At 38.8% G+C, this 1,045,156-nt stretch overlaps 3 protein-coding genes across 4 annotated transcripts; all 3 read right to left on the bottom strand.

The window, feature by feature from the left end:
- Window positions 1-509: 509 nt before the first annotated feature.
- Window positions 510-46,225, bottom strand: SMARCAD1 (SWI/SNF-related, matrix-associated actin-dependent regulator of chromatin, subfamily a, containing DEAD/H box 1). Of its 2 annotated transcripts, none has more exons than XM_055708409.1 (24): window positions 46,008-46,225; window positions 45,513-45,777; window positions 35,694-35,868; window positions 32,287-32,464; window positions 29,356-29,419; window positions 24,951-25,039; window positions 22,829-22,918; window positions 22,119-22,203; window positions 20,268-20,659; window positions 13,259-13,461; window positions 12,303-12,393; window positions 10,977-11,076; window positions 9,421-9,480; window positions 9,135-9,210; window positions 8,530-8,665; window positions 7,375-7,512; window positions 6,969-7,064; window positions 6,007-6,124; window positions 5,626-5,747; window positions 4,292-4,480; window positions 3,275-3,393; window positions 2,202-2,384; window positions 1,367-1,476; window positions 510-1,054 (listed from the first exon to the last, which is right to left on the bottom strand). In XM_055708409.1, exons 2-24 carry the CDS (start codon window positions 45,706-45,708, stop codon window positions 993-995), a joined length of 3,072 nt encoding a protein of 1,023 aa, XP_055564384.1. In that variant the 5' UTR covers window positions 45,709-45,777; window positions 46,008-46,225; the 3' UTR covers window positions 510-992. The 2 variants fall into 2 exon arrangements, with proteins under 2 accessions (XP_055564384.1, XP_055564393.1); XM_055708418.1 differs by lacking the exon at window positions 46,008-46,225 and adding an exon at window positions 45,818-45,952 and having other exon boundaries at window positions 45,513-45,730.
- A 93,175-nt stretch (window positions 46,226-139,400) lies between these two features.
- ATOH1 (atonal bHLH transcription factor 1) lies at window positions 139,401-141,229 on the bottom strand. Its single transcript, XM_055699231.1, has one exon. It carries the CDS (start codon window positions 141,154-141,156, stop codon window positions 140,266-140,268), a length of 891 nt encoding a protein of 296 aa, XP_055555206.1. The 5' UTR covers window positions 141,157-141,229; the 3' UTR covers window positions 139,401-140,265.
- A 13,770-nt stretch (window positions 141,230-154,999) lies between these two features.
- On the bottom strand, window positions 155,000-885,679 carry GRID2 (glutamate ionotropic receptor delta type subunit 2). Its single transcript, XM_027812082.2, has 16 exons — window positions 884,608-885,679; window positions 739,108-739,263; window positions 464,546-464,830; window positions 449,803-450,008; window positions 394,930-394,983; window positions 386,806-386,979; window positions 381,556-381,717; window positions 373,158-373,277; window positions 316,571-316,672; window positions 297,907-298,104; window positions 290,404-290,716; window positions 268,981-269,119; window positions 258,577-258,772; window positions 227,530-227,696; window positions 161,769-162,009; window positions 155,000-157,665 (listed from the first exon to the last, which is right to left on the bottom strand). Exons 1-16 carry the CDS (start codon window positions 884,693-884,695, stop codon window positions 157,243-157,245), a joined length of 3,024 nt encoding a protein of 1,007 aa, XP_027667883.2. The 5' UTR covers window positions 884,696-885,679; the 3' UTR covers window positions 155,000-157,242.
- Window positions 885,680-1,045,156: the final 159,477 nt, after the last annotated feature.

Consider the following 1,045,156-nt stretch of genomic DNA (forward strand, 5'->3'; position numbering starts at 1 on the left):
TGAACCTTAACCACTCTGAGTTCAAAAGACCAAATTCCAGTCTTTTCCTTGATCCAAGTAAATGGACATCCCCCTCTCCTACCTCCTCAAATCACATCCTGGCCAGCAGATTATAAACTTCAGGTGGAGGTGTACCTCATCATTGATACCACTGAAGCTCTTCATTTCACTGAGATGAATTCAAAGTTAACAAACTTCAAGAAAAGAGTAAGACATAAGCTTTGAGGTTAGGGCACTTCATTGGCAGAGCACAAACCTGGTAGCTATACCGAGGACCGACAAAAAACTTGTGACCTGGATGGAAAGTTCTATTTGGCAGGAATCCTATTTTTATAATCAATACCCTAACACACCTGTGATTAGAGCATAATGAAATATTAGTAATTAACTACTGCTGGATAAAGCCAAGTCAGTTCAAATGTAACATTTCAGCTAGTCTGGAAGTTGCCTGTTTGATTTATAACATGAAAGTTATGATCCAACCCCGCAATAACCACAAAATGAAAATATTTTGTTAATCTATGGAATTTTATTTGAACAAGTTGATACAAAACCAGTACAGTACATCAAATGAACCAAAACAAGCAGAAACAGACTTGAGCATTGTCAAATAAGGCACATAAAAATCTACACACAGAATCCAGTGAAACAGACAGTTTATATATATATAATTTGGAGGTAGAAATAATTACAAAAATACTGACAAATCTTAAGCAGTAGCAGGTTTGTTAAAACAGTTACTACTTAGGTCCCCATTTTGAAAAGCAATCTGTAAAATAATATCAGCATCGATGTTGGCACATTTGGGCCACTTATGTTTTAAGCATCAAAAGAATGCTATCAGTGTTAAAAATTTTCAATACCATGAGGAATACAATAAAGAAACTACAAAAAGTTATAAATGTTCATAAAACTCACGGTCATCAATAATGTAAGAGTCCTTGGGGTACAACATCACCTTTCTTCCTTGAATTAAACAACATATTTACATTTCAGAGACCTAATGAAGCTTTTAGTAGTGTGGCTATATCAGCTGGAATGGTTCCTTCTTCTCCTGAGGAATCAAACCAAGCATTAGTACAGCTCAAAATACTTCACAAACAGAAAAAAGCCTAGATCCCCAAAACTGTACAAAATCCCCTACTTGTAGGAGTCTGTCACTGATTTGGGGGTCAGAGTCAGAGGACACTTCGTGTCAAACTAAACAATAATCAGCACAAATAAACTAGAAAGATCTATTGAACATGAAAAAAACCCCAAAATAAGAAGGCTCGTTTGCATCAAGAACCTTGGTTTTTTTTGAGAATAGTGTATTGCAGCAACCTTATTTCACTTAAATGGCCATCATTATGTGCAAGAGACTTACCTGCATCTGCTGCAGTCATATCTTGTTCTAACTTCAGTTTCTGCTGGCTGATTTTGAGCATGGATTCTTCAATAGTCCCCTTACTGATTAGCTTTATGACTTTTACTTCCCTGAAAACCACAAAACAGGATAAATGCATTTTTATATTTTCTTTGGAGTCATGCAAAAGGGAAGGATACCATGCCTTTGCTCAACTAGCAGTGGTTTAAAACAAGGAGAACATGAACAAAAAGAGCAATAAAAAGCGCATCTAGTTTTTCTGTCTGAACCAGCCGTGCTCTGTACTGCCAGAAAACTTGTTTTCTCCTGCACTCCCAGCCACCACAAAGTCTGGACAGTCACAAAAATCTGTTAACAGAAACAGCCCAACTTCCTCCTCATCACAGACTAGAGTTGAAACATAAGTTACTAAACATACTCTGTTGCTCACATTAGCTTATTCTGACCGAGGACTCTAAAACAGTCCATGGTTTCACTGCTTATGATTAGGTAGCACTTCAGAGCTTTGAAGCCTCCTGAAGAGAACAAACAGCTTTGCCTAACAGTCCCAAAGACTTCAGAATTGCCTTGAAATAGTTCCTAGCACCAGAAATTTGAGAATTATAATTTCAGAGTTATGAAGAACCGGAAAAAAGAGGAGAAAGTAAGTAACATTTCTTCTGGCAGCAACATGTGGCGAGGCAATTACAATTACCTAGCACCCACACAACCCAGAGCTGGTTTACAGAAGTCTCTCCGTAAAATGGAATTTTACAATCATAGAATACTGTCCTTTTAGCCTCCTTTAAGAGCTTGCCTCCAAGAAAAAACAAGCATTGTAATGAAAAAGTCTTACCTCGTCTGACCTACTCTATGGCATCGGTCTTCTGCTTGCTTATCATTGTATGGGTTGCAATCAATGTCATGAAGAATAACAACATTCGCTGAGGTCAGATTAATTCCCAAGCCACCAGCTTTGGTTGACAGGAGGAATACAAATATACCCATATCTGTATTGAACTGATCTATTAGATGTATCCTGCAGAACACATGCAATCAGGCCTTAGACAAAACACCACACTGGCTCCAGAGTTGAATACAGAAGTTAGGACAATAATCTTCTAAAAGGGCATTTGCAAAGCAGTTCAAAAGTACAGATGTTATGCAGACAGAAAAAAAGGGTACTAACAGTCCTCAGCAGTGACCAGAGAAACATACTCAGAGTGGCAGATTGATAGCAAAGAAAAGAGGCTTGAAAAAAGATTTTGGACAATCATCAAATAAAACGAGCAAGCTGGAGAATGAGGGAAGACTGAAGAGCATGAAACAAATGGGAAGGGGGAGAGGAATGTAGTGTCATGATTATTTTCTGTACAGGCTTCAGCTGTAAGTGGAAATTAATACCACAGCAAGAATGACAAGTTTTTGAAACAAAGAAAAAGAGCACCTAAAAAAAATTTGAAGTAGTCATGAAACAGGAAACAGCAGAAAACCAGCACAGCTCTAATACAAGAAAAGCATAGCAACATTTTCAGCTGTGAAGGACAGAGTAAATGGTTTGTCCTAGAGTAACAAAGGGGTTTATCTGCCTGTTGTAACAGAGATACACTGTACTTCTAAGGAATATCTACAGGTGAGCTTTCGTGATGCTGAGACACAAGCAAAACTAACACACCATGAACTGCTGAAGACTCAAGTTGTCTGTTTCAACGGCTAGGGCTATAATCCAACCATCTAAAACTCACCTTTCAGCCTCATCCTTACTAAGGCAATCTGAAATCCAACATTAAACCCCTTCTATAGTCAATGCCCAGTGACCACAGAATTCCACACATTGGAAAACAAAGGTAAGGGTTTTAAGCCACCTCCCCCACTCCTCCATGCACACATCCATTTTTTCCTCTCTCATCTTCAGCAAGTGTCACGTACCTATCAGAAATCTGTGTTTTTCCATCCAACCTAATATATCTATGTTGCCGGTGTTTTAGGAAAACTTCCAAGATATCCAGCATCATAGTAAACTGGCTAAACAGTACAACTCTGTCACCCTGGAAATGACAAAGCAAAACAAAAGTTTTAAACCACACCAATTACAAATAACAAACTATACTAATACTTTACTGGTGCAAATACATGCTTTTACTTTGAATTCCTGTTTTCCGAACTAAAAGACTAAGCTGAAATTCATCAAGCCAGGACTGACTCTCAGTGAAGATACCATATCCAGTATTTCTGCTGCATTAACCCACATTTTGTCCAATAGTTTAGTTACTTTGCACTTAGGTGACTCAAGCAATCTAGAAATCACGTCAAAATCATAAATGCCAGATCTACTCCATTATAAACGTCAACAAAATGTTTTCGTTAAATACCTATATTTAAGCTATATTCTATATAAAAGAGTGCTACTGTTCTGTGTTATCTGAAATAATTGAACAGATACATAGCACACACTTATGTAAATTCAGGATACACTGAAGTATTATGGTACGTGCTTATTTGTAAAGTAAGTTGGTTCGAATCTATGAGTTTAACAGTGACCTCTTCTTACCTTCATGCTGCCTTAACATATACATGATTATTCTGATGTAATACAGTCTTATTCAACTGCCAAAAGAGGGTCAAAATTCATGAGCTGTGAAAATGATGCTAACCCTCCTGTACATTTGAGAAAGTAGTGGTAACCTGCGATGAATATCCTGAAACTTGGAAAAAATGGGAAAGCTTATTTTAGCTGTGTCTCCAGTAACATGCATATGCAGGGCTGCACGTGAAAAGCTGTGAGTATTGCTTTGCAATACTACACGTGCACTAAATCACACTCTAATACCCCACAGAATAGCAACTGGGTTGCATATAAAACTAGCAGATGTTAATTTAACCAGTTACTTAGAGCCACCCTTTAGATCGACAGGAAAAGGTATTTCAGCCATCTGTAGTACCAACCTTCTCTTTAAGGTCAGAGAGAATGCATTCCAGTGCTCTAAACTTCCCAGAATCCAAGATCTGATCCATGTCTAACTTGAAGTCGCTGACATGAGAATATTGCTTACAAAGCAAATGCAGCTCAAAATCTGTCATTACTGTCATATCTTCAAAGATAAGGTCAGGATTAGCATCACAATGCGTGGGTTCCTGTTAGCAAAAAATCAAGGGAAATAATGCAATACACAGTCTCACCAGACAGACAAGAAAAAACAAAAGACACCACACAATAACATCCAAAATTTCTGAAAGAACAGAGTAGCACAACTAGACATGGACAAATGCCAGAGCGTGGCTCATGCAAGCAACAAAAGATGAACTCTGCAACCCCAGGTTTTATAGTAGAGGATCATTACTTCGCAATTTAGCTTTTACAAGAATTTGTACTACCAAAAGCTATGAAGTATATGCTTAACCTCCATAGCAATTACCTAGTACCCATCAAGCCCTACGACCTTTTACCCCTGTATCAGACCTCTTCCCCTGAAGGCACATTCCCTAAAAGGGAGGTCCAATCCTTGGATAGATGGTAGAAGACATGGGAAGCCCAGCCCAAGATGTAGGGTGGGTAGAGGGATGTCATGCCTGGAAGAAAGAGGAAAAGAAAAGCCACATCTGGAGAGTACGATGGTATGAGTAGGAATAAAAAGGGACAAAAATCCTTCATAAACCAATGGGTCACTTCTTCCCTTCCCCCCCAGCCTTGACTGGCTTTATTTTAAAACAAAGCTGAAGATATTCAAAGCCAGCTGCAACTTTCTTAGGGCACCTGCTGCATATTCAGTTGTGGTTTTTTTTTTATACTTTAGAAAGAAGCAACAATTTTCCCCAAACTCCACAGGCATTAACCCCAGCCAAATTACAAAAAAAAGTCCTCAATAGTTCAGTACTTATGCCTTCCCTATGTTAGTTCTGTACAGCCTAGATTTCTTGCTACTCAGAAGATACTAGTAAACTCAAGTGCCCACCCATGATTTTTTTCTTACTTTGGTTTTAAATTTTGGGGTGGAGGGAAGAGGCATTACGGGGGAGCTAATAAAAAGGTGCTAACTGCAGTCCCACAACTGTTCCCTCCCTTCTAGTATCTGATCCAAAAAATCAGTGTTAAGCACATACAGAGCTTGATAAGAGCACTGGATAGATGCAGAGAAATAAAAAGCAGCAACAATTAAGTTTTGTGAAGACACACTTTTGACCAGAGGACTGACAATAAAAAAAAAAAAAAAAATCATCTATTTAAGTTGCATTAAGAATTCTGAGAATTTAATGATTGCTTTTCAATTTCATCACCTTACCTTGAGCATAAGCATGGACATTGTCCTGAGCTTGTCAGTCGTGTAATACTGACGATGCAGAAGAGGGTGATTAGCCATTTTTCTAAGTTGCATCATTACATTTCCCATATCTGAGTTTTTCTCTGTAAACAAAAAAATAAGGTAGATTCAGCAGTAGTACATAGATGCCTACCTGACATCTTCATCTCTCAGGAGAACTTCATTTGTAAGAACCGAATTTGACACTGTACCCATTACCTGAACTTACAAAAATTTCACAGAAGGGATCAAGTCAGTTTAGGATTATCAGGCGTTTCTACAAAGCAAGGGCTTTCAAAGGTCATTCAACATATGTCTGGGCATGAAAAAAATCCAGCAAAAGGAAACAAGATCCTCACATACCATTACTGTTAATAGTTTTCTTGAGCTTGTTTAAAAGATCACAGTATAGTTGTTCCTGTTTCTCAGACATGGCACATAATTCAGTGAGATCTTTTTTGGGAGGTAGTTGTTTCAGGACCTGACAAAATGAAAACATACCAGGTAAAAACTGTACTGTAGTGAGTGGTCAGTAATTCCGTACTATTGTACAAGCCTGCTTTTAAGGCACTCCATTCTCCACATCCCAACTCCTTTCACTGGCTGCAACTTGGCTAAGTCACCAGTTTAACTTACTCATAACTTGATTTGGATTGTACATCACCCCCTCCATCAAGTAACACTGTCTGCACACTCCAAAACTGCAAAAAATAGTAATACAGGCAATACCCAGAACCTACTCCCCTGCTCATCAGAGATACCCTCTTCAAACCACTGATTAATAAATTATGCAATTACACAGAAACGCTTTTTGGATCACTATTAAGTTTTCCCTTTCTTTTATATATGCAATTCTAGAGAGAATTTAAATGGGTTTTGGGGTTTAGAATGAAAAACAATCTGATGATAGCAAAATAACTTAACACACACATTTCTAGTCATACATATACACACATACATAAATGCACATTTACAGCACATTTCAGTTAAAACATCATTACACAAATATTTTAGTGTTAACATGGAGGATTTCTCACTTCTCATCACTTTGCCATGCACTAAATCATCTTTTGCTGATCCTTCCTTACTAAAATTCTCAACTGTAAATAGTCAGCAAATAATAAGCATCAAAACCTGATGCTGCAGCAGGTCATGTTTTTACTCGCAACTTCTATAATACGAGTAATAGCTCAAGTTTCTTGCTCTTCCTAGATAAACAGCTAAAATAAGTACTGAAAAAATATGACCTTAAATTCTACTGTTAGTCCCAAAGATTATCAGGCCTTTTAATAATATGAAGCCATTATTTTAAAGGCAAAAATTACCTCATCCTTTACTCTCCTTAAGATGAATGGTTTTATTATCTGCTTTGCATGTGCAATCCTCTCCTTTTCATATATGCTTTGTTCTTCAGCACTCTTCTAAGGAAAATATTGCAAGAACTTAATTACAATGTGAAATTTTCAGCAGTAACACTATATTAACTATTTTAACTTGATGAAAAACCCAGCCAGAACAGACAGATCCAACAGGACCATTAGTATTCCAAGATATCCTGTTACAACACGTTCTTACTTTAAATGGTTTATTTTGCTGTTTCCTTTTCTAAATTTTCATAATCTTATTACCTGTTTCCATAAGATACCAATAAAAGCAGAGTTACGCAGCAACAGGAGTGTTCTAGCAAAAAAAAATTAAATTATTTTCAAGACTACAGTATATAATACTTACTGTTTTTGAAGAGAATGTCCTTCGGATTTCACTTGTGCTACTGCTGAACATATGTGGCATGACAAAATTCAAGAGAGACATCAATTCCAACAGATTATTTTGAACTGGAGTTCCCGTTAGCAGTAAGCGATTCTTTGCCTGTTTGTCCAAAGTGGAAAACAGGAGTGAGAAACATTAGTCAAACAGGTTAAAAATATACATTGGCAGAAACAAAAGAGATATGGAGAAGTTAGAAAATGAGCTTGGCTTAAATTGCAACTATTTAAACTTCACATATATTTACATTTTTAATTATTTTATTTTAAAATTTTAAATTATTAATAATTTCCTCGTGAAGTCTACAAAACAGTTTACAGATCTGTGGGGAACTCAGCACCTACCAATTTAAAACTTTCAGTCTAGATGTAAGAAAAGCCCTCCTGCATCCTACTGAAGTTTTTCTTGTTTATTTTGGTTGTTTTTTTAATTAATGTGCTAATTGTTGCTCCCATATCATATCTTTTCTAACATCATACAGTACTTGCACAGAAGTTTTGAATTGCAAGAACAAGTCACACTAATTGCTTAAAGATCAGTTTCTTAAAAAGGCTTTTGATGAAAATATTATCTTGAACAATAAGTCACAATAAGTGATCATAAGTACATTATTACTGTATAAATAATACAATGCTAAATCATAATCAGAGAAAGAGCTGTACTCAAATTTTATCTTTTTCTAAATGCTGCTGCCTCAGGCTGCAAGCTACAAGAAACAATTTTTTAAAGCTAGCTTTTCTTGCACAGTCCTATCAAAAGTAGATCCTTAAATACCACAATATTTCAGCACAAGTCATCAGACTAGCATCTTTGCAGTCTTTACTACTGTGGGATAAAACTGGAAAATCCCTTAATACCAAAACAGAACCACTTCCATCATTGTAACGACGCTATGGGAAACGTATTACATTTATTTGGGAGCCCGTCTCCCTGAAAGAGTTTACAATGCAGGATCCGCTCCTAAGACCACACCACTTACATCCACTTGCATACTCTAGTTTCTGGAACATTATGTGTATATGAACTTTACAGTTAGTAATCCATTTCCCCCACTCTGTAACTACAAATAGAAAAAACAGGAGTTGTCCCCTCCAGTCCAGCAGTAACTAAACCTCTTACATTAATTGTCATAAGGTGCTGGTAGCGTACAGAGCTCATGTTCTTGAGCATATGACCTTCATCAAAAATTGCATAGTTAAGCTTCAACCTGCGAAACAGTCCTCGATCATCTGAGCTGCTAATTGCACAGTTGTATCTGTCAGAGAAAAATACCACAAAAGATACATTAAATGCAAATTCAACATGAACATGCTGTTGTCAGAATCAAATTAGGTTCTCTAAGATACTGAAGAGTTATGGAGAGAATGTGCGAGGGCCAGTAAGTAAAACTGCCTAGAAGTAACTAACCATATCACAGTTTTCTACTGGCAGATAATTACAGTTTACTTGATGAGCCAGCGCTCTCAGTAACACGTTCCAAAAAAAGTGTGCAAATCTATTACAAAGTAGTAGGTATCTATTAGCACGTATTATTACTAGACAATAGACAAAGCATCTGTTACATAGTATCTGTTACACACGAATAAACCCCTAAATAACAATTACCTGAAAAGTACAGTTCCCTTCCCGTCTCACCAAACTGCAAACACACTGTGCTTTGTTGTGCCGCTAGAGGTCAGCGGGAGCTAACTAAAGCTCGCTTGTTATTTAATTACCGTACTTACGTAGTTACAATCACATTGAAGTCGACAACTTTATTATTAATGTCCACCCTGAGATGTTTCCTGTCTTCTTGGGATCCTACAAAAGGACAAACCACAAAATGAATATTATTACGTAGATCTATATACATATAAAAAATTAAGACAGTACACAGAAATGCATTCCTCAATATGTATGTTTATTTAAACAACTGTCTTAAACAATGCTTCCATAAGCAACTCATCTTTTCTTAGGCTGACCGTGCAGGCAACTGTATTATGGGACTCATTTCTAAATTAGATTCCTCACCATAATAAAAAAGGACGTTCAGTTCAGGACACCACAGATGAACTTCTCTTATCCAGTTATCTGTAAGACATTAAAATAAAGAACAAGTAATTTATACTTTATTATGTCTTATTTAACTTCAGACACACCTCGGCATTAAACCAAACAGCTGATTTTAAAGCAAAGCTGTTTCCATTCTCCTCAAGGTTAAGAAACTTTCTGTCCAAATGCTGGAAAAGCGATAATATTTAGGGAAATTAAACAACCCCCCAGCTGGGCTTTAAGTAACTCAGCCAGCTTGCACTTTAAACGCCTACAGCAACAGACCCTGCACGGTCTGTAACCACTATGTAAAAAGAATACAACACACAAATTCTCAGCCCGATTTCTTCCGTAGATAGTTAATTCCTCAGAAAGCAAATCCCTTCATTTGTCAGTACTTGCATCCAGAGGCGTTTTGTCAGGACAGACTGTCCCCCAGCGGGAGCAGGTAAGGAAGCCTGACACTCGCCCCAGCTCCAGGTGTCTGGCCAGCACAGTGGCCATTGGTGATGTTATCGTGCCCAAGGGGACACTGTTTGACAGCCGACACAAATGTTGACCCCAAACCGTATCAGAAAGGTGTCTCTGCTGAATGCCACTTGACCTGGGCCAGACCCAGATTAGGGCTGAGGAGATACCTCTGGAGAAAAGTCAGAAAAGCTGGAGACTGACCATGCTTCCCAGGCATCTCTGTGCTGGATGGCTCAGGCCAACCTGCCACCACAATTCATGAGCCTCTATGATTCACTTTGCAAAAGCACCTTTCTTTACACCTTTATGTACACCTTGTGTTTTAAGTAACATGCATTTTTAAGAGTTACCTAAAAAAAAAAAAAAAAAAAAAAGATTCTAGTGGATTTTAAAATCACACTGAAAACAGCAATTTCAAACTAATGTTGAACCAGAAGCTTTTCTGATGTGTTAGGAGAAATTTTTGAAGCCCAGCATCTTCTTTCTAAATTAAACTTGCTACTTTCTCCTTTCTATAATCATTCAACAAAACCAAACTGAACCCTACAGAGAGCTAGTTTCTGCTCTAACTCATCAGCCTCCCTGACATATTTCATTCCACCATATTCTTCCTGCCTTCAAATGAGGTCATTAAACAATCAAAAGTACTAAAAGACAACGCAGCCTTATCGTTTTAGGATTTTGATCTGCTTTGACAGATCCTGTGTAGCAAAAAGGACGAATGCCTCAAATGCCACGAAACCTAACCCTAAACACAGCCTAAAAACTAGGAATTTCAGCCAAAATTCAGTAACCGAAAAGACTACTTTGCTAAACAAGTTAGAATTTTAACTAGCAGCTTTATTTTTTGTGACACATACAGTGTATATTAAAAAAAAAAATTTCCACAGTGGGTCTAATTCAGAACAAGCATGCCTTCAGTATGGTTTTCATTCCAATTCAAATTACCCGAGTTGAATATCACCATAAATAAGTTAAGCTTGCTTTCACAAAGTTATCTTTGTTTCACAGTCTGGACATATTTTTTTTTCTTAAATAAAAGAATTTTGAAGCTTGTAACTTACCTAATGTTGAAGCTGGCACAACTATCAAATGGGGACCCCTATTGCCCTCTTGATAGAGATAAGCTAGAAATGCAATAGCTTGAATTGTTTTTCCTAAGCCCTAAGAGAAAACAAAGCCATTTAAACAAAATTTACAGTCTGTAGAACACAGTGCTTTGTACTCATAAGACAATTACAGTGCAGTCAATGTTAACTAACAATTAACATCTGCATAGAAAAATTGTTCTGTTTAACTGTATTGTTTTAGAGAAGACAATTCCTTAAGTACCATCACAGTCAAACTCAATCATCTGTCCAGCTCAACATTTGAGCATGAGAGTTCCACCTTTTCCATTTATGAAGTTTTTCATTTTAGTTCAAATTCATCCTTCAAATCTCCAAAAATTTACCCTCCTGAAACAGTACTGCAGACAAATGATTACTTGAAAACTCACTGCTTCTTTCTATTTGAGCCAGTTGTACAAAGGGTATTCCAGCCATTTCTGAAGTGGAATTTAATATGGAAATGAGATTTAAGATAAGCCTGTGTATCCACCAGTACTCACTTTCCAGTCTTCTGCATCATGGATTTAAAAATCCATCTTATCTATCACACAATAGGGACACAGGGTACTTCTAACAAATATGAAATATATGGAAGTTGAGAAACGTGACTAAGTCTTAGTGAAGTAAACCTACCCATTCACTCACGGTTCGTCACCAGATGAACAGCAGCCAGGATTAAAAGCAATGACAACAATTTAGCAGCTGCTTCACCAAGTTTGTTCTGTTGTACAGTTGCTGGGGGTGTCAGTACCAAGCAAAACCTCAAACCCATAAGCTTCTCTCTCATGTCAAAACTTACAGGGAACACAATGACAAGTGATGGTTCAAATGCTGCAGAAATGGAAAAAGGTTTCTGCCCACTTAGTTTTTTCTGTATTGTTAACTACCTGTTTTGAAACTGATGGAAAAATGTAGAAGACAGGGGCTCACTACAACTAAATGCTGGACAAGTAGAATGAGTTCCATTTACGGGCAAGGAGCTATTAAAATGAATGGTTTGAGGATAGTCTGCTGTGGTAGAAACTGCTTCCATTCCATCAGAAGATACTGTGTAACTTATAGTTATTGGTCTCCACGAATCTTAGGCTCCCTTCAATTTTCAAATTTAAAGTATGAACTCAGCAGCTTCTAAACATTTGAAGAAATTGTTTGCAATTTCAGCTAAATTAGCTAAAACAAATTAATTACAAACTGCTTGGGGTTTCTAGGAAATGAAAGAATTTAACAAAGTCATTTCTCCAATACTTTTAACATTTCTTAAATAATCAGTTTCACACTTACCATTTCATCAGCCAATATGCCATTCAATCCGTGTTTATGTAGCAGTGCTAACCAGTTCAAACCAATCTTCTGATATGGCTTGAGTTCCAAACTGTGAAGACATCAAGCTCAACATGTCACCATCTTTTATTTTTTTCTCCACAAAACACAACTTCACACTTAATGTTAATCACAGAATGCTAAGTTTAACATTGCCTATATTTTAATGTATTCCAGATCTCCTCATGTAGTGAAAAACACGAAATTTATAACGTCATCTTAATACCAAAGAGCATTTCTGGACTTTTAAAGTAGTTTATCTGAACTTCCGTACACCCTAGTGATCAAAATGAATGTTACAATAAATACTGCCACCCAGCATACGCATTTTCATTCCTTCTAAGCTCTCTTTTTATTCCAAATATCCAGTTGGAGATCCTTACCAATTTACCTCTCTGAAAAATCCTTCCCCCCAACATATCCCCAGTGCCCCTTGCACAACATAGTGTTCTAGGTCATTTTGTACATCTCAACATCCTGACCAAACTCTTCAGTCTGGCTGACGTAAAGCTTACACCTTTGCTCAGATTCATTTCAATTTGGCATATTTGCAATATAAGGTCCCCCATTATGGAAACAATTTTGTTTGGCCTTTTGTTTTAAGTTTATAACTCATGACTCCATGACTCCAGGTTGGCTTCTACGTTCATAAAAAAATACAGCAAGTAAGAGAAGGTATTGAGAACCATTTTATCTTTTTGGTTTTTACATTCTTACCCTTCTTACCAGCTTTCCTGATACACTTAAATCATTTGTTGATTCCCTCAAGTGTTGCACATCACTATATTGCCCACTGAGAGCTGGGAAGTGTCAAAACATTTGCAACTACTTTCAGAGGCTACAGTTTTGAAAAATCCCAGTCTTCAAGTATACCTTATTATCCAACAGCCTTTTAAGTATACAAAAAGGAAAGATACCTCCGATTCAGAATGGAGGGTTGCTCTATGTTCCATCCACATCCTCCATCTTCAGTAATCTTCGTTACTTGTTTTGTCAGTTTATTTGAAATGTCTTCACATTTATTCATGAGCTTTAGAACCACATCCCTCTCCTTCAGCAGTATCTTGCAGTTCCACACTATGTCTTCCGACAAACCAGTAGTCTTCGTCATTTTTGTAAACTGCAAAATCATTACAAAAACCCAAATTATGAACACCGTTAACAGCAGCAAAGGTGCTAAGACGAATATCCACAGCTGCTGCAGGCAGCAAGTAATTCAAGTAGCAGACAGCAACTTTGACCTCCTCTCAAAACTTCAACTATTCTTTACACACTTGGCCTGCTGCAATCCACACCAAAGGTCATCATTACAGCTCCTTGCACTGTCAAAGATACCTTAAAAATAAAAGGGACAATTTCTCTGAAGAGTTTCATACAGGAGCTTTAAACTCTTAAAATCCTCAAGGGGAAGCAACATACAGCACAAAGTAAAATCTGAAGGCCAGGCCCACTAGCAGAACAAAACCACAAAAGAAAAAAAACAAACCCCAAACCGATTATCGTTAGATCTCCTTTTAAGCAATTCCTATTAGATACTAAAGATTTAAGATGTAAGCATCACGTAGGCATCAAGACAATAGCCTTCTTCATAGGTTGCTTTAAGATTTTGTTACAAATCTGTCTGGAGCTCAGTATTACTCGGTCCCAGTTCTAACTGCACCACAAATGACACCAAGTTGGGCTCAGGCAGACTGGAAAAAAAAAATTATCAAGGGATAAGAAACATCCCAAAACTATGTCAGTTTTTTTGTGGTCACCAAGTATTGACAAGCCCAAGAGACCAGCAAGACCTGGTTCTTACTTTTCAGTGCTTCACATGTCAGTGTTGGAGAAGATTTTCTTTACCAAGCTAGCATTCACCTAAACTCTTGCAATGAGCCCAACCTCCTGTGAAACTTATAAAACATGAGCTTGCACAAATCCACCAGGTCAATTAGCACTTGCAGATACATTTTCATTGGCAGTACTGCCATCCCCACAAGGTGTTAGCACCATTCCGTTTCTCCAGTTTTTGCATGTGCATATTTCAAGTGAGCCTTATCCTCATTTTACAGAGGGACAAACAAGATAAAACACGCAAATACGTTTTCTAAATGTTATGGCAAACAGGCTAGTAGAGAACAAGTCAAGACACCAGAATCTCAGTGTAAATACTAACATAAGGCCTGCCCGCCACTCCTGAGCACGCCTAATTTACAAAGATCACACCAAACGCCAGCAGCTGAGCCATGCTGACAGACCATATTCAGTATCATTGTGGCTCCCTATCCCTCAGTAGGGTATTCCCTCCTATCCCAGCTGAGAGGAGATCTGCAAGCACTGTAACTGCTCTGCCACCATATCCTTACCTCCTCAAAACGTCTTCCCACCGTGTCCAAGGCTGACTTTCTCCTCTGCTTTGTACTCCCAGTCTGCTACTAAAAGCAGAGGTTGCTTCACTCATGCTTGCTAGGATACACATCTAATCTAGCAATTTTTTATTTTTTTTTTTTAAATAATGGCTCCATGTCACAACCCTTCCTGTATCAATCACGAATGCATGCTTCTCCAAGAGCTCTTGATCTTTGTTGTGGTAATTGCTCCTCACAAGTCTTTCTCACAACCTTGTGCCGGCCACACACCTACCACGTGATATTGCGCCTTTAAAACCTGCAATTTTCCAAATCTTTTTCCTTTTAAATCATAAAGCACTATTCGTTTTGACACAGGAACCTTACTTCCACTACTTGCTTCCTTAAGTCCACACTAGTTCCAAAACGTAGCAGAAGGACATATAAAGTAACTTCACTAGAACATGGATATTCTCTGTTTTACAGCTAAGAAGCTTGATGTCGTGTCAAAACAGGCCCTCCAGGCCCATCAGCTTCTCCTGGATTCCACACTGGGCCATCTGCAAAAAGTGTAAAACCTCCTCAATTTTTTTTCCTACAGTAACTGGGGTCATATTTGTAATTATAGTATTTTCACATGTATTTATGCATACAGTTATTTCACTGTAAAAAACAGGTATCTTCCTTTCTAATTAGTGGATGTAAAGAATTGAATAATACAAGATCCTTTAGATTTGCCATCCTTTTATTAAAACAGAAGTAATTTCCACACAGACTTTTCTGGATTTTAAGTCAAGGATCAGTTAAAATTTAGTACAAGACTCCACAGGCGTATATCCTCCAAGGATTCCTTCCTTTAAAAAAAAAAAGAAGGGGTCATATGATCCAGCCATTATGTGTTAAGTAACTGATCAATATTGCCACATTGTAGAGTAAAAGTAAGCTTTGTTAAGCTGACCTGTACGAGCAGGCTATGATTTGACACCCACCCCCATTTAAAAAAAAAATAAAAATAAAAATGTGTGATGCCCTCTACTGACAGCCTGCCATTACGGTTTTGGTTTTTTCGGGTTTGTTTGCAGTTTTGTTCCATTTTCAACAAAACCTAGAAAGTTTACCAACATACAGGTTAAACCAGGCTAAGGCACAAATGTCAACACTTGTGAAGATGTTGTCTAAATAGACAGCCCTATTTAGAAATAAAAGAGGGATGTAAAGAACATGATTTTTAATAGGCCATGAAAAAATTTCAACACTTGTTTTGATGCCTAAAGCTTTGGTTGGCATGATTATAAATCCTGTAATAAACAAATAAAGGCACGGAGAATGAAGCCATCTGTTATTAACAAATAGTATTGTTTTATGTCAGCACATAAACATTCATCCCCAAGTCAGAACAAGAAAAACTTTAGCCACAAGTTTACATGTGAAACACACGATGTTACCCTGTTGTGCAGAATACAACACAGATCCTTGGGGGGGCCTTCGGTTTACTAGAGGTTCTGATATCCTCCCAGGTTCATTTTTTTCAAGTGAGGTCCAGAAAATCTGAGACCATCACAGACAGCTGAACCCATGAGCTTCCACAGCACACTTTGAAGAAAGGTCCATTGGAGTCACGGGCTGCAGCAGTGCCCCACGGTACATAACCGCCACACCAGTGTGCTTTGCTCAGCCATACTTTACACCACTTGAAGGCGATTTAGGATTTCACTTTACTGCTTAGGGCCAAATTCAGCCTACACCTCAATCAAAAAATTCCAGTTGCACTTCAAGCAGCTGCCATTTCTAATGTGATACATTTGCTGCTTCCCTTCAGTTTGCTTTGGTGCAAGGTATTTCTGCATTTCCAGCTATTTTGGTCTTCATAGCAGTTTGTACATGTGCAGCCAAACAAAGATGAGATATAATAAAGCCAAAGTTATTCTGTACACTACTGCAGAGTACAGAACATGATGTGCAAGTAAGTCCATCTTTGACTGCTCAGTTCTCCCATTCCCCTAAAAGTGATAAGCTAAATATATGCTATGTCAGAATTTCTATGTAATATTCTGTGTCTGTTTAACTTGTGTGTACTCCTTCAGAATTTGTAATTTTTAAAACAATAGACATGTTTTAATTCACAGTCTTTAAGTGCTACAGGAGATGGCCAATTTCATGATAATACCGAGAGAAATGAGCAGATACAGAAAAATCTCATACAGATACGTAAGTTTCTACACTAAAAGGGAATTCAAGCAGTTAATAATTATAAGCCTTAAACATCAGAAACCAAATAGCATTAAACTCCCTCCAGTTTGTACCCCTGCATTTGCCAGAGGCAGTGTGAAATTGCATTGGCCAAGGAACAGAACACCACCCCGGACCCCAAAAGCTCAGTGGGGCTCCTCCTGGAGCCAGTCTTGGCTCTGCCCTTGCTTCTTGGCACACACTGAACGCAGGCAGGTACTGCCATTACGTGACAGTGTTTACAGCCTGTCTGCTGAGGAAACTGCACTGAGAGCTGACGTTTCCAACACCAGCAAATTCCAATAGCTTGCAAAAGACAGGGCTGTTAAAATATAATTAGGCACCAACGAGTTTTTTAGAGAGATGAGGGTGAGGAGGAATGGCAATGCGTGCCCAGAACTGCTTCCACCAAGGAAAGCAATCTTGCTGACTGCTGGCCCACAACGTGTGCCAGTGGAGTGTCACCAGGACCCCAAAGCAAACAGAGGAGGACAGTAGGAACCCAACATAGCAAAGGACCCAGCAGGAGGGGAGGTATCTCTAGCAGCTTGTTATCTATCTGTTGGCTTATTAATGCATGTCCACCCCAAGGAAGCCCAAGGCACGAAGCTGGTACGCAGCAAGCCTACACCGTGAAAGAAAAACATCAGCGAACACTGATCCCTTGCAAAAAAGCCACCTGACGTGACATCAGACCAAGACACCAGGAAGTGGCCTTTCCTCTTCAACCTGCCCTGCAGTCTGCTTGTCTTCACCCTGTCCTCCACAGCCAGCCACTTTCTCGATGCTCCTCCCTCCCTTTCCTCCTAGCCCTCACTGCCCCACTTTTATAATGTGCCTACCCCTGCACTCCCACCTTCTCCCCTTATGATATAATCCCCAATTCCCATCAGGAGAAAGCTGCTCCTCATGAACTTCTGCTCCGGCATCTCCCATTTGGGCATCACACCTCCTCCTCTGTCTCAGCTCCACACTCGGGCTTGCTTCTACAGGCACCTGGGACCACCCTTCCAAACCTTCCGCCCTCAGAAAGCAACGTGCAATTTTAAGCTGTGAATATGACAAGTACTCAGAAATGCACTCTCTTGGAGCACACACCCCAGTCTGTTTTGTACCTACTGCTCTCCCTATGCACACGATGTGTTCTGGAGAGAGGCCACTGGTCCTCACACAGAGAAGCATCGCTTCTCCAAAGGAGGCGACATAAAAAGGACTAAAGCCTCAAGGACGTACCCAAGCACTCTTCATGCAAGTTAAGTGTTCGAGAGGAGGCACTCCCAGCTAGTCATCTCCAGCACTGAAGAGTGCATAAAACTACCCTCCTGGAAAAAGTAATTGATCTACAGTACGAGCATTTCTAAACTGGCAGAGGAATTAGTCCTCTTGAGCAAGGACATGTTCAGCTCTCTCCATTTATTTTTTGAGAACACTGTTAAATTTTTTTTTCCTCTGTGTATTTGAAGTGTTACTAGATCAAGTTAAGCATCTGTCTTAAACATCTGCTCCAAAGAATAAGCATTTTCAAGTGTTCTTTAACTTCACAAGCCTGACATTTGTTTAAATCCATCTGACAAAAAAAAAATCTTAGTCCAACTTATAAAGCTTGTCTAGAATAAAAAAGCCTTTTTAATTTACATTTTCCTGGAATAAGACATTCCATTTCCAAATAAGTAGGCTTTAGTTTTAATCTCGGGCTGAGAGCCTCAAGATCTTCCTCGATTCTAATAACAAACAAGTGGTAACAACTTCTAGTGCTGTACGTTATGTTACGAAAAGGGAATCAGGTCACAGAAAGGGAGACCTTAAAACTAAGCCAATTTCTTTAATGCTGAAACTGAATCACCTCTCTCCATTATTCTACCACTCTTATTAATTAGCAGGAAAAAGGTTGGTCACTGAGCTACTGGAACTTTATAAACAATTAAATCCACACTGCTATGAAACATCTGCTAAAATCGGTTGCAAACAACTACTCTGGGCAAGTATTCACAATTCTACATAAACATGTGGTTGCTGACAGCAGCAATCTTTATGTGAGAAATTCTGAATGCAAACAGGCCCATGCAGCTTTTTAACTGTTAACTATTTTACACAGAAAAGGAGAACAGCCCTGTAGCAAATATTTCTGTGAAGAATTAAGCTCAGGCATAATCCAACAAGTTTAGAAAGGCACAGCCATATGACAGATGTTCTGTAAGAAGCCAAAGGCTTGGGGCAAAACGGATTTCTTTTGCAGCATACCTGCACCTTTATTTTTTTTCAAGTATCCTCCTCCTGTCTCCCCCCCTTGCAACACACCAAACAAAGATCATTTTGTTTTCCTTGAAAATCTGTTTAGTATCTCTTACTATTTTGCGGTAAAACATTTCACACTGAGTAATAAACGTTACTGTTTTACACATATTGAAGAAGTTCTATTGTGCTCTGAAAAAATACAAGTGGATCTTGCATACATCAGTGGGGGAGGTTTCAGAACACATACTGATGCAAAAACACAACAATTACTGTGTAAGAGGGCCTACGCACAGTTAACTGCTTTTAAATCCAAAGCACTAACAAATTAAACCAAAGAAAACTGCCATAATGCACTTCAGATTTCTTACCAGGACGTTGCTCTTATCGGGTCTGGTATCTTGCATTTAACTGAATCTGCATGAAATGTGAAGGCAACAAACCAACCATGGGAAACATTTGAAAGTAACATCCCAGTGACAACAGATGATCTACTTACCAAGAGATACCGTTTTCCCTTCTGTTGTGAATTGTGGTTTAGTCTTCTGATGCTTTACCCTTTATTAATAAAAACACAGCAGCTTGCTCCACTAAAAATGGCTGCATTGCTTAGCTAGAAAAACCATGCTAGAGATTAAGCTGCAGTAGATTAAAGAAGAAAAAAAAAAAAGACAACGACTCTTTCTTGTGTGAAACTGAAAATATCCATACTGGCACCTTCACTCATGGAGCTACCCTGGAAGCTGCTGCTGCTGCAATTCAAGTATCTGCAGTAAAGGTCCTGCCACGTTCTTGCCTCCTGCATGGGTTTTCAGCTACAAGAGCTCAAAACAGGCTAGCAAACACCTCCTTCCCAAGTGAAAGCTCTAATTTCTTCTTCTGCAGCGAAATCAACCAACTTTCTATGCTACCGAGTGAGTGACAGTAATGTCAGCCAATCAGCTTGAGTTTTCCAGGAAAATCACCCCTTAATTCATTCAAAATCAGGTCATATGACACTATTTGAAATGCTATTGGCTTAGGAGGAACATAGCTTTTTAGCCTAATCAGGGTAAGGCCACCCATCTAAGCCTCCCTAGGCTGAAGCCACCTTGACTCTAGGCAGGCTAAGGATCCGAAAAGAATGCAGACCTACCAGAGCCTCCCAGCTGTTAAAGGGCCGGAGTGCTATTATCTTCTGAGCCTTTTTCTGAGAACACTGGGGAATCAAAGTCAGTTCGCGCGGGGAAGCATCCTGCAGGAAGCTGAGGATTTTTGCTTTGTAGCCATCCTCCATCACTTCGTCGCCACTGCTGTAGTCCTCATCAAGGGAGCTACCACCATCTTCAGAAGCTGACTCGTCCTCCGAGTCTTCTGTGTCTCTTTTAGTACTCCAAACACTCCTTTTGCCTTTGTCCTTTTTCTGAAATCCATTCTGTTCTTTCTTAGAAGATTTCTGCTTTGGCTTCTCTTTACTCTCGTCACTTCTGCTCTTGGCAGAGTCTTCAGTCCAGTCAGAAGCCTCACTTTTGGGAGGAAATTCCATGCCTATGCATGCAATATAGAAGGCAACAGGTCAACACATACCGATTAAAGGTGAATTAAAATCCACTGTTCTTCCCAAATAAAACCTATATAGATATAAACCACAATTCTAGTATTTATTATACAACTCAACAGCAGGTGTTACTAAGAGAAAAGAGCAAACACCATGCAAGCCTTTTTAAAACACATAAGTAGTACCAACTGTGAACGTAAGATGAGCAGTGCTAATTTGTATACTGCTCCAATAGCAGAAGGTTTTAAGTAAATACAGATGATTAACACTATGTGAGCTGCAAAAGCTCCAAGGTAAGAGCAGATAGTTAAGATGTATGTATTGCTAGGATGAGAGACTTGTCCCACTCCACCCAACTGCAGAGATACTAATTCTGCTGATGTCAGAAAAGCAAGCCTACTTCCACCACAAAAAATTATCTATTTTTTCCATTTTAACGTGTCTCAGTACAGCATTAGAGGCGGGACAACAAAAACATGCACTTGTTAAAGACATTCAAAGAATGTGGTATTCCCGACCAAATTAACCCTATTGTCTTAAAATAAGATAGAGGTTATTTAACAGAATGTGAGCAAGTTATTTTCGGAAGTAACTTGTATAGTGTTTTGTTTTCTCTTTGGAACAAAGCATTCGCAACACTTTATCCTCTGCCCAATCTCAGCTTGCTGCTGACTGACTCCAACCCCAATATCTAACTTCTCAAAAGCAGCAGCAAAGACCCAACTTCATGCACATGATGGCTCTCTCCACTTGCAAAGAATCCAATTAAGAATACTGTCCTACTCCAAGAATATTTAAATAGCTGATACAGCAAAACATATATGTATCTGTCAGCTGTGTAACACTGAAAAATAATCAGCTCATTAAACAGTATTTAAGGTCTAACTCACAGATTTACCTGGAATCACTAGTTTTGCTCCTTAACACATTTAATGCACTGGTATTTATAACCTGGTTACATAATTTAAGGCCTATTTCTAGTATTTTCCTCTCATGGAATATATTTTAAAAGGATAAAATAGCATATGTCACTTGTCACCTATGCAGTTTTTTGTAATTACTGATTTACAGATTACTCTAGTTAAAAAATGAAACTTATTTTTCAACTATCGGGAGGGGAGCAGGTGTCAGCTTTGACACATTTCTAAATATATTTTATGATACACCCATAGGTAATTACAACTTCTTATGTAAATCTGAATTAGCAAGGCAAAGGTATTTATCTCTGCTTACAAAGCAAAAGATGAAATAATCATGACAAAAATTAAAAAAAAAAAAGAAAAAATAGTTTCCTTCTTTTATACTCCCCCTAATACTAATTTCCAGTATCATTAGAAGCTTCTAGGCATAGTGCTGTCAGGGCTGTCATTGCTGGACATTAGAAAAAATTTGTATCACAAGTTTGTTTGTTTTATCTCGAGATAAAATAGATTATAAATCTGTCTTTACCCTCATCATCTTCTGCAAAAACTCTCAGGGCCTCCAGTGCTTCATGAAACACCCAGTTATGCTCCTGAAGCACATCTCTCAGTTCCTAGTAAAAGAAAAGAAATTTTGTATTGTGGTAAGATAAACAAAACCTTAAGTTCTGTGGATAACAACATTACAGCACTAAGTTTAAATTGCACAAGGCAAAGAAACCCCCTGTGAATCAGTTGACCCAAAATTAAGGAAATCAAAAGGAGAAAACCCTTCAGTTTATCCTTACACCCCAAGTTTAGGCAGAGCTGCACCCCACTGTTCAAAAGGGTAAGAACATACACAAACAAGCCTTGCTTCCAACAATTTAAAGCATAGTAGTAAAATGCCCTGATCAGCTAAACTAATACAAAGCACACAGTACATTCAGTCATCCAGGGGAGAAGAGTGTAAGGAAGGAAAGCAGAATACTTTCCCCATGCTTTTTTATAATAGGTTATCAAATCTGATTATGTCAGCCTTGTCATGGGACCAAAAAAGTAGGATGACAAGTTCCATACAGTCCTGATTACATCCAACTGCTCCCAGTTCAGGGCAAGTTACATTCCAAAAGCAGCAACAGCAAGGACCTTCCTACCCTGGACTCTTTTCAAGAGAGCTGCTGGTGTAAGGACTGTTTCATGTGGGCTATTTTCTTAAGCAGTCAAAACCTGATGTGCCATCAGCGGACATGAGCTCACCTCCTTATCCAGTCCAGGGAATGTGTTCTGCAGCTTCTTCACAAGCATCTCTTGCCTCTCCCATTGTCTTTGGGGATCTGTCTCATCCAGCTACCATTAAAAAAGAAATCTATTAGGTTTAATATAAATTGTAAGCACAGAAACAGAAAAAAATAATTAAAAATCAAATTAATCATTATTGTTACTCTTAAAGAGCTAGTCTAAACGACAAAAGCACTTAAAGACAAACCCAAGTTGCAGAAGTGATTTTTAATACATACTCAATGGTCAAAACAAGACCCAAACTTTTATAAGCACAAAAAAAATGTGCATTCATGAAAGACTGATATTCTTTACTTGATAAGCATACACAGTGCAAAGTTACACACCACAAGGCAAATAATATAGAACTATCCAGTTTGCATTTCTTTAAAGTAAAAAGTACTAATTCTGAATAATATTTAAGGCAGAAGATAGCAGGGTTAACAGTCAGTTAAGTTAGATTACCGAGCATGCAGTATTTAATCCACCAGAGCCTATGAACATGGTAAATGGTGTATTTATATTAAAATTTACAGGTAAAAAAATTCCACAAGTACTATTTCATAGCACCATGGAGTCACATCAAAAGCTGGAAGAAGTTTACATCAATAATAGCTTCATTAATAGCTACTATCAGCCTGCAAAAAGGGAGGTTTTCTTATCAACGAGTGCCAAAACATCTACATGCCAAAAACTACTCCATACATATTCACCACAAAAAATTATGCAAGTTTCTTCACAGAACTTTAAATGCAAAGTGGTTATACCTATCTACAGCAGGGATGCCAACAGGTTTGATCAATATTTACTTTATGGAATGATGCTATTTGCTGAAACAGCACAAACCAGATCACCAAGAAACGTTCCGAGTAACAGAGGGCACTGTTCCTCTCCTCAGTGAGCCTATGGTACCATGAAGAGTACGGCCACAGTACATGTAATAGCTGGCAACGCGCACTCTATAGTCTTAGAAACCAGCAGAAAAGCGAAGAGTGAGAAAAAAAATCCCTGCAAGGTTTCTCACTATAATTCTTTATTACAAATTCTATAACCCCATGCGTTACAGCTGTATTTTTCCCACTCCTTCCCCTTTTGACTGCAGCAGAACTGTTAAGCAGAGAAATCAAGCTGCTGCATGAAACCAGGTCCAGTGAAGCACCGTTTGCTAGGCTGGCTGGGTAAGAAATTCCATAATCTCTTTTGTAACCTAACCCAGGCATTTGGTGAAGAGGAACAAACCCAAACACCAGCAAATCTTGCCTCACAAAATTCACAGCTCTCCTCCAGGAAGTATTATTGCTTCTGAGCAGTATTATTTTTGCATTTATGAAAAACTCTGCGTTTTCTTCATTTTCTTCTGCCTGAAGAGAGCATTTGGTTAAATTTCAACCCAAAGAAAGTCACACCATCCTCCATCCAGCCTCCAGTATTTACTGTAGAATTCCCTTTCGCTACCCTAAGTGGCATTCAAGGAGGTCTAATGGGATGCTGGGAGCCAGCCTCATGACAGCACTGCAGGACCATGCGTAAGATCTGTAAAATACCAACCTGAATGCACCAGGATCATTACATAGTTCCTATTTATTAACAGAGGTCAACGTAATCATTCCTTTACAGGTAACCCATGATTTCCTTTTAAAGATCTCCCTAAGTCATAGTTCCAACATATATGTAAACAACACTGCTCCTGTAAGAACCACAGAACAGGCAGTTTGGCAAGGTGATCCATAGGCTATAACTTCCACTGATGTTCACAAGAACTGAACGGTACCCAGCGCTTCACAAGAACTGAACGGTACCCAGCGCTTCACAAGAACTGAACGGTACCCAGCGCTTCACATGCCTGTTCACTTGCTTTCAAAGGAGTGGTTGGTGGCAAGCAGCGGTAACTGGGATACAAACCTACAAACACTAAAGAACAAAGCAGGTAATTCCACTTAGAATTGCCAAGGAGAAGAAAACAGAAAAACCTCAGATGGCAAGATTTGAATTTGATTGGATTTTCTGACAGAACACACCAAATTCATGATGCCACTGTCATTGACCAAGTCAGGTAATTCCACTTATGTTACAATGCGCAGAGAGAAAAACCATTACTTACGTAATGAGCTTTTGGCTTTTTTGTGACTTGCTCATTTCTGGTTTTGTCATTTGTGGGAGAACCTTTTCGTTTCCTTTTCTGAGAGGCAGCTTTAAAAAGAATCAAGGCAGAAAAGAAGAATTAATTACTCTCATTAAATTCACCCAAAACAGTAGGATTATTCAGACCGATCCTATAGTAGCTACTTTTTAACCACACAAGATGTTTACTAGTATCCGTAATAGTTTGTTATAGTCCACAGATACATTTAAACTTCCATCAAAACAGCTGCTTGAAAGTACATGTTTATTTACCTTCACTTTCTTTTAGCAGTCCGGCAATTAATCAATTACCTCTCATATATAACAACTGAAATAGCTTTTTTTTAATTGACAACTGTTTTACACACAAATTGCATAAATGTGTATCTCTTGGTTTTATTCAAGCTGACTGCTTTTGGAAAGCCAGTATTTAATCAAGGCTGAACTGCAATTGTGAGGTGGAATATGTACATCACTGCCAATCTGCAAGCACTGATGACTGACTTCTGGCTCAGGTGCACATCAGAGACATTACCACCAAACAGTTGTCAACATTTAATCCAAATATCTGAAAGAAAACTATGCACATTAGAGTTGGCGGTAACAAAATATCAGTGATAACCATATTACTTATGAATAGTTCATATTAGCCAGAACTTTCTGAGTATCTTTGGGCCCTGGTGATTATCAGATTAAGACTTGCCCAGTCAGGTGCATTTTCTGACTGCCACTGTGCACACCTCATGAAGGCAAGAAGACATTACCACTATTTCTCCACACAGGCTTTGCTTGAAGCAGCAGCTGTTACAAGACCAAATTATTACAAAAATTCCTAGACCATGATCTGAAATAGTCCTGCAAGTTAAATCCTTTTTGGAAGAGTAACTGCCTGCAGAACTTTTGCAGAACTTTGTTTTGTAGTGATACTTCTGAGCAATTTGCATGAGAAGATTTTTTTTTTTTTCTTTCAACCTTTTCTAAAGCTTGGGCCACATGATGTTTCAAGGTCCCTTCCAACCTGGGCTGTTCTATAATTCTATGTCTGATATCAGCATCTCTGGCCAGCTTCCCCTCCCAGACTGCCCAAGGACCCCAGCGAACAAGCACACATACACAGAGTACACTTGTTTTCCAATCCAAAAGACTGCCTGGGTGATCAAAACAGTTTTAGTTGTGGAAAATTAAAGTAGCTACATCTTCTCACAAAAAAAATCATTTTGTGTTGAAATACTTTCAAATAAATTTTCTACTAGATTCATTCGCTCTTTCTGACATCAGAGATATGGCATATATTTTTTTAAAAAATAAATCACTAAAATATCCCAAAGGTAGAAGAGCAAAGCATCAGTAATTCTCCCTTAAATGAAGGATCTGGCAATAATTACCAGAAAACACTGATAAGACTTTTTCAAAGTCTATGTATTCGTATATATAGGTATAAATATATACCAGAAGCACAGTTCAAAGCATCCAGAGAACGTGCCAAGAGAAAGGAGGTAGCCCTCCTTCACCATTCAGACCTTGACCTATCTGCCCAAGAACTTCATTTAAACAATATTGCCAGGAAAAGCCACGCTACTAGCTTAAGTCTGAGAAATGTGCATTTTTTTTTGGACACCAAAGCTAAGGGTTGTTAGGTTGGGTAAAGCACTAGAAGTCATGGAGGCTTCATGCTATTACTGCTTAAGCTCAATTAAAACTGCATTCAGGATAGGTAATGCTGAATACAGTGACCCTGCAAACCTCTTTGCCCTAAAAAATACACGGGCTCCACATAAGAGTACTTGAAAGATTTCCCCGCTTTGAAGTCATGTGCTGAGCACTCAATAGTCTTTGAAGAAAGCCCAATCGTGAACAATTTTAGAAACAATTAAACTGTAGGAAAGGATCTGGATAACCATGGTCTCAGGAACATATCAACATAGAATTATTCAGAAATCAATCTGTGGTCTTCTGAAACCCTCCACATCTGCAAATGAAAATAAAAATTCCAGCTGTCTGAAGACATCCACTTTACAGGTACACTTCATCATTCACTCCTGTACTAAGGAAGCATACAGCTAAGGGGATGAAGAAACTATTACTGCTAGACAGGAACCATCCTTGGAGTGGAGGCAGGGCACATCAAGCCTTCCAGAAGAATCGTTCTCTCCATAAATTTTATGATTAATGACAATGAGAAAAGCAGCTCCAGGGTTTCAAAATTTAGACAGGCACATTTAATTACTGCTACTGTTACTTGCTGCTATCACTACAAAAAAAAAAGTTACTGTGACTTCCCTGGCTGTTACAACAGAAACAGTCATTTCTGTCTGTTCAAAAAGCAGCGAACATCAGCCAGGTTTCCATGGGCTTCAGCTCAGAAGCACCCTTACAATTCCATGGTTTTCAAGATGCACAGAAAACAACACCAGAAGCCAATTACAAGCAGCAGGTATTACTATAACTTTCGTTCATACACATATTTTCAGTGAGTCACATCTGATCTTCATACCTATAAGTCATCTGCAATGCTTCTTGTTTTAATTGTATACAATTTGATTTAAGCCATAAATAAGTTTTTCATCATTCTAAAAGGACAGAAAAATTTGAGGACGACTCAGCCACAATTTTTTGGCAAAGCCATGCTTCACGACACCGTATCTTGTCCCTGACCTCTCACAGAGTCAACACTTCACAAGTGTATCATAAGTTGACACAGGTAAGCAGATGTTCAGTAATGTTTCCATTTTTAAAAAATGTGTCCAAAATGAGGTGATTTATACCATCATTTTCAGGCATGCCTACTCCTAACTAAATATTTTAAACAACAGCTGTGATTAGTGAGAATTTTGCTTCCAAGAAGATTCTTCTGTGGGCTTGTACTGAAAGGATGTGAAACAGCATCCTTAGATCAACACAAATGGCCAAAAGGCAGGGCCTACATACCAGAAATCAAAGTGTTTCAGTTCAAACATTGAACTGCAACAAAGTTTAAGGATGTGTATTAGCTTCAATTGGTTTAAAAGGGAACAAGACTGAGAAGTAGTGTGTTCCTCACAAAATAGATTTATTTTCTTATTGCCAGCATCCAAGAAGTGTTATCTACAGAATCTGATCATGCATATAGTGATAACCTCAAAATGTTGGTCTGGTTGGGTTAAAAAAACCAAACCTAACAAACAAAAGCAATACTTCATTAAATTAGCCCAATGTTTCAAAGCTTTCTGATGATTTTTAAAGATCTTTGGAGTTGTACATAAAAAATAGAAGATGAAAATACAATTAACTACAACAGGGGGAACCAAATCAGCAAAAAATCTTCCTACTTTAGAAGGGGAGTGAAACTGTTCTCCCTCAGCACATAAGCTTCTTAGACCTACCACTTCCAAATCCACAGCATGTAGGATGAAAAGACACATGAGCCACTTGGAAAAAGTTATTTATGGTCACTCTTGAATGCTTTAATTGTTCTATCATGCCCAAACCATGAAGATGTCTCAGGAAAACCATGGACAACTGAACTGCAGAGGGAGACTGCTGAAACAGATCAGCTTTTTATGACTACATTAATATTCATATCAAACTTCCCCATTTCCCCCACCAATCCCAATAAATCAGTTAAAAAGGTAAGAGACTTAACTCTGGACTTAGGTGATGTCAAGAAATAAACCCAAAGCCCAAGTATGACCCTGCTACACACTTACCACTTTCTATGGACTTCCACATCATGCGTTGGGTCTTTTGATTTGGTTTGGGTTTTTTGTTGTTGGCGTTTTTTTGGAGCATAACAGCATGAGACTACATAAAATCAGATGCAGAACAAAACCCCCTAAATACATTCTGAGGGCTCGAAGGCATGGTTTGAGAGATGCTTTGCTAAAGAACGGTGAGGATCTATCCAATGCCTAAGACTAACAGTTCTTATTCAGAATTACAAGAAAGTTTTGATGTCAAGCTGAAGAGAAAATTGTGATAAGCCTCAACACAAAAAACATCCAGTTATAAGTGGCTACATACTTCAGTATATTTTTTTCATACCAGCAGATTTCTCACCTACAACATTGCAAATTACTGTGGCTAACCCATTACTATTTGCCTCAACTTCTGGCCAAAGAAGGAACCAGCAAGAACAGAAATCACTTAAGGACCCACATGTAAAGCAATCCTGAGCTTCACAGAACAAATTCCGCTTTTTTTGTTCTATTTTTAGATTTTGATTCGCATCCTACTTTTATATTTCCCTTTCCAAAGCCTGTAATTTCAGTTTTGTGTTATTACAATAAAAAAAAATAACTTCAGCATATGCTTTACCACTTTTTAAATACATCCCAACCAATTTTATTTCACTGAATTAGCAACAGCTTCTTAAGTTTGTGAGTGTTTTTTTCTTTTGCTAAACGTACCTTCGTCACTGAACTTCAAGCCAGCAGCTATTGCTTCATCCATTGTGTGTGCCGATTCTATCAACTGGGAAAAAAAAGTCAATTAAGTGGTGAGATTTAATAGTGTTGGACAGAGGAGGACAATGACAGATCAGCATGATTGAAATACCCTTTAAAAGACACCAAAATTAACAGGTACCAAATTAGCTAGACTGATCACATGAGCTGTATTTGGAAACATTTTAAAAGTCTCCACAAACACACTGTGCAAGTTTACTTAAAAGCGCTTTTTTTCCCCCCCCAGCCGAACTATTTAATGTTACTATCACAAAAACAGATTTCTTAACTCACAAAATGTCTGTATACTGTTATGTCATACTGGTCGATTCCCTGAAAGTACACGCACGCAATTTAAAATATGCATCAAAGTTTATCTATACTTCCCTGCAGTCCTAGATTCTTTCTCCATCCAGGTATAATCTCAAACTAGGTAATTTTTACAAATTAATTGGATGTTGAGACTTTTAGAATGCTTTTTGCAAGTAACATAACTGCAGTAGAAGCAAATGGCCTAAAGGTTAAAAGAAGCACACACACACAAAAAAAAAGTTTGAGGAATCCCAATTCCCAAGCTTTTGTCCACATTTGTAAACATCTTACAATTTTGCTATAGCCACACAATTTCCTTTTCAAAAGGCTCATGAGTTTCTCTTAATAGCCCTCAACAGTTGCATAGGGTTTTTCAGGACAGACTGTTCCAGATCCTTCATGAAGGAATATACATTTGCCTAATATTCCTCCGTCTTCCTTCAAAAATATCATGGATACATAACTGCAGACAAAAATTTGCATAGCCTCCATGTACTACAAAGCTCTGCTGACGCAGGAGTTACCTCACACTCTCCTGAGAATAAATACTGTCAGCACTACATACCACTGAGTAGTTAAAAGCACCACTGAAATCACAAAGCAGCAGTCAAGACACATCACAAGTCATTTCTAGCTAGTTTCTAAGCTACAATGAACTCTTTGGTTTAAATAATTTCTATGTAGCCAAAAATTAAAACTTTCTAAATACCGGACATCTACAATACAGATTTTATTACAATGCTCAGGAGAAAAATTCCCAAACTGCTATTTGCAACCCCTTCTTTCTTCCTAAAGTAGGAAGTCTAAACACAAAGCTTGATGCACTGGGAAAAACACACTCAACAAGGAGCACTAGTAAGACTTCTGTATTTGTTTAACACAGTGTCAACAACCAGGAAACTTAACAGATTAATTTAAACTCATTTAGCTTTGCAAACTAAACCTAGTGAAAACCTAGTTACATATCAGCACTGAAAAATAACCTCACTAAAAATATGGCAACTGTAATTTGTACTGTACATTAGACAATAGCTAACAGTATCTCAGGTCCACACATCAGTATAATCAGAATAAATTAGAGTAAGTTCAAACCTACTCCTTTTTGCCTCACTGGAAGTACTATAGGCTTTGCATATTACATTTCATAAGCGCAAGGGTGCAACATTTCATCTACTGAAGAAGACCACAATGATTTCACTCATTCTGCATTTAATCAGTTAGCTGCACTCCAACAAGGGCAGTTATCAACCAAGACAGCTATAACTAAGATTAAACATCACAACTGAAAAAAAAAAAAGAATTTTCTATACACTAGAATGCACTGTTGCTGAGCTTATCTTAAGGTTTTTATATATCCACACATATAAAAAGCATGTGCATATTCATTTTTATATATACATAAGTACCTGTGTACGTATGCAGGTGTATATGGAAACATTACATGCCTGCAGCTCTCCTAAAATAGATTACTTGGAGATATTCCTTTTGATAAGAATTAAGGCTTGTATTGGGTTTGTGTGCCAAGGTTTAGGTAGCAAGGGGGTGCTACAAGAGTAGCTTCTGGGGGAAGTTGCTAGAAGCTTCCCCCATGTCAGATGGAGCCAACGCCAGCCAGCTCCAAGCCAGACCCACAGCTGGCCAAGGCTGAGCCCATCAGGAACAGTGGTAGCGCCTCTGGGATAATGTATTTAAGAAGGGACAGGGGGTGTATGCAAATGGGACAGGACACTGCAGCAGGAGAGCAGTGAGGCTATGTGAGAGCAACATCTCTGCAGATACCCAGGTCAGTGAGCAAGGAGGGGCAGCAGGTGCTCCAGGCACCAGAGCAGATATCTGGCAGCCTGTGGTGAAGACCACGGTGAGGCAGGCTGTGCCCCTGCAGCCCATGGAAGACCTCATGCCAGAGCAGGGGGATGCCCAAAGGAGGCTGTGACCCCGTGGGAAGCCCAGGCTGGAGCAGGCTCCTGGCAGGACCTGTGGAGAACGGAGCCCACGCTGGAGCAGGTTTGCTGGCAGGACTTGAGACCCCACAGGGGACCCACCCTGGAGCAGCCTGCTCCTGAAGGACTACACCCTGTAGGAGCGACCTCCCCAGCGGAGCAGGGGAAGAGCATGAGGAGCCTCCCCCCGAGGAGGAAGGAGCGGCAGAGATGTGTGATGAACTGACCACAAGCCCCACTCCCTGTCCCCCTGTGACACTGGAGGGGAGGAGGTAGAGAATTTGGGAGTGAAGTTAAGCCCAGGAAGAAGGGGGAGTGGGAGGAAGGCATTTTAAGATTTAAGTTTTATTTCTCCTTATCCTACTCTGATTTAATTGGCAATAAATTATTTTTTTTCCCCAAGCTGTGTCTGTTTTGCCGGTGATAGTAATTGACAAGTGATCTCTCCCTGTCCTTATCTCAACCCACAAACATTCTGTTATATTTTCTCCCCCCTATCCAGCTGAGGAGGGAAGTGATAGAGCAGCTTTGGTGGGCACCTGGCATCCAGCTAGGGTCAACCCACCCCAAGGCTGCTCCTCTAATTAAAGCCAGAGGTTTAGGAATACTGTCTACAGAAATGTAAAGAACAGAGCATTATTACTTGTAGTAATTCATGATCACTTCTTTGGGGAAAGAGTTCCTTCAGTGTTTGCAGCTTTGTGCCTCTGATGTCTTCCTCTACACCCTTCTTCACAACTGGCAGCTGATCCCCACCATTTACATATGTCAACTGGGGTAGTTCATCTTCAGGCTGTTCGTCATCCTCAGACTGTTCAGAGCTATAATGTATGGGAGAGGAGAAAAAGAATTAGAATTTATTTTTGCTTATCAACGTTTCACTCTACTGGAACATTACTGTAAACCAAAACCAACAGGACCATACAAAATATGTCAAGATACATTCAGTAATACTGAATTAATTTGTACCCAAAGGGATACCTCCTATTCAGGAAAAAATAAAGCATGCAAGATTCAGTACAGTCTTCTGTTCGCAGTGAACGCATTTCAACTTTGTAAAGGAAAGAAGAAAAGATGGACAAGGGAAATACCACAATTTACCCTGGTATTGTGCTGTAAAAGATTACTTGCAAATTTAGCAACAGCCATCTTCATACATTTCATCATTTCAGCTACCCAAATTACAGATGATCTCGAGTTTATCTGTCTTGCTAATATATTTATTTGCCCAACAGATAAACAGACATGGATAAGTTCCTTGTAAGAGCTTTCCAGGTGCAGTATCAACTCTGTCCCAGTTCTCAGCTAACTAAGAAAGAAAATTCAAATACCCTTGTGCAGAGTCTTAAACATCTTAAGATAGGAAGAACCTTTCTGAAAAAGACAAAGTCCTGAGTTTACTGGAGGATTAATTGTTAGAGCTAACGTGCAGGAAAACCAGTCCCCATATATTTTTCACAATTCAGTTGCACAGACAAGACTGAACGTAAGCACACGTCTCCCATCCTACTGCCCTCCATACACACATAAAAACCTCCTTTCCTGAATAAAAATTAAACAAACTCTACGGAGTTTGCCATTTCATAGGGACTTTACCACCAGAATGGTTTGCCTGCAGGTCTCTTTACACAGGTAACAGATACAGGTAAAAGACTAAAAATAAACCCCATTTTCCTCACTGTATCTTTATTTAGCAGTTGCAATAGGCAGACTGCAATACGATTCTGAAAAAAGTAGTACATGCCACCTACGTAAGATTACACAGTAGTCTCAAAATACTGTGTATCAAAAAAATCCGTTTCTCCCTATCCCGTTCTAAAGGCACATACAGCTACATGGACTGTCTGGTTGTGCCTGAGAATTCAAAAAAAATCCTCAGAACAGAAAATAGCCCAAATTCCTCTTCAGTCCACCACCAAGCCATCTAGTTGTAAGCTTCAGAAGGTGAATCCAGCATCCACTTAAAAAAATAAAAAGGCTTCATGAAATGGCATATTAAAATTCTATTAGCATATTTCAGATCTTTTTGCCTTGATAAGGAAAAAGGTTTCACTATAAACTGCATTTAAAGGAGGCAATCAATCCAAATGGAAATGGTAACACTGCAATTACCCTATACTTTATCAGGGATTAACATCTAGATACTTGTCAACAAAGTCTGAGCTGCACATACCATATATCTTGTCCTCTCTGTACAAACACATTCTTATCAAGCAAGAAGAAACACTCATTTAACCACTAAACGAGCATGACGCCGACCCACAAAACCTCATGTTAGAGTTCTGCTTTTTTTCCGCAAAAGGAAACAGTGACAGGACAGGGACAGTGACTGTGGCAGTGAAGCTTGCAGCACACTTCCTTTTAGGAAAGGCATGCTTTCTGTTCTCAACTTTCTGCTTTCTGCTCTGTCCCTCGTTCAGGATAAGGGGGCCTGGGATACTCTGCAAGAAAAAAAAAATTTCACAAAACCCTGAAACATTGGGTAACACATGCACTAAAATGCACAGTGCAGAAACACTTGACTGACTCTGTGCAAAGCTAGGCTGAACTCAACACCTGCCAGATCCAAGCTAACTCTTGCCACGCTCTCAATCGTTTCTTAGCTCAACCATAACACCACTTGTAAGACAGCTTATAGTGGGTTCAGTACACATCAGCTAGCACCTGAGCCAACACCGTGTGCCCAAGTGTCAGGCACTGGCGTGCCCGGTGCGTAAGAGACCAGTGGCTACACAGGAATAATGAAGAGTACAAGAGGACGTAGATTATGCTCATCAGCAGTCCCACTAGAAGCCACTCTGCCCGTCTCTCACTCCTAGTAATCAGAATACAGTACAGAAATAGCAAACTGTGGTTCTGCAAGTTGGGTCCTGCATGGCTTATTAGCGTCAGCTCCACATGGGACAAAACAGCTTGTACTGCTTCCAAACAGGGTTGGTCCCAGAAGTGTAACTGTGTTTATACAGCACTCCACACAAGCCAATTCAATGCATGCAACCAGCTCGCCGTCTCTCTATCCTTGCACAATCTACAACTTAAAACTATAGATAGAAACAGGAGTCCACACTGCTAACTACAATTTTTTTTTTGTTTCTTTCTCACCACGTATCTGCCTAAACTTTGGAGAAGATGCATTAAAAAAAATACAGCATTTCAGATAACAGCAGCAGGGAAAATATTTATTTCATTTCTGCTGATAAGCTCCATTAACTCCATGCTCTATGTAAGGATTGAAAATCTGACAAGAGACTACACCTATTAAGGTTGCTATTCCCATAAAAGTTTTTCCACAGATCAGTTGAGCCAGACTATCAAAAAAACCAGGTTAAGCCATGTTGCTTTGCTTAGCACAAGAACACTTAAAGGGACACAGACAATTACCACATCTCAAGTCACACAGACATATAACTAGCAGGGGTTTCTTTAAACCATTCCAACTAGTTGCAGGACATGTCTGTCTACATCTCTTCTCTCCTGCACTCTCAATGCTGCCTTTTTAGCACCCACACAAGTGACTCCTGCACGCTCTTCCCTCCCAGCTTATTCAAAAATATCTATTTCCAATTAAGTAAAAAAAGTTTCCACAAAGCACAGCAAACACATCATACAACTAATACTTAACTTTAGCTTGGGAACTCTTATGCTATATACTGAAACTCAACTTGCTTTCCTGTCCACCACGGTTTCATTAAAAAACCCAAAAAAACCAACAAGCTACAATCAACTCCAATACAGTTTTAAACTAATAAAGCAAGTATTTTATGGTTAAGCTTTCAAATGCCATTAAAAGCATTTCAGTAGGGCCAATACACAGATGTATAATGAACATCACATAACCAACATCACAGAACCTGTCCCTCATGTCTTCTCTAAGAACATGGCTTAAGAGCTGGATTCTTCTTCCCTGAAAATCCAGGAAAGTTTAGTTAGGGGCAGGTAAATCTCAAACCAGTACACCGGAACCTAGCCTCTGATTTTCAATTCAGTATTTCAATTTAGAACATCACATCACGTTACTTAAACATTACAGAAAGCTGTCTTAAAGCTTACATTACAACGGCATCTCTCCTTGGAGCTCTGTTTTCTTTCACAGCACTGAAATTTCTCGGTTCTTCATCTTCGCTATCTGAAGACACATCTAGGAACTGTACCCCTCTTCGATGCTTGAAATAAGATTGTTTCCTTGTCCATTTGGCTTCAGGAGTTTCTGGGACAGCAGAGTACCCTGTGCAAGCCATTTCAATAGGAGAAATGACAGACAATGACTTACAACTTATGACTTCCAATATTTATCTGTACTTAGAGCATGAGACAGCTGATTTCTTCCTAATACACAGCAACCATTTAAACAGAACTCACACCCTTATGTATGGAAAATTCCTGTAAGCTGTATTCCTTAAAGTGGGAACTTACCTGGCAAAATATCCTCACCCCTCTTACATCAAAAAAATTGTATACAAGGAATTTAAGAGATCATGTATTTTTTGTTAGTAATAAATACATTTTTATTTTTGAAAAAAAATGATAATCAGCAAAATCCTCTGACCAACTTCCAGGCTGCTCAGGGCATGGATAGAAACGTCCTGGTATATCCAATGGCTGATTTTTGATCTGCTGGTCTTCACAGCTTTTCAAAAATGGAACATGAGTGTTATACTGCAGAAAATCAGGAAGCTACACCAAGGAACTTAACAGGTTATACCTCTTACAGAGATATAATCTGTTTAGCCAGTCTTTTCCACATTATGATCTAGATCATTCTTAACAAGGAAACATAGCATATGGAAGGATACTTTGTGTTACATACGAAGCATCAGGATATACAGAACCTATAGTTAGGATTTATCACTGTGAAGACATCTCAGGAATCATATAATACCTTCAATGACATTCTCAAAATGGGCCCACCACACACGCGTTAGCATGTATTAACTTTACAGATCTGAACGTGCTTCTAAGACAACCAAAAACATAAGCAGCCACTCTATTCATATAATTCCTGAATCAGTCATGAATAACACGACCAAGTGCCCCCGGTGTCAGCTACACGTGAAACCAGCTCCACGTACATATCCAGATGGGTAAAGCATGACCACACAGGGAAATCTACACAAAACCTGACATACAAAGTGGGTCTTGAACCTGAAGCCGAGAGAGGATTAGAACACTGTAAAACAAAATCAAAAAGCCTATACTAATAAAATTTTCCCTGTTGCCCTCTTTCAGCACAGTACCAAGTGCAGCTAAGGCACAGTATGCTCTAAGTGCATATATTGTATATTTGAAAGAGGTTTTAACTAAAACTCTGATGCTCCCATATAAGCCTGGGCAAGGTAAAACACATGGTTCAATCTACTGCCTGCAGAGGCAAGAATTGTTCTGCTATCATCTTTAGAAAATCCCAAGGAAAACAAATCACAGCAATTTTTAGTTGATACATATGGACTTGAACGTGCAGCTTCTAGCTTTTCTACCTTTAAACCTGCATTAAACAGAACTGAATACTTGGATGCAATTGCCACCTCTTAAGTGTACTGTTTCATGTCAGTAATTGAAGAAAAGCACTCAAGGCGTTTTGCAAAAGGTATGAGCCAAGAACTGTACGCAGCCTGACCTAGTGCAACAGTCCCACACATTCAAGACTCCATTCCTTTCTACCACTTTACCATTTTTACAGGCAGTGCTGGAAAGAAAGAATAGTTGGTAAGCCAAGTAGTTTTGTTTAAGATCAGACAAATTATGGACCCTGGAGGCATACAACTGAAGAGAGAAAGAAGAATGTGTGGAACAGAACACACGACAGCTGCAGAGAGCATTTTCTGTAAGAAAGTAATCTTGCAGAAAATAAACTCAAAATAATTTACTGTGGCAACATCTGGTGGAGACAAAAAGAAATCCTAAAAGTACAGGCAAATTGCTGACATAGGAAACTACCTGGTGATACTGGCTTTGAAAGGGAAAGGTACCAAATAAACTACAAAAATATAGTACTCAATGTTACATAGCGCACTACTGAAAAGGAAGAAAAGAACATGAAAATGGAGCTTAGGTTCAGTGACAATTCAAAAAAGCAACCATTGAAGCCTTACATCTTCAGATCACCTCAGCTACACATTGAAAAAATCCTACCAAAAATATGAAATAACTTCTAACCAGGTATTAGTCCATCCGTTTGGAAACGGAGGAGCGAGAAGAACAGCTATCGTCATCTCAGCTTTCAATACACACAAGATCACAACCTGTGAGAGAGTCTGTTACAAAAAAGGAGAATTGTCTTGTTTCAGTACCCTGTTTCAGCAGAGAAACCCATGTTTAATTTCCACCTACAAACCTTTATAACCTGCCATTTCCATATTTCTTACTTACCAGGTAAAATAAGGGGTTTGCCTTTCTTCATGCCAAAGAATTTGCTTCCCAGATGACTGGCAAGCTTTACCTCCGACCCGCTGCTGCTGCCACCCAGGCCCACGCTCACCTCTGGTCCAGCACCAGGGGCATGCAGGCAGCAGCCACGTCCCGCTCCCCTCCTGGCTCACCAGGACAAAGGTCCGCCGGCAGCAAACACACACACACCCCCTCTCAGTTGCTGGCCTTAAGACACCCGGTCCACCCGGGAGGGAGCCTCGGTCTCCTCCCTTGCTGTCACCAGAGCACAGGAGCCCCCAGGGCCTGCACCCCACTCTGGCTGCCAGCACAAGCCCCCTTGCACAGGCTCAGACACACACACCATGATCTCCCCACCCTTTACCTGGTGGCTGACGCTGGGTCCCCTCATCCTGGGCCACCCCATGCACAAACGGGCAACTGACCCCCTGGCTTCCCAGAGCACCTCACACACTGGCTGGCTGGTGCCCTGGTACCCCCACTCCCTGTGCAGGGGCTGCACGGGGGGTGCCATCACAGACACAGAGACCCTTGCTGGCTGTCACTTCATTTTACACTCGCTTTGGTCCCTCCAGCTGCTGGCACCCCAGACACATGGGCCACTGCGACCCCAGTCCCTCGCTCCAGCTGCTGGCACTTTGACCCCTCCCTGTGCACACGGAACAGATCCCCGTCACCCAGGGAAGAAGTTAAATGAGGATTTTAATGAGAAGACAGGACTGACGATGGTCATCACAAACCAAGCACGGCCAGACAAGTATGCTGACCTGTCTATGGGTAACTGAGCCCTGTTACCCCCTTATCTCTCTATTTTCCCCACACTTGCTCCTCTTCAAGCCACCCTGATTCCTCTCTCACCTTCGGCTCCTCTTCTTGAACATTCATCACAAGTTTTGTACAAGCCTAAAAAGCTCTTATTTTGCATCTCATAGCGAGTTCCATAACCCCAAAGGCAGCAACCCTCCTCACCCTGAACAGTGCTCCCAACAGCCTTGCTGCTGGCTCATGGAGATGGGCACCAGCCTCAGCCCTCAGCTCGTAGGGCTGGTGGCCCTCCTGTGACAGCCCTGGGAGAAGCCAGGGCAGGGGTCATTCCTCCTATCAGGTTACTCGGGCTCCTCCACCCACCACCACACCTCTGTGCAAAGACAAGCCGTTTACCCATGACACGACAACACAAACCCTACCTGCATGACTGGTATTGAAGAAACTGGAGGTTTCCACTGTTGATGGCATCTGATTTACATTTTATAAAAATGGGTGAGAACACACAACAAGAGAACAGGTAGAAGAGATTTGAGAAAAAATAGCTATGGTTTATTAAGAGTCTCAGTGAATAAAAAAACAGTAATACACTCTGAACTGGGGTGGTGCATGGCTGAAAAAAAAATAAAAATCTCTACACTTTATTTCCTAGAAGACAGAGCTCTGAATCATGAATAAGAAAATAAGACCAAAACAATTAAACAGGGAAGGTGCAGGAGAGTCAGCTACAGAACTCCCAAAGAGTTGAGTATTAATAATACAACTGTCAGTATAAGTCCTCATATAAAAGGATTCTACATCCTCCTAATGCAAATACAGCATCACGAGCATCCTCTCCCCTCTAGCGCATCAATTCCTTCTCCAATCTCTTGCGGCTATAGTCCAAACACTGGTGGTGCTTTCTCAGCTGCTAACTCTGGAACCATAACTTTGGCTGGAAAGAAAATTAGTTCCTTCTGTCTCTTCTCATTAATGCAGAAACTTGCTGAGTCAAGTTACTACGGAGCGTAACACCAGTTTTCAACGATGATTTACCAGCACGCACTAGAGACACAGAAGAGGCTAGAATAAATTCATATAATAACCAAATGCAGAAGTGAGCTACATTGTGTATAATTCCTTCATCTGTGATAAAAGGCCTCAATTTTATATTGAGTCATAAAAATCTAAACCTTTTCTATCACTTTCAAGACACAATAGAGGATTACAGTAATGATTTTTACAAGAGACAAAAGTCTCACTTTGCCAAGTAATCTTGTTATCTTAATAAGCATGTAATAGTGCTTCCTAATAAACTTAGGAAGGCCTGAAAAGTACTAGTTCTGAAGTAGTAACATACTGTCCCAAGACAGGCCTCACTACAACCAAGACCAACATGCCAGCAGTATAAAGTTCCTCAGCAGGATCTTCTTCTATCTATCCAGGTCTGGAAGATGTGTTGCCCTTGACACAGTTGCTTTGCTTTATCTGAAACTGTTTAAGTTTTAAGATGAATACAAGAGAAACCTCTGGGAATGTATCAAACATTTCATTTAAAATTTAGACCTAAAGATGCAGGCAAATTTCAGCAATTCCTCTCTAACAAAAAAAAAAAAAGCAGAAAAACTCTGAAGGTTATCAAGTTGGGCTAGTCAGGCAAGGACTATCACAATAGGACAGAAAGACAAAATGTATAAAGAGATGTGAATGGAAATATCAAAACAGGTCTGTAAGAAACACAAGAAGTTCACATCTCTACCAAATTAATAGAATCCATCAAGCCAGTTTTCCAGATCTTTGCCTTGTAGGTTAGACCATATTCCAAATATTGCCACCACAAGTAGCGTGACACACAAATGGCAGGCACTTATAACAGCTTTGTTAAGAAGCATCCTTATTGAATTTTAAAAAAGTTTACAAAATAACATGGTTTAAAAAATAATTTTATTCTTTACAATATAAACCTTGAATGAGGTTTACATTTAAATAAAGAGTATTTACTGTTTCACTTGGTGACTTCTCATTTTATATTTAGTTTAAATAGCAATCATTGTCCAGTCTTCATGACAGCTCTTAACTCCTATACCTATGAAATGCTGCATTGTCTGGGAAAAGAATTCTCCCCCTCCTCCACCTATTGTACTGAACAGAATCCCTTATTAAGGCAGGGAGGTGGGAGGGAGTAGAACACACATATGTAATAAGGAGTCCTCATATTTAGAGCAAATTATAACCTTGCATAGTAGTAACAGATTAAACAGTTATTGCCACAGCATGTTATTATTGAAGGCAGAATTTCCTGATTATAGGCAATTAAAAAGGACTATTAAGGAATACCTGCGATCGTAAGACCAGTATTTGTCTAACACCAGAAGTAAGAAAACACAGAAGCATCCCTAACTGGAGACATAAACAACAAAAAAAACCCACAACAACAGACTTTTGCTGTCCTACAAAGAGACTCCATGGAAATAACTGGATCAAACTGTCTATGGTTATATGCAGACAGTGTTTAAGTTATGGATGAAGGTACTCAGATGCAACTGTTCTATAATGTTAGCACAAGTATTCTGCTTAGTTTAGTCAGCAAACACACAGCTTCAACTGCTCTTGAAAAACTTTATAAAGTTTTTTATTATGCTTTTTTAAATCATTCACCAGAGTCTTTTCGGAAGCCATGTACCTGTGCAGAGCCACAATGCATTGCCCTATAATTCTAAATAAAACCTCCTACACAAACTATACATCACACTCCAAGAAAGCCAGCTTCTTCTCTCCCAAATAAAACCCAAACTGAGATACTATTTAGAGACTTAACACCTTTACTAACACTGCACAACATTCAAAAATTAATTTCCACCTAGTTTTGGAAAGCAGTATCAAATGCAGGTTGCTCGAGTCTAAAAGCTAATTAATACTCCATTTTCAAAGCAAAGTCTTTTTCATCTGCTAAAATAATCCTACATATCAGTGTCAGTTTAAGGTGCTTCTCAAAGACACTATTTTAAAATTATGATTACTTCTAACATTATCTTCCCATGAATCCTGAGAACAGTTCACTAGGTACTGCAGTCATTACTTTTTTCCAGAAATGCTTTAAGTAGAATTATACTCTACCGTGACATATGCAAGAGACATGACCTCTTCACATCATGAAGAAAATGACAACAAATGAGAATAAGAAAAGTGCATGACGTGATACTCTCAACAACATAACCTGGAAGTGCAGTCAATTGGGTTATACATTTGACTAGTACAGACAGTATGAACAATATCAACCATCAATAACAGGATTATATATATATAGTAGTTTATTTTCATCTACAACTTTAATTTCAATTCACTGTTGAAGCTTTGTGAGCATGCTTTTTGAATAGAAATGTAATTTTCAAATTCAAGATCCTAATTCGTATACTTCTAATACAGTTCTGCTTTATTTCTACAGTTGGAATAATCTCATTATCTTATACATCAGGCTATTTACATAAATTTTCAATTAGATTTTTTAAATAAGAAGATAGCTTCACTGTTTTCTTAACAGGCTAAGAAAAACCAAATGTATTATATTTAGTCAATAACAGTAATTTTTATGGACAATTTTAATATGTCACTCCAACGCATTTTTCCCACTCTCTAAAGAGACATATTTCAGGTATAATTTCCTAACTGCCCCTGTAGTTGGTTTCTACCCCTCAGTTATGTGATGTTCAGAATTACCACCTGCAACTTGGCTGCAAAGTCACTGCAAGCCTTCATAGTTTTGAACACACACAGGTGCATAGAGATCACCAATTCTTCTGGCCATTATTCTACAGATAGCTTATTAAAAACATAAGACACGCATGTCCAATACAAACCAACAAGAAGCATTACCCAAGGTGCAGAACAATCTACCAATATTTGTTTGTTCTGGGAAAACAAAACAAAAAAATAGCTACAAAGGTAACTGTGTTGCATGATGCAATAGACATCTGACTATTTTCTCCAAGATGAATGAAAACAAAACAATTGTATGTTTTCAGTAAACACATATTTCAGGGGACTCGACAAAACAGAAATTTAAAGAAATCCCTAGGAAATAATACTGAACCATTTGCACTCCTGAAGGGAAAACTCTGATTTTAAGAGTCTTTTTACATAAAAAATATGATTGCATGGTAACAAATGAAATAGGACAAAAAACCGCCATCAGCTATTTAATAATATTTTTTGTTTGTGTAAGTGAAAAAGAATACTCTCCTCGTTTCCCTAGTTTCAAGTACCAATATTTTGTGAATCCACTGTGTTTGCCTTCAGAAGAAGTACGAGTAACTGTTGTCCTCACATGACTTATGGAGCATCAGGGCAAGTTATTTTTAGTTATCTTGGTGTAAACTGCTTCTTGTACAAAAGAACTCTATACTTTTGACTTACGTATTCAGCAGCAGAGAATGCACACAGTGCCATAAGCTGGTCATCTCTGCACCTTTTCCATGATAATTCAAGAAAAAAAACAAAATAGCCATCCATTCCATTTGACTCAACGCAAGAAAACTTCTGTCTTCCTGTGGCTAATTAGGAAACAAGAGCGACAGGCATCTGCTAATGAAAGCCAATCTTGTCTTTTATATTGAAGTGCCTCATATTCTGCAGACAAAATTTGAGTGATTTTCAGTTAACATCTATAAATGTAGAAAGTGTTATTTGATTTTTAAAATAGTTTATCTATTCCTTTAAATGAATTACACATGATGTGTAAATAAGTGAAAAATAAGTCACCAAACCACTCTATCACCTTTAAACAGTATCTGTGAAAGATGAGCATAATGTAAATGCAATGTACTAGGAATTACATCTCAATTTATAATGTTAATTAGTGTCCCAGTTCCACACCAGCATCTCTGTCCATGGACTCTTATTTACGTTGGCCACTTGCTGCAATTTTGTCTGCACTTCTCTGTTCTACTGGTAGCTACCATCATCTCCCACTAGTTTTCCTCGCAATTACTCGGCCTTCCACAACAGTTCCTCTTTTAGGTGGCCCTTCATCTTTCCTTTTATCACCTCCTATCTAAACTCATACCTCTAAATGGGGTATTAGGTCCCTTCTCCACCTCAGTCCTACCGCTGTACAATATAAGCCAAGGGAGATCAGGATTCTGAAAAACAGGCTCCAAAGTTTGTTGGTCCAGCTACATGCTTCCACTGACAAAGTCAAGTCCCCAGGCAGATTAAAGGAATACAATATTAAAAACAAATAAATCAAAGACAAGTGAGCCACAAAAAAAAGTAGCACCACGCATTATATGACACCTGTGTTCACCGTTCAAGAAGGGTACCTGCATTCAGTAGCTCCTATACCACACAAGACAGTGACTTACCACAAACAGGAAGATGACACCTGTTCCAAGTTGCACTTCCTCAGAGTGCCAGATTCTTCATGCAATCCATTACAAAGTACATTTATGCAGAAGCCACAACTGACAGTTGCTTACTGCTTAAGTTCTCCCTGCCACCAAAAACATCTTTTCTGCTAGTGGATAGGCTACTTAACTTCAGACTGGCAACTCTCAAGCCAAGATTTAGAGGGTGCGTTTGGTTTTTTTTAGACATAAAGCACCAACTGATATTTGCTAACGTAGATGTGAGCGCACTCCAGTCAACCTGCACAAAACTGAAATTCATGGAATAGTAAATATGAATCTACTCTAGTATTTATTCGGCTCACCTTTAAAGGTGGAACGCCTCCTTGTACATGAAAGGTTCCCTGTTATCACACAGATAAGGTACTATGATAAACTGCTTTCCACCAGGGAAAAGTATGCAAAACAAATGTCATTAAACCACACCAACGGATACTGTTGCTCCATTACTGACTAAACGCACAAAGTTGTCTGATCTCTCCAATAACACCTGTACCTTGACATTGGTATCAGAAGTTATATGGAATATCTGGAATTTATAAAATCATCAGCAACAAATGATTTTTGTTCTTCCATTCTTACTCCTTCAGTAACAGAAAAGCCACTGGTGAACATGACTATGCAGTTGACAACCTTCACAGTTGTTTATTAGTATTGATTGATGAATCCAAACAGAAACAGCACATAATTAGTGTATCAGCCAAACCAACCAAAAACACTCGCAACTTTTTCATGTTTCCATGAAAACCACTAGCTACTGTCAGGAAACAGAGCAAACACTATTACAAAACTATTAACACAATGACCTTGTGAGAATCAGCAGCAGGTTTCTCAGCTCCTCACAAAACCTGGTTCAACTGAAAGGAAACAGTTTTCTTTCTTTTTAGTTTTATCCATGATATTCCACACTCCATTAGCCTAGGACTCTAGTGAAAAAGTTGTCTATGTAGCGTTATTTATCAGGCAACTAAAAGGTTGGTTTTTTTCTTTGAAAAACCTGAGATACTATATTAGTGTAAAATAGGTATCAGTGAAGATAACTAATACATGGGAAAACATAACATACTTTAAAAATGTAAACTGTAGCTTGCTTACACAACTGAAAAAAAAATATCTCAGCTTTAGCTACCAAGTTTCCAACTTGCCTGTAAATACACAGGTTCAATTGGAGCAAGCACTGTTACAAATAAGGATACTGTTGTGGGAATTGCTGTGAAATACGTGTCCATAAAAAAGCACATTTGTAAAACAAGCAAAAAGAAAAAAAAAGGCAACAATTATTTTATTTCTAGAAAGTACTTGCACTGTTATTATGCTACATGCAAAACACCTGACTCACCAGTTATCTCTGTCACATCTGAAGCTGGAGTATCTGGCCTGTTGCTATCATCTGTAGATTCATCCTCATCCCCTCCAGCAGCACCACCCGCTGCGGTAGAATCAGCTGCCTGGGCTGCCGAAGGAGACACATTTTCCTGCTCCGCTTTTTCTCTCTTCCTCTCAAAGCGAAAGCGGTCCAAGTTGTAGAGACTCATGTTCTTAACCTATCGCTCTTGTCTGCAAGGAGACAAGACGGGCTCGAGTGGGCAGCTCTGCGGGAAAAGCTACGAAGAGGAGAGAGGCGGAAGGGCTCATCAGACGCACCTTAGAAAAACGCTGAAGTGACCGGCGGGAGCGGCCGGGGGGCCCCACCGACCTGGCGCTCCCGGGGAGGAAGCGGGCGCCAGCGATGCCGTCAGGCGGCGCGGAGGCACCCTGCCACCCCTGCCCGCCGCCCTCCTCCCCCCACCACGGCCGGCGCCCCCTGGGCCCCGGCGACGGGCTGCGCACGCACCTGCCGCTCACCGGCGCCGACACCGGCGGGCCGCGGGCGGTCAAGGGCGGCAGCGGCGGGAGCGACAGCAGCACCGGCCGGGCCGGGCCGGCCCCCGAGACTCCTGGTCGCTAGCGGGAGGCGGCCCGGGCGGCGGGGAGCACAACGCTCCCCGATGGCGACGGCCGCGGTCCGCTCCCTTCGGAATCTATGCGTGCTGGCGTCGGCGCTCCGATATGGCGTCACTGCCCCCCCCCCCACCAATCACCTCGCCCGGACGCGGCGCGCCAGCGCGTGCGCTTTCGCGCCTTTTCCCTCGAGCCGGTCCGCGTTCGCGGGGCTGTGGCGGCGGCGGGGCCGGCGCTGAGGTGACCGGCGTGTGCAGCTGCCAGCCCCTGGGGCCGCCTGGTGCCGAGCGGTGCGGTGTTCTGCCAGCCTCCCCGAGCTGAAACCTTTGGGCAGGGGACGGCGAAGAGGCCATGGCAAAAGCTGTGGAGCTGCAGAGCGCAGGGTTTAGGGCAGGTCTCAGCCTAGGTTCCTCGGCACGCTTCTGGAGCTGTGTCCCTTTGGCAGGATGGGTGGAAAACCGCCGCCTTTTGAAGCCTTGGCTCAGGGCGCCTGCCACGCTCAGCTTTTCAGCTGATGCTACGTGGCAGCGGTGCGCAGGCAGCTTGTCTGCACAGGCAGAGGCCTGTGGGGCTAGCTGGCATTGCACTGAGTGTGTTGCCAGGGCTGAAGGGGTGTTCTTAAACACTGAAAGCAGCAAAGAGTTACCAAAACTACTTTTAAACATCTGTTCTGCCAACACTAGTCACCTGTGAAATAGAGTGCTTCAAGGCCTGGCAGAAATTAGTATTGTACTGGGGAACCAGGTGCAGTAGCTATTAAAAACACTTGGGAGAGGTTGTGTAAGCTAACAGGAAAACAAAAAAAAAAAGCCACTTCCCCATCCGTCGCACCAGTTCTGTAGCACTGGGCTCACAGAGAGCTTCTTCACCGATGACATTATTTGCCATTTAAATTGCAGTAGCCCAAGCGTCCGAGCGAGAGTCATGGCTGGGCTGGGCTAGGTTATGTGCTGCTGTCAGCGTGAGTTACTACCACGCTGCGTGGAGGCAGGGCTGACTGTTGTCTGTGAGACTTGCTAGAGCCTGAAAGCTGGAGGTGATCCAGGTACTTCCAGAAATGCCACCTACACGTACATTACCTCTACCTAGAAATTTCTATCAAAATTAGTTTCTATCACCAGTAGTCAGCAAATCTAGGCCTTGGCAACCTCACACTGAATCATCTTTATCATAAAGTTTGGTTTTCTGAAGGAGACTCATGGAAGTTGTCCAGCGCTGCCTTTGCCACTGTGCCTTTTACAAAGCATCGTGGTGCTCAACAGTCAGGCTCACCCAACATGAGCAGCTGGTTCAGCTCCTTTGTGCCTGATTTCAGTTATCCTGCCCTTTCCATTGGGCAAATGGCAAGGAGAAGTTGTATGGGCTTCAAAAGACTCTTCCATCTCACATCTAAGTGACAAAGCCACCTCTCGTCATTTATCAGTAGTGTCTCCTCTTACTCCAGCCTCAGGGCTGTGGCAGAACCGTTTGTCATTTTGGTCTGTGCTAAAGCGAGAACATAAAAGTCAGCACTGAACAGTCAGATAGGTTTTGAGGAGCAAAAAAGCTTTGGAGGAGCCCCTTTTCAAATCAAGCTTCAGTGAAGACGTCTTGCCTCCAAATCAAATATTAATATAATATTTGGACAGCAGATTAATTGAAATTGGTTGGAAGCTGCATTGTGTTAATCCCAAAATTCAAATGATAAGTTATAGCTGAATGTGTAAATTGAACAGAAGACAGATTTCCCCTGCAGAGGTGGGCGCCAAGGCACAGGTGGATTTGCAGAAGTAGCTGGTGGTGAAAAAGCAGATGGTGCAGAGATCATCTGAGGTTATCCTCGGAGGAGGTCTAAACTGTGCTGGAGAAGGATGAGTGCCTGGCCTAGATACTGCTGACATATAAAAAGGCAACTGGCCTAGGGCTCTCACAGGAGAGTTCTGCTTTGCAAGTCCTATCTAAAATAATACAAACAGCAGACCTGTCTGAAAAGGGGAGAGGGGATCTGCCTGTGAGCGCAGGGTCGGGCTACTGCCAGCTTGAAATTTCAGCCACTTGAAGATCAAGTTACTCCCCCCCCCAAATGCGAATAAAGCAGTTCATAGGTACATCAGAAACTAAGCTCATTATAGGAGGAAAAAGGGTGGACCATGAGGACACTGACTCGAGCGTGTGGGTTTAGCTCCTTCCTGGGACCCGATAACCATCACAAAGCTCATCAGCTCCTTTGCAAAGTGTTAGTAACTGGTGTTAGCATCTCTGATGTGATAGCCTCACAGAAATGTACAGTAACACATATAAACATCTATAGTTTAAGAATCCGGATAAGATTTAGACCACTCTTTCCATGAGGAGAGGATAACAGAATACATGTATGATAGATGTTAAGCCACATTGCTTGAGTGACTTCAAGGACACAGTCAAATGATGATAAATGTACAGAGATGAATAGGCTGTGAAGCTGAAAAACTGGAAGGGTAATAATAGAAGAGCTGGGAAAAGAAATATGAAAGTGGAGAAAGCAAGTGTAAAGGGGAGCATATACTCAGGTCAGTCTGTGTGACTCAACAAGGCAGTTGGGACCACCAGTCGTGGGAAGAAAAAAAAAAAAAGAAAAATACATGAGTTCCAGAACTTGGGAAAGAAAGCAAGTATAAGCTAAGAAAACAGTAAAAATGAGAGGGATTAAATTCAGCGCTCCAGAACGTCACATTTTAAAAGCATTGTCTTAACAGGAGTTAGCATGGACCTAGAAAATGCTGCAGCAAATCATTTGGGTTTTTTACAGTGCTTTGAACTTGAAAAGAGTAGGTAATTGGTGGGTATTAGTATTGCTAACAAGCTATCGTGAATTCCTGGCAAGCAAAGCAGGCAAAACATCTTTTTTGAGGTGCTGATGATACCAGTTAGACAGCTCCTGCTTACTGGAGAACTGACAGATTGCTGTCTGCTATTCCTTTGAAGGCTGATTTGTGAGATTTTTTGGAATTATGGTAGCAGAAATTTGAAAAGAATCTATTTATATACAGAATTGCTTTACATGCAACATTAGAGCTGTTAAATTTGATTTGTTTTTACTTAAGCTATAGTTTTGTCGCTGTGCCAGTGATAGAGGAGCATACCAGATGGTATGTAGGCCTTCTGAGAGAATTATGAAAGTTTATAGAGCAGTGATATATAACAATGGCCCAAACACTGAGAAGAGCAAAAGAAAACAAAAATAGCAGATTAAAATTACCCTATTTGATGCAAATTGAATTTGCATTTTTCTTTAGTAAAAGTAAACCCAGTTTTAAGGGTTAGGAGTTAAAATCTGTCCAGATACAAATGTTTGTTACATTTTACTAACTAACATGGTATTGTGTCCATAGCCATTCCTAACAAGTCTTTTTTGATTCAACTATTCTTTCATCTTTGATTTATTCCCTTTTCGAGCCCTGTTAATTCAAGGAATATTGGTAGGGGTGCTGTTTTGTATTAAAAAGAAAAAGTGAGGGGGGAGCCTATGTTAGCTACAATGTGAGAATACACTAAAGTTGTTCTGTGGTATAAAATCAACAGGGTCTGTGACACAGATAGATCCTCATAGCACATCTGTTGGGGCTTGCCCCCACATATTGTATGCGATTGGTGGGAAGTGTTTCTGCTTTGTGGTAAATCGTGAGCAACAAAACAAGCTGTCAAATGCAGATGTGTTTGTACTTGATCATAAATTGGAAAGAAAAAAAGAAGACAAAAAATCTAATAAAATGTTGAAACTAGTTCAGCTGCAGCTGGAAAAGTGATGGGAGTTGTATGTAGTACATGATGTTGCTGTAGCAACCTCACAGTACCTAAATATATGAATATCTAAATGTTGTGGTTTAACTGGCTGGCAACTAAGCACCAGGCAGCCGCATGCTCACTCCTCCCACAATGGGATGGGGGAGAGGATCGGAGGAGTAAAAGTGAGAAAACTCAAGGGTTGAGATAAAGAGAATTTAATAGGTAAAGCAAGAGCTGCACATGCAAGCAAAGCAAAACAAGGCATTCATTCACCACTCCCCTTGGGCAGGCAGGTGTTCGGCCATCCCCAGGAAGGCAGGGCTCCGTCATGTGTAAGGGTGACCCAGGAAGACAAACACCGTAACGCCGAACGTCCTCCCCATCCTTCTTCCCCAGCTTATATACTCAGTGTGACATTCTGTGGTATGGAATATCCCTGTGGCCAGTTCGGGCCAGCTGCCCTGGCTGTGTCCCCTCCCAGCTCCCCGTGCCCCCCAGCCCTCTCGCTGGCAGGGCCCAAGGAACTGAAAAGCCCTTGACTGGGTCTGACCCTCACCCAGCAGCAACCAAACCCACCCGTGTGCTGTCAGCAGTGTTCTCACACCGAACCCAAACCACAGCGCTGCACCAGCTACCGAGGAGGAAATTAACTCTGTCCCAGCTGAAACCAGGACACCAATCTAATTTGGTGTGTGAGCTGCACAGTGACTACAGGTCGGAACTGTCCCAGAGCTGTCTCTTTCCTCTCCTGCCCAAGGGGATGTTCCTTTTTATTGTCCATTGAATAGACAGCTTATTCTGCTCAGCAGAACATCTGAAAAAAAGAACATCCTTTGGGGAAGAATAAGAGGGTCAGACTGGTTTTGTAGTATGACTGGTTTTGTATTGGTATTACTTTACATGAGTCTTATTATTTTGCGTCTGAAGATAACTTTAAAACCATCTAATGTGGTTCATGTTTACTAGGAAAGTGTTATTCCGGTATCTTTTTTTCTCATCTGAGGTTATTTGAGATAGTTTATTTCAAGCACAATTATGTCAAGATTAATCTTACAGAAAATACTTTTTGTTTCCTACCTGTAAAAAAATAAACACATCTTAGTTATTTCAATTTCCTCCACTTCTCTGAAGTAATCAGTTGCTCTTTTTTGTTTTATATGTATTTGATTAAGAAACAAGAGAGAGAAAAACTGACTGTAGAGTGCAGGACATTGTGCTTGTTACCCGTTTCACTCACTTGGGCAAATGCTATCTCAGAAACCCAGGTAAATATATTTTTAAAACTGGCTAGTTTTCAGATGGCTCTGTCTTGTCAGAAACTATGCAGCTTTGATACTTCCACCCATATTTTTTTTTTTAGTATTTTGAGATTTATTGTCATGTGTTTTCCAGCATGATACTTGAGAAGAAACTAAGTACTTAGTCATAGAATAAATGGATTTTGTACCAGTAAAGATGGTGGTTGTTTCTCGAGAGATTGAAGGGCAGCATTCCAGCATTCACAAGCCTGATGTGCCCAACTTTCCACCCTTGTGCACTGCACTGCCCTCCTCCTGCAGAGTCTTGCATGTGTTCTAAGTATGTTTTTTGTATATGTTTTGTATGCTGTTGTTTTACTTTATGTTCTCATTGAGCCATTATAAAGATTAGAAACTGTTTGGTAACAGCTAATGAAGCTTGGTTTCCTAATAGTTTAGTTCTTTGTCCTTCAGCTCCTGCTCCCTACCTAGTGTCCCAGCTCCCCGTTGAAGTCCCGCATGATACCTGCACCTAGCAAAGAGCCACCTCACCGCAGCACGTTCTGTATGTGCTGAGCAGCTGACCATGCAAGGAAAAGTCCTGCCTTGTCTCAGAGTTTCACTTCCAAGGAATTTCTACTTCATGTGAGGACTTCTGCATCTCTTTCAAATCTGGTTGAAACTTGGATGTCCATTTCAGAAGGTTTTGTGGGGAGCAGAAAGGGAGGGTTTGCCTGATTGGAAGCTTGTCCTCCTTAGGAAACCAGGTTAAATGTTACAGTAGCCAAACAGTCCCCCGTTGTAAACTACAGTCATTTGAAGATGCCATTTTGACAATTGTGAAATTATTTATTTACAATAATAATTATAGGAGAAAGGTGCTAAATTTTCTCTAAGCTCTTAGGAGACTTCAATTTTTAGGCATTTCCATTCAAACTGTTTTTTATTTGAGGGGCTGGGGGTTTTTTTGTGGGTTTTTGGGCTTTTTGTTGTCCAAACTAACTTTGTTTGGATGAGAGAGGGCTGGGTATGTGTTTGGAAGGAGCAGAGCAATAGAGGGCTCTTGTCAGAAAGCAATCTGAAAGAAAGGCCCAGAGGGCATTTCTGGACTGTTTAGGTGCTGAGAAGTTGCATCAGCACTTGGTACCTTACAGGATCATGATAGCATACCATGGTTAGGAGTGCAAACTGGAATATTTGCACTGTCAAGCTCCCTGGGGGCATCACCTCTGGCCTTCGTATGCAAGGTCTTGGAAAGAGACACAACAAAATCACGCCTGCATGAGGGGAGTAGTTCTTTGGCCAGGTATTGCCTATTAATGCTCCTGCACGCTTGGATAGGCTTTCCTCATTGTCTCTATCATGGTCTTCATATGTAATACGATTCTTATAAACATTCTCCTCAAAGCAGGAATTACTCTTGAAGCATGCTAAATGGTACTGATCCAAAGGAGTAAAAGCCAATCTATTACTGATAGCACAGAGAGTAGAATTCCACTAGTTATTTTCCAGAAATACTTCCTACTTATGAAATAAGATTTTGAAAACATTTATCTAAATATGAAGAAATTTATAACTTGTTTGGTTACAAAGATGTATTACTTTTAAAGTGCTATATATTTTCTCAAAGGCCAAGAATGATCTTAAATAATCAAACTGTGTGCAATACCAGCACTGGAATAATTCCTTCAGTAGGGGATTCGGTCCAGGGGAAAAAAACCCAACAAATACTACTGCTTTCCGTATCTGTTGGAGTAGCAGTTTTATTGTGAGTGGTAGCTACAAAGATTGGTACCACTTCTATTTTATGTACCTCTTGAAAGTGTTGCCCTTATGATATTACAGTTGACATTTGCACTTTTTGTTCTAAGAAATGAAAGCAGGCTAGTCTGAGCTAGCCTTGTAGGCCACCTGATGAAAAGCTCAGTTTCCTGAAATACATTTAAATCTATATTTTATACCAGAGGACTTTCTTCTGTCCAGATCGGTTCCTTACAAGCACGTGCTGAGTAAATCTATCTGATGCTGGAATATCAGTTTCATTGGAACAATCAGGGAGTTTCACATCTCACTCTGCTTCTGCTGTACTTGCCTTTGGGCAAAGCAGATGACCCATGTGGAGTTCACCACAGGACTGCAGACTATCTTTAGATCATTTAAAACATTCTTGATAGGGCATAGTCAAGGATGATCATCTACTGCGCAGTTTGCCTTCCCTCAACACCCATGATTTAGTGGCATCCTACGTATCCTAAGCAATATTGGGTCAGAAAATGATGCTAGAAAGGAAAGCAGTAGTTACTGCTTATTTAATACTTAAGGAGTTAAAATACATTTGAAGAAAATGCAGCTTCATCAAAATCTAATTGCCTGAACTGCTGAATACATGACCTTTGGAACAATAACAAGAGACATACCTGACTTATTCCTGTAAGTAACTGCTGGTGTTATTAACTAGTGAAATATACAGCACAATAGTAACCCTACCCATTATTTTTAAAACAGCACTGGTCAGGAAGCACACTGGATGACGTTTTGAAGATTATTCTAAGGTTAAGATGTTATTTTAATAACCAGGAACATTTCTTACATTATAGATCTTTGTGCGACAAAACCTGCTGTAATAGCTGGGGGAGTTTCTTTTAATACAGATCTGTGGATGACAAAACTGGCTATAATGGTTCCTAAATTGTTTGGTTGCTAGAAAGTTGACATAACTGAAAAAACCCAGGCATGTGCTTAGGGTTTTATTCCACCAGATGACTACAGGGTGCTATGGCAGTGAGCTTAAGCTGCTCTCTGTAAACTGAGAATGAACCCAGAATGAGAACCTTAGAAAGACTTTTTGAAGATAATTTTCTACACAGCACCTTGATTTGCTACATTACATTGCAAAATATGCCCACAGTTGATTAATTAGTTACAGCTCTTCAGCAAGACAGTTTCCATTGTTTATAAACATGGGGGTTTATTTCTCTTTGTACTATATTCATAGTTAGTACATCAGGAGGAAGACTACTAGCATCTTAAGGCCATCAGTAAAAGTCAATAGCTGATGACTGAATAACCGTAACAAGGCTTTAGAAGCAAACTAGTCAGTATGAGAAACTGGGTTTTACAGGTGATAGCAAACTTGTGGACATCAGTTTGCCAGTCTTCAGGGCTTTGAAGGGAACTTGGGTTCAGAAGGGTACGAACACACATCGTTCTCAAAGGTCTTGGGTTGGTCATCTGCAGCTGAGACCTTCCGTATTATGTGCAAATCACAAACTAATCACTTTTTGTTTTAAGGAACAATTTGGTGTGGAGCACGAGTTCAAAAGTTAGATAGATAGATAGATATAGATATAGATAGGTGTGTGTGTATATATATATATGAAGTTATGATATATATATTCAAAATAAAAAATATTTTAGTCCTTCTGACCCAAGTGAAACAAAAAAATTTCCAGTGTATGCTCACATGCTTACCTTTTTGGCGTACTGTCGTCAGGCTACACTGCTGTAACTCTCCTATACCATAGCGGTTTTGACATTGCATAATACATCAACTGAGAGAGCAAAAATGAACAGGAAATGAAAGTTCTTTAGCCCAGCATTTGTATAACTGACCCCATATTTCACCAAAGCAATGTCACAGGGGCTTGCATAAATAAATACCAACAAAAATAAATAGATATAAAAAAATACACACTTGCACAATACACATTTATTTATTTTTTACAAATTGTATTTGTAAAATGAGATCCAGCTATTTTTACCCAGCTGCTTTTGAGAGTGAGGAGAACTGAACTGGACTTCAGGAAAAATATCTTTCCAGGCAGAATTTGGCTTTAAGCAAATAAAATTTATGCACTGGCACATTACTAATGCATGAGAGTGACAGTTCTATCATGTATTGTTCTGAATCTCAGGGAAACTGGAGCAAGGCATATACAGTATTTTGTTAGATACATTTACATGTTATGTTATGCCCCTTCCTTTGTCTTTCATTCATGCTTTTAAATTCTAAAACCTTCTTTTACTTCAATTAGGGTGCTAAAAGAAGCCTTGCCTTCACTGGATAAAAAAAATTAGCTAGCTCTAAATATACTTATACCAGTTCTTTTTCTAAAATAAAAATGTAAATACTGCTTTGCACTATTTTTGTACTTTCTTCAAGCTTCTTTATAACCTACTATAAATTGTTGCTTCAATTTTTTATATTTAAGAACTTGAGTATTGGGTTGTGTAAATGCCTTATTTTGCATACAGATACAGATTAAATAACGGATACGCTTCCACTCCTACGATCAGTGTTGCTTCCTTCATTTCTGTTTCTGTAACTGGCTCAATTTTGTTACATTTAATTTTGTTTTCCAGGAAAATAAGCTTTATTCCTAAAAACATATATTAATATTAGAGAAATATTTTTACTTCTTATCAAACTTGATAATCTTGTTAAGAAGCTATCTTTAAAACTTTGCAATTTAAAAAAGCTCATGTAGTTGGAAACCAAGATTTATGTAACATTTTTTGATAGTAACTGATTTTTAAATCAATTTTGTCATATTGTTAGAAACTTCGCAAGTAACAATTATTGTTATTAAGCTGCACTTAACTATTTGCACACAGTAAAAGCTTCACACATTTGGGGAAAGGATGCTGGTATCTGTGTAGTGAGATTTTGTAGTTACTTTAAAGTGAACAATAATTTTCTGAGCCACAAAACGACGTGGCTGAAGCTTGAAACACTTTTAATGAGAGGAAATGACTATGCCAATAAAGTGCCAAGAAGTTATAAGCACATAACACACACCTAAGGAGCAACAGCCCTCATGGATTTGTGGAAAAGCAGTATCAAACCTATTTGGTATATATGTTGACTTCAGTAAGGCTTTTTGCAGTGTATCATTATGACATATCCATAACTTGAGGTATACTATAGCATACCCATAAGCCATAGAAAGACAATCCAGATCAAACTCCAGAATTGGTTAATGGCTCAGTAGTGAATGGTCTGAATGGAAGAATGTATCAAATGGAGTGTGTTCACACGGCTTCTGTCCAATCCTTGTATTTACAACCCAGGTCAAGGGCTGCACACCACACAAAGCGTATTTAAAGATTATATCAAACAGAGACAGGACGGTAAGCACGGTGGTGGTCAGGATTAAAATTCAATGTGAAATTGCAAATTAAAGAAATTGAAAAAATTGCACATTACTCAACAGCAAAAGGCACAGGTTCCACACAGGAGAAAAAAAAAAAAAGTGTGGCACAAATACAGTGAACAATAGGTCATGCCACTATGAAAAATGGAAACACCATGTTTGGTTGTATGAAAAAAAGAACATCCCCAAACCTGCTCTTTGTTTGAGTAGAACTGTTATACTCAGCACCCAGTAAGGCAAGCGCACTGTGTCCAGTTTGGGACATACAGCTTTTTTTTGTTGTGGCTGAACTGAATATTTCAGAAAAGACCTCTGTTTATTCTCATTTCGATAGATTAAGACCTTTAAAGAAAGGCTAATTAAATGTAACGTGCTGAATGTAAAGCAGGGAATACTGAGGTGAACATGTCTGCAAGTACACAGAAAGATAATGCAAGAGGTAGAGAAACATCTGTCCCCTATTTTAATGAAAAACATAAAAAGTAGTGATTGCATTAGGCTTCAGAAATTCTTTCAAACAGTAGAAATAATTAAACACTGGAGTAGAACATCTGGTGAGGTTGTGAATTCGTCATCATTAGAAAGTTTTAAGAACCATTCAGACAAACATCTGTTAAGCTGACACAGGTATAGTTGATCCTGCCTTCGGGCAGAGAAAGGACTGGATGATCTCCTGCAGCCCTTTCCAGCTACATTTTTTAAACGATTCTTTGTCTCTCTTCCTCTGTTGCGTTAGTAGCACTGCAGCTACTCCAACCCCAGCGACAGGCACTGCAGCTACTCCAACTCCTGTGACAGACACTGCGGCTGAACCAGAAACCCAACCTGTGCCGCTGTCAGTCATCCCTATACATGAGAAGAAATGGACGTGAAAGTCAGCTTGTTTAGTAAAGGAGAATGAAGCAGGGCCACCACAGAAACAGGAGGCAGAGGCAGAACAAGAGCTAACCACTCAATCCCTATCCCTGAATGAGCTGCGGGATATATGAAAATATTTTACCCATCGTCCAGGTGAGCACATTATCACCTGGCTGCTCCAATGTTGGGATAACGAGGCTAATAGATTTGGATATATAGATGGATATCCATATATATGAAAAAATAAATTTGGAATTAGGGGGTAAGGAAGCCAAGCAGCTGGGAGCACTTTCTAGAGAAGGGGGCAATAGCAAGGGAAGTGGAAGAGAGACAAAAGTCCTCAGCCTCTGGAGGCAACTCCTGCCAAGTGTGAAGGAAAGGTATCCCTTCATTACAGGTTGTCCAGGCAAGTAAACTGCAATAGAGCGAGCTATCAGGTACCTGAGGGAATTAGCCATGAAAGAGATGATTTATTGTGACCAGAACATTGCAGAGTTACCCACAGATCCCAGTGAAGTCCAATGCATATGACCCATGAGGCAGAAATTTGCAGAGTCATATGCCAATTCATTAGCAGTAATGAGCCGGAGAGATGAAGCGGCTCGCCACCTCCAGGAATATGAAGGTAGCATCTCTACCTCCCTCATCTCAGCTGTGGAGAAACTAGTCCAGCGACTCAATAGATCCTACTCGCCATCTGTTCAGACCCACATCTCAGCTGTTAACAGTAAGTGCTTTCCACTCAGGAGGGAGAATACGGGAGGTACACACCACGGAGTACCCTGTGGGTTTACCTGTGGGACCACGGAGAGGACATGAGGAGGTGGGATGGAAAACCTACCTCAACCCTGGAGGCACGGGTACATGAATTGCAAAGAAAAACAATCACAAATAGGCATTCTTCCAGGAAGGTTGCTGCTCCAGTCTCCAGTGGGCAGTTTCCTATACAGAGTGCAAAGGCTGATCTTACTCCTGATCCTAGGGAAGCGAAATTTAATCCGTTTTTACAAGAATAAGGGGAGAATCCTATGACCAGGACTGGAGGGGCCCTGTCTCCAGCTGGGTGGAGGGGAGGGATGACTGTTTACTGGACTGTACCTGGCACATCAGACCCGTATAAGGCTCTAGTAGATACCAGTGCACAGTGTACCCTAATGCCATCAAGCTATACAGCGAGCAGAACCCATTTGTATTTCTGGAGTGACAGGGGGATCCCAATAGATAACTGTATTGGAGGCTGAAATAAGCCTGACTGGGAATGAGTGGCAAAGGCACCCTGTTGTGGCTGGCCCAGAGGCTCCATGTATCCTTGGCATAGACTATCTCAGGAGAGGGTATTTCAAGGACCCAAAAGGGTATCGGTGGAGCTTTCAGTATAGCTGCCTTGGAGACGGAGGAAATTATGCAGATGTCTGTCTTGCCCGGTCTCTCAGAAGACCCTTCTGTTTTGAGGTTGCTGAAGGTCAAAGAACAAGAGGTGCCAATCGCTACCACAGCGGTGCACCAGCAGCAATATCATACCAGCCGAGACTCCCCGATTCCCATCCATAAGCTGATTCACGGAGTGGAGGGCCAAGGAGCGATCAGTAGGACCTGCTCACCCTTTAACAGCCCCATACAGCCAGTGCAAACATCTAAAGGAGAGTGGGTAACAGTAGATCATTGCGGCCTGCATGAAGTCACACCGCCGCTGAGCGCTGTCGTACCAAGCGTGCTAGATCTGCAGTACTGACTGGAGTCAAAGGCAGCCAGGTGGTATGCCACCCTTGATATTGCACGTGCGTTTTTCTCAGTCCCTTGGGCAGCAGAGTGCAAGCCACAGCTCGCTCTCACTTGGAGGGGTGTCCACGACACCTGGAGTCAACTACCCCAATTGTTTAAGGCAAGAACAAACACAGGGAAGAGGCAAATGCTGAGTAAGGACTCTGGTTCTCAAGCAACGATGAACTGAACTACGGCTCCTCGAGATAGATACTCCTGCCTCTAGCTACCTGTCTCCTCTTCCCACCGTGCTATCTGCCTCTCTGTAACGCAGGGACAAAACAAGACGGGCCATGACTTTCTGGGCAGACTTCAAAGCCCCTTACAGTAACTGCAGCTCTGGCTGAGGTCAGATATCGGCTGGGCTGTGAAGGGCCGGGCCTGACAAGAGTTCTCTTATCACTGCTGCCAACCACACTTTGTGATGAATGTCAGAAAGACAGACAGACAACCACGGCCAGCACGGAAACAGGGCAACGTTCCTTCTCCTCCTGTGATCCCAGCAAAGCCAAGAGCTGGAGCGCAGAGGTCACCCAGCTAATGCATCTCCAGTCCCAGAGATGCGAGAAATCAAGCTCATATAGCAGTACATAAAGCATCTATCGACTAATGGACACAATTCCATATAAATGCAGTGTCCCCCCTGGTTTGTGCCTGTACCACGTTTGTAAAAGGTCCCTTTCTCACTGTGAGAACCAGCACAAAATAAGCTCAGTACCATACAGAACTGATCTCCAAAGCTTTTTCAATTTCTGACTTTTTATAGTCACTTCTTTTTCGAGGACAGGGCAAGAGGAATATTTAATTAGTGTTTCTGAAGACATGCTTCACATTTAAGGCTTTGTTGAGATTTTCAATTAAAACAGAATAAACCTTTTGGGATGAAAACAAATGTGCCTTTTAATTGTCATGGCACATTAAACACAAATAAACGCATTGTATTGCCTACATAGCAAAAGCCAAGATGGTATTTGGTAAGTATTCCCTAGGAAGTACTGCAGTGCTTTATTTTCTAACTCACTGCTATGCTGACAGCTGTTTTCAAATACTTATTAAGTGAAGCCGTTAACATTTCTGTCACTTTTCTCTTAGCTTTATAAAGAAATGAATTTCAAGTACATTCTCTCTTTTAAAAAGAGTAAAAGTAATAAAATACATACCCTTAGGCCTTTGTCTTTCTATGGTTATTTGGTTAAACAATCCAATCATGGCAGAATTTTCTACTGGAGCAAGGCAGGCTCCATCACCCGTGCATCAAGTGTTTCCTTACTGTGTCATCATGTCTTGAGTGCCAGTCTGGAGAAACCTCTCACCACTGCTACTTATAGCAAAGAATGACTTCTATGCTAAACAGTGGCCCACTAGCAATTTTCATTTTCAGCAGGAATCTGGTCATCAAGTGCCTAAGCATGGAGAGCAGGATTAGGGCTGCTGCTGATTTAGAAGCTGTGACACGTGGGTCCCTTGGCCGCTGCGGGGGGACCCGCCGTGGGGATCTGTGAGGTGCTTGCATCAGTTTAAAGATGCACTGGTTTTTCTTGCTAAGACTTTGCAAAAACTTGGGTCCATCAATTGTAGTAGTAGTCTTACTGAATTAGTTATGAGAAAATGGCGCATTTCAGGTTTTTTCTAAAGTACTGTAAAACCTCCATGTAATAGATTTTTACTTAATTAATAAATACAAAATAATTTAATTATTACATGGGTCAGGCCCTCCCTTCTGTTAATGATGTATATTACCTTATTTCAAAACGAATCCTGTTATTTTTCATAGGACTAAGTGCATAGTAAGATACTTTAGCATGATTAAATACAGAAAAATATTGCTCTAAGTGAAAGGAATAAATTGTTCAAAGCAACTACACAGCCTAACGCATACTTACACCTTAGCCTCCAATAAACTCTGAATAAGAACATGAAAGAAAAAGAAACAACTCATTTAGATGTCAACTTGATACTCAAAGAGAGTAATGTGTGCTCACATTAAATTCAGAACGTAAGGAAAGAAGAAATTTAGCAGGGTTCACATTTTGTCAGAACAACTGATGAAAGCATATTTGACATTAAATGACAATAATGTGAGTTCATCCCGCAGTATCTTTGATGGATATGGTATTTTGCATCTCCCATTCTGAGCAGGTATTCAGAATAATTCCCTCATATATCTTCTGACACTGTTTTTTCCACATGTTTACATTAATTATGGGGATAAAAACACAATAAATAGGATGTATGGCACAAAAGCAAGTTCCTCAGAGGAGCTATTTAGAACACAGCTCAGCTGCACCTTTTGAAGTGGCAACTGGTCAGATTTAAGAGTTGGCATGAATTTTAACCTCAGTTGGGGTCTACAGCTTGTGGTCAGGCACACGAACTTAGGGTCAGGACCAGTTTTGGAGTGGTGTATAAGCAGCCAAAATTAGAAGTGATGCAACAGCTGAGTGTCCACTAGATGCCAGGCTTCCTTTGCGGAGCGGAGCAGAGCACCGCTTTCCACAGGCTGGGTACAGATGGCCTCTGTGTTCACGCTCTCACGGGTCTAGTGGACAGAAGCTTCAGTGTTTAGCACCAAAATCCTGATCTCATTCAGGTTTCATAGCAAACCCTCCGGATTTCTCTCTGGTGTCTCCCAGAAGTTTCCAAGAGTGGCAAACCACTTTTCGGAAGGATTAAAAATAGGAGCTACCAATAAGAAGAATCGGGGCTTTTCTGTGTCCCTCTTTATCAGCAGAAAGCTCCCAGTGAAGAGAACAGGATGAGTTTCGTGACTGACATAACCAGCAAACAATCCTAGCAGAACAGTGGCAAGGAAGATTGCTGACTCTGCCTCCTGTGCTCCTGGTGCCATCAGCGACAGGTAGGTGACCTCCAGCCTTTGGCTGTCATCAAATAGGCCAGGCAGCAGCTCAAAATATTGACTTAAAAGTACATCGGGCCAATATTTGCTTTCTGATTATCTCACTTCTGTAGCTGAGACAGGCTTCTAAAGTGCAAGCATCCCTCTGCACAGGGGGAGTAGGGGATGACGTGCCAGTAGCTCTCCCACCACCAGCAGTGCCTGGGGCAGGGCATGCTCCATCTCACGTGATGGACCAGCCAGAGCACCAGCGTGGGACACCATGCTCCAGCAGGACCACACACCTTTCCAGGAGGTCACGGCTGTTTATGGTGCTACTCCCTCATGCTGACCCAAATTTAGGCTTTACTGTTGGGATTTGGGTTACCTCTAAGAAAACAGCACAGTGAACGGAAACCACGCTGGCTCCAGTTTCTGAAGAGAGCAGTTATGTGGTGCTTATTGTCTTATTAAATGGAGGGTCTAGTGCTCTGACTCCCTTGTCATTAGAATGAAAGAACAGCTGTAGAGAGCGATAAGGTCCCCTCCGAGCCTCCTTTCCTCCAGACTAAACACCCCCAGGTCCCTCAGCTGCTCCTTATCAGACTTGTGCTCCAGACCCTTCCCCAGCTCCGTTGCCCTTCTCTGGACACGCTGCAGCACCTCTATGTCCCTCTTGCAGTGAGGGGCCCAACACTGAACACAGGATTCAAGATTTGGTCTCACCGGTACCAGTACAGGGGGACCATCACTGCCCTGCTCCTGCTGGCCACACTGTTTCAGAAGCGTTAGCTCAGCTCAGCAGTGGTCTGCTGTGAGCAGGGACCTTAATCTCAAAGAACTGCTTGCAGCAGAAGAAAATACCTGATTTGAGTAAGAGCCTCTGGCAAGTTAGAAGCTAGAATACTTGAATTACTTATTGCTTGCCTAGAACATTTAACCACTCAAAAATGCCTACCTACGTTATTAGAAAGCCCTTTCTTGAATTAAAAATAGGATAACGGATACAAAATCTTTCTGGAAAACAAAACACTAATTTGAAGACAGGAGTTACTAAAACGTAACAATAAATGCTTGCTTCCGCATAGCACATCATAATTGCCACTCTGCAACTGACACATTTTCTTTAGTTTCATGAAAAAAAAAAAAAAAAAAAAAAAAAAAAAAAAGAAACTTCTTTTGTTCATTTATTGAAATGAACTCTGGTGAGTGGAATGGTTTACAAGTCTAGTATTCATATCCATATTTCTTCTCTCAGCTCTCCGATTTTGCCTCTGGCTCTGGGGGCCCTGTGTAGCTTTATGGCTTGATTCGCAGAGAGCATCCTGCTCATGCTCCCACAGACTCCGAGCAGAGATCCCGGCGCTTGAGGGTTTTGAGAAAATCACTCGGAACAGAGCAGTTCTCTGCTCACCTACCAGCTCTGCTCAATAATCCTGCCATACACGACACGCTGGAAACAATTAGTGGGGATAGAATAGGGCTCTCTGCCACTTTGCCTGTCATCAGCTTCCCTGTTGAGATCAAGTTGCATAAATGTTAATGGTCCGGCCCGTCTCGTGCTTGTCATTGTTACATCCCTAAACCCAACAAAACTCTGTGGTATTGAGTCCAAGTAATCAACATATGTGAAAGGATTCCTGCAGCATTAAGCTTTGTCAGCACCGTGAGCTGGAGATTTATTTTAGAACTCGATTTTCCTTGTGAGTAAAAAGGAAAACCGATAAAATCAGTTACTAGTATTGCACGTAGGAAAAAAGTTGTTCTCTAAACACGTTAGAGGAACCACCCGTTTTACAGCGGGCAGATCCTTGTAGATAGAGACGTTTCTTTATTCATGTATCTCAGTGAGTGGTAAATGAGGCATGCTCACAGAAGTTATTTGGGATGGAAATGAGTCTAATTAGTCTATCGAACTTAGGGATAGCACTGTGAGGCAAGTCTGGGGAAGACGAGAGCTAGCAACAGAAACAGCAGTGGAGAAAGAGTTATGTGCTTTCCACAGTTAAGCAGGATATTTATTTGAGGTTTCATGTGACAGAATAAACAATAGATAAGGGGACAGCTCAAGCAGGCAAACATTTCTAAGAAACTAGTTTGAAAACATTCTTATTTTAGTTACAGGGTCTATAGGTAGACTCCTACATATTCCTACGGTAGTTTTCAGCTTCATAATTTGTTGTACAGTAAACAGTAAAAAGCTGCTCATTTACTTCAGAGCTTTCTGAGTGGGGCAGGGGCAGATGCGCTCCAAACTTAAATTATACTAATCAAAATTGGTATCTTTTAACATTAGCAAAGGCATAACAATTGATTTTAAAATAAGCTGCTAGAATATGTACATGTATTTTATAAACTGACAAATCTTTTAATCTGCAAGAATCACATCTAGTAATGAATCACATTCTTGGAGTGAATAATTCAGCCCTTGACGCCAACCTCTGAGGGAGAATATTGTGGTCATGGTGTCTGAACAGTGTGGTAGCTATGGCTACCTATATAATTCTTAGCAATGGAAAAAAAAGTGACAATGACATTAAATTTAATCAGGTTCCCCTTTTCTGTGGTTCCCACTGGGATGAGCCACTAGTGTCTTGCCTTAAATATTCAAAGCCTTCAAAGTTTGCATGTGTTCATATACTGGGACAATATCCTGCTAATACAGAACAATGGATCTGTCATGTATTTCTCCTGTGGGTAGCCGTAAGTCTGAATTTAGTTAGTATAGGGTATTATGATTGCAGCTTCTTTAGTGACTGTCTGTACATTAGTCTTCACTTAGAAGGAAGAAGAGCAGTAATGAAATGTAGGCAAAAATACAATGATCTTCGCTATTTTGGTTTGGAAATATAGAGCAAAGGACTGCGTCTCCTTAAAAAGATCCAGCTTTATTTCCAGTCACACTTCATCTGATATGAATGAGCTGGTGCTACGTATCACATGGCTGAATACATTTGGGAAACATGACCTAACATATATTTAGGAAAGAGCTTAGAATCAAACTAGAGTAGAAAAAGGCACAAATTCTTTAAATTTTCATATGGTAAAATTCATAAATGCTTTTTCTCTGTTGTTAACAGAGCTGTGAAAATGTGACTTATATTAATAGTTACTGGTGCAGGGACTTCCATTGGGTTTTCCTTAATCTGCAGTAAAAGCCAGTAGTGAAAAGGCTGAGACTATCAATATTTGTGGGTATGGATTTTTTAAAACATAAACCTTAAAAAACATTTGTTTTGTTTATTTTTAAGAAGGAAAGAAAAAAAAGAAGGGTATTTTTTGCTATTAATTTGGAGGTAAAAGTTTCACAGCAGGTAAATGTGCCATAGTGAAAAACTGGTGCCTGTTAACTCTTACAGTTAAGCACATTTGACAGAAAATTGTTCCCTCAGTTCATATTTCTTTGGAGAGTCCCTGTGATTAGAAAATTACCAGATTCGGGATGATTTTATATTCTTTCTCTGACTTTTTGGTAGCTTAATGATGCCTATCTCTGTTTGTCTGGCATAATAAAGCGAAGCCTGTTCTTAGTACTTTCTCAGAGAATCAGAGCCACAATTTTGAAAGCATCCCTAGTAAGGCGTACCTTCTCTCATGCACATACTCACAAATGAATTCCAGTAGGTAAGTGAACACATAAGTGCCTGCCACTATTTCTACGTGCAAACCAAAACACTTGAGAAGAGGTGACTGCCTCTGCGCACCACGTTCTGACAGTCTGTATCTCACTAAACAATGTGCAAATAGGATACCTATTTGTTCTGTTGGAATTCAAACTACAGAACATGCCACTCTCTTCTATAGTACAGTACACCATAAATGAAACAGGATGTTATCCACCTTTATTTATTTTTCTAGTTTATTATGTTGTCGCATATGCTACTCATGATCTCGCTGCCTGAATGCTTCTCATGATGTGTTCATGTGGGAAAAAATATATTTCTTTTGCCCTTTCTTTGCTCCGTTCAAAACAGAACAGGGAGCTAGCTTTATTTTGTTTAGGTCATTTAACTTTAAAGAGTTAAATCTATATTGATTACATAGCAAAAACTACATGTTCTTCCTTTTATTTTTACATCATAAAATTCATTCTCTAGGGAAAACAATTTCTAAAAAGTGTGTTTGCATCCTAGCTAGAAAAACCAAGCTCCATGGTATGATCAGGGACACCAGTCTGTCTTCAGTCCCTGGAGCTGCAGCACCCTAGGTATAATCTAATGGTAGAAGTAGATGTTTAGGTTTAGTTTAAAATAACAGCATCTTTTTAGGCACAGTCTGTCTCTAAGGGATTACAGAAATGCTTGCCCTAACAGTAGCACGAGTAGGACTGTCCGTATTTCCCAGACACGCTTGCTTTCTCTACATGGAGGTTTTCTCCAGGTGGGATACAAAGGCTTTGTCCTTTTATCTAGGTTTTTACAGGCTGCCCCACTTCGTGCGAGCCTCTTGTCCTGAATGCAAATTTCACACCAGTGGCTTTTACACATGCACAGACTGATGACACAGCATGTGTGCACTAGTTAAAGTTCTTCCTCAATTTAACACACACATGAAGGTCGGATGTCTCGGGCTCCCCATGGATGTGTGCTGCATAGCACATGCTTCTATCTGGAGATGCCAGATAAAAATGGCAAATCTGCTCAAGACTTCTGGTTACCTTTAAGGATGAAGAGAGGAGCGAATTCAGCCTGCTCCTCTGTTCCTCCTTGCTTGTTAACCAGATGTTCTTGAGGATGATTGCCCAGCCCTGCTGCATATGATACAGATTTTAGCTTGCGATGCTTCTACATTTTAATCCTGTGTTTGGTCCTGTTGTATGGACACCAATTCAGATTTTGAACAGGACTAGATAAATTCATGGTTTTGAATATCTGGAGGGCTATTTTATTTTAACATACGTTTTACCTATAATTTTCCTTCAACCCTGCCTCACAAAAACCAACCTACCCCTACTGCAAAGCTTTGCTTTGCAGATTGTATCACTGATACGATAATGCCAGAAGAGGGGCATAGGGGAATCGTCATCCCAAACCTGTTAACATCAAAGTGATGTCTGGTCTAATTAAGACCTAATAATGAGCTACCTGTTAAGGTATGGAACAATATGAAGCAAGTCAGGAAAACTGAAAGTCTTACCTCTTGCAGAGCCACATCTGTTAACTGGCCAGTCAAGTGCAAAGACATCTGCTTTGACAAAACAACAGTTGCATCTCCAAAAAAGTGACACCCAAATTTAATCTGTTTAAAGGAGTGCCAGATCCTTCTCTTAGAGCAGTAGCAAATACCTGACAAGCAGTAGCAAGTTGAATGGTTCGGAGGCAAATAAAGGGCTGGGCCAGTTGGTTAAAAAATACCGTGCCCCCAAAACTGGCCACATGTTTCCCACCTCTCTGCTGGCACCAGGGTTCCCCTAGGAGCTTGGAGGTGTGAGTCAGCTCAGTTTGCTGATCTGACCAAGACCTAAACCAGATGGCATAGGGGAATAATCCCCATTTCAGTTATAATTTTCAAGTAGATGGCGTGTGTCTTTTATGAATATCTGGAAGCGTATCAGCTAGTCACAATGCTTTAAACAAATATTTTTATTAGTATTTCCCCCTGGAATAAGTAAAGGGTAAGTTCAAAGCAAATTACTATTAACAAGGCTTTTCTTACCCAGCTATGTAGCAAATCTATAACCTGGGACACCTAGATATAACTCCTGCAAGCCTGTGTATTATTAGATGAACCCAACTGATAAAAATGTGTTTCCCCACAGAAATCGTATAAACTGGTTTGTGTGCAGATATCACAGATGTTGAGAGGAACAAGAGTCTTCCAAGGCAGTGATGACAGCAGGAGGGTTCACTAACAGCCAGCAAGGTGCGGGCATGACACAGAGATGCTAAGGGCAGTTAGCATAACCATGAAAATATTTCATTAGAATAAGACTATTCTCTCTTCTCTGGACTGATCGCATCACTGATGGCCAAAACACCACTCCTAATTGCCTGGTGATCACTAATTGATATCTAGATGACATAGCTATACGTCTTAAAATGAGTTTGTTGGAAGGACTATAGCTGTGGGTGTTTTTTACAGCAGTAATGTGTACTGATGATACAATACATGCTGGTAGGCTTAGTTCTCATTTGAAACTGAAGGATATACCACCAAGACCAAGAAAACAGCAAACTACAAAAAGGACAAATTTACTGTAAGAGAAAGTAGAAAAGCAAGTTGCGGCAAAATGTTGTGCTTGATATGGAGAGACATAAATCCAAATATTGCGATATCGGTTTGAATTTTATCAGAGATTCCTACAGGAATGGCTACAAGAAAGCATAAGTAACCATTATTGTTTTTTTCTAAAAATTATTAGTGGTCCAAGAGAGAAATGTCAGGGACTTGTTTCTCCCCCCTCCTCTTAAAGACAAGTCGCTATCTTAGCATTACAACAAAATTTACTTCAGAGTTAAATTTCCTTTGTGCATTTAGGGAAACAATGATGTTGGCATCATTTATTTGCTTTCTGGTTACATGACCAGATCATAGTGCAGGGCTGTTTAAAAAATATATGTATTTTTCCATGCAACTGCATACTTTCAGGCATGGTTAAATTAAACTTTTGCAAGAATACATCTGTGAAAATATTTAAATCATCATTTAAAAAGTATGGGGATTCATTCTGCTATAGCGTGATACCTAAACTTACATTTGATACATGTTGTGTTTCCAGTGACTACAAAGAATACTGCACATGGTTCACTTACCCTCATTTGACTCTTAACATTACTTCATCAACTGTTTCATTATCATCATATTTAACTTCAAAGTCCTAATATGGGCCCAAGACTGAAATGAACACCTAGTGTACATGTATTTACATTCTAGGATCTGTATATGTCTGCATAAGTATTCAATCCCAGTATATCAGCTTCACTCCTTGCATTTTCTCAAGAGAGGCACAAAACATTTTAGATTAAATAGCCAAAGTGCTAAATCTGGCAAATGTGTTCCCCAAAGAGGTAAAAGCAAATGAGATGTACCCACAGTGACCACTTCCAAAGAACAATAGCAGTCTTTAAAGTAGTCACATCATCAATAAAGCCATTTACAACCAGGGGGAAGCCGGATCATCTCAGACGTAGAAGAGCTGTGTTACTAAAATAGCATTACCAATGGATAAAAAAATGAACGGGAAGAGCCTTTCAAATCAAGGCAGCTAACAAGAGTCCAGGGATTTCATCTTGGACAAATGATCAGAGAAGATGTGGACTCAGGCAAAGTGAGGAGCTGGATCCCCACCATTCCACAGTAGCTGATGCACAGGATAATCTTGTGCTGTGTGCAATACAGGTTTCAGATTATATGATTAATGAGCCACAAATTAACACTTTTGCCTTCACCTGCCAGCTCCTCCAGCCCTGTTGCAAAAAGCATGCATACCCCAGCTATTTTTTTGTACTTTGCAGATATATTCCCATTTTCATGCAAACTCAGTCAATCACACAGTCTTATCCAAGTAGAATTAAAATAGTGGTTTGGCCAAAATTAGCCAAAAAGCTCTTCCTTTGACTTTCTACATTAACCATGGGGAAACCCTTCTGACTTGCTTTCTGAGGTATAAAAATACTAACCAAAAATGATACTGCTACAAACTGAGGCTATACAGGCTTAATGAAGGTGTGGGGCATTTATTGCTCGATTCTCTGGATCCCTATGATAGCTCTCCTGGGGGGAGCAACGTAATAAAAAGGGTAAGCTGATACAGCCCTTTAGAATAACAATCTTCTTAATTGCTTTATGCATCTCTCCTGTGGACTCGTCCCAGGGGAGCACACCCTGTTGGCAAACAGCGGGTTCTGTAATACAGGGTATTAAATGGCGATTCCAAAGTGCACCAACTTGTGTGTGCCCAGCAAAGCCCAGCTGATCCTTTATCGGCTCAGCACAGGGGTGATAAGTTTATCATCCTGTGGCACAGCAAGGTTAGTTGTAGCTAATTCCAAAACATATTTCTGCAAGTCAGTATAAGGCTGAGTCTTGGGACCACGTTAAGCCTGGGGCACGAGATACACATCTGCAGCTCGGAACGTCCTTCTGAGCTAACAAAACTTCTGACCTGGTGCATCCCTCTTTAATATCTTGAATCCCTTCAAAACGTGTTCCCTGGATGCTGCGGACCACAAGAATGCTATTGTTGTCACAAACTGAAACATACAGCGTGATGTCTTTGGCGTAGTGTACCTCTTTTTGGGTAGGATTTGGTGACAAGCAAATATTAAACCTTTGTCGTTACGACAAAGACTCGCTGTTCTTCCTGTGGCACTAAAATAAACCGGCTAAGTCAGCACCGTCGGGTTTCAGATTCCAGGGGACAGTGAGTCTCATTTGGGAGAAACTGTTTTATTTCACAGGATGACCGACATGGACAACATCAGCTGGGGGGTCACCGATTCCGTTTTGGTTTTCTGGTGTTTGTGAACTGGCCTGTAAGCTCTGCTTGCTTCAGAAGCAGAGCTCATGGGACACAGAGCTTCTTCGGTCTCACCCAGTATCAAAGCCCCAAGCTTGCCGTTACGATATGAGGAATTTTTACCCGTGGTGTTTAAATAAAGAAATCTGTGAGAAAACCACCTGAATCTTTTATGAACCATTAATACCATCAGATGAATCAAGGGTCAAAGGGGAGGGATAACTACAATATGTAATGGTTAGAAGTAGCATTACAGGCTAAGGATAATACTTGATACTGTTGAAATGCTGGCTTACACAGTTCACACAGATACCACAAACGCAACAAATAACTTAATAAAACTCATTTTGTCCAATACAAACACCGCTGTCCTTCAGGAGAGTAAGGTCCCTTTGAAAAAGGACACTGGCAAATTAAGACTCTCACGCGTACTTTGTCCCAGTGTGATTCTATGCTAAAAGGCGGAAAGTAAAACTCATAACTTCTCTTCTGGGCTTAGCATAATAACTGACTAGATGACTAATGGCTGGAATACATTTGCAGAGCTCACTCCTTCCCCATGACCCTGCAGGACTAAGGCAGCTCTGATGGGAGGAGTGGATTCTGCACTGTGCTGGGCAGCTGGCTGCGATCTCCAACTTCCTCAGCCTTGCACTAAATGGATTTTAAAGGAAAGGAGAAAAAGGTCTTCCCTTTTCACGATAGATCCTTGTGAGGCTGAGAACAACATTTCTTTTGTTTGCTTGGAGATGGAGAAAGTATTTAATGGATGCTTCTCTCCGGCTTTGGGAGAAAGCATACTCAGAATTGCAGTTTGAGATGACCTAATGAGGATTTGCATCTGCATGGGTGGCAGGGAAAGTTCTGCCTGCTGCTCTTAGAAGTCAGAAATAATCCAATAAACATTTTCACTTTCCAATGAAGTAACAGGGCAGAGCTGTGACTGAGTGATGAAAGAACCCTTAATTCTTGCAAACAGACATTTTGCGCCCCAGTGTGTATGTCAATTCAATTCTGAAAGATTTTTGCAGCTTTCATAATTTGCTTCCTTCCATCATAGTTCAATATTAAATGTTATGTACTCCTAAAAATATTTTCCTCTTTTTTTCATACCTAATAAACTTACAAGAGCAAACTTAGTTGAGGAACATGAAAAAAATATCTTAGTAAGGATAAATAGAGAAACATAGCTTGCTAAGAGAGGTGGTGTGCTAAAAACTCACAAGGGCTCACTTAACACCATAAAGACCTTTTATTCTTATCTTGTAATGGCTTGCTTGTTTTCCAGTACATTAATCTTTGTTCCTTTATGTCACTACACATTACCAAAAATATGTGTGTGTATTCCCTATATTCAGAGCTAATATGAGCTAATCAAAATTTGTCCCATTAGAAACCTCTGATCTATTCCTATATCGTGTTGATACTGTGATAGAGCAGATACCTATAGGCAGACAGTGTGCCATTTCTCATATTGTGCCTATTACAGCTTTTGAACCTGCAACTTTGAAAAAGAGTGGCACGCGGCGATGTGGGAGTGCAGCAAATCTACATCAGTCAGGCAAAATTACTAGTCCAAGGGGTTTTGCTGGTTGTTAAAATGCACTGACTCTCCCTGATGCAGCTTAGTGCTGTTTGCTTTTGTGTGATGTCAGGAAAATTCTTCCCTGTATATAAAAAATATGTACTGATTAATCCCATAGATTAGATATGTCAGCTTCTAGACGCTTGAACATTTTGAAATGGAATAGGAAAGAAGGGCTCAGTTGTTCCCTCAATAAAATGATGTGTTTCAGAAAACAGCTTGGATCAATGCAAATGGCAACACAGAGCCTGTAACTTTCTTGGCAATTCTGCTGGTGGCTTTCAACCTTTTTATCTCTGAAAGAGTCTCCCAAATTGCTCAGATTAATGTGAGAAATCCTGCGGCTGGGTTGCTGTGTTTGTGCACACCCCAGAGAAGCAGGGGCACCTGACTCCTGCCTGCTGCAGACATTGATGGATGTCCCTGAGCAGCGCCGGGTTCAAGTGCTGGGATTCCTGGTGCACAGACCGTGCACCGCTCTTCTCTCAGATGCCGTATCGAGAGCTAATGTGGCGACAAGGCGCGCCAATCCCTAAGGTTCAGTGTCTGGTAGTTAGACTCATTACAATTAGTCAACTTGATATATTGTTTACAATTTACACCAAACAAGCTTGGGGCTAATTATGACTTAGCTAGTTTGTCTCTTTGATGTCAAGATCCTCTGCAGGAGGCCCAGCTAGTGAACAGCAACTACGTTTAGTCTCAAGCTCAGGTACAGAGAATCAACGTGGCCTTCAAATTCAATCCTAGCTATGCAAAGTCCTCAGACATTAAGAATTATATTAGCACAGCTGATAAGCTTGCTGAGAATAGTTTTCTTTCTATATCCTCTTAGAATACCTGCTATGCAGGAAAGCAGCAAATAAGAAAAAACCCCACAGCTGCGAATTTCAACCACTGCTTAGCGCATTCAGACACAGCAAGGCTTCATCCAAGCAAAATGCAATGAGAGAGTCCCAAATATTGCTTCATTGCACTGAAATTTATGGATTGTATTTCTGGTTTAAAGTTGCATTATGATGAAAGCTGTAGCATAAAAGATATGACATACGGTTGGACCATTTCACATAGAATTCTAGGTTTACTCTACCATTCTGTTGCTAAACTAGTATTGTATGAATGAAAGCTACATGATAGACATGCCAATGTATTTCACAATTTCAAATCACATAAATTAATCAGTAAAGTTTTTAAGGAAGAAACTAGATGCAGTCGGAAGTGAAATAAGAAAGAAAAGGGTTTCCAACAGAAGACACTGCTCCTTCCCTCAAGGAGAATAGTGAGTCACAAAAATCCCCTTTCCCGTGGACACCACTGTCAGATTGTTGACCTTGACTCTCACTCTCACCTTTGGCACTGGGTGCATAACTCACACTAGGACCGATTATCCCATCGACATGCCCACAGTGGCAAGAAGTGTTGTGGTAAGGAACATCTAGCATCGTATAAGCTCTCTTAGCAACTCCTAGATCACATGTGTACATTTTGTAGCTGCAAGGTTGTTTCTTCACCCTTCATTTTTGCAGCTCAGCATAAGAAAAAGGTTTCATACTCCTTTTGACTTGGTAGCAGTAATAAAGAACCCGCAGCTAGGCTGTAGCTGACAACGATGGTGCTGGATCATGAGGCAAAATAGCATTCCCTTTGTTCTTGCATACGTGGATGGATCCCGCCTGCCTCTCGCAGAAGTCAAAATTCACGTGTGTTCCCACACTAGGGTGACACGCTGGAGTGTGAGTTTATTCACTAGTTCTAACCACACCGGGATTATAGACAACATTTGAAAACTATAAGCAGAGTATTTTTTTTTCGCACCACCTAACCTGACAGAATCAGTTTTGAAGAAAACCAGAAAAGATCCCAGCCTTGGCCTAAAAGATTGTCACCTTTGGGTGACAACTGTCACCAGCTGAGAGGGTGAAGGGAGTGAAGTCAGGGGAAAAAGTCTCAGATCTCTCACTGAAAAGTTAAGTAAAAACCAATAACAACTTAGGACTTCCTGGTAAACTGTACCCTGTTCCTGAACAGTAATTTTATCAAGTAGTACATAAGTGTTTTAAAAAACTTATGTTTTAAAAAGTGTTTTACGTGTTTTAAAAAGACAGGTGAAAACAGGTGTAAGAAACAAACTTTGAATGGTTTGAATTTTATGGTAAATTCCCAGCCACTTTGCATTCTTTTACCTCTCTGTATTTTTCTGTAATTAAAGCAAAATGTGTTTAACTACTTAGGCAAAATGAGGTTAATGCCCAGGATAAAAACTGTGGTCATGAAAACGTGAAAATAAGAGTGGGTAGTCAGACAAGGTGATGCCTGTAAATGCCACTTTCCTTGTCTGCCTCAAAATCCCACTTTTGAATAGCACTGATGAGGGAGAATCCCAGGTAAAGTCCCTGAAAAAAATACCGTGCCTAAAGTAAAATCAACCCAGTTTTGCAGACCTTATTTTTAAACACTATTTCAGTTGCAGATTTATCCCTTGAAGTGTTAAGACATATGCCCAAACTTGCCCTCTGAAACTGGATGCAAACTTTCCCCACAATTTTAGGTAGCCCCTGGGCTTATCCACAGAGATAAATGTTAACCACGATTCCCAGAACCAGTTTCCCAGTGGAAATCCGTCTTCACTACACAGAGAAACCTGCAGACTGAGCACCCATATCTGAGAAAGCCCTAACCAGCTTCCTCGTAAGTCTTCAGCATAAAAAATGGAGCTTTCTACTGGATCCTTAGGGAATAGCACACTGGATCAAATTCTTCACAGGGACTGAAATGAAGTCCTCCTGAAACCTCACATGCATATCTGAGAAGTTATTTTCAATATTGAAAACAATTGACTGGAAAGTTTACTAGTTACAGATGAGACTTTGTGCTTCTTTTGAAGCTGAGGGAGCATTGTTTTGCAGCTATGGCTGGTGTTATTTGCTATATTTATTCCACTTGAAAATCTCAGACCTCTGCATTCCCTGTGTCATAAAAAGAACAAAGCAGTGAAAATTGATTAATAAAAGTCTTCAACTCTACTAGCAAAGCATCTACAAGCATTGGGAATTTGTGAGTTGAAGAGTATGTCCCTTGGGACTAAAGACCTCTTATTTCTAGTCTGTTGACCCACAGGAGCCTGCTTCTCTCTCTCTCCACGGAGTAAATTCACCTGGCCAGCTGGTAGCAAAATCGTATTTCCATCCCTTCTGCGACCGAAGGATAAAATTAAGGGAATGTTATAATGCCTTTATAACATGAAAACCAGTGGTGAATCTGAACCACCTGAGTTCTGTCTCTGCAGGACAATAATAAATGTCTGCCTGAAGTGCAGAGATCAAGTGCTGGGAGAGCAAGGTCAGATGCTTTACATGACATCTAATGTGACTGTCATTTCTCAGGCTCGGTAGCCGATGGAAACGTGGCGACAGGATGAACCAATCACTAAGGTACCATGTCTGGCATGTAAATAGAGTGCAGTAATTCCAGCAATGCCAAATGATTAGAGATCTAATTGCCATTGTCTAATGAATTCCTCTGTGGCATGGCATGTATGTTCAAAAAAGCGTTAAGCTGAGTCTGGCAAAGTACTGTCACTAAAAATGCATTTTTAAAAGATTAAATTCTGGTTTTCTACTTCTAAATAGTCTCATGAATTAATAAAAGGTTCTGTACAGGCATATCTGTAAATAATGGATGACCGTTTTGCTGTTTTATTGGGAATTACCTTTCCACACGTTCTAACATTTGGCTCCAGGGAAATACTGTTGTATTAAATGCCCCGCCAAGATCACAAAAATTATGCGATTCAATTTTTTGTTTTAAAAATCATTATCAACTTATTTTCTTTGAAGAGTATATCACCTTATGATTGTTTCAATGTACTAGTGACAGATACAAGATATAAAGCATTGATTAAGCCGGGGGGGGGTGGGGGGGTGGGGGGGGTGGGGAGGGGGGAAATACAATTTCTTGGGAGACGGAAGACCTCCATGTATTCTAGTTAAGATGACTTGATCATACCCTCTGAGCACCTCTGAGGGAACAGAAATTTGAGGACAGATTGCTCTTCACTTGATTTAATGCAAACCATTACACCATCCAGTGGTGTCCCATAACAAGTGTAACTGGGGTAAACTCATCCACAAAATTAGCTGTCCTTTTTTAAAATGGGATAGTAGTTAACCAGTCACACAGTTCCCAAAGACTGTCATGACCTTCCTGCTCCTGACAATGCCTAAGTACAGAGGGACGACTTATTTTTTTCCTAGAAAGCTACTCCCTGTTTCAAAGAAATACAAGCGAAGTCAGGCAGCCTAACGGCCTGTGTAACGCCAAGGAATGCTGCAGGCCATGGCGATGTGGTTGCCATCTGCTCGTGTAACCTAAACATTTCCACTTGGATTCAAATTTTGACACTTGCCTGTGCCACCTCCCCTTAGAAAAAATGGTTTTCTCTCAAATCCTGATTTTGATTTGTTCCTATTCCTAAAAAAAACTTTTAAAATGCAGGTAACTAAAAGTCTTATCAGCTGAGCATCCACTGATGCGGGTTTTTATCTGCCACCAAAGTCCACCTTCCTCATAAACGGGGAGGTCTTCTTCTAAATGCCTCTCCACGTCACTTTCTGATCTCCTCCTAAAGGTCAGATCAAAGTGAACAAATGTAGGCAGATAAAGTTGAATGCAAAGGGGTCTGAGCTTTTTTCAGATCCTGTGATTGACAGCTAAGGCCTTGCACAGTGACAGTGTCACTTGAGAGACCCTACACTTTTTTTCCCAGGTTTTCTGCAGTCTCTGGTGTCACAGGGGGACAGCCCCCTGTGGTAATGCCAGGCTCCTCACTGTCAGGGGGCTAAGACCTGGACTAATTCATTGCGGTGCAGTTTAATTAAACTGCACCGGAGTTGTTTCCCTGGTAAAATAAGTGTGGGAAGAGAATGTGTGTCAAAAGAGACATGCCTCTTACTGTGTGTGCTTTATTGTTACACCACAGCTAATATATTGTGGGAATTCCCATGGAGTCAATGATAAACTATATTATCAAGCTCCATAAAATAGGCATTCTACTAGTGAGGGTTACTGTAGCCCACAATTCCATTAATCCTCCTAATTTATTATATTATAGCTGTATGTGAGGTCTCATAAATTTATTATACCCCTTTCATCTTGATAAAAATGCTTGTTTCTCCTCTCAAATAAAACCTCTTATTATTTGTTGTGTCTGTCTCTAAAAAATAAATGTATCAGCCACTTGTAAGAAAATATGATTATTGGCTGAAAAATGTAAACTGTACTTGACATGTCTTCTGCCATAAAATTAAAGAATTTTATTAAACCTTGCTTTCTGAGTACAAAAAACAGTACATGAAGGCCCACTGAATTTTTATTTGCTTTTGGTTTAGAGCATTGCATTCTCTTTTATTTTTATATATATGTTTACACTTTTTTAAAGTTTAAAGCCACAAAACCTGCATCTGTCAGCTTTGCCTTTTATGAAGGTGGCAATTTTTGAGACTCAACATTACATGTCTCTTGAAATTGATCTGGGTGGCAAATAAAATCATTTCCTCTTTTAGGGCATTTCACATGAGTAAAATGTTTGACTATAGGCTATGTTGCAGTAATTGATACTGAAATATTTGATGTATGCTAATAGATGTGCTATTTTAGGTAAGTCTATATAATGAAAGTAGCAAACTTTTCCCCTAGAGCCTGCATCCCTGAAAGGGATGCACAGTCACCTACATCTTTCACTGGGACATAATGGGTGGGATAGAAAACTTGCTTCATCCATGGTCTAAAGAGAGGAAGTCCTCTATCACAGTTCAAAGCAAAATATGAAGATGATCTTGATTTAGTGGAGTCTCACAACGAACAATGCCAGGTTTGGTTGGGGAACACAGAAAAGACCATGCTGGTTCAGCCCAAGCAACCCTCTAGGCCAGTGTCTCAGGTGGTGGCCAGAAGCAGGTGCCTGACCAAGAAAAGGGCAAAGTATATGCCACTTTCCCCAAGTGCTATCTCAGACCGCTTTCTTTTCTCAAGAGTGATGTGGTTTGCCTTGATTTCCTAATCCTCCATGAATATCTCTTTCACACATTTCTCCATTCTCCTCTTGAACCCATGTATACTTTTTCAAATCCACAACATCTTTTGGCAAGAGGTTCCGTGCAGCTACTTCATGTTGGGGTGAAGAAACCATCTCCTTGCATTCATTTTGACCTGGTTCTTCGTCGCAACATCTGAGAGCCCTAGATTTTGTATTAAGTGAAACAACAAAGAGCACATCCTGGTCCATTCTCTCCATGCCTCTCCTTGTTTTGTTGATCTCTGCTATGCTCACACTATCTGTTGCAAGCTGAAGAGTCCGAGCCTGCTTGGTCATTCCTTGTGCAGAAGGCACTCCTTGGACAGTTCCATTTTAAGAACAGGATTTTCTCACCCTCTTGTATCTGTCTTCCTTTTGGGATTCTACTTCTAATTATCAAGGTTTAGTATGAGCTTTGTTATGTGATGACCACCCACTTATCCAGCTTTCCTTGCAAGCAGAGTGCAAGAAAAATGCTTATCCAGGGCCAAAAATATGTCAGCTTTATCAGTGGATAATCCCTTTTCTTACTCCTTGCAACAAATAAGGCTACCAGGTTGGTCGATATTTGAGCCCTTATTACAGCAGCGGTGGTATTTCCCTGCATACTCAGTGCTTTGCGCTGTCTTTGGTCTCAGATGTGTGTTGCTGTGGTTGAAGACTTTTGTCAGTAGCTTACCAAAAGACTGCTTCCATTTGTCCTCAATCAGACCTTCGATTTATGTTAAAATACAAGAATGAACAATCAATAAGCTCACTTACTGCCTGCTAAAACCGCAGAATGGGGAACTGTACCATAAGAAGTATTCAAAGCTGGAAGGTCTTTGTGAGGAGCTTGCAGGTTCCGTGCATTAAACTGGCTCAGACTACTCCAACAGATCCCATGTTTTCTGCCATGGTAGTTAGGAATAAACTGAAGCTCACATCACCTGAAACACAGGGAGCCAGTGCTCTTAAATACCTATGACCCAAGGTACAGCCCATGGCATTCACTGTCAGTAAATGTAGCAGCAAAATCTGGTTCCAAATCCCAATGGAAAAGGTTTGAAGCGCAAGGAAATGATGCTGAAATCCTACTGAATAGGGAACGTTCAATACTCAAGAGAGGATAGTCTAAATGAATCAGCCAAACGTAAATCTGCCCTAGGCCACATTACAACAAATGTCAAAGCTACCGCGTCACCTGGATCTGTAAATTGTAAAAAGTTGCTAGGGTTGAAGATTACTTTTAAACATAAACATAAAGGCTGAGGGGAAAATTCTGAAATGTTGTAATACAGTCTTTAAAGAGGAACAGGGAGGAAGGATGCGAAGGCTAAGAAATGCTCTAGACAGAAACTCTAATGTGAAAGAGGATTCAGTGTTACCTCAAAAGCCACCCAATTTTCTGTTTCAACACAGTTTCCCATTCCAAGCTAGAAAAAGGTAACATTTTAGGAGACTATTATTCCAAGAAAATTGAAGCTGTTACAAGTGTCTGATTTGGTGTAATTAACTGCAATTCAAGAAATGAACATGAAGCAAATTTTTTTCATTGGGAACCTGGGATGAAAAAGAGTATTGTTTTCCTAACAACCTGGCAAGTATTTCCTAAGCATGCCTTTGATGAGATCCTTGGGGAAGGAAAGGATAGATTTAAAACTGCGTTGAAAATGTAGCATCACAAGCCTGGGTAATTAGTAAAACCAGAAACAATGCTAAGAGAACAGTACCTAGTACCCATGGTGGCCCTTACCTGGGCTGTGTGTATGGGGGTTCGGAGGTGAAAAAAAGCTCCTATTCTCCACATTTTGCTACTATGGGGAAAAAAACTTTCTCCCTCCAGCTGTTTAGAATAACCTGATGAGAGTTGCTTTCTATAAATCTTTATGGAAGCCTTCAATGTGGAGTGTGCCAGTCCAAGAGAGGATTCACTCATTTCTGTGCTGATCTGCACCACCGGGCATGTTTGGGCAATGCTACTAAAATGTAACAAGACGATGGGATTCTCTTGGAAGTCAGATATAAGAATCTGCTCCATATCAAAAAATCTGCCTCTCACCACATCAGCCTCTCAACTGGACCAGGACAGGTCACTGGACTCTTAGCTGCCTTCAAATAACACTGTGTTTGGTAGGCAATGAGCTCCCACTCGTGTCACCTCCTGGTGTGGCCACTTTTAGACCAGTCTGTGTCTAAAAGCTTCTGATCTCGTAACATAAGAAGCAAGAATTTTTAGATATTAAACCGAGTACGTGCCTTCAAAACCATGCTATTAGTTCAACATTTAAAATCTTTGCCCACATTTCTGTTACTACTTCTGGAACCAGTGAGACATACGCCGCTGCACCAGGCACCACGAGGTAGAGAAACAGTTGTGGAAACCTGGAGTAGGGCACAGGCTGGCTGTGCCGTGAAATGTGATACTACTTTGGCTGTCTATCAACTCTGTCGTTAAAATCTCAACAAAAATTGTAAGGCTAAATAAGAGTGAGGTCTTAACCACTGAGCTGGTACATCCTGGGACACTGCTTCATAGACAAACTCGCTGTTGGCAACATTTCACACATTCTTCCCCCACCCTTGACCATTTCCTTTCTGTCAAAAGATGGTCTTTGTTTTTCAAATAAATACATTGCTTGTGATGATTTCATTGGGCCGCACAGCCCTGTGCTAAGGTGTTTTCTCAGTTAAGGACATCTCCCCCAATGTTAGGTGTGGATTTCCACCAGCCACCAGATTGTTTCCTCCCTAAAGACACCTGGTTTTTTGAATTGCAGATATTCACGTCCTGCTATGTAATGGCAAGAAACCAAGTCACTATGAGCTGCCAATGCGAGACAGTTTTTTTCATTCTGGATTGCAAAGATTGCTCTTTTATCACCAAAGAGTACTGAATATTCCTTATGCTGCAATCTTAAATTTGCAGTCCTATTTTCAGTATTTCATTTAGTCATATTTAGCAGCCAGGTGATGAAAACAACTGAGGTCTTTAAACCTCTGTACAGCTGGTATCCTCGAACACGAGAAAATTTGTTCCATGCTATCTCAAAACAATCCATTTTCACATAGGAAACAGATCCAGCAGAATTACCAACCTATAAAACGCATGCCTCAAAATCAGTTTTGTGCAACACTGATTAAATACAACCACAGATCATGACTATCACCTTAACTGTTAGCACAGACAGACTTTTAAGCAGTAAATAGTTACCGTCCAGTTGGAGGACATATCACTGCTTTCACATAGAACATTTACTACCTGCCTTTTAAACTTTTTTTTTTCTTTTTTTTTTTTTTTTTTTTTTACCTACATGAAATTTAATTCTAGATTTTGGCTAGCCACAATCCAGTATTGAGGCAGAAGGACCCGAATGTGACATTTTATCCCATTTATTCTTTTACCATGATGCTAAAAAGATTGAGTAACACTCCCTGTTGTTAATGGATATTAGCTGATTTGGGCTCAACGTTTTGAGATGCCTGTATGACTACTGCCATCTCTGTATAGGGGCAGAGGAAATGGTCTTCACATAAGTTGAGGCTTTACATTTTTCTGCCTTAGTATACGAAAGTGATCCTTCACATAGAAAATATTTGGGTTTTAAAGCCAAGCTGCATGAGTTGGAGGAGAGTATAAATACACTCACTGACTTGCCCTTGGCACCCATCTCCCACAAAGTGATATTCCGTTAGTCACAGATACAGGAGAGATGCTCAGGAGAGGGTTTAATATGCACATAAATCCAGTGGAGAAATAGGATTCGGATTCAAAAAGATATTTTGGACTGACTGCCATTAATTGCAATAGAAATGAGGCACCGAGGTAGTACATGGGTGTGGCCATGAGTATTTCTGTATTACAATAAGATTAATTAATACACAATGGCAGCAGGAAGAGCTTTGTAGGACAGTTTTCTAGAGATCTAACTTAGATGTATAGACTAGAGACAACATGGAGATTAAAGTTTTGTTCTCTCAAGAAGGAGGAAAGAAAATTCAGTAGGATTTACTGTGCACAGCTACAAAACACAGCAATTTTCATATAAAGTCAGCAAAAGAAGACAAACTCCACGTTTTTCACCAGTGTTTAACTTTACTCACTGAAACTTACAAATTCTTTTGCCTATTAGAACATACCCTGTTATTAGCTAATCAACTTGGGAAATGAGTGCTTAGGAAAAATATTGCCATTTCCATCTTGTAAACACCCCTAAATCAGTAGTCTCATAGGACCTGAACTGAAATTGGGAAAAGAGATAAGTAAGATATTCACAGAATTAATCCTTTTTTATCTGTAGGATGTTTTGATACATTCAATTAAAATTGGAATTAACCTGCCATACAAGACAGTTTTCCTTGAACCACGTGGACAAGTATGAATCCATTGTGCGTGCCGCACATCCTATCTTATTGACACGTTGAGAAAACTACAAGAGCTGTACATCTTGTTCAAGATCAGCAATGCACCAACATACTAAGTTACCTCCAGCCCAAAGAGCAATCTGAACCTCAATGTTCACCTCATATACAAATGTTTGGAAGAACTGATCTGAATCATGCCCAGCAGGTCAATGCTGGAAGGCACTGTGAGAAAAGTGAATGCTAACAAAGAGGACACATGAGGGAAACAAGCATGCCACAAGGGTCCTTGCTCTGGAAATCAAGAAGCTTCTGCTTGGAGCCTGTAACTTGGCTGAACTCCGTTGTGACATGTGAGAAGGGGTGATGCAGGCTAACGGTACAGCTTTTATACCGCTTTCTATTTGGAGTCCGGAGATTTCGTGGGGGAAAAAGATCAGAGGCTTACATGACTTGGCAAGGAAATAGAGATTCAGGGCAGAGAGGTGTGTGGGCAGGGAAAGGGTCCAAATGTGAATTACTCTAATAAAGTTGAGAAACATTCAGTTCATACAAGGTTCTTCCATGTTTATTGGCAGCAGTCCTGAATTGACAGCGCATGGTGAGGCTTGAATTTAAATAGCCTGCAATGACAGCCATTTGAAAAGGCTGTTCAATCTTAAAACAAAAATAAAGCCATTACACAATTCATCTGGAGGAAAGTTCAGGGGGGAAAAGAAGGATGAGAAAGTCTTGCAGTTGTTCAAGGCTAGGAAGATCTAACAGAAATATATGACATAGTTTGTCAACCTGGGGATTTTTTTGCTTCACTTATGCAGGTACTTTGTGGACTTCGTTTTTTTGCGGTACTGCTGTAACTTGGAAGTGCTTTTGCCATGACTAATACCTAGTGAATAGGTGAAGTGAATAAAATGTTGCCCTTCCCTTCCAAATTCCTATATTACCGTGGTGGATTGACCTTGGATAGCTGACAGACACCCATCCAGCTGCTCTCTAACTCCCCCTCCTTAACAGGACAGGGCAAAAATAAGATGGGAAGATTCATGGGTTGAGATAAAGACAGGAAGATTGCTTACCAGTTACAGTCATGGGCAAAACAGAGTCAACTTGGGGAAAATTAATTTACTGCCAATTAAAATAGACTTGGATGGTGAGAAACAAAGATGAAATTAAAACAATGCCTTCTCTTCTCCCTATTTTCCCTGGCTTAACCCTCACTTCTTCATTCCCAGATCCTCTACATCCCCAGCCCTCCTCCCCGAGCAGCAGAGGGGGATGGATTAGGGGGACTGTGGTCAGTTGATAACAGCCCCTCTCTGCTGCTCCTTCCTTTTCACACTTTTCACCTGCTCCAAAAGAATTTATAAGCATGGGTTCTCTACAGGCAGCAGTCCTGCAGGAGAAACCTGCTCCACCACGGGCCCCCGTGGGCTGCAGGGAGATCTTGGCCTCTGTGCCTGAAGGACCTCCTCCTCCTGCTTCTTTCAACTCGATACTTTCATAGCTTTTCCTCACTCCTGGGAAATGTCTTTCCCTTTCTTAAATATGGTTTCCCAGAAGCACAGCCATACCCTGCGGTAGCTCCGCTGGAGCTGGCTGCCACCACCTGTGTCCAGCATGGCTCAGTCCCAGCCTCTCCCCAGAGGCCACCGCTGCAGGCAGCACCTGGGCATCTGCACCCAGTAGCATTACTCATGAAATTTTAGTGATAAGGCCATAATTTGGCCTTTAAAAAAAACAACACCAAAAAAACCAAGAAAAAATCACAGTTAAAGAGAGCAAAAGCAAGCATATGCCAAGGGACAGAAACCCAGGTATACAAGTGATCTCCCTCCAGCACCTCCTGCTTTTCCCGTGCTTGGCTGCTTACACTTCACATTCCTCTTACTAGGTTAAAAGGGATGTGCTAACACATACACTTGCCATTGATAACCAACCGAGGCAAAGCAATTAAAAATTATACTGCAGGTAACAATCCTGCCTCTCGGCATTCAAGGAAACTTCTCCCAAAGACTTTTTAAACGTCCCCCAGTGAACTGCAGTCTCAGGGTGGAGGAAGGACTTGACACTAGCTGCTCCTGCGGCAGGCTGGATTCCCATACTCGGCGCGAGCACAGCCTGTCTTGCAATAACCCGAAATTCAAACACGCCCGACGCAACCCAAGTCCCACTAGACATAAATTTTACTTTCACATCTCCAGCCTGCCGCCAGGGCTGGTAGGAGCCTTGTGTCTACACTGAAGATGTGCTTCCAGGGGGTGGTGACAGCTCTCAGAAGAAAGCAGCAAGTGAAAGGAGAACATGACAGGGGGCTCTGTCTGACATGGACCTTAGCAGCATGGGAGAGGTTGCAGGGACGGCAGAGGGAGTCAGGACAGCCTGGCAGGGGACAGGGCGGTCAGCATTAATTCTCACCCTCAGACAGAGCCTTCTACCAGCAGCTTGAATCAAAAAGAAAAGTTTGCTTTTAAATCATAAGCAAAGTATCAGGGTGTTAAAAAAAAAAAAAAAAAAGAGAGAGTGTGCGCAGTCCACCATAAATAATACAAATTACTATTCGGCATCATTGAAAATGGACTAAGATTAATATACATTTCTGATCAAAACAAAGATTATTTACCTCAAACACCTCACACACAAACCAGTGTTTTTTGATAACGAGGTCGCCTTCTGCCTTGGCTGTTTATGGATGTTACTGATTTGTTTGAAACTCTTGTTGGCGACTGTTAAGAATTTGGAGTAAAGCAGTGTGTCATAAAGACCAGAAACACCGTGTATGTGAAATAACCGAGTGTGCCTTTTTAAACCTCAGGAACAGTTTAAGAAATAAAGTGAGCATTTTCAAATACAAGTTTTCTATTTCTACAACTAAGAAATGAAAATTAAAATCAGAGATCATAACCAGTGGATAGTTAAAAGCAGAAGCTCAGCATTTACTCATGGATTAATTCCAGCAGTTGTGATTGATTACCTGAGTCGGAAAGCAGCTTTGCTTCTGCTATAAGCTGGCTTTACCACTTACAGAATTCATCTTCGCTTAAGTGAGAAAAATGCCTGTTCGCAGGAAGAAGTTTAACCACCCCATAGGCACTCTGGAAAGAAAACAGGCAGAAAATGTGGAAGCAACAGCAGCTTTCCCAGGATTTTGCATCACTCTGCCTGCTCTTGCAGATGGAGCAGGCTGGTGGGGCAGAGGCTGCAGAATATACACGCTCCTGCATTTGTACCACAAACACACTTGCTGACTGAGGAGCAGCCAGCTTTATGAATCCAGCCTTGAATCTAGAAATCTGGGTGCAGTTCCTTTGTTCTTATTTTGCTGGTTTTGTTTTTCGGAGAAAAATACCAATGCATATCTAGCATTCCTAGCTAAAAACTACAGTACAAAACAGTAAGGGCTGGTGGCTTTCTCTGCTTTGGTCTGAGAATAAGGGGAGCTGGCAATAATTTGAGATAATAATATCTTGCAGAGGTGCCCTTGAAGAGTATTATTATGAATTGGCCTCTGATGACTAGTGAAGTATGTTAAACACGGGATTGATTCTTCTTTAGAGTTCTTTAAATTTAATTGCACAAAAATTCAGTGAGTTTTAAGGTCAGAGTAAATTAGAAATATGCATTTATTCTATTACAAAGTTCAACCAGAACAAAACAACAGTTTGTCATGGGGCAAACCCACCAGTATTTTTATTTTTTTACACAAATTCTTTGAAAACTAACTGAAAAACAACTTCCAAAGCACATAGATGTACATAAAGCAAGCAGAGAACACCTTAATTAACTGCAGAACACAGTCTTAATAGGAAGACACTCTTAGCACCACTGAATAAAAACCACATTAAAGCATATTGCATAGACATACTGGAAGTGTTGATAAGCAATAGATCACATTGTCACATTCAGAAAACCAAACTGACTGCCAGTGTTACCAGGCTGGTAAAATCTGTGAACAGTGCTGAGATAATGCCTTAAGTTTGTTAGGGAAAAAAGCACATCACCTGTCAGCTATCATCTTTGCCCGGCACCGGGGATAAAACCAAATAGCTCTGCAAGGAGGCTTCATGCAAAGTGTTCTCTGCTACAACAGTTTAAACACAGGAGGAGAGGTGGCAGTGCAAGTTGCACAACAGTATGGAAACCCATCTGGAGAAGAAGCAATTAAGAATAAGAAGCAGTTGTCAGTCACAGGCCATGCCATCAGGCCTTTTCTGAGCACACCCTTAGGGCTGTACACGTCGTGTCTAGCATCTCCCAGCATTTTTCTGGGATGAAGTCTTTTAGGGACATAAATTCAACTAGGACTCCCAGAAAAAATCAGGGAGTTCATTCAAAAGTTCATTCAATCATCCTGAATTAACAGAAATACTGTCCTACAATGGCCATGCTTAGAGATTGTGACTCCTGAATTCACATAAACATGGTGCTTCGCTGGAGAGGAACTAAAACGCTTGCCAGCACAGACCATCTTGAGAAGGGAAGGGCTAAGGGGAAAACGTTCTTCCAAAAAAAAAAAAAAAAGGCTTATGGTCAAAAAAAAAAAATCAACCCAGGTTCACCAACCCGGTGATTTTTCTAGGCATTTCCTAACACAAGCCAAAATTCACTTTCATTTTTAAAAGTGTTACCAGAAGGAATTACAGGAATGACAGTTCTGAGTGTTTGTGCTGCATGGACATACCCTCCTTCCAGAGGAGTTCTGGGAAAGATCTGTCTGAGTTAGTCTTGCGGGCACAGTTTGTGAAACTCTGTGAGGTCTTCCAGGTTCTCTGGCACATAAATTGCAGTACAATTGCAGAGCAGTTATTGTAAAGGACAAATAATTATTTAGCAATGAGTTGAAGACAAAAGAACAAGTAATTGCTTGCTTTATTTATAGATTACTTAGGCTATAAAATAGAACTTTATGCAAAAAAAGTGTAATTTGGCATTCATTTCTAGCTCAGTAGATGCAAAATATTTGCAGCACAAAGTGAGTGTGGACCCTTGATAAAATGCAATATTTTCTCTTGTCTATTGAAAGACATCAGAGAGGAAAGCGCGAAGGAGAAATGTCCCCAAGGAAAGCCAGCTAAAGTCTGCTCACAATGAAAAGAGCCTGGAATAAACGTGTTGCCAGCTCTCCAAACCAATCTTTGTGCAAGGAAGTAAATGTTAAGGCTTGAAATGGGAAACTGAAAGAGGTCACTTTCCTCTTATTGAGTTTTTCCTGCTTGTCAAACCAGGGGGTTGTGTGTTATACCCCTTAGGGGTCACTGAGAGCCTATCACAAAGCCCCTCTGTTTGGATACCGTCCCTGAAACCCCACCAGCCAGCAGAGCAGAAACACTAAGGTAGAGCTACCGTCCAAAAAGCCTCCCAGCACAATAGCTGCTGCTGTCATGGTAGGACAATAAAGTGGATTTTGTGCTGGTATATTTTTCTCATCATATGCATGACAGAAAGTCTAATGGGCCTTGCTAGTTTCTTAGTGGCTTTTAAGGCCCTATAAAATAGCCTACTATCAGTTCAATCTGTGTTCTCAAGATGTCTGCCTGAACATCAGAGAGCTCCAGCAGAAGCTATGTTTTCATTCCCCCAACCTGCATGGAAGAGATAAGCTAATTAACTGAGAAATTAGAGAGGGAAACTATTAGCATCACAGAAGTGAAAACAAAAGCACTATGAGAATTTCTAGATGGGGAAGACCAACCCACCTACTGCTCTTTAAGGTCTGGAGGGGTTTTGTTAACATACCTTTGATTTTCCAGGGAAAAACAGTTCCTGCCAACAGTCCCCATCAGCAAGGACTTGTTTAATGTTGTTGGAGAAACACTTTATCCTTCAATAGCCTACACACAGTTGCATCTCCAACTTTAGGGAGCTTCAGAAGAAGCCTATTTCTAGAGGAAAAAAACATTGAGCTTCAAAATTACTGATGGCAGAAGCTATAGACAGAAAATTGGTTAAGCAAGTGGAAGGGGAGATGCTTCTCTTCTGATCATTACTTCACACTGGCCACTAAAGTCACAGCCCTCTCCCTCGTCTCCCAGCAGCCTAGGACTGTCCTATGTCAATTCACCTGAGGGACTAGTACATCGCCATCGTTACCCCATATCCACTGTTATCCTCAATTCAGGACAAAGTACAAAATTTTTTATTTTTTCTGTCTCTCAGTCTTGGTTATACTGTGCTGACCTACAGCAGCCGAGGCCACAGACACAGCACTCCAAGAAGAAAAGACAGATGGGTTGGATAATGTTTTTGCAGCATAATCTACAAACTTCATTGTTAGAAAACAAAGAGATTGATTTATTCTGTTTTCAGTTTCACACAGATCCAGAATAGCTGTCTCGCTCCTACAATCTCACCTGATAACTTATTAATAAAAAGTTGAAAGTCTGAATATATCTACTGCACAAACATGCCATCATTGCCCCAGATTCAGCCAGACCCCCTCACAGTAAGGAATACCTTCCTTTGCAAAAATTTCCCACAGATTTAGCAAAGCTTTCCATGGACTAAGCCTCTTACAATGTGAACATTGTTAGCAACTTCAGAATGGTGGTCTGGACGATGCTGAAGTTTCACAGAGAGCAGTTAGAACTTTTCTCTGAAATAGCTCACACGCAACTTCAGACTGTGAAAACTCTCAGGTTCGGGTTAATTTCCAGATATTACTTCCATAAATGGTGTTAATCCTACCTGAAATGAAGGCTACAGAAAATATGATATTGATGTGACATTTATCTTGCAACAGCTTATATTTGGACCTCACAGTCTGATGGCAAAATGTATCTCTATCCTACAAGTAAGTGCATTTGGATGCTGAAGTTCTACAGAGCAAATAGTCACATGTGTTTTGATGATACAAAGCAGGGGAAATTGAAACAATTAAGCTTTTGTCTTCTCTTTAAAAAATTAAAAATATATTTGAAGTTATTTAGCCACCACATGAAAAAATAGGCAAAACAAAAGCGTACAATCAGGGAGAGTCCCACAAATATTTCATACGTACTAATCATACATATAGAGAGTCAGCTGCAAAACACTTCATTTTTAAGTCCTTCCCTGGGAGATATGAAAACATCCTTGTCACTGCTAAACACTGCAGAAATCAAGACAGGAGCAGACCACATTCACCTAAAGTAGTTCCTCACAAGTTTTGTTCCTAGCCCTGACCACAGCTGGCTCTTTCTGACTGACAAGGACATCCCTTTCTGTCACAACTCCTGCCACATCTCCTTTCTGAGTTTCCAGGAGGCTCCAGACCCCTAACAGAGGGAGTACTACCAGACCTGCTCCAGACTGCCCTAACAGCACTTTGTGACTATTCCCATGTTCCCTTCTTGTTGCTGGAGTGGTTCTCGTTGTCCCTCTTCCCTGTCTCACCACAGATGCATTGCTATAAACAGATAATAAGGACCTAACTCATTCCCTTGAAGGGATTTAAGGGAACTATGCTTCCGAATAACTCCTTTTTCCCCCTGGCTCCTTCTGAGACAATTTCTGTGCATAGCAGCAAAATGAATGCAATCATCAGTGCTGTGTCCCTTTTGACTTAATGTTCCTTTAACGGCTTAAAATGCCTTCCTTTAGTTATGCCAGGCGTTCTCAGTGTCGGTTCCCAGAATTCCTCTCACTTTCACATGATCCCAAAAATGCAAGCAAGAATGTTTCTAGGGAGAAACATGCTCCAGGAGCCAGCTCACAGAGGGAAAGATACTGCTTCACTGCAAGGGTAAATTTAACTGCAGGGTACCTAGGCCAATTCTGCTTCAGGCTGAACAGGTGTACAACTGCACTAATTCTGTCACCGTGCGTAAGACTGCTCAGCTCAGGGAGATAATTACAAGATAATTTTGCAGCAACATGACCAGTACTTCCTATGTTATTATACATAAAGCTCCCTTGCAGAGGCTACCAGGGCTCTCCCAACAGTATCATGAGACAGGGCGCAGGCAGAGATGCCCCCACCCATGGAAGTGGAGAGGTGTCTGGGCTTTTTCCACAGTACCTGAATCAGAAGAGATAATCATGCCTCACAGCCTGGTTTTCCTGGTGTGCCCCAGCCATTTTCAGGAGAGAAAACACTTGTTGTATTACCTAAACATATGCATTACAGTGGCAGCCAGCTCTTTCACAGGCATCTGGGAACAACCTGGCTTCTTGCACTCCCCACCCCTTTCCTATGCATCGCAGTGTAAAGACACGGGATTGTGTGGTCCAGTGTCCTACAATAGTCCCTTTGAAGAACACAGAAAAAAGTAGGAGTTAATAAATTTCTCTCAATACCCTCTTGAAAAGGCAGAAGGATTTTCATCAAAAGGAAATGTTTCTCCTGGTGACTAGTACTTGCACTAAACATATATATATTTACATAAACATTTTGTAGATTTACTGCTGGCATTGAGAGACGTGATACACATGTCACGGAGGTCAATAACATTTTAATTGCTAAAGAATTTTTTTTCAAAGCCACCTGGGAATGGTTTAAACAGGATACGGGGCTTTTATTCCTGCTTGCCTTCACGAAGTGAGCTCTGTTCTCTGCTGTGCACACGATAGTCGCTGTGCATACAGATAGAGCCTTAACAATACTATTCTGACATTTAAGTATTTCACCCTCCGTGCATGACAGCCTGTTTGCACTTTTAAGCTTGGTTCTTGGGCCAAATGCAAAGAGACCACTGTGTGACTCTGAACTTATCTTCTGTGCTCCCATCTAAAAAGTTAATGCTTGGGTGTGTCAGGTATCACCTGGGGATTTAAGCAAGAGGCTTTTTGCAGTTAACCCAATCCCATGATCTGCTCTGAATTACCTTTGATTTGAAGGCAGTTTAGTTAACTACCAAACTGCCCCTTCCATTTATAAGAATCAAATTCACCTGAAATGTGGGTGCACAATAATTCCTATTTTGCCTCCTTAACGGTTCTGTACCTTAGAGCAAAGGTGTTGGTGAGACACAGGTGGAGAAGGTTGTTTTGTTGTGCTCACCTTCTTTAGTCTGGTTTTCCTTGCTGAACATTTCCCAAGTATTAATATCTGGGTATCCTGGTGGTTGTCTATACCAGGGTTAGTGCCTCCTTGGTAAAAGTGCATTCTTGTCATTAAGAGAATCAGCTTGTTCATCACTGGTTTCTGTTTTAACTATGCTCTAATCAAACTCACTTTTGTCCACCTTCTGGAATCTGGAAAAGCAGGGTAATAGGCATGAGCTCTGTCTCATTTCTCCTCATTACTGACTGCAGGTTGATTGGTATCCAATCCTTGTGCAAAGAGCGGTAGTCCTGTCACTAGACAGGTACTCTTCTTGTTTGCAGGTGAAATAAAGCCTTATATATGGCCCTAGTCAAGGGCTGCAAGAGGATTTTGTATTGATGCCACAAGGGAACTGAGCAGGTAATAGAGGAAAGCTGTCTTTACAGCAAATTGTACGAAATGTCATAGGCAGAAGCTAAATTATCAGCTGGATTTTAGACTCGGGCAGGGAGCTCTGGGGATTTTTCAAAAGGACTACTGCTCATCATCCTGCCCTGAGTTGCCCCACACTGTTGCTGTGTTAGCCTACAGAAGCCACAGGCAACTGCTGCTGCACTGCCGTGACTCCTGCACATCAGTGCCCTGCAGCATCCATGGGATCGACTGCCACTACAGCCGAGATGAGCCTCTCTTGCACCTCAGATTACTCCATCACTCTGCAGCAATGCCTCCTTAGCTCTAGCCACTACTAAATTTGTGCAGAATTGGGCATCAAGGGGACATTTTAAGAAGTTATGTTTCAGAAAAGAAGGATGTTTGGTGCAACACCAGCGCTGGTTACTTTCAACAGTTTACCAAATTGTAACTGTTTCATAAATCCTTACCTGACAAGAATAAATAGCAACTGAAAAAGAAGCATCAACTAGAACTGTGCCTGCAGAGCTGGTATGTTGCTAGTCTCCATCCTTCACTATACCTGCCAGTTTCGTCATTTCTATAATTACACTATCAGACACATGGCATGTACCTTCTGCAGGCTGACTTCCCATGCAGGGGACAGTGTATATGACCGATATTCTGTCTTACTTCCACAACTGATGCAGAGACAGAGGCTTTGCAGCAAAACCACTTATGTTGACCTAAGGGACACACAGACATGCTTGTACACAGCAATTGTTACAATTTTTCAGTCTTAATCATTCCTTGAGGACTGGTGCCTTTTGCTTACTGCCCACTAGATTTTTAGAAGCAGCCAGGTTGCTGGTTATATTTAAGTTATACATTAAATATAACTTTTGGTAAATGAACAACACCTCTTGAAAATCCTGCTAGGAATTGTCCCCAGGGTATTTCCTCTGGGAGTACCTAACTCAGTTTTGGTGATTTAAAGGTTCTGTCTAGTTCTTTTAAATATTCCTTTGACGTTGTATTGCTCTGCTTGTAATAGATTGTTATTGCCCGATATTGAGTTTGCAGAGTGAAGGTAAATCTTTTGTGATGTGATTGTGCTACCCCAAACTCAATATTGTTCAGAGGTCCTTTATAACTCCCTGGTTTTGCTGCAACAAGCGGGACAAATTTTCATTTTTACTCTTTTAGATTTTTATTCTCTGTTCTGAAACTCTAAGGGACTATATATACAGACAACGACTAGCACGCTTTTCATGAACTGAGAACTCCAATGCCGTGGTGGGACCACTGTTATCCCCTTTCCCACCACTGCTGATTTACAATCTATAGAGGGAGAGAAGGGGAGAGGGAGAGAGAAGGGGGGAGAGAAAACACGTGCGTGTCCTGGCATCCTATAATAGTATTCCTAATACTGCGGAAAACAAACAAGCTTCCAGTTCTGATATCAAGTATATCATGGCAATTCTTGCTTTAGAACCACACAACATGTACTTTTTCATATAATATCAACAGCTTAATTCCTTATGTTGGTACTATAGGTATGGTAACTAGCTACATACCACCAGAGACTTGTTGACGTAGATGATGCACAAATGTACTAGACAGTATATAGCTATGTTTTTCTATACATGCAAATGCATACATAAACCCACATACAATGGAAAATTTGCCTATTTCTACATGTGCACAAATGTTCTTTTTCAAGGACCCTTCCTAGATGGACAAGTGGAATTCCACAAGCATGGTGTCAGGTACAAACGCACAATATGGACATCTACACATCAGGAAGACCTTTCCTTTTTAATGTTACAGGCCCAAAACATCCTGAAAGCATTCTCAACCTTTGAGTGCCCAGGACTTCGGGACAGGTCTTGAGTTTCTTCCTAGGTAGCATGCACAGAGCAGCAAGAGCACCAACTTGGCTTCCCAGCTCCCGTCTCAGATTGCCAAGAACTCTCCGGGTCAGGGAGGGCACCATCCCTACGCTTGGTATTGTTCATCGCACACCTTGTGTCTGAAGAGCTCCCCTGCTGCTGGATTTCCTAATACAGAGGTTTAAATAAAAACAAGCCAAACTTTGGAGACAGATCACATTTCTTAAATGATGCAGTCCACATATTAAATTTCCTCTCCCCTCTTTTTAGAGTATTTGGTAATGACAGTGAACGTAGTATGGGGCTTTAAAATTTTGTCAGGGAATTAGCGTGGGTTTGTATGAGAATATTTTCAAATAAAGAAAACTTTCAGCTTGTGGAAGCATCTTTTAAAACATCAACTCTCCCCAGAGCCTTTCTGTTTCCCTAAATGCTTTGACCCCTTTAATGTTTGGGTTTAATTTGGAAAGCTACACAGACTGCAGAGGCAGTGATTCTTCTGAGGAAAAAAGGAGCATTCTTTCTTTCTCATCTTTGTATTAGCAAAAAAAATATCTGTACTGCCTAAGGCTATTTAGGAAAGAGCCTCGACATTTATGCAGGTTAATAAAGCAAAGAAGGAAAATAGTTTGTCACTATTGTGTAGCTCTTCTCGTTTCATTTTGGTTTTCATTTGGGGTCTCTCTTTTTGTGTCCGCACATACTTCTGGGGAGGTTGGATTTCATTAGAAATGCTAAAGAAAACCAACCTTAATTAGTCTGAAACACATCAGTAAACTCAAGCTTGCTGGCGCAGAGTCATGTAGTGTTAAAGGCCGATACACTGGGGTCAGTCATGGTGAGTTAGTGGTTTGGTAAGACTCCCATGAGTCTACCTCTCAAAACTATAAGCAGTCAGCAAGACAAAATAGCCTTGATCAGCATTCAAAGTCATGCCTCTCTGGACAGGACGGTTAGCTACAGTTTTCTGCCTCCTAATGTTGCAATTATTCGTGGTGCCCTTTGTATCCCGGGTCTCTTATTCTAAAATGTTTGGCTCAAACCCTTTTCCCAGGTGAATATGCTTTCACTTTCTGTAAGTTAAAGGTCCTTTGTGAGATATGGCTTTGACTCAGAGAACACAATCTGTGATCGTTTTGTAAGACATTTTGGGCTAAAATCAGTTCCAGTGTTCAGGCAGACACCTGATGCGGTGCAGGCAGCGCTGGCCAGGCCAGCAGACCTACCTGCAGTATACCAAATACTTTGGGGTGAACTAGTCTGAATTTTTATTGAGACCCTCAAAACATTTAGAACACAACAAAAAGTTGTTGGGTGCTCTGGGGGTTTGGTTTTCTGTGTGTTCGTGGGAGGGGTTGGTAGGAAGGAGGGGAGGCTGGAGCGGTTTAAACATGCCCAGCTGAAAAACTGGGACTTTGGACTTGTTGGGAACACTTGTAGGACAGTAGAGATCGGCACTCATCAGGAAACAAAGCAGCCAGTGGGCAGGGAAGTCCCAGGTTGGATGCAGTGAGAGTGTGTGTGGCATTGGGCCACAGATGTTACAGAAGGGGATAATGTCCACACCCAAACCCCAACCTTGCTAGATTCAGTCTATTGCAAATACTGGTACTCCATTCCAACAGGAACAAGGGATTTAAAAACAAAAGTCTCTTGGGGGTATAATTTCTTATTCGGTGACTTCCCTCTGGTCACAAAGCTGAAACTGTCTTGGGAGGGAGGGTGAGAAGGTCTAGAGCAGAGATTGCTGGGCGTTCACACGAATTTTGGAGCAAGGGTTTGGCAAAACAAATGGAAAAAAAACCCCTTTTTTTCAATGCTATTCTCAAAATTCTGGGTTCTGCAATAATGTGAACTGACAGAAATGCCTGGTATCAAATCTAAAAGTATCAACACTGTGAGTCATGGAGCAGCACTACAAAGTGTTGGCGGCTATAACCTAAACAGACGCAACTAAGATAAGCGTCCATTAAAGTCCAAATGCATTCCAGTCTTACCTGTCTGTTTCCTGAACATAAAGCAACAGACTCACCAAAAAAACCTGAAAACATCCTTGCATCCTCAAGAACTTCTGCTTCCCCTAAGAAAGCAAAGGAAGAAAAGGCATGTTCCAGTGTTCCCACTGAAAGAAACCACAGAAATTACTCTGGAGAGACTTCAGGGGGAGGTTTATTGGATTGTTTTATAATCCAGTTGCTGCCCAGAATACGGCAAGGAACATGGTGAAAGCATAGGACACTATCGGAGACAGACCCAGCACAGCCCAGTGCAGTCAGGCTGCTGGGGAGGTAGGGAGAAAAAGGGGGGCCAAGGCCGGTTTCGCCTTGGTTTTTACTTCCGTATCTATGTGGAGATCTATCTGGCTGATGTTTAGCTTTCTTTGTAGTGATTTTCTCACTGCTACATAACACATCCTAAGGCATTAACAAAAGAATAAAGCTGCTGGGACAACCCAACCGATCACCAGGCTCCAATATGTCGAGCTGCAGTCATCTGCCTTTTCACCGAGCTCCTTGACTGAAAGGAAGCTGGAAACAAGAGGCAAGGAGCCAGTGCCCAGTGACACTGCAGCGACTACGGTAGGAAGATCACCTAACACATTTTGCTTTCTTATTGTCAGCTTTGTCTGATTCTGAAGTACAGGTGCTGGTAGGTGACTTTTCCTAGGGTCACACCCCCTCTTCACACTCCGTCTGCGTTAACTCCTTCACTGCCTCCGTGGTGACAGCTGTCATGCACCCCATGTACAGCATTTTGAGCAGTTATGCAGAAAAATGACAAAGAGTATACAGAAATTTTGCAATGGTGAAGGATTTGGGTTGGCAGAAGTACACTGAAAACAAGATCATACTTCCAGTCTTCCCTGGAGCCGGCCCCCTTTGGGTCACATGCAATAAAGCTCGATGATTTTGTTTCTTAAAGACAATTGTAGCTTAATTTACACAAAATGGAATTTCTGAACTGCAAAATTATCCTTTCAGCAATGGGTAGCAGAGAAACAAAAATCAAGCATCACCTTCCCTTCCTTTACAGGTCCTTTCCTCCTCTTCCCCAGCCTTGTGGGATATGTTTTTCCAAAGAGTTAAACTGGGTGGTTCTCAGGGGTTTACAACAGACATAACTAACTATCCCTGAAAAACAATCTGATACATTCAACTTAGCAAGGCCCTGCTCTTTCCCTCTAATCTTTCAGCAGGACCCAAGGGAGGCTAAAGCTGAGATCAGCCTATTCTCCCCTTGAACTTTGATTCACTATTAAATTCCGCCTAATGACGATGACTTTGCCATCTCACGTTCATCAGCGGGCTACGCGCAGAACAATGCAGGCCCGGCGGCGTATAGAGGGACATTGTTCCTGCCGCCCGGTGGCTCTGTTTGAGCAGCATCACGTGGAAAATCCTCATACACAAGACACATGTAAAACCAGCAAGCAGTATTACTCTCCAGGGTGCGACGGTAACTCAAGTCATACCTTGTGCACAGGCATTTGTATTTATGTGATCTCCTGTTGAGTTTAGAAAAACAACAACAAAACCTACAAAAGAATAATGTGTAAGGAAAAGCCGGAGAACTAGGTGAAAAGGGAAACGCAACGCTGTGACGGAGGAGTCTGTGCACGTCTACTGCCCAAGTGACTTAATGATCTGTGCTAAAATCCTATACCTCAATTTGTACATTGGTGCATGGCAGAAAATTTCTACAGCCTTTTAAAACCCTTGTTCCTTACCTGTTTATAAATAGCACAGCCTTTAGCAAGTTGGCGTGTTCTCCATCACTACTAACCACGACAAAAAAAATTCACATGCAGATTTCTATGCCATTTTAAAGAAGTGTCCTAGCCAGGAACGGCACTCATTACTCCAAAGAATAACTTTGTTTTATTTACTGTCCTGAGTTTATCAATTTCTGTGTGCGATTTCCCAAGCAGACACACGTATACTTTATGTGATGTCTGCAGCATGCTGCAACCCAAGCCACACAGACCGTGCCATGGATGCTGCACACTCAAGGTCAGCACACACAGCAGCACTATCCCTGGAACTGTGGGACAGCCAGAAGGTCAGACAGGTGGCCAAAATCCATTTCTGCACCCACATTATTCCACCAGATACCAACCCTACCATACTGCAATAAGGACTGCAGCTCTCAGTATTTGTCCATTGGCTTTCTACATCCCTGTTCTTCACTTCTGAAGTTAGGGGTGCACATTGTAAGCAACAAGAGCTGAATCTTCCACACTGCTTTAGTAGACACAAGGCAAGGAAATAACAAAAGCCTTACATCTGCTAGACTCAGTTCCCTCTGCACACACTATGTAATTCTCTCACTGGCCTGCTCCAATAAATAACATGCTCAGTACACAAGCATTGTAAACTCCCTGGGGAAAAACCAACAGAAGCTGGAAAGCAGTAGTCCAGGCAGGAAGCATTTTGCTTGGAAACTACAAGGATTCTGTGTCTTTCCATCATTCCCTCAGCTCTGTCTTTAATAAAACCCCATACTTTTAACAACGAATTTGATTGTGTTATTTCAAATATTTTTCCAAACTACTTTTGCAACGAAACTAAAGTTTAGTTTTCTATTCACTGAAGTGCGTACAGCTACTCAAACTAGGTGCTTTTTTGAGCTGGAGCCTGAATGTGTTAGCTCAGCTTTTACTAATCCAGCTCAAAGAGTATCCACTGCAAACAGGAGTTGTGCGCCCTTTATTTCTCTTTCTGCTTTTTTTACAATAATAAAGACATTTTGAAACATTTCACATAAGAAGTTCGACCCGAAGTAGTTCATTACCCAGAGGCAGCAGCAAAACAAAGTGGAAAGTTAAAAGAAAAATCCTAATGCCACATACCAAAAAGAATGAGAAATTTTTAAGCTGCTCTGCATGCACACACATCAGTTTGACTCAGGAACACGATGTCTCTCAAATCATGCTAGCATCAATTTTGCTTAGGGACAAAGAAATCCATTCCCCCAAGCACAAAGCTTAATCTGATTTTTCTCACAAAGTCTATTATGAGGCTTTCACTTGAGTCACTAGGACAAACTGATGCGGACATCGTATCAGGTACCAGACCCAGTTTTATCAAATTGTAACAGGTTTGTGGAAGTTTAACATACAGAAGTTAATATCCAGAATAACTGATGGGAAGTAACTGGTGAAAATACACCCTTGTCCATGGGAATATCAACACCACTAAAGTAACCAAGGTTGAAGCTACCTGTTCATTTATAAAAGGACTTAACTCAGGCTCACATTTCGTGAGGGCACTGCAATTTGCGTGCATTAGAACACAAAATGCTGTAACAATATTACCCTCACAAGGGAAGAGAAATGGAAATTCAGAAGCTGGTGCTCTTTTTATTATTGGCTAAAAGGTCTTTTAGTCCTTTTTCTGATTATGCCAACAAAAGAACAAAGAAAGATCTAAGTACTGGCAAAGAATGTTTTAACCCATGTTCCTGTCAAAGGGAAACAAATTACTCTGCCCTTATCTCTGAAAGGAGATCCAGTCTCAGAGTAACTTGGCCTCACATGAGGATGTGCCCACTACCAAAAAGGAAAGCTCCAGAGTGAAAAGGAAAGCATGTGGCTTTGTGATTATTTTTATTACCTGCTACATCCTTTTCCATATCAGGCAGTCATGTGTTTCATTTACCTAACTGGTCACAATTTTTCTCCCTTTTTGAGACAGTGACAAATAAACCTCAGCTCACTTTGCATGCATCTCTCAACCGTTTTGAAGAGAAGGCATAGCCCTCCTGTGGGATTATCACTCAGGTTTATCCCTCAGTTTATCAAATGCCAGAAGAGAAAGTGCATGGGCTAGAGGGTGCGAGGAGCAGCACTGCGAGCAGTGCCTGATCGAAACATGCCTTTGGAAGGAAAGCACAGAGCCCCCGCAAGACGCCTTTGCTTCTGCGATTGCCATTTCATTCTTCTGTCTGGCTTGCTTTGTCCACTTTCACAGCTGCTTGCTTGCCAAGCCTGTTAGCTGCTTTAGAAGGTGACCACAGCACACCTAACAACCTACCAGACCTGCGGTCTTCCAATTTTAACAATTTAAGTTGGATACCAGGGAGCTCTGTTAAAACCATGGATCTGCAAACCTCACATGGATGAGCCCCCGCTTGCAATGTGGGAATTTTCTCCCTCACCTTCCCTGGGACAAGCAGAGTCCCACCCTTGTTCCCAAAACACTTCAGGTTCAACCCCACACACATAACTCAACAGTTTTATTGGTGGCCTGTGATGGATTTCACATCAAAAATTAAATTCAGGGTTATCTTATATCAAAGCAATACCCCTGTCATGACGCCTGCTCAGTTGAAACTGCCTCGTACCTCTGTAACACCTTGACTTGTCATTGCAGCTGGGGCAGAAGCGGCATTTCTTTACTATGTACAAATGTATAGGCAAGAGCGACTTCTGATAAGCAAATGGATAAATGATTCCTCAACATTTAAAGCCAGCCTGCACTGTCAGTTACATTCATGCAATTACACTGAAGCCAGGACAGGTAACAGAAATGTGAAACCACGTTGCCAGCCTTTTGGAAACAACATACCTTTCAAGTATAGGTGCTTTTCAAAATGGTCTTTGAACAAAATATAACTGCTTTGATCAAGAGTATTTCAACTATTTTTTTTTTCCTTCTTTTTGCTTTGGCAGAAGTGTTTGCAATCAATAATTATTTCATAAAGCAAATGTTATTTCAGATAGGAGGCAAATTTCAAATCTCCAGCTGGCCTATTAATCGTAAAAATCTCAAAATTATAAACTTTGAGTCAATTGTTCGCTGTGCAGGAGAAGGAAAAAGATTGCTGCAATATCATGTTTTCTTCCATCTTTCACTCATCTTTCAAAACTCAGATGTGAATGGATTTTTCCCCTCTCAAAGCCTCTTCCCTTTAAATGCTTGTTGTCTCTACCACTGATCAAGTTTCTGAGAAATGACTTTATGTAAGAGATTGAGCAAGATAAAGTTGCCACATTTCGTTTTATCTTTTTGGTTGAATTATTAGGACTTAAAGTTGTGGTGACAAGACTGCTACCTTCTAATAGGCCTTGTTGCCATGGGAGTGGGCTTTTTGAAAAGAACAAGGCCCACGGCCACCAAGACCTTTTTTGCTATTATTTCCGTCCTCAGCCAACACAGAAATCCTTAGTCACAGACAGGAAAATGTGGTGTAGTATACCCAGTAACACTTGCTGACAGTGAAAAACAAAAGGAGTGGAAACTAATACTGCAGAAAGCTGAATTGCATCACAGCCTACAAGCAAAAGCATTTCTTCTGTAAAAGAAATGCTTTGTGCATCCAAACAATTCCCTCACTCTGGGTCTCTTCAGAGATGAAAAGGAAAGAGGGCTGTCATCGTACAAGGTAGGCATTTTGGAACCAACAGGAATTTCTTTTCCTCTGGGAAAAGAAAACACCATGTGGCAAAAACAGGCAAAAAGCATCTGCTAATGGTCCACCAGCTCCAGTGCCTGGCCACCACCTACACCTGGAGCAGGATCCATCACACAGAGGGGATTCACAGGGAAGCACCACTCTTCGTGTGGACAGAGAGACCTGCTCCTGCCACTCCCATACTGGGAAATACCTTCAGCTGAGTATAGAGTGTTTAAAGCCCAGCTGGTGGACTCCTTCCAGAATCAACCATGGTAATGCAAAGATCAGGAGACAGGTTGGGAAAATCTGGTGCCTTTCTGTAGGCAAGCGTTTCACAGGCTTAATGTCTGCATTCAGTTAAACCTTTAATTAAAGAGGTCTACCAGGTAAAACACTGACTGCAAACTGATTTTTGTGATTTACCATGTTCTACATTGGTGAAGACTCTGAGATTTGCCTGTAGTTCAGCAAAACCTGTTGCAGACTTCTGGTAAAAGAGATGGAAATACAGTGCGGTGGCTGATGAAAACTATAAACTGATTACCTGTATGATAGACATTCACTATTACTTACTACTCACAGCAATTAAAAAAAAATCAGCTTTATTAATAACCAAGTATTCTGCTTTTTAAGATGCTAATTTAGCTGCAGTCTAAGACAAAAAAAAACATCAGAAAGCTAGAAAGGGACACCTCCATGAATCACACTGAAGACAGTTATCCATGCATTCTATCCAGCTTTTATAAATATAACAAAAATCATGTTATGCTCCTCAGGAGTTTCCAATATCAAAAATGGGCTTATAAAAGCACAAAAATAGTTTTGAAATAATGCATCAGTAGCAACTTTCAACACACGCTGACATAAACATGCGCACACTTTCCTAAGAAGCTATCTTTCCAGACAAAGGGTGAGAACAGAAATACACAAATCAGAATAAAAGAGTACTTTAAATTGGAAAATGCATCTCATTTGGCAATGCCAGGATGTTCACAAAAAAAAATTATACTTGGTTTATCCAGTCAAGTTTTAAATGATGGTGTACTTATTCTTCCTATGCATTCTCAGCACAGCTCTGAATGTGGTATGTTTATTTGAAATGAGGTATTGTAGCAAGAAAAGACTTTATTTTTATTTACCAGAACTACAAGTTAAAATCAAAATTTTTCCCAAAGAAACCATCATATTTCACACCTTTTGCAATTTTCAAATTCTTTTCAGCAAACTCCCAGGACAAGAGATTGGACACTACCTCCCCTGTAGTGCTTTCCTGAGCACGAGTTTGCCGTATTGAGGCCAGTTAAAGCCCAACGCTGAAGCAAAGGGTAGCAAGTCAACTCTGCCTCCCATGTCTTCAAGGATGATTGCCTTGTTTGAAATTCAGGCCCCACAACTGTGACAATCGCTACTCCCATTCTGCAGTGCATCTCTTGTGAGTACCTCTGGGGGATAAAGACTCCACAGGGCAGTAATCCATGCACCTTAGCTGAATGTTATGGCTGGAAAGCAGGGAAGCTGCTGACAAGTGACTTGCCTTGGAAGAAAAAAAAAATAAAAACAGAAAGAAAAAGAAAAGAAAAACTCAAACCACCAAAACATCAAGACTGGCATAGCATTGCACACCAAGATGCAACAAGAACCCAAAAAAAAGAACCAACACTATTGCTTTCTCTTCCTGCTTCTGTTACCATCTAACACACTGATACATAAGGTTACTGGGTAGAAAATGCCTAATAAGTGTTGTCCCAGCTCCCTTCAGGAACAACATTCAAAATGAACAAAAATATAAAGAAAATAATTTCACCCCCAACTCCAGTCCTTAGTGCCCACCTTTAAAGCATCAGCACCAAGAAGAAAACTTAACCAAACACTTTTACTTTACTGTTGTTTTTTGGATGGTGAAAATCTTTTCACCTATCTAGTGTAATCTACCTGAAATTTAAAAACATCTTAAAAAATTAGCTCAGTTTATCGAAACTGATCCAAAAAAAAAGAAAAAAAAGGCTTGATTAGTATAAAAGAAACAAATGTATGCCACCTATTTACTGCAGTGTGATTCCTTAATGCTTAGCTCTTCCCGTTTTTGCTGGTTAGCAATGCCACTTCTTATCAACAGAATGGGATATTTTTTGTCTTCTCATCCCAGAACATTTACTACCAAGTCCTCTGAAATTAAATCATATACAATGGTGTTACTAGAGTTTGCACTAGAAGAAATTGTTTAAGAATTCACCAAAGGGCATAGTTCTGGAGAAGAAATTACTAAGGCAAAATTACTGCTTACTGGTAGTTTAAAAACTGGAAGAATGTATAAATATGTAGGTAGATGAAGTTTTCCCCTTGATACATCTGTGGATCTATACTAGTTTAGTTGCTGTGTCTAGAGCAACTGTTTAGTTTAATACTCTGTCTTGAGCAGTTGACCTTGAACATTTTTATTTCCTGCGAGCAAAGAGTTTCACTGAAATAAGAGACATTTTTAACTGGAGAAGTAAGAAGCTGATACTACAGGTCAAGCTGGATGAATCAAGGCATCTCAGCAACTCTGGAGAATGGGCCAAAGCAAGTCTCCTGGAACAGAATCAGGAGGTGGATGTGGGTGCTCCAGGGGAGGGCTCAAGGGATCACAGGGGTCTGTTGACACAGCAGTTTCTTTTCCTTTCTCTCCCCATGTCCCACTACTAACCTGTACCGCCCCTGCAACGCCCTCCTTCTCCTCTTATGTATGGGACACCCGCCTTCAGTCAACACCTTCTGCTCAAAGAGGTGCCTGTATTTTCATTTACACCCCTACAAAATGCTCTCTTGATTCTCAGTCTCCTGTGCATCCCCCAGCCACTTTCAGGCATCTGCCAAGTTTTTGGGAAAAGGGTTATAAAAGGGAGTGGAGGTAGGAGGAGAGGACCAGGTATACTGTTCAGAGAAGGGTCAGGACCACAGGACTTTCTACTCCTGCATCCAGGGGAAAGGGCGCGTGATAGATGTTGATGCTTGAGATTAAATGTGAAGTACTGGTATTACTAGCAGCCATTGTATATGTGACTAATTCACACCTTGAGTGTAAATAGGTAGTTCATAATGAAACAATAAGCTGTCTCTGAACCCTTGCTTACTGTTTAATGAGTTTGTGGTGGGAGTTAATGATCTTAAGGGTCTTTTCCAGCCTAAGTGATTCTATGAATGTAATATTTAGTTTAAAAGTGTAAACAAACAGAGTAGGTGTTGCAATGTGAAATAATTCTGATCTCTTTCATAAGCTATTTTCAGAATATATTAAAAAGCATTCAAGCAAAATGAAGCCTCTAAGTAATGATGAAGAAAATCAAATCAATGAGGCTTAAAAAACATAGATAAGTCACTCAAAACATACTGAAGAAGTATGTATATTTTAAGGATTAAAAGATTGTATAGGGAATTGGGAACTGGAAAATACTGGTAAGATATTCACTAGCTAAGGAACATCACAATTCTCTACTTACTTTTCTTCTAACTACAAAAAAACCCCATCAATTAATTTTGTGAAACATCTGTGTGTGCAGTGTTATTCCTCACATACATAATGTTGTTCTTCCCACTAAAGGGCCTGTTTCATGTTAGAAATGCTTACTTATATCAACAAAATGCCAGCAGTTTTCTTGAGAGGCACTGGGAGGTGCCTCTAATTCTCTAATCCTAAATTACATAGACATCACTTCAATTTAATTTATGTAGGAGAAATGTCAAGTGTCCATGAGAGTGGGCCTCCTGGGAAGCATTCAAAAATGTAGTTGTAAGGCCCATGCCCGTTCTATTTAACCACATACATCTTTAGAAGCAGAGACTTGAAACTAAGTAGGGGTATTCTCCCGATCCTCACCTTTTTTCCAGGCATTTATTTCAGAACTGCCTTCATTTTTAGTGCTCAGTTTACACTTAGTATCAGTCTTCTAAGGTAGTTTCCTGAGGAACTGGATATATATAGCACTTTGTAAAGAAAATAAGTCTAGCAGGCATCTCCATAAATTTCACTATAATGAGTTCCAACAATATTTCCAACTATGCTCAGGTGGCTTAACATTTATACCAGACTCTTCCTTGCAGGCCCCGAGCACCTCCCGTGTAAGTAAACAGCTAAACAGATCCACATTTCCATCTTACCTCCTGCCTCCACACCCCTACAAGCACGTGTTTTTACACCGACTTTCTTCTTTTCTCTGAGGGGATGGTGTACTGGGGGGAAGCACAAATAAAAAGCCATGGTCTTTAAATTTGATTTGAAGGTGGCAAGTTTTGTGGTGGTTTTGATCTCCTCCAGGCATTCCATAATCGTGGGCCAAGTTGCCTAGAGATCTTTGTCTCCCACACTTCCAAGTCTCTCTGTTGTGGCTGACAGATCCATTGTTTTGGAAGCATGTAGCTGTCATGGGAGGTCATGATCTCCCAGGCGTGAGGCAGTCCCTTCCCTACTTTGGGCTGGGCTTTGAAGATAAAAATGGTAAATTTGAACTTGGGCGCAAGTGCGTTTGCTAGAAAGCTTGCCTTTTGCTCCTTGAAAGCTTGTGCCAGTAGGCATTGCAACAGCAAACCACAGATTACGGTGATTAACATTAAGGTTTAATAGCCAAAATCAGCTGGGTCAGGGCCTGTAGCGCCTGGGATAGTGCAAACGTATAGTCAGTGGCAATTGCTTAGCCAAAGCACTTACATTGACCTTTATATTCCTTCTGTTGCATCCCCTCACTTGTCACCAAAAAACATCTGCAATAACATCAGCGTAACATCAATGTAATAGTGCCTGTTAAATTTAATCTGAGGATGAAAACTGGAAGTCCCTGAAAGTGAATCCTGTGCAAACCACTTAGAATTATAGACATGAAGCTGATGCCTGCTCCTGTATGATAAAATTAAAGAAACCTCACACCAAACATGTTTATATTACACCCCTGATGTTAGCTCTGTGTCTTCCTACATTATATCTGTAACATGTACTATATCAGGGCATATTACCTCCCTCTGCATAGGGGACCTAACATAAATATAAAAAAGCCGCAGCAAATGCTGCCGTAAGCTACCTGTTGGTCCTGACAGAGCTCTTTTTTATGGTTTTCTCAGGAACCAACCCTGCCACTTGTCGTGCAGCTTCAATTATTAGCTTTTTTTTTCCTTCCTGCGCTGATGCTCTGTCATCCACGGGTACCAGCAGAGTGGATTAGAGCTGCCTGTCAGCTTTCTCCGCCGGTGCGAGCTCACAGAATAGCCTGGGCTCACGGTGCGCTGGCCCTGCTCCTGCTCCTCTTGGCAGAGGAATAAGCTTATTTCTGGCAGCGTGTCCCCCTGGCACACGACAGATGTGGGGCTGCCCTTGCCCTGGTGCAGCTGGGTAGCCTAACAACAGGGCCAGCCGGGCGCTCACCCACACTTTGCTGCTGTTGTACTGGAACAGGAATAAAGCAAGCGTGTAGCGGGATTATCAGCGCACAGATGAAGGGCTGAGATGGTGCAACCACACCGGTGTAAAACAGTTAAAAAAAAAAAAAATAATACGAGCAGATTCAGCAAGGTTTAAGAAAAACACTTCTAAAAACAACCAAGTTATGTCGGCTGAGGAACTGGTTAATGCTGCCTGCATCCAACATCACGTGCCTGCCTGCTTCCCAGCCCACTTCAGGAGCTCGGGCTTCACTGAGTGCTGACCCTTGGTCATACAACCAGAGAGACGGGACTAGAGAAAAAGCAAGCTGCAAAGGGAAGCATTTGTGCTCCAGCCTGCTCTGAGCCACCTGAAAGCAAAGAGCTGGCCGCTGAAATCCTTCTGTACCCTCAACGGTGCCCTGAACTGTGACGTAGAAAGGTCAAATTCTCCCTCAGCCAGGTAGCACTGCTGCGTTACAAAGCCAGACAGATGACAAAATTAAATTATCGTAGGTAAACACTCAAGGGCCACTTTGGGTGAACCAGGAGGAAAGGAACCTTATTGGCATTGTTAATCCCTTGCTCACCCATAAAAAGTTTTATTTAGCTAAGTTACCAGCCACTACGTATTCACAAGGTTTACAATACCATAGCTAAGTTGTCATTTAGAGATGGAAACGCTGTTAATTACATTAAAACCAGAACAAACAAGGCATGTATCATTTGTCCTTGCCAAGAAGGTGTACTTGGCAGATGCTTCAGGTAGAGGTGTACAAGGTGCTAAAGGAAACCTTACCAAGCGAACTACAGCCTCTCAGGAGGTGCTGTTGTTGAGCTTTTCACAATGCACACTGGTTCTTAACAAGGGGGTAGGTTTTTTGTGGCATTTCCCCTTGCTCAAATGCATTTCTGCATAGAGGGGGTTACTCTCACCAAAGTGAAGAGCAGCCTTTTGCCCTCCCTGGGCAGCGTTTGCAGGTCAGCATGCTTGGGAGGAGGCAGCTGCACAAGTGAAATTTAAACCCAAACTGAAATACCCCGGTCAGTATGGTGGAGCAAAATACAGACAAACACTGCAGGTTTAAACTTTAATTTGCCAAAAATTAAAAAAAAATACAAACAAACAACTATGGAAAGTATTAATGAAAACATGAAACCATTAAAATAATGATTTATAATAGTAATCATCATCAGCAGCAGCTTTTCTTGTTAAGAGAAGGGAAATAACATAGCTTCTGCCCAGCTTTGCTTGCATCAGTATGTATCAGGCATGAATGTCACAGCTTTTCTGCTTTTTTCTTCTGCCTTTTTCTGCTTATATAGAACAAAAGCATTAGTACTTGCAAGTACAGTAAGTATCAAAAAAAATGTTAATGAAAATTAATAGCTTACAAGGCTGAATTTCTTAGTGCAAAAACTGTCATTCCTGCTAGTAATAATTTTTTTTTTATTTCAACTGGATTAGGTGGTTACTTTTTTAGGTAAAAAAAAAAAAAAAAAAAAAAAAAAGGATTAGTACTGAGTTTTAGATTTTAAAAATTAAAATTCATCTATTATTGAAGTAATTAATTACTTGGTGAATAACACTCCTTGGGAGCTACTTCATTACATTATCATTGTTTCTATTTTATAATCATGCCATCTCCTGCTGCTTTATGTCATGAGATCCTCTGAAAGTGAGGCAGCTTTGGGTAGCCCAGGATCCAGTATTTTCCAGATACGAGAGAAGACAGGAATTATCACCCAGAATGGAAAGGGAACCTGAACACCAGGGAAATAGTCCACATATTAGTGGTTGAAGGGCATGGGTAACTGTGGTGGAGAAGTGGGGAAAAGAAACCTGATGCAGGGAGGATGATGCCTTTTGTGATATCCTTGTATGTGAACAAAGGGACCAGGGCAGCAGGGATAGCTCTCAGCTACAGCTTCCAGTGACCCACTTGCTCTGGCAGGGCCTGAATTTGTTGACCTTCAGCATCCAATTCAAATGTTAACTAAACACTTAGGCTGCATGTAAGGAGGATGTTTGGAGAGCTTTGTCCTTTGAATTTTTATTTCGCCAGTTTATTCAATTCAGTCTTTTGGGGTTTATGGCACAGGTACTTGTGAAGATCAAAAACTGACAGGCTGCATCGCAAAAAGAGAACGTGAAAAAAATAACTTCTTTGGAGCAGAGACTGGGAAAAAGGACTCTCAAGTGCTATGGGACAGGAAAATGCAGAAAAAAGTAACTTAGATTCAACCATGGTAGCTCAGTTTTGTTATAGCAATAAATAATTCTCTAAGTCTCTGCTTTAATCTGTACATTAAATGCAAAAATAATTTTCATAGGTAAAGTTAAGAAATGCCACTTCTTGGAGAAGTAGGCTGGGATAAGAGGAGATGAGCTTATCAGACAGAGTACAGCAGAGAAATGCAAAACAGAAATGGAAGAGGGAAAACCCCAGCAGAGAGGGATTGAGAGGTGTGCCAGAAGGACCAATATTGTGAATATCTGGCTTTTCAGTTGTTGCTATCTTTTATTTATCTTCCAGGGTTTTTTAAACTAATTCTTTCATAGCCAAAAATACTTAGGGACTTTTTGAACCCTGAAACCTCAAGGCAGACAAAATGCTTTTTCCCTTTTAAATGGGGGAGAAAGTGATGCACAGGTGCAGTCATTTGTTCAAGGTCCCCCAAGGAAGTTGCTGACAAAGTCAATTAACGTCCTGTCCACTCAAACACAGTGCCCTGGCAGAGAAGGTGCTTCTGTGATGCGGGTCAAATTCATTACATGAGCCATACCAGCAGACATTTTAAGTCTATTCCTCAAGAAGTTTAATAAAGCACAGATAACTTTTTTATTTCCAAGTATTCCAAAACTACATCCTAGCTCAGAGATTCATCTTGTGTTTCACCATCATATGTTACATTTATGTAGATGTATGTATCTCTCCATAAAAACATACTGATGATGCAATATTTCCATTGTTAAGCTGTCAACAAAATGTTGACCTTTGCTCCTTCTAAAACAAACTTTCCTGTCAATCAAAATCTTGTTATACATGGATATGACATTAGACCTGCGAATAACAATCTTGTTGATGGACAGCTCATCAGCAATGACTCTCTTTTTAAATTGCCCAGAGTTTAAAGCCTTGAACAGCCAACTAACCCCACTCCCTTCTAACCCGAGCGCTATAACTGAAAAAATACAAATAATAGTCATATAGACCGTCATTTTCCCAAAGCAAACAAGCAAGCTGGAGACTTGTAAGCATCTGAGGCTACACCTAAAAAGTAGGGAAACAGAGAAAAAGTGCAAGAAAGCAGCTGAATGTTTGGTAGAACTCCCCTACCCGCCACCCCCACCCTAAAGGGAGTTAAGATTTAAACTGGGAAATTTTCAGCACGTTACTTTTAGCAGCTACCAGTTTAGAAAATACAAAAAGGTGAATCAAATAGTAAAATGTAGATAAAAAAACCAGCTGTTTTCTAAACCAAGACAGTCAGTGACAAAAATTAGAGTAATCTTGGGAGTACTACAGCTTCTGCCAGCTCAGTGCAGTCACTCTAGGAGACCTCACACCTATATCACCAAAGTAGTAGTAAGGAGCTAGCACAAAAGTAGTAGTAAGGAGCTAGCACAAAAGTAGTAGTAAGGAGCTAGCACAAAAGTAGTAGTAAGGAGCTAGCACAAAAGTAGTAGTAAGGAGCTAGCACAAAAGTAGTAGTAAGGAGCTAGCACAAAAGTAGTAGTAAGGAGCTAGCACAAAAGTAGTAGTAAGGAGCTAGCACAAAAGTAGTAGTAAGGAGCTAGCACAAAAGTAGTAGTAAGGAGCTAGCACAAAAGTAGTAGTAAGGAGCTAGCACAAAAGTAGTAGTAAGGAGCTAGCACAAAAGTAGTAGTAAGGAGCTAGCACAAAAGTAGTAGTAAGGAGCTAGCACAAAAGTAGTAGTAAGGAGCTAGCACAAAAGTAGTAGTAAGGAGCTAGCACAAAAGTAGTAGTAAGGAGCTAGCACAAAAGTAGTAGTAAGGAGCTAGCACAAAAGTAGTAGTAAGGAGCTAGCACAAAAGTAGTAGTAAGGAGCTAGCACAAAAGTAGTAGTAAGGAGCTAGCACAAAAGTAGTAGTAAGGAGCTAGCACAAAAGTAGTAGTAAGGAGCTAGCACAAAAGTAGTAGTAAGGAGCTAGCACAAAAGTAGTAGTAAGGAGCTAGCACAAAAGTAGTAGTAAGGAGCTAGCACAAAAGTAGTAGTAAGGAGCTAGCACAAAAGTAGTAGTAAGGAGCTAGCACAAAAGTAGTAGTAAGGAGCTAGCACAAAAGTAGTAGTAAGGAGCTAGCACAAAAGTAGTAGTAAGGAGCTAGCACTATTGGTTAACATGCATTTAGCACCACCCAACAACTTAGTGTGAGGTTACAGACAAACTCCTTGACTTCAGGTCCCAGGGTAATTTGCGTTGGAAGGGACAGCAAAAGGTGTCTAGTCCAGCTTCTCGGATCAGGGTTAGCAGGAGATCAGACTAAGATCAGCCCAGGTTACCTGGGGCTTTATCTGGTCAGGTCTTGAAAACCTATTCATTTTGGTTGCAAATTATCTCATTGCTCGAGTACTTCCATGGAGCATGACTTCCAATGAACTCTGCCTCTTCTACCTTTTAGCAAATAAGGACACCAAAAACTACTGTGATGGAGAGGGGGCCAAAAAAAGCTTTAATTCATCAGGATGGATAAGAAATAATACACTTGCTTGAGCCAATCATTACAGCTTCCAAATAGATACCTGTCTGCATTTTGTGCAATTTTTTGCTCTGCTGCTGGAAGGGCATCAAAAAGGCTTATCTGTTTCCTGATAAACCATTCACACGCTCTTAGCCTGTTTATAACTAGAAAGCCTTCAGTTAACTTGCCAGCAGTCATTCAGGCTTAGCATCTTTAAAAGCTCCAGCGAAGCAAAGCCATGTAAGAGTACAGAACCACAGGGGTCCATGCAGCAGAACTCGCTCACGCCACAGTTCTCCAGCATCCAAAACTCACCCACCTCCCGGCTGCTCCTGCCCAGCCAAAAGATCCTGCCCTCTCCCATGCACCCGACTCAAAGACAACTACAGCAGAAGAGAGAATAGACAGAATGGCATTGATGCCAGTTTAGTACACTGAAAGTGCTTGGGAGAAGAGCGCTAAGCATCATGCCCTAAGCATCATGCCCTTCCCTGGACAACAGTACTCTGACAAGAATAATTCTCAAAAGACAGAACACATGGTGAAAAAGGCCCAGCTCCTGTGCATGTCAGATTCTGAACGATGCAGCAGCACTACATTTAGTAAGCACCCTACCAGACACTCACACTAACATCATTTACACGTGCCAAGACCATTTAACCTCACAGCTTCCTTCGGAGCACTGAGGATTTCCTTAGCCACTGGGATTAGGAAGTAGATTGTTTCCCAGGAATCCACGGAGTAGCTGTCCCTTCTCTTTTGGCTTTGTCTTTCTCACATGTAGTCTCTTAGCTCTCACTGCAGTCCATGCTTCAAAGCTATGAGAAAGGAAAGCTTTAGAAAACAGAACATGCCGTGCTGATTTGCTTCTCTCCCACTTCTCCCAGCTTTGCAAAGGTAACCAATTTCTTCTATGCTAATGAGACTTCTCTAGGTGTAGGGAAAAGACAACGCTCCTCAGCTTTACATGGGAAGAATGAATGTCCTTGGGCTCTCTGTAGAATAAAGGATTTGGGAGGGTTGTGAAGCTAAACCATCTGCCTGTACTGCAGGAGCTCAGTCATTGCTGAGTACCAGGACACGACCACCCTTGGTCAAAATCTGCAGTGCAGTGACTGGGGATTGTCTCAGGTTGCTCAAGTTTTAACTCAGCGTGCACTTTGTGATGATTTTGTGGACCTGCTAAGAAACTGGATTCGGGGACAAGTCACTGTTATATTAGCGCAGATTTTCTCTTATGAAGTACTAAAAGTTGAAAGGTGCTGGGTGTTCTTTGATATGACCAGATCCCTCCTAGCTTCTGTGCAAGGCAACAAAAAAATGTTCCGTCACCTATAACAGGAGCAGAATCAGGTACAGCCAGGTGGCCCACCGGACAGATTTCCACAAACCTACCCCAAATGCTTAGCCACAGGGCTCCTCCATGCACACCTCTTTCCTTTCTGCAAAATTTTCAAAAAAAAAATAAAAAAAAAAATCATGCCTCATGTCTCAGAGAAGATAGAATCTACATTATTCATCAGAGCCATATCACAGGTCCATATGATTTACAGATCCTGTAATTCAGGAGAAGGCAAGAGAAAGGGGACTGAAAATAGACTCAAGAAAGAAGGAAGCATTATGTTATTCTACATTTAGTAACCATAATTTATAGAAACACTACTGTAAGCAGCAGTGTTTTGGTGTAACATTAGAGAAGATTCACTTTTACTAAAAAAAGGTTTTGAATTAATGGAAGCTTCAGATGAGAATTAAAAACTATACCTCACAAGGAAACAAAAAGCAAAAAAGTTGAACCCACAGAATGCCGTACCTGAAATATTAGAGTCAAAGTGTTGTTGTTTTTATGGGTGTCTCTTTCAGATTTGGGAAATTACAGGCACCACAATAAATATTTCAGGCAGTTGCTTACAATGAAAAGTAATTAACTCAGCTACAACAACAGGTGTTGTATGGGGAAATGCTGGCTTTTATCATGAAGTTGTGGGTGCATGTGCTAAGTGCATTCGTCATTTTCTTCTTTCTTTTATTCAGAGAATGCCCTGGGGAAACTATTCCAGTGCCAGCATTTATAGGATATAATGAAACCCCATTAAATATGTATCTGACTGCTAACAACTGTGTCGAGAAAGAATAACCTAACTATGGTTATGTAAGGCTGTCCGTCTAGCCAGCTTTGGTGGTGGTAGTAGTAGTAGTGCCGTCTGATCTCATTTACCCTGTGCTTAACTGCTGGTTTCAAGTTGAGCAAACTTATTTTTTTGTGTCACTTTATTTCATTTTCTAATGAACAAATGCACACGCCAGGATTCAAAGCTCTGCTTGCTTTAATGGAAATAGCCCAAAATACACAAAAGTATCAACATGACTGTCCATAAATAATTAGGGAAAAATGTTCGAAGTGCAAAATAACAGATGTTCAGAGAGCTAGTGCACAGCACACACGTGGATTTGAATGTTGTTACACTTGTTCACTCAGAGCCCGCTCCTGTCAGCCAGGCTCAGGCACAGACTCAAGCACTTGCAAGGGGAGGATGCTAAAGTCACTGTCAGAATTGGACTCTCATTTTCGACTCTCTTTTACCACAGAAGCCACCCTTACGTAGAAAATCCCAACGTCCGTTTTGCAACACAGAAAAGAAAAATGTTAGTATAGATTGCTGTGGTTTTCCTCAGCAATAATAAACTTAGCTGCGTGCATTCCCCTAAGGAAAAGGGCAAAGAAAATAACATCTATGACAGCAGTTGTTATTTTTCTCCAGTAGGAATAGTCCGTTTTGCAACTACACACACACACACACACCAAAAATGCAAAATATATGCAGAAGCTTTGCTTTCCCCCTCCTAGCTGCATTTAGAAGGAGACATGGGAGCTGTGTGTCTGTTTTTTCTGGATTTCTCTAACTTGATATAACCTTCCCTAGGCTCTTAAGGTCTCTAACTGAAGATGAAATAAAAAATAAAAAACAGAGCAGGCAAGCCAGGTGAGCTGCTCCTGCAGAATGGCAAAGGAAAAACAACATTCATTTTACTGACCCAAGCTGTCTTCTCTTTCAGATAATAAGACACCCCTCCTTTGCTTTTTTGCAAGAGATGTCTTGGGTTGCCTGAACTGGCATGTGATTGGGAATGGGTCAAGAGCAGTAGTTTAGCACAGGGCATCCTCTATGCATATGGACTCCTTACAGCCCATGGGGAGAGGCAAGCTCCTGACTCTTATGGGGACTGGGGGGAGAAACATGTATAATCAGCATTGGTAAGCTGAAAATTCTCTGAACTTATAAACTTTGCATTTTCTTTCCCCTTCATGGGTTATTTCTCATTAGGGCTATGCAGCAACACAGAAAAGAAAAACGTTAGTATAGATTGCTGTGGTTTTCCTCACCAATAATAAACTTAGCTGCATGCATTCCCCTAAGGAAAAGGGCAAAGAAAATAACATCTATGACAGCAGTTGTTATTTTTCTCCGGTAGGAATAGATAGAGAGGATGTGTTTGCAAGGCAGGTTTGTTTGTCTAAAGATAGACAGAGTTGTCTCTCAAGCCAGTTACATGATTTACGAGGGAAGACTTTTCAGCCTCTAAACAGACTTAACAGCCTCTAAACATGCTCATAGAGTGTAATGTTCCTCCTGTCTGAGGCTGCGTGAGTTCAAAAGTCATCTCCCACTTGTGCAGAGATCACCACTGCCTCATAAACTGTGAATTTACGGGATACAGGTTACATCCACTGACCCCCAGAGACAAAAGCCGAACCTGACATTGATTATTTAATATCTCACTGACAAATGCAGCTCAGAACAAAAAAATATTCGACTCTGGGCATTTTTAAGTCTAAATTTTCAAGTTTGGGTTGGACTTCAAAATTGCAAGGGTTTTATTTGTGGTGCCTGCCATGTTACATCCCATGATCAAATATGGATATAAGCATCTTACTAAAAAATAAATAAATAAAAATAAAAAGAAGATAGATAAAAAAGGCATTTCTTTATGACAAAACATAAATTGGTTCAAAAGAAAGCATCCTGTCCCATGAAATTACTATGACTGCTTACAGTGGCCTCAGAAGTACACTTTGGCAGGTTGAAAAGAAAGAACAGACAATGCCAGACAGGTAGAAAAGGTATTTGAGGGTAAAAGGCCCATTGCCACTTACAGATTTGGGTTTCAACATGAAGCACCTATCTCAAACCTGCTACCTAAATGGTGACAAGCAGCTTGCAATCCAAGTACAAACACATCTGTCAGAAAAGGTTTCTTGGGAAGACTGTGCCTTGACATCTCAAGATTGACTGATAATTTTAATAAGAACTGTTATCTGGCAGGGGGTTGTTTACCCCTGACATTCAGTAACACCGTGCCAGTGCGTACGTGCACTGCACGTGTGCCGAAAACACAGTCGGTCTCTGGCATCGGGAGCGTTTCCCTTGCGAAAATATTGCCACACCGAGAGAGGCAGAGCTGGACGGCTGTGCCCTGCCCCAGCCTGTCCGTGCAGGTCCCGGCAGCCCTGTGCTCCACACCCACCGCTGTGCCATCAGCCCCCGGTGTGCCGTGCCAGAGGGTGCCCCGCTGCCCAGCTCTGCGAGGCTCCCCGGGATGCTGCTCTCCAGCCAGGAGGAGCAAGAAACCAAACCGCAGGGGAGCAGCTCTCTTTGTTTAACCCAATTCAAACAGTCCCACTGGAAGGGAAGGATGGATGCTTCCTTGGAAGGGCCCAGCTGCCCGGTGTCTCTCACGACTGAGGCTGTTTCGTGCCACAGTAAGGTTTTATGCACTTTTCTTCCCAGAGTTTTCCGCACACCACTGCATAATCCTGGCAGCCAGAAGGGCTGATGAATATACTTGCTATTCCTCTCAAAGATACATACACAGAAATTAAACCCATCATCAAGAAAACTAATTTCACTAAGAAAACAAAGTAGTTGTTATGACAGGCAAGTGCCAGGTAGCTGTTGAATAAATTCCATGGTCTGAAGCTACTAAGAGCCAAGTAATTTAATATCTTGGCAGAGATTTTTCTCCCCATTTTACAAAAAGAAAAAGTTACAAAGATTTCACATTGGTTTGTTTTAATATCGTGCATTGCATAATCTTGTTCGCTTTTCCAATTTGTCTTTGTGAAAACTATAAACTGGATATCTGACAAGAGCTTGAGAAATAGCAAGGCTAAGCATCTTCAGTTACAGCATCCCTTGCCATACATGCAAAAGTCCACCTGCCTTGACCAAATTATAAGCCACAGAAAAACTCTGCTTGCAAAAGTTCAAATCGTTGGCAGACACACTCTCTGACCTACTGAAAGGATGCGGCATCCCACAGCAATGGGGACTAAATAATCCTGAAGAGGTTCCCCTGCAGCTGCAGCCCTGGGCAGAGGAGCTGAGACCAGGGTTGCTCACGCTGCTGCCTCTCAAAAAGCTGAGAGGACAGCAGTGAAGGCAGCTGCGACAGCGCTCTGGTAGCGGAGGGGAGGCAGGGCAAGCACAGGAGGAGCCAGGCTGCTGCAGGGGTGAGTGGTGGGTGTGTGAAGTCCTGGCAGACAGCTTTGGACCTCAACATTGCCCTAGGGGCAGCAATGACTCCTGAACCTTGAGAGAAGAATAGACTTTAAACCATCAGTAACAACAGTTTTCTTCCAGCAAGAAGCCTAACTACCATTACCTGCTAGCTTAACTCACACAAGGGTCTAGTCCTGTTGATGGTCAACATAGATGTTAATATGGAAACACACAACAGAAACTTTAGTTTACTAACAACTTAGAAAACCTAAACATAGAAACAATAATAAAGGCATTTAAGGGTGCAACATCACAGCCTAAATCAAAATTCAGGAAGTATTAGAACTGAAATTTCTGTTACAAGCATGCTGCGATGTCTCCTTCAGTTATGCTAGCACAGACAATTTTCTTTTTTCTGTAGAATAATTGTTTCATTAAATGCATTTGGGGAACAAATCAGGATCGTGTAGCAAGAAAGGATGTTGCCTGTCTCAAGGTTTGCAGAAACCACAAGTGGTCTAGAAAGCAGTCAAGGGATGGCAGAGCAGCTTTACCCTTCAAAGCAAGCACCAGAGCGAGCCCTTCCCAGGCTGCTACAAATGTGCTTAATACTGGTGGGCAAGGAACATGGCCAAATTCTTCACAGGTGGGATGCAATTTCTGTCCCCCTTGAAAAACCCTGCTTCTGAAAAGCTGAGCAACAGCAGCTAGAGCTGAAGCAGCAATAGCTGTGATGGCTGCTACAGGACCATGAGCATCTTGGGCTGACCACCCCAAGCTGGTCCAGGCTTTAGGCATAGAGGCATAGTCTCATTTCTCCTCCTGCCTCTGCCTCCCTCCTGCAAATAAAACCAGACACTCACCCTACTGCTCTATCAAAGGAAGCAGTTTGGAGCTACACTGGTATCTGTGAAGCACTCAAGATACTGGGGGGGGAATGGGGGACCCTGGAAAAAAAAATGAAAAAAAAAAAATCACTAATAACTGCTTTGTGTACAAGGTAGGATATTAACTGCATACAGTCAGTAAGATAAGGGGCTAACTGAACCATATATTCAGTAGGTCATACATACTCTCACAACAGTGGTTACCCAGCAAATTAACTAATTAACCAATATTGGCATCTTATGTGGAAGATTAATACCCTATGATCATGAAATTTAAAAAATAATAACCTCTTTAGCATTTAAGGACACTAAAACCAGCCTTAGGAAGTGCATTTTCATGACAAAACGTTAATCTGGCACCCTGTAACTTCTGAAATCTGTCTTTCCAACTTTTATGTCGTTTATAAAATAATTCCTAGATGGTTCCTTTTTGTACTTAACAGAGTGTGCGTCGCGCCCTTCAGAGGGATGCATCAGCTCAGCTCCCCCACCCACAGGGTGGTTATATTGCTTCTGGGAACCAATTGCTAGAAGACTGCAGAATACAGTTTTGTTTTTTACATCAATTTATTTCTAGAGACCCCTTTTGGGATGCTTGTAACTAATTAAACGGGGGGGGGGGGGGAAGAAAAAAAAAATACCAGATCACTTCCTTTGGCCTAGGCTTTATTTTTTATTATTTAGAAAATATAAAAATAAACAAACTGACAAGCAATTCTTTTGTGATACAGACACTTCAGATAGGCAGCAGGCACAGTATTTGTGGTACAAGCCGTTGAGAGATGCTGAAAGTGCAGCCTTGGCAAAATAAAGGTTTGAGGGAGTCTATCTGTAGTATTATTTACAGACAGGACAGCTGTGCCGGTGACCGAAGTAAAACACCCTGACTAAATATAATCTGAAGCCAGAGATAAGTAAGTGTTTCAAAGCTGTGTCCCTACAAGAGGCACATGTTTAGCTTTTCATGCATCACAATGGATGTCCCACATGAACTTTTTTCTTCTTCAGGTTTCCTTCAACCCCCGACTGTCCCTGTCACCCTGTGCCAGATGGGAAGTGAGAGCTAAGCCGATCCACCTCTTTGTGGTGGAAACCCCCCGAGCTTCGGCTACAGGTTACTGAAGCCTTCATGAAAAATTCAGAGCTGGTATAACAAGCTTGCTGAAAGTAAAATGCCTGTCACATTATCCACCCTCCCTTTTTGCTAGCACTGAACTGCCATCGCCAAGAGCTAGAAACGGTGCCTGTAACAAACTTGTACAGGGATATAGATGCAAAAATAAACATTAAGTTTGCCCCTGTTTTCACTTTTTATTTTAGCAGTAAAATTACTAGTGTAAAAACTAAGGACCAGTAAAAGAACACAGAAAATTGATTTATAGAGACACATAGGCAAAGTGGACATTGAAAACTGCTAAGCTGCTGAAAAGATTGGGATGTGGAAGTATTTTGCACCTTTCTCAGTAGCTAAGTCCTTGTTGTCATCCTGCATTAGATGTCATTTACAAGTGGTAGTATACCACTTAAATTTTTGAAACTATTGCAGATGCTAAATGTAGTGCCTTTTAAAGGTGTTTGCTGTATGGCATTGAGCAAAACAGTAGAAGTCAGAATGGCCCAAGGAGAAACCAGCTTTGTAATTTGGCCCAGCCTTCCCATTTGTGCTTTCACCCTGCAAGCGCAAAGGGACACACGCTCCCAGCGCTTCCTGCAGGTAAGCGTGCAAGCTCATCCCTGCTGTCCAACAACACGTGAAATAGTTGAGATGGGCTAGGGAAGTAATGTAAATGCAGCACATTGCTCCGTTCATTAGAGCCTGTGGGCTCAGGGAGGTGGTGAGCAGAGTTCCCCTTTCAGCCGATTACTTGCCACATCACCCTCTGGAGAGTTTGCTTCTTGCCTACATACTCTGTATTTGAGTATTTGTAGGGAAAAGCATAAGAGTGGTGGATAAACCAGCAAGAAGCTGCATAGGGATATATCCCGGCTGCGATAAACAAGGACCGTGTAGGACATTGCTTCTTTCCTTAGCAAGGCTCCAATTTCCAAGACTTTGTCCCATATCCATTTGTCAGGCAATGACATTTTTTCCCAAAATGAAAATGGAGTCAAACCTGTCTCTGGGCATCCCCTCATGCAGCGGAGAAGAATGCCAAGTGCAAGGAGTGCCCCACGTGCCACCTCCGACTCTGTCTGCCAGGAGAACCCCATGACAGGCACACACCCAGCTCACAGGGGAGAAAGCAATACAGTCCCAGCTCTGGTCTTCTGAGTAAAACACGGTTCCTCGAATATGCAGTTTGTCCTTCACATGTGATAATCACGTGCAAGTGATGTGTGGGCAGAGAGATCTCCATGGTCTTCTTAACACTTGACTAAAACCAGTGCTTCTTCCAGCCCTGATGTGGACATGCACAGTTCGTTCTGGGTCACACACACAGGGCTCAGCCACACTTCAGGGCCCTCAGAGCAATCATGGACCCCGAGACAGCTATTTCAGCAGTATTACCAAGCTACTGAGGCAAAACAAAAACCTTACAGCAACTACATAATTTGAAAACTGATTCTCAGAAAGTAGCTTCAGTAATGAATGACTAAATAGTACTTACAGCAGAGAGAACAGTCTCAGTGGAGCTTTAACACAGGGCAGGGCTGACCCGAGGGTAATGGAGATACAGGGAAAATTTAGCACCAATACACAAACTCTGCAACTTCCTACAGCACCAGTACTCTCGTCCCAAGTAAAGGGAAACCTGTGCTGCATCCAGAAACTATACAATTCACTGCTACACATGCAGGTAAGCAGTGTTCTTTTTTCCTTTTGTCTTTTTAACGTGCAAGTCTCCGTTAAACACCCACATCTTAATTTAGAAGTGCATTTACATCAACAGTTTCAGCTCTGAGAAGTTACCTTTTCCAAGGACAAAATTTAACAACAAAATTGTTCCTGGCTATGCACATAAATTGTATTTCTAAGCTTTCAGTAAGTAGCAAAAGTCTCCCTCACTCAGAGAAATAAATACAGGCATTCGGTGTAAGTATTCCTGCAACAACTTTAATTATCTCAGAGGGTCTATTGATGGAAGGGATTTTTTTTGTAAAAAATGAAGTTATACATATATATATGTAATCTATGCAGGGATCTTGTGTTTCGCCACAGAAGGGCATCTGTCTCTGAGGTGAAACAGAAATTGCCAAGTGCTGCACTGTAGCCTTACACAACAGCTTGGACCCTATCTTGTGGATGGTGTATTGATCTGTAATGGCACGGGTAATCAAATATGTTTAAAAGAAAAAAAAAAAAAAAGGGAACCTTGGTTTCAATATGGCAAGACCTTAGTGTTGTTAAAAATACCCCAATACCTGAGATTAGACTCTGAGTTCAGGTTAACATCACCATATAAATCAGCTCCCACAACAAGGTCCTCCAGGGGCAGAAGGTACATGGTGAAGTTCAGGAACATGCTTCAACTCTTAAAGCCCCCTCCTCATTAAAGCCTATGGAAATTAATCTTTGCTTCTCACATCGCCCTCTACTATAATGTTTTAAGCTTTGCTGCTCATCAGGTGAAGATACTATTACCTGCAGTCCTAATGCAGAACGATTGAATGGGGGTGAGAGTGTCACAGCAGGATTAGCAGCATCCCTCCCCTTCCCTGACCCCTTTTGCCTGGAAAGAGACCGTGGGTGCAGTCAGGGCTCAGGGCAGCAGGTCGTGCTGCACCGGGCAGGCAGCGGCACTGCGAGGCTGGGCAGCCCCTCAACCTGCCAGCTTGCCTCAGCCAAGCCAGGACCCCACGTGCAACAGCAGCCCTAACAGATGCCCCAAATACAATCTCCCCAACAGTTAAATTGTGCATAAGAAAACAGATTCCTGGAAGGCATCTCACTTCTCATACATACAGGCAACAGGCAAGTGTCATTTATAGCTATTGCTTTATCCTGGAAAAAAAAAAACGTTTGCCTTTATTAAACAGCATTTGGATTAAGGCATAATTATATGGTTGCTTGGATAATTTAGATAAGAGGTTTCAAGCTAAAGAGTAGCCTGTGTAGATATGATGTTATTTCTACATGTGTTTCTGGGTTTTCCAATTCTTTCTTGCTGAGAAACCTTCAGTGTAATCATTTCTGCATGAATACTCACTGGTGGGATGCTGCATGAGACTACTTACATGCTCCCAGTCCTTGTGTATGTTACCAATCTCAGACACACTGGAGAGAAAACCACAAAGAGTAGAAACTCATATGGCCACATCTGCCTTTCTACTCACTACTTCCTCCTCTTGCCAAACTCAGAATTTAAAAATGGGGGGGGGGGGGGGGGGGGGAGTAAGTAAATCCTAAGCATTTTTTTGTCCTAACCAACTCTAAAACTTGTAACATGTTTTTACTCAAGCCCGAGGTAAAAAATGCTTGCAACTGTTTCCCCAACCTATGTCTTTTCAATTGATATTTTGTAAAACTCGTATCCATCATCTCCAACTCTGTCATCAAATGTGCAATTACCTTAATGAAATTATTAATAATTCACTGGTGGGGGGTTTTATGGTATAGGAAGGCTTGCGACTGTTATGAATAACATTCAGTTTTGTTTGCTAAGGATTTTTTTTCTTCTCTTATTTTCCCCTATCTCTATTATCTTACAACCTAATCCTCTACCTACCTGCCCTGGCTGCTTTTACACTCCCTCATTGTTTACAAAATGAATAATTAATGGATGATAACCTGCAGCCAAATCCCTCCCTCCCACCCTATTTCTCCTGCCTGCTCTGGTCCATTTTCTCTTTTATTCCGGCAGCTTTGTTTACAGGACTTGATATCACTTACATGTTTGAAATAAACAAACAGGAGCAAATAATGTAACAAGGTGAAAGTTCATGTTAACATGAGCTATAATACTTACCTAATTGTAGGCCATTTTTGTATCATTTGTTATATAGCAAAATTAATTATGCCTAGTCTTATCTTTATAAAGTAATACAAAAATGCACAGACCAGCTAGAGCAGCAAGAAAATAACTGCAAATGCCTTGACCAGTTTCTGAAACACTTCTCCTGTTTTTCAGCACCAGCCTACATCATCCCTGTCCCTCCAGACATCTTCCCACCATTCACAAACGCCACTTGGATTCTCCACCTCTCACGGCTCAGCAAAACACTCACATCCACTTATTACTTCCATTATCATATTCTGTCAGTCCATGCACAAACTTCAAAAAATGGTCTTTGCCCCAGCCAGCAAGAGACAGCTTACAAGAGCCTATGAAACAGAGCCATGTCATGGGCACACACAGCCCACGCAGGCATGAGCGTCCGCTTCTGTGCACAGCAACAAAAGCTGGGTCAGGGGATGCTCATTTTGACTTTCCCATGATGGCCCTGACTTCTGAAAAGTAGTTTTTAATTTAATTTTCCAGTTCAGCATCTAAACCAAGATCTGGCCCTCTTCTTGCTTCCATTACTTTGCACTAGCAGCAATTCTGTTTGAGACACTGGTGAGCATCAGAGCCCACGTGCTGGCTCTCAGCTTGCCCTGGGTGTGTTCCTGAACACCTGCACAAGGAAGCTGAAGCTGCCCAAACTGCAGGTGAACAATAAAATAAAAAAAGTATGTGTGATCCAAACTAAGCATGCCACAAAATTGGGCATACGTTTCTCTTTTTCAAGCTGACGTTGCATATGTTTCTTTTGGCATCAGAGACACCCTAACTTTGGCTACAGCTGTAACCAGGAGCATTCAGATACTGCACTAGCAATGAACGCACATCAGCCTGGCTTAAACCAACTGAAGTGGGCTTGTGCATATCTAGTAGTGCTGATGAACTTCATATTGTTCAGACAATACCCATTCAGCTGGGATTTCATGAACCAAAGCAGTAAAGCACGTGTTCTGGGTTTTGCTGATGGTTCCAGAAGTTAAGATGACACACTTTTCCAGTTCTCCCGCTGATATACATCATGTGAACTACAAAGCCTGTTCAGATAGATATATCAAGTACCGTAATCATACCAACAAAGAGAATACGATGATAAAACAAACAAATGAAATGCAGAAAGTGAAGCAAAGAATTATTAAAATGCATGTAAATTGTAAAAACTGGTAATTTGGAGTATACACTTTTCATGGGAAAGAGAAATTCCAGCCCACTGACAAATATCAAGAATGGACTCTCACTTCCAATTAATTTGAGGCCAGACCCTCCGTGATGCCCTTAGCAGAGGGCAGAACCAGATCTGTGGGTGTTAGCGGCACTTTCACCAACACAGAGGGCTGGTGGTAAACCCTCTGCCTTTCAAGTGAAAGAAATCAGGTAAGATGGCTGGAAAATTGGTGCTTTGAGACTTGATTTTGTTCCAGCACCCATTCACTGGAAATTCAGAGAAATTGGTTTTCAGTGTGTGACCTCAGAGTTTCTGAAATGAAATCCATTTTGCATGCTGCCTGTGCAATGAGAGGTACAGCAGTTTCTGACAGCAGCTGCCCTGGAGTCCCAGGCACTGGGCAGATCATGCTAGGTCCAGATGCTTCCACTGCTTCGAATCACTTTACTTTCAGGCTCCTTCAAGATAATCCAAGATCCTCAAGCCATTCCCTATGGGATTTCAGGGACTTTCACTGCCCCTAGTTAATGATGGTGCCTGTGTTGGAGGCTTCCCCTGGAGCTATGCACACTGGAAAGTCTGAGTCTCTCTTCATCACAGTTAACTTCTGAAGGGCAGAAGACCTTCAAGCCTCAGTACATTTGATAGAACTACAGGTTCTTCGCAGCCTACAAAACCTAGCTACATCTCAGGAAGTGTGACTTGAACCTGACAGGGTTTCTGCAGAACAGTTTGCAAAATCCTACAGAGCAACAATTTCCGCCCCCCACCACCACCACACACACACAGTTGCTTAGTTAGAAAATCCTTACAAGTTTAATTGTTTAAAGTCAGAAATTCAACAGAGGGGCACTTGAGAAGGGTACCAGGGCAAGAGAGATGAAGAGCAGCCAGTGGAACACAAACACCCGGCACTACACACTGGATACCACCAGCCAAAATACCATTGCTGATGTCCCGGTAAGATGCAACATCTATCTCTGATGGCTTCTGCATTTGGAGACTAACACATAGTGGTAGGATGTCCAGCTGTGAGTCAGGAGGTGTTGGAATGTTCCTGACTGTATCACAGAGCTTAGGCAAGCAGCTCTGAATCAAGTCTTCCACATCTGAAACAGAGATGCTAATTCCAAATATAATTCAGCAGGATACTTAGGCTTGCTTCATCCAAGTGTGTAATAGTACTTGTAGGTTTTGGATGGCAAATGCTGTGAAATAGAAGAAAAGTTTGAAGACAACAATGTGGGGCTCTGTTGAAAGGAAAAGAGCATGAAGAAGGTAGAAATCTTCCTGCAGTCACAGGTGAAGGAAATGGGTCAATAAAAGATGGCATAGCTATATGGCAGATAAAGAGAGCCTGAACATTTTTTTAAGGAGGGTAGCAGGTGAAGTACCACATGAAAAGTTAAGGTGAGACACAAGGGCATAAACAGATAGTTGGGATGAGGTAACTATGAAACTACTGCATGAAACAAAGGGGTGAGAAAGGAAGCTCTCAGAGGGATTTCAGAATAAGCAACATTATGTATAGTCCAAATGCCAGATTCTAAGGAAAAAATGGAGAAGAGGAAGAGAGAGGTACACTGGGGAAAGTGAAAGGAGTAACGGTATTACCATGCCAGTATAATACATTGAAAAGTCATATCTTCTTTAACCTAGCAACCAAACATTTTTGTAGGTAAAACTTGTACTAGGAGAATGCATCATTGCTTAATTCCCCTATTAAATCCAACAGCTAAATCATTATGTTCTTTACATTAAAAAATTAAATGCTGAAAAAACAACTTCTGAGAAATTTAGTACCGTAATCCTCCAGAGACTTTTGTAAAAGGATCTTTAGACTCAGTTAAACAGTTTACACTAATAAGACCAGAAACATACAAAGACATTTTGAGAAATTATATCCACCTGTGTGTTGCATTCAGGGTTTGGGTGGTTGTTTTGGGGTTTTTCTTTATATTCACACTATTGCCAAAGTATCTGAGAAAGAAAAGTAACCTATTAAGCAATTAATTTTTTCTTTTCTTTCGGTGACGCAAATTTTACACAAAGCTTCAAAAGGAAATTCCTTCTGTGTGTTTTATTTCAGCCATAAAATACATGTTATAGCACCATTGAAATGCTACAACACACGTCTATGCTGTGCTCGTATGGCTTTATGCCACCTGGCCAAGAGACGTTGATGAGGCAGTCAAGCACACACCCTGTCGTGTGCACTCAGGTTTTATTGACCATTCAGAAAGTGTTATTTTCATCATTTTCAAAAGAAACAGAACTAACACCAAGAAAAGCTCAACCTGGAAAAAAAACGTAGTCAGCTAAACTTAGACCCAAAACGCAAAGAAATCTGGATACAGCTCTCTATGCTGGAAAAATAGTTAGCTGATTCATTGACTTTTCCATTGTCACATCGTACTTCGCCGTTACAAGCAGGACTAGACCTTTCAGAGCTATCACTGTCAAGAGAAGCTGCTCTTCATTTACCCAGTTTATCATCTTTTCTAAGAACTACTTACCACCTCTTTTCAGACTGAAAGCCAGCACGCACACCTATGTGCGGCTACGTGAATTCTCAAGACCGGCCCAGCAGCGGGCTGGGCTCAGTAGGGCACGCCGGGCTCTGCCTACCCTCCCAAATCCCCATCTGCTAACTGAATAGGTATTCATTCAGGTAGGGGGCTTTTGAAACACCCCTTATGGCTGCGTAGCAAAGGGCAGACACCCACTATAAACACCATTGTTTTGGATCCCTCTAGTAGAAGATTCACACGGAGTTGTAGGAGCAGCCCCTCTCAATGGGCAGTTCCCGTGCCAGAAGAAATTGCTGTGCTGGCAAATAAACAGTTGTGTCTGCTACAGAAGCGGGAAGGAAGTAGATTTCTCAGCAAAGGAGATCAACTTGCTTATTTTGCTTTCTGCTGTTTTTTTAAGCAGAAATCTATCCCATACGACCCAGCCAACTGAAATACCCCTGGAAGTAAGTGCCTTGATACTTAAACAAAAGTATGAATCTGCTAAGAGATCTATTTCTTTTGTAAGGGGGTAAAAAAAAAAAAAAAGTGTTTCATGACTTAGAAGATGATATAATTTTCAGAAACCTAAATGCCAAGCTTAACTTTCACAAGACTACTTCAAAACACACCACAAGTTGGCCTTTGTGCAGCATGACCTTCAAGTCAGCGGTCTCATCAGTTCACTTGCTTTAATTTCTGTCAGATACATTCGTGCATTAAGTGCACAATCAATTATGAGACACTCAAAGCCACAGCTTACCACCCTTATCTGAGTGCTCACACTAGAATCCTAAATGAGGCACCCGTGTGGCTCCAGCTAACACACGCGTTTGTTTGTGTGAGCAGGATTTTGCAAGCCCTAAAGCTGCCCATATGAGAACACCAGAGCTAGAAATACACAGTGAAACTTCATTATAACATCAACAACAGCAGCTTTCCCTTCGTGCATGGGGATCTTTGTTTTAATTATGTTGGAAACCTTGTTTTATCTCGGTTTATGGGCACATCCTGTGCACTCTTGCACAGTTGAGTAATCTCATTCAATTCCAAAGGCTTATTTATGAGCATAAAGATGACTTACAGTAATAAAGAGCTACGCCCTTGTCGTTTCAGCGCTCACCTGCTTACCGAGAATGTTATCATAATGCAAACAAGGAGGGGGGAGCGGGGAGGGGAAAAAAAAAATAAATAATAAAAATCAGATTCCATTTTCAGCCATGCCTGAGCAAAGCACAGCTACGCAGAGAAAGATAAACAAGAATCCTCCCACAGCTTCCAATTCCTGCACTGCTTCAAGGTGGAAGAAGGAAATTAGAACTATGGTTCTTAGAAGGATGAAAAGTTCTTGTTTCACTGTGGATCCAAGACACACACTTCTGCCATTGGTGGGTTTTTTTTCTAGGAATTAAACACCTACTTTCAAATGCCACACTTCTGGGGTTTGGGGATTTTTTTCATGCTACAAAAATTTCCTTCTCTAAGCTCTTATGTAAAACAATTTCATCAACATGCTGCTTTGTAGTACAATTGCAAATTCAAACAGATTGTAGTTCTGCAGGAACTGGGTTTTTTTAATCCTTGCTTTTCTTCTATTTTATCTTTTATCTCTATGATGGTGGGTTTATTTCAACCAGTGATAAGCCTCCACGTCTCCATCTTACTTTTTTTCTTTATGGAAAACACCCCTCGCCTACAAAGTTTTTCATCCCATTTGCTTCTTGTCTGTCTCCAATGGGGGCCCTGCTGCAGCGGAGGACAGGTTAACACCCTGAGGGCAGAGCCAGTGGAGAAGGAAACTGCTCTTTCCCTGCTGGCCACAAACTGTTGGGATTCTCCCTATGCAGAGGCAATTCAGGGAGAGGGCTCTGCCAATATAAATCTACTTGCACTGTGTAAACAGAGAGAAGGACCAGAGACTACAAGCTCTGGACAGAGATTGCTTCCTGGTGATAAACCAAGCAAATAAAGTTTTAAAAAGACCAAGACATCAAATATTGAGAGCTTCAAAGAAGGATGAGGTTATGCAAAAATCGTGGGTGATATTTTGGGCAAAAATGCTACTTCGTGCCAGTCAATTGCATCCTTTATTTAGGCTTCAGAGACTGATGAGAAGGAAACCCAGTTAAAGGAGGGAGCGAAGGCCTTGCCTGCAGCTCTGCAGCCAGTGCGGCATGCTACACCGACACGACGGAGGCGCTGAAAGTCTGTCCCTGATTTGTGACACCTGCTAACATCTCCTAAGTGATGTCAGCTTACGGCAGAGAGCTGCTATTTCATACCAGCTAGTAGAGCGAGGCACTGAGAAGAGCAAGGAGAGAATTCCAGTGATTTCAAACACCCATGCTTCTTTTTCTTGCAGAGGAGGGGTGGGGGTGCTGCCTTGTGTCTTGACCCTTTGGATCCATCAGCTCCATACTCTGAAAAGACGATCCACGCCACACACATAATTAATTACTCCAGTTCCCAGTCCTGTCCAACCCTGGTATCACTCTGTCATGTATAAGTCAAAAATCACTCAACAGCCGAAACGATCATTTTGACAGGGTACTTTATTTTTTTGATGAACAATATTGTTAAATTAAATTGCCAAACCGTGGATCTCTTTATGGACAGCATTCCTGAAGATTCAAGTCTTAAGACTGATTCTTAGCACTGTTGTTGTAAGAACTTTTATCTATATTGTTCAGGGTGAATTATTTTTTATTATTCAATATTTTGTTTCGTATTAAAGTTCATAAACTGAAGTACAGATCGGATCAACATTGCCTTTTTTCAGTTGCATCAATGAAAATCACCTGGCATGGTTTGTACAAAAGACAGTCTGTAGACCCCAGATGAAGTTACAAGTCTGTCCCCTGTGTCACGAGCCAGGCTCCTGTGCCTCGGGTGTCACTCGGGTCCCTTTGCTGTGGGTGCTGTGCAGGTTAAAGACTGACACTGCATCGAACGGGACAGGGTGGAGGGGATTTCACTCTGCTGGGGGTCGGTTTGAGTGGGTTTGGTTTGTTTGGGGGTTTTTTGTTTGTTTGTTTGTTTTGGTGGCAGTCGGTATTAGCAGGAACGGACTAAACTGAGCGAACACCCCCAGAGTCAGCCAGCGGGGGGAAATAAACTTATTAAAACCAAAAGTTTAAGAGACAGCACAAAGCCCAGGAGCGCCGGCGGAGCCCGCAGCGCGGCGGCAGGACCGGGAGCGGCCCGGGGCTACCATGGACAGAGCCCGGGGCCGTCCCCGTCCCCGTCCCCACAGGGGATCACCCCTCTGTGCGAGGCGGCGCCGCCCGCAGCGCGGGCGCTGGGCAGCCGGGTTAGCGGCGGCGCGGCGGGCGCGCAGCGGGGCGGCCGGGCGGGTTTATCAGCGCCGCTTCACGCCGTTTTATGGCGATTTCTGGCTTCGCTCTGTTGATTCAGGGCATCATCCTTCGGAACACCTGCCTCAGAGCGGTTACCGCGTCTATATTAGGCGAGCTCAAAAGCCATGAAGTTCAGTCGCAATAAAACGTTAAAAAAAAAAAGTTTATTGCAGGGTGTGTAAACCTAAAATTTTAAATTAATCAAGAGAACAGCTTACAGGCAACTTCAAAGGTTATTTTGTTAAACGTAACCGTGGCCTGCCATTTACGATACAAAAGCTTCGTTAAATACATTTTGATTTAGGCAAACTATTCTTCCCGCAGGTTGGTCCTGTAGAAGGGGAAATCATGACCCTCATGGATTTTCACCCTGGGTTTGCAGCACACTCAGCTCGGGAATTTCCTATTACCCATTTCGTGGCCTGCTGTTTCTGAAGGATGGTTGCCATTAATGCCTATTTTTCCTAGATAACATGATGCTAAAGGGAAATCTGAAACGGCAACAGGAAAGCTGGAATGGATCTGCTGACACTGCACTTCACATGATTTTTCAAAAAGCTCCAAAAGTACAGCCAATATCTTCAAACGGCTCAGTAGGGGCCAGATGCTAGCACTGTTATTCAAATCAATTAAGTGTCATCAAAATCTGAAACTGGACTCCGAGGTAGAAATGAAAATGTGTAAAGCTGATTAAACTATCTGATAGTTATATAAAATAAAATGTTTCTTGTCCCAACCAAGGATTTTTCTGAGATTGTCAGTTTTCAAAAGGTAAACCCTCAAGCAACCTCACCCAAAAGTCAGTGATCTTAAAAACAAATTAACCAAAATGCAAAAGTCCATTTAATTATCAGAACCAGATGGATGGTTGGGGGTTTTTTCCCCAGTCTTACCATTAAGATTTTCAGGAAATGCAGACTGAGGTTGATGTGTAAGTGGGCCACAAATCTTGGCGGGGAATGGCATTGCTCAGAATTGCCTCTGTAGTTTTTCCTGTCTGTCAAACAGACACTTTGACTTGATGTTTTGCATTCCCATTTCTCAAATTTTAGTTCTTGAAAATCAAGAGGATCCACCAAAATCGATGCTTTTGTAAAAAAGATGTTCTCGACTTTGATAATCTGTTGGGGTTTTATTTGAATACACAAAGGTGTGCCAAAGAAAAACAAGCTATTTTTCCCCCAATATTTCCTGCAGACTTTGAAAAGTCTTATTCAGTTTTGCCTGCTGACCCTCTGCCTAGACCCTGATCCTGCACCACCATTTATTTCAGGAACCCCCATATCAGGTCCCTACATCTCCACCAACATCATCAAGGTGTGCAAGTATAATAATTACAACTGCAAAACGCACCTACAGATACCAATTCAGTATTTAAGTAAGAAGCTGAGTATCCCTCCGCTCCCTGCTATGCGCCCAACTGCCACAGAAACAACTGAAAACCTCTGAAAACTCAGCAGCTTTTGAAAAATAAAAGCCCAGTTTTAAACTCTCATCTTTAATTTCACTTATTTCTATTTTCAGGAATAGCTTTTCTTGCTCCTTCCTTTAAGGGCACGTGAAATTATGACCACAGAGTCTCTCTGATAAGCTTCGACCCACTGCTTTCGGTTGGGCCAGGATGACGCTCTTCTACTTACTTTTCTCAATGACTTGGAAAAACAAAAGGAAACCAAAGACAGAAATATTTTTTCTAGATGTCACTTCCCCAGGGGATGGCAATACTGGTGGGAAAGCTATGAATCACTTTTTAAACTCCTGTTTGACCAGGGATACATAGAGGTTAGTGCCCCCTGCACCTACCTCCATAGTTACATAGCCACACATATGCACAGCCACAGACCCTTCAGCACTGGAAAGTATCTGGGAGGTTGTGATCTGGGGCTGCCACCACAGGCTCCAGCTATGGAAGTGCTGCAGGTACAGGCCTAGGGATACCTGCCATGAAGGTGTCACCCAAGCATCACCACAGGCCTAGGCAGGCACACGGCGATACTAGGAACTTCCTAGGATGCTGTGAGTCCCTCACAGCTACTTAAGTTACAGTGTACTAAGCTCCAGCTGCTTGAGCAGCCCAAACCTGCAGGCCAAGGTTGTGAAATCACCACTAAAAAACACAGCACAGAGTCTCTGCACCCCTGAGGAAGCCCAGTTGAGAAATTGGTTCCTTTCAGTGATACCTAGTAGCCTTTGCATGATTAGCTCATGAAACCAACTAAAATTGTCTTTCCTCAAAACATGCACAACTGCTGCAGCCTCAGCTTTGAATCCTGCACGCTACAGTTTCCAAGGTGGGGGGGCTGGTAGGGATGGAGTCAGCAGTCACAGGCAACAGCAGCACCCACATGAAGCAATCCCATTACTTGCTAACCCCAAAGTTACAGCCAGCAATGTTTCTAAGCTTTTGCTGTCCTTCTCAACAAGCAAACCCTGGGTATCCAACGGCAATTGAGAGACCTTCTGCCCTGGTTTCTACCCTCACAGCACCAAACCAGTTTTTCAAGCTTTTTTAAACAAAAAACCTTTCAGAATGTTCTGAAATACAAAGAAGTCACCAAACCTCGTGTTTGTGTGGGTAAGGAAGAGAGTTATTTGGATGCATTGCTAGCCAAGTAATAAAAGCATAACTGATTTCATCCAGAAGCCTTTCCATAACCAGAGAAGAACCACATAAAAGTTTGCTTTTTTGCAAGACATTATGGTAAGCAGTGTAACATAACAATGCAAGTTTAGCTGTATTTATCACAGTTTCACAACAGACATTGCAGCACTGGTAATTTCAGAAGAATAACAGGGTTTTTTCCTACCTGAGAGGTGACTGAGGCTGGTGGGTACTGCATGTCCTGCATATCAGGCTGTGCCTTGCCTTCTCACATACCTTGAAAAACTACTTCAGACCCATAACCTCACCCATACTAGAGAGGAAACTCCAACAGGAGCAATTTGTGCTGCCTGGTTTTGGCTGCCTCACCTCCAGGTGCTCCTTATCAAACTTAATGGCAGAACAACCTATGGGTCAGGAGAATGATTTTACTTACAGAAGCTTGCATCTAGTTGCTATCCTTCCCAAGGTGTTGTTCAGCTTTACTCTGCAACAGAAAACTCTACCTCTCCCTCCCCCTCAACCCACCCTAAATAACAAGCTACAGCTGGCAGAAGGCATTTGCTTTGTATCCCCCTTCCCTAGGTGTTGGGAAGGGATGACCCTACCAAAAGGCATGGTGAACCATCCAGCCCCAGGCTGGATAGCTTTTGCTTTGAACAAAGTCTTACAACTGGAAATGTTCATGAAGTGACTGGAAGGAAGTGTGTGGGAAGGTGGTGGTGCACAGCTGCACTTGTGTCCTGCCTTTGATTCTGGGGCCCTGTTGTCCACAGAAAGTCACTTAATGTTTCTGGGCCTCAGGTCCTTCTTCACAGGCAGGATAACACCTCCCCAGGACACTGAGGAGCGACATGGGAACTGAGAACTAGATAAGCTTTAGTCAAGCTCTCAACTGTACAATTTCTGTAGGGTTGAGTACATAGTTATGACACTCATCCCACAGATCATCACAGCTTGCTGAGAGTCAGCATTTTGGGGGGCCTTCATATAACACTGGCCCTTAGTTCAGCATTAGTACTGATTATCACATGATAAAAATAAAATAACAATAGTAATAAAATAACATGTGGGTAAATACAGAACAAATACTGAAGTGATGCTTCTTCCCACAGCAACTGAAATCCAAAGAAAACCAGCTGTATGGAAATACTTAGCCCAATTTTTATTGTGTTTTTTTTTTTTTTTAATTGAGGTCAAAAGAGCACTGCTCTGACAGGGATCCCCACTTCCCCTGGCTCCCAGCTTTGCTCTGACCCTGTGGACAGCCTAATGCTGCTCCAGTGGAAACCAGCAGCAAACCTTCTCCCAGCCTCACTGCTGGCAGTATCTCTCCTTGCAAAAAGCTTAGGCAAAAGAACTAGCCTTCCTATGTTAAAAAAAAAAGCAAACAAAAAACAAAAAAAACCCCACACAAAACAAAACAAAAACACAAAAAAAGGCAAAAAAAAAAAAAAGCACCACGACCACCACCCCTTTTTAAAAGGGGACTTTAGAGAAAAGATGTTGCAGCAGACATTACCGTGCACGGCTCTCCCAGGTGATGGGCTAGGCTAGGCTGGTGGATTTCATAAATAAACAAACAAAACAAGTCGGCCTCCTCGCACCGCTCCCGGGGAGAAGCGGGGGAGGCCCCGGGCGGGGGGGGAACGGTGCCCGGTGCCCGCCGGCTGCCGGGGGAACGGCGGGAGCCCGGGGTGTAGCTGCTGGTCGCGGATGCCGCCCCGGAGCTGGGATCCCTCCTCGGCCAGGATGGAAATATTGACTGTCGATAAATATTGACTGTAGATAAGCGAGTTGCGGGTGGGGACTGAGGACACGGCGGCGACTGCGGGCGGGCATTAGCGGCGCTCGCCCCTGCCCGTGTCCCGGAGCGTTGCTTTTGGGGTTTTACTGGAAGCAGGTGATGTCGCTAAACGGTGTCGAGCTTAGTTCAAAGTGTGCCCTGAACCAGAAAACTTTACACCTGGGAGGGGGCAGCGGAGTAGCCGGGTGCTTCGTCAGTGCATCCCGCCTCCCGGCTCGGCAGAGCCCTGGCGGGAGGGAGCAGAACACAGAAATCGAAGTTCAGAAATTTGCAGAGTCAAACCCTTCCCCCTTGCCCGGGGCCGGAGCTCCGACAGCTCCGCTGGGTCGTCGTCGGGACGCACCCTCGGGGGCTGCCCGGGGACCGGGCGCAGGCTGGCGCCCCCCGTGCGGGGCAGAGGGACGGACCACCCGCGGCGTGTCCCGCCCCGGGGAGCTGCCGGAACGGCGTGCCGGGGTCCCGCAGCGTTGGGGGGCGACGATCCCCCCGCCCCTGCCCGCCTCCTGTTAGCAGGAGGATTTTGCAGCGCGGTTTGGCACCGCGGACCGTACGCGATGCGCTGCTCACTTCCCACCCTACGCACCTCTTATTTCTGCTTCTGGATAAAACTGTGTTGCTGAGTATTGGACGGGAACAAAAAACCGCCAAACCAAAGCTCCTGAAACATAAAAATATTATTGGGTGGTTGGAGGCAAAATGATAGGCACTGACCCGGTGGGATTGAGGGATTTGCTTGTCAAAAATAGATCTTTTGCACACCGATCTGACAAGTGAAGAGGGGTTTGCCGCGCCGGTGGGCTGGGTGTCTTATTTCAGCGGGTCACGTACCATTAAAGAGGCACTTCTACAAGTTTGCGGTGAGGCGACGAGGCATTTAAAAGCTGCTCGCTGGGGAGGAAAACCCGCGTCGGCAGCGCTCGGGGAAGGGGTTAACCCGCTGGCCGCCCTGCCTATGAAATGATGGTAAATTACCCGGCGCGTTCTCCCGAGGAAGAAATTAGACTTCAAAAGGGCTGGAGCCCTCCTGAATATATATCAAGCAGATGGGCTGATGCGCTGTCTCGCTGATGTGCAGTTGATTAACCGCCCCATAAAAGTGCAGCAGCCCCGCTCGCCCGCGGCGGGTGCGCGTCGCCGCCCGCCGCTCTCCCGGGCATCCCGGCGGCGGCAGGGCGCTTCTTCGGGGCTGCCACCTCCCTATAGAGCAAGGGGAGGGAGGAAGGGGTGTCCGCCGCCGGGGACCAGGAAAGCAAGGGAAGAAGGGAGCAGAGAGGAAATAACGAAGGGAGGGGTGGGGGAAGGAGGGGGGAAAAGAGAGAATGGGGAAACAAATGGGGGTGAAATCCCAAAAGAAAGCTCGTCACGAGCAGAGGGGATTCGCTCTCCCACCGCCAAATCTGGCTTTCCCCGGCAGCGCTACAGAGCCCATCTCCGCCTCGACACAAGCTCGCACCGCAAGTCCCAGCTGCCCGCCGTGCTGAAGCGGGTGCGGCGGGTCGGCACCCCCGCACACCGAGCATCCTCGGGGGCGAAAAGCTGCGGGGAGCGGCGGAGGAGACGAGCGCTCCCCGCGCCCGGCTGCGGGACGGGGCAGGGGCGGCCGCTCCGCTCGGCGCTCGGCGGGGAAGCGCCCGGTGGCGGCACCGAGCTGCGGTGCGGGGGTGTCGCACCCATCCTTGTGGCACCTCGGTAAAAACGCCCTCTCCCTCCTGCCGGTCCTGAGCGGGGAGGGAGAAAAGCACACGCCAGAAACCCACCCATTGTAGCGCTTAAATGCCTCGCCGCTCCAACCGCCTGTGACACGCCTTGGCTGGGCTCCCAAAGGCATCCTGTGCCATTTGATAGCACTTCAGAAGAGGCCTCTCTGTGTTCCCCGCGCCGGGGCAGCCTGGAAATGGCCCGGGCCGAGGGAGGCAGGGCAGCGGCAGCGGCAGCGCCGTCAGCGGGGCCGCGCTCCCGCAGCTCCCCGGGGCTCGCAGGGGCTCTGGGAAAGGGGACATGGGGAGAGACGGCCTGAAGTTAAGCGGGGGGTGGCGGCAGGGCAGCAGATGGCTTCCTGGGGTCAGACCCCAGCCCCGGGAGGGTGTCGGCTGTGCGCCCCGATCCCGGGCACAGCCCCTTGCAGCGTTGCAAGGACTTGGCCAGCGCCGGACGACCTGCCCCCTGCCCCCGGGGTGCGCCGGCGGCCCCTCGCCCCAGCCCGGACGCTGCGGGGCTGGGCTGCCCAAGGAGGGGATGCTCGCCACGCCGGGCCGGCAGGGTCTCCGCCTCACCCACGCACAAGCCGCCCCCTCGCCCCTTTCCCTGCATTTTTCTCTCCCCGCTCTCCCGGACAGGCACGTCCCGGGCAGAAGCGACGGCGGGTGGCCGGACCCACGAACGACTCCTGCCGGGTGCGGGGGTCGGTGCCCGTGGGTGACAGTGGCAGAGGTGGGGCCACGTGTGTCGGGGGCGCACAGCGGAGCCCAAGCCGGGAGGTGCCCCACGCGGGGCCGGGACTGTGGGGCGGAGAGAGGCCGGGGTGCTTCCCCCTGCTCCTGCACGGCAAGAAGCGGGGGTGACTGCGTGTCCCCATTCCTGCTGCGGCGGCTCGGACCCCCGTGAGCGTGTGCACGCTCGTGCATGCTCCCACGCGTGTGCACGCCGTGCTCCCGTGTATGCCGGCCTCCGCGTGGGCTCGCCGGTCCCTCTGCGGGCGCCTGCCTCCCCGCGCCATCGGAGCAGACACGCTGGGCCGTTCCTGCGTATCCTTTTCTCCTCCTTTGTCTCCCTTTCTTTGGCTTTGACTCTTTCAGGTGCCCCGGCGGTGCCCTCGCGTGCTGCTGGTTGCTGGGAGGTGGCGTGGCTGCCACTGCGCTGCTGTTGTGCGAGGAGAGGGAGGGAAGGGGGCTTGAATGCTGGCTGTTGTGCTCGGCTGGGGTGGGGGGCCGCCGAGGAGGAGGAGGCCGGTGATGATGATGATGGAGGGGAGGGGGTGACGATGGAGATCACCGCGGGCGCGCAGCTCCCTGGGGAGCCGCCTGAAAGGCCGCTGCGCTCACCAGCTGACAACGCGTGCTCCGCTCCAGACACGGCACACCGCGGCCGGGAGCCAGGCCAGACCCCCCCACCCCTCTTCGCCCCCCAGCCCCCCTGTCCCCCCCATTGTCCGCCCCATCGCATTGTCCGTCCCGCTCTAATTAAGAAACACTGGCCCCACGGCCAGCTCCCCCCCTCTTTCCCCCTCCCCGTGGTCCCTGCGCTTTTCTGGTCTCCCCTCGCCGGGTTTAACCCTTTCTCCCCCGTCCCTCCCTCTCCCGCCGCGGGGCCAGAGGTTGAGCCCACAGCAGCCCGAGAGCTGCAAGGCAGCATTGCGCTCCGGCCGTCGCGCTGCAAACTGGACCCTCCACCCCCACGCCGCGCCTCGCCCCCCTCCGGCCCCCCAGATCCCCGAGCTGCACCCCGCCGCCGGGACGGGCGGGCAGAGCCCGGCACTGGAGCCCGCGGCCGCCGTTTATCCGGCCACCGGGGCTCAAAACGCAACGGAGCCGCCGTGCGCCTCGCACAAAGGCGACCACCTCCCCCAGCCCCCCGCCCCCCCCCCCCCCCCCCCCGGCAGTCGTTTTGCACACCCCGGAGGATATTTAGCGTTCAGCCAAAATTTAACGCTCGGGTAGTGCGCTTCTGACTCGCCCTTTTCAAATAAAAGCCCGTTTAAGATGATAAAACCCCACGAAGCAAACGAGGCGAAACTGCTTCCAGGGGCTGGTGCGCGTCCCCGCTCTTGTTAAAAAACTTTGCGCTAGTCTGTACAAAACAAACACTGTCGCAAGCTCAATAAAGCGATTTATCCATCTTCATTACTTAAAGAAATGTTGTCTCTTTGTTTGTTTGGGAGATATTAAGCATGCTTAGCTTGCAACACATAGTTGATTCCTTTGCTAGTATCTTGGATACTTGGATCTGACTTTGGAAGGTAGGAGCTAATTGCTAATAATGGAGAGAAAGGAACCAGCCAGCATAGCGGGAGTGGCCTGGCATATGGGGAATGAGCAGTCTGAAATACTCAATATTCAAGTTTCCAAAATATTAATGAGATTATAGCAACCTGCAGCTATACGTTACAGCTTGTTAACGGAGTGTAAGAGAGGGGGGCTGCCAAGCGGTTGTTATGCAAACTCTATAGCTGAACCTTAAAATGGAAATGCGTCTGGGTATCTCTTTCAAAGACGTGTTTGAAAACAAAAACAAACAAAAAAAAAAAACACAAAAAAAAAAGAAGGAAGAAAGAAAGAAAAAAAGAAAAAGACGCTCAGACAGCGGGCTCCGCGCCGTAGCTGCGAGCACCAACTGCGCCGTGCACTCATCTGCCGGGGGAAGGGTCCGCGGGAGCGGCAGCGTTGCGGGCTGCGCTTTTCAACCCCGTTGCATGACCGCGGCCGCCGGCGGGGCCGAGGGAGGGTCCCGCACCCCTCCAACGGGCGGCCGACCCGCCGGCACCCCCGGGTCCCCGCCGCGGGGTGCTGTCCCCGGCCACGGCGGCAGCCGCGTCTCCCGCGCCGGGCGCGTACCCCGAACGCAACAAATAACCAAAGCGACACCCCCAGTTCCCCCACCCAGCTCCCCCCGCAAACCGGCGGTGTTTTGCTCCGCGCATCACTGCCGTCGCTCCCTGGGAAGCGAGGCGGGCTCCCAAAGCCCAGAAACAAATACCGTAAAGCGCAGGTGAGCCACCCCGCCATTCCCGGCGGTTTTTAGGAAGGCAAGTGCCCCCAGCCATGAACTTTTCACCCTGCGGGACCGTAGCCCGCCTGGGCAGGTGACCGCGGGGCTGCGGCGGGCAGGGCAGGGCGGCAGCCCGGGGTTATCGGCGGGGCAGGTGCCCTGTTGCTGCAGGCGAAAGCGACACTCGTACAGGCTCCGTTCCCGCGAGGGCCGCTCGGTCCCGGCTGCGCCTGGTTAACTGATCGCCCCTTAGACACACACCCCTCCCCAGGTGTCACCTGCTGAACCCAGCGGGACCCCGGCACCAGCATGGCTCCGGTTTAGCCCCGGGTCTGGTGTCACGGGCAGGCCGGGCATCAGCGCTCCCCCACCCCCGGGTTTAACCTGAGCCCAGGGGCCCCATCCTGCATCCTGCTCCCCCGGCCACCTGCCGCGCCGCTTGCGTGTCCCCAGAACCCCGTCGGCTTCCCCCGCCCGCTCCCGGCCCCCGCCGCACGCCTTACGGCTCCCCCTGAGGCTGTGGGGGGGGGACCCGCTCGTGCCCCCGACCCGGGGCGAGGGGAGGGGGGAGAGAAGGGAGCGGGAAGGGAGCCATGTGACCGGAGCGGTGGTGCGGGGACAGGCGGGCGCGAGCCGCGCGAAGCCCCGCACCACGCACTTGTCGCAATTCCCCCGGCTCAGCCGGGAACGGCGGGACGGCGGCGGGGCCCGATCCCGGCCATTCGCAGCCCCGCGCCCTCCGGGGCACTCACGGCCCGGCCTCCCCGAGCTGTCCCGCTCATCCTCCGCCGCCGGTGCTGACACCATCCCGGCTCGGGGCGTGCGAGAAGAACTAAACCCCGACCGCGATTTCAGGCTGTGTTTGATTTTTGTTTTGTTTTGGGACTTTTCCCCCACGTTTATTTGATCTCAAAAAAAATTTGTTAAAATTAAAATACATAAAACAATGGCAGCTGGCTTTGCTAGAATTAAAATAAACGATTCTTGTCGTAGAAAAGCTTTTTTTTAAAAAAAAAAAAAAGAGAAGCAGAAATAGTAGCAAACACTCCATAATAAATACGCTTCCTATTACCACAAAAGCAAAATAAAACGGACATAAAAGTTTGACACGACAAAACTGTTTTCGTTTTTACGGGAGCATTAGGATTAAGTGGCTTAATTAAGTATTGGTCTCCAATTGGCAGTTAGTAGCTTTCCTCTTGAAACCGCATCTCCAGCCGCTGATAAAGTGCTTGCGCCAAGTTTCCCCCCGCAAAAGACGCCGACATGGTGCGCTAAGGAAAATCCACCTTTTCTCCGCTATTCACAGGACAAGTCGGTGCGTTATTTACTTCGTGTGTGTCTGTGTCTGTGTGTGTGTGTTTCCATAGCAATACGGCCCAGGACAGCAGTGTCCTGGAAGACGCGGGTGGCAGCGCGGGTGGACGTCCGGGTGGGGAGGGCGCCGGCGGGACCCCCGCCCGCCCGCCGGGCAGCAGCAGCAGTAACAGCAGCAGCAGCAGCGGGGCCAGACTTTCTCCTGGTGCATCACCTGCTCGCCGGCGGCGCAAGCCAGGCTCCGCGCTGCAAGGTGGCGTGTTGGCAGGAGGGAACGGCAACGACTTCTAGGCAAAATAAACTTTTAAAGTGGTAACTAAAGATGGAGAAGAAAAAACAAAAACAAAACCCCAAGCAACCCTGACAGAGGGGGCGGGTAGAGTCATTCGCTAATAGCCGTTCCCCTGGACAAACGCAGGAGCTGCCGGGGGGTGGGAAGAGAGAGGGGGCGGATTGCGGGGCGACCGAGGGGAGCCGATGCCATCCGAGACGGCACCGCGGCCGCCTGCTCACCCCGCGGCGGAGTCCGTGCTCCGAGGGGCGGCCGCGGCCCCGGGGGGTGCTGGGGACGGCGCCCCCGCCCTAGCTGGCCTCGTCCGAGTCGCTGTAGTGGGAACGGGGCGAGAACTCCCCGTCGCTCCTGTGGGACCGAGGCGACGTTTTGCTCCTCTCCTGCGGCGGCTGCCCGGGCTGCGGCATGAGGAGGGCGGGGGAAGGGGCTCTCTGTCCCATCAGGGCGCCCTCCGCGAAGGCTGGGAAGTGCAGCGGGTCTAGTTGCACCGCGTAGCCCCCCGCGGCCGGCGGCGGGGGGAAGCGAGTCCTGCCGTGCCCGGGGGGCGAGGCTCTCGGCGGCCCCGGCGGCGGCGGCGGCGGCGGCCCCGGCGGCGGGCCGGCCCCGGCGGCGCAGGGCGGCTCGAAGGGAGCCCCGCGGTGCTCGGCCTTGCCGGGGGCGTCGGGGGGTGCGTCGGGGCTGTGCAGCAGCTCGGCCAGGGCGCTGATGTAGATCTGCGCCATCTGCAGCGTCTCGTACTTGGAGAGCTTCTTGTCGTTGTTGAAGGAGGGGATGACATTGCGCAGCTGGTCGAAGGCGTGGTTCAGCCCGTGCATCCGCCGCCGCTCCCGCGCGTTGGCCGCCAGCCGCCGCTGCTTCTGCACGCCGCTCACCTGCGCCCGCAGGCCGGGCCCGCCGCCGCCGCCCCGCGGCCGCCCGCCGCCCGCCGCCGCGCCCCGCGCCCCGCCGGGGCCGCTCCCGCCGCCCCGCGCCGCGCCGCCCTCCGCCGCCTCCTCCTCCTCGGCGGGCAGCAGGTAGCGGGGCGAGGCGGCGGGCAGGCGCGCGGCGCAGCACACGCCCAGCCAGCCCGGGGCGAAGCCGCAGCCGCCCGCCTCCGACCCCGGCCCCGCCGCCCCCGCCCCCGGCCCCGCCGCCCCCGGCTCCCGGCCGCCCTCGGCCCACGCGGCGCGCGGCAGGCTCATGGCTCTAGCGCGGGCGCCGCGCGCCCATGGGGGCAGGGCCGGGCGGGCTCGCGGCGTGCCAGCCCGCCTCGCGCGTGGCGGCCCGACGTCTCCGGTGTCGGCGGGCGCCGCGCCCCCCTTTAAGGAGCGGCACGCGCCGGGGTCCCCCCCCCGCTCCCCCCTCCCTCCCTCGCGCCCCACCCCTCCCGCCGCCCGCCCTCCACTCGCGCCGGTCGCGTGTCGGCGCGGCCAATGGCGCGCGCGCGGGGGCCGGCGCGTGCGGGGAGCCAATGGCGCGCAGGGCGCGGCCCGCCCGGCGCGCGGCGCGGGGGAGCGGAGGTCGAGGATGGGGGGGGGGGCGGGGGGGGGGCGAGCCGGGGCCGGCGGCACGCGCGGTCCCGCCCCGCCCCGTCCGGGCAGGCGCGCGCCTGGCGGCCACCCCGCGCGCGGCGGTGCGGGGCGGTGCCGGGGGGGAGCCCTGACAGCGGCGGCAGGCCCCGCCGACAGCGGGCACGGGCGTTCTTCGGCACCGAGCCCGGCCCCGCCTCTGGGGACACTCCGTCGCGCCCGCCGGGGGAACATCCATCTCCTGCCCCGCCGGGCCGCCGGCCGGCCCCGGGGTTCCGTAACCGCCCGCCCCGGCGGGCACGGCGCCCTGCATCCCGCGCCCGGCGGCCGGTGGCTGCCGGTCCGTCCGGCGCTCGCTGGCTGGCATCGGCCGCGGCGACGCTGCCCGAGCCGGCGGTAAGGACCCGGGACGCCGCCGCGGGACTTTGGCCGCGGAGGTGCCGGGCGGGCGCCCTCGGCCGAGCCCGTCAGCGCCCGGGACGCGCGGGCGGCCCGCGGTACCCGCTGAGGGGAAGCGGCGGCGCCTGCGGCCGGGGCAGCACATGGGCATCGCTGCCGGCAGGTCCCGGTCCCCCGCCAGCGCGGCCTTTTGTCCGGCCGACAGCAGCTCCCGCAGGTGGCGGGGAGGGAGGTGACTCCGAGCGCGCATCCCGACTTCCCTCCGAGCAGCCTCCCCTCCTGCCACCACCGCCCGCTCGCAGAGGAAAAGTGGAGGTTTACTCATGTGAATAGGCGTGTTGAGAACAAAGTGATGGGCACAGTATGAGGTAGATACGTTTTTTCAAACCTCAATAACTCGCAGGCCAAGGAGGGAGCGCAGCGGCCCCGAGCCGCGCGGCGGTGACATGAAATGAGCAGCCTCGGTGCAGTGCGGGGCCGCTGAGCCGCGGGCGCGGTGCGGGCCCTGGGGCCCACCTTCCGTAAACAACCGCATGTGTCGGGCAAACAGGACGCTGATGATGGGTTTTCCTTAAAAAGAAACCCAGGCAAGCCAGCGCTATTCTTTCCAGCTTTGCAATTATGTTTCAAAGGCAAAGCTGCTGGATTAGTTTTTCCTCCCTAAACATGTTGTCAATTTCTGATCAGAATGAAAACTTTTTACCGGGTGAGAAAGATGAAAAAGAGAGGAAGTTTATTTTGTTTCTATCCGTTATCCATGGAGTTGCCTGGCCACTTGTATCCAGCAGTGACTTTTGTAAGTTCCTATCTTATTACTGCGCACACACAGATGCTTATATAATTTTAAAAATAAAATCCTTTCTCCCCTGTGCTGAGCAGTACCGTTTGCCAGCTAAATACCCACCACCCCTACAGCTTTTCTTTCCATCCCCAGGCACTGGTGCATGTTCCCTCACCAGGTCCCGGTGGCACCGGCTTGCTTTGCGAGGAGTCTGGCTGTGCTCCCACCAGGGTTAAGCCCCCACGTTCCTAATCGGAGTGCTGGACACTAGCTACGAGCTGCTCCGTGCAAGGATCATGGGCCAAAGCCTGGAGATGAGCAGGAGCTTTGCCGAGCAGTAGCCACCGACACACGTTTCCAGAAGCCTAGCAAGCTCGCAGGCACAGGGAGAATGATGAGTGATGACCACGTGGCGCTGAAGTCTTTAAACACCTCGCTCCCAGCCGGCGGGCCACAGGGCTGTTGTTCCCTGACAGCAGGCCCAGTCCTCCAGCCCACAAGCCGCCCGCTTTCCACGGCTGCCTGGCCAGGACCATGGGCACGGAGGGGAGTGGTGTCCCATTAGCATCCCATGCCGATGTGGGGTGGCTGGTGCCCGGAAGGGGCCCTGGCTTCTGGGTACCCCGCGTTTCTGGCAGGTCCAGGGCTCACAGCAGGTGCCAGGATGCTTCCCTTAGCGGGTCCACAGTGATTTTATGGAGCACAGGGGAGATCAGCCTAACACCCTGGCACGTTCCTCGGATGGTCAGCTCGGCTGAGAAACACTACCAGCTGCTTATTTTTCAAGCACGTGTTTTGTGAGCACGCGCTTTGAAACTAGAGGCGTTTGAGACTCACTCGATAGTTTGCCTTTGAAAGGGCATGCACAAAAAGCCTTTTTCCCCACCAACAAACACGGGGCGGGGTGGGGGGGAAGAAATATTTCATTGAAACCCACTGCTCTGCGTATACCCATATCTGCTGTGCACACACATGCACTCAGAGTCAAAGGCAAAGGGTGGTTTATGTCAGTGCTGGGTTTAGCTCTGCTCTCCCAGAGTAAGATAAATGTAAGTGATGAAGAACTCCTGGGGCTGGCTGAACTCATTTTGTATTCAACACTGCCTGACCCTTTTCTCTTCCCTTTCTCCCTCTCTTTGTATGTTCAAGCCTACTTGAGTTTCTTTTTTTCTTTTGTAGAAGTTGGTTCTTTTGAAGCGGTTCGAGGCACGCCCTGCCGCAAAGGGAACTTCACGGGAGTCGGAAACACAGGCACACCGGTCTGAAACACTTACTGTACAATAGCAGGAATGTAGGAAGCCTTGAAAATGAATCTGCTCTCTAAGAAAGTGTCAAAGCTTTCAGAGGAAAACAAACTGAACTTATCCCTCTATCTTTATGCAGATTTCCCCTCCGTCTTCCATTCCCCCACTGCCCCCCGCCCCCAGTTAAGGGCCGAGGCAGCAACTCGGAGTCAGGCACATATTAGTGTTACAGAAAAACGGGTTACAAAAGAGGGGGAGAACAGACTTGCAAAAAGCCTCCTCTATCATTACAGCCAGAGACATTTTCAAAGCACATGGGTCAGCCCTCAACTTAATTGTACTGAATAGTCTAATTGCTCATTCAATCCCATTTCAAGATCAGCTGGCTGCTCTTCAGGCATCACCACCGCTTAGGAAGGATTTTATTCCTTCTCTTCCCTTGCCCCACTTTCTGCACATATTCTCCTGTTCCCTCCCTTCCTTCAGAAAACCAAGGGGGAACTCTGTTTCTCCCCTGGCCTGTGATCTGGGCTTCAGGCAGTTAAACGCACACGTGGACAGAGACAAAGTTGTGAGTGTTGCTTACCGAGGTCAGGTAATCCTTGCTGAATCCCAAGGGCAACCTGCCCAGGCCTCCAGCAGGAGCAGGGAGGGGCGATTCCTCCCCACCTGGAATGGCAAACCCTATCTAGAAGCTACTACATTGAGCTACAACACAGAAAGACAATGCACAGTCTAATAATCGTTAGTGTCATCGACTGCATCATCAGAATATTCATTCAAAGGAAGCATTTGTATTTACATTATTCAGATCAAGTGAGCTTAAAGCAGAGGAGAGTCCAGCAGCAAGTCTCTCTTTGACTCCTCCTGTGATCCGTGCCCGATGCTTTACTGTCAAATGTGTTTTAAATACACAATAGACATGATGACTGCAAGGAATGCAAAAGCCCAGGTACCTTGGGACATCACTATGGACTCCAGCGTTCATGAAACCTGCCCCTTTCCACTTGTGAATAATCAGGACCACGCTGCTGCTGAAGCACATGTGCCCTCATTTCTGCAGAGCGATCTTCCTGGGCGGATCGTTACAATTACCTGATGTCATTTGCTTTGACTCTTAAATTGCCTGGTGGCATTTACTCCTGTAAAGATCTATTGCAGACCTATGCTCTGGGGCTAACCCTGCAGACACTTTTTGTTGTGTACAGTTAATTCTAGCGCAACTACTCCCACTGCCTCCAAGAGAAATGCAAAGCATTGCTGTAACAATACTTGCCTGCCTCCTGGGGTCATTGTAAAGCATAATGAATTCAGCTTTGTAATATATTTGGAAATTTTATCTATAGAATTTATACCTACATACACTTGGTCCTTTTTGTTTAAATGGCTATAACTGTTCCTGAGAATTTAACTTATGCTCATATTTTAAAAATGAAAAGCTTCATATTCAAGGAAGCATCACTAACAATAACAGTTTTTCTTCAGTCAGTTTTAAACACTTTCTTGTTTTTACACTCAGCTTAGCAAGGAATTTCCACTAAAACTGCTAAATGCCTTCAGTCTCACCGAAGTCTTGGAAAATTGAGGAGCTTCTCAGATGTGGAACACTTTCAACAACAGGTCTCCAAAAGAACAAAACAAAACCGTAAGGACCACTATGCAGGGGTTTGCAGGGCTGTTCCCATGGTCTGATAAGTACTGCCATGGCCCCAGACGGTTAGAGGACCTGGTCTGGAAGGCAGCAAGCAGTTTTCTCCTCTCCTAAGCTTGGAAAATCTGTCCACAGAGGTGCAGAGGCCTGCATTTGTTTGGTTACTGCTTCTGACAGGAACTGTAACCCAGAGAGTTCACAATAGCTTAGACAGGCAGCTTTTGGATTAGGGTCTGCATTACCAAGTAGAACCCAGAGCTAAGCTCTAGGAGTAAGAAGAGTTAATGAGTTAAAAATATACACTGCACAGAACTGGAAGCTTTTCCTTGCAGTGCAAGACTGCTTCAGTGCAATGGAAACACTAGTATTAAACCCAAGGGATCTGTTTGTGTCAGAGGCTTTATACCTTCCCATCCTGGAGCTCCTCATGTCTTTGACACCAAGTTATTCCAGGTGTAGTTTGTTCGCCCTGTGCAGCAGGAACAATTCTGCTGGGCCTGTGTGTGCTCACATGCACCACCCACAGGTCCACCACTTCAGCCACTCCTGAAATGAGCCACAACAAAACACTAATAACTGTCCCTGCTTAAGATGCTGCATGTTAGAAAGTGCTTTAAAAACAAGTGTTGTCTAACATGCTTTCATTAGGCTGTTACTTCATACATGTTACTGACATAAATCACTTAACCAAGAAAATGAGCAGTGTCAACAGTTTTACAGCATAAGAACAACGCTTCATCTGCTTTAAGATTGGAGAATTAACATCCAACCATCCAGTCATCACCCATCCACAGAGACAATATATTCCCTTCAAATCACCTCGTTACCTCCACCTCAATGTATCTTGCACAAGAGACCACGGAGTGTAAGTACTCCAGATTTCTAGGCACACAGAATTGCTGGTACTATTTTTTTTTTTTTTAACTGGTCACCACAGCATTTCCTCTTTCACTGTCCCTTTAGCCACTGCACAGAGTATAGTTATAAAGGTTTGCTCTGGGAAAAGATTCTAATCATAGGCTTGAAGTATAAACTAAAAATTTAGCTTGCAGACTCTCTGTGGCACAGTAGTAACGTATTTCAGTGGACAAGTGGGAAAAAATAATATTGACATGTAAGGAAGAGGAAAAAAGGAAAAATCTGACATTTTACACAGTCTGCATTGCCTCTCAAGAACAGCATTGCCAGAGCAGTAACCTGGGAGCGTGGTGGGGGTTGCTTCAGTCGTGCTGGGCCTTTGATACGGTGTTCTTCCACCCATCACCCACAAAGCTCTTGGCAATCAGGCAGCCTATGCCTGAAGGAAGTTTCTTAGTAGTGGAAATACCAGCCTGAAATCGGAACCTTTGCAGGTCTCTCCTGAGAAGAGCTGGTCTCTAAAATACAAAGAGTAAATATTTACAGTCACAGAAGCCAAAGTAATGCAGAGAACAGTGGTCTCTCTAAGAGGAGAAAAGCAAGCAAATGGACCCAAGCTGGTGCTGATCAGCACTTCACATCAGTCCTCCTGAGCAGAGAGCATTTCTGCACAAAAGAAACACTTGTCAGCCAAGAAAATATACTACCATGCCATCCACAGGAAATCCTCCTGTTTAATCCCTGACAGCAAAGAGCACAGGGGTTTCTAGGAACAATCAATGTCCAACACAACAGCACCAACACAACTTTCAGACACTACCCCTGTGAAAGTCTGTGGAAACAAACCCCTCTGAAGACATCTTCCTCTGGTCTACTACCTCATAAATGAGGATGTCTTAAGAATTTGTAGACTTGTTAAAAAAGTAGAACCATCCCTTTTATCTCTCTTTTTGTTAATTTTTTCCCTACATGGGGTTAAGATACACATACATCTCCCGGCACCAAAAGATTTAAAAATACTCTCAAACAAATCCTGTGTATGACAAAAATTAAGCATTTTAAGAGGCCTGGATAGGTGTCCTCATCGGTTGTGTTCAGAGACAGCGGTGCTCAGCTGCAGGCCTGTAGCTCTTGGGAAGCAGCTCTTCTGTGGCAGTAGGCTTGCAAAATACTGCCTGTGGCAAGATCTGTACCCCTGGCATACCCTTGAGCTGCAGATCTGATTGCTCCAGGGCTTCAGAGATACTTGCAAGTTTGGAAGCATTCCTGTTTTCCAGGCAAGAGGGACGTTTTGAACTCTTACAGAGGAATTTCCACAGCCTAATGTTCATCTGCAGTGTGCAAGAGCTACGTTGAGGCAGAAGGCGACGCTAGGCACACAGCCGATGGCCGGCTGAGGCCAGGCACTTGACAGCTTTCACCAGGAACCTCGGGTTTTCACTAGCCTGGGTGTACAGCTCTCACAGTCCGTGTCACATCCCCTGCCTGGGTCACACAAGTGTTCAGCAGCAGAACACAAATGGCTCCGGCTTGGGAGGGAGGGATGGCAGGAATAACCTCCATCCCACCCTTCCTCCTTTATCAGCACAACCCCCCACCTCTAGCTTCATTGCACCCACGCCACTAGAAGTTATTTTTGCTGCAGGCCTGCGCGTACTCACATCCCAGAGCGCACTCGCATCCCAGCGCGCACTCGCATCCCAGGGCGCACTCACATCCCTGGGCGCACTTGCATCCCAGCCCACACTCGCATCCCTGGGCGCACTTGCATCCCAGCAAGAGCACCAGGAGACAACGTCTTGCTGGGAAGGCAGCGCGCGAGCAACATGCACCAAGAGCTGCTTTGCTGAACAAAGCCTGGTGTCCCCGCGGGTCCCTCCGTGCCCTGCCACAGCCTGCGGGGATGGACACACGGGCACTTCTCTCCTACCTCTCCCGGACAGACGGCTCTCCCCGGCTCGGGCCACCCGCTTTGGTGGCCACCATTTGCCAGCGGGGCTCGCAGAGCCCAGGCCATGCAACCAAAGCCACTTCCCCCCGCCGCAAAGCCTCGCCCTCGTGAGATGGCAGCGAAGCCCACCGGCCCGGCCCCGTCCTCCCCCCGCGCCCCTCGGGTGGGGTGTGCGCCCCGGGGCTGCCCCTCTGCCGGCAACAGGTTGAATATTGTAGGTGTGGGTGATTAAAGTGTCGCCGGCACAATGGCGGTCTGTGTCCCATTCGCCACGCCCGGGCTCCTCTTTGCAAAGCGCACACAAGAGGTGACACAGCGCTGGCCCCCGCCATTATCCCGGCGGCATAGCGGCGCGGCCCGCCCCGTCTCTCGGGAAATGGGGCTCCCCCGGCCGCCGCGGGACCACCGCGGCCGCGCACGGCTCCGCGCCCCCCCAGCGGCTGCCCCCCAACGTTGCCCACCCCAGCGGCTGCCGCCCCCCAACGGCTCCCCCTCCCAACGGCTGCCCCCCAACGTTGACCCCCCCAGCGGCTGCCTCCCCACCAACGGCTGCCCCCCCCAACGGCTCCCCACTTCGAACGGCTGCCCCCCAACATTGCCCTCGCCAGCGGCTGCCTCCGTCCAAAGGCTGCCCCCCCAAACGGCTGCCCCCCCAAACAGGGACGGGGGGTGCACGGCGAGCGCCCCGCGGCTGTGGCCGAAAAGCCGCCACCGGCGCCCCCGCGGCGCTCCGCGAGGACCAGGCGCCCCCCCCCGCGGCCGCCCCCGCCGCCAGGGCCCGGCCGCCCGCCCCGCAGCCCCAGCGCCGCCGCCGCGGCTCGGCAGCCGGAGGCGGTGCCGCAGCGCCACCACCCGGGCACGGCGGGCAGAGCAGGGCGGGCAGGGCTGCCGGTCCCAGCCGCAGCAACCATCGGTCCCGATCCCTCACCGCCGCGTTTCCCCGCCTGCCCCGCTCAGCCGGAGTAAGGGCGGGCCGAGCGCTTGTTGAGCCCCTGCCCCCGGGGGGGCAACAGCCCCTCTACGGAAAGGGTAACTCCTCGGGCCCGGGCTTGCTCCCGGGCAGCGTGCAAAGCCGATGAGGAGAAGCGGCAGCATGGCCTAGTGGGGACAGTCCCCTCGTCCCCATGGCCCGCGGGACGCCCGTGCTGCCGGCCGGGCGCAGCTGGGAGCCCTCGGCACGCCCCAGCCCCGGGCCACCGGTGCCAGGCCCTTACCGGCGGCGGGGCGCGCCCGAGGCCGTGCGGGGCCGGGCCGGCGGTGGGTGCCAGCCGGGCCTGCAGGGAGGGCACGGCCACGGGCACAGGCACCCCTCCCTGCTGCTCGCAGGCACCTGCCGGCTGCCAGTTCTGCAAGGAAAGATTTGTCAATATTTACAGAATCAATGTTTTAGAAGTATTTGTGGCAGTGCGCTTTCCCTCTTCGGGCAACTGGTATGAGACAGCTAGGCCTATGTTGGTCAGGTGATGCAGCAAGCCTTTCAAAGGGCAGATCACAGTGATATTTCTTGAAGACAATGAACGTGTCTTTCAAAAGTCAGGTTTCCAGGTGTACCAGCCCTGCTTCCACCTTTCAGCCTGATGTAGGAAACACAAAGCTCCTCGTGTCCCGTGTCAGCTATACCCGATAATCTTATATACAGATACAGTCTATACATACAGATAGTCTTAACAGGACGGGGTTTTTTTAACCATATAAAGCGTTTTAAGGCATTCTGTTTTGTCAGGGCAGAGGGAGAAAACTTCATCACCTGCAGTCTCCTAAACCTGCAGAGATATAAACCTGATTCAAGCAACAGCAGATATTATTTAGAAAGGTCTGTGAAAGTTAGAGCAAGACAAACCATTCCGGCGTTGCCTGAGCACTATTTTGTAAAGCAACATGCTTTTCTGTTACACTACATCAATTTCTCGCTGTGTTCGCTGTCATGCTGCAGAGACTTGTCCTTAAAAATGTGTCAAGATACTAGGAGTAGCAAGTAACCACATTATTAGCTTTGTTCACAGTATTTGCTTTCTCTCTCCTGTTCCCCCAAGTGTAAGCAAAAGAATTAATTAGCAACAACATGGGTCAGCTGTGATTACTCGTACTGTGGTCCACAGTGAATATTCATATACAGGGAATATTCAAAACCAGACAAGACCTCCCCACTGTGTGTGTGAAGAAGCATGTCCCTGGCCAGTGGGGGAGAAAAGGGAGCTTACCCGTGGTGGCACGGCTACAATGCACTCCCAGAGCTGCCCACTCCCCCCCCCCCCCCCCCCTTTTTTTTTTCTTTCCTGGCACTTGACAGGGACATGAGCTAGACCGGCAGAGTGAGGCAAATAGAACACAAACAACCCATGAGGAGGTGTGTCCCCCCCACCCCCAACTATGCTTTTTAATTTCTAGAAGTCATATAACACTTACCACCTTCACACCAGCCTCCCAGGCAAAATGCTTGCTGCAGCATCTTCTGGCCACCTGTGGCTGGGCTGAGTGGGAAAGGAGGGTCCTTCTGCAGTTGAGTAAGGGGTGACACCTCTGAGCCCTTCTTTGAGTGACAACAAAAGTTAGATTAAGGTGGGGCAATCTCCTATATGTAGAAGGAGGATATAATATTTCCATTCATGAGGCTGGTTCCCACAGATGTTTGCAGCTGGGGCTTTGATCCAGTTGATGACACATCCTGTACACAGAGAGCTAACAGGAAAGCTGCGTAGTTAGAAGGGGCTGCTGAAAAGGAAAGGACTGCTTTCCCTGGCTTGCTACATTTTCCCGGTGATGCCTCATCTATATGTACATGTACCTATATGTACATGTAATGTACCAGTGTGGGAGACTGGGATACTGCTCCTTGCATAGCAATGATGCTGCCACAGCCCTGCAGGGAGGGGAAGGCCAGGCAAAGCTTGGCTGTCCCAGTGAGCCACCAGGTATGAACCCTTGAATCATGTGTGTGGGGCATCTTTGCCCCGAAATAACCACCCCTTTGCTTTCTCACTTTCCCTTTTCTCAGAGCATGCACCTAGTGGGCTGCAAGGCAAGGTACTTACGGGGCTGCAAAAGCAAACCTGAATGTTACACTAGGCAGAGGCTGTACTGTAGCTGCCAGTTTCCACACCCTGTGAGGTGGCTGCTGCAGCAGCTGTGGCATGGGCCAGGATAGCAGTCTAGGGAAGCACCTGCAGCTGTGTGCTTACTTGAGGACCTCAGTGACTGCCTCATGCAGACATGCATGTGCGCACCCCCCCCCCCCCCCCCTTTTATTAGTTGATGGGTTTGCCAGTCTTATAATGGATGATAGCTGGATTTGCAAGTAAAGCTGCAGTTAAATTTGGTTTTGGCACTCTGCAGTAGTCCCTTATCTCATGTTGGTGCATCACCTGCTTGGAACAAGGAATGGGACACAAGCATTTTTTTTGTAAAAAGGAAAAAAAAATATTCTGCATTGAAAAAAAGGTTGGCCTTACTAGTGCTGGTAGGAATAGTTAGCTACAGGAGCACTGAACTGTCATGTTATGGTGCAGGGATGTCCTGTGCTTGCTGGGCCAGGTAGCCTGCTTTTTCTACCGGTATGGATGTTATTGATCCCAGCCATTTGTACCAGAGCTCATATGGTCACCGCACCTGTTCACGTATGCCTTGCTTTGGGCAGCACAACCAGCACCTCTAGGGAGAGCTCCCTGTTGTGGAAAGCTAACCTGGCGTACAAAGGTCTCCTGCCCCAATATGTGGCACTCCCCAGTTGCTGGTGGGCTCACACACCACTTCTGGTGGGAGCTAGGGAGAAATATGTGACCTGCATATTTGCCTCTGTAGCCCTGTTTATGAGCTTCAGAAATGTACCTAACAGCCCCTGTGCTGTTTTTAAATGGGTGAAAACTGGTCTGAAATGAGCACTGAGGCAGAAGGAGCCAGTGGTGAATGTGTTTCTGGCCTGCGAACAAGACAACCATTGCCTCTTCCCACCGCCAACCCACCCAGGTGGTGCAGCCCTCTCCTTGACTCCCTGCTTGCCTCTCTCTTGCCCCAGTACCCTCAGGGAAAAGGCCATCAGAGTATTCAGGGAGGAAAGATTTATTTTCCCCCTTACAGCAAGGAACTGGTTCTGAGACACTGAATTCTTGCTTCTGCCTCAAATTTCCTGTGTGACCTGACTTGACAGTTCAGTTTTCGGGCTGTAATATTTTCTTTTCTTCTGATGAATGTTATAGAAATAAATTCTGTAGTACATGCAGAGCATCACACCACTGTGATGAATGGGAGGGAAGGGGGCAGGTTTTGTAAGTCTTGACAGACAGTAAATCTATTTTTATAACTATACTTCTTGAAAGGTAATATTTTTTTTCATGAAATTCATGGCTCCTGTAATTTTGGGGGCATTGGTACAGTATTTTGGTTAGGAGTTCGTTGGGCTGTGAATCATTTCACCTGCACTGAACTTCCTCTGGAGGCTTCTGTTTCTGTCCTCACAAATGACACCTTGGATGAGACACAACAAGCCGATAGGTTGTTATGATGCATTCGCAGTCGACCACTGGTCTTGATGTGACATGTGGATGCGTGTGTTCATGTCCCAGTGTTTATCAAAAACTTTGTCTGTGACTCATACTTAGGGGTAGATACTTGATTTTGACTTTTATTTCAAAACAGCTCCTCAGAGTGAAGAGGAAACAGATACCAGGACTGAGAGAGAAATGGATAAAGCAAGGATGTGTTGGTATCATGACTTTGTTGTTTTGGAGACTCTATTTTTTCATTAGCTACATCCATGAGCATGCACACAGGAAGCTGGTTTACTTTTCGTGTCATCACCTTTGTGCAGATATGAGAAATTAAACTTATCTGTGGTATTAACCTCCAGCACACCATACAGTAAGTGTTCACAGAAAGGCAGCTTTACATTCTTAGCACTTCATAGCGCCCTATGTGAGTGGGAAAGAAAGATACTTCCAAAAAGTCTGATCTATTTAGGGAAATGATACTAGCATTTTGTTTTGTGAAGACAGGAGGGAAACCCAGGAGACTTTGGCTCTGGTCATGCTGCGGCTGAGTCAGTGACAGCTATAATCACTCACTTGATTGGCGTGGTGGGACTATTTTTTGTCTCTGGGTATTTCACTGTTGGTCAACACAAACTTCTTACTAAGTGATTCTTTGAAATCAGAGAAATATGTTTTCTTCCACTGCTTGCTTTTTGTTTGTATCTGATATGTCAAAATGGTTGTATGACGAATCGCCATGCAAACAACTCATCTTTATATACAGCTGCCTTGTATTTCCAGTGGAGCTATGGCAGCAGGTGCACTTCACAGTCTTTAACACTATTAGTTCACTGGATTTTTCTTTAAGGAAAGAGGGGAGAAATATCCACGTCTTCTTAATGTAGCGTGTTATAGAGAGTACATATATAGCATCTGTAAAACTACCTAGTTCTAGAGAGGGTGTCTGTTGAGTGTAAGTGACAGGGACAATGCCTATGTTAAAGTGAATGACTTATGATGTCAACAGGACAGCACTTTCCAAGAGGTCATGATTACGGACAAGGAATAGCTTAAAACTGGGACCCTGATCATGGAAGAATCTTTGTGGCTAAGGGAACCCCTACTAGACACTGTAATGTGCATGAGGGCTTGTAGGGCTGGTGCCTCAGTCTGCCATAGTTTGGCCTCAGAGAAAATAAGTAGAGCTCATCCCTTGGCTAATTTTTATGAAATAATAATAGTAGCCTGATCATAAAAGATTCTAGCATCCTATTCCTAGGCATTTAGTGCCCACTGATGTACGAGTCTGTTGGCATTAGTGTGTAGGCACCTTTACATTTTAACCTCAAATTACTTTCAATAATTTAATTTCCTTTAAATTTTTATGTTATCTGGATCTATTTATTTTTTTTTAATGTAATAATGAAATCAGGACTCCTTCCAGTGTATTTTTGAAACTACAAAATGAAATCCCCTGAATGCCTGCTAAGCTGAATAGAAAATTGTAAGAGGTCAAAACTATGATTAAATGAATTAAATATACTGAATGTAAAAAGCCAGCAGACCAACTTTGAATGGCTGATGTTACTGCAGTACATTCTGCATGATTTACTAATGACTAGGCCATTGAATTTAACATGTTAATGAAACTTAAGGATTGAGAAGGCCATAATGAAATATGGGCTAAATTCTCTCACACTAAAATTCTTGTCAAATCTAAATGCAGTGTATGTCCAGTATCAAAGCAAACTAACTTCTGAGCAAATAAAGATGGCAGAATGTGATTCTGTAACACTAATGACCATGTTCCAAGAGAGTTCCTAGATTACGCTAAAAAGGATGCAGGTGGGATGCAGCATTTCTACAAATTATGTCATGTACATGTCAGTGCCAATGAACTCTAAATTTGTTCTCCAAAATGCTGTCTGTATACATTTTCTGAAATCTAAGCTTGACCTTGATAAACGTGGTAAATCTTGGTGATTTTTGTGGATGCTCTACACTGAGCTGACTCACAGCAGCCTGGTGAGGTTATCCCACCTCTGTGGGCTAAATCCCCTTCAATAATGGTGTGGCAAAAACATTAAAATATTCTCAAGTGGATGCCCTGCCACGGACCAAAAATCCCACAGCACTCAGCGATTAAACAGGAGGAAACACAAGTTTAGAAAACAATTTTATTAGACAAATTATTTAGACAAATTATACACAGAAAGCTCTGCCACTTGTAACTGAGGCCTCCAAAAAGTGTTTGTGTATCTGTATAATAGGCAACACATCAAAATAGGCCTATTTTAAATATTGTACATGGTTAACAGTTGTTTTTTTTTAATAGCTAAAATCACTGCAACATCTGGTATGTCCCTACGTAGCTTGTTGAAAAGAAATTTTCTTTTTTTTTTTTTTTATTTTACTCAGAAGTGTGGATGAGTTCATGAATGTTACAAGGGGGAAGCAAGTTGTGCATGCTCGTAGACACTTGCTACCCTGGAAACAAAATAGCCTTTTGCACAATAAGAATCTGTTCTGCCTTACACAGTAGACAATATTTGAAGATTTAGTACAAAAAACAGTGACAGTACAAGATGCTCCCCCAGAACAGAATTAGCATCAAAATAGAATAGATTTGAAGAATATACCTTTTAATTTATCCTAAAGCAAATCACATAGGCTGATTCCTATTAATCCTAGCCAAAGAATGAATTAGGTTAAAATAAGTGTATGGCTGCACTAAAAACAAAACCAAACCAAAAAACTCACAGGATAAACTGCTTGCTTTCTACTTAACTGCATTTTTAGTTTTAAGGATTACAAATTGAAAGCTCTTCCTACATTTCTAACTGTTACTTTAAAAAGCGGGTGCCGAAGTGGGCACTGGTTTTGCTCTCACTGCTGTTCTTTCTCTTGTTCTACACAGTTGGCACTAATGTAAAAAGTACATAGCTCCTCTAAATCTAACTTAACATATAAAGGGTTAAGATGGGTGCCAGTTCGTATTTTTTTTCCTTAGAACAATAAGTGATTGTAATTAAGGCCACATCTATATTTCTCAAGGGCTTTTTTTTTTTTTTTTTTTCACTCCGCTAACACCATTATTGTATTGATCAACTGCACTGATTTGGAAAATAATTTATTAACCTTTGATCTATGTATAAACTTCTCTAGAGCTATATTAGTTGTTCATGAACGTGGTATACCTAAGAGAGAGTTCCGTTTCTCTAATTAATTAATAAGTAAAATTATCAAGGTTAGCCTTATAGAATACTCAATAGCCAATGCAAAACCTAACCAAAAAAGTTACATCTAGGTACAAATGTTAAATTGCCCTGGATGTTCTAATAAAAAAGTATAAAATATGCTCTGTTGGCAAACAATGCAAGTCAGAATAACATTAAAGCAACCTGTCTTTTCTAAATGAAAAGACCCCCTGCGCTGTACATCCTTCCTGTATACAACACATTTTTACTAAAGCTTTATTAAATGAATTGCAATAGCAACGGCTGCCATTTTATAGCTATATATACATGTATATATATATACATACTTGTGTGTATATATGTATATATATATCTGTATGAGATACTAATTTATTTAACACAACAGGCTTCTGCCATATGATACAGTTTACTGTACATAAGAAAAACTTTTAACACTGTACAATCACATAAAGGTCATATGCACTGTTGCAGTGCAAAAGTAGATTTAACTGTAGTTTGTACTGGCATAGTAATGGCTTTTTGTAATCCTACAAAATTGCATTCTTGTATTACGGGGCCTGAATGGTCTTTTAATTTCATTTGTTTTGCTTTCTTTTTTTTCCTTTTTTTTCTTTTTGCCTTTTTTTTTTTAAATTTTTTCCATTTTTTAAACTGCAGGGTTGCCTTTGGTCCACAGTTAAAAGGACACACAGCAGTGGAGCGCTGACTGGATGCAGCAGAATATATGAAAAGGACTTAAGTTATTGCAATTATAGTAAAAAAAGGCTGTGGGGGAGGAGTGAATGCCCTTCTGTAAAGTAATCCTCGGGGTTTTTCTATGCACAAATCGCTGCACATTTCCTATATTTAAAGTATATGAAAAGCCTGAAGTAACCAAAACCTAACATGGTGATAAATTGAAGAATAAGTGATTCAAGTAGTAAAGAGAGTAAGGGGAGACAGAGGAGACCAGACTGAGAAAGCGGAGAGGAGGTGGAGGAAGAGTTGTTACTAATTATCCTGATTTTTTAAACAAAATAAGAAAAAAAACCACAAACAGAAAATAACCCCCAACAAATTAAAAACAAAACCCCTCAAAAACAAAAACTAAGGAAAAGAAAAAAAGGTTACATCCATGTTAGTCCCACAATATTACAGCTGCTCCTTGCAAAGGGAGTCCTAAAAAAGAAACAGTGAAGAAACTTGGTCTGATGCTCAGATGGAGGTGCCTCGGTCTGGGTCACTACCAATATTCAGCCCCAGAGTAGGAGTTGGTTGGTAAGGGATAGATGACATTGTTTTGATGGGGCTTCTGAAAAAGCCACCGTTGGGTGCCCTGTGCCTGAAAGGGCCAGTTCGGTGCTCAGGCACACTGCCGAAGGAGAAGCCCGAAGCAGCTTTAGCAGACAACGTGCGGCTCAGAGTCTGGATCTGTTCTGGTATGAAGGTGGTTGTGGTGATGTGAGTGTTTCTGAAGTCACTGATTTGCTCCAGTGCCTGACGTGTGGGTAAAGTGTCAATGTCCAGCGGGGTCAAGTCAATCGATGAGGTGGAGAACTGTTTATGGGGACTGTCATCATCTGTGCAGAGGCTGTTCACACGCCTGTGGAGATGCTCCAGGTCGACCTCCTTGTCATCCTGGGGAATGAGAAAAACAAGAGCCACCGCTCACCATCGCCATTTGTGCTGAATTGAAGCTTCACAGTGCAATTAGAACTGTTTGGGAAGTACAATGTGCAATTAACTACAGCTGGCTGTTGGCTGATGGCATCTCTGAATGTCACCAGCAAACTCCTCCACTGCCTGAAGCTGGGTGGGCTAAGCCAACCTGATGCAGACCCTTACACCACAGCTACTTTCAAACCCTGAATCCCAACAACAGAACTCCAAGCACTACCAGTAGGTTTTCATCAGGAAAAGCCAGGCTCAGAGCTAGGTGGGTTGGACTAAGCAACAGCTGAATAACTTTGTGCCATGAGAGCAAAGCATAACCTCAGATGCCTGGGACGATGCTAGTTCAGTTCCGCAACAGGGACTAAATTTGGATATCAACATGGACGTCAACAGCTCTGAGGGATCAGGCTGCTGTCTTTGTCATCTTTTCAGGGCTTAAGAAAGGACTAAAAACATCTCAGGTTGCTCTTTAACTTTATAACATAAGTTGTGGTGTAGAAAAGCTGAACTTCCAGACAAAACCCCAAACATTTCTGACTCACTGACGTCACACAGAAAGGGGTACACCAGGCAATTTTAAATTATGATGCCAACAGAGGGAATAATTCTCCCCTTACCTACAAAGAAGCAATTCCATTGATTCTGATGGAATTACGCTCTTGTGGGTAAGAAGAAGAGGCAATGGCCTGGGATATTTATTATAAGAAATATATCATCCCTTCTCTTAGCTCTGTCCCTTCTCTGTCCCTTTTCCTTCTTAAATGTCTCCTCCCAGAGAACTCAGTTAAGCAGGTAGGTTTGTTATAATTGAGAATTTAAATGCACAGAAGTCTAAAAAGTGGAGAAAGTCCTGGGTGACAGAGTAAATCACCTATATTGTACATACATATTTCTACTGAACTGCAAAGCTTAATTCAAAGCAGTGTTAAGTAGACACATACAGGGGTATTCCCTCAGTCTAGATAGCGCAGCTCATTCAGAACAAAAATCGATTTCAACTAACCTTAAAATTTACCTTAAGCTCTGTGAAATCTACTGGCTCTTCCAGGCCACTAGAAATATGTCACACTTTAGGACCTCACAGAGGATAATTAGGCAGCCGATAGATGTGCACTGATGACTTCCAGCCTTGATTACTGCAATTCAATGACTGGCTTGATCCAGAGCTCCCTGAATCAATGGCAAAACTCCTAGTATACCGAACGGGCTTGAGATCCCTCCTTTGCCTAGGAATGAAGTCAAGCACTCTGAAAAAGTCCACACCTAGAACAAACTGCAGGAGTTCATCTGCTTAGCAAAACGGATCACTGAATATTTGCGCTGGTACCACGCCGAACACAGAGCCCGACTGGAAGGAGCTGAGAGGCCAGCTCCCCTCCGGGATTTTACCCTCCAAGGGCAGGGACAGGGAGACAGAGTGGGGGGAAAGGGGCAGGGAACAGGGCATCAGGGATCAACCAGGGACTGGACGATCGCTGACCACAGAGGCTTGGGTTGGAGCTCATCACAGGAAGGAAAAAATGCAGTGCTCATTTCTTGGACTTAGCTTTCTGTCTAGAGTTTATTCACAGGTGGACATAGACATGGATGCACATAACAACCACACAGGTGACATCAAAACCAAACGCATTCACCAAACGCTCTCTCTAAAAACTTTGGAGATGATATGGTTGCAGGAGAATTGGGGCCACATTGGAAGCTAAAGAAAAATACAGAGGCTCTGTTAGCGAGTGCAAGTCATGACTATGTCTCTGAGGGACAGTCCTAAATATTTTTCCTTTTTTGTTGTTTTGGTTTGTTTTTTTTTGTTTCCTTGTTTTTAATTTTGAAAAAGCATACAAACACTTTGTAATTTAAAATGCCAATTGGGAAAAGATTGGAATTTCATCACTTCTGAGCCTCTATAAGTTCCTCAAAATTGTCCTCTTTCTTCTCTTACAGAGATGCATTTGGGGCTAGGGTCAGACCAGTGAAAATATAAAAGCGGTGATATTCTCCCATGCTTCGCCCACAACCCGATCTCCACCCAATCGATACACCAAAATGAGACCCACTCACAGTAAGATTGTGCATATCTCCATAATATGATCTTTCCTCTTCTCTCTTGTGTGATCAGTAGTGAAATATTCAGCAGTTTTCACATTTAAATTATCATCAGGCTTCAGAGTCAACATCCCATTGAGATTACTGGGGCGGTTCATACTTCTCTCAGAGCTACTGTTTAAGGCTGTCTGCAGACTCAGGCAGACATCATTGAATGGATTACTTCTGGTACGCGACCAAAAAGTTATCTTCGCAACCATAAGACAATTTTTTTCAGTATAAATGCTTGCATTCTGGAGCACAAGATGGCAGCCACCAGGAAAAAGGGTTGGCTTGCTGACCACAAACTGGCCCAATCTGACCCCCGATTCTGGACTAGTGGCCTGGAAGAGCCAATGGATTTCATGGAAGCTAAAATGAATTTTAAGAAAGTTAGTTAAGAGGTATTACTTTGCTGAATGACACCCACATCCAGGATAGTGGGGACATTCAGCACGTACGTCCATGTTAAACGCAGTTTTGAGCCAAGCTTTTCAATTTAGCGTGGAGATGCAATTGTAAATGCTAAGCTAATGACCACATAAAAAAGATCAAGGAGGCCAAATTATACCATTTGTGGAAAGTACACACTTGAATTTCTCTGCATTTGGAAATTGAAATAGGAAATTTTATGGTTATATAAAATATCTGTGTTGATTTTATCTTTTCCTTTGTTATTTATTTTTATGTTTTGCACCAGATAAATATTAAGTATGAAGTTCTGAAAGTTTGGGTAAACAACAATCCAGTAAATTATAGGTTTTAAAAGTAATTCACCAGCTGAAATTATATGGTTTCCATTCCTGAGAAACCCAATTTAGACTAGAGATTCTTTTTTTTTTTTCTTTTTTTTTTTTCTTTTAATAATGGTCCGGTCCAGATCTTGAAAAAAAAAAAGCTTGGGAATTAAAACAGGCAAGAAAAGATTAAATGTATTCTAACATCAGTGCCAATGCTGTCTAATTAGGTAGTGTAATTAATCCTGCCTGATTACACAGCATTAGATTAGCAGGAATAAACACAATGGAGAAACTGCAGAGAAGGCGAGACTACTGCACACAAATTAACAGCAATACCCCACAAGCTACACAGATGCATCTAAGCTACACAGAAAAGCTATAATTGATAGTGCTACATTAAAGCTCATATTTAGGTTCAGCTTTGGGCATTGCTGCCAAGTACATCTTAATAACGTCTTTTTTTTTTTTTTTCAGTTTTTTGTAGATCCAAAGACTTAATTATGAATTTGTTGTAAGACTGCATAAAGCTGAGATGGCTGGTAAAGGGACAGGTAGATTGCCACAGGAAAGAAAGCGTTACACATGCAGGTGTGGAAGTAAACTCATCTCTGGTGTAAAATAACATATTTGCACATGGTCTGTGGCCAAGATTTTCTGAAACACGTCTGTAGTAGGTTTCAGAAATAAGTCTTCCCTGAATCTGAAAAATACGACATACTCTTGCTTCCCTGAACTTCAGATAATAAAACGAGAACTGAAGTTCGTAGAAGTCTCAAGAGGTTAAGATTTCTGAAAATGAGGACAAGCTTATTTAAGGAGCTAACTGCTGATTAAAGGGCTAAGCTTTACAAATCTATTTTGAAAGACTCAGCCACTGAGCCTAGGGGATACATTTTTCAAGTAGAAGCCAAGAAACCTTTGAACTTACTGGTGAGAATTAGCTCTCACCAATGGGAATAATGAACTAAATATTGATGTATTAATAATGTACTACTCTACAAGTAACAGTTGTGTTTTACTCAGAATAGTTGCATATTTATACATCATCAATATATTTTTTTTTAATTCAAGCTTTTCTAGAAAAAATAGATAAGAGATTTTGAGGAGCAACATTTACCTTAAAAAATCAGGAAGCTAAGGAAATATTTCTGAATTTGATTCCCCACCCTCTCTAATGTTATAAAGTCAAGGCAGCAATCTTTAGGGTGCATGAAAATTCCCCAGGAGAAATGGAGGGTCTAATACCTCTTTTGATGGAACCCGGGAGCCTTTCCTTTTGTTCCACCATGTTTCCAACATTGCAATGAAACAGGATAGGACAATTCCAGCAGCGAGGATGCAGAAAACACCTGCAAAACTTTTTATGTCCAGGGCACCTCCTTTCTGTTTGGTATCCACAGATGAGTAAAGATCACATTGACCGTTCTTTGGCCACCACTTATGCTTCAGTATGTCCATGTCACCATTCTGCTGCAGCTCCAAAATCCTTGAGGAGAAAGCACAGAGTCAGGGGTTACAGTGGGGCAATGAAGGTGGCACCTGAGGGTGTGAAGATGTAATCCAACCACTTAGAACCTTCCCATGTGTCTCGGAAAGCCAGGCAGCTGATGAATCCGGACAGACTGGTTTAGCCAGAAAAGAAAGCTTGAATATGGGTTGCCTGTAAATTTGAGCATATGGATATCTATGCTCCACTCTAGATACAGGAAAGCACACACAAACCTCTCTTTCTGTCTTTTAAGACACTTAACACTTAACTATTTTCTTAACTAGCCTTCACTACAGTTCATTACAGACTATGTCAATTGACTTTTGTAGTGCATTAGGTATTTGAGAATATATATTTTGCATTTAATCACTGGAAAAGAGGCATTTCAACTAAAAAAAAAAAAAAAAAAAGAAAATACAGTTCAGATGTACCCCGTGATACACATTACCTTACTGTAAACAGATCTTTATCAGGTTACCTACTTGCTGCTTTGGAGAAAGAGCTGAACCGTCTTAGTTGCAGTCAGTGACGACCTAAACTAATCCTGCTCAATAGGAGCGTGCAACCTGCTGGTAAGTGATTTCCATAGGAAGGTTCTTTGCTGCGGAATTCACTCATCCTTGCACCTATGTACCCAGTCCACCACCAAAGATTTATTAGGCAGCTTGCAAGGCCAATGTATTTAGCTAGGCTTCCTGTGGGATGAACGTTTGAGAAACGAGAATTTTGTTTGGAAGAAGACTTTCATATTTAGTTCATTTATTCCTGAGGAGAGTGTTTTTATTTAAAAACATCCAGAAGTGACTAGAGTAGCAGCTGGGTGCATCTGGTTACCCAAAATAAAAAATTCAGTGATTACACTTAAAAAGAATAAAACAGAGGGAATGTTTTCCTTCATGTAATAAATTTGTTTTTCATTTCAGTGTTGGAAGGCAAACAATTACTTGTGCAATCATTTGACACAGCATGACAAAAATCCAAATGTACACAAACCAGGGGAGGTCTGGGACATTGCTACCAGAGACTGTACTGCATTGAAGTGGAAAGAAAAGCTGCTACACTGACTCTGGGATACTGTAACAACTCAATGTAGTGGTCTACCTCAACCTCAGAAATATAGAGTATTAGGAAAGAGGATTTCAATGCACCTTGGTAGCATAGGGTTCTATACAGGGAACACTCAACCTCTAATGCCACTTAAACGGGTAGTCACATCAACGAAGCCACAAAATTTGCTATGGCACATCCAAACGACCATATACTTATGCTGTAGTCCTACCAGGAATGGGAGACTTCATGCAGCCATCGGCAGCTGCAATGACAGCACGGCTCTGGAGTGAGCTTCTGCTTCCTACCCAGGAGTACGTCCTACGGCTGAGAACTTGACCTGTTCAGAAGGGAACTGCTTGTCCAGCTCTGTGCTATACCAAAGGGAACTGTGCTCCTGAGGAACAGATTGCAGGTGATATGCATGGCTTTGGAGATGCCAGAAGCACCCTGTTTGCATAGCTCTGTTTACAAGAAGTGGGGCAAATTCTGTGCAATGTCTGCTGACAATACATTGCTGAATGTCCAGCCCTGGAAAATGGCAAACAAGGTCAGAATTGCCTGGGCTATGTTTTGAATTGTCCCATACTCAATGCCAACTTAGGGAAGCCCCGTCCCGAAGCTTCCGAAGGGGACAGTGATATGTCAAGGACAGGAGGACTTTCCGTTCTGTTGCAAGAGGCAGAATAGCTGCTCTGAGGCATCCACGTCCAGAGGAGCTGTGGAGGCGTGGGGACCACGTGCAGGTGGCTGTCATTGCTGCCTACAGCTGCCTATTGGGAGCATGCAGACAATCTGGAGCTGCACCCAGGGACAGAAAGAGATTTGTCTCAGAAACAGACAAACCGGGACAAGAGCCATTCCAACTAGATAAAAGAAAAATGGAAGAGGTCAAACACTGGAACAGAGAATCTGTGGCACCTCCATCCTTGGCAGTATTCAAAGTCCCACTGGGCAAGGCCCAGAGCAACCTGACATAGCGGGACCTGCTTTGAACAGAGGGCTGGGCTGGAGACCTTCAGAGGTCCTTTCCCACCATAAATACTCCTCTGTGACTACAAACGGAGTCCACATGCTACTCTCTATCATGGCATACAGTGCTTACAGACATAACTCGCCATAATTCGGGTTCTCGCTGCCCTAACATCCTGCATTAGGATTTACGTGAGTTTGGGCCCAAATATTCCAGTCTGTCAGGTCAGCAGGAGCAGCAGATAGTCAGTGTAAACAGAACCCTTTCATATACGTTTCTGCGGAGTAACAGGAGGTTAACTTTTGATGCCCAATCCAAACATCTGGCATATATGTTTTTATATTTAGGAATAACTGTACTATCTACACAAGACAGTAACAGAACAACATCATGGGAGTTTTTCTTCAGCAGCTTTTTTTCAGCAGCTCTAGTCCCTCAGCAGGGCTGTTTTCTCTCTTTTATTCCATCAGTAATAGAATGAACCATCCAACTGATTGCTCTATTCTCATTAATTAAATGATTCTTCACTTGTCAGTATAATTCCCGATTACACAAGACATCTTTTTAACAATAGGCATTTGCATAAAGACACTGAACTTTGGCTTGTTCCTTAACAGAGATTTATTCCTAATTGTACTCCTGGTAATTACTGGCAATTTTCTTTATGGATGTAATATATAAGTTCAATTATTTAAAGGAAACATAAAAAAAAAGAAGCAGAAACCAGGGATAGTAATTTTATCATTACATGGAAAAGCTTGAGAAATGGAAAGCTTAAAACGAAGCCTTGAAAAACTGCAGCGGTAAACAGATGTTAAGAGATAAAATACGTATAAAGAGAAATTGTAAAAGAATGAGTATCTAACTATATTAACTTCATACAGAGAAAAAGGTAGATCCCACTTCCGTTAGACTTAGTGAAACACTTTGGTTTTGAATTCACCTGTTTGTGGAACCAAAATAATAGTTAACATATTAAGAAGATTTAACACTACCAGGCTGTTCCTAGTTATGAAACTTCCTATTATTGTGGCACATTTTCAGAAATGAAAACCGTACTTTTACTGAAATTCCATGAAAAACAACACGAGGAAGGGAGGTTTCTTGCACGCCTGCACAGCACGTAGGCATTGCGGTACTTGGGTGCCGCAGGAGCGTCCCACACGATGGCACTCTTTCCATAAAAATACGCGCTTTTGCTGCCGTTCCTGGTGGGTGCCCTTAGACACTCTTAACAGATACCTGTTGGGTGGCAGACGCTACCATCAGTTTGTTGTTTGATTTTCACGTTTAATAAATGACTAAAATAATAACACGCAGTAACTAAATGATATCTGAATGATAATGGTGAGCTAAATGGCTATAATTCCTGAAAGTGCCTCTTTTCACAAGTCCCGGATTTTTACAACTGCACTTTTCCTTGACAGCCTTGGCTCCTTTGAGCTGGCTGTATTGGCACACAGTAGTACTGCAACATAAACTGGTAGTAAATGTAGTGGAAAGTAATAAGTAGGGTGTATGAGTTCCTGCTGTTTTGAAATACCATAGTCTTAAACAGCTTACAAAAAACCCCCTATATATTAAAACATTCTGATTTGTCTGAAAAACGTGACCTTTAAAACTTGCTTATGTATAGAGCACAGGGCTTAATATATTTTCCTCTAGCAGGCAAACTGTTACAGCAACATTTTTCAAGGCAATGGGGGAAAGTTATTGAGCTGCAAAAAAGAAAATGTCTGCATGCACTTTAACCAATTTGGTCCTGAATTCACAGTGCCAAGTAATGTCTGGTGGATATAAACACAGAAAACTAAGCTGCCTGTGGTTTCCAAGTCTGACAGTGATGTGAACAAATCCTACTGAATCAATGGGAATAGGGCTTGATTCAGCTCAGTAACTACATACTTTGCTGCTGGCAGTGAAGTATAATTACTCCTGCAAAATACCCACAGATAACAACCTGTAACTCCTTATGATAGCAAGGTGTCACAAATGCTACAAAATTGAGACATCTGTGACAACACTTTTTTTGATGCTTTACTCTTTCCGAGTTATCAGTAGCGAACAAGAGGTGCAACAGGCCTTTTACAATGAGATCAGAAACACCAATACATGGTCTGAGATGCTGAAGACTACTGAATATCAGCTTCCTGCACCAGGAATGCGGTATCCAGAGGAATAACCTCACCATCAGCACTGATGAGGAAGAGGAGGTGATGAGGTGCTGCTCTGCCTCTAGTATCTGGGATTAGGCTGCAGCAGAGATAAGCAAAGCCATGCAACGAGTGACTGCTGTCAGAAGTGGGAGAATAAATAAATAAACAAACAAATAAAAGCAAAGCTATATGTGTACCTCAGTGGGCTGTGCCGGAGGTCCTGAGCCAAGGCCCCAGCCCTTGCACTGTCTCCTGGGTAGCTCCCACCGGTGGCCTTTGGGAGCCCTTGGTGCCTGCAGGTGGGGCTGGGCAGCTGAAAGGGTTCAAGTAACTTCTCTATTGGCTCGCCAAGAGTCACATTCCCCAGGCACAACCTCTGGTACCAAGTCTTCTTAAAATTCAGCTCCTCTCTCATAAAACAAGGTATAAAACTACCCTGATTTGTGACCATCCTTCAGTTACCAAAGCAAACAGATAGGAACCCACAGGGAGGGTTGCTGGTTTTTTTTTTCTTTTTTTTTTTTTTCCTTTCAGTGAGGCAACTGCCTAAATCTTTCTTATTCATGGCAATAACTGGAGTGATGCCAATTCCTATTGCATCTCCTTGAGCTGGCTTTAGGTTTTGGCAAAGCAGGCCCCCCTCTCGGCAGCCGAGCAGCTTTCGCAGGTGCCACCTGCGAGGCTGGCTCAGGGCTTCAGCATCAGAGAGGGGTGGCTGCTGCCTGGACATACGTGCTGCCTCCTGCCTGGGGAAGAGACAGTCCCAGCCGTGGGGAGGGAAACAAGGGATAAGGACGGAGGCAGGCAAGTAGGAGGTTCCTGAGGATCCTTTTCACCTGGTCCCCCACCAGCGGCACCTCATAGTCTCACTGAAACCTGATGAGTTTTCATTAATTTGATCTTATCCTTGGGGCCTTGCAGGAGACATGTTGATGCTCAAAGCTTTGACTTTGATGCTATTCCCAGTGCCAACAAACATTGTCATTCCCCAGCTGCCCAACAAATCAAGTTTGCATCACGTTACAGCCACAGACAGTTATGAGGCTGCTGAGGAGTCTGAAGGATATACCTGTATTCACCTACAGGAGGGGAATATTCCTGTTCAATTTTGTCTTGTTCAAACACACAGAATAAAGAGATAGGAAACGGTAAGAAATAAAACTTAGAAGTGTTTAGGGAGCTGGTGGGAAGGTGTTCATTCAGAAATGGCTGCTTGCCCAGCACCAGCTGTGCTACCCAGTCAGGCATCCCTAGATCTAAGCCTAGAGTTTAAAAAGGGCACTAAATAATTGAAAAATGCAACCCAGAAGCAGAGGCGGCATGGGAAGGTGTAGGGCAGAAGTACCTATCCTGAGGTGAAAGAAAGCAGGGGAGCCATGTCAGTGCTTGCTCCTAAGCAGACCGAGGACATACTAGGAGAGCTTGCAAGATGAGCAAAGCACCTGGAGGCAGAGAGTTCATTACTATTCCAGTCCTTCCTTCAACTACAGGTCTTGATATCTGTAAACAAAAATGCTGGGTTTGGAAAGAATGTTTTCTGGTTTTCTGTGTGTCTTTTTTTTTTTTTTCCCAGCCAGCATTTTAATGAGCTGCCAATCATGGGCTCCACGAGAGGAAATTTTTCATGCCAGCCAAATGCAGCTTGGGCTGCCAGATTAGATAAAGTCACACTCTCTCTCCACCCATTCCCACCACTTAACTCAGTAAAAGAGCACCCTTGGGTCCAGCTGCGAAGCCTGTTCTTTGGCAGGAACTCCAAGCAGATTTAAACCCAACTTGTGCCCCAAGAGGGCAGGCAGGTGGTTGCCTTCTGATCTGCTCTTCAGCAGTGCTCAGTGTCACACTGCTGTCAATAAGACGTCAGTGTGCAGAAACAAGGATAAGCATCTCACCTTCTAGATACAATAGAGGAAGCAATAGTAAACCAGACCTGCTGTTCAGCATTAAGGATTTGCGAATCAAACAATATTAAAGAGAGAAAGCAGCTGACCTTCTGTTTTGCTCAGCAGTAAACCACTAGCTTCAGAAGATGCAGCACGCGCGACTTGGATTCCATAAATTAGCATCGCTTTGTTTAAATTAGTGAACTACTTCTTACTTAAACTGTTAAACTTACATGGACACTCTCTCAAATACAGAAGGTTAAACTTAAATGAAACGGCACCTGCAGTAATAAGAAACGAGATATTAGCACTATTTATTATACAACTGTGTTGGAATTTTATAAGGATAGCTCTAGAACAGTTTTGTTCAAGCTGCATAGTTTTGCTGAATGCTAAAAATCCAGAAACGAGGTAAAGACAAATTTCAAGTTTTTCAAGATCTTCTGCTTACTTTTAATATAGAAAGAGTTGAGTTGAGCTTAACTGGCCTTTCACCATGCAGATGTTTCCTGCTCAGGAGAAAGTGGTGATAAAAATATTAGTACCCATTTATAAATCCCAAATGGCAAGAGAATATCTACAGACAGTTGCATAAATATCATGAGTTCACTAAGCTCAGTGCTGTTATGATAAACACTAAATTAATTCATTATAGTGAGTCATGGCATGCTACCAACCTTCTTATAACAAAGAAATACACTTTCAAGGTATATTGGTTCCTGTGCACTACCTGTATTCCAGTCCTCTTTAGAAAATCACTTGAAAAATGACAGTTACTGAGCTTTATAAAAAAATGCACTCTTTCATGGCCTCAGGTTGTGCCAGGGGAAGTTTAGATTGGATATTAGGAAAAATTTCTTCACTGCAAGGGTTGCTAAGCATTGGAAGAGGTTGCCCAGGGAAGTGGTTGAATCACCGTCACTGGAGGTATTTAAAAGATGTGTAGATGTTGCACTTAGGGACACGGTTTAGTGATGGACTTGACGGTGTTAGGTTTACAGTTGAACTCCATGAGCTTTTCCAACCTAAAGGATTCTATGTTTCTATGAGCACCTGGGGCCTAGTCTTCCTCTTGCTTTCATTACCACACACCAAAGGCAAGTCCAAGTGAAGGCAGGGACAGTTTGTGGAGTCTGCAGAAGAAGAAAGCCATCTGATGTGCTCTCTGCAACTGGAACAGCTCTGCACCTCCCCTCCTCGGTTAGCACTGGGAAAGGCTGCCTTGCTAACTGCCATGCTTCCAACATCGTCTCTGAGATCCAAAACCCAGCTGTGATGTTGCATGTGATTGCTGGGGAATGGAGACGGCATTCCTTCCTAAAATTACACGTTCTTCAAACTGTCCCCTGCAATGCTTGTGCAACACCGGAGGCAGTCATAAATGACATTTTGACTGTATGACGAGAAGTATGATCACAGACATACAACTTAAGGACTCGAGTTGTGGGTCTCAAGCTGCACGTAAGCAAATCAGTAGCTGTTTTCACAACTGAAGTAACTGATGATTACACACAAACTCAGGACACCCCAATGTCTAAGGTCAGTGTTAGTTTCATCATTAACTTGCAGACAGCAGAGACCAACACAGAGCACACTTGGGAACCCAGCTCTCCTGGTTAGGCTGTGACAAAAGCGGCGTTTTCCCGCATCAATACAGAATACCTAGGTTAGCCAAAAATGGAAAGCTTCTTACCACATACTTCTTGGATGTCTTCTCCCCAAAATCTCACCTGACTGAGCATTTCCTCCAGTGTCACTTGTCAACTGCCCCCTGCCTGAGAGGCTCTGAGGTTAACAAGCCATGTAAGAAACTGCTCTCCCGCTTAGCAGGGTAAAGCTAACAATTGAGAAAAGTAGTTTAGTTTTACTTTGTTACTGTTTTTTTCAAGAGTGAGATGCAAACAGACACTTATTTGGGTCAATTACTGTTTAACCTAGGCCATTCTCAGACTTTTTTGAACACAAAATCATAAACGTCATACATTTTCATTAAGAAAACACCAAAATGACATCTAAAAATGTTTGTCCTTTAAGGGAAAAAAAAATAAAGAAATTAGATTGTAAGGAATAACTTTACCTAATTTCTTAAGACCATCTGCTGATGTCCTATAAGAAGGATAAACAAATGAGTTTGCTGAACCTGACCTACCACTGAATGAATATGCAAGCCTCATCTTCAGCTAAGAAGTAATTACTTGAGAAATCAAATTACTAACATGATTAATCTTAAGAGTTGTGGTGATTAGTGAACTTTAATTTTTATATAGCATATATGTTTATGCTACCTTTAAAAGTCAAGCACTCATTACAGCTATGACAATATGGTCTTTGCTAATATCAAAGTTGGACTCCAATGAATTGATAACCGGCAGAACGAAAGCATGCTGAAAAGACACAAGAGAGCTGAAAAGGAAAAGACAGTAAGTCCCACAGAGACCCAGAGCATATCTTCAGTGAGAAAGGGAACACCATGGGTGGTCTTTGAAAACATCAGCATCATCCTTAAGCACACTGTGGTATTTGGTTTATCAGGTTCAGGAGAAGATCTTTCATTTAAGTGTCTAGAAGCGATCATCTTTGCTTGGAGTCATGCTTCAGGCAGTGCAAAACCTCAGTGTGATACAAACTAGCTACATCCACATTCTGAGAAACAGAAGAGACATTAGTTGCATTAAGTCCTGTTAACTGACAGTCTAGAACAGCTCATTTTTAGGAGATCTATGTGGCACTTGCATATTTGACATTTATTTGTTGTTTACGGAAGAAAAGATGACAAAATATATAGCTGATGATTCTTTCAGTTTTTTTAAATTGTCAAGTGATTCTTTTGAGCCCTTAAAAATGAAAAGCAAAACCTTCAAAATTTCCTTTTAGATACTATTTAAATGAATGATTTACATAGCTTGATTTAAATATCATAATTTTTATTATAAAGAACCCAAATCAATAGTTTAAAGCTATCTCCAAAGTGAACAGTTGTTGATAGAATAGGAGAAGCTAGACAGATAAATACAGTCTGAAGATCAAATCACAGTAATATGCTTTGTGTCTGAAATTTGACATTTAAAAATATCTCAAAGGCTTTTATCTCCTAAGTACTTGGTTGCAGTAGCGAAAGTTTCCCAGATCCATTCCCATCCAGGGTTTTAAATGTGCTGGGGCTTGAAATCAGTACTTCTGAACACAAACAGTGCACTAACAAAACCGGTAGATTAATGTTATATTGAGGAGAGCCCTCTCCAAACAATCCTTTGGACACTGAAAGTGAAAATATTTAAGGTATCCCATAAGTTATACTAATGCTTCAAAATCTAATTCATTATTTTGGTTTGTTCTCCCAAGCAAAAGCATTTCATAGAAGAATAATTTCTAGAAACACTCCCAAAATATGTTCTTTCTTTCAAGCCTTTCTCAAATCATACTAATGAATACTTTTCAAATAGCCAGTATACTACTGTCTGTATCTGGGGAAGCCTAAGGAATTGCCACAATTCTGCCTAGGAAATTATGAGAGTTCCTGCCAAATTTACAGGAGTGAATTTGACCATCCTTAAAAAAGAATAATTAAGATTTCTTACACTAAATCTTGCAGTTTGAGAAATGCAACTCCTGCTGTTCAGGCTAAACATGTGTCAAACCACACTTCTGACATAAGTCTGGCCCAAATTACAAATAGATCTGCCTGAGACACATACCCCTAGAAATATTGCCTAGGGCATCCCAGCTGGTCTGGGGCTAGCACTGCCTACTTGCCCTTCCAAGGTGCATCAGGTAAGCCCTCCTCAAAGACACATAGGATGATAAATTTCTCTACCTTGATGAGCATTCAGATTTTAACCTCCCCTGGGTGTAGAAGGAAATGACACAAGATAAAGCAGTACAACTCTGCAAGCAAAGCCGATGCGATGCGTTTCTGCTGCCTTTTGTAACCATGTTGCTCTTATATACGGGGACGTAAGCTAGGAAATGGTCTAGTTGCTTTTCACCAGACTTAGTAATTACCTTCAATAATACACCAGCGTGCCAGACTGCCAACCTTGTGTACGTAGGTTTTCTGCCAACAGGAGAGCTTACTGACAGGTTTTGATATCTATCATCTTTCACAGTGCACTTGCAGGACTACCAGCAGTACGGAGAGGTGAAGAAGTTTGGCACAGAAATCCTGCTAGCTACTGGGGGTTACAAAAGTTAATAATTGATGGTTTATTGCCCACCTTCCACTGCAGTGTGTGTCCTGAGGGGCTGCAGTCTACTTTGCATGATAGGAATCAGAGCTTTAAGCAGCCTGGTGTTTACTCGAAGAATCACACTATGTGAAATTTCCATATTACGAATAAGTGCCTTGATAAGAACCAGTGCCATTCAAGCTGGATAACAATCCGTGGGAGGACTGAGTGTTTATTCTGTTAATAAAGGCATCTCCCTAGCAATGCTGCAGTTTTCCAAGAGCCACAGCCAGCTACCTATTCTTGTCTCCCAAACTTTGCCTAATCAGGTCCCTTCTGCATTGCAATAAGCAAGGTCTGAACCTGTTCAGGTGCATAACTATTTTCTTTGGCCTCTGGGTTTTAGTGCTTTGGAACAAGGCAGTGCAATCCAGACCTACCATTACCTTTGCTGCTGGAGGAAGCAGAGCGGAAGGAACTGGCAGGGTGATCTGAAGCTTTGCACTTCATCTTATACCTTTTTCCTCCTTGGATCTAGGCCCGTGTTATTCGCACAAACTTGAGGAGTGTATGTTCTGAGCAAAACAAGTTTGTTAGGTAAAATATACATGTAGCAAAGCCACTAGCGTATCTAAGTCTTCTGGCAGAAATTTCATCCCAGGTAGAAACAGGAGGAAATAACTGCTTTCCTTTGCAACTAATCCATCCAGGTCAGAACTGAGACTTTTCCATAGAGTAAGAAGAGTAAATAAGCGAGTAAGCAGAGTAAGAGTATGCAGTTCTTGCCACTCTTATGCCCCATATTTCCAATATTTCATATTGGAGCATCCAGTGATTACATTCAACAGCAAACATACAAAAGCATAAATTAGAAACAGTGTAAGTAGGAAAAGTTTCAAGGAGTAATCTCAAGCTTGATTTTTAAATTGAATGCTTAACAAAAATATAAACCAGCTTCCTGACATAGCAATAGTACAATCTATTTTTTTCTTTAGCCCCCAGAACGATTTTAAAGCATTTGACATTGTGACAAAATTTAGTGCTTTTGATAGTGATGAGGAATTCTACCTTATTTCACTGCATATCTTGACGATCAAAGCCCACATGGTTAAACCAAGTAATTATATTGTATTCTTAAAAGTAAGTAACGCAATTTCAACATTTAGTTTTTCAGTCTGAGAGCCCCTAATTGTTTCTCAGCATTTGGGGGGTTTCTGTGTTTTTAGAGTTGTGGGGGTTTTCCCTCCTTTCACCAATCTATTGATAACTGACCTGAAGATTAGATTCCATTTGGCTCAGGAGAATAAGAGACATACAAAACAAAAGCTTGCATAGCAATGACAGCACACATAATTATATCCTAAAAGTGTTTTACAGCTTGACCAACAAAACCTGCAATTACAGGAGATGCCTTGAAGCAAAACTCTTTCATAGCCAGCCAGACAACGGGCACACTTACCCTCTGGTATTGTACCATCACTTCTTGCATAAAATGATTAATCCCACTTGCAGTTATGCAACGTCTACCATCCAGATCTCAGAGGAGGAAGCTTGGGAGCAAAAAAGTGAACTTTCTCTCCTTCCCCCTTTCCTCCCTCTCCAGCAGGCACAGCCCATGGAGTAGCTTCCCACAGGGGCCACTGGGCTGGGCTTGCTCATGCTCTCGTAACGCGGTGCCACAGCAGGCTGGCATGGTTTGCTATGACTGACAGACAGTGATGCCAGGGTTTGCCATCATTACAAAATGTATCCCTTCATGTTCCTGTGCTCTGCGCCAGATAAACTGTGGCTAAAAGAAATAACCCCAGAAATAAAACACAAGGCATTCCCAGGTGCTATTTTATCAACTCCTTTCTGCAGAAGGCCAATGGCTTTGTAGGGAATGTAACAGTTCTATAGCTTAGGTCGAAACTAAGCGACTTGGCACTGAGATTCAATTTGGATAAGCTGGTGAGCCTATTCAGATGATCTTTGCAGATCTTTTCCAAGATCAACGGCATGAGGTCAAATTCTGCAGCTTCTTTTTGATAGCACATAGAAGTGAGCTCCTTCTTTCTGCCAGCAGAGGTAGAGCCAAGAGCCCCATGAGGGTTTCTGTTGCTGAGTGTTGTTCAGCTCAGAGCATGGGGCAGGTCTGGTGACAACCAGCTCTCAACCTCGCAAGATCTACTGCAGTCAAAAGAAGAGTTTGGACGAGAGACATAAGAGAAAGGGAGCCATATTAAAAAAAAAAAATAATCTCCAAAGTTTAGAGAAAGAATCAAGACTATCCTGACTTCTTTTGAAAAGCTCTCTGGCAGGAGAGATGGGAGCATGAATGGCAGGATATTCCCAACCCTAATTTCCCAATTCCAGAAAGTAAAAGTTTACTTGTGGGTAGGCAAAGGAGGATATTGACAGGTTCTTATTTTTTTTACCCAGCCACCTTTCTCTACCTCTGCGTCAGGCTGAAAATTAGGATTCCACCAACTGGCCCTGTCGCCATGCTGCAAATTCGCAGCTGCAGAAGATGACACACAGTAAATCACTGTCCTCTCCCTGAGAGCTGCCATAAATAATGCCACAGGAGTTCTCCCCCTGCAACCAGCAGCTGCCTGCAACTGCTGGAAGCAGAGCTGTAATGCAGCCCCAGGTAGGGAATGGAGAGAAGGTAAAACAGAACAATCTGAAAAATAAGATCCTAGCATTTATCATCACATTAACTTGTAAGCCTTTCAAAATAATTGCCTCTCCTCTCCCACAGGAGAATTTCTATAAGGAAGTTGCCATAACTTCGGACAAATTTCATGTTAATTTTCTGAAAGTATCTAATCTTACAAGTGTTTTCATTAACAGCAAGTAGTATCACTCTGCTTTCACAGAGCAGAAAGCTGAGGCAGAGACCATGAAACAGGTACAGCAAGATCAGACCTCAGATGAGTTGTGGAAGCAGCAGCTGAACCCGGTCCCCACTCTCTCTTTTCCCTTTTGCAGTAAGCATATTTATTTGTTCTCCTAAGAGAAGGCGGAAAAAAGAGAAAACAAGGGAAAAGGGCAGTTTGGCAGGTTATATGACAGCTGGAAAAGGCTGAAGATGTGAAAGTGTATTAGCCATGACTTCCCGAGCAAGCAGGTGGCTGACTCTATTGCTCAGCCTCTACATCACTGACAGCTTTTGAAGGCTTGTGCTGCAGCACAGCCTCTCTTGCTGGTGGCAGGCACTTCCCAAAGATGGGCAGAGCCTCTGGGTTACGGCAGGGATGATGGGCTGCGGGGGAGCTGGAAGGGACACGGCCCTCCCGGCAGCTGGGCAGTACCGCAGCCCCTCTCCTGCTCTGGAGGGATTAGAGCAGTGCCAGTGGCCAGGGACATAAGGGGGTGATGGAAGAAGGGACTGAAACCCTTCTCTAAATTCCCAGCCCTTTACAGCATCGCTTGGCACCTTGAAGGTCTGCACTGTTCACACCTTGCATAATATGCTGTCTTTAAGTACATTTTCCTCACCTAATTAGGGTCACACCTCCCAAATACCTGGAGTCAAGGTCCAGGGGATACTTCTCTCCCTTTCCTGTGAGCGCTTGACTGCAGAGAGAGATCAAGGGTATGTATTTATGTACATGTCATGGATGCTGCCTGTAGCTGGGGGTAAACAGCTACTACCTATGGTAATCTAGATTCAGCCCTCTCATGCTTGGCAAAAGGTAGGAGCAGGGGCTTTCTGCAGCGTAGTCATGCTGTTTTAAGATTTGTATAACTATGATCAACTACATGAAACAGTTTTAGTTAGGAATTTGCTAATCACCAAACATCGGGCTAAAGTTTCCCTTGAATATTTTTCTAGCCAGCATGGAGGGAAAGTGGATTTGCCAGAGTTCTGTAAATACCTTTTTTTAATAAAGATGTACCCAACTTCTGAGAATTGGTTACAGGAGGGGAAAAAAAAAAAAAAAAAAGACTACTCCAGGAACATTCAGATATGGCTGTGATTTACTGCGGAAACAGTGATGATAGAGGGAGCTTTCCATGGAGATTGTTCCATGGATATTTAAGGACTAGCAGATTCCAGTAGTTTTTTTTTTATTTAGACCAGTTTTTAATTCTGATTTCAACTATAAGAAGATTCCTTCCTCCCCACTCCCATTCTCCCTTTTTGGTTGTGCTTCAGGTCAAATTGGATGTTCTGGCTAAATTTCTCAGAGAGAAAGACACACAATGCAGGATGGATGCAAATGGGGCTCCTACCCTGTTACTCAATTCAAAACAAGGACTAGAAGCCAGATCTCCTGTATAACGGGGGTTATCAGGTAAGAACAGTCATGCCAGAGACTCTTGCCCCTGCAAGTAAATCTCTAGTTTAGGAATCTACCACAGGGTGCAGGAAAATCAGATATAAGAACCTGCCTGCATTAATGAGAGCTGTAAGCCTCTGGAAAAAACAGATACTGCATAGTTTTCTTCTTATGTGCCCCCCGCCCCTGAATTTTTGCTTTCTTCTCATGTGCTTCCCCCCCCCCCCCCCCCCAATTTTTGCTTTCCAACCAGCTCTTTCAAAAACTGGAATTAGATGCCCAGCACAGCATTTCTTTGTTGGAGAAGACCACCTTCAGCTGCTTAGCTTCACTCGCACTAGTCACTCACTGCTCTTTCTGGCACAAGGAGAACATGGATGCAAAAAAGGGCAAAGCTCACCCGTACTGCCTGCCCGAGAAAAGCTCTTTATTCTAGTTAGAAAGATTATGGAAGGCTAGTAGCAGCACTAACCTCTTTTTAGAGGTCAGAATAAACCCTCTACCTTCTCTCTATTCCCATCTCTTAGGACAAGCAGAGCACCACAGCCAGAGAAGAACCCAACCAACAACACACTGAGCACAATGCTGTGCCTGCACTGTGGTAATAAACCAGCACCTGATGCCCAAGGAGTGTGTAATCACAACATGTGTCCTTTGATGGTGTAATTCCAGTTACAGGTGTATGGGATCAAGGAAAACAGAACCAGCTGTAGAATAGGGCAACACAGACTTCCCCTTGCTGGAAACAGAAGCCAGCACAGCAAGGCAGCAGCTAGCGTAACAGGGGTGGAAGGATATTTTGTTTTAATGCTGCTGCTGGCAGAGGGGAAAGCCAGGCGCCAGGCCTGGCAGCCCAGCACAGAAGATGTTTACAGGCAAAAAGATACTTATACTGGCTAATTTTCTTACGTCCATTTTACTTTAGGGCAGCAGTACTGACAAAAGAGTTGGTTATTGTTCACATCTATGTGAGAATTCCCGTTTTACTTCTTTTCCTGATAGATGAGCTCCTTAAGACTACACATATTTGCAAATTGAATGAATATTTGACGTGATACACTATGGATCTTTTAAACTTCTTTTTAGTGTGAGCTTTGGGTTTAACCATGTTTCAAGCAAAACCCTTTAGATACAAGAATGAAGTTCAGACTTACCGCTTGCTTTTTGCTTCTTTTTCTTAAATAAATAAAGCAAAGAATAAAACCCATGTGAAGACTCACCATCTGATGAGTGGTTTCAGTAGAAAAATAGATTCACATTTAATCTTTAAATAATTTTGGGGATGTGCTATAGTTTCAGGTTTCTCTTTTGTAAGTTTTGTTCAGAGGACATGAACGTGAACCTATTTTGCATTTGGCACAACTATTTTCCCAGTTCTGTGCATGGCCCTGGGGCTAGGAAGAGAGGCCACTTTACTGCGTAAGTGGCCACATTACAGTGGTTTCTGAGATGCTTCAGCCTTGTTTACCTGCTTAGATTTTGAAGTCAGGGGAAGGAGGGCTCTGCTTGCAAGGGACAGGTTTAAGATCACAGGATTGCTTGAGTCTTATGTCCAGAAAATGCATGAAGAAACTTCCATGCTTCTTGGAGGTGCTGAACCTTTGCCCCAGCAGCATTTTGAACTCTCATAATAGAGCATTTTCCCTAAAGTACCTGCTGAGAAAGGCCAGTGAAACTTCCAGGTTTGCATTTCATTAGCTGTTCATTGCTTGCAGTCTGCCTTACTGTGGGGAAAAACCATCACAGCATCACCCTAAGATGCTTAAAAACCAGCGAGGAAAATGAAAGTTGTGTTTCCTTTTCTTTAAATGTATCCCTTTTGAAAAGCTAGTATCTGTTTTTTGGGGCTCTGATTCACAGCTTTGCAGTGTGCAGTGCTTTATACCTTTGCTATTTCTCTTCAGCCTGCAAATGAAGGAATGTGATGCACTCCTGTTTACCTCATAATATTACTTGACTTCTGCTTTATAGATCACAGATTAAAAAGGAGGCAAAACAGCTCACATGCTAAGCCAAGAAAGATGAGAGGATAAAAGGTTATGAACCTGAGGTTGAGACAGGCAATTGTACATTTAAGAAAGAGAGGCAGAGGTGGGACATGAGCAGAAACTGCAAATACCTGCTGTGTAGCAGCGCAGCTGTGGGGGATGATTAGGCTGGTAGGGATCATTGGGTGGTTGAAGCTGAGACAGGACATTTAACTGAGGCCCCCTACAACGGGGGAAGGAAATCTTGGTGGAGAGCAGGGACCTGTGGCACTAACCCTGGTGAAATCCCCCTTAGCTGCAGGGAGATGTCCCCAGGCTGGGAGGGCTAGTGCACTGAGGAGGCATGGTGCTGGCGGAGTCAATGTCAAACCTCTCCCTAACCATGGCCCCACAGGTGTTTAGCGTCCAGTTCTCCACTGAGGAGATTTTGACCTTCTGTGCTTTGTTGGAGCTGCTCTCTACAGCTAAAGGTTTAGTGGGGGGAATGGGGTCATCAAACTGATTGACCTCATTTGGCTGGAGGAGGACTGGTGACAACATGGGTAGGTGTCCAAGGAAAGTAAACAGGCTAGTTTTATAGGCTCCCTGTTTTCGATCTCAGTAAATCATATATGGGCTTTCATGACAGTTTCAGAAAAAAAACAGAGTTACCTGGTAAGTGGCACCGGAGAGATAGGTGCTCATGCACTCCGTAGAGACATGAAAAAATGGCACAAAGCTTGTTAGTCATGCAGCCTTAAAATGTAATGAATTCAGAGTTTTTCATACTGACACACAGTTATAACATATAACAGTACATTCTCTCCCAAGCTGAGAATTTCAGGCAATGTTTTCTAAAGCAGCTAAATAACACCAGCATCTCAGGATTTTGCAAAAATAGACCACAGGTTTGGGGAATTTTACCTTTCTTGCCATGTTATGAATGGTGGTGGTAAAGGTCCACCCCCTCTATCTCTAACCACCAGGACAAGTCCTGCCCATCACTGAATCGCTACTGAACTTTCTCTTATATGAATGCATCTTAGACAGTATTACATTAATGGCATATCTGACTCTTTCTTGCAGCAGTATCCCGGTGGAGTGCTGGCAGGTTTGAGGAATGCCAGCACCTCACAAGGGGTGCAAGAAGATCACAAGGAGCACATGTTGCAACATTTTTTCGTGTGTGGATGCCCTTCAGAGAGATGAACATTTCTCACACTGGTGCTTTTGCTTTAGTGCAATATGAGATCTCAGCGTGGACATTCAAACCACCAGACACATGCATGCGGCCATGTTAGGGTAGCAGACAAATTCCATCATCTTTATAGAGCGTGCAATACCACACGTGGCAGTCAAGCAGCAAAGCTATTTTCCCCCTTGTAATTACTTACAACAGCACTTAACCTGTAAAGTGCTGCCCCCCTGCCCATGCTGCCCTGTTTAAATGCTACAAACAGCAAATGAGGTGTGAAGGCCCGCCCTCACCTCAGAGGCCATCAAGTATGGTAAGGTACAAAAAACTCTTAATTAGGCTACCGTGGGTTAGAGGAGTGATTTATATGGAAGCACGCATGAAGCTATTGAGAGGCGCTGAGAGAGGTCCCTGTCTGGTAGTGCTCGTACAACATCAGCTCCAGGTCATTACTGACCTTGACAGAAAATACAAGATGACTCCCCAGCTCCCTCTTGATTACAAGGGGCAGGTGGGAAGAGCAGCCATATGAAGCTGTGCTTACAGTGTCGGATTTTTCTCCAACGTTCAGTACCCACCATGCAGAAATAAAAACGATGCAGCCATAGCTATGTTGCTAAGCTCGATGACTTTATGGTTTGTATCTGATAAGATGCTGGTTCAGAAAAGGTGTCCAGCACAGCCACTTCATTAAGAATGGAGTCCACAGCCTTTCAAATATGGAGTCTTTCTTATTCACTAGATTACTATCTGTTCCCACTGGGCTAAGTTAAGAAAAAACACCCCTTGGCTGACTCATTGCAGCAGCCAGTAGTTGCTCAGTTTTTCTTATTAGTACCTTGTAAAAAAATTTCCCAACATGTTTAATTTCAAAAACTTAGTAGTTGAAAAAAGCTAGCTAGAAAAATAAGATAAAAGGCAACTGTAGAAAAAATCATTATCTTAATTACAGAGCAGCTTTGTCCTCTAATGGGAAGGTAATTTTTTCACAAGAGAGCATTGCTTTAATGGAGTATGTGCTTTAAATAGGACTGCAGCTTGCACACTACACTGAACTTCTAACACCTCACAACTTGTATTTACTGCATTTTAGAATTGTACTAGTGCATAAAAGACACCCATTCCCCCCCCCCCCCCCCCCCCCCCCCCCCCAGGATTACAGATTCATTTTGTAGAGCTCCACTGCTATGGAACTAAATAACCTGTGATATTCAACAAAGTCAATCAATAACAATGGACATTTGGCTCAGCGGGTTTTTGGTTGGGTAGGTGGGTGGGTGGATTTTTTTGCCATGGCAGGCATTGCTTTCTCTTCTCTGCAAATACGACAAACAAACTTGCAGAGGAGTAGAACATGATCCTCTGTCTTCTGCACCCCATGTGGCTGTTGGTCAGCTAAGTGACTCTAGGAAATTGTAGTTGAGCCAAAAAGGGGTTGTTTGTCCCCAAAGAAGTGCTACCTGCAGCCCTTCGCCCTTCTGAGATTTAGTGCCTCAGCTGCAAGCCAAGGGAGCGCCCTGCAGCCCAAGCTCCTGCTTTGTGCTTGAAAATGGTGCCATTGCTCTGCCCTGCAGGCTCCGCACTACTGGCTGCTTTTGTCCCTTCTCCCATCCCCTGTACTCCTATTATTCTGTCTGTCTTCAAGATAAAGCCAAACGTGGTGGAATACTGTGGATGCCTACTTCACAAGAGACTGCTGAAAAGAAGTTATTGGCAAAGAACCTTTTTGTTCTATGATTGCTATTCTGTCTTCTTGCCTCCAGCAAAACAGAAAAAAAAAAAAAAGAAAGTAAAACCCCACAATCCTTCTTGATGTCGGGGTTTTGATGTCCCTTCGCTAATACTGGGTATTGCACTACACTATCCAGTTGGGAACTGGTCTTGATGTTAATTCTGAAAAATCACGTTAGCTGAAATCACATCATTTATAACAAAGTTGCCACTTTGCATGTCTGGAAATTCATTAAAGGCATCCTAACATGCTGGGTGCTCAAGTGGCTCTGGCTAAGGAGTTCTGTAGCAGATTCTGAAGATACAGCACTATTTTACACAGCTCATATCCTAAAGGAAAGAGCATTACAAACATTTCTCTGCTACACTTTTTCTTGCAGTCCTATAAATACTCAATTAAATTCTCTAATAGTGTTATCCTTTTAGAGGGGAATATAGAACTGTCCTTTTCAGATCTTGCACAAAAGCATGCTTCTCCTGGGTGGGAGTAAAGGCTTGGAGAGCATCAGGTTAACTCTGAGACTTAAGGCAGTCTCATAGGACTTATAGAGGACATAAAGGATGGAAGATTCATGCAAGCCTTAAGCTGGAGTCTTTACAGGGGAGGTCCTTCTGATCAACAGTTGCTCCTGAAAGGCTCAAGGGCAATTTATAAAAGAGGCATATCTTTTATAAAGATTGAAATGCACAACCACAGCTTTGAGGAACCCATTGTCAGTGGAGTGAGAAAACTCATGTTCATGATTACAATGAGAAGACATGACGGCTGTAAGGACTCCTGAAGAACACTGAAGTGACTTAAAAATAGGAAGCTACTTGAAGATTCATAACACTCCATAGGTTGGAAAAGTTGTTTTGTTGCCACTAGCTCTCTTTGGTAATCAACATCATCACAAAGCTGTCTGCTTCCAACAGACTCAGATGTTCCTTAGCTGGCAGAAAATACATTCAGCCTGCTTGCTTGGATGTAGGTAGGACAGGAACGACGACCAGTGCCAAAGGGCAGAGCCACAGCCACAGCTTCCCAGTATCTGTAACATCTTTAATATCCCACGCAGGAAGTTGGAGGTGTTGTATGATGTTAGTCAGCTGGAAAGTATTTCTTATCTGCCCCAGTGGCTCCTGAAAACTGTCTGTCAAAGTAGAGAGAGGGTGGAAGCGCAGATCTTGTCTTCTGGGAGTATGCCAGTGGGAGGATGCTGGATGAACGGTTCCAACACTGGTGCTAGAAGTGCTCTTGAAGCTTTTGAAAGTGTCATTGTAGAGTGCTACAGGAGCAACTGAAAGCTGATGGGGGCCAAAAGTGTATTTTCCAGGAGGCTTGTAGTCAAGCGTAGCAATCCACTCTACTACACCTTTCTTAAATATCCAAGGAACTAGGCTGGTGTATACTCTCTAGTGCACCACTAGAAGAAGAAAGGATCATTGGATTTGATCAGGAAGGTGGTCAAAACTATCATCAAAAAGGCTGCCCAAAGAACAGTGGGACTCATGGCAACATTCTGGTGGCCTTCAGACTTGTGGAAGATGTGAAGTAGGGCTGCCTAGCTCACAAAAGTGTTTCCCATCTGGCACATGAGAGGCACAGCCATGGCACTGTCATGGGCACAGATCCCATACCAAAATCTCCAGCCAATCACCTCTGGGAGATCCTCAGAGATAACAGAAACAGGAGTTCCACCTTCGTCAGGGATAGAAATAATTTCTGGTGCAGTGCTGTGCAGAGAAAGTGCTTCTCCTGAACCTAACAAAAAGAGTTAGGCCCAACAATCTTTTTCCACTCAATTTTCATGAATTAGGTTTTTCTCTCAGTGGTCCACTTTGGATTCATGAGATGAGTTATGACAAGGACATGTCCTTTTCTGTCAAGAATGTATCATCCACCCTGGACCCATTCTTGATAGGGACAAACCACAATAAGATTGATTTCTGATCATAAGCATTGCTTGGGAAAGTAGTTGCAATTCTTTTAATTTACCTATGTAAAAAAAAAAGTAAACTAATACTGGCTCAATGTCTGTTCAAGGTTATTTTTGTTAAGCTATATATAGTGCAACATAAATAGGAAATCTAAATATTCTATGCAAATGTCAAGACACACTAAATATTAGGATCCTATACAATGCACAGTGTCAAACACGACAATGAAGGCAGGACTTACTGCTCACAGTCCAAACACGTAAGCCACCATTAATTCAAGTGCTGCCAGTAGCTGATCTACTTTGTATAGAAAAATTACACTAAAATATGAATCAAAATTTGAGCTGTGCAAACTGAGTTTTCAGAGAAATACTTGAAAATATAGTGCTGCAATAATAAAACAAAACTACAAATTATATTTTCAGTACCCAGCTTGGCATATATAATTACTCATTTCCGAGAAAGCAGTTTGGCTCAGTTTTTGATAATTTTAACTCAATATTTTATTCATCATGGTGGCTTGTGGAACATCAGTTAAAATAGGAATGCTCATACTTGCAATTCCTCTTTTTGTTCGAATAGAACTTCTCAGACCTGTAATTCCCATTTTTGTTCATGCACTTGCAGTTATGGCTTTCTCGCAATATTTTTTCCTAGGGATAGGTGTAATATTTCTGAACATTACCATCTGTAGAAGAGCTGGTTCTGTGTTAAAGATTCAGAAGTGATAGCTAAGCAATACAGATTCAGTTCCTTACCAGGGAACAGCTGCCCAGTGCTTTCATATAGGAGAGCCTGATTTGCAACTTCATTGAAGAGGAAGCACAATAATGCAAAGTACAAATCCATCTTTTATTCTGCTCTGCCAGGGAAAAAATACATTTCCTCTACAAAAATGGGATTCCTTTTAGAGTTTCTACATCCTCATTCAAATACAATGAATAACCAATAGGCTATATCTAATCTCCTGTCTTGATCTATAAATATCATTATGACAAGTGTTTCTGCAAAAGAACTTTGTCTAAGGGATACTGCAAATCTTGACTTTCAATTCTAGAAATCTGGGTTCAAACCTTGGAAATTAAAATTAGGTCTGTATAATGTTGACATAGATGACTTCCTTTCTTTCTGTACTAGAATAACTTAAAAACACATCTCTCCAAAATTGGGAATACAGTCTCTTAAATCATGAATCAATTCTGGGCATTCTTCCTTTAGGCAAAAAATCTAAGTTTTGACAATAAGCAATGCTGATTTCAGAAAGTAAAATATGCCAACAAACTTTATGGCTATTGAGGGTAGAAAAGATTATCTTCACAGCATGGTCTCCTGCAGAAGAGAGAGAGGGAAAGAGAAATTCTGCCCACAGCTCCCACCACAAGCCCAGCTGGTGCTAGAGCAAAGGCACATCTTTCTGAAAGATAAGATTTCAAATCTCTAATAGAAAATCTTTCATGCCTCCCTTCCCTGCCCATGGAATTGTTCCAAAACATAATTCCCATTGTTCAAAAGAAAAACACAAACCAAAAGAACCAAACCCCAAGCTTTAACTCATGACTGAGTCCATCTGCCTTCAATTTCCGACCTTTAGGCTTTGCTGTCCTTTTCTCTTCCAGAATTCTCATCAAAATTTTCTTCCCACATAATCACACTATAACCACACCATGACTGATCACCTTTTCTTTCTCATTTTGATAAAGCTGAGTAGCTTGAGCTTCTAGTATCTTTCATGACAATCATGTTTCTCAGATTCCAGACTGCTTGTACAGCTCTGAATTTTTATGATGAAATGAACTCTTCATTTACCAGAAATGACCTCAGTACTAATGACCAATAAAAATCTCACCAGTGTGGCATACAGAAACAACGTTTTTGTTGTTTCAATAGCATCCAACTTGCGCATTCAATTCTCATTATTCCTCCTTAGGACTCTCCAAATAATTAATTTTAGGGGCTGTTTGTAGTAGAAAAAGATAATTTCATTTCTAGCAAAATGCTTCATCTGGTCTGTAGTACACGCATTGTTTCAGACTTAAGCAGTTAAATCTTTCATTTTTTTTAAAGTGAAATGAAAGACAAAATTAAATGAAAGATATAAAATTAATGTTGAACAGAAAAAATATTAACAACATTTAGGGCCAATATTTAACATTCATTTTTGGGCCCAATTTCTGAAAACAAAAGAAATTTAAGTCCCCATCACAGCATACTTTCTCTCCTCTTGCATTCTTTTCCCTCCTGAAATATCTCAATGATTTCAAAATTTCTATGAGGGCTAATTAGGATTAAGCCAAACTACAAAACCGAGACACAATGACTACAAAGGTCTCATTTCCATGCAGTTTATTCCACCTCAGAGTGAGTCAAGTTAAGTAAGAACATGGTACTCATTATTCTGACGAATAATCTTTATACACACAGTTATTTACATGAAGGTGGACTGTAGCAACCTGACTGCAGGGCCCCAGTACAGGCCAAAAGAAAAGGAGGGTGCCCTGAGTCACTCAAGGCGAAATACAACTCAGAGAAACTTTATTAACTGTAATGCTAAGTTAGCACCGCGCCGGTGCAGCTGGCAGCTAGGAAAGGAGAGAAATATTGCTGTTTGAAACTTGAATATCACTGATTTGAACATTTTTGAAACTATAAACGCTGGACCCAGCGATGTCATTTTAAAGTTAATTTTCAGAGAGCTAATACAAGAGTAGTCAATGCTGCAATAAACCAATACACATCACTGAACTATTTATTGTCAGAACAATAGCTATGATACGCACCACCACTATTCTAGAAAACAGCCTTGCTATTACTTTTTAAAAGGGAAACAAATGCAATAAAAGGTTCTCAGCCACTGCAAGAGCAGTAACAGTATTAACATTGTTTGAAAAGATGGTCAAAGCACATGAATCATCAGCATCTTTTGCGATGTAACTGCTGTGTTTGGAAATTGCATTTCCCCACTCATTCATATTATTCTAACCATTCTTCCAGCCCATCTGGTTTTTAAAAAGTCACTACGTGTCCAAGTCCAAGAAAAAGTAGACAAGAGCCTTGGATGTGCTTTTCTCCTGCTTTCATTACAGACAGGGAAAATATCGTTGCAGGTGCCCCCTGTGAGCAAGAAAAGCTGTCCTTCCTGACAAGCAGCTCTGCAATGTGACCACGACCTGCTGATGGAGTTGCTAAGGTTATAAAGAGGTCCTCTGTGGGAGACATCTTCACTTGTTTCGCTTAGATTTTGATGGATGCAGAGGGATGCTTGATGTGGGAAGGAGGGAAGGATGAAAAGCCATTTTATCCACACGAAAGCAGAGTTACCTACATATGAAATGGTTTTGGAGAAAGCCCTCTTTCTCCAGGAGCAGTGCACCAGGACAAACCTTGTTTCTGACATACAGGGGATTTCTGCACAGGCCAGAAGTGACAATCACACACAGAAATAAAATTAGCAGAAGTGAATCTGGTCTTTACCTGTAGATTTTCCTGCAATCTTATGCAAGAGACTATTACACTTTCCAAAGGGCAACAAGGCTACAAAAAAACTAATAGGAGTGAGGGTCTGGATATGGCAGGTCCTAAGTGAGGTTTTGTGTCCCTGCATCAGAAACACTAAAGGAAAACATCATCTGGGCTTTTCATCCTAGCTGCTTCTACTTTTGTTCCTGAAACCGTGCCTCCTCAGTAATGAAGGCTACTAATGAGGGGAAAGGCAGAAAGGAGCTGGGGAAGGTGGAGGTGACCTGCCCCAATTGGGACAGAATTTAAAGCAATAAAATGTTGAGCATCAGACTGCAGCACTTACAGACTGCTGAGGAGACTGGTTAAAGCATCAAACAATCAAAAAGCCTGCTTCCTCTAGCCCCTCTATGCTTCTTCTCTGTCCTTTGAGATCTGGACCCCTTCACAACAGTCCTACTCTCTTCCCCCACACTTCTTTCCACCCATCTTGCCAGCCTCAGTCAAGAGGGCGACTATCTCAGATAGCACTGGAAGGGAAGCTATGCCTCACTTTGCAGTTTATTAAACTATTTGCCTCATCATATAAAATGCATAAGTTTTTGTTCCCTCTCCTTACATCCTCATCTTAGATCTCCAGAGTAGCCTTTTCCATGGGAGGATGGGGTGGGAGAGCTACATCTGCTATAAGAGACATCCACCCTTGTAAAAGGGAAGAATGAACTGAAAACACCAGAGAGCTCAAATATTGACAAACAAAAATCCTTCCAAATGAAGTTTTAGTGAAAAAAAGGTGGCTGACCAGAATGTTTCAGAGCATGAAAAATTGTGAATAATAAACAATATGAGTTCTGTTTTACTAGAAAATCTCATCCCATAAAAAAATAGGTCTTGTGATTCATCCTTGATGCCGGTTAGCAGACTCTACGTTCAGAGCACAATGTCTTCACTGTCTATAAATATTACTATGTCCAGTAAATCCAAGGCAATGGCAAGGGGGCTGTAAAACTATCAAGGGTACCGTACACTGCAGTGGCTGTAAAAAATGCCATAAAAGAAAAATGATCTTTTATTAACTCTTTTGTTTGGGTAGAACTTCGCATTTTAACAGGGCATTTAGCATAGGGATAGCTTTCCAAAAGCAGCAGTCTCTCTGCCCACAGAGCAGATCTGGAGCCCTGTGAAATCCTAAAATGACTTCAGCCAAGAGGTGAGGCCCATCCCCATCTGAAGAAGCAGGACACTCAGTGCTAACACAAAGATCACCTTGCCATCCCTTCTTCCATACTCTTTTTCAGTATTAATCACACTTGATGTAAGGGGGAAGGTGAAATACAGCAAAGAGCCTAAAGCAGTCTTTTCTGTTACAGTTTTGCTTTCAGAAATGGAAACCCTAGTTTGCCAACTTGCTCTCTACCCAGATGATGCCCAGAGCCAGTGTGAAGCTTCACTGCCAGTGCCAAGGCAGGAGTTGGCCCCATGGCACAGTGTGAAGGGCCACTACTGCTTGTGCAAGAGTTACTTGTGAGATGCTCTCAGGACACACTTGACAGCTCAGGGGCCGTGGATGGCTGATGGGCCACATTTATCCACTGGTACCAATCCATCCATAGTTAGTATGGTAAGGCAGTGTGTGCCTTTCACTTACAATGAATTCAAGTGTGAGTGTAGACTGATAAGTCTGCCCGTATTTTTATATGTTCTCTGCTGAGACCAAACCTCCATCACCTGCTCAAATATTTTTAATTCAAATATGCAGAAGCTCAGGAAAAAAAATAATTATTATATTCCTCTGAAATCTCAATACATAACTGCAAAATCTCAGTGTGGAACTGCAAAGGCTGATGTCTAAAAAGTTACGCGCAAGCCAGCTAGAACTAAATGCTATCCATTTTAAATATCCCGTGTTGCTAAGACAATAAGAAAGTTGTGTGGGGCCTGACAGGTGCTCTGCTGTGCTGTGGCTTAATACCACAGCTGATAACCAGGCTTTTATTATTCTCTTCCTGCAATGGGATATGTCGGAAAGTATGCTGGTGTATCCATAAAAATCACAATGGTGTGGAATTCTGAAGTGCATCAGACTTAAAAGATGAGGGAAAAATTTGGTCTTGACCTCTAAACTGTTTACTGGTCTTAAAGCAAATACTAAAGGGCCTTCAATGCCCTGGCCAGGGTGGAGACAACACAGATACTAGAAAACTCAGTTGAACTGCCTTCAAGTGTCAGACCTGACAGGGTTATGACCAAATCAAGGGAACTTTACAATTAGAAAGCCAGTCGCAGCATCCTCTCAGACTAGACAGACAGAAGTTGATTATTTCAATGGAATAAAAATAAATATATCTTTTACAAAATAAATATTTTAGAGGTTTGATAGCATTTGTCAACAAGTGCAATCATAACAAAATACAATACACCCTGAAGATTAAGTATGACTCTCGTGTAATGCCAAATGAGTACTTCGGGAGTTGTTTTTACATATCAGGGGTTTAGAACTTGGCCCTAAGAGCATTAATATTTCCTTTAGGAATAGCACATTAACAGCAAATTCAGCAACTCCCTTCATGGTACATTATAAACACAACTAAAGCAAACTCTGCCTCACCCACAGAGAGGTTCAATCTTTGGATAAGATAATTCAACACTTCTCATTCCTATTAAAAATATCCTTCAGATTGATGTAAATTCAGTCTGTATCATCTTTTCTATTACAACAGGGTCTCTCTATATTAGGACGTGTAGAGCCTAATCAAACACAAATGTTTACTTAAACTAGTCAAGCTCTCTGTATTTTGTACTAAAGCCAACACATTGTATCTGATGAACCCTTCTACTTTTCTGGCCATGTTGCCTGGATTGCATCTGAGAACTAAACCTATGGAATTAAACCTATGGAACCTATGGAAACTAAACAAAGGAATTTAAGTAAAGAGCTTAATGAGGGAAAAATTGCACTCTGTTCACTTTAGCCTTTTGCTGCATTAGCTAGTAACATTTTTAATATGGCCTGTATTCCACCGAAATGCGTCCCACAAATACTTCTGCAACTGCACTGAGAGGGAAGAAGGCAGCACTGCTTCCACCCAAACACGATTTGCCAAATCACACTATAGGATACAAGAGCAGGATTTGCTCCTGCAGGCACAGTAACTGAATTTCCAAGGTAAAATTGGATGATGTGGTTTGCACCGTCTCCAGAACCCCTTGATGGAATTACATCTGACTGATAAATGATATAGTTTTCAGAACTGTATTTCACACAATGCGTGGAGCCCTGTGTCCTAAAATCTCGATGGGTATAATCTACGTTCTGCTCCTGACATTCCACCAGAGGCTTACAGTACAATGAGCTGCCCTTGCTCAGACACGAGGCTGAAGGGGAATGCCCACGAGCTAATGGCAGCCTGCTCCTTGCCTAAAGGAGCTTTCCTTTCACAGAGGACTCTTTGTCCTCTCTCCCTAGGCTAATGAGAGAGACAGGAGGTGGCAGGGAAATGGGATGTCTGCTGCTGTCTACAACTCCTCTCCTTCCCACAGAAAAGCAGGACAAACCCACAGAGCATCATCTACCAGGTTTTCATATGCTTGGTAAACTGCAAGCATGACCAGCATCAGGGACAGGCTGCTGAATTTGGTTTGACCAATATGTCCTAAAGAATTGCAGCGTTCTTTTATAGCTGAAATTTTAATATGCTGATAGAAAGTGGGAATGAAGAGGGATTAAATTTTGGGTTCCTCTCATGCCTTTAAGTAGAGGACAGCACATGCCGAGGGAATGGATTTCAGTCTAAAAATGTAGAAGAAATTGAAAAATAACCTGTATATAACTTATATAACTGCAGTAGTCCTAATGGCAGCCTAACCCCCTGAGAACTGATGAAAGAACAAGGTTTGCCTTCCTCTATCTGTCCCCTGACTAGAAGGGAATACGCAATGAGGTTGGACAGAGAATAAATGAATGAGAAAATAGTCATTTAGTATACTTATTTAATTAGTTCTTTCTGCCTCTAATGGTAATGTGGCAGGATACGAGACTGAACAGAACAAGGTAGCTGCCTGTGGCATAATTAGGCCTTTTAAGGAGGGGGAGAAAGGCATCAGTCTGCACGGGCTGGCGAGAAGGGAACTTCAGTGAGCACCCAATTCCATAGCTGGAAACATGCAGCTTCTTTAACTAATGCATCTGATAAAGCATTCAGGTTGGTTTTTTTGGTTTTAAATTTTTAAATAAAACACAACAGTTATTTATCAGTTGACAAGTACTTATTGGGTGTTCTGTCTGCTAGATGATAGTGGAATCCCCAGACAAAAAGCTGCTCCCTAGCCCCAAATATGTAAAAGATTACCTTAAGTTTTAACACCTGAATGCTTTTTAAACAAAAGAGTGAGTAGAACTGGGACATGAAGAGCGGAGGTCACCAGGAGGGAGGGCTGCTCAAACCTCTCCTCATCCCCCTGTCCTGGTTTCAACAGGGACTTATTGGTTGTGAAACTACCCTGGTCTGCGTGCTCAGTGGTGGGTCACCCCTGCATGTTGGGCAGTCCCTGGTCTAATAGAAGGGCTAAAAACCCTTCTCCCCAGGGCTAATTACTGGAACATTTAGGATTTTTGAAAATTCTGAGTATCTTTGGTCCATTGCAAGCACCATGGCACAGGTCCTGTGACCCTATTGCTAGGAATACTGCGTGTGGTTTTCACCTCCTGGACTTGGTGGATATTTACACTACCAGTTGTAACTACTCTAGCCCCCATGGCAGAAACAGTGACTGCTCCAACCCCTGCGGCTGCTTCAGCCCCCGCAGCTGGCCCTGTGGCTACTCCCACCCGTGGCTTGCACTGCAGCTACCTCGGTGCCTGCAACGAGAGATGCAGAAGACCAACCTGTGTCAGTGTCAGCAGCCCCTGTATGTAAGCAGAAATGGAAACGGAAAGCAGCTTGTTTGGTAAAGGAGAACAGGAACAAGATGAAGAAGGCAAACAAGAAGTAACCTCTCATCCCTGTCTCTGAGTGAACTGTGGGATACCCTGAAGGTTTATGCCCATCAATCAGGTGAACACATTATCACCTGGGGGTAATAGTTTAAAGCTGGAAGGCAGGGAAGCCAAGCAGCTGGGATTGTTTTCCAGAGAAGGGGGCATTGACAAGGCAATTGGAAAAGTAATGTGAGCCCTCAGCCTCTGGAAGCAACTTCTGTCAAGTGTTAAGGAAAGGTATCCCTACAAGGAGGATATTATGTGTCACCCAAGCAAGTGGACTGCAACAGAGAAGGGTATCCGGTACTTGAGGGAATTAGCCATGAGAGAGATGATTTATTGTGACCAGGATGGCCCACAGTCACCCATGGATCCCAATGAAGTCCTACGCAGACGACCCATGTGGCAGGAATTGATACAGAGTGCACCATCAGCGTATGCCAACTCATTGGCAATAATGACTTGGAAAGACAATGCACCACCAGTGGTGGATGAAGGGGTTTGCCATCTCCAGGACTATGAACATAGCATCTCTACCTCCATCATCTCAGCTGTGGAGAGGCTGGTCCAGTGACCTGATGAAGATATATCCTACTTTTCACCTATACGGGCCCACATCTCAGTTATCAACCTTCGATGCATTTCTGTTTGGGAGGGAGAATGTAGAAGATGCACACCACGGCGTACCCTGTGGTTTTACTTGTGGGACATGAGGAGGTGGGATGGAAAACCTACCTCAGTCCTGGAGGCAGCACTGCATGAATTACAAGGAAAATCAATCACAAATAAAGAGCCTTCCAGGAAGGTTGCTGCTCCAGTATCTGCAGCGCCTGTTATGGGGGCTAGTTCAGGCCAGCTGCCCTGGCCATGTCCCTTCCCACTTTCCCGTGCCCCTCCAGCCCTCTTGCTGGCAGGGCCTGAAAAACTAAACAAGTACTTGACTTAGTATAAACATTACCTGGCAAGAACTAAGAACATCCCTGTGTTATCGGCAGTGTTCTCACACCAAAGCCAAAACACAGCACCACACCAGCTATTAATAAGAAAATGAACTCTATCGCAGCCAAAACCAGGACACCCCTTTAGGGCCAAAAATAACCACTTCAGGTTTTGACTGAGTGCCCTGAAGCTGGGTGCTCCCCTTTTCCTAACATACATGGCAAGGAGCATCTTAACACACAACCACACACACCCCACTGGGGAAAGGAACACCTTTTGAGAGGTTATTCAGCCCACCCAAGACACTACTGGAAACACTCAGACAATTTGGTTACCAGCAGCTTGTAAAACAAAAGTAGAGTAAGGTAAAAAGCTGACCTTGTAAAAGAGCACTCATAGATCTGTGTGATTTGTTCAACACATACACTTGTGTATCAGGAGCACACACACTGCCAAAAATTCTACTTACAATAAAGCAGCAGCCTTAACTAAAATTCTTTGATTAAAAATACTATTTTGGGCAAAACCTAAATATTTTCATTGGGCCAAAATGCATATGCATACTCACATATACACATCCTCAGGCAAAGTGTAACTCTATTATAACCCTACATCTGTAGCATTAAAATCCGGACACTCAGATAAACTAAGTTTCTAATGGATGTTTGAGCTTTTCAAAGAATCCTGCCTCAAGTCTCACTCTTTGCTGTCTTTTTCTAATGTGTCAGGTCTCCAAACAGCTTCAGTGTCCATCTGCAACATAGATCACGGCTTGGCAGAACTCTTTCCCTTAAACTAATCAAAGTTTTGCTCTAACCTACACTCCTATGAGAGATAGGACAAACGTTACCTTAAGTGCATCACTGTTCATTTAACAGGGTACAATAAAAACACAGAAACACAGATCAGATTATATCTGGTAAGAAGCTGCTCTGACTGCAGTTGATAAATAACTAGCAACTGATTTTAGTTGGAATTGAACTACCCAATAGGTCAGTAAAATTAGTATCTACCTGAAAGTTACTGTAATTACTCCAAATTGTCTCACAGAATCGCATAAAAATAACACACAGGATCAAATGAGGAATTCGTGTCAGGACATTGAAAACAGCCTAGAAAGTAGTATTAAAAAATGTGGTCTGATATTGATCACAATATTCCTAATTCAATGGCATTAATGTTTATGCCTTTCTCACTATTAATAAGCCTGCATTTTTCTGCAGCACACGGAGAGACACTTTACGGATCCTTCAGTCTTATTTATCAGGTAGACAAGCATTTCATCAATTATTTTTGCTTAGCCATGCTTTGCACGGAGTTGCCCTTTTATCTCTTGCAACGGTCTAATTATGCAATTAGGAGTTTTTTTTTCCTTTTTTAAAATTCAACTCAGCTTTGTATTTCAGCACGCTATCTTTAGCTGGGGAGATGAATAACACCTCTACTTAACTTTCATGGTTAAATTTTTGAAGTCTGGAGCTGTTGAGGCCATTCCTAGCAGATGTTTGGCATCAGCTTGCCCCTGTAGAGCAGGTAGCTGGGTTTTATCAGCCTGCAGGTTGCAGCCAGCCTCCCCAGCTGCTCATAAAGCACCATATCAGATACCTCCACATTAATCTGCCCTCATATCTCCCCACCTAGGACTTGGCCTTGACATTTTCAGACCAGTCCATGCAGAGGTGCAAATCATTGTGACCACAGAGCGTGTTACTTGCACCTTCATGCAAACACAATAGGCATTAGTTAGACACCTGGGATTCTGAATGCACCCCAAAAATCAGTCTCTCTGGGTGTCATGATGATGTCCACCATGCCTGCACGGGAGTCAAGACCCAGAATTGCACTGGTGGTGGTTTTCAGTCCGGAAACCAGAGCCAAAAAGGGGGTCAGCCTGCACATAGCAGGCAGCTAACAGGCATGCCGCCCTCACGTGTTAAGTGGCAACAGACTGCTTCATTTTCAAGAACTTATCTTTGTTTTTTTCATAAAGGGAAAAAAAAAATAATCAGCAAACAAGCTGATAGGTGACAGCAGACTAAGCCAGTGCCTACTGAATTCCTGGGAGAGAATAATTGACTTTGGTGTGTTTTGGACCTCTCCTTCATTTTGCAGGATTATTATTTTATCTTATATATGCATTGCTTTATATAAGCTTCGGTGCCGCTCCTGCAAATATCCTGACTTTGAAAAACTAGAGCAAAGTATAATATCTTTGGAGAAGAGAGAGAGATGATAACAACGCTACAAAACAGACTGTATATCTTGTAAAAAAATACTAGTGTCTGAAGTTGCTGCTATCCCTTTAATCATACTACTTAAGCTGAAACAGAGATTTTGCAACTTTATGAGCAAGATTTGCTCACTGCTAGGAACAAAAAGTGAGCACAGGTTAACATTAGACTGGACAGTGCACCTTCTGGACATGTTTGTAAGCTTCTTACTGGAAGCAAATAGTCATACGCTTTTCAAGTTGTGCTCCTTGGAGAAGCAGCAGCTTTTTCCACTTTCAGATGGTTTGACTTACAACTGTTGCATGTACTAAAGAGAACAAAATAGTAAGTAGGTTTTGGGGTTTTTGTCAGGTTCAAAGTATCAATTTAAAATTGCTGCCTCTAGTATCACTTTAAAAAACAGAACAGGTGTACACAGCATTACTGTTTCCAGATCCATATGTATTTATCTCAGAAACCAGAATACTGGGGTTTTTTTACAAGCAGAACTTTAGCATCTCACCATTCTATTAAAATTGGGACAGGATAGATGAATTAATGGATTTTGTTTACAGTTTCTATTCAGTTCATTTATTCTAAATAAATACTTAGGTGAGAATGACACAATATCAGCAAATTGAAGTGATAAATTTCACATTTAGTGGTCATCATGTTACTTCTTTTTTACCATTGATTTATAAAAATGATAAAATGTACTATATAAACCAAATTAATTTAAAATTTACATAGGAATTATTATTTATTACCAGCAGGAACAGCTGCTTTCAGGGTTGGGAAGTCAGTACAGAGCCCTGATCTAACCTGAATCAATATGCCTGAATATCTGACAGCAGCTTTCTGAATATGAAACTTTGATACAACCCGGTATGATGGCACAGGAATAATACTGGTCCAACCCTAAAACTATATTCTTTGAAAGGAGTTTGGCCTGTAGGTTTCACACAGGGTGTGATTTCTTCTGTCCTTCCATTTCCTGCTCTTGCTGGCTGCTGGAGCCTGGCAGTGCATGTGATGTGGCTGTTCAATAGCCCAAAGTATGAAAAATACTTAATAATGACTTTTTTTTTTTCACCACGGTTAGCATGCATGAAATGAATGAGGCTTCCTGCACAAGGGATAAATCTATAACTAAATGTCAAAAACTATAACTCTCTCTGAAGGTAGCTTATTAAGAATTTGCTATGGTTCATTTTACAGTGACACTTCCATATTCAGGAGTGTCAGAGTACAGAGGAGCAGCCTGGGATCAATTCATTCTGACATAAAAAAAAAAAAAAAAAAGGGAGATTTAAAAAAAGGGAAATGAGGGAGAACAAACTGGTATCTAACAAAGCATCTGGACTCATTCAAAGATAAAGCAGATTCAAGATTCATTACTGAGCCCCCCAGCCCCTATCGGACAGGCTCTGTGACACAGTCAGGGTGATAATAGCTCACTGGAGGAATGCATGGCAGTCCTAAAGCCCCATTTGCTTAAATAGCATGATATAGTTCTTCCTCCCAAATCACGTATTAAAGCTCTGTAGAAAAACAGTAAGAGTGAAATACACAGTATGTGTATGCCAGAAAAGACCAACACCAAAGCTATTGGGAGGAAAGTGAATTAATGACTACAGTAAACTCACATTTCTGGTACTATTACTTTTTAAAAGCAATACTGGAAACAAAGCAAGGTTTTGCTTAGAGGCAACAGCAAAACACAGCTCTAATTCTGCAAACAGAGAAAGAGAACAAGGACATAGGTTTGAGGTTAACAATCAAAACCCAAACCTGTTCCAGGTGCTGTCTAAATAACTGCAAGTGAAAACTTCCTCTCTGGAAAAGGCATCTCTGTAGTAGTGTGCCAGCCTCACCAGAACACTGGTGGGGAAAGCTTCAACACCACTGGAAAGGGAAATGTCTCTCCATACTGTCTCCCCCAACACACAAACTTGTTTACTGTTTGTCATCATCTTCTGCTTGGAAAACGAGGCATGGGCATTTTCCACCTTTAGTGAAGCTTTTAGACCTCTCTAAAAGAGAAAAATGGCAATGAAGGTCAGGCGCAGCTTCAGGGAGCACTGATCAGCTCCTTTGGTCCCTCCAAACTGCTGCAGAGGAAAATGGTGAAAACGAAGGGGAAGCACGAAAAGCCGTGTGTTCCTGCTGGCTCAGCGAGACCCTCTGGCAACGTGTCTCAACAAATGCATCGTCCTGAAGGTATTTATTTATAAATTTGCTTTCACAATACCTGTCTGATAGCTGAGGTGGGACAGTTACCAAACTACCTGGGTGGTTATTGGCTAAGTACTCAATAAAAGGGATTAAGACATGCTCTAGCAGCTCTGTGATACATGGCAGTATTCCTGGGAACTACCATCTCTTACTGGCAAAAGTTCGATGTCACCTTGTTTGCATTTAAGTGCAAACTCCTGGAGAGTAAGCCTCAGCCAGAGATGTTTGCAACTCATCTTGGCTTTGTTCAGCTCTCAGACATCTCCAGTTCTGGGGCAGTTTCTCCACTTACATATCTGAATTCCAAGTTTTTACACTGACCTTTATATCTTAGCTTTTGTAAATAAATAAATAATCAGCCATCTTTTAATCCCTTTTATCTTTTGGGGTTATCTGTAATGCCACATCAGAAATGAAACCCATCTTCTAATGAACTAAAAGCACCAGAGCTCCCAGACCCGTGCATCTTTTATGGAAGTCGGTCTCTAAGAGCCTGTTTATGAGAAAGAAAATTACTGCCTGGCCCAGAGCTTGGACTTTTAGGTGCTGCCTGCCTATAAATTTGCAGACTATACATAAGAAAAAACAAAACACACAGGGAGCAAAAATTAGGATGCTTTTAAAGGTTCATAAAAAAAATGGTAATTGTAAACCACCTGACACACCTTTATGGTCTTGGGTAGGGATAACATTATCAGTAAAAACGCACAGGTATCTCTAATAAGCTAGCAATTTTCTCCTGGGGCTTCTCATCCTATATTTGCAGTGTCTTACCTCCACAGCTCTGGCTTTGGGTGTCAGCAAGCCTGGATGTGGCCTGGAAAGGACTGATGGTGCAGGGCTGTGGGGAGGTCCCAAAGAAACCAGTCTGGGGGGAGAGTCAACACTGAGGGCCCCTTCTCTTCTCCTTTTAAAATACTGTGATTAAATGTAAATGCAAGGAAAGGTCCCTGACTTTCCAGAATATGAAGTCTGGTCAAGGCCATGAGAAGTTACCTATGATTTCTAACAAGTGGCTTTTTACTTTACCACAGAAGATGCCTCAAACTGCTCACAGTGGCATTACCTGGGCAAGAAAAGCTCAAATGCCACTTCTGCTGATTTTTCCCTCCTTATGAAAATGAACAAAATTGGGTGTTAGAGTCACCTGACATTGCCGAGGTACTGCTGCTGCATCTTCTGCCAGTTTCTTAGATGCTTTAAACTGTTATTAACAAAGAGAAAAAGTTAAACAAGTTTGAATATTTTAAACAATGAACAAGCCAACAACTCTCCACCACAAGTAGATACATAGAGAACAAGTGAAAGCAAAAAGGTTAAAAAAAACACAAAATAAAACCCCATGTTGCTAAGGAATCTCCCAATTCCTGAGGTGACTCCACATGCTCTTATGGAGGTTGCCAGTAGCTCTAGTCCCTGAGGCACCTTCTGCCTAAAGACTCTTGCTACATGAACCACACTGAAATGCTCCCCATGTTTATTCTTGTGTGTGTAAGCGCATGAACCTTGGCTTCCCTTTCGGCAGCATCTTGTCCTGATTTCTTCTGTGCTCCTCAGCGGCTGGAGCTGACTCATGTGCCATCAAAAGGAACGTGAAGGGCAGTGCTGGTCGGGGGATGTCTCCAGCCCTACACTTTTTGCAAAACTCTTCTCAAGTGCATCCTGGCACAGCACTGACTGTACCCATGCTCGGGTCCTGAGCCTGATGTAAATGAAGTGCTTGGAGAGCAACCACTGTGGTTTAAACTGCTGGGAGTGTGAGCACTTCCAGCGCCCTAATGCAGGGTAAGAGGCTTCTTTAGTAACTCTGTTGCAGTCAAAGGATGATGCACATTCGGAAAGCTAATTATACAAGCACATGTTTCAGGACAAAGATCAGATTAATACTTAGTTCCAAAACCCTTCCTTACTTGTGGTTTTTAAGTGGCTATTGTCTATTCTTTCTCACATTTTTGATCGCACAATTTCTGAGTACAGAGAAACAGGATATATAAGTAATATATATTACACATGTATTACATTTTGTATTAAAATGATTCAAAAGACACCTCTGATGCACATAATGCAATAGGGGGTCTGTGCTCTCCAAGAGCCAAGGCAGGAGGTTTCTTCTGGAGAATTTTGGAGGCTTCTGGACAGAAGACAACCACATTTGCAAAGGAACAGACAGTGAAGCTCTCTTCCCCTCCAATCCTGACATAATTTTCTGTCTTCTTTCTTCTGCCTGGTTTAGAAGATCTACTTTCTCCCTCACAAAGAGAAAATACCTCTTATCCAAAAAAGCGTCCATTTTAATCACATTAGCATTAATTAGCAGAAAAAAATTATATTCTTATGACAATACTAATTACTTGCGAAGTTCTAAATACCTTCAAAGCATTGCATAAGAATGAGTAGCATAATGCATAACTGTGCATGCCTTTTATCAACTCCAGTATTAGTTGATGATCATTAAATATTTTCTGGAATTAAAATGCACGGTACTTTATAACTGAAGGCCCAATTGTTTAAAAGAATAGAAGCCACAGAAGCAGCTTTCTAAGATGGAAGAAAGTTTCCTTTCCTCATCAGAGCAACAAAACATGTTTAGCTTAGTACATTTATTGTTTATCTTATTATTCAAGGGAGCACTGTACATTGCAGTTGTGTGTCTGTTTTTCAGAGGGACTGTGGATAAATACAGTTTATTAAACCCTGCTGAGACAATCTGTTGTGTCTGTCTGTTTTAATGCTGTTATGAGTCAGTTAAGCATGTACCATACTTGTTAGCTGCATATATACTAATCTAATGTATTGATGGGCTGTCAGTACAAATACCTAATGAATATTAAAATACAAACTCAGATACAGAAATGCAAAGCAGAGCCAGCATGTGGTCAGCATTTTGAGGGACAGGCAGAGAAAGGAAAAGACCAGAGTTCAGAGTAAATGACAGTAAACACTCATGAAATGAACCTGAAAACAAATCGCTAGCAGCTTCCCAGGAAAGACGGAAGAAAATAATAATTAGCAGTCTCAAAAACATGGGCTCTAAATATATGCTGCGAACTTTGTCTTCTGCCAGCTGATTTCAATATAAATGAAACAAAGGACAGTTAGAAGACCACTGTGCCAGTAAGACAAAGAGAACTAGAGAAAACAGAATAAAGACACCGTACCAGGGGAGGGAGGGCAGGGGAGAAGAAGAAATCTCCCACTCTCTCTTCCACAATGTTAATTTTCTGTTTAACAATGGCTCTAAAAATGGATAACAGTTGATACTTTGCATGCTCCGCATAATATAGTCTTTCAGCAAAAGCATGTACATACAAATCTCTCCTGTTTTGAGTGAATGTGGCAGGAGTTTGTTGAGCATGTTTCTCCCTATTAGATCATATTCAGAGCTGCAGCCAGCTGCTTGTTAGAGATTCAAAGCCTTATGCACCATTCAGTCCGAGCTTAAAGGCATGCTGTCTCTCCTTCATGAGGTTTGAAGTGAAAAGCAAATTACAAAAAGAAAGCCCTTGGGCCAGAGGAGAAAATATCAAACCACTGTGAGTGGAGAGGCAGCAGGGTAGAGACACGTGAGCAGCCACAGGGCTGACAAACCCAAGAGAAACAGCCCAAGTCATGCAGGATCTGCCTGGAGTCTGATGGCTGCTTCCTTCTCCCTCTCCTACCTCTCCACAATCATAAAAGCATCTCAAGGTGACAGGGAACTGGTACAACTACCAGCTGCAGAAAAAGGCAGAAGAAAAGAGCAGTTAAATAGCAGGAGAGCAAGAGGGAGCTCATGGTGGACTCCTACCGGGGAACACCCTGCCACCAGTGCCGAAGGAACACTGAAAAGTGTCCAGCCCCAAAAGCTACCCCTGGAGCAGGTAGATCCTTTACAGCTGGAAAGCCTGCGTGGACCTCCTGCTCCCACCCTACTGGGTGGTGACCCACTGCCACCCAACCAGCAGGGACTGTAGGGATCTGCATCGTCCCTGGGATGAAGGGACTGCAATGCAGATGCTGTGTGCTCATCAGCGTGTGGGGACACGTGGAGGCATCAGGAAATCTCTGCCTCCACAGGCAACAAGGGAGATGCAAAGCTGAAGCAGGCTCCATCAGCGGTCGTTAGGGAGAGTGGTCAGTTTTGATTTAGAGGTGAGTGACGTTTCGCACAGCAAACAACGGGGGGTGGGGAACCTGCAGATTTATCTATGGCAGGGCCTTCCTGATTTGCAGCCAGTGGCTGTGTTTGCTGATGGGTAAGATGCACAAGGGCTTGTCAAAATTTCAAGCATTATGTAAACACCCAGTGGAAAGGCAGACAGCAAGCCTTTGAAATGAGAGGGAAAATCAGTGAAATTGTAAAATCATGTTCATAATCAGAACCCCACGTTACATTAAATATAGGTGTCCCTGGCAGCATCAGTCACAAAAAGATTTAATAATAATCTTCTGATCAAATATGATCAAATACCACACCTTATAGTTTGAGCTAGAAGAGAAGAGCTAAACATACAGGTTTCTTTAACATCCCTCTGCCCCCTTTGCTGCTCCTCTTCCCCAGTTCTTCATCAAATGACTTTAGTTGTTCCCCTATAAAGCTATGGGGTGTGAAAAGCTCTCTGTTTCCCCGGTCATTTGGGCTCTGGCTGCTCCTTCTCCAGCCCAGGAGAACTGCAGTGGTGACCATCAGAAATCTGCTTGAGGAGCCACAGCTGGGTGACAGGCTGGGATAGTAAAGCAGAGGAGGAAAGATAATCATAGCTTGGCAAGGGGTTCTTCATCACCTTCACTTTACAGGTAAGCAATCTCCCTGGGTGAAGTGGTATGGGCAGGGTCACTGCTGGTAGAAGAGAAGAACAACCTGCTGGGAAAGTTCAGGAAGAAATGACTTTTTGGTCCACTGGTTGGGTAGATGATGGAAAACCCAGCTACAGAGATCAGGCAAGGAAAAGGAGCACATGATTTGAATCCAAGGGGACTGACAATTTTGGGACAGTGAAGAGCTGAATTCTGCACTTATTAGAGCTTTCTTACTCAAACCAAAATGGGGGTTGCGTAGAGCTCAGTGCAAAGCCACCACCAGACTTTTAACAGACAAGAGGGATCTGGACAAGCACTACTGCCTAGGTCCAATCCATTTGTAAATCACTATTCTCCTAATTTCCAGTTGTGGGGTTTTTTTTGGTTTTTTTTTTTTTTTTTTTTTTTAATTTGCTTTCTGCCATCAGAATAAGGAGTGGTACACAAAGGTAGATGTCAAGCAAACATTCAGATCAGTTTAACATGATAGAATGTAAATAACACAGACTCTACATTCGACGCTTACTAAATAAGACTGCACTGCATTATTCCTGTCTCTTGTGGCTTTTTTCATTGTTTCTGGCAGGAAAACATAGAAAGGCAGGAAATAACTTACTCTGAGGCTTTGCTTCTGTAATAACTCACTAAAGGCCTAATCCTGTTTGGTTTGAAAAACTTTGATGGGACAAAGGATGTTTAATTTAAACAAGTATTAAGGTCATGCAGAGAACAAAAAATATGGAAAATAAAGATGAAATAAAATGGAACCCTTCCACCAAGAGGCTGAAGGCAAGAAAAAGAAGTAATATGCTAACTAATGGCTTCATGCATGAGTGGCTAGAAATATTTCCTATGCCCAGTGAATAACCAAAACATCTGAAATCACCCTTTAAACAGGAAACAGCTCCTATTGCTGAAAATGGACAAGCCTGTAAAATGCTTCACTGTGCAGCAGCAGCGCTGAGCTGAGCGGGGGCACAACTGTGAAAACAAGGCTGCACACACTAATTTGCCTGTAAAATAGGGAGGAGAGGAGGGATGAAGGCTCACCTCCATGTGCCTCCAGTCAGGGAGGGATGGCGGCCGCAGCCAGCTAGTGCAGCTCCTGGAGAGCAGGGCTAGAGGGGTGTGAGGCCAGGGCATCGTGGGGATGTGCTGAATGAGGCAGAATAAATCCCTGCTCAGCCAAAGCTGACCTGGTGAGCATGGGGAGGTGTAAGTGTGCCCACTGGGGTGAAACATTTCCAAATTCAACCAGCCATCCATGCATCCATCATCCAGGCACGAGGGCACGGAAAACGACCTCATTTCCTTTGCTCAGTCATCTTAACAGCAACAACAACAGAAGAAACTGCCTTGAAAGCCTGGCTTAGCTAATATATGCAACCTCAGGTTCCCATCAGCGTCACTCCTGCCTGCTGCCTTCTTCAGCCCTGCCACATGCCAGGCCCGCTTGACTTGCCTTGGTATTACCTGGGCACTCAGTGTGCAGCTTAGCTACTGTACAATCCTACTGCTTCAGCTGCAGACTCGAGCATCATCTACCGAGAGTTTTCAAAATACCTCTTTTTGCATTGCTCTGGTCTTGCAGTTTCTGTGTTGTTAAAAGTCCAGAAAATAAACTGGTCTCTGGCACAGTCTGTGGAGGAATTGAGGAAAGGGAAATGTATTGCAACTAAATTTCACATTTGAAGCTATGTAAAGTTAGTCCCAATCAACCCATCACTTGTCAAAAATTAAGAGAAGGCCATCATTAGCCCTTATTTCAGCTGGTTTGAAATCAGTAATTAACTTCTCAGAGAAAACAGATATTTTGCAGGAAATCAGAGATGATATTTTTGCGTGTGATGTACTTTTTGAGCCAAAGGAGGCTGCACACTGACAGTAAATATTATGCCAACAAACCTCAGTAGGTTGGAAGAATCTTCTTCTGCCCTAATTGGGGATGGTTTTCAACAGTGGGGAGATTAAAGCTGAAGTAAGGCAAGACATCTAAAGGGCACTAAGCAGAGCATTACCAGCGCGAGGTGTTCTTATCAACCACTAGCAGAAATGACAGAGGAATAAACGCAGCAGCGACCAGCTCTGCCCTGCACTGCTGCTGGCTAAGGGGCCTTGACCTGGGAAGAAGAAAGCAGGGAGAGAGGCAAAGCAACGTTAGCCCACCACAAACCCTAAGTTACAGGGACTCCAGGGCAGGAATGCTCTGGCTCACCGGTGCTTTCCTCTTGCTGGGATCTCATGTGGACCAGAACAAGGAGCAGCTGCAGGCTACAAAACTGCTGGCAGATCTTGCTGGGCGAGTCGCACCAGTCACAGACCTGGACAGACTTGGTTTGTCTGTAACCACAGCACCCAGTCACTTTTGCATCCGTAGGTTGGCTGCTCCTTGTTTGTTTTTTTTTAAAAAGCTGGGAATTTGGGAAATGATAGAAAGGCCTGTCTTATCTCATACGGGGAAAATGCTGATACAGGCTAAAATCAGCAAGCTCTGTAAAATGCTGCAACTCATTTAAACAAACACAATTGCACTCACAAGCATAAGTATTAAGAGTACAGCTGACAATCATAAATCATGCCAACCCACTGTGCACATAGGAAGGGAAAAGAAAGCTGTCACTTTGGTGCTCAGACACCACAGTGATGGGCACCATACAAGTGGATAGTGCTCATCTAATATAAATTAGATAGTGGTTGCTTAGAAGACTACCATTACAGAGTATAAAGTGCTGAAACTTGGGTAAACCAATAACATAATATTTCCCATAGCAAGGAAGACAGGAATGCCACAGGAGAGTGAGGTTTTTCTTATTAATGACTAGATAAAATACGTGATTCATTCCACTTTGGAAAAACCCAAGACAGCCGAAGCAGAGGGAAATGCAGAGGACATATGAAGCACCAGGAAAGGCAGAGGACAGATCTGCCTTGTCAGGGAAATGAGCTGAGTGATCTAACAAGCCTTTTCCATCTCCAGCTCCTGTGTTAAGGGCAGGGTTTTCTTCAATTTGCAAAACTGCCTCTGCCCCAGTCAGGGCAGCATGGGAGAGAACATGCAAGGGGAAATTTCCTGGCTTCTCTTTTGCAGGGGTAAAAGCATGCAAACCTGCTAACCTGCACCCTTGCCTCAGCTCAGAGGGTCTCAGCTCTACTTAAGTACCAGTGCAGCTAAGAGTCAAACCGGTACCTTTTATGTTGTAAAATAAATTTAATGCAACCGGGAAAATAAATTGTATTCTCTTTTGTTCTAAACTGGGATCTAGTTGCTGACATGGATTATTAAGTAAAGGAGAACAAAAAGGACTGGGAATAAACAAAAACCTATTTAACAGAGCAGCAGCCCTACCTGTAAGGAATAACAATGAAAGGACAATGTAGAGTATTTAAGGTGGTGGATGACTTTTCATGCCCATATCATCATGCCAGCACAGTCCAGCTACTCTGAAATTTGTTTATGTAAATAAAAAAGACAGACACAATGTACAAAAAGGAATTTGATGAAAGAAAATTAAACTCTCTACAATAGCGACATCCAGCACTGTTATGGATGCAGACCCTTGGAACATTTTTTATTATAATCTCTTATAGAAGGCTCTAAATTTTACCATAAAAAAATTGCTTCATAATAACACTTGGCACACAGCACAAGATCTTAGCCCAGAAGAGAGTGCTGATTTCTTTTCTTCTCCCCGTACAGACCAAATCCTAAATTCACTTCCAAAATGAAAACAAATAAATACATTTTCATTAAAGAAGAATTAAGCATGACAGTTTGGTCTGTCTTACACATAAAGAGAGAAAAGAAAGTTGTTCCTCATTTAGAAATATACTGCCTTCATGGGCCACAATGGCAGCTGGGACCTAAGCAATGAAATCTGTCAATTCTGCGTAGTGATTTAATTGCTTAGGGTATTTTAACAAGTTCCATACCATACAGGATAGCTATTGTTACAAACAATTGCTTTCTTAAAGCTCCATATTATGCTGCATCTAAATATATAATCAGAACTGGCTGAAAGTCATTGAAGCCTGCAAAGCCACGAGTATTTCCACTGGGTCTTGCAGGTAATTCAGCCCAAACAGACCTTGCAAAACTAGGATAAGGGAAGGTATCTCCAAGATGTTGCTGGACAGAAGAAAAGCTCTACAGATCCCTTTTTGTAGTACAGCCTTTGTTTGGTCTACTTTCCCAACAGGGACTTTAAAGAATCTGACTCTTTTCTCCCCACAGAAAGGATGCTCAGCATGCTGGAACAGATCTGTGCTAAATACTTAGAAATACTGAAGGAATAAACAAACCCGGGAACGTTTTTTTTTACAAACATCCTCTGTGCAGGCTGATATATACAAAAGTTCTAGTTTTAAGATGACCAGAGCATGGATATTGCTAACTAAAAATGAAATTTGAGCATGTTTATTCTCACTAAAGAAGCAGCTATCAAAGGCAAGTATTAGCTTCAGCAAATACTTAGTTATTTCAGTAACAAATTGCACAAACAGAAAACTCCAGAGTTGGCTACAATGAGCTGATCCTTAGACATCTAGGCTATGATTAAGAACAGATGAGAAAAGACTTGCAAACCTCTGAATTATCCTTGCCTTTTATGTAGTCGGTCTGGAAGGCGATGCTTTAATGCATTCTTTAAAAAGGGATAGAAATTAAACCTGATTTTGCAGGATGTATGGAAAACTGAATTCTGAAAAATTAGTACATCTCTCCGTTTACAAATGTGACAGTGCATGAAGTTAAACGTTTTCCATAGTTACTCATGCATAATTACAAAAGATTTAAATAGCAGCTTTATGAGTTTTAAATGAAGGCAGAAGGTGTCCAGCCTGTGAGACTGCTGTGTTAAAATATATTGGCAGGGACTATACAAAAGCAAGCATTTTCTAGTAGGACTGGGTTGCTCAGTATTCTGAAAAACAAAACAAAAATGCCCCTCCATTTGGTAAACTTGATTCCTGGCTATTGTCTCCCAACTTTGCCAATGGCTAATATACGCAGGTATCCTTTATGTAATAGATCCATTACATTTTATTTCCTTGGCTCCCACCAACAGTTTCTACGAAGAATGCACTGTTACTCACTTAAATTGGACAATTTGACAATAGTGGAGGGAATAATAGAGAGGAACCACAATTCCTCAAAATGATAATAACCTGCAGAGATATTTTGCTGCTCATTTTTTAACCAAAACCTGACATTTCTCATTATTTCAGAGTGCAGACTGCCTAATCCAGAAGTATATCTATCACAAGTAATCCAGGTACAGAACTGACATTACAATTATTTTTACTAGTACTAGCCAAAAATGAACTATGTCTTGATGACCAGAGATCAAATTTCTCCTACAGATATAGCAGCGTACCTGCATTGAAAACTTCCAATTATTGGAATAAAAACATGCAGTTGTCAATCCCAAGAAAGTGTTTAGGGAAGAAAGCGTCTCTATTTGACTCCATTTATTACTTGCCAATAACCCATCCCTGTCAAGTAACAACAGTATTTTATATGTTATTTAGCATGTAAAAATCCATCAGAAAGCTTAACAAATTTATCTATCAAGCAGATAACAGTAGTTCTAGTGTAAAATGCTTGCAATAAAATTTCAATCCATTGGAAATACACCAGAGTCTGGCTTTTGCTGGAGACTCAAAAGCAAGCCCAGTTTTGCTAAAAGGTTCAGGACCCAGGTGAAGAGCACTGAGGAAATTAATGTTTTTCATCTCACAGCTCTTACATGAAACCAGGCTCTTGGTGGCAATCACAAATAATACCTCTGACTATAAGAAAAAGAGAAAAATAGACTCTGTTCTACTTCTATCAAGGCTGTTCTGCATTTTTTTTGCAATGAACTGTAGTAAATCTCAATGGCACCATAGAAAAATTCAAGATTCCTGTAATTGTTCTACTACAATGAATAATCAGAGACCAAACGTTGTGTTATTATCATCAGCTACATATCTGATGCAATCTGCATTTATTATTCTCCAGGTTTACAAAGAATAGAGACTTGCTTAGAAGCACCGTGAGCTTTAGTTTATAACAATGACATTTTCTTCTGTGTTATCATTCTCTTTATGCTGAAGGACTGTAGGTGTGAGAAAAGTGAATGGAATTAAACGTTCTCTCAAGAAAACCCTGAATAACCAAATAAAGTGGATTTTTTTTGCTGAACTACAATAAGACATTCATATCAGGCCTTTTCCTACACAAATGACAAAAATTGGTATTACCACATTGCTACTTCACTACATGATTGGGAATTTTCTGCCAAAGGCCATCTTCAGGTTCAGAGTAAAACAAAACAAACAAAAAAATAGCAATACCCCTATATTTATGCCTCTTATATTTATCACTTTTACTGAGGTTTCAGTAAAAATTATTTACCACGCTGAGGGCTGGAGTGCATAGCTGATGAAGAACAGTATAACATACCAGCTAGGAATTTATCGCTTGGATATGAATGAGGACAACAAAGGTTGGGGTGTAACAGTGACTAACTACCACCAGCGCGATGAAGTTACAAAATGGGTAAATGCTGTGCCAGATATGCTCAGCATCATATTACTGGTTCAAATTGTGGAAGGTACAGGCGTGATCTCATCCGACACACTCTGCACAACTTCCCTTATCCACCTTCAGGAAACCAGAACCGGTGTAGATAAAGAGACAGGGGGATGAACAGGAAAACAGAGACCTTATCTCAGAGGAATAAAAGCCTTTCAGATGTGTATGAAAAGGAGGAGAGCTTAGAGTGAGTGAAGGCAGAAGCAGAGAAAAGCACTGTGAGGGAAAAGCAAATGTTAATAAAAGCAAACAGTTACACAGTGGCTACGAAGAAATCGAGACTGTAAAAAATGGGAATAACATGAAAGTGGAAAAGCTTCCCAGCAGGAACAGCACCAGAAAAACAACAGACCTCCCAGGGGAAAACACTCAAGTGAATAAATATCCTCCAGACTGGTATTGAGATTGTGCTTGATGAAATTATGAAAGGACTCATATAGTGTGCTTGCCTATCATAGCAGGATAATGGATTCGGTGACCCAGCAGATTCCTTTGATTCTTACGGTCATATAACAGCAATAAAGCAAATTGCCTGTAGCTTTGTCACTTGGGTCTTATATCAGACAAATGAAGATCTTGGATTGCAGATCTTAAACAAGCACCCCAGTGCAACAGCAATGGGATTTGGCATGCCCCATTGGTGTTCCCCCAGTGGTGAAGGAGATAAGTGGTGGATGAAGGACACCAGACCTCACATCTAACCACACCTGCCTTTCTCTGCTCTGCCCTCCTCCTGCCAGTGTCCCTTGGTGCTCCCCCTCTGCATGCTTGCCTGGGAAACCTGGCGTGGGGCAGCTACCCGGCTTGGCCAGCTGCAAAACTGCCCATGTCTAGCTCCCTGTATAGCCAAAACACGAGCGGGATCTCCGCCCAAAAAGGCCACATCAGAGGCAATTTGGAGCACCTAAGGTCAAGTAACCTCTGGAGACCCTTGTGTGGTGCACAGCTGTCAACAGCTGGCTGTCGAAAAGTTAGCTTTCAATGGCCTAGAGTAAGTGGTCTTTCTAAATATAAATGACTATATAATAGTAATGAACCATAAACTTTATTAATGCCAACCAAGCTTACTTAAAATATAAGTAAGCATATAAATAGCTAAGTAAATGCAAAGTTATTTCAGAGCTCTGCAGGGGATGTTAATAATGATAGCTTCATGCTGGTGAGATGAGACCCTGACGTTAAGTCTGCTCAAAAGTTAAGGTTCCCTTATGAAAAATACACCTAAGTCTTCCTGGTCCAGCAGAGATTTATTTACAGCAACCCACTTTTAGTACTGCAGACTATAACACTATTACTCTGGCTTTATTATTAGTGTGTAAAACACATATACTAGTGAGCTGAAGGTCAAATCCAAGTGTTTGATGGATGGATGGTTCAGGTACATCACCTCATTGCAAAGATATTACACTCCATTCTGTGCTAAAATGTGATACTGGGAAGCACTTTCTTTCCTCTCATTCACTACGTCTTTGCAAAAGAATATAAGATTAACTCACTTCACCAGCCCTCTAGATATCTGTAATCTCAAACCACTATCTCTAGTGCCTTTTGCGGCTAATAATCCTTGATATACAATGTCAGCACAACTATGAAATTAAAGCCAGCATCTTATGGCAAAATGCCTTCCAACACTGTTAAAAGTTTTGGCCTCCCACAGGAAATGAATCATTACAGTATTTGTTTCCTTCTGGCTTTGCTGTCAAGTTCTCTGTACCAAAAAACAGCCCAGGGTTTTATAATGGCTTCTGTCATCCCACGTCCAGCTGCCTCAGAAACACATAGAGTTGACTTCAGCCATCGCTTTATCCATAATTTCATCCTAAAGAACCCCAAGCCCATCAAAGCCACAGAAGAAAAATTCCCATTTTATTATCATATTGAACATGTCATGTTCTTGAAATAAACCAGCATCATGAGGCTTTAATCCTCTTTCAACTTACCCTAAATGCCATCAATCAGAAAACTGTCAGCTCAAGTGTGACAAGAAACCTGCTTCCATTCCCCTGAGGCCCTGGTGAAATGAGTATTATTAGCCCATTTTTTCCTTTAAAGGGTCTCATTACAAAAGAGTGAAGCGTCAAGAAATTCAGCCTCCAGCACAAGATCAATATTGATACATCCCTTGTTGAGAGGTTTTAAAATGCTACCCAACATGCATCAAAAACCTTTGCTGTTTTCCTAAGCCTGTGTTTAAGAAAGGCTTTGGAAGAGAGGCTGTGTGACTTCGGCACGCATGTGACAAAGCATCCCTGCAGCAAAGCTGAAGCACATATGTAACGGCTTGTGTGCAAAGACGCCTCTTTTACCTCCATTATGAAAGCCAGACTCTCAACAGAGAAGTAGGCAATGCTTGCCCAGACTTTTGCCAATCAACAAGCTAAAGGTCCTTCTCCTCTTTGTCTAAACATAAACTGGCCAGCGGGCAGCCCAGGATATTTCAAAACACCTCTGTTTATTTCAAGTTGCTCAGCAAAATAGTAAGTTCATACCGAGATGTGCCAGAAACATAATTTTGTCCTGTTAGGTGTATCTGACTTGAAAGGAGTGTGAAGCATTTTCTACAGATTTTGACAGAAATGAGTTTGATCCTGTCTATGGAGCTATGAACTGAGAAAATTTTAATACACACTTTCCCCCTTTTCCAGATTTGTTTTGCATGGAAGGGGTTGTTTTATTTTAAGAAAAGAAGATCCCAGGAGAGCATATTTGAATATGTATATATTGTAATACTGCTTCAAGGCCCCACTCTACTAATTCTCTCTGTCATTCTTTTACAGAAAAGAGGATTGATAGATTACTCTTACAAGCACCTAGCATCCTTACATAATTTTGTTTATCTTGCATTTTGGATATCAATTTATGTCTATTTACAAGGATTTAAACTTCCTCAGTCAATACAGACAAAATTCCTGTGGGAGAAATTTAGTGGGTGGAGAGGTTTAGTAGTTGAGAGCATGAAGCCTTCTTGTTTGTGTTTATCATCTGGTAAAAATAATCTATAATTCAGTTAGCAGTAATGGTATGTTGTTATCACGCATAGATCTTCAAGCTTACGCAAAGAAGTTTTCAGACTTAGTTCTGCTTCCACTTCATAAAAAATTAACTAAACCAACCCACCCATGTTAGAAGCAGCAATAGGCAGGCCTAACATTCAAAAACACTGAAATAGAAATATCAGCACGTGGGCTGCATCCACAACATAATCCAGTCAGATGACAGGAGACGTGGTTAGCCTCCGTTTCTGTAGTCTTTGTTCCCTAGAGCATCAGGGAAGCTGGGGCTAAGCTATGCAGAGAGGATAAGGACGTTGATGAGAGTTTATGATTTTTCAAACACGTTTGGGGCTCCTTTGTAAACTGTCTCCTAGTATCAAATGGCCAAACCATCTGCAGGATGGGTGGACGTATGATTACTATTGCAACTTGAAGAATGTCTTCATAGAGAACAGCCCATTTCTTTCATCAGTCATTTCAAATGTCATCATGAGTATTAAAACCCAAAATAATAATATCCATCTAGGAGCTAATGTGAAATACATACAAGGTATTAATTGAAGTCAAACTATCTACCAACTGCTAGAGCCCCAAACATTTTGGTCACTAAGCTGTATTAGAAATTGATACTTTATGCCTCTTTAAACTGATACTTCTTCTGGCCATCAGTTTTCCTACCCTCCTCCAAGCATACAAGATGGAACCATCTGATGGTAATTGCCATGACAACTGATGCTGGTCCCAAGAGTGCAAAAGACAATACCGCCAGCAAAATTCAATAAACAGCATAATGAAGTAGAACAGATCACAGTAAGTTAGTTTTGGTTTCATGGTATGGACAGGGAGCAGTCTGGAGGATCTCCTGGGTGTCCTGGGGCTATACACATCCCTGGCTGGAGCATTCACATATGCTGCTGAGGGTGACCTAAGTGCCTTAAATATGTTGGAGAGATGCTGCAAAGGAGCAAACTATAAGCTTGGAGGAGAAAGGCAGCAGGCTGATGGCAGGGGAAGAGCTGTTTAAAATGAAGTGAACAGATTTGCAGTCAGCACCCTGGTCCACAAAGCATGTCTGATGTAGGAAAAGCTAGAGGAAGATTTTCAGAGTACAAATCAGGATTAGGCACCCTCCCTCCAATGCATTTTCAACTTCCTAAGCTTTCAGCTTACTGGCCTTCCCATCCCCGCCACAAAGTAATCATCTAGACAAAAGACAAAAAGACAAAAATCTAACATGTTCTTACAAAATTGAAAAGAAAAGAAATAACCACACTTGTTTTTATCTACTTAGGTTCTAGTAACTAAGGAAATGCCTTAATTATAAGCACAGGTTAACCGCACGACACCATTTTAGGGCTGATTTGGAGCTGGCTGGCTGAATTAATTGCATCCCTTACCTTCAGGTTTCTTTGATGTGGAACCTTAATTCAGACTCTCCTCATTTTATGATGACTGATTCTGGAAGTATTATAAGCATTCTTTTCTATTTCTATCAAATAATGGGTTTCTACTTTCAGCCTTTACAAAGATTTCCATTTAAGAACTTCTAATGACATTTAAGTATCTAGCTAATACTAGGTAATTTAGCTAACTACAGTGTTATCATGGAGCAGACAGGGTAACATAGGAGAAATAGTGTGCTGAAAGCATCAGTTCTGATTTACAAGACCTTGAGCAACTGCCTCATAATTTCATAATTTGTTACCTATTTTGATTTAAAAAATAATCCCTGAATATAATACTATTTCCTCCTTCAACAACAAATTACTCCATTTCATTAAAACCAAGTTAAAAAACTGAGCTGAAATTTCTTTGAAAGAAAGGTCAAGTTCAGGGTGGGTAATAAACCTCCAGCCAGGAAACAATTCCCTAGAAAAGCAAACATTGCCAAGAAAGCTTCCTTCAACCCTGCTGTCAAAGAGCTATGACTCAAGGCAAGCACCACTAACACCCCAAATGAAAGCAATGGAGACTACTGAAAAGAACAGCAGACAGAAATAAGGAACTTTCTTGCCCAGATGCAATGTTTACATTAGAGCTGGCAGTATAGCAAGAGGCTCACGAAGGCCAGCATCAGGCCTATGGAGAAAAAGACTTTGGTTTGTAGGCAGCACACCAGATAAATTGCCATATCCATGAACAGTAAATCATCAGTTTTACCTGAAAGTATCACAAACTGAACTTTAAGAAGGTGCCTCCAGACAGGAATAAAGGATCCTGTCTATCCAGATCAATGTATCAGTGCAGACCCACAGCATTTCTGTTGAATAAGGATACTGCACTATTTACACACAGATAACCTGCACCATTACTATTAAGATTCAGCCCTGCGATAATTCCAGCTGTAAAAGATTGGCTAGATGTATATTATTGATCTAAAGGGCTGTAACATTTCAAAATTTAGCAAGGAGCTTATCGTTGCCTAGCCAAGATGAAGGGCTGTCATCTCTACTTTTTCTTCAATTTGGAAAAAGATACTAGTGTGTATGCAAGTGCCTGTGGGGAATGAAAAAGCTTCTCTGTGAGCAAGCAGATCTTCAGAATTGAACCTGAAATGCAGCACTGTGGGAATCGTCTTGAATTGCAATGGGCTGAAAGGAGCACAGTATGATCTGCTCCCAGTCCTGCCCAGGACACAAGTCTCGTGGCGAGCATCACTTACCCCAACTTTATTTCAAACACAAGCAATAAAATGATGACAGTTCAGCCCAATGAGTAGACAAACCACTCACACTTCCTAGAAACTGGGAAAAAAGGGAAATGATAAATCCTCTCTCCTTCACAATGAATAACAGCACTGATTCTAAACACCAGTTTTGGGTTTGAGGTGGTTTTGAGACCACCTCCCTCAAGGGGCAAGCTCTTACAGCCCTCTTTGTACCACCTGGACCCAGATCCTGCCCAGCCATGCTGGAGGCTGCTCCCTTGCTCCCATCCGGGACTTCACCCCGTGGACCACTATCCCTGTTCGGATGTGCATGGGACAGGAGGTTTCTACAAAACACTGAAGCAGCAACAAGGGTCGGTGTTAACTGAACCAGCAATAGGAAAGAACTTTGAGCAGAAAAAAGGAAACAGCTGGTGGTGCCAAGGCACCAGGTAATTTGAAATAAAGCTGGCAGGAGGGAGAGGAAGGATGCTGTGCCTGCACTCAGCCCACGGCTGTGCAGGCTCCGCAGCCTGCAGCCTCCCTTAATCTCAGCTATTGCAGCTCTCAGTGGAAATAGAGAGGCTGCTTCACCTCACCTCTGCCCTGAAAAAAAAAACCCCACCAACACCAAAATGACCCTGAATTTGAATTTTTTCCACGAAAGAAAGCTAGTGCTCGGAATAAGGAAGGAAAAGCTGGGAAAATGGGCAGAAAAGGGATGGTGGGAGAAGCGATGGCTTTGCTAGCCGGCTGAGTGATTTGCGGAGTTATGTTTGATGTGTCATTCATCCCCCTGAGTTTGGTTTCCCGCTACCCATGGGAGTGATAGCCCCTTCACTTGTAAAGCAGACAGAGGGTATTGCTATGCTTTAGTCCTCTGCTCTCCGCTGCTGGCCCAGCTGTGCACAGAAACATTTCATTTTGGGGGTGAGAATAAAATATAAATGCTGCTGCCGGCAGAGTGACTTACCTATATACACAATCATGGATCAATTTGTTCTTGGTTTAAACACCTATCAGTCATTCTTTCTAAAATCCCTTATTTTCAAAAGGCCTTACATATTCAACTTGGAGCAAGACTGCTACTCTTAAAAAAATTAAAATGACCGTTGTAGGTATTTCTAATTTAAAAGGGACACAAAAATGATCAAAACCCCTTCACTTCTGCTGGGTTTTAACCATACTTCATTTTCAATTGCTTTCTTTTTATGGATTTTACAATTTTCTCCAGATTTATAAAAGATGGTGGAAGAACACAGGGGAACTTGATGCCACGGGTGAACCCCAATGGCTTTTTGAAAGCCCTGGTCGCTGCACAAGCATGACTGTCAGAGCTGACATGTTGCTGTAGCTTTGCACAGCATTTCACAGGCAAAAAAAAGAAATGAACATAAATTCCCTGTTTCATGGGGATATTAATCTTGAGCCTTACATCTAAATTATGCCAAACACATATTTATAGGATTAAATTCTCCAGTCAGCTAAACCAGTATAAATCTAGTGTAATTCCATGATCTGAAGATCCACTGCTAATTAACTCAAGTCCCCGCCAAACCCAAGGAAATTAATACAACCAAACTGCATTGGAAATAGAATGCATACTTCTCAGCTAATGCAAGGCTCAGTCCTGCGTGCTTCCTCTCACATGTTGCTCTAGGAATACCCCAAGCAAAGCCAAAAAATATCAGTCCTTACCCTCTCTTAAGGCTGCAAATATGTGCTTACTAATCTGCTACTTTTCTCTCCAACTATTACTGCAATGAAGTTTGTTAAAATAAAAAATTTTGAATTTTTAAGTAAAAAAATCCAAACGAACCCAAAACAACAGAGAACCTGTCTTACGGGCTTTCTGTCGGAATCTGGTGTCTTTGGCGATATCAGTGCTCTCTTTGGCTGTGTTTAGGCATCCCACCTACGAAACTGCAGTCAACAAGTTCTTTTGCCCTTTCATGCTTGTTACTAGCTGAAACCTTTCTGCTTTGGAGGGAGCAGCTGTAGTATGTAGTTATCTACAAAGCCAGGTAATTAACTGGCAGCTTTTCTTCACTGCTTTGGTAATTCACCTGTTGTTGCACTATTCTTTCAGCTGAAGACAACAGTAGCAAATATCAGGAAAAAAATATTTTTTTAATTACAATAAGCATAATAGGATCATTAGCTTTCCAAACAAGTGTGCTTCCCCTTGGGTTCGGTCCTAAAGTGTAAGGGCGTTTAGAGCGAACTAGCAAAGCCCCTGCATGTTATCAAGCACATGCGAGAGGGAGAGAGATGTGCTCATGTGCCATGATAAATTACTAGCACTAGGACTTAATCAGGAGTGTAAGCACCCTCTCGGGCTAGGCCAAAACCCCTCATTATATTGTGCTGTGGCTATAATGGACTGATTATTAAAATCCTTCTGTTGAGAGTGATCATTAGAGGAATATGACAAAGTACTTGATTATGAGAATGTCCAAGTATGACATACTTTACTGACTCATTACCAGGCAGCAGAAAAGAGCCATTTTCAATACCTTGCATATGAACTTAAAAAATTAGATTTTTCCTGATTAATTCTGTTGCATGGGATTATAAATCCTGCCTTTCCCTCCCCTCCTCCTTTTTAAATTTTTTTTTTTGGCTGGTCATTTAAAGTATCTATTTCTGTTCATTGACTCTAATTTTATTCTGTTTTATCTATTGTTTTATTGAGCAATTTCAATGTTCTAGTTCTATACAAGATTTTTCCCTTAGTCAGGACCTGCAGTCTGTAATATCAGCAATCATGGCAGTTCATTCTGACAAACGTATGTCAGAAAAAAACTGCTGTGACTTTGAAATATTGAAAGTGACTGATAACATAATGTGTGAAGCAGAATAAATGCATGCAAATGGAAGTTTTAGCTGAGCAGTCAAAGTATGAACTAAATACAGTGTCAGAGCTCTGCACTGAAAGCTCTTCGTGCAGGTGGTTACAATGGCAAATTACTAAATGCACTTTGCAAAAGTGTTTTGTGAATAAAGTGACAAACACAGTTTTCCCCTGGCCACATCATCCTTTTCTTCTGCTTGCACTTAGTCACAAAGCAGAACGAAATCACGTTTAAGTACAAGACCTGGGTCTGGAAAGGCACTTGGTTTTCTGAAAAGTCATCAGAGCTATGACACCTGGGATCAGGGCCCTGCTTTATTTTGGGCTAACCTGATCTGACTAGCAAGAAAGCAGCATATAAAAAACATTGGGCAAAAAAGTCCCCAGCATACCTAATTGATTGGGTTGGGCAGAGACTCTTTAATGCCTGCAGCTGGATGTGTGCTCCAGGTGCCTACGTGCCCACATCCCGTGACTCCGACCTTTGGGGGTATGGTACACGGCACAGCCCAGCCAGGCTATGTGGTAATTTTAACTGTGGTAGCGCACGGCACAGAAGTTTTCCAAAGCAATTTACTGTTTATACCATGCCAGACAAAAATCTTGATGCAAGCCTCTCTGCAGCTTACTGACTTGGTTTCCTTGCTACCACCAAGTCTTCTTTGGGATTTGGGCAGGAGTTCTTGGGACCTCCTGATACCTCATCCTCACAGCACTTTTTTCTCAGGGCTACTGGCATCCCATACATTCAGAGAACAAAGGCTTCCTCACTCCATCTTCACCTTCCAACTAATCCACAATCCTCTATAACCACCGTGCTCAGACATACTGGTGAACCTCCTGGGAATACTATCCTATCCCATGGGCTTGCTCTGACACACAGCAGAAAGCTTCTCTGGGTAGTTTCCTTAGATTTCTCACTTTGCTAATCTCCTCCCTGAATGGAGCTGGGCAATAAGGAAGGCTCCATTTATTCCCCCTCCACAATAATACACAGTAAAGCACCCAGCTCCTTCCTCTCCTCTCGCTCCCTCTGTCCACGCAACCAGCTTTCTTCTTCCTCACATTCTATCTCAGCAAGGGAAGACACCTCTGCTACAAATGCTGCTACCATTCTTCCTTGGCTCTACATTCTGGAGACTTTCTACAAAGCCTTTTTTCCTTTCTTTACCTCTGAACTTGACGGAAGTCATCAAGCAAGGCTAGCACCTTTCTTTGCCTACCGACAACTCAAGGATTGGTGACAAACAGCAGACAGATGTTTTATGGCAGGGGAAATCTCTGCAGGCTGAGGTAGCCCCTGTTGCAGCAGTTCCACGGGTAGAAGCAAAATTCTTAGCTCAGGTGTGGATGAATCCCTCTAGTTGTCATACTATCAAGTTAACTATTTACCAGAGCACATTTCAGTTTTGAAAAGAAGCTCTATTTTCAGGCAGAAGCCTTTCATTTTTATCTGGAAAACAGGGCCAGCTGAAGACTAGTTTTATGGTCCAGCTAAAGGTTAATTACCTTTTAAGCCAACAAAACGGGTTAGGAAAGATTTATTGTTCTCTCCTGTTTTGCCACTCTCGCTCATTTTAACTGAAATAGGTTGACCAGTGTTTTGAACAACATAGGTCAAGAGCCAGGAACCTCTGACAGATAGTGCTGGTATGGGATAGGTGAGCTAAACCCTTATTTGTGGTTGTTATGGTTCTGTCATCAAGACAGCTACATGACTGGATCCTTCCTATTTCCAGGGAAAGCTTTGCACTCGTTTTCCACCCCACTTTAAAGGCAATGCTGCTGCCTGACTCGGTGGGGTAGTTAAACTTGTTCCTCTCAAGACTGACGCACACAAATGTAAGAGAAGGCAGCCAGAAAACAAAAAATGTACTACAGGAAAGTGTACATTAACTGTAAACCTAATCTCTTCTTCAGGAATAAATGAAAAGGAAAATTCTTGGAGGGAAGCCACTCACTGAAACTTCTTTTAGCTTTACTGTCATCAGACTTATAACCAAGCAGTTTCACGTTCTGCAGCCATGCACTTACTCTATAAAACTTTAAAACACACAAACCACTCAGCTTACAATAAATGTTGCTTCCATATAGTTGGAAGAGGAACACTGCTTCCACTGACTGCTGCACACATGTCACTGGGTAGTATCTGGTCATTTTACACGCCAAGTCTGAAGTGCCTAAGGCTACAGAAGTGAATGGAAAGTAGCTTGCAAAGTGATATCTACTGGCAATTTAACGTGTTACAATTAGGCTGTTTTCTTTGGGGTGGTTCATCAGTAATGACGGGGAGTTACTTGCCTTTCTGAAACTTTGAATGCAGCGCCCTTTTCGAAATTAGGCATTGATTAGGAAAAAGAGAAGACATGAAGCTTAATCAGGGCACCTCTTCTCCAGTGTGCAGCAATTCCTTCATCACAGCATCATTTGGATTCAGAGGTGCTGAAGCCAGCAGGCAGCTCGCTGATTCTCATAGCTCTATGCTGTGTGAATGCCAGAAGATCTAGTGCCTTTCCCTTACGATTTTCTTTCTTGTGCTTCATCTCAGTGCTGCTACTTCAGGCTCCTTTAACTTACCCCATCAATTAATATTATGATATATTTAAAAAGCCCACTAATCTGCTTGCTGCCTTTATAAGTTTTCATTAATTAATTTTCATTTATGTGCATGTTATAAACTTCAGACCTGCCAATAGACTAAAAAGTTGCTAAAGTCTGTGTTTCTGTAGGTGTCTCCATCTCTTTCAACTTCTAATCATGAATTTACTGTGAGACCTGCAAGCACCAGATACACACCATCAGGAATCAATAGAACTATTTTTCCTGCTCTTGCAATGCGATGTGTAGGAACCACAGTTTCTCTGCAGTCCTACAGCCAGAAATCCCTGCTAGCAAGTGAGATGCAAATGGATAACAAAGCCAGGAAGCACTTCTGATGACAGTGCAGGATCTTCAAAACCTGCAGCTCTGCATTAGGCAGTTAGTGGAGTAGGATGCAAAGGGACAACGTCAGATCAGTCTGATCTTTGGGGAAAGCTATTAGCGATACGCTTATACAGGATTACAGGACACTGTTGGCTTGGATCAGATGGTCGTGGGCTTGGCAGAAAAAAGAAGAGAGAATAGTGGTGGGACAAAAGCCTTCTGCTAGGGCTTTCTATGAAGTAACGGATGCCATTTTTTAAAATCAGAATGAAGCTACATGTTTTCTTTTAGATTACAGGTCTTCATCCTGGATTTGGTGGCCCAGGAGTGAGCTGTGCAGAATGCGACCACCCTGTCAGGGCAGGTGGCTGCCTGGCAGAGCAGCGCTTCCATGAGGTGAGTTTCCCGGCATGAAGGCCAGTTGTAGTTTATTTTGGATGACCTGGGTCAGGAAAAAGGAAGGTGTACATGTTTTGAGACTTAGGGCCTGGTGCAATTCCCAGTTTCATCCTTATGAGTCTAATGTAGACAGAAAAAAATAAGGATAGGCTGTGTTAGTTTGGATGGTCAAGAAATATTACATTGGTGTATTACTACAGGGGTTTTTATTTAGTGTCCTGGTTATCTGAGAAATGATCTTGTTATTATGTGCCTCTCTGAAGTTAAGGCTTTTATTAACAGTGACTATATCTGAATCAATTAAGACTGGATTCTCATGTTAGATTGCTCAGAAATCCAGTATTTTGGATTTTTTTTCCTCTCACTAATCTAATTTCAGTTATATGAACTTGTGACATGATCTAAGGGCAGGTTCTAAGAACTAGTTTTCTATTTAAATGCATAAACTTGCTTCAAGTCCAATGATTCTCCCAATTTGTAGAGTTTTCTAATTATCTGCAATAATTAGAAAAAAGTTCTTTTGGTGGGGATTTTACTAATTTCTCTACTATATTTTTCAGAATGTTATATATGCAGCTCAGAATACTATTTCAATTCGAAGCAAATAACCAAGGCAATGCAAAGCTGAGCTCTTACTAAGGCATTCAATGTTCTGCAAATGATTGCTGTATTTACTGATGAAAAATCTAATTAGATCATTATCGTCGTCCTCTGCAGTGTTAGGATGTAATCCAAAACTCTTATTGTCTTCATAGCTGGTAAAAGATAAATCAGAGAGTAAGGGACACGCTCTTGGAATTTCATGAAGAAAAAATGGATCTCCTCAAAGGAAAGGGTACACAGTCCCAAGGACTCAGAGAAAGAAATCAAGGCAGTTAGGAAGGAAATAATTTTCCTTGCACTGGAGTCTTTGAACAATTAGTGACCTCCAAGACACAGAACAAAATCTAAAGCGAGAGAATTAATAGTAAGGAGACAGGAAAAGCACATATTTATGACTCAGGGCAGGAACTTTCTAAAACTCAGCGTTTCACTGATGAGATAAAAAAAGGATGAGAGAAAATCCATACCATTTCTTTAAAGCACATTTCTAATGATTTGCTAAGGGGGAGTCTGAAACGCTACGCGGTGGCTCTCTCCTTCCAAATCTTGGTCATCTGAAAGTGCAACACTTGCTGCCAGTGATGTGTCTTCGGGCTTGCCACGAGGGAATCGTTGTAACTGTCCATTTCTTGCCCTCCCAGGACAGAAAGGAATGATTGGCTTCCCTAGCAGCCACACAAATTCTTTGCGACCTCTATGATTTATCAATTTAACCCTCAGCCAAGTTCATGTATGAAAGACCACTATTTTTGTAACATCTATTCTTTCTGTAATTTCCAAAACTATAACACGATGATTATTATTTTAAAGAAAAGGACTAGAAAGATGGAAAGGAGTGATTAATTCATGTTTAGCATATAAAAAAAAAAAACCAACCTTTTTTCAGAAGTTGAAATAGAATAATATTCCATTTTCTGTCATTACCCAGAAGTGCTACGTTTCTTTGCATTTACTATGCTGCAGACTGTCATGTTGCAACATTTGTGGTCAGAGCAAGACATAGATTTACTTACCAACATACTACTAGCTAAGATTAGATAAAACATAAATGGTCAAATAATGGTGCTCTATCAATAAACATATAAGTAGCCTTAAATGACCCCACAATCAGCTAGTGCAAGAATAAATAAAAGCATAAAAGTTTTGCAGCTAGATACAACTGCATACATCTGCAAAGCACAAAACCCCTAATTAATTGCAACTGATTCAATCTGAGGTTTCTGCAGAAGCTATGTGGTAGTTGTACCTTCCATACATTATACCATCTCATACCCCACCTCTCACAGATGAGACACTACACACTAAGAGGTGTGCAGCTGCTGCATCTTCTTTTGACACACAGACAACTTTAGGTATCTGTAAGCTTGTGCTTGGCCGGGGTGAGTGCCATTCAGGGATACAGCTGATGAACAACAAGCAAGAGTCCCACACTGTGGACTCAGGGAAATCTTGCTTTTTTTTCCTTTTTTTTTTTCTTTTCTTTCTTTTTTCCTATTGCAACTGCTTCATTTATCTAAGAGTTGAGTCTTTGGGGCAGAATGCACATGGATGCTCTTGGGACATAAGGAATGCAAAACAGCTACGGCTTGATTTTTCAGTGGTACTGGTGTTGACAGCTTCTAGTTACTTCAGTAAAAAGCTGGCTGCTAGCCTCTGACGAGTATGAAATTGGTGTTTCCTCTCCCTCTGCCTCCAGCACGCTGGGTGGCCACAACAATAGTGCAGAAGAGAGCGAGCCAGCAGAGGAAGCAGGGATGAGTGGGATCCGAGCGCTTTGCTGCCACCCTCTCCTTGACCCCCACAAAAAGCCAGCCACCAGCACAGAGCCTGAGCCATTGCTGCTGCACTGTAGGAAGCAGAGACATCCTATGAAATACACAGAAAGGAGTTTGCAATTATATTTATACCTCCCAGGGGTGCAATGGAAGTTTTAAAGTTTAGGGATGAAAAGACTTCTTAACAGGTGTCAAATTTAGTGTCAGCACACAGTCCCTCATGAACCGAATGACACATCCTCTTCAAACTCTCCTAGGAAATTTGGCAGCTCCTATTATTAAATCATCCGTCATTACCTTGAAAGAAAAATGTATATATATATATATATATATGTAAAATTGACGTGCTACCTGGATGCTGCTGCTGCTGCTCAAAAGGTTGTCTTAGTGGCAAAGAAAAGGGGTCAGCAATCTACCTCAGCACATCAAGTGGCTGCCTAATGCATGGCCAGATGTGTTTGTTAAGGTCTGCAACACGTGAATGAAGTCATTGGGATGCTGTGACAGGTCCATCGTTCAAATGTTACCCAGATTATTTTCTATATTATTTGCTCTACAGCCACACACCTATTTTCAGGATGGACTTGAAGCAGCTGCTTTCAGAGACAGTGTTAGGCAGAGAGTGGTCACAGCCACGGAGTGGGACCCCAGCTGCCTACTTTACGATCCCAATACAGCAAAAAGCCAATCTCATTCTGCAGTCAGACCTCTCACTGCTCCTCATGTCTTTATTCTGGCCTAGAAGAGATTTTCTGCATGTGAAAAAGAAAGCTCTCAAAGACCAGTTTCTTTGCAGTGATTTCAGTTGGTTACCCTTCTCATTCACTAAACTGTACCCATGCAAAATGTATTTTTGAAGACATATTGATATTGCACTTTGAATGGTATAACATTTCTCATCAAAAACATTTTGTTCATCCCCAAAATGTTAGATTTCCTTGAGTCTGGAAAGAATAACCCTGAACAGTGTTTCATTTTCTGTGTTGTGTCTGGAATTAACTTTCTAAAAGCCCAGCAAATGTACATGGAGTTTCTAAATTATGTGCCTTTTGCCGCACTCTCCACTAATATCTCACTATACCTGAACTTGCATTTGTAAGAATAATTCTGATCTTAAATTTCATCAGTTCAAATATGTGGGAGCACTCAGTCTTCTCTCTAAAGAGTATAGGCATCACCTTACACTTGTAAAATTATAAACACAATATGAACCCATGCAAGCAAGTGTACCTCAATGGCAGCACATTCCCTTTTGAAACTTGCTTCATTGCAATAATTTAAAATCGAGTATATATTGAGCCTTTTCTGTTAATTTAGCTGTAGCCTAATATAAGTATTTTCACCTAGTTCCTTGGTAACTGGAGGCTCATTCTGTTCTGGTAGGACTGCATTCCATGCAAATCCCCAGGCGCTAGCTGGTAGCAGCGGTTTGAGGCTGGGAGCAGGGCAGCTGTCAGCACCAGCTCTGCAGCACGCTCAGGGCACCGCAGCTTGTGTGCTTCGTCAGTGTGGTGGGTACTAGGTAACCAGGTGGTCATCAGCTGTGCTCCCACATCCCAAACACAGGTACATGGCCACTAGGCCCATCACCATGGCTTTGGTTCTTACAGTGTTCTCGGTTGTTTCAGGCTTCTTTTTAGCACCTCACAAACTGCCTGTGGTATAAAGGGGCACAACACCATGATCACTTATGGGAGGAAATTGCATCAGGGAACTTAATTTTTGCAAGGCCTTGGGTGTGTTTTGATGACACCTCAGTCAGCATTTCAAACTGATCACAGGTTTAATACCTTTCTTATGTAGCCTAACTGATGGGTAAACTCCTGTAGAGACTGGAATACTTAACAGAGCAGGTGAGTATCATTGCAGTCCCCAAAGGCCACAGTATTTTGCATGTGTTAATCCCCTGAAAAACAACACAGCAGAAATCCCAAATGCCTAAACTTTACCACAGTGTTATCTTGACTGCAACTCATGCCCCTTAGCACTGGGCAGAAGGGGTGGGTGTTTACGCCTCTCTATCTCTGTTCCTGTTTCTCTGGGAATCGCCTGAATGTTCAGAAAAGGTAATGAAAAGCCTTAAACTCGTGCCTGTGCTTCCTGCACTGAGACCAAAATCTGCTGTAAGCTTGCCAGACCTTTTACAGCTGCACCCTAGGGATTTAACACTGTGCAGCTTATGGGTTTATATGAAATTTCATAAAAGAGAAGCCCTGTATTTCCACATAAATATATTTATTTTGGGAAAGATCAAGAAATGCCAATATATTTCAAACTAGTTCCCTACTGCATTAAAGAATGTGAAATATTCATGTGAACATTTGCTAATCCTATACAGTGGAATCTATTTCCCTCTCTATTTAGCATACAGGCTGCAGCAGCTGAAGGTTGTTCAGCCTTTTCATTAGGAAGAAATGTAAGAATGATTTGTGAAAACCACATGGAAGTAATCATATGGAACAGCACTGAAGGGTTTTTAGAACAAAACCTTGTAAGCTACGTTGTAAGCATCTTTCATGTGTTTGTTTCTTATATGGTGTTTCACAGCTTCAAACTGTAAATTTATATTTATGGACATAATTACAAGTGCAATATAATATGCTTTCATAAAACAGAAACGAAAATTTAAGGGGCAGCACACACATTTTCATAATATATATCAGTAGGTAGCATCACTCCAAGCAAATTCCAGTTTCTCTGTTCAACCATTACTCTTGATAATGTAATGAGTAACTTTCTCATCAGTGCCAAGTTTTGCGTATCCATCCAGACCCTCCTGTGGCCCAGTATCTCACAAATAATCCCTTTTTTCATCCCCTCTGATAACTATAGTAGGAAATGGAAAAGGAAGAATTCTGAGTGCCTACGATCCCTGTTTCTATCAAGGGAAAACATCTGACCTTGGGAATTCATTTAAGTCTCCTTATGCTATGGATTCCCTATGCATTAAATAGAAATGAGATTTACTTTCCACTGAGAAATGCTAATATTTAAATACTGATTCAAAGATCCTTAGATAAAAAGAGCTATATATGTGGAAATTTTTAATGCTTCTTTCTGCTTTCCTACAGCTTCAAGATATAAGAATACACTGAAATGCTGAAAATTTGTTACGAAATAAAATTGTACTTGGAAATGTCAGGCCTGAACAGACCAAGTCTGTTCTGAACAGTCCAGAAGTCGCTCAAGGCAGTGTGTCAGGAGAAGATGTAACCTAGCCTCTCCGGATGCTGAGTACTGAATACAACCAAGAACATCATCGCTCACCAGACCCAGCCGCGACCAGTTCCCCCATGTATCAAGAACTGTAACAAGTATATAAATGATGTCAGAAGCAGTTCTTAAGGGGCAGTTTGGATACATCCACCCTGAGTTGGAGCGCAGTGGCAGCGGGGATGAGAAATGCTCGACTTTGTGGTCATGAGCCATGCCATGCCATTTGGCAGGTTCACTGTATTTCATAATAAAGACACAGCCTATGAAACTCCCCTGTGTCTTCAAATTTTTGTACTCAAGCTTACATGGGCAATGGTCTGAATAGGATGACAACACCTTGACTAGCACCTGAGATCTGCAACAGCTGGAAGCATTCCTTAGAAAGATTACAGGAAGAAATTTTACTCCTCTGTTTTGCATGGAGACCCCGAACACTACAGAGCCAAGGACTTTTAGCAGAGCCATCCTGGTCATGGCTGGAATATGAAAGTATTCAGTATATAATTGCCTATAATGCTAATTGTAATAGATAAAACATATATATGTTTCATTCAAATTAAATTTTTTGTTGATCCTGTGAACTTTTGTATTACATTACTACTGTGTCAGCACAAAATTCAGCCAAATCACTCCCAATGCAGAACAGATTCAAAGAATTCAGGCTTTCTTTGTTCCTGCAGTATGTGTGAGCAGACAGTGATTCCTCTGAATCTGCTTATTGTTACTGATTGACTGCTTCCCCCCCACCTCATTCTATGGCTGAAGGCAAAGGCAAGAGCCTGAATGAAGCATATTTATATGACATAATGGTTCACATTCATTATGGCAACCACAGAAAAGAAATTACATCACAGCATCTGTAAAGTTTTGTTACATGCATCTAACACAAACCATTAGAAACTGGGTTTACAGAATAGGTTCAGAATGAAAAAGGATCATGAGCTTAGCACTCATCTTCTCCTAAAAGCCAGACTGCAGATATTACACTTCTACAATATTTTGTTGGTTTTTACTTTTCACACACATCCTGATCAAGGAATCAATACTAAATGAAGCACAAATACTACAAAGGCACAGTGCATACAATTATTTTAATATTTTTGCTCCTGGTAGAAATGCAGTATCAGAAGCATCTCACTTTTGTAGCCCAAGAGATGGATCAGTACTGGGATAAGCATCTAAGCTTTTTGGTACTAATAATGGTCTTTTCACTGAAACATCAAATGTTCTTGTTCACCACCTTCAGTTTTCCCATCAGTGCCCAAGCTTACTTTTTTCTCTTTAAGAAAAGTGTTCTGTGACAGGAAGGGTTGGGTTATGCTGTCCCTCTATATAGCAAATGAATCAACTTTTTCCTCATTTTCCTGCTAAGGAAGTTCAGCCTCTCTCATTAATGCTTCCAAAAGAAACAGGAACAATTAAAATAAGAGCAAACCAAAGTATTCTTAATGCAGTTTCTAGAAAAGTGAATAATCCTATGTCTTCAAGGAAATGAATCCCCATGTAAGAAATGAAGTGGTTTGCAAGCCCAAGATGTTTTCCCTTTGCAGAAAATTAAATTAAAAGAAGGATCCAGAGCTGAGAGAAACTTTCCCTTGGGACCTGCTCCTCCTTCTCCAAACCCTTACCTTTGTGAGAAAACGTCTCGGTAGGGGCTGCCGTGCTGCAGTGCGATCCCATATCCTCTGTCTGCAACAGTGTTCCCAACGGTGTAAAAAGAGCAGTCTGCGTCGTTGATGGCCACATAGTCCAGTACCGCTGCATCCCATACAAAGGCGTAGTTCCCATATTTCACCTGCAGTAAACAGAGGAAGAGCTCAAACTACTGACTGTCAAGTCCGAAAGGAAGTTGGTGCTCCTAAAAATGTGGCGGTTTCAGCAGTCTGTTCTTCAAAAAAAGTGAAGTATGGGTGCCCAGCAGCTGCCAGCACAAAAAGTGCACCGTGACTGGTGCCGTGCAGTGCTTTGCCTGAGCGCCTCAGCAGAAAGGAAAGAAATGTGATCTGAAAACAACATGTCAGCGAATCAGCAACATGCAGGAAACCTTTCCTTTCTAGGGAACAAGGGAAACATCAGGCTCCCTCCAGCAATGCTAAATTCCACCCCAAACTTCCCACTAAGCTTTTTGCTTGAGCCATAAAACCAGCCAGTTAGAGGGAAGGTAGGTGTTCACACTGGGAGAAGTGTGGGAGGGTAGGCATGGCTACCCAGATGGAAGACCACTGTTAAGACAGTCCATGTTTCAGTCATGATCCAGGCTGCCATAGGCATCACCAACACCTATTTTTCCTTTGGGCTCTGTGCACAATTATGAGCAAGTTCATGCAAACTTTTTGGGATTATTTTTCCAGTATAAAGGGCTTTCACGTATCTTCAAAGACTTTCATATAGCAAGATCGTGTAAGCCATTTGAACTATTTGACTAAGATAAATCCAAAACAACCAATTACATTGAAGAGCTATTAGAGTAACATTTTATTATTCATTCACATGTGAAACAAATCCGGATTTTTCTTTTCATTTGAATATCTGGGATGTATACAAAATTTCAGCATTTGTTCAGAAGCAAGCTTTTAAAAACAGAAATTCAGTCTAAACTAATCCTTCTCTGTTTCAGTGAATTTCTACTTTCCAGTCAAATCATGTTTTTCTGAAAAAAATAATAATCTCTAGCTGCTCTACCAGATCTTTTACCAGTTTTCTGTTTTGTTGGTCTCTATGTCATACCTGAAGAATCACATTGCTTTTTTCCTGACCTTCTGCTTGGCTTCAGTCTGCGCTTTCCCTATGCCATATTAGTCAACTAAGCTGCAAAACTAGGCTGAACCCATTGACTTTGTATATCTAATGGGAAAAAATTTGTGACAGTGAAGTGAAAAGTAAACAAAACGCAAAAAGGCCATCTGGGGCCAGGCAATCCAGAGAGAATTCAAAACCAAGTCAGCATGTCAAAATAAGTGATGTCAGTGCATCATTTAGATTAGGCTTTGACAATGTAGATTATGTTTTTGAAAAGTGTTTACATATCAAAGTTACTGAAGCAAGCCACACCGGCTGCTTGCTCACAAGATGTAGTGCACAAGGAACAATTGCATTTGGGACACATTCCTTTTCACTGCCGGTCTGGAAAAGGAATATTTCCTATTTACATTCATAGGCATGGTACCGGGAGGATTTGTGCAGGTTTTGGATCAGAAAGGGAACCATATTATCTGTGGACTATACATGATTGGCAGGATAAAGAAAATTCTTTTCAAAAGACACACACACACATACACACACAAATGCAGGACTGGGTCAGGCTCTGAAAATAGTAAAAAATGCAATTTTTTTGCCTCCCAGTGGAGGTTTAAGTCTATCTAAATGGCCATGTTAACAAACAATACAACTCCTTTGTTTGTCTTACAGGCACTGCAACTCACAGAGCTCTTCCTAGCTTGGGTTATTCTGATCTTCCTACAGGCACCACTTGGCTAAGAAATAGATAGCATGATTGAGGGAAAAAACCCTTCCTGGGAGCGTTTAAAAGGCTTATGACTCAGCCTGAGAAAGAATCATGATGTGCAGACAGTAAGGGAGAGAAACAGAAGACAAAAGCAGATCAGAAGGGGAGAAATGAATCCTGAAAAGGATCAGGTGGACTTTCCAAACAAAGGAATTAAGGAAAAGCGGTGTTCAAAAGCTGAATTATTTTACATGTGGGGAGATAACCTTTGAGGTGATGATGAGCAGAGGGTTCTATTTTAACACCCACTTTAGTCCTAACCCAGCCTTTTAACGTCCTAGTGCATTGAATTCACTTAAGTGCTTGTAAAGAGACTTACCAGCTGCTCAGCTGGTCAGGAAATGTACTCTTGATTTGGCTGCCTCCTGGTAAAACAACTCACAGTGAGAATATATAAAAGTGGATAGAGCACCTACTGTCAATAATATCTGTGATGAAGCAGTATATATAAGATCGTTAAAGCAGACCTGGTAATATCACAGTTCAGGTTCCCACAAAGATACTGTGTTTCATAGATAAGATCACAGTGAGCCTCCTGTGCACATAGATAAGTGCACAGGGCAGGAGAGATGGAAGATCCAGAAGGGATCATCCATCCACCTACCTTCAAGAAGATCACATGCAATAAAATACATCCTTTTTAGCATTTCCCCCCTATCCATTTACAAATCTAGGGAATTCAAATCCATGGCACAAAGCTAAGTTGGAACTGTCGTGCTTGCGATCACTCTCTTTATGAAACTATTCCTCAGCCAAACAGTTTTAACTGCTATTCAATGTATTTATTTTTACTACTTTTTTTTTTTTTTTTTTTTAAAGGAGCACTTTCTTCTGTCATTCCTAGTTATTTCTCCTTTTGCAGTTCTAAATACTCTCACTTTGGGGCTGACACCTTTCCATTCTCAATGAACCTTTCTGTTACTAGTATATATACTGGATATAGCTTTCTTTAATCTTTCCTTGCAAATCCATCAGTTCAGTCCTCATTAGCAGTGACACCACTTTTGAACTGTCTCCAATTCTTAATTTTTATATACAAGAAAAACACCTGTTTCTCTAAGAGAAAATCAGTTTTCTGGCAGATCAGGCATATGATTCCCCTTGAAGCACACCCCTCTTATGAGATTCAGAGCCTAAATTGTCTGCCCATGGATCTTTCACACATCATAAGACTGGTTTTAGCATGAAGTTCTAAGAATAAAATTTTGCTAAAGTATAACATATCTGGAACACTGCTGATATTTTACAGATTTGCACCTACAAATAAGGGGTAGCTATACTATGAAAAGGGAGGATGATGCTCTGTTGGAAAGGAGAAGGGAATTTCAGAACAAAATTTCAATTAAAAACATATATCCTTCTCTCTTTGTCCCTCTTACTATGAGAAACACACATTTTGTAGCTTTCCAATAGCTATGCTGAAGACTTCCACTTTGGGCCTCAAAACCAACAGCAAAAAATCCAGCTCTGCATTATGAGAAAGTTAAGGAGCTTACAGTCAGTCAGTTATGAGCAAAATCTCCTTGGAAAAAGAAACAGTTCTTTGTAACATATATAAACCCAATACTTGCATAAGATCGCATCCCTGAATGTGTATTTCCACAACGTTATATTGGCATTTTGTAGTGCGATGATAACATCTCGGGATGGTGGCAAATCTGAATGCTGTTCACACACGACTGCACAGCCCAGGATCACCAGGGAAGTGTTTGCAGGAGGGCAGTGTATTATCATTCAGCAGCAACCCCAGCTTTCCAGTCTGCCAGGGCACGGAGAACTGACACTTCAGTCTCCTTCCCCGTGGCATCCTGCCTGTCAGCAAGGCAGAGGCTAAAAAGATTTTTGGAGTATCTTATGAGTATTACTTAGGGGGGGGGGGGTGGTGGTGGTAATGGTGGTGGGTGGAATTACAGGCAAAATTGAACCTATTAGTTGTTCATCAGGGTATTTTGAACTCATGCACTACACTGGTCCTGAAGTGAAGCTGGGAGGTATGGTACCAGACAGAAATTTGTGACTTGACTTCAGAGTTTTGTGAGCAATTCCAAAGGAGTTACTGTAAAAAGAGTTATTACACAGAATAGGGGCCATCAGCACATAGGTGGTAAAACTGTTTCTATAAGTCTGTTATATTTCTATTTTCTATCACTGCATATTTACAAGATTTTTATTTGTTGAAGCCCTGCCTGTAGATATTAGTTAAAATTTGTCTAAAACCAGTCGACTCATACGAGGAAAGCATTTAAAGCTATTTCGCTGTTGCATATGCACATACTTCATGCCATCAAGTGGATAGTATTTCTTCTTACAGCTAACCTGTTCAAGCAGAGTAGGCTGAATAATGTATGTGTGTACAATTCTAGCATGCTAAACGCACGTTTCTAGTCTAGAAAATTATAAATTTCAGAAAAAAGTAATTGTAAGTAAACAACAAAGTACTGCAATTTTTCATACTTGAATTCTTGGACAATATCTTTTCGGTAAATTAAATTCCTTTTAAAAAGAAATACAAAGAATCCTCATGAAAGGAAAAATGTACACAGTAATCTGCACTTTAAACAGAACTGGCAGTTATTTTTCCTGCAGACCTCTTATAAATATTTCATCATATATAAAATACGTTACCTGTTCTAAAAACAATACAACTTTTAAGGCCAGGGAAATATTAAGTTTCAACTGATTAAGATGATATTAATTTCCTGGAAAAAAATCTGAAAATTAGATAATGGTGATGAAGTACATTTTCTGAATACCCTGTGCCTACAGCCCAGTGGCGCAGTGGTGATGCTTTTTCTACTGATTTTCATTATGAGTCAGGCACCATCCTTTCCCTCCGAGTGCTGTACACCTTTCCCCGCCTATGAAGTTGTCAGCTGTATTTTAGCCAAGAACACATGAACAGAAACAGAATTCCACAGCACAGCAGCAGTGACTCCAGCTCGGACCTAAACCCAATCAAGGGCACTGCTCCACACAGCACTTTCAGGGTCATGTTCTCCAATAAGGACCACTGCACTGCACTGACTACACAGAGGGAAAACACCATCTGATGCTGCTTGCCACGTGCTTATCAGTGTGGATGTGAGACTTTGGCATTTACAAATACATTTCAGAAATGAAATTTTTGACATAATCTTTGCATATTCAGCAAGAATGCATTAGCTGCAGCCTGCAGAGGGCTGTACTCCATTCCACAAAACTGCCTCGTCAAGGCTGCTATTACATGAGGAATGAAGAAGAGGGAACAAAACCGAACAAACATTTGCAAATATCTGAGTGAGAGCCAATAGACATAATGTGGATATTGTACTCTGAAATGGGAAAAGGCAAAGATAAAATTCGTGGTGGAAGCTTAAATCTAGATTTTCGAGTTGTCAGATATTGCCAAACAGCCTGATGGCATTTACAACACTGGGTTTTGTTCAGCAGAAGGGAATGGAGACACATTGATCTCCATAATGCTCTTACAAGAAGCCAATGAAATTACTGTTTATTGGACTTAAGCAGAAGTCAGATCTACCTTGAGAGAAATTTTCATTTCCTAATTTGTTTTCCTCCAGGGACAAAGGTTTCAAGTCTCGGTTTTGTTCACAAAGGGCACAATTGTGACTAACTTCTATATGGATCCCAGTGAAATAAAATCTCACATTTCATCGTTGTTGAATAAAACCTAATTTACAGTTCTCTTGAAACCGAACTTTCTGTACTTCCAAAGTACAATTTTGGAGCTTCTTGCCCCACACTCCCTTGCAGGCTTGCACATGTGGCTGATTTGCATAACCTAAGAGTGAAATACAGTCATGCAGTTGGGGATGCAGAATACAAATTTGACCAACAGCTCTTTGCAGTGTTCTTTGCACAGGAGTTGGACTCCCATGTTGGTGTTGGAGCACAGAATAAAAATTCCTATATACATAGAACTCTATTCAGTCATCAAAACATGCAGCTAATTAAATACTACTACTACTACTGACAACAACAACCCCCCCCCCCCCCCCCCTTTATGATGTCATTTTGCAGGGTCTGTAGAAAGCTGTTTAAACTTAAGGGGCACACTCTGACAAACATTGAAACTTATTCTTCGTACTTATTCAAACAGAAAATTGCAGAATCATTTCTAAAAGTGTTATTGAGCTACTGCCCAGCAGAGAATAGCAGCAGGAAATGAAACATCGAGGAGCTTAGGGGACGAAAGGAGAGGTTAGAAATGCCAGCCTCATCTCCTCTTCAGTGTGAAGTCTCTATTTCATTACATTGTCATATCAGCTTCAATGGCATGTCCATTTGCTCCAGATAAAACTTCATCAGGAAAAGCATTAATTCCTCATATGCAACCTGCCACCAACTTCTTGAGAAAAAGCCTCATGATCACACATTCACTTGTTACCCTGGGCAGACTGTGAATAATTCATCCAGTATTAGAGGAATTATTCAGGTATGAGAACTTTGTAATGAGAGGGCAGCTTCAAGTTAGAATTTTTCCAGTGCTCACTGCATTCACATTTTGCCATTGTAATTAAATGCATCTTGTAACTTACAAGAAAGAAAGTAACAAGCAGAGCAAACCAGAGTGGAGGCCGATCAAAGGTGGTTGGGAGAACAGAGCCAGCTACTTCTCCAGGTAATCACAGCACAGCTTTTAAAAGGCAGCAGATCACACTGATTGCTGACATGCAGCTGAACCACAGGTTTCTTACAGCTAACATTAATTTCAGATGGAAGAGAAATATGAGAAAAAAACAACAGACAAAAATAACTCAGCAAAGCAGACCTTTGAAAGGTAAGGAACCAATATTTTTTTTTTTTATGCTAGCTTCTCATTTATTTTATGACAGCTAAGTGTTGGAAATAGCAATGGACACTCTTTTAAGGGTATCACCAGTGAAGGTCATATACAAAAATGATATGAAAACACTTCAGGTTCCTCAAAAACTTAGATCTGTCATAGCCAAGTGGCAGTCTCAACAATGAGTCAAATTTAAATGAAATGTCACTGAAGCGTCTCCCCCTTTCTGATATATTTGTATTTTTGTGATAGCTAATCTCCAATAAAAGAATGATTAAATGAAGAAAAATACACAGATCAATCCTCTTCATTTGGGTGAAAAAGTAAAATTTTGTGGATTAAAATGTCACGAAGAAGATAAATGCAAGTGAATTTAGAAAAGCAGCACCCTTCTTTAAATCAATCCAGCACCACACTAACTGAATGTTCTTGTCCCCATTCTTCAGACTAGAAGCAGAGTCTAACTGCAATTCCTGGGTAGCATTCTCTATTCAAAGAAGTACTTAATGAATACCAACTGCAAGAATAGAAAAATCACCAAAGGTCAAAAAACTACTCATCAAAACCGTTCATCATCTGAAAAAGAATTTGAACCACAAGAAAATTATTTGAATTATTTGCAGAACTACCAATGTTACTGGAAAATCCTCCAGTAAAAGCTCATTTGAAACAATAGAGATTCATTTTAGAAACTTATTTTGAAGAAAGTGACTTAACTTTCAGTTTTTAATATTCCTTGTACAGGAGCTCTGACCACTTTCATAGTGGTAATAGGATTCAGGATGTTCCACTACTCGTGCAATAGAATTGAACTATCTTGTTTTGAACCATTTTATCCTTCTTTCTTCCATAAGCATCTCCTTCGCAGGTTTGGATGGAGCTAGCCTGGCATTGTACATCTAGACTCAGTATCCTGAAGCTCCAAAAGAAATTTTTTTCCCCCCACCCTGACATTACATTGCACAAAAATTTAGCATGTTTCCCCTCATTTTGGTACCCTGCAGGAGACAAGAAATGCTAACCGCTGGCAGCCTGCACTGCACCTCAAAATCTTGGGCATGAAGGAACAGGTTTGGATCATAAAGCTCAGTGCTTCCACATCAGTTTGCTTTCATATAGATTTTGATGGTCTTGAAAGCTACTTCTTCCTCTGGAAAACCTGCATAAAACAATCAATCTTCTCTAGCAGTGATTTTTCCCTCAAGCACAGCTTTCATGTGGTTGAGGAAATAACCAGACTGGGATTTATCCCAACCCTTTAAGGTTTCTACCCTTCAGCGATACCTGGCATCCCTGTTCCCCCAGAGTTCAATAAGGGCCACTACAGGGTGTCTCTGTTTCTTTCAGGCTGCTCATTCAGGCTGCTGCACAGATTGGCATCACAGACAGTTTCCAGCAAAGCATTCTGGCAAAACTCCACAGTGAAATTTTTGTCCTATTTCCAGCTAACGCAACCATTTTAAGCCCGATTAGGTCTCCTGCAGGCAGGTCAGTCCCTTCTGACCACGTGGTAGATGCTGCGCGAAGAAATGTTCCTGTATCCCAGGGTCAGTGCATTGTTATGAGCTGTTGTTCCTCTAACATGTGGGTTCCTAATGCCACCACACTGCCCCTTGTCGCTGGCTTCTCAGGTCTTTGGAGACCCTGCTGCCGAATGCATTTTAATTCTCACAAGAAGATACTTCAAACCCACAGGAAAGGAAAACATTACGCTATGTGCTAAGAAGGTCTTCTCTTTCTTTTGCAGTTTAGAACCCATGAAAAACATTAGGAGCTGTGGGAGGAGGAAGACGAGTGCAGCAGGAGTTTTTATTCAGTTGAGACTGTCTGCTTGCTGTTACCATGCAGACAGATAAGAAGCTGACACAGTGTAACAAGCTGTCATGTATTGTCCCTGTAGTCTTAAAAGTGACCTCCTCTCTGCTGCTGTCTGCCCCACAGCAAGCTGCTAGGGGGAGCAGGGTGCCAGGGTGAAAAATGCAGATAGCATATCTGCAGTCCAAAACACTCAGCATTTCACAGCTGCTGACTAGGAAGTCAAATCCCTTGTATAAAACAATTATTACAAAGAATGTGGTTACAGTCATTTAAAATGCGCAACTAAGCCTCTGCCAGGCAGAACAACCCAGGTAAAGAAGCAGGCACCCGAGTTCTTTATGTGCAAAGGTAAATAAAGATGCAAATGGTGTTCAGAAAGTGTTTCAAGTTCAGACAGCACCCAAACCACTGTAACTTATGCATCTGGGCACTTTTCACATGCAATTAAGGAATTTGTATGTTTATTACAACTGTAATTTCAGGTGACATTTGGGCTTTTGCATCCCTACAGAGTGAAATACTTACAGCCTTTGCCTTAACGGGTCATAACTTAGCTCATCTCTGGCCACAACCTGTGTAGGCATTTCCATTTACCCAAGGCTATAACATCCATTTTGCACCTTTGTAAATAATGAATTAAGTGCAAGTCACAGACTCCCATTGTATTTGTTACTAATACATCCTGACTTGGTCACGTAACAGCTCAGATGACAGAAATGAGTTTACAGTTGACAGAATTGGGAAACAGCAGCCAAACATCAACTAAAATAAATAAATTGTTGAAAAGCAATCAGTCAATTTGTTATCATGCTGGAAGATCCATTCAGGACTGATACCTTTCATGAAAGATTTCTAATCCCTTCTGTCTCCTGAAACAGAAATCAGCAGAAATTCCTGGGTAGTACACTTGACGCAAACTTAGACAGATAAGGTTAAACACAGATCTTTTGCCTGATGAACGTGATACATGGAGCTGGACAGAAACCAGTTCTCTTTCTGCACAAGGAGTTTCAAGATTTTGAATTAAGGAAAAGTATCACAAATGTTGGAACCAAAACAAATGAAAAAAATCCAAACTGGAAAAGATACTATTTCAAAAGTTGATTTCAACCTGAATTATTTTCTCTGCAATGGATTAATGTTTAAAAATGAAAAAAACATATTTTGATCAAAAAGTTACTAGTTCAATATGGAGATATCCTATGATGACATGTTGACAATTTTAGAGCTTTTAAAGATAAACAATGTTTTATAAAAATACCTCCTTCCTTACACAGTTTGAATTACTGTAATATTCCAGCAGATAAATCCCTAATGACAACTCACTCTAGTTTACTTGATATATGCTTGTAGGCATCTTAAAAAAAAATCTAAACACATATAAATAGAATCATTAATACAAAAACAATTGTATTTCCTGCTTCACTATAGATTTCCCGTAAGTCTGCTAAATCATGGAAACTTATGTCTCCTTACATTTTCCCCCAAGCCTTTCAGACAAAATATTCTGTGAAATCTCATTATATCATAAACAAGAAGAATAGTTCTTTGGTAAATACACAATGCAATTAGTCAGCCAGTCTAATTTATTTTCTTAATTTGTGTTTGATATGTATACCCTGTGTCACTGGTGGTCTTTTGAAAAATATAGTACAATTGGGTTAAATTCAAGTACTTGTTTAGTCCTACCACATTAATAAAAATGCCAAGGCATCTGAGATGACTAATGAGAAAAGTGGAGTTAAAATATTTAAGAAATGGAAAAAATGATGGTACAGGGTTTTTTCAATTTAAATTGTGATGATGCAATGCAATCAGCTGATTTGCCTTCTTAAAATGAAGTAGCAGTTCACCTAGAATTAGTAACATCAGTTGAGATTTTCTTAGTTACACAGTTCACTTGCAAATCAGGTATTTGTACATGCAGCATGGTCAGCTAAATGCCCATTTAATCACTTACACCATTAAATATCTTACTCAAGTGAATGAAATAATTTCATTAGTTAGCACCAAACAACAAGAAAGGAAAATTAAAACTACAAGCAATAACATCGTAAAATCAACAACTTGACATTCTAATACTTCATCCAATGTTCAGCATGTATGACCTAGCATCTGTGCGGGGATGGCTTGAAAAACGCCACTGCCTTGTTAAGAAATGTAATCTCACTCAGTGTTGTGTTATTTATTTTACTGAAAACCTTGACTACAAGAATAAATATCTAAACTGATGGTTAATTGTTAGTTACATTTGTATCATAATGTACCTTAAAAATAACTTTTCAGAACTATGCCATAAGAAGGACAGTACATTGGACACATATATGCTAAATGCAGGGAAGAACTGCAGGTTTTCCCTGGCTTTGGAAGAATTAGAGAGAAGCCGCAGTATTCCACTGCACCTGGAAACACATGAGCTACCAGCACAGTGGCAAGAGTGGACAAGAGGCCTTAACTTGATGCCAAAGCAAAAAAAAAAAAAAAAAAAAAAAAAAAATTACTTGCCCAGGTCAATTGTACTGGCATTCTTCTTGTTCCTTAAGTATGGATTTTAAAATGGAAACCAATGAACACAATTTTCTTCTTCACTTATTCAGTGAGGTGTTAAAGGATGCTGCATAGCTTCTCATAAATTGGCGATATATGCCTGACCAAGTTTTCAGGAAAAACAGCTGTGTGTCTGCATCTGTACACACAGCTCACACAGACAGCTATGCAGCTGCATAGCCTTTTGTATGTAGACACAGCTCTTTTCTATCTTCAGTTATATTTAAATATAATACACAGTGAAACTGCACACACATGGGTTCTTCTTCTGAAAATATGATCCCTTCAGACACAAACGAAAAGCATAAGTCCTACTGATGGACGGACACCTATATCAAGTTCAATGTAGTGCCTTTGTTGCCATTTGTATACCACTCATGTTAAATTTTAGGAAAAGTTTACTTCACAAGCTGTATACAAGAAAGCAGAAAAACACAATGCCAGGAAAATATATCCCCCTTTATCTGATATATGACATATCTACAAAAAGCATATTTTATTGTAGCTGAAGAAGATAAAACCACCATAATATATTCTCTTGTCTCTTTTGACTTCTTTTTAACTATGTTTATTGTTTTTGTCATATTTCAAATTATTTAGAGCCAAATAATGTGAGTTCTATGGGAATTTAAGGCTCAGTACAGGCACCTACATCTGGCAGCTACTGAATAAGTAAGAGTCAGTTCAACGGACTCAGACTGTACCTACACGGGCACACGTTGAGAGCAGAACCTAGGTCTAGCAATGCTCAAGCTGAATGAACTGAGAGATAAAACACAGACCTCTAAGGGCTAAAATATGGCAAGAGCATAATAAAAATTAAAAAATCTACAGGTTGAGTACAATATGATAAAGATTAAATCAAAACTGCAGTCGCATAATATACGCATAACATGGGTTTTAGAAACACCTCACAGCTTACAAATTTTAGAAAGCAGTAATAGCTAAAACATACTGAAATCCATATAGAATGTGTGCAATATAAATCATGAAAGGATGCAATACAATTTGACACAGTATCTGTCAAAAAGTGTACCATGTAAAACTCTATGGGGACCAAAGAAACTCCACCAGGCCAAGGACTACTATTAGAAAGAAATTAAAAACAAACTTTCTGTGAGTTTCTCTGTTATTTAGATGTAATTTGTCTTTGTTCAGCTAGGAATGGATCTGGGAGATTTCCCCCCCCCCAGTATTACTCGGGTCGTGAGGTCTGGAACAATTATATCCCCTTCCAAATTGGTGGATGCAAATACAAAGAGAGCCGAGGGTCTACCACTGACTCTTTTCAATGGATGCCAAATCTGAGCTAATGATTTTTTATGTTGGATGGAGGGAGCAGTTAACTCTGAAGATATGAGAAAGGGTGTTGTAGAAAGACAGGGCAAACCTTTGATGGGATGTTCTAGGAAGGTCGAGAAATAGGTGGAAAAGCCCGTTGATGAGAGGTTGAACTGGGCAATTCAAGATTTTGAAAATCAGGACATTAGTTTGGGAGTGGGGAGGTATGGCAAAAAGGGTAGTAAAATCCATCAGATAGTATTTATGTGGTCTTGAGTTACATGCTTGGCTGATGTTTCCACTCTACTGAACTCAATTTTAGTTTTGCAAAACTGCTATCATGTCTGATAATGTGGGGAGACTCTCAACACCACAGCATGAAAGCATGTATTCGGATGTACAATTCTCTAAATCAAGACCGTTATTGGCATCTATGGAAAACCAAAATAATTCCCTGCGTATTTTCCACAACTGTTGTCATTCCCAAACATATGTTATACGTCATTATTTTAGCCTTAATTTTGGTATGAGCTCTTTTGATTTACTTTTGGGTTTGTCTATTTTGATTCATTTCCTTGATCTCATATTTTGTTTCATTTTTTGTTGTTCTCTCTTTGTTGTGTTCCATCTGCTGCTCACTTTGTTAAATCTAAAATGATATAACGATCAAGCTAATCAAGAATAAGATACTGTTTAAAGAAAACCATCTCCTTCATTTAGCTCTCAGCACAGCTATAGCATAAGCAGAGCTGTTCAATTTAATAATAGCATCATCTGAGGGAGTGAAAGCATTTTGCAAACATTCATTAACTGATGCCTATATTTTCCTTTTGTGAGAAATTGTTCCTGCCTTTGCTGTTTACCCCTGCCCATTCTGTACCTACATTATTGTGTGTTGTCTCCAGACTATGCTGTGAATTGCAACATTAGGGACCCCAAGAGGGATTCATGTAACAACTTGTGTGTAAAGACAAGACTTGAGCAAAATGTTAGCAATTGAGGACAAAATTTTGATTCTGAAGGTACTGCTGCTTATAAGCACCTAATGTTTTCACGTCAAATTCTTCTTTTAAGCAAGCAGTAGATGTGTGCCTCTTCTCTGTAAGGGATGAGCAGACTGGTGTCCTTTCTGGTACCAGTGCTCCATGAAGACTCATAAATGAGGTGATAGAGTACCAGTGCCCACTGAGAGGCCCAGTCCAGCAGCTTCCCCAGTGCATACTTGGAGTGTCACATAAACCACAACCATGCCCAGAACTCCTGCAATGTGTGAAACAAAATTCAGAAGTTTTCAAATTTAGATTTGTTATCTTCTGACCACCTGCGGTGTAGGAAGCTAGCCCACACCATTTCTCCATGCTTTGGAGACACATTTTTTTCCAGTGTCTCCCAGAGGCCACAAATTCTGACTGTTTTGGACCAAGGTATGTTGCAGTACCTTGGATCAATCGCAAGAAAGATGCCCTGGCCATTCATCTCTTATAACAAGGAATACTCAGGAACTGCAGCCAGCACTTAGTGAAAGATGATGAGAAATTCTGAGGTTTCCTGGGAATTTGTATCCCAGTTAGGGACAAGATTCACTAATGGGAAGGTGGCATGTTCTAGATTTGTTTACTCACAGGTTGAGAATTCTTGCTAGGAAGGTATTTGTGCTGGTTTTGGCTGAGATAGAGTTAATTTTTTTCGTAGTAGTTAGTATGGGCCTATGTTTTGGATTTGTGCTGGAAACAGTGTTGATAGTTCAGGGATGATGCTGAGCAGGGCTTACACAGATCCAAGGCCTTTTCTGCCTCTCACCCGCCCCACCAGCGAGCAGGCTCGGGGGGCACAAAAAGTTGGGAGGGGACACAGCCAGGACAGCTGACCCCAAGTGACCAAAGGGGTATTCCATACCATATGACATAATGTTCACCATATAAAGCTGAGGGAAGAAGAAGGAAGGGGGAGATGTTTGGAGTGATGGCATTTTGTCTTCCCAAGTCACCATTACGCGTGATGGAGCCCTGCCTTCCTGGGGATGGCTGAACACCTGCCTGCCCATGGGGAGTGAGGAATGAATGCCTTGTGTTGCTTTGCTTGCGTGCGTGGCTTTTGCTTTACCTATTAAATTGCCTTTATCTCAACCCACAAGTTTTCTCATTTTTATCCTTCCAATTCTCCCCCCTATCCCACCGGGGGTGGGGGCTGGAGCCGGGGGGGGAGTGAGCAAGCAGCTGTGTGGTGCTTAGTTGCCAGCTGGGGTTAAACCATGACAGTATTACAAGGAAATCCCATCCCGAGGTGAGAGGGATAAAACAAAACAAGCTTCCTCTCTTTGACTGATGTTATGGCCAGAACCCCTTGGTACTTACAGACTTGTATAATACAGCTGCTTATCTACTGTTTTTTTCATTACATATGCGTTGTATTTTCCACCCATCTTGATACAGTCCCTGGTATTTATATCCCTCCCTATGTTATATTCAGCAGGGAATGGGGTCTGTTTTGTTTGATTAACTAGCCATTCTGCAAACAGCCATAAACACCAATCAGCCCCTGTGCAGTGGGAAAGCTTTAGAGCTGGGAATGGTAAACAACCCTCTCCTGCCACTGCAATCCCGGAGAGGGAGTTGTGCAGTCTATCTAGATCAGTTATTTTATGCAAACTGATTGAAGAATGAAATGTGATTACAGCCTGGTTAAAATACTTCTTAAAATACTCTACGTGGCACTTTAATCCTCTCCTCCCATAGCTTGGCTATTAAAAAGAAACTGATTTGTTGTAGTCACATTTTAAAACCGGACAACTCTGCCACCTAATTCAAATACAAAGAGACATAAACTGCTTGCTGGCAGTTGAACTAAAGAGAATAAAATGGTGGAAACCCCACAGTCATCATTACTTTTCAGCCTAAGGAAAGATTCCGTGTATTTAACAGATGAATTTTAGCTTTACTTTTGTTTGACACACTAAGAAAGCCAGCTTACCTACCTGGCATACCTCCTTCAATGCTAGGCAGTTACTTCTATATTTTTAACCTGATGCCTGGAAAGTTCACTCCATCTACATTGCTTTCCAAGAAAAACACTCAGAAAACATGTTCTCAGTTGCTTGAATCAGGTCAGAAAAAGACAGTAGCAGGAGGCATCATAATATATGGTACAGAACCCCCCCCCCCCCCCCATTATTTTTTTTGGTGCTTTAAGGATTTTGTTGCATATGAAAGGTATCAGCCCAATGCCAGAGAATGAAAGGTCTTTTATCATTTTTATTTGCTGCTGCCTATGCAAGTACACCACTGACACATGCTAACCTTGCTGGTTTGAGTAACAGGAGAGAGAAAACTATTTTTCTACATCTATCTGATCCTCTGCTCAGCTGGGACTGCCACATTGGTGACTATAAACACGCAAAACCTGCAGAAACTGAAAATACTGTTTGGATAATGTTTAGAAAAGCTCCTCTGCACATCAGCAAATGAGCTCAGAGGGGCAATGTTATGAGGGAGAGCCTAAATAATGCCCTGCTGCGCTACCCCCTGGTCCATCCCAGGAGCTGTCCACAGATCGTATGCACAGGCACGACGCGCATGCAGAGTCCCATTTTAGTTTAAAACACTTCTCTCTTAGATTTCAGAGCCCTGCGTAGATGTGAGGAAGAAAGCTGGGTGAAACTTCTGGCTGAATGAGATTTGACCCCCCCTGAAATATTCAGTGGGAGTTAAAGAGGTGTGTCTTCATTTTACATTACTCCAGAGGAGGCAAGTGAGTAAGGCTGGAGAGCAAAGTGGCCACAAGAGCCCCTGAGCGTGTCCTGGCACCAGACCTTAGTGCAGCCTGACAGCCTTCACACTGGAGACTTTCTGCTTACTGTAATTGTCCTTTAAAGAAATAACCCCTTACATCCCAACCTCAGGATTTTGTTGGCATGAGTATGGTTTAAGCCCACAAAAGTTAATCATATTCTCTGGCATCCTCTTGAGCAGGACACCAACTATTCTGTAACAACTATCCAAATTTGAACAACCGGATCTGGTGCTTCAAACTGGTCCTCTTCATCCTCTCTACCTCCTTAAACACAACATAAACATATTTTTTTTACAAACACTTGGTGTTCAATAAATTGCTGTATTCCAATAACATGCAGTTTTACTAGAACGTTTCCCACTATGTATAATCAGATGACTGAGGACAACATCAAAAAGCAGCAGGCAGCAAAAGTTTGCTCAATATCTAGTCTTTCAGACCAGATGTTTTAAGATCAGACCTCAGAGATCTCTCTGGCTTTACAACCTGTGCTTGCATTTATATGCATATAGGTGTTTAGAAGCACAGACCTGGAGTTTGTAAACATAAACACCATTTTGGAGATATGTAGGTAAAATTTTGGCTTCCTCTTCTGTACCTTAAATGACACTGGACTTTCTCCTCCCTCCTGTTCTGAGACTAGGATGGCTTTAAGGGCAATCATCTGCTTTAATTAAAGCTTCTGATACTTAGATACTTGATACTTATATATATTAGAGACTAGAAAGGTTGATTTTCCTAAGTATTCTGCCATTGTTTTTTAGTTTAAAATTTCATTTTCTTACACCATTCTTACGACTTCCCTAGCAATTCACTGCCTACCAATATGTTTATTAATATCTTGATTATATTATTTAAGGATGATAGACTAAAAATAATTCTATCAGAGCAGCTGCAGGCTCTCCTTGAGCTATCCACTTTTGCTCTCCTATTACTTATGGCTGTAAGAGTGTTAGAATTAAAAACTCCTGAATGATTTCATGAGGGACTATTACATGTCTTACAGTAGCAACTTGCTACAGATCTACTACTCACCGCAATTGCATTTGCTGGTCTCTGGAATAGACTTTCACTTTGTTTAGTAACGAGTTATTTAAGAGAAAATTTACAAATCTGTCAAACTGTCTTATGAATGATTTGTATAGCAGCTCCAAAAACACAAACCAAGATCTTCTTTTGACTTTTGTACCTCTCACCAATTCAGACTTGCAGCCTCACAGTCCAAGCCATGCTTTAGAGCTGGAATACACAGCACATTTTTACACATCCTTTCTCATTACGTCTATTCACATCTTTTTCCTGTCACATATATCCTTTAAACAACCTTACATTCAATCCCATCATTTGCATTTGTTGGTGCATCACAATGTATTTGGGTATTATTAAAATATGCTAATACACAAAAAATGATAGCTGGAAACATTTAAGCAAGAAAGTGAATACATTACCAAGTTCTGTGCCTGAAGCAAGAGAGTGCTCTCCTGTCTCCATCTATTGATCATTAGACAGAGCCTGCATTTCCCTGATCTGTGCATGGTATGTCCCCAGTGCAGCCCACCACACTGTGAGCCTGCAAGCGGGCTTCAAAGTGACAGTCAGAGTTTTGGAAAGCTTCATTTGATTACAAATTGAAAGTCGCAGAGTTCATTGCACAGGTAAAGTGAGACAATGTAAGCCGATGGAGATAGCAAAGGGGATGCATGACTGCATAGAGAGGAGAAGGGTCGAAAGAAGAAGGGCTCGGAGAGCTGGGAGAAAAGTTGGAATAGCTGGTAACCAAACAGAAGGGACAGAGGGTCAAAAAGCAGGAAAATGAAACAATAAGAGGGAGAGAACAAAATGAAGAGAGAATTCAGAAGGAAAAGAATGAGCTGAGGTGGCTGGAGCTGTGCAGGAGTTTGTGTAGTCTCGGTACGGTGGTGTTATTCATCTTCATGGACCTGGAAAAGTTACAGAACCTCCGCAGGAAAAGCACTAAGTTAAATGGAGATAAAATGGAGAAATAAGAGCAAACAGGACCAGAATAACAGATACCTAATATTTTTCATGTCCCCTGTAGCCAAACAAGTTTGGCTCCAAATGCCAAACTACTCTTCTCTGTCAGGCACTTTATAGAGTTTTTCTTAGGATAACGAGAATCCAAAATGAGGAGTCAGAGCACAGGCACATCTCTCTGCTATGGAAAGGGACATGAGCCACAGAGAGGGTTTGGCAAGGAAGCTGTGGCTTTACTATTGCCTTTGCATGAGTGAGTTAAATAAAGCAGGGGAAGGATAGGAGGAAACAACAAAGGAGGAGACATAATCCAAATTTCTATTTCTCCCTGAGGCAGCAATTTTTTACAGGCTTTTTCCACTGATGGTTTTGAAAAAGGGATATGAAACTACATTTGAGCACAAAAGAAAATGTGTCTTTGTTAAACTACACAAATTCAGATCTTTTCATCACTCTCCCATAGGAAAATGGCTGCAAGAAGCAACCTAAAGAAGTAACAAAAAATTCTTCAAAGAGGACATTTTACTCATCCCAAGCTTTGCTTCCCCACAGGTTGCTCAGAAATGGCCCACATCTCATGTGACCAGACTAGGAAAGCATATTCATAGGGGTTTGTAAGTTCCATCAGGAGTCTCTTGTTTATTAAAGAGCAACTTCAGAGGCCTAAAGTGTAACAGGACATACTGTGTCATATTCATTCCAATTCCTGCTAAATCAAAATAAATGACTACTTCCCAAAGGGGAATGATATGCAAGCAGCACACCCAGTTTCTGAGGACACCAGGTGCTAACAGAGCAGAGCAGCGAGTGCTGAGCTCAAAGTCACTCTGCAGTAATAAAACCTGAGATAATGTACATGCTACTCAAAAATTCAAAGCAAGGTATACCCTTCCACAAGCTACTGACACACAAGGGGAGGTTCAATGTTTTGCTAGCATTCCAGCACAGCTTGCTCATCCCTCTATGTTTTTTGGTCATTTAAAGCTGTTGGTCATACTTCCCTGCCACCACCACCCCCCCCCCCCCCCCCGACAATACCGATGGAAAAGCCTGGGAAGGTAGTATATACAATTATAGCAACTGCATTAGAAGTAGATTTATGGGTTGGGAAAAGTAGAAAAATTTTATTATTGAGCAAAAGTTTCCCTGTACCACTTTTTCATTATATATGTTCAACATGCTTTCACTGTCAGATGCCATGCCAGGACTAATGTCACTCTAACAGCAGTGCCCAAATGACAACTGACACCCTACAAAACTGCCCCCTCAGTACCTTTCTGCCCCAAAGAATCTTCCTCTCCCAAACCCTTCCTGGCCTCTACAGCTGATAAACAGGATGGAGATCTTCATCATTGTGTTGTGATTTTAATTCATAAACTCATAGAACGCTTTGGGTTGGAAGGGATCTTAAAGATTGTTTAGTTCCAAACCCCCTGCCGTGGGCAGGGACACCTTCCACTAGACCAGGTTGCTCAAAGCCCCATCCAGCCTGGCCTTGAACATTTCCAGAGATGGGGCATCCACAGCTTATCTGGGCAACCTGTTCCAGTGCCTTGCCACTGTCATAACGAAGAATTTCTTCCTAATCTCTAATCTCTACCCTCTTTCAGTTTAAAGCTGTTCCTCCTTGCACTATTGCTACAGGCCCTTGTTAAAAGTCCCTCTCCAGCTTTCTTGCAGACCCCCTTTAGTTACTGGAAGGCTGCAATAAGGTCTCCTTGGAGCCTGCTCTTCTCCAGGCTGAACAACCCCAAGTCTTTCAGCCTGTCTTCACAGGAGAGGTGCTCTCATCTCCAGATAACAGCATCATTTCCATGGCCCTCCTCTGGACTTGTTCCAACAGGACCATGTCCTTCTCATGTTAGAGGCCCCAATGATAAGGATATTGTGTGGGACAGTGTCAAAAACTTTGCACAAGTCCAGGTAAATGATGTCAGTTGCTCTTGCCCCATCCACCAATGCTATAGCCCCATCGTAGAAGGCCATCAGATTTGTCAGGCATGATTTACCCTTAGTGAATCCATGTTGGCTGTCACCAACCATTTCCTTATTTTCCATGTGCCTTAGCATAGATTCCAGGAGGATCTGCTCCTTGACCTTGCCGGGCACCAGGGTGAGACTGGCTGGCTGGTAGTTTCCTGGGTTTTCCTTTTTACCCTTTTAAATAATGGGGTTTATATTTCCCCTTTTCCAGTCAGAGGGAACTTCACTGGACTGCCATGACTTCTCAAGTATGATGGGTGGTGGCTTCACAGCTTCATCCGTCAGTTCCCTCAAGATGCATAGATGCATCTTATCAGGTCCATGGAGTTGTGCACCTTCAGGTTTTTTACATGGTCTTGAACCTGATCTTCTCCTATAGCAGGTAGTTCTTCATTCTCCCAGTCCCTGCCTTTACCTTCTGTGACTGGGGTGGTGTGGTTGTAGTACTTGCTGAAGACCAAGGCAAAAAAGTCATTGAGCACCTCAGCCTTCTCCATGTCCCGGGTAACCAGGTCTCCAGAGAGAGCCCACATTTTCCAGTCCTCCTTTTATCACTGATGTACATATAGAAGCTTTTTTTGTTGCTGGCCAGATTTAATTCTATCAGGGCTTTAGCCTTCCTGACCTGATCCCTGGCTGCTTGGACAGTTTCTCTGTATTCTTCCCAGGCTACCTGTTGTCCTTGCTTCCACCCCTTGTAGGCTTCCTTTTTCTGTCTGAGTACGTCCAGGAGCTTGTTCATCCATGCAGGCCTCCTGTTTTTTTTGCCCAACTTTGTCTTTGTTGGGACACATCAAATCTAAGCTTGGAGGAGGTGGTCCTTGAATATTAACCAGCTTTTCTGGGCCCCGCTTCCTTCCAAGGCTTTATCCCATGGTACTCAAACAAGCAGATCCCTGAAGAGGCCAAAGTCTGCTCTCCTGAAGACCAAGGGAGCGAGCTTCCTGTGCACCCTCCTTGCTGCCCTAAGGATCTCAAATTCCACCATTTCATGGTCACTGTGGGCAAGGCTGGCCTTGAGCCTCACATTCCCCACCAGCCCTTTCCTTGCTGGTGAGAACAAGGTCCAGCATAGCACCTCTCCTCGTTGGCTCCTCTAGCACTTGGAGAAGGAAGTTATTGTCAACATTCCAGAAACCTCCTGGATTGCTTATGCCCTGCTGTGTTGTCTCTTCAACAGATACTGGTGTGGTTGAGTTATGCCATGAGGACCAGGCACATGAGGCTGCTCCTATCTGTCTATAGACAGCCTCACTCAGTCTTTCTGGTCAGGCAGCCTGTAGCAGACCTCCGCTACAATGTCACCTGTCCCTGCCCTCCCCTTAATCCTGACCCATAAGCTCTCAGTTGGTTCCTCATCCATTCCCAGGTAGAGCTTCAGGCACTTCAGCTCATCACTGACATAGAAAGTGACACCCCCTGCTCATCTCTGCTGCCTGTCCTTCCTAAAGAGCCTGTATCCTTCCATTCCAACTCTTCAGTCATGGGAGCCATCCCACCATGTCTCTGTGATGACAATCAGACCACAGCCCTGCAGGCTACAATATATGCGCATGTCTCTAACTCCTCTTGTTTACTCCCCATGCTACATGCATTTGCACAGAGGCAATTGTTGGGCCCCAATGAAGCTCACTTACTGGCTGGAGTGCTGGAATTCCTTTGTGTTGCTATTCAGGTGTTCTCCCGCTGATCTGTAATCTCTTTCCAGGCTCAGGACATCTCTTGCTGGCACTGGCATCAAACTGGTACCAGTGGGATGGATTGAGGTTTCCCTTCCCAGGCAATTTTAGTTTAAACACCTCTTCACCAGCTTGGCAAGCCTTTGACCAAAGATGCTCTTCCCCTTCTCTGTCAGATGGACCCCATCAGCCCCCAGTAGACCAGGTTTCTCAAAGCGAGTCCCATGGTCTAAGGAGCTGAACCCCTGGCTGTGGCATGAGTCCCGCAACCATTTGTTGATTTGTCAGATTTGAGAGGTCCTTTCAAACCTCTCCCCTTTGACTGGAAGAATTGACGAAAAAACTACCTGCACTCCAGAGTCCCTTACTCCCACTCCCAGGGCTCTGCAATCCTTCTTGATACTCCTCAGGTTGCTCCTGGCTATATCTCTGATGCTCATGCAAAACAAAATAGTCAGTGGACTGTATGAGGCTTGGTAGTCTCTCAGTGACATTCCTGCTACGAGCCCCCGACAAGAAGCACACCTCTCTAGCGAGCACGTCAGGTCAGCAAATGGGTGCCTCCATACCTTTCAGAAGAGAGTTGCTTACTACTATCACTTGAAGACTTTTCTTAGTTGCACTTGTTACATGGGGAGCAGAGAGAGAAACATGCAGCAGAACTTCTGTCTTGGTGCAAATATATCCATAAAGACATCTGTTTTGCAGTCTTTACTAGGGCCTGTATTTTACTTATTGGATGGTTTCTAACAGCACTCATGAGAGCTGTTTCTCTTTCAAACCTCTCCAGCACTAATGCATAATAAATGTGCTCTTCACATAGTAATTACTCAGAAACATTTTTTTATGGAATATGACAATAGCAATAGCATTGCTCTGTTAGACCCAAATATGCACAAATTAAGCTACTTGTTTGTAGGGGTGGGCTCAGCATCCTTTTCTGTTTATGTTACCCTTTCTAGCAGGTGCCTCCCTAATACTGAGTGTTGATAGCTGAGAAAACTTCAGCAACAAATAATGCCAGCAAAAATGTCCTTTGAGCATTATCCTGACATACTCATGCTCAGCTTTTATTATCACTGACTGCAAATGCACTCTTTTTCTTAAATTATTTCCTAATTGTCAGTTTTCTTACTCCCTGCTCCCTTCCAAAATTTCCCATGCCCTAAAAATCCCAGCTTCAGGAGGGAGCTCAGAATTTCTACAATTTATCCCTTGTCAGTGCAAACGAAAGCAGCGCGCATGCTGCTTACTTATTCAGAAGTTTTAAATCTCATATATAAAGCTTGGGATTATGGTATTCAGATGTGATATGGCCATCAAAACAAGTGGGGATACCTACTACTCTGGCAGCAATTCCCAAAGTTGCAGGCTGCCAGAAAAAGGCACATATAAGGGAGATAAACTAAGCATTGCCAGCTGCAAACTCATCATACAGGTAGCCATGAGCAGTTAGTCTGCATGTTGTGGTCTAGCTACACTTGCTGTCAGGGTGTGTGGTGTTGTGGTCCTACCCTCCCCACCTATCAAAAATACCAAAAACTCTCCGGAGATTTAAAAAAAGAAAAAAAAAAAAAAGAAGGAAAGCTCCTATTTGTTATCTCAACAGTTAGAGATTGAGTGCTGTTTAACACAACTTTAATTCTACTTTTTGCATGTACGTAAAGATTGTTTTAGATCAAATACCTGGCAATGAACAGTTTGCCTTACGGTGGCAATTACCTGCGTAGTTCCACAGAGTTGGTCTCCCATCAGGACAGGGATGCATCCCGAATAGTCCACTTCTACACAAAAGAAACTCCAAGTAAAATCTCCACTGACAAAGGAATCAGTTTTCCTCTCCGGACTGTTTTGCCATGTAAAAAGATGACTACAGGGTTAGAAACAGGCTAAAGTGTGAAGCACTTCACTTTGTATTTGGCCACCAGGATGATGATCACTCCTCAAAGGGCTATCAGCCATCGTTTCTCCATCTGAAAAACCTGGATTCAGCTCTCTGCAGAATGCAGTTCTACAGGATTCAAGAAAAATTAGTTCCTCAGGGTATATTTTGCCATTTCTTATTTTTATTGGCATTTGTAGTCACAGAATATGATCTTATTTTGATAGGTACTGTACAAAATAGGCTGCCAAGAAAAATAGATTCCCAGCTTAGGCATTCCCAACCACTCTCTAGGAAAGGAAATTGTCTACGATAGCAGGGGAAGAAACCTGGGCACATAAATTAGGCATCTAAAGTTACACGTGATGGGAGTACAGTTGTAGCCATGACAGTTTAAGGATCTAAGTGAAGCAAATTTTTAAAAAAGAATCACCTTTGAAGAGAAGAAGGGATATATCTGTAGGGGGATCCCTAAATAACCAAGCTTTAGGCAAACAAACCTCTGAAAACTAGCAAAAAACTTTAGGATTAGAAAACTGCCTCTGAGATTAATGCAATTATGTTAATCAATGAGACAATTCAAGAGAAGTGTGTACCTGGCACCACTGAAGCTTGAGAAAATGAGAGATAATAAGGACTGATTGCTCAATAAAATATTCCCCCCCACCCCATCTTTTTGTATTGTGTCAGACTGTTATGAACTTTAGCTCCCATGCTCATATTTTGAAATATAAGCTGTAGCTGCCCTTTGAGGATGAAGGCTGAAAGGTCAGGCACAGAGAAGCTTTTTTCTGAGAAATACTTTGTCTGATAATGGCCATGTTCATTAACTTAGTTCATTTTGGGATACAGTGTTCTTTGGTTTCACCCACATCACATGAATGATGGTATTTAGATGACTGTAGTGTGAGTCCCTCTGTCCCTCTTATTTGGCAGTTATAAAATAAGCTAAAAGAAGGGAAAGAGCAAAAAAACAATAAAATAGTGCTGCTCAGTTAATGGGTAGTGATTGTAGTACACCAGAGACCTAGTTGTCAAGGTTTTTGTTAGTGTAGTAACAAAGGAGAGTGTTAAGGAGTTTGAAGAAAAGGCAAGACTACTGTCTTGAGGGAAAACTTTATACCTTATGGAAGAGTCCTTGGAGAAAGCATAAAGATGCTTGCTCAAAAAAGGAGTTGTGCTGGAAGCTCACACGAATGATTTCCAATTCAGAAATGAGAAAGCTACTGGGAGAGTTAGAATTGACCATGAAGGGCCTTGAAACTCGAGACAACTGGTTTGTTTGTTTTTTTTCCCTTTTTAAATTTTTTTTTTCCCCAGGAGCATTTTCAATTGAACTGAATGCAGAAAGAGTGTTTTATAAAGGTCCCAGAAAATAACACTGAAAACTAATGAAGCGATGGACTGAGGGTTGTATGGGTAAATCACAGACATGCTATGGAAGGTCAACTGGCAAAACTTAAACAGACACAGAAGCTTAAGCAACAGAAAGTCACAGGGAAGAAAATTAAGATGATTAAGTCAGCTACTGTAGGTTTCCTGTGGAACCAAATTAGTGGTCAGACATGAAAGGACAGTAGAGGAATATACACAAATTTTATTTCAGATAAAAGGAGCTCAGTTCAGTGTAAGAGAGGCAGAACTGCAAGTTGTCTCCCTGGAGCCACTAGCTGAATTTGTTTGGACTTGAGAATACTCTGGGATGAGCTACAGATAGAAAAGACTATGGTCTTAGATGTAGGATGACCCACAAAAACTGGAGAACAGATCTGGAAAATTCTCTAAGATAATAGAGATAAGAGAGCAAGCAAAGACAGTCATGAAAGGTAGAGTAGCATGGCACCACAGCAGGACATCAGTCAGCGACATCTGAGGCTGTTAAAGTGACTGGCAGGCATATGCAGGCTGACCTTTGAACAGTAGTCATGAGCAACTTGGATGGCATTTCAGTGAGAGCAAAAGGGGGAAAGCACATTTGGGAGCACCTAAGATGAAACAGGAGAAGTTGAACTCAGATAAAATTTTCAGGAAACTTTGGAGACAAAAGGAATATGGCAGTAGTTGGTAGTAGGCTTGCTTAGTTGTTGGATGAGCACATGTCCATGTAGATCCACTTCTTGATATGTAGGCTAACTCAAATTTGGACTTACATTTTCATTTGAATAAAATGAAACTCTGCAGAAAATAACTTTTACAGGTGTTCTACTCAAGATAAAACCTGTGAAAACTTAAGAAAGTCAAAGTTATATAAAATTTTAGTATATGTGTAAGAGCATTTGTGAGAGAGAGCAAGCATTTTGTTCAGCCTACCTTGAATTCTAGGAAAATGAGGCAGCAGGAAAACAGTTTTGCATTTCAGGTTTAAAGCCATGCATAGAATCTTCTTCACACTCTGTTAACTGTTACAGATCAGTTATTAGACATCCAAAACACACTGACTCCCTAAGCTAATCCAGATAACTATTAGCCTTTTGATAATGCCTGAAAATAACACCGCACCGTGTTTGTAGTGCTTTCTGGACAGGACTCTACATTTTTGCACTGCTGCAAGTTTGTTTAAGCCCTAGATATGGAAGCAAAGACACACAGGATTATAGGGGAAAAAAAAAGTAGCCAGACCATCCATGATAATACAAACTAAAGACAGCAGAACTATTTCGTACCCCCAGGCACCTGTCAGCTCCAAGTCATGGACTGTACAGGAGACTGCAATTGCAAAATAGATAAATTGCATCTTCAGCTTTGGGTCTGAACACGTCAAGGTGTTAAGGGTATTCCTGAACCTTATTACTTGTAGAACAACAACAGAACATCTCCTCTGCCCAAGAAGCATCACCTCCAGAAGCAGAGGGGAACCAGGGAACCAGTGTCTGGTTGATAATTAGTTTGCTAACCAACAGCTGCATAGTGTAGCTGTTCTCCTTGTAGTGAATTGAGGTATACAGGCAACTGGAGTACAGTCCAAGCATTTTTATATGTGCTTGCCTTTTTTGCTTCCTATCCATTTCTTAGCTACTGTCTAACTGCTGAATCACAGTACAGATCCAATATCAAAAAAGTCTGTCTTGTTATGTCTTGTTTTCAGTGCCTTTTTATTGGCCAACTCCATGGTCAGAAATGTTCACAACAAAGATGTATGGACTTGCATATATTAACTAGATCTTTTTGTCTATCTGGCAGATCAGTGTATCTGCCACCAGAACAGCAATTCCAACGGCAAATTTGTGAGTAAATCAAGATAATTAGTTAATTCAGGAGTTTTTTTGGCCCATCAGTAGAAATCTTCATGCTGTTGCTACTGCTGAAAACAAATTAAGAATAACCATGTCCACTTACTAACAATTTATTCTAGCACAGAATTGCAAATCATTATTACCCCCTTCTTCCCCAGACAAATCACCTTAGCAAAGCATTGTTATGACCAATCCATAGGTAGTTTAAACAATATTATTACTATTAAGTATTCTCAGGAAGGTAAAAGTGCCACCCACGTTGTCCAGGGAAAAGAAACGGTCTCAGCAGCTGCTAGCATGTTTCCACTGGCAATGCAAGTAGGGTCACAAGAAAATAAAAATCTCAAGACCCAATTCCTTTTAATATTGTGTGCAAGCTGGAGGAAATATTGTTAGAGCCTAAGAGGAGTTTCTTTTAAAGCACCATCCAGAGGCATTATTTCACCTGACAGTCATTCGCAAGTTTCCTACCAGCTAAATATTTTACAGATAAGAGTTAAATAGATAGAGGTTTCAAATGCATTCGGATTCTGCCTATGCAGCACGGGAAAGGAATTTTCCACTTTGTACTGCTGAGAAAAATGCAGACGCTGTAGGCTATGGTGTCATGTTCAGAGGAACAAGGTGGGTAGGATAGGGCATTAGGCACTATTATACTCTAGGGAAGAAAGTGCAGACAGGGGCACAATGGAAGTGCTTCATTATATTTAAATGGGAATAGTTCCAAGGACAGGAAAGCCTGTGGTGCTTGTAAAGGATTAAGCAGGGTAATGTGCTTTTTAAGAAGACATAAAGAGGTATGTAATATGATATGTGTAAGCCTAAATGATTTTTCTTGGAGTCCTCAATGAATGTTTAAGCAGGCATGACTTAGGCCTCTGTAAATCCTCTCCGAATAAATAACTTCTGCAAAAAATAGAGATTCCTTTAACAGAATGAGATGCATATTTCATAACCTATGCAAAAAAGGAAAATCAATTTGAGATGCACAAACCACTTAGGAATAACAAAGAAAAAATAAGATAAAAGTGAATATTCTCCAGAATAATCCAAGCATATATAGGAATGCAGCTACCTCCTCATCCATTTTGATTTGACAGAGCAGGAAGACAACTGAATGCTTTCCTATCTTCAGCTCAGATCTTCAACTGCTTTTTGCTATCTTTTGAGGGAGGAAGAGAGCGTAAGTGGCAGAATATATCTAAAGTGCTTGCGCTTTTCAGGCTGTCTCCTGTTTGAGGTGTTTAAAACTCCGCTCTTGCTTCAGGGTGAATCTACCCAGCTGCTCTCTATCTAGACCTGATGGTGTATATATAGCTTTTCACTATGGATGGAATAGAAGCACACACAGTGATATGTATGCACCTGATTTATGAGAACAGGACCAATAAATATCTAAACCTGAAAACTTACAATGGCATGATCTTCCCATCTTATTTCTCTTGCCTGCACTGCCCTCCTGCCAGGAAAAGCAGGTCACAGTGGATTGCCTGATGCAAAATGGGACTACGCAATCATTGTCATTTGGTTGTATTGTATTTTCACTCACACAGGCGCCATTCCCCATAAAGTCACTGGTACGGGAAGCATGCAGTCCTGCTAAGTGGAATGACGCAATGAGTAAATCAGAGGTCGATCCCCCCCTCTTTCCCCCTGTTTATATATACACTAGTATTAAACTGCTACTTTCCTCAAAATAAGAATTCCAGCTCTACTGTAATTTGCAGAATAAAACCAAGACAAAACTGAAGTACTTTCAAGATATAACAAAAATGTTTGGCAAAGCCTTCTCTGTGATGGCTACTCGCAAACCCCATTTAACCTCAGAAAGGGTGCAGCAGGGAGTGTTGTTAAAGAAAAGCATGCCCACCACATCCATAACATCCTTCCTGCACACATCTCTCCCATGGTGGTCGCTTCTACCACAGTCTCTTCATGGTCACTAGGCAGCCTGGTGGAAATTCCTTTCCCTGTACCCATTTGGAAGCACTTGTTAAGTCTCAGCCCTCACTTGGCACTCCAGGAATGTGTGCCAAGGCAATGGCCTTGGAGAGCTTGGATGAACTGCTGTTCAGTCATGCTTTAAATGCTGATTAATGGTAGAAACAAAATGAAGCACAGAGGGAGACCTGTTGGCTTAGCTTGACTAAGGTTATAATCTGGTTAATAGCTCTGATGTCGCCAGTTAAATTCATTCAAGACCCTGAAGAACATCATGAAGCATAAAAATAGCCTGAGGGAACTCATGAATTCTTTCCTCTGAAATGTTTTCATTTTTTTGAAGTATGTTATAGAGATCATAATCTCTGCCTCTTATCAGCTACCTTTTCCAATATTAACTTTCCTTGCTTAAGACTAGCTCTTAACATCACATTCTTCATCCAGCTTTCTTCCTGAGCAAGCCAAATAAAATCTCCCAAAAGCTTCTGTGTGAACAGCATCTGACAAATAATCTTTTTCTATGTCATTTCTTCCCATAAGGTGAAAGAAGTGGAGGAACTGGGAGAACTGGCTTAGGCCCAATTCTGATGAACATACACATATAGGTGGATGTGTATATTCATCAGAATTGGGCCTAAGCCCCGTGATATTTTAAAACTGGAGGGTGGTTGGCTTTATCCCATGCTACAACTTGCTTTTTCAATATCATTTGCAAGTGCTTATTCCTGGGAAGTAGAGGCATGGGAAATTAAAGTCCTCAAATATTTCTGGTTTTGTAGGTTTTAGGATGGCAACTGCCATGTTTCCATGAATGAGAAATCAAAGACACTAATCTGGAATTACCTGCCAGCATGATACGCCGGTTGCTTTTTTCAGCTAAAGGCCATTAGTTAACACAGCTGTGTTTGACACACTCTGGTTTTTGATTCCTCTGAAACTCTTACTATAACTTGGGAAGGCAAACCAGGAGGAGGGCAGGTTCTTTTATACAAAAGGCAAACCCCAGTTTTATCAGTCCCTTACAAACTAAACTAAAATATATTTTCTCAAAAAAAGCAATTTCCTGTAGCAAATAAATCTTCAGTGTGTCTTTTTTTCTTTGCTTTTTCAGCTTATGACTTTATCTAAAGGGGTTTCAAAAATGCAGCTCCCCAGGGCCTCTCTTGCCTCTTCTTTCATGCTGTTTAGTTCTTCAGAGGAGAAAATATGATCTCAGTTATACAGAGGGTAGATTAGTGATTGTCAAAACTCCAAAGAATCTCTGTTATTTTGTGGTTCTTTTATTATCAAGAGATCACCAGTGATTTCATAATTCTTTTTAACATATTCTTTTCTCTTACATGTTTGTATCCAGTGTCAAAACAGCAGAAATTACAGGTTTTCCTGGCAAATGGATTTCAGTGGACACAAAAGGCACTTTGTCTGGATTTTCAGAAGTGTATAAACCAAGCTTAAAACAAGTGAACACACAACTTCCTGGATATTTGCTCTCATCAGTGTTCACATTTTGAATTTTAAAATAAAATCTAAAAAATATGGTATTTCTCAGGTTTGATTTAAAAGTCTGAACATGAAAATATGGTAGTAGGGAAAAGGTTTATATACAGTCACTCATTAACTCATATTCACTCTCATACTGAACCCTTTCATGGACTAGTGTTCTTATAAAAGATGTAGCTGTCAACCAAAAAATTGGGAGGGAACTATGGCTTTCACAAATGTGCCTACAAAAATTGACTCCTGCTCTCAAAGTATTTTGCCACTTTTAAACCCACTACAGAAGGTGGCTCTAAGACTCTTCTTTAAAGCCAGATCATCTTTTTCTGCCTGCTTCTCTTAAAAATACATGATTCAGACCTACAACTGAAAGCCAAGATTTTCAGTGTCAGGAGTGTGCACAAATAAGTTAATTAATGTCTCGTACAGCACATTGCTACATATTCTGGGGTTATAAGTCCAGTGATCCTATTCCCATTTTGCATCCTGACAAATGCAGTCATCTTTCATACCTATAAAACCCTCTTGGAGCAAACATTTTAAAATGTTGAAAACAAGGTATGTAGCTGAGAAGTCCCCATTCTCTGTGCCAATGCAAGGGGCTTGCAGAAATTGGTACCAGGAGTGATCATTATTTGGGTGCAATTGCATCCCTTATAGTTAAAAGCAACAACTAAGCAAATGTGGTGTTACAGCTGAGCATCTCCAATGGGAAACAAAAAGTAAGTCATACCAGTACCTTCTGAATGCCTGCGGTCGACTCCAAGACGTTGTTCTCTGAGCCATTACTTCTGTTAATCATCCGCCACATTTGGGCATACATGCTGTCTCTCTCAAAAGGGTTCATCCCTTTCACTCGGACGTGCTCATAGACTGCAGAGTCCAAGACAGTGCCATAAGGAATATCCGTCTGCCTTGAGAGATCCTGGAGAGACCTTAATTGTTGGTGAAGAAAAGAGACACAGGAGACTTGAAGCCACATTTTCAAGAGGAAGAAGCTGCAGGCAAGTAAAAGGGCAACACATAGGAGGATGGCTGTCAAGCCAGTTTCTTTTGTTGCTGGGTGGCTTTTTTTTTCTCCTCCTTTTTTTTTTTTTTTTTTTCCTTAAAAGACAAAGTGAGACTGAAAAACTCTTTTTATGGTTTAAGACAGAAGGAGGAATACAAAATGAAAGGAGTGGAAAATATGAAACTGGATGAAAAGGGAACAATGGAAGGAGTAAGAGGATCCTATCAAATGGTGAGCTCCTTTGAGAGGGGGCAAAGGAGAAAAGGGGGCATTGCAGTTCCTCCAGCCGTATGCAGCAAGTTCAACAGAAGCTGGGTAACTGCCTATGAGAGTACGGTGCCACCACACACCCTGCTGCTGGGGAGCAGAAGAGGTAGCACCAGAACTCACCAAATCTAGCCCAAAGGATCTGGGCTGAGTACTTCTACGTGCTGCTGGGTTACTCAGTGAAGAGCAGCTTTCTGGTGGCATTCCTGCACTGAACGGTGTACCCATCACACCAACCACATCCTACACTATTTTCAGCAATAGGAAGATTTCTGTTGTGGTTTCATGAAATGCCTTTTCATCACAGTTCAAGCTATTTAGTCCAATAAATTTGTTCTACTTTACATATTATCTAGTCTTATCTATTCCCTATATGCAAGAAAAAAAATAACCATTTTAGAAGTTTCTAAAGCAACTCAAATATGGTTTTGTCAGCCCTACTTTGGACTTAAAAAGGTATATTGGAACCTTTAAAGTCTCCTTACATCTTGGCCTTTATTTTTCTGTCCTATAGAATTGCTGTCCCATACTTTTGGTTCTTTAATGGCATTCATTGAAGTTTCAAAATAACTACTGCAATACGTTTACTGCCTAAAACCCATTACAGCTTTCCTGGTGCAAATTAACTTTGTATAAACTGCAAAAATCTAGTGGATGACACCTAAGGACAAATCAAGGAGCTGAATGCTGTTTTAAAGCAGGCAATAGCAAACAGTAAAAGCTCATCGCAGCCACAGAAAATGCAAGCAAATTCCAAGTTGTGTTTCTGAAACATGTAAATATAGAAGCTAGTGAAAATGGCCCTACAGGGGGCAAAAAAAATTGAATTCTTAGGTGTTCCAGGGATGGCACTGAAGAAAACAGTAATCAGACCTCAAAGGATATGTATGCCTCTGAACACAACAGAAAGCAGGAAAAGAAGAAATCAATAGAGCTCAGTGGCCAGGGTTTAGAGGTTAGTTAAGTCAAAAAGAAATCCTTTGAAATTCAGACATATGGGCTTAGAATAATATTGAACAAGACCTATATTCTAAGCAGATAACATACAGCAAATATATAGAAGGGATAAATTTAATTTTGAAGAGTAGATAACTAATGGTATTAAAACCCCCACAATCCTCTCCTCTATCTCCAACAAGATGGCATTCCTCTTCAAGAACATAAGCAGCAGGGAACTTGCAAAGAACCAGTACACATATGGGATCATCAAAGGTGAGCTGCTAAATAAAGCTTTTTCTGAAACCAAGTATATCGGTCTTCTACTAGAGGATTGAGACATGCCCTTTTCTAGGACGAAAAATCTGAGACCCTAGTAGACTCAGATATCAGGAGAATAAGTACTGCAGCTAATTTATAATCAAAAATTATAAAAAAAAAGAAGGAATAAAATTATCAAGTACAGGTAGAAACCTATAAGTTCTGAAAGATTAAATATGAAATGGATGAACTGTTAGCAAAAATGTGAAACCTCATTATGGCCAGTGTGTGAAAGGGAAGCAGTAAATATTTTTTAAAGGCTCTAGTCGTAATCAGGTGAATATGAAAGTAAACTACTAAGATGTTATGCTTAGGTTTAATAAACAAACTGAAATAAGGATTGATACAATTTTAAAGATCAGTCCTGAAGTTTAGATATAGCCACCAGGTAGGTTTCTCCAGGGAAAGCATTTCAATCATCTATTACACTTTGAAATTACAACACCCCCACCGTGAATTTCAAAAAGGCCTTCATCTCATCAGACAATATAAAGAAGGTGGAATATGGACAGGCTACAAAGGATGAATTTAAAACACTTCCTGACAACTCTGAATAGCATTAGGAAAGCCAGTCCTCAGCTAAAGTGAATGCTCTTGAGGGACTTCAAGGGTAGCAAGAACAGCTTTTGCAGAACTAAAAGGCTGAACAAGGCAAGTGTGGACCTGTTTAGGGGAACAGCACACACAGCTAAGGCTGGGGTTCTCAATGCCTTCTTTGCCTCACTTTTCCCCAACAAGGTCTCCCAGGTCTCTGTGACTAGAGGCAGGGTTCAAAGAGGCAATGAACAACCAGCAGTAGGTGGTCAGGTAAATCCCAGCCAGACAAGGCAGGGAGTGATTGACAACACTAGACCCACAGAATCCCATGAGGCCTGGCAGGCTGCATCAAAGGAAGGCTGTGCAGAGAGAGATGTCCAACGTCCTTGCAAGGTGGCTTGCTTCGATTTTTGAAAGATAAGGGCATTGGAGAATTCCCTGACCACTGGAGAAAGGAAATGTCCAGACTATACTCAAAAAACATAAAATAAAATGATTCATGGAATTAAAGCTGGTCATCCAACATCATGGAGTGAGTCCTTTCAGAGCACATTTATGAGCACATGAAGGAGAAGAAGTTGGTTGGGAGCAGTCAACATTGATATACCAAAGGTAAGTCATGCCTGACCAATCTGGTTGCCTCCTACAGTAAAACGACTTGGTTTATGGACAGGACTGAAGAAATGGATGTAGTTTACTTTAACTACAAGGCTTTCAATACTGTCTCCCACATTCTTGTACCCAAATGAGGTCTGCCTGCGTGGGAAACCAGATGGATATTTTCTGATTGGATAGTCAAGATCACAGGGTAGCTCACCTGCAGGCTGGTAACAGATACCAGAGAGGTCTAACCTGGGATGTGTCTCACCAATAACCCAGAGGAAGTGAGTAAGCACTGTCTTGTCAAGTTGGCAGGTGACGTGACATTGGGGGACCAGATGATTGCTCAAGGACAGGCTGCTATTCAGATAGACCTAGAAAGGCTGGAAAAATGGGCTGAAATTCAGTAAAGACAAATGCAAAGCCTTCCACCTGGGGAGGAGTAACGCCCTACAACAGCCCAGGCTGGGGTGCAGCTTTGCAGAAAGGCACCCTGGTAAACAGTGGTGGGCCTTGGTGAGCATTTCTCTCTGCTTCACCATTAGGCAAAATGTTGTGTAGAAGTAGGTGTATGACTATTACATTGACAGTCTATCTGTCAAAAGCATCACTGATGAAAAGCACTAGATAAATAGAAACATACTATATTCATCCATTTGTGTTACTGCTGGTGCTGTAAATACACTTCTGTATTTCCTGGCAGTGCTCAGAAGTGCAATAAACTATTACAGGATACATATTGTAATGTCCTGTAAATGTTGTGTTGTTATGCCTGCTGCTAGAAAAGTATACAAAAAGTATTTACTGAGTCTCTAATTTCTAGTGACAACACCTAGTGAAATTGCAATCATTACAAGTAATGTAAGCCATATAATTTCTAATATAAGAAGCAACAAAACATTTTTCTGAAAATTATTGCTAACTGGTATAAGAATGATATGTGCAGCTGCTGCTACAAAACAGTACAGTTAGAAACAGCATAAAAGAAAAACAGCTCCTCTGTATATCTTGTGGCTGTAAAAGCAACCTTGCTACTTTCAGAAAGACACACCAACACAAGACACAAGCTGTTAGTCCAGAAGCGTACTACAATCAGGTATGCAAACCATAATACAAACAGCCTGAGAAGCAAGCAAGAGTGCCATCACACATGAAGGCATCACCAGCAGGGAAATAACAAGGAGGAGAATTATGCCAATGCCTTCAGGAAGGCATGTTGTAGCTGTCAGGTCTGGGACTAACTACAGTTTGCAGTCCTTTACTGTTTGGTGTTCTCTCCTAAAACACAGGATGCCTCTCAGCTGCGCTGCTCTGCATCTTTTCACAGTTGCAGGTGCTTCTCTGTGCTGATAAAATGATGTCAAGAAGACAAGAGCAAGACAAATATGCACATAAACTGTTTGGATGCTCTAAATGCTGTTGTCAGCAGCAAACTCTAAGTTTTGGTTCACCTGACCCAAAGCTGGAAGTGTACATGTGCGTATATATATGCTGCTGCATAGGCAAGATGCAAGAATGAAAAAGACCTATCACATCAGTGACTTCATTGCCTCACACAAACATGTTAAAAGGGATCACAATATATATGATTTCTTGCAGAAGCTGTTTTTATAACCCACTACTCTGCAGACTACTGGTATGACATTCACAACCTAGTAGCTATGGCACAGCAAAATAAAGAGAAATGACAAACCTTAATAAAATTAATACAATTATTAAACCATTGAGGTTCCTTTCTAGAAGAAAGAACTTTAATAACTGCTTTGCCTCCAGCCTGGTTTGCAGGTTACACATTGTTCAATGTACATTTATTCCTGGATTAAACAACTCATTCACTGTCCAGACAAATATATTTAGTGGAGACAGAAATTCCCAGCCTCACTATGTCACCCAGTCTCACCACATAGCTGCCACACCAGATCACAAAATAAGGAAAAAGTATTTTTCAAGCTGATTAATTGCTGCAGGGTAACCTTTGATGCCCAAGTTCTGATACTGTTATCCGTGCTGGATGAGCATTTAATTTTGCAATAGTTTTCCTGATCTCAATTGAACTACTTGCAGATCAAAGCATACATCTAAGATGAGTAAGGGAATTATAATCCCACATTTTAAAAAAATTTATCTCTTTGAATTTCTAATTTTGAAGCAATAAGGTAATGAATGATAAAAAATGTTTAAAAATAAAAAAAGACGATATAGTTAAAAAAAAAAGAATATAAGATAAAAAACCTTTAACTGAGCTTGTATATAGACAAATTCTACTTCCAGGGAAATGACCATGCAGTCAGGTCACAGTTTAGCTTGATTTTGGTTATCACTCATGAAGCGTTGCAGAGAAAAATGTGATCCTTATGGTAAGTTTTTTTCTCGTTGCAATTACTAGGGTAATATTCCCATACAAATTAACTACAATATAGGGCTATTCTGAGGATGAATTGAGTCATTTGAGGATGAGTTATTAAAAGACATATGTATTTTTCCGCATTTGTTGATTTTGTTTAGTATTCTGCACCTTAGTCGGGCAGCAGTTGTCAGGTCACTTTCATTTTCTGGCTTAGTACAAATGAGTTGCATTGTAATGTAAGAAATTATCTCTGCTTTCACCTTGAAAAAAAAAATCCCAACATATTAGGTTCTGCATATATTTCTTTCCCCAAAGTATACCACTTCTATAAATTAAAATCCTAGACTTAGAATTGGTAGTATGTTGTTTGTGTATGTCAGCCAAAAGTGTTTAAAAAGTACACAGAAAAGGTAGAAAAAAAAGGTCATCTCCATAAAGTGATACTGAAGGCTAGTTGTTTTGTTAGGATTGACTGTTGCACAGAACTGTCTGCAAGGAGTAGTCACTAGATTTTAGGAGAAAACGACTGATGTCATGGCTTACACTGAAGTCTTTATTTATGACTAATTCAGATAAAGGTTTCCAATGTTTTTCTTCACACACACACACACACACACACACACACCCCCGGACATTAAGTGTTAATTCATAGGCTTACTGAAAGGGCAGACTAGACCAAGATTTGACTGTTGGCAGTGACTGCTTGCTAGCCAGTTTGAAGATCTGTGTGAACCAGAACGTTAGAGGTAAGGTTAAAGAACATTCTGTTTTTCAGCGTAAAGAATTCCTACTCCAATCACTGCGTTCTGGTGTAACCCCCCTGGCAGAAAAACTTGTAGGCAGTTGCTTTGAGCTGTTTAAAGCCTTGGGGACATCTTAGCTTCAAGTGAATCATGGTGTAGGAAAAATGTTGTGAAAAGAATGACTAAACAAAACAAGGATGACACAAGGCATGCTTTACCACTATGCCCCCATTGTTTGGAGGCAGAGGTCTTGCCTATCCCATAGGACATATTACTTATGACATGGAGAACATAATGTGAACTTCTTATTTGACAGAAAACACGCGAGGCAGACGCTCCTCCATAACGTGTACAATCTAAAGTCTTAATCAGGCTTCCATGCTTTTAGAAGTGCATTAGATTTAAACTTGAACATTAGATTGAAACTTGAAACCAGCTAACACTGGCCTTTCAAATGACAAATTCTTTTACTTCCCTGCTGCTCATCCCACTCCCTCAACTTTCCCACAAAATTTCAGTGCCCATGAGAATGTGGTGACACCCTCCCATTACCCAGCCGTGCAGTAGTCTGAGCAAAATCAGCCTCTGCCAGTGGACTAATTCTGTCCTAAAGGAACCATAAAACATGGTAACGACAATACCGGTTCAGTGATGAAATTCACAGCACCAGCACCTATGACAAATAGCTCAAGACCTCCAAGTTTATTTGGCATTTACCAAGAAAAGCCACTCTTAATTATTATTCGCTTATGTTGCATTTGAGACAGCGGTCTAAAGATTTAAGGAACATAGAAACTATGCTTTGCTGCCATGATGTTTTGGCATTCAAAATGCTGACTTGATTTAAATGTCATCTGCTATGTGGGTCAAGTATGAACAAAAAATACATCTAGGAACTACTTTATGACTTTTGTGCCTCTACTCCTGATATTGGCGTGTTGCCAGAAGATGAAAAGCTAAGCTCCCAAAGGTAGCAAGAGTAGCTGTTTTTCAGGAAAAGAAGATTAATGCCCACTCTTATTCTTCTTATGTCATTTAAAAATTGTAACAATTTGATCCAAATTAATCAGTGGACTGAAGAACAAATGCCATCAACTTCAAGTGAGGTTACACAGCAAAGATCTACTTCAAGACTCTCTAGGAAAGGAAACATTTAACTATCCTCCCTAGTGCATTGCCTAACAAAATTTTATATGCTTTTCTTCTGAAAATAGGCTTCCGGATACCATGAGGCACTAACTAGGAAGAGTGGCTGAACCTTCAGACCAGCTAACAAAAGGAAGCTGCAAGAGCTCTGAGCACTATCTACACATCCAAAAACTGAAATACAGTAACTATGAAAATGTTTCATGGAAATGAAATGCGCTGTGGGCTGCTTGAATCCTCCTATCTTTTGCAAAAGATATCACAAGGACCATGCCTTCAACAACACGCTGTAATATCTGACACTAGCTAGAAAGCGGAAATGAAAACTTATTAACTACTTGTTACATCTGTGCAAACCCCCAAACTTCAATTTCTTTTATTTTTCTGACTTCTCTGAAGTGGCTGGGTAGCACTACAAGCAGAATCTGGTTCATTTTCTTTAAATACTTAAACTCATTCCCATTCTGGCCTTCAAACCTCCCCAAGGTACAAATTGATTTGTTAAAAAAAAAAAAAAGAAAAAAAAAAGAAAAAAAAAAAAAGAGCATCAGTTTTTTTTCTTTATTGCTTATTCATGTTTCCCACTTTGCAGTAATTCAGCATGGTAAACAAACAGCCTCTCTCTTACTTGCTGATTTGAGTTCCAATTTTGGCAATTTTGTAAACTGAAGTTTTACACTCCCACCATAGTTAGGATAACTTCATTCCCTAATGGATACTTAACACTTCTAATTACTCTATTTCTGAGCTGCAAGCACTATTGAAAAATGTCTCCGTTCTTTCATTCCAGGAGCTTTACAGCTGCAACATTTTCTACTGAATAAAACATTTTCAGTGACTTTGCCCATAAATAATACAGCACAAAGGCCAATGTAGTCTCAACTGTACATAATAACCTCAGAATTCCACTGAGGATTTTCTAGTGACATCATAATAAACTGCAAGAAAAAGCTGAAGATGTATTAAATTATAGTTTGGCTATATTTTGTTCTTTTTTACACATGATGAGAAAACTCAGACATTTGTCACAGTAATTTGAACATTTTTCTGGACTACTTCAAAACTAGAAGGGACATAATTTCAAAGCAGGATGCAGGAGCATATTTCATATTTGTAAGGACAAACTGAATGAATGAATGTATCATTATTATTTATTTTGCAAGTACAAATTCCCATGCTGTTTCTTCATGCTCATTAGTCAAATGTAAAGCTTTTTAAACTTAAAAAAAATAAATTAATCAATCTCCCTCAAAACGTCAAGATCAATGTTGACAAACATTGACACAGAATATCATTTTACACCTGTCATGAATGATGAAGGGATTAAAATTGAGACTACAGAGTTAACAGTTGCGTTGTGTCAAAATACCTGCTGCACTCTATGGTCTCAAAGTCTGTTGTTCAGATCTTGAAAGAAAATGGTAACCTGATTTAACTGGTAATACAATTGTACCAGGGGAATTATTTGCTCATGTGATTTTAGTCTGGTTTATGTGTCTCTGTCTTAGAGTGCTTAGCCTTCAAATAGATGAAAGTGTTGAGGTTGTTACCCCAGAAAGGAAGGATAACAACCATAGATACTCCATTCCCACGTGGGGATGAATAAGGACTGATAATGCTTGGGTAATTTGGACCATAGGAAACCAATTTCCCCTCTCCACCCCCCAACACCCAAGGAGCAGGGAGAAAGAGAAAGGGTTTATGAAGTGTAAGAGGATGCTCCTCATGGGGAGAGTTAAGAGATAACCATGCATTCAAAGTGAGGGGCTCTTTCTCCTCTTGAGTCTGAGCTTCGGCTTCCAATCACAAATAAAATTTGGCTGCTATTGTAGATGTTTCTTTGTCTATGTGCTGCTATGGCCTGGATTGGTTTTAATATGCAGAAAATCCTTACCTAAAGGAAAAGTGCCTTAGAGAGGCCATGGTGATTGGTTGGCATGTAGTGATGCTTGAACCCAACCTATGAATTCACAGGAGTGCAAGGCTCCCCCTGCCCCCTGAGCCACACTAGTCGTTCACTGTCTCAGAGATTTGGAAAGCAGCTGAACTAGAGGCTGCAAGACCTTAGATAATGATACTCAGAAGACAGGGACTTGAATCAACAACTGGAGTGAGAAAACTGAATTTTCCCTAAGGTCGGCATTGAGTCTGAGTTGAACGTCAGAATTTTACCTTTCTGGAGGAAGAAATACAGCAGAACATGCCTTTCTTCTTTATAGTTACATTATTATTTCTGCAAAGAAACATTTTTGGGAAAGGCTAGCTTTGTTACTCTCGCATACTTTCATGGACTTGTAGCCTCAAGACTAAAAACCTGCTATGGAAAAATGGCCAGCTGCTCCTTGAAGTGCTTGGATAGCTAATGCTTCACTGTATATTCTAGTGTCTGCTGTGACCCAAAGGGAAGAATTTTGGGGGTGGGAGAGGTCAGTGAAGCAGAGGGAGCAAGGATAACTCAGCATTCGTCTTGCTGAAGGATAGGAGACCAGAGAACAAAAGGGCGGAGAGAGAGGGTAGGAGACCTAGAAATGTTCCTGTGGCATGGAGACATGAGAGAATCTGGAAAAAAGGACTGGAAGGTGTGACAGAAAAACAGTTCACCGTAAAAGGAATAGAGAAAGAGAAGGACGTTTATGTTAGGGAGGCATGAAGTAAAAGAACCAATAGACAAAAAAAGAGAACAATGTATCTGTTAATGTAGTAAGAGAGCACCTGGGAGCAGGAGCAAAGATGACTAGTAAATGAATTTTTATTGTTGATATTAACACATTTTGGTCTTGGCAAGAAAATGTGAATTCAGCTTTGAGCTCTGCATACAAAGAAGAACATTGTGCTCCTCCTGATCAAAGTGTCAGAGCACAAGTGTGGGGTGAATTTGAATGGAGAGCACAGTCTGAAACACACAAAAATTTTTACTTTTTCATTTCAAATACCGATATACTGCCTATCTCAAACTCAATTGCTTCTTTCAAAATATGTATGTGTGCATACATATGTGTATGTATATATGCCACAGAATAGTATCTGCCAGAGGCCCACAGTCCTGATCCTAAAGACAAAGTGTCTCCAGGGAGGCTGGCAGTCTATGGTATATTGTTATTTTTTTGGCTTCCAAACTACTTCTCAGGGTGATAAAAATTTCTTCCTTTTCTCACATTTAAGTATAACATTCATACCCTTCTTTACGTATATGTATGTTCACCCCCCTTTCCCTCTTTTTATTCTAAATCAACTTACTGGATGGAGTTCTCAATGCGTGTGATGGTGAGGAAAGCTGCTAGGTTTGCTGTGTAGGAGGAGATGACAATCAAAGCAAAAAGCCACCAAGCTCCCATCATCAGTCGGGTTGCCAGGGTTGTGTATGGAACCTCTCCTCCTGTGGGGAAGAAGGAGAAGCAAGAGTTTTCATTTGGCAGAAGGAACCAAGATCCTTATTGCTCATGCGTTGCTGAAGAGAACTAGGTCCCAAGGTCAACAGGGTAAAGCAGTTAACTAAAGCAAGGTGCTTTATTAAATTGAGCAGAACTTTGAAGCACATTTTCTATGCAATGAAAAGTGCTGAAGGAAACCCATACTGTCAGCTGTCATTACTGTATTTAATCTCTTTTGCTGTTGTGCCTTTGACTACAATTCATCTGCCAGTCCAGTCCAGTAATGGAAACAGACTTCAAGATCTCAGAACAAAACCAGCAAAAGTAAATTCTTAAGAGCGTTTTTTCCTTAGAGATCTTATCTACAAACTTTAATTAAGTTTTTCTAGCATTCTTGAGAACATGAAGTTAAAAAACCCCATCAAAACACAATTACTTTTCACAGTTCTGTAGGCAGGCAGATGCTTATGTGAACTATATGTATACACATAACTTCCTGCAAGTGAACTCGGACACGAAATAAAAATAATCAATCACACATATTGAAGAAGAACATAAAATTGTTTTGTATTCCCATAGTTGTTTTCCTTTAAAATCCAACTTCCATGTAAGCACAATGTTAGTAGGAATTAAATTTACCAGGATGAGCTGCGCACTTGTGTGACCAGAGCCAAGTTTAACAAGCCATGAAAAGCATTACTATTTATTCAAATAGCTGTCCCCAAAACACACTAGTTTGGCGTCTTTGAAAGATCTCTTTCAGTTAAAAATGTATGAATCAGAGATTTTTAGATGAAGGAAAAGTCATTGTTTCAAAAACACCCGTTTTGTCCGCAGAATAGGTTCTGCTACAGCTACAAGTAACTAAGGGGAACAGGTGAATGCAGCAAACAGCCACGGTCAACTGCTCAAAATGTTCATCCTTTTCCTCTCCCCGTATACTCAGCAATTTGAAAAGTTGTCATTTTTTTGAGACAGCTTTCTCAGATGCAAAAAAGATGGTACAATACCTGGGATTTGCAAAAGCAGTTTGTTACAGATTCAATCATCTGTAATGTGCTGGATCTTCACTTACATAAAAACTTCTTCACATTTCCCCAGCAAACAGGTTTAAAGGCAACACAAATCACAATTATTCCCATTCCAAGTACAAATAATTTTCAATTATGCACACAAACTAGGTATTTAATCAACACTTGATTATGAAGGATCATCTTACTGTTTTATTCAAAGTTTCTCCTACCTATACAAAGCATTGGGAACTCTGCATCACTGTAGAATAAACAAATTTGAAGCTTTTTCTTATTTCACTGATGTGGAGTTGGTACCATATGTGAAATAATTACTGACTCCATTAATTTATATTTTTGCTATATAAGTATAAAAATCCTTTGTCTTTTAAGAAAAGCCAAAACCTATATCAGACCGGCACAGTTAGAAATAAATTTCCTTTTATTTCCAAGATGCCGTGTAATAATCTGAAATAAGAATCTACCAATCAGATCAGGAGATAATTCAATAGAAGGACTTTCGAAGATGAACATCAATTTCAAAATCTCTGGTTTTCTCTCCTGCATAAATTTTAAATGATTTTAATAGAATATTTCTACTTTACTACAGTTTTTACAATGTCTTTGGAATACTTAATTTAAAAATGAGTTTTAATAAAGTGAAAAGAGCAGACAACTATATCAATTTAGTGGAAAAGGCTGTTTGCCCTTTTAACTTTCAGATGCCAATCCCCTCAGATAACTTTCATATTGAATTGAATTGGGTAGAGTGATAGAGAAGAAGCCAATGATCTCCTGGACATCCCTGCATTTTCATTTTTCAGCTTAATGAGTAAAACTTTAGGTTCTCACCTTTTTTTTTTTTTTTATTGAAACGAAATGTCAGAAAATTGAGGACCACTGAAAGTCACATACCTGCCTTCTGGTTTTCAAGTGAGGATGCTGTGTAACAAGTGCCCATGAAAACCACCGCAGACACCCCAGCCGCAGCATTCCCTTACTGTTCGTACAGCATAGTTTTTCCATACACCGGTAAGGCTGTCCCCACTACTTACTGCTGCCTTTTCTTCTTTAACACCCATGTTAACAATAGACTAAAAAACTGTGAGTGCTGGTTATCCCTAGTGCTTTCACCCAGGTGTTTGTGAAGTCTTCTTCCTAATTCACAGTTGTACCTTGTATATCAGCAGCCAAGAAATGAAGCTTGAAGACAAAGCCCACGTCCAAGTACACGTATAATAAACACATCTCAAAATAATTCATCACTCCTGCTCTACTCCAAAACTTTTGCACTGATGCTCCTTAAACCACCATTTCTAAAGCAGGAGTGACACTGCAACTGCAAAGGTGAATGATTTTTAAGCAGTACAGGCAGGGTACTCCACCCCTGTCAGTGAAAGAACGAAACAAAAATCAAAGGAGACCTTATACTGCCATAGTATCATTTCTTTGGCATCTATTAGGAGACTTAATGTGATACAGTCTTGTTCTATTGTACTGTTTGCTTAAACACTTCCCGCACCACGACAGCTCACCTTAAGAAACCTTTTCAGTCCCTTCCCCCAATTTTGTTTCTAGGGATAACACTTTCCAGAGTTTTCTTTCAGTCCAAATTTACATGTTTTCTCAGTGCAGAAGAGTACCAAGTCAGTTAGGAGAGCAACAATCATTGGCTTTCCATTCACGTTACCATGAAAAAGAGCTACAGACGGAACAGTCACTATTGTTGACTTTAAATTAGTATGCAGAAGAGACATGCATGTAAACCCCTCTGAGTTCTGCTTCCCAGTACCTAGTACTAGTTTCAAGCGCATGGACATTTTTATGGATGACAGCATATTCCAGTTACAAGGGGTTAAGCACAGGACACACAGCGCAAGGGAAGAGGGAGCCAAGAAGATGATACAAGTCTTTCCCTGCTATTGTCTTTCATATCATACCGGCAGAGCTTAATAACCCCTAATGGCAAAGCGGACCCCCTGATGCCATGTAAACACATGTTGGTGACTGGAGTAAAATCTGTCCTATGACACCTTATTCATATAGCAAAATTCATTAATGGGAGTTAACATGCTGGTTGTGGTTATATTAAAAGCATTACTGCTGTAACATGCTGAGCAACACTTAAAAATGCTGGGCACCACTTATGACACAAATTGAAATCAGACACCCAGCAGCCCTGGAGTTGCTTTGTCATTTTGAGAGACTGACTTCAAATGAATACAGAGACTGGATTATTCTTTAGATTTGCACACTACCTATAGATCACCTATGCGGTGGCTACAGCTCCTAGTATAATTCAGCTGATATTTTTGATGTCTACTAAAAATCATTTAAAAATCTAGTCTGCCTTTAAAATTTTCTGATTGCATGTGCAGGAAGGCAAAGATATTTTCCAGAGTAAATTGAACTCGCAAAAATAAATCTTATTGGGAGTTTTCTGAAAGAGCTGAATTACCGTACAAGTGACAGTGAAAGAAATTACTTTTAGTCCTCCCACTCTCATCCAATGCAGCTCTCCTTCATCAATCCTAGACTAGTTTAATGCTGGCCTACTTCAGATGACAGGTTTAGACTGCAACTTATCTTATGAATTTTTGTTTCTTCCCGTTTCTTTCCAAGTGCTTCAAGCTAAATATCAGAAAGTAAGAAAAATAACACATTGTCTTGACAAAGCAAACAATATAATATATAATTACAACAGACCTAAATACCAGGAAACAAAACCACTCTAGGAGATAAAATGTGAACGTAAACAGTTCCCATAGTGATTTCTAATGCCTTTTAAGTTGTTCTTCCTTGTTAGCAATAAATGTAAAGTTTTTTTCAAGTCAAAAATTGCAAGAGAGGATTACAGGCAAGAAGGAGGAATGAAATAATGAGAAAAATGGGTAAAACAGGAAAATTGAGGATCACAGCCTGGTGAGATCTTGGTATTCCATAATTCTAGACATAATTAAAATAATTCAAAATGCATAGGCTGTTTCTCCAAACATCTTGTTCTCAGGGATTTGTTAATTGTTTCCTTGAAGAAAAGTGGTTCATCTGCGTAGTCCAGAACTATGAAAGTATTTCAGATAGAAATGGAGAAAGTTTTTTTTTTTTATGAACAAAAAGAAACGTTGAAATATTTCTTGGAGAAGTTTTAACTGAAGTCAACATTTCTGAGATCAAGTCTGGTGGCAGTCATCTTGCTGAAAAGTGGTGCAATTTTTGTTACTAGTCATCCAGGCAGTAAACGTGCAAGGTAAGGTCTCTAATTTAATATCAATTTAACGACTTCACTGGGAATGCACAATATTTATAAATAAAACCCATTTGCTTAACAGCTCAAAAATATTTTTTGTTTACTATTACTACAGCAAATAGCTTGGTAGCACAGAGCCCACAATACTGAGAAAACTCAGAACTGATTATTGAAAACAGTAATGCCTTTTGAAGATTCATTATTGAAATTTATTTTATAAACAACCTCACATGCAGACAAAAGCCACAAACCACCATGATTCTATGTCCTGAACTTGATAACTCTACTAAATGATGTTTCTGTGGTGAGTTGAGAGCTGGACTGGGAGTCTGCTGCAGCTACTTCATATGTGAAGAGAGAGGCTTGGATGAGAAGTCTCTACCCTTCTCCTACAGGAAGGACACTGCAAGAATCACAGCTTGCAATTTCTATTTGTCATAACCACAACTGCCAGGGAAATCCCAAAGACTAGGTTTTCATTATAGACAAAACTAAATTTGTCACCAAGGCTTACTGTTGAGGCTACCCTACCATTCTCACTTTAAGAACGTATCTCAGTTGTGAATAAATTTGTCAGATTTCAATCATTTACTCCTCAGTAGTCTCTACTAGAGGTCTGCACTGAGCTGAATTTCTGTGTAAGGTGTTTTATCCAGACTTTTTAAAAATAATTTTGAGAACCACGAAAAAGATGTTAATTGTCACCATTTTGTTGTGGAATCCAGTACTACCAAACTTGAAAGCCAGAATCTTGATTGTGCTTGGAAGGGGAAGGCACAGAAATAATAGGGTGGGTTATCTGGAGACAGATTTTGGTTTTGCTTTTGCTTGCAAATATTCTGTCCACATTCAGTGAATTATTGGCCTTTGGAAAAAACCACAAAGGACTGGGAATTGGATTCAGTTTAGCCTTTAGCTTGTTAGAACAGTCACATCAATTATGCTGTGCATCTGCAATTTCTATTTGCACAAATATAAAGTGCAGAGTTCTGTTGCAAATAGTTTAGATCAATGTATGTCTTATGTTTTCTTTGTGAAAGGGACATTAATAGAGAGTGGATGTAAGGGGAGTAGTCTGTATTAACAAAAAGGAAAAGGCATTTTATTTTTCAGCTATTTTTGCCATGAGAAACAAAGCCTAAAGTTTGACTGAGGTCTGTTATCTTTACAAAAGTCTGCAAAGCAGAGCTCTTCAAAGGCAGAATCTTTCAGGGCATTAGCTATTGCTATTGTTCTGTTAAAAACTTTCTCGATAATATAAAATCTCTCCTGTTTTCAATTGGAAATGTTCAATTGAGTATAGGACAAAAAAAAATACTTTACAGTCAATGAAGCCTGTACCTATTTCTACCAGCTGTGAAATAAATGCAGCTTGGAAGTTGTTGGAAAATCTCTCATCATGACTTTTTCTTTCTTTCTTTTCATTTTTCACCCATACTTTTCCATTCTTCCTTGAACCGCGCAGAGTGCATTAATTTCCATAACATATAAGCTGGCATGTCATAACCTGAGTTTATAATATTACATTGTGCGCTGACGTTAACACTCATTGACCACAGCAGGCATGACATGTATTCTTCAACAGGAGAATACAATCCTTTGAATTGGTAATGCCTTCCAAATAAGCTTGTAAATCACTGGTTGAGTTCCCTAGTCTTGCAGATATTGGCAGATTGCAGGGGACCGAGAGTAGGGAAGGAACTGAGCATGAGGCAGGGCTGGCAGCCAGATTCTACAAGGTCTGGACAAGTTCAAAAGCCAGCTATTGCTTTTATTCATCACACCACCTGTTCCTCCCCTAGCACTTTATTTTTATTAAAATGTAGTGATTTTTTGTTTTAAATTTTTATATGAAAAGAAACATTCAGATATTTTATTTTACACATGAAATGTTTCTTCAGGTTTTACTTCCTAAAGAGAGAGCTCTGCACCTAGGCATCACTACTACCGTTAATATTAATACTATGACAATGCTCCAAATATATGAGGTTACAAGTTACAGGAATTGTACTTTTGGTTCACTGGAAGCAGTAGGATTGAAAGGGAACCAATTTTTAATAGTAAAGTGATTATAAAATCTTCCATCAAATCTAAAAGATCAAGCAACATTTTTTTTTTTTTTAATATAAATAAGAATGTAAAAGTCATGTGTAGTGGAGGTTTTAATTGTCAAGGTATTCTCACTTATTAGTTTTCTGAAAATAAACATGAAGTAAATGAGAAATTCAGAGGAGATATTTGAAACATTTTAAGACATTAAAATATTTAAAATTTTTCATATTTTCTTCTATTTACCATAAAAATAATTTAGTAGCCATTGTAAACTCATTTGGATGTTGGTATTCGTTAATCTTATAATTTGAAATATTAGATAAATTTTTGAAGTCTGTCTTCCTAGCATACAATTGATAGAGGAGACACTTTCACATGTGTACTCCAACGGCATTACAGCTCTTCAGAGTTTATAGCTGGCCCATTCTTTTTGCTGAACACAAGTCCTTTATGTGACAAACACCGTGCTTAAGGGACATACTAAACAAATCCTATCTCTGTCTATACCGAAAATCTCCTTGCGTATCCTTTGTCATCAGCTTCCAACAGTATTCTCTCTCTTCAGGTACTGTTCAGTGTCTAGCTCAGGTGTGGGTCCTGGCGATACATTATAAAGCATTTTCTGTATGCTGCTGATATACTTACCGTGGACAGTCTTTGGCTTCCTTTTCCCCATTATTTCTACAGCCTTCCTCCTCCTCTGGATGATTTTGAGGAGACAGGCTGCTATTGCAGTCTTTGAGAAACACTAATGTTTTTTATCAGTATATATCTTCAATGCCGTACTTTTTAATGGTGATATCTTTTGAAACTGTTAAGTGTTTGTCTATATTTGTGAAGTCTTTCAAGTTGTTACATCCATACCTTAAGGTGGAAGAAACACTTGAGTTGAAGGTTCAGTTTGGTCTTTAGGTTTTACATTATATTTTTCGGCTTTATAAAACCTGCCCAACACTCCAGGAGTCAGATCAACAAATAGTGGTCCTGGATGGTCCTTAACAAGCTCTTTTAAAACGCTTGGGTGAAATTTGCTTGGATGTGCTGATTTGAAAATATCTGATGTTAGTAGCTGTCATTTAGCATCCTCTTGAGTTGCTCTTGACATGGAAAGTGTTTAATTCCCTTTTTCACTAACAAAGAAAAGAAATACTTATTGCTTTCCCAGCATAACTACTTTGAATGGTATCACCTTCACCTAATGCACTACTTCCATTTAAGGTTTCTTTAGCTCCTAATAAAATTTTCAAAGCCCTCCTTCCTGTTGTTCTCAGCTCTGACTCACCTCTGTGTACACTTGCTCCCCACATCATTTTTGCTAAAGTTTGTAGCTTTCAACTCTTTGGTGTAATCAATGTTCCTTTTTCTTTCCATCTGCTTTATATGTGCATTCAAGATGCTTCAGCATGGGCAGCCTGAGACTTGAAACATACATCCTTCAGATTGAATGTCCCTATTATACCTCACACTTTCCCTTATGCATTACAGATATGTGCTAGAGGAGCTAATCTTCCTCTGCTTCAGTGTGATTTGGTGGTCCACAGCAGCCATTGACTCCCATCTCATTTTGTGCTCCAGCTATTAGCACATGGTCCCACAAGAAATCAAGATCAATTCTTTCCAAGTTCTCAATGCCTCTGAAACACCTAATGTCATTTTGACATAGTGACACTCTTCCCCTTTTGCCCACTTTGTCCATCTGTCTTTCAGTAGTTCATGGTGTCATATGTTCCTGCTAGATTTCAGTAACACCACAAAGACCACATTTATATTTGTGAGTATTTCCAGCTGTTCTTGTTTATTACTCAGATTTCCTGCACTGGTCTATAGGCAAGTCATGAATGTGTTCACTTTGTCGTCTGGTGCCCTGATTAATTACACACCACCCCCCACCCCCCCACCCCCCCCCCATGTCTTACTTCTGAACTAAACAATCACTTACTCTTTACCATTTGTTGTTGTCAGTGTAATGATCCCCTGACTAATCTCATTACACTTGCTCCCTGGAAGATCGTTTCCTTTCACCTGGGTGGGAAGCACTGCCCTCATTGCCCTCCCAGAAGGGAAGTAATGATCCACAAAAGAAAGCTCTCCTCATTTACTTCTCCCCTTTATGTGACAGGGAGAATATATGAGATGATCTTTCTTCTCCTTCAGGCTTATTTCAAATCACTTCTAATCATTTGAAATCTGTAAAGTAGTTTGAGAAGCTGCATCTTATATGTGCTTATAGATCCTTATCAACAAATTTGGAAGCCAGCTAACCTGAGGGCATATGTGCAACTTTGTGCAGGTAGATACAGGCTCCCTCCCACCTCCTACCAAGGAAGCCAGGCATAAACCAGCTCCCATCTGAAAAAGAGATTACCATGCTACCTTGTCACTCTTGGTTACTTCTGACCAGTAATCACCTCCAAGTTACGTTTCCTATCTTGCAAACTCCTGAAAATCCTCCATTTGCTGCTGCTGTACATCTGTTTGTATGTGCCTTTGGCATTTAACTTGCATGCTAAGGCTCATTGCTCAGCTCTTTTTCCTCATTAATAGGAAGAGATTACCCATGCTGGGATGTCAAATGATGGGGCTAATCAAGGACCAGTGACACTGCCACCAAGCCCTCATCAAGTTGCAGCCCAGTGTACGTATCTTATAAATCTAGTCAAAGGGCCCTGACAAATAATGTGATGGACAAACAGAAATGTCCTAAAGATGGCCCAAACGATTACCCACAAACTATTTTGCTTGAAACACAGAATCTTCAGTCATGTTCTTTGAAATCCTCCTCTCTGAAGCTAGGAAATGCTCTAGCACCAAGGAAAGGGGTAGTGCTACCCAGTGCAAAGCATTTCAGCCTACTGCTGCGTTGGCTCACCACTGGATTAGCAACCTGCAGAGTCTTTATAAATTTGAGCTTCTACCACTTCTATTGTCAATTTTTTTTTCTGTCTTCAAATACCAAGCCTGCCCAGCTTGCTGTCTTTACTGCAATGGCTTCATTCTAGAATGTGACAGAGGGCTAATCATTTGGCCACCAGACTCCCTTGTAAAACTCTTCCAAGACACAGCAGGAACTGTCATAGGCATCCTTGATTAAAATTTTGTTTGAAAATTAATCTATCTGCAAAAGTCAGACATGGCTATTCACTACATGCTTCCAATCACTTGTTTATACAGAGCCCCCCTTTTCTTCCTAGATCTAATTTTTATAAAACAGTAGTTAGAGGCTCTATAAAGCTGAAAAATAATCCATGACAATAGCACTACTAAGGGCAAATCAAGGAGGGCAGCCAGATACAACATCCCTTTATGTAAATGGGGGTTGTACCTGTAAAGGTCTGTTTTAACTCTGTCTTAATGCTCAGGTACTGTGTACAGGCTTTCTGTAATGTTTGCCATTTCCATTTTGAGAATGAATGAGTCAGAGTCTCTTCCAAATCACTGCTAAGCTATGACCATACAGTGCAGGATTCAGCCTCAGAATAATCTAGATAGAACTGTGCTCTGTCTTTTACTACTTTGTAAAGCTGCTGCTTTTTCACAGCTGTAAAAACATTCCATAAACCAAACCCCTATTCATCCTAAACATAATGATCAGGTTTGCAGAGAATGAAAACAGAGAAAATTTGTTGCATGGGAGAAGCAAGAGCAAGTCAAACCCAAAATCTAGTGGACTTTGTTAAAGGCTACATTAAACAGACATTCAAGCCTCTGAGTAAAATTTAGAACAGTACAATGATGAACATTTTTACTTTTTCTATTCAGGAATTTTTAGGTAAAACGCAAACATTAAAATATATACTGAAAGTACAAAAAAGGGTCTAATAACTGCATTCCAGAAGAAAGGGATCTAATGTGATAATGGAAAGTCTAACCTCTTTTCAGCTGAGCTGAGATTCCAATTTTCTGCATCACTAGCAATGATAATGTTACACAAACAGTGTTCAATCATTAAATTAATTCCCATTAAATCAATGTCCTTAAAGGCCAAACAGTCCTTTAATAATTACCTGATTAAAATGATGTTAGCATAACATATTAGTTAGAGCATATTTATATTTCCTTTCCCAATAATAAATCGTTTCTTTCCACCCATTTTGCTGAAACAGTGGCAAAGAGGCAAAAGTTGGGGAAGGAAGCATGTCGTATCACCATGTAGCAAATGGCTGTGGTCTAGCTTCTCCTGGTATTGGTGATACTTCAACAACATACATTAATCAGATTTGCACTTCTATTATATAGTTTTTACAGTATGAATCTTAAAAAGCTAAAGGAATTAATTCCTAGCTTTTGAGTCCAGACCCACAAAATAAATGACTTATTTCAGATATTGCAACTTTGCAGTGGTTGAATTCCATCTTTCTGTGAAATTAGAAAAATAATGATGTTTTCAAATGAAAATCAAAGCACATCATAGATAAAAGAAAATGTTACAAATAATAGTGTGCAGTAATTTAATACCAGTAACTTGTAGTGACTTGTGCAACATAATTGCAGAGATAGGGGATAGATACACTTTAAAGTGCTTCTAAATTTTTGCCAAATGTATCACAAAACTACATTTTGTTTTTCTCTTCTGTTATTACAAAAGAAGAGTAATGGCTGCAGCTAAAGTTTGAAACGGAGGCATCTACTTGTATTTGCTGAAGTTACTGGGAGCTCTTAGATGAAGCATTACTAGATTTATACTACACATATCCAGATGCCAAAATATCATGCAAGTCTCCATATTTGAAAGCAAATCTTTTGATTGCTGTAACTATGACCAGATTGGAACTGTGAGGCTGGCTGCCCAACTCTAATGAATAAGTTGGACAAAATCTCTCATATTAATGCTGCTAAAATGCATTGTTTTACTAGAAGATTTAGCAGGGTTTCAAATTTAATTTTGGGGTTACCCAATACAGCACTACTCAATCACATAATCATAAATAATAGTGCAATAAGCCTAACAATTTTACCAACAGCTGTTTGCTCAAAAGAAGCTTTGACCAGATAATATTTCACTGCTACTTTTACAACATGGGACAATAATTTTACATGATATGATTCTAGACATACACACACACACAGAGGCAAACACAAAATGGAGCTCAAAGTACATGTGTAACAAATATGAGGAGCTTCTGAGGATCCTACCCTGTAGCACTGCAAGGTGTGCTTTTAAGATTGCACCCGACTGCATGCCTGTATAAAGGCACTATTTGGAGCCACCGTGAATGCATCAAAATGATACATGCATACTCTTATTTTAAAGAATATCGGCACCTGATCTTACCAAATCACCTTGCAGACTGGCAGCCTTCTGATTAGATTTCAGGAGATGCTGAGACCCAGTCTCCCTATTACTAATGGCTGGATTCAAATGCTCTACAGCCTCAAACAATCCACCACAATTATCATCTACGGTACATATTCTTAAGTGGGTAAGAAGTTAACTGTCACATATAGTTTGCATAGTGGTGGCCTTTCCACAGAATAATGGCAGAGTTTTACATAGTACCTTCCCGGATGGCAAAAAAACCCTGTGCACAATGGACTGAAAACAGGCCATCTGTACATGCAATTAACATTAAATCGAACAATGTCATTAATGAGGTATTAAAGTGCTGCTTTAGCTAAGAGCCTGTCAGGGAGGACATTATGAGCACGAGGGAGAAAGTCCCCTTTGACTGAAACTGAGCCACTATGAACCAAGTCAAACAAAAGACAATTCAGTCAGATCATAAGGATAAACAGTAATTCCAGTAGAGCCTCCACAGCTTTTGACAGGTACTTTTCCCCATCATCCTTTTTTTTTTTTTTTTTTTTTTTTTTTACCTTTACACAGCTCCAAGACTCAGATTTTGGGGGTGAAGGGAATTTTTTTAAAGAAGATCATATACTGAAAGATTGTTTTTGGCTTGAACTTTCAAAGTATTATGAAATGCTTTATAAATCTGTTCTTGCAAGCTTTCCAAGCATCCATCATAACAGAGTGCCACCTGACTACTTTGGAGGCAAGTGAATCACAGACATCTTGGCTACATTAGTTTAGTTTTCATGTCACTAATTCTAGTTATCCTTTAATTTTCAGGGTGTTTCTCTGCAATGAACTCCTAACCTTACAGAATTCAATCATCAGTAATGCAGAAGCTCTAGTTATGTTACTAAATAACACATTTTAAAGTTTAGACTAAAAATCTCCTTCAAGGGGCATCCTGTAATATTGTTACCAAAGTGATCTCTAAAGCTCAGATAACCTAAAGTAGTACGACAGGTCATAGGAAGAGTGGAAAGAAGAAAACCCTTGTCCTTTTAAGTTTCACTTAGAATAATGCTACAATGTCATTTATTGATGAAAATAACTAAGACAAATGTTTATGTTTGAAAGATGAATAACCTGTTTTTTTACTGCAAATCAGATATCAACCTGCTTAAGATCATGACTCAGATTTGTCAGAAGTGAAAAGCAACTTCAAAGATGACTTTACTGGATTGTGAGGATTTTCCTCTTTGAGAGCAGATACAGAAATGAAAGAAGCTATTGTAAGAACAGAATACATGCTTATACCTAAAAATGTTCTATTAGCAAGTATATCTGGGTGTGAACTATGAACACTCCCACTCAACAGATTTATTATCAGCATTCCTTAACAGCCTGTTTGCAGAAGACTTTCTATCTTTCCCCTTCACTGTTACCTTTATTCTATCCCAGTGTGAGGGAAGTAGACTCCTCAGTCAAAACCACATATTTCTTCATCTCCATTTTTATCTGGTAAATGGGGTATCACACATTTTTAAGCCAATACCATCTCACTAACTTCAAAAGCACTGAAAAGGTAAAGTCCTACTTTATGATCTTTCACTTCCCTACTGACAGTAGAAGAACAAAAATTAAGCAGCATGAGGTTCCTACAAGATAATGCTGCTGTAATGAAGTCAATCCTCTTAATTTGCATGCTGGGAAGCTGAGTAAATAAAAAACAAAACAAATAAAAGCCCCAACAGCGCTCTTTTTCTCGTATTTGCTGAGAGCGGACCTTCATCTCAGCAATCAGGGAAAGCAACGGGTTGGTTAGCTTAATAAAAAAATTAATTTCGTATCTTTATATGCTTCCTTTCCATATTAATTTTGGCCTACTCCTTTTATACACATTTTAATATTACAAGAGGTCTGAGGAAAAAAAATCTTGACAGCTGAAGAACAGAGACTCCTGTCAGCAGCATCAAAATCTCTTTGCTGCTCCTGCCTTTACAGTTTACAGGCAATTTTCCTGGCACCTACCCACCAGTTGGTGTTACAAAGAAAAGCTGCATGGGTGGATACAGCTATGGCACAACTGTTGCAGAGGAGGGACTCCCCACAAACCAGAAAAGCAATTGAGAACTACCATGGGTCCCAAACAGCCCAAACTGCCAACTTAAGTGTAAGCTTCTGTGAAGAAAAATCAAATAGCAGGGCAAGTTGGGCTTGCTTTTTCAGTTTCAAAGCATCTTCACAGATAAAAATGTGGGTTACAGTCCTCCACCATGCAAGAACCATTCAGTTCCTGGCTAAATTGGTCTACCTCGCTTTCTCAATTAAATATATATTATACACAGGTGAACTCTGAAAAGTCATAACTGATTATTTAATCTGATTCTAACTACATTCTTTACCCAAATGTAGTATAAAATCATGTTAGAAATCAAAGTGGTTAAAGAAAATACTCTGAGTAAAATATTCACCTTAGGATGCTTTTGAAAGAACAGAGAAAGATGGATAGGTGCCACAGACACCCAATTCTACTTTCCCTTTTGCCTCATTTGGTTTTGATCACCATTTATGCTATAGCCAGGCAGACATTACCTTGTCACAGTCAATTAATCAGGCTTGGAGCTAGTCCTAGGGTAATGAAGGTGTTTTTTGGGCTTTCACACTGCCATTTATTCTCCACCTCCTCACAGAAGTTGTGTCAGGCACAACATCTCTAAATATACTGCCTTATGTACCCAGTGCTATTACTCAAGCGAGCAAGTGCACACAAGATATAGAAATCCATTATTTTAGATGCCTCTGAGAACTGCCTGAGCCTTAACTTCAATTTAGGGGAAAATCCAAGTATATCTCCTGGCAGTTTAATACTAGTGATATCACATTGCTGCAAAAAAATGCCCACACTGTTGAACATTTTACTTGGAGCATGGTTATTCCTTGGAATTACATTTTCAAAATGAGACAATCATCTAAATCTCTGAAATTGGTATGCACATAAAGCTACATCCAATATCTGCAAATGTGCACTGTCTGTATACATGACAATGATTCTTAGGAGATATTGTCAGTTCCAGTGATCACTTGTAGTTTCCAAACACATTTGAGACACAGAACACAACCGCCAAAATTTAGTTAGTTTTGAATACTGTTAAGAGGGCTGACCAAACCATTGAGACGTATGGAAAAGCAGCATGGATAACACAGGGCTGTAGTAGCTCTTTCAGAGAGACGACTTTATGATGTAAGCCTAGATTTAATATAGTAAAATGAGAATTTGGGGTTTTCACATTTAAAGGTGGAAGTATAATGCCACAAACACACCTGCTGGTGTGTGTGCTAGAAAAAGATGGAAATTGTTTTTTTTCTTAATATGTTTGGTATCTGACTTTCATTTTCCCAGCTTAGTGCATTTTAGGTTCAGCAATTCTGTTCCTCTTGTTAAAGGAAGATGTCAAGACTTGGCATTAGTTTGAAGAGCAATTAAAATAGTTAATTAATGAGACTGGCATTTAAGTTTTGCTTTCTATCAGAACATATAAAACATATTTTTATGAAGGAAGATAGATAATATCTCCCTTTTACAACCGAGAATTGATATACAAATTATTAAATGAAGTATCTATGGTCAGCCAGAAGATGAGGTGCAGAGTCAAAACTGGGAACGAGGTCTTAGAACTAAAGTCTTTATATGGGATATTTTTTGTTTTCTAAACTTAAAAAATAATTAGGTTTTATTGCATGTGAAGGTATAATTGATTTCTAACGTGTTTTTTTCAAAATGCTTTCAAAGTTTTCCTCTGAATATTAAATACATAGAGATTGGTGTACAGTTAATTAAGAGAAAATGTCACTAAGATACGTTGTTACAGCATAATGGTTTCCTGCTGATATGGATATGCCAAGAGTGAGATAAGCAAGATGAAGTAACTTATTAAGCAACAGCACACTCCAGGCAGTGCATTTCAGGAGGATTCTATCACAACTTGGGTAGTAATTCAAGGAACAAGACTGAGAATTCTGAGCAGCTTTAACCATCTGCAAAGTATTATAATGACATAGAAGTGCCAAAGCTTGGAGTCTATTTTATTGCTTTTATGAAATGTAATTTAAACAAGGCAAACAGTAAGTTTTGCTCATTTACTGAGCATTATGAACATAATTGACCATTACTGACACCATTGATGACCAATCAAAACCTCCAGTTGTGACCAGAATTTTAAACTAACCAAACATAAGGGGATAAAAAAAATGGCCCACCAGTGATGCTTACATAATTTCATAACTTTGCTAGGTTAAGAAAGAGTGTTAAAAATTCTGATGAAAAGAATACTTTTGTGGGTAATACTTCAAGCATCCATTATCCTGTGGTCAAACTGTATTTATAAATATATCAGAATTGTTTGTTTTGTTGTAATTACTGAGAAGTGATTAAATCTTGAATGATTCAGACATTTTAAAGATATTTTCTGTTATAGCAAAAAAGTCCCAAAGATAAAAATCTGCCTGGTTTTGTTTCTTACAGACAATGCCAAGTGAAACAGAACCTTGCATCTTTACCTGCATAATCTACAATCCTGCCAGACCAGGTCAGAAATACTTCCTCTTACACAAAAATGAAAAGTAAAATGAAGGGAATAGGATAAGGGAGAGACAAAGCCTTTCATATAAAATGCAAAACATAGTCATTTTCTATGTAACTTCATTATTTTGTTTACATTCAGCTGAATTCTTTTAAACTAAGTAAGCTTATCACTGTATTCCTGAAGGAAAATTTGAGAGGCTGCTCTCAAAATAAAATCCTCTAGAACATTCCTCTGCAAGTTCTTGGTAAAAATTACAGAGCATTTCACTTGTCTCAAAAAATGGTCTATTATACAAAAAGGCTTGGGAATAACTCTAAATCCTGAACTTCTGCTCCTTAAATCATTGGTTTTCTCTGGTAACGGTGAGAGCAGAGTGCTCTCTAGAGTATTGCATAACAAGAGCCCATAAACTAGTAGGAAGCTGATAGAAAACCTTCAGGAGAATAAACTAGGTTCTCAGCAAGTATAAAGAGACATTGTGCCATTGCAGTGAGTTGATTCAGTTAATCTCGATGAAGTTTTTAGTAAATCCAATTTTCCCTTTGAGACAGTGCTTTGCTCCCTGTTCATATAGCTATTTTCCAACATTGGCGTGATCTAGCGAGGGCAAAGTTTGAAGGAATAGCAATAATACCAGGGCTGAAGAGAAAGAAAATGCAGTTGTACAGAACAGCACAAAAGCTGAGCAAAGACTATATAATATATCACTCAGACTGGATGAGGTAGGAAGGGACCTCTAAAAGTCATCTTCTTCAAACAGCCCCCCGCCCAAGCAAGGCCACCTAGAGCCGGTTGCCTGGTACTGTGTCCAGATGGCTTTGGAATATCTCCAAAGATAGACACTGCACAAGCAACCTCGGCAACCTGTGCCAGTGCTCAGTTAGCTGGGTGGCCCCCAACATGCTCTGCTGCATGGGGTTGTTCCTCCTCAGAGGCAGGACTTGGCACTTCTTTTTGTTGAGCTTTGTTGAATATATAATGATAGATGACTGGGGAGGAGCCAAGTCAGTGGGGAAGAGCAGTAGAGCAGCAGGACCAGTGGGGGCATGAGTGATACCCAAGACCACAACACTAATGGTGAGGACCAGTTGAAGTGTTAGGCAGGCAGAAAGCAAGACCTGTGAGGAGTGGATTGAGAAGCCAAGGGAAAATATGGAGGGAGAGAGAGAGAAAACCCACTGAAAAGGAAATCAACACCTTCTGTCCAACTGGCAAAGAGTAATTTTGAAAAGCAGCACAATACAGAACTTTTCCCACTTAGTTTTCTGAGATAAGCAAGTGGAAAAGAACAAATTCAGAAGCCTGGCACTAGATTTCAATACGACTGAAAAAAACCACAACTCCACAGTCTGAATCTACAAATTTGCTTCAATCTTTAAACATAAATACTCGGAGATAATAGATGTTATCTGAGCTATTCATGCCTGAATGAGTAGTTTAGAACCAGAAGCATTTGATTTTAGTATAACACACAGCACTGCATGGCGAAGATCACTAAAAAGTCTCTGCCTTCTTAGTGGTCATAGTATATTGCAGATTCAGTGGGTATATTGGGTAGTAAGAGAAAACGTTTCAGTGCACTGGACGTAGTTTTTTGTTTAAATGAAGGGCTTGAGTACTGAATACCCCCCCTCTCCCCTTTGCAGTTTACACACTTTTTTATTAATTAAGCTTCTCCAGTTACATTGCAGTTTTACCCTCAAAATTGTCTCTTGTAATAAAAAAAATCACATGTATCTTACAAATACAAAAATAACGTGTATAAATACACACACACATACACTGATTTCTCTAATGAATGAATATAAAATTAAAAGGGCAACTGTGAAATTCTACCTCTATGTTATGGAGTCTCAAAGGAGTATCTAGACTGGTCACTGCAACATGGGGAAAAAAATAAACAATTGAAAGCCAAGTTCAAGACCTGAGTTTAAATGATATAAGAAGCACTGACAATAAGTTTCAAACTACCTTTAAGGAAACAATTAAAAATACTTACATTTTGTGACTATGACAGTAATTATAGCGCTATCTTAAAACCTATTGGCTTGGTCTGTACTAACTCCAGTCTACAAATGATGACAGTATTTTCCTCTAATGCTTCAAAAATTGCAAAAGGTTAAAACTTGTTAATAGAATCTAATCAGAACATCAGAGTCAAGGCTGAAAGAAAACACAAAGTGACACAGTGGACCAAAGCTACTTGTTAAATCTGCAGAGTTTTTTACTCTTTCAGAAGAAACAAGCAAAAGAAGTCCTCCCTGTGTCAAACAAAATGGTTTATAAGTTTCTTAAAAGAGTGACTTGTATTTTTGCACCACAGGCCTCTTTTTGCCTTAAGAGCCTTGGCAGGTCTGGAGCCAGCCTGTGTGCTTGCAAATCTTTCCTCTAGCAGTAAAGAGTAAAGAAAGAGAAGACTACACTAGAACGTGCTTGCTAACCTCAAACAAAAAATCCAGCACTATCAAAGCAGTAGTAATCCTCAGTTCATGCAGCTTTGCTCCTGTCAGTGCAGGATATGAAAGTGTCTTTGACTGTATGTTTTGATAACAGAAATGAGTACCTTGTCATGTTTTAAATCAGCAGCTGAAAGACTTCTTAAGTGAACATGACAGTATTTGAAATGTCCCATGCTGCCACACTTAAGATATGCCAATCACAATTAATAGCAACAGATTTGCTACTCAAAACAAAAAACCCCAACCCGATCCTGCAGAGTTTATCTGCTGAATGAAGAGCTGATGAGTGAAAACAGAAGCAAAATTATCACAATAGCCAGCCTGTCAGTGGAAATTACTTTCATTTGTCTTTATTCACAAGGGTTAGTAAACAATAATGCTTCAGCTAATATAGTTTTTGTTATGTTCAAATTGAAAGTGAAACACTATTATAAATAGATCTCTTTTTTTGCACTGGATTCCTGAGGTCTTCTGAGTCTTTATGTTGAAATTCATCTACATTTCATGTATTATGGTATCAACCCTATTAAATTTGTGCCATTTTTCCTTATAGCAAATGAAGGACTGTCCTGCTTGTTGCTTGAAGGAGAGATGTATCTATAGCTTTGCCTCATTCAGTAGGAACCAAGTGAATATTTTATATTATTCTAATGGATTCTAAAGAGTTGTGCTGAAAATCCACTTGGTAGGGTGGTAAGATATCTCTCTCTCTGTGTAAATGAATTCCTCTTAACTTCCAAGATCTGTGAATTTCTTTTTCTGAAGTCCCACAACTGTTTTGGTGCTTCCAGCTTTCAAATCCCACCAGGGAGTTTTAATAATGCTGAGTTGAACCTGATGACGCTCTTACAATGGGGAGTGGATGCAGATCTCCTTGAAAAAAATTATTTTTATTTCCTTTTTACAGTAAATTCTGCTTTTTTTTTTTTTTTTTTTGCCATCTGGTCCCTCTTCTTTTCATCTAATTTCTTCCTCATCTCATGCTTAATTCAAGGTTTCCCCCTAAGCCTTCCTCAAGTGCTCATTTTTACTGACTGGTCAAAACAACCTTTTCTTTGTAAGCTAACTGAGCATGGACTGAAGGGCTCCTTTGCAGGCTACCACTCTGGACCAAAGACTTAGGAAACTTTGGCACACCAGGCAACACAGGCTTACTTGGGTGGACATAATGCAAACAATTCAGATAATAATTCATGAGATTGAAGTGTGCGGTTAAATTACTTTGCCTCCTTTAAAACTTTGCTGGGCAGTCTCCTATAAAGCTTTTAGAGACTAATGATGTTGGAAGTACAGCAGGGATGCTAAGGCTAATACCAAGCAATAAACGTATGTAAAATTACTCACATTCATGCAGTAAAGAAACTAATCCACAAGTTTTAACCTAACAAGCAGACAGATATAATGAGTCTAGCTCTGTAACGGACCAACTGCTCTCTCACAGTTGGATTCCCTAAATGGTTACACTGGGAATATTTTGGACAGAAAGAAAACTTTATAAACCCACCCACATACATCCAAAAAACTTTTGTAGCTCTTAGCTAACTCCGAAGTCTTTGGTTTTCTTTAGAAAAAATCCACAACAAACATGAAACAATCTTCAGCTTTCCTCAGCTGGCCATCACTGCTCAATGAAACGATAGTTTCAAAAGTAAGGTCTCTAGGTCAATGTGTTTAAAATCATACCTCTTGTAGAAATTCTCAGCTTCAGCTTTTCTTCTTTCTTTTGGGATGTTGTTTCATATTTTATTTTCATGTATACCTTTAGCTTTTATGGATGTAATCTGATTGTTTCTAACAGGGAATAATGTAATTTCTAAGTTACAGATCAAAAAAAAATACATCTGGGAGTTTTGAGGCTGCATGCAGTGGCCATGGCTTTTTGTAGAGCAGATGCTCCACACAATTACAAATAGGTATACCTGGGGTGCAAGTAGTGACTGATGAACAATTACATAGATATGCCAGAAGGTATTTGTTTCGTTTTGTTGTCAAGCGTTATTACCTAAATCTTCTTTGTTCTCATATGAAGCTGTGCTTTCTTATTCCACTTTGCATTACAACCTTAATTTGTAGGCCAAAATTTTAAGTAGTGTGTAACAAGCCAAGATCTATAGCCCCTGATGTCTTTAGGATGCATGGTTAAAGCTCTGCCAGAAGAGGTAGATTGTGAAAGACTTGGGAATATAAACAGAATTGGGAAGAGCCTGGGCTACACCAGATGCTAGAGGGGATTGAAAAAGCATCCATGGAGACCAGAGAAGGTTGAGTCTAAACATTAGACAGGAAAACTGAGATAAATAAGAAGAGAGAGGAAAGAACATCAGATGCAATAAGACCATTTAGCACTGGTGACTAGTTCTAAACTTAGTTCAAAAGTCAAATCCCAACATTTTCTGTCTGACTGCATAAGAACAAAGCACTCGGGTTAACTATGACCAATTCTCCAGCAGATGATGAGAAATACTTCTTTTTCCCAGCAAAACATCATCTTTCTGTAATTAGACAACTACAAATCAAAACAAGCTAGCATGTAGTGCTTCGAACTTCTCACAGTTCCCACACTGAGTAGTCAAGACTCTTAGAATCCTTATAGCACAAGGCTTTGTAATGCTTCCAGTCCCTTGTGGGCTGTGGGAGGGAGGCAGGGAAGAAGAAGGTCTCTATAGTAATGGGTAGGATATATAGGTTTTCCCTCTGTCTCTTACCTTGTTGCACAAAGGATCCATACACAAACCACATGGAGTTGTAGAGGGTTGTGGAGGTCATGGATCCCATCTGAAGACGTGGGGGGTTGAGCCAGTTCAAGAGGTAGACCAATAGCCCTACTAACAGCACAGTGCCAGCTATGCATGCCCACAGGGAGAGGTCAAATGGTGCCAGGCAAGCAAACATGTCTACTGTCTTCTCTGCCTTTCGAAGCAGCACGCCCACTGAGTAGTCCATGTAACGTGTTGTGAAGTCCACCACATTTTCTCTCTCAGGGGTGATGGTTAAGGCAGAAATCCCTATATCAGCTCTCTGAGGAAAGAGGGAGAGAGAATAACATGCATAAGCTGGAGCTTCAGTAAAGATCTTTCCTCCGTGATTTATTAGCAGCTAAATTTATGAAGAAGCAGATGCCAAGGCCAAAATCTAAAGCATCATCGTGTGAACACAGAAACGTGAGTAAGGCTTGACAAGAATAGCTGTACCACCTATCTTAGTTTCTGTAAGCAAATCTCACTTGGTGAACTCGGGCACATTAGCTCTCCATATTGTTATTTTCCAAGGAATCAAAATACTGCAAATACAGATAATAGCTGGAGGAAACCTACTTCTGGTCATTCTCAGCTTGGCTTTCTGAAGCCATCATTGTCATAGTGGCAAAAGGCAGACCTTTTGATTAACATTTCCAATTACAGGAAATTAGTTGCTTGACAGAGCCACCCGATACGCAAAATTTTGATGACATGATGATTGCGACAAAAGGCCACTGCACTGGAGGCACTTGAAATTCTGAAAAACTTCAATTTTAGCTGCGGAGTCTGAAGTGCAGAAGAGCAGATATTTCACACAGTTCCTTTACTATTAACTCCTCTATATCCTCCTGCTAAGCAGTTCTCGATGTCAACCTGTCCTGCAGCTACCTTGGACTTGCTTTGTGCCATTTACATTTTTTATAATTTGAAGAACCCTTTTCAGATGAGAAGAGAATGAACAGCATTCCTTGATCTTATAATTATATTTCACAGCATGTCTGGGTATTAGGTCTCCGGAGACACCAGGTACAACTACAGCAGGTGTTATTTTACTTTTCAGAGGTACAATTAGAACTGCAGTGAAAACAAGAAAGGGTATTTAAAGCAGACACATTATCACCATATTAAAAAGACCAAATAAAAAAAAGACTTTAAATTCTAGATATTTTAATATGAAAAAGAGTGCTTAAAATACTTTAAGCAGCTACTAGTTTGATTTAATCCATTCCTGTTCTGTCTAAAGCAGTATGTGGTCCTTTGGAAGGGGGTGAGGAGAGAACAAAGACTTGAAAGTAGAATGTCAAATTTTATTAACTCTCCCGAATTTCTTTCTTCTTGTCCAAAGAAGGCAGAGATTTCTAGCTCCTTAGAAATGTGATGAGAAATATTAAGTGGGAAGCTATGGCCACTGAAACTGATTAGAATCAAATTTGCAAATCATCTGGGCTCTTTTATGCCATCTGCATAACACTGCAGCCCATGGTACAAACATACCTTTAATCACAGTGCACTTCAGACTTCAGTTTTAATGATGCTACTTCAACTTTATATTAATTGTTCACTGGTTTGAGAAAGTAGCAGAAGATAGCTGGAGGCTTGATGATTTGGACAAAAGCGCATTTGAAAATACTGTTTTGCTTAAAAGCCATGAATTAGAGCTTCAGCTTTAATTTAGGGGTTAGATACTCTAGTGTCTTAAGTGAAGCAGTGTTGATGTGCACAGCTGAAAGCATGTCTTCATGAATTCACTTCATGTCCCTTTCTAACAATTTTTTGTGAGTGATGATTTAACTGTCCTTTGCACATGGGCAACAGTAATCTCAGTCAGTAATCCAAGCAAAAATTTGATTAGAATTGTCCATGGAAACATTCAGGTTGTCTGAGTCTCTATCCTCTGATAATAAAACTTCTAGTCAACCAGTGACTTGAGTGATTCACAGTATCTGCTAATGGTTAAGTCCTAGCTCCAGTGAGCAAGTTGCAAATCAGCCATCATTTGAACTGTTTTCCACAATTATGAATATAAATGTATTTTTAAAATAATTTACAAATTTAAAAGTCCAACGCTCTGTACCAATTGCTGTCAAACAGGAAAATATGGTTATATTTAATGAATAGGGTTGTTTTGGTTTTTTTCCTGAATGTATATCAAAAAGTGAAATTGGAATTCAGGGTTAAAGGAGGACACGTGGAAACACAAAGTCCTAGACTTACCCCCTGCTGTTTAACTTTAGCTGTGTTATTAAGTAGCAGCATGTTACTAAAATACTTCCTTATCACACTAGATTATTGTTATATTTGTAAGATGTTTAAAGATTCTCCACTGAAAAGCAATACATGTAATTAAAAATACTTTTGACAAATAATAGATCACTGTAGGACTGAACAACTAATAGATTTTTTTCTCTGCCTTTTCCCCCCCATTTTTTCAAAGGGAACATTTCTCCATGAAATACATTGAAGGGCACTGCATGAAAAAGCACAGTATGTGGTAGTTGTAGAAATATTGCTTCTATTTTACATCTCTGGGGAGCAGCCTCTCCAAATTTCCCAGCATTATGGTTCAACTCTGGTTGTCAGCCAGCTATGACAGAGGAACAATGTTGCCCTGATGGAAATGTTGCATTTCCTTTGTCATACTGCAGCAGCAACTGTGATATAATTATGTCTTGCAATTAAACAGTGGTAGTAAAGTAAAAAACAGAACGGAGAGAGATAAGTCCTGATTTCTCAGTACTCCTGTGTTAAGCTGTTTAAAAAAAAAAAAAAAGAAAAGTTTACACTGAAATACGACAACTCATATTCTTAACTTACTAAATTGAATCATAAACACCAGTTTACCAGAAAACCGTTTAGCACAAAACCAAGCTTAAGCTTAACAGTTGATCTACTGACGGTGAGTGTCCTTAACTACATATAGATTCTGTCAACTTTTATCAAAATTGGAAAACGCAAAAAAATGAAATGCTTGTCATTAACGTGTCAACTTGGATCCGAGAAGACATCAGCTTGAAGAAGTTAAGGTTCACTTAGAGTTTCTGAAATAGAAAGGCAAATCCATGCAATTATGTCAATATTTAGATATAAAGCTGCCAATCTGAATTATAAACATGTAAAACTCTCCACTCATTAAGTTTTTGCAGTGCCAAAATCAACCAACTATCAGCATCTTGGATATCTAACACATTTCTGATGAATGAAAATGTGACTCCTGAAACTGACTGAAAAAAAACGGCAGAGGGCATTATTTTTCTTTATGTGACCTGCTTAGAAATTTATGTTCCTTAAAAGCAGTTCTCCTGAGGTCATTGTAGAGCAACATTACCAGAATCAGAAAATCCAAACTACATGACCAACTGGATCTGATAGCATTGTTACTGGTGTCACAGAACCAACTCCATCAGCAAAGCCTAGAAATCCCTGAAATGTCCCTATGGTATTGCTTAAGCAAGCACATCTCGTACACACAGGAAGCTATCTGAGATGATTCCTGTGGTTCATGATCAAGAAAAAAGAAAATAAATGAATCTACTTAAAATTGCTCCTGTGAGGCCTTTCATTTTATCCATTTTCAATGTTAAATCAAGTTTGAACAAATGCTGGAAGCAATAAACCATAGCCCTACAAGTTATGCAGTTATTAATATGGACATGCAAAAATTAATTAGAGAGACATTTTTGCTCAAGTTAACACACATACATTCAAATAATTCTCCTTTTACTCGGCTATTATTTTTTCTAGTCACTTTGTCCTTCCTGTGTGCTTTCTTCCTTCTTATGCTACTCCCCTTAGGAAGATGCATTAAAAAAAAAGAGCCTCATAAGTCTTGCAGCTTCTCTTAGAAATGTTTAGGCATGTATTTCGTTTTCCTTTTCTGATGAATCTAAGTGGAATCAGGCAGTTCTCCCTATGTCATTTACTCTGTGATGGCTCCTCATTGGAAAAAAAGTACTAGCAACCGGGGTAGCAAGGTGAAATGTGGGAAATAATGGTTGATGGATATGAATATCACTGAGAAGTCCAGAGCCATGCTGGAAAGCCTACTGTCCTCCCCCAGAAGCAGCATTAACCACATCTCTTGCCTGTCACACAGGCTCATCCCTCTGGTAATGTGGACTTCAGGGCAACTAAAGGAAGTGCTGTGAAAAGACAGATAATTAACCGCAAGAGAAAGATTTGTGGTAAAGCACTGCTCCTCTGAGATGGTTTTAGCCTCTCCACAGAAAGCTGTTCTCTGAACTGATCCTGTTTGCATGCTGAAGCTCTGTGGGATGCGCTAAAGGCTCTGGTCATTTGACAGGAGAGGGACAAGAGCACTGGGTGCTTCTCTCAAAGAGCATTAATCCTCCATAGACCTTCTGGTTCAGGTGCTCAGCAAACAGAAAGCATTGCAAAGCGTGGTTACATTCAGCTTATTTTGACAGGCGGTGGTGTATGGAGCAAGGGGGTACCTAATGTGGGTCTTGACAATCAAAGGAAGGGAGATTTGAATTAGTTTCCAAAGTCAAATTAAAGACCCGTTGCTTTTACTTGCTGATTCCAGCTTCTATTTTAGCAGCCAACAGGGATCTTGTTTTCAAAGCTGGAACAGAGTGAACTTGGCATAGTGTCAAGTCTGTGAGGCCAGCTGTGGACCTAGGTCATGTACTTGGCACTGCAGGGTTTCTGCCCTGCACTGCAGCTCAAGCAGGGCTGCTGCAAATGAGAACAGTCCAGGACTGCCCTCACTGACACCAGGACCTGCATCAGAGCCCGCTGCATGGTGAATCAGGTTAATGCAAACAGTATATGCTGATCTTGAACACAGAAAATATGTGCTTGCTACAGCAACTGCCAATTCATATGGCACATTTTCTGTAGTAGCCACAGACATCCTTTTTAATGAGATGCCCTCTGCAACTATCCAGAAAGAAGGTTGTAGTGAGGTAAGTGTTGTCTCTTCTCCCAAATAACAAGCGCTAGGACAAGAGGAAACGGTCTTGATTTGCACCAGGAAAGGTTTATATTGGATATTAGGAAAAATTTCTTTACTTGAAAGGGTTATCAAGCACTGGAACAGGCTGTCCTGGGAAGTGGTTGACTCACCATCCCTGGAGGTACTTAAAGGACATGGTTTAATGGTGGACTTGGCAGTGCTAGGTTAATGGCTGGACTTGATGATCTTAAAGGTCTTTTCCCACCTAAATGATTCTGTGATTCTATTTGCTCAAAAAGAGAAGGGAGCTATTTTCCATTACCCTTGAGTAGGACTTATCTTTCACTAAATACATGGTTTCCGACTCATTTCTGGCTCATGCACTAACAGGCAAAAAGCACTCCCTCTGTTCCTGGATTTCCTCCACATCTTGGTCAGACTATCGTGTAAGATGTGGTTGGGAAAACAAGGAAACACTGTGTTTTAAACAGGTTAGACATTTAATTTAAAATTATTCTCTGCTCCTCTGCTTCCTCTTACAAAGTTGCTAAGCAGATAGATATCTGAGTTCTGGGAGCAGAACACAGTTCACAGTAAATAAGAAATCAGCCTTTCAAGAACAGCTTGTACTTGGTAAGGGGTAGATATGCGCTGGCTGCTTGCCCAGAGGTTCTCTTTTGCCTTAAGAGAGACAAAGAATGGGAGAGAAGGACACAGTGAACCTTTACTACTAATTATGTAAGGGGTAAGGAAGATAAAAAAATTATACACTGCCATAGCATTGGGAAAACATACTTTCTGAATTCCGAATGCAGCTGTGTTAACACTTCACGCTTTCTAACTGTACAGGAAGATTTCATATTCATTAAGACTCATTTACAGCAAAATTGAGGCAGACTGGTAAATCTGTTCCACTCATGACATCTATTTACAGTTCAAGATGGTTACCATCTTAAGTGTAGTATTAGAATTATATGAGTCCCTGCCTACTAAGGGGACAAGGACACTATACATATTTTTCAGTGAACCATTTGATTTATTTCAGTTGTTATGAGTTCTGCCTTATGAATCATTCATTCCAAATAAATAAAAGATGTTCCAGGCCCTCTTCCATCTCCAGAGCCATCTAGGACTAAGACCCCTTCAGCTCGTGTTATGCAGTGGCCAGCTGAGTCCTTTGCTGAGTACTGTAGAGAGCAGGGTATAATATAACATCAGATTTAAGGAGCAGAAATAATGGTAAAAATAAATCAGTAGGCCATTGTGGTGCTACATCTCATACTAGACAAGGGACTTTTAGTTGTTAAAGTTTAGAAGATGGAGGAAAATATACTTTTTTAAGTGACTGCAGCTTACCATCTATGATCACAACATTCTATCTTCCAGCTACATAAAGGCATAGGGAGACGGCAGAGGAGGTTTATCTCTACCATGTAGATGTAGGAACCATGCCAGGAGTATGGCACGTGTGGCTGTTTTGCAGTCCAACAGACTTCCTGATACTCAGGAAGGCAGAAAAGGTTAAACCTATCTCTAATTTTTTTTCTCACAAGGATTGGGTTTTTTGGAACTTTTTTCCTTTTATTTTTTTTCCCCTTTACTGCAAGACTTGTTTTTCAGCATTTTTCTAAATTTTAGCTGAAGTATTTAATGATTAGGTCCTGTATCTGACCACATTAGTCCTTATTCTTTGCTGAGAATATCAATTAAACAACACCTGCAGATTTGGAAAAGCACTTCCATAAGCAACCAGTAAGTTATATGCGTGAATATGTACTGCAGTTATTTAAGGAAAAACAACAAGTGTAGGTCTCTATAGCTGTAAAATCTGCCTCTACAGGTTAACTAAGAACAAATAAAATATGTATGTTCATGGCACAAATGAGACATCAGCAGAATAGAGTCTGCATAGCCCTTTCTCGCAAGATGATAAGATGCTAATGGGGGAATATAATGGCACAATTATTTGGTTTAATTTATTTATGATACAATATTGAACACAATGTAAAATTAAGTAGACTAAATGGTTTATTAATTACAGAATACAGAATATACTACTCTTGATTCGTATGTCTACATAATGGGTTATTATGTATCAATAAAACATTTCCTGTTGATTATATACTTCATGTATTCATCACACCAACATTTTTCTAAGTGCTATATATTATTTATGTAATATATCACTAATTACTGCAATACCAATTTTTCCTCTTTCAAACAGCCTCTTCAACTCATTTGTGTCAGGTCTTGCCAAATTAATTAGGATGCTGTGCATCCCATTATTTGACTATATTCAGATTTCATACTGCTGTACTTTCGTTGGAAAAAAGAGATTGCCCGGCTGCTTGAAGAGTTGCCAGCAAGTACTATTTCCAGCTTTTTCTTTAATGCCCAATGCACCTGGGCATACTACAAATGCTGGCGACGGGCAATGAACAAAGTGCTATCAATGACTCATGAAAAAAAGGTTACTGGCTGATGCGAACATAATATACCACATATTATTTAGCTCTGTCACATGACCTTATTTAATATGTTATTAATAACCTTACCTTAAATACGAGTTCTCCTATCAGTCCGTTCCATGACCCATCATCCTGAGGACTCCCATACTTGTGATCGGGTGCAACATAAATTTCGTATTTAAAGCCGAGGTAAGTAGCTAAGGCTTCCAACACGTCTATTGAGAAACCTTGATACTTCTTCGGTTTTCCCAGAACATTTTCAGACACCATGACAAAGGGCTCTTCCTAAGTAGAAAACAAAGGAGTCAACTGTTAGTAAAGCAATTACATGTCACATTTGAGTGCTGTTTTACTGAAAAGTAAAGGAGGAACTATTTAAATCCTACAAGACTTTGGCAGTGGTGCCTCCTGCATTCTGCAAAATAGTATTTTATTATCTGTTTCCTTCAACTGAGAAATTTTATTCTCTATTATGTATTTCAGAAGCAAACCTCCTATTGTAACACTGCAACTGAAATGCTTTTTGGTGATGCCTTCTGACCGCACTTATGCCTGGCAGAGCAGACACACACTACATGTCTGTCCATAAATATGGAGGATTCTACAGTGCTGCCAGTTTCCACTGACTGGGAAAACACGGAATCTCACAAACACAGCTACTAATTCACACTGTCAGGAATGAAAAACATGGCAAGATAGGCCATACTGCAGAAACATGCATTTCTCTTGTCCTTCTATTATAATCTGAATATAAACTAGTTAATTTTAAATACTTCTATCCAAAAAGTATGCATTTGGTTAGTTTAAGAAGAATCAATGATGGGACTTAAGTCTGTCCATAAGAACAACTGGTGAATATTCATCAAAAAGATGACCATAAGAGGATAGAAGTAGATACTGAAAGTTGGAATTGGTTGATACGATTTCCAAACTATGCTTTGCTTTTCCTTTTTCCCAAGATCTGTAACTGTTTTCTCTATTTTTAAATGAATATTTCTAATAACATTGCAGAAAGAAATGATTTTTTGGCTAACTTTAATTTCTTTCCCCCCTTCCTTCTTTTTCTTTATGTTGAGTATTTGATTTCTAGAAATTCTCCTTGATATCTTTGAAAATGAAACACAAAAAGAGATCATATTTCTAAGCACAAAAAATATGTATTTGCCATAGATGGATCTCAATTCTGTTTGTTCTTTATTTTTTCTGAGAACACCTGTCTGATCTACCTAAGTAGATCAAAAGTATCAAATTTCCCCAAAAAGCATGAGGGCACTGTAACACTGTTGGGTTTGTTTTTTTCTTTATTTGTGGTTTGGGTTTTTTTTTTTGTTTTTTTTTTTTTTAGTATGCTACATTTCCTCTTTTTTAATTCTTTACATGATGCTGAAATTTAGTATGAGTTTATCAGGAACGTCTATTCTGATGTGCAAAGTTACTTCTGGTTTGTCATGGCTTGGCCATAATGTGTACATGAAACCACTTCCTGACCACTTGCTCCCAGTCTGTACAAGCATACAGAAGAATACAGAATTGATTTTCTGTAGTAGTTGTAGCCCAAAGTTTGGTTGTATTTGCAGTGGCATTTTTTTGGAGTGTTTAAATGATTTTTTTTTTTTTTAAATTATTCTACTACTTATCTCTGTTTGAATCTGAAGCCAAAGTACTTTTCACATATTTTTCACTAATAATTCACTAAATATTTTTGGTTTCTATGTCACAGTGTATGAACAGGTATCACTGCATTGCAGGCCGGATGTTCTCGGAATAAGAAAGCATCATTTGTAAATGCTTGAGTTAACATTCACAAAGATAGCTATATGCTGAGGATGCTGCCAAAGAAACAAGGATGCAACCAGACTGCACTGGCAGGGTGTTCTTTTCTGACTACAAGAAATCCAGAAAAAAACCCCACCCCCCCAAAACTAAAACAAATCCCAAACCCAACCAAAGAACCCCCTCCCCCCAGAAAATAAAAAAGCAGAAGAGTTGACTGTCTCAAGTTACTATTTCTCAGTTGTCAGATAAAATTTCTTTTTTCCAAATTATCCAAGATCAGCCAAATGGAATAAAAATGGAGGACAGCAAGTGCAAGTGAATTTTTAAAGTAATTTTCCAGTGCCTGGGTTCCAAGACCATTGAAGGAGTTGAGACTAAGTTGATGAAAGCCTTTCCTAAATGAAAACAGAGTGAATTCAGCTTTGTTGATGACTTGGATGAGAGATTCCCTACATACAGACTCAAAACTACTGGAAAAAAAATGTTCCTTAAAAAAGTAAAAAATGTAGTTTATCAATTGAAGCACATTATGCAAAACATTCTAAAGATTTGTGTGTACAAAAGATGTTTTAGAAGTTGATAATTTTCATATTAGAAAGGATTTATTCTTATCACTTCTAAGTTATTACAAAATAGTTGTTCATAAACTGAATCTTTATTCAGTTAGTTAAAAAGGAATTGCTAATTGTATTGATTTAAAACAGTTTAAAATGCAGTTTATCATGACTAATTTCAGTCTTCTATTAAGCTAGGTAATATTGTTCGCTGTTGAGAGATTTATAAAAAAATCCAATGTCCAATGTGCTACATATTTAATGAAATATGAATAGTTAAATAGCTTTATGCAAAGCAACTAACACTTCCCAATTTCTGTTGACGCCTGGAGCAGCAAAATATTTAATCATATTCTAAACAAAGCAAAACAAATCTATTACTATGTTTTTTGTGATTGTTTGAATTTCTCAGAAGTCATTGAAAGAGGACAAAAACATTTGTCATGATTTTTTTCCCTCCATAAATTCTGCAGGCTGAAACTATGCCAACTGTCCTTGGAGGACTGGGAGGGTATTATGGGAGCTCCTATGGAAAGACATATACATCCTTACAATATGTACATTAAAATGATTGTCTCCAATCCTTGGGAAAGCAGATCTTGTAGAAAAAAAATACACAAACCAAAACCAGCCAATACATTTCTCACCTACTGAACAGAAAAATAATAAGAACAAAAAATAAGCTTGTAGAAAGCAGGTGTCAAAAAATGACAAGTTAATTGATGAGTCTGGAAGTGGTAAAATGTACCTGGATGATGAAGCTGCTATTCAACCCCAATAAATTCAAGAAAATCCTGATATACTTTCTCTCCAAAGCAAGTGGTAATTCTAACTATCTGAGCTGGTCTTTCTCAGAGAAGCCATACAATCACCATCCTTGGAGATCCTCAGAACTCACCTGGACACTGTCCTGAACAACCTGCTCTAACAACCCTGCTGAAGGACATTCAAGGGTCCCTTCAAACCTAAATTGTTCCAGGATACAGTGAAGCAATCCAAGGAAGGCCACTGTTCCTGCTTCTCCTTTTCTTCCACTTTTGGAGGCACCTCTCTAGGGGACTGATGAGCTTTTGTGGGGCAAGAGCAGACTCCACAGCCTGTAAAGTCAGGGAAGTCTGCAAAAGCAAAGAAGTCATAACATACATGACTGAGGAGGGGGGGGGGGGGGGGGGGGGGGGAAAGGAAATTAACGGATTGCTCTCCCGTAACAAATCTTGGTTTTGCAAGACAGATGATTTGCCTCACTGGGCCCCATAGCCATCAGATACATTTAGAGTATGGCTTTGCATCCAACCTCAATGGATATCCTTTAAGAGAGGAGCCACTTTCTTTCTACTTTACCCCCAGTGTGACTCCTTGCCAACTGAACGCAGGGCTATGAAGCCCACAATAAAGGCCTCTGCTCAAAATTGCTCCACAGTTACCACTGTCTGGTTTCTTTTCAGGATCTAAGCTATGCTGCTCGGATACAGAGGAGGATGGGTTTAAGACTCGATGTGGATCCAAAGGATTTTACAGAGTGTTGTGGATTAACCCTGGGAGACAGCTAAGTACCACACAGACAACACTACCTGCAGCAAAATGAAAGTCAGCAGCAAACAGGTAAAGTTTATATTGGATGAAGCTGTGCATATTTCTTTTTACAACTGTAAGAATGCAAAGTCTGGTTCCAGAGATGATTACCCTCTGAGCAAGAGAAGCTGCAAAATGCTATCAGACTATCACATCTTAGGAAGGCTAAAAGCCAACCCAAGATTAAGGCAACAAGGCATAAAAAAACGAAAGTGTTGGAAAGATGGAGTGATAGTACAAGTACGTTGTACAAGAAGCTCACAAAACCACTTGTCTCCATTAATTTACCTATTACCATTGGGTTTATAATTATTTTAAGGAAGAAGCTACACATAAAGCTTGACATAGGTTAACAACATGCTACACATTAAGACTGATATAATTTAACATCATCTACCAGAGCAGCTAGCTACCTTCTACATGCAATAGGTCTGCTGATGCTTGGTTCCTTTATTGAAGTAATTCTACTATACAGCCATCACAAATCTACTCAACTTTTGTCAGATAAGTTGACCTAATTGCCAGGGGTCCAGACAAGCGCTGAAGTAAAACTGTACAAGCAGAAATGAGAGAAGTACGTGCCCTTTATTGTATCCGGGAATGGTTAAGCAGCTCAGGCATCTTACCCAAACCTATTCTCAGATGTTCAACTCAATATTATTTGAGCACATTTAAATGAATTAGGGTTTACCACTGGAATACTTGGTTGAGTAAAAAGAGTTATCACCGTTTTCCACATCCAGAACTGAAATGCACAGATGGAATGACTTGTAGAGCTGAGAAATGAATCCAAATGTGGTGGGTCAGGGATAATCACCTTAACCATAGAATGTTTTCCCTCTATCTTATTTTAATGCTTTAACCAAATGTACTTATCTATCTATCTATCCATCTGTGTTGTGATGAACCATGAAAGTAAAAGCAGGAAAACCAATAGTGGAAGGCAAGCAGTAAAAGAGAACAAAGCAAGGTGGGATCCAAAACTGAGATGTCTAGACCCAGGGAAAGAAAAGTCTTCCTCTTGAAAGAACTGCCTGACAGGGTAAAACTGCAAGTGGACAGAGATGGTAATGTGCCCTGGTCCAGGAAGAACTGCTAGCAGGGCAATATAGGCACAAAAAGGATGGTCACACATTCAAAACCCAGCTCTTAACCTCCACCCTGAATTTTACACAGTGGGAAGCAGGGTACAGAGAATTTATTTTGTATTATTTTAAACATATCAGTGGAAATCAGACATTGAAAGTACAGAGCTTGAAACAGTCTAGATTCAAGATTAGTAGAAAGAAATGCTGCCCTTCATTGCTTTTTCCAACAAGATAAAGGGCTAACAGTTCTGCCTATTCAGGACTTAGGCCCTGGTGCACATAAAACTGAAATAACACAAGGCTCTGAAAGTACTTCAAAAGTCCAATATTACAAATAAAAAATATAGTTTTTATCTACTCTGATTAAATTCTCAGACATGTGACAATAATTTGGACATAATAGTCTGGAGTAATGTTTTTATATCCTTTACTAGACCACCTAATAAATTAAAAATAAGAAAGAAGAGAAAAGCTTTTGGCCAGGGAAGACCTTCATATTTGAAAACAGAAGCAGCAATACTTGAGCTAAAGAGCAGAAAAGAACAATCATTCTGAGTTTAACTTGGTTATGTTAATTAATCAGACAATCAAAGAGAAACATTGGTTTGTAACTGTGCTACAGAGGTGGGTGATAAAGTCAAGTGATAAATTCAGGCCTTAGAGGAGGCAGGGAGGGAGAGCAAGAGAACAATTGCTTGTGAAGCATTCAGAGACAACTTTATATAGGGAAAAAGTATATCCCTGAACCCAGAGTCTCTATTCAGGATGATTTTTAGCAGCCAGTAGAATAGTGACTTTAAATTCCAAGTTTTAATAGTCATCTTTTATTTCTTCAATGAAAATCAGGTTTTAGAAGATTTGGTATTTTTGTATAGATTCCTTCTTTTTGGACAAATTACAGAAAACTCTCTTGAAAAAACAGAAAAAACGTCATTCAAATCTTCAAGACAGCACTCTAAATACATGACAGCAAGAAAAAGTTGCATTTGGTGGCCTGTTTACAATGAAGTGGTGGTCTCAGCCCAGCTGTTAATGATTTTACATGCACACCACATCATCACAAGATCAATGAATGGGCAGCAAGGCAGATTTTCTCTGTAATTACAAGGGTGGATTCTGTGGCTTTAAGTACTGAGACTTATTTCAGGATAGAAGCTATATGGAGGCATGATACACTGCTCTGCTGCACTCATGTAAAGAATCTTGCTTGCTTTAAAGTTAAAAATGTTAAAAATAATTCTAGAACAAACTTTATAAAAAAGTAAAACAGTATGTTTGGGACTATTCTGCTCAGCTGAATCCTCTTTTCCTAATAGTATAGGCAGAAAAAACTTCCTACCCAGGAGGCTATACAGAAATTATTAAGTGAACAATAAGTACAAGTAGCTTGTGGGATCAGAGAAATTGATCACTGCTGGGATTTTACAGCACATGTTAGAGCTTGACTCTAAAACTGCAGATGGATGGCCTTCCATGCTTCAAGTATGTTTGGAAGAGAGTTTTGAAATTAGGTAATTATATGGTGTTTAGAATTCATAAAGCATGTGAAAATGACCTCTGTGTCTACTCATCAGAAATTTCTGAACACACTGGAATATAATACCTTAATAGTGACACTCTATTCGTTAAATGGGACTGTATTAATTAAATCTTCCCTTCTTCTCTACTGAAATTAGAAAGAGAGAGGATGAAACAGAAGTTGGAAATAAAGCTCAGTTGTGGGCAAGTCTGTCAATCTGTGCTCAGCCCTGACTCTAGAAACAGCGGAGAGACACATTAAATGATTCACATAGCCCAGGCAGAGCCTCAGCTATCACATGAAGTAAATATTCACTGTGACACTTTAAAACTCCCATTACCTGCAAATACTAAGAAACTGCTCCCAAACCTGACATTCACTGATTACCAGATCTCGCAACTCCCTCCCAATGACTGCTGGATGACCAAGCACAGCCATTATAACCAACAAGAAGCACTAAGTTTCACAAGCCACAACCAAAACATTTTCAAGCAGAGGATGCTATTGTATTGTTGCTAGGTATAATTACTTCTTTCTTGACTCATAAAATAATTAACCCCCCACTTTTATATGTTAGCTATTTTGCATTTCTTTCCCCAAAAGATTTCGGTGAAATATGCATCCCCAAATACTTAATTTCCTCAAGTGCTTTATTGACCACTGTTTTGGCTAGGAACAGCACAGCAGCTTGTTACTTTTAATTGAACTGCAACGTACATTACTTCATGTTAGAATCAATGACCAAAATTTATTTGAAATGTTTCATTCTCTCATTACAGAAATTCTCCCACTAGCAATGGTTATGGAAGTTGCTGCAAAACGTAACACAATCCCCACTCCTTAATAACACTAAAACAAAGGTGCAGGTTTCAAACCTACAAAATCTTAGATAATTAAGGTATTATAGTCATTATATACAATATATCTAATTGTGCCAACAGGCTGTATAACAGCATTGGTATCAAACCCCACTGGTCTCAGATCCTGTGCTTTTCAAGCAGACTGATTAGAAAGTCAGTTGTACTAACAGAAAAGTTGCCTTGTCTGCAGCAAGAAGCTAGTTCATGTCTAGAAAAGGTGAATACAATGTAAAGGGAAGGTGATTTTACAGTTGGCCTTTGTTTACCACTATCTTTATGCATCTGTTTAGTCTCTTTTTTTTTTAATGACAGTTTTATTGTCATCTTCAAGAAGACATGAGTTTGACCTTTCAGTTACAGTACTTTCAACAATATTTTTTTCTGCTGAATGAAACGGTGGCTTATGGATTTCTTATGTTATTTAGTTGAGTGCTATTTAAAAGAAACAAAGAAAAAATGTTATCCCCCCTCCTCAGTACCTCCCATTAGTCTGCAACAGGATTAAGGCTTTCAAAGCGATGTATGGCAATGGTGTACTAGGACCCAGCCAAGCTTTGTATATTGATTTTAATTCACAATAACTTAATGCACCTGATATAAGTATAATGGCTCAGAAAGAGCTATGATAGGAATATGGATTGAGAGTGGAATTGACTGGAGTGTTTTAGAGTATGTCTAAACAGCACAATGTTAGCTTTAACATAGCTAGCTCAGGTACTGGAATTAGAAAAAGCGTAGTATGGGTATATTAACCTGCTGGGAGCTGCATTATACCTCTTCCAGCAGCCATGTAAGAGCTTCTATTCATATAACAAATTCACATAATACTTCATGACATTGCGCTGTCGTGCAATTCACCTCCTTTTCTACCTTGCATAGTATGGAGGGATATTACAATCAGAGTAAGAACAACTTTCTGTTTAAAAGCCAAGTTTCCTGTGTGCTCTGGGAACTACCTGAATGCAAATATGCCCACAGAGCAGCTGGGTAAGGGTCAGTGAGAAGTTCAGAGCTAAGGAGCCTTGAGAGGTAGCCCTTGACATACAGATGAGTTAGGTTGGTCCTCCCGGGTTTGGCGTTGCACCTACCTTGCTGTCAAACTGTGGCCCTAGCCAGGTCCCAAAACATTTCAATTCCTTGATATTAATCTCATCTAGTATATAGCACCTGCTACTTCAGAAAAATGGGTTGGGAAAATTAATTGAAAACAAAAGGGGCTGGCTTTCCCAGCAGGCTCTGAGATTAAAGCTTGTAAAACAAATGATCGCAGTAAGCATATGCAGTGTGAATAACCATAAGGTTTATGACCTACCTGTTTTAATACAAGCTAGGTAGCTCCAAGGGACATAAAACAACTATTAAAAGTAACCTATTCCCTGTCAGTGGCAATCTCAATTTAGCAGTTCTATAGGTGTGCAGGGGGAAAAGAAATTGAAAGAAAGGCTCTGCTGCTATCAAGGGATATTACCTTCTGTTATAGACTCATAGAAATGTTTGGAAAAGACCCTTTAAGATCGTCCAGTCCAACCATTAACCTAACACTGCCAAGTCCACCACTAAACCATGTCCTTAAACACCACATCTACAAGTCTTTTAAATGCCTCCAGGGGTGGTGAGTCAACCACTTTCCTTGGCAGCCTGTTCCAATGCTTGACAACTCTTTCAAATGAAGACATTTTTCCTAATATCCAATCTAAACCTCCCCTGGTGCAACTTGAGGCCATTTCCTATTCTGCTGTCGCTTGCTATTTGGGAGAAGAGATCCACCCCCACCTGCCTACAGCCTCCTTTCAGGTAGTTGTAGAGAGCAATAAGGTCCCCCCTGAGTCTCCTTTTTCTCCAAGCTAAACAACCCCAGTTCCCTCAACAACTTCGCATAAGACTTGTGCTCTAGACCTTTCATGAGCTTTGTTGCCCTTCTCTGGACACGCTCCAGCACCTCAAAGTCTTTCTTGCAGTGAGGGGCCCAAAACGGAACACAGTATTCAAGGTGTGGCCTCACCATTGCTGAGTACAGGGTCGCTCCCTTGGTCCTGCTGGCCACACTGTTTCTGACACAAGCCAGGCTGCTGTTGGCCTCCTTGGCCAGCTGGGCACACTGCTGGCTCATGTTCATCTGGCCACCAGGCAGCACCCCCAGGGCCTTTCCCACCAGGCAGCTTTCCAGCCAGTCTCCCCAAGCCTGTAGCGTTGTGTGGGGTGGTTGAGAACCAAGTGCAGGACCTGGCACGGAGCCTTGTTGAACTTCATACAGCTGGCCTCGGCCCATCGATGCAGCCTGTCCAGACCCCTCTGCAGAGCCTGCCTGCCCTCCAGCAGATCAACACTCCCCTGCAACTTGGTGTCTGCTGCAAACTTACTGAGGGTGTGCTCGATCCCCTCATCCAGATCATTGATAAAGACATTAAACAGAACTGGAGTCAGTACTGAGCCCTGGGGAACACCACTTGCGACCAGCTGCCAGCTGGATGTAACTCCATTTACTACCACTTGTTGGACTCAGCCGTCCAGCCAGCTTTTTACCCAGTGCAGAGTACACCCGTCCAAGCCATGAGCAGCCAGTTTCTCCAGGAGAATGCTGTGGGAGATGGTGTCAAAGGTATTACTGAGGTCTAGATAGACAACATCCACAGCCTTTTCCTCATCCACTAGACGGGTCATCTTGTCATAGAAGGAGATCAGGTTTGTTAAGCATGTTGTTATAATGTTTGCAGGCAGAGGAAAATGGAATTTTCAGACAGAATGCCTCCTTGGGGGAGAAGCAAGGCAGGTGACTGAGGGCAAAAGGCAAAAGGCACTTCAGGAACCTTATTTTCTTCCATCTTTGTTTATGGGTCATCATTCTTAGTCTCCAAGAAAGAAAAGCAGAAATTCCACTTCTTTCTGCTTCATTGCTTTAATACTGGCACTTTCCCTGCAATGATAAACTTTTTAGCAGAACCTGTTGTAATCACACAGGGTGTAATGGTTTGAAACTAAAAGAGGGTAGATTTATACTAGATATAAAGAAGAAATTTTTCACTATGAGGGTGGTGAAATGCTGAAACAAGTTGCCCAGAGAGGTGGTAGATGACCCATCTGTGGCGACATTGGACGGGGCTCTAAACAACCTGATCTAGTTGAAGATGTCCCTGCTCATAGCAGGTGGGGTTGGACTAGATGACCTTTAAAGGTCCCTTCCAACCCAAAGTATTCTATGATTTTATGTTTCTATTCTATATTAAAGATTAAGTTTTCTCATTAGGCACCCAAGTATATTAAGTACATTGATGTGCATGAACCGATGGCATGCTGTCTGCATGTGTGGAAGGGAGAGGTAGTGTTGAAATATGGCCAATATAATGGCAGACATAAGGATACAGAGGTCTGGAAGGGATCAGCATCCCAGCTGACTAGCACAGTGTAGAAAGTTTTGGTTTAATTCAGCTTATGGCACTAATATGTATTCTGGAAGTTTGTGCCTGTGCAGTAAGCTAGGACTGTACAGGCAGTTTCAGGAGGCACAACTAAGGAGCAACTTTTATGCTGAAATGCTGAATGGGAGCGCAAGCTAGAAAAATAGTAGGTGCTATTTGCTATTCAGGGTAAGAGGGAGAAAGACACATATGAAGGCTTCTCTTGAATGTTCATAACGATTATAACTGCCACATAATGCAACTATTACCGACTTTCAGCCTTCATGTTTCTATCTGCCTGACAGCATAAGCTAAAAAGTAGGGAACTTCAGGGAAAAGGTGCCTCATTGTGGAATCCCCAGCACTGTCTCCTTGCTATCTAACAATACCTGGCTCAGCTGAAGTATAAATGTCTTTCCTTATTTTCTAAAATGAAAGGCTTAGCACTGCAATAAAAGTGCCTGGTTTTTATAATTAAATTGTTTCTAACTGGTACTTTCACAAGAGGAAATTTTTACTTAAGAAGCAATATAAAATGCATTATATAGAGTCTGGGCATAAAAATACTATTGCATTTCTTGCATACCCTATATTTAAAAATACCCAAATTACAAATAATTCTAACTAAATTTTCTGATCAGAGTCAGGTCAATATAAACTGCTCCTGCAACCCCCTCTCCTTCATTTCTAATTCTCTATACTTGTTACTATGTTCTTTTATTCCAATAATTCCAACCTGTTTTATTTTATTTGCCTAGAAATAGATATGGTTTCATGGAAATGCAAGCTTGAAAGAATCTCTAAAACCTTATTTCTTTCCTCTGACTCAGGATAAATCTACCTAAACTAAGCAAGATAAACATGAACCTACTCTTCCTGGACAGACCTCTGACAAAGCAGAGTCCACAGCCTTCTTAAAACAGAATGATTAAGTATTCTAAGCATTAGAAAGTGTAATAGGAGCTCTGAGAACTACACTTACCTTGTGATGGGAAACATTTCCTGCAACTATTAATAGTCTGTTTATCCTTAAAATCGTTGACAAAACTTGACCATCCAAAACACAATTAAGTTCCGTTTTTTATTTTAAAGATATGAAAATAATTTTTAGGAGAGTAAAAGGCTATTCAAATTGTCAGCACACATCCCAATCCATTTAAAAAAATCCTCCTTACATTAGGAATGAGCAAACTATTCCTAAAAGCTGTAAAAGTGAATAGTTGGGGTTTTTTAATGTAAGAACTTCAGTTTCAATAACTGCTTGTCCAGAATCATGCCCTGAAATCTGAATTCAAGTTTCCAAATTGGAAAATTTGCTCCATGAAAAGATATTCCAATACCAACTGACTTTTCCATATGTGACAGCCAGTCTTATCATGCATATCTCACACAGAATGACACGTTTTATGTCATCAAGCAGGGTAACTATGAAGAATAGTAAATAGTAAGCCTAATCCTGTCATGCATCATTGCTTCTGATGACTTAATTCTTTTACCAATGAAATGAACACCTCTACCACTGTTGCTATAATTTACCACCATTTCACTCAACATTTTTCTTGATGTGTTTGTCTATAAAAGATCCATTCTTTCCAACTTTCCTTCAGATTTTGTCCTGGTTTCGGCTAGGATAGAATTAATTTTCTTCCTAGTGGCTAGTACAGTGCTGTGTTTTGGATTCAGTATGAAAATAATGTTGATAACACACTGATGTTTTAGTTGTTGCTAAGCAGTGCTTACTTTAAGCCAAGGACTTTTCAGTTTCCCAAGCTCTGCAATTGAGCAGATGCACAAGAAACCAGGAGGAAGCATAGCCAGGACAGCTGACCCGAACTATCCAAAGGGATATTCCATACCATAGAACATTATACTCGTTATATAAACTGTGAGGTGTTGGCCAGGGGCTGCTGATTGCTGCTCAGGGACTGGCTGGGCATCGGTCAGTGGATGGTGAGCAATTGTATTGTGCATCACTTGTTTTTTATTCCTCTCTCTCCCTCTCCTCTTCATTACAATTATTATTGCTGCTGTTATTATTATTATTATTCCTAGTTTATTTCAATTATTAAACTGTTCTTATCTCAACCCATGGGTTTTACTTTTTCCTGATTCTCCTTCCCATCTCACCAGGGGCATGGGGAGGAGGGGGAAGTGCACGAGCAGCTGCATGGTACTTAGTGCCTGGCTGGCGTTACACCACAACAAAGATGGGTATGGGCAGCCAAAAGGAAGAGAAATCAAGACACAGGGATTCGTTGCTGCCTAGGAAATTTTGAATTCTTTACAACTACCATGGAATATACTAAAATTTCAAGGCTTTCTGAAATATTTTAACTACTGCACACATAGTATATACTATATACATTACTGAGTTATAGTATACAGATTTTATGACAGACTCCAGATAGAATAAACTATGTCACTCAAGTTTTCTGCCATCCAAAGAAGGTAAGTTATCAGAGAGGGATTCATCCCTTACAGGTAAAAGAGTAAAATATGTTTGCTCAAAACTCAAATACTACAACTGATGAGGATAGTCAAGTAATATTTCTTAACCTTACCAACTCCTAAGGCATTTCTGCTGACATAGGAAATTCACTATGGTGTACTACAGTCCAATATACTAATCATGTTGAGACACAGAGCAATATATAATTTAATACAATACATGCTTTAACTAAAAGTATTCTTTTCAAAGATTGTAGACACTGGTGCATAGAAAGTGCAGCCTGGCAGAATGAAGAAGGATTCACAAAAGTGCACACCATTCAATTGTGAAAATGGGAAAAAGGATCAGAACTACATGGGAAAAGTGAGCATGAAAAAAATGGGAGAAAATGGAAGAGGCAATATCTATGGGATTATTCTGATTGTACACTATTATAAAATATTTGTTGAGTATTTCCTGAGGTATCCCACACATAATCTTTGCAGCAGTTGATATTTATTTTACAATCATTCACTGATGTTTCTGTCCTGCCATTTTTTTATCCTTCATCACTTCTGACCATTTGTTCCTCGGCATATGGTCTTATTTCATCTCTCTCATGCCTTTTCTTTTTCCTATCAGTCTGAAAGCTACTCCAGCTTCTTGGAAAGGACACTTTTTACTTTGTTTAAACCAGTGTTGGAAGTCAAACCCCAAAGACAGTTTCAGCTTTTAAAACCAGAACTTAGCTTTGTATCTTACTTTTGATCTTTTCTCTGAGTGGTAAATTCAACAGAAAAAGGGAATGAAGATCCAGACCTCCTGCCAGCTCATGTCCCTAAAGATATCATCTGCTTTCAGGTTTGGTTTTTTTTCCTAATCTGGGAAACAAATGCTCATGCAGTTAATGCCAACCATTGAGAATTAAACTAGTCCACTAGGATAATTTTTTTCTCTGGTGTAAGTGATCTTTTACTTTATCTACTCTTGCCTACCCTTTTGCCAGCCCTCTCACTACACCGTGTCCCACAGTGCCCACCTGGAGCCAAGGGTCACTAAACTGTCTCTGGTCCCTCTAGCTCTATGCAAGTAATCTAGGTAATAACACTCAAGAAATAGTGCATAGGGTTGTATGGCAAAGCATAATTCAGTATGGGTTGTTATTATTTTTCTTTCCTTCATCCTGCCTGCATTTTCAGAACCATCCAGATATGAAAATACATGCCTCCTGCTTGGGAGCTGTATTGAATTTTCATGTAAAGTCACAAATATATTTTGCACCATAAGGAAGTTACATCTTATGCACTTTCAGAAAAGGCTCTGTACTTTTCAATCACGGTGTTAATTCTTTAAAATGGGGAATTTCAAACTTTTTCTTTTCAAACAACAGGGTTTTTTTTTTTAGAAACATAGTTTTGTGAATACCTGCTGGCCTATTCATTGTCAAACAGGCCAAATCTCATTCCATTTCTGATGGCTTAACATGTATATGAATAATTCATTAATTGCCACTGCTACTAAAATGCTATTATGAGAATATCTGCTGTATTCTAGCTCCCTTTCAGTAAAAGTGAGAAGCTGAAAAAGGGGAGAACAAACTGAAATAGCCAAAATGGATATCTAGCTAAATTTGTGCTTGGACAATTGTTCGTTCAAGACACTCTGAATTTGTTTGGACTTACTATGCTGACCTTTGACTGAGCTGTATTTCAGAAATTCAGAATACATTTCACAAATTCACGAGCAAGTCACTTGAACTGAAAAGTAACTTGTCAAACACAAAGTTCAAACTTCAGCTGCATGAGGGGAAGCAGTCCAAGACAGAGACATTTAAATAAGACAAAATAAATCTTTTTTGTGTAGAAAGTGTGGTACTAATCCAAGTTAGATTAAAACGTTGAATCACATGTACATGGGCATGACTATAGATCCCCTCAGAACGAACCACAAAGAATTATTTCTTATTCCTATTTATGCAAAGGATACAATTTGCATTAACTTCAGAGGAGCCAGGGTTCCCTGCCAAATGAAACCAGAGATGTACAATTTGGGGACACACTGTATTTTGTCATATTCGCAAAGAGATTTTGTTTTAGATCTGCAGATATGCATCCCATAATTATTAAATTTATCTAGGGAAAGGAATTAGTAGATGGATGCAGATGATGGGAATCATTCAGCACTCTCTTTTTGAAGGACTGTTTTGGGGAAATTAGTTGCAATCATTTATCATTTTCAGACTGTAGAATGTTTCAGTTCATAATAAGGATAATGCAGTATAACCCAGGTATTGCAATTCACTATCCTCTCATGTCCTACTGCAAGTTTTAGAACAAGTCCTTTTCAACCTGAAGGCATAACAAAATGAAATTGGAAGATAGAAAGACACAAGAGATTCAAAACATTAACAGAACAAATTAACAAATTAACTTTAACTTCTCAAATCTCAATGAAAAAGAAACCTATTAATAAAGTTCAGTAGCAATATTATTTAATTTTAACATAAACCACCTTGTCTCCCCAGATCAAGACCATACTGTTTGAAAGTGGCAGAATTAATAACTAATCATTCATAGTCAATAATGGATTTGTTATTTTTGACAGAAATTAATTGACTTAATTTAAGAACTCTGAAGAAAGATGGAAAAAGATGTATGATAAATATCATCACTAAAGTAAAGTTGATGGGTGAAATCCCTCCTGCACTCACATCAAAGGGAAGAATCACACATTTTCATCACACAGGTTAAAAATAAATCTCCAGTTTTGTCCTAGCCGCCAGCAGATACAAAACCAGATGAACACTGCAATTCCACAAATTGCTATGGCCCTGATTTACCTGAAAGAGTTCTGTTGGTTTGTTCAAACTAGAACTCGAAATTTTTCTTCTATTTCACAAAATTAATAGCCTTAACAGCAAATTTCCTTTGATAATAGCTGTGAAATGAACAGGGCTTAATGAAATTCCAGTCATTGTCTTTGCTGACCAAGTTTTTCTAAGAACAAGTTTTTCTAAATTGAGTAACAACAAATAAAAGGACTAAAAGTCTAATTTTAAAATGAGAGAAAACAAGTATTAATACATTTTTTTAGTAGCTTTGCTTAATTTCCAGTGTTATGGCATCCTAGCTAAGACTCCACTCAAATTCAAATATTATATCTATTTATTCATTGTATTCCAGGAAAAAATAATATAATTGCACCATTGTAATAAGCTATGTGAATAAAGATGGGAACCAAGCTATAATTAGCAACAAGTAAAGGCCTGTAAATTTATCCTATAGCAACATATATGTCTGAAGTAATGATATGATAATGACAACTATTTAGAAGTCAGCATATCTTTATGATTAATCCTTACTTATAGTAAGAGCAGCGAGAGAAACTGTTAAAGGGTAAGGACTGTAACTAATACTTTGTCACCCACAGGGGTGGCAACAATATCTGTGGATATCCAAAGATTAAAAGAGGTTAGAAATAATTAGATCTTTGCAATTCTGGCATCTGCACTGTCCAACGCCTCTTCAGGCTTTTGGTTAGTAACCCTGATTTTCTGCCTGCCTGCCTGCCTCTAAGCCATTGGAGTTTACGGATGAGGGAGAAATGGTATTTTATCTTCCTGATTTCTGGCATATGGGGGAAAGTACCATCAATCAAGGAAACTGATAGTGAAAAATATTTCTTCTGGTTCATGAGTTTATGCTTCTTCCCTTTATGTAGTTTACAAAATCCTTGTCTTTCATCTTTCCTAAGTAAAATCAAACAAACCTTGATTTGTATTGTGGTTCACAGTCGGTTTCATCTAGATTGCACTGACCAACCATGCAAACCTCTACAATTTTAAGAGAATAAAGGAAGCTTTATGCTATGAAACCAATATGAAACATTTGCATCTTCCCCATGTATTGCCTTCAGTGCATTCTATATAAAATGAGACAGTTAGCAAAATGTTAAATTTAAAAAAGCACAATTCAGACTAACCATGGTTTTCAGTAGTTGTGCATGGAAGTTGTCATGAGTTGTGCTCTGAAATGTAACAAAGCCAAATGGCTTTTGTGTGCTCATGTGAGGCATCGAGCAAGGATTACAGTGAAGAGACAACCACCATGTGCTGTGTGCTGAACTTTAAACGTCTGCCTTCTGGATTTATTATTGATATAGAATCCTATCAGCATAACTAATGACTTTTTTTGTATTTTTGCAAGTTGCTAAATATTCATGCTATAATGACTTAAAAGAAGAATGTTCACTGGCAAGCAAACTCAAATAATGGGATGAAATCAGAGGAATGGAATGGGGAGAGACAGAAGAAGAAATAATAAAAAATCAAAAGGTCCAAGACACTAATTTGAATTTATTTTGCTAGACAACATCCCTTTTTTTTTAACAGAATATTGTACCAAATCAATTAGCATGAGGGTCAGGCAAATCACAAAGTCCAGCCACTGCCACCATGATGCTATTGTGGTGAACATGTACTTAAAAGTATAAACCCCCCACTACTGCTTTGTCTTTTTCTGTGCCTTCACGCTTATTAGGTTGGGGTTTGCTTTTTTTTGTGCGTCTCACAGGAAGTTCTCTAGCATACTAAGAGCTGGAACAGACTGGACACTCCAACAGATAATATAATTAATTGGAGGGGTACAAAACTCCTCTGTTTGTGGCACTGACATGCTCTGGTAATTTCACTTTCCACCCCTGGTTGAGCCTTTTCCTTCATCATATAATGTAAGCAATGCAAACCGTGGAAACCACTCTTGCCTTGTTCTTCATAAGCAAGTGGTCAGGCCCTCAAACACCAAATTGGTAATGGAAATCACAAGGAGATAGTAGAGACAGTGAAGTAGCTCAATATAACCTTCACAGTTCTGCAGCCTTGGGTCAACTTTATGTTTGGGCATCAGTCTAAAGAGGCCTACATGTCTTATTAATTTCTTTTTATTTCTTTCTTCCCCTCCTCCCAGCTTTAATAAATTCTGCTCGCACTGGCCTCCTACCACAAAATACCTTCCTATTCTGGAGGGAATTGTCTGTTCAGTTTTAAACCAACTACTTTGCTGCAGATGCTTAATTCAAAGTGTCCACAGAGGGGAAGAACCTGGCTGAAGAAGATCTAGGAGGGGACAGTGGATGTTTTACTGTACTAGAGTTACTCACCCTAAGCTGACCTTGAATATTTTCTGTGTGGCAAATTGTGTCAGACTGCACTCAATTTGGCAAGGTAATTGGAAAGCAGCTACATCTTATGAATCATTTAGAGTTTTAGCTAGGTAACTTTAGCTAACATGGCACTTGAGGTTGCCCTTTATCAGTTCATATGGTTGCCTTATCTAATTTAGTATGTGTCTGTGGAAGAAGCAGATTTTAATTCTGAAATGAACTGTACTGATAAATAATTTTATTTTGTGTAAATTGCTCCATTGCTCTGGTATTTACAAGCTGGAATCAGACACTCAAACATCGATTAATTTCTTGGTAAAATGGTGTGTTTAATAAAAAGGTGAGGCAAGAGGAAGAAAATACATTCCTGCTAGTGCAAAAGGATGAAGATCAACTTACCAGCACAGTCACCACACGCAGAACCACACCTCGCATGTTATTCTCCAGCTTTCTGTCTGTTAGTGACCCATTCAGACCAGTGATGGGATTCCAGCAGCCAAGCTGAAAGGGAAAACGGAAATGATTTGCTCATTGCCCATTAAAATTTGCTAGTCATTCCTCTTAGGTAGCTTTAAGCAAGAACACAAGAAAAAAACAGTACACCTTCTGGAACCAATGAGATGAAAAATCAGAGAAGGGCTTGCACACAGATTCATCTTTAATTTGCAAATTAAGCAATTAGGGATATCAGTTTACGCTCTTAAATACCAGTGTGCAATGGATGACAGCATCCAGGGTTTGGTGGTATATGTATTACTTTAGAAGAGCTCAGGGAGGACTTCTATGTTAATGGAAAATATTTAAAAAAGTAGTATGGCTGTAACAATATTTGTACCTTGCTTTCAGTAATACACTAATTGGAGAAATAATAGCTACTATAATTTTAGCATGCTGTCTGCTCCAGCCCGTCTTTCCTAGCAGAACTCTGATGAAAGGAATTACACTAGTTTTAATTAAAGCTTATACTACTCATTGATAATGAAACAGCAGTGATTTTTAGCAAGGTTAAAAATCACATTTAAAGATGATTGAGGAAAAGACCATTGAATAGGCACACCACGGTACTGAGAAAGGACTGCAACAGATAATGCAGTAAAAAAAGCAGCAGCAAGATGTGCTGCATTGGTGTTATTGCATTTCTTGGGCTTCTATGGACAGAAGCTTTTTCTTCAGGTTTCTCTGTAGGACTAACTGCCTTTCAATCTAGATGTAGTAGATACTGACCTATAAGTTAGCTTACCTAAAAATATAACTTTCTACATTTTTACACAATGGTAGATGCTTGTCTTGGGTACAGAGAAAAAGACCAACCAACCACGCATCCCTTAGTACCATGTACAAACATTACAAAGTTTCATTTTTGGAATTCATTACCACATTCATCTGTCCTGTACAATTACTACTGTTAAATTCAAAACCCAACAGGACAATGACTGATTGCAGAGGAGTTTGGAGCAGAGTCTCAATTACAGCATATAAAATAATTGCCTATGTAAACCTGTTATAGAGTAAAAAGAGGTAGGCACCTGCAGGTACCAGTTCTTGCTCTGAATTGCATCCTCCATGGGCTGTGCACAAAATCTATGGAGGTATGCTTATCTTCCGACTCATGTAGGTAACTTAAGCCTCTAAACCCAGGTGGTTTTCATGTCTCTATTTAAAGGCACAAAAGGTCTTGCTCTAACAAGACCAAGATTAACATCAGTAGGTTACTGCTGGGCCCAGTGGCCTCTACCAGGATTGGTCTCTCAGAGAATGCAACCCTATAATCTGTGAGAAATATAAACTGTAAACCATCCAAAAAATTTCTGTACTTTAATGCACAGTCACTGAAATGGCAGGGTACCTGACCCAGCTGAAGGGGTCTGTGAAAGAACGGGAGTACCTTTGCTGGTTGTGATTGAACACAAATTTACAGAAAGAGTTATTTTCAGTCCTTCATGGGAAAAGCTTGTGTATATGTGTTTCATAGATCTTTCAAAGTGAGACAGAAAATGAGGAACTAACTCTGAGTACACACATTTAACAAATTAAGAAGTAGACCGTTCGAAATATTTGTTTTCTCCATTACATCCAATAAGGTATTTCAAAGCAACTTCTAAATTATATAATTTCAATATATTGATATCAATTCTTTGAAGCTGTCTCCTTAAGAAATGCACACCTCAAAAAGCAAAAACCCCAAACCTTTCTGCAATGGTATAGAGGTTAGGTTTGACTCGATGATCTTAAAGGTCTTTTCCAACTTAAATGTTCCTATGATTCTATGTTTCCCAACAGAAGATGGGCTTAAAACAATGTAGCAATGTCTCTCTGCCATTTTCAGAAGGGCTCAGGGCTGTCCTAATTCTTACCACTTTGAAGTTAAGATTATACTATTGTCAGGGGATGAGCAAGGGTAACGATGACCATACTTTTAATGTCAAGTAATAATTGAATCAAGGATCTATTGGATTCAGAACTCTGGCAGAAATCATTGGAAGTAGCAGTAGGATACGAGGAGGAATGAAAGTACGAGGCATCGTATTTTTCTCTTGCAATTACTCACCTTCCCAATAGCTATTTCTAAATAAAAGCACAAACTACCACTGCTTGGTTTCCTCATTTCACATTTCTATCTGATCACAAATCATAGTGGCCATCTCTGCTTCTTCTGTACCTCCACAGCATGTCTAGCTGTCCACAGCAGTATGGATGAACTGCTGACATGTTCCAGGTCCTCATCACTCCTCTGGCAAAGCCTTCCAATGCTTTGAGCTGAATAACCTAATTGCTGAAGTGTGTTACCTGTAATAACGCAGTGAAACATATTGAAGGCATTTGAAGTGCGCGCGCTGTGCGCTGTATGGGATACATCACTGCCATCCTGGGAAGGAAAGCATTTGATAGTCTATTTTTTCTGTACTAAAAATATTGAAAATGGCATTAAGTTCAGAACAAAAGTGCATTAAATCAATTTGGCAGTTTTCATTCTTAGTCACATAAAGAAACTAATTAGAACTTAGATACAACTAGCATAACCAAATGTGCTGGAAGTATAATCACCACAGAAATTGTTACTGCTTTTGCCAGATTTTAAATCCTAGGAAGTTACTGAAGAGCCTTTGTATCCTTTTGAGGTTAAAGTATATTTTTAATTGTGCACATTAATGCATACATATTTATATAATTAACTTTTTAGCTTGACCAATTCTACCTTTTTAAGGAAAAAATCCCCAACATAACTGATTCCCAGAAATTTATCATAGCAATAATTTTCCTTTAAAAAGGCACATTTTATTTTCAATTATCATGAATTCAATTTTCAATCCAATTGTTCCTTTAAGCAGCACAGTCATGGCAAAGACAAATGTGCAGTGCCTTGCCAATAAAGTTGAAATTGATTTTGAGTGGGAGCTGCTTACTGTTGTTAGGTGAAAATGAATCAACATTTATTGATGACAATTCGAGCTTGTCATTGCAGAAAGGAGCAAATGATACTATTGTTGAAACAGCAAGATGGAAATGGTATAAAGCTACCACTTCAGTTCTACTTTCTACCCCTCAACTGCTTCTGCAAAACATTTGTTACTTCTGTATTTACTTCCTTTTTCTTTTTTTCTGTCTCTGATAGTTGAAATGAGAGAATAGATTGGGCAATAACAGAATCCCAAGGTAAATCTGGTTGATTTGTGTAGAACAATATGGGCGATGGGAACTTTATTTAGGACAGTACTTGTCATCTTCATACCATGGAAATGTTGTAATTTACATTGCTTTGTACTTCTGTTGCAGTTTCTTTTATTTAACGACAGCATTCCCTCTACTACATTCAGATATAAAATGATGAAGATTGAGAAGTTGTCAATGTTCTGCTTCCTTTAATATCCAATTAAAATCTCTTTCTGACCACACCACCTCCTAGCTTGTTACCCCCTCTATCATCATTATTAGAATGTGTTTTGCTCTCCTATTTTGCTGGCTGAGCCAAAAGTTGACCTCCCTTCTTCATTAGATATTTTTGCCTATATGAACTAGGCATTATAGAAGGTCTGTAATTTGTTTATGGATACTAAAATAGGCAAAATCTATTTTATATAAATCTGCAATTTCCAGACTCTGATTTATAAGGAACTTGGAACACTAAAATCTATAATGCCTTCACAACAGACAGATTTTCTCCCCTACTTCCTATGTATTCAGTGAACTCTGCTGAATACCTGAGAGCTTTCACTTTTTTTTTTTTCCTGACAGAGTAAAATGCAGATTTCCATTGTGTCAATTAATCAAGAAAAATACATTGACCTGATGTGATCACAGTTGAGGACAATCACAGAAAATAAATAAAACCAGAATACTAATACAAATGCATTACTTAAGTGCTTGTCATTCTAGGAGAGTGTAGAGTGTTCCGTTACTTCAATTAATAAAGAAAATATACAGGACCTGGTTTATCCAGCTCTGCAATGCAATGTAACAAACTTTGAACTCGGACTGCATCACAACAACTTCCAAAACAGTCAAGAGCACTAAATGCTCTAGAGAAGCTGCAAGGGAAATCTGAAAGATAAAACACCCTTACATCTGCAACTGGAATTCATCAGGATACCAGGATCACTATCACCCCTCTTTCCTTTATTTACCTTGCATTTAAAGAAAAAAACAAACAAACAAAAAACCAAAAAAGAAACCCAAAACACAAACAGAAGAAAAAATATGAACAATATCTTGGTTTTACTGCAGACAGCTGGACAAAATATTTCTGGTGGAAATGCTCATCAGAGAGCACTGTTGAGGAACTGTTTAGCAGCTCATAACAGAGCCGGTCACCCACAGAAATGCCGCCCCCCTTGCTGGCATTACCCATATGTTCTTCAGAAAACCCCTTCTCAATTTTCACTCAGGTACAACCTGCTTTAGGAACTGACTTTTTTCAAGATATGACTTCAACAGAAGAAATGTGCATTAATAATGCCCTCTTCCATTTCAAACAATAATAAACTCACAACTGGAAAAGACACCACGAAGCTGTCATGAAACAGCACTCAGCTAGGAGATTCCAACTCCCAGGTGTGCTGGGAAGACTCAAAATGAGATACACAACAAAAAATAATGATGAAAAAGGACTTTTTTGTGATGTGTAGATTCAGTATTTACAAAATTTGCTAGGACACCAGCTTAGATAACATTCAAGCACAACATCATAGAAATAATTTTGCACAGATTATTCCTGATGCCTTTTGTCAGCTGCTGTTTAATGTCTGACAGTGACCAGGAAATCAGAAACTAAATGCTACAGATGAAATGTCCTATGTCTCACAGAAAAGCCAGAAAAAATATGTTTCAGTTGACCTTCTGCTACTATCAGTTATATACAATTTAGTTGGACACCGTCACCTGCTTAAAGAGTCCTTTCAGACCTAACTGTTGGTCAAGTAAATCTGCAAAAAGTCTGATGGTCAGGGGTTAACTGAGGGCGTCTGTACTCCTGGACTTTATTAAAGAAGCAAGGATCAGTTTTGTTCTTCACAGTAATTTCCTAATACGATTGGTTAGCAGGAAAGCTTTCTGTTTAACTTCTTCCTTCACTGGAGCTTAGGTAATAGTCAGCAAATAGTAAGTTGTTAAGATCAAAAGAAAATACTGTGTTCAACAAATTGGATAATGTATAGCAGCACTTGCTTCTCCTACATTGTGTGGTCAAACCTATATAGTTCTGTGCATTCAGTTAATTATTTTGTACAGTATGTTTTATTGCTTTAATTTTTCTCTGGACCAGGAGGAGTGACCTGCCCCTGGACTCACTCTATTATTTTCAAGATATGTTAGGAGAATGTGAATACCCAAGTTCAGTTTTATATCCAGTGGCTTAAGGATTATAATTGCAGCAGTCAGGGTGGTCTATTTGTTTTACTAACTGATCACAGACACAAGTGCAAGTGACTTAAGTAAGAATTTCTTTCCTTAAAGCTAAAAACACATGGCAGAATAACACTGTACACAGTTAATAAAATATTTTGCTTTGGGGACTGCCCAAATTTCTTTTTCTTATTGAACTGAGATAAAGAAGCTAATGGAAAGTTACCTGCCGGTAACCTGCTGTTTGCTCTCCTATCAGCTCTTGCCTCAATATTTTTGCAAGGACTCACACACCCAGATTGGTGCCAGAAGTTATAACTGGATGTTTTAGATGACTGACAAACGTTGAATATATGGGGAAAAAAGCACAGACTGCATAGCTGTTCTCAACACTGCCTGCTCCACTTACGAAGCTCATGCCTGGTGATTAGGCCAAGAAGCTTCCAGAGAAACTCTATTTGTATGGTTTCTGGAAAGTATAGTAAATTACCACATCTCAAAGATAACGAACCGTCTCCCCAAACCAACAGTGTCATTCTAATGGTCCCTTACTTTTCCTCCCTTCATCTCTAGCTTACTTTTCCTATTACTACTTTCCCTCTCATTTGAAATTTGGTGGTTTTAATAATTTCCCTCCTCTAAGTGCCTTCCTTTTTATCTTTGGAAAACACCCTTTTTTCCTCCTCCAGTCCTCTCTGTGAAGTTAGTACTCCAGCAGTTCCCTAACCTGTGGTTATCTTGCTCTTTCCTATATTGCAATGCCTCTTGCCATTTCTCTGTGCACTTTCAGCATACTTTCTTTGCTCTTTGCTTTTCTCTCCCTTGATCTTCCCTGCTGTTTCCTGTGCCTTTTTCCTGTCTTGCTTTTTTTTTTTTTTTTTTTTTTGTTTAGGGTTGGGGTTGATAAAGAGACCTCACTTTTCACTTCATTCAGCTTTGAATCATCTTTCAAATCACTTTGGGTCCTTCTTCCTTTCTCTTTAACCCTTGGATCTCCTTTTCTCTCAGGCAGTCCTCTCAGGAAACTCCCCCTCAGCTCCTCCCTCTTCTCTCATATTACGAGGCAGATGGGACATAACAAAATACATTACTGTATAGCCCTGCTTCTCTTGCTTTCTTATTTTCTTATTTTTTTCACTCGTGTCCCCTGAAATCCTTACAGAACTCAGAACAAAAGACCCAGCAAGGATATTAACGAGCCAGATGGTGATCTCTCTCCCACTGCCTCCATATTTCAGTTAAAGTCAAATACTCAGAAAAGCCTGTTCTTTGACCCAATGCAGATATCATCCATTTTCTATTCGGCAGCTTCACAGTGGATTGCTGTGCAGGAAACCCTCCCCTGGAAATCCCTGTGGTGCTCAGAGATTGCATGGCAGCAAACATTCACAGGGGAAGCATCCATCCCTGTTCATGTACCCTGAACCACAACCAGAGGACAGTGAAAGCACACGCATGCAGGCCACTGGCACGTGCTGGCATTGCTTAAATGCCAAAATGACCTTTGTGAGGAAGCAGGTTTTGCTCTTTTGGTGAAAATTAAGGTAAGAGTGTAACAACTGACAAGACCATGTTGTTGGTGGCTGGGGTTCTTTGGTCAACAGCTATAAAGAGGTCGGTAACCCCCCCGAGGTGAGTAATACACTTGGCTTTCAGACTTCATGATGTGACCTAGCTCAGCCATATATCGCCCAGAATACACTGTGAACAACAGGAAGTTGGTAAGGAAGAAAAAGCTTCACTAAAGAGAGTAATTAGTAGTTAAGTCTAGCATCTACTTTTATATGATTTATTTAACAATATATTTTACTGTCTAGAGTCCATTTTATCACTTTTTATAGTTTATCAGGTGACATAGGTGAACTTAAAATGACATAAATAGACTCCTCCTCCAAAAAAAGGAATCATCTTTCCCCAAAACACATATACATGTATTTGCTTTTCTGTCCGGGAGGCAAACCCTCTTCTGGACTATCAAAGTTCTTCATGAGCTTTACTCTGGCAGTATCATTTTCATTTTACACAGGAAGCTTGCTCACCGGTTTATGAATTATTCCAGGGAAATTGATAATACCAAGAAAGTTCAGGCTTGTGTGCAGTTTAGATATAGTCACTTTGATTTTTAATTGCAAATTCTCATCTCTCTTCTCATTAAGCATATTAAGGGTTTAAAAGGATGTCTTTTATCTAAATCATGTGATGTCTAAAAAAACCCCATTAAAAATCAAAGTTTATAATTGAACTTGGTCCACTTTGTGCTGGGACACCACTGCATCTTCATGAAATCAAAGCAAAAAATATTCAAAATTGCTACTCCAGCTCATATTAGATCACAATATACAAGATTTTTGTATCATAGTAAAACCTTTGATCAAACTTGATCAGAGACAGACAATGAAAAATATTGTTTTCCACTGGGTTGCCTGAAACTCCCCCTCTGCAGGTAGCAAAAATCCTGCACAGCACATTTCAGCTTTTCATCAGTTCCCTGGGAGTGTACAAACATACTTCAATAGGCTCCCAGCTTTTCCTTCAGCTTAGTAAGGTGCTTTTGGGGGACTTGATTTTTCAGAAAGGGTTTGACAAAGTGGAATATCAACAAAACCTGCTTGCACTGTTGCAGGGCTCAAAAATTCTGGGGGCAGCATTCCAGAAATAAATCAAAATTGTAATAGCATAGAACCAACCCGGCACTGTTTGACTTGGAAAGAAGTGGGTTTCCAGGGCAGGATTCTGAACAAACCTAGTCCAATAAACCACATAAGAAAATCCTTCAGAGTAGACTAAATTGGCTTGTACTGAACACCCTGCTTCTGCAGCAGACTGCTGCCAGCGCTGAGTTGCTTGGGTACTTCTACACTGCATTGCAGTCAGCTCTGTAAGCAGGCATGCTGAGAAGCACCTTGGCTTTTATTCTGCAAGGAAAATCTCCCTTTGAATATAACCAGTGAATTAGCAGTCTAAGAGTCAGTTTTGGAAGTAAATCCATATGGAGAATTATGTATTAGCTTCATCTATCTCCAAGCTGGGAAGAAAAAGAAAGGCTGTTGTCTAGCTCCAGCCTAGGAGCCACAGTAGTAAAGGAGTAGTACAGATCTGTGCTTGTACTATCAAAATCCGTGCTTGTTTTAAAGGCAGGTGACAAGGAACAATGTGTGTAGGTACATGTGGGGCCCCATGAGGCTACAGAACATCTGGACTAATCTCAGTGGCACTTCTTTAGCCCTGTTTTTGAAGTGTAAGCAGAATTATCACACTACTGTTCACACAAAACTACGTCAATTTTTGTGTGACAAAATAATTTTTTGCTTTATTTTTTTTTTTTTAATTTCAAATTTAATTCACACACACAAAAAAGTGTGATAACTCTACAGCTGGTTATCTTTTCATGAGAAGCACAACATTGTGAAGTATACTTTTTCCCAGGTATAACATATGGGAATCTCCCTTTTTCTTTGCCAGGCTAAAGGATTTTAAATGAAACAGTTCTCTACCACCTACCCAAAAGCAGATGTATTTATTTATTTATTTAGCTACTGAATGCTCTTTGAGCAATACTGCTGCTGTGGTATTCCTTATACATGAAAAAAAAAGAATTGCATTCACGGGACTTGGTAAAGCATGGGAAATGTTCCTAGGATGCGCATATCATGGAAATACATGTTCTGAAAACCTTTGAAAGAGGACACCCTCAGTTTTCTATAAATACTTAGACTTAGCATGTCTGGTATTGCTACGTAATTCTTGACTTCAGCATGAAACACAGAATAAGAGACACAATGAAACACATCCCTGCCTTACTCAAGGCAGTGATATACTGGCATGAAAAAACTCCTTCCAAGAGACATGTGTGATAAGATATTATTTTTATCCCAAAGAACGTGGGTCCCTGTCTCCTCAGACACATTCACCCTCTCATCACCAACATGACAGGCAAAGGAATTAATATGGAGGTAGTGTGAGAATTTGCACCACTGTTCAGTGCAGACGATATACATATCTTAAAGCATATTTGTACCTGTCTAGAAGCTGTTCAAACTTATACAGCATCAAAGTAGCTTACACTCTCTGTTGTTTAGCGCAGAAGAATTTGCCAGCTACTTCTTAAACATAGTACAAAGAAAGAAAGCTCTGATGGGACCATCTCCTATTCAGACATGCCAGTGCAACATGCTTCCCAGGCACAGGGGCTATGAAACACCTGCTTAGAAAGCATCAACAACAAAGACAAAAAAACCCCAAACAACAACAAAAAAAAGCCGATGAAGCATGAGAAATTCATATGAAAGGACAATTTAACTAATTTCCCTTTTATATATGCATATATGAAGGAACTCCTGGGACTGCCTAAACAACAGAGACCTTTGGTGAAAAAAACCAAAACAAGTTGTTACTTGAATATTGCCTTCAAGATTATCTCTACAGAGAAGCTAACATGACAATGCAGCACACGTAGCACTAGATGATAAAGTGCTTTCCGTTGATTCTCCAGATTCCTGTGATGCTTAAATGGGAAATGCAGAGATTGAAACAATCTTTGCTTACACGTAGATCAATACTCCAGTCCTAAAATCCAGGATTTATTCTGTGTTGACAGAAATAAAAAGAGGCTTGCTATGTTGGATATGTCGCAGACTTACTGGCTTGATGCTGGCCAGTAAATCAAAGCAGCGTTTTGTCATTGATATGTTAGAAAATATTATTCCAGTATAACCCATGCTCACAGGATGTATGGCTAGAGTGACACCAGTTTTCAGTGATCATGGACCAGATATTACAAGTGATTTACTGGACCATACATTTTTGAGAGTTTGGTAGTAAAGAAAATAAGGTTGTGGGGTGTTTTTTCCACTCCCTCAGCACAGAGCAGCTGTCTTAGGAATCAGAACCGACAGCAAAGAAATAAAAAAAATTAGCACCAAATGACCAAACAAAGTATCACTACCAAGCAACAGCTGAGAAGAAGCAACAGCTTCTTCTGAGGTTGTTTTTGGACCATGAGGCTTGGAGCAGTGGATAATAGAAAGGTCAAGAGTGAATTTAAGGAGATGGTCATGGCCAGCAACCTGGATTACAAAAGGCAACATCTTTCCACTAAATGCAGCTGCAATGAGAGCAGATGTGTTCACCTAGGGTCCTAAAGATCGGCACAGGGGCAGGGGTATCCGGCACTGGGAAATCTTTGAAGAACTAGGTCATGGTCTGTTTCATACCATGTTCCTTCCCTCCGTGGGTTCCAGATAATCCTTTCCAAGATTTTTGTTTCCAGATGATCTAGCCTTAGTTCCAAAAGCACAAGTCTTTCAGCATCAATAAACTGTTACTGAAATTATTTCTGTGCTAGAGGCTCTGAGAGAACTGCTATGCTGATAACCAAATGTTATGCTGATAATGATCAGAAGCAATTTCCTCTCTAACTACCAGCACTATAATCTCATCTTCAGCACAGACAATACATTCAGCTTCTTTCCATTCTATATACCACAGGACATCTGCTACATCATTATGTAACAGAAAGGCTGTCCCTGAGACAGATCTGTGCTCCTATAGCCTTCAAAGATGCCCTCGGTGACACTTCAGAGGCATCATCACCTGATCACCAGGAAAAGTGGCATTCTGAATACAGAGTGTTTTTTGCTGGTGGTGATGCTGTAGAGCAATCACAGCTGAGACACATGCTGTACAAAACCTGTATAAAATGTTTATGTTACACGTGCACATTACACAACATACATGGTTAAAGGCAAGTTTGGAGCCCACTGTATTTACTACTAATCAGTGCTTCACAGAAGAATACCTAAAGAATCCCTAGCTGGACCTGTCAGCAGCTAGTTCGGTGGAGCCACATACAGGAGTGGGTGCTTCTGTATTAGAGAAACAGAGGCGTGAGTGAACATAAATTTCATATGTTGATTAAGTGTGTGAGTGTGGGGAAGTTGCCTGTTAAAGAAGGGGTCTAATAATAGTATGACATTTTGGAAAGAAGTGAAACATTTCTATATGCCTGTTATTTACTACCGAAAAATTTTAAAAGCACCACAATAAAATAGCATTACAGAGACAGGCTATGACTCTCTCTGACGTATAAAAACCTACTCTGACAATTAGACACAAAGTTTCTAAGAAATCTTTGAAATGTGCTAACAAAAAAAAAATAATAATCTCTTCTGGTTTACCATCAGCTGGAAAAAACTGGAAGATTAAAGAATTTTGGGAAGGAAAAAGTTGAGTTTTGCTTACTGAGACAAAACATTTTTAGTAAATTGCTCTGGAGAACCTGAATGACTAACAGTGGGAGTGATTTTATAAACTCATTGCTCCATACAGTACAAGTATTTGCTCTTGCTATGGTAAATAGGCTTGTCAGAACAATCTACTACAATCTACAACATTTAAAAGGTAAATGATATGTAGTACAATACCTGAAGACTCAGATAAACGATCCTTGTGGAAAACAGTAAACCATTAGGTTAAAAGATGAACTGACACTTCTAATAAGTCCTCTCTAGAATAGCTGAATCAGTAAAATACATTTTTATTACAAATGAAAATCACAGCTTTAATGATACTAGAATTTGCCACAGAAATAAATTAGCAACATATCTTAGTAATTAAAACTACATAAACACATTATAAATCTATTTTGCAAAGGATCAGAATTACATTTGCTAGTACACTATATTCCCACAATAGATCCTGTTTAGCATACATATTGCTGAAATTGTGTAAAGAAATAAGAACTTAAAACCACTGAGATTTTTCTTAGCTAGTTTAATATTGCAAAGCGCCTTCTAAGAACACACTGTGGCATATATGGCAGTGATTATTTACCCAGCTAAGTAGTTATACTGTGCTCATTACAGTGTTTCTAGGATTTAATTTTAAGGGATAATATGAATTTTAAAATCACCTTTTGATTTGAAAAGATCTACTACTTTTAAGAAGGTAGAAATGTCTGTCTTAAGATTATATTAACAAATCAGTAATTGGGCTCAAATTACCTTCTTGAGCACATTACAGCTACTATACTATACTTACCTTCAGGCACACTACAGCTGCTATGCTTGCCCTGATTGCTTGCTGCTTCCCATTTGCAACAGTACCCACTTGATAAGACTCTAAACAAGCTGAGGTAGGAACTATGTTACTGCACACGTTAGTTACCTATGCAATGCAGCTTTTTACTGTAATCATAATTGTCATTATAGATATAGCCAGAATCAAGTATTTTGTCCTCATTTTCCCCTGAGTTTCATCTATACCTTGTTTATGCTGCCTGCCTGACAGCTACCAGTCTGTTTCTCCTGTATAACCAGTTACTGAGGGACTGAAAATCTCCAAGAATTCTCTTTGTGTGTGATCCACTCATGGATATGCCAGAATCGCAGCCATTATACTATATTGAGGAAAGTAAGTATGTTAAGTTCCTTCCCAAGAGAAGAGAGAAATTTCTTTAGTTGGAAAGGTGACTTAGAAATAATAATATTACTCCAATTGTTAGACACAGTCCAGAAACAGAATCCTGGAATCCTGTTTCTCAACATCCTGTGAATACCCCTGCATTATTTTCGAAGGCACACTCAAAATTTTTCACTGGGGACACTAATTATCTTTCAATCAGTAGGCCCTGAGGTTAACAGCCACACTAAAGAAGCTGTAAATACCTTCAGGGCTAAGAATGCTTGTTTGAAAGCTTACTCTTGTCTGAGCGTTCATCTCCTTTATAGTTGTGACAGAGAATTTTACTGGTTAAAGACATTATTACTACAGTTTCAGAGTTTAACACAAACTTCTCCTACTTTTTCTTTCTTTTTTCTTTTTTTTTTCTCCCCTTCTTTTACTAATACCATGGTGTTTTAAAATTTCACTGTCAGACTAACCTCTATCTGTGCAATCCCAGGTAATATGCTGTAAATCCACTACTTCAGGCTGGAAAGAAAAAAAAAAAAGGCAAGAGAGCCTATTACCTCGTGTGGCATCTATCCATAGTCTAAAGCAGAGATGAAGGCTATTAGTCTGTCAGCATTAGTTCTGATTTAAACACTTCGCTCTAGACACTTTCATTAACTGTGTTGGCATAGCTATATATTATTCATTTAACGTGCACTTCATTACACTCCTAACATGCAGTCATGTTTTGCAAATATAAGCCTGAATATGAGGCATTCAAAGCTAGAGTCTTGGTTGCTGTAAATCGGAGTATTTAAGTGAAAATAAGCCTCATTAGTCTAGCTGAGGATCCAACGCAATCTCTACACTTGCAAATGTAAGTATATTTCTTCCTAGAATAGGTCCTGAATATGTCTCTATGTTTAGTATAACACCTGGATTTTATGCTCAGCTCACTTTTCATTGCATTAAAACACTCATCAAAATGAGAATTTGTACTGTTCTAGGAAAGGTAAAATGACTCTATGTAAGATGCACTAAAACTAACTGAATAATTCATCTATTTTTCATATACAAATTTATTCATGGAATAATATCCTCTAATAGCTCCATTTACAGAGATTACAGGCAGTTTCTCTAGAGCATTCAATAATCAGAAAGCTATGCTGGTTTGTTTGGCTGGATACATTGTCCTAAAAGAGCATCTCTGTCTTGGGACTGGACTATCAGGTTTCTGTCATGAACATCTGCATTTATGATTTCAATTCTTTCCAGCTTTAGAACTCATGAAAATACAGACCACACACTTTCTAAAGTAAGCATTAACAGTAACTTAGCAGAAGCATTACACAGCACATGATAGTCCTACTTTCAATAATTGTCATTCCAAGTTTTAGCAAATTTAAAATCCTTGAACAATCAGAACTAAGTCCTTAGGCAAACAAGCAATGGTAAGTCCAAGCCCCTGGCACACAATCCAGTCTGTCTAGTTATTTTGTAATTTATTTTTTTTTTTAAAGATAGATTTGAAAACTCAAGAGTACTATTAACAATGTTTTAAACTATAATACATTCACTAATGTCCTTCTACCCCAGCTAATGGAATTCATAATTATCTCAGTTCAGTAGCTAAGAGAAATTCCTCAAGATTTCTTTGCAGTTCTTGTATGCTATGTCCCTGATGAAAACAAGGTTTAAGCCACTCCACCAGGTCTATTCCTATCTTTAATGCACTGGCATCTTTTACTCGCATCTCCAGATAGCTATTAGAGTCATATCTCTTTTGAAAAAAAATCACTAGTCAGCTCAGTCTATTTCTGTGCTAATTATCACTCTGCTCAGAATGACTATATTGAACAGATAACCTTAACATATGCACATTATTTTGAATTGTGTAGGTTTCTGTCTCCCTGCTCATATAGAAGTGTCATTGTAGTTCTGCTGGTATAATTCTATGTACAGCCTAGGCTTGTAGAGAGAAGTAATATCTTTTATTAGACCAAGAGATACAGTCAGGGGAGAGAACAAGCTTTGGGCTCAGAAGACTAATGAAAGTCCTATGAGACAAAAAAGCTTTCTTGGTTTTCCTCCAGCTGTATTATTTGGTCTTATAAAAGATATAACCTTTTCCCTATAGGCCCGACTGTCCTTGGTTATAATAGATTACTTACAGTGGAGATAGGTCAAGAAGGATTTGTAGAACAAAATAAAGTAAATGAAAAAGCCAAAAACACAGTTAGGGAAGGTAAAATCATGACCTAGATAAATAGCAAGTCCTTGCATAAAATAGCCTGTCTGGCAGTCCTGAAGGCAGTCTTTTCAACCTTAACACCATTGATAGGGTTGCTTGCCAAGACTACTAACCTCTATACAAAACACAACCATCAGTTTTTTAGAGAAAGCGCACAGGCAAGTTGCTAATTATCACCACTGTCTGCTATGTGCAGAAAGCAGGCAAGAAATTGGATGGCACTCAGGTGAAGTTAGGTGCATCCAGGAGATTTAAGGATATGAAGGAGGTTTAAGGATATGAGGGTACTGAAAGAAGAGCTCCCTATGCATACCCATAGCAAAAGGAAGGCTATGGAAAATACAGGCTTGCTGCTCAATGGGCAGGGGACCCAGAGACAACAAGCAAACAGCTGAGGAACATACTTTCTTTGACTGAATCTTTACTAGCAAGGTCTGTTCCTGGGCTTTCCAACTCCTGCATTTAGTGTCAGAGCCTGGGGGAATGAAGTACTACCCATGACACAGGGAAATCAACGAGGGAATGCTTAAACAAGCAAATAAGTCCATGGGACTGCACAGGTTATATCTGATAGGACTGAGGGAGCTGGCGGATGTCACTGCAAAACTCTGGTGTTTGAAAGGTTGTAGTGACTAGAAAAAGGCAAACATCACATCCATCTTCAAAAAAGCACAAGAAAGAGGACCCACTGAAGCAAAGACTGGCCAATATAACCTCAGTTCGTTGAGGGATTATGGAGCGAACCCCTTTGGGAGGCATTTCCAAAGACATAAAGAGGAGGGAGGTGCTGAAGAACAGCTGGCAGAGATTTCCCAGCCAAAACATGCCGGATCTGCTGATTGTTTTTTGCAGTAAGGATGACTGGCTTGATGGATGTTTGCTTGACATTAGCAAGGCTTTTAACATGGTCTGTGTTCTTGTGACTCGGGCTACATTAACAACAGCATAGCCAACAGAGAGCTAGGTTTGTTCAGCCAGGAGAGGAGGATATGATGAGGAATCTTATAGCTGCCTATAACTGATGGACAGGTGAGTTACACAGAAGATGGAGCCAGACTGCTTGATGGTGGTGCATAATGAAAGAATGAAAAGCAGCAGTCACAGGTTGCAGCAAAAGCAATTCTTTGCTGATAGAGTGATCAAACACGGGGAACAGAGGACCAAGAGATTTTGTTTAAAAGAAACAGCTTTTGTGTCACTGCAAATTATGACTTTCTCAAGCAAGTTAAATCATTGTAGATGTCTTTACTCAAAGGCTATATAGTCACCACAGTTAACAAAATTTAGTGGGGGAGGAAGGGAACGACATGATCCAGGGTGCCGGTCAGACAGCGGTGAGATGCCAGGCATAATCTAAAAGAAAAGTGAAGCACACACTTTCCATCTGAAGGTGATGTTCTCTGGGGATCAAGGCAGGACATCCTGTCCATGTGCTTCACAGGCAGTTAATGCCTTTGAAATGGGAAAGCAAACTTCTGTAAGTAGAGTGAAGAGAAATGGTGGAGATTTTAAAGCCTCTCCTTCATCCCAGCAATTTCTATCTGTACCTTCCATACAATCCTCTGTATCTTCCATCCAAACAACCTTATTTTCTTTTTAGACTTTGATTCTTCAGATTCCAGTTTATCAATTAAGCCAGATTGCTTTTTACAGTACACAACTGCTTCTTTACTTATCTGCAAACTTTATCAATGACAATTGTCTAGTTTCTTGAAGAATGTTGATACAAATAGTTAAAAAGGAAACAAGCCATTTTTCTTGAACATAAATAGACCTCAGAACTAACAGCAGCTGTAAGACAGAATCATAGCATAAACTGATGTATTACCAGGCAGGTATAATAGATGGAGGTTTAATCACTAGTTATTAAGGTCACCCTATGATTTGTGCTATGAAGCATCCTTTTTTTTTATTTGATATTGGCGATTTGAGCTACATAGGCTGAAGTTTTTCATACCAGATGTCAGTTCAGGGTAAAATAAACTCTGTCATAACTCATACACACACAACATGTGAATTACAAAAGCTAGTGTTTAAATAAATTGGGCTTTTTCAAATTTCTGAGTAGTATTCAACCTTGGAAACGCTTTAAATACTTCTTTTAAAGTGATAAGGTAGTGTTTTAACATAACTTCTCCCAGGTTCACCTCCTACTGTTTTTCTACTTGTTTCACACTTTCTGGCTGGAAAAATTCCAGGATTTGTCTTTGACTGGCATTTTATTTATTTATTTATTTTATTAAATAGGACAAAAAAAATCCAACTCTGCAAAAGGAAGATTGATGAAAAAATATCTCAAATAAAAAAAAACAAACCACAGTAATCTAAAGGTGTCATGACTGACTTTTCATGCTGTTTGGGACAGTGAGCTCGATTCATCAAGGAAACAAAGTCGTGAAAAGTGCATATGCTAGCTGAAGCATTTCTGAGATAGGCAAACAGCTTCGCTGTTTTCGCTTTTAAACTGTCCTACAACTCAGGTGTTAGATCATCTTGATAAAATCTGCTTTAGACAAATTTTAAAGTCCTGCTAATATGCCTTTCCTTGACAGAATGGGACAGAAGTCTTAATTCATAGCTCAGAACACTAGAATTAGAGCTTTAGATTTTAGCAGGCTCTTTAGAGATTGTTTTCAATTACACCGCAAAAGGCACTTTTACAGTGTTAGCACTAACATTGAAAGCCTGAAATTTCCTGTGGACTTCACAAAGCTGTTTCTGATAGACTAGATAATGGCTTGCTAGTAATCAGTCATATAAAAAAAAAAAAAACAAACCAAAACCCAAAAAACTATTTTATGGGTTTGCTTTCTGCCATTTCTTCTCTGATGAAACAATTCTGTGAGCACCAGGTATTTCTGTCTGTTCTTTAAAACAAGGAGCTCTTTTTTTTTTTTTTTTGTTTAGTAGAGCACAGAGTGCTCACATAAATACCTCAGGAAAGATGTCTCTTTGAATTGGATAAACTTGTCTTTTCTAAGGTAGACTTGACTCAGTGATTTGTAATTTCTCCAGGCATCAGGCCAGCTATTTTATTCTAACTTTAACTCTCCCACTTTGAAATCAATCATAGGTGCCTATAATAATTTGAATTAACACCTTAAAAACCAACAACACACTACACCCTTCCTTAAATGTAGAAGAACACAAGATAAAGCAACTTCTGACACTCAAGAAATATCTTTTCTGTACTTTATCTAGAACAGAGATCATGTATAAAAAAAAAAAAATTTGCAAATCAAGGACCCAAGGAAATTATGAAAAACTGCTGACATCTCTGGATCAGAAGTGCCCTGGGTTTAGCTGCTCAGCCACATTTTTATTTTGTCTTTCTCAAATTCTTAGGGAACGTGGCTGAAAAATTCACTGTGAATAAATTATGTCATGGAAATGAACTGCCCCAGTTTCTGGTGTTTTCTTCATAGCTTTTAGGTATTGACAGAATTAATAAAACCCAGAATATGGCAGAGTCTTAGACCATCACTTCAGTATTTCATTCTTTTGACTGAATGTCTGAAACTCTTGATTGGATCATCTGATAGAAAAGGACTCAGTGGCACATCCTTGGCACAAGTATTTAGCAGGGAATTCCTAGTCAAAGAGGGAAGATGAGCTACAATGGATGACTTAAAGGTGTCCCCACAGACCACCAGCTCTGGGATCTGCCATGGGTCTGGCAACAGCACCAGCATTTGTAGCAGACCATGTAGGCTACAAAACTACATGCAATCAAACTAATATCTGCAAAAATTATTTTTGGAGTCATATATTGGTTTTAATCCCTGCATCTTTTAGTCCCAGAATTCCTAGACAAAACATGTAAGTTAAACCTTTCAGTGTATTGTCAGAATTTAGGAAATGAGATAATAAGACAGTGAAGTTCCATAAGAAATAATGGGTGTGCAGTGGGACCACAAAGGATGGGGTTAGTTGCAATATGTAAACACTCTCACCTGATTTCTTTGTGTTAAGGATTTTGTAAAACCTTCAATTATTACAGTACAAGACTGCAATTCTAAAATCTTGAGTTTAATATCAGGCTTCTTGGATTTGTTTTTGTTTTTTTCGCAAAGCAGATGCACTTACTATTCTCTTTCTCTGCAACAGTGAAGCAGCACAATAGCAAAAATAAAATACAAAAACCCAGATGACAGAAAAGATACTGTGCATCATTAGAAGAGTAAAATTCATTACAGATGAAGAAATCTGTATGAGTTCATCTGCAAGTGTAGAGAATACACAGAAAAAAAACCCCCAAAGACAATTCTTTTGGCTCAGAGCCAGGGCTCACGACAGGTAAATTACCTAGTTCTCACAGATGTCTTCCTAAAGCTTACTGCTGCTGTATCATGTACCTCCTAAATATTTATGGAGCATAGATGCAAGTTAATGCAGTTTACAAATTTTTCTTGCCTCATTCCAACTACATGAAACCAGCAAAGCTCATAAGCACAAGGGAACTGGACTTACAAAGTGTAAATTAAAAGTGGAATTAGGATTTTGTCTGTAATGAAGCTACTGTCTTCTTCAAAGAAACAGGTAAGATGAACATGAAGCTTCTTCTGTAACACAGAAGATTCTGCACTTGCAATGCCTATAGTGGGATATGTGGGAGAAACTTGGGGTGATGAGCTTCCCACTGCCCCATATCCAATATCTTGTCCAAATGAGCAGAATCAGACATAAAGATGTATTATTGCAACAAAGGAAAACACACACACACACACATAAAACAAACCCTTAAGGAAAGACACAAAAAATAGATTAACGTCCTGGTCAAGCAGTTCTGGATCCAATTAACTCAATGAAAATTCAATATCTTTTCATAAGTCTTCATTATCATCTTTAATCATGATCTGCCTTTTTATGACCCTTTCTAAATCTTAAAGGGTAGGTTATCATCAAAATCACATTAAAGAATCACTGTTCCCTTTCCACTTCACATCTGCTTTTGAAACTGTAGGAATATAATGAACCTCTTAAACTGTATATAGTCAAAGGTAAAATGTTGACAGCTGTGATGAGAAGAATGAATTTCCCTTTATGTAAAAGACATGCTTTTTAGGCCGTATATATCTAAGAGGAATATAAGTTTTGAATTTCTTCCTTGATGTAGTATTCATATAAGAGCAGTATTTCAAATAGCCACGGTTAAGGCTGGTAAGAACTGTAGTACAATATAGACTAAGTTCCAACAATTCTGTCATAGCGCTCTTACCATTCCAAGTGATCTTCAAATAAAATTCAGTAGGAAATGTCGATAGTAATAAGATTCAAGAGAAAAGAAAAAGGATGGGAAAAAAATACTACTTAAAAATATTTTGTCTCTTTAATGCTGTCCAACACACAAGAATCTCATTGTCAACGATAAACTGAGTGATCCCTGTTGACTGCAACCTTTCCTCACTGTTACACCATCTTGGTCAGTATTCAAGTCCTATCAAGGGTTTCCAACAATTTGAACCGGCACTGAAATTAGTGCCTGAATTCTCATTCTCTAAATCATGATAGATTAGCTACCTTACCTCATTAGGATGCTAGGAGTATAGTTTTGTAAATGCCTATCACCATTGAAAAGAAATAAACTTTTATGAATACTGAAATGACAAAAGTATTTGGCTAGATAACTACAGACCCAAGTTTAAAGTGGAACAGTTCAGAACGAAACTTCAGAACTCACTTTTGTACCAAAACTGTCCATCTTTTTAGACATTTGTGACATTCTAGCACTCCCTTAGCCACAAATTAAGCCCTGAGCTGTTTGACTAGAGTCTGAGCACTCCTTTGCTTCCCATATACATTGACAAATATAATACTGACCTCACTACCTTCCTATAGAAACTGTTTCCTGTGAGGCTGACTCAAGCACACATTCACACAAATTCTATTCACATTCACTGCAAATAGCACTCATGACAACACCAAACACCCTATTTTTATGATATTTTGGTTTCAACCCTGTGGCTTTTAAAATTGCATGGCTTATTACATGTTGACAGGCAGTTGATGCTATGGAGAACACAAGTCAAATGCCAGATTACTTTTAAGAGAGGCTGAAAACTGGTAGATAACACAGATGGAATTCTATTAACACAAGGTGTGAGCTGGTCTGCAGAGTTAATGCATAATAGATTTCTCCACTTTGTAAATTCTGTTCCCACTGCTGTTAATGAGAACAGTGCATTTAATTTTCTTTGCAACATATCAACAATCTATTATCACAAAAATGACCAAGTTAAATGCTTCCTAACCTGAATGCTGATTTCTCAAATACACAAAAGCCTATCTATAATATGATAATAGCTTAAGTGCTATGTTAAATAATGCAAAAATATTTTAAAAGGGTAAATCAAGCAGGAATTATGAAAGAAATTCAATTTCAGTGACACAAACTGAAATATGATGTAGATGTGCCTAACTTGTAAATAATTGAGCTACACAAGCCGATATCTATTATATCTATACTTCAAAATAAATGTCATAAATTGCTGTGGAAGCCAAGAAGATTTCTGAAAGTTTCTAGAAACAGTTCTAATTTGGGTGAGAAGTCAGATACCTTTCTTTGCAAGATTATATCCATCATCATATATGAAATCCCAAATGGTGTGCACTCTGAGAAATACTGTTCCAATATGAAATATTTAGTTTGCATACTGAATTACCTGAAAGAATTCTATGTGATCATTGAAGATTATTAATCATATCAAGTTGATTAATTTTAATGTGAAACCAAATAAATCTTAAGAAGTTTGGACATTTTTTCTGCTTTAACACAGTGATATTGCCTAAACTCTGTCCTCCACACCCTAAAAATAACAACATTGACAGAGAAAATTCAGGGATCAATATGCACAAGACTGACGAATTTCATGACCCAGCACCAAACGAGCAGTTATGCAAGGATTTTGATACCACAAATATCAAGGAAGAGTAGAATCATAGAAATGAAACCCAAGTAAAACAGAATATGGTTTTACTTGCCTGAAAGATTTTTTCTGGGGTTTTTTTTTGTGGTTTTTTTTTGTTTGTTTGTTTGGGTTTTTTTTGTTGTTGTTGTTGTCATGGACAGAAGCAAGACCTCAAACTCTATCTTCACCATATTTCTGAGAAACAACTGATTTGTATGATTAGACTTGATGGTCTTCAGAGCTTGATATGTAAGCCAAATAGGATTCACTGGTTTTATTTCTTTCTTTTCAGGGCTTTTAAAAGCAGATAGATAAACATTGTATCATTGGATTCTTGTCATCATTATTTCTCATCATTAGAGGTAATTAGTAATAGCACTTTTAATGTAAATTGCAATCTTTGCTGTTTATTACGTGGTGGTATTACTGTGATTATTGCTGTTGTGTTTAGGTACCTAATCAGTACTAATACTAATCACCACAATGATGACTGGGAGAAGAAGCTCCCATTTGATGAATTACAATACAAGAAGGAGCAACCTCTGCTACTCAATCATTTTGAGATGTCACTGTCAGTCAAGTGCTGTCTTACAGTTCAACATCTGCTGGAAATATTTTCCTTTTCCACTCAAGCTCAGCAGCAGCTCAACTACACCATATGTAAATTTTTATATTTTTCTTATTCACATTCAAAAAATTAAATTAAAATGATTAGGAGTCTCCCTACTTTCATAAGGGATATTTATGGATGACAGTCAGTCACTAGTGGCTTGGACTGGATTCCGACCAGTGATGTAAACAAGGAACATTCTGCAATTTGTTATCATTTCCTAAGCTAAGCACAATGATGTTTTACATGTTCACATCAAGGAAAAGCATGTAATTTGTTCGAGCTGCAAGCGCAAACTTCTTGGCAGAGCCTGAGGGAAAGCAATGACAATAATAAAATGGATAGGCAGGTTCTCAAGAGAAGTGAAACTGTTTTCAGCTGCACACTTAAAGAAAATCCTGCAGTGGAGGGGCTGAAAATGTCTGCAAGAGTGCTCCTGGCTATCCTGGAGGTGAACAATTAGTTTATGAACTACAGACATGCTATTAGTAAATGAACTCAGATAAGAGTCAAATTCATTTATTTACTTAACTCTATTGTTGGCAGTGGAGCAAATCCTCAGGGATATAAATTGGAATTGGAGCTATGACAATTTCTAGCATAAGAGTGTTGACCCTAGAAGTATTTATTTTGTTTGAAAAAGTAAAGGCAGTGTATATGTAAATGAGATGCAGCTTTCCAGCTCTGTATAATTTGTCAATATGGACGTTAATTTCACAAAGTCTGAGCAATCTTTTTTCTAGAATAGTAATAGGACTTGATCCCACCAACCCTTAGTTCTAGTAGTAATCTTATTATGGCGGTGGGACTAGAGGAACAAAATAAAGGCTACTGTCATGAACATTTTCAGGTGAATGTGCATCATATGACAATTTCTTTTATATAATTCCTTTGATGTGTTTCCTGGTGTCTTTCAACATAATGAGTAGCGCTAAGAACTAATGATGCTACGGCATCTATTAAAAGCTTTTTGATGCATTTTCAGGGAGTAGTATTTTCTGCAATTGGATCTGGATGTAAGTAAAAATATGACTTTACAGGGGAAAACTGATATCAAAACTACTGCTACCCTTTCTCCTCTTCATTATAGAAGGATTTATACCTGAATGCAGAGAACATTATGGAGCTTAAACCTGTCACATGAAGTGTTACTTGTGAGAATTTCCTCTCCTGGGAGTTTCAGGTATAAATCCAGATTCTCTGATTTATTCCCACTCTTGATAGCACTGGCCTCAATCTGCAGACTCTGCTTTTAAGGATTTGAAAAGAGCCTTAAAGCATCTTTAAAAGTGAGAGTGCTAAATCCATTTCAAGGTGTGTCGTAAGATCATAATACAGGTTATAGACATATTTTTCAAAATGGACACATTTAAAATGTTTTCTCAGACACAACACTGAATTAAATCACTTCACCTGGAGCTACTGAAAGAAAAATGCCAGACATAGAAAATAAGAGCATATTTAATTTCCATTTTCATTTCACCTTTTCCTTAAAACTTTTGGATTTATTTTGTGTTCATTTTGATCTGGCCTAATTAGCATTGACTTCAGGATTTTTGGTTGACTAACAGACAGATCCATCCTGATTGTAGTACACATGTTGTTAGACTCTTTCAATAACATTTTCTCATAATCTTTCTCCAAATCATTCTGTTTGGAATAAAGTTTCTAAGAAAAACAAAGCATAATTTTGTGTAATACATGTATCCTGCGCTATCTTTAAGTTACGTTGAACTCATCTCAAAATAAAGCTTAGAAGCATCTGTTTGTTTTAATAGTTAATCTAAGCCTCTGTGTTTGGGGCGCTAATCTAATTGGTCAATTACTTAACAGTTAAACACACAGCCTTGTTTGATTTTGCTTTGTTTTGTTTATTCCACGTTCTTTTCCAATATGCCAATGTTATTCCTGTCCTCTTTGGATTTATGACTTTATCTTTCATTCATTCTTTATATACCTTCCTCTTTCCTTTCTTATTTCCTGCTGTCTGCTAGACACAATCTCTCCATCCCTGCAGAAAGCAGTGGATATATTTCAGGAACATAATAAAAGCACATGGTTAGGATTGGCTTCTATCTACCAAAATACTATGGATGTCACTGGAATTTTAGCCTGTACTTAAAAATAAGGAAGAGCCAAAGAACTCAAGCCCTTTTCAGACTGGGATGATCAGAAAATGGTAACCTACACCAGTAATAACATTTATCTGGACTCCAAAGTCAACTGCCATAATTAAAACCAATGGAATTCATTAAATGGTATGGGATGGAGAATGGTTGACTTGTACAACACTAACAATGTTAACCAGCATCTTCCAGAAAAATCTCTTTTTCATAGCCTTAATGTCACTTAAGTATCTGTAAAGGCATTAACCAGCACAAAGACAGGTAAAGTAGGTATCTGCCAGCCCCGTACAGTTGCTTGAAATATTTACAAAGTCAGAATGCAGGAAGACATATCAACTTGTTTCTAATGCTTTTGCCTTGGCAGCAACTACTGCCATTGTCAGAAACAGGCAATAGGGCTTGGTCGATTTTTAGTCTGATTTTATACAGCAGTTCTTGTCCTACAAAACCAGAAGACCTACATGCCTTATCACAGAGTATTGCCAAAGGAACATCACTGGTGTTCAAACCTCATTTATCAGCCTTATTTAGGAAACTAGCTTCGTACAAGATAGCACTTACCACATAAGCCTGCTTAGCCTTATGGGTACTTGAACACATTTTAAACAACTAAATACACACTTAATTGCTCTATTATTATTTTTAGTCAGGATGAATTTAAACATGACCTTAATTTTTTACTTGAATCTGGCCCAGTACATATTTACTTCTAACATCCATACTTGAAACTTAAATCCCCCATAAACAGCCTTGTGCCGTCAAAAACTATAAAATGTGAAGCATGTAATGCCACATCAGTTACCTACCTCACTGGAATAAACAATGTTAAATCAAGCTCAAAAGCCCAAAAGCAGTTTTAAATAAACAGGTAATAAAAGCTTTGTTTCTTTTCACTGGAAAAGGTGAGTTGCCCAGGGAGTATCTTCCCTTTTCAGTCCCCTCTCCCATTGCCTTCCATTAATTCCACAAATAAGTAGCACTTATTTTCTCCAGTTTGCTGCACAGCTCTCCAGGATAGTCCTTTTACATACAGAGTCACAGGTTTGCTGAATTTGGAACAGAGATTGATAAGCCACATTCTTTTTGATTAGGAAAATGTTAATATGCTTTCAAAAAAATAAGGGAACATCTGTATCTTATCAAAGATGATGCAGCTAGAACTTCTGTGAGCCATGCTTGTACAAAAATATTATAGGAGTATAACACCAGAATTCTGTACATCATGAAATAAGCTATTCTTTTCTTCTTAATTTATTGTTCATTGAGTGTATTCTTATTTCCTTAAATATTTACTGTAATGCTATTTCAGCAGGCAGCACATAACAAATTTGTGGTCTTCCCTTGTGTGGTTGTAGGCCATGGGCCTACATAATACATATTATGCAGTCACACAATTTGCAAGTTGTCTCTGTAACATTTATTATTCCTGCTATCATCTCAGAATACTTTTATGTGCCAAGACACCTTTTTTATTACCAGAAAAAAGAGCCAGAAAACATACCAAAAGCAAGATTCACATTTTCCAAGTTATAACTTTCATAGAATGTAGATAAAGGTGCCCTTGATGTTTCCAAAATGCATGTATTCCCGTGATATTCAAGTTTCAGTATCAAATGACTGGGAAATAAAAATGAAAACCCTGATGTTTCTAAAAAGACTTAAAAAAAATATGTATTTGTTGGCCAAAGATATACTTCATAAAAACTGCATCTTACTAAATTTTCCAGAGAATGAAAAAAATTATATGCCTTGTCTGCCCTGCCAGGTTATCAGGTAATTCAGTTATCTCATTCTCTGATAAGTGTAAATTACTCAGAAGAAAAACAATGAAGGAAAAATTTCCTTGGTTTATATCACACACTTCACCAACAGAAAGCTATTTGATCATCCTGTAAGGAAGCGGACCACAAAATCATGATACACAATGAGATGGAAATAAAAGAAATATGGACACAATTTTATTTACAGTGTTAAGGTTTATACCTCTGTTCGATACCTTTACAAAAAAGTGATGTACATCTATTTTTGGTAGATGGGTATGGAAGTGGCTAAGAAGGTCTAAGAATTATTACATTTACGTAGATACCTCTCTCTTGTTCCAAAAAAATGTCGTCAGTTCAAATGTTGCCCAATTTGACTGCAGATAGTGAAATGTAGTTATTTCCATCTTTTATCTGATTTCTAAGAAGAGCCCAGAGCAGATATTATACAGTAGATATATGTAAGAGTGGATGTCAGCATTGCAATCCCCTTTTCTCCCTCCTCTCAGTTTGCCTAAACATCTTTAAGTGCAAGATTTTTCAGTTCACTCCATTGATTTATCTTTTTTCTTAAGTAAACACTGACCTTTCCTTCTACTCTCAACTTTTCTCTTAAGGTGTTTTAACATAGTCTTGTGCTTGGAAAAGTAACCTGTTAATTTTAGCTAAAACCAGACAACGTGGCATTTTCTAGGTTAATGAGCTAATCAAACAGGCCTATAATACCAAAACTTTAATGACAGGTAACTTGGTGATTAGTCCAGCTGTTTGCATTTTGCTTGCATTTCTTGTGGCAGACATTCCAGATTAAGTTAAGAGAGAAGTAGCTCTCCCAGCAGCCAGTCTAGATAATACCAGTCAGTTCTGTACTTGGGTGGGGGATACATGAAGAAAACCCAAACTGCATCAGAAAATGGACAGTGTTTCTTCAAATACTGTTGTTTGGAGAGAGTTAAAGTATAATTTCCAGCCCTAAATTTGCATAGACGTATTTTAAACAGCACTGTGCACTAACTGTGCACTTATGCTGTTTTTTACGGTGTTTAGCTACTTTTCTACTGATGTTTGCATTTTTTGAACACAGATTGGTTCAGCATATCAACGAGTTGGGTTTTTTTTTTTTTTTTTTTTTTTTTTTTCAAGTGGGAGGAGACTATGTTTCTAACAAGATGTAGAATAATGACCTAAGCAAAGCAGGGAGTTACAGATAGGAGTGAAAATCTCACCTCTAGAACTTTGATATAGCTGGGCACAAACCTGTCTCACAGTACATCTGTGCATCAGGCTCACTCAAATAAGGAGACAGCTTCTGTGTCTAACACCCTCCCTGAAATTGTTTGTCCATGAAAAGATAAGGCAGTCATTTCTGATGAAAAAATACTTCTTTTTCCCCATTTCAAGTTGGTGGAGAACATCAACCTCTTCTGCACAGGCTGCTAGAAACCCATCAAATAGTTGTAATTTCTACAGTAGGGTACGAGCCAGGATTTAACCTTAGGCTGAATGAAAAGCTCACGCCGACTTTCCATCTCTAACATAAAATCCCAATGCACAATGTTTATATGTATTTCTTGGATTCAGGCTGCCTCTTATTTAATCAGTATAAAACTTCATGAAGTCTGTGGCAGAAAATACTCTAAGCACTGCAAAAGGACAGATTTTACATTTATAGTACCAGTAAACCCAAGACAAGTTTACACAATTGCAATTCTGTCTCACAATGAAGCATTTTCATCCAAAACTATTTAAGGAAAATATATACAATTCTTCATCTACAGTCAGACAAATAAATGGGCTTTTACAGTAAACAGGCAACATAAGATATTTGACAGCAACCCAAAAAGAGGCCATAAAACCACCACTTTCAACTTTAATGGAGAAAGAAACACCATGATTTCATGATTAGCCATAAATGCCATGCAGTGTGGAGAGTTTTGTTTAGGAAAAAAAGATAACTCAAAATGAAACACAATGTAATTCAGACTACAGCTAAAACAGATGAGGACAGCATAAGAAGAAAATGAGAGAAGAATCAGATACACTGTAAAAAAAACCCCAAACCCAAACAACGAACCAAAACCCCCACCAACTATATACAAAAGGAAATGTAGGTAGCAGTTTGATTTCAAGACATAACAATGAATTGGCCCGCACAACACCAGGATGCCTGAGGACAAGGAAGAAATCACAGCAAGGGCTCCAACAAGCAGGGCAGGCAGCTCCAACTCCACCATGCCAGAAGCGCATAGGAACTATTAAAAATGCTGCAAAAAGACAGGGCTACCACACTGCTTCACACTCCACAATAACTTGAAGAGCGAAGCTGGCAACCTCTTGCAGCAGCATTATGAAACTAGGATTGCCACATTTCTCCCATGTTGAAGTGTAACATCCCTCTCTTACCAAGGTGGATCCCGCCTAATCTCAGATTAGCCGCCAGGTTTTTTTTCAGCTTGAATATTATCTATGTTTGGATGTCAGTTCAAGACGTATGGACAGAGCTATAGTTGCACCTACTGCATTACTGCCCCTCTTTCTCAGACTCATAACTAGTCACTGCTACACTGCTGCCAACAATCCTTCTTTTCCAGGGGTAGTAGCAGTGAAGCGTGCATTTGGAGGAGCTCGAGTATTCTCACCTTGCCCTTACTACACCTTTGCTGTATACGAACTGTACAAATCAGCACAGTACATAGATTAAGTTTTGAATATTTTACTGGTAAAAACAATATTGCACATTAATTGTTCTTTTCATATGGTTCACAAGTGATTATCAGTGCTTAGAATCAAATCCTGCTATTATTACTAGTAGGACAATGATTGCCGAACACAAACTTGTTTGTGCACAGAAATGAATGCATTGGTGTGAAGCAATTAGGAAGAATAAGTAAAGATAACACTATAAAGTAAAAAATTAGGTTCTGTGGAACATAAAGTTTTGCAACCTATCAGATATAATTGCAGAGGTACGAAGGTCTTTGAAAAAGCAAAGCAAGTATAGTTGATAACGATATTCTATCTTGCAGCAATACCACGTTTTTAAGGTTGTGGTTTAAAGCACTTCGAGTTCATTCATAAATCTAGTGCTAAAAGCCTGAAACCAAATACTAAACTTATTACTTATGTGAGTAGTTTCACTGATTTCAACCTCTGGAATAAATGAAGATAAACGAATGAAAATATGTAAAAGGAATTAACCTGTTACACACGTACTTCTCATCATACTTTAGCATTTCTGATGTGCTACATTACAACTGTGTCTTAAAATTAAGAATTAGGGGAAAAATAAATCTTTCAAAATCATTTTAACAGAAGTCTACATGAACGCATGTGTCCATGCACATACATATATATTAATACACACTTGATGAACATGAGAAAATCAAAGACCTGTGCTTACAGACATGGCCACAGATTTAGATTACGTACATTCCAGATACTCAAATTTCCACAGTCTAGGCCTAATTTTTATAGAAGTTCCATGAAGAGACAATATCAACCAAAATAAACACCTCCTTAGAACAATCCTGACTTGGTGAAACAATTCAATCACTTTAAATCCAGTGGACAAAACACACAGCTTTTTGACCTGTAAAAAAACCCCCAAAATCTCTAGTGGCGTCCACAGATTTGTAGTACTAATTTTGCCTAGAATAAGCACGGAACAAGCAAGACACAGTGCATAAGTCGAGTGAACTTGGGAATATGGTATCCACAGAGACAAATTTCTCCTACCTTTCTTCTACCCATGTCAAATAGGTGGAACTCACATCCAGGAAATAAGGAAAAGGAAGAGGCCAGGTTGTCAGTAACCAGAAGAAAAAGAAAGAGATAGAAAGATTATTCCCTGCCTAAGCATTGAGGGAGGTAAAGAAGAAATAGTTGAAGAAGAAAGTGGAAAGGACCTTGCAAGGCCACCTAACTTCACCAGTTTTTATAAGGCAAAGGTAATTATAACTGTACAAACTTTAAAGACAGACCTTTGGCTCTCATGAACATATCAAGTCATCATATGTTCCCCATCAGAGTACAACATGATGCACTGCACTTTAAAGCTCTGTATGACCTTACTGAATGAAGGGGTTCACTTCTGGCTGTTAAAGAAAGCCACATGTTCTTTAAATACAAGTTAAGAGTTTAGAGCATTCTGTGACTGGATGCACTGAACAGTAAGAAAAATAATTTTATTTTTTTTTCTCCCCAGCTGTATTACTCCAGGGACTTTTCACACTAAAGTGTCAAACTTGAAATGAATGTATTCTTTTCCTCCTATGAATTAATCCGTTAGAAAAATCACAATCAAAACCATATTGGGCATAGGTCCTTATACAGCACAATATTCAAGTCAGATGAATGGAAATGTGTACGTGAATCGGGCTTGCTTATTAAAAAACTTCATTCATTTAACAGGAGCACATTACGTTGATTTGTTATAGTCCTATGACACTTCAATAGCCCACAAGTACCACGTTACAATATTTAAGAAAAGATACACTATTAGATAAAGTATTTCTGAATAAATCAGCAGTGATTTATCTGATTTTTATAGAAATGTCTCATGAGCAAAGTATATGGGTGATGACTTTTTTCCTTTTGGTACAGGATGAAATTGCAAAATACATTTTAAAATCTTCAATGACGTTGCAAGTTGCAGAATTTGTCATTGGTAATGTTAGATTGACATTTATCCTTTTGTTCAAATAAGTCTGCCTAATAAAATGTCCATATCTTTTTTTAACTACATAGCTTTCCTTTACACTTGAGGCTTTAAATACATTTTAAATATTAATAAAACTTTCACTGAAATGCAGAAAGAGGGTCAGGGGAGCTACTACAAAAGGCCTTACTCTGTCTCCTTTAGTTTTATGTGGAAGTATTAATGAAAAACTTCATTAATATTGTATGAATTCAGAGCCTTCACTCAATTAGAATGCATGTAACTTCTTATTTACATTACTTTTACTTTAGGGTACTCCATTTAACAAAAAATGTAGGGGTCTGAGGGTATTTATGCACATATAGAAAGTGCTATATTGCAGAACTCATGCTCCAGGCAAACTTCTGGATTTATGAAATGGAAAATTGAAATTCAGTGGGAACATTTCCAAAAATAGGTGTTTGATATGACAATTCCAGCTGTGGGAGAGACTTATTATTGTGTGCTGGTTGAGGTTTCCTTCTTTCCTTCCAAGACCTGGAGTGAAAAAACCTGCACTGTTCACATATAGAAACATCCAGAGCCTCCAGGAAACTGGGAAAGGTTGAATAGATTTAGTAACTGTGCTGCTAAGTACAGAATTATGGGGGGAACAACATGCCTCTTACAGTTTAGTCAGAAATAGGAGAAGTTGTCATGGCATATAGAGAAAGTCCTTTCTTAGATAAAATTAAAGGAGAAAAATTATAAGAAAGGAACAGTTTTATATTAGCAGGATATTATCTAATATCCTTGTATCTGTACTAATCTCCTGGGATCTGTGCTTTTTGACATATTCATATGTGATCTAGAAAAGTTGATGAATAGGAGTGACAAAGTTTGCATACTGTTAGCACAATAATTCAATGGAGTAAACATGAAATCGGATGACAAAGAATTCAGATAGATCTCATGGTATTGACTATGATACAACAACAGATGACATTCCGTGTTGATAAATGTGAAGTAAAATACACTGGAAAGAACTATTTTAATTGTAAAAGAACAATAGCAGTGTGTGTGTTCCAGATTTGCATAAATATCAAAATCTTAGAAAGCTTCAAAAAACATAACGAAAAATACATTAATCCAGGTCCATTAAACATAAAGGAACTATCTAGGAAGTCTTTAAAACTTGCACTGCTGGAATGTGTGAAGGTCTATGGAGCAACTGCAATGTTTTCCTGTTCTTAAGCATTCTCCATCAGTCTTCAACAAAGTGTACTGGACTAGAAGACCTTCCCAATCCCTCTTATATGATCTGAAATACATTTGTTGCAGCCAAAATCAGACCTGTCTGATTTGTTATTAAATATTACCAATATCATTTTTTGATCATATTACACTGCAAAAACACTGAAAGAATATCTGCAAATACTCACGCTCACCCCTCCTCCAATTAGTACATCTCTGTTCTTTCCTCTGCAGTATGGTCTCCCCTCCCATGCCTACAACCCTTGCATAAGCAGACAAGATTCACAAATTGAACAGGCTTTTTTTTTTTTTTTTTTTTTTTTTAACATTGGTTCTACTAGATTAGTCCAGCTCTACATATGAAGAAAAATTCAGAAATTACTAGTTTTGAAGAATAATATAACCTGGAAAAGCAACATCCTGCAGGAATTTTGCTAACTTCACTGTAATAAAAAATTCACTTGTGGACTCAAACATGTAGTTAAGAATTTCACTAAAAGGCTTTTTGGAATTTGGGATCAGGCTGTTAACTGGGGAAAAAAAGACTGCACAATGGACAATTTCTACAAGATAAGTAGAGTGCAACCAAACTTATATGAGGTTTCATAGTTACTTTTTTTCCAATAAGGCTTATTCATACCTTCCTGGATATGATGTTTTTAATTCCAAACAGTAAGAAAAAAATGAATAGATAGATTTGAAAACCAGAAATAATCTGTGAGCTCCAGGCAATATTATGAATGTAGTGAGCCAAATGCTATAAGTAAGCACATTAAATTTATATTCATGGTTCATTTGTATGGTGTAGACTTACTATTATTTAGTAGGTGAATTTTATATAAAACATGTCCAGTTACTTGCTTTTGCTAGTAAACCCACTCGAGCATTTTCATTATATGTATTACATTTAACAAAGTTAAAAAACTTTTTTAAAATTTAAGTGTCATCACATGTAGATAAAGAGCACCTTAAATTTCTTCTAATAAAACACATTCTGTACTCACAAAATGAGAAGGGGCTTGAGGGAGTCACTTCTTTGAAGAAGGTACAAACCTTGTGGTGAACAATTAGTGTCAAGCTCCAGTTCGAGCTCCTCCCTTTGCTTCCTTACGCCCATCTGTTCAGAGTTAAGTATTTGGGAACGCAGTTCCTGGTGTCTTTCTAATTACACATCAGAGCCCCCATGGTAATGTGCATACCAATTATGCATTTAAAAGCACTTCTTCATTTAGCCACAGCTTAGTAGGCAGAGAAATGCAGCAAAAAAGGGAAATGTGAAAGAGAGACATGCAATGTTAGGACTTGGGAAAGATGTATTACACTAAAATAGAGGCATTTGCTTCCTCCAGTCAGAATAAACACACATAAAAGTATATTCACACATGGGTCTGGTGCACTAAAGTTCATATTGTGAATTCTGTGAAACACAAAGTCTACACTACCGAAGGAATTTTCAAGCTGTCATTTTTTTGAATCAGAGTACAAAAAGGAAATATCTCCATTCTAGGCTGGAGTACTACTCAACCTGGTTCTGAGGATGTCTTTTATGCCATTTGATACACCTTCTTCCTCTGATACTGCTGCGTAGATACTAACCCCATGCTGTAGACTTACAAATTTGCCAGTTCTCTCTCTCTGTGCAGCAGATGTCTTGCCCTGTCTTTATGTTCCATGAATGGTGTAGCTGAATAGCTGGCCAGTTATCCATGGTTTTACTATATGTCACAACAGACTTAACAGGTAAAAGCTAATTATCAGGCAAGATAGTTCAGGCAATCAGCTCAGTTCCTTAAAAAAAAAAAAAAAAAAAGAAGAAAAAAGATGATTTCTATCAAGGTGTTCAGCTGCATAGAAATTGTACTGCAATAGGACAAGAATAGGATTGATTAGAAGCTATGATACGTTCACAGATCATACTGGGAATATCTGGTAAGCACAATGCATCTTTAATGCAAATCAATATAGACAGTCTAATGATGGCCCTTGAGAAAGGAAGTGCAATCAAGCGGCTACTCCGAAAGACAGAGCTGGTCCAGCATGAGCACACAGGTTCTCTCTTCCTAGCATCAATAGGAGTGAAGAATTTGTCTGATAATTATGGCAGTTCAAACTATTTTTGCTGTTAAGTAGGCTGTGAAATTCAGGAAGATATTCTGGGTCTTGCCTTATAATAGCACAATTACTCATTGACAGAGCACAGTAGCACCATTGTGGTGAGCCGCCAGCAAACATCAGCCTCACAAGCTGCAGATCACATATAATTTGAACAGAAGTTGTAAAGTTTTCCCCATATTGTCTTGGGATCTTCAAAAACCCACTCTCAAAACCATGAAGTTTTGCAGTAGCTTTTTTAAAGAGAGTTTTTTGAAAGTTACAGAGTGAAGGCACATATGCACCTCCAAAGCATCCGATCTTATTTTCACATGCTTAGCTGTAATTGTGGGCCCTGTTCACCAAAGAAGGTGAGTAGTAATTTTTACAACATTTACTGATTTATTTCAACACAATATCTAGAGTTAAACTTCTTTCTATGAAAAATTTTTAACAGTCATGCTAAGTCTCTCCAAAAGGTATGGTCCTAATTCTACTGGTTTTAGTAACAAAATGGAGTGGGGGTAAGCAGCAATATTCAGCAAAGCAAAAACACTTACATTGCTAAAATGTAGTCTACATTCCATGTTAATTCAGGACCTTGAGTTAAATATAGATTTTAAAAATAGGTTGAACTAACTTCCCCTATTCCCTGTTCTCAGTAAAGTCATATGTAATTGAACTTGCAGGATTTTGAAATTAAGACTAGAAGAAAGAAACCAAACATACCTATCCCCTAACAACCACATTTCCGTCTGAAAACATTGATCTCTTAAAGGTATTTCACTGACACTTTAAATGCCTCAGAGTATATATAGGTACACTATTGGCAGTAAGCTATGCTCCTGCAGACCAAGCGCAGGAAGAGATGAGAGAGCTTGCACCAGCCCTTGCGAGGGATGATCCCAGTGATTAACTGACCCTATCCTTTTGCCGTCCTGCCTGAGTAAGTGTGGTGGGGGTCAGAAGTCAGGAGAAGCACCTCTGAGATCACTTCAGACAGGTCCAATGCCCATGGTTTGAATGAATTGTGTGTGCCTGGACCCTTAGATCATGAAGTGCTGTGTGAAGAGCAGCACAATCCTCGAAGCAGCTGAAATGAGCAGAACTGCTCTGTGCATGCTCTCTGCACGCCATGTATCCTCACTAGAGGAAATATGCAAGGGGGAGAGCAAAGTTAATTATTACCTCAAAGAGTAAAACTCAATCCATGTGATATTTTCATCTTTTTGAGACTAAGGGCTACAGTTTCCCTTTGGTTTTTTTTCTGACATATTACACCAGCTTTCATGTGGTGAGGCATCTGAAGGTGTCAGATGATGGCAAATTAGACACTCAAATTCACAGCAAATAGCTTTGCAACCAGAATGCTACTTCACTTTTAAGCAGGTACCTTTTTTAATGGTAAAAAAACCCAACCCAGACAAGTAACCAAGAAATCAAATGAACACATAGTGCTTAAAAATCACATGGATAAATCATCCTTGGAACTTAATTGCCCATACAGTTCTGAACATTTTGTTAAATGGATTAAATACCTGTAAAGTTGTAAAAACACCTTAGATATTATTACTTCTGCACCCAAACTTAGGAACTTAAATCTTTAATTTGCCATATAATTCTAAGTGCTTTCGTCTTTCAAGATACTTAAGACTCTTAGCTCCCATTAACTTTGTAAATTTAGATTTCTAACTTCTACTAAGCAAAAAACAACTCTCCATGCTTCTAGTGTTTTAATCAAGTATACTTTTAGTGTGGGATGATATTTCCCTCTCCAAGGAACAATTATGTAAATAAAATTAACATATATGTATTTATTTACAAAACACACACTTAAAAGCACAGCCTTTTACACAGTGTACTGTTTCATCTTACAATCTTACAGTTTAATGATTAACACATTCATTTATTTTTTTTTTAATTCCTGATGTGTTAATTATATAAATATCCTACCACAACAAAGAATGGGAACTTTGGCTATGTGGACTTTTTTATTTAGTGTATATTCCACCACACCATTTCTAAAGTACCCTAAAGAGTCATAAATGAAAACTTATACCTAAAGGGAGTCTAACATATCTAAGGGTTTTCAAGCAGCTTTACTGAGTTTTCTGGAGATAATGTAGTCTTGTTGGAAGAAAAAAAAAAAATATGAAGTGAAGCATTCCAGTAAAATATATTTGTGTGTGTATATATATATCTGTATGTACTTGTGTGTGTGAAGAATTCTGTTTAGCCTACAGGAAGATTAAAACAGCTTACAGCAAAGAGAATCTATCACAACAAATAACTCAAGCCAATAGAAAAATCAATCCAGTATGCCACAGACAGAGCATGCAGTTTAACAAATCCACTAACACTCAAACATCAGGAACAAAATTTGAAGTGTAAACATTAAAGAATACCACACGGTGCAATAACAAATCTGAAACAAGTTAGAAATGGCCACAATAAATGATATCTATTCATGACTAGAGACCATAGCATGACATAAGAGGAAAGCATAAAGTAAAATAATCTCCTTCTCATAAATCTGTTGTCAGCACTCATGGAAGCTCTAACGAACTGCTCCATCAAAGCCTAAACCCAAAAATAAATGGCAAGTGACCCTCTTTGAATTCCCCATCCAAGTCGCTTGGCTCATTACACACTTACATTAGAGTGATAAAAGTCTGATGAGTCATTCAGCAGAACAAGAAGAAAATCCAATTTGATAGCTTCCCTGAGTCTGTCTATTATCCTGTCAGGGAGGGGCAAAAAGAAGGAGAAAACTGACGACAAGAATATGAAGAGTTAAGAAGATAAAGACAAAAGCGCTTGGAGGTTAAGAAGAAAAGAAAAACCAAGAAGTAAAATGGTTCCCCATAAAGCTATTAATCTCAGAAGTTAAACCCCAGGCACAATTTCCTACAACTGTCTCAGGTGTAATGTATTCATTACTGCTATAAAGAACACTATGACGGCAAAGCTCTGCGTTTACCATCAGTATTTTGGAAGAGAGGAGATGGAGTGACTTTCCATTCAAAGAGGGCTCAATGGAAAGAACTGGAAGAAAACCAAAGAAAGGCCAATAATAAGTGCTGCTATTCACAAGCAACTCATGAGTCTTTTACAGACTTGCAGCAAGTGAGCCCTCTGAGGAACTTAGGAACCCTCTGAAACAGGGATTTCCAAAAGACGTATGACTGCCAGGAGGGAAAAGCCTCAAGGCTTTAGAAACAGACAGAAAGACCTGGAGCCAGAAGTCCATCTCGCCTTTGGAGCATTCAGTATTTCTGAACATCCTGCATTTGAGGCTGGGCTATCTGTTTTCACACAGAGCACTCTTTGGCCTAGGGCTTTATAGGAAAAATGTAGGCCACCGGCTTTTGTGTGATTGCAGCATATATAGGTATGTATATGTGTGCACATATTAATGAGCTTCTGTACGACCTTAAAATGAAACTGAGCTCAGTCAAAATTTTTTGTCAGCTATCCCAGGTCTTCCTACTGCTCTGTGCTTTAAGAGAGAGATGCAATTTAAAGATTATAACTGTTTCTACATATATAAAATATAAAAATAAGAAATTATTCAAGTCTTAAAATTACAAGCAGGCATGGCATTGGGAATTCTTTTCATTAGCTGAATTACATAGACAAGTCTAAGGCCAGTGGCAAAAAGCTAAAAGTAAGTGTTTCCTCCTGATTGATTTTTCATCTTCTTAGGAAGTCAGTAGTAAAAGTTGGACCGTGATCTTCTAACTGTAAAGAGGAACAGGAGTTATCTGTATCCAGCTTTTGACATTTCATACTGATCACACATACTTGGAACCCTTGGATGGCAAAAACAAAGCAAAAGAAACAACACAGAAAGACAGCACAGGAAGCAACCATATTCATTCCCTTCCTAGACTTCTCCCAAAACAGTGTTTATTCCTTGAAAACTCTTCTGTTCCCACATTGACAGGGGCACAGGAAAACGAACATCCTTGTTGTTCTATCACCCAGTGATACCAGAAACTAAAAACGAAGAGGGAAAAGAGATGTCTTGCCATTCCACAACATTATTGAAAGGATTCTCCTTACCACCCACCCTGATCTCCTACCTGCTTGCTCCATACTCATGTCTAATTTGCAGCAGTCCTCAGCCTAAAACTCACCTTCAAGTGGTGATCGTCCAGACTAGTGAAATCCTATACATGGGCTATGTGGAGAAATGCACCAGCCAGCCAGGTTTGTATTTACAAGTTAAAATGTTGGCCTTTCTACTAATACAGAAATAGCCCGTAGAGAATACTAGCTGGCTGTGAATCTGTCCTCTTCAAAAATGCAGTAGGGGATGGGACATAACCCCACAAGACTGACTGGAAATAACAGCTACGTAAGAAAGAAGGCAGGGAATAGTGTGGCAGCCCAAAGGCAGTTCACAACACTGTGTGCCAAGATTGTTGCATCAAATACATTGCATTTTTAAAACATGTCATGATTCCTTTCTTTTTGCTATGTTGAAAGAGATATGATTGTTTCCCCTTTTAAAGACACAGACAAAAAATTAATAACCTCCTCTCAGCCTGGTTCTTGAATTGTTTTTGCTCCTTCTAATTTCCTGCCAAAGCGTGTAGTCAGTTTGCAAGGTGACATTTGCAGAAGCTCCTTACAGATTGACTGGCTGAACTGCTGGGGAGCTGAGAGAATTCATATAAAGAATGACCTTCATTCATTATCAAGTCAGACCTGCTGATATTGCCACATGCCAGAAAACCCACCCGCTCCCCACTCAGTGATCAGAGAGGGCTGCTGCTGGATGCAATCACAAGCAGGACAGCAAACCGTAGCCTAGATGATCTGCAGTTTCTGAAAACCCTCTGGTGAAAAAAGGCATGGTGCTGCCTACTGAATACTAGACAGGAAAGGAAAAACCCAAATTTTTCTTGAAAGACATTCTGGGTAGTAACAAAGCTTTATGTGGAGGTTAACAGTAACTTCAGGCAGTAAACACGCAAATATCTTCTCTAAGTAAGCATCTGTAGGCTCCCCTTGTTTTTCCATCACAATTTGCCTCCCTTTCAGCCTTTTCCTTGGAAGCTGCTGCGCTCTTGGTGCAGCTCAGACTTTCTACCACTGTCATGTCTACGCTTCCATTCTCTCAAATGGAGCAACTCGGAACAGGAGCACTTGCCAAATTTGCGTTTGGTACAGAACAAGTCATTGCTCTGTATAAAAACATCTAACACAGATTAAAAATGTTGCTATGTTACCGACAATGGCAAATTGTGTTTTAAATATTTCTCATCCAAAACAACATGTCTGTGCTTCAGCAGCAGAGCAGACTCTGAACTGCTTACGTGGCTCTGGAGATGTACCAATTTTCTGTTTTCTTTTACTTCTTTGGCTTGAAAAAACACATTGGCAAAAGACAAGACGTGTTAGTTTATTTTTGCCCATCCACTCCTTTATAAATATTACCATAACATAGACCTCCCGAAATATATGGCAAAACATAACTTTCATCAAAAATGAACCCTGTGGGAGCTGCAGGCTATATGTACAAAATCTGTGGCATTTCTAAATTATAGTACCTCCTGCAGTATAAATTCACTGCATTTCTGAACCAATAACGCTATCACTGAGAAATTTGCGTGATTACTTTGAAGTAAAACACAGAATTGACTGAAGTTTAACTACAGTCCTTGATTTAATTTAATCAGATTTAATCATGGCACAGAAATCAAAGCTCATGTTTTTGTGATGTTTTTCATAAGGTCTTTCATAATAACATGTGGTTAGGAAATCAGTCATGTTTCAAGGCTCCATGTATGACTTCTCAGTTCTCCCGAATATCAGGCAAGAAGCATCGGTTCAGAGGTAACTCAGGGAGCTTGCAAAACTCGACTTTCTTTTCACAGAGATATGGAGGAGGAAAGATATTTACGGACTCTGAAACTAAACTGTGAAATTAACTAGCTAGTATCTCCAGTTATCTTTTGCAGTTTTGAACTACCTTGTAGGGCAGCACGTCCCTCTACGTGTTTTAGAGGGAGATTATTAGTTAATGTAGGCACCTGAATTAGCTGTCTAAAATTGATAGATTTTAATAAAATAGTGGCTAGCTCATTATTCCAGCAAGCAATTAAAAAGTCATTAGCTTTTTCATTGCTCACAAGACACACAGACTTTGTTTAAGGTGTTTTAAGAATATTTTTATAGAATTATGGAAAAGGAGATATTGCCATGATATTTGTATAAGGCTGAAAACACAAATAAATATTCCTATAAACATATGTGCAAACATCATAGCTCAAACCAATGACATCACTCACAAACTTCAAGCTGAAATAAAGAATACAGCCATCCCAACTTCACGGATACTTATGAAACTACAATATCCAACTTGCTATGATTTCCTGGCAAATAACACCTTGTGCCAAAGGAAAAATGCTTTTTGCTCTTGGTTTAAGATTTGTGAAAAAGAGACCAGTTTTAACTCTCACCAAGAGAGGGCAGTGAAATATCTCAGATTATTAGAAAATCTCACACAAGAGCCACATAACTTTATAGCAAGTATGATAGCAAATAATCTCTGCAGACATTTAATTTTAAATTCTATGGAACATTCAACTGACACTATTATTTTTAACTAACATCGTCTCACCCTTGAGTAAGTGTACTGTTGTGTTTGGAACTGGAAAAAACAGAAAGAGATTATGGATAAAACTGTAAGTGCTTATGAAATAAGATTTTACTTTTTCTTCTGTTTCATACAGGTTTTTCAAAGCAAAATATTAAGAAACACCTTCCTTCTACAGTTAGGTTTATAGCAGTAAGTTTTATTTTCAGTTTCAGCTGACTTCTCCAGAATGTGGGGACTTCACCGCTTAGCTCTGTCCCATACTTTTTCTTCTTTCAAAACCCAAAATGGCAAGTTAGAGGGCTGCTTTCGTTACCAGCTCTTAATGATCCTGTTACAGGTAAGCAGCAGTGCTATGCTGTTCAGAATGATTGTGTTTAAGATGTCAGTATATCCTTTTTTTTTTTTCCCTAAGGTTATCTCAAGACCTATCTTGAGAAGTTTAAATTATCCTATTTCAAAATCTTTCATCAAAATATCTGTCATAAGTCTGCTATTTGTGGTCTCTAAAGAACTGCAACATCTTCAAGTCAATGGCCTCTTGCAATTCTGAGTCTACTGCTATCCTTACAGTTTGAAGAATACACCTGGCAAAAAGCCAGCACCTTTCCATTTTTCACACCAAGGTCAAGATTACTGTTTTGCCAAGTCAAGATAATAACAACAACAGAACATGTGACCTTTCAATGGATAGACGTAATACACAGGAAAATATTCTGTCATCTACAGAAAGATTTTGGGAGTTACGTTCAGCAGGATTTAAGATAGATCACACTGATGATAGAATCTGGCCAGTCTGGCACATGATTATATTTGTACTTGCCAAGGCACCTTTCAAAATATATGGTAAAAGTGGTTAAAAAAAAAATAAAAAAGAAAGAAAGAAAGATAGAGACTTCCATTTCATTTTATCAATGGTCTTTGAAGGCTTAGAGCAGTTTTAAGTCCTTTTTTTTTCAAATGGATTTAACTAGACTAGACATATATGGCCTTTTTCTCTCTAAGGTAAATGGAATGAAAAAGAAAATACAAAATAAAATAATGAAGAGGACAAACATTTTTTTAACAAGGTGTCATAACATTCTGTGTTTTCCTTACTGATGTTTTCATTTTGTCTTGCAGAAATGATTTGCCTCAGTATGATAAAGTGGCACATCAAACTAGAAAGCATTTTTTAATGACTAATGGACTGATTGACAATTTAGATGTTACAAAGATGTTAGAGAAAAGCCTAACAAAACTTAGAAAAAATATACAAACAGAACAAAAAAGAATTTGGAGGAATCAATCTGTGATAAATATGGAGTACAGTGTTACATACTGAACACAGTAAACAAGTGGGTATGTGGTACAGTATCAGAAAAAGTTCAGAATTTCTTATTAAAGTTTCCTATTACGTTTGTCCTCATCCCTCCCAAATTGTAAAAGCAGCATGAAAATATTTGTCATGAAATCAGTTTGATGTGAAATTAACTCCCTTTTGGACTGAGCAGAAATGCTTCAGTACATAGGGATGCTAAAAATATTTGTGTTCAGTGCATCAATCCCTGTTTAATGCAATCTGTTGGTGGCCTATGGTCACAAAGCGACATAAAGATTGTGTTCTCATGTGGGAAGATATCCATCACTTCGTTGGTCTTGTCATATTGCTTTCCTGCAGACCCAGTAAGTGGCAAAGCTAAAAGCAAGCTGGGTGTAAGATCTTCAGCAGTAAAGTTAGTACCAAGAGAGGACAATAACTTCCACATGCTGTTCAGCATACAAGCCCCAAAGCCAAACAAAGAAATCAGTTTAACTATCCAGAATCAAGTGTATCAAGAGACTCATTATAACTTTACTGTAGACCAAATTAGCTGCGAATTATGCTGGCCTTTCAAACATATTTGAAAAGGTAATTTGTGAACAAATAGGTCACAAGATACTGGAGAAATACAATTTACCTTATCTTACACTGACCAAAGGCTGTTCTTTAAAACCTTTCTGCTAGAAACCAGACATGTTGACTGTCCAAGTACTGAAGATTGGGCTTTGGATAAAATATTTCCATATATCATTACAATTGTAGAACAAAAAGTCCACTTTACCTGTTCCTACCATTGAAACAGACTGTTACAGATAACATAAAATCCATCCAAGTGGCATTTTTTTTTCCAGACTATAGTCCCACTCTAGAATAAACTTTGTGGAATTCTATATCTACAAGAAAGGCAGGAAGGAGGATCCGGGGAAGTACAGGCCTGTCAGCCTGACCTCGGTGCCAGGGAAGGTGATGGAGCAGATCCTCCTGAGTGCTGTCACACGGCACATGTGGGACAACTGGGAGATCAGGCCCAACCAGCATGGATTTATGAAAGGCAGGTCCTGCTTGACTAACCTAATCTCCTTCTATGACAAGATGACCCGTCTAGTGGATGAGGAAAAGGCTGTGGATGTTGTCTATCTAGACCTCAGTAATACCTTTGACACCATCTCCCACAGCATTCTCCTGGAGAAACTGGCTGCTCATGGCTTGGACGGGTGTACTCTGCGCTGGGTAAAAAGCTGGCTGGATGGCTGAGTCCAACAAGTGGTAGTAAATGGAGTTACATCCAGCTGGCAGCTGGTCGCAAGTGGTGTTCCCCAGGGCTCAGTACTGACTCCAGTTCTGTTTAATGTCTTTATCAATGATCTGAATGAGGGGATCGAGCACACCCTCAGTAAGTTTGCAGCAGACATCAAGTTGTGGGGGAGTGTTGATCTGCTGGAGGGCAGGCAGGCTCTGCAGAGGGGTCTGGACAGGCTGCATCGATGGGCCGAGGCCAATTGTATGGAGTTCAACAAGGCTCCGTGCCGGGTCCTGCACTTGGTTCTCAACCACCCCACACAACGCTACAGGCTTGGGGAGACTGGCTGGAAAGCTGCCTGGTGGGAAAGGCCCTGGGGGTGCTGCCTGGTGGCCAGATGAACATGAGCCAGCGGTGTGCCCAGCTGGCCAAGGAGGCCCACGGCAGCCTGGCTTGTGTCAGAAACAGTGTGGCCAGCAGGACCAAGGGAGTGATCATCCCCCTGTACTTGGTGCTGGTGAGGCAGAGCCCTGGACAAGAAGAAATGGCCTCAAGCACACCTTTTCACTGATAGGGTGGTGAAGCATTGGAACAGGCTGTCCAGGGAAGTGGTGGAATCACCAACCCTGGAGATATTAAAAAACCACATAGATGCAATCTTAGCTGACATAGTTTAGTGGTAGACTTCACAGTCCTGGGTTAACAGTTGGACTTGATGATCTCAAAGGTCTTTTTCAACATATATGATTCTATGATTCTATATCAATTACACCCACCAACTCCCATCACTAGCTAAAATCCACTGTATGAAAAAAACGGCCCTGACAGTAAACTGGACCCTCTAATTCAAAGCTTGGACTACCTCTCCCATAACCTTTTTTTAAGCAGGTTTTTCCAGTGTGCAAATGAACATTCAATGCATTTTATGTCATTGCCTACATCCCTGCAGCAAAGCACAGAAATTCTCAGGCATTCTTCTTTGCTAATGCAACATTACTTGTCATGCACTTTGCAAGACAAAGCAGGCTCACACAGTCTCCAATGTCAGAAGCAGGACTTGCAATTTGAGGGAAAAGCTGAATGAATTAGCAACAAACATACACTTAGCAGCTGCCCTGGATGTCTGGTTCAGGGATCGCAAGGCAAGGTAGTTGCTACAGAGCAAAGATGATTAGGAAAGGTGAAGATAACTCAATGTATACAGGAATGCATACAAAGAAAAAGGAGTTTATAGAAGTGCTTAACCCTGTGGCATGAGTGGGACTGATACTCCCTTTAGGAAGTAATTAAATACTTAAACAAAATTGCATTAACACCGTTCCAGTGAAGTGATAAATGTGGTATAATCATGGATACATGCTATTTAACTAGTTCCTAACTAAAATATTTGTTTTCTTACTCTGTATATTTATGTCAAATATTTATCTCAAGTAATATAATACACAGTTTAAAACAAACTGACTAATGAGATCTCAGACATGCACATTCAATGGGGAAATCACACATTTTATCAGTAGTTAATACATTTAGAGAGCTAAGAGTACCTGAGTACTAATTCAGAATACTAATAAGTTTAGAGTATTGAAACATTCTAGAGCCAAAATGATGCAAAATACCAGTATCAAGGCTTTAAAGTATTATCTATTATTTTTTAAAAACAGTCAAGTTATAATGAGAAGTCAGTAGAGGTGTATACAGACTGCACATTGTTCAAAAATATACATAGAAACCACTTATGGCTTGTTATTAAGCCACTCCATTAGAATGCATACTCTAAATCATATTTTTATGATTTATAAGTACATTAATTATTACAAAAGCGTATTTTAAAAATAAAAAAACCACCCGAATCCAACATTCCAGACTAATAGCTTTATGACTAGATAAGGTGCAGAAACAGCCTGGTTCAGCATGGATCAGGAAAATGCAGCAAAGATGAGACTAGTTCTGAGCTTCAAGGGGCTCCAGGAAGAAGCAAAGACGAGATAGAAGAAATACAAGGAGGCAAAGCAGGAAGTAAATTAATTGGAAGCACACAAAACTGCCAAAGATAATACATGTAAAGGGTATAGCATAATTAGCACAGGAGAGAGCAACCTGTGGCAGTAAGAGAAGAGATAACTCTGGAAATATCTGCAATTACACTGAAATAATTTGTGAAACAGTGCATGGCCCAGCCATAGCAAAACAATCCTTACACTTCTTGCTTTAGCCATGGTTTGGCTCCTAATCTCTGGTTTTGGTTTGGCTTCTTTATCCATCTCTCCTAGGCAGAACTGTTGGATACTTTCATGAAAAAAAAAAGGGCTTTATTTCCAGGGGTTTAAGGAAGACACCGTTTCCTACACCATACCCTTTACTCTCAATATATATGATTAACAAATATGTTAAAATTATTAGTTACAGCTAGTAAGTCATTAGTTTAAATCCAACTGTTATAAACATCAACTTTTTTTAAATAAAACATACCAGTTTCGACATATTATGCTACATTTTACTAAACCGAGTCATATGTTTTACATATATGACCAACATGAAAGTCAATTTGAGCTCAAATTTCAACAGAACACCCTCTGCAATTTAACCCATTCCTATCCTTTTCTATTTACACAAGAAAAGCATTCTGCCCACTGCTATAATTGAGGAAGAAACAGCCATAATAATTTTCACAGGTTTTGAGAAATGCATAGTAGTAATATTGGAAGTAACAATGAGACTGTTTCCCATATGTTATATGAGAAATATAACAGATATTTCCCACAGGTTCCAGACACACCTTGTCAAATTTCTTAAAACTTAGTATTTCCCTCATTTACTTCTAGTCTAAAGAGTTTCAAAGTCTTGTTAGTGCTTACAATTTCCTGAAAAGCTTTATTTTTCAGAAAAAGAGGCTCTGTTTACCAAGATTAAGATGTGAAGTATTTGAGACTTTATATATATAACTTTTTCTATTACTTCTGCTGTGCATTTTAAAGCAGCAATACAGCATGACAAGAGTATTTATTATTAATTTTTATTGTAACTTACCCTTTGATTAAGGCATTATATCATCACTAGGTAAAAATCTGAGCACTGTAATTTTAATGCTGAATCAAAAGATCTTTCAGCATTATGAAAGAACTATAAATATTACGAAGTCATCAAAAGCTTCATCTTTATTATTTGTACAGAATGCAGAATATGCAAGGAGGTGGCCCTTAACAATTACACAGAAATAACTTTTTTATCTCTGGAAATCACGTTTAAGATTCTTTTAATTGCAGGATACAGCTATAGCCACGTTCTGGGAAACATATCACAGCATTGCCATAAGTGCAATATTGAGACAAAATGACATATCACTTCTACTTCTGAAGTTCTTTTGGCAGATAAGAAAATGTAATTGAAAAACTTTTAGGTTAGAAATTATGATTTATGCATAGTAAACTCTGCCATATTTTGAAATATATGAGCTGAGTAATTCAGCTGGAAACTACAGGACATTATAAACAATGATACAGCATACAAGTTGAAGTCACAGGGACACTTCTCTTTGCCTTCTCAAATATCACTATTAGTTTCTTCCCCATCTTAAAAACACCACAACAGACAAAGATTTACTGTACTTTCATCTGTGTTGTGCTAACAACAATGGAAAGCAATTTCCACGGTTTGACACATCATTTCTCCTTTCTCTTTAGCTATCTACTGTACGCACATACATTTTCTGGTCCAACCCAAACGTGAGACTCCCTATCGACTCAAGCTGTTCTCCCTGATGGGCATCACTTTCCTCTCACCAGGGAACAGCTGACCCTTGGCTCTTTGTTAACGCAACTCTTTCTGACACTTGCCTATAGATGCCTACGTCCTTCTGATGAATTTGGGAGCCTTTAGCAGCTTCATGGATGTTTTCACATTCCTGCTCACTGTAAATCTACTCCCATGGCTGTAGAGGCTGAGGGTAGTAGATATTACATATATATATATACACAGACATATAAGGGTGTTCTCAGTGGAAATCTACAAATCTACATTTTCATTGAGTTCAATTACCAATTTCCCAGTCAGCTAATGACTTGGCTAGCTCCTCTAGATCCCACAACCAGTGAAGGGAGGACTAAAGGAGTTAAACGTTCAGGTTTGGGTTCACCCGCCTTTGGTAGAAAGTGACACTGAATACTTTGTGGCCACAGAGTAAAAGATCATTTGGCTTCTCAGGGCCACTTGCCGCACCGCAGGAAAATGCTGCCTACCTACTGTCAACAAAATATTCTGCATCATGTTCAATGAATTATAGAGTTTTGACCAAAAAAACCAACAATCAAAAAATCCCCAAACCAAAAAGACACCCCCCCCAAAAAAAACCCCAAAACCCCAAACACATAAACAAATGGCAAACTGACTTGCTTTTGTCTCTGCTATACTTTAATATTCAATATCTAACGTGTTTTCATATTTACCTGCTAATAGGCTAGCTTGAAACAAAGAGATCTTACTGCAAAAGAAGACAGTTCTGCCTACTTTAAAACTTGTACAAGCAAAATTTTGATTGATATGAACCTTCCAGGCCTTTCACAGGTGTACCATAAGGGCTCATCTGAGATTCAGCAGCCTACAAGACATCACAGCCTTCAAGGAGAAATCCCTCACAAAACGTGCAAATTAGAAACAAATTTTTTGAAAGGTTGGATCAGATGATCTTTGAAGTCCAAGCTGGGCTGTTCTACCAATCTGTGATTTATTATGATGGGGAGACATGGTTGGCAGGACATAGCAAGCTATCTAATCATGTCAGTAGTGGCTTGTGGTTGTTGAAAAAAGCAGTTTATCAAACCTTGTGAAATCTGTGTGGATCTGCTTCCACGTATTATGGAGTAAGATCTCTGTTATAACCCTTAGACGCATCAGACTTCCCAAGGCTTCACATTGAGCTCTTAATTCTGAACACTGAACAATACCTTTTACTACCCTCAAAAGCTAAAGCTAAATGACTTATTTCCTACTACCAACTCTTCATGCCTCCTGTTAAAAGACACAGATCGATTTTTTCTCATCTCTTTCTCCTGTCTACATGGTTTTCCAATTACTATTAATTTTTAACTAGGATACCCAATTTACATCCAAATTTGGATGGAAATATTTAACTTACTGAAGATACAGTTATTATCCCCCTCTTCACATGATAAATTAGCTCCAACACCCCCTTCTTTTGGATTAATGGAGGGTTAAATGCACTTATTACTTCTTCCTACTACTAGAAAATGTAAGTTTGTTCCAGTGACAAGTATTCTAGGAATGAATCAATTTTCATCAGATGACAGCTTTCATGAAAACCAAACCAACTCTACAGAGCAAAAGACAAGCATTGAAAACTTTTGAAAACTTGAATGCTGAAAGGTATCTATAATTAATTGAGAATCCCCACCTTAAAACAAGTAATTCCTGGTCGATCTAAGTGTTTTATCCTATTAATTTCAAGGATGATGAACCACATTCTTGAAACAGCACCCACTGAGTGCTCCTTAAAGGTGAAAAGGAGTCCCTAGTGGGATTTCCAAAATTGAAGAGAAGCAATATTGTGTGAGAGTTCAATAAAGCATGAAGTCCATTCTTAAATCATACACAGTTCCTTCTGACATTATTCAAAATGTCAGTTTTGAGGCACTTAAAAGTCCCCAAAGCACTTCAGATCTCTGAAGTGAGTTACAAAGCTAATTTGCTCAGCTGGGGTGTTTGAGGGTAAAAACTCACCACAACTTGCCAGTCAGTTCTGCAGATCCATATTCACAGCAAAGTTTTCACAGTTACTCAAGCAGAAGAAAAAGGCCATATAACCATAGTAAAGGTATTTCAAAAGTGGTCCAACCAATCACACTGAAAACTGTGAAGCATTACTAATTGCAAACATCGAGTTTGGAAAAACAGAAGTGATATAACCCTTGGCCTGGTTGACCTGTAGCCAACCGCAAGCAGTTCAAGAGAAAGAGAGGAACCCAAAAATGAAGGAAAAATGTCTAACACATACAAATCAAGTTTCACATGCTACATTAACCTGACCAAGATTCAAATCCAAATTCTCTTTCCCAGTGTAGTTATTAAAAACCACCATGCTATTTCTGCTATTCAATATTTTTCAGGGCAAAAAGTTTGTCTGCTGCAAAAAAGAAATGAATGAAGTTCTGTATCATTCTTTGCTTTTATGCCCATTTTTAAGCACTGAATAATCACACAGGAGCCTCTGTGGTTAGGCACTTGCCTAGTAGCATCAACAGAAAAAGGAGTTACTGGTATAATTTCTAGCTTTATTTTTAATTTATTATTTTTGACTGATCTTTCTCAAGTTTCCATTGGCATAGCAAGATATTAAAGGAAGTTAAAAACCACAACTTTGAACATGGAAAATATTTCTCCTGTTCTTTGCTGTCAAGACAACTGCGTTTTTGACAGGAGATGGGTAAAAGTGTAACCTCTTATCCCGATGAACAAAAATTAACAAAACCCATGAAGCTATATAATTTAAAGTGCATAAAAAAAGATTTATCTCTTTGTAATGAAAGCAATCAGTCAAAATAGGCAGTTCACAATCCACTGGAAGTAGTTTTCAGTAAGAAAATTTGTATCTGTTTTGACAAGAATGGAAATTCTCAGCAAAAGAGAGATGGACTCATACCTGCCAATATTGCTAGGAGAAATACCGCAGAGCACCAAGGTCCCAAGGGGAATTTCTGTTTGACATCAGTGCTTCTCCTCAATGTCCCATTGCACTCTCTCCTCCTGCCACCCTGCATTTTCCCTTTTTCACCACTGTTCCCAGTGTAGGAGCAAAGCTCTCTTCACTCCAGAGTGCTGCAGTTATTCAGAAGCTTGAAAGATTTTTTTGTGGTTCAAAGCCCACTCCTCTAGCCCTATAAATGTTGTTACTAAAACCCATCCAACCTGCATGCTGGAAAGTGGATAAACCTGTATCTTAGTTGTTTGACTTGAACTTTTACCCAGGCACTTAACCTTATTTTTCTAAACTGGGAAATCTGGACACCCACTTGTCTTACAGCCTAAAATCACCCTTCTATTTTACAACAGGCTTTACTATATTCAAACGCCTGAGCACGTTGGAACTTAGTAGATGGTTGACTGTGCTGCTTCTAAGGAGAAATAGGTGGGGTAATATGCCTCTATTGCACTATGTTTGCCTTGGCTTTGTGGACATTAGTTTAGAGTTTGAGTTCTGGGTGAATTTGCTTATAAACCTGATCCTGAATCCCATGTATTGCTGGTGGATGTCCTTCTCCACAGGTGAAGAATTCACAGGGAACACATTGCTCATAATGCTGCCTGTAGTAGCAGCTCTGCTCTGCATTTATAAATGATCCCTGGAAGAAAGACTTGAATCTTGGTCTTCCACGTTCTTATGGCAGCATCCACTAAGCCAACAAATCCATCTCTGGCTTCTTTACTTTTCACTTGTTATGAACACTGAAATATTCACTCACCCAGACAAATAGTCTGGGTCAGGGCAGGCACTAGCTGAGGCCAGCACCAAGATTTAGATTTTCCCCTCCACCCTCCATCTGATTTAGAGTCTGAAACATCACAAGTTCTCCAGAGGGTACACTATTGATTACTTTGAGTCAGCCTGTCTTTCTGCAGTCTCAGATTTTAAAAGAAAATGCTTTATTCAAAAGTGGAGGTAGAATATTTTTAAACTTTTGAGTTTTTTAAAATTCAGGAATGCAGTTATGGTTAATGGCATTTTTTCCATTCTCCTTTAGACTCAAGTATGCATTTAGTTTGACTTTTAAGCTTGCAACAGAAGCGCGCTTGCAAGTAAATAACAGTTCTCTGCTAACAGTAGTTTCATTGCGATAACATACAAATTCTCAACACTTTTCAGTGAAATTAAATTTCACTGAAATTTCACAAAAGATTTGCAGAAGCCAGCAGAATGTAAGGAATCAGTCACCTTATCTTCACCTATTATGTAGCACTAAATAAAGGAAGGAAATGGTACTCTTCAGCAGATTTACAGCAGATTTAAGTACTGTGCTGAACTGGAATGGCAGGTCCCAGTTCACCTAGGAGTTTAATTATCTCTTTACATTTAATACTAAGTAGTTTCATTCATTTCTAGCAGGCTGCTTAGAAAGAGTATCATGTTAGTACAGTGCCAGGTCCATTTTTTCTATCAGCACTAGAGGCAAAGCAGTTCGGCACAGCAACATGTATTTTCAGCTCACTAGAAAATTCACCATTAATAATGTCTCTTTAAATTGCAAGTATATCTTCCAGTCACATCATCAATTGCATGTCAGTCTTTTGAAACAACTGAAACACACCACAGCTTAAAGTACCAGGGCTGATATATATACATTTTTAAAATCACATTACAGAGCTCTATGTTTGATCACAATCACGAAGGGAACAGGTGAACCCATCATTTACCTCAAGTAGCTAACCAAGAGAAAATACTTTTTCCGCTCTTGGTTATTAGATAGTGCTAGTTAATAATGTCAGCATTGCTGTATAACTTCTCTTTTTACCTAATGAAGCAAAAAAAAATAATAGATACGCAAGGCAAAAAGTAAGTTTTAACTTTATAAGAAGAGACAGCAGTTTCCCCAAAATCAAACTATACACTTGGAATATATGTTGCTTTGTGACGCAAATGTAAGAAAAATTATATACTGGATAACAAAGCAAAGCCACTATTGTAATCAACAACTGTTCTCAGATGAAGTGGAAGTAGCAATTATTTTACTAGACTGAAAACAAAAAAAGCAATTCAATTTTCCTGTCTCTGAACAAATAACAGAACGATAGAACATTTGATGTAACCCTTAATAATCTGTGAAATAAAAACCTGCACACATGCCTCCACAGGGAAGGTCCTGCAATTCGCATTGGCAGAAGGACAGAGGAACACCACATTTGTCAGGCATTATGGCCAAAGGCCTTCAATCACATTCACATGAAATGCTTTGTGCTACAGATATCCCTCAGATTAAAATAGTTAACATTAACTCCTTAAGGACATCAAATTAAAAAAAATAAAAAATACAATTCTACTGGACAAATATGGAGGGCTTGAAGCATCCTGGATTACACCCAGGTGCCTCACCATCTTTTTTCTTGTGTGCCCACAGCTCCATCCTTGCTCCAATGCATCCCTAGGTGTCCCAAATGCAAAGAAAACTTTCCACAGACATCCTGGTACAGAGAGAGATGTGAGAGCCTGGCATCTCATCTCATTCCCCCACTGGAAGTGACAGAAACCATCTTCAGAAGATAAGAGAACCACATAGGAGGTAGGTGAATGCTAACAGGGATATAGAAGAAGAGCAAAATGCACCATGATCTCCAAATGTCCACATGCACAAGAAAACTACTGAGGGAACAGGAGGAAAGTCCTCTAAACTTCAAAACGTGTAGCACAGAGCGAAGATGAGCCCATTATGAATTACAAGGAACACTGGAAGAAACATGAAACCCACTTTATTTCTGCAGCGCTGATTTCTACACCACTAGGATATAAGGCAGTACTCCTCTGAGCTATCAACTCCCTTTTGTTAGTTTGTTTATTGGGTGTTTTTTCACAGGAATGGCAGCTTTTATTTCAACTGTATAGATAAAAGTATTGCACTGAAATTTAAATGTCAAAGAATACATACTCAAATGTCAAACACCAAGAGACAAATGCCAACAGAGAAATGTCAGAAATACACCCGTGTCTCCACTGAATGTAACTATATCTGCACAAACGCCACAGCATGATGTGTAAAAAGAATAGTTTTTCTGCAGTTCCCTTGGGATGGTAACACCACTGGTGTCAATAAAATCAGTATCTGGCAGTGATCTAACTGTATTACTCCAAGTACTGACTATGGCAACACATACAGTCTGAATGATCCGTGCAAGGTGATGGATAACATTTACAGACAAAACAGTACAAAATTTGTATTTCAAGCAAATCCTGCTCCTGAATTTGCTCACTTATGGCTAGATGAAAGACCCCAACACAATGAACTTCCACATGAATCCTCCCACTACTTTCTATGCATGACAGCAACCCCCAAACAGAACTGAGTTCAAGCAGAATTCGGACTCTTGAGAAATTCATGTTTATTTTAAAATTTTACTGGCTTTAATTAAAATCAATTGATTGTTCCTCAGGCTAGAAAAAACGCCACAACTTTACACATTCGACTTGGTGTGAACCTCTGGTCCCAAGGACTTCAACAGGCCTTTTGTCATGATTTCACTCTTCATTATCTGTTATAAAAGTACTTGGAAACCTGTTAACTAGGGAAGATGCATTTGCTTAGAAATTTCAGTCAGTCTGCTCATTGCAGCTGTTTCCACTAAAGTTGAGAAATAAAAATGGTTAGGTAGCTCTGTAGTCAGACCACTAAATATATGAAAATCTGAAGCGCACTTTAATTAGTGTAGCTAACAAAAATATAGCTGACTCCTGTAATTATTGCGATTTGCTTCCAACACAAGTGGCTCACACACTGTAGAATAAAATGTAATCAAAGAAAATATGTGAACGTTTGTCAAAAGATTAAACCAACATATGGCATTTTCCCCTTAAAAATTTTCTTCTCTATCTCTGATGTAAATGTTTTAGGATCCCTAGCTTGGGTGTTTTGTTTTTTTTTTAACTGTAAGACATTGAATATAAATATCATATTTATTTTAAATCTTTTTACTATTCAATTTAGTGTAAAAAAAGATATGACATTTAATTGGAATTATTTTGAATTTTCTTTGAAAGATGCTTCCAAGAACAATTATCACATTCTCACAATACATACAGAAATTTCTTTCTAAGGAAAATTCCTTTCTCTACACCAGAACTCTTTCTAAAGATTTCTCTGGATCACTGAATGCTGTTTAGAAAAAAAAATTGGAACAGATTAAATCTTTTCTGCTCTGGACACTTTCTTCTTTTTAACCAGATGCAGTGCATCACAAAACTCTAGGCATAGACATTTATAGTGCAGCCTTCGGCAGAAAAAGTCTTAAAATGTCTATATTTAATTTTAAATGCTCATCTTGGCAAACATAAAAACCCATGTACTTTCAGGACCTTACAACTCTGCTTTTCTCCTGAACAGGGTCTTGTGACACTGAATTTGATGGTCTGATTATATTCTGTTCAAAACTCTGTTCTCTTTGACCAACTGCAAATCTATTTCCTTTCAAAGACAATGAATGTCTCTTTGTCCTTGAACTATGATAAGGCCTAAACAAGGAAGTCTAAAAAGTCTATTTGTACTATCTCATTGTTTTGCACAACTTATGGGTGCCTATGGTCATTAATCTCTTCTTTAAAAAAACTGTACTATAGTTTAAATTTGCACTAAAAATCTAAATTGTACCATCAGAAAAAAGTTAGAAAGGCTAGGAAGTCTTTTGGTACTTCTGTACTTCCAAGACTTTTCTGTGTGTCTCTCTTTCTCTTCTATCTTTCTGTGACATGGAAGAACACAATTTAATGCTGCACTCAGGCATTCATCCAGACAGCATGTTTGAAGTAAAAAACCAGCCAAAGTCAACCAATTAAATTAAATGTAGAGATACAGATTTGTCTTAGGAAAAACTACCTGGTTGCTCTAAAGAATAAATAGCTCCTTGATGCATAGCATGAAAAATAAGTCAAGTCAAAATATATTGAAACAGACTGAATTTATGGATGAGGGAATAAGGACTCATCCAACATTCTGGTCACTTAAAGACTTTGCAAAGCACATGTCCAAATATCAACAAGATCCAGTTCTGTTTAGTTTCTGAAGCATCTGTCAGGATCTCTGCTCAAGTTGACGTAACTATAGGCATGCATGTACGTTAAGGTATTGACAACAGATGAAACAGCAGGAATTGAATAACAATTCCAATAAATAGTGAAAGACAAATTTCAGGAGTTCAGAGACACTTCTAACTTACTTATCTTTCCCTTCCTTCAGAGCATTTATCTGTTACTACAGAAGGCACGCAAACAAATGATGTACTTCATCATATAGTGACACTGACAGATGGAACCAGTTTACATATATTAAGATAACTTACTCTGTCATTTGCTTTCAGACAATCACTTCAGGTTCCTCACATATACAACCTAGTGAGATCTGATACACTAAATTAAGAGATCTTGGTATTGTCTTTCAGGAGGTCTGTCTCTTTGAAGGAGACTTGCTCCTGGAAAAGCCTATTAGTCTTTTATTTTCCTAAAAGGTACCATACAATTCTTGCTACTTTTGCCATCCCAGATGGGCAGTGATCCAAAGTTAAGGATATGTGTTGCAAATAGAGACCTGCTTCCACCATTCCGCACACAGGACTTAAATTTATTTTTACAGACTAACAAAACTGAAATATCAAGAAATAGTAATTTTGCTGGACATGTAGGCCATTTCCTCAAACAATCTAAGTCCAAGTATTTGGACCTTGTCTGGCACCTGGATACAAAATGTTACACTTATTCTGTAAAAGTTATTTTCTATTAAAACACCATGTACTTATTTCAAGAAGACAAGAGATTAGAGAAATTTTGTCTATGTTACAACAGATTTTCCGCACCTATGAATTTTAATCATCTTTTGGCTGCAGCATCCCACTTTGGCCATAAGTATCAAGTGCCTGCCTGGGTGCTTTAAACAAAATTCAAAGTAGAATTTGCTATTTTGGAAATGAGTTGCAAAAGTTACAAAACAACAGCTTTCACTGGTCTTTTGCGACAGTCAACCAGCAGCTTAACACTTTCTGTATTAGAAACACCTTGATCAACACAACCTACTGCAAGGCTTCTTTGTAATAATAAAATAGATGGATATCTAGAAGTTCAAGACTTTTTACCCATTTCTTTCTCCTCTTAGTGATACACAACAACACATTATCTGCCATCAAACACCTTTCTATTAACATGGAACACAAGAAACGTTAGAAAAAAAAAATCAGTAAAAATAGTCTTTTGTATGAATATATGTAGCCTCACCTTGCGGATGCCTCTGCCAAGATCTTCTCCATAATTTGTCCCCAAAATTTCAAAATGCACATTGGGATTTCCCCCATTTTCTGCAAATTCCAATTCTCCAGTCAAGCCATTCACTCCACCCTATTGGAAAAAACAGGAAAATAGAGTGAAAACTCAGAGGTAGAAAAGTGTAATAACCTTTTGTTTCTTCAACAGATTTGTGCACTAACTATGCAAAATACATGCACAACTACCAGAATTTGGGCAGTTTTCCATAGGCCACATTTACCTAAAAATTCTGAAGCCTAAATTGTGCCTGCATCTGTTAAGTTCTTCACAGAAGAATCAAACTCAATAATGCTAAGCAGATGCAATACAAACATTAGCCTTACTCTTCGTTTATTTGCACTCCATTTTTTGTCCTTTGACCCATCAGTGTATATGCATAGACATTCTAGCCCCATTAAATAAAAAATAAAAATAAAAAAAAGAGACTGATTTCTGTGGAATCAAATGTAAAGACAAATATATAAAAGCAGGTGCACAAAATTTAGTTTTGTTTGATCAGTTTTGCTTTTCCCATCCAAAATATTTGTCACCCAAAAGAGATTTTGACTTAAGATGAGGTTGAGTTTTGGATAAAGTTAGGTGGGTTTTGAGCTCAACATAAGCGATCTGCACAAATGAAGAAGGGCTTGTCTAGCTGAATACAGTGATTTTTCTGTTTTCCTCCACAACTCTTCTCCACTACTAAGAATGCATGAGATGAGCAACAACTGCAGTATATTTTCAAGTTTGCTTTTAATTTTACCTTTTTTGTCAGAAAGGGTTAAAATACTAAAGGTGAAACAGTGAATATTTAGTATAAAGAGTCAGAGTTGAAAGGGTTATACGCGCCACAGCAATACTCAAAGTACATTCTATACATGCCACAGCAACACTCAATGTATATTCCAGGGTTAATTCAACATGACACACATTTCATCTTTGTATAAGATCAGACCTGATCTGCAAAATCACCAGAGCCATGTGAAATGCCTACAATGAAAACCTTTAACCTTAAAAAAATTCTTGTTTTCAGATTCAGGGAGAATTAGATGTTTAACCCACTCCCTCAAAAAACTTCAACAGTATTTTAAGTATGTACAAGAGAAAAGTCTGCCTGTGGTGTAAAACCATATGAAATGCATAGCTTTTCTTCAAAACATTCGGCAAGAATTTTGCAGTTGTGATTGCTGTTTCAGTTAAGAGTATTATTATTTCACTGAGAAAAACCCACGGAAAATAAACTCTTGCAATATAAACTAGGCTAAGCACATGAGCCTTGCTGAATGATGATTTAAATAGCTCTATTCTCACATCTTCAGTTTGAAGAAAATCCAGGAAGAGGTACAAAATTTGCATTGCCAATCCAGATTAGTATGAAATAACAGCATGTTATCATCCTTTTATAAAACATTAGTATGACTATAACAAAAATAAGGAAGTCTATCATTGAGATAGTACCTTTAAAATTTACTAGAAGCTACCGGATTAGTATTGTCAGGGAACAATAATAAATATTTCACGAAGTGCCACTTTCAGTTAAAAACAAGATATTTTGTGTATGTATACATATACTTAGGGTGTTCTTAATCTTTTCTGTAATATTTACTTTTTAGATACTAGAATAAAAATAATCAACATTAAAAAGGAAAAAACCAACATCCTGATTAAGGGTACATCTGCACAGTCTTCTGCAGGAACACTCCCAGGTCATTTTGCCCTCGGTGAAAGCCATCCAGGCAATTTTGATCCATGTCACTATGGGTAGCATGACACTGAGGTTACTTATTAGCTTGAGCACAATTCTGTAATAATCACACCTTCATGGCTTTTAGATTGGGGTTAGCACACCTCTGGCTGGTTCAGAATAAAGACAGAGTGAGCCTGTCTTTACCTGCAAAATGATTTGAACATATCCTTAGGTAAATAACTCAGTTTCACAAATACAAATCTTTTGTGTTAACTTAAATTTGACTACGCCCTATTCACAAACCAGAAGTAAAAACCTGTTCTACATACCTTTTTTCCCAGACGGTCTCATCTGGCTTTTTGGTTAATTAAGCCAGAATTTCATGGTACATGTGATGTAGAAATGCCTGCAAAGCAGCACAGATCTTCAAGGCTTTGGATCCCCATCTAACTCCTGAAAGCCTCCATCTGACTGACTTACCCTCCCTGACAGCATAACACCTGCTCCTAGTCCTGCACCACTCTGACCCCTTACCATGTACTGCTTTTATTATATTATACTTCATATTTCCTATATTACTTCCAAAAACATTTTCCCCCACAGTGTTAATTAAACCTGTGGGTTTGAAGTAGATAAGGTATAAAAATTAATTAACCTGTTACAGACCACCTGAGCTGCACCATGATTTCAACTGAGCCACAAGCAAGGTATGGAAAAAGGAAGGGGAAAACTGGAAAAAAATGGTAAAAGAAAGGAAATACTCAACCAACAAAAATTAAAATCTGTTAACAGAGATGCTTTGTACAGCAGAAAGCATTTTCCTTTTTTCTTATTTTGTTACAAAGCAGTTTTAAATTGGGAAATTTCAATATGGAAAATTAAAGGGACAATAATTTATGGGAGACTAAGAATCAGGTTTAAAATGTAAGTAATTTTTTGATGCTTGAAACAACAATTTAAAATTTTAGTCAACTTTTAAATTTTTTTTTATAAACTTTGTCTTTATTTGAGCAAATATGATTAAAAAAAGATCACTTTTTTATTTCGCCTCAGTTACATTTGAAGTAATGAAATCCACTTTTTAAGAAAACACAGGATTCCTTGGATATACATGGCCCCTAACATATAGTACAGGTTAACAGACTTACCCACCATATTTTGGAATTGAATCCCTATCCAAAACTGTTGTGTAGATCTATTTACCTTGATTTTTAAATGGCTGCAACTGGTGGGGCAAGATAAAAACTGGTTTTGTTGATTATTTTTATATTTCTGGAATCCAGTGGTAACCATAAGAACAATTTCTCTCAGTCATCTATTTTGGCAATTTTATCATGTTCCAAAAATTTCACATAGAATCATTTAGGTTCGAAAAGACCTTTAAGATCATCAAGTCCAACTTTAAAGATTTCTTTCCTAGACTGTGTACATCTGCACATAGTGTAATAAGAGCTCAGATTAGATGGGAATGCTCCTGGATTGGAAAGGGCAGAGGCCGAAAGACAAAAAAGTGCATTAACTATAATACCAGTAAAAATACTAAATCTGATCGGAAACTTCTTGGAAGTCCTGATGCTTCCTCCCTACACGGGACGTACTTTGCTGGACCTGCGGGCCATGCAATCCTGTTATTGCTCTCTACTCGTCCTCATTGTCCCACACAGTCGTTTTACAAGGCTTACGTGAGGCTGTTGTATTGCTTAGGGCTGAGGGAATGGGACAGCATTTGGCTAGAAGTTTCAGTCCTCCAGTTTTTCTGCATAATTTTTCACCATGTGAATCCCTCTAAAACACATACTTGATTTATGACACATGTTTTATCCCTCTGTGAATGCAGAGTGGAAGGAGATCACGGAGGAAATGGCCACCTGTATGACAGCTACAGATGCAATAACTTCCTGATGAGATTTTTCCGAGTTATTTTAGTGTTAATTATGATAATGGGTAAAAGTCAAAGAAATTTTCCTTCCACTTAACTTACAGAAGCAACACTATTTGGGGAAAAATGAAGACACAGTTATTCCCTACTCTCTCAAATTTCTCTAAGGTTGAGCTGCAACCATGCAATTTCCTGACACATTTGAAACTGAAGAGAGAAATGTCACTTCTTAGGACAAAACATTTCTGATCAACGCTCTGGGCCTTGCAGGGCTGTTATGAAACCTAATAATATAGTTAAAGCCTACTTGAGTCCTGTCTAGACAAGCAAAATAAACTACAGTTTATATATGCTTAGGCCCTACTATACTGTAAGCCCCTCAAGAAAGCACTATTTACCTAGCAGTCAGGATCTCACACTTGGGAATGTCAGCTTGCCAGTCATCTGTTACAAAATATTGTACTTGCTCTCACAGTTCCTGTTCAAAATTACTTCTTTTCTCCAAAAAATATGGTTATGCTCAGAAACTAGCTATTTTGCAATTAAGGAAAAAGCTATGAGGCAGGCAGAAAAAAAGCGCTATAAGCATTGCACAGGAGTTTCATATTTTATTCTTGAAAAAATCTGATATTGAAAATGTTGTTGAGTTTTCAACTCAACACACTGTTTTTAGCTGCTAATGAAGAGTCTAATTTACTACCTGAAAAAATAATTTGGTGCCTTTTTTGCACGTAACCACTGAACATCACTGCCATTTCTGAGACTAGAACTAGTTGATAATTCCACCTATGACTCATGGAACAGCACATGGTACAGCTTGTTTTCTGCAAAGGAATAGGCTCTATGTTGCTGATAGCACTAAAAATTTGCTGTTTGTCACTGAACTAAACAAATGTGACTGGGCAAAGATAGGTAAGTGTGAGAAAAGGTATATGCAGTAACTTGATATAATTTTTCTGAGTTGATCCTCTATATTAACCTACTTACATTTACTTTCCAGCTATTCAGGAAGATTGATTTTTCCAACAGTAGAATTATATTCTACTAATATTTATTTTTCTTACTGTGAAATAGCTTTACTGAGAAATAAACAAGTGAGCATGTGTTTGGGGATAGTTCCTGCTACAGAAGTGAACTTAAAACTAATTGCTAGAGCTGTCAAAATTCATTAGAAGTATTGTATTTCCTGATTAATTTAACTATTTATTCAGTTCCATATTGAGTAGAAACAGATATCAGATTTTGATAATTGTAGTGGTATTAAAATGGTTTTTCAGGCTTTGTCCAATCAGTTGCATTCACACAGAAAAACCAGCCTTTGGTTTGTAGAAATAGCAATGCAGGAATCAAATGTTCAACAGTGAAAAGTAAACAATGACAATAGGGAATGATTCAGACAGCTATTCTGTCATTTCAATAAATGTTTGAAACCCCCTCATTCCCTGCTTTTCCCTATTAGCTCATTAATCATAAAGAAATTAGTCTGTTTACCATCAGAGTGCTCCTATTTTTAACAAGTGCTGCTGCAGGTAGAACATCAGCATCCCTTTCTCTTATCTTCTTCAGTGTGTAGCTTTATAGAGATTTCCCATCTTTTTTCTTGTTTTCCCCTCCAGAAATCGAAGAGAGATTCCCTCTGCAGCTAAAACACTGCCAGCTATTCCTGTTTCTTGATTTCTGATTCTAGAAGATAATTTTCTTCTAGAAAAGCTTCCTCTAGAACTAGTTTTTCCTGCTTTTGTAGCAGCAAGAGTTCACTTGTGTGCAGCAGTAGATGGCAACATCACTTCCACTTTGCTGCTGCCAGAACAGCTACTTCAGCTGCTAGTCCTTTTCTATGGCAGACAGGCTGTAATTAAGCATCTTTTCCTTAACTCTTCCCCCCTGTTGTCTACAATGCAACAATACACTGAGGCGAGGGACAATCTGGGACAAGATGGTGAGTCCAGCTTTGCAATACTGGTCATTATGAAGGTAGAGTTAAAATTGTGCAGAGGATGGAAATTCTTTTTTCAGGAGCATTTAAGAAACATCAGAAGGTATCTTCAGCTTGAACTATATATTCTTGTGATATTCCATTATACACTACAACTTTGAAACAGTGTTGATTTCAAAACAAAAATGGAGAACCTTTTATTCAGAAACTATTGAAATACCAAGGTAACTTTTTACTGATTTGTTTCAAAATTAGGGAAAACTGGTATGCTTGAGAAAAGCTTTTTATTTCATTCAATTTTAGAGGAAGTTCCAAGATGACAGGAGAGAAAAGATGTTTAAAGGAAAAAAAAGGTGAAAAATTGAAGTATTCTGAAAAAGAGAGATGAAATTCCTTTTATTACTTTTATATTTTATTGTTTTCTGATGCCTCATCAGATATTTGTCAATCATCTTGTTTTATATATAACAAAACAAAAATAATGAAAATCAATCTCAACTTTTTAATTTCAAAAGTACACAGCTGTGATCCTGACATTCTTCTACATAAGTACTTTGGTGAAACAGAAACTACACCACACCAGAAAAATAAAACGGAATTCCTTTTTCTTGTGCAATTGCAACTCTCAGCTGCAGTCTTTAGCATTCCTCTGCCTAGGGACTGACATGGTACATACACACACAGAGGGAATTTCTGTATTTCATTTTGGATGAAATTTTGACTTTCAATTTTAGCATGTTACTTCTAGGAATTGATCTCTGTCAGCAAAATGCAGTATAAGGAGTATCTGGATTATTCAATTTACAGCAATGAAATGGCTTTGCATCAAAGCCATCTCATTCAAATAGCAGAGAAACCCAAAAGCAACAGGATGCAAGTCTGGTTAGCTGCACATGTCAGGAAATTCCTTGGCATTTTAATCAAAATTTAATCAAACTTCTAACCACAGCCCTGAAATTTCCACTTACTCCTGCCTTCTTGATTGCCTTCATATTTCTCCCTACCATTTCTCTTTGTGTTTCAGGGTTAAAAGCTACAAAAATTGATCTTCAACACAGTGCAGCTCTTCTGTGAAAGGTCGCAGGAGGAGTTTGTTTTATTATATCACATCATTTTAGGATTGTGAGAATTGGAAGAAGTTAAACTGAATAGCTAGGATGACGTGGCAAAGAATGGAATAAAGTCTGAGATGCAAAGACATGAGATAGTGGTAAGAAATAGCATAAAAGGTGTTTATGTAGGAGAAAAGGATCAGTAGCACATCCAAAAACAATGCAAGCAATAAAATAATAGTAATGCAAAAGTCAGCAGCCCTTTCCATGGTGGAGTACTTCTAAATTTAGAGATGCTAGTAGGGCTACTAGACTTTGCCTGAAACTCCAACTCAAATAGTAAATTCTAATTCTAAAGTGGAAGTGGGTATTTTGACTCTTGTGGCTCAGGCATTCTACTTGATTTGGAGTAAGTAGAAACAGCTTTTAGTTTAATAATAAAAAAGTCTGCAATAGTATTTACAAAATGCAAGTTGAGAATAAAAGCACCAGAACTACCCTTGCCTGAAAGACAGCTTAAAATACATGGGACTGACAAATGTCAATTTGAAATTGCTCTGATAGGCTCAGAGCAATACAGTTTAGAGTCCCTCAAAGCCATATCCTGCTCCTGAAATAAGAAATGTGCCCTGGATTATCCTTGCAGCCTCATGACTTCCAAATATTAGAATGGAAACTGGAGACCACCACCAAAAGCCTTGAACTGTTATTTTGGAGCTAATGCAGACTGACCCAGGACTGGGGAAAAAATAAGCAGTGTTCAAAAGAGCCTTACATTTCGCTTCACCATCATTTCTGGTGTAGTTAAAGGCCCAAAGAAGAATGACAACTTCATGAGACAACATCATATTTTAAAGTATTTTTATGTCCTTTTAATGAAAGACATAAATATAGCAAATATAGCAGTGGTTTTTTTTGGTTTTTTTTTTTGGTTTTTTTACTGTCCTGAGTTTTTATGTATTTACAATGTAGGCACTGAGAACTTTAAATGTAAGTATACATTACCAGGCATTATATGCAGAGAAATGAGAAGGCAGTTTTATGAAAGACATCAGTAACAGAAGGAGATGAACTGAATAACTTACAGGGATGGGTAAACTACCAACCTATGCATATTTTGACTAAATACTGACCTAGAAGGCTGTGATAATTGTCTCTAAGTGTATGGAGGCTGTAAACATCATGAGGAAAGGGAATAACTAAGAAAAAATATCTTTAAGACTGAAGAACAGGAAAAGCAGCTTTGTCATGAACGTGATTTAGGTATGAAATAATAATCACAGGGAAGTAGCGAGAACTTACCATTTGATAAAGCACTGTAGGGACTGTTATATGGAACAGTCCTGCAATGCTAGCATATGGACTGGATAAGTTAGGCTTTTCCTTGCCCTCATTTCTGTTATTTCATTATATTAATGTCAATACCAGTCCAACAGCAAATTCCATAGAACATTACCCAGGTGTAATTATGCAACCTTTTTTTTCTTCTTTTACAAATAAAATTGTAAATTTATCTGCTTTACCTCTTAACCTGTGAAACTTTTTCAGTAGAATATTTTTCATACTTGGAAATTCCACTAGTCTGGTAATTTTGGTAAACAAACTCATTGACTTGATTTCAAATACGCTCTTTATGACATGGGGAAAAGCCTAAAACAGTTGAAGACTATTTTCATTCAGAAACTGTAAGTATATTAAAATATTGCTTTGAAAAGACACTGCTGGTACTGGCAAGATTAGTATGCAACTCAGAAGGAAATACTGCCTAATGCAAGTATTTTAGAAATCAAAGACGAGGAAAGACAGGGGAAGGGTACCTTCTTGATGGTTTCCAACATTGATCGTCCTCCTTGCCAGGGCTTTGAGTTCTTCCTGATGCAGGTGAGGCTGGCCATGCTGTGCCACTTCCTGTCCTCCAGCTTCTTATGAAAGGCATTCGCCAACAGGAGGACAGTGTCATATATATACAGGTTTGAAATCTGCAACGACATTAGGAGTATTAATGTTATTATTTGTGGCTTCTTGCCAGCAGCCAGAATTTATCATTTGTTTTGTCTCACCTAAAATTCTCTGGTAATTAAATGATTTATTTGGTATTAAGAAGACACTGTAAGAGTCAAAAAGTCATATCTTTGGGTCTGGTAAAAGCTTCAGCTAGGGGCTGTCACACTACAAGCGATTTGCAGCAACAAACTACACACATGTGAAGTACAGGCAGCCCAATAGCTGGCACAGCTCCATTTGTAGGATTTAAAGTGCTACTTGTGAATGTGAACAGGCAGGCTTTCTTTTATTTCTAACCAGTTGCCTAAAACTTTCAATTTTTCAGTCACCAGATACTTGGACAACATCAAATTGTCTTCAACACTGTTTTGTGCTTTTGAAAAACAGAAACTCAGAAAATTTTAAATAAATCATTTCATAGTTGGTTTTGTTCCTGATTTTTGCAGTCAATTCTGATTGAGGCAATTTCTCAAATGAAACGTGACCCAATGAAATTTTCCTCAGTGCACAGCTGCATGTCAATTCCGCAACTTACAGTGTTTCCTCTCAGAGTATTTGGCAACGCCCGTTAATTCCTTGCAGGACAAAAGTCTTACTGAGTAAATATGTATTATGTTTCACTGTGAACATAGTTACATACATACAGTGTGAGGAAGTTCCAGTATGGTATCAAAGAGAATAGTTGAACTTAAGAAATGACTTGTGTGTCAGTTCCACTTAGCCATGCACCATTTCTATACATGCACTTTTAAATGAACACAGTACCAAGTCAGATATGACAGATACAATTTTATGTAAAAGAACAGAAGCTCAGAATTCATTAACACTTCTGAAATGAGTAATTTACAATATAGTTTTATTTCAGTCACTTCTGTCCTCACACAGCAGGAACATTTAAGTTACTAACAGTGTCATAAAGAGAAACCACAGCTCTCCGAAAGAGAGGTTCTTGGGAAGAGAAGCAATGTTCAGAAATGAGAAGGAATGTTTAAGTATATTATTTTTAGATAACCTATTGGTTATTTGAAGCCACGGGGCCAGAAGTTATTCAGGGAAACTCAGTTTCCTCAGCTGCACTATGAAGGGGGCTGCAGAGCATTGCTAGCGCCTGAAAACAATTAGCCAGCAGCAGTTTGCCAACTGAGGCAAGGTTGCTGGTTTTTTTTTTCCTCTGTCAGTCATGGAGAAGCCAAAAGACATTTCCCAGATTTGTGGAATGTGTTGACTGCTCTGTGTAAGGGTTTCTTCATACAGATGGTTTTTTCAAAACCTTAAAAGGAGAAGGAAGCTTACAATAGAATAGTATGCCAACTTTGTGGAGAATGCCTCTATTCTGCCTCTTAAAAATATCCAGAGACTGGGAAAGTCCTGCAGCTATTGGGAGGGGGTGTATCCAAAGAAGGATAATAATGCTGAAGATCTGAAACACTCATTGGCAAATCCACGCATCACCATAAAAAAAAAATTAACCCCCCCCCGCCCCCTTCCTGCCTAATTACTCCTTTCCATATAACCTATTTTTAATGTTTTTATTTTCTCATGTAAATTCCACCTTTATGCTGACTTTGCCTGTCATCCACAATCTGCTGTGTACAGTTCTCACATGAAGGTTTTGTGACAGCCTCCTTCCCTACCTAGCATCTAGGAAAGAGGTCATCTTTCTCCTTACCTTGCCAGAGCTTCCTGGGGCATTTTACCTTCCACATTTTGTTGAAGGAGATCTAATACTCTGCTCCTTTCCCTCCTGACAAACTGCCAGGGATCCTCTAGTGCCTTTACAACTCTACATTGTTAGTAGCACAAACACAGAACTTCTGATCATTATTGTTCTTTCCTTTTTTTTTTTTTTTAATTTATTTAATGTCAGTGATTCTTCATTCCCTCTTTCTGGAAGATGCTTCTTTATTCTTACTCAAGATTTTCCCATGAAGTCAGTGCCTGTGAATATTTCTGTTGCAATATTCACCAAGGAACTAATTTACTTTCCATGGATGCACAGATCAGGCATCACTGTGCATAACAGGATTAAAAGCATGGATTGATGACCTGGGTTGAGATTAATCAAGCATTTTTAAAATAACTTGGATGATTTGTCTGTGTATTATAAACCTACAAAGAATTCAAAGAATTTCTGCTAAAGCTGTATTTTCCCAAAGAAGTCGGCACCACAGGGACATTTGTTTGAGGTGGAGAGAAAGAATTATTATTATTCTGCAAGGCAAGTTTATCTCACGTAAGCCTTTGCCAAAGGGAAAAAACCCCAGCCTTTAGAGAGCAGAGACAATAAGGTCACTAATGAGACTAAATTGGTACATGAAGGGCTACAGATGCCAAGTCATCATTTCCCAACAAAATGACATTGCTTTCAAGGTAGCATCTGTAACCTATTACCATCAGAATAGAAGACTACTGTAACAGTTCATGAGAAAGGATGCGCTCACTTATCTAAGAGTAATATAGCTGGGCCTTCATCAAATATTAACAGGGCTCAGGAGTACAGAGTTCAGCAGTTATTAAGAATTGTTATTCCTTCACTAATAGTTCAGCTTAACATTTACAGAAATCAATCACTTATAATGCAATGATAAAGACACACCGATTAATTTCTGCATTTCAAAATCACCCTTCCTTGTCACTACCAGAAGCATGCTTTGTTAGTAACTGTCCTGATGTATGGAGTGGGGCTGTAATTTAAAGTAGCTTTAAACTTTATTAATTTCCCAATTAAATTTACTGGGACATTTAATGCATTGCTTGGTATCTATTACTGATCCTTTATTTATTCCAAGTCTCTCAAACTAATGGCATTACCACCTGCATAACCTCCTGTTGACAAAATTCAAAATTCAGATATGATTTTTTGTTCCAGAGTGTAGAAGAAAGGTATTTAGCAATCAGATTAAGTATGAGTGATTAATCTGGGTTATTTTACATATACCTAGACTACTGTACATAATTTTTAGACAAAAGGATTGTGGCACTAAATACTTCCATGAATCCAGTTTTTAACTCCCTGACTACAAAATGACATAAATTTACAGTTGTTGTTTTAACCAGGACAATCTCAGAGACACAATGAGAGATCTTCACCAAAATATTTTTCAGTGTTTTAATAAAGGTGCTGAAAAAAAATAATATTCACACAGACTTTAGGGGGAGTAATTCAGAAAAAATAAATCAAGAAATCCACCCCTATAATTTCCAAAGCATATTTCTGATTAGTCACACTTCAATGGCATTAAAAAAACCAACAAACCATTAGAAAATTTAATTTATAAACTGTTCCAACTCCCCACTGGAATAGAAGTTAATTTGTAATATTATTGGGGAGAACAAAGAAGCAGTGAACAAACCCCAAAGCTACTCGAAGGTCTGTGCATCGTACGAAGACACAAGGGAAGCTGTATCAGAGTAGTTCTTCCTTTCATTTTTTAGTGTTGTCTCATTCAGCTACTAATAAAGTGCAGCCATCTCAGGGAAAGCATAAAAAAAGCAACTCAACTGTGCAGAACATTTAAACCAGTCAAGCTTCCATCATTCCTTTGAACCAAAACATTATGAAAGCTTTCAATAGGAATATTACAGCTCTCCAAGCTATATAGGTTGATCAAGAAGCACAGGTTAAGTTTTAAGATTCAATCTAACATATTAAATCAAATTTTTCAATTTGTAGAGAAAAAACTTTGATATCTGGAACTTTTCTTTTTCCTAGAGACAGTTCATTATTGAAATGGAAATCAAATGGAAGTGAAGCAGAAAAGAAAACTAAATCAGAACATGAAGCTTCCCATTGATACACAATTCTGGTTTTCCACCTTGCTGCAGTTAGTATCTTTGTTCATTAAAATTGCTCTTTGAAATCTCTAGCAGCTGCACATAATCACACCCTCAGTTTTTATGCATTATCTGTAGACTACCAAAGTTCCCACGAGGACCATGCTGCCATAACAGGACAGTGCGACCTAAAGAATTTTCAGAGTTCCTAAGTAGCCTCTAGAGATATTCTACGCATCTATTGACCTTACACAGCCTTGTTTATTTTAGGAACTCTAATAGGATCACCATACACTGTACTATGGCCAGTTTTCCATGTCATCAATAGTTGCTTACTGGCTGCTTTGTGAACAATAAGTGAGAAGACGACTCTTACAACTGATCTGAAACAGGGCAAGACAGGCCACACTTCTCCTTTTTTTCCTCCTTACATATTTTCATTTTAAGCAAGGATGCACTTCAACACCTCCCTGTTTCTCGCCCATTGCTTTCTCTCACTCTTTCAGTAATGCAAGGCAACTGCTCTTTGCTGCTGTCAGATGTGCTCCTCCTGCACCACTGCCAATGCAGTCGTCTTTCCAAAACTTCATAAATGACCACGGAAAAAAACCCTAAATTAACATTGACATCTTAAGCCCATTTCACACTCTTGATTTGCTGGTGCTTTGTCATGATGATGCCTAAGCAGACACACAAGAGAGATAGAGGACTTGCTCATGGAAAAACTATGTGAAGTCAGGAGACAGTGACCATGATCCTGTTGCTGATTTCATGTAGTAGGAAGGATCTTACAGTTTAATTGTGATTTGTAATTAACAACCAGTTAAGAAAATGAGGCCTCTTTGGAACACAGGCATAGATTTAGATGTGTACACCAAGACATTTGAAACAGGTGATGCAGGTGCCTCCCAGGAAGGTTTTCCTACTGACAACACATTTAGGGCTTAGAGAAGCATGGCAAGTCGGGGGACATTGGCTACGGGGAGAAAAGTCTGCTCAGTGAGATGACAAAAAAATTTTAGCAGGGTAACAAAACAACTACCCCACTGCCTGGAGATCAGGCGGCTTTTTTTAAACTTTTTTCTCAATTGCTGTGGAGTGGGCAACTTGTTCATCAGCCATACTCACCCAATGCCCCAGTACCTTCCTGTCAAACCATGACCCATTAAACTACGTATCAGAGAGGACATGAAAAGTAAATGTTAAATTACACAAAGCCCCTGTGGAAAAACCTCGAACTCATGCAGAAAGAGAGATCCCTGGTGGGAATAGACTGGTATATAAACTACCTCCATGCTTTGGGAGAAAGGGTCCTTCGGATCACACAGTGATGAAGATATTCTGTGGTTGCCACGGAAGCAGCGCTGGCTTATGTTTTGGGGGACTGGAAATGTCTGACGAATAATTGTTAACCTTCCAATTGACCTTCTCACCAGCTCCTGCACATCCACATCATTTATTTCCTGCAAAATAAGGCAAGGGAGAAAACATGCATAAAGTATAAATACAGAAATATTATAATTGAATTATAAACAAAAAATAAACTGAGAGGACCAAGAGGCCTGTGATTGCTATGCAGCTATTGTCGAGCTCTGCCATAGCCTCAAAAAGAACTTGTGCATGCTTATGAAAACAACTGACATACTGCCCTTACAACATTTACAAAAGTTTAAAAGGTACTGTGCCCAAACCTCACAGAATCTTTGTAGATGTAACTGGGTTTAGTTGTTTCATTTTGGGTTTTCTCTCCTTCTCTTTTTACCTTTGATGTTTTACTTAAAGTTGTTTCACAGCATCCTTGGCAGATAAAGTGTAAATCAGTAGGAAGTCATACCATGATGTATTTCTAAGTGTAGTATTAGGAGCTGTGAAGGTACATACCTATTCAGGCCTTAAATGTTAATATCCTGGAAACAGAAAACCAAGAACCTATAAACACTGTGCAAATTAGCAAACATCATTTACAAAAGTGCAAAAAACCACCCTATGCATTAGAGCATTCTAGGTATATGCTTGTTTATAGCAAGACCCATTTAAAACCAACTTTTTACTCCATGGGGTACCTATTAAGGCTTACAGCTGAACACTCAGCTCTATGGACACACACTTTAAAGAAAAAAAAAAAACAACCCACCACCTAAGTAAATACATCAATACATGAAATGTTAAGCTTAAATATTATCTTTAAGGCATGTTAGAAAAAATAGAAAAACAGTTCTTTACATAGTATAAATTCCTGCAGTTTGGGAACATGGTGTTTAACACCATTGAATGATGAAGCCCCCAGGGAACACAGAGCAGAGGAGCACGTGCTCACAAGCAACAGCAACTGACTCCACATTCGTAAAAGATCATGAACTTTAGTTAAACACAGGCTTTTCCTGATGACTCAAATAAGGTCAAGCTGGTGTCTTTCAAGGCAATTCTGTGTCTGTGTTTTTCTTTAAAGCAGAAGAAATAATTTACATAGTTGATCATTTTTTTTACTAGAATCTGTTAATCATGCTGAACTGTTTGTCCATAATCTGTCTGAATTACAGAAGCTGATGTCCCAAACTTTCCAGACATTTAAATTTGTGAGTACCCCCACAGTAAAGGAGGTGCTTGAGGAGCTCCTATTAGCAGTCTGCATTTAACATACCCTGGCATATAGCCACAGCTTATCGAATATTTCTGATTCTTACTTGTGTATTTTCCTTTTTTTTTATTTTTTTTTTCATTTTTTAAAGGATACAGCACATCTGCACTGTTGTACCAGTAACTAATGCCATCATCTTTTTTTTTTTGCCTCTAGCTTCCTGATCTATACCCATAATCATGAACTTAAGAGAAACCAGGAGACAGACTTGAACTACAGAATCTTATTTGTGAAAAGGAAGCACAGCTTTTTGAAAAAGCAGCTCTTTAAATGTTGAGGCAACTATTCGAGTGATTTTTGGCTTTTTTTTGAGCTTCAGTTAAGATTCTTTAATTATTTTGAAGCAACTTCTTCAGACATACTGGTGTTTGTTTTTTTCCTTTAAATTTTGGAAGAAAAATACACGAGATGTAACTTTTAACTTCTGATCTTTTAACTACAGCAAAAGTACTTTATTCTTCTTCACAGATTGTCATAGTTTCTGAATTCATCTGTTATTAATGTTCTTATGAAATATAGATTTTTTTTTCTGCAAACAAAAATAACACATGGAATCATCTATGTCCAGTGTAATATCTCGCATTTCTGGTCAATTAATTCTTTATGTACCACAGAAAATGGTTTATCTCAGCTTAAGATGCCATCTTTTCATTTAGTCTGTATCATTTTGCTAGCTGGACGGTAAAAAAGAAATAAATGCTGTTTTAGTAAAATGCATGTAAGTTTTTTAATAATATTTTCAATATAATCAGAAAGGAAAGCTCCAGAAGCTTCTTATGTTGATTTAAAACTATATCCTTTCTCAGGGGATTTAAAAAAAGTTTGCCTGGTTTCATTATACACAGTGCCCAAAATGTAACAGCAATACTATTACACCCTTCCTAATAATGTAATTTTGATACCTGCATGGCCCTGTTATATTGTTAAATAATACCTCAAAAGAGATTTTGACTTTCAGCTGCTCAAATATTTATCTTTTCTTCCTCAAAAATGTGTTTATTTTTTATGTATTCAGCATTTTTTTCGGTGCATTTTAATTAATGTGTTATCATTTTAACCATTAGGTTACCACTTCATATTTTTATGTATCACCTGTGAACTAATAACAAAATCCAAACACCAAAGAGATTTTTGTATGGTTGCCATGGAGTTATATACATCAGTAGATTAATGACAGCTATTATTTTAAATGCTGTGAATTCCACTGATTATATCATAAATTCAGATTTTAGGGTAACAACAAAGCAACACTACTCAAATTCAACTTTAGTAATTTGCTATATAGCTCTTTGTAATTTTTTTTAATACTTGGCATTGACTGAGTGACAAGTCTTTTATATAATGACTCTCCAATATCATCTCTCATTCTGGAATTTTGGATCTGACTTAAGAAAACTATATAAAGCAACTATTGTATGAGAGGAAACAATTTTCATTTGCACTTCAAAGAAGGATACAGTATAATGATACAAGGATGGCAGATGATCTGTTATACAAGCACCAAATGTCAAAAAAAATTTACAAAATTGGCCAAGTTGAACTGAGTTGACACCTGTATAAATACAGGCTAGGTTATATGGGGTTTTCTTTGAAAAATCAGAAATTCAATATATAGTTCCAAACCTTTCTTTTGTTGGTGTGAACTTGAAATAAAGGGGAGGTTGTCCTATTTCAAATGGAACAAGGATAAACTTAGATGTATATTTCATCTGAGTTGGCAAATAAATCAGGAAAGAAATGTTATTTTAAATTAATAGCTCTTCACAGATGAATTAGGAAAAGTGAACTGATAGAGGGTCACCTTGACATTATCAGCCAGAGACTCCAGTGTGAAGAAAGACTATATACTGGACACCTTATGTGCACTGCTGTTCAGCTTTGTCTTGTTATTTCAAGAGAAGCAGCCTAGGCAGAGACTTCCTATGCATCATAAAGCAACTGCACCAGTGCTGAGAGACATGGAGGGAAAGAATTTATTCACATGGTCCTATAACAAGCACCAAAGGCAGCAATGTCTTTTCTTATGGAAACACCTCAACTTTGGCCCAAGATGATGATTCCAGTATTTATCATATACTGGACATCCTTTATTTTCCTGTGCATGCCGTGTCTTCATGACATCCTTCAGGACAACTTGGAAAGTGTTTCTTCCTCCCCCAAAAGCCAACAGCAGTAAGTAAGGGGCAGAGTGGGAAAGGGTGGCCACACTGCAGACCCCCTTGAGGCCTCTGGGCTGCCATTGCCCATGCCATAGCATACTTGTGCTATGCCCTTCCAGAATTTCTCAGCACTCTTCAAAAGAGGAATAGTTGATGGAAAGATGTAACTAAAGGCAGCTCCAAAACAAATGAACTGAGATCCTGAACTGCATAATCATTTGCTCCATTATACTTGCCTTAGGTTTCTCAGGTTTTGGGGAGGATGGTGAAAAAGAGAAAACCGATAGGACAAGGAGAAATCAATTTTTAGCTTTCACAGAGAAAAAAAATCGAGTTTGGAGAAAGCAGGGCTAAGTCTGTCTGTTCAGTGGCTCTCATCTGTCTGAAAAAAAAGAGCTGGCAGCTTGGTTGCTGACCTGTACCAAAGCGGGTGGTATTTCACACCTGACCTGCCATCATCATTGGAAAATGTAAGGGTTCAAATGAATCTCTAATACTATTATTAATCAACTATCCATATTAAAATGTAGAATTATGTGAACTCCTGGAAATGAGCTGTGATTTTAGGACCTGATCTAACTGCTCAAGCTTAAAACATAATTATGCTCTATGCTCTTCTTCATGGCATTGGGCTGAAATGCAGTGGAAGAAGATGAACGCATTGGCCAAGGACCAGCACTCTCCTAGGAAAAGCATGTGTTTATCTGAAAGCAGCCTTTGAATGGAATCTTTTCTCATAAACTGTTCTTTAAAAGATTTTGTGGGTTTTGTTTTTTTGGTTTTTTTTTTTTTTTTTTTTTTTTTTTTCATTCTTTCCTCAAAGACGGAGTTTTTCTAGACTCTGATGATCTGGTAATTAGAAAACTTTTATTAACTTTTGCCCTCAGTTTATTTATGGGAAATTTGAACTCATTTGTTCTTGTGCCAACCTTGCTCTCTAGCCCTTGATAATGATGCATTTATCCACACTCTGTATGTGTTTATAAACAGAGAGCATATCTTCTGTCAGTCTGTTTTGATAGGCTAATCAAGCCAACCTTTTCAGTCTCTTCTAAGACAAATCAGCTTTTCTGTGCACCTGTTCCATGCCAATTTTAATTGAGCTGGTCATAATTTTACGTATTATTGCAGATGAAATCTAACTAATTATTTGTACAGTAGCATTAATATTTTCACCTCCTGTATGGTAACTGTAGGCAGTGGAAAGTGTTTTGGGCTGTCCTTGAGTAAACAACAGTAATAGTGAACTGATGGCAGCCTTGGGTATAGCAAGACACCCCTGAATGTTTAACAGGAAAATGCTTGAGAGAGACGTGGATTTAAAGTAAGAAAAGGGTATTTCTTTCGTTTAAAAAGAGCAAAAGAAAGAGAAGTAATGAAAATAATACAAATGCCATTTCTTCAGTTCCACTAAATAAAATCTAAGCTTACTGTACACTTGTGATTTAAAAGTCATAGAAGAAATATAATTTTACTCTCCTGGGCTTTTAGAGGTTGTATTTACTATTGCGCAGGGGAAAAGAAGCAAGCAGAGACATACAGACAGATGGAGAGAGAATGTGAGAAATCCATTTGTATGTTTTGTTAAGGCATATTTAACTATGACTACATCCAAATCTATGACTCCTGCAAATTTTAAATAAAGAATTGTACCATCTGTTTTAAGGCCCTGAAGAAAGAGGAACATTTATTTGGAGACTGTTTCCTCAGCTGACTGAACTGATCACAAGAGATCTGTATTATTTGCAAAGGACTTACATGATGTATTATGCTTTAGCAAATTATGAATCCTTTCATTTTAAGTCAATGGCCCTCCTCCCACACATGCATTTCCATTATGATACAGTTTTTAAGCAAATTTGTTGTATTACATAAAATAGCAAGTAATGGGACAATAAAAATTAAGGAACTCTTTCCAGGCATTATAGCATTTAAAGCAAGCAATTAAAATAACAGATGTTACCTCACAAAGCCTAAGCAGACTCCTGATCACAAAACTGAAGGTGGTATTTCCTTTTGTATGACTATACTTGGTGTGTTGTAAGCCCTTGGCACAGTGATGGAAAAGGAAAGACAATTCCAGCTTATTTTGGTATCTCAATGCAAGGAATAATGCAAGGAAATATATGGATTTTGCAAACCAATGCATTTTCACTGTACTAGATCACCATAGAATTTCAAATTAGAAGGCCAGAGGAGCAACATTACAGTTACTTAGTTGGCACTCTGATTTAGCCAATACATGCACACAAACACAGATGTCCAAGTTGTCTTAAGATGTCATAAAAGATTCATATAAGCAACAAAACAGATAGAGCTCTGAGATAATTTCAGAGTTATATGGAATTACTGTGGTCATCAACAGCCAATGAACAACCATATCAAATGGACTTGAATGTTGAAATAGCTATTTTACACATCACACAGTAAGGGCCCCATAAATCACTGCATTTCCAAATCTTACACTGCTGAAGTGGAGGCACTGCAATCTCATTACTGCACTGGTAAAATGTTGCAATAAGCAAGTAATGTTATGCAACATTCATCAGGAAATATTTAAATTTATGTTGTAATTTCATCATAGTGATAAGGAAAAATAGGACAAAACATGATTCTTTCCATATCACTATCTACAAATCCTATTTATTGTTAATCTGATTTTTGTGTCCACAACATAGAGATTATTAGCATTTTGAAACAAATAGAGCTTGAAAGTAAATTTCTTGAGTGGGAATATGGATTTATGTCCAGAAGGAGATTAAGCTCAGATGGCATTAAACATGTTCACCTTCTTTAAAACCGACAGCAGGAATGACTGAACAAGACACAGAGATTTTAATGGCTGTGGTTTGCAGCACAGTTTGTTAGAATGAACTTAATCATGGCTTTCCCCATTTCATGTATAAGAAGGGATAACGTACGTTTCTCTGTGTATGTCATTCAGTTCTCCTAGCTGTTGGGACCACCGAGCACAGAGAAAGTTCTGGAGTGGAGAAGGCAGTTGAGTGGTAAACACTTCTATCAGTCTGCCATTTAATCTGCTGCAACATGCAAATAACAATGCTCAGGAAGCATTTTTTTCCCCACTGAGACACTAGTTTTTGAATAAAAAGCAAAGAGAAAGCATGAACACTAGGAATGGATCTTTGGCTTTATTTTGCTTTTTAAGGGTGGAGGAGCTGGCACAGCTAAAAGCAAGGACCTTCCTTTGAACTTTCCAATTCAAATAAGATTTAAAATGAAAAAACAGTGGCAATATCTTTAACTTGAAGAGCAAGCCAGTATCTGGGACCTGCTTAAGAAACTGGTGTCTAATCTATTGATATAGCAGTTAATGATGGACTGCTTTAGATTTAGTTAATGATTTTTAAAAAATAGTAAGTGTTAAACCTGAACAATAGAGATGATTTCAAGATTCCACTTGCTACAAGTAAATTCTAATTTAATCTGACAGGAAAAAGAAAACAGGTATGTTGTCCGCATGACCATCTGTATCTTAAAACTGGGTTCTCGACCAGCTCCATTCAGTGCTGGAAAACACACACATTGCTGGTCAGGAGCAATGCAGGACCCAGACCAAAAATTTCTGCTAGACCTGGATTGTCCTCACAGCACTTTCCGAGGCATTTTTTTCTCTGGGGAAAACTGACTAAAAATCCATTGGTTTAGACTAGTAGGCCATAGTACAATCCCACTGCAACAATGTTAGAACTTACTATAACCTTGAAAAAACAATGCTTTGGATTAAATTATCTCACAGTTAGCACACTGTACTAATGAAAATCTTGTAAATTAAGTATGAAAACAGAAGTGCGCAGTAAATCCGGAGAGCAGACCTGGAATTTACACACAATGTCTCCAAGCAATCTTTTATGCTGAGAATATACAGTACTTGCACGATCTACATGTCAGGGGAGAGTTACCTCCTCAGTGAATTCAGCTGTTCTGGACCTAAATCGTTTTCCATAAAACAGAAGATAAATCTGAATGTTGTCAAATCTACAAACAAGTGCATTGTTCAATGTTTTATATGCAAAGCCACTTCACATATTGACTTGTCATGTTTTAGCTGACAAGTGTTCACGGAAGAACTTATTTCTGTTTTAAAATAGGATCTCAGCTTAACTTCCTTTCTTTTTCCCTTCATGAACATTCACGTATGACCTGATCCAGAAGTCCACCAAAAAGCATCTCAACAATATCAAAAGGTTTGTGTATCAACCATTATTGAATTCTAGGGAAGGGAAAGATGGGATTTTACTATCAAGAAAATTAAAATATAAACAAAACACAAGCACTCCACTAAGAATGATTACATATGAAAAAGACCTTAAAAAGATCCTTTAAAAACAGTCAGTTCAAGTGAAATATGAAATCTCAAGATACTCAGAAGGAAAGGTTTTTTTTCATTCTTCTGCTTAAAATAGGCAAGATAAACCAGTGAAGTCTAAGAACTTGTAATTCTATTTTTATTAAGCAACATCCACTCCCCCCAGCATGCCTGAACTTTGTTGTTGCTACTACTTCCTGTTGCCAAAGTCAAGATCAACATGAATACGGCCAGTAAGCCTGAAAACAGGATTCATGGTAAACAACAATGTTCACTTGACAGTTACCTCATTTATAATGATCCAGTGACAGTCAAAAGCAACCAAATTAGTCTCCACGACCTGAAATAGAGAACAAACCAGCTATCAGTCAGCTTGCTTGTGAAAGCCAGAAAAAAAATTTTAAGGGATGCTCTCTGCAAATGACAAAAGCCGTGCTCTCCAAGACCTTTGTTATTCAACTGAGGATAGAGAACCTTTCTCAAAATTCTGCAGAAGCATTTGTATTATTGTTTGACTTGCTAATCAAACTTGGAAAATACATTTCATTGCCAGCATCACAGTCAAGGATAAGTTTCAGTTGACTGAGGAGAAAATGAAATAATTTCAGCCTTAATATTGTGTATTGAGAGAGAGCAACAGAGAAGAAGGCAGAAAATGAATATCAAGTAACTCTCGTCAGATTTCTGTAGCTCCTGCCTCTAAGGCCTTTCCAGTGTACGCTTACTTTGGTGAATTCAAAAAAAGAAAACAAGGCCAAACCAAAAATCTCCCACCACAAATACAGGGGTTCATAGAAATGCAAAGAACGGGGAGGAAAGGGTACTCTTGAGAAAAAGGGCTGTCACAGGGATGATAAATGATAGTCTGTCCAAGGCTTCATGGACAGAGGGCCTCTAATCGTCCGCCCACGCATCTCCTTTCCTTTGCTGAAAATTTTTCCAGGAGTTGCCTCTATACTGGACTGAAAATGTACTTTCTAACTGATCTTTAACTCAGCCCTATTCTTTCCTTCCTTGAATCCACTACACTTTTTGTTGTGGGTCATATTTGATTCACTGTTGCAGTGGAAATAAAGAGGGGAAAAAAATACGTTTGTTCTGCTTTCATTAGCTAGGAAAGACATCTTCGACAGGAAGGAGGCCAGAAACAAAGTATAAAAAAGGCTGGACACCTTTACATTTTTTTTCTAAATGAAATTAAATTAGCATTGACACAAATAGTTTTAAAACCAAATCAATCCCATTTTTTATGTATAACCACCATGCTCATCTTCATTCACAATTCAAAACTGCTGCATACTTAAAACTGCATTGAATCCCATAATAATAATAATAATAAAATAATCAAAGACAGACATAAATGGAAACAAGGCTTGGAACTTAAAATGTTTTAATTTTAAAAGAGATGACTAGTGCTGAGCTGTTACTACTTGGACCATTGCACAGTGGTCGTGTTTGGCTTTTAACGATGACCAACACAAAAAGCAGCTGCCAAGGATGGCTGCAATTTATATTGGGCCATGTCCAAAGGAGAACAATTTAAGTGGCCACAAATCTTAAACAGCAGCAAAAGACCGCGTACTGATAACCTTCATTATTAATTCAAAGGCCATTAGAATTGAGATCACTGCTTATTTAGTAAAATGATAGGCAAGATTGGAAATTCTGATCTGGAGATACTGCGAAAAAAGGAAAGAGCAACAGTATATGAATGGACTTCTTATTTGAAACTCTCACATCACCAGTGAAAAAGAAATGAGGGGAAATCAATGCCATAGCTGATAATGTGCTCCTGGAAAAATTCAATATTATTAGCAGTAGGAATCAGGGTCCTCACTTTATACAAAATTTAGACTCATTTCTCTCTGTCGTGACAACGTTTTGTTATGTTGCTTTGACATTCTTTTGCATTCTCCACAGTAGTGTCCACACAGCACATGTACAGGAACAGGATAGAAACTGAATAGCTAAGCGATGGAAAGCATCACAGCAGACCCAGGGATAAAGGATACTTGAACTGGAGCATGGGTGTTCTAATCACATCTCTCATATCAAACCAGTTGAAAGACAAACACATCCAGGCACAGAGAAAAGTTAAAAATCAACAGAATAGTAACCAAGCTCTCAAGGGAGCATTTGCTTCTTATATAAAGTTCCCAAGCACAGAAAGTGTTTCACATTTACAACATAAGCAATGCCATTTAAATTTTCTATAAGACAAAACAAATCACCACCTTACTGAAGCAGAACCGATTCTGCTAGTCAATCTGCATATATTTCTGCTGCTGAAAGCAAGCAGAATAAAAACCAAAAATAATTTTTAAAAAAAAAAAAAAGCAGCAGCACATCTGACATTTTCTGGTTTCTTGTCAAGTTCCTGGCAACCTTGTCTGTCCTAACTTCTGTAGAAACTCCCTAAAAATCAAGGCTCCCAGAGGTGTTAGGGGAATGACAAAGACAATAATGTTCCACAAAGGGCTCATAAGCTCTTTCTCTGTTTCAAAATGTCAGTCAACCGAAACTTCAGAATGAAGGAATCCACAAAATGAAAATTCACATTTTCTGTTTGGTTTTTAGTAACACAGTAAAAGCAGAGTTGATTTCTTCCTTGCACCTGAAGTTTTGGCTGATCAGATTTCAATGCAGTTTATCTTCTATTAAAACTTTGGTTTCAGTTTATGTAGCTTCTTTATAAATACTTGGTTCTTTGTATCTATTTAGCCCAGGCTTCTCAAATTTCGATTGGACAAGGCTTTTTCAGCACAGTACGGTTGGTTCTAAATGTCACTGTCTTTATTAGGTACAGCAGACAGACCACCTAAGCCAGACTCTGAAAGAGGCTTCCTGGTCTCAGAAGTCACTCTTATTATTTCAAACAGCTCAGGCTACCTGTGACAGATTTATTCACAACTTGCACATAATAAGATGAAATGAATCAATTTTTTACTTACAGTTGAACCTCCTCAACAGAAAGATCATGTTTTATCCATTGAAGTTTATGCATTCATGAATCTACATATTAAAGCCATTTTCAAAAAGCTTATGTCAAATTGAGTTGAACTTGTAACATACTCAGAGACACTTAAACTAATATATGCTAAATTTAAATGGGCTACAAATAGCCTCTGATCTAAGAATTCATTTTCCCTTTCGGTCAGCCAGAAGCTACTTTTTGGCATTTTCCTTAGCCCATCCACCCTAAGCTTGTTCTAGTATTGACAGTGGGTGCTTAAAAAAAATTACTGATGTTGCCCTGAGAAAGTTCCTAGATTATTTTAAATTTATTATATGAAATATAGATTTACATCTAAAATGGGAATCAGCATTACTCTGGGTTTTCAAGGCCATCTTTTCATCCTTGGGTCATTCAGTCTTACCTGATGAAATCCTAGTCCCACTAATATCACTCACAAAAGAGCTCTCCATTTCAGCAAGATCAGGATATCGCACCTCAGTCCCTCACCTCTGGACACCACTTCTTCCAGTATGGCCCATGTTGTCCATTTAATTGACTTTAAGGTTGGGCAGTGCACATTCTGACTATGTCTATATGAATTGCAGGGTACTGTACTGTTATCATCATCATTAATAACTTTCAAATATTTTACTATTATTGTGCTTCTTATGTTTTTCACTGTAGAAAAACACACAAGCATATCTCTTGTTTTAAAGAAAATAAATAGAATACCATGTAAACCTTCAGTTTTGATGCTTGAAGGAAAAAGTTGTTCAACCCTAAAGATTTCTTCAAACACTAACAGTAATCGTGCATAATCTCACAGTCAGAAGATTCTCTCATTCAGCAGTTACTAAGCATAAGTTTAGAAGTTTGAGATTATATTAAATCAGTTCCCAAAAACAAATAAATTAAAATATCTAAGGCCAGCAGCAATACCACCTAGATACAATTATCCACCAGTAAAACAGTCATTACTTGAACACGGCAAGCCTTTACAATCATGACACAATGTTCCACAACGCCTTTGTCTGAATTTGCTTTTTTGTGGGTTTTTCTTTTTTTTGTTGGTTTGTTTTGTTTTTTTTTTTTACTTAAAAAAGCCACTGCATTTTCACTTGGAAGGTATGATAAAAATTAAGATTGAAGTAAAAAAAAACCAAAAAAATCAAAAGAGCATGGCTGGTTCTGCTTACAAGTGAACACAACTTAAAAGCACATGTAACATAGCTTCAATAGAAGTATGTAACGCAATTGCGTAAAAGTTTCTATGACTAGTACATTCAGAAAGTTAAAACAAGTATTTGTGTGTGTATACATATAAGACATATTATCATGTGAGTAATGATCTTTTTCTGTTTGAAATTCACATCTGCATGCATGTCAAGTGAGCTGGCATGAACTTGTGTTCTGTGCCAGGGAATAATGAAAGTAAAACATAATGCTTGCAAAGGCATAAGGGCAGTAATGAAAAAGAAATCTGATAGCTGTATACTAGAAGCATTAAAAGAATTCGATGGGGGCGTGCAGGAGGTAGGGGCTTCAAGACTCCAAGCGTTTGAATACAATGCAAGGTGCAATGGCTCTGTGACAGGAAGCAGTGCTTGTGTGCACTCCTGAAAGGCAAGGGACAGATTTGAAATTTCCATACAAGGCAGGTGAACATATTGTTTATGCAGCTCACCTCTTAAGCTAAAACTGAGAAAAACTAGAGTGTGCATTCATAATGAGAGCTGAACACCAAAATCCTGCACAGCTATTAAATGGAGGAGAGTTGACCCTTTCCAAAACAAAGAAACCCACGTACATATTTGACAAATTTTCTTTTCACATTTCCTCTAAGGGAAATCATACATGAATTCAGTGGTGGGTTACTAAACACACAAAGCTATATTCAGTGCAGAAAGCTCTCTGAAGCTAAACATAGCTGCTAGCTGGGAGAGTATTGGGAGACAGTATCATATATGCCTACCCTGTTCTTAATACTCCCTCAGGTATTTGCTTAGGGCCACATTTGCAGATAAAACACAGGAACAGTCTTTGGTCTGACCCAAGATGGTTGTTTTTGTGCTTTCAAATAGATTTTGCTTTCTTAACTGCAGACACTTATTAATTCTGTATCAACTGTTGTGCAGTTCAGACTTTCTATTTACTGAAAGGGTGAATATTTGCAATGCTAAAAAATCCCATTTTGTGCTGTTGAGATGGCATTTCTGCATTCCTTCACTGTGCAGGAACGTACATAAGTAGATGAACTCCAGTTTGAATGGGGAGCTGCATCCTTACAGTCTAATGCCCACAAGCAACTCCCACATTCCTGTCTCACACAACTAAATTGGTGTCAGAGAACAAGCAGAGGACAGCCAATATAGCCAACAGCTTCAGAGAATGATTTTTCTGAATTCAGCCATTTTTCATCTATAGGCTGTTAGTATTCATTTATTTTTAATGCCACATCAAATAATTCTCCAGTACTAAGAATCAAAGCAGCAAGTTAGCAGGCCAGTTCTGAAATAGTCTTCATGAAATTGTGGAAAAATCTGAAGAAGAAATTCACTCTCTACCCACTCAACCACTGCTCAGACTGTGAGTTCACACTGGAATATTTGAAAACATTGTGTCATTAGTTGCATAAATCCTGCAGCAAAGGATACAGCCCGTCAAGTACTCGGTGCCATTCAAACTCAGTCATAGAAATCCACAGCAAAAGATATAAAAGATCATTCTTAACATCTTTGTAACTTTAGAAATGCATTCATGTCAAACTCCAGCAGTGCCCCTAATACCCCATTAAAATAAATCAAACTTCTGCTTCATGAGGAAGGTGTTCCACGTAGTCAAACACGGATGCTATTGAACCAATGAGCAAGAACATGGACGAGGCAGAAAACAATTTTCATTTTCTGAAGAATTCAACTACACACCAAGGGAGATTTTGCAGAGAGCAGAAAAATGCTGTCAAGAAGACAAGTGATGAGCAAGGACAAACCATCTGTCACTGGCAGTAACTCCAGAACTTCTGAATCTTTAGAAGAGCCTGACAATTTATCACAACTATTTCTATCGTTCGGCTCAAACCTTCAAATGGGCTAAATGCAAGACAATCTAAGGCAAATAAAGCAGTAGTAGTGCCAGCATGCAAGCTTTTCACATGTGCAATAATAAGCAAGAAAGTAAAATAGCTTCCCAACAAAAAGGGCATGTAATTTAATGAAAAACGACATAGAAATTTCTCTACATCCTTCTTCCTTATACATCTGGGCCCATAGATGTGGGCCAAAACTACAAGGTATAGATCAGGACTCTTACATAGGAAACCCAGGAAAACTGTTCTTGATCTTCAAAATTCACCTTCACACATGCTTGCAAACATCTAATGAGCAGTAATGTTGCATGTATGAAAAGATCCATACAGAATCTGGCCATCTCAAATATCTCCTGCTCAAAACATAGGAGAAAGCTGCTGGGCTCCAGATTTGCCTTTGCTGCTGTTGCGACTGCTCTACAACAAGCCACCCAGATGCCATAACTCATTTCTCAAAACACTGAAGAAAAATGTCCCAACTAGAACTGGCCTTCCTCCTGACTTTCTGCTCCACCAGGAGCTGTGGTAGTGACTGTGATTCTTTTTCTGCTGGACCACCACCAAGCAAACCACATTTTCCATTTGATTTTTCACAAAAGCCAACAGATGGCATTGCATAATCTCTTGTTTTGCAAATGGCTGGTTTTGAAATAATTTAGAAAATGATTTAAAAAGTTAGTTTTCCCAAGAGTTGAACTGGGACACAAACTCCCTGCTAACCTCTTCCAAACATCCTCTGTCTACAATATGTCCTATTTATGTGGTCTTGTAATCTGAACTGCACTCTTCCAGCTGGAAGACTGGTAAATTGTTTTTGTCCAATCCCACTAGATTTGTTGCCTGTCTTTTCATAGACTAACCTCTCAGAGCCTCCACTGCTATTTTGCAGGTGAATATATGCCTCTACCTAATTTTCTTTCCTAGGGACATAACAACGTGATGATTACTAAGATACAATAAAAGCCAGGTTTCCTGTATACTTATGTGGGACCAGAAGCAACCCACCCCCTCAAAAAAAAACCAACCCAAAACCAAAACCAACCAGCCAACTGAACCAAAAAATAACCACCAAACAAACAGAAGTTAGAGGCCATTTCTTAACATTTCCTTTAAATGAAGAGATGTGATTTGACTAGTTTGGGCACTGAAAGCCATCTCCTGTATTATAAATGGCTCCTCAGGCAGTGGTATGCAAAGCAAAATCTGACAGTTAAAGACTATTGTAATAGCTTACGTACATGTAGTACTAAGAAAGTTAGGTGATAAACTGAAGACTACCTTAACTGATCTGAAGTTTGGCAAGGTAAATGTATGGAATTGTACTATTTAGTATGTTGTACTTTGTTAAACACTGCAGGATTTTTGCATGGAAATCCTGAGCTTGTCTCCAAGTTGGTTTTTTTCCCTCTTTTTTTTTTTCTTCTTTTTTTTTTGTGTTCTAACTGCTAGATCATTAAATTACCACCACTTTATCAGACTATCTGTACCATTTCTTCCTGCTGGTGCCACAGCAAGACCTTTTCTGTGACTCTGCTCTTAGTCTTTGAGCTTCTCAGTAGGGAAATAAGTTGCTGATTTATAAAGCTCATTCTTGCACACCAGAAACTGAAGCTCATAAAAATCTCTTTTCACCAAAGGCAATATTTTTGGAATCTAATTTTAATCTCTATCCATTTTCACTCAAGAGAGAGAAAACCCACACATGGCAATACTTATTTTTGTTCTTATGGAGCATCATCTCTTTCTGGGATTCCTTTCCCTGAAGTTCCAAGCAAAAAAAGAATACGCCACAGATCCATTCTGAAACTACTTGACTTTAGCTTGGAACCATGAGCACATTGTGCTACCTGCACTGGAAGATCACTGCTAGAAAGTAGAATAGTATTCTCAATGAACAGTAATGTACTTCCCACATAGAAATTGCTTATTTCAAATAACAAAGTGATTCAAACTCTCATGTAAATTCAGAATCATTACTGTTGTACAATTGCTGATACCTTCCTTTCTTGTTAAGAATTTCTTATGATCTCTTTTATATGTAACTAGATGTTGTTCATAGTGATAGTACTAAATCAATGCTGTAAAATCTCTTGTTCTTTACATGTTACTTACTTTTTTACTTTTTTTTAAAAAAAAATAATTGCTGAATTCCACATAGGAGTGTGAAATCTAAGCAGAAAACTTGAGTATTTGGGTTGAACATGGGCTTTGAATCAAACCGGTTGTCATCACGTTTGAAGGTGAAGAATCAAACATAAGAAGCCTAAGTCTATGCTAGTCTCAAAATTTCCTCCTCTGTATGGATTACGAGCTGGAAGCAGAGATTTCTCCCAACTGTGTTGTTTGTTTTAAACACCTCATCATCTCCCACACTCGAATACATTCAGAAGCTACCCTTTGAGTGAACTTGCTCTAGATTGAAGGCTGTTGACAAATCCAATAGAGGCAGAATAATTGCCTTCCTGATTTTGACATCTTTGTAACCAACTTCATCAAGGTCAGAATTTCTCCACAACAGGGAAATCTGGGGATTAATCAAGGTTTTCCATAGATTTAAATTTATTCTATCCACACACGTTATTTTTCTAAGCAGAAGCAAAAGTTCAATTCCTACTTTTAACCTTTTGCAGACTTCATAGGTAGCAGCAGGTTTATATGTCAAGCCTTACTGATATAAAGAAACCTTTCAACCTGTCAACGTGACATAAGAAGCTCAGACAAACCACCATTAACTCTAGGCCTTAACTTGTAGAGGAAAAAGGAATGTCAATTTGACAATGGATCATTCTTAATGTGTGCTTTAGGTAATTAGGCTGCTAGTGAAGAGAGTTTTGGAGGCTGCAGGAAAAAAATACAGATGATAAAATGGTATCTGTCATAATTTCAACATATGCAAATTTATATTTACTATCTCTTTAAACCTGTTGCCATTATGGAAACATATACATAATGTTTCTAATCGGGAATCATGATTAACCAGATAAAGTTATCACTTTATTAAGACAGTGAACAGTTAAGACTGAAGAAAAATACTCCTGTGAGGCACAAGATTCCTTCCCAGTGTGCATTATTATGGGCTGACTACACTCAGCAAAAGGACATTGATTCAAATAAAACTTGTAATGGAATCATGTAAGGGTAGTATTTTAAATAACCTTGCCCTTCTCATCCAGATCTGATTTTATACCTGAGTAATTCTATAGGTTGCAGTGCAGTTACTCTTGCTTTACACCAGTTTAAATGATAAGAAGAATAGTTAATTACGATGGAAAGCACTATCAGAAAGAGAGTGAAAAACGTGGGGTTTGATGAAGAACTTGAAGGAAGGAAGTAGGGAACAGCAATACAAGAACAGGGTGACTGATTCAGAAAGCTACTTGGTAGTGTGAACAAATATTTTTAACTGCCCCTGTTTAAAAGCAAGCAAATAATCCCAGAGACAAAGCACAAGTTTCTTAATAGCAGCCAATTTTCATTAAAAAAAAATGCTGTCCAGCCCAGGTACTAGCAATACAAATTAATAATAATAATAATAATACTAAAATAAACAACAACACCATCCCAATTGAATTTAAAGTAGTCAATTTGGCCAATTTTTGTCAATTGTTTTCTAGATACTAGGCGTGGGTGCTGCTGTTTGTAATGGTCTTAAAGAATTTAAGTATAAGAACTATTGAACATATCCATTTAATTTATACCTTCAAGCTGAAAATCCAAGGCTTAGTTCACCTTCTTTTTCCAAGAGTATCAAGGGAATATTTCAGACCTTCTGAATTGCTCAGCATCCATAAGTTAGCCAGATTTTCCTCAACAGGGGCTGCAGGATGCTGAGTGCTTTTGAAAACTTGCCCATTCCATTCAGGTTTTTAAATGTAAATTGAGTGCCTTGAAAAATCCAGCCCAGATTATGCTGGCAGCATGTTGCATATTTTATTAGTGATATGGAAATGTGGTTTCAACTCTTTTTGCATCTGTTAGCAAACTCAAGATCTGGTCTGACTGCGTAGCAGGGAAAATGTTAAACATCATGCACTACAGAATATAACGGTGCTGCTCTTTTTTTTTTTTTTCTTCACTGTCTGCCTTAAAAGCATTGTTGCCAAGCGTCAGACTGACATTACTGAAACAGAAAGTATTTCATTTTCCTATCACAGGCATTATTAACAAAAGTCACCTTTCAAGTGACAAAATATCACTAAAGCCATCAGCTCATTTTGCTTTTCGGCTTTATGGTGGTGCCTCTCCTGTCATTTCACATACTACAACAGTGGCAGAGGTTCAAGCGAGAGAGCCTGCATTTCTGACTTACACATAAACTCAGCATTCAGCTCCTCTCCGAGTATACACACTGAAAGCATTTTTTCGGCTAATAGGAGTTCAAGAATAAAAAAAACAGTTTAATAGAGTTCTAACTTGCTGCAGGTTTGAAGCTCCTTATGAAAAAAACCCTGAGGCACACATACCAAGAAAAAAATCTATTCTAAACACATTGCAGATATTCTGACCACCAAATTGCAATACCAAGTGTGAAGCCTGTTTGCCATTTTGTTTTCTCTGCTTCACAAGAGATCAATAAAATGGACCACTCTTACTAAAGGTCCAAAGACATTGTAAGCCCAGAAGATGTGCACAAGGACTCACTGAGTATTAGATAGGGCACGGATGTAAACAGTAGCCTTTTTTGATAACGGTTTTAAATTTTCCTGATAAAATGCCTCTACATTTTGGGAAATTCTGCTATTATCCTACTTTCAGCCAGTCAACTACATGAACTTAAGCCATAATTTAGAGATTTTTAATATTACTATAACATATTTATGATAAGCAATGTCTGTCCTAACATCAACCACGCAACACAATTAAGATTCAGCTTCTCCCCAAAAAACTGCTGGCCAGAAATCTGTTTGCATACCTTAGATCTGAAACCCTTCATATATAACATTGAAAAGTTTTAAGAAAATAAGTTTTTTGAGTTGAATACAAAGTACTCTTACCATGTTCTTATAGTTGCTAATGGTTAAGCTAACTAAAGTGTGACAACTCAGCAGAAACTGATACAGGTTAAATTATATTCCAGCTGTAAAAAGAAAGAAAATATGTACATTTTTTCCATTGTTGTTTGAAGCTGGTTCCATGCGGTAATTGCATATGGATCCAAAGTGTCCAAGCAGCATCTACTTTTTTTTGCAAGACAGACACTGGCGATACAAACATGCCAGAACTGCAGGCTCAGGCACACCTGAAATACAGCTGCGGCTGGGACAGATTCTAACAAACTGGAAAGAACTTTATCAGCAAAAGACTAGCACAACTGACCAACAAGTATTCATTTACAAAAGAAGATGAAACTTTCTAGACATCAAGTGTGGGTGGATATTCTAAAACTTCTGTTTTAAGGTATTAAAAACAAAATGCAGAGGTATTATAGGAGAGGAAAAAGTTGCAATCATAAGAAACCCAGAAAACTATCAGCATTTAACATGCACAGTGCAATTTGAGCAATTCTGTACAGTTCTTTAATAATTTATAGGGATTAAGCTGCTAAGGATTGTTTCTCAAATTTTCACTGTGAAAAGTGGCCCATTTCTTTTGGTTTATTGAACAAAGAAGCTTAAACTAGATCCTTGCTATCATCTTTTAAAAATAAATTGGAAAGCTTTGATCGAGAAAAATGAAAGGAGTGGGAGAACTTTAAGAGGATTTGAGCATTCCAGAAAAGGAAAAACAGCATGCACTCTGTTAAAAATAGAGTTAGTTCTGCATTTTAAGTTTGTGAAAGCAGTGATAGCCTTAGCAAAATGTGCTATGAAGAAAAATGAATACCTTTTCAACTTTTGCAAAAAAGAAGTATTGAAGACCTATCTAAGCCCAGATTCCAACTGTATTTTTTTATGGAAAAGAAGCTAAAAAAAATTTTTAATTGTTTTTTTTTGGGGGGGAGTTTAGATTGATAAACATCAGTAACTTGACTCATGGTAACAGTCCCTCTAAAGCCAGAGCAATTGTTCAGTTGATGGAATTCCTCATGTGAGGAAAATAATTCATATGTCTAAGGGATAACCTGCACAGATACCTTGATGTAAATCATGAAAGGCACATTACAGAATGTCATAATTTTTCTAGAATCAGATTTCTTTTTCCCACAGGTACTGTCAAACATCTCTTTATCTTTAAGCACTGCATTTTCGTAGCATTCTTTCAATCATCCTTTTTGACCAACCTGAACCAGAACAGTGATAAATTTCCTCCTGTTCCAACTATCAATATTGTGGGCACGTGGTCTTTGCTTTTGGACAGTGATAGAGGAAAACTGACAGAACCATTAGCCAGACAATCCTTGAAGTGATACACGAGCTTTACACAAGAATGATCAACAAGATAGAGCACTGTTCTTTCCAGACTGATTGATAGGAAAAACAAGTCGGCTATAAGGCTGTATTTTGAGTTGGGAGAAAGTACATCAGAAGTCCTCTGTGGGCCTCCAAATATACAGAGCGCAAAGCTGACCCAGTCAGAAGAATAAAAATAAAGAAAAAGGAAGTAAGACAGGAAGAAAAAAAATCACAGCCATGTAGGAAGGTCATTATTTGGTCTATTATCCAGGAAGTTGGAGAAATACACATCTGTCATGAAGAAGTAAATTACAGTGAAGTTTGCTGTTCACTTAAGAAAAATTCTGAATGTATGAGCATAATTATGGCCCACCTCAAGTCCAATTAAATCCCAACTTAACTGGGGCAGACAGGCTAGCACAACCCAGTAGAGCTGTGTCAAATATCAGGTGACTTCCTGAGCCATTTTCCAAAGCTAAGCTGGGGACAGGATGAGGAAAAAACCTTCCCATGTCCCCCATCCCTTCCCTGTTCAGGAACCTCACCTGTGAGCAAGAGACCATGATCACTGCACACTGCTGTGTAATTAAACGTAACTGCTCAGGCCCTGCTAATTGCAGCTGAACACATTTCTATAGCTGCTTTTAGGGGCACACTGTATTTCCTCGGTGTCTGCACTGCCTATTCTCATGATGGGTACTTATGTTTCTGTCAGCCACAGACCTCTGCTTCAAGTCACCATGCTTTCTCATCTGCCAGTACCACATTTGATCTCCACCACCGAAACACCATCAGGACGAGAAGAAAGATTTTGAAAGCAGAGAAAAACTACATCAGCAGAACCTTTCCTAGGTATTTTATTGCTTTTTCTGGGTATTCCTTGCCTGTTTTCTTCATCCTTTTGGATCGCTGCCCCCCTGCTGAGCAAGAAGCCTTTTCCCTGGCTGTCACAGCAAGAGCAACCTGGAAAGTTGTGGCACATTTGCTCCCACTTCTTGCCACTTGGTTAGGCAGTGCCTTTGGACTGAATATTTTTATGGTACTTTTTTTGTTATGTCCACACTAAGCATTTTGTCTAGAGGATCCAAGAGAATTATTTAAAAAAAAAAAAAAAGAGAGAAAAAAATTACAAGTAAAATCTCTTCTGTGATCAACCAGGAACTTGAAGGGAAAGGGACTTTACATAGATATGTATTAAAGTTCATGAGGGACAGATATGTATTAAAGCTCAGTGAGAGAGACAAAAGCTCTAAGTAATCATGAGAAATTGAAGTTCACAATTTTCTGCACTAGCATCCTGCAAACATTAAAAACCTTCCTTAGTGCAATGTCTGATGCTTGTAACATTGACTACAAACTAGAGCTATCTGAAAACATAGCGCTGTGTTGACTAAACAAAAGCTTATTTTCCTCACCCTACAAGACACTATTAATGTATAAATAAATGCATGCACCACACTATTCTTATTTTCTCTACCATGTCTTGTCCTATATGCTGTCAGCTTTTTCTGAGAGATCAGAAATGTGTCTTTGTACATGTGCTTTACATGAGTTAAAATGCAGCCCCTAAATTTATTTCCCAAACCAGGAATTTTCCAGGATCCTGGAACACAGAAAGTTTTCCTCATAAACATCATAGAAAATTTCTTCTACTGAAAAAGATTCAGACTTTGATCCATGACCCTCTGTACACCATAACATGTCTCCAAAATGGAAGAGAGACCATCAAAATTGCTTATTGTGTATCTATTTCACTCTCCCCTGGGCAAAAGAAGATAAGAGCAAAGCAGTGCCATATTTCTGTCAAAATATGAATCTTCCTGAATGCACATTTCAATAGACTTTAATATATGTTTATGGCAATAAAATATATTTATATCACTATTGTTCTGCACTTGTATGATGTCTAAGAATGGCATCCTGGCACATGACTGAGCAATAACTGAAAAAAAATGAGACACCTTCTCTGGCAAGAAGTTATCAGTGTTCTTATGATTACACACTGGCATTTTAAAGAAAGGAGTTTCCTTTTTGCCTTTACTTTGACAACAAATGCAATAAAAAAACTTTTAATTAAGTATGCAGTACCATGTCTCCCAACCCCAAAATCAAATTTGATCTGAAAGTAGCTCAGATCAGAGGCATCGTGACAAGAACCCCTGCTTTTGTTCACTATGAAGAGGTATACATGGAAAAGAATGAAAAGTCATACTCCTAAAGCAACTTAATAAGGGTTGACGTCTTGGAATATTTCATGTTGTAAGCACAAAACCTCTTTCTGGAGGCAGCAGGCTTTTCATTACAGCGTGTACTTCCAGGACACACTCTATTTGTAGTATACCCTTACACATGCACGAAGGCTTTACACAGCCACCCACAGCTGTGCTTCATTTTTTTAAAAGGCATTTAAAGCACTTGCGAAAAAGTGCATGGACTGCCTCCTTTGGAGGTCTCTGAACCTTTGTTCAGTCTGTACATGTATGCTTCTCAAAACCCATGGTGTTATTTTGTAGGTACATACATATTCAGGGAGATGGAGGCACTGAAAACATAATGCTAGGTTAATCAGGCCTGTAAATTGAAGGCCCTACAAGTAAAAATATGGTGTACATTTTTTTCCTGCTCTTCCTCTAGTCCTAGGGACAAGTGGAGAATATAGGAAGGTGCAACACCATGCTCTAATATGCTGAATGAGCCCATATTTCATGTTCAACAAGTTCCCATCTGTTGCACTTGACACAGGTCAGTGCTTTGTAGATACGCAGGCATGGTGAACAGCACCAGACCTCCTGTGTACAGCTATGGGTGTTCTTTTGCACTGGGGCATGGAGCCTGGTCTTTACACCGCTTTACACCTCTTACAACTGTCACAATTCATTACTAAGACATTAAGAGAAGGCTCTAAGGAAGGGTGCTACTTCCCCTGTGCTCACTTCAGGTTGTGTCACATTATCTCCTTACTGATCAAGACACATATAAATGGGAAAGAGTAGGCTGTACCTTCCTTTCCAAGATAGATAATGAAAGGAACAATTGTGAAATGTGCTACAACAGCTACATGGAACATAACATAGCAGGGAATGGTTTTCACTCATTCTTAATACAATTTTGTCCTCATTGGGATTCTGGTCCTAGACTCAGCTGGAAACACATTGCTACAAATAAATTATAATAATGGTGAGGTTAAAAAAAATAAAATTAATTTCTGAAACCTTTCTCCTCACTGAAAATCTAGAAAGAAGGTATTGCCTACCAGTGACATGAGCAAAGCAGATGCATTCTCAGCTATATTCACACTAGCAAAGGTAATAAATATCCTGTTTCCCCAACACCGTTGCAGCTGAACTAGTGGGTGCAAGTCAGCATTTAAACAGCATTCAAACTTCATTAATGCCAACTGAATGCTGTCTGAGGCCTGTCTACATTAAAGCATGTGTTGGTGCTAGTATGAATGAACCTACAAAAGTACTAAATTAGATAATAAAGTGATCAATATCAATGCAATCATAACATTTTTCTGTATTTTGGTCTTGAAAGCTTCCTTTATAATCTCTAGCACATTAATTAACCAGAATTTTACCATTTCTGCTGTGTAAGCATGGAGGAAACCTGAAGGAATCCGTAAGAAAAAAGATGAGAATGATAATGAACAGTCATCAGACTGCCTCTTGATTAAACATACACACTAATAAACCCCTGATAGCCGTTCTGTATAAGCACTATTGAAATATTATTGCTCAGTAACTACAGTAAGTGCCACTGACTGCAGATATGAAAGAATACATCCCAAAAAATATATCTGATTTTAAAAATGTGACCTATATAATGAAGCAAAAATGACACCCTCCTAAAGGGAAGGAAATGTCAGGGAAATTCTATGGATATTACCACAGAGCACTGAGCCTCAAACAAGAAAAAACCTCAGACAGAGAAGAATCATGTGCAGTTTACATCTACCTGGCTTATTTTGCATTGTGTTTCAGTCTCAGGAAAGGAACACAAATCTTTCAAAGTATGCACCTTCTTTTTCAACCCTCCACCTTCCTCTTTGCTCAAAATGAGGATATAAAAACAATAGAAAAAGGATATGTGGCCATATTAAATTTGGTCCCAAATTATATCCCTTACAAAGTTAATTTTAAGAAGCTTTTATTCACACTAGAAAAAAATTATGTTGTTTCCATGACAGCACAGAACAAGCTAGTAAAAGGAGCTTATATTATTTTATGTGAATTATTTATGACAGTGTCCAAAACTTAGTGAAAGATCTATGTTGGTTAGTGAGATAATGAAGGCAATATAAATTGATTCAGCCTGTGTCGTTATATAACCTGGAAAACTGCTGTGTAACGTTCATTTAAATAAGCGACTTCTTTTTACCACAGTACCATGATCTGGACCTAAAATAGGTCCAGTAAGCTAATGTTTTGCCATCTGAGTTTCTGGTCCTCAAAAAGAAAGCTAAATCAGCAGCTCTCTGCCAATTTATACTTGCAGAGCTTAGACACCTAGATTTTAATATGCATAGTTAAAATGAAGTTTTATATTTTATATGGTGGAAAGTAGGTGCAAGGAAATACTTACTCTAAAGGTTTTTTTGCTCCCTCAATCTTAAAGACAGGAACAAACCTTTATGTACAGCCCCAGGACCTTTGACTCTGCTTCACGCAGTGGAAGCCGACTGTTTTCAGCCAATTGATGTTATTTGGCTGTGCTACCACTTCATTCCCAGAATAACGGGGTGGTATTAGGGATTTATTGGGGCAGAAGCACAACTTGCTCATGGGAATGAAGAGTAAGTGTCTCTGAAAATAATCATATACAGATCCTTAAAAAGTCTTTTCCAAATAATTATGGAAAAAATTGTTTCATCATGAAGGGCTCTTACCTGCCCTTCCTTTTGTGACAGTGATATTTTCTCATTCCAAGATACAGAGAAACTCACCTTCCTTGTGTTCCTGTGTCTTCATAGATGAATACCAATGCAAATGACTAAGAACAGAAGGGACTACAGTGAATTATTTTCTTACAGTGTCTCTAGCTCTGTAATTAAAGGCAGGTAAAGCATGTATCAAATAGTGACAAAGAAAAGTAAGCCTCTACCAAGCTTATTTTAAATAAATAAATAAAAATAAATCCCAGGCATACGCATTTCTCAATGAGATCTGAAGCTGGATACGACCTTTGAATTCAATAAGCAAACTCTTTAGCTCATGGATTGTGGGAGGCTGCACATCAGAGTCCAGAACAGTATCAACATACCAGTTCAGCTCTTATGAAATAAATCATGACTATACCTTCTTCTTCTAAGGACATCAATTATTGATGTACCATGGCAATGCTTGAGAAACACAGGGAGAGCAGAGGTTGAGCACAAGCTGTTTAAGACCTGTTGATTTACTTGCAGTTATTTAGTCCTTTCTATCCAGTCAGTTATTGTGCTAAACAAAGTCCTTGGGGTGCAGCATTTACAGTTAATTACAGAACTGGTATAATCTGTCTTGCTTTCAAATTAACAATTTATCATCGCAAACAATTTTTTTTTTTTTTTTTTTATTAACAGCATATTAGCACAGCAACTGTAGTGGCCACCCAGTCTCATTTCCTCCCATTATTAAGACAGTTTTTCCTTTTAATTTAGTGAAAGCATGAGATTTTACTACTGCACCTATGACTCAGCTATGAATGACTTATTGAGAAAGTTTTCTTTTCAAATACAAAATAAGTCACAGACATAAATGTAAACAAGACTAAGCCACTGTACATATTCCTGGTGATAAAACTATTAATTTTTTTGATAATAGAGAGGTTTTTCATTTACTTCTTGCTTAGTTGCTACTTTCACGCAACATTCTAATGATTCCAATAAACAGACAAAAGTTCTCCTAATAAAATGTTTCATTATGGTTCTTTTCACAAATTCACTGCCTTCAAAATCTGTAGTGCTCACTATTCATTAAAAAATGTAATTACAGCAAGTAAGATGCTTTCATGTAACAAATTGGCAGTCTGGTTGACTCAGAGTGAATGGAACTAAATTCAAATTGTTCCACAAAGTTTAAGAGCTTTCTTCAACAGTAGTTGATTTTCAGTTCCCAGAATTTGACTAAAGTTATGTTCTAAATTACACCCTGAGAAAAAAGTTATTCTTGTAGTATTTGTGATTTTGTGAGAATCTAGGAATATTAAAACAGTTATTAAACAGTGATTCTTAGGTGTTTTCCAGACTAAAGACTGTTCAGTTAGATGGACATGCTCCCTGATGTTTATTTTCACCAAACTTGTGCTTCATCTATTCATATTACCACATAGTGAATAACACTGAATAATCAGAGAAAACAAAGATTTATTTCTAGGTTTCCTTCTCACCATAATAATTGCTTCTTAGAGCACTGCTGCAGAAGAATCAACAGGGGCATGCCCCTGAACACAGAAAAATGGCTTCAATGTTAGAGGCTCTGAGTCTCTAACAGGCTACTGACCTGTACCTACGTTAGCCCAACTAAATGGAAACATATTAATGCTATTTATGTTTGTTAATGCAAGCATGTGAGTATGTTGTCAGAAACTGATTCTTTTACTCATAGGCAATATGTACACACATCCTGCAAAACTATGAAGAAGTGTTATGATATACAAACTGAAATATTATATTTTTAGGTAATATTGAGAAACAGCTTTTCCCAGGATAAATTATAACTAATTTATCATAATTTTATAGTAGTGTGCTTTTGAAAAAACCCTTTCAGCTACAGGGGAAAAAGTGTCTCTGCATATATGTATATGTAGATGCATTTTGTGCTATACAATCTATTTTCTGTAGTATACTTGCAGCAGAAATATAAAAAGTCAGAAGAATAAAAAAGGTAATTGAATGAAGAACTATTTGAATAAAGCACAAAAAGCAAAAATCTCACATGCATCCACATCCTTCTATTCAGAAGTCTCTTCGGTGCCAAAATGAGTTATACAGAGTTCTGTATATACTCTATAGCCCCGCTGAATTCTCATGGTAATTGGTTAATCTGCATATAAGAATATATTCTCTGGGGAGTTTGCTTTAAACTTTTCGACAATTTGAAACAAGAATAGCAGACAACAAAGACAACCTGTCAGCCCAAAGCCCGAAACAAAACCCTGTTAATTACATATAGTGACTTTTGCCTTAGCCAACTTGCTCTTTTAGAATTACAAGGCTACCTGTTGCTAAGTCCCTCTCTTCTTTGCTCCAGTCAGTACGCTGCAGTTTCATCTCAAATTGTATATATATCTCCCAAATGAAAGTTCCATAACACCTAAGGGAATGATTCCCCACAGCTTGAGTCGATAGCAATGCTGAGAACTTCACACAGAAGCATTGAAAGAACATCTAAAATAAAACTACCCTCAAAATGAGAAATGAACTAATATGAAATACAAGGTTAGATAGTTCACAACTGCATGCAATAATATGTTCACTTGCCTTTACATGCATACAAACCATCTAAACTTTCAATAATCAACTGGATAACACTGAATGTATGGCTAGTACACCCTCAAAATGACCAAGTTCCCTGCCTTCTCAGCTAGCCTGAACAGAATCAAATATGAAAATACAGGGCAGAGCAAAGGAAGCAATGACTGATGAGAAAGTAAGATACAGGACATCTGTGACACTGACCAACTAAGAGGGAGGAAGATCAGCTTCCCCTTATATTATCTACTAGAATGAAGCAGTTCCCACAGGTTTGTTATGAAAAAAGAATGCTGTTAGATGATCCACGACAACACATAAGAAAATATAGATTTCGGTATTTACGTTGATGCTTACTAACTGCTAGATGCCTTTACACAACGCACTGCAACAAACAGACAGGCAAGCAGGGGAAGCTCAAGAGAGATGAGCATAATTGTGTGGCATCTCGAAGTTCCCCCTTGTACCTGCCAACCTTTGCTCTTTTCCTTCCCATTTTCTATTAGTTTCCCTTGCTGTGCTTTTCCTGAACTCCAGCTCAGCATAAAATCCCATTACCAAAATGTCAAGGCAATAACCATACCTTTATCTTTTTCCTTCCTTTTTTCGCCTGCAAAATATATACACACTGAAGGTGTTATTATGGCTTTTTAAGTTTTAGATAATTAATGGTTAAAGCTCAGGGTGGGAACCAATTATGCTCCATATCCTGTAGTGCATTCTGGAGACCTCACGGTACATATTAATATACAATGTACATCACCAATTATATGCAAAACATGTAGTTGGTATTCAGTGGAGAAATATGGAAATAACAGTATGGCAACTATGAGGTTACTTAGGAGTCCTAAATCTTATATAAATAGTAGAAGGTACAACTCAAATGCTTAAGGATCTGTAAGTTTATTTTCTAAAATAGACAGAGTTATGAAAACTGATTTCTTGTGCTTTACTTCAGACACTCAACACAACCTGATAAAAGCCTGTAACAAGTCCTTTCTTCTGCAGGGAAAAGGACACTTCTGGTGGTCAGTGGAAAGTTCTCCATCACTCCTTACACACACATATCCTGCTGACTGCAATTCATCAAATCTCCAATTACAGCTCCAATTTTTCTGTGACACCTAATTGACAGTTATGCAATGGGGAGGATCGCATCTGGCTGCTCTGTCACAGTAATGACACTTGCCATGAGCCCACCCTGTCCACGTGTGAGAAAGCCCCCTCCTAAAATGCCTCCTCTCCCATTCTACTTTGTTTTGTGAACAGGCAGAGCAACTGATTCAGGTTTAAAAGGATCACAGAACTCATGTGCAATTTCTAAGCAAACATTCCTTGTTGTTGTGGTTGATTATTTCACACCTTTTTCCTACACAACAGGTGCTTGTGGGTCAACAGGCAGAGACTGAATTGGTTAAGAGTAAATGGAAGAGCAGACAAGGCCAGTTCAGTATATATAGGTTTAGAGTATAAACATATATACATAAAGCCCCACTAACTTCTATTGTGTCATGAATACATAGCACCACCAGAAGTGGAGTATACCAAAAGCAGGAACCCAGCAATAAATACATCTGTCCATCTGGAATAAGTGAGACCTGCTTCAAATATTTTACTATACGGCAGCTTTCAGAGCTGAAACAAAAGACAGAATATAGCCAATTTTCTTAATCATTAGTCAGCTGTCCAGACATTGGTAATGGTGACATTTCAGGTATAGGTTTTCTTCCTCTCTTTCCTTTTTTAAAGTAATGGGCATGCCCCTGAATCCGCTCCAGAACAGGTTGCCTCACTCAGTGCAAGGAACCTGTATACAACTCTACTTGAAAAGACATGGGCACACCACTGTCAGTGAGGCATCTCTGCTACTTTGTGTGAACAAAGACAAAACACTCAAAACAACAGAAAACAGAGACAAACTGTTAATAAGGAGCAGCAATAATACTTTTCTGGCTTGCTTTGAAAATTATAGAAAGAGGGCAAATCCTTTTATCCTTTGAACATGACAGCACAAGCGCTACCTGGCAGAGCAGAGCAAAGAGCCAGAGTACCAGATCTGTTGTCATCCCTTGTTAATATAAATACATACATAAATCAGGATTAAACCCATACCTGAAGAATTTCTTTTTTTAAGACAGGTTTGCAGTATTGAGATTGAAACACTCTTCTGTGCCAGGCTACCTGTTTGTAATTCCTAAAAACAGTGTGAATTGACACCCCCACCCCAAATATCAGTGCCAAGAAATGCTGCTCTTGAAGGTCTAGCCAGCAGCACTGTAATGTGGAAGGAAAAAGAACAAAAGGCACCAGTGATCCACCTCTCCTTTCACACCCATGGTTTCTTTTGCTTTCCCTGCAAAAAAGGAACCATTGCTAGTCTAACAACGCAAAATGCTCAGAGCATGGCTCTCTCCCTCTGTGGGCTGCAGGGTTCCACAGTCTCTGTGACACCCACTGGGAAACAGTTCCTTCCCTTGGGAGACAGAGGGTGGGCGAGGGCTCTTCTGGCAGTGACAGCTTGCAGACTTGACTACCTTCGCTCAGGACTGTTTGTATTTTCCAAGAATCAAATGCTGCACTGAATTTGTTGTGCAAAATGACAGCTGAGCAGCTGAGTGGCTCCTTTCTCCTCACTGAGTTAATAACATCAGACACATATGCCACTGCAGAACATGGCCTGCCCGGTGACTGATTTGTCTTGCTTTACACATTACCTGGATTTTTAAGGTTAAAAGGCTGTCACAGTGTAGGGACTATGTAATTCTTTGCATCTGATACAGAATCGAAAGCTGGCAGTAAATTAAGCATGAGACAAGGACAGGATATTGACAACTACCTGTTGTCAAAACCCTCACCATAATAAAAACCTTTTCTGTTAAGAAAACCCTTGAACATTTGTTTTAAAAATTTCTTTCCGTTTTCTGTTGTGATCTTTAGAGATCATATCTATCTTAGAGCTTCACTCTCTCAGTTGGCATGTTCCAAATAAGGCTGCTGATGCCATCCATATTAAAACTAAATTGTTTTAAGATATCAGGAAAGCAAACGGAACTTCAAGCTGGGGATAAAAGTAGGTCATGAAAACTTCAAGGGACCAGCCAAGTTTCTGCCTCTAATGTATGTTTATGAAAATTCACCTCAATTCCCATTCTGTCCCACCTTTTTCTTAGTACACTGTTTGCATTGTAAATGCCAGCAAGCAACAAAATGACTATCCTGAGAAATAAAGAGGAATCCTCTGTAGCAACAGTGATTTCTTTCACTTCCCTGGCTCATTAATTAGCAAATATTTTCTTTTGAATGCCCATAGACTATGTCCAGGAGACTGTCTAAGAGGGGAGAGTTTAAAATAAGCAATGGCAGAGCTGCTGTAACAACCAGCTAATGAAGCATCGTGAATCCTGTATGTGAACAATTCCCACTCTTTGCAGTTTGAATTAACGATGATTTGTAGGGTCAGACCTTCTGTTATGAGAAGTCATAAGCTATTAGCATTTTGAAGAATGTAATAGCAAACAAGGGCTTGAAAGTTTTATTCTCCTATTTTGTAAAGTGCTGGTTGTTTAAACTTCGTTTTAAGGACAGGGCATCTCAGAAGCTCTGTCACCTGGCCAATATAGAGCAGTTGCGGCTATTCCCATATTCCTAAGAACTTAAGTTCAATAATTCCTAGGTGTTGCAGTAAAGGCAAACAGGGAAGCGTTTTTCTAAAATGCTTAGAAAGCTGAGTGAAAACAAATACTGGATTTCAGAAAGGAGACCAGTATCAGTCTCTATAATGCTCCATGTGAGTATCAGAACAAAAGCAGTTTTACAGCAGAAGTATTTGCTAGTAAGGCTAAAAATGATAAAAACAGGAAGACAGTTATTTAGAAAAGCTGTATTAAGGAAATTATAAAAGTTTTGAACTGGCATCAAATTTTTATCCAGAATGAGATAACTTCACATGTATTTACACAGATTAAGTTGTCTCATGTACAGGCATTAGTCTCTCATATGTTCGAAGCTTTAAATTCTGTTTCGATAGACAAAGACCTAAACTGACCCAAAATTAAAGTTCCTTTCATTTTAAGATAACTTGACAGCTCAGTGGAATGAAATGATGAACCATGAACAAAAAGTAAGGTCCAGGAAAATAAAACTCAGTGTATATATACTTGAAATTCAACTAATATTCAATGTTTTTCTAAAAAGCACAACAGATACTATGCCTCAGCATGGCTTTAAGAGTTAAGCCCAAGATATGTCTGTCTTCATCTTTGGTTTCATCAGAAATCTTTGCTTTCAGAGAGAATTAATTTGTAATAAACTAAAACATTATATTCCAAGTGAGAAAAGTGGATTGTAGAGAAATCATTCTGGAACGGCTTTTCTGGGACAACTGTATAGACCGAACCCCCTTATTCTTCCCTCATATGAACTACTCCACTACTTTCCCCTCTTACATTTCCAATCGCAACTAAGTAAAAGAAATAGAATATGAAAGTAAAATGAAGCAGAGTGGCTTCTGATACAAATGAGAGCAGGTAAAAAAAAAGAACTTGGCTTCCTAAAAGTATTTCTCATCTTTAACTATAGCTATACCGTTTAATAAGAAGAAGTGTAATTTCTGTAGGTTCTTGAAAAATCTTGGCAAATTCCTGTGTTAATCAGACAGAAACCCAGAATGGTGAAAAGGGCACTTCAGTTAACAAGAGAAGGCTCTTGTGTTCACTGAACACAAGGAAAGAGAAGGAGCTATGTGGAGCAGGGTGGGAGGCATGTTAAACAAAATACCCCAGGTCAATATCATAGTTATATGAGGTACAAGATAATATTATAGCTTGTAGACACTTGACTACCTCTGGGGCAGATCTCTTGCTTGTGTACTTCTTTTTTCAAAGCTGTATCCTGGATTTTACTAAAAAAAACTCAAAACAAAACCTCCTGTTCTCTCCATCCTGATCATAATATAGAATTTACAAAGGACTAGTAAGTAATAAAGCATGTATGATTAGGATGGTAGCCTGAGGATGGTGATAAAGTCAGAACCCTCATTTTCTAAAAGTAATAACCATTTGCATCCATATTTAAGGGGGTGGCCACATTTTCTAATTGTTATAAATGTTTTGCATAAAACTATTTCAAATGGTTTCATGCAGCAACTCATTCTGTAGTCTAGGTACTTTTCACTATTGTAATTCCACTGTTCTAATATTTCAAAGTGATTAATTCTTGTTCTCACATGAGGTGCTTATTATATATATTTTAATTTCTGCTGATATTTTCTTTCAAAGTATTGCCAATTTCTGGGTAATAATTTTAGCCATTGCTTAGCTGCAAAGCTGCAATTGAAGCCAGGAGATCTCAGAGGAAGATGGGTTCATTTTGGCATTTCTCTCCTGAGAATCTGACAATTAAATATTTTTCAAATTATGTTCAGAAACCTTTGGCTTATCAGACAGGGAGACTATTTTTTCTTTTTCGTGAATGCAGCAAACTGTTTGCATCACCTGAATTGCTCCTTCCCGAAATAATGAAACCTCATGAAAACCCATTACCTAATTACAAAGGCCCTTGGATTCATACTGTAATAATATAATCATTCCCAGCTTACCAACAGTTAAAAAAGACAACTATATGAATCTGATGTTCTGACCTGAGTAAAACTCCATTATGTTCAAATCTGCAAAAGATTATTTTTCCCCTTGACATATGGAACAATCCTGCAGGTAAGATCTTTTTAAAATGCCTAAGGATAGGATTTATTCAAAGAACAACAGAAATCCCAACTTTTTGAATGGTCATTTGCATCTACATTGCTATCTTAAAATCTCGGATTCCAAAATTATTTGAGTGAAAAATGAAAAAGTAAGAGGTAATGTCAGTCTCCGCAGGGCACCCAAATGCTGGTTCAGGTCTTCCCTCTCCACTGCCCAGTTCTACCAGTAACACACCAAGCTTAAAATGTAAAACATAATAAAGCCAAGCTGAAAACCTTTCCCAGGGGCATAATATGCTGCAGTCTGTATTTGTCTGTTTTTCAGCTTTATTTCAGTATAAATACAGTTTTCTGTAATTGTAATATATGACTTACTGGTATTCTTCAGAGAGAAAGTCAGTTACATGTCTGACCTCCTAAATTCATCTGCTGTGTTTGTAAGGAAAAATAGCAATATATACATCATTATTCCATGTAAAACTATTGCTTTGGTTGGCAATATTTTGACGTTTTAATAGTACAGATTCTGTATAGTATAGTAACTTTTTTTAGAATACTTACTGTAGGACGATTTCTGGGGTATGATATAATCTATACTACAGAAACATGGGAGGAGTGTTACTTTTAAAAATATGTATTAATAACAATGTCTCTAGCTTTCAGCTTGCAAAAGCTTCTTATGTGACTGCTGGTAAAGGGATTAATTTCTTGCTCTGGATTTGTATGTTTCTGTTCTGTTTTCTCCAAGGTACCATTAATGAAAGCTTCTTCCCATGATATTCATTGCCAGTTTACAGGATTTGTTAATAATTAATATGTATATGATATCAACATTAATTAAAATTTAGATTATATGCAGTAACAAACTGTGTAACTACTCAGCATTTTACTTTTGCATAAGTACATTTGCTAGAAGAAATTGAGAACAACAGTTACGACTGCTCAAACTACTAAGACAAATTTTTTTTATAGCTTAACATGAACCGCCACATTAGACAATCTACTGATGTAGGGGATGGAAAATGGAAGACATATAGAAGAAAGGAGAGAAGCAAAGGACTCATTCTGAATGGACTGTTTCAGTTCATAGCCCTCTATTCATTGAACAGTCAAGATAAGATAAAAGAAGAAAGGAGGACTGCTGCACTGCTGCTTTCTTCTCTACCTTTAGTAGGTACAGGTGCAATAGCATGACCTTTCCTTTGATAGTATAAAAGACAGGAGGAATTTCTAACAGCTAACATGCAGTACTTGATATCAGTAAGAAACAAGCGCTGTTTTAATTTCTAGTCTACCTTCCCCCCTTTCCAAAACAACCCACAATACAATAAACAAAGAAAACCCTTTGAAAGTGATTATAATTTACTAGATTGACTTAGCACATGGTTTAGGCAAGGACAGCAGGGAGAACTACCCATCACAGGATCATACTTCATGTGTATCTTTTCCCACAGCGTCTGAGCATGTCATGACCATTTCTTGTAGCTAACTGTGCTAGCTACAATAAGGTTAAAAGAGAGGGAAGACCCAGAAGACCTTCTTACCCTTCTGGCTTAGCTCTTCTCTCCACTGCAAGCAGCCACCTTTCAGATAAAGGCACAGCAGGGCTTTCTTTCACCTGGACCTTCCACTATGGCAGCTCAGCATTTTCTTGAGATGGAAAGAGCATTATACAGAAAAACAGCTAAGCTGCTAGCACTGCCTCTAACAGGCACTCAGGTCTGAACTCCAAATATGCATTTCCTCTAAAACACTAAAGCTCTGCAACATAGGCAGCTATTTTCTGCTTACTACTCTTTCTGAGAGGACCTTTCAGTTGCTTACAGGAGCATGAACCCTGTATTCTTGCTCTACAAAACCGGAAATAGAAACAAAACAGAAATGCCAGAACAGGGCTTAAGAATCCCTTCTTTTTTCCACTTTTTTTTCTTGCATTATATTGAAGAAGCCATGCTAATCAAAAGGAAAGGAAGGGAATGGAAGGGAACTTTCCGTGGAAGTGCTGGACTTCATTCCTCATTTTGTAGCCACTGAAAACACATTAGACACCTAGCAAAACACTTTGCCTTTCTGCAGTATCCTAGCCTGAATCACTAAGTAAATAATTCATATGCTTTTTACACTTTAGAAAATTACACTTTTCAGACACTAGACTTAATAAGACATTCCCTCCGGGAGTTTGTTAAGGTGCTAGAAAAGTTCCTGAATTACAATACTGACTTAAGCTTGTTAAAGCAGTTGTTTAGTAACGTTCAACATAACAAAAGATTGTGCTAAGTTTTGTAGCTAGAAGCAGCATTTACTGGTACATTTGGACTACACAGAGTTCTAACTATAAAGTTTAAACCATTTTTTCCCCGACTGTTCCAAGTACTATATAGGAATCTGAAGTGATAAAGATGATACATTGTTAAATTACCTCATTTGAAGCACAAATCATCAAAACTGCATGAGAAAAAGCTGACAGATAGGTTATCACAAGACAAATCATATTTCACATGTTAGTATTATTGAAACACCTGAAAGTGGAATGTAAGACAAGGATCCTTCGCTAGAATGCAAAACAGGTTTTGCGTTAATCTTGGTCTAGTTTCTTCTGCATGACAAAAATTTGTGACTAAGATCCATTAAGTCACCTATGGCAATGTCAGTTACTCAGTGGGAGATACAGCTGAGGGTCTGGCCATCGATGGGGTTGGAATCAGTCCAAATTTAAATGACTTGAGCAGATGTCATTTAAGTTCAATCTACCTTCCACACCTTCAATTACCCTTGAAGACAGAAACATACTCCTGCATTTCACAGCACTGAACGGCTTTGTTATTAGGTCATTTTACCTGCACTAAAGTAAGTCAAGCAGCTAAAATCCACAGCAAAAGGATCCTTTGCCAACTACTTGCATTTCAAAAAGATGCAGATGTGGCAGCCACCAAGAAGCAAGGGACTCATCCACCTTTACAAAGAAAGTCATTACAGGCATAGGATTTTAGATTGCTGACCCCTGCAATTAATGTGCTTATCATCTATTTTCAAGATTTCTTTTCTGTATTTTATTTTAAAAACGCCTGCTTCCAAGATGACAGAAGTTTTCAATTTTACTTGAAAATAAATTTTAACTTCTGGTTTTGCATAACCCTGAAAGGCAGGGCTTGTAAATGGAAACATCAGCAGACCCTGACATGCAGCAAGGCTATAATGCTTCTCCTAATGACTTCATCTTGGCTAATGCAAGGTATTGCCAGTCAACAGACGGTAAAATTTCATTTAGTTATTTATGCAATATGAATACAAAAAATAAATTAGTTTTTTGCTCAACAGCATAAAATGAAAGTACTGAATTTTAAAGTCTGCAAATCTCATGCGGATTTCACCTCGATTCAGATATTATACTGGTGTTTGGAAATATGAGCCTTTCTGTGAAATTTCCATTAAAATCCAATTTACCTACTTTATAATTTTAAAGGCTTAAACTATAGTGCATGGTTTGTGTTCTCTGTAGCCTTGAAACTGATTTGGTGTTTTCCTAAGCTTTGTTGAATAGTTTGTGACCTTCCTTCTCTCTTCCAAATGTCTCTCTCTAAAATATTAATACTCAGAAGACAAGGGAAGAGCAAGCATGTCTGTCTGACAGAGAGATGAGGACAGTAGACCATGGCTCCTAAGATGTGGAGAAAAAAAAAAAAAAAAAGACTCCTGGGAACAGCTTTAAAACATATTCAAAGATAAAAAAGCTACCTAATGAGAAAATGTGCTCAGAAGAAGCTTCCCCTACTTTTGTCTACATTATGTAATTGCCCAGTTTGGACTTGCAGCATCACTTCAAGAAAGAGAATTGATCTGGGGAGTGGAGGGAAAAAACAATACTTATCAGGCCAGAGAAAACGAGTACATTACAAGAAATGGTGGTACATTCCATTAAGTATACAAACCTTCCAATTACTCAAATGGATTTCCAAGCTCTCCCTCATACTGTAACACCTCATATTATAGCACATTACCTCCCAAGACTGTAACCGTTTCTGTAAATATGAATACATATTACAAGAATCAAGACTCGTAAAGTGTTCTACTCCTGAAAAATGTGACTGAATGCTTCCATTATAAAATACACTGATTGTACCCAGAAGAGAGGTTTAAAAACCTGGAGAAATTGTGGTCAAGTTTTACCTCTCTCTAAAATACTAATACTGAAAGATCCATTTAATCTGATCATAACCTCAGTAACCCAAAGTAACGTGTACTCTCACAGCATTTCCAAACAATATTTTGATTGATTTCAGGTTTTGAATCTGTACAATATATTATGAACAAGTATGAGCTTGCTCTACCCATGCTCTTACCTGAAAGTCAGAAAGACACACTCCATATTAATATTCTGTTTTTGTCAACAGAGATAATTAAGTGACATTAAGCATTATACCATCTGAACTTGGTTAGCTTCCTATCTGCTCTAACTGTGGACAAAAAAAGCTCATGTCTGCCCAAAATGTATTCCATAGGCACAACCCATTGGAAATTCATCTGTTACTAGTCTCCTGCCCCAAACACAAAGGCAATTACCTGCATTACAAAAATTTCTATGTGTTTGTGAACTCACAAGTTTATGAGAATGTGCTAGTTGTAGTATGTTGTCTTTAGTGAAATATTAGGACAATTTAATTTTACTTTCTTAATTCATCCACATCCAAACATCTTGATATTGTTGTTGCTATGGATTTATACTTTTATGTCTGCATATTTATTATTATTAACATGGTATTGCATTTATGCTTTTAGTTATATTTTAGCATTGTGAAAACAAAAAGCTTCAGAAGGGGTTTTTTTCCTAACATTACATTCCAAACAAAAGTTTCAAATACTGGCTTTTCATTGCAGCTCTTTAAAGTTTAGAGATCTCAAAAATTATCTCTTCTGATCATGTCTCTTTACAGCTAAGGTTGAAAATATTCCCTTCTTTATATGCACTTAAACATGTAATGGAATTCTCTTTCAGATTTCCTGAATGAGTAATTTATAATGCAGATATTTGAACTTGACTATTATTATTTAAGGAGCATCTTTTGTCTCTCCAGTCTCTGCCATATACACACATACTGTGCTGCTGTTTGATCAGGATGCTGATACAGTAGCAGAAGTTTGAACTTATAATTTAAGATTTGTAACCCCATATATTTCACACCTACATTACATGAATTGTCAATAGTGATTTTGGTATAAATATAACACATGTATTACATATTAAAAAAATATCAGATGCACCAAATAAAACACAGGAGTATATTTAACTCCAAGATACCTAAGACATGTGTGATACTTTATGGGCATCAAAATATTATACCATAAAGCCTATATTTTTAAAAGGCTGCAACCAAAGCAATACCTAAGTGCACACTTGAACACTAACCCACCTGCTGGGATTCAAAATGGTCTACACTATATAAATTTCCACTGAGGAAAACTGTGGGTAAAAATCAAAGGGAATTTAAAATGTTTAACCTCCCTACATGCCAGCAAGTGATTTTCAGGTATCAATATATGTCTAATGGCAACATTTTTAATGTTTAGTATCTTTAAGATTTTAGACCAAATGTTAGCATGCATCTCATGTCATTTTGTCTCCAGATGGTGAAACAAGATGGTTTAGCTCAATCTATATGAACAGCTTGATGGAGTATTGCCATTTCATAACATCAGGAACCTACCATGAGTACCTAAATGTAGATTCAAAGCTTGCTTCCTTGTCTGCCTTGTAGAGCAGCAGCTACCTTAAGGGCTGATAACAGTAATATTGGAAACCTCTCTGCCCTCTGAGTCAAATACAGGAATATATCTTGTCCTTATTTAGTTCTGAAATCAAAGGCATGACCCATCTTGATTGCCCTGTTGCAAAGTGAAAGCTTGCTGAATTAATTGTCTGACATTTTTTAATGACTTTTTGCTTACAGTCCTAAATCTTGTCTAAATTAATTTCAAAAGACATACATAAAAGCATATAAATGAGACATGTGACAGAGGTCCTGATAATTGCCAGCTGTGAAGCACAGATTCTTTGAGGAACCCCAAGTGCTCACTGGTAAGTCCCAGTTCTAATAGTAATTTGATACCTAATTCTTTTAGGTTCTTTAAATTTGTTGTCAAATTTCAGTTTAAGTCTTAAGTCACCATATTTTTCCTCCACAGTTGAACCAATCAATGTTTCTGACTTTCTGTTACACGATACTATGTAAAACAGTAGACATCATCTCAGGGTTACATAATTCAGTACTTCTTTAAGTGTCTCATTTCACATGTAGTAAGTTTTAATTATTGTTGCTGTTCAATTATATGAAGGGCAAAGCACAATTATTACACTTACAATAAAGCAAGCTAAGGACAGTACTGATCTATATTAATCAAAACAAAGACCATTTTACATTTCTTCACTATTTAGATGGTGTATGTTTTTACGTTAAGTCTAAGCATAAAAAATAAAGCTCCAGCAACTTAGTGGCAAGGAATGAGATTCAGCGAAGAAAACTGCAGGAAAGTATATATGAAATATCACATATAGCCTGAGAGCTTTCATCAGCATAACTGTCTCCATAACTATTTCAAACAGACATATTCAAACAGATATGAACAAATATCTTTCTGCTATTATTTGATACTTATAAAAAAAAAACCCTCTGAAAAATTGAAATGAATTTTTCATTTAATAGTTCTCCAAATCCACTCTGCAGTCTCCAAAAGAATTTGGAAGTCTCTGCTCCAGCCTAGACATATGCATCTACTACAAGGCGATGGGTACAATTTACTGTTGTAATTGTGAGGTCTTTTACAGGTTCAATGACTGAGACAAGGTAACTTGATACAGTTCTGAGCTACTATACCTGAAACAATGTATGGTGCTTTTGTAATGAACTTCACATTTTCTAAGGAACTGTGTCACTTGTTCTTGCCCTCTTTTTACTGTCATCTTCCTAACGCCTCCAAAACCAGTTTCTATGACACAGCAAGAAAGCTGCTATGATAGCAACGCAAAACGTTGGATTTCTTAGTTAAACTATTAAAACTTGTTAAGTAGATTGAAAATGTAAAAATCCATGGATATGGAAAATAATTCTAATAAAAGTAATAAAAGGGCAAAAAATACTGACACTTAATATAGATTTTTTTTTTGTTGTACATCTGTTTCAAAAAAGACAGACACATTGAGAAATCGCCATGTAAAACGAAAACCTTTTCCAAGCCTGTGCTTAGATAAGAAAACCAGCCACAGGGCACAGGACACCAGAGATGGACATTGAATAACCCCCTCAGCACAAAGGTTCCTTGCATTAGATACTAACTGGCACAAACTAGTGCTGGAAATAGCAGTTGCCTCTTCAGTGTGAATGTGAATAGGTTAACGCAGCTTCAAGTTCACAATAGAAGTGTGTGCTGTCTTGTCACTGAACATTATGGCAAGCATCTTTATGAAAGTCAGTTCAGCACCATGCCCTTGAAGGAATTATTTTTTGTAAACAGGCAGACTATTTTGAGGCCACACATGCTACCTGAACAAACTTTGCTTGCTCACATTGTCTTCTCACTGTTTCTTTCTAAGTTATGTATGACTCGGTGTCACTAACATCACAGAGACATAGAACTAAAGGACCTCTTATTTATCAGTTTTGATTTTTCTGATATTTTCAATGTAAGCAACGAAGATTTATGTTTTAGACCATCTTTCATTTTCTTTCTCATACTGGCAGGTAGCTCCTAATTGATATGTTAGCCTTACAATGTACTGTCCTACGGAAATAAAGAAACTTTAACAAGACTGATATAACTTGGAAACACTTCATTGTTACTGAAAATAAAGGCACATTCCTTGAAAATAATTTCATAAATTGCTTGGAGATTATATATGCATATATGCAAATAATTTATTCATACAAAAGAAAGATACTCCATTGCACAAGTGGAAACTGCAGTGTGAGAGAAGATGGTCCTCTACTTTGTCATATACACTCAGATAACCCATAATACTGACTTCTAGCTCTGATTAACCTCTCAGAGTGACAAAGGTGTTTGAGATGGTAAGTTTACTTCAGCATTGCTGAAGTTTACAAGTATGAATGCCTGCCACATTTGAGGTGAGACTTAAGGTCCTTTAACATCTTATCACTTCTGAATTTTTTCCTAGTTTTACTATGCCAGTTCCACCTTGTTTGTGAGATGGAAACAGTTTAAAGAGTTTAAGAAAGATTAAAGAAATGTATGTGACAAAAGAGTTTGATTTAAAGACTGTAATTAAATGAAGTCCCAATATTTGACTTTACCAGAAACATTTGTTGTCGGTTAACCAAGGGAAAATATTTGTCCATCTGTCACACAAAACAAGTGTTTCTGACATTTTATGAGGAACTAATTGCTATGGATAATATGATCTTTAAAAATAAAAGATTTGTGGATCCATCATCACCAAAACTGGAAATGTCAAAGATAATTAATCTGGGATGCAAGGAGGAAGGAAATGCAACCTTAGAGACAGAGATGCCAGATTGTTGTCTCTTTATAGGAATATACAAATATTGAAGAACACACTTGTTTTTGGAAAATGTTAAAAATGAGAACAAAAAAGGCTAATTTCTCTGTCCAGAGAACCTGTGTATACAGAAGGACAACTGTGGAGGTAAAGTTGCACTAGATAAATCTAAATGTATGCAAGTATTGACAGGAGACTAACAACAGAGAGAAAACCACATGTAACTAAGGTGTTCAAATGGTAGGAAATTAAATGTTATTACTTTTACCAGTGATTTAAGAAATTGTCTACAATAGCTTGGTTTGTGAAGAACACCTAGAAATTAATCTGAACAAATGTTCGTGCCTTTTGTTGGTTTTTATCCCCCTCTCAGTGATCACAATGAATAGAAGGAGATATAGAAAATTTTGCACCTCAGTGGTTATGGCTGTAAAACAGCACAAGAAATTAAATTATGATATGCACACTGAATAACAGTTTATATCCAGATATAATGTTCTGATGTGTACAAATAAGGTGAACCATGATTTAGATTGAAGTTTTAAGCTAAGTCTTAGAGCAGAGGTATTTTATCCCTTCTATCCTTTTACAGTACTTAATACAAGTGGGCACTCAGCAGAACTAGTCTACAAATACTATGTATGAAATTGTAACATATAGTGTGTTCTGTAGCTAAAATTAACCCCAGAGGAATCAGAGTTGACAGAGTATAGTTTTGGAAGATGAGGAGTTATGACCAGGTCAGATGCGAGAGAGGTAAGTGTCAATAAACAAAACCGTAATCAATTAGAAAAGATTCGAGTTTCACAGCAGTCATTACAACTGCATATACTTATGCATTCAGTATTACTCAGGCATTTTAAATATAATTATTTATGTTACAATACATTTGAATGCATTAAGTACAGGAACCAAAACCTAATTCTTCCTTCACAATGGTACCAGAATTGAATCTGCCTGTTTTATTGGACTTTCCTTTCACTTATAACTAAAAAGAGTTTCATCATATTTTTGTGTTACCTGAGTTGGTTTTTGATTTTCTATTTTATTTCCAAGGTTTTCAGCAATTTTTGTTTGCAGGTTGTACACATGTTTTAGTAATTGTTTGTACCAACCGATCCATACTAGAGCTACATTAAATATTCTTATTATTTTATGGCTTTATGACAACATGAAGAAACACACTTCACGTTTCAAGTTTTAATTGGTGATACAGATCTGGTAAAAAAAGGTGCTTCATCTGTTTGAAGACTGTTATTAGAAAGTACCATTGTAGCTATCTTACTTGAGAAGCGGATAATTATCTGCTGGGTTAGAATCACAGCACTTTTAAACAACTAAGCAAACAGTTGAAAGGCTGAGAAACAACTAAGCAAATAATAAAAGAGTTGGCACAAAGGACCCGCAACATGCAATTAGGGACAGAGGGGAAGGTAGGACCACAGCAGTCAGGAAATTAGGCTAGTGTGGGACCTCAGCCCAAGGAAATTCTTCATAGTGTTGCATGAGGAAGTCCAATAGGTCAAAACCCATCTGGGCACATGCATAAAAATGAGCGAGAACCTGCCTTCTGAAAGTTAGCACCTGAACTGTGAAAACAACACAGATTGGTTAGGTAGACAGGTGGATGAGGAGCACAAAGAGGCAAGGAAATACTAGTCACTACAGTAGGCAGTTGTCTTAGTGTAGCAGCTGCCTGTACATTGTCAAGTTAATCATAGGCAAGGTGAGAAAAAAATTCTGAGGAAAGGTTTAAAGCAGGATAACGTGTGGTTTAGTGTGAATTAGTAGCGTGCTCTTTCCACATGCAAGGCAAAATCATGGCAGAAGCAAGATCACTGAGAAAGAAAACAATGAACAATAATAGATGGGCAAAGCAAATAAAATCTGACATCTGAATGCCATTTAAAATATGAAAGGCAACATTCAATACTTAAAAAAAAAAAGGTCCGAGAAAAAACAAAAGCTTTGTATTCTATACCACTAAGAAGGCAGACCCAAAAACAGATAGATGATTAGAGCAACAAGCTAGCAAAATATCCTTTCATCAATATTTTTAATAGCTTCAAAGCTGGGTGAGATTGTATTTAGCAAGACCAAAGAAATTTTGCAACTGCAAGGAACACACTGTAGCTGTGCACATTTGAGGAAGTCTGCACCTCAAAGTTACTTTTTCTAGACAGAATTATCTATATTTAAACACTGGACAGATGTGAAGATCCTGAGAAAGGGCAAAACTGAGCTGTAACGGATGGATAAGAATCTAGCAGCTTGCCTAGAATGATTAGAGTAAACAAATAAAGATTAAAACTTGCTTAAGTTTAGGTGATTAGACATTGAACAGATGTCTAGAAGACAGGAAACATGTTTAAGTTGAATGAAGATCCAGAGAGAGGGTAAATCTGCGAGTCGGCAGCAGAGAGCAGAACTGGAATTAATGTTCACAAACATAATTTTCCAGACGTTACATACATAGAGAAGATGGCAGGAAATAATTATGCCCAATTGCAAATCACCAGCATCCATACTGTGAGAGTAATCCATAGAATGAAAGCTTGGGTTACTAAGAGCTATTAGATTGACAAAACTGGCCATAGTAACATATGAGAAGCTAGGACTTACTGATGTTAAATTTTGTTGACTAATAACTATTACCATCAAAGTCTTAATAAACAAAGAACTTCCCTTTCCAAGTGCAATTTTTCATATTTTAAAATTATCACATACTGAAAGGATGATGTGAATATATATTTATACCTTTATTACTGTTACTAAACAGAGAACTTCATTTCATAGCGAATTACCAGTATGGAAAAACATAATACATAATACTAATGTAAAATAAATGAAACTTCCTTATGCAGAAATGTGACAGAAGGATCAAATTCTACACATCGAACAACAGGTATAACAGCAATGGGTTATGTCAAACAAATCCACCCTACAGCTATTACGTGAGATATGAGCTCCCTGAAAAAATCAGCACTACCAGAAAAATCAGTTATAGGTCATATAAAAGGCATCAGGGAAGGCTTTTTGTGAAAAACAAATTAATTGCAGAAAAGTAGAATAAAGCTATTTATTTGTTCAGATATGCTTTTGTGTGAAATATGCTCTTGTAAAAAACATCTAATACTCCATTTGTCTTAAATAGATCAACTGTCTTCTGCCTCAGAATAAACTTTCCCCACTAAGTGCTGCGTTTTCTGGCAAAAGTGATGAAACTGTCCTTGCTGAAAACCTGGTATTTCTGTATATCACATAATATTGAATTAAACTAGCAGAACCCACGTGCTTGTTTTGGCTGGGATAGAGTTAATTTTCTTCATAGTGGTTAGTATAGGGCTGTTTTGGATTTGTGCTGAAAACAGTGTGGGTAACACAGGAATGTTTCAGTTATTACTGAGCTGTGCTTGCGCAGCATCAAGGCTTTTTCTGCCTCTCACCCACCCCACCAGTGCGGAATCTGGGGACACACAAGAAGCTGGGAGAGGACACAGCCAGGACAGCTGACCCCAAGTGACCAAAGGGATATTCCATACCACATGACATGACATCATCTTTAGAATATAAAGTTGGGGGAAGAAGGGGGGTGGGGGGGAGGGGAATGGGATGTTTGGAGTGCTGGTGTTTGTCTTCCCAAGTCACCATTACACGTGATGGAGCCCTGCCTTCCTGGGGATGGCTGAACACCTGCCTGCCCATGGGGAGTGAGGAATGAATTACTTGTTTTGCTTTGCTTGTGTGTGCGGCTTTTGCTTTACCTATTAAACTGTCTTTATCTCAACCCATGAGTTTTCTTTGATTCTTCCAGTTGTTTCTCCTATCCCACTGTGGGGGAGTGAGCAAGTGCCTGTGTGGTGCTTAGTTGCCAGCTGGGGTTAAACCATGACAACCCAGCAGGAGAGGAAGTTAAATCCTTGAACAACTAGAGGTGCAGGACTAAGCAAACTGCAGAATGAACTCAAGTCAACACGATAAAGGAGAAGCAGGCTGCAATGGAAGCTGAGCTATGAGTTGTGAGGAGGTATCAAGGTTCTCCACCCTGACACTTGAGGAATATGAAAACAAGCATCAAATTTAATAGGTGGCTCAAACAAATAAAACCAAAATTTTCAAGAAACCAGGAGCTAAAAGTCCTAGTTTAGTCCTACTGAGTGCAGTAGGTGTGATTGCTTCAGGCAAGCAAGAAATGTATGCAGAAGGCAGACAGCTCACCATCTTCAAATTCCAAGCACTCTGTCTTGAGGTCAGATTAACTGGTTAAAATAAAAAAGATGAAGTAGAAACATCATAAAGCAGTCATATCTCCACCCTAGCAGACTGGGTGCTACTAAAGGAGGAAGGGCATCTCGTCATCAGGGCATTAACTCCGGCAAGATAAAAAAAAAACAAAACCAAACCCACATATGGGACTTGGTGTGAATACCATCAGATCATAACACAAAGGAGGATATAACTCAGACACCCCACGAAAAGCAGGATGTCGTCTGATCAGAAGGCACAGATTACAGAAAATATTATTGTCAGATATAAGTGTGAGTTGCATGCTTATTTTCCCTCTGAAACTATGCAGTAGGCCCCACAAAGGGAGTGATCCGTTAGCTGTGCGCCATATGGACACCAGTGACAAAGGAAGAGAAGGCAGTCATGCACAGAAAGGGACCCATCCAAAGCAGTATGGAATCTAGCAGTAATCACTTAAGACTGAGAGACTGCATGTGATTCCACAGAGATGCAGACAGACAAACTTGTATTCCTAAAAAAGGAGGTGACAAAAAACTTCTTTAAAACAAAAGGAACAAGACCATAGCCATATTATACGTATGTTTCCATGCAAATCTTAGGAAGTTAACAAGACAAGAATGATTAAGTGATCTACCCGATTTTAAGTAACAATCCATGTACAGGGCATCTTGAAAATCTTGCTCAATGTAAGATTTACGAGGCTAAACATTAAAGAAATTTCAGATATATTGTGGTAAAGGAAAAAATCACTACAGTAAGACATTAAAAAGAGATAAATATATACAAAAGAGCAGTCAAAAGAAGAAAATGCTCTACAATGGAAACTATACGAATTGCATTGAAATATAAACTACATCAGGTGTTCATAATGTACGCAAACTATGGAAATACATTTATTTTGAATCTTCACTTAAATTGATCCTCAACAATCATTAATTTTCCTTGCCTTTCATTGACTCTTTCCACTTAAGTGTTTCTGCAACAGAGTATCTCAACAGAAAAGTAACTTTTCACATCAAGCAATATTACATCCAAGCCCTACGAGGGGATGCACATTTGCATCAGGCTTAAAACTGTATTTCACACTCTTACTACATACGTGCTTATTTGAAATTAAATTTAATCCTGTCAAACTTATTTTAAAATCCAAACAAAATGTTTGTCAAAACTGAAAACAGCTCCAATAATTTCTTCCTGAGGAATTCTCTGCCTTTATTCCTCTTCTCCCAAGGGAAAGCATTATGCAATTGAGACACAATTTTTATCCCTATTTTTGTAATGTACATTAGAAGTATCAAAAAGCCTTGCTTATATATATCTTTTTAGTATTGTACAAGCTTAACAAAAAATTTCTTGAGGTAACACTAACATTTATACCCTAGGGAAAACCACTGTGCTGATAGACAGACAGTATACTGTGAAGTCTCTGCTTTGGCTGTTTGATATAACAAATATAGCGAACAGAAATGACAATCTGAGATTAATTTTTTATTTTGGATTAAAATAAACATTCAGTTGATTTCATATGTTCTTAATACTGTTTTCTGAAATTAAATCTCAACTCGTCTCTCTCAGATCTCCAGACTAGAAAAAAAAATAATATGGCACAAATAAACGCATCTGTAAGTTATCAGATTTCACCCTCCGTTTCATTACTAGTTCTTTCACTGAACTTCTGTACTATTAGTACATATATTATATGTAAGTTTTCTTATGGCAAAATAGCTGTAAGAAACCAGATCCTTCCTTCTAACTATCAGTTTACTTTAGACCTCAGGCCTAAAAAGGCACTTTTATTTTTTTCTTCAGTTGATCATTTCTCACTGATAATGGACAGAAGTCAGATAATGGCACTGATTTCTGGATCTGTCAGCAATCTTGACATGGTTCACCAAGTTTCCCATGGTTCATCTCCATGGGAAATGGCAAACGTAGAGAATATAGCATGAGGGGTTTGTATTTTCACACTCTTTAGGACTGATCCGACAGCTGGGATGGGAAAGTGGCAGTACACTATGGGATCTCTCACCCTGTTCTGCCTCCTCTCTTGTTCAACGTGCGTGTGGTGGACCCAGCTACACTTTAGCCTAAGTCTGCCAACTAGTTCAAAGACAGCATGTAGCATTCTGTGTCCTCTTTGAGCACTAGTTTGATAGTCTACTTGGATTCACTGTTGCAATCCTAATTAGGATCCTCAGATATGTCAGGCTGGAAGCCACTATCTAAATAATATTTAAATGAAGATTGATGAAATGGAGAATGAAAAAGTAATTTCAGCCCAAACTTAGCAGCTGACAATATGGATACTTAAATGCCCCAATACGAATGCCTTAACAGCAAAGACAGTAGTGTTCTCTCTGTAATGAAAGACCCATGACCTCAATACACCAGGCTGAAATGTAAAGCGCTAGGCTTGGAAGTAAGCTTGAAACCTAGTCAGGAGAAAAGCAACATGAAAAATGTCATGTAACTCTGCAGAGGATGTCGATATTTGAAAATTTGGTTTTATTCCACCTTGGAATAATTTTTAAATTCTATGAAAGAGATTTCAGAGCCAAGGCTATCAGGTAGTCTGCCTGACAATCTTGGAACCACAGATGATAAGAAACTTAAATTTTCTCATGGAAAAGAACACTTAGCTGGCTTCAGTCAGGATCTGAGCTCTTAAAGTCAATGAAGGTTTTCCAACATTTAACTCATTTACAGAACATAAACCACAGGCCCTATTCATTAAATAGTGTTTTCAACAGCAGCATACTGCTGGCATGATTTCTGCATTACAACTACACTTTTTGGCTTATACATGTGTTAGACAAATATATGTGAAACAGTATATAAATAAAACATGTTTTTATTTTATAATTATTAATTTCCACCTCCTAAAATTATGGCAAACTGTACAAAAATATTAAAAAATCAACTAAGCACAAATCAGATCCATATTTATATTGCTACTATGAGGATGTGCCAAAGAACTAACAGGGGATATGAAGCGTGCTTTAATTTACACATTTTAACTGTAAATTTTAACCAGCTGGTAGGTGTGTTTTGCAGGCTCTTCTCTTTGCTGATCTGCAAAATACAGAAAGGCTCTGTGACTCAGCTTTTCCAACTCTAGTTAAAGCTTTTAGCTCCAAGGAGCACAGTTCAAACCTGGCTGATATTTATCACACACTGGTTTTTCAAAGTTGTCCAATTTAGAGTCTGACAGACAACCACATTGGTAAAGAGCTGAGCACACACTACCTACCCTCCAGGCTACCATCTAACTTCACCCGAGACCAAACCACCAGAGCATTCAGAGAACCAGATCTTCACTGAGAAGGCAAAAATGACTCACATATTTTATAAACCACAGAATGGTCTATGGCTGGACTGACACATTGAATCACACTCTGAAGGGGACTAGGAGCTACTGTACAGCTCAGGTTTGAAGAGCTCATATCAATTTGAACAGGTAAAGAGATGGAAAGTTATACTTTGCCGTTGACAGAATACCAAAGCACCTGGAAAAGTTATGACCCAAAGTACCCTGAGGCTTCCACAGAGCATATCTTTCCATGTTATCACCTGGGGATGCTGAAGACTCCATAGGCCCCAGCTGCAAGGCTGTCTGTGAAGCAGGAATTCTGTAGGCCCAACAAACCCTCTCTCCTGAGAGAGGAAAATTTCAGTACTACAGTGTTTATTTATGGAAAACATATCCATCTCTGTGTCTTGGTTTCAGCTGGGATAGAGTTAATTTTCTTCTTAGTAGTTAGTACAGTGCTGTGTTTTAGCTCTGATGTGAGAACAATGTTGATGGGACACTGATGTTTTTAGTTGTTGCTGGGTGATGTTTATATTAATTCAAGGACTTTTTTGGTTTCTTGGGCCCTGCCAGCGAGAGGGCTGGAGGGGCACAGGAAATTGGGAGGTGACACAGCCAGGACAGGTGACCCAAGCTAGACAAAGAGGTGTTCCATACCATATGATGTCATGTTGAGCATATAAACTGGGGGAAGAAGGAGGAAGATGAGGACATCTGTCATTATGGCGTTTGTCTTCCCGAGTAACTATTACATGTGATGGAGCCCTGCCTTCCTGGGGATGGCTGAACACCTGCCTGCCCATGGGAAGTGGTGAATGAATTCTTTGCTTTGCTTGCATGATGGCTTTTGCTTTACCTATTAAATTGTTCTTATCTCAACCCTTGAGTTTTACATTCCTTTCCGATTCTCCTCCCCATCGCTCTGGGTGAGGGGGAGTGAGCAAGTGGCTGTGTGGTACTTGGTTGACGGCCGGGGTTAAACCACAACACTCTGAAAGCTGCAAGGGCTTTCAGGATGCTCTCTTTGTTCATATACATGCAGACAACTCAAATGTGAACTCCTTTTTGAAGAGATCCCACACGAAAAGCTTTCATTCCTCAGAGCATCTCAAAATGCCAAGTATGTTGTTTTTGAAAGTCCCAGTTTAAATTAGAGCTTGTGGGAAGTTGCTTTCATCATTGGTTGATTAAAAGTAGAGAAAGCTTGATTCATGCACTTCCCTTTCCCTTTTCCTTCTCATACTTCCCCTCAGCACATCTCACTTCTTATTCAATACAAAAAATGGCAAATAACATATGTAATAACTTCTGGCATTTTTTCCCTGCTATAATCCCACAAAGAAATGCTTAGTTACATGATGAGTATCAGTGTACTTCCCTAAGCTAAGTCAAGCTGGCACTGCCTGAAGGTCTTATTGTGACCTGTCTCCAAGTACCTGAGGAGGAGTTTAAAGGAGTCCCTGCTCTGGTGCCTCTATAACTAAATGAATGTTTTATGAAACCACTTTAAGGCTACTTCATTTACTGAATTCCTAAAGAAAGCTGACAAAAATTTATCTCTTCATTTAATCTCTTCTGAATTTGTGTCCATCTAACTCCTCAGTAATGCCGGTTCAGAAGCCAGATAACGCACAAAGGACTGAACAAACCCAACTACTTTCCTCTTTTAACCCAGCAGGCCAACAGTATAATCTTGCAAATTTCCTTTTCCTCTTTTTCTTTCTCCTAGTGTTTTCATGTCCAGCCATTGCTTTTTAAATTAATTTGAGCTGAAAATGAATGAGTAGCAGTAAGAGTTTATGTTATTTGCTCTGAAATGCAGGAACTTCCGTAAGATAAAAATATTTATCTATCTTAAGATAAACATTGATTTCCTTCCTTAGCAAATCTCATGTGGTTCTCAAGATTATGTTTCAAGAAGCCCTAACAGTCTGGAGTATGGTATCACTTTTCAGACTTTGTTTCAGAAAATTATAAAATCGCAGAGTGGTTTGGGTTAGAAGGGACCTTTAACAATCATCTAGTCCAACCCACATTGACCACCTCTTCAAGGTTCAGGTTCATTGGTTATCATGTATCACAACTAGTGCCAGAGCTAACTGATGGGTCACCACTGAACACGCCAGCAGCAAAAAGGATGCAATCTTAATTCCAAAGAAAAGCACTCATCAAATTTGTGGCAAGTTCTGTCCTAGAGAATCCTGAAGAGGTAACAACACATTATGTACTAGCTACTTTTTCATGTCACCGTGTATTTTTCATTCATCAGAGGAAAAATATTCTGTCAGATTGCACCACAGAATCTGGTCTCAGAACGCTTAATGTTACCAACACTCCCAAAACAAGTTTGCCTAACACACATCTTAGTACTTGTATAATTACGTTTTCATGAGCAATAATTAGAGAGGTCTATGTTTTTTTCACTGCAGAATTAAGGTTTATCAAAAGCTTCAGCAGTGCTGACTGGCTAGTCACTTGTAAGTAGAGATAAAATGAATGAACCCTCCAAGGAAGCATGGGGCTCTTACTAAAACATAGGGACCCTAGTATGGATGACATAAAAACCCTGTAGACAACAGGTTTTAACAAAATAAAAAGGATACTTTTTGCATCTATTCTCACAACCAGCAAAAGCAGCTGTTATTATCATTCATGGAAATTCTGAGATGAATCACAACAATTAATTTTCCATTTGAAATGAGAGCATGCAGGACAACCCCCCCCCCCCCCCCCCCCCCCTTCAAATATTTTGAAACCATTTATAAATAAACTAAATAATACAAGTCCTAACCAGGGAAAAATCATGTGGGGAGGTGAGAAACTAATATTGCCTAAAGCTAAAATCAGCTTTTGATATCAGCGGTCCACAACTCCTTACACTCTGTGGAGATGACAAAGTCAGCTACTGACTGCTAGATACTTCCAATACAGAAGAAATTATTTTATAACAGTCCTCAAAAGTAATACTGTTGATTATGAAGTGTCCACAAAAGCAAGCTGAAACTTAAGGTACCCATCATTATAGCAATTGTTTCTAATGGTGTATGAAGTACTTGTATTAATTTGCAGATAATTATCCAATTTGGTTGAATAAATTTGAAAAGAAAGAATTTAAGTTGACACAAAAATTAAATGCCAAAGCTGTCACAGCCAGAATACAACTACAACATGCATACTGAAAAAAGGAGAGGAAACATGGGAGACCCTGGCTCAGCTACATTTCATAAGCAAACTACCTTCCAACACTATGAAAGAGGTGACAGAGCATAAACTATCTTTATCTTAGAGCAAACTAATGAAATAGCTTCATCAGTGCCACCAGGAATGTTTTTTAAAACAGAAGAAATGATGACTAGTGGTTCTCCTCATTTCAATCTAACAGACTGACAAAACGATTTAGATATTAATTGATTCTGAGTTAATTAATTGTGCTTCAGGTTTAGAAACATTCAATACTGAATTTTCATTGTATAAGAATTTGGTTACATTTCAGGGATACCTAGGTAAGCTAAAGCACTGGCTATACTTCTGTTTACTGCTGGGAAGGAAGGAGGCAGAACAGTTCTGCCCATCAGGCAACATGACTTTGGAGGAAGAATTGGATTTGAAATAGTTTTGTCAGATCTTATCTCCAGTTTAAGTTAATCCTCTCTAGCTGTCATTTTATTTCAAAAAGACACCCGTCCTGTGGCAGTCAATTGGATATTAGTTTTGCAGATATCCAGAGGGGGCTTTTATAACACCTACGTGAATCAGCCACCCTCAGTTCTGTGGAAAATACATACCTTAATACACAGACTGTCCCTACCAATGTGTATATAATAGCTTTGTTTCATTGAAGTGCTTTATATTTATTTACTTATTCTGTTTGGCTGGTTGAAGCAATTTGCTCCCTATAGGAAGACATTTGCGTCCCAAGAGGAAAATACGGAGGTGTTTATAGTAAAGCTATAAAAGCAGGGAGGAAGGATAAGCAGTAACCAAGACTATCAGATCCAGTTAAAATTGCTGGTGTAACAACAGGACAATATAATTAACTATGATAGCAATTTAAGAAAGCAGAAGAAAGAACAGCCAACACAAATAGAAGAAGAAAAGAATTATTACATCTTTAAAGATCATGGGAAGTCAGCCTGTCAGTTATTTTAGTCCAGAAAACAGCATACCGAGCAAGATCCTGAAGAAGAGAATGTCAATGACTGAGTCATTAAAAGCCGTGTAGAGTAACAGAAAGAAATTTATAGGAAAGCATAAACAGTTGTCTGCACAACAGCAAACATTGCAAGTTTCTCATAAAGTACGTAGTACATCTTCTACGCAGTACTTAATCACTAAAGCTCCTCCTCTTTTTCTCTCAAACACACTAGCAGTTTAACTATTGGTTTTATAAACATTTGCAATAAATTACTTATGAAACTAAAGAGTTGTACTTAGTCATGAATCAGCATTCCATGTTACAGGTTGGAATAGAAAGAGAATTAAGAATAGAAGAAGAGATCTACAAGCTCATTAGTTCCAAAATTCAAAGAGGAGAGTAGGTTCAAAACCAGAATACTGGTCAAAGGTATTTTTCTTGTTTCATTATACTACATGATGAAAAACTTGTAGAACTACAAAAAAAATGATAGCACTGTACTATCTTCTGTACTGATGACAAGACAGAGCAATTATAGTTATGCATAGTCATGCATACATCAATATAGTAACTGTATAGACATTTTTTATTAACAAAGTAAGTTTTGGTTTTATGAACAAAATAATACGCTACAGATTTTGCTGTTGACACCAGAGAAATAGACTTGGATCACATCTCAGAATTGTGCTGCCCTCTGGCATCAGCTAGAAACGAGCATCATCTGAATATCCATCTATAATAAATAACACATCACTAAACACAATGAAGACAAAAAGAAGAAAACCCAGAAAGGAGAAAAATGTACAGATATGCTGTGGTTTTCTTTTGTTGCAAAATACACAAATGCTCTGGTTCATATCGGCTTTGGACACAAACTTCAATGACAATCTCCTTATACCACCACCACCGTAAAGGATGAAACGCATAGACAACCATGGTACCATCCACAGGATATATTGATCCCACCAGACCTGTAACATCAGGCAGGCTTTTGTCTCACTTTTCACATCGCAAGCATATGAGGCATGGTTGATAGTAAGATGAGCATGCCCGTATCCTGCTTTTCCTCAGCTGCTGTTATTAGCAACCTTAATTAAAAACCAAAACCAACATGCAGCCAACACAAGTGTGCCAACCTTAATTGTCAGGAAAAACAAAGTACAGCCCTAGTTTTAAAATTCATACCAGTGCAAAGGACCTGCTGATGGCCACCAGCTCCTGTTTTTCTAGGGCTAGACCATTTGTGTTGGGATAGATTTCCCATAATGTTTCTTCTTCCTTTTAGATACTAAAATAAACCACTTTAGCTACAGTGAGCACTGCATTCTGCCCCAAGAACACCAACACTACATTGTGAACCTGAATTTTACTCTCCTCCTGATACCTACCTGAAAATACAGGACCAGGAAGGATTGCTTTAGGTTACAGTCACAGTAATGATGCACATAATACAAATCCCTTTGAAGCTGATTTATTTCACCAGTGAGACTTACTTTCCTCTTTCATTTTTCTGTAACTAAAATGTTTTATCTTTGAACCTTTGCCCTATGTTCAACAAGTGCATGTAAAATCTATACTAACATCACTTTGTTCATCAAGCATTGGAAAATAACAGGAATTTTCACATCCAATCATTCAGCCATCAGCTGAATGGCCTGTACTCAAGGCTGCAAGAGCACAAAATGTCAAGGAGTTAGACTAAATGATAAATCCAGGAACTTTATCAGATTTTAGCTGAAAGATAAAGCCTAGACGCCACCAAGATCCCCATTTCCCCTTCTTGCAGGTTACAAAAAAAAGTCAGCAAAGAGACTTTTCTGCTACATGTAAAGGATGAAAGTTTCAACTTATTCAGCATTCTGAATATGTTTTCTGAACATCCCTTTACTACAGATTTGGAAGATGCTATGAAGTAAAAAATCCTTTAAGCCTCTAGCTCAGTTTGCAGCTACAAATTCAGTGTTTAACACAGGAGAAAATCAAAAAAAGATGTAGTTCATTAGATTGTCATTAACAACAGCATATTACAGCAGAGCATGCTGAATGGGATTTATTCCACCACAGACTATGACATAGGAGAACAGACTCAAAAGAGGCAAGTACGCTCTACAGGAGAGTGCAGGTCTAAAAAGCTTACTCTTAAAAAAAAAAATAATTGGTGAAAAAGATGACCTTAAAGATTAGAGCAAACAGTCACTGACATTGCAAGTTCTGATTTTAGCCTCTCGAGACCATCTCTCCTGGACAAATCTGAGTGTAACCAACGTATACACTTATGATAAAATGATAAGAAAAGGAGATAAAAGTAGCAGTAGGCAAGTTCATATGTCTACTGCTGATTCTTCACCTTCATCACTGCCCCTGCTTCATCAGTTGTTGCCTTTAGAGACTTCAGACTTGCATTTTATGTAAACAGATGTCCTGCTTTCAGCTGCAACAGGGTTATTTTCTTCTTAGTAGCTGGTACAATGCTGTGTTTTGGATCAAGTATGAGAATAATATTGATAACACACTGATGGTTTTGGTTGTTGCTAACTAATGTTTATACTAAGTCAAGGACTCTTTAGTGTCTCAGGCTTTCCCATCCAGAAGGCTGGAGTGGCTCAAGAAACTGGGAGGGGACACAGCCAGGACAGCTGACCCAAACTAGCCAAAGGGCTATTCCATACCATAGAATGTCATGATGAGTATATAAACTGGGGGGAGCTGGCTGGGGTCTGCCGACTGCTGCTTGGGGACTGGTTGAGCATTGATCAGGTGGTGGTAAGTAACTGTATTGTGAGTTACTTCTCTTTCCCTTTTGGATCTTATTCCTCTCTCTCCCCTTCTCACCACTATTATTATTATTATTGTTATTATAATATTTTACTGTATCTCAATTATTAAATTGTTCTTACCTCAACACACAAGTTTTACTTTTTTCCCAAAACTCCTCCCCATTCCTCTAGGGTGTGAGTGAGCGAGTGGCTGCCTGGTACTTGGTTGCTGGCTTGGGTTAAACCACGACAGTACGATTGTTTAAAGATTCCTGGAGATTGTGAATAAACTCACAAAGATAAACTCTGAAGGAAATAATTCTTCATGTCTGCATGATGGAAAAATTACCCTTTCCACTATTATTACCATCAACTACCTACCAGCTATTAGCTACTACTATATTGAATAGTACCCAGAAAATTATGACATACATACTAAAGTGATAAACCATCAAGTCACCCCTCAGCCTAATGGGAAATCCAACAGGCTTCCCATGAGACCTGCGGATGATTTTCCAGTCTATCACTGGATCACTTCATCACTGCTGAATTCAACTGACAAATCCTTTCTTCTGCTATCTCTGTGTTGCCTTGAAAAGAAGGTGGTCTTCAGACAGTAAAGCTCATTTAAAAAAATAAAATCCACAGTGGGTTTTAGAGATGGTAGATGAATACGCTTTTACTTTTGCAGAAAACATATGGATGTACACACAAAAATGTTTCTATTTAGCTCTTATGCACTATACACAGGTAGGCAGGCATTACTCTTTTTGTCAAGTGAAGACATGTGACTCAATAATACATTCAGAAGTCACATAGCACATGCACAGCAGAAGAGAATCTAGCTTTCCTAAATCCCAATTTGATGCTAAGTCCTGAGACTGGCAGCCCATGGCACACACGTAAAAGGCAAACCAGCATATTTTATATGACAGAAGATCAAAAGCTCAGATTTACAAGATTTTAAAGATGCAGCTATGGAAAACAGTAGCTAATAGCTGAGCTACAAACTCAGCTGTGCCACAAATAGAGGCAAGGTATCACCTAGCAAATGCACTTAAGGAATTCATTAGATGGGAATGTCTTCTCCAGAGCTGATTATGTGGACTTGATGCCTATCTGGAGTCTTCCACCTCTCCCAGTTATGTGTATTATCTGTCTACACCTGAGCAAAACACACTGCTATCTGCTCCCACCAGACACTACAGAATTTCTGTCACAGGTTTCAGTGGAAGTAGCACCCAAGTGCATTAGATTCTTAACTCCTATTTTCAGCTGCATTTACTTCACCTCATGCCTGAATACCACGCTTTTGACTAAAGATGGGATAATTTTCTTTATTAATGAAAAGAAAAAGAAGAACAAAACAGCTAAATGTTATTGTAACATTCCTTAGGATACATGTAAAACCTGTAAGCACAGCACCACAGAATAAAGTAAAAAATAATAATAATAAAAATAATAAAAAAAGAGCTTCCATGAACTTTGGACACACAAAGGCTGAAAAAACTTTCTGGAACAAAAGTTGAATAAACTTTCCTAATTCACAGCAAATAAGCTGTTTAAACAAGCCTATTCAGAGTACTGTGTAACACTAAAGGCAAACCTGTGTCTTTAGATCTAAACGACCTGTGATCTGCTGCAGCATCAAATCTAAAGCTGAAATCTGGTACAATAACAACTATGTCACTATATGAAAAAACTGTATTTTTTCCTGATACTTATGTTTTAAATTACCTATTATTTTCAACAGAGAAATAATAATCAAATATAATAAAACCCAACTTGCCACCAGGAATAATCTCGTTTCACAGAATAAATACTACTTCTCGTTCTATTCACAATAACCTTTAGAAAAAACACAGTGAAGGTTCAATAGTAGAAGGTATTTTAAAATTATATTTTCTCCTTAAACATTAACTTTTCTATCTCTGTTTCACTTGCCCACTACATGGCAAGAACTCCTCCTTTATACTTCCTTTATAGGTTTTATTCTATTTTCCCTGTCTGTTTTAACATTTTATTTATAAAGAATGTTTTTAGTCATTAAAGTAGTAGTGTAGCTTGTCTTCATCCAAGGTAGCCTTATTTTAGTACTGTCTCACATAAGTCTAAGGTAAAAAAAACCAATACATGTTACTTTTTTTAAAAAAATGTGTAATAGATTGTACTAGTGCCTAAAAGCTACATATTTTTAATTTTCTTTGAAAATGAATATAGACAAATAAAAAGGCACCTAGAAAGGTTGGTACAATAAGCATGTCTGCATACACACAGGACTTATTGCTACAATCCTTCCTAAAACACAAGAATTTCCATCTGAATATGAGCAGAAACTTCACTTTGAGGGTGACAGAGCCCTGGCACAGGCTGCCCAGAGAGGCTGTGGAGTCTCCTTGTCTGTAGACATTCAAAACCCACCTGGACACGATTCTGTGCAACCTGCTCTGCAGAGGGTTGGACTAGACGATCTCCAGAGATCCCTTAGAACTCAATTCTGTAATTCTGTGATTTGGCAGCTGCTAATTTTGTTGAGTTGAATATATATTTTTAATAATTATAACCCAGTTCTGTGAGGCATGTGAGCTTAACAACTTCAAATATATGTTTAACAGTGAACATTTCCAATATCTCTAGCATAATCACTTGCATGCTTGAAGTCTTGATATTATGGGGCTTTGTAGCTTCAAGTTTATTTCAGAATGAAGCCTTTGGAATAATAATAAGTTAGCACTTTTTAATTACACAAAACATACAGTGTACAGTGAGCTGAAGAGCAGTACCCTCTCCAATCTAAGAACTGACAATGCTCACTACATTGACAGTTTGGAGTTGTCAAGTGTTCTCACAACAGCTTTGTTGACTGATACATGTTTCCAGTGCTCTGAAATTTGTTTTAGACAAACTGCTGAATCTCACTGCTGCAGTTAAAATGTGTTCTTACCTCTTTCTGTAAGAGGTCACTATTCCTGCAACAGAACCAAGAGAAGAGACCTAGTAAGAGGCAGCAAAGTATATGGTCACATCTGCTGAGTTTACTGCTGGGATGGTAATCCCTCTGTCAAGGGGAAGAACTAACAGCTGGAGGTAGCAGTTTCTTCAGCTCCTAGACCAAGGTCTTCCAGAACTTTCCTGTCAAAACTCCAGCAAAAATCCCTAACTGATGCTAGGGCTCTTTTACCCATGGCTTACTGTATTTTCCATGAAAGTCTTCCGCTAGTAGACATAATTTTCTTGTATATCTAAAAAAATGAATCAGCTGCATCATCCCTCCCTTGTAGTCTTATCAGGTCCTGGACTCTGCACAGAACACCACAGTCATATTTCTGCACACAGTTGATAAGGTAGTTTCCTTAGCTAAATGGAAATAATGTTGTAAGCAGAAACATATTGACAGCATTCTGGCGTCACTGAGGACACCTGGCTTGCTTCCTAAAGCCTTGTGTCTCAAAGTGACTTTGTTATCCGCAGAACCTCTGTTGCAACCTGAGTTTCCTGGCCTGTTCCTCCTCCTACCCAGCCTTCTCACACTTGGTTTTAGAAGCCCTGACTTTGCAAAACAGGTTCAACACAGGGGTGATTTCTCTCTTACCTTCCCTAAAACTCTCCTACTGTTGCTTGGAGGTGCCTTCCTGTCATGGCTGACATGCTGATAGGGAATTTCTTGGTCCAAAGAGTCCTTGTTCTTTTGCTAAAGCACCAGGTGATATTTTTCCTCTTTTTTCTACTTTTGTTTTCTGCCACTTGACCCTGGAATTTTGCTCTCATGCTGAGCTGGCAAGGGCAACCTATTCCTTTTCCTTTTCTCTTGTATGGATTTTCATATCCTGGAAGTCCATCACAAATCAGAAGAACACATGCAAAAAACTCCCATCCCAAAACAAAAAGCTAACAAGTGGCATACAGTTCATGTCAGTCACCAGTGCTGTCAGGTAGCATAGCAATTTTTATGCAAGATGGTTGGTTCTGAGGTGCTTTCCAGTAACCACAAAAGATTCAGTGGGAATAATTTACTTCACTTGTGGGACCTGGGTGATTATTTAAGGGTACAGGAAGACCTAATCCTACTGAAAAAAACTGAACGATGTATGTTCAGTTCAGTTCACCGAATAATGCCTGGCTAAGGATTTACCAAGATGCTGCCAGAAACTGATATGGGGAGAGATCCCAGTCTCTGCTAGCTCCATACCACTGCACTACTTAGCCACACTGAATGTCACTATTTTAGCAGATTTTTTTCCGTTCTGCCCCTCCATCCCCTGCTCAAAGCAATGAAAGACATTAGAGAACTAGGCTGGCCCCTCCCTCTTACTTTACATTAATCCTTTAGACATTAAGGAGAGATGCTGTGATACCTGCTTCCAAGTCTTGCTGCCTTTTCATGCCCCACAGAGGGAAAATTAACACATAATAGTTAAAGAGAAGATGAGTTTTAATCTCCATAGCCAGAACACTTTATTTACATCTTAATCTCCATTTTCTTGAATATGTAAGTGTAGATCTCACCTTTGCAAGCTCTAGAGATAGAAAAGCTGGAGAGAAAGAAGGGATCTAACATCAGAAAAGCAATGCTGCTTTAAAAAAGAAAAAAAAAAAAAGGAAATTAAACCCCAAAATATTCTTACTTTAAAATAAGAATTTCAGAGAAGAAAGAAATTCTACCACAAGAAACCTCCGATTTACAGACTGCCTGTTTACGCAGGCCAGTGTCTGACTACCCTGGAAAACTTGTTACTTGCATAGTAATCAAGCCTGCGCTTACTACAGCTGTTGCAGAGTGAATGAACAATATTCTCAGCTAAACAATGAGGGGGTTCAGCCAACTCAGCCATCTGAAGGACCAAGCAGCAGAGACTATTTCAGGTCTGGGGAGGAAGGCTTAAAGCTGAATCCAACCATGCAGCTAAAAGCAGGAGAGCCATAAAAACCTCAAGGGCTTGTCTGCATATGTAGCTGTTTCTTATTAACTTAGTAAGGTTTACATGCTAAATTTACTAGGTTAGACTGAATTTTCAAGTTAAACTGGTCATGCACAAGGCACAGTCTTTGGAATAAGCATGTCCACACTTGAATTGTTTAGGAATATCTTAACCCATTGGCAGTCCATAGGCTTTATAGCTTCTTTACCACGCAGTTCAGCTTCTGATTCAACTGCGAAATAATGGCTTTTAATATCCACTGGCAAAGCTATCCCAGCAAATTTCTCCTTGCATGGACACTGAGTGTTGGAGCGCAGTTATACAGGTCATTCCCTGCCGCCAACAGAAAAAAAGTACAGCAGTAATCATACTTCTATTTGAGTAACTCTCCTATTGAGAGTCCTGCTGTCAGTTTTACTAGGCACACATTACACTCCAAATAAATGCTGTTATGCTGGCAAAACCTGTAAGGTAGCAACCGATGTGAGGCTCTCTTTTTGAACCCAACTCACAAAAGGTGATAATGACCTTTCCTGTTAGTCTTACAGCCTCCAGGAAAGAACGAACTTTGGGAACCTTTTGTTGCTAGATTTTGTTTTGTGTTTGGTTTTGCATTGTTTTGGGGAGAAGAGGAGGATTGTGGGTTTGGTTTAATTGCTTTTTTCTTGGGGTTTGGTTGGTTTGGGTTTTGAGCGGCTAATGCCAAAGTGAGAACACTAAAATAAACTGTTTACTTTCTTGACAACATGTCCATGGCAACTTCAAAAGATGACAGTGACTTTGTTATTATGCTTGCGTGTGTAAAAGTAAATTATAAGAAGGTGTATTTTTTAACAAAAGAATGTTTCTCTTTAGAAACAATACAGAAGTTTTGTTTCACTGAGTTATTGTAGTTAGAGCCCTGAACCCTGCTGCTTTTAGGTTGAAATGTTAAATATCTTACAATGCCACTTAAGAAAAATAAAACATTTGTGACTTGGTGATGAAAACAGTGCAGAATAATCTAAAACATGCCCACAAATTGTTTACATCTTGTAAAGCACTGTAGACATTTGGATAGAGCAACAAAACCTCATTACTCAGAATTAGCAAGCTTCAGTGTATAATGAGAACAGAATGCCTATCCAAAAAAAAAAAAAAAGAGAAAAAAAATTACAAAAAGAAAAAAAATGAACCCTCACATTCTAATGTTCCCAAAAGGCATTCAGTTTTTATTTAAATACATAGCATAACTTTAGCCTATCCTCTTAAATTCTTCATTCAGATCCAAGCCTTCATAAATTCCTTTACCTTACTACTCAGTAGTACACGACAGATCATTATTAAATACTATTTTATACCAAAAATAAATGCCAATCAGGTAAACACATTTTATCAACAAATACACATTACATATAACTAAATAAAATTGTCGGTTATAAAGAATTTTTAGTGAGAGACACAATGAGCATGGAAATAGCCATACAATAGCCACAAGCTTCAAACAGAAGTTTAATGGCTAATTCTTCTGCATATTTCCCAAATGCTTTTGCTCACACAGAATGTAGTTATACTGTTCTGTATGCACATTTATGAGCATGAAAAAACACCCTTGTGCACGATGATCTTTGAAGAGAGAATATTTAAATTTTTAATTGGGGTTCTAGGGGTTTTTTTTGTTTGATTGTTTTTATGAAGTCAAATAAGCTAAATCTTTTGACAAACAGCTGCAGTCTTGGACAACAAAACAAGAAGTTACCAGTGATAAACACATACCTCTGTTATGAATGATTTGGCTGTTGAGGGGTTCATTATAAGAATAGCCCGTCTCAGAGTATCCCGATAGCGGTTCAGTTCTTCTATTCGCATAGTGGCAAAGAGCCCTGTGATCATTTTATTGATGTTGTTTTCTACTTTCTGCAGTGCTACATCCATTCCCTGTTGAGACACTTTGTCCAAAAACTCTTGTATTCCACGGATATCTAGGAAAATCACAAGCCAAATAAGATTTTAATTGGTAAGTAGAAAAAAGACACAATTAACCGTTCAATTCCTTTCACAGAAGTGTTTTGTTCAGTGCCAGGTATACCCCTGTGGGCTTTCACTTAATATTAATTGGATATCTTCCTGACCTACGTTCATGGCATTTCTTGAAATACTTAAACAGAGGAGAGAATAGCTATGTATCAGCTACTGTCCAAAAGAACCACTAGAAAACAAATGTAGAAAAATTTCTAGCAACTTTCCTAATTTGGTCATTCAATCATCACACTTGTTCCTTATTTTTCTTAAAGCACTTTCACACTAAAATCCATAAAAAGCAGTGAAGCTATGACTGTAACACTGTGCTTCTTTTGAGTGAAGGTTGTATGAGGGCAACAGAGGGAGAAAAAGGTAGGAAGCAAATAATTTCCTTTTGCAGGACTCAAAATTATGTTATCTACTGCAAGATTATGTAGCTTAATGTATCTAAGTCAAGCTTGAGCTGTTCACTTATCAGAAAGTCTTGTTCTGTTCACTAACCACAGAAAGCTGTGGTTAGTCCTGCAAACATGAGGCTAACATGGCCAGAGGTCCACGCTGCAGGGGGAGAATTATGTGACTCCCCTGCAGCAAAGCATCAGCAACATGACAGAGAAACCTGTGTGATACACCCTTGAAAATATTGTGGAAATTTCACACGTGGATTTAGTATGGGAACTATGATGGTGAAAGTACAAGATCAATGCAACTAAGGTGTGGCTGGTAACCGCGGCAGAGGAACTCTGCTCAGCCCCAAGGGAGCCTAGCAGGAATACTGCAGCATCTAGACCTGATGGGACTTCAGGGAAGAGATGGAAATACCTGAGCTAGAAGTCTTTGTGTTGACTTTGCTGGAAAAACTGTATCAAAACTATAACTCAAGTTTTCCTCTTTTCCAAGCCAAGTGAATACTCTTCTTATTGAGCTATAATTTCAGAGTTCTGGGGAGCTCAACATACTCTGAAGTTTAAAGGTTCTGACAAACACAGGTGATCTTGATGCTTGACTTCAGGTTATGGCAAAATAAGCTATCTAAGAAGTTCTGAGTTTTACAGAAGTCCGGCAGCCCTATCAAGAAGATCTGAGGCTTAGACATTCACACCTTGATCTGCTTATTGTTGGCCACAAACAGCTGCATATGGAAATAAAAATTCAGTCTTTACATTAGAAAAAAGCTCTGCCTGTCTTCCCCAGCAAGAATGTACTAATTAGAGAGTATTAGAGATAGCCATCTTCCTCCAGCACCAGATTACCAAGATACTTCAAATTACAACGGTTTACAATCAAACAGTCCATGAAAATAATTCAGCAGAGTTAGTCTTGGAAGTTGGACAATCAGCAAGTTGGGTCTCTTGTCTAGAGCTCTAAAATACCATGAATTGGAATGAAATATTATTTTAGGCATTTAGGCTATTTCAGGCATTCAGCACTGCAACCCCATTCTTCAGACACTGCTGAAATACCAGCACAACTAAACACTTGAAGAATAGTTTAAACATGAATAAAATACATGCTTACCCTAAAAATAAACTTCCATAAGAGAATCAGATACTAATTACAGCTTCTATTTAATATCTAAATCAGGAAAATTAAATTCAATCTAATCAGAGATGTCAGAATTTTTTTTTTTTTTTGGCATTTTAAATATCAATTTAAGAAGCGACAAGATTACTTGAACTGCTACAAATACATCTAGTTTTATGCAAATAATAAAATAACTACTTTCCACTTTAACCCCTTCATTCTAAAGTTTCTGATGCTCACCCGCTCTGAGTTAGTCAACATCCAGACAAATGAAATAAAAACTGAAGAAAACTGCCCAGTTGGAGTCAAAATTATTGAAGTAAAAGGAACACATGAAGATAGGATCTAGATACACTATCAATATAGGGGGAACACTATCAATCAAGGGGAAAAGGTACTTAGGCTATAAGAACCCTTTAAAGTTCCATAGCATAAATCCATATATTCTTCTCCAACACCAGAAGAGGGTAAGCAGGAACCACCAAACAAAGTTTTATTTGTCCTTTCAAAACAAGAATGTAATCTCCCTTGACCTGAATTTATAAACACACTGGAGTTATTAGCCGATATTCTGTATAATCTGTGTTGTCCCAGAAGCCAGATTATGGGATCAAATGGCTTTGTTTGCCATGAATATCCGCAAATGTAAACAATGAAACAATTATCTTGAATCTTCACCAAATGAAGGGACAAAAGGCACAGAGATCCAGTATTATTCTACAGTTCTACATTTATTAGGTGACCGTACCAACAGTATGGTATCTATGTGATACACTTTTGGAAGAACAGCATGATTCTAACGGAAAAGATACCAAAGCAGGATTCATAAAACTTCTTTACTAATTCTGCCTTTGGCATTGATACAACAAAAAGCTGTGGGCAGGAAACAAATACAGACTTTGCTTATACCTCAGTTTACCCAGTAGAAGAATGGAGGCATTGGTGATGCTCACCTGCTGCTATGAAACAGCAGAGAGCACATAAGAAACCCCTGCTATTTAAATGCTATTTAAATAATGACGATGCTTCCAATATTTCGGCAGCAAGTCACTAGCAATGATCATATTCAAAGCGTATGCCAAAGAACAGATGCTGCCACTGAATGGGCAGCATTATCTTTCCTGCGTGGATTGTCTCAAAGTGGCACATATCCACACTGCACTCTGGAATAATCTTTCTAATACGTAAACTCCTTCTGCAGAAAAATCTGGCAAGCAACCTGTGGTACAGATGGCTCTGCTGCGGAGACACAGGACTGTTCATGTTTGGAACACAGGTGTTTCTTGCCCTGAATTTGCTAGCCAACCTGTTGCCCAGCCAGAAGACACATTTCTATTTTTAATTTAAATCAGATGAGTCACAGTAATTTCCAGAAATGCAGAAGAGCTGCCCATTATCACCAATATTAATTATCCTCCTTACTGATAAAATCCAAAGTTACCACATAGAGACAAACCAATGCAAGAGCCAAAGCTGCTATCTCCTCTCCTGACTCCGTGTCACTATTAGCATTACATTTTCTGTTTTTTCACCGTACAGTCATCACTTCCACTCTACACATTCATGCACAAGAACATAGAATCATTCTGCAGTCAAATACTCCACATCAGATGTAGGGTTAAACCAGGCTGGAAATTTAAAAGAGATATTACCAAACATTCTCTTTTTCACCAAACTTGTAGCTGATTTAAGATATTATGAAGTCAGCTTGGAAAGTCTAATAAACAAAGAGGAAGGCAAGCAAAATTTATCAAGGACTCTTGGAAATTACCTTCCCTGTCTACCCATACATAACCATGCCACCACAAGGCAGACATCCATAGGAAGGTCTTATGCTCTGCACTGCTGGTGCACAGAAGGTCCAGCACTGAACACACTAGACTGGCTGCAGCTACAGCTAAATTTTATGTGTAGAGCATCCTGCATGGGCAACCACAAGGCCCATGGCCTCCTAAACTCTGAGGATCTGCCTGATTATATTCAAATGGAGTTAACTCAGCGTAACACCACTCATGACAAGATCTGAATTCAGGTGCCAGCCTTACCACAGACTTGTCCTTACTGAGTCAGTTACTATGGACCTGTCCTAAGAAAGAACTTAGAAAATAAAGTATAAGTCAAATCAAGTGCAAGCACCTAAACTCACATTGTCTTTTCATTGAATAATATTTTTGATACTGTAGAAACCGCAACAAACAGGTATCTTACATGGTGTTACAGAGCATGCTCAGTGCAGAGTTAAGCGCACTTCACAGACTACAGCTCCTATATCTAAATCGCCTTAAATGACCAGCCTGGCAGGAGCACAGTCAGACCTCACCTAACACAAACAATAGCACTATTTAATGGAAAGCTCAGTCGTTCTGTGACAGAAAATGTGCCCAGCCAGGTGACAGGGAAAAGAAGTCAGTATTTTCAGAAGATCAGGAGGATTTAAAATCTGTGGCTTTCCTTGTCACCAGATATAGAAGAAACTGTCTTTGCTCTCTTTTCATTGAGGTCTCTACACTGTATATAAGAAGATTCCTGTCTTCCATGTCTTGATTTTAAGACAAAAAATAAAACATGGTTCTTCCACAAGGTATTATTTTAGTCACTGGATCAGATGTTCCTCTCACTTCTTTGTTCTCTCTGGCCCTGCGTCACTTCCCTTTGCTATCTCTGTTCCAATGCAGAAGAACAATTTCAGAGGGAGCAAATCTCCTACTCCATCTTGGGGAAAGCTTAATGATCAGGACATTGTAGAAGAAAATATGCCAGGGTTCAGGCATCTCATATAGGAAAACCAGTATGTATATGCAGTGAAGATTTTATAAAATCAGGACATTGTAGAAGAAAATATGCCAGGGTTCAGGCATCTCATATAGGAAAACCAGTATGTATATGCAGTGAAGATTTTATAAGCTGTACAAAATGAACAAAAAGTATAAACAATTCACATGCTAAGTACTTCTTATACCTTATTATAAATGAGAAATCTACAAGTTAGAAGCAGATGTAAAGTTCCTAAAAAAATTTCAGATCACACTATGACCAGGAGAAAAGAAAGATGGCACTATTCACCAACAGTAATTAATCTATCCACCTCCATCAGTGTATTTCATCTAAATTACATGGTGCTCACTTAGTACTTTGGTTATTTCAAAACGGGTTTACAGTCATTAGCTCATCCTCCTTCTCATACCATTTTAGATCTGAGAACATTTTCCTCACAGTATCCAGATGATAAATACCAACTGATTCAGCTGTGGCAGTAAAGGTGAATGCGCCCGACATAAATATTCACTGGCTGATTTACACAAAAGACTACTTTATTTGTACAGTTGATGAGAAAAGCCTTTGTATAATAAATGACACTGTTCAAATTCTTAGCAAGAAAGCTTTATAAGACTAGCACAGTGATTCTTCCTTACACAATGATGGCTGAAATGACAGCAACTATTAATTATAGAAATGCACTGTACAGAAGGGGGATGCGCAGCTCCAGCTGAACTATGATGGTGCCACTGCTCTGCTTAAAACCTTGAGCAGTGTTCACATTCCTGTGCATGTGCTGATATTTATTAATATGGTTAAGATCTAGACTGAGGAAAACAACAGTTTGGCATAATCATTCAAAACCAGTCCATACTACTTTCACAGGAGTGGGATTCCCTCTTATTAGTTAGCTTATATGTAGTTCAATGAACCTCCAAAGTAAAACAGACTAATAATACTAAAAAAATTCTACGTAGCTTCTTCATATTAGTGTTTAGGAACCGAGAGTGAGTAGCTATTTGAGCTAGTTTAACTATCTAGCTTCAGAGAATATAGTAGCAGTAAATTCAGGCTCACATGTTTAATTACATATGAAATCTCATTTATATTATCAAAAGTTCTGGAACCTAACATGTGGGGATAAAATTTCTTTGGGAAACTGAAAATATGTAAATGGTAAGAATGATCAGTTTTTCCTCCCTTGCTTGCAATTTTCTGATACTTCACACATGCAAAAGGACAATAAATTTTCTCAAATTTCATAAAATGATCCAGCTGAGAAAAGGGAAGAAAAATATATTTATATATTCTTTTATTTTTTGAAGATATTTAGAATCCCAACTGTAATAAAAACAAGCTCAATTTTATTGAGATGAATCTATTGTGGTACTACTGAAACGCCTATGTAATTTTTATTTTAAAGGATCATCCAAATGCCATTTCCATCAATTACTTTCTAGTTTGTCCTATATCAAAATTATTAGAGATTATACTTCAAATAAGTCAATATAGATAGTCTGAAACAGCTGAATCAATGTTGGGGGAGAGATACTAACTTTTACAGTTCTTAAATCCTACAAAACATAAGTTTCCAACATTACTGGTGATTGACACATGATTTTTCCTTTGAGTTTCTCATTTTTTTAACTGGAATGAAAGGAAGAAAGGAAAAAGCAAAGGATAAAAAAGATAAATAAAATTGAAGCTAGAGCTAATCCTTAAGAGCAGCAGCGGCTACCTTAGCTTCTCAAAAATGACAAGGGAATCAGATTGTGATCACCCCTCACCGTGGAGGCTGACAAGGCAATATACTCTATAATCACATACTTTTGAAAGTGTAACCTGCTTTCTAACTCTTCATTCAATTTCTTTTTTTTTACTATAGTTTGTATTAGAGACTTCCAAAAGGCAGGAGTTGCCTTTGAGTAAAACAACCTCTTACAAAGAAATAAAAATTTCCTTGCCTGGTGTCTCCAAAGATTATAATGGCTTAGACCCTACTGCTGTTTTTGTGCCAAACTTCAAAAATTATACTTAAATCCTATACAACTGTACAGCACAGATCTATACCTCTGTCTATACCTATATTTAATAGCAAGTGAACTACACTTCCGTCTATGATCCACCAACTCTCCCTGTTGGTTTTCATAAGCATGAGGAACCAAGCATCCCCTTCCAAGGAGGGGGTGAGGAATAGCATTCTGGTAATAAACCAAGTGTGACTATGTGTGTGATAACCTTACTGCAGAGAAATTGTTATCTGATTGTGCATCAATCTGCTCCTTAATAATTTTCTCAGTTGATAAAAAGTTTATACTATAGAAACAGGAATATTTTATGAGTGGACTGTGCTGTGAACAGAAGCTATAAAAGTGACACTGATAAGCTAAGATTTAGAAATACTGTAATAAATATTTTCTAGCTTTTTTCTGAATCATTACTTCCTCTTTTTCTTGATTGGCTAAAACTCTTAGAAAAGTTCTCTTTTCAATTTATGATAATAGCTGGCATTTCTGATGTTACTGTGCCTAACTCATGCCTTTTTTCCAACGGCAGTATAATTTATTCAACATGCAAAGTGCTTTGTTCAATAGTTTCCTCATGTGGTAACAGTTCATTTATTTAGCTGCCAAAATGCCAGTTTACAAACTCAATTTTAGTATTTCTGAGAAGATATTAAAACAGTGTGTCGAGAATTGAAAAAACATCACAAATGGTAGTAGAGATTAGCATACAGTTCAGATATTCAAATACTCTTAAAATAAGTCACTTTTCCTCTGATGCTTGCAGACTGTGTACATATATGAGAAACCTCATGCCTCCGCAAAACCTTGAGATAACATCTCATTTACAGCTATCACCCATTACACAGATACTAGGAGAACACTTACAGTTTTATTTTGACCTCAGCACTGAAATTCTAGATATAATAAAATATTTGGTGTTCCTTCCTTACTAATACAACTCAGACGGCTGTGAGGGCAAGCCTTCAAATACTTTATACATTCCATCCTTAAAGACAACAAACATGAGAGAATGAGAAACCATCTCTTACCTTCCTACATATTCACTTACAGTTCCTGGAATGCATTTCGCCAACTATTATGTGTTTGAAAAGCAAAAGCACGGCCATTGTTCCACTACAGACATTTTATAGAATAGTTCAGTTATCTCAGAAGTTGAATAATTTTAAGGTCAACCAAATTATATATTCAATTTCTGGTGGCAATGTCAACCAGAAAAAGCAAGTTGTTAACAAAAGTTCTCACAAACAGATGCTAACTTACCATATAATTGACACATTAAAGTTACACAGATGAGAAATACATGTTCCTTTCCTTATCAGGATGACATAATAAATACTAAAGGAAAAAAAAAAGTTCAATAATAAGCTTGAATTAATTATATGTTTATTGAGGCACAGTGAAGTAAATGAGTATGGGAAGCTGGCAAAGAGCCAGATGAGTAATAAACAGTTTTAGGACTGTCTGGAGACAGGCTTGAGAATATTATAATCATCAGGCAGCTGAAAACAGCCTCAGGGTAATTATACGCATTTGCAATCTATTAAAGGGAGCATGATTCTTTTATGAATCTATATTAAACTTGCATTAAAACTTTAAATGATCTGAAAATGTTATGGTTTCAAACACATCTTTGTCACCGGTCATCATATATTTATTTCTGGAAAATGTGCGTGCAGGAAAGTGTCAATGGAATTAGTTTGTTTAAAGGAGATAGTAGGAATCCAGGGTCCATATGCACAGGTGGGCATTATCTCAGAATATTACCCCTCTTACAATACAGGAGGTAGCCTTTCTGCAAGGAGCTCAGCCTTTTGAGTTCCAGGTATAATCCCTTTTTTCCCAGGATCTTTAAAGAATAGTATTCCAATCTTATTGCATTACACACTATTTGAAAACAACCGCCTTCCTGGGGCAGGAATGGGGAAAACGCTCTCTTCATATTTTCACAGACCTCTCAGACTGGAATCCTTAGTAATACAGATCTCACTGCTTTCCTCGTTGAGATTGTATTTTATATTTGTCTCTTTCTCCAAAATTCTCCCTCGGGCTGAGCCTGTGACATCTTTCTACTGATGTGACCAGGTACCTAGCACCACTGCCTTCATTCTTTCCAGGTGCACAAATTATCTGAAACCCCAGCATATGCTGAAGAACAAGAAGGGAGATCCATGAGGATGTTTCTGTGAGACAGATTCCCTCTAAAGTCTTTCCTACTGTTAATCCCCTCCCCTTTCAGCAGAGTCTTCAATTACTTCTTCAACCTCCATTTGCAATGAGAATGCCTTCTTTAGCTTCACAGGGCAAATTCCCTTCATAGCCTTCATGCTTGTTTTGTTTCTTTTCTTTACAAAAGTTAAAATAAAATTACCACCTAAAGGAATGGTAAGTACCCATTGCCAAATATAAGTAGTATTAGTAGGAAGGTGAAAAAACTGTAAGCAAAAATATCTTAGTTCTGGAATTGGTAAATACCACAAATGAACAGTGATGTTTGCATATCAAAGGCACGCTGTGTTGAAAAACAACAAAATGTTAGGTCAGAAATTTGGACAGAGAAATGGGGTTTCTTAACCTTTTTTTTTAATATAAAATGCAGAAGGGTTTTAAAATATTACTGCCACCACTATAAAAAAAAAAAAAAAAAAAAAAAAAAAGACAAAATTCATTCTCCAGAAACAATCTTATTTTCCTAGCCTTTCTAGATGAAATGCAGAATCTATCTGCTTTGGTACTAACAAAACATTAAAAATAAATATTTTCAAACAGCTAGACTTTCTTGCTTTCATCTTAGAAATGGAGATACCTACACTGTACATTGCACAAAATCCACAATAATGTTTTTGCAATGATTGACTGGTTTCTTCATAAAGAATTTACTACAACAGAAAAGTATCTATGAATTCCTGGAAAATACAGTGAACTGTAAACTGCCTGAAGAGTAAGACATGAATTACAAAAGCTTGCCCCTTGGTACTCTACAGAGATAAAACTCAGCAATATGCTGGGATTCTAGGTCAATTACTCTGCTTATACAGCCTGGCCTCACACACTCAGATCTCAAATGACTATTTCATTTGTTTTCCTCTGTGACTGAATGTGTAAGGGTCTTTTTCATGTTACTGTTTGGGGACTGGCTGTTGTCAGATGCCAGTCTGTGGGCTAGGAAGGATTTGCTGTTTCAAATTGCATTTTGCTCACTTTGAACTTGAAATCATAAAGTAAAGACGTAATAACTTGGCAAAGCTTGCTGAAAACATTTACAGATGTCACTGGCTCTTTTTATAAATCTAAATTTTGCGGTTTCCAAAGGTGTAAGTTATACATTTATAGTATCCAGTCTGAAAATGTCTTCACTGAAAAGGGTGCTTAAGGTCCTAAGGAAGAGTTCAGAGACTTACTGGAGGAACTGCCCAGTCTCTACACTAGCTTGTAAGGAGATGCACAACTATCCTCTGCAGCAGAGTGATCCTATGGTTTGAGCTGAGCAGTCAAAAATGTAAACAGCAGGAGCAGATTGGGCTGCTTAAATGAAGTAAATTTGGCTTGTACTTACTGCGTGGATAGTAATTTTAATAGCAGGTTGAGAAAGGCATCAGTCTACTGCATAATTTCGCTGCATTTCATGCCGCCTACTCTTTAACTCTGCAAGAAGACTACCGTTAATGGCATTTGAAGAAGTGTAGAATTGTCCTTGAACGCTTTTAATATGCTCATATGAAATTTTCTTAAACAAAATCAGATTTCATGTGCCAGGTAGGCCTTTATCTTATTTTACCTCAAGGAACAGAAGACACTGAATACAAGCAGACTGACTACACTATTTCCACTGGAATTTTGATCTAGATCATCCCAGCAGAGAACAAGGATGGTGAAAAAGATGATGACTCATCTCATTCATTTTCACAAATTCATCTGAATACACTAAATGTGAAAATACAATTATGGTAATGAAATCCAAACAAACATTACCTAAGTCTGCTCAAGTCAAAATGTTCCCTTTTCTCATCTCCTCACTCATTAATTGTTACTGTGTGTTAGCTTCACATTATTTATTGGCAAGGCTCCACCACTGACAAAAGACTATGGCTTTACTATAATCTCTCACTAGTTACTCAGCTTTAACTAAGTTGACAGCAGCAAAATACTTTTTTGATTATTAACAAGGTGTCTTTTATATGGTATTCAAATAACCAGCCTACTTACAATTTCACTTGGAAAAAACTCATCAGTTAAAAACTTAGGTGTCAATTATTTCAGAAATGCATTTCTAACTCACTTCTTCAACACCCAGCTGGTTATGACTTAATGAAAGAATTGCTTCCTTTAAAGACTTTGACTGTCTTTGTTTGTAAAAAACCTTTAAGCAGACTTGAATCTTCTAGCATCTAGATAGAAGAAGTGTTGAAATTTTAAAACTGAATATAGTTGTCTACTTCTATTCAAAAAAGAATTTGGGAGTTTTGAAATACGGTAACATTGGGGAGATAACTCTCAGCCCTGCAGAAAGACACATTTCCAGTAATAAACAATAGTCTAACTCTCCGATAATGAAAAGGAATCTATGATAGACTGCAAGATAATAATCAAAAGCAATCCAATCCATAGGACTGAAAACCTATGGTATTGATAAATTGACACATAAATGGTTGCAGCCTCTTTTAAAGGTGCAAGGGATCTGGTTTAACACAGTATTTACTTTTGATGTGAGCCCCATTTTACTGTAGGAAAATTTATTTTAAATATGAAGGGCACGTTTTCATTCATAGAGTGAAAGTATTGGAAATAATTTCAGTAATACAACTCAAGTATTTTGTAAATTGTTAAATTAAATCACTATACAAAATTTTTCAGAAAGGAAAGTGTTGGTGTTCTGCTGGTTGCTGGAACCATTCCAACAGCATTTTCATATTTTCTAACTTACAAAAAGATGGCAACAATGGGAAAAGAAAAAAGAAAAAAAAAAAAAGGATTAACACATACTAGAATCTATATTCCCATTACTTCTCAAGTGCCATTTACACTATGGAGACATCACTTAATGTTATGACACACACCTTGAGAAGGAAGGATCACTACATACAAAAAGCCTCACCGGGGCAAGAAATTGCTGTTTGCACAAGTGCCAGTTCTGCAGAGGACAGTGCAAAACATATCAATAATCTCTTCCTAATATGAATTTAATTCTAATACAAGTGTTGCTCTCCCACCTACTTTAATGTTTAATACTAAATGTTACATAGAAATGTCTAATACGAAACTGCTGCAAGCAGTTAAACTGAGCAAAACTTCCAACCAGAATTTGATTTTAGGTCTGTATGAGCTGAGAAAGGCAGTAAGTCCCACACTGCAGCAGACCCTCTCAGGCAAGCTGAGGAATGAGTGGGATATTTTGGAGGGATTTTCAACCACCCTTAGCTGCACTGACACAACAATGGGATTGTTTACCCCTGGACTTCCACCCCATTTCTGCATGCCCAGTCTTGATTTCTTTCTAAAATAGGCACAGAAGCAAAGGGTAATCTGGGATTCTTGGGCCAACGCTCTTTTACAAAACCCAAACCAATGTCGTGCTTTTTGATTTTTATTTTTTAAAGTATTTCACGTCTATACACCCATCTATATGAACAGCTTTCCCAAACATCACAGAATCATAGAATTAGAATCTGATGGGAGTTCAGGACATGGTGTAGTCCAGCTTCCTGCTCAAAGCAGGATGAACACCGAATTCAAACTTCTCCACGCTACAGTCCATTAACAAGTGATTACAGCTCCCCTTTTCATGCCCTGAATTTCTCCATACCTCCCACTCTGTGCAAGCCCTCCTATGGCTAATACAGAACCTGGGAAGAGAAAACGTGCATTGCTAACATACTGGAAATGCTTTGAGTATATCAATAAAATAGCAGGAAAAGGGGGAAAAGTGACATAGTTTGTTAAGATTTATAATAAGCTCCTGGCAAGATTGCTCTCTAGGGACTGATAAGAAAATAATGTCATCGTAGGTACTAGGAAAACTACTGCTATAGACCAAAAGCTGACTAGAAGAATTAAGAACAGACAAAATGTGTCAAGCCTAATGATTTCTCATGAAACAGGGTAGGGAGGAATTAGAGAGGCATTCCAGTATGAGCAAGAAGAGAGACAAAGAACAACTCCTATGGTAATGGAAATAACAAGAGAGGCCTCAGGTTACAGTTGGTGATCTGAAACGTCTGTTCTCTTGTTCCTTATTAAAGGTGGAAGAGGAGATAGTAAATGAAATCAGAAATATAAAGTTTTATAAACAAAATGTAGGAAGCAAAAAGACTATAGAAACTGCTTGCTGCCCTAGGATGGCTGTTGAAATTAAGGATTTAGCACAATTTATAGAAACATACCTTTGCATAGGTAATAGCCCTATCCAGAGCTGCAGATTAACTGAAAACTCAGGCTGCATTTAAAACCTTTCTATTCATTATATTAGTCCCAAACTATGCACATATACAAAAAACACCACCACAAAACCCCTAAAACCCCACAACCCCATCCCCCCCAAACCACCTAAAGCACACAAATGGTTAATAAAGGAACAGATTGTTCAATATGTACTAAATGTAGAAGAAAAATTTTGCACTTTCCCCTGATGTATATGATAGTGATCACTGATCAGAGTCAGATTAGCAATTGATTTTAGCCAGTATGGCATTACTTGTAGACTACTGAAGCCAGAACACCGTAGAGGCTGGTAGAAAGACTTAATATTTGCCAAATGTCACATCTTGGGATGACATGTCACTGAATGAGTTACAAGTCTGAAACTTATTCCTTGTAGGCAGACATCTGTGTTACATAAGTCACACCATAATCAGATTCCTACCCACAAATCAAGAACAAAATGACATAGTGTCTGAACTACGTTCTCAAATTAAACAATGAAACTTGCATAATTTAAAACTAGTATGTATGAATATATTTATTCAAAACCATTAATTACAAAATTGGTTCAAGGTTTTTAAACTCAAAAATACATGCAAGAGGATATCTTTTAGCTAGCAAGATTATGATCTTCTTCATAGGTACATTGCTACTTAAATGCCCAAACTCATAAACCATGAACAAATATACTCTTTGCTGCAAGCTTTTTGGATGGTTTTTGTGTGTGTGTTTTCCTTATCCTATGGCTGGTGCTTTTAGGTGCTTCTCTGTTATAAATAGGAATTCTATTCATCATTTTCTATCGTTCTAATTTAAGAATTTATTATGTAGCTGGGGAACAAAAAAATCAATAACACCTGACCTGAATGCACCAGATATTATGCACAGTGAATCGCTGAAGTGAGCATTTTTCCTTAACTTTGAAAATAAGTTTTAAAATGTTCATCCAAACCCATCATGATTACTTCTGAATAATGGATGCATCTGAAGAAACCAGGTCTGGTTTCAAAGCAATTTTCCATAGGAAAAAGATCATAAAATCAGTTAGATAATGCACCTGTACTAGGGAGAACTATCCAGCTCCCCTCTCAGCCATAGAAAATATCTGTTCTGAACTCAGCTGAGTCACCAAGTTGGATGGCGCAGTCTTGTGATGCTGCCATCTGTGTCGCACTTACTCTAGCACACAATCATCAATTCAGCACCTTTCAGGAACACCAAATGAACTCAATAGAAGGAACACTGTCTTCTACAGGCTCTCCTCCTCAAGTTATTCTTTTTACAGAAGTTATCTTTAAAAGTTTTACATTTATGAAGAGAAGCTCAATTCTTGCCAAGGCCTCTGACCTACATTCACCACTGCTTCAGCGTCTGGCCATCAAATATATGCCAACAAAGAGGAGAGATTCACCACGCAATAAACAGTTCTACAGAATGCAAAATCTTACATGTTGCTGCTTGAATTGTCACCTTATATTTCTACGGTCCAAAAAACAAGAGAGCTTGCTCAAAACTTTTATGCTTCATAAACACTGGCAGAATAGAAAGCCAGAAGAGTTCTCCATTTATCAGCAAGCTCAAAGAAATTATCAAATAAACCTGTAAACACTGATGGATTTTAGAAATAGATTTCTCTGAGGTGCTGTGAAATGCTGACAGAACCATAAATGTTCATAAGCAAAACGTAACTTATTGGAAGACTAGAAAAATGTAACGTGACTGCTTTCAACAGAATTACAGATTTAACACAATTACCCTGCTAAATACATACTTACCGTAGTCATTATCATAAAAAATAATGAATTTCTGCCAGGCATATTCTGTGACCACCCTCAAGATGACATCGTTTAAGTAGACAGGGGGGCGGACAGAGAGCGTGTAGTCATCATTGCGGTTGCTCCTGGTGAGCCCACAGCCGCTCCTCGGTGTTCCTGCTGTTGAGCGCTGGATGAAGAGGTGAGGGATGTGCATGGCATCTGCCAGTGACTGCAGGGATCCTGCTGAAGTGCAGCCAATGGAGCTGACAAGGGCCAGGATGCCTTGGTTCATCAGGTCACAGGCTGTAAGACAACACAGGGATATTCAAGATGAGAGGGGTTCAGCCTGTAGGGCCTATTTTGCTGTTGAAATGCAGACACTGGTATTTGCAACACAACAGGTTCAATCAAGTAAAACACAGAAAAAAATTTGCACATTGAGTGGTTTAGACTTGAAATTCATTAAAATCATGCGGTTTCTCTATTCACGTTGAGCTGTCTTGTGGTGAAAGCTGGAAGACTGCCCTGTGCACCTTGCCCAGAGATGAATTACCCCTTGAAAATGACACCCACCCCTGGGCCTTCTGAGGAACTTTAAGAACTGATTCCAACTACCAGATTAACATGATCACCTAAGGAGATAAACACTATTCAATGTCTAGCACAACAGCTCCATGAATAGGATCATTTCATTATACAGAGAAAAATTGAAGAAATAATAGCTCAGGCTTGCCATCAACTTTTGAAGACTATGTATATGATTACACACATTAACTTGCCCAAGCAAAAAAATGAGTTCCTTTTGGATTTTAAGACATATATGCAATAATCTTATGTAACTTTTTTTTTTTTACCATGAAAAAGCTAATCATAAGTAGCAAAATATTTTCAAAATTCAGCGAACAGTGTATACACATTTACTCTTATGGCTTCTTTAAGGAAGGCACGGAGTTGTTTATGCAAAAAGTAACATCTTGTAACTAATGGTCCTGTTAATGAGAGCTGTGTTACAGCAGACAGTCTGAAGTATACCACCAATGACATCCACATTAATACTAAAGGTGTTTATAATGATTAATGTTAATGCAATCAATAAATATCAAAGGGATTAATAATGATTAGGTCTGTAATTTTGAAGGATTTCCCTGTGAAATAAAGCAGAGTCAAGTGTTTATATTAGGTTTCTAACAGACTTGAGAGGTTGAATGAAGAGACAACATGGGTTTTTAGCATAATCCCCAGAGCACATCCAAGGCTAAATTTTTAAATACTCCATTTGCCACTGGCAAAGCTACATGTGCAGTTAACCTGCATTTACACACATACATTAGGTAATGGAATGGTAAAGAGTAATATATATTCACATATGAATAGCTAATGCTAAACTGTGCAATTACTTATTTTGCAGGAATATTCTGTACACAAAACAGGTGCAGGTAAAAACAAGAAACCCACATGTGAAAATATATTCCCCTAAAAATACAAAACCATATTTTAACACCAGACCTGTTGTCTCATATCATATGGCTCTTACTCACAGTAAGTAATGTTTTACTTCACAAACATTTACCGATCTCAATGGGACTATTTACAGTGTGAGGAATAGAGTTCCACATTCAGGCCCATGTGGAGACTGACTTTGTAGCAAAGGACAGCACTAGAGGTCAGGAATGCAGAGAACCACCTTCTAAAGCCAGTGCATTACTCTTATTAAAATATGGATATCTGGAACATGCCACGATTCCCAAGGCATACTTATCATACTGAGACTCCGTCCAATGGGAACATTTCTGACTATGTTTATGCAGATACCTATGGGAGGGCAAGTGTTCCCACAGAGAGGTTTCAAAGTCTTTTGGCTTATGACAAAATGTTCCCTCTGTATATGTTCTGAATATAGCTCAGCTTTTGGGCCAGCTTCTGGGCTTCAGGTTAAAAGTAAAACATTTTCAATAACCATAAGTATCCTTTTTCAGAAAGGTACCAAATATCATTGGTAATTAGACAAAAAAATTATCAGTATTGCACAAGTTTCGAATATTCAGAACATTTCAAAACAATCTTACTAGCTATTATTCTTTTATGCTGGTTGTTACATTCTTCATCATCACTTTCAACAAAGATAAAGGGCTTGTCAAGTTATCTTTTTTAGGGATATGCTGAATCTCTTTCTTGATATATCATTCTCCTGCACCAAGTACTGCAATATCTAGGTTGCATATCCCAGTGAGATACTACAGCTTGAGAAACAATTTTTATTCAAATATTGATCTACCCATCAATAAATACCTGTAGCTATCTATATGTCAATAGATAACTTCATAGCTAGATAGCGATAGACAAATAAAATTGATGCTAGATTTTGCAAAAGCCTGCTTTTGATTCAGCAAAAATTTAAGTCTACATGGTCCTGATGCCACCTGTTCAAATAAAATATGTAGCGTGACCCTCCAGTTTCTTAAATGAGACTTCTAAAAATATGGCAGAGTAGAACTGCATTACAAAAATTGCTTGAAAATGTCTAAATTTCCATGCACACTTACAGACTGAGAATAACCACTATACTCCCAATAATGTTATGAAGTAGGGAACATGCTTTTGTGAAAATTGTTACTGAAACATGAAGGCGAAGAAAACAGCATGGTACATTTAGCTCCACAGGGACGAATGTTAATACTGGCAAACAAACTGATTAAAGGATTAAAATCTTCCCTCTTGACACTGCACCGCATTTGTTACAATAGCCTCAGGACTGAAGTTGCCTGTGTGGTTCTTTCTTCCATGATATGCTTATGAGAATCCTGTGTGCTGGACTGGGGCAATATGGACTTAATTATGCTCACAAATAGACCTTATTCCTGTACACTTAGAGACTACTTAACATACAGAGAGTTAGCTCCTGAGTAAAGGGCTATTATCTCAGAGGCAGGTTTTTCTAGAAGATGAGTGCATAAGTTGCAGAGTTTGCCTCAGGGTCACTTTGACTGGATTGTTGTTTAAACAGAAATAGGATTTCTACAATATATACATATGAAGTAAAGCCTATATGATATGTCAACCTTATGTATGATATTGATATTTTCCTTAGTCAAGCAGAACTTCCATTGGTTCCAGCAGAAGAGTTGATTGGTAATAAACACCAGACAGGTCTACACATTTTCTTAACCCTTTTCCCCCCTATTTGTTTGTTTCACAAACAAAAGTCCTATTAAGTCCTTTTCCTAGTGATCCAAATCTTTCAATTATATCTTATCAATTGACTAAAACCTCTGGTTCAAGCATATTTGAAATCCTGCTTGCATTCCCTTCTTAAGCTTGAGCAAAAAGATAACCAAGTGATATTTTTGTCCCATCTGTGTTAAAAAAATCCACATGCTCACACATATACATATATAAGGACTTAAATGTTATCTTGCTGTTCAAAACTCTGTTGCAATTTAATCTACTATGACCTCCTCAGAGATTGTATGTTGAAGCTGGTATTTAGTCTGCTGCCAATATGATCAAGGAATATTACTTTGCCATCAACTAGAGAGAGAAAAATATTGCTCTGTCTTTTAAGTCCTCAGTCAGGACAGGAGAGATGTCCAATTCAAACGGACTTGAAAAGCTCCATTGAAAGTTTAACAAACAAGGAGCAGATTAGTAATGGTGTTCATAAAACACTATTGTTCCATACCATTAGCTATGTTTAAACGTAAGTTGTCCAGACATTCATTTTCCCTCATAACCACCAGATCGCAGATGCTATTAAAAACTGGATCTTCAGCTAAAGGAGTAAAACTCACCACAGAATTTTACACGTAACATAGGGATAATACTAAGAATACCTATAAAATAACATAATTTAAAATGTTTTTCCATTGTATATACATGGAGCATGTATAGCACACACTAGCATGTACCCAGCATTACTTTTAACTCTTTAGCTTATCTTGTCTTTTTCAAAATGCAAAATTACTGAATTTCCAACACTACTCGGCTGATCATCAATTAAATGTCAATCAAAAATCAATCAAAACAAAACTCCAATCTTTTAGAGTAAAATTTCTTCTAAGCTAGTTTGGCATGGCTTCTAAAGAAAATAAAAAATCTAATTTTTTGGTCAGTATGCTATTTTTAAGACTAAAGAGCATAGCCAATGCAATTTGAAAGAAATATTTTACATCTAGACTATCAGCTGGTATAAGCACTTCCAGCAAAGCAGAACTTAAATGGCTATGGTTACAAATGTGTCCTTAAAATGTGTTCTCTGTAAAATGGAAACAATTTTAGGTCCTTAAGTAACTACTAGTTGCTGTAAGTTAGAAAAAAAAATTAAAAATCTATAAATAAGAGCAAATTTAAAAACAGATGCAGGCGGAAAAAACAAATATTGAGATTTTACTATTGCTATAAATGTGAGCATATTACTTGTTTTTCTCTTTCTCTTCCTGATGATAAATCATAACAAATTACCTTCATACACCACAAACTGATGAGCCAAATTTAAAAGAAAAATAGTAAATGATATCTGGAGACCTTAGAAACAGTCAAATTTTGCTCCTATTAAAACTGCTGGTTAAAAAAAGTCAGACCAACCCTTAACATTATTTTTTGGAAAATGCTAAGTGCTGTGCTTAAAAAGTGGGTTGGGTAGTATCCCTTTAAATAATCAGAGATGTATTTTAGGGTCCTTCTTTTTATCTTCTATATTTTAGAAATTACCAGGGTCCTTCCAGAACTCTAATGTTGCTTGAGTGAGCCTATGTTGGGTGAACAGGAATTAGATCTAAATCCTGTTAGTCCTGGTCCCATGGGCCTGACCTGCCCCAGTGTCATTCCCCTCAACATCCTTTTCAAAGCTGGCAGAATTTCAATCTCACTGCTCCTGGATGTTTTCCACATATTACCCACACTGAGTAGTGCTTCAGAGCTATTTAGCTGGATGTAAAGCTGGGGGAAAAAACCCTCTTTACCAGTATCTCTGATTTGGACTACGTAGTGATGGTCTATGAACAAGTTTTTATCTTGTGCATCCACTCTGTATTTTGAAACTGCTATCAAGCACTCTGAAACCAAGAGGGCTCAATACAATTGTGCCAGATGAGCTTTCCCTTAATTTCTTTAGAAGGTGAGTATAGCTTTTTATCTTCTTACTCTCTTTTGGGGTCTGTATGATTCACCACCAGATGGATCACAGGTTCTCTGAAAGGATATTCAGACTTGTTCCCCATTCTAACAAAATAGCCAAGAACCTAAAATCTGGTCAGAGGTCAGGGAGAAAAATCAAGTCCATAAGAAACTCAGGTTTTCCCCATACATTAGTCATTAAGAGAATACTTACATATTTATTAATACATTCTGGAAATTCATCATCCATTCCATCACTGAATTTGTACTAACTCACATCCAAATCAGAATAAAAGCTGGTTCAAGGGGCAGAATACATTAGGTGACTTGAACATCTATAAATAGGTATTAAAAAACCAGAACTACTATGTAGCTTTGAAAATATAAGCTTTTTTTTTTTTTTTTTTTTTTTTTTTACTTTGAGAATAATATGTTTCTGGCTGCTCCTCAAATCCTTTCTTAGTTTAGGGATGCTGATGAAGACTGAAGGACCATAGCATGTAAATTCCCTGTTGCAAAGGGTAAGAAATAAGTTTGAAGTCTGGATTTATTTCACTGAGATGTTCTGCTCCCTCCTCCTCAAGCAGCTATGATAACCACAATGCAATTTTTTTGGTCTTTGTCATCTTTAAAGAACAGTCCCAAAACAATTGTGAATTCATTGCAGAAAGATAATGTGTTCACATGGAAAAAAAAAAGTCATAAAAACTTACAAGAAGTTTAAACAGATAAACTACAGGTCTTTCTGTTTAGCGTTCATCATTTCAGATGCAAGAAGTAAGGATAAAATGTGATTATGAGACCCATGATCAAGTGAGCCTGGCTTCAAATTTTCAATAAATCTTCTTAGTCACTTTTGGATAGCAATTCTTCTTTTGCAAATTATTTTGCCTTCATAACACAATGGTTCATCTCAGACTTAGAACTGAATTATTTCAAGATGAGTGACAGAACATTTTTAATATATCTTGAAAACTATTGAGAAGGAAATAAGGGTAAGATGGGAGGAAAAAAAAATTGACTGGATTTTAAAGAATATTCTCCTCTGCAGTGCAGAGAACAGACTCTATCCTGTTCCTTTTCTTGATAAGGCTATAGAAAGCCATTTCATTTACATCTTCTCTGTAAACATTAGCCAATCTCCCCCTACCCTCCACTACATTTTACACAACTTGGACAGCTAACAGTATTTTAAATTCACTTGTAATTAACCTTTAAGGGATTTTAGTTTGTCCTGACTCTAAAACAGACTTGTGTTTGAGTCTTAACAGCTGTGCTTCCTAAGCCTTGGGATTTCTTTGTTTGGGAAAAATCATCCAAACTTCTGATATCTAAGAGTAAAAAATATTACCAGAGAGTGTATTTGCATCTCTGTTGCACAATACACCACAAACGCTTTTAGAAGTTTTTACTGAAAAGCATTTTGTGAGCATCTTTTTTGGGTCAGATTTCTTCCTGTATAAAAGCTTTGCTGATTATGGTAATGTTAAATCCATCATATTAAAATTTAATAATTCATCTGAGCCTTGAAAAAATAAACTAGAAGTCTCACAAGTTAGGAGGCAGGTAAGACTTATACACAAATGGTATTTTGATACCAATTCTTGCAGGGCACAATGGGAGAGCATGAAAGAAGCACAGCTGGCAAAGCTTACCAAATGGAAGGCTCCGCAAGTTATCTTTTTTGGACGAAAGTCCAGGATATTTTTTTTTTTTCCTCCAAGCCAACCTGCAGTTCTTTTGTCCAATTCTAGAGGCACACAGAGGGCATGTGTCTTGCCAGATTACCCCATCAGGTAGAGAAACAGCAGTACGATGTCTTCTATTTTTTGAATCTGGTTTCACTCGGTATTTAACAGTTGCACCCAGGCTTTGTCTCAGAGGAGGGACGGCTTTTAGCCCTTCAAGAAGCTTGAACTGCTTTGAAAAACATTGTTAACTCCCCAGCATTTTAAAGAAGTTACACAGCCACACATCTTCAGCTGAAGAATGGCTTAAGCTGTTGTCTCTTCTAGTACGTGAACATGAGTATATTCCCCCAAAAAGTGCCACAGCTTCTCAGGGTGCCTGTGGTTGAGGTAAAAAGTGGTTGTAGTGCTGACAGGCCTGGAAAGAGAAGACTCTGTCAGCCAGCACTGTTGTAGAAAGGTTCTGCATGAGTGCTAATGGGTGGAGAGGGGCAGGGAAAGGAGGTTAAATTGATTAAAGCCAGGCAGTGACATTTATCGAGAAAGGGCTAGAGATGCATCACAAAATTGACCTCTAGGATCCTGACATCCCAATGGGGACGTCCATCTGAAAGTTAATGTAGCCCATTAGAAAATAAGGAATGCAAGGAAATCTGGGCCTAGATTCCAAGAATGACTCCAAATTCCTCCCTCTTTTTGTGCTGATCCCTCAACTGACACAAGCCAAATCTCACCTACTGCTAACATCCTTGCTCAAAGTGTCACATGAGCGATTTCCATTCATCCATTCAGCAAAATGAAAGCTTTTCATGTGTAGCCAAGTAGATTACACTTGATTAACTATTTAATGATGAAGCATATATTATTTTAGTCTACTGTGCGACTTCCTCTGTCCCTTAGTTTGTTCGTCTTCACCCTTGCACTGTTGCTGAATATTTTAATCTCCCTAACCAGCACTGTTTGAGAAGTTATTAAGCAGCACATAGGGTCTGATACCCTTTTAGATAGCTAGCTTGCCTGCTGCAGAGCAGACAATTGCTGCATAGCAGCAATTATACAGAAACAAAAAGGCTGTCTTAATATAAAATTGAAGACAATTTTAGCAAAAGATGACATCCTGATAAAATCATAGGGATTTACTCTAGTTCTGTGTTCTCTAAAATGCTGTGTAGAAGTACTGAGGAGAAAACATCAACAAAAAACCTGTTTAAACCCTGAGTATCAACAATTCTCTTTTTATGGACTTGCTCAAAACAAGTCAGGGCAACATTCTTGTTGAGAGAATAAAACACTAAACTTGATGCCGTTTGACAAAAATTACACTTTCCTTGCCACCTACCAGACAGATTGTCAGCAATTTTCCCTTCCAGCCTTTCTATCTCAGATCTAACTTTACCTTCCTGTCTACTTTTTTTTTTTTTTTCCCTGCCTAAGCATTGCAGAATATTGACTTTCATCCCCCCATTACCTGTTTTCCCTCTCTCCTTAGGAACTGCTCCAGTCAGGCAAACCAACTTGCTCTCCCTCTTCATGTTTCCTCCCTCATCTCTTCTTTTAAAACCTTTTTCTCCCCACCTATGCCACCACATCTCCTCCAGCGTGAAGAAACAAGAATCAGAGGACTTGACACTGGACTGAAAATCTGAAGGCTCATATCCTGGTCCGGCCTCTGCTATTACTTTGTAGCATGACTAATTTTGGATGACTAATCTGATTTCTTTTATGCTGTGGTGATTATCATACTTTGACACCTTTGTAAAGCAGGTGATGCATGATCTAAATACAAAGGATTACATTTGTGTTTCCCCCAATGATTTTTTCCAAGGTTAGAAGGCCCATTTCTTAGCGTAATTCACATTGCCAGAACTTCCTTTACATCTCCTCTCTTTTCTGAGTGCTCATGCTTCATAGCCTCCCTTTCTTGCCCAAACTATTAGTATGGAGACAACAGGATCTGCTGCAGAGATGCAGTGTGAAGCATAATACCACAACCTAGTCCAGGGCAGACAAAAGAATACACAGCTGGTAGCATTAGTTTAATTGGAAGCCCTACAATGGAAAGAGCTGCCTGTGCTGCCCTAGATGAGCTTGGCATTCTCCCAAGCATAGATATTACTGAACAATACTGCTCAAAATAAGACCATCCCCCAAAGGAAAAGAAATCTGTGAGCAACAATCTGGGAGAGCTTTCTTTCCTACAGTGCAAACAACCAACATTCCGAGAATGTTCTGCTAAGGGGACAGTAAAACAAAATTTTATTTTTTTTTTAATCTAACATTGTAGAAAAAGAAAACTATGTTCATAAACCAAAAAAGGCACACAATTTTTTCTCTTTTTTTAAAAAAAAAAGCAAAGAAAAAAAGGAGGCAATTCTAGTAGACAAGTGAATTGAACAGAGCAATTTGAAGAGCAAATAATACTAAGACTAGATCTTGCATTTGCCATGAAAGAAGGAAACAGACTTTACATCAAGATAAAAGAGCTTTGTATAAGAACAGAAAAAAAAAAAACACCCACAAGGAAGACAGTACATAAATTGCAAAAAATACATGGGTGTGAAAAAACTGAGAAGTCTGTAGGAGTTCAGAACATCAGTTCCATTAGCAACTTAGCCACTCAAGAAAACCTTAGACGAGTCAAAACAACTATCACCATTATTATTTGCTAAGAATAGACATTGTGCTTATTTCACTGACTGACACACAGAATAACAATCATGAGAAGAATAAAAATATCAACTACCTTTTATAGAACAGTTTTTTATTTGTAGCTCTGAAAATGCTTTGCAAACAAGCTCAGCATCTTCATCTCTATTTCACAGAAGAAAAAAACCCCACAGATGTGCCAAGGGGAATTACTTGCCCAAGGTCAGAAAGCAAAGCAAGGAAATTGTTTTCCATGCCAAGCTAAAACATGCACAAAGACAGAAAAAGTCTTTTGTTGCAGCTTTTCATTGTTTGTTTTGTGCATTATTGTGCCATTGAAAGCATTTTATGTTGAGTCCAATATAACTAAGCTTTAAGAAAAGCAAAGATTTGAAAGGCAATGTGGCGTACAACAACAGGATTAAGTGACAGAGTTCCTGATGTATAAGTGACCCCACAGCAAGAGCACTGTTGATTATGGGGGACACATACTACAATACTGAAACACAGGCACATACATAATAAGGAATGAATCAGGTAAATAAAACCAGAGCTGCAGCTGTAAGACAGTCTTGGCAGATAGCACAAAATGCCAGCAGACATGGGGAATATATTAGAAGTAGAAAGATTCAATAAAGGACTGATCATTTCACAAGGAAATTACACATACAGTGTTCATAGAATCATAGAACGGTTTGGGTTGGAAGGGCCTTACAGGTCATCTAGTTCTAACCCCCCTGCCACAGGCAGGGACACCTTCCACTAGACCAGGTTGCTGAAATCTCTATCCAAACTGGCCTCGAACACTTCCAAGGATGGGGTACCCACAGCTTATCTGGGCAATCTGTTACACTGAAGGGAAGTTGTAAGGTATTGAGGTAAGGGCGAAGAAGGAACGGGTTGTGATGACCACGCATGGAAAATTCAACTCTTGGGAAATAAACACTCATGATTGGGCATTTTGGAGAAAGGCATAGACTTATATCAGACTAGGTATCTGGTACCAGAAACAGAGGAAACCAGCATCTGAACTCACATTACTTACAAACATCCTCAGCATAGTTTCATGTCTGATATGCAGCATGACTGGTCTGAACAACCTCAGATAAGCTACATATTCACTAGCAACTACATAAGGTGGTGAAAGCCAGAACACCACATTTAAAAAGGGTTGAGGATACAATGCTTATGTAGTGAGTCTATCAATTCAGAATGTTAAAACTGTACCAGTGGAAGGCATAGGAATAACAAAAAAAGAGAACTCACATGTTTTCACAAGGAACAACAATAACATAATATGAAGAGTGAAGGATGTAATCACAGCTTTGAGGTCATAGCGAAGGGTATTAAATGCTAGATGGTAAGTGATAAGACAGTGAGATTTGCAGCTGGGAAGTAATAAATCCATTTAGACATCAAGGAGGAGGATGTAGTTTGCTGTGATGTGGGAGTAATAGAAGAGAGCAGAAGATACAGGAGGGAGGCCAGTAACAGTGATACTGTAACAGCTGAAGTGGTAGATAGCCAGTGCATTGACAAATGTGTCAGTTAAAAGGGCATTGAGGAAAAATCAGCACGGTGCATGTTAAAGGCAAAGGAGAAGCAGAGCCTAGCAGCAGTGAAGAGGAGAGAAAAGACAAAATATGCCTAATTCTGAAAGTCTATTTTTTCTCCCTTACTCCAGGAATAATAATGGTGCAATGTTCCTTTGGTGCCAGTTGCAACCTTTTACTGAGATTGTTTTGACTTTAATGGTTGCAAGAGATGCCAGGAAAAGAAGGTAAAACAGTTTTTCTGTTGCTTGACTTTTTCCAAAGTCACAGAAAAAGAAATTTACATAACTACAAAATGGAAAATAAACATTTTCAATAAGGAGCATTTAGGTAACAGTAAACATTTAACCTTAATTGAAAGCAGCAGTTGTTCTAAACCGTGCATACCATGGTAAAATAGGATTGCCAGGAGATTTGAAACCCATCTCTGACAATAAAGAGACACATGTACAACAAAAGACATAACCAACCAACTATGAGAAATCGATTGACACAAATCCTGTTTGGAATCAGAGGCAAAGCTTTCCTTTGCCTGTAAGTAGCATTTTGGAACTGTGCCTCTCCCTTACAAAGACAAAACCACGTAACCAGTGTCACCTTCCAAAATTGGAGCAGAAGTAGTTTTCGCTGTATAGCGCAAGGCAGCAGTGCCACATGCAGGTCCACCACATGGAGTGATGCAGTTGAACTACTGAGTCTACTTGCTTGCTTTTTGCTCAAATGGAAGCTACAAATTTCTTCCACTCTGAAAAACTTTCAATTCCTATTGGATCTAAGCACCTGTGCTCACTGTGTTACTTCAGATACCAGCAACTTTATTCCTTCGTTGCAGTCTTCAGTCCTGTGGGTGCAGTATTTCATGTAGTGACTGACATGATTTTCTCTCCTTTCTGCAATGCCTTCATGAAACAACTGCCACAATAACTCCATGCAAGAGTAGTTACACCACTACAGGATTCTGCCTTCTTGGGATATTTAGTCATTTTGCATTGGTATGACCTCACAAGTTTCAAGCAAGTTCTTCTGTCACTACTGGATGTGAATGAGAGTGGAACCAGGATAATTGTGTATATCGAGAGCTCCTGGCTGTGGATTGCAAATAGCTTCATACTCTTCGGCTTGATTTTTCTATGCAATGTCACAGTGGAGGCACAAAACGCAGGGATGTTAGCTACAGATATTAAATGCCTCTGGGGCATCACACCTGTGTGTTTAGCTCCAGCACCAAGTTCTGCGCCCGTGTGGAAAAAAAGACCCACTATCATTTAGCTTGCATAGCTTGCAGGGATGCCCTGGAACTGGCACTAAACCAGAGTACTACATAATACCATCTGAACTGCAGTACCACAAATGCCATGCCGTAGGACAGGAAAGAGGCAAAAAAGAGAAAAGAACTGACAAACAGTATTCTTTTCATTCAGGCATGACCAATACTTTATGAAAGCAAGGACATACATTTATTCCCATTTTAGCTCAATATCTGAGGTATATAACAGATTAACATTGGAAAAGCTGAAGTTACAAAAGTCTGTTTTACTGCCTAGTACTTAGGTAAGCAGGAAATAAGTCTGCTGTATGCATCCTACATGCACAACAGAAAAAATGTTGGTGTTTCAAAACTGTTTCTTTAATGCTGAGTAAAGCACAATTTTCTTAGTTATGTGAATACTGCCAAGGGTGTCGCAGCAATGCCTACATGGTCTTTGTGCCATTGGGCTAGTCTGATCAAAGAACAGACACTGCCTACCTTTCCCACTGCATCTCATTAGTGTGCTGCAAGAGGTGTTCCACAGAAAAACGGAAGGTCAGTTTTCAGAAATTTAATTACAGCCAAGAGTAAATATTTTCAAAATGCATTGTAATGCATGAGTTTGCATAATTCTAGTACATTATTCCATTGTCTGTAAGTCTGTTTCTGCAGAACTTGTATAAAACAGGAGGCTTAAGCTTAGCAAATAGCCATGATCTCATTTCACCAGTTTTGAAAGGTGTGAAGTTTTCTGACTTTGGCAACAGGTATGCCTGATCTTTGCCTATGAATTAGTGAGGAGACAGCCAAAGTACACTTTGCCATTTCTCAAGTTCCATACGATCAATTATTTTCCTTTGTTAGCAGGGGAATTTCAGACTGCTATGTACTAAGGCACCATTGGCCTGTATTTTTCTCTTTCTCTCCCCCTTGTTGCTTTTAATACCAGCTTATTTTTAATAGGAATGTACTCAATATAACAGATTTTTTTTTTTAAGAATTATATGCAAATATTTTCTTATTTGGTATGTCTGCAGCACCCATACACACAAATATGTATGTATACAAGAAGTTATCACATGACTGTCTCCAACTTCTCCTTGTGCACAGGAGTATACGGGATAAGCTGCATGGGCCAAATGCAAAACCAAGACAAAAAGACAGGTTTCAACTTTAAGAACATAAGCCTTCATCGTTTGTGGAAGATGCCTGCATTTCTAAGCCTTTAAGTCATCCAACCACAGAAAGTCTAAGGTCAGTGGTTTGTAAAGTTTCAATTAACACAGGCACACATTTAGTATTAGTGCAAAAGATAACGCAAAATCCAGTGAATCTGTCTCCACAATAGAAAATGAAAGCCTTTTCTAGCTCAAAATTGACATTTGAATTAACGCAGCTTTAATTCCTTTTTATTTTGTATGAAGGCAGATGAGCAATATCAAATACCATGAAACAAGAGGATTTGCACAGAAGTTTGAAACACATATGACTGTCAAATTACTACACTTCCCAAAGTAAGAAATAAAAGGGGAGACAGCAGAGAAAAAAAAAAAAAAGAATCCTCTTCCCATTAATTTAACAGTCTCACCAGTTTCTTTCAAGGGGAGATGCTTTTTTTTTTCTTGTCCCCTCATAGTATTTGGACTGCTTGGTGCCAATCAGCACTTAAGGCAATCTAACTCCATAAATGCCTTAGGAATGCCTCCCAGGTATCATCAACAATCATCAACATGCCTTATCCCAGCTCCACCCTGAGGGGCCTTGATTTCCCCAAGACTTCCTTTCTTTTCAAAGGCAATGCAGGTATAGAGCCTTGAAGAGTCCTGTATGAAATGCTTCAGCCTACCTCCCCAGCAGAACAAACCGCAGCCACAGTTTTACCACCGAACTTGTGTGTTAACCTCACTTTTGATGTTTGCCATAAAGACAATAAGCTATATAGATATTTCTCTATCTACACTGTGTTTTGCAGTAAAGTCCTATGTGAACTTCCACAGAGGAGCCTGGGAGATCAGTTCTCTTGTGTTTTCATGTACAGATTCTTGGGAAGGTGTCCAAGTCTACCACCAAAACACAGATTTGCAGATTTCACTGGAGAACAGCAATGAAATATACCATAAAAGTTCTTATGATATGGGAGGAAGTTCCAGAGGTCTGCAGACCATAAGCGATCCTCAAACGTCACCTTTTCTAGGATTTGATTCAGCTGTTTCTCAAAAATAACAAATGTGCAGTTCAGGCCATGGTTAGTTCTGAGATACAGTCCCTGGCTGAATGTATCCTACCGCCCTATAATCATGCGTACACCAAGACATCACGATATGGCATGTTTCTAACAGCTGAAGGACAGCTTTCTTCACATGCAATTTTTTTATACCTGGGAGTATAACAGAAATAGAAACTTTTTTCGCTGCAGAATACGTGAACTGCCCACTGCCTTTGGTTATTGTCTTTTTGCTGTTAATAGGAGCTGGCACAGGCTCAGAGATTCACAGTAGCACATCCTGCTGCAGAGCTAGGGACTACTGTTATTTGTAAAGCGTTTCCTCTTTTCACAAAGGAAGATTATAGCACATAATACTGTTTCAGTGGACCGATACCTTTGTTTTATTTTTAATAGATACAACTGCAAAGGGAATTGTTAACAGTATGGTTGTTATGAAAAATAGATTAAAAAATGATATGTTTTATAGAGAACACTGCTCACATGAAGAATGATAAAAGTAGTAGGGCAATTTTCTTAAAATACAGGTTATGACCACTTTCCTGCAGCTGAAATAAAGAGGATTATCAATTCCACAAATCAGAAACCTGATCATTTCAAGCAAGGGGATTTTTGAATAACACATCCTTATGATGTTAAGAAAGCCTGGACAAACTATACTGGGGAAACCTTTATGTAAAGACAGTCTGGCACTGGGGAGGCAGACATCTGTGACACAAAAGGAGGAACGGCTGGCTGGCAAAGATCACTTTTTGTCTGACTTGCCATTAGATACTGACAGCCATGCTTCTTTCCAATTCAAGGGGCATACCACCTTTCTAGATGTTATTGTTCTCACCCTGTAACTTCCATCTACAATACCACTTGGTTTTCCAAACTGTTATGAACAGGAAGGGGACACTGCCAGATATACTATAAATTACGGTAATTTAAACAAACTAAAGACAAGGTCTTACAAACTGAACTAAGATAGCACATGCTGAAAGTGATCTAAATTACAGGGGAAAAAAACTCCAACCAATCCAATGCAGGCACACTGTGGTATCATGTTTACTTTGTATGCCATGCATTTACTCTGTAATGTAATATTAAAAGAAAGACTATTATAGTTCATAACAATTACGTTATGAATTTTACCAATTCAGGTCAATCAGTACAGATCTATTGAAGGCTATATGACAGAAAGTGGAACTGAAAGTAATGCCTTAACTTCATCTTTTCAGGAAATCTATCACTACCGCTACAGTTATTCCAGACAGGATGGGTAAAACCCCCAGCATAGACAGGCTGCTGCAGGATTTTAAATGCTGCAGTGTTTTAAAAGGCTTAAGACAGGACCTCTGCATAACTCTTACCAGCAGTTGTCTCTGCAAGCAAATGTCACCGGTTTTCCATCCAGAAGCCTGCTGATGCCTTCAAATTGCTGAATTGGTTCACCTGAATTTGGGCTCATAAACCCTTCTTTTTACCCACTTGCTCTGCCACAGTGCTAAATAACATTTTCTTTATGTGATACAGCCCTTGCAACCCAAATGCAGATATTCTTTGAGGGCCTGTAGTACTGGGCATTTTTTTTTATTCATTATAAGCTTGCTGAAAAACACATTTTTTGTGCCCTGCTTACTTGGAGAGACTTACTACTTGTGAGTAATGCCTACACACATAATCAACACACGAGCTATTAAAGCAGTCACTCAAGATGTGGAGGATTCAAACTCAGGTTTATTTACTTAACACCACCATTCATGCACCCAGTCCAAAGAAGCCTGTTACTACTTGGACAGGAGTATACCAGGTGGTGAAGCCCCAGACTGCCTCTTTGCCCATTTCGCTTTTGCATAGGCTGTCAAACATGTAATGGAACAAGGACTGTAACTCAGGGGTCCAGCAGCATGCTATTCTCCTATCAGACGTTCTGTCCTTATAGTGCAGTGATTATGAGAGATATAAGTTGAACTCTTTTGTGGCAGAAAAGACCTTGTGGTTCCTATATCCTGACCGCATACATGAATCACTCAGCTATCACGTAAAAGAACAAAATCTCCTCCCTTAGGAATTCTGTGAATCTAAACTCTCACTTCCCTTGCTGCTTCTTACAAAAACTTCAGACAACTTACTTTGCTTTGGGTAGATGCATTCTTTTAATCTCTTCTTTTCAGCAGCCAAACCAAGAAGCCTAATTGCACACAAGCAGGAAATCCCATATCATCCAAGCTGTCTTTAGTAGACTGCTGAGAAGGTATATGGAACACATATCCAGCAAACATCTTAAAGAAAGGAATTACAATCGCATTGCTCCTCTTAAGGACAAATGATATGGCTCTCAAGTGAGATAGGCTAAATGCACATTGCTACCATCGTAATTCATGTATTTAATCTCACCCTGTTGTGACCTCTGAAAATACTAAGGTAATTTATCCCCTTTACTGCAGATGGTTACAGAGCATTTGACAAATCAAAAATTTACACTCTATCCTAGTACCCAGTAACATGCTCTCAATGCCACAGTCTCACGATCTTTTCAAATGTAAATGAGATGCTTCCTCTGAAATCCGTGGACAAAAAACCCTGACATAGAATTTTCAAATCCAGCAATATAAAGAAACCTGTGGTGATTTTTACATAGATTTTGAAAGAAAAATGTGTATTATAAGGGTAGATGACATTATAAAATCATAAGTACAAAACAGGGTTTGACATTTAGCAAATATTTTGCCATTTTATTGATTGCTGAAGAGAGTAATACTTATAAGGAATTGTCCGAGGGCTCACTACTTTGTGTTGTTCAAATTTAAACACACACCACCCCTACCACAATAAAAAGCCACCCAAAGCAAAATGTACAAAAAACCCCCAAACCAAAAAACCCAACCCAACTTAAATCCTTCCAGGAAAACAGGAAATGCAAACAAGACAGTCAAATGTCTGAACATAAAAAGAAACTAAAATTATAATGCTTCAAGGATTTTATTATAAAATCAAACCCTTCAAACATTTTGCTACATCCTAAATACTCTCTTACAGAACCTAGGGAAACTCCTTACCATAATAAAAAGAAAATTATATTTATCAACAATAATGTATCAACAGTCCTGGCTAATTGGGAAGGTCCCAGAAGACTGGAGGTTAGCAATGTGCCGCCCATCTATGGGGAAGTACAGGCCTGTCAGCCTGACCTTGGTGCCAGGAAAGGTGCTGGAGCAGGTCATCCTGAGTGCCATCACGCGGCACATGCAGGACAAGCCAGGGATCAGGAACAGCCAGCACGGATTTATGAAAGGCAGATCCTGCCTGACAAACATGCTCTCCTTCTACAATAAGATGACCCACGTAATGGATGAGAGGAAGGCTGTGGATGTTGTCTACCGGGACCTTAGGTAAGCCTGTGACGCTGTCTCCAACAGCAGTCTCCTGGAGAAACTGGCTACTCACAGCTTGGATGGGTGTACACTTTGCTGGATTGAGAGCTGGCTGGATGACTGGGCCCCAAGAGTGGTAGTAAATGGAGTTACATCCAGTTGGCAGTCAGTCACAAGTCACATTCCCCAGGGCTCAGTAGTGGTGAGTTTGGTTTAATATCTTTGTCAACAATCTGGACAAGGGGATTGAGTGCACCCTCAGTAAGTTTGCAGGCAACACGAAGCTGACGGGGGAGTGTTGATCTGCTTGAGGGCAGGAAGACTTTACGAAGGGATCTGGACAGGCTGGATTGATGGGCTGAGGCCAGTTGTATGAAGTTCACCATTAAGTGCCTTGTCCTGCACTTGGATCACAAGAACGCCATGCTTGGGGTGGGGAAGGGTGGCTGGAAAGCTGCCTGGCAGAAAAAGACCTGGGGCTGTTGCTCAACAGCCAGCTAAAGGTGATCCAGCAGTGTGTCCATGTGGCCAAGAAGGCCAATAGCATCCTGGCTTGTGTCAGAAGCAGTGTCCAGCAGACTAGGGAAGTGATCTTCCCCCTGTGCTCAGCACTGGTGAGGTCATGCTCAAATAGGGTTCGGTTTTGAGCCCCTCACTACAAGACAGATATTGAGATGCTAGAGCATGTCCAAAGGAGAACAATGAAGCTGGTGAAGCTTCTAGAGCACAAGTCTTCATAAGGAGCATCTGAGGTAACTGGGCTTGTTTACTCCTAAGAAAAGGAGGCTCAGGGGGACCTTACTGATCTCTACAACTATCTGAAAGGAAACTGTAGATAGGTCTCTTTTCCCAGATAACAAGTGACAGGACAAAAGGAAACGTCCTCAAGTTGCACCAGGGGAAGTTTAGATTGGATATCAGGAAAAATTTCTTCACTGAAAGGGTACTGAAGCATTGGAACAGGCTGCCCAGAAAAGCTGTTAAGTCACCATCTCTGGAAGTGTTTAAAAAATGCATAGATGCGGTGCTTAGGGACATGGTTTAGTGATGGACTTGGCAGTCCTGAGTAAACAGTTAGACTGATCTTAAAGGTCTTTTCCAACCTAAATGTTTCTATGATTCTATATGAAAAGCTTCATTTTAGGCACTTACAGGAATCCACCTTCTGCTTCCTCTAACTCTGCTTTGCTTTTATTCTTTCCTGAACTGAAATTTCTTGGCTGCACTAGTTTGAGACATACATGCTTTTAAGCAGTGACCACAAATGAGCACACACAGCTTTATTCATGAGACAGTGATAATAGATATTGAGCTTAAAGTTACATGGGAGACCATTTACCTCACTGACATATTTTAAGATTTCATTAATGTCTATTGCTTTGCACCTGAACAAAACCACTACTTCTATAAGGTTTGTTGTCAAAAACATTAAAACCACAAAAATGACACTTGATCAATCTTCAAACCTTGTCTATATTTAGTGAAATAATGCAGGTGAAAAAGAAAAGTTAAAAGGCTTGGTAAGTGGTTATTTTTATAGACTGAAGATGCTGCAACAGGAAAGAAGAAAGATTGAATGAGGGTCATCCCACAATCAACTAGAAATAAAGTTCATAGCACTCACTCATCTAGGATAAGGGGAGCCCAAATGTTTGAGATGCTGATCTAAAAAAAAAAAAAAAAAAATCACTGAAAATAGAAATACGAAGACAAATATTCTACATCCCGTCCGCATATTAACCTGTCCGGTTATTTTTTTGGGGAAAAAACCCCAAACATTGTGGACCCACACAAGTATTTCCAAAAAAGTTCTTTTTGAGCATGCACAATAGCTCCATTTTCAAATATAACAGAAACAAGTGTCAGTGTAATTCCCATTAGCAATAATTAATTTTTCTGAGTGGAAAAACCAGGTTAAATTCAAAGCTAGTATAAGCAAGCGGAACTCCATGCTGTTATGGACTTTTTTTAACAAAAATCCACTGCGCTTTCATTTACGCTCTTTTTCTTTGATAGCATTTTACCTAAGGAAATGTTGCCTTATCCCATGACTACTGATAGTACCGCTCTGTATCAACTGGGATGCAGTATTCAGTACTCTGAGGTTAAGAAAATCACTCTGTAACATCAGGAGAATCATATCAGATTGCTGGAGGTAACAGCTCTTCTAATCCTAACAGAGAGGCTTCATCACTCCTGGTAATCCCTCAGGAAAGAGGGGATGACAACATCAAGGATGCTTTCCTCCTTACTACACACAGGCCATTTCAGGTTGCTGAGTCATTGGATAGGATCTAAGTCATCAGATCATCCTTAAAATATCACATTTAATTAAAACTTTCTTGACCCTTGCTTCTTTGTCATCCTTCTTTCATCAAATGCAAGTCTAGACATTGAACCTCAGAACAGCCTCTTTCTTTCCTGCTGCCAAAACTAACCCTGGTATGAAGGATATTTATGTTTCTAAGTGGTTGGGGCATGTCCCTAGCCTGAATGTACTTATAAAAAAAACTTACAGAAAGAAGCAGCAAATTAATCTTGATTACTTGTTTTTTTAAACAACGATTCCTTACACAATCGCAAGGTACTGCCATACTTATTGCTTTATAACATCTCTCTCAAGGACTTGTAAAGAGAATGTTGTTAGAGACCCATGCATCTAAACAACTTTAGCAGATTGAGAGAAACATAGATAAGGAAAAAGTGGAGCAGGAAAGAAAATGTTTATTTTTTTCCAGTCCCTTTGGCATTTGTAGAGGCTTTGGAGGAATCAATATTCCCAGATTTATAAGAAAAACAAGCAGGGGGGCCCAAATTTCATGGCCTTTATAGAAGCAGACTTCTTGTTAGCTCTACCAAGGAAATGTCAGATCGCAATGACAGCCCACATCAGCAGCCACTCGAGAGCCATCACCTTGACTAAACAGCCTGGAAATGGGGAACTGCATGAGTCATCAGCTGGAAAGTGCTAAGAGGCTGTCAAAAAAAAATCCACCCAAACCCAAAACACATACACAAGATACTGTGTTGTTTTTAGCTGCAAGTGAACATAAAAATAGGTCTCCTAGTTATAAATTATTTTTGGTGCTACAGAGAAGTGATGTGCAAAGGTGATCTCACTAGATAAAAGCCCCCTGCAGAGCAAACAGAGACAATAATTACTATTGCTAGCTCACTGGCTGTGGGGTGATTGGCCATGATGTGCCAAGTCCAGCTTCAGGAGCAAAATCTCTGTGGGAAACAGTGACTGATATTTGACCACAAGCACTACGGTAGCATTATCATGCAGAAAGCAAACAGCAGATATATTGCACTCCTTCAAAAAGAAATCAGAAAGCTGCACTGTTTTTTAGTTACTGAAAAGAAAAAAAAAAAATCATGTAAATGCATATTAGTTATGAGCCAATAGAGCATTCATCTGGGGGGAAAAAAGGGAAAAATAGCAACTTTTAAGAACGGTTGTTGGCCTGAGCACAAGCCAATCAATCCATTATAGTTTAAGAGCAAGCTGCTGTGATAGAGGCTTTAGATCTCCACTATATAGCATTTGCCAGTTTAAGGTGGGGATGGGGGTGCTGGTGGAAGATGTTGGAACCAGAGACCTCTAGGACAGGGGCTCGCCAATAACTTGCAGATGTCAGAAGATTGTTCATTGCATGCAATGTTTTGCCAAATTACCCCACAGGTACAGCAGATGAGAAATGTTCACTTCTCAGAACAGGTGAATTCCTAGGAGTAGGGGCATCTAGATTATATATATTCTCACAACATCTAGGATGGAAGAAATTAAAAAAAACTGTTGCCAAGCCAATATGTACTGACTCTCATCAGAATGCAATTTTCAAACAGCACGCCACACCCCACCATGATATGAAATACATAATAGACTCCTCGCCAGAATGACAGACAAATATTTTTCTTTTAAAAACAGGATTTAGGGATGGGGGAGAGCAGTTGAGAAGAATGTAACCAAGTAAACATATATATTATCCAAAAACATCACTAAAATCAAAGTATAGAAAGAAACATCCACATGCCCAGAAGAAGATGGCAGCATATCCTGCATTCATTAACAGCCAGCTTATAGCTTGCCAACTGCTTGAACTTCTTCCAAATGCTTTAGCTAGCTCAAATTTGACTGCAGTCCATTTTGGCCGCAAATATAAAAATATGTCCTTCCGTTCATGTATATTGCAATCATTTTGCGAGTACTAAAGCTAGGCATTACAAGTACAACATGCATTACACTCAAGCATTTATGTGCTCTATTTGGTTATTTTTATCACATTCATGTATGCAAGCGTTCATCTCAAATCATTCAGACCACATCAATTTCAATTCACTTAAAGCACAGAAAACCTCTATGCTTGCTTCAGAAAGTAATACATCTAAGTGATTCCTTATTAAGGAATGGGAAATATTTCTTTAAATGTCTTATTTTTAAGGCAACCTGTGTTTATTCTTTAGCTTAACTGGCAGTTACATTAGTGTAGTACACAAAAATTGTTTCCTACAATCAAAACACTTCATGGACGCTACCAATCTAAGGTCATTTTCCTGTACAGCTTTGATTTAGGAGGAAAAAAAAAGGGGAAAACTCAGATTATTTTCATAAGACTATTTCATACTCCATGGAAACTCATACAGCCAAACTGAAATTATTTTCTTGACATGGCAGTTTCCCCACTATACTTCCTAGACTGAAAAATGACAGTAAACTAAAAAGATAGCACCATAAAGATATTTGTTGACTTTTTAACACCTGAGAACTTCACCTTACTAAAATTTATTTTTTGTGGCATTGAAAGTTATATTGCCAGGATCTACCACTCTGCATGATTTGTGTGTAACAGGGGGAGGAACTGTATATAAAAATACATACCTAGTGCCATTATTTAATTTAGCAACCACAATACAGAAAATACAGTCCTGGACACTTGCTTGTTTGTCAGTATCCTCTGACAAATGTGAAGAACTAATACCGTCATTATAAATGTAAAACACAGTACTTTCTGGGTGGCCTGTTATAATTATCAGCACACTATCTCCATCATCAATACCAATATTGTGTCTTGCATTCCTGTCTCTCTGTGTGGGTACATAGATGGAGTAATGTCCCCACCTTTTGTCAAACCTGTGGTTCTCCTGAGGAATTATTTTCTAGTTCTTTAAAATATCAAGGTTGTATTAGAACAGTTTTCCCAGTAATGCAACTGCTTTAGTACTCTTGGCATGCTCTTAAAGAAACAGCAAACCCAACAACAAATAAAATTACTTTTGCTAATGGGTGCATGTCACAAGGTGCTGGCGGGGGGGGGGGGGGGGGTGTCGCTGTGAGGTTCCTGCAGGTTCCCACCAACCCGCCACAGGGCACGGCCAGGCGCCGCAGCCAAGGTGGCGGTGCCTCAGGGAAAGCGTGGTTAACAAAGGGCAGTTACACAAGAGAGAGGAGGAGAGAACATGGAGTCGAGGAGCGGGTGATGAAAATGGCAGATGATGAAGGCTGGAGCAGGAGCGGGAGAAGGTGTCCGTGGCAGAGCACACATCGCTGAGGGACTGCGGCCCATGCATCTATGCAAGATAAAGATCTGACACCTAAAGGGATGGGGCTGGGGAGACAGCGGTCACTGCTTTGGGTATATTTGTGGCATGCTTCCTTGTAGCACCAGATTTACCACAGCACAGTAGCAGTAAACATTCATTTTCATCATGTGTATTGTTACAAATCTCACTTAAACATGATTCTGACATTTTCTGGTATCAATGGGCAGCTCTCACAGATCTCTTCCACACCAGTAATGAGTTTCAGCAGTGACAAATGATACCCTCTGCAGTTTTTTCTCACTCGTCTTCTCAATACCTATTTTCTTCAGTATTCCCTGCCGAGTATCCTTTAGAAGTTTGAATCGTCTTTTGACATAATAGGCAGGCCAGTGGTTCGATAAAAAATATATTAAATCTTGCAGGATCAAAACTCCAAATGCTACTGGAGGTGGGAAAGAGGCATTCAAATGGTGGGACATCTATGCCAAATTAAGTTATCTTAGCTGAAAATCTTGGATAGTTAGTTTGTTGTTGCAGACAGAGGCTGATTCAAACCTTAAACAATTTTTAAAAGAAAGTCTTTCTGGAGGTGAAACATTTTACCTTAGAACTGTCTGTTAGAAGGCATAAACATCTCCCAATAGAAACTTATATATTTTGGTTTGTTCAGTCCTTATATGTACCTATTTTCAGGTATGAGGATTTAATATTAGGAAATCTTTTCATATCTATACATCTCTCATTCTAGCAGCTAGTATCAAAATGCTTAATTTTTAATTTTGAAATAATAGCAATTTTAAAGTTTGAAAAACCTCTGTAAAACTATTTTTCTGTATATTTACCTAGAGGTTAGATAGTTAAATATGTTTATTTCTGTCAGCCCGTGTTTCATTTGCTATACATGAATCCAAATAGTATTTCCACCAGCTGACAAATAAGCTTTAAAATTTGCTGCAATGTACCAGACATGACGAATACCCGTTAATCATGATCACTTAGCCCAACAGCCACAACTCTCTTCACCCAGATGAAGTTTGCTATTTAAAACCAGTTCCTCCTTTTAGCAGACTATGCTTACCAAATACAGTGTAGGCTAGAAATACAGACAAGACCATAAACAGTAACCACAGTCAAATTCCTCTCAACCTGGGGCAAAATATGAGTACAAAGGCCCTGATTTGCCTTCTTCTATGTGAAAACTTGCAGTGTGCCTCACTGCCTGACCACCTAATTCTCCATATGTATTTGATTGAGAAATGGAAACGTCCTACTACCCTGGTCTCTCTTTGGTTTGGTCCATGACATGCATAGCCATGACAGTAACTGCAATCTGGAAAGTATACAGACAGACAAGAGACTCGATAGACAACAGCAAATAGAAATCTGACAGCAAAGCTAATTAGAAACAGATTTGTGTTTGGATATGACAAATCCCCTAGTAGTTCAGTAATAAGTGTATTAACTAGCCCTGTTGTTATATAATATTGTAAGGTTTCCAATTGTTTAACTTGGTGTTATTCATTATATCATACAAACATATCAATTGCCACAAAAAATGCCGTTTTTTGTAAATGGGCTGCAGCACTTGGAAGGTGAAGGTCCGTACAGAAAACCTGGTTCTACTGAAGACAAAGGCTAAAGTCTTCTCTTCATACATCTTATTGCTATCAACAAGCTCACTTTTCTTGCAGAGCAAGGGACTGTTTGCTTACTGTCAGACCTTATAAAGTTTTATTGTATTAGAAGGAATGTAAAAAAATTCCCAATTACCTACTCCTAAGGGTAGAAGAGGAGACTTTTAAACTGCCATTTTTTCTGAATTTCAGTGGTAGCCTCTCCCTCCTTACATGGCTGTAATAAATGCATATGTATTACACACACATAATTGTAGTATACATGACATATATACTATATAGAAGTCTCTGATGAGTGATAAAAATAATGCAAGACAATAAAACAGACTAAAACCCCTGGGTGACAGGCATTATCAGAGCTGCCCTATGAAAAGTAGGGTCAGGTCTGAGAAACCCAAGATGCTTTAACATAACGTACATCTGTCACTTAAGAAGAGTTTTAGGTTGAATTTTTATACTGAAGCACAGCAGCCCTCCCTATAATGATGAGGTCTTCACTTTTTACATGGTATAAAGCTATGAAATGTAAGAAGTTCATAGTGATGCTAGCAATCCTTCCAATAGCTCTGGAAACAGTAATTCACCCATTAAATAAAAATTTCTAAAGTTTTACCATCATTTTCCATGTCTGTTTCTTTCCCTCCCCCTCCTTCTACTTTTTTAATTAAAGCTTCTGAGGAGCACTGATTGAGAGGTCTTTTATCCTCTTATTGCTTTTTTAATTCTTTACCTCAGTCCTTTTATACTCCTCCTTAATCATGAATGCAAATAAAATTCAAAGTGTAATCAGCAGCCACCTAAGGAGAACATTGAGCTCTGTTACCATGGGAACAGTCAAGTCAGTCCTTGACCAGAGGAAGAATCACACCTACTTTTTTGCCTTATTCCCTTCACCTCCTTTGGTTTCAAACCACACATGCTTCCCTGGAACATGAGATAAGTGACAACAGATATTTGCCACTGATTAATGACAAATGGTCACCAAAGTGGAGGTCTTGTGCATACAAAATCAACCACTAGTGGCAGTGGCTTATGTGCTGGTCCTCCACATCGCACATCAGCCTAGGGGCTCGTGGGTGAGGGTCCTGGTCACCCAAAGATAAGCACTCATCCAGCCTCTGTATCTCTATAAACAGCAGTGCCTCAGAAGTTCTAAATTTTTTTTTCACTTCAACATCTAGAGAGATTACATTATTGCCTTCCTATTAAATGTCTCTAGAAAGGTCTAACTGACCTGTTCAAATAAAGGTGCCAAGACAGGAGAATTTTCAGATGCAAACAGGAAACTTCACATGAACTCATGACTCCTTTTCTACTCTATTTGAGCTTATTTGTTGAAGTATATCAATTACATAAACAGTCACCACCACATTTTAGGTGCAGCTAAACAAACAATGCCATCAAAGTCACAGAGAACCAGATTTTAGTCCAATTATTAAAAGGAGATGAAACTAGACAGATCTTCCTGCAACACTGTAATGGAAACATTTGTAATTTGAAAGATGCTTCCAGCTACCTTGATCTTGGCGTTACTCTATGGAAAAAGAGGAGCAAAGTATAACAAAACTGCACAGACAGGGCCATGGTGCTGTTTGCACCAGGTCTGATAGCGCCCTTGTAAGATGGGTTGACCCTGGCTGGATGCCAGGTGCCCACCAAAGCCAGTCTATCACTCCCCTCCTCATCCAGGCAAGGGAGAAAAAATATAATGAAAGGCTTGTGGGTCAGGATAGGGACAAGGAGAGACCACTCACCAACTATCGTCATTGGCAAAATAGACTTGACTTGGGGAAATAAGTTTAATCTATTACCATTCAAATCAAAGTAGGATAATGTGAAATAAAACCAAATCTTAAATCATCTTCTCCCCACTCTTCTCAGGCTTAATTTTACTTCTGAATTCTCTACCTCCTCCCCTCCACGGTGCAGGGGGATGGGAAATGGGGGTTTTGGTCGGTTCATCACATGTTGTTTCTGCTGCTCCTTCCTCCTCAGGAGGAGGACCCCTCACACTCTTCCATTCCTCCAGCGTGAGGTTCCTTCCACAGGAGACAGTCCTCCACAAACTTCTTCAATGTGAATCCTTCCATTAGGCTGCAGTTCTTCACAAACTGCTCCAGCTGGGCTCCTCCCACAGGGTGCAGCCCTTCAGCAATGGACTGCTCCAGCATGGGATTCCCACAGGGCCACAGGTCCTACCAGCAAACCTGTTTCAGGCAGGCATCCCACGGGGTCACAGCCTCCTCTGGGTATCCACCTGCTTTGGCATGAGGTCCTCCATGGGCTGCAGGGGCACAGCCTGCCTCACTGTGGTCTTCACCATGGGCTGCAGGGGAATGTCTGCTCCAGCAACCGGAGCACCTCCTGTGCCTCCTTCCTCACTGACCTGGGTGACTGCAGGGCTGTTGCTCTCGCACATCCTCACTTCTCTCTTCTGCTGCAATTGTGCAGGTTTCCCCTCACTCCCTTCTTAAATACGGTATCACAGAGGTGCTACCACTGTTCCTGATGGGCTCAGCCTTGACCAGTGGTGAGTCTGACTTGGAGCCAGCTGGCATTGGTTCCATCTGACATAGGGGAAGCTTCTAGCAGCTTTTCACAGAAGCCACCCCTGTAGCACCCCCCCCCCCCCCATCCCCCCAAAAACCTTGTCTCACAAACCCAATACACTTCAACACCTAGATCTTCTGTGTAGGGGCTCTTTCTTACTAAAGAGCCCCACAGCCCTCAGTAGTGCTGGCACACTACAAAAAAATTATTATATTCAAGTAAACAGACATTATATTAACTATTTATATGATTTTAGGATGATTGTTCTAGCAACCTGCACTTCAGCCTGCTCAATGCCTTGCTGAGGTTCTTGCCATACTTTGATACTTAGCATACTTTGTCAGTGTAAACAGCTTAGACCACTGTTTCCAAAGGAGGGGGGAAAAAAAAAAGTTGGATTGTTTCTGCAAATCCCCAGACAGAACTGCTTAAAATTCACATTAGATAAACTACAAGAGATCTGAAGAAGTAGAACTATTTGATAATGATGGCCAGTTTTGTCTTATTACTATATGCTTCACCACAGCTGGAGCTTCTGCTCAGCATTTGATAAATGACTGACTCTTCTGTTGTTCTTTGGTAAGTGAACGGGACTCAACAGATTGTAAATATGCTTGAGACATTCAGCACTAATTAAACTTTTAATAAATAAATAAGAAACCCTGTAATCTCACCAACTCAGACAGAATCCTCAAGGGACAGCCGTTGTCCTGACTGAGGCAACTGGATATTTAAAGCGCTTACATATATACATGTATATACACACACATTCAAGAAAGTAAATGAAAACAAATAACAAATCCCAAGTAATTTATTTCCTTTAACTTTTATTGGGAAACTACATTAAATAGCCAAACTCTAGAATTTCATGCTTATTTAAGATATGGTTAATTGCACTTTTACCCCTTGGCACTTGTTGAATGCATCTTAATTAAGTGGAATTCTTAGTTAAAATGTCCCAATTCAGCCAGTCATCTACATTCACTCTCTTTATGCCAAACCAGTCTCATCAGAGATGTCTCACTGATGTCCCAACTCTAGTAAGTCTGTTCTAATGAAACAGAAGTAAATCACAAAGGATGCCACTGCACACATTTGGGAGAAGGCAAAAGTGAAATACACCACGTTCCCTTGCTGAGTGAATTTTATTCTGAGCCATTCCCAATTACATCTCTGGGAACAGAAAGAACCAACTTGCTCCTTCTTTTCAAACTGAGATCTGACATTCAACTGTACGTGACTACTTTCCTATAATATCTTTATTCCTCTTTCAATCATTTTGCAGCTGAGTACAGCACACAGCATACTTGCAAGGAAGACAAAAAGGCAAGTCCTTGAACAGAACTGTGTGCTTTCTACCACTTAATTTAATTGTCTGTGTCATATGAAGAAACTAGAGGCCCTTAGGTATAAGCAAAGCTTGACATTCAAAGTGCTTGTTAAACATCGTCTATGTAAAACCTATGAAGCATAGTATGAGGTCTGTGTTGTGGTTATAGACAGCATTTTTTGCTGGCAATTGTAAACTCAGTTTACTTTTTGAAACATCCGCTGCTGTAAGAAGGCTTCAGAAGTTTATTTTGAATGTTCATCTTATTTTCAACAAAGCAGACAACAGTAAAACTGTCACTAAAAAAGGAGTATCAAAATAAGAGATAAATGAAAGATAAAAACCAAGAAAAAGAAAAGCAATCTGAGAAGAAATTGCTTTGATATGCTATTAGAATGACACTTTGTTTTGGCACCATGTCTTCCTTGCTTTATGCCAGAGGCTTACTCCAAATAAAAACATTGTACATTTGTATAAGAATTGATGTAAGTATGAGCAGCAAACCATAATATAATCTAGCAGATTTATCTAACATTGCAATCTCCTGTGGACAGTCATTGTCTGGATTAAGACAGAGAGAGATTAAAAAAAATAAAGAAAATTAAGTCAAAGGTATGACTATAAATGGTAATGAGAAAACCAAAAGGAGTAAATGGGAATTATATAATGTATAACAATTTTTAATTTCTCTGATCAGGTATGATTCTCCAACAAAGGAAGCACAGAGTATCATTAGTATAAAGGACTGCTTAATGTGGTTAGGTTTCCTGTTTCCTGGCATAATGGTGAATATGGGAAAAAGGTGAAATACATTGAAAATACATTTTATCTTCCAGTTATTAATACAAAAAACCAACCAAACAAACGCCAAACCAAAACATTAACACACCAATCTGTCTACATATTTGGTTTGTTGAAGCAAGGCTAATCTGGGAAGTCCAAACTCTATTAACATTTGGAAAAAAAATAAACATCCACCTACCTCAGAACAACTGTTAATCACAAAATAGATGGGGGCACTCCGCCCTTCTCTTACAGTCTATGATTCTTTTTTATCTAGAACAGTAACCATGATAAAACATGTCATCTGTACCTACAATTATTCCAACACTGCCTCTGGAGGGCCCATGAGTTCTTTTTTTTCTCTTACTTTTTATCATATGGTACATTTATAATTCATGTCCTTTAACTACACTAATGTATTTTATCTGAAGGTTGCTACTGTTGCTTTTCGCTTTTTACTCTCATTCTGCTTAATACATTCTTTCAAAACCAAGCCCAGATGCTCATGCCTCTTTCCTAGATATCAAATTTTAAATCCAATCTGCTTGCAGTTAGTTGCAAGCCTCTGTTAGCACTGTACATCTTATGCTTTTGAGAGCATGACATGTAGTGCACACCCAGCTCTTACATCTTTTACCGTTCTGTTGGTGTACATTCCTTAAAACCAGCCTTGTGGGAGTGCAAAGCAGTTACCTATGCTAAAAGAAAGCTATAGAAAATCACATCACACACTGCCTTCTGTAAGTCAGCCGAAGATTCAGTTGGGTGATAATAAGTAGCAATTTATTCATCACCTCCAAGCACAATACCTAGAAACTGAAGCCCTTACAGCACTTTACATCCCAATCCCATTGGGCTGAGGCACAGACAAGGTCTTGAATTGTTTCATGGTCTGAGAGAAGGAGGTGGAAAAACTATTGTTTTCATAGAACGGTTTGGGTTGGAAGCAACCTTAAAGATCATCCAGTTCCAACTCATCTTCCACTAGACCAGGTTGCTCAAAGCCCCATCCAGCCTGGTCTTGAACACTTCTAGGGATGGGGCATCCAGAATTTCTCTGGGCAACCTTTTCCTGTATCTCACCACCTTCACAGCAAAGAATTTCTTCCTAACATCTAATCTAAACCTACTCTTTTGCAGTTTAAAGCCATTGCACCTTTTTTTTATCACTACACACCCTCATAAAAAGTCCCCCTCCAGCTTTCCTGCATACCCCTTAAGGCACTGGCAGCTGCTCTAAGGTCTCCCCTGAGCCTTCCCTTCTCCAGGCTGAACAACCCCGACTCTCTCAGCCTGTCTTTATAGGAGAGGTGCTCCAGCCCTCCCACCATCTTTGTGGCTCTCCTCCGAACTTGCTCCAACAGGTCTGTGTCCTTCTTACATTGGGGGCCCCAAAGCTGAAGGCAGTACTCTAAGTGGGGTCTCACCAGAGCTGAGTAGAGGAGAAAAATCACCTCCTTCTGTTGTAGTTGGAAGTCCAATCAGCCTCACATGGAGTACCAATTACTGCAGCACAAACAAACTAGCAAGCTGCAACAAGGCTTTTACCTTCTGTCAGATTCTACTGTCTGTGTTGTTTCTCCTTCCTCCAGAGGTCAGACCACACCACTCCTCTATCCAACCACCTCTCCCACAAGCCACAGGGCTATTTAACTATTTAGGAGGAACGAGCTACAGCTGCACATCGTCCATGTCAACGAACCCACTGCCTTCAAGGCAAGGCCACAGCTGCATATTATCAATGTCAATCAACCCACTGCCTTCATTCCTCTACATCCTTCAACCTGGTGGCCATGCCTCTTTTGATGAGGCCCAGCATACGCAAGCTGGGCTGCAAGCACACATTGCCAGACCCTGTTAAGCTTCTCTTCCACTAACACTGCCAAGTCTTTCTCCTTAGGGCCACTCTCAATCCATTCACTGCCTCACCTGTGCCTGTACTTGGGATTGCCCTGACCCACATGCAGGACCTTGTGCTTGACCTTGTTGAACTTCATGAGGTTTGCATGGGCCCACCTCTCAAGCCTGCCAGAATCCCTCTGGATGGCATCCCTTCCCTCCAGCATGTCAACCACACCACACAGCTTGTCATTGGCGAACTTGCAGAGGTTACACTCAATCCCGAAGTCTACATCACTGATAAAGATTTTGAGCAGTGCTGGTCACAGTACTGACTCCTAGGGAACGCCAGTTGTCACTGGTCTGCACATGTGAGGAAATGAAGTCCCAAAATCTCACCTGATCTTCTTTAGGAAGACTAACTCCCAGGTCATTTATTTACTGATATAGGTAGGAGCTAAACTTTTAAAAACTTAACTTCTGTATATAGAATAATTTCCCTTCTGTTTATTTTTCACTTGCGTGGGACAGATGTGAAAGATACATCATTCACTTCCATTGAATATTTTAGTGCATTTTGAAAACCCAATACGTGGGGCTGCTTTTGTAAAAATTAAAGACAGAGATTTGTTCTTACTGGTGCATTATGGCATGTTTCCCTTAGAAATGTCTCAAAACTCTTTAGTATTGCTGGACATAATGCCCATATTCAAAACGTATATTCATGATTTTCTTTCTCTGCATTGTGATGGTTACAAGGTAAAGAGAAAAAAGTATTCTGTACATTTTCTAAAAATTATTTTAGGATTAATAACTGTACTGTGCCCTTTTCAGGAAGCTACAGATCATTTAAATCCCACATAAGTGTTTATTTATTCCCATTTAGTTTCTTTTAAAAAGAACCCTCTATTTCCCCCTGTAAAATCCGATCAGAAAAATTTTTCATTTTGCATCAGAATGTGAGGCAGGCCGTGAAGAAAAAACACCCTTCAAAATCAAGTCGGAATGTTATAATTATTGCAGCAAATGCACTTTAGTACACATTTGCCTTAATAAGATGTCAAAAGTTATTTCACCATTAATTGTTATGTATCTTCAGTTTTAACTTCTGAAACAGTTTTGCTTTCCCTGTCAGTACCAGAGAAAGACAGTCATTGTTTTAATCAAATAGCCTTCAGTTTTTGTCTTGAAATAAAATGTCACTTTAAAAGGAAAGGCTAGTTTGATGAAAAATTATTTTCTTCTATTTTTCCTTTCTGATCCAGCATGTCTGCAATTTCAAAATGGAATTATCTTCATCCTTCAGGAGTAATCTTCATTAAATGGATTGTTTAAAAAAATAACGTATCTATTGTTCTGACTGTGAAATGTAAAGGGAGATGGTACAGCAGTAACTTTTCCAGTGCAAAATAATAGTAAGGTACTGAAATGCTTTAGTTAACAAATAACTGCAATATTACTTCAAACAGAATAAACCTGATTGCAAGGTGAAATTAAAACAAAACAAAACAACCCACACTCCAAACACTTAACTTCACACCTGCATTTGGCAACTACTTATCTAACTGATTAACAAAAAATTGCACATTTCATTTCTCTCTTATGGCTTAAAGCTGCTTCTGTATCAGACATCATTGCCCCTTTCTCCTTCCCCAGAATTCAATGATATGAAAATACATTGCACTCTCAGTAACCAAGACAGCTGATAATCAACACAAGCCATGACAATGACAGAACTCCTGGTAAAGTGGTAAGGGGTTTCATTGTCATTCCTGGGAGTTCAGAGATGCAAGAAGTATAGGCAGTTGCAAAGTAAATGGCTTAAGTACTTCTAGTTTAACAACTCTAGTTCATTTAAATTAAAATTTTTCTAGTCACTTTTGTAAGTTTAAGTTGGGTGGAAATTATTCGATGTTAAAAAATAGAGCTTAGGGACATGTCAATATCATAAGACAAATTTTGGGCATTAAAATGGCTTTTATATAATCCACAATTATTGCTAGCTTGTTTCATCTCATGTTTGCATACCCTCAGAAGTGATAGCTCTAATCCATCTGGGGTTAAAACAAAGCAATTTATAAGTATCTTTAATGTGGCTATAGAAACTGCCACTACTTTTCCATTGTGGTTGCCTTTAGTTTTTTTATTTATACACTTCAGCTGTCCTCTTTAATAACAAAGTTAGTCTCTTATTCAGGAAGCAAAACCTGAATATGAAATATTATAGATCAGATATTTTTTAATGTAGATAAAATCATGGCATAGTAAAATAAAAAATAAGTTCTAGTGCCTCCAAAAAAGGGAATTTATAACTCAAAAATCACTCTTTGCAGATCATGTTTCAATACAGCTATACCCACTCTGTTTTAACTGGAAATAAAAGCAGTATTTCAGTAATAAAAATAAAACTTTCATTACAAGCTAAAAAAGTTTAAAAACCCCAAAGACCTTAATGACAAATCAAAGACATCCAGAAAAAAAACCCCACTGTCCTTCAGCACAAAAGGAGACATTTTAACTTTCATCCCATTAGTAAGTTTCCCTTTGCTTGCAAAATTTCTTGACCTATCTCTGTTCCCTAAAAGCTGTGTTCCAGAATATATAACTTGTTCCATAGGCAGAATTTTGCAGCTCTTCACTTAACCTGGAAGCATAGGAGGAAGTTACCAGGTATGAACATAAATGAACACTATTTATAACTAATTCAGACACACCAAAACAATCAAAGGACATAAAAGTGAATGAAATGTCACAGTACCATGGCCACTAACCAAACTGCAAAGAGTAAATTCAATTGTTTCACACCACAATGTACAAAGAAATATTTTGGGATTCAAGGGACTGAACTAGCCCTGAGCACCAGGCACTGACTTCAGATGATAATTTTTTAACTGTTTTAACAGAACTGTAGTTCTCCTTGCAATATTCCTGATGCAGCAAAGCTTACATGTAACCTGTTAGGAATCTCTGCTGAATCAGGCCCTTTCAGCACTTACAGGCACTTAAAGCACTGATCTACAAAAAGAAAACAAGCATTTGAAGTTATAAAGAGCTAAATGTTACCTGGTATGTTAAGGAAAAATAAGAATACAACCAAAGGTAAATCTTTAAAAGCCGGAGAAAGACAATTCCCTTCCAGTCAAAACTCTTAACTGCTGTTGGAAGTTATGTAAATATTTAAGCATGACCACTTAACTGCCATGGAGTTCTTACCCGTAAACAATGTAATGCTTTGGAACACTTCAAATATACCACTTTACGTTTCTTCTATACTGTGTCTTACATGCAAATGTGTCTGTGCTCTCCTACTGTGTCATAACATGATGAAGACTCCAGCTCAGAGAAAGAGCAAAATGGATATTTTTAAGGATTGGTATGTGTGTATACTTTGGTCTATTCTGCCTTCAGTGACTCCACAAACATTCATTCATTAAATCTGCAGTGTACAAAGGCTTAACACAATGATTTCACTTTTACATAATGGTCTCTGAAGCTTATATGTTTAACTAACCATCTCAGATGGTTCCCTTGTCATCATTTCCCATGCTGACTCTTGGTTCAGCTTACCAGCTAGCATCTGCCAGTCAAAACCAGTCATACTAATATAGAGCTGTGGCCAAGGGTGATGAGTGACGGCTTCACCTCTCTCTGGTGACAAGTTGGTTTTTAATTGTGAAAAAATGCTGAGATGGGCACTACAGGCTTGTATTTTCCAGTTTACAATTGAGTAGTTTTGGTTTTTGTTTTTTTTTTTTTTAATTATTTTTTTATTTGGTTGGTTAGTTGAGGCAAAAGATGTCACATCTAGCTTTACAAATGTTTAAGGTGTAACTTTTCCTCACCCCTTCAGAAACAGATCCAACCTCTGTAACTTTCCTCATGGGTCTGAACCATGCACTAGAGGAAAGAAAAGTTCATTTCCTCAAAAAACAAAACAAGCAGCAAATCTGCTTGACATATTTGACTTCTCTGAATCAAAAATACCTACTCTTTATGTTGACGAGAGCAGTTCTTGAGTTCCTGTTGGCTAAGATCAACATCTTAAGCGAAGGATACATCACAAACTTCAAGTCAAAATGGTATTCATATTCATATTCTGTCAGATAAAATGTAAGCCTGCACAAGCCCAATAAAACATCTGTATGGTATCAATAGAGAGTGAAGTGCTTGAGGTAGGAATGAATATCTTGGAAGTTATGAGTTGGCTGGATATTTTGTAGAAGACAGTAAAAATAGTAGTTTCCCCTGTGTACAGCATAGGGAAACCCTTTGTAAACATTGTACATATTGTATGTACAGTATTTAATGCTCTCCTAGTTTATGTTTGATTTACTGATAAAAACGTTCTGCAGATTTCCCCAGCTGTGCTCCCTTAGCAGATTGTGAGATGCAGTGATCTGTTTGAGAGCAGCTGTTAGTTCACATGTGGTTTTATTTGCATCAGTGTAAAATAGCAGCTTGCTACATGAATAAAACATGCTTTCTCTTTGCCCTATTCTGGTAGAAAGTTTTATCTATTTAATTTGCTTTCCCATGGAGGAGAACTTTATTTTTAAATTAGACTAATTTATTTTTTAAAAATTAAACATAATTTTCAATTATGTATTTTGAGATTCTGAAAATTCTATGTAGTTTTTTTTTTGGAACATGTGGGATTTCATTTTGGTCTGAACAGACATACCTTTGCAAATAGATCTAAAAAGGTGTTCAGTCTATACTTTTGTTTGAAAAGCACACCTCCATGCCATTCATCAAAACAATCAAATGGACAATATGCTTTCAGAGTTATATGCAGAAATACGCTATCTTTGATAGCAATGGCAACTACCTAATACTTCAGAAATTTTCAAACAGTGTCTAATTTAAATATCTAGGGAGATATTAATGATGACCTTCTATCCCTATGCCACAGGTGCTAATCAGCATGTAATTTCAGTTGAAATAAGTAAGCCATAGGAGACCTTCAAGAGAGGTTTTAAAGTGTTTGAAGCCCACTTAGACTGGATTCATGCCCATCACTTCCCAGTGGGACTGACCTTGACCTTCCACATTCAGTGTTGTGTGTTAATACAGAAGTGCCCTTGCTGTACAAGGCCACTGATCTCTCATGCAACTTCCCTTGGGTTTCAGTCTCTCCCATCAAACACGGCTGGGAACTAGGTTCCAGCCAGGGACTTAAGAGAAACACTCCAAACAGCAGCTTTTGACAGCTCTGGGCTGTTCTCTGTGATCTCCCTGAATGCTTTCAAACAGCTGTTTTGTAAAGACCACCCACCCTACTGGTGCCTTAATACTGTTTTCTTTCTGTCTTAGGTTTCTTTACTATTTAGGTAGACTCATTTAAGTACGCTGCTCCATAGTTCCTTCATCAGTTGAGGAAATGATTTTTGTCAAAAACATATAGCTTTTTTGTGCTGGGAGGTGTGTGTGTGTGTGGTGGTGCCATGTTTTTTTTCAGAATGCTTGTTTAGTATCCTTTTAGTGATTAATCGAGTTTGATAAATATAACTTAAGACCACACTTCCATGCTGCTGCGTGACAAGAACAGATGAACTGAGGCCGTTTCCTTTACTTTTAAAAACAAGAACCAAATTTTTTATGGAACATTTTTAAATAGAGAGAACACTACCTGTTTGTATAAATGTTATCTCTATAAAGAGCTGAAGAACTAAGAGTGAAATTAAAGTGTGACCTTTATTGCACACACATTTACCTTTCCTCTATCTGTTGCAAGAGGGCGGTAAGGAGGAACTATCCAATATGTTTAATTTCAAACACACCTCTTATGAAACACCAGGATCCAAGGAGAAAAAAAAAAGAAAATTAGTCTTTGAAAACACTTCAGCAAACCTTACAGCAAATACAAAGGTCAGCATCTTATTCCTTTCCATATGAAATAAGTCACAGCTTTATCTAATTTCATCAGGCATTATCCAATGTTTCTTTTATTTTTTTAAGATGTCCATTCTGCCTCCTGGATTGCAATTCCTCTGCCATTCATGAGATTACATCTTTACCAGCTACAGCCTCACCAGCCTTTACAAAAGCTCCCAGATAGCTTCCGCAGATACAGTGCACCGTTTGTCACTTTTCTGCAACAGCTGAACTTTCAGATTGATTACAAAAGGAAACAGTGATAAAGTAAACAAGATGTGTCACTGGTTTGGATTCAAGGAACTAGATTTTGCCACTCCGACAAACAGCATTACTCTCCCTCCAGGGGGGTAGCCAGGCTATCCATAAAGCAAGGCATCATCTACGCTGAACAAGGGTTAAGGACCACGCTCCATATAGAATCACAGTACCACTTAGGTAGGAAAAGACCTTTCAGATCACAGAGTCTGACCATAAACCTAACCCTGCCTTGCGTATATCATCATAACTATACATCATGTATATGTGTACCATGACACACACATGGACTGCTCCAAATACTCTATTCCTGTTCTTACTCTTTTAAATTCATGCAAACCATGCAGCACCCACTCAGCACACTAGCTGGCTGCAGAACCTGCCATCTTTCCTTATGCAACCTTTGTCACCAACTAGATTTTTGAATGGATTTTAAAGAGGCATTAGCACACTACTCTGCAAAATATGCTAGACAGTTTGGAAATGCTTATTGCATATAAATTGGATAAAAGCCTTATCTTACTCCCCACTTCACTACCTAATGGACAGATTTATCTGCTCTCCCCTCCGCCTGTGCTTCTTCCCTCCCAGGCAGCAGGGAGTATACCAAGATGAGTATACAAAGCACTATGTTTTGAAACTCACTTTAACTTGTTGCCTACTAAAGTTCCTGGAGCAATGAGTCCCACTGCCTAGAGACCATTCTTTTGAGACCGTTCTCTGAAGTGATTTCATGGACTTTTCCCCACTGTACAGCCTCCATTGAAGTACTGTAAGAAACAGTGAGCAAATAAATGAAAAATTCTTCGTCTTATTTATACCTCTCGTGATTTCCAACAACACAGTTCTGTTCTCCTCAAGAATCCTATTCTATTTTAAATCTCTGTGCCTAAAAATTGCAGAGCTCAGCTAATATGAATTTCAGCTGACCATCTTTTTAATAGTGCTGTGTTTGAAAAGTCACAATGTCTCAGCTGAATCCAGCTGCATTTTTATACTTCCACTATGGATTTTACATTCCACTGAAATATCTATAAAAAGGCTTTTCCCATTTAATCATGGTGAACCTTAGGCTAGTAGCAAGAAGTTAGTATATTCAGTCCCCTGTCTCTTCACTGCTTCACAAAAGAAATACACTCCAAAATAAATGCATAAGGTAAAATGATGAACATGATAGCAACAGCCTATCACTAAGAATGCTGGGAAAAAAGCTTACTGGTATTTCTATTGAAATAGTGAAGGATAAGCATGAATTAAACTTATTGGAAGTGGTCAATAATTCAAAATAATACAAAGTTGAATAAAAGTATACATACAGAGTAAAAAGACTAGAAGGCAGACAGAAAAACTAATACAAGTGAGCTAAGGTTTATGTTACTGAGGACAAAGATAAGTCAAATATTTTTACCAAACCTGTCTCTCAAACTTACTACTGATTCTTTTTGCCATAGTTCTCTACCTGCAGCATTCAGCCAGCATGAGCTGTAGAAAACAATCTATGGTTCACTAGAGCAGACTAAATGCCCAAAGCCCATTTTCAGTTTTCACAGCAGTTTTCCAAGTAATTCCTTATTGGTATTAAAGATACAGCTTAAAGGTACAGAGTAGAAAAAGTGTCTGAGAATTATGTTTAAAAAATACCCTTAATTCGAAGTGCTCAGGAAGCAACATCCTCAAGAGCCAGACTAAAAGAAGAATTATCACACTCATTCCTGCTCCATTTTCCAAAGAAACGACATTACATTTTAATTCCTGGCTCCAAATACATCTTCTGGTTTGGATCTTATGAAATCTTATGATAAATGAGTAACAGGGTTTGAAACTACATAGAATTCAAAGTAACAAGAAACTTGTGGAACCAGTTCACTGCATACACTGACTGACATTTGAGCTGAAAGCCACCAGAACGGCTCAAGAGATTTTTGTGCCCTCCAGTCAGATTAGATCACTGATATTAATTTTCAAACAAATTTAAATACAACTACTGGTTTCTAGTCTGCTCTCACTTTTTTTCCTATCTTCTGTTATTGCTTAGCAGCCAGTCCTGTTTTGAAGTCAGATTCCTGCTAACGAGCAGTATGACTTCCCAAATTTTGAAGAGCAGGCTTGCCCATTTGGTAAAATAATGCATTAAAAAATATTCTAATTGTCTTAGAGGGGGGAAAAAAAACCCCCAAAAACCAGCAAAACACCCAAGCAATCACCAACCCTCGATATCAGCCATGTGATAGTGTCCTGAAACAACCCAGTTTGCCAGACCTTTACTATACAACACTGGGGTTATGGGGGTTTCCCCCAGCTTTGTTAGATCTTGATGTGGGCCCCCTTCAAATCTCCATCCCCTTTATACCTGAAACAGCCTCCTAACCACTGGCATCCCATCCATCATATTCCCCAGAATACAGACTTGACAAATGGCCAAGTACATGATGTATGGTTTGGAAAGGAGAATGCAAAATTAAAAGAAGGACCAGGAAAATATGGTGCTAAAGCTGATCTGCTGCTTCCTGCCTCAGAAAAGATCTGAAGCTTTTCCATCTTATGTACTCCACTGAAATAAAAAAAAAAAAAAATCTATTCTGACAGCTCAGTTTGGTAAGACATCTGGCTATTGTGGCTGGGAGACTGGAGGTGGAGTGGTTGGTGTTGACAGTATGGAAGTAAAAGCCACACAGAATTACTTATTTTCAGCCTTTCTATAACTGCCAGGTAATCTGAAATACATCAATAGACTCTAACAAATAATTTTAACCAGAGAGAGAACTGGCCTTATGTTCTTCTACACAATACTAAGCAGAGAAAACCAGATCACTTTGTTTGACTTAGCACTGATAGAGCTGCTGCTGCTTCTCCTTCTCGTACAGGTTTTAGGAGAACATTTGTACTTCAGCAAAGTACCCAGTCACCACATCCTTGGGTGGGATGAAACAGAGAACCTCATTTCTGAACTCAACTCTTAAGCCTGTGTCATAGGTCCATGTTTGCTCCACAGCTGCTGAGGGATGTTTCCTCGTGTAGCTTTTGCCATTTTTCTGCTGCAGCTAAAGTGTAAAGATCAATGTCAAAGGAAATATCTCAGCAAGCAAAGAAGAGATGATACTAGTTTCAGTTCTAGTGGTGAGGTTCTGCCACTCTGCATCAGAAATAATCATGCCTTTTTACCGTTGAAGACCATGAGGCCATACATAAGCTCAGGCACAGCTTGTGGCAGAACTCTGCTTTTTGGGAAGGTCAGTGAGAGACATGTTACTTTAGGCCCACACAGATACACAGACTCACACAATCCCCATTTACGTTTTTTAAAAGGATTTCATGCAGTTATATTCAGAGGGATTTTTTTTTCTTAGAAACACTACATAGTAATAATGTCGCAAAGCTATACATGCTGCAGAGTAAAAATTATCAGAACCTGCAAACAACCCTAAAAATTCATGCTCTCCCCTGAAGTTAATTTAGTAAAGTTCTTACAAATGTTCCTGTTCAATAATTAAATGGAGTATAAAAAAAATTAAACCTGGCATAACTGCAGTGCTAAAATAATCCTGCATTTGCCCAATGAACTGCTTGGCAATCACCCAGATGTTACATTTTATTTAAATTCCCATATTACAATGCTGACATTATCCCAGTGTACCTTCTCCTTTCTTTTCTTTCTCCAGTAGCACCAAAACCCTCAGAATACCTCCTGTGGCTGATCCCAAAAGTTCAACACCAGCTTCTTAGTTGTGACCGACTGTATATTACGCCTGGAATTCAGCCAACTTGAAATTACATACAAATAGTGCCAAACATAGCAACAGGAAAATGAGACAAGTACATGGTTTTCACCTTAGGATATAAGGTTGCATATACATCACTACATTTTAGTACAACACGAATGACTTGCTCAGCTATAGCACAGTCTCCTTCCCCTCAAGGGCTGTAAAAACATAAGCAGAAAGTATCAACCAATGGGCTTTGATATTGCAATTAACTAATATGCTTTAACTGCATAATTTAACAGTGTGTGTGTGGGGGGAAGTAGTATTTGGAACAGACACTTCCTCAGTTAATAAATGTGTGCTATATGAGATCTTACTGTACGTCATTCCATAAAACACACTTTTCCCCTCTGGTTTTCTCACTACCACAATGTCATGGCGCTTGTGTCTAAACATGTTTGAATAAACATTACTTTTATGGTTTGCAATGTGGACAACAAAATAAAAGGCATCTTTCTTCTCAAATGGCTTTTTCATTTTCATGTACAACACAGTAATATTCTCCCAGTATTTTCTTAAAAATAAAAACTGTTGAAAGACACTTATATGCAATTCAGAAAGCTACCTGTAATGAAATTATTACATATTACTACAATGATGTGTTCATATCCCAGTGAAAAACCCCAAAGGCGAGTTATTGCAAAGCTTAAATCACCCCAACCCTTTGGCTAAGATCAACTTGAGCAACACTTCAGTATCAGATATACGCTCTGACTGAGAGACAGCAGAAAACCTGATTTTACAGTCTAACAGTTTTTTTCCCCTTCTCAAAATATTTTAGAATTCTAAAGTTTCTGATCTGATGATGTCTTCACCAAGGTCAGGTATCTAAACTGAACTATTATGAAGCATTTCAGAAGAGTCAGTCTTCATTATCATTTCAGTAAACTATGTATTAAAAAGGATTCATGTAAGACAACACTTGCAGACTAGAGGGTCAAATCTTCCTTTTGTAAAGAAAAAAGTGCCTCAAAATACTGTCAGACTATAACTGTGAATTTTCATGGTCCTCGAACTATTAGAAAAGTTACATACACTCTCAAAGTTGTGTTTGTCAACAAAATGAAGCAGCTTTTTTAACCAAATGAGGTATTATATCTATATTTCTCAAAAATCAAGTGAAGCTGCACTTTGCTTATTGCTGAGTTTAGAATATTTTTATCAAATACATCAACATTTTTGTAGGTACAACATGAGATTTCTGGAGGAAGCTTTGTCTTCAGAAAGTGCCAAGTATTCCATTTCTGAAAATGCAGCTCTCTGGAGTTACCCATGCTCCTCACTCTGAGCGAAGCAATGAAAAACACTAGTGAACTTCTACCTCTTCACCATTCAGTGAGTCTCAAACACTCAGTTTTAAAATGGCACAACTTGGAAAAGGTATAGTAGACATCTACCAATAAACAGCGTAATTTTATACTCTGTTATCCCCTTCTGGTCCTCCCCACTCCCCCCAGCCCCCCGTCCCCTCCCCCCCAATAACATTAACTAATGCCCAGCCAACCACCAGGTGATTAGAGAGCATGTGAGGGAATCATTGTACCTACACTAGACTGCGACAGCTTAACATTTGTGAGAGAGATCTTCAGCTGAGGTATTAAAACAACTTCACACAGAACTTCTAAAAAATAACACCAAACAAAAAAAGAAAATCCCCTTTTCTGTTCCTCATGCTGCAGAGACAAGCACCACAAAAGAACTCTTATCAGACATCCCTGCTCTGCTCTTAGCTAGGTCTATGGGTTTGCAGCTGTCACACATTAGGAGAAGACTTCAGAAACCACAGGAATTGCCAAATGGCTAACTCTACACCTTACAAACCCAATAACTGCCTGGATTGCTACAACACTGTATTTTGCACATTAAGACAATACTTCTTTCCAGAATAGACAATGGCTTTATGCAGCCTAAATGAATTGCTTAATTCTGGTCATGGTGAGGCATAATGGACCATAATTTATTTATTTTCTCAACATTTTTCGAAAACTACTTTCTCACCTCAGATACAAAGATCTAAGCTGGTTTTATCTAATCTATTCCCTGTAATTTACCATTTAAACTGAAAACCTTCCCTAAACTAGTTCAATACCCATTGTTTTTTCTTCCATAAAGTTCTCTTTCTTCAATAATTCCAACAAGCAGAATACAATGATACTTCTAATCTGTTTTAAAATACTATTTGCAAGGAACTGTGTGTTTTGCTTTTGATTACTCTAACAATTTATAACCATTTCTTTATCATTTCTCTTTATTACTAAATTTATAATAATATGTTTTTGTTAAATGTGTAAAAAAATATTAATTTACCCACACTCAAATCTTTGTAGATTTTTGTAAATCTATTACATTACCTACTACTTCATAACCCTATTTCTGTGCAGCAGAAAATTCACAGTAAAGATGGATTATTGTAATACTTTTACACTCACCTAACTTTTGGGAAAATTCTCATATATGGATTCATCAGAAAGTCAAAAGCCTACCAGCTCCTGCTAGTTTCTTAGTTCAAAGTGGCAAAAGCAAAGCAAGCTGTGAAGAACCAATTTATCTATTGCTTCATTTCTGATACAACCCAGAACCTGATAAACCCAGGTGATAGTCTTTAGAGGCAGGTGTAGAGGTGTAGCAACACTAATGATCTACAGGGGAAAAAAAAAATCACAGGGGAGTAACTTTAATGAACCCATAAGAAAACCCCCACTCGCTCTAGTTGCAATATTTAACATTAAACCAAATTTTTTCTTAATAACATGTGGTAAATGAGTGAAACTCATAAAATTAACTCTTTTTCACATTCACTAGCTTGTACTATTAATTTCTCTATTAATCCCCTTGTAGCATCAGCACTAGATGTTCTGCTATACTTTTCAGGTACGCTAAAGAGACTGACTTGTTTGAAAGCGACAGCATGAAAGGTGAAACTGAAATGCAAAGGACACACTGATTTGGGAAGGACAGGCTTAGCAGTCACTGTCCTAACTCAGTGAACAGCTCTTTTCAGTAACTCATATATAATGTTACGTTAAAACACGGTTATGTCATTGTGTTGCATCCATTTGTTTCACTACAAAACAATCAAGAGACAATCTGACCAGGAAAAGAAAATGCCCTAATCCCAACTAGGAAAAAGGCGCCTTTACTGATATTCACAACTTCTTATTTTGTTATTATTAATTGTGTCATATTTTGACATATCCATCGCATTGTGACATGTCAAAAATCATTGCCATATTTTGTGCTTTGACTTATGTCATGAAACACCATATAAATGAAAAAGCAAAGCTTGGGATTAAAATGAAACTCTGCATGAATTGAAATGTCATAAATTTCCCATTATTTTCCTCTGAGGGAATTTTAATCAAGTTGGACAATGGAATATGTTTTTTTTTGCTGTAACTTTTCCCAGTGCAAATTTCTTTTGACAAAAATATTCCACCCCTTTCTATTCTTGAGACATCCTAAATCATCTTTTCATTACATCAAACTACTGTTAGTATTTAGCAATAATTAGTGTTATCCATTCAACACCAAACACAATAACAAAACATATTATGACCAAACGTAATACATAATTCATTACATTTTTGAACAAAAAAGCATTTTTCATAGTGGCAACAAAGGTAAAATAGAAAATTTTACCAAACATCCTGAGAAGTCTGCACAATTCATACTATTTACAAAGAATCAGAAAAAGAGCCAGAAAGGATCTTAAGAGATCATTTAAGCCCCCACATCAGGATCAACTATATATAAACTATTCATGTCAGATATTTGTTTAATCTATTCTTAAAACCTCCAAAAGATGGAAATACTGCAGTTTCCCTAGGCAATCTATTTCAATGATTCACATTCTTTAGCTTAAAAGTATTTCTTAATACCTAACCTCAGGCTCCCTTGCTGAATGTACTTCCATTTTTTCTTGCCCTAGATACATTTGGAGAATCCTTTGTTTCTGTACTCTTCCAGTGTTACCATCTTCAGGGGTTTTTAGGTTAAATAAACTCAATTCTTTCACCTTGCCAAATATATTCATGTTTCTAACATGGTCAATCATTTTTGTTCATCTCCTTCATCCCCTATACAGTTTAGTTCATGGAAGACTATAACAAAGGAATCTTCAAACTTATGCAAAAGCAATTAATTCAGCCGTACAATTTACTAGTCCACTAACTAAGCTGCATTTCTGGAATAGGGAGAGCACACTCAAGCAAGTCTTGCTACTGGTTTGTACCTTCTCCTACTAAAAACTTGTGAAGGGATTGAACTTGTCAAAGAAGAAAAGAAGGAAAAATTGTGCAAAGCTATACCCGTGTGCTTCATTGAATGTGGTGCCCTTGCTATAAAATGCAGTTTCTGAGCTTCTGTGAATTACATACAGGTTCTACTTTGCTCATACAGTGACTTACGGAAGTCCATCCTGGAGCAGTCTTACAGGTTCTGTGCAAACAAGAGATCAACGGTTGCAACGGGGTACCTCATCTGGGGGACTAGCTTTATGCTTTAAAGCTTGGAGGCAAAACCCTAACTTAGAGGTGTGAATACCATAGACTCCTAACCCCAGGGATCTTCTTAACTACTTAGAAATGCTATCTTGAAAAAAAAAAGACCCTCTAAAACTTAAATTTTACATTATTACTGATCTCTTAAATTCTCTCTCCACTTATTAGTTGGTAACAAGCCTCAAATCATTTTAGGTTGGTATAAGGAAGGGAACTGTGAATAGTGCATACATTCTTCTTTGCAAGAGTAGGTATTTCTTTAAGGTTAACTGACATTTCCTCCACCTCTTTTGCTAGTCAACAAAACTGGCAAGTCACATGCTTGAGACAGCTCTACAAAAGCATAACACAATATCCTTACCCTCTTTGTAAACCACATATTAAAGACATTATGAAAGCTTTGTTAGGGTAATTTATTACATGTCCTTTAACAGGCTGATGAACAGTTATCTGAAAGCTATTAATTACAGGAATACTATATACTTGCATCTTAGAAGTGATCAGGAAATATATTAACATGTCAGGGTTGCAAACAAAACAAACTAAAGAGTTGTCAGTGGTCCCAGTTTTTCTGGGATGGCAAAACAAATGACAGGTGGCAGAGATTCCAGTCACTCGAGATAGCTACTCCTCCTTCACAACCTACAGCTGTGCTGATTTAGCCCTAAACCATCCCACCTCCCTATTTGTCTGTAAGTCTAATTCCTTGGTTAGGTATTTAGGAATGGTAATAGCTTGTTATAGAAATTAATTATATACTCCCATCACTTATTCCTGTGCCAAAATAGATCAGTCTCAGGGCTATCTAATATTACCTTTATAATTATCCTGCTAAAAAACCAACTCAGTTCTAACAACTACAGAAAAGCACAAAAATGTATGTTGGGAGAGACCTTTTAAGGTCACCTAGTCCAATGCCCTGCGCAAAGCTGGGCTAACATCAAAATTAGATCTGTTTGCTCAGGGCATCGTCCTGCTGAGTTTGGAAAACCTCCAGGGACAGAAATCCTATAGCGTCTCTGAATCTCACTTCTAGGGTTTGACCTCCCTCATAAAGAGGATATAAGGAAAGATGTTCCTCGATATAAAACAGGACATAATGTGTGTGGGGAAATAGAACTCCAGCTCTTAAATCCATCTAAGTTATACAAAGGCAAAAGGAGAAAGAAAAATTTTCTCATCAGAAAATGCTGGCAGCAGCAAAATAAAACATAATACATATATACTCCCATGTAAACAACATCCTTCCCTGTAGCCAGCCTGCAGAGGATAGCAATGCCATTCATTTTATAGTGCTCTAACATAATGTTTGAATTGTTTCTTTTCTACAGATACAATAAATGACTTAGAGACATTTATCATACTCCCAAACAAGATCTCCTTCCCTGTTAGGCATGCACTCCATTTTACAGTAAATGTGATTTTGACAAGCCTGAAATGCTAGTTGAAAGAGCTGCCCTTGCCGCTAGATCTAAGAAATGCTTGAGAAGCTTCCCCATGACTGCATCTGTGAGAGTTGTGCCACAGCATTACTCAATAAATTGCTGACTCCACAAGAAGCATGACCCTACAAGTCGAGTGTGCTTTATTGTTAAAATGGCTTACTTACACTTACGGATTGATTAAACACAGAAGCAAAATCTGTCTGCTTTTATTTCTCTTTCTACAGTCTCATTTTATGTAGTAAACCCCCTAAAAAACAAACCCCCGACACCAACAAACAAACTTCATTGCTTTCTTCTTTCATTAGGAGAATATAAAACAATCTCCAAGCATGACAGTTACCACCATGACGCAGACTAGCTAAACTGTGCAAACCTCATAACAGGAAGTTATTTCCTGAACCGAGACAACAATTATGCCAGCTTTAGCTATGGAAATTATAGTATGCATAATCTAATTCTTTTCATTTTTCAAAGGAATTCAAGCCACTGAAATTTATGTAATTCATTCAACTGTTTTATTGAACAAACTCCAGTATTCATCTGCGTGTAACAAAGAGACAACCATATTTTCCATTTCCATTTTCAAAATTAAAGTTACTGCAGGAATGAGTTGCAGTACTCGCAGCTATTATTACCTCTCCAGCCCTCATTGTGGAGGAACTAAAAGCAAAAATCTGCTCACATACAGTCAGGTTTATGCTCAGATATGACTTTGAGAAGCAAGCAGGCGCAGGCAGTATACAGAGGCAAAGCTGGCAATCATATATTCAAAAGCTGCACTATCACTCACTGAGAGAACTGAAAGTATTTCATTTAACCAGAATATTATAACATTCCAAATATTGTGTGGAAAATTAATACTGACAGAATAAAAGTGATCACATTTACTTAGCCCCATTTGCTGATTTTTTTCCTAAACTGCACACTAAAATGCAATTTAAAAATAAACCCTCATTGAAATATGATCCTTGAAATGTTGAACATGACAGAGGCACATTAAACAGCAGCCTCAGTAGACTAGTCTGCATTTAAAGCTATTCAGTTCTATTAAAAAAGATAACACAGCTCAGGATGTATCTAAAAACATCTCCAAACTGTTTGGACAATTCAACAGATACGTGGGTGTTCTAAGTATGCCCTTAGTTAACTACATAATTATACTTAAATTTCAACTTTGTTATTGCTGTAGATTCAAAGGTGTAAGGAAATTTACAACCAGATATTTTTACCACAAACTTTTCAACGCTATGTAGTTCTTCAAGGCTGAGATCATACGTCAAGCTCAGCATAACTTTTTATAGTGAAAGATGAGAGCATTAAAAATAATAACTGCAGATAAGATCTTGAAAAATATACACTGGGAAAGGGTAAACCAAAAGTCTAAATGCCAATGCAGAGGGAGAAAAGGATACTCCTTGTGTCCATCCTACAAATATGTTTGAATGGGTAGGATTGACAATACTGAGTCCACCTCTCTGATGTTTCTCGCTAGAAGATTTGCCATCAGTTTGAACTTAACGCAGCAAAAGATTTGTTGTCTTTTTGGGAAAAGACCTCTGGCTTTCCCAAAGCCCCTTCTTATTTCAGCTGTCTTTCCACTGAGGATTGGTGGGATTGGTATTGTAATTGTACAGAAAGCAGGAGAAAAGGTGGTTTTAAGGAAGGTGCTTAACAGAAGAAACAGCTAAAGGAAAACAAAACTCTGCACAACAGCAGTATACACCACTTGACTAAATCTTTCTGTCCATAGGCTGAAAGTGTTTTTATAGACACAAGAAAAATATTGAACTCTGGGAAATGCTGCTGAAATTGGTTTTCTATATATAGCCTTACAAAGAATTATAACAGCAGATAAAGGTCAGCTACTGTGGTAGGTAGCTGTCATTATCATTTGTTGAGTGTAATGAAGGTTTTTGTGTAATTAATGTCACAAATTTGCTACATTTGGGGTTTTTTTTGTGTGTGTTTTTTCATGCAGGCAGACTTTTGCCTACGTAAAAATGCCACAGGCTACGGCTGGAATTCCAGTGCCATTTTTAGGTAGAATTTCAGAGTATAACTGTGTGTCACAACTTGTACATGGTCTTCCAAACAAATATTGCAATACCACATGCCAACACATGTGGGGCCTGTGACCACAAATTAACATCAGAGTAGCACCTAAATGTTTTAGTTTTCTAAACAACTCATGCAGTCTACATCTATATTTAATGAGTGCATCAAATATAAACAGAAGAAAATGTTGGTCTCATTTACCCAAAATATCTGTTTATTAATGTCATTTTTTTTCTTGAAAATTCCTTGCTTGCTGTAATCAGATTCAAGAATGTTCTTGAGTGGTATTTCCCTACTTTGTTTTTAAGCAATTTTTCACAGAATTTGCCATAAAATGATAAATTAGCACAAAGAATAAAAAGAGACATGCTTCTTAGCCCCTGAAAAATTGCAAAAACGTATTTTAAAATCTCTGGTTGGTGACCAGACTCTAATAAGGAGCAAGCCCTGCTTTTATTTAGAGGAGGAAAAAGAAATTAAAAAATCGAACTCCTTCGTTTTGCACATAGGGTTTGGAAGTTGGCATAGTAAACAATCTTCTTGGCCAGCATGCTATATTAGGTCCAACCAAAACATTCTGAAGTCACAAGGGAGGAAGGGATGTGGGGGAAAAAAAAGACATGGTTTAGAGGATGAACAGTGGGAAAATGAAGAAAAAGTTATCAGGAAAGTGGGGTTGAAACAGATGTAAAAGTGAACTTAAGAAAGATATGGGACAAAAGAAGATATGCATACTTTGAAAAGCAAGTAAGAGAAGACAGTATTGTGAAATAACGAGGAAAAACATACATAGGGATAGACTGAAGAAGAGTATATCATGTGAAATCACGGCAATTGAAAACCTAGCAGCCAAAGCAACATCAGGATGAAAGAATAAGTAAAAGAGCTGGCATTCAGACAAGCTAAAATTAAAAAACAGAGGCTGTTTTATATTGAAAACAAAAGGCAATGAAGCTGTTGCAAAGTGCTAGGAGAGGGGAAGAAGTAGCGTGGGAGAATTGAAGAGACAATCTAGACTTTCACATTTAAAGTGGTTCAATTACTTTTGAAAAGGAAAAAGCATGGGTTTATTTCAGTAAGTGGAGGAGGAGTGGGGGTGAAGCTCTTCAGAGTGGGATCAGTTTTGAATATAAAGAACAGGAGATACAATAGTCTAGGAACAATTAGTATATAAATCATTTATTGCATCACACAAGAAGTAAAACCAGACAATCCTGCAAAGTGAAGAATCCTATCTGAGCAACCAGGGAATCTAAGAATTTAATATAACACATTCAACATCAATTCATCAGGCACAATAGCTGTTTGTTTATGTAAAATAATATATCAAAAGCTTTATGAATTCTGGCTCACAGACTTGGTATGTTTGATACTTGAAATTTTAATAGGTTTGAGAGAAGAAAACTCTCCAATGAATAAAGCTGTTTTGTCCTACAGGCATCTCATAAACTGTTTAAATAGAATTTAAAACATATTTGGTATCAGAACCAAAACTATTTTTAAAATCAACATATGATGAGTTTAGGGGTTAATTTTCTCACAAGAATCTCAAATACATCACAAAAGTACTATATAATATATATAATGTGTCAGCTGCTTTTGTAGCTTTTACTAATCTATTTCCTAGCCTTCAGAAGCCTTTGCTCCTGAAACACACGCTCTACCTGTAACATAATCCCATCTCTGGATGCCAAGCATTTTCGCTATGGGAGGATATGGTGATGCATGCAGAGTTATTATGTGGCTCAGTGAGCTGTGACACAAGGTACAACAGTAATACACTCAGGGTTGAGCGGTGAATTTTAAGGCAAAGTCCAGATCTGAGGCAGTTAAGAGCCTCGCCGTCACATCAAGGAGAGCTCTGAGCACCAGGAACACGGAGTGTGCTGCTTGGAGGTCAGGCACTGGCCACTGGCAGTGGTCGATCTATAGTGATGCTCACCAAGTTTGACCTTTTCTGCCAAGATGACACATGCTTTTGGGATCGTCTAAATGAAGAGGAACACTGCCTACTGCTGGTGGACTCCAAAAACCCAGAAGCATTATTCCCGAGGAGGTGAGGAAGTAGACTACATCTGGCTGGGATGGAATTAACATTTCTCGTGGCAGCCCAAATGGTGCTGTGCTCTGGGTTTGTGGCTAAACCAGCGCTGATAACATACCAATGTTTTGCTTATTGCTGAGCAATGCTTGCACACCTTTGAGGCTTTCTCTTTTTCCCACTCGCCATCCTGGTTAGTAGGCTGTGGGTGGGCAAAAAGTTAGGAAGGGACTCAGTTGACCCAAATTGACTACTAAAGGGATGTTCCATACTATACGTGGTAGTCAGCAATAAAAGCTCAAGGAAAGGTGGAGGAATGCAGGATGTTTGTGGGTATGGTGTTTGTTTTCCCAAGCAACTCATGCTCAGGTCCTGCTTTCAAGGAAGTGGCTGGACAGCTGCTTGCCAATGGGAAGGACTGAATAAACTCCTTATTTTGCTTTGCTTTCACACACATCTTTTGTTTCACTTATTAAACCATCTTTATCTTGATCCCTCAGTCTTCTCACTTTATATTTCCCCCCTATCCTGTGGGAGAGGGGAGTAAAGGAGCAGCTGGGTGAGTACTTGGCTGCTGGCTGGGGTCAATCCGCCCAGGAACAATTTTTGATTTCTTACACTGTGGCTTGAAATTGCATTCAGGAACAAATTATTCATCCCACAATCACAATGATAAATGCAGGACCCTCTCTTATACCCAGATGCTGCATCACAAATATTGCAACAGGTTGATAATAATATAAAAACTCTTTCCTGTTCCAAAATTCTACACCACAAGGTGCATGGTTCCACTTGGGAAAATAACTTGAGGCCTTTATAAATATGTTTAACTTTTCTGACTGACTTGTTTGACAGTTATGTGACTACAAAAGCCAGAGGTAGAGGAACAAAACACATGATTAGAAATTTTATTGTGCTTACACAGCTATGAAATATGATACTGTGCTGGTGCAACCTAAGGGCTCAGACTCTCAGTAATCTATCTGGAATGCTAATTAATGCTTGAAAACATATGAAGGCAGTTTAACATTTCTCCTGGGTGGACTTCCTCAGAGATAAGGATTACTACATCATCAGTCTGATATATTTGTATTGTATTTCTCAAAAATATGGCATCTTCTCAAAAACAAATATCAGCTTGCTGAGCTTCTGTGAACCAGTACAATTTTGCCTGCTGCTATTTTCCTAGAATAGGAACATGATGAAAGACTGATTGGAACGATAGATCAATGTAGTACTCAGATGAAACCCAGTAGAAAACAGCAGTTCTCACCTCCACAGTATCTGTGCATTGATCTTAAAATTTTAGATCCTGGATTCAAGTCTAAAAAGCACTTTAATTTCTAAATACAGTTGTCAGCAGACATCTGCTTGCCTTTGTATTGAAGACAGCTGGTGTGGGAGAGTTAATAACAAGGAAAAAATATAAAAGAAACAGAGTCCTTCATCACAATTGAGAGCCAAATATTAATATTTGCAACTATAGGCAAGTCCAACAAGCTATGGTTTTTATCTCTTATTGATCAACACAGTCTTCATAAATCCTAGGTATGAAGCAATGGGTAGAAGAGACAAGGAAGGCCATAATGCTATACATTTAGCAGTAGTCTAAAGAAAGAGCTGAAATATATAAATTATGCTGCTATTTTCACTGGATCTTTTGTCATTGTTCTTTCAGTGAATATTAGGGACAGAAGAGAGGAACTTCAAAAGAACAGATAATATCTGAAGTATGGACAAGCTGACAAAAGAGATTAGTGATGAGATGCAAGAGATCAGCTCAGCCAGATAATCCTCAACATCTGTGTAAAATATGAAGGAGAACATGAAGGTTATGTACAGGATTACTTTCCCTAGCAAGAATTGTCTGAAGGACAACAGAAAAGAAAAAAAAAATTGTTAACATTAAAGACAGTTACCACAAAAAGGTAAGTTTAAAAGTTAAACAGCAGTCACTGCTGCTTTATAAAGTGGGAGCTACAGGCTAAATGAACAGGGCTTATTACATATGATACAAGAGGTCGGTTCAAATACAGAAATTGCCACGAGGAAGAGGAGGAAAAATGAAATAGAAATTTACATGTCAGGAGGTTGCCAGTCTTCATTGTTCCTTAACGTTAGACATCTCTCCCACCCACCGTTTCATAGACTTTTCCTGTTTTCTTTCTTGTGTGATTTTCTCAGTATGCTTTGGTGGTGACGCTGACTTTTGGAATCAACACCTCACTACCTAAAGGAGAATTTTATACTTCTCAAGATTAGTATTTTGGGTTGTTCACAGGCTTGCCCAAACATCCTCAGTTAGGGCATACACCTTTTGGTTTACACTACAATGGCTTTTGCACAGTTTTGTGAGATACAGACATAGTAGAAATGCATAGTTTCTGCTGTACAATGTGGTGGCTGCACAGAAAGTAGTCACTGATTTCCTAAACTACATTTACACACCAGGGAAGTAACAGAACTTGTCCATTTTGCCACCACCATGTATTACAGTCTGATGAGCAGCATATGTTAACTAGAGAGGAAAAGCCATGTAGAATGAGTGAGACACTTGGAAAAGGATATCTTGCGGTTCTGCACATGCTTAGCATTCTGATGTGCATTGGTAACCTGAGGCAGGTATGCAAATGAATTTGTGAACCTATTTAGGAATTACTCTTTAGAAATTACATGGGACTGTAATGCCTTTTTTACTTTACCAAGTATAGCAAAACTGTGATCTTAGTGATTTTGTACATTTACACCTGGGAACAGAGATTCTCATCAGTTCCAATACAGAGCCTACCAAGTGTTGCACATGCCTTGCTCAGAAACCTGTGTCATGCCGTGTTACCAATCCATAAATTGTAATGACTGTCTGCCTAACAGGTTGTTGTATGACAATGCATTAGTTCTTAGCATCTATGAAAGGTACTCAGACACTTTGGTGAATGCTACATTTAAGAAAACTGAATAGGTAAGCAGTTCAATTATGTAGCATTACGTCTCAGTAATAGCCAAGTGCTTTGGAGTTTCAGGGAAAGTGAGCATGTGAAGAAACTTGTTTGGGTGTTAGATGCAATGCATTAACTTGAAAAATTACCTCTGGAACAGTTTGTTCTGCAGCAGCAATCAGATACTGCTATATTATCTTATAGCTATTTTTTTTTTTCACTTAATTGTAGGAACAAATTCATCAGACCATCAAAAAAACCCTCCTGAGAAGCAGAACAGATATAAATCAGTGTAGCTCTAGTGATTTTAATAGAACCACACCAACTTACTCTAGTTCAAAACAATAATTTAGGCCTTTTCTTGTTGAAACTCGTACTTCTTGAAAAATAGATAATTTTATATGTATGCTGTAAACAACAAGGACTAGAATCATACCACATATGGCAGACAGGACTGGGTTATAGTCAGCCCGTGCAAAATCTCTAGTAAATCCCACAATGTTACAAAACATCTCAGAGTATGGCCTACTACTAGTGTTTTTCTTGTTTGTATGCTTTGTTTTTGAATATATTTGAAATATGTTTGAGTTTACCACTAGTGTTCTTTATGTGACAGCCCATACCAATGCTGTTAAAGTATTTTTTTCTAAACACTTGTAGAACTCCCTTGGCTGTAAGTAATTGCTAGGGCTACGTTAATCTCTTTTTGGTGAGGCACCTTGCATTCATACATTATGTCAGTTACAGATGAAATCCACTATTGACTTTTCTTTCCTGTGTCTGCACCAATAGCTGAAGCACAAAGTACAGATTCCTACTTTATGGAAATACATTTGCAACCTTTTCCTCATTAGCTGGAGCTGCCTTGATTCCATCAGCCTTGGCTAGGAACACTTTCCAGCTCTTTCAGTGTCTGACTACTGCTTTACAAAGGGAAAGAGAAGGAGGGAAATCTAGGATTTAGAAACAGTTGTAAACCCTCTTTCACTTCCAGTGCAAGGGACTATTAAAGTATTTTAAAATGAATGTCTGAAAGAAATATCATTGATGCACCTATAGCACAGGCATTAAGATAAAATAGAGTGGCATCTAGAGTACCCATTGAACGTGCTTTCAAGCAGTTACAAAGATTTACCTGTATGGCTGAACAATCCCTGGCAGAAGAATCTTGCACAGGAAGATCTGAGAATAATAGAGATGATCTGCTTTTCTTTTTTTAGGACTAAAACTCTTGCCTTGATACACTGTGAACCCAAAACACACAATATAAACTGTATTACTGTTTCCCTGAAGGGTCTGATTTGCCACAACAGGTAAGTATGTGCACAACCTGGATTCAAGTCCCTCTCACTGCTGTATCCCCGTTTCTTAGATTTCTGAAAACATGGATCATTACACAGTTAATACAGCACTAATTTGTTGAAGGAGCTATTCGTGGCTGGAATGGTTCAAAGATTTCTCTGTAATAGCTTCCAAGCACTTAAGTAAGGCAACACTAAAGACCAGAATTTTTTAGGCGATGAGAAGCAAAGAGGGTTCCTGTAGACCGGTGAATTGACACAGGCTCATACAGCTTTACTGAGTAACTGCCTTCACTACAAGCTTTAATTCAAGTGTGTTTTCTACACACTAATCATGAATCTCTTAATAAGTAAAATGTTTGGAAAAGGTCTGTGCATAAAGAAACTGACTGGGAAAAAGTAAGTTAATTTTGAAAATGACAGTTTTGCCTGAACCTTGGACAATTTATTTCTGTGCTTTTAATTTCTAACCAACTCTACTTTTTATTTAGATTGCTTTCTTCAGAGCACCAGAGTATTATGTCGTAAGGATTTTTCACAATCCCAGTGATCTTCATTGCTATACTTCCACAAACTCCCTTTTGAAAGTTATTAACCTTTCTTTTTTTGTTTTAAATACTTTTCCCCATCAAATTCCCTCTAACCTTACATATTCTTTTTGTAAACATCAGTGTTCAATGGCAAACATTTTGTCACTAAAAAAGAATAAAAGGAAAACAATTAGAAATGTTTTCTAGAAATTAATTTTCGAGAGGGAAATTTCATTTATTATATGCTTATTGTATTCGGAAGAATGTAAGGATATCAGAGAGAAAGGATGAAAGTCTTCAGACCTATTAGTCTTGCTATATGTGTGGAGCTCTAGTAGTGTCATGACCTCAATTCCCCCATGATATTCCATCAATAATACTAAGGATGTGGGTAGAGTTTTCAGCCTCTTCAGCTCTTTCTGCTAATTTGTCACTCTCGAAGTTCTTGAGCTAAAAAACTCTCAGGTTTTGTCTTCTATCGATATTTTATAAAAAAAGTTATTTACTGACTTAAAAGTAAAAAAGCTGAATTTAATGGAAGGACAACAAAATTTAATTATCTAATCTACAGCAAATTCAGTGTCATGTTCAGCAAAATCAAAGATTGTAAATATATATTTGAAAGCAAATATTTGTTGGCCAAATACTAATATCTGAAAATGCTCATCTGATGCAAATTAATTGTGCAGCTTATACATTTTCAGTATTCAGAAAATACATGTACAATGAAGTAAAAAATATATTTTAAAGCATGCACCAAAACCTCATCACCCTCTTTAAAATTAAATAAGTATATACCAACATATCATCCTGTTTATTTTTCCAGAAACATCTTCTCTGATTTCTGTCGTCTCTTATACTGAGGCACCACAGAGCCCTACATTTTTAATCATCTTTCTAGATGAAACTTCAGATCTTCAAAGGTGTTTAGATACTTATTTCCCTTTGATTTAAATGAGAACTAGGCAGTTAAACAATAAAATGTGCCGGAATATGAAAACAGAAATTGTTATCTTTTTCAGGAAAATATTTAAATGTTTAAAATGTATCTTACATAACTACAACCAACCAAACAAAATGGTATCTCAAGTATATAGGAAGAAATTTTCAGCCAGTCAGGATGCTTTATTTACTGAATTCAGTAGATTACTTCAATGGCCATTGACACCAGGGGGTCAATTTTGGGGGAAAAATGTCTTGGATACTGGTTCAGGGAAGGTCTGGAAAATGAAAAATGGTACCACCTCACTACCTGTGCAAGTCTTCATCCCTTCTGATTTGCCCTCACCTGAGACATCTTCTCACTTCTGTCTTTCCACAGTCACCTTTTTATTACTCCTCCTCCCTAGGGTATACACACACTAGGATGTGACACAGTCCCCATGCCATCTAGCAGTGATTCCCAGCAATCCTGCAGAGGTTAAGAAGTTCCAGGGGCCGTTCCCAATAGGTGTGTTTTTTCAGCACCCTGATTTTGTAAAGATGAAGTGAGATCACTGGAATACACAATGGCTACTCACATCAATTGACTCAATGCCTGGGGACAGTGTCAGCATCCTTTACAGTGTTGTCTTTGTTGACACTATTTCTGCCTGTCCTGCTTCTTATTTCTCCCATGAAGTCAGCTTTTACACATCCATGTCTTTCTGGCATGGGGAAGGGACAGGAAAGGGTAAGGGCCTGTTGCTGGGCAGCAGTAGGACAGGCAGGACAGAACCAGCCTTCAGAAATAAGGACAATGACAGCAAAGATCCCAGGACTGCAGGAAAGCTCAAAAGTCAACTTAAGACAAATTATTTTTTTCTTTTTTTTTTTTTTTTCCTTCCAGAAATCAGTGGAATCACCTTGATTAGTTTCAGAAAGAAAGGGTCCATCTGAATGATACCATAAATGGATGTTATATGAGAAAATTCAAAATGTACATTTGCCATATTATTTTTAGTTATGTAAAAATGATGCCAGCTGAATGTGAATCTTTTAATGCATAATGAGTAGGGGAAAACCACTATTTGAAAAGTTCCAAAATATGCATTAGTACTAATTAGTCTTCTGTAATAGGATTAAAGAGCTATAGTTAAGGACAATTTAACTTTATTTCATAATGATTTATTCTTATACGGCATTTCTCCAAAGTGCCATTTCTCCATCAACCTTTAAAGTTCAGTCAAACCAACTTAAATAAAATCTTTACTAAACAATGAAAGCTTCTTCCTCTTTCTTCTTGACGTACTAGTTCTATGCCTGAAAGAACATAATTGAATGAAAGAATACAAACTAACTGAAACTGCATTTTCAGAATCTCTGTAGGTGTAAAAACATAGTATTAGGAATGCACTTTCCTAAGGCAACCATGTATAGGTCCCACTGGTTTCAATTAAGCTTCAAAGAAAGCCTAAGTTTACAGAAGATATTTTAATTTTATAAACCAGGACTAACACTTGCTCTTGAAGTGATATTCAGAAGCAGATCTAAGCAAGCCTAAATAAGCCCAAATAAAGAATCTGAAAAGATGACGCATGTCTTTTTCCAGCCCTGTCATATATGAAATCAAATTGGGCTTCAGGTTCACATTCACTTGTTAATGATGCAGGGTCACTTGATCCCCTTGCCCAGGCTGGTATATTGTATGGAAAGTAGTAGAGGGTGAACCACAGAAGAAAATTATTAAAACATATAGATAAAGAAAACACGAGAAGAGTGGAGAACTGCCTTCTACCATAACTTTAGTGTTTCTTTTTAATGGTTCAAGGTCATATAAATGACATTATGATAAGTGGAACTCATTGTAATATTGGAGTACAAGTGTAGAACTACATCAATTCTAAATTCAGCCTCAAATGACTACTGTATTATCACAGTCTTCCACATAAATATTCTTTAATATATCTCATAAATATCTACAAAAATACAGTGACTTTCTGAAAAACACTCCTAGAAAAAATTACTCGATGTTTATATACTGTTTTGGATTTTCAGAAAAAAACTGGAACAAGACTGAGGTATGAAACAAACATTCTCTTTTTCATCTGAACATACTCCCATAGCAATGCCTTTTTAAAAAGCAAATCTGGCAAGTTGTGTATTTAAAGTATGCTGGAGCTATACAAATCCTTCTAAGTCTTTGAACGACAAAACATCTAGAACAGTATGTCATAGGATGTGACATAGGTATTTGTTTGTTTGTTTGTTTGTTAAGATTCAGAGGAATAGCTGCCTAGATCTCTGCTTAAGTATGTTAAAAGTACAAAAATGCATCAATGGTTGAGGCAGCAATAAACAAATCCTTTACATTTGCATGTAAAGTACTAGGGTTTGGATGTGCAAAAGTCTTGAAAATATTCCTGCTTGTTATATCCTACGTAGCCTTTGCAATTTTTGAAACAGAAAGTATGATGCTTTCATATCTGGCTGTATACCAGTTAGGGTAATTGCATCCTACCTGCATAAATTGCATTGGCAGTTTTCATCAGGCATGATATTATTCTTTATTTCCAACCTCACAGTGTTGCTATATGCTGTTAACACACAGATTTTTTTGTGCTTCAGCCAAGAAGCAGCTGCATGACTGTGAGGAAAAGCCCACATATTCATTGTTTCTTTTTTATTCATCCTATTCCCACTGCTTTCCAAAACCAGTATTTGGGCTAAAATTAAGAAGCTGTGAAATAGATAATACATTGCAATAAGTCTCTAATTTTCTAATTTTACACTCCACTCTGCCTTTTTTAAGGTTATAAGAAAACCTTTTTTTTAAAAAAAAACCACAAACAAAACCCCCACACATTTATTTGTTGTATTTCAGACAATTGTTGAGGTAGTTATAAGCTTTTCTGAGTCCGGGTTTGTTTTATTTTGGGGTTTTTTTGAATGTTTAGGTATTTGATTAGCTTATGGGAAGAGGAATGAAAAATCAAAGTGGTATTCCATCAGAACTTCATCTGAAACTAAACATTAAGGAAGTCTGGAAATACATAAAAGAAATCATCCCCCCTACATAACAGAACATGCTGCCCAAGTCCTGGTGCAGAACCTGAGAAAATCACCACCTATGTTGATGAACTGAAACCAACGGCAGCAAGGCTGTGTCTCCAGCACAGAATCTGTCCCAAGAGAGGTCTTTCTATTTGTTTTGATATGTTTCTGCATATTTATGTTAATTTGTAAAATTCTGCACCAAGCTAGTCTATTTCTTTACAAATATAGTATAGTTGGTTTTGCTCGTAGTTTGCAAGCCAATGCTTATGAAATAATGATTTTCAACTTTTCAAAGTCAAATAATTAAGTAATTAATTAGATATGCATTAGCATCTCCTTAAAAATATTTGCTGAGAATAACAGTCTGAGTGGATTTGATTCAGAAAAATTGTCATTATGTGAGAAAATTCAGATTTCGGTAATAGAGTCAGGAAAGCAGTTTGGACTAAACCGTTGCAAAAAACAATCTCCCTAGCTTGTATTGTTTTGTTTTTAACTCTATGACCTCTGCAATGGAAGATAAAATATCACAACAGTGACATTAACTCCATTTTGCTGCATCAGCAGCATAAATAAAAAGATAACTTAAGGATGGTGCCCAGTTGTACTTTCTTCACTTTTTCTGCCTGAAGTAGAATTAACATAAGGTAAGGTAGATTAATCTTAATTTATCTAACAATCTTGATGACATTCCCTAAGCTAGACTCTTGGAAGACATTTTTTATAACATCAGCCTTGATGAGCTGAAGACAGGAATGAATGTGTACACTCCTGTGGCTGCAGAGGTAGTTTTTCAGACCATCTACCACAATTCCATCGTCAACGATAAACAGAAGTAGGTTATTATACTCTCTCTTCAAAAATATGATTAGGCTAGAAGCTATAAACCATACAGTTACTAGTACCAGAAAGATATTTTCTTATATGTTAACATATGAAACCAGTAATGCATTTGGGGGAGGAGGAAAGAAGGAGGGTGGCAAAGGGCAGATTACTGAGCACAGTCAATAATCAAGTCTTTAGGCAATTACACTGAATAAAACCCCCACATAAATATCACTCCAAACTGACTTCCATCAGGCCCTGACTTTTTTAATTTTTCTTTTTTTTTTTTTTAGCAACTTTATCAGATCTAGTAATTATTCAATATTCCTTGGAAGACGTGCCATTGATAAAAGAGCCCCATAATAACATGACATCAGAACTAACAGCAAGTACACAACATGGACCCACATTGAGGCTTTCCATTGACTTCTTCATGGATAACTGAAGAAATATCTTTTCTCTTAGTGTCATGATAAAACCAACACCACAAGAACGCCAAAGCCATTCTCTCATAGTGCACTTTGCTATCCACTATATCTGACAGCCAAGGCAGACAAAGAAGTAAATTTTTGTCTTTGCCAATAACTTCTGAAAATTTCTATGAGACAGAGATGTCAGTGAAGAATGGCCATCACCATACTAAGGATTGCGTTTCTGGAAACACACCAAATATTCCTTGAAGTGATAAATCTAGAGAACTTACCTGTGTGGCCTTACAAAGACTGGCTAAGATGTTTAAAGACTGGCAGAGATGGGGCATTACTCCATCCTCTGTTGTGAAACCAGATCAACAATGATACTCACAGTCAAAACCAAAACCCACTTCCACAGATACTTGAATTGGCTTAATACACACATACATGATTAAACTAAGGAAAAAAATGGCAGAAAATGTGCTTGCCAAGGAATGCTATTTTGTATTTTGCAAGTCAGGTTAGCACTAAGGGTTGTAGTGGTATGAAAAGAAAGATGACTGACAGCTTGAAAACCTTGATGACTTGTTTAGCAATCAGTTGCAGTGCCATTTGATCTGCAAATAATTTTTCCCTACCAATTCCAAAGAGGTGACCTTTCCTTTGGGGTTTGCCTCAAAGGTGATAACTGAAGAGGACAGCTCTCATACTCTAAGGGTTAGAAAACACTTTAAAGGTGCTCAGTGTCTGAAGTTTTAGGTCTTTTAAATTAAGACTACAATTTTTATTAGCAGAGATCTAGCATTAATAATCACAGAGTTCCACTAAATAATCAAGGAGGTGTTCTTTTTAGGAATGGAAATAAATTTTCTGTTTTTCTAAATCTTACAACCAAGTATAATGAATCTATTCTATACCTAGGCCCATATTTCCCTAAATTTTTACTGGAAAGAAAGTAAGACTTTATGTCTTGTGTTCATACAGCCAGTGCAAGCCTCCACAGCCTCTGCTGGACAGAGACATTGGTATGGCCAGGGCAAACCATTCAGAGTATTGCTGAAATCTCTGTTGTTTGTAAATTTTTATTTCTTTTTCCAATAAAGCCTTTAAGGTGAGCAGAACTACAAACATTATTTATCACCTCGCACAGGTAAATCCCCAAGGCTCAACTGTCTCCACTGCATCCAGAAAGGATGTGCATTTCTGACATTGCTCCAGTGGAGGTCAGTGGAACCTACAATTTGTTTTATTGTGTTTATTCTATTGAACAGTCTAACTCCCAGTTTTTCTATGATTTTTAAGCCATGATCTTGTGAAGTAAATGGCAGAACCATTAAAGAAATTTCAGGTGCACCTCTGATAATGGTTTATGGTGCTTCAAATATGTTTGAGAATCAATCATATTCCATTGATTCATAAAGTCAGGAGTAACAATTTTGAACAGAAAATTCTTTTATTATAGATACACATACCTGATCTAGGACTATATGCATTCCTTATTGGTAACAAGAATGAATGCTAGTGGCCTATGGAGTGCATAAAACCTGAATTACTATCACTAGACAACACCTTTACTAAGGGAGATGAAGGAGCAACATTACAAAACAACAATATTTAGGAAATGTTTTAGCAGCAAAATGTGAAACAAAATCCCTCCTTCACTAAGAAATTTTAGTGCACTGAGAGCGCAAATTAAATTTCACATTGAAACAGTTGCAAAAAAACCCCTTTTGATGTTCATATGAACTCTTAAAACAAATATAAAGTGTTTCAAGACGACATCTCTGTTTTCTTGGTGTTAACGTCACAACCCTACCACAAATTTATGTTTACTGTAATTCTCTGAGATTGCTCAATTTAGTGGCACAGTAGGCAACATTAAGAACTACTTCTTGTTGCAGGACATCAAAAAGTTGACCATTTTACAAACTGGGAATAACACAGTTGTATCTTCGACCACAAATTCTCTCCATCCCATTTGTGTTTAATTTCCATTGAAACCTCTAAGGCATACTGTCTGCACTGTAAGCCTACACTCTAGATTGGATGTTTGGGTTGAGCTAAAGTTAAAAAAAAAAAAAATCAAAAAGACATCAGTGAATATTGAAATATTATTAGCCTGGTGTAAATGCCCCTCTTTCTCCTCCGAGTCCTGACATGATCTGACTGACTTCTCTTGAGGGTACTGGATTTTTGAAAAGTGGGTATTAAACCATTTCAATGCACTTTTTTTTTTGCCTCTTTCAGGTGCCTCTAGAAGGAATATCCATTCCCAATGAGTGGCACTTTTCTTTTCTGGCCAAATGCTAGCATACTCATTATCTCCCACAGCTTGCAATTAGAGCATCCTTTTCCTTTCAGGAAAACTAAACCCTTGGAAATGGATGGAACTGGAGCAGCTCTGCAGCTTCCTGAAAGTAACTGACTGATCAGTTGATCCATGGCTCTATGAAATATCTTTCGTCTTTGGAAGATCGTTGGTTTTAGGAAGTTTGCTTCATCAATTGTTTCACTTATATTGAAGAAAAACTACATTATACTAATCCTAGAGGTAGATGACAAACTGAAAGTTTCTCTGCCTTTGTCAAAGTTTACACAAATCTTGAATGATATTTTTGTTTTGAATCCTTGACAATTATTAATGCAACAAGTTTTCACTAGGTGACTGATTGAAATTTTTCCATCCTATATATAGTAATTAAAGATTGCTGAAAATATATTTTTTTGGCCAGAATGACCATCTGTGAGAAGAGCTCATTGATTTCAAAGGAGACATGAATACTTCAGGTGTATTTAAACTATTACTGCTTCCTGAGCTGTGCTGGGGAAATTGCAAGATTTTCTGTGACAACTCTCAGGCAACAGAAGAGCCTCAGATCTGCTTGGACTGTCTAAGATCATGTGTATCAGTTACCACATTTCTGTCAGCTGTCTCTGTCAGTGTCCTAATAAGGAGGCAATGGCCATCTGCCTGTGCTAACAGCATCACAGCCAAATGCTGCCCTACAACTGAATACGAGGCATCAGGACCTGACTGCAGTTATACAGGGATGTAAGAGAGGATGCTCTTCATGGATGCAGTCTCTTACCACTTGAGAATATCAAATAGCATTCACTCATGAAAGTGTCCTGGCTAGTGCTCTTATCCACCTTAAAAATGACACTATCTGGAAAACTGCCATAACAGTGTTGCTCTTCCTGAACGCCCAGGAATAAAGGAGCAGATCTCAACCCAGATAAGGGATATCTCTTATGCAGTCAGACACCACCTTTTTGGTTATGCAGCACTATGAAAGTATGAAGGTTCTCTTTCTTGTTTTTAAACTACCACACTGTATCTGGCAGGATCTAAATTCTAATATATTCTGGAAAGAAAAATTATTCAGAGGAACATAGCAAGGATAAATACACATAAACCCTACATTTTGTCTCACACCTGCCACCACCAGAAAAATAATGTTAACTAACCACACTGATGCATATACATTTACTATCTGCCACTGTATAAGCTGAGAAACACAGACCAATATATGCAAGCACCTGTACAAGCAATTGCAAACATAGACTAAAATATTTTTCAATATAAAAGTGAGAGCGCTTTAAGCACTCAATATACTACAATTCCATGTAATTCAAAGAGTTCTATTAAGCATTGCTCTAATTGTACATCACTTACAGTTCTTGATCTGTGAAGGGGGATAATAGATGTCAAGTCACTGTGCTAGTAACCCCTCATTCAATTTGTATTTTCAAAATAAAAATCGTCCATTACTCAAAAATCCTTATGAGCACACTAAAAGCATCATCACAAAGCCATCTGTTTTAGGCCATGTAGAGCTCAGTAACAAAACAAATGTTGCATTTCATTTTCAGATCCGGGCTTATTGATTATTTAATCTCCTTTGCTGCAGAGTATGCCAGAAGGCCCTGCTCTGGAGGCAAGTTGCAATGAAAAGAGACAAGAGTTTTATTAGTGCTAGAAGACACATAGCTCTGCTTTGGGAAAAATTACACAGCTCTCCAATGAGAAAAAATAATACAAATGAATGAGGCCTGACAAAAAGCAGAAAAAAGCCTGCAGCTGCCATAAAATTGATAAATGCTGAAAGGGATCTCAAAGATAAGTGTAATGATGCCTAAGACAACGACATTTCATTATTATTTCTCTGTAGTTGTCTAGGAGAGCAGGTGAGTTTTTGATGCGTTCTCTACCATGCCGATCACTATTTTGCCAACTGAATTAGAGATGAATCATCCACAGGATCTGCAGAACAGTCTAATGCAGCTCCTTTTGAGACAATAGATCCTTTTGACAATGCAACACCTCTTGTAACAGCATTACTGCCAACTTTATTACCTGCTAACAGAACCTAGAAAATTCATTGCCTGTATACATCTACACTTTTTAACAGTTGGGAACGGCACAAGGAAATGTTGAACACTCTGTGAGTGGGTGCTGTTTATGGCATTGTGATCTTTAAGAAGATATGGCAGTCTCTCTCTACTTCACGTATTTTCTGATAGAAGGGAATAATTTGACCCTCTGTTTTCCACTGACAGATGTTTTCAATGGACATAGCTGGGAATAGCAAACAGACTGATGACCACTGCAACCCATTCAGGCATGCAGGCACTCCCTCTCCACTACCATTTGTGAAAAGGCAAAAGTCAGCATAGTCTCAGCTGGGAAAGAAAAGGGATTTATGTGAGTGGGTATACACCCCTCGTCCCCAAGTAGGTGTAAAGACAAGCAGCTGTTTCTGTCAGTTGTGCAAAGGTGACAGATGGACATTAGCTCTAGTTTTAAGAAATCATAGTAAGTAGGAAACATGGCTGTAAAAACCCAAATTTGTCCATAAGCTAACTTTTTCAAAATCTTGCTTAGCTCCCTTCCGGACCAATTTGCTGAATGCTGACTCAGAGTACCAAGTCTGTTTTTCACCTACTCTCTGCATAGAGAAATTGATTCAATTTCTTATGAATTAATTTCTTCTCACTCCACAAATTCTTGGTCGTTTAAATCACTTATTTCTAATAATAGCGTATTAGCATCAATCCTGTTCCCTCTCTCCCAGGGTCTTGCGCACCTTGATGATACCCCCCTCATTCTAATCTCCCCAGAGCATCACAGATCAAATTTGGCTAATCTTTCACATCTTGCAGACTGTAAATTAGAGGTCCCTGTTGCAACCTAATCTCAGCAATGTCCTTCTTATTATAAGGTCACTGGAAGTGCACAAATTACTCCAAATGCAATTTTATTATTTCTTCAATATGTGCCAAAATAATTTAAAATGAATTATAAGCATAACTGTCAATTTACAACCCTATATTAAAACTGGCCTCTTTTTCTGCTGCTACATAGTACTCTATGCAGACACTATCACCTACAAATAATATTCTTAGTTAAGTCTGCATTTCTCTTCCTTTTCCTGTTGTAGGGTGTGTATTATTACTTTTGGGTCTCAGTTTGATTGCCCTCTAAATTTTTGTCTATAATCCATTAAAATAATCCAGTATAGCTTTCTGTGCCAGTAGATTATTTTAATGGATTAGACATATTGTATTTAAGGAAAAAGTCTGAGTTACGAGCATCAGCCAAAGTCTTGCTTTGCCAGTGACACAATCTTTTTCTAATATGTCCTCCTCCAAGGTCATTTACACATGAAGCAAACAATCATTTCTAAAAATATCTGATGCTACCTATAAATTCAGCCAAAATTTACCAGTGTTTACCCATTAAAAGAAACAACAACCAAACTCAACGTTTTAAAGCACATGAAATGTTCCTATTAGTTTGATTTCACTTTTTTTATAGCAGCCCATTTTGTAGTATTATAGTAACAAACATTTACTTGAAATTTAGCTGATGAATGCCATATGAGATAGTCCTATAATAGTATAACAGCAGGGCTTTGTGGAGAGGCAAAAGAGTTTTTACAGATACCAGAACTGAATGACTAAATTGCGGTAAACTTTATACAGTTTCTTTTTATGATTCTCTAGAATCTGACAGGAGGGATTTAATTCTCTATTAAATTTTACATAACAATTAAAATATTCAGGCTAATGTATGAAGCATACTTTGAATTACAAGTGAGATTTCTTGCCATTCATGAGCAATTATGCCCTTAATAAGTTCTTACTGTTGTCAAAGCTTTCTAGCTTGTCAGTAAAGGTATGCAAGAACTGATCTCCACAGGAAGATTTATAATTCAAAAATCTCTCCAGAAAGCTCTCAGTAAAATCTGCCTTTAGGAACTACCAATAATTTTAATGCACAGTTTGATGAGAATCACCCAGCCTGGGGTCCGAGTGAATAATTTAGGAAAATATTTGTAAGCAGATCACAATTTCTCTGAATATATTCATTACCACACAAAACTGCAGTAAGCACAAACTTTTCTATTAATCTTAGTGGGTTCTGAATTGGATACTATTTTAATTTCCTCTAAATGCATTTAAAGTAGGATTTTACTTACTTAAAAAGAACCTTCTATACAGAGCTCATTTACAGAGCACTGAGTATTTGCTGGTTGCTTTATTTGGATATCATGTTGTTGCTCACGTCAACATGAATGACATGACACCATTCTTTCCCATTGCAGGAACACGACTCTAATCCTAATGAAAGGGAGAGCATGTAAAGGTAATGGGATATTTTAATGTCTCTAGAAAGGCTCAGAGATCAACTGGATTAAGGTGTTTCAAAAAATTTCTACACCAAGTCAACATTGCTTATCCCCAGAAAAACTATGTAAATTGAACTTACATCACTATGTTATACTGACAGTGTGCAATCTTTACATTCAATTTATTCTATCCTTCATGGACATTTGGGAATCAAAGAGACAAAAATACAGAAGCAATACTGAGACTGTGTAATTTTTGGGGCAACAGCATTAGAGCTTGCAGACAGAAATTTGGCGTCCTGCTTCTTAAGCAATATTCCACATGGAAAAAAAGATCATATACTTACTGATTTTTTTCTTTCTCTGTACCATGAGCCTAAGTTTCTTACACAGATTATCAGTATGCATGAAGTATCCTGGTTAGAGTGGGCAGAGGAATACTAATTCCATGCTCATTTATGAACTTGGTGAAGTTTTCAGGTTCCTGGCAAAATCTTTGGGTGTGTCTGCAGTGCAAAAAGCACACCTCTATCTTTGTACACTCTTTGAAGGAAGAAGTTTAGCATTCCAGTTTATGAGAACAGATGTCTATGCTAGCATCCTGGGACCACAAACGCAGCGTTCACCCACGGCCACAAAGGATGTACTACAAAACTTGCTTCTCACTTACATTAGTTCTGAACTGGAAAACTTCATTGAGCAGTTGCTTAACTCAACAACTCAGTGAAACAATTCTTTCTATGCCCTCTTGGCAAATGTGCAGAGGTGAGAGTAAGAGCAGCACCAAGTTATACAAACAAATGCAGTCTTGGGTATCCAGTGCAAAGCTGTAAGCTGGTCATTTATCCATTAAATAATTTTTAACTTCTTAAAGATTCAAGAAACCTTCCTTTAATTTAGCTTTTAAGCTATTTTGCTATTCTCCTACATGTGGAATTCCTCTCTAGATGTTGGAATTACCAGCAGGTTTTGATGTTATTTTACCTCTTTCGTGAGCGTGTCACATTTCCTTTTGTAGCAGGATATTTTTTAATCCTTTCATCCTAAAGTTATTCTCCCCTCACCATAATGATTTTGGACATACGTATGACAAATAATCAATACTCTGCAAGCAGTGGTCAATGCAAACTAAACTGCATAATGCTTCTTGAGTCACCACCCCCCAAATCTCAAAGCACCTACAAAGAATCCAAATTCATTACTTTATTACTTATCTACCAAAGCTGTGCATTTGGTTCATTTGAACGTTCCTGCAGAGCTGAAGGAAAACCCTGCAGACTTTCAGCTAGCCAAAGTCCACTAATTGCACTGTGTTCCTGGGATGTGATTACTAGAGTGTAGGAGTAGAGTAGCTTTTTTTAGGTTTATTTCCATAATCACACCACCAAAGAACCACAGCTAATGTCCACTTGCATTTATAACTGAAGACTGTGTTTCATATTGGAAGTCAGTAACAGCAATAATAAGGGAAAGTATCATTAAATGGATGGGGTTTGGCTTTCCTCCAAAGCTACGGTCCAGCCACATTTCATAGCTAGATGGACAAGATATGACCTGTTACAGTGTTCTGCAGCTGGGTTGGCAGCAGGCAGCACTTCATGAGTTCATGATTTGCCTGGAATAACAGTACACAGATTTTACCACAAAATTATGAAGCGATTCAGAATTGTACAAGATTCAAATGTGTGTATGCGCAATACATATGCCTCCATGTCACAGGACTAAAACTGGGAAAACACACACAGGGGAAGAGTGGAGGAGAAGTGAGGGTGAATGAAGGCCTCTGGAGATTTTGTCTGAGAAGGTAGCACATGCTAAATGTGATAATGGCAAAAGAAAACCATGAGACAGGCAAACAGCCCAAACAAACTATGTTTCAAATTCAGCAACTCCTCCTACATTTTGTGGGTATTTTTTAAAGTGCAGATTTACTTAAGAGTGGAAGAGATATAGATATCCTGCTAGGCCTGCTGTTTTGATCAATGATTGCTCTGCTCCATAAGTGAAACTGTGCGTGCCAACCTACCCTGCCTTTCTGACTGGGGGAGTAGGAAGAGCTATTTGGGAGCAGGTATCTGCAGCCTGTCCTTCCCACCTCCCCTTCCCAGGGAACTCCAGTCACTCACCAAGGAACGTTGGACAGAAAAGGCTTCCTTACCCCTTCCGTATGATGTCTACCATGGACCTGCTGCCCACAGGTTTGACAAATCCTCTGTGAACCTCCCCCACTCTTGCCTGTTTGCATTTTCTGCTCTGGCAACAACTTCCAAAAGTTCAATACCACTCCTAAAGAAAACAAAGAAAGTACTTTCTCTTCTACATTATAAATGGATTTCCCATAGTTTTGGTGCATGCAGCCCTGTTCTACTTTATCATTTTGTTCATCTCTGTCCTATCCTCACCACAGCACTTCTTCCTCCAGACCAGAGCCCTAGCCGTTTTACTCTCCCTTCAATAGCTTATTCCTTATGCTAAGAAAACTGTTACTTGGCTCTTCTAGAGCTAACAGCCTTGCCACATTTTGCTTACTGTGGCCCTAGCCCTAGAATGTGTATTTATCAATAAAATAGAAAATACTATGGTCTGAGGTTTCTACTGGAAGAAGGGCTTTTTGCAAAGCCTGATATTATTGAAGAACAGAACAGCTCTGAAATATCAGATCTTTTTGTGATGCCTTGGAAGACAGGACACACAGCTTCATGGAGCAAATTAGAGTAATGCTTTCTGCAGTCATGAAAAGAAGCATTTAAAAAGTGAAACAAACAGAATCACATTTTCAAGATGTAATTGCTGTCTCTGGAGTAACTCCCAAACCTCAAGATTTTTGTGCATTTCTCATGGATTCCCAAAAAGGAAAAAAGGTCAGTCTTGGTAATCCTGGTGAAGCTGAGGGCTACCGAGAATATCTTGAATTGCATTATTGGTGTCAATGTTGATAAATAAACTCAAATATTTTCTCATTTTTACTTTCTCTGTAGATTTCATATTGCTATAGTAGAAGGCTAAGCAGACACTGTATCTGTAGGAAACGAAGATTATGAAAGATACCTAAACTGGATCATTACAACAACTGTGTCCTTTGGGACAAGGATGTATTACTGTGATAATACCTGAAATCCTAACACTTCAATATTAATTTAGTATTTATGGAATACAACACAAAATCTTATGTCAGGAGACCTTTCCAAGACTTCAGCACTTTAACACAAGCTATTTAATAAGTAAGAAATAAAAGTAGATGGTAATTCTGTACAACTTTCAAAGCAAAGAACTATGGGACAGATTCAAAAAATAATTTAGGTGCTTACTCTGTCAAAATCAATGGATCCATGTAAATCTTGAACTAGGTGTTATAATTTGGCAGTTTATTAGATAAATTTTGTTTAAAATGAAATTACTGATAGTGTGTAATTGGTTTCTAAAGTCAATGCAAAGTACGTCTTTAGTCAAATTCCCAGTCTGTGAATTGAAATAAAGAAACACAAAAATGGTAATATTGGAGAACTTTGTTTTGCAGGTTGTCAAAACTGGATACAATTTTCCTTAATTAAATCTAATTATTAAATTATGCAGTTTTAATTAGTTACAGATTTCAGATAATCTTTCTCACCAATGTCAAAAGTACCCAAACCATGTCACTCACACGTGTGTTCCTTAGTGAAAAATTTATTGTAATGATGGCTCATAATAACATGAAAGATTTTCTTTCCTTCTTCTTTTCACATATGAAATAGAATAAAAATTAATTGCTCTTTCCAATTCACTATGGTGACTTCTGAAAGTAACCACTCAGCTGACACAATGCAGCGCAGAGGAGCTCATGCTGTTGTTTTTATTCTCATCCTCCACACAGACTCTTGGGCTTTACTTAATGAAACATCTACTGTCTCCCTCTCTGTTAGCCAAGGGTGATCTTTTGTAAATTAATGACAGACACTTTCCATAAGTAAATAAATGACACTCCTGAAGGCTTCAGTACAAGATACAATTATATACTTACCCCAGAAGAAATGGTTTGTTTATTGCCAAGATTAAAAACAGAGTCCAGAAAGAGAATAATTTTAAACTAAAGACAAAAAACCAGTGACAAATTCACAAATCTTCAGCTCAGATTTTCCTCATAGGGACAGAAGGTCTTTCTACTTGTGCATTTTACCATAAATAAAGTCACTAGGTTTAAATATGTTGTTGTTGTTATTATTATTATTGATTTAAATACCTTGATCATGCCTATGAAGTAAGCAGGACTAATGGTGACACAGCAGATCTGAAACAGTAATCCATACAGTCCCTTAAGTATTTGGAAAGAGAATTTACCTTAGTCATATTTGTATTCCTTTTTAAGGTAAATTCCTCCACTAATTTCATTAAGGATTTAGAGAAATCTGACCTATTTACTATATTGGAGAATCACAGAAAAATGAAGGGTGAGACCATCAAAAAAACAGAGAGCCCATATCCAAAACAAACACAATGAAGTTGCTATATTTATATATCGTCTTTCACAAAAGCAAGCTGTTTTCTGCCCCCATTCCAACCCTCCACCACCGGACTCAGCTGGGAACCAATTAAAGCGGCATATATGCTTTTTCAAAACCCCCAAGTTTGACCCCAGGCACACATTTCAAAGCCCTAATATTATCATTTTATATATTTCTAAATCAGTTTCAAGTTTCAAAATAACCTAAATAATATACCCTCTTTTAGAGTTGTTTTTGTTTTCCAAATGAATTTGTTCTTTTTGGCAAAACTGGTGATCAAGAAGAGATGAGGAGGAGGAAGGGAGGCGAAGAGAAGGAGGAGAGGGAGAGGGACACTCTGTCCTTGAAGATGTATATTTAGGAAACAAATGGCTGAGAGCAACAACTGTGCCACTGCGATCTGCTTGCCTGAATCATCACTTCTCACCAACTACCTTTGTATGGGAACGTACACTTGTTGTAGAGTCGAGTTTTTTAATGCCTTTCAGTGCATGACAATCTAAGTTGATCAATGTACTACACGAAGGTAGGATCTTAGCCAGGAGGAGACCCCTATATTAGCTTTCATTTAACTAGCACAAGGACAACAGTAAAGCCAGAAGTTTGGCCTTCACTGCATCAACCAGCCAGGTACTTTAGGGTAGAGACTATCGAAATCTGTGTTCTTTCAGTAGTCCTACTTCCTTGGCAGGCTGAAAAAATGACCACTAAGTCCCACGTGGTGTAATCATATATTCATTTACTAGCTAGACACATCCTTCAAACTGAAAAAATCTGCAGGAGAAATGGACATCTTTGCTTCAGATATGCACTCTTTCCCAACGTTATGAAATGAGCTAGGTGTGCCCAGAACTAGTGACGAATGATACTTTAAGTAAAAAAAAACCAACCCTGTCGTCTGAAATTTTGTGATCATGTATTGTAAAAAAAGGGAAACACTTCAAATGTCATGGATGTGACACACATCCTTTCCTTTCTTCTTGAAGAATTAAAATGTGTAATTTTTACAACTCAAGCTAGTCATTACATTCACCAGTTCTGGGTAACCTGACTTTCAGACCTCTCCATCCAAATTTTGGGAAAGCCTCAATAAATCTCTGCAGACTAGATAGTCTAAAACTAATAGCAAAATAATAGCAAGTGTCTTGTCTTCATATAAAGCTATGTTCTTGCAATGAAGTGTATTAAGTCTGGGGTTATTGTCCCCTCTGTAGCACTGTGCTGTCGCTCCAGTCAGCATCAAACTTTTTGCTGAAGTTTTGTTCAAGATGCATGCCACTGTACGATGCTATTTTTATACAATGTCTTTCAGAGCACAATGACAGTTCTGACTACAGGTCCTTGCTGTGATGAAGAGGTCACTAGGTCATTTTCTAGCAAATAAAGGTTTTTTGTACAACAAAAGCTTGTTGACCATGCCAATCCTTTGATATATAAAAAAAATCCTCTTAGATTCAATAAGGGGAAACTGTATGCTACTGTTCTGTATGTAAACAAGATATTTGACCTATAAAATATCCTGAAAGTAAAGGGGCAATGGAAAGAAGCCAAGTGGCTCTTCAAAACTCTTATTTTTACCTCTGATTTGGTAGTCTCAAAGTATGAATTTTAATATGTTTCAAGTCAGCACGCAGTTTAATTTCATTATTTAGATATAGAGTAAGATGTAGCTATAATTTAGAAATGAAATTCAAATGCATGTTCACATGTAAATAAAGTTTCAGTAATCTCCTACAGACTAGCCACTAATAAAATCATGAAACCAAAGCAGTAACAGTTTTAATATAAACAAACTTAGCCAAGGGTATACATGAACAAGTTTCACATGTGACATCACCTTTCCTTCACAAATTGTCATCAGTTTGCTATTGTCTCATAATAAACAGAAAGGAGGGCAGGAGGTGGAACTGGAAAGAAATAAGACATTTAGCACTGAAATGTTTCATACAAAGTGAGAAACAGTTTCATGCTGAAAGAAATACTTCTGTGAAACACAGATGCCGTGCTGTTTATCTAATGACAAAACAGTTGAACCAGAAAGATGGATGGATTCTCACTGGCATTTCCTGCTGACCACGTTAAGTACCATAGCTGAGAGATTTTTAAACTTTCCTGGAATTACTTGCCATAAGACTTGATTGAACTAAATGTGCTTTATGCAAATCTCTGAATATAATGACAACTGGTATCAGCAAAAAGGGTTTTCCTTGCATTCACTCAAACTACAGCAAACATAGCTATGTAGCCTAAAATGCAGAAATAGTGCTTGCACAAAGACTTCAGGGGGGATAATAACCTTTGTTTGCATCATCAGAGGATTTGGGCATTTTTAGATTTCACTCTGAATTACAGAGGAAATGAGCTTGAGTTTCCACATTACTCAGTGCAATCAATTATAATACTTTGAATTAAAGCAACTATCTCTACAAATGCTCATCACCACCCTGCAACATGATGCAGACATGCTAATTCCATTAGGACATTCTGAAACCTCAGTTACACATCTTGCAATGCAGTCTCCAAATGAGCTACTGTCAGATTTGCCTAAAATTGCCAAGAGAACAGTCAAAGGGAAATTTTTTATGGTAAAGCTTAAACAGGATCAAAAGATAAACTGGGACTACCACACCACTAAGGTCTTCAGCCAGCCAGCAATCCCCCCTCCCCCACAAACAAGAAAAAAACACTAGCTACAGCTTAAATTGACATAAGATCACTCACCGCTTTGTGGCTAACTCAGTGGCTAAAGTAAAAATGTAGAAAATTATCTCAAAGGCCTTTCCGAGAAGAATATGATCGCTGTTGTTGTTAGACTGTTGAGGCTATTGTTCTCAGAACATTTAGCCTCACTCAGATCTACCTTCTGTGTTAAGTTCAGCCCTTCTCAAAGCGCTGGAGCTGCGTAGGTGAGCTGCACTGATTTACATCATCTCAGAATTGGACTCAAAGACTTTAAGTAGCATGCTGAGATCGGCTATGTAACATCTATACCAGAGCATCTAGGATTTGATTGCAATATAATGAAGAGTCATTTAAGTAATTACTTTTGCATAAATTACTCTATGCCGGTACATTCCAATCTATAATTGCTGCACATTACAAGCACCATGGTTACTAATCAAGGGGAGAAAGGAACTCGAGACCTGGCAAGAGCAAGAGAAATTAGGTAGAGCAAATATACGGTTAGACTAAAGAACACATCATTCATCTGCCATCTTGGCATGTAATACGCATATAAGCAGGAAGGTAAGAAAAAGGACCCTAAAGTGACACACCTAACTACCCCAGCCCAGAGAACACATACTTCCATGTGTCGCATAAATATTAGCATACTGACTAGATTCGATCAATGTAATAAATACCCTCCTTATGGTCTAAATAAAAAGATAAATCACGTTGCCCACATTGCCATGGTTGTAATTCCATAAAGCCCAATAACAGTAAAAGAAATTGTTCCATTCATTAGAGGAAACCCTGTGTCCTGGATGTAGCAGCCCCCCCAGCCTTCCCTTGTTTTAGGAAAGGAGTCCATGGCCATAGCAGAAGTCCTGATGTTGATTTCCAATAGCAGGGAAAGCACCACACAGGACTCCTTGGAAAATGTAAGGAGAGTAACGTGAAGTAGAGTGCTGGTAACCTGAGGGAAAGCCCACGCATTCCAGAGACAACATGGGAGCAATAGTTGCTGATGATTTCTGATGAATTTTTACAAGCTTGTTATGAACCTGGCCTGAATTGCAGGCTCTGCAGTCAAAGCCAAAGCATTTTTGACTTGCTACTCATATTTCATTAGCAATACTTGGCACAGCTGGCCTCTTATGAAACTAAATGCCTTGTGACAGTAAGCGCAGCATGATGAAAGCAGTCTGGAAGAGATGCCGAATGATCTTTGGCCTTTATTTATATGTGACATTTCCAGAAAAAACAATTTATTAGATAAGCCACTAGGGAGTAATCCTTCAATAGATGTCTATGACCATGTTCTTCTGGCAAAGATTAGCTTCTGAGAATGTGAGCCACAGGTTAGGAGGATATGTTCTGTAAAGCAAAGTAGAAATGGAAGAATAGGAAGGGAGAACCCTTAAAAGTGAGTCGTATTTGGACTGAATGACTCCTGAGGCATCACCACGTTAAAAGGTCCCCACAGCACTTTTCTTGGTAAAGCACTGGTACTATCCACCAAGATCAGCTGCCCCACAGCTCATTGACTGATGTTAAATAAATCATCCATATGTCACCATTATCAAAAATAATGATTACATACCCCCCGACCATATTAAAAGCAGAGTGGAATATGATGTAAGTACAAGCAAAATGAGAACAAAAGGTGACCGATGCAATACACTGACATTTCCAAAACATCACAACTCAAGATGGTTTTCTTTCACAAATTCCATCTGCAGTCCTGTCTCCCATAAAAGTGTGCAAGTTACAGCATCTGTGAGTTTACAGATTATGAAAAATAACATGTGGGAGAACATATCATGTCACTGATAGCAGCTTCAGCCATCATCAGAAAAATCATATATTCAGGAAACTGGGTCAAAATCTGAACTGCTTCCCTATCACCTGGAACGAAGAGATTCAAAGTTTCTGCATAAGGTATGGAGACAGTAATTAGTAATTAAAAGGCATAATCATTGAATACAACATAGAGTGAGAAATATGGGAAAGAACAGGTTTTTTGCACCCCCCCACCCCCCCACCCCACCCCTCTTACAGGTTGTGTTGATGGGCTATGCTGTCTAGCAATCTGAAGCTAACAAAGTCTTCTGTGTGGGAATAAATTTATATAGACATATGACACACATAGCTACATAAAGACATATGCCCAAACACAAACTAATCCCTTTGATGAACCTAGCCCACAACTCTAATCATTACAAATTTTCTTTATAACAGAGGCTATATTGAGATGCACAAACTCAATGCAATTTCACTTGTAAAGTACTACAAGCTTTATCCTTTCAGAAGGATATCTGGTTATATTTTCTCCTCAACTTTCAGCTCTCCTTGGGCCCAGATTTAAAATTTTCCTGATGTTAATTTCTGAAGCTTAATTATGCTACCATGGTTCTTATTCCCCACTAGACATACAGCGTACAAATCTACAGAGATACAGCTCCTGGCAAGAGCTCTTGGCAAAGTAGTGTGTCTCAGAGCCATTTTGACTATTAAAGACTAGGCACAGAAATACTACAATTTGTCATAAGATGGTTAGAACTTGCTGAACCCTCCCTTGAAGTCCTGCTGAAATGTTTGAGTCAGGTTTTGAGCATGGCCTTTTCCTTGAGATGAACAGAAGTGCAACAGAAAGATGCAGAAGGAACAAGAGAAAACTATAGGAATGAGAATATCTTTGCAGACTAATCCCTCCAAACCTCTACCCTTCTAAAACTATTCTGAACAGATGGCTAAAGGTGTATGAAGCCAAAGCTGTTACTTTACATGAAATCTGCATTAGATTTAGAAGTTTCTGCTGCTCAGTAGTACTACAAGTTGTACAAAGAAACAGCTTGCAATATACCTACATGCTTGAACGATGCTGGCTAATATAGGATATGGCCAGCTATTAAAAGTTTCCATTTGGGATTAGACTAAATATTTGATCTATGTATCCCAGCTGATATTATAGTCTGTATGATATGAGGGAATTTCTCCCAGAAGGCAAATAAGTAAATGGAGTAAATGAGATAACAACAAAACCATAAACTTCATTAAGTGAGTTACGGCTATCGAGTCTTTATTCCATGTTGTAAAATTACCTTTCAATAAATACAGAGTTCTAAAAATGAAGGAATGAAGTAATATGGGCAGTCATGTAACCTTAGCTCTTTCCTCTACTCTGCAGAATTGGTGATAACTAATGTGATTATTTTTTTTGTTTGCAAGCCTCCCAGCTTCATTCATTGCTACACATATCTGTATATGTATTGAATCATGAGTAATTAATTGCAACCATCTGAAAAAAAAACCATCTTGAACCTAGAAATGAGGCTGTCAGGCTAGTCATCAGCATCAGTGAAAATTATCACCAAGATAAGTATTTCTCTCCCAACACCTCTGCCTATGATATGGCAAATTTCTGAGAAATATAGCATTGGATGCTTAGATCATACCAGTTGGCAAGTAGAGAAGGTTGTCAGCAGTTGACGGGAAAAAAACAAGAATCCCAGCTTTTTCTAACAGTAAAATCCTTGCTTTCATTCTTCTTCCAGTGAAAAATACAATCCAACACTAAAAACCTGTTTTCAAAACTACCAAATTCACTTAGAACAGAGATATTTAGGTAGTCAAACCAGGGTACAACCAGTCACGGAAACTGTTAATTGTCCAAAAGGACACAGTCTTTGTCTCATCTTTTTCATTCTGAAATATGGTGTCTTCTGTAGACAAACAAATCAGATATCACAAGGATTAGATTTACTGCAGTTACAGGAAGAACTGTATTTGCCTTACAAATTCTTGCAGCTCTCTCTTCTTCATCCCTACTAACCAAGCACTAGCTAAACAAGGTGGAATACTGACATAGCGTGGCTAACTTTGTGTTATTAGGGCATTAAACACCTTGTTATTACTAAGACATCAAGAGCAAGGCAAAACTCTTTTCAGTTGCTATTTATCTTTCAATGGTGGCAGTAATAGCGCTGAAATTTCTCTCAAAAACAATTTCAGCTTTCACATTAAACCACCGCATACTGTTGCCTATATAGCATCTATTGTTTCCAATACACACAACAAGCCACAAATGCTTTTTCAGCCACAGGTGTTAAGGATACCCAAGACTTGATTCGAGAAGAGCACAGAAAATAAGCTAAAGTTTTTCACCTCTGTTTCCTCAGAGAACAACCAGGCTGCATGTCATCTCTGCTCATCTCAGTTGTGAGCAGATTTTAATACAGTCTGTTACACCTGGGACAGAACTTCAGTGGCCACACAAAATAAATTTCCTAGTTTTTCGCTTTTATATTACATTTTTATATTAGACGAATATGCTCTGTTACTAACATAATAGCTTGGTCTGACCTACATAAGGATATATGGACTGTCAATGTCAGGTGAGCAGAAGAGATCAGGGAGCAGAGGCATTCCCCCATCTTGTGTGCATTACTCACTTGAATTCAGCACATGACGGCCAGAATAAATCTCAATTTCTAGCTTAAGCAAGATATTAATTTTTCCAGCTCTTATTATTAACAATGATGGCTGTTTTATTTAAATAAGCTCATAGAGTACTCAGAAAGGAAGCCATGAATTAGATCCAAAGCGCTTGGTTTCCACTAGAATAAATGTGAATTTTTATCAGTGAGCAGAAAGATTTATCAACTAACTCTAAGAAGGAGGATTGAAGTCTTGCTTACACACCAAGAGACATGGCCAGACCCAGAGCTATCACATGGCTATTTTAAAATATACCACTGCTAGAAATTGTATTGTAATAAGTCAGTATAAAGTATATTCTTTAGAAATGTCATCCTGGGAATAACTCAATTCCTCAGGATCTCAAGACCCAGCTGGCTGAGGATTACCGCAGAGCAAACAGGCTTGCTGGAGATTTTGTTGGGGTGTTGCCAGTTTCAGTTCTGGTACAACCAAAGTTGTTCTTTGCTATGAGGGAGACAAGGACAAGATGCAGCACCTGATGCGATCATTAGCTGCCCACCTGCTTGTGTTCTCCAGCAGCATGTGAGGCTGGGGCACAGAAGACAGTTTTACACAAAATGCAAGCGCCAGTCACCGGGTAAGTGACGGACTTGTCAAAAGGGGACACACAGCAGCAAAATCCCACCTTGTCTGTACAGCACCCCTCCAACTAGAAAAAGCAGCTTTATAAAAATGACATGGCAGCAAGGAAGGAAGAGAAGGAAGAGAAATCAAAGAAAAAGAGTGCAAAATCATAAAGAAAGTGACAAAGATCACTGCAAAGGATACCTTTTAAACAATGAAGTGAGCTGGATGTCCAGAATTGTCCAGCTGGGACTCAAATATGACCTGCACGTTTGAAATCTGTCTAAAATTGCGTGTGGCTTTAGATCTTTCTAGGGCACTAATAGGCTGGAAACATGGCTCTCATGTCACTTCTTTCTCCTCTGTGCACAGAGACGTGTTACAGATGAGTCTAAACATCTGAGTGCCTAGGTTTTGCACAAGCAAACAACTGCTGAAGATGCAAGGAAACAGAAAGATGAGGACTTAGCCACAGGGAAAAAAAATAACAGATCACTATCAAAAGACCATAATCCAAGTATCTATCATGATTTAATGTTTCAAAATAATAATACTTCCATTAAACCATATAATCAGCTTCCAAACTAGAAATATTTCCTAAAAAATATTTACCAGTGTTAAGGCAAGTTTCTTATTCAGAATTGTAAAGACAACACAAAACAGAGTCTGTCATGCAAAGAGAGTACAACTATCAACATGGAAAATATTTACGATTCTCTGTTGAAGATGATGTTTAATGAAGCCAGTAAAAATGTAAAATTATCTTCTGACTTCAAACTCTCTGAAACATTTAAATGAGTTCATGTCGAGAGCAGCCTGCTTTCAGCAACTACTAATACAAACCATTTCCCTGCCGTCTTGGAAACAGGCCTTTCAGACTTCTATGGCCATATTTTCCAAGTCATGTACTTTACACTACAAACACATCTGTTTGAAATTAACTCATGAACATGATTTTTTAATGTGCACAATAAAGTCACAGGGTGTAGCTGGCCATATGCTAACAACTGAACTGTACACCTACCCTCATATTCACTACAGATCTGTTTATGCACCAAACTACAAAAGCCTGGGGAATTTTGGCTTTTTTTCTTGTTTTGTTTTTCCCCTCTGTATTTGTACACTACTGACTTACAAAATATAACAAACTTAGGGACTGAGATAGATGTTTTCCTACGTGGTCTTCAGCACTTGGAGTATACTATCACTCAGGGCTTGCTTTTCAAAGCAACTCTAACAAATAATTGCCAGCATGTACTTAAATGTGTGTCAATCATGAAAAAACTCACAGTCTGTCAATATGTAGGACGAATTCATTGTGCAATTTTATGTGACATTACTGAGGATTCGCAAGGAAAAAAACCCAACAAAACAATGCCAGAAAAACTACATCCTGTAATGATCTGCTTCCCAGTTACAATGAATCAAATGTAACCATGAAGATTATGCTGTGCTATGAAACATTAAAGTTGATGCTTCATGTCTTTATGCTGCTCTTAATTAATTTATCAGCAATATTCTTCAGAGATGCCAGCATTGTGCTCAAGAGCTTTGTTCACCTTTCACTACTGAACCCTACATTCCAAAAGGCAGTAACAAGCAGCAGTTTGATGTCTGACATAATACATAAAATATAGTTTTAAAAAGATTTGAAATCCCAGTGTTAATTGTGAAGGCAGAGAACGAACTGCAGAACCTTTGGGGTTTTATTTATAAAAATCACAGTATCACAGGAGTTACTTACCAATATTTACATTAAATTTATCAACTGAATCTGAAATATTTTTTGCTTCAAAGTACAAATGAAGTCTTCTTATTTCATAATGTATTCATAATATATATATGAGTATACCAGGCAGTCAGGAATCATATTCAAGTGTCTGGTATCTTAGATGATACACGATATCATACTGAAATAGAATTTCTAAATGGATTTTTTCGGTATCAACTGGGGTGCCCCTTGCTTGACTTGAAACATACTCTAACATTATCGTCTAGAAATGAGATCCAGACAAAGCCCAGGACATGGGATAATTAGAAACTAAACAACCCGCTAGCATATTTGCCCAACCTTCAACTACTGCTGGCTGAAAGCAGAGTTCATGTCCCCTAGTTAATGCTGTTCCAGGGATTGTTTCCTCCTTAAATTTGTCTAATTGCTTTGCATTTTTTTAAAACCTATATAAGCTTTGCCTATCTACATCATTTGGCAAGAAGGTGCACAACAGAAATATTTGTATGCAAAGAAGTAACTGGTTTGTGTAAAAAATATACTTGTGTGCAAGTTGAGTAAGCTCTTGAGTATAATATAGGATTTTGAACATGCAGCTGGGCCAAATAACAGATAGTTGAGATAATTTTGGTGAGTTCTATTCTGGAGAATATCTTACTATAAACGACAGCTACTGGGAGACTGTAGTTCATACCTGGACCTGAATTGTGTGATAACAGTAAATTTTCTTTTCAAAACTAGGGCTGAGGAGGATCTTTTGTTTGAAATGATGGCTATTATATGTGAAAGAAAAATCATAATATTTAGCTTACATGAAAATAACTCCAGAATAATCAATATATAGAAATGATAATTTACACATATCGGAGGACCTGACCCTTTCATATTATAAAAAGCCACAGAGCTACAAAGCCAATGCCTTGTGGATTATAGCTATGCACTCTCAGGTGTTACGCTGTAATGAGGACAGGCTTGTTTAATATTCATTACTCCTCTTTTTGTTTGCTCAGTAGAGAGGGTATTTGATCTCTACAGTGTTCAAATGGACTTTACAGACTAATTTCCCATAGGTAGTCTTTTTGTTGACATTCCTATAAATTGACATTGAATCACAGGAATAAAAGGGGGTGGGGAGAAATAAACAGTTGCAAAGCTTGCTAGGGTTCATGAACTGAAAAGTATTTTCTCTTCTGAGAGCACTGATATTTCAGACATCAGAAGATAATTTGAATTTTAGCCCTAAATTAATTCTATCATATGGTGCTTCCTTCTTATGTTTGCACAGGTGAAGAAAAGACTGATATTTAAATTATCAGTTTCTTTAACATGAATAAAATGCACATTTATAAATGAGTCATTCTGTTATAGAACATGAAAAATTCAGAATGCAGTCCTGCCACTCTACTGATCACAAAGAAACAGGATTTGTGACAAAAGATTGTCAGCTGAATGAAGCAATGCAACAGGTTGCCTCTGGCAGTGACCAGTAGCTGATGCTTTATAACACAGCAAATAAAAACATAATGCATTTAGCCACCCATGCAGTGTTGTACACAAAAGTGGGTTGGTTGGTGTTGCAGAATGGATGAGAGAAAACGGCCACGGATCCATGGAAGGACTGTGCGACACAGCACTTGACATGAGTTTGGAGTGAACCAGACTAGGCCGCAGTAAAAAAGTTACTGCAATAATGGACAATGGACAAGGAAGATAAGGAAAAGGTCAATGCTGAGCTTGCAGAAGATGTAGCAACTAACTTTGAGGAAGGCACGTAGAGCACGGAGCTGAGCTATGTGACCAGTTAACCGCAGAAACCGCAAGTAGGAGGCTGTATGAAGACGTAACCGTTAGGGCTTAGCCTATCAACATATGACTAGTAGGCATAATTAACTGGAATTGTATAAATGCCATAATTGCGCCGTAATAAATCGGAGCTTGCTTTATCACTCATACTGAGTCGGCTGCTTGCTTCCCCTCGCTCGTCGCAGGTTGGTTTATTTTTTCAATTGATTCTCACATCAATAGGCTTATATTTTCTAATACGCAATTTGGTTATTCTTACTTTCACACAAGCAACAATGCATACATCTTGGAGGTGTTGGCCAAGAACCCACTTATAAGATCCATTCTTCTATAATACAAGAACAACCCAATGCAGAAAAATTAAAATAAAAATCCAAAATTAGCAAGGCAACAAATGAACACTGCAATATGCCACCTTGAATAGAGAAAATAATATACTATTAAAGACTCTCTTGGTTATCTTAGCCTGACAGTCTTGTGATTATTCTCATCTTCCAAGTTTTTCTTCTATTGTTCCATAATCCATCGTTAGATATGAAGAACAATTTCTTAGCATTTGTAATGCTCCTGAGAGCAGAAATGTTGTTATTTGTTGTTTAAGATAAATCTTTTACCCTACCAAGATAATCAGTTTGACTGAAGCAAAAATTTTCTAAACATCTATGGTGAGCCAACTGGAAGAGAAAAAGGCAAAACTGAAGACAGGGCTGAGGCCACCTGCTCAATGAACTACATGTGTTCAGATGGCAGAAGTCCAAAGTATTATACTGAAGAGACCCATCTAACTAAATGATTAGATTTCCAACAACACTGAAATTTCTGCACTGTCTTGTAGACAGTTCTTTATCCCTAGACTTCCAAATGATATAAAGGATGACATTAGAGCATTCCGAACACTGAAACCTCTGTAGTGGTTTACAGACAGTTCTTTACCCTCCTTTACCATTCATGCCTTCCACTGACCCTTTACTCATTAATCATGGTTTGCTAGTGACTTCAGAGTTTATCTATGTTTAATAACAGGGAAATATCTACAGTCTGGGAACTGAGCTTTGATTTGAATAAAAAGTTATTTACCAAGCTGCACTAATGTGAAAAAGCCCATGAGAGCCAGGTCTTGTGTCATGTTAGGTCCTCTTTTTGCCCTACAGTCAGAACCCAGAGTCAAACCCATACTGTCGTTGTCAACTCACACTACTTCTTTAGAGGACCTTTGACCAAATTCTTCACTTTCCAAGAAGGATCATGACTTTTTTGTTTGGATTTTGTCTGGGGTTTTGTGTGTGGGGTTTTTTTCCACCTTTTACTACTGTGAAGTTGGAAAAGACCCTGGGCTGTTAATCTTTAATGAAAATCCTGCAAAATAGATTTCAGAGCTCTGCCAAACATTACATGAAGGTAAACAGAATTTAATAATTCAAACCAGTCATTCACCTACATGATATTACAAGTACTTTTACCTTCCACAAATCTGCAGTGAGATTCTTACATAAAGCGTACCAGTAGCTCTCCTTTTATTTATCAACATCTCTATTGCTCATTCCACTTTCATGCAAATATTTCTCAAAACTGCCCCAATGACTGAGCCATCAGTGCCTCATTTTCAAAGGAGAATTCAAGATAATTTCTCAAAATGTCAGAGGAGAATTTTGTCCCAAACCACTATTAAATTTAAATCTGAGCTGGTTACTGGCTGTCCTTCAGGCTGGTAATAAATCTGCCTTAGACATTTGGAAATTTACGAGTTCATCTGCCCTACATAAAATCATAGAATCATTTAGATTGGGAAAGACCTTTAAGATCATTAAGTCCAACCGTTAAGCTGGGATTGCCAAGTCCAGTACTAAACCATGTTGCTAAGCACTGCATCTACGTGTTTTTTGAACACCTCCAGGGATGGTGATTCCACCACCTCCCTGGGAAGCCTTTTCTAATGCTTGTCAACCCTTTCAGTGAAGAAATATCCAATCTAAACCTCCCCTGGAGCAACTTGAGGCCATTCCCCCTTGTCCTGTTGCTTGATGCTTGAGAGAAGAGACCTACCCCCACCTGCCTACAACCTGCTTTCAGGTAGCTGTAGAGAGAGATAAGGTCCCCCCTGAGTCTTCCCTTCTCCAGATTGAACAACTCCAGTTCTGTCAAATGCTCCTCATAAGACTTGTGCTCTAGACCCTTCATGAGCTTTGTTGCCCTTCTCTGGACACGCTCCAGCACCTCAGTGGCTTTCTTGCAGTGAGGGGCCCAACACTGAACACAGAACTCAAGGTGTGGCCTCACCAGTGCCAAGGTCAGGGGGATGATCCCTTCCCCTGTCCTGCTGGCCACACTGTTTCTGATACAAGCCAGGATGCTGTTGGCCTTTTTGGTCACCTGGACACGTTCATATTCAGCTGGCTGTTAACCAGCACCCCCAGGGCCTTTCCCACCAGGCAGCTTTCCAGCCACTGTCCCCAAGCCTGTAGCTGTGTGTGGGGTTGTTGTGACCCAGGTGCAGGACCCAGAACTGAGCCTTTTTGAAGTTCATACAATTGGAATCCAGTTCAGATCCCTCTGCAGAACCTTCCTGCCTTCAAGCAGATCAGCTCGTTCCTGCAACTCAGTGTTGTCTGCAAACTTCCTCAGGGTGCACTCAATTCCCTCATCCAGATCATTGATAAAGATATTAAACGGGAATGGCCCTAATACTGACCAATTTTTGGTCTAGAAAGCCAAGATGTGACAGGCTTACAGCATGGTCAGTACTACATATGGCTGGCCCTGGAAAGCCTTACAGATAACCAACGCAGTAACACTACTAAGCCCTGGCTGAGAAGGGCAGCTTACCCACACTGGCATTTCTTCCACAGCACAGTTTCCAGCTCCCAAGGTATCTCAGACTAGTTCAAGTCAGCTAGCAGCAAAGCCCAGCAAGTGCCAACGTGAGCAGTGACAGTTGACAGTGCCCACACCTGCCACGTTTCAGGCAGCGGTTAACTTGGAGCTGTGCTGGGCCTGTGGATTATGTGCCCTGCAGCCAACAGGCTACATCTGCCAATTGAAACTCATTTTAAAGAAATCTAGTCAGGATGCTGCAAGTTTATTCTAGGAGGTGGGTGGGGACAATTAGAAGGCATTCAAAAGCAAAATCCCCATCCAAACTGAAAACTCAACAGTGCCCAGCTCCCCACTCTTTACTCCACTGCACAATGCAACCATGCCTTCATTTAAATAAAAAAACAAACAAAAAAACAAACCCAAAAACCCCAACCAAACAACCCAACACTTTGCATTGCATTTACAGTTCACACTGATCTCGTGAAGTATAACCAATTACCAGACAAGCTCAAATCCCTCTACACAAGCTATATTTGCTCCAATTGGATCCTCTTAAGATTATGGTGGATGATTAAAGTCAATTCCCTAAAAAACATTGAAACTCACATATAACTAATTATTTGAAGCTGGCAGGACTACTACAAATGCCCAAAGTTAATCACTTTGTTGTCTGTAGGACCAAGGAAAAGAGTTCGATTTTAAGTTTTAATATTTGATCCAAGTTCAACTCAACGGGCACAATTCTGCAAATGCTTCAATAGGATGAAGAGCTCTGATGAGAAAAGTTGTGCTGCTGGAAAGCATTCACGAGACAGGGCTACGGGAACTATGACCCATAAATTAGATGTCACTGACTTTATCCAGAAGAAATCCTTCAAAGCAGGAGTGTATCACTGCTGGAGCAATTACTTTTCAACGGTTTGTTGGGGATATTTTGGTCCTTTTAAATAATTATCTAACCCAGCAGGGTCACATTAACTCTGAGTGCTGGTTCGGTTGGAGCTTGTCCAATTGTAAACTGAAATCCCCTGACCTCTGAGGCTCAGAGAAGACCTGTTAACATAATCTGCACTGATCACTTTTCCTAATTTAAACTGTTTGGGGTTTTTTCCTTCATTTTCTGAAAAACTACCACAGTGTTTATAACAGACACTTTCAGACTCTATAAATTAACTCGGCTTGACCTCCAAAAGAGAAAAATGTTTTAAAAAGAGAAGTGGTAATTATTACGCTTTTTGTCTGTGCTGCTTGTCAATTTGCATAGTATTATCTGTAATGCTTTGCAGAGCTTTTTTTTGGAGGTCATCTAATCTTGTTAAATCTGTCACAGGGCTGCCATCATATCAGACTTGGACAACACATTTGCAAAACACAAGTCCTTAGCAATGGTGATAAATGTGTTTGTTTCTGGCAGTCCTACCACACAGATGCTTATTATGTATGTATGCATGCATTTACATTATTTAATCAGCTTTAGAAAAGAGAAAAAGGTCTCAGGCACCCAAGATACAGTTTGCTTTTGTATGCACTTACAGCTTGCTTGTGATAGTTGTAAGCAAGCATTATTTGCTAGCTTATCTGGAAAGGTCATGAACTTCTTAGGGATTCCACTGTTAGTATTGTTAGTGATTATTTAAATAGTTCTAGCCATGCAGATGGAATAATAACCAAAAGTATCTTTGCCCTGCCTAAAACACACCAACTGGAAACTAAGACACAGTAATCACCATCAAGTTTAGGGAAAGACAAATGTTTCTGCCTGGACTATTTGTATCGGAAATTTCCTGTGGCTAACAAAATACATGAAACTAGTAAGTGGACTGTACACAACTCAGCTGCTCTTATAAAGCATGTAGGATTGAATTAATTTTCACTTTATGAATCCAGTCCATAGGCCTGCCAGAATTACAAAGAATTGCGGGGGAAATCTACAGACAGAGGTAAATCTTGTAAACCCACACAGACAGGAAAACAAGTGTTTCAGGCACATGTAGAACTAAGAAAGGGAATTTAAAAAAAAAAAAAAAAAAGACAGATGCTATTCAGAAGTTGGCAGTTAAAAGGTAAATTGCAAGCAAGCCATTTATTTTCCTGAATATGAGAAAAAGGAGCATGTCTGTTTCTCAGTGTTTCATAAATCCAAAACCTAATATCAACCAGCCCGTTTCAAGAGCAGCGTAAGTCCATAAGCTGCTACCAGTTGAGAAACCGAGATAGAAAACTTCAGTTTCACTGTTGTCCTGAACTAGCATTTCTCACTGCTGCTAAATTTTAATTACTTGACCATGCTCGTTAGTATCAAAGATAGTAGCTTATATTTGGTCTAACTTACAAAACAAGAAAATGCATATAAACATGAAAAACTAGGTTCGGCATTCCCGTGCCGCATTCATTTACAGGTGAACAGTCTCTCAAAGCTTGTACTGCTTAGAAGTAAAACTTAATATTTCCAGTATCTTCCATTTCAGATCAAATTGATAAAATAACTAGAAAAATGGAACGATACCAGCTACTGTTAGGGAAAATATCACATACATGTAATGCTGTCAATGATGAAAAATGTTTTGATGGGCAAGCAAACAAGAAATTTATTACTAGTTACAGTCATGATGAAGAGTGGATGAATTAAGGGGACATGCTTTCATTTTGGTAAACTGCTGAATGAATGTAATTACCAAAAGTATTATCTTAATTTGGTTCAAATGGACTTCACAATTTAAAAGACAATTTATTCTTGTCAATTTAGTGACAGAATGTGAAAAACTGAAAAAGACAAGCTCAGGTAGCCTGAATACTGACTGCTGTTCTGTCATCTCCTACGAGGAACTTCAGCAAATAAACTGGTAGAGCGACTGTTCTGAGATCAAATGTAGCAACCCTTTGTAGAAAGGTCTGTTTTCTGGGCTTACTACGGAGTTAAGTCTGTTTCAGTTTTGATGTTAGTTCTTACATTTCTTTGTATGTGGTGTACTGACCTTGGCCAGCTGCCAGCTGCCCACCCAGCCACTCTCTCATTGCCTCCTCCTCAACAGGGCAGGGGGAGAAAATAAAATTAAAAACCTCATGGGTTGACAGTAACAGCAGGAAGATCATTTACCAATTACCATCATGGCCAAGCCAAACAGAACACAGGGGAAAGTAATTTAATTTATTGCCATTTAAAATAGATTGGGATGGTAAGAAAAAGACAAAAACTAAATCACCTTCCCCCACTCTCACCTTCTTCAGCTTCATTCCTTCATCCCCAGCTCCTCATCACAGTCTTAGCTATTTACAGCAGAGAGTAGACATGCTTAGGTAAACAATGACATCATATTTTGCAGGAAAACACTGATATATTAATGCTGGTTTATGCTAAACAATTACCATACTCATATTAGAAGATACCTCTAAAAAGCTGCTGCTTGAAGGTCAGCTTGACTCTGAAGACAGTATTGAGTTACCAAAGTCTGTAGATTACTTTTACTTGTTTGTCTTTTCAAATCAAGACCCACTTTCAAGTATGAACTTACAAAAATTTAGAGGAAAGCAAAGCTGAGAACCATAGTCCCACATTAGAAATCCTGTTAATAACAAGTGTACAGTGATGATTAACACAAACACTGTGTACAGTAATCCTCTCTGAAAATATTACTTTCTTTTATAGGTAACAAATGACTGTTAAAAGCAGCATGAATAGTTAAATAATTTGTACTTAATTGGTGTAAGTCTGGTAATTTCAGTGGATTTGCCTATATTTCACAGGAGCCACGTTTAATGGTGGATTCAAACCTAGCTTTGCAATCTGCATAATTGGTTTTGAAAGAATAAAAATCACAATTAATCACTCGTTTTTATGGATCAACATTATTTTCACTCTAACATACAGTAAGTTATTTTAGGTAATATAGTATTATCATTTAAAGATTTTTGACCTTTATTCCAAAAGTGAATTTTTAGTGTCCAATAATACTTTGCTAAGAATCTTGCAAATGTAGTAGTTTTTTAAAAAGCAAGTTCCTCAGGTAGTATCGTGGGGGTCATGCATGAATCACCAGAAAGAGAGGATGGCAAAGTGACCTCATTCACACTGCTGTTGGTGAGCTGATCTGCAAAAGGTTGCAATGGAAACCAGTTCCCAGCTCTGCAATTATCCAAGTACAACAATTCATGTCACAAGCTGAGAATACTGTAGAACAAGACAGAAATCCATTCTGTTTATTTCTATACATGCTAAGTAATTAATAAGTACTGACTGGAGTAAATCACTTTTCCACTGATACAGGCCACTACATATATTTCTACTTGTACAGCACAAGGAGGTGGATTTTTAAAAGAGAACTGAGAAATACAGATCATCAATGAATTCTGTTAAATGATAAGATATGAAGTTCCTCTCAGCACTTTGAAAATTGCCCACATCAAGTGTTTCTAATTCTAAAATAAGAAGTGAAAATTACAGTGTTGCCGGTATGGACTTTAATCTTTCTCTCTTGGTTATGATTACAAATGTCTAAAATTTCTGGATATATTTTCTCAAATGAGAAAACAAATATTCATTGGCCTGAATATACTGGTAAAGAGAGACATATAGCACTTATCATTTGCCAAGAAAAATATTTTTAATATATACAAAATATGTATGTGTGTATGTATCTCTCAGAGGGTGAACTATACAGCTTACTGCTTATATTATTGCGTTTCTGTTTAAGCAATAAGCCACATATTCACTACTAAGTCATAATTCCAAGTCTTCCTTGACAATCTTACTGATGGTTATACTAATATTGAGTCAGATTATCTCTTAACAGATCTTCCCAATCTTTGCAATATTCTAGAAATTAAACATGACAAGAAAGAACAAATTCTTGCTCAAAAGTCTGTAGCTTTTGACCTGATTAAGGCACAAAGTGGCAGAGGAAGGGGTAGAAAAAATTGCCAATCAATTAAATTCTGACTATTGTTTAGAGGACAACAGCTTCATTTCACTATAAGTCAACTTTTGTCCAATCTCTTTGCAAAAAGGCTGTAGTGTCTTCTTCTCAGAAGAAAGAAAGCAATGAAATCTTACCAGTAATGGCAATATAATGATACTAAACAGACAAGATATTTTAAAGGAAAATCCCAACTAGGGAAAAATATAAGTACTTATCATCCATTTAATAAACTCCTTTTGAAATAGCTATTGAATCAAAATTAGTTGTTTTTTTTTTTTTTACAATTACATTGAGGCAATCGTATAATTTTGCATAAATGTGAAAACAAAGCGGAATACTGTCATAATTCCAGACAGACTACTGGTTGTCTGATGGGGGGTCTCCTATCTTGCGTAGTCTCGGCAACTTACTACTCAAATGAATTAATCCTCCAGGCAAGAAATTTACCTCAAAACAAAGAGTGGGGGAGAGGCAGGGGGTGAAACAGTACACATGTTTAAGAAGGCATGAAATACTTGATTTGAAATATCTCTGTACCTTTAAATAAGAGCTCATTGACAAAAGACTTGATCCAAAACTTTGATCACATACAAAGATAATTTTTTGCTCTGGTCTACTCAGAAACACTTACAGGACAATTACCTTTGACTTTAGAGAAGTTTAGGTCATTGACTAAAGAGAGGGAAAAAAAGTGTTGTGTTAAGCAACGTGTGAAAAATGTAAGTTGGCCATTCAACGTTACTCACACTAAGTTGCTGTGAACTAATGTGGATGTGAGCAAGGCAGAGCTCTGGACACTGACATGCTTTTCCCTCCCACAAAGAAGGTGGGTGAGGTGGGGGGGATAGGCAGTCGGGATGGAAAAACACTGAGCTGTAGAAGAGATGGAGTTGACTTCTGCTGTTGACATTATCATTTTCTCACAAATTTAGTTATGCTTACAACTCTGCTTATATCCGATTCAACCCACCCCCAGTAAACAAACTTGATAATATTTCTATAAGAATAAAAAACTAAAAGGGTGTGGGGAAAAAATGCCCTAAATCTTCCATTTGTCAGACTGTTATAGAACAGATTCCTAGAGTAGGCATATGAGCCATTAGCAGAGTAGGAATAGCTTTTTTTTTTTTTTTTTTTTTTTTTAGTTTGCTTATGTTACAGGTTAAAACATATACCATCTTGATTTCCAGGTCTCCAAGGAGACAGGAAAAAAACATATTCCACTTTCAACCCCACAGATATAAAAATGCTTGAAAGTAAAGCAAATTGTAAGGAGATAATCTTTAGGAGATGATCCGAAAATCATTTTGAGAGATCTCAATTTTCTAACCTGCTATACCGGGGGTGATGTAAGTTGATGAAGTATGCTCTTTTGTGATTTCAACAACATTTTGTATCTTCCTAGAGAGGTCAGGAAGCATAAGAGAAATTACAGACTGTTATTGATCAGCTCGGTGAAGATGCTACCAAAATGAAACAGAAACTGTGAAAGATTTATGAACAATTTCCAATAACTGTTTCTCTACTACAGAGATGTTCCATGGTAGTCACCCTACATGGGCTCAGGTAGTCAAAACTACTTAGTCATTCCAGAAATATAGCACAGTCTATACACAAATCTGTAAGAGGATCATATAAAATAAGTGAATAATTGAATGAAAAGTCAATATTTCAAGGGATTGCTTCACAATGACACAACTAGACACTGTAAGAAAGAAGCAAGAACCCATACAACCATTTAAATATTACAAGCATCAACCCAAACCTTACTTCAAATTACTCGAGATTAAAGAAGTAGTCTAATTAACTTAGCAAATATTTGTGCTAAATCAGGTGTGCTGTGATCTTTCAGCTGAGAACAAGTTGATGAATCTATTACTGTCCTCCAGGGTCATGTGTGCTCACTGAAGAGCAAAAGGTTGTGGTTTCAGGAGAAGGGCATGGCTCTGGCAGGGAGAAGGGGTACTCTTAGCAAAGACACCTGCTAATAGCTGGCTAAATGTGACAGAGCAAAAGTTTCAGACCTGGAAAATGTCCAAACTGAACTCCAAGGAGCTGGAGAGTGACTATTTATGTACTCTATTTATCCAATATATCTACGGTTGGACTCTATGATCTTAAAGGTCTTTTCCAGCTAAATGATTCTATGATTCTATATGTCCCGTGCAGTATTAAGTACAAATATTTTACTATTCACAGTTGCCTTTGAACACAAGCCATTTTTGAGTGCTTGTGACAATTCATTTCTGGGTGCTAGGAAAAAGCCCTGATTCTGTAGGCTCACATAGAACAGCATTTGTTTACATGTACCATATGCATATTCTTTCTTACTATGTATATAAGTCCTATTACTCTAAGAGAATACGTAATTCTGTACTCCTTTGCATTTTCTGTTTCCATCCAAAGCTCAAAAATACGGGGGTTGGGGGTGAGGTGGGGAGATACATCTTGGTTATTTCCATCCCAGGAAACAAGCAGCAGCATTATGCTTTGCAAAACAAGCTGTCCCTGTGAAATTCCTGCCTACTTCAGATTCAGTTGGCAGTCTAAGCTTTGAATAAGCTTCACAATTTCTAACATGCTTCTTGGGAAAGCTGCTGCACATCAGAGTTTCCAAACCTGTGTGAGACATACAAACTGTGTATTTTTATTTTTCATGTCAAGATTACTGAATTATTCAAATCTGGAAATACATACTAGCAAAATGCACTTGCCTCTTTGGTAAATGATTAAACAGTGAAGCAAAGACATTTGATACTGGAAATTGATGCCGCCAACTAGATAGTCACACAACTTGTGGTCTCTATATTAAAGTATTTACCCTTAAACCATTGTCTGAAGTCCGCCTTCCCAGAATACTCCCTCTGAGAGCCCGACTGCCTGCATCTGTTCTGAACACTTTTGGAACCCTCTCTTAATGCTAAGACACTCTAAGTCACCCAACACATGATAAGAGGCTCAGGTCTGTGTTTAATATTTCTCCTGCAACTGATCAAAAATTCTGTGCACCACAGGCCAGGGAAATACAACATCCCAGGGCTCTGTGTGGGTTTCTCCTCTTCCTTCTCCAAAGTTCTCAGATTTCCTAAAGTAACAGGATCCTTTATTTATCTTATTACACGGGGCTCCAGGCCACTCACCATCACTCTTTTGTTATAGCACTCTTAATTATTTTCTTTTTATATGAGATGTCATTTAAATATGCAAAGTGGAAAGCTAGTTATGGTAAGCTGGAAGTGTCTGTGGTTTCCACTAGTCAGATCTTGTTCTGTATCTAGAGTCAATTAGATAGGTGGTGGAACCTGCTGTTTCCCTGAATAAATGGCACACAAATGGTGCATATCAAGAATGACACCTAGTTCGTTTCAGGCTAAATGAATCTTTATATACTTCCATATGTAAAGATAACTATAATTCACTGAAGATGACTTCCAATTCACAAAACCACAGAAGCCTGACTGTACATCAGACAGGGCTGAAATCATCACCATGGGAGAATGCATATTTCCACAGCAAAGCACTTTCAAGGATCTTCAGCAAGCTGCTGCAAACTAAGAAGAATCTGTGTCTTCAGCAGTGCCTGATAATACAACACAGAGCTTTAGTTTTACAGGCTGACACTTTGAGGTAACTGGTGTGTAAAAGCACCCACTGGACAATTGTGAAGATTTTTGTCTGCTCTATCAGTAGCTGCTATAATACATCTTCTATAGGGTATGTGCAATGCGGAGTTGTAGCTTGGTGAACATTTGGAGATGCTTGACTGTTATGTTGTAGGAGGAAGTGCTACCATGGTGTATCATGTCAATAATCCATGTTACTCAGAGTGGAGCATCAAGGGATTAAAACATTCCCCAATTACACCATTCAGCACAATAGACTGTAAGAGCTGTGAACGAGCCATTGTGTCACTATTAAGTGTTTTGTCATGGTCTGTCAGAGAATACTAAGGAAAATTCAAGTCTGTAGATTGCTGGTAAGATAAAATGCAATGTCTCATTCAAATACATATGAAATCTCCTTGTGAAAGATTTACAATCAAAGTTCCTCTTCATGCTGTGGGAATTAGCTGTATGAATTCTCCACACACATCACAGGAGAGACCCTTGTGACAGCACAGCAACAAAGGATTTGGAAATTTGCTAGTGAAAAACCATTGAGAATTTACTGGTAGATAGGCTTGCTGTCTTTCACTGGCTTTTCTTTTCAAATGAAATAGTAAGTTCTTTTTAATGCTTTTGTACTCAACCATGCAGAAGGCACTGGTATTTATCTTGCAAAACTTCAACTAAGTAATTTCCCACCCACCCACCCCCTCCCTTACAACCTCCTTTGAAAAGTATCTATACTCCTAAATCTCTCTTGATCCCTCCTTCTGAGTATAAAAGGAAACATTTGTAAATGGGTATATACAAACTTATTGTTGCCATGTTAATACTCAGGGTTTCCAGCAGTGCAGTGTCATGGTTTAGTGGTTTAACCCCAGGTGGCAGCTAAGTACCAAGCAGACTCTTGGTCACTCCCCTCCCTACCCACCCAAGGGATGGGGAGGAGATCTGGGGGGAAAAGTAGAACTCCTGGGTTGAGATAAGAACAATTTAATAATTAAAAAAAAACCAAACAAAAAAAACAAAAAACCCAAACCACCAAAAAACAAAACACAAAAAAAAAACCCAAACAAAAATAACCCAAAAACAAACAAACAAAAAAAAAACCAAAACCACACCAAAACCCACCAACAACTGTAATGAGAAAGAGAGAGAGGGAGAAAAGAATAAAATCCAAAAGGGAAAAAACCCCAAGTGATACACTACACAATTACTCACAATCTGCTGACTGATGCCCAGCCAGTCCCCAAGCAGTGATCGACAGACCCTAGCCAACTCCCCTCAATTTTTACACTCAGCATGACTTTCTATGTTATGGAATATCCCTTTGGGCAGTTCGGGTCACCTGCCCTGGCTGTGTCCCCTCCCAGTTCCCCGTGCCCCTCCAGCCGTCTTGCCAGCAGGGCCCGAGAAACTGAAAAGTCCTCAACTTAGTACAAACATTACTTTAGCAACAAATAAAAACATCAGTGCGTTATCAACATTTTTCTCATTCAAAAACCAAAAACCAGCACTGCATCAGCTACTGAGAAGAGAATTAACTGTATCACAGCCAAAACGAAGCCAGGCAGAGTGAGGATGTGCTGCCACTTAACAGAAAACAGGACTGATGGAGTCACCCTACATCAGTGAAGCATCCCTGTGATAACCAGCGCAAGCAACATTTCCAGCATCAGGTTTATGGCAAGTCCAGGTTACTGTGCTCATGGCACAGTTGTTACAAGCCTTTAACCAGTCCCACCAGAGAAAGACATTGAAAGCTAGGATGTGCGAAGCATGCCAGAGCAGAACCTGAAGTCCTTCCTGCAGTGCCTGTGTGTGCTTTAAGATTACCACTGCAACAGGGTACAACAACCTCTATTACCACAGGCAAATAACATTCCAGGCTAGAATTCAGCAATATTCAGAGACTTACCTTTTTGTTTTGACATTGCTGTTTTCAGATACAAGAACCCCAGCTGTGTAAACAAGTATTTTCTATGAGAAAATGTTGGGTTTGTCCTTGAGGATCTCGTCCATATTCTCTCCCTTTCATTTTATTCTTTTACATACTAATCTAATATGTTGTTTCATACCATCAGAAGCCTCCGATAAGAGTTAAAAATACATATGACAACTGTAATGTAATTTTTCTTCTTCATTTAGACAGATGGTCACACACTACAGCCCACTCTGTTGTACTCACTTTAAATAGCACCCAATCTTAAGACTGAGCTAAGGTAAGACACATTTAAGGTGATGTTGTACACCAGATCCAACATGGCAGGGTACAGGGAACACTTTTACCACATCTCTAACTCACATAGGGTTAGAAGTCTACATTGGGCTGTTTGCTTTGGACACCCATTATTACAGTCTCGTGTTTTCTTTTAACAAGGTTTGTGCTAAGTCTTTCTGACCAACTTTATGCAAACCACAAACAAATATGTCACCTCATTTTAACTTGCAGATTTGTGATTCATTAGAGGAATGGATAAAAAGAAAGTCAGTAGCCAAAAGCAGTCTGACAATGCCAGACTGTCAGAAAACACATTAAATTAGAAGTTTGTATAGTTTCTGGCCTCACAAAATGAAGCAGAGAACAACTGTGGCTGCAGGGCCATTCTAATACAGAAAGATGTGTTTTAATAATGGATGCAAAGTATTTTATCAGCACAGCAAGGAGGGATGAGGGTGGAAAGATGATGAATGACTTAAAATTCTGCAGGGAGTTTCTACCTATGTAGTTGTTTAGAAAGATGCCATGCTCTGTCACACTGCTTTCCTTTTCTCCAGGCTATAATGAAATGAGTGCAGCTAGGGAATCATAACCTCATGCAAGAGCATGGCATGGTCTTATCTGTCTTTAAGATCTAGTGCTTTACTATCTGCTTCATGTAGCATCAACACAGAAGATTAATTTCCTCCAAAGAACCAAGGCAGAGTCTAGTCCCTTTGCCTGCAAGAAATGCAGTTGGGATTAGCAATCACAACACAACCTTTTCGCTGCACTTAGAGATACGAGTCTATTAAGATACGGCAGATTGTTTCAGACTCTTTACCTGCACTGCAAAACACTAGGACCTTTTTGTTAACTACCTCAATGCTAAATATTCAAGAGACTAATTATCTATAATTACTGTTCATGAGCTATATCCACTACATCAGCCTTACATGCTTTTGTTCAAAGCCTTTTGTCTTTTGACAAAAGAAATAAGGTCTACTGGTCTTTTTCACAATTTATTTTATGGTAGTGTTCTACCTAGTGCCTAACCGAGATATGGACCCTTAATATCAGCATTAAAAGCAGTTGAACTTATCTATACATACATATTCTGTTTAAGATCAATTCACACCACTGCCAGTGATCCCAGAAAAGCACATTTATATTTTACTTCCTTTAGGACCAAACTAAAACAAACAAAATTAAAGCTAAAACTTCCAAAAGGAACACTTACAAGTTGGATGTGGAAATTTGAAACTCACTGCTCTTTTACATGTAGGCTCTTTCTAGAGAGAACATGCACTTACAGAATATGGGGATGCTTATGCCATTTTAGAATCAAGATTTTTATATTTACTGTACAACAGAAGTCATAAGTGCTTGATTTTATTTTGCTTTTTCCACGCTGCTAGTAGCTAAAGAAATACACAAACCACAGTGCAGATGCTGTGTTTCAGCAATACATATTTCTTTTTTAAATCACAAGCAGTAAGAGGGTGGACTTTCACATGGATTTCAATAAAATCACTGTAAATTTTTTTCAGGTTATTTTTGTTCATAATTTCTTAAAAAAATAGTACTCTGCTAACTTCTAGTAAGACTATTCCACAGGTGTTCCAAGGAAACAACTGAAAAAACGCAAGATTTATTAACTTTGGAATGTGCAACCAAATAGACAGTTTCACATACACTACCTTGGAGCTTGTCACTGTATTATAGGACACATACAGCTCTCCTAAGATAAAGCAAACTGCAAATGCTGTGGCTAAAGCACACAAGCATTAGAGGACAAATTAAATCAGAGGGATAAAAAGCAATACTTGCTATTTTGCTGAGAGTAAACCACAGGACCACAAAGTGTTGCATACAACCTGTATCAGGTGTCAGGGACTTCACACAGCACACCCAGTGCAAATGCTACCAGTCAGCTACCAGTTAGAGCAAACAAGCAGATCCTGAGTCACACACAAACCACACACCCCTTAGCAAATTACACATAAAATAGCTAGGGTAACACCATCATAGAAGACAATTTAACAATACTGGAGATACAAAGGCTTAAAATTAAGCTGGATTATGAGTACAAGACCGGGAAACTACAGGAAAAGCCACGTTACAGTCAGGGTAGAGACAGAGAAACTGTAACATGGTCGGCACCAGCTCCGCTGCTTGTGCAAATGAGTGTAGTTCCCAGTATTTCACCTGAGCTGGAATCAGACTTCTGGCCCTCCCGAAGGCAGGAGACCCAGCCTGTTATCTCCTTTCAATATTTATCTTGCAGAAAGAGCATGAACAACACAGAATCTCTAGTAACAGGTTATGCTTCTGAGGGTCTAAATGGCTATGCAGCCAGTCATGTGCTGACAGAATCCATTGTGTTCAACTGGCTTTGAACACAGGGGAAGAGGCAGCATCATTTGATCAACTGAACTGTTAAAGGTCATTTATTGCAAATTTTAAGAAAATACGTACTTAGATTAGATTCCAGAGAATAGAAGGATGTGTTGACAAAGAGCACATTTATTAAAGGAGACCTAATTGCATACTTAAACTTAGGTACATGCTGCCTTAATGGCAAATGAAAATATGCCAAGCATTTTATATTTTCCAGAACAAGGGCCAAAGACAATGGAAGAATCAAACTCTCAACGCAGAGAAACCTCTTCTTTTTCCCCATTTCATCACAGATAAAGTAGCCTCTGGATGCCCTCAGATTAAAATATCTGCATACTAATAAATAAGATGCTTCACAGAAGAGGATCTCTGTTTTCTGCAGTCCCAGTCACTGCTCTGCATATATACTGCATTCTTATGCATCACAATGGCAAAACAATTGTCCTTAAAACTGGTGGAGAGCATTTGGTAAAAATTATATTTATATCTAACCTGTTTGCACTTTTGTATCTCCATTTTGTTGAATTTCTGTCAAACCCTGTCTTTCCTACCAGTGCACAACAAAGAAGATATCACACTGAGGAAAACTGCCTCCAATCAACAACTATGCCTCTCAGTAGATGATAAAATCACAGAGGCTACAAGGACCTAAATTTTCCTCCAAGGCTCTGGAAGGAGATGATGCATGACTGTATGTTCAAAAATCCTTTTTGAGGGTAAAAAGAAACAAAACAATATCCTCATTGGTTCAAGAATGGGAAACTGAACTGGGAAGAAATCACAACACTGATCCCTCCTTTGGTTTAATCTGATCACCGTGATCATGTACCAGGGAATCTATTTCTTGGTCCCAGAGTCACTCTGCTAGTTTTATAAGTCTTTTATGAACTAGTGATGCCAAAACAGCAAAGAGTAGCTGCTCAGAGATGAATTTTGTCTTTAAGCAGCAAAGGTATTTATTTTGTGCAACGTTGGGGAGCTAGCCGATTTGCACTGGACAAACTAGCTCCAAAGATTTCAGTGAAAAGTTAGGAATTTTATACAGTTTTTTGAGAGGTTACAACATCTTTACATACATACTCATTTGATTTTGACAGCTAACCATTCCATTCACAATAGGTGGGATCTAGGTAGTGAGAGAGAGAAGGGGGGGGGTTAAGAGATAGGGTAAAATTTAACGACTATGATAGTCTGCTTAGCTGTTTAGAGTAAAGTTTAACGATTATGATAGTCTGCTAGTCTGCTTAGCTGTTTAGGGTAAAGTTTAAATGACTATGATAGTCTGCTTAGCTGTTTACATGATTTGCTTGGGTGCTGTGATAAGGTATACGGGAGTAAAGGGCTTTATGACCATATAAGTCCAGAGAATAATTACAACTTTGCAAGAACAAGCCAAAGCCGGTTCTGCGGTTTGGACAAAGACCAGGACGTTACTGAGCCTGTGCCAGGTGTGGGGGCAACTAGCGGAAGACTCGCCTGCCTTCATCCTCAGGACCCCCCGACGACCACCACCAGGGGACACTGCGCAAACTCAGTCGAGAGAAAAATATGGAAATGACTCGCAGAACTAATTTTAATACGAAGCGGGGATAGGTAATGCATATGTATAGGCGTATTGCAACATATTATGAATATGTAATGAGTTGCCCTATAAAAATAGAGCAAGTTTTCGAGTCGGGCGCGCACGGTTTTTGGTGGGACTACCCCCCGTGCTGCCCAGCGCTGAATAAACATACCTACTTTACAATCTTACAGATTGTGGAGTCTGCTTTCCGCACGTCAGTAGAGTAGACCTTTCAATTTTCTTTGTTCAATGATTTCCTGACTTGATGGTCTCCTGATCTCCTTCAGGTGTCCACCTTATCTTTTCTAATTATTCAGAGTACATTCCATTCTCAACACAAACAGAGCATCACCCAGAGCATTGTACCAAACTCATCCTGACTAATCTTTTTATTTTAAGATCTTGTTTTGTTTCACTGGTCTCTGTGGAAATGAAGGAGACAAAAACAGCCCACAGTCATGTCCATCTCCACCTAACCCATGTGTGTTTAAGAGGAAACCTGTCTGAAGAGTGCAAGGGGAGCCAGAATTTTATTCCCAGGGTGAGATGGGAGGATGCTAACTGCTTATTTACAGAAAAGACAGTGTGTACCTCTTGTTCTGTGAGCAAGGATCATGTCAATGACCAAACAGAAGTGAAAACAAAAATTATGTGGAAAAACAACCTGTGAAGCATCAGCAGCTGTGATCCAAGACAAAACAGACAATGTGTCTCCCTGGTTTCACAAATCAATGGTTCCTTGGGGAGAAGAAACCGTTGTTACATTGGCCCACAGTAGCTTCTGACAAACTGGATGAAAAAAGCCTGACTATAATTCAAAGCAGACCAGCACAGAGGATGGGGAACTGGCACACGCAGATTTGGATGTTCAACCCAGTACATCAATCTTCAGGATTGTTCCTATCCTCTTACCGTGTGCTAAAGATTTATATGAAACCTGGGGCTTAGTCCCAGATGATTTGACTTGCTAAAGACTTCAGAAGAGAAGAAAAAGAAAAACTAGCAAAACAATAAACACTTTTTTTTACTGTATTTCCTTTACCTTCAGTCCTGCTTGTGCACGGGTTGTAGGGGCTCAACAGTAAGAGCTCTGTGCGAATGTGCAATCACAAACCCTCTTGAGACCGCCAGCTGCCGAGCAGGCATGTGCTGTGCATGCACCACACAAGAAACCTAATGGTATAGCAACATATTTGCCACAGTCAGACATTAGAATATAAAATAAGCAGGCACTTGAATACTAGCAAAATAACTTAAGATCCCCATAATTTATCCAAGTGTATATTAACTATGCTTCTTTCTGTGACAATGGCAACTTTTACTGAAAATAATGCTCTCTCTCCTCTTGCAATGCTGTCAGCAGATATACAGAGACTGAAATTTCAGTATGTGACAGAAGTTGCAATTTTGTATTCTCAGAGGTGTTAAAGCATGGAAAACAATAAGAATCCCAAGATAACATGAAACACCAATAACATTTGAGCCTAAAATAGTGGTTTGTATTGTGGAAAAAAGCACAAATACTACCTAATTCTAGGAACACTATAATAAGCAAGCACATATTTTCCTTCAAAATTTCAGATGGGAAATGGGGGAATAGAACTGTGCTTTTGAAGTCACACAAAGACAGCAAGGACCCCAACTCATGTCTTTTTAAATCTCCCAATCAGGTGTGCATTAACAGAATAAATGCATGGTATTGCTTATCTTGTATTTTGAGACTTCACAGGGAAGGAAAGGTTTGCTTGCTTCTAACAGCCTTCTGATATAGTTGGTTTGGCTTGGTCTTTTTAAAAGATTATCTGTCATTTGCATTTATTCCTGTAGAATTTATCAGTCACCTCTCCCATTCTGTTCATATACCTTTCCAAGTTTAATGGATGGGCAGATCATTTAATTAAAAAAAAAAAAAAAAAAAGAAAAAGAAAAAGGTATGGACTATTCCCAAGACGGGGAGGGAAGGAAAAAGCCCTTTATTAATGATCCATGCATTATTTATCACTCTTATGAAACCAATCCAAACTGTTCATTATGATCCAATGAAATTTTAAGGTATTCCGAGAAAGGTGAAAAACTGACTATGCAGAGAAAAAAATGGTAAGGTTTCTGCAACCATGAAAGAATACATGAAGAATACAGAACAGTGAAGGGGGATTAAGAAAGAATTTACTTAAGAGAAGAATAATTAAAAACTTGAAATGTGCCAAGGCTGGAACTGCAGCTTATCTGAACATTCTTAAATTCCTATAAATAAAAAACCAGGCAAACAAACAAAATCAACTTCTGGTGAGTTCTTAATCCCCTAATTACCTGAAAGAAATCTGTTCACTCCCTGAAAGTTTACTTAACAGCAGAATGTGTACTTTGTGGTAAAAAAGCATATTTTTAAAAATATTGTAGTTATGAGAGCAACCTGTGAACATGTTTGATGGAACACACTGTGTATTATATTGTCTGAATGGAAGATGACCTTAAGTAATTTGTTTCAGATCCTGAAAGGATGGCTGAAAAAAAGGAAGGCTGACATTTCTCAGAACCTCAGGAGTTTCCAAAAAGATAGTCTGCAATAGGAGGAAAGCTTCATTTCTCTGGTCATTTCTCCTTCATCTCCTTTAAAGTTCCATTCAAAATAAAACTCTACGCTGAAACAACCCTTCAGTGGCTTAAAAAATGCTATGATTTCTTCAGCCAAAATGGCAGAGCTCTGTTATCCCAACTGAACAAACCGAGCTCGTGGTTTGAATCCTCTGAGGGCTACTAAACGCAATGTGTAACCATGTGAACAACTTACCTGAGTTGAAGTCTAACTAACAGCCCGTGTAGCCCTCTTTCCAGGGGCAGTCTGAACTGGGCATCTGGTTTTGAGGAACTTCAGTATTTCATTGCCAATTGAGTGGAAGCAATACCATGAGATGAAAAATCCCCACTCCGGGAGGGGGGGGGAGAAGAAAAGAAAAGAAAAAGCAGGTTGACATGTTACCATTCGTGAAATACTTAGCGACAATATATCCACGCTTTCTACTGAAATTCAAGTACTAAAGACAATAAGTACTGTCAATTTATCCCTCCACTAAGTGCTATTTTGTAAGGATTTTTATTCTCTCAATACGTTCCACTTGCGTAGGACCAGATTCTGCTGCTCATACCTACATTTTACATTTTGTCACATAGTACAGTACAAACATCAGCATCAACAGAAACAGGGAAACTAAACTGTTCTTAGAACAAATGCTTTGAGTATTAGATTTTAAAAACTTGTTTGTATCCTTACCAAATCTCAAAATACACTTTAAAGGCCTCCTACTTTTATCGCACAGTTTTCTTCAATGAAGTATGTGTTCAGGGTAATTAATGAGGGTCCTAAGGAAAGGTCTGCTTTCATACAGTAACAAAGTAGATACAGAAAGTTTCCAGAATAAATCTTTTCCTCAGTGATTACAGAAACCAGTGTATCACACATGATTTAGGACTAAAAAAAAATAAAATCACACACAAAAAAATCAGAAACCTCTTCTTTTCCTTATGGAAAACTTTTATTTAAGTCTAACTCAGAGAATTTGAGGGATATTTTAATTAAAGCCTACTCTAAGCATGTAAATTCAAGGATAACTGGTGAAAGCAGGAAAATACGCTGTAGAATATCTTTGATGCTTAAACAGTCAATAAGGGTACAAGCCACTTTAAGCTATTTAATTGCAAATTGCAAAAACTGCTTAATATCATCGCTATATATAGTAAGCTGTTTTATGCATAAATATGTCAAGGTCATTTGGTGCCATTACTAATATAAGAAGTCATTCAGTAGAAATGTTATTAGTTGGGGGATTAATCAGTCATACAGCAATGCTTAAGCAACTTCTTCACAAACCTTGCAAATTCAAGGGTCACCTCTCCAAATACTTAAAAAGGACAATTACTTCTTTCCTCAGTTTATAAATCCCTCAAGGACACTAAGTTGGGTCCCAGCTATCAACTTCTGAGGAATTTCTGCTCCACAGAGGAAATCACTTCATACCTTTCAAATAACAAATACAACAGTGGCTGTTACCACCCCTATCTGTCCTCAGTAGATGACTTCTTGCACATTACTAATCAGAAGCACTACGTAAGGTTTCATAAAATTAAGTACATTCACTATTACCCACTTTAGCTTATCAATGACAAACTAAACTATGAAGTGTGTCAAAACACCTTTAAACAGTATACAGTTTCCAGGTGAACAGTGTCTATATTTTTTTTTTTCCAAAAAAGAAATCAATAATTATAGAAAATGCTTGTCTTAGTTTAACTAACCTAGAAGACTGTTGATATATGAGAAAGTCCTGTTCAGTGGTGCAGTTATGATGACAAAAAGCCCACTGTGACTAAAATAATGAAAGATGCATTACTGAGAGATTTCAGAAATGACCAAAATGTGATGAACCCTTTATGCTTTGCTAATTATTTAACAGTTTGTAGCAAAAAATATGCAAAATCTCAAGACCATGATGTAAACAGAAGTCTCTAGAAATGAAGGAAAACGTTAGGACTTAAAATTCTTTTATTCCTATTTCTACCAGAAATAGTTCAACCTCTTGTTTCTTTCCAAAGAACACTAAAATTGGAACAAGAAAACCAGCGCAGATGTTAATCACCAGTGTTAACTTCCAAATCCTATGTACTGAGCTAACACACTCCAGAAGATACCACTTTAAAATGTAATCCAAAAGAAATTACTGTCCTGATTACTGGGGTTTGTGTGCATCTTTCTTTAAAGCTTGATACATTTTTCAGTTTTCACTTTGCATTGGGACATCTGATACTGCTGTGGGAAGGGAATAGCTTCTGGTTAAAAAAAGATTAAAAAAAAAAAAAGGAAGAAATTTTTACAAATTGCTGCTCATACTGCAACTTTTAAAAGTCATAAGAGAAATTTAAAAATATTTGATAAATATTTTTCCATAACCAGAGTCACTAAAGACTTACCTGAAACTAATTAAGAGTGAAATGAATAGGCTTTGAATTAACACTTAAAATGTGTGATTAGGATGTAATTAAAGTAAAATGTGAAAAGGTGTGTATTTTTAAATTTCAGAAATTAATCTAAAGCTTATTGTCTTTCCAGATTCCTTCCACGTGTGTTGATAATGCAAAAAGGAGATGAAGAAAACAATAGTAGGTCAAATAACAAGAGGAGGAGCTTTAGTTTCTAAAGCATTAAAGCATTAGCAGATATGAGAAATGAGTTAAAGTTATCCATTCTATTGCAAATATTGTTCATTAAAAGACCATTCATCTGCTTTTTTTCCTTCACTTGAGCAACCTTTTCCAGTCAGAAAGCACAGACCCAATTTGATTGTTCAGAGATTGAGATGAAGCCCATGTAAGTCCATGTTTTCTCATGATGCCAACAGGCTTTGGGTTGGTTCTTTGGGAAGTATTAAATCATAGGATTTCACCTCACTCAGAAATAAGTCACTGGGTAACATGCACAGTTCATAAACATTAGCAGCATCCACCCGTATGGAATACAAAACCCCCTAAGAAATCAAATATGTTTAGCATAACAGTAATATTTTTATATAGCATATGTAACATTTGATATACACACCTGTAGGTATATATAAAAATGTATACACACACTGTATGTACCATTATCTACTTACAGTTTTTTAAGAATACTGTGCAGCTGAAAATTTAATTTAAACTCAGCCAGCTAAATATGTCTGTCAAACTGTAACTCTCCAATGATTTTTCTTCTACTGCTTATTCTTGCCTGTAATACAACAGCTTCAATACACACATATTTACAAAAGCTCTAGTTTCTAAAATAGCCTATTTCTGTTCCTCTCTCTTCCATCCTATATCTATCACAAACCCAAACCCATGATTCTTCTACAGGTGGCTTTAAATAACCTCCTTTTTTCCCTTCATGCAGCTGAGGAGAAGGCAAAGGGCAGGAAAGCAAAGCACTGAACTGACCGTCAGATACAGCTGAGGGGCAGTTTCTTCATGTTAAGGCTGGATGTCAAATGGGGCAGCTGGCTCAAACTTGTACCATGATGCACCTAGATAGGACAAGTGCTCTAATGCTGTCTATCTTTGGTTATAGGACTAAAATGCTTTTTCAAGATCCACACCTGAACTCAACATGGTAATTATCTGCTATTTTAGACAGGAACTTCACCACACACAGCTTTTCCTAAAAAAGAAGCAATAGTGGCAGCATGACTCTGCTCTTCTTGGCCTGCTTTAATACCTGACACCAAGACATAAAGTGTTTTTTACTCTGACAGGGGTTTGTTGGGTTTTTTTGTTTGTTTTTTTTTTCCTAACCATTTCACATCTACTTTTTATAGTACCTGATGAGTCACAGTGAGACAGACAACTCAGATAAATTGTATCATAGCCAGTAAAACCCATCTCACAGCTGCTCTCTACCTATGCAACAGAAACATCCTTCACCATAAGTTCTGTTAAAATAAGCTGTCAATAAAAATTCCCCACATTTATCTGGAAAAGAGTTGCTGGCAGAAAAGGCCAGTAGCAATAAAATCAGAGATAAGGCACTGCTGCATCAGTCAGCGTTCAGTGAGGAAACAGAATCAAACCACTGCTTTACATTTAATTAGGATCAGGCAGAAAAAAATATGGGGCAAAATATTCAGCATTTGTAAATCACCTGAGCTCTGCTGAGCTTTACCTATTGACATCCATTAAAAACACAAGTCTTTCTGTGGGAATGAAATGCCCTGTACACTGATTTGAAAGGGAGAGGAAGATGTTTATACACTTGTTAATATCCTGTACATCCCATCCAACATTTCCCTTTCAGTGCAGCGCCACGTGGACATGTACCAGCCTACCCTGAGCAGATATTTACAATCTCTACACAGCAAAATGGCAGCCCCTGGTCCTGGATGTGGTATCTAGCTTAACTGCAGGCAAGAAGCTGTACTGCCTGGGATGCTCTAATGCTGGGTATGAAACAACACTATTTCTCTATGCACTGCACAGCCACAGGAATACCCTTAATAATCATTCTTGTTGCAAAAGCACTAATATAGTCATTTTATGTGTGATGAAAGTTAGGCAGGGAGACAGTAAGTAAATTGACCAGCCACAGGCAAAGCCAGGAGTAGAAAAGAGATTTTCAAGTCCCAATCCATTGCTGCCACTTCTAGACCATATTTTCATCTTCTTAATGCTCCACTATTGATTCCCCTATAGAGCTCCTTTCAGACTCCATATGTCTTAAGCAGAAAAGACAAAACCAGCTGATCTGTATTGGCACAAAGGCACTCCATTGTCTTGCACTGATGTACTAAAAACAAAACAATGTTCAAAACAATCCAGCATAAAGCACTAGAGCTGAGGACAAAATAATTAATCTTCTATTCTTCTAGGGTTTCACAATATTTCTTTTTGCTTGTAGAGAAATACTTACACAGCACATCTAGAATTGCATCACTACTGTTTAGCTGAGAGCTAGGAAGAGGCAGAAAAAGTGACCTTCAAAATGCCGGTTACAAAAAGAGACTGTTTCGGACCTTTGAAGTACCTTGTTACCCCACATAAGCTTCTGAGGTCTCAACATTTGAGTAACCTATCCACTCCACACAAGTTCCTTCAAGCCTGCTCAAATTGGGTGGTTGGAGGAGGTCTGGTTCTTTAAAAGGAGCAGGCAGAGCTGCAACTCTCTGGTCCCAGTGAAGTCCTCAAAATCCAATTTAAAAAACACTGAAGTGCACAGATCTCTTGCAGGCTCCTTAGCAAGGGATGTGTATCATCAGACACCACAGAGGATTAGTTCGATTAGGTCTGCTTTCCCTCACTGTGGACTATGGAACCTAGTAAAACACGAATGCTTTTTATCAATTAGGTTGTTTGTAGAAAACTTCTTTTACTTCTGAAATTGGCTGCTAACTGAAGCCATATTCACATGATAGTTTGAAACCATGTGTTAATATTTGAGGTTTAATTACAAAACTGTCCCGGATGACATTGCTTGGTGCTGTTTCCCACTCCCAATAGTTAGGGGGTTTGCACAGAATATGAAACTCATATTCAAAAGGTTGTTCCCTTTTGATCAGAGGGAGGTGAGGCTGTAACTCCCGCTGTAACCATCTGCGTATTTCAGTGGCTTGAGTAAGGTATTCCCAGTTTCTCCCATTGACACTGTTCATGTCAGTGAACAAAAAATGGGCTGGAATATTTTAAAGAAAAAGGGCTGCAAGTCTACCATTCATTTTCCATTCCTTTTAAAGAAATTATGGATTTGGCCTCTGCATTTGTCTTTGGGCATCCTATTCATCCAGAGATGAAACACTGCAACTCACTTATAGTTTGAAACCTCTGTGTATTCATTTCTGAAGAGCTTTAGTATAACTTGGTTTTGTTTACAATTAATTCCTTTTCCTAATCACTGATCTGAATCCTTCCCTCTGTGCATAATCCTTACTTGAGAAGAAAAAAAAAACCAAAACCAAAAAACTTCAGTGCTTTCTTATCATGCATTTTATTTTTGTACTGTGAATCAATACATTTTGCTTTAAGGCATTTCCCTTCACATTCTTCTAACCAGCGATGAGCTGAATGTTCATCAGTAGCTGTGGGATACAGCAAAGAAAGCAAAACAAACTGCAGGGTTATGCACTGCTTTCTTTGGGAATGAGGGATCAAATCCAATAAAGGACTTATACATCCTTAATCTAACTTTCCAATGACTGTGTCACAGAGCACAAAGAGCGTTCAGGGTACCCCACACTGAAAATCAGCAGATTTCATGATTCCACTGGTACCACAAACTGAGCAAGAAACAACCTGAAGTCTGCAGATGGATTATACATCTGCTAAAAGTTCACCAGCAGAAGCAGGCTGAAATTGGTGTCAATCCTTGTCACTCTGTAGGTTCCGTAACGTGAGGCACCTTGAAATGACAGTGTATCAGTCACAGGAGTTCCTGTAATGTAAGGCGCCTACCTATTCCCTGTTTGCCCAAACCTGTAATGTTCATTCATATGGTTTCATAGTGAAACTCAGCAAAGAGTGGAATAGGTGGCAATGATGCTATCCTTACTCCCCTTGCATAAGCAACAACCGTGTGTTGGAAATTCAGAGTGAGGAAGAGACAGCTCTCGATTCATTCTTGCTCCTCTTCTAGAGGGGGACTTAAGTCTACACCTACCAAAGGAAATATGCCCCATGCAGCATGCTGGATGAGGAACTAGGAGATGCAGCACAGTGAAAATAAATCAGTGTTTACAAAGCAGAGGAAGGAGTGCAACTTCACCTTTGAAAACTCAGATGAAAGAAGTCACCCTAATCCCTTTTCTTGGGCTGCCCACGTGCGTCATCCAACAGCTGATTACCTGAGACACCTAAAGCAAAGCCAAATGGCAGGCAGGCCTCCTAGGCGCTAGAAATCAAGCACTACTCAGGGTGGCAGTGCTCCTTTCCCTGAAGTACCTTCCCACTCTGCAGTCTCAACAAACCCCTTCAAGACTCTTCTCCACTGGTCTGAGTGAGGTCAGTTCCACACTTCCCTTCCAGAGGCCTCTTAATAGTGACGTTACTCAACATCCATTTTTCCCAGTAAAAGCTTGATGGACTAATTAAATAAATTTTACAAATACCTTTACTGCAAATAAATGTTATGCCTTTGAAGTCTACAGCATTTCCAGCAAATTCCTTTCATTATGCAGTATCCTTTCTACTTCGTAATTAAAACAACTTTAAAGTAATCTGCTGGGTTTTATACTCAGGCCTTCTCAACTCTTATCTTTCTTTATGAGTAATAACAGCCTTATATTTATAAAGCATTATTATATGAGAATTCTCAAGTTAAAAAATACAAACTTTGCACAAATGCAGAGGCATGTTTTTTCTACATAACTCATACAGGAAATTCTTAAGTTTTCCTGTTGAAATTAGGTATGTACCAAAAATGCTGATGAGGATAGTTCCTATACTGATAAAAGGAGATTAGGAAGTTTTACCTCAGACAGAGAGTACACTCAGTATACAGTCTCCTGAACTACCCAGATTCAGGTGGGTCCTTGTCTGAGGGACCCCTGTGAATAATGTTTCCAGCATTACATTTTCTAGGGCCATTATGGTCAAATTTCATTGAAGTTATGATTATGTATAAATATGTGTGTGTAGTTATGTGTATTACTAGAAACTGTGCCATAAGCTGTCTTCTGTACTAGCTGTAGGAAAATAAATCTTGCTCCTCATGCTAACATCTTTAGAGACTCATAAAAAAACCAGTATCTCTTGTGGAGTGTAGGCCAACATATGATATTGAGGATGCATAAGTGTGGGTGTCTGTCCCGTATTTAAAAAGATAAAAAAAGATTATGATATACAAAGGTTAAAAAAAAAAACAACCAACCCCAAAATGAAGACTGTATTTAAGTGCTGCTTTTGGAACAAGAAGGTGCAAGAAGCATTGCAAGAATACAACCTTTATGCTAACATAGGTCATCTAGTAGAACCTTTTATTGCAACAAGTGAAGTTTAAAGTTTAGCTTTGACATTTTACACCAGAAATGGCTCAGTAAACAACCACCACCTCCACACATCAGGGATATATCAGTTTCATTGAATCTTTTTCCACAATTTTTTTCAGGTCCAGAAGAGAAATTTCATCATACAAGAGCAAGTAATGCAGTACTACCAGGGTTTGAAGAGTTTCTAAATGACTCTCTTGAATTCAGGTCTGCCATACTAAGGTCAATAAACTAATGCACATTCCAGGCTAGGTGACCATCGTACTCTACTGACTTCCTACTGTAGGTAGTCTAAGCTTCCTGCAGGGTGTTGGAGTTATTGGTCTGCTATGATAACAGCCATTCCAATTTTTCACTGCACTACTTTTCTGGAAAAAAGTAATAAAATCAACTACCTTTCATGTGACCTTTTTTTTGGTCTAGCTGTCCCGGGTCTGGCTGGGACAGAGTTAATTTTCTTCATAGCAGCTCCTGTGGTGCTGTGTTTTACGTCTGTGACCAAAACAATGCTGTAGCCCACTGATGCTTTAGCTACTGCTGAACGCTGCTTGCACAGCATCAAGGCCGTCTCTGCTTCTAACACTTGCTCCCCCAATCAATAGACTGCTGGGTTTGCAAGAGGCTGAGAGGGGATACAACCAGGTAAATGACCCAAACTATCCAAAGAGATAGCCCATGACCTATAACATTATGCTCAGAAAAAAAGAGGAGAGGAGGGGGCTTAGGGGAGTTAGCCATCTTTTGCTCTAGAACTGGGCATTGGTCTCCCTGTGGAAGGGAATGAGTGATTGCCTTTGCATCACTTGTTTTATTCTGTTTTCCTTCTCTCTTCTTCCACTTCTCCTTCACTTATTACACCTATTTTATCTCAAGTCACAATTTTCTTGCTTTTACTGTTCCTTTCTTCTTCCCCCATCCCACTGCGGGGAGGAGGAAGGAAGTGATCCAGCAGCTGTGTGCTGCCTGCCAGGGTTAACACGCAACAGCAGTGTAGTTCAGTGATACATAAAAAAGTATTTCCTGCTCATTTCTGCTCCCTGGAACATAAGTCAAAAGAGAGGGAAAGGTTTGCCTGTTCACAGCTCTTATAGTACATGACAGAAAGGGAGAAGAAAATGGCAAGACATTTGGTGCAGGCCCTCTGTCACTACACACCACCAAGAGCAGCAGTCTTAGACAAACAAGCAATGAATAACTGACTACCAGTGCTGCGCATTTTGAAATGGCTTCTAGTCCTGTGTGAAGACATCAAGACACTGGAGATTTCCCTATTTTGTCTAGTGGCTTATGTCACTGCTGAATTAACACATCATCATCATTAAATCTTTTGAATTTACCTGCCTTTAGCTCTCCATCCTCACTTTTTGTTATGCTTTCCTCTTCTGATTAGAAATACATGTCCTGTATTTTCCTTCTTGAGAAGGTGTTTATGCTTTGTACTTCTCCTATACTTCCCTATTTTCTTAAAAAAATTAAACAAACAAAACCAAAAAAAAAACCCAACAAACAAACCCAACAACTAAACAACAAAAAACCCAACCAAACAACCAAAGTCTGGTGATATTTGTTTTATCACCAGAAATATTTCTCTTATTCTTTCAACCTTTGAGTCTCATTTTGGGAGTTAAAGATTAAACCATCAGTAGACTAGAAAATGATAGTTGCCAAGGATTCAACATAATGATTCAAAACATGGGTCAGATGCCCTGCTTGGTACACAAGAAATATTGGTATTTGGTATTTCAAAGGGCCCATTCCCCAAAGCTATTCAGTATTATTTTAAAGAGGTCTGAACAGAAGGAAAGCGTTAGGAAACTCTTGCCTTCTTTAGATTGGTTTATTAGATGACATCCTGAAATTTCTGATGATGTTCAAATAGCTCCGTAATACCATACCAATGGGAAACATCACAGAGAGGTAGGTGGACAGAACAACGGCCCTGTATCTCAGACAGCAATTTATTCAAACAACTTCTGAATCCATGAATCTTTTCACTTACTGTCTCCATCCTTCTGCTGGAAAGAGCTTATTTTCCTTTCATCTAGTTTCCCCGGGGAGAACATGCTAGTGATAGATCAAGATACTCAGCAGAGATTTCTGAGGCTTTCCAGAACAGGTGGAATGTACCATGAGGATATGTAGCAGAGGGCACCACCTTCAGCATGGATGCCCAACCCTCCAGCACTGTGCTCATCTTTTGTATGGGGAAGGGACATTCAAGAGTATTCCACACGATAATACCCTTTGCTATTACTTTTCAGTATTAAGCAGAATATTTTTGATCTCCTAAACTGAGAACAGAAGTTGGCATGAACTGGACAGGGTACTTCAGGGACAACTTTGACCTGAGGGCTGAGAGCATGCTTAAATTTCAGAGCTGCTCTACATTTTCACAGGAAGAAACATCAGTCCATCCAGCTGCACTCCCCGCCAGTGCTGAAATAGCCTTCAAAAGAAATATAGATTTTGGGGCAAGAATTCTCAGGGAATACCTTTTGCTTTCTCTTAAAAACAGATGAGATACGTTGACAGTTTATATCTGAGCCTCTCCTAACCATCTTGTACTGTTCAGCTTAGGAGACAATTTCCTTCTTGCACACTGCAAATACAGACTATGAGTATATAAATGTGAATTTCTATATATTGTGCCATACTTTGGTTTTGGCTTTGCAAATCTAGTAAACTTTGTCTCTTAAAATCTACCCAAAAAGCTAGCATTCAAATTACAAGCAGTAGAGCCTACTACAAATGAACTATATTAAATACTTTCTACTTTGGCATAATGAATTATACTTCCAGAAAAAGACTATTGAAAGGGCTTCCTGCAATTGTTTCACAGGTAAAAATGTCTCCATCTATAAAAAGGATAAGTCTAATCGGAGAAAAAGGTAGTTTAAGGATTCAAATAAGAATGCTTTTCAAGAGAGATCCACTACCAGCAAGCCATTACTTTAACTGCTATTTGTGATTTGTAAAATGGTGATTTTACCAATAGATCAATTTGCTGATTTGAAACCAAATCTTTGGCACTTGAAATCAGAAACTCATTTTTCACTGAACTAAACCTTACGCATGCTTCTCTAAAAAGCCTGTTTCTAAACAGAGGAGGGGAAGAGCTGACTGGATAAATGATTCTGTTACCAAAGAACAAACACAATACAAAGCTGTTTATATTATCTTGCCTACACAGCACAGTATAACATTCTCCTTCTATATAATAGCATATTCTGCATTTATGGAACAGAGATATTGTATGTTATGACAGAACTGTTTTATCCTGTTCAAAAAATGACATGCATCAATGGGAAAATATCAGAAGAGTACAAGGAGGAGATTTTTTATTATTACAGACATGGTAGACTGTCGTAAATTAGCAAGGCCATTATAAGCCAGAGCACCGATATATGCTCCCTGACAGAAGCTCATTTCAGAAGCTCTGACATCTTGATTAATGCTATATACTAGCACTGCATTTTACACACTACGTATCTTTAAAAAAGTGTATCACCTTGGACAGGATTTTGTCCTAGTTCTTGGCAACTGACATTAAGAAGCTCGGTATGTGTCTTAGTTAAACATTAGATTATGACTACTAATTATCACTCAAATTAAGACAAGAAGCAAAAAGTCTAACAACTGATTTTGGAAGAAAGGGATTCTTGTTTTTCTACAATGGAAATAAATGCACAAACAACATGCAGTGAGCTTAGGGCATTTGTAAGACAACATATTTTCAGAAGTTAAAACAATTCAGTTGATTGCATTAAGCACTGCTTGTGCTTGCAAATTTTCTTAGATGCTGTTTGCTGGAAACTGTTTCATAGGTGTTCTGTTTCTGTAACCATTCCACTATTTCATCTTTCATACAAAAGGAAGTCAGGGCCATATGAGAAAAGCTGTACTGAGTATTTGAGATGTAACTCTACTGGGTCATAAACACACCATGTGTTTTTTAATGCCTGCATTAAATTTGCCATTACCATTATGCTTTACAAACATGGCTGAGCTTAAGCCGCAGGGGTATTCATCACAAACAGGAAGAAAACAAGAGATAGCTGCCATTTTTTAATGAATATAAAAAAAAAATGTTTATAAAGAGATTTCTTACTTACCTGCCACACCTCCCAGCAAGACATTCCTGCTACATCCATTAACATGTTAGGAATAACTGACAGGAATGAGAAACAACGTGCCCAGCACCACATACAAATTATAGCTTAGCAAAACCAGACAGAAGTAGAATTCCTTAATTTATCTGCCTCCAACTTCCAAAACCATGTCGCTCTGATTCTCCCTTCACAGCAACAGCACTGCACCAACCTCATCTTCACAGGTGCCCTTCCTACCTCTCAGGCTGGATGATAGAAAACCAAGATCAAACAAGCACAAGTGCTTTCATCATATGACTGATCTGCCCAAACTCAGGAGAACAATCTGATTTATTTTGTAGGAAATAAGAAGGGAATATTATATGTTTTAAAATAATACAACTTTCAGATCCCTTTGACCAGCAGCCAGAGTATGGCACTCTCAAGAAGCTGAGACACTTTTGTGGGTTATTGATTTAAGTGAAGCCAGTGAGACACATTACTGTACCACAGGTGCAACTCCAACAGACCTATGATTTTTATTTGGCTTCCATACTTTTATGCCGATTGGGCTGATATCAGTTTTGAGAGACAAATTGCCTTTATGAAGTGTAATTCATTCAACTGGCAGGTACAGATCTCCAGTTGTGTTTGAGACACAGTGCAGGTTATGTCCAGAGATGGCAAACAGGGTATGTTGTGGTCCATAAACCTTGGAAAACTGTGTTTGAAGAAAAACCACTGGAAAAGAGAAAAACAATAATCAGCTCACCTTGAAGAGCGATTCGGAACCATCCCGTGTGGGTGGCTGTGAATATCTCACACAGTGCACACCATTTCCTTTACTGAGGGCCAGGGGAAAGAAAGCAGACAGGAAGAAAGTCATTCCAATCAACAAGGAAAGCACTACCTGGAGAAGGCTGACTTTAGAAATATAAAGGCATGCACCCTCAAGGTGCTTCTTTTAACTGCAGCTTTGTTTGAAATACATTTGTTACTGCTTTGTGGGACCTTACAGTGGCCAAGACTTCAGTTTCTTCACAGCCTCTCCTGATGATCTTGCCCTCAGGCACATACTGGCATTCTCCCTCCTTTCAACATGTGCAGGCAGGTCAACTTTCTTATTTTTCTTTCTCCTGGGTGCATAGTGTCAGATGAGGGAAGATTAAAGTATTATCACACAGCTTTTGATTTAAAATTAGCTTATCTGTTGAATCTCTTTCAACTGGCCTTTTGAAAAGGATAATATATTCCAGCCAGTGAGCAAAGATGTCTCCTCTGGCATTGATTGAAATAAAAGAGCAGTTTTGCTTGAAGAGGATTCCCTTTCTGACCCTTCTTTCACTTGAGACTTTTACCTGCAATTCTGGTAACCCGAAGCAAATCTCTGGCATATAGTCATTAACCTCATGAACCAAAACAGAGTGAAACTTTGTAAGAGGCATACCAATTTCCACACTTCCCTTCCACCAGAAAATTCTCTTAAATTTTCTAATCACTGTTCATTTATGCTTTACCAGCTAATCTGTCCAGTCATAAAAGAAATAATTAAAAGATTGCATTCATGTACAATTAATGTTCAAATTGATTGCAAGTGAAAGTCAGTTTTTGCTTTGACATAATTATGGAAGTGTACACTAGAAAGAGTTAGACAGGTGAAGACCACAGGGTTTGATATGTGAGCGTGTGGGCTTAACCCAGCTCTTTTCTGCTTTGATGAAGCCATACAGAGAACTGACAATTGTTTTACAATAGAGAGTCCTTATTAATCCCATTACAACCTATACTGCCTGTTCATGTAGACAAGAATACTACATACTGGGAATGATGACTATACAAGCAACTCCAGCTATAGAAAAATTAATCTATCACACCAGAAAGGATCTGTAATTAAATCTGCGTAAAATCAAGCCAAAACTCTCCCTGATCACATATGCCCACAACAGCATACATTCCTTTATAAAATAGAAGGGAAAGGTCTGTGTTGGGTCCTGTACTTCTGCTGTACAGAATTTCTTGACAATTTTAGAAAGTTTCCCACTGGCAAGGGATTTAGGGCCAGAATTAACACAAGGTGTGCTAAGGACATTTAGTGAAAATAAGATTTTTGGAACGTGTGGTAGTTTGACCCTGGCTGAATGCCAGGTGTCCACCAGGCCATTTTATCACCCCCCTCCCTCATCAGAAGGGGTGGGGGGAGAAAAATAAGATGGAAAAAATCCCTACTTGTGGGTCAAGATAAAGGCAGTTTAATGAAGCAATAGTAAAGGTTGCATGCGTGGGGGTGAAGGAAAACAAAAAGATGTTACTCTCTACTGCCTATCAGCAGGGGATGTTTGGCCACTTCCCAGGAACCCGGGCTTCAGTACGGATAGCAGTTGCTCTGGAAGACAAACGCCATAAATAATGAATAAACCCCACCTTCCTCCTCTTTTCTCTTAGCTTTTATATCTGAGCCAACACCATATGGTATGGAATATCCCTTTGGTCACCTTGGGTCCCAAGACCTTGCCCACCCCCAGCCTACTGGTGAGGGTGGGGGGAAGGCTGGAGAGCCAGCCCTGATGCTGTGCGAGTGCTGCTCAGCACCAGCCAGAACACCGCTGCGTTATCAGCGCCTTTCCAGTTACCGATACAAGCACAGTGCTGGGAGGGCTGCCGCGGGGCTCAGCCAGACCCAGTACAGAATGCCATTAAAACATTAAAAAGAAAGACAAACAGTGGAGAAGTGTGCAGTACAGCATTTCTAAGATCTCACCGTAACTTTCTTCAGACTAGTTAACATTCACGACCAAGTACATGTATCACTCCTTCCTTTGCCAGCATTATGGTAGTTGTTTCTCATTAAAGCTACAGAAATCAGAAAGTGCCTCGTTAGGTGATATCACCAGGAAATCTCCTTCCCACAGTGAAACTCTTCTACTTCTTTTTCCTTTTATAGACTGACATTCAGAAAAAGGAAAGCTTGCCATCACTGACTTTTCAAATGTGCAGCTCAAGTGAAGGTGTGCTGCTCGAAAAACAATGCCCTGCAACATTTTTTTCCAAGTAAAATGTGGATGCACCAAATGTTTACATACTGTGAAACATTCATGCTTGCTTCAGTTGTAGTGAGTTAGCAAAATTAAAGGGCCCTAAGGTCTTAAAAGACCATCAAAAGTACCGGCTAGGAAGGGATTTTATTACTTAGAAAACAGACCTCCCAGATTTGCAAGTTGCCAAGTATAAAAAAGCATAAAAATCTACCCCCACTCCACATTATCTGCCATGTTTTTTCAGTAGATAAAACTGGTTTTGCTTCAAGCAGACATACTACTAATGAGTTTGAAGTTTGAGTTGTTTTATCACATGGTATGAAGCAGGTTTTAGCATTTTTAATGGAACAGTTGATTTCAGATGGTACACTGTATTTCCTCTTTATCATAGCCTGTAAGTTATAGGAAGCTCATCTTTAGTTTTAATACCTGTTTTACCGTGATATTTTCCAATTATGTTTTCTTGAAAAAATCTTTCATTTCCAGCATTTTTATAATTATGTGTTTTAAGATTAATGTGAATTACCGTATGGTTTAAAATTCAATACACTTCAGTGAAAATTTGCATGAAGCACACCTGGATAAGTTTGGATAATGGCATTTTTGTCTGTATGGTACTCAGTGCTTAGCTCGTAATCAAAACCTAGTACAGATCACACAAAACTCTTGATGAGCTGTAAATGAGCTTCCATCAATCCACAACCCTAAAGCAAGCCCCACCTAGCTGCTTCAACATTTTTACATGTGCCACTCTACCTGAGGGTGATAGATTTGTGATAGACCATATGAAGGTCAAGTTCTTCATGGTAACTACCTTTGAGACTCATCAGCTGACTTTACAAGCCACAAACCTGGTGGTTGTGTGCAAAAGTGTATGGGATACTGCTTTCTCAGTTTGCACCCACAGTTTGTATGAACATACACACAGACTATTTCCTCATGTAGAATGACTAGAGACCCACGTACAGAAGATCCACTCGGATTTTCGCTGTCTTGGTAAGTCTTACACGCCAGTTTAGGAGACCTCCTGACCAGACGTTTATATGCTAAAGCATCTAAAAGTGCCTGAAAGTATTACAGAAATCATACTGTGTTAGGAAACATTTTGTTATTCCACATGGCTGCAGGCACTGCAATATTGGCCAGCCTGAACACCATGGTGCTTCTACTCCATAAGGCCAGTTAGGATTCATAAACTACGTGCCACTGCACTTACATCCTCTGAGCTGCTCAGCACACACCTGACACAAGCTTGCAACACCTGACTAAGTGCAACACAGAGCAGCAGAAACACAGCAGGAGAAAAAGAAACATGCATTTTTGCAATAACCACCTATCGGGAGCAGGTGAAGGATCACAGGCTGAACTTTTCCCTACTAGAAGCAGTTCAGATCTTCTGTTTATTCACTATTAGTCAACACAAAAGTCTAAACTGGGTCCCTTAGTGGATTTTTTTTTCAAACAGAACAAGTGCCTGAGAAACACTGCAAAATTCAAAAGGACGGAATGAAAGAGGCAACTTGGTACATGAAGAAAGGGATGAATCCAAGGTACACACCATTCATCCCATCTCTGTGAAGGGCAGAAGCAACAAGAGACCTGCTGCCCTCTTCCTGGGTCTGTGGCTTTATCTGTTGGGCTACCGTCATGCATTTTCACAGCTCTTCCCGTCTTTACTGGAAGGCATGCTATTCACCCCTCTTGAAAAAACGATGAAATGAAGTAGACTCATTACTCTGCAGCAAGACTCTCTCACTCCTAGGGTCCTAATCACAGATAAAAAAGTGAAGTTTGGCTTTAAATTCTGTCTTATGCCAGAATAACCCCTGTATGTCCCAAGATCAGTTTAGAAGTGAATATAAATTCAGAACACTTACCCAACAAAACTTTATCAGGTCATCTATTTCCCTACCAATCATTTCTTAAAGCTGGAAGAATAAAAGTAAAACTAAACATTAGAAGCCTTAACCCGTTTATCTGTACAACAGTTGGAGACTCTGCCAAACTGATGTGCTGACCTCTGAAATGCAATATAGAAAGGGGGAAATGCATGCAAAAGTATAGGAAGCTGCAATGCATTTAGGCTCTCTACTGTAAATGAAGCAGCACATGAGTTCCTAGACATATGCCAACCCGCCCAATTCAAGTAACTTTTTTGTCAGTATCAATCTCATGACAAAATGTTTTGCAGGACCAGAAATGCTCCACTGCAAGCACCACAATAAAGATAAGTAAAATCTCTGCAAGGAAGACTCTTCTCTGTAAAGGAAAACATTAGAGAGCTGTTTTAATGCTGCTCTCATATTTAAATAGTTTTAAAGAAAAAATACTTTACATTTTTGTAACTCCTAATTTATAGGAATTTCAAAACACTCTGAAGATACGAATAAATTCCATCTCTTACTTCCTATGAAGTATGAGAATGTTATCCCCATTTCAACAAAAAGAAGCTTAAGGTTCTGAGATCAAGCAACTTACCATGGGTTACAAAGGAAGTGTAAGGAGGAGAGAGGAAAAATGCTACAACTCTCTCATCTCCTCTTCCCCCCTGCTCCACACAACTGCAGCTTTGCAGAGTAATTTAAAAATGTATCTCTGTGTTTAAAAAAATCAAATTGAACTTTGTTTGCTCTCAACATTAAAAGAAATGTCTGGCATAAAGGGGAATGCACAGCTTTAGCAAAGGGGGAGGGAATAAGTCAGCATGTTCTCAAGGTCTTCCTTTCAGTAGTCTTCTCCCAGCTGCACAATTCATTTGTCTTCAAAATACTCTTCCAGCATAACTGACTCCAAACCACCCCATCTGCTAAACAACAAACTCTTCTGTTTCTTCTCAGTGGGAACGTGCAGCATAAAAGTCAAAGGTTATGCAAAAGTACCCAAGGACTCATTGTGATACACGGGATTAGCTAGAGAAGAAGAAATATATTTATTTGTTTTGATGGTATAAGCGAAAAATACTTAAACAATTGTGTGTGTGTGATTTTAAGTCAATCTGGGGTTCTTTTTTCCTCTATTGTTGTAGTGAGGGGAAAAAAGTCAGAAAAAAAAAAAAAAAGTCTTCCTCACCTGAAATTAAATTATGCTAAATTTCATTTATCAGAACCGTGTGTGTGTGTGTGATTTTAAGTCAGTCTGGGGTTCTTTTTTCCTCTATTGTTGTAGTGAGGGGAAAAAAGTCAGAAAAAATACAAAACAAATAGTCTTCCTCACCCGAAATTAAATGATGCTAAATTTCAGTTATTAGAACCGCTAATAATTTTTCCAAAATAAATCATTTTCCAAAACAAAAAAATATAATTAGATATCATATTTTATTGTTTATAAAATAAATTGAAAACTATTTTGTAATTAAACAATGTATTTTAAAACATTTCTGCCACCTTCACTCTAGTTTGCAGGCTATCTGATCCAAAGCTAAAGATCCAGCTTTCAGACACCACCTTCAAGGGCCAGGCTGACCAAGGAGATAAGAGGGTCACTGGGTGAAGAACCTCCTATCATAGCTCAAAAGCCACCTCTGCTTACCCCACAATTTGCTGCTTAGGGCCAGCCTCTGGTGTCCAAATGTACTGACCCTGTCAGGTGCTTTGATAACCTTTTGCTATGTTTTTCTGACATGCTTTTTGCATTAGGGAACCAGGTTAGGTATGATAAAAGCCTACTACAGACCTTCCTGTTGTAAATAGCCAGCTGTGAAAAAAGGGGAATTGGGGACATACCAAAGCCTTCAGCTCCAGGGCTGTAGATGTTATGGTGGGGGCTAAAACTAATCTGGCAATCGCAGACACACACACACACTTCTAGTTAAATACCTTCCTTTCCTTCTGACAATAGTAAACACATTGATAAGCAAAAGGAACTGAAGATAAGCTAGCGGGGTCACCTCTTTGTCACATCAATTTTCTCTTGAAAGAAATTGCAGAAAGTACAGATTTCCAAGAGTGGATCGAAAAAGACAGGAATATGGTTGAGCTGTGTGACAGCCATACAAGAAAGAAAAGTCACGTTCTTTAGCTACAATACTGGTAAACCCAAACTGAAGTATTTTGTATCTATGGAAGTCACCCTAATCATGGCATGCTCCCCAAAGTATTTTACTGGTCATTTCCTTTATACCCAAGCTGGGGCATGTAGTCTGTGTGCTCTTTATAACTTTGGTTAAATATGCTTCACAAATTCCAGCTGGATTCTACCCTGAGTTTATGTATGGTAGTAATAATAGTATAAAAGTCCTCTTCTGAAGCAGCATGTTACTTGTGAACCTCTTCAGGCCATACCAGTGGTGAAAAGTCAAGCTTCAACTGCAATAATCAAGGTGACAGGGAGCAATAGTGGATGGTGAATTATGCTTCTAAATATCATTACACACACACACATGTATTATTTTCTTAGAAAGAGATAAACCGGTAGTTTTTAGCCTGTTAGAAGTAGTATTTAGATTGCCATGAGTCACTGTGGATTTGGCTCAGAGAAGAGATGCTTCGGATGCTCAAGAATTTTTAAATATCAAAACCTTAGAGAGTACATATATAAGGAATTATTTCCACACATCAAAAATAACATCTCTGTTCATCATCAAACAACAATTGTGCTGTATATTTACTCAGGCCATAATGATCCTTGTTTACTATATCAGCCTGTTCTACCACTTCTAGTACTGGGACTCCACTAGTTTTGAGTATTACACTTTCTAATATGGTGTATTGCCCTGCATCCACTGCTATACCTGTGTCAGTTCCTGCCCAGGAACAGAAGACAGAAGAATTTAGCTTGGGGAAAGTGCTTCTGCATGGGGTACAGAGCTGACTAAACAACCCTACATCATACAAGCTTCGGAGTCCCAGTGGGATGCTGGGTTTTGCAAGGGGAAGGAGGCACGTGGCTTTTGAGGGATGCAGGTCAGGTGCTGGCCATGACCTGTTGCTGCTGCAGCAATCCTGCAGCCTCCAGGGGAGCACAGCCTGCCTGAGCCTGAGCCAGGATGGATCTGAGGGTGCTGTGACCTGCACCCGCCGCTGCAAAAGCTCTCACAACAGCTCATGCGAGCAAGGTGTGGAACACTACCTGAAACCCACTTGTCTATCCTCTACTCTGACATCCTTTCCCCTCTTCCTGTGGGGGACGTGTTAACCCAGAAAGAGAACACAGGGCAGTATTTCGTAAGGTAAGGTGGAACAACTAACTGCCCACTGACTCTTCTGAAAGGTGAATGTGCAGGACCTTAAACCCCAAACTGACAATCACCAACCAGCTGCTGGCCACACCACTTCAAGCAATGGTGACAGTAGCTGAAATAACAGCATGTGCCAACTAGACTTTGCTCTTTTCAGAAACTGCTTTTTCCACAGGGGCAGATATTTTAGTCTAGGCCTGAAAGCCATTTATTATCAAAGAATCCACAGAAACAAAGAACATTCAACAAGTGGAAAGGAAGTAGCATGGGTTTACAAAGACCCTGGCCCTGCAGAATGTACCCATTTCACAAGACTTGAAGGAACATTTCTTATTTCCATTGTAGAGTCTTAACAGATTAACTCAGCTATCACCCGTCTAACGTGTCTCCCACTTATGTATTGCTTGTAAACCAGGCTGTCCTTTGAGGTCAAAAGCAGTTGAAAAACTGCAGTTTTTTTCCCAGTCTATATCAGAGTTAAAACTCCCCAAAACACAGCAAGTTCCTCCCTAAGTTCCAGAGTCAATAACTGAACTATATTCTCTTACAAAGCATTTGGAAACTCAGCATCATTAACTTTCTAAAGAAAACCCTTAAAATAGCAATACTGTCATATATTGGACATGAATAAGTTTTAAAATCTTTGAACTTTTCATCAGTTTTGCTCTCAATCCACTCAGCTCCAAGCCTGCTCGATGGTTAAACCAGCTTAACTCATTGTCATTATATGTCATAGATACAAATACATTCAATTTGCATGAATAACCCAGTGTTACTTATGCTGAAGACCATACCAATACAAGTCTATGTTTAATTTATTTTTTAAAAGTTCTTTTCCTTAAACCCCAAATTTTAGCATTTTTCTACTCTTTTTGAACACTATTAAAAAGAACTTTGATATGTTATTTATTTAAAGAAACATGGTCAAATTAGGTTTCGTGTTTTAACGCAATTTGTATTCAAAGAAATCAATAATGCAGTAAAAAGGATTGGACTGAAACAGCCCAGCTCTAAAAAACGTGTCTGGAAAAGAGCTTCTACAACTACATTGGTAACCATATAACGGTATCCATAACTTCCCAGTGGTGAGGGTTTGTGTTTTTCTTTAAACCTGGGTGCTGGATGGCAAGCTACATTTTTGCAAAATGAAGTTATTTCTATTTATACAGGAATAATTCTGAGAACTTCTGTAGCCAGTATCATACAGCACTAATGATTTACCAGTCTTTCTTTCTTCCCCTTTTCTCCTTAATGAAAACAAAAAACAGGCATTTAAGTGCTTCCTGAATCAGGACCAACTTTCCTAACGCAAGACAAAGTGTAACTCAGAAAAAACAAAGCATGATACATGTGGGTTTGCAGTTTTAAAACGGTCTCTACTTCAAGATGCAGAGTGTCTAACACAGTTCCTGTGTACCACATTACAGCACCTGAATTTCTCAGAACATGTTGGGGTAGTTGTTTCTTGTCTGCTTAAATACATTTCACATCATTCTAAGTATTTAATGACAAGACATAATGGGCAAAAGAAAAGAAAGCTGTGCAGATATTTCAATAGAGTACCATTTTAATTCACTTAGGCTTAGAAACTGCTTTTTTTAGCAGGTAGGAGGACCTGTCTTCCACCTGCCCCCCCTCCTCATTTTAAGGGTAAATGATAATTAAAACTGTCATTTCCACTTTAGAGTAAACCAAGGATCTTTTGGTAGGGAAGATAACTGTTCTGACAGCTGGGTGCTCCTTTAAACATTTCACTTGCTTTCACTCTCATAATCTACAGTCTGCAAAACAGAAACATGAGGAAAAAAATGCCATCACTGTAATTAGTGAGAAAGGATTTCATCCTTCATGCATCTTAGAGCTACCCTGCAGAAGATGACATCAAGTGCCTCTCAATAACTTCATCATGCCATCAATCCCCGCTTATGTCACATGGGCATTGCTACCACTCACCACCATTCAGGAGGGCATCAGCACCTTTAAGGATGGGATCTTCATGCAAGTGGGAAGAAGATGATTTTCTGTATAGCACCCACTTTCCAGGGGCAGTGGGAGGGGTGGAGAAAGAAAGCAACATTACTACTTCATTTCTGCTTTCCTGATGGTTTATGCAAAGAGGAACAGCATTTTTTTTTGCAAAATGGAAATAGCCAGTCAATTGCAGGAAAAGTAACTCAGCCTCGTGCAGCTGCCAGCCATGTTGTCTCTGGACAAACATTTCAATTCAGTCATGTTTTGTAAATGGGCAATGATGCGTTTGGGGAGATATTTTTTTCAAACCCCCAAAATTTCTACATAAAGTCAGCTATGGAACTCTGCAACTGGCATCCTAATGAATGCCACCAATACATCAAATGCAGTTAAGGAGGTTAAAAAAAAAAAAAAAAAAAAAAAAAAGTAACCTGCTACACCTCATGAATTCAGATGTGAAGACTTATTAGAAAAGTCTTTCATTTCAGATTCATGAAATGCTTTATGAAATTTATGATTTTTTTTTGTGCAATCCGAGTTTGTAAAATGAAGCTATAGGGATGAGCAAAAAGGCTGCTCTATGGATTAAGAGGGTAGCTAAGAACATCCTTTGCTCTCCGTTCTGACTTGTCATAATATGTCATTGCTTTAGGAGAAAGACAAAATGAATCATGTCCAGTTGCATTACTGGTACAATTTTAACCTCAGGAAAAATTCTGGACCAACAAGAGCACATCATTATTACTTTTTGTCACTATTATTCCAGAATCTACAGTTCTGGAGCAAGAACATAGCATTGCTAAACCACTGCCTGTTGGCAAAATAAAAAAGCTCTTTCACAAAACCCCATGATATCTGAACAAAAGGACAGAAATTATAAAAAAAATACCCTAAACAATAAAAAAACCCCAATAGCACCATACAGATGAGAAGGGTATATCTCCTCCCTTTCTATTGTCTCCTTTTAAATAATCATTTGCATCCTTTCATGTGTCTCACTAGTACACAGAAAGGGATACATCTTAGGAAGCCTTCTGAAATAGTACAAATTTTACTGTAATTTCCGCCGCACAGAAAGAGCCTATTGACCACATCTGTAAGCAAAAACTCTTGAGAAACATTTGAATCCTGAAAGGATGAATGTGATTTGACCTGAACTCCAACAAGGGAATGTGCCCATTCCCTCTCCCAGAAACCAAAGCCAAGTTATAAACACAAAACCAAAAAACTCTAATACCAGACATTTCCCTCAGTCTCTCTCAATGTTCCTTAGACAAACCTTTGCTAAATTTTTGTAATTGAAAGCTGCACAGTCCTTGTGCAGAATTGCTTTTGCAGACCATAATTACTGAACATGTTTACAGTGTGTCATAACTGTAACTTTAGCACATTATCTCCATTAGATTTTAAATGTAATCTAAAGTAATAGCAAAACTTGCTTTTACATTTTATCTGTGTGACTATCACCAAAACTAAAGAGAAACTGCAGCCAAAGTCCACCCAACTCCTTCAACATCACTTGAGTCAGACCCCTGATGTAGTAAAGCCCAGTGGAGTAACAGAGGCTCCATCATTACACCCGGACTAAAGGAGAGAGGGGCAGAAAGTTTGTCCCAGCCTCCAGATTAAGCGAGTGGAAAGCTATTTGCTTCCCTATATTCAAGGAGAATGAATTTCTCCAAAACATCCAGGATTTTTGCAAGAAGTTCTATTTTGAAATAATTGTCTCATTAAAACAGTAGAGATTAATCTTTACAGATTAACACTAGCTCTTAGTCTTACAAAAGAGATCTTGATCTGTGTAGGAGGTTTTGGGTTTGGGTTTTTTTGTTTGGGTTGTTTGGTTTTTTTTAAAGTTTTTTCTAGCCTTAAAGAAGATCTGTTCTTCCACCTTTTCAAGCTAAAGGACAGTGAAATCATATTTTATGTTTTGGAAGCCAATAAGCCTTCCTCTGGAAAAGCATTTGATTTCTTCACAAGCATTGAACAGTACCAATTTACAAGTTTATGGTCAACAACCTTGTTTTCCTCTCAGCAGGTCCAGCCCAGGAATGCAGCTACAATGCAGTCCTTAAGTCAGCTGAATTCTTCTGAATTGCAAGGGAACTTGGGAATCCAGGTACTTGTATAAATTCTTTCCATTATTATGAAATTTCTGCATCATCAAATTCCTGAATTTATTTGGTTTTTAATGGGATAGAAAAAAAAGAAAAAAAAAAAAAAAGCATTGACTACTACTTTGTCCCTCATTTCACCTACATGCAGGACTCTGGCACAAAAAGGGGCATGTGGAGAAGTTTGAACTCGCAACTCAGTTTTGTCAAGTTTTCCTGTGAAAATGGGATTATTGTGATCATTAATCATAGGAACAGCCACTGCCTCTGAAAGAAAACCCATACATCTTCATCACCACACCTCAGAGTGAAGGAAAGTATTCAAATGACTGTTTTGTTTAGTTGTATGCACTTCTCATTGTTTTTTTAGAATTTTCACAAAGTTTCCAATTGGGATATAATGGGAAGGAAAGGGAAATACTGATCTTTGAGACCTAGACAAGTAGGATCCATACCAGTGAAGGGCTTGTGACTCACAGCATGCCTTAAAAAAGAACAAGGGCTGCAGCCTTCCCTAACGAAGGATGGTTGTAAACACATAGGCACAGCAACATGATCTGATCTGATGTGACCAACACAATGATCTGGCACACAGTGAGAGATTTTCAAGGGGGTTTATGACAGATGATCTATTATACTCCCTGTTACCTAAGCAGTACATCCCAAGCTCAGGAAAGGTTATATGGATGGTCTAGCAGGCTTTATTTCTTATATGCAGCTCTAAAATGATGGTCTTGGAATTGACTTTCATTTCCTAAAAAAGTTTTCTAGCTTTTTCTTTTTTAGTGTTCCTGTAACACTATTTGTTGCTGACTCCATCAGTTTTGAGCAACACCACCTGTGTGACACAGATTACAGAACATATGTCTACTTCAAGCAATATGTCTTCAAACAAGATGGGCTTCCTCCACACGTTGCACCTCAGAAGTGGTCTTTCCCCATATATTCTACGCAAGCCAACTGCCTTGCAAAGACTGCTTGCCAAGGTAGCTGAGAGCCAAGGTACTGTGATCTCATACAGATGTGTTACGGTTATGTATGTAAATCTGCAGCATTAGAAAAAAGAAAAAAAAAAAAAAAGGGTGAAGCTCCTCTGCTGCTTAATCTTGTTGACATTTGGATCATTGCTGCTGATGGTGCTCGTGTAGGTCACTCTGACAGCTCATGAGAAGGCGTGTGACAACTCACAGAAAGAGATCTCACACTTTTAGCTTCTGCCTGAGCAGGACATCAGCGCGAAAGGACATCCACTCTGACTTGTGGTTAGCACTTCACAGAAAGCCTGGCATCAAACAGGCTTCTTCAGTTACCCGAGAGGGAGCCTGCAGGGAAACATCGCTATTTGCTGCCTCTGTTCTGGATAGAAATGAGCTTGCCCACACTGCTGAAATGAGGTAACTATTGCTGCTTCATCGCACATGGCAATCTCATTTCAAACCACATTATTTCTCCTGTTCAACAGTGAAGTCTAAAAGGGAAAACAGGAAAGCATGAACTAAGTAGTATTGACAGGTTCAATTTAATAAACAAAAGTTTTATGAATATTGTAAATCAGAGTTATTCAGACTTTGAACACTTTTGACAAATATTTCAGCCTTCCAAAAAGAACATATAAAGAGATTAGTCACATGAAACATCTCTGTGAGTCCTGAATACAAACTGATCGTTATATACGGGACGAGGGGGGGTGGGGTGGTGGTGTCTTCCTGTATCTGTAAGCACACACTTCCACTAATATTAATGAATATAATATCAGTCTCATTAGTTTTTTATATTTATCTATTTATTTTTGTAGTCTGGGTATTTCTTGGATAAATTTAATTAAACTGTGCCTGTGTTTTCACACTTGGAGAGCTTGGCATGGGTGGTTGAAATGCACGTGCCTACTTGATAGCCTGTTCTGTTTGCTTAACAGCCTTGGAGGGAGGAGGAAGAAAATGAAAAAAAAGAAAAAGAGAGAAAAAAAGCACGTCCTTCAAGTCACTTTGACTAAAACCTGTATTTCTGCTTTACTCAACATTAACATAAAATCATTAAACTTGCCTGTCTGATTCTAAAAGGACAGAAACTAATTTTAATTCCAGTAACCTGGTCACTCTACATTAGCACTATATAGGGAGGACATGAAGACATCACTTTCCCCTCTCTCACATTTTGCAATGTAAAGTAGGTTACATACCATTGCATGGGTCTGTAATATATCAGTACCAGTCGAGAAGCTGAAAGCGTATTATGACCTTGGCAAGCAGGTAAGAATATACAACAGAGTTTTAAATTAATTGTTATCTAATTGCTGACTCCTTTTTGGAACAGCCGTTATGTCTCTCTTTGTCTTCCTTTTTTTTTTTTTTTTTTTTCCCCCCCCCTCACTGTGAACTCCAAAGAGGGTAATTTCATATCTGAAGTGCTTATTTGGGCCTAAAAATTGAGGCTAAAAATCTAGGTCCTGTTGTAGTTGAAGAAAGTTTTGTCACTGACTTCAAAAGTGTTATACTTTCACCTTGTGAAATTTAAAATCCTTGCTGGGTGAATCTTGCATATGTTTTCCATGAATACCCAATTGTGTCAGCTCTGAAAAAATAAGTTTAAGGGAATGTTGTAGGAAAAATACAGGACAAAAATGGAGCACTTTATTTAGAAGGAAACAGATCTGTGCGGAAGACTTGAGGGAGAGGCCAAAAGTGGGGATTCTACAAAAGAAATAAGGGAGAAAATAGGAAGGCTGTTACACCAGCAATTTACTTGACTGTCAACTTCATGTATGCGTTGTAAGCACACTGCATGTGAAAAGCTATACAATTTCACGAGCTGTTAAATTCTGCTACAAAAATCTGAAAATGTGGGTTTTGGTTAACATCCTTTTTGTCACTGAAAGCCACAAAGTACATAGAAACCCAATTTTAATTACTACTACCTTTCTGATTATCCTATACTTTTCAGGGTATACTATTGTAGTAATATTCGTGGACATTCAACCTCACAATACGATGAGTAAATTTTTTCAATGCATAATCAGTTTGCTCTATATTTTCACCTAGAAAGAGGCTCTGAAAAAAAAACCAAACCACACCCACGTGAGCAAAAACCACAACTATATTTTCATGCAAAAAACCCAAAAGGACTCAAACCCAGATGTGCAACTGCAGAATTTAAGCCTTCACTTTTAAGTATTTGAACCAGTCTTCTCTATCTATTTTGGTTTGACTGCGGTAAAGGCAAAATAGTATTCTTATAGCCACATTCATTAATGTGCAGACTATAGATTCATAGAGAAGAGGGGATACATGAGTGAAAAGCAATCTTAACCCCACATTCACTAACACAAATCATTTATATTTAGGTGGACTACAAAGCAAGTTACCTGCTTTTGCCCTGATTTCACTTATGTCAACCAGTTTTGCAACTATAGCACAGGGTCAACCAAATTCTGTATGCAGGTATGTATGACAGGTTAAGGGGCTTGTTTTCTTCCTTCTGTCCTCAAATTCAACAAAACTGTTATATTTGCACATCCCAACAGCAAGGCCTTTTGTGAGCCAGCACACTTCTGCCCCTATAGATAACGAACCACCCAGAGCATACTATATGCAAACACAGAATAACAGTCTGCAAACAAACCTTTGCATTGCATTCTCATAGATGCAGACTATGTCACCTCCTCCTTCACCTTGTGGCAAGGCACAAGCACACCCCTGTGGATCCTGCTCCTTTCCAGAAGTACAGGCAATCCTGATCTCCAGGCACAAGGATTGCACAGATTAGCTTTCCAACGGTATGCTTTCACTACTTTGCTGCATTATTCGCATTACATTTCCCAGTTATTCCTGCAACTTAACTAGCACTATCCCACCAGAACTATCTTCCCTGCAGAAAGGTGCTGCACCCAATATCCATTCATCTCTGCGTTGCTATAATTAATGCTAAGCTCCAAATTGGATTAGCCATGTAAGGCAGCTCCGTAAACAAGTTAATAGGATCTCTCTGCTAATGACACTGTTACCAATATCCAATTACTGTAACCAGCTATTAATCTAATGCTGTTAATCTGTCAGATTCTAAAACTTAAAGCACACTGCTGTAACATTTTAATACAATTAAAAATTAATTTTTCCCCTTGACTAAAATATGTGTACTAATTAACATTTTATTTTGATATCACAGCAATGGATATGTAGAAAACAAACAAACAAACCCCACAAATCAGCACAAAGCCTGGGACTTCTGTTACTGCATTAGTCAAATTGTGATTTTGACTTTTTTTTTTTTTTCTTTTTTTTTACCTGTTAGGTAGAGTAAGACCAATGTGTCCAATTCCCTTTTTTGAATAAATGGCAAGAAGTTTCTAGCAATTCTTCTAAAACATTTTAAAAACAATTAATAAAAATAAAAATTATTACTACTGGAATCCACTGTGGAATATTTATCTCTGCTCATTATTTAAAACTATTTTTTTTTAATTAACTCTCTGCTCATTATCCACTGCTCATTATTTAGAGCTTTTCTCTTCTAGGTTCTTTTACCCAAATGTTAAATACAGTGTATCAAAGAAGAAATGGTCAATTACTAAAAAGAGAGCCAAAGCTCATTTAGAATAGACCACAAACCTTATCACCCAAATGATTGAATGATTGTTTTTGATGATAGGAAAGGGACTAGACTAACACTATAATTATGATTTCTGTTTGTTTGTTCACTCTTAACATAGCAAGTCATGAGCTTGTTAAGCACTTATCCCATCCTCGGTACAGGAAGCTATTGTAGTACATCAAGATACAGCAAGATGAACCCAAAGAAAAAAACAATGATCCACTAAAATTTGCATTCCAGACAGCAGTTATCTCACAAAAAAATCCCCATTATTTTCTGAATATCCTTCCCACTGTAAAAAAAGAAGAAAAAAAAAAAGACAAAAAGGGAAAAAAGGTAACAATCAATACCTAACATCACAGATTTCATGTTTCTGAATGAATACTAACTCCATTTCCGCTCCCAGTCAAATGTGCTCAGCTCAGCTCCAGGTAGGCATGGAGATGCACTCTGCTGGGGCAGAAGCTGTGGGCTCCTCTCACACCTCCTACGGGCCCCATGCTCAGGACTTCCGAGGGAGACCTATCCCTCCCCACTGCAGAGAAGAGCTATCTATGTGTGCCCACCAGGTTGATGGGGATGGCCAGGACACCACTGCCCTGGGGGCAGCGGTGTGGCTGCGCTAGTGAGTGCTGGAGATGAGATGCTGGAAAGGCAGATGCAGAGAAACTGGTCACCGCTGTAAACAAGCCAGATCACAGCATGCGGTTTACACACCACAGTATGGGTAAGGGATTCAGCTTGCCCTGAAGAAGAAAGAGCTTTTAACTTAGCATAAGATCTAACGACTGATCTTCTCAAGAGTCTGAGGGATAAAGGAGACACTAATTAGGGGTACAGAGAATCATATCAGAAAACAGAAACTAGACTGCAATTACAAAAACATAAAACAATAACGTGAGGCTGGTGTACAAGCCAGAAATCTGAGGCACAAAATCAGATGCAAGCAGAAAGAGATACCAAGGGTAAAAACAAACCGCAAGAACTAGAAAGAAATAACATAAGTGACATCAGATGTTAGAAAAACAGATAAAAGATTGTGTCAGGGGATATGCAGAGAAGTTTCCAGTCCATCTTCTCTGGTTAACAGAAAGACACCCTTGCTAGACACTTAAAGAACTGACACAAGCACTCTCGTGGAGAAATGGGAAAACGGTAGAAAACAAGCAATGATCTTTAAAAGCTTGGGACTTACAGACCAGCATCAAGGAGCACAGTTAAATGGCAAATGTAAAAGCCCACATAGATCCAGAAGTTACACAGTTACATTCTCAGTGTGGTGGAGCACAACCAATATTTCCTGGCTGCCAATTAACTTAAAATGGCTTCAGTGCTTCCTGAACTGCGTAGGTGTGTTCTCTTTAGCACTTACTCTTCTGGTACAGACTTACTGACTCAGGTCTCCAACTGATCTGGAAGCTCAAACCTGTGCTCCAATGCAAAGTGTTATGTCCTACAAATCTACTCATGTCTACATTATATTACCCTTATGAAAAAACAGAATTTGACAAAGACTTCAAAATCAGTAATATAAAGATAGTAAACACATTATTTGTCATCTTAAGTACTATTAAAATGATAGGTAATGGTATATGCTAGTAAGTAGTCCTAACTGTCTGTTCCATGGGATAAACTGGATAAGATTAAAAAAAATGTAAATAAAATATTATCACATCATCACAGGTCTGAGGTTCAAATTATCAGAGGTCCATCAATTTCTCCTTGTACAACACAAGCTGTAAAAAAGCATGATTGCAAGACTGGGACTTGTTAGTCCACCCTTTTCTGACACCCCACATAAACATGTTTGCAGTAACAGGAAAAAGCCTTTAAACTGACAGAACTCCAGACCACTTACTGGCCCACGAATAATGCTCAAGTAACTCTTCCTGAGATCTTCTACAAGCCCTTCTTCATATACTATAGCTCACATCGCTTGTATAGTACTGTAATAAAAAGAGCAATTATATATTTTTAAAGGCCTGATAAAAGCTATCTCTTCATACAGCCCAGAAGTCTTTGTTTCATTTTGTACTTCCTTAGCTAACGTAGGTGATTGAACGCACACCACATTTTATAAAATATAAGTATATAAACTTACAGTATGTTCTAAATAATACCAGTGAAATGTTAATGAAATATAATTACTACTTACTCAGGATCAAGCAAAGAAGGACTTTGGAAAGTATCATCAAAAACTAGTCAGGAGGATCAGGACATGAAAGAACAGATGCATAACTAGCATGTCACGGGAGAGAGACCACAGGGAGATAGCCACATTTGGCCATCAAGCATAGATCTGGCAAATGCAAGAGACTTCACAGAACTTCCTCCCCAACACATCAGCCTCTGCTGGACAGCTTTTACCTTTATTCTCCATCTCCCAATAATGGGTGGGCTTATATTTTCTTTCAGACAGTTGCTAAAAAGCAGAGCCAGAGATACTCGTATTCAACATATACACACACTTACACAAAACCTTGATTCTTCTATGATGAATGAATAACCTATGCAGCCAGCAGTTCTCTGAATTTGAGATGTCTTGCTGTCTGCAACACAACAGGTCAATGGTTCAGAAATCTTTTCCTAACCTTTCTGCAACCCCAAAGTGCCCTACATAAGAACAGACAGGCAAGTGCGACACTTACCAGTGCTTGAGTGTTTTATTTTTTTTTTTCCTTTTCCAGGCTAAAAGGTAAGTAATGGGAAGAGAGATTGCTATATATCTAATGACTTGGCAACCTAAAAATCAGACTTACAAACACTATATAAAGTTACACTTTCTAAATAAATCTATGATTTCCCCAACTATAATTCACATTTTAATAACTGTTGGCATGAGAAGTTATAAAAGTCTTAAAAAAGTGAATACCTCAATTTTGGCTATATAGGGGAAGTATTATAGTGGCAATAAGTTAGACTGTCTTATGCACTATCCCAGCTGTGACCTCCTGGAAACATTGTCTACCTCAGCTATTGTTAAAGCTATGACCACTAAAGGATGAAGTTTTCACTGAATCCCACTTACCAACAGCTGGTATCTGATAGCTCCAATCTAAGTAAACATTAAACATGTTATATATGCTTGCTAAAGCCACAAAACAATGAAGCAGATGTATGTTTGCACTTTATTTTTTGCTAAAGAAGTAGATTTGTAAAGTAGCCTGTGGAGGTATGGAACACAAGACTACAAAACCATAATACCTTCATCAAAACACATTTTTGTTGTGTGGTAAAGAACAGCTGGGGAAAGATTCCTATTTCATATGTGAATTCAATTGGCCAGGTTTCTCTCTAGGACCACAGTAAAGGTAATAAAAATAAAGGTCTGTGGAGTGGGGCCTTAAGAGAAGACACTTCCACTCCATTTTCTTCCTCAGACCCTACCCAGCTAACAGGAGGATTCACGCACAACAATGTCAGACAGACAAGTTATTTACGTAACACTGTCATGCCTCAGAACTTCACACGTTCCTCCCAGAACATGCCAGGACGTAGGTAGGTACGTCAGGGCACCTATTCCTACTGCCACATTATTTTCAGGCCTCTCCTGATGGCCAGAGTACCCAAGGAAACCTTGGCCAGGAGCGTGTTTCCTGCAGGGTGCCTAGGGGGTAAATCACCAGGTCCTGAGAAACCCCCCAGCACTTTGGGACTCCACCATCAGCACTTGCTGGATTATCCTGCTTGATCTTGCTTGATCCTGCTCTTCCTTCTCATATATTATAAATATACCACATGAAGAGTACTTCTCTTCTGAACTACTTTTTAACCTATGTACAACAGGGAGGAGGCCTGCTGGTACCCTTCCCCCTTATATCTTTCCAAACACACAAACAAAAATAATTCCTCCTAAAAACAGGACAATACTGCCTTAACCCATGTGAGCCTGTGTCAGGATGAATACTCTTTTCTAACACAAGACTCCCCTGATGGACTTCCTAAGAAGTCCCTGCCTCATGCACACACCTTCCCCAATCTTCTCCCACTCATCACATTGGCAGCCCAGGGTCACAACAAAGGTGCTGGATGGAGGAGGAATGGAAGAGTAGGTGCGCAGCAAGTAGCATGCCCATACACTCATTCACGAGAGGGTCTACGTACAATGTTACCTATATGCTGCCAAAACAGTTCCCTACCCATGTTGCCACCACACAGTCTGGAACCAGATGCTATTGCCCCTCCCCAGCATTCATTCTTCATTTTCTCTTCCTGTGTGTTCCCTTTCTCTGTTGTCTCTGCTCCTTTTACCCAAGTAGTAATTTGTCAGATACAACCCACATTCAGTATAATTTTATTGGAAGTAGGTGATCTACTATTCAAAAAAAGATGTGAAAAACTCTGGGGAAACACTCAAAGACATGCAAACACACAATCCTGGCTGCTCAGCTGCTGGGCCAAAAACATGTGGAAAGTTGGGGTACTTGAAGCCCATGATATTTTGCAGCTCAGCTTAGCATGTGACAATTTTTTTTTTATTTTTTTTTTGAGCTCCTGGTCTCAGACCATTTATAGTCTCCTGGCTGCCAGGTCAAGTCCCTGCTGGAAGCTCCTGCAGTTGCAAAGTCCCATTGGGGGCCACCACACTTGCATACAGGGCAGCAAATCCAGAAAACCTGTTACAAACTGTAAAAACACTTTGCTATAAAGTATAAAAACGTATCTTGTTAAGTGCAAGCAAACTGTACTGGCCTTGCAAAGGGACTACTTAACCTTGAAAGGGGTTCTACATTCAGCAGCGCTGCATAGATTTACCCATCTGCTGAGAGAACAAACAAAAAACTAAATACAAAAGAGAACATATATAAGAAGGTAAATTCCTTCACAGTGATACTAAGATATTTCACTCAGAGCACAGTCAGATTACATAAATAAAATTATTTTTTATTCTTCTTACTGGACAAGTACACAATATTCAAAGCACAGCTATGAAATACTTTTATACAGGCCACCTTTATTTATCATGGCAAATACAAACTAGTATTATTTTAAAAGAGAGCACTTAGCCACAGAAAAAAGATCCCTCAAGATCTTTTCAGATTTGCTTATATACTAGAGGCTATTTCCACGGAAGGGCAGATAACTCAGAAAAGGGACATAAATATAAAACAGGTCTGTCTTGACCCGTATAGGAAATTGAAAAATATTCTTTGGAAAGACTGATAGTCTGAAAGACCATCTAACTATGCCAAACAAGAATTAAGTTACTAGGCTCCCTTTCTTGTATTTTTCAGTCCTTGCATCAAAATTACCAGCCATTACACATTACATCAAAAAGTATGAACCATGCACTCAGAACATGTTTGATACCAAATTATTTATCCTTGCTCAGATGTGTGTGGCATCATGACAAGGCATGATCACATAGCCAGACTCAGATTCTGCAGTCCAGAGAGTGCAGGACATAGTCTGGGAACAAGTGCAGTTGTGGTGGAAGAGGAGATGATGGCTGATCTCCCAGTCCTGACCACTGGTAGCCAGAGACTCATGGTGTTATGCCCCAGTGCCAATTCAGATGCTGAGGGATCTCACCCTCCAGCTACCACTCCAGAGGGGCATGAGATCTTGGTCCACCATTGCTGCCTCCCTTTGTACCCTAGACAGTCTAAGACATTCTCTGAAGCATTTGTAATCTGGGGTGTAGCTCTCCACCTCTTGTTTCCAGATTTAGGTCCACCCTGAGTCACAAGAAGTAAGGAGTGCACAATAAAGGAGACACTACTTTTTCTGCAGTCTCATCCTGCACTAGAGTGAAAAGAGATGACAAGGTCAGCATACACCCTTGTTCTCAATATGCAATATTTTGGAAAGAAAATGATGAAAAAGGTTGAAACTTCTTGAACAGGTCACCTTTGCTTTTTATTTTCATCTCTTTTAAACCATATGCCAATCTGGAAGACAAGAGCACTTACGTGAGGTTTGGGTCAGGGAACAATCCTTGCATAGACACTGCCTCTTACCTCTGTCCTGCAGTTCTCTTTTGGGATTCCTCACCTGGTTTCAACCCATTCATAATATAATCCAGAAATGGATTCACTGACATGCTGCTCCTGCTCCTTAAGGGACTGGGGTGAGTTTCCTAACAGAGACTATTGATGCAGGTCTTCCATCTTCATTCAGGGTGAAGCAAAATGTGTGGTCCAGATGAACCCTTGTAGCTCTCTGTGGATTCCTCCTGGCTACCTTACAGCTCTAGAGAAAAGCTGATGAAGATATTTTGGCAACTGCTGGTCAAACAGAGATACTGAGGCACAGTCTCCTCAGAAAGTGGTTTTTAACCATGACATTTCTGTAGCTAAGAACCTGGTTAAGGGAAGCTTGCAATTGTGCAGATATGCAAGATGTTTGACTTTTCTTACAAGATGTACCTCCATTCCTTGAAGTCTGGTGTGCTTCCTTTCCCTCTCTTTTCTTCTTGCAATGATGTGCTTATTCCACATTTCAGATTGCGGCCTCTTTCTCAAAGCCCATTTGGATCTTCTCTGCAAAAGGATTACTTTCACAAACTGTTTTTATTACTTCAGAATACACCACCTTGACCTTTCACATAGCTTTGTGGATAGCTCTGTTCAAACTGTTCTGCATATACACACTATATTGAAAGGAAGGCATAGATCTTCTCTCTGAGCTTTGGGCAGAGAAACTCTCCAATGAAGCACACTCTACTCGATGTGGAAGCATCCCAGCAGCAGTGGGAGATGGATGGTGTGGATCATGCCATATGTCCTCTAGAGAGATATGCTGGCAGAATCAGTCATTCCAGGTGGGTCCCTATGAGATGTGAATCATTCAGACTGTCTGTACACACTTTGGTGGGTGCTTTTGAGGTTTCACCCACACGTGCCAGATGGGGCACCCTACCGGCACTGCTAGGCACTTAGCCAAGGAAACTGAATCCCTGGGAAAACCTATCAGTGCAGTAGTCATGCTCATGAACACCTGAAGTCACAGTAGACACACTTTCAAGATTGGTGGATGGTGGTGACTGATAAGATTAAATAGCTGCTTTTATAGCATTTCATAATTGCACAGCAGAAATAGCCAAAGTGCTTTTTCTTGTGCATTTCCCCAAGACGGTGATTATGAGCATCAGATAGACTCTAATATCCGATAATGACAGAGGTTCGCCAGCTACACATGGTATTTTTAAAATGATTTCTCAGTATCCAAAAGCCTCAGTCAATAAATGTTCTAAACTGACAATGTAGCAGTTAAGAATGAAAGCGGCATTTTTCATGCTTCTATATGCCCTTAAAAATTTCAGTTTCCCTATATAACTTTAACAGGAGATACAACAAAAATCATGATGCATTAAGCATCTACAGATGGTAAATGTGTAACACTGATGTCCGAAACTTATGGTATGGAAAATAAAAACCTCATTTTCTAGTAGTTTTCTGTCTAAGACAATGAATTAATCATTTCCGAGATAAATTATGGAATTTCCCTTCTGCAACAAAACAGTAGAGTTCATACACCGTGGTATGTACTATCCTAGTACAGAAGAAACTCATCTACCCAGGCACTGCATGGGTTTATTGAAACTGATTTATCAGTTTCAATTCATCTAAGCTCAAAAACATCCTGCGTTCTCAGAACATGATAGGCATTGCTTTTCTTTGGCTCCAAAATAAAACATTAATCCAAGTCAGTTTTTCTTAAAATTTGTCAAATTAGTTTTATGACCCTACCCAGACTTAGATTCATTCAAAATTAAGTAGAAAAGAAATCCTTGAACACAGGTGCATTGTGCAAGTCACACCAGAATTTCAGGAAAGCAGTTTAAATTACTCATACTGGAATTTGTCAAAAATAGCAAACTTAACATATCTTTTTTTTGTAGAAGTACCACAGGGTTTAAAACAGTCTGCTCGGTTCTTTAGCTTGACCTCCCACCATATACACAACAGTGCAAATAACACTTTTAGCTATAATACTTCTAAGCTCCATTACAGTATAAAATGGAAAAGAGGAGGACACCTCACATTATTTCCAGCAGTGCCTTTGTTGATACCAGAAGTCACAGCTAAACCTTGTTAAGTTTATGAAATCCCATAGAAGCACTAAACAGATTATTAGTAGTAAATATAGTTATTCTATATACCAAACTACAGAGAAGTACTTTGGTTTAATTAGATTAATTCATGTTTCATAACATCAAAACTTCAGGTCATTTTGCTGGTTATACACGATTTCTGCCTAAGGTTTAAAATGGTATTACAAATTTAACATATAAGCTGCACTTTTACTGTTTTCACTCTCTGGTACCAGCCCCTGGGTGTCTCTAGGTCACCAACAACTGAATATCCAGATATGTAAACATAATTTAATTCATTAATTAAATACAGGCTTTAACATAAGAAGAAAAAACATTATATTAATTGCAAACAAAGGCAAATCAATACTATTTTTTTCCCCACAGAGCTTTATACTATTATTACTTGTCTACCACTGGAGATAGCGATTACCCTCAGGAATTATGAGACAAAAAGGTAAGTCACTACAGTTCAATAGACAATTCTTATTAAATGGAACAGTAATTCATACTTCAGCACATATGAAATCTCTGTGGCTTTTTTTCTCACCATTTTTCCAGCTAATTACAGGATATAGATTATGAAAAATGGGAGTAACCCTGTTCTTTTAAGCTTAAATATTCACCATCCAACTATAAAATTTACAGTATGGAGAACTTTCCCATAAGGCATTTAACATTACTGATCCTGAAATGTGAAAGTTAAATATAAATATAAAAAATCACCCAGAGACAGTGTCTTTTGTCACTATCACGTAATCTCTATTGACACAACATCTATAGAAATGACCATGTTGTTCCAGGAAGTTACTACAGGAACAGCACTTAGAACAAAAAGTCTTGAGTTAGATCTCCTGAATTTTATCCCTAATTAAAACACAGTGTGTTATCTACTATGAAGCATTTAATTGTCTCTCATTCAGATTGAGGATGAGTACAGTAACATTAACATGCAATATATCCATATGAATCATGTATACACATGTGTTTTCTACATATTAATCAACATCACAGATTGGTTACCAAGTGTTGTAATTGGTATCCTTGCCTAAAGTTCCTGTGTAGACATGTGCTTATTATATTAACAAAGTAGGCCTCCAGAAATATTTTACACAGTGATTGAAGTTCTGCATAAAAAAAAAAAAAAAAAAAAAAAAAAAAAAGTCCCTTTCGGTTCATTAAGTAGATGAAAGAGCACAACAAAAACTGTTGTGTCATATTCTTACTTGGATCATGACTGCCATCACTAATTCAGATATTTTCTTCCCGTCCCCCAATACTGCAGTCCCAATGCTCTATCCTGTATTGGTTATAGACAAGAGATAATATGTGCTGTCACCGTTTTGCTAATGATGTGGCGGCATTAAGCAGCCAGAAGCAGCAATAACTGTTGTTGCAACTGTCTGTTTGCTGGACTCTAAGTAATAAAAAGTGTCTACAGAAAATATCATAGACAATGATCTATTCCTGCTGCCTTGGCTCCGAATAACTAAAAATAATAATAAAAACAAATATCATGGCTTTGTTAGTGCAACGATGAGTACCTAGCAGGTCTCAGCAGATGACAGGGTGGTGAGAGGACTTTGGTTCAGCTGCAAGCAAAGCTGGAGCATGCTTATGTTTACTTGTGTTACCATTTAATGTACCAAAAGTGTAGTGACCCATGGGGGAACAGCAAGTGACAAGACATCAGCAAGTGACCTTGTTTATAGACAGATGTTTGGAGAACATCAAGAGCTCTCTTTGGTTTCAATGACAGAAAACCCCGAGTTCAGAAGGGCCCTATAGACAGAAAGCAGTCGGCAGAGTACAGTACTTCAGAGCCTTTTTGGACATGGAGGTCCTGATGGCTTCAGTCCAGCCCTTGGCTCTCAGACCCACTGTCCCTGACTCTGCTCTGACCTCCATATTCTCAACACAGCTGTACTCCTTCGTATCACCTGCACTTGCTGCTGCCCTTGAGGCCTCCTCAACAGAGCTCACCAGCCATGTCCTGTAGGTATAAGGGCACACATAGACAGCTAAGTTTTTTGTAGTTTATCTAAGCAATTAACTTACCTGAAAATCTTAACTGACAGCCAGTCTAATAGTTCTGAACATCCTATTGACTTGAAAATCTACGGGGCTGTTTAACGTTTTAAATCTTGATGAAAATGCGTTTGGCAAACTGATTTAGATTAAGCAGTGATCTAAGTGTCTGAGATTCAAGCTGTTTTCTTGACATTTTCTTGACACAGAATCTATTATTTTCATGTCTTCAGAGTAACCTGAAGGAGACCAAAATCCGTACACCTTTGTCTTTCATCTAAAGACCTTAATGCTCCTTGATGGGCACTGCAACAGAGCAAATTGTCTCAATGTAGAAAAGGAAATCTGTGAAACCAAGGCATGCTTCATACAATAAACAACACAAAACTACTGATTTTCTATATTTAAGGTACCTTCCAGGTATTTAGCAAAAGAATTCACTAGTCAGCTCTGTTCTTGAAACATTTTTCTTTGGTACTATTATTTTGACATCTTGTTCTGAATTAACTCCCAAGGCATATTGATTCCTTTTCTCTTTGGTCTGCATTTTCCAGATCAGGAACCCTTCATTTACACTCTCAAGACAAAGCTTAAAATACTACTACTAATAATAATAACAATAAAAATGTCAACTTCTTCCTAAACTCCTCAACTATTAAGCCTTATGGTACTTAATATTTCAAGTGTGTCTAGGCTGCATATGATTTCAGAAACTGTTGTCATGATTGCAGAAATTATTTAAATACACAAGTACTCAAATGCATACACATACATGTGAAACAAAGTATTTCACACTCAGAAGATCTGCACTAAAAGAATATTAAAGATGTAATGCCAAGTACTCAAAACCTAGGCAAAGTGCCTGTATTAATTTCTCTCTACACTATCAGTTTTTAATTTCAAAAAGATAATTTATTTCCTTCCTGAGGGATGAGTGTTTCATCCAGTGTGTAGTGTGGAATCATATGACATGAATGAATCAGGGCTGAACAGTGAAGGTTGCTGTCTATGCCTCATTTGTTGCCAATGCTGCAAGGAGTTAATAAATGGAGTTGGAGACAGACTGAAGAGAAATGAAGGTTTGATGGGGAAGGCAATTGAATGCTACTCTGGAGAATTGGATTCCATCCCCATCTCTGCCATCTAGCTCCATTGTGATGCTGGGCAAACACTTCACAGATGGCTACTAATTGTGTCTTTCATTTCCTGCATGCACAGTGGGCAACACCTGAGGCCAGATTTACAGAAGTGCTAAGAATCCAAACAGCTACTGCATTTGACTGAAACAATTTTCTGAATGGAAACATTACTGTAAAAACTTGATAATTCTGAAAATTCAGATCATGCCTCTTCAAACAAATGGTTGCTTGACAATTTTGGTCACAATCTCCTGAAGAGTCAGTCATGTATTTGTGAAATATAGATAAGGCAGTAACTTCCCTTTGGGTATAGTTAGCATAAAATCATTAAAGTTTATGCAGCACTTCAAGACCATGGCCCTCTAATACAAAATTCCCACTACAACACTGATAATGATGATGTAGAGTATTTAGTGACTAGTTGCAATGAAGTGCACTAAATACAACATTCAGATATGCATCAGGGAGGATTAAAAGTACAAATACATGCACTGAACAACTGACAATTTCCTATGTAAGACTTCTGAGAAAATACTGTGACCCCACAGGAAAAACTGTTTGTAACTATAAACAAAAAGGTAATGGATTACCAACAGAAGGCAAATTGAATTCTGGTATCTCCTATCTTTCAAATATTTGATTTTTGCAATCCTAGCGTTCATATTTTCAGACACATTTTGTACTTACATGAATGCATGTACATAACAGAAAAATTTCTGTCAGATTTCATAACAGTTTGCAACTGTTGCCTCGGGAACTAAACTTAAACAGATCAACTGGTTGCAACCTTGAGCCTTTCTAAAGCTGCGTTGAAATTTAGCTTTTCAATACTCCTCAGTATCCAATTGCTCTGAAAATGAAAATATACCACAGAGTGCAGCAACAGGGTTCCTATGAGATTATGAGCAGTTTCTGTCTACGTTGTTGTTGTACACTTCATAAATCAGGCTGGCTGATAGTAGAAGTCACACAGGTTTCCTAATGTCATCTAATCCACTTCAAGAATTATTTCTGAAATTAGCTATATCCCCAATTCACTCTGAGAAACAGGTATCAAAGTTTTATCTATATTTTTCAAACTTTGTAACTGAACTCTATTGTATTTGTCTTTACAGTTTGTGCATGTTCTCTTTCTATGCAAATGTTGAATAAATTCAAGATTAATGTTTCACAGTAGGGCTTATCTTGATCCTGTTGATGCATTGGTGGCTATACCTTGGCATTCCCTTTTTGCTTTTATCATCAGATCACAAACTGGAGCCACCTCAAGGCTGGTCTAAATTGTGCTCAAGTACGATAAACAAAACCCTTTGGGACTCTGGGATTTACTCTAGCCAAATTTTTTTCCATCCCCCTGCTCCCCAAGGCATCCAATGACACAAATTTCCTATTGCAGGCTGCAAAGAGAAGTCAAATAAGATAGTTCTCCTGGCACAATGCCACTGAGGGATTTTCTTCCCTCCAGTACACTCCCTGAGCTGTGCCAGCTGCCCTGCTGCTCCTACCTGCTGGAACAGCGCAAAACAGTGTGAAAGATAACGGAAGATGTAGGCCACAATACCTTTCTAAAGAAAGCAATAAATCTCATTCTGCGTTTTGTATTCAGGATGTTTCAGATTAATGCATTTAAAACCATAGCTCTCAGGCTGAGAAAAAGAGAGTTTTGTGTTCCCTTGCCTTGCCTGCAAGAGGCTAAAGTTTAGGGACTTAGAGCACACAACTCAACGGGTAAGAGATAATGAACACAGATTTGCGTGAGTTGGTTTAGCAGCTGTCAATCTGTCACCAGCAGCAAGAAATACCATGAACAGTTCCTACATCTATGGCATTTTTTGCATGTTTCTTTCTGTAAAGAGCTTTCTTCCTGCAGAGAGTGAGCCATGGATATTTACATGCTCTTTAGGTCTAAATAATTATATTTGCAGGCTATTCTAAATAGTATCAGGAAACTTCTATCAAAAACTCAACAACCTAAATTTCTGCTGATAACGGTACTCACCAAGGAACAGTTTCTGAAGAAGCACTGTATGAAGAACTGTCAGTTTTCATTTGAGTTTTGCATCAGAAGGATGCATTTGGAATGATAAACTGTAAATTACAGCAAACCGGAAGAAAATTTTATAAATATTAGTTATATTCACCAAAGCATGACTCCGACACACTTAATACAAGACAATCAATCAAGCTTAGCTCCGTTAAGCTCAGCTACTAACCAAATAGCCGCCAGTGTCAGAAACAGTCATTGCTTTTGAAGCTCTGAGTTAGAAGTGGAAAAAAAGTTTTAGCATGTGGTATGTCATGTGGAAAGGAAAGTACTTGTGGCTTGGATGCACTGTGAAAGGGAAACCCATGTGGCTGAGAAACACTGAGTAGTGCTATTAAGATATAATTTATGCATATTTAAACTTCAGTCCAAATCACCCCCATGTGATTTCTTTTCCATGGCTTGACATGCTTCTCATTATGCTCTTCTACCTTCTGACCAAGTTGTGCTCAGCTGAAGTCATGCACTGAGCGAGACTTTGATACATTGATATTCTGGCCCTGGAGGTCCACATTTACCAGTGGCAATGCTGAAAAAAAAACCATCAGGCAGATAGATGTATTTCATTCTGAAAGGAAAAATTTCAGGAAGAGGCAAACCAGACATGCTGCATGCTATTCTGAGTTTGCATTTGGTATCTGTCTAACTCTCTCCAGACCTAGAGACCAAAAGCCACGTAGAAGACGACAGCTGGCTTTCAAGATAGTCTTTTTTATTAAAGCGCAAGACTTGCATGCTTTGATTAATTTCCTATTCAAAGTGAATGATAATAACACTTAAATAAATAAAAATCCAGGGCTGTACTGCAGTATCAGCTATTTTAAGATAATTATCTCTGGAGGAAAATGGAATGATGGATGTACCAGCAACAAGTCGTCCTCAGATTTATACACATTTAACAGAGAAAGTGGCAACAAATCCCCAGCTTCATGATTCCATCTGCAGAATTTCAAATTCTTGTTTATGCTGCTTACAGAGACACACACATGGAAGTGCTGTGCTCATCTATCAACCCCAGTAGCCTGTACCATAAGCTTTCATAATACAGTGCCTGATCTCCTTTATTTACCACAGTTTAGTCCTGGGATAATTTTTTCAAATTCTTTTTTAAATGTTAAATACACTTAGTTTTAGCTTAATGATCATGTTTGTGACAGTAGACTCTGATCCACTTTGTGCATATTTGCGTTGCATCAATGAGAACAGGACAAAATGACCTTAGTACATCCACATAAATTAGCTTTAGTCCAGCAGAGCATTGCTACAGCTGTACCTCCTCCAGTGCTAGCTTGTCTTAATTTACTTGCAATTTAAAATTGGATTCCAATCCCACATTTTAAAATAAGAGCCTGAAGTTTCCTCATAGCTTTCCCTATTTAGAAATGTAGTTCTGTATCACCCTTAAATATTTCTGCCTGGCTACTTTTCCTTCTGGCTGTCGGAATCTTACACCAACTTCCCATAACATTATTTCCTTTTATGCTGGGCCTCCATCCTATGAAGATAAACAGGGCATAAGAGAAATTGAGGCCAGACATGCATGCAATCAAATAATTGTCTTCATGTGTACTACAGCCCTTATTTAAGTCACGGTTCTTTCTAGATTAAAACTGCCCTTCTCAGAGCAGAGGTTATTTGCTGAGGCTTCCACCATGCTAGCACACCCCTACCACTTTTTTCTCTGGCCCCAGTCACTGGAAAAGGGAGCTACTAGGCAGAACAAGCTCAGACAAGTAGAGAATATGAATGTATGAGCAGAGTTTCCATCCAGCTGTGTCCCCCAAACTCTGCAGCACTTCATATTATTTCCCTCTTAACGTCTTCAGCTTTCTCACCAGAAGACTCGAAGTCTGTCATTCAACCTGGAAGTTTTTTGTTAAAGCAAGACAACCCCCCACACTTCAAAAAACAAATTACTTTAGATTCAGAAGGATGCACTGTTGCATACCTTAAATGCAATATAATGCCAAATCAGGACACCTCCACGGTTCTAGGTACTTCTTAGACTTATTTTAATGTAACCTTTCTGGATTAACTTTTGTTGTCATCTTTATTCACCAAACCTTTATTTCCAGACAGTGAATTTTCACTACAAAATATCACCTTCCAATACGCTTTCTACACCAAACCATAAGTCACTAACTCATCGCTAACTGGAATAAACTCAAAAGAAAGTAACCCATAAGTGTGCTGTATATGGAGTCTTAACATAGGCATTTTGGAGCCCTCACACACTTTTGTGCAGGAGTGTTGATCTGCTTGAGGGCAGCAGGCTCTGCAGAGGGATCTGGACAGGCTGGATCGATGTGTCGAGGCCAGCTGTATGAGGTTCAACAAGGAGACATGCTAGGTCCTGCACTTGGCTCACAACCCCATAAAATGCTACAGGCTTGGGGAAAGTGGCTGGAAAGCTGCCTGGTGGGAGAGGACCTGGGGGTGCTGGTCAACACCTAGCTGAATATGAATGTGCTCAGGTGGTCAGGAGCAGCCTGTCTTGTATCAGAAACAGTGTGGCCAGCAGGACTAGGGAAATGATTGTCCCCCTACACTGGACACTAGTGAGGCTGCACCTCAAATCCTGTGTTCAGTTTTGGGCCCCTCACTACGAGAAAGACACTGCAAGAGGGACACTGAGGTGCTGAAGCGTGTCCAGAGAAGGGCAATAAAGCTGGTGAAGGGTCTGGAGCACAGGTTCTATGATGGGTCTCTGAGGGAACTGGAGTTGTTTAGTCTAGGGAAAAGAGGCCTCAGGGAGGACCCTGTCGCTCGCTACAGCTGCCTGAAAGGAGGCTGTAGGCAGGTGGGTCTTGGTCTCTTTTCCCATGTAGCAAGTGATAGGGCAAGAGGAAATAGCCTCAAGCTGTGCCAGGAGAGATTTAGATTGAGTATTAGGAAAAAAAGCATTGGAAAAGGCTTCCCAGGGAGGTGGGTGCGTCACCATCCCTGGAAGTATTTAAAAGGCTTGTAGACGTGATGCTAAGGGACATGGTTTATTGGTGGACTTGGCAGGGCTAGGTTTATGGTTGAATTTGATCTTAAGGGTCTTTTTTCTAACTTAAGTGATTCTAGGATTTTAACCATAAACCTGTGTGCTCTGCTTCTAGGTTCCCATGTTTGCACACACAACACTAGAATATAAGTTCTGTTGACAAGAAGATCTCACCACCCTAAGATTAACAGAATTTTCCAGAATATTCCAGACAGAAACAAGACAACTTGACAATGTTTTTTGTTTATTTTGAGTTTGCATCCTCAGGAAATGAGGCATAACAGTATTTGTGTTGATATTTAAGAAAGCAGGTTTCCCGGGCAACCGCCATTGCTTTGCCTCCACAGGTTGCTTTAGTCCACCATCGCCTTGGCACTTGTGACACAGTGCAGACAGAGCTGTGCTGGCTTGTGCCACTGCCCCCACCAGCTGCTGACCTTAGGCTGGCTGTAGAGCCCATCGCCAAAGGACGTGACCTGACCTGACTCTGAAGCCTGACCTTGCCTTCTGGGTAGAAGCCCAATTAGTTTTCACAGATCTTTCCTACAGCTTCAGGTTGTCAAACCACGCAACACCAGGCCGGGTTAAACTGTCTCCAAAGAGACAGCAGCTACAGGCCAGCTCTCTTGTACAGCTGGCAGCCCATTTAAATGAACTGATATTCAAGAGCTGAAGGGAGGGAACTCGAGAGAGTGACAGACAGACACAGGGTGAAGTCTTTGCTTCCAGAGGAATTGCTGTGATGTGTCTGAGCAGATGGTAACAATGAAGAGGGAAACCTACAAGAAGAACGGGAACTTAATTTCTATCACAAGTTGTTAATAGTAGCTGAGGCTCAAGCCCTTTCACAGCTGAACTGGCATCTGGATTGATCGGTATTGACAGCTTGTTTACCAGGAAGAACTCGAGAAACTCCCCAAGTAGCCTAAGCTTCTTCCTTGCAATGCAGGGAAAATACAGTGAGGGGGAGGCTAGCTCCTCACACTTTGCTGCTGCAAGAGGAAAAGAAAACATTTTACTTTCTAGTTTTGCATTGAATTTAGAAAATTTGACTTGCTAATCTTTTATATGTTGGCATTCTTTCATCTTCTTGAGAGATAAATATTTTTAATCAGGCAATTCCCTTCAGGACAACAATGATTCAAATTACGCTGATGAATGATATCAATCAGTTATTAAGCATGAAAAATGTGTATATCAAAGCCTAACAATGTTTATACTAACAAAAGTGCAAAGCTTTTTTCGTTCTTCTTAAAAAAAACCCACCAAACTCTAATAGTTTTCTTATACACTCAAGAGATTTCTTTTTCCTTCAAATGTTAGAATAAATCCAGCGGTTAACTGGTGATTTCTGTTTGCAGTAGAACCTTATTAAATGTGGAATTAATCAAATTAATGGGAGATACCATGCTGTATCCCTGCAGATACATAGAAGAATATGTTTTCAAAGGCTGCTTTTTAAAATGGAAAATTAACATTAAAATGACACTGTTGACTTTAAAGTCCTAGACAGCAGCGTTGCCTTTACTTCCTCATTATTTTGCCAGATGTCTATCTTGACTCTGACAGCAACTGACTTTTAAGGATTTTAAATGATCAGCACATCAGGCCTTCTCCCTAGCAAGTTCAAGCACAGAGCTCTTCCTCTCTCTGTTCCTCATCCTAGGAGTCAGACTATGACCCTTGCAGCAGAGAAGGTGGCTTCAGTAGAACAGGACCTCTATGAAAGGTACTCATCACTCAGCTTCTCCATGGAGCAAGGGGAACACCTGGACTACACCATGAGGTTTTTATCAGCAAACACCATGCAAATGTCTGCCCCAGGGCACCTTAGCTGTATCTGGTCATTTTGCAAACTAGCTAGGAATTTCTAGTGAGCTGCTGCAGGAGATGTAAGGGGGAGATGGTTGTTTCAGGCAGAATCTAGGGCATGTATAACCACCGGCCTTGCTTGTAGAGAACCATGAGTTGGCATGAGTAACTGCTATATAACCTGAGCATATACCATGATTGCCTTTACCTTGTTCCTATGGAGATAAACAGGAATGCACTGCTCTCAGCAGATCCTGGTGGCTTGCTGGACAAACTTAGCTGATGAATTCTTAATGGAGGATCATTTATGCATTTCCCACCTAGTCCACGTGCCTGATACAGTCTATTTACCCTGTCTTACCTTTAGATAAGCAGCATACCTATATGCAACATTCCTTTAATCCACAGCAGAAAGGATGAATAGGTTTGTTCATTTTTAAGAAAATCCTACGAAAATTCCAAAGACCACAATGCCAACAAACCTCATCACAGACAGAATCTGTGTAGTGTGATCAACTTAAAGGGATTCATGTGATGTTGGGATAACCAAGGTTCCCAGCATCAGAAGGAACTTAAGCTTACTATTTCTTTTCCTGCCACTTCTCTTAACAACAGAAGGGACATAAGACTGCTGTCACCTTTTGTACTACTAATGTTAAGTGATAAACTCGTTAATCAACCTTGAATGTCTGTGCCTTTCTTATTGAGATTCCAAAAGAATCTGCACACCCTCTGTGAAGAAGAGGATTAACAAGGTGTATCAAGATATTCATATGCCTCTGTCAGCTACCATACTTCCTTAAGAGAGAGGAAAAAAACCAAACCCAAACAAAATGAAAAAAAAAAAATGCCACCACTAAACCAAACCAGCTCTCATTAGCCGAACCATTTGTTTTGAGCATAACACAAGGACTAAGATCTGTAACACAGGGCTGGAAAAAACACACTGCAACATCAAGTACCAGACCTGTTCTTCCAGGTGTGCTCAACATGGTCTGCTTTCTGCACAGGACTAACATTAGGAGTCTCATTTAAGAGGCCACTTGGCTTCACCTACTGTTCACATTCCTCCCCATCACCAGTCACCAGTAAGAGTAAAGTGCTCCATGAAAATCCGCTTGCCCATTGCCATTATTTTAAGCTCCCTCTCAAGAGAAACAAAACTGAATGTTAGATCTCTGACATTCAAAGAAAGGAAGACAACTTCACTGACGTTCACAAAAGGATCTCAGTAGAAGATAAAACCAGTAAGAACCTACAAAAAAATGACATTCTGAAAATAAATCGGGAAGCACATTCACTATACAAACAACTCCCTACAGAAGGCTGACAGAGGACAAATTATGCTCATCTGGATTAAGTTATAGCAAAATTAATTCATTTTATGAACAGAAAATACGTATCAGTAATGAGCACTATAAACACCTAAAGCAATGCAAGATGCAGCTGCAAATTATGGCATAACATCTTCTTTACAGCTACTTTCTTTGTCATTATGGATCTAAACATATTGTTTAGCTGCTGGTTGCAGGACTCATTTTTACAAAACAGTATTTGTTTTATGCACAATACATCTGGTGCTGAAGATAAAAATTCAATATACAAAACATATACATGAAGATATTTTGCTTAAGTTAACGCAGTCATTTGAAACATCCTACCTTCATGAAGGAAACCAGAACAACTTCCAAGTTTAATTGTCTATGCAAAAGATATGTATGTTAACAGGGATTTCTCGCAAACCGTAAATCACAAGGGTTTGCTCAAAGGAAGGTATTTGGCATGGAGAGGTATTAAAGAAGACTTCCAAAAAATCTTGCTGAGGAACATTTTAACTAGGAGTGCAGAAATACAGAAAATACAATCCTGTGCACAAAGTTCATCTCCCAGCAGTGGGTAAATGCCTCATCCAAATTGATTCTGGCCAGTATTTCATGCTTTAATCAACAAATATATGTTTCAGAAATCTATCTGGGGAAATTAAAAAAAAAGAAAAAAAGCAAAATATAACAAAACATGGGTCCTGATCTGATGCCATGAAGGGTATTCATTAATGCAGCAACAGATGGTTAATCTGCCAACTTAAAATATGTCAATTTCATTTAATTAAAAGTCAACATTATTATAATGTTGCCATCATAAAATCATATTCTGACAGCAATCCAAATTTTCCTGCTGTTTTACTTTTAAACAGAAACTTTTTGATGAGAAGCACACACTCACAACTTCTCCTGTGAACATTCGCATGTCTCACTAAACACAGAGCAATGTCTCTTCTGGGCTCCCTCCTGCAGTGGCTTTCCCACGCACAGCAGCATTTTGATACCTCTACTCCTACACTTGGTAGCATTTCAGGCTGCAGTGGGCTCTAGAGCCAATACAACTATGCTACTACTGGTACTCAAGCTAACCGGTTTTGTGTGTGATTGAATAGCTCAGCCCTCACCCCGAAATTTGCAGTGTAAATACACAGCAGTGGGTATAACTGTAAACGAGGTATAAGTCATCGTATGGGTATCTATAGCTGGTTTAAGTTATTTGTAAGCTACTCAACATAACGATGCATTTGGCATCAGGTAATACTCATTCTTTAATGTCACATGCCACAAAAGTAAGCTGGTGCTGAAGCATGGAGAGGTAATCACTAGCATTGGCTGTTACCACTGGATAGAGCAGTCAACTGCAAAACACCATGACACCAAAGTTACCCTGATCTCAAGTCCATCATGTATGATGCAGATCCAGTTCTGTTAATAGTATGAAAAAAACCATCTTGCTGGCTTGGATTAATTTGCCACTGTCCCAAGAATAAGAAAATAGATATAATGCTTTTGTCTAGAGGAAAACCAAAGCTTCCTTTCCCCCCCTTTTGTTTGTTTGATTGATTGCTTTTTGTTTTTAACTGACCAAAGAGCACCCAATAGTTGACCTACAAATATAACGCGTAACAGCAGCACCAGGACATACCGGCTCAGGGACCAGAGTATGAGGACTTATTTTCTATGTTCCAAGAAAACACCTACAGGCAGTCTTTTGAAGCCATTACAAGCACGTAGTCTGCAGAGAGGGTGAAAGAAACTCAGAATGCTGTTTCGCTGTATGTTCCCAAACATCAGACAGGGAGCTAAATTCCTGACAGCCACATCTGCATAATTAGCCAGCAGCCATCTAGCCCTTCCCTAGCCCCTACGGACATCTCCACAGCTGCTGCAGCTCTGAGCAGTGGTGCTGGACAAGAGGCCAGGGAGAAGGACAGAGCCAATCCTCCAGATACCACCACTGAAAACAAGCAGACAAAGCCTACATTTTGCAGCTCCTAAGCACAACTCTTATCTGAATGCAGTGTCTGAATTCGATCAACACGGCACAGCAGGCAAATGTATGGGAACAAATTCATCACTGCTCCAGTAGGAAGGTGTGCAATGACAATGAATAATACAGTATTTACACACGCCTCAAAGTATTAAGGCATGCTAAGCACAACTTGGTACATGCTACCAAAACTTGGTAGATACTAACTTGTTATTTACATTTCAATAACTGTGTCTTTTCCTCCAGAGTTTTTGAAGTTTACTCCTTGATGCACAGAAGAGTGACAACCACATTCCTCTTAAAAATATAAAACCAAAAAATGTACTAAATTCTTTAAAGTGGAAAGGAGAAACGGGTTGCGGGGTTGTCTTAGCAGTTTGTATTGGTTCTTATTTTAATTTTAATAGAGACTAGATCAGCCATTTCAGATGCCAATCTGAAATCTGGATGGCACAAGAAGAAAATATGAGATTTACATACATTGATTATAAGAAGGCAGGCACCAGCAAATTCTGGTATTGCAAAGCAAGTGGGAAGGCAGAAGCTGCAGACAGCTGATACATTCTTGGCTTATATTTCCCATGCACAGCCTTGGGTGAGTTTGCCATTAACAGCTATAGAAACATGGCTGTGCAAAAAGAAACAGTGTCTTAGGCAACTACGTCCTAATCTACTTGAAACTGTAGTATCGTGTAGAGATTTTCTGTTATTATCAGTGTATACATAAAAACCTCAGTGGAAACCCAATGTACAGATCTAAAGATAAAATATAGGTCTAAACCAAACATGATTCTAACAAGCCCATCCAACATTCCCTGAAGTCCTACAAAAAAGCAGAATTCAACTGGGTCCAACTGTGAGAGAAATACACTTTCTGTTAGAAAAATATGCAGTGAACCCACAATCTCTCTATTGTAGGTTTTGTGCTAAATAGCACAGAAATTCAGTAAACGTGATGCCTTGCTGGGTACAGAGATGTACTCAACTTTTCCTGATGTTCAAAGTAGTAAACCTGGAGCGAACACTAATTATGAGTAATACTGCTGTTTGCACAAAGAAAGCACTTGGGGAAATAGGACTTCTTCCTTTTTTGTAATTGAATTTTGAGCACTGTGATTTACTTCAGTGTAAGAAATCATCACCCAGTTTTAATGATTTTTTTTTTTTTCTTTTTGGTCAATATAATGAAGGAAATTATAGTTTTCATATAGATAGCAAATGATTACACCACAAACCTCACTGACATCAGCTACCTTAGTAACTCATGTCTGTTGGAGATGCCCTGATGCTTAAATACTTCTTCAAAGCAAAGAATGAAAGTCCAAGGACACGTCCAGTAAAGATAAATTTTTTCAGAAACAAAACAATTCAGTTCGCAGAGCTCTTCAGGATACGTCCCAAGTATGTCACTATGTCAAAGAAAGAAGAGAGAAATTACAGGAAAATATGAAATGCTTACAACCTGATCCAAAGGTCACAGGAATCAAAGGAGACACTCATAATGACTTTCGCAAACTCTGGAACTTGACCATCGTCACTTGATAAAGGACATTTCAGAAATTTTACTATTTTCTTATGTTATTGCTGATCTAAAATCAAGAATAGGTTCAAAGAACTAACAATAAATACATACAAATAGTTGAGATACTCAGTACTGCTCCGTGATAATACACTGTCATTCTCACAGCATGTCTCATGAAAGTACTGTGAATATTAAACTCATACAACTCCTAAGCATTTTAGGTATGATAAATAGAGATCATAGTCAAATATAAAACTTATGCCGATTACCGTATATTTTTGGATATCACAAACTTAACTTTCTATTTCAAGTCATTTATTTTAATCCTAACTAAAAATAAATGACTTGCCAATTCCTCTGCTAGCCTGACAAGTAGTCTAGACACGGTTAGATAATAGCATTCACCTTTGACAGTCCCCCTGAGGTATTAAACATTTATTAATAGTTTAATAAATTCCAGTCAAATAGTGCTTTATGACAGTCACATCAGTTCATAAATTCCAAGATGTTTATAACTACAAAGATCAGCTTTGTCCAGAAACACCTGAATTAGCATAAATTATGAACATACAGGTGTCATTGACATATGGGATATAAATATAATTGATCAAAAACATATTGCAAAATTCTTTTCATTCTCCCATTCATCTCTCATACAGGCAAGAAAGAGATATATTTGTTTTGACAGATAGTCTAATGAGCAAGTAAACATAAAAATATTTTGTGCCATTCCAGAAATTTTCAGTTTGGCAAAACCATACTTAAAATTTCCCTAATATTATTCAGCATTCTGTATTTGTATGAACAGCTTTAATGAGAGGCAACTCTTGGTAGCACTTAGACCCACAAGTCCACCACAAGTTCCTCCACATCCTGAAGTATTTCCTGAAACAGTTTCTCTTTTCCTTATAACCCATACAACCTTGCTCTTCTAGAACTACTTAGTTTCTCAAAGTACACCCAGTATTTCTGAATAACATGCAGCGTTTTACAAAGTGAAGATACTTTTCTTACAAGTACACCAATCCACATAGCAAAGGAAATTTTTCCGTTATAGAAAAATATTTGAAGCATGCATGCTGTTTCAAGGATACGCATTTATCTAAGCCTTGTCCTTCAGCTTTCATATATAATTTCAGGCCATCACTGCCCAGCAGAAGGTTTAGCAACACAGGAGATAATGCCTCTATGTGACTCAGAAGCATCCTAATACAGCAATATCTAAGTATGGGCTAATTCTAAACCTGCAAAGAGCATCTGTATTGGTCGATAAGAGATCTATGCAATCGTTAGGTCACAGATCATTCTACCTGAATATTTCAGGCTGTTGCAGTATACCCTCACAGCTTCAGTGATCATAAATGCTTTCCTATCCCTACAACGAAAGGTTTAATATTGCCAAACACATTTATTTCCTCCATCTTTCTTTACCCCCAACATAGTGCATGAAAAACAGCAGCCTGTACAGTACGGCTAAAATGAATGAGCATATGGACCTTCATTTAAGAAGGATAAACTTGTTCTCTGCTGATTACTTAGAGAAATATAATTGGTGTCCAGCTTCTGCAGCTACCGCAGAACATCTGGATTTCCCCTACCTCTCTTTTTCATAGACAACAGAAGGATGAAAATTCCCTTTCTATCTAATGACTGCAGAAAGGAGACCATTGTTGGTCTTGGTGGGGAAGGAAGAAATTTGATTTACTGATGTTAACCTGACAATGAATTTTGGTTGGGATTGTTCCCATTCCTTCCAGAAAGGCAAGGCAGAGAACTTAATCCCCGAGCAGTCAAAATGAGAAAAACAGTCATAAATGATTTCCTGTACAATCCTTGGTTACTTTTTGTACTTGGCCACAAATCATGAGATCTGATCACAGACCCTTCTGTTTAAAGAGTCAAGGTCGACTGAACTAGTAATGCATGTGTGGTGGGCGGGGGTTGGTCTTCAATGTGATAAAAGCTCACTTGTCTAAGACAGACAGATCAGAGATGTTTTATCCTTTTTAGAAAATCTCTTTCAAAATATCTGTGAGTGCTTCAGGAGCTAAAATACCAACTTACAAATTCGTTCATAAATGATAAGGCTCATAGTTGAAAAGATCTAGAGATGGCCAGTCCCACAGGTGTTACATTTCTCAAACTATTACTGCATGGTCAATTGCTATTACTTTCCCTTTTTGACTTCTCATTAATTCTTTGTCCAAGAGTACCAACACGGGCCAAAACATCTGAGGAGTCACATCACTTTGTAACTCAATATGAAGAGGAAAAACATGCAGTTTCATGGAGTCCAGCACATGTGGCCACACTCAGGACCTACAGAACTTCACTGGTGTCAATGCCAGGAGGAAAGGTTGGTCTGTGGTTTGGTGTCACACTGGCTACAGCTTCTATCCATGGCCAGGTAGAACCTCAGCAATGAAGCAAACAGCCAAGAATTGTATCCAAAATACTGTACCACAATTATTTGCAGTCAGGAAATAAGATCCATACACCTGAAATAATGATGAGTCTATTACCCCATAGGCACTCCAAGATGGTTCCACACATCTGAATTTTTCCAAGCAGACCATCAGACACCAAAAGTAGAGAATTCCTACCCTTTGGATGCTAACATGTAGCAGAAAAACTGAGCCTCTGGGGTATGACCACATTTGTCAGATAGAGATGATCTGCACTGGAGAGCTGCTAGCCTCGGTTCACCTACTAAGGGGATGGGGGTAGGGAGGAGTGCTGCAAGCCTGGAGATGTGTCTGAATGTGAGATGCACATCATCAGGGTGGAATAACTCAGAGCAATCTGCTCCAACCATATTATGAACAAAGCACTGACATGCTTCCCCCTGCTGTGGACGAGCCTGCTTAGAGTCCTATCCAGGCACTATACCAGCAGAGCAGGTTTTGGTCTTTCTCTGAAGGGCAAGTGATGCTGTATAGCTAATGCTCCCCCTGGCACATCCTTTTCGTGTGAAAATACAATTTACCCCTTTACAACAGTGCCTGCTGGGTCCTGCTATGTGGTACCCTGAGGTCAATGTGTCAGCCATGGTCTGGATCTAAATGGCCTGATTTTTCCTGCCACCTCTTCTCCTTGACACATTTCAGAAGTTTCAATAGCAATAACGCTAAAATAGAAAGTAAAATATCCTCCCAAAGATGACTTAGACAAATTTTAAATACTAGTGGCAGGGGAGACTCAGAGGACACCTTATGGCTCTCTACAACTACCTGAAAGGAGGTTGTAGTGAGGTGGGTGCCAGTCTCTTCTTCCAAGTAGCAAGTGATAGCAAGTGACAAAGAAATGCCCTCAAGTTGCATCAGGGAAAGTTTAGATTGGATATCAGGAAAAATTCCTGGACTTGGCTGTCAAGCACTAGAAAAGGCTGCCCAGGGAAGTTATGCCACCATCCCTGGAGGTATTTAAAAGATGTGCAGGCATGGCACTTAGGGTTGGATATGGCAGTGTTGGATTTATGGTTGGACTTGATGATCCTAACAGTCTTTTTCCAACCAAAATGATTCCATGATTAAGATCCTAAACTCATCTCTGTGGCTCGCATTTCCCCTCTTTCTCATGAATATCATCCTGTTTCTCCCCAGCACCACCACTGTTCCATAATCAACTCTACAGGACGAGGTTTTCCCTATTCTTTCACTCCTACCTTGGCTGGATGCTCTTTTCCCCTCAGAGCTCTATCTCTCTTATCCTTCACCTCGTCCACTCTCCCTCACTCTTTCTTCTTGCTTTTTTTCAGAGCACCACCCTTCTCATACCACTTGGTAGTAACTGCACTGATAAAACGTAAGCAAATTAGTAATCTTTTATGAATCTGTGATGTATCAAGGTTTGCAGCATCTCTCAGGTGTTAGCTAATGCTTAACTTCAGGGTTTTTTCCTCAATAACTCCTGCACTATAAACCACAGGATTTATTTGCATGTATCTTTGCTCTTGCCTACAAGTTAGCTATATGAAACGAACTCACAGACATTGATGCAGATATCTGAATTCTGGGATTTTTTTTGCCTGGACCATATTTCTCCAGATAAGCAAAACAGTCAAGACAACCCCCTTCAGAATATTTATAGTGGAATAAATTGTACAATTTGCTAGCAGCTACTCCCTATGGCATTTTGTTAATATAAGCTAAGTAGCTTTATTTGCTTTACTGCAGCCCTGTCCTGTTTGCCTTTTAATGGCTTCTGTGTGTGTGGCTTTCTTTCATCCATCACTCAACAAAGAATTTTAAGACAGAAAACAAAATCAACTATACCTAAATGATCCTGCTCCCAAATGGGAACTTCTCTTACTGTCATGAACGCTTAACTAGCCAACAGCACAAAGCATATTTTTGCTTTTGTTTATTAGGAAAAACACATTAAATACATGATAAAGTTGTTTTTTTTTAAAAACCAAAATAATTTTAAAAAGGCAATAAAACCTACCAAGACACTGTTTTCAGGTAAAGGAGCAACTCCACTTTGGTACATATTTTGGGAATGATCATGGGAGCCTTACTCGACAAAGCTAGAAGTGAGATATTTTTGCAGGTACATAATTGATGATTTGACACAGACACTGAATGAACAGCAATTTTCCAGATGTTCTGCACCTGAGTTCCCAGCTATAACTGGCAGTTGCGTGCTTAACTGGGAACATGCTTACAAACTTAATGTTTTCCACTCAGAGCACAAAACATTTTCTTTGCCTTTAAGCAATAACTGTTACTCACAGATCAGTCTGAGAATGCATGCAAGCACAGACGTCACCATGCAGAGTAACATATCTTATTTAGGCATTATGAGACTGATTTGAAATTCCTGATGAATGTTTTTTTAGTAGAAAAAACTTGTAAGGGTCAGACTCCAGCATTATCAGACAATTGCTCTGGTTCAACATATAAGCTTACTCACCACCCATCACCCCTAAACTGCAAATGCTGAGCACTTCTTGGGTTGGGGAGTGTTTGAGAGGCAGTGCACTGTAAGCTTAATAATGAATATAATGAAAGAAAATGCCTCCAAATGCACTGGGAGGAAGAGATATTTACAATTATATATTTTCTTACATTCTGGAATGGTTTTTAGTTGTCCCAATCCATTACCTCTGTTCTCCCAATCTATTACCTCTGAAGGTAAAAATTCAATATTAAACAGATCGTATCAACATGTCTTATACTAGTCCTGAATAATTCTTCCAGAAAAACAAAACAAGTTTAACAGTCAAGCAAAGAAACAAAATTAACACAAAAAAACCCACCAAGACAGAACTGAACAAATAACTGATAACACAAATTGTTAGCTATTTGATCCTCATATATTACTCCAGGTAAAAGACTTGTGAATATATATTGCATATAATACTTTTGGGGCTTCTCTGCATCCGATAAGTTTGCATATAAATAGGCAAAGACATAGTGCGCATGACACTATTTCCTCATAACTTTTTTTTTCTTCTTCTAAGGTTTCTTACCTAATTAGAAAGTATCTCTGCAATTGAGTGAAGAATTGAAAGTATCTACACTGAGCACAACCACAGGCTAGCTAGTGAACTACAAATTTGCCTGCTGTAATTATTCTTCCCCGGCTAGAAAGAAGGGTGAAAAAAGAACCCAAACTTATCTAAATCACACTATTCCGCCACCACATATCAGTTTCCAAAAGAAAAGAATGTCATAGGCCTGAATATAAAGGAAATAAAATTTTTTTTCATCAAATTATCAGACTATGGAAAGTTTCTGGGATGATAGTTATGAAATCTGTTGTTGATATTCTGCAGTCATTCTCTGGGATTTTGAAGAAAACTGATTAATATTTTCATGATCACTGTCAAAGTACGTCTGTAACTAGAGTAAATATTTTCTACTAATAGAGTATTCGGATGAAGATGAAAGAGAGGTTGTTGAAAAGAGGAGTTAGAACCAAGGCCATACTGAAAGCACAAACAGTTTTACTCAAAATATACCTACTTGGGTACCATATTTTGCAACTAAATTGCCTAGATCAGAGATAAACAACAGCTCAGTCAGTTTTCTGTTCTCATCCGGTTCTTAGATTACTTCTGAAATACATCTATTCACGTGGAAACACCAAGCTAGGGACTTCACCAAATGATGCCAAGTTTCTGAAAGACATTATATGGGAAGTACATCCCTTCTGTTACCTTTTCCAGGAGAAAACAATCCTCTTTAAACATAATCCCAGAATAAATCCAGTGATAGGAAAGGAATGCTTTTTAATTTGCACTGCAGTACCCAATTCTGACATGTATCCCTTGTTGCCACTGGCATGTTTTAAGGACTTTTGCTCTGTCTGGAGATCTAACGCACAGTGGAACAAGAAGATAAGGACAACACACCAAAGATTTCTTAAGGAATTTACCTAAGAGCTATTGATGAGAGATAAATAGGTTTTCTTTATTGTTGAGAGATAAATAGGTTTTCTTTATTGTGTCCATGTCTTTGTGATCAATTCCAAGCCCTCCACTTATGTCTAAGAAGAAAAAAAAAATGGTTCAGGGACAAGATTTCCCCTCCCCAAGGTAATTTCCAAAAGTGATTTTGTGTAATTCATTGCATTAACCGAGCACTAGAACCCATCTTTTAAAGTGATGAGTCATTCTCACGTAAAATCAAAACCAATTTCCTACACTAAGCGTATTATCTATAGTGCATCTGGTTGGTGTCAGACATCTTTAAAATATGTTAGTCACACCAAATGGTAGGGTGTAGCTTCAGGTTTTGTTCTTACTTTGTGCTTTGCCAGTTCACTAAGAAAATAAAAACCCCAAACCCAGACTTTCTCTATTTTCTTTTGCAGTATCTAACATTTCCATAAAATGTATTATGAAACATACCTGGAGTCTTTACAATAACATTGAGCTGTGTTATGTTTCTAAATCAAAATCATGAAACTCATTAGAGCTATTCAAAGAGTGCAAGAACAGTTCTTCAAAGAAGCCTCAGTAAATTCTAAATATACATATGCTTACTTCAAAAGCTTTCAGCTGAACAGGAATTGGATCTTCAGAAATACTTCAGGATCTAAGGAATGTCAAGGAAAGATGAGAAAAAGCAGAGAGGAGCTTTTTCTAAGAAGTGATAGGGAATCAGACTGAGCAATGCAAAATTTTCAGAATGAGGCCAAACAACTAGGGAAGAGAGAACTGCTCTCCCAGAGGTGAGAAGAAGGCTAAGATCTCCTCCTAGGACTTGGGCATCCTAAGACTAGATGTTCAGTTTGTGTAACACTGTACCGATGTAAAGATGACACAAAGGCCTCCTGTGATAGGTTTGCTACTCTCCTATTCAGCTCAGTATACCTGTCAGTAAAGTCCTGAAGTGAAATCACATCTTCACTGATTCATCAGTGTAACACACTTAAAATATCCCTAAATAGACAATCTAAGAAATTTAAGAAGTTAGGGTTTGGTTTTTCTTCTTTTTTTTTTTCCTGTCGACCTGTCGATTTTTTTTGTACACTGATTCCATTGATTTGTACTCAGTTTTATGATATATCCTCAGCCCACTTGGAAATTAAACTAACACTCTGCAACAACCCCCCTCTACAGGAGCTTGTACACTACAACAGGAGCCATTCACAGCCTGTGGCTCTTTCCAGGCTTAATTTTCCAAATGATTATGCATCTTACTGTTCCTCACAAAGCAAATCCTGAATAGAAACTGTGTTTCCTAACATAGGCTGCAAGCTATGTTAGACCATCTCAACCATAGCCACCCACTTGAAAAAAAATGTAGGGAGAATGAAAGTGTCTGCACACCTGCAGCAAACACAGACGTTTCACAGAATCATAAAATGGCTAAGTTAGACGGGACCTTAAGGATCATCTGGTCCTTTTTCTTGGCAAAAGCACAGTCTAGACAAGGTGGCCCAGCACTCTGTTCAGCAGAATCTTTAAAGTGTCCAGTGTTGAGGAATCCACCACTTCCCTGGGGAGATTATTCCAATGGCTGACTGTTCTCATTGCGAAAAATTTTCCTCTTGCATCCAATCAGAATGTCCCCAGGAGAAACTTGTACCCATTAACCCTTGTCTTTTCCATGTGACCCCCTTTTAAAAAGGGCATCTCCATCTCCTTTGTAGCCATCCTTTTAATACTGGAACAGCATGACAAGGTCTCCCCTAAGCCTGAAGACTGAAAAACGGAATTCTCTCAGCCTTTCCAGTCCTTTGATCACCTTTGTGGCCCTTCTCTGGACCCTCTTCGGCCTGCCCACTTTTTTTATTTTGCATAGTGGGGACCAAAACTGAACACAGAATTCCAGGTGTGGCCTGAATTCACTCACTGAGCAGAATGAGATAATGAATTCTTTATCTTTGTTAGTGATGCCCTTCTTGATACAACCCAGCATCCTGTTTGCTTTCTTTGCCACAGCAGCACACTGTTCACTCATATTGTGTCCACCAGGACCACCAGTTCCTTTCCAAAGAGCTGCTACCCAGCTGGGTAGATCCCAGACTGTGCTACCCTCCTGGATTATGTTTTACCAGGTGCAAGATCTTACACTTGTTGAAAATCATAGGGTTCTTGTTAGCCTACTCTTCCAGACTATCATGGTCTTCCTGCAGGGTGGCTCTCCCTTCTTAAGTGTCCACTTCCCTACTCAGTTTGGTATTATCAACAAACTTCATCAGGGTACACTTGATACCATGTAAAAGGTATGGTGTAACTTTCTGACTGGCATGGAGCTCAAGTTCCTCTTGTTTGTTCCCTAGGCAGCGTGCATTGGTATACATGCCCTTGAGTTGGCTGGTTTTCTGGTTCTCATCTTGGGAGGCAGCTAAGGAACATTTGTCACTGCTGTGGTTGGCCTGGCTTATTCTCCAGTTGGCTGAAATGGCTTAAGTATTGCCACTTGGGACCCCGCCCCACCAAGTACTTGAGTTTAAAGCCTGCCTCACCAAGTTGGCCAGTCTGATGCCAAAGATTCTCTTGCCTCTTCTAGACAGGTGGATTCCATCCTTCCCTAACAGCCTATAGTCATCAAAAAATGCCCCACAATCGTAAAAGCCAAAACCCTCACGACAGCACCAGCCATGAAACCAGAAGTTGAGTTATGTTATATGTTGATTTCTGGCTGCACCTTTTCCTCTAACTGGTAAAATGGAAGAAAAGATAATTTGGGCACCAATACTTTTCACTTTCATCTGCAGGCCTTTGTAATCTTCCTGGATTCTGTCCAGGTTCCAGCTTGCAGCATCATTAATAACCATATAAAAGAGTAGCAATGGATAGTAGTCTGTGCTTTCGACAATCTGTGGAATGCTTTCGTCAACATCTTGGAACATAGCTCTGGGAAAGCAGCATAGGTCTTGTGACATCCTGTCAAGCCAGCCATGTAGTTGTTCAATTTAATCTCCAGAAGCGCAATCTTGCCGTCTTCCCACTTGCCACAGATGAGCACCACTGAGATGGTGACTGGGGGAAGGAACCTGTATTACATGCCCACGTTACAAGTGGCTGTGTGCAAACACAACTGTGACCAGTCAATGTAGCTGACACTGCACTGATTAAATCCTGATGAGCAGGAAAATTACTGTACAAGTTGTTCCAATGAACAAATCTGAAAGTAGTCAAATTTCATCTTAAAGCAAAGTACAAGAAGAAAGATGCAAAAGGTCCAGTTGCAATGCTGCTTTTATCACCCTAGGAAAGTTTCAAAATTTCCACGTATCCAAATCAGAAGATTACATCAAAATCTGAGGCTGAATGTGAGCTGACAATTAATCAAGCATTAATTCCTATTATTATTTCATCCTATCCTTTGCAAATAGATCAATGAATCATATTATCTTGCTGTACAAAATAATATACCTGCCATGAACAGTCACATGCAATATATTGAAAATTGGATGTCCTCTCATACAAGACAGAAGGTGCATGCATGAATACTACTGCAAGTACTTAAACCCAATTAACTTTATACAATTTATAATTTATATAATTTTCTTCCTCCCATATTCATTAGCACTGTTTCCTTTTCTTTAAACTTTATTTTGACTGATTTTTCATCCCATACTTCTAATAACCTCTGTAGGGACCATAGCATATATTCAAATGCTCTGCAGCACTGTATTCTGAGTCAGACAAAGCCTTTGTATCTTTAAAATATCGGGGGTGGAGGAGCATGTAACAGAGAATCTGGAAGGTCAGTAATGTGTAAACAAGTACAGATGTTCTCTGCCGAAGAGTTGCTGACCTACTAGAAGGCACTCCAAGTGATAGCTACAGAAATGGATAACTGGCAGTCTTCCACATCTGGTCCAGCTTTCACGTTCACCATATATGCACATAGGTTCTGTTAGGAAGCAATTTCAGGGGCGTAAGCCTAGAGTTCAAATCCATCTTGCATTTCTCTGTATAAATCTTTCCCCTTTTTGTGGCCTCCAGCCATTGGGATTAACCAAGTTTCAAAGATGGGACATTGTCCAAGCCCAAATGAAGTCAGAGGATCCTTCCAGGCCTGACGCAGGTACCATCTACGACACCTAGCAAGCATGCTGTAAATACTAACAGGGTAACCTCCAAAGTCAACAGCAGTTTTGCTGCTCATTTCAGAGGTGAGTACTAAAATCCCACAGGTGTTACGGCAATCCCCCAAAATTAAAGAAGGGCATAACCTCTTGGGTTTTTATTATTGGTTGATCATCCAAAGCACATTGCAGTGAAGAGAAAATCACTTGATCAGTTCTTCATGCATATGCATTTACACATTTAAAAATTTTACAGAGCTGCCAGTGTCATATTATGCTATAATCCAAACTCAAATAATATCAAACACTGTCAGAGGGGATGCATTTAAACATTCCATTTAAAATCTACTGTTGATCATGAGTATAGTGCTTCCTACTGAAGCTTTTTTTTTAACTTTTAATACGAAATACAGACTCTGCTACTATATAGTTAAAAATAAAGCCTGTCTTTCTAGCTACAACCAATGTATTCATGTAACTATTTTATATATACACCAAATACAAAGACAGAAATCCTGATATTTTTGCTTAAGATAGTTACTCCAGTAATTCCATTTCTTGACTATGGACAGCTAGGAAGTGCTAAATTCAGTCCAGACTCTGCTGTTAACAGTCACCCAGTTGCAGCGGCACTTTCCGTGATGCTCTCGGCAATTATGTGCCTGGTCTTAAATAGCTGATTGTAACAATAATAGTTTCAGGGCCCTGCCCAGATTCAGATTCTGCCTGGAAACTTTTACTCTTGAAAGATTTCCCATTAGTGAAAGATTTGGCCAGGCAGGATCAGAGCCCCAATAAGAAAGATGATTGCATCCTAGGTGCACAACAATACATAAATCTGACCTCACCTTAGCTAGCAAATAGCCAAAAAAGTAAACAGCAGCTCCTTCGTTCAGCCTTAGCAAGCCATAACAGAAGTAGAGACATGTGTGTTACAAGCACATGGTCCCGTAATACAGCAGAGAACAGCAAGACTGTTCTTTCCTGATGGACACAGATTAACCACATACTCTACCACAGCATCAGGAAAAAAACAGAAGCTGCCCAGAGCAGCTGTTCCTCTGCTGTGTCACAAAGTTAGAAAACCGTCAAAACATCTAGCAGGTGAGCTTTAGTTATTAGCCTGTGCAATTAGCATATACAGAAATAACCTGATGGCTCTTGAGCCGTGACTAAGAAAACCCATTACAGAACCCAAGCTGGCAGACCATGCACGACCTTGGAATGGAGGAGAAAAACACTTCATATTCAGCTGAATGCATCTCCTTGTTTTTTCCCCCAATGGATTTTTTTTAACAACTTCACCATCTTGGGTGGTCTCCTTATATATTTAGTACTAAACACAACCTGTGCTTAATTACTCTTTTGTCAATTACATTGTAGAAATAAAGCTACAACCTTACCACCTGTGTCTATGTAATCCTCCTCTGTGTGTCTAAGCAAATGAAGTCATGGTTGTTGCAATCAGGAAGTCTCAATTATATTTTTTCCCTAAACAAACATTGAGACTCTCAGTCTCTGTCTTTCACACACACATTTAGCTTCTCCATGTAAAACCCTCTTAGAAATGTTTGAGAGAATCGCACATCACCTTCTTGTATGGTTACAGGAAACCTACAGCAATTACCTAGGAGGCCCTCTACTGCACTGCCAAGTCTGGCTGTAACCAGCCAGATATACACATAGACACACCAACACCCACATCAACTACAGCGCTCTGGAAAAATCGCTTTAGTCACTTAATCTTTCAAAATCGCTTAATTTCTTCTGGTGAAGGAGGCTGTATGAAACACTGTTGTAAGTCCATTGACAGAATGCTTAGCTGACAGTTGCTCAATTGAATAAAGATATAGAGACCAATAGAGGTTGAAAGAAGAACAATTCAGAACATAATTGTCCAAGGCCCTATTTTCTTAATCCTTCTAAATCACAGCAGTGCAAAGGTTTATGTTGCTCCAATTTGTCTATCAAACTATCAGATCTGTCTGAGACCATTTTAAGCTGCGCATTGTTATAGTTACTAATACTTCATCGACAGATGAAAAGATGTTTGTAAACTGCAAGCAAATGGTCATAAACCTTTATACTAATTCATTGCAGTCATTTTATTTAAAATTGCTTATCAGTTCTAGCATGAGGACTCAATTATCTACCAAGCATTTCCTATTCATATAAGCATACTGTGCTCAGGGCTCTCTTGGAAGGTTCCCAGATGGATGTTCTGTGAAGGAGGCAAACAAGCAGGAAGAAAATATATGGACCAGAGTCTGCCCAAACACTTCTAAATGATTATTTTATGAAAAGAGAAAGAGAAATCTTAGAGACATATATATTATTTCTGGCAGTAGTGCTTCATTAAAAATAACCCACAAGTGAAACAAGATCACTAATTTCTTACTGAAAAAGGAAAAAGTAGGTCTTAAACATTAACTCTTCAGGCCTCTTACTGAAAACCTCACCTTTAAAACTTCTACATTGTACATAAATTAAGCTTGGCTTCTGACAGAAGTGTAAAATAAGTCAGGGCTACTTGAAAGTCCAACCTTCCCAACAGGGGTGTGGTTTGGTTTTTGTTGTGTATCCTTAGGTCTATCAAGTTGCTTACTTCTTGTCCTTGCTCTGAATACTTTTCCCCTCTGTCAGACTCCTCCCTCACACACACACCCCCACCCACCTTTTAGTTAACTCAAGGAAAAGCCCTTCATCTTTAATTTTCACCTTAATCTTTCATTTTCTCCTTCATCTTTGCTTGTGATATTTTTCTTTGTTCATTGTTCTTTCTAGCTTTATATATTCACCTGAAAGCTGTTCAACAAGCTGCATTTTTTTAAAGTCCAGAGTAGAATATATTTGCATCCATTCAGTGAGTTAATTCAGCTCACACAAGCATAAATCCTGCTTTAAAGATGTCCTACACTTGCAACGAACACAGCACTAGCTTAAAATTACAAAAGTCCAAGAAGCTTTGATACAGGACTTAAGAGAAATTGTACCACTGCCCTACAGCATTTATCACATTTCTTCAATACCCTTCTCTCCATCTGCAGCTCTGCCAAAGTCACTTGCCAGTAGCTTTATGACTACATCTATTTGACATCTTTATCCTATGTTTGTCATTCTTCGCCTTCCCACCCTTAACCTCCCCATACCCCCTTTCTTGACCCCAGTCTTCTCAGTTACACTGTAATAAGGCTTTCGCATTCTTTTATAGCCAACAGTGCTACTGTTTCATCATAATTCTGTTTCAAAACAAAAAGTTAGAGGAACTTAAAAATTCATCTTCTAATTCATTAAGTGTTTTATTAAAAACAAAGCACAAACACTTCTGCTTTTGGAGCTGGTGTATTTTCCATGAATGCCCAGCAATATTTATTTGGTTCATTCCTCTCTGCTTTTGCTTCCATTTCTACAAAGACATCACATGGAGTTACTTAGTTTCTACCTGGCTTTTTCTTCTTTTTCTGAGCTGCACCAAGCAACAATACTATTAAGAAAATCTTGAATGTACAGACTGAACAAAATATTTTTTTCTGTTAGTGTCTCGGAAGTAAGTCCATCTACCTGCTTGAAATAATACCATTCTTTACATTGGTTAAAATAATGGGATAAACTAATTTCAGCCTTTTAAAATAACAATCAGGCCCAGAGGATTCACCTTGTGTTGTTCACCAAGTATTTTAACGTACCATGCTGTAAATAAAATACTGGCTTCCACAGAATTGACTGTGGTCTTTAAAAAAGATGTCATTATCTCCCTGTTTTGACTGGATAAATTCTTCCCAATAAATCTAATATTTAAAATGTCACATACATTTTATCAATGTTGTCTTGAAAAGGTTTATTACTGTGTAGGGTTTAATTTCAATCAGGACATTATATTAGAGAAAGAAAGAAGAGGGGGCTGGGTGAGGAAAGACGTTAAAGAATCTATTATAAAGAGGACATAATGAGGGTGGATTGAGCTCACATACTAGGCATATAAATTTTGAAACAGAAACTATGATTTCCAGTATTACATATTTTATGTCTCCTCATAGCTAAGCCGAATATTTAGCCAAAAAAACCCTGATTTCCAAACATAAACCAAAATTAAATGAAAAAGAAGGAAATAAACCAAACAGGATGGCAACTCTTCTGAGAAGCTGCCGAAAGAGTGGATTTAAGCTTTTCATATTGAAGGTCAGGATATAATTCAAGTTGGATTAACAGGCACTGCAACTTAAAATAATTTTAAACTAGGAAATTATATGAGATTTATAATCTGAAATATCAAAATGTATCTCCCACACACCTTATACAACCCTGAATTGCTGGAGAACTATTGATTAATTGTACTCCACCTACAATTGCTATTGAAAAAATAGCAAGAGAAATTGTGAACAACACAAAATACTTTGAGAATCATCAGTAATGGCATGCTTCATCTTTGGAACTGCATCCTTAACATCAACTAAGAGGCAAATAAATTGGAACTGAGAATACAACTGGATTTCAACAGCCCTGAATCACTTTTTTCCCTTTTAGGTTGTCCTACACATGCATCATGGAGGAAAGAAAGAAAAGGAAGCACGGGATATGCTGTGCTGAAAAAATATTTTTGATCTTTGGTTTTGTTTGCTGTTGTTTGGTTTTGTGGGTGTTGTTTTTTTTTTTTTTTTTTTTTCTTTTTTTTCCTGTAAATACCCTAATACCTTGTCGGAATCACCTTGTTGGTTGGTTGGAGGTGTGTGTTGCCAACCCTCTTTTGCATCAGTTTATTTGGGCATGTGCAAAAAGACTGCACCAGCGGTACATACAAAGCTTAAGAGTATAAAGCAATTACTTATGGATGAGCACACATACAAGACAGCAAGTTCAAGAGTTGCTAGGCTACTCATTACCCTGATAAAAGATTCAAAGGGGTTTTGCTGGTCAGGCAGACCCAAGCCCAGAGGAGAGGGCTCAGCCTCTGGAGCAGATTCTCCGTACAGCCAAGCTGCCACCCTTCACACCTCTGCTGTCACCAAGGACCCGACTGGCTCACAGCTACATCTGGTGACCTACAACCAGCCTCTCCATTTTCTTTGTTTCAGTTTTTTACACTTTTCCATACTGCCTCTTTTCCTTTCCATTCTTTGAGGAACTAACAGTCCTTGTCTCTACAGTTCTACCTCTGCCTGTAATTTTACCTTTTTTAAAAGAAAAATTCTTACAGGCTTTCTCACCATTCTCTCCCATAGCTTCACAATTTTCTCAGACAACTGGGTTGTGCTAGAACAAGACCTTGGATTCCTGGGAGAGACACAGGTGAACTGAGTAGAGCAGGAAGAAGTTATAGGTTAGATGCAGGTAGAGAAGTTTACAGTGTACAGAGAAATCAATATTACAAGAGTAAAATTCTCATTTTGACACAAGTTTCTAGATCCAGCCTAAACCAGAAATAAAGATACCTCAAGTGTTGCACTGAGTGGAAAAAAGTTGCTACAAAACATCAAAAAACCCCAACAGTTAAAATATCTAAACATGGCCTAGGCTTATATGTATTGCAACATTTGCTCTTCAAATTTTAGCATTTATTAAGTTATGGAAATTTCTTGCTAAAACAATTTGCCATAAAGGACTGATACTCTTCTCACCAGCAGTGGAAGATTTATGCTCTTCAGCAATTTCAGTAAAATATCAGACCTTACAATACTGGTTTTCTCCTTGCTCTGATTGCTTATTGCTGAAAAAGTAATATCTGAAACATTTTCTACCGGTTAATTTATTAAACCTGATGTCAGTGAAAGAGTTAAAGAATTTAGAAGCACATTTTTTGCCCTTCCTTAACATCCCATGCTTTGTAGAAACTGGTGACATCTTTAGAATACCTGGCTAGAGTTATTTGAAATCTTATTTCTCTTCTTTTGTGATTTAACCTTTAATTTTTAGCGTTCGATTGCCCTTCTGCCCTGTAAACCCACTTACTGTTTAAGAGCATACCAAAGCTCTTAGGGTATCCTCATATGCTGTGCCATAAATCCTGTTTCTTGATTCGTACACAGGATACTTTCATTCCTCTTATTGAGATAGAAGAAATCTAATTCTCTGTATTAATAGATCCTCATATTTGGAAGTCAGTGTTTAAATATTTCACATAGATGTACCTTATGTCTTTATTTCCTGGAATTAAAGTCTAAATGATCTGGAGACTTCAATGCAGAAAAAAGTGCAGAACAAGTCCAAAGCTACAAAATAAATCTAAAACCATCTGAATAAATACAAAATTATGTTTTGTTCTTGAACTAGCATATCTCAGATCTTCTTGGAGTTTTCTCAGAAAACAGGAAGAACTTTTTGCATCATGAGAACAACTAAGTTTCTTAATTGCATGCATAGATACTCTGATGCAAAGTCAAACCAGTTTACCCACTTAAAAGTACACAAGTTGAGATGTGTAATCTCTTCAAAGGCAGACAAACTGAAATTCAAGTACATGTGATATTCTGGCAGTCCCACGAAATTACAAAGGAAAAACCATATATGAGATGCTAAACTGCCATTTTTTTTATACCAGCACCCACATGGATACTGAAATGTGCCTTTCCCCCTGAAAAGTCATCCCTTTAAATGTTGTGGACAGGTAACAGATTTGCCTACAATGTTCTTTTTTACCATTATGCATCCAGCTTTCAAAAGAAGAGTGATCCACTGAAATAAACTTTGTAATAAATGATGTTTTCTTCAACTCAGCCCTAGGTACTTATGCAATCTAAAACATCAAGATACATCTCAGAATTTTTCCAGAATCAATGATCAGCTAAGAAAGGATGTAAATATAACAAGTCAAAAAAACCTGCCTTCCAGCCAGAAATTGATACCTTCCCTTTATTTTCAACTTAAACTTCAGAGCTTAAAAGCCTTTAGCAAGAAGAAATATTTTTTCTATAAGACTAATTGATAGATACACCATTTAGATTGCCAAAAGTGACAGAAACACTTCAGAGATTCAGAATAGCAATGTACCTTTTTGAAAGGTACCCTGTCTGTGCATTTTAATACATAACCAATGAAACTGCTGCTTTTATGTTCAACATGGGTTCATGTGTTTTACTAAATCTAAGCAGGGATTTATTTATTTTAACCTCTGCCTTGTTACTTGTTCAATAGCATAAGGGATTTCATGTTTTTATTGTATCAGAAGCCCTTTCAGAATATACATTATATATATATAATTATTACCCACAATGCCTATGATTTTGTTCCGATTCTCTTTCTGACCACTGCATGAGTGCATTAAAATTATATACCACAACTATACTTGCAAACCTACAATTAGTATTTCAATCCTTAAGATAGTCTAGAAAGGTTTTTCAGAAGTTGGATTTATTATCATAGCTACAGAAAGATGGATTTTTCCAACTCCCCTGGCCATTACTTTGTAACAGAAATCCCCAAATGACATGTTGAAGTAAACTTCCAATTTATTTTGAGGTCATAGTTTCTCAGATAATAGGGGCTATCTGAATCTTACTACAGTATGGTTTGTGAACACAAAGGAGAGAGTTTATGGTCTCATTTTTAGTTGCCTTTGAAATTCAGAAACACTGAAGTTTAATGTCATGTTGTGTAAGTTATCAACTGAAACCTCCCAAGCAGCAAAACCTGCTGGTTAACCTCACTGGTAACACATCAGTGCTCCCCTTGCTATTATCTCACACATTTTGAGAATGTTAGCCTTTGCATCTTGAAGTAAGACAGAATATAAAGTATTTTAAAACTGGGCTTATTAGGTCATTTCTTTTGTATGAGGGTCAGCAGCACTAAAGCACTATTGGCAAGTAATACTTGTTCAGCTGCTCTTTCATCCAAAAAACTTTGATAGCAAGACTTCAGTTGCTGAAAAGGTTAATGATTTCTAAATGACAAGAATACGAAAACAACTGCAAGACAAGTTTTCACAATTACACCTTTTACAGATGGAGTAGATACCTTTCAAGCTTGAGACCACAATACCATGAAAAGCATTTGGTCTTGCCCATATCACAAAGGAGTTGAAGTTTTCCTAAGTAAGAAATTATGACAACCAATATGGTTTTTTTGCCAAACTCCACATCATCACTAACAGATGATTCAAATGAACAGAGAACAATGCACTTGTATTACTGCAAGCAGACTCTGCTATCTCATTACACATTTAACTCCACACTGGGTTAAAACAAAAAGTTTGCATACTGTACCTCAGTCATTTTTACAGGACAAAACCAGGCAGATTTATGAAGAGAATTTGTTCCTGACTTTTAGCCTAGTGCAGTAATTAACAAGCATTGGTGAGGACAGGAAAAGCTATTATCACACAGTTTTGGGGTTGCTTTACTGTTGTGGGGTTTTTTGTTTGTTTGTTTGGGTTTTTTTTGTGTGTGTGGGTTTTTTGGGTTTTTTTCTTTTTTGTTAACATAACTTTTTACAAGTTCTGTTGGATATTTTTCCATCTGTTAAGCTCCAACTTTTCCCAAAGTCACCATTTCCTATGTGGAGAAAGTAGCAGAAGCCAGAAAAGAATTATTGTTCCCCATAAACAAGCCTATCTCAATAAACACTGAATCAATCCACTTCTCCATATTCCCAAGGCTCACACAGCTGGAAATGTCAATGGGCATAGAGAACACAGAGCTAGGCTAAGGCAAGGAATTCAAATTTGTGGAGCTATCACCCATGCAATCTCCTACCTAGGCTCTGGGGAAGACTTGGGTGACTTCAAAACAGGATCAGCCACAGCCAATGTGTAATCAGGACACTGCCTAAGGCAGCTAGAAATAAACTGAGAAAAATAAAACCAATTCCATCAAGGCCAGGTTCACAAAGAAATGTAGACATTTAAACATTATTTCAATATACTTAATCTCAAGAAAAGTTAAATAATCAGTAGAATCTTAGCTCCACCACCATGATGGGGAGAGATGTAAGTATTTCAGGTTCAGAAAGCCCATAACTTTCTGCCACAGTCAGGTGTTGAAACTACTTTCTACCTAAAAAAGAAAAGAATGCAACTCTTCTTCCTTTAAAGTATGTAATAACTCAGTAGAAAGAGGACTCATACCAAACATGAGACGCTAAGATTCAGTTACCTCTTCAAGCTTTCAGTCTTCTCCCATCAGTTGCTGGAATACACCACTACAGACTTAAACTTTTAAAATGACTCACTCTCAAAAAACCCAAAAAAACCCAAACCAAACCAAAACAAAAAAACAAACAAAAAAACCCCCAAACCCCCGAACTGCAGAGATCATAGACCATTTGAAGTGGCCATGGTCAACAAGACTTTGCCATTGTCTTTACCTTATCTGTAAGTATGCCAGGGGGTATGAATTCTGCACTGCTTTTGTCTGTGAAATTGAAGAGATAATGGCCAACATGCAGGTTGAGATCAAAACAGGTGCACAGAAAATGGTTCAATATCTGTTCATATAAATTCACGTGTGATGCTTGTGTCTGTTTTAACATATCTGAAGAGACCACTTCCTTCTCAAAGACATGTTTCTACTGAGATTAAATTGTTGACATACCAGACTTTCACAGGAGTTACTTACTGGGGAGCAGGGTTTTAAAGTTTTTCCCTGTTTTCTACTGATAAACATAACCGAAAACCAAACGACTTGCCTTTTAAATTTTATAGTCACTCACACAAACAGTATTTCCTTTGCTTCTGGGATGACATTGACATGCTTCTTTGTTACATGACTTCCAATTTACTTTTATGACAAAGCCTTCATACTGTTAATTTTCTCTAATTTTGTAAAAGCCAATGCTATTCAGATTGTTCCATTTCTGAAATCTTCAGTACAGCATTTTAATGACATTTTCATAATTTTATGAGTATCATAACTGGCAGAAAATTACACAAATAACATGGAAAACAGAGGAATTCTTGGCAGTCTATCAGCTCAGTTTGAACAATTTTACCAGAAGTTGCAGAACATAACTTAAGTCTTCCACTGCAAGCAGACCTACCTCTTATTTTAGTTCTTAAACCTGCATCTCGTATTTTATCTTGTCAAAAACAAAATGTCAACAATTCAGAGGGGAGCTCTCTTAATAGTGAACACATTCGATATCTCTAGTGTTATTTCAGGAAAAAACCAACCAACAAACAAACAACAACCAACCAACAACTTTAATTTAAGTGCACCCTGTAAATGGAGAATCTCAAGATGAGAATAAGTTCAGCCACAACACTACAGTCAATAGGCTTTGGGATTTAATCAATGATGTCTTCCATGAGTGGTGAAGTGAATAATTGCAGCTGCCCTACTGTAGTCAAAAACATCATTTGCAGATTCATTTTAGCCTTCTCTGGAATAACACAGCAAGTAAATCTCCATCAAGTCACTCAGCAATGCTTTCCAAGTTTTTTTAGCCCTTGCAGCCCCAGGTGAAAGAATTAATTTAACAACAAAGCACTCCATCTGACTGGGAAATCATTGCCTCATTGATTTTTTTATCACTTCATAATATCACACCAATATTTCTTAAAGAAAATTTACTAAGCTTTGGTATGGCAAAGTGCACTGGGCTCAGCCAGGTGTGCAATTCTATTGACATCTTATGTGTTTGAGGTTCAGATCAGAGAAACTTATTTTTCTAAATAAGATAACTTCACAGAAAATAATTATGAACTCATTTTGCTAGTCTCGCATCTTACATGTGCCATATTAGTCTGCGATCCCTATATCCTTAATACTTTAATCACCACCCAGCAAAATTTCCATGGATAACAAGTTTCCTAGGCTTTTCAAGCCCAAAATAGCAGATTAAACAGGTACGGAAAACAAATGTCAACTTTCCTTTGAAAAGTAAACCACCACATCCACTTACAGCTTGACCTTTCTGCTCTTCAGACCATTCAGCTCGGGACTCACTGATGCACAATCCCGCCTCTATGTGACTTTGTTTTGAAAAGGTGCAAACCATTTCTCTTTGTAATGCCTACTGGATCTCCTAATGGAAATCTGGATGAGGAAGCCACTGAGCAATCAGCACAGGGGAGAGGAGGAAATCAAGATAAATAGGATCTAAATCTATCATAATTAACTTCAAGAGGGCCAGTTCTCTTGCTCTCCAGTTATCAGAAAGGAAATGGCACCTTATCTCCCATTTATTAAATTATTAGAAGGCATTCAGCCACAGCTGCATAACAGACTATTGCCAAACACAGCTGTAACTTGTTACTGCCCTATGCTGTCAAAGAAATTGTCAAAAAACTGCTTTCCAAGAAGCCTGAGTGACTCTCATTCATCTCAGCTCCTTTAACATATTCCTTAAGTGCTCATTACTTTTATTACTTTGTTCTTAGTTAAGACATTCTATGCTATTGAAACAAGTTATTGCAGGAAGTTTGGATCTACTGCTGAAAAACATTACACTCTCAGTAATTAACTGCCTCCGATTCTGCTATTGGGAATTTATTTCTTTGAATGTAAACCTCTGATAAAGAAAATCAATCCAAAAGAAAGTACCACATGAACAAAGTAGCACGAAAATATACTGCAAAATGTACTCCCCAAAATGCTCTTACTTAACCATTCAGACATACTAATAAAAATCCACAGTGAATTTCAAAATTTTCAGTTACTTATAAATAGACACACACGTCTGTATATGTCTGTCTCTCTGTCCGAAGTTATTAAAGGTCCTGGTCTAGAATCTGCATGTCAGCTAATGAGTTTGAAGCATTTGTACACAACTAAATTAATTTAAAATACACAAACATGTAAAATAGGAAGATACACCTTTGAGAAAGCAGAGGGAAGATTTTAATTATTTACAAACAATAAAAGTTTTATTAAAAACTTGACTGTATCAATTTAAGGAATGCATTCTGACAACAATGATTAATTTTTAGAAAGCTCCCAGTAAGCCAAACAAATTACATTTTGGACACTTACCAGAACAATTTCTACAAAAGATTACTGTCCCTTTAGAATAAGCCATTCATAATTGTCATTATCATCCCACTAATACAAAATTGCCAGTCTCTTGACCATTCTCCTCGTAAGTCTCCAAGGTTTTCCTGAAAATTCAACATTATAATCCATTTACTTGAAATGAATTTTTCTGTTTAAAGTCTGTCCAAAAGCTTGTGAAAATAAGATTGGAAAAATAAATGCTATCTAAGCTCTCTAATAAAATAGTGCTTCCATTTTTTCTCATGACAGCCTACAGAAGCACTATATTACAATTAAAATTTCCAGTAAGGTTTACCAAAGCAAACAGATACTGTCTTCATGCGCTAACTAACTGCAAACTACTCTCCCTTCTTGTAAATTTATAGAAACAAGGGTTTAGTGGCTCTCCTCTCACCCCTCACCTTGAAGGAAAGCAATATTCTTCACGTTTCTGGATCTGATAAGCATCTAATCATGAAAATATTCATTTGTTCTGAGCTGCTTTTTAGCTGGGCAGGAGTACACAAAACCAACCCAATTAGAATAAACCCCCTGTGTTAAAATCTCAATATGAGTGCAACATTAATAATAAGAACATTCTCACAACATGTAGAGTAGCAGTTCCCATGGAAACTATAAGTCTCACTGTACATCTATTAAAGTAGGGCCCTTCTTCACGTAAGTGCCAAAAATGCAGATAATTTGCCAACAATTTGTATGTTATGTATTTATATGGGTTTACATGCATCTTCTATTGCATTAGTATGAATCTTACCAACTACAGTTCATGCCACAGCTGTTTTCTCCCACACAAACACTGGAAAAAATCCAGTATGGAAAATTGTTTATCATGTTATACACCATTTCTCAACTATTTTGACACGCCTGCTGTGACTGTGTGACCTTCAAACCACAGACACTCTTTAAACATCCCTTGATGCCAGTTAAAAGGGTCAGAGTCAAGATTTCACAGTAGTTGCTGATACTACATGCCCTGTCCTCTTTGCAAATACAACTTCATGGATCATACTCCACTAATACTGCTTTTGGTTCCTAAGAACCTTCCTGCTTTCTCCTAAAAATGTATTTTCCCTTTGATAAAACAGTACTTGGATTAGTATTTAATTAAAAAAAAACCCTAAGTTTCTCAAGTCGTCTCTCAAATCTCTTACCATCACTCTGACAGCCGACACCTCACTTAGTACAATAACTCTTTGATTTTGCTCTGCCTTCATTTCACTGATAAATTTTTGCTTTCACTACAGCTGTCACCACCAGCCCCCTGCCCCCAACCACCCCTTTCCAGTCTGCTACAGAAAGCGTTAGACATATCTATGCTACTCTCTCAAGCATACTTTGTGATCTCCATCATGCAGGAAAAAATGCTAGAAAAAGCTTCAGGATCTAAAGACATACATCTGGGTCAGGTTCAAAACCCAAAGCATAGGCCTGGATCAACTGTCTCAAATACTTTCTCAGTCCTGACAAAACATCTCTTTTGGCAGACTCTTAATTCATCCAAGAAAGAATCCTGTCTATGACATTATCTAGATAAAGTGTATGAATACCATTATAATCTCAGTGCTCTCATTTGCATCTTTTATAAATACTGATGCTCCAGGGAAACCTCGAGTTATATACTGCCTGAACAAATTTTGATAAAGTTTAGTATGCAGTTACTTTTCAATGCTTTTCCAAAGTTTATACAAAAAGACAGACCTTACCTAACTCTGTGAAATCTTACAACCCCTTTCTAGAAGAAGTAAAGCAAAGAACACTATTCTTTAGGACATCTGGGAAGTCTCAATATGGGATTCATTTAAAGCACTGACAGGAATGATGCACATACCAGAAAAATTGTCCTGTTTGTGTCTGTTCCCAGGTAAAAAGTCTAAGAAACAAACAAAACACAAACCCCTCTGTTCAGAATGACGTACAGACCAAATCTGACTCACTAGGTATTCTGGAGCACTAAAGGAGTCAATATTTAATTTGAATGTTGCAAATATGCTGGGATGTACACTGTAAGCTTGACCCTGAAGTCAATTATCTGCATCGCAGATATCAGTAAAGCTATGTTTTTGAGAAATGTGTGCTATATTGTATTTTATCAGCTACATCTTAAACTAAGTTGGTGATGCTCACATTACCTAATCATTGCTGAAACACAGTGCACTTGAACTTCTTTAAACTAGTAAAACACAGTTAATTTCAAGATAGCCATATGAAAAAAGTTCCTCAAAAATACGTGCACTCCTAGCTTGAAGTTTAGCAGAAGAGAAGTTCAATAATTAATATATATAAAAAAAAAATATCCAGAAACTCCAAGCAGTTGGAAACTGGAAACTTGATAGGTAGGCCCTATCGTTCAGCAGTAGGATACTAACAGGGAAGTAACAAGATATGCTGCCAATGTTCCACTTCTGAGTCTTATTTTCCCTAACAGTGAAAGAGATCAAATTTGGAAAAGGTACATGAAGTTCTCTGCAAGAGGACTTCATGAACCCTGAGTGTGCTGTCACTGTGACAGCCTTGAGTAGCTTGCAACTAGTCACCGTCACCTGTCCAGCGTTCCCTTCACTTACCAGTTAAGTAGGCTCTTTCCTCATCACCAAACCTCATATGTGTAATATTTCTGAACTCACCTTCATAACTACCTTTCCATCTACTGACCTGTACAGCTCTGCAGACCTTCACAGGTCATCCTCTCACTTATGGAGAAATGTCAACAGAGCTAGCACGTTCAATATCTAATTTATCCCAGGCAACTCTGGCATCCATTTTCAGTTTCCACCCACCTCTGATTTCTTTTTTTAGAAAAAGGAAACAATGTGCACATGCTCTCTTGAGCAACATGTAAGGCACTCTGATGACTAAAAAGAGGCTTTTGAAGTCTGAAGTACCCTCACTGATCCAGTCTGCACTCATAGCCGTGCAAGGACTTGAGTAGTGCAAATCCGAAGCACTGAAGAACTTCAGTCTAGACGTTCACTCAAAAATGCACACTTTCATCATGTTTATTAAAACCTCTCCTGTCTACCAGCCCAGGCCCGAATTTATGAGTAAAATACTTCAGACTTGTCAAGAATGGAAAATGTGGGATGAGCAGAAAATAAACAGCTGCAAAAACAGTGGAGCATTTTCCTTCATAAGTATGAAGTCAAACAAGTTGGATCCCATGGGCAAAAAATCCAAATGTATTCCATTCCACTGGCCTGAAAATAAACAGCAATAACACTAGCATTCTGGATAACAGCACGCTGTGGATCTTCACATGTCTGCAAACTCATTAATGCATTCTCAAAAAGCATTCAGATACAGAAGTATGACTAACCTTCTTAGTGGATTAGTAAAGTAGTATGTGGTGAATTTCTGACTTTCTTGTTTGTTAGAATCATAGCCTTAGTCAAGAGAGATGGAAAAGTCTTTTAGGAGACATCAGAAGACAGATTTATATAAAAGCCAGTGCAAGTCATCACTCTTAACATCTGTGCTTTTAAGAAGCTGAAGACAACCATTTATAAACCACACCACAACATACACAGCTTACCAAAAAAGAATGAAAAATTGTCAGGGAATGAGCTTTACTCAAAGAATTTCAGGCATGAACTATGCAAGTTATCAACACAAAATACACAGGATGACAAAAATGTTACTGGGTTTCAAAAAGAAATAACAAAGGAAGTGGTTCCAAACAAGGAGGAGTAACAGAAACAGGAAAGCAAATCTTGAGGTTAAAAAAAATAAATAAAAATTTTCCACTTACTGTGAAAGACTTTCAGATATGGCAGATAAAGTACATATAATGCTGTTGTGCTCATAATCTATCTGTATTTCTAATACAGCAGAACATGTATACTAAGGATATATTAGGAGATATTACCAAACAAAGTGCATACGCTGCATAAAAGAACACTCAGATACAGATTTTCTCATCATCATCTTAATTTTTTTTAACTATATTCTTCCGATTTCCATTTTTTAAAATCTCATTTACTTCTTTCTTACCATTCTTTGTGCGATTTCCCCCCACTTACTAACCATCTTTTTTTTTTTTTCCTCCCCCCTTCGGTACATGTGATTTGTTTACCTTCTCCCCCATTAACCAGGTAAAACCATTTAGAAAATAAATAACGATACAAGACATTCCTGTAGTGAATTTCATAGAAGGATTAGAAAGCTGTTCATTAAATTTAATTAAATGTAGCAACATTTCTCTGCCTGCTGCAAAGGTTTACAATAATGAGTTTAAAGATGAAAAAAAATGAACCCAGAGAAGGTAGGGTCAGTCCATAGCTCCTGAAAGAGAAAAAAAACACCATTTGGTGTGTTGATTTTCCCTGCTGATGCCTCAGACTTTCAATTTTCTCCCAAGTTCACTGCTTGCTTCCCTCCTGTACACTCTGCTGAGCACCCGTATTCTCGTAATGTAACAGGCATACAGAAACAGCTTACCCAAGACTAGACAACAAACCAAAGGCACATACTGCCAGAACTAACTCTGATTTAGAAGGTCCCAACTCATTAAGAGAATTGAAAAAGGTGTAAGATACATCCCACATTAAAGATAACGTTCTCTGAATAGGGGAGTTGTAAGAGCATCATGCCCTGAGGGCTGCCAGTCACACTTTGCAGGGGTGGAGGCCAGAGCTCAATATAGAAACTTCTGCTACTTAATTCACACTTAGTCATACCTGCATAGTCACAATGACCTGAACAACAGCTTGGCTGGCACAAGTAACAGTCTAGAAAGCTGGGAACCTATCATTACAGATCAACTTACAAGTGGAAATAAGATGTTTCTAAGGGTTCAGATATGTTTGATCCAAGCATTTGATCTGGGAATTTCTCCATGTTCTATTTTAATTTATTTGTATATCAATTCAGCTAAAAAAAAAAAAAAAATCCTTAAAAACTACAGCTGCACAACTTAGCATACATTTTTTTGGATTAACTTAGTTTTCAAATAGAAAAGTGAAGAGCTATTGAAGTTATGAAAACTGGACAAAAGTTTCAGAAATCATTATGAACCATAGCATGAAAGTTCAATTAATAACACATGTAATGCTCAGTGACACTAGCCTCATAAATCACATCAATGAGATCTTAATAAAAGGGGGACAATCCTCACTTTAGATATAATCAGTATTGACACTTGGTCAGAAGAAACTCACAGCAACAAGAGATTTTATCCAAAGGACTACAATCAGATAGATGTTTCTTGTAAAATGAAATCAACTGGCAAAAAAGGAAGAATCCGTATTTTTAAAAATGTATTTAAAAGGGGAAAAAAACCAACTTTCTACACTATGGTACAAAAGCTTATTTACCTCTTTGAGTATTCTAATATTCTTCTGTAAAATTAGGAATTAATATTGACTCATCCAGAAAACACAAAGGATTCAAATAAGAATGATGACAACCCATGGGTTGATTTCAAAATCACAGTTGGGATGTCTTCTATCCCTGACCTTTGTATTCTGTTGCCATGTCTTATAGCATCTTTATTAACGTCATTCATAAATGAAGGAAGGAACTATGTCTATAAGCAAGAGTCACATCTTGTAAGGGCAGTATGTTTGACTTTCAAACAAAAGTGAAATGGAGCTTTGCTTTTTCTGTGTAATTAGCCCATTGATTTTCCAGGAAATATCATTCATCTAGTTCCATCCTGTTTGTGTCCTCTTAGCCATTAAAATGCCTGTTCCCTCAGGTACTGGTAAAATTAAACAGAACGTCGGATATCACAACACAGGACATTTCCAAAAGCTAGTAAAAAACAAAAAGAGGTAAAATCTTCATAATGCTCTGAGTATTATGGGTGAAATTAATTCCTAAGGTACCTGTATGGAAGTCACAGTAACTTACCCCAATTCTGTAGCCCTACAGGAGGTATAGGACTGTCAAAGTGTTTATGATCTACTGAATTGCAAACCAATGGCTGACATATTGAGGTAAAATTCTGAAACTTTTGAAATAGGTATTGTTGCTCTGGAAGAAGAAAAGGGCACTTGTTACTTCAATAAATGTGTCATGGCTATGGTCTCTAACAAGTCCCTAATTAATATATTTAAGTATAAGAATGTACAATCTGAAATACAGCTGCTTAGTCTTTATTGTGATGCTTAAAACGTCTTAATAGAAGTGAGGATAGACAGGAATACAAATAATAACAAATAGCATTCATACTATTAAAATCAAGGGAGTCTACATGATGCTGGCAGGGCAAAAAACTGCCTGAATTCACATCTTAAGTCTTCAGTTAACTTGCAAGTGATGCAGTATCTAAAGTAAATGACACCAAGTTACAGTGAGAGTTTATATAGCTCATGTTCAGCATTGACTGACAATTTTGTAAGGTCCATGTTTTCTGAAATACAACTGATATTTCATTTGCAAGGCTTTCTCCTTGGAAATTGGGATTTTGTTGCTAAATATTAATGTGTTCAATCTCTCTCAAAGTTTGCAGTCAAGGGCAGGAAACCTTAATAATATCTTGTAATAAAGTGTGATGTTTGCCAAGAGAAAATTAAAAGCATTTAGTAGATTTCCATCACCTATAATCCATGTTCCTTAAATGCTTACCCTGCCTGATATAGGTTTGTCTGAAATGGGGCAGAAAAAGCCAACAGCTTGTTCCACAAAATACTGCACCAGTGATGTACGTGACAGCTTTAGAATATTTTCAGCATTTGTCTCTATTCCTTTCTTAATGCAACCTAATGATTTTTATGGTTCCCGAACACTAAGTAGAGGTTTTCCCTGGAGCAGTGACAATGTCTAACTTCTGGGGAATGCAGGAGGTCCCTGAGTAGTTAACTTTGATTAGAACATCCAAGTTTTTGTATTACTGTTTTGGAGCTATTTAAAGTAAGCTAGTAAAAAAAAGTGACTTTCCAGATGCTACAGCTTTTTCCCCAAATTTCTGTCCGTTTACCGGTATCTAAGATACAACCTGAATGAAAAAGACTGTTTCAAGTTTTTCTAGACATATAACTATCACCATTTTTTTTTTTTTTTGAGAGCTGTTTAAAATTTCTTTTTCAGCTCTTAGAAATGGAATAATTGCACAACCATTCAGTTATGAAGAGATAAAAATCTTCCAATTAAATATCATTCCAACAGCTCTCCACATAGATTCAGTGTAGTGTATGAGTCTCACTTTGACCGTGCACCGTATTACAGCTCACTTATGCCTCTCCCTACAGCTCATTTTTAGTAATATGGTATGTACTGCAATTAGATGCCCGAGTTCGTACATCCATCTCTTTTCTGGTGCTCTGCCTTCCATTTCATGATTCCTTCCCTCCACTGGTACAAGCTGCTCACTCATCTAGAGACCAGAAATATTTAACGCCACATCCTTACTGGTTTGCCCAAAGATTTCTGAGACTGTATTTTTGGTATTGTCATCAGAGGATATGTTAGATTTGTGTCAAATATGAACTACATGCACGCTGCACAGCATTACACGGGTAATATGTTACAAATCGGATGCCTCTGGCTGCTTTCTTGTGCGTTCTGCCATCTAAATTTCAATGTATCTGAGAGTAATCACACAGAAATATACGTTTATTCAACATCCAGTCTGCTTCTGGCAGCCTGAAGTAAGAATGTACATAGACTGACTTATTTGTAACAATTACAATGAATTCTGCCAAACTAGCATTGATAATCTAAGACAATCACATCTAAGTTTCAGATGTGGAGTGTTGCTGGAGAAGACTAGTAATATGAGTGAATAACAGGCAAGGTAAGTATCCTCCTGTTAGCTGCAGGACATCTGTGCAGAATCTGCAGTATTTTATATGGTACTTCAATACTTTGTATATAGGTTGTATACAAAATTTGGTATAGAGGCTTATAGAGGCTTTTACAAGTCTAAAAACCCCCAGAATTGGTAATCTATGTCATTCTTCAAATGAGTTAAAAATATAGCTTTAGGTGCTATATCTGCTCTAAAACCTTTCTGCCACATGAGAAAAACAACTGAGTAACACTATTGGCACTGGGTAACTGTTGTTTATGATATACATTGAAACACGAAAGCCAAAAAATACCTTTACAGAATCTGTCTGTTTGTATTTACACTGGTTTTACTAAGAATTCGTCCCAAGTTAACTAATTCAGGAGAAGCCCCTGATTTTATAAGAAGGGTTTAAATGTGGTGCAAACTGCCTGAATAAGTGACAGGCATCCTTGGACTGCATCCAGGGACAGCAGGCACAGCTGGAAAGTGGAAGTCAAAGCGTATTAGTTATATTAGAGGATTTTTAAAATAAACTGACTTACAAATCTAAGTGGATTTTTATTTCAGATCGCTATAAAGAAAAGCAGCAAAATCTTTCAGAACTGTGCAATTCATGTCAAATTCTATCTGGCTGAGATACATTAATCGGGTATTAGTCAATTGAAGAGTACACGCCAGTTTAACCTATTCTCAGCAACAGCCAAAGCAGGATTCCTACACTTTGCCAGTGAAAGTGCCTGCTAGGAAATAACTGCAAAACCCACTAATAATCTATAAACATACTTATTTTCTCTTAGGTATACCTATCTCACGTCCCTTAAATTACCTACCATGGACAGAGCAAAACCTTGGCAGGATGAAAGGGTGCAGAGGAGTACAGATCCAGGGAATTCATGTAAAATTCTGTTCCCAGTGGTGTCAATGTAGATGTTTTCCTGCCTCTAATAGGATCAATTCATTACACCCTAGTAAGTTTGCAAGAGTGAAAGAGCTACCAATTTCTCCCTTCCTAGCTGCTCAGTCTGATATACCCACATGTATATTTTTCATTTCAGTAATTTTCAATTACAACACTTTGCTCTTTGTCTTATGAAACATTTCTTTTTCTGAAATCTGATACATAATACACAGCTTGCAGCTACATATTTTTCTATAACAGGATTTGCTAACACAGTTTCTTCAACACAGCTTTTTCATTGCTGTTGCTGAAGGAAGAATATTTTGACTCAAAAATGCTTCTTTTTTTTGGTCTGCTGTTGGACTGACCACCATATAAAAAGAAATCTGAAACTGAAAAAACTAGAAAGCTTCCAACACAAAGAATATTAAGAAATACAGGTGAATACTTGGATATTCTATGAGCAGGCACATCTTAATGTCAGATTTACATAATCTGTCTGAAGATAAAGGTAAGTAAAAGTCATCTTTTATCTAATCTTTTTATTGACCTTCAAGCAGTGATGTAGAAACAGTAAAAACTTCATGGCACTATTTAAATAAAGGTGAGCTGAATGCATAAAATGTTGTGATAATCAGTTACTGGAAAAAATATTCAGTCTCAGCCTTCCTGGTAACGTTTACCTAAACTTTTTCCCAACCTTAGTATATTTAGATTTTGGGGTTGAGTTTGCTGATGGTTGAACGCCCTTCTGAATAGGACCTTATTTCTTACTTGGTTTTAAATCTCTTCAAGAATTGAAGTAAAGAATTATTCTTGAAGAAACCCAACAAGTAAGCCTGATTTGAACTATTTACTAGTGACACCAGTGAGCTTCGCTGTCCAAGTATCAAGGAACACTGCAGCCTAGAAATAGAGTATTTTGTCACTGCACATGTATACAAAAAGATTGAACCTGGGAAAGTGAGGTACCCTGACTGAAAAATCTCTCTGTCTATAAGCATTCTGCACCATTCTTAAAGGTACACATTAGTCTGTAGGATGTATGGCCATACATCTGTGTGCATAAATCTTATATGTTCTAAGAGAAAAGGAAATCTCCCTAACAAATTTTTCAGCAAGGACAGACTGAAGTTATGGGAAAGACAAATATGTCAGTCTGAATGGAATACAGGTCTTCTAGAGCAAATTTCGTTTTATTTATATGTCTATAAAACCCATCCTACAGGGAAATCCACCCAGCATTAAACTATTACTCTCTTGAAAAAGAACTGTCATAAACATTCAAGAGCATAAGAAGCATCAGGTCTGAGATACCATCAGTAGTACTCTAAGAACTAGGAATTATTTTACCATGATCAGAGTACTAGACAAATGAGAATAGCAGTGGACTATTATTTTGGGTGGGCAGAACACTGAGAGACTGAGGCTTAATTCATTTGACTAAATCAGTACACCCAGTACATATCTCTGTTAAATATTTGTTGTTATGTCAAATCTTCCCTCTTACAAAAATAAAACCCACAAAAAGCATGTTGGTTTTGTGCTTGTAGCAGTACATATAGCAGAGCAGAAACAGCAATCTTATCCTTCTTAGCCTTATCACACTTTTGCTAGTAAAACATCTGTTAAACCTTCAGCATAAAATACATCCATTGATAATGCGTGGTTGAGCTCCTTAAGTTAATAAGCTTATTGTTTATAATTGTCTAAAACAGCGTAAGCCATTAGCTGGTCACCAGTGAATACTTAGTCTGCAAAACTACTACGGCTCTTCTGATCATATATATGGTCACAGTTGAAATACCTGGACTAGTCAATATTGAAAGAATATCCTAGTATTACCATATCACCTAATTCAGAAACCACAGGAAGATGTTCTCCATGCATGATGGTGATAACACCTACATAGTCTCTTGGGCTGCTCTTGCATTTTTATATGATGTAGCATGGATCCCTGATCATCTGGGATGGCATCCATTCAAATTGACACTTGGGCCATACCTTCAGGTTTTCCGTGAAAAGCAACCAGTATACAACAGCAACAGCGGCAGGAAGGGACGGCTTGTGCACACTCTGGAATCAGGACACTGCACATCTGGGCTCAGACCAGTGTGAAATAATTTGCAAAATGCTCTGAAATATGCAGTATGAATGTCTGCAAACTTTCTTTCAAGCAAATATCTCAGAAACACATACTTGCTTAACAACAAAAGTAATCGCAGAACTATATCCCATACCACACTGATTTATATAAGTACTTACGAAGACAGTACAGGTATGCTAGTTTGACTGGGAAAGTCAGAAAATAAAGCACAAAAATAAATTAAGTAACTTTGATATCCTACTATTGCTACATTTTATGGATGCTATAGTTATACACATCAATAGACCTGTGTTCTTTCTTTAGCTAAACAAAAACCTCTCTTAGCTAAATTGTCAGGCATTTGGACTGTACAGTAATAGAGTCCAAATACAAATACAGTATCCTTGTTTAATTTCTGATACCTATGGAGGTAAAATAAACAACCAGATGAGAAGAACCCAGAAACTTATTTGATTAAGGTAAAAAACTGCTAGGGTTTATCACATATGCTTACTTTGAGGACTGCAAGGTCTGTGCACCAAGTACAATGGTTAGCTGGCCTTGAATGAAACAGTGTAAGCATTCAGCCATTCAGCTGATAAACCAGCTGTGATGATGTTAAGGAAAGCTAAGTAGCTTCTAGCTCTAAAATAATATGCAAAGAACAAAAGAAGAAAATACATTAATTCTATTATTTTTAATGAACCTGTAGCAAAAGCTGAAAATTTAAAACTTGAGGTGTGATTGCATATAAGAGCTGGAGAGACTGGTTCAGATAAAATGAGGAGCATCACAGACAATAAATTACCTATTTCTCTGAAATGTAAAAAGTTCAGCTTTAGATGTTTGTTTTCCCTTGCCTGATTTTCCAAGCAAACTAAAATTTGAAGACAGAAAACTACAAACAAGATCAAAAACCTCAGAATTTTTCTGCTCCATTTGTGACTTTAAGGAACTACCAGAAAGCTTTTTGCCAGGACACTGCTCATCGTTTTCCCATGAATGAAAAGACTCAAAAGGATAAAATTTGAGATTAAAAAATCCCTTAGTATGTTATCAAGTGCCAAAACCATTGTTGTTGTGCATATAAAAGTTGCCTATTTTCTTAGATGATAGGGATAAAGAATGAAGTTTAATGCTATACAGTCCAAAGTCAATTAAGAACAAAACCACTCAAAAATTATAGCTGTGTACTGTTTATCTCCTTGAAAGGGCTGAGGTGGCAGGTGCAATACAAATGCTAATTGTGCTAGCCAGCCTTTGGCATTCAGGATAGGGGCATCATGTCAAAGGTAGCATTTAAGAAGTGGTGGGCGGGGGGCAAAGCCACACTTCAGTGCACATACCTTAACCAGATTTAAACAACTTAGGTGCCTAAGAGTTAGTTGTTTAAATCTAAGTCACTCACACAGATATTCCTTTTAGTCAATGGAAGGACAGAGGAAGCTCCATAGGGCTCTGGAGTTCATCTACCTTAAAATAGGATGATTTACCCTTGGAAGTCATCCATCTTTCCATTTACTATAGAAGGGCTTAAACATTAACATAATTTAACATAAAAACCTTTGTATCAGCTGGTGAATGGCAACAGTTCCCCCAGCTGCTGTTATACATTTCAGGTAAAGGTGAGTCTGCAAAAACTATCAACGTCAGGTTCATAGCACATATGCTTCAATTCTGCAAAGTGCCAGAGCTACACCGGTGGGCCACTGAGGTTCCCCTTACACTGTTCAATGTTAGGAAGCCTGTTTTCTGGTCCTTTTTATGAAGAAGAAAAAGAGTGAAAAAATCCATCACGAACTAGTGGAATGTGAAATTGTGGATCTGTCAGCCTGTGCCCATGAACCTACAATGTGAGGCTGGGCAGACCAAAAATAGAAGCTGAAAGCATCCAAACTGTATTGACGCTTTTAAATTGATCTGGTGCTGAGAACAGGCTGAAGGGGCTGTGTAATTTCTCATATGAAAGGGTAGAGAATGAGCAAAATGAGAAGCGTACAGTCTTCAGTATGTTTTTCCTCCTGAGCATTTAAGATGTTGCAGGTCTTGCAGACATTTGGAAATACCCTGCTTAAAATGAAAGTAGTAAACAACACTGATCTTTACCAACTTAGCAGTACCAGGAAAGGAATGAAAAAGCAGCTCAAAATTCACAGGGGAGACAGAAAAAAAAAAAAAAAGGCTGAAAGGGTCACTGCGGACAGACTGTAGCTTATAAAATAATCTTTGAAGGTTAAAATGCATCCTAAAGAATGCAAATAGATTATCATTATCTACTCCAGATATTTGCTTCTTATTGAGAAGCTCCATTCCTTGCAGCGATTACTTAATCTTTTCCAGCAGTGTCTCTTCATGCTTTCATTGGCTTTGGTGCGAGCTACTGTACATTATGCATGACTTAAATGGGAAAAAATGTAGCTGAAATGCTCATGGCTACCACTTTTATGGGTTGCTGCCAGCAATATACACACTTTCTTCTGTTTTTTTGTCTTGGGTCTTATTTTAACTTGCTACATTCTAAGTGAACAACCACATGTGACCCCCTGGCTACCAAAAAGGGGAAAAGAGCCTGGTTTTCATTGACTAAATTATGATCTGTTAAGGACATTTAAGTGCGTAAGTTTCTTAAGGGTGAACTTTTCATAAAAGCTGACAGAGGGCACTTTCTGTTTATACTGTGAAGTGATGCTACTTTAGCAGTGACCTTGCAAACCCACTTTACTAAGAATGTATGCTGGGAAAGGGAATATGCTTGACTAGTTTTTCTTATTTGATTTCTATCATGTTTCTTTTAAACTTGAGTAAGCTATGCACTGCTGCATACATTATTCCCATTTTCCCACTTGCATTTTCCTTGAGATATAATTTTCAGTAATACCAGGCTTCTCCCTTTTCCTTTAAAGTCAGAGTTGCCATTTACTGCGTGGGGCAGCAGTAAGAATGACTCCTCAGCATCTCTGCAGGAGAGGTGCTGGCTGCTGTGAGATGCCAGGTAAACCACACGTGCTTCCCCCCTGCCTCACACTCTGCATCCACACAAAGTCAGTAATCCTCTGTACCTGCTTCAAGTGCCACAGAGATTAAGTAGGTTTTATTGGGGACAGCCTTTTGGCTCCCAGGACAAGTTTAGTTCCACATCTTACAATGACATTTTGGTTGATTAGGGGGCTTTGTTGTACTACTGTGAGCTGCTATTAAGCATGTGCTTTAATATGAGTCTAATGTGAGATTTACCGCATTTGCTGTCATTTCATCGTTAAGAAGCAAACAACAGCTTCAGCCACTGCCATCCTCCAGCTTCAAAGAGCAATTTGGCTAGCAGCAGTCCATGGGAAAGAAGGGGCAATATTCTCAAGTAAAACAGCTGCCTTTTTTAATACTTTTCTGAGGAGATGGAGCATATGATTTCTTGACATACCCATGCTCCATGGGTAGAACCAACAGCACAGCAAAGTTATTTCTAGATTTAAGTTTTGTTTGAAATGGTAATTTTATGTTTTTCTATTACATGTAAGGACAATTACATTTTTTATGGAACCTTAATCATGGTTTCATTTTTCTTGAACATAAACTTATTTTAAAATGGCTCTGCCATAGAGTAGTGGTGACATGAAAAAGCATAAGATCAGCAGATACAGGGGAAAAAAAAAAAAGGAAGCAGAAAGCCTAAGGAATAAACAACAGATAAGCAGCACCACAAGAAGTACATTGTACATGCTTTGTTTCCTAAACAAGGAAAGATAAAGACAGGCCAAAATGAGATAAATTTTGTAGGTTCCTCTTCAAAAGAAATATATAGTGTTTGGGGTTTTTTTAATTGTGTAAGTAAAATTCAGGTGGACTCTATCATGATAGGTGATATTATTTCAGAGCATACAGAAGATGAACGACTTGTATCCAAAATAAAACAAAATGTTACTTCTTGGCAAAACAATCACAATGCAGTCTAAAGAAAATCAGGCTAATTCATTCTCAGAATGATATGTCAGATTAAAATAGTTACTTTCTGGTATCATTATGATGAGACAAATCTAATGTCTCCATCGTACTGTGGAACAGTGATAAACTTTATTGGCAAAGCTTTCACTGTATTTACTGTAAAATAGTCAGTTTGCTCTTTTCTGCAGATAGCAAGACCGTTTGTGTATGATAAAGACAGACAACCTTTACCCAATTATTTATTGTATTTGGTTTCAGTGAGGTTTTAAGGAATTGAAAGTGTCATACACTATCAAAATTTTCTCTTTCCCCTGCAAGACAATCAAAATAGTTTTCAATGTAAAAACAAAACTGATAAAGTCAAAACATCTTTTTGAATTGCATTATCCAGTTCCATAAACAATGCAGGGGGAGAAAGGTGTTAAATGCCCCATAATTCACAATTGCATTGATCAAACTGAAATGGCTTAAATTATTGTGCAGAAAGCTATACTAGCTTATATCATGATTCTTCAAGCCACAGTATGACTTAAAAAAAGTCACAAGAAAGAAGAGCTTCAAGGTATTGTGTGTAGTAATTAATTATATATAATTTTACTTTCCTTGCAGGACTGGCTCTATAAAGTTTGGTTAACACAGCTATAGCTATATTTCTTGACTTAGTTCTTAATAGCCAAATGGAACTCCTACCACTCTGTTACTGAGATTTAGTACAGCTAATAAATAAGATGACAAGTTCCTTGGAGCAGGACTCACCTTATTATTTCTGTAAAACTTAAGCACAATGATAACACTACAGTAAGAAAACACAATATTATCTATTCATCGTGGTCCATTCCAATGAGCCAGTCAGAACTGTGGTCTTGTGCAGAGTTTTATTTTCAAAGGTTCAAGTATTCCAAAGGTTCAATGCATACTAAAAAAACAACAGCTGTAGCTCTCTGAGACTGGATGAAATGAGGTTCAGTTATTCATCATGCTACAGAAACAGGACAATGTGCAAATTTCTGGTCAGAGAACTGGTCTGGGGTTCGGGCGTGGAACAGAGCAATGATGAACAGTTGTGCAGAACTGCTAACTGCAACTTTAAGTGACATCTTACGTTTACTGATAACCAGGATCACCACCAAAATTACACATTACCACTGAGCAGTTTAATATGCCTAGATTGTGCTTGACAGTTATGTCAGTAGTTCTACAAAATACTATGTGAATTTATAGATTTTAAACTCTAGACAGTGAGATGACTTCTGTGATACAAAAATCCAGCACACCGTCATAACATTCATTATAGGTGCTCTCAAACATCTTTTCTTTTTTGGTCGCAAAGTGTATTAAAAATAACTGTAAGATTTGAAATGTCACCACTAATCTTTCTAGTATCGTTTAGCAGCAGGGCAACATCCAGTCAGAAACTAAGCGTCAGCATTGGTTTATATAAGGATGATAGCTATACATAGAATATGGCTGAAAATAGCCCATCACCATAAAGGATTTCACCGACAGAGAGCATGTACACATGTACACATACATACACATGAAAAGGATCCAGGGAAATCCCGGTGTTCCTCTCTCCAGCTTTCATCAACTTAGAGAATCCACAGTAACGTAAGGACGGTGTAACACTTCAACAGTTCATGCAAATGCTGGATTATGATTTATGCATTAAGAAGCTATGCAGACAATGCATATAGAGCACAGCAATACTCCCCTGTTTCTTCTTTGCAGGAGGAAAGCTTTTCCTGCACTTCCACACACTCTGCCAGACTCTGCAAAAAAAGGAAAGCAGCTCCCCACAACATTGTTCCTGGTAAGAGGTGGGCAAAACCAATGGAAACTTGGGGCTCCCTGTGCCTGGATCGCTCCACACAAAAGGTGATGGAGTGAAGCAGCCACACCGCATCCAATACGTAAAGGGAAGCTCCCTCTATGCAGGTATTTTAAAAAGAGTTTTACAGTAACCTCAAGCGATATTTGAGCTGGAAGCACTGAAAAACCCCTGTATAGCCAAACTTACAGATCTGCTTACTTCAAAGCTTCTGAAGCTGAGTGCTCCAAAAGCACCTCCCAAAACTGAGCTGGCCTCATACCATACCCCCACCACCTCCGATGTAAATACCAGGAAGCAGTGGAGAACCCTGGGCTTCCTCAGCGGGAGTTTTGCCAAGGTCCACCACTTACATTCAACACAGTTCTCCTCCCCAACAGAATGGTGTTACAGTCTTGCCCTCCTCCAAAACAACTACACTTCAATATTATTAATGGCTCCTTGAGGTAAAAGCAATTTTTCTGAATATTTGCAATGATTAATAGCTAAAGAGACATAATGTGCATCCTCACAGATTAGCCATTCAATCTTTAAGTTGTCAGGTACGATGTTAGTCTGAAGTGAGATAACGCAACTCGGGTATTTAAGTGACAGTTGAACAAACGAAAGATTAACATGATGTGCCAGTGTTTAAAGCAGCAAGACAAACAGGACACAGTTCATTTTTCCTTTCTTTCAAAAATAAAAACATTAAAATGACTTGTGTTAGTATCTGTGTGTACAATTTACAAGAGCACGTAATGATTTGACTGTGGGTTTCTTTTTAACAGAAGAAATGCAAGAGTCAATGGAAGCTGGATATTCTTTGCAACTGAAAGGCAAGCCTTTAATTTTGAAATTATTGGTGTTTGGTTTTGAAAGTCTTTTCTTCTTCCCGCACTTTCACCAATTCTGTTTCCCTCTATTTTCCTACTTTACAGAGGAGACTACTTTGAGGCCACTTATGCAGGTGGACTGCAAGAAGCTGCTCAGAGCTCCTGCTGTGAGGGGATTCAAATGAAGAGTCAGTTTAATCTGTGCATATAAAATAGTCCAGTGTTATTTACAGTGACAAATTTAGGCCTTGATTTTGTGAAAGAATTATGCATATGCCTAACTTGACACACAAGAATAGTTCCTTTTCTTGAGTTTATTGTAAGGCAGAACAGTTTTCAATGGCTTAGGTGTTTAATTTCCAATTTCAAGTTTATCTTACACACCTATAAGACTCCATGGTTTTGAAAATGGAACTTAGCCTAGATTGTAATTTCAGTGCTTATTTTTTTATACTAACTGAATATATGTTGTACAGTACCTTCAATTCGTTTTTCTTATCTACCAATGTAAAGGAATGAATTTTTAATACAGCACCTCTTTGGAAAGGGACTGCCTGCTGCAGTAAATAACAGGTAAAAATCAATGACAGCTGTACGTTGCTTAAAAATGAGTTCTGCTTTTTTGTCATCTCTGTTCATAATTTTCAGGCTTTAGACATGTGGTTAGAAAAAACTTGGGGGTTTTCTGAAAGACGAGGCTATATACTCAGGTTCATTATTAATATGACAATTAAATCAAACACATTGTACAAGTTCCAAAATTTAATATTCAAGAAGTTGGTGAGTTAAATTGGCGGCGATGGGGAAATAGAAATGTATATATGTGTAAAAACCACACTGTTGAATACATCATATTAGCAAAGATCTAAGATGTCTCAGGCACTTCTATACCCAGTAAAGAAAAGAAGCTTAACAATTATATGTACATGAATACAATTTCAGTTCCCCAGGGCATTTTTACTGTGTACTGTATGTTTACAGATGAAATACTAAGATAATGCAAACATTTAGGAACACCTGTAATGGCTTTGACCAAAGGTCCATTTACTTGGTGTGCTGACTGTGATGTGCAAAGATGCAAGATACCAGAAAACTGATACCTCCCCTGCAGCATACCCCTTTGCTTTTGGAAATCAAAGATTTAGAGCTATCAAGAGCAAACATCATGGAAGTCATCTACACTTAAAGAGTTAAAAAATTTCACATGATAGACAAAAGACAAAGGACCAGATTATGCAGCATTTATTCAAACATTTCTTTATCTCAATGACTTCTTGTGATGCCCCCTAGTATTTTGTAGTACATCAGATTTCAATTGCGTGCTAACTTAAATATATATATTAGTAGTGGCTAACACCTCATTTAACTTGATTATGACATAGATTTGATTGGTTTGCAAAAAATAATGTCATAAAAAGTGTCTAATACTGTGAGAAAATTGCACTTCTGGACCCTATCAACCTCTTGCATTTTCAGCTGACAAAACACACACTTTTTCTCCTTTGCAAAGCACAGCACTTAACCTGAGCCTCCCAAAGAGTCACTGAGATGAAAATGATAATGGGTTTGCTCAGCAAGCGGGCCACTGCTTCACCATGCCAATGGGGCCCTTCAGCAGGCATGAGATGCCTGTGTATGGCAGAGTCCTGCACTGCCCACCCCCTCGGCTGCCAGCAGCTACAGGCTGGTGAACTCCCAAACACAAAATATAATATTCTCCCTTTTTAATTTTTGGTGGTTGTTGAAGTGTTTTCTTACCCTAATGTCCATTCCAGGGCCCAAGCACATCACACTTCTCCCACTCTTGCCTGTGATGGACAAGGAAAAGGAGCTACCAAGCTGGTCATTGAGACAATCCCCTACTGATTTTTGCAATGTAAACAGTTGGGTAAACAACTGCAGTTTTTTCTCCTTTAAACATGTTCCATGTGCTTGATCATTCACAGTGAAATCTGTGTGAATTTTGCAATTGCAGAAATACTGGAAATTTATTTTCCTGAATTTAATGGCATTAAATTATTCAAAAACTTGATAAACCTCCAGAAACTCAATAATACCGACTTCCAGACTGCATATACATTTTGGCACCCCTCATGCTAGAAGAAATGATTTTAAAAGGTTTATACCATGACGAGATGATACCATTTTGTTACACACGAGATTAGCAATGGTACCTCATTCTCACTTAACAAGAATTAAATTCAGTTTAAAATGAATTATCAAGAACAGCGATGCTGCCATAGTGAGTCAAATTTTCCTTTCACTGGAAATTCTTTTCAACTTCAGTTGTCATTCTGCTGCATTATGAAGGTCAAAGAGTCTTCAGTGCTGCAGCAAACCAGACAGTAAAAATGACAATGTGAAGGCTAAAATGTATCAAGCATTTTCCATGTCAACATGTCCCCAATGAAAACCCCTTCCACTTCATGAACTGGACAAGCTCTATGCTTCATTAAGTCACAGACAGCAAACTCATTAAAGATCAATGGCATCTTCCAAACACATTTTGTTTTTCTTTAGTCCGAACATATGGTCATAATAATCATCTAACAGTAAGCTTGGGCACTGATTTTTAATGGAAAATAATGTTCAGATTGGCCCAAGTAATTTGCTTTTATGTTTCTGACCTTGTTCTGAAATGAATCCCCATAGTTCCAAAACATTCTCATTCCAGGTTCTCAGTTCTCTTGCCAAGAAAGGCAGATGTCATGTTTGTAACTTACAGTATCTCTGTTTCAGTCATACCCCTTCCTATAATGCTGGTACTTGTGTTCCCCTCCTATGCACACATCAGCTCCCAAAGAAGAAAAAAGCGGTCCAAAGCATTACCTGTAAACTAAAGCTAGTTATAGCAATGCAGATATCCCTCACAGAGGAATGCTGTGCTTCTTTCTAGCATGAGAAATGTTGTCACTTCAAACATACATCAGCCTATTTTACCATCTGTGTAGGAGCTACATGAGCCCAGAAAAGATCACAGTGAAGTGTGATCAAAGGTCTGGCAACTATAGCGACATATTTAATTTCTGAATGGGGAAAAAAAAGAAAAAAAAGTCCCACTGCATTTGCTACTGAGGCACTTTGATACATTGGGGTCTTATTTCAAATACAGTGGCCTAAAAGCACAAATTCTCAGCTTACACTTTCACTTTTGTTTCCATCACATTGCTAATTACATATACAGGCGCTATCAATCCTTTCTTTTCTGGCATCCATTTGATGGTGAGTGCTAATGTGTACAATTGAAGTAGGAGTGATACAGCTGCAAAACCTCAAAACTTCAAGACAAAAGGCAGGTCCTGCCTGACAAACCTGATCTCCTCCTATGACAAGGTGACCTACTTAGTGGATGAGGGCAAGGCTGTGGATGTTGTCTACCTGGACCTTAGTAAGGCCTTGGACACCATCTCCAACAGCACTTTCCTTGGACTTGTTCCTCCAATACAAGAACAAGGACCCAATGCTTTGGATAGCCCTACAGTAAAAAGGGCACTTCAGACACTGATATCCCGTGCTCTGATACTAACTATAATTCTGTATTTAATCATAGTCCATTGACCATACTTCTGAACTCAAATAGCATTTCTCAATCTGCTTTCATAACCATCTTAATCCCATGTGACTATTACATGACTATTTTAAATATTTTCTTCCCATAACCCTAACTCAAGCTTAACAAAATGGCAATGAACTAAAATGCCACCAAAATTAAGAGCTATTTCTTCTGACATTTGTGTTATTCTCTGAGACCATGCAAAAACCTGCAATAAACTGAGGGTTTTGATCTTCTATTGCCAAAACCTAGCCTGACCTCTGGCTTTAACCAGTCAAGCCAATTAGCAGCAGGTAGTCTTGTAGGTCTTCTTTTGTTACACAGTTGACAGTACCTTTTAAGTTCTTATTTTCCAACCCCCTTGAACTGGAAATTCGAACCAGAGCAATGCCTTATACTTTCCTTACATAGTGAAAGCAGAATTCATCTATTGCTCCTCCTCATACCAGCACCCATCCAAAATTCTGGGCATTGGCACACCACAGAGGAATACAGTGCTTCTACCTGCTGCTGCTGGATTCTTACTTCTAACTGCAGCCCTAACCTTAGTTTTTACCATAGCTGAAGGGTTCTTCACTTTACAAAAGCACATATCAAACAGCTAACCATTTAATCAGTAGTGTTCACCTGGTATGAAAGATAATGTTAGTTCTGTAAGCCTAAAGAAAACTACTAACCCACAGGTCTTCAGTAGCTCCTTTCTCAAGCCAGCCCTAAACTTTGTTTTAATTATAGACTAATGCTGCATGTGAACCAAAGCATCCTTCAGATGCTAACAACCATCTTAATCCTAGTAGGTTTACAGGACTTCAGGAAAGACCCCAGTCCAGAAACTGAATTGCCAGCTTCAGATTCTAATCCTAGATTTAAGCATAGCTTAACGACCCATAACTTCACTGATACAAGCATTAAAAAAAACCCAGCAGTCCTTTGCAAAAGGGCATATCTCTGTCCTGTTGATTTTTAAAATGTATTAACGACAGGTGCAATGTGCAAAAAGCTGAGAGGTGACTCTATCATTCTTTTTCCAAATAGACTTCTAAGAGTCCTTTCATAACAAGATGTCCCCAAGAAAAGTGTTTTAAAAAAGAAGTATAAACCCAGGATTAAACATGCTGCAAATTTCCACATGATTTTGATTAGTTAAATGACTTTTCTTTTGTTCCTCATTTTTGTCCTACAAGGTACCTGTCTATATTTAACTTTTTTATTACACGTCATTAACATTCAAAACTGGAAATGAAGTTTGTACCAAAGTCAAATGAATTAACAGTAATTCAAGGAAGAAAAATGTTCAATTAAAATTCCAATACTCATTTTTACAGTTTAATTTCAGGCTTACATGTCACAATAGTGCAAAATAGACAAGACATATTCGATCACTTAATGATGAAGTAATATTTGCATAGAAAAATCCTTCAGCAGTATGTTTATCTCCAAACTCAGACTGTTTGGACTGTCTGGAGTTCACATATGGGAAATGGCTCAGATATTTTGCTCAATTTTCAGTTTGGTTCAAAAGCTACTTGTCTCTTCTATCTAACCATGTCTTAGAACGCTACCACTTTTCATGTGTGGATGTTTTTTTAGCAGTGTCGACATTAGTTTGCAAAGCACTTCAGAACATGGGGGCTGGAAGGCACTACGCATATTTAAGTTGTTATTATCACATTCTGGAAAATTTATTCTTGACAAGGGTTCTTTTGTGGTTTTAGCATCTTATTTTTCTGCTTTCCCTGGATTTGTAGTCTCTTTCCTAAACCTTCAGCTGTCTAGAGGGTTTTCTAAGTGGTTGCAGCAACTGGGTATTGTGACATTTCTTTACGTTTTCCTACAGCTAGTGCTTGGCTTCACTCACTTTGTTGCTCTTAGAATTTTGTTAGACTTGTTTAAAGATGCACTTGTTTTAGTGCTTAGAGTGGTCTACCTGCTGAGTTAACAGTTATTATTACTTGTAAGGGGAAAATGTATTTTGAAAGAAATGAAAAACATGCATTAGTGGAGAAGCTTTTCTATCAGCAATTAAATAACTTATCTGAATTACAGTGACAGATTTGCAACTGAACTAAAATGTCACTTAAAAATTACACCTATGAGAGCATCAATGTGGCACAATTACTTAACTGCTATAAAGGAATATAATTCCTCTAGGAAGGAACAATATTGTAGCAATCTAAAGTCCACATACATGATTATTTTAGTAGAGCTGAAAAGAAACATTTCCCCCTCACTTTTTCATATCCATTTAAAAAAAGACATACTTTGTAAACGTAAATGTGTTTCTTTATTAGCCATTGGGTAAGACCTTTGTGCAGCCAGCCATGAAGGCAATTCTTCGGTTTAACAAAAGGAAACACAACAAATCAAAAAAAGCAAAGACGACTATTGCCGAAACAACCTCATTTTCAGAGACAGAATTTTTTAAGGGGAGTGTCTTCTATCAGTTTGCAAAGAACCAGAAGTACTAGCACATACAACTCCCCTGATGGTAGCTGATTGTCAGTGAGATTACTGCTACACAATATACCCAGCACTGGCTGCACACCGCTAGTACTGACATACCCAAATCCAGTGCAATTTTTCAGTCATAATTACATTAACTTCACAGAAACTATTTAAGCGCTTCAAGTTAAGCACAGAGTAATAATTTGTGAACTGTTCTGTACCCTCTTAGGATTAAAGACACAGACTAATTGCAAAATATACTAATACCAGTGGTAAAAAAGTATTTTTGATTTATTCACATATTGCTTAAATAGCATATGCATAATTTCACTGCAATCAATGGAAATCACAGATTTCCATATCACATGCTAAATGCTGAGGCTGATTACCATTATATTTAATTTATACTAATCAGTGTGAGCCAAGTGGGGCTTTAATATCATATGGAGATTTATAGCAATTATCTTTTTCTCTTTTTTTTTTTTTTCCTCCTTTTTTTTTAAGGGAAAAAAGGAAATATACATAGAAGAAATGTACATAGGGTCAGAAATGGATATTCATATAGAGCACACACAATAGGTGCTTAGAAAAAGATAATATGTATTTGAAAGCCATTTGAAAGTTGCCATTTGAAAATATTTCAATACAAATATTTATCTTTCATCTTGGAGATTTCTCTTGAGAAACAACAAAAGAATTCAGTAACCTTTTTAACCCCCTTTACTCCTAAAGATATCTAGAAATAGTTCTTATTTTTCTCAGAATTCAACAAAAATAAAAGAAATTTCCACATATTTTTTATATTGGAGGAAATTACAGATTAAAATAATATCAGCATATGGTAAATATGTATGTTACCTCAGCATAGATTGTTTTGATTTATATACTGAAAGTCCTAAGGCTTGCATTGCATCTTGTATTGCATGGCCATAAGAGAAAAAAGCAGAGTGAAATAAAAATATTTTTTTACCATACTAGGACAAGACTTCTGATTTTTCAAGTGGTGCAGCTGAAAGAAAGAAAATTTCAATTGACAGGACAATGCCAAATCTGATTCTCAAAATGCCATCAAATAACTGACATCTCTCACACAACTGAGGTAACCCCTGGAAGTGATTACCAAGAGTATAGAATACATCAGCACTGGCTTTTATATTTTATAATCTGTTTGGCTGGGGTTTTTTTTGTTTGCTTGGTTGGTTTTGGGGAAGAATGGTAGGAGATTCTACTAAATGTGTAGGGAGGACATTGAAACAATTGGTCTATTTAACCTTCCATGCTATCTACTACTTCTACAGGAAAATAAAGAGGCTGTTTTTCCTCTGTCTTCTGTTTCAAAATGAAGCGTTAGCCATAATTCCATACTAAATGAAACATAACAACACATGTCTCTCTCTTAATACATCTAGATTTTCTTTTTTGTTGAAACAATTCCTATTTACGGCAATAATGTTACAGAAAAGAAAAACTAGGTCCTCGTTTTTTTACACAAGCTTAAAATCTGCTCTCATACAAAATAAGGTTAAGTCAACTGAATTTGATCATCTCTGGGGTCACAGCTGTTAAACATTAATGCTGAAACTTCAATGGTTTAAGAAACTGGAGGGTACTAGTGAAGTAGCACAGACCAGAGCTGGAAGGCCAATTGAAAATAGCAAGACTGTAGAACGGACTTCAAGCCAAGGAAGCTTACACGGCACGTAAGATGATATAGTCCATTTTCAAGCCTGTAAGGCAACGTGACAAACAAATCAATGGGCAACCTGTGGAGAAAGCAAACCAAGGCCACAGACATAGCGCCCACAGTCGACAGCATAAAATGCGTTTGATGTATGGGAAAAATAAAAGCTTTCTCACTTAAAACAGAGAGTGTAAGGATAACAATTCTGAATTGAAGCCTTTGAAAAAAACTCAAAGGAAAAAGGTGGCATCTTCTCACCATGAGAACCTGACAAACTATACTGGGATCATGAAAAATCATAGTATGCATTCATATCTTTCTACTGAAGCCAAAATGACTACTTACTTCTTCACAACTGACTTGCAGAAATTATATTAGACTAAAGATATATGAGATCAGGATTACCTAATTATCTCTTTGAAATTGAACTATTACAAAACTCTGAATTTAGATCCAGAGCTCTGGATTAATTCTAACTTTCAAATTATTACTTCTTGAAATACTCATCTAATTTAATACTAGCAACAGATTAATGAAAAATAAAAATAAAAATAAAAAAGAGCAGAGAATGTTAGTAGGAAATACTATTCGAGTTATGTCAGAAACTCTTTTGCTTTGACAAAAGTGAAATAAAAATCCGTTGATTAGGCTACCTGAACATTTCAACTACTTGAATTGTAATAGCAAATGAAAAAGAAAAAAAAAATAAAATAAAATTAGGCAGCCTTTCTTTGGGACTTTTTTTTTTTTTTTTTCCAAATCAAGACTCTAAAGCTAACTTCATGTGAATTAGTTCATGCTATTCTGATTTAGGGATAAAGGACAGAGACAAAGACATCTGGCAGAGAAAGGGGGTAACTCTGATCGATCCACAAACATTTCCTTCAAGAGGAAATTCACAAGGCAAAGGCAGAAATAGCAGTTAAGGCATGATGAAAATCAGAAACACCTTCTGAAAAAATATTTGCTTCATTAAACATGATCCTCAAACTCATCCATTTCAATTTAAAATGCTAAACCACCACAGTTTGTCACAGCTTCCACACTCTGTCATGTCAGATTTTCAAGACCTAATAGGCTGCAGAAGACATTACTGAAGCAAGATGTTTTCCATAAGGAAATACTATTTCATAGTAAACAAAAAGCAAGATACTGGAAGATATTCCCCCAGTCCTCATCCCCCTACACCACTTGGGATGGGGCAGGAGGTAGAGGAGTCAGGGATGAGGAACTGAATTTGAACCTGGGAAAGAGGGGGAGGTATTTTACATTTGGTTGTTTATCACTGACCATGTCTATTTTCATTAGTAATAAATTAAATCAGTTTTCTCCAAATTGAGTCTGTTTTTACCTAACAGTAACTGGTAAGCAATCTCCTTGTCTTTATCTCAACCCACAAGCTTTTCCATCTCCCTCTTGTGGTTTCTCCTTCATTTTCTCCCCCTGTCCGGCCAAGAAGGGGGAGAGAGAGAGCAGCTTGGTGGGCAGCTGGTAACTGGCCACGGTCAATGCAGCACAGTTATTACAGAGGCTGTAGTAACAGGGACAGGTGAAGTACACTCAGCAACAGAATATTCAGGGTGTACCTTAATGTGTTATCTTAAAATTACACCTCACACGAAAGTGTACTACAATGACAGAACAGGTGCCTGCCTACATTTTTAATGTCTTCCCCTATCCTCAGGTTACCTGGAAGATGAAGTGACTCTGAATGTCAGAAGGCATCACGTCATAGCATGTGGTTAGTGTTGAAGGATTGGGCAATGTTAATTTTTGCTTAACATTAATAGCTGCATGGACATGGTTGGATCAGGTTTGCAGGTCTACATATACCTATGCTGGAGCACACTGTTCTAAGAGTTCCTATGTGAAATTTCTATTTCTGTTATTTAGAAAGACATTGATTTCCAAATGATGATTCAGCGTCTACCATCACAGACTACAAGTGGAAAAGCATAAAAAAGGACCAATATGTAATTGGTTAGGTCATTATTTAGAATTTTAAAATTATATTGAGGAATGCAGAGCAGCTGTACTCTTTTAAAGGGCAATATACCATATATACCTACATTTTATAACACTGTAATAATATCAAAATAGATTTATGATCACGTGAAATAATTAGGAAGGGTAGATTTTGTTTAGTCCCTTTTACGTTTATCAAGGTTAAAAGAATGCATAACATTCATTGGACTTCGCAATAACAAGCACAAATGCAGATCAGCTCTTTCCTCAGAGTATTGTTACATTGTATTGCCATAAAAGCTGTTTTCTTATAATATGGCTTTTCTTCTTTTTGTTACTGCTAGAATTAAAGAGAAAATTACCTTCCTGAAACCCCTTACAAGAGACTGAATCCAATTATCCTTCAGCCAGTGAGGTTTGAAACTTAAGCTCTTGCCAAGAAAACAGCTTTTTGGAGTTCAGGTGCACTGAATACACATGAAATCAGAATTATGTCACTATTATCAGCTCCTCACTACACTCTAGGTAAGATTCTAACCAAATATTCGCAGACATCTGTTTCAAATATCAAGAAGAAAAAGGGTAGGGAAGGAAAGAGGTTTGGCCTGGGTAGGCTATAAGAGAATTACAGACACTTTAAGGATGGGCATTGTATTCATCACCTCAGAAGTTAAGCATCCAATTCTTACTCTCACTGGAACAAGTCAGAGAAATTGAGGATCTTGGCTCAGATTCTGTCCAATGGAAATGATGCATATTGAGAAGAAACACAATGCTGGCTTCCCAAGATGGAAAAAGAGTAGTTTTACTGCTGAAATTAACTCTGTCTCAACAGGAACCAGCATCAACACCAGTTGGTCCTACTTGTGTCTGTTTGAATAATTTGTTGATTTTGAAGACAAATGTAAAAGAAAAGCAGTAATTAAGATTTATAACAGCGTTCTTTGTTGCTGCATCTGGCTGGATATTTGTCTTGAAGTTTACCTTTACTGATTTTATTTCAATCTCTAAGAATTAATAAAGGCAACAACTAATGCACAAACTATGAAGTAAGACCCAAAAGTGTGCAGAGAAAATTCTATGCTCAAAATTATTACCAATTTCAGAAATCAGCATCTGGAATGACTAAAGCAGAAGTGAGAGCAGAATTTATCCAGTTGCTTGGAAAATTAATTCATAGACATAAACTATATTAGCAGTTCCATATAACGCTAAATTTCCTTCCCCTCCATTATTTAATCTTACATTCTTTTCTTCTTAAAAATGTGTTTCACAATTGTGTTTAACCAACAGGAAATTTGACTTGTAGTTCTAATACTGAATATTGACAGCAAATTCTCATTATTACACTGCCCAGTTGTATAACCTCAGCACTTTTCATAGTCAGTTACAATATCTAAAAATAAAACTCAATTTTTGTTTTGAAATTTGTCATCCAAATTCCAGCAATAATATCAATCACGAACAGAAGAAGATAGAAAACAATAGATTATAATGGTTATTAATACACAAATGTGGCAGAGGTTGGGCGAAACTTGTCCAGAGCTTTCATCTGATTCTGAGACATCAAAACTGTCACTGAAAATACACATGCAGCAAGGGCAATAGTGATGCTCTTCAATAGTATCAGAGAATCAGAGAGAATATAATTCTTTCATGTTGGATGGGAAAAGTCAGGAGCATGGTGCCTTCAGAAGTGTTTCCTCATGGTTACTCTGATATGTTATTCGATATAACTTCTGATCAAATGCTTTTTGAGTCCAACGGCCAAACCATGGACTCAGTATAAGACCAGATACAGGAAGATCACACATGCCTTGTCCAAATCATGCAGAAAAAGCAGGCCAAAATTCCCACTGAATCTGGCTCCATGCATATAACTGGAGGACAGCAGTGACAATACAGAAGATGCAGTCTGTTCTAAACAAATGACAAATGCAGTTTCCCTAGAAGTTGTTAGCCACGTGAATCCCATTCAAGAAATCTCCAGAAATCTAGCACACAACGGTCAATGATAGCTTGCTGAGTTAGACATTTTCCTAGTTTCCATTGGTACAGTACCACTGTAAAAATCTTATACTCCTCGGCATATACTTATTTCTTTAAACACTACAGGCAAGGGCGGGGGGAAAGAATAATAATATATGTATACAAACACAATAAACTGGTTCTCAGCCAAATCCTATTACTTGGAAATGTAAATTTACATGCTGAGCATGGGTTTTTTTCTTTCTTATCTCCACTTTTTCATTTTGCAGCACTAAAAGTAGCTTTAGGGTGCTTTAATATTTGATTCCATTGAGAGTCTTCAATGCCTACATCTAGCTTTGTAAACTTTTTTTTTTAAAAAAAAGAAATATCGCAAATACCATTGGTAACACTTCAATATCTAGAAAGACCAAAAGGGAGAACACATGCATTAATACATCATCCAATATGGGTTTTTTGATCCTAATAGTTATCTGAAAAAAGATTGCCACTCATAGTATTTTAGTAATTCATGTTACATATAACTTTGGCACAAGACAATAAATCTGCACAGACGAGAATCAGGTCACACGACAGAGAAATTGGAATGCAATTATATTTATATAACTTATTTTTTTTAAATTATTTTTATTGGCATAAGGGATTTTGAAGAACCCAAGAACGTTCTCCAATCTAGAGGAATTCCACAGGACACTTTTCCAGATTTGAACTGAGAGTTTATCCTGAGAGACTTATTGGTGCACTGATTCAGATAACACCAAGGAATCTTTCCAATGAACATAGATTTCTTAGGGTGAGCATCATTCATAGTTGAGAAAGTTGGGGACCGTTTAGCTGGGAAAGTTGCTGGGAATAACTTACTTTAAATAGCAAACTTTATGCTTAATTGATCTCAGCTAAGAAAAAAACATTCTGTGGTTATGCTGAAATGACAAAGATAAAAAATGACTCAATGTACTCTTTTAAAGTGTTGCATAAAACATATACACCAATTATGTCAGCAGTTCTCAAAATATTTGTCTGCAGAACTGTTTTATCTTCCTCAAAATAAATTTAGACTATGCATTAGCTTCTCTGTAGTTTCATATATATATATATACACACACACATATATATATAAAGTGTGCCACACCTTTGTATCCTAAACCGTGAAATTAGTTTTAAAATAGCAATTCTGTAAGGTACTCCTTTTTTAACAGATTTTATGGAGTTGAATGCCTTTCAGCCTACCACCCTTTTTTTTTTCCTTTGCCTTCCAGACTGAATGAAAGCTTTCACATTTTTCTTTAGAAAAGCAGGCAGAAACTTTGCAAAAAAAATGTAAGAGAGAAAAATATAACCTACCTTGTTTTGAAAGTTTTCAGTCAGGAAAAATACCTGATCCATTAATATATAAAATAAGTTGCATCACACCTCTCCTTCCTCCTTTGCTGTGCCGATAAATAATTGTACTGATATTCATCATTAAATATTCTTTAAATTTTACTCAGCTCCTGAATACATTTACTGAACAAATTTCCCAATAAATCAGAGACTTAAGACATCAGAAATCATATTGATTGAAGTAACAAATACCACATGCAATGCATTTGTCTCAAGTCAAGAGTAAGGCTAGTGTTTTGTACATCGTTTTATCCTTAAAGGTAATAGCTTTAATTTCCCCCCTTAATCAAAGTAAAGACAAGCAAACTGTAATCATATTCCAGGAATTAAATTGGTAACTGATTTCAATATTGGCAGCATTAGAAGGGAACTTTCTATTTAGGTCTGGTTCAAAGAAGCTGCAATCACAGTAAGTTTCTTTTCCTTGAGCTGGGGCTGAAAGGGTTCGTTTTCTCAAACATATTCATGAAAATAGGACATAATTCTGTCTAGGAGAAAAAATGAATTCTTTTTCAACACTTGATTCTACTCAAAAGTACCTACTGAATTTGTAAGGTATTAGTTCAGTCTGAAGACCTCACTAGAACAACGTTTCCACAGCAGATAAGTAACCTTTATTTGGCGTCTGTATTAACTGTTTTTTCTGAATTTTAAAATATTTAACTTTGGAGTTTTGTCTTCTCAGTCTTGACAACATATTAGATCAATTTTCCTATGACTGAAGGTGCAACCGTCAGCTGAGAAAACAGGTCAACAAACATATTCAGCAGCCTGAGGGCAAAACATTTCGAATAAAACAAAAATAAAGCTTGATAATATAAAGACAAGCATTATACATGGTCCCCTATGAGCCTTCTCCAGCATTTTTCACAGACAGATTAGAAACTATGGAAAATTTATGCTCAAACAGTCTCACTAACTTTTAATTAATTTCAATGTACTGAAACAATTTGTTGTCTTGCAATGTAAAACAACCTCACTGAGGACAGTGCTAAAGCTCATCAGAAAATGTTTTTCCCTTTAAATCAGAGCAAAGACATATAAAGTCTAGCAAAGTTATATATGGCTTACAAAAAGCTTGTAAGCTTCAGATGTTGAGAAAGGTGCACCTAAGAAAGAACTGACAATTTAAGCATCATCAATTTCATGTTTTCATCACAGACCTCAAACTGCTTCTTAATTTGGCAATCTAAAGGTTGTATGCAACAGAACTGGTATGAAATAACGTTTGCCTTTAATGCCAAATCATGTAAGACTTTGTAGTTTTAAATGCGGTTCATTTTTCAAATGTGAATGTCAAAGCAAAGCTGAGTTGGTTTGAAAGAATAAATGCAATAAATGAATATAATTCAAACATTAACCTTAAGGATGAGATTTGAGCAACATTTGTAAGAGTGTATACAATTTTATTAACTGGTATATTTTATGTATTCATTCCTTTTCCCACTCCGTAGCAAAGCAATGGTAAGATTAGAGCACTATGTCCATACTATATTTGGAAGTATAAAAATTATCTTACAATGGAGCTTATGTATCTCATAAACTGTTTCTTCCAAGTCATAGATGTAATTTTTCTCATTAAATATGACAGCACATCAAAGCTTTCAACATAAGGTAAATACTGTTAATAACTAGAACTGGAATGTTCCCACCATATAGCACATCAGGCATGGGCAGGCATTTGGAGATATGGCTATGAGATACTTCCACTTCAGTCTCTCTAATAGACTTAACCCCACTTTAAAAATCTTACCCACAATTATCAGGGTAATGACCAGCTTTTTGAACTCCCAAGTATTTTACAAACAGGAAAGAACAGCGTCCATTAAAAGTGACCTGAAGCCATTTATTCTATTACATGGGGTTTTTTTACCAGGAATGAAATGAACAATGAAGGAAACAGAGAAGGAAACAATGAAAAAAAACAATATAAAAAAAGCACAGACAATATGGAGTTTATTGAGATCTATGTTCGCATAAGTGTTAAAATCACCAGCTGAGGATGCTAGTTTGGCAAAAAACCCTTCACCTTAGATGACACCACTGGGAACGGCCACAAGCACGGGCTCCAAAAGCAGGGTCTGAGCTAGCACAGGAAGGTCTGACTGTGCAAGGCACAGGAGTATGGAAGCTGTGGAAAACAAATCATCAGTCAGCCACCAGCCTATATAGAGGATCTCGTGGGTGGCACTTTAATGTTGGGGCCTGCAGACAAGTTAGTTGACTTCAAAGACTTAGCCGTGTACGTTTAAGACAGCCACAAACTGTCAGGTATGTAAACAGGATGTGAAGAACCAGAACTTAGAACCGCAGCATACGGGCACCTACAGCAACAGCAAATAGCAAACAAGAAGAACACAAAAACCTGTCGGTGTCTGACACATGTACTGTATAAGATATATAAATAGTTTGTATAAACAATTAAGGCTATTTTGTCCAAACCCAGCCATGTAGACATGGTGTTTTTTTCAGTCCGCCTCGACTTGCGTCACCACACTTTAATGCTGGAAAAACCAACAGCAAAGCAGCAAGATGCTGTTTCTGCAACTGACCTCCCTGCCTGTGCCATGAGATCGCACTAAGCTGTGCTGAGTACGGACCAAAGTGGATTTAAATGCCAAACTCTGCTGAGCTTTCCATCCCATCGGCAGGGCCCCGGGGGACCAGGGCTCCTAACCAAGCTGCACCTCAGGAAAACACTCACTTCCACCAGCACTCCCTGACCGATTAATAAGAGAAAGGGATCTGTCTACTCCAAGTACACATCCCCTGGGATATATTTTAACAGCACCTTAAGTGGTCCTGTTATTTCATGCTGGGATTCCTACAGTATCCCTGTTGTCTAAAAACATCTCCTTCCCATATATTGACAAGAAGGAATGTGAAAGATGTAGAAAAGCATGAGCAAAGATAATAAGAACGTGAAATATTTCCTCCTTTCACCATTTCTCTAAGCGTGACTCTTCCTCTTATCCTCTTTACCCCTACCTCGCATGTTCATAGATGGCCTTCCTATTCCAGGATTTGAAGAGGATACTAGATTGACAGCAGATAATGGAATGAGGATCAGTATTTCAGCCTCCTTGGGAATCTCATATTCTGATTTCCAGAAACATGATACCCTGTAGATGAGCTTCTAAATACATACTTAGCTGCCAAAAGAATGGGTCTGTCTTTCCAGTATAGAGTGACTTAACCCATGAGCTGCTAAATGTTCAACCCTTTTCAATGCCAGTCTATTTGCTTAAGTATTTTTCTTTTAAGATCTCAGTCCAGCTATGTGCTCTACCATCATTCCTCACAAAAACCCACGGGACAAAGACCACAGCTGTTATTTGTTATTGACCAAACACCAACAGGTCCACCAGGTTTCCAGATTTCCATTCACCCAAGGAGTCCATATGGGAGAAGGAAAGGTTGTGATCATGCCTCGGATTTCTTTCCTGGGTAGTTAGAGAACATTTGGGGCTGAGTTTGTCTTGAAATTAGCAATGAAAAAGCCATCTTGGGTTCCAAATTACAGGCAGATTCAAAGAGACAAAATATATTTCAAAGCTAATTGAAATCATTAGAGGTACTTTGAAGAAAATAAACTGTATTTAGCCAGATTTTAAAAAGTATTAATTAAACGGTCAACACACTGACTTCCCCAGTTGTTTAATGTCTGTTTATTAAAGAAGAAGTTATCACTTGCCATGAAAAATGAACTTTTCCAGAACAGCACGCTAACTGAAAAATTATTTTTCTGTTTAACGTCATCTACTGCATTTACTGTTTATTACATGTTTTCAGTAGTAAATTCCTAATTGTACCAATTCTGTTACAGGTTATACAGATTTTAAGTGGAATTAGATAAATTAATATAGCCTCACTACTGAGCGCACCTGTGCTACGTATCATTCCTAATATCTACTTCTGTGAGTTAAAAATATCTTTCACTGAAGCATGCATTGTCTTTTCTTTCTTTTTCTTTTTTTATTGTAAATACATTCCATGCATAGGTAGGGGACAAAAAGATGAAGTATAAGAAACCACTGCTCCAAAAGCTGTATTTAGTGTCTTTCACTAGTCTGTGAATCTTTTGTAAATATTTTCATACAGACAAAGAATTTGCACTGACTGATGTAATGGATTAATTTGCTTCAGCAACTGTGTGGTTCCAGACACAATCCATCTAAAACATAATTAAAATACATTTGGTAGATTTGAGGCTAAGCTTTTGGAGAACAACAGATTACATTAGAAAGATTTTAATGAGGACAGGGCTGATTAAATCCTTGCTTCCTCTTTTGGATAGGAACTGGGGAATCCTCTGAATGAGGTTAACATACAATTTACCAACTACAAGTATATAGAAAATAAGAAGAAAAGAAGTACTAAAATAATCATGGGGTGTTTTGAATTTTTAGTAGCATAAAATAAACATGTTTAGCTTGTATTCACTTCACTAGAAGAAAAGAAAGTGTCTGTTATGTATCACTGTCACAAAAGCACTCTTATCTATGTATTATTCCCATATCACTTCCACAAAATAGTGCTGTTTTCATATTATGTCAGGTATGTTTTAGCATGCATCATCCTCCACAGCCGAACTAAATGCTAAGTACTCAGTGAAATAAAAACTGTTTGGGTAGAAATGTGCCACACTTGTGAAGTAATTTACGTTAATTAGAATTCACATTAGCAATGTTAAATACCCTCTGATACCTCTAGATGAAAAGTGTTGAGTCTTCTGTGGGATGACAGGATGCTTTTAAAGTTTTCAAAACTTATTGAGGAAGACAGAGGTAAGGTCATCCCCAGAACCCAGATGTTGTGGGTTCAATTCCCAGCCTTGTCACATATTTTCTATTTCTTTCACTTTAGGTAAATCACAGAGAATTTCTCTACTGTCTTTGACAGAATTAGGAATGTAGCAATACCCAATATTTATTCTCTGTCTGCAGACTGAATATATTCATTTATTACTACCATGCTGCCTGGATGGATTCATTAGAATTTGGGAGACAACCAGCTGCTAGGGTGGCAGAGATCATATTAATAATATCAGTGTTAATGATCGAACTCTTATAAATTTCAAAACAATCACCTGAACAAATGTCCAGATGTTCAAAACGATTTACCACCTCAGGGTTCCGGTTATAGACATCTTGCTGGCCTGTCCATTCCCCCAGTACTAGAAACAGAGGGCATTGAATTTGGCCTCTATGAATTCAGGAGACCATGTTATTTTTTTTTTCTAAGATCCTATCCTAAGCCATCTACATTTCCAAGAAAGATCAGGTGAAATAGAATATCTAGAATAGAAGATTTCCTTCTGGTATCTTCTTTTAAAACCCACAGGAAAAGTGCAGTCACAAGCAGTGAGCTGGGACTTCACAGATTCAGAGATGTTCTAACAGTGTCATGTGGTTATCACGCAATAAATCTCCGCTGGTTCGCTATAAGAGCTGGATTCCCTATTAGGATACCTATATGGCAAGATCAACGTTGCCCAGTGTCCATCTGACCATTTGAACTTCCTCACACACAAGTCTTTGAAACCTGCAGCTACTACAACCTCTTCAGTATATGATCATAGATTTGTAAGATATTACAGAATTACTACCTAATGTTGCATCTAGTTGCTATTTTATTTTTAAATTTTATTGCAAAAAATAGCTTTTGTAGATCACTTCGGAAATGGTCTAATGTTATGCACAAAAAGCTTAATACCATGTTCCATCTTAAACATTTACACCATGACTCTGTTGTAAATCACCACAATGATACGCTCACTTTGCATTTTAAAATTGAAGCAATCTTTCCAACAGTAAAATTCAGATGAATGTGCAGACAATAGCTCTTCTGGCTGACTGAGAGATGAAATGTTTATTATGATGGTTAAAAAATAATGCTAAAAAAGACTACTGAGCTTATCTGCAAGCAGATCATAAGCAAGGGAATGTATTTCTCAATGTTAATTTGTTAGATCACTGAAATTAGACATAACTGAACTACCAGACACACACATACTGCAGAAGAAGGAATAAGCTTATACACAGGCCCCAGTTAGAACTGGGATTTTTTAACAGTGTTTTTCAGACTAGAGCTAAAATATCTCACAATACTGTGAATGTATTCTGCTAGTATGAAAATTCAACTACTAGCAACACTTAGAAAGGTGTCTCAAGAAATGAGATGATTTTTCAACAATACAGTTGAAAAAAATTTAAAGACCCCAACAGACTACAACACTTTGGAATACCAAAGGTCTTCAAATACAAAGATATGTTCTAACAACCATATGTGTATACTTAACACCAGTTGTAAAAAATCCAAGTAAGAGGTTATGATGTGCATGCAGACTCCGTGTCAGTGAACCCAGAATCACTCAACAGAAAACTAAAGACAAAGGAGCAAATTCAGAGTGACCCAGCTTACGACACAGTCACACCAAAAAATAGGCTCTTTTTCAGAAAGGCACATACTTGCCCTGGGTGCACTCACATTGACAAAGGAGTGAGACTGCTGTGAGCGAAACCTGAGCCCGAGGAAATAATCTGTTCAACGAGACGGGGTATTTTAGCCCAGGTGGAGGAGGATGGTGCTTACCACATTCACACAGCCTGGGGGTAGCTCAGAGCACAGGCTGTGGGAGCTCAACATCTCTCTGCCCAAAGCTGTGCTAGCACAGACAGATAAAGAGGTGTCATGGAAAGAACCGAGTGAAACAAGAGAGCAACACACAGGTCAGAGCGTGAAAGGGGGAAGGCCATGAGAAAACAAACTGGTTACCTAGAACTCCATCAGCAAACTATCAAGTACATCCTTTGCTTTTCTACTAGGAGCTTCTAAATTTCTTGATTCAACAGCCTACAACCTTAAAATATGCCTTGGTTTTAGGCATGTCATCCTATATAGAATTATATCTATTTTTAAAAACTGCAAGAACAACTACTACAATGAGCATTTTCCCATTAAATATTAAAGCTTTTTCTTTGCTATAAATATTTTATATCTTAAAATCTTGCATAATACTTTTAGTAGTGAAGTTCCACAGCCACCAAGACTTAAAGTTATATTGTAAACCTAGAGGATTCTTACAATCCAAGTTGGTCAGAGAAGTTCTGCTTATCCTCTTTCATTTAATTAGTGATTCAAGTACTAAACTCGTTTATTTTACTTCTGGGGAATCTCGTGTGCAAAAGTTTCTAATCATGTAGAACTATATTAAATACAATAACAAAAGGCAGGTTATCATTTACTGGGACTAGTACATCTTTGGACAAAGCTAAGCCAGTCAAATGCATATGATTTAATGGCTTAACATGGTACATAATTGATTCAAAAGCCATGCATCCTCCAATTTTCACTTCATTAGGCTATTTACATTTCATAATGCCTTTCCTTTTTATATTTTAGTTAACTGACATCCAAACTTGTTTTGATCTCTGATAGTTCTTCATGAATGGCAGGACACAGGCTGTGACTGACTTACTCTGTCCTGCAAGAGTAAAACATGAAAAAATTGTCCTTCAATTCCACTGATCCAATGTGTCCTTGCGCAAACCAAATCAAAATCACACTGTCCCTTAATTTCACTCTTTCACAGCAACATGAGCATTTTATACTGGGGTCACTCTGAGAGTCTTCATTCTCAATATAGCAAGTGAGTATAACACCTTTTTGAATGTGCAAAATTTTGAATGTGGAACATTAAAATAAAGCAATATATAGTAATGTGTAATGTGAGCTATAAAAAATGAAATGACAGAGAAAAACTGGCATGTGTGCATAGTCCAGTGACATTACAAAATCAGCACTCACTTCCACTTCATTTTCATTACCTGTTTTTCCCTTTGTTTTGTTTATTTTCTCTGTGAATGTATGCAGTGACATATACTTACTTCATTCCCAAGCTCTCTAAACAGTTTGAACTACATCCTTGTACTTCAGTGAGGCACTCATGAAGAACCAAGCATTTTTCATTTCAGGAACTTCCAAAGATCTTTTGTTTCAGTATACAAAGGTCAAAATATACAATTACACTATAAGAGATGGGCAGATTTCTGACATAAACCAGCACTTGCTTCTTTAGATTTCACCTTGGGGACACATTCATATGTGACACATTCTCCTGTACAAATTATGTGAAGGAGAAAGCCCAGACTACACAAAGGAAAAGTAAAAAAAGAAAATGATTTGCTGAGATTATTTCCATGACTACCAATTACCACTGGTTTTAGTAGCGGTCCGGCTTAGAGGTAAGGATGTGCCATTCAGGGTACCTCTGACTATGGCCACCTACACTAGCACTAGTTATTAGCAGTATTTAGATCCAAATTATGGCTGTTTTTTTCAAATAATATTGCTAACATGGCATATACACAGTGCAAGTGGAAAAGGGACTGAAGCAGGGCACCCACCCTTTAGCAAATCTGATCTCTACAAAAGAAAGCGTTCCAAGCATTTTTCTAGAAACTGTACATAATATTTCAAGTCTATTTCCTTTAAAAGTAGAGAACTATGTTTTTCAATTTCTGCTAATAATATAACTAGAGAGATAAAGGAGAACTATATGGAACTGTTCATAGAATTAAGTTATTCATAAATAAGCCCTCAGCTTGCTATGCAGCTGAACTTTCCTACAAAGTCTGAAAGGGTATTATATCCCTTCCACTGGACACTGTGGGAAGGTTCAAGAAATCTACACAGGGTGTTATTCTCTATTCAACTTCAGAGCTGTTCTGAATTGTTTCTTTAGACCCTGTTTTATATATATATACACGTATATAAATAGATTTATAAATCTAATATATCATATAGTCTTTTTGTTCCTTGGAATTATTTGATGGAAAAATCTTAGTCTTTGAGACTATTACTATCTGTATGGAGTTATTTTGACATGAGCAATTCTTCAGTGTGAAGCCTCTTTGCTGAAAAATAAGGTTTAGCAGTTTGGGGTGATGAGTTGAGTCCCACTACACCTGTGCTGTGAGAACGTCCACCGCACAGTGCAAAAGCTAAACTGCTATGGAAGTTCCCACACATGCATGAAGTTTGTTGGGGTTTTTTATTGCATGAAGCAAAAAGAGCAAAGCCATACTGCTAAGCAGAACTGCCAATCATCCCACACTTGCCTGGGATATCCCAAGCCAAGGTCCTGAACAGGCCAGTTTAGGCTGCACTTAAACCTATGTCACCTTCTACAGAGCACAGTGTCCTAGCTGCTGCAGCACTGAGGGATAGACTTTTTCCTCTGCCTGGCATTATTAGAAATAATTAATCATTACTTAATGTCACTCACCTACAGCACAGGACAGGAAGCTGGAACTCCAGATCTAACAAGTAGTTAATTACTAATACAGCATGGCATACTTACAAATGAGAAGATTTCAAAGAACACAAAGCAGGAATGTGGCATATTCAAGATAGGGTTTGAATTAGGTAGGGTGGGAATCTGCAGTCTGGCTTTTTCTATCTCTGCTTTTTAGCCTTTACTTTTGATAAGAAGTCTTAACACTGCCAAAACTGGTGAGAGTATTCCTGCAGAAAGTTTTGGTTTGACAAACCTGTCTGATCTTAGAAGCATAAGCAACAATTTTTCTTTTACCGAACTTATTCCAAATGTTGTGGGGAATTTGAACGACAAGAATTAGATACTTTCTGGGCTGTCTGACAGAAAGGAGACAGACACTTCGGATTGCCACAAAAAATTACCAGCATGCCTAAATAATTTAAACATAAATTAAATGGTACTGGGAAGGAGCTCTAATCTCAAATGAACACAAAGCAAGTCCCATTCCCAGATCAACAAGCAGTAGAGCAGGTCTAGCCTGGACACCAGAGAAATCGCATCTCTCCAGAGAATGCAAAAGATTTGAGAAGCATTTAAGAGGAGGGGGTGCTCCTGACTGGCAGGAACTGCAGTTTGGTCAGCAGTCAACAACCAGATCTCACTAGTATTGACCTGGTATCTAATGGAAAGTAAAATACAAAGACAAAAGAACACATATGTGGCGCCAACATAAGGTTTTGTAATTAAGGTTTTGGAAACCACATCAAGCCTAGCACACAAGTCCACTGCTATGGCTCTGGTGCTGATGGCACAGGGCAGGACATTTCTGTGATTTTTTCATACTTGCTTTTCACTATGTTTTTTGAAAGACCAGACTGTAATCACACATTCTCATATAATAAATACAGCCAGGTTCATTTCCTGCCCACTTTGCTACCCATTCTTTATTAATAATTATACAATGTAGACTTTCAATAATAATTGAGGAAGAAAAGAATTCACAGCCATTGCTTTTGCTGATAAATACCCATGTTACCTTAGAAGACACTATCATCTAATACACATTAGACTCCCTGTGTGGAGAGAGGTTGTATCTTTGAATTGTACAGTGCATATGATTGATGCCTGAAGAACTGATTTTTTTAAAAAAAAAATATTTAGAGCATTCAGCTGTTTTTGTAGAAGAGTCTGCTTCTTTCCATTGCATAATCTCTGTGTACACATTTAAGATTTTTACAATATGAAAGGAATATGTTCTGTCACTTTAAAAATTAATTATTGGGAAATGGGTAATATAAGAACACGATAGACAAGCAGTGTGGTGTAATGGAATAAGCAATTCCTAGAGAATGTGCTGCTGTGAATTCCTCAGCACTTTGCTAGCATCAATTCACAAGAGCTTATGTTTTGCCCTGCATGAATCAAGGCCTCTGACACTGACTCTGCAGAGTGTACTGATAATAACAATAATAATAAAAAAGTTTGGTACTTCATCCTATGTTTGCTTTTGTACTTTTGTGGCAGATATGACACACACTGCTTCCCATGATGGTGGGGTTAAATAGCCAACAACAGATGCAACATCCAATGCACTGCTAGAACTGTTCAACTGTAAAATAAACACTGCTTAGCATGTTTTAAATAAATACTAAAGAATTAGAAAGCACATGGTATAAACATTAATCTCATAATCCTCCTAGCATGTCTGCTGCTTATGTGAACACAGGCAGGTGGTTCGGGCTGGGGCTGCCATCAGCTCCAGCCTTCAAATATACGCAGGTCCTAAATTTAAAAAAAAACAATGAATAATCACATTCTGCCTGAAGCTGTTGGATCTGGCCTGGTTGCTCAGGACAGTCTGCTAACTGATGAAGGTGAGATGTACGTAAGCCCAGCCTGGATACACAGCAAATAAAAGATGCAGTTCTTGTGCCCAGAATCTCTTATAAAGAGAATAAGCAACTTCTTGCTTTCTGTTTGGAAAAAGTGCAAAATACACAACTCACAGGTATATCCAGATTTCAGCCTGTAAAGCATATCACACAATGGGACTTGGTTAATCATTAATTTTTGCAATCCACCAATGCTGCTGTTTGGCACCTTTTTCTGGAGGGCATAAACAGCTATTTGGTGTGACACACCAAAACCGCAAATGTGTCCCTAAAACATGACATGCAGTAGCTAAAGGAAACTCGTTTTCCCCAAATCAAAATCAGCATGTCACAAAACAAATGTATGTATCAGGTTTTTTTCTTTGAATATAATATTCATGACACAGTCTGATTTTCTTTCATTCCAAATAATGACAGACTATGAAAGCAACACAGATCAGATTTCTGTTGAGATTTAAAAGCCTTTTGAGGTCTTTCCTGATCCATTAGCTATTGCCTATCAGAATACTGCACATACAGTGCACAAATGCATGCAGGAGGTAAAAGTGCAACTGATTTATGCTTTTATTACTTGTCACTACCAGCTCAGGAAACACAGTCTCTAAAATTACTTAGGTCTGGATGATTTTCTGTCATTAACATATTATAACCAGAGCTCAGAGGTGATCTTTGAACTTTGAACTGTATTATTTCCAATTTAATGGAAACTGGCATCCATTAGTCTTAAAAATAAATTAAGTCCTTCAATAAGGAATCTAATTCCACTTCTAACTATAAACTCCACAATATCTGGTTTCCTACAACTGGTAGCAAGATTTCTACAGTAGGACTAGTTGATCTTTCTTAGAAATAACAAAACCACTTTTTTTTTTTTTAATTAATTAAAAAATCCCCAGATTAGATGCTAAGACACTGCAGAAAGATTGTTACATATGCTAGCTCATTTTGGCAGCTGGTTTCTACTAGCTATTGCAAATATTGATGGTAGGAGCCTCTCAGAAGCAGAGTAAATAGTGAGAATGGGAGCAGAATTGGTCCTGCTCTACTACCAAGGAAACTCTTGGTCACCGTCAAATCCAGGAGGAAAATTAAAATTAAACACTTAGAATTCGTTATTGTTATTTAGAAGGAAAATTATTTCCTTACTCTTACACAACTCCACTTATACTATTCATTATCAGGGCTTCAATTAATTTACAAGTTTCTGACGTCATGACTAATCCCTCTCTGCTTTGTTTTGTTTCTCTTTCTCTCTCTCTCTCTTTTTTTTTTTTTTTTAAACTAATGGCACAGGAAGAAAACAGGATTGGAAAGAAGGAAAAGAAACAGAGGACAACTTGTACAGGGTTCTCTTAAAAAACTGAGTTTTAGGATATCTGTGGATGAGGACAGAGCAGAGAGACCAGTGTGATAGCAGGGGAAGAGGTAGGAATCAAGGAGTTGTCAGTGTAACAGTTCTCTTTTAAATGATGAAGCCCATGATCTTTTCTCGTCTCTACTAAACCTAGCAAGGTTTGCTCTTTCCATCAATACTCTTCTTTCAAATCCACACTGTCTCTCCTTCAGCATGATTTTGCTCAAACCTTTCACTGTCTGGAAAATTTCGGTCAAGCTTTGCATTGCACTGCAATTTTTAAAAATCATGCAGCTTTCTCCATCCCTTCCCAAAAGCACAGGAAAAGAAGAAAAATATGAAATTGTATGTTATCTTGCAGAGGCAATGAGCTCCTTTTCACATACCAAGAAAGTAAGTAATAAGGCCTTAACAGTGAAATTTTAAAGCAGTTTTAAAATCTTTCTTACTTTTTTTTTTTCTTTACTGTTCTTTCATCACCAGAAAGTTCTATGTGGGGAAGAATTATGTTCTTTACAATGAAGTTTCCAGTGATGATAAGGTAAGATTTTAATATGATATGCATAACAGATAGGTTGCTTTCTAGTTAATAACACAGCAGAAAACCAAACCATAAACCAAGTTCTTAAGGATTCAATAATGTTCTCTGTTTGTCATTCCTTTATTTTGATAAAAGTAACTACTGCAGCATGAATTGTAGAATCAAATAGTGCATGAGCTCAGTAATGTGTGAATTTGTTCATGCAAGTATATTGAAGTTAACTGCTTCCATCCAGGAAAAAGCAAAATACATACTCCAAGGGAGTGTCTCATTTTCCACCTTCTTTAAAATTCATTAAGTGACTCTGACTGTTTACTTTTTACAAAGCCTTTGATCTTTCAATGGGATTTTCAAAAAGACCTACATGACATGGAAGCACAACTTTCATTGATTTTTCCAGGAAACCGGTTCTAGATTACTTGTCTGCTTCTGAAAATCCAATCTCCCATGCTTAACCCTCCATTCTGTTCCAGTCAAATACATACAAAAGCTTTTGTGCTGCAAATGCAGTATGTGCTGCCAAGAGTGAGCAGCAAAGAGGAGGGGAAGGATGAACCACACCAGAGGCACCCCCAGAACGGAGAATCTGAGAAGTGCATCTCACAGGTGAAGGCTTTTCACGACTGAAGTCCAACAAAGCAAAGACCAACAGCACAGTTCCTGCATTCCTTTCTGAAAGGGTACTTTGTGACAAGAGATACCCAAGACATTCACATAAGCCTTCTCAAACATCATACACCTAAATGAATCAGGCCCTAGTCTCTCTGAGGCCTCTTTGGCTGAAGTGACTGACTTCTCCAGAAATACTTGGAACAGTATTTTGTCTGGCAAAAATGGGCTGAAATTTTATTGATGTGACAAATTAGTAAATACATATGTGAGTGCATCTTTGTTTCTAGTTCAGGATCTGTGATTCTCAGTACTGCTTTGAACCAAATTCTCATTTCTGCAACCTGAAAATGTCTGGAAAGGCTGGGTATTACCTATCTCCTACTTCTTAAATGCACCCCAGGGGACTCTGGAATAGTCTGAATGAAATTCACTGCTGCAAATTTAGCTACCAAACACTGTAACATATAGAAAAGTCAATTTCAAAGAAAGTGAGCTTCATGCACATTTACATGTAAGCCCTAATAAACTAACTAATACAGAGCTCAGAAAATTTCCTAAATAAGGCATATCTTTCTCCTCATTTAAGATTCAGCTTTACTGTTCTAATAGCAAAATATAGGCTTAAAGAAGAATTTCAGGAAGATGGAAGGAAGCTGGGAAAAGATGTGGCTGATGTGGCAGCACCAATAGAGTTGATCTAGCGAAGTCCATATTGTTGCTCTGCCTGAAACCACAGATTATTTGTGCTCCAGTATTAGGGGAAAAAAAGAGAAAACTGCAGGCCACCTGCTTCTACGTTGCATAAGGTGAGCACAGTTTTGCTCTTAAAATACAGCAATCCCTCACCCTTCAGCTGAAGTATGGCTATGGACTGCGTTAGAGAGTAGATGCTAGCAATTAGCACAAACGAGTCCTATTAATTAAATTAATTTTTAAACAATTACGGTTATCACTATAATGGAATGAATGAATGGGGATGAAAACACTAAATAATTTAGATAACGCACTGGAATAAATAATTTTCTTGTGTTTTTTTCAGCCATATTTCAAACAGAAATATTATATATTGAAATGCTCTTTGCTGTATGTGTGGAAGTGAAGTTTAAGTCCTATACATGGGTATAATTTCAAATCCATACCTCTTCACTACAATAATGACAAACATAACAGCTGGATTTTCATATGATCTACTGTTACAACTAGACTTGAAATAGAAATGCAACTTCATACTACCAAAAATCAGGCTGCAAGCACAGTAGCACAGGTATTTTAATAATGTGAAGCTGTTCCACTGGTACAGAAAATGTAAATATAAATCACTAAGATAAAATACAATAGTTTATTTTACAAGTACACAGAGATAAGATTTCCTTCCCTTTCAATTTGCTTTTTGCAGGTGTAAGTTCTTAGGCTTCATTTATACAAACACCAAAGAAAAAAATGCGGGGTGGGGGAAGTGAAGGAGAAACACTTCCTATGATGCCCTTCAGTTCAGTGAAGCAAAGGTTAGCTTAACCAAACTCTCCTTTTGGAAAATACATGGCTTGCACTGTGTGTAAGAACGGGCAGAAAAGGGGGAGGCATAAAATGGGCAGGTGATAGACAAGTGGGATTCATGTGTTCACAAGAGGAAGTGAGCAAGCGTCAGTCTAGTTTTTTCTGTCTATCTACTGTTCTGACTCCAGATAAGGGCTAATTCCCCTTCATGGGAGTTTTAAAATAACCCTCTGTTCATAAGCCATACAAAATCAAATTCTACTAAAAGTGTTCCTACTTGCCTAGTAAAAAACATTAAGAGCTTGGGAATTCAACATTAATTTTCAAACACCAAAAGAACAAATCATCACGCTTTTAAACCCACACAATTTTGTGCATCTCTAAACACACACCCACACTGTTCTCATTAAATCATTAAATCAAATCTGAGCCCATTTGTGGAGCTTGCAATGGCACCACAAACAAAGTGAAAGGTATTACAGAAAGTTCATGAATAATTTAGGAACAATAGAACAAGCTGTTTTTAGTGTTGCCAAAATGCAATGACGTTAATTTTGAAACTGGAAGAAATATTTTAAAAAATACATTATTAACTAACTATAGCACAAGCCACACTGCCATCCAGAAACTAGATTTATAGGTGTTTCTGTCTGTATGTAATAACAAAGTATTCTAAAGACCTGAATCTACAAATTTGTCTTACCATCAGAAGTAATTATAGATACATTTGCTACAACACTTCTGCATTATCTTCCCATAGAAAGAGAAAGGATCCACCTCTTTTTCATCATCACTGCAAGACATTTTCCAAGGTCCCTCTTCACACTGTGGAACTAAAGTAGTGACTTTTGCAATGTGCTCAGTTCTTTGGAAAAAAAATTGAAAATCACAAGTGGCTTTTGAAAAAAATGACTTAATAAAATATTTCATCATATTATAAATAAGAAGAGAGGCTCTGCATTTCAAATATTCATTACCCAGGTAGAGATTTAAGGTCAACCACAAGCACCACATGATGGCCTAGACTGTTTAATTTTCCCCACATGTATGTTTTTGTTACCAGTTACTGTTTCCTCAGCTTTACTTCCTGCATGATTTAGTATTTTTCTATTTCTTATGTCATATTTGCTCCTTCTTAATAAGACCTTTCATAACAGAGTAATCCAATCTATTGATCCAGGTTGACCAAAACCTGCGGTTACGTTTGACTGCTATGTGATGGCCCACCCTCTCTCAGTTACTCAGTAACCACACCACCTCCACCAACACACCTAGCTATGCCAGAAGAAAAAAACCACATCATCTTTAAGCCAGACAGCCTGCGTGTGATTATTTACAGCTTTGTATTTCCACACAACTACTTTGTTAAGGCCACTGTGATTTCCATGATTAGACCAGTTATCTGTATCTTCAAAGTTTTATTTGCTCTAATGTCTGGCAGAATATGATATTGAGAAAAGATATTAGGAACCACTCAATGAATGGCAAAGAATTTAGATGCAAAATTAAAAAAATAATAGGATGACTGTGAAGACCACCAATAACTTCCCTGAAACTCACTTAGTATCATCAATTCCTGTAAGTAAATAAATAGAAATTATGATTATCATCACTGGCCTTTAATACTTGTGAAAGACTAAACCCTGTTTCAGATCAGAAAAAGTGTGACAAATGGCTTAATTCTTTATTTTGGAAATTAAGGGAGACAGTTCTTAATTGCAATGAAAGCTGTAAAAGTCCCAAATTACCTAAGGGTGAAAGAAGTCACTCAAGCTCCATATTCCTGAACCTTTTCAGACCAAGGTGTTAAGTCTTTGAGACTAAGCAGTTACATCTGAAAGAATTAAGAGCCTAAGACCTAAATCTGAGGGATTCAAGGAAAGAAATAATCAAAGACAACAGCAAGTGACCTGAGACCAAAATCTTAAACTGAAGCTAAAAGTCCAAAAGGGGTAATTTTTGTGTTCCCTCATACCCCTGAACTGAACTTATCTTGGAAGTATCTTTTTCCAAGGTGGCGGGGGAGGGCTACTTATTCTTTTCATCCATAAAGTACCGTGGCAAGTGTAACGATCAGCTAGACAGCAGCAAAACTGCTCCATGAGGACACATAAAACAAGGCCACAGTTTGCAGGACCACAAAGACAAAGTAGTAATTTTAGCTCTGGTCTTATGTACCATATCAGCAGTTGCAAACAGTTACAACTACTCATATTGACTGAAAATAACAGGACTGCACAGGTGTAAGTAGAGGGCAATTATACAATGAAAAATATCATTCAAGCACACAACATCATTAAAGTTGCAGCACAACCTGATTTACAGCTCCCAGAAGTACTATGTAGTACTGGCTGTTTAGAAAACATATCATTACTTGTAAATTGAGGATACTTTATATGAAAATCACTGAAATACAGAATTGAAATTAAAAAATGTCATGCTTTCTGATTAACTTCTTGGTCTTGGACTTTCACCCTCTGAATACAGTACTGATTGAAAGAAAGGCTTGCATGCAGGGATGCAAAAAACAGAAGAAGAGAACAGAAGGTTTCTAACACAGAAAAGGTGCTTAAACTTTGACCAGACTCAAGAGGTTTTGAGCCAATTTAACATTTCTTCCTACATGTTTTCCAAGCATGTGGGAACATCAGAAAGGCATGTCCTCCCAGCAGTGCTGGTGAACCAAGAGTGCCTTCCCCATACATCTTCAAAGCCAATACAGGCTATATTAAAACTACTTTCTTCTGTGACAGGAAGAAATCTGAGAAAAATAGCAGTGGTGGATCATAAAACACTAAGATAACTTAAGCATAATCAGTATAACAGTTTTTTTCATTCTTTAATACCTCTCCAAAGATTGCGGAAGAAGGCAAAGCTTCCAGAAAGCAAAAGCAAAAACAATACTAAGGATAAATTAAATTCCAAATTTATTGCTAGGCATAACTGTGAAGCATTAACAATGTACAAAATTTCATCTAAAGTTATTAAAAACATGACCAATCTCCGGTGTTTTTTAAAGAAATTAAGCAATAATTTTATTCTAAGTGAATGTTCCAGAGGGTAAATGACTTCTGCAGTGCAATAAATGGTACAGCAAATTGAGGAGTATATTTTAAAAGCAGGAGCAATTTTCCTTCCATAACCTTCACTTGAAAGAACATTATTGCTATTTTATTAAATGGACTAAATGAAAAATAAATTAGAAGGTATTTCATGGGGTTTAAATACACTTAATATCACAGTGAGATATGTGGATTTAAATGGCAACTTTCTAAATTATACCACATCGGCAGCACAGAATATACAGAATATTTCAAAGAAATCAAGCAACATGATGCGACATTCACTATTGTTTCCTAGAGGAGCCATGAATGGTATTAAAGATCTATTCCACCTCTGCTTATGCAACTTATTATTCAAAATTTTGCTTCATATAAAACCAAGATTTTGGCAGTGTATTTCTCCTCTGCACAAAAAAAGATCGAGCAAAATCTAGTGTCTTCAAGATATACACTCTATACAACGTATGTATGGGGGGAAACTGTCTTTCATGGCAGTCTGATGCCTTTCCCAACCAAGAGAAAGAACATATCACTGATGTGCCAAAAAAGTTGCTGAGCAGGGTAATTTTCTTAATACTAGGAGAAAGATTCTCAGAAAATATGGAAAGGTTTTTTGATGTTACAAGGTGTTCTACAACACAGCACAAAATAATTAAGAAAATAGGTCTTACACTGAAGCTGTACAACACAACAATAACTCATGACTTTTTGCCAAGTTGCCTGGTGGGAATGTAAAAATTAAAGACTTCTTGTTTCATTGCAAGAGCAACATCTGTCATCTTTACCTAACTTGTGGGTAACTAGGGTATTCATGTTTCCATTGATTTAGTTCATTTTCATAATGTAGTTAAACTGGCTCAAAAGTATAGGGCTCTCCAGTGAATCTAACCCTAAAAGGAAGTTATTGCCTTATGCAGAAAACCCACTGGGGGAAAAAAAAAAATATTAACAAAACATTGCCACTGCACAGCATTTTTTTTCATTGTCCTGTACTTGAGTCCCTGAGGATTTTCCAAGCTGTTACATGACTGCAAGTTGACTCTGGAACTGTTGCTGAGGTTGATGGCAAAGCTAGGAGCTAGGGTGAGGAACGGCACTGCCAGGCACAGTTTGCCTTTAGCATGTGCCAACACAGGCTGCAGCGTCATGGTGTTTACCTTGCTTACATAACACTCATTGCATTTCTTTACAAACCTACACCAAAATGTCTTCTGCTCCTTCTTTATACGCTGGCAGTTTGAGACTGCTTCTTTGCTTCTGTTTTGTGTATTTTCTTGGCTGAAAATTTTCATATGATGCTTCATGAAGTTGCATAAATATGAATATTTATTACTTGAGCTGCACAGGGTAAAAAGGCATATGGATAGCCATGTGCAGAAGTACTCATTGCTGATTAAAAGTCTATAACTCCAACAATTCCTAGTATTTTTCCATGATGGGGTTATTCATTAGTTCTCATCAGGATATTCAGTCTAATTTTGGCACAATCCCAGTTTTGCAACGGGGTGCAGATCACCCTTTTGTGCAGACTGAAGGACACCCTTTTTGACATACAGAATGTTTTCTTGGTATCTGAACACCAAAGAAAGATGTTCACAGCTACAAAAACAAATATTCAAAACCCCACTGCAACAGCTTTAGCCTAATTTTAAGGAAAAAGCATTGGTCCGCTACCATTTTTTCTGCTTTTTCCCAATAGTTTGAATTCACTGGCCCACAGATTCTCAAAAACAAAAAAAAAGTGAAAACCTGTGGGGAGCAGAGGAGGACCACCACCAGGAAACCACTCTAGGAAGGTTCCTTTAGCCCTTTGCCACTTGGGTATATGTCTTTGCTGCTGATAACAAAAAGTTATCACCCATGGGCTGAGCTCCATGACCTGAACCATGGCCCTTTGCTGCAAAGACATATAGTATCTTTGGAAAGAGGGACAAGAGGAGAAAGCAAGGCACACAGTATTAATATTCTTTCAACTTAAAACCTCTTGAGATATCATAATATTCAAGCAGGCTCTGACTGAATCCAACATGAATCACTTCATTAACCGTAGATATATAGCAGGCCTTTTGAGCTAATACACTTGAGGCACAGATTTTTCCTGTGGTACAAAACTAAGAAACATCTAGAATAATTTTGAGACATTCTCAGACTCTCAGTTCAGAAAAGTGAATTACCAGTAATAGTTTCAAAGCTCAGTCACTCCTTTAAATCTACGCTGGGCTAATTGAACCATTTTCCAATTTCTCTGGTAAAGCTTTCTTATAACTCGTCCTTGAAAACCAAAAATTGGTCCAGAACTTCCAGAGTTCAGACACGACCTGTGCTCCACAAATGTATCTTAAACAAGCTTTCAAGTCTGTCACAATACTTTCCAAGCTAAGGATAAAAGTCATACATGTCAGGAAGATGCTTAATTCTGTGGTACAGCTATATTTGTAAATTATAAGCATAAAGCTTTTTAAAGATATGCACATTTTAAAAAAATTATATTTTATAGTTTAGGCAAATATTTGCCTTTTTTAATTGCAAAAGAATAGTTTAGGACTAAAGCAAGAAACTTTGAATATAGATAGTTCTGTGCACATGAGTGCAACAAGCTGTCTCCCATCCTGCAACATCCTCACAGTCTGTTGTGCCAAGGGCAGCTTTCCCTATGCTGAGACAGAGTTTACAGTGGCAGATGTCTCACCCTTGTAGTCCAAATTAATCTGGCATAGTGAGGAAAGGATGCAGTCTGAGAGAGAGAATGGGGGAAAAAAAAAAAAGCTGTTTCTAAGGCAGTTTTATAATACACAAGTTGTCTTTTTTGTTGTTGTTTTTTTTTTTTAATTATTATTATTTGGGTACCTTGCTCGTCTATGCACTCTGCCTTTTTTCCAATAAATCTCTCTTCAAGATTAACTCTTGCCTATGATCCATAAAAGCCATTAGTTAAAACATTATAGCCAAACTGATTGACATTTGCCAACAACTGATATAATTTATTTATTGACACATAAAGCAACATTTTCAAACTATAAAACTATCTTAAATCATGGTCATATTTTGTTATGCTGAATTTTGTCTTTCTGCCTCTCTCCTCCCATATTTTAGTTCTAATTATGGCATTTTCCTTCTAATGTGACTAAAAGACTAGATGACCCACTCATAAGCAAAGGTAGCCAAGCACAGAACAGATAATGAACTTCGGTGCTATCACAAACTCATAAATCCTTACCAGCAAAAAAACCAACAAAAAACAAAACAAAACAAAACCCCAAAACAAAAAAAAAGGAAAAAGAAAAAAACCCCTGGCTCCTTCCAGATCAAAATGGTTACAGAAAACCTTCAAGCTGTTGGAGTTATGCGAATAACACAACTGGTGTATTTCTTCAAACACAGACTAACGTAGGTAAACAAACTGTCATATTTTTTTTTACTGTTTTATGTTATTTCAGCTTCTTCAAGCCAAAGAAGAACATGTATTCTTGTTGTAAATGAAAATAATTAAGTGTCCCACCATGAAGAGCCATTTGCTCTTTGAATAGAAGAAATGCAGTACGACATACTTTCTCGATAAAATCTTCACCTGAAATGTATACCCATGAACATGGCAAAATTATATTTTAAAAGGTTCTCCAGAACCTGGAGCGTAGTCTGTCAGGTATTTATTGAAGTCAGTACTTTAGAGGCACAAAGTCAGTATTAAATATGGCTTTGTGCTACAATAGTAGCAAGTGGACCAAGCTGCAAAGAGGTGCAAATCTGAATTTCCAGTAGAAAGGAAATTGCTAGAAACAGACAATGACCAAGTTTTTGCATAGACAAGTAATTTGCTTTGTTGTTCAATAGTTATCTACTTTGAAAATAAAACTATGACAAAAAGTCACTTATACTCCAGCTGGATTGATGATTTATCACTTTTGCTACCCTTTCACTGAGTAGCAGACCAATAGATAGTGACTTCAAGTGACTGTAAACCCAGAATTTTGAATACATTAGAGGAAAATAATCTGTACAGATAAATGTAAAAACAAATACCAAAGTATGATTTTATTCTCTTCTTACACAAAATTGGGATGTAATTGAATTTTGTGATGACAGCTTTGTGTTAAACCATCTTTTTGGTCATCCCCCCCTTCTTTTTCTTACTTTTCTATGTGGACTTTCATGTTCCTAGGAGTCAACGGCAAAGGCTAGATTTGCTGAATTACTACTCAATTCATTCTCCTAGGGAGCAGTGTCTGAAGATGAAGATTTACAGGTCACAGCACCTAGTCAGATGAACCTGAGCAACTCTCTGCAATTGTGTAGGTTTAAAAAACGAGTTTGGATGTGTACAGGCAAGCAAATGCTGAGTAGGCTCAGGAGGGTCCTGATACCTCTGCATCTGTCACCGAATCACAGTGCTACTGGATTGCTGGGTCTTGCCTGGCTGTTCATACTTCAGAAAAATTGTTGAAGACTGAAGAAGCTTCAAAAGGCAACTGAAGAAGCTTCAAGCCCTGAGCCTAAAGAACCAGGGAAGTACGCCATAAAAAGGAGCAGTAATCTGTTTCACTGATCTAAAGGAACATGAAGGAGTGACTTCATTATAGTCTTTAAGAACTACATGAAGCAGAAAAGTTTGATAATGGAAGAATCACAAATGAATGGCCAAAACCTGGAGTAAGATTAATACAGTCTAAAAATAAGGAAGATATTTTTAGCACTGGAGGCAATGATCCACTGAAGCACCTTATCATGGGTTGACATCAGCTCTACAGCATTAGAAACATTAACATTAAGCTTGGCACTTTCCAAAAAGCATAGTTCCACAGATCAGTGATTACTATTTGGAGAAAGGTTCTGGTTAAACAGCAATAATGATCCTTCACAACCTCCTAACACTGAATCTAGAGAAATGATTGGGAGGTGCAGTGGAAGAAAAACTGCAGTGACTGGGTCTCGGGTGACAGTCCTGCACATGGAAACCTCACAGTAAAGCAGCTAAGAAGGAAAGATATGTTGACTTTCCAGCAGATGACATAAACAAATTGTTATAGCATCCACTTAATTGTTTTATTTGAATGTATTTCAAATTCAGTGGCATCCTTGAATGATTCCTAGTCAGAAGGGAAAAAAAAACCAAACAAACAAAAAAAAAAAGGAAAAAGAGCAGCTTAATTAAATTCTACGAACTCAAGAATTCGAATTGACAAAGACCACCAAAACCAAGATGTTTTGTCAAGGCAACATGAGCCAAGAATTGCCTTTGATATCTGTTAGACCTGACAGCTGATAATATCAGGCATCATTCGTATAGAATACTGATGCAACTTGCTGCGATTTTAATTTATAATGAGAGGCAAAAGCAATGCCTATAAGCAAAGATAAAATCTCATGGTTTAGACATGTGATGTAATTTTTAGTTGGATTTTTACTTATGCCTATCAAGCAATACTGAATATAACCCCTGGATGCTGGTGTCAGACTCACCACAACACTGGTAAGGAAGTGTTACCTCTAAGGGCCCAATTTAATTTTTAGCAGTTTAGGGTTTGATAAATGTTGGAAGTTTAGCAAAAAAGGAATTCCCTCCAGCTAACTTAGTCAGATAGTTTACTACAGCATGAATAACTCCATCTTTGTCAGGTAATTAGAAAGTAAAATGCAGAAAGGTATTTGAAAATCATACCTTCATGAGCAAACCAGTTTCCAAAAAAAAAGAAGAAAAGGAAATACAATAGATGAAAAAAGGATAAGGGTATTATTCTAATTTCTGTCAAGCACTTGAGCAAATCAGGAATAAAATCAAAGACAAAATACACAAGTACAGCCATTTCACGTGTACTCCTATGGGCTGCAAGACAAGATTTAACCCAGACCATCACAATCAGGGCAGGGTGGGTGTGGGGTGGGGGGCAACATTTGTGATTAGCCAGAGACTGAATATTTGCATCAGAATCCTGGAGCATTCACTAACTGTTTCTTCCTGATCTGTGAGGCAAATCAGTAGTAGTGGACAGCAAATATTTCTGCTTTCACTAATCATTCATTGCTGAAAGACCTATCTGGAATATGCACAAACCTGGAGCTATAAAGTTGTCAGAGAACTTCTATTTTTCCTCTCTCCCCCTTCCCTCTTCACTGTAGAAGAAAAGCACAACTTACAAAGCAACAGATATTGTCTTTCTAGCACTATGCTGTTCCAGTTGGTTTGGATAAGACAGGTTTTGTAGGAATTAATTAACAGGTGAATAGAATAATTCCCAATATTACTGTATAGATTCATCTGCATCCAGATGTTCTTGAACTCCCTCAAACTACAGTTGCTTCTTAAGAGACTACAGATTAAAAAGTAGTTCCCCAAAGCTTTTCTACCGAAGTTTGTTTTGTTACTCTATCCTTAGGCAAACAGAGGCATTAGAAGTTCCTTATAGCTGTAATTACAATTTCCACAGCTGATATTCAGAGAAACAGTCCGGAGTTTCCATACTGTTTCATCAGAAAGTGGAGGTTCACTGAATCCCTTTCTATCATAAAGCATATTCAGACCCTACCACATCTGTCATGCAGATCTGCAACATATCTGTTGCAGTTCCCAGAGATCAGGTCCCCAGGTTGGATGGGGAAGGTGACTGATCCCTGCATATTTTTCCAGCACCTTGTACTTTTCCACTCAAAGAGTAACTGTGCCATTCTCAAAATAACTAACTTTACAACCTGTGGTGGATTTTATCTTGGCTGGCTGCCAAGATCACCCAGCCGCTCTCTCACTCAACCTCCTCCACAGGATGGAGGGAAAAAAAAAAAAAAAAAAAAAAAAAGAGACAAAAAAAAATCTTGAGTGGGTTGAGGTACAGACAGGGAGATCCCTTACCAGTTACCGGTGAAGGTAAAAAAGACTTGACTTGGGGAAGATTAATTTAATTTATTGCTAATTAAAAATAGACTAGGATGGTGAGAAACAAAGACAAAGCAAACCTACATAACACCTACACCCAAAACACAACCTGAAGGCCAAACACCAAAGCACAGTCTGCGTATCAGACACAGCCACAGCTCCATCATTATTAGTGATTGTCCAAATGTCCAATCCGAAGTGTCCCATGTCAGCTAAAGAACAAAATCCAGAAACTACTTAACATAATTGCGATGGACTAGGTCTTCAGCTTTTGTAAAATGGTTGCATATATTTGCATTGCAAATGATAAGCAACAAAACCTCATTATTCTCACCTGAGTAAACTAGGGGAGAAGACAAAGGCCTGGAAACTGGTATCTCCTGAATTGGCAACAAGGAAATGCTCCAGCCTGTTCATTGAGCATTTGGTAGCAGTGGTAACCAGCACCGACGTCGTGAGTGGAAAGCCATGTCCATACAGTCCAAGGTTTGATGTTTAACTATTTCTATTTTTAAAAGTTCCATGTAGGGTTTCAGGGAAAAAAACCAACCAAAAATAAATAAAAATTGGACAACAGCCTTGCGTGTACAGTACTGTATAAAAAACATGTATGGAAAACTAGACTGCATTTTGGAACATAAGTAATATACAAACCATTAGAGGAGAAAAAAACATATGAAAATGAACTTGGGAAAGATGATACATTTCTATGAAGCAAATTGAACTTCTGGAAAATTATACATTTCTAATTAAAAGTCCAGAGGAAAGAGTCAGTTATGTTTCTAGGCTGGCCATTAGTTCTTCTCTGTGCTTTTCTTACTGGATCTGATTGCCAGAGCTACCCATGTAAAAAGCCTCGTTATTTTGTTGTTTCAACAAAGTAGTATGAAGGTGAATGTCCCTTCCCATGCTACTGAAAGAAGATTAAATGATCAAAATAAACCTGCAGTTGAAAGTTAAAAGCATGTAAACTGTAACAGACTAAATTAAGGATTATCACAATACATGAAAGAAAATTACTTTTGTGAACTATGCTTTTCTTAAAGCCAGGCAGCATCCTTGAACTGCATTTAATTAACTGAAAACGAGCATAGCTATCTACAGCATCACTAACTCTCCACTTTTGTAACTGTGTTTTATGAGAGAGAAAATAAGGAAAAGTGAAAACAGAGCTGTCTGTACAAGACCAGTGATCTGCATGATACATTCATGTCTTTGGAACAACACCAGTCTGCTTAGCCCATAATTAGTACACCTGTATTTCCTAAGACCTCACTTTCAACTACGAAATAAAATACACACGTGTAGATTTCCAAATTGATCCCTACAGAACTTACAGTTGAATTCCTGATCCTTCTTGCTTCATGAAACTATGAAGTATACGGACATATTTTTTGCAGATATTTTAGGTACAGAGAGGTTGTTTTGTACTTCCATGTAATAGACAGTAAGTTTTGCTGTCTTGTAAATTCATGGCAGAGAAACCACAATGAGAAAGGAATTATTGGAAATTAAGCATGTAATAAAACCACATACTTTTTTTTTATTTTGGGATTTTTTTTACAAGCTACATATGCAAGCATATGGAAGCCCACCCAGGCCTACAAACTGTAGCAGGAAGGTGAGAGGACAAACCTAACAAAGTCCTTACTTATATTTTTCCTAAAGACCTGCCACTACCACTGCCAACAAATGACCCCATGGGGCAATCATGTTGTTTTATTTAATGAATTCTCTAAATCGTTTTCTTTCAGCACTGCTAAATTATGTTCAAAGACATTTGAACCCTCAAACATCGGCTCTTAAACCTTTTAATACACTTAAGGCTGCCAAGAAAAACTGCAGTCACAGAAAAGAACAGCTCTAATATGAAGGTGAAGGTAGGCAACATACAGCAGAAGGAAGAGAGAATATTTTTATTTCTATCTTTTATCAAAAATATAGGTAGAATACATTTTCCTTAAAAATCACTCTTTGCTAGTCACATATGAATGCCTGAACATTATACGACAAACTGTTTAAGAACTATGAGAAATAGTTTAAGAACTATGAGAAAATCCATCATATGCCTAGCCCAAACTTCTACTGCCTCCAGCTGTGACTGTGAATTACAGTTACAGGTCTTTCCTGCAAGTAGAAAAGAACAAACCATATTTCATATTCCTTTACAGTGTATAATACTTAATGTGTGTAGAGAAAAAAAAATAACGAGGTCACCTCTCAGTCTTTTATCCCTCATCTAAAATTTTATCTTTGCACCGGTTTTTCATAAAATACATTTTTGTTACCTGCATTGACCCGATCATGACTCATGTGAGCTTTTCTACTCAAGCTCATTGTGATTTTCTTCTTGCTAGTATAACAGGTCATTATATTAGACAGCAAAACCATGCATAGTATTTCAGGTCTGAGACTAACAAGACCATATATCATAGTGCTAAATACATTTCCATTTTATTGATATTTTCTCTTTCATATCCATGGCACTGTCCTTTTCACTGCAACTCAGATTATTCTTTTTATTACTTAAGGTGTTTTAAATAAAAGTAACTAAAGCTAAATCCATTTCTAATGAAATGAGGGGAAGCTCTGCCATTGACCATAGTATTACCATGTTAGTGAATAAAAGCTGTGTACCTTTTTGTCCCCTGCATACTATTAATTCTTCAAAGCACATCCAACACTTCCAAACTTTTGCTGATTTTCTAAAGTATTTACATTCTCCTGTGAACGTGCAATGTCTTGCTGCGATGACCACCATCTGCTTTATTTTTAATTTGTCATTTATTATATAATGTACATGTATACTGTATAAAGTATGTTATAACGTAGCACATTGGGAAAAAAGTGCTATTATTTGCTTTGTCTTGCTGCTGCACATTGGATCATAATAAAGCTTCTGGGGAAAGCAAGTATTTCCTTGGGGCTGAGATGCAAGGCGAGCAAAGAGAGGGGAGGAAGAAGGACTGGGAATGGGATTTTACTAAAGGGACATGAGCCTGGACAGCAGAAACGGCTGAGAGAAGTGAGAGGCAGATGCACAGACAGGTCTCAGAGGTGATGGAAAAAAAGACTTTGTCTGGATACCCTGATGAGACTACATAAACATGGCTCTTTAGCTGCAGAATTGCTGCGGTGAAACCAAGCCTTGAAGAAAGGTACTGGTGGTACCAGGGAAGGAATGTGAAGGCTGCAAGTGGCGAGAAGTCAGGCAGAGTAAAATCTGACAACTTTTAACATCAGTTTCCATTTACATGCTATTTGGGCCGGGGCAGGGGAGGAGCAGGCAAAAATGTCTGCTTTAAAATATTAATTGCTATAATTTCTACTCAAGGTGAGCCTGGCTTTTGGATTTAAAGCTATTTTTGTCTTTTGGGGACACTTGCTATAGGGAAGAGCCTAGGAAAATCCACCTGAAGGTGTATCTGACTCAGTCTCATTGCACATACAGAATGCCAAATATTTGTGAGACTTGTCTATCACACAAAATATAAACTCATAAGCTCTCATCTGAAGACCGAGAAGCCTTATTACCTATACACAAACTTGTACTTACCCTTGTGACCTCTTTCCCATAGATAGCACAACTCTGCCAGAAAGTCAACCAAATCCTGAGCTGCATCAGAAGAAGTGTGGCCAGCAGGTCAAGCAAAGTGATTCTCCCTGTCTACTCCATTCTCATGAACCCACCCCCCCACACACCTGGAGTACTGTGTCCAGGTCTGGGGCCCTCAACATAAAAAGGACAAGGACCTATTAGAGTGAGTCCAGAGGAGGACCACAAAGATGATGACAGCTGCAGCATCTCTCCTGTGAAGACAGGCTGAGAGAGCTGGGATGGTTCAGCCTGGAGAAGAGAAGGCTCCAGGGAGACCTTAGAGCAGCTGCCAGTGCCTGAAGGGGCTACAGGAAAGCTGGGGAGGGACTTTTTACAAGGGCATGTAGCGACAGGACAAGGGGGAAGGGCTTTGAAATAAAGTAGGACAGATTCAGATTAGATATTAGGAAGAAATTCTTTCCTGTGAGGGTGGTGAGGCACTGGAACAGGTTACCCAGAGAAGCTGTGGATGCCCCATCCTTGTCTGTGTCCAAGGCCAGGCTGGATGGGGCTTTGAGCAACCTGGTCTAGTGGAAGGTGACCCTGCCCATGGCAGGGGGGTTTAACTAGATGATCTTTAACATCCCTTCCAACCCAAACCATTCTATGATCCTATGAAGTCTCCCAAATTCATGGCCCTTGCATGTAGGAGCTGCAGTCACATTTTTAAAAGTTATTGTGTATGCTCATTGGAGACCTAGGTTTCTAAAAATGCATTTGTCTACAGTTAAGTTTTAATTTCTAAGACACTTGCCCTATTCTGCTCAGTGCCAGTCTCCTTGATGACTTACTGTTATTACGTACAAGTCCCTGGATCTTTCCTGCAGGTAATGCTTGATCTCTCTCATAATTTCAGCAGTAGTACTAGCTTATTTTGCATAAGTAAAAAAACAGCTCTAGTTTATCAAGCAGTTTGATAAAATTCATTTTTTATGTGCATTTATAGCAAGGTGTTCTCTAGAACTTTTTTTGCACTTCAAGAAATTCAGTCTGAAACATTGTTTCTCTCATATTTGGTAAATATTCTTCCTTATGTGGTAAATATACCAGTACACAAAATACATCAAATAGTTGTTTGGTAAGTACAGTTGAGTTTTCTCTGCTAAATAACTGAAGTGTTTTTCAATAAAAGGAGAGGAGAGGTACATACAAATGTAGAAGTACCTTATATGTGATCTGTTTTATTATATCTTGGAAATATTAGGGTATTATCTAAATGCTGCCTAAATAGATTCATTGTCCAGACAGATCCATGGCAGCTTGAGGAATCTTTGGCCTTTTACCTTTCCCTTCCTTCCAGGAGACCTGTTATGCTTAGAGAGTTTCTCCAGCATGAAAACTTTCAAAAAATTATGGTTATTTACTGTCATCTAAAAGCTCTCATGAAAGCTTCTCTGGTAGCCTCCTGCAGAACTAAATGAACTTTTATTTTTCCAGGTTTCATAAAATTCATCCAAGCATTTGGAGCTTCTCAGTGGTTCAAGGGGTGGAGATGCAGTCACTAACATTTTGAGATTCTGCCTCATTGAAGACTAAAAAAATCTGATTGAAATGTGAATTGGATGCAAAATGTTTAACAGGGCAGAGACTACAAACATCTTCAGGACAGCTCATTTTACAAGGGGAACTATCTGAGTGTACCAGAGAAATTGCCTTACTTTCAGATTCAGCCTCTGACACATAGGTCATGTACTACACCACCAAAACCTGGTCCAGATACCCACTGCCCAAATAATCATCTTTCAGTCTAATAACGAGCTGAAAATATCTGCCTAAAAAGGAACAGAATGCAGGCATCCATCTGTGAAAAAAGTAGGCAGGGAAAACATCGGGGCAGTAGTGACTGGTCACTGTATTTATTTTACAAGGGAAGCTGAGGCAAACCATTACAAGAATGAAGAGATTCCTGCAGATTCTGGACTGAGACGTCAGGATGGGACTGCTCCTCTATAGTTTCTGCCAACTCAATACTCCCAAAAGGTAATGCCACTTGCATGTACAGCTTTTACAGAAGGAATTGATGAAAACATTTATAATTCAAATATTAACCCAACTGAATATTCCTTTAACAAAGAATACTGGAGTGGTGGTGTGTTACAGTTAAAAAAGAATTCATCACAAGTCTCTCTTGTGGTGCTAATCATTCATTGATGTTTCAGGAGAAAACTGAGGGATCTCTCTAGCAGGTTACAGGAGTTGTGTAAGGAAAAATGTGTTAGCAGTACCTCATACCTAGCAAAATATTCTGTCTTACAAGGGAAATACCATACTGAAAAAAAAAGCATGTTCATAGCACATACCAGTGTGGCCACACACACAAAGACAGGCAGCTGCTTTAATCACTGCACTCTTAAAAATTAAGAACTCAATTCTCTCAGTAGTCTTAATACAGCAACAAATATCATAATCATATTAGAAATCAGGTAAAAGAATGGGGGCAGCAGGAAAGCAGATGTGCATGTTCAGTTTTCGAGTATTTAAATTCAGGAGGGAAGCAACACTGAGCATGTGTGTTTTGCATCTGAGGGGTGGGGGGGTTTAGTTCTTTTGCTCTGAGGCAATGCTCATTTGATTGTAATGGCATGCCTTTTAATAATTGAAGGCATTTAACCTGAGTTGCAACCCAAACCATTTTCTGCAATCTAATTTACAGCTCTTCAAGGCATGAGTTCTTTGCACAGGGATAAGTAAGAGACGCACCATGGGCTGCCATGATTTTGCTATTTGATTTTTATTTTTCTGCTTCAGGAAATTTCAACCATGCAGTAAAACTAGATAATATTTTGTGGCAGATTATACAGTCTGTGGTATGTACAGGTACCATTCCACAGTTATGTTGACAGTGACATGAATAAAGGCAATTTGATCTTCCCTGGAACACATTACTGCAAAAATGGAATGATAACATGAATCAACACTATATTCCATTTTCAACAACAAGAATATAAACATCTGTATTTGTTACCTTTCCTTTCTCCTTCTCGATCCACAAATATTTATATTTTTTAAAATGCTACCTTCTTGTACATACAAAACCAGTAAATAAATAGCACATTAGACATAAGAAAATGCAAATTCTGTATGCTTCACCCAAGGGCAATGCAAAATCCAGGTAAGCACCTAAATTTCTGTTCTACAAAAGACACACCAGGATACTTGTTTTTCATCTTTCATTGATGTACATTTGCCAGTTGCATGGGATGATATGGGAAACACAGTTAATAATAGACCATAGTCTGCAGTTACTGTATCAAAGCTGAAGCAGTGCTGAAAAAGTCACTGAATGAGAAAAGGCCAGATTTCCTGTTCAGATGATAGCTAACACACAGCATGTCCTGTCACACGTAATTCTTTTTTTCTCTCATAAACCCAATCCTTATTATGACATCAATTAACATACATGCTGAGGAATGAGGGTATGAATAGATGCTAATGAAGCCTAGCAGAGAAACAGACTTAGATAACCTGGTATGTTGTTCCCAACTCTGAATTCTCCAAATCTTTGAACCATTTCAGTGTACTTCAATTTGTATGTCAATAAAAGAAAAAAAAGAACGGACATAGGATGTCTTAAGCAAATTGATTTTAACCTTAAGCACAGAAGCAGCTGAAAATAACCTCCAACAATCTTACATTTAAGAGACAGAATCATACCCAATTAATTTTAATTATGTTACTCCATTAGCACTGATTTTCTTTGACACTGCAGTGCATGACCTCCTCTACACTAGTTGTTAGCACCAAGGCAGAGCTTCCATCATAACAAACTACCTCACTTAAACTTCATTACATCCTTGCACTAATGGAGTGGAAAGGATAAAGAGAGCATCTTACACTTCTTCTTTTGCCAATATCTCTGCCCTCGCAGAGGTACTCTGCTAGTTCACAAGCTCATGTATGCACTAGAAAGATGCTGTTGTCTGCTACAGTAACTTCAGCATAAACTTCTATCTTCCACATAACTTATTTCCATCATAACATGGCAAGAGGAGGCATAAGTTAGCATATCAATTTTTTATTCTATTTCAGCTGCTTTATCCTAACCCACTCATAGCAATTCCGCTACCCCTGCCATCCCAAGTGCTTCTCCTTCCCACCCTAAAGCTCTTCCCACCATTGCCTGGAGTTAAAATTTAAAGGCATTTTGAAGTTAGAATTTAAAAGAATACATATATAGACCCTTCTGTTGCCATCATGCAACATGTCCCCTGAGCAGAAGACAGTAGGCTTCACATTGTGCACTACAGGCAAAACAACCATTCACTTGCAAGAGGAAAAGCACAATTCTACCTCAAACTCTACTCTCAAATTGACACCTCAGATGCTAACAAAGAGGAATTTAGAGAAAAGACACTGGCACCCTTTTTCTTTTGAATGTATTTACTCAGAGTACTGGAAGTTAACCCAGGCACTCAAAGGGTTCACAGATTTTAGTAAGACCTCTTGGAGACATTGCTTCCTGAAACCTAGTAGCTAATGTAACATTTTATAGCTCAATCTAAAGGTAGCCAGAGTCCATCACAAGAGATTACTTCAGACCACTGTGGACCTCCAGAGATAATTTCATTAGATCATTTGAATACTAGGCTTTAAATAGCAAATAATGCAATTTTGAAGAGACTGCATTCTTAGAAACAGTATCCAAAAGTTAAATTATAGGCAGAACTCAATATTAAACCCCCGGAGACTCTTTAAAGCCATTTCTCCCAAGAAATGAACCAAAACCTCTTGAATTATCAAAGATGGCAAATCTGCTTTCAGTAGAAACTCTCCACAGATCATTTCATTAAATCATTTGATCACTGGCTATTAAATAAATAATAATAATAAAAAAAACCCCACAATTTTGCAGGAGAGCAGAGAAGGAAAATAGCTATAATTAAGTATAGCAATTTAAAGTTGCATTCTTCACACATCATTACTGTCATTAGAAACATACTAATATGCTAGCAAAGTCGCATGCTAGAACCAGTGAATAAGGATACAGAGTTTGTTTGAAGAAATTCAGCAAAATTCATTTATCCCCACAAATATCTGAATTTCTTGCTCAGCTTTGTATGTGGAAATACTGAAAACAAAAATGTTCATCAAGGGTACCAGTAGCTGACTTTCTGTATTTCTCCATCACTATGTAGTCCAGGATTATTGAAAAATGTGCAAAAAGTATTTTAGGATTTTGATGTATCTTCTGCTTGGGACAAATTATGTTCTACACTCCTTTTTAAAGAACTTGACACTACTTCAAATAATTCATATTATTTGTACTTATATTAACAAAGTGAACTGGAATTCATACATTTGTGGTGTGACCTTGTCTTCTATTATACAACTCTGGGTCTCAGAGGGCAGTGACAAAACACCAATATGCCTGCTACATTTTTTGTGATAAAAACTGGAAAGAGATGAGGGAAAAGGAAAATTCAGCTGTGTGTATGAAGGGAAAAGAAAGGTGACTGTCATGCAGAGACATGAGAAAAGATAAAAAATTTGCTAAAATGAATAATTTACAATTACATAAAAATGCATTCAAATACATTTTTTCTTAAGTGAATCTTAGAAAAAAAAAAAAACCACACAGAAACTGCACTCTTGAAGTCCTTAACAACATAGAGTTTGCCAGACTGCATCAGGCTATTGGTCTATCAAACCAGTAAGCCAGTGACAGAGGCTTCAGGGAACTTGACCATGCAGCATCTACACAATTGCTTTGGACAATTGTTATTTTCTTCTAGAAATTACTATGCATCCTGAAAGATAGATTTTGCTTATTTTTTCTTAGTATGTAGAACTATAAATGTTACTGAAGAGAAAAAGAGGTCCTTGTATTACAGGCTGATTCTCTTTTACCTATTTTCATTGCTACAAAGCACAAGAGAACAAAGGAGACTGTACTAAATGGATGATGACACCAGACCTTTAACAAATAGTTCACAAGAGACCAAAAACTCCGTAACGCATCCTGTTGTACACCATTATACTGTTATAGAAAATATCTTTGTACATGTTGAGGCTATTAATTCTTTCAAGTATGAAGACTGAAAATCCAAGACAGTTTTAAAAAATCAACAGCACTTTAGACCTTCCCTATGCACATGTAATGAAAACCTCTGAACTTCCTACGCCAAGAAGTACAGACCCCATACCAACTGAATTAATGACCATCATTCCCCGTGTCAGAAACATTTCACAGGACTGCAGTCACATCCAGAGCTTAGAATTCTCATCATAATGTGGAAATGTTCTTAGTTTATTTTTTACAAGCTAAGCAAGAGCTAATAAATGGGGTTTTTTATATAATCCTGGACTGCACTTCACTGCCAGGAGGAAGACCTCTGCTGAGCACCCTAGCCAGGCAGTGCTGAAGCTGTGACTCCTGAACCTGCTCTGAGCATGAAGTTTCACAAAAGAGCTGATCCAACAAGCTGCTGTTTATGAAAACAGGTATTTACCATGTGCCAGTGTCCTGGGCTCCTGCTTACAGTCATATTTCCACTGAACAGGAGACTCACTTCTTTTTGGCTGGGTTTGTTTTCTTCTAGATTGGTGAACTGAATTGATTATGCCAAGGGAATAAGTGGATAAAATGCATGCGGCCAGGAGTGGAGGGAGGGAAGAAATAGTTAGATCATGCAATCTCACTTTGACATTAAGTGTCATAATTTAAGTGCTGACACTCCCAGGCCAGGCTGAGATAACATGGACCAATGTTCTCAGGTGATACAACCTCCTCAAATATATCTGAGCAATAAAGGCTGTGAGATCTGCTTATTTATGACCTGGCAGTTTCTGCATTCATTTACACTTGCAAAAACGGACTGCCACCAAGTTTAAGGGCATTTTATATACCTTCTTCACAATGGTACAAACATGTAATGCACTGCTCTGGCCTATTCTGATAGGGAATATTAAATATATATATTTTAACAAGTCAGCTGATAGATTGTATGACAAAGCTGCAAAGCTTGAATACTAGAAATACGGAACATGGAGATCCTGACCTAGGTGACTTTGCTGATAATAAAACTGTTACTGATTCCTTCTTAGGTACTGGAAAAGGGAAAAACAAACAAACAAACCAACCAACCAACCCACAACCAACCAGCAATCAATCAATATAAGTGTTACAGATCTGCTAATAAGTTAGAATTAATAGACTTTATTTTATTTTATAAAATCATTTGGAATAAGAAATATATTTTAATGAAACTTGTAGCTGCACAGCAAAAGCTGCTATGAAGTCCTTTGTACAGCCCTGTACCAAGGCCAGAAGAATGGGCTAGAATCATTGTTTAAAACTTAGGTAACAAATTTAGGATTTTACTGATTTCTTTGTATTTGACTAGTCTTCTGTATGTAGAAAGTGTATTGAAATGTCAGAATATAGAATTAATGGGAACTGGGGAGAGTCGACTGGAACAACTTGTAGTTACCTGCCAAGAAACAGTGAACTTTAGTAAAAGGTGATTCCAGTAGGGGGAGATCGCAACCACCGACTCATATACCCACCTACCCAAATCGTACCCCAGACCCATTTCTGGACCTTTCTAACCTTTACTGAGCAGAATCAGATATGGGAGGAGAGTATGTTAATGATTTTCAGGAAATACTATGATTATGCATGAATATTTAATGAATATGCATGGATAAGTTCTATATATGGTGTATGATCTTGAAACTTGGTGTGCATTGGTCATGAGAGGACTCACTCACGCACCCAGCAGTCAGTAAAGAAGTGTCTGCTTATCTATATCACATTGGTGTTGATAAGTTCTTTCCTAGATTTCGGTAACATAAGCGTTCTGCTCAGCCCAAGATATTTTAAAATTCATACCTACAAGTCAATAAACAATCACCAAGATTAAAGAACCCATCTTGAGTCTTGGCAAAACTTTTTTCTGTGGGGACAAGGAGTTTACTCATCTGCTTAAAGACCAGTGATGCAACTTCCCATCAGCAAGAGGTCTGGGAGGATGTCGTTAGAGTGCTGGATTGCAACACAGATTCAATTTCACAGCTTCACAGCTGCTGGCCTAAGGCATAGGGCTGTAATCTCATCTTTGCAATTTTTTTTCACATTTTCTGTGTTTCAAAGACTGCCTGGTCTGTGTCACCATCACACCTATGCAACATAATGCAAACACCTGGATAGTCTACCAAGTCATTCCCCTTAGCCATAGTCTGTTTCACATCCAACAGAGAAAATGAGGACATACTTGCAATGACCTGGCATTATTTAGCTATTTCTCCATTTAGTTCTTAGTTTGTAGTTTGTTGAGAGAGACAGATGACAGGCAAAATAGACAGATACTTTAGTGCCCCTCACCATGGCATCTAATCATGGATCTAAGTAGTGTTTTAGGCATAAAATGAAATGAAGGTCACAATGTGAGAAGGATGAGATTGAAACTTCTTGACCTCTGATCTTTTAAGCTCAAGAGTGATGTGTCCTCTGAATTTCAAGCCAAGGAAGATAAAAGGAAAAAATGTGTGCCACCACCATGGTGTAATCATGCATAGTTAGGTGTTCCTAGCCATCAGCACTTTAGCATACTTGACTAGTGATGTATGAAGTAGGCCACCCCTGGAAATTGGTTTTCTTGCCCTGTGTCCGGCACCAGTGTAACCAGAGGCCATAAATACTTTGGCTGTTCGATATCCTTTTACTTTTATTTTTTTAGAATGATTTATTCACGTAACCAGGTTAAAATTGCAGCAGTAATTCAGATTGGGGATTGAAAAGCTGTCTGGCTTCAAGGCACTTGGGAGTTATAACCCATTTAGACTACAGGCAGAACAAGCCCTGTAGCCTGATTTGCTGACATTTGTCCAAAAAGGTTTCAGCACTGCTGTGTTAATCGACTGGCCTTGATTTGGGAAGGGGACAGAGCACAGATTTACTCTCCCTTCTTTCACCATAATCTCAATTCCTACTTCCATACTCTTTTGGACCACTTAAAATCTGTCACCAGAAATAATTAGTGACACTGAAACGCTACTGCTGCCTCTGTTAACCAAATTGTTTTAAGAACTGTGGTTCACTGAAATTATCCATTAGCTACAAAGCACAGTAAAACAATGTTTCTAAGATAACAGCCCTGTTTACGTAGTGCTAGCTGTTTGCTGGTCTCAAATATAGAAGAAACAAAAGATATTGCAATAAAAGGGAGGTTCCTGCTTTAAGCTTTCATAAAAACAGCCTGTCTTAAATTTTCAGGCACATCACATCTAGAAAGCAATTGCTCTGAAATTTTCATGATTTTCAGACCATATTCCAAAAAGTGACTTGCCTATCTACCTGACACAATCCACAGAGCCAATTTAAAGCAGACTTACACAATTCATAGCAACATAGGGGCATAATATCTGGATTATATACCCCTCATTTCACCTACTGAATTTAGTGAGCTTTCTATAGGCCACTTAGGAAGCAAATAAAAACATATCTTCTTTTTGAAACAGAAAGGCAACTTTGGGTCTTCATGTTCGCGAAATAATATTATTAGCTGAGCTGGGACAACAGTCCCAGGAATAGCATATATAAGGGAGCTGGAAAACCAAATGACACTCAGATTGATCAACTGTCATTAGTTGCTTTCACTCCTACTTTAAAATTTGGTGAACAACAGCCTATCCCTTTCCCACCAGTGTTAACACAGTAACAACCCAGATGTAGTGAAATTATTTTATAAATATGGGCTTATCAGCTTTGTTCATGGCTCTTCTTCTCACCTCAATGTAGGTCCCATATGTGACTGAAACACTTTCCTAAGCAACATGTTAATGCAAGTGTGAAAAAATGCAAAAAGCAGTGAAGGAGGTGAACTCATCTAGGAGCAAAAGCCAACCTGACACACAAAAGTACGCTGAAAGACCCTTTGCACCTACTTGCCTAGATGCTGGGGTAGCCATCCTGTCAAGTACTTCAGATCTGTATCACTTCTCCTTCTGTCACCACTTCCATATTGCTGATAGATGCAAACAGTATTTGCCAAAAAACCACATAATTTTTCAACTGGACACCATAGAGTACGCACAAATCATGCAGATTTGGAAAGAATAAGAGCGTAATCTGTTTATCTCCTTGATGCTGAGCTGACTAACTGCACAAATTACAACAGAGGAGGGGAAAGGTGATTCCGTCCCAAAATAATTTGAAGTATCCTGCTGACCTGACCTGAGATTGGAAATTTCCACCAAGCTCTATATCTGGTGATTGGTATCTCCTTTATGTTACCACAAATTACAGAAAGGCATCTAGTAGAATTTTCTCTGCCTGGTCATAGCTTACTTAGCATCGTATCTTAAGCCATAATTGCAGAGTTCATCTAGAAGGATCCCAACTTCACCCTCTGCTTGAAGTACAAGTCTGTAGGTCTTTCCAAAGGTTACATTTTTCTCCCTTCATTCTGAACGTATCTGATCAAAGCAGCTATTTTAAGTCTTTTTAATCAGATATTGGTCAAAAGGCTTTATGCTGGCATGCAGGAATTCATAATCTGAACCTCTGAGATCCACCCACAGTGGAAGAGTTAGCTTTAAAATAACAAATCCAAGTAAGCGCGACGGCACAGAGCTCAGTGAGCAATACTAATTCAGTACCAGGCAGGTCTCAGAGGTTCTGCTGAGATTCATCTTGATGCAGTCTTCAGTATTGGCAGGCTCTGTGCATAGCGGGGTAGTAGTCTTTTTACTGGGGGGAAAGAATGGGGAAAATGTAACAGCTCCTGTCACCTGAAGGGTGCAATGGATACGGAGTGACAGGAAATAAAGCAGCTTGCTGTGCCAGGGCAGTGGGGAAAAAACTGCGCTCTAGAGGGCATGTATGGGTGCACAGAACTGCAATCTGGGCAAAGCACTAAGAGAGAAACACTGGGTGCACCACAGCTGCATCGTACCCTGTCTGAAAACCTGGGCAACCTTCACAATACCTACAAATGCAAAAATACTGGCTCACACTTGACTGCCTGCTCATCATGCCAGAGGTAGCAAATATTAACATTATTCACAAATCTGCGGTAAAACACAAACTTTTCCCGTTATTTGGGAAGTATTTTCAGTCACTGGAATATAGAATCAATTTTTTAAAAAGAACAAAAAAACTCCCCAAAAGACACTCCACCACCAACCCTGCCAACTGGAAGGAATGCTTGAAGTGCTTTCCCTTCAGGTGGTTATGATTGCCAAGTTTGCTTTTGCAAGAAAATAAAGGCATTGTAGGCTTTTCAAGTGTTCAGCACAAGGATGCCGCCTAAGTAAGACAGAACTCATGTTGATTATTTCTGTCTGCAGACAAATTCAAAACTTCTTAGCTGCTTTTTACAACTTCAAGTTGTACCTTTCTGTCCTTTACAGTTCTAGTCATGGACACCTGACTGCACCTTTGGATCAGTATGGTCATTACACTACACAAAAAAAAATATTCATAAGAAGCGCAGATTAACAAGGTACATATTCTTCCTTCTTCACTTATAAACAAAAGTGTTTTGTTGCATGGTGCTGGGAAGAAAAGCCTGCTAGAAGTTTACCCCTCAGTACTGGATTCACTATTCATACAGCTGCAGGAGCTCAAAACAGAATAATTTTCTTCTGATCTGAAAATCTAGAACTGAGATTTTCACCCATCCTACACTTGATGAGGATGACTCTGGACAGGTTGAATTGCCCAGCTGCTCATCACAGCCCACATCAGAAAGCTTTTATTTATAAAATAATTTTTAAAAGTGTTTTGTTTAGGTTATTGCAGCAGCATCTAATTGATTCTTGCATCCTTCTAATGATAGAAACATATTCTGATTCCTGCCTAATAGATAGGATAGATGTCACTTTACTAATTTATTTGCTAGCAAAAGGCTCCTGTCTCTGGTTTTATTGGTTGCAATGCAAACTATTCTGAAGTCTATGTGCAGGCTGCCAAATAAGATGGCTAATGAGAATCTATGAGACACACAGTAGACAAAGACAGTGTTTTACCATGCTGGCTCCCATACCAGATTGTTTGGGGTTTTTTTACTTTTGAAGAAACTGATTTTTCTGAGTGAGAAGGAAGGTGGTAAGAATCACCGCTTGACTAGATTTAATGAGCCTTTGCTATGGACAACTTGGTGAGCAATATATCTTACAGTTTACATTATATTTGTGGTGTTCTAAATTAAACTTTTCTGGATGTCATACCTCTCAGCCTTAGCACCTCAGTCAGTAAGAGATACAACAAAAATAAAGGATATGTACACCACAGAAAAAAAAAAAAGTAAAGAAATGGTGAAATTATCCACTGTTTTTATATGGTACATGAGCTATATATTCTTGACCTGCCTGTACATCACAGCAAAAATACTCTAATCAATATATAGTAGGTATAATTTATACATAGCTATCTCATAATAAGCTACGTCACTGATTTTCAAAAGCCTAACTCTTATTCCAATATCTGCAAAGAATATTAGCAGAAATTAGGAACCTATACCTTACCACATCTGAGCCTTTATCATTATGCTCAGCAAATACCACACTCATTTTTTATGCTACAATAGATATATTCTACAGTATAAAGCTATCTAAATTGTGATGCAGAATTTACACATTTTACTTTTCTTAATTTGGCTGAGATCTGTTAAGGTTTCTTCTGTTTGTAATAATAAAAGAATATTTTTCCTTTACATTTAAAGAAAATGGGCAAGGAAGAAACAATAATAATGAGCAGTGAAGATGACGTAAAAATAACTAACATTTAAAAGTACCCTCTTGAAAATATCACTTGTTTGCATTACATCCCAAGGGAGAAAGATTAGTACTAATTGAAAGTAATATTACTGCAGTAATTCCAGGAATAAATGACATGGCTGTGGTTCAAAACTAAGAGAAAGTGATTATACACATCATACAGATTACATACACTCTCAAAAAAAAGAATTTTTAAATCTAAAGGCCTCTCATACCTATGGTATGGGGTCATGTCTACTTCTGCCAAACACTGTGTTCATTCCTGTTGTCATTTTTATATACTATTTCTGTTTTGCTTTTGCTCTGACTGCACTTAAGATTGAGTGTATTACCAAAGGTAAATTGTATTACTAAACTTACTATTTCGACTTAGCCATTGGGCTCAACAGTGCTCATCCTGTCTTTTTCATGCTCCATCAGTGTTAATAACAATATTATTGCACTCCTTTTGGAAGTCACAGACAGAAATGACGTCAGATAAAATCTAAATCCTACTTGGCAGATATACCAGACATTTTTCCACTGGATCTGCTGCTCATCTTTGATATTTCCACCTCGGCTGACAGAAGCTGATTTTTGCCTAATTAGCACCTGTGTATGGTCTTTCATATATTATGCTAACTGGATCAACCCCCCCAGTTATTTTAATCTGTTAATGTTTTCCATTCAGATTTTGTAAATAATTAATTTTGAAAGGTTTCAGCGAGGCATTGATTTCTTTTTAATCTGTTATGTCTCAGCAATCTCACATAAATAATTTTAACATTCCCTTGTTTTATTCTGTGGAGATGTGTATAGGTAATGCAAGTCAGTGGACAACCACAGCCATAGATATGGTAAAGTTGAGGGTATAAATATGCCCCAGACTTCATATTTCTTTTCAATCACAGAGCAAACATTGAGTACATTAAACAGGATTTATAAGATTTTCGGTTTGGGTTTGGGTTATATAGCTCAGCTATAGAAATCTGAACTTCCAAATTTGCATAAGGCTCAAATGAACAAAATCTCTTGTCTTGGAATAGGGCCATCTCTAGCTGGGATGCAGACAATGCTGCTATTCATCATGTATTTGGTTAGAATTTGTATAATGAAAAAATCCCCACATTGCTATGAAAGGTCCATATGGAACAAGACTTAATTATGATTTGTGAAACGAAAAATATCCAAGCTGATGAAAAGGACAAATGGAGAAATAGGAATTGTTGCACTGGTTTGTGGGAAAAGGGTCTGCGGTAAAAACACTCTTAAAAAAAATATTTTTAAAAAATAGCTTATACCAGATACAATTTGAGATTAAAAAGAACTTTCTGATTATTAACATCACCATATTCAGCAATTACCAAGTCTGTAAAAACTAAGGAACTACTTCTACTAACACCATTTTACTTTATCTCAAGGAAATTGCATTTAAATGGTTTGATCAAGATCACACATAGAATAGAGGTGGACTGCATCATCCCTGTTTTGCCTCCATCTGAAGTCGACTGTGCAAGGTAAAACAGAAAGTAGTCCATAACGAACACCGACTTTGTGAAAGTCTGTGTAACCGTTCTTTCAAAATGTTAAACTGAAAGCACAATTCTACTACAATACTTGTACAGCCCAGTTTTGCAATGCACTGTGTTCGACCCTGTACTTTCCTGAATCTGAAGGACACCTCTTTGTAAATACGGATGTCTCCTAGCAATGAGGCTGGATATGCGATTTATCAAGAAAAAGAAGAGAAGGAAGGGAACACCGTTTCTTCTTAGCATCTTTTCACATAGGTCAAGAAAGCAAAATCTACACCTATCCTCTCTCTCTCTCTCAATCTCTCTCTGGAAAAATAAATAAATAAAATCCAACAAACCATAAACTTACTCAGAACCAAAGTACAGTGTCTAGTCTAGCTTTCCTGTACCCGAAGAACAATGAGAGAAATAAAGCACTACGTGAGGAAACAGCATAAGTCAGTGGAAGAAACTTCTGCCAAGGTAGCCACATACAAAAGGGCAAATGACTTAGAGAAGCATCCTTCTGCCAGTGTGGTTTTTTTTCAGGTCAGGAGCTCTCCCAGCAGAACAGAGGTGGACTCATTTTTCTCTCTCTCTGTGGTTCACTGGCTACTTCGTATGTTGGAAGATTTCTAATACAGACTGGCTCTCAATTATTTCTGGGATACATCAGCCTACACTACAAACTGTGTTTCCCTTGCAAGAGTCACACAAGGTTTTGTATGAAATCAGAAACATGCCTCTAGCTGTAGTGAAGGAAAAAAAACCCAAGGCTTTACACAATTTGAGTGTGGGACTTTGCAGAGGCACACACAACTGCCAGAATATTCATTATCTAGTGATTAAAAGAAGCTCCACAGAAACACACAGGTGCTTTTTCCACTACCTCACTGTGAAAACTGGCATGAGACAACAAAATGGAAATTGCCGGTGTCTACACCTCGAAAAAATTAAGTATAAATCCTTCTACTAAACAGGTGTGAAGTTCTGCTAGGCCTAATACACTCAAAAAAATCCCTTTTTATGATAAAAAAACTCAAGCAATAAATTGACATTGAACAATAAAAGCAGCTTTTTAACCATTTTGAAGCATCATAATTCTGCTTGTACACTACTTTGACGAGCAGAAGTTGAGCTTCTCACTATACTCTAAGCTGCACCATTAACATAAAAATGTATGACATCTATCAAAGTTAATAGGCATAACTTTAAAAGCTTCGAAGTATAAGAGCAGAATAAAAATGAAAGCTCTTGTCTCCAGAATGCCTGTAACTGCGAAATCCGTACTCATCACAGCACTGTGCCCTAGGTTTTTCTGCTCCAAATATAACACTGCCAGAATGTTATTTAAGCAGTGCTGTGAGTGCTCCTTACATTTTTAGAAACACAACCACTCTTCAACAGAGAAACTAACAATAAAAAAATACATATACAAAATAGCTATATTTCACAAATGGATTTCAAGTCACACACCAACTGGAAGAGAATAAGTCTTCTCACTCTATTTTAAGTACTTCTGTTAGCTTGTTTAAATGAAGTCTGGCATCATGCATTATCTGTACTCATGCTTCCAGAGTGATAGCAATACTCAACAAAGAACAAATCCAGTAAGTCCATTAATGACTGTTTTCTTATTACCATACTAAAGGGTGGGATGGTTGACGTCTGCAGTCTGTCAGCTCCTCCAGCAACATCTGATGTCTCAGAAGAAGGTATAAATTGCTCTCTAATTGACCTACTCATCTGTACGTAGGCATAAATTATCTCATTGAAATATATGGGAGATCAATAACAATAGAAATTGGATTTTATGTGTGTTTATCTCATTCCACAATTAAGCCTCAATTGTTCTACATGCCTATATCAGTGCTTGATACTGTCTCTGATAAGAAATATAAAACATAAGCTCAAGCCTAACTATGTTTAATTAAGAAATCCCTACACTCCAAAATAGATGGCTGCTTAAATTAGACTTATAACATCTCCATGATAACTTAGCAGTGCAGATGCAAAGACTCATTATTTCCATTTATAATGATTATGAGAGAAGAGGATGATCATATTAACAACAAACCAGGCAAGCACATGCACATTAACATCCTGTCAAACAAGTCTGATGGGGTAGGCTGGCTGAGTAGAATTTTATGATCCTCCTAATAAAATATCTGTTGAATTTGACAATGGGTATTCATGGAACAGGACATTAATAGACCAAGCATGAAAGCTGGCCATTTGGCCAGGCAAAAAATGTTTTCTACCTCACTTCCTTGTTACTAACCCAGGAATATAATTTTCCTGGAACCGTTAACAAATCCTCCTCTGACTATTACACTCTAAGCAGAAAATGAAGAAACCAGTTTTTACACATTAGTAAAGCCCACATGATCTGTTTCTCTCTGCATAGCTTGTCTCATCAAATAGGAGCTCAAATACAACCTAAACGTAATATGGTACCAAAAAAAAAAAAATTACTGTTCAGGGATCAGTTTGTCTAATATTCATTCACCTCTGGATGAAAACACAGACACTATTTGATAATATGCAGTAATGCTCTACAGACTTCAGGAGGTATAATTCTTATTCTAGCTAATCACATACAGAGTTAGACAAGATGATCTCAGTTTATCCCTTCAACCAGTTTGGCTTTAGCTCTTTAATTCCAGAAAGTGAGTGATAGGTAGAGAGAAAAGGTGGATAAACAGAATTAACTGCGTCCACAAGCATGGAAAGTCCAGAGCAGGCAAGAACGACTGGAGTCAGGAGGAAAAAGCAGTTTGTGGAACCTGTCACTGAAAGCTTTGCTCGACAGCCACAAATAGGAGCTTGGGAAGAGATATGCGGCAAATATAGGTGCTGCCCAGCACTTCTTCTGTGTGCACATCTGCTACTGAGATGCCTGTATGGCTGAGACATCTATCTCTACAATGCTTTGGAAGGAGTTCTTGATTTGGCACCACATTTGGTTTGATGGCATGAAACAATTACCTCCATCCCAGTAAAGCCAATTTCAGCACCATGGCATGTACCTATGTCAGGACATTGGACATTTGTACCTAGTGGAGGGAAGACAGACATAGATTTTGGAAGTGGAAATACAATAAGTGCTCTTAACAGTTTCTCATCAGTCACCATTTTATACCTCCTCTTCCTTCCATTGCTGGAATCACTACATTTGATTGCCAGTACTGCTTCTCCCATTCCTTCCACTTCTCTGCAAAAATGCATACTTCGTAGTTCTTTTCTCCCCTTCTCTCTCCCTATAGGGAGAGCATCAGGGACCTTTTCAGTTTCCAGCAGCTCTTTGTATCCTAAGATGCTTGCCCTGTGCTGCCAGGTACACATACGTGTACCAAGCTGAATGTAAAGTCTTGGTACAACCATGTAGAGCAATGAATGAAGTGATGAGATGAAAGGAAACAGCAGTTCCTTCAGTGTAAGCGTACGATGAGGTGAGGATGTGTCATAGAATATGTTCCTGTAGTCTAAAACAGTTGCACTGGAAAAGTGAGATGAAATTAAGTTGCCTGCAGTTACATTTAATGATATCCTGAATGTCAGTCATTCACAGAAAGTCGGTATACATCTCAAGTTTTGGGTTCAGTTCTTTCCTAGGGATGTGGGGCTTATTCTGTATGTGGATCTACAGTGAAAGCACAGGCAGAACTATTCCTCAGATGAGAAGTTCTCACCTTACATTCCTGATGGAAAGAAGTAAATTCATCTTACTCTCTGCTGTACTCACACAAATTAGTTTCAAAGGTACCTAGGTGAATAACAGTGCTGGACACTTCTGTAACTTTCCAGGTATGAAACCCCAGCCTGCTGAATCATACTGTTATGATCTGCAAGCATCAGCATGGCAATTACTACCCCAGGAAAAAAAACTACAAAGAGCCAGTGTCCCTCTTGGAGGAGCCAAACTCATGTCACATGCTCTGCATCAAAGCCAACAAGCCACATGCCAGTTCCTCTCCTTCTTAGGCCATCATGCTTTCTCATTTGCTGATTTGATCTATTAACACAATCAAAATAAAAAAATTAGCTGGATAAATGGTTTAAAGCACTACTGATATATGACAGATAAGTAACGTCCTAAACACGTACCAAGTATTACAAAAGGTTGCTAAGCCTCTTGTTCGCTGCAATCTCACATTTTACTTATAAACTTCGTGGTATGTAAATACACGCTCGTATCTTAAAAACAGAAATAAAATAAGCAACAAGACAAGAATTTTTTTGATGCCAAGATTATTTGGACAACTTTAAGGGCAATTCTCAGTAACCACTCTTTACTTGGCTCTCTACAAGTTAATTGGTGAATGTCCTGTTTTTCTTTCATTACCCTACATTGCAGTATACACAAATGAATTACAGTCTGACTGCTCTTTATATGAAAGCACTAGTACATCACATAAAAAATTACAAGTGTCAAATATCAGAAGTCTAATGAAAATAAATTTGCTTTCCTTTGATTTTGTCTTCATATTTTTGAATAGGTTGCTGCACTGTGTATGCTGTAATAATACAATTTCCAATGGGTCTCGGTGAGTTGTTGGTAGAAAAAAATATATTACACTATGTGATGTCTTGCAAAGATAAATATTCTTGGGGAAAAGAAAAGGGAAGAGTGATGTGTAGAAGAAATTGTAACTGAATAGGCAATAAAAATTAAGTAGCTTTCAAAAGACCAGTGACTTAGGAAAACAGCCACAACTGGAGACAGCTTTGACTGAAGTTTATTACTAATGTACCTGTAATAATAATTTTAACAATTGCTACTTGGTGGGATGACACAACAGTACTAATACAATTCCCAATCAATTTTCTCTCTCTCCCTCTCTCCCTAAATCTGGGCATTTAAAACTGATGCTGCAGATCTGCATTTTATTAATAGAAAGAATAATTGAAAGAATTTAAAAGCCTAGCAGCCAAATTTCTTTGAAGTTTTCTGCTCTAAAGCCAAATACTCAAGTTGACTCCAACTCACTACAATAGATAGAAGGGTGAAAAAAAGAGTCCTCTGAGTGCTTTCTTGGCATACTGCCATTAACCAAATGGCAGCTAGTAATTAATAATCTTTATCTAAACAATAATTCATACAGGATTAAACTGCCTTACAAATGCTATGGTTTGATGCTGCTGAAATTATCGTGACCTAATTTTAAATCAGTGTTTTCAATGAAATCATCCTCTGTCCCATTCTATGTGTGTATTTTGGCTTACAAGGAAGCAGTAGGAGGTGCAAGAATATTTGATCTGGTGAGTGGCAACACATCTACCTTTTTTTTTTTTTGATGATTCTTACGTTGAATACATTACAGAGTTAAGCAGCCTAAAATTCTGCCTAATGAAAAGAAAGTTAATGAACAAAATGCCAACATCCTGCACATTATAGAGAACATCTTTGTCAACTTCAGATAAGAAATAATGAGTATATTCATAATTCTGGCTTCCAAATGGTAAAAAATATACCAGAAAGACAAAAATAATAAAGAGCATATAATAATATGGTTAAAGAGTAATAATAATAATAAAATTCCTTTTTAAACTGATCTGTTTTGGTAATTACAGCTTAATAAAACATGAGCAGTACCATTATCCATTATCAATAAATAGCCTCTTTGGGCCAACTTTAATTACTTTATTTGATTAAAGAGATTTTTTTATCTGAATTTGCACTTCAGAACATTTATGAGCTGGTTTAAAATATTATCATCTCAACATCTAATGTGGAGAATGCAGATCCTTTTGCTTGATAGAATTGCCCCTATCTCTAAGTCAGCAACAGTTTAGCAAAAGGCAAACACTAGCCATCAGAAGTCCCAGGGTGTATTTGTCTCATCTTATATGTGGCATTTTTCATAACACAAAATCTATGCAGGTAAAAAATGCTGCCTTAGAAACCCAGATCCTGCAGGCAGCCACTGGATTAGGAGACATAAATTTCACTATCACAAAATTTATATACTCCCTTTTAATATGGGCCATTTTTTGTTCCTCTGTTTCTCAAGTACACAAGTGATAATTTCAAAGTGATAACTTTAAACATTTCAGTGACAGAGCAATTAAAGGAAGCATTCAGCAGCTTTTAGCATGCCTTGGTAGCCTCTGTTCTTCCCTTTAGATTTTGTTCCTTCTCCTGCAAACATCTGAAATGAGATGAACAGGCAACACAGAGAGCTGCGAGTTATAAGTAACCCCCTGCTACTTTGTGGGGTGAGGGTGACAGTTTAATACAGGTAAGCTATTGACTGGTGTACTTGTTTAAGTTTCTGCAATATTTCCCAATGAAGCTGTCTCTAAGAATCCTAGGATTGCCCTACAGCCAATTAAATTACCATGTTCAGCACTGCTGAAGTTGCTATCCTTCACCTTCAAAAACATTAAAAATGCAAATTAAATATATGTTATATTAACTGAATAAAACATGAAGCTCTCTTGCCCTCTTACAATAATGCAGAGCAAGGAGCAAAGAGTGAATTAGGCAGTAAACTTGGGCTTATCTATCCTGTATTCAGAGTTTTAGTTGGGATAGACAGATTTAATTTGTTTGTACAGCTATTGAAAACTACCAGAACGTGATGCCACAGGAAATGGGTGAAGGGAATAGAACGGATTCAGGATGCTCACGGATGTCAAATTCTTGCTGCTCAAGTATGGTGCCTTTCAAGTGATAGCAATTGCAACCCTCTGAAACACCTCCTCTACCCCATGCCTGAATTTCGCAGCCTCCAACACACATTATGCTAAATGACACTCTCAGGACCCTCCAAAACTTGCAAATGGCAAGTGGTATTAGCTCACTCTGGGGAACATTTCTCTCTTCTGCTTGGACATCTGCGCTGCAGTGTCATAGCCTTGCTTTTCCTGGTGGGTTATCATCACACAGTCCTTCGGAACAACCCAAACACTGATGCTGTAATCAGATAGGAAGGTTGGGCTGCTGGCTACAGGCTACTGCAAAGAAAGTGGGGGAAAACAGCACTACCATTCATAAAAGCATGCATTTTCTGTATCCGTTTACATAATTTTCTGGAAACAATCTCATTCACCAAGGAGAAATACTTTCAAATAGGTAAAGTTAATGTCAATAATCCAAGAATGCTAAAAGTCAGATGAGGAAATAGTTGCTAATATGCTAGTATTAAATTTTAAAATAAAACTTGAAATAGTGGGCTTTTTCTGCAAACTAGAAGTGTTATTATTGCAGCACTGAAAGAGGGTGACCTGATAACTACAGGTCACTCACTGTGGTATCAACCATCACAAAGAGAATAATAAAAAATTATAGAGGTGATAAAGATTTAGAGAGGCTATAATCAGTACCAACTGGTCTAATAACTGTATAAGGCTGAGATACAATGCAGGTACACTCATGGGAAAATGTGTATTTTATAACATATTTTAGAAAATTCCAAAATTAGGTTTGTTATAAACTGCTATTTACCTAGAGAGGTAAAACTGCATGAAATGACAACTGTTACTAAAGCAGCTCCTATTAAGATAACAAGACAGTTTGTCTGTAATGAAATCTTATGTTAAGTTGCTTACTCTGCAGAAAACTAAATACTATCCAAACCCTCATGTTTTATATGCAGAACACCAAATAAAACACTAAAACAAAAAATAGCAAAATTCCACCTCCAGGAGCACTAAGAAGTTTTCTTCTGCTCCCTCCTGACCCTCTTTTTCCATCTTTTCCAAACCGTATAGTGTTGTTTACACATAAGAATATTAAGCAACAAGAAAAACACAGTCCTAGAGAATAAGGGATATTCTTGTTTTTTGTTTCACCCACACACACACACATTATGGTGAATCTTTGTCTCAGGTAGTAATATTTGAATACCTTAGATTCTACATGCATGGAAATTTTTACCAAAATAGCTACTCATAAGGAAGTATCTTCATGGACAAACTAGCTAATAGTTTGCACAAACTTAAAGAGACCACAAAAAGATATGATCAGAAATAGTTATCCCCCTTTTAATTCATATCATAGCTTAACTCAAATTTGGGTACAAAGTAACCTTCATCCCATTTTGGCCCACTGTAGATTTTTTATTACTAATCCATATGACCACAGCCCTGCAGATCTGTAAAGAGAAAGTCTGCCATAGGGAACCCAGCCAAGGAGCACGCACTTTTTCCACATTTAGTGAAGTCGAGAGTATAGTATATAGGAAGACAAAACATGGTTCAACTGTTTCAAAAGGCAGCTTGGAAACAGCAAAGGTAAACCTAATAAAACAGACCATTTAATTTTACACTTGTATACTTATGCTCTACATAATTCCATAGCAACAGTCAAGATATGAAAACTCGTTATTAAATTGAACTTATATGAATCTGGAGATAATGAAATAATCAGATTGCAGACTTTGAGCAAGCTCTAGAAGAATTGACAGACAAGCTACCAAAAGCAGGCAAATATTTCAAAGTTCACTTTCATCTAAGTGTAGCATACGACCTGGGAATTGTATTTTACTTTTCCAAAAGTCTGGTATTTCCAAAACTGCAATCTATTCTATCTAGATATATATTCCAGCTGCCAGATGTAATGACTCTGCATGACAGATACTTCTGCCAAATGATTTTTATTCCAGGTAAATATTTATGAAATGTCTATTTCAAATGCTGAAGTTGCTGCTACAATGATAGGTTTAATGGAAAAGATTATTGATGCATTTTAAGATAACATCATCTATGTTCTTATAGCCTAGGCAACTATAAGAATTTTATCACAAGTTAATATCCTGTATGTACCTACACACACCTCTACCCAAAACTATTGAGTATTTGTTTTCTGTTTGCAGTACTTTTTTTTTTTTTTTTTTTTTTTTCTCATTAATGCATTGCTAGGCATAATTACAGAGAATTTATACATGTGACTGATTTGAAGAAATGTACTCAGATTCCTTATATTGGCTGAAAAATGCAAACCCATTCCTTTCTTGCCATGTCACTGTTCAGGCTTTTTACAGAGTCCAATAGATATTACAAGCATGGGTTTCTACTCAATTCCTATTTTGAAAGTGACAGCTAGAGAATTAGGCTTAAACCCTTCATATCTGTGTCTGTGATCTATACACCAATTAAAAAGACATAACTCAACCCCATGGGAGATGGCTTTTCAACTCTTTTCAAAGAATTTGAGAGTCCTCAGGAGAAATTCAGAGAAAAAAAAATAGAGATCCTAGGTTAGTCAGGCACACTAATTATTCCCTCTTAACGAGTATGTGTGTTTCATATTTTTCTAAAGGTTTCTTTCATTTCCCATTACAAAAGAACCAGATACACAAACGCATTTTAGAATTTGGAATGATATAATTTACTTCCATTTGAAAAGTATTTACACTTAAATCAAATTTGGTTAATGTCACATATGTTCTTCTGTGCATCACAACTGACATCCTCAGAGGCTGCAATCCTTTCTTCAGGTTCCACAAAACCAGAAAGAAATAGAACAGAAATTTTGGTATGCACAAGTCTTTCTCCAGCTTTTCCATAGTCTTTCTAGAATTCAGCTTTCTAGAGAAGAGGTAACTTAAGAACTTAACTCTTTTGACGTAATTGAAAAGTCTGTTAACCCCTTCAGAAGCCACATGCAGACACCCCAATACTTCTAAAGCTCTCCAGCTCTGCAGTCTTCAGACTACTATTCACAGTAGTATGTGTGTAAAGGCTTACACTTATCTTTTGAAATCACAATGGCCAGCCTACTACTCCTCAAGAAACAAAGCAAGCTGGAAAAAGTGATAGTTTCTTAGGTAAAAGAAATTTCATCCAGTCTCTAATCCTGCAGCTGAGTAGCAAGTACAGGTCTCCTGTGATGGAGAGTTCTCATCCAAAACTGCATTCAAAATGTCTTCTTTCCAGCTGGAATGTTTATTTCCCCAAAATGTACAAGCCGTCTTATATAAGTAATATGAGCCTTGCAATGTATCCTGCACTGCTTCACATGTTCAAAATCGGAGGTAGTTGCAGGGAGGGAAGACTTCAAGCCATTTTTATTGCGCTACTCTCAATAAATATTTTTTTTTTTTTACTTCATTTTGCATCCTCTTAGAAAACTTAAAAAAGCTACCATGACCTTTTGGCATTTGCCTTTTGGACGGTTTATCAAAATCTCTATCATAAACACCACTGGATTCTAACATGCATGATATTAAACATGTTTGGAAAGGCATAAAAAAATCCTTGTTACTTTCACATTTTTCACTTTGTACCATCCCTCCCTATTTTCCTACACATGAGTGGTACAGTTCAGCTTGTCAACTTCTGAGAAAGAAATCTTTGGAAAAGTATGATGGCAGTCTGTCTTATATGCTACATTGTTTCTGCCACTTTTTCACAGATCTTTCTTAAATTTCCTTTATTTCAGTTACTTTTAATAAAATTGAACATCCCTTTACATTGTGAAGAATCTGAGAAACTCTGAAATAGCTTCTCCTGAAGAATGGCACCTACCAAGATCTCACACAGCAAGAACACTTCGCAAAACACACAAAATAAAACAGTAAGAGGATAAGATACCTTGATTTCATTTTGCTTCTATTATTTTCAGTCTAAACTTCAAATAAAATCACTACAACAGACACATTATTGAGTACATGGATTTTTTTATATGTAATATTTTCCAGCGTGTTATTCTACAATTGATCTCACTGAAGTTAACAGAAAGTTTTCCTGAGCCTGGTGCCTCTGAACATGACCAACCACACTGATTTTCAGAGGTAATTTAGAGCGTGCAATTTGCATTCTTTCATAATGCCAGCTAAAGCTTTTGTTCTAGATTTTTGTATATTCATGTCGTAAAAATCAGCCAGATAAAAACAATCACTGTCAGAAATAACCCATGACCTGCCAGAAATAACCAACAAGAATAAACTGAGAAGGAGGAAAGGAGTGGATATGTTATGTTCATCCCTTAAAGAAAAGCTCAAGAACCTCTCTAGAATTTGTCTGTGGAGAAGGATACTGGAGTTTAGAAATACAAGAAGCATTCACATCAAGGATAACTGCTCAAGATTCTGCTTTTCATTATCAAATCAACTGTGAAATCACTTATCCATAGGCAGTTCTGAACTCACTTTTTTTTTTAATGTTGTAAAATAAATTACTTCTTCAGTTTCAGATAAGAAAACAGCATCTGCTGATTCACAGCAGCTTCTAACTCTGCCATAAAGTTAGATTGCACATGAAACGAATGTCTGAAGAGCAGAAAATCACCCAAAGAGAGAGAAGAAATTTATGTGAATCGTGTCATAGTTTAATCTCAGACAGCAACTAAGTACCATGCAGCTGCTCACTCACTCCTGCCCTCCCCAGAGGCATAGGGAGGAGAATCCAGAAGGAATGTAAAACTTGAAGGTTGAGATAAGAAATAGTAACAACAACAAATTATAATGAAAGGAGGGAGAAGGAGAGAGGAATAAAACCCAAAGGGAAGAGGGGGGAAAAAAACCCCACAAGCGATGAAAAAATAGAATTTGCTCACCACCTCTGACCAGTGCCCAGCCATCCCTGGACAGTGACCAGCAGGTCCCACCAAACTTCCCCTGGTTTAAATACTCAGCATGACTTTCTGTATTAGGCAATATCCCTTTCGCTAGTCTGGGTGAGCTGTCCCGGCTTGTCCTCTCCCAAATTCTTGTGGCCTTTAAGCCTTCTTGCTGGCAGGGCCTGAGAAACTTAGAAGTCCTGGACTTAGTATAAATATTACTTAGCAACAACTAAAACCATTGGTATGTTGTCAACATTATTCTCACACCAAATCCAAACTACAGCACTGCACCAGCTACTAAGAAGAAAATTAACTTTATCCCAGCTGAAACCAGGTCAAACTGGCAAATATATTACATGAATCAACCTTGTTTAAGGACTTGACACAAAACTCGGAAATTCCTGAGATATGATCTTAGCATGCTCAAATACATTTGACAGGTACATTTCATTTTAAAAAGTGATTTGAGCTTTGGAACTAGTTCTGCTCAAATTCAAAGGAGTCAGGATTACAGCAGTTGCTAAAAACAAGTAATAGCACATTGCCTTTCTTGCTGAGTTTATTGAAAGGAGGAACAGAGACTAGTGATACCCAGCCCCATTTGATATATCCACAACTGTTTTTTTATGTGGAAAACAATTCTTAAAGAATTTGATGCTATGTAACACATCACAACCTGCTAAATTATTTTTCATGGTATTTTGTCTGCAAAGAATCTGAACCTACCTCAAGCAAGCCTAGCTGACCTAAAGGCTCAGCTGGCGGAAGGTTTAAAGTAGCACTTTACAGGAATTATGACTGCTTATCCTCCCTTCTGACACAAAAAGCCCCTTCACAATAAATTTTAATACTATATTTTCAGGCACAAATTGATGAGGGTCAAGGGATCCTATGTAAAGAGACAGAAACAAAACCATTCTACAGAAATTCTTCATGGTGTATTGCAATATAAACAACCAAATATTGATATCCTCCAAGGCTCTCCAAAAAAAGAAGTTGACAAATACTGAAAATTAAGTATGTTTTATGCTTGAAAAATGGTGAATTGAGTGTGCATTGACCTAACAGGGCCAAGCAATTCTGCACAGGGCTTCCCTGGATGCCAAGCTTCTTTTAAAAGGTTAATCCTCCAAATAATGAAAGTCGATGAAAAAAATGTTCCAACTACAGAATCCCTGTGACCTATGAATATAATGCTGTTATCTGGTATTGAAAGAAACAATTTGCCTATTAGGAAGGAAAATACAAAAAAATCCCTCTTCCTTCTTGGAATACAGAAAAACGCTTTTCTGAATAGGTTTTCTTTTTTTTTTTTTTTCTTTTTTTTTTCCCAAGATAAAGGTAGGACTACATTTTTTCACTCTGTAGGTTAACTAACACAGCAGAGAAGATTACTTTAAAATGTTTTCTTAAGTTAGTGTTTTTGGAGGTTTGTTTTAAACTCAGTTAGAACTATTCTAAATGAAGGTAACTGTGTTTGCCTAACACAACTGGGTTAGGCAAGGTACTTCTTGCTCCTGTGCTGCGCAAATATCTCTAGACTTTCTCCCCCGCTCATCAGAGGAAGGAATTTCTGCCCCACAATGTGTGGAACTCGATGAGCCAAACATATAAAAGAGTATGATTTTGGCTCGGCATTTGATTCATCAGTGCCAAATTAAGATGAAGTGCAAACTACATGAGAAAGAAAATTTTGGAAAGGCAAGAAAAGGCAAGTGGAATTTGTCTTTCTTCATCTATACCCATGTACTCCATTTTCCTTTTTTTTATCAGAGAATTAGGATTAGCAAAGACTTCATGAAGAAACTCAAATTTTACATGTTTCAAGTAGAACTATTGAGCCTTTTAACAAGTGTCTGGACAAGTCCGTCTCTATGCGCCACCTCACACATCAGACTGCACCCATTAGAGGGCACATTAGCTGTTATAGTCTATGTGATCTTCGTTTTTTAAACTCCTAGTGGTCTGAATGGATTTCACCTTCTCCAAACATTCCTCTTCTCTGTTCAGGAAATAAAGTTTGGGCACCCCTTCTCGCTGAAATGGCAATGCAGAAATGCAAAAGTCTCCCCTCTTAGGGCAGCTGGCTGCTGCGGTATTTGACTAATTAATGACTGTTTGCTTTCAGCTTCTGGTGACTAACATTGTAACAAAGCTGGTCCAACACCTGGCTGCATCTGGAAGGGGAAGTCATGCTTCCTTCCTCTGCCCTTTGCAAGGGCTAGCCATCACAAGGCTTACCAGTGAGCCACAGCTTGGTACTAAAGAGATGTAACATAACATTTTTTAAAAATGAAAGTAGCTTCTTGCTGGCTTCTTTTCCTGTACCAGCTCACAAAGGGATGGGATGAACGTAAATTGTTTACCTGTAACATGAAACAGCAATTTCTTAGTACAGTGCTCTGGTGCTTTTTGATGACCAAGCCCAGTACATCATAACCCCCTTGTCATAAAACACAGTGTCAGAAGCAAAACCTCTGTAGGCTTTTACTTATTTAACTGTATTTTGTGGCCTGGTATTCTGGAAGATTCATTGTGATTTTAAACTTCTTTCCAGGTATCACAAGGCATGGCCATGACATGCAGCCACATTTTCTGCTTCCAGCAACAGCAGAGGAACTACAGGCACCTGGCACAGTCATTTGGGCAACCAGTGGTACAAGCTGTTAAGATCTCCAAGTTTCTGAAGAAAATATACCCTTACAGGAAACAAAATAATGACTACTAGCTGTCAAAGAAAATTAAGTCACTGATTCTGCATTGCTTAAGTATATCCCTGCTCAGGAAAGCCTTTAAGCAGGTGCTTAATTTCCATGTGTTAAGACCCCTGTGTTAGTGCTTTACACCCTTACATAAAGATCCCAAACACAAACTCCCTCTAATGTGTCAACAGCACATGAGAGGCTCTGCAAGGGTCCTGTGTCTGTTCTAGGCTCAGAGTAGATGTTTTCTGATTACCATCAACACTACCTGTTGCATCTCCCGCTGCGAGTGTTCCGCTTAACCACTGCCTCCTCCAGAGCAGCTTGTCTCACCTCAATACTCTTTCAGACTGCACAATGAAGAACTGCAAACAATTGGATTTTAAGGAGGAAAAAAAAGTTTCAGAAGAGCCAGTAATAATGGAAACTAAAGGCACACTGGCAATCAAATAGAATGAGCATTAAAATCCCACAGCAGACATCCTTTCAAAAAGATAACATGAAAGGTTATAGTTTTCTGATATGATTAGCATGTAATAAAACTCTGCCTATTTTCAAAATCTGTCCTTGTAACTGATCTCTTTTTCTCAGATAATTTTTTTGTAAATTGATATTTAGTCAAAATTACTTGGTAGTGTACAATATAAAGGGTCTAAGTAACAGTGAACCAGGCTAAAATATAATTAATTTCCCCATCTAAGAGAATGACCTTCATAATTCACTTCAGGCTTCACCTCCAGAGTGTCATGGATCATTTCCTCATTATCAGAATTAGATTTTAAAACACTACTGTCCTCCATAAAGTACACTTTTCCTCTGATTATATAGAAAAGAGTATTTTCAAAATTATTTGCAACAGATAAAAACCCAGTTGCTCAAATGCAGAGCAGTGTATTTATGAAGAATACAGCCTGTGCCCAAAAAGCTAACAGATTATAACAACAACAAAGAAGCTTGTAAATGAAACAAAAGATATTTGAGAAGAGAAAGAAGTACAAGGAAGGCTCAAAGGGGAGAATTACACTAATAAAACAATTAATTAATTAAAATTAATTACATTGACTTTTAGACAAAACACAGGTGCAGATGCATACAGCAAATATGGATCTGTATGCAGTCAAATCCATATTTGTATCTAAACTATCAGGTGAAACAGACTTTCACTTAATTCAGAGAGTTTAGTCAGGAAAAGCAAAAGCAAAATCCCAAATTAATATGAATGGACTTGGGAAGACTTCATGCAGCAGAAAACAATTGAATGAAGTATTTTATTGCTTGATCGTTGCCACACATTTCTGCAAGCTTGCGGGCTGTGAGGCCTGTCTGTGAATATACATTTCTTCTGTTGAACAGTGATGATTGACTACTGTAGTGATTTTAGTGGACATTGCTTCAGAAAAAGACGGACAGGAAATCTGGATAGGGTGTCCATTACTTATTTAAGGAGACTACTTTGGGGGACTGATAGCCTAGGGTGCTGGCTAAATAATTGGCATCTAGGAAGATGAAGCATCTCTCATTTGCTTTGTCTTTATACTTCTGTTTGTTAAAATACCCCCAAACCCTTCAGGCACAGTGGCTTTAAACATTTAAATGTACTACTGATATTATCTAATCACATAGCAATTTGTATAGCTCTCCTAAAAGTAAACCACTAGCAGTGTGTCAGAGTATATTAACACAGCAGACTGAAGCACTGTGTTTAATAAATGAAAACATACTGGGCATTTCTGAACTGCAAGTGGAAACATGCATATTGCAAAATCAGAAATGATCCTATCTGGATTTAAGGTGTAAGTACTGCAGAATATCAGCCTATCTGATTATCCTATGGTAATGTGAGAAAATTCACTCTGCACTCTACCATCAAAGGGCATCACACTTGTCCAGTTATTTATTCATTTATTTGATTCACCTTTTTAATCGAACTAAAGAGGTTAATAGCCTGCCTCACAGTCACATGCTTTTTAAAGCAAAAGCCAGGGAAGGAAATTCTTTCAAGCCTATTAAAATTCCTGTCTGTCATTTGAAAGTGTAAGGTCTGATAGAAATGTCAAAATCTACCATAAAAATTAATATTGAGCCAAACTTTGGCAGCCGGCAATAGCAGCTGGCATCGGTGTTAGGAAAATAACTCTTGCTGGTTTAAAGTCATGAGAAAGCAGAAGGAAAAAAAGACTGCAGCAAGGTGGTGGGATAGGTAAAGCAAACTCTGAAACACTAGTCCTTGGTTTGGTGTGTGGTCCTACGCAAATACCTCCAGCCGTATCATTGTATCTGAACACTGTGATGCACCCAAGTATAACAGTAGGATGCTACTGGGTTTCCTGGTCATGCGAAGAAAAGTGGTTTCCGTAGATACACTAGTATGCTTTCCTTAAACCACGACAAAGATATGCAGTAATCATAAAACATACGTTCAATGCATTTTAGGTACTCTGTGAGACAACGTGGATAACAGTAACTAAAAGGCAGAATCTTGCCCTAGCCTGCACTGTAGAAAGCCTCTTTTTCCCCCCTTTGGCTCAGCAATTTGGAAAGCAAACTTCAGAAAGAGCTCTTCAACTACACTAATATCTGTAGTTTAATTTTTCTAGATTTGCCACCTGCGAATACTAAGGACTGCTGAAGTTTGTACCGCTTTTCTTTAAACCATGTTTCTCACATTCCTTAAACTACCCAGGAAAAATCCTTTCTTGATGGACTGATTTATTTATTTAAATATCTGGATTTGGGTGAGTTTTCTAGACCTGAAGATAAAGGATTCTCTTTATATATATATATATATCTTCCGGTATCTGCAAGTCCAGTGCAACTTAGAGCTGCCAGAGTTTGCTTTCAGAATGGAAACAAAGGTAATGGAAGGTGTCTTGCAATTGGAGAAAACATTGTTACAGAAGGAATTAGGAACTAGAAAATGCTGGAGCACAAAATTCAAAGACTGGAGAATGGTGGAAGTCTTGCAATTACTGTTACTGCTGTAACAGCATGAGGCTTTCTCAAAACAAATCTGATCCTCTTTTTACAGTATGCTCTGGGTACATTACTTCCAGGCAAAGGAAGGTCACAATAGCTTTGAAATTGATGCTGAAAATGCGTTAAATACACATTCTGCTCCTCCTAAACTAACTATTACATGCCCCTTTTCTAGTTCAGTCAATGCTCACACTCACCTTCTCCCTGATCTTCTCCCATGCAACCACTGTCTTGCCAACTGTCATGATGTCACCAGTGTTGTAAAGACTTTTTTCTTAAGCTGCCAACACTCGGACTCCTGTGGCGCATTTATGCAAATCAGAGATCTGATTGATTTTGTGGGGTTAGCAGGACTAAAATGAGAACAAAGCCTGTGTAAGAGTACCAGGCTTCTCACCCAGTACTTTGAGAACAGGGCACAGTGCCACCACTGCTGGTATGTTATCTAGATGCACACAGTATGGGTAATTCAAAAGACTTTGCCATATTTTCTGAAGTACTGATGATACAAGCAATTTGTAATTGCAAACATTTCCAACAGTTTCTGATTTTACAATGGAGTTTTATATCACTATTGAAATGCTGCTCCTCCTCTTCTCCCTTAACTTTTTATATTTTAAATCCTAGTTGAAAATTATTTTTTTTTCCTCAGTATTAGTAATATCATTTTTCATCAAAATCCAAATTATTGGAAAAGAAGAAAGCAAACCTGGAATGAAAAGGAAGGGCAGTGAAGAAGTGCAATCCTGTAAAGGTTTAATTTGAAACTGAACATGTACGGGTTAGTAAACAGCGCAAGGAAAGTTGAGAAATTTGAAGAAATAAGTGACACAATGTGAAAGGAAGTTTAGCAGTCCATGAAATCATGAATTTAAACAGGTTTCTATAGCAATCAGAGAAACGGGAAAGGACAATCTTATTACATTCATGTAGTCCCAAAGGCCAAAGCAGATGTATCCATCAGGCTGTAATTCCTGACCGTAAAACTTTGCTTGAATAAAATCCTGCATGTGACCTTCATACATATTGCTGCCCTACAAACCTCTGTTACTCTACAGCTGAATCCCATTTAGTTATGACTCACTGACTTATTTACTTCACTGATCACAATAAGCTTTCAAAAGACATTACGAAGGCTTGAGCCGGTGTCTATAAGCATACTCTGGTGACTAACCTGAATGACAAAAAGTTTGGCTGAAAAAAATAAAACACACATTTATGTGATTGCAGTAGGAAAACTTGTCAAACAAAGTGGATTTCAAACAGTATCAGTCAAATTATTTGTCATGTGTTATTGATAGCTTATAGAAGAATACATTGGATTACAAATAGAGATATTATTTGGATAGGTAAAACATGATATAGTCAAAAAAGGAGATAGGAGAAAGGAGCAGAATAAAAAAATATCAGCACCAAATAAAAAGAAAATATTTGCCAGGAGGTTTAAAATACTGACAATGGATTTCCAAGGACCCTAAACACCTTTGGATGTTGGTGCTGCCAAGCTCCAAAGATGCTCCAGAGGCTCCTAATGCCTCCTTGCACTGCAAACACCTGCAGAGTTTGCTCCCTAACTCTTGGCATGCAAGTGGAAATGGCAGCACGGAGGCTGTAGGAACTGTGCTGCCCAAGGATACAAATCAGCACAAGCAAAAGTATTAACTGTGGTTCAAGTTATCAAAGCTCCCCCTGCCCTTCACATGCCTTAGGATTGGAATCCTAGCAGACAGCAATAGCTGCATCAATGGAAAACACCTTCCCTCAAATCTAATTTATTCAGTATTTCAAGAATACAATTTGCAGAAAATGTTTAGCGAATCATTAGCAGAAGACTGAAACAGGTATTTAGTAATCCCTCTACCAAGGTAACTCATAAGAGAATCATACAAAAATGCACAGGCTATTGTAAATTTCACATTAGCCATTCAGGAACCATATGATCATATTATTAATGAGAAATTAAGGATTGGAGAAAATAGCAGGCTTTGAACCACAAAATTTATGTTCTAATTATGAGTGTATTGACGTAAGTACAAGAACAATGAAAGTAAGAGAAAGAAAAGAAAATATATTCTGACAAGCAAGAAAGAGGTGATATATTTATCTTGACCAAATTTCCCAGTGAAAGAAAAAAAAACCCTGCACATTAAAAAGAACTATAGAAACATGACTTTTCAAAAATAATTACAGTTTATGTATGTTGTAGAACTAAAAACCTTTTGAAGGCCTATCCCACCCCTATTTAAATACTGCTGCAAACTGAAGTCTCACAGGAAAGGAAGTAAACTTTATGCTAATACATATTATTATTGCCACTAGTATGGATCTGGCACCATAATTCCTTACTTCATAATGTTAAAATACCTACTTGCCACCATGTAAAAACTGATTATCCTTACTTTCCTCATTGTCTATACAGAAACATAAATTCCGGCTTTCCCTTTGTAGCACCCGACACGGGCACAGCATAAAAAAGGCAGCCACAATATTCTTCCTCTCTCGATCACAGAAGCATGTAAATATTTTGAGACCTCACATAAAAGTATTATGAATATAGTGAAGTATATTGTACTGAAGAAAGAAAGGAAGAGAAGAAGGAATGTGCCATGTTGGACATTTCCACAGGTGCGCGTCCCTGTGACAACTCAGCGACTGGCTGCAGCTGCCGCAAGGGCCGGGATGCACCATCTACGTGTTCCAGTCACCCTTCCCAGCCACTCTCCTCCTCTGCAAACTGTCCCCTGTTCCTGACAGGCTGGAGCTACACACACTTGGCCACACACCTCGCTGGTCTTCACCCCAACCTACCAACCAGGCTTGCCCTAGCCTTGCCTCCCCCCTTCACAGGGCAACCTCAGCCTCATCCCTTATGATGGGTGTCCATGCCACCCCAGGAGGCTGATTTACAAACATGCAGAGTAAATCGCGTGCATCATGCTCCCTGTTGGCCCTCTCTGACAGAGCATACACTGAAAGAGATAAAAATTTCCCTAAATTTAAAAAACTCAATTTCACCTCCTATTTCCATGCACTAGAACATGCCTATAAATTGTTCCTGAGGGCACTTCCAGTGATATTATGGGGCATGTCATTCACAGCTTTTCTAGGATAAAACCACTCAGCTTTGCCATAGTCTCATCACTCCAATCAGAACTGTTAATGAGATGCCCTAAGGTACAAATGGAAGACATTTCAGGACACTGTAATAATTTATAAAAACAGATTCATAGGGAAGAACAGCAAGTACCTCATAGCAGCCAATCATCTTACATTAATTATCTTTACATCCCAAAAATCATTATTAAGCATCCAAGTGTTCTTGTTTACTTTGTTTGGGAGTTACTTCCTAATTTGGCTAATAAAATGAAATAAAAGGTAGAAATTATACATATTGTCCATTATGTGAACCATTACGGAAAAAAATCTGTAAATATCTCTTCTGCTCTAATGTCTTGTTTTATCAGACCTTTGCTCATGTCTCCTTAGTTTCTGAAATTCAAAACCCAATGCAAGTTTTTTAAGAACCTTCTCTATGCAGTAAAAGGGGCATATTTTAAAGAAATGTACAACAACTTCTGTTATTACTGTGGCTTTAATGCTTGAAGTTAACATTTTACTGGACATTAAAAGCTCTTTCTTTAAAGGCTGTTCTGAAGTTTAGACAAGATAAAAAAAGTCAAATCCATAAAAACCCACAGATATTCTGAACTAAACCAAAGCAAACTTTAAGCAGTTTATATATAATATTAATAACTTAATAACATAATACAATAAACCCCTAAATTTTGCACATTAAGCTCTACCTAATAAGAGAGGCCATGGTACCCCAGACTCATATTAGTGTTACGCTTCCAAGAAAACAGTCACACTGGCATGGAAACAGCAAGTTTGGGCATACTGAATGCCATACACATTTAAAAATATAAGATTTAGTCTCCTTCTAGTATTTCTTTTACAAATGGAATACAGATATGGCCTAAGTGTTTAGATTAAGTGTTTCTGGCATTTAGTATAGTATATTTTGGCTAAATGTTTTTTCAAAGGATAAACTATGAAATATGGGGCAACACTTAACAGAGATTGCTTTCCCTGCTACAAATGCTTGTAAGAAATCCAGTTAAAGAACAGGGGACAAGTGATATAAAGATGTGGAGGAAAGGAGAAAAGGAGGAAACTGGTGAAAAATAACTGAAATACTATGGTGCAGCTTATGCCTATATTCAGTTAAAACAAAAGAAAAAATATTAACTGTGGTAAAATAGTTCAACAAGCAAAAAATTCACAGATAAATGCACACAAAAGATGCAACCTTTATTCTTCAACCCAAATTATGACAAACAAACCACATAAAAGATAGTGAATATGAGGCTTGGCTAGCTATGCAGCTGTATTTCACCATGCATTTACAAGAAACAATTTTTACTGGCAAATGCTTTCTTGAATTCATCAATAGCATGACAGACCTTTTTCCCCCTAACATATGGAAATAAAATTTACATCCAATCTACTCCATTTACATTTAAAATATTGACGCGACCAAGATATTTTCAAAAATGACAAATGTAACTTCTGCAAAAATAAGTAATAGAATATTGAACTATGAGATCATTAACTTATTTGGAATGTTTACTTCAGACACCCCTACTTTCTTTAAGTAAGAAATAAGTTGCTTAAAACATCATTCTGAGAAATAATTTCCAACTGATCTAACACAATGAAAAAGGAAATTAATTATTAAGTTTTGGTGTTAATGTTAATCATGGAGCATCAGCTAACATTATCCATCTGCGACAAAATGGAAGAAAACTTAAATACTAGCCATGTGGAAAGTATCTAAAAAAGATTGACCTCACCCATTTTTCCCCTCTGGATTCTAAAAGTATCTGTCAGCTTCCATTTTTATGTTTGCCTTTTCAGACTGAAACAGATTTAATTGATTCTGATTGGAATACTCTCAAATCACTTCTTTTTCTGCCCCACCTTATCAAGCCCAAATTGTAACACTTCTCATTACACAGGTCTATGCATTTATAAAAACTAACAAAACAAACCAAAAAATACTAAATTCTCAAAAAAATATATTTTTTATAAATATAAAATTGTCATATAAGCATTAAAGAGCTTTTTATTAACATTGCCTTGTCAATAGTCCGTTGAAGCCAAACAGGTGTTGACCTTTGAAATCACAAACATCAGAGCAACTGTTTGCACATTTGCTGTTTAAATCTCAGGTTCTACCTCAAGTGTCAATACAGAACAAATAAGAATACAGAAAGTCACGAAAATTTTGTTTTCTTGTTAAGAAAAGTTTAATACTATACCTACAATAAATGTCTTTATGTGTCTCAGACAGAAGTTAGTATGACAGAACAGCAAAGAAACAACAAATCCTTAGAAAACAGATTTGAGTCCCTATGCATAAAGACTCCATGGAGCTGTCTTGCCAGACAACTGCTCAGTCACACCAGCGATTTGCTAATCCAGCTCAGAGGGATTTCAAATATTGAGTCCTGTTATCATCCTACTGCTATCACAGCAGCCCAAAGCAACATCCTCATCTCTTGTCCAATAATTGGGGAATAACAAAGGACAGACTGAGTACAAAATCATATTGGACACAGGTGGCTTTCCAAGTCATCAGGTTATCTCTAATCCCTCCTATGAAAGAGGTAGCTTCTTCAGTGTATGTGCTGAAAAGATTTTCCACACAACAACCTATGTTTTCCAATTAAGTGCTATTAGTTGCACAAAATTAAACCAAGAAGTAGTATTAAATAGTCATAAAGTAAGGACTATCACTTTGACAATAACTTCAAAACAGCCTACAAAAGAAGTAAGATGTACACAAATTGTCTGACTTTACCATTCTTCAAGAGCCTTTATTTACAAAATAGATAAAAGCTAAGTTTATAGCTTTGAAGTCACTAGACCGACACAAACCATAGCGGCTAAATCCAAAATATTTGCAATAAATGCAATATTTGATATTCTATGTAAAAAAAAAACCCAATAAAAATTACAAACTTATAAATCCAGGAAGCTATCAGTGTAGTACTTTGCATGTCTCTGCAGAAACAACAGCAAGAAATCTGTTTACATGTCCTACCTTCTTGAACCGCCTGAAATGGATTGTTGCCATCCACAAATGTCACTGAACATGTGATTTTCTCCGTTTGTAAGATTTCATCATTCTGGTTGAGATCAGCAACTGCCATTCGAAAAACTTCCTCATCTTTTTTGGCCGACTCATCAAAAATTGCCCCTGGAGGGAAAAAGAAAAAACAATACCAAAAATTACATTGCACCTTTCACCTGCAGTATCCCAAGCATTTATCATAAGCACTTAAGCATTTTACACGATAACATCATCCCTTTGCTCACTCCTGAAGAGCAGTTATCTCAACACAGAGCCCAGAAGCTACTTTAAAATATACAGGATTTCTGCATTTTGACATAATTTAAGGCATAAATTGAGGAGAAGCATTGATTCCAGCTAGAAATATTGGGGAAATCTAGTTAAAGCGCAAAACAAATAATCTGTATAGGAACAAGGCCAAGAAATGAGTACTAATTACCTTTCCAAAAGTGCCATTTAGTACACTGAATGACTGCAACAAGCTAGGATATACATTTAACATCGTGTCTATTGACAATTTAGAAATATAAAATTCAAATGAGGGGAGGTTAAGCCTAAAATGGCATCAGCACTGGGAAAATGAGTAAGAATTGACAACCATGATCAATAGACTGTTCAGCAGCTGATATAAACTATTTCAAGTCTAATTCCTATTAGATTTGTAAAACAACCACTCCAGCTAACTGCCTGACTCTTGAAATCAGTAAATTAACTTTAAGCAGTTAATTAAAATATTTTCTGCCTTTATAAATCTGACAGAAAGTGACTGTTTTGCCTTTTTCCCCAAAACATGTAACCAGTGTGTTGCAAACAAGAAACCATTAAACTCAAGAGGTGGTAGAGTGAGGATGGCCAACCCTCACCCAGCCAATTTTTCAGCTGTATTGCAAAAGAACTCCAAGGCTAATCCAGAGGGTTTAGGGTTTGGTTTCTTTCTTTTTTTTCTTTCTTTAAACCATAGGGGTTTTAACATCACTCATTTCCTATTAATTTACATTTGCTTCTTGTATGAACCATTTATGCAGAGATGGCACAAATTACATTGTTATAGTCCTATGAAGAATGTTATATTGTTTAAAACCCTCAAATCAGAGCTTTTAGATTTTCAAGCACCTTTAAAGCTTTTCTTTCCAGGCAGTACATTAAAGAGACAGACAGGATGCTTCAAAACAAGGCTTTGAAAACTGTATTTAAAAATTATGAAATTTCTTCAGTTTTCAGGTTTGTATTTGTGAGTGTCTGTTGTCAATAAAAAACTTAACTAAGGCAGCATATGTGGTTATGCAGCCAAAGAGAACAGAAAATGCTTATCACTACTGATTTCAGTTAAATACCTGCAATTGATGCTGAAAGAACTGAAAAAGGAAATGGCTACTTTAAGAGAAATAAACCTCATATGCAATGTTTATCACCTTTTTCCCACTGACCTCCAACATTCATCTCCGTGCCAGCACCACTCATCCTATATGAGCGTCATCTCTTCCTACAATCTGACCGCTTTGACTCCAGCATTTTCCCTCCTGAAGCTGCTGCCATCTGGAACAGCTGTTCTTTACCTCTCCACCTCATTCACCTGTCATCTCTGTGCAAATCTCAGCTGAAAACATTAATTTTCTCCCTTGCCTCCCTTTCTATTTCCCTTGTTTTATTTAGCTCCATAAAGTAAAACTAAACATGGCTGAGAACACACTTGGTATGGAAGGTGCTGCAAACTGTGTCTTCTCCACAAAGACGAGTATTTGTGTACCCAGGTAACCTTTAAGGGTACAAAGATTTTGTCCAACAATATGCCTTAAAACAATTTGGTTTTAACCTCATGGACCATTCAAAGCAAACTGACAAATGCTTCACTGTGGGACACCCCTGTGCAGTGATGACATAGCTCAGCAAACATCTGAAGGAACAATTCTAAATGGCTACTAAGTCACAAGGTTAAGATTAAGGAGAGAAAAAAAAAAAACAACCAAAAAAAAACAAACCAAAAAACCAAACAAACTTGGAAAATAATGATAGTAATTAGTTGAATTCTATCCCTGTAGAGTGATTCTGTAACAAATGCCACACTGGAAGGAAGGGAACACGCACAGGTTTACACATACACAGGGCAGCTGTTGACTGTGTTGCAAAACAGCATGGCAAAACAAAGACCTTCCAGCCAACACTGCAGAGTACAGCTTCTTATTCTAAAGAAGGGAAATGTCAGCTTAAGCCTGGCGTTGTCCCCAGAATAATCCAGGTCATTTATTGAGTAGAGGATTTGGCATATGCCACCATAAAAATCCCCTTGAGCTCCACAGCCCTTCCACCAGGCAGCGGAGAATTGCTCCCAAGACAGTGCATTTGTCAGTCCAGCATTAAGTTACTCAACAGATGCTCCTTCTTGAGAATCTTTCTTATTCCTATCACACACATATATCCCCAATAAACTCCAATGCTTTTTTGCCCATTTCCCAGCCTGACACAAATCCTGCATCTGATGGCATCTAAAGGTATAAGGAAGCAGATTAGATGAAACTTCATGCAGCTGTCACAAACTACACTCTCTCACTCTAGTATAATTGCTCCAGTTTTGCTCTGACCGCTGCTTATTTCATTCATGCCTCCATGTATCAGATGCAAACTTCAAAATTTCTCCTCTAACCACCGCTACATCTGGCATTTCAAACAAACTACCTCACAGAAACAAGACATTATCCATGCTCTAGCGCAGGAGTATCTCCATCAGTAAAACAAATACATATGCAGGTGAATTGCAAAGAAGTTGTAATCATAGTTCCCGCCTGAGCATCCTAGCAGAATTAGATTGTCTTCCTTCAGAAACTAAGGCCTTATTCATTAGAGTATCTAACTTAGCTACACAAAAAGCCTTTAAAGATATAATAAAGATGACACTGCTCCTTTCAGGACATGGCGGTACAAGCAGCACGTGCATTATTACACTCCAAATAGTGATAAGAGAAATTTTATTTCATAACTGATTCTCAAAGCTTAATCTCACTTGTTAAATAAATTGGAAAACATGAAAAAACCAAAACAAACCACTTTCACCTCCCCCCCCAAAAAAAACCACCAAACCCCCCACACACACAAAAAAACCACATACACCCCCGCCAAAACAAAACCCAAAATACAAAATCCCTGAATAATTTTGAAATTGTTACTATTCTCATATATACATTTTTAGGTCCCTGTGTTTTATTTCAGCTATGTTCCATGTGTCTATATAGATCTCTACATTACACAGGTTGGGGGGGTACTGTTTTTGTTTGTTTTCTAAAAGAATAGTAATTTCTATGAAAAGATAAAATATATTGTTTGGATTGTACTAATCATGCTGGAATATTTTCCTTTTCCTGTGGTTTAAGGAATCATCCTCTTATTGACAGCACTGAATTTTCTGACGTGAAACAGGTCTATCTAAATTTTTACAGCTAGCTCAAAACGTAGCCTTTAGCTACGAATACTTTTAGTATAAGGTATGATTTTCTTGAAGTCACACTGAAGTTTTGATGCTTCTTTCAAATAGTCTTTTAACCAAGTCAAACAAACAATCCAAATAAATGGTATCACACTTTAAAATTACTTCCATAGTGTGAGCTACATACGCTCTCATTTCTTCATGTACAGCTGCAAAATGAGAACCCGAATGATCACAAATTTATTTGGAGTACGTGCCCAAAATGAACCCTTTCAACTGTAAGAAAATTTGTTAAAGAAAGTAATGAACAGCTGAGGAGAAAAAGCAATTTATTCCTACAGATAGTGTGAGACATCCACTCTCTAGAAAATGATGCAACAAAAAAAAACTATTTACGAAGCAAAAAAGTCTTCAAAATTGTAAAAAAGTAGATGCTGTTCATTTCTTTTCAACCCCCACTGCTCACCTCAGCTAAAACAGGCATCACACTAAACATGTCATTACTAACTATGCTCAAGGAGTATTCCCATGATCACATCAGGAGCCGACATGCTGACACAGCAACTACTTTGCACCGGTTTCCCCTCCTGCTTTATTAGCATGTCATTATTTTCAGCTTTATTTCAGAATCTGGATGAGGAAAGCACAAATGTAATTCTCTATTGGCTTTTTAAAAAACCCTCAGCACATCACTAGTGTCCTGTAGCTTAGCAGAGAATTCTTTGTGTTTAACTATCTCATTCACCTCGATCATGTCACCAGGAATCTGTCAATTTAAATGTACCTAGACTAAATCATACAAATGCTCAACAAACTCACCAAGTAGTAATGACATCATTAGAAACGCTTTTCAAAGATCACTTGTTCTACTGACCCATACATTTAAAAATATAATCTAAATTAGATATTATCAGCTATTTCTATTATTATCTCAACTTAGTCATCAATGACCAAGATGAAGGGGTGGAGTGTATCCTCAGAAATTTTGCTGAAAACACAAAACCAGAAGGAGCAGCTGATACACCAGAAGTCTGATGCGGCCACTCAGCAAGAGCTGGACAGGCTGGAGAGCTGGGTCGAGGGTAACCTCGTGAAGTTCAGCAAAGGCAAGTGTAGGGTCCTGCACCTGGGGAGGAACAACCCCATGCACCAGTACAGGCTGGGGCTGACCTGTTGGAAAGCAGCTCTGCAGAGAAGGACCTGGGAATCCTGGTGGACAGCAACTTGCCCGTGAGCCAGCAGTGTGCCCTGGTGGCCAAGAAGGCCAGCGGCATCCTGGGGTGCATCAGGAGGAGTGTGACCAGCAGTTCGAGGGAGGTTGTCCTCCCCCTCTACTCTGCCCTGGTGAGGCCACACCTGGGGTGCTGGGTCCAGCTATGGGCTCCCCATGTCAAGAGACAGGGAACTACCAGAGAGGTTCCAGCAGAGGGCTGTGGAGATGATCAGGGGACTGAAGCATCTCTGTTTTGAGGAAGGGCTGAGAGAGCCGGGCCTGTGTAGCCTGGAGAAGACTGAATGGGGATCTTATCAATGCGTACAAGTATCTAAGGACAAGTGTCAAGAGGATGGGGCCAGGCTTTTTTCAGTGGTGCCCAGTGGCAGGACAAGGGGCGACAGCACCAACTGAAACACAGGAAGTTGCTTCTGAATAGGAGGAAAAACTTCTTTACTTTGAGGGTAACAGAGCACTTGTACAGGCTGCCCAGAGAGGCTGTGGAGTCTCCTCTGGAGATATCCAAAACCCACCAGGACAGAAGACTGCAACCTGCTCCAGGAGAACCTGTGTTAGCAGTGGGGTGGTCCAGAGGTACTTTCCAATCCTGAACATTTTGTGATTACGCAATTTCTATAATAACTTGCACAGTTTAGTAGAATCAGCCCAGAAAACATAAAAATGGGAGAGAAATGCATCGTGACTGCAAGGATGAAGTATGAAGAGAATTAAAGCAATGCTCATCTTTCTATTGACTAAGAAAAGACAAAGTACACTGCTTGCAGTGTTTTCAAGTATTATGATTTTATTATCTATGAAAGTATGGCATTTCTGGACCTCAATGTCCCATATTAGTCTCAGGAAATTAGGCATTTCATTTCAAAGAGGAGGGGGAGTACATGGATTAAATGCCATTGTGAATTGAGGTCACAGTTCAATTTCAGCACATAGGCTTGATTTTTACTCTATAACATTACATACATACACCTCACCAATAGAATCAATATACAGTTTGCCCAATAATTTTCCAGTTCACAAGTCCAGTAATGTTTGGAGAGAAAAGGAAGAAAATGAGGAAATGTAAAACACAGTAACTTTCTGAGTGACTATATGATCTTCTCAGCAGATGCTGATTTGACAAAAATTCTTTGCCCCAGCCTGTTCCAGTGTCTGAACCCAATTCCACTGTATTATCTACTGCTGCTATCTCATTATTATTCTGAATAAGAAACTTTACCCTGCTGCTGGGAAAAGGGTGACCATTCTCTTAACACTCAGAACTGGAAGCTAGGGGGTTTAAGTCCTCATGGCAAACCTCATCAGAGATTTCCTTCAGGGCTATGAGCATATTGCCACAGATGTAGCTCCCCAATATGAAATCAGGTTAGGAGACATTAATGTCAGGGGGTTTAAATCAATAAGACGGGTATTTGAGATCCTGAGATACATTGTAGAATAAAAGACCATGTTATTTGTAGTCTATATGAGTGTCTGTTTGGAAAAAAATGTATAGAATCAATTCATTTTAACTATAATGGCAAATGGCTGGCTATACAACATACTATCATGTCTGACTGAATGTATACATACAGCTTTAGAAGGCCAACTATGTCATAATGGAATTATTATCAACAAGAACAAGAGGGACTTGATGTGTTTGAGAGTCTAGCTGCACTCATGTAGGAATTTAGAAGGTCACATACAGAGACCTTCCCTTGTGCACACAGCTGCCATTATCATGGAATTCAGTATGCACTACATACAGCTGGACCCTAAATCTCACTTGTGACACATTTAGAGCATCTGTTAAGTTTTCCAACTGACTGATAGGCAGTTGAATATATGTAATCACATCTTGATTTTTATCAGCAAAGGGAAAACATCAGCATGCTTTGCCTTTTTCTAAAGTTGACTAAGTTTTAGAAACCCTTTAGAAAGGGCACAGTAAGTTTGGTTTTGTCACTGCTGCACAAAGGGAGCGGAAATCTTCCATCTCCTCTGTATCAGGAGGGAGTTTCTAGCAGATGTGTCCTCAGCTACCTCACAATCACACAGCAGATGGCAGGCACAGCACAGGGCTTGGGGGTCGAGCCCCCCGACCCGAGGACCATGGCCAACTCATGGGGGGTCAGCGGGGGGACTCTATCTCGGGGCAGAGTCAGTCCCTTGCATCTGAAGTCACAAGCCTCAGGCATTTCGTCCCCAGAGGCTCCCTACTCTGCATCACAGGGATGTTGGCCCCAGAGTGCATCTAGGCCAAGCTGAATTTTTTGAAAACACTACTTGTTTGTTCATTTTAATTTTTTAAGACTTTTACAGCTCCCATGATGATGGTGAAAGTGACAGCAGGGTAGGATGAAGAGCACCTGTGCCAGTTCCTTCTGCAGAGAACATAATGTCCTCCTGCCCACCAAACTAAAGATAAGATTTCTCTTTCTACTTTATATACCTTGTATTTTCACAAGCACAGCTAAAGAAACTGAACAATACATCAGCACATATTTTTCACTATTTAACATCAGACGTAAAAGAAAGTTAAAATAATCACCTTAACAGAATATCTTTGCCAAAACTAAATCTACACATACATATGGAAGGTCCACATGTGACTTTAAGCAGCACAGGTGAGCCCAGAGAAACTTCACTGTGGTTTTGGGATTACCACTGATGCAAGACTGCTCAAGCAACAGAAGCATCAGGTTTACTGTCTCCACCCCCCACAATGGACTTTCGTAAAGGTCTGCTTCTGATATAGAAGGGTTGATGTTTTACCAGGCCACACCACATGCAATGCCATTTTCCCCAAGACCACTGAGAGTGGTTGACCATACATTACATATACCTGCATACAGGTTGCTGCTATCTCCAAAACACATTCTTTAAGCAACCACAATTGCATTCATTTTTAATCTAACGAGAAAAAAAAAATGTAGCAAGTATACAGTCCACACCTAATGAGAATACATGAAAAAAACCACCCACATTATTTTCCAGGGAAGCCATCCTACCTGAAAATCTTGCCATCTTCTTCTGCAATCTGGTGGACGTATACAAACAAATTGCACATTACAGGTATTAAGGAATTAGAGAAGCTACCCTTTTAGTTGGACAAAACAATTAAACCAAAGATTAAAGAGCTGGATTGGAGAATGAAAGTGTTTTCCTCCACGTTTCTCCATTCACACCCAATTTCAGCAAAAGTTATGTATACACAAGCCTAACTTTAGGCATATGAATCTCTCTCAAGTCACACCTTAAAATGAGACTCTGCTGAGCTTAATGCAGAGCTGCCAACTTTGTATGGCACCACTTACTCTAACCACTGCAGAAGGTACCTCTGCTCACTCTGCAAGCCACACTGTAAAAATACACAGCCCATTTCTGTTCCTTTTTTAAGTGATTAACCCTGTGTTCTCAGTGCAGCTATACATCTGGAACATCATACAGGCAACAGAGCAATTCCTTCCCTTTACTGCTTTCAGGTTTCTAACTTTAAATATTTGAAATGAAGTGGTGAATGAGGAATTTTACAGTTCTTTTCAGTATGGCAAAGAGGCAATATCTGTTTCAAATACAATGAAAGTAAGAAAAGTGTATTTATCATCTAAACACAGAGAAATCTCTCCATTCTTCTGCTTAAGCATGATTGATTTTGTCCCAATGTCCCAGTAAAACAACCAACATAGCTCTGCTTGTTTCTGACATCTAATATTTGTTTTAAATAACTTGACTACAGAAGGGTATTACACTTTATAATTTTTTTTTATTATCCCCCCCCTCCCCGAGTAAACTACCCAGTTTTGGAAGTAGTTAGAGGGCTTAACAGGTTGTCAAACAAAATAAAGGCTCAGCTTTTTATAAGGTCTTCTGAACAGACGTACATACAGTGAAAGTCAATGCTTCAGTAGGAAGCATCCTCATAAACTCATGAACATAATCAAAGGCATCTTAAAAGGCAATTCTAGAAAATCTCCTAGTAAATAATAAAATCCCTTCTCAGTTGCTCTCTATTCACGTTAACTTAAGTGATATTTCAGTAGAAGTGTAAAAACTACTTTATCAAAGGAATAACAATTGACATATGTCTTGCTTTTTTTATAGCCAACTGATTGCTCAGATTGCAGAACCACACAGATTTTGTTCCTGCAAATTGAAAAATACTGCATAAATACCTGTTGCGGCATTGGAGACTGCTATCTACTTCTGTATAGATGCAGCAGGGCACAATGTTACCATCATATAAACAATACATTTTAAACGCAATGTACCTTTCACAGGGTAAAAATTAAGATATATTTTGTCAACAGTTCCACTATAAACTTGATGTGGTGATTAACTACAGAGATAATATCTTCACATTCATTATGCAACAAATGAGCTGATAATAATGAGAAGCTTTTCATGTTTTCTATCATATCCATAACTATCAAGTTGGGGTCTAGCTGTGAAAAGCATCTGGTTTGGTAGATATTATTGCCATGTTATTAATATCCCATACAGAAAGCTAGTGTGATGATCATAAATTTGCTGAATAGTATCTGCATTCTTGAACAAAATATTAAAAAGAAAACTTATTATCTACATTCAGAGCTTGCTATATGCTGTTTTAGAACCAGAGCGAACACTGATTCAGTATACTATTTCGTCATTTTTATTAGCCCATATTTGTGAATGCAAGAATACCTCACAAAGCTATGTCAACAAGGATGACTGCATCCTAAAAAAAACCTTTTGTTAAGCATTTGTCATGGCTTACTGTCTTCCTGTCATACTTGTTGCTCTACCTTAACATGCAATTCTACTTCGTAATTTTTTTTAAGTTAAACTAATGCTTTAATTAATCAAATGATACAGACTGGTAGGTAGAGATGGAAGGAAGACTGCTGCCAAGCCATTTCTTTATGACATGGAGCAGCTGCAGCACCTGACTCCACTAGCAGCTGAACTTTTTAGAGACCAAGATTACCAATATGCTAAAGTCCCACAAAACTATGCCTACATACACACACAGAGAGATGTAAAAGCGCAAGGATTCCAGTGTGAGATTTTCTGAAACACAGTTTTTTGCATTTTCTTTCCTATTTCACTCTAAAATTTACACAACCCTTTGCTGCACGTAGTTTAATCATTTCATGCAGTACAGCAGCCTGGCTTATAACACTGAAATACAAGTGTTGACACTAAAGATTGCCATTGGGAGGGTATTACAGGAACAGGTTATTTCTGGAGTACTACACTGTATATAGATTTAGCCTCCTATTCATTGTAAAATAAGACAGAGAGGCGCTGAGTCAGCATATCATAAAGTCACAGAATGGTTTGGGTAGTAAGGGACTTTTAAAGATCTTGTTCACACCCCCTGTATCATAGCAGGGACAGCTTCCACTAGATCCGGTTGCTCAAAACCCCATTCCAACCTGACCTTGAACACTTCCAGTGATGGGTCATACATACTTTCACTGGGTGTCACAGAGAAGTACAGACAGACACCTGTTAAATATATTGCTTTTAAAAATCTATCTGATACCACGTGTAGTGTTATGAATGCCATGGTCGAGAATTAAATAACAACAGGGAGGAAAGCAGCAGTGAAAAACTGGTTTATGTGCCTGACTAAAAGGCAAAGGCTGACTCTGAAATTAATCCTTGTCTTAAACAGCTTTTCTTTTCTCTAGAGTGGGTTTTTATTCTGCTGGAGGAGAGGCATTCAACAAACCTACACACAAACACAGTCTTTGAATGGTAATGGAAGAAACCAGACAAATTAGTCTCATAGCCATCTAGCCCGTTTTCTTGCCAAGGCAGGACTGCCCTGTAGAATGCAATTTACATTCCAGTTGAAAATTAACATGTAACCTCTTTCACTCTTATGTCACGAAGAGGGTAACAAATCTGGAAGCAATCAGTTTCCGACTTCAACACAAAAAATAGTTATAAAAATATAAAAATCCCCTAAGAAATAGCCACTTTCCAAAAAGAGTACTAATGGCCCTGTCTCTACTACCGTTTCTTATTTACTTCTCAACACTTTTGCTGAAGTAGTGTTACTGCCCTTAATTGTAAACTTTGTATCCTATCATTTTGGTAAAAGGACAATGCATGGTGCTCTAAAATTTGCTTTACAGATATTCAGGGCTATGGGCTCAAAGTGACTTCATGATGATGGATACTGAATACTTAAATTCCTTGCCACTTTTTATAGAAGATAATGCCGTATTATCTTTGTAGTTCTTACACATGTTAGAAACAATAATTTCTAATTTGACAACTCATAATTTACACAAGTGTATAAAAAAATAGACTCTCAGAATATAACTCCCAGTAAGCTGTGTTAAACTTTTTATTTCAAAAATTTCACCCAATAGATTCTGGTAATGATGCTTCTATTTCAGAAAGGGCAAAGGAACAACTGGAATATAAGGAAAGTTTAATGTCATTCTACATGAGACACACCAAATATGACCAAAAAGGCCTGCTTTAAATTCCTTCAGTTCTCTGATGCAATTTGACTTCATGCTTTGTTTTTAATAGCCCTTAAGTTCTTCAGCAATATAAAGCTCTGAAAATTGCAACACTGTCATATGAAATGACTGTGAATTTGCATTTCCCAAAGCCTCACTGCAGGTCAATTAAATGTAGTCAAGTTGTGCTAGTAGTTCACAGCATGCAATATATGTCTGTAAAAAAAACATTATTTTTTTTTAAATCAAGCCATAATTTCTGATTTTTAAGACAGAAACTATGTGAGGACTGAAGAACTATTTCTTCCATTGGTTTCTATTACCTTTGTGCTTTTAGAAGGCAAAATTTAAAAGTAAGAGTGAGACAGCAGCTGAGCTATTTCCATAATTTGTGCATGTTTCAAACAAGTCTTTGAATCCAAATATTCCCTTCCTCTTTCCCACATTTGTAGAAGACTTCCTAAGATAGTGCTATGTACTAGGTTAATTACAAACGTGGGGCTGAGAACCTATTTCTCTACCATTTAAAGAAGTAACCACAGGAGAAATAAATGAAGCATAATGTCAGCCTCCAGCTTCAGGTCCACAGTTGCTATAATCTCAAATCACCCCAAGTTCACAAATATTTTTTAGAAACTAACCTGGCCTTTGACTGTTTTAATGAAACCTAGAATCATACATTTGGTTTATTTCCTGTCAAGGACCACTTACAAAAAAGCCCTATGCAAGTGAATAATTATATTCCCATTTTAGAGATTAAGTAATATTAAGCAGATGTGCAGTGACTTCTCAGACACTAATTAGTTGCCTGCCAAAATTAGAAGAATCTAATAAAAACCTGATTACTCAAAGTACCTGTCTTTATCACTTAACACATATAATCTTGGAACAATGATATTAAAATAATAGTAAGTATGTTATTATTATAGATCCTAGTTTTCCTGCAAATTTAATAGGAAACCAGGCTTGGGTTTTTTTGTTTGGAGAGCTTTAAGGCGGGAGGTTGTGGGTTTTGGTTTGTTTTCTTGGTTGCTTGATTGTCATGGTTCTTTTTTTAAGTGAAGTGGCTGCAAACTGAAGGTGACAAAAATCTTGTGTGTGATGTCTTGAAGATCATTTTAAATTGAATAGACTTGATATTTAGTAACTTAGGTAAATATTTTTTTTAATTTTAACACCTTATTGAAATCAGAAAGAAAAATGCAAGCTTGAAAGTAGCTAAAGAAATTAAGAGTTAATGTTACACTGGAAAACCAAGACAAATATTGTGTCATTAACCATATTCAAATTTAAACATGCAATGTAGAGACTGGAAAATGAATTTTAAAAATTCCAGAAGTTATACTTGTGGAGGGATAAAAACTCTTTATATTATTTCAGGATCTCTACTGATCAAGTTTGTGAGGAGCCAACCAAAGTGAGAAAGAAGCACTTTGCAGCAGCCAGTTGTAGCCAGCAGATCATTTTGAGAAAATGTTCTTATTAACGTACAAAAGCGAAAAAAAGAACAAGCAAAACCCCCACTATCATGAAATATAGATTATTATTTTTTTTTTTTAACAAAATACTAATAGAAACTAAAATAGTTCCTGTTACCAACATCCTGGGAACAGATCGAGGTTTTGTTTCCTTTGAGTCAGCAGCACAGTAACTATAAACAATATGCATTTTATTTTCTGTCATTCGATAAGTACCCAAGTGATGAATGAACAGGAAAACCCATGTGAGAAGCGTAACTTTCATAGTATCCTTCTTGTAGTCACTACTAGCAACTGTCCCAGTTCACTAGCTTAAGAAAAGACATTGCTTATAAACTACCAATGCAACTTTGACAAAACAGCCCTAGTAATCATGTATATAATAAATATGAATGCTATAGAAAATCAGGAAATTATTTTACGAAGCAGAAGGATACATGTTTCATTCAACTCTAGAATCCAAATTCTGGCCTCCTTTGTACTTAAATACTTCAGTGGATACACTTAGCTCCACTTTCCAGTTACTTCTGCCTTAATCAAATCCTTTTATGGTTTGGGAAAAGGTGAGCAAACTTAGCTGTCACTGATTTTGCCTGCAGGCCTGTCACATGACTAGACATAAAGCTTTAAAATTTGTCTACAGGTTTTGAATCTTATTATTACTGCATCATTTTAATTAATTATTACTGTATTATTACCAGTTAATGCAGAATACCTTGAGTATATTGTGGCACATTTTATTTGGGAGAATGTTGAATGAATTTCTACCTAATATGAATGCTTCTTGCACCCGTTACTCCTAGTACTTGATTTCCTTTTCAGAGGTTAGTAAAAATCCTGCAAATTTAAGCACCGCAAGAGGGATTCCCTAGAAGAGTGTTGCAAACACAACTGATTCCTTAGATTTGGGGTTTTTTTTAATATATTTCTCTTGTTGGCTTGTTTCCAAGCAAAAAGAGGATATCTAAATATTCCATATTTCATAGTAACAGAAAAGGCATTTCTAAGAATTAGATTGCAGCTGCAAGCATGGCTTCAAATTCCTCATTTTTAAAGGCGGGTACTCCTTTAGTGAAGTCATGATCTTCCATGCTAGATCATCAGTGTACAATCATCTCCTGTCTGTAACTAAGTTAAATTTATTGTAAAATAAAATTTCTGAAGACTATGAAAACTATACTGCCCAGGATTAGAGCTATGTACACACTGCATAACAACAGAGTACGTATACTAAACCGGCCCTTAATGAACAGGAATATTTAGTGACAAAATGGTACTACAAGTGCGTATTCACATCCAGATCTCTTCCATATCCTGCATTGCAGATACAATGTAATGTGAGTTTATAGTCAGATATGCAGCTCTAAAATCAAATTGTAGGTTGTAATCCAAGGTGTCATGAGCAAAATTCCACTTACTTCCTCTTGATAAAAGAGAAATAATAAGAACTCAGGACCAGCTAATGCTCTACAGAAAAAAAAAAATTAAAAAATTACTCATTGGATTGACAGGGCAAGCAAAAAGTATTAAAGTATTTCACTGATTCTTGGATTACAGAGGATTTTCTTTCAGTATTACCCTTCCAGCCTCTAGTCATCCCAGTAAAACATCTGATGATTCCTTTTACAGGCTGAAGAAAAATAAGCCTCACAAAGCATCTTACACACCAATCAAATATAAGCATTTCTGTTTTTCAGTGGGTTTCTGTGTGATCCCCACTCCCCCACCCACCCCCCACCCATATATTCTTCCTCTTTGGTCTTAGAAACAGAATTCTAAAACAAGACTCCCTGAAGCATAAGGTACAATTTACACCAGGCACTGAAGAAGGCACAAGAATGCAGAACCCTGCCAGTTGTGCCATTACTATACAGAACCTTCCTACATTTCTCTTCCCATCCTCCTTCACTTTCATTGGGCTTTGCTTCAATTAACTTTCAATTACTTTCCGGACAGTAGAACATCTTCACCAGTGCTATAAATATGTGTGCTACAGAATACCAAGATGCTGTGCTGGTGGCCAGGACATTTTCATGGGACATAGGAGTTTAAACTCCTAAAACAGAATAAAACGGAGCAGAGCTCTTGAGATCTTTTTACAAGTTCTTCAGTAATGTCATAGAATACAAAAGAAAATCGCAGGATCCTCCACATTCCACTATGCTTCATAAGCAAGGCAGTTCATGCATCTGACTCCTATCGAAAATTCAAGGATGTAAATCCCAAAGGACTTTCATACTATGGCTCTCTGTTTCTTACAATTCAGGAAAGAGCAAGGTTTGAAAACACAGCTTTATGATCAGCTTTGCTTATAGAAACCAATATGTATTCTGGCTGAAGTTTCAGCTTCTCGCTTTGGTCATCTCGGAACATAATCACAAAACACACATGCAGACCATGTGTGTTTCTGACCCAAGCCCCAGTAGCTGATAAAAGCTTGATGCCTGAGTAACTTTTTACCATTGAATATGTAACACCGGCTATTCCACCTCTTATAAACTGGCTTTGGAACAATTACATATCCTCAGAAGCTTTTAGTCTCCATTTCTGCTTATTTCTCTATGTCTGAAGGCATATGCCCAGAAAACTGGGAAAAGAACCTGTTAACTCAGGCTTGAATATGAACGACTTAGCATATTTCGCTTCTCTAATTACTTTAAAAAAATCCCTTGATACTTCTTTATATAAGGTGGTAGGGAAGTTCCTTTTCTTATCTACGCAGCGTATCTAAATAAACACATCATGCTAAAAGGTCACATTGTATTTACAGTCTGCAATAAGCCACCATGCAATATGAAATTCATGGAAACTTTGATTAAAAAATGAAAATGCATATACAAGCTCACAGAAGAGGAACACTCGGCAGAATTATTATCTGTGCATACTCATGCATACACACTCTCTAAAGGAAAGTGAAGAAGGAAAAGAACATGTTTCCCCAAAGAGAAATGGCATGATGCATTTTCAAAATGAAGGCAGAGCTTACTAAAAGTGTAACAAAAATTGTTCAGGTAGAAGTCATTTGGGGTTTGTAGGCTCTATCCTAGAACATGAAAGAATGACAAAGCTAACGAAGACTATTTCATTACAGTTCTTCTGTGTTAGCATATATAGTCTATTATATGAGTCCATGTCACAAGCTTCATTATAACCCTAAAGAATAAGGACCCACAATTCAAAAAAGTGGCAAATCTGGAAAAGAAAAAAAATACAACCACCATCACCAAAACCCAACATTGTGAGGCCAGTTCTGCTTCTTTAAGTGACCACTCACGCTACTGAGTCATTATAAAACCTTTTAATTTCCACCTAAATTTTCATAAATAAAATCTTCCAACCGCCTCTTCCTACGACTGTAGAAGAGCCTGTTTACCATACTACAATTATAGATTTACAGATTACCTGACTTTCTTGCACTTGTTCTTTTTATATTTGGTTACTTTCTCAAAAATATGCAGAAGAATTAGGCAGAATTTCAGGAACAAAAATAATACCTGAACTCACATTAAAAGATGGGAAAATTTATGCACAATAAGATGATCAAACAACAATTAAGAGTGATTGAGCAGCCATAATCAGTCATTAAATGTAAAAGGGAAAACATTTTCTAATAAACTCCTATAATGAAGTTATTTTTTCTAAGAAGCCAGCAGTAAACAGCTATCCATGCACCTTTCATCAACAATATCTTTATTTTGTAGCCTGTATTTCCAAAAACATTTGAAAAATCAATAGCAATCTGCAGCTCTACTGTCATTTAAGTAATAAACCTTCTTTTGAAAATATCTTCCAGTATCTCCTGGGCTGCTTTTTGCAGCCTTTTTACTATCAAATACTATATGCAGCTTTTTGCAACAGTATCAAAATCCTGGCGTCATCTTCTGAAAATAAAGGGGAGTAGAACCATGTTTCAAGAAGTGTGTGGTGTCTGTGATGCAAAGCATGCAAGTACCAGGTTACCCTCAGATACTGGAAATAGTATATGTGGTTTTAAATAAATAGTTATTACCATTTCAATAAAAAAAGAACCTGTAAAAGAGTTTTTTTAAGCAGCAAGCAGGAAAGTAATCATGATAATCATTGCAGAGAGGCTAACCTGCCTTTCACCTGTTACGTTGTTCAGGTACTGAAACAGTCTTGATAGGAATGTAATTAACTGCTTCTTTGAGAAACTAGAACTAATTTTCGGAAAGGTTATTTGTGACACATTTCCTGAGAAACCTGAAAAACTCTGGGTTTCAGGAAAAGCCTGACACTTGACCTACATTCTGCAATAAATCAATGCACACAGGACTGCTTGGTATCTCCACACAAGTCGAGCATGTATCGTCCGTCATCTTTAAAACAAAACCATTCAAACCCAGATTCTCACCAAGCATGGAGACTCAGTGTTGGTAGGGCATGGTAATTAAATAGACAGAATTTTTGCAGCCTTGGAAAACCAATGCTAAGAGCTTAGCTCTTTACTCCAGGGAGCAAAAAATCACCAGTAGATAGAGACTAAAACCCTCTGTCAGGAATTCTCATATGTCCACCAGTTTAAGTTACATTATAAAAGAATTGAATATATTTGAATATATATTCAATACATATCCAATTTATTTTTCCCCCTTTTTCAATTGCAAATCCTATAAACAGGAGTCAGTGTGAAAAGAGCAGTTACAGAAGCTGCAAATGAGATAAAAAAAAAAAAAAAAAAAGAAGAGGCAGAAATGGCAAGCAAATTACCAAAAAAGAATTTCTAACTTTGCATTACTTCCCGTAGACTTACAGTGGGGTTAGAGATATTATCCAGGCAACCTGACCTGGCTGCAGCCATTTTGCAAAAGAATGGCATTGCGCAAGTGAAGTCCTGTGCTGAAGTGCTGCAAACGTAGAGTAGTAATCGGAGGTTCACTTTTTACTGTCATTTCAAGCATCTCTCTTGCCAAATTAAAGGGCTTGGCAGGTGATTAAAGAGTGACCTGAGGTTGTACTTTAAAGGAAAATATGGCATAGGCTGCATGTCATCTGCAAGGTAAACACATTCTTGAAGAGCAGCTGATCGTAAAGTCACCCTAGGACTCAATGTAGTTGAGGTAATCTGAACCAGAAAAACAGCATTTACAGGGTGCAGACAGTTTTTCCTACACATTTCAGCAGGCTCAAATACCATGCTAAGAGAAAAGCTTACCCAGTCAACATTCACTACACTGATTTATGTAGTAGGCCTCTCTCATGCACGCATATTATCCTTCAGCGTTATTACTGTTAAGCTACCAGATCTTTCAAAGCTGTTTGCTAATCAAAAACCCACCAGGACTATCCATTTGCAACTGAAGAACATAGTGTCAAGGAAATTTCTATATATATTGTGTGAGGAAGAGACACTTCCTGTAGCTTTGCTGCCTTTGAGGGGCAGACATGCCAAGTGCTGACAGGAGGATGAATAGAGCCAGTCATGCTAAACATGCATCCTATTGTTTTAGGCTGTGTTGGTCAGATCCACTGTCAACACATTTTCTGTTTCTCCCTCTGCCTCCCCCCCCCTTTTGTTGTTGTTGTTGTTGGCAACTTATATTCATCCTGTTGGATTCAAGAATAATATGCTGTGAACTATGCTGTATCTGCTGGAGCCACTCTTTTAAAGAAACACATACACATTTAATATTCTGGGTTTGGATTTTTTTCCCCCAAAAGGAATCTACAGATAACCCCTTGGGAAGTAAGAAATGTTTTCCTCCTTTTGAAATTAAACCAATCTTGTGGAAATTCACCGCATTCCCTCCTCACAACAAGGACAACAGGGTTTCAAAAGAAGGCATTGCCTGGGGGGGCACACCCCTCCACTGCACGCATGTGTGCTGCCACACACACATGTACGTGTATACATGTAGGTTTGCACCTCTTTATTATTGCTTTACAAAAATTATGTTCTGAAGGGAGCAGTCTCCCAAAATTTAATCATGCTTTTTTTAAAAGACGGGTAGCCTGACCAATGATTTGGCCAATAACCCAGCCTGAGCAAGTTCTTTTGGGCAGAAGGAGCTCGTGTTGAGTTAGAAACCTCAACGTGGGACATGCAAGTTGGGATTCAAATGTGGACAAAGTCTATGCACTACAGGCGTTTAAGACAATGCCTATTCTACCACTTTTTGTGAAAAAATTGCAGCTTTTCTACATTTTTTTCACATCCATCTAAATAATTCCTTAAGCCAAAATAAAATGTTAAAAAATGAAATTAAACCAAATAAACTCTCATGAAAGCTGTTTTATTGTGTAAAGATACTTGTGAATGACGAGGTAAAAGCAAAAAAAAAAAAAAGTGTTATCCTCCAGATAAATATTTTACTTGCAGTGTCACAAATAGATGCATTTCCTGAAGGAACATTGTCCAGGACTTCAGTAAGGTCTAAAGATTATTCAGAAGTTTTTTTCTGCTGGTAAATGAACATAGGGGTGAATGATGCCTCAAAAGAGCAGGAGGCCTAACATAGTTTCAAGCTTAAAACTTCTGGAGCAAGGACAGTGACTTGCAAGACCTTAAAAGTCAATGACAATCCAGAAGGCAACTTTGGTTTTGTTTCATTTTCAAACCAGATTAAACCGGCAACTAGCCTTGAGCTTAAAGAACAATAAAATGTACACACACTGCAAACTGATTCCTTTCAGGTTTCCCCTTAGGGAAAGCAACACATCTGTCAGCTTAGGGAATGCCCTCTCTTGTCTTCCTTGTGGCCAAGTAAAGGAACTGCCTAAAGAGATGCTTATACCACAACCACTATGAATTAAAGCAAAAGATGGTAAAAAGATAAGTTGCCATGGCTATGGCCTACACACATCTGAAGAAAGAATGAAATTACAACCTACAGGGAGAGGCTGTCAAAGCGATGGATGGCAGAAAGTCACCCTGCTAGACAAAATAGGAAAGACTGTGATATCTGTTCTTTATCAATCACTCAAACTGCATCAGATTACTCTTTTTTTAACCCTCAAGCTTCAGGAAGGAGAAGACAGGCTTCTAAGGACCTCTATGTTATTGCAATGACAGGGAATCAAAGAAGAAATAAACGTTATGGAGGATGGGATCAAAAGAAACAGAGGCCTGTCAATCTGTTGCAGGGCACCTCAAAAAAAGGAGAATATTTTCTAAGCCACAAGATATCAAAACCTGTCATCCAGAAACTACCCCTGATCAGCAGGTCATGCATTGAGAGATTTTAAAACTATTCTACTGCTTCACAAACTTAAGCTGCTTCTGGTGACACCACCGAAGTATGAAAGATTTTCTAGATTACTGGGTAGACACATCTTACTTCAAACTCTACAAATTTATGAAGAAAAAAAGGAAAAAAGAAATGGCTTGCCAAGTTTGAGTTCTTTGACAAATATTTTGAGTAGTATTAAAAGACTGGAGAGTGCATTCTGAACTGTAAAATAATTATTTATTATTTTAAAAAAACAACAACGAACGAACAAACAAAATCTCCATGTTTTTTTAAATGGATTATTGAGCAAAAGATACTGACATTTCTGGGATGTACCATATGCAGACTTTGGAAACAAAGGAACAAATTCCCCTTGGCAATTTTTCGCACCCACATGCTTCAACTTTACCTTGCTAACTAGGTAATGGGATTGATTAGCCCATTATACTGTTCTCATCCTGTGTTATGTGACCTCAGCCTACAGCACATTCAAGCATGGGTACTCTTAGCAAGTCTCATTAATTTCTTCTTTAGTTTTGTTTTTCAGTGTTCTGTTCACTAATGCCTGGATCCTTTTTTAAACCCTCTTCTCAACTCCTCTCTTTCCCTTTCAGCTTTAGCTCCAGTTTGTTTCTCTGCTCCATTTACCACACTATTTCCAATCTATTCCTATCATCACCCACTAAGCCTCTGCGTTCTCTTGCAGTCTCTCTCAGGAATGTATTTTTCTATCATACCTATAAATCCTAGTCTGCCTTTAGAATATAAATACGATGCTTAAAAATTAAATAGGAAAAGATAACAAAGTAAGTCTAATCACTTCTGTACATTTTTATTTTCCATTCCAAACTTTTATTCTCAGTTACACTTTTAGAATGACTTTGTAAAAAAAAGCTATTTAAAAGAAATTGTGACTTCAGTTCTCTGGTTTCCAGTTGTATTATTACTTTAGAAATGCCTATCTATTTATTTTCCACGATAAACCCTAATTGCTGCACTCCTCCTACATCCACTTTCTTGCAACCTAAACACAAATAAGTAGGTGGAGAAGTAAATAGACATCACAAGAAAGGAGCACAAGTGCTAAGAGAAAACCCTGTTTTTATAAATCAACTCATTTCAGACGCCTTTATCAGATTTATTAACATAATGAAATTATCATTGGCTGCATGCAAATGGAAGTAAGAGCAGAATAGGTAATAATTTGTGGTTTGGCCGTATTTTTTGAAAGAAAAAAATATGTTTTTCCAAAAGCTTCTGATAATTGTCACTTTCCAATCTCACAGAAATTGTATGAAGATAAGTACATGAAGAAATGTGCAATCTTTTGATACTACAGTGGTTTGGGCTAAGTTGGAGCCCTAAGGTAGAATTTGTCTTGACCTCAAATTTGTCTAGCAATTCAAAAGAAAAAATAATCACTAAATATCCATATTCTAAGGGAATGCAAATGAATCTATCAAAGTGAGTATTCAGAAAGTCAGGAAATCTTAGTCTGGATTCCTCTCTGGAGCATTTGCTTACTCTTATCATCCCACAGTTAAAATCAGAAAAGCTTTAGCATAGTTATCGGTTTTCATTTTTAGAAGTGCACTAGGCTAGACTTGCTTCATAAATGAACTTGTAGTGATCCCACAGTTGCCATTTTATCAAGAAAAGATTTTTTGCCTATAATAATTACTGTTATGACATCCTGTAGCATTGCTAATTTGATGTTACAGGTTAGCTCAATGATTCCAATATTAGGTATTAATAATGAAATAAGTTGTTATGGGTTTTATATAAAGACTTAGTAACATGTAGTATACATTTTTATTATTCTAGGACTTCAAAATAATATTTTACGTCATTAGACTTAGTCTAGCTTTATTTAATTTAAATAGAAATACTACAGTAAGACTGAAATCAAACAGTCCCAGTGCAACACCAAAAATTTCTATCATTTTGCAGATATGCTGTTATTTCAGAGATGCCATTTCTCTTTTCTGAGCACAATGGTGCTAATTACAATATACAGTGAAGAGCATCTGGAATCTAAAAATCAACTTATGCCTCTGTAAAGACATCCATTAGCTTCAGTGGGCATTGAATCAGGCTGTTACTGCAGATCGGTCAATGTAATTCTCCTCGATGTGTCAGACATTAATGAAGTTAATGTGGGAAAGAACAGCACACAGCAAACAGCTGATGACAAAATTGCCCAAAGCGCTCACCTACCGCTGAAGCCTGCCCATCAAGCACAATTTCATAACCTTCTGAAAAGCTTTCAAACTCCAGACAATATTCTGTTGCTGTCATTAGAAGCACACTCAGTGACTTTTCTTAATCTGTTAAAGGTTAGTACTCACTGTTATTTGAGGTTACCTAGAAGCTGCATTCTGGCACTGCTTTACAACACTGATTCCAAGCAGGAATTTTTCTGCCCAAGTTTATGAAAAGTTTCATTCTCTGCTATCTACAAAATCAAAGTAACAACAGAATAGTACTTCACCACCTCCCAGCTCACCCCTGCAGCTGCCATAAAAGATGAAAAATTCACATCTTTCTTTCCTTCGGGGGCATGCTGCTTTTACAGAAATTGTGTCATCAGCTTGGACACCCTGCATTGCGTGAATTTCAACTCCACTTGTTTGGGAACGAAGAGTTTTGTTGGAAAAGTCACACATACATATATATAAATAAAACCCAGGTACCATTAACCTTGCAAAAATGAACTTGCCTTTGAAGGAGAGCTTTTAGATTCATCTCTAACTCAGCAGTTACTGACATTATTGAAAGCCTAGTCATATTAACCTTTGCAATCAAGAACCTAGAGTCTTCTGGTCTACCGATAACATAGGAACACAGATGGAAATTTCTAGCAAGTCAGTCAGCCTGTAGCCTCAGTATAGGGTACTAACTTAAGACTATATACTTCCCCAACCAGATTAACCCAAATAAAATATTAAAACAGGTCTAAGACTTCTAGTATTCTAATGACCTCATTTAGGTACCACATCATCTCTGGAGCACTGCACCACTCTGTCTGGACACTCTCTACATTTTTCCTTATAAAATGCCTTCTGTAAATATTTTTGTTGGTGTTCTCCAAAACTGCTCATACTTGGAACCTGATACACTTCACTTGCTCAGCCCCATGTCCGACAGGTGTGAACACAGACTCAGCATATTATTTCCTAATAAGATAACATGTACATAACTTCATGTAATGGTCTTAGTAAAATAAGTATTGCTCTGATTTCTAAAGGAAGGCATATGCTTGTATGCAAGCAACATTTTTAGAAGACATTTGAGATATTCTCCATTCACCTTTTCTGTGTGAGATTCTGCACACTCAGCACTTCTAACCATCAGATTAATACTGCATGCTAAACAGTTTCTTTGTCAAAGGCTCATCTATGCTGGCACACAAAAAAATTGAGATCAACGTAAGTAATTCTAGCATGAAAGTTTTCTTGCAGAGTATACTTCTCAGAAACTGTCTTCTTTTACACAGCTATGTTCCAGTAAAGATAGAATTACAGAAATTTAATCTCTTTCATTTGATATAGGCTCATTTTTCACGCTCCTTTTGCTTGACTCAACTTTGTTTCCAGCCTGGAATAAGTAGCTACAAGAAAAGTGTTTCTGTTCCACAGCAGAACTAGCTCACTGCTACTTTGACTCCCCTAAGTCAAGTTTTCAAAGACAGATTCTGGATAATACCTCCTCAATGCCAGATTCTTTTGGGCTTTCATTTTTATCTTTTTTTGTATCATTGTCCAGAGTAGATGTGGCACTACTAAGGACCATCTCATGCACCTCTTACTTAAAAAAAATTACTTTGTCTTACAGAGGAAACACAGAATGTCTGAAACAAACTGGTAGGTCTTCAGACGGGAAGACCTTAGATAAAAATGTTACTGAACATGCAGACTAGAGATCTCTGGCAACTTTGGCAAACTTTTTTCTTGTCTGACAAACACAGCCTAATGATTGTAAGATCTGTGCTCTGCGTCAGTAGGGCGTGGAAGGGTTTCAAGGAACTTAAAGCAAGGTTTCACCACACAGAAGAGAGAGGTGTCAAGACAGTGAAAAAGCAGATACCCCCACAGTTACAGAAAAACGCTCATAGATTAGAGGTGAAGGAGACTGGCTAGGAGTGGATTTGGATGGTGACAATAAACTTTACAATCTTTCAGGCCGGTTGCCAAGCACACAGAAAAAGAATTAGCTGGAAGCTAGGCAAGTTTCTGATGGTGACTCCTTTCCAATAGGAAAATTTCTGTTGGAACCCTGCCTGACTTCTATGCTGTTTTCTTCACCATCAGTTTCTTATCAAAACTGAAACACCTTGCAATTGGCTGGTTTCTGTAGAAAATACCAACTCTGATTATTAATTTTTTTCCTTTACTCTAAATGAAAGCCAAACTGATGCTGACTGTAGTTTGCCAAGCCTCAGATGACTCAGACTGAGTTGCTTCAGGTTAGAAATATCTTTCTGCCCTTGCCGAGAAACTATTTTCTCTTCATACAGAACAGAATCAGAGACTTGCAAGTCTTCTGCATTAAGGTGAACAAGTAAAACTTCAAGTGAGACAGCGCACTATTCTCTATTCAGTAAATCCCAAAGACGTTTTAAGATTCTGAAACTGCAGTCTAAATTACCAGGCTTGCCTTCTAGATCAAGAAATAAAGGTTCATGGGTCTAGACAAATGGGCCAACAATTGTCTTTTTTCAGATGACCAGTCCAAGGAACATTATTACAGTTTGAAGACGTATTAACCTTTCATCACAGTTACTCATTTAGAAACACACTGTATTGAATGAATTTTCTTCAGTTAAAAAATGGTGTTGTTCATGTGAAGAGGTGAGCGCCACTTAATCAGTGTTACAAACTGCATTAACTGTATCTAAAAATACTGATGGGGAAAAAAATGAGGTATCCTTTTATTGCTTACATTAACTTTATGAATTACATATATAGTTCCTTATAGAGTAATTATCACACCTCTTTTTATAGTCAGGAAGTCAGCTTTCATTTTCATCGTTATATTAAATATTTTAAACACCACAGTGAGGGAGATAAAGCACATGAAATTCCATTTCTAAAAACACAACAAAATTGGCAGGGTGACTCAGAATCAGATGCAGTTTCTGAAATGACTGTGAAATTGAACGTTTTGAAAATAACAAGATTTTGAATTGTCAACATCCCTTTAAAGTACTATTTTCCACCAATGTTTATAAACATCTGTTATAAAAGCACAAAGACAGAATTACATTGTAAATTAATGTCACAGTATGGTTAAAAGGGGAATCAAAGTTTAAACTAAAAGAAAAAAAAACCAAAACAAACCAGAGCACAGGTAAGCAGACATTTAATGTTAGCCAGCCCCAATAAAATAATAAAGATGATGCTTCCATATTGCTACTTTCATTAGATCAGCAAACTGCATAATTTTCATCTGAGACAGGACAAGCTTTGCCATGTAGCAGAACATGTTTTTTCATAAACATCACAGAAAGTAATTTTACCAGACTACATAATCCTCCACTGCTCTTTTAACAGTATAAAAACTTACAGCCAGACACAGTAAGTCTACTGTTGAGCTATCAAAATACTTGAGGATCTGAAATTATAACTTGTGTGATCATCTGGGACATACTGTTGATGCTTTATGTTAATCCAAATAAAAATGAAACTCACAAATCGAAGTCAATTATTCAGGCCTGGTCAAATTTTGAGGAAGTTAAGATGATCTATGAAGCTCCAGTGACACGTTTTTTATTATCATAAACAGGTAAGACTAGCTAAAGATCTGTCCTTTGAATTCAATTCCATACACTGGTTCTATGTAGTAAACTGAAAATAATACACAATATGTCATTGCTGTTCTTCAACCACACAAAACGTATGGCTACCTTCTGCAGAACATTTCTAAAATATCAGGTTATCTTCATTCACTTACAATAAACTGAGCACCCCGTTTATGATTTCTCACCATATAGGATTTCAGCTTCTAATTGAAAGAATAAAGTAATCTTAAAAGAGAAAGGGAGAGAAAAAAAGAAGGGCAGCCAGAAGACCTGCACTTCTCATTCAGATATTAATCAACCCACAGCATTTCAGGGCAGTTCCCCCCCGATAGAGGTTTGCCAACAGATTACAGCATAAAAAATCATAATGTTTCAGCCTTCTCTCATACACCTCATTAATGAAGTAAAAGGCCTTTATTTTTCAGTTAACTGTGCTGTTACAACGTGTGTCTTTCCCATTAAAATATAATTCAGACAACAGTAAAGCAAACACCTGCTACTTGCCAAACACAAAACAACCAGCATAAAACTCAGCTTATTTCCCTTTCTGCATCGCAGAATGTGTGCAAACTCTAGAAGGGGAAACTGTAGGATATACCTAGATAAAATTTAGCTTTCAAAGGGTGCATATTAATTGAAAAAAAGTTTTCTAGAAAAACCTTATAGTAAAAGGTTTAGAGAATTCAGTTCAAAATGTCATGAGGATATATTTTCTCTCACCCTACATCCTAGATGAACGTGGAAATCCTCACCATAACATATAAAACTGATTTAAGAATGGCTATGGTTGGTTTAGCCAAATCATGAATAGCCTTCTCCCTAGAAATACTCCTACATCTTCTTCACTAGCAAGCCAATGCCAGAAGTTTTGCCTCTTATCACATTTTAAAAAAAGCAAAAAAAAAAAAAAAAGCTGTCAGTCATAAACGAGAAAGAACTTGGGTACTCAGCTTACCTGTGCACTGCCATGACTGCTAATGGTCTGAGAAAATGTTTCTTCTCAGTGTTATATCTGTTGAATGCATTTGTCATTTATTTGGTCCAAGAGCAGATCAAGAATGCTACCCTGCATGGTCACTGCATTTAATATTACAGCTGATAGACAACACCACTGACCTCTAGAGATAGGCCTGGAGGGCTGACATGCATTTTTTAGAACAAAAAGTGCTATTTCATTGCATGCCCAAGCAGTCCTGCTGTCAGCTCTCTCTTCTAATTGCCTGCCACAGGGTGTTAGAACCAGAAGCCCTTACAACTCCTTGAATATAAAAGCACTTATGTCAGGGGCATGAACAACTTCAGGTGATGTACAGCCGTGGTCAGCTTGACCCTAGGCCACCCATCTCTCTGTCTGATTCTTTTTCTCTACATTTTTGCCAACTAACAAAATATATGTGACATCAAAAGAAGACCTTTGTGTTATAAGTGTATATACCTTCTTAAAGTTAAGAATGCTTGTCTCTCAAAACTGTCTTCAGGTGGGAACGGAAATCTCACTTTAGGAAAGCCAGATCTTCAACTGGCTCTATCATCTTGTTGTTAAGTTTTTGCACTGTCACTGGTACCAGATAATATGATCTGAACAAACACCACAAGAGGTGGAAAATTCCAATAAAGATCATCTTGAAGTCAAACAAAACACAGATCTCCTCTTCCACTTTCTCTCTCCCTCAACAAAACTGACTCATTATCAACACAAGTGATTAAAAATGATAGTTCTTTGCTATAACAGGTAAAATGTTGGACATCTGTGCAAGTTAACAGTCAGGTGGGTTGGATGGGTCACAAGGAAACTTGTTGAAAGGATGATTTGCATACATCAATAAGAGAGAGAAATTGGTGCAACTCAGTTTGAGAATTAGCTGATGACTTTTGTCTGAGAGGCCTGAAATGTAGATAAACAAGAAAAGAAAATAACAAAGAACAATACAGACTTTAAATGACAGGAGATTCCGTAACACCAAACATAAATACTTAATACCATAGAAATAATAATCTGCATGTATTTAATTCCTATCTTATTAAATGTATTAACATAAATCAAAGAAAACTCATTTGGTGTGAGGATATACATCATAAAGCAGAGATACCTGTATTCTATCTAAAATTACATGGGTTTGTAATTAAAATGTCTAACTGCTAGTAAATATTACTATAATGAATTCTCCAAAGTTTAGAACTACAGCTTCCAGTCTTAAGTAGCAAGGCAAATAACTGACACCTGAACACTAAACATAATTTGGTATTTATGCCTGAACATTAGCTTCTAACCAGAAATAAATGACACCACCACCCCTACACCCCCCAAAAAGAAAAAAAAAAAAAATAAGACTAGTCTCTCCTTCTCATAGAAATTCTTTTATAAATCTGCATTAATTCTGCATGAATATTGTAAAATCTTTCCCTGTGGCTGTTTTCTGTGGAATGACCTTGTGCAAAAAACAAGAGGCTAAAAAAAGCATAGCTGAAACTTTGTAGAATGGGAGTGCTAAAAGACTGTCCATGGGGACTAGGAATAGAAAAATGCTTTTCTTTACTATTCAGTGGTAAACCCTAGCCCTTATATTTGCTTCTCAGTCCAAACAAGATGATGCTTGCCCCTGTCATAATTGGAACTGTAAAGGCATACATTTGTATGGTAAGTGTAAAAGTACATTTTTTACTTCGCTGGCTTTCTGACTTCAGCAGTGTTTCACGGGGATAAGGAAGACTGTTGGGAAAAAAAAAAATAATCTTGTAATTTAGTGCACTGGACTTTGCAGGCAAAGCTACTTTCCTACTTCTAAAGAATCAGTAGCATTGTTGGGCACCAGTATTATTATAAGAACAAATTAAAAATCACATTTAACGTTTCAAGCAGAAAAAAAGGTGCTGTCAATGGGGGCCAGAAACCTTAAATACCAGAAACCTTGATGATACTGCTTCTGCTACCACAGAAGAAAATTGAAGACAGAGAGTTAAAACTGAGATCTATTTTCTTAGGTCCTCCAGCAAAATATCAACTGATCAAATGACAGTGACAGTTGCTAAATCTTTCTTCAAGGAGTAGTTCAAAGTGTCACTGTGAAATAAATAGGAGTCTCATGCTTTCTATACAGATGCCCGTTGCCTTTCTACTGTACAGGTTTTTTGTACTCAAATTTTGGCTTTGTCTTTGGTTTGTTGGTATTGGGTTTTTTCACCATTCATTTTCAGTACAGCCACACCGAAAGGCTAAATTTTAGGTTGAGAAAAACAGTGAGAATGTTTCTAAGAGCTTTCAAAAATACCAACAGAATGAATAAAATAGTGCTTTCATAGAGCGGCATTTTGAAGCTCATTTCTTCCCAATCCCAGCACAGCTAGGAGACGATCTGCTGTTTGCTTGTAAGAATGAACAAGGAAATACACAATTTTCTGGAAGACTACAAACAACATTTGAAACCTTCAGAAAGCTGGGGTTCAAGTAACTTTTGAGCATAAGACTAAAGCTCATAACCATCCCAGGGTTAATGTAAAGCTCCTGCAGTTGGCAGAGCACCACAGAATGTGGGCTCACAGGGCAACTGGCACCTGCAGCTTCCACACCCACCAGAAGACAAACTTTAGTTTGTCTGGATCCAAACCTGAACAGCATGAACACCTCCTCTACCAGTCCCACAGACACTACTGAGGGGAACCTTGTCTCTTTCATGACAAAAAGCCAGAAGGGAGCTGGCATAACATCCCTGCCTTCCTGCAAGCCAAGATACAAGCGTTCGATAATTTTTAGTGACCCAGGCTGCACTCTGACTTGGAAATCCAGCAAAATGATTTCAAATACCAACTGGATTTAATCTGCTAAATGCACCTGAAAGCAACAGTTCTCTGGATTTAATACTTGACATGAGAAGCACAACATAAAAATAAATACTGTCATCTGCTCTGATTAGCTTAGTTGTATCTCTAGTACTTTCCTGCTGTGTCTCAATGTTTTTCAAGAACACATTTTCCCCAAGCAGTGCCAGTCCTTCAGATTTAACGCCTTTGCTTGGACAGCGATCAGTCAAGAAAGCTTCTGAAGCCCAGGATGAAAATTCTGGTTGAGACAGAGCTAAAAACTCAGTCCTGATTTAGAGCTGCATCCTTTACATCTCTAGTGAATGTGATATTCCCTATTGGTTGCCTCAAAATGCTTTTCCTGTTCATTTATTATTTTCTTCCAAATTGGACTGAAAAGAAATACTAAAATAAGAAAGTTTTTAATGAACTAAAATGCCTGATTCTTGTCCACCCTCCCTGTCTTTAAGGGAACTCTGGTGGCCACATCTGCCTAATGCACGTTTAACCTTGATGGTACTTGTAAGCTGGGAAAATCCCTTGGCGAAGATCTCATTTTTTTTTAGATGGATAGCTGAGTGATATGCAGAAGTGGTACGTAGTAAGTGATTTATAACTTTCTGTATTTTCAAGTGAGTCAATAATGGGTGTCCCTGGAAGGACACAGAAAAGCCTCTCTAAAAAAAAAAAAAAAAATCTGTAGGTTTTTTTTCCTCAGATTAATATGCATTGGAAATCTTGCAAGAATGTCCTCAGAACCATGAAGAAGTGATATTTGACTTAGAAACTGACTTTTTTTCAGGTTTCTTAAATATTCTGTTTTGGTGAACACATCTTTAACTAAGACATCTAGCAAAGAAGTTGGAAGGAAGTCCTCGTGATTAAGAGCCAAAGGAGTTATGAGTACTGGGAAGATCAGCAGCGAAAGAACTGACAAAACTGGTAAGAAAAAAAAAAAAATCCAGACCTCCTAGGTCTGCATTGTAAAGAAGCAGAATTAAAAAAAAAAAAATACAGCATAGAAACTCCACATTCCAGTCCTTTGTTTCAAGTTATTTTCAGCTCTTTTTCTCAGTCTGACCATCTAATTTGTTTCTTTCACCATTTTTAACACCGGTCTTTGGATTCACATCAGACTTAATGCCATCACAGAACTGTGCAGCCCTAAGGACACAGTAGTACATAGTAACACACTTTTCCTTTCCCTTCAAAAGAATGGCAGGAAACAAAATCGGCTCAGCCTCTGAGTGTTTTTCTACATGCATCACTCAAGGGTCATGTGTCTCATAGGATGAGCTGTTAAAAGCAAGTAGTCTCTGCTTTTATGTCTGTATTCCATTAAGGCATTTAGCGTTGTCAGAAATTAAATTCAGAGTAAATTGTCAAACACACTGTATGTAAATGTGAACCTGAACTCTTCAACCCAGCTGTATTTCAGACTGTGAAGAGGATGCTGCAGCAACTTCGTTGAATATCACTTAGCAAAACCTTATGATTATCTCTTGTTCAATTTAATTCTTAGTTATTTATATTAACAAAAACATAATGAAAACCAAAACCAAATAGCTGTAAGAAAGCAGCAGGGAACTGCTTTTAACTGTTCACTCCCCCAGTTGTATTTCACCTTCTACATCTGTCTTTAAAACTCTTTGACAGCTGAGTTCCAGACTTGATAGGCTTCTAACAGCTAACTGTTCAACTCATCTCCAAGACTTCAAACTGCTCATTAAAACAGGATGGCTATAGGCAACAACAAAACTAAAAGGAGTGTGTTATGATCTGGTTGCTTGAGAGAAACCAAGATGCCTTTGAGAAACTCAAATCCACTACCAGTTGAAAAAGAAAATGGTTCTTTCTGGAGAAAATTTGAAAGTTATAGATCAACCTCATCATGCTTTTTCTCAGCTATTTTAAACCCCCATCCCATGCCTCTCACTGTATTTGCTTACTGTTATTTCTTCATTCTTGTACTTAGAGGAGAAGATCTTAGAGCAGCAACTACTTGCAGCTAGGAGAAACTGTGACCAGCACATATTTCCTAAGATGGCTTTCACATGAAACTCCAGGGTAATCATCCAAGAAAACTGTCAGCAAAATTTAACTGTTACAAATTCAACATTAATAAACAGTATAACAATAAACAGCGATCATTAGCTTAACTACAATTATTTCTACAGTAAATTTTTAAATAGGTACATTTTATTCCACATTCTAAAAGCATTTAAACATATTTGATGTAAGCTACAGCAGGCAAAAATCATGCAAATACTGAGCTTTTGCTTCAGTGTGGTTTGCCACGATGGAACTAGCTCATTAGAGCTCCTCAGATTTAGTATGTGACTGCATGAAAGGGCCTTTTCAAATTTCTGGTTTCTCTCTCAAGATGACCTTGTAAAAAAAAAAAATTACTAATGTGTTTCACTATTACACTGTAAGTTATAGTTTTTGTCAAATTTAGGAAATTAGCATACAATTTTGAAACAATTATGAACATTTTGTAACTTTAGCCCAAAATGTAGTATTTCCCAGGCCTCTGGGCTCTTCAGAACACCTGGAGAGCAAGCAGAAACAATATCTAAAGAAAACTAATATAGAGAATAATAATTTAAAAAAAAGGATCTGAATACCTAATATATAATTGCATTTGCATTGGAATTAAAAACCAACTTCTGCAGAAAACGTGCTCCTAAGAAATGCAACCCAAGGGCTACCATTATAAACAGAACAAAATAAAAGAGAAGCTGATTTGCCTGGGGACTGAAAATAGCTCTCAAGTTTAAGACAAGATTCTTCTTCTATAAAGCTGTATCTTCATTCTGATTGATTTGTCTATCCGATAGCTCCCCTAACAGTTTTATAATGCTTGTTCAAAGAACAGTCTGCAAAAGTTTGCTTCCTTTCTCAACACAAGGCCTTCTTCCCTTTGCAACTGGCTGACTCCCGGGCCAGAATATAACATTACAGAAAATCTTAATTGAACCCCATAACCTCTGTAGGCCAATTACTTCACTAGCTAAAAAAAGCCCACCACCCCAAACCCCCCAAAAAACTACCAGAAAATCCCAATTATATTTAACGTGAGTTTATCTGGCAAGTATCTAGTAACGAGAAGCTTTTCAGGATGTTAATGAAGAAAAGGTAAAGCACAGTATCAGCAAAACAACCATCTTCTGAGCACTTAATACTAAATGAAAATCACTCACATACTAAAGTATGTTTGCTCTGGAGTGGCCATAATATTAAGAATGGGGAGAACACTATGGTGAACTATGGACTACTTGCAGATTATTTATTAACCTTAGATTTATTCCTTGTTATGCCCTGAAACCTGTAAGTAAATTTATTTAATAACTCAGAGTATGTTGACAAATCTTGTATGGCTCCACTGAACCAGATTTTGGGCCAAAATTTTGACTTGTTTCCTCTTTTTAGAGTGGTCTGTGCTAGGAAAACAGTATTATCCTGTGCAGAAAGTCATGAAGATATGTATATCTATGCAGCATTTTAATAAAATACAGTTTTAAAATCCCCAAATCTTCCAGGGTTGGAAACCTGAAGCTGAAAAATCAGGAGATAAACACACAGCTGAGTGTACGGCGTCTAAGCAGTGAGGGAGATTTTGTTATGCAGCATTGCTGGAGCCCTCTCCACAAGACATCATCCAGAACGGCAAATACTAATCTATCTCTGCCTCAAAGCACAATGCACTTTTTATCAAAACACAAGTCTTGCAATTAGAGATTCCTAAGTAACATTTGACTCTATCAAGGGTTCAATAGTATCGCAAAACAGGCCACATTCATCACTCCCAGATTTTAACTTTCTATAATACGCTGACATTTACGTTGGTCCACATCTAAATGTGTAACTTTGGGTGGTGCAAAACAAAGATATATTCCACATTTATTTGTTACAACATTAAGAAGGTCCACTGTTTGGATTTTTAATCGCATACATTTTCTAACATGTACATGGACGTAAAATATGAAGAGAATACAAACTATGTGTCTATAAATGCACATACATCAGATGAACTGAGATGCTCATGGCTATTGCCTCTGCACACACAGCTAGAAAAACTAGACATACTTTATCAATATATAGTTTAGTTATGATCTTAACTAAGAAGATAAACAAAAAACTAATGAACTGCCCGTGTGCCAGGTCATAAGAAAACCCGTCACAAAATCTTGACAGAATTTTAATTATCAGGGGGCTTAATGCTAAGCAAAAACATAGTGAAATAATGAGAATAAGTAAAACAGAGTATGTAACCAGTAAGGACCTAATGAAAACCAGTAACATCTCATGATATATAAGGGTAAGTACTATAACTGATTTTGCATGTCCTATGAAGTTGATAAACTGTCCTTGTGAAAGTTACAATGACTGTTAACTTGTCACATTGCTGTTTCTAGAAGCTTCCAGTACCAACAAGATCATAAATTTAATCACAGATATTAAGTACTTGCATGATCCGCAAATATCGGTTCATTACCTAGGCTACCTGATTCATGTTAAAACTGAAACCCGTTTTCTATCAGCAGAACTTCAAAACGTGAATTATAGGTCCGTTCACTTATTTTAAAAACATTTTTTTTCCTTTGTACTAAGTGAATACAGGACAACTCATGGCAATATCAAAATAGCCTCTAGCTATAAAGTCTCCTCTGAGCCATAACCATTTTATCTGCAGGGAAAAACCCAAGGTGCTCTGCTAGAAAGTCAGTGCTCAGTAGCTCGGTAGCTATGCACCTACAGAGTTCACTTACCAATATCTGAACGCATAAGGTGGCATACAAATGCCGAGTTACCAGTTAACTGCATCAAGCAGAATGATAGATCTCTCTTTCTGCCTCTCTCATTAGACCTGGAAGTTGACCTGTGTGTTGAAATGTGCATACTAAACTCAGAAAGCTTATTTTATCTTGTAAAGGTCACACAAGTACTCAAACTGGTATAAAAATTTAAAACACTACATTAGTGCATTTCATTTTCACAATTTATAATCTTCATGACTGATTTAGTACTGTTTAAAGAGTTACAAAGAATATATTCATGAGACTGAAAATATCCATTAGATTTGGATGACAGACTATGGATCAGCAGTCATTACTTGATCTTTTTTCCTCCTCTTCTTTATGTTGGTCTAGTCTCACACTTTTTAGTTTTGTTAGCCCTAAGCATAACAACAGAGTTGAGTACACTGTCCATGATGCATTAAAATTACAAATCAGTTAATTTTATGTGCATGCTACACAGCTGTGACCTAAAGAATCACCAGAAAACAAAAAGAAATTGATTAGCTGCAATGCTTGAAAAAATCAGATGGCACAATCCTGAGGTTGAAATACGTTACACTTGCCTGGACATCCTTGCTGAATTTCTCTTTCCATCACAGGAGATAAATTTAAAAAAGAAGAAAGAGACAAAAATTATGTGATTTGCCAAAGGTCATAAAATACATAAGTGGCTCAGCAGGGAACAGATTTAAGGAGCTCTAACGTCATTCTAAAACTATGAGTCAACAGTACCTTCTGGGTACATATTCACAAGGGAACGCGTGGTGCACAAAAAAAGAAATACATAATTTGAGTACTTGATTACTCGCTTTCTTCAAAAGCCAGGACAGTTTGCCCCTAATATATACGTGTAGCATACTCAGTATGTAGCTCACTTTGTCAACTAAAAAAAAAAAAAAATAAATATTCCACAATCTAATGCAGATTTAACTCCAAATAATCTGCAATGGCAGGTGATCATTAGCTACAGGTAAGATAATTTCTTAAAGCATGTGCATTATGCAAGACCAAAGTTTTCTGGTCCAGGTTTTTTGTGACAGAAAACTCAAGATGCTGCAACCCTGACTGAGCAGCTAAGAATACAGAATTGTGTTGGCACAACATCATATGGAAAGGTGCCACACAACTTCAAGCCAAAAGCATCCTATTATCAAGAAAACTTAAAATGCAAAGAATACAAACTCTCTGAAGGAGAACCAAAGTAAATTAAGTAAAGCCTGGCAGCTTGTGTCTTAGTGAAGCATGCTAAATTTATACAGTAGGTGGAGACACCTCTTCCGCAGAGTGAAGCAGAACTCAAGTTGCATCAAGCTGGCATCATCAGAGCTAGTTGGAATTCAAGGGCCAAGGTAACCAAAGGCTATGAAGAAGGAAGCAATAGCTTTAATTCAGGCTGCAAGTTACTTTATTTCAGTGTAAATTTTGTTACTATTTTATTGCTCTTGATACCTTCTTGGTCTTCCAGGTTATCAGTTTCTACTTCTAAACCCTTCAAGGTAGCTCAGTAAGTGTCAGGCTCTGTAAATAAGTTATTCAGCCCTATATTTATTTCTGTACTTTCTGGATATTGCTTTTCTTTTAAAACGTTTATATAAATGATGTAAAATAAGAGACAATGGCGTAACTAATTTCAAGGAAGAGGGTGTCACAATATTCAAAACAGAGCTGGGAAAATTCACTGTTAGTCTTGAAAAATACAGCATACTGTGTGACTTTCTAGAGAAATAAAGGAAAGTTAAGAAAATTATCAATAGATTTAATTTCTTTTACTTCAAGCTGATTGACAGGACAGTATTAAAGGCTACATCAGATTATCATCCAGAATTAAAAATACAAAACAATGTACAAGTGCCAGTCTCAGATGTCATTCAGTGACTGACTCAACCCTTTGGGACTGAAGCAAGAATGATCTGTCTGTAGAAATATGTTCTTCCTCTAAAATGAAAAGATAGCTGAAGAGTCATTATTAATTCCTTTTCGTAAAGCTAAGCATGCAAAAACAAAATCCAGTGAAAAATGCTTGGCAGTGACTGCAGGTGACTAATCAAAGTATCCAGAGGCAAAAGATGTAACCATGGCACTAGAAACTGAACCCTAGTTCCTGAAGAAGCAATAAGGGTTCTTGGTGGTGAAAGACGAGAGAAAGAAAACACAGGGCAAACAAAGTACATTTGCCAGATATAATCCAGAGTTATCCAGAAGCGTGGCTTCTTAGACATTCAGAAGTTTGTGAACCTTCTCTAAGTGATAAATATACAAACTGTATAACAAAATTCAGTGGCCTGGCTGTGCAAGTTGCATATGCAAGCAACAAAAACCTCAAATGCTTGTTGGTATATATGGAGACCCCATGCAAGACCTATGATCCCAGTTTTCCCTGACCCAAAGAGACAGGCTTTTATAGCTAAATACAGAGCACCAAGAGAAATCCAGTATGACCAACTCAAGAAAATTGTCCAACATTTCCAACATCTAAAAGAGTCATTCAGAGCCCAGATAAGCTTCTACTCTGCTTTTTATTTTCCCTGCTCTAGTTCACACAAAGCTATCATTAGTGCTTTCAGAACACCAGAATTATTGGGTTTTAGAAGGCAAAGGATGATTTGTTCCTCTCTTCACAACTGAAATTTTGTTGCACCCTAATCCATGGCAAGACTCCCTTTGATGTCAATGGAATCAGGATCTGAAATCACACTTTTCCTGCTCATCCTCTAGCAACTGAGTTATTGGTGCTAGTTCCTAACTATCAGAGAGGATCAGAAAGACAGCCGATTTTTTTTTTTTTAATAGTGTTGACTGAGTTACCTAGCAATAGTTCTTAAAGTAAAAAACAAAGTGAAAAAAAAAAAAAAAAAACCCAACTCTGAGAATCACACATGTGAAGTACTGACTCATAAACCGTACCCCCTACTCATTTGCACAAAAGTTCTGGGTCCTATCTTGGTTGAGAGCAAAAGCATAGGAAGAGGAAATTTCTTACAGTCATTTAAATCATGGGAGCCTTATTTTGCTTTTCAAATGAAAAAATCTAATCTTCAGAATAACTTTACTAGCAAAAGCTGTCTTGAATTCTGTCTTCCAAAGGACAGACCTTAAAGTCATTTGGAAGTTTTAAAGGTTTATTCTTACTGGAAAACCCATTTAAATAAACATTCAGGCAGACTTTCCTTAGTGCAAAAGGAGCTTTTGAAAACTTTAAAAATAACTATAGGGTTTTCAGCCTCCCAAGGTCAGTCTCCTTTGCACAGTGACTGCCAATCTCAGTATCAATCTTATTTCCAACTGTTAAACTTATAGCACTGCTTGAGAAATGCTCTTCCCAGTGGAAAATATTTCTCTTGCAACACTGATAAACATAAGCACAAAATAGAAATCAGGCATATTCACTAAAACAATTTAAATGTAAACAACAGAGACAGACAGGCATCCACTATGTGAATAAGATCCCAATTATCCAACATTGGTCTATGGTTAACTACAGCAAGAAGTTACCACAGCCTTGAACACAGCCAAAACTTAATTGAACTGAAGTATCCAGAAGGTGAAGAATCTAGTTGCAGGACAAAACTTAAGTCCTTCAGCAAGAACAGGAGAAAGAAAGCGGTGCTTTGAACGGCCATGTGAATGAAGGTTGTTAAAACAACGTTTGTGATGTTTCAAGTAACCCTTTCAGAAATGGATTACTGGGATGAGTGCCAAACTAAAAGAAATTTACCAAAGGATAAGTTATTTCCATAGTATAAATGTGTATCATACTTAAAATGCTGCCAGAAGACAACGCAACTTCTTTGTTTGTCATAACTTTTCCAAAAAGCCTCCATAGTAGCTTTACTTGATTTAGAATCAGATCCTTGCAAAACACTAAACTCATATTTTTTAAAAAACAATCCAGGAGGATTTTTTTTCTTCATTTTATAAAGGTTCATGTAAAGCTATAGAAATTACTTACAGTAATATATCTTCTAATATGAGGACTTTAGTCTTAATTAGAAAAAGGCAAAATCAGTAAGCACTTTCTTCCCACACTTCCACATTTATGATGTTCTGCGTTAGACTCATTGCTTTTCCAGCAGTGTCAAAGTATGCATGTTCCCCTGGGAACATATACAAATCAGTTACTTGTTATTTTTGTTTGCTTGCTGTGCCAATCACAAGGATGAGCATAAGGATAAAGGATTATTCCAACTTCATTGCTTCTGCCTCAGTGATACTTACTTAGGGAACATAGTCACTAACACATCTCCTTCAAATTTTTATGCAAAATAATATCATGATTCTGCTGTCCTGGTATTTTGAGAGACTAGAGTTTGTGCTGTAATTTGTAGTATTCTAACTTGGTTGCTTCCTGACCTCCTACTTTCTAACACTGAGTAGGGAGTTTAGGAAACTACAGTGCCCATATGTTACCCATGTGGTCCATAAATATTTCTCTTATACTTTGCTAACTAACATCAACAATATTTCTGATATTTCTTTGCAATTGTCCTGTAGTTTCTTGGATTTATTTTGATTTTGTGTAACTTTTTCTATCTTTTTGACCTAGCCCTTTACTGAAGCCTTAAGTTCTTGCTAGATGGTTTATTTTCACCTACAGGAAACTACTGTTGCACCATTAATATGTATTTTCCTTTTTACTCTCTCATCCTTTGCGTGTGTGTAGATACAGATATATACACACACAAAAAATGCATTTGCATATATATGCACGTGTATGTATACATAGACATATTTAATTGTAGTAAACAAACTTCTGAAGTACTGTGAAAAAATACCTAAAGTAAATTCCATGCTTTGTGTTTCCTTATTTTACTCTTTAGACCAGATACACTTGACAGTTTATGAAGATGTGCTGGCAGGTTCCCATTATCTAGTAAAGACTCCTTTTACTGAAGCATCTTAGTCACAATGCCCGCTTCAGCATATTAATCTTTACACCTCCCCTGAGAGACGAGATAAATACTATTATCCACTTTCACATAACCTAAACAGAGAAGTTGCATCTAAACTTGTCTGTGAGTAGCAGTGGCATCTGAAAGAGACTGTCAGACTTTGGTTTCCTGATTTGGTGGTTCATAGTAAATTCTTTTCATCTCCAAAAGAGATCCCTCCTTTTTCATTTTTATCACATCCCATAAATATATAGTGTCTAGCTCCTTCCCTGCTCTCACTTGCAGAACCAGCACCTTGGCTGTTGGGATGGGTGCTGAAGCTATGCAGGTCCTCAATAATCAACAGCAAAATGTTGCTTTCTAACATTACCTACAATGATCCATTTCTACTTCCCACTGCCACTGAGTGAAAAGAAAGAAATCAAAGTATAATGTCAAAACAAGAATGAAGAGAAAGCTAAAACATAAACTGCAGTTAGAAGCTTCCATGAATTACAAGAAAAAAACCAGGTTTCTCTTCCTTGGGAAGTCATTCAGATTCTGCCTCAGTGATTGCTGCAGGGGCCAACAGAATTGTCATTTCCACAGGAAGTCATTTTAACACAAAAAGCCATAATTTTAACTTAACCTCGAGCCGACTGCTTATGGTTTTCTTCTGCTTTGCCATCATAGTGATCCTTCTGAGGTACAACATAGTTGAAAGCTCTGGAGGTGACTTTACGTAAGAGAACAGGTCAAAGCTAACATCTCCATCAGCTCTGCCTACATGTACTCAGCAGTTGCTATTGAAACAGAAACTGCTGACCACCAGCTGTAAAAAAAACACCCAACCAAACAAACAAATAAATAAAAAAAAAAACCAACATAAAAAACCACAACAAACCGCACCTGGAAAACTACTCATGGCAAAGGTTCTCAACAAGAGCCCCCATGCCAATTCCAGATAAAACAATCTGCACCTAAGGATCCACTCACATCATCAGGCAATACAAAGAAAAAAAAACATCAGAAAAATGCATTAACTTTAGAATGAAGTATTACTAAATTTTATCTTCTATTTTGTTTTTTATAATTTAGAAACAAAACACAAAGCACCATTCTGCTAATAAGTACCTCAAATAACTCACTTCACCTATCTGCCTCACCAAGAAAGTCAGACAAGCCTGAGCCTGTTTTAGTCATTCTAACATCCCCTCCTAGCACAGAGAATTCACAGCCTAGTCCAGTACTCAGCCATTCTTGCACCAAGAAGGTCTCCTCTTTACATCCATTTTCTCCAAACTAAAAGTCTTCCTCCATATGCCTTAACTAAATCTCACTTTGGCTAAGGTAGCAGATTCCTCAAATACAAATTTGAATAGTTCCATTTTTGTAAAGGCTTTTTACATGTAAGAAAATCACATCTTATCCCAACATTTTTTTATTCCAAACACTTCAAATGACGATGTTCCAACAATCCACAAGAAACACGACATCTTCTAGCATTCCTGCTTTTGTCAACTTCTTATAGACCTTGTCCAAATTTTTCTTGAAGTCCAGAGGCCAGAATGAAACATAAAACTCTGCATAAGATTTTCCACCTCTGATGTAGAAAGTGAAATAAGAGTTTTCAGCTTTACATTTGATGCTGCAGTCCTTAATTAAATATTTTTTTTTGTTTTTCTGGGGTTGGTTTTGGTGGGGTTTTTGTTTTGGTTTGGGGGTTGGTTTTTTTTTGGTCAATACTCTGTTAATTGTCATGCAGTTTCTGCTTCAGGACCGAGATGATTTTCTATCACACTGTTTTCAACCCAGCTACATTCTCCAGTCCTAAATCAATATTTTTTTAATTATTTCTAAGAAGTAATTCCTTTGATATTTGCTCTTGTTGAATTTCATCTTATTGATCTCAAAATCTCTGAAAATTTCTAACAATACAAATTTACAAAGTTTGGGACCGCGATTCCTGTTTCTTAACGAAATGACAGAGAACTAGTCAGGGTTAGTGTGTACAGGGTTACCAATAAGGCATAATTATCTTTGAATCATCTTGTATTTGAATTATTTACAATTTTATTTCTTTGAAAGTCATGTGGTGAGACTACCAAACAACTCACTATATCACATGCCTAGGCAAACGTTCCTACACAGAACGATGTCTCATTTGTTTGACGTTACTTTTCCTTTGTGAAATCATATTGGCTTATTCTTGTTTTCTAGGTTAGTAAGAACCAGTTGTTTGTTAATTTGCTCCAGCCTCTTTTCAAGTCTTGAAGGCAGGAAAGAAAGGCTATTAGATCAGTCACGCTTGCTTTTCCTCTTTTGAAAGATTAATTACTATGTTTGCCCTTCTTCAGCCCTCTGGGGCCAACCCATCCTCTATGAGCTCTCAAAGATAAACACTGCTGGTTTCTGAGCCATTGATTCTGTTAGCTCCTGAGGGATTGTAGGTAAACCTCATCAGACCTAGTTGACTTAAATACACCGTTCTGGGATAAATATTCTTTGACTTCTGCTTTTCCTGTTCTGGCCTATGTTCTCATCCTACTGTTGATTTTAATTATGTTAAATTGTTGTGACTTTTTTTTAAAAGGCTTGAAACACACAAGAAAATGGAGCATTTCAGTTTCATTTGAGGTATGCATTATTTTCTCTTCCTCTCACTTAACCAATGGATTTATGGTTTTCCTTTGTTTTCTTTTAACACCTAATGTGGCAAACAGAACACCTTTATGGCCTTAATGTCTTTTAGTCACTGGAAATTTCTACGTCTTTTCGACTTTGTCCTTAAATGTCTGTGTCACCCTTTCACGTGCCATTAGCAAGATGGTGTTATTACCAGTGACAATACAGTTCTTCCTGATTTTAGAAAGGTTTAATTAAACCATATTTTTCTTTTAATATACGTTCTGTTTTTTACAACAAAATAATTTTGTGTCTTGCTTTCGATATTGCTTCTTTAAGGAACCTATCCCAAGACCTTTATCCCTTAAAAAATCCCTTCTATCTAATTAGTTTATAAATTGGCTGAAGTCTACCTTTCAATCCTCATTGTTGCTGATTTTTCTGCTGTCATTCCTTCTTATAGTCAGAGAGATGGTTCTCAGTGATCCTTTGAAGTATTATGTTTCTAAGGTGTTTTTGGAACAGTTTCATCCTAATGGCCTTCTGCTTTCAGTCTGAGCTCTAGCCTTGCTATGTGTTAGAATCAAGTCTGAAACAGTTGCTCCCTTGGTTATTTTCCCCACCTTAGCAGGTCTCCTTTGTTTGCTGGAACTATGGAGAAAATAAAATTTATTTTGAGGTGCTTTAGCAAACACCAATTCTTTTAGTCAATCAGGTACTTTCATCGCAGCTGTACACATGAACTACCCTCCCACAAACAAATCTATTATGACAAGTTTCCACTTACTATTTCCTTTTTTTAATCAATCCCTAAAACTCTTTGATGTGGAGCCAGCTTTAGAATGAAACTGTACCTTCACAGTATTTAGTACACTTCTGCAAATTTTTGTACACAGTGAATGCATTTTTTCTGCTCCTGTCTTTTACGTAGGAACTGACATAGTTCCACATATTTAAGGAAATCATAGTAAAATGTTTGGGGGAAAGCTGTATAACTTCCTACTAAAACCTGTGCAAAACCTCCCAGCACACAATATTGTGGCAAGTTCTCTCAAATCATCAGCTCAATAAATTCTTCAGACAGGAAGAGGGAAAAAAATTTCTTTCAGCTAAGAAAGATTGTTTTCTATGACTAATCTCCTGTTAGCTTCACTGGGAATAAAAATGATGTTAAACTTTACAGATTGCCGACTAATGCTAGACAACGTATGGGAAACTGCTTGACCTGTTTGCACTCATAATAAAGAAACCGTTTTCCCCTAAGGACCTACAATCTCTATGAAAAAAAACTCAGTGGTATTTTCATATTCTGCAAATCTTTGGTGTAGCCACTTACTGAATACTGTATGCAGCTGTGATCACAATATCTCAAAAAGCCTATCCTAGAACTGAAAAAAGAAAGATTCTTATATCATGAAGAGTTAGTTGGGGGAGAGGGGGTAATGAGTAGATGTAGCAGATTAGGTGACATGTTCACTTAAAAAAAAAAAAAAAAATCAGGCATCTGATAAAAACTATATGCAACATGAAATCTCTTAGTTGTTTTGTTGGGTTTGGTTTTTTGGGGGTTGCGAAGTTTTTGGTTTGGTTCATTGGTCTTTTTTAATTGGAAAGATGCCCATATGGATGACAGTTAAAGACCAAAGAATCTGTAATGAAGTCTCTGAGCTAACATTCCCTTCACTGCTTTTTTAAAAACACAAACTTCTGTATATATTTGATAAAAGGGTCCTATTTTTTTAGTATAGCATTAAAAAATTATTTCAGAACGTTTAAAAATAAAGAGTGTTCAGCCAGGAAGTATATCTTTATCATTACAATTTGCATCATCCCTAAAGAGGAAATGGGAACTCTTCAGCTAACATACAAAACCAGTATTACTGCTCTTGTCCTTTTGTTGTTATTAGCTAAAAAATGCTGCAATGCCCCCATTGCAAATGCCCAAAAGGTAATCCATCCTGCCTCAACACTGCCTTACACTGAAGGCCAATAAAATGAAGCATCTCCTGAAATTTGAAAACTCTTTTGATAACTTTTCAAAGAATTCCCAAGATAAAAATATCTAATACTTGGTATTTGGGTTTTAGCACTGACTTCTTGTTTGAGTAATTTTGCCACAGAATGTAGTATATGAAAAAGGCAATTATCTAGAAACAAACATTTTTTTTCCTATTACACTGTAGACTGAGTGATATCTTTCAGAATTAATCTGTGCATTATCAACTGCAAGTAAAAGTGCATTGTCAAAGTTCAAATGTATAATATTTACTTTTTCAAATATTCCTAAGCATTTCACTGCTTAACTGATAATGTTTGAACAAACAATAGATTAGTCCCCTTGCAACTGGATAATAATGAGCAACGGAGAAATATTTTGCTGTACTCAGGGACTGAGGCACCAGAGAACAAAATATTCCTTCCAGCCAAGTCTTATAATATTTTTTTCTAAATTTGCCTAGACTGTGAATAGCGCATGACAGCACCCTCCCTAGCTACTTTAACAGGTTCTAGTGTGATGAAAATGCAATCTACATACAGGATTTATGCCTTAAAACAACACTAGTAAAAAGAAATATCCAACATTAACAAAGATTAAGGTCTGAATTAAACATTACATAAAGAAAACTGAGAAAGTTAAAATACACCTCGCAGGAATACTTCAGTAGAAGTAGTTGAAGTCTGAACAGCTGGTAGCTTTTGCTACCACTTATACTTTGCTAGATTTATGTCACCAGAACTTGCATTCTAAATGTTTAAATTACAGTCCTGCTATGTCAGTGCCATAGCTTTCTAAATCAGAGAAAGGACTGGGATCAAAGTGCCATAATTCAATGAGCAAGAAACATGTCTCTGGTGCATTCTGGGTCAAGTATTAAAATGTAATCTATTGTTTCAATTCAACATTCCTTTCATTGCATAAAGCCCTGTTACATTGATAAGAAAATGCATTTGAAGAAATGCAGCGGTGACTCTCAAGATGACATCTAGATTTCACTTTCAGTATCAAATAGACTGTTCTCAACTGACTACAGAAGAGACCACAGCTGGACCTCTGTAACAGGTCAAGTCTTTTGCATCTTCTTCGGCTAGAAGTAATGCACAACATCAACCAAAAAAGTAAAATTTAATGCAGGTTCAGTATTTACTGCTTTTTCCATTACTTAAGTGGTTGACACTTGTATCATTGTTGAGGAAAGTGTGATGACACCAACGCCAAATAAGGACGCAACAGACCTGCTATAAATTCCACAACATTTTTAGGGTAGAGAGGGAGATTATAGTAAATAAGGATGGTAAAAATTACAAAAAAAATTGTATTTCTGACAGAGTAACAACATTTTGGTTTTCCTAAATGAAGCTCAGTTCAGGTAAGTTATGTGGCACATTAGCTGTGACATTATGGTGCCCCTTGATGCTTTGTAACTAAAAGAACCCTGGGGGGGGCTGGGGGGGTGTGACATGGAAAAGCAAAACAAAACAACAACAGAAATCCACCAAAACAACCTAACAGGAACAAAAACTTCTCCACATTTCTCAAAAAAAAACCCAAAAAAGACAAAAACAACCCAAAAGAAAAACCACAAAACCAAACCAAACCACCAACCCTATAAAACAGTTTTTCAGATTTTACTTTGTAATCCCATACTTTCTTTGCTAATCCAAGATGTTCTGAAGGCAGATTCTGAAAACCACACAATAATGATGATTGATGTGATTAACAGTGCTGAGATAATAATCACACAAACCTCTGCAGTTGGCTGTCAGCTGCCAGACAGGCCCTTACAGAGGTGTGATCCTTTCAGCTAAGAAAGTTTGTTTCTTCTACAACTAATCTTGTTAGCTTCACTGGGAACAAAAATGATACTAAACTTCATAGATCACTGACTAAAGCTGGACAACATACACGAAAATGTTTGACCTGTTTGCACTCATAATAAAGAAACCATTTCCCCTAAGGACCTAGAATCTTTATGAAACAAATTCAGTGCTGAGGTTTCCTAGTTAATGTTTGTAAAATGTGTTGAGGTCTGGGATGGAAGCCACTACAGAAACACCACATAATTTCCTATGATAAAAGAATAGGGAAAAGCACAGAAAACAAGCTTCTAATCTTGAAAGTAGAAGTGTCATATGAGTTGTTAATTGTTTAGCATAATTGTAACCATATGAATTCTTAAAAGTCTATTGCTCCATTGGGTGCAGCATATTTTCTATAATAGAAGATGAAAAATGACAAGTGAGGTAATATTTTTGCAAAACAATTTACATATTATAATGGATCACAAACTCAACATAAGTAAACAGTGTTATGTTTTTACAGGGAAAGATAAAAATCATACTGAAATGTACAAAGTGGCATTCAGCCTATAAAAGACGTCAGTTAATTCTTTCAGTTTCTGCAGTGCTCTCAAGGAAGCTGCAAGAGCACGTTCCACTTTGCACATGTCACATAGAGAAAAATGTAAGTTCAGTGATAGACCATAAGGTGATCCTCTGGGGGAAAAAACCCACAAAAACCACCAAACACAACACAAAAGCCAGACATCAGTGAGGACAATAAAACCTGGAAAACCTGATCTGTGAGGACAGATCGAAGGGAGACTGTGTAGTGGTAGAACTATTAATATTTAATATTTGATAGTCTAGCTAATAAGTTACCTTTACTAAAGTAACATTATTTTTAACTAAAAAGGTAAGAGTCTGTGATGATTGCTAACTCCCCAGTTCTGAGCTAAGTTGCAGCTGAGGTGTAACTATGACATCAACTACATTGTACTCCAGAAACCGAATGACTTAGAGCCTGCCTCCCTTACCCTGAAATCACCCCCAGGGAAAAACCATCAGAGATTAATTTATTCACACAATCCGAATACTGACAGCATACATACAAAAGCTTTAGTGATCCCTTAAAACACATCACACCAACATTTGATCTGATTAAAGATGAAAAATCTTCCACGACAGCCATACAATAATGGTCTCAATACCTTGAGTTACCACAACTAGGATTATATCGGAAAAATCAAATACCTTCAATTAGTAATACATCTAGTTCAAATGATGAATAATTTTCTCATTGTTTTAAAAAAGGTAGAAAAAATAGACAATAATTCTCACATTTTCTTTTGTTTGGGTAATGATTAAAAGGAAAATCCTCCAAATTTCATTTTAGAAAGGCAACATTAGGGAAAACTAGAGATGTGTGAAAAGTGGGAGTTACAAGGCAAAGTATTTTATAGCAGTTGCTACTAGTAACTGCCATAGTTTCACACACTGTATAAAATTGCTCTGTTGTAGCTTTAGATAAGTATGAACAGTAACTTTTGTATTATAATCTTTACTACCCTTTCTAATTTCAGGAAGAAAATTAAGAAAGCAAATAAACACCTCAAGAGCTTATATTTTTAACTATTCCATTTCCCACTCCTTCCTTCAAACACGTTTCTTCCTTCTTCCCTTAAGTATTTTGATGAGAAGGCAGAGTTCAACACAATCCCAGAGATAAGTAAATGATAGTTAATTCCTACAGAGACCATAAACAACCTCATCACTAACCAACTTCAACATAACTTACCTTCCTTATGTTGAAATTCCAGGTTTCAAACACAATTGGTGTGTTAAAAGTGCATGCTTCATAATTTTGGAGTTCATTAGCAATTTTGAAAAGTTGAGTAAATAGAAATCATTTAGCATTGGGCTAAAGACGACCATTCTGACAGCTCAGAAATAATTGTTTTATGCCAATCTGATTTGTTTTGCTTTCAGAAATCTTAAAGATTTGTTAAGTAAAATAACAGAGTTTGGTAATCACATAGCCCTGTGTCATAAATAATATAAAAGTGGAATACAGCATTTGGGGCGAACAATTTACTGAATTCATAATACATTTAATATTAATTAGTTTTCTTTTTTCCTTAAAAAATAAAAAAAAATATCTGCATTTTTGCAGTGCAAGTATCTTGTACAAGCTCTGAACAATCTGGCCACAGTTCAAGGTGGTACTCCTTTGGTCCCAAAATGCCGCACTACCTCTTCCGTCTGCAGGGCAAAAATTTCTCCCCTCTTGCTTTAATTAGAACAGAAACAAGAGTTAGCAATTTCTACAGCATAGTTGAAATTCATCACTCTTGCTGTTTTCAAGTCAACATCCCATTAGACCTCGTTCTTTCAGAGCCCTCTTTAATGCCACAGATAACATCAGATACCAGTTTCCTTTCTGGTCAGTAGCCTTCTGATCCAACGGCCAACACAGAACTTTTCTAATGATGTACAACTTGAGATTTCAATTATTTCATTTTATTTAGAGATAATTAAAAAAAAAATTGGAATAGAAACTGAAGTTAATACACCTACCGAATGGGTATGGCCACATGCACATTGCTGGTTCCTCTCACCCTCACTTCCTACAAATTCATCACAGAAAAAGGCTAATTGATGCTGCTCAGAAGCTTTTTGATTCCGAAATACTTTTTCCTTCTAAATTTCTAAGTCACATTTGTCTTCCACAGAAGCAGGAACTTAGTATCATGGGCACAGATCATTGTGTGAGATACAAAAATGAGACCCCATAACCAGACAATCAAAAAGACTTGGCTCTTTCTATTGTTTTTTCTTCTAGTCCAGCACCTGGGTCTTACAGGCTTTGCTGCACACTGAGACACAGCATCAGATTTTGTGACAATTGGGTAACAAGTGAAAGCACTTGCTCCCAAAGGGTAAGAGACTAAGATCTCAACAATTAAGAAGCTGTAAAACGTGTTGCTTAAGCACAATTTTTGACATTGGTTTATCTCCACTGTCATTTCCCATGTTGTCTTCAAGGGTTCATTACCAAGTCTGTCCTCTCAGCCCTTTCACCAATGAACATATCAACGTATAGTGTAGCAGCACCTGCACCAACGTAACAAAAATGCATCTCAACTTGCAAAGAAGCAGCCTTCCAGAGAGAAGGAAAGTTAAAATGTGAAGAAAAAAAACTTGTAAGGACAGAACAAAAAATTAGTTTCTTAAAACCAGTTTATAGCACATCACTCTGAAGAAGACTGTTTATGCTGAAGGAAATTCAAAGCATGAAAAGAATTGGGTTACAAATGTTTTTCATCAGAGGAAGCCGTATAAACTTGTCATAAAACTGAATTGAAGATAAACAACAATGAAATTTCCATTTCTTAAGGAAGTTTCCAACCAGAAGAGCAAACAGAACAGTCTCAATTCTGCTGCCTGTGATATCCCACGAATATGAATATGCATATAACATAACACACACTTAAACCAGATATTCCTACTGAGAAGTCATTACCATAGTCAATTATTGTTTAAAAAAAGTGAAAAAAATCCCAGTGCCTGAAGTTAACATGTCTAACCACTGAACCGATTTTCAAAGGTTACCCGATGACATTGAAATCAGTAGAGCCTTGCCTCTGATTTCCATTAGACTAGACTGAATTATTAGAGACCTAGTCACTAAAAACTTTTTTTTCTTTCTGAATTCTGAACTAACCTGTTTCTTCTGATAACAGATTAAACTGTGGTGTAGACCTCCTGCTTTCTGAGCCAAGTTGCATTTTTGGATGAGTCACAGACACGGTTCTACTTTATCTTCAGTGAACAAATCGCACCAGAGTAGCGTGCTAATTAGTGAGGAGATGACTTACATTGACAGACAAATATCATTCTAATTACTAATGATGAGAAAAGAACTACAGAAAATACCCTTGTGGTATAACTGTAACACCATCATTGATGAATAATATAAATCCTATTTAACTATATGGAAGTTGTGCATGGAGAATTCTCCAGCTCCTCTTTTAATCAAAGCAATTGCTACAACCTCTTTTACAGTCTATGCTCTTCTATGATTCCTCTGTCTTCAAAACTACAGAGAAGCCTGAGTCACCCTGCTGCCCCTTTTCAGTAACTGGGTGCCTTAATCTCTTCTTTGATGTTTCTGCGACATCAATACATCACATTTTACCCACCCATTGAGCTTTTTCCAAATGGTTCTAAACCCTGACTTTGCCCATTCCCAATCTCAGATTAGCTGTCCCCATATAAGAGGCTGGTTATGTCCAGCAGTGAGGAAGTGATATTTTTAAAAAATACATGCTGCAACTGAAAAGATTTGTAGGGAGGAGGTACAGAGCCTTACTAACCCAGGAATAAAATATAGCAAGCTATAAACGTTTATTTTACCCCAGTCTAAAGCCCACTTATTTTCAGATGAATCTGTAAAACTGCCTTTCACCACCCTCCCATTTGGCTAGAAATTATTCAACAGGTAGATTACTAAGAATTGAGAAAATTCTTAGAAAACAAAAAAATCAGGTCAATCAGATTTTCCACATACTATTCTTCATTTTAAAGTTCATGAATAAAAAAAAAATAGATTGATTAATTTATTCATTAATTTTATTTTCAGGTTCTTAAGCAGCTGGACACTCCTTTTTCATCTGAAATGCTCTAGAGAAATATTTTAAAAAGCTGAACAGTGATTCTTTATAGGATTCTGTAGTAGGCATTGTTCACCTCTTTAAGAAGTCATTACAGTACTTTGCTTAATATGGTGTTATTTCAACTCTACATAACCTACATTTCAGGAAAAACCTGACCGTAGCAGCCAGCCCCTCTGCAAGCCATACTAAGTCATACCTGTAGTTTCCTCGCTTGCTCTAAAGACATTTGTTTGATTAGCAACTTCCACTTAGAATTTTAATGCCTTTGATCACCCATCTAAAACAAACAGGGCGTCCATCCAAGCATCTCTGAACACCTAGGAACCAACTTCAAACCAATGATTTTCCATTTTTGGTGTAGCAATAATCCTCCCCTGCTGCTATTATTGTTTTACATGCATACCTTGAGGCTTGTTCATGTTGAAGCGCTCAGCACTTGTTCATGAATAAAAATTGTCTTGTTAGTAATACAGTATCATATCAAAGATGGGGATGGTCGGTTTTGGGGTTGATCATGACACCTAAGTGACTAGTTAAAACTGCACAAAGCTGCAGCAGGAAGGATAAATGCTGGTGATACAGAATCCTCAAACAGTTACACTTAATGACCACTTAAGAGTGTCAAGGAAATACAACTCTGTTTAAGTGCAAGAATTAGAATTAAAAAGCCAGGTATGACTTTTGGTATAGTGTTATTCTAAGGAGAACAAAAAGAGGTTGCTTTGAACAAGCAAAGAAGAAGGACAAGCATCAGCATGAGACAATGCTCCAGTGATAATTTTCTAAAGCTCTTCAGTACTCCAATAGTTTAAGTCAAAGTTCACCTTAACAATAAGCAGACTGGTGCCGAAAGTGTGTCCAGTGTTAGAAGAAACTATTAGGAAGCAGCTAAAACTGTCTAGCACGTGTCTCACCTCTGACAATCTCAATCTCCTGCTAAACTAAATATACGCTAAGGTAATTTTTTTGCCTTATAACTTTATAACTCCTTCATATTACTTGGTGGGGTTTAATAACTAAAGTTGTAGGGGAAGTTAGGCTGGTTGTTTGGAAAATTAGGTGGAGTTGTTAGAATTTAGAGTTGTTAGAAATTAGAATTTCTAACTCTTTAGAGAGAAATATAATCCAAGAAAATAAGCTGATGACTGCCACTCTTAGTCCCTTCTTTGGAATAATAATAAAAAAAATCAAATACTTGCTGGGAATTTCAGACTCATAGAATCATTTAGGTTGGAAAAGACATTTAGGATCATAAACAATGATGACATAACCGATGACAGCAAAGACCACCACTAAACCATGTCACTAGGTGCTGCATCTAGGCATTTTTTAAACAAGTCCAGAGATCGTGATCCCACAACCTCCTGGGCAGCCTATTCCAATGTTTGACCACCCTTTCAGTGAAGAAATTTTTCCTAATAGCCAATCTAAGCCTACCCTGGAGCAATTTGAGACTGTTTGCTCTTGTCCTGTTGCTTGTTATCTGGGAGAAGAGACCTACCCCCACCTGCCTACAACCTCCTTTCAGGCAGTTGTAGAGTGTAGAGAGCAACAAGGTCCCCTCTGAGTCTGCTCTTCTCCAGACTAAACAAAGCCAGTTCCTTCAAATGCTCCTCACAAGACTTGCACTCCAGATCCTTCACTGGCTTCGTTGACCTTCTTTGTACATGCTCCAGCACCTCAATATCTATCTTGTAGTGAGGGGCCCAAAACTGAACACAGTATTCAAGGTGCGGTCTCACCTCTGTCAAGTACAGGAAGACTATCATTTTCCTAGTCCCATTGGCCACAGTGTTTCAGACACAAGTCCAGATGCTGTTGGCCTTCTTGGCCACCTGGGCACACTGCTGGCTCATGATCAGCTGGCCATCAACCAGCACCCCCAGGGCCTTTTCCACTGGGCAGGTTTTTGGTTTTAATTTTTTCTTTACATTTATTTTTAAAAAGGGTCATCCATCTTTAACCAGCTCAGCACTTCTTGGTGTCTTATAGTCCTCCTTGGTCACAAACATAATTCTGTCCTTTCCTTCTTGCTTAGAGTAGGACTTGGCAGAGCTGTCTGGTGCCTTCCCTGCAACATGCGCATAGACTGGCCCTGCCAGCACCCTGCCCCACTCTACACTGCTCCTCTACCACCGCCACAGCAATAGGCAGCGGGGCACTGCTCCATGCTATGAAATCATGTCAGAAAAGCTGTTCTGGAGAAATTTGTTTTTAAAGATGATCTATTTCATTCTAACTCTTCATGGTGAGTTGATCATGGATAAAAGAGTAAAGCTCCTGCCTTCTCTTGGAAAATGCCTGACCTCCAGAATTCACTTTTTTAGTCAGATCTTCGAGGTGGCTACTTCATTTTTAGCTCTGCTGTTGCATTTTCAACTACATCAAAGACATCAATATGTTCTTCTGTTGTGCTTAAAATATTTCTTGGTCTCAGGAACCCTAACTGCAAAACACTTCCGCTCCCCTAAAGCAATCCATCTCCATCATAACCCTGGCATTCTTGGAAGCATTGCTTCCTAGTCACAGTGCAAAAAGCACTCTTTTCACCTTAAGACCAGAGTTACCAGTCACTTCTTTGAGCATCCTTTTCTCTTTTTTAGCATGGAGTATAGCATTCTCAATGCACACAGATTAACACCGAACCAAATATTCAGATACAGACTGGAAAGGTCTACAAGGTAGAGGAGGAAAGAGTAGCCACAGCTCTAACAAAAAAGGTAGAAGGCAGAGGGCAGCCTGATTAACTATAACTATATTTCTAAATTTCTTTGCTTTCATGGTCTCTTTCCACACAGTGCCATCTGGTCCTTAACCTACAGATTGTTTTGTGATTACGCTTGCATGAAAAAATGCAAAGTTAAATGAGGTTGCACTTGTTTTTCCGTGGTCAGATAACACATCTCTGGTTTTCAGTACCTTGTAGTCTTCACACGAAGACTACTCACTATGCAGTGCAGGCTCTACTTAGCAGACTAACACATCCACTATTCCCTATAAGTCCAGGAATGGAATGAGTTATTTGGCTTATATTACTTTATTGTGATTGCTTCACAGTTTCCTAATGATCTGCAAACTGAAAGGAAAATCCAAATAGTACAAGAGGAATACCAATGACATGGTGTTTTATGAGACTGTTCAGAAATGCCTCTGATGTACATAGCTGAAAAGCCCCTAAATCTTCGACATTAGCTATACTGCCTGCTACTTTCTTAATAATAATAATACAATAATAATATAATGATAATAAAATAATAATAATAATAATGGGGGAATGATACATTTTAACACTTTTTTCAATAATTTGAATTAACTTATTATCTATTGCTGTATTTGAGATAGATATTTCCAGCCTCACTGTTTTTCCCTTTATTTTGGGGTCTGAATGCCAGAATGCCTTCATAGAGCTGAGGCACAATTTTATCCCACTTCGGTGAAGTGAAACAATCTAAAATGTTACCTGATAAAGGTTCTAATTATTTCCTAAACAGGTATCCTATACAGCACATATACTTAGCTTCTCTGAGCTCTTGTGAGTAGCATGCATCATCTATTCAGATTACATTTTTATCTGTCTCTTAGCCAGCACAACTTGGCTAAAGACATATTTCAATCAATAAAAGTATTTTGATTTATATATACATATATTTGATTTATATAGGCATATATACACAGAGGTGCATATGCTCCCACCTATTCCTTTCACCACATGGTAGACAATGTGTTTAGAAAGCAAAGCAAAAAGTACAATTAAATATGCAATTTTATTACGTCCTCTCTTTGCTTCATTCTTAGTTTTTTTAATTCATTCTTAGGAAAAAAGTCACACCACTTCCACTGACACTTAAGCTAATGTGTTCCTAGCATATAAGTTTTTTCCACATTAAAGAAAATCACCCTAAGAGAAGAGACAGCAAGAAAGAAAAAAAGACAGACACAAAACAAAAACAGAATTAGATTCAAGCAGATGTCTAGAATCAGCTCTGACATCACTGAAATTAGGAGTCTGCAGCAGGCATTAATGAACTGCAGACCTACACTGCAACAAGCGCAATACATATATTCCAGGATATTGTCTCAGCTTTTTAGTTGTCATTACACTACTACAAACAGGTTATGAAGTGTACCTATGTTGTATATTTGCAGACTCAATTATATTTGTTATGTTGACAGGTCTTCAGTGCTTATTCAGGGAGCTATTCACCACCAGTTTACCATCTAACTTACCTTTTTTTCAAAAGTAAGAAGGAAATAATAGGTTGAGGAAATAAACCATTTTCTTCAAGACCATTGCCAGTGCAAACTAATGAGATCTAAGCAAGGTGTAACACTTAACGTTTTATCTAATGGGAAAAGAAAAACCCACAGCAATAACAAAAACCAAATTAGTCTGGTTGCGTAAAAGCTTTGGTGACAGGTACAGGCACTGCACCGAAACACCTACTTTGAAATTTGTAAGGTTTTTTCCTTCCTTTTTTTTTTTTTTTTTTTTTTTTGAGAATTAAACAATTAGGTTAGCAAGTAAACTAAAAGCCAGCCACTAAAGAAAAGCTAGACATGTGCAACGAAGCACAGCCATCTCCACATCCCCTGTGTAGAATTAACATATATTCATTTAATGTGCATCAACTAATCAATTACTTGGTCACTCCTTTCCAATTTCTATAGGCAGGTAAGTGCCTTTAACACTTCTGCTTAGGATTGTCTCAAACTGTCAGGACTTCCATTACTGCAAATACACTGCCAAGCATGACATGGCTTACTGCTTTTTTCTGTGCTGAGATTAGGGTAAGGGGAAACTTTCTAGATCCATTATTATGTTGGATACTTAACTCAGCCCCAAAGTTCTATAATGAAAATAATACATTAATAAAAGTATTTATCATCTTCATTTTTACACTTTTGTGACTGTGCTCTCGACAAGGTTAAATGCAACATTAAGAAAGGCTGACACTTCCCAAAGCAGAAGCCTGATAAGAAAATTTTACAGGTTATCTAGTAAAAAGGATTCTTCATTACCTACTCCCAGATTACTCTCAAAGTTTTGGAAGACACCATTAAAATGTTTGGTAGGATTTAGCACTTCTCCAGTATTTATGCTTGCCCAGCTGTGGCACAAAGCTGCAACTACTAAAAAGTGTCTGGGCAGCCAGTTTTCAACACATTTTGTTATACTTCCCTTCTTGCCTCTTCCAGCTGCTTTGACATCAGTGACAACTATGTTCAAACACGTGTCAAGTTTGGAAGACACCTGTTAGAAATATGTATTTCAATTGTTCTTCTGTCTCAGAAACCTGAATGAACAACCCAAGGCATGACAGCCAATTACAGCATATCTGCATGCAAGTGAGCGTGCAGACAGGCAACTTCCATTTGAAATCCCACCATGACTGTAGAGCCTGGCCTGAAGGCTGAAAGCAGTTGTAATGCTTTTATTTACTTTCAGAAGGCCTGGGACACAACAGACTACTTACAGCTAGCTAAAAAGAATACTTTATGAAGTGGATTCAATAAATGTGACTAAACCCATACCACTGGTTACAGTCATGGTAAATACACTAAGATTTGAGAAAAAACAGCCTTCTCCCTCTGACCCTAAACACTGAGAGAACTACCAGCTTCCACACTAAGAATCCTTCCCATGCAAATGACATAACCAATTATGGCTAAAAAAACCCCAAACTCATTGAGTCAAGTACAATATTGACATGTAAGAACTTTTAAACTGTTCCTCCTACAGTAGGAACTTTTCAACCCAAGTGTCAAATTTTCTCATTTACCAAGATGGCAAGCTGTTTTGCTGCTGTTGCTCTTCTAGATCACCAACAGAAAGACTGAGATTTAAGTTCCCTTACTTAAACACACAAGTTGCTTTTTCAGCTGGCTGGCAGAACTCTCCTGCTTAACCACATTTATAATGAGTATTTCTCTCCCAGGTGGGTGGTACGCAAAGGAAATCCAATCAGAGCTTCCTACTGGGAATTACCATTACAAAACATCATAATTACACAGTCAATTTTACACCTAAAGATATACCAACACCTTTCTGAGATTTCAAATAACTCCAAGGAGAGCTGAATATACTGAATCTAACTTTCCACTGGTTGTCAGTTTCTTGGTTCTCATGTGGAATGTTCTGCAGTCCCTTTGCACACATATGCCATGGTAGCAAATCAGTCCCCGAGTCCTTTCAGAACCACTGCCACTTCCTTAGCCATGTCTCCAAGACTGAGATTCTTCTATGTTTTTCCCTACGAAAGGCTGCCATGCTTCCTTTCTCTAGGTGTCAGCTTTCACTGCTACACACTTCCATTAGCCCTGCCCAGCATGCATAAGTAGCTAAGCATACCAATATCTACAGGTGATACAGAAATTATCTTGCCAGCAACATTTCCATTAAAGAAAAGAAACATTAGCATAAAAAGGTACAAATCTATCTTTTCAGTTCCTTACCCTTGTCTTGATTATGAAGCCAAAACCAAAAACTAAGCTTCCCATCAGCACTTCAATGTGTCATTTATGCTACGTAGCTACTATTACTAAAGAGTGCAGCAGCATAAAAATAAAGCGAGTAAACTTGTCTTCCTGTCTGTTGGTATTATTTATAACAATTGCCAGTGGATGGGATGTTAACAAGTTCTTTTCCCAGTTTGACAATGGGCACAGCCAGTTGATAACAGTCGAGAGTGTTGGAGTAATTACACTGACTTTAAAACTGCTTTGAGATCTTTGTGCTGTGATGAAAGATATCCAAGAGGAGCCAGTAGTTACATAAGGCACAGATTAAAAAAACCCACATGTTTACTATTTTTACCTTGCCAGTAAGTGTGTCTGGATCAGTCTGCAATGGCAAAAAGCTTTCAGAATAATTTAACTCCTCTTGAAAATGTTCTACAAAATAGTATAGTAAGAACAAATTCAGAGGCAGAAAGACATTTCTTTATAAAATCAAAGTGATTCTAGGTGGCCTGTAACAGATACAAAGTAACATAAAAAAGATAAATTTCAGAAACTTCATGTAGCAGGATCTCAGCAGGCTTCAGAAATAATAGTCTATAACTAGCAGTGAAATAATTCTAAACAGTTTGGGATGGAAAAAGAGCTGTTCTCCTGTCAGAGAACAAAAAAGCTCTCACTTAAACTTTATCCCACCAACATCCCCCAAAGAAAAATATTGGGATTTTTTTATTGATCATTTTTACAAAGTTTGCTGTCTGTTGTGGTTTAAACCTGGCCAGCAATCAAGCACCATGCAGCTGCTCACTCACTCCGCCTCACCCAGAGGGATGGGGAGGACAATCAGAAAAAACTTGAGGGTTGAGATAAGAACAATTTAATAGGTAAATCAAAAGCCGCACACACAAGCAAAGCAAAGCAATCATTCACAACTGCCCATGAGCAGGCAGCTGTTCGGCCACCCCAGGAAGGCAGGGCTCCATCACGCATAGTGGTTACTTGGGAAGATAAACACTGTAATGCTGGATGTCCCCCCCTTCCTTCCTTATTCCCCCAGATTATATGTACTCAGTACGACGCCATATGGTGTGGAATATGTCTTTAGCTAGTTCAGGTCACCTGTCCTGGCTGTGTCCTCTCCCAATTTTCCTGTGCCCCTCCAGCCCTTTCACTGCCAGAGTGCAAGGAAGTGAGAAGTCCTTGATTTAATATAAACCTTACCCAGCAACAATAAAAACATCAGTAAAAACATTCTCACACCAAATCCAAAACACAGCACTGCACCAGCAACTAAGAAAATTAACTTTATCCCAGCTGAAACCAGACCACTATCATACCTGTAGTACTTGACAAAACATGGTATCACACAAAGCATTCTTAGAACCAGTTTTTGATTTTTGAGGGGAGTCCTCCAATACAGAATTGGCTGCACACAGTCCACACCATAAAAAGTTGAAAAAGAAACAAATGGTAAAAAAAATGTTAGGGATGTAGACCCTCTAATAACAGCAACATCTGTTTTGAGGTACTTCCCCAACTGGAAGGAGCTCACTCTTACTTATTCATTCCTTTTTATTTCCACGTATACACCAGCTGTAAATGAATGAATATTAATAAATGAGACATCAACTTCATAACTACTCTATTTTCATAGCTATATCTTAAAACATGTATCATCTTAGGTTCTCAGATTCTATCCTGTACATATCCTGTTTTGAATTTCAAAAGGACACTTCAGTAAATCAAGATCTCCTCCCAAAGGATTGTTCTGTGGTCATCCTTGTACAAGAACGTTGATAGGTACAGATTCTTAAATGGGTAAACTGATGATGCTCTAGAAGACAGATACTTAAAAAAACCAACCAAAAAACAACAACAACAAACACCAACAACCCCCCCCCCAAAAAAACACAATAAAAAAAGAAACCAAGTGATGCGGGCCAGAATTTGAATTTGCCCATTCTAAGAGAAAGCAGAGGAAGAGGTGGAAAGAATCAGAATTCTGACTTTACATTTATTTTCAAGTATCACTTAGACCAATTTACTATCAAGGGTGAACTGTACTAATATAAGCAGTAACAGTTCCTGCCACAGACTAGAATCAAGAAACAGGATAACCAAACAATAACCAAACTTAGAGAAGGCTAAAAAGTTTAAAATCCCAATCCATTTCATACTCTGCTAGGCTTTTCTGAGAAATAAAAAATTAATATCATAGGCAATTATTGTTTCTACAGCAAAACCAATACACAGAATAGGAGTAGCCAGATGGGGAGGAGAAGACAAAATTATTAACATGCTGCTTTTATTTATTCCTTGGAGAGCACTGCAGCTGCAGGGAATCCTGAGTAGATGTTCAATTCCAGAATTTATGTTATGTAGAAAGAACAAACGTGAAACTCTTCACTCTGTTTTGCTGCTAACATGCATCCTTTACATAACTCACTGCATGCAGCTGCCATTCTTTCAAGTACCTGACAAGCCACTAAGCACAATACCTTATCCTTCACTGAAAACAGCTCAATAAAAAATTGACAACAGTTGATTTGTAAGTATAGTCATCAAATTAACAAAAAGCCTTTTTGTTCAGGAAATCCATCATTTAAGAGGATGCAAGCATTACCATACACTGGCACCTAATTGGGACAATTACGTATTTGTATGAGTGACTCATTTGTATTCATACTCAAGTGTACATTGTACAGATGGAGTAATACATTGATATTCAAGCTTTGTGTGTTAACATCATGCATCTTTTTCAAGTAAATTAGAAATTAATTCTGTGTACCATAAGCAATACAGATAACTGGTAAAGGAGGAAGACTATTCACACGGCTAGTTATAATGAAACCCTGTCCTTCACAGGACATCCATCAAAAATAGTTAACTTGATAACAATAACTGGTCTATCTCCAAAAAAACCCAACCATGTAACCACAAACCCCAAGTAAACTAATAATGCAAGGGGTATGTGGAGCATGTAGCAATAAAACCTTTATATTCTTACCAGGCTTCACTATCAGCATATCTGTCTTTACAGAACAATTGGTCTCTGCCGTTTCTTTTCTTTTTTTTTTTCTTTTCTTTTTGGTTCCCCTTCTTTAAGATTTGAATTCTTCCTCCTATAGACAACATGTTTTCTTTTCTGTGACCAGATTTGAATCTAGCACATTTTAGGCAGTGCTAGAAACGGAAATGACAGAGTAAGAAGCCCAGAAGCATTAAAATTTAATAATTAAATTCCTATTTGAAAGCAAAAAACTACTGCATCCTCCATTGAGGAACTGTTGTCAGCCACCAGTTTCATTGGTATTCATTTTGGGTCATGAAAGAGGCAAGAATTGCAGACAGAAGAGTAATATGGTTCGCATACAAAGGCAAACTGCTCTCCTGCAAGGTTAAACAGAGATAATTTTAGAAGCTATTCCCGGTAATGTATTTATGCAAGTTTTACTGACCTAAATGTAAACTTTAAACCAAAATAAAAACCTCAACAATCTTCGAAAGGTGGGGGCATGGGCGGAAGTCTGGGGCATTGTTACTTTTGGCTAAAGAAAGAGGAATTCTCTCCATCCATACATATATAAATGAAGCAGCCAACATCTTAAACATGCAGTATGACAGCTTTTTATAAGGTTAGTTCTTTTAAAATAGCATTTTATTATGGTCCATTTATCAATACAGACAAGATCATAAATAACAAGTTTTTATACATTTAGATACAGAACTCATCCCAGAAAAAGGCATGCTCTGTCTCCTACCCACACATACTTTCCTTCACACAATCACAGAATGTTCAGTGTTGGAAGGGACCACTGGGAATCACCTAGGCCAACCCCCTGCTAAAGCAGGTTCACCCAGAGCAGGTTGCACAGGATCACGTCCAGGTGGGTTTTGAATGTCTCGAGGGCAGGAGACTGCACAGCCTCTCTGGGCAGCCTGTGCCAGGGCTCCGACACCCTCAAAGTGAGGAAGTTCTTCCTCATATTCTGAAGGAACTGCCTGTGTTGCGGTTTATGCCCATCACCCCTTGTCCTTTCACTGGGCACCACTAAAAAGAGCCTCTGGTCCCATCCTCTTGACACTTGCCTTTAAGACATTTGTAGACATTGATGAGATCCTCTCAGTCTTCTCTTCTCCAGGCTACACAGGCCCAGCTCCCTCAGCCCTTCCTCATACAGGAGATGCTCCAGTCCCCTGATCATCTTCACAGCCCTCCGCTGGGCCCTCCCCAGCAGTTCCCTCTCTCTTAACCTGGGGAGCCCAGAACTGCACCCAGCACTCCAGGTGCGGCCTCATCAGGGCAGAGAGAGAGTAGGACAACCTACCTCCCTCGAAGTGCTGGCTACATTCCTCATAATGCACCCCAGGGTGATCCCACTGGTTTTCTTGGCCACCAGGGCACACTGCTGGCTCATGGGCAACTTGCTGTGCAGGGGATGTACTGGTGCATGGGGGTGTTCCTCCCTAATTGCATCTCCTTATGCTTTCCTTTGTTAATCTTCATGAGGTTCCTCTCCATCCAGCTCTCCAGCCTATCCACGTCTCGCTGAATGGCTGCATCAGCCACTCTTCCCAATTTGTATCATCCACAAACCTGTTGAGGTTATACTCTGTCCCTTCATCCAGGTCACTGATGACTAAGTCAAACAGGACTGGACCCAGCACTGACCCCTGGCGCACACCACTAACTAGACTCTGCACCACTGATCAGAAGAACCCTCTGAGCTCTGCCATTCAATCCACTGCACTGTCCACTCATCTAACTCACACCTCCTGAGCTTACCTGTGAGGGTGTTATGGGAGACAGTTCCAAAAGCCTTACTGAGGTCAAGGTAGACAACATTCACTGCTCTACTCCTTATCTATCTAGCCTGTCATTTCATCACAGAAGGCTGTTAGGTTGGTCAAGCATGATTTCCCCTTGGTGAATCCATGTTTACTCCTGATGACCTTCTTTTCATCCACATGCTTAGACATGACCTCCAGGATGAGCTGTTTCCAGGGATGGAGGCGAGGCTGATCAGCCTGTAGTTTCCTGGGTCCTCCTCCTTGCCCTTTTTGAAGACTGGAATGACATTGGCTATCCTCCAGTCCTCAGGCACCTCTCCTGTCCTCTGTGACTTCTCAAAGATGAGAGTGGCTTAGCAATAACATCTGCCAGCTCCTCAGCACTCGGTGATGCATCCTATCAGGGCCCATGAATTTCAATTCTATTGAGGTCTTAAAAACCCCAAAAGACTGCAAACTTGGACAGATGCTAGAAAATGTAAGGGACAATCCAGAGCGAGTCAATCTTTCTTTTTCTTTCTCTGTATTGTGAAATTCTCATTTCTAGCCACCCATAATCCATTTACATCCCTATATATATGTCATAGCTATCTCCATGGAACGTAAGTTCCAAACCACTTTTTCCATTCTGGACTGGCATTTTGACAAACCACCAGATTTCTGTCATGCTGCTGCTATTTCTACTGAGAAAAAGGACTAGCACTTGTCACTGAAACTTACTATATATATTCCCTGGCATGTAATTTTCAGCAATGATAATAAGAATCATATCACTTCCAGGTAATTCAACCATTTAAAAAATGTAAATAATATGCAACACAAACTGCTTTTTACTGATGCTGCAAGTATAATAGTAAACATGACTGATATCCTTAGAGGAAAGGCTGTACACGTACAAACTAGTATCCCTAGAATCACAGCTGGAAGAATACATTTACAAAATTGGTAAAATATTTTAATAGTATGTATACCATCATATGCATTCCTAGTTATCTTGAGCACCAGAAACCTATGATTGGGAAGCTGCAGAACAGACTTTTCACGGACTACATTAGCAGTGAATCAGAGTAAGAAGATCTATTTCAATGCAGCAGAATATGGTACTGCACTTGTTTTAGCAAAAATGATACAGAAATCAGCGGGCAGAAGACAAGGATCAGCATGGCACTTTATGCTGCCCTCTGGTTCACAACATTGCCCTTGATGTTATCTTATTCTGTGACAAAGCAAATATCAGTGTTCAAAGCCAAGACTCCAGTGAACTAAATTTTTACACAGTATTTCACCAGCTGCTTTTTCAATTATTTTTTTTTTTTTAGCAGTAACTTCAAAAATGGCTGGACAGACCACAGCTTGGGGTCACCAGCTTTCTCCACATTCACATAACATAAACTTCAGATAACTCAAGTTTTCACCAGAAAAAAAAATATTGTGTAATAAAGTATTTTATTTTAACTAGTTATAAAATTGTGATGTGAAAAAGTGCAAATCAAACACTTGTAAAAACTAAATCAAGGATTTTATTACCAAAAAGGAAGTATAAAAACTTCTCAGTATTCTCACATTCAGAACTATTTCAAAAACAACTCAGTAATTCACCGTTATGTATGCATAGCATTCAAATAATTTCCCTAAGAAAAAAAATATGAGCCTATACTTTCCCCAGTAAGACTGAAAAGTCCATCATTAAAAGAAGAGATCTTTCCTCAGGATTTTGTAAATAAACACTGCAGTGATATACCAACTCTGTACACTAATTTAACCACATTGTACAATAAACTCGTCACACCAGAATGCTGGACGTCTCATCATAGACACCAACTACTGAGCAATAAGTAACAAACAAACCTTACTAAAGGTTGTTGGGTTTTTTTAATTATTATTATTTAAAAAAGAAAGCCAAAACCAAACAACCAGCCACCACCCCCACACACAATATCAAAACTTGAAGGCTCAGATTTTTCTTTCTTTTTAAAAATAAATTCCTAAGAAACTTGACTTTCTTCCATTACTCTGCTCCAACCTGCAGTCCAAAAGCAACTTCAAAGCCTTGAATAAATGAAAACTATAGCCAAGAAGAAAAATTTTCCATGTTGTGTTCATCCTTTCTGTTATTTAGAATGAGACACAATCCTACTGTTTCCATGACTCTGTGATGTTAGTATATAAAGAACGAAGGACAGAAAGCTATCCTTTGACATGAATTTGCTTCAGTTAACTTAAGTGTCATAGAGACACCATTTGGAAGAACTTTTGATGGTTTAATCCTTCTATTTTAATGAAGATTTACCCTTGAGATGCTACTTAAAATCTGATTTGGCATTGGACCAAAAAGTACTCTGATAATGCAGAACAATAAGAAGTTCCATATACTGTACTAGTAATTTCCTTGATACGTTTTCCTTACATAAACTTGACATACATTTATAGTGCCGACACTACAGAGAATGAAAGTAAATACATTTTTCATTTTCTTTGCAACTTTTTTATTTTTTATTTTTTGTTTAAAATCATTCCATTTGCACTGGATGTAAAGGGGGAATGGGTATACAGGTAATGCCATTAAAAACTCTTCAAAATGCTATCTTGAATGGTATACAACCACTAATCTAAGGTTGTTGCAAAAAAGGAAGAAGAGACTGCATGTCTAGATTTGCTAAGAGGACCAGCATTCTTCAAGAGTTGTGATAGTAAATGCACAAATGAGCAGGTCTTTCCTCTTGCTGGCAGATGTCTGCCTACTAGAAGTTGGATGCCACTAACATATTTTTGGTTTGCCAATAGCAGACAACTCCATTTCTCATTGGTGGTGTTTCATTTCTTTAAGCCCGAGTCGGGGGCCTTTATATGATTTCTTTTGGAAAAGATGGAGGTTAATGGAAGCCAAGCTTCTCATTCACACACCAGTTTACATTTGAGAAACATGAACTGAGAGATCACCCTGATATGTTTAAAACAAAAACAAACAAAACACAAAACTAAAACATGGAATTAAAAAAGCAATTATTCTAACTGCACATTTGGAAAGGTAGTGTGTGCTAGTTTTGCAGCTACGCACGCATTCAGAAAATCATATGTGTTACCATAAAATCATTCTCAAAACCTTTAAAATTGTGATAGACTAATAATCACAGTGGCAGACAGCTCCTTTTATTTATTTTAGGGTGAACTCCTATTCTACCGGTCAGTGGAAAGACTAAAGCAAGAATCCAACAGCAGCTCTGTTAGAAAGCTGCCTTTCATAAAACATTCCAACATTTCAGGGTTTTTGTTGTTTGGCCAACAAAAGTAAAAATTTCCTATGAAATTTTATTTTGTAAATGTTTGAATTTTTTATTACAGAAATGTGAATGTAAACTTAGTATTGTTAAATCATTCAGTTCATATTAAAATGTTCTATTTCAGTAAGTAAAACTGCTGTCCCTTCTGTATATTTACAATTCATTTCATTTTAAAATTTTTACTAGAACATTTTTATTTCATTTAAGTCTGGATATTTTATTTCTTCTGGTATTAAAATAGGAAATGTTTTATAAAGGAAACTATCCTTTTTGCCTAAATAAAGCTTCTCAACTAATTTGGAATTTTTATTTTTTTTTTTGCTATTGAAGTGTCAAAATTACATTCACACAAATAATGTAATTTTTTAGATGAAGTATTTCTGAAAAGAAATGATTCTGTTTGAAAGTCTGAATCAGTTTTAGGTGTCAGGTGCCTGCTACAAAATCAACATGGGAAGTTTTACCCTGCTGTTGCTACACCCACCCAGTGCCAAAAATCTAAACACCAACATCATTCTGTAGACTTCCAAGCATAACAATGGCCTTCACTGGAGAGAACAAGTAACCTAGCAGATGAAAACTGCAGAAGTTCAAATCAAAGGTAATTAGAGGGGAAAAAGAATTTAAAGGAAAAGGGCAATAAACACATGCCTGAAAAAACTACATTGTCGGCATCTCAAACTTCCTTAACTCGTAAATTTTATTGAATGCTGATTATTTAGATAGGAACAACAGAAGCTTAAAGTCTTTATGATACATTAAAACTTTTTAGATACAGATTCAAAGCATTTTATTAGAAAGTCTACACATCTTTTTATTTTCTGATAGAGGGAAGCAAATACCATTCTAATGGCCTTGCAAGCTGCACCTTTAAAGTGAAAGAAGGACATGTATTTAAGCTGTGATCATAAATTTATGTCTCAACTATGGAGTATCTTTTTGTGTTACTGGGAGAGAACATCTTTGCCTCCATACAGGATGTACTAATTTGTAACTCCAGCCACAAAATAATGAGGTGGCAGAACAGAAGCAGCAAAAAAGACTAGTAAATTGGACTGTATGTTTAACTCCAGTCTCAGCCTACACACAGAATAGGTGGAAAGAGACCTATATTGTTACCTTCTGGTTCATTCAATCAGCTTCTTTTATAGGTTAGTTTTATTATTTTTCACAGCTGCAAAAGTTCAAATATCTTAAGAGCAAAAGAACACGAGACTACTTGGAGGTTTTTAAATGCAATTTTGGGATGAGTCATCCTCATAAAAATTTCCAGTGCTCCACCCCAAAGGTGATCCACCAAAGCAAGAAAGCTGATTAGAGCTGTTGGCTACAAGAGAAGCAAAATTTTCTGATATACTCAAAACAGTCACAAGTGGTAAGGTCTCTATTTAGTGCAATTTAGCTTGAAGGGAAGAACAAAAAATTTACTGAGATAGGGAGATATAACTGAAAATATAATAAATTTATTCATTATCAAAAATACTCATTGTATAAAAAAATGCTGGGATTCTCATTAAGTTGCAATTTGAAAGTATGCCCACCTTAATGAAATTTCCCATGAAAAATATTTACTGTATTCCACCTCATTTGCTGAAAAATAAGCTTAAAATTGTTATAAACTACTGTTTCTAGATATTTAACGTATCAGTCAAATGCTAGTTTTATATAAACATCAGTAATACTGAGGTCTGCTCTATGAAGTAGCTGTGTTGAGCTAACCTAGGCTAAGCAATGAGTCCAATGAATCCATTAACTTTCTTTGATGTTCTACTGCCAGAATGGGAAAAGTACCCACCCAACAATAACCACGTCACAGAACATTTTGTTTGTTCCCAACCAGAGCACCTTTAAAAAAAAAAATATTGGAAAAAAAAACAAAACACCCATAAAACCCATATAAAAAAACCCCAACCAACCACAACCCAAACCAAACTGTGAACACTGACAAATTCCCACCATGGAGTTAACAACAGCATTTCAAGCTGTTTGCTAAGCTCCAAAGACAGATGGCTGAAGAGGTTGTAAGAATGACTTCAGGGATACTCACTGCTAAGAGATCTCTGTTTTAGGAAAGTACATCCATCACTGCTGTTATTGTGCCAATAACATTTATATTAAAGACAACAATGGAAAGAAGCAAGGTCACCTTTCTGAATCACTAAACTCCCAAATGACTCCTATATAATTTTCATGAGAGAACTAGTACAATTGCTTACTTGCTCTTAAACAGAAATCCGCAAAGTCACAATAAGAAAAAACTGATACAAGTTTTGTCGAAACTGCGTAATGATGCATCACTATTATGCACTCCATGGTATGGTCTTTTCTTTTAACAAACATGCACGTATGAATGAACTTGGAAATTCTGCACACATACCTATATAATCAATTTTTAAAAACATTATATTTGTATTTATACATACAGAAAACATGGAAATTTTTCTATATGGATAAGCAGTAGTAACATGCTTTGTTTGAAAAGTGAAGAGGTTAGAAAATACCAAAATCAGCTATAAATATACCTTGTACATGTGAATAAAAGTACTTTTCACTCTTGGCAACGTTTGTGGTACTTATCTGGTACACTTCAGTATTTCAGATATGTCAATCTAAAGCAAATCCTAGTCAGTGAAGCATTTCCTCAACTCAGGCTTCAGTCTCATTCAGACTGGAGACTTGCTCTTTTCTAAGTTTATCCCACAATGCCAAATGTGCAAACGTTTACTAGTATTAGTGAACTGAAATCTTAAACCTGCTTTCAGCCATGGAAAATGCCTCAAGGAACTCTGGTGGACAAGGTTGTCAAATTAAAAATTTGGTCTCCATGGCTGCTCTGGGAATTGAACAAGGAAGCCAGTGTCACATAATGTTTGGACTTTTCTTCTGACAGCTCATCTCGAAAAACTACAAGAATTCTTCTCTCAGTAATTTGACAGCTGACTTCATTTCTCACTGCCCAAAAAACAGTGGGCATATTAAAGTGATGTCACGACCACACAGTGATTTAAGAAAAAGCTATAGATACTTAATCTATTGCCAGGGAAAAACTGAAATAAGATGGCTACTAATTAAGGAATTAGAACTGGAATTTATATGTATTTTCTAGAATTTAAGACTTTGTAAGACAATAACAGATTGTAGATCCAAACAACCTACAGCAATCTCTGTTATCACTTCCATTCCAACAAATATTACAGTACTCAACAAATTTTAAAGTATGTAATAGCTTCCAGTCTCTCTTCAAAATTTGACTTGTTTCAGTTGTAAGCTGTGACAAAAATATCATGGCAATATACTTGCAAATAATTATTAAATTAAGGACAAATGAGTACTGAAGACAATTTTCTAAATTGTCAGTTTCACTTATGTGGACTTGTACTATTTTATTTCATTCCTTCCTGTTATTTCATTTCTTCTCCATTACAAAATGGTCTATATAAGTATAATCTGAATGCAATTTTTTTTAAAAAAAAATATTATAATTCTCCACATACTTAAAAGTCGACTGCCTGCATTAATAACAGGGTAAATACCTCACATCTTGAGTGCACAAGATGAAAAGACCTAAAGCATCTCTTAATTCCTGATACAACATTAAGTTCAGCCTTTTATAAGTTAAGAAACTTCATTTAAGCCCAGGGGTTATAATGCAGGCCTGTTGACTCTGGGCCATCTATGGTCACATCACACCCCCAAGATACAAGAGTTCCTCTTCATGCACTGGTGTTCTCAACCTTTGGCTTGCCTACTGCTCTGCCTCCTGCTACATCCAAATTTCAAAAACAATCCACAAGTTTCCCTTTTTAAATCTACATTAGGAAATCCTTTAACAGAAAATGATAATTTAAAAAAAAATTCAGCCTTAATTATAATATATTAAGATATTTTTTCATGTCAAAATCCTTTTAACCTCCAAGAGAAATATTTAGCACAGACTTTGCAAGACTGTCCTTTCACCTTCAGGCCCCATAACAGAAGAAAATGCCATCCTTCATCAAGCACAGAAAGACCAGTCAGATCTCTTTCACTCCCTTCTCAAATACTTTATGTACCATAATACCCTCTGAAGGGCTCAGGGTGGAGAGAACTGGGTAAATTAGAGAAACAATATGAATAACAAAGTCAGCCAAACATTCTAAACTATGAATATTGGAGGGGTGCACCTAAGAGTCACTGGCACACCCAACCAGAAGCCCTACACAAATCCCATGAGCTTCTACAGCTGCCTGTGTACGCACTGACAGTCTCTCCACAGCAGCAGAAAATCCTGTTCCAGAGTGGCAGGTCTGCAAGCCAGTGACCCCTTTCATGTTAAACTGTTAATAATCCAGCTTAAAAGCCTTGTGGCATCATATACAGAGATGGTGTGATTCATATATTAAGGTCTCAATAAAGTCCTTAGAGATCAAAATGAACACTCTATTCCTATACACAATCCTGATGACTAGCTACTACACTAGGAAGTAATACTTCTGATTTGGCATACCACAAATTCTGTGCAGATAGAATTCCAGACTAAGATAAGGAATTATTGGGAAATAAACTACTCAAATTCCAGAAAGAATACATGACAAAATTCTGCCTTCTCATCTAATGAAAATATAATGCTTTGGTACCTGAACCTTTTTTCTTTTCTTTTGCTCTAGATATCTTTTTTTCTTCTGATGAGCTTCAGTAAACCACATAGAAAATAATTTTCCTTTGAAATATCAATAGCTTTGAAATGATAATTTTATTGGGGAAGGGATCCAATTTCATAGGCCATACCAGTTAAAAACAAAAAAACAACCCAAAACATTAAAAAAACACCAAAACCCAATCCTACACACACACCAAAAAATCCTACAACCAAGCTTAACGAATCTTAAAGAAAGGCAAAAAAACACCAAATTGCATTTTGTTAACACTGACCATCACTTTCCCTGATAAAAAATGAAAACTACAAGGTTTCCAAGTGCCCCTGAGGAAACCTATTTCACAGTTACCATAATTTGCCATCTGTAGTTTTCTTCTTTAATGAAGTCTTTAGAACAGACTTCATTGCAGATGAGTAGGAACTGTTAACTCTTCATTGTGGGGGTTTTGACAACTTGTGCAAGCTCTTCCAAATTAGAAGTTTATGCATATTAAAATGTAGGTTTATCCTTTCTTGTATGAATCATTACATATTCTGTTAGCCTGTTAGTCAGGAAGAACATATCAGTTGCACTTTAGAAGCTACAGATTTCATTACTATCCAATGATACATTCAAACAATCTGCTACAACTGAGTACCCAGAACTTCATGTTCAAGTAAGCTACCATAATATAGGCATGACTGACGCTTCATATCTTTTTTTCACATTATTAGATGAGATAAATTTAAAAAAATATGGAAAATATTCTCTTAAAACTGTTTAAAGTTGCTTTTATATTTGTCAGTCAAGATTAAAATCATCATCTAATGCTTTATTGAATTATGGAAAAAAGATATACTACTGAAATCACTCAAAGATCATTTGACAAGCAGCATATACTACAAAAATTATCTTAAAGCCTTATTTGCTTTCTAAATAAGCATCAACATGATGCTGAGCCAAGATATATATTCATTGCTTTATTGTCACCTCAGCCTTTCATTCTCTGTCTAATTCATCTTTCAGTCTGTTGTGACCTAGACAGGGAGTTCTTTGAAAAATATCCTGTAGGTAATACAGCAAACTAGAAAGCATGACAAAGTATGAACAGGTGATTTTGAAAATGATGCAGTTTTTTTGTCAATTAACTGTCAGAGTCACTTCCCTTTATTTTCACAATTATAAATCATTGGCACATTTGTGACAACCCTCACTTTGTACCTGTATCTTATTTACCTAGAATTTCTTCCTCATCTGCAGACTTAACTGTTTGTTAAAACCACAGGCTATACAAAGTCATGAAACTACATGCAAGTATAAAACCTGCTTCCTACACAAAAGATTTCAACTACTATATAGTCAGCATGCCTCCAAGATAACAATTAAAGAAGAAAGGTATAAGCAGCTAAATCACTGAATATTCCACTTTCCACACATCGGTTCCTCTTTCCAATCTCACCTATGTAATTTTCACTCCCCCACTCCGGTCTATATGTTTCAATGTTTAGCTCCTCCTCTGGTGATGATCACGCTTTATGAAGGGTTACACTAAGATCTGTGCACCTGTGTATATATTTATGACCCAAGTTAAAGGTATATACTGGCTGTTAAGGAGGAAGCATGGTTTGTCAGACTAGCATAATGGAGGTTGAGAATAGGAACATAAACATGGAGTAAGATGGGAAATGGAAAAATTAATCAAATTGTCCAATCTCAGTGTGTAAGATATCCAATCACAGCCATACAGCTAATAAAATTTAAGTGGAAATACACAAAGAACCACAAATATTAAAAAAAATAATAAATGGGTAACCTTAGAAAGCAGCAACCCTGTATTGAAACAAAACAACAATTTTCTTCCTTTAATGAAGTCTTTACATTTATGCAAACAGAAATTATTCTCCAACCGCTCCAACAATATTTACAATTGCTGTAATATAATCTAATAGACAGTCAAATATGAACCATAAAATACACAATAAGTAAATAGTTCTGTTGCAACTTTTAAGCGCTCGCATTTAATAATACTCTTCTCTTGATTTACAATCAAGATAGTGAGATGTACTTTCAGTGTTTTTAGTACTGTACTAATGGAAATGTAATTTACCAAAACAATTTAAACATAACATCCAGCTTCAGAATACAGTCTTGTAAGATATGTCAGAAGTCGTCTTATCTGTACCATTTCTTTGGATACACTATGTATAATGAGAATATTTATACAGTTCTAGTTTTACAGTCACTTTTCATATCAGTATTTTCATTTACATTAGTAAGTAAACCTGAACTTTCAGCAAGATGTTACCTTTTTGACACCATATGCTTGAATTTCAATTAATGCCATGTGAACATACTTATTTTCCTTTCTTTCCTCTTGCCAGCTACAATGTGGGAACACTAAAGTATGTAAGGCAGCATAGTGTATGAAGCTTTATCCAAATTTCAGTTTCAGAATATTCAATTGCCCTATTCCCACTAATTTTCAACTTCCAGAAGTTACAATCACTGTGTTTCAATATACACATGCTGTCCTAAAAGCATGGAGGTCAGCTGACTGAACTTGATCAATGTCTGCATATGATAGTTTGAGAAAAAGGGAAAGATGTAGAAGAAATCATTTAGGTCAATTATTCTTTCAAAGATCCAGTTGTGATCTGCACTCCCCAATACGACATAGACATGGGCATACTGGAGAGATTCCAGCAAAGGACCTCAAGAGAAGGCTCAAGGGGGATCTTCCGGATGTGTAAAAATACCAGACGTTGGTCAGTAAAAGGATGGGGCTGACTCTTCTCAGTGGTATTCACTTAGTCACTGGGAGGGTGGTCAAAAACTCTGGGCATAGGTTGCCCAGGGAGGTAGTGGAGTCTCCCTCCTTGGTGATACTCCAAACCCAACTAGACACAGTCCTGAGCAACCAGCTCTAGCTGACCCTGCTCTGAGCAAGGGGTTGGACTAGATGACCTCCAGAGGCACCTTGTGACCCCAACTGTTCTTTGATTGTGTGTATGATACTTTGAAATCAATTGAAAAAAATTTAGGGACTTCAGATGCTACTCCTTAAAACCTTCTATTTTCTAATTTCTCAAATAGGCCTTAGAAGAATAATTTTAAAAATCAAAGCCTACAGAATCAATAGCTTAAAAACATTACTTAAAGAGTTTTGCATGCTCTTCGTTTTCTTAAGATACCTTGTGAAGTTCCCCCATAGTTTCTCACACATCAGAAGTACTAAACACCATCATTTTAAGGTCTCAGTGCTCACAGAAATAAGGCGCCATCCGTCTCTTGCCTCAGTAGGGAAATACATTATGTTAATCAATCACTCCTATTTCCATCTAAAGAGAAACAGCTAGTACTAACAGAGCAGTGCATCAGCTGGCTCTACCTTTGACACAAAGTACTTTGTTGGACTTTAAAAGGCAAGCCTGGCTTTGAGTCATTTGGCTGGTCTTGGTCTTTTTCACTGTCAACAGCAACACTGACCATTTTGTCTCAGAAAGCAGTTGATACTTCTACAAGCCAGAAACTGGTTGAAAGCACAAGGTTAATTAAATACAACATGTATATAGGAATATAAACAATCATATAAACATCCTATAACTGGGACAATCCCAGGGGGTGGGCCACAGGATTGTGGAATATGGGGGGGGTGGTGGTGGTGGAGAAAAGTGTACCTCAAATCAGTATTTTCAGCTTTAGACTCCCATAAGTGGAATTCCCACATGCTGGAACAGAATAGAGACACAACATTTCTCCCTTCCAGAGCTCCCACATACTGAAATTGATTATATTTTTGTTTACTGATAAATTGCTGTAATGCATATTTCTATTTGTTTCCTTTTTTCAACACAAATAAGACTAATATTTAAAAAAGAAACATTCTGTAGAGTCTGAGGAGAAAGATTGGGGGGGGGGAAAGGTGCTAAGAAACTACAGATTTTCCAATCTGTCAAAAATAGACCTTTTAATTTGAAAATGCCAATATGCACAAAAATATCTAACTAGGAAGAAGAGCATAAACACAAGCTTGTTATGGATAATGAACTGCAGTTGCCCACTGTGTAAATAGGGCAATACTGCTGAGTCAATACAGTACTGGTAGAGAACAACACATCCTCCTCACTTACTCAACATTTTAAAGCTCTCAGAAAGACTGTCCTGTAAACCAAAGAACGTCAATTTAGACATACTAGCTTACAGGTGATGGCAATTGTGAGCTCTGTCTAAGGCTTCTGAATTAACTCCTGACCTCAAAATTGGTTCAAACCATAATCCTTTATGAGTTCATTTGAAAGCACCTCCCTTCCTCTTGAGGGGGTTTAAAAGTGCCTTATAAAATGATTAAAAGAAAAGAAACAACTTAAGAACAAACAGGAACAAATAATCAAAAATCAGGATACAGTAAGAAAACCAAGCACTACAGCCATTACAGGTAGGATTTTATCTTTCTAAAATGAGTAGTACTCATTTTCCGAGTAGGTGACTCTGATCCATCTAAGAGTTCTACATGTTAGCAGTGAGTAGTCCTGTGAACATCAGTGCCTCCAGTTAGATATGGCCACTTATGTGGAAGGCAGAACTTTCTGTCTAACAAACATCCACTCAGTTCACTTTTCCTCATTTACTCCCTCTCCTTCCTTTCACCCTTTGCTTTTCAATGACAGCAAACATAGGCAGTTGAACATTGTTGCAGCAAAAACAAACCAGTAGACTGCAAGAAGGTTTTTACCATTGGTCAGATTCTACTGTCTGTGTTGTTCCTCCAGAGGTCAAACCACCCTGCCCCTCCTTCATCCAACCCCCCTCTCCCACACTCCTCAGTGTTATTTAAGCACTCAGCAGGAACAAGCTACAGCTGCACATCATCCACGTCAATCAACCCACTGCCTTCAAGGCAAGGTCACAGCTGCATATTATCAATGCTCACCAACCCACTGCCTTCATTCCTCTACAGAACATATTCCTTTGAAAACATCCTCCTCCTTTCCATGAGAGCAACTCCAGACTGAATAGGTCATACCTGGAGTTAAAGCAAGGCTTACACTTATTTTTATAACCTTTGCCACCACTATAAATGGTGACTCAATTAAGACTCACTGATCATGTTTTTCACAGAAGAACAGTTACTGTGAGTCTTACAATAGGACAGAATATGTGGCAAATACATTTTAACATGTCTGTGCAGTCTCCAATACAGAAGAGAGAGAAGACAAACAAGTTAGTTACACACAGTGGTACTAAGATTTCCAACTGTGCAAGGAAACCTGATCACATATTTCTGCAAAAAATCTATCACTTCAGGGGATTAATCACTATAGGGATGATACAGCACCTCTTACCTTCTTTGAAATGGAAAAAAATGTCAAACAAAAATTAATTGGTTACGCTAATGAGTGCCGAGGTCAAGTGGAAATCTGAAGAAAAGCTGTGGCATTCGTAGAACCTAGTAAAAATGGTACTCACTATGAATGATGTAAAAGCACAGGCTGTACAAGAAATACAGGTTTTGTTCACAGTGACAACCACCTTTTCAAAACTTTGCCTAAAATTGTGTCCCACAGTGCCAACTAGGAAAAGAAATTGCTGATTTTTCTATTGTTTTTCTAAATTTCAATATAACCATGATCTGCTTGAAGGTGTGTTCTTTAATCTCAATTAAATCCATTATATATTTTCCTGTGTTACCCCATAACCCATCCTGTAAGCCATTGAAGAAAATGACATTTAGAACTAAGGTTCATTATTCTACAATGTTTTAAAGCAAAAAAATGCCACAGGTCTACTACTTGTTCACTAGAGGTGGCAGAAGGAGTGTTACGCCCCAAAAACTTGATGGGGAAAAAAGCGAGAAACACAAGCAGAATCTCTGTTAAAGGTAGATAATAGACCCATGACAAGGTTTGAGTCTCTTAATTTGCAAGTGAATGTTGATGGACTAAGACATTGTTTCTCTCCCACAATTGTGATAATACTTAATATGTGGTATTGTAAAAAATATAAATACTTGTACAATTAATGCATACTACTATATGAAATTTTTAAAAAATAGATATGTGGTAGGTCAGCATCATTACAATCCTACCGCAAGCAGACAGAAAGAAGTGGATAACTTCCCGAGACATTTCCTGGTCTACCTGCCTATGTTTTTTTGTGAAAACAGGTTGTAAGTTGCAATGCACAGCACAGTAGAAATTAATTAAAAAATATACTGTTGTTATTAAAAAAAATAAATGCATGAGGAAACTTGTGAAATTCAACAAGGGCAAAGCCAAGTCCTGTATCTTGGATGGACTGACCCTTTCCACTGGTACCGCTGGGCCTAAGTGCTAGGTTAGGAGCTTTACTGATAAGAACCCAGGGGTCCTTGTGGATGTTTGGCTAAAAATGAGTTATCATTGGACTCTGGGATAAACAAAGGCTGATAGCCTACTGGGCTATAACAAAAAAGGTTATGGTAAACATGAGTGAATCCACTGGAGGGCCACCCAGATGATCAGGGACCAGAGAAAACAGATTTGTTCAGCCTTGAAGAAACAAAAAACTCCAGAGAACTTAATGGCAGACCCCCAGTACCTACAAGGAGGCTATTGAGGAAACAGCCAGGTTATTCAGGGTGGTGCAATGCAGAAAGTTGAGAGACAGCAGTTTTAAGTGGATGGTTCCAACTGGACCAAGGTGGGGACAAAAGAGGGGTTTACTATGAGGATAATGAAGCATCAGAACCCAGAGAGATTGCCAAAGGTTTGTCCTCAGAGACTTTAGAGCCCTGGACAACATGGTCTGAATTTAATGCTGACTCTGCGCTTTGAGTCCCTTTTGGACTAAGTACCTCCTGAGATGCCTCCTGACCTGCAATGCTACATTGCAGGTGATTCTGCAATGCTACATTGTGAAAGCAAAGGGATACACAGAAACACCTTAGAAAGCACAGCAAGAAAATCCCTTCTGTATTATTATTTATATAACCCTTGTATTGCTGATGAAGCTGTCTTTTGAAATAGCTGAACAACTGATTTGGGGACCAATGTATTTGACTATGCTACCATCAAAACAGGAAAAGAAAGCTGCACATTTCTCCAGCATTATTTAGTTTGGAGAGACATTTTAGCAAAAAGCATCATTAATGTTGTATAAAGAATAGAAATGTCTGAATCACCAGCAAATACAAGAGCAGGTTAAATTTCCTGCTAATTCTCACATGATACATAGCTTGGTTGCTCTCCAGAAATAAACAATCTAACACAAAAATACATCTCCTTACTCAAAAGGCAAACAAAACATCAAGTAAACTGAAGACAAAAAAAAAAAAAAAAATAAATTACATACTCTTATTTCACAAGAAAGAAAAGACAGGAAATAACTAAAATTAATTTTCATCTCATTCTAATATTTAGCTCAAACTGCTTCAACAATGATTTTTCTAAAGCTGTTTTCAATACTGCACAAGTCAATGCTATAGCCACAGAATTCCCAAGAGTGACTATGTGGATATTCTGTAGGAAGATAATGCACACTCTGTTATTCAATTGTAAAATACTAAGGTTGTTCCAAACTTTAATTAGCACTGACATGAGTTATTTCTGAGATATACCAAATTACTTGGGTTTTTTTCCAGTACTTCAAGGTTAGTTATATACGATATACATTAATTCACGCAATGACAAAGAAAAAATTATTCTATATGCAACCAGTAATTTATCACTGAAAACAAAGAATACGTGTAAATGAATGCCTTGTCCTGACACTGGCTTCCCTGCAGCAAAATACAGAACATGCTCCTCCACAAACACACAAATGTACTGATTTTACATGCTGTGATGGTCCTATTGACTTCAAAATACCCCCTTTATTCCTACATTCCTGAAAATCTCACATTTTTCAAGGCATCTTCTCATCCCCAAAAAAAAAACAAAAACAAAACAAAACAAACAAAAAAACCCCCACAACCCACAAACAAGAAACAAAACCAAAACCAAAAAAAAAACCCAACCAACCCAAGAAAACAACCCCAAACCTGAAATACCAAACCATCTTCTTTGGCACTTGATGAACACTATTCCCATCAGAAATCAAAAGGCAGCATTTGCCTGGCAGAAATCCTGCATTATAAGGGGACTGAAGTGCAGTAGCTAAAAGATGTCACACTGTCATCCTACTTCCTTGATTAAAAGAAAAAATTAAAAAAGAAAGATATAGACAATCATTCTTTAATTACTTTTATAAAATATTACTAACACCAAGAACTACTTGCTGGTAACAACTCTCACTTCAAGGCAACAAATGTAACTCTTATGAACATACTCCTGGAAGGAATGCCCCAGTTCCTTCGAAGAGAAATACGATTCTTTTGCTGCCCTAATCACTGATACATCTTTTCTCAAAAGGAATAAAAGGCCAAACGTACTGCCCTAGAGTTTAAGGCACTTCAGCATATAAAATCAATTGGGCTGTTCATGCACTTAAAACAAGGTAGTTGCTTAAACACCGCTGAATTAGACAAAGAGGTAGAAGTGAGAACAAAAGTCTTACTTTAACTCTAGGGAAAATGTGCTTGGTTAGGCCTGCTTGTTTTTCATATTTATTATCTTATCAATGTCTACAAATACCTTAAGATTGAGAGTGTCAAGAGAATGGGGACAGGCTCTTTTCAGTGGTGCCCAGCAACAGGACAAGGGGGAATGGTCACAAACTGGAACACAAGAAGTTCCTTCTGAATATGAGGAAGAACTTTTTTACCTTGAGGGTGACAAAGCCCTGGCACAGGCTGCCCAGAGAGGCTGTGGAGCCTCCTTCTCTGAAGACATTCAAAACCCACCCAGATGTGACTCTGTGCAACCTTCTATAGGAGAACCTGCTTTAGCAGGGGGTTGGACTAGATGACCTCCAGAGGTCCCTTCCAACCCCGATCATTCTGTGATACTGTGATTTTCTAGGCTGGGGTGCTACTCAGAGAAACATTTCCCCAGAGATCTCTTGCAGTGACTATGAGAGCCACCTTTTTCTACATGGTATTTGATTCTCACATTTCTGCTGGGCAAGTAATGATGAAAACTGATTTCCAGTAAGCTTTATCAAAAAGCAATCCAAAGCCCAGCACTGCTACCAAGAACAAAAATTGTATTGATTAAACAGAAAAGTCATTCTAATAATAACCAGAGACACATGTAATTGTAACTTCTTTCTTCTGTAGAAAGCAGTGAGAAAAAGAAAAGAAAAAAAAAAAAAAAGACAAAAGATCAGGTTACAAGAGGAAAAACAAAAGACTGGAGCAAATACAGGTAAAACTACAGTTTAGTTATTCAAGTGGCATTTGAAAGTCCCATTCAGATCAGAAGACATTTTTCATAATCAGAAGATGGTAGGTGTTACATTCAAGGTACCACCAAGTAAAACTAACCTCCCTGTATTAAAACCAACGATGACAGTATATAAAATGTCATTTAATTTTGCTTAACTCTGTTCTTAACCCAACCTGAACTCTGCTGGCAAACTGCTTTAATTTGCGAATTTCATATATGAAGCTGAAGGCAGAGAAAGAGGTTTGAGCAAAGCATCGTTTGAGGACAGGTTTTAGCAGAGCAGAATTGAAATTGTGGTCAACATTTCTCCTAACCAAAATGTTTCATTAAGCTGAAGCAGTATGCTAACCAAAGAGCTCTAGGAACAGGTATTTGATAGACAGCAAATACTGCCTACTTGGTTTATTAGATCCTCTATAGAAAAAAAGGAAGTATTATTTCACACTGTTTAAAAATATCATTGGAAGGAGACTAGGTTTTCTTCTGATGTCTTAGGGCACTGTAATCACTATGTGTTGAATCAGAACAGCTAGGTAAAAAAAGGCGTTGATTTGAACTGCAATGCATGTTCCTATCATTGCATTACCTGTCCATGCAAGATATGCGACCAGGTCCAGATAAGACCGCTAACTCAGAAACTTGAAACGTTGGCCCAAGGATTGAAAGCAGTACCAAACTGACTCATTTGGGTGAGTGTGGCTTACATTAATAAAGAGGAACAGGGAAGTCATTCTTGCCTTAAGAAAAAAAATCCTTGAAAACAATGCAGTTAAAACCCATAGACTCAGTTTCAATGTCTGGACCAAAACAGGACAGGTCCTTTTTGAGGTCACTTAAAAAAGGCAAAAACCCAAACTGAGCCAAAATAACATTAAGTGATTTAAACTGCTGTGAGAATTTAAACATAATTCAGATGTAATTTCTACAGTGATGTTAATTATACAGCTGAGGTAAACCAGCAAGAAGATAGGCACAAATGGCAGATTAGTTGTCTGAACAATGTTTCTGGCACCAGCAGGGAAGACAGGGGAAGTAGTAGCAGGAAAAAGCAAGTAAACTTGGCCAAAGCACCAAGACCAAATATGTCTTTTGTGGAAATACCTCCCCACTCCTATTGATTTAAACAGCAATTGTGCCATTTACCAACGTGCTCAGATTCAATCAATACAGTATTTTGGTCATGCAGATTATGGAATGATAGCTGGAGTGCTTTACATGCGCTTGGCATAAAGTCAAAAGCCACTGTCCCACCAAGTCTTACTTTGCCTTCAAGAGCAATGGTGCAAGTAGAGATGAAATTATATAATGACCAAGTTCACAATTCTGCAGCAAAGAGGTCAGTAAGCTAGGTATCAATAAATTCATTTCAAGAAACAGTTTGGACTCAGACCCAAGTACCTCTAAACATGTACAACAGAGTCAAGAATCTGCTTGATACATGGTAACATAATAGTTAACACATGTTCAGCTGCTGTGATTTTAACAGTGACAGAAAATTTGCACTTTATTACAAATACTGTTCTGTTTTACAAGGAGCAAGCCATGCTTACTTTCTTGGATTGTAAAGTGGATACATTCCTGCAGCAGTGATGCAGATAGGAATGGTAGAAGGTAATTTTACACTAAGTAACATTTATCATAAAACTGTTAACATAGATGACAGTATCCAAGTCTCTTGTTAATTACTTGACTGTAAAACTTTAAGAGCTTTAAGTTGAAGAGTGTTCTCAATGGAACAGACATAATTAATTCCCTCGGAAAGAAAAATAAACAGCATTTTAAAAAATGCATACTTCTGTGTAATGATGCAAATGATGTTTCCCAAATTTCTACCTCTTTCTTCCTATTCCCTCACAGAATAGTAAACATGCGCAGGATTTATAACAACATTGTAACAGTGGAAATAAATGTAAAAGTTGGCTTTCCAAGACTTCAACAGCAAATATGAGGTATGAAACAAGATTTAGAATGAAGAAAAATGTTATTATAGGAAAAGGTCTGTAACTGTGGTTGAAATAAAGAATATATTTCATTAAAGTGAGACCAATTTCTGGTACGGTTATTTAGTCTTTGCTAATTATTAAAACCCAGAACAGAATAGAAAAGAAAACCAGCAAAATAGGATCTTCCAGGTACGCCATATATTCTCATGAGGCTTTTAGGTTTAGTAAGCAAGAGGTGAGGAAAACATTAAAATCCATTATTCTTATTACAGTTTAAGTTTTTTTTACAAGCAACAGGACCCAACAATATACTATAAAGTTGTTAGTGGAAATAGAATTGATTAAAGCAGAAGTATTTTTAAAGATGCTGTGAGAAAAACAGAAGACAATGCTTGCTGTTAGTAAACTAGTGACACAAGATTTTCTTTTAAATAGCAAATGGATATTTGAAGAATAACACATTTCAAGTAAGCTATTAAGGGCTAAGTTTCCCATAATAGAAGCAAATCTCATTTTTTGCAGTACGCATTTTTTAAGGGCAAATCAGAAAAAAGTCTCAGTTTTAACTTTTTATATAATAAAAAGAAGAAGAATAAACAGAAGTATATTATTCATGCTTTACAGAGGATGAAAAATGTACTGTCGGGTTTTCTTCTTCCCTAATTTTCTCCTACTCTATAATATATTATATTGGCAAACGGAGTTACAAAAAGTTCCCATTCCTTTCTCTTCTCGACTGTCTTCAGGAAAGAGCCTGACTTTTTAGGAGCCTCATTGCATCGGGTGGAAGAGACCATCTATTTCCATCCTACACATTTACCCCATTTAAATTTTCAAGACACATTCAACAGAACTTGGAAAACTCATTAAGTTTTCAGTCTATTATCAAGCTTACATTATCAATCATGACTACGTCATCATGGAACTGAGCTCCTGAGTCCTAGACCTATACATTTTCCACACTTAGAAACGGTCTTTACAAACAAGTCAACCAGCTCGCTCTGAGACAATTTTGCTCTAGACACTATTTTCCATACGCAGTATGGACAAGATTACACCTCAGTTGACACATCATGAACACTTGGAACATCTTTTCTAATACTTTCCCAGTGAAGTCTGTGCCTTCAAACACCCTCGATGCATCCTTAAACCAAGTCCCATGGCATGTAACACCTACTTTTACTCTCTTGCTTCAAAAATACAACTTCAGCAGACTACAATACAGGCTTCACATAATATCAATAAGACTGCACCAAAACCAAACAAAAAAAACCACGCAAAAAAGACCAGAAACAATCATTACAATAAAGGCATGCAGAAATTACCAAAGGCAAGCACTCTGTAGAGTTCACTTTGCTAGAGGACCAACAAGGACAAAGTCAACTTTGCAAATGGTTTGGGAGTCAGGCATAGTGTAGACTTAGTCAAAGACAACAGTAACGGCTGAAAGCACATTTCATTAAGAACCAAGGTAACAAATTAACAGCAGACTAAAAAATCCCTACTCCATTTCCTACAGTTAGTAAACTTGAACTTTTTGAGACTCAAAGGGGCAAAATTAAAGTTGAACTGTGAGTAGTTATAAGGCAACATAGAAGCTATCTGGATCACTCAGCTGCTCCTAACAAGGTATCCAAACAGATGGGTTACCTAAAATTCATAGTTATTTGCAGGAGGTGATACTGGTTTTGGATGGCAGCTGGACACACAAAACCTTCATTTCATCTTGATGCTGTTTTACTCATAAGTTGGGCTGGCAGACAGAACAAGACAAAAATGCTGATGAATGCAAAGGGCAAACAGAGAATGATCCTTCTTCCTTTGCCTTTGCATCTCCTTCCTCAGGCTGTTCTTCTGACACATTGTGTGTTTTAAACATCAGAGGTTCTTTCTAGGCATGCAATGACAATTTTAAGACAGAAAATACAAAACTAGCACAAGCATAATGTGAGGCGCATGTCTTTGCCCTTCTCCTGCATATTTCTTCCCACTGCTTTCACCTATGCCAGTGTTGCATGTCATGAAGTACTATATTGAATGTCATAGTGCATGACAAGTTATATAATTTTCACATTTGGAAAAGCTGCTGTGCCTGTGGCATGAAGTATTTTTTTCTTTTTAATCAGTATACATCTAATGCAAATTTCGAATAAAGATGCTTATTTACACAGAATGCTGTGAGCAGCATACATATCCTGATACACAGCAAATCAGCACAATGGTTAGTGTTGAGAAAGTGTAGTTAACTGATTATAGCTGGAAATTAAGGTTTAGGACTCCTGGATTCTATTCCTAGCTCTGCCACTGATAGTACTTTATAATATTGTAAAGAATGCTGAGGCATAACTGTCTGGGTTTTACCTGGGACAGAGTTAATTTTCTTCTTAGCAGCTGGTGATGTTTTTGGTTGTTGCTAGGTAAGGTTTATACTGAGTCAAGGACTTTTCAGTTTCTCCGGCCCTGCCAGCGAGAGGGCTGGAGGGGCACAGGAAACTGGGAGGGGACACAGCCAGGACAGGTGACCCAAACTGGCCACAGGGATATTCCATACCATAGGATGTCATGCAGAGCATATATAGGCTGCAGAAAGAAGACAGGAGGGTGGGGATATTCTGTGTTATAGCATTTGTTTTTCCAAGTAACCATTATGCATAGTGAAGCCCTGCCTTCCTTGAGATGGCTGAACACCTGCTTGCCAATGGGATGCAGTGAATGAATTCCTTGTTTTGCTTTGCTTGTATACATGGATTTTGCTCTATTTAATTGTCTTTATCTCAACCCATGAGTTTTCTCACTTTTACTCTTCCAATCCTCTTCTCCACCCCACTGTGGGGGGAGTGGCTGCATGGGGCTTAGTCATCAGCTAGTGTTAAACCACACCAATAACTAATATTTATAGCATAATTTAAGGCCCCAGGTGAAAGGCATATTCATCGGGATATAATATGACAATTAAAATTTGCTAGTTAAAAAAAAAGTCACTAGTGACATAAAAATTCAGCATTGTAAAGTGACTTGGGCTTACTGTTTCTGAAGGAAGTCTTCTAAAACATGCCAGCTGAAGATCTGCCCATGGCATTTGGAAATGTATGCTAACAGTTTTTCATAGAATCATAGAATAATTTGGGTTCAACGGGACCTCAGCAGGTCATCTGGTCCAACCTTCTGCCCAAAGCAGGGTCAGCTATTCTTTAATCTTTCACAAAAAGCCATTTATCATTCCCTCATAGTTACCAAGAGCATCGTGGATTGTTTAATAACCTGATTACAACGACAAATTAATCAACCCTGAATTTTACTAATCCAATTACAGTACCCTCAAAGAACTCAACACATGTTTGGATGCACAATGCAGTTACTAGTGATACAGGGCAATTCATAAAATTTTAAAGATAAAGACAGTGTGGTTTATTTAGCACTGACTCTGTTAAGAGAGTGTAGACATAGGCATTCTCTGTTAAGGAGCCAAAGGGTTTAATACTGTGTTTTAAGTGTATGTAATGGGAGAGAATGCCTACAACGGGTCTTCTATGGATGGGGAGCCAGAGCTCAAGAGCCATCAGGAAGGGGAAACATTACTACAGGTCTGAGAGTGAGGATGCACTTCACTAGCAGTAGCTCACTATTTATATGCACTGTGGCATGAGTCACAAATGGCTCACATGGCCACAACTGCCTTTTAATACAAAGCTGGTAGAGAGCAGCCTTGCCCTGAAAATATGGGGAATCATTTGATAAAAAATCCCTCCATGCATTTTAGGAATGCCTTGAATGACAATCTCTTTCATTTGAACTAATATGTATATATATTTTTGGGGCAAACAACAGTAAGGAAATGGAAACTATCATCGTGTCCGATTGATCACAGAATTCAATCCACGCAAACCTTCTTCTTTACCTCAATGTCATATATCCTATAAGGTCAGTATTATTTGTTTCAGGAATACCAATAATGTTACTAGCAGAGAGAAGTTACAAAGACACAGCTTCTGTAAAGTTTTTTCCATCTACTTGCAAGTTGACATATGTGAAGTCTTTGCCTAGTCAGATTCCTCTGACAAGACTCTTCAGCTGGCATAAATCGCCACTGCCCTATTGTTGATTTCTGTGTTTTGATGATTCAGCCCACCAGAATCTAAGTCATATCTTCACCAATATTTTAATGTGCTATTTATAAAAAATCGCTTTTCTCCTTTCAAAGAAAAGAAAAAGATGACCACAAACTAATAGATGGATGATGAACACCTGCTTATTTGAACTGGCATTTAAATTTACTCACAGCCATTGGGGATCTAAACAACTGTGACTTGATCACAACAAGCAACCATGAATAGATAGATCTCAGTCTAACAGGAGCACACCTGGCAGAAGTACACTTATTTACCATGCATGTTTCATAACATCTGTGGTTTTATTTACAGATAGGAACTGAGACAAAGGCTAAATTTTATTTACCAAAAACATGAGTTAAAAAAATCCAACTTTATGATAAGATACAGAGTTGGCAAGGTTTGATTTACTCTACAGTTATGCATAGATGGACAGTTTAATCCATAGTAGCTAAGATGCAGAGCAAGTGTCAAGAGAAGCAAGCTAAATATTAACCTGCTGCATGTGGATGCAAGATAGATTTGTGTGTGTTAGCAGAAAATGAAATGCATTACCTGACTTGAGGTACAAACAGAAAAGCAGAAGAGAAAGACTAGCAGAGGCACTGCATACCCCTCAGCTGGTTTAGCCTGAGAATTCTTCTCAAAACTGTACAGCAGCTCTCCAGCACATCTAGATAAACGCTACTTTTAAAACTGTTACCATAGCTATCTCTGGAGAAATATTTTTTTTTTCACTGCTATGTCTGTTGATTTCTGTCTTTTTTCCTTTGACAGCCCCCAATCCTACTTGAACTCTCCTCCACTTCCAAGTCTGTGCTTGTACTGAAGGTAGCCTCTAGGTATCTGGACTTCAGTGACAACAGGCTGAATCTAAACTATCTTTATTTAAATAATGTTTTAAATTATACTGTATTTCATAATAAAACCACAGCAACCTGTTTTGCTTCTGCTCCTGAGATGTTTACAATTAACCAGAGTATAATCCTATAATGCCATCACATCTCTAAATTCAAGGGTGTGTGAAAAGAGCAGACAGGAATACACACTGCACTCCAATACACATTGTGTGTGCTCCCCAGCTCCCAAGTTTATGAAAGCTACGTTCAAAATCCTCTGTAATACTAACATGATTAAATGGCTGTTTAAAAGCTCCAAGTTCATACGATGTACTGAAATAATTTGCGCAGAAATTACACCATTTCTTTTCCCAAGAAAAGAACAGAATTTAACACACTATCAAGAAAAAGCAGTATTTGTCATTCTTTATCGAAAGAAAGCAATCTCCTTAACACTAAGCAGGTAAGTGCTGTATATTTCATGCATATCCAATACAGTTGAAGAGTGGGGACACAGCAAAAAGATCACTTTCTGGATCTGTAGAATTCCACCAGGCAAACAATTAAGCAGTGCTTTGTCTGATTGGGGCACTTTGACCAAAATTTTCTCTCTCCCATCTAACATAATAGAGTATATTTTAGGTCATGCCCAGTTCCATTAATGTAAGTATACTTGCAGCTTTATGCACCATACATAAAATATTCCTATAAAGCCAGCCATAGCAGCAGTGGTATTATGCTCCTTTGCATAGTCATTCTGCCCTTGCAGATTGGGTCTTGTACAGTCATAATTAAATTCAATCAGCACTAATTTATCTTGTATTTTAGCCAAAATTATTACACTGATGGGCTGCAAGTAGCTGTAGGGCTTGCTTTACTCCATTATGACAGGAATTGCATTTGTTTATAAAAACTAATAAATGGTACCCAATACAACTAGAGAACAATATGGTGGCAAGCTACATAGGTTAAAATGCTTTTCCAGATACAAGTAAGAAAGTCCTTAAGACAGAAATACAAACTTTCAGTCTAAATATATCATTAACAAATTCAATCTTTTATTAACTAGGGCCAAACCAAAGACTTCCAAGTCGTTTCTTACTATTAGAAAGGAAAGGACTGCCTAAGCTTTAGATATACCAGTTAGGCAAATATCAAAAAGAGAATAAAAGTTTAAAAAAAAAAAAAAAAGAAAAAAAAAGTGCCAGTACCAAACGGTGAACAATTACTTCAAATTAACAAATAGTCTTGATTTCAGAATTAACCTCCCTGGCCAAAAGAAATTAATTAAAAAGTAAAGACAGTTGCACAGCAAACAATAAAAGGCACATAACTAAGTATTCACAATTTTATTATGTAAAAACAAGTCCGGTTTTATTAAACAATGTTATATTTTTTATCATCTAATGCTACTGCTATTCTGCTGAATACTAAAAACACCTCAATGGATATAGAACTATTTTTCACCATCTATACTACTATTCTCCACGGAACTATAATGATTTATACTAGATGAGGATCTAACCCTATTTTCTTTCCTTAAATCCAATATTTCACATGAAATCCACTTTGCAGAACATGTTTACACTTCATTAATACATGATCATCACAGATTTTACTCTGTTATCTTCTGTATAAAACTAGCCTCATGAAAGAAACAGCTTGTTTATGAGGATTTCAACATCTTAAGTATATTTTGTCCTTGCCAAGTCATATTTTTTTTTTCTAACCAGATAAGCAGTTTCCTGAATCAATATTGTAATAGTATCTGAGATAATTTTGCCTCTGAAATTGGTGTTTAGGCATCCTAAGGTATAATCAGACTTATAGTGAGATGCTGTCTTGGTCTAGGTAAAAAAAACACCTTCCCCTAAGGCTACTACTGGGGGGTGGTGGTGGTGGTGGTGGTGGTGGTGGTGGAATTCAAAGAATGCTCCACCACCAAGGCACATTTACCTCATTATGCTAACAATAACTTTTTTAAAAAGATTCATAAACAAAAAAACCACAAACAGAACAACTGAATGTGAAGAAGCTAAGGACAAGAAGTTACAGAGAAGTATTTCTTATTCTCTAGTAAAAGTACACACACACAAAAAGATTAAAACAAGTTTGGTGATCCTATATAGCATCATAGATATTACATGTATTCAGTGGCTGTATCTAAGTCATGCAAATTACAAGTTACAGCTAAACGCAGGTAAAGAAATACTACCTTCTGGAAACGTTCACTTTTTTGAGAGTTTTGCTGATACAGATGATTCCATAGCCAAAGACATCCCACAGCCTCAATCATTTAAGTAGACCTTGTACATATCAGTCAATGCTACTTGGCAGTAGTGTCAAAAGTACTAGAAACTGTGGCTGAATGCTTGCCTCAACAGATGAAAAACCTTTCAAAAATTGCTTTGTTGAGTTTCAACTATTTTTTCTCTCCAGATTGTGGGTAAGGGCTTCCACAAGAAAAATATATTACTATGTATATAAGTATATTTATATAATTTTATATATATATACTTATATACAAGAATATATACTCTAAAGAGTAGAAAGCTATAAGTAATGGAAAGAATTCAAAGTTTCAGTCATGAATTTTGCATCTTCATTAGAATGGGGGAAAAAAATAATTCTAAGACAGCCTCCAATATGTTGAGTAAAGTATTAACCATGAAAGCAGCCCCACATGGACAAGTCATGAAGTGCTTTTAGTGATTTATCCATAAACTTTTAAACACAATCTTAATTATTTTGAAATCTTTTATACTATTTTTTTTCTGTTAATAAGGGAAATACAAATGCCAATGCTTTATGTTAATTACGTCTCCTGATAACAATAAGCAAATAACCATACTTCTCCAGATATCTTTTTTCTCTCAAAATTACCTCCCCTACTAATGTTATAAATAACTTACATGCAAATACATCTAGAAATATATGACTAAAGTGAATTTAATGTATATATTAATTTGAAACTTGTAATGCAGATGAGTTCTGATAAGCATAAATATTAATACATAATGTGCAAATTAAAATATGCATATAAAATTTATGTTGTTTATACTCTGCTTTCAGAGGGAATAACCATCACTGATAGACTGGTTTGTTGTACAAAATTACTTTTTCATAGTAATACTGATTTTTTTTTTTTTTAATATCCCAGTATAGGAAGTGGACACATTAATCTACTGCACAATTTCACAAAAATTGTGTTTGGGGCTCAGTTCTCATTTTTTTGCCTTCAGACAGACAAAATGGAGGAATCATGAATTTCAGGATTAAAACAGAAGCATATATTGTCTTCTGTCTAGAAATAAACTTGCTAGAGCTCTCTGATGGTGACAGGACAATGTAAACAACTTTTCAAATATTTTGGAGTGCCAGCTCATTTTTGCACATGCTTTTTCCATTTCATACTGTGCACCTGGCCAAAAGCATTGTCTTATTTTCCATTATCGTTCAGCCCTTCCCACCTAAGACTGGGATATCAAGCAGTACCCTAACCCTGTACCTTGCTGTATCCTGAGTGCAGAAACTTCTGTTCATTCTCAGTCCGACTATGTTGGGGCAAGAAATTTTGCTACTTCCCCTAATAAATCCATATTAAGTACTTCTCAAATAGGAAATAACAGGCTATAACAATTTTGTATGGCATTTGGGATAACAGAAATAATATTACTATGTTTATAACTGTAGTTATTTTAAGGTAAAACATTTTGAATCTTGCTGTGTTTCAGTCAGTGCTATCAGTGCTTTCAGTGGAGGGGAAAAAGTCCATTTCTACAGCTGACAAAAATTAGTAATTCACTTATTGATGGTTACTTAGGAATTAGGTTTGTTCAGGAAATAACAGTTTTGCTGCATTCATAAAACTAGGTAGTTAATGTCTGCAAACCCTAAAGGTGCAGTTTGTTATTTTTTTCACACGCACACACCCACACCCCAAATATAATGTTCTTCTGGAAAACCAGCCAATATTGCCACAGCCCTGCTGAGGCCTGGCAGGGGCCCAGAAGCAGCGTGATCTCTGGCACTTAGGCATTCAGCTTCAAAATTTGACTGTGTCCTATCGACATCTATCTACAACTATTAGTCTGTTAGTCATAAAACACTTGTTGTCATGGTGGTCCTGATTTTTTTCCTGTAAATATCTATCCACATATCACCTCGTCTCAGTCTTTCCTGGGCAAAGCACTGAACAGGCAAGTCTTGGAGGAAAACTTTACAATTTTTTTGCATTATCTTAACATAAAAGTAGAGCTTCACAACATATTTCCTTTGTTGAATGTGGAAATCTTAATAGTTACCTCAAATATATGTGTGGTTACTGCTGCTTTGGTCAATGTACTGGTGATGCTTTCCTCGGTGCTACAGCTTCCATTACTCTGATGAGGCAGTGGCACCCAAGAGACACAGCTTGATACTGTTCTTTCCCTTCCAAAAATGAGGACTTTCTTTCCACCCTCTCTTCAAAAATATTCTGTTTGACTTTCCCATGTCCAAAACACCAAAAAAACCCACTTTTTTTCTCTACCTTAGAATATGTTATTATGCAAACCTAAATAAACACAAAGTATTTTTTACACACTGAACTCGCTGCCACCGTTGTCAAACCATGCTCTGAAAAAAAAAGAATTGATTTAGTTCCTCACTGTACATGAATGCTTAAAATGAGGAACGCTTCATGGAGTTACGAAAGACACCAAGCTGGCAGGAGGTGGCAGAAGGGGCTGGAAGCGGGTGCAGGTGCCCAGGCGCCGGCAGGGGGGGCTGTGCGACAGCTCTGTGAGGCGTGGCTGGGGCTGGCCCAGGCCAGGCACAGCCGGTTCCCGCCGGCTCCTGCCAACCTGCTGCAGGGCGTGACTGGGCTTGCAGCCAAGATGGCAGTGCCTTGGGGGAAAGTGTATTTAAGAAAGGGGGGGGGGAAATTGCGTAACACTTGGTAGAGAGGAAAATGTGTGAGAAAGAGACCAGCAAACACCAAGGTCAGTGTAGGAGAGGGAGGAGGTGCCCCAGGCACCCAACCACTTATCCATGCTAAGGCCCAGGAGAGTGCCCAGCCTGGAGCAGGGGGAAGGTGTGAGGAGGAAGGAGCAGAGAAAGCGACTGTTATGGCTTGACTGCAGCCCCCGCTCCCAATCCCCTGGCACCACTCAGGAGGAGCAGCTCGAGGACATGGGAATGAAAGAACGGAAGAATGAAGTTGAGCTGAGGAGAAAGTGGGAAGAAAGTGTTTTAGGTTTTGTTTCTCACCAACTTACTCTAAAATTGAAGGAAGGCAGATGATGATGGTTTGATTCTTCACTTCAAGATAACAGGGGAGTGGTTTGCTCAAGAGTAAAAATAAGACACAGAACTTTTTTTAACCAGATATTTAAAACCACACATTCTATTCCAGTTTTAGGTCTATTTTCTGACTATGGAAAGTATATTTCTTCCACCACAACAAAATGATTCTATACATGTCTTACCAACTGTCATTGAGTTTTCTTTTTCCCATAGGTTCTAACCTGCCCATTAGGTAGAAAAAAAAAACTGTACAAAAAAGCCTGTTAAATATGACTCAAAATTGAGTTTTACCAACTCTCTGACAGTGTAGTGCAAAATATAAGTTCCCATCTGCAAGAGAAACTAAGTGTCCTTATTCCAGGAAATGCAATTTGGCCGTAACTTTTATGCCCTCAGAAATGTGTAATTTACATTCTTTCAGTTTAAAAAGGCCACTGTAAAAGGTGTCACCTTTATAAAAGCTGTTTCAATAAAACTTTACATCCATGCTATATTTTAAAATTATTTTGACCTTGAATTCTGAATTTCTGAAAGGTGAGTATATAACACTTCTTTCTGGACAACCATTTAAAAAAATACATATAGATATTTCACAATATATCTACTGCATTCTAGACAACAAATTAGGACACTTGGCAAAAAAAGATGTAGTCCACCTTAGCTTTTAGGGAAATATATGCTATAGTTTGGAGCCTACTGCATTGGTTCACATAAAACAACTACATTTTTTTAACAGTTAATTAAAAAGCTTAACAGACTTGCATTTCTGGCTTCCCAAGATGGCAGAAGACAAACCGATTTTATGCCAATAAGGGGAAGGATCTGAATCCCTTCAACAGAAAGAATTTAACCCCAGTCTTGCAAGGAAATGCATAAGGTACAAATCAACACAGAGTAGCAAAGCTAAGATGATCAAATACTAGTGTAATTAAAAAACCAAACCAAAACAACAAAAAAACCCCACAAAACCAAAAAAACACACACACACAAAAACCCCACTAAAATAAAATCAGCATTTTTTATTTCTTATAGCACATCTCTTGAGACAGATCAGCTGCCAAATCCAAGTGAACATCTTCAAAATATCATATTTCCTATTACCCTGTAACATCCAATATAAGTGCAGTGAAACAATACCTTTTACTAAGGCGTAACTCACCTCAAGACAAGCTGTTTTTATGTGTAGCCTGCTTCCTGCTGTAGTGTAATAGTGTGCATTCCTTAATAGTACTCTCATTATGGGCCAACATCTTTTCTTCAAGGATCACCAGATCTGCACTCTGAAGTGTTTTTCTCTATTCAGACATTTAGCCTTACCTATGTTATTTCACAGTTAACAGCTATCAGCTGTACTCATGTAATTTCTTTCTGTACATTTCAGTACAGAAATTATATATAATGTATTGCAAGTCCTCACATGCCCTTTTCTCCTTGATACAGTCTTACACATCACTAAGTCATTCTTCATAGTTATCTGTTATCTCCCTACCCACTACATGTGACACTTTATACCCTTAGTTTAGTAATTGCTCTCATGGCTTTGTCCTCCACCAAAAGACATCTTCTCAGTACGTTTTTCACATTTCAGTTCTCTCAAACTTTTGGTAGCACATGACATTATTTGTGAGAACGAGAGCTTTCAAAATGACTGAAATTATTTTAGACTTCAATTTCTGTGGCTCACTTCTGGGATATACCTGACAATATAACTCTCTTGGGAAGGGGAAGAGAAGCACTCTCCTTAAGATTTAGGATTTTTCTCTGCTTTCTTATATACAGGCTGACAAAGCAATAGCATTTTGTCCTATGGTCACAAGGAAAGCACTAATTAGAAAAATGGTCAATAGCAACAAACAACCGGTGAAAAATTCTTGCCAATTGAACTCCTGTTAAGCTGAGTTTTAATTCCTATTAGAAAGAGCAGGGCTTCTGCGAAAACAGGAAGATTTTTCGGTTGAGCACAATTCCTGTTTGCAAATATTCTGCCCTTCATATTAGCAGCTGTGTTTTCAGTTTGAATGTATGCTATACTTGATGTTTTCATAAATTACAGATCTAAACAGTGCACATGAGAAGCATGGGAAGATATTCCTGAGGCTTACAAAAGCACAGAAATAAATATGCTATAACATACACATTATTTTTCTCAGATATTTTATTCATAGTGCTCTCAGGGTTATCTGTTTGCACTTTATGAACAGAAGTACATTAGTCCACTATAAACATCCACAATAAATATTGTATGAGAGTACTTTTGAATGTAGGGCAGATTCGAAAATGTACAAAGAGCTCTACATTAGTGGTATTAATTCAGTGGTATTAATTGATGAAATATTTCATTTTTATCTTTTTCTCTATATAATTATGCATTTACTATATCTGTTGTATTCTATTCAAATGGAGGGAAGAACTTCTGGAGCAGTAGTAGCATACTTTTTCAAATGTACAGAAAGAAGTGAAAAGTTGAGATCAGCACACAGACTGTCAAGAACATCTAAGTGTCCTAATTTCCCATTTTGTAGAAGACTTATGTACGTGCATCATTTCCTACACATGTTCAGGCTTCTCTGTAGATACCCGAGCTTCTCACATACTTGAATATAAACATGCTATGTAGGTCTCTGCAGGACTGGGATCTTTTCCAGCTCTTATTGACTTCAATGGGAATTATTTTATCCTTCAGCATGTATTGTCTAACAAAAAACATGTTAATGTAATTAGACTAAAGGTAAGAATAGAACAGCTAGAAGTGTCAATAATAATTGGGGCCGTTTGAAATGGCACAACACCTAAATTTTCCTCCAAATCATTAAACAGCAAATTCCCTAGCTTTCCATGTTATCTTTTCTCTCTGGTTTTTGTGCTTGCAAATACAGGAAGATTCAACTTCTCCATTTTCAAGTAATGCATTTTGCATGCCAGTACAAACACAATACCAAGATGCTAAAGAAAAGAAACATCACGACTTATAAAAAAGGGCATGCTAGCACTTCATTTTCCTCTGCCTTTGAATTATCCAGGGCATTACAGAAAAACCTTTCTCCTCTCTTACTGCAAAAGAAGATTATGGTACAAACTTGGACTGTTAAAACAGTCTTCAAACTGAGGCACAAGCATCTTTAAGATTGGTTCAGGTTTTTTAATTTTCTTTCTGAGAGTGACAGAAAGAGTCCTGGGGCAGGGACAGGCAGTGGACCTGACTACAAAAGGTGTGCCCAGGTCAGGACCTCCTGCAGCTGGTGCCCGAGCTACAGGAGGTGGTGAGAAGGCTGCTTAACGTTAGGGAGGCTGAGAAGGACTTAGATAGCTGGTTCCAAGCACAGTCTGCAGTGAACCAACAGCCTGCAGCGAGACAGCTAAAAAACTCCCCTTCTGGCACACACAAAAGAGAGGGGAACCAATATTAGGAAGAAATTCTTTACTGTGAGAGTGGTGAGGCACTGAAACAGTTTTCCCAGAGAAGCTGTGGATGCCCCATCCCTGGAAGTGTTCAAGGCCAGGCTGGATGGGGCTTTGAGCAACCTGGGCTGGTGGAAGGTGTCCCTACCCTTGGTACTAGATGATCTTTAACATCCCTTCCAACTCAAACCATTCTATAATTCTGTGAATACTGCTCTTATGTTATAATCAGGACAACGTTATTAACAAGCTGAAACAAGCTATACTTCTTACACGTCATGCTTAAAGACAAGTGGGCTGAGACTGTCATCAAAGAATCCTACTGTCATCATGAAAACCATGCAGAAACAAAGCAGCCCACAGTCTGGACTAGGGATGATGGTATTTCTTGCTGAATCAGCAAGGCTTTTAACAGAGATGGCAGTTAGATTTACCACGTGGCTCTCTAGAAAAAGTGAGGAGGAAATTGAGGTTAGGAGATTAAAAATTTACAAAAATAACTCCAAACTGATAGGATAATGATAGTGTTTATACATTAAGCTAATATAACAATACTTAATTATTCCTAAGCACGCTAAACAAAAGATTTATCAAGTGGGGTCATAATGCAAGTTTGTTTTCATTATATTACTACAAACTACTCATGACTCAGTCCAACTGAGAAGCAGGAAGAGCAATCACAAGGTAGTATTAAAAGCATTTGAGACTAGAAATTTCCTATAAATAGCAGTCACCCTATGCCCTCCTCTATAATAAACCCATAGACTTGTCCTTCAGTGAGATTCCCATCTGGATAAACACCTTTTTTCACACAGAGTAACAGTCCAAAATTCCTGGAACCACATTGTTTCACTGCTGCAGTCATTGAAACACAGCCAGAATGCGATCCAGTGGACTATGAAGCAAATAGGCAGGCCTTCATGGCCAGTATAGAACCATGAACAATAAAGTGTCCACCCCTGTACAGAAGTCATTGTAGCAGGTTACAGTCATGGGGTTTCTGCATGAAAATGTCCAACTATCCTGTTAGAACTTTGATTTCAAGCCAGGGTTTTGTCTATATTGCCAAGTGCCACCCCTTTGACACAGATTTTTTTGCATGTGCATGCATGTATACGCACACAGTTTAAAATACCCTGTTCACAGGTGTGGGAAGAGACAATGGGCTTTCTGTCAATGTTAGTAGAAGCAAAACAGTTAAACAGATCTAAAAAGCAAGTAGAACAATTCTGCTGTTGTACAGAGAATTCATTTTCTGAAAGGGACAAATTCTGAATAGCTTTGCTGGTTGTAGCACTACTAATCTCCTTCCAGTTAATGTTTAAAATCAGAAGCTCTAACAAAGATGGCTTATTCAGAAATATTAATATAAGATTTTAGTTCAGTATACACAGCCTTTTCTCTGACATAAACTGGACATCACCAACTTAAAAAAATAGTAACTCACACTTCTGTATGTATTTTGTGCCTTACTTGCAAGATAAAACATAAACCCCACAGTTATTATGCTGAGATTAAAATCTTTCCCTTATCCTCCAAGGAGTGTATTTTCTTTGTACATTCTTAGTAAACGTTATTTTAAGAGCTGAACAAAGTTGAAAATTCCGGAGCTCAGCCATTTTAAGTTATTCTCTTTCAATTGCAATGCATAGTCCTGTACAGAATCTGCAAGAATATTACATTTGCATTTTCAAAATGGCTTCTCTACACCAATTGTCCTAATGATTAAAAGACAAATTATTTGGAAGAAAACAGAAAAACTGAGTGATAAGTTTTTCTGCAATCAGTGTCTCCAATATATATGAGAATGGGATATCACCAAAACAATCCATCTGTGAAGTATACTAAGGGATGACTACATTTGGATACAGCAATTAATCACCACATTATTTATAGCACTTCAGAAGCCGCTTACAGTACATTAATCAGGGATAACTTCTGCTTAATTAACAGAGCTGCCAAAAACGTCAAACAAGACCATAAAAAATAGAATTGAGTAAGAAAGAATTACCAAGGGACTAGTAATGATGAAATATTAAAAGTTCCTCTTCAGGAAAGGTCTTCTCCCAGTTTCACTTCCTACAGCACCAGTAAGCAAAGAATTCCAGCTACAAACAGCTATGCTGGGTGACTGTATTAGTAGCACTAGATACCAGGAGTAAAAAGAAAACAAAGTAACAGGAAACTGACTGACCAAGTTTAGTGCTCTGCCATGGGCAGGCATGTGGCTGTGGAAGCCATAGGAAACAAAGAATCAATGGGGTTTTTCAATTTTTTTTAAATCTTCCTTTGTATAATTAGGACCACTGCAGTGAGAAGGTACATGGACTACTCCTAAATTCGTTGTCTCTGTTACAGCATGGACTCTGACAGAAGAAAAGGAGTAGCATGGAGTTTGCTATTTAATCTGCTTTTCAAATCATGATTCAGTGGAAGTCTTTTTATTATGTAGAGGCTAATAAGATAAAATCCTTTTTGCCAGAAGTGTGAAAGACAGTGTAACTCTCCCATTCAAAGTACCTGTAAAGAAGTTTAGCAATTAAAACTAAGTAAAACATTAGTGAGATATGGGGAACATGAGTAATTTGTATGTTGGGGACATGCAAATTAGAAAACAAGATCTGGTTTAAAGGAATAAAGAAATTGATATAATTACATGGCTATTAAAAGTAGCTTATATGCTGAGTATTCTGATTTACATAAGTAAATTTACTTCAATTACTACATGCAAATGGTAATTATATCAAGTAAAAACAAATTTTTATTGAAGACATATAATTATAGAAAACATTAATGAAAACATTAAACTTTCAAGTTTAGGTCTTCAGTAAGAAGGGAGGATAAATAAAATACACAAAAATGCTCTTATTATTCAGTGCACAGCTGAAAGTTTAACTATGAAGCAAGTATAATTAGGTTTCATCGCTTGTTTTTAGCATAGTGTCTATAGATCTGCAAAGGTATTAAGATAACCACTGGAAATACCAGTGAAGTGTTTATTGTTACTTGTCATAATTTTAAATCCTATAATAAAAATACCCTTTTTCTCTGTTGAAACTGTCTTTTCTTAAGTAAATTAAGGTATCTAAATCTATGAATAGTCTAATATTTTACATGTATAAAGACAGGTATTTAGGAACTTCAGTTAGTCTAATAACATTCACAGAAGTCTTCATGAAACTGTCACTTGACACCAGAACACGCATACACAAAAACCTCTTTAATGTGTATGTTTGTATGTATGTTGTGTTTATGAAATGAAAAAAAAAAAAAAGAACAAAAAAAACCCCTGAAATTAGAGTGAAACCCTCTTCTTTTCAGAAGTGGCTGAAGAAAGATCCATCAATTGATTTGAAAGAAGTTATTTACATGTTACTTACAGCTGAGGGAAAAAGAATCTTAGAACCTATGAAGATGGAAAAAAACACCAATTAATTTATTTGAAAAATATAGATCTACATAAATACCACACCGAGCTTTGTTACTGTGCCCACCTCTCCACCAGGTTAAAAGTTGCTTGTAGTAGTAGAATTTTGTGCAGTATAAAAGCACTGGCCAGTGCTTTTGGTATCGTCATTTCAAATAGTATCATTCACGTAGTTATCATTTCTCTTAATGTTTCTTGAAGTGCATTTGTCTCCTTGTACTGGTAACCGAGATTGCCATAAGATCACTCAAAACACACTTAAAGGGTTCAAATTAAATACTCAGGTTACCAGATAACACTCACACTGTTTTAAATCAAGCTAGAAAATAATATACCCCTCCCAGTACTTGTGTTTTGATGACTTCGTTGAGCTTTCTCCTGATGACTCGAGTGTATTTGAGATCAAGGGGTCCTGGGGCAGGAAACCCTCTATAGTTACATACAGAAAGGATTAAGAAATACAGTTAAAACTGTTTTGTCACAATACAGTTAAGATGAAACTATCAATCAAGAAGCCTATACTTTACTCCATTTTATTATATCAGCACTTTTCTATGTTTTGTTAGTATTCATCAAATGAAGGCTGGCAGCACATAAACATGTATATATACACATGTATATAGTAATTCAAGCAATAAAACACTGTATCAGTCAATTCTCAGCAACAGCGGGCAATGATATAGTTTCTTCAAACAGGTGTGGGGACGTAAAATGTACCTCTACCTTTACCCAGGGACAGTTCACTACAACGAATTGCTTAAAATAATGAAAAAAAAAAAAAAAAAAAAAAAAAAGTCTAAAGTGGATGAAACAACCTGATTACTCTTCAGACATCCCAGATTCAGAGTGACTTTAATGACAGTCCAGCATGTATTACAAATGGCAGATCAGTCTCTAAAGAATCTTACAATTCCTACCTAAAATGCAACTCAGTTTGCTATTTAGTGACAAACCCTTTTTGACTGAAACGAAACATTATCCAACTTAAGGCACTATTTCAATACAAATAGCATCAGGCCCCCAGAATCACAAATACAAAACACACTCCTGAATATCTCTACAGCTTGTTGTAAAATATCCCTTTCCTTTCTTTTCTGCAGAAGTCCTTTATCACTGATAACTGCTTTTAGACAGGCAATGTTCTTTCACTACCGATAAGTACCCCTAGACGGACAGACTATGCCAGACAGATAAAACTGATGCAGATAAGCAGTTTGAGCATTTCACAGAACTACAAATAAAATGGTTTCTAGAAATGAATGATAACACACAAGCCCAGTGAAAAACCTCTAAACACAATGAGGGTAGAGTAATTGCCATCACTTTACCCAGAAAATCTGAAAAATAGAAATAAACATGATGGACAGAAAAGACTCCATCTGTAGAAAAGCAGCATTCTGCTTTGAATCAGAATGCATTTAAAAAATGCAAGATAAGTAAACCCCGACAGGCAAGACCTAAGCTCTCTGTGACTATAATGGAGTCAAATCAAATAACTCACCACACTTGGCCACAAAATCAGACCTAAAAACTGGGACTACTATGACAACCTATCAGAGTCACCAAATGGTCTCATGAAAGGTTCTGTATGACACAGAAATTAGTTAGCTGCGAACCAAATGACATGGCATCAGCTTTCGCTAACAACATCAGAGACACCTTAAAGTCAGTGGGAGGATTCTCCTAGTCTTATGCCTAAAAAAAAAGAACAGGTTACCCCCTGATCACACAGCAGCTCTGACAGAAGAAGCAATCTTCAGAAAACCAGTGAAAGAAGGAGAGGTGGTTTTGCATCTTTTAAGGAAAACTCAAACTCACTGAAACTCTGCAGGTCCTAGAATTAGCTCCAGGCATTTATGTAGGCAGATAAATACCAGTCACCAGACAACTTTGTTAGGTTGGCCCAAAATCATGGCCACAGTCCATTTGAATGACAGGTAAAGCCTCAGAGAGAACTCCCTTGAGCATGAATAAACTATTGCAAAATGTCTATCCCTCATTCAAACCTTGAAACCCCAGGGTTACTTGCATTGTCACATGTAATCCAATTAGTAACATTGAGGCTAAGCTAATTACAGTAAAAAAAAAAAAAAAACAATCATCAGATAAACCTTGTGGTTTCTGTGGTTTCACACTCTGCCTTTAATACCTGTCTAACACGTAATACAGGATTTTCATTCTGAACCAGCTTCCGCTGCAGTGGGACAAATAAATAACAGAACTACTTAGGAGTCATGTGCAATGCATTCTGCATAGAATATTAGGTTGGAAATGAAACCTTGCATCCTAGTAATCAAAGGAATCAGCTTTCAAAGGGAAACTAATCCTCTTTTAAACCTAAAAGACACAAATAAATCTAGCAAAACTGTACCCTACAAAACTGTTGTCTTTCACTAGCAGATGTTGGAGAGCAATCAGCATGATTTAGCAGCGCTCCTGGAACTGACATTTTACTGGACAATTTCTGATTTGTATGAAATATGTAATTCGGAAGTATTTTGTATATCCATATTAACTAGACATTGGAAATAACTCTATTAAGGATTAACCAGTGAATTGGGCAAAACAATTACTCGGTAAGCAAAATTGTCCTCTTCCCTGCTACTTTTATTAGCTACAACTTTGAGCTTAACTTTGGCATGCCTTTGAAAGCACTGTTTATCAGCCTTAATTTTATGTCTCAGCCTAATGTAAAACATAGCCACTTACCTCATATTCAGTGGCCTTTCCTGAGCCTCTCTGTAATCAGCTCTTTGGAAAGCTTATAATAACATTTCATTCACTGGGGATTTTTAAAAAAAAAGAAAAAAAAAACCATATGCAGTGGAGTTCACAGAAATCCTTTTCTATTTCCTTTTGCTTGGATACCTGGAAGATTTTAATGTTTCTGTTGATCCTCACTATGTTAACAAGCTAAACTGACTGTGCTCTGACAAAAGAAAACACTAATGAATAAGAGAACAAAACAACATAAAAACAAAATTATATATAAACTACTGATATAAGAGAGGTCTGTGACAAGACCAGGAATGAAATTACAGTATGGGGTCTGTGAATCTACTAAGCTAGCTGATGATCCCTGTTTCATTGTCATACACACAATAAAACATTTACATAATAAAGAAAATTTCACTGTACTTGAATTTACATCTCAACACAGTTCTGATTCTCAGACTTTCTTACAACACTCTCTTAACATGCAATAGCCTACAAATGTATCTTAAATATAATTCTTGTACTTCAAAAATATTCAATCAACCTAACATTTCAAATCAACTAACCTACAGTATGCTATTAGATAAGGATTATCAGGCTTTCTAACACTCAATCCAAGAAAGAAATATTGCTATACACACAAAATATATGCATTTTCAACTCTCTTCCTTTGCCGTTCTCTTGTTGCATTCATGCCCCTCCCATTCTAAATGACATCAACGCTACTTAGCATTGGTACCAAATTCCCATTCTTGCTCTTTCAGCCACCTGTAGTTTCTACCAGCTCGGCTCACTACTCTTCCTTTCCCATATAGTACATTCGCACCTTCCTATTCTTCACTATTGTTATTATTTGTTTCCTTTCATCACAGACCTACACTTTGTTTCTCCTTTCCCATGTGTGTGCCACCATTCTAAAGCTCCTTACCTCCAGCGATTTGCTGCTTAGGAGCTTTCTCAGTCAGTGGTGGTATATTTATATTTAACAGCCCTCTGAAATCTCTTTCTCTGCTTTTGTGCACTTGCTTTTTTAGATCCATAAAAACCACTCAGCATTCCTAACACCCAACAGCACAATTGTGCACAGCTTAATTTTGTCTTCTGAGGAGCATCTTCTCTTGCTCATTTTGAGACTGCCTTCTGCTAGCTTCATTTGATGCCTTGTTCTTGTAGAGAAAGAAACTGTAAATAATAATTCTCTGTTCATATTCGCTCAGCCTTACAATGACTTCTGGATTCCTGTCATATACCCTTTATTCATATCTTTTTCTAGTCTGAAGAGTCCTTGATTATTCAATTGCTATGAAGGAAAAAATAATTCTTGAATAAACTTTTATCATTCTTCTTCTTACCTTTGCAAGTTCTAACATGTCCATCCAAAACAGACTTCAAAATATGTGCATACTGTGAATGTATACATACCCACAAAAAATGTTTCTGGTTTTTTTCCACACTTTTCCCAGTAATTTCTAATAGCCTGGAATTATTCATTGCAGCACCTACATCTCATTCTTAAAAAGCAGTAATTAATTGGTTACCCATAATTGTGCATGACTTCAATTGGGACCTTTTCCTACCTCTGTTTGCACCTCCCTCACATTTGCTTAGACTTAATTTCATCTGCTTTTTTGCTGCTCTTATTAGTTGCTCCTTCTCTTCATTATCCTGACTAGCTTGGCAATCTCATAAGAATTTCATTATTAGTCACTATAAAACTACTTCTCCAGAATATTCAGACACTGGTGCAAAATCCTACAATATCCTCTCCATTAAGAAAACTGAACACTAACTACCACCCCGTTGTTTTGGGGTACTTCTAGGTATTTCTCCGTTCTGAGTACCTCTCATCTTCTCTCATGGCTAGTTGGTTCTTTCAATACTGTTTTTGGTGAAAAATCGTTCCAAACACTTTCTGGAAATCTAAACAGATCATATCAACAGGACTTTTCTAGACCCCAAAGTGAATTCTAACAGTGAACAAATGACTGAGTAAGCCATGTTGAGTCTTCCCCAACACATATGTCCAGTAACTATTTCTTGTTATAGTTTCTATCAATTTGCTGAATGCAAGGTTGCTGGTTAGTAGTTCCCTAGACACTTCAAGAAAGCATTTTATAGCTCAGCATCACAGTGATCCTGGTCCAACTCTTTGTACCAAGGAAGTTTTAGGAAAGAGACAATGCAGTAAATATAGTTGTTTAACTATTTCACTCTTAGAGGTCCTCTAGAATTCTTGGGCAAACGTCACCAGGCTCATATATTTTTAAACTATATTTACTGCTTATTTTTCAGTTTATTCCACTGCCTTTTCTACAGAATTACATTCTGTAACAACTCCTGGGTGGGAGGGAAGAAAAGATGTCAGCATGTTGGAATCTGTCCAATTTTTTTTGCATCTACTCTTACTGCAATAAATCCTTTGTGTATGTCTGCGTGCTGTGCTTCAACTTATACTCTGATCATTCACTGGCCTTACAGACTACCTGATAGGCACCCCATGCCGGATGAGTTAAAGTCTTTGGAAATTCTTTCTCAATCTTGTTTGCTTTTCCTTACTACCTGTTTTTTACATTTGACCTATAAGATTTAATATTTTTTTTATTATTATTTTTGGTGTTTGAACGGGGATTCACTTTTGTGAATACTATTTGTGTATTTAGTAATCACCCTAATCCCAGTGTTTAACATTGATGCTCTTTTAATTTTTTTAATTAAATGACTTTCTAAAATACTTTAATGCATACTTTTTTTCAACACAGTGGCCTGAAACAATATCCATGTCATCTGTAAAGATTATTTTTTAGCTGCCTTTCTCAGTTTATTTTTAACAAGTATCCTCATTTTTCTAAAACTCCTGTTTGCGGAATTGACTACTGCTGTACTGGTTCTTCTGTTGTTCCTGAAACGATGTTGAATTTAAGCATGTTGTTACAGCATACTTTCTCAATAACGTTGTGTCAGTAAACTGCCCCTCTATAGATGCTCTCACTAGCTTCCTCAATGAAGTCATTTATGATGTCTAAAAGTTTAGTCTGAAATGACTTGACAGCTACTACCCAATTGACATGGGGGAGCAGCAATCATGGGGAGCTGAAATAGCACATTCCTCTTGTTTCCTGACAAGCGTCTCTGACCTCTCCTGATATGCCAAATTCATTGTCTCCACTGATCAAGCACTTATCAACATAGTCATATTACTTATACTAAATTTAGGCCTGGAAATTCAATAAGGATTCTTAATTACTCCCTGACATAGTTAATTTGTTTATCTGAAATAACCTTGCATTTCATTTACTACATAGCACTATTTCTCCATGTACATGACCTACTCTTTCACACATTACCTTGTTGTTATCCAAGTACTTGTTTTCCTTCCAGAAAATTCCCAGTATGCTTTTTACAGCAATAGCCTAAATTAAAGATAGGCATCCTATAAAATGCAGGTATCATGAATTTTACAGCTCCCCACAGAAACCCTTAGTATTTAAAGAATACAACAGTGGCAAATTCAATACCTCAGACATTGCAAAATTCCAGAAATAAGCCTGTCTAAACAAACTCTCCCCGATATCCTTGTATGCATATAGCTTACTCTCTATTTATATTCAAATACTATATTTCTACAGGACATCTGTTTTGTTCAAAGCAGGGTATGGGTAGTACTCAATTGATAGTTATTCATCTTTTCTTCTCACATTCACTAACCAGAGTGTAATCCCACAGTATGTTTACTGGACACGATCCAAACCCTGTGCTGAATACAGAATTACCTCTTTCCTCATGGGTTTTCTATGGTTCTCTTATTGTATTATCTTGATGTGCTCCTCTTTTAAACAAACGTAATTAATCTTGCTTCCTAACTTTCCTGTAAGGTGGTCCATATTATACACAAGGAACAGGGGGCAGCAATGAAAGGTAAAATTGTCCATGAGTCAATTAATAGTAGCTGGCTAATTAGAAAACAATCTCTTAGAACCCACTATATATCTCTATGAAACACATTTCCAATCGTATGATTAATGCTATAACCGCTCAGAACTTCCTCAAGTGAAATATCATGTGTATCAAGTGAGGGAGCCAGAAAAGAACAAACATGAATATTCAAGTTTGTGTGGCTAGCTGCATATTCAGCAAATGTTGGTTCTTTATAGCAAAGTTTTCCAGGTTATTTTGCTTTCTGTTCCATTACCTCTTTATCCTATGTGCCTTGTGTTAAATAAAGACAATCTATGCAACTTTGCTTCATTCTCATAGCACAGGTTGTCCTGAATGTAGCCTTTTTAAAAAAACCCTTTACAAAAACCCAAAAAACCCCACTTGATCATATAATTAGATTTATACAATAAGCTTATGAGATAACTGTTAACAAGCACATTGTGATCCTCTGTGTAGACAGTCTGTAGAAGAACACGAGATGCCTATCCTACAATCAGGTCTCACCAGTCCTCACTGTCAACTGTGAGCAAGTTCAAGCCCAAGCTCTGGCGAGTAATACACACAAGTCAAACTGCTCTCCCATTGCTTCTCAAACTTATTCCTGTCCCCCTCTCCTGCATATACCTGCTTATGCCCAAGCTCAGGATTCTTCACTGCACTTCACCAGGGGGGCTGTCAACTACTGAAAACCAAGACAGGGAATCTGAGAAAAATGAAGATGAGGGAAAAATAAACCAATTTGAACAATCCTCTTGCCATGCAAACAGAACAAAATGTTTAGCTCAGCTCACAGGATAGGGAGCACTGAAAACAAGTGCAGCAGGTCCATGCTGCTCGGCAAAGCGATTGAATAGACAGTTGTGCTTAGACACCAAAGCCACATGTTAAAATTTAACTATCTTCTTAGTTTTCCCTCATGTTGCTCGAAAAATGTAAAGGAGTTAAACAGCTTATACCCTCAGTGGTTTCTTTGAAAAACCATAACAAATGTGTTTAAACTTCACATATATGGACATTTTCTTAACAATTCCTTTCTTTCTTTTTTTTTTTTTTTTGAAGAAAAATGTAGAAGTGTTTTGTCTAAGCAAAAAGCTTTTTCATTTAACTTAGTTCCCAGTTACTTCTAAAATGCACTGAACTCATCATGCAGTTAGAGAAGCAGGAGCACCTTGGGAGTCTGCATTTAAGGCAGACAGAAAGTCACTGAAAAATCTACAACACACAATGGAAAAAAAAATCCGTTTGAGACAAGTTGGGTATGAAAACAGTCCACAGAGATCTGAAGGAAATGTAGTAGAGAAATTGTCTTCCAGGTAAACAAGAAGGGCTTTTTTCAGCCCTTTAAATCTACCCATCTGCCTTTTCAGAATTTCAGATAAGCTCCAACAAATAGTACTTAGGAAGCCAGGATAAAATTCTCTTATCCGAGATCTCAGTGATTACTGAAATAATGTGTAGCAGCATTGAGGACAGGCTACAGATAAGCTAGAGGAGATGCAGGGTGATAATCCACAGGTACATAAAAGGCTGCTAACAAAGGAGGATGGGAATAGCCTGTTTTCCATGTTCATTAATGGATTCAACTTGTAGCAAGAACAATGCATATTAAACATAATGGAAACTTTCAAACAGTGAAAAGAGTAACAGACTGTGACAAATTGCCTGGTAAGGATGTGGAAAGTCTGTAATTAGAACAGACAAGACAGATATCTGCTTGGAACGATACATATAAAATGACTTGGGGCAAGAGCATTACCTCTTGAGGCCCATTCCAGTCCTAGTTTTCCGCTTTTCTTTATACTCTGTAACAACATACCAAAATTAAAACTATTTCCCTAAAATTCTCTGTGTAAGAGAGAACTGGCCCTTCTCCCGGTAGCCAGCGTAAAATTGCTGTGACTATTCAAGAGAAAAGGGAAAAATGAACATTTCAAGTTTCCTTACACTACATCAACTGAAATACTGAGAACATCGGAAACGCTTCCACCTTTGCATGTGCCAACAAATGGAATAGCTCTCTGGGCACACAGAAGTCAGAGCTGCATATGTACAAAATGATTATGTGCTAAGTCAAAGTGCAGTGACACAACAGCATTCATGTAAAAGTTGATTGCCTGATGTGAATATACCTCATCTACCTTTGGCTGTTGGGAAAAAATAAAAAAAAAGTGGAGGGCAGTGCAAGGGGAAATCTGTAAATAACAGTGTCAATTTTTCATTCTTCTGGTATGACAAAGATCGTTCCTTATCATTGTTACAACCACCTGAGCACTTCTTTTTTCCTCTAGTGAGTATCTATCTGAGTCTAATTTATCTTTTTTAAATGAAGGCAATTAAACTGGTATTGAAGAGATAGTGTTCCTCATGTTGCTGTTTCAGCATCCTTTCCCAGTCCCCTAGGTTTCATTTAAAAGGTGTGCTGCAGCCTGTGACCCAAGAGGGCTGAAATATACATGAACGTCTGATTCGCAAGGTCTCTTCTGATCTGAATTCACTACCTACACACTAGTGAGCTCCAGCCCAAGACTGACTGAGACCGTCCCTGACGCTGCAGCTCTGGTGGACAGCAGGCAAATCAGGCCCAGGAATTGGAGCAGAGAACAGGTAGCTCATTTCTCCAGTACTTTTCCTAGATTTATCAGAAGAAAAGGACAAAACGTAGTGAAGGAATCTTCATGACAAAAATACAAAAGGAGGACAAGACAGACATCAGAAGGGGTATGGGAGAATAAAGGAAAAGTGAGTGACAGTTATAGGTAGATAAGAAAAGTGACTAAAGAAGCTGGCAGTTGAAGGTTGAAGGGAAATGGTGCAGGGGCAGGTATACGTCTAAAATTCAAGGAAAAGGTGCTTGGGAAAGACATCCAGAATGGCCCTGGGGGGAACCTGGGACTATATTAGAAGCAGAGGAAGCATGAATAAAATAACTTTTTAGATGAGTATTGGGAAAAACAGGAATACAGATAGTAGGATATAAGAAAATGTAGATAATTTGGAGAGCAGGAGTCTGGATTTGCTTTGCAAGAAACCTGAGAAGGAGAAGCTAAGTGGAAGAAATGGAATTGATATAAAGGAAAACAAAGATCTGAACTAAACCTAGGACTGTCAGGGAGCTGAGGTGGTGGTGGTGGAATGGGACAATGGAACAGGAAGGAGACAATGAAGTCTTGATTTAGATCCAGAGGACAGGGAGAACATAACAGAAATCTCATCATGAGAACTGGAAGAGAAGGAGGAGGGGAAAAAAAGAAAAAGACTGACTCATACAATGGCAGGAGGGAGAGACACGCATTGGCAAGAAGCCTAAGTAGTGAAAACAAGGTCCCAGTAAGTAAAGAGAAATTGCCTAGAACAAGGAAAGGAGAAAAGTGGAATCAGACATGGGATAATTTGGAGTAAATGGAGTATATTCCACACCAGAGCCTGGATTGCAACCAGAGAATCCCCAGCCTCACCAACAGCCTGCTGTCAGCAAGCATCTATGAATCCCATCTGAGTAAAACCCACGTATAGTGGGCTTTCATAGTCAGTCAGCAGTTGTGTGCTCTCATTTTCTGGTTGCCTGACTGGAGACCCTAGGGTCTGATTTGCAAAAGTGCTGAGCACTTGCAACAGTGACTGAAGTCAATGGAAGTCACTGTTGTGAAAATAAATTCATTAATGTTTGTGATGTGCTCAGATATAATGGCAATGAGTAGCATGGAAAAGCTCATGAGAAAATGAGTCACTCTGACTTCAGAAAGAATTTAAACGGAATGTAGTAAATAAGATACAGGGATACACATTGAACATCAAGGTAAAAAAGTATCAAAGTTGCTCACAGGGGGAATCCTTTCAGTCTATCCAATGCACTGTGAGGTAGAAGCTATATAGGGCAAAAATTAGAACATAATATAAATAAAGAATATTAATGTAGATACACAAGGAGAATATTTGTCTAGCATCATGAATGTTTGACTTTTGAAGCTGTATTAGCTAATTGGTGTTATTTGTGTAAATGTTAGCTACATATTCCACTCACATAGATAAGTAACTGGTATGACCTCAACATACAAGCTACATCTAAAATGCAGTTCCTGTCTTGCAGACTTATTAGTATGGGTCATACACACTAAAGTCAATGGGTGATTTGGGGATGACTTCCATCAACACGAGTTCAATTCCATTAGTTCCACTTCAAGTAGTAATACAAAATGCTTTTCTCAAATTTGTAAATACCCTGGAAAAAAAAAAAAAGATAGTGTTTATTGGCCCATTACAACCTAATAAACATTAAAAGAAATGAAGTAAACAATTGTTATAGCATCCTAAAATAATGAAGTGATAGTTTTAACAGCGTTGGAGTGGTTTTATTCTGCTTAGTACTACCTGATTCCTCTTTTTACTGTTCTCAATTTAGCTAACAAGGCCAGCATAATACCCACAGTTCCTGAGGCTACTCAAACTCACACAGTTTCTCCCATACTTGTTTGCTAGACTAGGGCTCAAATCAGTTTACATCTTGACCTTCTTCACTGCTAAATTTAGTTTCTTTTTGCATTACAGTCAGTTTACCATTCTGGTTTCCAAATACAGGTGCAGTTACTGTTACATGACAGTTTTCCAGTAAAGAAAAATTCAGCTGGCTTAAGAACTAAGTAAATAAATTAAAGTTAACATTTCTGGAAGGGACTGCCCAAACCCAGAAAACAGACGGTTAGCACTCCCAAAAAGCAGGATGTATTGAGTTGGGCAACCCAAACATTTACCAGCTCAGGAAAAATCTCAATCTGATTGCTCAAATACAAAATAAGCTGGAATGTAAATCACATGTAAATCCAACTCCTTCACTTTCAAAAATCCATCCCTTTGATTCAGAATGGATCCAAAGGTGCAAAAAGTCATTCACTGCTGATTCAATTGAATCATGAACAATTTAGATCATTATCAAGATCGACATTTTTTCAAGCTACCTCCAAGGCCTATTAGATTTTCACATTATTGGATAATTTTTTATCTGTTTGACAAGATCGCTTATATCAAATATTCCTGTAAAAGCAGTAAGTCCCATGCTATTTGTACAGCACTGGAATTTCATACTTACACATTGGGAACACCTTAGAAAGCAATGTGAACTCCTGTGATTATCAACAACACGGAACAAATGCAATTTTCTTAAATGCTTATGTAGCATCTGCATATGGGCAAGCAGAGACCTACAAGAGAAGTGTCTTCTGCTTTTGTTCAGAGCTTTAAAGTGTGTTGTTCCATAACAAAACATTTTTTACATCCATACTTTATCGTTTGGTGTTTTTTTTTTTTCTTTAAGTACAACAAAGATGAAGGCTCTCATGGAAATGCTTTACACAGTAATTTTCACTGTGAATGTGTGAGCAAGTTCAAATAAGATATGAAACTCCAGCTGAAAGCATTTTGAAATTCCAGCTTTTCAGCACTTTCTGGTTCTCCCCAGCAGCACTCCTATTAGCATTGCAGTAGCATCCAGTGACTCCTGATGTGGCCAAGGACCTAAATTAACATCAATGATACTTCAGAACTTTTAGATTTTATTTAATCAAGTATACACTAATCTTGATGTCTATCACAGATGTCACCCAGCAATCCACGTCTTAAAGTACACACAGCTAAACAGAGATCAGTAGCCTCAGCACCCATGAGCAATACCCTTGCATATCAGTTCCCTGTCATCTGTGACACATGTACATCACAAATGTTCTCAATTTTGAGACTTCAGTCTAATTCTCTAAGCTGTTTGGGGTTTTCTCCATGTTTAGATCAGAGATAAAAATGGACGGGATGAAGTGGGTAAAAGGGTCACTGTTCTGAAGATATTTAGCAGATTTAAACAGCAATATCATGTTATCTGCATCTGACCTGCAGCTTCACCCCATCTGTTGAGAGCTGAAAAGAACGACTGAAACACAAACCATGTTCTCTCATGTTGTGGGTAGCCATGTCCCCAAAGATTTTCTTAAATCCCCACAGGGAATTCAAAATGGAAACAAATGGTGAAGAAATGCTTGAAAAGAAATGGTCTAACGTCACCCCTCAAATGATAAAATGAATATGACACGAAACATCTGTACATTTTAAAATAAATATATTTTGTAAATTTCATTTGTAAATGAAAGAGTTCCCATCTGAAAAACAAGACAAAACTTAAAAAAAAAATTAAAAATTGAAATTTAAACCCAATGAGATGTACCACAATTTGTTTGCTTCCCATTTTAATCTATTGCATTAAAAGGGATCAGAATTCAGCATTTCACACTTATTTATCACCTGGTTAAACATTTAGTAGCACAGCACCAGGGAACTGCTGTGCCACTGAGCAGAACATAGACTAATTCTACCCTGATCAAGCAGCAGTCATTGCATCTCCATTTCATTAGGTTACCCTTAAGAGAGATGCCCCAGTACTGTGGCTATTCTAATTAAGGTTGTTATAAGTAAGTGAAGTGTGGTGCACAGTAATTCAAATGTTTCTATGGCAGAACTATAGAGCACCTCAACAGGTATGCAAAATTTTTTTTTTTTTTTTTTTTAACCTGAAGCGCACTATAGCTCTGTTTCACAGCTATCGGAAGGAGAAACATCCCAGGTTTACATCTTCAAATTTGTCTTCAGAAATGCGGGACTGAAGTCAGCTGATAAACTTTAAGGCTTAATTGAAAGGAAAGCCTGTCAGTAGCTTTCAGTCTCATTTTGCTTCTGGGTAACAGACTCAGTTTTAATTTGTTGTGCAAGATGAGCATGAAAAGGTAAGACTGGGTCACCTAGTGAGTCATCACACAAAATAAATGACTAATGGGTCTGTCTGCATTTGACAGATTGAGGTTCAAATGCTGCTGCTCCTTCAGGAAAGTATCTACTGCTTGAAGGAAAAGGGGTTCGTGGCACAGGTTATGCAGGCAAGTTTAAAAAAAAAAAAAAAAAGCCAAAAAAGCCAACCACTTTCTACATGCTGACTTTAGAAAGTTCCTGTTAACTTTGTTTATTAAGAAGAAAAGATGATTGTGTGTGCAATCGTTTGCCCACACACAAACTTTTGCACCGACAGATACCACCTTCTTAGTTTTGCTACTGTGACCTATTCCCTTCATTGACTGTCCTTTGAACAGTAGAGAGTAAATTTCTTCATGTGCTTTCCTGCTTGTGCTTTTCCCCACACTAACCCAGTCTGATCACTCTCTGTACTTTTTTCTCACTTTTGCTTTTCCCTCAAATTCTGAATTCATCAAAATGCAGGTTTATCGTACCTTCTTTAAATCCTCTCTCAGAAAGTTTTCTCTATCATATATATAGACAAGTATTTGCTAAAACCAAAGTGTTTTCCTGAGGTTATCTACTTAACCACCTTACAGCTTTTCCAGTACTGAAGTGTTACCCCCAACTTACACACAGAATGGGGGGGAAGACAAATACATCAAAAAATCCCAAACAATGCAACCTCCAAAATCAACACCCCAAAAAACCCAGAGAAAATTGTTTAGAAGACCTGCAGCAATCCAGAGAACCAGCAATCACACCAAGGTTAACACCAGTGTCCAAACCCGGTGTTGAGACCATTATATATATTCTATGGAATAGAAATATTTTGTATGCTTATGCACCAGTCGCTCCTAAACCCCCACACAATTACCACAGTTATTTTCTGTTGATCTACAGGAAATACTCATCTCAGACATGACTGTCTTTAAAAAGTTGCTCATTTTTAATAGAATATTAAAGAAAATAGAATTAACCTTGAATATGCAGGTTAATTAAGATCACGCAACGGCTGAGGTGGGGGATACCTCTGGAGATCATTTGGTCCAACCCCTCTGCTCAGGCAGGGCCACCCACAGCTGCCTGCCCAGGACCATGCCCTAGTTTAAGGTGCTCTTTTTCCCAGCTTTGTGAGGTGGAACCTGTCCCTTCCAAATACCCCTCAGAAAGAGTCCTATGGTCATAAAACCTAAAAACTATCCATTAGTATTTTCCTTTAGAGTGAATGACAGGACACAGGAAGAAAAACAATCCCAAGCACAGGGCTAGTCATCCTGTTCAGATGGCCAGCTTTCTTAGACTCCTACTAGAAAGTTTTAGCTGGATAAAATAAGCCAACACTGAGCCTAGAAAACTACCAGAACAGCATGTCCTTTCTTCCTTGTACAATTCTTTCAATTAGGGAGCTATGTGGAATTCTTGTCGCTTTCGTGCCAGTGCCTACCTCTTACATCAGCTCTGATTGAAAGTACTTTGGTATCGTTTGCTTTGAAGTTGGTAATATTTTCTTTTAGATGCCAACCTCGCTGCAGCAGTTGAGGAGACCACGATGACAGCATCCCAGAGTTAAACATTTGAGACCAAGTAGAGCCTTTAATTTGTTTAAAAAAAAAAAAAAAAAAAAAGGCAGAGCAGTGTTGAATAACATTGTTAATAGAAATAATCACCCAACTGCACCTGCATTAGCAGCTTGTGGGGAGGAAGACAACTGGAATGGAGGGAGGAAAATTGTAGCTAATAGCAAAGAGGAAGAAACAGATCGATGACTTCTGGTTTTGTTTCACTGACTGCAAAGGCGGCTTGACTCTGATGTATTCTAAAACAGCAAGTGTTTTTGTTTAATTAGAGACTTAGATTTTCCCAGTTACAGAAATTTTTATGATTTGGTTTTGTTTAATTTGTTGGATATTTCAGAGATGTGACCAAAATGCTGTTTCATTCTGCCAAACGGAGACAAAATAGTGAATTCATAAGAGAGAGAGGTTTTTTCTTTTTTTTTTCCCCAACCCTAGTGGCTTTAATTAAACAATAAGAAAAATTTCAAAAGATTCAAGTTTGATTCCTTTCACAGTTATTCAAGTGTTACTTGAATAACATCTTTATGTGAGTGCTTTGTTAGCCTATTGTACTACTTACAGTGCAAATATGTAACAATGACCTTTACTCCAAGAAGTGTATGAAGGATAAAACTATAGATAACAGCTGAGTACAATTAAAGTACAAAACTGCTATCTTAGACTTCCACAGTCAATCATTTCCACAGTATATCAAGGTCTGAATTTTTAATTAAAAAAAAAAAAAGAAAACATTTTAAAAGGAACTCAGACTTTTCTTGTGTATCACAGATCCCAACAGTGCAGAAATTCAGAAATTCACTGATGGCAGGAAAAAATTCATTCTGTAGCACCAGAACATGCATAATATCTATCAGCATGAATATGCCTGAACTAAGAACATGAACTCCCACCTGCCAAGTCCACTGAGCTGAGTAAGCACCATAGTCCCAATCTTTAAAACAGATATGAGTACAGCTTTTCTCATCTTTAGAATTCTGAAATATTTCAAGACCAGTGACAACTTCATCCAATATTGCAGAGTGGGAGCTACATTACTAGTCAATAATGAAGAAAAGCCAATATGATACTGAATGCCACTGGAAAGAAGAATTGAGTTTGAGGACTCTACTTTACAGACTCTGTCTGAGAAGGTCTGAAAGGCTGATCAGCCTCAGGGAACTGTGCTAGCCAAGGCAGATTTGCCAGTGACAAATGGTAGAAATTCTGGCACTGCAGAGGACTAGATGCCTGTGGAAATGTCAAGGGCATCAAATTAGGAAAAGGTGTCTCAGCTTGCTGGACATAAACAGTTGTCCTCCAAGATCCTACCATAACAGCTTTTTGTTTTGCTCAGGACTTATAGTTAACTTTGGTGAAGGTAAGTAGGACAAAATATCCAAATGAATGCTTCAGTACTATCTATTGACAGACTCCACCAGGACTGTCAAACTCATAAACAGTGAAGAAAATATGCTACTCCATTATCTACAGTTCCTGTGCTTGTCCCTACCTTCTTTCTACACGAAAAAATTGTCATGCAATGTTAAATCCACTCTCCATTCTCCATGTTGGTCTTTCACTTGAACTCGGCAGCTGTATCAAAAGGAAGGCTACTGACGCGCACTTCACTATTAGCATCTTTTTTTTCCAGAAAACAATGCAGTAAACTAACAGACTCATTGAAGCTTAAAGAATTACTTAAAATCAGTCACTCCAGCCAACCCAGGTTTATCAAATTAAAACAACAACAACAAAAACCCAAAAACCAACAAAAATACCCCACACCATTAACAGTAATTACTTCCCAACTTTTCACCGACAAATGATTTCAAAACTAAAATAGCAGAATCAGATTAAAAAAAAAAGAATAAATCACATCTAGGTAATCACACAACCCCTATTTCCTAAATTCCTTCTTCACCACTCTTTTATTCCTTTGTCACACTAGCTTGTAAAGTACTGCACTCTTGTTGGCCAGTCTCCAGGAGAACATTGGTTTGAAGGTAAAATTTCCATGATTTGACTGTGAAGGACATGCCCCTTCCAGTCACCACATCCCCGAGCTTCTGTCAAAATAATCTCTTTATTATTTGACACTGACATTCTGGAAAACATTACTTGAGGAAAAAAAAGCAAACACACACATGTAGACATGCTTGGGAGATGGATTTGGGTGGGTGGGCATATCTGACAAAACCAAAAGAACACGTTAACCTTCTACAGCAATGAATTTGAGAAGAGTCTGAGGCTCAGTGCCATTACAAAACTGCTTCGGTTTCATTTGGGGAGCACTGATGTATGGTTTAAAATTACTGTTGAGACTTTTAATGGATAAAATAAGTCACTGGGAAAACAGCATCTCTCAAAGAGCAAGTGTCCAGTCTTCCATGTGTGAACATTTCTGTTCACACAAATGTCAGTTCAGGGTACACTACGACACTGCATTTCTTTCACCTCTGACAATCCAGATAAAAGCAGGAAGAAGCAATGCCCACAGCAGTGGTGCTTATGTGATATTGATGATCACTGATTATAAAGGGCCATAAGGTCATTTGGAGTGAAACACATACCCCCATTTTCTCTGTAAGATTAGAAGACAGTATTTTCATTTTAGTGTAATCTTTACTCATCCTTTGTTACCAATAATTCAAGCAATACTAGCAACTAATGTCAGTTCTGATACTTCATTGATGCTCAGCTTATAAAACCTCCAACATTTCCTCCCCCCCCCCCCCCCCCCCCCCCAAAAAAAAAAAAGGAAGTCTGAACCTGTTTCTCCTCTCTCTTCTCACAGTAATGTTTCTGGGACTGTCTGCAAAGCTGAATGACCCTGTCCCACAGTATCTGTCCAGATGTTGCCTGATCTTGTATTCACACTGTAGGTACTTTAGAATTTCAATTTACCTTCATTCTTCATCAGTTTTGTATTAACACAGTGGAATCTAAAAATCAGAGTCTCCAAGTGCTACAGTACTTCTACTAATTCCAGTACCTACAATTGTTCACTGGTTTAATAGCATTCTGTAGAGTTAGTTCAGATGTGTAACACAAGACTAACTAAACAGGTATACTCCATACTCTATACAAATACAATAGTTCAATCCTGTTGTCTGGGCTACTCTGAATGTACTATAAAATGACCCCATGATTCATGATTCAGAAAAACGTGTCATTCATAGATTAACTTCTAGCCAGATTTACATCAAACAAGCAGGCAGAAATGAACTTTCAAATTAAGATTTTAAAATTCTCCTGTTTCTACTAAACAATCTCATCACCTCAAAAAGACTTTGACAAACACACATGGGACTAGAAAGAACCAAATATTTTTGATTTCTACTCTATAGAATGTGAATATGTTGATTCTTATTTGTAACATTCAACTAAGAATGCTAAAGATACTGGTAAGACAAATATCCAAAGAGCATTTAGAACTGAATATGAAAATGTATATCCCCTGATTCTCTTCTCACTCTACCTTCACTGAACAAGAGTTTAATTACTAATTTCAGTCAGAGCAAAACTAAACCTTTGAAACCTCCTAAGAGTACATAAGGCACCGTTAGTGCAGGGAATGTATCTGTCCAGGTTACAGACTAGAACAAGCCCAACTCCATTTTGCCAGCACCATAAATGTTGCTGTAAATCCATGGCTTATGCTAAGCCCAAGGCAAGGGTGAGCCCCCTCATTTCCTAAAGTACTTCCTCATGAGCTGGGTCAGAAAGACCAGGCAAAAGAGCTCTGAATGCCCGAGAGCAGACCCAAACATCCTGCCTGTACATATGCCAGACTTTGGCTGCTGAAAGCCTGTCATTCCAAGTTTTGTTCCTCCTCTTATGAACGAGGTTGCAAACTGAGTTGACACCTAACAAACCCAATATCCATACTGTCAGACCAAGTCTGGGTCCCATGCAAGTCTACTCAGCTAGGGGTTAGATTCTACTGTCTGCATGTGAGTATCCTGATTTAAGAGTAAACTGTTCATCTAAGTGTGAGCACAGCAGTAGCATAAGCTACAGAAAGCAACTTTCAGCTCACTCCACATCTGTCAAAAGCAGAACAAAACACGAGGAGACACTAGTAAGCATAGCTGAAAACTCTCAGCTGTCCTGAATGTCAGTGACTACAGCTTGTACAAATTAGTTCAAAGTACTTCCTTGAATATCCTTTAATAGCTAGCTGCTGCTGCGGGAGAAGGTTACACAGACCGGCCAAACAGAAGAACAATTAACTAGGATAGACTTAATGTGCCATGGTCAGGGTCTCTGAATCCAGAAGCCTAGCAGCAATCCAGAGATAATGTTATAAAGTATGAGCATACAGAAATGCCAATGTTGTGTCTCAGCAGCTTTTGCTGGAGTATTTCATAAGGCATACAAGGACAATACTTAGAGTCTTTAACAATAGTAAAAAATAAAGTTTGTTTGCCCAGATTTTTATTAGAGGCAAAATAATAACAACAGCTAAGATCACATTAGCACATTAAAGGCAGTTGACATTTCAGAAGTCTGTGGAAACATCAACAGTTATTACCTCAGTTTTCAATGAAGAGGTAAGATCTTATAAGACAAAACAAGTCTGTTGGTTAAGAACATTACTGAAGAACGGCTTTGTAGCTAATGAACACAGTGCACTTATTTTTCTCCTCAAATCCCTAAAACTCTGTCAGTCTGTAGTGGTGTTTGTTCACGCTAGACCCCAACTGTTTCTTATTAGAGAGTTCATAATCTTCCTCTTTAAAATCTATTATTTGTGTTCTTAATTCTTCTTCTTCTTTCTTTTTCATGTCATAACTGGCAGATGCCCTCACCTATCTTTTCTGTCCAAAACTAAGTCAGTGAAGAACTTTTGCTGTATAGATTATAAACTCAAAGACTTTTTCAAAGACTGACTGCCTGTCTGTAAAATTATTTCCACATAAAACAGCTGTCTGTCACGACAGCAACAGGTCTGAGTTTTCACACAGATGTGTACATATAATACTAAAAAAACCCAATAAGTCTCTTCCTTTGAAAAATCCATCTTTGGAGTATTCCTCCTCTGTACAGCTGCCTGAAAGCTTTTTTCATTCCTACAATCGTCATAGGTTTCTCACTTGTAATTAAATTCTCTGAAAGCTAAAAATTTGACTAATTGAAAATAAAAATAATGAGGACTGACAGTAAATACATTACATACTTTCCTGAATTATTTAGTCTTGTGTTGCATATATAAACCTCATATTTACAGAAGTTAGCATCAGTAGTGACTCTAATGAGTTTTAGCCAGTAAGGATCTCCAGAAAAAAAACCAAAAACAAACACAAAACCAAAAACCTAAAACACTAAAAGCCATCCCCTTCAGCTACATCATAAAAAGGAGAACTAGAACACACACTTGGATTATAAATCACCGTCACTCACCCCAGAAATGAAGCCATAGGGCAGCCAGGCTGCTGAGGCCTTGTAACGTACCCCCACGCATCACAGCTTCTGCTCAGATGGAGTCGTGGCCCACCAGTCTATGAGATGGTGGGAATATCCAGGGAAGGCCTTAGTGATGGTAGCTGCTGGTTTGAGGTGTCAGGTTTAGTGCTAGCATGTGCGCCATCCAGAGTCAACAGAGGAGGGAAATGAAGCTCAGAAAAATTAGAAAGGGTTGTAAAGCTTTGGTGGCATCAGGCAACACTGTTCTTAAGGTAGCAGCCTCCCTGGTTTCAAATTCAGACACAAACCCATCTTTGCCTGATCCTTTAAGCTCAGAAAAGGTGTTTGGATTGCATCTTACCCCTACATTCCCGCCCACGATCACTATTTTAAATATATTCTTCCAAATGGTTGGAAAAGTTTCTTCCCTTAAGAGATCAACGATTTTATTAAGCAGATCTCAGTAGTTTAGCAGCAAACACTTATCCTATTAATGTAATAAACTGTAACCTCCTCAGCTGTAGGATTATAAATTACCCAGTCCCTGACCTTATCAACAAATGATTCTGTAGAAGAAGAGTTACTGAAACAAGGAGAGATACCAGTTCTCTGATATATGTTACAAAAGCCAGGCAGCTAGTGTTTGTCCAGAAGCGGGTGAAACAAATTCAACAAGGCCAAACTGATTTCATCCAGGCAGTGCCCACATAGCTCTAACTGCAGAACGGGAAGTAACAAGAAGGTTGTTTTCATTATAGTCTGAACCAGCAATGAAGAAAGAAAAGGGGAATAGAAGTTAAGATTTCTTTTAATTTGTGCATGTATCTTTGAAACTCCAGTATAAAGATCAAAGGTGTGGTATTCAAAAGGAGGGAATTTTGGCATAGGGAAGATAACCACATAAAAAAATGAGGTTAAAAGAAAAGAATAGAGTGCATGTAAGTTTTATAAGTGAAAAGGCTTGTAAAGATAAATCTAGAGAACACGCCTAGTTCTTATAATCACCTTTAGTAAAGATGTCATCCATTGTATTGTCCACTGACATGCAAGCCACTTCTAAGTAAAGCAAAACTCAGAGCTCTAAAATCAAGCTGGATTATATGCTTTTCAGCAGATGCTACATGAGTAACCCACCAGAAAGCACAAGATTCTGACTCTCATAATGTATAACTGATGTAATTTCTGCGCAAGCCCATATGGCTCTTGACTTTCAAGTACAAATACAGACTATTCTATTCCTATTCAACAGAAACAATAGAACTGCACATTCACATGAGTACTCAAAATTCTTAATACTAGAAATATCTGCAACTCTGTGCTCAGAGGGGAAAACATAACATTACCCTGTTGTTTTGCAAACTGCCATATAGCCAAGTCCTGAGGCAATGCTGCTAGGCTTTGGAGACCTGCTAAGGTGGACGTATTGTGAGTTGTTAATCCAACCAAACCAGGAGATGCTGCTGGAGGGACTGTAACACGCCAACAGAATTACACAAATGAATCAATATGCATTACTCTGGTTTGATACAAATCAATATGGCAGGAAAGTTATATGCTTCATACTTCCTAATCTATAGAATGTCTTGTTTTAAGCAGCAGCAAATGAATGTTATAATAGTGTTTGATTTCCTCAGCTATCAATTGATTACATGTAACCAGCCCTCCACCAGCTCTTCATTCACACAGAGAATCCTAAGTACTGATTTACTATGGTGTTCCAGTGGGGACAGCAAAACCCTGTGTAAAGAGACAGGATGCTCAGTATAATATTTAAGCTTTAATCACACTTGCTTCAAGCTGCCATACAGAGAAATACATGCAATACAATAAAATAACAAGGCAGAATTGTACAAGTGTGACCTGTGTATTCATCCCTGGCTTTGAATCAAAGCCTGAGTGTGCGCCCCTGGCCTTGAAGGCAGCCCAAATTCAGCAACCCTGAAAGCTCCTCTCCTTGAGCAGGACAAGCTGAAACACTGAATCCTGTAAGAAATTGCCACTCACTAGACAAAGAACACCAGCTCATGGTATGACCTGCACTGCCTGCCAAGAATGCAGCTATAAATAAGAGCTTGTTTTGCTAACCCTTCAGGGTGGGAAGAGGCTGCTGATGGCTGTGCTAGAGGGGCTCCCATTTACCCCAACGGGCAGGGTCACCTCCTGTTGCTGGAAACACCCACTACCTTCTGCAGCATTGAGAAGCAGTGATCAAGATCAGAGGTTCATGAATTTGTTCCTACTTGGTATGAAACAGTTCTTACTTGTTGATTACAAGTTATTGTTAATCCCAAGCGAGCATGTGTGTGTGAAATCTGGTCCTTTCACTGTGGAACCCATGAACACAAGTCACAAATCATTAAAGGTGGTGTGACAAGTCGTCATTCTTGTCATTCTTAACTAAGCAGCACCAGTGAGATTCAGCACGCTTGCTAAGTGGCTTTGTAGGGTTGAGACAGTTTCAAGTCCCTGGAGATATAGTTCCACCCACAGCATGGAATGTTCCTCTGGAAAGTGGTCATGTTTGTGGGGTAAGCTATTCCCTGTGAAAACTGCAAACATTACCAGCACCGTTCCTCTGAAGTTTCATCCATACCAAGCGCTTACTAAAATTCACAGACTGTGGTTTATTGACTTCAGATATGTGAGAAGTTCTTAAGCAGTCCTTGACCAGCAAAATTCTGAAAAAGCAATTTAAAGTTGTCTGTCTTCTTCCATACCTAATTCTTTCCTCTGCCAGGAATTTTAGCTTGCTGGGATTATTTTGGTTTTACTCTACATCAGCAAATGTGGCACAAGAAGATAAAAACAGCTGCATGCTATTTTTCCTCCCCTCAGATGGGGTGTATTTCCCACCTGGAAACAAACAGCACTGTATAGAAACAAAGCAAAACACAGCCTTGCTGACTGAAAATCAATTGTCTTCATATACTTTATGCTTTTTATACACAGTACATTTAATTTCCTGTTTAATTCAGCAGAATCTGTCTTCTTTCTTCTCAACCAGTTTGTCAATTTGTGACACTTGCAATGCACCTAAAACTAGCCTGCAGTTTAAAGACAGAAGTAACATGATGCATATAAAGCTTTTTCTTTTTATGAAATATATACATAATTCTAGAAAAGGTATTTAAATTTGGGTTTGTGTTTAAATTTATAACCACATTAAATTCAACTTGCATGTTAGCACATTGAAAATCTTTGAAGTTCTCTGAGAAGTGTTCTGCATAGGTATGCATGCCCGTCTATTCCAAAATCAATACAGCTGAACATTAAGTTGAGAGACAAGAGATCATCTTTCTTAAACTGATGAGAATTACACAGAAAGAGACTGTTTAAGAAGAGACAATCTGTGGCCTTTTCAAGACCCTCTGATAAAACCTAGTGTCTAAAGACAAATACAGGATGATCTGCATCTTTCCTGTGCTGTAGTGACTTCTGTTTGTGGTAGAAGACCTTTCTAAAGAACATCAGTAATGATGAGAGAATACATTCAGGAGATGTTTCAGGAAATGGAATAGAGAGGGGGTTTTTTGTTTCCCCCGGGGTGAAGGTGTATTACTTTTTATCCAAAGACTGCTACAGGTAAAATATGTACTTGCAATTAAAATTACAGCACAACAGAAAAAAACCCTAAACTTCTGATAACTGAAAGTACATATTCATTCTCTTTTAATTAACTGAAATCACTTTTATGTAGATAATGAATTAAAGTTTCTTACAGTTTTATGTTATTGGAACCACAGGAAAAATTCTCACTTTTGTGAGTACTGTGAAAGATATAGCTTGAATAATCTTTTCCAAGGCCATAAATGATTGGAAAGCATCAGCTTCAACCTCCTCGCTACAAACTAAACCTAGCTGCCAGGGCATTGGACCAACGTCAGCTCAGTCAATGAGACACCAGTGAGTGGAAAACGATCAACCTGACCACAAATGTTCATCACCCTAAGCAAAGTCCTTTCCTGTGTGGTTCTCCTGTATTTCTTGGGTTAGTAAACACGTTAGATTACTAAGGTTATTGTTATTTCTTTAAGAAGAAAGTTAATAATATTATATTTCATTTGGCTTCTTGTCACTAGATTTCACCAGAGCTGTATCCACTTACGTCTCTGCTAAACTGAGGGGCTGGGTGGGCTAGCTGGGCATCCATTAACAACACATTCCATTCCCTACCTGCCAGTGATACCACCACCATTTCTCACATAAACGTCAACAGTAGCAACTCAGATTAAGACAACAGGGAACCCAGATTCACCTCAGATACCTGGAGGCTAATGGGATACCAAACTCAGATGAGTAGCTGACCCAGGTATCTTCTACCTAAAACACTGTAACTGTTCAGTGACTGCTGTGGTAATTGTTCAGTGACTTGGTACACATACGTAGAAAAAGTTTATAATTTGGCATGTGCTGTGGGCACTGAAGCCATTTCGTTATGGAAGCATTCATGACATATGCATTTCAACCTGATTTTCAAAAAGTCCAAGAGCCTACAGATTTTCTAGCAAGTTGCCTCAAAGCCGTTGCCCTCAGAGGAACGAGACACAGACTCTCTAGTTCAAGAACACATTAAGAAAACATGCTCCCTCTGCCCTCAGTTACCATTTACTCCAAAAGCAGCAATTCTCCTTGGAAAACATCACAACAGAGTGAAAAGGTAGTAGTGGCCTGGCACCTATGATTAAAAAATAACACGTTCTTTACAGAGGGCTGTACATAGGAGGAAGAGAACAACTAGAGCCCTTATGGCTTAGTTTCTGTCGCAGAGAAATCTTTCGAAGGTCACTGTTTGCCAGACAAGGGGTGGTGGGGGGTGGTGGGGTGTCCTCCTAGAAAACCAAAACCCCAGATTACCTCAGGTAGAAGTTGTTCAAACCATCAGTTGGAAGGAGCCATGGAGTCTGATTTAGATGCTGTGAAAGCCAAATTTTGTTCACATATGACTGCAAGCAGCCCAGAAGCTATCCCAGGCAGAAAACACTGCTGCAAACAAGTACTAGAATGTAATTACATTCTTATTTTGAACATAGAGATTGAATAAATATTACCTGTCATGTATTCATCATTCATTTTCCACACCAGTCTCATGTATGGTAAAACACACAAATCAAGCAAACAATTTTGCAAATTTTATTTGTCTTTTCGCTCTTAATAACCTTAAATTCTTTTACGATTTGCCAACATCAGATAGCTGCACAATAGTATAGGGATTAGGTAAACCACAGAGTAGTTCTCTGTAGCATTTTAAGAAATGTTTCTGAACACAACAGCTAGCACAAAAACAAATTTCCTACTGAAGTCAACTATCTGAATCATAATCTGAAGTCTCCAACTCCTTAAGTGTTTTTCAATTGCTACAGACATATGTGTTGATGGAAATATATCACCTAATGAGTTTCCAGCTACTTTGACTGGTCCATCAGCCTTGTTAATAGAAGTGTGTTTCATTCTCTTTTTCATATTGCTAATGCACTAATGGCTAAATTTTATCATCCTTCAGCACAACTGACTAGTTAATCTAACAACTCACAGTATAGTTCCAGAATGGCTCAAAATCTTAAAATATATAAGCTAATCTCATCTAGGACACTCATTTGATTCCTCTTCAGAGATCAGGGAATGTGTTTCTCCTACCTTTTTACATAGCAAAAAATACACCTTTTCCTTCCATTCTGAGCAAAGTCAGTGGGCAAAGTTGCCACAGAGTCTTGTGGGAAGTTCTGAGAACTGCTGTGGTCCAGAAACCAAATTACTTGCTTCCTACAGAACTAGACATTGCATTAGGTCTAGTTTGAGAACACCAGCAAAACATTAATAAAGCCAACAGGGTACACAAAAATAACAATATTTACATAAAAAAGTCAAGTTATCTGCTAACATTGCATACACACACCTCCTTCCAAAAATAAACACTATTTAACTGACAGTTTATAGCTGACCATCCCTTTTAATAGGCAACTATGGATTTCAAGAACAATCAACATAATACATTTCTTCCCTCTTGTCTTAAGTATTGTTCTACATAGTTACAAACGATGAATAAGGAAAATTAGAAGATAAATTAATACCTTAATCTATTGAAATACACTGTAGGATTATACAAACAAATACAGAATTATTCATAGATGAAGAGCTACGTATGCATATTGGAACAGAAGGAAAAATACTTAGTATGCAGGAAAAATAAAAGTTAGTAACCAGAAAGAACTGTATACTCTTACCAATTCGGATAGCAGTTATCCATATAGCCAAAGTACTTAAGTCTCAGTCTAGGTTGAGGCATCATATTCAAACACAGCATTAAAAAAAAAAAAAACAACTTACAAGGAAGTTTTCATTAAGCTATAAAAATAACTAGTGTCCACCAATGCATTTTCTGTGTCTTTAATAAGAAAAAAGATATTAAGGTATGGAATTTTTTTCTTTACGTATAACTCACCTCACTTTTGATATTAGTATGTGGGTCAGCCCTGGTTCTGTAACAAACCTTCAATCAGAAGTGGTGAAATTCTTCAAATAATTATTTTCAATCAGTTGTTGAAAAGAGGCCTCTCTGGATATTGTTGAGGAAACAAAATAGTAAAAGTATGCCGTTACATGCAACTGTGTAAGTAAATACGTGCATGAACAGTCCAGGAACTATTCCCACTGCCACACTAAACCATTTTATATATGTGTTGTCATCACCTTGTCAAGATCTAGCAATACCACATTAGTTACATATTACAGATTATATCATTCAGAGGGAACGGAACATTCTGAGCATGACTCAAAGTGACATGGAAAAGCTGAAGACACAGCATTTTGTTTGTTTGTTTTGAAGCTCCAGATACTGCTTATCTGTTCAGGATGCCCCAACTTTTCCATGGTCCCTCATAAATCCTAATAATTGCAAAATAATATGCTGAAGATAGTGATGGAGCCAGCGCTACCCACAGTTGCTCACACAAAAAACCAAGATGAGCGACTTGTCCAATGTCACCCAAGAATTTGTGGGGAAAAAAATGCAGGAATCTCCAAAGTGCAAGTCAAGTGCTTTAACCACAGCATTATTCTTACTTCTAAAGCACACTACTAATCTAACCTTGTTTGCTCAGAAGATATTCCTGAAGCTAAAGTTCTACAATAAGTGCTAACATTTCTTCCTATGACTATTTTAGATAGGATTTAACTAATCCAGCCAGCATAATAAACAATCCAATTCTTTCTAAATTGTGAATGCATGCTTAACATTTAAGACTTACAATTGTTGGGTAACTTTAAAAAATCCTACTTTTACACTGCTTGGCCTAACACAAAATAACATTAAAAGATTTGTTATTTTAACGAGACTTCCAGATGAAGACTCTGAATTACTTTAAAATAAGATGAGAAGTACATGAACTTTTGAAAGCTTATTCAAACTTAATCGCCATAAATATTTTAAGTACACAATGCTGCAAACCCATGGACTTCAGTGTACAAATAAAGGAATACTTATATGATATGTTTTATACCTGTACAAGGCAAGTACAGATGGAACAAGGAAAGAAGGTTAAGGGGAGCTTCCTGCCCCGAAGAGGTGTGACTAGAGATACTGACACACACGCATTATGACAGCCAGATGAGAAGGATGAAACCCTAGTTAAAGAAACTCCAAGTGATAAAGAGGACAGCAGGACTTCTTTCAGAACATAACAGTGGACACTATCTGAATCACAGAAGAGGTGAAGCTGATGAAGTGACAGCACACAAGTAAGGATATGCAGAGAAAACACTCCTCTTGCATGCACTCTATTGAGTGGAACAATACAGTGTTCTTCTCTGCTCAGGTGTCATGGCACACTGCTTTTTTCCACACCTACTCTGACTTTGAACTGTTTACCCTCAACTCTCCACCCCCAAAAAAAATCTGAAAAATTAACATAAGCAATGACCCTATAGACAATGTTTATTCGTTGATGAAAGTCAACTGATCACTAAGATTTTTTTTTACTTTGCATACATTTTGCACATCAATTTAGTGGTGCCCTCCTTTCAAAAACACACGATGTTTGTAGCAAGCTATGGCTGTTAACTGTTACAGTGTCTTCTAATATTTCCAATGGGAATGTAATTCTCAGAAATATTTTTGCATTTGAAGACAGCACCTTGGTAAGAAGAAAGATGTGAAATGAGAGAAGCTTATCAAGCTCACCTGAAATATAACCAGAAGTTCAAACACAGGCATGCACCGCTCTACACTAACACTTGTTTTGCACTATAGAGTGCATGCCAGGGTTTTAATTAGCCCACTATTGGGTGGGTTTACAGTGCTGGAGTACTCTGTATCAAAGGAAAAAAAAAAAAAAACCCAAAAAAAAAAAAAAAAAAACCCAAACCACAAAAAACTGTAGCAACCACCCTCTGGTAATTCAGGAGATTATTTACAATTTTCAGTTTTAGGGTTTCAAACTAGATAGTCCACATTGAAACTGAAAATGCTGCAGCAGATGCAAAATAGAGCAATTCCTTCAGATAAGACAAGTTCATCTGCAATAGCAGGTAAAAATATGTAAAAAAGAAACAGGTAGTTTCCTATACCTGTGGAGGTGCATTTACAGTGCCATTTGAAACACTGTCACAGCTACCTTTACACAAGCTAGAGCTTGACTGCTTTTGTAAATACACATACACATTTGAAACTTACACATAAAGCCCCAATTTCTGCCCATAACAGTAACCATCCACATCAGCACTTCCCACCCTCCAGTACAACTGTGCAAACAGCCCAGCTTCACCACTCCCAATCATCTTGAAAGCGTATCATAGAATAAGCTCATTGCTTGCGTCCAAATTTTGCATTCCTGAAACAGAATAGCTTGTTCTAGTCACTGATGCAAAAAATACATTTTTTACAACTAACAGTTGTACAGTAAACTTCAAAGCTCTCGGCTGAAATGGTATCACTGTGACTGGCCATGCAGACACAAAGCAGCAAGTGACAGAGATCTACCCAAAAAGTGCAAACACGGCAGACAACAAAGTATTCAGTAAAAGGATATAACCAACCGCATGGAAAACAGAGGTTCAACAACTCAAGACAACAGCTGAACAGGGCATAACATTAGCTCATAAGGAGCCCCGATGGTTTCGTTTTGACAGTTAATATGCCTCAATCATTGTACGTCTTCCTCAAGGTCAGAAAAAGGGTCCAAAACTGAATCCACCTTCCACAAATTCTAGTCTTATTCCTTAACCATAAAACTGTGGTTTGTTTCCTTTCCTATTAGTGAAAATAAAACCAAAGCATGGAGTAGGAGGTATGCAGGGGTGCCCTGGGCAGACATCTGTGTAGACCAATGGTCCATCTTGTCTTGTCATTAGTAGTTGACAGCAATCAATGCTTCAGAAAGGCACTAAGCCCACTAAAAATTAACAAGCTTCTGAATAAGGTTTTTGCCTCTTGAGACAAAAATACTTAAAGGAATACAAACGATTACAACAATAATAGGAATAATGTGTACAGTGGAATTTCCACCTATGTTTAAATCTGGAAATGAGAAGATTCCCCTAATCAGCCTCCCTCAATTTGCACACGCATGGATACTCCATCTACATTACTGAAAGGCTGCTTATGAGTATCAGCAGCTACTAATAACTTGGAATAGAACAAGGCAACAAAGTTGTTAATGGGAAGGAGAAGGGAAGGATAAAAGGACAAGAAGGAATCACAAACACAGAAGATGTGATCCAAAGTCCAATAAAGCCAATGCAATGATTCATACTGACTTCAGAAATCATGTAAGACAGTGTCTGAAAAGGCAGAGAACAGATTTCAGGCCTAATGGTAGACATGTTATTTCTCCAAATGTTCTACAACAGAGGACATGATGTTTTACTCTAAAATAATCATCTGTAAGACTAGAGTCATGGCCCATTTTGTTTCCTTTTAAATGGCTCTGGCAGCTTTTTCTAACATGTGATATGGGAAACATTTTCTTTTTTTTCCCCCATCATATCTCCTAAAAAAGATACTACCCACACACACTCGTGTCTGTCATACTGTGTTAGTGGCCATACAACCACAGTTCTAGGGGATCATGAAAATAACATGAGCTATGAATTACATGCCCTGCTTGAAAAAGTGGCAGTGGCTACTTTGAAAATCCTGTTAACCCTTTGTCATATTCTGGTCAGAAATGAGAAAAAGGAGTGTGGCCAGCACTCTTTATTCTGATGCCCATTCCAGTAGGGGCTATTACCTAGAAAAGAAATAATAGGAATAAAGTTCCATCCAAATACAACAACATGTTCAAATGCACACTGTGGTCTGGGTTGCTCAGCAGGTGAGATGAGATGATGACAAGTTCTTTCAGATCTTTACTGAACAGGAAAGCCTTTAAGTCTGAGAATATTTCAAGGCTGTATTCAAGTCAGCAGCCTCAGTGGTCAGCAGCCGAAGGCAAAAATACTGCTTTGCATGTCAAAAACAACGGCATGCAAAATCCTTGGTTGTGCCACTGCATAAACTTCTTGGCTGCACGGTTTATGATTCTCGATTAGAAAGAAATAGAACTTCTTTATCTGCTCTTCACTTTTGATTGTGCATAAAAGCAGTTGAATACATACAGTACACTAAATAGAAGACCAAGGAAAAGTGAGTTTGGTACTGTGCCCAGGCGAGTTAGCCCTAGGACCTAAACCAGTACCATTTAAAGGCACTGTAGCATACTATGGAAACGACACCAGCAAGAACCTGAAAATCTTATTTTACAAGGAGCAGACCAATAAATAAATAATTTAAAGAGAACTTAAATAAGTATTTTGGCTCCAAAAATTATGTTGTGCTAATAAATACAATCTGTCAGCACAGATGAGGAAAAATAAGAGGTAATAGAAGCAGAAATATTTCCCAAATAGTTTCAGGCCAAAACTAATATTGATGCTTTCCCTTGCCTTTCTGAAAACATGAATACAAGAGCATTGTCCTGGGGCATGAGACCAAGTAAATGAAACTGACAAGAAACAACAAGACAACAAGATTACAGAAACTTCACCACAGAGTTGCTTTTTACTGTGTACACAGACAACACGTAAAACAGGTCCATGATCTCAGGTACTATTACCACAACATGGATACTAAGCGATGCTACTAGATGGATACTACCAGGGAACACAAGGTGCACTTCTCTTGTCATTTACTTACAAATTTCAGCGACAGCTGTTGCCTGAAAAGCTGTTGTCTCAGAAACTTCTCCATTTCCTTCCTACCGTTATGCCACATCCCAACACAAATATGCTTATATGCCAATTCATAAACACATGGTCACATTATCTTAAAGCTTTGGATCTCCATAAAACAAAGGCATTGTTTGCAACACAGGTACTGTGATGATAAATGGCATTGCAGGTATCAAATTCGGTCTGGAGGCGACTGGCCCAAGACACGGTGAAAAAGACTGACAACTGCTTGTAGTAAGTACCTGCTGAATGGCAGAAACTCTACCCCTGCTTGGCTTCACACTTTAGCAACTCATGAGCGCAAGAAACTGCTGGCATGCAGATAAAGCCTTAACTCTCCCCTGGAGGTGGCTTCTGTGATAGAATGAAAAGGGCAAACCTGGGGTGGAATGAGATAGAAGTAGCTTGCTGGCAATGAGAAAGGTAGGCAAGAGCATACAAAGCAGGATGGTCAGGGCGACCAGGAACACGTCCTAGTTTAATGGTGAGAAGGTGGTGAAAGGAAGGCAACATTACACCTGCCCTGTGTTACGTGCAGCCTGACACAAAGCTATGAGCTGGCTTTGCTGCCATGGGTGGCTCTTCAGCAAAGTGTACCAGGGTATTCCTGGGCTAAGTCATTTAGGTCCCCAACACTTTCAGCCAGGCAGCTCTACTGTTTGGCAATTATGCTTTTTAAAAGACACTTGCTTACCTACGAGTAGAGGTAGGCACTGAGGCAGAGCCACTATAAGGACTATGTTTCTAAACACTTCTAAACATTTTTATTATTTTTTTTTTTAATCTTACAAAGCACCTTTCTGGACAGTTTTAAAAAAACGTGTTTAGACCCAATGATTCTAAAGAAAGAAACAGATAATGAACATGTGCCCCATACAGCATTTCACCATTTTTATACTCCACCATGGCCACAAGAACCCCATGATGACCTGCAACCAAACCACCTTCTCCCTTCCCTTGCCCCTTATTCTTTGGTGCTACTACAACAAGCACTTCTTTCCCTCGCTCCTGGTGACATCTATCCCATTCTTTGTCAAGGTGCTGGGAATAAGAGGGATCAGTAAAAATGCAGCTGCTAGAAATAGCCATGACTCCTTCCAAAAAATAAGGGGTTAATGAGATGGAAATTGTTCTCCCTAGCCCTATCACAAGTTGCCGCTTAATCAAATTCCGTTCCTGCTCATATATGCTTTGAATCTGTCAGTACTAAAGCAGTTTTTAAGAGGGAAGATAAATATTGAAGTATGAGGAAACAAGCAGGGAAAATTAGGTCGGAATGTGTTTGACACTGTTCTCATGCAGTGTCACCATGCAGTACAACCTGGCAGAGATTACTCAGCACCCAGCCATGATGAGCAGAGAGCCCTGGAAGGGGCAGGTTTACTGACTGACAGCTGTGGACTGGCCAATTCTATTTCATCGGACTGTTATTCAGTGTAAGTGCGTGGAAAATCCACTTCTTATTCTTACTTCTCTGTATACACCAGGTATGAAAGGAAACAAAAGCCTGCCTAAGCAAAAAGCAAGAGCGTGACAAGAATACCCTTAAGTTAAGACCTTATTTTGACAGTACAAGCAGTTGCTGTTCCCCATGTCTCAGACAGACGTTTGCTAACACAATAGAATGTGGCTCTCTGTACTCCGTGTCTCATATTGGATAAACCAAAACAAGTCTCAGTGATAGTATAAGAAAACATAGCTGCTTGGATTGAGCAACAGACAGCCAAGAAATCTTTCATTTACCCTAGCTCTACAGTGACTAGTCTCAAGCAAGTAACTTTATGGGAGGGTGATCAGCCCATGTACACGAAAAACAAGGAAAGCAGTGTGGGTTCCTGAGGGGCAGTTTGAAAGAAGTGAAGATCTCTACACAAAGTAAAAAATGAAAGAGGCCTGACTCTTCAAACAAGCAACCAGTTCCAGTTGTACTTCCAGCATGGAAAAATAATCAAAAAGAATAATAAAAGGTAGAACTGGTATACCATCCAGGAGAGCTGGTCTCAGTATGTTATAGCTACATGGACCACGTAGCCATTGTACCAACAGACGTATGTACACACACAGTACCTGTACCCCAGCAAGAAATATTAATGACAATTATTTCAGCTAAAAGCATATGCGAGGTATGATGTACTTCTCAGCAGACCTAGTTAAAAGCATTAGTTATAGCTCATACAAGACTGAATAAATAAAACTCAGTGAATCCTTTTTAGGAGAGGGAAGAGAAAGACATCAAAAATACTTGAGGTTGGCCACTCTTTCTCTTTTCTTCTCAACTGAAATTTTTATAAAATGCATCATTTAATATGGGTCTCCAAAATCCTTCATAAACTAGGCGATCAACAGACTACACATAGCTGGTCATTACTAGATTTCTGTTCTCATTCCCTTCTTTAAATACTCTCCAAGTTTTAGCTGTTTGTTAATATGAGTAAAGCAGCCTTAATACTGTCATAGAAAGCATTTCCTAACAGATACCAGTAAGTTACACTGGGTTTTGAAATAGATTTGAAACTGGTCTGACACTCCTCTTACTAGATGTTGAATTACTTCTGCATGTTCAGCTGAGAGAGGTCTGGGGATGGAGATCATCTGCTACTGAGAACTTTTCCAGCAGCTGATCGTTCTCTAAGCATAGACAGATTTTCACATACAGAAAGGGTTGAGTCTTTATGTGACATTCAAAACCCCATAGGAACATTAAGCAAAGGACTCTTTCTCAGTCCACGAGAGCTAAATAAGGAATGGAGCTTTCTAAATATCCTTGGTGAGCACATTCTCTTATTATTTTGACATACCAACTGTATTTGGAGTTACCACTGAATTGCAATAGTGATGTGAATGAGAAGTGGTCGTAAATAGAAAGGATTCTGCTGAAAAACTGGGGGCCCAAGCTCAAAACTGTTAGAAGCAGGCATCACTCTAAGTCATATACCACAAATATTTACTTTTTTATGTGAGCTGAGAGTGTGACACACAATCTCTCGCAGGCAGTGGTTCCCATAAAGAGTTCGCGACTCCATGAACTGAAATACTAAATTAGACTTTTCTTCACGCCATGGCTCCTCTGCTCTTTCTGGAAATTATGGAGATTTTTAAATAGTACTAATCCTCACTGGCAGATGGTAGTAGCACTTTGTCAGAGCATTATTACATTTAAGTTAACGCTTTGGAATTTTAACGCAACAGCTCCAAGACACACTCTTCAAACCCCTCCATAAAAGAACGATTTCAAAGCTTACATCTACATCTGCTGCTGCCCACTGACTTCAAACCATCGTGAGAAGCGGCCTTTGAAACAGCAGTGTTAAAAATAATAAAATACCTTCAAAACCAAAACGGTCAGTGGGAATTTGTGAAACCAACTGCAACCAGTAACCTCTGTTGTATTGTTAAAGCAACACTAACAATACAAGACCTCTCCATGGCACTTACTCCTGGAACTGCCAGGAATAACCCAAATGCTGGTTATTCTTAGGTAGCAGGCATTTGATTGTTCACCACAGACACCTGGAGGTGAGAGGGAAAGAAAACTGCATGCGCTGGTTCTAAAAGAGAGGGTTAGGCAGAATGAAGGGATGGGGGTTACAGGGACAACTTTAACTGCTTCCAAAGCACCAGCACCAACAATTTCAATATTCTATTTATGATTCCAAGCTAGTGGTACAAAATGACGCAAGGACCTTGTTTATATAAAGTTAGCCTCTCTGTCCCTTTCATGTTCTGGACGGAAGTCTATAAACCTAGTATTTTCTGAAAACAGTTGTACTCCTTACTTGACACAACACAAAGAGCCAATTAATTCTAGCCTCAGGGACATTTGGCAGTCTTACAAAAAATGGGGGGGGAAAATGCATCCCTTTAAAAAAATGCTTAAAAAATCCTACAGTATTTTAATGAACAGTTGTAGGATTTTTTTCTTTTTCCACTCCTAAATCCTGCAGAAGATGATTTTCTGCAATAGCAGTTTCCAAATGCTATCATTATCTACCTTCCCCTGAGGAGGTATTTACCTCCTCCTCCCATATATCATTCACTACTGTTAGAGATCATTGATCTCAAACAGAAAAAAAAAAATATTTAAAAAGCTATTATCCCCAGCTTTTATTGTGTCTCTTTTAGAGGAAATATAAGTCAGTGGCGGCCCCTTTCCTGTTATAAATGGGGGTTGGACAAGGCTGATGTTGACAGAAAACCAGACTTTAGTTTCAACAGCCCAAATGAGGACATATGCCACAACATAAGCATGAAAGCAGATCCACTCACCACTCCGGAGCTCCACTGAAGAGAGGTCTGATTTTTAATGTAGGTTATGCAGCTATTCGAGATGAGGAGAAAGCTAGAGCTCCCACTCACACTTCATGAAAGACACAACAGGCTGTGAAACCAGAAGTGTGCTACACTATTTTCCCTTTCCTTCCTTCCTAAATTAGGTCAAAAGTCAATAGAGCAGAAGCTGTGGCTACATCCATCCCTTCCTCCCACTCACCAGCCTCTGAAGCTGAGCTTACACAGAAGCACAGTACAGACCAGCCATAAACTGCTGCACAGAGGAAGCAAAGGAAGATTATTTAATCAGAGGGATAATGCTAAATCACAGGGAGGTAAAATACACTCAAAGTTATCCTGGGAGTGAAACAGAACAAGGTCTTAAAATAAAAAGATTAGTCAGGATGAGTTTGGTACAATGCTTTGGGTGATGCTCTGTTTGTGTTGAGAAATGTACTCTGAATAATTAGAAAAGATAAGGTGGACACCTGAAGGAGATCAGGAGACCATCAAGTCAGGAAATCATTGAACAAAGAAAAATGAAAAGTCCACTCCACCTAGACCCCACCTATTGTGAATGGAGTGATTAGGTGTCAAAATCAAATGAGTATGTATGTAAAGATGTTGTAACCTCTCAAAAAACTGTATAAAATTCCTAACTTTTCACTGAAAGCTTTGGAGCTAGTTTGTCCAGTGCAAATCAGCTAGCTCCCCAATGTTGCATGAGATAAATACCTTTGCTGCTTAAAGACAAAATTCGTCTCTGAGCAGTTACTCTGTGCCATTTTGGCATCAGGAGCAGAGGGGTAGAAGATGGAACTTCAGTACTCGTTTGTATCTGTGTACGATGGTATTAGGCAATACAATGATAAAACAGTTCTTGCTTTTCGGCAAAGTAACCAGGTACAATTATCAGCTAAAGGGGAAAAAAAATATTAAGATCTGCCACACAAATCAAATGTTTTACAATAAAACTGTAGAGGCTGGACAGGGAGAAACAATCCCATTTTCTAATCTAAAATTTAGTTTCTTTAAAACTTAATATTATCATCTAGATAGATTGTTCTCAAAGCGTCATTTGCATCATATTATTATTCTTTTCAGTAATATTTGGGCCATTTCAGTGCCTCCTTCCTTTGGATTTCCCAACTTTCCTCACATGCATATACCTCCTCTATACAGCCTGTCCCAAACGTTTAGAGCCCTGTCTCCAGCCCACATATACATGCTATTCCCTAGAAGCGTCCTGTACTCTTACAAAGCTAGCCTGGCCCATCACTCAGGCTAGCCCCCTCCAAATGTTTCCTCCATCCTTCCACGACTGAACCAACTCCTAAGCACTGCTAACCACAACCCTCCCAAGCCCCTTCCAAAACCTCCACGTAGAAGGCTCCACCCAGACCCCTCCCCACAATACTCCTTCTCCCAGAGCCTCTCTGGTGCAGAGAAGCCCCCAACGACGCTGTGTTTCACACCGACTCACCCTGCCCTTTACCTGCAAACTCCTCCTCTCTTGCAGCTAGACACGGCGGCACCAACAGTGGCCCTAAGACACCAACCTCCGTGACAGTGACACCAAGCGCTGCTGATCATTCCTTGTCCAGTGTATACATTATATACAGGATGGGCTCTTCTGCCCGCTCCCCTCAACCATTTTATTTGACATAGTCCCTATACTCTTTGCAGCACTGGCAAAAGTAAGAGAACTTTTTGAAGTAGATGAGTGTTTCTCATGTATCTCCCTGATGCAATCCAATTCTGTAACAGGAAGGCTACTCCAAGGAGTTGGAAAACCATTCCTCCAGATTGTTTCAACAATACTTCAGTAACATTCTAGACACTCCGTGAGAGTAGCTAACGAGGCTGCAATGCTTTCAGAATCACTGATTGTATTTAAATACATCTTTTAAACAAAGTAGGGCATCTTGCAACATAGATTTTTTTGGCTCTCCCAAAAAGGGCTCTTTTCTTTCTACCTAGATATCTTCCAGAACTGTACTATGAAATATTTGTTTAAACAAGAGAGATGGAGAAAGAACGTGCATGTGCATAACCATACATTAGGTTCTGTACTAGGTAAAGCCAGGGAGCAATATGTTGGCAGCTGATGACCATTTTTATTTTGCCAATTTAACTAACGTTATTGGCAATAAAGCATTGTAGGCAATGATTAGACACACACATTGCTGGCCTTCATTTCCTGCCGACGCTCTTGCCTCACAGCTCTGTAATGGTTGTTATCACGTGTCCCAGACCAGGAAATAGTGACATCAGCCACTCTGCATCTGCCGGTCCCTATCAGGACATCCCTGTAGGCATATCCACCTGTGTTCATTCCTTTGCACCCAGACGGATCATTCACAAACACGAATGAATGAATGAAACTGTCTCTCAAAAGACACCAAAAGGTTTGCAACTTTGTCTCCTGGTGTACGAACTGCCTGAGTTGCAGAGATCCAAGCCCTCTTTTACTACTTCATCTTCAAATCTTCTGACAGCCAACTTCTTGTTTCATATTTGTACAGCTTCTAGCACAGTGGGGTGCCATTTCACGACTTGTATTTGCGTTATGACTTCGTGCCTATAAGTAGAAAGCATGCCAAATCTCTGTGTTGTTACTTAGGTGGAAACTAAAGTCATGCCAAATTAAAGGAAAATCCAGTCAAATATTTTCAAAAGAATATTCCTTCTGAATACTGAAAAAGTGTGTGTTTATATATTGTATATGCATACATTAATACATACCCCATCACTGTAGCATGCAACATGAAATTTAAGTAGTAGCCAAGTAGTACATTTTAAAAGATATTTATAGTAAATGTATTAGTGGATATACTTCAATACTGCTTGGGTTTATAAGTTCACAAAAGGGCGAGCTGAAGTAGGACTAGTCCTAAGCATGAAAACAAACTTTTGGGGAATATTTGTCTCAAAAGAGGTCAGAATAAGTGGAATTCTAAAGAAATAAAAAGCAGCTTTATCTGTCCAAATAACAGATATTTGTGTTATGATACATTTAACTTTATTCTTCCTGGACAGAAAACAATCAGATATTTAAGAGTATAAAACATAGCAACTATCACAGTTGCTTGCCATGAACTTGGAATATGAGAGAGAGAGAGAGAGAAATGAATAAAAATAGTGAAAGGGAAAAGTATGTGTATTTTAATAAGACCAATAATAGCTATCGCCTTTCACTTGCCATGTAACACACAGTCCATACTCTACACTGGTTGTACACTGCCAGGACTCTACAAGCGGCTTCACTCAGCGAGAACCGGATGCTTTCTGCTCTGTTTTTCCTTTTAGCAACTCTCTAGAACATGAAATGGTTTAAAAACATTCTCAAATGTTTAAGCTGAACACCATAAAGATTGCAAGGTGGCAAAGGGTACACAACAACAAATATCCTTGCTTAATAGCGTTTGGTCTGGAGATGTCCCTGCTGTGTGCCTTCAGCCCATGGTATATTGCCAGACAACTTTTAATACTGGTTGCAATCAGTGAGGTAACTGCGCAATAGTCTCTTGTCACCTGAGAAAGACAAATGACATCTTCAAACATCTCAACAGCTCGGGAGCCTAAATGCAACTGGCAGTCAGTCAGACTTGAGCTCCTGCACACTTTAAAAACAGTCTGTTATCAGGTCTGGGTCCCGAACACAGGTTTTGAGTTGAGTCCCAGGGCAGGAAAGCCTGCCCTGTGCACATTTTCATTTCTCTTTTTAAAATGGATTTGCGAGAGAAGTCATCCTTATACCTGTGCATATTAAAATAAGGCACAGCAAATCCAGGCCTGATCCAGGCAATGGAGTAGTAGTGAAAAAGAGTGAAAATACAAAAACCACAAAAGGCAAAAGCCTCCAATAAATTTCAGCAAAAACCAGCCTGATGTTCAGGTCTGCTGTTACACCATCCTCTGCTTTCTCCGGACTGCTCATCTGGAGCTATCTGCACAGCAGCAGAGTGGTGCTATTTGATTTTGATTTATTACAAGTGAATTATTATAATGAAATCACCAACTCGATTTAAGCCTCTGAGAAAGATATGGTTGGGCTAACAAAAAATTGTTCTGCAAAACAAGCAATTACTGTTAGGTTCACTGGATATTGGCCTTAGCAATCCAACTGATTATAGAAAGCTAATGATCTAAAAAGAAATGAAGAAATAAGAGATTAAATCCTTTAAATCTGCATGAAAGACTCCAAGAGGAATTTTACAGTGATTTTCACTGCCTCTTTTATTAGATATGTGATATTTTATTCATGGGTAAAGCAAATATAACAATTAGGAATAATTAGCATTTCAGCACAGAGTGTTATCTAATAGGTTAAAATACACATACAATTCTTCTTTTAAATAATGTATCTTCACGTTTTCCCCTTTCTGATTCAGAACTTTTCCATTCAGCATAGCACTTACAAGGAACATTATACAGCTCCCGAATAAACAGAGAGAACTAATGGCTCTCACCTTTGATATGTTATTTCCCCCTCCTTGCATTTTTTACTCATTTTCAGTTTCCTCTTCAGCATAGCTTATCAGATAAGCCCAGCATAACTTTCAGGAAGCTTTTTCCTTTTCACCTTTTTTTCCACTCTACTCCCCCATCATTCCAGAACAAGTGTGTGCAATGGAAATCTGCTTTAAATCTAACCTGGCTCTTACAAATCCATCAGTTCACAGTTGACTAAAACTACAGTATTTGCCTCTGTACCACCTCCACCTCTATAACTTTAATGCTGTAGTTACTGTATGATCCTTTCTCATGAAGTGTCCCTTTCTATGTGTGGTCTTTTGGGTTGGTTTTGGGGTTTTTTTTTAATACAACACTTAGAGCTGACAGGATATCCCTTTCTTGAGCTGATGCAGCTACCACAGACCAAAGCAGGAACAAGACTCTCCAGCTGAAATGCATTCTGCGGTGCAGTACAGAATACAAAATACCTCCTTCTCTGAATTAAGTATATTATCACTGAAACTAGGATATAAATTTTGAACCTTACAAAATTACAGCACTACACAATTTCAAGCCCATTCCCTTGCCAATTTTCATAACTGTCATCCAAACACCAGTACATTTCATCTACTAACCTTCAGTTTCAGCCTGTGTCCTTCCTGTTATATACAGATCAGTTATAACTCTTCAAGTCACATAAACCATTATTAATTATAGTGGTTGCAGACACAAGAGAATCTTTCCCTTACTCCATCATCTCTCACAACTGCTTGGCCAACAATAACCAGAAACCAAAGCCAGACTGCTATAATGAAGTATAGCAAAGGAAACTGCCCTGCTGGTACTCATGGGAGGACTGAAGTACAGAAAAAGAGTGAGATACACATCTTTTTCCTCACCCATTCTTCCTCTAAATGCTTCTACTTTGGTCTTTATGTTTATATTACTATATCAAGAATACACAATTAAATTATACTTTGTAGTGGCAGACAACAGCACTTCCTCTTCTTCGTGTGCTGCTTCAAATGCACAAGCCAGCCAAGAACTGTGCCCAGGTTTTACCCAGTCCTCCCTTTCCTGGTGTTGAGGATGGTTTCACTACCACAGCACCACACTTATGTAACATGCATTTAGCACATACTCCATGCTTAGTACCTCATTGCACCAGCTCAGTATCGCACCTTCTCCAGTACAGTCTACCAGCCTAGCCAAGCAATGAAGAGGTCAATGTGACTCTGAAAAAGGCCAGTGTAACTCATTTTGGTAACTCCTACAAGCAACAGGTCAACTCCTACTTCCTAATGGACATAGTAAATGGTACAGGAAGAAAAAATAACATCACAGAAGGAAAAGAATTGCACCTGTATCCAAGAAGCCCAGTAGGAAGCCAGTTGCTAGATAGCCAGCCAATCCAGGGTACAAAATGCCCCAGAGAAACAAAAGCTTTCATGCCCAGTCCCCAGCATGTGTGTTATGCCTTACGGTTGGGCTGCGGCTGTCATACCTGCCTCTTAGCACTTCTAGATAGCACAAACAAATGAGTATATCTGGGGCTCTCAGAGGTGGGTGCCAGTGTGACTGGAGTCACGAACTGGAGCGTAAGCCCTATAGGATGCACAGGGGTGGAGCCACCCAGGTTTTGACAGACATGCCAAGCGTGCCTCTGAAATCAAAGTTTACTTCCAATGTCACGACCTTCAGATAATAACATATTCTTTCTGGAATTCAAATCTAATTAAAAAAAAAACCAACATGTGACACCTGAGTTTGCAGATGCAGAAAGGTATCCTAGTTTGCCTCATTACCAGTGTATCACCTCAAGTCAACATTTTGCAGATACCAGAGTATCATTTATCTTAATATACTTACATACCATGTATTCAGAGTTTGCTTTTTTTCTCATATGTGCTCAAGATATAGATCATTAAATGAATATTGTTTCCTTTTCCTATTGGTTACTCTTAAGTCCAAACAGCAATTGTCTATGCCTGAGAAGTTTTTTAAACACTGAAGATATAAAACACAAATTATGTTTGGAGAATGTGTAGATGAAGAGAGGTTTACCATGCTGTCATATATGTTTGAGGTAATTAGGGAAAGTAAGTAGAAACTGACAGCCAAATAGAACTACTCTTGCACATAAACTATTTTTAAACCATTGTTAACGTGCTGGGGAAAAAAAAAAAAAAAAAAGCAGTGGAGTAGTAGTGAAAAAGAGTAAAAATACAAACCTCAAAAGGCAAAAGCCTCCAATAAATTTCAGCAAAAAACAGACTGTCATGGCAGATTATAGATAGATATATATCAAATGGAAGAAAATGATGTAAGTTCAAGTCTGTATCTAGGGAGTAACCTAATGGCTCACAAAAGTCATCTCCTGCCAATACCACTTGCTTTACAAGGCCAGGGAGTGGAAGAGAACCATACTTAATGCCTTTGTTCATTAAGTTAAATGAACCTTAGTTGGTAGGTTTATGTAGTCACAGTCTTAAAAGATTTTTCTCCAGTGTGTTTTTTGAAAGATGGCATTGTGAGAATAAAGACTCTGTGCATCCAAAAGTAGTCATCTGGAAGCACGCAGCAGCAGCAGCGATTGCCGTGTCCGGCATTTGTTAGGACACCACTTGAAAATGGATGGTTGGGTTTTGGTTTGGGTTTTTTTGTTTGGTTGGTTTTTTTTTTCCCCTCTGTCTTTATCAAGGACAAAGAACTTGAAATAACACTAAGAGTTATTTAAGAACACGAAAAGGAGACAACTGCTGTAGTCAGCAATCCATGGGCTCAGTTTAAAAATTTTCTGAAGTCAACCAAGCAACTCACATGGATTGCGACAGACTCGATCAGGCCCTGGTGATCACTAAGAAACACTCCAGAAAGCAGTGACACCTAATGGCAAACGTGCCCTTGGAGGATAGCAAACCAGCATCTACAGCAAGCAAAATTCTCCCTCTTTAGCTGCAGAGTAACTAGCACTGAAACACATTGCAGGGACTGAAATACTATGGCAAATCTCAACACCTGGGGGAGAGTTTAAGATGTAGCACTCACAGAAACAGAGTATGTCATGCATGCTGTGCATTTAAGTAGAACATAGCTACTAATAAATCCTACTGGCTGCTAAGCCACAGCACACTGTATTCCAGGTCTTCATTTGTATGTAAGTTTAAAATAAGCAAGTAACATTGGTGCATTCTAGAGCAGGGAAATCGGAGGATCTGAACACCCATCTGGAGACACTATAGACACATATCTACTTGTTTTTAATACACCTGTTCTGCTTGCTTGTCCTGCGTTTTACAAAACGTAAGTTCGAGTACTGTAATGAACAGTTAGTGACATACACTACATACCTTCTAATGAGGCTTTACCAATAGCACAGCAAATTAAATTCCTATTACCAATGCACAACACGATACAAGCCAAGCTGCATTGTAGTACACCAGCTTACAAGGGGAAATGTGGATATGCATGCCACCAAGCTAGAAGAAAATCCCTTACCAAAAAAATAAAAATAAAAATAAAATCTTACATTTTAAGGGCACTACCAATGTCAACAGAAGTAGTAAACAATAGACCCCATGTTGGAATTGCCCTGGTATTATTATACATGGTACAGAAAAGCTTAAAAGCATGAACCAAAGCTCAGGACCCAGCAATGCTGGGAACTTGTCTAACACAAGGAATGCAGCAGTCCTGGCCTGCAAAGTCTAAGAGCTGAAGGGAGCAAGGGAAGAGCAGATCTAATTTCATCTCTCAGCAAAAAAAAAATATAATGTATATTTTTAAATATACATTAAAAGCATATGTATAAATATATGTAAAAGCACATATAACTATATAACATATATTCTCTGAATTTGCCATTTTAAATAAAAAGAGCCAAGGGCAGTATGCAACTGACTGTATATGACTGAAGCCACTGATAAACATAAAAAAATGACTTGAAGTAATCAGGGTGCCTGCACTACTGCTACACACTGCTGCAATGAATTAGTCTTTTTAAATACTTCAGTGCATTTATTCAGGAAAAACTCTTGTACCGTACTATGTGACCGCTGCCCTAGGTGATTTTGCTGCACCTAAGACACACATATTTGTATATATGTTTCTACAGGCACAACAGGATATCCACATGCACATACAGATGTATTACTATGCACATGTCAAGGGAAAAAAAAATGAGCACAAAGTACAAAATATAAAAGCATGAGACCATCAGCTGTAGAAGAAACAAAGCATACACAAATTGTGCAGTTGACAAGGAATGCCACCTAATCCCTGCTTAATTAAAGCACTGTTCTAAACTCCTGTTTAGGGAGTGAGGAGTGTGGGATGACTGATGTATGAAGAAAATACCAGGCAGCGTGGCTAATCTCAAAGACTTTGGAGCTTTCGAGCTACATAAATCAGAGCGACTTTTTGAATAGCCTCATAAAACACAAAATCATTGCCATTCCACTCACGACTTTCAGATTCTTCCTACAGCATACAGATCATTAGGAAACTTCTAAGCAATCAAGTAATGTGGGGCTGATGAAATTACTCAATCAATGCATGTGCTGAGAGAAGCAGCATAATACAGAACTACAGAGTTTTGACACAGTAACCCTGCCCCTTTCTTTTTTATATAGGGGTAAGGGAAAATCGCAGTGGAGTCGACTCATTTCAACATTTTCACAAGAGTGCTTAATGTAGTCTTTCTGAACTGCCAGTTCCTATTTATAATAGCAGGGCAGCAGAAACATACAGACGATAAGCAGCCCTAACAACGTTTAAAATATGATACAGGGAAATGTTTATTTTTAAATGTGTGCATTCACATACACATAGACCTGCTCTAATGATCAAAAGCAGCAGCTGTAACCATTCAGAAGACAGAAATACGAAAAAGAGTATCACATATAAATAACAGTCTCTGTACCCCTCCCACTGCCATCAAGTCATTAATCTCTGCTCACTAAATTGTAACATTTTTTGTCATTGTTTAAGAGGCAGCTGGTAACATTGATACAGAAAACATCCCTTTTCAGGAAACACATCAAATAATATGCAGGCAAGCAGGACAGTTAGTGGATTGTACTGAAAAAGTACATGCTATCGGAAAAAGGGTACGCACAGGTATCATGTTATTTCTTATGACAATCTGCCCCTCCCAAACATGGGAGGGTATTTTCCACCTGACTATCTTTACATCGTAGAATGAGAAAAAGATAATGCATGTATTTTGTTTGTTGCCTAAAGCATCGGTACTACCTCTAGCAGTATTTCTTTTCCCCTGAACTGAGCATTTTGGGGTTTTGTTTGGCTGTAAGAATTCTTCTGCAGTTAATTTGTTCACAGAGTACCCTGCCACTGCTTGTGCTAACTCACATAAATAAATACACTTTATTATTTATGTCTAAATATTTTATACTTAAGTTTACTTGCTGCAAGTGCAAAAAACCAAAAGAGGGTCAGAACATCCAGGTCACAAAATACAGTGGTGTTACTAGGGGCCAGATTTTCATTTGCAAGCTGTACAAGTTGGAATGTGTAGTTGTCTACCCATTCAGTGTTAAAATAGTTCTAATTTCAGGTCATTTGTTTTCATTGTATTCATTTTAGTAGGTTTAAAGCTCTGTGTAACAATTACCGGTTTGCCATTTTCATGGCAACATAAACCAGTCTATAAAAAAGGGGTAATCCCCTTGTCAACTGTACAAATTGTCTCTCAAGACAAATTAATCGTGTGAGAAGCAACTATTTCGGGGTTTTGTTTTGTTGCATTGGGCTTTTTCCTTCTTTTAATGAGGATTTACTGCGTGGCTGCATCTAATCGCTGGCAGCATTATAAAATCCATCAGTGGTCAAATGTGTTGCATCCATCATTTCACAAGTGAAACGAACAAAACTGTCATGAACACGAAGAAAGAAAAGCCATCGTCTCCCTTGATGCTAATGCAAAGACACACAGCTAGCCCAGCAAGGCTCCTTTAGCCAGGAGGATGGGAGCCGGGATCGCAAAGAAACTCTGCAGCTGCTACACAGTCAAATTTTCCCCTTAAACCCTAAGATGCGATCGGTCTGTTACAAGCTCTTAAGAAAGAAGTCTTAAGATGTAACCGTCTCCTAGCGTCACTTTAACAGTCTACAGCTAAGAAGAAATCATAAAAAAAAAAAAAAAAAAGTCATTCTCCCTTTAAAAGGAGGGCGCCGAGCGCTGCCTCCCCGGTGCAATGTTGGATGCGATACAGCCGCACGCTGCCGCCAGGAGTGACCCCCGTGAAGTTGCGGTACCCAAGGGGAGCGGTACCCCCGGCTCGGGGGAGGGAGGGCCACACCGGGGGCTGGCGCATCGGTGTCCTGCAGGAAGGCTCCTGACGGCCGGGCTTTCCAAACGCTCTTCCCGCTCCCCCTTCCACAGAAATCCGCCACGGATCCTCACGACAGGCACCGGCAGACATATTTATAAAGCCAACCCCAGGGAGAGCGGCAGCTGCCCCAAGACCGGGGCCAGCACCGCCCCGGGGACCTCCCCACCCCCCCGGCGGGACCCTGCCCCCAAATGCACCTTCCCCGGGGCGGCGCGGCGCGGCGCCGGCCGCTCGCCCCCACGTTTCCCGGCTCCCGCTCCGCCTGCGTGCCGAGCCTGCAGATGGGCGAGCGGCCGCGGGGGAAGCGCCCTGCCCTCCCCTCCCTCCGCTCCAGCGCATCCCCGGCCGGCGCAGGGGGGCCGCCCGCCCTCGGGAACAAAACGCCGCTCGGCATCGGGGCTCGGCGCTACCAGGAAGAAGGAGGGCTGTCGGGCCACGGATGGCTCCGGATAACGGGGAGCCGGGGGGGGGGGGGAACACACGACACCGGGAGACGGGAGGAATCCCGGCGCCCTCTCCCCGGCTGGGAGCGCGGGCAGCGCCGTGCTCGGGCATCACCCGAGCCGCCCCGCCGCGGCCGGGAGGGGGGGCCCGCCGCCGCGGCCAGCTGCCCTCTGCACCCCGGCGGGGGAGGCCGCTGCCCTGCCCCGGGTGCCGCGGCCCGGCAGGCGCCCACCCAGCCACGGGGTGGCGGCCTGGGAAGGGGGTGCGGGGCCGCCAGAGCCCCCCGCCCCTGCGGCCGCCCGCGGGAGGGGAAGCGCTCACGTTGCCAAACCACCTGTTCCGCCGCGGGAGAGGGAGGCGGGATGGCGGGGGGGGGAGCTTTGCGTGGCTGTCACGATGGTGTCAGGGTCTCCCCCGCCCGAGGGCGAGCCGGGGCAAGGGGAAGGCAGGCTGGAGCTGGGGGGCTGCGGGGAGGGACCGGGGAAGTGGCCGAGCCCTGCCCGCCGCCGCCCCCCCCCCCCCCCCCCCCCCCCCCCGATCATCAGCCGCGCAATCCCTCAAGGTCTAAAGCACGCACATACCCCGCCGGCAAGAAACCTTTACCAGAGCGGTAGGGGGAAAGCGGACGCCCAAGATCCTGGTGGGAAGCAATTATAAGAGGGGAACAAACAAAACAAAAAGCAAGCGAGCAAGGGATAAAAGAAAGCGGGGGCTGCGGGGGGAGGGGGGGAAAGCCTGCCAAGAGAAGGAAGGTTGCAAAGGAGAGCTAGAAAAGTGTCCAGCAGCACCGGGAGACGCAGCACCCCCTTACCGATATGAATGATTGAATCTGCAATCGCCGCTTTCCAGGTTCGAGTCCAACAGACGGACACGACCAGGATGAGGGAGAAAACTTCCATCTCCTCCGGAGGTCCAGGCTTTGTAACGACAGATCTCTTCGCCAAACGGTGCCACCGCGGCGCAGGAAACCCAAGAGTTTGAGGTGCCGCCGGAGGAGCGTGTAAATCCCGGTGGCTGGCGCACCGCCGCGGCCGGGCAGGGAGCGAGCCCGGCGCCCCTCTCCTCGCTGAAACCCCGCGTCACTTCGGGGGGCTCCTGGGCAGCACCAGAGTTGCTGGGAGCGCCGGCAGCAAATCCATCCAGCCCGGGCGCCGCCGCGGGCAGCAGCCGCCTCTGCTGGTCAGACAATCCCCATCCTTCCGCCGGGTCCAGGGATCCGCTCGGTCCCGGCTGCTGCACAGCAACTTCCAACCCACACCACGCACACGCTCACACACACACACACGGACACGCACACACGAGCACACACACACGGACACACAAACCCTCTTGGCCAGAGAAGCCCCAGGAGCCCGCAGCAAATAGCTCGCCTTCAGCGAGGGGGAGGAGCGGGCAACCGGGAGAGCAGGCGATCCCGCTTCCAGTAACCAGATTCCTGCAGGAAAAGCCCCCCCGGAGGCCAAAAAACAAAGTGAACTTCAAGGTAATGCAGATAGTATAATGCAGAGATTTCCCCCCACACACAGACCCTTCGCTTAAAAAAATTGCCCCCCACAACTGGAGGAAAAAAAAAATATCAATAAAGCAATCTGCAAAGGAAGCCCGGCGTGCTGTCTCTTGTCGCGCAAGGTAGTGGTTGGACAGGGCAGGAGCGAGAGGAGGAGTGCCCGAGCCAGGCAGAGGAAAGCAGATGATGGTCTGCAGGTTGCTTTTAGAGCTTGCTTTGCTGGTGGGATGCAGAGAGAGCTGGCAGCTCCAGCACCAGCCAGCACGTTGCCTAGAAATGGATCACCTAGGAGAAGGAGAGAGAGCGAGAGATAAGTGCTATCAGCCAGAGAGAGAGAAACGGAGAGAGAGAGCGAGCGCGCTTCTCTCTAATAACCACCTCCTCCCCCTATCTGCAATACAAGGGAGAAACAAAACAGAGCTCTCATCTCCCTTGAAATCTTCAGCTGGGACTAAGGAAGAGACATGGGCAGGAGTGCATACAGTCTAAAAATACATTGGGGGTGGGGGAGAAGATCTTTTTGAAGTGTTATGCTCAGCTTAAAAAAAAAAAAAAAAAAAAAAAAAAAAAAAAACCAACCACCACCCCATTTATTTAACCTTGTAACTCCACTGCAGGTATCAAGTTCAAAGCTAGATGAGCACTTTTGCTTGTTGGTCTTTGACAACTGAGTCAGGGACATTGCTTGAAGGGGAAAAGGAAAAAAAAAATATCAGGGACACCTGGCCTCAAGGGGAAAATGAAGACCTAAAAATCTATTAATATGACTTTAATTATCTGTGTTCTTGATGGAATTCTCACAATTCTTTAAAGCAATGAATTGGCTTTTTCCTTCCTCTCTCTTTAGGTAGTGGAGAAATTTCTATGGGAAAACATTTAGAGTGCACTTTTCATGCTCAGGGTACTATGAATTCATTAACCAATTAATCCTCAGACTTCTCATGCTGTAGTTAAATACTTTATCCCCATTACACAGAGAGAGAACTGCACAGAGAGGTTAAGCATGTTCCTATAAACTATTCTAAATCCCCACATTATGTCTTATTACCCTTTCTTCTGACTTTTATTTTTCTAGTCAGGCTAAAGACAGGACACAGAAGTCAAAGAATTGCTCCAACGTAGTGGTTATATCCTAAACTTACGTAAGCCATTGATAAGAGCTGGTAGTCCCTTTAGAAGTCTAAGTAGAGGTCAATCAACCCCTTTTCTTCAGAAAGAACCTTTTTTGAAGGCATCTCCTTAAGTTATAGCATTCAACTTAAGTTCATCATACCTGACTTTCACCTGTCTTCTTTCAGCCATGGGACTAGTTAGCACTTGTATACGTACAAGATTTAAGGATTTAGTTCAGGAGAAAGTAGTAATATTTGTAAGGAAAGGCAAACTAAACCAGTGTTAAAGAGCAAGATAACTGAATCTATTAAAAAAAAAAACCAAAACAAAACACCCAAACAACAACAAAACAACCCCAACCAAACAAACCACCAACAGCACTGTCTACTTTGCCTGGGTCCACATTGACAGGTGACTGCTTCCCTAAAGATGGTAACACTCAAATGACTTCAAGTGAGATCACAAGCACAAGGCAGGGCTCATCTTTTCACTGACTAGAATGGGCTTTCTCTCATCTAGGAGCTATAACAAATGAAAACTAAAATTGACTGTAAGAGACAAAAGAAAAAGTATGTAAAGAGAACAGTAGATGATGATCAGTGTGAAGCAAAAGTCTCACAAATTATGTCACGTGCTGCATCTGTCCATATCCTCTGTGCGAGTCACAGATCTGTTGTCAACAGCAAACAGTAAAAAAGGTGCTTTTTTTTTCTGTAAATGACAATTTATGCACAGTATCAGTGAGTGTAGTGGGCATTAATTTTACAAGTAATAAATTCTGATTCATCTGAGAAACTTCTGAAGCTGCTTGCTTGAGTCATTATTACTTCTCCACAAAAGAACAGAGTCCACAAGAAATGTTAATTCCCTTCTTTGGGGGGCATGTCAGAGCAGTACTCTTTAATAATGTACAATGCACAGTAGGCAGAATAGGAAATGTAATGAAAACCTTTGGAAAATTATAACCATTTAATCCTCAGTTTAGATAATACCAAGAATTTTGAGGCCTTATTTAGAAAGCAGCTATCCTTACTGACTCTTTTAAGCATCCAGTATCCTGAATTGGTCACACTAAATGGAAATTTTTGCTTAGGTCTGTAGACATATTTAACAGGACAGGAGGCACAGGACAAGCCAAGAGCTTGTACTTCACAAATACCCTCTAAAGAATAAAACCCACTTTTGGAGTGTAGCTTTGAACAATAATTCCAGTGGTAACACTACCTGAAAATTTGAGAGGAAAAAGCCTGCAGTAAATTTAAAAATAAATTTAAATAAACTTACTTTACATAATTAACATATTATTGATTTAACATGTATCCACCACAGAGATAAAATAATTTGCATTTCCTCACTTTCATTCTCTTCAATTCTTATTCATTAAAAAAAACAACTGCTGTCATCCATTTAAAAAGACTGAAAAAAATCTTACACTATGTGGTTGGTTCAAGGTATCAGAGAAAAGTGCTGAAGAAGGATAATGGATTGAATTATCCAGTTAAAGTCAGGGGGGGAAAAAAGAGTTCCAGAGCAGGAGTTACTGATACTGTGAAAATATTGTCCTAAAAACCCCAACCCCCCCAAAAAAACAACCACAAACCAAACCCAAAAAACCCACCCCAAACCAAAGAAACTACTAATCAGACCTGGCTGAACACCGAACACAGGCCTATGAGCACCATTCTTAGAACTTCAGGGACTGCTGTCTCAGGCACTTTGGAAACAAGTCGCACACGTTTCACCCATGCTGCCCACCCTTCGCTACAACTTTCCTCCCAAAATTTCCTCAGCTACATCACCTCATCTTCACCATTAGCATCCATGGGAGAAGCATCACCATCAGCCAACCAATATTGCTAACAACGGGGAGTAGTCGTCTTCTTTCTACTACTCTAACTGAAGTGTGGTTAATGGTTTATGTACCTTATGTATCCACTGATCAGCTATTACAGTGTGGCACATTAATGCAGGCCCTAGAGGAGCAGCAAAGAAAGGATGTTCTTGTAAAACACAGGCAGCGGGGGAAAAAGAGTGTCCATCTAATGTTTATTTCCTTACACCCACTCATAATACTCTGCTACCTTAACCAAGTCAGCCTGGGACCTGAGCTTCTGTCTATAGAGAAAAGACACTTAAATACAAAAAAGTCTCACGTGCCTTTTACTCACCTATGCCCCTTTTCCCTTCTGGTTGTCCATACAAACAGATCTGACTGTGCAGAGGTCAACTTTTGATTTGTTTAATTCCGAGTCCCAAGATATCCTTCAGGTATTTGAAGAAATTAATATAGTGATTGAACAGTCTCACTTACAACCTTCAGTGCTGGTAGGTGAACAGAATAGCTAAGCCTTACAACAATAGACCTAAATCACATAGCAAGTATTTACCATTCCTACACATAAACATTAAAACTCCTTTTGCACATTAGAATGCAATATTTTATATTCAAAGGTATTTCAAAACATACAAAATGTTTAGATGAGGTGAAATCAGGTTACAGCCTAGGTTAGTCCATTTGCTCAAACACCTTTTTCAGGAAGGCCCATAAGTTATTACATCAGAGGAAAAAAAACCAGTATGCATCCATCACACCCTTCTGTGCTGTACCCAGTGGGAAAGGGAGGTAGGAGAGACTCCTTACTGACCCTACTAAAGCATCATTTCCTATCTTGAAGTTTGGTATTCAATTAACCTTTTAATCTTAGCTTGCATAGTTATAAATCTTGTTAACAGTCACAGAGTTATCCTAAAATTAAAATAAATAAAAAAGGAAAAAAACCCTCTAACCCCCAAACAAACCATCAGCATTAAACTTAGTGACCTTCTGTAGCAGTGGATTCCAGAAGTGCCAACTGGCGGTGAAAAATAAACATTTCTTTTACTTGGTTCTAATTTACTCCCTCTCTTTCATGAAACAGTTCAATATTATTGCATTAAGAGGTGGGATTAAAAAGAACCAATCATCTGTTAAAGGACAGAAGCATCAATCACAAATATGTAACAGTCATACCCAAATTGTTATTGATGCCATTTGAACATGGCAGAAAGGCCAGGAAGGCCCACCTACTACTGCTAAGATTAATTTCTATTTCTGGACTCTTAATATCTTTTCTTCCCCACCCTCCATTTTTACTACATCTACCACATTTTACTACATCTACATACACTTTACTACATTACAGTACGATGTACTACTACTACTTATTCGAGTCTTTGTGGGTCATTTTTTAAATGAATGCTCCTGATGTGAAAAGTAAGAGTAATTCTGTGAATCTCCATATTTCTTTGATGGCTGTATGGAAACATGCTTTTTTCCTCTCTCTTCAGATGGTATCTGGAAGTTCTGACCCGTCACCAAGTAATAACATTATAGATGAAACACAGGACCCTGTAAGACCCTCAGTACTAAATTCACGACAGATAAGCAGATTCAGCAACCGGCTCAGCACAGGCAGCTCCCTGCAGAGCCATTTCAGTGGACCCAGGATCTCCCCTTAAGGCTGTCGTTCCCAGATCAAATCCTAATTTTCATGTGATGAGGCAAAAAAAGTTGTCATGAATATCAATTTAATTCTTGTTACTTATGATTACTTATGATGTAGGCTGCAAGAAGATCTGCCTGACTTTAAAATTTGGTGTACTCAAGGCTGACCAGATAAATATCTCATGATAGTAAGTCAACTAACCATGGGCCTCCACCCCCCAGTTTGTATAGGACAACGTGAACACTATTTCAATCTAAGTAACACTGAGTTTCCCCTGGTTTAAGAACACCAACTGACAAACATCCCCCACCTGGCACTGCTGGGTTTTTTTTGTATTTTTGTACTTTTTTTTAAATAAATGCATTTTTGAAGCATTGACATAAAGCAACTGACTGACAGACCTATCAAGAGACCATGTGTCAACAAGCAAATGTCCCTCTGCCACCGAGCCAGCCCTCAGACTCTCAGGAAAGCTGCTAGCTCTGAGAGGTTATTTCGGTTGACATGTCTACTCAGTCTTTGCTTTACCTGGCACAGCTTCAAACAAGAAGTCATCTGGGAGGGCTTTAGTTAAGAGGACATCTGTCCATTAGGAAATGGACTTGCTTCAGTGACCGCCAAATAACCTTTAAATGCAAGCTTTAGCCCTCTGCCAACTTTAGGGTTGGGCTCTGCATTATGAAAGAGGTCGGGGTTAACAGGACCATTGCAATTCTTAGTAGTGGCCCAGACATTGACTCCATAGTCCTGTCAAACTTGTGGTGAAACATGCACTCTTGGGCCTCTGTCCACTTCTGAACGATGGGGATAATCTTGCCTTTACTTAATGGAATACTTCGAAGGACTAAATTAGTTAGTTTTTTTCAAATGCAAACTATTAAATACTTTTTCTAATTTCCTTCATTCTGTTTCTCCATACCTTAAACACATGAATGTGTCTACATCTGCAAGAGTGTGTGTGTGTGCATGTGCACATTCAGATAGATAGATAGAAAGTAATTTCATTTGGCCGTTATACAAATAAACAGAACATTAAATATTTAATGCATTTCAACAGAAAGTGCACGTTGTGGCCTTGAACATCTTATCACAAAGGAACAAATACCAAACCAGAATCAGGAGTTATCCTGCTGGGCAGAAGAAATGCAAAAAGTTTTGTGCAGTACATAGGAAGGATTTCAAAGCTTTTTTTGCTTTTTTGAAACTACGTTATAACTGAATTTAGTTGAGAGCTTGTGTCTTATCCTTTAGCCTCACTACACAAAAGTCAGAAAGTGGGTATGAAGTAAAGTCAACCCTTAGAGCAACCAGTGTTATCAAAGTGAAGTAACAGGGATTGCTGCTGAGGTAGATTTATTTTGCCTCCATTTATACTCATGTTATAGATCTCCTGTGCGACCTGAGCCATCCTGTTATGTACCTCACTCAGAAGCTGTTATGCTACTGGAGGGAGGACACAGTGCCTAATAACAGACAAAGACTTCTTGGCCATGATCTGAACAGGAGAAAAAAACAAAACAGAAATCAAGTCATTCATTTCATTGGCACAGGAGAGAATGTCTTGCTTTTAGATATCTATTTATGTAACATCTTTCTAATCTTATCTAGATTAAAAGATAACCAGAGAATAAATTCTCCCTTCTCATGCTTCACCTGCCCAGTAAGTACTAAATATCAAGCCAAATCCTTCTGATGCCAAGTCCTTCTCTGTCTCTATAAGCACCCAGCGAGTCACCCTCCATCTCTAGAGGATCTTTCTCAAACTCCCTCTTACTCACCACTTTGTTCTCTTCCAGGACTTTCCTGGTTCCTCCTGGAGATGACTGACCATACCTCAATGCTGTATATGTACACTTTCACTCTTCTCTCTTGCTGGAACTTTACATCTTTCTAATATTCCTCCTATCATTCACCACATTTCCACAACCATGGCCCTTGCTGCTATCTTCCCTTTACCACTTCTTTCCTTTCCCTTCAAGAGCTACAAAAAGAGTGAAAGACATGCAAGGCACTTTCTGCCAAAGCCACCCCACAATTATGCTGGGTGAAAAGCAAGTCACAAATGGTGGAGAAAGCCAGCAGGGGAGCTAAGAGAAGCAGGGAATATGCTGACACCTGCAGCCACAACTCAGTTTCTACCTATGGATCTTCTATTGGCAGCAGGAGAGGAGTCGCTTCAGCAAGTGCTTGGTCAGGTCTAAGATCTTGGGTAGGGCATGAATGGCAAACGCAGACAGCCCTCCTAGCAGCTGACAAAGGGCATGTGTGTCTTCTCTGTCTGCTGTCCATCTCACTCCTAGCTCCTCTTCTGGTAGCTGTTAATGCCTTCTGGCTCATTCTAGCCACAGGTTCAGGCTATAATAAACCCAGAGCAAGGGATGTTTATATTCTGTGGGGAAGCCACCAAGCCAAATACACCAGTCACTGGGGAAGGTGTGCACAGAGGAGGAGAAGTTGGGAAGGCTGGAGAACTAGCTTTGAGAGCATGACACCTTATAGTGGAGAGGAATCTGTAGAAAAACTGTGATAAAAGAAAGACAGCAGAGTGGTGACAGAGCACAGTGAAGTCACAGTTCACATCCGAGTAGCTCTCCATGTAGCCTTTTAGTTCATGCAGCTGCGGGACTCAGACTATTCTGGTTAGTATGTGGAGTGAAAGAACCAACCAAGAGCAAACCATTTTAACTGATCTCATTCTACATCTTCACTGCTGCTGAGAAGAGGGAGTTTCAACTCCAACAATAAAAGAAAGACCAGTCAGAAGTCACCACTGAACCAGAAATGCCACATGCTGTCTGCTTGCTTCATATCACGCAAGACCAGAATCAGCTCTGCTGCGGGTGGTGGAAGAGATAGTCGGAAAAGCCTAGTATTGGAAAACATTATTATTGTTGCTCTGCGAGCCCATGGTTCAAGCAGGGGAAAACCTGGCACATTAGATTCTTTTACCTATTTGGAAAAGTTAGAATGAAGCCTGTTAAATTTGGTGGTTTAACAAAAATATGACTCAGTCATTTGTGAAAGACAAATAGCGCAGGCTTTGCTAGTTGTTTAACACCGTGGTTAAGCTGGCACCTGCAAAGTTGTACATACTTTTTCTATTGCATCTTTATTTAGTAGTAATCATTAGTGTTATACTGGACCTTCTAGCAAGACTAAAATTTCATTGTGGCAGCTACAAAAATGCATAGCAAAATAGTCCATACCACAAATACAGTACACACTGACTACACAAGAAAAACACGAGTCAGAAAGGGAAACAAGGTAGTCAGGCATATTCCCAGGATCACATGTCATAAAATCCAAAGCAGAATTTGGATTTGCCAAGTTGCAGCACAGGAAGCTCCCTGCCAAAACTATCCACTCTCTTTCCTGGGTGCATTTGAATACCATCTGGTCTCTTTCTAGCAGAGGTAGCAACATGAGAAAAATTACTTTTATCTGTGAACTTCTACATGGTTTTAGTATCAGGACCCCAGGAACATTTGATAATTTGTTGTAACACAAGATCTGAACTAGGGTGTGTGCTACTTTCTGCATGTTGGCTTAAAAAATATATCTCCATACAAAAATAAGTCCCATGTCTTGCCTAAGATTTGCTGCCCTGTACAATTACCAGTGCTATGTTTTTCCAACAAACAAGAAGTTAACTGAACCAAATGAAGAGGCAGTAGAGAAAGATGACTGCTAAATGTGAGAAATGTATAAATCACTACTATTTATCCAAAGAGTCAAATAATTCTCCATGCCAGAAGGCACTAATTGGTCATTACATAGTTGGATATCAGTATATCTAGTAGTCTCTAAGAGTTCATATGTCTTTCATCGATGAGACAAATATGTGTCTACATCTAAGAGTCTTTAAACACTTTATGATGCACGTTTTCATTCTATTTTCAGTAAGAATTCCTCACCTTTCCTTCATTTCTTTCCCCCCAAAAGAAATACTAAATCAAGGTAGCTGAAATAACCTATTTGAAATTTCTTGCTTTGATGCATTAAACATAATTTCCTTCTCTCTGTGTTTTTGTCATAACAAACAGCATCATTATAGTTGACATTTACCTTAATCCACAGTATTTCTGTCACAAATTAAGGAAGAACCATTAGATCTGATGACAAGGCAAGGAAGAAACTACCTAACTAACATGATAAATTATTTGTGGTGATATCCATCCACCATTTTGTCTGTACAGTACCTAAAATTAAAATAAACAACCTGTTTTTCTCAGTTTTACCTGGCTTCTGCAAGTAATTTTCATGTAATATTTACCCTATATAACCACCCCAACAGGGCTGGAAAGGCCACACAACTCTGAAGTGTTACTATTTCAATGAAAACCGTCAGAAAGACTTCATTTCAAAGAGCCTCTTGAAAACATACAGTTCTGAGGAAATTCTACAATAGATGGAAAAACGGAAACACAGAGTAAGATTATCTTCCTATTATGACCTACTTTTCCTTGATGCCTACTTCATTTGCTTAGAATTATTATCAAGTGAGTTTTGAAAAGAAGAAAGCTGAATCTTCTATTTTGACTAGGTTAAACATTTTCTTCACATTAGTGAAGTCATGCTGATAAATTGAAACAAGTCCTATTAGCATGACTGTAAAATACGTTTTGGATGACTCCAAATATTGAATGTTCCTGCATCATCCCCATCACACACACACAAATCCCACACTATCTACTTATATTACAAGCTTTCCAACCATTACAGTTATCCATGTTCTTTAATCTCTTTTCACTTTTCTTCTTTCATGTTTACTTTTCTGGTCTCTTTCTTTTTTAAGCCGATGGTTAGTATACATTTAGGTGACCAGTGAAGTATAAGATATTTCTGAGCACCTACCTGTTGGGTGAAATGCTGAGAACTATCTTGCCACTGGGGACAATGACAAAGTGCCTCTTTCTGTTGTCTTTTGCCTTTCGAGTTTGTGGCCTATTCTGAAAAGGCAAGTAGTAATAATTTAGCTTTTTTAAGTGTTACTTGCACTGAATACTTTCTACAACCCAATAATAAAGAGGGTAACCACCCCCACCCCACCCCCAAGTTACTGTAAAGCTTCATTTTAATCTTCAGAAAGGAAGGTATCAACATTAATACTGTCAAAATGTAGTGAATGACTAAATAACATTCAGTACGTCTATTGGTCATATGGCTATGGAAAAGAGGGAGGTGTTCAATAAACAGAATGCTTACATATGTAACAGTATAACACCACCGTAATTTGAACGCTTATTGAGGTCTGAAAGAAAATGCAGCTTCAGAAAACCCCACCTAATAATTACTTCATTAGACAATTCTTCAGGTAGTGTAATACTGCAAATGCATATAAATTATTCTTGTAGATAAGCAGTTACATGTTTTATGACCCTCCTTACATGCACAAATCTGAATAGACTTCTACTAATATGTGAGCTAGTTATTTAAGAAGCTGTAAACCACTTAGCTTGAATATCTGTAGCCTGACTACATACTTCTCTTGGGTATCAAAAAGTTATTCAGGAAGTTCAGCTTGACTGAAGGTCTGCTGTAAATACTGTGCTATTATTTCCCACTTCTACTGTTTTTCACGTATACAGACATGGTGACACATTTACACAAACACTTAGAGTTTTGGTCCTTGAATATACATTACTCCTCCAGTAATTGCAGGGAAGCATAGTGGAATCACTCAAGCAGCAAAGGACATCTGATAGTAGTTTCCACATCAGACCACAGCAATTGACTTCTCTAAGTTAATTGATGAGCTGCAGTCCCAGATTTTAAACTAACACTCGCACAAAGTGAATCTCAAACTGACACAGGACGCACCCAGTGAGGGGAAAACAATAATTGCATTAAATCACATTTGAAACATTTTTGACAGGTGAATCTTGGCACAAACTGCAAAGCAGGACATCACCTCAGGGGTTTAAAGCTCTGAACATATCCAGAACCCTGTGTTAACATCAAGACTTGGTTACCTGACTCCTTTTCAAATCAGTTAAAGTCTCAACTAGATCAAGGCTGAACACACCTGCTCAACTCTGCTTCAGAGAGTTTCAGTGAAATCACAAGCTTTTCCCACATACAGAAAGCTGAACACACAAATACAAGTTTGAGTGACTAGAGTTTAACGGCATATGATTTGTCTATCTGTTCTCCATTGCATTTTTTTACTGCTGTTCTTAGCAAAATAAAGCATTAAAATCGATAAGCCATACGAACTGCCATGTCTCCTTTTTGGCTGTCAAAGGTAAATGGAAAAAAAAAATACACATACTTTAGTAGATGACAGAGCATAAGCAACTTTAATAAACACATTGTCAGAAAGATTCTTCTGCCCCTAACTTTGGGCAGAACTGCCAGCTGCAATACAAAGTAGAAGCAGTCTGATCTCAGCTCACTAGAATTAGAAAGCAAGTAGTTGCTCATTTGTAAAAGAAAGCAGTTTTGCAAGAGGCTATCAAACTTGGACTTGAACTTACAGTCATTAAAAGGGTTACGCAAATGAAGTCCAGTAGACAAAAGCGATTTTTTTTTTTAAATCAAACAATGAATTAAGCATTTTAGACTAATTAGCTCTGTCTTCTATCAAGCTATGTATAAAACAAGAATTATTTTAATATAAACCCCAGACTTTTAGTAGAATTAATTGAGAACTAAATTTTTGGGTCTACTCAGGAAAGCAGAAGTAAGGAAATTCCATCCCTTATCTGCTGGAAAGCCACCTTTAAAGAAAGTAAGTAATAAAAAGAAGTTTCTAGGGTCTTACCATAAAGCACCCAGAGGAAGAAAACCTACTTTCATATGTGACAATATCATATTTTCCCAGCATTTTTGACTAAGGGGGGGGAGGGGAGCGTGACAAACCCCAGACATGTTCTCCTCCTCCTGGATGAGCTTTTGTTATCCAGACTCATGTATAAAACAGCACAGGGCTGTGGATCAGGACTGAAGCAGGAGGGGGTTTTTATAAACCCTGTGGGAAATAATACCAAACCAGCTGATGGATGTGAATTTTAAATCCCATTGTCTGTTTCCTGTGGTTTACAAAGCAATACAAAAAGAACTCATCCAAGAACAGCGTATATTTGAATAGAAGGTTGGAGTTTTGCCATCAATTTAATTTTTCTTTAAAAAAAAAAAAGAAAAGAAAAACAATGTAAAACCTGCAAGTTGAAAGACTTTGCATGATACATTGCTATCCAAAAAAACCCCCAACAAAACAAAACAAACAACAACAAAAAAAAAACAAACAGAAGGAACAGTGTCATTACAGATAAGGCTCTAAGGTAGCAGAGTGGCTGGAACCTGACTCTGTACACTAGGTGAGCCTCTGAATTATTAGGCTATAAATAAGGTGCGGCTGAATGGTGCACACAGCTCTCAGGTCATGGTTCCCTGGGACAGGACCTACCCAGAACAGAAACATTTGCTTTCCCTAGATAACCAAATCACTGGCAGGACAGAGGCTCTCATACACACCTAGGACTAGAGTCTGACACAGCGAGTGTGTAAAAGCAGACCTAGGAGCTCAGAAGTACTCCTTGGTACAGCAACTTAAACAAAGCACCTCAACTGCTCCTGACAGAGCTGTTCCACTTTCTATAAATAATGCTGTAGCTAAGGGAGATTGACTCTCTGCTTAGACTGTCCTCACATATGATTTAATTTGGACCTTCTACCTTTGCAGTGAATGGCTCTGTCCATAGAAGTAGCAGTTATTTGGAGGTGTCTTCCCCCCCCACTCCTTTCTCTTTTTTTTTTTTTTTTTTTTTTTGTGTGTGTGTGTGTGTGTAGGATGCTTTTGTTGAGATTTAAGATTAACTACAGGAAGGACAGAGATTTAAAAATTTTGAAAGTGTGAAAGAGATTGGTTGTATCACATACCAAATCCATGTATACTACAAATGTCCCCACCATTTTATTTTATTTTTTGAAGGTGTTACGCTGAAGTTGCCATAGCAGAGTGAGCCAGTGGCACTGAAACCCTTTTTTTATGTTTTGAACTTTGGTTTTAAAAGTGCTGAGGAACACAAGGCAAAAGACAAAGATGTGCACCCACCTTTGCTTAAAAAAAAATAAAAAAAAGAGGAAATGAAAGACTACGAGATGAAAGCATCAAAGGTATATTCACTGGTCTTTATAAGAGTTTGTGGTAAAAGTCAGTACAGGTAGAAGAGCCACCCCCAACTCAATGCATCCCCAGAAGGTCATAACCAAAGAAAAGCTAATATATAACAGACAGACTTCTTCCCGAACTCCTACCCAGTAACAAAGCAACCACCCTTTGTTTCAGCTCCTTTTAGAACATCTAGAGGAAGGACAAGAACACTTTGAAAGGGAAATAGCCAGGGAGACAGAGAAACAGAGTTAGTATTTAGCAAGAAGTAACACTCCCCATCGCTCTTGGTCACTTGTAAGTTTTCCATCCCTTGGTAGAAGTCAGTTTGAAAAAACTTTAGAGAGAAAAAGCTAAAGAATGGTGCAATGGGCAGAGCTAGTGCTGTGTTATGAAAAAAAGTGGAAAATTATTACTAAAGATTAAGTGTTAATGACACACTACAGCTGTCAGGCAACTTTTGCTTGTTTGATTTTTAACCACAATATTTTTTTGTGTATGTATCCTCATACAGCTGAGCCTCCATACACATTTCCAAAACATGCATCTTAGCCTCAGATGGGGGTGGTGGTGGTGGTGTAAGGAAACGACCTTCAAAACATTTAATCTGGTTAGTGACATTTTATGATACCACTTAAAGTATCCTACAGAAGACCTTTAGCACTCCCGTTTTCAGGGAAATACTGCTTGATGATTTCTAATGGGCAGTCCTAGTCTATAGCATCTCAGAGTTACTGACACATACTGTATGTGAAAACTACCTATGTCAATTAAGTTTCCATACTATTTTTAATAACACTGCCTACTTGACATAGTAAGCAATCTTTTTGTCATGACAATACAAAACAGACTTGTTATGTGTAGTGATGTAAAAGGCAAGGTATGTTACTTCATTGGGTTTTGTCTTCGTGATTAGGAAACTCCAAATATATTCACATACATTCAGATAATTTGCTTTCCAAGCATGTCACATTTCATAATTTTATTGTGAAGCAGACTTACAGAGGAGGCAAAACACTGCCTACATTTGATAGGCAAATATCCACATATATTTACCCCCAAATCCATATTTATGTGCACTTTAAATTTACATGCTTACCAATACTGCACATTTGAGAGTAGATCTGAGGCTTCTTTAAAAAGAAAACCTCTTCCTGAAGTACAAAACTTCCAGTTTAGAGTACTAGCACTGAACCTTAGAAAACTGAAGTTAAGGTAACTTTACCTGCATTGTTTTCATATACAGTATATAACAAACAATTTCATACTGGCTTTGAATTTATCTGAAGTAGTTCTGTTTACGCTGAGGTAGCTCTTGGTTCTTGCTAAAAGTTCCATTCATACTCGTTTTCTTTCTACAATTGATGTTTTGGTTATTTATATGACAAAATGTTATACTGTCTGGCTAGGGAACCAAGAAAAGCCCATTTCCTTTACAGGGGAAAACTGCAAGTTCCTTGAAAGACACAATATTTTTGAGACTCCATCAAAACCTCCCAAACACCGCTCCTAAAAGTCAGGTATGTGCTTATATGATTTTGAACTAAAGAAGCTACCAAAAAGACAACAGCAAACCTACAGCTTGTTATACCACCAGTAAAGTCCTCCCTCTAAACACTTCGGTAATTGCCATTTATTTTCAATAGGGCATGCAAACATTAGTTTTATTGTATATCTTAAATACCCCCCAAAATAGTAACAAAACAAAAGTAAAGAAAAATCTCGGATAAAGCTGGGAGCATTAATATTCCAGGAGTCAGTAATCAATTTTTAAAAATTTTTACCTGTACACACAAATATATATAAAACCACATATATATGTATAATATACCATATATATGCACACATATTTCAGCAACCAAACACATTTTCTTTGAAGTCTGGTTTGCTTTCACTGTATGAAACAAGCCTTAATGTGATCTGCCATACAAGGCAAGATGCAAAGTTTTACTTTAAACATTCATGAATTCCTAGAAATCATAGGGTTTTTATTTGAGCTGCAGACTTAAACTATTCCTCTTTAGAACATCAACCAACTACTTTCATTAATCAGCAGTAGAATGATGGTAGTTAAAAATCCAGAAGTCAATTTCTGTATCCTGGAAATGTGTATGGTATATACTAAAAGATGATGGGATATCCCTGAAGTATTTTATTTCTCTAAAAGAAATGTCTTATCTCAGCTGTTCTCCTGTATCATGGAAGTTAATGATCATGCTGATAATAAATGTACAACATCAATCAAACAGCATTTAAAAAAAGTATGACTTCCACCTCTGGTCTCTTTTTCTTAGCCCAGAAATTTTCCTGAAGGTTTTTCCTCTGATTTAAATTTGCAGAGTTCGTCTTATACTTCAGTGTTTTTACTCATAATTTTGGCTGAAACACAAATATTCTGTGATCAACAGCAAATGAGCATCAAGAATATAGATGAATCATAGATCCACAAGTCTTTGAGATCACTTTTAAGACAGAGTTGGGGAAAAGAACAAGGTAATTTGTTGAAAACAATCAAAAAGATTGTTACGCATCCATTTCTTGTTTCCTTGCAAATTTAATGGTGACAGGTACATATCAATCATCCCTTATAATAACCTGCTCAATGAGATCTAACAGTTTTATTTTTATATATTCTTTAGATTTGTCTTTTATGTCTAGCAATGCTACTTCAATCACTAAGAATACTTATAAGTAGGTGTGGAACCCTGACAATTATGAGGATCTTTACTTTGCTAATGTAATACTCTGCTGACATTTTAACAACTATCTTGATACATCAGACTGTTTCCACATCATTTGTTCACTTTCAGACATTCTGATTTCTTTCAGCCAATATATTAATTTTACTCAAAGCTGTCAATTTGTGGTGTTTGAATGTGTAGAATTTCTTTAGTAATTGGATCATGTAGTTTACTTTCCCTTTTTTTTTTTTAAGTACATACTTTGAAAACTTACTGCTCCTCACCGGGCATTCATTTAGCCTTAGAAAGGAGTATGTCTAAATTTTGTGCTTTCTCCAAATATTAATTCCATGCCTAATTAAAATTTCTCAAGTTGCCACCAGAGTTACTGAACATTTTCAATAGATTTGCCAGCAAAGGGATTTCCTCCTTAACAGCCTCATTCCTATACAGTTTGGAAAATAACTGAAATTTCCAGGCAGACCTGAGTAATCTAAAACGTTAACATAAAGAGTCACTTATTGTAGGTGTATCAGGTTCTCTGGCAGAACTGAGGGCTGTGAAACTCCTTGCTAGGGAAGTGGAACAGAGTTTTGGTTTACAAAGAGTACCTCTCTAAGACATCCCAAACTTCCCTGAGCAGTTTTCACATCTGAAAATGACTTTCAAAAATCTAACGTCCAGAGATTTCCAATGCCTTTCCTTATTTCCTTGTACAACTATCCAGTTCAAAAATAAAGTTTGAAATAAAGCGTGGGTTTAGAAATTTTTCCAACTTTTATGCAATAAATTTGGTTAGTGTTTGTAATTTGCACTCTATTATGCAAAACAATAGTGATTTTAAAATAATTTTTAGTAGGTAGAGATTTGCTTAGCCAGAAGTTAATATAAGCAAATTTTACAGCTCTCATTTCTTTGGTGAGGCACTGACAGCTGTTTGCTTCTCATGAACTCCACCAATGTCTTCAATTCACCTGTCTTCAATCAATTTTTTGTCATCTAGTGTCAGAGCAAGACTAAGCACTTTCAATTGTTCAGCACGTCACATATTGGATTGCCACACCACCAGGGTAGGACTCCGAACTATACGCTCTCTTCTTACATATACCTGAAAGCTGAAAACTCTTCTGATCAGCTACACTTCTCTCTACTTTTTACTTCCATCCCATCACATGAGAAAGATGTCAAACAAAGCACATTTTAGAAGTTAAGGGATAAATACATGCAAATTCTACACATTTTCCTTTCTTAAAATGTCAGTCTTCAACTTATTTTTTTCTCTGAAATATGAGTATTTTTCTCCTTCCCCACACTGTGTGTGTGTATACATACATATACTCACACAGAGTTGGACTTTCAGTGTGAACAGTGAGCATTACCAGCAGTTCAAGATAAGTATCACTGTGCAAGGGATCACTACCTATGGTTGAAGGTTTTGGAGATAATGCTTACATCCTTTATCAACTTCTTTGGATTCAAACTAAGTTGGAATGTGAGCAAGATATTTCCAAGTTATTTTCAACACTCTGTGTTTATTTATTTCACATTAGAAATAAACAAAAAATCCCCAAGCAAAACCACTGCTCCTATGAAACTATAAAACTTTCCAGGGAAAAAGCAAGCAAGCAGCAGGCACTGAAAATGGTTTGTCCAGATTCATAAAAATAGGGAAAATAAGTACTCCAAAGAATTTGCTTCAGTTTGTCCACTTTAGGGCAGGGTATATAGGAACAGCCCACTGAAGGATAGCCCCTACCGCAATGATTAAATGCATAACTAGCTTAAGGCAATATAGATGCAATCAGTTCTGCAAGTCGCATTAAAGCAGTAACACTTGCATTTATAAACAGGTGCATCTTAGTACCTTGAATCACAGCGCTCTGGTAAGTCTGCTTTGGGTTACAAAGTAGTATTTCAGCATAGTACTTAGCTTTATCTATATAGATGACAGTATGATCCATGTTTGTGGGAGCCATGAACTGTTAAGTCCACTGATGCTGTATTAAATTATTTGATTAATGTTTCAGTCACCAGGGTATCTATAAGGCTTTGCTGTAATTGCTAGGACATAGAAACTATAAGCAATGTTTTCTTTAATTATTCTTGGTTTCACTTCCTATGGCAGGAACATCAATTTACATGGAAATTAGGAAATTTCAGATCTCACCAATCTATTTGTCACAGATCTTCCAGGAATAGCATCACAGTCTGATCTTAGGCGTGGTTCTTGAGAAAAGACCTTAGTGGAAACAATACTGGGAATTCCACAGGCAAAAGACCTTAATGGAAACAATACTGGGAATTCCACGGGCAGGGTTTTTCCACTAACTTATCTATAAAATATTTATTATCTATAAAAACATTAGCACTGTGAGCTCCCTGGGATCAGATGCTACTTCTTATCAGCTTCCTTTCATAGAACACATTAACCTAAGTAAAAAAGGGACTGCAGACCCACAGGTACATCTGTGAAACCCCCTCTGACTTCAGCTCATTCACTCAGTTACACATGTACCTACCTATTAGTCTTAAATGGGTTTGGACCAGCAGCCCAGGGGAATAATCCAAAAAGATCTGGGTTGTGCAGAAAAAGGTAGGGGAAGCGACAGGCCTGCAGGCTTTCTCTGACTACAGACAATAGATGAAAAGGAAAGAAGTCAGTTTGACTGTTAAATATAAGCTATGCTTGCAGGGCTGCAAGACAGATTTTATGTTACAAATGAGTATACATTAAACAGGGAGAATAAAAAAAAAAACAAAACCAAACAACAAGGGAGATATAATGAACACAGAATCCTACAAAACAAGCATACGAATAGCCTATATTTTACCTAGAGTGACAACTGAAAAAGGCATACTTCTGACACCTTTCTCTTCTCCTGGCAAGACCTCGTTGTATAAATCTAACATTAAAATTCCTGTCGGATCCTTATTACAGTGAACTGAAGACTATGCAAGTTCATCCAGCAGCTATGTCTTTCAACAATAAAACGATAGGTCACGGAGTTTGAAGGCTTTTATTTATTTTCATGGTTTGTGAAGAGGTATTTGAAGATTATTTTGCCCTGTGCATTTCAGTAACAGATTCTGCTTAATTTCAGCTTAATGGGAAAACATGGGGAAAAAATCCAGGTTTTACTCTTTATTTAAGCTACTGGTATTTTCATAAACATCATTATGTACTTGGACCAGAGATAAGGATTTTCACTGGGATTTGTGCTCCTAAAAAAGGCAGTCAAGCAACAGACTATCAACCCATTGCTTTACTCCAAAGCTGAAGGAGTGCCTTACCACAAGGCATGCACCATTCATCCATGCTGAATTTCAAAGCCTCAGGAAAACACACAACCTCAGTTTCTTGGTGGCTCTCATGATTGATTTTGTGTCAACCTTACAAGATGTGCTAGTAATCCTGTGCAGCAGATCCTTTCTTGGCATTACCCTATGTTTCCCCAGCTGAACAGAAAACCCCATGAACTGAGCTACATCAAGAGAGACATCATCTGACAGTTAGGGTAGACCTTGGGAAAAGGGCACTTTGGTGTTCCTGAGTCAACACAAGGTCTTTTCTTCCTTGTGCACATAGTTCACAAAAACATCGGGGCCCACAAAGTTTTTAAGCAGATACTGCTTTCAGTGTTTCTTCTTTGATTATTTGCATTTGAGATGTTCAGTTGAGGTGTCAAAACCAGAGATAAAACCCCATGCCTCAATAAATGTATAAGTACAAATACAAAGTTGGGTCCCTGCCATTAGAGCGATAGCGTCTTTCCTGCTGCAGAAAAGCGCATCTCTGGGGTGTTTCACCTTTTGTGGTGCTGTGCAGTACAAATATCCAAAGGTGGCACCTGCCAGGGGATTCCAGTCATTTTCATAGTAACATTTGTTAGCACCGTGGGAAAACCATTAAATTCAAGTGCTCTAGCACCCAATCAATGATTGCACAGCCAAGGAGTAGGATCCTGCTTGATATTCATCACCTTGTAACTCATGAGACATTTGAATATTTTACTTTTAAGCCACCTATATAAACCATTGAATGGAGAGGGCTGAATATCCCCCTTTTTCCTCCAATGATAACCACATAAAGAGGAAGGAATGCAGCCATGTCAGGCTTAAGGAACTTAAATGCAGCGACATGCAAGGAGAGGCCAACACAGTATCGTGAAAGGGATCTGTACAGCAATAAGCCTTCACCTTTCCACTGCCCTCTTTCTCACAGGATGTGTACTGGGTTATCACCATAATCCCATTCCTATACACTTTGGAGACCTCCCTCAAAATTTTTATGTCTTGTCAGCAACAGTAACTCAGGGTTTTTTTGCAAGTCGTCAGTGCTGAAACAACTGGGCAGATAACTATTGCAGCCCTCAAAGTCCAAAGTGTGAGGGAGGTTTCTTAGTTTCATAGGTAAAAATTTTGAGGAGTCTATGAAACATATACTCAGGTTGAGTACTTCTATGTACATGAATTTACCACCTTCCATGATTATTTGCACACCCAGTTTTTCCTTCTGAATCTGACTAACAACAAAGCATGGGGGCTTTGAGCAATTTGATCTAATTGAAGATGTCCCTGCTCATTGCAGCGGGGTTGGACTAGATGACCTTGAAAGGTCTTTTCCAACCCAAACTATTCTATAACGTTATGAAAGCAACCATCCGTAGCTTTTGGCATTATATGCCAGGAAAGTGTAGCCCCAAAACTTTGTGCCCATAAACAACTGAATGAAGTCCACAAGAGCTGTCACGTACCCTTTAAACTCCCATTCTCATACAGTTCTGCCCCTTCTTCATCCTAAAGGTCATCCACTCCATGGCAAAAATGTAGTTTGGGATATGCACCCTGGTCTTCTGTGTACATTCCACATCATAGATAATATAGTCCTGCCCTTCTTCTGGATTTTTGACCACAGGCATGAGCCACTGCCGCTGGTTTACGTTACAGTTCTGTTCATAGCACATCTGCACTTCCAGCTTTTACATTCATGATGTTTTTCTACATAGGCATTAGACTTTTCACAGATAATCACAGTCAAACAATCAATTTCTTTTTTAACAGCCAGGGGCTTGTGCCTCTGTAAGCACTCCCCAGACCCGCACAGCAGCCTGCAGCTGCGGCACCTTATCCTTGTCCCCAAGTTAACTGCACAGCCATGAGAAACAGAGCCTGCAAATACCTTCCTGACATTGTAACACCATAATAACATTAATCATGTAAAAGGAGGAAACAGTCCTTGGGCTTAAAAATCTCCCAACCCCTTTTTTTCCTCAAATATGAAGTCGATATATATATTAACATGTAGCAGATCCTTACATAAGAGGATGTCACTCACCACGACCTTCCCCTGCACAGACCAACCCTGTTTGTCATGTAGCTCTTTTTCTCTGAGAGCATCCATGCTCATCTGTGAGATCCCTCAATGCTGTAAACACTGCAACACTCCCAGCAAAACAGAGATCGTCACTGTTATTTTGATCAATTAAAGTTTTGCCTGTAATTTTGGGATAGGAGATAGACTGCAGCATTCTACATACAGTGCCCCCAACAGCTGTTATGGTAACGATAGTCAGGCAGAAAGTCAGATCAAAACATAGTTCTCTCTTACTTTGCAGGGAAGTACTGACCGAGTCTAAAAATTTCACCACATTCATAATGTTTAAATTAATAGCAGGAGAATATAGTCACACAAGCTGACAGTTTCAAGATGGAGCTGAGTGTAACCACTCTGTTCAAACCAGTGGTGTAAATGATCAAAACTTTGCTCTACACGCTGAACAAATGTTTCATAAGTTTCACATAGTTATACCTGGTTTAAATGAACATTCTTCTAGCCCCAAACATCTGGATCAACCATTCCCACCAGCAGAGATGCTCCGTGGAAGCCACAGGATGGTCTGAACAGTAGCTTATGTCTTGCACAGGGCAGCACTCAACAGCTGTCACAAAAGCCCAAACTCAAGATTTAGAAGTATGAAATATTGAGTGAAGGGGAGAGAAAGGATGAGAATCAGTTGTACAATGACTCTTCCAACCAAAGAACCAGAAATGCAGCTAATATCCCAGTTCTGCAGACAGAAGAGAGGAAATGTTTCTGTCCTCAGATACAGCACCCAGACTCGTACAATTACCATAGCTGCAAGAAAATGCTTCATGCTTCTGGAACAGATAATTTTTCAGCTACTCTATAAAGATGATTTATGAAGAGTCTGGTGATTTCTGGGATCTGCCAGAAGTCTAAATAGGCTGTAACCTGAATAATTTAGCTGATGAACCCTAAGCTAAAAATCCAGTAAAGATTTACTAACATTCAACCTAAAACAGAGAAGGAAAAAATAAGGAAAAAAAATATTTTTTCTGATAATATACCATTGCACTTCAACACAAAAACCGTATTTATACTGTTGTTTGTTTTGTCTCTCTCAGTGACTTTTAATTATCATTTTATCAGAATAGTGTAGGTTGGAAAGGACATCTGGAGGTCATCTGCTCCAACCTGCCTCTTGAAACTAGGTTAATGACTTATTATTTCTATATATTTTAAGTGTTACTTAGGCTTTAAGGGAGTGAACAGTAGAAGGCAGTCTCAGAGACCTGCCTTTTCTTAAGAAACATATCCCTCATTTTAACAGTATTCACATATGAAATATTCTACTGAACTGGAACAACAGACCATAGCTATGTATTTCTATGAAACAAACACTACACATTTCTCTTTACTCCCACTGAAATTAAAAGCAATCCTTAGATTCTGCTTTACATATGGGAACTGGCAAAGGCCAATGTGAAAGGTGATATCGCCCCAGAAGAAAGGTGGCCTCTACTTGTAACTATCCCCGTGTGGAATGGGTATTCCATTTTTAGTTTTGTCATGGTTTAACATCAGCCAGCGACTAAACACCAGACAGCCGCTCACTCCCTCCCCCCACGGTGCGATGGGGGAGAGGATCGGAAGAGTAAAAGTGAGAAAACTCGTGGGTTGAGATATCAAGCCAAAGGCATGCACACAAGCAAAGGAATTCATTCACAACTTCCCATGGGCAGAGATGTGTTCAGCCATCCCCAGGAAGGCAGGGCTCAGTCACGAGTAACAGTTACTTGGGAAGACAAATGCCGTAACGTTGAACATCCCCCCGCCCCCGTCCTCCTCCTTCCCCCAGCTTTATATACTCACCATGACACCATATGGTATGGGGTACCTCTTTGGCCAGTTCGGGTCACCTGCCCTGGCTGTGTCCCCTCCCAGCTCCCCGTGCCCCCCAGCCCTCTCGCTGGCAGGGCCCGAGAAACTGAAAAGCCCTTGACTGGGTCTGACCCTCACCCAGCAGCAACCAAACCCACCCGTGTGCTGTCAGCAGTGTTCTCACACCGAACCCAAACCACAGCACTGCACCAGCTACCGAGGAGAAAATTAACTCTGTCCCAGCTGAAACCAGGACAAGTTTGCAGTCCAGTATACTTTCATTTCAATCTCCCTCTATTTCTTCTGTCATTTAAAGTGAAGAAACCCAGATCTGCTTCATTTTGTGCTTCTTGACACAGTGGAATACCTGGATTTGTCTTCACCATGTAAGAAAATGGGGTCTTGTGACTGACATATGACAGTGTCTTAAACAGCTCTACTCATGTCTGCTGGAACTATGGTGATGGCTTAGATAATTAAAAATTTCATCCTCAGATGATGGGGCCAAACGACTCTCCACTTAAAAAAAAAAATAAATGAAAAGGTAGACATTTCTCTGCAGTTTGATAAATTTTCTTAACAAGTGTCTGTGTGGCTCATTGTTTTTGTAAAGGAGCGTAAGAGTTATCATTGAAAATGTAGGTTAATATGGTACATTACCCTGGGTAACTATGGAAAGAATTTCAGTAGTTGTAGTATTAAAAGCTTATTAATTATCATTTTATTGGAGAACAACATTTACCAACATGTTATATCTCAGGTTTCCTGTTTGTAGCCCTATTAACTGGGGCAATGGCACTGTTTATTCAGGCAGGCAGAGTATACTACTTATCTTTTGGCAGATCTGAGCCCTTGGACTTGCACATGTAAGTAAATGAGAATCTTCCTTTTGACTACAGTAGACTTCAGTTCAAACACTTTATTTTGAAGGCAGAAAGCTGACATCATTTAAAGAAACAACTATCTACCCACTCAACGGTACACCACATTGCATGCTGCCTTCCACCATTTAAAAACAACAACAAAATACTCGAGAAATATGAGAAGACCCAGATAGGAAAAGGAGAAGGGAGGACAAAATACACCATGAAAACTTGTCCCATGACTGGTGACTTCGATATTCTACATAGGCATTGAGCAAAGCTAGGAGCTGCTTTCTGCAGGACTTCTGTGAAGGGAATTTTTCTCACAAGGGAATTAAACAAAAATGAAGTCACAATGCCATAGGGTTTTGTTGGTCATAATGGAGCAAAGATTACTTCACAGACTTACATAATAGAATAAATAGGCTTTTGAGAAAAAGTCTGTCTGCTGACATAAAAGACTGGCTGACATAATTGCATAATTAGGATTCCACTGGAACGAGGGGAAAAAACCACATCTAAACTGTCAGAATCTACTACCAAGTAGAGGTGTTTTTTCCCTTTGTATAGTAAAATAATTATGTAAGCGAAGTTCTTGCCTTAAGGACGATACTGAGGTGCTTTCAAATGAGCTTACCAGTAATGGTCAAAGCAAAATGACTTCAAAAGGTCAGGAACCACCCTGTCTCCTATCAATGCAAATGCTAAAAGCTTAAAAAGAAGAAAGCCTAAGCTAATGTGGTCTCTTTGCGTGGGAAAATTACTTGGGGGTGGGGAGAATTAGAGAAAACTAGGACCTAATAGAAGCATAGTATTACAGAAAGCTTTTTGTAGGGTATAATACAGCTATCGCTGTCAGAGTAGTTGGCACGCACGGAATCTCCTTTACCACAGCCCCCTAAGCATCACACCCTGCCAGCCCAGCACCTGCGGGTAGGAGTAACACCAGTGCAGACCCCGCGGCCAGGCTCCATCATGCTCCCTGGTGGCACCACACAGCTGATAAGCTGCAGAGCCATTGTCACATGAAGGATCTATGAGAAGATGTCCCCTGCTGAGCCAGTCACTGTGGCAAAATTACTTTCCACAGAGGAAACAATCTCATTGTAATAGCAATGCACACCTCCCTCCCAAAGTTACCTGCCTCCGAGGTGCTACTACACCTCACTGGGCATCATCTGAGGCCCATCAGTAACAACAACATGTGTGACTGGAGTCACTCAACCTCCACCTCAATGTAAAGAAAACTGACTCTTCCTCTACTGAAATAAGTCCAGGAGGAGGGGATTTGTTGTCTAAACTCCCAAACTAACAAACTCCAATTTAGTGTTTAACTATACACAAATCTGTGCATAAAGTTAGGTCAAGCTGACCCGTTCTCTAAAACCGTTCTGAACAAAAGGGCTCCTAATCAAGGGAGTCAGCCTTGGGAAGGATGGGAAACAAAGAACAGGTAGTGAAAAGAATACCATTATTTAAGTTACTCAGAAAGAAGCCTTCAAATGAGGAAAGTTCTGGCTATGAGAGGAGACAGGCTGGTAAGGCATTGCAACCCATTGACATCAACAGAAAGTTTGTTGAAAATAGGACAAAGATAATTGTGGCAGTGGGAGATCACGGCCTCCGACTCAAATAGCCCTCCCAGAAGAGGGCAAAACCCCTCTTGAGAAGTATGTGTAGCTAGAACAGAACTTCAGTGGTGCTATCTGAGAATGGGTACGAATTTGCATTAGAAGTGAGAAATTTGTTGCCAATCCTACGTATTATAAATGAACATGCAACGTACTATGAAGTAAAGAAAGCTGACAAATGAGGGGAGAAGTTAGGGAAGACTCCATTGTAACTTCTGGGATCAGTCAACAGGCTGAACCTGTCTTCTCCCCCATAGGGACACCAGGTGGGTAAGAACATTGTTCTATGACTAATTCATGCTAGCTGCCATTAGCTATACTGCTTTAAGCTTGCTTTGCAGTCAGCGTATTATCACAGTCAATCTTTGAACCTTATTCTGTCACAAACTTGTACTTTATAATAAAAATCTTCAGCTGAAGTTATAAGTCTCCAGAGATTCAAGTAGTTGGAATGAACTCCCCTTCTTAACGTGACATTTTGTAATATACCTGCCTATCTAAAGAAAACTGAGTAAGAGCTTCTCTGAAATGCAAAGAGGAGAGGACAGCAACCCCCATATCATATAGGAAAAATCTGTTACTGTTGCATTTTGTGGCCAGGTAGTTAGAAGATTACATCAATTTAAGTGTTTTACAGACAAAATTATCTGGTGATTTCTCTTTGTCTGTACTGTTAATGAAAAGTAGTAAGAAATTCTTACTTGATTATTTGTTGAGTATGCTAGTCTACTACTAGAATAAATAATAGCTGTGTTTACATCAATATGTCTACAGAGCATCAAAAACGATATTAAAAAGCTCTGAACATCAAACTGAAAGATTATTCATGTTTTCAAGAAAATTCTGTATATCAAAGGCCCACATTGTTAACGGCTGCAGCCTCACTAAGGAAATAGTTCTACCTGCCAAATCAGAATCTGCATTTCCATCTGGACCCTCTCCAGATTTCTAAATAACTGTCTGCTATAGAAACTGCACATCTTTCTTCTATAGGATTAGCTTCCCTTGGAGGATTTTTTCCAGACCACATTACTTAGAATTAGAATTGCACGCATCAGGCATACTCCAAATCCATTGTGTTTTAAGGCTACAGCACGTCGAGTTCAGTGAGATTTGTGGCTGCTCATCTATTTGTGGAATCAGGTCTTTAAACACAAGGGTCATGTCTGCTCCTCATACTACAATATTTTAATTATATTATGTATTAATAGTATAATTTAATGTAAAACACTAGTAAATTAGTTTATGTAGGTTACAGGTATTAAATTATATTCTATATTAAGTTACTCAATTTACTGTATTTCTGAGTGCTTTCTTTCTTGAGAAATTATTTTATTCTGTACACTTGCAAGGGGAGAAATCTTATTTTCCTTTTGTACTCTGTAGTAATAATAATACTTAAGTTACGTGAATAAGCAATCTCCATAGTATTTCAACTATTTTTTAAATTCTTTTCTGCTTTAGATGCTTCCTTGTACTTGTCCAGTAGACCTTTATGGATAAACAAATACGGTAAGCTATCTTTTGGCTAGAGTATGTATTCCAATTTAGTCAGCAATCATTGGTATACCTGTTCTCTTCCTCAGCTTTCAAAATACATGTATTCCCAAGTACCTTTTAAATTGTAAAGCTAGTTCAACTGCAGGTTCAGGTATCACGTGTCAGAAGTTTCTCTCATTTCCCATTGCTTATTGGGCTTTTTGTGCTATAAACAATATGAAGATTCTTTGTTGCCATAAACAGTAGTCAATCATGTGAGAAGATGAGCATTTATATTAGAAATAGCTGCATGGTACTATAACCACGATACACATGCAATAGGTGAAGTTAACGTGAAGCATGGAATATTAACTCAAACATTTCCTGCCATCTAGTACTTTCCTTAACCATATAATGTTTAGCTTAAGACGACAGCATAAAATTAGCATTATTTGTGTTTTGGAAATAAGATTTTTTGGCACATTCCAAATAAATGTACAACTACTGGAGCATTCACTTGACAGATTATAAACTACTGCTCATTATAATTTACATTGTTTTCATAGCTATAATTGCTGGAAAAGTTTTAAAGTATTTTCTTTTGAAGTAGAGAAGTAATTTTTCACTAGTTTCCTTGTATTCAAAAGCAACTTTGCTTGACAGAGCTGATCAGAAGTTATCTACTCAAAGCAATACTATTCAGAAAGTTTTCAGGTCTGATTAGAGGGAATTAAAACAAAACCTCAATTATACTGATTGTCACAGTGCTCACCAGCTCACTCTGCGAAGAGAACTGGATGGCATTTTGGTTGCTCATGTACCTTCTATATTCTGTAACACAGAGACAGCTAACCTAACTGCTGCACAATCCTGTGCAGAACTACAACAGCCAAGTTTTCCAAAGGCAGAAGTTTTTAATTTTTTATGTACGTGCATATTTTTTAAACTTTCTAAAAAAACCTAAAAAAAAGCAAAGAAGGAAAACACGTTCAAAGTAACTGGGAGGGATCACTCTGAAATGCCAGTCTTTATGTTTTTTTAGATGATGATGACATGGGACTCACATGCCGTTAAGAATATTGTTTAGCTATGAATGAGAAAGAACCAGATTGTTATTCTCCAACTACATGCATCTTGATAATTCTGCAAGTTACAGTCTGTAACTTTGAAATGGAAATGAAACTTTGAAACGTATTTCTAAGACAAAGGGTGCGATGAATTATCCCTTTTTAACTTGTCTAATTAGCTTCACTTCCCCTGAGTCCCTCTTTAGTGGTTTCTTTTAACTTCAATGTCACCCTTTCATGATGACACCAATCCACATATGAACCCATTACCACAAGTAGACTGGTTTCAATGATCAGTACATAGAAAAAGAGGGAATAAACAACAAACAGGAGTGTTATGATTCTATGATTCTGTTAGCTTGATGGGTAAAATAATTGAGAAGAATCTTAAAAAAATAAAAGTGATATCTGCCACCAGAGATCAATCTTTAATTTTTTAACATAGGAATTGGAATGTAAATATCTAATCTTTCACTTTTTCATGCATGAGAAAATATATTTATATGAATATATGTATTTATTATACATTTTACTGAAAGTGACAAAAAGTTATTCTTTTGCGCTTTGGCTACAACAATACTTCATACTGTCCTAGCCTAACCTAGCAACATTTTTTTTTCTCCTATAATTACCTTTCCAAATGGTCAGTAGTTTCTTTCTTACACATTCCTCGTGTTCATTTTTCTATACAGAACCTTTTCTACAAAGTATATCTCTAATTCCTGTTTAGGGATTTCCCCTCTCAAAAAGTGTTTAGATGAGAACAAGCGTCTTAAATGTTCAGAAACTAACATATGCTTTTGTAACCACTGGGGTTAGTTGTTGCTATGACTTTTTCTTCTGTTTGGTGAAATTAACATTTTCTACACCTGAATGGGCTATGAAAGTACCATGGCATACAGTAATTTGTTATTTCCGAACACATAAATGACAAAATTCCACAAAAATAACAATTCCATCCAATTAATCAGTAAGAACTGGTAATTAATTCGCTTATCCCTTTGCTTTCCAACTATCTCGGAATCTATTAGTAACATGTTGGATGCGCCATTTTAATCATACACTATTTCTGTATTTTAAGATGCTGACCTAACTTCACACAAGAGGCTGGGACTACTGTTTTCATGCAAATTTCCCTGTGAACAGAGAAAAATTAGAACACCTCAGTTTCTCTAACTCCATGCATACCCCAGAGACACAGAACAGAAGTAATTTCTTATCCATGGCAAGACTTGCCTACCTCCTGCTGTGAGCAGGGACTTAAGTCAGATTTTCTCCTGCTTTCCATTCCCCTCTCAATCTATATGCTCTCAGTCAGGAAGCTGGAAAATTAGAAGAGACTTTCTACAATTTGGCTGGACTCACACACAGGGGTGGCTGGGATAAACCAAGTACCTTCTCCTTCATACTCTTCTTTACCTCTGAACAGGAGCAAAGATAGTCTGTCCTTAACCATTAAAGGTACTCTACCAACAACCTCAAATTTTCACACTTTCACATCTCCCTGGCAAAATATCATCTTCACTAAAACTAGCTCAAAGCAAATGTCCATAATACACAGACAGGAAGCAAAACATTTGGAAGAGATTCAAACATCCAAAATTAAGGTTTTCTTCCTTTGCCATTTCTCACATTCCAGCTAAAAATTCAGTTCAGTGCTGCTCATTCAACTGAAGGCCTGATCCAAATTTTTAGGCAGCCACTAAGACTATTTCAGCTGTACTAAAGTTCGTATTGGTCACTAGTGACTTAAAACGCTGAGTCAGGGTTATTGTGCCTGGTGTTTTTAGACTCCAGCAGAGTGAAGCTGTAAATCAGATAAAGGAGTTTTAGGTTTGAAAGGAATTCACAACTCCTGTACAACGCTGAGGAAAGGAGGAACATTTGAGTTTTCAGAATGAAACTGGATGCCTTTCTGTAAGTTAGGCATGACTCAAAAAAAATAAAAAATAAAAATTGAGTGTTCAGCAGTTGTAAGAGGGCAAAATGAGCAAGTGGCTTGTAACATAAGAGCTAAAAGCTAATTTCAGTTAGTGACTCAAAATGCACCATGTTGCTATTGTGCTATCTGTATCTTCAGTCCCAGTTTTCCCCATCCTGCTCAGGCTCCAGCTGGTCCCTTCAGCCTGTCACCTCTGAGCATTGCCTCCTGCGCTGTGCTGGTTCAGGAGTTTCCGCAGCTTAAATCTACAAGATGAGCTCCCATCTGCCAGTGGAGGCCTGCTGCTCCTTAGACAAGCAACCCAAAGATGTCCCACTGGCATAAAAATGGCCTTCAGGAAATCAGGCAACAGGAGAAATAGCAGAAGACTGGCAAAAGGAAGATGTGCTGAGCGATGATCAGAACATGGGAACAGGACGTACAGCTCTATGTTTTAGGAAGAGTAATCAGGTATATAGTAAGAAAGACAATGTGTGAACATATGGGAGTAAACATGGGAAAAGAAATAAATGGTGTGGGTTTGTTGAAAATCTAGTAGAAGACATGCCAAAATAATCTAATAGCTGGCCTGTGCATGTTTATTTCTGATTTTACTTTAAAACAGGAGCAGTGGATACTGAAAACGGAGTTGGGTTTGTATTGGACCATGGGAGCGTTACAGGGTAGCAATATAGTGCCATTACATTATGGCATGCACAATGGGATTCAGGTGTAATACAATATAACATGCTCTAACCATTGTGTAGCACTGCAAGGTTCAGTGAGCAATACAACCTTAAAAGAAAAAAAAGAAAAAAAGAGAGGAAAAGAAAAGATAGAAAACCAACAAATAATGTTTATGTTGGCAAAGATTAAAAATGCCCTAATTTTTAGGTTATTTTAAAATAAACACATTTTTGCATCTACTACCTTCTCTTATCTGCATGAGCAACTAATTACTTAATGTAAACCACAGAAGATTGGCATAGTTCAGTAGAAATGTCATAAAATCATGTTTATCATTTAGATAACTTTTCATTCTGAATTTTTTCATCCTGCCATGTACTGAAATGGCTTTAGTCACTAGGAAAGTCTAATTGCTCACCCAGCATACATGTAATTTACATTGAGATGTAGTGATAAAGAATAGTGCACCCAAGTGTAATCGTGAAAGAAGATGTAAGCAGCTAAACTCTAAAGAAGGGACCTGAAATTTCCCACGGCTGGAGTGTTTTGATGAAAAATTCTTAACTTCATCTATTTTTAGAAGTGGTGAATACCTCAAGATTACCTGTCAGTAGAAAGTCACTATCAGAAAGTTGCATGTTATTTGGGGAATTTTTTGCCTAGTACAAGGTTAGAAAAATGTATCTTCAGGCGCAGATTTGTCTTAGTAATTTACCTATATTTTTTTAATATACAAGCATTAAACATAACCACTCTGCTTTATTTTGTTTTATCAAACAAGGTATAGGAACTTAGATTTGCCCAAGAGCATATAACGTATTACCTTCTAGAAATACTAAAATGATTCACAGAACTATACCTAAGCAGACAAAGAAAAACAGTACAGTAAATGCCACTGGAATGCTACCGTAGTGAAAGTGTAGTGTTACAGGAACAAAAACATCTATTTTTGGAATTATAAAGCAATTATATAGGCAAAGAAATTATTTGAGCTATTGCTTCAAGTATTTACTAATTGTATTGCATGGCCTCCTACACCCACACATCTCCTACATGGTCTCCAACAACACATTGGGTATTGTTTGTGCTTTCTGGAGAAGGCTGAAAAGCATTAGAAAATGTTTTTCAAGATTGCCACTAATTACAGTATAATGTGGCGTATCCTACAGCTAAAAATATACATTTTAAAGCAAGAATGTCAATTGAAGAAGAGTCAAGCACTATAAAGTATATGTATTTCTGAAGTTTAGTCCGGCTTCATGAGAAAGGGAAAAAAAAAAAAAAAGGAAAGGAAAGTACATACCACATTAGCATGAGGAAAATCTGGAAAGTCCCACTGACATATGTAATTTTAGGGTGTTTTGCCACATTTCAAAGACATTCTTTACATAGTACATTTATGAACATATAGGTATCTCTCTCTTAGCTGCTCTATAAAAGGATTGTCCCCCAAAACATGGAAGAGAGAACCTGAATGAGATTTACCAGTCCCATTAAAGCATGTGTTAAAAGTCCAGTTAACATGTACTTTAACCTTCAGGTACAGGTCTCCAACACTAGTAACTTTCGTAGCTGCTGTAGAGTTCCCCTGCAATGAATTTTCTTCACTAGTGGGATGTTTGATTATGTCAGAGAAAGCATGTACTATAATAAAATACATACTGCAATTCAGCTGAAACATTCCTTCCTGCTATGACAACCATCAGTTCCTGATTTAATACTAAGTTTGTAGTTGCATCAGACTTAAGAGGTCGCAGCAATTTGTTCTGTCCAGAAAACCAGAAAGCGAATTTGATAAAGATTAAATGTCAAAGCTGATGGAGCAAACTGAACCCCTAAGAACAAATACAGGACAGAGCTGTAGAAAAAGCGGTGGTCTTCACCAGAATATTTCAAGTTAACAGCCTATTTTGAAAAAATAAAAATAGGCAAAGACTGCTGAAAATATTTCAGGTGACAATGTTATCCAAGTGATTAAACGAACCTCTTATTTAATGCTGTTAATGTAACACATGAGAAGGTGTGGAGCTACGCTCTCAGTGCTTTTGCTTTATGTATAATAAAATAAAACCGGTGTAGAATAAAAGGTAATCTGTCTAAAATATGACCAGTAAACAAACCCCTCAAAATTCAGTTGCTTATACGAAACACAAGCTTCACATGGTGGAACAATATTTTGCCTTTATCAGTTTTCAGTAACTCCTGAAACCAGAGAAAGAGGCTTTTTGTTATGTCCTGCAGATTAATTTTGTGTACCAAGGAGAGAACTGTGAGAAGCCCCTCCACCAGCAAGCACACAACCAGGCTCCCTGGCCTTCAGGTGAAGAGGGCGGCAGTCTCGGTACTTCACCAAATCTGCTACTGACACAGCAGCTTTGCAAGAAAAACAGCTTCTGGAAGAGGGAAATTCAATACCATTGAAGGGTCTGTAAATTCCTACTGAATTGTGCTTGTATTTGAAAGTCTGCTCAGTACGGACTCAGGATTGCCAGCGTGATTTAGATATATGGTCTGAAACAGCAGTCTCCAGGTGGAAGTTGCGTGAAAGTTAGAGAAGTAAAAAATTAAACAATCTCTCCCAGAACACACACACAAACACCACACGTCCAACACCCTTTCGTGTGTGAATAAACAACTGCCGTAGATACAAAAGCGTTAACTGCAACAGAAGACACTCCTTAATGATAGCAAAATGATAATGGAAAGAAGGCATGTGACTGTCCCACTGTGACATACAATTCCTCGTTAATCTTGCCAGTCATTTTACAGAAACATTTAAGAAAACTGGGAGAACACCAGCGAACCAAATATAAGAAATTTCTTATGACAGAAAATAATTTTCCTGAAGTTTCTGGAGATTTTCCCAGATTGAGACAAACATCTTTGATAGCCAGTTACCTCCTTCTCCTTCCTTTCACTGAGTTAACTCTTTATGAACAACATATACAAGATAGTACCTTACGCATCTATTCACACAAACACATGATCTCTTTTCATTGCAGGTAGGATATTACCAACCAGTTTCTGAACCTCCCCCAAAGAGTTGTCCTAAAAGTGCGAAATACTATATTTGAAACAAAACTCATCTGAATACATCTCATGGAACCTTTCTTTATAACGTAGAAGAGAAAAGATGTACATAACAGATAATTTACCACAGGCATACAGGAAAGCTCTTTGACAGTGTGACCTTCCTAAAGTATTCATTGACATACACTACAGATAACAGAAACACATTACATTTCTCAAAGAATAAAAAAGAAAAACTGAAGCATTTAATTAAAACAAATTATCAAATTAAAATGCACAGCATATAATACAGCTTTCAATCCGTCAACGCTCAGAGACATCACACAAAAACTCAAGGGCGGATGCACCAAAGACCAGAACAGCTCTTAAACTTCCTTCCCTTTTTGTTGCTTTATCATTCTGAGATTATTTGCTTTATGAGACCTGAGAGTTGATATAACTGTTGCAATCATCTCACAAAGATAGTCACCTGTTATGAGGGTAGGTGTCTTTGAAGGGCTACTTACAGCATAGACACCTATGTTCATCACATTTTGCTTCAGAAACTGTTCCTAAAAACATAGCTCTTTCACCTCTGAGCTTTCATCAACTTTCATCAGAGTTAAGCAACTGGTGGGCAAATTACCCCACAGTGTGTCTTATTTAATCTGACCTTTCAAATGGTTGAGCCTTTTCTAGCAGTATTTGGTATTTTTGTGTCTTTATTTGAGTGACCTTTATTTATACTAAACCAACCTTTATTTTCTAGCAACTGTTAAACGTTTTATGAAACTGCATAAAATAGTTCAGAGATAAGTGCAGGAAGGCAGGTGACAAATTCAAATCAACAGCATGAATTTAATCCTTGACATTTCACTAAAGATTCAGCTACCCTGTCTAATTTATTAAAGAACTGTATCTAGATAACGTTTCTAAGCCCAAACTAAAACGTAACAGACAATCATGGATTCATGTAATTGCAGACCTGGGACATATTGGAAAAAGATGAGAACAAAAGGCAACATGTGGTACAGTGTGAGAAAGTGTTCCTTTGAAAAGGGGCTGGACCCTTAAAAATCAGTAGAGTTTATTTCCATTAGGAATTAGAAGAGATTAGTTTTTATCCTTTTACTTGCTATGGTCAGAACATGTATATTATATCTGCATGTGAACTTTTTTTATTAAGTAGGATTTAAGCTTGAGAGAATATACCTGCTGTACTATACCAGCAGCACTTTCTCATTTAAAAACATTTTTACCTATACAACAAAAAGAAAAGATTGCATAAAAAGAAGAAAACCTGGAAGTGAACAGGGAGGGGGTCCTGCTGACCATTTCACTGCCCTATAATCCTTAAGTGTCTCTCATCCCAACCGATTAAAATGTGCACAAGTGAATGGCAGCAGGCTTTCACCAGTAAACACTATCACAAGCAGGCAGCAATTTATTTGATTAAAATTCTAGGACAGAAGAAGAGGCAAAATTTTTATCATATTTTGTAAGAAAGACCAATTTATCTATACATTCCTCAAGGACAAGATGAGGAAATAAATTCCGCCACCTAGCATTTACAGACAGAGCATTTTATTCAGTGGGAAAACACTTAATATTTGATTGAGTACAGACAAAGGTTGCTTTTAGCTCTTCAGTAACAATATAATTTGACTTTACAGTCCTTACATTACGGATCTCCAGGAAGTATTGCTTCTCTCCCATATCCTGGTAGGAGTATTGGTGGAAGCACCTTCAGAGAACTTCAGCTTGCAAGTCAGACACAGGACAGCTGCCAGGCCTGTACCACTAAAATGCCTGTTTGAACAGAGGGATGGGATACTGTAGGCCAAGCGAAGTGTTTGAAAAGAAACATTTCCAAAACTTCAAACTGAGTTGCTGCCAGAAATTTTCCTATCACCACTTGCAAAACTAAAGCTTGATCTCTCTATCAGTCTTCTGAATTTGTATTCTTTGGCTATCTCTCAAAGCTCATGGAAACCAAGGTGGGACATATTAAAGAGAGTATCTTCTCTCCTTCTTCACTGGTAAACAGCTGGCTCTTCTCCAAACAAAAGATTCCAATACATGTGCCAATATCACTAGGAAGGTACGTGTGCCTTCTGACCTTTATGTGATGGGTAAGAAATGCAGGATTAGGCTCTCCAGCTAATTATCTCTAAGCACATATCTGTGTGAGAGAGATTTCTATGTTATTCACCCCACGCCAGAAAATTCCCCTTAGTTAAATACTTAAACAACTTGCTAAAAGATATCTGGGAAGCACAGAATAACATTTCTCAGCAATGTAGTAACAAGGACAAAAAAAAGTATTAAGTTAAATCTAGACATAATACTTAATGTTTCATAATAAAATATTTATACGTCACTTGTTTCCATCCTTTCTGTGCCCTTCCCCCCCCCTTTTTTTTTTATATTTTATTTTGCATAAGCTCTTCTGCATGTGTTCAATGAAAACCCTCCAGAATATGGTTACTTATTCTATAGGTACCTTTATTCCAAGGTGGAAAACTCCATTTAAACTTTCTCAAAAATAAGAAACACCTATTTAAAAAAATCATTAAAAGTGAGGAAGCAGCAGCAGATCTATTTGTTTTGCTGGTTAGATGGATACCAGCAACATCTAAAGGAACTAAGAATCCCATAAAAGAAAAGTTAAAACCTCAAGGAATACAATTACCTGCATTATGGTAATTAGCAATTTTGTCAATTAGTGGCTTGCATTTGGTGGATACTTTAAGTGGTAATTTTGGTAACCCACAATTCATTACCACAAGTGTGTAAAAGAAAAATTCAATTCCAAATTTGGTATAATAGAAATTACAGCAGAGGTGTATAGCAATCCCAGATTTATAACACTCCCAGGTTGTTAGCCAAGGTCTGAGAGAGCGAATAACCTAAGTGCTGCATCATCTATCTTTGTAGAGATAGATGTGGGCCCACTCTAACGTAACGAATGCAAACATACAGTAGTTGATGTAATGCCTGAGCCCTTCACAATTAGATGGATGTTAGTAAGCAGAGCCAAGCAGCTCATCCTCTAGATAATTTTAGGTTTTTAGCATAGTGGACAAAATTTAGTGGCACCTACACACTGAAATTCAGAATATAATTTCCTAGATATTATGGTCTTCATGCTACACATAGGGACGCCAGCAGCAAGAGAAAACAAAGACGTTTCTATTATTTCTATTATATTTCTATTATTTCACAGCGGGCTAGGCAGAGGTGGGAGCAGGAGCAGTGATTAGACCCATGCTTAGCACAATGCTTAGCCCATCAGATCAAACATCTGTAAGCATCTTTTAAGTTGTTACATGCTTATAGAGCAGAACTACATAAATCTGGGATTTCTACCCATCTGCAAGTTGAGGGGAACACCACTTTTTGTTCCGAAATGATGTTGAAGGCTTCTGAAAGGGTTTCTGAAGTTCACCTTCTTCCCCTAAGTTTCCTCATAAAAGACAGAGAATGATTTTTTTGTGGAGCAGCCTTCTCTGGCACATTCCCTTTCCTCCTTCCCCGCATGTCGTTTTACGATAAAGAGCTTTGCCCGTTGCTCCCACCATTTCTTATTGATGGGCATCCCAGTGTCAAACCCTCCAATTATCCAGAATACTTGCCCTGCTCCCTCAGACCTCTACTCTGCACTAAGTGGCAAGCAACCTCTGCTTCAGGTATGAAGTCTGAAACAATGAGGTGGGCAGGAGAGAAATAATTTGTTGTATCCAGATGATCCTGATACACAGTGTTGGGAGACATAAGCACTGCCATGGTTTTCAGCTTGGCCACTCTGTCTTCCCTGCACCTTTCTTGCTCCCCTGGGCCTCATCTTATATGAGATTATTTGGAACAGAATAAGAAATGTCATTCTGCACAAATCAGAAAAGAACATGCTGCCAGTGAAGTGGTTGAGTCATTATCCCTGGAAATATTTAAAAACATGTGTAGATGTGGCAACCTAGGGACATGGTTTAGTGGTGGACTTGGCAGCGTTAGGTTTATAGTTGGACTTGATGATATTAAAGGTCTTTTCCAACCTAAATGATTCTGTGATTCTATAAAAAGAAGCTGGGATAGATACAACAAACAGTGGACATCTAGGAAGAAACCAAGGCAGGCAAAGGTTGGGAGCTCTAAGAATCATAGCAGGAGTCTAAGAGCCCAGAACCGTGCTGCGTAAGTCAAGCTCCTACCTGTTCAAAGCACAGTACGTCAGATATACAAGGGAAGTGTCTGCCTGGGCCAGGGAGCTGAATCAATATTAAAAGGGATCAAGTAGGAAATGTTTAACTGCACTTTGAATAGCTAATTTAAGGGAGATGAGTCTTATCCTTAGGGCCACATTTCACATCCTTTCTTCCTTAGTAGTACATTGCTTAATCCAAAATTACTCTTTGCAAAGTATATATCTTTGCAAAATGAGCAAGGGTGTTACAAGCTGACACTTCTACTATATAACTCCTGAGCCAGGGACTAGCTTTTATTGTATGCAGAACAAGCTTTAGTTGTGCTGTTAGCACTATTTGAATATACAAATATTAACTAGGTAGTAAATAAGCAGTCTAAGCAAGCAAAAAATCCTGAACTTAATACTTGGTGCCAAGTTCTCCTAATGATAAAATGTTGAGTAAGGAAAGATGGATATTTTTTTTTTTCTCCCCCTAAACTTTTTAGTTACTTCGGTTAAACTCTTACACTTGAAAAATGCTGCCATATTCCCATACATGCAAAAAAGTCACAGGACAACTGAATAAAGACATTCATTATTATGGCTACAGTCACAGTGACAGTCAAACAGCTTACAGGAACCTGGCAACATGAATGTTGTATTATTCCATCGGCTTGATTACAATGCTCTGTATGCTATAGTCAGGGTTAGAGCACTGAATTTAGTACTGCACAGAACATTGGATTTAGTACTGAACAATGACATTGCACATAAAATTTATAGTGCAATTTACAAGTGAACTTTAAAGACCTAAATCAAGATATCATAAAAGAAAAAATGCATCTTTTATTACTTTTTATTACTTAAGAAATTGACCGATAATAACATTAAGTCAGGCAAGGTGCAAATTACTAAACAGATGTAATCATATCACTGACATCTCCTAGTAGCAACTGGATATGAATTAGTATATTCATAGTCTTTAAGACACTGTTACATCATCTAATCTGATTCCCAGTATTTCACCAATTATTTTTTTTTCCATTTTCCCTGTAGCATGCCAATAACCAAGATTTGACTATAGTCAACAGAACAAGAAAGAAATGATTATCTATCCTTATTTTGGCCCTCCAACATCCAAACTCTGAACCAATGCTACTGCCTCCTATGGCCCACTGGTTACACCTTCTACTTAAACCAGGGACTGATACCTACTAGAATCCAAAAGGAAGGTCAGTAGGTGATACTGCGTTTGTGGCAAGGTGAGTGGAAGAAGCCAAAATTGACTGGGATGTGTTAAACCAAAACAAACCAACTCCGAACACCCAAACCAAAACAAACATCAATTCCACTTCTAAAAAGGATTAAACTATTTGTGGACTGTTACCAAGCTTAACTGGCAGAAAGAACGGTTGGTATTAATTTGAAATCTTCAGGAAATACACAACCCACACTTCCCCTTGGCAGTTTGTTTCAAAGGTTAATCACTTTTGGCATAAAAATCTGTGTCTTATTTCTACTTTGAGTTTATGCAACTTCTGCTTCCATTCATTAGTTCTTGTTATGATTCTTTTATTGGATTAGAATAGCCCATTAGTACATTTTCTCAAGCCTGTCAATCATTTTCTATGACTCTTTTCCACATTATCTTAAGGTTGTTGTTCCATTAAATACCAACATCAGATTGTGCAGTGCAGCAGAATCAGTCTCAACATTACTTTTATTACAGAATAATGGAGGTAAAAATCACTTATTTACAGCAGATCTACTATCCTGAGGGGAAAAAATAAACCAAAACCAGAAAAAAATCTGCGAGATACCATCTCCTGATAGCAAGGCAGTGTTTGTACAGCCTCATTCTGAAACCTCTAGTAATTTAGATTCCTCTAGTCTTCCTTCCAGCTGCTTCAAAACTTCCCCTAGCATATGTAAAAAAAAAAAAAACCACCCTTCATTTTATGCCCATCGTATTGTGTTTGATGCATAGGATAATATGGAAAATACTTAATTCACTCTGTCAGTGCAGCTAATTTGCATATACTTGAAAACTGTCATCTTACCTCCTCTGTCTCCTTTATATCCCAGAATCCATTGCCTTCAAGAATTCTCTAAACCCTACAGTTTCCTAAGCTTCCTATCATTTTGTCAGTGAAGTTTTTTAGCCTTTATTCCCTTATTCAGAAATTCCATGAAGTATGGTGCAAAAGGTTAGAAAACCATAATTAAGGTAAGGCTTTACCAGTACTGATAAGGCAGTAGGCAGGTCTCGTTTCCTCATTTTACTGATGATCTGCATCTCTGTAGCCTGTCTACCTTTAAGCACAATCCTCAGAGGGCTACGTGTAGAACATTAATGATAAGCCTAAAATCAGTGCACATTTAAGTAAGGTTTGTATAAAAGTTAGACAGCATTCGGCAATGCTCATCACCATCATGAAGGCTCTGTTCAGACACAGTTCTATAGATCAGTAAAAAGGCATTTTTCACAATCATTGAAGAAGTGATGGCAGATGTGAAAGGATGAATGGGTAGTGGGCTCTGTACTACTGCTGCCGCCTCTCACCTGGCAAAAAAGCTTTACTTGCCCTAACCAAGGAGAAAGTTTAGTCTGATATGATCTTAGCCTGTATGTGGTATACTACTTCTGCTTTACATATTCTGTGATGAAGAACATGCTATTATGTAGTTTTATTCCTTTTGATAGCATTCAGTTTGGGTCCTTGTCCATGTCTGGGCCATATTTATATTACTACCACCACAATCAAAAGCGGCATACCTATGAAAATGTACCATCTATGTCATCAGAAGAGCATCCAAATTAAATGCAGCATTATCAAAATTCTACTGTAACAGGTCTACATTAGAGATTTAAAATCACAGTTCCCTACACTTAAATTTCAGATTTTCTAAAGCCTGGTTATAGATTTGCTGTTTACAATACAGACAACAAAAGTCTCATGTGGATAATGAATTCCACAATTTAAGTATATGCTATGCTATTCACTGCAAAAAACTGTCATTTTACCCTTTCCCTCAGTTTTAGAAATAATTGAAGGAGAGTTTTTCTCTGATACATTTCCTCCATCATAGTCTGTCTTTAATATCAAGTTAAGTACAAGGTCTTGTCTTTTATTCTTATGTCATTGTTATGAATATTAATAGTAAAAAGACAGACAGTACTTTTTTTATAAAACTCCATTGATATAATGAGTTCTTAACTGAAGTATAACATATTCTCTGTGTTCAGATTTTCAACAAGTACCGGTACTTTAACTGGGAAAAGTTTGCATACATGACTTCACAAACAACTTCATCATGTATAAAATTTTTTTTCACATGTCCTGCAGTTTGAAGAGGCTAGTCAAAAAAAAAAAAAAAAAAAGAAAAGAAAAGAAAAAGAAAAAAGAGAAAAGACAGATAGGTATAAATATTTTGGAAAGAATTAAAAAAAAAATGAAAACATCATTATAACTCTCTACAAACCCATAGCGAACTTGCTTCTCAAGGAATGTGCAGCATAATCCTCTGTCTACACAGGCTCTAGTAAAACTGGAAAGACTTCAAAAAGGGAAGATGAAAGTATTAGACTGATTCTGTACAAAAAAGTGGGGTTAGACTTGAAGACCTCCTGAAATCTTTTCAACCTGAATTATTCTATGAATGAACAGGTACAGGCTTATTAGTCTGGATAAAGAAAAGGATATGCACCAACTGTCTGCTAAATCATGAATGGCGTGGAGGGAAAAGGTACAGACGGATTGCCACCTCTTATGGTACAAGACCTAGGTTGTCTCAAATAGAAATGACTAGGTGACAAATTTTAAATAACCAAAAGTAGGTAGTTCATCACATAGCTTGTAGCAAAGCTGTAGGGTTCCTGGTGAAAGGATGCTGCAAGTTAGTCCAAGTCTGAGGAAAGCTTGGGTATCTTCATGGAAGAGAAATACTTTCAGGGTTAAACATACAGAAAGCCCTTCTAGCTCAGTAACTTTCTAAGTTATGCATGGTTTGAATCTGGGAAAGTAATGAAGTATTACTACACACTTGCTTCAGCAGCCTTATGCTCTCTCTCAAGCATTTGCATTTTCCCCCCCAGCTACTATCACAGACAAGAGAGCAGGCTAGATAAATGTTCAGCCTGTCCTAGGACAATCTTTCCATTATATTACCTTCCTTTGTCCTTAAGCTAAAGCATTGACTTCCAATGTTTTAACCTGAATTTTGCTCATGAATCTTTCTTCATACCCCTTTAGTTGCCCACTTTAAATGAAAACAACCCCCGCACTAAATCCTGTCTCGACTTTGATCTGCAAGTGAAATGTTCTTTCTTGAACCAGGTTTAATAAATCATTAGTATACTTTAATTACGTTTCTGGATTTTCTTAGAGACTTCTTATCTGGGAATATGAGGGCCTGATGGGTTTTCACAGTATGCTACCTAAAGACTATGCCTGCCAGACTCCCACAGTTGTCAAGAAACACTGCTCTGGCACAGCTCGCTCTTCCTCTCAGTGAGGTTCGTGTCAATCAATAACAGGTGCTGAATCAGCCCCTCAGAGTGAAATACTACTTTCACTAATGACAGAGCAGTCCAGGTACACCTGCAGTTCTGCTCAGGAGGAAAATGCCACTGGACCACAAGGAGGCTGAACTAAGCATCTCTAGACTACTGTTCCACAGCACCAGAATGGATGGTTTTGCTTTGACTGCCTTGAGTGTTTCTCCATCCCGTCTAGAGTCTTTTAATTTACTTCTATCGACCACAATCTAATGGTGATGCTACCTTCAGGCTTTTCCCTCCCTCCACAGCATGTCTTCTACACATGTGAAAAAACTCCTATAGAAGACATATATTTGGAAAACCTCTCCTTTTAAACCTGTTAAAACCTAGTTTTATTGTGGTCATGATGCCTAGAAATTATTCCTGTCTGACACTAGTTAAATAAAACACTTCATTTAAAAGGAATCCTTTATTCCATTCTTCTTCCAAGGCCTGTGTTTTGTAGGGCTTGCCCTGTTTATGTGAGTTATCTACACTCTTGTTCTGATGTGCCCTTTATCTCATGGGGAGAGCAATTATATTAGCATTTTCGGTAGCATATGTAGTACAGAAGTGTTTTACTCCTTGCTGTATAGTTCAGTTCCCACACTTAACATATATTTCAAAAGTCAATTTAATCTTCAAATTCTTGCTGGAATGGGTACAATAATCAGATATTTGAAACTATTTGAACATGTTTACCAGCAGTTCAATCCATCTCAGCTTTGGGACCTTTTTCCAGCTTCAACTTCACTTCAATTTTTCAGCTTCAAGGCTTTCAAATTCAGTCCTCTTAAGACTCATACAGTATTTAAGTGGCACTTAGAGATGTTTGAAGGAGCAAAATACAACTCGTAGGGTTTGATACACACATGAAGTTTCACCTTCTAGCAACATCTAGCTATACTAACCAAGCTCTTAATAAGTGGTCTTGACATGAATGCATTAGTCTTGTCCTTATGTGGTTAACATTTGGAGTACAAGTGTGCAAACAGTGACCAAGATACTATTCAAATTGAAGTTGAAGCCAGCTTTAGGATCTCTCTCTCTGTCAAATTCAATTGACACATCTGAGCAGTGAAAATAGATTTTTAGTTAGTTTACATTAAAACGTCACATTCTATACCATTTTGCCCATTTAATGTTGTTCCTTTTTTTAAAAAAAGGTCTGAGTTCTGGGTCTGTTCCTTCCTAGCTAATGGAGAGAGAAAAAAGAAAGAAAAAAAGAAAACAGAAAATAAAAAAAAGCCCTAACAAAACAGGAAAAGAGACACAGCCCCACAGTAATAGTTCCAAAGTACAATCAAGACTTGGTTTCTGTTTGAATCTATTCTTAAAGAGTGCAGCAGACCCTTTACTGGCTTGCAGACCCATGCCTTTAAGTAGCTTTGAAGGAAGATGACATAAAAACATGCTCTATAAGTGTGCAGTGAGCAAAAAAATAAAAAAAAGTAAACTTTAATTTGCACCATAAATTACAGCTATTTTCCGCAGAAAGGTCTAATATCTTTCCTGGGTCATCTAATTCCATCACCTCTCAGATATCTCTTGTTGATAAACATAAAAAACCTCTGCAACTATCTAGAGTTTCCATGATGCTGAGCTATAAATACAGAAAACTAAATAAAATTGAAGTACTGTAGCTGCAAGCAATGACACAATATCATCCACTTAGAAATTTCATCTACTCAGTTGTACAAAGGTCACATTAAACACTCTGAGCACAATGATTCAGGTAAAGGCCTCACATACGACTGCTGTAGCCCATCGTGGTTATTGTGGGGTTTATCCTTTCAGCAAATACTAAGGCACGGATGTTGAGATATTTAAAAACAAGTTGTTATTCTGAATACTGGGAAAGTCACCACTTAAAATGAAACAGTTGTTCTAGTAGGCTACCTACTGTTGCCAAATGTACCCCGGTACACAACAGCATGTGTACATGCGTATTTAAACATAAAGGAAACACAAACTCTGAACCATGTTCAACATCTCAAGTGTCTAATTATGAACCAATAATTTTCTTTGATACTCTGATCTGGGATAGCAGTTTTTCCCAGTAGAAACGAACTTATACTACTGGTGTGCTTGATTTCAGATTATAGAAAGATCCTCCAATGCTGTAATGAATGCTACATCTTTATTAGTGACTGATTTATTGGCTTACATTCCTGCTGTCATGAAGAAGAGGTACCGCAGAGTCACTTCAAATAGAATGAAATATGCATTATGGGAGAAAAAGTGAATAACCAGATATAAAAAGTATATAAAGATATATATTTATTTTCAATTTTCTGCTTCAGAAGACAAAAGTAGTTCAATTTCCTCTGCATGGTGTTGCTTTATAATAAAATACTTCTCTTTTTTATTATATATATAATATATATAATATCCATATTATATATAAAATATTTTTTTTAAAAAAAATACTTTTCCATTCAGATGGACAAATCCATGTTTCAAAACAAAAAGAAGTGCTCATGATTTGGGGGCTAGAGAATCAGAAACAAGAAGTTCTACTAGCTACAGTTGCTGGCTTTCAATGTCTCGTTGAGGCAAACCCAAGAAAAATCACCGATGACCAGATTTTCTGTAGTTAGCAAAGAGATATGTGCAAATCATAGTTAAGTTAATGATTTAAAAAAAAGGTTCATTTTTTAATAAAACCATAAGTACTAGACAGCTAGAATTTTCCTTCTTTATTTACAACATCAGCAAGGTAGCCAAACCCTTTAAATAAAGAATCAATACTTTAAAATGCAAGCGATTGTCAAAGTCATACCCTTCTCACATTTTGGGTGATAGAAGGAATATTTTAGCACAGGAGATTGCCCACAAGCACACTGAACAGAGAGAACAAGTGAACACTGCCGAAAAATTACAGAAGTTTTTTGAATCTAATATTTTTCATTTTGGAATTATTTTTCCCATTGCAGTCATTGGACTACTTTTGCAATATTACATTAATAAAACAAAACTCTTTGCAGGTTCTTGGCAGTTCTTTTGCATCATGGGGCTTTAATGATACACATGGATTCAATTTAGGCTAGTGTGCTAATGCAATCATTTGGAAGTCCATGGTTTTGAGATTTCAACAGAAGTACATATAGTGAAGACAACTCATGATGGATATAAAGATTAGGTAAAGAACCCAAAGCTGATTTATATGAGCCATGGAAAAATTCTTTTTTGTTGTTAACTACTTTATCAACAAGGAAAATTAGTTTTAGAGAGTTAATACAACTCTTACGTAACCATTAAGAATGAGAAACAGAAGGTAAGAGAAGCAGATAAAGCCTTAGATAACGTGAATAAAGTACAAGTCCCAGTCATTTTAATGTTATGTAGTATATGAGATAGAAGAAGAGCCACAACTTTCACAAACTGAACAATGAAGACATGATGGCATTACAGCTGATCATTATAACGTCACATTCTGTCTGTTGCCCTAAGATAAAAAAGCAGACCATTGAAAATGCCATTTCAATTTGCAGCACTATTAAATGCTTCAGAGCAATCAGATAGTGAAGACCAATTTTAGGATCCCAGCGCACGCCCGAAGTTGTAAATGAACTAGCTAGACTAACACCTAGTTTCATTCCTGTGGTTTTGAATTGCATCGGCTGAACTTTACAAACTTCCAGGATTTTGACTGCTGTTCCTCCAGCCACTGGGTGGAAGGGCACTGGTGTGGTTACCTCCACTCAACCACGCTGGAGCCCCAGCTCTGTCTAAGAGCACCCATATAACCGAGGGCAACCTGAGACCTGGCAGGAGAACGTGGCTTCCTCCTCCATTGTGCACTTTATAGGTTATTATTTTAGAGGCAGTCTAAAGCTCATCAGTGGTAGCCGAGATGTTTACATGCTACTCTGTTCAAATAGTAACGTTAAGTAATTTCATGCAGGAAGCATTCACTGCAGAAAGTAAAACGATATGTTCTTATAACCCACACTGCCTTAAGTTACAATGGCTTAAAATGCTCTTGCATTCAGTAGTGGGAGATCATGTCGACGAAAAAGATTGCTCATGAATACTTGAGTAAAAAATTTTTCTGGTGCTGAGATTAAGTTACTTAAGAAAGTAATTAAAATAATTTCTCTCTGTCTGTCTCTTTTTTTTTTTTTTTTTTTTTTTTTTTTTTAAGACCTCTCCAATGCTGGCTACCCTGAAGTGCTTGTAAATAATTGCCTGCTTCATTGGAAAGATTCTCATATTTCTGTTACAGCAGATAGTGACCAGGTTATTGTTATAAACCTCTTTCTTAGTTTCACAAAACTGACACGAGCTTAAGCACATGTTTTAATTTGTCTAAGATGGAAGGTTCCTATAGCATGAAAATTACTAGGTTAAAAGTTCTAGTACGTGGAACAGCAGAGTATATTTTGTTCCTATAATTTAATTGCGTTAACAGCCATTGAGCCATACATTTTCCTATAGTTTCTAATTGTTATCTATTCTCTAATGTTTAAAGATGTGCTTTGGAGGGGTGGGAAGAGAACTCCACTTACTTGAGAACAAGCACTACAAAATGGAGTAACAAGTCCCTCTTAGTGGGGACCTTACTCTGCAACCGCTTATAGTACAGCATGGAATGTTACATATGATAGTAGCAATTTGTGATTCAGGTTGACCAAGAAGAGGATGACATGTCTGCAAGGACAGCTAAGGAACATTTATAGTGCAAGAATACACTTCATTTTCAGAAACTGGTGAAAACCTGCAAAGCAGTTGCATTTTGCACATCAAAGTTTTAAAAACAAATGCCACACCACTCTCCTGAAAGATAAATAACTAATCTATCCAAACCATTATTTTTTACAGCTTTGATAATTAACTTTTTCGCTCAGTTATGAAAATTAAACTTGGTGTAAGTAATTTATTACTTTTAATGTCAGTTTGATGACTTAATAAAATAGTTTCTCATATAGAGAACAGCAAATTAAGACATTTGTGATTTATTAATTGGTATGTCTTAAATTGCAAATATTTCTGAAGCTTATGTACAGGAGAGCACCTCATTATTTTGAATACATCTTATTAAAGGGCCAAGGTCCTGCCTCTTTCCCATGAGGAAATTGTCACTTTATATTGTGCACGAGTTTATAGAAGCAGTAAATCAAGTGAGTCAATGTATAAATTACAGGGCATCATATGAGTATCAAAGTACTTTTTCTCCACTCTCAGTTATCAAGGTTTCAGTCTCAATGGATCTGTGACTTGCTCTACATTGCACTTCCTCTTCTCATATTATAAGTTATATTCTTCAAAGTCAAAGTTCCATGTGAGCAAAGTATTTCTAGGTCACAGAAATAACTGGGATAAAACACATGTGGTATAGGACAGTTTTACTTGACATAATCAGTCCAAGTCAGGCAAGTCAACAGTATCTATTCAAAAGGAAATCTATTTGCTTCTGTTCCCAGAGCTGATAAGTTGACCTGGACCTAATCAATCTTCATGCTGGTGCCTTTCCATCACAGAAAAGAAACATAATAATAACTTACTAGCAGATACTATATATGACACCTAACCTTTGCATCCTGCTCTAGAATCATACTCTAATTGTCATTAAGGCTCCCTGCATGGAAGAACAGATAGCCTAAGTCCTTCCCTCCCTCTGTTTTCTAATAGTCTTCCAATCTGTCCTATAGAAATAACACATTAATCTCTTCTTGGTATGTTTGGGCTATTTCCACTGTGCTTTTCAAGATTTGGCATCTGTATCAGACTTCTTTTTTCTCTTTCCCCACCCCCCTCATGTTAAGGGTCTTAAAAAAATAAAGGGAAAAACCTATGAGGAAAGTGATATCTGCTTTACCCAGATTTTCAGTTTTGTGGTAGTCATGGTGTAGGTACTGTACTCATGCAAGTCAGTCATACTTTGATGTAGGAAGTTCACCAGCTTAGCTGAAAATGTCATCTGACATTCACATGTGTCATCTCATCCTTAGCCACCTATGATTTTTCTGCTCAAGATGCATCTATCTCTTTTGCTTCAGAAAGATGAACTAGGAAGCATTAAAAACAAACCCCCAACAGCCAACTATCCAAACAAACAAACAAAAAAATCTCACACACCAAAGAAGTAGTTCCTAATCACTTGGACAACTCAAAGTTTGTTAGATGTATATAACCTTACTTCTGATAGTCACTGTTCCCTCCCATTTACCTCTGTACAGCAACAGAATCCTTAACACAGATTAAAAATGGAGAAGTAATTATCTGGGGGGCCCAGGTTACAAAACTTAAACAGAAGACAAGGGAAGCTGTTATTTTAACTACTCAGGGGGAAACCATTACAATGGCAGCCCTCTGTCTTAGGGTTAATTGGCACTGGTATCTCCAATATAAATAAAAGCACTTCAAATCAACCTACCAGCACCTTTCACTTGTTTTCTATCTAACAGTTCACCTGCTGTAAAAGGTATTTCTAAGCATCTTAAGTCATAATCTTACCCATCCCGATCTGTCTTCTTCACATCACTCTGAATATAGTGCCTAGGAAAACTTATGTGCTCTCTGAGAGGCAGGAATAAGTACTGGAAGTCTGAGGGGGACTTTGAATTTTTTGATAATGCCTTATTTTTATGTGTCCAAAGAAGAGCAATGAAGCTCGTGAAGGGTCCAGAGCACAAGTCTTGTGAGGAGGGGCTGAGGGAATTGGGGTTGTTTAGTCTGGAGAAAATTGGGGGGACATTACTGCTCTCTGCAACTTCCTGAAAGGAGGTTGTAGAGAGGCGGCTGTGGTCTCTTTATCAAGTAAGAAAAGATAGGACAATGGGAAATGGCTTCAAGTTGCACCAGGGGAGGTTTAGATTGGATCTTCAGAAAAAAATCTTCACTGAAAGGGTTGTCAAGCACTGGAATAGACTACCCAGGGAAATGGCTGAATCACCATCCCTAGGGGTATTTAAAACACATGTGGATGTGCTTAGGGACATGGTTCAGTGGTGGATTTGGCAGTGCTTGAGTTAATGGTTGGACTTAAAGGTCTTTTCCAACCTAAACGATTCTGTGAATTTGTGTTTTCTTTTTTTTTTGTCTGTTCACATGGAAACAAGTCGTCCTTTTGTCATTTTTCTCTGGAGCTTTGGAGCTTTAATCCATCAGAGTTGAGTCTGAAGTTTCCGTTTTGGAAAAATAAAAGACTTAACTATGTGCTGGTACTATACAGCCCCCAATAATAAAATAGACTTCTGGAAAGCATTTTAAACCTTCTGCTAAATAATAACACTTATCCACAGAAAAGAATATCAGTTTGTTGACCTGAATATGATAGTGTTTGTCGCCTTGAAGCAACAGCCATGGAGTTTTCTAGTAGTGAGATGCATGTCCAGAAAAACAGTATAATAGGGAAGAGTGAAAGAGTAAGTACAGATTGCACAAATCATTGAAGGCCAAACATTATATAAAGGAGAGTAAGATCAAGTGCTGCATAACCATTTTTATTATTTTTATTTCATCTCCTTTTGCTCTGATCTGTTTAACTATGAATTTTTCGGTAAAGATGTGAAGCATTCTTATCTTAAAATGTACTACTAGTACATAGCTAGATTAAATAGTATTGACTGAGTTTCTTTAAAATTTGGGTTTGTTTCAGCCAAAAATTGAGAGCAATTTTTTAATTTATTTATTTATTTTTTAAATCACAGCTGTGGCTTGAAAAAAACCAAAATATTCAAATACCCTCAGCATAGCAAAACAGATCCAAACCAAACACTAACACAACACTTTTCCCCAGTAAAGCCTGCTTACTGTTTATGAACTCTATTTTTATTACCAACTGTTAGATTAAAAAAAAATCATGTAATTATCCTGATACCCTCTCTAGACTGTATACATTTATAATAGACTATGTAAATAATAAATTAAAGTGATGAAATAAAGAATAACTGCATATTCTAATTTCTTTCCTTCAACTGAACACTACTTTAAAACAACTGTTTCAGATCAAAACATTATAGTCATTCTTTTCATTTCCATTCATGCATTAGAGACAATGGGATATAATTAGAGAGCTGTGACCATTTTTAAACCTTACAATTCTAAGCTACAATTTTGTAACAAAATAGATTTATTTTCTTTAGCTATCTTTCTTTTGTTGCACTGTTAAGCACTTTTCACACTCAATTTCCATTTTGTTTCCTTAATCTGAGTGTCAGGAAGTCTCCATTCATGTCCTATCAAACCATATAAACTGCAATGGATTCCCTGTAAGCAACTGTTTGTCCTATAGGTATGTGCTAATGAGATTCCGTGACATTTATGAAGTAAACTGACTCAGATGATCTAATAAGATAGAAAAAAAAAAAGGAACCATGAAACCCCATTGTTATCCAAGATCTTTTTGTACAAGTGCTCTGAACACATGTCCAAATCATTCCCTTTAGGTACCAGGACTTTTTGCATGCATAAGAGTGAAAAGAATGGTCTCAGTCAGTCACCTGAGTTTTACCACATATACTGAACACCTGTTCGAAAAATCTTACTCGTCTGATGGCACATTTTTCACATTTGCATCAATCCTTACCCTCAGCAGACAGAGCACTGCCTCATCACACTCTGGGGACAGGACCTTTCATGCTTTAAAGTTGTTTATGACACCTCATCTTCATACCAGTGTGAGTTTCTCGTCTTCTCACATGCACTTTTGTTTGTCTTTCCTCAGCCCTTTCACTCCTCCTCTCTCCATCTACTGTCCTTCATCTTTGTCTAACATCTCCAGGTCCTCTGGTTTTCTCTTATCAGTTAAATTCTACTTTGTGAGATCTTCCACCAAGCCTTTATTTCTATTTGTTCCTCAGTGCAGGAAGAAGCTTCTTTGACAACTGTATTGCTTTCTCTTCTAGCCAGTCTCATCTTTTGCCTTGCCCTTCACAGCATGAGCTTCCATGGCTTGCCCTTATGCTCTAGATCTGTGCCCCCTTTATATCTCGTTGAGTAAGTATTTGCAAGTATTAAGATTATCATCTATTCTTTTCCTACATGTTCCTTAACTGCAACCTGTCACTGCCTCAGCTTGTGTCTAAACACAGTATAAGGAACTAGACATAAGGAATATTAGAGATTCTGTTAGCGTAGGATTACAGTGCTACATCTAATATTAGTTATAATCACATCACACTTTTCTTTTCACATTAGTTACAGCTTGTTTATATGGCACAAGTGATGCTGCCGCTCTGCAATCACAATGAACGCTGAATGACTTAATGGATGCTGCAAGGGGTAAAAGTCCATTTAGGACTTGCAAGTATCAGGCAACTTTTCATAGCTTCCCCGAATTGCCTATTTACAAGATAACTCCGCATCGTCTCAGAAGTGAAGTGGAACCTACAGAAGGCAGCAACTTTATCAGCTGGTCTTGTTATGATCGCAAAAGCAGGGCACTGCTGCACACAGTTAAACCATCCTTGTAGACATTTGTCTATCCTGTGTCACAAAAGCTACTATTTTGCCTCAAAATACCTTTAATCATAGTTTGAATAAACTGTCTGAAACACTCTTGCTCTCACTGCTCTGCTGTTGCTTTTTCTTTTCCTTAAGTTTAAAGAGGGAGAGAAAAGAAAATTATCTTTAAATCCAGAAGTGAAGTTGCTCTTTTCCTTCACCCACCTGGCTCCTGTCATTGCTGATTCTCTGGCATTTCAAGCTCTTTGTCTAGTTCAGCCTTGCTATGCCCAGCAGCCCGCTGTTGTGACTAAGGGGAGGTAATCGCCTTTACCACCAAATGACTGAGACATCCAGAGGCACCCAGGGCAGGAATTGCTGTCTGCCCATATTTTGCAAACGTATACAACCTTTGATTTCTACTCAACCTAAGCATAGATGTGCATGTAACTAGGCACAATCGGAACTAGAAGAGACTGGGGGTGGGGGAGTGGATCCCAAAGCATCATTCCCATTGTGGATGATCCAGCTAACCATCTTTGAACTAGACAAAAACATATTCTACTTGATAATCCCAACCATGAGGTCTTTAAACTATGGTAATATTGCATATGCTTTAGCATAGTGACTCAGGGAAAACGTCTACACCTTGACTGCTATATGTGAAATCACAGGAGGAAAAGTTGAAACCAATTTACATCCTTCGCACATCTATTAGTCTACTGAACTTCTGACAAGATACAGAGGAAAAAAATTGTTCCTTATAACTTACAATCTGGACAAAACTAATTGTTTTTCAACACCTCAACATCAATTAAGGTGTTCCAGTGTACAAATCTAAATTTATTAATATTATATTTCTAACTCATTTAAGAGAACAGTTTTCCCCATTCCCAGAAAGCAGAAAATTCAAATATGATAGAATTTGCACAAGGTTAACAATTTAGGGTGATTGCAATATCCTTACTCATATTGGACAACACTTTACTTTGCCAGTAGCCTGAGTTACTATTTACAGATAAAATTATCACCCGAAAGCAGAAAGCATGACAGAATTCAGGTCTGAATTTTAATAAAATCCATTTTTTTTAAAAAAATGTACAAAATTATATAGTGTATTTACTATTAGGAATACTAATATAATAAAATTATAATAGTGTCCCTTACACTTTTGTCAGATAGATAGCAGCAATTCAACACGCACAGGATTGTTGCATTTGTACTGAGATCCAAAAAAAAAATGGTTGAACCTTTATTACTGAGCAATTACAGATACTTGTTTCCTACAAGAAGACTGAGTCCTTCAAAAGCAAAAAAAAGTTGTGTCCTGTAAGCCTGGATGTGAAGTTACTACCAGGGGTGAAACAGCATTTTCTCTGCAATAAGTGCAGCACAAATAGCACAAGTAGGAGGTTGAATGAAGTTTAAGCTATGTGCTTTATTTTTCAGGATCATATTAAAAGTGTTTAGGTAAGATCGAACTCTCGAACTAGCTGGGTCTCCTTCCTCATTTCTTTGCTTTTGTTACTTGCAGAACTAAATGATAGTTCTCAATGGTTCTCAACTTGCATAACATACCTGAATGACAATGAGGAAATGTTATTAGCTAGGAAAAAATTTATAACTGGAAACTGGTACACCTTAATTGAAAAAAAAAAAAATCACTTATAATCACATTGCATAGCACATGCCTCGATAAGGACATAATAAAATATATCATTAGCAGAGTGCCCTGTAATGCTCCTTAATACTTCTGTTGAACAGTATGCAACATTTTCATAGGAATCGAGATGCCCACAGTTGTGAACATAAATGTGTCATTATCATCAAAACGGGTAGTCAGCTATGTCAAAACAGAAAACAATCAAGTTTTAATAATTATTCAGGAAGTTATAGCTTGCAAGTACATTCTTTCCTGAGAATTAGTATTTTCAAAATAGGTTATCATCCATATGTAAAGTTCCATATGTTTTAATCTATCACTAAGCCTAGAATTCTTTCTGATTATGCTGGAAAAGTTTTAAATCCTCCAGTTTTATGCATGTAACTAAATAGTAAACAGAAAAACTTACAGAAAGCAGATGTGCCTTGCCACCCTCAAGAAACCAAGCTGAAAAACTGTTTTTCCTTATACCAATGAAAATTCTAAAATTTATAAATCTGGGAAAGCTGTCATTTACAAAAAAAAAAAAAAATAATTAAAAAGGTGAAAAGAAAAACATGAAAGAATACCCTCACATTGCATATTCTGATTGCATTCAGAAAATGGAGGCAAAAGGAAAAACTGAAAATCCAATATGCAACATATATACTTTTCTATTTTGAGAGTTGAAGAAAGTGCTGATCTCTACTATCATCTTTGCAAAAGAAATTGAAACCACGGAAATTGTAACAAAAGGATATTAAGTGTTGATAAGAATATCAAGCACTGCAATAAGTTCTATGTTAATCCTACCCCTTTTAAGTAAGTATTATGGTGCAGACACTCATTAGTCAGCCATGTCCTCTTTTTCTCTTTCTTAAAAAAGCTGTCCTACCTTTGGGATGCACATAGAAATGTGGAGAAAAAGACAACATGTAGAATTAATATTCTTGTAGTTAGTACTCTTGCATTTTCTTACTTTCAAATACCTGACATTTCATACATTTTTTTTTTTTGAAGATGACACAGGACATGAAGCTTTTTTACCAAGAAATCCATCAAAGACTCACTTTGATTTAAGAGCCTAGAATTGATAACATCAGCTTTAAAGAGTCACCTTCCTTCAAGAAATCTTGTAGCTAGCAAACTGAAGACAAGTATAAGGACAGTTACGAAAGAAGGGTCTGTCACAGCACTCTCCAAACTAGCCAGCTGCAACAAAGTCGTTTACCATCACATACCAACATACTCTTCATGCCAGCCCCTCTGCTGCTTTCTCCTCATCTCCCCTCATCCAGGGCCATCTCTCTCTTCTCTTGCTTCTTCCTCTCTCTTCCTTGACTGCCCAACCCCTTCACAGAACCAGCCACAGCTGCACCTCATCTACATCGGCCAACCCACCTCCCCTGAAACCAGCCCACAGTTGTATATTATCAATGTTAATTAACGCAGCTTCATTCCTTTACAAGGTTCTTTACTAGATCATCTTTGAGTAGGTAGAAGCTCAACTAGCTCTTCATGGGGGTTATGTCACTAAGAAGTTGCAAACAAGTCCTGAAAACAGGTACCATGCCAGTCACAGTGGCAAACCCCATGAAGTACCATGGTTACTACCTTGCCTTGCACATGTTCTTGGGTTCACAGAGGGAGGGGAACAAGCATCATTGCCTCCAGTATCTCTTTGCAGACCTTGACTAATCAGTTATGTCTTCAGAGTAACTCCTCCAAGACCTGTTTAGCACATTTGCCTCATCTTTCTACAGCTAAAGCAAGCGACAGAGAACCAAAGGGTAGAATCAGCACACTGAAAACATGTTGTGCTAACAGGCTGCTTTGGAAGTCTGCAGAGTCCTAATTAACCAGCATGGTTCCAGAAACACCAGTGCCAGCTTGCTGGTGGTACACATTTGCAGTGTTATTCTGAAAGGTCTTTACCAATCAATTATGAGTACGTGGAGCGTGGTCTAGTGGAGGCTGGTCCCAAACTGTGTGTGCATGAGGAAAGGGAGGAGCAGCATGCTGAACTGGACCCACCATTATAACTTGAAAGGATTATTTGGCTGGTTTTACCCTTTAGCAGTGCTGCACTGGCAAGGTGTGCAAGGCCAGGATCCTGCAGGGCCCCGATATGCTCAAGATTGCTCAGGCTTCTATTCTTTACTGATGGCAATTGTAACACATTACTAAGTTAATTGATGCTGCCATCAGTAAGATTCATTTGCTTATCATTCTTTCAAGGACCCCACTTATTTGTTGCTGTTGTAGATGATGGATCTGCATTCGTACCACAGTCAGGCCAACTGCAAAATACAGTTGTATGCTAGGCAGTTGGACCAGTGTGGCTGGCTGAGCACTTGAAAGACTGAAGGCAAGATGGCACTAGCTCCCAATTTGGATGCAATGGCTCAAAACGTTATTTATAACTCTTGCTGGCTACCTACTGCTAGCATAGCTAAAAGTGGATGTTTTCATAAGGCATGTACCCTGCACACTATTTTATTTACTGATTTGTCCAACTGGAAATCAACACAACTAGCAATATCAGCCCAGCTGCAAGAAAGGCAGTGATGAGTACAATATGAGCACATTTCCAATAACATGATTTGCATCTTGTATGTACATCTTGTCTTGTGCATTGCCACGGAATTTAGTATACCTGCATGGTACAAGAGTTTAAAAGCATGCTTATTTTAAATTTCTGGGATGCTGTGAAGTGTAGTATTTGCAGAGTGTGTTGTGATCGTAAAGCTTAATAGGCTTCAGGCAAGTATAGCTGTGCTGTTTAGCGAGCGTTGTATCAGAATTCTCATAAAATTAATTTCTACAGGTAATTTAAATATCTCTCAAAACTTTTCTAAAAGCTTTTGGCTTAACCACATCTATGAATTTCCTCATAGATATCTTAAAGACAGCCACCTAATAAAAGCAAAACTAAGCACTTAATAAAATATCATGGAAAAGGAAGTCCCAGGCAGACCAGCTTATCACTTGCGATAACAGTACTGACTCAAGGTAATCACCATTTAAGACTAACATTCAAACAAAATTTCACATTTTAAGGATGTCTACAGGCAACTTTAATGTCAGTAACGTCCATATCAACAACTTTATATCTCTAGTCTGGTGGCAACAGTCTGCCTTCCCTTCTCCTTCACATGTGCTGCAAGAATGTGGAAGGGTTGTCCGTCTCTGTACGCACCCTGCAGTCCCCAGAGGCTCAGATCCCACACTGTATGCTGCCCAGAGCAAGGCGGGCAGAGCCCCTCACTTGGGTAGACATCCTTGAGCAGGAGCATGGGCTGCTCCAGGGCTCTGCATCCCAACCACCAGCTGCCCAGCAGGTCTTTCCAACTGTCACTGTCCTCCAAGTAATGACTAAAGTTTGCGAGCACTTCTCAAGACAGCTACGAAATTGCACATTATGAATACCTCTGCAGTACGGCACAGCAGAAGTCATCTCAAAACCATGTGACAGAAATAACATCTGCAGTCTAGCATAGACTGCAAGGAAAACGAGACTAAGCAAGGTGATACAGTGTGCCATCCAACTACCAGAGAAGCAGGTGGAAAGACTGGAAGATGGTGGCACTGAGTATAGACACCAAAGGTGTGTCTATAGTTGGGCTGTGCTTTGCTGGGATCAGGACAAGACTGTGCATCTCAAACTCTTGAAATAAACCAAATACTTTCCACCCCCCCACCCCCCCCTTTCTGTTAAGTGTGCTACAAACCAGGGAAGTGGTTTTGGCAATCTCAAACGCAAATACAGGCTGGGCAGAGAATGGATTGAGAACAGCCCTGTAGAGAAAGACTTGGGGTGTTGGTGGACAAGAAACTCAACATGACTCAGCAATGTGTGCCTGCAGCCCAGAAAACCAACCCTATCCTGGACTGCATCAAAAGAAGTGTGAGCAGCAGGTCACAGGAGGTGATTCTCCCTGTCTACTCCATTCTGGTGAGACCCCACCTAGAGTACTGCATCCAGCTTTGGGGCCCCCAACATAAGGAGGGCATGGAGCTGTAGGAGCGAGTCCAGAGGAGGGACATAAAGATGATGAGAGGCCTGGAGCACTTCTATAGACAGGCTGAGAGAGTTAGAGTTCTTCAGCCTGGAGAAGGGAAGGCTCCAGGGAGACCTCATAGCAGCCTTCCAGTGCCTAAACGGGCTACAGGAAAGCTGGGGAGGGACTTTCTTCAGAGGCATGTAGTGATAGGACAAGGGGTAATGGTTTTAAGTTGAAAGGGGAAATAGTTTTAGACTGAAAGAGGGTAAATTTAGGAATTTGGAGGGAATTCTTTTCTGTGAGGGTGGTGAGGCACTGGAACAGGTTGCCCAGGGAAGCTGTGGATGCCCCATCCCTGGAAGTGTTCAAGGTCAGGTTGGACAGGGCTTTGAGCAACCTGGGCTAGTGGGATATGTCCTTACCGTGGCTTGAGGGTTGGAATTAGATGACCTTTAAAGTCCCTTCCAACTCAAATCATTCTATGATTCTCTGCAATGCACAAGTAATTTGGTACTGTTCATATATGACAGATTAACAGAAAGGAATATTATTGAAAATCAGGATTCACAATCACATATCATTCCTTTTTTAAAAAAAATGAATTGGAAGATTTAAAAAAATAGAATATATAATGTCGTATTTCTATCAGGGAAAGAAATATTTTTGATAAATTTATCTGCTGTGGATAAAAGAATACATATAGAGCTATGTTGCAACATTGTTTAATGAGGTACACTGAAATGGAATTACTTGAATGCAAAAGCAAGTGGGGGAGTTGGGGAGAAAGGAAGTTGGCCCCTCAAAGAGATAAAGAACAAGTGACAAAAGGACAAGATATGACATTTTCTTACTATGTTCAATTATAGGTGACCACTAGAGAGTGTCCACAGCTGAAGAATCATTTGACACAAACTACTGGTTTACAAAGTGACCTTTAAGAAGTTTGGATTTTTTCCTCTGCCTAAATGCAGTGCCTGAAAAAGGTAGTTACTTCTCTAGGTACAGCAGACTATCTGCAGAAGACTGTCTATATTGTGCTATCTACAAATGCAAAAAGCCCTCAAAAATATACACAAGCCTGAAGAAGTGGTATCAAGCAGTGGTAATGTGTGGACCTTTTTAAAACACATCATAATAAATTCCAGGTGTGAGTTTAAAAGGAAAATGTTTTACACTAACTTGTTTCTTCTATGTACGACCTTACAGAGAAAGGGGTTTATTTACATATGTCATTATTTAGAATGGAAATGATTAATCTAAGTCAGCTATTTCATTTTAGACTACACTGAAATGAATGCCACAGTCCACCTCATGGGCTCATGCATAGCAATCTAACATGAACAACCTTTGGATGATGCCAAGAATCCACATTTACCTGCAGGGTCCATTAAAATAATAATTTTTCCAAAAGGGTGACTTTGGTTGAGAGTTTTTTGTTTGGTTTTTTTTTTTTTGGTTTTGGTTTGGTTGATTTGGGTTTGTTTTTAAATTAGGGAATTACAGAAGACACTACCCTAGCTAGAGATCCTTGCCTGGCAGTCCCAAGGCTGTACATGGATAAAGCAATACTAGCAGAGTTCCCCTGCCAAAAATTCTAGCCTAAAGGAGGTCTGTGAGACCTGACCTGGAGTAGTTATTTCTGCATGAACAATCCCAACTTCTTGATGATCTCGGGGAAACTGTGTATAGTTATATAGCTTTGCCACTGAAGAGAAGAAAAACCTTTCAACTCCTTGTGCGATGACAGCATAGAGCCGATTTCCATGGAGGGATCATTCTTTCCAAGCTCTTCAGAGTTTTCTAACAGGAGTCAATCGGAACAAAATGCATTGTGTAGAAGTGCACATATACTGGATACAGAGCATCCTGTAACTGTGTTTATTAGAACCGCTCAAGAGAAAGAATGTCACACAATGTTCTGATTTTGACTTTAAAATATTTTATTTCCAAAAGTATGACTTTTACATTCAGGAAAACTAAATATTTTACCTTAAAATTATGAAACCCAGATAATTACTGGAGAATTACTAAGTTGGTAATCATATACTTAAACATACGAGTAACAATTTTGTGGGCATTGGTGTCAAAATTGACCATTGATAATTTATAGGAAATGTTCACAGGCTAACAGGAATCAAAGCACTGATCATAAAGCCAAATTTCTATACTGACTGTAGTCTTTCAAATTTGCTATGTAAGCCTAGAACTTGAAAGAATTTCTGGTGAAAAATAATTTATTCTTACTGCCACTACGAACAGTGGTCAAGTAAAAAGACTAAAAAGACATTTAATTCAGACACTTAGGAGGAGGAAAAGAAAATGCAATGTTTTTAAGCAAGAAGGAAGCACAAAAAAATTTCTGTATGAAATCGGAAGATGCCACCCAAGTGGGACACCACACTTCAGGCTTAGCACTAATAGTTGTAACAGGGCACCAGGACAGAAATAAGGATATCCACACTCTGCAGTACTTCTTTCTTCACATATACAACAGCATTCACTAATTAGCATTCTGATAAATGTCACACCCCTCTAACTAGGACTCCTGCAAGAGAACAGATTCATCACAGTGTATTGGCATGGCTCTAAACAATAGATTAGCAGTACCCCTGCCTACAAAGGACCTTAATTATAACCCTGCGCTAGGGACAGCACTAGATTGTCATTATTTACCCACAAGGGGAGAAAAGCCTGGTGATATGATCTAATAGGTTGGAACATGGCTTGATGTAATGGATCTGGCCTTGATTTTCCTGACAGAGTGCTGAAGGTAAAGCAATTTACAGAATTAATAGCACCTGCTGCCTAACTGCTTTTGTTTATTAATAACTGTTAAGTAAGAAGCCTTGCATCAGGTTAGGTACAGGAATAACTGAGTTTTTAGGAGTCTTGGCATCTCAGGTGGAATCAAACACAGTGTTAGGGACCACGGTTTTGCACACTGCACGAGAGAGAGCTGGGCACCTCAGAAACCTGTATCAGATGTGACAAACACTTCAAACTAGTCAATATAAAATCTTATGCTATAGCATAGTATGTATACATATCACACATATAGTATGTTTATATACTGTGTATATATATATATATAATCTGTCACATTGCATGCCTATGAACTGCTTCCCTTCCCTGGGTCACCAAACCCTGACTTGAGCTCACACTGTGCCTGACACTGAGTTGTTGAAGCCCCAAATCGTCCCCAGGAGTCAAGAGGCAAAACTGTTCACAAGGACAGTTTTTCCACTCAACTCCGTGTGTGTTCTGTTAATGTCAATAGTGGTTTCCTCATCATGTTAAAGACTAGTTATTAGTACCCTCGATTCAGAAAAGTGGAGACAAAGTTCAGTTTCTCTCCTAGAGCCAGAAAAAGCATGATGCTATTGATGCTCTGTCATGCCAAGTAGTGTGCTCAGCTTGGGGAAGAGGGAATATTTTGTTCTCATTCCAAAACACTTTTTATATATACACCTGCACACACATTTATAGCTCTATATATACACACATAATATATATATTATAAACACTGAACAAATGGTAAAGAGTAAAAGCAATTATTTTTATTATTTTTTTTTACACTACAGAGCGGTGTTTCCAGAACTCCTCACCTCCCATCTGAGTGCCTTTGTCACTAGACTGCTCACCTCTTATTGCTCCTTCATGAAGTGTTTTGCCTGCAGATGTGCAGCAACCAGACAGTACAGTTCCGTATTAGCTGTACAACTTCTTTTGGTCTGGAAGGGTTTAAATTATTTTTGTATCAGGCTATGAAACAAAGTGTTTTCCACTTCTTTATATCTGTCCCTTCCAGTGGGTGGTGTAAGCACCAGGAGAAATATTATACATTTCTTAATACTTATTAAGACATTATTTCCAATTCTTGACTTAACTATCCCTCAATATCTTTTTACAATATCAAGAAAGAGATCTAAATCAAAAATTTGCCCATAATTTTTCTTTCAATACGTGCTACTGTCTTTCTGCATACCACATATTTGCAAGTAGACTGTAGTAAAGACATTGAGAATAATGACAAACTAGAAAACAAACAGCTTTGGCAGCAAGTAGGAACATGTGTAAATATAGAAAAAGACAGCAAGTCCCCCAAATAGTTACCAAATTATAAAAGCAAGTAACTAGCTCTTCATTATATTAACTGCAGCTTCTCTTCTACTGCTGGAGTGCAAATAGTTACTGAGCCTCAAATAATATCCAGGGACTCAGGGCATATAAGTACCCTAAAACTAAGTCAGAATAGAAATAATTAAAAGAAACAAAAAACACATCCCCAAGGTGTCCAACTAGAGTAAGCCAACAATTGCAGGCTGTTTTATTTCAAAGATTTGGAGTTTAGCTCGGGTCGAACCGCACAATTGCAATGGTTTCTGATTCTCCCAATAAAAGTGCTTGGGATCAAACAGATCAATCACTCTCTAAAGGCTTAAACCTTTGAAATACTTGTTTGTTTGTTTTTTTTTCATGGCTATTCAGTTGAAAAAGTTTGCCCACTGGAGTTGAGCAGAGTTAGAGTCCTGCAGACCTGCAAAAGCACACATCGTGACATGCTCCCTTGAGGCCCTGCTTGCTTCCATGTGGAAATGCAGTTGCAAGATATTTGAGGGGAATTGTAGTCATTTCAATATTTTTCCACAGGTTCTGTCAAAAGGTTGGGGAAACCTTTGATTGAGCAAAAGGCCAGAACTATCACAGCATGGAAAAAGCACTGTGCAGCTGCTTGAACAGAAAGGTTTATCAAAAGGGTGAGAGAAATCATTCTATTTCAAGGTGATTCCTCATTGATCTTTCACGAGAAAGAGGGGATACTCCTCTCAAAACAAGTCTTTGGAGCTAGGTCGTTTGAAAGCTCCTGGTAGTATTCTTTGGGGACTCATCTCTGCAGTAATTTTTCACAAATAAGATAACTGAAAACAACCCACAGATTTTCTTATCCTATTGTAGCCATGAATCAGAAATGCAAAAATGCTAATTTGTGGTGCTTGACAAAAAATGATTTTCCCCATAGTGGTCTTTGTGGCATTATTTTCCATCTACAAAGGCAACACACAGTCTTATCTTGACATCAGAACTAGAAGGAAGATATATTAATTCTCACTGAAAAGTAGCGTTTTTGGTCCAAACCCAAACTAATAGTTCAATTTTGATTAAGAACACATCTTGAAAACTTTATAGCCATCTAGTAGGACAGGAATTCTCCTTCAAAAAGAACTGTTAATTTCCAGTCCTTTTCAGAAAAATGACAATGTGAAAACGACAACTTTCAACTCTCTTCACAAGCATCCAGTCTCACATCATCTGATTTCGGGTCAAATAAAAGATGATACATTTTACTCCTCTTTGTCCTACAGGACTGGGATAGAATGAAAAATCTGCATGCTATTTCTACACCCAGCTGACAGAACAGTCACTAAGTGCTAATCAGTTACACTTTGCAAATGTATTTTGAAGTGGGTTTAAAGTAGCTTGTAAAGCTCCATTTTCAGTGATCAAATGGATGCTAGAAAGACATGGTCATAACTGTACCCATAGATGTTTTCAGAGCTGACAGTTTGCAAGGTGAATAATTTCTAAATTAACTGTACTCCTTTAATAGAAATAGACACACTTCATAGTTAGGTCAGTTAATAGCTAATTAACCCAGTCAATAGACAGATGTATTTAGAATAGATATTTTTCTATCAAACAAGCCAATGACAATGATATTTTAAGTATAAGTTGACTTTCAAAATAAAACTCCCCTTTACTGCCATTGTCAATATTTAGGTGCTGAATGAAGCAATGACCATAAAATGCGATTTTGTAGCCACTGATCCTGAAAGGTACTGCACAGTCCTGGTTTGAGGGGGAATTAAAGGTGTCAGGGTAAAATAAAGGAGTAGACAATAATATCATAGAAAAGTTTGGGTTGGAAGATCATCTAATTCCAGCCCCCTTGCCATGGGCAGGGTCACCTTCCACTAGACCAGGTTGCTCCAAGCCCCATCCAGCCTGGCCTGGGACACTGCCAGGGATGGGGCACCCACAGCTTCTCTGGGCAGCCTGTTCCAGTGTCTCACCACCCTCACAGGAAAGAATTCCCTCCAAATACCTAATCTAAATCTATCCTTCTTCAGCTTAAAGCCATCACCGCTAGCCCTATCACTACATGCCCCTGTAGAAGATCCCTCCCCAGCTCTCCTATAGGCCCCGTTTAGGCACTGGAAGGCTGCTGTAAGGTTTCCCTGGAGCCTTCTCCAGACTGAATAACCCCAGCTCTCTCCGCCTCTCTTCGTAGGGCAATCTAATGTCATATAGGGATTCATACCTCATGCTTTGGGGTTCATTCTGCAGATCATAAGATTCCTCAAAAATTTTGCATCAGGTGGGTGCAACAGAAAGAGAAGCCAGGCAGCACCCAAAGTTAAAATTGGTAAAATCCCCTGAACCTTCCTCTAAAGGGTTTTTCTTGCAAGAGAAAGCAACAGTTGATTTATTTCATCTAGACAACATGCTGGAACTGATTGAAGAGAAGTGTTTTGAACATACAATACATAACCATACTGAGGTTTTTTTTCCCTGCCTTTAGGGTAGGCCAGTAAAACATTGTTTTACAAGTGCATTCTTTGGGTTTACCTTTCTTTACAAGGTCACCTTTTATAATTAGTGATGGTTTCAATTTTGCAAGTGCTCCATCTATGGAAGCATTCAGAACTGTGAGTTTTAATCTTGGCAGCTTTCGCTACCAAGTTTCTTGCTAAAGACAGACTTTCATATGCTTCCTTCCTCCAAGCTACATTTAACTGTGATCATTGACCTGATTTAAAGATGCAGAGGCTAGACAACTATTTCATACAGAATTAATTATGCCTTCAGCCAGTAAGCTGGACACACTGGACACCACAGGTGTGATAAGCTGGGTACCTACATTATCTATCCCTGTGTTGACCCTCGGCTGCAGTCACACTGCATAGTCATATAACCTTCCAGATTGCCTCTGTGATGCAGAGGCCTCTGAACTCAGCAGATCAGGGGCACATGCTTTCTTACAGCAGGTCCCATGTGTTCATGCTGAAGTGCCAAGAGTACTTCAAATCTACAGGAGAAGAAGACGCAGAATTCAGAGGCAGCTCTGGATGCCAATGAAACAGGTTGCAGTGCAGCAGCATCCAAAAAACCCTGAAGACCACTTGCAATACTGAACACAAAACAGAAGGAGGCTGCTGCCTGCAAGCACTCTGAATGGAAGTGTAATCACAAAAAACAACAGCTTGAGGAAAATAATTACAAAATTGAGGCTCTACCTTGCACTTTGCTTTCCTCATGGTAACAAGCACATCTAAGGCATCTACGTGATCCTCAGACCTGACAATGGCCACATACCATTAATGCATCTGTACAGCCTTAATGTTTAGGTAACATTCAGCCACATTGCACAGAGCTCAGGATGAGATAAAAGACTTACCTGGGAAGCATCTTGCTGTTATTAATCTACTTCTGGGACCTGACCTAACCTAGTGATATTTATGAAATACGTCTACTGACCCAAAGTGATTACTTGGCCAGTAATATTAGCCAAGCTTTGAAGTGCTGCCTGCCTTTAAGTTCAGAAGATGAAGAAGATGCTTGGTGCTTGACCACACCGGTACCTGCATATAGCATGCAAATAAGTTGCTTCACAGAAACTAGTACGAGATGGTGACATTTCTGGTCTAAATTAAAGCACAGGGACACTACAGAAGTTGGAGTGAGATACTAGAATGATGTTAGAAAGATTCTAATCAACATATAGAAATACTTCATAGGGCCGGAATTCATGTAATGAACACTGACAATTACCTTATTTTCTTGTTCTGATTTATAGTTCTGGTGTCATCCCCAACCTTCTGCTTTGCTAACACTGTCTCTCCTAACCTGGTACTAGATCCAGACTACAAGCAGTTATAGGGGAAGGATTTAATTTGTAGATAGATAAACCAAGGCCCCCCGGCAATCCACAGAACAGTAAGCAAGCAGGAGCTACGTTACTCACATCATATCTTAAGCCTGGTTAGTGATAGCATCAACTGTAAAGGAAAGTTATAGTGCCTTCATGCTACGGTACCTTAAAGACTGTTTTGATCCCAAAACAGCCTAGGGCTGAGAGGGCATGAAGATACTGTAATGCTAAAACCTACTTTACCTTCTACTCTCTAAAGTTTTATCACACTATTCTGGAAAAGCCAGGGCAAACTTCTTTTCTGTGGGTTTTGTGAGTTTTTTTTTGTTTTGGTTTTTTTGGGGTTTTTTGTTTGTTTGTTTTTCTTTGTTTGTTTGTTTCTCTTCTATTTTTTTCTTCAGCGTCTGGGATAAAACTGACATGCAATACAAATAGGCCACAGCAGTATTTCATATTTTTCTAGGAGCCCAAAACTCACATGGCTTCAAGCAGCAGAGGTACAGAGACAGGTGTGTTGGTTGTGGTTGGGATAGAATTCATTTTCTTCACAGTAGCTGGTATGGTGCTGTGTTTTGGATTTGTGCTGGAAACGTTGATAACACGAGGATGTTTCGGTCATTGCTGAGCAGGGCTTACACAGAGCCAGGGCCTTTTCTGCCTCTCAGCTACCCCTCCAGCAAGCAGGCTGGGGGGGGGCACAAGAATTCAGGAGGGGACACAGCTGGGACAGCTGACCCCAAGTGACCAAAGGGATATTCCATACCATATGGCATTGTGCTCAGCAATAAAATCTGGGGGAAGAAGGAAGGAAGGGGGGATGTTTGGAGTGATGGTGTTCGTCTTCCCAAGTAACCATTAAGCATGACGGAGCCCTGCCTTCCTGGGGATGGCTGAACACCTGCCTGCCGCGGGGAAGTAGTGAATGAATCTCTTCTTTTGCTTTGCTCACATGTGTGGATTTTGCTTTACCTGATAAACTATCTTATTTCAGTCCATGAGTTTCTCACTTTTACCCTTCTGATTCTCTCTGTCCCTCCAGGGGTGAGCGAGCGAGCAAGTGGCTCTGTGGTGCTTGGTTTCTGGCTCGGGTTAAACCAGAACAGCACACCAAAATTAAGTAGCAGATATAACCTGGCAGTCCAAGTTGATTCAGAAAAGCTTTTTACATCTGCCACTATATCATAACTCATTGCAGGTGACCATAAAGAAAAGCTTTTAGATTTTATAGCAGCACCTGCAGCAAAAAGTTATCCTCAAAGTATGACTCACCCTCACAGCTTCATTCATAACGTGGGTAGCACCTACTTCTCAAGTGCACGGCTTTGAGAAAAGCACACGCAGCTACACACAGATGAGCAGAACCGTATCGCTACATAGCCTGCAGTCAGCAGAGGGCAGTGGAAAGTATTTTCTGCTTAGGAACTTCATTTCTGAATCTAATGTTTCTATTATCCTCTGCATTTAGAAACATTTTGTGATGTTCTGCCCTGATACTGATCTCCCGTGGTTTTATAATGAACTGGGTAGAAAAGCTCCGTGGTTTTTGTTTTGTCTTATGCCTTCAGGCTTTTGGAAGGTATTAGTCTCTCACCCCTCCTTGATTTTAAATTCTGCTTCATAATAATAGAAACTCTGGAAAATAAACACGCTTAAGTATTTCTTTCACCACGTACTAACAAATCTGATTTTAAAAGACACAAGCTTTAGATATAAAACAATTCACAGCCCCTCAGCAAACAATAGCAAGCAATTTCCCCAATTTGATATTCTTACAGTATTTCTATGAGTAGCAGCAAAGAGACTGCTAGTTTAGACAGGCCAGGGGTCATCAACAGCCCAGGCACTGCTTGAGCTAGTCTCATCTCAGCTAAAGTAGCAACCACTAATTAAAATAGATCAGTTCACCATACTAGAAAATACTTTGAACATAATTTCACATTATTTTGTCAAATTAGCTAGCTGCGTTTAGTAACTTCAATTAAAAATAAAAGACAAATTAAAAAATAGAGTGGTAGTATTGCTTAATCCACGATTCCCATCTTGTTCCCAACACATAACAACTGGGAAATCATTTTTATTCAAGGTTCCTCATCATACTACATTAAATAAAATATCATTAAATAGAAGTTAACAGATTTTTAAATTAAGTTTTTTAACCGGACAAATGGTTAAAAGGCAAAAAAACAGTTCACCTTGCACCATCCAAATACCATATCAACACAATTTTTCAATAAATATCCTTTCCTTGCTGAAATGCTATTTGAACATTTTGAGAAGAGCAGAATATTGCTACAGCAATAGTAAATTTTTAAAGATTTGCAACTAGTTTATTGTTTCTGAAGTAGAAACATACACAGCCAGAAGGACCAGAGCCACCACAAACAAATCTGCACCCCTGGAAAAAAATGCTATGGCTAAAGGGCACTTTGGTTTCTTAGACTTAGAGAAGAGTTACTGTAGAGCAAGGACACCATCTTAAATGCAGGCATCTGCTTTCTGATAAGCCTTTAGTATGTCTTATCAAAGGACCATTAGCCTTGGTTTTATTCATAATCTGTAGAGGGGCCAAAGAAAGGAAGACGGACAGATGTACCTCACTGGGAAATAAAGCTACCACCAGCAGCTTCTTAGTGTTACTTTAAGGTTTTCAGTTTCTTTGCAAACCTTTATCCCATTTCTAGTTCCCAAATGACTAAAGATTTCTGGAAAAGCGTCTGAACAGACATTTGGCATTCAAATTCCTGTCTTAAGATTGGCATACTGATTTCTCTCTGCCAACGTCTTGTAAATCACATGAACGAAACTAAAAAAAGCAGCATTGTGACCAAAGCCAGATAGCATGTCCTATTAAACTGTATTTTATATTTATAGCCTGCACCAGTAAAGCAGCCATAATTAAAATAGAGAAAATATACTGTGAAAAGGCTACTTGCTTTTACTAATCATTCCTGATGATAGGAATGTGTCCAGTAGCTTTCAGCCAAGACCACATGGTGCTAAATCTTCCATAGCCCACACCGTAGGTTGCCTTTACGTTACACTGTCATTGCTTGCTATAAACCCTAAATGCAAAGGCAAGCTCTACCGTGTTTTTATTTTTCCTCTAGCTTTTTCTTGATATTGAAAAATTATGTGGTGTCTTCCTAAAACTTAGTCTCATTCCTCTAAATTTCAGGCGTTATTGATAGTACATGAAAATCATTGTATGTAAATAATCTTAACTTGGGGGGGGGGGGGGGGGGGCATCGAAGACAAATGCAGTTTCATCTGTAATTATCATCCAGTCCTAATATCCCACATTATCTCTGAGTCATAAAGCAACATTAAAAACTTGCTTTTTTACTTCCCCGAGTTTTTGTTGATTGTCGGTGTGGGGTTTTTTTTAAATATTTATATGTGTATGAAATTGACATTATACCAGAACAACACAAATAGCATCTTCCTAAAAAAGCTCTGTAAGAATATCAGTTGCTGGCAAGGAGTACAGTCTATGAAGTCTAATCGTTACAGCAATATAATACCTCAGTAGGGACCACGGTTGCCTCCTCAGCAGCACTGCAAAAAGCCAAAATTAACTCTGTCTAACCTTTTGAAGTTGAGCAGGTAGCTCAAAACTACCCCGATCCTGCCAAAGATCAATGTTTCCACTAGGTATGTCAACATCACAATTTGTTTTCTAGGCATACACACAAAATGCCTATGACCTGATTACTCGGCATCTAGTTATGAGATCCTTGAAAGGCTTTTCATCAGGAAAGGAAAAAAAAAAAAAGTTTTGGCATCCTAAGAGAAAAGCTAAAGCTAATGAAATGCACCCAATAATGTTAAGGTTGCTTACAATTGTGAGGCACAGAAAATAAAGGTGAAGGGAACATAGACACCCCACCCCATTCTCCACTCCCGTTCCACTGCTGGCTGCCTTATGCTCCCTTTGAGCAGTTACCAGCACTGTCTGATCAGCACTTAGCTCAGCTTTACCCAAATCTGACCTTGCTTATTTTATAGCAAGTCTCAGTGGATGTTCTGTAACTTGTGGAACAGTTCAAGCCAGAAAACTTTGCTAGCTAAGAGCTTCAAAGACATACATCACACCCCAAGAGCTTACCCCATTCCAAAAGAGGGTGCAGGCACTTACCTGCAAAGGAGACTCAGAATTACAGCTCCAGATTTGAGCTTGCAGCTCTGTGAAAGGTCTTAGAAAGGTCCCCAGTCAGCACTGATTTATCAAAACTTGCTGTTACCCCTGCCTACGTATCCTAGAAATTTTGCCTTACTAAAATTTAGACCATAAAAACAGTCTTCAAAAGCAGAGCTCTTACAACCATGTACCAATGTTGTAACTTTAATAGAGGAGTGGGGGGTGGAGGGGGGTATTTGTCCTGAAATCAGGGTTTTAATGATTTCCAGCTGCTGGCAAGGCAATTTAAAGCCAGCTGTTGCAAAAGGGCAAATCTGTGCCACTGATTTGATCTGTGATGTCAGCAATACTTAAAGAGATGATTTTTTAATTTTTTTTTTTTTTTTTATGGTGTGCTAGTCAGAAGGCAAGTGTCAAAAAAGATAAAAAGGAAAAAAACCTGAATGTTATATAGGTTGTTCAGGCTGTATAAGGCTGCAGGAAAGTGCACTTGAACCTTTTTCACTATGCTAAGCCATCCTGCGCCCAAAATAGTTACTGAGAATTGATTGCTTTCCAAGCCCGTAGAGTTTACACAACTATTCACAACTGCACATAACTCCTCATACTGAAAAAAGGCACGTTTTCATACAAATATTTCCTACTCTCTAGCTTTAAATTTAGAAGTTTCTTTTGCTAGGTGCTGTCACATTGCAGATGTCATATTTTCTCCATTTCCAAGCATCTGTAGGGTCTTCACATGTCTGAGTAGGCAAAAAGAGTCTCTCAATACATTCTCATATTTCAGGTAAGGCTGAGAGGAAAAAACCCAGCAGGTTTACCCTTCCCAAATGATGTAAAACCTCAATTTCCATGCCAGTAGCATTTGACAGTGCCTTTTGAGGGGCATTATTTGGAGACTCTGCTATATAGAAACCTAGCTTGCTTTCCCTACAAGTAAGGGATAAACCTCTAATGCACAGTTTCTGCAAAATCATCCTATTTACCCTGGGAATGGTAGCAAAACTTAAGAGTTTAAATATGGCAAAACATAAGCACATCTCTAGAGTTCCACAGCACAGCTGCACAGCTCTCAGTGGGAACATTCTTGCCTTTCAGGCTATGACCTGTCTGCTGTGGTCAATCAGCACAGCTCTGAAAGGCTTTGTGTTTCGGATTGTGACAAGCCCAGGATGTGAGCGGTAGACACCACTATGAGAATTCACCAGGCCTCAAGTTTATGGGACTGGTTTGGAGGTGTTTTTTTGGTACATCCCAACTCTTCCTACTTCATAGGGAAAATACAGTACATAAAACCAACCTGACCCAATGTTATATCATCTACTGGAAAGTGCCTGTACAGGGATATATTATAATACATAATTATTCAGAATGGCTCTCATACCCTTGACACAAAAGTGCTAAAATATTAAGACTGTTGTAAAGCAAACTGTTTTGTGAGTTACAGAATTATTTGGCACTGGCTTTCCTTTGTTCTTGGCTTGTGTCGTCTTTAGTTTTGAGTGGTATCTGCTCACCAAGCTAAGCCAACAGGTGTAGATATACCTTTGACAGTGAACAAAACCTAGATTTAGATGCCAAGCATACAAATACTTTACATTGTACTCCACCTTTCTACCACCCTCAAGAACAGACTCAGGGTATGCAGATGATCTTTTCTGATCAGTTACTTGGCAAGGTCTTTAGCAAAAATTGATCATTGACAGTAGAGCAGCACTGACAGTAGAGAGAGCTACAGAAGACTCAGAGAATTTGATTTCGTTTGATACCACTTGCTTATGCTCTCTGCCCAACAAAAGATATCCTACCATATAGCAAAGTTCAACAATGTCCTCAAGCTTTTATTACCAAAAGAAAAGAATTTCATGGTAAATCTCTTTTAGATGCTATGCTTGCTTCCAGCAGAGATATTTCTCTTCAGTAAACTCAGTTGGCGAGAGTACACTCCAGCCACAGCATTCAGTCCTTGCACCCTTTACTCAGTGCCAGCTGACCAATTCTCTTCCTGGAATATACCTCTATACACCACACTCCGAAATGCTGTTGTATGCAGTAGAATCCACTTAATCCTATGTATGTCCAGGCCCAAAACCTGAATGGGAAATGCAAAAGAGAAAAGTATAACCAGGACTGCCTTTTTCCTCTCATTTTTTTAATTAGCCTGGCTGACTGCGTCTGCACACTGCAAAGGCCTGTGCAGAATGGGAGAGAAGCCGTCTTTGTATGTGGAAGAGGTTTGGTAGTAGCTGAAATAAGTGCTCTTCTTTGACAGTGACTGACAAGCCATTTGGTAGGAGGCATTTTAAACAGCAGGCATCTTAAAGTAGCTGCTATCATTTAAAACCCCATTCAGTCGTTAGAAGTAGCCAATACACAGCAGTGATGGGGTCTGTACCCGTAGCCGTGCGAGAGGGCTGATCCGCACATCCACAAACCCATGGAGAACGATGTGGCAGCGCTGCAGCCACAGTCACAGCTGCTTACAGTTAGTCTGCAGCAGCTGCGGAGAGCAAGAGCTGTATTACGCCTTTCTGAATCAGATTCCCAAGTAATTTTTCATAAATAAGCTGCAGTGAAGAGGATTCACAGAGCATTCCCCTTGTTCCACAAACCTGAGTGATCTGTGCACGCTTACGGAGTCTGTGCATGCATGCAGTCCGTTAAACCAAAAATCTGCGGCAGCAGTGACACAGATTCTTTTTGCATTATCAAGTCAGTTTTAAACGGAGGAACATAAAGGCTCTGAAGGAATGGATTTGTGCTCGAGTATCTTCATCAGAACCCTCGGGGGAAGGTTGTAAATAAAGCTCATCTTTCATTTCAGCAAGAAATCTGTCATCCCATTGAGCCATAGCAGCATGGAGTGACTTGTTACTTACACAAACACTTCACACTGAAGCAGGGTGGTAACAAAGGAGAAGACAAAGCCACAAGCAGCCTGTAAGAAAGTAGCAAGTGCTAAGAAGAGGTAAGCAAGCCGGTCTACCATGAGATTGTCACAGAGTGAATGACGTACTTCACTCATAAGAGGGAAGCAAAAATGCATTTATTGGTATGAAACAGAAATTTAACAGAGTTTGATAGTAAATGTGACACTGGTTTCACAAGATTCGATGGCAGGGTACACTTGGCCGTTCAGTGCACAGAGGATGGTCAGACAAAGCTGTTGGGGAGATCCTTCTGTTGAGTCATGAGGTTCAGGAGGGACCTCCTTGCCTTCTGAACTCCTCACAGCGGACTTAAGGCATGGCTGGATCCAGACTTGGCCAACAGTTTACATCTAAAAGATTATAAGTGAGCAATCAATCCTTCACACCATTTAGCTTAGATTTCAGTTTAGCGTGCTATTAATTACTCACCAATAATCTGTTGCAGCAAGGAATTTTGACCTCAAGGAGTAACCTTGAGAGGTGTACCTACTCCAGGGGAGACCCTGTCACGCAGCCCGCTGCTGTGCAGGAGAGCTCAGCAGGCTCTGGGGCTGTCCACTATTTATGGAGTAAGGTAATTGACTCATAGTCATATTTGCATACCAGAAGTCAGTTTCTTTCACACTTAGCTTGAGTCTGACCAGCACCATTAAGTGGGCACGTCATTCACAACAGCCCTTGTCTATTGTGTCCCCTGAGTTCACTTTGAGTTGGACATAGCCCTCACCACCCAGATCCATCCATAGGGATGGCCACAGATGGTTATCATTTGAGCACTGTTATGGAAACAAAGTGGGGGAGCACATTTTCACACTCCACCCTGTAACTATAATAAATTCATCTTGCCCTCACAGAGCAATGGTACAGTCACCTCTTGCCTCTGTGCTATAAATAGTATACTGATAATTTATATGATTACAGATCCACGGTAAGTAGACAGTCAAGCACTGCTATTTGCTATGCACTGATTTGTATGTTTTGGGTGGTTGATATTGTTTGATTGGGTTTATGATGTATTAAAAATTTATATATAATATAAGTAATAGACGTTAAAGTTAGTAAAATCACAGCTGGGTGAAACAGTAAACTAAGAAGTTCCGTTGCTGTCAGTGACCATCCAAGAAGATTTTCCCACCAATTGTGTTCTCCATCCTTCTTTACTTTTTCCAAGTCATGGTGTATCTCTTCTGTGTAACGATGAACGATGATTAGAGTTATTTGTCCATTGATTCAGATGTATCCTAGCAGTTGACATGGATCATCGTGCTGCAGCAGTTTCTTCATCAATGTAAGATGTATTCCAATGGGGGTAGGCAATAAATCTGGAGTCAACTTATAATTAGATTGTAATAATTGATAAGAAGTAACACAGGCTGAATAATTAAAGTCAGATCCCATAATTTTAGTAGAATTACAAACACAAATATTTGAATGATTACTTGTTTTTACAGCGATGTTAACTACAAATAATAAAATCACAAAGTGTTCTCATACAAAACCATCCTTTTCCAATATATACAAGTATAGTTTCAGGGGTTTTATTGGGATGTATTTCAAAACAACGGACATTTTGTTCATTACCAAGACAAATGTCTTAGGCTTTGATAGTGTTACTCTCACAAATAAGTCCTTGTTGTCCCCATGCAACTCATGCATTAACATCAGTAATTTGCCATTTCCTTCCATTTCATTGGGCCCATACTCTATGTTCTAACGGATATAGTTCCATTGTCATTTAATAATAGTGCAATGATTGGGTATATGGTATATACTGAAACATTGTATATTGTTAAGACAAAAGGCACGGCCTTATTTTTGACGGAGTCATAAGTAAAACTGACTAGACACCACCTAGAGAAATAAAGTCTTTAACACTGTGACTCAAAGAGTTAAAAAAACACCTGCTTTTTCAATCTAAATAGGAGGTCCTGCTGCACAGAAGCAGCCTCTCTATTTATTTTTATGAACTACATTAAAATATTTTTCCAGATAATTCTGCTATTGCAGTATTCCAAAAGGATAGACACATACTAACGATTTCTAAGCAAATCTGAAAGGGTAATGATTTTTACATCCCACACGTCATTTGGTGCTTGATACAAGAACTGTTTTATCTTAAACATCACAAATACAACACTTCCTAAAACAGCACAGGTTGCACTCTGCTAAGCACCACCCAACAGCCACTTAAGAGGGAAAACCACAGGTCTAAATATTAACAACATAAAGCCTGACCTATTTATTTACAATTTAATATAACCCATTGCAAGACATGGGGTCAATTTTACAATCTTTATTTGGATAAAGCTCCCATTAATTTCTAAGATGGTTTTACCTTCTCAGGAAAGATCAGGCCCCCTATTCACCCAGGGAAATATATGGAAAAGGAGTCAGATTTGTCGTAACCACAGATACCTTCAGTGTTAACAAGGCATGCAGGAGAAACTATTTTAAATGGATCAACACCAGATATTATTTGTTGAGAAATAGCTGGGAATGAGGAGAAGACAGGTGAAGGCTAGGAAAACCTGAGCAAAAGGACAGACCAGAACACTTAAAACCAATCTCACTCTAGCCAGCGGTAGGATTTCTCTGTTCTCCTACTGCTCTCTACTCTTAGTCCAAAGAAGTAGAAAACTCTGGTGTTTACCTTACAGGTTGAGAAGGTCTCACAAACACTGATCAGCTGTGGTCCACCATGATCTGATTTGTGGGTGCACCAATTAGAGCACAGTAAAGCTTACCCATTTTTGGTATCTGACCTAGTCTTCTCTCTTGTTTTTCAGATGTTTCTAATTCATGCATTAGGTTTCAGCCACTGGATTTGCTCATAACGTAAGGTCAACAACATGCTCCCTTTGGAGTCCTCTGCATTCTTCCTGAAAGGACTTTTTGTTACCTAATGCTCTCCACCTTCTTCCCTAGCATGCAGGCTTTTCCCGTCTTTCTACTGAAGAGGTATGCACAGCTGTCAGACTGAAGCTAAACAATGCATATGTTCAGTAACCTCAAAAGGTTTTCCTGTATTTTCTGTACATTATAAACCTTTACATACCTTTATAAATGAAGCCACCAGAATCATGGTCAGTGAGATGTCTTCTGAAAAGCAGCAAGCCTTATGCACATCTGATAGCTGTGTGTGCAAGCACCTGAATACTATCATGGATAAGGGGACACGTAGGGAAGGGCAGAGAAGATACCACAGAAAGCCTAAACTGTATTAAAGGAACCTACATTATCCTTCCTACAGTAATAGTAAGAACAATTCAAATATACAGATGATGTTTCTAGTGTAAGTAGAAGTCCAGTGTCAATACATACAGACATACTTGAACAAAGTTAGGTTTCTCATAGATAAAAAACTTCTCAAACTCACACTACTGACTGCCTAGAAAATTATCTTAGAAATTCATCACTCAACCTCTTTATTTTCATTAGTCTTTCTGGCGTATAAGCCTTTTCCTGTCAGCCAGAAACTGCAGCGATGCAGGCTGAAGCTCATTGAAAAGATACAGAATGAAATGATACCAAGAAAGAACTGTAAAATAAAAAATAAAATCATATAAAACCAAATAGATCAAATCACTGTGACCAGAATAAAATCTAAAGCAACAGATGAGCTATAATAACAAATCCTCTATCACTGAGACCAGTGAAGTATGCATATTTGTTGGAGGGAAACAAACTCTGTTACAAAGGACAAAGCATCTGTGATATCTTCCATCAGCCTGAAGAGGAACTCTACCTGAAGGGCTTCCCAGAAGAGCTGTGTGGAGCACCTTGGGAAAATGCTGACAGTGAGAGCTTTAGAGAAATCAAAACAGAATTGCATGCAAGACTAAACCAACACATGGCAGTCATCAGCAAAAGCCCAGCCAGCTCCCAGCTAGGAAAACATGCCTTATCCACAGGTTATAGAATAAACACAGATGCAGCAAAATGAGTCACCAGAGAAAAACAAAAATTTAAACTGGAGGCAAATGAAGCTTTTTGCACATGCATGACAAGAAATCCATTGAGCAAAACTAATTTTATGTCTCCGCTGGAATAGTTGTCTTGCATGTTAAAAATAAAAAGACTACAATGGGAGAAGGAAGTACCATATAGTTTCAGAGTCTAGGGAAAAAAAAAAACCAAAACCCAAACACAAAATCAACCAAAACCCAAAAAGCCCATCCAAATAAAAGGGAACATATATCCCAGAAATTTATTTTGTAAATGAAAAATATTAAGAAAATAATAAAAATAGTTCAGTGTTGTCAAAGCAATGCGAGAGGAAACAATATCATGCACATAAAATAAACATTCATACTTCTTTTATTAATTTCAAAAAAGTTAGATTCTTTTCACAGAGCCTTATGTTAATATATTTTACTTTCAGTGCACCTCATCTGACAGACAGCAGCTCATTAACCCACAATAACTCGGCTGTGGGTCTAGTATACTTAATTTGTCTTTTCACACCAATAAATCTTACTTTGTTTCAAATGACAAAGCATAACTACTGTAACCCCGTATCCTGAGGCATACAGAAAATAAGTGGTTTCCAAAACACATAAATACATGAGGAACACATAAAGAAAAAAAAAAAAAAGAAAAAAAAAGGAAAAACAAAGGAAAAAACTCTCACATTCTCACATCATAATGATTTTATTTTCTTTTTCATGAGTAGCAGAATTGGTCATGGAATTAGACCTTTATTCCACTTGGTGCTCTGCAAACTCTGAGTGAAAAGCCAGGTTCAGTTCCGTGTATGCAGTTAAAATATTAATCAGGAGTCTTCTGAAATGTGTGTTAAAGATAACAAATATTTTCATAAAAGCTCGAGTATGAGGGTTATTTCAGAAGAATGCACTGTGTGATGCGGGTGCTTCATGCCCAGCAGATCCTAGGCCTTTACTCTATCAAAGGAAGTGAAAAATGCTTCCAATACTCTGCAAATATTTCTACTGTAAAGTAAACAGGATTTATAAACTCTGAAACTTAAGAAAATGACCTCAGCTTCTATAATTTTTTTTGTATACTATTACGATTTTACATCTATTTATTTCCCAATAAATAGCCTTTCTAGCAAAAAACTCTGTTCATAGCATAAGAACCGTTTCCTACAAGCCAGCTCTGCAAAAAGAACTGCTGTCAGGTGGCAAAAGACATGGTTTTTAGTCAAGTGTCACAAGTGGGTTACCCTGTGTGACTATATCATTTTAAGAAGTTGTTTACTCTTTTGGTGGACACCTTACCACCTGTGTATGCTTATTCTTGGTTATTTAACACAAGAAGGAGCTGAATAAATACTTTGAAAGTGATCTGCTGTTCTCAGATAAAAGGGGGACACAGGGCCAGATTTTCAGCAATATCCATGGGTATATGTATACTGACATTTGTGTGCATTCATGCTTTATGTTTCAAAAGCTCAAATACCGCAGATTTCAGAAATCTAAACCTGTTAGTTTGTACAGGAAGGGAATATATCCCTTCTTTTAAGAGATGTAAAATCACAACTAGTGAACTAACATATGAAGAGAGAGTATTCAGCTACCCATGGATAGCTGGGCCTTACAGAGTCGTCTGTCTTTTTCTACGGTAATGATTAGTGGTATATGCAAGGTTGTAGTTTGATTTTGGGCATGGACCTGTAGGAATTGCCATGAATTCTGTTACAAGGCAGCTCTGGATTTTTTAGTTTTTCTCATTTTTTTTGTTTGTATTTTAAATAGGTAAAAAAACCCAAAAAACAACAGATCCAGACAGACTTGTCTGGAGATATATTTGCAACAACAGCAACAACAAAAAAAAATAAATGGAAAATAACAGTAAATGCTAGTTGCTAAGCAATACACTTTTCATAGTCCAGATGGAGTCCCATCCTGCATGGGATTCTTATTGTTTCCCTTTAAATACTGTATAATAACATCAGTTGAAAACATCCTCTCCAAATGGCATCCTGTGATTCTGCAGAGTGCTTGATCCAGCCTCACTGAAGTCCTGAGTGCTGCCTGAGGAAAGCCCGGCTGTCAGGCAGTTCCCATGCCCGAGCCATTCAGCAGTTGTCCCATTAGGAGCTCACTGCATTTATGGGGATAAGCAACAACATTTGTAACTGCTCTGGGTTTTTTGTCTCTCTGGCAGGTGTGGAAGGGGAAAAAATAAAATATGGAAATTCCACTGGTTCATGCCTAGGCACTGCCCACCGCCGGAATAGTCTTTCTTGCCAGCTCATTTCCACTCAGGACAAAACTAGAAAAAAACCCAAAAACCTAAACACACGCATAAAGGCGATCCACAAGTAAACTACACAAACAGGAAAAAAAATTAACTCAAGAGCGGGAAGCCAATGATTTATCACAGTTCAGCCTTGCGCAGTGCAGGCAGGACCACAGGGCACTGTACTGCCCTGTATGGGGGGGCAGCTCCACCAGCGTGCTTCCCGAGTTGAGGATGCTTCCTAATATGCCATTACATCTCGAGCAGAGCAGAATAGATCACACACATGTACTTGCACAAACATAAAAGCATGTCCCTTCCAATCACCTTTGCTAGCTTAGTTTTCTGAAATATTGATCAGTATTATCAAGTTTCAAAGCAGATGTACCAATAAACATGTCAAGCCGAAAACTCAAATATTTATTTACTGACAGCTTTCAAATTTCCTGAGTATCACTCATACAAAAATAACTATAAGATTTAAATATCACAGTGTGTTATTGCTGTGAGATGATGTGTAACAGCTGGCAATCTGCATTTTCTGAGTATTAAATATTACTGAACAACGTTAAAGAACAAACATACTGTTCTCATAGGGCCCGATTTGGGAAAATGAGAAGCTCTGACTCCTACTCCCTTTGCTGGGAGCCAAGGGAATTCATCTCAGAGGAATGCTTTGGAAGGGTAAGCTTCAAATTAGATTATTTTTTTTTATTATTATTACATTCTGGATCTATAATAAGCACAGCTGTTTACTTATGTGCTAGCTATATTTAAATAGACATTAGAGGTTAAAATTTAATTTTCTAATTTCAATAGTATGTGCAAATGGCCTTGCTGCTGCCAAAAAGTCATAGCATGCTATAAAAATCCATAACCATCTTCATCTCTGTTTTCATAGTGTACATGTGTATTAGAATGGATAAATGTGCTGACATTCAGAAGCAGCAATGAGCTTTTCAAAATGTCTTCTCAAAAATGGATAGTGTAGCTGGATGCATGTCGTAGCCAATGAAATGTATTTGAAAAAATTACATGGCGTTTTGCTTGCTTTCATGTTTATCAGATATTTTCCCAAGTGAGCCTATGTTATACGAAGAACAAACCAGGAGGAGTTTCGCTTTCCTTCTAGTTTCCTTCCATTGCTACACTCTTCCAGAAAATGCAATGCCACCACTTGTAGCCCCTGCAGCTAAATGTAGAGCTGTTCTTTAGTGTATCACACTAAAAGCATCACAAGAAGACTTTTTTTTTTTTTCAGAAAGGGCTACATTGTGCGACAAAAAGAGAACAAATGAATGTTTCTTAATTTCACTTTAGCTTTATTGCGTTTTCCTTATTCTGTATGTTGTGCCTGAATGTGTTATAGTCTTCTCGTTAAATAAGGTAATTTAGTGAATGTGTATTGTTTGTCTTTTTATCATTAGAAACAATTCAAGCAATGGGAGGAAAGAGAATTTATTCCATCGTTTCTGGTGCAATGGCTGGTCTTTGTCAAGTTTACTGATTAAAAAGGACGTTTCTTCACTTATAATTCTGTTATACTTTAAAAGGCCTGTAAAGAGAGTTTGCATATGAGCTCCTATTTTGTGACCTGCAGGGGTATCTTGGTTGGCTTTTCAGCCTTTGGTAGTTGTGTCATTTTAAAAATATCATGATATATGTTTATATTATTATGTACAGTATGTATATTTATGTGTAGATATAGAGTAGGTAAACCCCTAAGTTTCTGTTATAAAAGGGTAAAATATAACAAATATAAATGGCATTATGCAGCACTGATAGGGACAGCTGTTGAACATTCATTGTTTAACTATGGAAATAAGACTTTTTAAAGGAATAATGATGTTATCTTAGCTTCCTCAGTGTTGTAACATTTCCACTCTTTTGCGACTTAAGAAAGCTTTATTTTTATAGTCTAATGCCAAAAACAATATCGGAGAAAAGTAGAGAAATATGGAAGTCGAACAAGGGAGGGTGACCTGATATGAGAGCAAACCTCATCAGAAAAGGAAGAGAGATAAAAGAAACCTTCTTCCACATGCATGAGCATGCTTAAGCTGCAACGATATTCTCACATATGTGCTCTGTAGGCAGAGGGAGGGCTTCAGAGTCGGTCTGAGCAGTACCAGGTAAGAGCAGTCAGTTTGCGGCTAATAGCAAAGCACGTGGGTACATTGAAAATGGAAAGGCTTTAAGGCAAGAAGGAGGAGGGGAGAAAACTGCAAAGGGTGTTAAGTGAGGACACACTTTCAGAGAATATCAGTAATCCTTAATGCAATCAGAGGTCTGGTAAAATTGAAGTACATAACTGCTTTACAGCCATGGAGAACGGGCTGAGCTCAGCTGGCCTTGGCACACTGTGCTTGGCAATCTGCTCTGCAAGATCCTTACTGACTTCACTGGGGTTCTTCAGGGCTCAAAACGGTTTTCAGTGTGAGCCCAGATTCATACCCAGAGAAAGAGGCCCAAAAATAGCCAAGTCAAATGAAAAAATGCAAAGGAAACAGAAAAGGAGGAAGAGACTGGCTTTAAGATGGTCTTTGAGAACTTAGTATGGCATTGCACAGCTTAAAAATTTACAGAGTGCAGAAATGAGAAGCAAAACAGAGCACTGACACACATGGCAGTCTGAGGAATTTAAAGATGAGTATTGGGAGTTGAGAGATGGGAATTAATTCCCTAGTTGCTGAAAGCTGAGTGCCATTCCAAAGTGGCAGAAAAGGAGGCACTGCAAATGCAACATCAAACATTCAAGAAAACCTGATATTATACCGTATTTCTACTAAAAAACAGGGTGAATGTCTTAGTGTGACATCAAAGGAAAAAAAGGAGGGTAATGTTATTACTAAGTTTGGTTTGAGGCTATCTTATATTAAAAGTCATGAAGTATAACTGAACACAGAAAAATCCTGGGCAGCAGAAAATATTTCCCAACAACTTTTATTTGTCTGTGGAAATCATTGAGATAAGGCAGAGTGAAAATGTCTTAATATGAGTTCCTTAAAGAGGACATCTACCAGGTGGAAAAACATAGGCAGACAGAGCGAATTCCCTAACGATCATCGTATCACACGTGTAATAAGCAATGAAGTCCAACTTTCGGTGCCCTTCCACGTGGAGAGAAACACGCATTCAAGTGGAAAGTCCTTGTAGCTTCAGACTGACAGCCTGGTAAAGTACAGCTGTGGGTTTAGTTCGACATTTTCGTCTGTCTGAAAGTTCCAGCCACCACCTTATACTGGAGGAGGAAGATGGTCAGGCTGAACTGAATTCCCTTCTTAAAAACGCTCTCACTCTCTGATTTCCTTCAGAAAACTTTAAGACCACTGATACAAGCTGTAAGATCTGTAGCAGTTTGAAGCTCTGTCAGCTCCATTATACTGAGGCCTCTTTCTGCTAAACCAGTCAGTATGGTCTCTTTGCCTGACCCTACAAATATTCCTCTGTTGTCCTCTGCTTAATGTTTAGATCAGGAACCATTTGTGCAGGAATTCCGTTTTGTAAATACTTTTACAAACTTAGCACAATTTAGTCCTACCCTAGATTTTAGACATGGTCATAACAAATACTAACAACAAGAGTGGCCAGAATAAAGAAGCTGTTCTCTAATAAAGCTGTGTCACTTGGAGAAGGGATTAACAAAGCAGTAATTGGGTTTTCTGTATAATTTTCACTTTAGCAGTAGAAAGAATACAGAACCTTGCAGTACTTCATGTACTAATACAGTCCTTGAGACAAGCTGTAAAAGAGATTAAGCATCTAATCGCTGGAAGATAGTTATAAGACTTATTTATGCCAGACAGAAATACGAACAGTCATTTCTCTGCAAATGTAACAAGATACTCAAGATTTAGAGATATTACTTGCAGTTTTTTTAACAAATTTCCAAACTTGGAGTGGGCGATAAAATAACTGCAATTGACCATGGTTTAAAAAATGTAAACTGATTTTTTTTTTCTCAATTTATAGCTGTGTAAAATGATGGCCATTAACATGGCAAGTAAAAAAAGTTGTGCAAACTGGCACAGCTTAAATGAAAACAAATGCCAGTTCATGTCAATGTGCCCCCAAAAAAGGTATTACAGCTAGAAAAATGTTCTGGTGAAAGGAGGTGACTTGCAGAGGGAAAAATGGCTGCTTACTAGCGTTTTATACCATGCTACCCTCAGATTTTAAAGAGAAAACCCAAACCTCACTAAAGCTTAAAGTAGCAATAGCTTTCCAAGGGTTTAAACTGCTTGAAAAGCTGGCTGTAGTGAACATTGTTAGAAGGCACAAGGTGCACCGGAGGGGTTTGCAGTAAAGCCAAAACCAAAGTAGCTTTCAAGATCAGCCAGAAACTGCTGTTTCAGGAGCTGGGCTAGAATTAATGCCAAATAAAACGCATGCTATTCCATAGAGATTTTAATGAACCTGCTTGAAGGCTATGGAATGAAGGTGCCATTGGCTTGGAGCGACATTTCAAAATAACCCTGAGCAGGCTGCTTGAAGTCCAAACATTTATAACAAAACTGAACAAAACATGAGCAGAAACTCTGAAAAGGGTAATGAAGTTCTGTGAGCAGCATCAATCGCTTCCTAAAACACACAGAGAAAACAGACTATGTTCTTTTTTTTTTTAAAAAAAAAAAAAGCACCATGTGAGATACATTAAAATCCTTTGAAAGGGACGGAAGTTTGCTTAGCTCCTTTGAACATCTTTAAACAGTGACATTCAGTAAACAAGACCTGTAGAGAGAAATTATAGTCGAGCCCTCCTGTCCCTCCAAGCTAAGTTCTTTGGTATTTGTCTCTCTTTTTCTTCTCCATCCACCCCACAGTCCTTTTCATCTGTGTTTCACTTTCAACATACCACTTGGGATCAGGAGACAGCAACAGCCATGGTATTTCTGCATAACTGTGCTGTGCCAGAGCTAGTGATGTTTATTCACCCGTATACCTGAGCAGCAATTCCAAGGCATTCCTTATTTCAGGTTTTCTGTTAGGAGATTTTCTCACTACTACTGGAATCTGAAACATGTTCCAGTCAACTATGTCGTAATTAGAAATTATGCTCTAATAATCGGTGCAGTTTTCAAGCATCTCAATGTTCAGAAAGTGGATCTTTTTAAAGCCAGCACTGGAGAAGAAGGGGTGCTTCTTTCATCAGCTATAATATATTTTACACCTTGCCAACCCCCCAACCCCACTCACCACCCCATTTATGTTCTATGCACCCTGACCCTAAGAAGAAATGACCATCACCACCTGACACTGACAAAGCTGGGCTGCTGTTGCAAGGATGAGAGTGCTTCTTGTTTGACCTCTGAAGGCTGGGCCAGGTTATTGCTCTAGTAGTATTAATTAATGGTGACAAGTTCAAGTTGTACCAGGAACAATGAATGCTGGATCCTGGCACTGTTCTCAGGACAGCTTCTTTGTAGTAGTGTTGCCCAGTGGTATGAGGCTGCAGCTGAATCTGTGAAAACATGGAAGGAAAACCTTAGAGGAATAAGAAAAGCCAGGCCATAAGTTCTACCTTGTTAAGCTACTGCAAACTTTCTAGTGAAAGCTTAGCTTTTTCAGTGGAGACCTTTCAGAAACCTGTTTTTATTTTGAGGAGAGACTCTTTCCTTTTCATTTTTTTGCAGGGAGCTACAGGGGATGATATTAATGCATAAGGTATAGTATCTCAACAAGTATGCCACCCTGATGGAAGAGTTTTTTTAAAACAGTCTGGTAGTTAGATTTTTCAGCCCATTGGTAACTAAGATTATGTCATCAGCTTCAGACACCAAAATGACTTGTAATATAGACACGTTGTAGAAAACGTGTCCACATTTCAATTCTACTTTTTACTCATTTTTTTCTGTTACTTTTGAACCAAATTTTACAAGAAAAGAATGGATTAGACAGTTACAGCGTATCAATGTTATCATCTTACCCAAGTGAAATGCAAAAGCAAGTAATGCTTAAGTGGCAAAAAAAGGTAAATTAAATCCTTGAAGGTCTTTACTATTTAGTACTCACATTAACAGCAGCACTGTTGATGGCCATTATGAATGTCACTCATTGCCAGTTCTGACTGCACTCCTGTACCTGAACCTGGGCTGGCTGGAGTTAACACGCTTCCTTGAAGAGTAAGAAATCACAATAATTTACATGTGCAGCTATTCAAGCCTGGCTGAACATGGTAGGGATGAACGTGTTTGGAGCAGGTGTTGAGCAGCTCACACATAGCTTGTTTGGTCAGAAAAAGAGAATGTGTTTTGTTAGTTCTATGCATTGGGAACACTTAACTATAACAAAGAAATATTCCCAGTACCAAATATCTGTGCTCTTGGCTATAAATGGCAGACCCAGTGGGTGGGGTGGGGTGGGTTAATTATTTTTTTTAGAGCTTTTAGACATACTTTAGTGAATTATAGTTTGAAAGGCTAATGGGATATTTGCATGGCCCCCAGCAAAGCTGTGGGAAACGTCTGTTTCTGGCAAGCAGGTAAGTGTACCAAAGCTATGAATATCCTCAATAACTGCTTCCCCAGCCATATAAACAAGTATTAAGCACAGCCGAAAATTGTCATCCTCTTTGTGTTTGGATTCATAGCAAGAAATATCTTTTTCTAGACAAGACCAGGAGGAACAAAAATGAGCATAATTCAGATATGTGTGTGATGAAAAAACAGCAACCCCATGCAGAGTACCATTTCCATTTCCCTCTTACTTTCTTTTAGAGAGTATATACAGACATAAGTCTTGCGGACCATCAAAAGTCACAGTGATGCTGAAGATGCACACAGTATAAACAAACTCTTTCAAAAGAAACAGTAGACTGGGTGATATCAGGTTTAGGATCTCAACAGCCTTTCACCACAAACCTCAGGGATTTCAGGACTAGGCTGCAAAGGCCTACTGAGAGAAACATTCATTATTTGCGACCTTGAATAAGGATAAACATAAACAAAACGCTGACAAACAAACAAAAAGCTCAGCAGAAATTATACCAAGTGGTTTTACTACATTGGGAGTTTTGGTTATTAAAGTGTGTGGGGGTTTTTAGCAACAGTGTACCAATTTAAAATAATAAAATCTAATGAAAAATTAACAATAACATAAAATGTTTCAGTAATGTTCCCTGTAATGGCTGTTGACATGGGAAATAAATCATCAAAAGGATTTCTGAAGAACAAATTTAACAAAGAAATATCTAATAAGAGTGGCTTAGATAGCTATTTTCAGTACATAGACTTAAAATGTAATTCTACATTCTCCTACATTAAATATTTAAATTCTCATAAGGAACAAAGAGCGCGGGACTAACTCTCTCTCTCTTCAGGCATATTACATTTCAAAGCAAGGATGTCCTTAGGATCCAGCTAAAGCCTGGACCTGCCACTGTATTCTGTTTTTTGGCCTCAAACTAATTGTAGCAGAAAATTAATTATGTCCAACATTTCAAACTTAAACTTTTTAAAAAGCAGCTTGATCCTGAAGGGCAGGAGTTGCTCAGCATGTTACATATTGAAGCTCTAAGTGGCCTGATTTTTCAGAACTGCTTGACTTGTCTAACACATTAGCTTTTGATAGAACCAGATGGTGTTTAGGTCTCAGTATTTCCAGGCACCTTGACACAGATCCTTAAACGCATTTCTGTATAATTCAAACTGATTTTTAATACCCCCGAGGGTCTTGCCCCTGGGTACATAATGGCAACATTCAGAAACTGCAGTCTAAGCATTAAAACGGTGCGTGACTGTGTCTGTGTAACATGTGCAGGACAAACACAATTTGAGGAGTAGAGAACAAAGGAAATAGGTCTTTTTGTATTAATCTAAAACACAGGAGAAAGACTGTATTAAAGTTCTGGCCTTTTTTTTAGTATTATTTTACAGCCTGTGACTTGAAAAAGGACTTCAAGGTTTAAAATCTGCTTAGCTATCTCTAGCTGAAGATCTCTTTTTTTTTCAGGGATATCAGGTTGTGTCTAACAAATTTTAAAACAAATAACTGGAATGGTGAAAGTAAACCAAGGAGAAAAATCCCATGTATATAAGAGATGATTTTACATTTTTTTTATCACCCAAAATACATAAAAAGCCTGAATTTAAATAACTAAAAGCAAAACAGCTTGAAATTAGGGCTAGTTGATTTGCCAGAGTAGAGTGCAAGTCTTCTAGAAGATTTTGCTTCTGAAAAGTGGTCAAATGTTGCACGGAAAAAGCTCAGTTGATCGCTGCAAGGTGATTATGCTGAGCCTTCTGTAAAAGGACTGACTTGAAATATAAATGTTCTGTCCTTGACTTCTATCAAAACTCTAACACTTTCTGAAGTTTATCACAAATGCAAATGTTGCTTATACCTTTTGGAGACTTTGAGGATTTTATGAAGTTATTTATAAACTGAAATAAAAAATAATGTCAGCTACAGTACCTACTTTGTAATTGAACCCCATCTTCTTTTGCGGGAGCTCGTGGAACCTCAGATATAATTTTCTAGATCTCTTTTGTTTAATATTTGCCTACAGCTTGACATGCTGCTGCCTGAATTTAACTAAAGCTATCAGTGAAGCAATGCTAAGGTTTTAAAGCCAGAGCAATCTGCGACATTCACCACCCACCACAAATACCCTATTCATCTTCATTTTCTTTTGAGTGCTACACTAGTCCAAATATCTTCATCAAAATTACTTCCTCTTCTTGACCCTGCTGTGAAATGAGCTGTATGACTTTTACAGACCTACTAGGGATAGCATGCAGAGGGGGAAATGTATACCGAAATAAAAAGTCCTACCACATTTTAATTCTTCTTTTGGCCTTTTAAATACTCCATCTTCAAAAACAGGGCACGGGTGAGTGTCAAGGATAGTAATTTCTCCAGCTAGCTGTATTATTCACAGCATTGCAGATTGTGTAAGCAACTCCTTTGCTTTTGTTACAAACAGATACAAACAGGTATTACTGAGGTTTATTTTGTGGGGTTTTTTTGGTTGATGTTAAAAAGCAGGGAGGAAACAGGAGGTTGCAGAGGAATCAAGATGAAGCAGCAACGTGCACAACCAATCCCACTTTCAGTGCAACATCCGAGGCAAGGCTTGGTGTGCAGTAAATGTCTCACAAGAGCATTTATTGGCAGCAGGATCCTCTAGTGGCCCTGAGTAGTCAGAGCAAGGAGAGCTCACCTCCTTGGCTCCCCTGCTAAAGCAAATCCAAATGCAGAAAGGCTGCTTGGGTGTCTCATATTGTCTAAAGCAGATTTTAAGGCTGAAAGACTGGCAGTAATTATTAGTTTTTTCTTTATTCTTGCTGGATCCTTTTGGCTCTGTGAGCATCTTACTTCTCCAAAGAACTCTGCTAGAATAACCTTATTTAACCTCATCTTTTACTCTCAAATTAGTCAAAAAGTATTTTACATTTTAATACAACATTCCTTCAACTTGTTATGTACTCAATATCCTAGCAGGAGAGCATCCATTACCTTATTTTGTTTTCATGAAACCAATTTCTTACAGCATCTGTGTATTCATGTGGGGTCTTCTCCTGTCAGATCTGACTTTTTATTGAAGATACAGGCAATGTGAAGATATTTTACAATGTTTGCCCATTTAAACTTACCAGCAAAGTATCACAGCTATAAACAGTGTTTTCATCTGAAATGTAAGGATTAATGTTTATACAGAATGACCTGCAGAGCATGGAGATTTTAAAGTAACGCCCACTTTGTTTTGATGGAAAATTATGGAAGCACTTGGAATTTTACTGTAGAGGAAATGAAGTAGTTGACCTTTTTTATGCTGTTCAATGTGATCTTTACTGTGAAGTAATAATGATAATGATGGCAAAGATGACAATGCTTGCTGATTTGAGCTACTCAGAATAATGAGGAAAAACACGTCCTTAAACCTGACTTATAAGTAAAAATAAGCTGTTAATCCTCACAGGTTCCCTCTAGTATAGAATCAATAAACTCACAAATATATTTTTTTTAAAATCCATGTTACTCAAAAAAGCAAAAAGTAAACAGAAGAGGTAATTGTACTATGAAATCTTTGCCTAGGGATGCTGCATTTAAACCAGCTTCCGGAATGAAGAAATATAACAGTATTATTGAAGTAAATACAATTCAATCTTATTTAAAATGTGATGCATTTCAATGGTTCTGACTCTACTCTCATGAACATTGATAAAAATAATTCAAGACAAGAGTTTCATTGTTAAACTAGAGACAGGCCAGGATCAGGCCCTTGTTACTATGCTCTGCAGCCATACAACTGATCATATGTATTAGACTTTGCAATATTTTTTTTCAATAGAGCTTGGTAAGACACTGAACCATGGCTTTTGCAAAGTGCTAAAAATGCACAGCAAGAAGGAGCACTGAATAAGCAGAGAGATGGATGACCTGAGTTGACCGGTCTTTTCAGTTTTTACCTTGTTATCTTATGGGTCTCTCAGTAGGGAATGAAGAGAAATCCAATGACTTTCCCAGCCTGAGGATGGCGTTGAATATCAGACTCCTTAAAAATAAAAAAAAACAACCCAAGAAAAAACACCGACCTCTGGTCTTTCAGTTGTGATAAGCTAAAGTCACAAAAGGATTTTGCTGTTGCAATTCTTTAAGCTAATTATTACATCAGTTTCCAATTCCACAATGGACTTCAGCAAGCAGAATTGTACCCCATACGTTTTCTTCCCCACGCAAAAGAAGGAGTTATTTTAGTCAGAAAAGAACAAATTCAGAACTGGAAACTGGACTGCCCTCCAACACAACCAAGAGTTCACAGTAATGATGTCAAAAGTTTTAGTCTAGTGTTCCTCTTGAAAAATCTTAAGGGTTTTGGTCTAGTTTTTTAAAAAATGCATCATATGTTTTTATAGGTGAGATATATGCCTTCAATACAGCTCTAGCAATTGTACTGAACAGCCTTGTACAGAGGAGCACCACTTAGCTTATTTCTAAGACAGAAAGGTTTTTTTTAATCTTTTGATAAGAAAAACAGTGATTTTTTTATACCCATTGCAGGTTTTCCTTTACATATTGCTTAATACTGGTTGTATGAGAGTTGACATGAGCTGGATTTTGAGAGAAGAGTGGGCACGCAGGGAACGAAATCTTCTCAGTTTAAGCTTCTACTGCCAATGTGTTCTCTGCACCAAACGGCTATCCACAGGTATTTTGATTAAAGAGGAGATCTTGCCTATGACCTAGCCTATTCAAAACCTTATAAACAAATTAAACTAAACTACCTAACAACTGCAAAGAAAGCAACACAAGATAAATACGATCTAAAGAGGGATCAGGAATCACCATTTCATTGTATCCTGAATAAGCAAAAGACTGAAATAAAGGGAGCACAGCAGTCAAAGTTTGAAGTTGGAAAAAGTGATCTGTCATGTCTCCACTGATAGGCACATATATAATGTATGCAAATTACCTACCTAAAGGTGTAGCACAAGACAAGTATCTTTCTATGAGTAATTTAATCACTGAAATCTTTTAACCGGATTAACAGCCTTGAAGAAATTCCCCACCAGCTACATATTGGACAAATTATTCCCCTAATAAGAAACAGTCCTGTTCAATACTATCAATTCCACCTGCTCTCAGAAGTGGGACAACAACTCTGAGGCATCTGGTAGCAACATTACTCAGGTGGTCCCATGGAACCAAAACCAACCACCAGAAGATTTTTGTATCACAAACTGAAAACCAGGCATCCTCAGTATATCAAAGATCTACAGGCTTCAGGGCCACACACCCAGCTGGATATATTGTGCCACGCGGGCAATGAAATGGACCCTTTTGAGATACACCACCACAGCTGATATTTAGAATTCTGGCATGATATATCATATTCAGGATAATTTACAAACTCACTGAGAACTGAATAGAATTTATATGTTATTAAAATGCCAGATAGCAAACATTCAGCATAACTCAGACACGGAAGGTTACGTACCAACAGGAGCAAGCTTGCATTCATGTTTGTATATTCTCACTCTTTTATTTTTTCAGCCCTTCAAAAGCTGAACACCATATTACTCGCTCAATATTCATTATTTACCTATTTCCTTGATACCCATTAGCATTTTGGTTTTCTGTGGTGATGGATTAATATATAGACATCTTTATGGTTTTTTGCTCTATTATCTTGCCAGGAAGACTAACAGAATAATATTAGTTACAGAAAGAATACTGTGATTTAATGTACGAAAACAGATGGTTATTTAAAATTACTGAGTTCTAATGTTTAATGTTAAGAAACATACTTAATAACCATAAATGTGATGCTAATTAGGCATAATTTATTCATGTATCCCTTTGAATCATTGATGAATTTATTTGAGAAAACTAGGTTCTTCTGCATGTTAGTTTATTTATATGCCACAAAACCAAAAATATTTTTAAACAGTATCTATTACTATAGATCTATTTTTACTCTTATTCAGAAGAAAAGAATGACACTTCTGTTTTAGCTTGAAAGTTTTTCTGCTGGCAAATACATTTTGTAAACTGACAAAAGAATTGGTAACTTCAAACAAAACCTAATTTTTGACAACGTACAAAGAGAATTCAATGAACATCTTTATGTCAATAGGAATATATATATATATATGGTCTGAAAACTCCTTCAGCTAAATAAAGCTGCATTCACATGATCTTAAAATAGGATAGCCAGGCTACAAATGTATTAGCAGTTTGATTAGACATGTAAGAGCTATGTACAGCACTGCATAGTACCTCTTTTGTAAAAACACCTGTACATGGCAGTAGTTTCAACTATGTTCCTTGAAATGCATTTCTGTAAACTTTTTTCTACAATTTGCCACCCCACATGTAAGAAAGGGTGTGACTATTGGACATGTTATGCTAGCCTATACATATTGACAGATATAATAAGCCCAAACCAAGCTTCATATTCCCTCAGGTGTCTGGATGAGCTAGTAGCTGCAAATTTGCTTAGTCAAAAGTCTAGAACACTCAATAAATAGACATCTATAACATCTGTTCTCCTTGGGTTCTGTTTACAAATGACAATAAAAAGTTCCAAATGTTTGTTTGAAACAATATGCTTTATATCACAATGTAGTGTTGGTCACACTGCGTGTCATCTTTAACAGCCTTTAAGATCTTTGTTGGCATTACACTACACATCAGGCATTTTTGTTAAGACCCATTTTCTCCTCAGTGATATATGTACTTAGTCCACATCTCCAAAAAGATTCATGACTGACAAGAAAAGAATGGAAATTCTTTCTCCTGCCAAAGCAAATAGTTTTATACAAACTTTGTTTTGCTATAAGGTAACTGAGGGCAAAACCACAAGAAACCTTTTATCCTCAAAGGAATTAAGTCCAGCAACTGCTCTGTATTGCTAAAGCTGTTGCTACTAGTGTAACAGAGTCTTTACTGTATGACTCAAACAGGGCTCCAGAGCACACGGAGAACTCAGGGAGTCCAAGTATGACTCAGGCTTGAAGTGTCAGTAGAGCCTCAAAGAGATACAAACTGGCAATGGTGATGAGGTATAAAAACAAAGGAACAAAATAGCTAAAATTGTTTGTGGGTCACAAAGCACGTATAAGGCAAAGAGCATCAGGCTTCTGTCCATTTTACTACAAAATTTCCAAGTTAGCACCTTTTGCTTTTGCAAACAAACAAGCATAAACCCAAGCGAAAAACACAACCCAGGTTTGCTGTTCTTAACCAACCCTGGATATTTTTGTCACCTGGTGAAAACAAATCTAAACTGTAATGAAAAAAAAAAAAAAAAAAAAAAAAAAAAGATTAAGAAAGAAACTCAAAATAACTTTCTGAAAAGCTACTGTTGAGAAAGAAATACAGAAAATGGACAAAGAGAGGGAGGAAACTTTGCATTATCATAAGCTATCATTAGCAAAAAGCCATGCTGAGAGAAAGATATTTGCTTTAGATAAAGCACTGACAAGCTAACATCCAAAATGAGAAAGCATTACAATTACTACAGTAGTATTTGGGTACAAACATTACATTAAATGTATATGTAAAGAACAGCGGTAACAAGGCCCTCCAAAACCCCTGGTTTTCATATCCCTGTAGAAACGAACGACCTAGGAAAAAAAAAATCCCCGGGTACCCATTGAGCCAAGGTATGAGCAAACCTGCAATCCTACAAGCCTGTGTAGCCATGAGATGGCACCCAGAATGATGGTCTGCAAAAAGCATCTCAGGACTACAGGGTGCCTGCGCTCTCATTAATTACAGTTTCCACTGAGCCATACACAATGCCTGTTTAGTCCTGGCAGTTGCACCCTCTGCCACGTTACTGAAGGAAGACAGGAGTACAATCTTCAAATGTTTCTCAGAGACAGAATACCAAGTATGAAGGGGAAAAAAATAAACAATTGTAAACAGATGGTGAGACGCATAAAAAGAAAGCAATAAGCAGTTAGATTGCATGCAACCTTTCACCTCAGTAATACCAGTTTAAAACTTGCATATTCTAGGGTAGCACCATTTCTCAGACAATAAACATAAATATAAGACTGAGCCTTTGGCTTTATTATCTCTTGTCACAGAAATGGAGAAATTATGCCTTTGGGAGTCTCAGCTCAATGGTAGAAATGATTATTAGGAATTTAAGAATTACTGAAATGGAGGGAAAGAATGGAGTATCACTGTACACATCATAATTCCAAAAGATAATTATTTCAGACATAGATAAAGATAACATAACACTGATGGTTTTAGTTTGAGAATACAATGTTGTGATGTACCAGGACACGCATCAGCTTTACACAGAAAGTGAAAATGAAAACCACTTTTTTGTATGTGTCGGTACGTTTTTTAACTATTAATATACGCTGCCTCTGCAGCAAGAAACAGTTCCTTTAATTGTTTCCAAAGTATCAGCTACTCAATGAATGCTGCAAAAATGAAAACAACAACTATAGGTAAAGAAATTCAAGTTCCATTGCTAAGCTTGACCATTCGATAAGTTTCAAGAAAGAAATCCAGGTACCACAACTTATTTTCATCACCTCACATGAACCCTTCCCTTGCTGACTGTGCTGTACTCTGTAAGGTTTTGGTGCAGCTTTAATTTCTTCTCTATAAGCATCAATAAACCTGGCTAAGAAGCATGACAAGGATTACTCCTGAATATTCTAATTACAGTGGCCTTTGTATCGTCTCTTGTATTATCATTCGTCTTGCACACTGATGCAAGACAGCTGGGAAAGTCTAATCCCTGTCTGCTGAAATTATTCCTTATGGGCTGCTTACAAATGGCCTGAAATCTAGAAAAGATACAGGTGGCTTAAAAATACTTAACTTCAGCACTGTTTTTCTGCTGAGAAGAGCTTGGACAGAGGCATGGTCTCCAGGGACACTTTTTTTTTATGGTATGCTGCATCAGTTGTTACAACTAGAAATATAGCAACACTTTTCAATACCAGTTTCTGTGCAATGGACCTGGCATCCACAGATCTTCATCAGGAATGGGAAAGAAATTAAAACAAAAAAAAAAACCAACAACAAAACAAAACTGAAACACCTATGAAAACACAGCCTTGGTGAAGAGATGAGTTCTTCAATAGAATAATAAAAAGAAAATCCATTCTGCTCTCAAAATCTGCAAGATTTATGCCAAATGACCTGAGTCAAAGTAAAGGATGATGAAAGGCCTGGTTATTTCCCAGCACAGTTGCACTCCTCTTCTGAAGCAAGGCTGGAGCTTACAGTCTGAAAATACTCCCTTTGTTATGATATAATGAAATAAATATCAGACTTTCTGAATTTTGTCCCACCTCTGGAGTTACTGAAAAAATATTTTTATTGAAAAAAAAAATAGTTATACTGTCCTAAAGATTCATAAACTAGAGCATTCTTTTTGTCCTTACTTAAAAAATAGTATCAAATTCAAAGCTACTTTTTTTGTTTCAAACTTGTATGAGTAAATCATAGATCTAAAACATCAGGGTCAAGAAAATGCTTCCGAGTTAAGGTCCAGTTTATTTCAGAAGAATGAAAACACACTGAAAAAAACCTGCCTAACAGTATTAAAATAAAAAGGGCAATTTCCCATTGACTTTTATGAAGGCACAATTTTCCTAAGCAAACCAGGACACTTGTGTACCAGAGAGGACAGTCACTGATTTTAAAAAAACAAAATTATCAGTATGACCATCCCAAGAGACATTTCAGTAGTGAACAATCACCTAATACCTGTAGGGAAATAAACTTCTTGTTGCAGTAGCAACCGCACACCTGAGTGAGGTTGTTGCTGCATTTCTGTTTACGTGGCACTCAGGAAAAAATAACATTAAAAATGGCTTGTCCAAATTAGCAGAGCAGCATGGTGGGATGTCTTCCAAAATCTTTTCCAGTGAATCAAGCTGTCCTTCAAACATATCCATCATTCAGAGGGTAACATCTTCCTTTGTGGTTTATTATACTAATTCTTTCGAACAACGAAAGCTTTCCAGGCAAGTACGTACTGATGTGAAAATCAAAGATGTGCTGGGTTGAAAGGCATCCAATGGGACTACCTGGTTCATATTCCTCCTTTGAGGCAAGATGAAGTGCATTCCTAGGACACCTCAGGAAGATGTTTGCACGACCTGTTCTTAAAAACTCCCGGCTTACCTCTTACCTAAATCTTATGTCTACAGATTAAGATTGTTATATCTCATCCTGTGTGCAGAAGTGACACAAATTCTTGATAACAGTTTTGATGTGCTGGAAGATTTTTTTTCCCTATCAACACTTTCATGTACCACTAAAGCAAACCCGGCACTGTCAGACTTGTAAATCTATATTAATTATTATTTGAAACCTGTTACTCCCTTCTAAACACCACATTATTTTTAAAGGGGGGTATGTGGGAAGGGTCATGATACTTCTGAGTACAGCATCTGCTATTATATTCCACGCAAAAGGGAACAGAAACAGTGCCAGCATCAGCAGCAACAGAATCTGTTTGCCTTCCTCCTCCAGGAGCAATCCAACATGTGGAAACATGAGGGCTCTGTTATTTGCAGAAAGAATGGCGATTTTAGTGAGACAGGATTTATCTGCTTCAAGTTGAGCAGAAGACTGTTTACATGACAATAATCTCTTCATATGCTGCAGAAGATCTCTGGTACGTTAGCACCATGAGGATGATGTGCAATGCTACATTTACTTATTTAGCCATAAGTCGTAGGTATCAATATTATGGAGGATTTCACTGAAAACCGACTTTAACTAAAGAAAAGATTACAGAGTTACTTGAGAAGATTTGGGAATCACTTTTTACCAAACTCGAAATTTTTAACAAATCTCAACTAACATGATTAACATGGACTGAATTTCAGATATTTCAGGTACAATCTAGAGGATTTTACCTCAGGAAAGGACACTGGACCAAATGTGGGTGTGGAAGACGTATCTTTTATTTATCACAGAAATAAGAGTAAATACCTATTTTCCAGGATTATCTAGCTTACTGCTGACTCTTCATCTGTTACAATAGTCTCCTCTGTTTATTAATTTATGCCTATAAATAACTTGTGTCTGGTAATTATATGAAATGGTATGAAGCACTCATAGTAAGACTAAGCTCAGTGCAGGTTTTGATAATAGGTGTTAAGCATGTCTGATCAATCATTTTGACCTGAATTATCAAATAAAAGCCTAGAAAAAATAATTAAATGAGCCCCTGAAGACACAGATAGGACACCATTCCAACAAGTCACCAAACCCAGGAGATCTAACCTGCAGCTAGTTTACCTGAAAGTCCTTTCTGAGATTTTTCTCAGGAGTAAACATTTAAAGTAATTAGTGTATGTGAAGGATGAATTGTAATTCTCTTCTACCAAAGTGTTAACATAAATACAGCAATTAGCAATTATTGATTTGGTGCTCAAAATATTGCCACTTTAAGGTTGTGTTCTCCCCTTTCCTTATTTTCAGAAGTGTTTTGCACAGTGGTGCAGTGACCCCTCTAAACTGGAGAATTATGATGAAATAGTGAAGGGACATGCTATGCCACAATGCATATAACAATACATCTGATGGGTGGGTGCATTTTAATTTTTTCTTTTTTTTTTTTTTTTTTCCTTTTAGCAACTCTATAACCTGGCTTTTAACTACTGAAGTGTCGTTCATAAAGCATAGATTATATTCTTCAAAATACTAATGCATTAATCCCCTGCTGGAACATGGATGAAGAACATACATACCTATCCCTGCTGCTGGCAGGTTATCTAGTACCATAAATATAGAATACCTTTGCTAAGACACACTACGCTGCCATGGGAAGAGACACAGTAATAAAAGCTCAGCCTATGTAATACTAGTCCAGAGTTTCATTGTTCTCCTTTTGTTCCTCTAGCAGTCTGCAAAGATAAGAGTAGCTCCCAGGTTATCTCATCAGGGACTGGCTCTATAATTTGCTCTGTGTTCCTTTGTCCTAGGAGAAGGCCCAATTTATTCTGCTTTTTTTTTTTTTTTATTACCACTTTTTTTATTTATTTTTTTAATTAATGACTGGAATAGCGGCAAGACCTTTTTTTTTCGCTAGGACATTAGCTGATCTTCCAGCACCTATTTGTAATTTAATTTAATTTCCATTACTAACCTATGGATGAGGATTTCCTTGCATACAGAGTAGCAGCGGAAGCTTGCTTGGTTGTGGATACCTGAACAAATACATTTGGAATATTAAAACCTGCTAATTAGAGGCAGTTCTCCAAAACCAACATGTGTGCCTACTTATGTGGGCAAATTACAAATTCCACTCCAGCTGGACAAGAGAACTGGTTCAAGGATTTTGTTTTCAGCAGAGATCATAGCTTTATTCATCTGGAACTGCTCTGTATATAAGGATGCCTCTAGACAGGATAACTGGCCAATGGACATGATTTAAACTAGTTGTTTTCTAATAGCTATGCTGTTAGACTAGCCAGTTATATGCCAGGTTTTCTTTGCAACTTTATGGAATATCTTTATATAACCATTCATTTTCACTGTCAGACTGTATTTCTTTTATCTTAGTGTGCTTCCCAGAAGGAGATCTAATCTTTAAACATAACAGCAAAATGTCAGCTTGCACTGAGGTACCTAAGGCACCATTCACCGCACAAAGATTTTGAGAAATAGCGATGTTGCCACTTAATAAAGTATGAGACAAGTAGCAACAGCTTAAAATGTTGCCTTTAAATAACCTATTGTCCACTAAATTTGTATTGAATTAACAGAATTATAACTAAACCCCACGTTATTTTAAATAAGGTTCTAGGACTAATATTGGCATAGCATTTGCCTTAAGAAAAAGAATTTGCCATGAATCAAAAATCAAATCACTTTTGAATTAAAAAATATTATAAAAACATTCTGTGTTAAAATTACAATAATATCCTTACCAATGTATTACTTGTCATTTTATTTCTTTCTCAACTCCTGGTTATACATTCCTGCATGCTATCGTTAAACTTAGAAAACAAAAGATCTGGCTTTTTTTCTTTTTCTTTGCAAATACATTCCAGGAGTATAATTTTCTTACAAGTAGACTTGTTATGAAAGTTTTTATACTGTTTATTTTTTTTTCCCCCAGGATGTAAATATACCCAAAGGAGTACTGGCCTTATCTAAAAATATTTTGCAGCATTTTTTTAACATGTGCCAGGCTTTCTGTGTACCAGAATGAAAAAAGGGGCTTTACAGAAGAAAAAAACTCAGAACAACCTAACAACACATTTGGGATATGTTTTTCACAATAAATCTGATTAAAATTATCAGTGGCACAAATTTCCAGGAGCAAACAGTCCCCACCTCTAAAAAGAAATGTCTTGCCTGGAGAAGCAATCACAGTTCTGTCACTGGCAATTCCAACTTCAGATCCCTAAGGAATGTTCTTCAGAAACCTAAAAATTTCTGATCTTAGATCTGATCATCTCCTTTCTCTCTCTCAGTACCTCTTACTGCCTATTCGCTGGTAATCCAGCATGGATAGCAAAAAAAAACCCCAAACAAACAAACCAAACCCCCACAACCCTAAAAATCAAAGATACTTAGGAAGATGGAGAAAATCTGAAATGGTGCCTTATACATTGGGATCAAAAAGTAAATGACATAGACTAATGTGTGAAGACACAAAACCAAGGTGTATATAAATTGATGGATGATTAAAATGTTAAAATTAGAAGACAGGGGAGAAAGATGGATAATCTGTCATTTTCATAATACATCAACATTTGCTCATATCAGAGATTTTGTTAAAGCCCATTTTATCACAAACTTCAGACTGCTGTTTGCCTTAGGAACAAAGCTTCTGAACAGAGGGGATAGAGCAAAAATGTCTGAAGAGCCTTAAACAGAGCATTACAATTGGATGTTACTATAATAAAACTGCAACACTGCTCTGAAGCTGAAACAGAACCTCATGGCTGTTACTCAATAAATTTCTAAAAGATAGGTTCAATAAAAATATATCCAGTTTCCGCATTATGGAATCTCACAAGGCCACAAAAGCTTTATATATTGTATTGAATTATGCCTGAAGCATGGATTTGTAAATGAGAAATTATCTGTTCCTAAAACCTAGCAAGAAGATATCATTTTGTTCTCCAAAACTGATTGTATCTCTCCCCTACCTCACTTCTTTTTTCCTGGACTCTAAAGAGCAGGCTAAAATAGCAGAAGATATTGAAGATTTTTTGACTGTTTAAAATACTTACCTGCATACCAAAAAATGCAGATGATTTTTTTAAAAGTGAACAGTGCCATGGGATATTGTTACACTATGATGGGACAGTCTTTTTCATGTTCTTGCTATGATTTTAAGTAGGTAGGATTATTGTGTACAGCACTTGCTCTATTAGTGAAGCATGAACACAAAGGCTGTTGCTGAGATACAATTGTTTTCTAAAAAGCGTCTAGGAAATGCTCTGTGCTTGCTTTGTTTTCAACCCTAATATGTCTTTTTTGATACATCTGTGGGTTCTGTCTATGCAAATGGACATACATGCACACTAGAGTAAGCAGTTAAAGTTCCTCTCCATTTTGGATAAAAGAATATTCAAATTATTCATTTAGTTTTCAGTAACTCACTGCCTTGGAGTCATGGATAACATTCACTTGGAATAGCTATGATAGATCTGCAAGAAATTTGTCAGAAGTCATTACATTTTAGCTACTAACTTAATAAGACTTCACCATTCAAGAGGATCAGAGGATGAAAAAAAAATATCTAATGAAATTTGGATGCATCTTTCCAACAAGCCCAGAGTTTCTAAACCAGTGTGGATTCTAGTTTTTCATAAGCTCTGAAACCAGTGCTGCAGCCAGAGATTGCTGTGTGTCCTCTGTAATGTCGCCCGGTGAGGGGCTGTATAATTTAGAAAAGCAAATCAGAAGACTGGTGCCTCCCTGTGGAAACATCACTGCATTTTCACGGACAAATGTCAGACTGATCCAGCCATCAAAGGCAATGCTGCTGACTGTCTGAGTCAAAGACAAAAAAAACCCAAATCTAAAGATAACTTTAATGGAACAAATATAAAAGGATCAAAGACATAGAGGAAAGGAGGTGCATGCAACAGTAGCACACATTGGAGTGAAGCTGAAAAACAAGGAAATTCAAAGAGAGGGAGGGGACATGATTTCCTACTTCCAACATTTTGACATAAGCATGGCACCTAAAAAAAAAAAAAAAAGGCATGAAGTCATGAATCTGGTTCACTTCTCCATCAGCTCTGTGAGCTTACCCACAGTGAATTCAGCAACAACCCCATTGCACACAGTGACAATGTGTTTCAGGCTGACAGCATTTCACTGAGTGCAGGGCAAACGCTATGGTCCTAAAAGCATACTGAAATTTCAGCTACTACCAACTGGAAAAGTTCCACTGGACCATCCTGCTGAGAAGTCACTCTTACCAGTTTTCCACAACTGCCACCCATTGTCATGGGGTTATGAAGCTGCTCTGTTCTTTCCAACCCAAGAGGTACAGAGTCGGATATGAATGGACTATGAGAAGTAATGATGAATAGATGCTAAAGACTGACAGTGGCTGGTTACTGACCTGGTAGGTCTGAAAAATGTTTGTGGACAGGAACAGAAAAGGATCTAAATGGATTTAAAACACCATTTATGGGTTTAGTCCTGTTTTAGGACTGAATTCCTCTCCTGATGCAGGAGATTCACAGCAGTGGTGAACCGACTCTTGCTTTAGATGATTCCTGCACAGCTCGTGCTGATGAGAGCTCAGCTTTTGCTTCGGTTAATGTCATCTAAAGAATAATCTTTTAAGGTCCAAGCCAGATACTATAAGGATAAGCTAATCCCCTTTATGTCTATCTATCTCCAGACTAATAGCAAGAGAGAGTAAATGTTAATATTGTTATATTAGCTCTATTATTTATAACAGAAAACCTCAATCTCTTAACTTCACATCAGCTGCACTCTGCCTAGCTCTGCAGCTTATGCTTCCTGACCTTACCAGTAGCTAACTATATGGCTCTTTAAATAAGATACACATTTAAGTTACAATAAAACCAATTTGCAAGTATTGTTATTCCAGTAGGCAACTGGAAATTGCTTCTTACAGATTTAGTGCATTTTTTGATAGTAAGAAGAGTTTTTAACAAGTCCTAGGGCAATATCAGTTTGTCATAATCAGTAAATTGCATCCCTGTCACAGAATTTTACATAATGACTTCAGCAGAGGTAGCTACAACTATTAACTCGAGTAACTCTTCCACAGTTTCATGAGCAGGAAACCTCTCATGTTATCTCTAAAAATGCATCATTAAAGTTAGCAGCTTTTCCAAGCAATCTACAACTGCAGCTTGCCTTACTGTGAGCATCAAATAAATGTAATTCCTCAGAAGTACCAACAGGAGAAACCCACCACAACATAGGTACCAACTACTTATTGACAACAAATGAAAAAATGTAGGAGTACCTTTTTTCTGCCCTGGACGTGTTAATTTCTGCTCCTCTTTCCTCAGAAACATATGACCACAAGTCAGTCATATGTTGGGTATTGGCCAACAATGTAATCCACATTTCCATCATCTGGAGGCTGGAAAAATTAGAAAATTGTTGTAAAATAAACCTTTTATCAGAGATCTTATGGATTCTTTTCCTATGGTTCTTACAAAAATGTTTTGAAGTAATACTTTTTGAGTGGGTCTACTGGTAATATCTACATATTGCAATGATACTTCAGTAAAGTCTACCTTGCCTCAGATTGTAGCCAGAAATTACCAAATTTTCAATACCTGCTCTTCTTGATGCTTTAAAAATAAGTTTAAAAAACTGAATTTATTAGGGAGAAGGGCTAACAGCCAGGTTTATGGAAAACCACAAAGCACCAAGTGAAAAGGGGAGTCAGAACCTTGGGTACAGATGATTTTTTAAAAATTTTGTTTTAACACATTTTCAGAAACATGGTGCATGGAAGGAAATTTAAGATAGTCTTTAAAAGACCATTGGTTTCAAATTAGACAGTTAAGCTGTTAAGAAGCAAATAATGAGGAAGTCAGTGAGAACAAAATTGCCAATTATGAGAGAAGTGGAATCTGAAGAGAGTATTAGTTCTCATTTTCATTTTTCATTTTCTACACCTGTTATGTACTATGCAGAATCCAGTGGTTGTTAATCACTCTGCAGTACCACAAACATTCAAATATTAGAAAATATATTTACGAACATTTTTCATTACCTGTTTCTACATATTTAGATGTCCACGTACAGGTACTTCTTACCTATCATGTATCTATGGTTTCATGAGCTTTTAAGGTTCAAACTTCAAAGCTTTCTTTAGAACCCTGAGCTCCAGAACTTTACTTAATTTCTTCTCCTTTAAATAGATATGAAGTTGAAATGGTTGAAAAACCAGAAGAATCAAAAATGTCTTTCATGAAATTGGAATCAGCTCTAGGGAAAACCAGCACTGTAGGATAAGGATTCTGACTGCTTCTTTGATTAATGCTTGTCATCTGGGATGGTTTGTGTTGTTGGAGTTTTTTACTCAATATTTCCATAGATCCTAAACAACTCTATAAAATGTATCTTGATTAAATGCAATACCATGTAAATAGAAGCAATGAGGGGTGGGGGGGTGGGGAGGGGAGTGAGATTATCAGAGGCTGGTGTGACTTTGAGGAATTGCCAATCTAATATTACCAAATGTATGGTCATAGTTGCATAGGTAGATAATGCTAGTTCTGGCCCTTCAGCTTAGTCCTCAGTTGCACACTGATTTTCAAGTAGTCTTCAGTATTGCCTTGCTTGGTCATATGAAGACATAACAATGACAAGTACAGTAGTACAGAAATGTTACATGTACACAATAAAAAATTAATTAAAATTGCTGTGGGAACTATGACTTTGATTAAACATTGTACAGTATGTTAAGTAGTCCCTTTAGGTATTTGACGCTGAATACTTAACACTAAATTTCCTTCAGTTACTTTGGCTAAAGTATTTCCACGGTTCTTTTTGCAATAAGATTTTGTAAATTTTGTCATATAAAGAATCAGACTAAAGTTTTGATAATTGTTTTGCACTTTTTCATATACCTATAAGGAATTAATAGTGTTTTTACAGGTCACAGTTCTTCTAATCACACATAACAAGGCTGCTATTGTGAACGCTGTACCACTGATGGTAAATAAAACCTTCTCATAGTTTAAAAAAAATGGTAATATGTTTTCTGCCATTACATAAATATAGAAAAAATTGGTTTAAACTAAAATAAGATGTGAAATTAAAAATTTCAAATGTATTATCAACCTGTATTTTCATAACTGCTACTAGATTTTTGAAACCTTTCAGCACTTGACTCAAGTTTTGCCAAAAGTTTGACTTCAGGTGTGTCTGCTAAATCCTTCAAACCATGGCTCATCCAGCTCTCAAGCCACACATTTGTGTGTGTTATAAACTGAGATTACACTTTCTCTGATTGTTTTAGGATCTACCTAGAACATCACCCATTTCAAATGTGCTGGAAACTTTCCATAGTAAAAGTTTCATTTCAGTAAATTAGATTCAGGATATGTTAGAATTAAGATAGGATATGTTAAACAGAGAGAGTTTATAAAAATATGTGTTTTCCCCTTAATTTTCCATATACAGTTTGCATCCTTTGTGGCCTAAATTAGCCTAAACCCAACAGCAGACAAACTTCAGCTACTCTGACAGAAATTATCTATGTTACATGTCAACCTCTGGCTACCTTCTTTTTCCTTCAAGTTTCATTTAAATTAGTTCAGCCTGCTTTTAGGGGATGAGAATACAGTGCTTTACACTGTGATGGAAAGTTTTTGTGCTTTGAAATGAAGGCTTGAAATCAGAAAGTGAAATGTCTGAGTGTCAAGAATGTGCCTTTTGCAGTCCCTGTGAAAATCCAAGAAAAAAAAAAGTGGCAGGAGGATAATACCCTGTGTTCATCCACTCGATTGAGCTGCTCAATGTGGACCCTCGGGCAGGAAAACACGCCTTCACGGGAGGCAAAAAAATATCCTAGTTCTGACCTTTCCATGGCCAAAATATGGCACGTTGAGTCAAGACAGATCCTCCCCAGGCTCAAGGGGTTTGTGTAAAAGCTTGTGTCCTTTTCAGCAATATTGAAATCAGTGATCAGAAATTTGTGTTGATTGGTGACAATTCAAGTAAAATTCCCTGGCCTCCCTCAGATGCCTTGCCCGTGACCCTGTCTCCTACAGAAGCAGCCCTGCTCTGCTGCGGCATATTGATACTGATGTTAATACTGCTGCCCCCACCCAACGACATGGGGTAGAGGAATGAACTGTGCTCAAAGCTTAACCAGCCAGATTTATTTAGTCATTTATTTATCCAGACCTAACCTCTAAAGAGAAAGTTCTCCTTATAGACAGAGGAGCAGTTTATGCTGGTTTAAATGTACATGAAACTATGGCCTTAGAATTGCCTTTCAAGGAAACAAAAATCACGTTTTAAATGGTGTTTAACAAGGCATTAATGGGTGTGAAACTCTGAGCTACTTTATTAATAATGAAGTTGTTGACTAAAAATTTAAAGAGGCAAAGATCAAATAAAGATGAAACAGACTGAATCTTATTTTTATTCTTGCATCTTTATACAGTGGAGTACTTCATGTCATTTAGTCTTTTTAGACTTGAAGGAAAAATGATCTCCTGCTGTTTTGGGAAAGCTGTTGAACTGGACCAAAACTGTCCACTGAGATACAGTCAGTTAAGGAGAGATTATGGGACTGCACCTTCAAATTATCATTCCAACATGCAGTCATATGTATGGAAGTGTTTTTCAAGAGCAAGACCCAGTTCCCCATAGTTTACAGGAATTTATTAACATAGGCACAAGAGGATCTCCTGTGTAAATGCAGATTCCTCATAGGGTTGTATTCCCATCACAAAGGTTGAAGGGAGGACCAAGATAATACTTTTTAATTCAATGTACAAGTCCACTTTCCATTTTGGCTTTCAGTTCTTTATGTTAGGGGAAGGAACGGCAACATGTTCATAACAAAACGTGTAATGACAAAGCATGTGCATAAAAGCATCATTTATGGGTTGCTTTGTAAGAGCATGAGCTAGTCAAAATTATTGAAATAACTCCCTCGCAACTTCTTGCAGTGAAGATATTGTGAATGATTTTTGTAGTGAATTTTCTTCTCCAGACAATAATTTCCCTGCATGCTTATATTCCCTTTCCAGACCCTCTTATACACAAAGAAAAGGAGGCAAATGCAAAACCAAAAGAGTTTTAAATGTAATACATTATGTACTGTGTATTATATTCAAATGCATTTGATTAAAAATTATAGTCAAAATAAAAAATGTTAGAAGTGAAAAACATTTGTAACCATTTAAAAGAAAAAAATAATTTCTCTGGTTCTTTTCAAACTGTCTCCAGATATTGTATTTGACATCTTCAGTTAAAAGACTTCAGTGTAAATTTAAACTTTAGTAACTTGTTTATTACATTTGCATTGCAAATATGCTCTTATAGCGTAGTCTGTTGCCTTGGTTTAATCCATTTTGTAACATAATGTGGTTGGTTCTGATAGTCCCATTTTTAAAAAAAAGATACTAAATTATTGTGTAATTATATAGCAGAAGGCACAGGAATTCTGTGCTTTCATATGTTTACGTTTGCCTTTGTTACAAATCTATCCGTTCTGACAATTAACAGTCCCAATTAAATTGCTTTGGAAACTGATAAAAATCTCCGGGATGTGGCCTTGATGTAATAGAAAATCAGGCATACTCATTTTCACAAGGATGCTTTAAATTTCTACTACCACCAAGAAGACTAAACTCAGGTGCTGACTCTTTACAATTATGATTGCCATTTACACTAAGGCCTCTTCACCTTTTCGTGCTTTCTGAAGTAGCATCAGTGCAAAAGTGAATCAGATCCATTTAGTCAATGAGACAGTAATTTATATATTTAAACTTGGGGGGCTGTGGGTGTGTGTTTATAACTGGCTCCTTGGCATTTTTCTATGATTATTCCTTTAGCTGTAATCAATAACTGTTCACACAAGAAATAAAACCTCTTATACAGTCCTTCCAGGGACATTTCTGTAGTTTCTTTATGTTTGTCTAAATAAAAATGAAAATAAAATATGGAAGGTTAAAGCAACCTCCACTTTAAGACATTGCGATCATCTAACTTGTACAGGTTCAAGTAGGATATATTAATATGATGGTTAAAAGTATGTAGCAGTCTAGAATACAATTAGATGCTTGAGTGTGTTTTTGAAAGCATGTGTTTGCCTCACAGCCATTGAGATCGCATGAAACGGCAGCTTCTATCCCAAGATCTAGTCTCGCCACCAGCAAAAGCACTACTTGCATTCTGGATGACTATGCTCCATTAGCAGCATTCAAACTCTTGAATAAGAGCATCCTACATAAAAATATCCCAAATGATTACGATTTCCCCTTCTGGAGGGTTTGGTGTTAACAAATTAAGAGCTCATTTTCTCTTATGCTGAGACAAAGAGCTGTAGCAAAACAAGCTTGTGCTCATAGGAAAATGTTACCAACCAAAGAGCCTACATCCAGGTTGCTTATTTATAGCTCTCAAGGCATTGTTAAAGAAGGCATGTGCTGCTATCGCCATCTTCCAGATGAGTAAATGGGACAGTTTTGTCACAGAATAGTAAGAAATCAAGGCAAGTGTTACATTTATATCATTTTCTATTCAAGTGACACGGGGCTTGCTCTTCTTTAAGCTACGTGCTATATTCCTTTTCTACAGCAGTAAGCCATGGCTACTATTATAAATTTTTTCTGCTCTGAAATTACCTTATTGGAAAACTGCATAATACTTTAAGAGGAATTTAAACCTCCTGGCTCTTCCTGTGTCCTTGGCTTATGTCAGAGCCCCAGCAGCCTGTGAAGTGCCTTAGATGCACACAGAAGCTGAGTAATTATGGCTCTGTTAAATGGAATTCTAAAGAGAGTTCATCAGGGATGTTTAGAAATTAACTAATCCACAAGATAGGCTTGTGAATCTGTTTACCATCCAAACATGAATAAAAACATTAAACAGATGATGGTAAATTGCAGCAACTGTTAAACACTATTGTAAACACTAAAAGGAACAAGAGTAATGGCAGGAGCAGGGCCCAATATTCATGGGGGAAAGACTCTTGTACTTACACCTTTTCAGCTGAAAAATGATGAATAAAAGTTACCAGACTGGAATTTGGTCTTCTCCATCAGCTCTTCTGTGCCAGCCTAGAAAAGCAGCCAGAAATATTTCTTTCAGCAATGCAGTATTTACAAAATATGGCCATTTTCCTGCCCCATATCCTCAGACCATCAAGATAAAAAAGATGCTTACGAACTCCGAGTCTCAGTGAAGAAGCAAGGACTAAAGAAACATCTACTACTCTACTATGAAAGATCTCATACTAGCTTTGCAAAGCTCAACTTTTATTATTACCTTTCCTTTCCATTACTTTGACACATCTCAGTATAGAAGTGCAGAGAGGTGACAATAACATCTGAATATGTTTTATCCCTCTGGTTCATCTCCTTATTAGGTCTTTTCTTGAGAGGACAATTGCTATGGCAGGAACATCAGTACTATTGCTGCCCAAAGTAAATTCCTCCTAAATGTAAATGTTTAAATATTAGCACATTTCTATACGGTAAAATTGATCATGGCTGCATGTCAATCTGCCACCACCCTGAGGCTTGCCTCAGGTTCCAGCAACATCTGCTAGCAAAGAACTGTCTGTGATCTGCCCTATTCCTTCATGCCCCTGGTGTTCGCTACTGCAAGAAAAGGCCATGAAGACTTACTCAGGCACCAAGGAAAACCAAAAATCATGAAATTGTACATGTAAATGTTGATGGTGTTTTTTGTGGTGGTTAGTTTTTTTGTGGTTTGTTGGGGTTTTTCTGGGGGTGGGGCAGGGCTGCAGGGATGGCCTCTGCAAGGAGAGGATTGGGAGCTGAAATGTAAGCAACTTTTTTACCTCGTGTGATATTCTGTAAAACATCAATACAATTAAAGTTGATACGCTAAGGACATCTAAGAAGCAAGGAAACTTAGTTATAACCAATTCCACAGATTTTCAAGTTTTCACAGACACCCACCCAAACTATATGCAAAGTGCAAAACATAGTGTACCTCATCAAAATGCCTCAGCTCAGATCTGCCATTGCTGAATTTCTTCCAACCTGAACTGCTTACCTTTAAAATGCTGCTGCTCTCTTACAGTTTGTCAGATGGATCACTTTTTTTTTTTTTTTAATAGCTAATTACCTTGTCACAGCCAACAAATGTATTGCTGACCCTTCTCGCCCAAGCAGAAGTGCTTTGGGTTCTTTCTATTCACAGAAAACATCACTGAAAAAACGTCCTGTACTTGGAGAAATACTGTTGTTTACACAGAAGATACAAACTGCCCTTTTCCTTTCAGCGTAAAGTAACAAATCCAGCAAATTCCTTTCCCAGAAAATACTGCCCAAAGAGACATTACTAGCTCTCACTTCAGGGTGGCAGCAGCATTTGATGCACAGCTGAGACCAGTTGACCACTCAGCCCCAGCTGCATCTGCTGTCAGACCTAGGGCATTGCCTTACCTTTCGCTGTTGAGTCTGAAACATCTAGGGCTGCTTCTTGTGAGAAACGGGACTGCAAAAGGCAGTAAAACAGCTATCTTAATCATGCTGGTGGTCTTAAAAGCTAAACTGAAAGAAAAAAAAGAAAAAAAACACCACCACAAACCCTACAACCTTAAACACTCTGATGGTGATGCTGTTTGGTGCTTGGAAAAAGATGAAAGAACTATCCTTTACCTGAGTACGTGTACACCAGTGGTGTTCCTCTTCAGACAGAAAGGAGAAAACCAGCTCTGTTTTCTGAGGAATTCTTCCTGAGATTGGTAGACTGCTTCAGGGTAAATGGATTTTTGCTCTGGAACTGCTCATTAATTTCAAGTTGGACTAGAGGATGTAAGTCAAAAGTTTGCTAGCAACACTGATAAAAGCATCAAAAGAAAATCCTTAAGTCACAAGCACAAAACAGAGCAAGACCATATGTTTTACGCTGGGGCTAAAGGCCCATTAAAAAGTGCAGGGGAGTGGGAAGGAGAAACAGGGGGAAGTGCTGATGATAACGAATCTCTTTTCTTACCTTGGTTGTACAAAAGAAGAGCTCACATGATCTATTTTGTGATTAAAAGCTTTATTGCTAAAGGAAAATATAGAAAAGAGCTTAAATTAGTGCAAGAGGAGGGTTGCAAGTTAAGTGACTTTTTAGAGTAAAAATTCTGAATAAACCTTGGAGTAAATGGAAGATGGGATTCTCCCACCCAGTTATGTGCCTGAGACTATAGTATCACAGTCTCCTTTTCTTTCTGTTCATAGTTTTGCCCTTTTCTCTTCATATTAAAGAAATTATGGAAAACCTCTTAAGTAAATATAACTACAATCTACCTAACAGGGGCATGAGAATTGCCTCAGGTAGAGAATGAAGCTGAACTGGGTCTCTTACCATCACCTACAAAGACATTAAGTGGAGCTATTGTACGAGCAGAGAAAGCAGTGAGAGATATTCCTCTATCTCTCTTAAATGACCTGTATCCTCTAGTAATGACTACTGTGTTAAATCCATGAGGCAGAAAGTGGCAAGGGAAGAAAATAACCTTTTTCTGGATAGAGACTCTTTTTAAGCATGGACTAGAATACTCAATCCTATCAAAACTGAAGCCTTTTTAGGCATGAACAGAAGCAGTCTTCTATGTGCCTGTGGAAAATTGAGATTAAAAAGTATGACAGTATTAGAAGAGTGAGGCTAGAGCTGTTTGAAAATGTTTAGGGTTGCAATTTAGGATTTATTTATTTTTTCTATCTCTGACTTTAATGGGTTTGAAATATGTGATGTGCTTTAAATGTACTGACTCTAGCTTCCAAGTCTTGGTCCAGAAGTCTTCTAAACTTTCAGGGGTTAGTGCTTGTACGAAGCGTTGATTCTAACATTTGTTACCTGAGCCCTAGATAATATTCTCATAAAGCAACTATAAAAGTGAGAACCTGAGTCCTGCTTTCAGACAGCTTTATTCTATTGACAAATGTGTGCTTACTCACTGGGACAGGGAGGTAGGCAGGGTGGGGAGAGAAGGGCATTTAGTTACTCTACTACTGCTTTCAAAAGAAGTCCTACACCACATCTGTGATGTGCAAGGGACTTCTGTTTGAAGATAGCTCTGCCTTTCCCCTTATTCAGCTCTTATATCCACATAATACTGTGTCAGGAGAAAATATCAGCTCATGACCCGGAATCACTCTCCCTGTAGCCCCACTCCTTCTCAGATCCAGAAGCAGCATGGTTGGTGCTAGAGTCAGTAATCTCCAAGCAGAATGTCTTTGATCTCATTTTCTAAACCTGTTTAATTATTGAGTCTCTATATCCATTATGAAGTACCAGATAAAACCGAATCATTTAATCAGTGAGTAAAAATATGTCTCTCAAAAAATGGAGGGAAAGCAAGAATGAGTGGGAGTAAACAAGGTCGTGTTTCTGCAGTTATACTTGGTCATACCAGAAGACTATTATCCCTGGCTCTGGGGATTTTTTGTATGGTTATCTACATAGTAATGCCTGGTTCTGGATGGGGAAGGACTCTAGAGAAAATTGAAAATGTCCAAGGAAGAAAAAAGTTGATTCTTCTTATGTAAGTGTGAGGATGATGGGGGTGAGAAAGGTGATTTCTGGACATTTATTCTTTTTAGCACGGTAAAATTTGGGACATTTGGTAGACAGTCCTGTCACGCAGACTTCTTTAAGGGTAGTATAGAGGTGTTGAACCAAGGAACAACAAAAATCTTGCCTTAATGAAATGCAAAAGCCCCATACATTATGCAACTTTTAGGTATACCGTATACCGTATATACGTATATATAAAAAGTCTTTTAAATATTGCTGTTCAAAACCAGCTAGACATACTAGAGAAATATAACTAACTTGCCCCTCCCAAGACAAGGACTCACTGCAGCTGAACGACTTCTCTGAAGTCAGATGAGATCATAAAGTTAGTTATTAATACCGTGTATGTAAAAAATGAAGAGAAACTTTTCAAAACAGCAATTCCTTCTATTAGTAATGGTCTTCAAGGGAGATCACTACTCCTGGTGTCCATGCAAATTTGAGTCAGTCTTTATCGTTCATTAATAACCTCCGAGTTTCTACCAAGATAAGTTAATTCCTCTCATGTTTTAGGTTTAAATTTGTTTGTTTTCCTCAAAGTTCTTTAACGGGCATGTTTTGGAGAGAAAGAAGCTGTCAATTACATTTTAGAATGTGATTTTGGGCAGAGACATTTATTTTCTGAGCATTGAAGTCAAATCTGACTAAGAACTGATAGGCCAAAGTCCAACCACAGTGATCTTTGCAAACTAAATACTGTATCTTTTTCAGTATTTTGACAGGAAACAAACTTTTCCAGCTGAAGGGCCTTGGTGATACAGTGTATGGAGAGGTGTGCAAATATATGTGTGTGTGTGTGTATATATATGTATGTGTATGCATTCAGAGCTGTAAACAACTGTGGCCTTTGCTTCTAACAGCATCATCCAGGTGATCCTTGCTGAAGTGTAAGCTTTATGCTACGATATCCACATTTCTATAGGAAGTAGGGAAAATGTGTTTGGGGTGCAGTTTTCAGGAAAGTACTTATTTTTTCGAAACTTCAAAGAAAATTGCATCCACTGCTAAAGAGAAGTAATGGTTAGAAGTAGGGGGATAAATAGATTCAAAGGATTCACAGCTTACAGCGTTTTAAGAAGTGATTGATGAATCAAAAGGACTGTGGGTTAAGTGCAGATACGAATGAAATTTTCAGAATTTACAGATCCTAAATATCTGTACTGTAGTTGAACACAAGGCACAACAACAAATTGATGGATGGGCAGTTCTGTCCCTCCAGTCCATGATTCTTTGGGGAATCACATTAACGTATTATTGATAATTCTGCTGTCTTCCCAGAAGAACCACAGAAGATAATGCTGCTTACTAATGAGACCAGCAAAACCAAAATACATGGGAGATGAGCTCCTATCCATCCATTCTTGCCTGGGGCTGCACTTCCGTGCAATCTATTAGTCTCCTTGCAAACTGTCATGTTGGACTGCTGTTGTCCTGAGGACAAATATGATGAATCGGGTCTCAAACTTCTGTTACCAGATGTAAAGTTTAAATTTAATTTCATCCTAACTCTCAAAAGCAAAAGTATCATTTTCCCAACAAAGGTTGGTTAATTTAAATATCCCAATGGGAAAAATACTAGCAACATTTCTGTTTTCCCTTGTAACCAACACATAAAAGATCCCAGCTGAAGGAAAGGAGAAAACCAAGAAAATATCGTGGCGGGTAGTCAAAGATAGAATGATGTCTAGCCAGCTTTAGAAGAAAGATCACTATTGTCAAGGAAATGTGAGATGTCTTTTTATGACAAGAAATATACATTTACAAGGGTTAAATGCAGGTAAATTGATATTTTCACCTGAAAAGTGAGCATATTGCTCCCTTTTTACCCCATCCATATGTAAAATAAACATTAACCGATTTTAATCTTTAAAGTGTGCTCCTAAGAGTTCATGGGAAGCATGCTTTATACAATTCTCAATGCATATTTGAAGAAATAGTCAGAGGTATTTATATGGATATTAAAATCAGCAATGTGTTTTTTATTTAGATTTTTAAAGACACTCGAGGACTCTGGATGTTCAAATGTTATGCGCATTTGCAACACTATTTCACCTAGCATCACTGTCTGAAGATCTCATGACTGCAAAGAGTTATTAGACATGCAGTTATGGTCAAGGATCACAGCAGTATTACAGATCTGTGTTTGTGCTTTTATTGTTCAGTTCTTCTCAAATTAGTCAACGCTAGAAACAATGGTCTTCCAAGACCTCTCACCTCTGGCATCTGGTTTCACTTTTCTGCAGCCTTCTTAACATTGGCAGAGTTACTGCTTTTCTAAAGGTAGATTTTCAAAAATTGCCAAGATTTGTTTAATACTTGTCTTGGAGTGTTACAAAGCCTTGGTCCCGTTGAATGACAGAATGAGTAATGGGTGGTAGAAGCCATTCCTCTAAAAAGAAGCACACTGGTATAAAATAAAGCATTTAAGAGCAGTACTGCCTGAAAGGTAAAACAAAACAACAGTTTCCCAAAATTGTCACTACGCTTGCACTGACTGCGATTATTCTGTCCACATGCAAAATGCAGCCCAAGATGGAAAACCCAAAATTTGGTTTTACAGGGTTTGGTTAACTCACATAACAGTAATGATGAATGCAGTAACAGTATGTGGAGAATATATTGGAAAAACTACAGATTTTGAGATCCAGGTTTGAATATTTTTTTAGAAAAAAATAGGGAATTAGATATGACTTGAGAAAATATAATATATATATAATAAAAAGAGTAACTTAATTATTGTTATGAAACAAATCATGTGGTTTGGTGCAAGGTTTTTTTGTATACTACTGGATATTGAAAAAGAATATTTGAGTGTATTTACACTTATGAAAGCAGGGCAGGATTATAATTTCCAGCTTATTTACATTATAAAATAGAGTAGCTCTCTCCTCCCAATAAGGACGGAAATAGGGCATCTTAACGTTTAGTTATTGAACAGTTGCTGCATGTCTGCAAAATGCAACAAGCATAACAGAGAGGAAGAGGAAGATAAAACAATCATTCTCAGAAAAATTGATTTTTCTCTAATTCTCCCTGTCACTTCAGCATTCAGTCATACAAATATTTATGTCTACCTAAATGAACAGAGAAGAAAGCTTTGTTGGGGCTTTTCTGAGATGAAGCTACACTGACATGACAGAAGTAAGTGTGGGAGACAGTAGACTCAGGAATAAATATTGTCTTCAGTTTTCCCACTCTGCTGCTAGTTTATGTAAGTGTACACCACTCACCCATCTATCAGCCAGCCGCTTCTGTGTTCAAACCATTAAGACTAGCACCTGCAAGATTTCTCAGCCTAAAAGCTAGCCTAATAATTCAAATTATCACAACTCATGTATATATTTCTCTCTAGATTCACATATGCATACCAAGACTACTTCTGGATATCACACTGCAACTAACTTTCACTAATTATGGAAAGATTTCATAATACAAAATCTTCAACAGTAGAAGTAAAATTAATTTTCTGCGTAGAATTTTTGTTTCATCCATCTAAAAGTCTTAATAAGAATATATCTGCAAATTCTCCAATTCTTGCATTTTTAATTCAGGCAACACTTTTTCCTTTAGTTGTTAGGGCTGCACAATCAAATACATTCCTCCTGCATTGTTTCCTAGTGACCATGTAAGTTGCTTTCCAATTCCAACCTGCATGCGTATTTGGAGAAAGGTGCAAAGGAAGGTGACACGCTGCATTTTTAAAATGGAAGAAGAGGCTAAATGTGGCCCCTAGACCTTACACCCCTGAAAGACAGGCAGGCTATATTCTTTTTCCTCTACAGTCCTCTATACTAAGGGGGGCATAAAAAAATTTAAATTGTTGTCTTTCCCCCTCCTTTTCTTTGTTTTCTTTGAGGCTCGAGCTAACAAATTTCATTAAATGGGAGCCTGGAGAAAAAATAAAACCACCTAGAAACAGCAGAAACAAGAATACCATATGACATTTTTGGGTTTTTGTTCCCTCTACAATCTACTGAATAAAAAGAAGTCTTGCTGCTGAATTTCCTGGCTCTACTCTAATTCAGACGTCTACTCTCGTGCTGTTAATCATTAATTTATAATCTGACTTAAAATATTAGAAATAACCAATACAGAACTCCCACAGAGAAAACAAGCTTTTAAGAAAAAACTAAGAAAGAGAACAGGTCCAGCATAAAAAAGAAAGGTCAGGGAATAAGCAAGGGTAAGGCTTTCTCAGATACTGTAGCCCTCAATTGTTGTACACAAGATGCAATAGCGTAGTGCAGGTCAACAATATGCTATAAAAATTGATCATAAATCTGAGGATCATCAATAATGCAGCTGCATTGCAGTTTGCTGTATGTAGTTCCTTACAAAGCTTTTTTTTTTTGACCAGTGTTAGAGGGAACACACTGACTTTTGTCTTCCTTTAACTCCTTCCCTTATCAAGGCACAAATGACATTGCACTTCAGGATTCTTACCTCAGCCCCTGACCTCCAAGGGCTGCTTAATAAGCCTTGTATATTATATTTTTATGTTTTCACTGACTCTGAGCAATAAGCAACCTTGGAGAGATTCTGCTTGAGCCAAGTTTTCTTCCATAACTTTTTTCTACTTTATGTACTTACCAGGTAAGCGAGAGGTGAATTGTATCTAGCACATTTAGAGATCTGTGATAGAGGTAGCAATTGTGAATAACTGATTTAATATCTGAGATAATAAAATGGGTCATGAAAGAGGGCACAGACTTTGTCAAATATTCTAAGACAGAAAAAGGTAAAGAAAAAAAAAATTTCGCAGCTGCAGGAAGTCACAGGTCTTTGACTTGTGCTAGCCAGACCAAAACAAAATATAGGCAAGAACAGCTTCTTGAAAGGAATAGTTTGATGCAAGTTCATGGAAGCAATCTTTATTATGGCCATTATCATCACTTTTTGGCCTCACATTTTAGGCAAAACCAGCAACCCCATGTTTAAATCTGGGTTTTTTTGCATTGATTAGTGGTGCCTTAATACTTAAAAATATCTGTCTTATTCACAGTCTCAGAATGGTATAGTCCTATTTTACAGGGGCACACTGTAAATGATGTGAATATCACTTATTCTCAGTTTAGCTGTTATAATTTATGTGACATGCTGTCAGATGTCTTCCAGATTTTGAATATACACTGTCTACAATGCCAACTGCTAGGTCTGTGATACTTCGAAAGAGCTAAGATTTCTCACAATTGCTTCAGCCTCTAGCCTCAGTGATCAAATCTCAATATGCAGATTTGGAATGCTTAGACATCTACATGCAAGATTTTTTTAATTTGCTCTTTATGATGAAAAACTCTGGTCTTTTTAAGTCTCAAGTGAAAATATTTCTGACTTTTAAAAAATCCCCTACGTTGCATGCCAAATTCTCACCATATAATTGAATATGACTGATCTTCTGCCAAGGCCTGAATAGGAGAGAGAACTGCCTGCAGACATGTTTTAAAATTGTGGTTAATAAAGCACTTCAGTCAGAATTATTTCCTTTTTTTGTGTGTGTTAAAACTTCATTCTAATGTTGAGGGGGGTGGGAAATAATCTGATGCTGAAATTAATTACAAAACAAACAATTTGATCAAGGCCCCAGCACAGATCTGTCACCCACCTCATTACAATCTCAAATTTCCATGAAGTTATCCATAGTTTGCTTTGGTGTTTTCTCACTCTGTTTTCACGCTGGCAAATTGTCTGGTACTACTCTGACTTCAGGAGGTGCAGAATCTGTCTTCTGGATGGGTAGTCCGTTCAACAGGAACAAAGCCAAGACCCCCACACTGGACACCTAACATTTCAGTGCGCTTCTAATTTTTGCACAATAATAGTATTATTGCTCCCACCCTCACCATTCTGTTCAACAGACCCTGGTATTCAATGGGCATACATCTCTTACTGGTGCTGAGTCTGGAAATATTAACCAAGGTCTTTAAAACCAAGAAATTCCTGCTACGATGTTATATTCTAATCCTTACTTATTTCCTGTTAGCTGTAAATTGTTGCTTTTGAATGTTTCTGGTATCAATTTGTTTTGTTTTGTAAAGCCAGAAGTCTGCTTTCAGCTACAGCAGTATCACTGCGGGTCCATACTTGGCAGTTTCTGTAGAATCACAAATAACTTTGTCTTTTTTCTCTTAAACACAGATTCTTTGAAGACACCATTTGGGCATGCCGGAATGAATGATTTCTGGTGGACAGAAAACAAGCCATCCTTTCTGTCACTGCTGTGGTAGGCTTCTGAAACCAGACAAAAGCTACTAAGGAGATACCATCCCACTTACTGTAATTGTATAACCCTTATAATTTTCTGGTGCTACATAAAAGAAAAGGAAACTAGAGAGAGAAAGCTGCACTGATCCTGCAAACAGAATTTTCTTGAACTTGGTCTGTTTGCTGCGAATCAAGTTTGTATCATAAAATTACTACACAGTATTTTTCCTTGATGCTTGCTAGGAATTATATGAGTAATACCTTTCTCCCAAGCACTGGTAGACACCTCATGACTAGCATCCCAGAGGAACACCTGTGGCTGCACACCTAAGGTGAAAAAATTAATGCTACTGCAGATGGCAAAGATGATTGTGCCAGCATACCTTTCTCTACGAGACTGGAGGAAAGCTCAGTTTTGAGGCTCTACTGACCTGGGCAGTGACAGCACAGCAAATGACTAACTCAACCACAAAAGTTTCAATATCAGATGTTTGCGTATGTGTAATGTCATAACTCTGACTCTGTGTTCTGGCGTAACAAAAAGGCATGGGAAAACTACTTGGAAAATGGTTGTATTATTACATCGTCTCCTTCTGTCCCAAAGATCAAAAGATAATAATTTAAAAGGCATGCTGTGGTTGAATAGTGACCAGCAGAATGACAACAATGCAATAACAGACTTCAGTATTTCAAGTGATGAACAGTATCAACTCCCCCCAAGATGTTTAAAAACATACAAATAGAAGTGATTAATTTTAGCAAGTTACATTAGAGCATGTCTTAATAAAAGCATATTAGAAATGCTAAACCATGCTGCCAATACAGTTTCAGCTCACCTTGAGACTAATAAGATAAAATAAATGTTATGCCATACTATATTTATTAAAACCAGTTCCATATAAATATCTACATGGCTTTTTTATTTAACTGTAACATGAGCTGACCAGAGTATTACATCATACTGGCATAAATAGTCCACAATGACTTATATTTCATGTCACACAGCACTTAATAGCTGTTTAACAGTAATATTGGGATTCAGTTAGAAAAGTAAAAGCTTTCAAAAGGAGATATCATGCAGTAGGCTTCTACTGAGTGGTTCTGAGACACCTTTTGTAGACTGGGGGGAAAAAAAAAGGTAATATTTTCTGTATGTAATCTTTGGCAAATACAGATATAATCAATTCCTTATTCCCCTGTTAAACCATTTGAATAAAGGGAGGTTTCAAATGTGCAAATGCCAGCCAGCTTTTGATTCACCCAAGAACAAAGAGTACGTTGACTATTTTTTATTGTGTTTGTTGAAAAGTCCTTTTTTGTTCATTAAGAAGTAGTTAAAATAAAATGTACAGTTCTGAACCAGACCATGGCACAAAACTGGTCATTTGGTATCTGATGTGACAGATAGATCACTCATGTAAAAACAAAACAAAAGAAGGGGATGGAAAATAGATTTGACCAAAATTTGAAAAATACCAAATGCAGAAAATGTACAGTCACATTAAGGGAACTTAACCTTGAACAGAAGAAATTTGACTTCTTCCTCTTGAGAATATGAGACGAATCAAAGTTTGGGAGGATCTTTATCCAGAGATCTAAAGCTATCACAAGTTCTTGCAACAATAGGGCATGTTGTGACACCAAATCAAACTTGTATACAAGCACACCAGAGACCTGGTTGAATATTAAAGGCATAAATAATTCCTCCTCAACTCTTACTTCTGATCAGTGAGTGTAAGTTGCTGACAATAAGCTATGCAGCTCCCTGCTTTGCTGTTCTGTCAGATTGCCAAGTGGTGTGAAATGCTTCAGATCATACATAGCATGTGCTCATCATTTAGGAGAAGATAGAAAAAAGAGAAAGGAACCCTATTGTCCTGCCTGCCCAAAAACTGTCTCAACCTGCAATAGCTATGTACAAGAGGATCTCTGAGAAGCTATGGCTTATGGGTTCTATTTCATGCTGACAGTATATCGCTGTTCTAAGCAACACAACCAGAGCAATGCACATATTGTTTGGGTTCTTTTCAATAATATTACCATGTCAACACAGGTTGAACGAGAACAGAGTCACATTGCATTCAGTATTTCCTAGACACACTGGAAAGATATTCTCCAAGACAAGCAGATGAGCAGAAATGAGCACTGTGAGACTGAGCAAGAGAGGGAAGAAGGACCCAGGTTTTCTTAGTATGTCAATCATATAACACAAGAGCTTTTTAATTCCCATTTTGCACATTGTCCGCTCAGTGCCAATTACTCTCTTTACCTTTTCCCAAGAATCCAGCCCTTGACCTACAACGCTGTGATGATTTTTAATGTTCTGCAGGAAGGTTGGCTTAGTTAACCCTGATACACAATGAAGCAAACAAAGCATTCCTACTGGTGACATGAAGAATACCCCACTGAAGAGCTTTTTAATCCGCAATCCCATAACAGTTTATTGCAAAACATATCAGACTTTTTATTACTCACCCACTTTTGTAGAGCTATTGTTACACTGCTCCTGAACACATCCCCATACTCTTGTCATTTCCCCTATAACTAGAAAACCAAAAACTATAAACCTAAATTCATGCCTCTACACAAAGGTAAACAAACTCTATAACACATTTTCTGCCTGAAGGCCATCTATAAGCTACTAAGCTATAAACCTCAGAGCAATGTCTTTTAGAACGGAAATGTTACCACATTACAAATGGATCTCAGTCTTAGTAGTACGAACAGCAACTGCTATTATAATGAATCAAGACAGTAATCTGGATAGTTTGAGTTGTATGATTAATATGCTTTGTATTTTTTGGATCATTTAATGAGGCCTATCATGTCTTTTCTATACCTGAAATTGAAAAAGAACTATTTCACAATTTACAAATGGGGATTTAACTCTTTCTAAAACCTTGCTGTTGAATATAGTTTTGTTGCTATCAAAATTTATATCATAAAATATCCTATTGTCTGAGATTGTTGTTACTAATAGAACAGATCATGCTAACTTTTCATTGTTATTATGGACAAGCACATGGGTGAAGCAGCAAGAACAGTGGTATATTGGAAGCCAAGCAGACTTATGAAACTTTATTCTCATGATAGAGTTGACTAAAACTCATTATTAGGTTAATACATTGCACTTGACAAGAAGCAAAAAGACTCATTTTGTTCACACATGATAATAGAGCATTTGGATCTCAGTAGATCTGTATTCACTTTTTTGAAGTTTACATATCCCAAAGGAGGTTTAGATTAGTGTACATGGGATAGATTGCAGCAAGGACATATGTCAGAGAAGAACTGACACCAGAATGGCAAACCTTTAGTTACGCTCAGGTAGCAAAACCAATCCCTTTAAAATGGGTCAGGAATTCCAGCTGTGAAACAGGACTTTAAAAATCCCACCCTCCAACAGAGGAGCGTGCTTCTAAGTGGTTGCTGCATATGTATCATACCATCTTTCAGAAATTAACCAAAAATATATTTGAGAAGATAAGGACTAAAACTCTCATGCAATTTTTTCCCCCAAACAATGAAATATCTTATGGAACCACTAGTAGGTACCCACAAAGGCAGGCTGTCCTGCTAACATGAATATGATCTTTCTGTTTTGAGTCTGGCTGTAATGCTGTGGCATTACTAACGGTTAATACATCACATTTTATTCTAATATTGGGATGCTGAAGTTACAAGTTGACAGAGGACAGAAAAAGTCACATGTACAGGACAGTGGCTGCCCATTAAGAAATTCCTGCAATTTTTGTCAGTTTGAAGTGTGGCTTAGCCATTGCACTACTCAGCCCTGTGACCCTTTGAGGCAATGAATGCTCAGTGGGAGGAATGCTGTTGCCACCTTCACTCCGATGTACAAATCAGCCCATCCTTCCCACTATTAGAACATTAGTCTTTTTATTGTAATTACATCCTAGAAATTACAGTGCAGAAGATATAATTTCCTTTAAAAGTTGTAGAGGAGATGAATGGTAGAGGAAAAACTTTCTTGCTTACTACAGTAACCTATTTTTGACATACTTTAAAACAGTATAGTTAGTTGATGTTTGTTGCTAGTAGTGCCCAGAGTTGCCTCTCCAATCGCTGCTAATTCTGTTTCAAGAACCTATTCTCAACTACACTGGTTTTGTGTCATACCACTAAGCCACATTAGTTGCTGCAGAGGCTTTTTCTCCACTGCCCTACCCTCCCACACCCCCCACCCCCCCCCCACCCCCCCACCCCGCTGTGTCCCATCAGCGCACATTCAGTTACTTTTATCACAAACTATAGAAAACCAGGTTTGGCACACGGATTTCCTTAACTCGTGCAGCACAAACACCAACAAGTATAAAGCAGGTCCGAAGAAGTTCAAGCTCCAGCTTCCCCTTCCACAAATTCAATCCTGTTGTTGTAATTTGTAGCCCAGATTTTCCTTCTAGTTGTTCTCTCCAATCATGCATTTATCAAGAATTGGTTAATTGATTTTTTTTTTAAGTGAAAGACACACTGAAAGTTCCTTATGTATGGCAAAAGGACATTTATCAGTTTGCAAATCCATATTTCATAATGACATATTTTCATTAGACTGCGAGATAATGTTAAAGGTGCAAATGGGTGTCGAATGAACTACTGACAGAATTCTGTGTTTATGGTCAGTTAACTGAGGAACTGACTCTACCACAGGAAAATTCCAGTAATCTTTGACTTCTGTTGAATTTAGTTGTTAGAGTTTGTTTCCTAGGGGATATAAAATACCTCAATAAAATGCCACTTCAAAAAGTAGAATAAAGAAGGAAATCCTAAGACATGGAATAACAAGAGGTTGTGCTATTGTTTACCTCTACTGTGGATAGCAATAGCACAAAATGTTATATTTTTTATGAAGTTGGATTTCTTTGGTTGTGCACTTAAATGAAAAAGCAAAAAAGAAGAGTTCTCTAGGGTAGTCAGAGGATAAAAGAAATAATTGTCTTAGCCTAACATAGGAAAAATCAAGGTAGCAAATGGAGGAAGAATGCTCTTTAAGAAATTTTACTTTCTTCCCTTCAGCAGGGGCCCAGAAGCTGTCTGAGCTTAAAGGTAGTTTTTTGCTGTTGCCATTGCATTGCCACAACTTCTTAAACTACCAGGTGTCTCCCTGTCTTTAAAGCCATGCAAGCTTCCATGGCAGAGAAAGTATGCTGTAAAATATTAGAGAGGAAATAATCTTGACAAGGCATAGCAACCCTTTTCCCTCCATTCTGGGCATAAAAAAGCCAACTAACCATACACACATCAAACCCCAGAGAAAACAGCTGAGGTAGTTGTGGAAAATTAGTAGTTTTCAGTGTCAGGATATTTCTCTAATATTCAGTTGAGAATCACTTTCATCTACCTCTAGATTCCGACAGCAATTGATCATACTTCTAAACTTTCCCTCTGTCAAGCTAATTGCTATGACAACTTTAATACTTTGGTTGTTCATTATTGTGGTCCTATTACTTTGTTTCCAGAGTATATTTATCTTTGTCAGCCTTTTCAGATAATTTTATTCCTGCAGCCCACCGGTGTACATATATAAAAAGATCTACCATTTTTTCTAGTTCTTAACTGCATTTGCAATAGTGAAATGATATAGGCAATAAGTATGATTTCACTGAATGGTATCATTTCCCTGCCTTCTGATTAGAGGCGTCCGTCATGTGTTCAGGTGCTTCACATCATCCACGAATACACACACAACATCATTTAAGTAATATTCTCTCAGCATTGCCTTCATGGGTAAGTATGGTGGAGAAGAAGCATACAAACCTAAGTCACCAGAAAAAAGGGAATCTTATGTCAGAGAAAGGGGTGAGAGGAAAGTCCTAAACTGCTAAAAGGATTCAGTAGTGTCAAATACTTTCTTAATAAGATTTGACAGAAAGCTTTCTCAAGGTCGGTCTGCAAAAGCACGTAGCTGACTTAAGAGTGTATATCTGTTGATGTCATTCAAGGTTCTTGGAATAATCCAATTTGAAATGTGTTTCACTTTTTGGTGTGATTACCACGTGTGTCTTGACATCCATGTCAGAAGTCAAACTCCATTGATGCTTTTGCATGTATAGAGAGAAATATTCTTACCAGGAAAGCAATGTCAGCTTGGGAAGGTTTGTAAGTCAGGCAGAGATTGCAGTTAGTTCAGTTTCCAAGCCTGTACATAACGGTGTTAAGATTTTTACCTTATAATAGCACTTTTTCTATTAGAATAATTTAGTTTTGCTATTTTTGTATTTAGAGTATTGTTCTTGATTAGTCATATTAACTGGCGCTGTATCATGGTTAGCAATTGATTTTTACTTTGAATCCTTAAGGCCATGACTTTTATTTGTTCCATCACAGATCTCCAATGTATCTCTAAGGAATCAATGTAATTTCTTTTGGAAATTACAGATCCCAGGATGTTTTATACGTATTCTTCACCTATATTTTAATTTATTTCTCCTGTTAACAGGATATGTTTGTGAATTTAAAACATGGTTTTGCTGAGGATAGGAGTGTCTTTTGCTGTGTGAAGTTATCTGCTGTGCAAAATTGGTATTGAATTCCTGGCCATAAAATGTGTGTGCGTGTGTGTATTAATCACCTGACTGCAATACTTTGTGTAGTTTTACTTGTATGTTTTCTTTTGAGTGTATTTTCTTGTCACTATTTGTGCTTCTATTTAAGATTACTTTGAAAAAACTGATGATTTAGGCCAAAGTCTTGACTTCCTTCACAAAATTTATAATTGATCCCTTTCTCTCCTGTTCATGGTTAATGCATACACACTTTCATAGTATTACCGAAGCCAGTGGGTAGCTTACACCATTAGTGGATATGTACTTTATATATATAGATCTACTTAGCCTCGAAAAAAGAACTAAGACACGTCCCTAAATGTACCCACTGCCAAAGGAAAACCTCAATGAGATTTAATTGTCCTCTGTAGTAACAGGGATATTTTTCATGATATTTCAATTGGGAATACAGTATAGTGGATGTATTATAAAGTGTTCTTGTTTTGTGTCCTACTTAGCACAATCTGCCAACTTGGGTAGCATATTCAGGGACTGGAACTGGCATAACTCACATCAGCAAGGCATTCACATCACAGCTAATGCTGCTGATCAAAAGGGCACATGTAATAATACTGTTCTGCTCACCTCCAGTCCACTTCCACCCTCGCCTTGGTCCAAATATTTGTGCAACCAAACTGCAAATCACACCAGGCAATGCTGTAGATTAAAACCATTATAGGCAAAACTAAAAATCATAACCTAAACCCAGTTCAAAGTACAACTCTAACAACTACAAAGACATCAAAATCAGCTATGAAGTGCCACTGACTGCAACGGTCCACAAAACCGTGACCCAAAGAACTCGAAAGGCAGATTGCATACCTTTGGCTTTTTCCTTTCTCACTTGCTTCAGCTCCAGCTTCCCCTGCATATCCTGCATACCCCCCTTTGGTAGAATTTCCTGCATTTTATCACAACTTCCCAACTTATATCCCTTATTTTTCACACAGCTAACCTTTTAGCACTCTTCTGCTTTAGAATTCATTTTGCATTTGTTTAATGAATTCAAAAAATTCAAAATAAGTGTAAAATAAATCCTGCCTCGGGTATGATATCCACTGAAGTTACTAGGTCTTTTTCCTGCTTGAGCTAAGCAAATACAGGCTCTGGTCTATTGTGAAGTTCATATTAAGGACATAATTAACTGCTAAAAGAGAATAGCAATCTAGGCAAGGACCTAACAATACAACAAAAAGGATTTTACAGTAAAAAGGAACAGACATATTTTGTCCTTATGGTCCAGGACTGTGTTTTGAATAAACTGTTTTAGCTTAGTATCTGAATCCAAGTGAAAAACGCTGTCAAGAAACTTCAGTTACAAAAAACCTCTGCTTTATAATATTACCATTGTCATCTCTGAAAACACAGGATGGGCTAGTGTTTCACTAGGTACCAGTCCTGTGCTGCTGATGGGAGACATTATTTTTCTGCATGAACAGAACGGACTGACAAAGCATTTTCCTCCTCAAGTTTTAAGAATGAGTGAGCATGTGTGTAAGGATGTATACCCACAGCATTCTGCTGGAGAAGATGAACTTTGAATCATATACCCCCGGCAGAGAAAAAAATAAGTGTGAGCTAACAAAAGCAAAAGAATGAGGGGTAACACTCAACAATTTCCGGAATAAATTAGAGTTGTGATAAGAAGGGAATAAAAGGAGGAAGAGAAGCAGTCTGGTCAGAGTCTAAGATAAATGTTGCATTAAGAATAATCCAGAAGCAATATTGAAGAATCAGCAGTGGCAGTGATGTTGAAATCTGCAAACATGATTTTTCACATATATATTTGGGGAGGATCACATAAAAAAGGTGATTGACCTGGATTTTTGCCAAATGTATCATCGGTCAGATAAGATTTTATGGTATGTCTGCTCCTGGTTTCAATGTGTGTGCAGTTCAGGAATTTGCCTTGTAAGCAAAAATTGCTCATTGAACTGAGAGCAGGAGGTCAAAAAGAAACAATCTTCTTCCTACAGTAAGTCACATCATCTTGATCTGAATTCAACCTAGGTAATTGGAGAAATACTTATTTGGACCAATAAGAGTTCAGATACAGAGAGAGTGTATGAAATGTCATGAGCTAAACTTAACGTAGAAAAACTCAAGAGAGGAGGGCAAACAAATTCAAGCTTACTTTTTGTCATCAGTGACTATGACTGTGGGGACCGCGGCTTAAGAACAGGTACTAAATAATCTAGAAGAAAAATAGATGAGAGTTTCTTATTACTCATCCCTGTTGTTGTTCTGTATTGTTGGTTTCCTGTGGTTTCTATCAGTAAGGCCTTTACATCAGCAGAACATCTTCCTGGTATAAAACTAATGTAAACCATATAATCATTATTATTACTCTTCTCACTTGCTGCTAGACCAATTGTTGACAAGCAGCCCACGAGGATTATCCAGGCTTACCAACATTTGCTGAGCAAAGCAGCAAAGCAAAAAGAATGGACTTGCACAGACATGAAGAACCCACTAAAGAACACCGAGTCCTTTCCAGTAGAGAGGATGTTGCCTCAAACAGCAGGGCAGAACAGCAGAGACAAAATGTTGTCTTCAGCAGGAGGGAAAAATCCTGTCCAAAAAATGGGAAAAAAAAGGGTAGCTGCTCATCTTTGCATAGACCTAATGTCCTACCTTAATCTGGTAGGTGCCAGCATAGGAAGAGGTTGCCAATCAGCAAATGAGTAGGAACCAGGACCCGAGTAGCTAGTCCTGTGTTTGCCTCTGTTCTCCAAAGCCAAGCTTTCCTGTTTGGTTGTTGGGTTTTTTTCAAACTGGGCATGGGGAAAAGCAATTTAATTCCTTGGAACTGCATATTTCTTTCAGGACTTCATGGGGTAGCCTCATGGATGGTGTTTTACAGCCAATGGCTACCAGCAACCCATTGAGGGCCATTAGTACAGTCTTTAGTCTCCAGTGGCTGGGGCAGGGATGGGAGAGGGACAACAGACAGACAGATGATGGACACAGGAAAAGTGTTAAAGAAGTAATTTGTTTGAAAATCGTTTTAATACATTGATTTATTTTGGATGCTAGATTATATATCCATCGGTAAGGTTTTATTTTCTCCCTTCAGAGCCTTTTTTTTCCTCAAATTTCTTTCTTAACTGCCATGCTAACAAACCACCAAAAAATTCAAGCCAAGACAAACTAAGAAGTGTTCTCTTTAACATTTCATGGCTATTACAGGTTATTCAGAGCAGAAAAATATCTGATTTGTTCACATTTCAGGATTTGGATTGATTGACAAATCATCACAGATTTCTGCAATATGTCCTTTTAAATGAAGTTAGAAATAAAATGTTTCATCTTAAGTAAAATGAAAGCACATCAGAGACTACCATATGACCCTGCTCCTTCCAAGTATTAAAAGGCAAGCATATACTTTTATGAGAATGACTGATTAATGAAGATTTAATTTAGGATAAATCTCATTTTATGCAAATAATCTAAAATTATTTTCTAACCATGTATTCTACCAAATATGTAATGATAGTCATTTAATGAAATCATATTTGTGTTAGGCTGACAGACAGGCTTTGAATGTCTCATGCTTTGGTAGAACAGAGGCTCACATTTCCAATAACTCTTTGCAATAAAAACTATTTTATTTGAACTACTTTCAATACTTTATGGACCTTAGAGTATTTTCTTAATGATTATGCTGTACAAATAAATTTGAAATACTTTAAATCACACATTCCCATCCAGCATCACAATGTCTTACATTTAAAAATTTACATGCTTGTATGTCACAAATTTACCAGGGTTCAGGGTTGGATGAGGGGGGTGGGGGAGTTTTAGGCAATACCGTATTAATTAAATTATTGTCTGGGCTTATATCCTTTGTTAGGAACCAATCCTTTTTCAGTCAAGTTACCGGCCAACTTACACTAAGCAGCTTTTTGATATTATGAAGCATACTTAAAATCTATTAAAAAAAAAAAAAAAAGTCAGTTGCCTGATTTGATTCAGAAGAAACAAGCATATTTTCTCTAAGAGATACGTTAGAATATAGGCAGCTATAGTTGTATTTGCTATTTTTAATTTGTGTATAGGTGCATACATATGCATCTCCATCCACAGTTGTATTCAAACACAGAATGAGAACCAGAACGTGAAGGTGAAATTATTCTTCTATTGAAGCACCTATAACAAGTCTATGTATAAATACTAAACAAAGTGACATGCACTCAAACAGCCTGGTCAGTTCCATTGGTATAGGTTACTCCAAGAGAATAGACCTGTACCAATACAAAATAGGTAAAGACTCAGATATTTTTTACAAGGCACTTCTAAGGATACCTTAAAATGTGTGAATTATGTGTGAGTGTGTGTTCACGAGATGATAAGAGTGAGTGCTCGTTGTAAAACAAATATTTATTTTTGGTAGAATATTCCTTTTGCTTACCTCAAAGACCTTTAAAGTGAAATATCCATCTCAACAAAGCACACCTAAGCAATTAACTATTTAAATAATTTTTTTTTTTTAAAAAAGATAAAATTTAAAAGTGCTAGAGGATTTTTTTTCGCAAGCACATATAGACAGACAAACAAGAGGGAAAAGTACCTCGAGGAACAAGGAGAATCTAAGCAATCTAGTATAAGTTGACGCCTTTATAGATCGTGAGGAAGAGTTATACAAAGATTATAAAAAAAGAAAATCAAAGGTCTCAAAATGCATATGAAGAAAACTGCATCTCATTAGATAATGAACTTGTTTTTAAGTAATCAAAATTATAGTGAATCCATTAGTAATGCTGTTCTTAGGATTAATAATGAAGACGGCTATTGTGAATGCCATGTAGAACAAATATTTCCATTCTAGATGGAAGAAAATTATATAAACAACAGGTAAATGAAAGTTAACTAGAAAAGGGGAGAAGAAAAAGATACATGTTAATAACAAAGAAACAATAGAAACTTCACTCAAAAATGAAAAATTTCAGAACAGAATGTGGTATTGTTAGAGCTGAAATTGGAAACTATACAGTGCAGATTAAATAAACCATGAAAGATATGAATACATACCTATCTTTTCTTATCTCAGTTTGAATATTGTAATGTATTCTGCAAGTCATCTATATGCTTTTAAATAAACCATGAGCTTATAGTTTTTATCTTACAGCGTACCAACAGCATTGTTCCCTATAATGTAAGTTTTGAAACTTTTTTACCTACTGGAACTCAGAGGACACCTACAAAGTTATTTTCAAAGGAAAGATGCATGAAATACAATTTTTACTTCAGTAGTGATATGCATTGTCTTGAATAAACATTTTGTATTTCCTAAGCTGTTCGAAACTGCAGTCACACTAAATAATATTATTTTGATACATCTATTCTCATTAGCTCATCGCGTGTGGAATTTTAATCTCATTCTCTAGGCATTTGATGGAGAATTTGGATTGAAAAAAAATACTATTTCTTTTTTTAAAGGGTACTAGGCATTTAATACTTTTAATAGCATGTAACATCTCACAGTTCAAAAAACTAAGTTCATTGCCCAGAACTCACGAGTAAAGCATCTTCCAGTTCAAATTTCAAGCAGCTGCACTGCACTGGTTAAGATAACAAATGTTAAAAAGATTAATTTCTTTGAATACTTGGTAGATCAAAATGCTATTATTGTCCGCATTCTGACCAGCAACATGCATGTGCTGTACTAAAATATATCTTTGACATTCATCAGTCTACTAATAAAAACATGAAATGGCAAGCTGTCGGTGGAGTTAAAGAAAAGGAAGTGATTATTAACTCTTTTGGTGGTTTTTTTTGTTTGTTAAATCTAAGAACAAAAACCAGGGCTCATTTAACGCAGTGTTCAAAAATTGCATCCTTTTTTCAGAGGCAGTACAACAGACCAAAAACGTTCTGAAAAGAAAACGCTTTCTGAATGGTGGTTTCATCTCTCATTGCAGAAGGGACCAAGGAAGGATCTGAGGGCACTCTGTGCTGAGAACAGGGGGAGGGAAAAGCTGTCTAGGTGTAATAAATTGTGAGGCATGCCGGGATAAGAAGTATTCAGGTACTGAAGTACGCAGCCTGCTATATTAGATAATTTCAGGCAGCACCTTTTTAAAAGTGACCTTAGGAAGAAATGGTACAGATGCTGCTGTCAGTGTTTCTCCCAGGAGTGAGGGTACACTTCAATACAGCTGGAGGAAAATTTTAGTCTGGTTTTGGTTTATGTCATTTTAAAAAAAAATTTAGAAAATGCCTAATTATTATCGCTTTTTGTCCTCCCCATCCCTGTAACAGACAAGACAATTTGTCACTGCAGTGGTCGTGCATGGAAGCTAGAAGCTATCTATTCATACACAGCCAAAATCTGTTTACTGATTTGGACACAGTTCTCCACAGTGTCATGCTGGAAAGCAAAAGTTCATCCCATGAAGTGTATTTTCTTGTAAGGTGTACATCAGATGATTAGGCCCTTATTCATCAGGCAGGACTATTTCATTTCAATGGAATGACTTCGATCAGTGAGTCACTACTTCATTCAATGCTCCTGTTCAAACACACTCAGCTTTATGCTGTTTTTAATTTAAGTTCATTTGCCTTGTCCTTTCGACTGATAGATATACTATCAACAAGTTGTACAGCAAGAGTCAACCCCCACCCCCCAAAGTACCGTGGCTTCTTCATTATTTGGTTTGATTGCTGTTACTATCTGGCCTGCTCATGTCATTTTGTGGGAGGTAAGATAAGGTGGGAAAGAGATCAAAGCATAGAATAAAAAGTAATATGTAAAGCACAGAATATAAAGTAATATGTTTATTTTAGGGTTTTTTTTTTCCAAAAGTTATTACTGCAGTGGAAAACAGCAGATGAATTTTACTGCATGTACATCCATTTCTGTGAAGGGCTACAGAATCCAATGCAGAAAATGCATTAATATTTACTAATAAAAAAGGATTATATGTATTAAATATGAATGCACTGATATGAAATGTGGACTATTTGATGTATGACGGCTGCAAGAATTCACAATGTCTCAGACTGAAACAATCAGGCAGCTGGAGCTTATTCAGCCTCAATGGATTCACAGCAAAAAAACTGCTGGGCTTTCTGCTCTTTGGTAAAAAACATCAAACACTATTTTATAAATAAGTGACAGTGAGCAAAATTAGCTGATGGTCCATATCTAGAAACACCTTCAGCAATGCATTATTCATTGAACTATGTACTGAATTTATTGAAAGAACCTTTGGTAGAGTTCGCTTAAATTGGCTTTCTGTTTCTTACACGAATTGCATGATACAATAAAATACTTGTAATGATGTAAGACATTTTACATGCTGTATTCTACATATTAAAGAAATTGACAGAAGTATATCTCTAGGTGAATAAACTGAGCATGATAGTCCAAATAATTGTAACTTAACTGTCTCAAATGAACAGGATGTTAAAGCAGAATCAGTTAAAACTCAATATCAGGCTGCAAGTGTCAGGTTCAGCCTGGAAAAACACCTGTTAATAGCCTTATTAGATTTTTATGGAGTAGACATAAGAATCAAGATAGCTTTATCCATAGGAGCACCAAGTAGTGGCATCGTGTCAAGGCATATGGAGCGATTTCTACTTTTATTTTATATTGGTGCCATTTGTAGGATACTCACTTAACTTCTGAAGTCTTATGGTGGGTACTAGATTTTGTTTCCTGTCTCGTTAGCTGGAAGTGTGACCACTAATGGCGTGGCCCTGAAATCCGGATGATTTTCTTCTAGCATATCTCTACCGATGATAGAGACAACAGGCCCCTGTGTGACCCTCAAGGACACACAATTTTACAACTCTCTTAGCCATCAAGTCTTTTTCCATGGTGCAGGACAGGGAGGAGAAATTGAAAAACAGTTGCATCTGCAGTGGCTAAATCAAAAGAAAAGGTTTCCCAGGACCAGAATATAGTGGAGCAGACACTAAGGAATAAAAAGAAAAGTTTTTGCCAACCGTACCAGTTACAGAAGGTGCCCTAGATTTCCATCATAAAAAGAGAAGTTGGTCATAGATGAGAAGAAATGGTTAGCTGAAGATGCCAGAAAGAGCCCTAGAAGATAATTTTTTTTTTATTTTATTCTTTCTCTCTTTCTTTAACTTTTCTTATTTAGAAACTCTGGGAGAAACTCTGTGTTATCTTCATCCAGTCTCTCACAGAACTCGCAACCTCTAGTTTCCTTCTCTTCCTCTACACCCCACGTTCATTTAGCACTTACTCCTTTTACGTGAAACCTGGACATTTTAAAGCATGTGATATCACTTTGTGGTCAAGAGACCATAATCTCAGGAGTGGGTGCCAAAAAGTAATGACATCTGCAGTTCCATTTAGTCACCTTGCTTCTGAAGCAGGTCAACATCCTTTCTAATACATGCATGGGTTTTTGAAGGATTTATGTGTGACTTACATGCATAATATGGAGATGTCATTATTTAAATGGCATTCAGCCAGTTTTCAATTATGTGCATGTCTGAGGTGAGTTTATTGTGCATTAGTTAAGTAAAACAATTCATTTATAATTACAGAAGTATCTAAAAGCACATATCCTAGTGTACTCATATTCTCAGCCTCTTCTATCTTCATCCATTACTCCCACAACAAGAAGAAGAAAAAAAAAAAAAGAAGACAGGGCTTATTTCTTCCATGTCTGCTATTTGAGAACATTCAGTTCTTCATTTGAACATATTCTCTTAAGCTTCCTAGTAAAGAATTGATATTTCTAGACATGATTGAACACATTTATAATTATTGGGAACTACTTATAGTTAAGCAAACCGTACTGCTAAATTAAACAGTGCCAGACTAGTTGACAAAACAGACAGTGATAAATATTTCTTTTCAAATATTGTGATTGAACTCGATAATCAAATATCTACTGAGAATCAATTCATTCCAGCCCTGTAAACTGTGAAATCCTCTTAAAAGATTATCTTGGAATGTAGAACTATTACAGCAAGAAAAACACTCTTCATGCCTAGGAAACCAAGTACAAACAATACCACCAAATTACTCAGAGAAGTAATAGTGTCCCTCTAGAATGACATTACAAGGAACAAAATTAAACAACTTAACACAAAAAAATGAATTACAGTAAGTGATTACTCTAAGTCCCCTGTGGTTTCTGAAATTCATCTGCCTCAAATCACAACTCACAACTTAAAACCTCAGAAATGCACCTAGGAAACCTCTCTTCTCCGAACAGACTCTTTCATTATGCTTTCCTTTCAGTTTGTTCCCTCACTTTCCCCATTTATTCCGCCCCCACCCCCACCCCTACCTATTTGACTTTCCTTTCTTCAGCTGACCTCTTTTTCTGCCCCAAACTAATCTATTAGTTACCTCATTGTTCTTCCATACTCCTCCTTTTTCTTTGTCATGCTTTTTTTAGCACTGAAAGCTTTGAACAAAGAATGGTCAAGGCTAGGAACAAGTTATGTATCATGTTATGTATTGTCTTCTGATTTAGATTCGAGTTCCTTTAGGCACTTTAGGTTTACTTTAGACTTTTCAGAATAGGTGAGATGTTTTTTCTTTCCCATGTTTCTTCCTCTTCACTCAGGTAATTTTTAAATAAAGTTCAGTTCTTAGCATGATATAATGTCTTCAGCATCTCTTTTTATCTGTGTGGTGATAAAAATAAACATAAAGCTATACTAAACAAAGAACTCAGCAGACACAATGCATGTACAGGCCACATTGCTGCTTGTCGTTTTCACCTCTTAGAACCTCGCACTTTCCTTTGATGGGCTCTGACATGGTAGTAAAGCCATGGTACAGGCATAAGCAAAGAAAATTACCCCTAAAGTTCTCAAAAATATGCTTAGCATTATGCAAAATTTAGGATTACTAAAAAAAGTTCATACAGTTTCCTCAAAAAACCTCCAGCAATGTTTTTGTCACTACAAGCAACACTAACCTACTGCAAGAGCGAAGAATGCTTTGGAGACTACTTAAACACAGAGAATACACTCCAATAGGCAAGATACAAGAAATGACAATGATCCAGCACCTCCATTATCCTCAGAAAAAGGAGTAAGATTTCAGATACTTAGTAAAAGCATTCCAAGCACTCATCTTGAAGAAATTATTCTAAGCAGAATCCTGTTAGCCAAGAACAGCAGAGGTAAGGTGCAAATGTTCCCTGAATTCTCAATGTCAGAAACTGGGCACTTACACAGTTAAGTGCCAGACCCACTGCAGATTCATGCCCCCCAAACCAGTAATGAATTCTGATCTGGCTGAGTACAGTTCTGTGTATTATCAGCTATTAAGATGTGTCTACGTACAATGAGGTAGTTGGAAAAAATGAAACTTCTTTCCATATTAAGATGCCCTAGTTTCCTACAGATCCACTAAGAAATATTCTCAATGTTTTACATACTAGATGTACTGTATCAAATCAACTTTCTCATATTTTCAGAAATGCAAATCACTGAAAATAGTCTTTCATAGTGAGATGAACACAGTGAGATGCGTTAGAGGGTTTGTTGATGATGCATTTCATACTGCAAAAATTTGTTAAGTGCCAGCCATTGATAGATTCCATAGCATGATGGCACACTTTTCTTCTGCTACCCTGTAGGAAACAGATCCTCAGACAGTTCGTGAGACTCCAGCTTATGAGCCACAGCACAGTTCCACCTACACCTACACAGCAACTGGAGTGTGAATGAGCTAAAAGTACCATTGTAACTATGTCAGATTTACTTTAGCTTAACCAATTTGTGAATTACTTCAAATGACGAAACTCCTGTTAAAGTGAAATATGCAACCTTTTCCTTCTTTTTTTTTTTTTTTTAAATAAAGGATTTTAAGAAATTTACCTACCTTCCTGTCATATATGGTTTATACTAATAAATAAGTCAGCTCACTCACTGGGTCTGTACATTTCTGAGGTGCTCAAATTTTCACCGACACATTAAAAGTGAAGTTTCCCTTCAAGCCAAGTAGAACAGTATATGATGGTATCCTGTTCTGAAATTTCATCTTGACCAATGTCAAGTTCTCCAAAATGTGCTCCCAATTAGAAAATTTGAAAAGATTTTATTTTGGCAAGTAATTTTCTGATAACACATTTACACAACAGCTAAAAGAATATTGACAAAACTGAAGAGTTCACATACAGTCTAGGTACTTGCAGACCTTAACAGTCCTCTGGATTAACTCATTTCAGGACTTTTAGAATGCAAAATAGTAAACATGCATATACAGTCAGGAATGCATTTTCAGTTTGCCAAAAAAAAAAAACCAACCAAAAAACCCAAAACAACAAAAACCCACCCAAAATTATTAACCCAGGATCATTTTGATCACTTAAGGACGCTGCACGGACATATAAGTTTTCTCCTAATTTTTCCTTATATACTTCTGATGTGTTATCTCACTTCAGTGCTACTATCCACAAGCTAGATCTTGTACCATGTTTTTCAAGTGTCCTTTGCCATTTCAAATCCCTTTAAAACTACTTCAAGTGCATTTTTTACCCATTGATAAAGCAGCTTACTCTAACCCAATTTGACAAATAGCATTACTTGTTTCCACTGAGGCAACCTTTGTCTTGCAGTTTTTCTTTGCCCAGTTCCATAAGTATATACTGCTTATATAAAAACCCTCACAAAAACAAAAACCAGAAGCCTAAACCAAAACAAACAGAATTAAAAAAAAAAAAACCACAAAAAAACCACAGAACAAAAAAAGCCCATTAACCACCACATTAGAGCATCTTTTCTTCCAATTCAACAAATAAACTGTTTTCTTCTATATTCAAAATTTTTACAGTATCTTGGGGTTTCAGTCAAGGGTCAGAGTTAATTACGTAATATACTAAGCTAGAAGGTGTGGTTTGGTTTTAAAAAAAACGTTTATTGAAAAGGTCCTTACCTCAAAGAATTTATAATCTAGGTAGGACAGGATTATTTTGTTGTTGTTGTTGGTAAGTGTTAATCCTATCTTTCTACTCTGTGGATAGGAGAAAAGAAATGGCAACAAAAGTAACAGTCCTACTTTTACCTGGTAATCAACTTGGTATTACTAGAAAATACTGTCCTTTCACTGTATTTGAAATCTTTTAAAGGAGAAAATGATCAAAGGAAGTGTTCTTCACATATGCATTCACAACGGTGTTTACAAAGCACATGAGGCTGAAGTAATAATCTGGAGGGGAAAAAAGCAGAGGTTTGGAGGCTTGGATGTTTTGTTTTTTGATTTTTTTAATCCTTTTTATATTTTGGAAAAGTTTGTATTGGGGGGAATCAGCAAGAAAAGTATTAATAAGTGGAAGAGAAATGCTATTTTCTGTCTTGAGGTGCCTGGAGTTAGTATCTAGTACCAAAGAGAGATTACATTTCATAAGCATGAGATAAAAATACCTTTCAGATGTTAATGCCATTGTTAGCTTAAAATTTATATGAATCTGGAGAGTCTGAAAAGCTATTGCATTGAATAACACTGTGTAGAAAGGGATGATAATTAGAAGCAAATGTAGAGTAAAAGAAGGTTTTTAACTGAAATGTTAATGGATTGGAAGAAGCTTAGAGGTTTTATAAAAATAAAATTACATTTTCTAGCACAAATTTAGTGAAAGTCCACAGATTATTTTCATCTCCAAGAAATGTGATTTGTTTTAATATTGTATGCTATTCCATTTAGTAATCTGAAAAAAATTGTAAACTCTATATACTACATTTTTTTACTTACTACATATTCTAAGGAACAAGTGCAGTGGGAATAAGGTATCTACATGTTTCTGTGGAATTGTGTGGGAATAGGTATCCACATGTTTCTGTATTGGATTTCAGAGGCAGCAATGCCAAGAAAAAGAATAATTTCACTCTGTTCTATGGAATTACTCCGTATTTACAAGGTTGTATCTGAGAAGAGGTTTTGGATTTGCATTTTTTTCCTGTAGTACTTCTCTCAGATAACATATGACTTAAGAATGAAAAAGATCCTACTCTTCACCATTCATAAACTACCTACAGAATTATGTTCCTTTATTAAAAATAGAAGAATAAAGCTTTTCCTAAAAACAGTGGTCTACAGTAACTTTTATAAGTTTGAGATCCGACAGAAAATTTAAAAATCTATAAGATAAAAAAGGACTAGGTTATAAATATAGATATTTAAAACATTGTGAATAAATACTAAGGACTTTCTGCCTTGTCTGGTTTTTGTAGTCATTTAGAGCTTTGGGGGGTTATTTTTTTTCTCTCCTTCTCTGCATTGCCTTTTCAGGTCTGTCTTCAGAGACTTCAGCATTCACAGCAACAGTAGTGCAGCAAATGGAGAAGTAATATGAATCCTAGCAGAGAGTTTGATCGGAGTGGGAATGAGACCAAGAGCAGGCAGATCAAGGTGAGTGACTAAGAGGAGGGTTAAAAACAACACGTAGAAGAAAATGTAATCAGAAAACAGCAAACATGAGAATTACAGAAGGTGGCTTACAGAAACAGGTGCACATTTTGTATTTTGTGTGGTGAATGACTGGGGGGGAAGCAGTGATTTAGCAAACAGAGGTTTTATAGCTGATGAAGGATGAGCTAAGCCGGCTTTGTTTAACAGCTTTGTGTAGGAGCAGGGAATGCAGTGTCCCGCAGGAATTAAAATGAGTGGGAGGACTGAGCAATAGGGACCCTGGCACTGGACCTCAGTCAGCAAACGGCTGAAACCTGTGAGAAAGACAAGTAGCATTCCTCAAGGAGAGCACACCATAAGGGAAGAGGCCATTATTAAGATATTTAATATATTATCAGTTCAAAAAAAGACTACAGTATTGGTGTGTTGAGTTCAACATTTTCCTGTTTTGTGGTTAAAACTTGTAGTTTTATGCATGCAGCAATGCAAACTCTCCTGTTTGGAAAAGAGTACAAAAATTTACAACAGCTGGTTTTGTCTGCACAAAAAAAAGAAGAGAACCAACTGGACAGGTAATCACAAGTCAATCCTTGTGAACCTGTGGGACAGGAAAATGAAAACAGAGAAATAAATTAGAGAATGATACTTAGGTATTAATTCTTTAAGCCGCTAATGCTTTATATCATGATGAATATGAATACGATAATGAACAGAACCTGATCTTGAATAGTGAGATACAAGTGCAGCTACATCCCACATGAAAAGAACAGGATCATGTGCTAATCTTTTGTTTTCACAAATATTGTCCTACACTAAAAAAAACAACCAAACAAAAACCAAGAGAGTGAAACAATTACAGCCTTTTGCATCAGTGGCAGATCTCTACCAAAGATAAATCACTTCTAGGGGAGGGAAATGTGATGAAAATAAAGATGACTAGTAGTAAGGTAACATTTAGGTTGTGATTAAAGTTGGTTCTTCTTCAAACATCAGCTATAAAGAAGAAAAACACTGAAAAATCAAAGCGTGTATGTTTCTGTGTGACATAGGAATTGGAGCTTATAGTTTTGACAAATACTGAGGGACATCCAAAGTGGGGTTAAAGGGAGAAGAAAACAAAAAACAGACAAAGTATCTGCACTAAAATCTGAATCCAAATAAATTGATCTATATTGTCAGTTTTCTACAATCTCTACCCTGATCAATAGTATTCTACTAGCAATTATTATTACTTTGGACTGTACCTTGGAAAAATTATGGAACTGCTTATATCTCCATTGTTATGAAATCAGGGTTTTCCACTATTCTGTCTCTTATACTTTTATATATGCCAGAACCAGATGTTAAATAATGTTATTTCATAATGCTGCTCAGTTGCAAGACATTTTTGTAGCATAAGTGAACTTGATGGTCAATGTTCAAACTCCTGATTACCTTTACTGTAATAGGTGTTACTAATTAAAATGTAGGGCATCAAAAATATTTGAAAGTTTTCAGGGTTATGTACCACCTCTTTCATTCTTCTTTCTGTAATACTATCTCCATCTGTCGCTTTAACACACACCCCACCCCATATTTGTGCACTTTAAAATGCTAAAGCCTTTGTGCAGAGAACTATATATACAAAAGCTTTTCTGTTTTGGGCAGACAGGTATTTGTCCTATATATCCAACATGTATCCATAAATTCTCACAAAAAAACAAAACCAAAAACCAACCAACAAACAACAACAACAAAAATAACCACCCCAAAGCCAAATAAAACACTTTTGCAAGGTCTCTAGAATTTCAGATATCCAGAAACAACCTTTCTGGAAATGATAATTGTCTCTAACTGCAGATTACAAATATGATAAAGATATCTATCCACTATGGCAGCATGCGGGCATAGAGCACAAAAATCTCTATTACTGATGAGTCAGGTACCTGACTACTCATGTGACACTAAAAATGTAACCTTAAAGCAGGAGGATGGTTGGAGTAAAGAATTTTCTTTCCAAATTTTTATTTTAGAAGATTCTCCAATGCTGCCTGGTGTTTGGCTTTATGTTTTCGGGCAAACTGAAAGGTATGTATTAGCATGTTTTATAAAAGACAGTTTTTGTAGACCTGCTATGGTGCAGGTAAAGAAAGGAAGAAGTGATACTGATAAATCTTTTGTCATGCCTTTCCCCCCCACCCCCTCTCCCCTCAAAATCAAACATTCTATAGCCAGAAGAAAAGGAGCTCCACAACAAGAAAAATTGTAAAACTGTTTAATCCAAAGGTGATAAGACAGCTGTGCCAAACTAAAGGCTCACTGCTGTCAAAAAAAAAAAAATAAAAATCTGATTCCACCATTTTCTCCTTTCATTAAGCTGTGCCCTCACAGTGCTTCAGTTGTGTAAGTCTGTAAGTCTGGCACTTTCTGCAGTGAACCAGGCTGGTTTATCAAAGTGACAGGAAAGCATTTCAGAAAGAGACAAATGTTTCATGTTTTCTGCAGGTTTATTGAGCAAAACTGGCTGATCAAGAGGTCAGTCAAGTGCTAAAGCTGACACAGGAAAGACTTTGGGACCTCCTGTCTTGGAGTACTAGTTGGAATAGTTAGGTCGACCCTTTGTGGCAGCACCGATTTTGGCTCAGCCATCTCAAACACCTCTCAGGATTAAATCTAAAGGTTTGCTCTCTGCCTTTAGCCAGCTGACCTGCTATCGATACATTCCTGACACTCATTCTTTCAGGATTTCTGCCTTTCTGATAATGGGAATCCGTTCTTTGGTTGCACACATTAAAGAAAACTACCACCTATTGCATCATATTTCATAGCTTTTCTTCATTTCTGAACATCTCCAAGGGCTATAAATTGACTTGTTAACTGTCATCATCCCTACTCAGTGGAAAATTGTTTACCTTTACAAGAATCCTTTAAATTGTCTAACACTAACAGAATTGTTTCACTACCTTGGAGGTGTGAAAACGTCTGTTGAAAGAAGTGGCAATCTCACAGGCCTGGCTACCTAATGAACAATTTCTCCCTTCTGCCTTCTAAGTGATGAGTCATCCTGAGACTACAGTTCAATTTAGAGTGAAGCAGCTTCATCTACTGAACCTTGCATAATTCTATACATTAACAAACATACTTGATACAAACATCCAAGTGGGATTACTGTGTTAGTTATTGAAACTTCATTGAAATCATAAAATAGGCTGAGTGCTGGAGTAATAGAGGATTAACAACTCACACTAAAATAGCTCAAAATATACATTTTATGGAATTCAGTTGTGCCTCGCTCCCAATGGATTTTGTTGCTTCTGTATTGCAGCTTCTTTCTATAATGAGAAGACTAGGGAGTGTACCTGATGGAACACCATACATAATGCCCTTTGTTGTATGCTGTGATGCACATTGTGTGGACACTAGTAAGGGTTATGCAGTGAATGTGGTAGAAGCATGTTGGTAAAGGCTCCAGCACTGGTTGCCCAGTTTAACAGGCTTATAAGCAATTTTAACAAGGTTGAGCACCTTCAGTTACTATGATTGGCAAAAGAAATCTCAAGTGCTTGGCAAAACAATAGTCACTGACAATCACTGCTGCATGTACGCTTGTTCTTGTATGACAAGGCAGAATTAAAATTAGTATGAAAATTATTAGACCATCCATGGAGTATTTAATAGTGATAACTTCCCCCCCTTGTACCAGAAGAATTGTATTGGTGAATGTAGTGTTTTAGGGAAAAAGGAAGTGCAGGACAAACCTTGCCTCCTTGGGGCAACACAAAATTGTCTAGTTATCTTTTACCACAGAGCTGTTTGCATTCTTTTTGATAGACAACAGTTCTTTTGTTAGAGGAAGAGCAGAAGGTCAATGCAATTTCTTGCTAGAAGAACATGGAAATTGTATGAATAAAACCTATAAAACCTGAGCTTGCTAAAGCCAGTGCTTCACAATCAGCCTTGGTGCCATCTAAAGCGTACATGGTAGGGATGTATATCAGTTCTTTCAGTGGACTCCACAGAAAATTTCCCTGTATAAAAATGCCCTTTTTAACCTCTGCTTGGAATACATGCATACACACAAAAGTGCATCGGTTGAAAACAAGAGCACAGGTTTGGAATAAACTTAGCATAGAATTATTTAAGAAGTAGAATTTACTTAGACATTTTCATTAATTTTAATTCGTATCAACCAAGCAATCGTCCGACCTCAGATTCCAACATCCTTCGTCCTGAATTAGTTCTACTTGAATTTTTGGGGAGTAAGGAGCACATCAATGTGGATTCAGGTGAGGTGATGATATCATATACTGCCATTTCTACATTTTTCAGTGTCTCATCATCTGACTGTAAGAAAAAGCCATGGAAACAGCACTAATGATGTGCTTACAAAACATTTCCTGAAATGGCACTAGGCAGATGAAGGAAGTAGTCATCTGCTGCAGCTAGGAGCAAACTCTGTTCACTGTAATATCAGAGAAAAATAAGGCATTTCCCCTATTTAACTTTTTGTTCAAAATGAGTCAAAGATGAACAGGTTTAACACTTATAGACCTCCAGAAAGTTTTGTGTTCGTAGAGCACTTGTGGGTAATTTACAGCTATTATTGATTTAACCTATCTACAGGCATTTTTAATGCAGTGAATATGATTTGTTCTCTGACTTTCCCTCCAGAGACTCACTTTGGTAGCAAAATAAACTTTATAACAACAGACTAAATAGCATCATTTTTGCTAGCACAACTTTTCAGCACAGTAGAAGGAGCAGTCTGCTGGACCCCTGCTGCTGCTCAGATTTCCTGTCATTGTTTGAAAAGTTAAAGCTGGGAACAATACTTAAACATCTACAGTCACAGATCCATAGCCCCAACCTTGGCATCCTAGTCCTCAAAGGATATTGTGGGTAACTGAAACCATGCCACATGTAATTAGAGATTTCCCCTAGGCTCCGGCACTTGACACATTTCTGATCTGTAAGTGAAAAGTAGCTTCTACTGTTGAAAATCAGTTTACATTTAACATTTCATTCAAAACAATACATCTTCTAGCTCTAATAACATGAAAACCTTTAAAAAGGTGTATCTCAAGTATTATCTTGCTTAGGGGCTAAACCTATGCCTGTAGAATATCTCCTGGATGTCCCTGAAACACTACTTTTACTGATGGAGCCTGTTAAATATGACTGGTCCCAAAGCACTGCGTGAAGTGTAGAGCCTTCACTGAAGTCAGGAGACAGTGAACCTCTTCCAGGGTCTGGCTCTGAGTCTTTGTCCTCACCAGAGACAAAATAAAATAAACCCTGGAGGCATGGGAGCTAATCAGAAAGCAGATTGCTCTCCAAACCCCTTTGCGGTGCCATCACACTGTTGGAGTACTTCCAGTTTCCCAGATGGCTAGCTTTATGTTCAATTTGCATGTTGGAAGTTCAGTGTTTTGGGGTGATTTTGTTTTTAGGTTTTGGGTGGCGTTTCTTTTTTACCCTGTCAAAAAGGTGACCTGAAGTTCCTTCCACAACTATTTGCTCATTATAACCATCCTTCTGCAGATACTCTCTTACATTCAGGCATTTCTTGGACTCCTTTTGATACTAAATTTCTTTGAAATTAAACATATCACTTTCTATGTCCATGGAAAGAACAAAGTTGAGGTTTTAATATGTAGTTGTGTACCTTCTTCTGTGCTGATCTGAGCACATGTCATGAAATTAGTCATTTACATCTATATTGTTAAAACCTTAGGGATGTTCCTCACGTGATTTAAGCTTTCTATGTCCCTTTTAACAGCTTGCTTTCATTACAGGAGAAACAATGCTTAGTACTCCATATCTCTATTTCCAATTTCTTTTTTTAAAACAAGATTATTCAAAACTTTAGTCCTTTCAAAAAATACTACTCAGGTCTTGAAGGCTTTTAGTCAATGATGTGTACCTATAAAGAGGCTCAAATGCTAATAATGTCTATAACATAACAATTTGGTTGCCAAGAGTGTTAAGTTTGTGTTAGAGTTAAATTACACTAAACCAGACAAATTTCCTTCCTGGACATGAGGATCTATTAGACTGCATTACAGCAGTGTATTTATTCTTCTGGTATGTTTGAACTAAATAACTAAGTTAATTTAAATTGTTATTATTTGTGTGGCTCTCCTACTCCCTCCTTGTTATTGTAACCTGGACAAATTAATAGTTTTGGAAACTTCCAGCTCTCAACTACATGTTTTGCAGTTCAGGCTTCTTTGCAATACATACCAGTTGTTGCACATCTTTTAAATTGCCCATTTGTGCACAATCCTCTCCTCCTTGCCACAACCTCATTGCATGACTTCAACAATTATTTTTTACTAAAACCAGCTAAAGACAAGATATCAGAAAATGTATTTCCAACTTTGTTATTTGTTTTCCTCTGTTTTGCCTGAACTACTCTGTCACATGAGGTTAGAAACTAGTTTGGCCAAAACAAATTCAACAAATTTATACTTCTGTTCCACATCAGAGTGCACTCATGATCCCAATTTCCCTTTTTCATTGTTTTTTTTTTCCATCAGTTTTCTTTGCATTGTCTTCTTGCAACTTTTGTAACCCAATATATATATCAAATGCTTGTGAAGGTGTTTTGTAAATCTAACAGTAAAAACAAGTTCCAGGAAGGTTGCTGGAAGAAAGGAGACACCAAATAGTTCTGGATACTGTCAGCAAAAAGTGTAGGTTCCTCATTTTGGTCAGAGGTTAGAAGGTCGAGCCTTCTAGCATTTGGCTATTTCTACAGTTAAGAGTGTAAATTCCTCCCAAACACAAACGTTGTACTATCACCTCCAGTCTGCTGCTTGTTTAGCAGCCTTGTTAATACGAAACAAGCTCTATGCATCTATGAATTCCTCACCAGGGTGCTAATCAGCAATTCTTAGTCTAGTCACTAACATGACAGATTTTGGATAATTTCCAAATCTTTTCCCTACTATAGTTGCACTTCAGAGAAACTGGTTGACCCTACTCTGAGACTTCCAAAACACATCCAATACATGCACTTTTCAAAAGTTTCTTGTAATCTAAACTGAATAATTGCACAAATATATGCGTCTACTGTGGAAGTAAAAGTTTTGGTAAAAGAAGGGCAAAACCTCAGCAGTAGTCTTTGTTAGACTTTCTGAGTCCATCAAGGAGTATAAAGACTGAACACCTTCCCAAATGCAAACTCTGTTCATGGTGTGTGTTGAGGGATGCCTGAAGAGGTGGGAAGGAAGAAGAAAGATGACCAACAGGCTGAATTCTCAGAGCAATATTAGATTTAAGTTATAGCACCTCTGGCAATAGCCAGAAGCTAATTTGTGGGAAATGAGATTCACCAAATAAACATCCTGACTGCTTATGTGACACACCAACCCCAGTGACAGCATTCACTGATCTAGGGACTTTGCAAGCATGGTTTAATGGTCATGAGAGACCTGCTTCCCAGTAATCAGTCTAATCCCAATTTGTATCCTTTTATAGGTTTTGGCAAGCCTGCTTGAATAAAACCACAAAACGGGCTTATGGTGCTTCATTCCTGGAATATGTTTCCAGTATAACCTGATACAGTCTGTGCATTCTGAGTCACGAGAAGAAAAAAAAAATTGATAACTTTTAGAATTGATATTATTACACATTGTAGAACAAATTGATAACTTTTAGAATTGATATTATTACACATTGTAGAACCATATGAGGTATGGATCATTTTTTCAATATTATGGATTCCTTGTGTAAAGAATTTGAAATATGTTATAGTGGTTTACACGTCTTCAATAAAGATTATTTTCTTCTCCAAAATGCTCTTATCTTGAGTTACTTTAGTACTTTCTTAGTCATTATAGAAAAGAAAAATTAAAATTGACAGTCAGGTGAGTTGTTAGACCTTATATATTTTTTTTTCCTTAAACTCAACACTTTGCAGATAAGATCGTCATTTCAGTGCACTCCCTCAGAGAAGCATTAGGGGCCAGAAGAATTTACAGGTGAAATCCAGGATTGACAGGTTGCCCTGCAGAGCAAGACAGGTGGCAGTTTTTTTAAGAACTCGTATTAAACTCCAGGAACTAAGCAAGGGATTAAAGTTCAAAGCAATTACTCACTGAATTCAGCTAAAATTTGGCTTAAATTGTGGAAGTGGCAAATTGGCTGAGTCCAGTTTAAGTCCTTGCTCCTCTGTTGAAAGTCAAAGCAGCACAAAAATTTGTCCCAAAGGAAGTATGACTTTATTAACCATAAATAACAGCCCATTTCCTTAGAATATAGGAGAAGTGTGAGTACATGCCCGCTGGGAACAATAGCTATCATGGGGAAAACTCATGTCATGCTCCCAGTAGAATAAGACAACTGGTCATGTATAAACAAGCAGGTGTTCAGCATTCAGATGTGTTTCTGCAAATCAGTCCTACCTTTTGCATGTATTGAGCCTGCTGGGCAATCTGTAAGGAAGTTCTGCTGACTTAGCAATAGAGGTGTTTCTTTACTTCATCTGGGAACAAATAGCTAGAAATGACTAAGATCTAAAATACAAGCTGAATTTATCCTCCTAGAACTGCTTTAGAGCAATCAGTCATAAGGAAAAGCTAATTGCTAGAACAATCTGGGAAAATAATGAACTAACAAGTAAATTTTTCTCTCAGGATTTAAACTGCTTTTCTTGTTCACTTTTCTCCTTGCTTTGCAAAATTAGCATCTGTACAAAAAGTAAAGAAAGAATGCACTTCCCTTTCTGAAGTATTCAGCAGCTAGGTAAAGAAGCAATAGACCTTATCTAATGAACTGGGACATGTATCAGAGTCAGGCAGTTGTAGTCTGTAGAGCCAAGCAAAGAAAATAGCCCAAAACCTTAACGCAGCCGGTACCACAACCAAACCGGCAGAAGATCATTGCTATCAGAGCTGTTTGGCCATGGTATGCGTATTAATGGGTAAAGGCCACATCACTTACAACTAAGACCATTGTTGACACCCTGTATAGAATTTTAAAAAGCTGTAAGTTCACACAACTTTTTTTATTTCCAAGGAAAGTTAGCAATTAGCTAACTGAATAGGCATGTGTCTTACAAGTATTTTCACAGTTTAAAGTGCTGCCAAAACAAAAACAACCCAAGCTCTCTATCATGGAAATGTATCTTTTCCTTGGTTGTCTTACTGACAGAAATAGATCTCTGATCTTTGATAGCTTTTCTGAAAACATACTAGTTTTTTCTTTCTTCATTTCTAACAGCAAAGAAAAACAAGACAAAACTGGGTCAGAAATGAAATAAATATATTTAATAACAGGTGCAGATTTTCTTAAACACAAGAAAAAGCTCTGCAGCCTTAGACATTTTAGGATGCTTTGGTCTGAATTATTTTGCGGTTATTTGAGTGCAAATGTGTGCATGAAAAAACCCTAATATTAACATGCAAACATACTGAAAAAAGCCATAAGTACTCCTGGAATGAGAAATGTATAAATTTTTGCACAGTTATTAAAAAGCCCTTTCGTAGTTCAGCTTTCACCATTTCATAGAATTTCACTTGACAGTGAACAAAATATCCAGATCTTACTGCCAGTGTCCCAGAATGAGCAGACAGAGCAGCTAGACAGAACCACTGCAAACCTGATTTTTGTAACATCAAGGTACACAAGCAGCAGAAACCATTCAGCAGGACTTTTGCCTTAAAACTTGCTAGCAGGAGAAAGAGAGAGAGAAATAAAACCTCATGGAGCAAATTCCAATCCTCCCCTGTCCCCAAGAGCCTCTCAGATTTTTCCATTGCAATAGATAAAACATTTGGGGTTTATTATAAACCTAACACTGTGACTGAGGTACATTAGCATTCAAAATACCACCAAGGAAAAGATTGCTTCATACTTGTGTTAAATGTTTTGATAACAATAGTTTAATCATTGAGAGTTGTTAATACATGTCTGTACCTTTATCTGTCTTGTATATTTGTCTACTGAAAGGTAGAATGCAATGGTAAGATCTTTATCCCTGGATTCCCTTTTGCTTCACTTTGTTGTGCGGCTTGAAGAATGGGGGGGGGGGGCGGGGCGGGGAGGGTGGAATGCAGACAACTAATATGCCTGTGTATAAAGATTAATACCTTATTGGAATGCTACCTCCAAACCCCTTAAAGATTTTGGTGTAGGGGGGTGGTTTTCCAGCCACTCTTAATTTGTACTGAACTTTTAATGAATTTTTATTCAGTTAAAGATTTTTTTCTGGGCTGAAAAGCAGAAAAAAAAAATCTTGAAGTCCGATTGGTTTTTTTTTATTTAAGACAAAGTACAGGAATTGTTATTCATCTAAGTCCCCATATACAGAAAGGTGATCACTTAGATCTCACTTCAGTACTGCACGGTTATGTACCTGCAAGGCAAAGTACTACAAGTGGCTTTCATAGTTTTGCTCCTTCAAAACAGACACAAGCTCCCATTAACCTGAGTAGAACTAGATTTGACTTATTACTCATGACAGAAATACTTTTACAAGTATCAAGTCAAAAGGCTCACCTACAACCTCAAATACTTTAAATCCACAAGGAACTGAAGTAAATATTGGTGACACTGATACTGGCATATCCAAATTTCAGACCTTATACAGACTGTGACGATTACAAAAACTTGCTACGACCTGGTTCAGGATCAAACAATAGTTCAAGTTAGGAAAAACATGTCTCCAAATATTTGAGAATTAACTTGTATTGAGCTTGTATCATTGCTTACACAGCTTTCAGTGTCCAAACTACGATACACTTAATGATGCATTTAAAACTGGAAGATTCACCTTCTCGCATGACATAGCTTTGTTACCTGACTGATGCAGAAGGACAGGCCATTACAATGCCGTTAGCCACGTGCTTGGAGGGGGATAACCCTTCCAGATGGCCCTCGCATGAGGCATACACCAAGAATGGTTAGTCACCTAGAACACACACCATCCTAGCTCCTAACAGTCAGCTTGGAAGAGGTAACATGTCCTACACTGAATAGGTCACAGTTTTTTTGATAGTCATAGACTGGAGAAAATGATATGCACTAATCCTTGCCCTGCAGCCCAGGCTGACATGCTGTTACTATAATCGCATGTACAGACTGGTGCAGAACAGAACGAGTATTTTTATGGGGTTTATCAGTACCTAGAAAGGTGAAAGGAAAACTACAATATGCTCCTGACACAAGGGGAAAGCATTTGTTAGCACTACTGATGGGCTAATGAGGGGTCAACCTTCAAATATACCTTATCTTCTCAGCGTCTTAAAGTATCCATCTTGTTTCTAGAAGCCCTGCCTATTATTTTGATGCCTAGTGCTTTGTCCTTGTGCCCATCCTCTCCTTTTCTCAATTTTCTTCTCTCAAGCTAGAAATTTGGCAGATGTCCTTGCAAATTAAGAAGGAAGTGTATATTTCTCCTTTCTGTTCAGGCTTTCTGCCGGGTGGGAAGCAGTAACCTTCAAAAGGTGACTGGCAGCCAGATTATTGGCAAGCAACACTCTTGTAATACCAAACAGCAAAGAATAAGGGACAAGGACAAGTACTACTCTGTTTTTTCCCTCCCAATATAGCAACCTGCTTTTATTTTTACACAATCACCATTATTTCCATTAGGGACATTCTTTGAAAAGTTCTTCGCCACCAAAGATTAAAACTGACAAAGCAGGATCAAGAATTGCACCAGACTGTAATATTCGGAAATTACAAGCCCAGCTCTACCATTAGGTGCTGATGATATTTTACAGTAACACTGATATGGCTAAATTTTGCTATATTGTTGGGATAAACTAGTAATTTTAAAATGTATCTTCATTTCTGTAACCACATTCATCAATATAATTTCTTGACCCCCCATTGCAGTTTCTGTCACTGAACATAGTTTCAAGGCCTCCCTGAGAAAAGGATTTCTATCTAGGCACATGATTCTACTGCCTATAGAACATCCGACTGGACTGATATGAAGTTTCTTCTTTCTCTAAAAACAGAGTAAATTATTTTTATCTAAACACAGTGACTGTTGTGACAGAAATAGTGACCAGTGATGCAGACATTGTGCTAAATTGTGGGTGCAGATGACTGCAAGCATGAAACTGCCTCTGCAGGGACTGTGCATTTTTGTTTGTTTGTTTTTGCACCCACAGAAAAACACCTGTTTTCAGGCTCTGCACCCCTCCACCCATATTACTCAATAGTCAAGGTGATTCAGTTTGGAAATAAAAAAATACCAAAACTACCTCCCATGGTTTTCTACTCTGAAAGCAGAATTTCACAATACATTCTTTACTTCATTCCAAAAAGCATGTTAAATTAACTATTACTCATGTTTACTATCAAAGCTCTGTATTTTCATTCATGTTACTTTTCATGATTTCCACTGTTGAAAAATAATAATAATAATAATAATGAAAATAAAAATCAGTTTCAGTAAATATATCTCTCCAGCCACCTCAGGCTCTTAAAAAACCTTATTTGTTCACACACACAAGACAGTAAAGAAGATGGCAAAGATTTATCTTAAAAATAAATCTGTAAGAATTTAGACAGATCCTTTGGATTGCCACGAATAAAATAGGAGAATTTCCAGATTATAACTTCTGCCCAGACACTTGGTGTAGTAGTCACCTTCACCACTCTAAATTACATGCAGCTGTTAGGAAGTTGAGAGAAGGCGCTTTTAGAAGCATAGCCCTTGGATTTATGCGATAGAGTTTCAAATACTCGTTTATGCTTAAGCCACTGGGCAACCTGCAGAAAAACTGTTCAGGTTGGGTTATGAATTATGGTTTTCAAAATGCAATTAGTGTCCAATAGGCTTCACGAGAATATATGAGTCCTTCTTGACATTAATTGTATAAAACTACTCATGTAAGTTGGGCACACATTTAAACATTCTACTCAAAGTAAAATGGCAATTAACCTTATTGCTTTGTTGTTTTGAGAATACAAGCAGGGGGAAAAGTTAACCTTGAAAAGTTTATTTGGTAGAACTATATTGAAGGCACAACTGAAAGTTGCTTTCCAGGTTGTAGCAATGCTCTCAAGTTGGCTCAAGGAAAATAACTGAAGTTTGTGTTAAACTGTTTGAGCTGCTTGCTAGAATTCTTTTTTATGAGCTTAATGAAGTGCACATTTAAATTTTGACAATAGCTGCTATGGTAATATGTAAGCCAGTAATAATTTACTAATCTAATTTAGTCAAAGTGGTAATTTTACATACATAATACACAGCAGCTACTCCCAAGGGAGTTGCTCTTTCCCTATAGGAATATTTAGTTTTCTGTTTCTGCAAAGATATACTGCAGCCAGCCTTTGTCATGCTGAAATCAAGAAAACTTGTCACTTCATTTCTGCTTAAATAAGCACATGACTTTCCACAGTGTTTTGGTGAATGGCGAGAAGCACAGCCAAAGAGGTAATCGCAACCCACCTAGTCTTCTATTCCAATCATTAACAGCTAACAAGAACAGAAAAAGGCAAAATTTTCCTAAGACAACCAAGGAGGCAGATCATTGCTTGGGATTTCCCTTTCCTTGTTTTAAAATCAAAACTTCTTCCAGTAACCACATTTATAAAGCCACTTGTGCTGGGACAGCAAGGTAACTGATTTTGGGTCCTTCTTTATCCCTCCTCACTCTGAGCATTGGCACCATGAGGGTCAAATGTTGCTTAAGTGAACTTAACTAACTTCAAAACACTACAGGATGTGGAGATGAAGAGGTTTAAATGCTTTAATGCACTAGGAAAAGCAAAAAAAGTTATTTGACATTTTCATGTGGACATAAGATTTTAAGAGAATTAGGATCTTATTTTTTCCACCATGCTTATTTCTTAAAGGACAAACTGCTTAAGTTCACCTTGAACTTGTAAAGGTTGGTTTTACAGCCATGTTTATTTTGATATTATTATTATTTTCTTCTTCATTCTCATTTTTTGAGCCTAATCAAAGCCACCAAAACACAGGCATTCCTACTCTGAGATTGCAGGACATCCCTGAGAAGGAAATTTGAATAAGAGGAAGGCACATTTTTCTTCTTGCAAGCCTTCAGCAGCAGTGGTGAAGTTCCCCTGGACTATGATGAATAGTATATCCCAGTTCTTCACAAGTGAGCAGGGCAAGAAAATAAAAAAAAATAAAATAAAATAAAAAAAAACCCACCAAACACATCACCACAAAAAAACTTTGCTTCTGTTACATTAAAAAAAAATTAAATCTCCCCCTTGATGGTTAGAAGGTGGAGGCATGGTTCCCTTTGACAAACAACACCAGCTTATGAATTTTGATCCACCTGTCCTTAAAATAAACTTTACAGTTCCACCCCAGTCCCATGTTGTAACATGCTTTGCTTGGCTTATCCAGCATGTTTTCTGGTCGACCCTAAAGTCTAGACAAATCTGGGAAAGAGGTCGATTAGGGAGAGATGAGCAAAGCACCCCAGCAGGTTTTTACAACATTTTTGCACTAGAGTTTGTATTATTAGACAAAAATAAGCATAAATAGATCGTGAATTTGACCAAAATGTTCTATGAGTATTTCTTTCATTTAGCACATCAATAACTTCTGTTTACATACTGAAATCTAGCTTCTTTATTTCTTCCTTAGTTTAGCAGAGGTTAAGCATATTTTTTAAGCAAAAATTTCATTCTCTAGGATAAATTACCAGTAATTTAACTAGGTTACGATGTATCAAAAAGCTCATCATAATGTACTGTAAACTAAGTACTGTTGCAGGATGCTAGACAGGTGGTGGGTTTGGGTGTTAGAATTTGACTTAAGAAAAAAAAAAAACCCAATCAATGGGAGAAGTTAATTCAATAAGCTTCTGTTTCACTTAATACCAATAGCACCTCCACTGTGTTAATTTGTCCTCCGCATACCACAATAAAAAGTGTCAAATTCTTAAATTTCCCATCACACTGAAGAAAGGTCTTGAGTCTGCCCAGAATAGCCAGCATCTTTCCTAAAAGGGCAGATGCAGTGTACTAGAAAAGCAATGGCCACAGACTTAAGACTCTAGAATCCACTTGGATGGCACTAATTTATCAAGGAAACTACACTTTTTGTTAGAAGGCAAATGTAGGGCCGAAGAGCCCCAGGTATCTTCAGACCTTACACAAGTGATTGCCAGGTACTTGTTCTGAAAGATGATACTATTTTCTGCTATTAGTACTGCAGAGCAACACAATTACGTAGCTAGACTAAATTCCAGCATAGATGCAGCTGCCAGTCCTTCAGTGTGCTTTTACAGGGCGGTAACAGAGCCACTGAAGGAGTGGCTGTAATGGGAACCCTCAGGGCATCTTATCTAGGGATTGCTGGAGTCCTCTGCTTCTCTGATACATAAGAAACTGCTTAGAAAGTTCCAATGCACCCCACACCATCCAATACTGCTGATAATGGGGCTGTTGATTCATAGAGTGCGACAAGAAATGGTGATGATCAAGCAGTTCTGTGACAGCAGCTTTATGCTGTGAGGCAATGTTTCAGACAAAAAATCAAAATAATACTTTTGCAGGCATTTGTCTATACACATTACACCCCTTCCCCAGAAGATTAAGCATTAACAGACTCACCCAGGTTGTCTTGCAAATTGATTAATTTGACTCGAAGTTATCAAAGTACAAGAGATGTATTGGAAAGACATAGAGTTTAAGGTGGAGGTTACTTATTTTGTTATTTAAAAATCAGAGCTTTTTTCCCAAAGGCATCACAGACATCACTTTCTGGTTTTGTTACATATGTACAATTGTATGTATAATTTTCTTAATCTACGTAGGAGAGAAACAAATGGCTTCTCTCCCTGCCCTGCCTTTCTCAGACTGCCAGACAGTTTCAAGTATTACAGATCTTGAGCAATCATCAGTACCATTTTTAGGGTGACAGATGGAAATTGTCATTATTTCTATAAATATTTAAAGTAGCTTAGGCAATTTCTATGAATATTTTGCTGCTTTATAAATACCTCAAGTAATTCACTTTCTCGGTTGGCTGTAACGGCCACAAAGTAAAATACAAGCGTCCTTCATTATTAAACGTGCCTTCCAAATAGGAAGCAACTGTAGCTCTTGTTTTCCTATCTGCTATTTTTTAATTATGCATATATAAAGCCCACGCAGTGATGTATTTACCACCAGAAGGTTTTTACACTGGGAAACATAGCACAATTTCAGTGACACAGCATTGAGTTTAGTCTTTTATGGGCTAAAAGCTTGGCATCTGTGAAGTTATGCTACATGTAGAAATTGGGTTTGGGGAACTGCACAAAGTCTTCAGTGATCTTTTGTTATGTCCAAAGACAGAAGGCTAAAACCATCTGGATAAATTAAATACCCATATGGCACGTCTGAATAATATGACATGACCTGGTGGCCCCATGCCTGAGCTGCTGTGGAACAAGCTGCAGCTAATTTCAGAAGGCAGAATTTGAAATTACCTGACAGCATAGTACCAAGGTCAGAGGATGCATCCGATTCGGGTCAGGGCATATGTGTTCCTGTGGGTTTACTACCTATTTATTCAATAATGCTTCTAGAGCAATCGATTAAGCTGTAGACTAAAAATGATATCTAATAATAATAATTTTAAAAGACTCTTAAAGAAAGAGGGGAGAGCAGTTTTTAAGCCTGGGATGGTTACGCATCCAGTTTACAGCACAGTCCTCCAGTTTGTATGCAGGCAACCTCTTGAAAGGCTTTAGAACCACATCCATGCACAGCTGAAATACGAGCTAAGTAAATCATAGGTTTTTCCTGAAGTAGCCTGCTCTGAAACACTGCATTCTCTATTTCTAAAAAAAACAGAAAAGAACATTCCTCATTGAGACAGTTTAACATTTAGGGCTGGACAGTTATTTCCCCATAAACAGTTTAGCTCTAAAGTATAGATACAGACAGCATGATTCAGTTTGTATCTGTTGCCATAAGCGTGCAGCAATTTGAATGTTCTTTCTGGTACTTGGTACAGAACACGTGGTACCCGAGATCTTCAACAAAACCCCCAAAACTACGGAACTATTTTTGAACTGGGAAAGGGTACATTATAGAATAGTTCACTCAGGCCCACAAAGCCAGAGCCTTTGGCTTCTTATGGAAGTACTGAAGGATACCTGTTGTCTCTGTGCCTGATTTTCCAGGCCTACCCTTGTAGGGATGAAGGTATTTAAGCTTGGAGAACTGGGAAATGCAAGACAGAGGGGACATCCCGGCAAGAAGCAGGGAAGGGAGAAGACGTGCGTTGCAGAAAGGCAGCTCTTGGGTCCCGTGCCTGTCAGTCTCCACTGCCCAAGTTCTTCATGGATTTCACAGGCTGGCTGCTGCAGAAAGCAATCCAGCTGCAGCCAGGTCGGGCCCCAGCAGGTTCACCTCAAGCAGCAGAAGTGAGATACATGACCAGGGTCTTCAGCAGAGTAATTTCTAGAGAACAGGCTAGCAAAACAGTCCCTCAAAGGGTTTTGTATGAGGACTACAAGTTACTTTTAAGTTTAGGATAACGGCAGAATGCAAGGAAGACAGACATAGAAATATTGGAAGCAGTTAACACAGTAGGAGACATTTCTTTAGTAAGTACTGAGATGTGTAACTGCTCCTTGAGTGAAAGGCATTCACTGGTTATTTGGACCTATCCCTCCCCAAGCCAGCACAGGAAAACCATTTCAGCACCAGCCATCCAGAAGCTGCCAGCTGCTGAGGGTGGGGAGGGGAAACTAAAGTTCTTCAGGGTATTTGGTTGCCTATTTTTGACTGGATTATCTGAACCATGACGGCAGCTGGCTGCTACTGTGGCACGTGTATTTTTCTGTAGATTATAACCCTGATGTTTAGAATAGTTTATTTCATTAACAAGCCAACACGAACAAGTTGGCTGTTGCCAGCAAACACCAGCATGTAACAAACCAGACCATTGTGTGCCATTGCTACCAGCGTATCTTAGAAAAAATGAGTGCTTGCTGCACCTTCCCGAGAACTGTTGCAGACAACAGCCGCCTTTCAGCATTTACCTTACTGACTCTACCAATGTATATGATCACACTAAAAGTGAGAATGCAGAATTCTGGAAAGAAAAGGCTAGCTATTGTTTAGGTGCTTTTCTTTCACATATCAGTGTCCAGAAGTCACTGTCCTTCTAACTACTTTTGATCCACACCACAAACATCTGCATTTTCTGAAGACTTTAAGGTCTCTTATACACACACCAACCACAGAGGAAGCATCAAAGGTCACTGAAAGGAGAGATGCTTCCCAGTTATTTAACTATCAGATGGCTAGGCCTTCAATAAATTTTTTCATTATAATTTCTTAGCGAGACCCTGTGATGGTAGCAGACTTTGGCTAAAACTTTTCAACAAGTCAAGGAAGGGGCAGCTTCACAAAGAAGGAGGCCAAAGCAACGATCTGTGGGCACATCTGTTGGTGTAACAACCCTGTCCTCCTTCCAGAGTTTCTTCTGTTCCTCCAATCAGAACAGAAATAAGTCACTAAAAAATACTCCCAGCATTTCCAAAGGGAAAAAAAAAAATATCTCAGCAGGTTGCTGGGTCTGGGATATTCCTTTACTGAACGTGAAGTCAAGGTGACAGTGTAATGATTGTACATACAGTCATAATGTGCTTGGCCCTCTTCCCCCCACAGTCTATATGGGCCAAACCATACATTACTCTTCTTTGAAGGCAATCAGAGCCCTGTGTTTCTAGATTTTCCCAAGGAATTTGAACAAAACAGGTGCAGAGACAGTACCAGCGAGCCTGGCTCCCCCAAGCATCTAATCAACAGCCCAATAAGTTTTCTGTAACAACTGACATTAGAAAATGTATTATTCAGAGGGAATTACAATCAAACAAGGCAGATGGTCAAAGTGGAGAGTGGGATGGGGAAGAGAGCTGGGGTTCAATGAAACAATTTCACAAAGCTGGCACGGAAATAAAATACCAAAGTCTTGAGGGATCAAGATGAATGTTATGTAACTGCTAAGAAATAACGGTAGGATACTCACAACTTAAGGAAACTAAATCCATATATAAAAGACCTCTATCATTACTACAAAGGGGAGGGGCAAGGAGTTTCTGAGCAGACAGTTCATCCTTAGAAAAAAAAAAAAGTGTCAAGAGTCATGGTCACTGAGCCACCACTGCCTGTGAGACCTACAAGGGGAAGTTCTTTTGCAAGGCATAACCTGGGAGGGTTTTTCAGGTTGTTTCAAACAGATACACCAGAACCAGTTACGAATTTTATCCTTGGAGTCTGCCTTTCAACTCAGGATCCTTGTAGCAAAGTCAGAGCTGTCAAAGTCCCAGTGGAATTTATGTGGAAGTGTAAAACACTTCACAAAAAGGAACCCAGTTACTTTGCAGGATTTGTTGCCTTTATCATTCCATCAGTTTTTCCACTAGTCACAAGTGTAAAGGTCTTTCACAGCAAAAAAAGTTTTTTATCTTGCTTTCATTATTTCTGTAACAAAGTATAAGGTTTTTAGGAAATGGAGATGGTCAGTATCTAGAACTGCTGTCTCCCAGTCCATGCAAATTGCATTGCCACAGCAGTACAATTCAGTGTTACAGTTCCAAGACTCAAGCTCTTTAAGTTAGGTTGCTCCCACTATATATTGCTGTTTTCTAATGCCTTTATGCATCAGACAAAAAGCAACAGTGTACACACACGTCCTGGTTCTGGCTCAGAGAGAGTTAATTTTCTCCTCAGTAGCTGGTGCAGTGCTGTGTTTTGGGTTTGGTGTGAGAGCACCGCTGACAACACAGGGGTGGGTTTGGTTGCTGCTGGGTGAGCGTCAGACCCAGTCAAGGGTTTTTCAGTTTCTTGGGTCCTGCCAGTAAGAGGGCTGGGGGGGCACGGGGAGCTGGGAGGGGACACAGCCAGGACCCAAACTAGCCAAAGGGATATTCCATACCATACAATGTCATGGTCAGAATATAAACCTGGGAGAAGAAGAAGAAAGGGGGAGGACATTCAGAGTTATGGTGTTTGTCTTCCCAAGTAACTGTTACACATGATAAAGCCCTGCTGGTTGGTCTTAAACCACAACAACGTCGTTGAATAATACTGCATTTTGTGGATGTACTTATATTTTTAGAGTTATCAGAACATAAAGCATTATAAATAACAACACGTACCAAACAACAAGGAATTACTTTGTGGTCTGCTGAATATTTCACTCTGAGTAACCAGTAGGTTTTAAGGTATTTATGTGATAAGGAATAGATGCCTGCCCTACTGTTTCACAAAAGATGAGAATAATTTACAGGGAAGTAAGGAAAAACATATAACATGTAACCATGACAAAAATTTTCCAGGAACTTTACAGACTATCACCATGAAAAGACTAAGCTGCCCATCATTTTGTACGCAGGCAAGCTTCATAGAAGTGTTGCCACATAAGGAAACTTAGCTCCCAAACACTGTATAATCTTTGAAAATTTCAAAGAAACTTCCTCTTCCTTGCACTTGCATCTAATTTGATGTTCCTTCAACTTCATTGACTAGAAGGCTGATAATACAGTAACTTAAACTCACAGAAAAATATCAGTCTTCTGTACAGGTATGGACTAACACTGTTGTAGATTAAAAATTATTCTTCTACTGAGATAATAATAAATGTATTTGAGTTTTATTTTTTCCTTGTAGGATACATATATATATATATGCATGCAAGTAAAATAACCTATTAAGTTTCATACTCCTACAAGGCACCCAAATACTAGAAAGAATTATGTACACCACTGAAATGGAGCAGCTATTGAACAGTGTATTGTAACACTAAGAAACAGCTTAGAGTAGGACATATATTTTTAACAGTATTACTGACAGAGTAGTAGACATCCAAGCAGTGTGAAATGAGCTACAGCCATGTCTACATGCAGAATTAGAGACTTTCAAAATTGGGACTGAAAATGGTATACTGCTTGTCATGAAAAAAAAAAAGCAAACCCATAAGCCAAATAAACCCGCTGGACTAAGAATGCAGCCCATAGGAATTATTTACATGCAGGAATAAGTTGAAGTAGAACTTCGCTGGCCACTAGACTATCATTTATGACAGGACTAAAATTCACTTTAGTCTTCATTCTTCTTTTATTAATAGAGCACTGTTAGTGATGACAAATATTTTATAGCCTTACAAATATGATTATTTCTTCTATATTTGAATCAAAGTAATATTAATGCTTTTGGGCTTTGAAGGTCAAGGCACTCATTTAGATATGGTACAAGGAAAATGAAGCAAAGTGGAAGAGTGTTTTATAACACCCTGACTTGAAAAGCTGTGATGGACAATACACAAACATGCACATAATATAAGCAAAAGAATACAGCAGAATGAGAAGTTGAAGAGAAGAAAAAAATCAAATTAGGCCTAATTTTAATTATGGAAATTACTATTTTCACACCAAGAACAAGTGGGAAGTGGAGTAGGGAACTGAGAATTGTGGATGCAAAATTACTTTGATAGTCAGGAAATTGTGTGATAAGGAATTTGCAAAATACAAGGCAGAAAGAAAATATTTTTTTCCTGCAACACAGTAGAATTTTTGTATGTACCCTTTTGACTGTGTAAAAAGTTCTGAAGAGGTGTTTGTACTTAATTATTGTCACAGTATCAAATAGTTTCAGTCTACAGTTCTCATCAAGTGATTAAAGAGCCTAGGGAAAAAATAACCACAGAAGCACAAAATGGTCGGGGTTTGGAAGGGCCCTCTGGAGATCATCCAGTCCATCCCTCTGCTAAAGCAGGTTCACCCAGAGCAGGTTGCACAGAATTGCATCCAGGTGGGTTTTGAATGTCTCCAGAGAAGGAGACTCCACAGCCTCTCTGGGTAGCCTGTGCCAGGGCTCTGTCACCCCCAAGATAAAGAAATTTTTCCTCATGCTCAGAAGGAATATGCAACACAAACAGCATTGCAGTTTGTGCCCGTTACCCCTTGCCCCATTGCTTGGCACCACTGAAAAGAGCTTGGCCCCATCCTCTTGGCACTCACCCTTAAGACATTTGTAGACATTGAGGAGATCCTCTCAGTCTTCTCTTCTCCAGGCTACACAGGCCCAGCTCCCTCAGCCCTTCCTCAGAAGGGGGATACTCCAAGTCCCCCCATTGCCCTCGCAGCCTCCGCTGGGCCCTCTCCAGCAGTTCCCTGTCTCTCTTGACCTGGGGAGCCCAGAACTGTACCCAGCACTCCAGGTGCGGCCTCACCAGGGCAGAGTAGAGAGGGAAGACAGCCCTCCTTGACCTGCTAACCATGCTTCTCCTGATGCACCCCAGGGTGATCCCATTGGCTCACTTGGCCACCAGGGCACCTGACTCATATAAGTCTTCTGATTGTGACAGATTGCTAACAGCATTAAGTCATGAAAGTATTTGAGTTTATTGAAGTGCAACATGTAAATCACCAACAAAAGTATGAAAACAAGTCAAAGAAGTGTAAGCTATTTCAAAGAAAACAACGCAGGCTTATCATAGAATAACATAGGATTTTTATTAACCAATTCTCTTTTGGCAGAAATGAAAGAAAAACTGTAAGAGCCCTTTATGTTCACTTCAAATATGGAAATATCTGAATGTGCACCTCTACAGTAAGGTTTAAAATAAAAATTCTGTATACATATTCAAAAAAATATTTAATTTTTTCCATCAAACATAGAAGTAAAAATAATGCCAACTAGAAATAGGAACAAATGTGTATTCAATAACACTAACAGAATCCCATAGCACTGTTTTATGAACTGCCTCCTCAAAGTAACCCATAGAAATCATATCCCTGGTAATCTGATTAAAAAACCAACAGAATACTCCTTGATATTCTTCAGAGACAACAGTGTTTGTATCCAAAGGCTATGCATTTTTTTTTTCAGTCAGTGCACAAAGATTGAATTTGAAACAATCAGGTTCTTATTGCACACAAGTTACAAAACCTCAAAAGAATTTAAAAAAAAAAAAGAATAAAAAAGGAAAAAAATCAGAAGACATAGGGTACTGTAATACTAAAATCAAATGTCAGGGTTGTGCCTTGAACATTTTAAAATACTAAGTAATACTTGCCTGTTAAACAGGAATTTAACTCATTTATGGCTTTGTAGAGTAAAACCACTAAAATCACCCATGAACTTATCCAGTCAGAACTTAAGATATTTTTTACAGCTTTTCAGGACATAACTGGAGTTAGGCACCTTGGAGCAAATATCTTCACTATTGTAAATTATGCTCCAAGCGGGTTTTTAAGTTGCCTTTTTCAGTGCCTTATCACTTAGATAAAATATTCTTGTGTTTTGGGTTTTTTTGTTGTTGTTGTTTTTAAATTTAAGTTACCATCTCAATATCAAAGTTAAATCCTGCACTAGAGTATGTTCAGTGAAAAAGTTTTCCATTGCCTCATGTAGAACTGTACTCTTCTCAATACTCTTCAATGG

The sequence above is a fragment of the Falco cherrug genome, chromosome 1, assembly GCF_023634085.1.
Source record: "Falco cherrug isolate bFalChe1 chromosome 1, bFalChe1.pri, whole genome shotgun sequence".
Taxonomy (NCBI): domain Eukaryota; kingdom Metazoa; phylum Chordata; class Aves; order Falconiformes; family Falconidae; genus Falco; species Falco cherrug.

Coding starts and splice junctions, on each gene's coding strand:
- SMARCAD1 (XM_055708409.1), bottom strand. CDS start 45,708: ATGAGTCTCTACAACTTGGACCGCTTTCGCTTTGAGAGGAAGAGAGAA. Junction 32,465..35,693: donor AGGAGAGATGCCGTTGTAAT/GTAAGCTTTAAG, acceptor CATACATTATAG/CTCTGAACAGTCTGAGGATG. Junction 1,055..1,366: donor TATGACTGCAGCAGATGCAG/GTAAGTCTCTTG, acceptor TTGATTCCTCAG/GAGAAGAAGGAACCATTCCA.
- GRID2 (XM_027812082.2), bottom strand. CDS start 884,695: ATGGAAGTTTTCTCCCTCATCCTGGTCGTGTCCGTCTGTTGGACTCGA. Junction 381,718..386,805: donor CTTTCTCCCAAAGCATGGAG/GTAGTTTATATA, acceptor ATGTCGTTGCAG/ATTTCAAACCTGTATATATA. Junction 157,666..161,768: donor CCCGGGTTCCATCAAAAGAG/GTATTAGACCCT, acceptor CTCATTCCCCAG/GATGACAAGGAGGTCGACCT.
- ATOH1 (XM_055699231.1), bottom strand. CDS start 141,156: ATGAGCCTGCCGCGCGCCGCGTGGGCCGAGGGCGGCCGGGAGCCGGGG.